This window comes from Globicephala melas, chromosome 2 (genome assembly GCF_963455315.2).
Source record: "Globicephala melas chromosome 2, mGloMel1.2, whole genome shotgun sequence".
NCBI lineage: Eukaryota > Metazoa > Chordata > Mammalia > Artiodactyla > Delphinidae > Globicephala > Globicephala melas.
Genome location: NC_083315.2, coordinates 150,340,249 through 151,446,620, shown reverse-complemented (window position 1 = coordinate 151,446,620; position 1,106,372 = coordinate 150,340,249). Strand labels below are relative to the sequence as shown.

General features: G+C 44.8%; 9 protein-coding genes, 1 long non-coding RNA gene, 1 other non-coding gene and 3 pseudogenes across 38 annotated transcripts; 7 read left to right on the top strand and 7 right to left on the bottom strand.

Moving 5' to 3' along the window:
* Positions 1-24,372: 24,372 nt before the first annotated feature.
* On the bottom strand, positions 24,373-130,200 carry ESRRB (estrogen related receptor beta). The gene is made up of 7 exons (XM_060295088.1): positions 130,149-130,200; positions 75,667-76,076; positions 56,448-56,564; positions 39,817-39,927; positions 38,766-38,927; positions 30,324-30,593; positions 24,373-24,767 (listed from the first exon to the last, which is right to left on the bottom strand). The coding sequence occupies exons 1-7, from the start codon at positions 130,196-130,198 to the stop codon at positions 24,523-24,525; spliced, it is 1,365 nt and encodes a 454-aa protein (XP_060151071.1). The 5' UTR covers positions 130,199-130,200; the 3' UTR covers positions 24,373-24,522.
* Positions 130,201-179,538: 49,338 nt separating this feature from the next.
* TRNAE-UUC (transfer RNA glutamic acid (anticodon UUC)) lies at positions 179,539-179,611 on the top strand. The gene has a single exon. It is a non-coding gene; the product is annotated as a tRNA-Glu (tRNA).
* A 43,728-nt stretch (positions 179,612-223,339) lies between these two features.
* On the top strand, positions 223,340-223,774 carry LOC115839646 (small ribosomal subunit protein uS10-like; annotated as a pseudogene).
* A 64,106-nt stretch (positions 223,775-287,880) lies between these two features.
* Positions 287,881-353,509, bottom strand: GPATCH2L (G-patch domain containing 2 like). Of its 8 annotated transcripts, none has more exons than XM_030831825.2 (10): positions 353,397-353,509; positions 350,336-351,007; positions 337,025-337,089; positions 332,430-332,606; positions 330,801-330,880; positions 327,478-327,545; positions 326,438-326,492; positions 324,421-324,506; positions 307,564-307,670; positions 287,881-296,237 (listed from the first exon to the last, which is right to left on the bottom strand). In XM_030831825.2, exons 2-10 carry the CDS (start codon positions 350,995-350,997, stop codon positions 296,077-296,079), a joined length of 1,461 nt encoding a protein of 486 aa, XP_030687685.1. In that variant the 5' UTR covers positions 350,998-351,007; positions 353,397-353,509; the 3' UTR covers positions 287,881-296,076. The 8 variants fall into 8 exon arrangements, 7 of the variants coding, with proteins under 7 accessions (XP_030687685.1, XP_060151067.1, XP_060151068.1 ...); XM_060295084.1 differs by lacking the exon at positions 326,438-326,492 and adding an exon at positions 326,549-326,588 and having other exon boundaries at positions 353,413-353,481; XM_060295085.1 differs by lacking the exon at positions 326,438-326,492 and adding an exon at positions 326,549-326,588 and having other exon boundaries at positions 307,576-307,670; positions 353,413-353,481.
* A 5,479-nt stretch (positions 353,510-358,988) lies between these two features.
* On the bottom strand, positions 358,989-511,264 carry IFT43 (intraflagellar transport 43). Of its 2 annotated transcripts, XM_060295082.1 has the most exons (13): positions 511,199-511,264; positions 508,373-508,465; positions 478,576-478,640; positions 447,190-447,222; positions 446,493-446,539; positions 424,538-424,610; positions 424,212-424,287; positions 423,632-423,694; positions 423,012-423,500; positions 421,815-421,916; positions 417,349-417,586; positions 361,379-361,570; positions 358,989-359,121 (listed from the first exon to the last, which is right to left on the bottom strand). In XM_060295082.1, exons 1-9 carry the CDS (start codon positions 511,250-511,252, stop codon positions 423,378-423,380), a joined length of 627 nt encoding a protein of 208 aa, XP_060151065.1. In that variant the 5' UTR covers positions 511,253-511,264; the 3' UTR covers positions 358,989-359,121; positions 361,379-361,570; positions 417,349-417,586; positions 421,815-421,916; positions 423,012-423,377. The 2 variants fall into 2 exon arrangements, with proteins under 2 accessions (XP_060151065.1, XP_060151064.1); XM_060295081.1 differs by lacking the exons at positions 358,989-359,121; positions 361,379-361,570; positions 417,349-417,586; positions 421,815-421,916 and adding an exon at positions 492,799-492,864 and having other exon boundaries at positions 422,546-423,500.
* Positions 508,403-536,611, top strand: TGFB3 (transforming growth factor beta 3). Of its 3 annotated transcripts, none has more exons than XM_060295080.2 (8): positions 508,403-508,538; positions 515,832-517,043; positions 524,451-524,614; positions 524,908-525,037; positions 530,112-530,219; positions 531,970-532,138; positions 534,331-534,484; positions 535,421-536,611. In XM_060295080.2, the coding sequence occupies exons 2-8, from the start codon at positions 516,557-516,559 to the stop codon at positions 535,577-535,579; spliced, it is 1,371 nt and encodes a 456-aa protein (XP_060151063.1). In that variant the 5' UTR covers positions 508,403-508,538; positions 515,832-516,556; the 3' UTR covers positions 535,580-536,611. The 3 variants fall into 3 exon arrangements, with proteins under 3 accessions (XP_060151063.1, XP_060151062.1, XP_030687675.1); XM_060295079.2 differs by lacking the exon at positions 508,403-508,538 and adding an exon at positions 515,020-515,313; XM_030831815.2 differs by lacking the exon at positions 508,403-508,538 and having other exon boundaries at positions 515,616-517,043.
* Positions 536,612-539,455: 2,844 nt separating this feature from the next.
* TTLL5 (tubulin tyrosine ligase like 5) lies at positions 539,456-846,229 on the bottom strand. 16 transcript variants are annotated; one of them, XM_060295064.1, is made up of 35 exons: positions 846,152-846,229; positions 844,387-844,555; positions 837,975-838,081; positions 825,951-826,033; positions 824,121-824,227; positions 812,624-812,754; positions 805,272-805,354; positions 798,429-798,498; positions 797,906-797,990; positions 788,540-788,641; positions 786,637-786,728; positions 785,759-785,866; positions 774,124-774,205; positions 772,459-772,520; positions 771,195-771,289; positions 768,380-768,421; positions 760,443-760,556; positions 760,076-760,167; positions 748,043-748,105; positions 742,833-742,871; positions 735,242-735,399; positions 734,007-734,313; positions 729,359-729,479; positions 726,542-726,688; positions 725,330-725,433; positions 723,679-723,806; positions 721,088-721,171; positions 720,128-720,529; positions 713,216-713,403; positions 685,771-685,925; positions 666,350-666,451; positions 636,440-636,635; positions 618,624-618,841; positions 595,507-595,697; positions 539,456-540,094 (listed from the first exon to the last, which is right to left on the bottom strand). In XM_060295064.1, the coding sequence occupies exons 2-35, from the start codon at positions 844,458-844,460 to the stop codon at positions 540,072-540,074; spliced, it is 4,155 nt and encodes a 1,384-aa protein (XP_060151047.1). In that variant the 5' UTR covers positions 844,461-844,555; positions 846,152-846,229; the 3' UTR covers positions 539,456-540,071. The 16 variants fall into 16 exon arrangements, with proteins under 16 accessions (XP_060151047.1, XP_060151049.1, XP_060151052.1 ...); XM_060295066.2 differs by lacking the exon at positions 846,152-846,229 and adding an exon at positions 845,864-846,119 and having other exon boundaries at positions 713,216-713,400; XM_060295069.2 differs by lacking the exon at positions 846,152-846,229 and adding an exon at positions 845,864-846,119 and having other exon boundaries at positions 734,007-734,271.
* On the top strand, positions 667,250-667,964 carry LOC115839731 (small ribosomal subunit protein uS5 pseudogene; annotated as a pseudogene).
* Positions 794,069-799,011, top strand: LOC132596877 (uncharacterized). Its single transcript, XR_009563171.1, has 3 exons — positions 794,069-794,219; positions 797,611-797,700; positions 798,885-799,011. It is a non-coding gene; the product is annotated as an uncharacterized lncRNA (long non-coding RNA).
* Positions 846,057-854,814, top strand: ERG28 (ergosterol biosynthesis 28 homolog). Its single transcript, XM_030831822.3, has 5 exons — positions 846,057-846,475; positions 848,820-848,982; positions 851,276-851,366; positions 853,829-853,947; positions 854,071-854,814. The coding sequence occupies exons 2-5, from the start codon at positions 848,850-848,852 to the stop codon at positions 854,148-854,150; spliced, it is 423 nt and encodes a 140-aa protein (XP_030687682.1). The 5' UTR covers positions 846,057-846,475; positions 848,820-848,849; the 3' UTR covers positions 854,151-854,814.
* Positions 854,815-856,791: 1,977 nt separating this feature from the next.
* Positions 856,792-919,242, bottom strand: FLVCR2 (FLVCR choline and putative heme transporter 2). The gene is made up of 10 exons (XM_030831813.3): positions 918,244-919,242; positions 888,661-888,802; positions 886,011-886,151; positions 876,193-876,260; positions 874,891-874,994; positions 864,283-864,393; positions 863,364-863,469; positions 863,102-863,213; positions 862,463-862,518; positions 856,792-858,444 (listed from the first exon to the last, which is right to left on the bottom strand). The coding sequence occupies exons 1-10, from the start codon at positions 918,910-918,912 to the stop codon at positions 858,376-858,378; spliced, it is 1,578 nt and encodes a 525-aa protein (XP_030687673.1). The 5' UTR covers positions 918,913-919,242; the 3' UTR covers positions 856,792-858,375.
* LOC115839727 (ras-related protein Rab-15 pseudogene) lies at positions 865,908-866,545 on the top strand (annotated as a pseudogene).
* Positions 919,243-945,385: 26,143 nt separating the features above from the next.
* On the bottom strand, positions 945,386-966,122 carry BATF (basic leucine zipper ATF-like transcription factor). The gene is made up of 3 exons (XM_030831796.3): positions 966,060-966,122; positions 963,652-963,756; positions 945,386-945,712 (listed from the first exon to the last, which is right to left on the bottom strand). Exons 1-3 carry the CDS (start codon positions 966,120-966,122, stop codon positions 945,503-945,505), a joined length of 378 nt encoding a protein of 125 aa, XP_030687656.1. The 3' UTR covers positions 945,386-945,502.
* A 46,597-nt stretch (positions 966,123-1,012,719) lies between these two features.
* On the bottom strand, positions 1,012,720-1,057,880 carry JDP2 (Jun dimerization protein 2). 3 transcript variants are annotated; one of them, XM_060295061.2, is made up of 4 exons: positions 1,056,967-1,057,299; positions 1,047,172-1,047,395; positions 1,025,565-1,025,669; positions 1,012,720-1,017,195 (listed from the first exon to the last, which is right to left on the bottom strand). In XM_060295061.2, exons 1-4 carry the CDS (start codon positions 1,057,265-1,057,267, stop codon positions 1,017,010-1,017,012), a joined length of 816 nt encoding a protein of 271 aa, XP_060151044.1. In that variant the 5' UTR covers positions 1,057,268-1,057,299; the 3' UTR covers positions 1,012,720-1,017,009. The 3 variants fall into 3 exon arrangements, with proteins under 3 accessions (XP_060151044.1, XP_030687654.1, XP_030687655.1); XM_030831794.3 differs by lacking the exon at positions 1,056,967-1,057,299 and adding an exon at positions 1,057,730-1,057,880 and having other exon boundaries at positions 1,012,721-1,017,195; XM_030831795.3 differs by lacking the exon at positions 1,056,967-1,057,299 and adding an exon at positions 1,056,562-1,056,870 and having other exon boundaries at positions 1,012,721-1,017,195.
* Positions 1,057,881-1,106,372: the final 48,492 nt, after the last annotated feature.

Here is a 1,106,372-nt window from a genome sequence, read left to right as displayed (position 1 = left end):
AAAAAAAAAGAAGAACTGTCTTCTACCCTCACCTAGCAGTACAAGGCTGCACCCCCTCACTCCCTCCTGGAGTGGAGTCAAAAGAAAAGTAGCTAAAAGTGAAGGCTTAAATAAGATCCAGAGTTTCATAATATAATACCAAGTTTTAATGAAAGATTATCATACCAAGGTTCAGGAAGATCTCAAACTGAAAAGAAAAAGACAATCAATAGATGTCAGTGTCAAGATGACAGAGATGTTAGAATTAGATGACAAAGATTTTAAAGCAGCTATCATTAAAAGGCTTCAATAAGTAACAAACATGCTTGGAATAAATGAAAGAAAAACAGTCTCAGAAAAGTAATAGAAAATATAAATTAAAAAAGTGGACATTTTAGAACTGAAAAGTTCAATAACCAAAAAAAAAAAAAAAAGACAAAATTCAATGGATAGGCTCAGCAGCAGAGTGGAGAGGGCAGAGGAAAGAATCAGTAAACTTGAAAATAGAACAACAATAGACTTTAAAAATGAACAGTCACAGGAATCTTTGGACTATAACAAAAGATCTAACATTTGTGTCATCAGAGTTCTAGAAGGAGAGAAGGAGGGTGTGATTGAAAAGTACTCAACGAAATAATGCTGAAAACTCCCCAAATTTGACAACAGACATAAACCTACAGGTTCAAAAGTTAAGCAAATCACAAACAGGATGAACCTAAAGAAATTCACACCAACACACATGATAGTCAAACTTTTGAAAACTAATGACAAAGAAAAAATCTTGAAAGCAACAAGAGAAATGACACCTTACTTATAGGTGAAAAATAATTTAAATAGCAGCAGGTTTTTCATTAGAAGCCATGGGGCCAGAAGGAGGTGGCACAGCAGTTTTCAAGCACTCAAAGAAAAGCACCATCAACCAAGAATCCTATAACCAGAAAAAATATCCTTCAGGAATAAAGGAGGAAATCAGGACATTCCCAGAAGAAGGAAAGCTGAGATAAGTCATTGCCATTAGAGCTAACCTTGAAAGAATGACTAAGGGAATTTAGTTAAACAGAAAGAATAAAAGAAGGAACTTTGAAACACAAGGAAGAAAGAGAGAATACAGTAAGCAGAAATTCAGGTAAATACAACAGACCTTCCTTCTCCTCTTAGTTTTTCTAAATTACATTTGACAGTTGAAGAAAAATTATAACACAGTCTGATGTGGCTCTAAATTGTGTAGAAGAAATATTTAAGAAAATTATATAATAGAGGAGGGTAAAGGAATATAAAGGGGAGTAAAGTTTCTACAATTCATTTGAACTTATAAAATGATGATACCAGTAGATTGTGATTTGTACATATAATGTAATCTCTAGAGCAACCATTAACAAAGCAATACAAAGAGAAATACTCAAAAAATAGATGAATAAAAATGAAATTCTAAAAAATGTTCAAGGAACCCAGAGGAAGTCAGGAAAAAGAAAATACAGAAACAAAACACAGAGAGAACACAAAGAAAAAAACCTCTAGCATATCTACAATTATATTAAATATAAATGACTCAAAGATACTACTTAAAAGAGAATGGGGACTTCCCTGTGGTCCAGTGGTTAAGAATCTGCCTGCTAATGCAGGGGACATGGGTTCAATCCCTAGTCTATGTGCCACAACTACTGAGCCCGTGCTCTAGAGCCCACAAGCAGCAATTACTTAGCCTGCGCACCTCAACTACTGAGCCCGTGCACCACAACTACTGAAGTCTGTGTGCTCTAGAGCACATGTACCACAACCACTGAAGCCCACGCGCTCTAGGGCCTGCAGGCCACAACTACTGAGCCCGAGTGCTACAACTACTGATGCCCGTGTGCCTAGAGCCCGCACTCTGCAACAAGAGAATCCACCACAATGAGAAGCCTGTGCACCACAATGAAGAGTAGCACCCGCTCACCGCAACTACAGAAAGCCCACGCACAGTGACGAAGACCCAGCTCAGCCAAAAATAAATAAATAAAATTAAAAAAAATAAAAGAGAGCGGATAAAATAACATGACCCAACTGTCTTAGCTCAAGCTACTATAACAAAATACCATAAATTTGGTGACGTAAACAACAGAAGTTTATTTCTCACAGTTTTGGAGGCTGGCCGTCCAAGATCAGGGTGCCAGCATGGTTGGGTTGCCTCTTCTGAGTTGCAGACATCTGACTTTTTTTATCCTCAAAAGGCAGAGAGAGCTAGCAAGCTCTCTGGCCTCTTCTTACAGAGGCCCTAATCTTATTCATGACCTCATTACCTCCAAAAAGCCCCACCTCCAGATATCATCACATTGGAATAGGGTTTTGACGTATAAATTTGGAGGGGGGACCCAAACATTCAGTCCATGACACCAACTATATGCCATCTATAAGATATTCACTTTATACGTAACAATATAGGTAGGTTGAAAGTAAAAGGATGGAAAAGATATGTCTTGCAAATACAAATCTGGAGAAAAGAGAAATGTCTATATCAATAACAGACAAAGTAAATTTCAGAGCAAAGAAAACTATTGGTGACAAAGAAGTACTTTACATAATGATAAAAGTGTCAATCCACCAAGAACACCTAGCAATCCTAAAGGTGTGTGCACCAAACAACAGAGCTGCAAAATATTGATAAAAATGCAAAAGTTGATAAAACTGGAAGGAGACATAGGGAAATCCATAATTAATGTTGGAGACTTCAATACCCTTCTCTTAGTAATTGATAGAACTAAACAGAAAACCAGCAAGAGTATAGAAAAATTTGACAACACCATAAACCAATAGAATCTAATCCACTCCACTCCACAAAGCAGAATACACATTCTTTTCAAGTGCCCATGGAACATATATCAAGACAGATCATATTTTGGGCCATAAACTAAATCTCAACAAATTGAAAAGAGTTGGAGTCATTCAGGGTGGTTTATCTGACCAAAATGGAATCAAACTAGAAATCAATAACAGAAATATAATAGAAAAATATCCAAATATTTGGAAATGAAACATTACAATTCCATGCAATTCCATGTAATCTATAGGTCAAAGAGGAAAGTCTAAAGGGAAATTAAAAAAAAATCAAACTGAATGAATATGAAAGTGGTTAAAACTTGTGGTTTTGTAGGTAAAGCCATGTTGAGAAGGAAATTTATAACATTAAGTGCTTATACCAGAAAAGAGGAAGAGTCTTAAATCAATAATCTAAGCTCCCACCTCAAAATCTTAGAAAAATAAGATCAAAATAAATGCAAAGCAAGGAAATAAGAAAGATGAGACCCAAAATCAGTGAAATTAAAAACAGGCAAAAATTTTAAATCAATGGAAAACAGAGCTGGTTCTTCAAAAATATCAATAAAATTGACAAACCTCTAGCAAGACTGACAAAGAATAAGAAGAGAAAATGCAAATTACCAATATCAGAAATGAAACAAGGGGTAACACTATAGACGCTGCAGATATTTTTTTTAAGTAAAAGGATACTACAAACAATTCTACACATAAATTTGACAACTTAGATGAAATGAACTCATTCCTCAAAAAATACCAACTACCACAGCTCACCCAATATGAAGTAAGTAATTTGAATAATCCTATACTTTTGAAGAAATTGAATTTGTAATTTAAAAACTCCCATATTAGAAACTCCTGGCCCAGAAAGCTTCACTGGAGCATTCTATCAAATGTTTAAAGAAGAATTAACACCAGTTCTACAGTAATCAAAACTGTATGGAATTTGGCAGATGGATAGACACATGGATCAATAGAACATAATTTTTACAAAACAGAAACAGACCTCCCATAAACATGCCTACCCTTAATTCTCCTTTGTTATATAACGTAACCCCCCAGGAATTAGGACATGGGCATCTTTGGGACGCCATTATTCTGCCTACCACAAATATATCTAGAGAAATAAGTTTGAAGTAAGAGCAAGGAGTATGAGAATATAAAGAACAACTTAAATAGCTGGAAATAAAACAAAAGGAACTTGTAGAAGTGGGAACATAATAATTAAACTTAGAATGTCAATGAAAGGATCAAACAAAAAATTAGACACAACTGAAGAGAAAAATACTAATAATATGAAAGATAGATTTAAACATTTTCCAGAATTTAGTTCAAAGAGACAAAGACATGTAAAATATGAAAGAGATGTTAAAGAGGCATGGAGGGTGGAGTGAGAAGATCTAAGATACGCCTGTTTTGAGTCCCAAAAGGAGAGAAGCAGAATGAAGAGCCAATGCTTGATGAAATAATGCCTGAGGATTTCCCGGAGTTGTTGAAAGACATCCTCACATCCTGGATGTCCAATAAACTCTAAGCATAATAAATCAAAACACATTCATTCCAAATACATCAGAGTAAAATTGCAAAACATCAAAGAAAAAGGGATTTAAAAAATAGCCAGAGAGGGCTTCCCTGGTGGCGCAGTGGTTAAGGATCTGCCTGCCAGTGCAGGGGACACGGGTTCAAGCCCTGGTCCGGGAAGATCCCACATGCCGCGGAGCAACTAAGCCCGTGCGCCACAACTGCTGAGCCTGCGCTCTAGAGCCCGTGAGCCACAACTACTGAGCCCGCGTGCCACAATTACTGAAGCCCGAGTGCCTAGAGCCTGTGCTCTGCAACAAGAGAAGCCATCACAACGAGAAGCCCGCGCACCACAACGAAGAGTAGGCCCCTCGCCGCAACTAGAGAAAGCCTGTGCACAGCAACAAAGACCCAATGCAGCCAAAAAAAAAAAAAAAAAAAGCCAGAGAGAAAAGACAGATCACTTAAAAAGGAACTGCAACTGGGTGGTGGCTCACTTATCAATAGCACTAATGGAAACTAGAAGACAGTGATGATATTATCTTCAAAATGTCAACCTAAGATCTATACCCAATGAAACTATCTTTTAAAAACTAAAGTTAAGTAATACATTTCATATGAATAAAGACTCAGTTTACCTCCAATTAATATTTTATTAAGTACCTACTATGTGCTAGGCACTCTGTGTGAGCCATCAGTCTGATGAGGTAAGCATGATCATTCCCATTTTAAGTATAGAAAAACTGAGGCTCAGAGAGGCTAAGAGACTTTCCCAGATCCTTCTGATTCCAGAGTCCATGTTCTTCACCCCACACCAAGGAGGTGCATCTTACGTTGACAGTGGACTTTCCAGGATCATCCTATTTCCAGGCTGGATATAGGATGGACATTTTGAAGACAGGAAGCCACCTATTTGAGGAAGTGAATCTTCAGACTCCCAGATCTCAAAGAGTTTACCACTTTCATCCAGCAAATCTGGGTAAGTCTGTGCACACAAGCGATCAGGGCTTGGGTGGAAGAACTTTCTACACGTGGTGGTTGTGTGTGCGTGTGCGTGTGCGTGTGTGTGATGCTGCGGGGGGAGGGCTCTGGGAAGAGCAGTTCAGCTCCATTCTCCCTTTTCTCTCCTCTGCTTTGCCCTCTCATACCCACCTTGCAGGTCCAATGTTCCCCAGCTTGGACAGTCCTCATGATAGTTATAATATCATTTACCCTTGGTTGCCATGAAAACTAAGTGAGCAAATGTCCAGGAGAGCAACTCCCAATGTGTACACCCCGTCAACGTCACTCTCCTCCTCTCGGTCCTGTCCTCATCCCCATCAGCAACATTTGATGCCATGTTCCGTAACTGGCACTGAGAATCCAGTGACAAAAACGCCAGAATGGGATGAGCATCACCCAGCCAACATCTTCCCAGTCCCCAGGGGAAAGAAGAAAGTCAAGCGAAAATTCATAAAGAGGCAAACATGAAGCCTTTCTGTGGGAGGAGAGGAAAAGGAGATAGGGGAAGAAAGGGGAAGGGAAGTGGAAATCACCATTATTCTTAATCATTACATGGGGCATTAGAATAATATGATTATGCATTGGCATTCTAATTGGGCTTAATGGGTATGAGAGAAGGCCTAGCATATACATGGTTTTATATGCTGTACATACCCCCCTGCCAGGGAAGCACAGGACCTCACATCAGGACCCCAGGACTCAGAGGCTAGAACAAGATGGTGCCCAACCATAACTCCCTACATGTGTGGCTGATGGCATTGGTATCTGGGGAACCATGATACCAATGTGTTCAAGAACAGACAGCCCAGGATTTCCCTGGTGGTCCAGTGGGTAAGATTCCACGCTCCCAATACAAGGGGCCCAGGTTCCATCCCTGGTCGGTGAACTAGATCCCAAATGCCGCAACTAAGAAGTCTACATGCTGCAACTAAAAGATAACGCACGCTGCAGTGAAGATCCCACATGCTGCAACTAAGACCTGGCACAGACAAAATAAATAAATATTAAAAAAGGAAGAACAGGGTGGGGACGAGCAGAGGGACATTCTGTGAGCTGTGAGTGGTATGGACACTGGCTGAAGGCAAGCTGGTAGGTGGCAGGGGTGTGATATTGTGTGAGTTGTGACCTCCTCCCCCCTCAGGGTGTGTATACCTACCTATAAAGGGTGTCTCAGGGTACATATGAGTTAGGAGTGGGACGAGGGTCAGATTTAGAGGGTAAACGCACTGTGAGTTTTAAGGATCCCCAAATAACTGGCTATATAGAGGACAGAGAGGAAAACTACCCAGCTCCCCCTTTGCTGTCTGAGGGTGGGCTGGGCTGTCTTCATGGCGGTGAACTCACTATGGACTTCACAGTTCTTTTTTTGTGTGTGTGGTACGCGGGCCTCTCACTGTTGTGGCTTCTCCCGTTGCGGAGCACAGGCTCCGGACGCGCAGGCTCAGCGGCCATGGCTCACGGGCCCAGCCACTCCACGGCATGTGGGATCTTCCCGGACCGGGGCACGAACCCGTGTCCCCTGCATTGGCAGGTGGACTCTCAACCACTGCCCCACCAGGGAAGCCCTGGACTTCACAGTGCTTGAGGCCATGTCTCCCAAGTGGCCATTCAGCTGGGTTCCTGGTTAATGGTATGATGGCTTTCCTTCCTTCCTCCCTCCCTTCCCTCCCCCCTTCCTTCCTTCCTTCCTTCCTTCCTTCCTTCCTTCCTTCCTTCATTGTTTCTGGGTGAGAGGGGGCTGGTTAGGCAAGGGTCAGCATGAGCAGTGAACTAGACCAGAATGAAGATAGAAGGATAGAATATAGTTTAGATTAAGTCCTTTGGGCCCCAGGGGCTACATGGGTGTGTTAGTTGTGATAGGTAACGCTGGTTAAACAAAAAAAATCAGAAACTTACTGTAACAAAGGCTTATTCTCATTTATCCCACGTGTTAATCACAGGTCAGCAGGGGGCTCTACTTGGCATTGTAGGCACTCTAGGATTCTGACTGATGGAGAAGCCACCATCTGGATCATTGCAGGTTTTCAGAGCAGAGAGAGGGAGAGCTCTGGCATTAAATGCTTCAGCCTAAAAGTGACTCTTGGTAATTCTGCTTATAACTCATTGACCACAATAATCACATGGTCCCCACCATGTGGGGGGCTACAGGGGGGCCAGGGAGTGCAATCCTACTGTGCGCTGAGCAGGTGGGAAGTTAGAACTACTTGGTGGATAGCACTAATGAGTTTAAGAAGCTCCATGGTTCCAAGCCCCTTTGTCATGAGCTTTCCCAGGACTGTGGCCATCAGCTACTCAGTTGTCAAATATTTGCTGAGGGCCTATTCTCATCCATCATTGGGATGGGTTCTGGAAATATAAAAGTGAATAAGCTGGGCTTCCCTGGTGGCACAGTGGTTAAGAATCTGCCTGTCAATGCAGGGGACACGGGTTTGAGCCCTGGTCTGGGAAGATCCCACATGCTGCGGAGCAACTAAGCCTGTGCGCCACAACTACTGAGCCTGCGCGCTAGAGCCCGTGAGCCAGAACTACTGAGCCCACGTGCCACAACTACTGAACCCCACGCGCCTACAGCCCGTGATCCGCAACATGAGAAGCCACCGCAATGAGAAGCCCGTGCACCGCAACGAAGAGTAGCCCCTGCTCGCCGCAACTAGAGAAAGCCGGCGCACGGCAACAAAGACCCAACGCAGCCAAAAATAAATAATAAATAAATAAATTTTTAGAAAAAGGTGAATAAGCCATGGATCCTGCCTTCAAGGACTTTGAGGATTTATGAGGCAGGTGGACAAAAAACAACTGGGACTCATTATTCTAAGTACTAGGATAAGTAAGGGCAGGTGCTGTGGGAACATGAAACCCAAATTGAAAAGTCTGGGCTGGCTTCTTGAAGGAGGAGAAGCTTCAGTGGATCCTGAGGATTGAGGAGGAGTGAGGCAGAAGAAGAAAGGGAAGGGCATTTCAAGCAGAGGGAGTGGTGTGTGCAAAGGCCCAGACGCATGGTGCTTTCAGGGAAAACTACAATATGGCTGATGAGTGGGGTAGGGAATGCAATTGGTAAGAGATAATGCTGGAGAGGTAGACAGAGGCCAGGTCACGAAAGGCCTTGTCTATCATTCTAAAGACTGTGAGTTCAACCTGTGAGCAGCAGGAAGCCATCAGGGGGTGGAGCTGCATTTTGGAATCAATCCATTGGCTGTTGGGTGAAAAAAATGGCTTAGATGTGGTAAGACTGGAGACAGGGACAGTAGTCAGGAGATAGCAACAAACAATATTTCAGGTGAGAAATATTGGTGGCCTGACCCAGGCAGTAGCAATGGGGATGGATGGCAGTAGACAGAAGGGATGGTTTTAAGCTACTTATCGAGTGGTTGGGATTGGTTGACCAGTTGGACAGGATAAGCGTGCTGTGAAAAAGGGCTAGAATTTGTGTCATGCTTTGTTTCTGTGCACGTCTTCTCTGTGTCGTCTGCTTTAATTGTTTTCTAGAGCAAGGCAGGGCATAAAACTATTATTCAATCTGTCAGTACTTCCTATTTGCTGGCTGTGCACTAGACACAGAGGAGTCAATGTGAACGAAGCCTAGCCCGTGCCTGGAGGAGCTCACAGACTCAAGATAGGTTCCTCACCCAGCCACGCAGAGGCAGAGACGTTGGCTGGAGGTGGCGAGGGGGCGGGGCAGGAAGTGGGGGGAGGCTCAGAGCTTCTCTTACACAAGTGCTGCCCAACTTCAGTTACTCCAGCTCCACCTTCGCAAAGGTCACCAAATTCATATCCCACTTATACTGTTACCTACTTGATATCTTTACTCAGACGAACTCACTTTGCAGCCTTATGGACCTACCTTAGCTTCTTCCTAAGCAAAATATCTGTAGATCATATTTGGGTAGGTTAGTAATATTTTCTCTAATACACATTAAAATAAAATAAAGCAAAACAAAATTTAAAAATAAAATTTCTTTTTTGGCCACACCATGTGGCATGTGGGATCTTTGTTCCCTGACCAGGGATCGAACCCGTGTTCCCTGCATTGGAAGTGCAGAGTCTTAACCACTGGACAGCCAGGGAAGTCCCAATAAAAATGTTTTAAATATCCAAGCGCCATGAGAAAATGTTTCATAATCACACTTTGAGAAACACTGTCCTATAGGGAAGAACTAGAAAGTCCAAAATAGAGTTCCTTTTCAGGTCTGCTCCCTAAGTGGCCAGGTGACCTCCCTTCATCATTCTTTTTTTTGCGGTACGTGGGCCTCTCACTGTTGTGGCCTCTCCCGTTGCGGAGCACAGGCTCCGGATGCGCAGGCTCAGCGGCCATGGCTCATGGGCCCAGCCGCTCCGCGGCATGTGGGATCTTCCCGGACCGGGGCACGAACCCGTGTCCCCTGCATCGGCAGGCGGACTCAACCACTGCGCCACCAGGGAAGCCCCCTTCATCATTCTTATACTCAAATTCATTTAGCAAAGATGAAGTCCCTGACCTCCACTCTTGCTCCAGTTCTTTTCTTTCCAGCTACCTAAGGTTTCAGACGTTCGACAGCACACTTGTTAAGGGCTTCTTGGAAGGCCAGCTCTATAAGCCCATGGAGGGCACTCAGTGGCTCCTTCCTTGTTGACTTGTTAAATGCTATTGGGCAGTGTTGGGTCAGGGGCAGTTGCTGAGGTTATGTGAACTGCTGACTTACCTGGCCTGGCCTGTTGGAAGCATCATTCAGGTCACAGGTGCACCCATGTCTGGGCTCAGGCACAGAGGAATACCCTGGGTGGGAAATGCCAAAAGACACTGGCATATATGGCATTCTCTAAGGGAGCCTCAGAGTTTTCTCAGAATTCTCCAAGGGATCCCCAGTTGCTAAATAGGCATCCTTTTCTCTCAGGAGCAGACAGTAAAACTTAACAAGATTACTCCCTGTTTCTCTATTAAAAGTCTCCCCAGCCGGGAGGCAGCTTTATTGACAATTCAATCTGCCATCTCCAGTCACTTTCTGATCCTGGATTCAGGATTCTAACAATTTATCATCAAGGTCACTGATTATAAACACCAGACATTGACCCTGGAGAAAAAGGGATTTTATTGGAGCAACACTGGAGAGTTTGAAGAGCTGAGGAGACGGACAATCTGACCTCAGGCAGGGCAGGAACCGGGGCAGCTGGGTAGCTGGACCCACGGCAGGTCCCTTGCGGGGGCTGCCGACACGTGACCCTGTCCCAGAGTCTGATTGGCTGAGTTTGGATCCTGGCCCCACCCCTTGTTGGGGAGGGCAGGATGGTTGACAGCCTGGCCAGGACTATGTGGAAAGGGAATGGTGAAGTGGGGTGCTGTTATCATAAAGACAGAAATGGGTTGAGAACACCACAGATGCCCATTGCTGAGTTGCACAAGGAATAACAGAATAAGAAAATAGGAAGGTAACTTGGGGTTCATTTACTCAACCCAACAAGTTAGGGATTAGGAAATCAAGACTCAGAGAGGTGAAATAACTTTTCCATGGCAAAGCCAGACCCCGAATCCAGGCAGGTTTCTTGACGGTCAGAGCTCGGCTTCTTCCACTTCACACCCTACTGTGGACAAAGGAAGAAAATATGCAACAGTTAAGTCTCTGGGATCTTCTCATCACCCCCAGCAGGTGGTTTCAGTTTGCTTATTCTTGGAGCATCTTTAATATTTTAGTGCTCCATAAAAGAGGGTGGGACAAATGCCCTGCAACACGCATGGGAGCCATCGCCATCTGGTTGACCCCAGGCAAGGAAAGGACCCGTAGGGTCACATGAGACCACTACTGCCCAGGAAGGGGACGTTGAAGAGGACAGCTGGCTCAGGCTGACTTCCTTCCGTCTCACCAACCCCAGGATACACATCTCCCCCCAGTTTCAGAAGACACCCCAAGGAAGACGAGCAGAAGGGGACTGAGAGTCTGTGCCTGTTCCGAAAGCAAGGCACTGCCAGGTGCCCGCGTCTTGGAATGTGTTGGCTTCATTGCTCTGACAGCATGAAAGATGTTTGGTTTTGTTCCCAGCGCTGCTATCATCTATCATCCTCTTATAAAAGCTGGCACCCTCTGCCTGTTCCCCCTTCCTTCCCTCTCTCTCCCCACCCCCATCTCCAATCCAACCTCCTCATTCTGCCACTGAGGGGAGCCCTCTCACATTTACCCCAGAGGAAATTCTCTCACATTTGTTCCCAGAAGTGTCCCAAGAGACACCCCAATTGAATTCAACTCATAAATATGTACTGAGCGATTCCTCTGGGCAGAGTAATGTGCTTGGGGCTTTGGGTGGTAAAACATAAGACAAGTCCCTGACTTCAAGGACCTTGCATTCAAGCAAGGAAATAACATGATGTCCCAGGCAGCAGAACACAGACCGGTGCAGAGGGTGAGGGAGAAGAACCACATGTTTAGGAAGTCTGGGAAAGGCGGTACTGATTGCCTTTCAAAGAGCAGAGGCCATTGGGTGGAAGATGGCAGAAGACAGAAGGCATGCGTGAGGAGTGAATCGGGAGGGAAACAATGAAGACATCAATATCTCCAGAACAGAACAGCTAAGAGCACAGAGGAAGAGATGAAAGTCACAGCTGGAAGAGGAGCTATCAAGTTTGAGCTAGTTTGAAGGTGAAAGAGGAGGAGCCAGTGGAATGGGCAAGGTTGAAAGTACAAGACAGAGGAAATAATTGATGAAGCAAAGGCCCCAAAGGGGCTGGGGGGAGGGCTGGCTATGGAGGGAAGTCAGAACAGATTTCAAGAACAAAGGAAAGGAAGAAATTGGTGTGTGACCACGGGAGGAAACTTGGTGATAAAAGGAAGTGTGTTGCCTCCATCTTCTTAGTGCATCAGGAGGTGAGGTCACCTGCTAAAGGATGAGATTGGCTTGGGATCTTAAGAATACTGGAAGTCAGAATATCCACTGAAGATAAAAATATAGGGCTTCCCTGGTGGCGCAGTGGTTGAGAGTCCGCCTGCCGATGCAGGGGACGTGGGTTCATGCCCCGGTCCGGGAAGATCCCACATGCCGTGGAGTGGCTGGGCCCGTGAGCCATGGCCGCTGGGCCTGTGCATCCGGAGCCTGTGCTCCGCAACGGGAGAGGCCACAACAGTGAGAGGCCCGCATACCGCAAAAAAAAATAAAAAAATAAAATAAAAAATATAAATATAAAATAAAAGTTCTGGGCAATGAAAGAGTTGGCTAACATTAAGCCCCACTGCTGAGATTCATTCTTACCCCAGGGCCTTTGCACATGCTGTTTTCACTATTTAGAACATACTTCCACTCACTCTGCACAGTTAACATTGTCTCATCTTTCAGAGCTTGGCTTTAATGTCATCTCTTCAGAGTGACCCTCCCCAATAATCCCACCTAAAGTAGCTTTCCTCCCCATCCCATAGTTCTCCATCTCAGCTTCCTTATTCCTTTCTATCCCTCACACTTATAATTACTTTATTAGCTGCTGCTGCTTCTTTTTTAAAAAATCTGTCTAACCCAAGTAGCATGGAAGCCCCAGCGAAGCAGAGACCACAATTGTCTTTTTTACTACTGGATCCTCAGTGTCTACCCATGTGTCAGACACATAGCATGAACTCAACAAACAGTTGTTGAGTAGAGGAATGAATATCGAAGACAGTGTGTTTGGAGTGGAGCTCACAGCAAAGCTGAGCGGTTTTCCCCAGGGTCGAGGACCACAGGCAGAGGCTAAGATGGGGTTGGGAGTGCAGGACATTTATGGGTGGGGGGAAGTGGGGGGAACCTGTGAAAGATAAAGGGAAGGAAGTAAAGTTGTTGCGTGTGGTCTGGAAGGCAGAACCGGGATGGGCTGGGATGCGTAGAAATAACAAGAAGGCAGAGGTGGGCTCAACCCATGACTTAGTGATTAGATATGTGCAGAAATGGAATGGATCGTCCAGGCTGTAGGGTTGCCAGATTTAACAAGTAAAAATACAGGACACCGAGTTACATTTGAATTTCAGGTAAACGACAAAAATCTCATGCAATATTTTGGGCATGCTTATACTAGAAAATTATTCCTTATTTATCTAAATTCAAATTTAACTGAGCATCTAGGATTTTACCTGGTAATCCTGCCAGGCTAAGTTTTTTCACTGAAGTTATACAAGCCGAGTCTGGAACACCATGATGAAGAGCAGGTACGGTGATTGGCTGAGATACCAGATGGTGGGCTTGAGTTTAAGAGCCCCACCCCACCCCTAACCAAGCTTCGATTTCCCCAGTTTTCCCGGGGCAGAGTGTTCAGGCAAGGGGCATCCTCCCCGCTCACCCATAAGGATTTAATTCACTGTCCCTGAGCCTGTCAGCTCCTTGTTTAGAGCTCTGTCCTTCTATCACCTGCAGCAGCATCCCACGCCCCGCATCCCCATCCAAGAGCAGCTCGCCTGGGGCAGGGGGTGGGCGGTGTGCGCAGGTGGTGAAGCTCATCCCTACTGCTGGGGATCCACCGACACCCCGACCCCATGCCCAGGGCTGGGCTCCCTCCCCCCACCCCCTTAGCCAGCCCCTCTCCTGGGTGGTGAGCTGTCACCCACCCTTGTGCTGCTCCCACGGCCTGCCGTCACCACACGCACTCGATTAGGGGATCCGAGTGACTTACAGGGGCTCCTCTTCCCCAGGGTCTGTATTTGCATAGGGTGATGGATGCTAAGATGTCATCTAAACACATCTGCACTTTGCATTTTAAACAAAGCAATTTCCAGAGGAAGCTGGGGGAGCTTTGTCTCCTTCCAGGCACATTGCCTCTGAGTCAAATTCTCTCTCTCTCTTTTTCTGTTGGCCAGCTTTTCACATCTGTCTCAGGTCCCTCTCCTCTACTGGCCTCCTACTCACTCCCCACACCCACCCCATCCTCATGGTAGTGATCTCAGTGTGGAGCAGGGGGTTACATGTGCCGTAGGATGAAGAGGACGTAGGGCCTGGCCAGGGACAGGCAGGGATCGCCCATCCCCTCCTCTGTGCTGGACACTTGTACCCCCTCCCCACGTCCACTCTGCAGGAGACCTGTGACTAAGAAAGTGACCTGAGGCAGAACCAACCACCTACCAGACATGGTTTGAGGGACACAAAGTACCTGCGCCAGGCATCCCTGTCTACCTCCACCTCCCAGGGTACCCTACGATCCTCCGTGTTTTATATGGGGACAGAGGATCCCTTCTATCTAAGCTCTGACCTCTGGTAGCCTATAACTGAGGCTTTTCCTCTTAATGAGTCTACGCCTTCCATCCAGGGACCTTTCAGATGATGACAGAAATGTCATCACAATATTGGCCCATGAGGCAAGGCTGAAATTTTTCAAAGACAAGTGGGTAAGAATGAGGTATGGAGATCCTGGAATTTTGTCCCCAGTAATGTGGTCTGAAGGCCAGCGGCGTCACCCCAGCTACCTGCAAGGGGCATGACTTTGGGTAAAGTCACTTAACTGGCACAGCAAGACCCCCTCCAGAGGCCCCTTTGCGATCGTGCACATGAGCTGACCTGGATGGGCGGCGAGCTGGCCCTGACAGGGGTGGGAGCAGACATCTGTGGCTTGGGGTGGCTCCTGTGAGGCCATGTGGCCCCCTGCTGTGGGAGGAGATCTGGGAAAGGAACAGACACTTGCTGAGTGCCTACTGTGTGCCTGGCCCTTAAATAATTAGTCTGAAATATGGTGTGGTGGTTAAGAGAAGAGAGTTTGGGCTTCCCTGGTGGTGCAGTGGTTGAGAGTCCGCCTGCCGATGCAGGGGACACGGGTTCGTGCCCCAATCCGGGAAGATCCCACACGCCGCGGAGCGGCTGGGCCCGTGAGCCATGGCCGCTGAGCCTGCGCGTCCGGAGCCTGTGCTCCGCAACGGGAGAGGCCAAAACAGTGAGAGGCCCGCATACCGCAAAAAAAAAAAAAAAAAGAAAGAGAAGAGAGTTTAATTGAACTCATACAGATCTGGATTCAAATTTGAGCTCTGTGACCTTATGCAAGTTGGTTAACCTTTCTGAGCTTTAGTCACCCATCAAAGGAAGACAGCAGCATTCGTGTCAAACACGCATCATGAGGAACGAATAGGATAATACGTGTAAAGTGTCTGGGATGTAGATGGGGTCCCACGAATACGTAACTTGTTAGCATCTTTACAGGGTATGGTAAGCTCCATTGTGCAGATGGAAAGGGAGGGACCTGGCCTTGGCCAGTGAGGGCAGAGCAGGGACTTCTGAGTCTAGGCCGGTCTGAACCCAAAACCTGTGCTTCATGACCGGAGCCAGTCCATGGAGGACAGAAAGCTTGACCCACTATCTCTAGGTGGGAGAGACGGATCTGACTATGTCCCTTCCCTGTTTAAAACTCTGCCAGGCTTTCCCATTTGTTCTGGGATAGAGAGCAATGTCCTCAACAAGGCTGGCCAATCCCTACGCAGTCTGGCCCCTCTGACTTCCAGCCTTCTCTCCTCTTCCACCCCTTTGCCACCGACCAACCAATCAAGTGGTCTTCCAGTTTCTTGAGCAAGCCTGGAGCACATCATCCTCTGTGTGTGTGTGTCGCTCCTCTCTCTAGTCTGGAAATTCTCTCCCCAAGGCTCACCTGGCTTCCTCCTCTCCTACAGGTCTCAGCCTCCAGCTGCTCCCAAAAGATGTTTACTTGCACAAACCCCACTCCCCCAAACACCAGGTTGGTTGGCCTGTTACACATGCCCATATGTTGCTGAAAGTCTCCTGGATAAGGTGGCCTCATAAACCGCTAGTTCGCCGTCTATCTTCTCTGTTAAATCAGGAGCCCTCACCATACCCCCAGATCTAGCCCCATGGCGGGTGATGAATGAATGAGTAAAGAGAGCAGGCCAAAGTGACTAGAATTAGCAAGGAAAAAGAGGGCTTACTGGGAAGAGACAGCACATCCTGGATCGGAAAAGATTTGCCTTTCTGGGTGTTTCCCTAAAACAGCTGCCAGACTTTGAGCCTGGAGGTGGGTTCCTGGATGGGCACGTCCTGGTTCTGTGGGACTGCAGTCTGCACGGCAGAGCCTCGGGGCAGGTAAGGGGCAGCTCTCTGGGATTCCAGGTAGCATCTGCTCCTTTGGGGGCGAAGTGAATTTGCATCAGAGGCAAAATAAAATATATGAGGTGGTGAGGTTTTCAGTCTTCTTCTACTGCCCCCACCACACACCCTCTGCTCAAGAAGAGATTTTGCTTCCTGGATCAGCATCTAACTCCTCTTTAGCTTGTGCAGAAAAGTGAAAGAAGCTGGGGAGGCTGAGCTGATCTAGGTAGCAAAGAGCCGAATCAGGGATGGGACAGTTGAGAAGGGGCGCCCAGAAGACTGAGTTAGGGGGACCTGGGACGGTATGGAGAGGCACAAGAGAGATTTCCAGGAGCAGGTGCTGCCTGGGAGAGAGAGATGTAAAAAGAGGTTCCTGATGGAGCTTTGCTGTACATTGATAATTTAACATCTCACTGGTGGTGTTAAGCATATGCTAAGGGTAAGACTACAGTCACTTTAGTTATTTTGTGGTTGCTGGACTGTTGTTTCTTTGGAAGGGACCAGCTGGGCATTGAATGTGGTATTGCGGCTTTACCTGGAACATGTATTTAACGAGGGTTCTTGAGAACGGGGTCTAGTGCAGTCCGTGTGGCCCATGGGTTGCTCCGGAGTCTTCTCTCCTTTATGCCAGTCCCTGTCCCAGCCTTGCTCCAAGCTTGACTGTAGGGCTTGTCATGTGCGTGTGTGGGAGGAAGTGACGGGAAGCTCTGGTGTTCCTTCTTCTCCGCAGGGGAGGTGGGGAGACTCTTCAGTACCCAACTGAGAGCCACAGTGCCCTCGCTTTGACTTGAAACAGCTGCCAATGGGATCTTTGCACAGATGGGCTGGGCATTTGGTCTGAGAACGGGGGGATGACTGCAGAAGTGAGACCAACTTCCTGGAAAAAGTAAATTGGAAAAAAAGTCTCCTGTAGAGAAGAAGGCTTGGCATCTGACCATCAGACACGGGATTTTGAAAGGCTAAGCCCCAGGTTCCCTGCCCATCCCAGGCCAGCGAGGGAAATGATGAGAAAAAACTCACAGATGGAGCTGAACTTGTAGGGACAGTCATGGGAGGGCCACTTGAGGCCTAGAGGAGGTGGAGGCACCTTCATTCTCAGCACCTTAAACAGGGAGCACAGGGTTTGCCAGCAAGGCTCTCCACTTCTTCCAGACAGGAAGCCACAGGTGTGATCTTGCTTCCCCAAACCAAAAGTTTACATGTAAAAGGAAACCAGATCGGCCTGACTGCAGTACCGGACCCCTCTCTCCTCGTACCGCTAGGTCGAGTCTAAGTAGGAATCGTTCACATAGAGCGTGGGACATCTGCCCCGACAGATGTGTCGGGGCCAGAGCGAGACCAGGTGAGGCAGAGGTGGCATCTAGTGGTGGGAGGGGCTTGGTAAGGTGAGTTGACACCCCCAAATTCTGTTCCCTGGAACTCAGAGTGGGGGGTTTCCTTGATAATGCCCAGAATGTGTGTAAATTAGGGTTTTTCAACCTCAATGCTGTTGGCATTTGAGGTCAGATTATCCTGTGTTGTGGGGCCTGGTCTCCACCCACTAGATGCCAGTAGCGCCCCCCTTTGTGACAGCAAAAGATGTCTCCAGACGTTGCCAGTGTACCCCTGGGGACAAAGTCGTCCCCATTTGAGAACTTCTGGTCTAAATCAAGTCAAGCAGCTGTGCATGCCTGAGTCCAGCACCCCGCACTGTTTTTGAGAATCAAGGGTGAGGTCAGAGTTTAGGCTCATTTCTCACAACTGTCAAATGGGGATATAAAACGGTAGTTGCTAAGCCCCTTCTGTTCCAAAAATCTGTGTTTCTAAGATGAATCTACTTTACTGCCTTAGAGAGCAACGGCTGCTGGTGGCTGGATGTGAGAAGGAATCCACAGCCACTGAAGATGGTCAGTGCTAACGTCTGCTCTCTAGGGATGCTCTCATTCCCTGGTCCCCATTTAGCAGGCCCCACACCTGCTGTCTTCTTGGTGTCTCCTCTGGACTTTCAATAGCTTCTCAAACGTAACACAGCTGATTCCCCGCCTCTGGCTCCCAGAGCTGCCTTCTCTGAATCTTCCCACCTCAGTGGATGACAACCCTAGACTAGTTGTCGGGGCCAAAATCTTTGAAATCCCATATGTCTCCTTTTTTCCCTCACATTCCACATCCAATCTATCAGCAGATCCTGGTGGTTTCAAAACTGATCCAGGACTCAAGCACTTCTTAACCCCTGCTCTTCCCTGACCCCGGTCTAACCCACTGTCACCTTACCTGTGGTCTCCTAATTGGTCTTCCTGCTTCCATCCTTGTCCTTCTATGGCCTGTTATTAACACATCAGCCAAAGGCTCCCATTGAGACATGAGGTCATAGGACTCCTTTATTCAAAATGTTCCGCTTAAAGTGAAAGCCACACTTACTGTGGCCTCAAGCCCCCTTGTGATTTCCCCACTCCCCCTCGCGTTACCAATTCCACTTTGGCCACACTTGTTCCCTTGATGTTCACTGAACGCACCAGGCATACTCCTACCTCAGGGACTTTGTACAGGCTGATCCCTCTACTTGGAGAATTTTTCCTCCAGACACTCACATGACCCTCACTTTTTCAACTTACTGTTCAATGAAACAGTCTCATTGAGGCTGCTCTGACCACTCCTTTAAAAATTTTTTGTTTGTTTGTTTGTTTGTTTTTGCGGTACGCGGGCCTCTCACTGTTGTGGTCTCTCCCGTTGCGGAGTACAGGCTCCGGACGCGCAGGCTCAGCGGCCATGGCTCACGGGCCCAGCTGCTCCGCGGCACGTGGGATCCTCCCGGACCGGGGCACGAACCCGTGTCCCCTGCATCGGCAGGCGGACTCTCAACCACTGCGCCACCAGGGAAGCCCTAAAAATTGTTTTTTTAATTAATTTATTTATTTGGCTGCGCTGGGTCTTAGCTGTGGAATCTTTAATTGCAGCATGCTGGATCTAGTTCCCTGACCAGGGATTGAACCCGGGCCCCCTGCATTGGGAGCATGGAGTCTTAACCACTAGACCACCAGGGAAGTCCCTCCTTTTAAAATTATATCCCAACCCCCCCATTCTTGATCCCCCGTATCCTGCTTTTTTCCCCACATGGAACTTATCACATTCTAACAAACTATATAATCTGGTTATTTATTGTGCTCATTGTCTCTCTCTTTCTCCCACTAGACTGTGTGTCCATGAAGACAGAGACTGTGCTTGTTCTCTTTACTGATATAGTCTAGTCTCTCTGCCCTGGCACAGGGCAGACCCTCAGTAAATATTTGTTGAATGAATGAATGACCCTCAGTTGTGTTTTTTCCCCTTTCTTTGAAGCTTCAATTCTTTTGCTAACATGAAGGGGGGAATATTTGGAGAACGAACAAAGAGAGATAAAGAAATGGATAAGGGTTAAGTCTTTGAAAAAATGAGCTATTAGCTAGTCTGATCACAATTATCTAGACAAATTGAAGACGTAGTACAGAAAATCCTAAAATAGAGAGTCCAATAAAAATTTCTATTTTGATTGCATTATATGATGCTCTGGTTGACTCTTTCCTAATTATTTTTTCTTAAGGTAGTAGCATGAATACCAGCTGTGTGTTTGTGTACACACATGTACACATGCACCAGATGTAGGTGAATTGGGAATTTACCTAAAATAATCCACAGACCAGGTACTTTCATTCCCACAAACAGTTTATGTATCAAGTGCACAAGACTTGCTAGGTATTGAGTTCAAAGACTGCCATGTGGATCTTCTCTTCCAAGAGCTTCAGGAAACCTACAAAGAGCCCACTGAAAGTTGACCAGACCTTGAGTTGTCTAGGTGCGTGGGTTCTGTGGGCATCATGATTGGTTGGTCACCTCCTAGACTTTCAACCTAACCCTTTTTGTGTAGCAGCTAGACTGATGTGAGACTGGCCCCACCCCCAGGTGGTCACAGTGGTCCATTAATGGATAGGCACAAAAGCCGCTAGGATTTGGAGTGAAGCTCTCAGATATTTTCCATGGTTGTAGGAAGATTTTTTCTCTCTCCCCATGATGCTAAATAAAAATCTGGCAGCCTTCTTGCTACTATGAAAGAGGCTAGTTTGAGGACAGACAGAAGAGGGCAGAACTGAGAGAATCACAAATGTAGAGCCAGAGCCCTACTGATTTTGTGAACCTCTGGATCAAACCCTGCCTGAAGCCTGATCCACTTTTAGACTTCACATATATCCAAGGCAATAAGCCCAGTAAGCCTTATAAGCTCTGGTGTCTTTAACTTGCAACAAAAAAAATCCTGATACAGTCCTCTCGATTTCTTTCAGGTCCTCCCTTCTGCCTCTCACAGGTCCTTAGTATGTCCTGGTACAACACGTGGGCTTTCTGCACTGTCTGCGTCATGTGCATGCATACACAGATGCATTTCAAAATCCTAAGGCCATGAAATGTTTTTGGTTCACATATACTTGATGCTCCATTTCTCTGACATTAATGAAAATAATAAAGGGCCTCACCATTAATACTAAAAGTCTGAAAAGAAGCAGAAGTGGTTCTCAGACCTGTATCAGCTCAAGTTACGTTCCTGAGTTTTGCTGCTGAATACACATTTTAATGCTCACTTGAATCCCCAGAGGACTCTGAGGCTGAGGTGGTTCTCCTGACGGTCTCTTCTAGCATCAACCTGAGACCTGAGGGCAGTGCTGTCCAGGGGACAGCCAGCCAGCAACGATAATGTGTGAAGAAACTCTCCGATAGGCCGTTCCTTATTTATTAGATTCCAGATACATGGGACCCGGATGGAAGCATCCTAGGGTGTTTGGGAGAACATATACAGAGGTGGAAGTACGTACAGGTGGGTGATGCAATGAGGGACCGCCATTTTAAAAAATATATACATCTTAAGAAGCCATTCCAGCCATATTATCATTATTAGAAAATAAAACAATCTCCACATAGTGCTTTTCTTTGGTGCTCTTCCGTGGGCATGGGCCCCTCTGTCTTCTGGTCACGAGTTTGTCACTACCTCCCCTCGCCACAACCCCCCTCCACCTTCGCCAACTGCGCAGGGGGAGGGGAGAGTCTGGAGGGAAGGGAGACCCTGACACAGGGGTGGGTGCAGATTCCGGCTCCTCTAAGGCCCTGCCATGGCCTCCCACCCAACATCCTACTCTGGTCTTCCTACTCGGTTCTTAAATTGTGCCCTGGGAAATCACCGAGGTTTCCCCTATGCCCAAACTGGGAGCCGCCATCAAGGTTCACATGAGACGAAACCAGTCTAGAATCTTTAGAAAGGGTGGGGACATGGGGACCAAACAAAGCCCAGCCAATACCACCTTCTCCATGGTTGGATTTTCTTCATTTTATTTCTTGGTTCATTTCAATGACCTGTATCATGAGAGTACAACAGAGAAGGGCTATTTCCTCTTTACAGATTTTCCAGGAAGAGCGGACTTGTGGGTAAACTTCAGTTTTGCTCTGTTTGGGGGGATGGGGTGTCCTAAACTCTCCTTGCTCCACTGTCTTCCACTAAGTCAGCCCCCCACCCCTTCCCAGGGAGGTCCCAAAGCTGGCTAGACTTCCAACTAAGAAGCTGGCTAGACTTCCAACTAAGAAGCTGGCTCCTGAACTTTTTCTCTGAAAGCCAGTGGATCCTTCAAGTACACACCAGGGCCTTTCCCACTGGACAGAATTCTCATCATTACCGATACATTTCCTGTCGCCGTTGGCGTTTTTTAAGTGTAAAAGCAGCAGCAGCGGGAGGGTCCACCTCGTTAGCACCAGGCCATCAGGACCACTGCCCCCTCTTTGCTTTAAAGGGGCTCTGATGCCGGGACACTTGCAGATGCGTGTGGTCCGGCGAGGCGAAGCTGCCCTGCGCACAGAACACCCACCGACCGCAAACCAGTTGTTGCACTGTGGGCCAGAGATGCTGCTTCTAGAAAAGATGGACTGCAAAGGCCAGCTGTGCACAAGCCCCTGCCGCAGCTCACAGCTTGGGTCCTCATGCTTGAGCAGGGACGCTACAGACAGCGAGGGTGATGAGGTGCGACTCTCTGCCCCACCTCCTCGAGCACACAGCAGTGAGGGGCTAGGGGAGGCTCCCGCACAGCAGACCCCAAGTTCTCGCACCGTGCCATCTCCCTAGTCCAGACTTCATGGCATGGTCCCCAGTGGCTAGGTTAGGCCTGGGTTTTACCCCTGGTCCCTTAGAGGCACCTGTGTATCTGTCCGCCCAGATTGGAGACTGCAGAGAGAGCTAGGGCTGAGGCATCCCGGATCATCCCAATGCTGACTGACAAGTGACTGTGGCAAAAGGGAGGGGGGGCACACTTTGCTGGTCTGTGAAGTCTCTTGGAACCCCTGACATTTTCTATGTGAAGGTATCTGAGAGCAGCTGCTAGGATTTAGCCAACCCTCCTGCCTGGGGTGACCTCGGCACGTCCCAGCAAAAGTTCAGAAGGAGCAGAGTCTGGGGGTGGAGAGCTGGAGCCAGCGGTGGCTGCTTCCCTTGGAAAGCTGCGAGGCTGTGGCGGAGGGCGCCTGGCCTCCTGGTCCTAGCGACGGGTGGGTGGGATCTGCCTGCCTCTCCAAGTGACTAGAGGTCGGGTTAGAATGTGTGTGTGGATTCCCCAGGGATGTGCCCCAGGGGGGATGCTCTTATCCCTGCTTTAGAAGGCAGCCGATTGGAAGCAGCTTCTCCATAACGCTCAAAACCATTCATCCTCGGGCGATCCCCTGAGCGGCCCTCAGCCAACCCCGTGAGCACCGGATGGCATGTTCAAGGCTGCCCCCGACCTACCACAAGTGGGTGAGAACAAACTTTCAGAGCCACTCGCAGAAATGGGTGACCAACTGTCCCCATTTGGGCAGGACTGAGGGGTTTCCTGGGAAATGGACTTTCAGTGCCAGAACCGGTCCTGGGCGAACTGGGGTGGTTGTCACCTTACACAGCAGCCTGGAGGACTGATGGGGCGCCGGAGTGGTTGTCCTGCCAGAAAGCTGGTCTTCTAAGTGCACCCAGGGAGCTACGCTACACCTCCTTAGGCCAAGGATGGCAGGAGCAACCCCTCCTGTGGCGCTGATTCACCCAGCCCTTGGGATGCAGGGGAGGGGGCCTCGGTGTCCACTGCCCCTGGATACCAGGAAAGATCAGGTGGGCTGGTGACCTCCACCGAGCCTCTGTCTTCAGGGTTCCCCCGCCTGCTCATCTCTGCTTCTGGGCCTTTCTGTGCTCGGCAAAGATTGGTTTGGGCTCTCCCTACTATCCTGACCCGGTCCTCCCAGGGCTGCCAGAACCAAGTGCCCAGGGTGCCCTCAGACGGGGTCAGGCCCCTGCATCTCCCTCGCTTCCCAAGGCCTAGCTGCTCTGGACCTGCCCCCGGGGAGTGGGAGAAGCCAGAAGAAGGGGGAGCGCTGGGGAGTGTTGCCTGGCCCCTGCTCTTCTCCGAGCCAGCACCAGTCCTACCCACGGGCCCTGAGGTCTTGGCTGGCTGAACCCACTGTGGGAGTGAGCTCTGAGGTAGGGCAGGAAGTAGCAGCAGGACTCCTGGGGGAGAGAGGGGGAGGACAGGCCCTGGGGCCGCGGTGACAGGCGGGCGGGGGGCGCACCGAGGGGTGGGGTCACCAGGGAAACGCATGAGTTCTGGCGCTACTCTCCTGATGGTGAGCCGGGCCTGGGAGCTTAGAGGAAGGATGGAGGGAGGGAGCCGTCTGGACTGTGGAAGGTGTAGGGCCTCTTGAGGGGCCCCACAGAAGCCCAGAGTAGGCAGCACCCCTGCAAGAAAGTTAACTGCACTCTGGGAGAGGGAAACCTCCAGAAGGTACCCCACTTGAGTATGCTGGGCGCTAAGCACTGCCCACGCAGGCCATGGACAGAGGACAGGGGTCGGGCATGGGGTTAGGAAGTGTGTTCTGCTAGTGCTGCCTCTTGGTGATTTGGCAGGGAGAGGGGGCACTTCCTCGGTGGTCTCCAGCCTCAGGGGAGTCAGCTCTGGCCCAGGCCTCAGCGTTGCCCGTGGCGGAGGAAAAACATACCAAAGAAAAAGCCAGTTACAGATGAGCCCCGCGCCCTGCCCTCCCATCCCCGTTCCCTACCCCACAGCACCCAGGGCTCTGCACACAGCCAGGAGGCCAGGAGCCCCTTCCTCTGGGACTGCTCGCGGCCATGATACAGGACTTGAATGTTGAGGCTGGTGGCTGTGGAGGTCTCCCCGTCGGTTTGTCTGTCCTTGGGTGGGACTCGGTCCTTGGGCCAGGCCATCAGACCTTGGCCTCCAGCATCTCCAGGAAGAGTTTGTGCATGGGCACCTTGCCTTGCAGTTTGAGGCTGTGGAAGTGCTGCACGGCCTTGGCAGCCGTCTGCCGAAGCAGGGGCAGCGTCAGCAGCAACTTGCCCGTCCTCCGCGGCTCCTCGTGGCGCTGGCTCAGCTCGTAGTCCTGCAGCGCCTCATGCAGCAGGTCCTGCAGCTTCTGGACCGCCTCTAGATCCTCGATGTACATGGAATCTGTGGACACAAGGCAGAGCATCAGCGGGCGTGGCCGGAGAGCACTGCCCTGGGCGTGGGGGCCACCCCGGGGTCCTTGATCTCTGCTTTGGAGCCAGAGAGAGAAACCCAGGCTCAGAGAGGTTAAGGTGCCAGTCTGAAGTCACAGAGGCCAATGACGGAGCTGTGGTTCACACCCAAGAAGAGATCTGTATCCATGGAGGACTTTTCTTGAGAACCCACCAAGAGGTGGCAGTGGAGACCCTGAAGGGCTTAAACACGAGCAGACCTGTCATTGTCCTGCAGGTGCCAGGTGGACTCTGAACCCAAACTGGTGGAATTGTAATCTTGCGTCCCTCACCTGCTAGCTCTGTGACTTTAGACAAGTTATTTAATTTCTCTGTGCCTCATTGTCCTAATTTTTGAAGAGATAATAGCCATACCTACACCTCAAGAGGTTAAGTGAGTTAATATAGATCAAGGGCTTAAAACAGTACTTGTCACAAAATAAGTGCCCAGCTAGTGGTATCATCATCACCATCACCACCACCACCACCACCAGCATCATCATTAACACCATCACCATCATCATCTTTTCACCACCATCGTCACCGTCAATCATCATCAATACCACCACCACCATCACCTTCATCATCATCGCCATCGCCACCATCATAACCGTCATGACCGTGACGACCTTCATCATGATTATTATTGTTACTGCTGCCACCAGGCACCAGCTCAAGTCTTCAGCGCATTCACTAACCTTACAAAATAGCTGCTACAGTATACATACACCGATAAAGGGGCTGAGCTCTGTGTCTGCGTGCCATGCGGTGGGGGATATGGGGCGCTAAGAGAGCATGGCTGGACACATGGGGCACAGTGATGGAAGATGCTCTTGGGAGTTCTACAGAATCCTGGGGAAGCCTTCGGGCTCAGGCCATGAACTTCAAATGAAATTTACCTAAATCCCAAAGGGGCAGGGAGGTGCCTGCTGACGGCTGGGTCTGAGCAGAAGCAAAGTAGAACCCACTTCATGGCCTTGGGGAAAATAACCAGCCCTCTGCTGATGTGCCTGAACTGCAGCCCCCAGGGCCTGCCAAAGGTGGGAGAGGATGGGTGCATGTGAATCAAGGGAACTTGAAGCTCTGGGTGGGTTGTCAAGGAAGACTGGGCAAGTTTCCTGAATTCTTCAAAAAAAAAAGCAGGGCAATTCCTTTGCATGCTGGGTTGGTTTAGATACCAGACTGCCAAGGGCAGTTGTACCAACTGGCTAAGCCCAGTAATTCCCTCTGACATTTTGGATCCGTACTCAGCCCATGCCTCCAAGGGTCCTGTCTCTTTTTCTTAGGAGAATAGCAGTAGAATGAGGTGGGTAAGACTCTGGAGTCTCAGATGCTGTGTGACTTTGGCCAAGTTACTTAGGCTCTCTGAGATTGTTTCCTGTCTGTGAAATGGAGCAAATGAGAGTGCCTACCTCACAGGGTAGTGGTGAGGGTTAAATGAACTAGCACGTCATCAGGCACTAATAAATGTTGTTATTATCATTACTGTGAAAACTCAGACTGCAGGAGAGTGCTCTCGCAGGGCCGGCCCCATACCTAAGACTCCTCCACATTTTCCTGCTCCTTGTTACCAAGGCGGTGAGGACTCTTCCTTTGCCAGCTGGGGATGAAGCGTGGCTCCATTCCTACACTCTTGGCTGATTCCAGAGCCTGCAGCCAAGATGCACTAGTCCCTGTAAGGCTGGGACCTGGCCGTCCAGATTCCTCTCCTTCCTGCCGGTTTCCTCTCCCCACCACCCCACGCTCCCCAAGGAGGCCAAAATTGGCAGCTGCCTTCGACCAAAACTGAAATAAAATAACATTGGAAGATTAATTCCTTTGCAATCCATCAGCGAGTCTGTATCGATGGCATTGATAAACTGTTAATTACAAAATCAATGGCTATGAATTTTTTCTGCTGTCAGGGAGCCTTGGAGAGGCCGGGAGGTGGGGTGAAAGACAGCCAGCAGGCTCCGAGGGGGCGTGGTTTGGGGCCAAAGCCTCTGACCTGCTACCGCCCACTCAGCCTCCGCAGTGGCACCCGTGGTGGCCCTCGGGGCTGCCACCAGCACCACTCCAGTGATCTCCTAGCCCCTGTCTCTCCTCCAGCTAACACGCTGTCTGCCTGGGTGACTGTCCTACCTCGCTGCTGGGGACAGGTCGCTCCTCCACAACCTTTCACGGCTCCCTATACTGACCCTATTCCACCCCACTCCCTTCAGAGTCCTGGAGCCTCTGCTCTGACACCAACAGCTCTTCTAGCCTAACCTCCAAACAGGCCTGTTCTTTCTCTGTTTCCTGCCTGCATCTGATCGCTCCATGACGTAGCCAAGGCCTGAGGCATCACAAACTCCTCTTTTTCCACTTGGAGCTCTTGAACCTGCACAGAGCTGCAGGATGGCCTGGTAAATGCCACTGGGGCAAGAAGTCCAGATTCCCGGCACTTTGTCTCTCATGGCAAAGCACCTACTCCGGCAAAGCTTGATGCTAGCAGCAGCTCCTGCCGGGCTCCGTCGGTCCTCAGGTGTTTTATATTTGTATGTGTGTATGTCTGTGTGTGCGCATGTGCATGCGTGCATGTCTGTATGTATTGAGATCTAAGGCCAGAGCAGCTGGCAGAGCTAAAGAGTCCTCTGAAAGCTTGGCGTTGAGGAGTGGGTGGAGGCGACAGCTGAGTGGCCTCCTACCTCCTCACGTTCCTCTCCTGGCCTGGGCAAGCGTGAGCTCCGGGTCTTGTGAGAAGTGGTCAGGAGAGTCCAACATCCAGGAGGTGCCCTCCAGGGTCTGGGCGGCCTTGCTGCATCTCGCTGTGCTTGCCCTGTGTCCTCTGATTTCACTGGTTTCCTCTCCTCCTCGGCCCACCCAAACCCCCAGCCCCTCTACAACCGCTGATGACAATGCTTCCCTTGGAACAGGAGAGCGCAGGGAACTGTGACGGTGTGAAACTCTTCTGCATGATATGTGATGACGGAGATTTGTCGTTGTGCATTTGTCAAAACTGATAGAACCAGACAACACAAAGAGTAAGCTCTGAAGGCAACTGTGGACTTTTGTTAATAATAGTGTATCAGTATTGGCTCATTGGGCTTCCATGCTGGCTCAGTGGTTAAGAATCCGCCTGCCAATGCAGGGGACATGGGTTCGAGCCTTGGTCTGGGAAGATCGCACATGCCGCGGAGCAACTAAGCCCGTGCGCCACAACTACTGAAGCCCGCGCACCTAGAGCCCGTGCTCCGCAACAAGAGACGCCACTGCAGTGAGAAGCCCGCGCGCCACAACAAAGAGCAGCCTCCGCTCGCTGCAACTAGAGAAAGCCTGCGCGCAGCAATGAAGACCCAACGCAGCCAAAAATAAATAAATAAACGAAACTAAAAAAAAAAAAAAAGCCGTCAGATTAAAAAAAAAAAATTGGCTCATTAATTGCAACAAATTACCAGACTAACGCAAGATGTTAATGGGAATCGTGTACAGGGGCTGGGGAATGAAGGTGGGATGGTGTATGGAACTCTATATACTATCTGCTCAGTTATTCTGTCAATCTGAAACTGTACCAGAAAGAAACCAACAGCATTAGCATTCTCTAACAGACTACATTACAATTTTGGAATCAAGGTGTGTGTAAATGGTCTCTACAGAAGTATGTAAAATGTTTAACTCTTTTTTTGCATTAGTTTTTTAATAAAAGGGATTTGAACTAAAAAAAAAAGCTTCCTTCTGTCTATTAGGTCATATTCCCTGGAAGCAGAGCCTGAGATGGGGGTTCGGGTGCATGGGATTTGTGGCGAGTGTGCTTTCAGGAGAAAGGAAGGTGAGGAGGCGGGATAGGGCGAGGGCGGGGCAAGCACGGTAAGGATGCACACAGCCTGGCTTGTGCCTGATCCCACTCCGGGAGTCCAGCCTTTGGTTCCCCTGTGTGGGTCTGCTTTTGGCTGAAGGTGAGAAGGGGGTCGGGGGTTGGATATGTAACCCTCCAAGCAAGGCAGGTGAGGGTAGGTCTCTGGCGAAGGGGGCAGTTGTGTGCTATCAGCAGCAAAATTCAGCAGCTGGGGCACGGATGCACTAACCCAGTAAAGGGGGTCTGAGTGGGGCAGTGACAGCATCCCCTGTATTCTCTGTGAAGCCATTTGTTAGGGGACCAACTGTCTCAGTTTTACAGGGATTGAGGTTTCCCAGGACATGGAACTTCCAGTGAAAGTGTGACAGCATTAAGCAAACTGGCTGGTTCCCCTATTTGTACTGTCTCCATCTGGAACCAGCTCTCTCTCTTCCATACACTGATAACACTTGTTTTCTCTAATATTAATAATAATGATAATAATATTTATTGAACATTTCCTCTAGGCCAGGCACTGGGCTAAGCGTGTTATCTTCAGTCAATCATTTAAAAAAGTGCTTGGAGGAGGGATGGGGACATCCCAACTTTACACACAGGACAGAGCTACGGAAGGTTGCCAACTTGCCCAAGGTCACACTGCTACGAAGTATCAGAGCTAGAATTTGAACTTGGGTCCACTTTGAACTTGACTGAGATCTGAGCAATTGACTACTGCATGCGCCCAGCAGCAGAATTATGTGTCTGCGTGCCTGACACTCTCTCTTTAGGACAGGGACCCTGCCTTTCTCCTTCTTCTGCAATCCCCACCACAACCCCTGCACCTGGCCTGGTACCTGCAGAGTGTGGACACAGGTTACATTGAAGCTCACTCACCTGAGTTACCAATGCCCGGTCCCTCTCCCCAGATAGTCTAGCTAGAAGTTGGTGGGCGCTAAAAGAAATGGAGTGAAGCCTCCTTTTTAATGCCAGGAAAGTTTTCTCTCTTGGGCCTGAGCAATTTGAGTGGGAGATTCAAGGAGTGGGTATAAGCTTGGAGTTGACTTTGGAATCAGAGGACCTTGGTTTGGGTCCTAGCTCTGTCTGACACTCTTTAACTGTGTGACCCTGGGCAATTTGCTTCACCTTTCCAAGCCCCAGTTTCCCCATTTGTAAAATGGGGTTAAAATAATAACTTTGCTCATAGGGTTGACTGTAAGATGAAATCAGTTCATGGCTAATTGATTTAACAGACTGAGTACTTATTATATGCCAAGCATAGTGTAAGCATAACTATATATAAATAAATCCCTTCCATAGTCTTCTGGACTGTTTGTTGTTCCCATTATACTGATGAAGAAACTGAGGCACAGAGTGAAGTGCGGCACAGACTTGCCCAAGTGGCAGGAGCAGGACTTGACTCTTAGCAACCTGCCTCTGAAATCTGTGCCCTTAACCCTGTGCTGATCTTCATGGCAAGGGCCCAGCAGGATGCCCTGCAAATCAAGGCCTTAGGAAATACTCAGCCAATGCCAGCCTCCATCACCATCTCTTCGACTCCAGGCCACCCCTTGCACAATCTTTGGTGACAAGAAGCTCTGGCGTCCTCAGACCATTCCTGCCCCTTACAGAGGTCCTGCTCACAGGCCCCAGAGCTGTGCTCCCCAGGCCCAGAAGACCTCCTGGAGCTCCCCCTGGACGCCCCACACCCGCCCGTACCTGAGTTGGCCAGGGCCAGGGCCTTGAGCGTCACAAACTCCTCCTTCTCCACCTTGAGCTTCTTGTACCTGCGCACCAGCTGTAGGATGGCCCGGTAGAGCTCCAGCAGGCCCGCGAGGCGGGAGCGCTCCTCATCCATGATGTAGTCCTCAGCGTACACCAGCTTGTCGTCGTAGGGCAGCGAGCGGTACACGATGCCCAGGATGAGGATCTCCATCCAGGCACTCTGCAGCAGACTCATCTGGTCCCCCAGAGAGAGGCTGGAGAAGCCTGCAGGAAGAGGGCGCAAGCAGGGCAGCGGAGGTCAGGGGGCCTCCCTGGCGCTGGTGGGGAACCTCTGGACCCTGCCTCTCCCTTTTACCTGCTGGTCTCATTGTCCTTCCCTTGGTGAATGAGTCAGACATGGAATTCATGGAAAAGACTTAACAAAACAAGAGCTCAGTCAATGTTGACGGTTGTTATTATCATTATTATTGTTAGTTCTATGGCATTTTTCGAATGTGCAGAGAGGCTTTTTGATGAATGAAATGCATTTGTTATTTAAGGAGTTATTGAATTCATAGTAGAATCAGGAGGTGGCAGTATAGGGTGCCTTCCACTCAGAGGAGTTTCCATATCCCCCTCTCTGCTCAGTGTAGGGGACGCTTTAGTGCTTTCGAGTGACGAGTGACGCCTGACCTCAATGCAGTCTCAGCTGTGCCGAGACCCAGGGGCCCAACCAGGAAGGAGGAGGAATCAGCTGTTCCCGGCCAGTGACCACAGCCTGGGGCTGCTAAGAGCTCAAGAGTGCCCAGGGTCAGGGGGCACTTTCTCACAGGCAGCCTGTCCTCCCAGAGGTCAGACCCCCCCTGGCCTGGCCATCACTCTCCACCTAACAATGACCCAAGCAGTCCTGTATTCTGGGAGCTTGGATCAGGGGTGTTTCCCCCTCCCTACTAGCAAGGAGGCTGAGTTCAGAGTGAAAGAAGGATGGGGGCAGGGGGGGCTCCAGAGTTATGGCACTGTCTTGTTCAGTGTGCTCTGAAGGTTGCCTGGGCTTGAATCCCGACTCTGCATTTACTACCTGTAGGCTGACCTTGTAAGAGCTGTGCTACTTCCCCAAACCTCAGCTTCCCCATCTATGAAATGGGTATAACAGTAGTGCCTGCTTCAGAGAGTCACTGTGAGGTCTAAATGAGACCATGATTACAAAACGTACATTTACTGAGCTCTTACTATTATTATTAACGGTGAGAAGAAAGTCTTCATCTGCAAAATGAGAATGACGCACTGGAACTGTATTATATATGCACTTAACTTAGGTAAAGTCAATGAACATCTTGATTTAAGAGAAAGAAAAAAGAAAAGGAAGGAAGGAAGGGAGAGCGAGGGAAGCAGGGAGGGAGGAGGAGAGTTGATTTTCAAATATCTTGGTCACTAAACACAAGGCAGTAACTTCAACCAGAAACTCAGTGATGGGTGCCACGACTGACCACATCCGATGTACCAAAAAGGAAAGGTATCCACAAAGCCATTGCACTATGCACCCGTCACGGACAACTGAAATGAAGGGAGCTCCACGGGTAATTTTGCTTATGTAGGACTCTTTACTTGCTGACCTAGAACCTAACCCCACTTAGATGCAGTGTTCTGACTCAGGGTGCGGTGGGGATGAAAAGAGATGGCCGCGGGAAGCACCTAACACCTCCCCCTGCACACAACTGGTGCTCAGTACACGTGAACGAGGAAGGTAGGTACTATTACTGTTGTTGTTGTTGTTAGCACGCTATTGACGTGATTCTTCTCCCCCACCCCCAGACTGGAGGCCCGGGGCGGTCCCAAGCCCCTGGATTGGCCCATCCCTCTGGGTTCTCTTGGAGTCTATTTCACCCTCATCTGCTGTCCTCTGTCTCTAAGAGCCACTGTCCCTCCCTGTTTTCCAACCAGCGCAACAACCAGTGTCCAACTGTAAGGGGCATCCAGGGAAGGAAGCCCCCCTTCGCTCAGCAGGTACCCCTTTCCCAGTAAACACCCTTTTTAGTCTGACTATCACAGTTCGCAGGCCGATCTGTACAACCCGGACCTGGGATCACCACCCGGCTGCTGGCATCCCCGGTGATCGCCCACAGAGCTGGAGCGATTATACTGCCGACACGGGGTGAGCGTGGATTGATGCGTCTTCTCGGGGGAGAGGCTGTGGCACAGAGGGGTCAGGTGCTCGTGTGTTGTCGTCCAGATCCCAGAGTGGGAGCGGGTGTGGGCTGCCCGTGGTGGCGGGGAGAGCCGGGTGGTAATGAAAGATAGATAGAAATGGACATCCAATTTCCCTTATCGGGCCTCTGAGCAGGAGAGGCCTGGGGCGACATTAATTAACAGATAGCAATCAGCCAGCACGGGGGGTGTGTGTACGTAGGGACGTGTGGGACTGCACTGGGGGTGCGGGTCTGAAGGCAGACAGACTGGGAGGGAAGATGTAGGAGGTGGACGGGGCAAAATTAATAGACAATTGAACTGGAAGGTGGCAGAGAGGGAGGGTGAGGTAGGAGCTAGGCTTCTGGAAACGAAAGACAAAAGATTCACGAGAGGCTCAGGGCTAGGAGAACATGGGCAACACGCTCTGCCCCCTCGTTCACGCCCCACATATTTTCTGAGCACCTACTAAGTGCCAGGCCCTGTGCCAGGCACCAGGGACATAATGGCCAGCTGGAACCAGAGCCGATCCCTGCCTTCAAGAGCTCAGTCAAGAGGGAAAGCCACACCCCAAGTTACAGAGTGTCCCCATGAGGTTACAGCTGTAAGAAGAGCTCCAGTGAGATGAAGGGCTGAGAACATGCAACGGGGGAATGTGGCCCAAATGAGAGAGTCCTGGGGACTCTGCAGAAGAGGAGACTTTGGGGCTGAGCTCTGAGGGGCGAGGTGGAGCCCTGAAGGGGTGTGTCTGCACGGACCGCAGTCACTCCTGTGCCCCAGGCTCCCGGGAGCACGGGCACCAAGCCGCTCACCTTCCAAGCCCCACTGCCAAGTGCCCAGCGTGGTGCAAAGGGGCCCTACAAACATTCCTGGCACAGAGGCAAGAATGGACAGATGCCACCGGGCCTCGACTCCTGGGTGACGAGAAGATGGGCCAGAAGAACATAGATGGACCCTCTTAGTCCTCTAGACATGAGTCCAGATTTAGCTGCCTTTGCTTATCATGCCTGAGTCAGAGGCAGGCCTACAGGGCAGGTCGGTGGCAGAGGGTGCGGTGGAGGGGGGGATGGAGCAACTTGGGGATGTGGGACCACCACCTGAGGGTGTCCTGAGGCCTGTGTGCACACCCCTTGCTAGGCTGGTTTGAGGAGTGACTCAGCCCCTGACTCTTCTCTTCTTCCTTGAGCTTCTTCAGGAGGATCTAGAAATAGCTTTGAAAATCCAGGTGCACACCCCAAAGTGCTGCACAGCGGATAGAGGCTGCTTGGTTTTGTGCAAGGTCGGGGGGAAATATTGGATATTTTCTAATGTTTGAAATAGCTCCAATATTTTCTAATGTTTGACAAAAGAAACACAAGAGGGAAAAATGAGAAATAAAAATTATCTCTAGGAGAAAGGAGGGGGAGGGGATGGGGATGGAGGTGAGAGTTCTGCCTACGCGTTTTTGTCTAGTTTTGGCTTTTGAACCTGTCCGTGTTGAAGAAGTGACATTAAATCAAGCATGACACAAAAGGCATTCTCCCTTCAACCTAGCAATCTCACCGCTAGGAATTTCTCCTAGAAAGAAAAGTATGCATAAACATAAAAAGATAAATGTGAAAAGGCTGTTTGTTAGATCTGTTTGTAACGACCCAAAGCAGGCGACCACCTGAATGTAACCAATGTACTATATGTACTTATTATATAAATGTAATAAAATGTAATTATTAGCTGGGTGAATGGAACAGTAGAAGCCACTAGAGAGAATAAGGAAGAACCATGAATGTGGATGTAGAAAGATACTCACTGCCCAAGAGAGATGTTAACTATGAAGGGCACAGATGCCAGAGCCAGCCTGTCTGTTGGAATCCTAGCTCTGCTGACCACTGGCTGTGACCCTGGGCACGTTTTCTGTGCCCCAGTTTCCTCATCTGTAAAATGGGAATAATAATAGTACTTACCTCATTGGGTTGTTTGGATTAAATGAGCTAACGTGTGGACCGCTTAGAACACGGCTTAGCATATAGTAAATGCTACTATTTCATATAACTAAATGAAAAAAGCAGAGTGTAAAGCAGTGTTATAGTATGAACGATGGCAGGGAGGGGACACACACACAGTGGCTATACACATACACAAATTCCCAGAATGAGGCTTAAGAAAGATGGGTATTTGGAACACATCACTTCCACCCCTCTGCCACATCTTTACTGGAAGCACATATTCTTTCTTTTATTAAACCCAAACAAAGGAGCTGAAGCACTCCTCCCTGCCCTTCAGCAATGCACCCTTCACTTCTGCGTTCCTGTGCTGGGCTGAGTCTCCTCCATCAACTGATCAGCAATTCTGGGGCAGAGGGGCTGCTGGGAGAGGCTACGTGTGGCCCGTGCCCCTGGGGCTCTCCCAGCTGGCTGCCTACTCCCACCTCTCCCACCTTGAGCTCTGCTGCCCCCGGAAAGTTGCTTTATCTGCACCAACTGATCTAATAACATTCGGGCTCTTCCCAAGCCCCCATCCCCCAGTGATTTGACAGCATGAGCTTCTAGAATTTAAAAAAAAAAAAAAAGAGCACATAATTTGTGGCAAGTGGAGTTCATAATCTGTTAATTTATTATCGTTTCTGTCGACCTGGAGGGCCATTAGCAGAGGTAATAAAGGGAGATGTAATTATAGGATCTGAGGCCACTCCAGACACAGCTGCTGTCACTCGTCAGCCCATATTTCATCGGCCGCTGGTGTTCTTCTCTCCCCAGTGTGAGCCAGACAGTGGCTTCCTGGTAGCAGGGTCTCTGAGGGACCCTCCGCTAGGAGGCCCCTGGGGGGTGTCCCCTGCAGAAACCGTGCACGTGTCAGCCTGGGCTGGGCAGGGCCAGCTGGTTGAGGCTGTCCTGGCTGGGGCACCCTCGGGGCTGCCTGGGCTGGGAGGGTAACACCTAATAACATCTGCAGGCTGCAATTCATCAAGTGATACCCACTGCCTGTGAATGTTTGTTGCCTCTTGTTCTAATCTCTCGCTCATGGGGAATAAGAGGCGGACACTCTAAAGACTTGGGCTTGTTCTCTGGGCAGCCCAATACTTGGAAAACTCAACTCAAGGGAAAAGACTGTGCTGGGGTGGGCAACTTCAGACTGACTCAAACGAAAGAGTGGCTGCTGCTCTGGGGGAATCACAAGCAGCCCCAGCTTTCCCACGGAACTCACCCTTGCAGAAGTATCCTGTGTGTTCAGTAATATGGGGAAAAGGGAGAGGAGTGCTGGGAATGAGTTCGTGCTCAAATGAGCCTTCCTTCCGGCTAAGCTGGCCACTCAGTGCCCGCATGAATATGTCCGCTTCTGTGCACAGCACTTAATGTCCCTCTGGACTTTTCTTCCATGGCCACTTGCCCATCAATCCTGAAGGCCTCACTCTTGTTCTACTCTCTCCCCGCAAGCCCGCGGCATCCCTCCTGCCTCTGCACTCCATCCTGTGGTTCTTCCTGCTGCATTCTAACTAAGCATCTGCCTTCTCACGTCTGAGATACAGGAGGTGGGAAATGGGTGGGTAGAGAGGAAACAAGATTGGCCGTTGAGGGGATAACTGTTGAAGCAGGGTAATGGGGAGGTTCATCACACTCTTTGGTCTACCTTTGTTTGAAATTTTCCATGAAAAAAGGTTTTTGTTTTGTTTTTTTAAATTATCTAACTTATTCCCAAATGAGACCCTTAGGGCAGCAATTAATCTAATTCTTTAGATGGGCCACAACTCCTAGCAAGAGAGTTTACATACAGTTAGTACTCAATAAATGCATGCAAAAGCAAGTAGGAAGCACCCTCTGTGTGCCAGGCTCTGGATTAGACAATACTGACGCATGAAATGTGGTATCCTGTGCTTAATTCAGGGCAGCGGCTTGGGCTCCTCTCCAGAGCTCTAACCTGAGCGTCTAAAGAAGCCAAGCCAGTCCTTCTGTCTGTCCAGGGACCAAGATGGACAGTTGCTGACAAAAGTCCCAGGGTGGGGCCCTGGCTTCCTACTCAAGCTGCCCTGTTTCTCATTCTCTTTCTCATTCTCTGACCAGGTCTTCAGATAAGTTTTCCATCTAATCTGAGATGGGATTAAGTCAATTAGTTTAACTATATCAGGCACTGGATTATGTCATCACCCTTACTATGAGGTTTACATGCAGTAGCAGGAGACCCTATTAATTAATTTTACCTTAAACACTAGAAGTTCAGGCCCAAATAATTCAGCATGCAAATGTATGCAAAATAGGTAAATTAGCATTTGAGACAGACAAATGAGCCCCTATGTTTATTTTTTAAGCAAAAAGAATTCATCTTTGGACAAGGAGAAATGATGATGTGAAAGGAGGCTTTTAATACTATTAGCAACGACCATGGTCACAGTCTCTGCCATTTATCAGGTGCCCACTCTGTGCGGGGCCTGGGCTAAGCGAGCCAGGTCCTCCCAGCAACCCAGTGAGGGAGGCGCTACTACTCACAGGTGGGGACCCTGACGCACAGAAAAATGAAGCATCTCGCACAGAGCCAGTAAGGACGGAGCTGGGATGAGAGGCCAGGTCTGCCTGAATCCAAAGTCTGTGCCCTCAGCAACCATTCTGCTCTGCCACTGCACCCTTGGTTGGGCACAGACGGGAGGTGGGGCTGGGAGATGAGAAGGAAAATGGGTGCAAGGGAGGCACTGCCTCCTGGTGCTACTCTACCCCCTGGGGGTTACTGTGGGCACGAGGTGGTAGAAGAAGCGGGCAGTGACCCACGGGCCCGCCAGGAGCCACTCCTGAGCCGTGGCTGCAATGCAGTATCTGCTCAGCCTGGAAGAGGAGTGCGTGATGGGAAGGGGGGGTGTGCAGGGGGAGCTGTGCCTAACCTGGCCCTGGGTTAGTGGAGCAATCCAGGCTGAGGTGTCTTAAGCAGTGGCCTGACCCCACAGTGGTGCTGAATCAGCGCAGGGCAGATTCAAAAACTACTGAGTGTGTAATCCCAAGAGGCTGAGCTCCTTAGTAAGGGCGCTCCAGCCCAGATCCCCAGGGAGCCCACCCGTGAGTCAGGGAGTCCCTGTGGAAGGAATTCTAGGCTTCCTGCCAACTAAGTGACACCAGCACCCCCTCTGAGCCGTTGTCCGCAGGAAGGCTCCTTCCTGTAAGCTGTGCCCATAACATCTTATATGAGGACTTTCTGACTTGCCCCAATCAACTGTGGGCCTTGGCATCTTAAGTTTCGGACACCTTTGCTACATAACCATGCATGCTGTATTCATCTTTCAGAGCCGGTGGCAAACACAAAAAGGACGTAGAGACAGGAAGATAAACTGTCCCACATTACAAAGCTAGGAAGAATCTGAGTCCATGGTAGGTCACTGCCAGAGAAGAACAGGACGTCTCCCCGATAGTATGAGCCAAGCTGTTAGGACCACAAAGGAATAAACTGCACAGACTTTAGAAAGCCCCCCAAGAAGAGTGTGGTGCAGAGTATGTGGGTATCGGAGTCTACAAAAACTAATTAAAAATCAGCTCCCTCCCTCTATCCAGAATGAAAAAGACTGAAAGAGCAGTTTGGGGCCACATGCAACGAAGAGAAGTCCGGATCACCCAAAACACATTCGTAACATGTACTTTTCATGCCAGAAATGATCTTAAAAATCACAGAATCCAAACTGAGAGACAGGCCTCCCGTAAGATCAGGCAAATGGCAAGAGTGAGCATGCAGCTGACATCAGGATGTGCCAAGCATCATACACACGCTCGCATTTCAGCCCCACGTCAAAGCCCACGAAGGAGGTACTGCTGGTGTTTCCTGTTTGCAGAGAGGTCGGGCGACCTGCCTTGGGTTACACAGCTAGCAAGTTGCAGACCCAGAACCTGAATCCCAGTCTGATTCCAAAGCGCATGTTCTTAACCACTCCACTTCACCTGCCTCTAATAGGAAACAAGAGTCAATCCCTCTTCTGTGTTGTTTTCCGGTATATTGCCAATAAGATTTAGGATAAAACCCTGTTCTTTGGCCTTTAAGGATTCAAAGAACCTGCTCTGATTCTTACCTATTGTAGAAGCAGTCATACCCCTGCTAGAATGATAATCCGTTCTGAAGAGCCCCCAGCAGTTCAGGAACATCACTGGACCTTCCAAACAACGGCTCACCTCCAATCCCACAAAGAGAGAAAGGAGGCCAGAGAAAAATAGTTTTGCCAAGATTCCACAGGGCTCCTGGGTCACGGGTTCCCATGCATCAGGACCAGAGCCACGGAGAGAGCGGCTGTGAGCCTCTGACTACACTCTCCCCCAGTCCTCTGGGACTCACCTGGGATGTGCTTGGCCCAGCCAATAATGACCACGAGCTCCCTGTCTGCCAGGTCACAGAGAGTGGTCAGAGCCTTGATGTCGCCCTCTGGCATGCCAGGGGGTGGCATGGCGTAGAGTTTGTCTGGCTCAGCCACCAGCAGGTAGGAGACGATTTTAGTCACTGCAACAACAAAAGGGAGAATGTAAATGCCTGGGCAAAGAGGAAAGGGGCCAAGGTGGAATCTGAGATGGCTCAGGAAGAAAAGCCGGGTTCTGAGGAGCCCCAGGAAGCTCAAACATGGCTAAAAACCCCCCTCCATTCCTCCCTCCCTCCCTCCCTTCCTTCCTTTCCTCCCTCCCTCCCTCCCTTCCTTCCTTTCCTCCCTCCCTCCCTTTCTTTCTTTCTTTCCTTCTTTCTTTCTTTCTTTCTCTCTCTCTTTCTTTCTTTCTCTCTCTTCCTTTCTCTCTCTTTCTTCTTTCTTTCTCTCCTTCTATTTTATTGGTGATAGTTGATTTATGATGTTTTAATTTCTGCTATATAGCAAAGTGACTCAGTTATACATATATACATTCTTTTTTATATTCTTTTCCATTATGGTTTATCCCAGAACATTGACTATAGTTCCCTGTGCTATACAGTAGGACCTTGGTGTCCATCCATTCTATATGTAATAGTTTGCATCTGCTAACCCAAAACTCCCAGTCCATCCCTTTCTGACTCCACAGAGTTGCTGGCAGTGATGGTTTGGGCTCTTGGGAGATATCCCAACAAGGGAAGTTGCCTGGTGAATTCTCCTGAGATGAACGTGATTCGAGTGGGAGGTGAGGGATGCTGGGCCTGTGCCCTCTTAGGATCATGCTGCATTTGGAGCTACATTCTGTAAATGCCACAGGAAAGGTCTTCTGAATGAAGCCTGAAGTACCCGATACCAATGCCAGACACTGATGCCCCTCCCCGTGACCCTCAGTGCCCCATAACCCAGCAGTGTGAAGATGGCATTTCCCCAAAGGGACGCCAGATGTTCCAGGAACAGATGCTGGCAAGAGGGGCAGGGATGCCCTGCACTCACATGGCTTTTTAGCAGGAGGAGAAATCTGTAAGCTCAGGTACGGGCTGCTCTCTGAGTCCAGCCGTCGCTTGTATTTCTGGCGGCCTCCACGCACTCGATCAAGGCGCACACCTTTTGGGGAGGAAAGGGAGAAGGTCTCAGAGTTGTTCAACATCACCAGGGGTGTTAGCGCTGACTTTGGAATTTCAGCAACGGCTAAATCTTCAGGGCTGCGCGCCCATGGCTTTTTTTACAGCTGCCACATGGCCAGCCTCAGGCCAGGTGATTGGACAATCCTAAGATAACTGTCTTCACGGTAATAATGGCCCATCCGGGTTGCCCTAGGCCTGGTCCTGCCTCTCTGGAGTCAACATCCTCCTGAAATCCATCCCAAGCAACCTTCAGCTCTTGAGTCTTTCTGTCTCCAAAAGACAAAGCACAACAAACACGCTCCTCCAACGGCTGGGGAAAGAAGACACATCATTTTAGATCTGCCGTGAATCCAGGCAGGACTGAGTTAGCTTTACGAAGAGAGGAAAGGAATCCCTGCCATGCGCGGCCCCTCCAAAGAGCTATAACAAAGACTTGCAAACTGCTCACATAAAAAGCATCTAGATGGGCACTCGTTACAGATGTCAGTTTCTGGATCCCTCCCTCAGAGATTCTAGGATTCAGTTCTGTCTGTCTATACGAACGCCCCACGGGATGAGCATGCTGTTTGTCCTGGCCACACCAGGAACACCGGTGCCCGGAAGGCTCTCAACAGCAGGTACGAAAGCAGCTGTGGCCATTCCACCCTGACGTCCCTTTCCAGGAGTGAGGCCCTATCCTAGGGAGACAGACCCCTTATCGTCACTGGGTCCATACCACCTTCAAGAGTGCTGCCCACCCACAGCTCCTGCTGTCTGGACAGAGCTGTTGGTACCATTTGACAGCCCCACCATTAGGCAGGGTGGACAGGACCTCCAGGGGGGGTCCTCACCCAAGGCTACACAAGCCTGTGTGTAGCCACCAACCTATGTGACCTGACATGAAAAGATGGATGGGACACATCGACTGAGCTCCAAGTGAGAACGAACACAGAAAGCAGAGCGGCTCTCCTTTCCTTACCATGAAATGGACCTTGACTAAAACACATAAGAAGTCAGAGACAGAGCCAGCATCCCCAGAGCGAGCAAGCTCGGTGGCTTCAACTCCTCCTCCTTTCCCCAAAGGTCAAGAGCGTCATGGGCACAGAGCCCCAGTCAGGTGATCTTCGGGGCCCTGTCTTTCCCCGGCACTTCCTCCTGCCGGTCCTACCTTCTTCCATCTTCCTAGCTCACGGGGGTGCTCGGAGGGCCAGGAGGATGCTGTAAGCACACCCAGCCAGACTGCCTGAGGGGACTGTCTTTTGGGGGCCAATCAGTGCTCGCCCTTTCACCAGCAGCATCCTTTTTACCCCACAACCTGGTACTTTTGTGTTTGATGCTGAACATGGCTGTAGTGAACTCTTTTCCCCAGGAAAGGGTCTACCCAGCATCCCACCCCTGCTTCCTATTTCAAGGCAATTCCCCTGTTGTGAGTCATCTTACTGGGGAGGGTAGCAGTAGTGCTGTCAGCCGCAGGGGTGTGGGCAGCCCTGGGCCAGACTCTCCTGATTACTGCATCTCCCGTGCCTGGGCTCTCAGCGGCTTCCCTTGGTCCTTGTCTGGCTAAGTGTGGTCCTTGAGCCTCCTGACGGGTGTGCCATGAACTCCCCTTCTGCTTCGAGAGTCAGAATGGGTTGCAACTGACCACCTCTACAGTGGGTTCTCTGGGACAAGACACTGCGATAAGGACATGAATGTAGGCAAGTTTATTTTGGAGGCGTTCTCAGGAAGAAAGTCAATAACGACCACCGCTTCCTAGCGGATGTGGCTGTATCATCCACGTCCATCAGTACCTCGGACCTTGAAGGGGCAGCGGAATCCCATCCAGCACAAGACCACACTCACGTGCTGATGGGACTCTGGCTCACCCCTCCCGGCCCCTTCTGTGAGGGCAGAAGGAGCAGGCACATAAGGGCAGGAAGGAGGACAGTTCCTCCCTTTGGGGAAAAGGTTTTTGGGGAGAAGTGCCCTGTTTGCAAGAGTCTTCTTGACCCCATCCTGTGACACAGCCACAAAGCAGCTCAGCCCTGCCTACTACACCCGAGGCGAGTCAAACGCTCCACCAAGCTTCTCCCCCTGGAAAGCTGGCAAGACCAAGAGTGAAAATGTCAAGCGTCAGGCATAAAGGGCCGTGAGGACCCCAGTTTCCTGAGCACCTACTATATGCCAGGGTCTGACTTGGAGTCCAAGATGAACCCCTTCCCCGCTTCACTGACTCTGTCTGCTAGATGCCAGTCTCATGAGCTTCCCCCTCCCACCCAGGCTGCCCGATCCCAGACAGATGTCAGCAGGAGAGTGAACTGCTCCACAAAAGTAAAAAGAGGCGCCCATCCCTCAGCAAGGCGAGAAGATGGGCAGATGCCACCTCTGTCGCGGCATCCATGTGAAATACTCTCTGTCCTGATACAGGGCCTGGCTCTTTGTGGGTGTTCAAGAAAGTCTTGACACATACAGGAAGGGATATGCCTCCACCCAGGCTGGGTGCTTCTTCCTGGGCTCCAATAACACATCGGGCTTCCCCTCACGACTAGGCGCCCCTTACAGCCAGAGGCTGCTCACCGTGCTACTCCAGGGACTGTCGTGGCACCCGACGTGCCACGTGTTTGCTTAGAAAATGTGAGCTGTTACTATGATCGTCGCTGTCATCGTTATTATTGCTCTTCCCCTGTGCTGCGTACAACCCTCTGGTAAGTCACATTGATAATGACAATGAGAACAGCCTAACTTACGGAGGACTTTCTGTATGCGTCGCCCTATTTAAGCCACAGCATATAAAGCAGGTGCTATTATCCCCATTTTACAAACGAGAAAAACTGAGACTCACAGAGATTTAGCAAGTTGCCCAATAAATGAGCCAATATCCAAGCTCTTTGCCATTCCAGGGTATGACCTCCCAGGGCACAACAGGTATAAACTCTCTAAATTTTCTCCACCAGATCTTTATAGCACAATGGTCAATAGCGCCAATCAATAAGTGTATCAATTAACAGGTTATTCTGTTTAAAAAAAAGAGTAGCCTGTTGCGTTTGATTATGCACAAATTGATACCTGGTATGAGGTGTGTTTGTCCTCCTTGCTACCTGTCTGCTTTCCAAGTCCTACTCTGAACACAAACCCAAGGCACTCAAGCCCACGGGATCCAGTGATCAAGGTCCCTTATGAGTTGTGTGGCCTTAGCCAAGCTGGCGCTCGTGGCCTTGGTCTGGGATACAGCGGAGGGGGCAGTGGTAGTAACAACTCTGCTCACCGCATGTGGCTGTTGTGACAAATGACATCATAGTGGGAAAATTATTGGTAAATTGGGAATTGGCTTCAGTAGCCAGGTGAGGCCATCACTCCCATGGCTCTGTGCTCTGACACCCACCTGGTACTCCACATGCCACCTCCAATTCAGTGGGCTCTTGGAGGACAGGGCCCAAGTCTGCCCCATTTTCTGAGTTCTCCCTTCCCCCCCTACACTGCCCCACAGTCAGGGTTTATCAAAGACCATTTAGGGTAGAGGGGTCCTGGGGCATAGACCCAGGCTGGGGTTGGGCAAATGGGCCCCCACCTAAGTGACCTGCCCATACCATCAAAGGTACCCTTGAAGGCCCCGTTCAACTATTATCTCTACCGGGAAACCTTTCCAGACTCCCCTGGCAGAGCTGGCCACGCCATTCTTGGGCTCCCTTTGTTCTTTCTCTATACAGCAACCAAGGTCAAAACAACTCTTCACCATCATGCACTATGTGCCCATCTCCCTGGCGGACTGTGGGCAACTTCTGGACAAGGACTTTCATTTATCGTTGCAGCCCAAGCTCAGCACACAGCCTGCGGTCAGTAACCAAGTGTCTGAGTAAAATGACGCGCCCAGTTAAAATGAAGCTCTTCAGAGTTAAGAAACGAAAGAATCTCAGGGTCTGATCCTTGCCCCAGCTTCCATTTGTCTCTCCAGCCTCCAGAAATTCATTCTCTCAAGGCAGCCTATTCCTCATGACACTTTCTCCTTGTATTGAGCTAAATTCTTTCTCCAGATCACTCCTTACCCTGCATCCCATCCAACAAGGCCACCTCCCTTCCATAAGACAACCCTTTATGGACTTGAACATCCTTGGGCATCCACCTTCTATGCTCAAGTACCCTTTATGTTCTACATTTGTACAGTGTTTTAGGCCAGCCACCTCCTCGCCTTCCACACATTTGTCTGTACTGATGCGACCTGATGCGAGAAAGGTCAGCCCCTCAAGGGCAGAGGCAGTGGACAGAGGTCTGAATTCCTTTGCACTCTGCCTAAACAGACATTGGTCTATGTTTATACTTATTATCTGCCAATGTGTGTTTTTGGGGGGACTTCCCTGGTGGCACAGTGGTTAAGAATCCACCTGCCAATGCAGGGGACACGGGTTCGAGCCCTGGTCCGGGAAGATCCCACATGCCACGGAACAACCAATCTCGTGCGCCACAACACGAGCCCACGAGCCACAACTACTGAGCCTGCGTGCCACAGCTACTGAAGCCCGTGTGCCTAGAGCCCGTGCTCCACAACAAGAGAAGCCACCGCAATGAGAAGCCCGCACACCGCAGCAAAGAGTAGCCCCCGCTTGTTGCAACTAGAGAAAGCCAGTGCGCAGCAATGAAGACCTAAAGCAGCCAAAAATAAATAAATAAATTTATAAAAAAAAAAAAAAAGAAAGAAACAGCCCCTCCCCTAGAGGTAATACAGCAAGATGTTGTATCATGAATCCTTTAGAAGTACATCACCAAATACTAACAGTTGGATTTGGCAGACATTATTAGTTTCCCACCCAATTTCATTCCATTTCCCCTCTTCCATGCTAACAGAGACTGGATTTTCTTCATAGGCACATAGGGCTTTCTTCATAGAGAGCCCTAGCCAGTCCCAGCATTCCTGTTCCCCACTTTCCCAGTTTCCCTGGTAACCAAGGCTGGTCATATGACCTGGTTCTGGCCAATGGGATGTAAGGTGAAGTCCGTGGTGGGGGCTTCTGGGAATGGTTTTGTTTTTCTGATAAAAGAGACAGACATAAAAAAAAAAAAAGAGACAGACATAGTTGGTGCAGCTCTTTTTGCCCTTCTACTGCCCTGACCTGGAAGATGAAGCCTAGAGCTGTGGCAACCACCTTGTAACAATGAGGCAGCCATGTGAGGATACCAGAGAAGAAAGGCGGAGCCTGAGCCCTTGATGCTGTGGCTGAGAAGCCTGTGCAACTGGCCATTTCTGGTCTTCTTAGGTGGGGCAATCAATCTCATTTATCGATGCTTAAGCCACTAGCAGTCAAGTTCTCTGTAACTTGCAGCAGAAAGCAATTTTAACTGATAAAATGGGCAATTACTTTTTAAATTAGGATGCTTAAGTCTTACAAACAGCAAATGGAAAAAAATAAAGGCGGGGACTTGAACCTGAAATAAGAGTTGCCTTATTGTTTGTGTTCTTATGTTAGTGAAATATCTAAAAAAGTAGGCTCAGGGAGCATATTAAAATACTAATTAACTTAAAATTGCTGTCCAGGATTATTAGATTATATCATCTTATTGATACTTTCTGAATTTAAAAAAGCATCAATAATATTCTCATGTAAAGTATACCAGAGCTCCAAATACTATAATAAATACTTATCCTTTGTTTTAACTACAGTTCAACACTGTGTCATCTTTTAACATGTGCAGGCCAAAATTTAAGTATTCATAAGTGTGTCATGAATACGTAGTGAGTGCTCAATAAATGTTAGCCAATGTAATTATTATTAAAAATATCAATACTTCACCCTTGAAACTGTTCCGTATCTTGACTGTATCAAAGCAAATATTCTGGCTGTGATATTGTACTATAGCTTAGCAAGATGTTACCATTGGGAGTAACTGGGTAAAGGGTACATGAGATCTCTCTGTATTATTTCTTACAACTGCATATGAATCTACAATTATATCAAAATTTAAAAGGTTAATTAAAAATTTGTTTAACTACTTGTGGAAATGTAACCCAGCGATTCCACTCCTAGGTCTATACTCGAAAGAACTGAAATCAGGACCTCGAACAGATACTCATCTGCAAATGCTCATGGCAGTATTATTCACAATAGCCAAAAGGTAGAAGCAACACAAGTATCCTTTCTTTTTTTTTCAAAGGTCCTTTTAAAATTTTTTTTAATTTTAAGTTTTTTTTTTGGCTGAGCTGTGTGGCTTGTGGGATCTTAGTTTCCCGACCAGGGATCGAACCCAGGCCCTGGCAGTGAAAGTGCCAAGTCCTAACCACTGGACCGCCAGGGAATTCCCCAACCTAAGTATCCATCGACACACAATGTGGAATTATACACACAATGGAATATTACTCAGTCATGAAAAAAGAATGAAGTTCCGATACATGCTATGGCATGGATGAACCTTGAAAACATTATGCTAAGTGAAATAAGCCAGACACAAAAGGAGAGATGTTGTAGGATTTCATTTATAAGAAATAACTCGAATAGACAGAAAGTAGATTGGAGGATCCCGGGGTGGGGGCTGGGGGAGAAATGGGAGTTATAGTATTGTTTCTGTTTGGGATGATGAAGAAGTGTTGGAAACAGGTAGTGGTGATGGTTGCAAAACACTGAACGTGCTTAATGCCACTGAATTTTATGTACACTTAAAAATGATTTTTAGGGAATTCCCTGGTGGTCCAGTGATTAGGACTCAGCACTTTCACTCCCATGGCCCAGGTTCAATCCCTGGTTGGGGAACTAGGATCCCACAGTCACACAGCTCAGCCGGGAAAAATAAAAAGTTTTTAAAAGGTGAATTTTGTTGAATATGTTTTGCCACAATTAAAAAAACAATGTAATATACCTAAAACCACTGAATTGTACAGTTTAAATGGGTGAATTATATCTCAATAAAGCTATTAAAAGATTTTTAAAAATACTTCATTTTTCTCTGATTAGTGGAATTAAATAACATAAAATGTATGAAACATAGTAATGTGCTTAGTACACAGTAGGCCCTCAATAGTCATCTCTTTCCTCTCATCTGCCTATGAAAGTGGTAGTGTCTGCCTTAAACTGCTAGCTTTCTTCATGGGAAGAGAGAGAAACACACCCCTTTAGTTATAACTACCATAGGTCAGATGTGTTAAACAAAACGCTCAAGAAACTAAGGTTCAGAGAGGTTGGATATTGTGCCCAGGGGCACACAGCACCGACACAGGTACTCTCTTGAATATGCTCGGCTGCAGCCGTATAGTCCCCAACCCCCAGCGGTCTCATCACTAGGCTGGTGGCCCTCTATCTACAGCGTCCAATCCCACTTCCCAGCTCAGGGCACAGGAAAGAGCAAAGAAGCTGCTGGGCTGCTCTGAGGAAGAAACTGCCTGCGGGGAGGGGAGTGGGGCTCCCCCAAGCCCCTGCCCCATCGACTGACCTATCCACACTGCAGGCACGTCAGAGCAGTCAGAGCCTGCGGCTGCCGTGTCCTGGATCACATGTCCACTTGCTGACTTGATAAGATGAGGCTTCTGACTTTTTTCTTAATGGAAGTAAAATAATTCCTGCTTCCCTCCAACTCCCCCCTTTCCCCTCGGTCGCCGCCCCCCCCCCCCCCCCGCCACTAAGCTGGATGAGATCCCAGCCTTTCCAAAGTAAAAATAGCAGAGTGTGCAGGGGCGGCAGCAGCGTGGGGGCAGTTTTAAGTTTCTTTCTTTTATCCCAGGCACTAAAAATAACCGGTTAAAGCTCAGAAAAGCCTGGCCCTGCACCTGGCCCCCAGCCTGTCCCAGGTGCTGCCCCATCACATTTCTCTTCCAACAGGAAAGGCTCAGACAAGGCAGAGAGGGAGAGGTTCTGAGCCTGTGTCCTTCTCCTGCCTCCTCTGCAGAGCTGCCGTCCTGACACTGCAAAGCTGTCATGGTCAAGACTCTTCTCTTCCCCTTACCTAGAAACCCGCCCCCCCCACACACACAATTTAATGTCCTTGGTTTATTAAGGATGTGTGCAATGCTTTACAGTTTACAAAGCTATTTCCATATGTCATTTGATCTGGGTACCAGAATTGAGGGAGGGAGAACACATGATGATTATTATTATTCCCATGTGAAAACTGAGGCTCAGAAAGGGCAGGTGACTTTCTCAGGGCCACTTCCTCAGCCAGGAAAGGTCTGAGGGAGGATCTGAACCTTAATCTCTAAGTCTTATCTCCTTTGCCCTGAACTTGAGACCACCTACCCTGTATGATCGTCAGAATGCCCCGAAAGCCTTTGAACTACACAGACCTTAAGGACTTACCCACTTCGAGGTTCTAAGTCAATAGGGGAGATGTACAGGAATGGATAATTTTGCAATGCTCCTCCAATGGTTCTTACTATCTACCAGGTCTGGGGAGCATGCACTAAACCTATTTTATGCAGTACTTTTGTCTAACCAGTGTTCCTTCCAGGAGACTTAGGTGTTGACTCTCTACCTATAAGTTCTACCAAACTATAGCTGACCCATCTCCAGAAAGAGGAACAAATCACACAAAAGGTGAGAGGAGTACTCTGGGCTCCTGAGGGCCCAGGGGCTGTGGGTCACATGGACACACTGATGGACACCCCAGCCCAGCAGAATGCCCTCCTAAACACTCATCTACACCCCCCGCACGATCTGAGCTCCCTTCAGCCACCCTGTCGGGCAGGAGGTCCTGGGTGACAGGTGAGCTCACTTTGCTGCCTCCGACAGGACAGCCATCTCGGGCTGCCCCTTACCCTGGTGCTATATCATAATGGTGAAGAGTGCCTCACTCCTGACTCACTATAAGCCGAGAGAGCCTTGCGGGCGGGTAAACACACATGCCACCTAATATTCCAGGGCTTGTGCCAGCTGCTCCAGGATGGTACTGGGTGATGAGACCCTGGCCTTCGGCTTATTAAGGAAGTGTCCACTCTCCTGCTGCTCTCTCCTCTGGACCCTTCTCACCCAGGGCACCGTGTCCCCAAGGACATTTCAGTAGGGCTGTGCTATCCTTGCATTCCCAGCTGCCAGAAAGTCTCTAAAACTGAACACCTAACCAGGAAAGACTACTTCAGCTCAGCCTCCCTTTCCACTCCCTTCCTCTTTTTCCCACTTTGAGGAAGGGCTACAGACTTTGCTACTGGCCAAGGCATCTCAATGAGTTGGATTGGGCTTCTTAGAAGGAATTCTTGTATAACCAAGGAGACTAGATTCCACCCAGCTCTGTTATTTACTAGCTGCATGGCCTTGGGCAAATCACTTAAACTCAGTTGCACTAGATCAGTCATGACAAAAAGCTGTCAGCTGTGCCACCACCCTCCATTTCCTAGTCTGTGGCAGACATTGCTAATCAGTCACAGCACTCCTGCCTACTGATCCCAGGCACTGCCTAAAAAGCCTTCCAATCATGCATTCTAGGCGGCTGCTCCCCACCCTACAGTTGACAGTCCAGCTGAAAGCAATTTGCCATCCTGGAGCCAGCTCATTGTACTCAAAAGTCAAGTCCAGCAGGATCCGAGACCAACATGGGTAAGGCAGATTAGGAAAGCATCTTTACAGTAGCAGGTTAAGTAGATAAATAATATATATTTTAATGACACAGAAGTGCAAACCATAAAGGAAAAGACTGATACATTCAATTTATTAGAATTACTAACTTCTGTTCATCAAAGGATGCCATAAAGAGAGGAGAGCTACAAATGAGATTTTTACACCACCAGCTACTGAAAACATGACTCATAAAAATGACCAGAACATACAAAGATTTCTAAATGAAGTAGAAAATCTGAGGAAAGGCTCAGACAAGTACCTCACAGAATACAGCTCTGTTTACTCCTCTACGTACTGTCTGTGGCCACTTTCACATTACAACAGCAGATTTAAATAGTTAAAAGCATTTTAACTTCAAAAGTATAGTTAAAAGTATTTTAACTTTAAAGTATTTTAACTTTACTTTAAAATACTTTAAAAGTATTTTAATACTTTTAAATACTTTAAAATACTTTACTTTAAAATACTTTAAAAGTATTTTAACTTTAACTAGTTAAAAGTATTTTCACTTTTGGCCCACAAAGCCTAAAATATGTATCCGGCTGACTCCTGTAATACAGAATGAAAATAAATGAATGATAGCACCATGCAACAGGAAGCATTCATCTCGGAAATACTGACTAAAATAATTAAGATGCAGAAGACTATGTATAGTATAATTTCATTTAAAACGGAAAAACATGATATGATTTGAGATACAAATATATGATAAAACCATAAAGAACGGCAAGGGAAAATAATGTGGAATCAGGATGGTAGCTGCCCCTGAAAGTAATGAATGCGGCTCAGACACAGAGGGAAGCTCAAAAGTAAGGGTAAAATTTCTTTTTATTAGACTGGGTGGAACGTTATCAATGTTCTTCCTACTTCACGTATGTTTTTGGCAAATGACAATGCCTGTCCTTTAAAATATGTTATTCTTTTCCCATCCCAACATAGTTTTAGCTGGACACATGGCATCCCAGCTAAAGACTACAATTCCCAGACATCCTTGCAAAGACGTGTGGCCGAGTGACTAGATTCCACCAATGGGCTGTGAATGGAAGGAACTTGTACTACTCTGGGTCCTGCCCTTCGAGGGATCGGATACAGGCTTTTCTTCCTTTTGGCTGTCTCGGAGATGGGTCCACAAGTGGAAACCACTTGCTAAGGATGGCAAAGCCGCCAACCAGTCCTGGATCACCTTAGACATATTGGACTGTTATATGAGAGATGAGAGAGAATTAAAGTTCTATCTTGCTTAGGTTTGAGTTTTTTGCTTTGAGGGAGCGAGTCTCTTTGTACAGAAGTTTAGCCTTACCCTAACTAATATAACATACTATAAATATTTTTCGGGATCTACTTGATGCTTACTTAAAAAAAAATTATTTATTTATTTTGGCTGCGCTGGGTGTTAGTTGTGGCACGCAGGATCTCTTAGTTGCGGCATGCGGGCTCTTAGTTGCGGCACGCATGTGGGATCTAGTTCTCTGACCAGGGATTGAACCTGGGCCCCCCGCATTGGGAGCACGAAATCCCACCGACTGGACCACCAGGGAAGTCCCTCAATGCTTACTTTTTAAGGAAGTGTTTTGTTTGTTTTCATTTTTATTTTTAAAGTGGATAGATATATAGTAAGTGCTGTCAACCCTTCAGGAAAGTTTTGTTGAGAAAGGGAGCAGGGTAAGGTAGCAGCAGCTGAACAGAGATAAAGTTTGGATCAAAATACACTTGTGGGTGTTTTAAATTAAATTCTGTTTGGGTGCTGATGAAAATGATCCAGCAGTGAGGAAGGGTTTGATGGGGTTGGAAGCAGACATGATACTATAGGAGTGAAGTCCCTAATAAAGAAAGAGGAATGCGATTCAGCGCAGAGATGGGGAGCCTGGCTTTTGATAGGAACAGAAATACCTCTAACAAGAGTGAAGACAGAAAACAGGTAGGTAGGTTTGTGGATTCAACAGCAGGAGGTTTAGAAATTCCCCACTTGACTGTTTCTATTTTCTCAAGCAAATATGAAGCAAGGTCATCGGCCAAGGAGCAGGGAAAGAGGCTACAGGAGAGTCACAACTGCCTTCTGAAACACAGAAGAAACCAGTGATGTAACATGATGCAGAGTATCTCAAATCAGTGACTAACATTTTACTCTGTGGTACAACTCCAGGAGTTTCCCTGGTGAATCAGGAGCGAGATGAAACAGCAACTAACTACTAGCATTCCCATTTTACAGAGGAGGAAAGGGAGGCTTCAAGAAGTTAGTAAATCACCCAAGGAGCGTATACGTGGTGCCGCTGGGGTTTTATCGGGTCTGTGTGACCACTGAACCTGTTACTCAACGTCTGATGAGCCAGAAGCCCTGAATGGACAGTAATAAGGGCTCAGCACAGACGAGACCATCTTCTGTGACTTCATTCAATTAACGCTTCCCCAACCAGAGGTCATCAGGTCATCGTGCCTGAGTGGCCCAAGGTGCGAGGCCACATGGGAAGATCTTGTGAGGCGTCAGATGTGTGTGCGTGAGCATGTGTGTGTGTAGGGTGGAAGGTGGTTCGGGGGATACAAACAGCCATCAGAGTTCTTGGGCTCTAGTTCAAAACTATTCTTTGAAGTGCTCGAGAGTTGTTTTGTTTCAGAACACTAATGTATTTTGGAAAAGAAAAAGAATTTTTAAAGGCAAGTCATCTCTCATCCTCTTTCTTCATTCACAGGGCCAGAAAAGTGGTATTTCTGGCATGGGCTAGAGGCGGGATACTCTATAAATACAAAGCCATTAAATCCCATGCAGCGGGAACCTGATCAGGGCCTCCTTTTAATTTCCTGACATGAGCTGGCCACTAACCCAATTACCCAGAATCCCCGGAGGAGCCCTCCGCCTTCCCAACAAGCACAAAGAGATTGAGAGCGTATCGCATGGATGTCAGCCCAGCTTTCACTGAAATCAAATATCTTTTCGAAAACACTTGGGGAAAGGCAGACCAGGGGCTGAGGGGAGGAGGAAATGAAGCGGGCCCGGGAGGCTGGTGGCCTGAGGGAGGTAAAGTGAGGTGAGCAGAAGAAGTTTGCGCGGACAGTCTGTGCAGGAAGATCTGCAGAATTCCCGGATGTACGGGTGCCCCCTGTGACACGCAGCAAATGGTTCTCCAGGTTCTCCTGGCTTAGAGGCCATCAGGCCACACCCTCACCTATCTGGGGAGGGCTTCTCCATGGTCCTCCCAAGGGACCCTCTCATCCTCATTTTAGACCCCAGACGGGGTCAGCCTAAGGCGATGCCACCTCTAGGTCTCCCACCAGCCAATCCAGGAGGAAACTCAAGGCAGCTGGACACTAGTAGGCCCCACCTAACACAATGGGCGCAAACGAGAGCATCTTTGAATCCAATACTACTTTAACACGCCCAGGAAGCTGACATTTTAAAGCGGTCCCACAGCAGATCTTACCAAGGAGTCGTCCCATCTGGTCCTCACCTTGACCTAGTGATAGAGAGCAGGTTTCAACACCCCTGCTCCACAGGTGAAGAAATGCAGGCCCAGGCTCGTAAGTGAGAAATCATAGACAAAGCAAGGATACCTAAGAGCCAGGAGGGGACACAGGCACTGACGCCCAGCCCGGAGCAGATTTTGTATTCAGTTTCCTATAAAGAGAATCGTCACTCTTTTCTCTGAAAATACAGATTTTCATACACGGGATTTGCTTGAAGCAAGACAGACCCTTGGACATCACCTGTGCTCCACAGCCGACGCTTCCAGAACTGACAGCAGCCTCGAGGCAGAGGCTGAGCCAAAGAAAGCCCCACTTCTGACCTTTTCCCTGGCAGTTGCTGGGCCCCCAAATCGCGTGGCGCTCTCTCAGGTTATTTTACTTAAGAAAGGAAAGACCGAATAAGGATCCAGAGCTGCTGGACAGAAGAGGGAAGCAGCGTTCTGACGTGCAGGTGAGATACGGAGGAGGGGAGGCTGGCCTTCCATTCTCCCCTTCTCCATCCCCCTCCCCCAGAAGACCCAGGACCCCAGCCCCTGGCTCCCCGATGTCGAGGAGCCTTGAAGATGGGGTGCGGGGGGGGCACCTGGGGAAGGCTGGGGTCTGCATTTCAGAGTCAGGTCAGAGTCTGAGGGAGACAGAGGGAGGCTGCGTGCCTGCACATGATGGGGGGTGGGGGGACGGGCACCTAAACAAAAGCAGAAGCCAGGGCAGCTCCCTGGCAGGGACACAGCCTTCTCAGGGAGGCGCGCTCCTCTGAAGGGGCCGGTCCCCGCGGAGCTTCAGAGCCCGGGACCTTGCCAAGGCTCTGTACTGCGGGGAAGAGCTAAACGAAGGCGCCTTTGTGTCATCTTCCCCCGTCAGCAGCGGGGGCAGGGCAGAGCGGGGGGAGGGAGCGTTCTGGTGACTGCCCTTCTCCTGGGGCACAGCTCCTGAGGGCTGACCCCCGGGAAGTTCACCTCGGCACACCTGCCCGGCTCCCGCCAACAGCCTCAGACGCCCAGCACGCGTGTGCTCCCCACCTGAGGCTCTCGTTCCCCCAGCAGCCCACACCATCATCCTGGGCCACACAGCGTCCATCTCGCTCCTTTTAAGTAGCTGGCGGGGCGCCTGGCCTGCTGTTGCCGATGGACTGTGCCCCTGGCCACCTGCTTCCCTGCCTCTGTGGATCCCCTCATCATTCTGCCTTTCTGGGGCGCCACTGGGAAGTACCCCTGCTCTCTTCCCAGCACTGGGTAACCCCTCAAGAGACTCTGCTCAAAGGTTGCAAGGTGGTCCTGGGATTTCAAGTGGCGGTCCCCACTTTTTCCTTCTCTCTCCCTCCCTGCTCATAATCCTGGGGGGAGGGCGAGGTAGCCTGGGATTAGAAGCCTCCCCACCCCTGACCTGGGCCATGCAGAGCAGACACAGCACAGCAGGGAGAAGCTCCAGGCTCTGGGACCAGCTCCCCTCAAACCAGCGTGCGTCGCTGCAGGACTCAATTTTGTCTGCCTTCAAATTCAGGAGTATATTGATAGCAATCAGCTGCTTCTGTTCCAAGCTCCTCAGACGCTGTGAAGTAAGCCAGGAAGGCTACACGCTCCAACCAGGAAAGGCTGTTGGACAGCTGGCCCCTGCCCGGGTCAGGGCCCTCACACCTGGCTTCCCAGAACATCCTTACACACTTAAGAGCAGAGTCTCTCCAAGGCTGACAAAGCCTTCGGTTGCTTCTCAGCAGCATGCAGAGGGGAGATCAGGAGACCAGTGCTGAGGCACGCTTCTGAGGGCCTCTGTGCCTCAGTTTCCTCATCTGTGCACCCCAGGATGCTCTGGAGCAGCAGAAAGGACCCGGTACAGAAGACAGAGGACCTGGTTCAGCCACTAGCTGGGGTCACACCCTACACGGGGGTAGACCAAAATTGGGGAGAATCAAAATGAACAGACACAGTCTTTCAGCAGGTCCAGCGCAGCCTGTTTCTAATCTAGAAAGAGAGCTGTTTCTTCAGTTGGTTCCCCCGGTGGAGCAGCTGGCATGTGAATAAGAGCTGAGGGGCCTCCTCCATGTCAAAAGGGTTGCATGAAACAACTAGTAAGAAACGCAGTTTAAGGGTCCATGTGCCATGTTGACACAGGGGCGGTGGAGGAACCGGGCTCAGCGGAGGTGAAGGGGGCACCCGGAATGGAAAACGGACGGAGTCCCCGATTTCCACATCACAACAACGTCCAAGTCGTCCTACTAACAAAGCACCTTAGATTCGGGCCCTCTTCCCAGAGGGCGCCTGGAAGCCAGGATGGGAGGAGGGCCTCGGGCTCTTAAAGGCTGGGCTGGGCTCCAGAAGCCCCTCCCACTGAGGGCCTGCATTCCAGTCCTGCCCCTTCCTCTCCTCTCCCAGCCCCTCTGGATCCGATAATCTGATCACCAGCACACACCTCTTTTCCTGACTCCTCTCATTTCTGGAAGGATCCCAGGGCCCAGAATCATAAAAGCAGATCTGTAGAAATTGCCACTGGCTCCCCTTGAAAGCAGGGGAAGGGGAGAAACACACACACACACACACACACACACACACACACACACTACCCGTCTCCAAAAATGGCACTAAACGAGGTTCATCAGCCTGAGCAGATCAACAGGGAAGGCGGTGCGGGAGACCGAGAGCTGTGCTGTCCTAATAACGAGAGCCACAGGTCACTTACAATTCTCTAGTAGCCACGCTAAAGAAGGTAAAAAGAAGCTGTGATATCAATGTCATAATACGTTTTGTTTAATCCAATGTGTCCAGAATATCATCATCCCAACATGTAATCATTTAAAAAATTATTACCACAATATTTTACACTCCTTTTTATCATCCTAGTAAATCTTCAAAATCTGGTGTGTAATTTACACTTAGAAGACGTGGCTCACGCTGCCGTGTTGGATGGCAGGCTCTAGAGGAGAAAGAGAGGCAAAAGGTAGAGAAAGGAAAGGGAAGAGAGAGGATGGGGGTGGGGGCAGGGGACAGGAGGAGGAAAACACTGGCCAGGGGACAGCCATGTCCTGTGCACCTGCTGGAAAACAGAGGTTGACCTTGGCAGGTGAAGGGTACATGACGTGTCATTCTGGGCCTCAACGTCTCTGCCCTCCGCATGCCCACACTCCATGGGCCACCGAGAGGTGATAAAGCATCCCAAGGCTTCCTTCCCAGGGTGGAGAGGGTTCTTGGCCCCGACGAGGGCCTTCCCCAGAGCGCCAAGCCAGCTTTTCTAAGGCCCAAGTGGGGTCATGATCCCCCAAAGGATCTTTAATGGAGAACTTCCACCTCCTGTTGCCCAGCAGCGTCCCGAGAGCGCGGAGAGCTTTAGCTGCCCACGGGGACTGGAGGCTGCACACCTGCCTGCAGGCTGTGTGAGACAGGCAGCCCGGGGGGCAGGGCCTTCACCCGGGCTGCAGGGAGAGGCCCGTTCCCGTGCGCCGCTCAGGGAGAAGGTCCTGAGCTTGCTGGCATTTCCCGGGGGGCTGAGGCCTCCCGTGGGAAGAAGAGCTTGCCCAGGACCCAGGCTTCGGCTCCGCCTTGCATGGCCAAGCGGGGCCTCTTACCTTCCTTCAGCATCCCCACTTTGAGGCATTTCATGAAGCGACAGGCCTGGCAGGACTTGCGCCTCCGTTTCGTGATCTCACACTCGTTGGTGGCCGGGCAGCTGTACTCAATGTTCCCTGTAAGCAGACACAGAAGGGTTGCCAGGCACTGCCCCCATCTGCCAGCCACAGGCTGCATGGGGACTCACCGACCAAATCACTACTCTCCAGCCCCGAGGTTCCCACAGGGCAGTGGTTCTCAAAGTAGGAGGTGCTCCGAGACACATGTCAGGGTGTTTCCTCCTCTCTTAAATACAGAGATCCCAGTGCCAGAGGTCAGGTCGGCCAGGCAGCCACAGCTTTGAAGCCACCACTGAACTGGGACATCAAAACTCACTGAGCTGACATTTTATCCCAAGCAGAGAAATTTTATCCCACTGCTGACCAAAACGTCAGTGTGGCCCACCGGCCCTATGCCCTCAGCCTGGGCCCCAACTCATGGGAAAAACCTCTTGGCAGCTCTGAGCCCGCAGGGACCAGGGCCTGCATCCCACATCCCATGGCAGAGGCCCAGGCCACCCAGCTTGGCTGACCTTGAGAAAATCACTTTCCTCTCACTGAGTTGCAGTTTCCTCATCTGCAAAATAGTGTGATATCTGCTAGATGAAGGATTAAGCAAGATCAGGTATATAAGATTGCTTTAAAAATTGTAAAGCACGATTTGAAGTGAGCTGGTGATTTTATAAGCACAGTTCATTACTGCAGAGGGCAACTGTGATTAATTTTCCATGTCACCCCTTAACTGGGTGATAATAATGGCTTCCGTGAACCTGACCCCATGCTCCTAGTAGGCTGTGAGCACCACGAAGGCAAGAGGTGTGCTGTTCATCACGTCATCTCTATTGCACTGAGATCAACCCCTGCTGCACAGAAGGCGTGCAAGACAAGCCTGCTGAATAAAAATCTACCGAATCCTCATAGCAACTCCATGAAGTAGGTGCTGATACCATCCCCATTTTACAGATGAGAAACCTGAGGTTTACAGAGTGGTTTACAGTCTTATTCGGGATGAGCTGATCTTCGAATGCTCTGGGGAGGCCATTGTCCCTTTGCAGGGCCTCTTCCTGGGAGGGCTGACAGCACGGTCGGGAGAGGCTGCAGCTGCCTTTCTAACGTAAGGGCACAGCATCTGCCCTGAGTGCTCTTACGTGTCTGCACTCATGTCACAAATGTGCACTGTGCAGCTATAACAAGCCTGGAGGCCAAAGGAAAGGCAATGGGAGGGGGAAAGGGACTGGAATTGTTGGGCGTGGGCGGAGAGACAGGCAATAGAAAGATACAAGTGCAGGACAGCGGACCACTGTGTCGTTTTGGATTTTATCATGTCTCCTCGGCCCCCGTCCCAGTCAGTGCAGTCTGCTTGAGTCTGTGGTTTTCAGAGAACAGACTCTGAACTACTGCAAACCTTTCATCCCAACACCCATCCAGCTGCCACCTTCTCAGGGAGCAGGGACAAGTGATGCCCAGCAAGCCGCTTGTCCAGATTCCCCTCCCGGGCCCAGCTCACCCAACAAGGACACTGCCTGGCACGGAGCAGCCACCAAAAGGCCACGCCCAGCCCTGCACCGTGCTAGAAAGGGCAGCTCCAGGCCTGCCTGTGCCCAGAACTCCGCCCCCCCCAACACACACACACATAACCCATCCACTTTAGCAGCAATAAGAGCCACCTTCATTGTGCACCTGCTAGGAGCGTGACCTGCCTCAGACCCCTCCATCCTCACGGCAACCCTCTGGGACCCACCAGTGCCCCATTTTACAGACCAAGAAACTGAGAGTCAGGGAGCTGAAGTGAGTTACCCGAGGCCACACAGAGCCGCTGTGCCACCCCTGCACCCCACAAGAAGCTTGGGGACTTCAGACAGGCCCCTATGCTAACCCAGCTACTGAGGTGGTCTAGAGGAAGGGGAGAGGGGCTGTCCTCAGGTGACCCTGTGCCTCAGCCTCCCCAGGTAGCATTTGGATTTTCTGAGAACAAGCATGAACCAGGTTCCACCACTGACAAAAGTGTTTTGAAGCACTGAAATTATTGAGCCCCAATTACAAGATGCCTAATTACACTGAGTACTCACAACGTCCCAGTGAGCATTCCGATCCTCATTTTGTACAGGTGAGAAAACTGAGGCTCACAGAGGTCGATTTGGCCGGAACACCTTACAGATCTCTCTCTCTCTCTCTCTCAAGTCCAGCCGGCACCATCCTTCTGTGAGGAGGGGGGCCAGAAGCCATCCTCTGTGCTGGAGGATGGGAGGTAAGAGGAAAGGGGAGGAATAAAGATTCCGTGTGCCCCTCCCTTCCATTACCTGACCCTAACCATTTCTTAGGTCACTCTCTTTATGACTTCTTGGGAAATAATTTCAATATTCACATAAGCATGGTAAGATTAAAAAGGGAAACAGGGGAGGGATAAATTAGGAGCTTGGGATGTACAAATAAACACTATTATATATAAAATAGAAAAACAGGGCCTTCCCTGGTGGTGCAGTGCTTGAGAGTCCGCCTGCCGATGTAGGGAACACGGGTTCGTGCCCTGGTCCGGGAAGATCGCACATGCCGCGGAGCGGCTGGGCCCATGAGCCATGGCCGCTGAGCCTGCGCGTCCGGAGCCTGTGCTCCGCAGCGGCAGAGGCCGCAACAGCGAGAGGCCCGCGTACAGCAAAAAAAAAAAAAAAAAACATAAACAACGAGGACCTATGTATAGCACAGGGAACTATATTCAATACCCTATAATAACCTATTATAGAAAAGAATCTGAAAAAGAAGAGATATATATGTATAACTGAATCACTTTGCTGTACACCAGAAACTAACACAACATTGTAAAGAAAGAGAGAGAGAGAGAAACAGAAAGGAGGAAATCCCATACGTAAGCTAGTTCATCCAGGTCTATCCCGGCTTAGAAGGTTCTGTAGAATTTGGCCCCGGCCTCCATCCCACTCCCCTCCTCTCTCTCCAGCCTCACCTTCCCCATTGCTCTGCATAACTCAGTTCCTGGAACTCAATGACCTCCTAGGCTCCCAGGCCTTTGCTGCTTAGGACAAGGCCACTCTGCTCCCTCCGCCTCCTGGCCTGGCCTGCCCACACCTCCTGGTCCCCCTTGGGAAGGTGACCCTTCTCTCCATCACCCGGTCGCCACTGTGTGTCTCCTCCTCCCAAATCAGCTTTTCTCTGTAGTCCCAGTGCCTGGCACACAGTAGGTGCTCAATACACACTGAGAGCTGACACCGACGAGAGCTTGTTATGAAGCAGCTGCGGTTCTACTTTTCTTATGTTGAATCTTTAATTTTCCCAACAACACTGGAGGTAAACATCTTCCTCTCCATCTTACAGATGAGAAAGGTAAGCAGAGTCCAGGACGAGGCAGAGCAAGGACTTGAAACCAGGGGGTCTGGCTCTGCTCTGCTCCCCTGGGCGGTGAGTTTACAGGGCCTGGGGCCTGGGGACTCGGGTCGCCTTGGGATGCCACTTGCAGGTGGCTAACTCTTCACGTTCACTGGTCTCAGCCCCCCAGCCAGCCTGTCAATCCCTTGAAGGACAGATCTTAGGTTGTCACTCCAGCAAGGGGTCCATAAGTATCTGTTGATTTGGCACTGCTGCTCTCCCAGGACAAGAGACTGAGCATTAACAAGAACCTAGGGATGTTCTTGACTCTGTGGGTGTGGCTGTGTGTGTGTGTGAGAGGGAGAGAGATCTAATTTTATTTATTTATTTTTGTTCCTTTCAATTTGTTTTATGGCCCCAGCGGCTGACTGCCAGCAAAGCCAGGCTGGTGGCCCTGCCTTGTAATTTCTGTAAGTGCCTCCTTGATAAAGTGATGAGATTAATTCATCAGAATTCCTGTGGTCTCTGGAGGGCAGTCTAGGAGAGCACAGGAGCAGGGAGGGGCGTGTATACACACACACACACACACACACTCACTCACTCACTCACCAGGGGCTGAGGGGTGGCAGGGTTGGGGATGGGCTCTCACAGGACAAGGACACAGCCAACATCTAGCATAAATTCAGAGTTCTAACCTGGGAGTGTGCCCAGTATAGACATATGCAGACTCTACCTCAGGCAAATCACCCAACTTCTCTGGGCCCCAGCTTCCTCATCTGTAAAATGGGCACAATATGTTCCCAACTATACAGTCCTGAGGATTCAGCACATAAAGGGCTTAGTGAAGTGCATGCACTGGGTGGCAAGCAAAGTGAACATGCTTATTTTTACATGCATCAGGGCTGCCAGGGTACATATAGCCAGAAGACCCCAGGGTAAGTCCTTTCCAGGTGTCAGACCTGAGGCCAGCCACCCATTCTGCCATTTAAGAACATTAGGACCAGGCCTCCCATAGATAGACCTCAGAGTTCATGCTGCCTGTGGGAGGGAGAGGGAGTCAGGAATGATCTGGATTTCAGTGTGACCTCAAGGCACAGGGAAATCCCCACCATCAACTCTCTTCAATCCTGTGCCCCAGGAGAAGGAAAGCCCAGGGGCATCCCCATCAGCTGTCCTGAAACAGCTGCAGGAAAGTGGGCAGTCCCCTCCCTGGGGCTCAGGGATGGGGGCTGCAGAGCTTAGATAAACAGCTCGTGAGGAATTTATGGGCTCAGGGGCTGCTAGCTAACATTCTGAATGGCCACCATTTTTAGCTCTGGAGTGATAGGGCTGGGCTGGGAGTCACTTGGTTCCACTCCCTTATTTATCTCACTCCTGGAGGAGAGAGACTCTCCCTTTCATCTCTGCACGGTCCGCTGTCCTCAGCTCTCCACCCTTCCCTCCTCCTTACCCTCCAGCTGATGATCTCATTCATGCCACTGGCTTCAGCTTATGTAATTGGCAAGGACGGGCCGCAAGAGGCACTGTCTGTGCTTCAAACCCTTATATCCATCTGCCTGCTGGCTACTTCCGCCTGGAATTCCCTTGGGTTCTTCATACTTCCTCCACCTGAACCCATCCTCACCCAGACTTTCTCTTACTGTGTTCCTTGTCTCAGCAAAGCCATCACTAAGCCACCTGCCACCTGGGTCAGAAACTGAGGTGGCAGCGTAGATTCATGCCTCTCCTTTACTTCTAAGGTCCTTTTCATCCCACCTGCCTGATATTTCCACCCTCCTTCCCCTCCTGCCACAGCTAGTTCCCACGCCCATCGTCTCTTCCCTCTCCTCTAACGCACTTGCTTCCTCTTGTCACCATTGCCCTTTCCAATCAGTCTACCCTCCACGCCGCCCCTGGAGAGACGTGAATAACTCCTGTGCAACGTGCCTCGATGGATCACCCACTTCTGTCTGCATGCCTTCCCAGGAGCCCGCCAAAGGGCAGTAAGGGAGTGAGAACAGTCACGGAAGAATGAAGGAAGTCAAAACCAAAGTAACCGGAGGGGATTCCGGATAAGAAATAAGCCCTTGTACCGCAGACCCTCAAAAAGCCTCAGGTGTTGAAGACACAGTGGAAGATGGAGTGAGGTATGGGAGTAAAAATGGGAATTTGCTGGAAGTCTGTATTTAAGGAGTACTTAGCTGCCACTACGGGTGGCCTCCAAGGATCTCCCCACAGCCTGCACAAGAGAAGCCAACTATATCTCTGGAGAGTCTAAGCAAGTGAATCCGGACTCAGGGGCCCCAGGCTTAGCTGAGGGCAGACGGGAAGCTGAAGTTTCCGAATACTGCACACCAAAGAGTGAGACCGCCCAGCCCCACTCCCCAAGCTCACCCCCAAAATTCTAGCAGGCAGACATCTACTCCACACCCTCACTCCCACCCTCCACTCCCTACTCCCCTAGCCTGAAGATGGGAATTTGTAGCAATCTTCTCTGGAAAAACAAATGGCATCAGAGAAAAGACCAGCAGGTATAGGGGCAGGACAGGAATAAAGACACAGACGTAGAGAATGGACTTGATGACACGGGAGGGGGGAAGGGTAAGCTGGGACGAAGTGAGAGAGTGGCATGGACATATATACACCACCAAATGTAAAATAGATAGCTAGTGGGAAGCAGCCGTGTAGCACAGGGAGATCAGCTCGGTGCTTTGTGACCACCTAGAGGGGTGGGATAGGGAGGGCGGGAGGGAGGGAGACGCAAGAGGGAGGAGATATGGGGGTGTATGTATATGTATAGCTGATTCACTTTGTTATAAAGCAAAAGCTAACACACCATTGTAAAGCAGTTATACTCCAGTAAAGATGTTAAAAAAAAAAAAATCAGCAGATAAAAAATAAGCCAAAGGAAAGCTCTTTCTATGCTTTTTATCCCTGTTTGCATTTAAGACAGCCAAGGATTATCACTACGTCTGTGAAAAGCTTCAATATAAAAACTAACCAAGATAAACAGGGGGAACATTATGTGGGAAGAAACCAGGACAAAGCAAGAAGGAGAAATGAACCTCCACAAGCAATACTCAGTATACTGTTGACTTGAGAAGATAAAAATACTGCATTCATGAAACAAGAACAGCATGCAATAAAAATAAAGTATAAAATGGAGCTCAGGGACTTCCCTGGTGGTGCAGTGGTTAAGAATCCACCTGCCAATGCAGGAGGCATGGGTTTGAGACCCGGTCCGGGAAGATCCCACATGCCACAGAGCAACTAAACCCGTGCGCCACAACTACTGAGCCTGTGCTCTAGAGCCTGCGAGCCACAACTACTGAAGCCTGCACGCCACAACTGCTGAAGCCCGTGCACCTAGAGCCCGTGCTCCATAGCAAGAGAAGCCACCGCAATGAGAAGCCCGCACACCTCAACCAAGAGTAGCCCCCGCTCACCACAACTAGAGAAAGCCCGTGTGCAGCAACAAAGACCAATGCAGCCAAAAATAAATAAATAAATTTATTATTTTTTTAATGGAGCTCATAGAAATTAAAAATACAAAAAAATTCCAAAGAATCAACTAAGCAGCTACTCTAAAATAGAACAAAAAATCAAAGAGATGGACAATAAGCCAGAAAAGAGGTAAGAACTAGAAGATTGGTCCTGGAAACTCAATATCCAACCTTGAGGAGTTTTTGAAAGAGAAAACAGTGGAGAGGAAGTTATCACCAACGGAGAAAGGGAAGGCGAGAAGAGGGGAGGGACGAAAATGTCTAAGACCAGAAGAATATGAGTTTCCAGGTCAAAAGGCCTGCTGAGAGTCCAGAAGAATGAATGAAAATGACCTGGACAGCATTATAGAGGTGGAGAACAGATCAGTGGCTGCCAGGGTCAGGGAGGGAAGAGACAGGGAGGTGGTGTGGCTGTAAAAGGGTAGCACCAGGAATCCTGTGTGATGGAACCGTTCTGTATCTTGACTGTGGTGGTGCTCACAGGAATTTGCAGTGATAAAACTGCACAGAACTTCACACACACACACACACACACACACACACACAGATGAGAGTGTACAACTAGTAAAATCTGAGTAAGCCTGATGGATATCAATGCCATTTTCCTGGTTGTGGTATCTTGCTATATATACTTATGTTATAGAGCCCATATGTGTTATGTCATATAGCTACATATAGTTATATATGCTACATTGTTATGTAAGATGTTACCACTGAAGGAAGCTGGGTGAAATGTATGGGATCTATGTACATGGACTCTCTCTGTAATATTTCTTATAACTGCATGGGAATCTACAATTACCTCAAAACAAAAATATAATAATAATAATAATATAGGGCCTTCCCTGGTGGCGCAGTGGTTAAGAATCTGCCTGTCAATGCAGGGGACACAGTTCGAGCCCTGGTCCAGGAAGATCCCACATACTACAGGGCAACTAAGCCCGTGCACAACAACTACTGAAGCCTGCGTGCTCTAGGGCCTGTGCTCTGCAACAAGAGAAGCCACCACAATGAGAAGCCCGCCCGCTGCAATAAAGAGTAGCCCCCGCTTACCGCAACTAGAGAAAGCTCACGCGCAACAACGAAGACCCAGTGCAGCCAAAAATAAATAAAATACATAAATTTTTTTAAAAGTATCTGAAGGTACTAAAAAAATAATAATAATATAAAGACCTATACACACAACATAGATTTTTCATCATGGAAGACCAAAAAAAGATCCTAAAAACTTTCAGCAAGAGTGTTAAAAACAAGTCAAGGGCTTCCCTGGTGGCGCAGTGGTTGGGTGTTCACCTGCTGATGCAGGGGGCGTGGGTTCGTGCCCCGGTCTGGGAGGATCCCGCGTGCCACGGAGCGGCTGGGCCCGTGAGCCATGGCCGCTGGGCCTGCACGTCCGGAGCCTGTGCTCCGCAGCGGGAAAGGCTCCAGCGGTGAGAGGCCCACGTACCGCAAAAAAAAAAAAAAGTCAAATACAAAGGATCAAGAATAAGATTGGCCACCATATCTCAAACCATAAGGGAAAAAACCCTCTCTGTACACACACAAATACACAAAACTAGTGCACATACTCACCACGCTTTTTTCTTCTTAGCACTCATCACCTGACTTTTGTTTATTTAGCTTGTTTATTATCTGCTTTGTTCATTGCTGTTTTCCAACACCTAGAACCATGTCTGGGAAAGAGTGAGGCCTCAGTATACATTTTCTAAGTGAATGAATCAAACTTCTGGACAGCAGCACTAGAAGCTAGAAGACAAAGCAGCAATCGTGTCCAAATTCTCGGGAGAAATTATTTTCAACTAGCATCTAATGTATGGGTTGAAGGATTGAGTAAAGACATTTCCACACATCCAAGATGTCAACAATTTTACCTCTCCTGTGCCTTTCTAGCATGAGCTTCTCCCCCACGCCCCACCCCAAAAGGGAAGGACCCAAAAGAGGAAGAGGACAGAGGATCCTACCAGGAGAAAAGTCAAGGGGACATCCAGGAGGAATTGGCAATAGACAAAGAGATTTAACCAAAAATTGTGATATAACCATATTCAGACAATGGGAAGATGGGAAATGTATGTGTGTTGGGATGGTTTGTATAATGGGAACTAACTCTTCATCTTCCATAACAGGAAGTCAAGAAATAATGTAAAATTGCTGTAAGTATAGCTGTAAAATCATAGTAGTAATTAAGAAGACAAAGGGCTAGAAGAAAGATTTTCTTAAATGGCTAACTCTAGATCACGGAGGGAGAGAATGGATAGGGTCAGGGACTCTTATTTTTCATTATAAGAGTTATACTTTGGGTCTTTTTAAACTATGTGCATACATTATTTTGGTAAAAGTTAAAAATTAATTTAAAATTAATTTGTTCATTGTGTAAAGATGAAATCTAACCTCCAGGGAAAAGCACATCGGGCCCTTTATGATCTGGCCACCTCTGACCAGTCCACTGTAATCTCCCTCCACCTAGGCCCCCGGTTTGTAGGCTCCAGAAAACCACACGGAGCCTCTGGGCCCTCTCATACCTCCCTCTAGCTGAAACCCCTCCTGGCAAACTCTTCCACATCCTCGGAGCCTCAGCGCGCATGTGGCCTTTTCAGTGACGCCCTCTTCCCTTCTGTCCCAGGTAGGCTTACATGCCCCTTCCTGTTTGCCCCCAGAGGCCTCATCCATCACCCCGCCTGCCACACACATACACACACTGAAAGCAACTAGCTTAATGTTTCATAATCAGGATTTTGCATGCTGTCCTCCCTTCTGAACTGCGTGCTTACTGGGGATAGAGATTGTTAGGTCTTTCATTTCTGTATCTCAAGTACAGTGTCTGCCCCCTGAAGCACCCATTGATCAAGGCAAATAAATTGAAAGCAAGAGTGCCCACCCAGGGAGGGAGGGAGACGCAAGAGGGAAGAGATATGGGAACATATGTATATGTATAACTGATTCACTTTGTTATAAAGCAGAAACTAACACACCATTGTAAAGCAATTATACCCCAATAAAGATGTTAAAAAAAAAATAGAGAGTGCCCACCCAGAGAAACCTAGAATTCAACAATGACCTTCCAGTTGTCAAGTGCAATCCCCTCCCTTGGGCCTTCCCCATCCTGGTCCTTCCGGAAGCAGCAGACACCCATCACACCTCTTAAAACCCACTCTGTTAGATTTCATCTCCCTTCTCTCCAGGGACTCTTGTAACGTCTCTGATCGCTTCTATATTTATTGCATAGAATCTAAGATGCTTTTGATGGTAAGATTGCACCATTATTTTATATACCACCAAGAAAGAGAGGAAAAACATCTGCCAATCAAAGTACGGCTTGTGCTTCCTCGCCACTAGCATTTTCTCTTTTTTTTTCTTATTAAAAGAGCTCTTTGAGACTTATTGATAGATACAGATTTGATCATACAGCATTCTTGTGGATACATGAAAGGGAAAACATAAGACAAATAAATTGAAGATATTGCTAAAATTTCTCAGAGTGTGACTCTTCTTAATCCTTTTTGATCAAAGTCATTGTCTTTGTGTTTTTCCACAGATCGGTCCTCTTTGCTGACAAACGAGCTGAGGACGCTGTGCTTCCTGAGTGTCCCTTGTTCTCGTAGGGCTTTCCTTCCAGGTCACTGGCCCCTTTCTGCAAGTTTTAATGTGCTTGTGAGGGCAGTGACAACCACATACATCTGTCACCTAGCAGACAGTAATCGGCCCAATTCAGAGACGTTACACGGGGGAAACGTGCATCTTAGAACTGACAAAATATGGTATTTCTCAGTCTCCTTTCAAGGCTCTGACCCCTTCCTTTCACCAGCGTCCCTCCTCCTGGCGCCTTATCCCTTGACCCTCTCCTTCAGAGCAGCTTTCCCTAGAACAAGCTCTCCCAGAGGGCCTGTTAACTCAGAGCCTCAGATTCTGCAGGCCTGAAATCTGCATTTCTAACCGGCCCCCTAGTGAAGCCTGTGCTGAGGTGTGGGGACCATACTTTGAGAACCCCTGCCCTAGAGGATCTCATTAGACCCAAAAGCCCACTCGGATTTTACTCTTGGGGTCTAGCCCTGCATTTCCAACTGCCCAGGTTAAGGCCTGTGAACTGATCAAACTCAACATGCCTCAGACTTCATCCATTATCCCAACCTCTCCTCCCTGCCCACCCCCCTTCCACCAGCAAAATTATTCTTTCTAGGTTTCTCCCCCGCCAATGGCCTGACCATCCTCTAGTAGCCTAAATTAGACATCTAAGAGCCAGTCTCACAATCCAGTTACTATTTTTTTATACTGAAATCACTTTCAAAATCCTAACCTCTCCTTTTAACCCTTCTGCCACTGTTGGGGTTTGGATACTTCTAAGTGGACTGTTAACTAGATCTCTGAACTGGACTGTTAAAATCGCCGCCTAGTCTGCCGGCCCCTAGACTCTCCCATTTCCAGCCCATCTTCCCTATCACTGCCAGAATTATCTTGCTAAAAGGAGATGTGATTAATTCCCTGCTCAAAAATCTTCAATGGCTTCTCGTTGCCAAGTATAAATAACAAATAACAAATACTATTTATCTAATGGTTATCATAGGCCAGGCACTAGGCTAAACACTCTACATTCATGTCTCATTTAATTTCTGCAAGAATATCCTGGGAGCGGGAACTATTTATTAGCCCCATCAGTCCCCTTTTACTGACAAGGAAATTAAGGACCAGAGAAACGAAGTAACTTGCCCAACTTGACACAACTACGAAATTGTGAAGTTGGGGTTCTAAGCCAGGTGAAGCAGCTCAAGCAGAAATATTACTCTATACTTTTCCTACCAAGGGCCTGTGAAAACCTTTGACATCCGGTCCCAGCTTCTGTTCCAGCCCCTCACCTACCACTGGTCCCCTCTTGCTGAGCAGAGCACACTCAACTCCTGTGGGCCTCTTCCTGCTGTTCTTTCTACCAAGGATGTTCACTTTCCACTCCAGCTTAAATGTCCCTTCCTCTGGGAAGCCCTCCCTGCTCTGTCTGGCTGTGTCTCACCTGACTTTCACCCTGGCTGTGCCTCTGAAAAGAGGAACTGTGATTTGTTCTTCCTCTCATTGCCTCAGTGCCCGGCAGACAGCAATGTTTTGTGGGTTTAATTGACTCTTTTTATGCATTTGTACAGATGAGGAAACTGAGGCCAGAGGATCCTAGGCCCTGCTCAAGGTCAGCTGGCTGGCGAGTGGCAGGGCTGGGACAGCACTCCACTCTGGGCTCCCACTTACTCCTGGCTTGTCTCTGCATCCCTGTCACAGTCTCTGTCCCCTGGGATCCCAGGCCTCATTCACCAGGACAAAAGGCCTGGAGGTGGTCCAAGGCAGGATAAGCCATCAATCATCCCCCCGCCCCTCTCCTTGGGGAGTTTCCTTCCAAGCCTGCATCGGGGCCCCATGTGAACAGAGGGAGCTCGGTGCCAGGGCCTCTTTCTTGCTTGTTCCTCCTCATCTTAAGGAGCTACTCAAGGGGCCTCCTGGTGACCTGCGAAGTTGGCCACTTGCCCTGGGAACACAGGGAAGGGGACAGGGCAGTTTTACCCTCTGCACAGCCCCTCATGGCCACGCAGCATGTGTTGTCAACGGCTTCCGTCCCACCTAGAAGAAAATCCAAGTGCTGCACTCACCACGGCCTGAGTTTTGTCAGCCTCTCAGCCCCGTCTCCTTCCACTTGGCCTCTACTCACTCATAACAGCCACAATGGCCCTCCTTCTGGTCCTGAAACAGATCCGCTGTTTCCCCTGCCTGGAACGCCTGAACTTCCCCTTACCTTGAAAGTCGCCTTCTTAGCACGGCCTTACCTAATCCTCAGGCTAAATTAGACCCCCTCTCTCAGCCACCTTTGCTCTCATCACTGGTTTTTCTCTTTCACAGTACTCACCTGGGTCTGTCATTATGCCTCTTTGTTACCGTATATACTGTCTGCCTTACCCCCGAGAATACAAGACCACAGAGTAGGGCCCATTGTTCTGTCTTCAGCTCCCAGCACAATGGTTGGGACTCAGTAAAGTATCACCAAAGAACTGAACAAGTGCTTCCTAAGCTCAGATGTAAGGCAGGAGTTTTCCCCGAACACTGTCCTTTAGAAAAGAGGAAGTGGGCTTCCCTGGTGGCACAGTTAAGAATCTGCCTGTCAATGCAGGGGACACGGGTTCGAGCCCTGGTCTGGGAAGATCCCACATGCCGCGGAGCAACTAAACCTGTGAGCCACAACTACTGAAGCCTGCGCATCTAGAGCCCATGCTCCACAACAAGAGAAGCCGCCGCAATGAGAAGCCCGCGCACTGCAGCGAAGAGTAGCCCCGCTCGCCACAACTAGAGAAAGCCCGCGCGCAGCAACGAAGACCCAACGCAGCCAAAAATGAATGAATTAATTAATTTTAAAAAAAAGAAAGAAAGAAGAGGAAGTTGCTTAGTATCTGCGTCTTTGTGAAGTCTCTTATGAGAGGTGCTGTGTCAGTCCCTTCATATTGAACAACTGCCTTTTGGGGAGACTCAGTGCCCTGAGAAGACCCCAATCAAGGCTCGTCACCGGACTGAATCAGTAACAAAGGCAGAAAGAAATTTAGCCCAAATTTAGTTATTGCTGGGGATATGAACCATAATTAACAAACACTGAGAGTCAAAAGCAGTATGGGGGCTTCCCTGGTGGTGCAGTGGTTGAGAGTCCGCCTGCCGATGCAGGGGACACGGGTTCATGCCCCGGTCCGGGAGGATCCCACATGCCGCGGAGCGGCTGGGCCCATGAGCCATGGCCGCTGAGGCTGCGCGTCCGGAGCCTGTGCTCCGCAACGGGAGAGGCCACAACAGTGAGAGGCCCGCGTACTGCAAAAAAAAAAAGAAGCAGTATGGTACCTGATATGTTGTGGAAACCATGACTATAAATTGACCCAACTATATAAAATAGGTAAACATCAAAGATCTACTGTGTAACACAGGGAACTCTACTCAATATCTTGTAATAACCTATATAAAGAAAAAGAATCTGAAAGAATATATATATACACACACACACATATATATGTATAACTGAATCACTTTGCTGTACACTTGAAACTAACACAACACTGTAAATTAATCAAACTTCAATTAAAAAATACTGACACAACTAAAACAGAACTATCCTAATGGTCTAGGAAATGTACTTAGTGCTCAAAATAAAAATCTGAGGGACAGCAGCACATACACGCTCATATAATCTCCCATAACCAAGATGAAGTGAAGGTGGTGTGCTCTGAAACACTGCACCAAATGATGCGGAAAGCGGCAAAGACACTTTCATCAAAGAGTCATGTGAAACATTTGATAAACCTCGTCTTCCAAAATGTTAAGAAAAAGGTTTTCAAAAAATAATACATGGTCTTACATAATATGACTGAAAATATGCAAGTTTAACAAAAGAGCATATTGTTGTGCTTTTTGTTTTGTTTTTGGCCACGCAGCTTGCAGGATCTTAGTTCCACAAACAGGGATCAAACCCGTGCACCCTGCAGTGGAAGCACAGAGTCTTAACCACTGGACCTCCAGGGAAGTCCCAGAAGGGACTTTCTTTTAAGACTGGAGATACTAACAGTATTTAAATGCTGATGGAAAGGAGCCCATTGGGAGTGAGATGATGAAAGAGAGGAGATAATGGGTAGGAAGGTCTCTGGGAAGTGGTGAGGAGATGGATTCCAAGCCTGAGAAAAGCTGAGCCTGGGGTGGGAGCCACCTCTCCCCGCACGAGTGGGTAGCAATGAAGATGTGTACCATCAGTGAATGAGAGATGCTGCCGAGAGTGGGCAGGGCTGGTGGCAACAAGCTGAGGGAGTGCCCATCTGAGGGCCTCCACTTTCCCCATGGGACAGGAGAGGAGGCAGGGTGGCTGCTGAGAGAGGGTCAGAGTTTGGGGGTATAGCTTAGCAAAGATCCCCCAGGTGGCTCCCCGAAAGGCCCCCTCGTCACTGCGGTACTCATGACAAAGGTTTTCATTACTGTGGGTCAGCGTCCCAGTCCAGAAGCTGGCGCTTAGCCCTATGATCCAGAAGCCTGACTGTGTCAGCCACAGAAAAGGGCTCCATCTCTCAGGGGCTGACTCCCATTGCCCCAATTCAGGGACCAGATGTATAAGCCCAGGATGCCTGCACACTCAAGTATGATAAGAAATTGATCTACCCAGCCAGCATCCTGCCTAACCAGCAAGGTGGCTCCAAGCAGAAGACCAACAGGGTACCCAGATTATAATCAGAAAGATGTTAATCAAATCCATTGAATGTTTAATCACAATAGGCTGTCCCAGGCTGACTCCCTTTACCTCGGGTGGGGACTTTGCCAAAGTCAGCTTTCTTTTTCTATGCCTCCAGGGCTGACCCATCCTCTTTTTTTTCCATAGATATGCTAGTAAATTCAATCAGGTTGAGGGTGGTTCCTTTGCCATGGAGCCTTTCTGTCCCTTCAGGACTGTGCCTTTTTGTCTATCTCCGAGCTCATCTACTCTGGGTGAGTGACATAAGCCCCAGCACTGACGGCATAGAAATGGGCAAAGTGTAATGAACACTTAACATGCATTACTAGGCATTGAGGGCTAGTGGGCTGCATCTACCTGTTCAGTGCTGAAGTGCAGGGCGGGGGTTACAAGTTTTTACTGTAAAAAGCCAGAAAGTGTCAATGCTTTCTGCGTGTGGCCAGGTCTCTGACAACTACTCCACCAAAGCACCAAAACAGACAATATGTAAACAAATAGGTGTGGCCCTGTTCTAATACAACTTGATTTACAAAAGCAGGAAGCCGCCGGCAAACTGTACTTTGCCCACCACTCCCATCCCCTCCCCCATCCACACAGCGCTAGCCCCCGGCACAGACAAGCACACACTGAGTGCTCGATAAATATTTGTAGGCAAGGAATGGCCGTCTGAGGGCTTTCTCCCTAAGTCTATCGTGACTTCTCTGTTTCCATAAATTTCTTCCCATGTTGACGTAACCACCGAATTGGGCAGATGGAAGGGATCTAAGGAGGGAAGGGGGGGTTGTGAGCTAGCATGATTTTCAGAGCTGTCCAGGCGTTTACTTTGCGAATGGATCATTCTGTGACTAAAGGCCTTTTTAAAGATGGCCTACGTACCCTCCTTAATTGGGGAGGTGCTTAGAAGACTGCCCTGGCTGGGCTAAGGCTCTGCCTGCAGCCTCGTGTGCTCTAAGCCTCAGATTCCAGCTTCTTGAGGGCAGGTACCCTGTCTCTTTCTCTCCCTGAAGCACCTTACTCAGGGCAGGGACTTAATTAATGCTCTCTTGGTACTAAACTGACTCTGGGGTTGTCCAATTGTAGATCATTTGTTTCCTCTTTATATTTTCCCCATTTTTCCAAATTTCCTACAACTATTATGCTCAGAAACAACAAAATCAAAATCTTTGTTAGAAGAAAACCAAAGAATTGATAAGATAACCAGAGCAATCCGTCAGCCTTAGAGTTCACTGGTCCCTGTTTCAGATAGAGACCTTTCTCGTTGGAAATGAGTAACTCTTCTTGTGACAAAGAAACGAGAGTACTTCAGTTCTGATCGCAATAAAGGCTGCTGTTTGTCTTTGGACTTCTAGGAAGAGATCTTTATCCTTTACGTGGTAGCAAATAACTAAGACTATTTACAAATCCTTCCTCTGGGCTCTTTATTTATTTATTTAAAAAAATTTTTTTTGGCTGTGTTGGATCTTTGTTGCTGTGCGCGGGCTTTCTCGAGCTGCGGCGAGCGGGGGCTACTCTTGGTTGCGGTGCGTGGGCGTCTCATTGCGGTGGCTTCTCTTGTTGCGGAGCACGGGCTCTAGGCACGCGGGCTTCAGTAGTTGTGGCATGTGGGCTCAGTAGTTGTGGCTCGCGGGCTCTAGAGTGCAGGCTCAGTAGCTGTGGCGCACGGGCTTAGTTGCTCCACGGCATGTGGGATCTTCCCAGACCAGGGCTCGAACCCGTGTCCCCTGCATTGGCAGGCGGATTCTTAACCACTGCGCTGCAAGGGAAGTCCCTTCCTGTGGGCTCTTGACTTGCAGAGGATGTTGTCAGCACCCAGGCCGCTGTTGAGGGTGTAGTAAGGTTCCTGAGTCTACACCAGGCTCTGCTTTCAGAAAATTTAATCCAGAACTCTCCAGCACATTTAAGAATATGGACAGAAGAAAATGTAACTGTCTCTTAAAAAGCAATTTTTCAAAAACCGCCCTCCGAGAGTCTAAAATGGTGGCAATCTTACCAAGATCACTTCCCAATTTGTAAAGAAAAACACTTATTTCAGTAGCTTAAATTGGTTTAAACATCTCATGTTTATTTGTCAAATATCCAATGATACTGATTGGATATTGGACTGGAGGTTTTCAACCCTGGTTGAGGCAGGATACTGAGAATTAATGCAGTGCTTTTGACATCTAGAGATTCCAGGGCCTCCTCCCAGACTGGAGAATGTGAAGCTGGCAGGGACCAGGATGCATCCGTTCACTGTGCTGAAGGCTAGCACGGTGCCTGATACAAAAGTGCTCAATCAATATTTGCTGAGAGAAGTTGGTATCATGACTCCTTTGGGGAAAGGTCTAGGGAACTGGGGCCTAGGGTTTTAGGAAAACTTACTCTTTACTGTCTTATTCCTTCGTACTGTTTGAATTTTTACCATGTTTATATTTTTTTAAAGTGTTCACTTAATGAATAAATTTATCTATAACTAAAGTAGCTAAAATAGTTTAAATCCTGTTAAGTCAAAATAGTGATCGTACTGTTTCATTTAAATGTACGTTAATTACAAAGGCCTGCTCTGGAAGATAAAACAAATTTGGTCTGTTGTCTTAATATGTCCTAAGTGATATTGCGAAAGTGAAAATAATAATTGCAAACATTTATTTAGCGCTTACTAAGTGCCAGGCAAAAGTATGAGTGCTTTAGGGCTTCCCTGGTGGCGCAGTGGTTGAGAGTCCGCCTGCCGATGCAGGGGACGTGGGTTCGTGCCCCGGTCCGGGAAGATCCCACATGCCGCGGAGCGGCTAGGCCTGTAAGCCATGGCTGCTGAGCCTGCGCGTCCGGAGCCTGTGCTCCGCAACGGGAGAGGCCACAACAGTGAGAGGCCCGCGTACCACAAAAAAAAAAAAAAAAGTATGAGTGCTTTATAGCCATTAATGCACTTAAGCCTGTTTTAGCAGCTCTATGTGAGGTAGGCATGACATCATCCCACCTTACCCAAGAGCAAACTGAAGCAGAGAGAGAAACTGAGGCAGGCCCCAAAGGCATTGAGCTATAAGGTAAGGGATGGAGCTGTGTGACCCAGGAGCCCGCCTGGCGGTTGGCCAGGACACCACACCATCTCAACTAATACATAGAACTGGAAACATAGACAATCCTAGCGCCCTCAATTAGTTTAATAAATAACTCGTCACGAGAAATTGAAACAAATATTCGCTGAATGAACAGGCCAAGAATCACCCCAGGGAAGCTCAGCCTGCCTCTTCCAAAAGTGAAATAGGGGAGTGGCGGAAGGGAGGACACCCTCGGATCGCCGGGCAGGACGGGGACAGGATTGGCACCCCTGGGTTTCCTCCAGTCTGGTTTGCAGTTTCTGTCCCCAGGGGTCGGCATCTGCTCATCTCAGTGACCTCCACGAGCAGGGCTTTTGGTCTATCCTAGCGTCAGGCTGGACGGGAGGGAACGCATGAAACAAGTGCCCCACGCGTGACCTACTGTAGAGAGAATCTTGGCTGGCATGCCCAGCCATTCCTCTGCGCTGCACCCTGTGCCATGACCTTCATAACAGCCCTGTGAGGGCGGACCCATTGTTATCCCCAATTTGCGCAGGACTGACTTCCTCAGAGTGAGTACCCACCGAGAGAGACAGCCACCGCATGGCCTTTGGAACATGACTCAGCTGATATGCACATGCCCTCAAAGAGCGGCCCCACGGCGATGGGACAGGATGAGTAGTCAGGGGGAGATTTCCCTTGCTCTGTGGCCCTGACCGTTTCACGATGAAGAAAATAGTCACATTCCATTTGTGCAATTAAAAAAGATAAAACCAAAAGGAGAGACCCATTACAGTTCAAGAGGTCTGGAGTTGCAGGGCAAAGAGGGCTTTTTCTCCAAAACATTCAGCTTTCTAGGGACACTCATTTGACAGCGTTCCCCATCCTAGCGAGAGAGATACCTGTGCTAAGGCATTTGTGTGGATTTTCTTTGGGTCTTCTGGGGCTCCCTATGGGGGTGCATGCCATTTCAACAAAAGCCTGGGACTTAGAACCCTTGTCCAGAATCCCAAAATGAGAAAACCTGGGATACAGAGAAGGGAGCCTCCAGAACTTGGGCTCCAGTGGCTCCCAGACCCAAGCTGGCAGCTCGCGGTTCCCTGCCGGGCCCGCACCCCGCCTGGGCCCACCCTGCTGCCACGCACCTTGGATGGTCCTCTTGAAGAAAGCCTTGCAGGCCTCGCAGGAGGCCACACCGTAGTGGTAGCCGGAGGCGATGTCCCCGCACACGAGGCACAGGCGCTTGGGGATGGCGTTGAGCATGTACTCGCACTTGATGGCCGAATCCTCCATGATGCCGCCGGCACAGTCCTCGTAGCCCTTGCGGCAGGGGGTGCCTCCCAGGCCGGCGCCCGCGAACATGGGCGGCGAGTCCAGACCGTTGGCGTGGGCGCCCAGGGCCAGGCCGAAGCCGCCGCTGGCGTCGGACGAGCCGCTGGGGCTGTGGTGGCTGAGGGCATCGATGCCCGAGGACGGGCTGGATGGCTCGGTCTTGATGAAGGAGCCGCAGCTGGAGACCAGGTGCCGGTCGTCTGCGGACATCCTGTTCAGCAGCCTGGGGACACAGAGCGCAGGAGTCAGCTCGGAGAGGGTGCGGTGGGTGTGACGCTGTCCCCAGGAATTAGCTTTGGGCTCCGGGCACCGGGTGGGCGGGGTGGCTGGGAGGGGCCCTACATTAAGGCATCGGTGAGATAAAATGCTCGCCGAGAAGGTCAATTGGGCTGAAAAACGGCACAGCCCAGAGCAAGTTTCTGGCATTACCCACCAGAACCTTCTGAGTCCTCCAAACAAAAACTACATTTTGATCGATCAACAAACTTCAGATGAGGCCCCCCAGTCCTTTGCAAATTGCTGGTCTGAGGGTGACAAAAGTGGTAATAATTCAGCCAAAATATTTGGCCAAACTTCTGGCACAACAATAATACATTTGAAAGTCCAGGGGTGCCAGCTCCTGGACCAGACACCCTCAGTACAATGACCTGATGACCCACTTCACCTGAGCCCCGGGGGCAGCAGGTAAGCCCGAGCTTGGAGCTTCCCACAAATGCCACCATCGCTGAGATTGGGACCAGAGACGCCAAGCCACCTGGCCAGGGCAAGAGGCAGGGCTTGTGGCCAAGGCGTCCGCCCAACTGGCTGCCCTCCGGGTTTTGCCTCTGGCCCAGGGCACATCTGGTGGGTGGCCCCCAGGCCCCCTCTTTCATTCCTCTTCATAGCCCGGATCAGGCTGGCCTCCCCCTCAAGAGACTGTGCCTCAATCATGCAGCATGAGGAGGCCTTCCAACCCCAACTCCGCGCATCCCCCAGCTGTTTCTTAACTCAAACTTCAACCTCTAAGGTCCCTGCCTCACTGTAGAGTCAAGGGAGCGTTAACAGTGAGGCAGGATCACGAGGAAGGGTCATAAGACAGTTCCCAAAACGAAAAGCCCTCCTCCCAGAACCATGCTGAGAGGGTAAGAAGGCAAAGTGCGACCCTCACACATCCTAGCTCCCAGGATGAGGGGAGGGGCTTCTCTCCCACGTGAGCAAGGAGAGGGAAGGGCCGGGAAATGCATTCAGGAAAGCCCAGCTGCAGTCCATGCCCAAGAGCTCTGGGCCAGCCAGGCCCTGGAGTCGGGAGGCTGGGTCAGGGTTCATCTGTCCATGTCCTGGCCTGGCTGGGTGGAGGTAAAGAGGAGGCCAAGGCGGATGCCTAAGGAGCAGGTGAAAGTTAATAGGGAAGGGTCCTGCAAAGGTTCGATCCCTGGTCTGGGAAGATCCCACATGCTGCGGAGCAACTAAGCCCGTGCGCCGCAACTACTGAGCCTGCGCTCTAGAGTCTGGGAGCCACAACTACTGAGCCCGCGTGCCGCAACTACTGAAGCCCACGCGGCTAGAGCCCGTGCTCTGCAACGAGAAGCCACCGCGATGAGAAGCCCACGCACCGCAACGAAGAGTAGCCCCCACTTGCCACAACTAGAGAAAGCCCGCGTGCAGCAACGAAGACCCAACACAACCAAAAATAAATAAATAAATAAAATTGATTCTTTAAAAAAAAAAAGAGAGAGAGGGAAGTGTCCTGGAGAACGAAAAGGGCTGGAGAGGGTGGCAGTACAGCCCCATTCATCGAAAGATGGCCCCAGTGGGGAGGGAGGGAGTGTCCCAGTGCTGGAGGGCCCACTGGGGAAGCAGCCACAGTCCAACGATGCTCAGAGGTAGCCCCTGTTTTCTGAGCAGATCACTGGGGAAAGGATTATTCACCATGTGGGGAAAGGCCTGTCTTACCACACCCACAAAGCCCACCCTCCCAAGAAAACCTTGGCCACACACTTGCACCGCCAAAAGCAATCTTATGATGGGGAGGGGCCTCCACTGTCCCTGGTCCCACCAGTGATTTCATAGTCAATACCCCTCCCAGGGCACGGTCCCATCCATCTACACTTGAACATGTCCGGAGGCAGGGAACACACTGCCCCACAGACAGTTCTAATCAGAAGCTGGGAGCTGCTTCTGATAAAAAGATAAAAGATACCTATAAGGATCCTACTGTCAAGAAGTTTATTATCTACTGGAATGTAGTGTTTGAAGATAGAGGCTCCCAGGTCTGTTCTGTTCCAAACTGAATATTTCTGAGTCTTCTGAGATACCTCTCCTACTAGCCCATCCCTTACATTGGCAGAGGGTACCACACTGAAAGTCTTCTCTGGTGGTTTTTTTTTTTTTTTACATCTCTGGCTGGTGCCCTGTCATGTCCCCAGCCTCCACAAGGCTACCTGCCACCCCCTCCATCCACCAGAGGCTCCCTGGTGTGTTCTCAGGAAATGCCATTGGCCTGAGAAACACAAATGCACCTGTGGGTTAACTCCCCACAGTGCCTTGTGCTGGGCCTGCAGGGAGAGCAGACCGGGTGCTCTTACATTTGTAATCCCCTCCTCCTGCTGCTTTAGGCTCTGCAGTGCCCAGGAACATCCCAGGCCCACTGTGACAAACACTGCAGGACAAGGCAGCTCCCAGACCCAAGCCCCCCATCCCACTCCTCTCCCAGGCTGTGAGTGCCCCTGAGATTTCAGGAGATACACTTGATATAAGCAGTAATGATAGCATCTGCTATTTAGTGAGCACGTGTTATATGCCACCCGCTTCAGATCTGTCCCTTGGACGGATGAGAAGCTTGTGCCCTGAGAGACGCAGCTGGGGAGACCTACAGCCATGCCTGGTGGACAGCAGGACACAGTTTCCCCAGCTGTCTTCCCCAGACTCACGGCTCAGCCAGCCCTGAAGGACACTCAGGGCAGGCAGTGGTTTCATACCCTAAGCCACAGGTCTCCCCTCCTGCCTCTCTCCTTATTGGTTCAAAGCCTTCTTTAGTGACCGCTGCCCCCAGGCCCTGGTCAGAGACTCTAGGACTGAGAAGGAAGTAAACTTGACCCTGGCCTCAGCGTTGGCACAGAAATCCACCTACTGGTTTAGTGCCTGAGCCCCAGCTGAGGAGGGTCTGATGATTTCATCCCTGCAGGTGTCTCACTTCTGTGACCATTATTTTGGCCCCTAGAATGTCTTTTCCAGGGTCAGTCAACAAGTACTTCGGGCACCTACCATGTGCCAAGTGCTGGCCAGACAGCAGGACGTGACCAGCGCAGCCCATGATGTCAAGAAGCTCATCCTCTCACCGGAAGGACGGACACAAAAGAAACACACGTGTGCAGAGCGCCAGCAAGGCAGGGGCTGGGGGTGTGGAACACGACACCGACAGGGCTCCCTCCGCCCCCCCGCCATGCCCCTTTGGTCTGACTTCATTCATTCACTCATTTATTCATATTTGCCTTAATTTTCCCTCCAGGAAACCTACCCCTCCCTCCACCCATCCTTGACCTCCTGGACATTGTTCCTTTACTCAAAAGCAAAATTTAAAGGAAGGACAGAGGGAAAGAAGTCCAAGAATAGGGCAGAGAAGAAGTGGCCAGAGGAGCTGGAGGAGACGAGAGAGAGTCGTGGACATGCAGTGAGGAGAGCCATCGCGAGGGAGGTGGCGGCACGTCACGTGCAGCCACAAAGTCAGGTGAAGTCAGGAGTGCAGTGTCCCCTGCAGTGAACAGTCAGGATGTGGCTGGTCAGAGCAGTATCACGCATGGGGGGATGGGAGCCACAGGGCCGGGCCTGCAGGAGGCATTGAACAGCAGACAATCCTTTCAGGGAGTTTGGCCATGTCTGGCCGAGCCGGGCAGAGGAGGGAGTAGGGGTGGCGTCCTCCTTGCTCACCTGTAGGCAGCACCATCCCCTTGAACTTAGGGGCGGTGGCGGCAGGGAAGGAATGTTTTTGTTGTTATTGTCCGTAATTTATCAGCCTCTTTGATGAGGAGGGGGTGTGTCAAGAATGTAAGGAATTTAAAAATTACTTTCCAGTTTGCCCTGGGCAATCGTGATCCCACCTACTGACCCCGTATAATTATCCATCGCTCCCCATTACTCCCCAGAGGAGGCAATGAATTCTATGGTGACTCCATGTTACATGCTAATGGTAAAGAGCGAATCAAGATGGAAAGATTGCAATCACAAAAGATTTTTCTCAAATTCCAGTCCAATCTTCATCAGAGTCAGCAAACGTGCTGGTTGAACAGGTAGCTTCCTGGACCCAACCTCACCCCAGTCATATTCTGGACACTCAGCCCTGCAGGAGGGGCCCAGAAATCTGCATTTAAAAAAATCTTTTTAATTTATTTATTTTAGGCTGTGTTGGGTCTTCATTGCTGTGCGTGGGCTTCTCATTGCGGTGGCTTCTCTTGTTGAGGAGCACGGGCTCTAGGCGCGTGGGCTTCAGTAGTTGTGGCTTGTGAGCTCTAGAGTGCAGGCTCAGTAGTTGTGGCGCACAGGCTTAGTTGCTCCACGGCCTGGGGGATCTTCCCGGACCAGGGCTCGAACCCGTGTCCCCTGCATTGGCAGGCGGATTCTTAACCACTGCGCCACCAGGGAAGCCCCTGCATTTTTGGTTTTGCTTATTGCTTTGCTTTCAGCACCCCAGATGTGAATCTTAGGGGAGTCAAGTTTGAATCCTACAGGAATAACACATGCAGTCAGGGGACCTGGTGGGAGTTTGCAAGGTATCTGGATGCCCTGGAAGAGAAGAGAAACGAGCCAAAGCAGTAAGAGGGGGAGGGAGGGTTGGCTGTGCAGAGGGGAAGTTTGGAGGTGGCCTCCCTTGCCCCCCACGTGGCCTCTCCTCATTCTGTGAAATGGGAGGTGAGGTCAGGAGATCCAGGAAAAGGAAGAAAGTTTGCAACAGCAACTGTGGGAGGAGGAGAGAACACAAATCAGGGGCATAAAGCTTTACCAGGCCCCTTAACTCACTCTGCAGGGCCAGCAACACAGGGGAGCTTTGATCTGCGTTTCTCAGCCCGGGCACTGCTGACATTTGGGGCCAGTGATTCTTCACTGTGGGCCATCCTGTGCGCTGCAGGACGTTTAGCAGCACCCCTGCCCTTTACCCACTAGAAGCCAGTAGCACCCCCAGCCCCAGATATGACAAGCCAAACCTTCTCCAGACACTGCCAGATGCTCCCTGGGGGGCAAAATCGCCGCCAGTTGAGAACCACTGACTTGGACGTTGGCGGGAAAGGGGTAAGCACAGGGCCCAGGAGCTGAAGCGTGGGCATATGGTGTAGTTTGGGGCTAGAGTGATGTCACAAAGAGAGGAATTGGGAGAAAACGGAGCGCCCGAGAGCATGGGGGTTTCCAGGCGGGGGAGGCTGAGGTACGGCAGGAGGAAGGAGCAGGACAGCTGCAAGGATGGGAGATTGGGTCAGGGAAGATCTCAGAGGTGGAGCCTGGATGCCAAGGCCCAGGAGGATGTGGCCACTGGGTAGGTGGCTAGGATGGGCAGCAGGGAGAGCACAGCCTAGGGGTGAAGGGGAGGTGGCTAACACTTGCGCTCTGGGGAGGAGAGGGTCATGTCGAGTCCATCATCTGTGGTTGGCTGGGTCCCAGTTCCCAACTGGTCGATGACTATTGACTTTACAGGAGGGGACCGCTGCCCCATCTGAGCCGCCTGTGAAAGAGCAGTAGTCAGTGGTCGAAGCCCCTCGAGGCATCATTTTCCCTCTGATCCATCTCGTAACAGGAGCACAGCCAGAGCTGCCCTGGCCTCAATGTCACCACCATCTGATTAATGTGGGTCCCCTCCCCCACCTAGGCCTGCCCCTCTTAGTGTCCAGTGTGGGACCCTTACCCCAGAGCGGCCTGACCTCCAGGGACGCCTGAGCTTACTGGGGACTCTCTGCCTCTGCTGGACATCACCTTGCTGGACAGTGAAGTGGGTTGAAGTTTTTCCAAATACAACAGAATCTTGGAAGTTCTGAAGGAAACCCAAACTCTTCAGCTATTTAGCCACGGACCTCTAGAGGAAGAGAAACTCCAGGGTATCAGCAAGAGACAGTCATAAATCTTTAGGTTGGAACAACTATACTGCAATACATTTTTTTTAATAAAAAGAAATAAAAATAAAAAATTTTAAAAATAAAAATCTGAGCTGGAATCCCAGGGACCTACCCCCCTCAAGGCTACCTACTGGTGGGCAGGCAGCAGAAGAGAAGCTTCTGGAGGAACAGAGGCTCCTGGAGGGAAGAGGGATGTGATGGTCTGATTAGGGCCTGGCTTGTTGTCATCTACTGAGTAGAGTCCACCCTACAACACGCCAGAAGCCGGATCACATGCCGAGGGGCTGCCCTCACAGCCGCCTTTTGGCTCTGTGCTGGGGTTGCCCCTGTAACAGCAGAAACAAGCCACTGAGTCACTTAATGGTTAAGAGCCATCACTCTGACGTCAGATGAGCACTGCAGTTCACAGTAGCTGCTGACTTTGCGTTAAACAGGTCACCCTCTCTGGGCCTCAGGGTCCTCATCTGTAAAATGGGCTCCACCACAGCACCTCCTTCCTAGGGTTGTTCTGGGCGAGCAGGGGCTAATGCAGGCAAAACGTTTAGAACGTGCTAGAGCCCAGCAAGCTCTCAGGGGACAGTGGCTGCTGTTGTGATTCTCCCAGGAAGCCCCTTCCAGAAAATCCAGCAGCTGGCGGCAGCCTGTGGTTAAACCTAGCAAAGCTCTTCGCTCGGCCAAGTATAATTCCACAAGGAACCTGCCATTTACCAGGAAAGAAAGTAGCAGGTTAGGTGAATTAAGAGGATAAATAAGCCTGAAATGGGAATCCACTCTACGGAAGAAAAATGGTTCCGTACACTTGAGAAACTCTTACGTACATTTCCATGATTAGTTTGCTAACCAGGGGCCACTGAGCTATTCATTAAAGCAGACCTTCAGACCCTCCAGCAAGGCTTTATTTGTTATGAATCAGCCCCTCAGGCACCTGAAAGTAACAGAGCTAAACTTCCTTTAAAAATATTATTAGACAATGCACAATGGGCCTTTAATGGACGTATAGGATGGGGGGGGGAACCATATGGCTAAATTGACAAGGTCCCAGTATTCCTGTTGGGACACGGATCCATGGGTACTTATTACACGGGAGGGACGGAAGAGAGGGGGGAAGGAGGAAGGGAAGGGAGGGGGAAGGAAGGAGTGGGAATGGGAAGCCAGTGATGAAAAGTATTACTAACCAAGGATTATAATTAATCCAATTCCATGCATCTATTTGTTATATATTCTTTCCTTAAACTCAGATATTTCTTTAATTCAAATTGACCTTCCCTCGGAGTGGTCTGAATCACCTGTTTTAATAAACAGTGTTTTTATCACTCCTTGCGAAATCCTGCAATGAGTATCTTTCATCAGTGGATCTATTTTTCTGGACAGACAGAGCACAGAGGGAGTCAGTGAATCATAAGTGCTCAGAGATTCTTCTGCCTGGCCTGGTGGCTTTCAGATGAGGAGCTGAAGGCCCTAGAAGTCGTGACTCACTCAGAGACACTAACTAGAGAGCCAGGCTGGCTGGGGGCTGGCTGGGGGCTGGCTAGGGGTGTAGAGACACGGTGGGTAGGTGACCTGCGCAGGGGAGCAGGTTGACTCAGCCCACCTGCTACCCTCCATCACCACGTCACTACCACAGCACCGGTCCTGTGCTGGTTCGATTTTGTCTGGTCTCCTCAGGAATACTTTCCTCATTCTTTCTTTCTCTCTGTCCCCTCAGGGGACCCTCTGGGACTTAAGACTACAAAATGACCTGATAGCAAACTGGCTTCAGTGAGAGCTGCCTCCCCCTGTACGCCAGAACTCAGGCAAAAATCTGTAATTAAGCATCTTGTCGTTAGAAAGGTTAGTCAAAACCAGGTTGATCCCAGACAACTGATTGAAATCTCGTTCCATACAAATTACTGCATGGAAAATAATGATGGGTAATTAGTGCCTTTCAATCGGGGCTTTTTATCCATGATGTCCCAGGCTGCATCCATCATCATGAGAAGTGAGAGGCTCGCCAAAGCAGGAGGAGACCTCTGGAAGCAAAGTGGCTGCCACGGGACAGCTGGAAGGGCCCAGTCCCCCGGCAAAGCTCCGGCCCACAATGGGCAGCCGCTGCTGGCTCATTCTGTGGCTGTGTGTGGATTAGAAAGAGGGGCCCCCTCTGGGGAGACCAATTCGAAATTTCAGCCCTCACCTCGGTCCTCTCAAGGGAGTGTCCTCATGCAGGAGCCAAAGGTACCTGATGGCTCTTACTTTAGCCCATATGGCCAACTCTAGCCTCTGACACCACAAAGGGGTGTGTCTGGAGGAAGGACAGCTCACAATTTCAGAAGATGCCCCCAAACACACCTCTAGCGATCTTCCTTTCAATATCTCTTGGAGATCTGACATCTGTGAATTTATCTTAACTCTACTTGAATCTGTTTTATTTTTACCCCATATCAAGCAGTGATACAGCATAAACATCCCACCTACTGTCACTGAACAAATTCAGCAGTTTCCAGATGGCATTCAGTCCTGGAGGAGCTGAGATGCTGGGCCGTAGAGCTGAGTCGTTGGAGCTGGACTGACTGAGTCCGAATTCCAGTTCTGTCTCTTACAAGTTATTTAACCTTTCTGAGCCTCAGTTTCCTCATCTGTACAATAGGGATGATAATAATTATTGTATTCATCTTATAGGGTGGTCTTGAGGGTTAGCGAGTTAATACAGAAAAGACCTTAGAACTGTGCCTGGCGAAAGTGCTCAATAAATACGTTAGCAGTTGTTACTAGCACCCTTTTTGGTAATGAGCAGATGGCTTCCATTCAGTCTCTAAAAAGTCCATTCCCACAGCAAGCAAGACTGTCTTGCTCCCTCTCTCCTTCCCATCACCCATCCATCCGTGCATCCGTCCATCCACCACTTAGTCATGCATTTGTGTGCCTCTCTGCATGCGGGAACTTCCACTGAGGAAGTCCCTTTTCAGACAGAGGGATTCCTTATTCAGGCACTACTAGAACCAACTATTAGAACTAACTAGCCTCTCTTCTAGGAGCTGACAACTGACTCCAGCCTCCTTTCTCTCTTATTCCTGTGTGCACGCCAAGCTCCCACAGGAATCGCCACATTCGCATGCATCTCCACCTGCTACCCAGCAGAGTCACCCAGGGCTGCGCAACTGACCCAGGCTGGGCAGTGAGTCTCTCCCATGAGACCCTGGTGTCGTGGCTGCCTCTCCAGGGACAGAGGCAGTAAGACGGACAGCTCAAGTGTGAGCGAGGTCATACTTCACACCAACGTGCAGCGAGAAAGAAGAATACGGAAGCTGGCAGCAGAGAAGGGTGCCAGCCAGGGGCAGGGGCCCGGGAGCCTTAGTTAGCAGCTGCGCGGCAGCACAGCAGCACCTCTGTTCAGGTGAGCGACGAGGCCTGACTCCCTGGTGTGGCAGCTCACACAAGGGGGTTCTGATAGCTAACCAACTGACACGCCGTCTCGTTCGTTCATCCACTCACTCCTTCCCTCCCTCATTCATCCCATTACTATTCCTTGAGTACCCTCGGTGTGCCAGATACCGTTCTAGCCCTGGGGATGGTTGGTGCCCAAGGTGGACATGTTCCTTTCCTCAAGGAGTGACAGCACCATATTTCATTGACTCTAAACTACACCCTTTTTTCACTTTTTAACATCTTGGCAATCAGAATGCATCTTGAGTGGATGGCTTGCCATAGTTTAATTTAATTAGTGGTTCCAGAAATAATGGTGTCTATGATGTCAAAGATTCAATGAAATATGATAATGAGTAGAGCTGAGACTGCCACGAGGTCATCAAAAGCAGTTTCATGTTCTTTCTAGACCCAGGAAGACCACATTTCCCAGTCTCCCTTGCAGTTAGCTGTGCGCATCAACCGGGTCCTGACCAATGGAATGTGGGCAAAAGGATGTAAGGCACTCCTCCCTCCGGCCCATAAAAATCTCCCATGGCCCTCCCCGCCCCCACTTCCTCCCTCTCTCTGTCCTCCCCCATCTGCAGGCCACACAAGATCCATGCAGAGGCTCCAGGAGGGGACTCCAAGGCCCTGGGGGATGGCAGAGCCACAAGTTGGAAGGAGCCTGGGCCCATGAAAAACCTCATGAAAGGTGATCTGCTAAGTACCTTCACCAAAATGTTCTGTGAGCAAGACGTAACCTGTCATCCTAAGCCACTGAAAAACTGAGGTTGTATGTAACAATAGCTAGCGTGACCCACTCTAACTAATAAATAAGTAAACAACCAAATAGTATAAATTCAGTTAGTGATGAGCGCTATGAAGAAAGAGCAGGGCTGGGGACAGATGGCAGAGTGGAGGAGTGTCCAGACACAGTGGCCAGAGAAGGCTTCTCTGAAAGGGTGACATTTAAGCAGAAGCCCGAGGGAAAACAGATAAGGAGGCATGCAGGGAGAGCTCCGTGTTGAAGGAATAGCAGAGAGATAGGGAGAGGTAGGCGGGCAGCGCCCTGTCCCAGCCAGGAGCACTTGGACCAGGCCAGGACCTCAAAGGGCTCCTGGTCTGTCCCATAGGCTGCCTGCCTTTGCTAAAGACCCCAGTGATAAGGAGATCACTAATTCAGGCAGCAGCTGTTTCCGTCTTTGGACAACTTAGTTTTTTTTTTTTTTTTTTGCGGTACACGGGCCTCTCACTGTTGTGGCCTCTCCCGTTGCGGAGCACAGGCTCTGGACACGCAGGCTCAGCGGCCACGGCTCACGGGCCCAGCCGCTCTGCGGCATGTGGGATCCTCCCGGACCGGGGCACGAACCCGCGTCCCCTGCATCGGCAGGCGGACTCTCAACCACTGCGCCACCAGAGAAGCCCTTTTTTTTTTTTTTTAAGTTCTTTGTCAAGAGCCAAAATATTTCTTCTTTCTGGAGCTTTCAGTTATAGTTTATACAGCTCCCTCCCTCAGGACCTACAGAACAAGTCTAACCCCCCACTTCCATCTGACAGCCCTCTAGATTGCTGAAGGCAGCTTCCTGCTCCCTGCTGAGCCCCGTCTTCACCAGGAGCACATCTCCTGGACCTAGAATCACTCCTGCACACATTTTGGCCTCCTTTGAGAACAGTCCATCTGCTCTGTTTACTCCTCACAGAAAGGAGCATCAGAATACAGCACAGCCTTCCAGGTGAGTTCTGACCAGTGCAGAGCAGTTCTGACACCTCTCTCGTCCTAGATACTATACTTCTGGGTTTTTTTTTTATCCTCTAAAGCTAAGTTTGTTTTAAAAAAAAAATTTTTTTTTTGATACTATACCTCTGTTGATGCAACCCTAGATGGGATCAGCGTTTAAGGCCCTTGGTTCACACTGCTAACTTCCCCTCTGCTCCTTATGCAATCACACACCTGAGTCTCTTTCATGTGTGCTGTTCCTGGGTGTCACCACCCCCTTCTTATGTGCGTTCCTGCAGGGCAGTGTGCAAACCCAGTGAGAGGGACCACACTTCCATATATCACCTGGTCACAGCAGTGGCCCTTTCCATGTGGCCTTATGCACAGCAGGGATGACACAGGAAGTTTGGGGCTCCCAGTATCCATTTCTCTTCCTGACTCTCTTCTGTTTTTCAGTCTTTGTGCCAATGGGCAGCCTGGGCAGATGACAAAGATACATCTTAACTCGGGTGAACAGGTGGGGACCTGACACTGCAGCCAACTGGGAACCTGCTTCTGAGCTCCATAATGGTGACGACAGAGGGCTCACTCTGCACTGGGCACGAAACTATACGCACGAGGTCAGCGATTCCTTTCAACAACCTGTCGTCATTTTGCAGATGAAGAAACAGAGGCCAGAGGGGCTAAATATCTTGGCAGGGGTCTCACTGCCAGAAAGTGCTGGAGTGAGTTACAATGCAAAGGGGAGTAAGTCACAACACTCCCCTGCTCCAGACAGCCAGGGACTTCCCATCACACCCCCAGGAAAGCAGGAGTCCTTTCCACAGCTGCCCACTCCCCCACGGGGCCACTCCGGCTGTTTCTGGACCAGATCGCATGCTTCCACCTCGGGGCCTCTGCCCCCCGCACAGGAGGGCAGAGGCTGCCTCTGCTTTCCTCTCTGTTGCTCTCCACTGTCTAGGACGCTACCGGACACAACAGATGCTCAGAAAAGATTTGTTGAGTGAACAAATGAAGCAGGAGGTCTGAGATTTGGGTGGGATACGAGTCCCCAAGGCCTGCCCCCCCTCGGGCTGTGACAGTCACAGGCCTGAGCCACAAACAAGATAGGGCCAGAGTCAGGGCAAAGGAGTCAGCCAGCACCTCAAGAGCAGAGGCCCAGCCAACAGTCCCACTGAAACCTGCCCCCAGTTCCCATCAAATTCCACTAATCCTGGTGGAAAAGGCTTTGCTTATGATGTATGGATTTTTCTTACTTTTATTTATTTATTTTTTTAAGCACCTGAATGCCTGTCATGTGTTTGGAAGGAACTTAGAGAAGTTAGCACCTCAGACCCACTTATCAAGAAATCTAGTTTTGAAACGTTAAAGAAGATATTTTAACACAAAAGGCAAAGTAATTCATGAAAACCTGTGGGAAGTGAGGTTGGAAAAAGCTCGCCTTGACTTCAGAGCCAGGACCCCGAATCTGTATAAGTGAAAAAATAGCCACTGCCTCTCCCTGCCCTCTAGAGGGGACAGAACCAGGCCCAGGCACAAGGGTTCTGGGCCCAGATCACCTGGGTTCGAATCCTGGCTTTGTTACCTACAGGCTGTACAACTGGTTGCTTTACCTCTCCATGCCTCAGTTCCTTCATCTGCAAAATGGGTAATATAAAGATACCTACCTCCGAGAAGTGTTCTGAGGATTAAATGACACAGTAAATGGGAAGCACTGACACCAGCGCCGGCACATAGTAAGTGCTCAATAAATGTGAGCTGTTACTATGATTCCTCAGGCCTCTGGGATGCAGGTCCTTCCAGCCATGGCAGGTATGGTCTGACAATTTGGCTCTCAGTCGTCTCCTCTATAAACTGGATATAAGAAGAAAATGAGGAAAGGGGGAAGCAGTGGTGGGTCACTCCCAGGCTCCTTGGCTCTCCTTAATCTAAACCTTTGGGAGTGAGGGGCTGGATTCACCAGGCTTGCCCTTGGAAATGCTGTCACTTATCACGCGGACTTCTCCAGATGGGGCATTTTGACTATTGATCTGATAAATAAACAGCCTGCTGGCTCGATCAAAATGTTATTTTGCATTCCAGTTACTGCTCACTAATGCAACCTTCATCCTGCCAAGATGCTGCTGGCAATGACACCAGCCCTGCCACTGGCTTGAGAGGTGGAGCCACCCCCTGCCAGTACTAAGCAAGGATTAGGGCCCTTCTCCCTGGGAAGTCACAGCCGGGGTGGGGAAGACAGCTGCTCCAGGAAGGCGAGACAGGAGGATGACAGGAAATTGTCCTTTTCCTTCATGAGGGGAGCCCCCAGAGGGGCAGGGGCTGCTGTCATTCCGGACAGGAAAGGCCCTTGGGGCTGCAGGTATGCCAGACTGGGATACCCCTAGGGACCTCAGGGTCAGGCCTCAGTGCCTCCACTGCCTTGTTGAGTGGCCTTGGACAAGTCACTATACTCCCTGCATATCAGGTACTGCACTGGTAAACTGGATCCAAGAAAAACCACCCTACTTTCCTGGGTGGTTGTAAAGACTCAGTAAGAAAATAGACGTGGAAGCCCTTTAAAGGAAAAAAAAAAAATTAATGCTGCTGTATTATTTAACGCAGTAATTATACTAAATTTCCTATCTTGTTTAGCAGGCATTTACTATGTGCGAAGCGTTTGGCGCATGCAAGCTTATTTAATCCTCCCAATAATTCTGGATTTTTAGTCCTGTTTTACTGGGAAAACGGGAAAGTCTATGGGGGCACCGATGGGCCTCACGGGCCACACAGCTTCTAGGGTTCACTGAAGGTTGTATGTTAATCCAACCTGACACCCACGGTGAGGGGTTCAGCCACTCTGCCCAACCTGCCCCCTTCCAAAGATCAAGGACTATCTCTGGAGAAGTGTGATGACTCCAAACAGTTACTTTTTCCCTTTCTTGGCCAGTCTGGTCTTTAAAGGTGGCAGAAGAGAAGCTCTTTCCTCCTCCTAGTGGGTCTGGCTGGTAAGAGGGGCAGAGGCTACTGACAGCCAGAAAGAAGACAGCAGGTGTCATAGACCCAATGTGTATGTCCTCAGCCCAACATTCATACGTGGAAAACTAACCGCCATTGTGATGGTATTAGGGGGGCCTATGGGAGGTGACTGGGTCATAAGGGAGGAGCCCTCATAAGTGGGATCAGTGCTCCTATAAAAGAGACCACAGGGCTTCCCTGGTGGCGCAGTGGTTGAGAGTCCGCCTGCCGATGCAGGAGACGCGGGTTCGTGCCCCGGTTCGGGAAGATCCCACATGCCGCGGAGCGGCTGGGCCCGTGAGCCATGGCCGCTGAGCCTGCGCGTCCGGAGCCTGTGCTCCGCAGCGGGAGAGGCCACAGCGGTGAGGGGCCCGCGTACCGCAAAAAAAAAAAAAAAACAAAAAGACCACAGAGAGCTCTCTCCCCTACCCCTTGCACCACGTGAGGCCATAGGGAAAAGACAGCTCTCTATGAACCAGGAAGTGGCCCCTCACCAGACACCGAATCTGCCAGCACCTTGATCTGGGACTTGCCAGCCTCCAGAGCTGTAAGACATAAATTTCTGTTGTTCATAAGCCACCCAGTCTACGGTATTTTGTTATTGAATCACAAACAGACTAAGACAGCAGGTCTGAGCAGAAACTCTTCTCTGGATCACCCAGGTACGGTGACCCATGTCCCAAGGCCAACCACCAGGGCCAAGAGGAGGAGGGAGCGGGCGAACACTCAGCCCGCTCCGTGAGATGCTAAGCTTCTCAGAGATCTGAAAACCTGGGCACACCTTGGTGATGGGGGACACACAGAGGAGATGTCACTTAGAACCAGAAGAATTGCCAGGGCCACATCATCCTTGTGCAGAGCTACGAGGGGCTGGGGGCAGCCTGTGAGCCCCAAATGTAGCAAGTTCAAAGAGGATGGAATGGGAACCTCAAATATCAAGGGAATGGCAGCCACAGGCCCCAGAGGTCCTTTCAGAAAGGACTGCCCACCCCTCCACCCTCTGTGTGCCTTGGTGGAATAGAGGGTACATTTTGGCTGTCAGGCTTAAATGCCAAAATTGCTTTGTTCTCTGTCCTCATAGTGTGCATACACACACACACACACACACACACACACACACACACACACGCCCTCCAGCTCCCTTTTCTAGGGTGGAGTTGCCATTTTGTAGTTTACATTTCAGGTTTTTAAAGAAATAGTAAACAGCACAAGGGTCTTCTGAGCTCTTATTATACCAGGTAGAAAGAGCCCAGTGACTAATAAGGCTTCTGCCCCAGCTCCAAGGCTGTGTGTTCTTGAGACAGTCATTTGCCCTGTCTGATCTCAGTCACTCCATTTCCCTTTCTGCAAAATGGAGACAGCCTAGCCATCTGCAGGAGAGGCCTGAAGACACATGACACAGGAGGTAGCACAGTGGGCCCTCTAGGGGGAAGCTGGAGCCACTGGTCCCGAGATTTCCCCAGGAAGCAGGCCCCAGTCACAAGCTTTTGGCTCATCCCAGTTTCACAGGTAATTCAAGGGTTAAAAATGAAATCACTTAAAGAAAAAAAAAAAAAAACCCCACATTACAAAATGAAAACACTCCCTGGGGCTTCCCTGGTGGCGCAGTGGTTAAGAATCCACCTGCTAATACAGGGAACATGGGTTCGAGCCCTGGTCTGGGAAGATCCCACATGCCACGGAGCAGCTAAGCCTGTGCGCCACAACTACTGAAGCTCGCGTGCTTAGAGCCCGTGCTCTGCAACAAGAGAAGCCACCGCAACGAGAAGCCTGCGCACTGCAACGAAAACCCAACACAGACAAATAAATAAATAAATAATTTAAAAATAAATAAATAAAATAAACCAGGGTTAACTCATCCTGCTACCTCATGGAGTTACTGTGGGGATCAAGTTAGGATCTTAGTTTCAAAAGCTTTGCAAAGTGTCAGCTTCAGACAAAGTTGTCACACCTTCCGGGCCATCCTGCTCGCTCTGGCATTTCACAACCCTGGCTCCTGGAGAGGAAGTGAACAAGGTCTTCAGGGCAATCAGTCCCAGCAGGTGTCCATCGAAATGAAAACGAAAATGAAACCTGAATTTCTGAGCACTTAAGCAACCATCCAGTGAACCCTCACCAGGTCCCAGCGGGAGGCAACTCACGCCCACTGTAAGGGGGGAGGAACGGAGGATAGAAGGGTTCCTCAGTCGCCTCCTGGGTTGGGGGCACAGCCAGGATTTGAACCCAGGCCCTTCCAACTCCTGCGTTCCCAACGTCACGATTTCAGATGGAAATAGAAAGTTTAAAAATGCAAAAGCAAAATACCTAGCCAGCAAGCTTCAAAGCTGTCAAGGTCATGAAAACTAAGAAAAGTCAGAGAAGCTGTCACAGACCAGAGGATATTGAGGAGACATGACAATTGGATGCAGGGTGGGGTGGTGAGCTGGGTCCTGGAAGAGAAAAGGGACAGCAGTGGGAAATGAATGAAATCTGAACAAAGTTCAGTGTTTAGTTAATAGTGTCCCCATGTCATTTTCATCATTGTGACAAACGTACCATGATAACGTTGTAAGAAGTTAGTGACAGGGAAAGCTGGACAGGGGTATACAGGAACTGTCTACACTATCTTTGCAATTTTTCTGCAAAAGCAAAACTATCCTAATAAAAAGTTTTTTAAAAAACTAGAAAAAAAATGGGGACTTCCCTGGTGGCGCAGTGGTTAAGAATCCGCCTGCCAATGCAGGGGACACGGGTTCGAGCCCTGGTCCGGGAAGATCCCACATGCTACAGAGCAACTAAGCCCGTGTGCTACAGCTACAGAGCTGGCACTCTAGAGCCCACGAGCCACAACTACTGAAGCTCGCACACCTAGAGCCTGTGCTCCGCAACAAGAGATGCCACCGTAATGAGGAGCCTGCGCACCGCCGTGAAGAGTAGCCCCTGCTCGCCGCAACTAGAGAAAGCCTGCGTGCAGCAACCGAGACCCAACGCAGCCAAAAATAAATAAATAAATAAATAAATTACTTTTTAAAAAATACTGGAAAAAATGTAAAAGCTCCAACTTTGCCTCTTGAAGAGAAGGTGAAGCGCCACGCGTGCTGACTGTCCTGAGGTGGCATCTACCTTCCCATCGCCCACCGCTCCTTCAGGGCCAGAGGCCTCCGGACAAGCCTTACTCTTCCTTGGCTCTGCGCCTTGGCACTCACACATCCGCTGGCTGCAGTGCCTTCCCCTCTCTCCACCACAAGTCACAGCCTGGCCGTGCTGGTCTAGTCACACAAATGATCGATCACCAAACCGGTCACCTCAATGCCTACTGCTTTAGACTAAGAAAGTTCACCAGAAGCCAAAAGCCATATGCCTGAAATGCAACCTGTAGTGTTCACTTCAGACACACACGAGTGCACACACACACACAATGCACACACACTGCCCCCTGGAAACAACCTCAGTGTTGGTAAATAAGGTCACATCCACTGGGTTGACTTTTGAAACAACAGGAACTGGAAGACAATGGCAAAACCTGTAGGGAATAAAAGCCAGCCCCTACCAAGGTCTACAAAGCCCTCATGCCCTAGCCCTGGCTGCCTTTCCAACTTCACCTTCCACCCTTCTCCCCATGTTGCAGCCATCCTGGCCTCCTTTCTCGTCCCCAAACATGCCAAGGGCATCACCACCTCAGGGCCTTTGCACTGGAGAGATGTATATATTCACAACATAAAAAGGGTATGCGTGGAAGATAATGTACAAAAAATGAAAAGAGAAGTGATATTTGGGGAAATCAGCTGAACATTTTAAAACCCTTTCTCAAACTATTGAACACTGTACATGGTAGAAAACTATATAAAGAGAACATGCTTTCATATCGTTCACACCTCATTTACTTGCTGTGTAGCTTTAGGCAAGCCATTTAGCCCTGCCAAGTTTCAAGTGTCCGTCTGTAAAAGCTATTGCATTCCCCTAGTCACAGGCTTGCTGTGAGGATCACAGAGGAAATGAGAAGAAAGGGCTTAAGCACAGTACTTGGCACAGAGGGGTGACCTCCATAAAGGTCACTGCCCCCCATCACAGTCTGTTTTGTTTCGCTTTGCACTGAGGTCACCCCCTCTACGCTTTCCAGAGTTAGGGACTCCCCTCAAAACCCTGTTGAACCTAGAACACAGGGAAGTTATAAATGCCGGAATCTGCTGCTGGTCAGGCTATCCCCACCCCAGCTCCTGGAAGGCAGGGCCCTGGTCTCACTCACATCTGGATCCCACAACACCTGGCTGAGTGCTGGGCACAGGGTCTCAGTGACGCTGAATGAATGAATGATTCACAGCCCAAGGCGGGAGCGGGGGCAGGGGTGGGGGGTGGTGGTACTTAGATGTAGAGTCTTTATAGCATTTTTGGGCAGGAAAGGATCAGAAGGCTCACTGAGTTCAATCCCCTTTTTACAGAGGAAGAAATTCAGGCTCAGAGAGGGTAAGGAACTCACCGCAGGTCACTCAGCCAGGTAGGGTCAGGTGCCTGGCTCCCAGCCCATTGAGCCATGCCACTGCATCCCTAGGGCAGGAGCCCTGGACCCTAACAACCAGCCCAGGTACTCTCTGGGCAAAGGTACAGGCTGGGGGAGGAGAGGGTTACCGAGTATCTCCTTCCAATCAGTGATTGTGCTAATCAATCAACTCAATTAAATCTTGAAGGCTTTAAAAAAGTAATAAACAAAAACAGCAGCAGAAAGTAATGACTAATAATCAAGTAAAATTGGATTACTTCCGTGCTGACTGGTTGTGGTGGGGAGGGAAGTGAGAAAGTTCACCGGAGCGAGGGGAGAGACAGAAATGGCAAGCTCAGCAACTTGGGGGCGTGGGAGGGGGTGAGGGTGGGCTGGGAGGATCCGCAGGGGCAGGATTCCAGAGCCCTCCGGAATGAAATCCACCGCCCGACACAGAACGATGTCCAGGCCCTGTTCTAAGTGCAGCACTTACTTCATCTTAGCAGCAGCCCTAAGAGGTCTGAACTATTACAGTCCCATAGGAAGGGTGGGGAACCTGAGAGGCAAAGTAATTTGGTCACAGAGCTGGTGTAGAGCCAGGATTAATTTCGACTCCCATGGTCTAACACCAGGGTTTGGTTCTTAAGGACATGCTGTATGCTTCCTGGGGGATGTGGTGCCTGGGGATGAAGCACCTTTACCTCACATAAAAAAAATTTCATTTACTACAAGTTTACTGAGTCAAACACAAGGACCCTGCCCCAATCTCAGCAGCTCATAGCAGCTACAAACAAGTGAACGCTGACAGTAAAGTGCCCAGTAGTGTTCTGATAGAGTCACACATGCCTATGCACGGGGACTCCTGAAGCAGAGAGGAAGGGTGTCTAACCTTCCTCAGGGGAAAGGGGGTCAGGGAAGCCTTCCTGGAGGCGGTGTCCTCTAGGCTGTCTTGAAGGACAAGTAAGGTGTTCGCTAGGCCAATAAGGAAAGCGGGTGTGGAATGGCCTCTGGGTAACGGGACCACCACGGGCAAGTCACAGATGGGAAACAGCAGTATACATCGAGGAATCGGAATCTGGAAAGTCTAGGACAGGGGCAAATGAGGGCATGACAGGGGATCTGGATGGAGAGGTGGGCAGGGGCTCGTTCCAGAAAATCCCTGGGGGCTACGTTAGGGCGTCTGGACCTCTGAGCTTTTGCGGGGCGGCTGCGGGGCTCTGGAGCATCTGCTGGGCTGGTGCATCACACCCACAGCGCGTGAGGCGGGTCTGTCCCCCCCGCTGCGGTTCGAGCTGGGCGCCTTAGCTGTGCAGCGCAGCCTTGACACAGCGGTTGGCGGTCCTCCTGCCGGCACCTCAGGGCAGACGCTTCTCATTTCCGTCAAGGAAACTGAGGCTCCACGAGGTAAAATGCCCGTCACGCGGCAGGCGTAGAACGAAGACCTTCTGCCTCACAGTCCTGTCCCCTTTTTTCTCCCACCCCCTTTCTCTGCAGTACAAATGCATTAGCAAAGCCAGCTATTTAAAGGAACCCCGCAGCTAATCCTTGTGTAAGCAGAAAATCTTTAAGCAAAGCTAATAATCGCCCCGTAATCCAGCTGTTACATAATTCTGGGTTTTACACTTCAGCGTCAGGGCTGAGGTCTTCTGGTCCCTACAGAATGTGGGGAGAGGGAGCCTAGCCCTTTACCCCATGCACTTCCCAGTCCCCCCCAAACAGCTTGGACTGCGATTGACTCCCCTCTTCTCATTCTCCCCTAGAGAAATTAGATTCAGAATGGAGATAAAAGAGAACCAAGATCTCGATTTAAAGCTGGTAAAGGGAAGGGAAAAAAATGCAAAATCACATTTATTGAGCGTTTCTTGTATGCCTATCATTACACTAATTCTGTTCTTTAAAAGCTCTATTATGGAAACAGAATTATAACTTAAATAATATTAGCTATTAAGTAATAGTAAATAACAGTATAATAATATAAGAACAGTACTATTCTTATATTTTGGTTGGGGTAACTTGTACAGAGTAGATGAGTAATATATGAAAGTTTACCTAGGTAGTATTACTAATAATTGCTAATATTTATTGAGACATTACCATGGGCCAGGTGCCATGCCATCATACCATTCAGACCTCCCAAGAACCTTATGAGGTTGGCACCAGTACCAACTGTAATAAGCTGGGCGCTGACCCTGGGTTCTGAAGCCACACTTACTTTACAGCCCACACTGCCACTTGCACGCAGTTCTTCCCTCCTCCACACACATACAAGTGCCTGGTAGGGAAGGGGACAGAAGGAGGCCGCCCACCATATCCTGATAAAACAGACAAGGATTCACTCAAGGCCGTCTCATGAGGGCTGTCGAATTGAAGGAGTCTCCCACCAAGATGCCCTTGCAAGTTTCCATCCTGTTTTGAAGATTCTTGAGTAAAAGTGGACCAAATGACAGCACATGAGTGGACTCAAGAGAAGAGCTGGAGAAATAAAAATCCAAGGGTCTAGCTTTAAGCAGTCCCCTCTCTTTTCAGGACTGACACATGATTCCATGAAAAGACTCCAGGATTTAAAGCCAGGCCATTGACAATTTGGATCCTGGCCCTGCCACTCACCAACTGGCATTTTACCAATCTGAGCCTCAATTTCTCCATCTGTGAAATGAGACACACAGGCTCCCTTGCAGGTTTGCTGGAGGCATTAAGAAAGCTCTGTATGCCCATGGAAAATCTGAGAAAACATAAGATTCATAGAAAACTTGGTAACAATGGTTACTTTGGGAAGGCTGTCTGTGGAACCAAGGATTATGGGAGAAAGAATAACTTACCAGTCACTGCCTATACTCTCAAACTCTTTGACTTTTTTGGTTATACATGTGAATATTACTTTAAAAAAAATTGTAAAATGAAAAAAAGATACATATAGGGGCTTAATAACTTGGCAAGCAATGCAAGTCCCTTTAAAACTTTGCTTCATTCTCCTGGACTGGCTAAAACCATCAAAAATGCACACCCTTGGCTATGCTGGGTACAGCTACACCCAGGACCTGCGCAGAAAGCACCTCATCTCCTCAGCCTTCCCACCATCTCCCTGCCTCGTCCCCCCCAAACCCTCTCCCCAAAGGAGCCCCCTCAGCTTGTTTGGCTAATGTATTCGCAAACCAAATTAGGGGCCCTGGCTCCCAGGGAGGTCCCCAAGCCAGTTGCTAGATGCAGGGAATTAGATACCATCTAGTGTTCAAATCCGATTAGGTCCCCCCCACTCCCACCCCACATGCAAAAGCCCACTTTCTAATCAATTTTACAAAGGGCCCTCTGCAGATATACACTAATGGTATTGAGCTGAGATCTTTAAACCAAGTCTGCAAGAAGTCTGCAGAGATAAAATGTACACACTGTACGAAGGAGGAGGCCTGTCGCCACAGTGTCCCGGCCCTCAAAGAGAGGGGCAGGGGTGCAGGGGGACTGTCCGCTGCAGACAAATGCCATCCCTGCTCTAGGGATACCAGCCTCAACACTCTTTCTCCTCCCAGACTGAACCCTCACCCCAACTCCTTCCCCTTAAGGTTCCTTTTCACTTAACCTTTACACACTAGAGCCCAACAAGTGATCCAGAGATTACTATGTTATTTCCCGTCTCCTAATTCTTGGTCCCCTAACAGCCTCCCCACAGTAACCCCTGCTACCAAGTTTTTTTGTGAATCTTGTATCTTTTCACAGATTTTCCATGTGCATTCATGCATAGCTTTCTTAATCCCTCCAGGAAACCTGCAAGAGAAGCCTGGGTATCCCATTTTACAGATGGAGAAATCGAGGCTCAGACTGATTAAGTACCAGTTGGTGAGTGGTTTAACACCTGGCTCTACCACTTACTACCTGCATGGCCTGGAGCATTAACTTAACCTCTCTGGGCCTCCGGCTATGCAACTGTATAATGGGAGTGATAGCAATCTCCAAGGGTTAAAGAGATTGCTATCACTCCCATTATACATTGGCATCGCCTGAGGGTTAAGAGCATGTGTAAGAACATTGCCTGGTTGGGACTCAGTGTTTAATAAAAGTTAGCTCTTACTTCTCTCCTCTACACTGCCACTCACACCAAATTTCTTGGCACTCCCCGAATATTTTATGACTCTCACACCTTTGTCTGGAATGCCTTTTCCCTTGTCCTTCGAGAAGAAGCCTTCCCTTGCGCCATTCTCTCTCCCTCCTCAATGTTCCCCTGCACCTCTCTCTTCAGCAGAGATTTACTGGGTGTCTGCTGCGTGTAGCACTGCGCGTTTAATGGCTGCTTGCTGCTCTGTAAGTGCTTGTGCCTTGGGGCATCGTTTATTGGTTAAGTTCCTTGAGGACAGGGACTGTCTTATTCATCTTGGTGTCCTCATAGAAGGTGCCTAATACATTTTTGTGGAATGAACAAAAGAACGAGTCAGTGGGGCTTCCCTGCTGGCGCAGTGGTTAAGAATCCGCCTGCCAATGCAGGGGACACGGGTTCGAGCCCTGGTCTGGGAAGATCCCACATGTCGCAGAGCAGCTAAGCCCGTGTGCCACAACTACTGAGCCCGCGTGCCACAACTACTGAGCCTGCGTGCCTAGAGCCCATGCTCCACAACAAGAGAAACCACCGCAATGAGAAGCCCGCGCACCGCAACGAAGAGTAGCCCCCGCTCTCCACAACTAGAGAAAGCCCACGCACACAGTAACAAAGACACAATGCAGCCAAAAATAAATATAAATAAATAAATTTATATATATAAAAAAAAGAACAAATCAATGAGTGAGGCCAGAGTTCTGGCAACGGCCACCTGCACTCTTTTTGGGCCAAGTCCTGATGGCCCCTCAAACCGGCCTCATGACTCGGGGGTCCCAAGTCTGCTCTGCAGATGTGAGTAACTGTGGCCAGATACCCTGTCCTCGAAGATTACTGGTGCATCTGTGACCTGCACACCATGTGCTGCCTGGTGTCTGTCAGAGGGCTGGGCAGCCAGGACGCACAGTCCAGTGTCAATAGTCACCCAGCCAGGGGCTGCACCAGAGGAATTCACGGGCGCTTTGCACAAGCAGATCAGGCTGGGAGGATCTGTCCTGCTTCAGAGAAGCAGCCAATCAGCTGCCTCCAACCACACTGGGCTCATTAGCTGTGGGCTGTTCAGCTTCCAATGCCAGCAATTCTGTGCCTCGTGCCAAGGGCTTCAGGCAGTAACCGGTTACCTCTGACCTCCTGGGGGCACCCAGACCTGCTTCTCCAAGACAGTTCAGCCCCTATCAATGTTCAGGCTGAGTGTGAATCAGGCCCAGTGGCCTGGCTGGCCCCGCAGGACCTGGTGTGCGCCCTGAGCTGCCTGTGTGGTTGGCAGCTCCCAAATCCTCTGGTCTAAAAAGAAGAAATAGGCAAACCAGAACTCCAGCACCCAGGGGTACCAAGCCAGAGTCACGGTTCTCAGTGCAGGCTCCTGGGACCTTCAGAGGGGCAGCCCCATTCCCGCCTGCCACCAACTTTGGAACCATGGGCTCTGGGGTCACACTGCATTCCAGCTTGAGACAGCCCAGGGGCTCTGGGTTCTTGTCTTGATCTGCGAAATGAAGCGAAAGTTACAACTAGTGCTCGGTGAGGGCTTCTCTCAGTGTGGTCTGGTGACCAGCAGCATCAGTATCACCCAGAAAGTTTGTTCAATTCAGATGCCAGGGCTCTGCCCCAGACCCATGGAATCAGAATCTTTGGGTGTGAGGCTTCAACCTGCACTTCAACACGTTCTCCAAGCGACTGTTACCAAGATGGAAGTTTGAGAACTGCTGTCCTGTGAGCCACGTCGTGAACACCTGGAAAGCCCTCTGCAAACAGAAAATGTGCTCTGACTCCTGGGGCCCCTGGCACATTAGTTTATCATTTGAAGAGTGCATCTCTTCTTACCTGATTCTCCTGACAGCCACTGGAGGCAGGCAGACAAAGATCATTCATTCGCTCATTTATGGAGCCAACAAGCATTTACCGTGTGGAGTTACTAGGTGCCAGACACTGTCCAAGGAGCTGGAGACGCCGCCATGAACAAAACACAGTCCCACTCAGGAAAAGGGTCCAGACAGACCACACGCAAGTAAATAAACTAATGCACGACAGTGGACACTCCCTACTTCCTTGTCCTGATTTATCTGTCTTCATAGTATTAATGGCTTCTTAACACTGCATCATATATTGGAGAAGGATGAGGTACCATTTTAACTAAGATGACATTTGAGTAGGGTCTTGACTGAAGAGAGGGAGGGAGTTAAATGGCTGTCTGGAAGCTTGGAGGAGAAGCACCCCAGGCAACAGAACAAGGCTTCAATGCCTTTTTACAGATGAGATCAACTAACAATCAGAGAAGACTCCAGAACACAGCCCTGACTCTTAGCCCTAGCTCCACCCCAGTTGGCTCTCAGAGACCCTGGGCTTCTCCAGCCATCACCTTCCCCTTCCCCACCTCCCCCTCCTGCCCCTTCCCTACCCTGTAACTCCCAAGGGTGGAACAGGGTCGGTTTGTCCACTCAGCTCTATATACACAGAGCCTCTGGCCTGTGAATTTTTTCAAAGACCTTCATATGTTTGAAATATGCAAAATATTATTAATGCCCAAATATGAAAAGGAAAAAAATGCAAAATCAAAAAATTTTTAATGTTTAATTGAATGTCCACAAAGCATAACATGATGTCAACTTGCCTCGTTAATGATTTATTCATAAACATTTCATCACATCTGAAAATAATCGGTAGGTTAGATTTTTTTTTTTAGTAAGAATATCTGAGTTGGCTTAATGATTTCCAAGAAATCAGAGTCTATTGTAAATTCAATGAGTTATTTGCATCCCTGAAATTCCAAATGTTTTTCAACCTTTCCAAGTAATTTTTACAATAAAAATTATATTAATGAGGCATTTAACATGGATGCTTTGATATGGATTTGTGAAGATCTCAAACAGCCTTGGCTGGGAGCGTGCAAGGCTCTGTGCTAAGCTGTGAGAGCAGCAGCAGGGGCAATGGCTCCAAACCAGGCTCAGTGCCCAGTGCCCCAGGATCAGGGCTCCCGGAGCTTGGGCAGAAAGTGGCAATGCAGCCCAAGGGCCAGCGCTGTAGACAGAATGAAGGGCCTGCCCAGCAAGAGGTAGTCTGTGAGGCAGGGCACAGCCGTTCTGTCCCACCCTAACTACGCCCAGGGGTAACAGGGCCAACCTCTGCCTCTGCGGGGGTCCATCCATCACAGGAGAAGGGCCTGGCTTCCTGGGTAGCTGCTCTCCCAGGCAGGTAGTGAGCACAGGGTGGAATAAGATGCAAGCCCAGGAGAGAGGAAATCAGAGTGGGAGGAGTCGCTGCCGAGGTCCCACAGTGACACGTCAAAGGCGGAGGGAAGGCTTGGCAGAGAAGAAGAGCTAAATTAACCTTGGTTTACCAACCTGACCAAAGCAGGCCCTTGGAGATTCTGCGCTTTGTCCACTTCCCTCTCCCCTCTGGGATCTGTTTGCTGAAGTTCACAGAGCCTCACCCCCAGGTTCACTAGGAAAAACTGCCGGGAAAACTCTACCCTCTTCTGGTCATGCCCATAAACTCAGCATCCAAGCTCCCAAACCACCTCAGAAGGAAACTTAGAAGGCAGTTCATCCCACCCTCTGGGCGCTGGGCTGTCTTCCAAAAGGTATTAATATTCAAAAAAATATTAGTCTGATTACTACTACACTCATTTATCATCTCTGGGTTAGTGACCAACTTGGCCAACAAACCAGCTCATATGCTGGGTTCCAAATGACCTTTGTCTCTTAGAAAAAAAGGTAAAAATCGTCATTAAGGATATTCAAGAGGCTGGGCTGAAGCCAGAGATGACTCTGAGCAGCAGGGACCTGGAGGGGAAACTGAGCAAGAGGGAGGGGGAAGAGGAGACGAGGGAGGGGGAGGAGGAGTAGGGGGAGGGAAGGGGAGATGAGGGGGAGGGGAGGGGGAAGGGAGGGAAGGAGGGGGAGGGGAGGGGGAAAAGGAGGGGGAGGGGAAGGAGGGGGAGGGGAAGGAGGGGGAGGGGAGGGGGAAAAGGAGGGGGAAGGGAGGGAAGGAGGGGGAGGGGAGGGGGAAAGGAGGGGGAAGGGAGGGAAGGAGGGGGAGGGGAGGGGGAAAGGAGGGGGAAGGGAGGGAGGGGACAGAGAAAGGAGGGGGAGTGGCAGGGGGAGGAGAGGAGAGGAGGAGGTGGGGGAGAGGAGGAGGGAGAGGGAGGGGGCACAGAAGAGAGGAGAAGGGGAGGGTGAGAGGGAAGGGTAGAGGGAGGGGAAGAAGGGAGAACTGGAAGGGAAGGAGGAAGGGGAGGGAGAAGGAGGGGAAGGGGAGGAGGAGGAAGGGAGGGAGAGGGTGGGGGGGAGAGAGAAGGGAAGAAGGGAGGATAGGAGAGGGGAGGGGAGGGGGTGGGGAGGGGAAGAAGGCTGAAAGAGCTAACTGAAGTTTCCGAAGGGCTCTGCTGAAGGGGTGCAGTTCACAGGAAGGTGTAAATTTCAGGACAATTTACTAAAAGATTATACCTAGTGGTCTGTCCATTCATCCATTCATTCATTCATAATATTTATTGGGTACTTCAGTGCTCTGGACACTCCCTGGCAGTGAAAATAAGGTCTGTGACCTCAGGCAGCTTTTATTCTCTTGGGAGGGACAGATGATTAACAAGGATATAATACAATATAATACATACTTATAATATAATTGAAATAACTTAAAAGTACTGTGTGATGCAGGAACACATTTATGTGTGGTGTGTACACAGTATGCAGACACACTCCTGTGGGCACCTCTGTGGCAGGAGCCAGCCCCTCCCTGATGGGCACCGACCGCTGCAGACAGACATGGTCACACATGCACGCACACACACCGCCCCTCCTCTGTGGAATACCCTTGTGCCAAATCGGACGCAGCCGCCTTGCTCACTTAGCAGATAGGCAGACAGCACGCCAGATATTTGGGAGCACCCAGCTTGTCCAAGCCAGGCCTATGATTGGACCAGACGTCCTGCTCCCGGTTAGCAGGGCCTTGCTGCCTGTTACCACCTCAGCCCACTGGCGCTCTCAGGGATCATCTCCAAGGGCACCAGGCCGTTCCTGCACCAAGTGAAACACACAGCTGAGCAGGGTCTGTCTGTCACCAGCAAGGGGGACCGTGGGCCAGGACATCCTAAGCTGATGCTCTTCTGCCTTTCCCTCTGGAACATGAGCACATTTTACAAACACAGTCTCTCTTCCCTAACTGGCATTATCTTCCTCCCCTTCCCTAACCTCTCCAATTTTCTCTTTTGCCATCAATAGACCGATTTCAAACTACATGCCTGTGAGAACTTTGCTTCCTTTGTTCCTAAAGGTTTCCCAGTCACACATTGCAAATCAGGGTAGCACGGTGGTAAAGGGCATGGTTCTGGAGCACATGGGCTCCAGAACCCATGTTCAAATACTGACTTCCCATTTGCTAGAAAGTAATGGAAACTCTGTGCCTATTTCTCTCTTTTTTTTGTCTGCGCCACGTGGCATACGGGATCTTAGTTCTCCAACCAGGGATTGAACCCGTGCCCCCTGCAGTGGAAGTGCGGAGCCCTAACCACTGGACTGCCAGGTAATTCCCACCGTGCCTAGTTCTTTTTTTTTTTTTTTTTTGCGGTACGCGGCCCTCTCACTGCTGTGGCCTCTCCCGTTGCGGAGCACAGACTCCGGATGCGCAGGCTCAGCGGCCATGGCTCACGGGCCCAGCCACTCCGCGGCATGTGGGATCCTCCCAGACCAGGGCACGAACCCGTGTCCCCTGCATCGGCAGGCGGACTCTCAACCACAGCGCCACCAGGGAAGCCCATGCCTATTTCTTTATCTGTAAAATGAGATACCAGTTCCTAACTCAAAGGGTGGTTGGAACAATTAAATGAGATCATGCATATAAATAAGGCACTTAGCACCAAGCCAGCACTGAGTAAGTACCTAAGAAAAGCCACCTAAATAAGAACTCTCAGAAAGTTCTCTCCTAAGTCGTTTTACTTTTGGCTGCAGTTTGACCACGATAGTGCATGAAATCTTCTACATGCACAATAGCCCCAATCATGGACAGGCCACCTTTGTGCCAGCTCAGCATGGGGGAGAGCAGGGAAGAGAAGCCCAAGAAGCCAAAGTCAAATACTTGCAGGGAGGCAGTTATGGCAGAGGAAGTTCTGAGGACCAGTGATGTCTCAGCTAATGTCTCCAGGGCAGTGTTTCCCACTGCCTGGTCCACAGAATCTAGTTACATGAGATTTTAACAGGTATCTTGTCTGTTCCCCACACCACCTCCACAAAAATAAAAGAAAGAAAAAAATCATTGTCAAATAAATAAGCAAAACACTTGGGCGAACAAGTCAAATAGGTTTTTTTAACTGCAGAACTTCTCCGAACCTTTAATATACTAACGCACACTGGAAGGTGTGAGACACAGCTATAGTACACAGAGTATCCCAAGTTCATCTGACCACGTGATGGTTAATTTTATGCGTCAACTTTACTGGACAACAAGGTGCTCAGATATTTGGTCAAACATTTTTCCGGCTGTTTCTGTGAGGGCCTTTCTGGATGAGATTAACATTTGAATTAGTAGACTGAGTAAAGCAGATTGTCCTCCCTTATGTGGGTGGGCCTCGCCCAATCAGTTGAAGGTCTGCATAGAACAAAAAGGGCCTCTCCCAAGTACGAGAGAACTCTTCCTGCCTGACTGCTTTCAAACTGGGACATCAGCTTTTGCCTGCCTTTAAACTCAAACTGAAACAGCAGCTCTTCCTGGGTGTCCAGTCTGTCGGCCTTTGGACTGGAACTACACCATCAGCTCTCCTGGTTCTCAGGCCTTTGGACTAGCTGACTGACCCGCAGGTCCTGGGATTTGCCAGCGTCTGTAATTGCATGAGCCAATTCCTTAAAATCTCTCTATATATACATATATATGTGTGTGTGTATGTGTACCTATATGTGTGATACACACACACACACACACACACACACACACCCTCCCTATTTGTTCTGATTCTCTGGAGAACCCTGACTAATACAGCCACAGAAACCTTTTTTTCCCCCGAGAGCATCTTGCAGTCCCTAAGTTCCACGAATGCTTCAAGGAGCGCTGTAGCTGAGGGTCAGGATCGAAGAGGGCTGTAGGATCTGCTCCCACCCACTGCCCAGAAAGTGGAGCCAACCCCAACCTAAATCCTGGGGCGCTCTCTGAAGTAATGTGTCACTGTGGTCACTATTCATCATGGCCCTTTAATCTGAAGTCTTCCAGGCTGGAAAGGCTGGAGTGGGGATTAAGAAGACATGCTCTTTCATGGATGACAATTCCCAGTCTGTTTCAGATTTTCCTTTATTGTTCCCTTCTCCTTTGACGCAAGGAGTTGCTTGCTTTTCTCCTCTCGATCCTCCCACGTGAATATCTGGGGCTATGCTGGCCTCAACAGTGGCCTGGCCCTGAACTGCCATTACCACAAAGGGTAACAGGAGCCTTTCTTCTCAGACACGCAGCTGCCGATGCCTCGCAGGAGGCCAGACCTTCGGGCGGAATCCAGGGAGGGTGAAGACAGCGTTCTCAGCAGCACTTGGCCAAAGCCGAGAAGAAATCTCCTCTCTCTGTGACTTCTAGTCAGCTGCCCTTTGAACAGCACGAAGAGCAGAGCTTCCAGGGGGAAGAAGATTCCTGGGTGGACGGAGCCCCATCTCGTAGGAGCCTCCCCTTGAGAAACATCAGGTGCGAGCACCAGTTTCCCGTGTCTGCACCTGCTGCCCCAGGTTCCCTGCAGAGCCCGTGGTCCAGCCTGAGGACAGCTGGTGTCTGGGTTCTGTGTTCTAGGCCAGTGGGTCCCCATCTTTCAGTCTCACAGAATGAACCTCACTCTACCCCACTACCACCAAATTTGGGAATCAGTACAAGGTTGACTATTTTGTCAGGTAAGAATGTTAATGAAAAAAAAAAAAAGAACCTAGTATGACCATCATTTCATAAAAGAAGAGCCATTTAAAAATAAAAATCTCACAATAAGGACAATCTTGCCCTTGAAGTGAACGCTTTTGGGAGGTTCGTGGTACTGCTCCTTTCCCATTCTGTTCTGATCTCTAACGGTCTTCAGACCAGCATTTGAGGTCCACCTGCCACTATTCAGGGTTCTCTGCCCCCGTACTCTGCCTTTCTCCCCAAGTTATGTTCTTGGCTTGCTATTTTCTTATTCAAAACTTCCGAATTTCTACGTTTCCCAGAACGGTTTCTCGGGAAGTTTTCCCAGAAGCAAAATGCCAGGGGATGGCAGTACCAGCAAAGGGGAATGAAGTGCCCATTTTTGGGGCTCCCACTGCCAGGCTAATTCTCGAGAGCAAATGATGTCCTGGGGGTCGGGAGGGGCTGAGTGTCCTTTTTCCCTTTTGCCTCCCGCTAGACTCTCCAAAGCTCCGGCTCATTTGGCCTTCCTGGCCGAAGCAGCATGGGTTCTGCTGGGTAATTTGCAGGTTTGGCTGGTAAAACGAGAAAGTTATAGGCATCTTGCTGGGCCGTTACTTATTCTGCATGGAGCAGGGACTGAGACTGACCCGCGGCTGCCACAATTACCCAAGTTCCCCTGGATGCCTGCATGAGCCCCCCGCCCCCCCCCGCCCCGCCCCAAGTCTGCTCTGCCAACGGGGGCAGCTCGTCAGGAGCAACGGAGTGTGACTGTGAAGTCAGGAGACCAATTGTGACCAACCGATATTTATACACCTGGAGAGTGCTGTCCCCTTCCACGTGGTCACCTTGGGCATCCCTTCCCAGTTCCCAGCGATGCTGTCTTTGGTCAAAGCCTTTTTGAAACTCCTCTTGGGAACTGCCTTGAGAGCTAGATTACCTGAGAGAGAGTCACATCCTCACTTTTCCTTGTAATCAAGAATCGCTTTGTCACCCAGCTAATTCCATACACTTGCCTCCATATGACCTTGGCTACATTAAAAATGAAATCACCCCCGTAGGAAGAAGACTCGCCACCAGCGGGCAAATTCAGAGAAGATGATGCAGACTGTGGGGCCCACCAAGGAGGGGTGGGGCATGGAGGCACTGCTAGGCTGTGCCTCCCAGGGAGTCGCATCTCACCGTTGTTGGAGACTTGATTTCACCTAACCCTCGCATGTACCCAGTGAGCTGGGGTGATATTATCTGCATTATACAGATGCGAAAATGGAGGCTCAGAGGCTGACTAGTTAAGATGACAGATCTACCAAAGGGGCTGAGCTAGGGCCTCAGACTCCACCACAGGGAACTTCCTGTTGGACTGGCCAAAGCATTCCACCTGTTTAAATCGGGATGTGAGTACTGATTTAAAAACAAGCAAAAAACAACCAGCCAGCCAACACATCATCCAGTTTCCTCCCCTTGCACACAGCCATGTGACCATTTCCTTCAAATTATCAGCATCTACTGTTTGGACCCCTCTGCAAAGAGAACAGACCGGAGACAGGGGACAAGGAGGGGCCTGGTGGTAACTTTGGTCCCCAACCTCTGACTTCAACAAGACACTCTGGGGCCTCACGGTCTTGATCTGGAAAAGGAGGATTAGAATAATCCCTCACTCACCTACGCAACTGCGTCTCTTCTGTTTCCCCATATATTCCCTCAACAAGAGAGCAGAGACTGATCTCTACGATATGCAGGATGGCGGTGGAGAGACTGAGTTAGGAATCAGGTAGATTCTGATCTGATCTGAATCTGACTCCACTGTCCACTAGCTGATCAACCACGCAGCCAATCTGGGCATCAGTCTCAGTGTCCGTGCAGCGAGGCACAGGAGAGCTTCTGCTCCACTGCGTTATTGCAACGACTGGATGAGCGTGTGTATCTGGGGCCTGGGAAGGCTGACCCTGAATGAGATGCCCGACGCTAAGCACCCCCTACCCCAGGTGAATGCCCTCATGTGGCAAGAGTGTTGCCCAGAGAGTCCTCTTCTTGGACCCCCTCCCCTGTAGCCCTGCCCTCCTCCCAGCCATTAGGCCTGCCAAGGCAGGAAGCAGCAAAGCAGAGACCACCCAGTTTCTTGACTGCCTTTAAACTTTGATAGCGTAAAGAGTGACAAAAAGGAGAACCAAACAATTTCCAACGGGGAGCAAAGAATACAGAGGGAGCCATTTGTCATCCACAAGTGTGTCCAGCAGAGTGGACTCGGAGGTGGATCTGGGTTCAAATCCTGGCTTTGCCTTTTATTAGCTCTGTGACTTTGGGGATGCTACTCAACCTCTCTGAGCCCCGGCCTTCTCATCTGTCAAATGAGAAAAATATATGTGCCTACCTTGCAGTACTGTTGAGATTCAAAGATGAAAAGTAGATAAAAGCATGCAGTGCTGTGCCTGGCACATAGTTAAACACATAGATATGTGTTAGCTATTAGGGTTATTGAACCAACTTTCCAATAAGTGCAAGGTAGCTCAGAAGGCGCTGCCCCATGCTGGAAAGATCAGAAGTAAAAAAGTGAGATGCTGTCCAATGTGGCCCTGTGCAGGTGCACCGTCTCCTCCCCACCGCTATGAAACGAAGGGGGTTTTTCTAAAGAGCAAAGTGTACAACAGCAAGCTCAATCCAAACAGGTCCCCTTTCCACTTACATGCCCCTAGTGATGGAGAACTCACTGCTCAGAAGATAGTCCAACTTTGAGTACCAAACATCTAGGTTAACCAAAGACCCTCTCCTTTGGGACTTCCCTGGCGGTGCAGTGGTTAAGAGTCTGCCTGCCAATGCAGGGGACACGAGTTTGATCCCTGGTCCGGGAAGATCCCACATGCCGTGGAGCAACTAAGCCCGTGTGCCACAACTACTGAGCCTGCGCTCTAGAGCCCGCAGACCCTAGAGCCCGAGAGCGGCAACTACTGAGCCTACGTGATGCAGCTACTGAAGCCCGCGCGCCTGGAGCCCGTGCTCCGCAACAAGAGAAGCCGCCGCAATGAGAAGCCCGCGCACCACAACGAAGAGTAGCCCCCGCTCGCCACAACTAGAGAAAGCCCGCGCCCAGCAACGAAGACCCAACGCAGCCAAAAAAAAAAAGACCCTCTCCTTTGCACAAAATTACTTTACCCCAAATCACTCTGTTTTGGAATTACTCTAAAGCCAGCAACCTCTGCCTTCCTAAAGCAAATACGGACCTGAGACTAAAGCCGATATTCCCAGGGCCAAGGTCAAACTACACACATTTGCTGACACCCCAGACTGGGTACCTGGCACTTTGGCTATTTTGTGTGGGAAGAGTCAGACTGCAGGGAAGGAAGCCCAGAGCTGGTAGCACCAGGAAGTTCTGGGGCCAGGCCTGGCCCGTGGGACTGGCCTGCCTGGGGCAGTGAGTAGGGTCTTGCCCTCTCTGCGGTCCTGGGCCTCCCTGAGCAAGCCCCCTCCTGAGGCATCCACAGGACGGGAGGCCCCCGGCCCCGCAGGCAGCCTCTGGAGGCTGCACCTACCTGTGACCTTGAATCAGAAGGCCCCGCCAAAGGAATAACAATGAGAAATGTCACCAGACACAGCTCTATTTGATGTGTCCCGACCTGGGGAATTCGTGTCAGAAGACACACAGAAAAGCCAGATGGTGTGTTCCAGGGTCACGGTCCACCACAGAGAGAAGCCCAGGGCCCCTTTCATGTCCTTTTCCCGAGTCCGTCTGTGCCAGGGCAGCGGGGGTGGGAGGCCGAGGAGACACAAGATTAATGGCTTCTGAGGCAGGGGGGCAGCCGCCCACTCATCCAGCCAAGATCCTCCAGCGACTCCCCTGGGCTGGCTCTGCGAGGCGTGAAGCGGAAAACGGCTGTGGTGAGGAGGCCAGCCCTTGCCAACCCGGGAGAGCCCGGCTGCCTCATCCCCTGTCAGCACCACGCCTGCGAGCCCAGCCTGCGGGCGGACCTGCACCCAGGTTCGTCTCTGCGGCTGCTGCGGGCAGAGGTACCCACCCCTGCGTGGTGAGGCGTGCACTGCAGGGGCCAAGGGGGAGCAGGGGGGCAGGGAGCCCGGCAAGGACAGAGCCCCGTTTCTGGAAGTCTGTCTGTCCAGAGCGCTGGCTTCCAAGCTTGTAGAGGACCCTTTTTTATTTCGATGTTTTTCTTGGGAGCATTTGCCAATGTGCTTGCTTAAGTCGGTTTCCTTAACTTTTAAATTACAATTGTTTTCATATAGAACCCATACTCACATATGACCAAAAGGGTAAGGTCAAAAGAAAAATCTTTCCCAATTCCAGGATTCCCAAGCAGACTCCCCAGAGGTAACTCAAATGACAGCTTTTTGTGTCTCCTTCCCAAAATTCCCAAAGCATATGCCCAGCATTTGGAACTTAAAAAGCCATAAATGTAATTTTACTATATATTCTGCTCAGCCTTCTGCTTTTTCACTTAACTCTATGCTGTCTATATTTCTGCATCAGTCCATATGGACCTAGGAGGGCTTTTTCATATCAAAACATTTCCTGATTCTCCTGTATCATAATCTTGGTACCTTTATTCTTCATCAGTTGGAAAAATACATAATAAATTCACAATTCAGTCATACTTTAAAATGAATTTGCACGTTTCCTTTCAATGACCACAGAATGTTTACAGAGAATGCTTGGGGCATAATGGACATTATGAGGTCCTGTATGAACATTTTACAAGCATTATTGTATTAAAGCTTCTCACAACCCTTAAGGGAAGGCTTATTATTTCTTTCTTTTTTTTTTTTAGCCGCACCGCGTGGCATGTGGGATCTTAGTTCCCCGACCAGGGATCGAACCCGTGCCCCCTGCAGTGGAAGCGCAGAGTCTTAACCACTAGACTGTCAGGGAAGTCCCAGAAGGGTTATTATTTCTATTTTTCAGATGAGGCCAGCGTGGCACAGGGAGGTTAGGTGACTCTCTCAAGGCTGCACAGCAAGGGGAGCCAGAATTACCAGGTGAATTCAGACCAGTCTGACATCAAAGTTTCCACCCTCTCCAGCACATCACACAGGGCTGGTCTATTCCTGCATGGCCGCTAGTGTGAGTCAGATGTCAGGAAGGGGTACCCTCTCCTTCCTCCAAGGGGCCCTTCTCTAGCCTCGCCAGCCCAGCCGGGTGCGTTTATGTACCCGGGAGTATTACAGACCCTGACGCTGACCTCGGATCAGGGATGGCCAGTTAGGTGCTGACCTTGGACATGGGCTGCAGCAGCTTGGATGCTGCCTGAAAGTGCCCACAGGGTTGGCAGCAGGGCAATGTGTTCTTTTTTGGTGCCAGCCATGGGGTGAGGCACCAGGAAGGCCAGCGTGAGCCAGACAGAGCACGTGGTCATTACTGTCACGTGGCTCAAATCTCCCACCTTCTCCTCCACATGGGGAGATCCTTGCTGTCTCCACCTTGGTCACCGAGAGCAGAGCCCAGTCTAAGAGATGCCTTGGGAGGGAAACGTGAAGGAGCTCACAGGCGTGCATTGGGGATGGATGGCAGGGGAACCACGAGGAGTGGGGGGCCTCCTTGCCCAGGACCACCAGCTCATCTCTCTTCCTGCCAGTTTCCAACTATTGAAACTCTCTCAATCCTTCGATGTTTTAAAATGATTGGAATTGTTCATGTCAGTCTGTCCAGCACCCCTATGATTCTCTGTCTGGCTCCCACCGGCTCCTTCTGTTGCCTGACCCAGCTCAGCTAGGGTGGACGCACAGGGTAACAGTGGAAGAGAGAGATGGTGACGAGCACTGCTCGGCCCTGAGGCTCACAGTTCGGGTCCTGGAGGCCCTCCCTGAAGCTGAGGGCAAAGAGGATTTCCATCCAGAAAGATAGACAGTGCACGACCAGGTGCTGGGTGGGGCCTGGGCTGGATTCTGCACATGAGCTGCAGGACTGCAGACAAGACCCTCATCCGCTCAGGGCCTCAGTTTCCCATCTGTCAAATGAGGGCTGAGGCGCCCATGAGCCTCCTGGGTCTTCCGCAGCCCCCAGATTCTGCCTTCTCCCTTTGGGAAGTAGGGAGTCCCACACGCCACCCATGTATGGTGCTCAGGGGCTCCCAGGGCTGAGTCTTTAGAACAGAAGGTCTGGAAAGAGAGGACGGAAAAGATGCGGGTGTCCACAGGAAGCGATTTGCACGGTGCCTCACTCATAGTAGGCATTCAGCAGATGTTAGTGATGACGACTGTGGCCACGAGCAGCAAGAAGAGAAAAATACAGTGAAACAAGCCTAGGATAACAGAGGCAGGACTACAGGGCTGGGAGGCGAGTATGATGGAGAAACAGAAAAGAGCTGCAGACGCGGAGAGAAAGTGGTTTAGCCTGGAGTGGCTGGGTCTCCCGGTCATGGGCACCATCTCTGGCCTCACCTGCATGGCCAGGAGTTGTGATTACTGAATAAACCAGAATCCAGTGACCCCCCGAGAAGACTGCGGCTATGGCGTCCCTCGCCCGAGTCCCCGCCTCTACACCCCTCGGTCCTCCTGCATGCCCGTGGAGAGGCCTCTGATTCAGATCCTGCAGGTATCTGCTGCACATGGCCACTGGCTGCTGGCTGGGCCCCTGCTCGGCAACACTGCAGACCCACCGACCCATGAGCAGCGGCCCACACCGGCCACACCCACGATGACGACCTGGCACTGCCAGGACCCCTGCCTCCCGTCCTGACCTCTGCACTCCCTGTGGGCCTGGCTTGGCCGCCAGGGGTCCCTATTTTCTGGGACTGCTCTGATCTCAGGTTACTTTAACCTCTGCCATAAAGGTATTTCATGCAATATCTAGATGTCACAACATGTAACAGTTTTTAGATAAATATATTTACAGACCAAATAAAAAAAGATCCATTGCGGACCACTGTAACTATATTTTTTACTATTACCGGGGGAAAGCACCTGGCAGAGTAAAGACTTAGGAGGTTGCAGGGGTGGAGAAGGGGTGGGCAAGGCTGACAGCCATGAGCACACGTGCGGGTGTCTAGTTGGGCCAAGTTGGGGCCCTTCCCAAGGCGATGAGAGCCTTTTTGCTGAGGGGTGCCTGTCCCCAGGGAGGGCAGGGTGGGTCCCCCACTGTTGCCCCAAGTCAATCCTGAGACTGCTCTGCTGGTCGGGGTGGAGCTGCGGCGATGGGGAGGTTGGATATACAGGAGAGGGAAAACCTCAAACCCAAACCCAGGCCTGCTAAACACTGGCCACAGCACAGACAAGCCAATGCAGGCTCCCTCTCCACTGTGCCCTAAAGGCTACACGCAGGACCCTGGCCTCTGGAACATCCCCTCCCCCACAGACCTGCATGGAGGCCCCTGGAGGCACCACCACAGGCCTGAGTTCCAACTCGAGCAGGCTGACTGCTCTCAGCAGCTCCAAGGCAGCTGACCTGGAAGCAGCGGGGGGTGGGGTGGGGTGGGGGGGGTGGGGGGGCGGGCGGGTACTTCATTCCTCCTCCTCCCTTTTTGGCGAGAAGAGGCACTTCCCTCAGCCCAGCACAGACATCCACAGGCACCTACATCCACACTTCCGGATGCCCTGACCCTCTGCTCAGGTGCCCCGGGCAGCTCGAGAGCCACATGCCCTCCTCGGGGGCTCTGCTCCCGTTCCTGAGCCCAGGGGCAGCTCGGGACCACGTTATCATGACAGGGGAAGTGTCAGGAGGGCTGGTCTGGAGCGCTGCGCTATTCAGGCAGGTTCGGATTCGCAGCCTGGACCTTTAAAGTGGACCCACATGTCACCTTGGGCAAGTCACTCAATCTCTCTGGACCTCCAGTTCCTCGTCCCATAAAGGCGGATAGGACCCCCTACTTTACGGAGGTGTTACTGTAAATTTAAAGAGATCCTGCCTGTGAGCACCCGATCAAACGCTAACACAGCAGTTCCCTTCCCTTTCAAGTTACTAAGCTCCAGCGCTCCCCAAAATCTACTTACCGAGGCCCTTGGGGCCCAGGGACCATGTGAGACTCTCCCTCTAACATGCCCTGCCAGCCAGGGCCCCCGCCTGCCCACACCCACACACCACCCGGCCCCTTGAGTCTGGGAACACAGGGGCCCAATGTGTTGGGCAGCAACAGAACAGGGCCTGGGTGACCCTTCCTGGTCTTGCCTATGGAGAGCTCTGGGGGCCCACTAAGAACTGCAGTTAGACAAAACAGAAAGCTTTCTGAAGACCTTATCAGGCTCTAAACTCAGGCTGCAAGGATGGTGCTGAGCAGACAGAAACACAGCGGCTTTTAGACAACCACGGCATATGTTAGTTAGGGGGGTTGTTCCCATTGTGTGTCAGAGCCTGAGACTCCTCAGCCCCTCTAGGCCCTGAACTTGAATACTCACCGCCTCTCCTCCCTGCCATGTGTATCTTGGGGTTAATTAGAACAACTAGGTTCAGACCTCACCCACACCCTCAACCAGGAACTCTTGGTCAGTGAACAACCTGTACAACTGTACAGGTGGCCCATCAGCAGCTCAACTCAGTACATAAATTTTCTCAAATTGTATCCAAGCTTTCACCTCGTATTTACTGAAGGCTCCTCCATGCCTGGCCCTGCACTGCAGATTCACAAATAAATTGGACCCAGGCCTTTAAGGGGCTCAGGGTGATGGGGCAACACTCATGGAGATGTGGGAAAGAGGGTTTGATTCTCAAGGCTGCCTCTTCCTTGACAAGGCCACTTCTAAGGGCATTTCTCTACAGAATAGGGATTCAGAGAACGAAGTGAGCCCCCAGCGATGAGATGCACCCCTGGCCTGGAAAGCTGTGCAGATCTAGCTGTTACCCATGTCTGCAGGCTTGCAGGCCACCCAACACTGAAAGCGGGCTGGCCTGGCCTGGGGGCTGTGTGTGACTGAGTCATTGAGCTGAACCTCCTGATGCCAAAGGTCTGAGCCAGAAGCAATTTCCAGGGAACTGCCAGTGCAGAGACCTCCTCTGGGGCCAGAGTTGACTGCGGCCCGAGAATCCAGCCGAGGAAGAGTCCAGGAGAGCCTAGCGCACTCTGGCCTCTCCTGGGCCTCTGCTGTGCTGGGAGCTGTGGATTTTCCTGCGGCTTCCCCAGCAACTGCAGCACGGCCCATGCAACTCCAGCTCAAGCTGATTACAGCATGTGTGCTAACTTGGGGATGGTCTGGAATATTCCTTCAACTCCCAAACCAGGGGAGCCCTTTTCTCCGCAGGCATGGCTGCACTGCCCAGCATTTCCTGGGAGACGATCTGCCCCCTCATGTGATCTAAGGGACCCATTGCAGCCACTGCACAGCCTCCCTTCACCCTGGCGCTTGGCTATTCTTTGCATCTGCTCTGTTTCTCTCCTGACTTCACCTGTGCCCACCTCACCTGCTCAGCCACATTGGTGGCTGCTGTGGTCCCAGTTCCTCTCTTGGCCCGGAGGCTTGAGTGTGCCTCTCCACAGGGGCCTTTCCCCCTGGAAGATTAGTGCTTTCTGCCTCCTGCTCTTGGCTACCACAGTTAAACCCCATGGGCAAGGGTCCAGCAGGGAAAAACGATAACCTTACACTCTAAGGATAAAACTCACACTCTGCTATCTGGGAAAGTCATTAGTTTTGATAGAATTTCAATAGGGACATGCTTGGAACCGTGAGGAAGAAACACTAAAAAGAGTCAAAATTTCTGGAGCACTTACTGTGTACCAGTCTCTGCTTTAAGTACCTTATATTGATCAATTTTTAATCTTTACAGAAATGAAGGTCGTCGCTGATAATGAGGAATCGGAGGCACAGAGAGATTAAGTAACTTATCCAGGGTCACAGAGCTGGGATGTCACACAGCCAGGCAGTGGTGTGACAGTAAATGTTTAAGAACTGGATGGAAGAAGGGGAATGATTTGCCTGCTTCCATAGTGTAAATACCATCGTGGCCAGCTTCAAGCTACCAATGTGATATCACTGATGCCGTGTTACTGTGAAGAGATGGGCAGTTAACAATCCGTCATATAGTATTCCTACCATGCAGACATACTAGATGCAAATTTAGTTCAAGAACATAAAGGTAATAAAATATTAAAGTAGTGAGTTTTGAGTATTTATTACCTTTGAGTTTTTTTGTTTTGTTTTTGTAAAAACAATTATTTTCTACTTAGCTTTTTTAAAAAATTTATTTATTTTATTTGTTTTTATTTTTGGCTGTGTTGGGTCTTTGCTGCTGCATGCGGGCTTTTCTCTAGTTGCGGCGAGCAGGGGCCACTCTCCGTCACGGTGCGTGGGCTTCTCACTGCGGTGGCCTCTCCCGTTTTGGAGCACGGGTTCTAGGGTGCGTGGGGTTCAGCAGCTGCGGCACGTGGTCTCAGCAGTTGTGGCACAAGGGCTTAGCCACTCCGCATCATGTGGGATCCTCCCGGACCAGGGCCCAAACCCGTGTCCCCTGAACTGGCAGGTGGATTCCCAACCACTGTGCCACAAGGGAAGCCCTACCTTTGTTTTTAAGACAATGTATTTACTAGTAAGTTTATATAATTTCATTTTTAATGATGATTGTGTTTAACAATCAGCTACAAAATTCCTGAAAATGGTCGGTTCTCCCGAGCCAGTTTGAGCTGGTTCCAGCACACCACTGGGGCCAGGATTTAGACTCAGTCATTCTGGAGCCAGCGCTTTCCCCCCTAACCATTACATTATACTGCCCCCAAGAAGGGCATGGAGGCCACCTAGCCAGCCAGATCTGCCCTCATCGGTCAACAGGGCAATAGATGCTGCAGAGCCAGGCCCCTCCTGGCCACTGTTTCCATGGCCTTCTACCTCCCTCTTATGCCTGCAGAATTCCCCTTTACTCATATCTGATCTCCCTAGGTGAGCCCCACCAACATGCATTAAGCACCTTCTTCATACCAGGTGCTGTTCTAGGCGGTGGGGACAGAGATGAGCTTGTGCTCTAGGGGCTCATGAAGTTGTGGGAAAAGATAAGCATATATTCAAATCCAACAGGTTACAACCCAGTCAAGGGCATGGGCCAGACTGTAGCTGCAAAACGAGAGAGATTACTTCCCCCTGGGAGGCGTCAGGGATGGCTTCACTCAGAGGGGGACACATGAGCAGGGTTTAAAGGATAAATAGAGGGGACTTCCCTGGTGGTCCAGTGGTTATGATTCTACACTTCCACTGCAGGGGTCTCGGGTTTGATCCCTGGTCAGGGAACTAAGATCCTGCATGCTGCGTGGTGCGGCCAAAATAAATAAATAAATAAATAAATAAATAAATAAAAATTTCAAAAAGTTGAATAAAACTTACAAAATTAAAGTTAAAAAAATAAATAAAGGCTAAATAGAAGTTTGCCAGGCAGACTGGGGGTTGCGGGTATATAACAGCACGAATAGGAAATAGATCTGAGGTGTATATTTAGATAGACGCTCCATATCCTAGCTGGGGGCCCCTGCGTCAAGGGAGGGCGAGACAAGGGAGACACGGGGAGAAGCAGTTTGGAGGGCGATGCTGCAATTCTCTTTTGCACGTGCTGGCGTGAGGTCCAGCCAGGAGCCCAAGCTGGACACCAGAGTCCAACCCTGAGATTCAGACTTAGGAGCTGTTGGAGAGCCGGTGATAAGAAAACAAGGGGAAGGCATGAGATGGGAGAAAATTACAGCTTCAACATACATTGACGACAGTCTCAGAGGGAGGCACGAAGCGGGTGCCCCTGGAGGTTGGCCATGGGCTCTTGGAGGATGAGGTCAGGAAGACTAAAAGTTCCTTTCTCCAGCCTTCCCTTCTGCCCATGACACAGGCTAAGGGGGGAACAGGGCCCAACCCGCTGTGGCCATTCTTCCCTCTGCTTTTCTAGGAACAAGACATGAGGCCCAATTTCCCCCTTCCACCTCCACCCCAAATTTTACCTATGTGTTCGACCCACACAGCTAAGAAGGGGTGGTGTAAAAGCTGGAGTTAGAAAGCTAGAATTCTAGACTCACTGAGTGACATACAACACATATAGCACTGGCTGGAGTGCAGGCACACAGCCAGATTGCTCCTGAGCAAATCCCAGCTTTGCCAGCTGTGTGACCTTGGGCAAGTGACCTAGCATCTCTGTGCCTTAGTTTCCTTACCTGTAAAATGGGGATAGTAATTGGACCTAGTTCCTATTTTCTAATTAACCCCAATAGGGTTATTGTGAGAAAGCAGTGAGTTAATACATGAAATGTTCTTAGGACAAAGCCCGGCACCCAGTAAGTGCTCGATAAATGTTAACGACTGTTATTATTAGTAGTATTACAATTGTCCACCTCTGACCCTGCAGTTTATTTTCAGCTCTCTTGTCTTCCCCCAAATTTTTCTTCCAGCAAACCCTAAATGATCCCCAGGGAGTTAGGCGTCTTGGAGAAGACAGTCTGGACACAAGTGTCAATTGGGCTCTGAAAATAGCACTGGCTGCGGTGACGCCTGGAGGGCATTCCTTAAGCTGAGTGAGGCCTGAGCACTGCTCAGCCTGTCGGGAGGTCAGAGTCCTGCGTGTGTATGTGTGCGTGGGGGGAGGGCATTGGCATACCACACAAGGAGGCAACTGCAGTGCTAAAAAGCATGGAGCATGGCTCCGAAAGGCGATTCCAAAACCAGAGCTACTTTCTGAAGCCGGGATCCTAACCCTAACCCACTCCTCCAGGATCCTGTGTTGCTGCAGGCTCACCTGCTGGGATCCTCCACATTCCTTCCCACCCTCATAAGGCTCTGTAAGTGGGAGTCGCCCACGAGGTGCAGTGCCACTGATGGCCTGCAGGGGGCTCTAGAGCTCTTCCATTTCCCATATTCTGGGCTGCGAGGGTACCACGCTTAAAACAATGGGTTGTGTTTACCGGGCTGAGCAACTATGCTGCTCTGGGAGGTGAGTGAAGAGAAGCTGGGGTTTGCTGGTCCCTCGTATGTCCCAGTTCATCCATGCCCCCAACTGACTGTATCAGGTTCAGCCCCTTGGCCTTCCTACTCCACCACCTAACACTACTTTGGGCCGTTTCCCTCACAGCCCCCTAGGGGATGCCTCCAAAAGGTCAGCCTCTTGTCCTTGTGTGGGAAGGCAGGGAGAGGCCGCTGCTTTGGCCTCCCAGCTGCAGCAAGGGTAGCTTCCAATTGCTGGGATGTCAGGTTCTAACAATCCAGCCCCTCAACCTGCTTGTCAGGGAAACATCACGCAGAGGCAGGTTCCCGAAAAGACTGCTTACCCTGTTTCTCCGTAAGGCAAAATTCAGTAGCTCCGGGTGCTACGCTAGGAGACCTCATTCGGCAGGATCTGTTTACCTGATTGCAACTCTATCAATATATCTGGATGACAGAAATCACTTCTACGCACTAACTTCTAAGGACATGGCCAACCTAACAAGTTAATATTGGCAAAAAGTTAAAGATAGTCATTTAAAAAACACTTTGAAAAAACTACACATAATTGTTCTTTGGGGCTTTGTCGAAAGTAGAAAAGATAAGGGAAATGTGTTTTTTAATCAGACCAATTTAAGAAAAACACCCATGGTAGGGTTGCCAGATTTACCAAATATCACATGGGACATACTTATACTAAAAAATTATTTGTTGCTTATCTAAAATCCAAATGTAACTGAGTGTCCTGTATTTTACTGGGCAACTCTACCCATGGTCCAAGGATATAGGGATTCATTCAGAGGAAATTTCCTATTCATCACCTCGGCCCCAAATCGTAATTCCCTCTGTAATCCCCTTGTGTTACATATGGAAACCCAAGCCACATTGATCGCATTAAACAAAGTAATCAGTTCAAGCACCCCAATCTCACTGCTGAGTAGGAAGGACTTTCATTGTGAGGTTATATCAAAGGAATGAAAAGTAACTTCCAATAAGATAGCATCAAAAAATTAACAAGAACATCAAACATTTAATGTACACCCACTATGTGCCTGACACTTGTGAATTACCTCTGTTTAATCTTCACAATAACCCTGGGAGGAAGATAGTATTCTGGAAACTAAAGAGTATCTACAAGTCTAATTTCTCTGCTTCTTGCAAAGGCATGTAAATTTCTAGTCAATTACTTCCCAGGGAAAGAAAGGGGAGGGAAATCAAGAGGCAGACTCCATTCCATCAACAAACTGGCTTATTCATAATGCAATGCCGGGTCTGTTGCTCTTTGGTTATGTGCCACTTACACAGGAAACTGTCTTAATTTCAATGAATGATCACTGACTTGCGGTATGGGATCGTGGGAGAGAACTGGGTGGGAAACCCGTAACGATCTTCAGTAAGTTGGCCTTACAACTGAGGAAGACGTGTTACACTTTGGGATAATAAACAGCTCATTTGCTGTGAATAAAGGCACGCTCAAGCCACCCCGAACACTCGGTGACAATGACACGCAGATTCCAAATGTTCTCTGTAAGAAAAAACACCCTTTCTCCTAATCCTTCTTAACTCAACAAGACTGATTGGTTTTTATTATTCATGAATTAATTTTTTACTCAGGGTCCAGCAAGGGAATTGAAGCTATAACGTTTCTCACCGACTGAGGGGGAAAAAAGCAGATCTCAGCCTCAGCAACACAGCCAGATCCTTGCTGGGATTCCTTGTGGGGTAGGATGTTTTGTTTGTTAAATCAGATAATAATCAATTAATAACCCAAAAATTTAGGTTGTTGGGTATTTTTGGGGGAAAAATTGAGTAAGAACACGAGTAAGAATACTGAAGTAGAAAAAAAATACAGTCATGGGACCTTGGTATATTAGGTGTCTCCTGTTATGTTAGGCTGGTATATTAGGCTGTCTCCTATTTCCAAGTCGCACATACAAAAATAGGGGGTGGTGGTGAGAGAGGAAATAACAAAGGCAGCACCAATTTCAAAAGTAATGCGCAGATGAGCAGTTTGCAGGTGAGCAGGTCCAGGCCTGGGACTCGGCATGAAAAGTCACAAGAGGGGTCTCAGGGATCCAGAGGGGGCGGCTCCCTGGTGCCCTCCCTCTAATTTCTGCCTCCAGAGAACAGGTTGAGGTACCCAGGAACAGGGACAGCAGCCCTGGGAGACGCTGAATGGCCAAGAAGGTGATCAAGGGTGGTGAGGTGACTTTGCCTCTCTCTTCACCCAGTTCTTTTCCCAGCTATTCACATGTGCCAAGTCATAACCCCTCTTGTCCTCTGTGTGCCTTTGGTCTGCAAACTTCTCCTGAGATTGCAGCCAGAGGAACCAAGGAACGTTGGGGGCATGGAGAGGCAGAGCCTGGCATGGACCTCAGATGCTTGTGACAGGAGGGTCAGACCCGACCCAGTGTCCTTTACAAGAAACATTTCTCCCTTCCCAGTTCAAAGGCAACACACCTAGCATTTCTGAGGGGGACCGTGTGGCTGACACCATATTCTCCTTCACCAGTCTGTTCAAATTTCAAACACCAGGCATTTTTTGCTCTTGGATGAATTTAGACATGCAAACCTGAAGCCTGTGCAAGTTATGTTTGCAGAAAAACATTTATGTTCTGAGGCAAGACACAGCAACCCTCACCCAGTCACTACGAGGAAACTGGTTATGAGAATTGCTTTGCGCTTTTGGGGAAGAAAAAGCTGCAAGCTGTTATTACTGTTATAATTATTACAACCATCACATTCTTGCTATTATTTCTGTGAAAGCGGTGTTCTTTCTGCCAAAGCTTGTTAGCCTGACTGCTTAGGTAGACAATGTCAACACACCCAAGGGACAAATGACAAAGAGTGAGGCTAAAAGGAAAAGGATAAATACTGCACTCTGCATTGCGTGCTGAAGACATGTCTCACCATCAAAAGGGAATGTTTTCTGCTGATCAATTAGGAAAGCAAAAACAAAAGCATACACTAGCTCATTCACTCAGCAACACCAGGATCCCAAACTAGAGCTCAACGTGCTAGGAAGTGAGATAAGAGAGCAGAGAGATGGAAAAATAGACTTCGAATAAAGTTCGGTGTGTCCTGACACCCCTCACCTGCACCTCCTCAGGTAATAGACAACCAACCTGGAACGTGCGGTTTTTACCCTCTTTGGTGTCCCCACCACATGCGAGCAGGCCATTGACAGTGGGTCAAGGCCTTGATGGCTGTATCGGAACAGGGTGGCCCACGACAGCCATTCTGCTTTGGGACTTGTCTCGGCTGATCGCGCGCAGCAGCTCAAAACGGCTCCAACACACCCTCACACTCAGACACACACACATGCACACACGCTCAGGTAGACACACACACAGACGCACCACCCTACACTCCTTCCTCCAAAACATAGAAAACCGAAGAGGGATGAAAGGACAAAGGCAAACTAGAGCAAGTTGGGATGAAAATAGAGGGAAAAAAATAAGACAAAGGAAAATGTTAAATTGTAGAAGACATGAGAGAATTTCATCTGAAGCACCACCCTTCACATCCTCCACCCTCCCCTAGAGCATTTTCTTACGACTGTATTTCCTTGTTCTTTGCCCTTTGGAAACCAAGAACACACGAAAAGACCAGTGATGATCAAAAACCTTTTGCCGGGTATCTTTTTAAACATACAAGCCAGGTGAAAAAACCGAAAGCATCAATCTAAGTAAATATAATACTTTAAGAATTTTATAACAATAAGAAGAAAAAAACCCAAATTTATGAATTCAAGTTAATTCAAGCAATTAAAAAAAATAAAGAGCCACGTTAAAGTAACACTTAGCATTTGGGGTTTTGAAACTCATGGCTTCCTAGATAGAAAAGCTTGACTCTAATTGGGCACTTCACATCTGTGCAATTTTAATGTAGTGTTTCAGTAAACACCGATGAGGCGTGAGGCTGACTGCTGCTGTAATTGGCAGGAGAGGATTCTGATACAGTTTTAAATGAAAATTGATCACATTTGAAACAAGAAGATAAAAACAAAAGCTTGTTGGAGTTTGTTTAACTGTCTTTTGACCTCTGGATGAAATGACATTGAGAAACAAAATAACATTATCCAGAAAACCATTTCCAGAAAAGGCTCAATCCCGGGGATACCAAATGACAATATTGAATAGAATATTTTAAAGTCCTAAGGAACAGAGGACAGAAATTTAAAGAGAGAGAGAGGGAGAGAGAGGGGGGAAGGGAGAGAGAGAGGAAAAGAAGGGGAAAAAAACTTCTTTGGGACTACAATGTGTATAGGTTAAAAAGCATGGCAAAATGAAGATGAAAAAACTTATGTCTGTAACCCCCAGGAAAACTTTTGCTTGGGGCTTATTTTAACCCAAGCACACACAACTCTGAATTTAAGATATTTTGCCAATAGATTTTTCCCCCATCTTGTCCAATTCCATACCGAACGTCCCATGGGCAGATTAAAACCAGTCTGATTTTCCTTAAGAACACGTTTGACCTTTTTAGCGATAGACTGTCAGTGGCCCTATCCAGGGAGAGAAGGGTTAGTCGGGGACCTGGGGCAGAAATCCCAATGCTCCTTTGAGCGTGGCCATCTGTTCTGCTGGAGAAGGGCAGTACGGCCTGCTCACCCTCTCTGGGGTCTGCCAGCCTTACCCAGGCCCAGAAAACTCGAGAGAGCCTCTAAAGAAAGACTGAACTCCTCTGGCAGCAGGGACAGCCAGCCCTTGAGTCTCTCTGCGCTCCCTCTCACACCACAGAAAAACCCCAAGGCTCAGCAGCCCCTCATGGAAATGTGGCCACAGCCTGACCTCAGTCTAGGCAAGGGGTAGAAGGCAGGGTGGCCGGGGCTGTGTTTAAACAGCAGAGCCCGTCGCCCCCGTGACACCCATCTGAAAGGGGAGCGCCACCATAGCACGCTCTCACACGCGTACACACACAGACACTCTCCTGGGAACAGATGCGGCTCTTGATGTTTCGGGGTTCAGAGATATCCTCTATATCAAGGGTGTTGACGGCAACAAGAAAGGTCTTGACACTCCCTTAAGCCAATGCTTACAACTAAAGGTGCTATTAAAAATCCTTTCTGTTCTAATCCTGATCGGTACAGAAAGGCCCTCTAAGTGGGCAGAGACAAGTACACTCACAGGAGGGGCTGGGGCTAGGGACCAGGCGGCTCCAAGTTTCCCACTCATCTCGTTTGTCAGTGTCTTTTTTTTTTTTTTTTTTGCAGTACGTGGGCCTCTCACTGTTGTGGCCTCTCCCGTTGCGGAGCACAGGCTCTGGACGCACAGGCTCAGCGGCCATGGCTCACGGGCCTACCTGCTCCGCGGCATGTGGGATCTTCCCGGACCGGGGCACGAACCCGTGTCCCCTGCATCGGCAGGCAGACTCTCAACCACTGCGCCACCAGGGAAGCCCTGTCAGTGTCTTTTGCTGGATGGTTGCTTGGCGGTCTCTGCTCCTAGGGACAAATTGAGCCCACGCTGTCCTATGGCGTGCCTCCCCGTGCCACATCCGGAGTGGGGGCAGCCCCGCAGAACCTGGGAGCCAGCAGGCATTCACTCCCCTCTGCCCGCTGAGCCCCAGGAGCAGTCCTCCGAAGCCACAGGACGCCCCCTCCAGAGCCCTGCTTTCCCCAACAAGGCGCCCAGAGCCACAGACCAGCACGCACCCGAAGTCTTCTGGTGACCTGCTTCCAGCGTGGCCCAGGAAGTGCACGAGGAAATGCCCCAGGGCAGCCTGCCACGTGGGGCCACACTGTCACTAGTGGTAAGGGTCACGTGCTCAGTGGCCTAGGGAAAAACTACACCCTCAGCGACTGACCTCTCCCAGGCATTGCCCTGACAACCTCTCCGAGGAAGGGGTCTGGCCCTGCCATCCCTCCCCCGGGACAGCCCTGCCATTATCAGTGAAAGGTCAGCGGCCTCACCAGAGCGGGGGGGGGGCAGGCTGGCCCGGGGAGGGTTAATCTGCCGGCCAGCCAGCACAGGGGTCACTGTGATGTGCAGAGAAGTTGAGCTTCCCAGTCCCCCCAGAGCTGGTCTGCTAATTACATTTGCAATTATAAACACCGCAACCTCCCTGCTCAGGGACCTGGCCATACCAGCCGATGGGACAACCGGGATGTGATCCTGCCGCAGGCCACCCCAGCCATGCGGGACACCGGGGCCAGCAGAAGCCTATGGGCCCCTCCTCCGAGGAATGACCATGCATGTGACCCTTCCCCGGAGGTCTGAGGCTGATGGGACTGAGAAAGGGGATGCTCACCAGAGATGAAACCCAGTCAGGGGTCAGCAGCACTTAACAGCGCTAAAAAGACCTTTGATTTATCCCTAGAAATCAGCAAATGGCCTCAAGGGCAGGAGGTGGGCTCAGACTTGTCTGGTCCCAGCATCCCCAAGTTGAGCCTTTCCAGGATTCCTGGCACGGTCTGTGGACCCCCTACTAGCAGCCCCCTCCTGGGCCCACGCACCCTCTGGGAACCACGGCCACTGCGGAGGACATCAGAGGCTCAGCCCTCAAGCCATGCTGGGGTCCCCCATGGGATCATTCAGCCAAAAGCCACCCGATACCAAGAAACAAGCTCCCAGCAAGAGCTGTGAGGAGTCCTGACTAATTCTGGGCAGACCTCCTGGTCAAGCTGGAAGAGACTGGGAGGGCCTTGCTTGCAGAGAGAAAAGGGACAGAGCCAGATGATGGCTGGTAGGTGTGGAAAGGCACCAGCCTGGGGTGTTCAGGGTGTGGGCTGGACTTTACTTTGAAGGAGTGGATTACGGTCTAAGTATCTGCTATTCCTTCCCCTTAAATTAGAAGCGCGAATAATCTTAATCATATTGAGGAAACCACTTAAAGCATCCGCGAAGACAAGTTCTAGGGAACAGCGCTGCAGAACCGCGTCAAGAGCATCCGCCTCTTATCTAACTGTTCGGCTGTCTTCCGAACTGAACTTGATTTCCTTTTGAATCCTCACACAGCCAGCTCCATCGCCCACCCGCCAGGCAAACACGCTCACAATGTCTGTCTCACAACCCACCCCTCTTTTGGGGGGCTGCAAGACTTGTACAGAGCTTCCCAGTTCCAACTGCTCAAAAGAAACTAGGCATTTTGCAGAGCACTGAGGAAGGTGACAAACTTTCAATGAGCATGGATTATCTTAAATAAAAACCATTTGGCAAAATGTCCCATTATCAAGCACACAGGACAAGGTCACGAAGGCCCCCTGGGCTAGGGCCGGGGTGGGGGGGGGCACTCTGAGAAGGCAGGGTTGTGACATGAAATCTCTATCACAGCCACTTCCCTCACAGAGCTTTCCCCGAAAGTCCCCTCTGTCCCTCCTCTCTTAGACTAAATGGAATAGGTATTGATTACTCCAAATCAATAGAATGAAAATGTTCTTGTTTGGTGGGTCAGTTTGTTTCTTCATATGTATTTTTTAAAGAAACATATTTTTATATGTCCCAATTATTGGTAAAATCGAGGACTGTTTGTAAAATGGAGTTGGGGAAATAAGCTCTGAGAGGAAATTTCCAGTTGATGTCAAGACCTCACTGAGCTGGAAAGGGCCTTACCAGGGACTGGGGCCCTCTGCGCTGACCCACTGTTTTCTCCTAGTTTATCACCCTCAGGTCTGAACGAGCCCACCCTCTTCCATGGCAGCCCACACCTCCAGAAGTGTGGCAGGCACGTAAAAGTTTCTTTCCTAGAGCCCCTCCCTCAGAAAACCAAGACTAATGTCCTCACTCTGATTTATTTTTACATGTACCATTAAAAATTAATTTCCCCCTTTGTTTTTCTCTGGGTCACTGATTCTGAATTACCATGTGGCATTTTTCCTACGTGTGAACCCACATATTTTACCTTCAGGACAGTTTGTTCTCTGTTTCTTTAACATCAGCAAAGTGGTCATCGGACGCTGGGTGACGCAGCGCCCCCTGCTCCCTGGATTTTATGCCGAGGGTCTCCATCAGGTCCGTCCCCGACGCATTTGTACACAAGCCCACACAGGCCAGCACACTCACTCCCACTCTAGCTGATTATATATGTACATAAAATATTGATTAGAACTGGTAATGGAGTCACCTACAGGATTGGCTACAGGAAAATGAAAATGAAGGAGAGAAAGGTATGAAGGTCCGGGTATATCTGTGTGTGTGTGTGTGTGTGTGTGTGTGTGTGTGTGTGTGTGTGTTAATTTCTCACCTGGAAAGTGAAAATAACACTAAAGCATTAAAAAAATGCTCTCCGTGTATCAGCAGGTGAGAAGGAAATATGGGAAGTTCTTTCTCACTGGACTGTGGTCCCTGCACCCTTGGGTTTTTTCCAGTCCAGGGATATCAACTAAGCCAAAGAGGTAGAAATTGTGTGTACAGAGCACTCGAACCCACTCTTGTATATGCTCCCCAAGAAACATCGGCACCGTAATGGATGGATTCATTCTATGGTCCTTCGAACAGACCAAAGAATGCAGTCCTCTGTCTCGTTACTTTGCTACCAGTGGCTCTAAAGCTGCTTGTGAAGCACCGGGGCTGAGGTCAGAAAGATGCCTCCCCCCAAACCAGCCTCTGACCTCCACAAGCTCGTCCTTGGAAATTCTGGACCCCTGTGACTACAGCAGAGGTAAACCCTCGCCAGGAGGCACACACCTGTATACGGGGCCAGCTCACTAATGCTTTGGTGGTTGCCCAGCAGGTCCTGGGCTCTGAGAAACAGCATCTCACAGGGATGCTTAGCTCCTCCGTAGAAAAAGCAGGCATGTTTCTGGCTTTTCCTCTGTCCCATGGAGCGAGAAGCTAATTCCTTGCAAAGAAACCAAGAAGGCTAGGGGGTCCAAACCACTCTCAGGCTTACTTTATAACTGATTTCCACTTCAAACCTTTCCCAGACACCCAGGACCTCAGCTCCCTCTCTCCCCTTTGCCGCTCCCCCGACATTCCTTTTTTGCCCATATTTCTCCTCAAACTCAAGCCAGGGTTGCCGTCAACTCGATGAATTACCCAACTGCTAAATCCCCCATCTCTCCTTGCTTTCTTGGTCAACATAATCAAAAGATGTACTTCCCCATAGGAAATTTCATATTTATTGACTGTGACTTGAGCCAGGGACAAATACATAGATATTTCAAGCTCAACTAAAGAAGGCACCTCTGGAGAGAGTGACCTAAATAATTTAAATATCCAATATTTGTCGTACTTGGTAGTTTTACGTGAGGAAATGCCCCCACGAACATCCTACATTGTTCACAGCTTCGCCCACGCCGGAGGTTCCTCTGGGGGCTCCCACTCTCTTACGGAAGGAGCACCACCGTGTGAAACTACCCCTCACTCCAGCCCCACCAGCCACGCAAGCTGGGATCAGTGTAACCTTTAAAGAGAATGAAAAGCCACTTTTCAAACGGATGGAAATCTGAATCCATTATAATTAAAGATTCCCCTCATCTCCCAACGCAATCGCCTTCTTCTGACACTCTGTCTAAATTCCGGCGGCATCTAAAGGACCCTCTGTCGAGGGAAACCCCAAAACTACAAGCAAAAAGGTCAGCGTGGAGGCTGGACAGTCCGGTCACCCCCAGGAGATGCTGCTGTGAAGTTGCCTCCTCTCTCACGCGTGGTCCACCTGGGGTGGAGGTATTCTGTGCAGCGAGGGGGATGTAATCACACTTCCTGGGACCCCACGTTATCCAGAGTATTGTTGTAGGGATGTCGCGGTTCTTGGGAGGAAGGGGTGGTACAAAAATGAAAGGATGGCGATACGAGAACTGACTTTGGTAGTTCTGTTTGCTTCAGGAAAAAAAAGGGGGAGGAAGAAGAGGAAGAAGTTAAACAGTTCCGCGAGAACCTAGAGTTTTCATTGTATTATTGTTTGAAGCCTTCCGAGGGACCACTTTGCACGCGCCCACACCCCGACGCCGGGACACCAGCCCGGAGCGCGGCGGCACGCGTAGAGCCCGCGGGGAGACCAGGGCAGGTACCCGGGCAGGTGGGACGACAACCGCGGAGGGCCCTGGGAGGGAAACCGCGGGTGGCCGGGGCAGGACCCCGGAGAGCCCAGGCTGGCCGCGCGGGGCAGCCTCCCACCGTTCAGGGAATCAGTTCTCCGCTTCCTCACTCTGCGCGCTCGGCACGCTGCCCAAGCTCGGGGACCCGCGGTTACTGCGAGTCGCTTCCTGCAGTCCCCGCCGTCACCCACGCGCACGCCGCTCAGACAACCCCGGGTTCCAGGGAGGCGAGCGCTAAGCCGCCCCGGGGCACGGAAATCACGCCAGTCTGTTTCGCAGGGCGCAGCCTCTCCTGAAGCCGCGAACCAACTTTGCCTCCGCCACTGTGCTGAGCCGACTGTCCCCACTCCCAGCGGGATGCGGGCTCCCCTCGCAGGGCGTGCGGGGCGCAGTCTGCCCGGGCCGCGCCGCCCGCACCCCTGGGGTGGCTTGAGTCCACCGCGCCGCGTGCGTGCCCTCGGGGCGCCCCACTGGGACTGCGGTGCGAGACGGCGCTGGCCGCCCACAGTTTCCAAACCTGCGCGGCACGTTCGATTTCGTCCCCTTGCCGGGATCGTTTTTGGTCCCCAGTATGGAAATAAACATTAAAGTCAAAGGGCTCGCAGGGAGGCTTTCCCGGATGGGACCCGGTATCCTTGCGACACTCCCGCACCTGTTCTAGGCTTGCTCCTCCCCAACCCACAGAAACGCAAAGATTTTCTCCCCGCGGGGAAAGTCTGAGAGAAAGAGTGAATGAGAAAGCTCCGCTCTTACCTAAAAGTGAGGGTTTGTAAAAGGGGGTGAGGGAAAAGTTAGAGTCGGGTTTATCCCCAGAAGGAAACCCAGGAAGTGGGTGGTTTTCCCTTTCCAACCTCCCCACCCCCCCAAGTGCCCCCGGGGTCCCTGCCACTTCAAGAATGCCTAGAAGAAGAACTGCGACACCCAGACGGAAGGACAGACACAGACGGAGAAGCAGAGGACCTACTGGTTGTGGTAGCCGAGGGGGTCCGGGATGCAGAGTTCTGACACGTCCATCAGTCCCCTTTTAGCATTCCCAGTTGGTAGAGAAAGGCGGCGGGGAAATCACGCGGAAGAGCGAGTGAAGGGCACCGGCGAGGTGCGAGTCCGGGCAGGGGCACGGTGAGCGGGAGAAGGCAGAGTGGAAGGAAGCACCGTGGTGGGGCGAGAGGGAGGCAGAGAGCCTTGCGCGCCCAGCCCAGCGCTGCCACTGATGCACACACTCCGAGCGGGCAGAGGGGATGGGGAGCCGTGGAGGAGGCTCGGGCACCAGAGACTTGGAGCCCACTAACCCTACTGTAGCTTTAAGGCTGGGAGACTGATGTATGGTTTGGCTCCTATTGGCTATCTCTCAGGGGCTGGACTTAAAGTGACAGAATCGAGCTGGGGTGGGGGGAGGGGGGTGAGCCAGAGAGACTTCAATGGAATCAGACGCTCGCGCGAGGTCCCCACCTCCTGAGGAGTAGGATTGCGCTGTAGAGCTGCAAGGCCTGTCCTCTCGCCATTAAAGAAAAAAAAAAATTGTCCAACTGGCTGGTGGGTTTGGGGGGTTGAAAGATATGCCCCTCGTATATCTTCTCACCCCCATCCTATCTTTTAACTGGCAGGTTTAGCAAACTCACCTCTCAGCCTTTCGGAAGGGGTCTGTTTTACAAATTAAAAATGAGTCACATTTCTCCTCCCTCATATCAAGGAGAAGAGGCCAGCGCCTTAGAAATTCATAGCCTCAAACCTGGTGTTTGGTGCACAGAAGTGCAAAGGGTCAGGCCAGCAGGTGAGGCCCAGCAAGAGAGAACAGGATAGAAACTGATTCCCTTCCCAGCTCTCATCACCTGGGCCGGTGGGTTCTGAAAGGCTCTCACATGGCGAGACGCAGGGCACGCTTCTATAAGACGCTCTCTAGATATATAAAATCATGCTCACTGGCAACTCTCAGAAACGTACCCAGGACACAGACACGAGCAAATAAATTCCTGTCTGCTTAGAAAAACACAGTTGTGGTTAAAACAACCGACTTACCTGCCACATCCACTTCGAGGCACAAGTAGACACTTCAACATACACACCTGAATCCCCAGCTACAAACACACCTGCAATCCCTGCCTGCTGCTCCCTCCATGAACCTGAATGTTATGGGCTGCCACTGTACCAGAACCAGCTTTACGTCGAGCCCCTATCCTTCTTCTGGGGCTTGTCATCTTTTGAGATGTGACAGCCACAGGGATAATCAATTTGATGATTCAAATGAGTGTGGGGAGAGGATAGGTATAGAATTATTTAAAGAGGGGGAAAAGCCCTCAGGAGAGACCACCACCTTATTCTCCTATATTCTGCAAAAGACAATGAGCCCAAGGGCGGGAAATTTCATTTTATCACCAAAATAATGTCTAAATGGAGTGTAACTGCAGGCAGTGTCCAAGCACTTCAGGAATAAAAGCAGGAGGGTTGTGAGCAACCCCAGAGGGGCTGGCCACTCAGAAGGGGCTGGGGAATGGGCAGCAACACAGCAGATGATACTTGACTTGGATAAATGGAAGCTTGTGCAGGCTGGGAAACAAAGCTGAGGTTTTTCCTATGTGCTGAAGTGGAGGAACGCATGGGATTCTCCAGGCTCGGGGCGCTGGCAGATATCTCACAGAGAGATGGATGAAGATGTCGACTCTGTCAGCAGAACCCCTGGCAGCCCGGATTGTTTTAATCACATAGGTACTTGGTTACGTTGGAGACGGAAAGAGAGGTGCAGAGCCACAACCACCATCTCTTGCCAAGACCTCAGTGACTGGTTTCTCTGTATCCTTTCTGGCCCCTGGAAATCCACGCTCCAAGCCACAGCAGCCAGGGAGTGCACTGTAAGATGCACACCCAAAGTCTCCTTTGCAATTTGTTGCAATCAGGAAAAAGGCCCCAGTCCTTCCCTGTGGTCTACAAGGCAAGCCCCAGATGACAGGCTCCTGTTGTCTCCCCACCTCTCCTCAGCCCATGCCGTGTCCCCCTCAGGCTCTGCCCCTGCCACCTAGAACGCCCCACCTTCCAGATCACGCCAGAACCTTCTATTTGCCTTGCTTCAGGTAATTTATTAGTTTGCAATTATACGCATATTGGTATGAATAATACCCCCTACCCCGTCACACACGCACTAGATTGTAAGCTCCATAAGGGCGGGGACCTTGTCTGTCTTTGCTCACTGGAGAATCCCCGGTGCTTACCGGTGCCTAGCACACAGCAGTTGCCTGATAAAGACTTCGTTGAATGAAATGTTAGACCACAGCAGTTTGGAGGGTGGGAGTGGGCAAAGCCTGCTGAGGGGACAGGCTGGCTACCCTGGAGGGGCTTAGTCCCTGACAGGTTGTAGGAGATCTGTTGGCTCCTTGCTTTGGGTGGGTGCACCTTTTTTTAAACTGGAGACAGCACAGTCGATGGAGCATGAAAAGAAAGACAACTTCACGGCCCGGAGCAGTGGGTGCAAAGCCACTGGGGGCGAATGAGGGAAAACAGGCTCAAAACACACACACGCTACTATATATTATATAAAGTAGATAATTAATAAGAATACGTACAGCACAGGCAACTCTACTCAGTAATGACCTGTACGGGAATAGAATCTACAAAAGAGTGGATATATGTATATGTATAACTGATTCACTTTGCTGTACAGCGGAAATTAACACAACACTGTAACTCAGCTATACTCTAATAAAAATTAATTAAAAAAAAAAAGCTAGGCTAACGCCCACACAACTACTGTCTGCATCCAAGGCACAGGGATGCAGGAACTGAGGGCCTCATCCCTGGGCACAAGCAGATTGTCCTCCAGGGCGAGAATGAGGTCCCTAAGATCTGGTCCTCTTCTGACCATCTTCCTCCGCGGTGCCTGTCCAGTCCCCTTGCACATGGCCCTGGGGCAGAGTTCTTCCTCCCTTCCCTCCCTGGCAAGTGTGAGCCTGTGGACTCCACTGCAGGAGAGAAGAGGACCCACCAGCAGAGACATCCTGGTGACCTGATTCAGCCTGGCAGACCCAGGCTTCTCCTGTGGTTTTTCCAGGCAAACATGGCCAGGACACACACTATTCATGGTACCAGCTTTTCTCCCTCTCTGTCCTCAGCCAGCTCATGGGGGGATGGATTTCCTTCCTGAAGCTAGAGTGGGTTCCACGCCTGTAGCTGGAGGAGCGGTAGTGTGGGAGCGTGCAGAGGACTCCGGGATCTGGTCCTAACCACTCCGCGTGGCCTTGCTGATGTCATCTCTTCTCCAGAAAACAAAGGGGGTAGAATGGGGTGGGCAAGGCTCTTGTGCTCCTTCAAGCTTGAAATTCATTCAGCCAATCATCATCTCAATCTTCCACTGCTCCCCTGGAGCAGGGGCTATTGGTAATCCACCCCAGCAAAAAACTCTAAGCCACCCCTTCACTGTCCCGTGTCCCAGTACTGGCACGCCTAGGTGGGCAAGTCAGCCCAAAGGGAATGGAACAAAATGTATTACACACAGTAATTGTGGAGGGTAGAAGGGGACAGCAGCTGACTTTCTCTTGTGATAAATTCCTTTAAATAGATATTTATTACATTCACAGGACCTTACGGCTGGAGAGTGGGGGTGGGGAGGGTTCAGGGAATCATTTAGAACCATCAGCAGACTTTATAAATACGGAAATGCGTAAATGGCCCTGTGTGGTGAAGGGACCTCCCCAAGGTCACATGGCGAACAACTGGCAAAGCACGGGTTTCTACTTATTCAACTCCTAACTCTCTGTATGCAAGTCTCTTCACTTTCCCTCCTCCCTGCTTGCCCAAGTTCAAGCTCTTTCCTAAGGAATATGAAGACAAACCAGAACCATGCCCTTGGCAACAACACTCCACACACACATCACCTGGGAGATGGTGGGGACCCAGCCTTCTGTGTCCACACCCTTCCCCAGGTGGTCTCCTTGGGGTGGGGTCCGGGAGGTAGATAAGTAGGAAAACATACCCAGACACAGCTCGGAGTGTTCTGTCCCCCAAATCTATGTTCCCCTGGGTACAAAAAGCACCAGGTGTCTCACGCACAGCCGGACCCAGGTCCACACTAGCCACCCACCCTTTCCCATCCCAGCCTGGCTACGTCCTTAGGATGGGCTGTCCGAATGCCTGCACCTGGATCTCGAGGGCCACTCAAGCTGTCTTGCCATGATCTACGCGGCTGACCCCAGTGCAGCACCCCTTGCCACAAGTGTGGTGAAGATCGCCACCTTGCACTGGTCTTGGTGTGTATGTCCCTGTCTTGAGGTGCCCCCCTGCCCCTGACACTGCTCATTTCTGCACATGCAAGGCAGCAGCAAGCGGTGTCTCTCGGGTTCTTGAATCCCCTCCCTGGACGGGCTGCTTCCAGCTCAACCAGGGGGACGCTTTTCTCAGCTTTCAAGCCAGGCAACCTAGCAGGAGGACCTAATGGCTTCATCACTAAAAGACAAGAGCAACGAGAATTTCTGGCAATTCCACCACGTGCTCCCTAAGCATGGTGAATGCGGGACACTGATTGTTTGGTTATAGCGTCCCTGTCCCTCAACCTTACCCATGTTCCCCGAACCAAGTTTCCAGGTGAGAATGATGCCTTGAGAAACACAAGGTGTATAGTTAATTCTTACCACCAGCCCAGGAAGGAGAGGATGCCTCCGTGAAACTGAATCACAGTCCAAGCCTGTTTCTGTTCCACCCCAGGGTAAGCGCTGGGGGAGGTGAGTCGGGGAAGCACAACCATTGACGGTCCATGAGGACTACGGTGGGCCCAGCCTGGAGAGTGAGCCTAACCTGGACATCTCCGGATACCGTGCTGATCAGGCCAGGGCTCCATGGACTCCTGGCCAGAGACAATGTCCCAACCACACACCCCTGTGGGCCCACTCTCTTCTCAGTGCTTGAATTTGGGGTGTGGAGTTATATCCCCGAGTGCTGGTCAGCAGACTGGCAGCCCACTGGCTGGCACGCGTCCCAAGAATCATAATGAACTGATAACGCTAATACAATGCGAGTTTGTGCTCCCATAATAGTCTCCTGCTGACAGATAAATGCTGCGGAAACATGATGGCTTTTCCTGAAGCTGTAATGGGCCATTATTGGGGCAAGAAGGCTCGTGTCCTATTAGTGCTGCCGCCATGACACCAAAGATAAAATGTGAAGGGGATGACGTCTTGAGTAGATAAATGCTTGGGTTCCCTCCCACCACCACTATCAGCCGTTTCATCATCTGAAATCCTTACCAGGGGTCTTGGAATAATTTCCAGATATTTCAAAGCTCCATTTTTTTTTTTTTCCCTGAGCCTCAAGATCCCATTCTCACCAACACAGCTGAATGGCATATTGAAGTTCTCTGCTGGCCAAAAAGATTCCTTGCCCTGTGCAAGATGGGGACTGCAGTGAGTGGGCCAGCTGTGGGGTCAGGAGGGTGAGACATGTCTCTCCATAGAAACAAAGATCGTTTTCCTTCCTCATCACCAGGAAAATAAGAACACATCATGACTCTAAGAGCTTTGTCACCTGCCAAATTTGGGGGGAAAGAAAGATGATCCAGAGAAGGAGTACAAAGAGAGGAAGAGAGGCAGAGAAGGAGGAGAAGGATGTGGGGAGGGGGAGGGGGGAGGAGAATGTGCCTTGATAGTACCTGCTACCTAGGAGGCATTAAACAACCAGCGATTAACTGAATGAATGATCTGTCTAATGAAATATTTTCCATTACAGTGGATTGTGGGTTTTTTTTTTTTTTTTTTTTTTTTTTTCAGTTCGCGGGCCTCTCACTGTGTGGTCTCTCCTGTTGCGGAGCACAGGCTCCGGATGCGCAGGCTCAGCGGCCATGGCTCACGGGCCCAGCCGCTCCGTGGCATGTGGGATCCTCCCGGACCGGGGCACGAACCCGTGTCCCCTGCATCGGCAGGCGGACTCTCAACCACTGCGCCACCAGGGAAGCCCTGGATTGTGGGTTTTTCGTAACTAATAACAAAGAGATTTGACCTTATTTTCGTTTGTCACATATTAATTTATCATCTAATTTCTTGTGACTTTTGCATCAATTTAAGCATAAAACATAGTTGATTTCAAATACCAAGCAGACAATTTGTTTCTAGGGCCTCATCATTGGTAGAAGGCAAACTTTTTCTTTGATGATAGTTTTAACTGCCAAAATCTCACGGTCAACACTAGCCACAGAAAGAGTGAAGAATTTGCTTTGCAAACTCACAGATTACGCCTCCTATTTCATTTCTCTTCTCAGGGATCATTATCTTAAAGAAATCATGAAATACATGAAACTTTGGGCAAATTAATTCTAAACTACCAAACACATGTAAGGTGTCGTTATTTACTGGGAACAAAGAAACATGTTGGCTGAGCCTGTGTCCCTAGCATTAATGACATAAAAGTCAACCCTGGGAACATTGAACTGTGTTTTCATTTCCTAATGGCTCAGTTAAGGTAAAACTTATTTCATTATTTTTCAGAATAAAATGCATTTTATTTTTGTTCTAGTAAAATGTTTTATGGAGAGGGAAAAATAGCAAATGCTTTTAGGTTTTAGGAAAAGTCAAACATAAGTGTTTTATAAACTGTCAAATGCTCTAGCTATGTAAAACATGATTAAGATGATAGCTTTCGGCTGTGTTTTTACATGAGAAAAGTGCTGGCCAACTGTTAGCTTCCCAAATGTATATTATTGTAATGAAACCAGTTCCATGGGTGAAGTCCCCACTGCTCTGAATGATGTAATTATGAATGGGTCAGTACCAATTCCAGGTGAAGTCTCCAGCCTTGTAGCAGGGCCACCTCTAACAGCTTTATCCTTCGTAAACAATTAGAAACAAGCTTCACTAGAACTCCTGACTTAGAAGGGTTTGCCTTTCCAAGAAGGACACGGCAAGGCAGGAAGGGAAACTGCAGGAGGACCAAAGAGAGTTTACAGAAATGGGTAAAGGGCAGTCAACGATACAAGATTTAATATGGATAAACATGGGTAATACACTTGTCAGCAATGACCCTACAATGAGCCAGACTGTAGGAGAGCTGGTGGAAGAGCAGCGATGCAGAGAGACATCTGGGGTCAGGACAGATAGCACATTAAGCATGGTTCCTCCAGCTCAATGGCATGATAAACACTGCTTTGGGGTAATTCTACAAAACCCAGCCGAGCAGAGAACAGCCATAATTCCTCTTTACTCTCCCTTACTAAAGGCACTGATGGAATTTTATGCTCAGCCCTGAGGGACTTGCTTCGAAAGCAGACTGGAAGGGTGATGAGGAAAGGAATGGAAGAGTGGTGGAGAACGTGTCAAGGCCTCCTGAAGGGTGTCTGAGCCCCACAAGGAGAGGGACAACTGTGGGACAAGGTGGGATGGGTTGCCCCTGCACACTGAAGGACATTACCTGGGTCCAGAGCCCGAGCCACACGTGCACACTGTAGGTGTCATTGCAGGTTCCCTCGACTGTCTCCATTTTTCTCTCTCTTGCTCAGCACCCACTCAGGCTGAGTCTCACCTCCACGTCTGGTGCATGAGGTTTGGTTTACTGAGGGGCCGGACGATGCACCCCAGAAGTTCAGGAGGGTAGCTCCCTGAGTTCTTCCCCTTTTTTCTGCCCTCTGTGCCCTGTTTCACGGTGTGATTTCTCTTTATAAACCTTCCAGAAGAGCCATGCACCCCAAGCAACCTGCTAGGTCTCTTTGAGGCCAGATGAGACGTGGTGGCCAGCACAGTACACATCATGTCCTGTTGCTTGGCATCCGTCCTCCCCCCCACCTCCCCTTTACATCACCCTCCATTCCCTGGCCTTGTACCTCTCCAATGAAGTATCAGCATTTCAAAGCTGGCCTCAGGCTCTGTTTTGTAGGGGACCAAGGCTAGGATAAAGACTGAATCAGCAAATGGCTCAGGGCCACTGACTTTCTCTCAGTTCACACTATTTTATTGTTTACTATGCCTTCCTTGTTTGGGAAGGAGAAGCATAGTGAGTGCAATGACTGATGGATTACATGGGTGGTCACTGCACTAGTAACAGCCTCCCTGGCTCACAAATGCCCATGTGGACGCTGCCCCATCCATCCCCCAACTCAGACACCTTGGTTCTGGTTCAGTTGCCAAGACGTTCAGGTCAGTGGTATCATCCGAAGCCAAGATCAGAAGCCCCTGGCCCCATGTCTCTTCTCCACTCCCCTCTTTTCCTTCTCCCCCATACCACGGGAGGCCCAGCACACACTGTGCTCTCCCTTCTCGCTGCTTTTCTCCATACTGAGCCGTGCCACTTCCTTGGGTGACCGTCTTTCCCCGCATGCACACCCACTCAACGATAACTCTATGCTGGTTTTGGCTTCAAGCACCAGGAGAGTCCAGTGGCTTCAGGGATAGGAGTCTATGATCTCACACGGCAAAGACTCCAGGGGCAGGTGGTTTCATCTTTTCGGTGGGCCGTCCTTAGCATACTGGCTGTCGCCTTCGCCTTGTTCCCCCAGGGATGAAGGTTGCGTCTTGTGGCCTAAGCACCACTTCCTCACCCAGTGTGTCCAAAGCCAGGAAGGGGATGTATGCATATGTGTGTTTATGCTGGGAGAAATGTCACCCCTTATGTCTCTAGTTTGTTTTTCGGTGTTTGTTTGTTTTGATTTGATATGATTCCGGAGGACAATCTTTCCCAGAAGTTCCCCATTCCCACTCCAGCAGACTCATCCTCACATCTTCTTGGCCAGAATCCAGAAACATACGGACCCCAAAGCAATCACTGTCAGAGGAGAAATGGATTGCCACGATTGGTTTAAAATATGTTTACTCCCTGAAGCTGGGGGAGAGGCTCACTTTTTAACGTTCAGTGACAAACAAGATGGACTCCTGTTAGAGGAGGAAGTAGGAATGGCTGGTGGGTGAGCACTAAACAGTGCCTGCCACACCTGGGCCTTACCGTTGGCAGGGCCGTGGTGATAGGCCACCGATGGGATGTGAACAAGAAGAGGTTCATCGTCTGTAGGGATGTAAAAACAATAATAAAACTGACTCTAAGTCAGGCTACTTTTTTTTCTCGTCTTGCTCTAGAAAGTCGAAACAATGTCAGTGAGAAAATATCCTCCCCAAGAAAACCTCTCGTTGGTCTAAGTTCTAAACGACTGCTGTAGTCGCTGTTGAGTTTTAATAATATACGTAAGCTTCAAATTAGCATGTTCTTATTACCTGTTCTTTAATAAAAATCACATTCCACCTGGAGGTTATGAAGTCAGCCAAACACACACAAACTTAGCTCCCCTTAGCTCCCTGGGTGTTTCAAGAGTCCATACTTTACCTGCCATCTACTCCCTACGGGTAGCCCTGAGGAAACTCAGGATGTGAAAACACAGGATACTGGCCCCAGATAGCTGAGGTGCATATCAAAGGGATGATTTCAGTGAGCCCAGACTCTTGCATCTTCCCATGCATAGAAAAGCGCTAAATTTCTTAACTTGAGATATGTTTTCTTTTTTAATTAACAATAATCTTTTGAAGGTCAGACGACCTGCCCTTTTGTTGCAAAACTTCTATATAACCTGACGCCTGCCTGGCCTCCCTGGAGCAGTTCTCTCAGCGTTACTTGAGATGCTGCCTCCCAGGCTTGAAGTCCTAAAAATTCCTGCCGAATAAAACATAACTCTCAAAAAAAAAAAATTCCATTCTTAAAATGCAGAATTGTTCAAGCTCACTTATGGCCCGTTTGTGTCTTGGTCACTGTGGTACTTACTAAACATATCCCCGTGTTCAAACGGTAGGTTCAAAGTAAACAATGATAGCACGGTGTCCTAGAGACAGAGAAAGAACTCAGCTTACTTCAATCTTGTTATTCTATGTGAAATTTTTATTTGCATTTAAAATTTAAAACAGTGAAACAGAGCAGAACTGTGAGATGGGATATTTGTAAGCTCAAATATTAGTTCCTACATGACAAATTTTACTGAATTTGAATAATACCTTTAACATTGAAATTTGTTCATGGTTTCAAAGTGTTTATTTATTTATTTATTTATTTTTTGCGGTATGTGGGCCTCTCACTGTTGTGGCCTCTCCCGTTGCGGAGCACAGGCTCCGGACGTGCAGGCTCAGCGGCCATGGCTCACGGGCCCAGCCGCTCCGCGGCATGTGGGATCTTCCCGGACCGGGGCACCAACCCGCGTTTCCTGCATCGGCAGGCTACTCTCAACCACTGCGCCACCAGGGAAGCCCTCAAAGTGTTTATTTTTAAATTAATCAACAATCAGGAAAATAATGATTACTATTAATCATTACATGATTATTACTAGGTAGAAATTTGTCGTAGAGGAGGGTGGGTCCAGGCATCAAATATTCAGGGTCTGTCCACCATCCCTCCTCTTGCCCAGCTGTTCTGTCTCTTCCTACCCCCAGCTGGACTGGCAGTCCTGAGAAACAGAGAAAGACAACTGACCACATTCCCCTAGGATATTTTTAAGGGAATTCATCTCCAAACAGGTCAGCAGTAACCATCCCTGAGCCCAGAAACTGTCCAGACAGCCTCTCAGCGTCTTCATCTTGTCTCCATCTACTCCATCTTCCTCCAGTTGAATAATTCTGCCTGTTACCTAATACCAGCAATAGAGACAGAAACTCTATTTCTTATTCATGCTATGATCGATTCCCTGTTTCGGTGCCTCACTAATATTGTAGCATTTTCACTTTCTCCGCTTTTTTCATTGTTCATTGAAGAATACCAACTCTAGTACGACTCTTCAGACTCAATGATGGGGGTAGAGAGGGGTGACAGGGAAGTACCATTTACTGAGCACCCACTCTGTGCTGGGCACTCAGCACTGTTCTGCCAGTTAGCCCTAACTCAAGGTAATCGAGCCTACTTTACATCTGAGGTGGGTGTCAGCACTCTCATTTTATCTACTGAGGAGGAAATTGTAGCTCTAAGGGTAAGTGGCTCAAAGGCAGAAGATAATCTGAGATTTGAACCCAATTCTAGCTCATCCCCAAACCTGTGTTCTCTGTCCATTCCACCATGTCACCTTGAGAGAGTCCACACCAGCGCTGCCTCCCATGGCTAGAGAAGAGGCTTCTGTGGGCAGGCCTGGGAACCCAGGGCCAATGGCTGGATGGGAAAATGTGTGCTTAGGTCCAGTCAACCAATTTACAAAAGTACTTTAGGGACATAGCCCCTGGGAAGTCAATATGGGTCAGACCTACTTCCACTGTACATGTATTTAGCAAGACACGTTCATCCATAATAGAGAAGGTCTTTCAAACCAGAAGGAGGTGTGTGCTCAGCACTGAAGGGAGAAAATGAGAGAAAGAATAACACTGGGGAAGAAACCAACTGACTTTATGGAATGATGCCAAAGGGTGAATTTTAACTTTCTATGACTTGGAAAAGACGAAGGGCAGCCGGAAGAAGACAGAGGGGGTGGTGAAAAGGAAGACGATCTACTGCCAAGGAAAATTTCCCCATTAGGGTCAATTTGCTTGGTTGGAGCAGGTTCAAATGCGCAGGAATTCTGAAACAGCCTGGATGCACGCGAATGGTTTCTGCAAACACCCGAGAAATTAGGAGGCCCCCTCTGGAGGTAGAATAAATTCCCTAATAAAACAAGGAGGGCTCCTTACCCCATATGCCTTCCCCTTCCAGTCTGAAAGGCCACCATGAGACCGAATAGGTGGTTTTATTTTCCTGTTTCTTCCAACATCCACCAATGCACACTTCCTTTTGTTCCTTGGATCCTAGCTAGCCCAGCCACTCCACAAGGGAGACTCACTTCTTGCCCCATTATCAAAGCATAGGCCAGAGGATGGGTCTTTACATAGATTTAGTGCCTGAGCAAACTCTTCCCTGCCAGCCGGTAAGTGGGTTCACAGGAGAGGGACTCGCCCATAAGCAGGAATGATATTGCCTATGGGATTGCAAAAGCATCATTTTAAAGCAGTGGCTTTCGAACTTTTAAAAAGATCCCCCAAAAGCCTTTCTTCAGATGGAACTGTACGTAGAACTCTGTTATATAAAGTGCAAAAAAGTAGCTGTTCTCTTTGGTAAGTCGTTCCCAGTCTAGGTCCTTCACCAACACCTCCAAGAAGTCCATGAACCATATCTATGGAACCTCTAAGCCCCACCGGAGCATGCTTTGAAAATCAAAACAGTATCTCTAAAATCAGTGTTCTCTAAACATCATCGAATCAATCAATCAACCAGTAAATAAATAAATAAAATAAGAAGTGTCACTACTACAAATCAGACCCAGGCCTAGAACGGCAGCCCCTTTGGAGACCCCGGGGCCATGTTAGAGGAGGACTTTGTTGAAAGGTAGCAACCTGCCTAAACACCCTTGCTTTTTGTATCGATGTCCTTTGCCACTCAGGATGAGACCAGCCCCATTTAGGTGGCTGGCCTTGCAGCATATGTTAGCGAGGACCAAACTCATCATCACGGGTAGTACAGCTGGGTGATTCTCAAACAGGGTCATGATGTACAGGTGGATTTCAAATCGGGTATGGTATGAAGTCAGTTACTAGGAATGTTAATATTGGTAAAGTACCCAAATTTGCAAGCACAATATTCTTTCTCATTTAGTACTTAGTACTATCAAATGGTATTTAATAATATCACTTTCATTCACTTGCATGGGATGTGCTTTTTTTGAGTGGGAGCAAAAGGGGTAAATCAAGATACAGCTAATGCTTTGTGAATTACAAGGAACACTCGGATGCTGTCGGGAGACAGTCTCCAGGTAAAAGTCTCCTGCCGTCTGTGTCTGGGGGAAGCAGTTAAGAAGCACAGTAAAGGGTCTATCTTTGGAGGCTGGCAGACCTGAGCGCAAACCCTCACTCTGCCCTTCATTAGCTCTATGATCCTGGGACAGCATGTAACCTCCTTGTCCGTGTTTCCTCAGTCTTTAAACTGGTTTGTTGCATGGTAGTGTGGGTAGAGCTCTTTGCACAGTAGCTGGCACAGAATCTATGTTCAACAGACACTGGCTCCACTCTCACAGTGATCTTCTGCATAACACATCCACTGTCCACATTACGTTCAGCCCTCTGGAGAAGAGGACCGCTGAAGCTAAGGTTAGCCAGTGGCTACACTTATTCGCTGAGAGTCCTGTTGACAGCTTCCCTCTCTGCTCTATCGCTGCTCCAGAGCCCCCAGCTGTGATGGGAGCATAGCTCTTCGTAGCCTGGCCACCCTCTGCCCACCTCACCATGAGCTTCCCAACCACGTAACCTAAGTGCTGAATGCCTGGTCCATCACGGTAAGCTGCAGACTCTCATGCAATATCAGGGTCATGGCCACACAGTTAGGACTACCCATTAGAGATGCCCTTGGGTCTGCTTTGAGTCTTTGTTGTGATTCAAACGTGGAATTTCATGCTGACCTAACATTCCACTGGGATCTGAGTCTTTCAACAAGGGTAAAAGGAACTGCCACTCCTGTAGCCTCTGAGGCTTACTCCATGCTTGGAAATCCTCCTACACACCCGTTGATACCATCGGGTGGTGCCCAGGCAACCCTCAGAAATGTATATATTACTCCCATCTCTTAATCTTGGAGGAAGAGTTATCAATATGTAAAAATCCAAATACTGGTTATTTCTTCTCTAAAGGACCTTTTGGAGGTAATGAAGAGACAAGGATTATTTAGTCTCCCGCGGTTGGACTCACTTCACCTCACTGTGTGGCGGAGAAGAAGCTGACTACTTTGAGGTCCCCCTCACACCTCAGCCTCCCATCTCAAGGTAACTCTCAGTGCAGCCACCTTGAATGGCCTCAGATAGCAGCCCAGGCAGAGAAGTGTGTGAGACCCTGATCCTACCTATCTGGTCCTGGGTAGCCAAGTCATCTGGGATATGTTGGGACCATCTCCAATGAAGGATGGTCTCAGTGTAATGAAAACATTGGAAGAGCTTCTCAAATGTGTCCTTTCATGATACCATGACCAATAATGTGAGAGAGACTGCAGGAGGGCCAGGTAGCAACCCCTCCAAGTAGGGTGGAAGCTGAGTGTGTGTGTGTGTGTGTGTGTGTGTGTGAGAGAGAGAGAGAGAGAGAGAGAGAGAGAGAGAGATGCCTTGCCATCTCAAAACCCCTCCTGGACACTGTCTCGTGGCTCTTGTTAGCTCATGATCAGAGGCAGAACAGTACCTTCCATCTGGTGAGGGGGAAATAAATAAAGTCAATCCACCCTCTGGGTGACACTCCTGGGTCCCTTCCCAGTGTGGGGGTGGGTGGATTGTGGAATGAACAGATATTAAAGATGAACAGCATGTCCTTACAGTTCAGGATGGAACAGAGAGGCAGGCAGGTGCTGTCAGATCTGAGACCAGGGAGACAGAGCAATAGTGAATCTTGATCATCTATTAAGTCTTGTTATACAAAATGCCAGCCAACACGACAGAGCTTCATGATAAAGCAGTCTGCAAAGCAGTAGACTTGGTGAGGTGCCTCAACTCATAGAACGCTGTACACTAAAGAGAAAGGGAGAGACTTCCCCAGTGGTGCAGTGGTTAAGAACCCGCCTGCCAATGCAGGGGACATGGGTTCGATCCCTGGCCCAGGAGATCACATGCCGCGGAGTAACTAAGCCCGTGCGCCACAACTATGGAGCCTGCGCTCTAGAGCCCACGAACCACAACTACCAAAGCCCACGCGCCTAGAGCCCATGCTCCGCAACAAGAGAAGCCACCACAATGAAAAGCCCGCGCGCCACAACCCAGAGTAGCCCCTGCTCGCCGCAACTAGAGAAAGCCCGCATGCAGCGACGAAGACCCAACGCAGGCAAAACTAACTAACTAAATAAATTTATTTTTTAAAAAAGGAGAGAGAGAGAAAGGGAGACCTTCAGCCCCCTCCCTATGCCTGCAAGTGAGAAGGCCAGGGTCTGCTGCAGAGACCCAGGTGTCTTGGGTCCATGGGGAGGCAGCAGGGAGCAGGCGTGAAGAACAAGCACCTACGGGGGAAAATCTGGGTACCAACAAGAGCCCTACAGAGTCACGCAAGCATCGGGAGTGGCTGCACAGGGCGGGCTCGCCCCCCTCACACACCAGGTTGCATCCAGAGCAGAGCAACACGACAGTGCGACAGGGGTGCCAGCAGGGCACTCTCAGCCCGCCACGCTCACCCAGGGGAGGGGGGAAGAGCAGCTTCTGGAAGGGCTCCCCACCAGGAGGCCTCAAAGCACTTCAGCAGCACCTTCAGGCCACTAAAACTAGACCCCTGGCCACCTGACCTTAGCCACTCCTTTTTTCTTTTTCTATTCTGTCCCTTGTAGAAAAGTCAGAAATTAAGGAGAGGTGGAGTCCTGGTAGCCCTGGTGGATCCAGCCACCCCTGGGGGCAGGATCTGCAGATAAGTGAGCCTTTGGGGCTTCTGCTTCTCTGATTTGCATTTCTTTCATCCCCAAATCCCAGCAAATCCAGCCCATGGTGCCTTGCTTCCTGGATCTTTCCCTGCACAATGTATCCTCCTCCTCCCCGCCTTCTCAGGCCAGCCTTCCCCAGAGCCTACCTCTTCTACCACCCCTTCCTACGAAACCCATCCTTTCCCTGATCTGCCCGTGCAGGCCGCCGGGCATCCCTCCTCCCTGGCCACCGCTGCAGGTGGTTCCAAGGGGGAGTGACTGGGTGCCCACCGGCTCTCCCCGCGCATGGCCACACGCTCTGCACCTGGGCTTCCATCCACACATCTATGTATACACCACAGTTGTGGGCTGCCCATGGGGGCAATGATTGTACTGACCTTGGAAGGTGGTTCTGAGAATGCACTGAGACACAGAACATAAAGCTCTCGGCATAGTGCCTGGCCTAGGGTAATTGCTCAGTAAAAAATGTAACAGTAAAAATAACAGTAAAAATAACAGTAAAAAATGTTGACTGTTTTTTCACCCCCTAAAAAGGCACTCATTTGAGTTTAAAGATACAATGCCAGGCATTCTAATTTGTATGTTCCCCATTCTTTTTTTGTGTGTGTGTGGTACGCGGGCCTCTCACTGCTGCGGCCTCTCCCGTTGCGGAGCACAGGCTCCGGACGCGCAGGCTCAGCGGCCATGGCTCACGGGCCCAGCCGCTCCGCGGCATGTGGGATCTTCCCGGACCGGGGCACGAACCCATGTTCCCTGCATCGGCAGGCGGACTCTCAACCACTGCGCCACCAGGGAAGCCCTGTTCCCCATTCTTGAATGATTTTGACTCTATGTCCCTTTCACACCAATACCAGCCTTGGCTAGAATTTTTGGAAAGCATCTGTAAGGCCCATCAAAATCAATTCCTTCCGCACAGAGCAGAGCACCGATGACCAGAGGCACTGACATCTTTCGGGGTGGCAGAATCATGATCATCAAGACCTAACACTAGCTTTGGTTTTGCAGAAGGAAGAGTATGTCTTGACATTCAAGCCTATGTCTTACAACCCTCAGAACGGGAGAAAATATTTGCGAACGCATCAATGGACAAAGGATTAATCTCCAAAATATATAAACAGCTCATGTAGCTCAATATTAAAAAAACAAACAACCCAATTAAAAAATGGGCAGAAGACCTAAATAGACATTTCTCCAAAGAAGACATACAGATGGCCAAGAGGCACGTGAAAAGCCGCTCAGCATCACTAATTATTAGAGAAATGCAAATCAAAACTACAAGGAGGTATCACCTCACACTGGTTAGAATGGGCATCGTCAGAAAATCTACAAACAACAATTGCTGGAGAGGGTGTGGAGAAAAGCGAACTGTCTTGCACTGTTGGTGGGAACGTAAATTGATACAGCCACTATGGAGGACAGTATGGAGGTCCCTTAAAAAACTAAAAATAGAATTACCAGATGACCCAGCAATCCCACTACTGGGCACATACCCAGAGAAAACCATAATTCAAAAAGACACAGGCACCCCAATGTTCACTACAGCACTATTTACAATAGCCAGGTCATGGAATCAACCTAAATGCCCATCCACAGATGAAGGGATAAAGAAGATGTGGTACATACATACAATGGAATATTACTCAGCCATGAAAAGGAACGAAGTAGGGTCATTTGTAGAGATGTGCATGGATGAAGAGACTGTCATGCAGAGTGAAGTAAGTCAGAAAGAGACAAATATCGTATATTAACGCATATATGTGGAATCTAGAAAAATGGTACAGATGAACCGGTTTGCAGGACAGAAATAGAGACACAGATGTAGAGAACAAATGTACGGACACCAAGGGGGAAAGTGGAGGTGGTGGTGGTGGTGGGATGAATTGGGCGATTGGGTTTGACATGTATACACTGATGTGTATCAAATAGATAACTAATAAGAACCTGCTGTATAAAAAAAATAAAATTTAATAAAATTAAAAAAAAAAGACAATGTCTTAGCCCTCCCCTACTACTAAGCTTGGGATTCCAGATGGTTATTTTAGGGCAGTGATTCTCAAAGTGGGTTCCACAAACCAGCAGCATAACCTGGGAACTTGTTAGAAATGCAAATTCTCAGACCCCACCCCAGACCTAGGTGGACCTAACAATCTATGCTTTAACAAGCAGTCAAGCCATCCGGAAGGTTCCGATGCACGGTCTGGTTTGGAAACCATGAAACTGAGGTTTCACAGAGATTAGGCACTATAAGGTCTTAAGCCCATCTTCTTTTTTGTTGTTGTTTTGAATCTTATTTTATTCATTTTTTTATACATAGGTTCTTATTAGTCATCAATTTTAAACACATCAGTGTATACATGTCAATCCCAATCGCCCAATTCATCACACCACCATCCCCACCCCCCCGCGGCTTTCCCCCCTTGGTGTCCATACGTTTGTTCTCTCCATCTGTGTCTCAACTTCTGCCCTGCAAACCGGTTCACCTGTACCATTTTTCTAGCTTCCACATACATGCGTTAATATACGATATTTGTTTCTCTATTTCTGACTTACCTCACTCTGTATGACAGTCTCTAGATCCATCCACGTCTCAACAAATGACCCAATTTTGTTCCATTTTATGGCTGAGTAATATTCCATTGTATATATGTACCACATCTTCTTTATCCATTCGTCTGTCGATGGGCATGTAGGTTGTTAAGCCTATCTTCTTGCTACCCAGCTTCAAACGATCCCAGAGAACAGGACTTTTAAAAACAGTCATTCCTTAATAAACTAAAAATAATGCTACCACATGATCTGGCAATCCCACTCCTGGGCATATATCCAGAGAAAAACATGGTTCAAAAGGATACATGCACCCCAATGTTCATTGCAGCACTGTTTACAATAGCCAAGACATGGAAGCAACCTAAATGTCCATCGACAGATGAATGGATAAAGAAGATGTGAGATAGATAGATATATATATATATATATATATATATAAAATGGAATATTCTTCAGCCATTAAAAAGAATGAAATAATGCCATTTGCAGCAACATGGATGGAATGGACCTGGAGATTATCATACTAAGTGAAGTAAGTTAGACAGAGAAAGACAAATATCATATGATATCACTTATATGCAGAATCTAAAACAAATGATACAAATGAACTTATTTACAAAACAGAAAGACTCACAGACTTACAGAACAAATTTATGGTTACCGGGGGTTGGGGGGACATATGGGGGAGAGGACAAGACTGGGCGTTTGGGATTGACTTGTACACACTGCTATATTTAAAATAGGTAACCAGCAAAGACCTACTGTATATAGTACAGGGAACTCTGCTGAACACTCTGTAATAAACTAAACAGGAAAATAATTTGAAAAAGAATAGATATATGTGTAAATGAATCACTTTGCTGTACAAAAGAAACTAACACATTGTTAATCAACTATACTCCAAAATAAAAAAAATTGTTTTAAAACAGTCATTACTAATTTTTAATAAGAGGGCCTTTTAGGGAAAAAAGAAAACCCTTACTAACTGTGTAGGCTACAGTTCAGAGTGTATGCAATAAAACATGAGGTAGTCACCATTTCTGTTTTTAAAATCTCATTTTTTTCTTTTATTTTCAACTTTTCATTGAAGTAACACACATACAGAAATGTTCACATATCCCAAGTGTACAGTTCACAAAATGTTCCTAAAATGAACACGCCTATGTACCCAGCACCTAGAACGAGACATTGAACGCTGCCGGCACCCCAGATGTCCCCCTTCCAATCACTACCCCTGCGTCGTTCATTTCTTTCTTTTTCTTTTTAATTGTAGGAGTATTTCAAGCAAGGAAAATTATTTTAAAGGAAGTTACCACCCTAATCACTTCACTTACACCGAAATTATTACAGTTTTGCTCATTCCCTTCTGCACATACATTTTATGTAGTTTTGTATTTTATGTAGTTACAATGTATTGTACACATGTTCCCAGTTGTTACATATTCTTCATAAGCATCATTTAAAAGGATCTCACATGATACCATCACATCAAAGTCTCCATTTATTTCACCATTCTCCCATATTTAGGTTGTTTCTAATTTTTCACTTCTGTAATGAACCCCTTTAGGCCTCATGTTTCCTTCTTCTCTGAATGATTTCCTTAGAATCAGCTCTCAGAAGTGAAATTACTGAGTCAAAGGCCCTGAATGTTTTACTAGGGCTCTTAATTATTTGTACTGTTTTTTAAATACAAACTCCATTTCATTTTGGGTAATACTTTTGCACATTTCTGAGCTCCTCCCAGCATCTTATATTTCTGGATAGAGATCCTTCTCTCCCATCCTCCTGTGAACTCAGAAGAATACTTTTGGTAACCTTGGAGAGGAGTGGTGAGTGCTAGTAAATTACCATCCGCTGTGCCCCCGGCCCCATTAGAGGCTCTGCAGCTGGGCAGCGACACCTGGCAGGAGCCCGGACAACCCTCCCCCCGGGGTGCATGTGGGGAGGAGGGGGGTTTCAAGGATAGCGGAAGCCTTCCCTGGGGATCCCCACAGGAAGCTTTTAGTGGCCATCAGAGGTCCAAAAAAAGCCCTTTCCTCTCCTCAGGAGAGACAGAAATCATGGTGGAGGCGGTACAGTGAGGCAGCATAAAGTTGGACAAAAGAATAAGGCCAAGTTAAACCCACAGAGAGTGTCCAGCCACCCAGAGCGATCGCAGGGCTGTGCGGGGGCGGGGGGGGGGATGGGGAGGGACAGGAGTGTTACATATTCATGAGCTGCTATTCTCATCCCCTGGGGACTCTCCTCTTCCCCTTGAGAGCTGGGCAGTGCCAGGAGGGTAGGATGAGTCTCAAGGGAGCTTAGAGCTGGGAGGTCTGAGCAGAGAGCACTCACCTGGGGCCATGAGACACTGGCAGGCCCTGGTACCAGGCCATGAGCCAAAAAGGTGGGCTGGCACTAGAAGAAATCAGGCTGCGGGGTTTAAATTAAAATGTTCATTCTGTCAACCCGGAGACAGTACAACAGTGGTAGAGAGCACAGTTTCCAGAGGTAGATTCTCTTAGTTTCCTTATCTGTAACATGTGAGAAATATAGTACCCAGCTCACAGGGTTATGGTGAGGATGAAATGAGTTAATATGAGGAAACACTCAGACACATCCAATAAACCTGTCCACACCATGGGAGCCTATGCTTTGGCTTAAAGACACAGCCAGTGGAGAAGGGTAAGACATGTCTGTCATGCCCTTCGCACCATCACTCACGAACCCAGCGAGAAATCCAAGCCCCATCCCCATCTCCCCCCACCCATTCATTCATTGGGCCATTTCTGGTGGAGGCGGGATGGGGTTCTGAAGCAGGTCAACTCAATGACAGTCACACTGGCAACTTCAACCTTGAGCTCCGCAGTGCTCCAGCTGGATCCTGGGGCGACAACCGAGACCCAACCTCCACTTTGCTGGGGCCAGGGAGTCCCCGGCCCTTCCCTTCTAGTCCCCAAGGTTGCAAAGAAGACTACAAAGGAGAAGGCATTTGAACCTCTGAACACCAGCCACCAGGGCCCAAGGTGGAAGGTGCTACTCACCCCCAGCAGAGCAGGAAGCCGGGGGCTGATCCAGCCTGATTTGACAGGGAAGATGGGAAACTGACATTGAGTGTTTGCCTCCTGTGTGCTGGGCCCTGTACTAGGTACGCTGACATACTCAGTCTCACACATATGGATATATTATCCCCATTTTACAGAGGAGGAAACTGAGGCTCAGATAAGTTAAGCAACTTGCCTTCTCTTAAGCATCTACTAGTGCTCAGCATTGTGCTGGCCACTGAAGGGAGGCAAACAGGACAGAAGACCTGGTTCTTCTCTTTGAGAAGCATCCACTGGCACAGGAGAAACAAGACTAGCCCAGAAACCCCTGACATGATCCACACGGACACAAACTCAGTGCTCAGTGACATGGCTCAGTGGAGTGCGATGGGAGCGGAGCAGAGGAAACAAACAGTAATGTGGCCAAGAGAGACATGGTGAGGCTTGGACGCGGGGAAAGGGGAGTGAGGCAAGCACTGCAGTCGTTAAACAGGGAGTGAGTGAGTGAGACATGCCAGGGCCCAGCAGGCAAACACCCAGCATGCCAGCCCCCAGCTGCCCTGGGTTCTCAACTCCTCCAGCCCCTACTTGGGTCCCCACTGCCTTGGTCACATGGTCCCTGCTTCAGCCTGCACAGAAGTCTACATGGAAAGGAGACATGCCAGGGAGGAGGATGGACCCAAAGGATAAGATCTGTCAAGGGGAGACCCTGGAGAATAAGACAAGTGCTAATTTTAAATTCTCTCCTCCCTGGCCTAGGCAGATAAAGCCCAGGACCTCCCCACATGAACACCTCCACTCTCCATCAGGCCTCACCTTTTCCTTGTCTCTCACTCGTCTCTGGCCTGAGAAGTTGAGCACAGAACAAGGGACTATGTAAGAACATCTCCTGTTTGCTTCACTCTGTGCAGTTGGCTGAGTCCCTTACCCTCTCAGCATTTCCATCTCTGAAATGGGACTAATGTACGTTTCCTCCCCACTTCAGAGGCAATGGTGAGATGTGTCCCTGGAAGAAGGCAGCTGCTAGTTGAGCCTCGCTTCATCTAATGAGCACCTGCCGTGTGCCTGGCGCTGACAGAGCAAAGACAAACGGCAAATAGTCCCAGCTGTCAGCAACTCCAGAGCCCAGTAGCAGAGGCAAACAAGTAACACAGGTGACAGGCATATGGAGAGATGGGGCTGGGAGTGGGGGTCCAGGGGACCCACAGAGAGGCAGGGAAGAACTCACAGGAGAGTTTGCCAAGTGGGCATCCTGGAGAAGAGGAGGGGAATTCTAGATATAGGGGTCGGGGCATACATATACAAGGGTAGGGGTGCAGCACCACAACACAGAATTCATCAGGGGGGCAGTAGGACCGGTTGGTGGTGACATCAGCTTGGAGCCAGACTGTCAGGATCCAAATCCTTGTTCTGTTTGATCTTCCACAAATCGCTAACCTCTCTGAGCCTGTTTCCTCCTAGGTGCTACTGTCCCTCTAGGTCCGACTCTTTGCAGGATAAAAGGAGTTATGCACATATGGGCTTCCCTGGTGGCGCAGTGGTTGGGAGTCCGCCTGCCGATGCGGGGAACACGGGTTCGTGCCCCGGTCCGGGAAGATCCCACATGCCGTGGAGCGGCTGGGCCCGTGAGCCATGGCCGCTGAGCCTGCGCGTCCGGAGCCTGTGCTCCGCAACGGGAGAGGCCACAGCAGTGAGAGGCCTGCGTACCGCAAAAAAAAAAAAAAAAGGAGTTATGCACATAAAGCACTTAGAACCCCACCTGGCATGGGCTTAGTGCCAAATAACGTTAGAGATGATGACAATAAAATCCTGAGGCTGGGATGCCAAAATAGGTCCACATAACAGACAGGGCAGGAACTCTAATCCCCTAGTCTTAGGGGCTGGAGATGGCTGGATATTCCAAGATATATGGGGTGAACCCCCAAAGGGGCAAATTTATAGATATCAGGCCCTTTTAGCTGTCCAGTCAGTTTCAACATCATACTGAGGAAAAAAGTAGTGCGATGGGGGGGTGTAAAAGAGGCCCTCAGCTCTGCTCTCTGGATGAGGAGGGTGCCCTCTGTCCGCCCCCTCCGCGCTCTCCAGGCCGGTTCGGCTCCTGGACCCTCCAGAACAGCTGCAAGTGCGCGAAAGAGGCCGCGGAGAGACATAGCTTTTCCTACAGACCCCCCGCAGGGACGAAAGCCATGGTCAAGGGCATCTCAGAGAACAGGAAGCGTCAGCGCCCTGAACGTGCCCACAGATGACTCTCAGCGCGGCCGCCGAGCGCCACCAGAGGGCGCACTGGATCTCACAGTGCGCGGAGCTGTCAGGCGCGAGTGGGCGCTGGCGCGGGTGGGCAGGTGCATGCCGTGCGCGCGCTTTGGGTGAGGAAAAGCAGAAAGACAGCCCGTGTCCCCAGAAGTCAGCCCGGAACTCGAGGGTCAGGTTTTCCAAGGATCTAGCCGCGAGCAATCAGGGCAGAGTACTTACAAAAGTGATACTAATAATACTAACTGTACATACTTCTCACTGTGTGCCACAGTCACTGCAATTCAATCCTCACTAGAACCTCAGGAGATAGATGCTATTACCTCCCCACATTAGAGTTGGAGAGACTGAGTCTCGGCACAGCTGGCAAAGGCCAAAGCTGGGATTTGAACCTCCAGGGGCAGCCACAGACAGAGCCTGTGCCCTAATGGGTCACTCTATCACATTATCTCCCTAGCAATCCATTCTCCTCCTTCCACCTGAGGGTTAATCACTTTCTCACTAGCAGGTCACTGGTTAAAGCAGCTCAACCCTTCCCTGTGGAAAAGAAGTGTGTAGCTACATTTCCACTCAGCAGGTTGGCATCACTCCAGCTGTAAAACTCAAAGACCACACCATGGCCTCCAACAGATTCTGATTTAATTAGCATTTATTGAACACTTACTACGTGCCAGGAACCAAATTAATGCCTTTACATCGGATCCATACAATACTCCCAATAATGTGTGAATTGTGTGTCCTCATTCTTATTTCCATTTTACATGTGACTCAGGGAGGTAAGTGACTTTCGTGGGGTCACACAGTTAAAACCTGACAGCCTCTGGATTTCCCACCACCATATGCATTCATTCATTCATTCATTCATTCAGAAAACATTTATTGAGCACCTACTTTGTGCCAGGCACTGTTTAAGTGCTGGGGACTCAATAGTCAACAGGACAGATAAAGACTCTTTCTTGGAGCTGACATTCCTCATCAGCTATAGGAGTCCCCAGCGACATTAACTTAGTTCTTGTTTCTAGATGCCTTATAAGAAGAGGCCATGTGGACTGAACAGCAAGGAAATCAAGCTTTTTGCATAGGGTGCCATATATGAGATAATATTCCTGACCTTCACCTGGAAGGAAGGGCATGGATGGTTATTATGGGTAGAATGGTGTCCCCAAAAATGATATATGAAAGTCTAACCCCCAGTATCGTGAATGTGACCTCATTTGGAAATATGGCCTTTGCAGATGTAATCAACTTAAGATGAGGTCATAGTGGAGTAGGATGGGCCCTCATCCAATATGACTCGTGTCCCTATAAGGAGAGAGGAGACAGTCAGACACACACATTCACACACATGAGGGGGCAATGCCATGTGACAGGGGGGGCACAGGCTGAAGCGCTACAGCTATAAACCAGGGAACTCCAAGGATTGCAGGCCATCGCCAGAAGCTAGGAAGAGGCAAGGAAGATTCTCCCCTCTAGGGTTCAGAGAGAGCATGGCCCTGCTGAGACCTTGATTTCAGACTTCTAGCTTCCAGAACTGTGAGACAATAAACTTCTGCTGTTTGAAGCCACCCAGTGTGTGGTATGTTGTTACTGCCCTAGGAAACTACTATAATAGTATTAACTCTTTTTTTTTCCATTAATGGGGTTAAACCTGGCTTATCCACCCACTGTTTGCCTCACTCCACCCTCACAACTATCAGCGTCAGGGTATTCCTGGTATAGAGCTCACTGGCCGCGATGGCATCAATCCCAAGCCTGTGGTCTCAGCGTTGCTGTCCTCTACCTGTCTGAACTAGCCCATGGCTCCCACCAGGATGGCAAAGGTGCCTCCAGTTGGCAGATAGCAGGGCAGATAGCGGGCAGGTGTGCCTGGGAGCCCGCACCTCATCTGCCAGCCCCAGCTCTGCCAGCCTCACTCAGCATCGCCAAAGCCCCGAGTTACTGCTGTACCGCTCGTCGACTCCTGGAGAGGGGAGGGGCAGAGGGAGAGGCGGCATCATGCCAGTCCATCCAGCTGCGTCCAGGTGGCCCACGACAGTGGCAGACAGAGGGCCCGAGCCTCCTGGGGAGTCACACGTGGCCCAGACCCTCTCACTCAGCAGCCGCCCTACAAAGTGCCTTCAGACGGCCGTCATTGTGCCTGGTTCACCTGAGAGCTCCAGGTTTGGGGAGGCAGAATATTGACTCTCTTGGCTTAGAATATTCTGGTTTGGAAACACATGAAGTGCCAGATCTGAAAACTACGAGGGACCCCGTCCCCCACCCAGTCCCCCACTGTGAAGCTGCCGATACACATGGGCCTAGCGGCTTCTGCTATCCTGGGAGGCTGGGGCCCCGGCAGCGCTCGCTCTGAATCTCCCTGCAGCCCTGCAGCTCAGCGAAACCCTTCTGGGCAGACAGGTTTTCAGATGCAGCTCCAGGAGACAGCTAACTTCGCAGGGCGGGGCTGGTCTAGAACAATGCCTTCCTCAGTCAACGGAAGCTGGGCGCGTGGCCCGCCCTGCCCGCAGCCCCAGCTGGCTTGAGGGAGGACATGCTTGAGGGAGGAGTAGAGGGTCCTTCCGAATTGTCCCGCCCAGCTTACGTGGGAAGGAAAGGGGCAGAGATTCCATTTACGTGTCCCGCCTGGGACTGGGGACAGCTCTTGGCTGGAACCTCCCCTGGGGTGGATATTTCAGAAATCAGAGCAGGTTGGTGGGTGGCAGCAAGGGTAAGGAGGCAGATAAGAAACCGCCACATCATTTGCTAAGAGAACACTTGTCTTCCCCATGAACAGGTGCCCGAGGAATGGGGTGAGGATGGAAGGATGGTATAGAGGAAGAATGGTACTGCTCTCACCAAGCTTGCCACTTCTCATTAGGCCTACCCTGTTGCATGGATTCCCCCCCCCCTCCTTCCCTCCCTCCCTCCTTCCCTTCTTTCCTCCCTCCCTCCCTTCCTTCCTTCTCTGTTCACTCATCACTTAACAAACCTTTAAGGAGTTCTACTCTGAACCAGGCATTGTTCTAGGTGCTAAGGGACCCAGTGGTGAGAAAACAGAGAAAACATCCTGCCTTTGTGGAATTTACATTCTAGAGGATGCATCTCTCTCTTTGCCTCTTAACAACTCATTTCTTTCATTCCTCTCTTACAACCTACCCAGCTATTGGCAGCCAAGATAAACCCCAACTGGAGAGCCTAAACCTCATTCATTCATTCAAAGCTGTCAAGTAAGTGTCTACAATGTGCGGGTACCATTCTAGGCCCTGGACATCTTGGGCATCTGTCAGGAGGCCACACCTCCGTGGGTGAATAGCAGTTGAAGAGAATTACCCACTCCCCGCCAGACCAGTCCATCTCTCTGGGCACAGAGAACGCACAGGGAATTCTTGATTATTTGTGAATATTGTGTACAGAATCCAAAGGACAGTGGAGACACCCAATATTAAGCCAAACTGTTGAGCTAGTTTGGAGAGCCAAGGAGGCCTCCATCGCCCCCTGGATTCATCTCCCCGCCTAGACTTGGATCACCCCCATTGTGACCATGGCCCCCTTGCACCCTTTGGAGCCCAGCAGACCACAGCCAAAAGCCCAGCTGCACTGGGCCCCATGCCTGCTGGGAGTCATCTCCTGCCACAGCAGACCCCTCTGGCGGCCCCCGCCAGCCCTCCCCGCTTTAATTAACTCCGCCCGGATGGGCTGACTCACTTGTGGGCTCCGTGACCTGCCTGGTCGCGGAGGACACCTCCTCAGACACAATTACATTTGAGGATGAAGCGTTTCCTCTGGGCACAGAACAAGCTTTTGCGGGGGAGCGGGGAGGGGGCCTGTTTGGAGATGACTCACCAAACAGGCCTTGAGGTGAGGATGCATCTCACTCAAACATTATCTGCCAGGCCAACCTTATTACTCCATGGAAGTTTCTCTTCTCGGGGGAAGGAAGGAATGTGTCTACCTTCCCAGACAAAAGGGGCCTAATACACACATTGACGGGGTCATATCCAGGCCCCAGCCAAAGCACCTATGCTTAGAATTCCCGAAGCTCCAGGTGGCAACTAACAGCTCCGTAATCAATCACCCGTATTTATTTAATACACTCTATGTGCCTGGGAAGACACAAAAGACATGGAATATGATCCTTTATCCTAGACTTGGGGAAGCATCAGGACTCCAAGCTCCGTAACGTCCCCGTGAGACAGATATTTTTAGTCCCATTTTATGGATCAGGAAATCAAGGCTCGGAGAGACCAAGTGACCTGCTTTCTCAGGAACCGCACCGCCTTTAAAAATGAAGTTAGCTAAAAATGATTCTGGGGTCTAGCACAGGTGACTGGGGACAAGCCCAGAAAAAATGGAAGCCTTAGTCCCCTTTCCTGACTTGTGTGTTGAAGACACGAGGAGAGAAAACTGAGAAATCAGTCTGTGGGGATGTGATGGAACAGTGTTCTGCTGGGAGGACTCCTGTTGTCTTCCAAGTCCAGCCCCCTGCAAGTCTCTGGGGGCCAGCAAGCCAGACCCTACCCGGAGGCCAGTCCAGCCCTGCACTCGGGCCAGGGAGGAGGGGTCGGAGAAGGTCATTGGTGTTTTCTTTGCCGGGAGCCAGCATCTCTGTTTAAATTGAAGCAGAGGGGACTTCCCTGGTGGCACAGTGGTTAAGAATTCACCTGCCAGTGCAGGGGACACAGGTTCAAGCCCTGCTCCGGGAAGATGCCACATGCCGCGGAGCAACTAAGCCCGTGCGCCGCAACTACTGAGCCTGCGCTCTAGAGCCCGTGCTCCGCAACAAGAGAAGCCGCTGCAATGAGAAGCCCGCGCGCCGCAACAAAAAGTAACCCCCGTTCGCCGCAACTAGAGAAAAATCCCACGCGCAGCGGCCAAGACCAAATGCAGCCAGAAAGAAAGAAAGATAAATTGAAGCACAGAAACTGGCATTTTAATGATGATTTTTCCAGGTATGTGCCACCTTGAAGTGGCTGTTATTAAGGGTATCGGACAAGAAAGATCCAATGGGAAATGTGGCACATATTTAGTTTAAAAAGTACCCAGACGCTTTTCTTATGAAGCTAGTAGGGACATATCCATCCATCCATCCGACCACCCAGGTACTTCCTGCCGAGTTTTCAGGGGTAGGGAGATCGGTGAACTAGACACACATAGTGCATAATCTCTGAAGCTCACAGTCTGATGCACATGCTATAAGTCGTATAGACACTCCGTACAAAAAAAGCAAAAATCTAATAAGCTCCACCCCTGACCCCCCACTAGCCCTGAGCAACAAGATCAGGGTTTAAGCTCCACAGGAGGAGAAGCGTCCATCTGAACAGCCCCTGCATGGGCAGGAGAGGGGAGGGAAGGAGCCGCTGCTTTGGCAATTGAGTGGGTGGTGACTCAGTGGGGCAAAGAGGCTGCTTCTGAACTGTTTTCTTGGAGTCCTTGACTTCAAAGTGGGCCTAACGGAGATACCCTGGCACGTAGGGCCAGATGGAGCTGGCTTTGAGTCCGGGCTCCATCATTTAATAGCTATGCAACTTTGTTTTTGGTTTTTTTGCGGTACGCGGGCCTCTCACTGTTGTGGCCTCTCCCGTTGCGGAGCACAGGCTCCGGACGCGCAGGCTCAGCGGCCATGGCTCACGGGCCCAGCTGCTCCGCGGCATGTGGGATCTTCCCGGACCGGGGCACGAACCCGTGTACACTGCATCGGCAGGCGGACTCTCAACCACTGCGCCACCAGGGAAGCCCTTAATTTTTTGTTTGTTTGGTTTTTTAGCCATGCAACTTTGGACAAATTACTTAGCCCCTCCGAGGCTTGAGTTCTTTATATGCAAAATGGAGCCATGCCCACCTAGAAGAGCCGCTGGGCAGATTAGTGAGCTGGCTCGGGATCTATGACATGCCTGCAGTAGCATTAAGCATCCATAATAATAGCTAACAGCATCTATCCTGCTACTGTGCTAAGTGCTTCACACGAATTCTTAGTTACCCCTCGCCCTACCCCACCCTACTCTCCTCTCCTTCTTCCTCTCTCTCTCTCCCTCTCTCTCTCTCTCTCTCACACACACACACACACACACACACACACACACACACACACATTCATGAATGAGTGCTATTATTACTTCATTTTACAGATGAGGAAACTAGGACTCAGGGAACATGTAACCAGGGCAGGGTTGCATAAGTGGTGAGGGACCTCACTGGGATTTAAGCCCCATCTCTCTGGCCCCAGGGCCCGGGCACAATATTCATCTTCTCTCACTGCCTGCATGGACGGGCATAGACTGACTGCAGCCTAGTCTAGAGGCTGGACCCGTCCCTAAGTCCACAGACAATAAGCCCAAGTTGGATGAGAAAAAATAAAGTCTGAACGAAACCATCTCCTTCCAGAGCAAGGCTGCTGCCTGGGCGACCAGGCCTCTAGCTTGTTCCAAGGGGAACGGGGCAGGGGCAGGGAGGCAGAAGGGGAAAGGCTCCCTCCTGCTACCTCCCCAGTAGAGGTGGCTGGAGACCCAGAACAGGCCGGCTCTGTGGGCAGTGGTGCACTAGCACGGGTCTGTGAGCGAGTGTTGAGGGCGATGATATTCATAGCCGCTGGCCAGTGGTAAATAAGACAGTGGGGCCTGATTCATGAGGTCTGACAGGAAATCTATAGCGTGTGGTGTCTGTAATCCGCATGCTACGACGTGGCAAAATGAAAGAACAACGGTCCAATTACGGAATCCCGGTTGATCCCAGGCACATTCCTCAGACTGTGCAGGGCCTGGCTCAGCCTGGTCGGGGACAGCCTGTAGGAGGGGCCGGGAAGACGCCCCCAGGGCCTGGCCATGTGGACCCCAGGCCCCAGAGGCAGCAGAGCCGGCTGCTGGGACATGGGAAGGGCTGGCCTGGTGGCCGGCTTTCCCTGCCAGCTCACCGAGCACCTAGCGCCCTGGCCTGGCCCCAGAGGAGTCCCTCCGGCAGACACAAAGCTCCTATCCTCTCCGCCTCCTGGTTTAGAACCCAGGAGACCCAGTGTTTTGTCCTGGCTGGTGGAGTCATTTCAGGGTCTGGCCTTGGAGGCACTGAGAAAGGCCAGGTTCTAGGGTCTCAGCGGGGCTGTTAACTTCCCCCTTGGGCCATATAGCAGTTCCCTACCAGGTGTGACAGTTATCCATGTAGCAGGTTTCCTTCATCTTTCAAGCAGGATCTGCAGCTATTCTATCATTTTAGCCCCGAAAACAGCCCTGACAGTGTAATGACTGCTGTACCACTAAAATGCATGTCCACCTGTGAATGTGACCTTATTTAGAAACAGGGTCCCTGCAGATGTCATCAACTTAAGGGGAGGTCATGCTGGATTAGAGTGGGCCCTAAAGTCCTCATAAGAAGAGGGAAATTTGGACACGGGAACACAGACACACAGAGAAGACCATGTCGGACAGAGGCAGAGATGGGAGTAACGCATCTAGAAGCCAAGAACTCCAAGGATGCTGGCAACCACCAGAAGCTGGGAGAGCGACATGGAACAGATCCTTCCTTAGAGCCTGTGGAGGGAGCGTGGCCCTGCCGACACCTTGATTTTGGACTTCCAGCCTCCAGAATTGTGAGAGAATAAATGTCTGCTGCTTTAAGTCACCCAGTTTGCGGTACTTTGTTACAGCAGCCCTAGGAAACAAACACAGACAGTATCCTGCACACAGTAAATACCTAAGGAGACGCATGTGTGCAGAGCACCTGAAAGGTCTAAATTCAAATATTGGCTCCACCACGTAACTGAGCCTCCCTGATCCTACTCAAGTCACACTGCAATGCCTTCCCTGCATGGCAGCCAGAGCAAGTGTTCAAAAGCATAGCTCTAAAGGTAACAGAGCAGGTTTTGAGCACATCATATGTGCCACGCACTGTTCTAGTCCTTTACAAGCAACAGTTACATTGATTTCATCCTCACAACAACCCTCTGAGGTAGGTACCGTTACTAATCCCATTTTATAGGTGAGGAAACTGAGCCCAGAGAAGTTACGAAACATATTCAAAGTAACACAGCTAATTAGTACAGGCACTGAAATCCAGGCAGCCTAATTCCAAGAATGCATGCTATCACCCACCACATTTGCAGTCAGCCCATTTAAAATCACCCAATGACTTCACATCACACCTAGAATAAGATAAAAACTCCTTACCATGACTGACAAGGTTTTGCCTGATCTATCTCTGCCCTAACCTACCTCTCCAAACTCCCTGGTACATGGTACTCTCTGGTACAAGGTTAAATTCCTATTTTGAAATGGAGTCTGATTCCTGTCCCCTTGAGTTTGGGCTGGCCCCAGTGGCTAGCTTAGTCAATAAAATGGGGCAAAAGTGATGACGCATGATTTCTAAAGCCAGATCAGAAGCAGCCAGTCAGCTTGGAATATTTGCTCTTGGAACCCAAGCGCCACGCTGTGAGGAAGCCCAAGCAGCAGAGGCTCACGTGGGGAGGGCTTGAGGCCCCCAGCTGACAGTCTAGCCAGTAGCCGGCACCACTTGCTAGATACGTGGGTGAGCCATCTACTCTAGCTCCGGCCCAGTTTGATGTACACAGGTCAGCCACAAACCATTCTCCCCATGCCTTGCCCACGTTTCAGGTTTGTGAGCAAAATTAATGATTTTTATTGATTTAAAACAATAAGTTTTGGGAGGGGTTGGTTACACAGGACTCGGATCCAGATAGCCTGGCTTCAGATTCCATGCTCTCGAGCACTGCATCACACCACCTCTCCCGTCCTTAAAACCACTCCAGGAGTTCACACTGTGCTTAGAATAAACCACCATCTCCTAACCATGACCTACGAGGCCCTGTGGGTCCATCTGTCCAACTTCTTCTTGGACCACCCTCTGCCTCACTGTGCTCCACACATTTCTGTTCTCAGGACCCCAGGTCTTGGCACATGCTGTTCCCTCTACCTGGGCTGCTCTTGGCATGACTGGGTCATTCTCACACTTCCCGCTAATGTCAAGAAGTCCTGAGCTGCCTTCTTTGCATACCCTGGGATCTAGACGATCTCTCCGTCTCTCCAGCCACTATCTCCCCACCACCCTGTTTAATTCCTTCCTCACCGATTATTCCACTTCGCAGGGATCTCACTCTATGTTTACTTGGTCACTTCCCACCTTCCCACTAGAACACAAGTCCCTCAAGAGCAGAAATTTGGGGGACTTCCCCTGTGGCACAGTGGTTAAGAATCTGCCTGCCAATGCAGGAGACATGGGTTCAAGTCCTGGTCCGGGAATATCCCACATGCCACGGAGCAGCTAAGCCCACATGCCACAACTACTGAGCCCGCGTGCCACAACTACTGAAGCCGATGCGCCTAGAGCCCGTGCACTGCAACAAAGAGTAGCCCCTGCTCACCACGCTAGAGAAAGCCCACATGCAGCAACGAAGACCCAACGCAGCCAAAAATTAAAATAATAATAAATAAATAAATTTATAAAAGAAAAAAAAGAGTAGAAACTTGGCTGTCAAGTTTGCTGCTGTGATCCCAGGACCTGGTACCGTGCCTGGCATGGAGTAGGAACTTGACAAGTATTTTCTTGATGGACGAATGAATGAACGAATGAATGAAGAATCCAGGCAGTTACTATTTACAGAGTTCTTACTCTGAGCCGGAAAATATGCTAAGTAACAGCTGTCTAACAACTCTGTGGCATGAATGTTACTCTTCCCATTTTACAGATGAGAAAATCAAAGCTCAGGTGGACCGAATTCAAACCAGAACTCTTTCGCCCCATAGACCCTGCTCCTAAGCACCTGTTTCCTCATCTGGATTAATGGGGATGATCCTATCAGCTACCTCCCAGGGTAGCCGGTGACTGGGGAAGAATGCAGGTGGAGGTATGTGTAACGTGTTATGTGTCGGGGGGAGGGATGCCATTTCTGTGATCGGCAGTGCTTTCCTTGTCTTGGAAAGGCCTGGAGCTCGGTGGGCTTTGCTTGCAGGCCTGCTTAGGGCTCTTGCCAAGTTTTCCCCGACCCCCCACCTTTGCTCACCATGTTCATTCTTCCCTGCTAGGATGCCACCTCTTCTGAAAGGTGTGTGATCTGCAGAGGCAGAGGGGCCCGCTCCTTCCCGTGAATGCCCATTCTGCCGTCCACTGAGCCCTCTGCTGTTCCCTGGTGGGTCCGTGTGTTAGCTCCTCCCCCACACATACGTCCTGATGTCTCTAAGACGAGGCTGAGCTTTGCCCTTCTGTTCACCCTCATGGCCACCTCCACCACCTGTCCTCTCATGTCCCAACCAGCCTGGCATTCTGGAACTCCACCCTGGGGTCCCCGTCAGCCCATGTCCAGCGTCAACCAGGCCGATGGCCTCACGGGGCGCTCTCAGGGGCCATAAACCCTGCCTCTGAGTGCGCCACCTTCTATGCCATTCTCCAACAGACCTGGGGCTGTCCGTTTAGGGAAAGGTGAGTCTTGGCTTGTTAAAAGCATCTCACAAGAATTATCACCTAGGGACATTCTCAGAGTATCCCCGAGCCTGTGGTGCCCGGTCTCATTCAGTTTTGAACGTTCTCACTTGCCTGTCTGAGTAGTTTAAAGAAGATCAACTTGACCTCCAGAACTAGGTTCAAATTCTGGCTCTGAGAGACAGTGGGTGAGTTTATTCACCTATCTGAGCAGGGATTAAGATCTCGGTCTAGAAAGGCTGTTTTGATCAATTAAATACTTCGTAAAGAGCTAGCGTTGAGCCTCTGTTCCCCACTCTACCCTGGGAACCCCAGGGTACCTTCCTGGGACTTGGCCTGAGACCCCAGAGGCCGGAAGCGTGTGAAAGCTTTAAAGCCAAGTCTCTTGAGAGAGAAGCGCTGGCCGCTGGGGTCTGGGAACAAGGTTTCAATGGTGTCAGGAGAGCTGGGAGGCCTTGTGGGACAGGAGGCCACAGGGAGCGACCACAGGAGCTGGTTACTGGAGGCCTGGCCAAAGGGGTGTGCATTTGAGGTATCTGTGAAAGAGGCCCGAATGTGGTATGAGGGTAGGGGCCATCAGGACAGGAGGCCCCCAGCCTGAGAACCAGTGAACAAAGAGCTGGGATGATGTCTAGACAAGTGAGCACCATGCAGCCCGCTCTTCTGAGAAACGGCAGGTCTCAGAAAGCACCAGGCATGTGTGGATTAGAGCGGGGTTGGGCAACCTCAATCTCAATGAACCCACCAAGCCGCTACCTGGGTGCAGGGCTGGGCCAAGTCTGGGTACTTCATGTGCCAACCTCCCAGCCCTGGAGGGAGGGGTGATTACACCATTCTCGTGAGGAAACTGAGGCTTGGAAGTAATAAACAATTGAACACACTCATAAGAGTGCAAGCATTCCAGTTCAGGTCCCTGACCCTACGTGTGTTCCTGTCACCTCGGAGGCAGCGGACCTCACCCGAGGCGGAGCTCACCAGCCTGCTGCTCTGTACCTCATTTTCCAGCCCCAGCTCCACCATCCCTGATGATTTTCAACACTGCTGAGCAACAGACTCACCCCGGAATGGCAGGAGGCTTTGTCTTTAGCCTTTGATGATGTCAGCTGTCCCCACTCCCACCACATGGACGGGAAGGACGGAAAGGCAGGCGAGGAGGGAAACACACACATCCCTGGACACATTTCAGTTCACGGCCACAGCAATCCCACGAGTGGTGCGACCATCCCCGGTTCGCAGTGAGCCCAGAGAGGATAAGCTACTTGTCTGAGGTCACAGAAACAGACTGACATGGAGCCAAGTAGCCCAGCCCTAGGATTCAAACTTAGAACTTCCTTGCCCTTTCTACGTCATTGAAAACACGGAGCAAACGTGGAATTCAGAGCTATAGAAAAGAAAGGAGCCAGTATCCGGAGTTCAGGGGCTGGAGATGGGGATCCTTACACCCGTCCATCTCCTGGCCTGGCCATTCCCCAGGCCCCATCCCTGCAATCACTCTGAGGGCTGTTATCTGAGGCCACATCCCCTGCCCCTGGGTATCAGGGCCAGAGCGACTCCCTCCAGGTTGCTTGGAAAGGACGCTCTCCTTGGGTGAACGGCTGCTCACCAGGCTCTGCTGTCCTTTCCCTGCCTCCTGGGCTCCCCACCCTACCCCCGACTTGTTATCTGTCAGTACACGGTAATTAGAGATGTGGCATGCTTGATAAAGATTGCCGCCTGCCCCAAGACGGAACTGCCCTCTCGGACGTGTCTAATTAAAGTCCTGATTGATAAGATGAAGAAAGCCCACCCGGATGGATGTGTGCCGGCCTCTCCCCTCCTCTGTGCACTCAGCCTCCTCATCATGGTGGCGAGGGAGAGAGATATAAAGGACCCCAGGAAATGCTCCTACAAACCAATCAATATGTCCTTTTGTGCGCCGTGATGAGGCATGCGGCATGGCCTTTTGAACCATTCCTGGGGTCGTGGAGACAGCTGTGCAGCTGGAAGAGCCCGCATTGCCTCGGGCTGGCCAGGCCAGGGGGCTGTTCCTCTGCTCCAGCCTGGGTCTGCTCAGGGGATGCTGGGCCAAGACGCCAGGCAGCCTGGCCCAGTTCTCCCACCCAGCCCGCCTCCTCCACACGGCGAACCATAGAATTCCTTGCAAAGAGCGCACACACGTCCACACAACTGGACACCACACATCCAGAAGCAGCCTCAGGCTGGGTGGGCATGAACACGTACACTTGAGGTGGAGCCCAGAAACCACATGGGCCCCCCCATGAGGTGCAAGCGGAAGGGGGAGAGAGGATGTTGATGATGACGTCCTTTATCTGCGAGCACTCACCACCTGCCAGGCACATGGCCCAGCGCGTTTGTTATCTCACTTCATCCTCACAACAAACCCTGGCGGGCGGGTGCTGTTGTTATTCCCAATTTAGAGGTAGGGAGACTGAGGCATAGGGAAGTTAGGTTACTTGCCCAGGGTCACAGAGCTGCAAGCTGCAACTTGATGCCACCGTTCATGCTGGCTGACACCCATGGTGCTACAGAGTGGAAATGAGCAACAGTTCCCAACAGACTGTACCATCCTTGGACACACATACGTTATTTTAAAGAATTTTTAAGAGCCTAGAAATATACTTAATAAATTCATGATACTTGTCACTGGGGAGGGAGTGTGGGGAATAAGGGAACCGGAGGATGGGCACAAAGCAGTCTCTAACTTACCCAAAATGTGAATTCTGTTGTTATATATGTTTCCTGTTTTAACAACATATTATCAATCGTTGATTTGGGGTGGTAGATACATACTGTTTTCTGTACTGTTTTCTTAAAAACACTATTTTCTTTCTTTCTTTCTATTCTTTTTTTTTTTTTTAAACCCTATTCCCCAAAGGAAAACAAAATAGTCTATACTCTTCTCTCCCAAAGTAGGGGAGAATGCATGTGTTCTTATAAATACACTGCAATTTCCTTCCCAGCTCTGCCAAGGACAGGCAGTGTGGGGCTGAGATGCGCCCTCTTGTCTATGAGAATACGCAGGTACCCGCAAGGGGCCATCACGCTTGAGTCATAGGTGACTGCAGTTAGGTGTGCCAATAGCTCAGCCCGGCTCTCCTGTGAGGCAGGCCTGGTGCCAAGGTGCCAGGGGGGCAGAGGGGCTGAGCCGCAGGCCGGGCATCGAGCAGTGCCCACTTCCAGCAGCCAGGGTGCTCTCTGTTCCTGCCCACCCTAGGCGGGCGCTTCATGGGATGACACAGTGCTGTACCAGCTAATAAATAGAAGTAATTTGATTAGCTTTCTCTAACTGGTGATAAGATCCTGACAAACCTTTTTAATGCGTTTCTGGAGCAGGATGAAATTGTTTCATTCGGAGAGTAGGGCCCCCGGGAGTCGCCCTGAAGCTCCTTTAGTGAGAGGTAAAAATATGCCAATCATTAATGAGGGGAGAATTACGGAGCCTTTAATAATATCAGAAAGAGGAGCCCTCAGGCAGCTCGGGAATAAAACCTGCCCTTAAATCTGAGAGAGGCGGCTGGAGGCGGGAAGAAGGAGGGGCAGCGTAAGCACAGGAAGCAGAAGCCTCAGGCTCCACTGGGCAAAATAGCCTTAGCCCTGTGGCTCGCTCCCCACAGGGGACATGTCACATCAGGGCCTCCTACCTCCGGGCAAGCAGGAGACGCAGGACGGGGTCGTAAATAATGAGGCTGTGTTCATTGAGTGTCCCCTGGGTACAGTCTCCTCAAAACAACGACCAGGAGCTCCTAAGTTCCTAGCAAAGTCATTGCCTGACTGAGGCCTCCTTCCTAGCGCAGCTGTGGGAACAGGAGCTTGGAAGAGTCCTTTCCCGGAGTGAAGAGAAAGATCATTTCCATTGTAAAGAATTCCAGGTGATGGAGCTTCGGCCAGACAAAAAGTCAAGCACCTGCCCCCACCTCTACGGATTCCGCCCACAGTACCATGGAAGGTGAGAGGACGACAAGGGGTAAAAGTGGACCAGTCTTTTGCTATAACTCCCTTGGTCAAGAAGCAGGGGTTGGAAGGACAGAAACTACTACCACTGTGTACTTTTCTACCTGCCAGTGGTTTTCACAGACCCTCTCGTATGTCTTGAGCCAATCATTAATGGGCAGCTCAGGGAGACTGACTCCATGGTGAGAGTCCTCTACTCCCACCCACTGGACAGGCAGCCTCAGGGCCACTGCAAGTGATTTCTGTCTCTCATTGACACCTTCAGTCAATGGCATCAGAGGGTGTCCATTCATCCTCTGAGGTTCACTCTCTCACGGCATCTCTTTCCACGCTTCTCATTTGTTCCACACCAGCTACCAGTCTCCTTGCTGTGCCTTGAACACACTGGGCACGTTTCGACCTCAGGACCTTCGCACTTGCTGTGTGCTCCCTAGTCCTGACACTTCTCTGGACTTTTGCAGGGCACCCTCCCTCACCTCCTTCAGGTCTCTACTGAACTGCAGTAAGGGCTCTCCGGCTCTCCTGTTTTCCTATTTCTCCATATACTTACCTATTTAATATACTAACTGCATTTTTTATCTTAGGTTTGGTTCTGTTTTGTTTTGATCTGCTCCCTCCCACCCCCCGACACACATGAATGTAAGATCCACGAGGGCAAGGACTTCCGTCTGTCTTGTTCACTACTGCATCCCCACACCCAGGACAGGCTAGCGCATGTGTTGGGATGCATGAAGAGCGAGGAGGGTCCTTGGGGCAGACTCCCTACTCCCACTCCTGCCCTGGGCCACATGGCGAGAAGCATGGGCTGATGCTGACTGGCACCCCAGGGGCAAGATAATGGAAAGGAGAAGGGAGGCGCTGGTTATGAAATGGGGGCATAGGGCGAGGAGGGCAGACAGCCGTGGGCCCAAGAGCCCAGGAATAAGGGTCGATGGAGTTCAAAGATTGCTGAGAGGCAGGTACAGACTCAGGGGGTCAGGGGCTGCTCACAGGCCTTTCTGCCCCCTCCATCTGAGACCAGCTGTCCGCCCCCCGGTCTACTAACCCCTGTAAAACAACGCTCAGGAAGTCAGCCCAGGGCTGAGGCTAGCCTGGGCCAGGAGGCCATTCAGTGAAGACTTGGTCTTAAGCCCTTGGACCAGCCCCTTCCCGTCCCTGGTCCTTGGTTCCTTTGGCTGAAACATGAGAGAGGTGCAGAAGAGGACCTCTGAGGCCTCTCAGCAAGGCCTTCTGGGATTCCTGGAGGGTGTGGTGCACAGCCTAGAAGTAGCTAGCAATGGCTGTCAACTAAAAGGCAGCAAGTTTCTGCAAATGGGGTGAAAAGGTCTTTCTGACCTATTTTATATATGATAGTAGGCAGCTGCAGGGCGACCCAGTATGGTTTAGAGCACAGACTCGGGTCAGGCTGCCTGGGTTTCTTTCCCAGCTCTGCCCTTTACTTGCTGTGCAACCTCAGACAAGTGACTTAACCTCTCTGTGCCTGACGTTCCTCTTTGGTAAAATGGGTTGAATAATAGTACCCATTCCATGGAGTCGTTGTAAAGATTAAATAGGATGGTATTACCTGTATTGGCAAAGTGGTTCGCACCTAACAAGCACCTAATAAACGTTGGTGATTGCTGTTATTAATTTATCACACCTGAGATCAGAGTTAGCCAAATCAGGACAGGGGCTTCCTGGCAGGGAGTAGGTAAAGGCCCAACCTGGGAACCAGCCTCATAACTATAGAGCAAGGGGGAAGAAGGTGACACAATCTGAGAATTAGGCAACTGAGAACCAGCCACCCAGCAAGCATTTACTGAGCACCTGCTGTGTACAAGACACAAGGGCAGATACAAAAAGAAGCATGGGACACCTGTTGGTTTGTTTAATCTTCTCCACCAAACTGTAAACTCTGTGAAGGTGGAGAAACGGCTGTTTTCTCCACCATTGTAGCTGCAGCACCCAGCACAGTGCCTGGCACAGATAGGTCTTTCATAAATGCTGGTGGAATAAATAGCATGTACACATTAAAGCATCCTGGCCCCTGGTCCCTACAGCTTCTTTTATGCCTTCCACTACAGCACTTCCCTTACAGTGAAAAGGTTTAGGGGCTGACCATTTGCCTTCCCCACTAGACGGAGTAAGCAGGCACAGCGCCTGGTGCATACTGGGTGCTCGGAGATTGGGAGGATGGACAGAGGGACGGTCAGAGGGCAGCAAAAGTGCCAAGGGGATGGTGCAGACTTGGGTAATGCGATTGGAAAGGAGACCAGGAGCTGGTTGATGGTGACTGTCATTGTGGCCCAGCAGCCAGGGAAGGCTCATGGAGGAGATGGGATGCAAGTGGGACTCTCAAGAATTCCAAGAAGGACGAGGAAGAACATTCCAGACTGACTCAGTGCAAAGCTAGTCACCAAACAGGATGGGCCAGGACCCAACAGACGGCAGAAGGTGATCCAACAGGGAACTAAGGTGCAGCTTCCTTCAGAGAAGGGCCAGCCAATCACCAGGTATCACCACGGTGAGGTCAGCTCAGAAGGCCCGCTCCGTGTAACCAACCCCAAGCGTGACAGAGGCTCAGAGACAGAAGAACGACTCCAGGTCTTGGAGGACGGGCAGGTCAAATTCTCTGCAACCTCCATACCCACATGGCCCCTCACCACCCCCATGGTTCCTTGTCCCTGCCGTGGACCAGCCAGAACCCTTAGGGAGATGGTCAAGTCTCTGCTACCCCCAGCTTCTACCAGCCCTAGCGGATGCGCATCCAGTGTTTCTGGTTCCCCTAACCCAGTAGCCCCCTTTTGGAAGAAAGTCACAGCCCAGAGAGAATGGCTTGCAGCGCACGGCACAGCCGGAGACTGGCGCCACAGCTAGACCCTCTAGGAAGTCGGGGAACAGTTCTGGCACCAGAATGGGGAATGTCTTGTGGGCTGGGAAGCCAGCTCCCCACAACCCCCTAAGTAGACCCTTCAGGGGGGCCAGCCAGCAGGGGCTGCCTTGCTGCAAATGACTCCCTTTGTCATTCTGTTTTGTTATGATTAAAAATGCATGTCGCAGGCGAGGCCCTGGAGTGGAACCCGGTTGAAAATTGAATCATTAATATTCCCCCTCCAGCTGACGCCCCGGTGCTTCCCAGACGGCTGTGAGTGGGAAGCATGCAACAGTTTCAGAGTCAGAGCAAGATGGGGAAGACTGAGGGATACACCAGGCCTCCCACCGGGGGCTCCCACCCCAGCCCTTGAGACAGGAACAAGTGTCAGGCAAAGTCTCAGCCCCTAGAATTTTCTCTCCGGTTTCTCTGCTCAGGGAGCTGTAAAGGAAACCAAGCTCTTCATGGTGTCCTGATGGTGTCCACCCTGCTGGCCTCTTCTGCTGCCCCTCACCACCCCGCCCGGCCACCAGCCTTTCCACTCTTCCTTCTGCTCTTTGTTTTCTGCCTTGAGTGAGTTCTCTTCCTTCAGAGATTTATTATTCTCAGTTTTCTAATTCTTCTTATTAATAGCTAACATCTAATAGCACTTTCTACTGGCCAGGCACTATTTCAGCTCTTTATGTTTATGAGCTTAATTCTCATAACAACTACAAGGGATGGGGTCTATTGCTACCCCATTTTGCAGGTAAAGAAACCAAAGCACAGAGGGGTTTAGCAACTTGCCCAAGGTCACACAGCTAGCAAGCGGCTCCAGACTTTGTACTCTTTTTTTTTTTTTTTTTTTCAGTACGCGGGCCTGTCACTGTTGTGGCCTCTCTTGCTGCGGAGCACAGGCTCCGGATGTGCAGGCTCAGCGGCCATGGCTCATGGGCCCAGCTGCTCCGCGGCATGTGGGATCCCCCCGGACCTGGGCACCAACCCGCGTCCCTTGCATGGCAGGCGGACTCCCAACCACTGCGCCACCAGGGAAGCCCCAGACTTTGTACTCTTAACCTCTGGACATGCGCTGTCAAATACAGCAGCCACTAGCCACGTGTGCCTATTGAGCACGTGAAATGCAGTTGTTAGTCTGAATTGAAAAGTGCTGTGAGTGTAAAATAGACACAAGAGTTTGAAGATTTAGTACAAGAGAAAGAATGTAAAATATCTCAGTCATAATTTTTTACATTGATTACATGTTGAAATGATATTTTGATATATTGAGTTAAATAAAATACATAATTAATTATACTTGTCTATTTTGACTTTTTAAAAATGTGGCTACTAGAAAAATTTTAATTACCCAAATGGCTTCCGTTTGTGGCTTGCATTATATTTCCACTGGATAACACTGCTCTAGCCCACAGATCCTAATTTAGCTCTCTCCCAGTTACTCAGGCTGAAGCTGAAATGTCACCTCCTCAGAGAAGCTGTCTCCATCCTCAGAGAGAGGCTGCCCCAACCATCCTCTTATTTACTTGTGTAACACTGGATTCTCCCGCTATGCACAAAATAGATGCTTCATGAATATTTGTTGAAAGAATGATCTGTAAATTGGCGGGGGCAGGGGGTATAGGCAAGACTGGCTCTTTGATTTTTCTGACTCTTAAGCTAGTTTGAGAGGCAGGGACCAAAGCCACAGTGCCCCAAGGCAATGGCCATCGGGGGACTTCCCGTGCTCCCAGTGCAAGGGGCCTGGGTTCAATCCCTGGTCGGGGAACTAGATCCCACATACGTGCCATAACTAAGAAGTCTGCACGCCGCAACTAAAGATCCCGCACACCGCAACGAAGATCCCGCATGCTGCAACTAAGACCTGGCACAGCCATAAATAAATAAATATTAAAAAAAAAAAAAAGGCAATGACCATTATTGAGAGGTCTGGGGGCTGGGCATCAGGCCTTCTAAACTCTGTTCCGGGGGTCAGACCAAGTCCAGGACCAGGGAGACTCCCAGTCAGCACAGTCAGGGAGTCACCCCTCACCCCCTGCCCCCCAGGGTCTAGGAACCGCCGCAGCTCCTCTCCATCAGAAGCACAGAGACAGGGGCAGGGCTGAGAGGGAACAAGGCTGGGCCTCCGTCTCCAGGTCAATGTGAAGATCTCCCAGTTAGTCCCTGGACAAGAGGACAGGGTGCTGCCCAGCACAATAGCGCCCCCTCCACCCCCGTCCCACCTCTCACCCCCTCCCATCATCCTTCAACCTGAGACCTTGGAGGGTCCCAGTACAGCCTCGCCTGTCCCGCTTCACAAGCAAGGAAGAAAACTGGGTGAAAGCAGGGCCATGAAGCTCCCTCCCCAGACCCTCACACGTCCCCCTCTCCACCCCATGTCTTTTTTTTTTCCCATTGAGCTATAGTCGATTTACAATATTAAATAAGTTTCAGGTGTACAACATAGTGCTTCACAATTTTTAAAGATGATACTCCACTTATAGTTATTATGAAGTATCGGCTATCTTCCCTGTGCTGTAATACATATCCTTGTGGCTTATTTATTTTATACTTAGTAGTCTGTACCTCTTACTCCCACCCCTATGTCTTTAAGGGCAGGCACTAGATGGCTGGAGTCCTCACCACAGCCAGCTCTGTGCTATGAACCTCACAGGTATTAACTCACATGAGATAGGGACTCTTTCATCCCAAGTTTATGGATGGGGAAACTGAGGCACGCAAAGGTGAATAGCGGATGGAGCCAGGATGTGACCTCAGGCCTTCCCATTCCAGAGCCCACGATCCTAGCCACTGGGCGGCCACCACAGGGCACTACAGCCAGGGGAAAGGTTCAGCTCAAAGGCAGGCCAGTGAGTGGTCAGGCAAGGGCTGGTCCATTTCTAATGTCCCCTGACAAGTTCCACCTGGCGGATGTGAGACTGCAGCTGCAGGGGAGAGGGAGGAGTCTGGGAGAGCCTGTCCCCCTCCCTTTGGCCCCCTGGAGGTCCCTGTTCCGGTCCAGGCCATTTCCCTTGAGTTCCCAGCTGAGGGTTTACCCTAACACCTCTCCTCCAGGGTAGGGCAAGGCCATCCGCAGGCTCTCTAGCAGGGCTGCTGTGCTGTTAATTTGGGGGCACAAGAGATGAAGACTGAGCCCTCGGCTGCCAGTCAGGCCCTCCATGGGCCGGCCTCCCCCTCCATTCCCAGAATTTCCCGGGAGTCCTCAGCACGCCCCCTCACCCATCCCCCCTCCCACAGGACCTGATGCCTTTCACCCCCAGTCCCAGGATTCCCCCTGTGCCTTTGCCCATGCTGTTTCTCCCACTGGGCTCACCCTCCCTTCCTGCCTCTCTACCTGTATTTGGTTTCAGATGGAAGCTCAGCTGGAATTCTGAATCCCTCACAAAGCCACCTGACTACCCAGCCCGGGGCTGCCAGGGAGGGGCTCTCCAAACTTTTATTCCCAGGCCCTGCTCGCTGTGGGAGAAATGGGTCAGGGAGAGTGCACCAGACAGAGCAAGGGGGCAACCCGACCTGGGGTCACCTCAGCCTCATTTTATGGATGCACTCAGCCACCTCTGTGGCCCCTGCAAACTTGGAAGGGTCTTTGAGTTGTCATCCACACCGTTCTGCCAACAGAAGTATGAGGCAGCTCTTTGGGGCATTCTAACTGGCGACCCTCTGCCACTGTGTCCAGGCTGGATGACGGTCAAGGTCCAAGAGTTCAGCCCTTGGGAAGACAGAAGCCTGGCTCCAGGGACCCCGCCACCCAGCCTCAGCCCCTCAGGCCCCAGAGGGTAACGGAGCGTGATCTTCCCTGAGCCCAGAGCCTCTTCGGAATCCAGGGCCCCTCCCTGCGCCGTGGAAAGTCTGGATGCCTTGCCACTTGGTGGCTGCTGCCCTGCTGGGGGCCGACAAACCGTGTCACTCACCCGCCGTGGGAAGCGGGTGCCCAGCCAGTCGGGGAGACCGGAGCGAGCAGGTGCATCGTTCATTCGCTCCTCTGTTCCCCACCCCTTTGCCCCAGACCCTCACCCCGCCCCACCTTCAGCCACACTCAGTCCCCTCCCCCCTTACCCTTCCTCCCTCCCCCACCCCACCTCCCCAAGGACAAGCAAAGTTATTACAATAATGAATTAGCCAACCCGCTTACTGCCGCCACTGGCGAAGACAATTATCCCCCCGCACATCCCTAGCCGCTGCTGGCTCCCTCGTAAAGACAGGCTTTTGGGGCCGCTTTGTGCTTTGATTGGAAATGAAGAGATTGCTAATTAGGGAACACCTGCTGGGACCCGGGCTGGCTGGAACAACGGCAGGACCAGGGCGGACGCAGCGGCCATTTAAGGCAGGGCTGTGTCCGCGTGCCCGAGGGGTGGGGGGAGGCAAGAGGAAGCAGGAGGGCCAGCACCGCATGCGCACCCCAGTGATTTAATCCGACTCCCCGTCACTCCCACCTCGAAGCCGTAAACAAAACCCAGACATCTTATGGAGCTTTTCACCTTTTAAAGGATGCTAATTTGTTTATGCGTGGCTGTAGTTCCTCCTGTGTTTGCACAGGTCAGCGCCTGGCTTGGGCTGAGCGGTGTCTGTGATGCGCACAGCTGTTTCCAGCTGCGACAGCTAGTGTGGAGGGGCACACACAGCCTCCAGCTCCCTGCAGAGGGACAGGGATGGGGAATTGGCACGCAGGGGTGACCTGCTGGCACCGGCACTGCTTGGCGGCAGTGACAGTCAGGGACATGAGGTCAAAGGGAAATTAAACCTGAAATTGACTTGATCATTTATTCTTCAGCTGGGAACCGCCTCCTTCTCTTCACTCTTTCCTGGGCCCTGGGAAAACAAGCTTATCGGTGGCCCCTTTCCCAGAATGAAAATCCAATTTTACACTGGAGTTAGTGGGGCATGGTGGCCAAACAAATACGCAATTGCTTTTGCTTGAGTACCGTAAAACCCTGGCGATGAGCCCCCGACTCACTCTCCCAGCCCTCACTCCCCCAGCCGTGGCCCACGCTGAGCCGGCAGCTCCCTTCACAACCGGACCTTTCACTCATTGCTCCCTCTCTGAACTGGATTCACGAAAGTGTTTTGAGCAGCTATTGTGTGCACTGAGGATTACACACACACACACACACACACACGCACGCACACACACACATCTCTTTAGGACAGTCTTTTGAACATTTGCAACACAGTTTCAAGAGATCTCAGCTCTGGCAGGAAGACACGTCACTCTAATTCCAGGGAGAGTGGAGAAGGGGGCACAGGGTCCACGGTGCACCAGGGCCAGAGAGGTGACTTCTACCAGAGGGGGCGTGAGGGAAGGCTTCTCTGAGAAGGGGATAAACAGTTGTAAATGTGTCTGTGTGAGCTGGGACACAGGAGTGCAACTCAGCCTGGCCTGTGTTCAGGAAAATAGAGTATTTGAACAGAGCTAGCAACTGGGACTCAAGGGCAGTGAAGGGCAGAAGGGAGGTGGAGGTGAGGGCGGAGCCTAGGAGGTGTGCTGGGGGCTAAGTGGGGCCTGGGCCATGGAGAAACTTAGGATCTGTACACACCCAGGCTATTTAGGCTGCCTGCTGCTCCTGTGCCTGGATCGGGGGGTACCATCCAGAGTCATCCAGAAGATGGTGGTCCTGGACCCTGACTCAGGGGGGTTTCAGTGGCCTTCCATCCAGCACACCTCACTGCTGGGCCAACTCCTGATGCTTCCTCACTCGCCTCTACATTCTACGATTTTGATTTCTAAAACACATGAGTGCATTTGCCCACAGAATGGAGCATTTGCTAAAAGGCATGAAAAGTCTCCCAGCAACCCCGCAGTTCACTCCAGGAGGTGAGGACCCTCACAGAGTCCTGTATTGGCCTGAGCACTAGACTGAGAGTGCTCTGACCACTGGCCTCAGTTTTTCCACCTACAGAATGCGGAAGTATTCATGACTTGTTTGGGGTCTCCTACAGCTTTGATATTCCATAATTCCACTAAGCATTGCACAGTGTTGAAATGCAGTGCAGGAATGGCTGTTAAAAGTATAACTGTTACCAGAAATAAATCCTTGCAAATATGGTCAAATGACTTTCTATGAGGTTGTCAACACCATGCAATAGGGAAACAGTCTTTTCAACAAATGGTGCTGAGAAAACTGGATATCCACATGCAAAAGAATGAAGGTGGGCCCTTACCTGACACCATACACAAAAATTCACTCAAAGACCTAAATGTAAGACCTAAAACTATAAAACTCTTAGAAGAAAACATAGGGCAAACTAGATATGGCAATGATTTCTTGAATATGACACCAAAGGCACAGGCAGCAAGAGAGAAAAAGAGACAAATTGGAATTTATAAAAATTAAAAACTTCCATACATCAAAGGACACCATCAACAGAGTGAAAAGGCAACCTACGGAATGGGAGAAAACGTCTGCAAATCATATATCTGATAAGGGATTAATATCCAGAATATATACAGAACTCCTGAAGCTCAGCAACAAAGAGCCCCAAACAACGCAACTAAAACAATGGGCAAAGGACTTGAATAGATATTTCTCCACAGAAGATATACAAACGGCCAATAAGCATGTGAAAAGATGCTCAACATCACGAATCATTAGGGAAATGCAAATCAAAACCACAATGAATACCACCTCACATCCATGAGGATGGCTACTGTCAAGAAAAAAAAAAAAAAAACCCAGAAAAAGTCAAGTGTTGATGAGGATGTAGAGAAATTAGACCCTTTTGGACTGTTGGTGGGAACGTAATATAATTCAGCCACTGTGAAAAACAGTATGGCAGTTCCTCAAAGCATTAATGATAGAATTACCATATGATCCAGCAATTCAATTTCTGAAGAACTGAAAGCAGAGTCTCAAAGAGTTATTGGTACATCCTTGTTCATAGCAGCATTATTTACAATAGCTAAGACGAAGAAGCACTCTAAGCATCCGTTGGCAGATGAATAGATAACAAATAGTGGTATGTACGTACAATGGAATACAATTCAGCCTTAAAAAAGAAGGAAATTCTAATGCATCCTACAACATGGACGAACCTTGAGAACGTTATACTTTGTGAACTAAGCCAGTCACAGAAAGACAAATACTGTATGATTCCACTTATATGAGGTAATTGAAGCCATCGAACTCATGGAGACAGAAAGTAGAACTATGATTGCCAGGGGCTGGGGGAGGGCGGGGATAGGGATTTATTGTTTAATGGCTCTGGAGTTTCAGTTTTACAAGATGAGGAGAGATCTGGAGGTGGATGGTGGTGATAGTTGTACAAAAATATGAATGAACTTATCACTTAAAAATGGTAAAGATAGTAAATTTTATGTTATGTGTATTTTACAATAAAAAATCTGGCAAACAAAGAAAGAAAACTGCAACACAACTATCAACCGCTTAATTTAAACAAAATTTTAAGTTTTTGAATATATAATATATACTTGTGGTTCAAATATTAAAATGTATATAAAAGTATGTGGGGGGAAAAAAAAAAGAAAGCACACCTGTTAGAGAGAGGCCAGCCTCAAATCCCTGTGCTGCCATTCAGCAGCCGTGTGGCCTAGGACAAATGGTTTAACTCCTCTGGACCTCATCTTTCTCATCTGTACAATGGGGGAAATTAGAGCACCTATTTCCTAGGGCTGCTGTGTATGAGAAGGAACAACAGGACTAGGGCGCCAAGCATGGTGTGTGCTTGCTCCCTCCCTCTCCCCCTCTCTTTCCTCCTCCTCCTTCTTCTCCCCTCCCTCCATCATCATCACAAGCTGTATATTTTCCATGGAGTCAGGTTAGGAAAAAACCCATCCCTAGATTAGTGTCAATATCCTTTCAGTACAATTTATCAGGTATCTCTGCTTTCAGAGCCATCTGCACGATTTTCCCCTTTGACTCATGTGAGAATGGATATTTTTTAAGGAGTTTCCAGGCCTGTCAGAGAGAAATGGAAAAGCTGGTGAAGACCCACGCTGACTTGGGGCCTATGCCCCTGGTGGGACAGGCAGCCACGGACGCGAGAGGGCCTCTTGGTTGAGGATCCTTTGCCAGCTGCTGGCACAGGCCGGGCAACGAGAGCCTCTGGTATTGAAGGACAGTGGGCCCTCTGCCTGGCAGCCAGGATGGGCCCCAGAGAGACACAGAAACACAAGCCCCCGATGGGCTGAAGGCACAGCTGCGAGGTCACCCAGCCCGGGCTCCCCCAGCCCAGACAACTGCCAAAAGCTGGGGCTGGGGTCCCGGAGGCCGGGCTGGTGCTGGGCCCGGGCACGGAGGCTCCAGCAGATGGTGGCCCGTGCACCCCCGAGTCCTCCCTCCACCCAGGGAAGCAAACGTGCCAGGTGCTCGGAAAAGCTGCTGGCGGGAAAGTGCTTTCTTTCCCCACTCTGTGCATGGTACAGCCAGGGACGAAAGCTGTGTGGCCTTTTAAATGTGTCATGGGGTCCTAAGGGTCGAGGAGGAGTGAGGAATGGTGTGGAAACGTCTTGCAAAGCAAACCTCATTCCTACCCTCTTCCCACGTCTATGATCAAATTCTTGAGTCAGCAGAATTTCAGATTAGACTAATATTGTTACCATCAGAACTGCCCCTACCCTGGGGGCTTTGTGTCCATGAAAACCCTATGGTACTCATCGTCCGTGAACTTTAGCCACTGAGCCATGAGGAGGGCAGAGCTCCTGAGCCCAGCCGCGAGCCCGTGCTTCCTCTTGCCTCACCTCACTTAACCCTCACACCAACCCCATGAGACTGGGTTTGATCAACCCCTTTGCACATGTGAGAAAACTGAGTGCAAAGAGGCACATTAACTTGCCTGAGACCATGAACTGAAGACACAGCAGAGCCAGACTTGGAACCCAGATTTGCCCTAAGTCCAATGCTGGCATCGGCCCACCAGGTAGGCTCCTTCAGCATGGGGACATCATTGTGTCTTGAAGTTCTCTTTTCGTTTCGATAGTGCAGAGCACAGAGCGGTGTTGGGGACAGGCCTGTGGGCGGCATTCTGAGTGGGTACGTAGGAAGGGCGGAGCAGGGAATTCCCTGGAGGTCCAGTGGTTAGGACTTGGCACTTTCACTGCCAAGGACCCAGGTTCAATCCCTGGCCGGGGAACTAAGATCCCGCAAGCTGTGTGGCCAAAAGGGCTGAGCAGCTGGCACACAGAACGAGCGCCTGTATCCATGAGTGCGGCCGTGAACATCTGTGGGCTCCGGGTGCACGGACACCTTGTGGGAATCAGCGATGGGTGCTGGACATGCGGAATGGGGGTACTTTACTGGGCTTTATATCACTAGGGCGGCTCCGGGGAGGAGACATCTTAAAATATCACAGAGAAGATGTGGTTTGGCATAAGGCTCGGGGGGAGGGTGCACAATGGGTGTGCGTGACGGCAGGTGGATGAGAGGAGGGGATTGAGAAGGGCAGAGGAGCTCAAGAGGGAGAAGCATCAAGCCCTTGGGGACTGGGATGAACTGGGCAACCTGGAGTCGCTGGGCCAGCATACCCTCAGGGGCCTGACCACAGTGTTCCCAGAATCGGGTACCCAAGCCCTCCTGGTTTAGGGATGGGGTAACACGGAATAGAGAGGGAACCAGGCTTGATTTGAAACTCATCTTTACCATTCATAGGTCTGCAGTGCTCTCAGGTAGGCTGATGTGAGAGCCTCTGTTCCTTCAGCTGTAAATTGGAGATAACAAGTCCTTCAGGGTTTGCCGTGGCCATCAGATGCAACAACACACAAAGACCCTGGCTGCGTACTCTAAGCATGGTCCTTCGGCACTCGTGGTTTCCTCCCGCAGCAACTTGCTTTCCTTACACACATCCCTTGGCCTTTCCCCTGAGGCAGCTAGATGAGTTACAACCAAGTACAGGTATGCAGGTGATCCGCCCCTCCTCGCAACTCCGCCCCCCCCCCAACTAATTTCAAACTCAAAAAAAAAAAAAAATCCAAGAACTGATCTTTCGGTATTTTCTCCACACAGAGCCAGGCACGTGGCCATTTATAATACAGTAAGTCCCCTACATGCGAACCTTCAAGTTTCGAACTTTCAAAAATGCGAACGTGCGTTCGCATGTCCAATCACATAAGTTAGTTCACGTGTCTGGCGTATATTGTCACGTGTGTGCATCCTCTAAAAGTAGTTGTGCTTTTGTGTACTTTACAGTACTGTACAGAGTACAGTAGTACAGTATCTTTATTTCAAGCCCAGGATGTCCGGAAGCAACATAAAAGCAGCGGTGATGTAGCTGGTACTACTGTACTTTTCAAGGTACTATACTGTAAGATTAAAAATGTTTTCTTTATTTTCTGTGTGTGTTTGTTTTTATGTATTATTTGTGTGAAAAGTATTAGAAACCTATTACAGTATAGTACTATATAGCCGATTGTGTTAGTTGGGTACCTAGGCTAACTTTGTTGGACTTATGAACAAATTGGACTTATGAACACGCTCTCGGACCGAACTTGTTTGTACGTAGGGGATTTACCGTAAAGTGCTGCTTGGTAACAGGTAATGCCTACATACCCCATCTTTTCCTTTGGCTCTAGGCAAATCAAAGGCCAAAAGTTTCTCCTGTAGGGAGGCTCTTAATTCCACCTAAGGGACCTAGAGGGAAACCATCCTCTGTGCAAGAGGAAGAGGCTATTTCTTACTCTGTTTCCGGCTCCCACAGAGTGAAAGCATGAGGTGGTGAGTGATTCTCTCTTCCTCTGCCTTTGGTGAGCACAACCAGCAGGGAGAGAAGTGGAACGCAGCTCTGGGCATTGGCATCTTCAGAGTCCTTGTCTTTGTACCCTGCCATCTTCTACACCCAGGTGCTTTATAATGGCTCTTCCCTGGGCTCATGTTGGAGAGTGATGGAAGCCCACCATCAAATTCCAAGTGGAGGTGGAGAGACAGAGGCCCACACTCGGACAGTCTGTCTGTGGCAGATACTGTTGTGGCTCTGCTCAGATCCCTTTGCCCCCCACACCCCCGGTACAGCCGTCTCAAGATGCTAAGGGCTGCAGCCTTCTCCTGAGAATCGCCCTTGACCACTGGAGCCCCCTTGGTCCAGAAGGGTCTGGGAGGTTGCTGACTCACCTCGGGGCAGTTCCCAACCAATGCCTGATTGACATGGAGATGCACCTGGCCAGTATGCTTGCCTCAAGGTGGGACAAGTCTGTGGTATAATTCATGCTCCAGAGCGCCCCGTGGGATCAGGCTGAAGCTAGACCTCACCTGAATCCACGCACTTACTCAGCTTCCTCCCCTCCCCCCTCTCTCTTTCCTCACTCCCCTACAGGTGTCTCCAGACAGCACTCCCTCAATACATCTCTCGCCCAGAATTTCCATTTCAGGCTCTGCTTCTAGGGACACTGACCAAAGACACTCTCCTCCCCATCTCTCAGGAGTCTTCCCCAAACTGCCAAGGTGATGGTGGAACCCCAAGCAAGGTAAATGCCAAAACGGCGAAGCAGAGACACTTGCACACCCATCGGATGAAGAGGCAACAGCTAAGCAGCAGACTCACCCAACCTGGGGAAGATGCTGGCCTTGGATCTGCAAAGGCCCCAGAAGTAGGAGAGAATACTATCGGTCTCCTCTGGGTCACTGTTATCTGGGGAAGCAGAGCCTGGGTTAAGGCTACGACTCAGGAAACCAACAGGTCCTGCAGTTCACACGGCAACTGAGGACCTAGTGGGCTCCACCAAGAGCAACGACAGTCACATCAAACATGCTGCCGCCACCCCCGCCCGCCGAACGCACACAGAAAGACTTTCATATTCTCCCTACAAAAAGAGAGATGGGGAATTAGAGACCCTAAGAACCTCAGACAAGGCAGGAAACAAAGTCTCCAAGGCAAGCGAGTAGTTCAGAGACAGAAAAGTTCTCCGCTGACTGTCTAAACAGCTTCAATGATCTCACATAGGTTCTCAATGTGACACCGTGGCTTGGGGACAAGGGGGAAACATGAAACACTGGAAATCGTAGCAGTGACTATCAAACACCCATTAGCATTTCATTGCAAAGGCCCGACAAGTGAGCACCATCGCCCCCTACCCACCGTATTCAGGAGGCAGACTGTAGGCTGTGAGGGCCCCTTAAGAGAAAGGGAAGCCAGAGGAAAGGCGGAAACCTGATGAACCTGTACCCACAGAAGGTCACAGACAGGGAGACGATAAACTCTGTCCTAAACAGTGAGCGCATGCTGGACTCCATCTAAGGTGGGGAGATACTATAACTCTGCTCTGGAATGTGATTGGCATCCCAAGAGCCAAGGTGGGCAGATGAAGAGGAACTAAAGACCACAGGAGACTAGGCAGCAAGTCCAGCCATCCAAGGCTGTGGCGTTGGCATTGGCGAGAGACCCCTCCTCCCTCACCTCACTCCCTCAAAAAAAAAAAAAAAAAAAGTGTGGTGGATTATGGTTGGTGTAGCTCACACAAGAGGGAAGGACACACAACATCCTACAGGAAGTCAGGACGATACTGATGGCGGGAGAGGGGGACAGCACCAGTGTCAGGTTTACAAACTAGATGTAGCTCTCAGCAGACAAAGTCAAGACAGAGGACGTGTGGTTAGAGGAAGGCGGGGGAAAAGACAAAACGGGAAACGTAAAGCCAATGAAAACCCTGTCTATGGGCTAATTGGAGGGAGGATATAAAGGCAGAAGTGGGACAGGTGATGGGGGAGCAGGCAAGGAACGGTCGGAATAAAGCAGGAGGAACAGGAACGTGCTTTCTGAAACAGGAACCCCGCATCATGGGAGCTTTTAAAGTCTACCCATTTTAGCCACAGGTTAGGTCCACCTGTTACCAATAGGGTTCCCAGTTCCTCTGGAGAGGTTTAAAAAATTGATGTAGGGGAAAGACTGTTGGTAGTGGCAAAGGAGAGCTAAGGGTGATTAACAGAGGACTCCCTTGATGGAAGCATCTGTGTTGTACTATTTCCAAGGATGCAGGGACTTGGGGAAGAAAAGCTAGAATTGTAGGATCTCTTGACAAGTCCATTAAGGGGCACATCTGACACTTTTCGAGAAAATAAATAAAAACACTAAAACTTTGCAAATGTTGGAACAAGTTCAATATTGATGTAAATGATACCAAAGGGTACTGGTGTGGTTTTCATTGGTTGCCTGCTTGCACTTAGCCCTGCAGTATACTGCGGAGGGTGATGTCAGACCATAGAGCTTACTACCTGGGTGACCTTAAGCAAGGTCCTCAGTGCCTCTGACCCCTGTTCTGTAAAACGGGAATAGTAATAATACATCTTTCAGTCGTTACAGGGGCCAAGTCAGATAAACTATGTAAAGTTTCCAACATACAATGGGCCCTTGATAAATGCCTCTTTTCTTCTCCCGTACTCTGAAGAGTAGTTGCAGAGGTGGGACACATGAAAAAGCCAAGAAACAAAGCAAGCAGTAAGCAACAATGTAAGGAAACTGTAAAGAAATGTCTCAAGGAAATGTCACGCTTAGGTACCAGGTAATGGTATTGTTGACATGTGGTGAGAAGGAAAAAAAAAGTGGAATCCTTCACAATATGGCGCAAAAGAGTGATGTTGAAGATGTTTTTAAGGCTTTAAATTCGTAATGTGGTTCATCTGCAATGGGAAAACTGCTGGTTAAAGAAAATATGAGTTTTAGGGGAAAGACAACAAAGCATGTCCCCAGGCTCAGTATGGAAATGACAGCGACCCAAGACCACCTGAACTGTGAAAGTCCAATTGTCAGAACCGTCCTCCTGGGATATTTTGGTGGAGGACTCGGAAAGGACTGAGATCAAGGGTCCAACTTATAAAGGAATCACTTTATAAGTTTTATGAAACAGCAAAGACAGAAGTGAAAGGGGCACAAGGGATCAATAAGAGTAGAGTTGGGGACTCTTGTGGGAGAATATTTTAGAAATAAGTTAGACAGTAAAAGAATTGTTAGACACTAAAAGAATTGTCACACAGAGATTAGTGATAAAATTAAGGCCATTTAGTAAAAAAATAAGAAAAAAATCTTTACAAGGAAGCACATAGGGACCCAGAAAATGGATAAGGGATATTTTGTGCTCTGAGGTCTCTTTATTTAGCAAGTCTCCAAATGTAATATTTTCAAATTAATAGAGTATGATGGAGAGAGGGAAAAAAGAACAGAAACAGACAGCAGAATGGTCATACAAAGAAGCAGGTATGGCAGTTGGGAAATCATGTCATTCCTAAAAGGTGTTTTCAGCGGGTTGGTTTCAGGCAGCTCAATTTACATGCTGCTAAAAGATTTTCCAGTTCACACTATGGAGGCACAAACCACCACCCCTGACCAATGAGGGAGGACACAGAGGGTGGAAATTCAAGCCATTAAGAACCATCAGCCAGGCCTGTGGCATTTCTGGAAACAGCCAAGTTGATACCGGGTTTGGGAGTTGGCATTTACTTGTGTCAGTTCTTTCATTAGTACCTTCAAAGGCAAGTTGGATGCTTGTCATGTCCAGGCACTGTGCTGGGTAATGGGACCACCAGTCCCTGCCCTTGGAGCTTTAATTCTGGAAGGGAAACCACCACACAAACAGCTGTGGTTCAAGATGATCACTGTTTAGGTGGGGCACTGGGGAGGCTCAGTGCTGCACCCAGAGGAGCACTTGGAAGTTATCTAGTCCACCAATTCCTCTTACACATAAAGAAACAGAGGCAGAGAGAAATCAAGTCGCTTGTACAAAGTCATGAGACAGTGGCAGAGCTAGGAGCAGTATGGGCACCTGGAAACGAATCTAAAGCCTCACTCAATATACTGCCACACAAATCAGTTTTATTTCCGTAAGCAGTTTGGTGGCCTCCACAACAGTGTCCAAGTGCATCAGTAGAGTGTCATATTTCAAAGTAATATATCAGATATTTTTAGCAAATAAATTCTGCAGGTTTCATTACAATGCACCCACCTGCCTTCCCTCTACCCCATTCCCCACCTTCAATGATCAGGCAAATTCATCCCCCTCCCTCAAAATGGTGATGCACAGCATCTTTGCACGTTTTAAAACTTTAAATAAATGCTACAATCCTATCTCTAGAATTTTTCCGAATGCCTTTCCTTTATCAGTGCTGCTGACTCTTCAAATCCACCAAGACTGCTCATTCGATTAATGGCTGGTTCTGCTTCGAAGCTTCTATCCCTAAGGGCAGAGATCTGCGTGAAGGTTCTGCATGAGAAAGATGCCACCACACTACTTCTGTTGCCCAAGAGTAAACCTTGACCTTGCAGGGACTAATATCCGTCTCATGACCTTTTTTCCATGTGGTGCTTGGTTCCCACTGACTTCCAAAGGAGCAGCAGCAGATGGGCATCTGAAGGCAGAATTAACTCAAGAGTCATTACATGAGGGTGTTCCCAACTGAGTGCCCTAGAGTAGACAGTAATTACATGTTCCTTCAAGATTACTCTCAGCCTGAGATGGGGAAAGAAGAGAGTCCGGGATGACTGACCACGATACCCTTAACGTGGACACGTGTGCACAAACACACAGGCTGGTCCCAAGTCTCAATCTGGAATTTTCCCCTAAGAAGGTGACGTTGGTTCTACAGGTCCCTTGAAATGTACAAATCGGGCCCCCTTGGAGACATCAGAAGTTGCTCTTACCTATTCCCATTTTTCTTTCCTTGCTAAGCACTCCCTAAATATGCACCATCAAATATATGGAAAATAAGCAATCCCCACTCAGTTACGTTGTACAGGAGGAGGAATTGGCCCTGCGCAGAAAACACACTCTAGTGACTTCACTGCACTTACGGACACACAAGACAACCCATCTAAACCATTTCCAACCTCACACCTGGACTTCAGCAGCCATGTACGCTAGGCCATGGAGAACAGATTTCCATGACAGATGACAGGCTTGGGCAGATCACCCCAAAGCCTGGCAGGCACCGGGACAATGCCCACTTGGTTACTGGATATGGAAGTGCAGGGAATTGCAGAGGACCCGGTATGTCTTTAAATCACCTCTAGAGTAGCACCTTCTGCTGCATTTGTAAGTTACCCAGAGGGGCTTTGGGAGGAATGTAGGGAAACTTTGAACGTTTCCTGCGTCTTGGCCTTTTTGGCATGGGACTCTAGAAAATGATGACAACAGCCAAGATGTTATCATCTTCAACAATGGCTTTCCGAATTTGTTATCTAGCAGGTACTGTTCAAGGGCCTTTACGTGGGTCTCCTTTAATCTTCACAACAACTCCACGAGGGAGATGCTCTTACCATGCCCATTATACAGATGAGGAAACTGAGCGTGGAGTGGACTGGGTGGGCAACCTGTCCAAGGTCACAACTAGTACAAGAGGACATGGGTCTGGCAGCATGGTTCTATCGCTCGTTTCGTCACCACCCAACCACTGCACAGAGTCACCGTGCAGGAGAATAAGTTAGTCTAAAATAGGTAAGCACTGCCCTTTCTCAAGGAACGTTTGCCCTCTGATTCTTATTTTAGCTTCACGCCAATCTCATGAGGCACTCAGAGCAGGTTTCAGCCCCTTTTGCTGGTGAAGAAATGAACGTAGGGCGAGGTTAAGGACTTGCCAAGGTCACCCTGTTTGGTAACTCTCTTCCCAAATCCCAACTGTGCTCCCACCTAAGGGTTTGAGCAAACCCCAAGGAGCAGCAGGTGCCCTGCCACTGGGGCTTCTCCAGACACCTAGAGGCCCGGATGCAACTTCTGGGGCAGATTGTGAGGGAGGAATATTAGGACCACAGAGGTATAAAACCATGGTCGCCACCAACTGAAAACAAAATTAAAAATGCAGAGTTTATACAATATTTGTTTTTGAAAAAGAAGGCCTGACCAGTTTTCCACTCATCGCCCAGGTGTACTCACAGACAGAGGGAGGTGAGGATAGAGAACAGGCTGAAAAAGATGATAGATAATAGGGACTGACTGAGTTGGTAAAGGCACAGAGCACCCCAAAGCCAAGTCTGGGCCCAAGGTTTTGCATTAAAGGGACACAGGCAGGGGCTTCCCTGGTGGTGCAGTGGTTAAGAATCTGCCTATCAATTCAGGGGACACGGGTTCAAGCCCTGGTCCAGGAAGATCCCACATGCCGCGGAGCAACTAAGCCCATGCACCACAACTACTGAGCCTGCGCTCTAGAGCCCGCAAGCCACAACTACTGAGCCTGTGCGCCACAACTACTGAAGCCCGCGCGCCTAGAGCCCGTGCTCCGCAACAAGAGAAGCCCCTGCTCGCCGCAACTAGAGAAAGCCTACACACAGCAACAAAGACCCAATGCAGCCAAAAATAAATAAATAAAATAAATAATAATAAAAATAAAAAAGAAGGGACACAGGCAGTCTGAGCTGCAGTTATTTGTTATGTCAGGAGTACCATGAACCAGGTCCACCACGAACAGTTCTAAAATGTAAACTTTTAGAGCTGGAGGGCCTAAGAGATCTCGTCCAATCCCTCATGTTATGATGCAGGGAACTGAGGCCCTGAGAGCCTGTGCATCTCAATAATTATCACTGATCTGGGAGTGAACTGGACTGAACCCGCCTGGCACCTGCCTCTGCCCAGGGTAGCCGGCTGGCCCTCTATCCACTAGAGCCACAGACAGAAGCAGCCCTCAACAGTGGGCTTTCCTCCAGTTGACTTCGGTCTTTAATTTTTTTTTTTTTTTTGGCCGCACCTCGCGGTTTGTAGGATCTTAGTTCCCCAACCAAGGATCGAACCTGGGTGCCTGGCAGCAGAAGCGTGGAGTCCTAACCACTGGACCGCCAGGGAATTCCCCGTTTTTAACTTTTTATTTCAGAATAATTCTAACGTCACAGGGAGTCGAAAAGAAAATGGCCAGGGAGATTCTGTGCACAATTCATCCTGCCCCTCCAGCTGACTCATACCCACACAGAGTTCTAATATAACTGCAGATACACGTGGGGTGATAGGTCTCTTCCTCAGACTGATTTAGGAGCAAACAATCCATAACATTGCTTTCTGAGATCTTATCCTATCCTCCTCACTGCTGTGAGCCCTCACACACACACACACACACACACGCACACACACACACGGTCTAATCAGCAATAATTTCACTCCTGAATATTGCTAGAAAGATCACTAAGCCAAGCTAATCAATTGTCTCAGCCAGCGACCAGCCCCCAAGAGACGCCTAGATTTTTCACTGCTCTCATTTAACCCTCTGCGGCCTGAGCTTTTCTCCCCTGACTTCCCAAAGAGCAGAAATGCTGTGCTGGGAAGAATCCAGTGCCTAAGATGATGTTCCCAAGTTGCCACCTTTCAAAAGCCTTGTCTGTGCTAATGGCAGCAGACACTCTGGAGCACTTCAGAAGGAGGGTCTCCCTCTCATGTGCACCAACCGGGACCAGCGTGATTAAAGCAAAGGAGGAGGATGTGGACCCCAGAGTGAGAACAGGCAGAGGAAGCAGGTACAGCCCGGAGAGGGGAGAGGGGAGGGCGTGACAGATGAGGGAAAGCATCACAGGAGAGGTACCAGTTTAGCAATTAAATCTGACATCAACTGAGACAAAGCTTCCTTACTGAACAGCATAAAATTCCGGGGAAGGTTTGACCACATGTGCATAAAAGACACACCTCATTCTTTTTTTTTTCCTGGATGGAGGAGTGTGAAGACAGGAGGGACAGAGAAGGGTAGGGGCAACGACCATGGTCAACGGGTTACGAGCTGAGGTAGTTAAGGCAGCTGGACATTCATAACTTCAAATCACTGCCCCCTCCCTACAATGAACGGGTTGGGAGTGCCCCCTTGAGAGGAGAGGCTCCATGCAATTCACTTCGCGTGCAGTCATTGAACACATACTGTATGCCAGGCATCGTGCTTGGCACGGGGGCATCCAAAGCTGAACAGCAAGGAGGCAAAAGGGAGGCGGTGACAATTCAAGTGTTTAGTACTGTCATCTCCAGCTCTAGGAGGGAGAGCAGAGAGGAGGCGGGGAGAGGAACATGGGGCATTTTGCAAGTTTGGGTGGCGCTGCATACATACTCCGATCCCCTGATCAGCAGGGGGAGAAAAGGAGGAGGGTTCACTGCCTTGCTGCCTAGAGTCTCTACAAAGACACACAGGGAGGGTCAAGGACATCGGCACTGCAGGCAGCCCAGGGGAGCACGCCTCTGGCAGGAACTCTGATGACACCCGTGTGGCTCTTGGATTCATTGGTCAAGTGACCCTGTTGAGAGAGAGGACTCTAGCAGGCACCTGCTGCCTTGAAAACACAGCCCAGTGGGCCTGACAGCCAGGACTGGCCTGGCCTACTGTGAGGGTAGAGCCTGAACTGCCATCTGAGAATGTAGGGCAGAGAGGGGTGCAGGATGACTCAGAGACCCAAGATCAAAGCTGTTCGTTGGAATGTGAGTGAGGCCAAGAGAGTTCACCAAACTCCGTTTTTGCAGAGCAGAAAAGAGTCAAGCCTTCTTCCCCTGACTTAGGATTGCTGCCTGAAGCCCAGCTCACATCCTCTGCTCTCCCAGAGTGGTTTAAAGCCCCAAGTTCCTTTTAGGTTGCAGGGAGGATGTTCCCAATATGCCTTGAACTCTGATTTCCATTTGGAATTGCCCATTGGAGGATGAAACTGGAAGTCTTGCTGACACAGGACTCTGCTCACCAAAATTCAGGGAAAATAACCTGTTATGTACTGAATGTTTGTGTCCCCACCCAAACTCGTGTGTTGCAGCCCTAATTCCCCATGTGACGGTATTTGGAGGTGAGGTCTTTGAGAGGTAATTAGGTTTAGATGAGGTCGTGAGGGTGAAGCCCCCATGATGGGATTAATGTCCTTTTAAGAAGAGGAAGAAACCAGAGCTCTCACTCTTTCCTCCATGTGAGGACACAATGAGAAGATGACCTACAAAGAGGAGGTTCCTCACTGGAACCCAACCATGTTGGTACCCTGATCTTGGACCAGCCTCCAGAACCGTGAGAAAATTAATTTCTGTTGCTTAAGCCACCAGTCTGTGGGATTTTGTCATGGCAGTCCAAGCTGACTAGGATATAGCCCCTTAGTGGGAGGCATAGGGACCTGTTTTTAGTGGTGTGACATGATGTGTGCAGAAGTGACTGCTCTGTGCTGAGCAAATAAAAGGGCTAAGACTTATTAATAGGGCAAAGGGCTAATACTTCACATGCATTTCATCTCCCCGACAACCCTATGAGGTAGGCTCTATATATCCCCATTTAACAGATGAGAAAATCGAGACCTTAAGAGATTAAGAGCTCAAGTCTCACAGCTGAGAAAAGGTGATGCTGGAACTTGAACTCTGGCTCTCTGACTCAGAGTGTACGCTCTTAACCACAGCTCCGTGCCGTCCGCAGGAGGCACCTGTCAGGGCAGGAGGACAGGAATGAGCAAGGATGAGCTAGGCTTACAAAGGGGAATGTCACGTAGCCCCTGCAGTTGGGGGTTCCTGGTACAGTGAGGGAGACCCATGGGGGCAATCGCCCCATAGGGGTGAATGAGATGATGGAGGGACATCAGCTGGGGCCCCAAGAAGAGGAAGATGCCAACCAGGTAAGCAAGGCAGAAGAGCTGGTGTAGACAAGTTACAAACGCCACCCTGACTCGAGAAAGGGCAAATGCAAGAGGCCTCACGGCCCCTGAGCATGAAGCACTAAGAGAAAGATCAGTGCCCAGGTTGGAGGGGAACAAAAGGACCCTGTGGACAGAAAGGTGGCTTCCAGAGCCTCTGCCGACTGACCCTGTGGAGCAGGAAAAAAGACCCAAGCGAAAGGACTAGAAACTGCTCACTTGGCTGGTGGAGAAAAAAGGCCAAGTGTCCACAGAGCAGTCAGAATCCTCCTGTATAAGGGATTCCTGCCCTTTTTCCCGAAGCTGGGGAAGGAAACTGCACTCTGGGGGAGCCAGGGCACGTTTTTGGCAGCCTTATGGCTCTGAATCTCCCCTCTCCTCTATCGTACGCTTGTGCAGAACTTAAGACTCCTGACCTCAGATTGGCCTTGACTTTGCTTGACCTTGGTCAAGTTGCTCCATGCCTTCTCTGGCTGGAGATGGGCGTTCTCCACCTGCTTTCTCCTGGGTACAGCCATCCAGATGGGCTTTGAGGTCCTGGTGTGCAGAGAGCGAAGCCAAGGGACCGAGGGACCCGATGACATAGCAAAGGGGGAGCTTGTGGGGATGTGAACTTGCTCTAGAAGGGGAAGCCAGCCCTCAGCATTTCAGAGACAGGACGGAAGTGGGGGAGACTCCTGCCCGCCAGCTTCACCAGGCAGCTGGGGGAACTCTCTCGCTGCTGGTAAATTGAGCCATTCTCCTGTCTCCACGAGCTCACCTCCGGACTGGAGGAGAATTGACTGGGGGAGTTGAAGGCACACAGGCCCTCCAGGCCCTTGGTGAACCCAGGATCCGTGTCTGTTACGGGGGACTTTTTTTCGGCGCTTCTGTCACAGTTTCCATCTTCAATCATGAAATGATTCCCCTCTCTCCCCTCCGCCTTCCACTCTGCCCAAGTTGTACAGCAGCCTGAAAGTGCTGATGGCTTAACCGGTTTAATTTTTTCCCCCAGCAGCCCTGAGGGGCTTTAACTCTTTCCTCCTGCAGAAACCCTGCTTTTGGAGTTGAATGTTTAAACTCTCACTGGGAGACTCATAAATATTCGGAGTCACTCTCTCCCTCTCTGTTTGATTAGGAAATGAGCCTTTAACTCAATGTAATCCCCAAGCCATTAACAAAAAAGCCCTCAACAGCTCCACGATTAGAATTTCACTCTTAACCCGCTGAGGATTGAATTAGATTAACATAACTACCCACAATCTGAGTTTATTTTCTGTGCCAGATAGAAATGTGTTTTTCAGGGAAGGCGAGAGGGGGGAGGAAAAGGAGGAGGGAGGGAGAGAGAGCGACAGCGCGCAGGAAGATAATGAAATGTAAAAGTAGAGATAAGAAAAAGATGGACAGATACAGTGTAGAGGTGAAGTGATGGGGAGAAAGAGTTGTACATGGCCCGTGGTTGAAAAATCCTGCCAGCTGCCATTTTTTTATTTGTGGGATATTTGGAGAGACCTCAGCTCTGGAAAATTGTTTGAATGAGGGGAGCGCTTTCCAGGTATTTGCGATTCCTTCTTCCTCGAGATTGATGGTCCTGTACCTGAGCCTGCTGCGTCCGAAGCACCTGCTCCTTGGCCCCAATGTCCCCAATTTGGGAGGAGGTCGGGGCTGGGTTTCCACAAGCTTAAGGGAGGAGGGGGAACACATAAAACGACAGCATGTGCACAGGCAACTGCAACTTTACATCAAAGAAATAAACAAAGATGAGGGTGGGATGGGTGAGATTTCACAGACCTGAAGTCACAGACAGCCCTGTGACCAACTGCATGTAAGCAATCAGTTTGGGGAAAACATGAGATTGACGACAGCTTGGTCCACATAAAATGAATCGTTACTGAAGCAGAAACTAAGTAATCAGAGGCTGCCTTATGCAAATACATTGAAGTTTCCCCAACTGCATCGCTATAAATAAGCCCAAAGGGGAAAAGCCACATCTTGAACTTGAGGATGAAAGCCAGGCCTTCCATCACACTGCCAAACAAGCCCCCATCCCACCTAAAAGCAGCCACAGGTGGCCAAAGGAAGGAGCAGTTCTTGTCTAAATGTGCCAACAAATATTCTTCCCTCTCAACTGTTAACGCCAATGAGAACATAGGACTTGCTCAGAAATTCGGGACTCTCTCCCAGTGCATTTAATCACCGGCCAGCAGGCTCCAGGGTGCATGTTGAAAAGGGGAGGGAACAGTTTGCTCTTGTATGAAAAGGTTTTAAAAATGTCACACTTTTCCTAAAAAGCCATTGAGATCAGAAAGTCCTAACAGTTCAATTTTGCCAACAGCTGACTGCTGAGATTTCTGAATGCAAGGTCTCAATCGTTGGATTCACTCGAGCTTTAATTAATGCTCACCCACCAAATCCCACCGCAGTATTATTGTGGGAAACCTTGCAGGATATGTTTATTAAATCAGAGTCCTTGGGATAGAGAAAATAATAATGCTATGTATATAATATGCTCAATTTCTGTTTGTTTTTTTTTTCCTCTCAATTTCTGGGACTTTACTTTCCCTACTAGGTTTGAAATAGTGACATTTCCCCCGATTTTACACCAAACTCCTTATTCTAATTTCTCTACCCATGAATATAGTGAACATGTGAATTGTACTTTCTAATCTCTTATTCCTTCTTGATCCCCATTCTGTCCTCCAAAATAATGAATGAATGGATTAAAGGCATTAATAACCTTAAATAAATACTGGTAAAAACAAAGAACCAAGAGAAGGAAAGCAAAAGTTTCATAAAGGTCAAAATAAAAATGAGACCAAATTGCCTCTCTAAATATATGTGTGTGTCCATATTATTTAACTTTCATCGTTAGATTTGCTGCCAAAACAATTTTGTTTTTAATCAAAAGCAAGCCAGACATGTCTGCTTTGTTTAATGCTTTTAAATTGTTGGGAAGATTGTTTTGTTAGGATACTGTTTTCCCAAACAAGCCAAGAAGTAGTGCTTAGCAATATAGTATATGGTAAGCATTGTTTTAGTAAATAGAAACTCAGGGACTATTTGACTCGTAAAAAGAGATGCATTTTAAAAGTTGTATATCACATACCTTAAGCATCATCCCATTCTTTTTCAAAATTTAGTAAATTAAATTTTACTAAATTTATTATTTACTAAATAGTACTACTATTTCTTCGTAAATAATATATAGCAAATCTCCCCAAGTGTAGCATTTTTAGTTAACTCTGGTGCATTTTCCAGAAACTAAAGTCCCAAATGTTCCACAGGAAGCTGGTGGCATGTTAGCTGTGTGGACCAGTGGACAATGCCTGGGGACTGCCATCTCTAGGAGCCTCCAGTGTGCTCACAGAGCCTGTGCTCTGAGTGTCTGAAACAAGCATGGCTTTGACAAGGATCGTGATATTAAGTTTCTTCCTTCGGGAAGGATGCAGAGCAAGGGCTCCATGGCACTCCACACCAGGCTTCTGTTCTTTCAGACATTCTTCCTCCCCACCTGCCCTCCGCCCAAGTTCCCCTTTCAAGATGAAGAAAACACACCAAATCAGTGAACCAACGAAAGCCCGGAAGGCCGGACAAATTGTCAGCTCTCATCCCTACTTCTCAAAGCAAACTTGCCCTGTGCAGCAAAAAAAAAAGTCATTTTCCTTTAAGGCGCTATAGAGAAGTTGGCCATTGGGACTGTCAAGACTCCCCCTGAACCTGGAAGCTCTTGGGCTCAGCCCGAACCTGCCGGCAGTCCTCCATCATCACCTGTCCTGTGTGAAATGGGTCTTCCCTCTGGAACCTTCCCAGCTCACCCTGTGCCGGAGCTGCCAGCAAATAAAAGTTTTTATGCTGGGAGACAACCACCCGCTGAGTCGCATGTAAACTTTCCCTTGCCCTTTTGATTTACTAACTTTTTCTCAGTGAAAACAAATAAAAATAAAAGAGAACGTACTGATTCTAAATGAGTTTGTATAACTGTCCCACCCAGCCATTCCGGGTCCCTCTGACCTTCCCAGGACAGTCTGTGAGAGGCAACATTTTCCTCTGGGCCACCCAGAGATGCTCAATGGTGCCGAAACCCAGGATGAAAGAGCAGGCATGCCGAGATATTTTTATCCATTAAAAAGAGAGAGGGAGAGAGAAAGAGAGAAGGGGGGATGTGTGGGAAAAAGGACAGGAAGGTCCAGGGCAGAGTCTGGGGCAGAGGGGAGGGAGAAGTCTGGTACTTACATGCTTGGGGCTGGGGAGGGGACAGGGCTGGCAGGGAAGGGTCTCTCCCTCAGCTGTTTCCAGTTGCTGGTGGCTTGTTGCTCAGCTCCTCCGGCACCAGCTGACAGTCCCCTGTCTGTGTCTCTTTGTGACTAAGGACACAGTACTCCCAACCTATAAATAGATCCCGACTCCGTGATTGATATAACAGGCAGCTGACAAAAAAAAAAAAAAAAAAAAATCCCACAACCATAACCAGGTCTTAAACAAAACAGCAAAAGGCTCTAGACTTTCAACTCCGCAGAGCTCCATGCAGACTACACAGATGGGCACTGGAAAGGCAGGGGGGAAGAAAAATATACAATAAAGGGCAGGAGGAGACGGTGGGGCAGGGAGGACAAAAAAAGAGAGAAAGTGTGGAAGACAGTTACTTCTCTGGTGGTGGAGCAGTCACTTGGTGTCACCGGAGAGCCAAGGAGTGATGGTCGGCGGCAGAGACAGCAAGGGGGGGAACAGGCAGGAGGTCCTGAACCCCTGAAGGAGAGGCCCCGCCCCACATCCCTGAGCCCCTGGCCCGGTCAGGGCTGGAGTCAAAGTCCTGACTTGGGAGCATTCGTCAGCACAAGTGCTTTCCACGAAAGTTTCCATGCCTCCTGCCAGATCAGGAGGAAGGGAGGGAGTAGACCGAGATTTCCTAGCCCAGAGGCCAGGCAGGCTTCTTGGGGGACACGCAGGAGGCTCCTGGAGCCGGGAAAGGTGGGGGGAGGATTTGCAGGTGAGGGGTTGGGACAGCGTCACCTGTGCCTGGTGAGGCAGGGCCCAGTGGGCCCACTCGCAGCACATAATGGGTTTTTAAAAGCTCAGGGGGTGACATTCCAGACAGAAGAACTGCCCAAGATTAAAAGGCCATGGGGGCATTGCTGTCTCTGCTTCTTCTAGAAAGATTTCCTAGGAGGCTGAATTGTCTGAAAAAGTTTCTTCTTGGGGAAATGAGCCCCAGTCTTTGGGATACTGAGGGGGTCTCTAAGAAACACTGGTTGCCCCAGTTTCTGCAAAAGTGGGGCAGCCTCCCCAGGGCGGTCCAGCCCATCTCTGAAAGCTGAGCCACGGGGCAAAGTTTCCGGAGAGTTGTGGAGAAACGACAGAATTGTGAACGTCCAACAAGTAACCAGGTGAGCTCTTGACCACCCCGGGGACTCCCATCCTGCCATCTGGAGACCACGTGCTTTGATCACACAAGGGTCCTCTACCTTTGATGATCTGGTTACCTGTACGCACTGATTTAGGTGGAATTTCAGGGGAGGCTCCCTGCTTCCAGAAGAGTGATGGATAGGCCCAGCCCCTTGCTGGTGGTAAGGGACAGGCACCTCATCACCCTTAGAACTTCCCCATCTCCAACTTTAAAAAAACATGAAGTGGAATTGCCTCTTCACGTTAGATCTAATTCTTTACTCTCCAGGTTAACAGAAACTCTGAGGCTAAGGGTACCCAGGCTGTTGAAGTCAAAGCCCGTTTAATATGCAGGACCTCAAACATTTCCACGAATAACCTGCCATTGGAATATAAGGTCTCAGAGGGGAAAGACATGTGTTCGTCTTATTCACCATTGCCTCTCCAGTGCTACCACAATACCTGACACACAGGAAGACTTTCCTGGGTGTGGGTTGACTGACTAACTGATTGAATGAATGAATGAATGAGTGAATGAATGAGTGATGCCTAAGATACCCACCATTTGAGTTACGCGTTTAGACTAAGACATTCTCTCTAGAGGAATGTCTGTATTATGAGAGTGCCCCTAGGAAGGTAGAGAGTTATGAGTAGGACTTTAGGCGGATACTGTCTGACTGACAGACCATTTATCCATAGTTTCATCTGAGAACTTCTGTGCTCTGGGTTCCTGGCCAGTGTGGCCACCAAGCACTCCCTCTAATCAGGCCTGAGCACTCATGGGCTTCTCCGGTGAGTGTAGTTGCTAGGAAGTCCGATAACCCTGCTGAGAGGCAGGGCTGTAGACCAGTTCCCATGCTGATGACTGGGGCTATGGCCACTTGGACCCACATTCACTGCCAGGCTCGTTCTCAGGGGAAAACGTTTGTCTTCCGATGCAGACGGAAGACTTATCTGCTTTCTATTCAAATTTTTCGGCTGCGCCCATTCGGACTCTTGCTGACCCTTCCCTGACTTCTGGCAGAAATCATGCATGAGTCTCTCCCTGTGGCTGCAGCCTCTCCCAGAGCCTCCCGGCCTCCAGCACCATGCCTTGTCTGTAGTAGGCACTCAGTGAATGCACTGAACCAAGCCACACCTCCTAAAAGGCATCCTCCTTAGAAAGCTCCTGTGGGACTTCGGTTTTGGCTTTTTACCTCCAGGCTGATCTCTGCATTATTCCCAGTGATTCAGCTCTCGCAGCTGAACGAACTGAGCCTTGGTGTCTGCTCCGCTGAGCGGTCCTGGGCGGGGCTGGGGGTGGGGCATCTGATAACCATCAGGCACCCCTCTGATCAGGAGGGGCACCCTTGAAATGCTGGTCGTCGTCATGGGAGACCGTAGGCCTTTTTTTTTTTTTTACATCTTTATTGGAGTATAATTGCTTTACAATGGTGTGTTAGTTTCTGCTTTATAACAAAGTGAATCAGATATACATATACATATGTTCCCATATCTCTTCCCTCTTGCGTCTCCCTCCCTCCGACCCTCCCTGTCCCACCCCTCTAGGTGGTCACAAAGCACAGAGCTGATCTCGCTGTGCTATGTGGCTGCTTCCCACTAGCTATCTACCTTACGTTTGGTAGTGTATATATGTCCATGTCTCTCTCTCGCTTTGTCACAGCTTACCCTTTCCCCTCCCTATATCCTCAAGTCCATTCTCTAGTACGTCTGTGTCTTTACTCCCGTCTTACTCCTAGATTCTTCATGACATTTTTTTTCTTAGATTCCGTATAAATGTGTTAGCATATGGTATTTGTCTTTCTCTTTCTGACTTACTTCACTCTGTATGACAGACTCTAGGTCCATCCACCTCATTACAAATAGCTCAATTTTGTTTCTTTTTATGGCTGAGTAATATTCCATTGTATATATGTGCCACATCTTCTTTATCCATTCATCCGATGATGGACACTTAGGTTGTTTCCATCTCCGGGCTATTGTAAATAGAGCTGCAATGAACATTTTGGTACATGACTCTTTTTGAATTATGGTTTTCTCAGGGTATATGCCCAGTAGTGGGATTGCTGGGTCATATGGTAGTTCTATTTGTAGTTTTTTAAGGAACCTCCATACTGTTCTCCATAGTGGCTGTACCAATTCACATTCCCACCAGCAGTGCAAGAGGGTTCCCTTTTCTCCACACCTTCTCCAGCACTTATTGTTTCTAGATTTTTTTGATGATGGCCCCTCTGACTGGTGTGAGATGATACCTCATTGCAGTTTTGACTTGCATTTCTCTAATGATTAGTGATGTTGAGCATTCTTTCATGTGTTTGTGGGCAGTCTGTAGGCCTTTGCTTTCAGGAGTCTCTTAATAGCCCCGTTTTCTCATCTAAAGCTTCTCTAGCTTCAAGAGCCAGGCGCCCTGGGCAGATGCACACGCAGACACACCCCCAGCAGTTAAAACACAGACTCTGGATCGGGGTTCCCAGGGTTGGAATCTGGCCTCTTCCACTTAGTATTGGGAAACTGGTGAAATCCCATAACTTCTCTGTGCTTCAGTTTCCCATCTGTAATGTGGCAATTCTAAGTGTCTACTTCTTCAGATTGTCACTTGGACCAAATGACTCAATGCAAGGAGATGCTTAGAACCGTGACTGTCACATGAGAATCCTCCATAAATGTTTCGGGGAGCATTACCAGCCCCCGTGCACACCTCTGCCTACCTTTGCCACATTACACAGCGCGCTCTGGCTCTTCTCCCACAGCTAGAGGCGGTAGCATTGGCAGGGCGAGCACCTGACCACAAGAAGGGCTCTGCCTGCAGAGCCTGGCCAGAGGCCAGAGGTCAGGAAAACTGTGCGGGGACCTGGGGTCTTTAGTGTGTGAGCCTCGGGGCGGGTGAGGCAAAGAATGGGAGCGCCCAGAGGACCCTGATCCCCTTACCACCCAAAGGGCCAGGTTCATAACCTGCTCGCCTCTCTGTCCACCACCCCCTCCCATTTCGCAAGAGATTCTCTGCCCACCTTGAGTATTCTGAGCGTTCTGGTATCTCAGGATCCCGGAAGACTTGAGGATCCCACCTCCAGCTACCATCCAGCAGCTGGATAGCTGAACACGGCTTTGAAAAAAGCGACCAAAGTATCTCTGAAACCCCAATTACTGAACCTGTAATTCCCTGAGATTATGAGCTCTCCTTCCTCCTTCAAAGGTGATTTCAACTCTGGGACTTCTTGAGTTTTCTGTACTCACCTTTCTTTTTTAGCATGCAATATATACTTTTTCTTAATATGCAGAATTCACTGTTTCACCCATTTTACAGTGCACAGTGCAGCCGCATTTAATACACTCACAGTGTTGTGCAGCCGTCCCCACTATCTGGATCCAGAACATTTTCATGGTCCCCAAGGGAGACACTGTACCTTCTGTAGCAGCCACTTCCTGTTTCTCCCTCCCCCCCCGCCGCGGGCCACCTGAATCTGCTTTCTGTCAGAATGGATCTGCCCACTGTGGACAAATCCTGTAAATGAACTCCCATAACGTGTGGCCTCCTCCTAACCTCTTGCGCCCACCTGTCTGTCTTATGGAAACAGGAGCCTGACCCTTCTGCGGCACCTCTTGTTTCATGTGGTCCACCAGCCTCCACCTGTGGGCCTCCACCCTGGTCTTGGCCCCCGTGTCTTAGGGTGAGCCTCCTGGCGTGGACATTTGACAGTTCTCTGTGAGCACCCACGACGTGCCAGCTCCCTCACATGGGTTCCCCAGGTGACATTCTCACACACACCTAAGGGGAGAATTATTATTTCCCTGTGTTCGTTTGCTAGGGCTGCCATGACAAAGTACCCTAAACCAGTTTGTTTACAGCAAGAGAAATTGATTGTCCCACATTCTTCGAAGCTAGAAGTCCAAGATCAAGATGTTGGCAGGATTGGTTCCTTCTGAGGGAATGCAGGAGAATCTGGCCCGGGCCTCTCTCCTAGTTTTTGGTGATTTGCTCGGAAACTTTGGCATCCCCTTGACTTGTAGAAGCACCACCCCAACCTCTGCTTTCTTGTTCCTGTGGTGTTCACCCTGTGCATGGGTCTGTTTTGGGGTCCAAATTTCCCTTTTCATAAGGACACAGTCATATTGGATTAGGGCCCACCCTAATGACCTCACCTGAACTTGATCATCTGCAAAGACCCTATTTCCAAATAAGGTCATGTTCACAGGTTTTGAGGGTTAGGACTTGCACATCATTTGGGGGAAGACAATTCAACCCATACCATCGCCTTTTACAGAGGCAGCAGCTCAAAGTTCAGGAGGTCTTGCATTCAGTATGAGACACAGCTGAGTGGGTGTCACCTCGGGAAAGACACCCACTCAGAGGGAGGTGAAGCCTTGATAGCCCGTCTTCAGGCCGTAGGCATGCAGGCTCCTGCCCTGGCTTGGTGCCACTGGACTCCGTATGGCTTGCCCCAACGTCGTTAGTCCTGGCACATCAAGGTGACTTTATGCTGTTTACAAGGGCCACTGAAGGTACAGTCATGCCTGCTCTCACCGGCTTATCAACTCATTTACCTTTCAGAGTTCCCTCACAGACTGCCAAGGGGAGGGGTGGGCAAGGACCCGCCGCAGCCCAGGAAGGGCCTGCCTTCATTTGATCTGGAAAGAAAAATCTATCTTCTCAGGAATAGACCTAAATACAACACATCGGTGCAGCTGGGTCATTAATCATCTCCCACTGGGACACAGGAGACCAGGGAGCAGCACTGGCGTGGCCACTGGCGTTCCACACAAGGGCCAGGCAGAGCTGGGACACTGCTGGCTTTTCCCTCTGGGGGGCATTCCACAGGGATGTGGGCTGGGGATGTCTTGCATGGGAGGAGGAGGTGTAAGGGGCAGTTGATCCCCTCCTAGACAGTCGGCCATGAAAGGAGATGCCCCCACTGAAGCAAATACCCACCCCCCCTCAGTGGACGCAGAACCTCTTGACCAGGAACTCCATTTGCCTGGGAACTGCCAGGCCCAGCCTTTGGATGCAGGCCTGCAACCCTCTTGGGGGGGTCCTACACTCTTAGAGGAAGGGGAGGTACCAGAACAGGGATGGGGGAATAACAGGAGACCTAACAAGGGGCCAAGTCAACAAATCAAAAATCCCCAGGCCCAGCCCCCCCTCCCCCAATTTCTCCCTTTACCCCAAGTGACCCTGCCCTGCTGCTCACCCAGGCTACACGGGTGTCCCATCAATAAGCTCTCCCTGCGGGGTGCATTCCTAGCTCTACTGCCTTCCCTCTCTCTCTCCCCTAATTTGTATTCATTCTTCATGAGTATGACGTCCTGCCTGTGCACTCCCTGCCCACCGGGGTCTGACCTGCTGGTCTCCCCACCGCCAACAGTACATCTCCTTCCAGCCACCCACCGCATGCCACTTTGCCCTGAGTCGTGTACCGTCTTCTCTTGAGTATTTGCCTCGTGCTACAGCAAAGCGGTGATAATGGAAATTAGGCACCGTGACCTGAGCACCTGCTGTGTGCCAGGGTCTGTGTAAAGCTCTACATTGCCTTATTTAATCCTTACGACTACCCTATCGGGCAGGGATACTTTTCCCCATTCATCATCCAGGAAAGTGGCAGTCAGAGAATGAAGTGAGATCACCCAGTGGGAGTCAGGATTTGAACCCACATCTGCCTAACTGGAAAGGCTGTGCTCCTAGCCACTGTTGAATCATCTCTGCCGTGGATTCCCGCTTGCATGGCTCTCTACATTCCATGGGGTAAAATCCAAGTCCTTTGTCTGGCTCTAATCTATAGTGAATAATTCTGCTCTGTGTATTATATTCCTGGTTACATTTCTCGCTGTATCCTGCCACGTGAAGCTTTTTCCTCTACAACATTGCGTTCTCTTTCATACCTCTGCCCGGAACATAGCATGCAACCTTCAATACCCAGCTCCAATGTTACCTCCTCTGGAAGCCCTTCCCAACTTCAGCCACTCCTTCCTCTGTACTCCTACAGGATTGTGTGGCACACTCAGCTACAGCACTTATCACCTGGTACTGTACATATTTGCTCACATATTGGTCGCCATTCCTGGGATGCGACTGCTAGAGGATGAGGACTTGTTTTTTGTATGTTTATTTCATCCTCTGTCCCACTACCAACCAATGCCTATCACAGGTCCTGGCATTTACTAGGTAACCAACAAAGGTTTACTGACTGAATGAATGAAAACTGATGAATGACGAAATATAGAGTAAGAAGGTGAAGGGTGAGGTCAGAGATCGATGTAGGATGAGTGCGAAATGGTCCACAGTGCTGCTGGTGGAGTAGGTGGCGCACTGCACAATCCCAGGAGGCACCATTCATGTGAGGGTCCACATGAACTTCCTAGGATCATGCAGATCACTACCTTTGCAGCTATACGCAGCAGCCCCAGAAAAAGAACAGACTTAGGAAGGCATAGATCCTTTCCCAGGGAAAAAATAACCAGCCAGTTAATGTGCGTTGGGAGGGGTTTTGGGAAAAGGGAACACAGATGAGAATTCTAGAAGAGGAGCTTGAGCGAGCTTGGCAGACATGATTGGCTGGCTACCCTACGGTCTTCTCCCAGTGCGTTTCCAGGACCCGTCACACACTGTAGAGGCTGAAAATGCCACTGGTTTTCCCAGCCTTCCTTACAGCTAGAGGCTGCCTTATGTCCCAGTTAGACAGTAAGACTTAAGGAAGAGTCTGTTTGCGGAGAAGCGACATTTCCAAGAGACAGAGAGAGAGAGAGATGGGAAATGTTGCAGAGGCCACCTTGCCACCACGAAGAAAGAAGCTTGAAGGAGAAAAGCCCAATATGCAAAGGATGGCAGAGCACAAGAGGGGAAAAGGCATGGGTCCTTGAGGGCATCCGTGACCTGCTGAACCAAAATCGACCCTGGAATCATGTACTTGTTATAGGAGATAATGTGTGTTTTAATCACTTAAATCCCTATTCGTTTTTTTTCCCATTACTTACAACCCCAAGCGTTCTAAGTGATGTATTGGTGTGTGTGGGGCGGGGAGAGTTCATGCTAAATATGGCAATGCAAGTTGGGAGCCAGTTAATTAATGTAAACTGGGTGTACATGAGCAGAAAAATCCTGAGACTTCATAAATGAAGAATCCCTAAACACAAACATCAGTCAGTATCAATAGTGTGAATTTGATTTTTGGTTATTCCATTTGTCTCTGATTTGTGTATGATAAGTTGGTACTGTCTCCCCTTAGCTGTAATCCAAGCCCCAACCTTCACCTTCCCCCAAATGGTTAGTCTTTGGGCCAGAGAAAAAAAAACCCTGCATAGTTTTTGTTGCAATTTACAAAACACTATTCATTTAGTTAGGCCACAATAACCCCCAGGTAGACGGGACAGGGGTGAGGAAACAGCCAAGGGACAAGCGGTAGCAATGAAGGTCACCCTCTTTCTCTGTATCAGTTGGGCCTTGTGAATGAGTCTCTTGAAGAACTCCTTTTGCACCTGAGCACTTACTTATTATGTGCCCTGTTCTGAGTACTTTACATATGTTAGCTTATCTGATCCTCACAGCAACCCTATGAAGTGGAGATACCATTCTCATCCCCATTTTACAGATGAGGAAACTGAGGCAGAGGGAGGCCCTGTAACATTCCCACCTTGAAAGAGGCAGGGCTGGGACATGAACCAAGTTAGTCCCACTCCAGACCTACACTTCCCCCACAACCTGCTCAATGATGGGGGCAACTCCTTCCTGGAAAGAAAAGAAAGCCATTCTATGTTTATGAATCTGTATCCCTCCAGGAAGAACTCAGAGTTTGGGGAGGAGCTAAGCATCCCTCTGTCTTGGCTGGTCTTTATATAAGCGTCCTGCCATCCTCCTGCTGGCTCACTCCAAGATCTAGGGAAACGTGGGTTTCCCTCCCAGCACTTGACACCCAAGGGGTAGGTATGAGGGGTGGGGTTACCACTGCCACCACAAGGACTACCAAGGCTTACTTAATAAATAACCTGGAACTCCATAATCTTTCCCCGTAGATTGCTTGGTATTTGCCTACAGTAGACTCAGAAGTAATTAAATTAGCATGCCACAAGCCTACAAGTCTCAGGAAAAGACCTGAGCTAAAGTAAAGCTTTACTAATTCAGACAAATGGAAGGGGGGAGCGGGGGGAAACCAGAAGGAACTGACTGTGGCTTTCCTTTTAAAAGAAACACATTTTTTACATTTCTAGTACTTGCAGTAAATCACACTAAACATTAACAGCAACCAAATGGGGTTCTTGCTGAGTTTGCATGAATGAATAAATAAAACTAACTTTAATTAGCATATTCCTTATATGCAAATATCTTCTATTAATACTCTTTCGAGAGCTTGTTGATTGAAGGTTAAACATTCATTCATTCATCCAACAGGCATCATGGAGAAACATTACTGAGAATCTACAATGTGCTACTATGTACTCTGTGCTAGAAGCCAAGGATAAAGAGTTGAATGAGATTTAGACGATGCCTTGGAAGATTCTATATATGCAAACAAATAAACTATGATACAGTATGCTAAGATTTATTAGAAATACATAAGCAATGTACTGAGCAACCACAATCCATAGAACATCTGACTCTCCTTAAGAGGAGGTAAAAGAAGTCTTCCCTGGGAAGGTGGTATTTGAGCTGGGTTTTGAAGCATGAATAAGAGTCTGCCAGGAAGAGAAAAGGAAAAAGCCTTGGGTGGCCACACGACAAGGGTCTGAGGATCATTCAGGGACCCAATGATGATGCTTCAAGGTGGCTACTTGTCATTCATAAGAGCTACCGCTCGCATGTCACAAATTGTGAACTGTTGGAGTAGAATTTTTCAATTAGATGATTTAAGGCAGAAAGCTTTTTTAATACAGAAAAGTGCAAAAGGTAATAAATACCTATGTACTCACCACCAAAAGGAAGAAATGTTAACCTTATGTCGTTAGCGGCAGATTTTTTTTTTTTAGGAAACAAAATTTTATATCATTAAGACATTGACACTGCTCATCAGGTGTTCTGTTACCTCTTCCAATGGCCCCTTCCCTGACTGCCCTCTACAGAGTAGACCCCTCTCCTCTCCTCTCTGTCTGGGGCCTCTGCTTATTTCCTTTAGAGCATCTCCCAAAGTTAGTGGTCACCTTGTTGATTTGTTGACTCGCCTCTCCCCCACCCCACTGTGAGGTCATCACTGTAAAAGAGATGCCTGGAATGGCTTATTTACCATCGGCCCCTCTGTGCCTGACATATATTAGGTGCTCAATTAACATTTGTAGAAGAAAGGAAGGAAAGGAGGAAGGAAAGGTGGGCAAGCTTCTGGGTTAGTGTGAACTCTTCTAGGAGACAGGCCATCTTCACATGAAGGAAACTTAGCAGAAGGACAGCAATTTGGTTTAATTCCGCACATACTCTTTCAGTACCTCCAATGTACAAGGCACAGGACAGGCCGTGCGCCCTAGGCTCTTACTCTGAAAGAACACCCAGGGCTCCTAGGAGCTGGACGCTGGTCAGGGACGGTTTGGGGGCATGTCTGGGAGACTTGGGAAGTCTAGCCCTGTGCCCCTGGCACTGGAGACAAGGTGTCAAAGCCTCCGTCAATCAACATGGAGTGGAGGTGGGCAGGCTTGTGGAGCGACTGCAGTGGGACTGGAGCTGCGCACTGTAACCAAGGAGACTGAGCAAGGTGAATGTGTTACAGGCAAATAAAAGAAATTGACATTCAGGAAAGGTGACCAGTTACACATTAAACCATGGAGGGCCAAACCTCCCCCACAGCATATACCTAAAGACCTGCCTTGTGCTCAGCACGCAGAAGACAGTTTCTCCCTTTCAGACATTCTTACCATTTCCCTTCCTGGTACTACGGGGGATGAGGCGTTGGGCTGGGGGTGTAAGGACTTGGCAGCAGTGACTTAGGAAGAGGAGTCAACCCTGGCTAATTATCCTGACTACCTGCCCAGCCTGCTGATACCATTCGTGGAGCAAATGTTTATTGAGCACCTACTAGGAGCCAGGCATAGGGCTGAGGACTAGAGATCTGAAGATGAGCAAGGCTTCTTAAGAACGCAAACATACAAAAGCAAAATATAACACAACATAATAAATACTAAGTCAGAGGTCAAGGTCAATGATCAAGTGCCTTGGATGCTCAGAGGACCCCAGTGAAGTTGTCAAAAGAGAGTTTATGAGGAAGTAGGATATTTGAGCAGGGCTTTGAAGCCTGAAGAGGAGATTGTAGGCATATAGGCAGGTGAGTGTTGTTTTCCAGGTCCAGACAAGCAAAAAGCATAAAAGGCTCTGGCATGCCCAGGAAGAAGGAGTGGGGAGGGGGAGGGAGTGGCAAGAGCTGGTCCCTGTGCCTAAAATGTCCAACCTTGCCTGGCAGGCTCCTTCTTGTCATTCAGACCTCAGCTTTGTGGTCACCTCTCCGAGACACCTTCCCTGGCTACCCACCTGTCAGAATGTCTGTAACTTACCTTAAAAGACCCCAGCATGTAAGGGTGGTGTTATATGTGTGAGACCTAGGTTAAGCTATAACCTAGGGACCTCTAGCATTTCAATCAAGAATGCACAGTGCAGGGTGAGGGTTGCCCATTAGCTGGGAGGCCCATGGTCAGAGCATCTGGTATTTTTGTCTAGATCAACCAGCAACACTTGGCTAAGTAGCACAGTGAATGTCAGAAATGGAATTTTATTGGTAAATTAGAAATGAGTTCTGTTGTGAAATTTTCAAAAACCGTGTGAGAGGGTGCCCCACCCCATAACCCCTCTGCCCATCTGGGTTCACCTGCGTCTGAGGTTGACAGTGTCTGACAGCTTGGCCACTTCCCACCTCAACTGCCTGTGTCTGTTTTCAGCTTGATTCTTTCCTCTGCCGCCACTGGAGCTTGCTCTGCTAAAAGCAGGTCCAGCCAGGAGAGTTAATGCCCCCAGGGGCAAACTTCAACTGATAGGAGATGGGAGTCTCCCAGTCCTTTGGTGGAAAGATTTTTGAGGTATGCTCCACATGGTGTCCCAGAGGGTCCCTGATGGGTTAAGGTCCAACCACTCACAGCAATAACTCTCTCCTTAGTAAAACCTTTGCCGTCTTTCCTCTCTTCCCTGTTCTACCTCCCCTATTCCCTCACTTGTGTTTCCTGAAATAATCTCTGAAATAACATAGCTGTACCCAGGGTTTTGTCTCAGCGGTCTGCTTCTGGGAGAACCCAAAGTAAGACAGCAACTGGCCTAGCTAAATGTGTGGAAACATTCTCCCTCCCTTGTATGTAGAGTATACGAATCCAGTGGAGCCTGTAGGTTTTACCCATCGGGGAGATACTCTAAGCCAAACCCCAAGTTATTCTATCATCAGCCAGCTGTGAATTATGGAAAATTCTAGTTGCTGTTGGGCTTTCAGGGTAGTAAGAATCCTGCCTCTGGAATCTTGGTCATTTTTGGAGCACCTAAAAGGACAGAGAGCTGGGATTCCTTTGAGCCTACAGAATAGGTGTATGAACTGTTTTTGTGCTTGACTCCTGGTAGAAGTTTAGTTCATGAAGGTCTCTATGAGGGTGTAATTCGGTCTGCAGTAGCTTCTCTAATAACATGCTTGTGAAATTGTGGGGGAGAGCTAACACTCATCCTCTTCAAACTTCTTTAGCCACTCCCATTACCAACCAAAAATAACCTAAGGGTTATCATTGACCAAATGGCCTAGTTCAGTTTGCAACACCACCTAAAGTAGCCTCTCACTAGCATTCGTATAATCTTACTTCAATTTCCCAAGTGGCACTTATTAGTTTTTAAAAAATATGTTATTCTTTTTCTTTATTTGTTGTTTTCTATCTCTATACCCTCTCCAATCCCAGCCCTTAATGAAAGGTAAGCTCCATATGTTGTTTATCTCCATTGTCTCTGGCACACACAACAATGCCCAGCACTTAGTAGTATAAAAATGCCTGGCTCAACAAATGTTCTGTTAAATATTGAGAAGTGACAGCAGGTACAACTGAAGTCAAATAACAGGGGACCTCGTATTTTAAGAAGGGAGATTGCCTGCTACCCTTCAAGCCTATGATTCTTAGCCTGTGGAGGTCATGGACACCTCCGAGAATCTGAGCAAAGCTATGAGCCGCTGCCTTCCCCAGAAAAAAAATGCACACATAGCGACACACATTAAATTGTATCTGAGATTTCAGGGAGTGTATGCGCCCCAGGTTCAAAATTCCTCCCTCTAGCCATGTGCAAGCCAAAAAAGGCTTTTAAGCAGATATGTGACAAATCCAGCTTTGTTTTTTAAGAGGATAACTCTACGGGTCCTATAATGATGGAGGAACAGAGAGTAGGAGGCAGGGAGACCCGTAGGAGGCCTTGGATAGACCAAGAGGAAGAAGACATGGGTGTCGATTTAGGCGATGCTGAGGGAATGGAGTGGCATGGGGACCTGCAGTAAACATCTCTGAAATAGAATTTACAAGATCTGATAATTGACTAGTTGGTGGAGGTGACAGAGGGAGAAGAAGCAAGGTAGCTGTGAGAGTTCCGGCCTGGGACCCTGGTGGATGATAACAACCAGAACCAAGGCAGAGATGGGTGCGCTCCTCCCTCTGCCGTGCCGGAGAAGTGATAGCCTGGCCTTCAGGGCTGAGTCCTAACTGCAGACTTCGGTCTCCCCTCAGGCTGCCCTGCAGTTCCTGGAAAACAGCCTGAACCAAAGGGCACGGGCAGGAGAGAAGGAATCTGCTTCTTCTGTTTCTGAAGGTGCCGCTTTCCCTTGGCACAAGCTTTTCCCCCTTTTGTCGAATCTTTGTTGGAGGAGCCAACTATTTAGTATGAAAATACAAGCGAGGGACTTCCCTGGTGGTCCAGTGGTTAAGACTCCGTGCTTTCAATGCAGGAGGTGTGAGTTCGATCCCTGGTAGGGGAACTAAGATCCCACGTGCCGCATGGTGCGGCCAAAAAATAAAAATAAAAAAATTAAATAAAATACAAGTGAAATACAGCAGTCATGGGATGAACAGGTCAGAAAGCTTATTCTTCTTGGATATCTGTGGCCAAAGCAGCCTTTGGCTCACGTCACGTGACTATTGTTGAACTGTCTGTGGTCCTTGCTGAGGCAACCCCCATGCATGCACGTTGCACAGTCTCTGGCACCTACTGAAGGACATTGCTCCTATAATTCTCCCCTCTTTCTCCTCTGTCATCAATTTCCCCTTCCGCTAGACCATTCCAGCCATAAGGGCAAACATGCCATTTTTTCTCCAATTTGAAAAGACACTCTGACCTCTCTTCCCAGTGCAGCTTCTGCCCATCATCTTTGTCCTGCTTTATTGCAAAGTTCCCGAAAGGAGTTGCCCATACTTACTGTCTACAATTTCTCTTCTGCTGAGCTCTCTTGAACCTAAATATAAGAGCTTTTCCCTCCTACCATGATGCCAGAAGGCCCTTATCAGAATCACCAAATGCCTCCATGCCACTGAATCCAGTGGTCAGTTACCCATCATTATCAAATTGGGCCTCAGTGACATAGGTGGTCACTCCCTCCTGGACATCATTCTCCTAATACGTCTTCATTTTCCTAGTGTGTCTCTGGATGTTCCGTCCTAGTCTCCTTTGCCAGTTTTTCCTCATCTCCTGGACCTCTAACTGTTGGAGGAGCCTGGGGATCAGTCCTGGTCTTTACCTCTTTTCTACCTACATCTCTCTTGGAGACATCCTTAGGTCTCATAGCTTTAAATACTAGCTATATGCCGATGCCTCCGAAATTTACATTTCCAGCCCAGCCCTCTCCCTTGAATTTCATATTTTTATATTCAACCATCTGATTCCACTTGAATATCTAATAGATATTTTCAGTCATCATTCAAAGTTGAGCTTTAGCAATCTCCCTTCTGGCCTCTACAAACTTGCTGTTCTCATCTTAGTAAATGGTTTTTCCATCTTCCAATTGCTCAGACAAAAAATCTTGGATATCCTTCATCCCCCTCTTTCTCACACCATATCTGATCCTGTGGGCTTCATCTTTGCCTTTCTTGTTTACATCCTGATCCAAGACCTTTCCTACCTAGATTATTGCCTTCCAACAAGTCTCCTTGCTTCCTCTGTCGTCCTTCTATCTGTTCAATACATAGTAACCAGAGTGAACCTGTTCAATCATAAGTCAGTCATGTCACACTTATGCTTAAAACCCTCCTATGCCTTCTCAGCTTATTCAGAGTAAAAACTAAGGGCCTTACAATGACCTCCAAGGTCCTTCATAAATGGCCCCTTTTCCTCTCTGACTTCACCTTCTACTACTCTCTCATCACTCATTTTTCCAGCCACACTGGCCGCCTTGCACATCCTTAAACATACTGGGTGCCCCTGCCTCATGGCTTTGTACTTCCTGTTCCATCTGCCTGGAAGGCTCTTCCACCAGATATCTGCATGACCTGCTCTCACACCTCTTGCAGGTCTTCATGTATGTGTTACCTTCCCAGTAAGACTTTAGCTGGTCATCCTGTGTAAAATTACAACTCACTCCCCTAAACATTTTCTATTCCCCTTTCTTCACGTATTTTCCCTAACACTTTTATTTCATACACTATATATACATTTTTAAAAATTTTTTTAAAAAACATCTTTATTGGAGTATAATTGCTTTACAATGGTGTGTTAGTTTCTGCTGTATAACAAACTGAATCAGCTATACATATACATTTATCCCCATTTCTCCTCCCTCTTGCGTCTCCCTCTCACCCTCCCTATTTCACCCCTCTAGGTGGACACAAAGCACGGAGCTGATCTCCCTGTGCCATGCGGCTGCTTCCCACTAGCTATCTGTTTTACATTTGGTAGTGTATATACTTCGTCCCAGCTTCCCCTTCCCCTTCCCCATGTCCTCAAGTCCATTCTCTACATCGGCGTCTTTATTCCTGTCCTGCCCCTACGTTCTTCAGAACGATTTTTTTTTATTTAGATTCCATATATATGTGTTAACATACGGTATTTGTTTTTCTATTTCTGACTTACTTCACTCTGTATGACAGTCTCTAGGTCCATCCACCTCCCTGCAAATGACTCAATTTCATTCCTTTTTATGGCTGAGTAATATTCCATTGTATATATGTGCCACATCTTCTTTATCCACTCATCTGTTATGGACACTCAGGTTGCTTCCACGTCCTGGCTACTGTAAACAGTGCTGCAATGAACATTGCGGTACATGGCTCTTTTTGAATTATGTTTCTCTCAGGGTATATGCCCAGTATTTCATACACTATATATTTTACATCATCATTTAGCCAACTTTCTGTCTTTCCCACTAAAATACAAGCACCACATGTACAGGTATACCGCGTTTTATTGCGCTTCACTTTCCCACACTTAGCAAATATTTCATTTTTTACAAACTGGGGGTTTGCAGCAACCCTGCATTGAGCAAGTCTATTGGCGCCATTTGTCCAACAGCATGTGGTCACTTTGTGTCTCTGTGTCACATTTTGGTAATTCTTACAATATTGCAAACGTTTTCGTTATCACTGTATTTGTCATGGTGATCTGCATTCTTTAATGTTGCTGTTGTAATTGTTTTGGAGCATCAGGAGCCTCACCAATATAAGACAGTGAACTTATTTGATAAATGTTGTGTGTGTTCTGACTGCACCACAGACTGGCCATTCCCCATCTCTCCCCCTCTGCTCGGGTCTCCCTCTTCACGGAGACACAACAATATTGAAATTAGGCCAATTAATAACCCTGCAATGGCCTCTACGTTTTCAAGCAAAAGGAAGAGTCAATTTATTTACTTCAAATCGAAAGTTAGAAATGATTACACTTAGTGAGGAAGGTGTATCAAAAGCCAAGATAGGCCAAAAACTAGGCCTCTTGCCCAAACAGTTAGACAAGTTGTGAATGCAAAGGAAAAGTTCTTAAAGGAAATTAAAAGTGCTACTCCAGTGAACACACAAATGATAAGAAAGAGAAACAGCTTTATTGCTGATTTGGAGAAAGTTTTAGTAGCCTGGGTAGCAGATCAAACCAGCCACAACATTCCCTTAAGCCAAAGCCTAATCCAGAGCAAGGCCCTGACTCTCTTCAGTTCTTTGAAGGCTGAAAGAGGTGAAGAAGCTGCAGAAGAAAAGTTCGAAGCTAGAGGAGGCTGGTTCATGAAGTTTAAGGAAAGAAGCCATCTTTATAACATAAAGGTGCAAAGTGAAGCAGCAAGTGCTGATGTAGAAGCTGCAGCAAGTTATCCAGATCTAGCTAAGATAATGAGTGAAGGTGGGGACACTAAACAACAGATTTTCAATGTAGACAAAACAGCCTTAGAGTGGAAGAAGATGCCATCTAGGGATTTCATAGCTAGAGAGGAGAAGTCAATGCCTGCCTTCACAGCTTCAAATAGGCTAATTCTCTCATTAGGGGCTAATGCAGCTGGTGACTTTCAGTTGAAGCCAATGCTCATTTGCTATTTCAAAAATCCTAGGGCTCAAGAATTATGCTAACTCTACTCTGCCTGTGCTCTATAAATGGAACAACAAAGCCTGGATGACAGCACATCTGTTGACAGCATGTTTTATTGAACATTTTAAGCCCACTGTTGAGACTTATTGCTCAGAAAAAAAGGTTCCTTTCAAAATATTACTGCTCATTGACAATGTACCTGGTCACCCAAGAGCTCTGATGGATGTACAACTAGATTAATGTTTTCATGCCTGTTAACGCAACATCCGTTCTGCAACCATGGATCAAGGGGTAATTTTGATGTTCAAGTCTCATTATTTAAGAATACATTTAGTGGGACTTCGCTGGTAGTGCAGTGGTTCAGAATCCGCCTGCCAATGCAGAGGACATGGGTTTGATCCTCGGTGCGGGAAGATCCCACATGCCGTGGAGCAACTAAGCCCATGTGCCACAATTACTGAGCCTGCGCTCTAGAGCCTGTGAGTCACAAGTACTGAGTCCGCGTGCCACAGCTACTGAAGCCCGCGCGCCTAGAGCCCATGCTCCATAACAAGAGAAGCCACTGCAGTGAGAAGCCCGCGCACCACAACGAAGAGTAGCCCCCGCTCACTGCAACTAGAGAAAGCCCGTGCCCAGCAGCAAAGACCCAATGCAGCCAAAAATAAATTAATTAATTAAAAAAAATATACATTTAGTAAGGCCATAGATGCCATAGATTGTGATTCCTCTGATGGATCTAGATAAAGTAAGTTGAAAATCTTCTGGAAAATACTCACCATTCTAGATGCTAATAAGACCATTTGTGATTCACGGGAAGAGGTCCAAATATCAGCATTAACAGGAGTTTGGAAGAAGTTGATTCCAACTCTCATGGATGGCTTTGAGGGGTTCAAGTCTTCAATGGAGAAAGTAACTGCAAATGTGGTAGAAATAGCAAGAGAACTAGAATTAGAAGTGAAGCCTGAAGATGTGACTGAATTGTTTCAATCTCATGATAAAATTTTGACAGATGAGGAGTTGCTTTTTATGGATAAGCAGAGAACGTGGTTTCTTGAGACGGAATCTACTCCTGGTGAAGATGCTATGAAGATTGTTGACATGACAACAAAAGATTTGGAATATGACATAAACTTAGTTGACAAAGCAGTGGCAGGGTTTGAGAAAATTGATTCCAATTTTGAAGGAAGTTCTACTGTGGGTAAAATGTTATCAAACAGCATTGCATGCTACAGAGAAATCATTCATGAAAGGAAGAATCCGTCAGTGCAACAAACTTCACTGTTGTCTTATTTTAAGAAATGGCTACAGCCACCCCAACCTTCAGCAGCCACCACCCTGATCACTCAGCAGCCATCAGCATCAAAGCAAGACCTTCCACAAGCAAAGGTGGTTCAGATGATGACTGGCATTTTTTTTAGCAATGAAGTATTTTTAAATTAAGGTATGTACATTGGTTTTTAAGACATAATGCTATTGCACACTTAATAGACAACAGTATAGTGTAAACATGACTTTTACATGCACTGGGAAACCAAAAAATTTGTGTGACTCGCTTTATTGTGATATTAGCTTTATTGTGGTGGTCTGGAACTGAATCTGCCTTAACTCCAAGGTACGCTCGTACAGTGATTTTTGCTCTTTATTTACTGCTGTATCTCCAGCACCGAAACAGTGCCTAAAATTATAAGTAGAAACTCAATAAATATTGTTCAGAAAATGTATGAATTCTAGTCCTGGATCAGAGCCTAAATGACAGTTCTAGAGATTATAAAAAGAATACTTGTTACATTCTGCTTCTCACTAGGATGCAGTGGCTTATAGTAGACCAATGTTCCCACCAAGAACAAACAGAAAAGCTGGATAAAATACAAAATTCTATCTGAGGTCAGCGGAGCGTTTCCAAAACAGCTGGACAATGGGGACGGGCCTTGAAAACATCCTTAACTCCCAGTTAGAACTGTCGGAGGGCTACACCCTAAGAGTAAGAAGCATCAGAGGTAGAACAAAACTTTAAAAGTCTAAGTCCAGCTTTGCATTATTTCAGTCTCTAATTGGATTGAGGTAATCTGCCTGCCCTAGCTGCCCAAAATCCAATACCTGCCCCAAATCCTGCTCAAATCCAATACCACAAATCTGGTATTGGATAAAATTTCCTGGCACAGAAAAGAAGAGGACAAAGCAATAGAAACAGATCCACAGATGAGTCAGATATGAACATTATTAGACATAGGTTTTAAAATAAATGTGATGACAGTGTTCAAGAAAATAACTGACAAAACACTGGAGTCTCTATCACTGAAAAATATAATGTCAAATTAAGAAGTCAATACATGGATGTAACAGCATAATGGACAAAGATGAAGAGACGATTGCTTTGCTAGAAAATAGGTCAGTAGAAAAAAAGTCAGACTGAAGCACAAAGAGAAAATGTGAAAAAAAAAAAAAGCAAACAGGCATGAGTTAGGGTAAGAGTTCTAAAATATGTGGATTTGTAGTCCCAGAATTTGAGAAGAGAGAATTAGTGGAAGCAATATATGAAAGCCTAATAAAGGCCTAGAATTTTCAAAATTGATGAATGATATCAAAGCAAAGAAGCAGTACAAACCCCAAGGAGGATATATACAAAGGAAATCACACCCAAGCACATCCTAGTCAAACTTCTGAAAACTGAAAACAAAGAGAAAATCTTACAAGCTGCCATAGTGAAGATACATCACAGTCAAAGGAGCAACAATAAGTCTGACAGATAACTTCTTAATACAAATGATAGAAGCCAGAAGACAAGGAATGGCATATTTAAAGTGCTTAAAGTTTTCGGAGTACAGGTCTTTTGTCTCCTAGGTAGTTTAACTCCTAGGTATCTTATTCTTTTTGATGCGATGTAAATGGGATTGTTTCTTGAATTTCTCTTTCTGATCTTTTGTTGTTAGTGAGTAGAAATGCAACAGATTTCTGCGTGTTAGTTTTGTAACCTGCAACTTTACCAAATTCACTGATGAGCTCTAGTAGTTTTCTGGTAGCATCTTTAGGATTTTCTATGTATAGTATCATTTCATCTGCAAACAGTGATAGTTTTACTTCTTCTTTTCCAATTTGGATTCATTTTATTTCTCTTTTTTCCCTGATTGCCGTGGCTAGGACTTCCAAAACTACGTTGAATAAAAGTGGCAAGAGTGGACATCCTTGTCTTGTTCCTGATCTTAGAGGAAATGCTTTCAGCTTTTCACCATTGAGTATGATGTTAGCTGTAGGTTTGTTGTATATGGCCTTTATTATGTTAAGGTATGTTCCTTCTATGCCATTCTGGAGAATTTTTATCATAAATCGATGCTTAATTTTGTCAAAAGCTTTTTCTGCATCTATTGAGATGATCATGAGGTTTTTATTCTTCAGTTTGTTGATGTAGTATATCACACTGATTTGCAGATATTGAAGAATGCTTGCATCCCTGGGATAAACCCCACTTGATCTGGTGTATGATCCTTTTAATGTGCTGTTGGATTTGGACTGCTAGTATTTTGTTGAGGATTTTTGCATCTATGTTCATCAGTGATATTGGCCTGTAGCTTTCTTTTTTAGTGGTATCTTTGTCTGGTTTTGATATCAGGCTGATGGTGGCCTCATAGAATGAGTTTGGGAGTTTTCCTTCTTCTGCAATTTTTTGGAACAGTTTCAGAGGATAGGTGTTAGCTCTTCTCTAAATGTTCGATAGAATTCACTTGTGAAGCCATCAGGTCCTGGACTTTTGTTTGTTGGGAGTTTTTAAATCACAGTTTCAATTTCAGTGCTTGTGGTTGGTTGGTTCATATTTTCTATTTCTTCCTGGTTCACTCTTAGGAGACTGTACCTTTCTAAGAATTCATCCATTTCTTCCAGGCTGACCATTTTATTGGCTTACAGTTGCTTGTAGTAGTCTCTTATGATCCTTTGTATTTCTGTGGTGTCAGTTGTGAGTTCTTTTTCATTTCTAATGTTATTTATATGAGTCCTCTCCCTTTTTTTCTTGATGAGTCTGGCTAAAGGTTTATCAGTTTTGTTTATCTTATCAAAGAACCAGCTTTTAGTTTCATTAATCTTTGCTATTGCTTTCTTTGTCTCTATTTCATTTATTTCTGCTCTGATCTTTATGATTTCTTTCTCTCTACTAACTTTAGGTTTTGTTTGTTCTTCTTTCTCTAGTTGCTTTAGGTGTAAGGTTAGGTTGCTTATTTGAGACTTTTCTTGTTTCCTGAGGTAAGATCATATTGCTATAAACTTCCGTCTTAGAACTGCTTTTGCTGCATCCTGTAAGTTTTGGATCATCGTGCTTTCATTTTCATTCGTCTCTGGTTATTTTTTGATCTCCTCTTTTGATTTCTTCAGCAATCCATTGGTTTTTTAGTAGCATGCTGTTTAGCTTCCACTTGTTTGTGTTTTTTATAGTTTTTTTCTTGTAGTTTATTTCTAATTAGAGCAGAAATTATTAAATAGAAAATAAAGGTATGTAAGATAAAATCAACAAAGCCAAAAATTGGTTCTCAGAAAAGACTGGTAGACTGAAAAACCCTTAACAAGAATCACACAAAAAAATTAATAATAAGAAGAATGAGAAGGGGAACACAATTACAGATTCTACAGACTTTTAAAAGATTAGAGAATAACAACTTTGTGCTGATATAGTTGAAAATTTAAATGAAAAGGACAAATTCCTTTAAAAATAAAACTTAAAACTGACACAAGAAAAAAACAGAAAATCTGAATAGTTCTCTTTTAAATTTGTAATTTCTAGGCCTAGATGGCTTCATTTGTAAATGCTTCCAAAGATTTAAGGAAGAAATAAAATAGAAATAAAAAAGGAAAAGAAATATAACGTGTAAGAACTGGAAATGAGGAAATAAATTTGTCACTATTTGCAGGTAACATGATTGTCTATGTAGAAAATACAAAAACGATACAGATAAACTATTAGAATAAGTGAATTTAGCAAGGTCTCTGGATACATGACCAATACCCAAAAGTCAATTTTATCTTTATATACTAGAAGCAAACAATTAGAAAATGTACTTTAAATAGATGTCATTTACAATAGCATTTAAAAAATCACATACCTTAAATATAACGAAAGATGTGCGAAATTTTTTTACATAGAAAATTACAAAGTTATTGAGAGAAAGTGAAATCCAAATAAATGGAGGGATATGCAATATTCATGAATTGCAAAAAGGGTAACTGTTCATTAATTGATGTATATATTCTGTATAATCCCAATTAGATCCCAAGCAGTTTTTTAAGAAATTGATAAGCTGATTCTAAAATTTATATGGAAATGCAAAGTAAAAAAACAAAACAAACAGACAAACAAAAAAGCCAATGTTGAAGTAGGAAAACAAAATTTGAGGACTTATAAGAAGATACCAAGAATTTTTACAAAGTTCCACTAATTAAGATAGTATGCACAGTTCTAAATAACACATGGGTCAAAGAAGAAATCTCAAGAGAAACTGTAAAATATTTTGAATGAAATGAAAATGAATACACAATTTATCAAAATTTGTGGGATGCAGTGAAAGCAGTGCTTAGGAAACTTATAGTAGTGGGGAAATTTATCTAAGCTTCCAACTTAGGAAACTAGAAAAGAATAAGAAATTAAGTCCAAAGAAGCAGAACGAAAGAAACAATAAAAGTTTGGGCAGAAATCAATGAAATTGAAAACAGAAAATTGATAGGGAAAATCAATGAAACCAAAAGCTGGTTCTTTGAAAAGATCAATAAAATCAATAAGCCTCTAACCAGCTAACTAAGAAAAACCGAAAGAGGTCACAAATTACTAATATCAGAAATGAAAAAGAGTACATCACTACAGATCCAATGGACATTAAAAGGTTAATTAAGGAATACTATAAACAACTCTATACTCACAAATTTGATAACCTAGATGAAATGGACCAATTCTTTGAGAGACACAATCTGCTAAAACTCACACAAGAAGAAATAGACAAGCTGAATAAGCCTATACTACTAAAGAAAATTAATCAATAATTAATAACTTTCTAAAACATAAAGCACCAGGTCCAGGTAAATTACAGTGAATTCTACCTAACATTTATGGAAAAAATTATACCAATTCTCTACAATCTCCTTCAGAAGACAGAAGAAAAGGGAATGTATCCTAACTCATTCTATGAGGCCAGCATTACCCTAATATCAAAACCAAATAACAACCTTATAAGAAAAGACAGTACAGTATTAGTACAAAGACAGAAAACTAGACCAATGGAACAGAATAGAGAAACAGACTCACACAAGGGTTACTTGATTTATGACAATGGTGTAACTGCAATGAAGTAGGAAACGGTTGCCTTTTCAATATATGGAACTGGGTCACTTGGATATCCATTCACAGAAGCCATTTCCAGATTGAATAACTAAATGTGAAAGTTAAAATAATAAAGCTCTTTCAAGAAAACAGGGAAATATCTTTATAACCTTGGAATAGGTAAAGATGTCTTAAACAGGTCGTAGAAAGCACTAACCATAAAGGAAAATATTGATACGGTGGATTGTATTAAAATTAAGAGCTCTGTTCAAGAAAAGACACCATTAAGAGAGCATAAAGTGTCACAATGGTCAGAATGGCCATCATCAAAAAGTCTACAAATAATAAATGCTAGAAAAGGTGTGGAGAAAAGGGAACCCTCCTACACTGTTGGTGTAGGGAATGTAAACTGGTGTAGCCACTGTGGAAAACAGTATGGAGGGTTCTTAAAAAACTAAAGATGGAGTTACCTACCATATGATCCATCCTGGGCATGTATCTGGAAAAGACAAAAACTCTAATTCGAAAGGATACATGCACCCCAATGTTTATAGCAGCACTATTTACAATAAGCAAGACATGGAAGCAACCTAAATCTTTATCAACAGATGAATGGATAAAGAAGATGTGGTACATATATATACCATGGAATATTATTCAGTCATAAGAAGAATGAAATAATGCCATTTGTAGCAGCATGCGTGGATTAAGAGTTTATCATACAAAGTAAAGTAAGTCAAACAGAGAAAGACAAATATATGATATCACTTATATGTGGAATCTAAAAAAGTGATACAAAAGTTCACAAAAAAGTGAACTTATTTACAAAACAGAAATAGACTCACAGACATACAAAACAAAATTATGGTTACCAAAGGGGAAACAAGGGTGGGCGTGGGGGGGGAGGGATAAATTAGGAGCTTGGGATTAACAGATACATACTAGCGTATATAAAATAGATAAAACAACAAGGATTTGCTGTATAGCACAGGGAACTATATTCAATATCTTGTAATAACCTATAATGGAAAAGAATCTGAAAAAGAATATATATATATGTATATATATGTATGTACAACTGAATCAGTTTGCTGTACACCTGAAACTAATACATTGTAAAACAACTATACTTCAATAAAAAGAGCATAAAGTCAACTGTAGATTAGAAGAATATATTTTCAATACCCATATCTGACAAAGAGACCTGTATCCAGACTATACAAAGAATTCATACAAATCAGTAAAAGGTAAACAACTTTATTTTATAATTTTATTTACTTTTGGCTGCGTTGGATCTTCGTTGCGGTGTGCGGGCTTCTCACTGCGGTGGCTTCTCTTGTTGCGGAGCACAGGCTCTAGGCGCGTGAGCTTCAGTAGATACAGCACGTGGGCTCAGTAGTTGTGGCTCGCGGGCCCTAGAGTGCAGGCTCAGTAGTTGTGGCACACGGGCTTAGTTGCTCCGCGGAGGAATCTTCCTGGACCAGGCATCAAACCCGTGTCCCTGCATTGGCAGGCGGATTCTTAACCACTGCGCCACCAGGGAAGTCCCAACAACTGAACTTTAAAATGACTTAAACAGGCACTTCACACACACAAAAATACCCAAATGGCCAGTAAGCATTATCAAAGGTGCTCAGTATCAGTTGTGACCAGGAAATATAAATTAATTGCAATGAGATACTACTCCACACCTGCTAGAATGGCTAAAATTAAAATTCATCAAGCTGTACACGATTTGTACATTTTCTGTATGTAGCTTTCCAAAACATTAACTTCAAAAATAGCTACATAATATTTTTGATTTGTGTTATTTTTATCGATGTTATATAATATAATAAAATGTACGTATTTAAAGAATATAGTTTGAAGAGTCTAGACCAGGGGTCAGCAAACTATGGCCCTTGAGCCAAATCCAGCCACATTCATTTGTTTACGTATTATTTATGTCTGCTGTCATGCTACAGTGATAAAATTGAGTAGTTGTAACAGGCACCATATGGTCCTCAAAGCTTAAAATATTTATTATCTGACCCTTGATAGAAGAAAGTTTGCTGACCTCTAACCATCATCACAATCAAGACATAGACTATTTCCATCATCCCCCAAAAGCTCTTTCCTGCCTCTTTGCCTGCCCTACCCCTGGTCCCAGACAACCACTGATCTGCTATCTGATACTCTAGATTCATTTTGCCCTTCCTAGAATTTCATGTAAATGGAATCACAGTGTACTTTTCTGTGTCTGACTAAATTTATTTCTCATAATGTTTCTAAGATGCATCCATGCTGTTGAATGTGTCTGTAGTCTCGTCCTTTCTATTGCAGGTTAGTATTCCTTTATTGATATACCATAGTTTATCTATTCACTGGTTGATGGACATTTGGGGTTGTTTCTGATTTTTAACTTTTACAGATTAAAGCTGCTATGAGCATTCATGTTCAAGTCTTTGCTTGGACATATGTTTTCATTCATCTTGGGTAAATAACTAAAAGTTGAATTCTCAGTTATGTAGTAAATCTATGTTTAACTTTATAAGAAACCAGCAAACAATTTTCCACAGTGGTTGAACATTTTGCATTCCCACCAGAAATGTATGCAAGTCCAACTCGTCCTCCATCTCATTAGCACTTGGCATCGGCAGTCTTTTCCATTTTAGCCATTGTAATGATCAAGAGATAGTACTTTGTGGTTTTAATTTGTATTTTCCTGGTAATTGGTGATATTATGCATCTTTTGTGTGCTTATTGGCCATTTGTATGTCTTCTTTTGTCTGTTTGAATCTTTTGCCCATTTTTAAATTGGGTTGTCTTATTACTGAACTATAAGACTTTATGTATTCTTGATATAAGTCCTATGTCTGTGTGCGTGTGTGTTTTCTCAGTGGTGTCTGTATTAGTTTCCTATTGATGCTGTAACTAGTTATCACAAACTTAGTGGCTAAAAAGCACACAGATTTATTGTTTTCTAGTTCTGGAGGTCAATTTCACCTCCTTTGATGGCTAAAATCAAGGTGCTGGCAGGGCAGCATTTTTCTTGGAGGTTCGAGAGGAGAGTTGATTTACTTGTCTTTTCTAGTTTCTAGAGGCTGACTATTTGGCTGGTGGCCCTGCATCATTGCAACCTCTGCTTTCATCATCACATCTCCTCTCTGTCTCTGACCCTCCTGCCTCCCTCTTAAAAGGGTCTTTGTGATTATATTAGGCCCACTGGATAGCTCAGGAACATATCCCTAGCTCAAGATTCGTAATTTAATCACATCTGTAAAGTCTCTATTACCATGTAAGGTAACATATTCACAGGTTCCAAGATTAGGACATGGACATTTTGGGGAGGCCAATATTCAATCTACCACTGTGTCTTTCAATAAACACAAGTTTTCGTCTGTATTAGGGTTCTCCAGAGAAACTGAACCTGTGGGAGATATATCTATATATTTATGGAAAGAGATTTATTACAAGGAATTGCCTCATGGGATTATGGAAGCTGACAAGTCCTACGATCTGCAGAGTTGGCAAGCTAGAGACCCAGGAAGAGCTGATGTTTCATTTCAAGTCTGAAGGCAGGAAAAAGTCATCGTCCCAGCTCAAAGGCAGGAAAGCAGGAGGAATCCTTTCTTACTCAAGAGAGAGTCAGCTTTTTTGTTCTATTCAGGCCTTCAACTGATTGGATGAGGCCCACCAACATTAGGGAGGGTAATCTACTTCACTCAATCTGTTGATTTAAATGTTAATCGCATCCAAAAATATCCTCATAGAAACATGGAGAATACTAGTTGACCAAATATCTGGGCATCCCATGGCTCAGCCAGGTTGACACGTAAAATTAGCCATCACAAAGCTATAGCCCATTCTGAATAAATTTCTGTATGTGGTGTGAGGTAAGAAGAACTGAGGTTTTTGTTTTGTTTTGTTTTTTCCAAATGGATATCCAGCCATTCCAGCACCATCTGTTGAAAATATTATCCTTTCCACATTGAAAACCTTGGCACCTATGTAGAAAAGCAACTAAATGGGTCTACATTTGAACTCTCCGTTCGGTTTCATTCATCAATACGCCTATCCTTATGCCAATATTTACTGCTGTAGCTTTTAAGTCTTAAAATCTGGTAGTATAGTTCTTCCAACTTTTTTCTTTTAAAACATATTTTGGTTTATTATGAGGCCTTTGCATTTCCATATAAATTTTAGAATATGTGTGTCAATTTCTATTTTTAAAAAGCCTGCTGGCTCTTGGAGGAAGATGCGGTCCCTGCAGCGGAGCCTCGGGCCACCGGCTCCTGCTCCTGACTCACCGCTGTTCGCTCTGGCCGAGGAACAAGTCGGTCAGGAAGCCGCGCCGCAGCCATGGCTTTTAAAGATACCGGAAAGACTCCCGTGGAGGCCGAGGTGGCGATTCACGGCATTAGAATCACCCTCACCAGCCGTAGCGTGCAGTCTTTGGAGAAGGTATGTGCTGACCTGATCAGAAGTGCGAAGGAAAAGAATCTCAAAATGAAAGGACCGGTTCCGATGCCTACCAAGACTCCGAGAATATTCTCAGACTACAAGGAAAACTCCTTGTGGTGAAGGTTCTAAGACTTGGGATCGTTTCCAGATGAGGATCCACAAGCGACTCATCGACCTGCACAGCGCTTCTGAGATTGTCAAGCATATCCCTTCCGTCAGTACTGAGCCAGGAGTTGAGGCTGAAGTCACCATTGCAGATGCTTAAATCAACGTTTTTCATAAATTGATAATCAGTTGTTAAAAAAAAAAGCCTACTGGTATTTTGATTGGGATTTCATTAAATCTAGAGATCGATTTGGGGAATATTGGCATCTTTAATAGTTCTTTTTTAAAGTAATATTCTAACTGTTAATAATCTGAGGGTCCTCATTGTTGATGCTATTCGTAACAAATGATAATAAAAAGAAAAATAGCTCTAATTTACTGAACTCAGCCTTGTACAGGTACTCTATATAATTTCACTTAATAATCCCAACAATCTTATGAGATAGGTATTATTATCCCCGTTTTTAAAAATTTATAGATGAGGAATGATTCTGAGAGGTGACGTAATTTGCCTGAGGTTACAGTGTTAGCAAACAGCAGAGTTAGGATCTGAACCTATGGCTTCCTGACTCCAAAAATCCATCCCTTGTCTTCAAAAACACTATGGCTGTTTTATATTATATCTCTCCATCCCTACCTCCTCCTGTCCTGATTTCACTCCACCTAACTGACTCCTTAGTTAACATTTATTAGGCACCTACTGTGGGTGCCTGGTGCTGGGCTAGGTGATTTATGCCCAGTAGCTCATTAACTCCCTCAAAGAGATACACATTCGGACGGATCTATGGGCGCTTGTGTGTATATACATGCCTCTTCCACAGAAGTCTCCCGTGACTGGAGTGAGGTTCTGCCCACCATCAACTGTGCCATAAAGGCAGGAAGCAGCTGAAGGGGGGCTCCTAGGCCTGGCTGCCTCCCCACAGCAAGCCCCAGGCCTCTGGGTTTCAGGAGCCTCTTGCGTAGCTGCCCTGTCTAGTTGCTCACTGCAGAAGGGCTTGCAGGTTTCCACCTGCAGGTGAATGATTTGGTCCTTTTCTCTAACTCTCAATAAATAAGCAAACTTGCACAAACCAGCCAAGACGACTCACAGAGGATCCATCTCTAAGCGTGGGAAACCAGCGCTGCTATTTTTAGGTAACCCACTTGCTCTGCTACCTCACCCCTCTGTGGATAGATTCCTTCTGCTCGCACAGGGCTCGCTCCGAGGAAGCAGGTTTCCTGGACACTATTTCATTCCCGGCCACTCTGATGTATCTCCCTACCCCATCCGTCAGCCTCCCCATGCCCAGGCCCTCAGGTCTGGATCTGCCTTTCAAAGGCCTAAGAGGGAGAACAGCAGTACCTGAACTCCAGTCACCGTCCATAGCAGTAGCAACTCCTCTGTACAGAGTCCCCACTCTTTCAATGTTAAGAGGGAACTTGCATGCACACAGGGTAAAATGGCATCTTGGGGGCACTGTCATCTGTGTGCCATACTTAGTTAGCAGAGACTACTTAGACACCCCAGTTCTGGTGTCTGGTGCAATAGTAAAAATTAGGGAAACATTTAGAGGCAGGTCAGATGTGAGCCAAACAGAGTCCTTCAGGCATTTACTCCCTCATTCAGCAAACATTCATGGAACACTCATCACAAGGTCCCTGGTACAATATTAAGTTCAGGGAACGCAAAGGTGAACATGACACAGTCTTTGGCCTCAAGAAACTTGCCATCTAGTGCACAGGCTACAAAGAGCTACTTTAATAGCAGGAGGAGATTCCAGGAAAGAAAGAAAGAAACAACAGGGCAGAACAGGACTCACCAGGCAGGAGGTTCACCCAGAGAGCAGAGGGATATCCTGTGGTCCAACTCTGCTCACAGGGAAAGGGTGGAGGGTGGAGGATGGACCGGCCCAGGAGAGGGCATGGCCATGAGATACTTTGCACCACAGCTTACGGCCCCATCTGCAGTGAGAGATTGTAAGCAAATAGGCAAACTCCACACGTGCACAATGTAGATGACTTGATGGTGCTGCCAGTGGAATGGGTTGGCCAACCTTCCTATTTGGTTCTCTAAAATCGGGAACTAAATGATGGCCTCAGACCTTGGGAAACATGGTGGTGCCCCTCCTGCAGGATATTTAAAGTTCCTGCATGTGACATACTGAAGAATATGCCTTGAGAACTTTAGGGCAGAAGTGGGGAACTCAGGCAGACAAAAGAAGACAATATATTTGTTGACTGTGCATTATCCACTGAGCAGTGATTAAGGGTAGGCAGGGCTGGAATCAGGACCACCTTGGGTGCAAAATTCAGTTTCACTACTTCTTACTTGCTGTGTGACTATGGGCAAGTTATTTAACCTCTCTGAGCCCCAATTTCCTTATGTATAAAAAGGGGCTAAAATACCTTCTCCCTAGTTATGAGAAACAATGAGGCAAATGAATGTTAATCTCCCATTCTCTGTGCCCCCCCACGCCCCTATCTCATACTTGTTGAACAAATGAACGAATGAAGTGCTACCGATACTTCAAAAAGCACCCATTGTCATTATTATCATCATTCAAATTCCCACCCAGGGCTTCCCTACTGTGCATGTTTTCGGAGCTTTTGCAGAAAGCCAGGCAATACAAGCACAAGTGTAGCTCTCCGCCAAGGGCTGTCCGCTACTCAGAACATGGCTGTCTTCTGTCATCTCCCCTTTGGGCTTTGGACCCAGGTCTCCTTCCTAATTCCAGCCAACAGTTTTGCACAATGAGCAGAGAAGATCCTGGCCTGCACCTCTCTCTCTGTCTCTGTTCCTATACCCTCCTCCTCCCTCCTTTATTTTGGCCCAGGAACATGTCAACAGCAGTGGGAAGTAACCTAATTAGTAGTTAGTTGATAGACTGCCCACCCTCATGTCCCACTGGCAATCCAGCAGCCTGTTTCTGCAGACAGGAAAATATTTCCTTGCTAATTAATCTGAGCACAGGGATTTGAGTTTGGACCAAGGCAGGGAAATCCATCTCCACGAGTCTTGTTCAATTGCATCTGTTTCTCCAGCAACCATTTCCTTCCCTGCGACTCCCCCTGCTCCAGCCCAGCCCTCTCCCATTTCATCTTCTACCTTTATTAAGGCTGGTTACCCTGATGACTTTCCTGCCTGCCCCCCGTGGCCCCTCTCATGAAGAGGCTGCTTGCTCTGAGGACTTGCTTTGGGTTGATTTTCCTCCAGCACCGGGTGCTGCCCAAGGATAGGAGAGATCATGCCCCTCAGCTCGGGGTGGATGAGGCTCCAACGGCCCCGTCTGTTCTGCTCCCAGGCCCCACCAGAATAGCACGCACCTCACTGCAGTGCCCCCTGCCCCCGCAATCCACACTGCCAAACAAATACAGACATCTACTGTCATTTTTAAATAAGGCTCAACTTCTGTCTCTGGGCCCTGCCCTGGTCCTCTGCAGAATCGTCTATTTGCATCCGAAGTGGTTCCTAAGAAAGGGTAACCATACACATCATTTCACATATGTTTCCTCCCTAGTCTCTTCTGCTCGGTCCTGTTATGTCTCTAGGACACACGCTGGACACAGGCAGTGGGAGGGGGACACACGCTGGACACAGGCAGTGGGAGGGGGACTTGGGTGTGGATGGGAGTCCATGAAGGGAAGAAGGGCCTTTCACAACACAGTGGTGATGAGCTCATTTCTGTCGGATGAGCTTGGGCTCCAATGCGAGTGAGGTAAAAGCCAGATTGTTTTCCTGTTGAAGACAAGTCCTGCTAGCCTGCTAGTCACCTTAAGGTCCCACTGGGGAATGATTCACCTTCAAACTCACTCCCAGCGTTGTTGGCAGGTTTTGGTTCCTCATGGGCTGTTGATCAGAGGCTGCCCTCCGCTCCCTGAAGCTTCTCCATACAGGAGCTCACTACCTGGCAGCTTGCTTCCCCAGAGCAAGTGACCTGAGAAAAGCTAGGAAGAGAGAGACTGGGCAAGACAGTTGTCACAGTCTTCTGGAACCTAATCTCTAAAGTGTCATCCCATCACTTTTGTCATACTCTGTTCACTAGAAGCAAGCCACTAGGTCCAGCCTGCCCCAAGGGCAGAGGATGACACATGGGTGTGAATGCCAGAGGTAGAGACCAGTGAGGGCATCTTAGAGGCCGCCCATCACATTAGCCATGTGACTTTGGCAAATTATCTAACCTCCCAGGTCCTCAGTTTCCTTATCTGTAAAATGAGAATGTTACTAACTAATAGCACATAGTTTATGGTGATATTATATTGATTAAATGCGGGTAAAGTACTTAAAATATGCTAATATGTGTCCAATACACATTAGCAGTTAGAAGGATTAGAGGACAGGAGAAGTACCAGAAAGTGGTTCTGAAATCCTAGCATGCACCCATCAAACCAAGCACCTGCCTGCTTTCTGCAGCTGCAGTTGCCAGTCCAGTACTACAGAGGGGGAGGCGAGGAGGAGGCTGCAGGCCAACGTGTTAGCAGGATGAGGATGCCAAAGGAGGGGAAAGGAACTTGGCAAACAGGGCCAATCCTGGAGCCCAGGTCTTTGTCTCCTAAAGGGAGACAAAGGTTTATCTCCTCTGCGGCACCTACATATACTGGGCTTTTCCTACATACAAGGAACTGTGCAAAGCACCCTGCATGCATTATCTCACTTAATCTTCATAACACCCCTGTGAAGTAGGTACTGTTACTACCCTCAATGTACAGATTGTGTACACTCCTACAGGGAGGATTGTAAATTGGGGATTTAGAGATTGAAAATTGAAGCTCAGAGAGGCTAAGAAACTTGCCTGGGGTCACACAGCTCCAAAGTGGCAGAGTGAGGAGTCAGAATCAAGGTCTGTCTGATTCAGTATCCACTGGGCTAGCAGACAGGGACCAGGCAGAGAACAAAGAGCATACTCATAGCATCACCATTCTTTCATCCTTTGAATCCCACTCCATGGCCTCCCCTGATCTGCACAAGCTGTTATGCAGCCTCCCCTCCCCCACCCCTGCAACCCAAATGTGGCTCTTAATAGGGTCCTGCTCCAGACCGCCCGACTCAGCCTGCTTGGCCCTGCACACCACCCATCTCAGCATCATTCTTAGACCCTGTCCTGCTCCTTTAGATTTCTCAGCTGGTCCAACCTGATTCCACCTGCTTCCCAAAGTCACCTTTCTTCTCCACTCTCGTATTAGCCTCTTTCTTCAGATTGTGTTCATCTATCTTGAGCTCACAAGCCGCCCTTGCTGACCCCTGATTCTTCCAACATCACTTGGTCGCTCTCTCCCACCAACCACTGCATCCAGACCCCTCATCACACAGTCACCATGCCAGGCCAGAGAGATGCCCACTGCCCTGACAAGCGGCCCTCCTGGAAGAGAGGGGAGTTTTCCCTGCTCATCATCAAGACAGAAGAGAAGGCCAAAGCCCCAGAGGAAGGACAAGAGAATGATGAAGCCCGAGGTGTTGATTCAAGGGGAGAGAGTGTGCTCCAGGGGGGCTATAAATTCCCTTCTAATTCCAAATAATTCCGATTACATGGATGAGTAGTTTTCAATCAGGAAGATAATCTCAGAGATAGATGGCAGGATAATTGTTCGTAGCGCCGACGTAAATATTGTGTCGTTTCTATTAATCTCCGCGAATCGGCTGTCAGAGGTGTCACTCATTCATCACGACAAATTAAAAATAAAATTTTAAGAGAGAAAATCATGCCTGGGGATAGGGTGGAAGAGGCTGGGGTTACTGCGGGAACTGGGACTAAGAGGGGGAGGTGTAGCCAGCAAGCTGTTGGCAGAAATAAATTTGGCTTACCTATTTAATATATTTATTTATGAAAGCAAATGGTAACGAGGGCTGTAGATCTCTATTAACCTCCCTGTAGGGTGTGCACACGTGTGAGCCTATGCGTGGTGTGTATATGCATGGGGGGCCGCCCTGCTAACATTGCCTGGAGGTAAGCCAGATCCTCAGACCCACCTGGATTTTTCTATCCCACTCCAGCAAAAGAAGAGAGATAAACCTCTCTTCTTTTGCTGGAGTGGGATAGAAAAATCAGTTGTCCATGTGTGGAGGAGGGTAGGGGGTGGTCTAAAGGCTACTTTTACAAATTTAAACCAGTCCCTCTGTTTTTGGTACCATCTGTCCCCCTACTTTCCAAATACTACCTGGCGCCCCTGACATCTAAGCCTTTCTGGGATTGGGCTTAGCCTGCCTCCGGGCTCCTCTCTCACCTCACCCTACCTCCACCCCGTCCTGACTAAGGCTTCAGCTTTCCTGGAAGTGGCCGGTACCCACTTGTTTATGCGTTTTCCAACTTCCAAAATTTAATTGCTGTCATCTCCTTCTCGTTCTCTTTATCCTCATGGGTTCATGCCTTTCGAAAATCCATTTACTATACTTTTAGCTGGGTTTGGGGAAGGAATGGTAATAAATGCATGTGTTTCCATCTGCTCTACTTAATCTCAACAGCCTTCTTATAACAAATAAGCTTGTGTTTTTCCTAAAACCAATGTGGCAGAGACAAGGCCGTGGGTTCACCAGCCTGTTTTCTCTTCAGGGGCACTCAGGGAGATGACATTTTCCAGAACCCCTTTTAGTTTGGAATCATGTAGCTGAATTTTCAGGGAAGAGAATGTAAGTATCAATGAATTCTGCTCACTGGTTCCCTTCCGCTCAGCTGCTTCATCCTCAAGAACGCGAGAAAAGAAATCAGAGACAGCTGAGGAGTCAGGTGGAAGCAGCTTAGATTCCTGAGTCTCTTTGGGAGAGGACCACCTGACCCACATCAGACTGCAAGGTGAACAAAAAGTCAACTTTTGTTGTGTTAAACCCCTGAGGATTCAGGGTTTATTTGTTGTTGCATCATGGCCTGGAATATCCTGACTAATACAATGGCTTTTTATAGTAAAAAACTATAGTAAGAGCATTAGCTACTCTTATAGTAAAAAACTTTTTTTCAGTAAAAACCAGTGGCATACTCCCAAGAGGTGGTTGCACAGGGGAGCCAAAGCCATGCAGTTGAAGTAGCCATACGGTTCTTGGGTAGCTCTGGCTTGACCCAGGGTTGCAGTCTGGAGTATCTGGAGAAACGACTACACTGTAAGCACTCTAAACAGTCTCCATGTGAATTACATTTTGAAATCAAAAAAATTTTTTAATTTATTTATTTCATTTTTGGCTGTGTTGGGTCTTTGTTGCTGCGCATGGTCTTTTCTCTAGTTGCGGCGAGCAGGGGCTACTCTTTGTTGCGGTGTGTAGGCTTCTCATTGCGATGGCTTCTCTTGTTGCGGAGCACAGGCCCTAGGTGTGCGGGCTTCAGTAGTTGCAACATGCTGGCTCAGTAGTGTGGCTTGCGGCTCTAGGTGTGCAGGCTCAGTAGTTGTGGCACACGGGCTTAGTTGCTCCGCGGCATGTGGGATCTTCCCAGACCAGGGCTCGAACCCGTGTTGCCTGCATTGGCAGGTGGATTCTTAAACACTGTGCCACCAGGGAAGCCCCTGAAATCAAATTTTTTATAAGAGTCAAATCTTTAAAGTTATATTCCTTATCAAGAATTTATAATGCAGATATTGTGTTTCTAGTGAAATGCTGAAACATATGCTTTGGGAGGTGGGATTAACATTCTCTTATGAAAATGAAGTTGCTAACCAGTACTCAGGCCTGAAGAGGAGGACAGCTTTGGAGCCCCTGAAAAATAGCAGACTAAGGGGATCCATCAAACAGGGCCAAAGAGTTCCCCAAATAACTGTTCTAAAAGTACTCCAAGGGACTTCCCTGGTGGCGCAGTGGTTAAGAATCCACTTGCCAAAGCAGGGGACATGGGTTCGAGCCCTGGTCCAGGAAGATCCCACATGCCGCGGAGCAACTAAGTCCGTGTGCCACAACTACTGAGCCTGCGCTCTAGAGCCCGCGAGCCGCAACTACTGAAGCCCGCATGCCTAGAGCCTGTGCTCCGCAACAAGAGAAGCCACCACAATGAGAAGCCCACGCACCACAACAAAGAGTAGCCCCCACTCGCCGCAACTAGAGAAAGCCTGCACGCAGCAACAAAGACCCAATGCAGCCAAAAATAAATAAATAAATAAAAAATAATAAAATTACTCCAAGATCTGCACAAAGAAGGTAGAAGCCCCAAGGTGGATGGTCAGAGTGGAATCTATGTTTTATCTGACTGTTGGTTATTTTCTCTTCCTCTGGTAAGAATCTCTTAATTTCCCTTTGAGGGACCTCCCCTCCTTCTCTTACCATCAACGTGTGTTTCGTGGGGCTGACCTTGCCTACCTAAGGTCATGTGACCCCAGTCTGGCCAATCAGCATGCTGCATTCTCCAGGCCACAGTGACTGGTTCAGGAGGCACAGGAGATCTAGGTACAATGAAGGAGAGTAAACCCTGGGGATTTTGCTGAAACTATTGGGGAAGAATTGTTGTTTCCCTGGGGTTGTTAAGCTGAATGAACATGAGCCTGGGGTTGCTGCGAACTCTGTTGTCACCATGAGAGGGACAAGTTTCCTGGGAATAAATCTAACCCAGAGGAAAGCCAAGCTTTAGAGGGACCAGAATTGACTTCACTTGAGATCCTAGATCCAGACAAGCTCAAATCCCATTCTATCGTTGGATCTGGGGTCTATGTTTCCTTTCTTTCTTGGCCAGTCTGTGTTGTGTTTCCACACTTGCAATGAGAAGGGTTTTGACTCATAGAAAGATCTTTCAGCCCACCTGTTGCTCACAGTAAACTCCAAAGGCATTCCTGGATTCATAAATAGGAATGAAGAGCTGGAATAGGAAGGCACACTAGTCACCAACTGGATTTCCTTCGCTTTCACTTCGGTATAATTCACTCCCCTTGCTGTCAATATTGATATAAGACCTGCACCCCCATTACGCTTTTGGCTGGTGTGAGTTTTGGTTTTTTTTTTTAAACCAGTCTCCCTGGCATTCAGAGAAACATTCAGGAATGTATATGGAGGCAGACCATTTAAAAAAATCTATCTAGTACAGGGAGAGCCCTCAAACACTATAATTTCACTGCTACCCATGATTCTTGGTATCTCTCCATATATCTTTATAAACCAAATCATTTTAAAAAAATGGAGTGGTAGCAAAAGCTGCTATCGTTTATTGAATGCTCGTTTTAAATCAGGCCCCTTGGCTTTCACAGCGAGCCTACTGGGTCGGTATCATTATCTCCATTTGACAGATGGGGATACTCAGTAGTCAAGTAGCTTCTCAGGGTCTGTCAGCTAGTGAGTGACATAATTAGGATTTCTGAAACTGCTTCACGGAGGTACAGTTTACACGCCATGAACTTACCCACTTTCAGTGCACAATCTAATGACTTCTGGTAAGTTTACAAAGCTGTGCAACCCTCTCTACTTAGCTTTAGAACATTTCCACCTCCTTAAAAAGATCACCTTTGTCCCCATTTGCAGTTACTCCCTGTTCACGCCCCACCCCCTGTCTCCAGCCCCAGGCAACCACCCATCTTCTTTCTGTATCCAGACATTCGCCTTTTCTGGACTTTTGTTATAAATGAAATCATACAGCTTAGGAGCTTTTGCATCTGGCTTCTGTCGTGTAGCTGACGCTCTCAGGTTCATCCATGTTGTAGCACGTGTCAGCACGCTACTCCTGTGCTCTCAGGTTCATCCATGTTGTAGCACGTGTCAGCACGCTACTCCTGTGTACCGCGGAATTGTAGTCCACTGTATAGATGCGTCAGATTCTATTCATCCATTCTTCAGTTGATGGACATTTGGATTGTTTCCACTTTTTGGCTATTACGAATAATGCTGCTATGGACATCTGCATACATGTCTTTGTGTGGACAGGTGTTTTCATTTCTCTAGGAATGGAACTGCTGGATCATATTTCGGATTTGAGTTCCAAGTGCGTCTGACTCCAAAGCTTTAACTCACTACCCTATACTCACTCCGTTTCTCTTCCCTTAAAATCAGTCTCTGGCAGCCCACACCCTTACCCAGGACATTCCCTTCCTCTCATCGCCGAGACCCTACAGCCGGAGCAATTCTTTCCACCGGGTGAGACACTGAGAAGGCATACTCTGATGGTGGGTCCACGGAAGAAAACAGCCCTCTTCAAAGGCACAGGCAGAGAGAAGTGTTGCAGCTGAGGGACCCGTGACCCCCACTCCCTTCATCCTCGAGGGCAGGGGCTGCATCACACTCGTGGGGTGTTTCAGCACAGCTGCATGTGTCCTCTGGCCACACCTGCCCCCCATCGCTGGTCAACAGGCCGCGTGACGCCTGGCTCCTCTCTCCACCTTGCTCCCTCCATGCTTTCCAAACTGAAGTGACGCTTGGAGGCTGTGTGTGTATGTGTTGAGGGTGGGGTGGGGAAGGGACAAATAGAGGGCTGACAGACACCTGCTGTCAAGGGCTGTCAAAACAACGCTGCCCATAAGCAGTGCTTCCTGGGTCAGGTTCAGGACTAACACTGCTGCTTTCTGCACACGGTGACCAGCTCTCAATGGAGTCTTTGATGAGCAGCCCAGCATTTGTCATCGTGTTGTCTGGCTGCGGGGAGGACCCAGGGACTGTAGGCACTGGGGTGGGAGGTGGGTGAGAGAAAATAGCAGGGATGCTTTGGGGGTGGCGGAGCTATGGAAGAGAATGGTTTGTCTTCCCCACCATACTGTAAGCCTCCTGAGGGCAGGGACTGCTCGCCAAACCCATGGGGACCGCATGGTACCTGACACAGAGCAGGTGCTTCGTAAATATCTGTGGGATGAAGGAATGGGTGAGGTGTTTGGATACCTTCAGTGAGGCAGGTTTGAGGAAATTCAACAGAGGAGGTGGTTACTAGCCAAATAATCACGGCCGTGCTCCGGTTAGTTGGGGATGTCCTAGCCTCGGGATAGGGTGGCTCTTCAGAACGCACAAAACATGGGAAGTAGGGGTGGAGGGATCAGCCACTTCTGCTCACAGACCCCCCCCCCCAAGGTGACAGGAGTGCAGCCTGGGCCACCAACGAACCCTGGCCTCTGCGGCTCTGCCGGGGCTGTTTGCATAGAGAAAGGGGCCTCGTGGCTTGAGTACCTAGCAGCACTCACCTGTCCTCCCTCCTCTCTCTTCTCCTTTCCTTGACAAGCAGCAGCTGGACCCTCTGCATAGGCGCAGCCACACTGTGGCAGGAGGAGGCTCCGTGCCCTCTCATGCCATCAGGAAAGATCTGCCTTGAGAACCTGAGGGCTGAGGGCAGCTAGGACATGTTAAAGACCATGAAGAGTCATCAAAACGCAGAGGTGACAAGGGTCTCTTATCGTGTGGCTGATGTAGCAGTTTTGAATATCCTTCCCTCCCACTGATTCCAGATCTCAGATGCGTGGCAATGTTCTAGGACTTCCTTTAAAACTTCTAGCCATACACGAGTCCATCTGAATAAGACCATACAGCAATTTAGATGGCCTCTCTGAGCCTCAGTTTCTTCATATGTAAATGGGAATAATAATACCTACCACACTCAGCTGTGGTGAGGGTTAAACGAGTTGACAGAGCTGAAGTGCCCGGAATGATGCCCAGCTAATATCAGCACCTTCTTCTCCTGCCCTGCAAGGCTGGCTTTCCTTCTTTAGGAACTGAGAGCCCACTGCTCACCCTACACTTATCCCCAACCCTACCAGATCGTCACCCCACCATAGAATGTATAATGCATTCTTCTTGGTGTCTGTATCCCTCCAAAAACTTAGTCTTGAGTCCTTCTGGAATCTTCCCCCATGGTTAGTATCAGGTGACAATGTGGCTTGCAACGGCAATGCTTGTGACTCCTTGATGCTAAAGCTATAAATCAAAACCTCAACTCTCCCCAAGAGCATCCTCCCATCAGCCTTGATCACCACCATGTTTGTTACTTTTTTCACAGTTTCTCAGGCACATTTCACTCTGCTATGCTAACAGTCAATAATGTGAGGAATAAATCCTCTGGAAGTTGGCAGGCAGCTCTCCCAGAACTAAAATCGTATCTCTTCAGGTGATTCTGCATTTTTAAAACAACAATGAATGAGTGTTTCTCCAAATACCAAAGTGGAAAAGACTGAGGCATTGTGCCCTGCTCTGTCTGAGGGTCTTTGTCATGCCATTAATTTAAGAGAAGACTTGGGTTAACAGGCTCCTGCATTTTTAAGGCTTGGTTTACCAAGTGACGAGGACTCCTGGCAATAAACCTGAACATCTTCCATTCCTCAGAACTGACCTAAATATGGGATTCATCATTTCGTTGGCTGTCCAGCATATAATCCCCCTTCCTGTTACCATCCCAATATGGGAAATCCCCACTAGGTGTGTTCTTGGGAAAGAGGCATCATCATAATGGGGAATTGTCCATGTGGTGGCATCTTGGGGGTAGGGAGGGCCTGCCCATCATTAAGGAAGCTCAATCCTGACTCTTTTGGCCCATCCCCAAAGGTGGGCGAGAACATGAGTTCAAATTGGCCAATTGGACACTCTCTTCCTGGAGTGATTCAAGGATGTGGGACAGTTGGAGGCCATATTTATCTCAGCAGTCACTGCAGGGCATGGACCAGCCAGTTCCTGCTCAGGTGGCCTTGGCTTTTGTTCCTGCTGCACAGTCCTTAAAAACAGCCCCGTGCCCTTGGTTCCTGACATTCCCAAGCCTGGCTCTCCTGTCTCCTAACAAGTTTGTGAGCCCCTGATATCCCTTTAGAAAATTTCCTTTTACCCGTAAGAGAGCCAGAGCCAATTCTGTTGCTTGCAACCAAGAATCCTGCCTGATACAATCTGCGTTATAATAGCTACCATTTATTTAGCACCTTCTGAATGTGGAATATTGTTCACCGTGTGGTTTGACTACAGCCGTCTTTGTATGAATTACAAGACACCACCCCTGGGCGGGAAAACTTGAAAAGTTTCTCCCTCTGTCAGACGAATTACCAAAGATGCCCCTTCCTCCATGGTGACACGGAGACACAGGGCTCGGCAGCAGAGCATGCACTGGTCCCTTTGGGCTTGAGCACCCTGCATGGTCATACTTGGGAGCCTTGATGTAATTCCTATAACTGCTCCTCAAGATAGTTGTTTTCAACAGTTTCTAGGAAACCAAGGCTCAGAGACATTAGGTAATTGCTCTTTCCACTCAGCTAATAAGTGGCAGAGCCAGGAGACAGACCAAATCTGCTTGACTCCAAAGCTTGCCAATTATACAACATCCCCTGCCTGCAGCAAGAGAAGTGGACACGTGGAGACGGACCTAACCGTTGGAGTTAGAGAACTAAGAATGGACAGGAAATGAAGCCAAGGGAAAGACGATTTTAGGGTAAGAAGCAGCCCTTCTACTCAGCAGCAACCTGCTGAGCAATGTCCACAGCATTTGTTTAGGGCTGTCTGCTCAGCATCACCGGAGTGGGGACGGGATATAAATACGCTGCATGCACTGACGCTTATCAGAAAAGACAGCAAAGCCATGAGTGGGTGAGATTCCATCTCCCCACTGCTTCTCTTTCTACTAGAAGCCAGAGTAAAGGTACATAAAGTACAACTTCCCTCTGACCCAGCACTTCCGCACCTAGGTATTTTCCCAAAAGAAATGAAAAAACATATCTCTAAAAAGATTTTGACACAAATATGCATAGCACTTTGTTCATAAAAACCCCAAACCAGAAACAACCCAAATGTTCGCCAACTAAAACTGGATAAACGAATTATGGTATACCCATACAACGGGATTCCGGTCGGCAATAAAAAGGGAGAAACTCCTGATACATGCATACGTGTGAGAGATAGCAGCCAGACGTGAAAGGAGCCAGAAGTGCGTGATTCCATGTAACTGAAATCCAAGACCAGACAAAACTAACCAATGGTGATAGAAGTCAGAACATCAGTTTTCTATGGTGGGGTGGGGGCAGGGGAATAAGAGAACTTTCTGGAATGGTGGAAATGTTCTATATCATCCAGTTTCCTAGGTGTACACATTGTCATAATCCGTGGAGCTGAGCTTGCGATCTGCTCATTTTATCATATGTAAATTATACTTGAATTGTCTTTTCAAATGTCAGTTAAAAAGAAAAAAAGAATAGAGGTCAGAAGCTGTTCTTCTCTGGGGCTTAGAATGCCACGTATCTCCCCTCCCCTACAGGTGTGGCCATCCTACAGGTGACACCTGGCAGGCACCCCACCCCCACCTGCTCTCCACCCCCAGGCGGGTCCACTTCTCCTCAGCCTCCAGCCTTCACTCCTTCCCCCAGCTGGTGATGGAATTATCTCCACAGGCTTCTAACTGGGAAGAAAGGCACTAAAGAAACCCCTCAACATCTGAAGGAACTCCTCGGCTTTGGTTACAGCGGTCCCGTTTAAGCCATCCATCGATCTGAGCCACCGCGTGGACAGACACAGCCTCAGAGGGGGAAGTGATAGCTCAGGTCTTCTGGTCCAGGGAGCTCCTCTGGGAAAGAGAAAGACCGCTTGTCTCAGCCCAAACTGAAGAAGAAAGATGAAATTCCAACCACCTGCCGAGATGCCCTTGATGACGTGCTGGGAATCTAAGTGGGGGAGAAAGCTCCTCTTTTCTGAGAGGCTTTGTAGTGTGAGAGAAAGAGCATGCACTCTGAGTCAGAGATGTGGGTTCAAATCCCAGCTGTGCCACTTACCAAGAGTGTGACTGGGAATGATGCACACTTAGAATCCTCCCTATAAAACCCCTACCCCTCCTCACCCTGAGCTAAGCACATGGTATGTGAAGATCCTTCCAACCTTCCTGCTACGTTTCCACAGGCACATAATAACATGTGTGCAGAGGGGACCTGTGTGCGCATGAACAGGCAAAGTCCTCACCTTTCTTTGCATCTCAGGCTAAATGTCAGTTCCTCAGTGAGGCCTTCTCAGACCTCTTGCAAACCAAATTAAACACCCTTTCCAAATTCTCTCTCAAGCACTTATCCCAAATTATTATTATATACTTATTTGGGTTCACTTCTCTCATGTCTCCCTTGCCCCCAGGCTACTATTTTCATGAAGGCAGAGACTACATCTGCTCTCTTTACCCACTACTTTCAGTAAATACACAACACAGTGCAGGGCACATAGTGAGTGTTCAGTACATCTTCTGAATGAACAAATTCAGATCCACAGTAAAGATGGTTTGAAATTTATTCTCCCCAGAATGTGGAATGTGACAAAGTCTGGTATGTAGCTACATACTGCAAAAGATATGAGATGTTTCTGCACAAAGACGTGCGTTCATAGAGGTTATCATTAAAGTGAAACCCACAAAATTTTATTCCTGGGTTGGGATCCAGCCATAAACTAGCATCTGGCAAAAGCATCGTTTTTCATTCTAACAACCTGCATCTGTAAGTGGCATGTGCCCATAACAGAGCATACGCCTTTTCACTTTTAAAAGCTCAGTAAATCATTTGTGATATCTTTAATGGAGATGAAATTAAATTAAAACTATCAGCTTTTATTTTTTATGCAGTTCACATTTTCAGCATTTATTTTAGGGTAGTTCAAGATCTGTAAAGTGAAGTGCTTTGAAATGGTCTGGGGTTAATTTCAGGGTTAATTTCCATATTAATTTAAACTACAAACGTGATTAAGAAGTAAATCTATTGCCAAAATTATATATGTGTGTGTGTGTGTGTGTGTGTGCACTGTGAAATCACAGGTGCTTTTGGGATTATCAGAGGGTATAGATTTCCAAGGCAAAGGAGCCCTCAGTTAATATGAGGGGATAAAAATTGCTCCACTAGTTAAATTTTTATGGAGGTCAGCTTTTGAAGTTTCATGTCACCCTATTAATCAACAACTTCCCTTTCTTAAAATTGTTCCCTATGAGTCACTTCTTCTGAGAAGCCTGTTCTAAGCCCTCTTCAAGGAAAGCAAAGTCAGATGTAACGCTGACTGCCTGCCCGTGAGCTCTCCCCTAAAGGAGACAAAACTGTAACTCTGAGTTGAGTTTGCAGGAATATTCTGAACAAGGAGCCAGCTCACCTTTGCTCATCAGGGTCTTTGCTCTGGGCTGGGCAGCCCCTGTCCAGCCCGGCTTCTCAGGAACACCTGACATTTTTATTTCTGAGCATATACAGTGAGTGGAACATTGAGCTGAGAGATTATGGTAGATCATCTCAACTCTGTAAGGTCAACCTCTTTCTCTCCCCATCTTACACATAAAGAAACTGAAGCCCAGAGAGGTTAAATAACTTGCCCAAGGTCACACAGCAACTAAGTGGCAGAGCCAGGCAGACCACCTCTGGACTGCTCTCTGAATCTCTCCACTCTATTGCAGTGAGTCAAGCAATCTCTAATTCAATGTTCTAGTGTTTGAAAGTCTGCAAAGCCGTCTACAAAGAAGAAGAACAAAGGGGAAGATCTGAAGGATACTGATAGACTCACCCTCACTCAAAGAGCAAAGCTCAAGTCTTGGAGGGGAGAAATGGGAGACAACAGGCGGGTGTCCCACGTGCCTGGCAAAGCCGTGGGAAATGAGCTGTACCAGTCCCACCCGCCGACCTGCTCCTGTGTACCTCCAAGTTCTCTCCTCCCCGCCCCCCCTCACCGTCTCACCCAGAATTCCTTGCTCACACACCCTCTGTTCCCAGCCTGGAGCCGTACCTGCCCCCACCCCAGGCCTGAGGTTGAACGCACTTTGCAGCACGTGCAACGTGCAACCGACTACCATCACCCTCTGGCCTCTATCATCTCTTGAGCGCCTATGATTTCTTACAGCTGGGCCAGTTGTGGAGGAAGCTGGAAGCTAAGTCCCTGCCCAGAAAGAGTTGAGAGAGGTGGCATAGTAGAGCAGTTTGGAGTCAGAGAGATTGGAACTTCAATCTAGTTCTCAACTTACCAGCTACGTGACTTGATTTACCCTCCCTGAGCATCCATTTCTCTGTTATGAACATGAGAATAAACAAAACCTCCCTCTTGGGGTTAATGTGTGGATCAAAATAAGATGAACAGTAAAGCCGTGGGGATGGAAATTTCTTGCTTTCTTACTCTGCACCCTGTTGCCCTTCTTCTATAACAAAGTCTTGGCTTTTCTACAGGGAACCCCTGTCCCCCTCAGTCTATGTGGTTTCATCAGGCTGACTCCACCTTTTGTGTGTGTGTGTGAGTGGGGGTGAGGGCATGCCAAGGTCAGTCGAATTAGAATCTCAGTGATTGGCGAAGAGATGGGCACATGACTAGTCAGTGTCAATGAGAACTGGCCCCAGGACTTTTCCTGGTACCACTGGGTTAGAAGCTTTCTTTTCCCTAGAGTTGCTGAGTTGGCAGAAGACAAGCTGAGAGCTGTGACAGCCATCTTGCCACAGTGGAAAGGAAGCTTTTTGAGAATGATTTCAAGCCAGAAAACATGGAGATGATGGAGGGAGTGAGGGCACAATGTTCCAAACAACGTGGGGTACCTGGATCCAGCTCTAACAATTTGATCAACCACAGCTTTTCAGATATTGGAGGTGATAAATTCTCTCTTTCACTTTATCCACCATGAGTTGGCTACTGTTACGGGCTGAAATGTGTCCCTCCCAAATTCATATGTTGAAGCCCTAACCCCCAGTACCTCAGACTGTGACTGGATTTGGAGATAGGACCTTTAAAGACGTGATTAAGTTAAAATGGGACTTTGAGTGAAACTTAATCCAATCTGACTGGTGTCCTTATAAGAAGAGGAAATTGGACATACAGAGAGACACCACAGTCATCTGCAAACAAAGGAAAAGCCATGTGAGGACACAGCATGTAGGTGGCCATCTGCAAGCCAAGGAGAGAGGTCTCAGAAGAAACCAAACCTGCTGACACCTCGATCTTAGACTTATAGCCTCCAGAACTGTGAGGAATAAATATCTGTTGTTGTAATCATCAGTCTGTGGTATTTTGTTATTGCAGCTGTGATGGTTAATTTTATGTGTCAATTTGACTGTCATGAGGGATGTCCAGATAACTGGTAAGGCATAATGTCTGGGTGTGTCTCGGAGGGTGTTTCTGGAGGAGATTAATATTCAATTCAGTAAACAGAGTAAAGAGATCCACCCTCTCCAGTGCGGGTGGCATCATCCAATCTGTCGGGGCCCTGCATGGAACACAAAAGTAAAGGAAGGTGAATTCTCTCTCTTCTTGAAAGAAGAATGTCCATCATTTTCTGGCCTCAGACAATCATAGTTCCTAGTTCTCGGACCTTTGGACTCCAGGACTTTGACCCAGGACTGGGAGTTATACTCCCAGTTTTCCTGGTTCTCCAGCTTGCAAATGGCAGATTGTGGGACTTCTCAACTCCATAACAGCCTGAGCCAGTTCTTATAATAAATATCCTCTTATCTATCTATCTATCTATCCATCCATCCTATTGGTTTTGTTTCCCTGGAGAGCCCTAATACAGTAGCCGTAGCAAACTAATGCAGCCACCAAGAGAATCTTGACTAACAGGGCTTTCCTTTTGTGCAACCTATGGGGAAAACCATAAGGAGCAACTTTTCAATACTGGATAAAGATACACGAAGAGTTTCAGAGATGGGAGAGCACAGGGTGCTGAAATAGTCAGAAAGGGCTTGAGTTGAGGGAAAGATGAAACTGGGATTGGGCTTTAAAGAATTCATAGAGTAGGATAGAGGAGAAGATAAAGACATTTGTGTAAAAGGAACAACTTGGCTAGGAATGAGCATTTTCTGTATAGGAGATAAGATAATTAAGTAAACCAGAGAATAGTTGGGAGAGAAGAGGAAGATTGGGTACTTAGGGGTTAGATTATAGAGGGTTTTAAGGTCCAGTCTGAGGAGTTTGGAACGTATGTTGTAAATGACAAGAGTCTGCTGTTGGTCTTGAGGTAGAGGGGTGACAGTTTGAAAGTGGTGTTTGAGGAAGCTTAGCTGCCCACAGGGACAGGGAGAGACCAGAATCCGGGAAGCCATCTCTGGAATATGGATCCCTTCCACCATTGCACTGGGAGACGGAGAGAGAAGGAGGCAACCCAGCAGTTTGCTTGACAAGGCCCAGTTCCAGGCAAAGGAGTCTCTGTGGGTGGCAAGGAAAGCTTTGGGTTTACATTTGATGAAAGCTTCAGCCTGCAAATGCTCTCTACAGTTCCCACAGATAAGCCTCTGCCTCTCTCCAGGGGCACAGCTGGATGACATTGTCACTGCCAAGGGCACCCAGCTAACTCACCCTGCCATTTCTGCCCCACCCCTGATGCCGGTCACTGTCGGAGCTTCCCAGCTCCACTAACCCCCATGGCCTTTGTGAATATGCCTAATGTAGACAATGAGGTCTTGCTACCCCAACAAAACACCCATGGGTCCAAAGTTCCCTCCAGATCCAGCCTCCATCCTGGAAGAGGAGTGAAACCATCCTCTTCCCACAGCCTTCCACAGTGGCAGCTCTGCAGAAACCAGCACCAGAGGCCCTTTCACTAAACAAATATTTCTTGAGTATCTATAATGTGCCAAGCACTGGGATAGGCACCGGGGATAGAAATATAGAATTCAGGTAAGATCTAGGTGGGAGTTCATCCACTGAGTATAAGACTTATTATAAAGCCACAGTAATTAAGATTGTATACAATTGGCTCAAGGATAGGCAAATGGACCAATGGAACTAAATAGAGTCCAGAAATAGACCCATACTTATAGGGTCACTTGATTTACAACAAAAGTGACGCTGCAGAGCAGTGGGGAAAGGAAGGTCTTTTGAATAAATGGTACTGGGTCAATTCAATATCAATAAGGAAAATAAAAAGAAAGAAAGTCAACCCCTACCTTGTATCATACACAAAAATCAACTCCAAATAGACTACAGCTCTATAACGAAAACAGAACAGTAAAGCCTCGTTATACAGCTCTACAATGAAAACAGGACAGTAAACAGGATAGTACGTAAGAGAAAAGCATAACGTGTAAAGAAAGAGATCGATATATTTAGCATCATTAAAATTAAGAATGTCAGTTCATCAAGACAGTGAAAAGCAAGCAACAGGGTGAGAGAAGATTATTTGCCAAACATATAACCAGTATAGCACTTATATTTAAATATATAACTCTTTTTTTATGGCAAACACAAAAAAGAAAAATGGGCAAGAGGCTTGAACAGCCAATTCAAAAAGAGGATTCCACAGAGCCAGTAAACACGAAAATGTTGACCTCATTATGAATCAGGGAGATGCAAATTAAGGCCAGAATGAGTTACCACCATCTATTTAAAAAACCTGACATCCCTGTGCTAGTGAGGCAAGAACCAACAGGGGATGGAAACTTGTAAAAACAAAGTGAACACTTCGACGCAGAAAGTCCACTCTTAGATCTACATCCAAGGACAATGCACGCAGAGGAACACCAAAAGACGTGGACACGAATGTTTATAGCTTACAGCAAGACTTTTCATAATATTCAAAAGCTAGAAACTGCCCAAATGTCCATCAACAATAGTCTAGACAAATAAACTATGGCAAGTTCCTACAATGGAGTACTGTACCAAAATGAAAATAAACGAATTACAGCGATGTATAACACCACCAAGCTGGGCGAAAGAGGCCAAACATGAAAGAGAATTTACATTATGCTCCCATGTAGCTCTAGTTCAGACATAGACAAAAGTAACCGTGGTGCTACAGGTCAAGGGAATTGTTACTTATGGAGGAGAGGAGGTGTAAGGATTGAGAGGGGGATGGGGGAATTTTCTGGGGTGCTGGCAATGCCTGGGCAGTGAATACACAGAAGTTTGTTTTACAATAATTTATTGCACTTTACCCTTTATGTTTTGTGCAATTTTCTATACATGTGCTATATCATACAATATAAATTGTTTTTTAAGTGAATGTTTATACCACCAACAAATTCACTGTCAAGCTGGGAAAGCAGAAATGTAAACAGACACTTATAACACAGTGAGGTAAATGTGAAGACCTGGCCTCCCCTCCCAGCTCTGCCACAGCCTAGTCATGCGATGACAAGTGAATTCGACTCTGTTGGACTTTTCCTCTTGTTTAAATGGGAATGATAATCACCCCCGCCTCATGGGGTTGTGTAAAAATTAGATGAGTAAATATAGGTAATACGGCTAGAATACACCTTATGTATGATAATTGATCGATATTTATTTTTATACATTTATTTATTTATTGTTGGCTGCGTTGGGTCTTCGTTGCTGTGTGCGGGCTTTCTCTAGTTGCAGCGAGTGGGGGGGCTACTCTTCGTTACAGTACGCGGGCTTCTCATTGTGGTGGCTTCTCTTGTTGCAGAGCACGGGCTTGGTTGCTCCGCCGCATGGGGGATCTTCCCGGCCCAGGGCCCGAACCCGTGTCTCCTGCATTGGCAGGCGGATTCTTAACCACTGTACCACCAGGGAAGTCCTCGATCGATATTTTTGTTAGCTATTATTATCATCACTACTAGTTCCACGGGAGCTCAAAGAGGGGCACATAACCCATACAAGAGGCAGTAGAGTCTCTTCCATCTATTCTGTCTGCTCTTGATCACTCTCCAGCCAGCTATGGTACCCAGGAAGGTAGAAGAGGAAGGCACTGCGTTACCTTCCCCTCCCCTCCCCCCCCAGGGTCCTGGAATCAGCCACAGCAATCAATTCTCAACCTCAGTTTGCTCAGAATCAGGCAAGGGACCACCAGAGCCACTACTAATGCCTGAGACACCATGCCAGTGCTCTGTACACAGCAGGTGCTCAAGAAATGTTTATTGAATGTCTGTAAAATAAGGGAATGAGAATAAATGAGAAAGTGGGTGAGTGAGTGAGTGAGCAGAGCAAACTGAAAAGCAGGCAGGAGACCCACGTGCCCCGACAACTGTGACTACAAACGGAGGGGAGGTACCGTTGTCCTCTGGCCACCTCCTTTTCCCTCCTTGTGGCCAGAACCTTTCTTCTCCCCTGTTCCTCATACCGCTCAGATCTGCTGCTCACCCAGACTAGAGGTCACATCGTGATCCGCTGAGACACCTACTACTCAGATGGCCATGTGAGGGAATCACTATTTATCTTTGTTACTGCTGCAAGTTTCCGAGAAAACACAGCTTCAAAGATCACGTCTGTTGGGATAACCTATTGATTTGTGTCACATTTCTCCCAATCCCCATTTTATTGTTGTTCAAGACGGGGTCAGGGTAGGTCAAAAATAACTCTTTCCAATGGAGGCAACAGACTGGGGAATTCTAGCAGGAATTCTAAATTCTCTAACAGGCGTGGGCTGCGGAAGTAATGGAAGACCGAGGTAGCCCAGGGCCAAACTGGAGACTGTGGCAAAGGGAGGGTCAGAATGAGGTCTCTGACATTCGAGCTTAGGGAGAAAAGAAAACATTAACTAGGAAGATAGAATGGATTACAATTTAGGATTGATACCCAGTACAAGCTTTTAGAAGGCTTTTAAAAATTAGTTTTTCATACTGGCCAAACCAGTTTGCTGAATATAGGCTAAGTATTAGCCAGCTATCCTATGATCAATGCAAGGGAAGGCATTTCATGTTTGTGAATACCAGATCATCTGCCAAATACTTCATCTATAGCAGCAGTCAGGTGCTATATGACCAAATCCAACCACTGGCTGTTTTTGTAAATAAAGTTTTATTGGACCACTGTCACATCCATTCATTTATATATTGTCTATGGCTGTTTTGCTGCAATAGTAGAGTTAAGTAGTGGCCTTAGAGACCACATGGCCTGCAAAGCCTTAAATATTTACCATCTAGGCTGTTGCAGAAAGGTCTATAGGATCTTAGTTAATTGCCACATCTCCGTTTTACGTGAGAAAACTTTAACTCATAAGGGTTAAATAACTTGTTCAATATCATATTTAAGGATAGTACTGGGATTTGAATACAAGTCTGCTTGATGCAAAAAATTTCCCCTAGATGCGTGCTACTTTCCAAAGCAGAAGGTATTATGTTCACTCTTAACAACGCTATCTGTATGTCAAATATCTATACAAATCGTACCTATACAAGTCAAACTTGGCCCAAGGACCACTCAAACCCCACTAGTTCACTAACATGTCATTCAGTTGAGTGGTTTTTGAGGTTAAGGAAGATATCATCTTAGGTTTAGAAATCTTTTGATTGATTACGCTGAGATTTCAGTGTAATGGCATTTGTCATTGAGTTAACTTATGGTCCATTTCATCTTAATAGCTCCAACTTCCTCCTTAGTCTTGACCAATACTGACCAGTTGGATGCGGGAACAAATATGACCCCCCTCTTACAGGAGGCTACGTAGAGGCATGAAAAGGCAGTAGTAATTTAGGGATAGCTCAAGTTTTCTATGCGTTTGTCTGTCATCTTCACTCCCTTCCCTGGGAGTAGAGTCATTCCCTCAGACACTGGGCACAGCTGTCATGATACTCAGGATGGTGGAGGTAGAAAATTGTAGATTTTCTTTCTACAATGCTTTCCAAAGAATCTCTGATTCTCTCAGATAACTAATAGGAACAGATACGATACCTGATAACTCAGAAGAAAAAATAAAACTCATTGTGGTCAGAATGGAATGAGGAAATATGCTACTGTCTGAAAAAAAATAATTACTAAGTGAGGGGGAAAAGGCAAATACAGAGGCATTCACAGAGGACATGACATTAGGTCAGCTTCTTGAGAGAGATCGTTTAGGGATAACTAAGAAGAAATAATTCATAGAATGCTATTTTTGAATAGTTCCAAAGGACTCCAGTGTAAACCCCTGGTCCCATGTGCTCTGTAGCTCTGTTATTTTGGAGCCATTTTTCCAATGCTGTGAGCAGCATGGTCATGGAGTTGGCAAAAAATGATGCCTGATACTTGCAGAAGGATCTCAAAGGTAAGGAAGGAATAACCATGGGGGTATTTCATTGGATGATGTGGAATAAAACCGATCAATGCAACTGATGGCAATTCCCCATCACTGCCAACCCTAATTCTGAAGCAAAATACCTTCAATATGACTCTACTCGAAGTCAACCTGGGAGCTCCCAAGAGACGCTAACCTTATCTATTTTGGAGAAGGGATACTCTAGGTTAAGCCTGCCCTTTTCCAGCTATCCCAACATCCTGACTCTCATCCCACAATTTGATTCCTCCCTTGCATTATCCTGAACCAGGCTTCTCTTCCTGCCTCCTCGCTAGCTTGAGGACATGGACCATATGACCGTGTGCACACTCTGTCCTTGCCATACAGCTGCCCTACATAGGATTGCTTGCCAGAGAACAGCCTTGGCATCGCTGCCCTATTGAGACTCTGGAGAAAGTTTAGAAATAGCAATGGGAAAACCAGGAAGGCCCCGGCAAGGGCAAAGCCCATGAAACTGACAAACACACAAGGAAAGATACAGGGATGGGACAGTGAAAACACCGCTGAAAAATCTCAACTTACTTTGTTTCTTCAAACTTCCCACCTAAATACTAAAAGGGAAATGAGAAAAAACAAACCAAATACGCACTAATGATGGAAAATTGTATACGCCCTTAATAGCACATCTAACCCTGTTTTCCCTCCCCCTCTAGACCACCTTTTCCAAGGGGAGAACTTAAACCCCACTGTGGTCTTTGAATGCTGCTGAGGGTGTGCAACTTCAGGTCCAAAGCAGCTCTGGTCCCAGGCAGAGGCACCTCAGGAGTTAACCAGGGGTATTTATTTACAGGTTAAAGAGGCCAGCTCCAGAGTGAGCGCTGCGCTGAGGAGAGAGCGAGCGGGAGCTAACAAGACGCTCTCTCTAGCGGCATTCTGGGCGATTACTCCTGAGCACCCAGCCATACCAAAATCAATAAACAATTTCAGCGCAGCCCAGGGAACTTTGCCACACTTAATAAAAGTCTCCAGCTGAAGTTATGGCTTCATTTCACCCTAACGTCTTCTTTAACTGTCCCTTCTTTTCAAGATCCATTAGAGGTACATGCAAAGAGAATAAAGAATTCCGCACGTGCAGGCACCCACACGCTAACACAGACACCACAAGCAAACAAGGTCAAAACTAGTTATGTGTGCAGGTGAGCTCTCCCCTCCCTGCTCGTAATTTCCACTTCAGGGTGACCAGCAGTGGATACGTCCAGGGATGGGGTTGGGGGAGTGGAATTGGGTTTGGGGGGGAAAGAAGTGGGAGGGAGTGGGGGGATTGGCCACATATTTCCTAAGTACATATAACTAATGTAGATACGCAAAGCACTCCTACTCTGTTTATAGGTGTCCAAGGAGCTCTTCTTTTCTGAAAACCACCCATGATATTTTGCTTTTGGCTGTTTCCTGACTCCCCAGAAAATCAATTTGAGAATAAACAGAAAAAGGGAGAGAGGAAGTGAGACCAAAATGTGTTGATGTTATTGTTGGTGCCTTGAATTAAAGAGTTAAGAGACATTGCCTGGGGTAGGGAGGCTGGAGGGAGAAGAAAAGCTTCAATCTGTTGGGTTGTTTGTGTGTTTGTCTCATACATATTAGAAGCCCACCATCACACTGGCTCTGGAACTGGGACTGGTGCTTGCTTGACTGACCTGTCTCATTGGTCATTTTCCAGGCTAACTTGGATATGTGACGAAACTAAATGAGAATCTGTTTAATTTTTTAAGAATGGTCCCAGTGAGTGTTACATTCTATACATTTCAAAGTTCATTACATATGCACATCTCTATGTACACAAACGCTTTCCTCTCGCTTTAGAAAATTACTGGACTCTGTGAGATGAACTGCTCACCCCTTTAGGAAGTCAATAACACTAATTAATTCATCATCATTCTTGGATTCTTTGCCACTAAAGTGCCGTTAGAAACAAGTAGGAAGCTCCAACTGCAAGAAGCAAGAAGATAAAGATCTTCTGTGAAACACACTTTACAAAAACAAAAGGAGTCACTCAGATGATGGGAATAGAGATAGTATTAGGACTTTCGGAGTGAATATAGAAATGGTGACACTCCCCCTTCTTATTTCCCTTTCTCCAACTATAACTAACTCTGAGCGGTGAGCTCCAAGAAAACATAAAGCCAGCTATCTTCCTTCAGGTAGAGAAGTCCTTTTAGAGGAGGAGACAGTGACGCTAATTGCTTAATTGATGCTCTATCTTTTCCCTAGACTGCAAAGGCACCCTTGCCATTGAGTATGTGAAAAGTGGACATGCACAGTTAAGGTGAAGGCTTTGACCAAGGGCTCTTAGTCCCAGCACCCTCTCTGCCTCAAGGTGTGTCAGTCCATCGGTGCTGGTTCTCTGAGCTATAGGCTTTCTCCACTTCTCTGAGGACTTGACTCTATCATCAAGACAGCTGCAACCTCTACTGGATTCTCTGCCTTCTCCCTCCAACTCCAAACGTTCTCATTCCCCATAGACTCTCACACCTCACCAGGTTTCTTCCAATCAAGCTTTGGGAGACCCCAAGCTCTTGGGAGGGTAGACGACATCAGAGTAGCAATTATAGCAAAGTTCACATTTCCCCCTGCCTGTGTAAGAAGTGGTTCTGCGTAAAAGTTCCATTTCTAGGGGAAGAAAGAATAGCGGTGAGGTATTTGACAACTTCTAATGCTGTCACAACAGGCTGGGATGCTAGAATCTGCAGTTTGACAGAATATTCTTTAGCATTTCAGGGCAAAGAATAAAGACATGCCAACCACAGAAAGCAAGCGGACTTTCTAAATTTGTCTATTTTTGTTCTAAGACCAAACTAGGTATGCCGACAAGTCAGTCACAGATCTGTCCATGCACTAAGCGTTTGCTCAGGTCCCGGTGGCCTTCCATTGCTTACTAGCGTGACAGGTTCCTGACACCTAGTTAACACATTAGGCAGGAAATCCTAAGCCTACTGGTAGCTAACATAGGATAACCACAGGTACACCTACCTTTCTAAAACTCAGTCAATAAACACATTTGTAAAAAATATTCCGCAAAATGTAGACTGATCTGCAGGTTCCAGTGGAAAAACCCAACTACAAAGGTGTGTGCTCTTGTGCCTTCCTCGTGCTTCTAGCCTATTTAATATTTTCATGGTGAGCACAGAGGGGGAGACTCATGTCTAATTCTGTCTTTTGATGTCCTGCAGGAGCTCAGGATGTGCAACTATCTTTCTAAGCCACCTTCACAAGCATACTCGTTTAAAAAATAATCAACTGGGAATCTGGTTAGAGTAACGTTTAGCAGTTGAGGACTGAGAAAGGCAAACTGGAGATTAATACAAAATATATTAGGTAGCTAAAAAGGAGAGCAGTTGGACACCTGGGTATCTGAAGACCTCCTTTATTTGGAGAAATACATAAGACTTGTAGGATAACACACTTTCAAGTGGTGATTCAAATGGTATAATTCACCAAATTCACAAATGACAAGATCTGATCTGCGTATGTTTTCTGATCTCTGTATGGTTCTGTATATCATACAGAGCTTTGAAATATATATATTTGGAACCAAACAACATAGAAACTGACTTCAGCTATAAATCAATTCCTGGCTTGCTGATTGCTTTTTAAGGAAATTATTTGACGATTAAGTGTATATATGAGCTATGAGAGGTGATTGAAAATCACCTAGAGAAGATGAGAAATAATCAGAAAACGTGCTGACCTGGCCTCTCCCAACCTAGGCTACCTCTATCATCCCCGCTCAGTCCACCGTAACACGCATGGTAACTGATCACCTCATACCGAAGTCTCAACCAAACTCACTCGGCTGCTGATACTGGGGTCTGCGGAGCCATAGCTAGCACTGCACTCTGTGCTCCTTTAGGGCGTGCCTCTTAACTCATCCCATATCACCCAAGTCCTGCAGGAAGATCTAAACATCTGCGCGAAGAGGACTGGGGCCTCCATTCCTATTTGCCGTATTAGTATAGGACCCAGGTTCTCAGAAGGTCTACGTCCCACTGTTGGGTTTTGTGGGGTCCCCTGTTGGGCTAAGAACTAGCATGAGTTCTTTCTTGGTTCTTTTCAGGGCAAATGATGAACAATTACAAAGACTTTTCTTTTTCATATGACTAAGGGGTTCTTACTAGTAACCTCTTAAGGAGGTTATTAAGGATTACTGAAATTTCACATTCATAAGCTTACATTAGCACATTCCCTGGGTTCACCAGGGACTTGCAGTCCTGGATCTGCTATGCCATCTGGCATCTACGCAGTCCTGGGCCACACGGAGCAACTCCTGAACATGCACGCATAGACTCAAGGTTCCCACAGCTTTTGAAAAGGACAATTTATTATCAGTGTACTGTCAATCGTCAGTGTTATCCTAAGTTGGTCAGGGTTTTTTTGTTTTTTCGTCCATACCATGCGGGATCTTAGTTCCCCGACCAGGGATTGAACCCATGTCTCCTGCATTGGGAGCGTGGAATCTTAACCACTGCACCGTCAGGGAAGTCCCAAGTCAGGGTTTTTAATAGTCATCATTCTTTCCTTTAAATTATTAATGACTGTTTGTTTCGCTTCAACTTTATGAATTCTGTAGCATTTTCTGATACATATGTGCAGATCTACTTGGAATCTGTAGTTTTTTACTTGACTTCAATTACTTGACTTAAAGACCTGTAATTTTGCCATTCAATGTGAATCACCCATATTGCTTATGATAAAAGATAGATGGATAAATCCCCACCACACACACAATTTCATTGTAAGGGATCCTGGATTGCAATCACTGACTTTTTTTTTTACATTAGAAACTGAGAACAGGTAGGTGGTTAGCCAAAGTCACAGACTCTGGCCCTTTTCATGAGCACACAGTGTTCCTGGATACTAATAGCTTAATAAAGAAATTTAACATCTGTGGGAAACTGTATGTTTCTTAGTGACATTAAATTTGCACATGAGACCAATCAATATTGAAGCAAATCACAGTACACATCTTAGAGCTTTCCCGTGATTAAAAAAAAAAAAATCACCCAACACCGTAATGTTTCCATTTATAGAAATTCTGAAAGTTGTTCCCAGTTTTGGGAGACAGTTCACAGAAGAGCCGTACTAATATCACTATGCAAACCAAGTCCTTTCTAAAGGTTGAATCAGAAAAAACATTCAGGAAAAGGTAGCTTGTTGAAACGAAAATGATTCTAAGAACGTCAATAAGACCTCTAAGAGTCTTGGCCTGGCAACTTTTACTGGACTGTTCCCACACCAAAGATCTCATTCCTCTTCTCCAAGTATCCTAACATGGCCCATTCTTCCCCATTCCAGCACTGCGGAAGAAAGATAAACTTTTTCTTCATTAACTCCCCTTCCTTACAAAGGCTTGATTCCATTTTGTCAACTACCACAAGAAAGAAGTTGTACCAACTTCTAGAATTCAGACAAAGGGCAACTGCAATACACTAATGGATGAATCCTTTGTTGACCCAAATTTCAAATGGGAATGGGTGCTCCCCAGCCACCCCCAGCTGACCTCACACCCTTTGTGATCCCAGCATAGCATAGCATGTATGACTGTTGGCTTACTAGGGTTATTATTACATTTAACTCTGTTATATACAGCATGGAGAGATGTAGATATACACATATATGTAATATATAATATTATATAATGATGCTTTGTTAAGTATCCATTATGTGCAAAGTAGGTTCTTTGAAGGTAGAAAGACAAGAGGGTGAGGAATGTGAGTAGATGACTAAGAAGACAACATCTGAAAAACCATTTGGCATTATATATTTATCAAAACTGAACACACACCTACTCTATGACCCATCAATTCAGTCCCTAGGTATGTGTACATACATTCACCAAAAGAATGCAGAAGAATATTCATAGCAACCCTATTTGTAACAGCTCCAAACTGGAAACAACCTAGATATCCATCAACAATAGAGTGAATGCATAAATTGTGGTATATTTAAACAATGGAATACTATCACAATGAGAATGAACAAGACTACTGATAGATATTACAACAAGTCGGATGAATCTCACAGATGTAATAATAAGCAAAAGAAGCCAGACCAAAACAGTAGCACTGTACGCTTCCATTTGCAGGAAATTTAAAAACAGGCAAAACTGATCCATGTCATGAGAAGTAAGGATAGCAGTTACCCTTGAGAGGGGCTGATGATTAAAAGTGGGTAGGGAAAAGAATGAGAAACGGAAAGAGAAAAGTAAAAATGTTACTTTTATTTACTTTAAAAAAATAAAAATTGGATATATTTAAGATGTACAACATGATGTTCTGATATGCATGTACATAGTGAAATTATTACTATAGTCAAGCTAATTAACATATTCATCTCTTCACAAAGTTACCATTTTTTTGGTACTGTATATGGCGAAATCACCTGAAATCTACTCTCTTAGCAAATTTCTAGTATACAATACAGTATTATTAACTGTGGTCATCATGTTGTACATTAAATCTCTAGACTTATTCATCTTACATAACTGCAACTTCGTACCCTTTAACCAACATCTCCCCTGTTTCCCCTACCTTCCCACCCCTGGTAACGATGGTTCTACTCTCTGCTTCTACGTATTCAACTTTTTAAGATTCCATATATGTGAGATCATGCAGTATTTTTCTTTCTGTCTCTGGCTTACTTAAATTAGCATAATGTCCTCAAGTTTCACCCATGATGTAGCAAATGGATGTGTATACATTTCTTTATCCACTCATCTGTTGATAGACACTACGTTGTTTCCATGTCTTGGCTACTATGAATAATGCTGCAATGAACATGGGAGTGCACATATCTTTTTAAGGTACTGATTTCAGTTCCTTTTGGTATATACTCAGAAGAGGGATTGCTGGATCATCTGGCAGTTCTATTTTTAATTTTTTTGAGGAACCTCCATACTGTTTGCCATAATGACTGTACCAATTTATATTCCTATCAACAGTGTACAAGGACTCCATTTTCTTCACATCCTCACCAACACTTATCTTTTGTCTTTTTGATAATAGCCATCCTTACAGGTGTGAGGTGATAGTTCATTGTGGTTTTGATTTGCATTTCCCTGATGATTAGTGATGTTGAGCATTTTTCATATACCTGTTGGCCATTTGTAAGTCTTCTTCGTAAAAATGTCTATTAAGATCCTGTATGGTCAGGCCACACAAGATGGCTGTTCTCTTGCTCTTTGTATATCCCCTGCTGGACCAGTCCTTGCTTCACCTATACCCTACCTACATAAACGCACTTGCCCCCTGCCCGAGCTAGTGATAGTTCTAATCCTTAGGCCAGAACGGCTCCACCTGCTAGTTTATTAAAGAGAAACATCTGACCTTGTGATGGTCGTTAACCTGAGGGGCTGTGAGGGATGGGCCCCAGCTGCTGGTTTCCCTGGTAACTGATGAGCCAACCTGATGTCAATTCCCCCTATAAATGGTAGCCTCTTTCCCCACCAAGTAGCAAAGGTGGCTGCCATAGTCTGCTTGTCAGCTGCCGTTCACAGTGGGGTGTCACTCCAGGACCTTTTGCTGTGGACCAGTAAGATCCCCTGTCCAATAAACCGTTTATGTCTCTGTTCCTGTCTCCGGGCTCTTTCTTCAGTCTCCAGACTGGGCAGTTACAAGGCTTGCAGGCCCTCGGGTGCAGCCCAACAGTTGAAGAGCCAGCCAGGAGGCTGAGAAAACTCCTGTGAGCGCCAAGATGTCAGGAAATAAGGATGGGGAATGGAAAATTGCAGGGGTGATCCCGAGGTGGCCGTCCACTAGCCTGAGGGGCGCCGTGGCAGCCGACTGCCATGGGAGATGTCTTTCTCTTCCGTTAGATTGATGATATCCTGTTAACCTTGGAATCTCTTACCAGTTTAAAAGTAACAGCCCTGTGCTTGTGGTTCCTCTGACCGCACGGGGATCCCTGGTGAATACAGAAAAAAACGCAAGGACCTGGATTATCTATCAGATACTTGGGTGTTGTCGGACCCTCCACCCCTAAACAGTTACAGACACAGGCTTTAGGGATATTAACTCAGGGACAGACTTGTGACTTGGACGTGGCCAGTTACCTGGAAGGGTTTGCCTGGGGCCCGTGGCAACGGCAAACTAGTGAGAGTGTCCTTGGGCTCCTGATCCCAGCTACGGAAGCGGGCAGAGCGACCATATAGTGCGATGGACCAGCAGCCATGTGCATCTGCACAGCATTATAGCAGGTGGGAGACCTTACAAAAGGCCTACCCGAGGCCTCGAGCAACGCCCAAAACCACCATTCAGGGTCTAGAACAGCTGTGCGTGATGTACAGGACCCCCATGGACATTGGACAGTGACCCAGGGATCCACTTTACCGGCCATGAAGTTCAGGAGTGGGCCAATAAAAATGACATACGCTGGCATTTCCACCTGCCCTACAACCCCGCTGCTGCCCGGCTAATTGGAAGGATGAACAGGCTACTTAAACAACAGCTGAGACGGGAAACCGCTCTCTCAACACGAGGACCAGGAGGCTAACTCGAGCCCTACGAGCTATAACTGAATATCCCAGGAGCAATGGTCCCAGTGCCTAGGCCGTGTTAACCCATTGGGGTGAGGTGTCACTCCAGGACCTTTTGCCTCGGACGTGTAAGATTCCCTGTCCAATAAATCGTTGATGCTTCTGTCGCTGTCTCTGGGTTCTTTCTTCGGTCTCAAGCCTGGGCAACTACAAGGCTTGTAGGCCCATGGGTGCAGCCCAACAGGTCCTTTGACAGTTTTTTAAATTGGGTTGTTTAGGTTTTTTTGCTATTGTTGTATGAGTTCCTTGTATTTTTTTGTATATTAACTCCTTATTAGATACATGGTTTGCAAATATTTTCTCCCAATACATAGGTTGCTTTTTCATTGTGTTGATTGTTTGCTGTGCAGATGCTTTTTAGTTTGATGCAGTCTCACTTGTTTATATTTGCTTTTGTTGCCTGAGCTTTTGATGTCATATTCAACAAATCATCACCAAGGCAATGTCAAGAAGCTTTTCTCCTATGTTTTCTTCTAGGAGTTTTACGGTTTCAGGTCTTTAATCCATTTTAAGTTGATCTGTTTATGATGCAAGATGAGCCTGATTTCATTCTCTTGCATGTAAATATCCAGTTTTCCCAGTACCATTTATTGAAGACATTATCCTTTCATCATTGTGTATTCTTGGTGCCCTTGTCAAAAATCCTTTGTATATGTTTGGGTTTATTTCTGGACTCTCAATTCTGTTCCATTGATCTACGTATCTGATTTTATGCAGTCCCATACTGTGTTTTGGTTTTGGTACAGTGATGGGTATGTATTTATTTAGAAATCAGTACCTTTCATCAATGCAAATGAGACTATGTAGAAAGATATAAAGAGGGGGAAATATCAACAGAAATGATAAAATACTTAGGAATAAGATTACAAATGTTGTGTATGATCCTATAAAAGAAGTAATACACTAGAAAGACACAATGACTTGAACCGGAATGATCTACCATTGTTGGGGAGGAAGAAATTTTCCTCTACCCTTCTAGGTTCTTCTGGCTGGTCTAAGAATTGACATGAGACAGATTAACAGAGAAAATCAAACTTTTACTAACATGTATACATGGGAGAAACCCAGAAAAACTGAGTAACTCACCAAAATGGCCTAAAACCTCACCTTTTAAATATCCTCTTCAGCTAAAGACAAAAGAGGATGTTGGGGGTAGTGATCTGGGACTTCAAAGTGGAGGAAGGCAATTCACCTGGAGATGGAAAAGCAAGTGTTTGGTAAACATTTGCTGGGCCATGCCGAAACAATAGGACAGAGTGGACCCTTAGCTATGAGTTTCCCCACCACACCTAGCCCATATTTATTGCAGATATCTCTGGTGATAGAGGCTCTCATAGGAATAGAGCTATCTAAATTCTTTAGGCACTTACAGGGAAAGTCAAAGTTTCTGAGTCTTTTGGGGGTTTGATTATTATTTTTTTAAGCTCAAAATAATCCACATGTCAAAGATATTTTGGGGTGGCAAACTTTGTTCCCCTACAGTCCCATCTTTGAAACCTCTTTAAGTTTCACTGTCCAGAAGATGAAATTGTTAGACTGTTCCATCTCATCAAATGGTCTGAATGCTGATAATAGGTCAGTACTGTTAAATTCATTTCAAGAGGTAGTACCATATTGGTTTTTCTGGGGGGTGGGTATGCGGGCCTCTCACAGTTGTGGCCTCTCCTGTTGCGGAGCACAGGCTCCGGACGCGCAGGCTCAGCGGCCATGGCTCACGGGCCCAGCCGCTCTGCAGCATGTGGGATCTTCCCGGACCAGGGCACGAACCCGTGTCCCCTGCATCAGCAGGCGGACTCTCAACCACTGCGCCACCAGGGAAGCCCCCACATTGTTTTGATTACTATATCTTTGTAATATAATTTGAAATCAGGAAGTATGATGCTAATCTAACTTTCTCAAGATTGCTTTTGGCTATTTGGGGTCTTTGTGGTTCCATACAAATTTTAGAATTGTTTTTTCCTACTTCTTTGACAAATGCTATTGGAAATTTTGATAGGGATTGCATTGAATGTGTATGGACATGGGTAGTATGGACATTTTAACAATATTCTTCCAATCCTTAAACCTGGGATATATTTTCATTTATTTGTACCTTTGATTTCTTTCAATGTTTTCTAATTTTCAGTGTACAGATTATTCCCCTCAGTTAACTTTATTCCTAAGTATTCTTTTTGATGCAATTGTAAATGGGATTTTTTTTCCCCTTCTGGGATAGATCATTGTTGGTGTAAAGAAACACAACTGATTTCTGTACTTTTTTATATCCTGTAATTTTCCTGAATTCATTTATCCTAACAGTTTAATGGGATCCTTAGGGTTTTCTATATAAAGGATCATGTCATCTGCAGACAGGTAATTTTACTTCCTGATTTAGATGCACTTTATTTTTCTAGTCTGATTCCTCTTGCTAGTACTTCCAGTCTGATGTTGCTTAGAAGTGGCAAGAGTGGGCATCCCTGCTTTATACTGGACCTTACAGGAAAAGCTTTCAGTCTTCCCCATTGATTATGCATTTAGCTGTTCATAAATGGCCTTTTTTTGTGTTGAGGAAATTTCCTTCTGTATCTATTTTGTTGACAGTTTTTATCATGAACTTTGTTAAATGCTTCTTAATCTATTGAGATGACCATGTGGTTTTCTTTCAGTCTGTTTATATAGTGTATCATATTGTTTAATTTGCATACATTAAACCAAACTTACATCCCAGGAATAAATCCCACTTTGTCATGGTGTATAATCTTTTTGATGTGGTGTTGAATTTAGTTTGCTAGTATTTTACTGAGGCTTTTTGCATCTATGTTCATCAGATATTGGTCTGTAGTTCTTATGGTGTCTGTCTGGCTTTGGTATCAGAGTGATGTTTGCCTCATAAAATGAGTTTGGAAGTATTCCTTCTACCATCCCTTGTTTAAGAGTTTAAGAGTCTTAAACTATCTCTTAAACTCTCTTAAACTATCTCTTAAACTAACTCTTAAACTATCCCTTGTTTAAGAGTTTAAGAGGGATTGGTATTAATTCTTTGAATGTTTGGTAGAATTCAGCCATGAAGCTATCTGGTCCTGGGTTTTTTGATTTCTACAATCTCCTTCTTTGTTGGTGTGTTCAGGCTTTCTATTTCTTCTTGATTCAGTTTATGTTTCTAGGAATTTATCCATTTCTTCTAAGTTAGCCAATTTGTTAGCATATAATTGTCCATAATAGTCCCTTGTACTCTTTATTTCTGAGGCATCCATTGTAATGTCTCCTCTTTCATTATGGATTGAGTCTTCTTTTTTTCTTAGTTAGATTAAAGGTTTTTCAATTTTGTTTTCAAAAAACCAACTTAGTTTTGTTCTATTACATTCTCTATTTGAGGATGCAAGGATAGTTTAAAGATGGAAATGAGATCTAGGGAATATTTTCAGGCTGGTGGGCAAAGGCGTGAAAGTGTGAAGAGTGTTCAGAGCAAAGCCAATAGTCCAATTGAGACTGTTTAGGGAAGTTATGGGAGATGACGTAGGAGGGTCTTGGTCACCTAACTGAAGAGTGAGCACCTAATCTGAGGTAATGAAGAGTCACTGAAAGTGTCTCAGAAGGAACGTGACAGGATCAGAGTCTCTGCAGCAGTGGTGTAAATGTTTGTCTTGTTGTGTATTCTCTATTACTATGTAACAAATTATCCCCAAACTTAGTGCCTCAAAACAACAAACTTTTCTTTTAATTGAAGTATAGTTGATTTACAACATTGTATTAGTTTCGGATATACAGCAAAGTGATTCAGTTATATATTCTTTTTCACATTTGTCATGATGGTTTATTGCAGGATATTGAATATAGTTCACTGTGCTATACCCTGTAGAACCCTGTTATTTTATATACAGCAGTTTGTATCTGCTAATCCCAGACTCCTAATTTATCCCTCCCACCCCCTTTCCCCTTTGGTAACCATAAGTTTGTTTTCTATGTCTGTGAGTCTGTTTTCTGTTTCATAAATAAGTTCACTTGTGTCATATTTTAGATTCCATATATAAGTGATATATGGTATTTATCTTTCTCTTTTTGACTAAACTTCACTTAGTATGATAAACTCTAGTTGCATCCATGTTGCTGCAAATGGCATTATTTCATTCTTTTTTATGGCTGAGTAATATTCCATTGTATATATACCACATCTTTATCCATTCATCTGTCGATGGACATTTAGGTTGCTTCCATGTCTTGGCTATTGTAAATAGTGCTGCAATGAACATTGGGGTGCATGTATCTTTTTGAATTATGATTTTCTCCAGATATATGCCCGGGAGTGGGATTGCTGGATCATATGGTAGCTCTATTTTTAGTTTTTTAAGGGACCTCCATGATGATTTACACAGAGGCTGCACCAATTCCCACCAACAGTGTAGGAGGGTTCCCTTTTCTCCACACCTTCCCCAACATTTATTATTTGTAGACTTTTTAATGATGGCCATTCTGACCAGTATGAGGTGGTGCCTCATTGCAGTTTTTTTTTTTTTTTTTTTTTTGCGGTATGCGGGCCTCTCACAGTTGTGGCCTCTCCCGTTGCAGAGCACAGGTTCCGGACGTGCAGGCTCAGCGGCCATGGCTCACGGGCCCAGCCGCTCCGCGGCATGTGGGATCTTCCCGGACTGGGGCACGAACCCTTGTCCCCTGCATCGGCAGGCGGACTCTCAACCACTGCGCCACCAGGGAAGCCCAAGAGCCTGGATCTTAACTCAGCAAGTTAAATCTTTTAGACTGCCACCTGTATTGACATATTTTCCACACATGTGGATAATGTTTATCTCATTTTCAGAACATTCTCAGGATCTGAGCGGCACCACACGGTGTTTTGCCCAAATGAGAACTGTGGAAAAGCCCAGTACTAGTCTGTAGAGAGCATGCATGCGCATGAAGTCTACATTTGCTTCTCTGTGACTTCAGCAGGAGCTACTCTTAACCTTGCCCAGCCGAGGTCCTAGTTTGGGTCAAGAACAAAGCCAAAAGACAGAGGCTATTTTGGGCTAGTTTTAACTTTTTCATTTTGAAGATGAAAAAATGAGATGGGAACTCCCAGATGTACATGAACTGACTGTCCAACCTAGGATGGTTTAGGGGCAAGGAAGTTATTCTACAATAGTGGTTCTCAAAGCATGATCCCTAGACAAACAGCAACAGCACCACCTGTTAGAAACCTGGTAGAAACGCAAATTCTCAGACCCACCCAGACCTCCTGAGTCAAACTCTGGAGATGGGGCCCAGCAATCTGTGATCTAACAAGCCTTTTAGGAGATTCTGATACATGCTCAAGCTCTGGAAAAATTCTACCCCCAACTCACTGCATGTAATTTAACAATAACTTGGTAAAGAAGCTGGACTAGACACTTGCATTCACTCTTGTGCAGGAGCACACAATGGCAGAAACACACCAGATCATGACGCGTGGCACAGTGATACAGATAACCACTTAGAGTCAGCATCAGAGCCCAGGTTCCTTGATCCCAGAAAGTAGGAAACGTCTAGTCTTTCAAGAAGAATAAAGAGGTATGGGGGAGGAAGACAAAGAAGAAAAGGAGAGAGAGGAGGAAAGAAAATCATTATTTTAAACTTGATTCCATAAGACATCAATTCTTAAGACAGTCACAGAATTCAAACACTGGTGATCTTCAGACAGCCTTAAAGTTAAACATTTTCAATAATTGCTCCATGACACTCAGCATTATTGAGGGCATTGTTCACCTCTTTGAAAGAACAAACATCCCACCAGAGATGTGTCTGGTACTTCAGAACTTTCCCCCAAACAACTAGTTTGCTTTTATCTCATAGACACTGAGGAGGGAATCGTTGATTATGTTTCCTTCTTCCAGAAAACCCAGAAACAAATTAGCAAGTGCACATCAATCAGCCTCTGGTATAAGAGACTTGCGTGGCTGCTTTATTTTTCCTGCCTTTATTTCTCCCACCTGATGCTCCTCCCTTACCTTCTACTTTGCTGTACTATTTGTATTTTTGTCAGACATCTCAAATCCTTTTAGGAACAAGACTGGCGATAAGAATTCAAAAGGCAGAGGGAGTCTTTTCCCAAGCAAACTGAAAACCTAGGAGGAGTGGCTGGGTGACAGCCATCGGCACAACAGGACCTTCCCTGATCCCTTTTGGCAGCGGCCGCCGCAGGCACTGCACTCGGGGTCAGCCTTTGAAAAAGCAGGAGCGAAGGTAGGGAAGAACAGCTGTTAGCAGCAAAAAAGCTCTGTGCAAGTTGTTTTCTAGGGTTAAGAAAGGGGGATAAGGAGAGGAAATCAAGGTCTGGCTTCTCCATCTTATGAAATGGACCTATTTCTGTCTTCCTTAGTCTTAAGGCTAAGTCAGCATTCACACAAGACTGGCACACCTGATGCTGGCCCCCCAGATCACAAGCATTTCTCCCTTTGGGTATAAGGAACCAGCTACAGATACAGACCACCTGACTCCACTCTGCACAGAGTTCCCAGGGAGACAGGCTGGCTTCAGGACAGGAAAGCAGAGACAATTAAGGGGATCTGGTTCAGGCTTATTGCAAAACTGAAAGAATGTTGTTTTGATTTCCTATCTAGTTTGGAACAGGTCAAGGGTATTTTCCCTGGGTAGCTACCTTGGAGGGACTTATTTTAGCTTCAAGGCAGGCTGACTGGAAAGGATTCAGGAGTCAGCCCCAGAACAGGGCAGTGGGGGCCGTCTGGAGCTGCCCACTCCACCAGCCAGCAGCGGCCCCCAGGAAAATTTCCATCAACCGCTCCATCAGAACTGCAGCGTCAACCTTGACCAGTCCCTTCTGAGCCCAGTTACATCCATAATGACACCTCTCCACCTTCCCCTTCCCCCAGGAGCGTGACAGATGAGAGGCTTCATGGAACAAGTCCCTGAGCTGTGATGGGAATCCGTCTCGCTCCACTGAGGGAAAAATATATATCCCTGAACAGCTGGGAGGGATTCTTTCATTATTCATCTGCGGTCTTACTGGTAGTCCTGACTTCCTCATTTTACAGGAAAAAATGAAACCAGATTGAATGGCATATTCTGACAACGCTTTTTTTAAACACCAGGCTGAATGGAATCTGGGAGGTGGCAGAGAGAGCACTGAGAACAGAGGGTTTGTGAAGCCCTGGGCTGGGCCGTGGAGACAAAGAGGAGAGCTGCCCCTGCAGGTGGAAGGCGAGGGAGCTTCCCAGGGTGGCCTGCGTGCACCGTGAGCACACAGGGTCAGCTCAGGGCTGCATGTTTATGTCCCACTCAAAAGCTTTTTGTTGGGAGCAATTCACAGTCATCCAGAAATCAGACTGGGGAAGCTGTGTAGAGAGGAGAAGGTAAATTATATCAAAGGCAGAGATATTCACAGGGTGAAGAAAGTGCAGGGCAGACACCCAAAGACCATACGCTCAGTGCCGTCCACATTAGAGCAAGCACCAGGCATACTGAGAAGGCGTAAACCCTTGGAGAGCTCTCAGGAGGGCGCTTAGCCTCCAGAAGCTCACCCTAAGGTCACCGTAAGCAGGCTGAGAAGCGATCATGGGGGAAGGATGGAGGTGGTGGGGTAGGGCGGGGAGGCAAAGTTGTTGGAGTATAGTACAGTCAGCCTGGCTAGAAGGAGGACCTGGCCAGCTCAATCAGTGCCAATGTGGGTCACGAACCACCTCAAAGGCCATGGCAGTGGTGGTGATGTTCAACCACCTGGTCAATGGCTGGAAGACTCATTCAGCTAAAAGCAGAGTGTCTGACCAGTTCTTAACTAGCCTTCTGTATTATGCATAGGCTTAGCAAACACCCTCTGTATTCATTTTCTATGCCACATAACTACCACAAAGTTAGCATCTTTAAAGACACGTTTACGATCTATAGAGTAAATGTGCTCCTGCCTTTATTTCACCCACCTGATGCCAGAGTGAGGGTTTTAGTTTCTTGCTGGAATCTACCCTCAGCTCCTAGAGACTGCCCACAGTCGCTTGCCGCCTGAGCTGCTTCATGCAGGTTGCTTCTCCAAAGGCAGCAACAGGGAAGGAGTGGCAGGGGCAGAGGGAGACGGAGGGAGAGAGAAAGGAGTCTTACATAACATAGTCATGGGTGTGACATCCCATTGCCTTTGCCATATTCTAATTGTTAGAAGGAAGTCAGTCAAGAGGAGGGGGTTACCCAAAGGTGTGGACACCAGGAATACAGCCGTGAACAAGTCATGTCTTAGAGGGAGGTGGTGAAGGAGAGGAGGAAGAACAAAGTCATCTCTACGGGGGAGGCAGAGAGGGAGGAGGGTAAGAGAGAGCGTTCATAAATTAAAGAACATATGTTAGATTAAAAAATGTATCTACAAATCTCAGTATCTGGACTTCATTTGGATCCTGGTGTTTCTAATGTTTTTAAAAAAAAACCCTGATAATTATGAAACAATTGGAAATTTGAATATCAACTGGATATTTGAAGACATTAAGAAATTATTAATTTTTGAAGTATAGTAATTGTATTTGTGGACTTTTAGTCGAGTCCTAGAAATTCACACTGAAATATAAAAGATAAAATGATACGTCTAAGCGGTTTTCTTTAAAAAACGATGAGAGTGAGAAGGTAGAGCTCTGAATGAGGTAGAAGACCCAGAGGCTGATGGTTGTGCTGGGATGATGGGCGCATGGGAACTCATTAAGCTATTCTGTCAACATTTGTGTGTGCTCAAAATCCTGTATAATAAAAGCTTTAAAAATGAACATGAAGAGGGCTTCCGGGAAGATGGCGGAAGAGTAAGACGCGGAGATCACCTTCCTCCCCACAGATAAACCAGAAATACATCTACACGTGGAACAACTCCTACAGAACCCTACTGAACGCTGGCAGAACACTTCAGACCTCCCAAAAGGCAAGAAATCCCCCACGTACCTGGGTAGGGCAAAAGAAAAAAGAAAAAAACAGAGACAAAAGAATAGGGACGGGACCCGCACCAATGGGAACGAGCTGTGAAGGAGGAAAGTTCTCCACACGCTAGAAGCCCCTTCGCGGGCGGAGACTGCGGGTGGCAGAGGGGGGAAGCTTCGGTGCCGCGGAGGAGAGCACAGCAACAGGGGTGCGGAGGGAAAAGCGGAGAGATTCCCACACAGACAATCAGGGCCGACCGGCACTCACCAGGCCGAGAGGCTTGTCTGCTCACCTGCTGGGGCGGGCGGGCCTGGAGCTGAGGCTCGGGCTTCGGTCGGAGCGCCGGGAGAGGACTGGGGTTGGCGGCGTGAACACAGCCTGCAGGGGGTTGGTGCACCACGGCTAGACGGGAGGGAGTCCGGGGAAAAGTCTGGACCTGCCGAAGAGGCAAGAGACTTTTCTTCCCTCTTTGTTTCCTGGTGCGCGAGGAGGGGATTAACAGTGCTGCTTAAAGGAGCTCCAGAGACAGGCGCGAGCCGCGGCCATCAGCGCGGACCCCAGAGACGGGCATGAGACACTAAGGCTGCTGCTGCCGCCGCCACCAAGGGGCCTGTGTGCGAGCACAGGTCACTCTCCACACCTCCCTTCCGGGGAGCCTGTGCAGCCCGCCACTGCCAGGGTCCTGGGATTCAGGGACAACACCCCCGGAAGAACGCACGGCGCGCCTCAGGCTGGTGCAACGTCATGCCGGCCTCTGCCGCCACAGGCCCGCCCCGCACTCCGTGCCCCGCCCCCCCGGCCTGAGTGAGCCAGAGCCCCCGAGTCAGCGGCTCCTTTAACCCCGTCCTGTCTGAGCGAAGAACAGACGCCCTCCGGCGACCTACACGCAGATGCGGGGCCAAATCCAAAGCTGAGCCCCTGGGAGCTGTGAGAACAAAGAAGAGAAAGGGAAATCTCTCCCAGCAGCCTCAGAAGCAGCGGATTAAAGCTCCACAATCAACTTGATGTACCCTGCATCTGTGGAATACATGAAGAGACAACGAATCATCCCAAATTGAGGAGGTGGACTTGAGAGCAAGATTTATGATTTTTTCCCCTTTTCCTCTTTTTGTGAGTGTGTATGTGTATGCTTCTGTGTGAGATTTTGTCTGTATACCTTTGCTTCCACCATTTGTCCTAGGGTTCTATCCGTCCGTTTTTTTTGGTTGTTGTTTTTTTTTAAACTTTTTTTCTCTTAATAATTATTTTTTGTTTTAATAACTTTATTATATTTTATCTTACTTTATTTTATTTTACCTTATCTTTTTTCCTTCCTTCCTTCCTCCCTCCCTCCCTCCTTTCTTTCTTCCTTCCTTTCTTTCTTTCTTTCTACTTCTACTAATTCTTTCTACTCTTTCTCCCTTTTATTCTGAGCCGTGTGGATGAAATGCTTTTGGTGCTGCAGCCAGGAGTCAGTGCTGTGCCTCTGAGGTGGGAGAACCAACTTCAGGACACTGGTCCACAAGAGACCTCCCAGCTCCACATAATATCAAATGGTGAAAATCTCCCAGAGATCTCCATCTCAACACCAGCACCCAGCTTCACTCAACGACCAGCAAGCTATAGTGCTGGACATCCTGTGCCAAACAACTAGCAAGACATGAACACAACCCCACCCATTAGCAGAGAGGCTGCCTATAATCATAATAAGGCCACAGACACCCCAAAATACACCACCAGACGTGGACCTGCCCACCAGAAAGACAAGATCCAGCCTCATCCACCAGAACACAGGAACTAGTCACCTCCACCAGGAAGCCTACACAACCCACTGAACCAACCTTAGCCACTGGGGACAGACATCAAAAACAATGGGAACTACGAACCAGCAGCCTGCAAAGAGGAGACCCCAAACACAGTAAGATAAGCAAAATGAGAAGACAGAAAAACACACAGCAGATGAAGGAGCAAGATAAAAACCCACCAGACCTAACAAATGAAGAGGAAATAGGCAGTCAACCTGAAAAAGAATTCAGAATAATGATAGTAAAGATGATCCAAAATCTTGGAACTAGAATAGACAAAATGCAAGAAACATTTAACAAGGACCTAGAAGAACTAAAGATGAAACAAACAATGATGAACAACACAATAAATGAAATTAAAAATACTCTAGATGGGATCAATAGCAGAATAACTGAGGCAGAAGAACGGATAAGTGACCTGGAAGATAAAATAGTGGAAATAACTACTGCAGAGCAAAATAAAGAAAAAAGAATGAAAAGAACTGAGGACAGTCTCAGAGACCTCTAGGACAACATTAAATGCACCAACATTCAACTTATAGGTGTTCCAGAAGAAGAAGAGAAAAAGAAAGGGACTGAGAAAATATTTGAAGAGATTATAGTTGAAAACTTCCCTAATATGGGAAAGGAAATAGTTAATCAAGTCCAGGAAGCACAGAGAGTCCCATACAGGATAAATCCAAGGAGAAATACGCCAAGACACATATTAATCAAACTGTCAAAAATTAAATACAAAGAAAACATATTAAAAGCAGCAAGGGAAAAACAACAAATAACACACAGGGGAATCCCCATAAGGTTAACAGCTGATCTTTCAGCAGAAAGTCTGCAAGCCAGAAGGGACTGGCAGGACATATTTAAAGTGATGAAGGAGAAAAACCTGCAACCAAGATTACTCTACCCAGCAAGGATCTCATTCAGATTTGATGGAGAAATTAAAACCTTTACAGACAAGCAAAAGCTGAGAGAGTTCAGCACCACCAAACCAGCTTTACAACAACTGCTAAAGGAACTTCTCTAGGCAAGAAACACAAGAGAAGGAAAAGACCTACAATAACGAACCCAAAACAATTAAGAAAATGGGAATAGGAACATATATATCGATAATTACCTTAAATGTAAAGGTACTAAGTGCTCCCCCCAAAAGACACAGATTGGCTGAATGGATACAAAAACAAGACCCATATATTTGCTGTCTACAAGAGACCCACTTCAGACCTAGAGACACATACAGACTGAAAGTAAGGGGATGGAAAAAGATATTTCATGCAAATGGAAACCAAAAGAAAGCTGGAGTAGCAATTCTCATATCAGACAAAATAGACTTTAAAATAAAGACTATTAGAAGGGACAAAGAAGGACACTACATAATGATCAAGGGATCGATCCAAGAAGAAGATATAACAATTGTAAATATTTATGCACCCAACATAGGAGCACCTCAATACATAAGGCAAATACTAACAGCCATAAAAGGGGAAATTGACAGTAACACATTAATAGTAGGGGACTTTAACACCCCACTTTCACCAATGGACAGATCATCCAAAATGAAAATAAATAAGGAAACACAAGCTTTAAATGATACATTAAACAAGATGGACTTAATTGATATTTATAGGACATTCCATCCAAAAACAACAGAATACACATTTTTCTCAAGTGTTCATGGAACATTCTCCAGGATAGATCATATCTTGGGTCACAAATCAAGCCTTGGTAAATTTAAGAAAATTGAAATCGTATCAAGTATCTTTTCCGACCGCAACGCTATGAGACTAGATATCAATTACAGGAAAAGATCTGTAAAATATACAAACACATGGAGGCTAAACAATACACTACTTAATAATGAAGTGATCACTGAAGAAATCAAAGAGGAAATCAAAAAATACCTAGAAACAAATGACAATGGAGACACGATGACCCAAAACCTATGGGATGCAGCAAAAGCAGTTCTAAGAGGGAAGTTTATAGCAATACAATCCTACCTTAAGAAACAGGAAACATCTCGAATAAACAACCTAACCTTGCACATAAAACAATTAGAGAAAGAAGAACAAAAATCCCCAAAGTTAGCAGAAGGAAAGAAATGATAAAAATCAGATCAGAAATAAATGAAAAAGAAATGAAGGAAACAATAGCAAATATCAATAAAACTAAAAGCTGGTTCTTTGAGAAGATAAACAAAATTGATAAACCATTAGCCAGATTCATCAAGAAAAAAAGGGAGAAGACTCAAATCAATAGAATTAGAAATGAAAAAGGAGAAGTAACAACTGACACTGCAGAAATACAAAAGATCATGAGAGATTACTACAAGCAACTCTATGCCAATAAAATGGACAACCTGGAAGAAATGGACAAATTCTTAGAAATGCACAACCTGCCAAGACTGAATCAGGAAGAAATAGAAAAGATGAACAGACCAATCACAAGCACTGAAATTGAAACTACGATTAAAAATCTTCCAACAAACAAAAGCCCAGGACCAGATGTCTTCACAGGCGAATTCTATCAAACATTTAGAGAAGAGCTAACACCTATCCTTCTCAAACTCTTCCAAAATATAGCAGAGGGAGGAACACTCCCAAACTCATTCTACGAGGCCACCATCACCCTGATACCAAAACCAGACAAGGATGTCACAAAGAAAGAAAACTACAGGCCAATATCACTGATGAACATAGATGCAAAAATCCTCAACAAAATACTAGCAAACAGAATCCAACAGCACATTAAACGGATCATACACCATGATCAAGTGGGGTTTATTCCAGGAATGCAAGGATTCTTCAATATACGCAAATCAATCAACGTGATACACCATATTAACAAATTGAAGGAGAAAAACCATATGAGCATCTCAATAGATGCAGAGAAAGCTTTTGACAAAATTCAACACCCATTTATGATAAAAACCCTGTAGAAAGTAGGCATAGAGGGAACTTTCCTCAACATAATAAAGGCCATATATGACAAACCCACAGCCAACATCATCCTCAATGGTGAAAAACTGAAAGCATTTCCACTAAGATCAGGAACAAGACAAGGTTGCCCACTCTCACCACTCTTATTCAACATAGTTTTGGAAGTTTTAGCTGCAGCAATCAGAGAAGAAAAGGAAATAAAAGGAATCCAAATCAGAAAAGAAGAAGTAAAGCTGTCACTGTTTGCAGATGACATGATACTATACATAGAGAATCCTAAAGATGCTATCAGAAAACTACTAGAGCTAATCAATGAATTTGGTAAAGTAACAGGATACAAAATTAATGCACAGAAATCTCTGGCATTCCTATACACTAATGATGAGAAATCTGAAAGTGAAGTCAAGAAAACACTCCCATTTACCACTGCAACAAAACGAATAAAATATCTAGGAATAAACCTACCTACAGAGACAAAAGACCTGTATGCAGAAAATTATAAGACACTGATGAAAGAAATTAAAGATGATACAAATAGATGGAGAGATATACCATGTTCTTGGATTGGAAGAATCAACATTGTGAAAATGACTCTACTACCCAAAGCAATCTACAGATTCAATGCAATCCCTATCAAACTACCACTGGCATTTTTCACAGAACTAGAACAAAAAATTTCACAATTTGTATGGAAACACAAAAGACCCCGAATAGCCAAAGCAATCTTGAGAAAGAAAAATGGAGCTGGAGGAATCAGGCTCCCTGACTTCAGACTATACTACAAAGCTACAGTAATCAAGACAGTATGGTACTGGCACAAAAACAGAAAGATCAATGGAACAGGATAGAAAGCCCAGAGATAAACCCACACACATATTGTCACCTTATCTTTGATAAAGGAGGCAGGAATGTACAGTGGAGAAAGGACAGCCTCTTAAATAAGTGGTGCTGGAAAAACTGGACAGGTACATGTAAAAGTATGAGATTAGAAAACTCCCTAACACCATACACAAAAATAAGCTCCAAATGGATTAAAGACCTAAATGTAAGGCCAGAAACTATCAAACTCTTAGAGGAAAACATAGGCAGAACACTCTATGACATAAATCACAGCAAGATCCTTTTTGACCCACCTCCTAGAGAAATGGAAATAAAAACAAAAATAAACAAATGGGACCTAATGAAACTTCAAAACTTTTGCACAGCAAAGGAAACCATAAACAAGACCAAAAGACAACCCTCAGAATGGGAGAAAATATTTGCAAATGAAGCAACTGACAAGGGATTAATCTCCAAAATTTATAAGCAGCTCATGCAGCTCAATAACAAAAAAAACAAACAACCCATTCCAAAAATGGGCAGAAGAACTAAATACACATTTCTCCAAAGAAGATATACAGACTGCCAACAAACACATGAAAGAATGCTCAACATCATTAATCATTAGAGAAATGCAAATCAAAACTACAATGATATATCATCTCACACCAGTCAGAATGGCCATCATCAAAAAATCTAGAAACAATAAATGCTGGAGAGGGTGTGGAGAAAAGGGAACCCTCTTGCACTGTTGGTGGGAATGTAAATTGATACAGCCACTGTGGAGAACAGTATGGAGGTTCCTTAAAAAACTACAAATAGAACTACCATATGACCCAACAATCCCACTACTGGGCATATACTCTGAGAAAACCATAATTCAAAAAGAGTCATGTACCAAAATGTTCATTGCAGCTCTATTTACGATAGCCCGGAGATGGAAACAACCTAAGGGTCCATCATCGGATGAATGGATAAAGAAGATGTGGCACATATATACAATGGAATATTACTCAGCCATAAAAAGAAACGAAATTGAGCTATTTGTAATGAGGTGGATAGACCTAGAGTCTGTCATACAGAGTGAAGTAAGTGAGAAAGAGAAAGACAAATACCATATGCTAACACATATATATGGAATTTAAGAAAAAAAAATGGCATGAAGAACCTAGGGGTAAGACAGGAATAAAGACGCAGACCTACTAGAGAATGGACTTGAGGATATGGGGAGGGGGAAGGGTAAGCTGTGACAAAGCGAGAGAGAGGCATGGACATATATACACTACCAAACGTAAGGTAGATAGCTAGTGGGAAGCAGCCGCATAGCACAGCGAGATCACCTTGGTGCTTTGTGACAGCCTGGAGGGGTGGGATAGGGAGGGTGGGAGGGAGGGAGACGCAAGAGGGAAGAGATATGGGAACATATGTATATGTATAACTGATTCACTTTGTTATAAAGCAGAAACTAACACACCATTGTAAAGCAATTATACTCCAATAAAGATGTAAAAAAAAAAAAAAAGAAATATTATTAAAGACAGTTTATCTTCTATCACTTATCATATAATTCAGTTTTTAAACATAAAATTATAATTTAAATGAAAACTACAGTATTGAGAAGCATTATGAGGCAAACCACATTTCACAAGTTCTTTCAAGGAAATTAAAAATAAACCAGCTGTAAAAGTTTCAAAAAAAAAAAATGAACATGAGTATATACCCTTAGTAGTAATCTTAGATAAGCAAAATCCACGTGATACCACTTTGTGTCTATCTGATTGCCAGAAATATTTTTAAGTGACGATAGCCACTGCAAGTGAGGGTGTGATAAAACAGATACTCTGGTGTGTTCCTGGGTGGGGATGGAGAGGAGTGGAGTATAAATTGGTTCACTCTTCCAGAGTCATTTTGATAATAGGTATCAAGTCTTATCCTTTGATCCAATTATTCCATTTCCAGGAATCTACCCTAAAGAAATAGCCCTCAAAATGGACAAAACTTATGCACAAAGATAGTCATTACAAGATGTATACCAAAGAGCAGTCCAGCCTTGGCCCTCAGCTATTGGGGGTGATCTCTAGGCCCTTAGAATGTCCCACCTGATAAGAGTGTCTTTGTTTACCTGTGGGCCTTGGCCACTGAACAGAGTCTAACACTATGATTTATGATGCGGGCTTTGGGCCATTGGTATCCACTCTGTGTCTGGATGGGCTGGAGACTAAAGGGGCAGTCACCCAGGGAGCCCTTGGATACGGCATATCTGTAATCTCTAGACATCAAGGCTCATGTGAGCTTCCCTGGTTGGCAGTGCTGGTGTCTGTTGTCACACATTGTTGCCAGAAAAGTAACCCTGTCTGTGACTCCATGGGAAGAGGACTGCTGGAAGCTCTTCCCTTGGCTGGTTTTAATCTGTATTCTTGAGCTGTAATAAACCATGACCACGAGTGTAATAGCTCCCAGTGAGTTCTGTGAGTCCTTCTAGTGAATTACAGAAACTCAAGGTGGTCTTGGGAACCCCTAAACTTACAATGGTGTCACAAGTGAGGGTGTTCATGTAAACTGTTCCCTAACTTTGCGGTTGGTGTCAGAAATTAGGATAGTCTTGTGGATTGCGCCCCTCCTCCAACCTCACATGGGATTATTTATAAAAGAAAAATTCCTGGGAATGACTTCAGTGTTCAATAATAGAAGACCTATGTTTCATGTATGCAATATTATGCAGGCATTAAATATAGCACTTATCAAGAACTCATATTGATAAGGGGGGGCGAATGTAACATGTCCAAAACTTTTGATGTACAGTATTGTTACTATACACATGTAGATTTTGAAATACAGGTAGAATAATGTGTACATGAATTATACCAAAATGCCAATGGGTAGCTGTTCTGGGGTGGTAAGATTGTGATTTTTTTTCTACTTCTCTAAACTTTTCAAATGGTCCACAGTATGCCAATAAGTATAACTTACTTTGATAATTAGAAATGTGTGTGTGTTTAGTCTCTAAATTTTAGCCATATTAGCAATGATTCCATAGCATGAGAAAGGTAGTTCATGACTGGGAAACTCTCAAAAGCTCAAACCTGACTATGTAACGAAAAATGTCACCAAAAGGAAAGAAAGGGAAATGGACTGTAAGAAAATCTAAGTTGCTGCAGGAGGAGCTCTGACAAGCTCAAATATAAACGGTAGAAAGAAGAAACACGATGGGGCTTCCCTGGTGGCGCAGTGGTTGGGAGTCTGCCTGCAGATGCAGGGAACACGGGTTCGTGCTCCGGTCCAGGAAGATCCCACATGCCGCGGAGCAACTAAGCCCGTGAGCCAGTGAGAGGCCCGCGTACCGCAAAAAAAAAAAAAAAAAAAAAGAAGAAGAAACACGAAACCAGGGACCTACATAACTCTGAGAACAGTGATGGGCAGAGTGCTATAGAAGAGAAGTTTGTGATGACAGGGTGATGTGTGTCTATAATGGGGGCTGTGGCCTGGTGAACCCTTAGGATCACTTCCAGATTAACACCAACAGCAGAGGCTTCAGTCCTTGAGTGGGGCAACAGGATCTTGAACTGACACAGTGCTCAAAACACTTTCCCCAATAACGCTTCTATCTTCATGCGCTGCTGTTCTTCATAATCTGGGCAGAGCAGAATGTGGAAAAAAAGTTAATAAGCAGATGGCTTTTGGCTAAAGAGTCAGAAGGCTGAAGCCAACAATGAGTGGAGACTTGTGAAACGAGTCAAGGGCATCAAAAATGGCTTCTGCTTTTTAAAGTTAAGTTTAGGGCAAGTCAAAGAAAAAGATGCCATGGGCACTGTTTAGGAATGGTAGTGATTTTTATCAGAAAGAAAGCAGAACTTCTACACCCCCTAATTTGCTTCCATCTTTTCTGTCAAATAAAATCTTTTACCATGAAATGGGTAATACAAATGTTTGATAAGAAAGAATTAAAGCCCTGAGTGAAGAGACTCACCTGTTTTCTAGCTACTCTAATGAATTAAAGTGGCTTACTTTGATGAATTACCCTCCTGGGTGCTGATAACTCTTGCAAATGGGATTGCTAAATTATTGTCAAGGATCTTGGAAGCAACCGGGAGAATAGAAGATTCTAGAAGATGAAGGTTGGAGCTTTTATAACAAACTGCTGCCTAGATATAATGCATTACATTTCACTCAGTATTTTCACACGAATTATTGTTGGTCCTTTGCAACAAGCAAGTGTAGTTGGATCAAATGAGAGAATAAATGGTAAATGATAAAGCCACACACAGAAGCTTGGAATCATAAGTGGGATGGCATCCATCTTACAGATGAGGATGCTGAGGTTCAAACAGATCTGCCAAGGGTCCCACTGCTAGTTTATTTTGCAAATAAAGGGGATTATCACTGACACCCAAACAAGAGCATCAAATTCTAAATAAACTCCAAGCACTTAAAATACAAAATGGTGAACTGAGGGATGCTGTGTGGCTTCGTTTATAAATGCACATGCGTAACATCAGATTGACATCATTTCTATCTTTGCCATGATTAGTAGGCTCTTGGATATGGTATATCTGTAATTCAGCGAAAGATTTCCTGATCCCCTCCCTTCAGGCACAAGGCTGGGCTGTCTCTTAATGGATGTGGACGCATGTCAGAGGCATCGCCCAGGAAACCTGGAAAGTTGTGTTAATGGGGCCAGAAGCTGAATCAGGGAAAGCGGCGTCAGACCCTGGTAACAATCAAAGCCTGCACTTTATTTTTCTTAGTTATATTGCTATAAGCAATAGACTCCCTCATACATTTAAGGGGAACAGTGGGCTTCCCTGGGAAAGTAGTGGAGAACTCGCAGAATTGGTAGGAAGGTGGAGAGGCAGGGCAAGGACGCGCAGAACTCTCTTGTCAGGGCACTCCCACTGGCACGCATGGATCCGGTGTTGTCTCTGGGGGATGGGAGGCTGTCCTTGCTTCACTCACTTAAGATGGTTAGCAGTGGGACTCACTGTACCAAACTTCTATTTAGTGGTATGCCCATCCCTTGAGCTTAGGGAAGGGAAGGAGAGATTTCATCTAAACGTCATGAAGTGAGAGGAGGACAGATCCCCCTAAGGAGATCAGAGCTGTTGCTGGAAATACGGTGAATGAACTATGTTTGGACCCCTGGGGTAATCTGTTTCCAGGGTCTATGTTAACATGTGGAAGTACTTCAGCGAGGAAAGTATAAAAGAACTATACTTTATACCTCCACCTATAAAACAGTTGAGGTAGGATTGAATGAGAGAATGCATAGCAAAGTGATTCATAAATGGAAAGGCACCATAAAAGGCTTAATATTATTAACAGGACGGGAGGAGCAAAAACTTCTCTGGTGCATTTTGAGAAGGAACAGAGCGTGTCCACCAGCCCCTTCTGGGCTCTCTTAAAGCCTGCCTGCCCACTGGGAGTCACCGCCCTGTTATGTAGTAATTTGGTGGGGTGGGCTCTGTCCCTGCACTCTATTCTGTTAGAGAGTTGACATCTTGGTCTCCATCTCTCTGACAACTGGGTCTCTCAGTTGGTTCCCAACTTGGGAAGGCAAATGGATCTTATCTCTATACTTCCAACCCCATCAAACCCAATCTCAGTGAAATCAGAGGAGCCAGTGAGCAAGAAATATTGAAATGGGCTGGTGGAAGGCAAGCTGGAACAGGTCCCCAGGGTGGGACACTCATGCTCATGGTGGCTTTATCCAGCTCTCACACTGGCTTGCATAAGCATGCAGCTGCTGAATGTTCTAGAATACACAGACACATGACAAGGAATTTCACAGTGCAGTGGATGAGATATCAGTATAAGAGTGGGTAACAGGGACTTCCCTGGTGGCACAGTGGTAAAGAATCTGCCTGCCAATGCAGGGGACACGGGTTCGAGCCCTGGTCTGGGAAGATCCCACATGCCACGGAGCAACTAAGCCCATACACCACAACTACTGAGCCTGTGCTCTAGAGCCCGTGAGCCACAACTACTGAGCCCACGTGCCTAGAGTCTGTGATCCGCAACAAGAGAAGCCACCGCAGCGGGAAACCCGCACACTGCAACGAAGAGTAGCCCCCGCTCACTGCAACTAGAGAAAGCCTGCGCACAGCAACGAAGACCCAACGCAGCCAAAATAAATAAATAAATAAATCTATTAAAAGAGTGGTTAACAGTATGGACTCAGTCAGAACACTTGGGTTCAAATCTTGGCTCTGCTCTGTGGTCTCAGGCAAGCTGACTAACCTCTTTGTGCCTTATCTGTTTAATGGGAATAATGACAGTACCTACCTCACTAAGTTATTATGCAGATTAAATGAAACAAGTCTGGCACATAGTAAGGCTCAATAAGTAATCATCATCATTAAGAATATAGCATGTGCAACTAAGATTATCATACTAAGTGAAGTAAGTCAGAAAGAGAAAGACAAATACCATATGATGTCACTTATGTGTGGAATCTAAAGTATGACACAAACGAAACAAACAGAATCACAGACATAGAGAACAGACTGGTGGTTGCCAAGGGGGAGGGGGTTGGGGGAAGGAGGGGTTCCAAGGTCCTACTGTAGAGCACAGAGAACTATATTTAATATCCTATGATAAACCATAATGGAAAAGAATATTTTTTAAAAAAGAATGTATATATATGTGTGTGTGTGTGTGTGTGTGTGTGTGTATAACTGAGTCACTTTGCTGTACAGCAGTAATTACCACAACATTGTGAATCAACTATACTTCAATTAAAAAATTAAATTTAAAAATACAGCATAGGGCTTCCCTGGTGGTGCAGTGGTTGAGAGTCCACCTGCCGATGCAGGGGACACGGGTTCGTGCCCCGGTCTGGGAGGATCCCACATGCCGCGGAGCGGCTGGGCCCATGAGCCATGGCCGCTGAGCCTGCGCGTCCGGAGCCTGTGTTCCGCAACGGGAGAGGCCACGACAGTGAGAGGCCCACGTACCGCCAAAAAAAAAAAAAAAAATACAGCATAGGTGCTAGTTTAATTAGCAGGATTAGCAACTACCACACCCAATGAGATTGCCTCAGAGATACTAATTAAAGAGAGGTTTTAAAAGGTTATTCAAGGACCCTGTCCTGGACCCCATCCTCTCATTTTTGCCAGTGTTGTAGACCAAGACAGAAAAGGTATGCTTATCATATTTCAGATTAACCGAAGCTGAGAATGAAGGTGCATGCTTGCAATGGCAGAATCTGATTCCGATTTTAAAGATCTTAAAAAGGTGGAGCAACAAACCAATCTAACAAGATAAAATGTAATAGTAATAGTGGTATTGTTCTTCATGTAGGTCCAAGTAAAATCAAGCCATACAGGTATAAGATAGAAAAGTGGCTTTGTAGCATGCATTAAAAATGCAAAGAGAGTTTAGTTTAGAGCTATCTTAACACAAGTCCAAAGGATGTCTTCCAAAGCCAGCTAAGTGACCACAAGTACAGAAAATGGGAGGGGATGCTTCCCACTTATCTCTGGGCTGATGGTGGGGAATTAGGTGGGAGCAGGAAGGCTACCCAAGGAGTCTGAAAGGAGAAAGACTACTGGCATGCTTCCAAGCCAGAGTCTTTGATGAATAACCAGATATAAGGGTTAGATCTACAGGAACTTAACAGGATTATTGGTGGGAAAGAATCAGAAGAGGTTGGGAACCAAGTGGGAACTGGATCTAAGTGAAAGCAGAGGGGCATCTGGAGAGGAAACTTTGAGTGCTGTCCACAAGCACCACAAAACAGATTTTGGTTAGTGTGAGAAAATACTTTCCAAGAGCTGAGCTTTCTGACAATGGATGGGCAACGCTGGGAGGCAGTAGTGTTCAGGCAACCATTGGGTTTATCAGGAAATTTATAGCAAATTCATACATCAGATGGGGAATAGGGCTGGAACGTAGATTTAAGTCCCTGTCAATTCTGAATTTCTGTGATTCTATCATGAAACAGTGAATACACAGCCTTGTTTTGACTGCAAGCACAACATCTATCATATTAGGGAACATCAATCCATTATGTAACCCAGAAATTAAAGTTCAGTAAAGTCACTCCTTAGCTGCCATGTTTGATAGTTAGCCAAGCTCCTGACACAAGAGTTCAAAGAAATTGAAGTCATGTTTTTTCTTGATGCCCACACAGAGTTTGCAATCACCTGGCTGCGAGCTGCAGCCCTCTGGATGGAAAGCATGTCTGAGTCAGTGCCTGTGTCAGGAGACAGATGGGAGCTGGCCACATTACCCGTGGTCCCACATCCATTCCACCAAATGGAGAGACATGACAAGCCTTTTATTTTCAGGACAGAGCGCCATTGATTATTCCCTGTTAATGCTTCCCTGTTGATGGCGGGCAGGGACTAGAGGGAAATGGAAGGATGTGATATCCGGGCCCCCCAAAGGGAAAAATCAATGTGATATGGTTTGTATTTCATCCTAGGATAACCTCTTTCTCTGAGTCCCAACCCACAGGCCACTGTTTCTCTCCACCAACTCCTCCAGACACTGTTATGTCCTTTCACACTCACCAAAGGACAGGGAGGTGGGGGAGAGGAGATAAGGAACGGGGCACCAGGAATTATTAAACTCTGCTTTCACTTTCTTTTAGGAATTTACACTCACTAAACAGGCTACAGGATACACGGAAACTTCCTCAGCAGGTTCAGATCAGAGGGGAAGAGCCAACTAAGTCGAAGAAACCCTTCTCTGACTTGTTACAGATGCATCCAGCAGTCAGCTAATCTCAAAAGATGACCTTGGAAAACTGACAACTTAGAAACTGCATATGCCCCCGGCACAATGCTGAAACTTACAAGTTCAGAGAAAGAGGCAGAGACTTGTAATGTGGGGAGGTGAGAGGGAAGAAGCAACCTTTCTTTGTGTACACACACACACACACACACACACAAATCAAACACGAAAAGTGTTTATGTTCCTGCCTCCCCAAAAGGAACTCAACATTTGAAACAAAATGCTTGAGAATCTTGGATCTAACAGAGGGGAACTTTTGTTCCTGTGGGTCCAGGGGGAAGAGAAAGCAATACTACTTTATTATCTTTTTAAGTGGGAATGCAAACCAGTAATATCCTGATACCTAGCACTTGTACTCGCCTTCTGGTTCCAGACAGGGCTTTCTATTAGCATTTAACCTCCTCAGTGTTGCAGCCACATAGACCTATAAGGCAGTGTTGCTTCTGGAAAGCTCCAGGATTATCTACTGCTATTTTTCCCTTTCATGTAGGAATTGCCCCAGGAGATGTGAATAGACATTTTTACTCCACTTACTTTATTTCCCAGGGCCAGGAATCTTGGACCAAGCCCTCTGGCTGGGGGAGGCTGGACCAGGTGACATCCAATGAGCTTTCCAACTCTCAGACTCTGTGTAGGGTCCCTGCGGTGATGATCGGAGCGTCCAGGACTAGGAGGCTGTTTTCTGCTTGTAGGTAGAATTGAGGAACTCATGTTTTACATACCTACACAATGTGGATACCAATTCCACTAGTTACATACAGTACTTTTCCCAATGCCTTTCTACATGTAGAGGATTATATCTGTGTTACAAAGATGAGCTACTTTTAAGTCTCTTAGAATAAAAGCATGTGTCCTAGCAGGAGCATGATTCATTTTATGTTACTCAATTCACAAATGACTTGCAAGCGACCCACACCAGAGAGGCTGTGGATCACGCACCTCCTAGAATGGTCTTGAGGCAGTGTCTCCTCACATCCCTGCATTCACTCCCTACAGGAGTTCAGCTTCATGCCTTGGGTTCTACCCCCATTGGCTGGTCACCGTCACTTCTGCCTGAGTCCTTCTCCCCTGGGCTCTGGGGCTCCATCAGTCTCACTTCCCTGTTGCCTGGGCTCTTTCCTCTACTCCACACTGACCAGGTAGGTACTCAGGCCCTTTGAAGCTGAAGGGGGACGGTGGTAAAGACATCTGTGGGCAGCTGCTTAGTCCCACACCAGGGATATCCTACAGGGACAGCGACTATCCTAATCAGAAGAGATGATGGCCAGAAGACTGGGGACTGAGTCCCAGCATGGCCTTCGCTATGGAAGATCTTTTTAAAACAACATGGAGGGGGCTTCCCTGGTGGCGCAGTGGTTGAGAGTCCACCTGCCGATGCAGGGGACACGGGTTCATGCCCTGGTCCAGGAAGATCCCACATGCCGCGGAGCGGCTGGGCCCGTGAGCCATGGCCGCTGGGCCTGCGCGTCTGGAGCTTGTGCTCCGCAATGGGAGAGGCCACAACGGTGAGAGGCCCGCGTACTGCAAAACAAAACAAAACATGGAGAATTATATATGGCCCCATGACCTATTCTGAAAGGAAATGCCAGGGCCTCTCAAGAATCCCCAGATGGCAGGGTGGGAGGACCCCTCAAGGCAGTCTAGGAGGGGGGGCTCTGGGTAGTACTTCCTGCCCAGGTCCTGAGCTTCAAGGGAAAGTGGGGTCTACACATGTCCTGTCATGGCTCTCAGACATGACCCTATACTCAAAAATACCCCTGCTCACAAACATTTTTTATTGTTGTATTTTGTGTTGTTTTTATTGACTACGGCATACTTCCAGGAAAATGCACAACTGTAAATCTACGGCTCAGTGAATCTTCACAGAGATCACACCCTCTAAACAAAGGCAAGAACATTGCTGAAACTTCCGGAGGCCTTCTGTCTCCTTCAGTTACACTCACATCTACAGGAAAGATTTCTAACAGCAAAGTTCGGTTTTGCTTGTTCTTAACCTTATGTAAATGGAATCATACAACACGTCCTCATGTGCCTGGCTGCTTTGTTCAACATTATGTTTTCGAGCTTCCTTCATGTTGCTGCGTGTAGTTTGTTAATCCTTGTTTCTATGTAGTATTCCACCGTATGACTATATCACAATATATGGATTCATTCTGTTGATGGACTTTTGTGTCATTTTCAGTTTTGGCTACGCTGTATAGGGCTGCTACGTGCGTGTGTTTTGGTGCACATATGTACACATTTCTATTTTGTATATACCTAAGAATGGTACTTCCGGGTGGCCAGGTTTGCATATGTTTAGCTTTAGTGGATATTGTCAAATAACTATCCAAGGCGGCTGTATATACACCCTTACCAGCAGTTTAGGGGAGTGTCTGTTGCTCCACATCCGTACCAGTACTCAGTGTTGTTAGTCTCTTTAACTTTAGCCAGTCTGTTGCGTGTGTATGTCTTTGTGGTTTTGATTTACATTTCATGAATGACTAATGATGTTTAACCCTCTGTCATACACTTATTGGCCATTTGGATATCTTCTTTTGTGATGTTTTGTACGAGTCATTTGCCTGCTATTAGATTATCTGTTTTAATTGATTTGTAGAAATTTCTAAAATAGATTCTGGATGCAAGTCTTGTCAGATGTTTGTATTGCAAGTATAATCTCCTACCCTGTGGCTGACTTTTTTACTCTTAATGAGGTCTTTTGAATAGAAAATTTTAATTTTAATATAAACTAATGCATCAGTCTTTATTTTTCTGGGTAGTACTTTTTATTTTGCGTAAGAAATATTTACCTACTTCAAGGTAATGAAGGTGTTTTCCTGTTTGTTTGATTTGTTTCTGATTTTAAGGAAATTGCTTCTCTAATTCTCAATTAAGCAGAATTTGGACTGAGATAAACATATTTTATCATATTAAGGAAACACCCAGTTAGTCTTAATATTAAATGATCCTGTGTTCCTGAAATAAGCATCACTTAGTCATGGTGAACTACTCTTAGCCAGAGCCCGCCTGACTGGATTCAAATCCTAGCACCATTACTTATTAGTTGAGTTCAGGCAGGACACTTTATCTCTTTTTGACTCCGTTTTCTTGTCTGTAAAATAGGGATGATAAGAATATCCACCTCACCAGGTTGTTGTAAAAATCAAACAACTGTGGAAAGTTGAGCATCTTTTCATATGTTTAAGGGGCATTTGCATTTTTTTCTGTGAACTGTTCCTATCATTTCTCTATTTTTCTATAAGACTGACTCTATTTTTAGAAGCTCTTTATAAACTAGAGATATTAGCCCTTAATCTGTGATATAAATTGAAAATGTTTTCCCAGTTATCACTTGTATTCTACGTTACTTTGGTATGTTTGAGATGCAAAAGGAATGTTTTTTGTTTGTTTTTTGGGTTTTTAGCATAGCCAAATATATCTCTGCTGTATCTGGATTTTTAAGTCATACTTAGTCTGGAGGATTACATTATTGGCCCCAATTCTTCACCCTTCTCTGTATCCCCATGCTTTACCATGTGAATTACAATTCCTTCCACCAAATGGGTGAATATTTTCCTACTGATCCAAGGAGACTGAAAGACATGTGGCATTATTATGCAATAATTAACCAATACTGTTAGGAAAGTTTCCTCACTCCCATGTTACACAGCAGGGGTTGACAACCTTTAAAAAACTATTTAAAATATTTTAGGGTTTATAACCAGATATGATCCTGTCTTTTTCCTCCTTCTCCTTGTTTATTAAACCCTTCAAAATTGAAAAAAACATTCTTACTTAGCTCTCAGTAGCCCAAAAATAGACTCACAGATTTAGACCAGCCAGTCTACTGAGGAATTCATCTTATTTTTTCTAGTAGTTGTATGGTTTAATATTGTACAATTAAATCTCTGATCAATTTGAAAATTATCCTGGCACATAGTGTGAGGAACAGATCAATTTTCATTTTCCATAAGGCTATCCAGTTATCCCAATACTATTCACTTTTATAGTCCATCTTTTCCCCCCACTGACTTAAGGCACCACCTTTTATTTTATTTTTTATTGAAGTATAGTTGATTTAAAATATTATATTTCAGGTGTACAGCACAGTGATAATATTTTTCTAGATTATATTCCATTTAATGTTATTATAAAATAAGGGCTATACTTCCCTGTGCTGTACAATATATCCTTGTTGCTTATCTATTTTATACATAGTAATTTGTATCTCTTAATCCCCTACCCCTATTGTGCCCCTTCCCACTTCCCTCTCCCCACTGGTATCCACTAGTTTGTTTTCTATATCTGTGAGTCTGTTTATTTTGTTATATACATTTATTAATTTTTTCAGATGCCATGTCTAAGTGATAACATACAATATTTGTCTCTAACTTATTTCACTAAGCATAATACTCTCTAGGTCCATCCACATTTTTGCAAATGGCAGAATTTCATTCCTTTTCATGGCTGAGTAACACTCCATTGTGTATATATAGAGAGCTATAGATATAGATTTATGCTACATTTTCTTTATCCATTCATCTGAATCCATTTCATCTGAATGGATGAAATGGATTCATCTTCATCCATTCAACACAATGGATCCATCCATTGATGGATCCTTGTGTTGCTTCCACATCTTGGCTACTATAAATAATGCTGCTATGAACTTTGGGGTGCATGTATCTTTTCAAATTAGTGTTTTCAGTTTTTTTGGATATATACCTAAAGTGGAATTGCTGTGTCATATGCTAGTTCTATATTTAGTTTTTTGAGAAACCTCCATACTGTTTTCCACAGTGGCTGCACCAATTTACATTCCCACCAACAGTGTACGAGAGTTCCCTTTTCTCCACATCCTCACCAACATTTGTTATTTTTGATGATAGCTATTCTGACAGGTGTGTGGTGATATCTCACTGTGATTTTAATTTGCATTTCTCTGATGATTAACGATGTTGAGCATCTGTTCATGTTGGTCAGCTATATGTCTTCTTTGGAAAATGTCTTTGGCCATTCTTTTATTTTAGTTGCAGTATGGGGGATCTTTTTTTTTTTTTTTTGGTTGCGACATGTGGGGTTGCAGCATGCGAACTCCTAGTTGCGGCATGTGGGATCTAGTTCCCTGACCAGGGATCGAACCCTGCATTGGGAGTGTGAAGTCGTAGTAACTGGACCATCAGGGAAGTTCCCAGCCCATTTTTTAACTTGGGTTGTGTGGGGTTTTTTTTGCGGTACGCGGGCCTCTCACTGCTGTGGCCCCTCCCGTTGCGGAGCACAGGCTCCGGACGCGCAGGCTCAGCGGCCATGGCTCACGGGCCTAGCCGCTCCGCGGCATGCGGGATCCTCCCGGACCGGGGCATGAACCCGTATCCCCCGCATTGGCAGGCGGACCCTCAACCACTGCGCCACCAGGGAAGCCCTGGGTTGTGTGTTTTTTTATGGTGAGTTGTAGAGGTGTTTTACATATTTTGGATATTAACTCTATCGGTCATCTCATTTGCAGATATTTTCTCCCACTCAGTAGGTTGTCTTTTCATATTTCTGATGGGTTTCCTTTGCTGTGCAAAAGCTTCTAAATTTAATTATGTCCCACTTGTTTATTTTTGCTTTTATTTATTTTGCCTTAGGGGACACATCCAAAAAAATATTGGTACGATTTATGTCAAAGAGTGTTTTGCTCATTTTCTCTTCTAGGAGTTTTATGGCTTTAGGTCTTACATTTCAGTCTTTAATCTACCTTGAGTTTATTTTTGTATGGTGTGAGGAAATGTTCTAATCTTATTGTTTTACATGTAGCTATCTAGTTTCCCAGCGCCACTTATTGAAGAAACTGTCTTTCCTCCATTGTATATCCCTGCCTCCTTTGTGGTAGATTAAACGACCTTAGTTATGTGGGTTTATTTTTGGGTTGTCTATTCTGTTCCACTGATTTATGTATCTGTTTTTGAACTAACCACCTTTATTGTACCTTGAATTTTCATATGCATTTGGGTCTATTTCTGAATTTTCTATTGTGTTCCACTGGTCTATGCATGTGCCTATACCTCATTTTCAGTTTTTGAGACTTTATGTTTTAATACCCTCCCTTCCCAAACGCTCTTTTTTAAGGGTTTTCTTGGGTTAGTCTTGCACACTTGTTCTTCCAAATGAACTTTATAATTAACATACCTAGCTCCAGAAAGAGTTAGACATTTCCAGCATTTTCAGTGGATCACACAAAAGCTTTCTACAAAGAACATACAGTCTCAGCTTTTAAAGTATTGACTAGATTTGTCTAATGTTACAGGACTAACCAAGCTTTCTATTTCTCCCAGCTGAGTTTTGGTAAATCATATCTTTCTAGATATCTGTCCATTTTGTCTAAGCTTTCAAATTTATTGGCTAAAGTTGTTCATAGCACTACCTTATTAACTTTTAAATCTCTAAATCTATAATTATATACCCCTTTGATTCCTAATATTTTTGTGCCTTCCCTAGTTTTTCTTAATTAATGATGTTAGAGATTTGCTTATATTATTTGTCTTAATTTCTGGCTTTGTTGATCTCTCAATTACATGTTCATTTTCTATAGCATTAAGTTCTGATCTCACTCACAACTTTTATTACTTTTGACTTCTCTATTATTCTTTTCTAGAAGAATAATGTTCTTCTAGTAAGTGTAAATGTAGAATGCTTACCCCATAAATTTTCAGTCCTTTCTTCTTCTCTAACTCAAAACATTTCAGACCATAAATTTTCCTCTAACTATCCCTTTAGCTGTATCTGAAGAGTGTTAATGCATAGGATTTTTATACAATTAGTTATAAGTATTTTCTTTCTTTCTTTTTTTTTTTTTTGCGGTACGCGGGCCTCTCACTGTTATGGCCTCTCCCGCTGCGGAGCGCAGGCTCCGGACGCGCAGGCTCAGCGGCCATTGCTCACAGGACCAGCTGCTCCGCGGCATGTGGGATCTTCCCGGACCGGGGCACGAACCTGTGTTCCCTGCATCGGCAGGCAGACTCTCAACCACTGCGCCACCAGGGAAGCCCAGTTATAAGTATTTTCTAATACCCATTAGGATTTTTTCATTGATTCATTGGTTTAGATATGTTATTAAATTTCTAAATGCATTAGAAAATCACACCTCCCCCCCTTTGGCTATTGTCTTTTAAATTTACTTTCGTTGTGATTAGAGTGTGATCTATGTGACTCTAATCTTTGGAATTTACTAAGGTTTGCTTTATGGCCTAAGAGTCAATTTTTATAAATGTTCAATCTGTGCTTGAAAATAATGTGTAATTCTTCATATTCTTGGGTGTGATTCCATTCATGTCCATTACACTAAGCGTATTTGTTATTTAAATATGCTATATTCATAACCATTTCTGTCCACTTGTTATATCAATTACTGAAAGAGTATATTTTAAACTTAGTTCTGCTTATGTATATTGAGGCTGTATTATTAAGATTAGTTGAGAATTAGTATATCCCCCTGACAAATTGAACCATTTATCAGTAATTGAACCAATGTTTATTATTTTGTAGAGATTATCCTTACTTCCTCTGATATGTGCCTCGTATATTTTTTCCATCCTTTTCCTTTTCAATCTTTCTTTAAAGTTTTAGATATGTCTCTTATAAAGAGCATATAGCTGGATTTTAAAAATCCAGTATTATAGGCTTTATCTTTCAACTGGAGTAATTCATTTACACTTTACTACTATATTTGAATCCTTTTACCATCTTATTGTATACTTCTTATTTTTCTTAACTTTCTAATTTATTTTCTTATCATTCATTTTATCCATTATTAGTTTAAATGCTGTATTCTTTATATTTATTATTTTAAAAGTTACTCCAAATATTTTAACAGATCTACTTACCTAAAGTCCCTAACAAATAAGACTCTTTACTCTCCTCTTGAAAAATTAAAGGGCGGTAGGACATGTTAACTCTCATCAACCCCTTTCAAAAGTATATGCTTTTGTTGCCTGGTGTTTTGAGGCCTCTCTTTGACTTCTTGAAATATATTTAAAACATGTGTAACATGTTTATATTCTGTGCTAATAAGTACAATATCTAAGTTATTTGTGAGTCTGATTCTCCTGTATGTTGTTTCTGATGACTTGCACTCATGGTACTCATTTCTTTCTTTGGTTTGTGGTTTTTAACTGTGAGCTACCCATATTCTTTGTGACTTTATCTGTGGGAATTCTTTGATACCTAGATTGAAGTTTCATTCCTCCAGAGAGAATGTGTTTGCTTCTGCCAGTCATCTGGGGTTACCACCTACCTGGGTCCATTGTAAATTAAATTCCCACTTGCAGAATTTTGGACCACACGAGTAGTATAAATTTGGGCCATAAACCTCTATAAGGGGCAACTTGTTAAAAATTTTTAGGTTAAAATAAAAGCTTTTCCTCCATCCAGGGCCAAGGTCAAGAAAGGCATGTTCCCTTGCTGTTATTTCTGCTTGGTGGGTTTATTTAGTATCTACCCTTACACTGTAAGTGTAGCACTTTGAGGGTCCTCGCTCTGTGGGAGACCTCAGATCTCCCTGCCTTGAGCAGACCCTGCTTTACCTCCTGCACGCAGCATCACAGTCATCGTGACAGAGACTCAAGGAGACCAGCTCTCAGCAGATACCTTCAGGGTGAAAGCTGGCTTTCATCTTACTTGCCTCCCAAGTTTCGAGCTTTCACATCCCTTTTTGACCTCTACAGATTCTTTCATTTCTTTCCACTGCTTTGTGCATTTAGAAAGATGTTTTTTGACCCTCAATGATCAATGATAAAACTAAACCCAAAAGTAAAAGTATTCAGTAAGTTATCAGGATAAAAAATTAGCATATAAAAATCAACAGCCTTCACATATAAGAACAATAACAAAGTAGAAGACATAATGGCAGAGAAGACCCCATTTACTAGCAACAAAGATTAAATACTTAGGGATAAACTTAACAAGAAACACAAACTTATACAAAGAAAATTTTAAAAGTCTTTAAAAGGCACAAAAATAGACTTGAACAGTAGAAATACATCCCCTGTTCTTGGATAGGATGACTCAACACTGTAAAGATGCCATTTTTCTCTAAGTTAGTTAATAAATGTAATACGATCTCAATAAAAATATCAACACACTTTTTCAAAATGGAGTTACGCCGGTTGACACTAAAGTTTATATAGAAAAACAAACATGTAAGAATAGCCAGAAAAACACTGAAAAAGAGAAATTATGAGGGGACTAGCTCTCCCAGACATTAAAACATACTGTGTTTAAGGAGTTCATCTCTCCCCAGTAGAAGCTAAACTTTCCAGATAACCTCATTCTCATAGGACATAGGCACCTGACAATCAGATCCACCTACCCCAGATTTAAAATCAGAAACTAGTGATGTAAAGAAGCCAGAAACACACAGTCCCTTATGGTGAGGGTGGAGCCCCTACATAGAGTTCCAAAGGCAGCATGCAGTGATGTGGAAAATCAAGTTCCACTTTATTATTAGTGGGGAGAATGCCTGAGACTCCAACAAAGTTTTCTGATAAAGTAAGCTCCGACATGGCACCCAAGGTCAAAAAGAGGTGAGGAAATGGGTCTGTCTCTCCCCTAAACTCAAACTAAAATCTTACCAACAGCAGCAAGTAAAAAAACTGAAGCAAGCACTACATGGCGGGTAGCCTTCTTATATGTAGAAGTGGGCCCAGGCCTCCTTACCAGCCCAAGACCCTGGAAAGGAGAAAGCAGAAAAGGGACCACAGCTCAGCCTGACTCTTCACGAAGAACAATTCCACCCACTAGTAAATAGGGGCTATCCATCATAGAAACTGACTAGTGTGGTTAGCAATTCTTCCTACTTCAGTGGGCTTGAAGGAGGAGCAAAGAGAAGTGAGGAAAGGAGCAGACACCTTGAGATGGCTTTCCTAGTTTACGGTAATTATCAATGAATGGAAGTGCTTCACTCCCATCTGTGCTTTAAGCCAGCACATTAAGGCGGCATGGCAAAGGAACTCACTAGCACATGGGTATTGATGAAGTAATGGAGGGGAGGGCAGAGGCAGACATTCAGTCTGCATTGGACTGACCTACTGACCACCCTGCCTGAGAGGCTGAGAAAGCAGGAGAAAGATCAGGAGAGCAGGGTCAGAAGACTCAGAATTCCAGAAAGGAAGCAGTTATATGGTATCAAGACATAAAAATCAACCTAAGGACTAAATTTTGGCAACCAGAAGTCACTGGTGAACCGAGCAAGAACAATCTTAATGGCGGCGAGCGTAGCGGCCAGGTTTTAGCGTATCGGCTCTCAGCCTCGGCTGCACGTTGGCTGAACGTCTTTGCTTTAAAAAGATTGTCCCACTACCCCATTCTCCTGTAACTGGCTTGTGGTTCAGTCAAGGGAATTAGGGTTTTTAAAAATCTCCCCAGATGATCCTAGTGTGCAGCCAGGGTTAAAAACTACTGCTTCAGTGAACTGAGAATTAATAGACAAAGTACAGGAAAGAACAGTATTTAGTGCTAGTCAAGGGGTTCAAAGGGTGGAGGAAAGGCATTTTTGTTTGAAGAGGGAGTCTTTGAACGTGTTTAAATGCAAAGCCATATGTGTCAGGAGTGAGAAGCTGTATTGAGCAAGGCATCTGATCAAGGGAGAGGACCTTGAGTGTAAGAGAAGGGATTTGTTAGGGGGAGGACAGGAATTTTCAAGACAAAGAGGTGAGGAAGGGTGTATGTGAAGGTGTGTAAGCGGAGTTTCCCCATCTAATGCTCTATTATCTGTTAGGGGAGAGGTGAGATTAGCTGCTGGGGTTGAGAGAAGGTGGGGACTGAAAGGGTTTAAAATGGCCAGTTTGCAATAGCTGCTAACAATAGGTGGGAGGTTGAGCAAGATAAATATTTAGAGCAATTCAAATTGTCGCCATGATTTTGGGGTAGCAGATTTTCATGGAGAAATACATGGCCCACTGGGAGGAACAAGGTGTAGAGTCTATATGTAGTGAAACGGGTTGATTTAAGTCAGTCACCAAGGCTACTTATAAGTTCTCTGATATTTTCTTCCCTTTTTCAGTTAAACATTTGAATGAGGGATCTGCAAGGATCAGAACTCACTTCTAGCGAAAGAAAACACTATTTTCATAATTTACGTCTTAAAATTTTTTATATTCCCACACCTTGATAATATCTAGTAACGCTAACATTTTTGGCCAGAGGTACTTTCAAATGGTTTTCAAGACGGAAAAGAAAAATTATGTGGTGCTTTAAACGACTACAAAAATTGAAAGGAGAGCTAAACAGTCTATACATGTGTATTAATCATGTTTTATATTTCCAATATATTATGATGTTTTGACATCTTAAAAAAACTTTCTGGATGGGGAAAGATGACCCGTCTCAGGGCTGGCCGGTTCTTAGAGCCGGCAAAGGACTCAGCCTGCAGCATGCTTTTGATGTGCAAACTAACCACGTCTGATGGAGCCACACCTCCTCCATCTGGCCTGCACACCCCAGGACACAGTCATCCCAGGGCCAGGCACCAGGCAACTGGAGCCCACACTGTAGCCCTAAGGCCCTGGAATTATTCACTAGCCATGCCTAAACTGTTCTCCCTGCCCTGCTTTGCCAAGAAAATCCTGATCATGGCTCTGGCCTAAACCTATCACTTGTTCCCGTCTTCTGCCTCCTGACCCAAACTTGGTGTTTGTCCTGTGGCCCTGCATGGCAAACCGTGCCTCCTGTTTCTAGGGGAACTGTAACATTAGACTTTTCTTTCAATGGCACTGACCTTTCCGCGTCATCAGTCACCTTTATAAATAAAAATCCAGGCACGAAACATGAGCATCTGAGGAAATGATACTAGAGAACTCCTCCGTAGCCACACATATTCCAAGAGAAATTTGGTTCATAGGCTTTAGTAATAAAGTAGGGCCTAGGCCAATTCACACAAATAAAATCTAAAGAAAAAATGACCATACCACCACTTCAAAGCTTTAAGATTAGAGTACTGTCTTCTGACACACTGAATCCTAAGTCAGACGATGAAAAAATATAACATGTTGTTACTACTGGTTCCCAACCCCTGCGGAATCACTAGCTGAAAATGTAAAACAAAGACAGTAAGGTGTGATTAAGTGGGATCACTGAAAATTGATTTTTACATGCTCTGAAGTACTGAGATTAATTCCCAGCAAAAGATTACCAATAATTCAACAGGTATTTATTACACAATAGCTATGTACTCAGGGTGTTTTTTTCTTCCAATTATTTTTTTCATTTTTGTGAGCCATACTTAAAGACTTCATCATTATGAAAATATATGACATTTTCCCATGAAACTAAGATGTAATGAACAGGTATCATAAAATCATGGATGGCAGTATCTTACACAAATGTTTTACTGTCGGTTATGAAAATCAATGATCACTCACAGACTAAAAATCCATTGTTATACTTTAATTCACTTTTAAAACGTTGTTTCTATCCATCTAAAAATGGCCTCAATGGCATTTTTCTCCACATCATCCTTTCTCAATATTTCCAGGAGATCTTTCAGGAACTTGAGGGAAAAAGTATGGGAAATAAAGACATTTAACAGTTTCTGCAAAGAACCATATACAAAACATCTCCATACTTATGGAGTAAAGTATAAGAGCACCTCAGAGCTTGGGGGGGACACCAGTATATTAAAACACTTCTTTTTAACTGTGGCAAAGCCTGCGGTTCTTAAACATCATTGTGCATCGTTCTTAAACATCAAGTCCCCTGGAGGGCTGGTAAAAGACCCCTGGGCCTCACCCTCAGAGTTTCTGATTCAGCAGATCTGCGGTGGGGGGAGAATGTATGCATGCTGTTGATCTCGGGGCCCTAGCAGCCCTGCTCTAAGCATCTCCTTCTCTTCCCCTTGCCTTCCCAGTCTGAACCTTGCCAAGATTCCTTTCCTTGGTGAACATCTTCAGGATCTGCCCCATTCTTCAATACTGTGTTTGGAAAATTTTTTTTCCCCCACATTTGACAATTTTACCAAGTGCAGTGCAGGGCAGTGGCAGGAAAACTTCTTTTGGCCATAAGTTTGTTTTGCTGGGCTTGTTAAAAACCTTCTAATCCACACTCTTCGGCAAGATCACTCAATTTCCTTTGTTTCTTTTCCATGTTGCTATTTCCAGGCATTTGATGTTCATCTGTTTCGTGATCTTGATGTTCATCTGTTTCGTGATCTTAATGAAAGCATGTGTGGGCCACTTGTGTTTAGTGCTAATAGCAGAACCCACCAATTTCCTCACCTTTTTTCCTCTGTGCCAGTTTTCTCATGGGGTAGGAACCCAACCTGATTGCTGTCACTATCAGTAACTACACTAACTGTCACAACTGGAGAGGGAGATAAGGAAATACTGACAAGTAAAATGGGCAGCTGAAACATTAGCAAAGGAAGCAGCTGACAGCAAGAGCAAACCGCTTCTGCCACCCCTCCCACCATCCCATGAACCATGATACAGCCTATAAGCTATGCCCCCAACTAGACTGTATCCACTGCTGCTAGAGAAAGCCACTCTGTTCTCATCCCAGCTCAGATAAGGTTCACCAAATATACAGAATGCTGAATACGGCTAATGCTGTATTTTTACACAGCTTAATCCCCAGGAAATACAAAAGCTTGTGGCTCAGAATCATGGTAGTGAAGCCAAAATAAAGCAAAGGCTTGAAATGAATCAGGCATCCCCAGGAGCCTTTTCCTGGAGCCGAAGTGGAGAACCCATCACACCAGCAATGACAGTGCCACCTAGCTCCTTCCTCACGTGACACTCTGAGACTCGTTCACCTCTAAATGACTCACTGCTATGATAACTCTGCTCCTGTACTTTTAGCATCAGAACTTGCTATGCTGTGATCTAGACTGCATTTCTGGTTCCAAAGTAGAGATATGTCAGATTCACCTATTTGGGATTCACAAGTAGTTTAAATTACCTCTCCTAGGTATTGAGCTTTGCTTAGCAAAGGATGCCATAAGCATCACGGATTAAGAAGCTTTATTTCAGCTTTTGGTCATTTTGCTGCCAAAATGGCCTCATTTGCAGCCTGTTTCTATAGCCCAGCAAAACTTTGTCACCTGAAATTTCCAATTGCATTTGATTTCTAAAGAATTCAAGGCTAAATGAGGCCTATTTATCGAGAACACACCACTCAATAAAGATCATACTCTGCCCCTCCAAACTTGGCACCATGTAAACAGCTATTAATTAACTCTTCTGAACAGTTCTTACCAAAAAGCAACACAAGTTTTGATGCAAATGAAGTTGTTCCCTTTAAAATACTGCACCTGAAAAATAATCTCAAATTCCCTTAAACCCGTAAGCAAAACTATCCTTTATGAATGATGCTCATGCAAGTACATAATGTTTTCGCCCATTGTGAAAAATACCCAAGATTAGGATTTAGACAAGCAGACTGGACAGCAAGCTGGGATAAATCAGAATCCTGAAATTAGGAAGAACTGTGGAACTCTGCTTCGGTTATTACTTTTGAGCAGATCAAACACAAGTGAGCTCAATGATTATCCTCAAAAGAAGCCAAGCTATAATTTTTTTTCAACAGATTTCAAAACCTGATTTTGAAATTATACCTTTTGTTGAAAGGTAACAGATTTCTCTTAATTTATGACATTATACACTTTGCCATATAAAAAGGAAATTTAAAATTTAAGATTCAAAATACACTTGATTCTAAGACTATTCCTCTGGAATTGACTCATATAAAAAACAAGCAGAATAAGTCGGTGAATAATTCTGTAAGCATGCTCATGCAGCAGCTTAAAATAAGGAGCACAATTTACAACCCTGTATTGGAAGAATATTTGTGTGCTTAATGGCTATTCTCTTAGGCAATTAATTTTCTCTCCTAGTTATTACAGATATGGCATTTTGGGTTGCTCCCCATTGAAAGTATTCAAAATATGTAGGAAAGCTTGATCAAGAAAGATGATAAACATTCTGTTTATCTGGCATACTGTTTCAAAAATATGAATCTCAGAGTGACTCAGGTCTATCAATGACAACCCAAAGATTATAACCCAGGGCCAAGAAAGTCTGTAAGTCTGGGATTTTAGTCTTGACTTGATTATGAGATTTGGGGCAAGTCACTAAGACTGTTCTTGACTCTATAAAATGGTAGCAATCACCTACCTTTACATCATAGATGTTTAAAAGGTAAATAAAGTTGTACATACAAGTGATTTTTAATCGCAGGTAGAAAGGAGAATTATTAGGCTACATGTCATGAAGAAAAAGATGCTACCCGAACTACAGAGGTCTTAACAGGCGATGATCACAGGACTGATCTCTGAATGAGCCATGGAGCTTAGTGCAAAGAAAATAAAATTATTATGTTCATGAATTTCTCCCTTAAATCCAACAAATTATGTTAGAAATGTGTGCCTCGGGACACTATTGGGACTAGGTAAGAATGCACATATTACAACAAAAAGACACCTTCATCACTAAAACAACTGAGTAGAACCACTTTATATTCAACAGACATTATGTTTTCTATTCTGCTATGGGTGCAGCCATAGGAAGGGAAGTACACTCGCGACTGCACAAGAATCTGGGTGGCTCCCAGGGATGCTGGGCTGGCTTTAGCACTACACCTCATGCCGTAATCTCCACCCGCCCCTCCCTCCACCATACTCCTTGTTGTGGACAACTGCCATGTTCTCAGTCTTACATTAAGTACTATGTAAACTTAGCTTCCAGTACCCCTTTCCCACCAGATTCACACCCACACCACTGACAAGGACATTCTGGCGCTACCAATGATAAGGACAACAATTTTTAAAGGAATACAACAGAGCGGCCCACCATTAAATTGTGTGTGAGAAAGGACAACTGCGCTTCAGGGAAAGAAAGGAGGCTCTGTCCTAGCAGGTGCAGGGGTGGGAGTTCCTCTAGAATGTCACAAGAGCGGCGGACACTTGAGAATGGCTTCTGTGTATCTCAGAGTAAAAGCATTCAATTTGTACAAAAAAGGGCCCTTCTGCCAACCAGGTCCCTCAACGACAGACAATCTTGATAATACTTTTTTAGAAAGGGTGGCTTTTCTTCAGAAGCTCTACGCAGTCACTTATTCCTCATTTTGACAAAGGAGCATCCAACTTGAGGCATGGCTGTATATATAACTCTTCATGCAGCTGAGCCGTCATAAACATACCAAGTATAAAGGCATGTCAAAAAGACATTTTTCCTCCCCAAAGTATGGCCTCAAAAAGCCATTATTATAATAGAGTATGAATTTCTGCTACAGGTTATTGACCTATAATACTAACAATAAAAGTCTTGTTTAGTACATAAAGGCTTATACCGCAACATGAAGTATTAAGACACAATCCACTGTTTTAAGTTTGCTGTACACCTAAAGCACCTTCTTCATGACACCGATCTGTATGTGTATATATATAGGTCCTCTTTCAGTAGAACACAGACTTTGGAGATGAGGCAAAGTACAACGCAGCTGCTGGCGATTCCAACAGGACATCTAGAAAAATGGAGTAAGCTTCCAAGGCCCATGCTGCTGGTAGTCTTTTCTGAGGCTCCAAATTGAGTACTTGGTGGATTTATCTTATTGGCACTCTGCTTGAATCAAGACCAGGCTCAAAGGCAAGCCTTATCTCCTGCAAACAATTCCACACACAGATCTTAAATCTGTGTTTAACTTTGTCTGGAACTGGCTGCAAATTTGGAACTTCCTCAAATGGTATTAAAAGCTCTACACAAAAAATATGCAAAAGCAGTTACTAGTTCTTCAAGAAAAAAGACATACCTGCAAAACAGCAACAGCTCTGTAAACAGAGCTGTAGGTAACTGTTGGGACAGCAATAGCAATGTAACAAATAGAGCATAGGATGACCTTTTTTAAAAAAATTGCTGTCCTAATATTTTACAATTAAAAAAAAAAGATTTTCACAATATGATTTTCTAAGAGAAAGAGTCCACTTCTTTGAAGAGGAGTCAGTCCTGGTGGCGAAAGGACTGGGAACGTCAATTAAGATATGCAAGACAATATAATACAAAGTCTAATATTTATTTCAGCAACATCTAGTCGGCTCTTGGTGGGTGAAATTCTGCTGTCTAGCCGTATCCAGGGCTCTTTTCTTGTGGCATTTTAAAAAATGTAGCTGCAGTTGAGTCAGTGGTTTTCTCTGCAGCAGAGGTCCTGACCAACCACTCAGAGTTCGGAGATTTGGGGGCCTGTGATGCTGGTATGGTTGGCTCCACTGCATCCATGTGAACTGGTAAGGGTGTTACAATAAAAGTAAGGAGGAAAAAAGTCAAAAGGAGACAAATTAGAATGAGAGAGATGTCAACACAAAACTTTCTTAATTCTTATACTTTATGTCCTATTAAACCAAGTGGCCACATAAAGTTTCTTTTTTTTTTAAACCAAAAAATAAAGGCAAGATTTAAGTAAGATAAGTATTGTATTTCTCCACCTCAGAAAATGGGTTTAACTGAACAAATGAATAAATTCAGTAGTACAAATTCATAATGTAGTAATAATCACTTATTAAGCATTTATGTGCCAGGCACTGTACTGTGTAAACAACGCATACTTATAATCTTATTTCTTAATGCAAACTCTTAGAAGTAGGTATCGTCATCTCCATTTCCTGGATCAGAAAACTAAGGCATAGAGAAAGTGGATAATTTGTTCAGGGACACAACTGGGCTGGTTAAGTAGCAAGACTCAAACTCATATACTGGACTCCAAGCCCTCTGCTCTTTCTACAACATCCTATGCCTCCAATACGACGGTGTCACCAATAAATACTGAATAATAAGGCAAATGGTAGAAAAATCACACACCAAGCCCATGGTTTTTCAACAAGCACATTAAGACATTCTGGACAGGATAATCATTGCTTGTGCAGGGCTGTCCTATTTTTTTTAGGACACTTACCATTCTGGACCCTGTCCCTGAATGCCAAAAGCATTCCCCAGTCATTGTGACAACGAAACACTGTCCTCACATCTCCAAATGCCCCCTGAGCAGAGCAGTACAAACCACCATCATACCCCCAACTGTTGAAAACAAATATAGACACTAAAATAGAGCAAAATGTTAAAAAGTTTCGCTTTTATCCTGTTACAATAATTCCATTCCTAGGAATATAACCTAGAAAAGTAATTTTCAAATTATGTGTCACAAAATCAATGTAGTGGGTCATGACCAATACTTTTCTTTTCTTAATGAAAAAGATTAGATTATATCATAGTGCACCCAAGGGTTTATTTCAGATTTACAGGTACACCCAACATTCAAACATAAATTTCAGAAAGAAAAAAAAAAAACCTTGAAAGCTATTAACTCCATGGCACATATACAAGAGTTTTTAGAGGGTAGTGGCTTTCAAACATTTTGGAAACTGAATCATAGCAGCAAGAAATACATCTGACATCACCACCCAAATCTCTCTCTCTCTCTCTATTTCTCACACACATGTGCTCATTCACTCCTATTTAAGTGAAAATAAATTTCATAAAACTATAACTACCATTACTAGATGCTCACCAACCATGGTGAAAAAACTGTCCTAGATTCTTGGCTTGTTACCTTTTTGAGGAGTCCTATCCAAAGAAGAGGAATTAGACTATGGAAACTGTGCAATCTGCTTCTGTGGATACATTTCCTTCAGAAAATGAGAACTTTCTTTGTGATCTCATGGACACAGCAGTTACAAAGAAACCCTGCTCCTTAGAAATTGCAAGGGCCCCTTCTCCAAGAACTGGGTCTTGGTGCTCCAGCTGGGTGTCAGGCCTGAGCCTCTGAGATGGGAGAGCTGAGATCAGGACAATGGTCCACCAGAGACCTCCTGGCCCCTTGTAATATCAATCGGCGAGAGCTCTCCCAGAGATCTCCGTCTCAACTCTAAGAACCAGCTCCACTCAACGACCAGCAAGCTCCAGTGCTGGATACCCCATGCCAAACAACTAGCAAGACGGGAACACAACCCCACCCATTAGCAGTGAGGCTGCCTAAAATCATAATAAGGTCACAAACACACGACCAGACATGGTCCTGCCCACCAGAAAGACAAGATCCAGCCTCATCCATCAGAACACAGGCACCAGTCCCCTCCAGCAGGAAGCCTACACATCCCACGGAGCCAACATTACCCACTGGCGGCAGACACCAAAAACAATGGAAAATACAAACCTGCAGACTGTGAAGAGAAGACCCAAAAAACACAGTAAGTTAAGCAAAATGAGAAGACAGAGAAATACACAGCAGATGAAGAAGCAAGGTAAAAACCCACCAGACCAAACAAATGAAGAGGAAATAGGCAGTCTACCTCAAAAAGAATTCAGAGTAATGACAGTAAAGATGATAGAAAATCCTGGAAACAGAATGGAGAAAATAAAAGAAATGTTTAACAAGAACCTAGAAGAACTAAAGAGCAAACAAACAATGATAAACAACACAATAAATGAAATTAAAAATTCTCTAGAAGAAATCAATAGCAGAATAACTGAGGCCAAAGAACGGATAAGTGACCTGGAAGATAAAATAGTGGAAATAACTACTGCAGAGGAGAATAAAGAAAAAAGAATGAAAAGAATTGAGGACAGTCTCAGAGACCTCTGGGACAACATTAAATGCACCAACATTTGAATTATAGGGGGTCCCAGAAGAAGAAAAAAAGAAAGGGACTGAGAAAATACTTGAAAAGATTATAGTTGAAAACTTCTCTAATATGGGAAAGGAAATAGTCAATCAAGTCCAGGAAGTGCAGAGAGTCCCATACAGGATAAATCCAAGGAGAAACATGCCAAGACACATATAAATCAAACTATCAAAAATTAAATACAAAGAAAAAATATTAAAAGCAGCAAGGGAAAAGCAACAAATAACATATAAGGGAATCCCCATAAGGTTAACAGCTGATCATTCAGCAGAAACTCTGCAAGGCAGAAGGGTGTGGTAGGACATATTTAAAGTGATGAAAGGGAAAAAACCTACAACCAAGATTACTCTACCCAGAAAGGATCTCATTCAGATTCGATGGAGAAATTAAAACCTTTACAGACACGCAGAAGCTAAGAGAATTCAGCACCACCAAACCAGCTCTACAACAAATGCTAAAGGAACTTCTCTAGGCAGGAAACACAAGAGAATGGAAAAACTTACAATAACAAACCCAAAACAATTCAGAAAATGGTAACAGGAACATACATATCGATAATTACTTTAAATGTAAATGGATTAAATGTTCCAACTAAAAGACAAAGACTTGCTGAATGGATACAAAAACAAGACCCATATATACGCTGTCTACAAGAAACCCACTTCAGACCTAGGGACACATACAGACTGAAAATGAGAGGATGGAAAAAGATATTCCATGCAAATGGAAATCAAAAGAAAGCTAGGGGGCTTCCCTGGTGGCGCAGGGGCTGAGAGTCCGCCTGTCGATGCAGGGGACACAGGTTCGTACCCCGGTCTGAGAAGATCCCACATGCCGCGGAGTGGCTGGGCCCGTGAGCCATGGCCGCTGAACCTATGTGTCCGGAGCCTGTGCTCCACAGCGGGAGAGGCCACAACAGTGAGAGGCCTGTGTACCGCAAAAAAAACAAAAGAAAACAAAAACCAAAAAAACAAACAAAAAAAAGAAAGCTAGAGTAGCAATTCTCATATCAGACAAACTAGAGTTTAAAATAAAGACTATTACAAGAGACAAAGAAGAACACTACATAATGATCAAGGAATCAATCCAAGAAGAAGATATAAAAATTGTAAATATTTACGCACCCAACATAGGAGCACCTCAATACATAAGGCAAATGCTAACAGCCATAAAAGGGGAAAGCAACAGTAACACAATCACAGTAGGGGACTTTAACACCCCACTTTCACGAATGGGCAGATCATCCAAAATGAAAATAAATAATTAAACACAAGCTATAAATGACACATTAAACAAGATGGACTTAATTGATATTTATAGGACGTTCCATCCAAAAACAGAATACACTTTCTTCTCAAGTGCTCATGGAACATTCTCCAGGATAGGGCATATCTTGGGTCACAAATCAAGCCTTGGTAAATTTAAGAAAACTGAAATCGTATCAAGTATCTTTTCTGACCACAATGCTATGAGACTAGATATCAATTACAGGAAAAAAACTTTAAAAATGCAAACACAAGGAGGCTAAACAATACGCTACTAAATAACCAAGAGATGACTAAAGAAATCAAAGAGGAAATCAAAAAAACTTAGAAACAAATGACAATGAAAACACAACAACCCAAAACCTATGGGATGCAGCAAAAGCAGTTCTAAGAGAGAAGTTTATAGCAATACAATCCTACATCAAGAAACAAGAAACATCTCAAATAAACAACCTAACCTTACACCTAAAGCAAATAGAGAAAGAAGAACAAAAAAACCCCAAAGTTAGCAGAAGGAAAGAAATCATAAAGATCAGTTCAGAAATAAATGAAAAAGAAATGAAGGAAACGATAGCAAAGATCAATAAAACTAAAAGCTGGTTCTTTGAGAAGATAAAATTGATAAACCATTAGCCAGATTCATCAAGAAAAAAAGGGAAAAGACTCAAATCAACAGAATTAGAAATGAAAAAGGAGAAGTAACAACTGACACTGCAGAAATACAAAAGATCATGAGAGATTACTGCAAGCAACTCTATGACAAAAAAGTGGACAACCTGGAAGAAATGGACAAATTCTTAGAAAAGCACAACTTTCCAAGACTGAACCAGGAAGAAATAGAAACTATAAACAGACCAATCACAAGCACTGAAATTGAAACTGTGATTAAAAATCTTCCAACAAAAAAAGTCCCAGGACCAGATGGCTTCACAGGCGAATTCTATCAAACATTTAGAGAAGAGCTAACACCTATCCTTCTCAAACTCTTCCAAAATATAGCAGAGGGAGGAACACTCCCAAACTCATTCTACGAGGCCACCATCACCTTGAGACCAAAACCAGACAAAGATGTCACAAAAAAAGAAAACTACAGGCCGCTAACACTGATGAACATAGATGTAAAAATCCTCAACAAAATACTGGCAAACAGAATCCAACAACACATTAAAAGGATCATACACCATGATCAAGTGGTGTTTATCCCAGGAATGCAAGGATTCTTCAATATACGCAAATCAATCAATGTGATAAACCATATTAACAAGGTGAAGGATAAAAACTACATGATCATCTCAATAGATGCAGAAAAAGCTTTTGACAAAATTCAACAGCAGTTTATGATAAAAACCCTGCAGAAAGTAGGCATAGAGGGAACTTACCTCAACATAATGAAGGGCATATATGACAAACCCACAGCCAACATCGTTTTTAATGGTGAAAAACTGAAACCATTTCCACTAAGATCAGGAACAAGACAAGGTTGCCCACTCTCACCACTATTATTCAACATAGTTTTGGAAGTTTTAGCCCTAGCAATCAGAGAAGAAAAAGAAATAAAAAATTCAAATCGGAAAAGAAAAAGTAAAACTGTCACTGCTTGCAGATGACATGATACTACACATAGAGAATCCTAAAGATGCTACCAGAAAACTACTAGAGCCAATCAATGAATTTGGTAAAGTAGCAGGATACAAAATTAATGCACAGAAATCTCTGGCATTCCTATACACTAATAATGAAAAATCTGAAAAAGAAATTAAGGAAACACTCCCATTTACCACTGCAACAAAAAGAATAAAATACCTAGGAATAAACCTACCTAAGGAGGCAAAAGATCTGTATGCAGATAACTGTAAGACACTGATGAAAGAAATTAAAGATGATACAAACAGATGGTGAGATATACCATGTTCTTGGATTGGAAGAATCAACACTGTGAAAATGACAACACGACCCAAAGCAATCTACAGATTCAATGCAATTCCTATCAAATTACCAATGGCATTTTTCACAGAACTAGAACAAGAGTTTTTACAGTTTGTATGGAAAGACAAAAGACCCCTAATAGCCAAAACAATCTTGAGAATGAAAAACGGAGCTGGAGGAATCAGGCTCCCTGACTGGAGACTATATTACAAAGCTACAGTAATCAAGACAGTATGGTACTGGCACAAAAACAGAAATATAGATCAATGGGACAGGATAGAAAGCCCAGAGATAAACCCACACACATAGGGTAACCTTATCTTTGACAAAGGAGGCAAGAATATACAAGGGAGAAAAGACAGCCTCTTCAATAAGTGGTGTTGGGAAAACTGGACAGCTACATGTAAAAGAATGAAATTAGAACACTTCCTAACACCATACACAAAAGTAAAACAAAAATGGATTAAAGACCTAAATGTAAGGCCAGAAACTATCAAACTCTTAGAGGAAAACATAGGCAGAACACTATGACATAAATCACAGCAAGATCCTTCTTGACCCACCTCCTACAATAATGGAAATAAAATAAAAAATAAACAAATGGGACCTAATGCAAAAAAAAAAGGTTGTTAAGAACCTAGGGGCAGGACAGGAATAAAGACGCAGACGTAGAGAATGGACTTGAAGACATGGGGAAGGGGAAGGGGAAGCTGGGATGAAGTGAGAGAGTGGCACGGACACATATACACCACCAAAAGTAAAATAGATAGCTAGTGGGAAGCAGCTGCATAGCACAGGGAGATCAGCTTGGTGCTTTGTGACCACCTAGAGGGGTGGGATAGGGAGGGTAGGAAGGAGATGCAAGAGGGAGGGGATATATGGATATATGGATACGTATAGCTAGCTGATTCACTTTGTGATACAGCAGAAACTAACACACCACTGTAAAGCAATTATACTCCAATAAAGATGTTAAAAAAACCAAACCAAAACAAAAAAACTCTGTCCTAGAAAAACTTTGTTTTGCTACATATTTTTTATTATGGTAAAATATATATAAAATGTACCGTTCTAATAATTTCTAAGCATACTGTTCAGTAGCATTTAGTATATTTACATTGTTGCACAACCATTACCACCATCCATGTCCAGAACTTTCTCATCATCCCAAATGGAAACTGTCTACCCATTAAACAATAACTCCACATTCTCTTCCTCCTGCAGCCCCCGGCAACCAGCATTCTAGTCTCTGTTTCTACAAATTGGATTGTTTTAGGTACCTCTTATAAGTGGAATCATACAGTATTCATCCTTTTGTGTTTGGCTTATTTCACTTAACATGTTGCCTTCATCCATGTTGTAACATTCATAATTTCATTCTTATAATGAAGGTTTTCAGACTGAGTAATAACCTACTGAATGTATATACCACATTTTATTTATCCATTCATCCAGTGATGAACGTTTGGGTTGTTTCTACTTTTTGGCTACTGTCAATAATGCTGCTATGAACATGGGTGTACAAATATCTATTTGAATCTTTGCTTTCAATTCTTTTGGGTATACATCCAGAAGCAGAACTACCATGGATCACATGGTAGTTTTATGTTTAAATTTTTGAGGAACTACCGTATCTTTTTCCACAGTGGCTGCATTATTTTACATTCCCACCAGCAATGCACAAGGTTTCCAATTTCTCCACATCCTTCAAACAACAACTTTTTTTCTTTTTTTTTGATATAGCTATCCTAAGAACTGTGAAATGGCCAAGAGAAACTTTTGCATATGTTTACCTGAAGAATGGTGCAGTACTTTTCACAATAGCGTAAAACAGCATAAGAATATGACTGAAATGTTCATCAAGAACAGTTAATTGTATTATATCTGTCAACTGATAAAATGGAATACCATACATATGGCAGTAAGAAAATGAATGGATTCTGGTAGGATAAGACCTGAACGAATCTCAAGAACATAAATGGGTGAAACTTGTAACTTATAAAATACAACATTCCATTACACAAGGTTCAAAAACATGCACAACTAGACAATATACTGCTTAGAGATACATATGTCTGTAAAAACTAGTTGAAAAAAACAAAGAATGACAAATGATTAACCAAAAATATATATCAGGATAATGGTTACCTCTGAGGAGAGTGGGAAGAAAAATTTAAAGGTGATGTTCCTTTTCTTAAAGTGGATGGTGGGTATATGGATAGTTGCTGTATTGGTTTTCTTTATATCTTATACATTTTCTATAAATGTTCTTTTGTGGCCATTCAATATTTATTTTAAAAAACATTTTTAACTTTAGAAAACATTTAAACTTAATTAAAAGGCACAGTAGGCAATAAGAGTCTGCCCTATGACTCCTGAGACAAGGGCCAACCTGAAATGGAACTACTACTGAATCCAATCACAGGATTAGAATAATATTGAGAATAACTGTTTCATCTTTAATATTTTATTCATTTATTCATACAACAAATATCTAGAGACTGCTCTATGTGTGGAGCATTATTTTTTAGATGCAGTGGGGTACAGCAGTGAGCAAGACAGGTAAAAATTCCTGCCCTTGTGAATGCATCGCTAGCATTGCTGGCCTGGTATTTGAAATCTTATGTAACTAATTAACAGGTTAACTGTTGGGTACCCTTCTAAGGACACATATCCTATCCCAGGGTGAAGAAGGTCAGAAATGGCTCTTGGATGGCCAAAACAGTCAGGGCTCGTGGGAATTCCCTGCCGGTCCAGTGGTTAGGACTCCGCGCCTCCACTGCAGAGGGCACGGATTCAATCCCTGGTCAGGGAAGTAAGATCCCGCCAAAAAAAAAAAAAAAAAAAGTCAGGGCTCTTAACAGAATATCTTATTATCCCAATTCTCCTTCACCTACAGCCATGTGTTTACTTTTTTTTTTTTTAATTTTTTAAATTTTTTTGCGGTATGCAGGCCTCTCACTGCTGCGGCCCCTCCCGCCGCAGAGCACAAGCTCCGGACGCGCAGGCTCAGCGGCCATGGCTCACGGGCCCAACCGCCCCGCGGCATGTGGGATCCTCTCGGACCGGGGCACGAACCCGCGTTCTCCACATCGGCAGGCAGACTCTCAACCACTGCGCCACCAGGGAAGCCCCATGTGTTTACTTTATGAAGGAATGGGATTTGCCCACCCAAAGCTCTGATTTGCCATTCTAATGAAGAAAATCATCTCAAGGAAAAGAAGTCATATTTTCATCTGAGTTCCTTATGTTTCTTATAACTACTTAAGTCTCTCAAATTTTAGAGAAAATAACCCTTTTTTCTCTTCCAGTTACAATCTTTAAGAAAATATATGACAGCTGGTACACTTCAGCATGAGGGAGACATTGGTGGGCATTCCCTGTTCTGGTGTATCGACCTGAAAAGCAGGTTAACACAGTTACTCACTAGGATCCAGGGGTGGATCTGTACACCAGGCACCTGCATGTTATAAAGCCATAGAGGGAAGGGGAGTGGAGATAAAATGAAGAAAATAGAGGTGCTACACTTTCAAGATGGATCTACCTAATGACCCTATGAAAAGGTCCTTTTCCCTGGCCTTTGTTAATATTAGTACGAAAAAGACAGGAAGGCATGTTATTCCCTTTTGCTCTTCACCTTTCTAGCCTTATTAATATCTTTAAATGCAGTCAACTTAAAACTTTCCACTAGTGGGGGAGGGGAAAAGGGAAAAGATTTGTGGCTGCATGTTTAAGAAAGAAGCTGAATTCATCACAGTGACAGGAGAGAGTGTTGGCAGAGATCTGAGCTATTTATTCTTTTAGGAAAATCCTATAAAGAATGACACAAGGAAGCCTCTATCTGCAGTCTTGTTCATCACACTGGTGAGGAGTCCGATAACAGATGTATGCAGGAGCATGATTTAATGGCAGGAGCTGGCCCCTGATGTGTATTAATACAGCGGCAAAGCGGAACGCACCTCTCTTCATCACTCATTTCTATAAAAGAGGTGGAATCCGAGATGGCCCGACGTTAGGCAGAGCAAGCCCATTTGTTCTACTGACTGATGGCGTGGGCTTGGGCTATGTCCTTCACCTCCATGGGGCACTCAGGTTGTGGATAGAAAACAAAAAAAATGTTCAGTGAAGCAGGCCTGAGTCAACAAGTGAGAGGAGTTGGGCTCAGTAGGGGAAATGCTGAATGCTCAAGTCTTGGTTAATACTTCCCAGTACATTTCCTGATTTGAATATGGAATAAGGATTATAAACTTCTCAACAGCTCTTCTCTTATAAACAACTAAAAGCTAAAAATAGAGCTAGATATTAAGGGGGAAAAAAAGAACAAAAAGATAAAGACTGTGTTTTATTGCTTCCAATTCCACAGACTGGATGAGGATCTGGGTTTTGACATGGAGTCATGGTTTGGAACCAATTCTGTCGTATACAAGACCAAACACCTGCAGTGTTTAAGAGGGCAGCTCAAGAGTCATAGGGAAATTGGTCTGATCTTGGCTCTACAATTTATTAACCATATAACCTCAGTGAGTGATTTAACCTCTCTAAGCCTTAATTTTCCCATGTGTAAACTGGGAATAAAAACAGCATCTGCCTTATAAAGTTGTTGCAAAGGTTAAGTGAAATAATTCATGTAAAATGTTCAGCTCAGAGCACAGCCATGTGAAAATCCCTAAGAAAAACTTACTACAATCATCAGACCCATGGTTAAGAATGTTCAGTATGAACCACTGCCAAGCAACCATTCCAAACAGAAGCTCAAACAGGTCAATTTCAGAGTATGCTGAAACTTACTAAGTAAAGTTAGAGAAATAAGAGTTCCTATCTGTCTGAGGTCTACTCTTTACTCAGGCATCAATTACTTTGATCTATATAATATATAGTATTTTCTGAAGAAAATAAAGTAATTTATGATATGCTCAATTCCCTCAGAGTGAATTCACCATCATCAAGAAAATAACCATAGGTATTTCTGATAGGTCCTACAAGCAGATATGCCCTTTTTAACCAGAGCAATTCACCCCAAAATGTATTGAAATACACAAAGTATTATTTCCTATGATTAATAATTACATTTAATTATCTTCTCTTAACTTCAAAGAAAAATATCTATAGACATCCAGTATTCTTGCTGATATAAATACGTAATTATTCCCCTTTTTTCATTTAAGGATAACATACCTGTATGTATGTAAACGTGCAGCTCAGTGAATCTTTACATGTATACACACTCATGTAATCCCCACCTAGTTCTTGATATAAAGTATTTCCAGCATCCCAGAAGACTTTTTTATGTCCTCCTCTGGTCACTACCTCCCACTGAAGATAACCATTATTTTGGTTTCTATGAACCAGTTTTGCCTAGAAAACCTTAAGTTTTAACGTGAAAACTTAATTAGAAATTTCTTGAACGGTAGAATATTAGCACTCTACTAGACATTAAAACAGTGATAATGTATTGTGCTGTATACCAAACATGAAAGTAAATAAATCCATATGGCTCCTTCGCTATTGACTAAACTGCCACCCTACCAGGATTTTCATTACCACACACGAATTTCCTGTCTGTGCTAGAGCAAAAGTACAGATGACTAAAGACTGTTGATAGTGGAATATAGGGATTCAAACTCAAGAAAGCTGTAAGACACAGTGGAAAAGCACAGACTTCAGGGTCAGAGATGAAAAGGTATATAAAACATATAATTTAGTGCCTGACACACAGTAGGTGGTCAATAAAGGATAACTACATATATAATTACTGGCACTTGGGCTGGACAGAGATGCTGTAGCCACAGGTTTCCGCTTCCTCTTGATGTCACGTGAACATGGCGGTCCTAGGTGTATGTTTGCCTGTCTGCAGATATGAGAAAGAAAAAATACTGTTTTAACTTTGTAATTCTTATTGTAAGAGAATATGTTCAGCCCAGATGAAACCCCTGACCCATTATAGACATAGACTAACAAAATGGGCACCATCCTTTGCCATCAAGTGTCAGTACAAGTTTATTCAGAATTAATCATAACTTATTCTTTATATACTATATATACCCACTGTAAACTTCTTATCTGAATTCATGATTAATTTCAATAAGTATGTATTTCATTACATGCTCTTTTTTGTACAATTATTTTTCATAAAAACTATAACCGAAATTGTTCTAAACTCACTAATGAAATACCTATTCCCAACTGGTAATATATTGAAAAGTTTAACACTACATGAACACAGATATTTGCACAGAATTTTAATAGGAAGTTTAACCCTTCTATCACTATAAATCTGGATTTTTAATAGTGTCTATATTACATAATAAGTAAGTTTAGTTTCTGTGATTTTTAAAAACATTATGTGGCAAAAATATGTTCCCTCAACTGAATATTCAGCTTATTTAAAAAAAAAAAAAGGGGGGGGACTTCCCTGGCGGTCCAGTGGTTAAGACTCTGCGCTTCCACTGCAGGGGGTGTGCGTTTGATCCCTGGTCAGGGAACTAAGATCTCATATGCCACACGTCGCGGCCAGAAGAAAAAAAAAGAGTGAGAGCTTCAAAGCTAGAAAAGCAAAACATTCTCTGAAAGGCAATGGACTTAACAATGAAATAGCTGGTAAGCTATTTCTTTTAACTTTTATTTTTATATTGGAGTCTAGTTGATTTACAATATTGTGTTAGTTTCAGGTGTACAGCAAAGTGATTCAGTTAAACATATACATATATCCATTCTTTTTCAGATTCTTTTCCTATACAAGTTATTACAGAATACTGAGTAGAGTTCCCTGTGCTATACAGTAGGTCCCTGTTGATTATCTATTTTATATGTAATAGTGTATATGTGTTAATCCCAAACTCCTAATTTATCCCTCCTACAACCTTTCCCATTCAGTAACCATAAATTTGCTTTCTACGTGTTTCTGTTTTGTAAGTAAGTTCATTTGTACAGCTTTTTAGATTCCACACAAAAGTGATATCGTATGGTATTTGTCTTTGTCTGACTTACTTCACTTAGTATGATAATCTCTAGGTCCATCCATGTTGCTGTAAACGGCATTATTTCATTCCTTTTTATGGCTGAGTAATATTCCACTGTATATACGTACCACATCTTCTTTATCCATTCTTCTGTCAATGGACATTTAGGTTGCTTCTATACCTTGGCTATTGTAAATAGTGCTGCAATGAACATTGGGGTGCATGTATCTTTTTTTTAACATCTTTATTGGAGTATAATTGCTCCACAATGGTGTGTTAGTTTCTGCTTTATAACAAAGTGAATCAGCTATATATACACATATATCCCCATATCTCCTCCCTCTTGTGTCTCCCTCCCACCCTCCCTATCCCACCCTCTAGGTGGTCACAAAGCACTGAGCTGATCTCCCTGTGCTATGTGGATGCTTCCCACCAGCTATCCACTTTATACTTGGTAGTGTATATATGTCCATGCCACTCTCTCACTTTGTCCCAGCTTACCCTTCCCCCTCCCCGTGTCCTCAAGTCCATTCTCTATGTCTGTGTCTTTATTCCTGTCCTACCCCTAGGTTCTTCAGAAACCTTTTTTTTTTTTCTAGATTCCATATATATGTGTTAGAATATGGTATTTGTTTTTCTCTTTCTGACTTACTTCACTCTGTATGACAGACTCATTTTCTCTGGATATATGCTCAGGAGTGGACTGCTGGATCATATGATAATTCTATTTTTAGTTTTCTGAGGAACCTCCACACTGTTTTCTACAGTGGATGCACTAACTTACATTCCCACCAACAATGTAGGAGGGTTCCCTTTTCTCCACACCCTCTCCAGCATTTCTTATTTGTAGACTTTTTAATGATGGCCATTCTGACTGGCATGAGGTGGTACCTCACTGTAGTTTTGATTTGCATTTCTCTAATGATTAGTGATGTTGAGCATCTTTTCACATGCATTGTGGCCATCTGTATGTCTTCTTTGGAGAAATGTCTTTTTAGATCTTCTGCCCACTTTTTGACTGGCTTGTTTATTTTTTTTTGCCATTGAGCTGCATGAGCTGTTTGTATATTTTGGAGATTGATCCCTTGTCAGTTGATTCGTTTGCAAATATTTTCTCCCATTCTGTGGGTTGTTTTTTTGTTTTGTTTATGGTTTCCTTTGCTGTGCAAAAGCTTTTAAGCTTAATCAGGTCCCATTTGTTTATTTTTGTTTTTATTTTCATTACTCTAGGAGGTGGATCCAAAAAGATATTGCTGTGATTTATGTCAAAGAGTGTTCTACCTATGTTTTCCTCTAAGAATTTTATAGTATCTGGTCTTATATTTAGGTCTTTAATCCACTTTGAGTTTATTTTTGTGTATGGTGTTAAGAGAATATTCTAATTTCATTCTTTTACAAGTAGCTGTCCAGTGTTCCCAGCTCCACTTATGGAAGAGACTGTCTTTTCTCCATTGTATATTCTTGCCTCCTTTTGTCGTAGATTAATTGACCACAGATGCATGGATTTATCTCTGGACTTTCTATCCTGTTCCACTGATCTGTATTTCTGTTTTTGTGCCAGTACCAATACTGTTTTGATGACTGCAGCTTTGTAGCATAGCCTGAAGTCAGGGAGCCTGATTCCTCCATCTCTGTTTTTCTTTCTCAAGATTGCTTTGGCTATTCTGGGTCTTTTGTGTCTCCATACAAATTTTAATATTTTTTGTTCTAGTTCTGTGAAAAATGCCATTGGTAATTTGATGGGGATTGCACTGAATCTGCAGATTGCCTTGGGTAGTACAGTCATTTTGACAATACTGATTCTTCCAATCCAAGAATATATTTTTCCATCTGTTTGTCTCATCTTCGATTTCTTTCATCAGTGTCTTATAGTTTTCGGAATACAGGTCTTCTGCCTCTTTAGGTAGGTTTACTCCTGGCATTATATTATTTTTGATGCAATGGTAAAAGGGATTGTTTCCTTAATTTCTCTTTCTGATCTTTTGTTGTTAGTGTACAGAAATCAAAGAAATTTCTGTGTATTAATTTTGTATCCTGCAACTTTACAGAATTCACTGATGAGCTCTAGTAGTTTTCTGGTAGCATCTTTAGAATTTTCTATGTATAGTATCATGTCATCTGCAAACAGTGACGGTTTTACTTCGTCTTTTCCAATTTGGATTTCTTTCATTTCTTTTTCTTCTCTGATTGCCATAGCTAGGACGCTGGTATGCTATTTCAGTTCCCTACTTCCTCCTTCCTCTCAACCTAGATAGATCCTACCCCTGACTAAGGACCAAGCTGAGCCTCACGTTTATACAAAGTTTTCCTTCAACATCTTAGGCCTTATCTACCATGAATCATTATTTAACCGGTGTATACATATCTTTTTTCCCTAATGAAGCTAATCTCCTTGAGAACAGGGACTATATTTACATTTCTTTCATAATTTTCCAGTGACCTACCAACTTCTGCACAAGGCATATAGCTGATCCACACTAAATATCTGTTGAATAAAACTGATACGAATGACTACAAGTTCTAAAAACAAAATACTCAACTGTACACTTATAGGTGGTTAAAATGGTAAAAAAAATTTTTTTTTGGCCGTGTCGCACAGCTTACAGGATCTTAGTTGCCCACCAGGATTGAAGCCGGGCCCACAGCAGTGAAAGTGTCAAGTCCTAACCACTGGACTGCCAGGGAATTCCCTAAAATGGTAAATTTTATGTTATGATATTTTACCACAATTTTTAAAACATAGCCAGAGTACAAAACATATAAAAAGGACTCTAATAAAATTATATCAGATGAACTCCTAATTCGTAGTCCTAGTTGGGGATTCAATCTCATGGCTTAATAGTCTTAAAACTGAAACCTCAGTCAAATCTAAAAGAACCTAGTTGGCAAGGCAACAAGACTACTGTTGAATGGGCAAATTTTCCTATTCAGAGGTCCCCAATCTGGCAACTTCCACAGTTTAAAAGCATATGGAGGGCTTCCCTGGTGGTGCAGTGGTTAGGAATCCGCCTGCCAATGCAGGCGACACAGCTTCGAGCCCTGGTCCTGGAAGATCCCACATGCTGCGGAGCAACTAAGCCCACGTGCCCCACAGCTACTGGAGCCTGCGCGCCTAGAGCCCATGCTCCACAACAAGACAGGCCACCACCAATGAGAAGCCCATGCACCACAACGAAGAGTAGACCCCACTCGCCGCAACCAGACAAAAGCCTGAGCACAGCAACGAAGACCCAACGCAGCCAAAAATAAATAAATAAAAAAAATAAATTTTAAAAACGCATATGGGCCTGTGTATGCACATGGGTTCTCTCTCTCTCTCTCTCTCTCTCTCTCACACACACACACACACACACACACACACTCTTTAAAGAGCAAAAGCTTAGGAGTCAATTCAATTTATAAATAAGAAAATAAAAGAATTTGACTGAAATCATAAGAAAACTTTTAGAATGCAAAGAACACTACAACAGGTAGATATTTACAATATAAAGCCTGTGGTTTGGAAAATTCCACCAAATCACCTTATATTGATCATTTACATCTATACGGCAAAAGAGTTAACTGTAAGTTAGGTACTCCATGAATAGTTAATTCTGAAACCCCAGAGTGAAATGTAAGTATAAACATGTAAAATAGGGAAATAATCCATTTTTCATATCCTACAGAGTCCTGGGAATAAGTCTAAATCAGCATGCTGATTTAATAATTAGAAACATGGAGGACAGAACATCAAAGGTAGACAGGTCTAAATGCAGAGGTGATAATTCCCTTTGAAGCCAAAGACACAGGCAGAAAAGAAAGTGACACTACAAATTTTGTTTCTCCTCAAAACAGAAAAATGTACAGAATAGAACTTCCATCTTTTCCACAAACAAGGTACTTGAGTATAAACTATCCAAGCTCTTTGCTCTAATTCAATCATGCTTCTCCTAAAGACCTTCAGAAAGAGAAACAAGTCAAACAAAGGGTAACAGTTTACAGCCATGCTCCTTTCTTCTTTACCTTAAGCTCACTAAAGGACTCTCCAAAACTTTTCAGATTAAATATTAACACCATTTCTTCAAACTAAACTATGTTATTAGACAAGACAGTGGTTACCCTTGAGCTGTGGGTAGTGGGGGAAGAGGGACAGTGACTAGAAAAGGCACAGGGAACTTTTGGGATTCTTTCTGCTAATGTTCTGTTTCTGGATCTAGATGCTAGGTTACTTGGATATGGCTTCATGAAAATTCATCAGGTGTATATTTCTTTGTACACTTCTCTGTATGTGTATTATCCTTCAATAAAAAGTTTAATTAAAAAATATTGCTCTTTGGGCTTCCCTGGTGGTGCAGTGGTTGAGAGTCTGCCTGCCAATGCAGGGGACACGGGTTTGAGCCCTGGTCTGGGAAGATCCCACATGCTGTGGAGCAGCTAAGCCTGTGCACCACAACTACTAAGCCTGTGTTCTAGAGCCCGTGAGCCACAACTACTGAGCCCGCATGCCACAACTACTGAAGCCCGCGTGCCTAGACCCTGTGCTCCACAACAAGAGAAGCCACCGCAATGAGAAGCCTGCGCACCGCAACAAAGAGTAGCCCTGGCTCGCCGCAACCAGAGAAAAGCCCGCGCAGCAACGAAGACCTAACGCAGCCAAAAATAAATAAATAAAATAAAATAAATAAATTTATATATAAAAAAATATTGCTCTTCAAGGTCAATCAATGTTTATAAAATGCTAAGTTTTGACAGATGCAAAATAACAAGCAGAAGAAAAGCACTCAAAAGGGTTTTAAGATAGTAATTCTTAAAGTATCAACTTGAGCTAAATGAAATAAATACTGCCTTTTATTTACACACCATCCATCATTTCACAGCTCTGCATGTTTGATGTATGTCAGTAAGACGGTTGAAGGCACATATTATCACTCCTTTATGGACCTAGTAAGTAACATTTATCTCACATTTTCCAGGAATGACACATTTTGGAGTAAAAAGATGAAGCCATTTATGTACCAAAATGTTTACATTTTTAACCGCTTTAAATGGAAATATGGTAGTTTTTAAATGCTTATCTATTTCAGTAAAATGAAAATAAGTATTACTTACCTACTATTCTGCACATAGTTATTCACTGCACTATATTCTGCAATGTCCTTAGAAGGCTGCTGTGGACTCAAAGGCTTAGGTGGCCCTTGCACTACCAGCCCCTCTAGGCCTTGCTTCTTGGATCCCCACTCGTCCCTGCTCGGTGATGTTAAGGGCTTCAGGGTTAATAGTCCCTACGTTAAACGACCCTCCACCCCGACTGCTAAGCCTTCAGCCTGTAACTCCTCTGCAGTAAACGATCTACTTCTACCACCCCATTCCCACTCCTAATTGTTACGCCTTCAAATTTTGTAAATTCCTCTGGTTATAACTTAGGAAAGAACTGAAGGCTTTCTGAAACCAGGTAACACAGTTTATTAAGTCAATAACCTTATTTTGTTGTAAAAGTATATATTTCTGTGTGGACTATTGCCTTTCTACTCAGTAGGGGTTTTTTTTGCTCCTTTCATTGTTTACTGAGTTTTTACTGAGCACTGGGTGGGTTCGGTGGTGAACAAAACAGACAGTCTCTTCCCTAATGGGCTTGTAGCCTAGTCCCATTTCCAGCTGCACAGCTTTCCTAGTTACAGAATCTGCATAAGAGAGAAACTGAGGCAGAGATAAAGAGAAGTCATGCTCATTCCTAAAATTCAGCTTAGTGCTCCTTCCCTCTTAAAACATTTCTCTTAAGATCATTTCCAGGTTGGAGAGCTATTTCAAAAGAAGTAGAATAACTTCACAACTTAGGGCTGAGTACAGAAGGTATATCTTCTCTGTGTGCCTTCCTAGTAAAGATATGGGGAGGGAGGATGAGACACAGCCGAACTGTTACAGTAGGACAGGTCCAAGTGAACCCTAGTAATGGTAGAGTTTACAGCTTGGGGAAATCTAATTTTCCCTACTTGGGAAAAACCTTAGAGCAGGGGTCCCCAACCCCTGGGCCACGGACAGCTACCAGTCCGCAGCCTGTTAGGAACCTGGCCGCACAGCAGGAGGTGAGTGGCGGGCAAGCGAGTCAAGCTTCATCTGCCACTCCCCATCGCTCACATTACTGCCTGAACCATCCCCCATCCCCCCACCCTGTCTGTGGAAACACTGTCTTCCATGAAACTGGTGCCAAAAAGGTTGGGAACCGCTGCCTTAGAGGACAAAGAAGGACGAGAACTCAGAACGAGCCAGGGGAAAGTCAAGAGGAAGCTGGGTGCTCGGAGCAGGAGGGTTAAAGGAGACAGGAGATGAACCTGCCGTGCTGTGCAGCACATTAAGAAGGTTAGGAGAGGCCTGCACAGGAGTGGAGAGCACTCTGTGTGGGCTGGAAGGGCCCCTTGTGTTCTTTGGGGACCTGTGCGTGGCGGCAGGCAACTGCTGCAGCTCAGCTTCCTATTCAAGAGGCAGTTCCAATTTTTTGTTTATCCCCCAAAATTCCGTATCTATAAATTGTAGACATAAAGCATTAAGGAAGGGAAAGAAAAATAGACTGAACTATCCCCACGCCCATTTTCACTTAGAAGTATTTAACCACTTGGCTCCCTTTCTGTTTAATGTGTTATTTCTTTAATTCGTGTTGTTTTATTTTTGTATCATGTTACTTTTTTTTTCACGGTACGTGGGCCTCTCACTCCTGTGGCCTCTCCCGTTGTGGAGTACAGGCTCCGGACGCACAGGCTCAGCGGCCATGGCTCACGGGCCCAGCCGCTCTGCGGCATGTGGGATCCTCCCGGACCGGGGCACGAACCTGTGTCCCCTGCATCGGCAGGCAGACTCTCAACCACTGCACCACCAGGGAAGCCCAAAGTAAACTGGGTTTTTTTTGTTTGTTTGTTTGTTTGTTTTGTTTTTTTGCGATACGTGGGCCTCTCACTGTTGTGGCCTCTCCCGTTGCGGAGCACAGGCTCCAGAAGTGCAGGCCCAGCCGCCATGGCTCACGGGCCCAGCCGCTCCGAGGCGTGTGGGATTTTCCCGGACCGGGGCACGAATGTATCATGTTACTTTTTTGTAGACCTTTTATATTTTGGTTATTATAAACTACTACATTATTTTCGTTATTAAACTACTTTTTTGTATTCTGAAGAACAAAAAGAAAATTGTGTTCTTTTACTCTGTGTCGCTGTCTCACAAGACAGAAACTGAAAAGGGACAACACACAGGCGAGGCATCACAAAGGACAGGAGAAGAGTGTGAGCTTCCCCTTCTCACCAACACACAAACCCCCATCCTTATAGGTTGAACGGCAGAAGATTTAACTAGATTTTTTAAAACTCTTTTTAAGAGCAGTACACAGTTGCTTTTGTGTTGAACCATGTACTGTGTGAGGAGGGACAGGACCTTTCAATTATGCAGGGGCAAAAAAGGCTAAGTATTAGTTAAGCTAAAATCTCTACCAAGTTAAAACTTCCTTCTCAGTTGAAGTGGCATATGGTTATCAGAATCATGTAAGGAACTTTCACAAAATACACATCTCCCACCATGCTGGGATGGGAGAAGAATCTGTAATGTTTATTTTGAAATTCTTCCTCAGGTAATTCTCATAAGCTTCTACCTACTGTGAAAATTACTGAGCTAAAAAAAATAGACCAAATTCCCAAAGCCAAGCTAGTCCATAAAACAAATCTAAATATTTAACTTAAAGAATAACAGAATGACTAAATGAATATAAATGTAGATAAAAGTATTGTTCCCCAGTATGCAAGCAATGAACCCAGAGAAAAGACAGACAGCGAAGCTCACTCTTTTTCTGTTTCATCTGATCTGGGCCTCAGTACTCTTTGGGCACTACTTCTTTCACAGCATGAATGCCAGGTCAGCAGTACTCCCCCTAAAAGCATCACATTCAGCAGCATTTCCCGAAAAGAACTTAGGGAGGTGGAGGTGGAATGAACATTAAAAATAATAAATACACTCTTTAAAAATTCTTACTTCAGGAAAAATCAGTAAATTCACTTCATAAATGTGAAGGTGAATGCTGAAGATTAACAATTAATTGAAAGAGTATTCTGTATATCCACACATAAACAAAACAAATCTATTTCATTTTTTACTGCAGGTAACTGAAAAGATCAGGTGAGTTGTTAAAACTGCAGTGTTACTTAGGAAACTAGGCAGATCACTATGTCCCTGGGGCAGGAATGTACTTTTAGGGAAAAACAAAAACAAAAAGAAAACTTACTTTGAGAAATACATGCATGTTTAATAGAACCAATGTTGGCAAAAAAAAAAACTGAAGTGACTGCTTTAGATTTAAAACAAAGATGTTTAGAGTCACTCCTAAGGAAAGAAAACAATCTTTATCTGCCGATGGCAAGCGAATTTAAGGAATGGTTCACCTTCAAAAATCACTCATTTTAAAAACTCATTGAAAAGTTCAGTTTTTGGTATGAAATAAAAATAAAATTTATTGGGAAAAGGTATTTATTTGCTGTACTTTTCCTTAAGCACACACAAATAAGTAACATCAGGAAAAAATTATTGATATTTCTAAGGACCATAGGTCATATACATCATATATTCCAATTATTCTCCTTAATTACTAATCTATTCACCTCAATTTTTTTTTTTTTTTTTTTTTTTTTGTGGTACGCGGGCCTCTCACTGTTGTGGCCCCTCCTGTTGCCGAGCACAGGCTCCGGACGCGCAGGCTCAGCGGCCATGGCTCACAGGCCTAGCCGCTCTGCAGCATGTGGGATCTTCCCGGACCGGGGCACGAACCCGTGTCCCCTGCATCGGCAGGCGGACTCCCAACCACTGCGCCACTAGGGAAGCCCCACCTCAATTATTTTTAACAAAAATTTATGGAAGCCTACACTATGCTGGATGTGGAGAGGTTATATACTAGATGACTGAGCCAAGGGCCCGTCCACCAGGAGCTCACAACATAGTGAGGGAGGCCGATGCATAAAGAACTAACAGATACAAGACACTGAGCTGTAATCAAGGAACAAGGGAAGTGTGAAGGTAAATTGTGGTAAAAGAGGATTAAATCTAAGGATGTAGAAATCCCTTCCTCGCATATGATTTTTACCTTCGGGCTTAACTGACATTTATTAAACACCCAGTAGGGGAAATGTATTTTCACAGACTTGCACGTATGAGAGGATCCAGGCCTTCTGACACTAGAAGCAGCCAGAGAGAGAAAACGACCTCACAATTAGAGGACACAAAGGAGCTTTATCTAATAGGAAGAGATCCTAGCAATCCCACTAGTGTTTTCACGCAAACCTAACTAACCCTCAGCAGTCTACGACAAACTGCTCACTAGCACCTGAAAATTCTCCGTAATCTACTTCCCTTGGCTGGGCCAAGGTTAGCATATCATGAAGCTGTTTCATGTCACCCACAGGAACAGAATAGTTTCACATCAGTTGGAAGGATGGGTATATTACAATAGCAAAACAGAGAGAGAGAAAATGCTTTCATCATTCCACTCTGGCAGTAAGATGCCAGCTGGCTGAGAGCTGCTATAAACAAGACTGTCCAACAGCGGACAAAAGATTCCAGAACTGTGTACTATATAATGGGAATTCCAGTAGGATTGGGCAGCCTTATGGACAACATTAGAGCAGAAACATTTTCTAACACATGACCAAAACCAAGGCACTAAAGAGGTGAGCAAGAGCTGCTGTGCATCACAGCATCCCAACAGATAGAGGACTAATAAAAGGTTCTTTCCCCCAAGCCCTGAGGTAAAACCTGAGGCTGTTTACTATGGCTCCAAGGTCAAAATAAACAGTATGAATTGAGTCTTCTTTTTGCTCTTTGAAACTCCTTGTCAAGTGGCACAGCCAGCTGGGCACACAACTCTGATATGCAGATCATAACGTTTGTGAACAGATAAAATGAATTACAATGAGTGCAGCCTATCACATTTCAACTCTCTATCGGGCAGGAAGGTCTCTCTTTTTCACCCAGCACTGTCCAAATGACTCCTCTTATAGTCCACCTGAGGTCATTTTAAGCACCTCAGGAAGCTGTACTACTTCTCATTAGCAAACAACTCTGGAAGCCAACTCAAGGTTTGTAAAACTGCAATTATCCTAAGAACAGTGTAGGGTGGTAACTATATAACAAAAATAATAATTTTAGCTACCAGTATGCTAAATATTCAAATATATTATTTCATTTTGAGCCCCACTAGCCCCCAAAATATTAATATTTTCATTTTCAAGGTGAGGAAATTGAGGTATGGGGAGGTTAAGTCTTTCACCCAGGTAAAGCCAAGATTCTTACCTGAGTCTGCCTCACACTAATATGAGATTAAGAAGGAATAAATGGAAATGGTGATACATTACCAAGTCACCACCCAAAATAGAGGAAACGTCAGGAAAGTTGGAGAAAACTCAAAACTGCCGCAAGATACTCAAAAACTACAACTGGTGACTTGTGTATCACACAAAGAGATGTAGCAATTGATAAGTTCCAGTTATGGTTTTCTAAGACAATAATGGTTAAAAAAGAAAAAAAAAGCTATCCTTCACAATCAATAAATCTCTCATTTTGGGAAAAGCTGCCTACAGCACTAGTTCCTTATTACCATTCCATGACTGTGTCCTTGACAGCAATACTACCGCCTCTACCAGAACACCAATCACACCATCTGCTGTTGGAGCAGCAGCAATCCTTAATACCGGAACCAAGTCTTACTACTTTAATAGCAACAGCCCAATACCAGCAACCAAAACAACCAAACCAAAACAGCTGGTTTACGAATTTCATCTGGGTACCCTGCCCACTACCCACACACCCACCCACCAACTCTGCCCATTTGTTAATCACTATGTGCTGGGCACTGCACTAGACCCTAGCACTCTCTTCCTCACCTGCAGCAGTTCTCCAAAGCTACATGAAGCCCAGGGTTCTACCTCCCATATAGAACTGTGCTCAGAACAGCAAAGCACAGAGCTCATACCAATTATGAAATGGGATTTCCTGCTAAGCAAATTACAAAGCACCAGTCATAAAACCACATGCATTTAGGGTGATAGTTCCCAACGCTGGCTGTATATTAGAGATACCTGGGAGCTTCAAAATACTGCTAATGCCTGGGCCTCATCCCAGGCCGATTAAATCAGAATCTTGGGACCTGGTGGCCCAGCATGGATATATTTTTTAAAGCTTCTCAGGTGATTCAAGAGTACAGCCAGGGATGAAAACCACCAAACTTACTTATTTCTAGAGTGGCACTTCTGAAAACCGCTTAGCCCCACAAATCGATTAGGTGGTACAAAGACTCGCTCTCATTGCACTTGCCATGTGGGCTGTATTAAAATGACACATCAATCAAACGTTCTCTTAAAATCAAGGTCCTGTTATTTCTTTGTTTATAGCAATGAAATTCTAAACAAGAGAGTACCTTGAGGTCACTCATCGCCCCCCAGCGGTCCCCAGGCCTCACTCAGAGAACCAGAGCTGTGTTAAGGCTCCAGCAGTGAGGAAGGAGGTTGTTGAGGAGCACTCCCTCTCACACAGCTGAGGGTTTGGGGAAGTGGAACTGGCCATGTCCAGGCAGCAGGCAGCCTCAGCTCAGTAACCCGAAAGGAGGAAATCTTCACCGTTCAGGCATGATTATCAAACTCTTTGTGCTCTTACAGGAGAGTAATTATAGGCACGTGAAAAAAGGGAAGCACTCCCCAAGGAACTCTTCCTCACATGCTTCCCAAGAGGCAGTAGGGCCATTAAAAATTCCATGATGAAGAGGAAAAACAGCCTGGGAACAGCCAGGAGGCAATACAGCAAATTAATACACCAGCCCTCCTCGGGGAAAGCTGTGATAAAACAGGAAACACTTCTCTCTTCGCAAAATAAAATTATACCCCTAATGATAACATAGTCACCACACACACACACACACACACACGCGCGCGCGCACACACACACACACAAATCGTTCTAATAATGGGTATGAAATTCCCAATGCTGCCCAGATGCTTTGAAAGAAATCTTTTCCTACTACAAATAAAATAGAATAAGAAAAAGATAAAATTTCCATTCGAAACAGTTTTTCATACGGTCATTCACCTGCCTCTTCCCTACCACCAGCACTCTTTAACATTCCTTCCTAGGTGCCAGGCTTTGTTAAACAGTCCACTCTTTACAAAGCCCACCATCCACTTGTGAATCTGATCTCATCAGTCAGCCACACTGGAGCTAGACTGCTCCTTCTCTACTGACTACTTAGTGGGCAGGGACCCTGCTATTAGGGAAAACAGGGAGCCCCGAGGGCTAAGTGAGACCATCATCCACATTTCCTAAAACCTGCATAGGTCACTTGTCCTGACCATTTCCCACAGATCAGGGGTTGCCAAACCATTGATTGTGCACCCTCACCAGGAAAAAATCTGAACAAACCCTCCTTATATATGTAATACACACACATAAAACAAAAATATGTGCTGCTAGACTAATATATGTACAACTGAAAGCAAAAAAAAAATTTTAAGGATGATGATAAGTAACTGTATTTATTTAAAATACATTTAAAAATTTTTTAAATTTCTTCCCTCTACCCCAAAGAACCTTCATGTTTGCAACCTACTTTGTATCCACTGGCCCAGGAATGATGTCAGGCAGGACAAGGATGAGCTATAATTGCCCACATTCTCTCATCTTGCTTTCAGCAATGGTCTGAAGCAATAAGCAATATTTCCCTAGAGCTGAGTGCACCAGAAACACAGCCTAGGCTTCCTTATGTTTCCAAGTCCAGCCACCAGCACTGCTGGTAAAAGAACGAAGATAATGATGTGGGTAATGAGATACACAAAGAAACAAGAAGCTCACACCCACTCCAACCAGGATAAGGCCTTAAAGGCAACAGGAAACCTGATAAAAGCATGGATACCAATCTCAGCACAGCACAGTTCTAGGCAGCAAAGGTAAAGGGAGAAAGGCAAATAATACACTTTCAGCATCTGACATGACATGGTGTTACTTATACAGTCCTTCCAAAGACCACACACAGCCATGATTTTATTTGGTATTAAGACAAACAGCTGTGTTGGTGGGAATGTAAATTGATACAGCCACGATGGAGAACAATATGGAGGTTCCTTAAAGAACTAAAAACAGAACTACCGTATGACCCAGCAATCCCACTACTGGGCATATATGCTGAGAAAACCGTAATTCAAAAAGATGGGGCTTCCCTGGTGGCGCAGTGGTTAAAAATCCACCTGCTAATGCAGAGGACACAGGTTTGAGCCTTGGTCCTGGAAGATCCCATGTGCCGTGGAGCAACTAAGCCCGCAAGCCACAACTACTGAGCCCAACCAGAGGAAGCCTGCGTGCAGCAATGAAGGGCCAACGCAGCCAAAAATAAAAATAAAAATTAAAAATTTATTAAAAAAACAAACAAAACAAAAACAAAAAGGGGCTTGTAACACAATGTTCACTGCAGCACTATCTACAATAGCCAGGACATGGAAGCAACCTAAGTGTCCATCGACAGATGAATGGATAAAGAAGATGTGGCACATATATACAGTGGAATATTACTCAGCCATAAAAAGAAACGAAATTGAGTTATTTGTAGTGAGGTGGATGGACCTAGAGTCTGCAGACTCTAAGTCAGAAAGAGAAAAACAAATACCGTATGCTAACACATATATATGGAATCTAAAAAAAAGAAAAAAAAAGGTTCTGAAGAACCTAGGGGCAGGACAGGAATAAAGATGAAGATGTAGAGAATGGACATGAGGACACAGGGAGGGGGAAGGGTAAGCTGGGATGAAGTGAGAGAGTGGCATGGACTTATATACACTACCAAATGTAAAATAGCTAGCTAGTGGGAAGCAGCCGCATAGCACAGGGAGATCAGCTCAGTGCTCTGTGACCACCTGGAGGGGTGGGATAGGGAGGGTGGGAGGGAGACGCAAGAGGGAGGAGATATGGGGATATATGTATACGTATAGCTGACTCACTGTGTTATACAGCAGAAACTAACACAACATTGTAAAGCAATTATACTCCAATAAAGATGTTAAAAAAAAAAGACAAATAGCTGGAGGACTGCTTTCGTATGGATTGAAATCTCATCTTCCAAGACAGCCTGAGCACCACCACCTCTAAGAAAAGCTCCCTGAGCCTGAGTGAGGAGCTGCTCCTCTGTGCTGCTATCACTCTGGTGCACACCTTTAGGCACTTGTCACTACAAATTGTAGTTCTCCATTTCCACACCTGACCTTCCCATGAGGATAGAAGCTCATGAGGATAGATAGGGGCAGTACCTAAACAAAGTGCCTGGCACACAGTAGGGAGTCAGCAAATGATGAATGAATGATGACTAAACAGCATGCAACTAAAGAAAAGGCCTTACAGAAATTTATTAAGATCCCCTAATCCTCCAAGTTCTTAGTTAACACCATGTGTGATAGTCTCTCTTTTCAAATGACTTTCCCTATTGAAATACTACTTTTCCAGTAGAAGGCTAGGCAGTAGGTTATAGTGCAGAGTTTATTATTACAGCCCACAGCAGAAGTTCTAACTGTATCCATGAAAGAATAATTTCTTTGTGCAGCCTTTACCCCAAATCTATGAACATATCCACTTAAGAATATGTTAGGAAGAAAAACAGAAAAAAAAAATCATCAGAACCTTGGAAAAAAATTCTTTGTGCCACTAGAAGTAATAAAAGTTCTATGGTTCAGCCTATTAGTTGCTCCTTGTGCACAAAAACCTGCTAGGGCATGCCATCACTGAAACCATATTTACTCTGCATGTCACCCAACTTAAGAGAATTTATATTCAGAGGCACTGGTTTCATTCTGCTATGCAGGTGCAGGATTCTTTCTGACAAATATATACTGAATGCCCAGTAAGTGCCAGACACTGTGTTAGGTACTGGGGACATATCAGGGAACAAGACAAGGTCCCAGAACCTAGAAGCTTATATTCTAATGAGAAACCGGGGGGGGGGGGGGGAAGTAGGAAGAAAAAAAAAAAACAATAAACAAAGTCATTTCAGACTGTGACTAAAGCTCTAAAGGAAAGAGATAATGAATGGTGAGTGGCACAGGTGGCCCCTTTAGACAGGGCGGTCTGAGAGGTCCTCCCTGAGGAGGTGGCCTGAGCTGAGGTGAGAAGGAGCCAATCATGGGAAGAGCTCTAAGAAGGCAGTCCAAGCAAAGGGAACACGTGTGAAGGTTCAGCGGCAGGAAAGGGTTGCAATTTTTGAAGAACAAAATGGAGCTCCCTGGCGCAGCTGGATCTCTTCCCCATGAGGAGGACAAAGTCTATGAAAGGAGGCTGGACATGAAGGCAGGAGTCAGATCATGCAGGGTTTTGCAGGTCATGGCAAGGACTATTAATAATGTTCTTCGAGGAAGGGGCTTCTAGGAGAAGGAATACGGAATAGGAGCCAGAACTTAGGTCAAAGTTGAGATTTAAATCACATCCTAGCCATGTGACCAAAGGAGAGAACTTCAACACTCTGCCTCAGTTTCTGCACCTATAAAACAACTACTGACCTCAAAAGGTTGTTGAAAAGATCAAATTGGATAGTATACACTAACATACTCTAATTTGCAAAGTGTTATACAAAGGAAATAGTATCATCTAGAAAAGAAGTCACTCGAAGACAATTACCTGGCAGAGCAGTGTGCTGGTGAACATCTTCGGTGAGAAGCATCAGCAAGAACATCCAGGGAGTAAAGGGGAGAAAGAGGATTAAACTGCAGGAATAAATGAGATTATTTCAGTATGGCTTATATGAAACAGACCTGATCCTAAAGGGCTACCTGCTACTTGCTTACTTTGGCCCTTTCACTGTTCAACTCTCTTGCCATACACAGACACCATTCAATAAAGTTGTGCATATTCAACAGTGTACCCAAGAATGTAGCATAACTGATCTAGCACGCCTCAAAAAACAGACTATTCCTTGGTAAGCAACAATTTTTCAAAAACTTCTGATACACAATAATTACTTAAATGGCAAAAGATAGTACTTTCTAACTGACATAAAGGGAACTCATGCCTACTGATTATCAGCCCTTGTTCCCAAGAATACTAGCATGAAATTACCTTTTCATTTCCTTATCCTGGCAGATGTTTCCAGTGAATAACTGGTTAGCACATACCAGCAGCAGTGTAGTGGAAACAGAACTAGATTAAGAATTAGAATACCCAACGTTTAGTTCCAGCCTACAACTGAGTTGCCATATATTAAAAAACCACAAAATCTCTTTGACCTTTACTATCCTCATCTGTAAAATAGACGTATCACTATCTGTCTTACCTATTTTATGGGATTATTGTGAGGGCTACATAAAATATTACTTTCGGTTTAACAAGTTATTTCAGTTTCTCATCTGTAAAACACCTATTCACCTCAAAAGGGGGCTGTAAGGATCAATTAGGACACTGTAATAAAAGTACCTCACTTTATGTTGGCTACCTTTCTTTGGATTTTTTCCACAATAAGTACTCCTTCCCCAAAATTTGAGAAGTAAATATATGTCAACACTAGAAGAACACTGAAATGGTAATTTCAAAGGGACTTAAAAAGTATACAAACTAAGCAACTGTTCTGTCATAGAGGTTCCAGTCTCAATGTTGTATGACTTTGGGCAAATAGCTTAAACCTCATTTGTAAATAACACATCTCATTTGTAAATAACAGATCTGGACTAGGTGATCATCACAGGTCTCTTTGCCTTTAGATCCTCTGATGCAAACACAATTAATACCCTAGCTTAGTGTTCCCCAAACTGCAATCTCTCACATCCCACCTTAATGACTTTCTCTTTATCTGCCCACCACCTGCTCTACTTCTTATTTAATATTTTTCTTCATATCAATTATCTTTACTCACCCTTGTCCTTACTATATTTCTATGAAATAACAAGTTTGATAGAATGATCACGTTTCTAAAGTAAATTATTGGAACTTAAAGTAAAAATTCTGTATCCACAAGCCATCTAAAATCATATAATAAATACACACCAGTTAGGTGTACCACTGTTCTAGTTCATTTTGAAACAGTAACTTCAAGATGAAAGTTCCAAGTCTAAAATGTTTATCCACTTAACAAGCTAATAAGCAGTCAAACAAAACAAAACAAAACAAAACAAAAAAACGATGGAGCGATAGAAAGCCTGAGAATTTTTACCTATCAGTCTTCATCTATTTTACAACTAATCATCAAGGTAAAGCAACCTCTCTCCCAGCAAAACTCAAAAGCCTCAAACGTTAAAGGAACATATTGAGAGTCACTGTCAGTAATTTTAAAATTATGACCCCTATAAAGGATTAGACATGCCAAGGGCCCCCTCAGGGGTAGCTACGGTAAAAGAGTAAGAGGCTCTAGGCCTCGATCCCACTTTACCCAAAGTAGCTCTACCTTCCTCTGCTTCATATGTTTAGGATTCAACACTGTACTTCTCAGCACAGGATGCTGATGCATTCTGATTTCTTACTGCAAAGTTCGAAACCAGAATGACAACTGCATTCCTGTGAAATATGTGTTGTAAGTAATAAACCGAAGGTCACAAGTTGAAACTAAAAAGGGGAATTAGTGACAGTTCTTATCAGTGAATACTAGATATTCTTGGAAAACAGTCCTCCAAGAAAATCAGAATAACATAAGGAACAAGAACCTTACCTCATGTGCACAAGCAGAAATGTGAGGAAAATCAGAAGCCAACGCTTTATTCTTTCTAAAGAAAAGGAAATCAAATGATAAAATAAAGATGACAAAGAAAGGCAATCTCACCTGATTTCGTTCTCTTTTCCCAGCTGATGGTAACCAGAAACTAAAGAGAGGGAGAGAATAAGAGCAAAGAAAACAATAAAAGAAGTGGTAGGAACATTATTAGAGAGAAGATAAAAAGATGCTGGGTTAATGAAGACAAAGAAATGAGGAAAAAAATGGAGTTGGAAGAGAAAAGGAGAGAGATGTTAAATGTGTCTGAACTTTTTTGCAGAAAATAACTCTTCAAAGTAAAAAGCCTTTTAATGGAATGTAGAAGACTAGACACTTTTAAAAAAACTCAAGATGGTGGTGTGACACCCATGCACTCTCAGCTGTGCAATAAGAACAGGATCCCCAATTCAACAAAGGCATAAACCACATCTTGCCTATTTTATAGATTAAAACTTCAACCAGGCTGGATGGGTATAGGAGTATAACTGGATACTGACCATGACATGTAGTGGAGACACCAAAGAGCCAATCATGTTAGGGGACAAGGCTGTCACAAGAAAGGGTGGAATGATTTTCCTATAGCTACACATAGGCTTTCCAGTGGCACTTATCACAGTAGTTAGAACAAAAAGATATCTCTCTGTCTAGAGGTCTAAAAATGGGAAGACCATATAGGAGAATACAGAGGCAATCAGCCATTTTGAACAAAAAAATTTTTAAGAGACAGAAAAATGAATTTAAAATATAATATCCTTATTGGAGGCTACTTTTATAATGCAGCACCTATAGACATAAATAGCAAAGAAATAAAAACTAGTCTAGAAAGGAAAAAAAATCACTCTCGTGAGTTTAGGGTGTTAGCCGTTTTAACTGTTATAAAGTACCCATCTTTAAAACCTTCTTTTTCAGCTCTACAATCGAATTTTTAGGTTCTTTCATAAAACGTTCCCCTGCTGCCTCCTTCAAGGAAAATAGCCAGTAAATACATAAGTACTTACTCTTTCTGCCGAGGGTCACTAATGAGGTGGCCTATCCTCTCAGTACCCAAATTACTCATGCTGGACTCCTGAAAAGGCAAAGAAGATAACAGTGTCATCTAACCACAGAAACAAATATGTAAGTATGATCTGTCATCAAGCTCATGTTTTCCCATAATTACACCAGCAACCCCAAAGCACAAGTCAGATTGTCAATCTTAAAATCCAACAGCGCCTTTTTGTGGGACTCTACTGTTAAAGTACTGTATGTTATTATAAACTTATTTTTCCCTAGTGATCAAAAAAAGTCATTATAAACATTTTTTTTTACTATATACAGTATTTTAATATAGTGAGTAATACCTCTTAGAGTTATTAAAGTGTATCAAAATAGAAACACTTGGGGCTTCCCTGGTGGCGCAGTGGTTGAGAGTCTGCCTGCCAATGCAGGGGACACGGGTTCGAGCCCTGGTCTGGGAAGATCCCACATGCCATGGAGCAACTAGCCTCGTGAGCCACAATTACCAAGCCTGCACGTCTGGAGCCTGTGCTCCACAACAAGAGAGGCCCGCGCACTGCGATGAAGAGTGGCCCCCGCTTGCCGCAACTAGAGAAAGCCCTCGCACAGAAACGAAGACCCAACACAGCCATAAATAAATAAATAAATAAAATTTTTTAAAAAAAAGAAACACTTTTAAAAAAATCCAACAGCAGCCAATTTTTTTTTTTTTCGCGGTACTCGGGCCTCTCACTGTTGTGGCCTCTCCCGTTGCGGAGCACAGGCTCCGGACGCGCAGGCTCAGCGGCCATGGCTCACGGGCCTAGCCGCTCCATGGCATGTGGGATCTTCCCGGACTGGGGCACGAACTCGTGTCCCCTGCATCGGCAGGTGGACTCTCAACCACTGCGCCACCAGGGAAGCCCAGCAGCCAATTTTTAACAGGCCAGCACACCAATATCCCTAGAGTCATATGGTTTTAGCCTCAAGAGCCTTCATAATGGTATATTTACTGAGTCCTCACTGGTAACACCTAAGTATCTACTAACTAAATGTATACATGTCAAAGGACTTTTGTAACTTACAAAAATCGTCACCCTGTATTTTGCCTGTTAAACATGTCCTAAAGTAAAAATAGAAGTCTGTATAAATTGCTTCTTAAATTTCTGGTTCTCAAGATTGTAATATGAAATCATATCCAGAACACCACAAGCAATTCAGAAACTAATCATATCCAAAAAACTGGAAAATGGCAGAAGGCACTCACCCTACATTTAATGTGAGTACACTTACAGTGAACATCTATCACAGAACCTTGGGATGCGTACCAACAGTACAGGAGCAAGAGTTACACGCATATGAGCAAGTGTTAAGATGAGAGAGCGTAAGTCATAGACATGAATGTCAAAAATGTCAAGCCTGGTACTCAAACACATTTGTTTCTGAGCAAACATTATTATCTGCATTTGTCTATGTGTACACATTTTAGCAGAACTGGCTATAGAAAAATTAATTTGAGGTCAGATTTCAGGTGGGATTGGAGCTAAATGAAAAGGCTTCACATACTGTATTCTTCATATTCTTCACTCCTTACACCTATGCCTCCTGGTCACAGACAAAGCCATGGTAATGGGGCCAAAGGAAAAGATGGGTGAAAAATGAGCTATTTGTTACAGCAGAAAAATTATTAACTTAAAGTGCCATAATGTTTAAATTTACAGTTTATTACTGTGTAAATTACAAGCAGTACTTTGCGTAATTAGCAGCTCGCTGGCAGGGAGCTGTGAATGAAACTCATTATTTATGATTACAATTTAGAAAAAGAGAAGAGAGATGGGGGAGGGAGAAGAAGGGGGGCAGAACAGTGACCTCTGGTAGAAATGACAAATATCCCTTTAAGGTGATGAAGATGAATTAAACAAGTAAATATTATCCTATTCATCTGAAATCATTAAAGACACATCCAATAGGCCCTACTCTCCTTCCATGCAAGCTAAAGGGAGCCTCCAGGATGAAATGATTTACCTCCATAGAAGCGGAAGGCTCTTATTTTATAGGAGCTGAAACAAAGTAAGGTAGGTGGTAGGGAGATCATCATCTGTCAAGCCTAACCAATAAAGAGAAAAAGTCAAACCAGCGCTCTGCTCCCCACTCCGAATCTCCTGCCTCCCTCATGTATTCCTACCCTGCTAGCTGTCCTCATAAGAATAAGCTCTCAGAATAGCAAATGCAGCATTTTATCGCCTATAAAATGAGTAATCCAAAAGAAGAGGTATCATTCTTCCAATAAGCAAATGTCTTTCTAATTAGAGAGTTGAAGTTGAATTGAAAGATAAAAAGAATATGAATTCATCTGAAAATAAACAGCCTCATTTCTTCTACAGAAAACAGTTCCCGGATTAATCTATGAAACAGTAGCTTCCTGAGGGCAGGCAGACTGTGGGTCTGACCACTGTATACCTGGGTGGGCATAGAGCCTGACACACATAGGCACTCTAGATGCTTACTGAGTGAACACACACATTAATGATCTAGAATGCCTCTCCTGTCCTTATTCTTTGTCCACCACAATCCTCTCTGACTGGGTATGAACCCCAGCCTTAACCTATTTTCAATCTCAAAGCCAGAGTAAAAAATAAATAAAATAATTAATTAAATTTAAATTGAAAAAGATAAAAAAGTAGACCTGGGTTCAATTTCCTATATTTTGCCACTTCTATCTGGGTAACATCAGACATTCTTTAACATCTTTGAACCCATTTTCCTCATCCTCTAAAGAGAATATCACATTTTTTACAAGATTTTTGGGAGGATTAAGTGAACTGAGTGCCTAGCACAGTCCCTGGCAAAGGCAGAACTGAGTAAATGGTAGATATCCCTCCCTCATGGCCAAGGAGGGGCTTTTGAAATTTGATAACAGGTTTTTTTTCCCAGTTTTTTTCTTTTTAAATGAATTCTAGAATAAAAGACCAAAGTTAGAACAAAAGAAGCATTCATGAATTCAAGGAGTCATAAAGAAGCCAAAAGTATTTCAACTTATATAATAATAATATAAGATTAATCAAAACAGTAGAAGAGACAGAGATCAGGCCTGTAGATTTACAGACAGCAGACACTGTCATGACAGTGTTCGCTTTGTCAGAACTTCTGTATGAATCAAGCTTCATCTTTTATGTGTGCATCCATTCATGCCCTATATAATGTTCACTCTTGTGAGCTTGCAAAATACACCTGGCTTAATTAACCCCAGGGAGTTCTGCAGCATCTTTGATTATCAACAATGTACACAAATCTTATAGGGAATATTATCTTCCCAGTGAGCCTAGAAAACAATGACAGCTATCACCTTCCCAACAAGCCTTCTTCGCCCCTTTCTGAGGCATCGAGCTGCAGCTCCAGGCAGACGATTAAAGCGAGCATGGTACCCTAAATAAAAAAGAAGAAAGACCTCAGTAACTGAATGCAGAAGATTCATTAGCAATGATATGCTTCTAGTACACCAAAAGCCTTCCTCCCCAAGATCTTACTAAAATGACCCTTAAACTAGTATCACTAGGCTATTTGCCAATGATTTACTATTCCCATGTCTTTGTCACCAGTAGTATGATCTTAGGCATGTCATTTACCTCTGACCTAGGCATCCTCATCTATAAAAAAAGAAAAATCACTGGCTCAGTCCTCTTTTACAGGACTGTTTTGAAGACTCAATGAAATAGCACATGGAATGTACTTTATAAACTGAAAACACTACACAAATATAAGGTATTATCAACAATTTCTAATTGCAAATTAAATGTTAGCTATTATCTTAAAAAATTCTAAAAATAGCATGTATAGTATAATCCCATTTTTCTAATTGCTGTATATGTTCTACACATAGAAGAGACAACTGGAAGAATCCACACCAAGATGTTATCAGTGACTCTGGGTGTGGGATTATAGGCCATTTAACGTTTCTTCTTCCTATTCTTGCTTATTTGCATATACTTTAAGTGGCACATAAAGAACTTTTAGAAATGGTCACTGAAATGTTTATGAAAGTTTTAAGGTAGCAAACAACGTGCCTCAGCCAAGCATCATTACCAAGAACCAACTGCTTTCAGAAGGACTTTCAATCACCCAAATTTATCACAACGAAATGCTACAGAATAGGAATTTACAGTTCTATTGTAATTCTGATCACCAATAGATGCTCAACATATACTTGGTAACTGACTAACTGGTTGATTATTGATTACTGGGAATCCTCACATCATAAATTTATAGAGCTAAAGGAAACCTCTGAAACAGTTTTGTTCCATGTCACGATATCCTAAGTGATGACCCTGATGTCCCTAGGAAATGAAGTGACTCTGCCACAGTCACAGAGCTAGGGAGACAGTACCAGACAGTATTACCACAGAGTATTACCACATTTCCTTCCCCGTCCTAGGCTCTTTCCATTTCACTTTGCTACATCATAATTGATGGAAAGCAAAGGGAAAGGATACGTATTTGCGTTACAGTCCACAATAATAGAATTATTAAAATATTTTTTAAAATATTTTTAAATCATCCATTTTTAAAATGTCATTATACCTTGTACGTGAGTGTTGTTACTGAAATCTGTTCCCTTCCAAGATCCACTACTTCAGGCTTCCACTGAGCACTCAGTGGCCCATCAGCTTCACAGCAGGATAAGCAGCAGTGACAGGCTGCTAGGTTCCTTAAATCTGGCACAAATGGCAATAGCAAGCTGAAGGAACGCCCTGCTAATATATATCCCAAGAGTCTCCATGGATTGATTTAGGTAAGAATGGAGAGAACCTCAAGCTTTGAGACTCACCCTTGAATCTTCTAGAAAAATCCCTGGACTAGTTCTAAAATTCAGATAGGTAATGCATGCTTACAGGCACGAGTATGCTTGCCATGGGAAGACTCTCCCCAGAAAGAATCATGTAAGTGTGAAGTATATTTTGGTCTCCTCAGAACTCACCTCTTTGAGCTGGCCGAGAAGGTAAAAGGAATGTGGAATCTGAAAGTTTATCCAGTCCAGAATCCATTCTCTCTACTTCAGAGCAATGGTCAGGAGCCCACTTGGGCAGAAGATTAGGGACAGTGAATCCTGGGACACATTCTCCTTCATAGAACCAATCACTCTGCTCGTCATCCCCTAAAGTAAAGAGATTCTATCATAAGCTGGAATTTTAACATGCTCTATGAAAAACCAAATAGGAAGATGACTTCTCAGTGCTATAGGTTTGATTATACTTTTTAAATAAAGCCAAAATACAAAAAAATTGTTTTGATACTTCTTCTTGATCCATATTTTGATGAAAACTGGGACATCAAACTAGTTCCACATAAATGTCATACTGTGGTACACTGGACTGCTTTTGATAGTAAAAACTAATAAAGCTACCATTTACTAAGTTCTTACCACCTACCAGAATCTATGCTAAAAATCTGTAAATTTGTTGTCTCTTCCAAACCTTACACTAACTCCAACTTATCAATTAGGCAACTAAAGCCTAGAGAAGTCAAGGTCAAGTTAGTAAATGATGAAGCCATGGTTTCAACCCCAAGCCTGACTAACTCCAAAGCCTTCAACACAAAAATAAACTGCCTCCCATGTACCATTCTAAGTGGTAAAAATGAACTTGGAGGTTCAAAGCCCACAAATGTTTCTCAATTCAAAACTAGCTATTCCTGAAGAATTTCTTGCGATATTTGTATTTCTCATAATAGGTGAATGAAGAATGTGTATCCATACCTTGTTTCTTCCTTGATGTCTCATTAATGGGACACAAAATCATCTTGACAGTAGCAATCCAAGCTACCAGGAAAAAACTAACCACAAAGACAATATGAGCCCCCAAGGCTTGTCAAGAAGTTATACTATTTGCCCAAGGCCATACTTTTGATTATTGACAAAGTCAAGACTAGACCCATATAGCCCAGACTCTTGGTTCAAACTTCTTTCTACTGGCTACAATGATAGCATCTCAATTTCCCAAAGAGCTTATTCCTGCCCACAAAGAGTAAGATGGGTAACTTTATGTCTGCTACCCCACACCCCTTTCAAAACAGCAAGGATGAAGGAAATTATTACTAGAACATCTAAAGAGTTCATATTGCATTCATTTTCTAATGGGTACTGGATCTCAAGGAAGCTGCTCAGGCCATGCTAATCTCATGAAGTATCAGTTTCATGGACCACTAACACCCAGGAAAATGATAAGTCTTAAATCACTGCAGAGATCTCTAAAAGGGGAAAGAAGCCACTAAAGAAGTTGCTCCAAGTGTTCCCTTATAAAAACACACATCAACAGGCTGTTTTTCTAAAACAGTGGTTCTCAACCTTTAGTGTGCGTCAAAAGGACTGGGAAGGGTTGCTGGAACACAGACTGTTGGGCCCTACCCACAAAGTTTCTGATTCTGGCCTACACAGGACCAAAAATGTTCATTTCTAGCAAGTTCCCTAGTGATGCTAAACTGGTCTGGAGACCATACTTTGAGAACCACTACTCTAAAAGCATCTCATCAAACCAGGTACAAGGATGAATTAAAGACAGACATCAGAATTAACCATGATTAGTTTCACTGCAAGTCAATATATTAATTCCTTCCTATTCATAAGCATTTCTCAGGCCATTTATTAAAATAGTATTATTTAGCTAGATCATATTTTCTGATGACAAATGTCAGACTATACAGGAATTTTCTTTTTTTTGGTTCTCAAGCATTCACTCAAGATTTTTGAGAATACAGAAAGGGACTCACTGAACTGGAAGGAACCTCGTGAGATCTCATCTAGACCAGTAGTCTTCAACCTGGGTTCACTAGGATGCCTAATGCAGGAGCTCCTCAAAAGAGTGCTGCCAGAGAATAAGGAAGAGGCTGAGTGGATCAGGCTCCAGACCTCCTGCTCCTCTAGGATCTTGCTTTAACCAAAATAAGTTTAGTTGTTTTATAATTTGAGGTTCTATGTACACTTCTGTTTGAGGGAGAAAAAGGAGAATTTTCCCCTTATCTGGGTTCCCCAATAATTATTTGTTAAGAGCTTACTATATGCCAGGCAATATGTTACTTATTGTGGTAGAAAATTAAAAAAAACTCCTGCCTTTGAAAAGCTTCAATGGAAAAGACATGCATCTATAAACAACAGTGTAATATGGTAAGTGATAAGAAAGCAGTAAGTACAGGGAAAGAAGAGTCGAGGGTTCTAGGAGATGACGCCTACACTAAGTGTATCAGTCAGAATCCCTTTAGGAAACATGTACATTTGAATGGGGTATTTGAGACTTTAGTGATTATTTACAAAGGTATAGACAGTACTAAGAGAAGCCAAAGGGATGTTGAAGCATTCGGAGCCAGCAGAGCAGGGAGTCTTTACCATTCCTAGATCTGAAGAAGCAAGGGGATAGAATGGTTACCAGAGCACAGAGAGAGAACTGTGGTTATAGGAGAAGGGCCCAAAGAGGAGAGGTAGCCTTCAGCAGGAGAACACAACCCCTACCAACCAGCAGTCCAACAGAAAGGGAGTCAGGGACAGCTCTAATCCAACACTGCATTACTGTTTCCAACTCTTTATTACCTCACTATAATAGAATGATACATCCACACCCTTTTCCTTTGCCCTGGGATTCCACAGAGCCTTCCCCTTGAGGCAGAGCACACTTCCTCATTCCACGGACACAGACATGGAGCTCAGTCATCTGATTTGCTTTAGGTAGTAAAGCACTAGCAGATGTGATTCAAGCAAAAGCTTTCAATATTCATGCATGGTCTGGTTTGGTCACTTGGCATTTATGTCCTCTGCCATAAGAAGTCCATGCCACACAGAGCCATTGCTCCTTTAGCCTAGGTCCCAGAATAAGAAAACAATGAGTAGATATAAACCTAACTTGAAGCCCGGAGACAGGCTGAGCCCAGGCAAGATCAGCTGACCCACAGCCAACCCCCAGCCCCATAGCAAGAAATAAATGTAGTAAACCACTGAAATCTGGGGGTTGTTAAGCAGTATTAGCATAATAAAAACTTGACTAATACACCCAATCTCTTTCACCTTCCTCCCTCCATAGTTCTGCTGTTGCCTCCTATTGGCCAAACCCAACAAGAAATTGAGAGCAAGAAAACTCACAGATGTAGTCCATAAATATGCCCCAGAGGAGCAAAATGAGAACTGTCTTGGAGGATGACCAGCCATTCAAGGAAAGGTGAAGATGAGATTTCAGGCACAGAGACCAACATAAACAAAGACATAGAAGCAGGAAGTAACATAGCTTTGTGCTGAGAACTCTAAGTATCTAAATATCACCAAAATGTGTGAAGTTGAGGCAGAGACAAAGAGGAAAGCTGAGGCTATAAAACATTCTACAACCTTCCATAATATACCAAGGATTCCTTATCAGTGGAAGGCTTTCCAAAGGCCCAAAACTTAATTGGTTGTAATAGGTCCACACTTTCTTACACCCCTGTATACACATCATAAACTTTAAGAGATGCATTAGGATACTGTAGTAAAAGCAAAGAAAAAGTAATTCTGAAAGTATGCTCCAGTTCATCCATGGAAAGACAACCAGACTTTCCTGGTACGAGATAAGAGAATCAAGACCCTAGCTAGAGCCCACCGGGGAGTATATACACACAGCTTCTAATGACATCTAGCTCCCTCGGAATCAGAAAGGAACAGAAATGTACTCACAACAGCCTCCATTATAGTAGGAAGCTCAAGAACTCCATCTATGCCCACAACTCTGAGGCATGGGTGAGACACCTCCCCACCGCCTCTCTCCAAAATTAGGACTTGGAACCTAAGTCTCACTGTCCCAGGATCCCTTCAGTTACTAAGGAGCCTATCTGGATCAACCTAGACATGTAGCCATGTCTCTGTCCTTCAATCACTTAACCCTTGGAGAAAAATCACTGGATTTCAGAAGATCTACAAATCCCTTATTTAGATTAAGAAAACTACAGTCCAAAGAAGCTTTAAGAAATTCTTATTAGTACACACTTACTGTGGCACTAAGCAAGTGTAGAGGACAGGATCAAATTACTGTTTAAATAGTAAAAATAAAAAACTGATAATTAACATACACCAGCCTTATTCACAGTGCTCTCTACTAAACTTCAGAAAGAATTTCTATAATATATTCACCTAGAACACTATGGCCACTTATAAATAAGGTTAAAAAAATAAATCCTCCATATGTGAAAATAAGAATGTCTTAACATCCAGTAATACATAAGGTTATTTTTTGGTTTTAATAAAAAGCAACTTCCCAAAGTTCCATCTTTGACACTATAACCCCCCTGGATCAATGATTCTCAAAGTCTGAACTACCTGCACAAAAATCACCACAGGTGCTTGTGGAAAATGCAGATTCCAGGGGCCAACTCTAGACCAGTTTGATTTCCAGGAGCTCAGGAACTTGCAGTTTTAACAGTTCCCCCATGTGGCTTTTATGCCCTAAAGTTTGAAAACCACTTTCATAGACAAACATCATATTCTCTGTGAGGCACTCCTAGAACCACTAGAATCTTCCCAGAAACACTGAACCAATGTCCCAAAGCTGGAATCAAGATTACCTTGCCGTCCTTCATCGTTGGTAAAGAGCCCTGTGTCACTGCTGCTACACACACTGCTGGTTTCACTGAAAAAAGAGTAAAACACAAGAGAATGCATCAGCTCCAGTCAAAAACAAAGCACTGTCCATTATGTCTTCTGGTTTTCAAATTGAAAGATTCCAAGTTTCCCTAATTTCACTCTAGCTCATTAGCCAATCAGAAATGTAAATTTCATAGTTAAGTCACAGAGGTAAGTTTATTTTCCCCCCAAATGAAAGAAATGTAAGAAGAGGAGAACTGTAAAACTTTTGCTTATATTTTAAGGCATTTTTTCTTTTTTTTTTTTTTTTTTTTGCGGTACGCGAGCCTCTCACTGTTGTGGCCTCTCCTGTTGCGGAGCACAGGCTCCAGGTGGGCAGGCTCCGCGGCATGTGGGATCTTCCCGGACTGGGGCACGAACCCGTGTCCCCTGCATCAGCAGGCGGACTCTCAACCACTGCGCCACCAGGGAAGCCCCTAAAGTACTTTTAAAAGATCTCAAGTCACTTTGTTAGTTTAGCATTAGAAAGTTATTTATTAAGGCTCACAGAAGTAATCTCAACCTGCTTTGGTATATCAAACAACACAAATTTACCAACCAATTTTATTTTAAAATATTGTCTACTATTGGTTTCAAATGAAGCCATGCAACTTTAAGGCATCCAGCATCTTTCAAGTTTTCCCATTTATAAAGCAGCAAACAAAAATCCATGAACAGGAAAAAAAAAAAGAAAATCAGTATGACAAAAGTTGTATTTTCTAAAATTAATGTCTCTCTTGATAGCAAATGGATACAGCAAAATTCATCTTCAAAAAAGGAGGTTTAAAATTAAAAAACAAACTCCATTTGAACTCACTGAAATAAAACTTTTAGGGACTTCCCTGGTGATCCAGTAGTTAAGCCTCTGTGTTCCCAATGCAGGGGGCCCGGGTTCGATCCCTGGTCAGGGAACTAGATTCCACACGCCACAACTAAAGATCGCACACTCGGCAACAAAGATCCCACGTGCCACAACTAAGATGCGGCACAGTCAAATAAATAAATAAATACTTTTTAAAAAATTGTAGAGTAAACCATCATATACCCCCCACGTAAATTCTGCAATTAGCACAGTGCTCTATTTCCTTTATCACACGTCTCTCCGTCTATCCATCCATCAACCCATCTTGTTTATATGCATGGAAAAAAAAAACGGAAATAAAACTTTTGCCCCATAGAATTCTGTCCAAGTCAGCTTCATTTTGAGCTACTTCCAACAATTGATTCTGCCTCTTCTGATGCTGCATTTCTCCCACCTAATCATCAAATTTGATTTATCTGGTTCAAGAAAAATTTCTCTGTTCTTTACAATATTAGCGATTTCCTTGATTGGGATGTTTCCTTCTAAGCTAGTCAATTTTGTTCACGTGCTCTAGAAGACGGAAGAAGCATTCTCACCATGCTGCATAGAACAGGCTTGGCAAAATCCCAGTCTACATTTCTGGATCAAATATCTGAAAATATTTTGTATTTTGCAACATTTCCAAATATCTTGCCAATACGAAATCCTAAAAATGCCGGTTAAATTAAGTAGCAATGTTTCCTCACTTAAGCTTGTCTCTGGGTAACAGATCCAAGAAATTTGTCTCAGCAAGAGCCAATAAAACATACCTGGTTTCTTTAAAGGTTCTTTCATTTTATTTTCCTCTATACTTATAAGTGGGAACATTCTCAGATGTCCATATAAGAAATGTCTCACAAAATTATACTGCTGGATTCTGATGGATTTAGAATCTTCAAAGAGCTCTGCAGTTAAATCCGGAACACATCCTCACTGGGTACTGTATTCTTCCTACTTCTGAATCCAAGGAACTGTGCCTGCTGAACTTTATGGTGTTGTTTTTATGTTTTTAGCAAATTCCTAAGAATAGAGTGGTCTAACTCCAACTCCACTGAGTCTTAATACACATTCTCTCATATCAACTACTTTATTTCTCTCATCTTGCCTCGAAGGTAAAGCATATTTTATATTTTTTAGTTCCTCTTGATATTAAGGAGGGCTTAAAAAGCACATCAGGCCATAAGACAGACATTCTACTCCACCACTGTTACATGCTTTCTTGGTTAGCATATCAGTAACTGAGATGTAGGAGTCAGCAAACAGCCGCCCGTCAACCATTTTTGTATAGCCTGTGAGCTAAGAATAGCTTTTATAGTTTTAAATCACAGGGGGTGGGGGTGGTGGTGATCAAAAGAGGAATACTTTGTGACATATGGATATGACACGAAATTCAAATTTCAGTGACCATAAATAAAGATTTACTGGAACACAGCCAGGCTCATTCATTGACCTGTCGATTCTGGCTTCTTTCACACTACAATTGCAGAGTTGTGGAGTTGCAACAGAGAACGACTCACCCACAAAGCCCCAAAATATTTACTATCTGGCTTTTTACAGAGGAAATTTGCTGATCTCTGCTCTAAGTGTATTACAAGGTCTACTCTGCAATGTCTATTGAATATTTATTTGAATATTTCCTCTATTTGAATATTTCCAAGTAAGAAATTAAAACCATTGCTTTATTACAAAGTCTATGGATTCTTCTCCTCATTCATTTCCAGCCACCTGTAAGCACTACAAGATACAGTGCTTCTCTGATCCTTTTTTGCATGGATTCCATTCTCTCCTCATATTTACTCTAAATAAAGGGGGTAAGCGCAAAGAAACCTGCTGGATCAAGAAAGGTATTGGTAACCTAAAACCTTCCTGTCCCTGTACATTTTCTATTTCTGTCAACAGTATTTAAAGAGACTCACTGTTCTTTAAAGAGATTGGACTAAACTTGTAAGTTTTCTATAAAGTTAATTAGAGTAATGGCAATGATGTCACAGAAATATCACCAGGTTTTTAAGACTGTGTTCAAGGGAGATACATATTTTCTTCACTGAGAAAATAATTTATGCCTTAAAGAACACTTATTACATAAAAGTGTCATCATTCCATCAATATCTGGAAATGACTATTTCATCTGATAGCATCTTATTCCCTCAGAAGAACTTGCATTGTGGAAATCTAATTATATATAAGAAACTGTTAGCATAATTTTCTGAGGAAAAAAATGGGAACTTCATGGCATATTTGCACATAAACACCATGATACAGCATGCAAATATGTAGTGCTAGCTATGAAGCAGAAGTAAATATTTCCCCTTACAATTTACAGGCCAAAGCTATCCAGTCCTGTAGCTTTCATTCACTTCTGACTCAGAGATTATGATTTTTTTAAAAAAATCAGATTCATAGGATTTTAATAGTGATTTAGTCAACTATAAAATGTTAATATAGCTAATTAAACATAATGTTTAATACTGTGTTAAAAATAAGCTATCTTTCAATAAAAAATATTTTCTTTTAGTACCCTTGTAGATCACAAGGTCAAAAAGTTAAAAGATGTCAGGCTACTACACATTTTTCCTATGCCAAAACCGTCAAATTTGTTTATAACTTTTTTGCTATGAGCATTTTTATTAGGCAAGGAAAAAAAGCTCTGTTACTCATTTTTATAAGGAAAAAGAAATGTGATCCTATCCTTACTGTCCATTCCACTATGGTCCTCTGAAACTTAGTCAGGAATACAGAAACTCAACCTTTATTAATCTTCAGAAAAAGTAACAAGACAAAGCCCACAAAGATAGTAGGTAATGAAATCCTGTCTTTTCGTAAAATGACAGCAACTCCTAGAGGCATCAATGCCTCCTGTCTTTGCCTTGGGAACTGTTCTATACTCCCTGTTCTCACATGATTCTAATCTATAAATAGTTTGCATATAAAAGTCTTCATAGGGCTTCCCTGGTGGCGCAGTGGTTGAGAGTCCGCCTGCCGATGCAGGGGACAGGGGTTCGTGCCCCGGTCTGGGAAGATCCCACATGCCACGGAGCGGCTGGGCCCGTGAGCCATGGCGGCTGAGCCTGCGCATCCGGAGCCTGTGTTCCGCAACGGGAGAGGCCACAACAGTGAGAGGCCCGCGTACCGCAAAAAAAAAAAAAAGAAGTCTTCATAGAATATTTCTAAAATATTTTTGAGTAGAAATGTATCTAACAGGAGAAGGAGGAGGAAGGATTTTCCCTACTATTTCCCCTATATTTTCACTCATTCACTTAGTAAGCATTTATTAAGTTTTACTATATTCCAGTCCCTGCTATAACCAGCACTAAAACTAACAAAGAAGAATGTCAACCACAATTTAACTGCATGCATTTTATAAAAAAACTTAGACTATGGGAGAAGAGTGTGAAAACATAGAAAGAAGAATGCTTTCCAACGAAGAAAATTCTCCAAATAAGGGGTGGGGCAAGCCTAGAATTTAACCTTATAATACTGAGAAAGTCACCCCATTTTAGAAGCCAGAAAACGTCTCAAAAATATTCATATGTGAGTAAAAATAGTAATAACATCGCACTTCTCTATATGGTTTTCAATTAAAAAATGTTTCCACAATTCAGCAGCATAGCCATCATTTAAAATAAGACAAACAAAATTAAAGCCTAGATTTTGGACTACCAATTAATTGTATTATCTAATTATTATAACATTGTTAGAAGCAACTGAACCACATCCAACTGAAATAACGTAAATGTAAAGAAGAAAGTCAACCTAACCAGCAGTTCCAGCGGCTTTCCTCTCCCAACATTTTTTTTTTTTTTTGCTGTACGTGGGCCTCTCACTGTTGTGGCCTCTCCCTTTGCGGAGCACAGGCTCCGGACGCGCAGGCTCAGCGGCCATGGCTCACGGGCCCAGCTGCTCCGCGGCATGTGGGATCCTCCCGGACCGAGGCACCAACCCCTGTCCCCTGCATCGGCAGGCGGACTCTCAACCACTGCGCCACCAGGGAAGCCCCTCCCAACATTTTATAATGAAGACTTTCAAGCATACAGAAAAGTTGAAAGTTACCACTCACACTCCATCACCTAGATATTGCAATTAACATTTTGCTTTGTTTTTGTTTAGTCACACATGCATCCATCTAACCTCACCTGAGCATCTTTGTAATTCAGGGCACTCTGGGTAGACCAGATGACTGGGTATCACATTCATTTTCAGAGGGGTAGATTATCTTAGGAATCAAACCTAATAAAACACGATTGATACCTCTTGTCCATTTAAATAATTAATTCCAGGGCAAAGAGTTAGCTAAACATTGTAAACTGATATAAAGTTTTAAATGCTTTCATCTGAACTGCTCTTATTTACAAGTTCTGAAAACGAACTGTCTGCCCTTATCAGAGCAATTAAAGGTACTGTTTTCAAATTAGCAAAAACTCTTTTTTTTTTTTTTTTCAGTACGCGGGCCTCTCACTGTTGGCCTCTCCCGTTGCGGAGCACAGGCTCCAGACACGCAGGCTCAGCGGCCATGGCTCACGGACCCAGCCGCTCCGCGGCATGTGGGATCTTCCCGGATCAGGGCACGAACCCGTGTCCCCTTCATCGGCAGGCGGACTCTCAACCACTGTGCCACCAGGGAAGCCCAAAACTCTCCATTTTAAAATCACAGTATTTTTATTCTACAGAAGAGATCAATGTTTTGGTCTTACTGAGTTCTCTAACTTGAAACTCATACTTGTTGGTAAAAGCAGAGTCAATGAGGTAAAACCCCAATCTCAATACCAGAAACATCTAGAGCAGTGGTTCTCAACTGGAGGCAATTTTGTCCCCCTCCTCCTACCTTCCTGCCCCACCCCAGCCCTCGGGGTCATTTGGCAATATCTGGAAAAGTTTTCGTTTGTCAGGACTTGGAGGGGGGAAGAGGAAACTGGTATTCTATTGGCATCTTGCGAGTCGAGGACAGGGTTGCTGCTAAACATCTTACAATGCACAGGATAGGCCTCACAGCAGAGAATTATCTGGCCCAAAAGGTGAGAACCCTCATCTAGAGTGATGAACAAAGTGGAGGGATGAAGGGGGTGGGACATCATGGTTAAGGGAAACCACTTCAGAGGAGGAGAGGAGCCTGTGTACTTCTGCTGGATAGGGCCAGCCTTCAGGAGCTCATCAGCTAAAAATGCATCATATGTGCTGAACATCAAGAAAGTGGATTACAAACTCACTTCAGAAAGAAGCTCTCTCCCTTAATGCCATATCTTAAATTTAAAAAGTAAACATTCATCTTCAGTATACTTACTGAAAATACATTCTCAGGGATCTATACCTTGCTTGCCTTTATAGTTCCTGAATGTCCTTCCTTTGAAATCACAGTAAAAACACTCTCTCAGTATGTTCTGAGGAAATAATTAGTTTGAGAATACTATTCCTGAATTTAGCTCCACACTAAGTTAGGAAAAATTTTCAGAAGACCAGTGGTCACCTGTGGTAACCAGACTCCCAGATGACTCCCAGTGATCCCAGCCTCCTGGTATTTCACACCCTGGCTGGGCTGTGTAACCAGTAGCACAGGCAGATGTAACTAACGGTATGTCACTTCTGAGACTAGGTTATAAAACATTAGGGTTCTACCTTGGGTACTTGAGTGAGAGCTCGCTCTCTCCCTCTCTCAGACAATTTGCTCTAGGGGAAGCTAACTACCATATCTTAAGAATGCTAACAGCCCTGTAGAGGGGCCCACGTGGAAAGGAACTGAGACTCTCTTGATCCTGCAGCCAATAAGAAAATGAGATCTGCCAACAGCCCTGTGAGTGAGCTTGGAAGTGGACTCCTCAGCCCCACCCAAGCCTTGAGACAACTGCAGCCCCGACCAACAGTTTGATTGCAAAAGTATGAGAGACTCTGGACCAGAATCACATAGCTAAACTGTTCCCAGATTCCTGACTTCAGGAACTGTAAGGCTATAAATGTTTTATAAAGCTACTAAGTTTTAGGGCAACTTTTTCTTCAGCAACAGATAATACAGCATCTTTATGAATGCTTTTTTGAAAATAATTCCCTCCTTTCTAGCCCTAACAAGAAGCTTCTAACTTCTATAAGTTAAATCTCTGAATTCCCACAGCTGAGAAGGGGAAAACACAGCTTGTCCTCTGACCCGAGAGCTTGATAATTCTTTCATATTCCTAACCACATAAGACTGTAAACTTAGAGCTGAATCAAAGTAGTTTATACTTGTCACAATTTCAGTAAGGAGGTATAGAATTAGTTTACCATCTATATTCAAAAGTTGGTATCACTAACTTTACCACCTGGGTTTCTCATCCATTTAAGATTATTAAATATGAGATGTCTTTTACATCTAATTTTAAAAGAAACAAGCAGGATAGAGTTAATGTCTTACTTTATCATGCTAAAAACTAAGGGGTTTTCATTTTAATTTTTTTATTAAATAGTAATACACTTAACAAAAATTTTTAATTGTCTTAGAATTTACAAAAAACGGAAAGGTCACTCCTAGACCTATCACCCAAAACATTTCTATTCAATTCTTTTTCCTTCTTTTTTCTGGACTGAGGTGGTACACTTGTAACTATATGTAATCGGACTTCTGATTCTGAAAGTAAACAGGACTGAGGGACAGGTTTTTCAGAGAAATATCTCACACCAACCGCAAAATTACTCTCATAGTAAGTTATGAGAATGCATAACGAAGGAGTTTGTTTTTCAGCTTCATTCAGATGGCACCACAAAAGAAGGCAGCAACCTCTCTAGTTTCACAGGTTCATTAGCGTGGCCACTGCAATCAGGTATACTTTGCAGAGATAATGATTTTTGTCAGGACTCTGCTACTGAGCCGCGGGCTGTGCCTTAGAGAAGTCCACCCATCCTTTTAAGACTCACCTTTTCTTAGAACTAACAGTTTCATCCTCAGATGAAATATCTTTTCAGAGTAAATTTTTAAAGAGCATATATTTTGAGACTTGATATCTGAAAATGTCTTTCTAGTGCCTTTCCATATGAAATCTATCTTAGCTATATATAAATTCACGGTGGGAAGGTGGGAGACTTTTGCCATCAAAATTCTACAGGCAAGTCGATAGCCCCTCACATTTAGTACTGTAGGGATCAACATCAACCTTATTTTCATCCCTTTAAAGATTTTTCTTTATAACTGCTCCCCTCCCAACACCAATGCACAATGCAAAAATATTGCCAGGATATGTCTAGGTAGAGGTCTCTTTTCATTAGTTTTCCCTTTTAATCTGTATACTTAAGTTTTTCAACATAGGAACATGTTTTCCCTTCAGTTATATTTTTAAAATCACTCTTCTATCCCTATGCTTTGGTTTCTTCCTTGGGAGTATTTACATACTTGCAGACTGGGCCTCTATCCCTGTGCTCCAGATTGATCACCTTCTCTCTCATTTTTATCTTCTCTCTGTGCATTTTGGGAGGGCTTCCAAAGTTTTCCACATCATCAACTCAATTTTCTGCAGAAAGAATTGTCCTTCATTTTAACATTACAATTACATTTCAAATTTCCCTACACTTTTTCCTCCCATACTACTGGGCTTCAAATAGCTATCTTTCTGTCCTTATGACTTACTACTCCTGTTTCAAAGTGATTATATCTCCTTGCATCCTAATGAAGATTTTCTAAAATGTTCTTCTGGTTTCCACTGGCAGTCATTTTCAAAGATGTGTTCTTCCACTGAACATTCAAGATGATGTTCCCTTTCCCTCATTCTGCATAACTTGTCCAAAAGCCTCTTGCTGAGAACCGGTTTACCTAAAATTTGGTATTTGCCAACAGAAAGGGTATGTAAATTACCCCTGGTTCCATCCTCTACTTCCTTGGATACAGGTAACAAGCTCTTGTCACATCTACAACTGGCCAAGAGGATGTGCAGAGCCCCTAGCCTAATCCCCAGTGTCACTGGTAGGCTTTTGTCTCATGTAGCTATGTGGGACTGAGAAAGGATCCTCTTCTGACCCTCACTGCCTGATTCTGGGCCCATTCCAGGAGTCTACAATAAATGAAGTTATATAAAACACTCCAGTTTCCAGGATGCACTACTACTAAGAGTGTTTTTTCCTTCTCTGTCCATGCCAACAGTAAACTACTCTTGGAGACTGTATTTCCCAGAACTCAATATGCTATGACTGCCTCCTATCCCTCAAAACAAATACACACACAGAAAACACTACGATTCCCTATCCAAGTATATTCTGGGAGTTACAGCCTCCCAAGAGAAACTGAAAGATAACTGATTGCAAGTAAAGGGTGGAACAACACTCTGGCTCAAACTGTAGCTGCCCAATTTTCTGACTGAACCGGACCCTGCCTTTCTGAACCAAGGGCAGACTACAGAGAAAGAATGCAGGGCCTCACTACCAACCTTCAGGGCAGGTTCAGCACTGCTGTGGGCTTCCAACTGCACTCTCTAGCGCAGTTCTATCAGCCTCGGACTTTGAGAAAATCTTGGCAGTAAGCCAGCTGTAAGTCCTGATCTCTGGTGATGTGAGTTTGCAATGTTTTATGTCTTCATAAATATTTTAGGGGCAGTTGAGGCTGCTTATCAGATGCTTTTTAAAATATGAAATTACAATGATGGGAAGGAGGTTGTGACTGAAAAGAATTACATAATCTCAGTGTTGCAAGGGACCTTAGAAGTCATTCAGTTCAAACTCTCCAACTCTACAACTCAGTAAGTGGTCACCAAGCCCAGGCTTGAATCCCTCCAGTGACAAAGAACTCATCACCTGGTAAAACAACTCAGTTCATTTTTATAGAGTCCTAATTTTTAGAATGTTATATTTTATACTGAGGCAACACTTCACACGCTGTACTTTTTACCTATGAGTCCTAGTTCCTTCCTCTGGAGTCACAGAATAATCCTAACATTTCTTTTAAGAGACAGATCTTCAAATACAATAGTATCAAATCTATCTCCCAAGTTGTTTTTTTTTCCTCAGTTGTTCCTAAGGATATAGTAGCAGAGCTTTGAATAAATCTACAGAAGCACTCTATGCTAGCTACTCAATACTCTCAAATGCAATGGTACAATCAACAATGGTAAATATCCTCTTGGTCAGCATCCCTATTTACAGAATAGAAAACAGAACATCCTCAACCTACCACACAGAGTCTTTTCCACAGCTCCAGTAACCCCTGATTAATGACCTCCACTTGCAAAGGAGGCTACTTACCTTAACCATGAAATAATGAACGCTATTGATCCAACAAGCTACTGCTATAAAGTGTTATTGATCACCCAATCTTTGGTTAAAATGGTCCTCATTTAGCAATTTTACTGTTGCAAACACCTGGAGCAAAGCACCCTCATAATTAAAGAGTTTGGGGGAGTTAAAGTGAGAGGTGATGGACAGAGATCTCAGCTTTCTACCATTTATTCTTGCTTCTGAGCTATTGTTTGTGTCAGAAAGGATATTGATTTTCTATAAAAATAAGAAAACAAGAGGCACCAAGGGGCGCAGAAGGTCAGCTTGGGCTAGAGAAGGAGGGGGAAGGTTTAGCACTCTATCTCTGTCACTCGGCTTCCAACAGAAGGGAATATTTTCTTTCCTGTGAGATTGGCTTCTAATACATCACCTTAGGAAGGCTCCTGACTGTGACTTCAGGCCATCACCAAACCAATTCACTTATGAAAGAAAAGAAGCTAAATTATATTCAAGGGGAACAAATGAATGATGTATTAGTGAAGAATAAAGCAAAATTAGGCTATAACTCACCTAATTAATAGCTGCTATATAGACAATTTGAATAAAGATCAGTAGAAAGTAATCTTACAAAAGAGTTGATCCATTTTAGAATGGAACACACATGCAAAGAAAAATATTAAAATAATAACTGAGCGTTTTGAAGGCTTTAAAAAACTATTACATCATAACCACTTTCAGTTCCTCAGAACGCCTGAGGGATTGATTGGTATAGAATGGAAGGAAGAACAGAAACAGAAAAGCGAAAAGAATTATCGGTTAAGCTTAAAATTACTCTATGTTTAGTTAGCAGAATAAATTTAAGGGAAGTATAAATAAAGCTCTCTGATTGAGACACAGATTTTCAAACCTAAAACACCTAACATATGCTTTTTTTTTTTTCTTTTTCCCCGGTACGCGGGCCTCTCACTGTTGTGGCCACTCGCGTTGCGGAGCACAGGCTCTGGACGCGCAGGCTCAGCGGCCATGGCTCACGGGCCCAGCCGCTCCGTGGCATGTGGGATCTTCCCGGACCAGGGCACAAACCCATGTCCCCTGCATCGGCAGGCGGACTCTCAACCACTGCGCCACCAGGGAAGCCCAACATATGCTTTTTAAAAGAACTCTATCTATTGACTAGGCTAAGTAAAGCTTAATGATCAACTTCATCTTAATAATTTCACAAGTTGGATCATATACTCTGACAACCCTCAATACCTCTGATATAAAGTTCTACACTTTGATCTGTATGCAAACAAACTGGCACATCCAAGCAGATTTTTGAAAGAGTAAATTGCTGCCTACGTCAATTTCTCCAAGCTCTAGATGTATATTATCACAACCTGACTATAATGTGCAACAGATGTATCTGGGGTAAGAAGGACCTAGAAAGACTGAAGTGCCTCACTGCAAGGTTACAGGCTCTGCATTTGGAACCACACTTGGGCTGTGATCTTAGAGAAGACAGAGTTAACAGTCACTCACACACACAATTAAGTCATAGCTTAGCAAGAAATTCTGGGGAATACATACATCCAAAAATATCATCCCAAAACATTCTTAACAGTACGATGATTACTATTTGGTATGTAAGCTTGACATTGAAACAAACTTGAACACCTCAATTGAGGGTTTCAACAGTGTGAAGGATACAAGTTAACTAGGCATTTCTTGTTTGATTAAAAATAGCATGATAAGGAAAAAAGCTTTATAATCCAAAATTATACATATAAATTGGGTAAATAGGCCTTAGAATATATATTAGAGGAAAATCAGGAAAGCCAAATTATAAGCCTACCTAGTTGTACAGCCTGGCAAATATAAAGTTAGTTAAGAAAAATTTTAAAAACTTGACTAAAACCACCCATGATAAGTACAGGCATACAAACCTGAACAGCTTTTCCTGTTACCGACAAAACCTCACCTCCAAGTCTGTAAGATTTATGCCTTTGTTTTTCAGACAAACGTCAGAAGAAGCCAAGTCCTAAGAAAGGTCATCTGTTTTGCAGTTGTAAAAGTTCAGATGAGACAGAAAACGTGCCATGGCAAAGGCAAGCTCAAAGCATAGCAAAACATAGTGGTTAACTATGAGCTTTGGAATCAAGTTTGATTCCCAGTTTTGCTACTAGGTGACCTTGGGCAAATTATCTCCACACTCATAACCTCTATTTCCTCTTCTATAAAATACAAATAATGGTACCTACCAGACAGGGGAGTTATGAACATTAAAGAATATATGTTCTACACAATAGTACAGTGCCTGGCACACAGTTAGTGCTTAATAAATGCTAACTAATATTAACAATAATAGAATACACTGGTTCTCAATTGGCACTACTCAACCCACTTAGGGAGCACCCACGGAGGCATTTGTTTTGATACTGTGAAGGGTGATGGGAACAATGTAGGGATGGCAACTATCCTACAAGGCATGGGACATCCCTCACCACAAAGAACTGCCCCATCCAAAACGCCAACAGCACCCACACTGAGAAACAGATATCACACATTAATAATAATATTAAAGTATCAAGCTGGGGAGTATCAGTGTCCCTAGGACTATCTATTTGAGATGTAAAAAATTAAAAGTCACCAAAAACTATACTGACGTTTTAAACATGCACCCATTCAAGACAGATTTTTCTGGCTCGATGACATTTGGTGTAAGACTGATGGGATTTAGCCCTGTTATTTTCAAAGCCTACCATGTGTTCAGACAACTTGAATGTTAAACTCAATACAGTCAAACTGTAAGTAGCAGAGAACAGAATTATAGTCCAGAAACATCTAAAGCCATGATTCTTAATGGGTAAAGGTAGCTTACCAAGAACATTTACAAACTCCATATGCCTGGCACCCGCGTTTTCTCTTTCTTGTACATACATATACACACCAGCCTCTACTGAGGCCCTGGTTCTAAAGAACAGTATCTGTGTATGAACTACGTGGCACAAAGAGCAGCAAAATGTTTTTTAAAATAAGAGGTACACGTTTTAGATGATTTTTAGAAACAAATGTGTTTCTATAAAATATAGCCTTCTTGATGTCGGGAAACTGGATCACAGCTACACACAACCTGACTGGTTAAAGCAGAGCTACAAAGTCAGTATTACAAAGGCTGGTTTGAAAGAAAGTTGAACTCATCAAGACTGTGGATTTGTGCTTTAGGTAAAGTTAACCAGGAAAATCTATGACTTAGTAAGGGAGATCTCACCATTCTGACATATTCTCATCAGAGCCCTGTTTTTGTTCATCTGCTTCACACTCCATCCTTTCTTTCCTTCCCGTTTTGCTTAGGAAAGTCCTATTTTCTGCTGCTTCGCACAACCCGTGACCTGATGAGGTCCAGGGAGTATTCTCCTTCCAGCGGGACAGACGCTGCTTCTTAGCAGACTTGAACCTGCAGCCTCTCTCATAGCTCCAATCTGACACCTTGAGCTTCTGCTGAAGGCTGGCAGCCACCTCTGATGTTACGCGCTTCACCTTCCGTCGGCGCCTCAGCGGTCGACAAGGTGCATTTTCAGTAAAGGAGTCAGATTCATGCCAAGAATGTTGCTTACTCTTAACAATGGCATTAAGAGCTGGGTGCCGTTTGGCTACCATAGTGTCATCAGAGTCACTAAAATTGGTGACTGGGGCCATTTCTCGACAGTCCTTGATGGCCTCATCCAGACTTGACTCAGAGGCCTCACTGTAGCAGCAGGTATGCTCTGCCAGGTGAGTGAAGTCTGAACGGCGCTTCCGGCCTCTCCGTTTGCGAAGCTGCCGCCTCTGCTGCCGAGGGCTCAGCGCCATCTCCTCCCACAGCTCACCAAGCTTATTCTGCTCAGATGTCTGCTCCAAGGCTGAGGCTAAGTCATGTACCAGCTCATCCATGAGGCCACATCTGCCAAAAGGAGGTTCAAAAAAGAGAAAAAAGAAGAAGAAAGACTGAATAGGATCTGTTGTTTTTGAATAATTTTTCAAACAGATCATGGCACTGCAGAGTCCACCCCGTCTACAGAAAATAAAGTCACCTTTCACCTGGCTACCCTTAGACTCTATTCCTACCATCCATACTCCCTTAAGCCATTAAGAATAGGTATGTGGCCCTTGTTAAACGCCTGAAGTCAGCATGTTCTTAAAGCACAAAAACTCAAAATACTCACCAGATGACAACTGGGTTATTAGTAAAAACAAGCAAACTCAGGGGAATAAATCAGTCATTCCCCTTTTCCCCCAATTAAAATTGCTAAACTAAATTACCTGATGATCAGAGCTAAAAAGATTAGAGAATGTCTCATCTGTCCAAACAGGAGCAGAAAAACACTCAACTTCAAAACCATGGATGAAAAGACCGTTCTATGGTCTGGGGTCACTAATAAGAATGTGTGTGGCAGGAAGAGAAAGACAACTTAGTGACACACTTTACGGAAGGCTGCTTGCAGTTTTAGTGTTCCAAGAATCTGTAGTGACCCAGGTTTGTACTCTGCATGGAAAAAAAAGACCAAGTTTGCACCCATTCTGGTCCCAACTACCACCCAGAAGCTACCAGGTAAAGAGCCTTAAAAAGAGTATGTCATATATTTGTGAATAATTAGCAACTTTTAAGTCTTCTTGCCATCCTTCAGAAAATAAATTGTTATCCAAGTTTTGTGCTTTAGTGCCAGACAGTCACACAAAAACACATTATAACTGAGGTTGAAATGACAAGGATAAGAGGAGTCTCTAAGATTTCTAGCTAACAGCTTTCCAAAATTTCCTGTTTTTCAACTCATTCTTGTCAAACCATCATACTTCAGGGATCACTTCATAGGCAAACCTTCCAGAGGCTGAGCGCAGGAGGAGCGATTTTCAAAAGGCCTTTTTAAAGTGAAACGTTTAATATACTTCGTACATCTAATTAAATACGTTTTAGGGCTTCCCTGGTGGCGCAGTGGTTGAGAGTCCGCCTGCCGATGCAGGGGACATGGGTTCGTGCCCCGGTCCGGGAGGATCCCACATGCCGCCGAGCGGCTGGGCCCATGAGCCATGGCCGCTGAGCCTGCGCGTCCGGAGCCTGTGCTCCGCAGCGGGAGAGGCCACAACAGTGAGAGGCCCGCGTACGGCAAAAAAAAAAAAAAAAAAAAAAAACCATTTTAAATTAGCACCTTTTCCTTAGCCCTTGTTAAGTCCAACGTATTTCAAGACCATAATTAGAGCTTAAAACTCTGTGGCACCACTCTCAGACCACAGTTCCCTTCACACAGTTTACATTTTGCAAAGGACTTTCTAAAATCTATTTTCATGCTATCCTTATGCCAAGCAATTTAAAGGCAGGAGGAGCAACGGGGACACCTAGTCCCAAACTACCAACCAAACAAAACTCAAAGTGTCAAAAGCCACACTCATTTAAGCAATAAGTAGTTTAAAACACCATGGCTGGGGTTTGGGAAACAACTGTCTCTAAAACCAAAATAGATAAGTGGGGACGCACTTATCTAGATCTATTTCCCTAATAAAGAACTACTGCTTTAAAAGCTCAAGCAGAACTGTACAAACTTTAACGTGAAACGAAGTTACCAAACAACTTGCAGTTGGCTGTGCAGTCGAATGCCAGGCTCAAAGGCTGCAATTCGAACAGGAGGTGACAGAAGAACCCTGGAACTCCCACCCTTCCTGGAGGCACAGTCCGAGAGGGTCCCGGGGCCAGGCAAGCACTCGGGGAGACAAAGGCTGTCCGAGGCACGCAACGGAAGGAACGAGAAACTAGCAGAAGTAAAGAGGCAGGCAGGCGCACGGTCGGGTGGGGTGGGGGGACCGGGTTGGGGGAGGGGCTGGGGGAGGCAGGAGGCAACTTCTCAATTTGGGTGACCAGGGGCAGGGGGTCAGCCCTTCCAGGGCAGAAACTGCCAAAACGCAAGTCCTGGCGACTAAACTCCCTCAGTGCTCAAGGGTCGCAACGTGGCCACATCCGTGAGAAAAAGCATGTTTCGAAGGACTCCCCCACGCCCGGGCCCGCCCCCGAGGACTAGGACGACCACGACTCGGGACACCAAGCCCTCACGCTGTCGCCAGCTCAAAAGAGCCAGACACTAGAGAAGAAAGAAGGTGACTGTCGCCCGGGAAATGGCCCGACCCTCATCCCCCGGATCGGGGAGATGGGCCCTGAAAAACAAGGCCCCGCCACCCTCTCCCCTCCCGCCAGCCTCCGGGGCCCGATGGCGCCCGTGGCCGCTCCGCCGCGGCCCGGAGCGCCGATCCCTGCTGGCGCGGGCCCTCTGGGCCCCGACCCCCTCACTCCCCGTCCCCCTCACCCGCTGCCGCAGTCACCTCCGACAGCCGCGGCTTTTGGGGCCGAGTCTCCCCGCCGGGGCTTCCCTCTGTGACCTCATTTCCGGTCTGAGGCGGTGGGGTGGGGCGGTGGTGGAATGGGAGGGACAGGCTGCGTGAGAGGGCCCGCCCCGGCCCAGCGCTTCCTGCTCGCGGCCGCTCCCACTTCCGCCCCCTGGGGGCGGGGCCGCGAGAACCCGGAAGAAAAGCAAGTGGGTAAGGAGGGGCGGTGTTTAGGGGCTGACTGGAGCGGGGGTTCCCGTGGGGCTGAGGTGCCCATCTTGGTGAAGGGCCTACCCATGCAGGCCTCATCTTACTTGGAGGCGTCAGGAAATTGGGCGCTAGGGAGGGGCGTCGGCCTTGCCCTTGATCGCTGACCTACTTTATACAGGGTGTGTGAAATTAGGGAAATGGGTCCTCATTCTTAACCATGCGAATTGTACAACCTTTGGGGGGGGTAGCACGAGTGAGTTGCTCAGACTATTAAAGATACACATGCTTGAGTAACAAAGTAGTGTTGGATTATAACTTGAAGTGTAAAAGTAATATCCATAGTCAAACTGGTATAAGTCAATTACTGATACAAATAAATTTATAAATGGGAAAGAAGAGCTAAGTCTCTGGTGCAGAATTCCAAACAATTTTTATAGATACTCCACCCTGAGGCATAACTCCTGATTCTAAATGTGGACTGTGCAGTGACTTCTTTCCAAAGAGTACACTATGGAAAGTGGGGGGAAGTGAGTAACTTTTAGAGTGGAGAAACAACTACAGTGGAGTAACATTTCCAGTGGAGAAACTAGCACTACCTCAGCCGGGTGATCAAGGTTAACATCAACGGTGATAAATCATGTTGACAGTATGTGGACTAGATATGATATGATGAGAATGGCATTTTATCTCTATGGTACTTTCCTTCTAAAACTCATAACCCCAGTCTAATCAAAAGGGAAAAAGTGGACAACCCCCAAGTGAGGGGCATTCTACAAAATGTCTGACCAGTATTCCTCAAAACTGTCAAGATTTTCAAAGACAAGGAAAGTCTGAGAAACTGTCACAGCCAAGAGGAGCCTATGGAGACATGACAACTAAATGTAATATGGTATCCTGATGAGATACTGGAATAGAGAAAGGACGTTAGGTAAAAACTAAAGAAATCTGGATAAATTATGTACTTCAGTTAATGTTGATAATAATGTCTGTACACTGGTTCATTAATTGTGACAAATGTGCTCTACTAATGTGAGATGTTAATAACGGAAGAAACTGAATATGGGGTATGTGGGGACTATCTGTAGTACTTTCGGATTTTTCTGGAAACCTAAAACTATTCTGAAATAAAAAGTTTATTTTTAAATATGCACATATCTTTTGACCCAGAAATTCTGCCTCTACGAATTTTATCTAAAGAAAAAGTTGGAAATGGGCACAGAAATGTTAAATACAGGTAAATTCATCTTTGTAGCATCGTGGAGGAAGGAGTGAGAAGACTAGAAAAACGGCAGACATCCTACAACAGGGGTTAGTTATCAAATTACGTCTATGGGATGGAATACCTTGCAGCCTTTTGAAATTGACTGTGGAAGAATATTTAATGACATGAAAAGTCATCAATTTCTGTGTACATTTCTGTATGATGGTTGTACCTTAATAAAAAGGTTAGTCTAAAAATGTAGCTTATGACTCTATTCATACATAAAGGAAACTAAATCTATACTTGCACAGGAATATGACCCGAATGATACACTACCTATCATCCAAAATAGTTCCATTATAAGGGACTGTCTCTGCTACCTGTTGCTTTTGTGGATTTTCAGAATTTTCTGTAGGTGAAACATTGTGTAAAGAATTAAGGGAGGAGGCAAAGACTGAGGTTTTGAGCCAGAGTGACTAACAGAGTGGTTGGTGCCATTTGCACAGCGAGAGAAGACGAGAGAAAAAGGTTCACTTTGGACGTGCTGAATTTGCGACTTCCACAGGACAAAAAGATGGAAATGTTCAAGAGGTGTCCACAGCCATCAGCCCTCTTTTCTGCTTAAGTGAAGTTCTCTCCCACAAATCATATCCACTCCCATCGTGTCAGTTGCCTCCATCAGCACTGAAAGCTCCCAAATTTCTTGAAATCCAGCTTTTGTTTTCAGATTTATGCTATATATTTCCACTTATTTTCTTGACCAGCATCTCTAATTTAAGATGTCAAAAGAAATCTTAGTTTCTCCCATAGTCTCTGTCATATTTGCCCCTCCTCCACTATTCCCAGTTTGGGAAATGTCAGCACCATCATGCAGTTACCCAGGTGAATTAGCCATTAGTCCCTGCTTTTTCCTTCATACCTCTTCATCTAATTAAATGCCAAGCTTTGAGGATTCTATTTCGATGGTATTCTTGCATCCACCCTCCCTCCTTTGCTTTCTGTCTGCCACTGGCCACATCTGGGTAGGCAACCACTCTTCTGGATGGTACAGCAGCCTCCTTACTGGTCTTGCCACTTCCAGTCTCTCCCCCAAAAGTCATTCTCTACCCTGGCACCAGAGTGAGATTCCTGAAACACCATTTCACGTCATCCGTCTTCCACTACTTCCTGTATCATGCTTGGCACACCAGACCACTTGCTCTTTCTTGAAAACCCCTGGGACTTGAGGGGATTTAAAGGCTCAATGCTGGGAGGAGATATGGGGATATATGTATATGTATAGCTGATTCACTGTGTTATACAGCAGAAACTAACACACCGTTGTAAAGCAATTATACTCCAATAAAGATGTTAAAAAAATAAGTTAATTTAAAAAATAAAGGCTCAATGCCAATGTCACCTCCATGAAGACTTCCCCTTGCTTGTCTACTCTGTTGGGCTCTCTCAGCACTTGCTGGTATCTTTATTACATCATCTTCTTCATTCAGCCTTGAATCTGAGCCATTTATGTGCAAGTTTGCCTTCCCAGCTAAACTACTCATATAACAAATATTTACTGACTACCTACAACATGTGTGGCCCTACACTAACTAAGCTCTGGACACATAGCTATGTGAACAAAAATGAAGCCTACACTCCATTGCCCCAGAGACCCCGTCCTAGCCATTGTATTCTCACCAATTCCTAGCACAGTTCTTTGCACATGCTATAGGTGCTCAGAAACTATTGTCAGTTGAAAAAACAAATATTTGTTTACTATGCTGGAACAGGACATTAGAAGTGCTTGTCTCAATCTTAAGAGAAAATGTAAATGAAAGCTAGTGATGGTGGGATCTGTGGGCAGGGCCATTCTAGGAAAAAGGGTGCAAGAGAAGAAGCCTGTGGAGAACAAGGTGGCCAGCTCAAAGGACAGAGAGCATTGGAAGAGAACCAGTGTACAGAAGCCACAGAAGGGTGACATTTAAGAAAAGGAGGACCAAAAGGAAAATTGGGGAGGAATAGTTCTCAGGAAAGGCCATCACACTTGCTGATTGAAGCAGGCACTGATGATAGTGGATGATAGGTTGTGAGTTGTGAGCGGACTTGGAGCAGGTGAAATGGAGGCGGGAGAGAAGCCAAGGGTGAAGCTCCGTATGTGCCTAGCTGTGTCCAGCGCTGACGGCTGAACTTCCTCATCTGTAAAATGAGACAACAACAGAACGTACTCATCTCCTGGGTGGAGGTTAAATGAAATAATGAATGCAAAGCATTTCATATAGAGCCCGACACAAAGTAAGCACTCCAAAAACATTAATAATTACCAAGAAGAGGAAGACAGTCTAGTCAACAAGTTTCCCTCAATTGACCATCAGGGTGGAACTGTAAGTTGAATGAGCAAATCACCAGTTTAAAAGGATCTGCACACAGTAAGCTTCTCCCTCCTTTGTCCTTCCCACCAAAAAAAAGTACCTCTGCTGATTCATTAGATTCCCTGCGGTTATAATAAGCTGAAAGTCCTCATCATGGTCTGCACAGCCTGGGATCTGGTCCCTGCCCCATGCTCCTAATATGAACCCACTAAGCTGTCCCTCCCTTTCTCCCCACTCCCACCCCAGGGCCTTGGCATATGCTTTCCTGCAACCAAGAATACCTGTCTATAGGGATTTGCAGGTGAGGGTCAAGGAATCTCCTCATCTTTGAAGTCTTGGCTAAAATGTCACTTCCATAAAGAGGGCTTTTCTAACACCATCTGAAGAAATCCTACTCCCCTAACCATTTTCTATCTTATCATATTCTTTATTTCCTTTATGGCCTATATCATAATCCAACATTACCTTGTTTATTTGGTGTGTACTTATTTATATTCTGTCACCTCCCACTAGACTATAAATATCATAAGAACAGGGACGTTGTCTTTCTTTTTGCCTTCGTGTCCCTCCACAATTCTTTTCCTTGCTCAGAGCTTCTCTTTAAACTGATCCAAGATATTCTGGAATCTTTCCAGAAATTTTTCCAATAGTCACTGAAGAGATGTTCCTAATAGAAGCCGTGTCCACCAAGGAGGGCAGGAAGTGTCTGCATTTACCTGAAAAAATGAGTGACTCCCTGAAACTTGCCCTCCTCCCTGGCCCCAGACACCTGATGCCTTTTCTTTTGCAGGTGGCAGATGGCAGAAGTTTGCCAAACTCCACCTCTGCCACAGCTCTCGTACTCTCTCACGTACCCACCTCAACTTTATAGAACGGGGGGGGGGTCGTTGAGGTAACATTTATTGAAGGCTTACTATGGGCCAGGCGTCATGCTAAAGACTTTAAATTCATTATTTCATCTCATCTTCTCCAGAACCTTTTTGACATTGGTGTACGTATTAGTTTCCTATTGATTCAATACCAAATTATCACATATTTAGTGACTTAAAACAACACAAATTTACTATCTTACAGTTCTGTAGGTCAGACGTCCCACATGGATCTCACTAGGCTAAAATCAAGGTGCCAGTATGGCTTGTTCCTTTCTGAAGCCTCTAGGGGAGAGTCCATTTCTTTCCTTTTTCTAGCTTCAAGAGGCCCCCCACATTCCTCAGCTCGTGGCCCCTTCCTCCATCTTCAAAGCCAGCAATGGCGAATCTCTCTTATCCCCCTTCTGCCATCACATCATTCTCTGACCACAACTGGGAAAGATTCTCTGTTTTTAGGAACCCATGTGCACCCACATGGATAATCCAGGATAATCATCCCATCTCAAGGTCCTTAACTTCAACCATACCTGCAGAGTCCCTTTTGCTATGTAAGATAACATATTCACAGATTCCAGGGGGCCATTATTCTGCCTATCACAGTGTTATATGATCCTCATTTTATAGATGACAAAACTGAAGCTTTGAGAGGATAATAAACTTGCCTAAATTCACACAACCAGTAAAGGATAGAGTCAGGACCAAAATCCAGCTCTGCCTGACTCCAAAGCTTGTACACACTATCTCTGAGCTGTGTTCACCTATTCCTACCCCTTCCTTTCCTCTCACTACTACTGCAGGGAATGCTACTGGCTGCCTACCAGACAACCCCCTTCCTTTTTTTAATGGAGCCTTCCCCCTTATATTAGTCTACTAGGGCTGCCATAACAAAATACCACAGACTGAGTGGCTTAAACAACAGACATTTATTTTCTCACAGTTCTGGAGGCTGGAAGTCCAAGATCAAGGTGCCAGCAGTATTGGTTTCTTCTGAGGCTTCTCTCCTTGGCTTGCAGGCGGCAACCCTCTTGCTGCTTCTTCATACCCCTAATGGCTCTCTGCGTGTCCCAATTTCTTCTTACTATAAGGACACCAGTCAGATTGGATTAGGACCCTACGCTAACAGCCTTATTTTAACTTAATCACTTGTAAAGGCCCTACCTCCAAATACAGTCACATTCTGAGGTCCTGGGCTCAGGGCTTCAACTTATGAACTTGCGTGGAGACATAATTTAGCCCACAGCTCCCCACTAATCCATGTGCTCGGAAAATGCTGACCACACCCCCATCTCAAGGGTTGTTGAATCCCATTCCCCATGCAGATTGTTTCAGGAGCAGGCCTATCACCCAACTACGAGCAAGGAGACATGAAGGGAGAATTGTTGGGGATGCCTACTGAGACAAGTTTCTACTCTAGAGAGAATCGTAGGAAGACATCATGTCTCTTCCTTTTCTGGAAATTGTTATGTCTAGATATGACATCTAGAATTGTTACAACCTTCTTGCTAACATCCCAAGGATGAAGCCAAAACTGAGGATAAAAGGGCAGAGAGAGGAAAAGAACCTGGACCTCAGGTAACAACCAACCCTGAAGGATCTATTCCAGAACTTATGTGTTCTGTTATGTGACATACCAAATGTCCATGTATTTTAAGCAACTTTGGGTTGCTTGCAGCCAAGAGCATCCTAGCTTTTTACCTGCCCACCATTCAGGCCACGCTCTGTATCCACTACCATCTTGTTGCCCCCCATTGGGACCAAAAGCTGCTCTACCACTTAAGGCTGGCAAAATGTGCAGCTCCTCTACTCATGCCCCTCCTGCATTCCCTTCACAGAAGTGACAGTGCAATGTGCACCCCACCTTCTGCCCTGACATGCGTGAAAGTTGTTCAGCCATTGAGAGCTTAGACAATACAAATCCTTGGAGTTCTGTTCGAAAGGGGCTCACACAAGATGTAGGGCCTGTCTGGACAGGTAATGAGGGGCTGAAGTAACCAAGCATAGATGAGCTTACTTTGACATGGAAGGCATTGGAAGTAACAATAAGCAAGAAACCGGAGTGTTCAGAGGGCTGGGCCGAGACTGTTTAAGCTGCAGCTCGTTGGAGAGCATATGGGGAAATGTGCTGTAAAGGCAGCTCGAACTGAATTATGAAGGGGCCAGAAAGGGAAATTAGTGTTTATGGGGCACAGTGCGCCAGAAACTGCCTCAGAAATGCATAGAAGATCAAGTTAGATGATAATATAATAGTAGTTAATACCTATTGAGTCCTCAGTAGGTGCCAGACACCATTCTAAATATTAACATGGATAAACCTAATAATCCTTACAGTACTATTCTTATTTCCATTTTACAGATGAGAAAACTAAGTCACAGAGAGGTTAAGTAGCTTGCCCAGGGCCACACACTGGTAAGCACGTAACCAGGCAGAGCCATGTCCTTAACCACTGAATTATATGCCCCTAAACTGAATAGCAGTGCTTAGCACACTGCATGACACATAGCAATATGTACACACAACCATGACATACATTAACTGTTAGACCTATGTTGACTATACAGAGATTTGTACCTCTATTATATATTAATAAAATCACTCAATTAATCCTCATAATAACCATTTAATGAAAGCGCTTTGTCCTAACTTACACAGAAGAGGAAACTGAACCTTAGAGAAGTTATCTGGAGTCACACAGCTGGTGTGTGAAGTAACTGGTCAGAACGAGGCATCCGACTGCAAAGGCTACTCTTTGCACTACACTCTCTCCTCCCCTTTTGGGAGGCATTTGGCAGGTGCTGCCTGCACTGACATTCATTCGGCCAGTCAGGATATATTTAGTGGTGCGTACCAAACCCTACATACTGAAGGTACATCTGTGAACGGAAGAGACCAAAGTCCCTGCCTTCAGTATTCTTCCCTTCTCGGGGGAGGAAGACAAACAATAGACAGATCCATATATGAACTGTCAGGTGGTGGAGGTGTTATGAGAATAACAAAGCAGGATGAGGGGAAAGGGATTGCTGGACTTGGGGCCTTGCTGCTATCTGTGATAGGTGCCTCTGACAAGGGCTCATCGGTGCAGACACCTCAAAGGAAGCAGGGAGTATGCCATCCAACCATCTCAGGGAGGAACATTCCAGGCAGAGGGAACAGTTAGGGCAGGGGTCATGAGGTGGTATGTTAGTTTCCTAGTGCTGCTATAACAAAGTACCCAAAACTGGGTGGCTTGAAGCAGAAATTCATTCTCTTCCAGTTCTGAAGGCTAGACGTCCAAAATCAAAGTGTGAGTAGGGTCCCTCCCAAAGACTCTAGGGAAGTGTACTTCCTTGTCTCCTACCTTCTCGTGTGGTTCTTGGCGTTCCTTGGCTTGTAGATGCATCACTCCAATCTCATCCTCACAAGGCAGTCTTCCCTCAGTGTGTGGCTGTCACTATGTCTCTTCTCTTCTTGTGAGGACACTAGCTATTGGACTAGGGCCCACCCAGATCCAGTATGGCTTCATCTTAACTTGATCACATCTGCAAAGATTCTATTTTTAAGTAAGTTAGCTGGAGGTTAGGACTTGAACATATCTTTTTGGAGGACACATGAAAAATTGGAGTCATTAATGGCATCATCTTATCACAGTCCTCCTGAGGGTCACAATTATTCATGTCCCTCCCACATGCAAAATATTCACACCCCATCCCAGGACACCCAAAAGTCTCATCCAACCACGGCACTGGGCTAGGAGTCTAAGATGTTGTGATCTACATTAGGACCAAATGCAGCTCCTTAAATGTGGCTCCTCTTGATCCAGAGATGTACTGATTAAAAGGACAATTTGGTCTGGCTGGGCTGGGGTGGTATGGTGGAGACAAGGGTTATTTAGAATATTTATATTTAATATGATTATTGATATGGTTAGTGTATTAGTTTGCCAGGGCTGTCATAACAGACTGGGTGGCTTAAACAGCAGAAATGTATTTTCTCACAATTCTGGAGACTTGAAGTCTAAGATCAAGGTGTCAGCAGGTTTGGTTTCTTCTGTGCCCTCTCTCCTTGGCTGCTGGTTGGCTGTCTTCCCTCTGTATCTTCACACTATCTTCCCTATGTGTGTGTCTGTGTCCCAAATTCCACTTCTTATAAGGACACCAGTCATATTGGATTAGGGCTCACACTAACGATCTCATTTTAACTTAATCACTTCTTTTAAGATCCTATTACCAAATATGGTCACATTCTGAGGTACTGGGAGTTAATACATCAACATATGAATTTGGGGGTACATAATCAGCCCATAACAGTTAGGTTTAAATCTATCATCATGCTATATATTTTCTATTTGTCCCATCTATTCTTTGTTCTTTTTCCCACTTTTTCTTCCTTCTTTTGATTGAGGGTTTTTTATTTCATTTTATGTCCTTAGTTAGCTTATTAGTTATACTTCTGTTTTATATTTTTAGTGTTCGCTTTAGAGTTTATAGTATACATCTTTAACTTATCTTAGTCTGACTTCAAGTAATGCTGTAACACTTATACCTAGTATAAAAAGCTTACAACAGGGCTTCCCTGGTGGCGCAGTGGTTGAGAGTCCGCCTGCCGATGCAGGGGACGTGCGTTCGTGCCCTAGTTCGGGAAGATCCCACATGCCGCGGAGCAGCTGAGCCCGTGAGCCATGGCCACTGAGCCTGCGCGTCCGGAGCCTGTGCTCCGCAACAGGAGAAGCCACAGCAGTGGGAGACCCGTGTACCGCAGGAAAAAAAAAAAAAAAAAAAGCTTACAACAATATCCCTCCATTTCCTCTCTCCTAGCCTTTGTGCTATTGTTGTCCCACATTTTACTTCTAAATATGGCAGAAATCCCACAATACATTCTTATTTGTTTGCCTTAAGCAGACAATTATCATTTAAAGAGATTTTTTTTTAATCCGAAAAAAAAATTATGATTTCACAAATACCACTTTTGGTGCTTTTCATTCCTTTGTGTAGATCCAGATTTTTATGTGGTATAATTTTGCTTCTGCCTAAATTATTTTCTTTAACATTTCTTGTAGTTCTGGTATGTTGTTGATGATTCCTTCAAGTTTGTCTGAAAAAAAATCTTTATATTATCTTCATTTTTGAAAGATATTTTGCTGGGTATAGAATCTTAGGTTGATGGTGCATTTCTTTTAGTACTTTTTAAAGATTTTGCTCCATTGTCTTCTGCTCACATTATTTCTGAGATAAAGTCTCCTGTCACTCTTATCTTCTTATTTTTTTCTTTATATAGGCCATGCCTTTATACTGTTGTTGCTGTTAAGACTTTCTCTTTATCACTAGTTTTAGGCAATTTGACTATGATGTGTCTTAGTGTCATTTTTATCATGTTTCTTGTCCTTGGGATTCATTGAGCTTTTTGGTTCTGTGGGTTTATAATTTTCATTCAATTTGGAAAGTTTTTGTCTATTATTTTTTCAAATATTATTTTCTCCTCTCACTTCCTCTCTACTTCTGGGACTCCAATTACATATATTTTAGATTACCTTAAGTTGTCCTTTTGTTCTTTCTTTTTTTGTTGCTGCTGTCTTCTGGTTGGTTTTTTTTTTTTTTTCTGTTTTATTTTGGATAGTTTATATTACTATATCTTAAGAGTCATCATCTTTTCTTGTGTATTGTCTAATCTACTGTGAATCCCACCCAATATATTTTTTATCTCAGACATTGTATACTTATAGAAGTTAGATTTGGGGCTTTAAAAATTTCCATGACTTTCTTTAATACGCTCATGTTTTTCTCTACCTTGTTAAACATGAAATGTAGTTATAGAAGCTGTTTAATACCCTCATCTAATAGTTCTGTCATCTGTGTAATTCTGAGTCTGTATTTATTGATTGGTTTTTCTTTACATTATGGTTGCTTCTTTGTGCCTGGTAAATTTTTTTATTGTTTTCAGATATTTCTAATTTTACCTTGTTGGATACTGGAAAACTTTGTATTCCTTTAATTATTTAAGGTGGGAGAGTAAATACAGTCCCTATTACTCCATTAATGCCAGAAGCAGAAGTCCCAGGCCCTGTATTACATTGAGAATATTCTACTGGCTTGGGAGACTAGAGATTATTTTTCAGTCTGGGAAGTTCTGGCCCCTTTATATTCCCTCTAAATTCTGTTGACAAACTAGTTTCCTTTTTTAGTCCACCTCTTTCTCATAGTACCTTATAGTATTCAGCTAGCAAGAGCCAGCTGATCCTTTCAGGACTCTACCTGAAAACTACTCAAATCTATAAGTTGATTAAGTACTTTTTCTACTGTCCAGATTACCTCAGACAACAGTTTTACTGATTGTTTAAGCATACATAATATGGGCTACCTTTTTTCCAACCTGCTATAGCAATATCTTTATCATCTTTTCCAGCCTCTACTTCCTACTTGCTTTCCAATCCCAAAGCCAACGTTTGTATCTTAGGCTTGGGTTTTGATTTATTTTTTGTTTTTGGCAGCATCAAACGTCTAAGCACCAATCTGTGTATCAGTTATCTACTTCAGAATAATGCTGCATAACAAGCCACCCCAACATTTAGTTGTTAAAACAACATCCACTTATTTATTTCTCACAAGTCCATAGGCTGACTGGATAGCATTGCCCATCTGGGCTAGGATTGGCAGATCTCTGGGCTTGCTCATGTACCTGTAGTCAGCAAGGAGCTAGCTGCTCTAGTATATCTTTTTCTGGGACAAGTTGGCTATCTTCCACATGCCTCCAGCAGGCTGGCACAGTCATGTTATCATGACCAGAGTCTAGCCCTGGTATAGTCTCATGACTGCGGTAGTGTTCTGAGAGGTACACACTGAAGTACACATTCTAAGATGGAAAAATGCAGCGATGACTCTGCTCGAATCAAGCTTGTAATTAACCGAGCCACTGGCTAAAGCTAGCAATGTGGCGAAGCCCAGAGTCAGCATGAAAAGGCACTAACAAAGGGTATACGTACAGGGAGGCGTGAAAAACCAGGCCAGTAATGCAATCAGTCTATCCTACCCTATGACGTAGATATCAGTATTATTATCATTGTCCCCATTTAACAGATAGCAAACAGGTACAGAGAAGTTCAATAATTTGCCCAAGGTCTCAGCTCATGTGTGGTGGAATTTGTGTTTCTACCCAGGTAAGTTGGCTGTGGAGTCCCTGTGCACAATGGTGTACTGCCCTCTGGGAACAGGCCCAGGGCATTATGGAGCCTCTACCCCTCTCCCCATTTGGATAATGGGTCATCCAGCCTCCTCCTGGGGCCTTCCAGGGACAGATGGCAAGCTCATCCCTCCCTAGCTCAGCCACTGCCCCCAGAGATCAGCCAGAAGCCAGGGCTCTCCAAGGTCTGGCTACCAGTGGTCAATAGGGTTTGGACCCTACCGGTCCCTGTTTCCTGGCCTCCAGTGCCTATGGCCACACAGTGAAGTCTTTCAGGGATTAAAGGCAAGGAAGAGAGAAACAAAAGAAGGAATAAAGTCAAGAAATGTGCCATGAAGCTTCTTGTAGCGCAAAGCAGAGAAAGTCATTTCCAACTTCTTTCATCTCCTAGATGAAGCCACTAAATAAAGGGGCAGAGCGGCGAACACAAGGGCTTTTAATCTGTCTCATCTCCTTCATAATAACTGCAAATTTTCCCTGGGCCCCTGGGAGTGAGCCTCTTCCCTCCGCTCGGCCTTATCTCCCCCTCCACATTTCGCTGGCGCCCCGCCGCTCCCCGCGCGCGCTGCCCGGGCCGTCCCGGCGAGGCCTGGGGGAGCCGCTGCTCCCCGCCTCATTGTTCAGGGGGCCCGGGGCTCGGAGGAGGGATGAAGGCCAGTCAAAGGGAAGCGGGCTCGCCGCAGCTTCATTAACGGCGGCCTTTCAGCGGCGCACATATCGGAGCGAGGCCTTTTCAGAGGCGCTAATTAGCAATTTGGATCCTTCCCCCCTCTGGAGAGGCGCCTTCAATCTAACAAGTGGGAACAGCGCTGCGCTCCCTTTTTTCTTGCACTTGGTATTTATTGTTTTCCATTTCTCCCTCGCCTTCTCTTCCCCTCCCCACCCGCCGCATTGTCCTGCTCACCGCCAACAGATAAGGGCTGTGGGGTGGGGGGAGGGGTGCATGATTAATCACTCTTTTAATTCTCTGCTAATGATAACTTTCTCGCACTGAGAGAAGTTAATCTTTCTTGGATGTTGAGAGAAGCGGGAGAGTTGGGACAGGTGGGGCTGGGTTGAGTGAACACGGAAGGGCGGAGATGACAGAAGGGACTATACTCTGCTCTAATCCCCTCTCCCCCACCCAATGTCCCAACTTTCCCGCCTGACCAGTTGGCCGTACAACTTGATACTCTCATTCTTCTGGCCCCCTCTGCCCAGCAGCAACCTTTCCCAACCTATAGGAAATTCAACTTTTACTCTTCAAAGGTCAGCTTGGATGCCACCTCCTCTGTGAAGCCAACCCTGATTGCCCTGTCCTGCCCGAATTTCCCTCCCTTCTCCTTCTGAAATCCCATAGCAGTCTGCACACCACCTTTATGTGCTGAATTCTGCCCATGCTGTTATGGTTGTTCACAACCAGAGTACAGAAACCACCAATCTTTAAAATGTCTATATGCTCCATAGGATCAGTACGCAGTAAATGTTTGTTGAATGAATAGATCAACAAATTCCTGACTGCCACTAGAATATAGGTTTGTTTTTCTTTTTGTGTGTTTTTTTACTTCTTTCCCAAACATATAAATAGCACCTGCTACCTGCCAGGTACTATTCTAAGTAAATTACATTAAATTAAAATGTTATTAAATGACATTCAGTCATTTAATCCCTATACAACCCTATGAGGTAGATGTGATCCACATTTTACAGATGAGGAAACCAAGGCACAGAGAGGTTAAGTAACTTGCCTATGATCACAGAGCTGTTAAGCAGCAGAGCTGGGATTCAAACCTAGGTTGTCTGGCTCCAGAGTCCGTGTTCTTAAAACCACCTTGCTAGGATATGATCTTGGCTTCCACGGAGGCCCCTGCCCCTCTGCCTGGATGGAGGGATGGACTGAGAGGGAGGCCCAAACCAAAAGTCCAGGCAGGCGCAGAAGGGATGGTAAAGGTGGCAAATGAGCAAGGCCTTCACCTGGAAAGCCCACACACAGCCAGATTTAACACCTGGTGTTTGGCGTTTGGCCACTAAGCCAGCACTATCGGTAATGGCCTAACCCCTGGGCCCCTGGACCACGACCATGCCCCCAGCTAACCTGATCTCCCTTCTCACCCCAGGCCCACTACACTCACGGAGGCAGCAGGAGTAAAATTCCCAACAAACTCTGGGTTCTGCTATTCCGAAGTGCGTGGAGTGGAGTGCCCCAGAGAGGGAGGGAGGGCAGGAGAGCCCCTGAAAATCCCCTCCGAATTATAAACATATCCTCTTTAAGTACATTTCTAAGGATAACATTTGTATTACTCTGTCCTGTGCCTGCAGATAGGGCCGTGCATATCTCCTCCATCTCCCCTCCTTTCTCTCCACTCTGCTGGGAGCGGTCCCTATCTGAAGCGACGCTGGCAATCCGCTTCCCTGCAATTGTTTCAATCGAGGGGAAAAATTAATTTCTGCCTATCGTTAATTGAGAGAATTGTGTGGAGGGCGAGGGAAGGGGAGGGGGAAGGAGAGGAAGGAAGAAGGTGGAGGGGAGCAATCGTGTTATTAACCGTGTCTCTTTCATAAGCAAATATTCTGATTGCCATCAGTGAGATGAGAGGCTCATTAATGCAGGAAGCAGAGAGGTGATTAGAGAACTTTCAAGAGCTATTGAGCTAAGTGTGAGGGAGGGTTGCAGGGATCTGGAGGCCGAGGGAATTTGGGAAGGACTGGGCTGGGGGGAAAGCCACTGGCCTTTACATGGGCCTTCCTTCTTCTGCCCCCTCCACCCCTCTCCCCACTACTCACTTCCAAACAGTTCCCAAAGCCAACAGCTAGAGTTGGGAAAAATGCTAAACAGTGAGTGAAAACTTTGCAAAAGTCATACCTTCTCCAAAGACTTCATCCATCCTGATGCTAAACTGATAGTCTACAGGTGAAATTTTCTAGCCCCCTTACAAGTTTGTCTAATAGCACAAACTTACGCTATTTTAAAATTATGTTATTGTCTTTACAAGATTGTCTCTACTCTCTGATTTGCCAGTTCCCACCAGTTCCTGTTTATTGTCCCCATCCTGCCTCACTTGTTTGCACCCCTGCCTGGCCTGTGATAGCATTTGTGTACTACTGGAGGTCCTGGGGGTTGGGGATTGAGAGGGAGGGGCTGTTGAGAGGAGGTGGGCATGTGGGATGGTGGCAGGAGTAGGTGTTATTCATGCCACCTCCCTCCTCCTGGCCCACCTCTGATTTCAGCGATAGCTGTGCTGGTCAGGTCCCTGTGAGCCCGTCCCAACCAAACCCATCTCAAGAAGGAGCCTCACATTTCTCTCCAGTTTTCTGCCCTAGGGATTTCTCCAAGAAGAAGGTGCTCAGCAGTACCTATCACCCACGCACAAGCATGGTGGAGAAGTATGGGAGAGTTTAAATGTATATATGTGTATAACTGAGTCACTTTGCTGTACAGCAGAAATTAGCACAATATTGTAAATCAACTTCAAAAAATTAAAAAAAAAGAAGTACAGGAGAGTTTATACCCTTGGGGGCAAGCCTTAGCCAATGGGGCACAGGGCCCTGTGAACAAACACCCCAGGCTTTCCAGAAGCACAATTCCGGAAGGCATTGTGTACCTGGCTCAGAGGGCCTGGTGGAGTCAAGCCCCACTGCCAGCAAACAGCTCCCTCATTGACTCATACTTTTATTGTCTGTTCCTCTTTATCACCCTCACTTTCTCCACCCCTCACTCCTGCGTCCTGATGTCATCTCTCGAACTATCTATGCCCAAGTCTGTTCAGGCTCTGCTTTCACGGGAACACAAATTAAGACAGTGGCCAGGTGTGTCCCCAATACACGGCAGGAGATGGTCACCAGGGAGAAGTGGCAAGCACCACAAACAGCGACGGCTCCATGTGGCTCCGGGCAGCAGTGGTGTTAAAGATAAGGGCATGTGTGAGGCTAGAAGAGCCAGGACCAGGAGCCAGGGAAGACATGGAAGCTGTAGGTTGTACTCAGTTACTGAGACAAAGCCACATGGAGAGCCAGAGATGAGAACACCCAGAAACTGACACTCTGTCTGCCTTGGTCAGGGAGAACGTTGTATGCAGCCCTGTGGCAGCACAGCCCAATGGCCAACTTCCCAGGTGGTGGCCAGCCACTGCACTGGGGCTCAGCGTGCTTCAGACACTGTATGGCCATCTCTAGGTGCTTCCAACCCCCTCCCAACCATCTCTTCCAAGTGTGGACATGATAAAGTCCCCATGACAAATAGGAACCCTGCCCAGTCCGTCCTCACATTCAGGTCCTTTAGCTCCCAGAATCAATCCCAATGCCTGTTTTCAAAGTAAGATGCTCCCAGCTGAGGCACAAAGAGAGGCAGAGGCTGCCTCTGGCAAAGGAATCCCAGGGAGAGAAAGCCGATGCGGGCTCAAGGGATAAGCAGCTGTGGTGGTTCTGTCCCCAACCCCACACGTCCAAAGGACATTTGGATTCTCTTCCAGGAACCAAATGCTCCCTTCCATCAGATTCCGACCAAAAGTAGGAGAGCCACCAGCAAAGAGTCCAAGACCAAAAAGAGGCCAAAGAAAGAACTGGAAAGAAGAAAAGAAAAGGGAGAACAGAGAGAGGGAGAGGCACTTGGAGATTTTCAGAACAATCTCCATTCTCTACGGTGCTTTCTGTTTAAAAAAAAAAAAATGAAAAAGGAATGATGGAGAAGGGGAGAGAGTCAGACAAGTTTAATGATGTGTGTTCAAAGCTCAGATTGGAAAAATGACAGAGAAAAGCAGCCTGTTTCGGCACTAATAAATTGTTCTCTGCCGTAAGAGGCGCCTGTCGCAGCATTAATACAGGCCCCTAATACACGGGTCAGGGTTAAGTAATTCTCTCCGGCAACTTAAGCGAATAATGAAGCTGGCAGCGGCTGGTGGTGCGGTGGGAGAGATGGTCTATGCCGCCGGCACTTTGTCTTCATTTATTATGCCAGCGGCGGCACGGACGGGAAGCCTCCGCAGAGGAGATATCGCTTCATTTCGGCAAGGTAATGAAAGCCGGGTTGGGGGGAGGATAAACCAATTTGCCGGCTGACACTGGAAGGAGTGATTTGCGGACTCAAGAAGGGGAGAGGAGGGCCCATGCACAAGGAGCCACAAGGCTAAACCAACGAGGGCCAAGGCCCTTCCAGCTGCGCAGGGACCGGGTAGAGGCACTGAGTGGGAAAAGTGCGCCAGACTGGGGGAAGGCCGGGGTAAAGTCCGGGGCCCAGGCCGGTGGAAACGTGGCTGGAAGGACCCACTAGGAGTGAGGGGAAGGAACAGAGAACAGGCTAAGGAAAAGAAAGGTCACAGACATAGTGGGCTGAGGCTTGGGGATGAGGCATTGTAGGAAGAAAACAGACAGAAGCTGGAGGACAAGTAAAGGTCAAGGTCATCTGGCAGAGAAAGCCGGATGGGGATTGCAGGGGAGAAGTATATGTTGGCTGATAACAAACTTGAACTATCTGGAGCTAAACTGCCTTTGAATGGCGAGTCTGAAGTTTTCCCAGAACACCCTGATGTGTGGTGATTGCTTCCTCTATGGGCAGCGCGGGCCAGCTTGGCCGTCAGAATCACCTTTGGCAGCTTCTGTCCTCCAGTGATAGCCTCAGGCGGCAATCCGAATCTGGGGACAGAGGGTCTGAGGTTGTTGTTAAGGGAGATAAGTTGGGGGTGTGATCTAAAGCCTGGAGTATCTCTTCAGTCTGGATGGGTCCAAGTCACAGCAGGACCCTCCTTCCCCCCTAGTTCTGTCTTAAAAGTGGGGGGAAACCCTCCCTTGGGTCAGGTGTTCCGGTGAATCTCCCTTGCAGTTGAGTACCTCCCTCTAGCAGTCTGGCCCAATTACAAGTTGCCATTCTTCTCTGCCACATGGGAAGTAGGCAAGCAAGCAGGGCAGAACTGGTAAAGGGACCCAGTCCTGCCAGCCCTCACAGAATGTTGGTAACTGCATCTTGTATGTGCTTCAAGGTCACATCTGAGCCAGAAGAAACACCTATAGGAGCAGGCATAACCCCAGGGGTCTAGAAAGGGTTATGTAACATTACCCTGTTATCTTCCCAGACACTATCAACTTTCCCTCTTCTTTTCAGCACCAAGGCCTTTGGACAGTTCCAACCAGAGGTTCGACTTACTTAAACAGGCTTTCTGCCCCCAGCACTGCATTTTCAAGTTACCTAAGATCTATTCCTCCTCCCTTGCCCCAAGATTAAGGTGAGCAGATCTTCAGCAGTCAATAAATGGAGAAGAGTCTCAACTTCCCCATCCTCCCCTTGCCAACATGCACGCCTCTCCCTCTTGCCCTAACACCCAATCCTCCCACTCACACACTCCCAAGTAATGCTGCCACTTTTCTCCCCCTGATGTGGGTTAAGGATTTCCAATAAGGACCAAGTATTTGAAGCTTAACACTGCAGTCTCTGGAGGAGCCAGGCCAATTTCACACTAATCTAACCCATGAAGGGAGAGAGCAGCGGAAGCAAAAATTACATCAAAGAGAAGTTAATGCTGAGAAGCAGGAGACATAAAAAGGAGCTGCTTTCAGTTTCAAATGACTACACCAATCTGGATTAAGAGATCAGCCTGCCAAATGCCTGTATCACCATTTCTGTGCCCGGGCACCAAGCAGAATGAAGCCTTGTCCTCAGGCACCTCTCTGAATGGGAGTCAGGGGAGAAAATAAAGCTTCCAACCTAACTTCCACCTAACTCCGCATGACATAGGACATGCCCTGGAGTAGGTGCTTTTGAGAAAAAAAAAAAAGTTAAAGAGATACAAGAAAAAAGACTAGAAGGAAGCACACACTACGATATATAAAATAGATCATCAACAAGGACCTACCGTAGAGCACAAGGAACTCTACGCAATACTCTGTAATAACCTTTAGTGGAAAAGAATCTGAAAAAGAACAGATACATGTATATATACAACTGAATCGCTTTGCTGTACACCTGAAACTAACACAACATTGTAGATCAACTATACTCCGATATAAAATAATTTTTTTAAAAGACTAGAAGGAAGCATATCAAAATGCTAGCTTTGTCTTTAGGTGATTTTTTTCCCCTCTCTATTTCTCCACATGCTCTGTAATGAAGTTATATTATTTTCATAGTGACAGAAATAAAATAGATGTTTAAACAGTAGTGGAGACCCAGTGTTTTTCTCTCCATCTGGAATTTATATCTCCAGGCATTCTCCTTGGTACAGGACTTGGCATAGTTATGTTTATATGTGAAAAGCACTTTATAAATGACTGTGCTGAGGATTATGGCGGTGCGGTCAGTGATGGAGGGGGACTATAGGTTCATTCACTAAGACGGAAATGGCAACCCGAGACGTCCTTAGCAGTTTAATTTTCCCCTTTCTCGCAGGATGGGGGGCTCTGTGTTGTTGAATTCCCAGCACTTCACACAGAGCCCGACTGAGTACCGTTTATTAAATGAGTAAAGGAATGAGTGAAAGGAGAAATAAAGACCTTTTCCATTTCGTTGGACGACAATAGAATTGTCCCAAAGTAGGCAGCTTAAATCTATCCTTCATCCCCCACAAGGCCCCATGGCTCCCTCCCAAACACACAGCCTGGTGCCCGGGACAGAATTCTTTTCGCCCTCACGTGCTCCCAGCATGACAGAGTCGCTTGGGCAGCAATGCCCCTGGCTCTGAGATGGCCCATCCGTCCTCATCTTCCCACTGTTGGGCTTCTTCCCACTCCTTTAGCCTGAAGCCCACTGACCCCCGGGAATGACCCACAGGGTGAAGCAGAGGGGCAGCAAGAGCAAGTGGACCCAGCCTGCAGAGCACCACCCACCCCCTTCTCTTTGGGGGAGAAGCCGCCAAAGTCGCCAGTCCTCCCATTTTAAGTAAGTGGAGCTGAAGTGAGCCCAGTCTGCTGCCCACCCCTCCTCCTGCCCACCCCCAGGCGGCAGCCTGACAAGTGTAAATCCCAGAATGAATGAAGGCGCCCGGCCTCGAGGAGCCGGTGTCTCCCCGCGAATCTCCACGCTGATTGACTTGTCGCCTCCGTGAGGCTGACTCTATCAGCTCCTCGGCGCCTCCAATTCCAGGTGCGATTTAGTTTGGAGATGAGAGGTGACAGTTAACATTGGTACTCGTCACTGTAGATCAGACGCAGTCATGCCGTCTTCCCCCTCCCCTCCTCCCCAGCCCGCCCGGCCCTCCTCCGGGAGACGCGGGGGTCGGCACGCTGGCTCCTGCCGCGCCCCCGCATCTCCCCGCGGGCTGGCGCGGTCCGCGGCTCCCGCCCGACCCCTTTCCGCCCTCCGCCTTCCCAAGGGTTTCCTCCAAGCCCAACGCCTTCCCCAAGCCTGACCGCGAACAGCCCAAGTGCCCTTGTCTCCCCTGGGAAGCTTGAGAGGCTCTGCCACCTCCTCGCCTTCTCTCTTTCCTGGCTACGCCAGCCTCTGGGTGTCCTCAGTCCCTGCTGGCACCTGGCTCAGGGTCCCCTGCAGGGACGGAAGGGTACTCACTGGGCTAGTGACTTCCTCAACAGGGGGAGGGTTTTGGTTGTGTTTCTTTTGCTTTTCTTTGAGGCATAACACACACACAACGCACAATTCTTAGGTGTAGGGCACAGTGACTTACATATATATAAAACCAGCCCTGTGGCCATCGGCCAGACCAGGCTATAGAACATTTCCAGCACCTGAGCCCCCTCCCTCATATGCTCCTGCTGCCCCCTGCCCACCCTCTACGCCCCACCCCCACCCCCAGTTAGGGAGAGGTTTGAATATGCAAACTCTTGCTGAAAGGGTTAGATGTGAGTGAAATTCCTCAGGTCTGGAGGACCCAGAGGGGTCTAGGTTTTTGTGGGGAGGGAGGGGAGTGTCTCTGTGTCAGGTTGCAGGAAGCACACAGCCCAGGGCAGCCAGCATGGCGGAGGACCTCTGACCTTCTGCACATTCTCACAGCCATCTCCTCTGCCTTGAATAGTGGGAGCTCCAAGAGTGGAAAAGATCTCAAAAGGCTACTTGGTCAGCACCCCCACCACTGAGCAGGGTCACGTCCCAAACCACTCTGGCCTTTCCAGTTTCTGAAGGGTCACCGCTGTTTCAGCAATGTGTGACTTTGTCAGTGGGGAAGTTTATTCTTCCTCCAAACCTTCTCCCTCTTCTTCTCTTGAAGCCCATTTCACTCATTCAACAGGCCCCTGTTAAGGCCTGGTGGTTGTAAACCCCACAGTCTTATCCATGCAGCGATGAGGGAGACATGGTCTTTATTAACCTCTAACCTTGCAGGGGAAACAGGCATGACCCCCAATCTCTGTATCACAGGGCTAAGTGAAGTGCTCTGTAGAGAGACAGGCAAAGAGCCAGAGAGGAAACAGCAGTGAATTCTATCTACAGGGTGTCGAAGAGGACTGAAGAAGGCAAATATTCCAATACGGCAGAGTAGTGGGGATAAGCAGTTATGCCAACCTTGCAGTTCTAGGCTGCTGAGGCACCAGTGGTGGGTACTCCCATGGGGGCCTCAGCAGTATCAACCAAGGCAGGTCGTGGATAGGCACACCCTTGGAATAGCCCAACCTGCATTAGCACCCTAGAAATTCCTCATGGAACGCAGCGGTAGAAGACAATCAGTAAGACCATTTTAGGCTGCAACTACGGAACTAGGAGTCTGGAGACCCCAGATATTTTTCTGAGGTATAACACACATGCAGTGAAGTGCACAAATTTTGGTGTACATCTCATTGTATATTTATATATGTATACAACCAGCGCTGTGCTAGCAAACGTTTAACTGGCTCTTCAAGGGAAAAAAAACCCTGATTGTAACTTTGCCCATCACTGTAGTGTAAATACTCAGACCATGGCCAATGTCAAGTCACTAACATGACATCACTGAATGCAAGGTTGGGAAGCGATGCTGTGTGAGCCAATTTGAGTTGGATCCAGCACCACTCTGTATATTGTGCAATATACTCATGTACTCAGATGAAGATATAGAACAGTTCCAGCACCCCAGAAGGGTCCATCATGTCCCCTCACCAGCAAGGGGTAATATATAAGTTTAGAATTTACAAATTTAAAAATAAAAATTGCCTATATTTAAGGTGTACAACATGATTTTATACACACACACACATATATGTATATAAATGATTACTACAGTCAAGCTAATTGATGAGTGCACCTGAAATCTATCCTTTTACCATATTTCCAGTTTTCAACAAAGTATTATTAAGTATAGTTACCATGCCTATACCTTAGATCTCTAGACTGAATAAACCTATATAACTGCAACTTTTTACCCTTTGACCAACATCCCCCAAAGGGAAAGTCTGGACAGTAAAAATCTTGTTGGAAGAAGAGCTGGATGAAATTTGAGCAAAGTCCCTCAGGCCATGAAGGACCCAGAAGCATCAAGACTGTTGATAGAGAGGGCATCCCTTGGATGAGTCACTGCCCCTTTCTAGGCGTCTAGAAAGTGGAATGTTGAGTAAGATGAGGGTTTTTAACCCTGCAATCCTCAGAGTTCTAAGGGATCCCCAGAGATGCTTTAGGGACACTGATGAAGGGGCTCCAGGAACAGGAGTTGGTGGGCCTCCAGACCCCAACTCCTCTGATTCAACTTCAGTCTTATCTGGGTAATATACTGGGTTTCTGTGTAGGATTTCATTTGAAGAAAGAGTTCAGAAGCTAAAACTAGCCTGTGCTTTCCTTTTGGCTCCAGTCTCTGTAGCACTAGCATGCATTGATTCCCTGACCACTGTCTGGCCCCACAGAACCTTCTTCATTCTATCCCACCTTCACTGAGCGCCACACTGGGCTGGGAGAAGGGGTCCCACCTTCTCAACAGAGAGTGTTCCTTACCTCCCCACCGCCCTCCACTCCCATTCTAACTTCAGGCCTATTTGCCTTGACAGCTGCTGAGAGTACAAATTCCTGATCTCTGGGTATCACCTTGGGGACTGCCTGGGGGTGGGGTGGGCGGTACTTCAGAGTTCTCCTGGGCGAAGGTGGAGGAACAAGAAAGAGAGGGAAGCTTGGCTATGTTATCCTCTTCCTCCAACCCAAGCCAGAATTAAAAGAAAGTTCCTTTCTTTTCATTGATCCAGGACCCTATAAATACTTTGATTGACCACAAAGTTGTTCACATAGGAAAGGAGAAAAGCAGCTTCCGACATCAAAGAGCTGGCTTGGCTCTCACAGCTAGACCGTGGTGCTTTCCTGGTGATTGTAAACAATTTCACAGAACACCAACATCAGACAAAGCCACTCCATGACCATGATGAATCAGGGTGAAAACAAGACCACTTCGAGATCACGTCTGAACACAGACAAAAGCAAGGACATTATCCAAAGCACAAAATGACCAACCACCCCCTCAGCTGGCCAATAGGATGACTGCTGCTTCTCAATCAATTACAGCTTTAGCCTAGATCTAGTCTTGTCTTCTTCTAGATAAGATCATGAAGATGCCCAGTCATAGAATTAGCCCAACTTCCTGTCAGCATCCAACCCAGAGCAAAGCCCCACTTCCTTGAACCCTCCCTCATATCACCTGCCATGAGTCCCAATCCTATAATAATTCATTTCTAACACCCCCTTGTCCAGACAGCCCATGGTGCCCCACGGTGTGCATTCGGCCTCGTTGCAGCAAGTCAGTGATCCAACTTTGCTCAACTAGTTACATTCCTGATGGCTTTGGCTTGGGGACGTTGGCACACGCATTGTGTTTTCCCCCATTCACAAACCTTGATGCAGAGGCTCAACGGCAGGAAGTGGTGTGCATGAGTGAGGGAAGCTGTCAGGAGTATGTGTGTGCTGGGTCCAGAAGGGAAGCAGGGAACAGGGTTCAAGTCACCAGGAAAATGGGATTCACATGTATAGGTCTTACATTTCTCATACGGGTGTTTCAAAGCTCACCACACTCCAGTGAAGTGAAGGGTGTGAGCTCCATTTTTACAGCTGAGTAGACAGAGTTTGAGAGAATAATAATTTGCCAAAGCCACACAGTAAATGACTGGGATTCTAACTCACGTGTTATAGAATGAATTGTTTGTGCCCCTCCAAAATTCATATGTTGAAGTTGTAACCCCCCATGTATTTGGAGGTGGGGCCCTTGGGGGAGAATTAGTTTAGATGAGGTCATGAACGTGGGACCCCCATGATGGGATTAGTGTCCTTATAAGAAGAGGAAGATAAAACAGAGCTCTCTCCCTCTCTCTTCCTTGTGAGGACACAGCAAGAAGGTAGCTCTGTACAAGCCAGGAATCAGGTCCTCATCAGGAACTGAATTAGTTGGCACCTTGATCTTGCACTTCCCAGCTTCCAGAACAATGAGAAATAAATGTCTGTTGTTTAAGCCACCCAGTCTGTGGTATTTTGTTATTGCAGCCTGAACAAACTAAGATAGCAGGTTTGTCTAAGTTCGAGGTCTACACCATAGGAAGCCACACTCCTTGATAGATTTTTTCCCACTTCCGTATTAAAATTTAATTATACAAGTAATACAAAAATAAATTATCATTCTAAAAAAATATATTATTGATAATGTTTGACCAAATTTAAGTCTTGGTCTCTTCTTGATCTTCCAGAGGTCATTGCCATTAGCAATTTGGTATGTAAACTTTCAATACTTTTTTTATGTACTTACATACATATATGAACACCCATGGAAAAGATGTCATTGTTCTGTGGTGTGGCTTTATTTTTACAGAAATAGCTTTCTATGTGTTGTTCTACCACTTGCTTTTAAAAAAAATTTTTTAACATCTTTACTGCAGTATAATTGCTTTACAATGGTGTGTTAGTTTCTGCTTTATAACAAAGTGAATCAGCTATACGTATACATATATCCCCATATCTCCTCCCTCTTGCGTCTCCCTCCCACCCTCCCTATCCCACCTCTCTAGGTGGTCACAAAGCACCGAGCTGATCTCCCTGTGCTATGCGGCTGCTTCCCACTAGCTATCTATTTTACGTTTGGTAGTGTATATATGTCCATGCCACTCTCTCACTTCATCCCAGCTTACCCTTCCCCCTCCCTGTGTCCTCACGTCCATTCTCTACATCTGCGTCTTTATTCCTGTCCTGCCTCTAGGTTCTTCAGAACTTTTTTTTTTTTTTAGATTCCATATATATGTGTTAGTATACAGTATTTGTTTTTCTCTTTCTGACTTACTCCACTCTGTATGACAGACTCTAGGTCCATCCACCTCACTACAGATAACTCAGTTTCGTTTCTTTTTATGGCTGAAGCTCAGGGATTTTTTTCTGTCCTGTTCACAGCTGTGCCCCCAGGACCTAGAAGAGTGCCCGGCACATAGTAGGTGCTCAGTAAATGTTTGTTAGTTGGATGAATCAGTGAACAAACATGGAGTATTAGAAAGCCTTTCATGTGAGGGCCTACAGAACTACCACAGTATTTTCACCACCGCCTGGTGCTCCATAGTGGGCAGGGCAGGATGTGGTTCTGTTCTTTGTGTAGAGATCCCCTGTTGATGGACACTTAGGTTGTTCCTGGTTTGTCACTACCATAGTGCAGCACTGGACATCATGCCCATGTCACCTTGTGCACATGTTTCTCTAAAATAGACACCAGGAAGTGGCATTGTGGATCGTAAGGAATGCATGTTTTTTTTCCCTGCGGTACGCGGGCCCCTCACCGCTGTGGCCTCTCCCGTTGCGGAGCACAGGCTCCGGACGCGCAGGCCCAGCGGCCATGGCTCACAGGCCCAGCCGCTCCGCGGCATGAGGGATCCTCCCGGACCGGGGCACGAACCCGTGTCCCCTGCATCGGCAGGCGGACCCCCAACCACTGCACCACCAGGGAAGCCCAGAATGCATGGTTTTAATTGTCTCTTCCAAACAATCCTTTCAAAGAGGCTTTACAATTTACCCTCCCACCAGCAGTATACGAAAATACCCATTTCCCCACATTCTTGATAATACTTGATATTACTACACTTTTAAATATTTACCTATTTGAAGGGTGGGAAATGGTACCTGCTTTAATTTTTCTTTCTCTCTTCATGTGATTACTTATACCAAAGGGGTCCCTAGTATAATTTCTGTGGAAGAAAAGTAGAGACAGAGATAGAGGAACCCCCAGAGTATATTCAGGGAAACTGAGTAAAATTATAATAGCTGACATTTACTAAGCACACCCCTATGTAGATGTTAAATTCATATCTGGGAGGCAGACATACCTGGGTTTGAATCCTGGCCCTGCCACATGCTAGCTGTGTGATCCTGAGTAAGTCACTTAGCCTTTCTGGGTCTTGGGTCTCCCATCTGTTAAATAGGAAAAATAATGGTACCCACCTTACAAGGTTGTAGGAAGAATTAAATGAGTTAATATTTATCAAGTTCTTAATGTGCCTGCCCATAATGCTCTATTAGAGTTCATTAGATAATTAAAAATACATGCCAGAGTCTACGTTCTTTATATATATTGACTCATTTGGGTCTCGCATCAGTTTTAATGAGGCAACGCGATTGTTAATCCTGTTTTAAGGGCAAAGAGAGGTTGAGAAATTTGTCCAAGGTCACATAGTTCTGCTATTACAGGCAGAGCTAGGATCTGAGCCCAGGTTTCCAGCACCACTTAACCACTGCGCTATATGTCAATGTTGCAAAAGGAAAAGAGGCGGATTCCACTTCTTGGAGTAGCTGTGAAAAGTGGAGGAAAAACCCCAGAGGAATTGAGGAAGAGGCCACCATGTCAGAGAACACCCCAGCCTTGCCCAGGGCATCCCAGCCTGGGCTTGGTCCGTGGCTGCAATTTGGGCTGCAATGTACAAAACGGCCTCCCTCTCATGCCTGGCCCCTCAGTGGGTATGGCTGGAACACTGCAACTTCTTCTCCTCCTGGCCTTTCATCCTCTAGGCCTTTCCCTGCATGTGATTTTTCTAACAGGATGACCCAGACTTTTTTCCACTGTGGCTCAGAACTCCAACAGATGAAAGTGGAAGCCATAAGGCCTCTTCGGTCCTGGGCCTAGAACTTGCACAACCTCCTTTTGGCCACAAGTCATGGGCCGGCTCAGGTTCAGTGGGAGAGGGAAGCACACCAGAGTGTGAATCAGAGAGGCACAGCACCCCACCCAGCAAGGCACCATCTGGAAGCCGTGACTGTCCTGCATTTAGGGAGTGGCCGAGCCTGGGTGATGCCGCTGTTCAGCTGAGGGTTGTCTCTGAAGCCTTCCATAGCCTCCGCCCAGTACCCAGTCAATGGGTAAGGCCTGGTCTCCCCAGGACCCTCCCAAACCCACCCTCCAGAATAACCCTTTCCAACTCCCACTAAAACTCACCATCAGGACTGACTGGCCCTACTGACCTGTGTTCACCCCGCAGGCAGCGTGCGAATAAGCCCCGGCCAGTCCTGGGCCTGGCCCTCCCACCTCCCAGGCCGCAGTGGTCTTCCGGAGCAGCTCCCTTGGTGAAACTTCCAGACGCTGCAGCAAGGGGGTCGGGGAGAGGTTCCTGAGCAGGTGGGGGCTTGACATCTCCTGGTCACCCGTGTTCCTTTGTGCCCCTGACTGACTATATGCCAGGGGGAACTGCCAGGTTGTCCAGAAAATTAGAGACCCCTCAGTCCAGGCCATCTGGGGGAGTTTTCTTTTCAGTTACCTTCTTCGCTTGCTCTGCAGGTGCCTTTCCTTAATCATGTCCTTCAGAGCTAACAGCAATCACAATCACAATGGCAAGTACTGCTTCTTCTGCCCCAGGCTTTGCGCTGCGGACTTGGGGAACTACCTCACTGCAGGGAGGGGGCTGCTGTGTGGGGGACCCACTGATGCTCCTCCTTCCCCAGTGCTCTAAGCGCACCTGTGAGGCCTGCTACACACGGCCCCTTCCAGCAGGCCCTCCCGGCATCTCTTAGCATCACACCCTCTCCCTCTCTGAGCTGCACCCAAGTGTGTATGTCTACTAGAAGAAAGGGGAGAACAACCCAGCAGTATGTCACGGGAGTGATAATTACATCCCCAACTCCCATCATGCCGTCTGCTGCTGACCTTTCACCCTTCCTCTTTTTTAATCACCCCCCAGCATCACTCACTCTGACAGAGCAGCAGCACAGACCCTGTGACCTGTCAGCCCAGGGACATGACTTATAGGGCCTCGCAGGTGGACAAAGGGAAGGGAGATAGGCCACATAAATCTCCCGGCTGAATAAAAGAGAGTAATGGAGTGCGCTAGCAGATTCCCGTGGTCTTGTTATTCGGCACAGAGTTACGGTGATAAGAATGTGGCCCAGGCTGACATGTGGGTCCCAGTCAACCTTGCCAAAGCCAGCAGCCTCTACACGAGCCCCAATGTCACGTCTACCCCGAAGTCCCCAGAGAAGGCAGGACAGGCAAGGGCAGCTGGCTCCTAGGCTGGCTTATTGCATCCCTGAGCAGAGGGGAGGAAGGAGAACCAGCCTCAAGCCGAGTAACCCCTGGCCCAGCCCCTCCTTGGGTGGGGCTCCTTGAGCAACTTGGTCAGGAGCTTCTTCCAGGCAGGGGACAGGGCAGGAGCATCACTAGGCCTAGAGCTCTCCCCAGTTTCTAGAGAGAGCCTGGAGTGTTGCCCCCTACCTGGTGAGAAGTCCCCTGCACAGAGAACATCGAGGGGATGACTTCACAGGTTGTATGCAGGAATCATCAGGGCCTTTCCAAGCTTCACTAATTAGCATGAGGGGATCTGTCCCCACTAAAGCATCTGAGAAGGAATGGGCATCTGATGGCCTGGAACCCTGAGCCGGGCAGGAATGTCCCCCTTCCATGGGTGGACCCTGTAGTGCGGATGAGTTGATAATTCTGAAACACGCTCATTCATAAGACACTAGCTGCCTCCCAAGTCCTTCTTTACCTGTTCATTTAGCTGCAGGGCTGCAAACTGGGGCCCATAAGCCAAACACGGCCCACGATGTCTTTTATTTGGTCTGTAGTTATTTTATCAAATTAGAATTTGCAATTCTTCAGACAGGGTAGGCTCACTTCAGTCCACACTCCACAGGCACCTGCCATCTCACTCCATCCCAGTTCCGGTCATTTATGTCACCTGCCTCTTCCCCATAGGGAGCATGACCCCCAAGGAAGCCCCTGCAGCCCAGGCCTGGATCCAGGTGGTCCCATTCAGACCCTCCATCCTGCCTGTGGCCCCTTTCCATCTCACCTCCCACATCTACCCAGACAGTGCATTAACATCCTCAAAGCCTTTATAGCTTTTACTTCACCTGAGCCTCAGACAGCAGATAGCACCATACCCATTTGGACAGATAGAGAACATGAGTAAGAGGGGTAACTGGCTTGCTTTGGGCCACTCAACTGATCAGTGAAAGAGAGAGGAGGACCCAGCGTCCTCCTCTGGGAGGAGGGAGGACCCATCTGATTGCAGATGTCTCTTTCCACCAGACCATAATTCTACTGAATCGTTGCCTCCACCACACCCAACCATATACATTTATAGTTGAATCATCATATCTCAGAGTTCAAGAGCTATTTGGTCCAATCCTCTGCCGTTCACAAAAAGAGCCTTCATGATAACCCCAACATAGATGGTCCCCTGCTGGCACCTTCTGTGGCCAAGGAACTCACCACCTCAGGGGGATGGTTTATTCCATCCTCAGGCAGCACTTGCCCTTAGAAAATTCTTCCTCATCTTCCTGGAGCCCAAACCTGTGAGGTCTTCTTACCACCACTATTGGCTCTTCTGCTCCTGTCAGGATCCACGTAGAAGAAGCTCGTCCCCTTGAAGAATTTGGAGACCTCTGTCAGGCTCAACAGACTCAGTTGCTGTGTCAGTCAGAATGACACGGGACAAAATCTGACCCCGAAGGGAATTTATTGACATGTGAAACTGGCAAGATCCAGGGTTAGCCATTATGGGACCCAAGGGTTCAAACAATGTTTTGAGGAGCATGTCCCCATTTCTTGTCTCTGCCTTCCTCTGCACTGACATCGGTCTCAGGCAGGAGCTCCTGATGCAGCAGCCCTTGACAGACTCAGCCTAAATCCCACCAGCTCATCAAATGCGACAGAATAAGACTTCCTCTTTCCCAATAATTCCAGAAAATGTCATGGGTAGGACTGTCTTTGGCTGAGCTTGGGTCACATGTCCACCCCGGAACCAGTCTCTGTGTCCAGAAAGATGCATATCTCTGAATGGTCAAGTCTGAGTCATAAACCCACCTCCAGGGGTTGGCCTCACCTATATGACATGGCCAGTGAGGTGGGGTGAGTCCCCTAGGGAAAATCATGGAGCACTTTCCAGAACAGGCAGGATGGAGATTGGGCCAAACCACCTCTGCTCACTGTAGTAGGCATGGTTTCAAGGCCTATCCCATCCTGGTCACTCTCTCTGTCTGCATTGTGTGTGTTTCTTTTCTTTGAAGGGTATAGTTCAGAGAGTAGAACCTAATCTCCCATATGTGGTGTCAACTGTGAAAAGGAGGTCCCAGGTCCACCCCACCCAACTCCTGGACACCCTACTTTCATCACACACGAAGTGTCCCATTTGCTATTATGTGTCCACACTGAAGTTCTAGTCCCCTGAGCCTGCAGGCAACTAACATGCCCCAGTCTCCTGTCACGTGTACTGCCACTTAGCCACCAATATCCACCTCTGTGTTAGTACAATGGGTTTTTTTTAAAATACAAAGGTGTAGTCCTATTCAACCAAGCTTAATAATTCCAGTCCCATCATTGCAGCCCACTGGAATCATCTAACATACGTTAGCTCTGGCAGTCCTCAACTGTGTCCATGTGTTTTCTATCCAAGTCCTTGATTTCAAAAAAGGCTTAACAGGACAGGATTAAGAGAAGAGCCCTGTGGCCTGCCACTAGAGACTCCATCCAGTCTGACATCAATTCAATGATCAGATCTCTTTAGTGAGAATAATAATAGCACCAATCTCATAAGATTGTCATGATGATTAAATGAGCTAATATTTGTAAAGCTCTTAGAACAGGGCCTAGCACGTGGTAAGTAATACGAAAGTGTTCACTAAACAGACAGCGGGGACTTTATTAATCAAGAGAGATGAACTAGAACTGTGCTATCATTCAACCCCCATTTTCTGTACCAGACCCAAGTCTCTTGTGATAGGTTTTATCAAATGCCTTGACATACAAGAATGGATATCTCTGACTTTCCCCTCATCAATATTATAAAACACAGAAAGTGAGGTTTGGCTGGTGTGAACAATGCTGGTCCCTTGTGATCCACATTCCTTTCAATGAGCTCCAAATCCATCTACTCGATAAGCACCCTCTTCTAAAACTGGCGACTATCAATCTTTCTGATCAAGAATATGTGGGGCCGCCTATTGGAAATTTGGGACAACATGGTATTAGTGTCTCTGTTCCTGGAGTCAAAGTTATACTCAATGAAAAACAGTAAATTCAGTTTCCTTGAGGCCCAAAACAACAGTTCCCAAAGTCAGGAGCCTTCCCTTGATCACTCTCTGAACCAAGCTAAGCAATAAAGAAGGCACTTGTATCAGTTAAAGATGCTATGACCTGCAAGTAACAGAACTCACAGTCACCATGGCTTAACCATAAGGATTGGTATAGCCTGCATACCAAGAAGTCCGGAGGTGGCAGGTCTTGGCATTGGTTTAGCAGCTTAACCATGTATTAAGAACCCAGCTTCTTTTTGTTTCTGTTCTGCCATCCTTATCTGTTGGTTTGTGCCTCATAGTTACAAGATTGCTGCTGCAGCTCTAGACGTCACGGCCTTCTAAGAGGCACAAAGAAAGTGGAAAGGTCAGCACCAGTGAATTCTCTTCCTTTTCCTATGGGGTAACAAAATATATTTTCTACAAGTCCCCAGTGCACTTCTCCCTTGTACATCATTAGTCACATGGCTACCCCTATCTACAAGTGAGGCTAGGAACAAGAGTATCTATATTGTACAGTGAGTGGTGGGAAGGGATAAGTGGGTTAGGAAAGGCTGCTGGGTAGCCAACAAACAAGGTCTACCATGACATCCTTGGCAAGATGGTAGTCCTATTTATCCACTCACACCCCCAGCCCAGATGTTAGCACTAGAATTAACCTTCAATTCATCTTGTCCAACTCCCTCACTTGGCTATGATAACACAGAGGCCCAAAGAGAAAAGGATTTGCCCAAGGCCACGTTGCCAGTTAGTAACTAGTTAGTAGCTGAACAGTGTCTTTATCCATACATGAGGATAATGATATGTTTTAGTGAAAGCTAGGCTCTCTCTCAGAGAGAGAGAGAGAGAGATTTTAAGGGTCATGTAATTGTGACAGCTGGCAAGTCTGAAATCTGTAGGGCAGGCCAGCAGCATAGAAATTCAGGTAAGAGTTGATATTGCAGTCTTGAATTCCAACTCTTAAGGGCAGCAGGCTGGAGACTCCGGAAGGATTTCTACGTTGCTGTCCTGAAAATTTCTTCTTCAGGAACCCTCAGTCTTAAGGCCTTCAACTGATTCGATGGGGGCCCACCCACATTATAGAGGGTAATCTGCTTTACTCAAGGTCTCCTGATTTAAATGTTGATCGTATCTAAAAAAATACCTTCACAGCAACATCTACACTGGTGCTTAACCAAACAACTGGGCACTACAGCCTCACCAAGCTGATATATAAAATGAACCATCACAGAATACTATCTATCCCATAAGGTTGTTAGGATGATTAAATGACTTATACTTACAAAGCCCTTAGAACAGGGCCTGGTACAGAGTCAGTACTCTGAAACTGTTTGCTAAATAAATAGATATGTAAACAAGCAAACAAACAAATTGGGACTTGAACCCAGGTCTTCTACCACCCTGGTTTCCAAACTGTGGACCAAGGTGCTCCTGGGCACTGAAGCACATGCACAGGGGCACAGTAGGATGTTTTAAACTTTCCGAACAAACACTCAACATCTGCCAGTGTTGAGGAAATGTTTGACGTCTGTCAGACACCGTGTGAATTACCAGGCGGAAGTAGTTCACCGTTTCAACATTAGATCACTCTACATTCTTTGCAATGGTAGCATATCTTTGAGAAGCTGTATTTTCAGTGGTTGCTGTGATAAAAATCAAAGCAGAACCGAATGAGGGGGGTGGTGGTGGTCCATCTTATTACAAAGTCTGAGAAGACGTGCAATGTCCAAGAGGCACACACGTCCCATTGGATGTAATTGCAGTTAACAATGAAATAAAACCTTTTAAATTTACATGTACTGTTTTTTTTTTCCAAATGGCTAATCAGTTGTGAAAACACAAATACTTAAGTTGTTTAGACCTAACTACTTAAGAAACAGAAGTTTTAGGTATTTCCTTTGACCAAGGGGTGTTGTGAAAAAATATTGAACAGTAAGAGTGCCATGAACCGAGAAAGTTTAGGAACCTCTGTTCTTTCTATTTCATCACACTTCTCATTATTGTGCCCGACACTTGTCCACATCCAAACATCCTGACAGATGACAGGAAGGGTAAGGGAGTCGGCGAGGCTTCATTTACTCAATGACTGAAAAAAGCTCTGGGCGGGGCGTTCCCGGCAAAGCCAGGAGTCTGGCAGGTGGGCCAACGGGTAGCCCTGCCTGGCCCTAGAGAGAAACCCAAACCCAGGTTCCCCTTTCTTCTCTAGGGCAGCACTTGGAGTGAACAGCATTCCCTCCATCCTCCCTCCGCCAGCCCCGACCCACACCCCAAGCAGGGTCAGACTCAGCTGAATGGCTTCATTCTTTCTAGAAAAGGGGCTGCCATGCTGTCCTGGGGCAAGAGAGGAGAGAGAGGGATCCTCCCTCCCTAGCCTCACCAGCTGGGCCGGTGCCTCGGAAGAGCTGCAGTGCACAGCCCCCCTACCCTCCCCCCATCTGCTCTTTAACGATGATGGAAGCTGCTGTCAGTGCATGGCGACAGTAATAAACACTCTCCTTAATAACACAGGGTGTACCTCTTATTAAAATGAATGGACTCCCACAGCGCAGCCTGGGGCCGCACGGCTGGCAGCTAGCCGGGGACAGCAGCCCTCAACTGGAGCAGTTTATCTGCTGTAATTACTGGCAGGACAACGCAGTGGGGGCTTCTGGGGGCAGGCTGGGAATGGGTCCGGGCCCAGGCTCAGCTCAGAGTTACGTTCACACACTCAGGGATACGCCACACAGAAGGAGCTCAGTCTCCCCCAGACCTCACACCCAAGAGTACCCCTTCCCACATCCAAGGGGGTATACACACCTATCCAGGGTCACATGCGTAAAGCTGGAGTTGAAACAGGAACCCTCTGATGGGATCCATGTACCTAATGTAGCAAAAAGCAGGAAGAGGAACTGCCGTGCTCTCAGGGATGGCCCAAAACCACAGGTATGCAGGATAAATAGGGTTCTACACATAAATAAAGCTCAGAGAGGACCCATAGAGCTGCAAGGGGTGCCAGGAACCAGGTGGTAACCTACTTGGCAGTGTTTGGATCAGAGAGACCTACAGAGACCTCAGGGCCTATGACAGCACAAAATCATGGGCATATGCTCTCATGGCACCACGGTATTTAACAGAATTATAATTCACCATTTTAAGATTCGTTTGTTAAAGGAATGCATGACTGGATGAGTGAGTGAATTAGTGAAGTAATCAGAAGTTCTCCAGGGGAACATGATGAGCCTGAGGACCCTTCTGAGAATTCATGCACACATGCCCAGACACACACGTGAACACACACTCAGGCACGGATATATACACGCATACGCACACACAGACGCATAAACATGTAGATGGACACACATACACGGGCACACACAGTCACGCATGCACACACAGACACACAGAGACACATAAACATGTGGATGGACACACACGGGCACACACAGTCACGCATGCACACACATGCACAGACACACACACATTCACTACTCACACTGACACACCCCTTTCTCTGGCTCAGCCAGTGTTGGAGACATGCAGTGCCAGGAACAAACTCACTGCCAGCTCATGCAGATGAGACCTACTAGCAGAGACCTTGTCTTTAAGCTACATTTCCCCTCGAGAAGTGAGGGAAAGGTGTGTGTGAGGTCCCAAGAGAAGGTGAGACAAAGGGACCCAGGGACCCACAGCATTGCTTCCTTGTGGCCCCAGTTGAGCCCGTGGCAGCCCAGCCTGCCCATGACTAGGTTGAGGCCCCATCAGGCAGAGGTCCTGTCCTGCCCCCCACTGAGCCCAGTATTTCCTTGTTCACAGGGACCTAGAGATCCCTCCAGGACTCTCCACAAGGAGGGGCCTTCCCACAAAGTAGTGATTTCCAGCTCCATCCCTCCCAGGGCTTTACAGGAGTTCCATTGGAGGAGGCAGTGGGAAAGCTGAGAGAGAAAGAGAGAGACAGAGTGTGTGTGTGTGTGTGTGTGTGCGCACACATGTGTGTAGGTGGCTGTGCCTGTGCCGGCACAGGGAGGGCCAGAATTTCTACTCCCCAGTTGGAGCAACCCTTCTTTTCCATCCTAGTATTGGGGCTACACAAAAGGATTTGCCCAAAGTGTTCTATTCTTTACAAATACACAAAAATTGAAAATCACGAAACTAGCCTGGGATCAACTACATTTTCCTTATCTCAGTCCAAGCTGGACAGTATCAGAAGCCATGGAGATGAGGTTTTAACCCATGGACTGCTGGTCAAATCAGTCATTTCAAGCTTCCGCCAAGGCTTTCCTCTGTGCCAGGCCTGGCTATGCACTTTAGAGCGGCCATCTCATCGAATCCCCACATCAACCCTGTCATCATCTCCCCTTTATAAACGAACAAGTAGATAGTAAGTAACAGTACTAGGATTCACACCCAGGTTGCCTGACCCCAGAACTCATGTTCTACATCAGTGTACAACACTGTCCTTGGAGACAGCAAATGCATGAACTTGACCTCATAAGCCCACACTAAACCATCTGAGTTCACCAGCCTGGTGTTCTTGGAGCTACTCCTCACAAATGAGGTACTGAGTGGGAGGGAGTCTCTCACATTAGCCTCGTACAGGTGATGGTGGCTGCAGTGGGGGAGCTGGCCCCATGCCTCATGGCCATGAGGCTGCACTGCTTCTAGCTTTGGACAACTAGCTTGTATCTGGCCAACCCAGCTTCCGAGAACAACTAGTAAAGCTGGACTTAAAAACACAAAATATATAACATGGATGAACCTTGGGAACATTAGGCTAAGTGAAATAAACCAGTCACAAAAAGACAAATGCTGCATGATTTTACTCATAGGATGTACCTAGAGTAGTCAGATTTTCAGAGTTTCAGTTCAGGGAGATAAAAAGGGTTCTGGAGATTGGTTATAGAACAATGTGAATGTACTTAACACTACTAAATCATACACTTAAAATGGTTATATATTTTTATATTATGTTTATATATTTATATTTAGGAGTACCTAAATATATAAAGCAAATATTAGCAGACCTAAAGGGAGAAATAGACAGCAATACAATAATAGTAGGGGACTGTAATACCCACTTACATCAATGGATAGATTATCCAGATGGAAAATCAATAAGGAAGCATCGGCCCCAATGATATTAAATCAGATGGACTTAATAGATATGTACAGAATATTCTACCCAAAAGCAACAGAATACCTATTCTTCTCAAGTATACATGGAACATTCTCCAGGATAGTTCATATTAGGCCACCAAAAAGTCTTAACAAATTTAATAAGATTGACATCACATCAAGCATCTTTTCTGACCACAATGTTATGAAACTAGAAATCAATTACAAGAAGAAAACTAGAAAATTCACCAATATGTGGAGATTAAACATGTTTTGAACATCTAATGGGTCAACGCAGAAATCAAAAAAGAAATTAAAAAATACGTTTTGAGGCAAATGAAACAAATGGAAATACAACATACCAAAACTTATGGGATGCAGCAAAAGCAGTTCTAAGAGGGAGGGCCATAGAAATAAATGCTTACCTCAAGAAACAAGAAAAATCTCAAATAAACAACCTAACTTTATACCTCAAGGAACTAGAAAAAGAAGAACAAATGAAGTCCAAAGTTAGTAGAGGGAAGGAAATAACAAAGATCAGAGCAGAAATAAATAAAGACTAAAGAGACAAAATAAAAGATCAATGAAACCAAGAGCTGTTTCTTTGAAAATTTAAATAAAATTGACAAACCCTTAGCTAGACTTACCCAGAAACAAAGAGAGAGGACACAAGTACATAAAATCAGAAATGAAAGAGGAGATATTACAACTGCCACCACAGAAATATATCATGAGACTACTACAAACAATTATATGCCAAAAAATTGGATAACCTAGAAGAAATGGATAAATTCTTAGAAACATAAAACCTTCCAAGACTGAATCAAGAAATAGGAAATCTGAATAAACCAACTACTAGTAAGGAGATTGACTCAGTAATCAAAATCCTCCCAAAAAACAAATTTCAGGGCCAGGCGGTTTCATGGTGAATTCCATAAAACATTCAGAGAAGAACTAATACCAATCCTTGTCAAACTCTTCCAAAAGAGAACAGGAGGGGATACCTCCCAACTCATTTCATGAGGCCAGAATTACCCTGACACTGAAACCGGAAAAGGACACCACAAGAAAAGAAAATTACAGGCCAATATCCCTGATGAATAAAGATGGAAAAATTCTCAATAAAATATTAGCAAACCAAATTCAACAATATAGTAAAAGGATCATACACCATGACCAAATGGGATTTATTCCAGGAATACAAGGATGGTCCAGCATCCTCAAATCAGTTGATGTTATACACCACATTAACAAAATCATATGATTATCTCAATAGATACAGAAAACCATTTGACAATATTCAACATCAAATTGTGATAAAAACTCTCAACAAAGTGGGTACAGAGGGAACATACCTCATCATTATAAAGGTTATATATGACAAGCCCACAGATAACAGCATACTCAATGGTGAAAAGCTGAAAGCTTTTCCTCTACGATCAGGAACAAGACAAGGATGCCCACTCTTGCCACTTTTACTCAACACAGTATTGGAATTCCTAGCCAGAGCAATTATGCAAGAAAAATAAATAAAAAGCATCCAAATTGGAAAGGAGGAAGTAAAACCATCAATATTTGCAGATGACATGATGTTATATGTAGAAAACCTTCCAAAAAACTATTAGAGCTAAAAAAATGAATTCAGAAAAGTTGCAGGACACAAAATTAATATTCAGAAATCTGTTGTGTTTGTATACATTAATAATGAACTATCAGAAAAATAGATTAAGAAACCACCACATTTACTATTGCATCAAAAAGAATAAAATACCTAGGAATAAACATAACTGAGGAAGTGAAAGACCTGTACACTGAAAACTATTAGACACTGATGAAAGAAATTGAAGAAGACACAAGTAATGGAAAAATATTTTTGTGCTCATGGATTAAAATAATTAATACTGAGGCCTATGCTACCTAAAGCAATCTACAGATTCAATGCAATCCCTATAAAAATTCCAATGGCATTTTCACATAAATAGAACAAATAATCCTAAAATTTGTATGGAATCACTAAAGATCCTGAATAGCCAAAGCTATCTTGAGAAAGCTGGAGGCAGCAGCCTCTCTGATTTGAAACTATATTAGAAAGCTTTAGTAATCAAAACAGTATGATATTGGCATAAAAACAGACATATAGATTAATGGAACAGACAGAGATCTCAGAAATAAACCCAGACATATATTTCAATTAAGTTATGACAAAGGAGTCAAGAATATACAATGGGGAAAGAACAAGCTATTCAATAAATGGTGTTGAGAAAATTGGACAGCCACATGCAAAAGGACGAAAGTGACCACTATCTTACACCATACACAAAAATTAACTCAAAATAGATTAAAAACTTGAATGAAAGTATAGAGACCATAAAACTCCTAAAAGAAAAAACAGGCAGTAATCTCCTTGTCATTTGTCTTGGCAATGATTTTTTTGGATTTGACACCAAGAGCAAAGATAACAAAAGCAAAAATAAACAAACGGGACTACATCAAACTAAAAATCTTCTGCACAGCAAAGGAAACCATCAACAAAACGAAAAGGCAACCTACTGAATTAGAGAAAATATTTGCAAATCATGTATCTGATAAGGAATTCATATCCAAAATATATAAACAACTTATACAACAGGGCAAAAAAAAAAACCCAAAAAACAAACAAAAAGAAATCTGATTTAAAAAATGGGCAGAGCATCTATATAGACATTTTTCCAAAGAAGACATACTGATGGCCAACATGTACATGGAAGAATGTTCAACATCGCTAATGATCAAGGAAAAAAATCATTATTTACAATATCCAAGATATGAAAACAACCTAAGTGTCCGTCAACAGATGAATGGATAAAGAAGATGTGAGATAGATAGATATATACACACACACACACATACACACACAGTGGAATATTAGCCATAAAAAATGAAATCTTAATATCTGCAACAACAAGGATGGACCTTGAGGACACTATGCTAAGTAAAATAAGTCAAACAGAGAAAGACCATATACTCTCACTTATATGTGGAATCTAAAAGACAAAAAAAACCCCAAATTCATAGATACAGAGAACAGATTGATGGTTGTCAGAGGTGAGGGAAGCACGAAATGGGTGAAGGGAGTCAAAACGCACAAACTTCCAGTTATAAAATAAATAAGTCATGGGGACGTAATGTACAGCATAGTGGCTATAGTAACAGCACTGTATTACATATTCGCAAGTTGCAAAGAGAGTAAATCTTAAAAGTTCTCACCACAAGAAAAAAATTCTGATACTATGAATAGTATGCATGTTAACTAGACTTGATCGGTGGTGATCATTTCACAATACATACATACAAATATTAAATCATTATGTTGTGCACCTTAAACTAATATAATGTTGTATGTCAATTATACCTCAATAAACAAAAAGGAAAGAAAATGGTTAAAATAGTTAAGATGTGTATTTCCCTACAAGTATCGATACAAATGGAATGAAGGGTTTGGAACAGTCAGGCCTGCAGCGAGTGTCCCCAGAGAGGGTTGTAGTGTATCTGGGTGTCAAGCCTTCAGCATCTGTCTCTGGCCCTCCTGCCACCAACACACACCCTGCAGCCTCATCCACCACACATCCTGAGCCTCCCCAGACTCCCCCAGATGATGAACAGATCAGCCTTCAGCTGAGGGTGGCCCTGCATCTGCCTCTTCCCCCTTCTCTTCCCCTTTTCTCTCTTCCTCCCCTGCCCATGGCTTGCCCTCCTCACCTGAGTCACAGCTATAACAGCTGGTGTCCTCCTCTGGTTCCTCTGGTTTCATGTTTCCACTGCATGTAACTTGGCTCCAAAGCATGGGAACCACCAATTTAGAGAGAGCCAGTTCAAAACCGCGGTTCCTGTCACAGCTCGCGCAGTTCCAGGGCCAGCTTTTGGTGGTAGGTGATGAGAAGGCACGGTCCAGAATTATGGAGACACTAATGATCATAAAATGACATGCCTTTGGTGCACACCATGTGAAAAGGGTTTCACATCCATCGTTTCATTTCATGCTCACAACAAAGCTATGGTGGTAGTATGAACCCATTTTACAGGTGGTGAAACTGAGGCTCTGAGTAATTACACAAGTTGCCCAAGGTCCCCAGCTTTTAACCACTGAGTCATGCTGCTTCTACTACTCCTAGAGGAACCCAGAAGCCCTAGGTTTCCCTCCCATGAGGAAAGAGGAGAGCAAGTGTCTTTTTGGGGGTTGCAGGATAGGGATGCTAGTGACTTCTGTCCTACCCTCAGGCAGCTCTGATGGCTGCAGTGAGGAAGGCTGGGCAACATCCACAGCTGTCCCAGCTTGCACAGTTGAGGGCGCCAATGACTAGACGCATCAAACTCTGGGTGAGGGGGCAGTGGCTGCCTCTGAAGATGCCTAATGGACAGGTTGGCCACTGGGCCACCCATGGTGGGCCCTGGAGGTGAGGCTTGCAATAAACCCCACTTTGGACCCCTCCAAAAGTTGTGTCCAAGTGTCCTCAAGGGAAATCTTAAATGGAACAGGAAGTTGTGAAGGAGGACGAGGGCTGTGGCAGGGAAAGGGACAGTCTCAACTGTTTTGCTTTGGCAGTGATGACAATAATAACCAAAGTCACCATTGTTGGAGCGCTCACTATGAACCAGGCACCTGCCCTGATCATCTACATCCTTGAGAGTAAAACTGCGATCCATCCGCATCACCTGGGAGCTTATTGCAAATGAAGGCTCTCAGGCCCTATCCTAGCCTTGCTGAGTCAGGATCTACATTTTAATAAGATCCTCGGGTGATTCGCAGCCACTACTTTACACCTTGTTGTATTCGGTCCTTAGTACAACATTCCCACAAAGTGGTTTTTGTTTTCTGCCCCCGTTCAGATTTTACAGACGAGGAAACTGAGGCCCAGGGAGGTGAATTTCATTGTTCAGGGTCACAGGTAGAAAATGGTTGGAATTTGAGCCTAGGGCAATGTGGCTTTAAACCCAAGAAGAAGTGCTGGGAGGTTTATGAGCTGATTCTGATTCTGAGCTTTTGACTCTTACTTTTTTTTTTTTTTTTTTTTTTTTGCGGTGCACGGGCCTCTCACTGTTGTGGCCTCTCCCGTTGCGGAGCACAGGCTCCGGACGCACAGGCTCAGCAGCCATGGCTCACGGGCCCAGCCGCTCCGCAGCATGTGGGATCTTCCCGGACCGGGACACGAACCCGTGTCCCCTGCATCGGCAGGCGGACTCTCAACCACTGCGCCACCAGGGAAGCCCTGACTCTTACTTTTTAACCAGGCTGCCCGCCCAGAAGGACACCTGAAGCTCCCTTGGGGCTGGGGGAGTTACTGGAGGGCTGCTCTGGCCTCTGCCTTGGCCCCCTCCTCCCTCAGCCCCTTGTGGGAGGTGCTGGGGGGTGGGGCACTGCTCAGGGTGCAACAAGGAAGCCCTCTTACCTGCCCCTCCTGTAGCTCCAGCTTGGCCCTCCTGACTCCCACGGGCAGCCAAAGGGGCAGCCTAGGACCTGCCGGGTTAGCCCAGCTCCCAGCGATCCAGAGCCGTTCTCCCACCTGCGCAGGGGCTGGGGCAGGAATGTGGCCCCCACTCCCTCCTCAGGAAGCCACGAAGACGTGCTACCTCGTCAAGAAGCATCTTGGCCCATGGGGCTGTGTCCCATGACGCGTCTCATTCCAAACTCCTCAATCTCTCCCATTAGCTGAGATTGCAGGTTCAGAGCACAAACATTGCCGCCTGTCACTGCCTCCTCACATCAGCCATCAGCCGGGAATGGTCTCGTCTCCTTCAATCCATCACGAAGGCTTGCTACCGCTCTCACTTTGCGGCAACTCTGTGATCCCTTCCCCCAGCGCCTGGCCCAGGGGATTTGCTGCATTGCCACGTGGGAGGAGAGAGGAGGCAGGAAGCTGAGGGCAGGGACCTCTCAGGCACCCACCAGGGAGCAGGCCTGCTTCAGAACCAGAGGAAGCAGGTGAGGGGTGGAGGGAGCAGAGGCCTCCTCTACTGCTCCCAAGGCCTGGGTTATACACTTGCTGCCTCTGAAGATGAAGTCACTGTGGTTAGAACTGCAGATCCTGGGGCCTCACTCCTGGGCATCCTGACTCAGTGTGTCTAAGGTGGAGCCTGAGAAACTGCATTTTTAACAGAGTGTTCCATGTGATTCTGAGGCAGTAGGTACCCGAACCCCAAAGCTGAGAAACTTCGCTGATGGAACCTCATATCAGTTAGGTTAGGCTGCACTGCACTGTCATAACAAACAACCCCCAAAGCCTCACAACAATAATTCATTTCTTGCATCTACGTGCCCAAAGCGGATTGGCCGGAGGCTCTGTTCATTGACGTTACTCAGAGACCCAGCTGACAGAACTTCATCTAGACCAGATTTCTATGATTGCCATGCCAGTGACGAGCGGAGCTGGAGGGTCTCACATTAGCAGACAAATGCTCCAGTCTCAAAGCAACACGTAGCACTTCTGCCCCCAACCCATTGGCCAGAACTAATCACAGGACCCTGCCCATGCGGGTGGAGAAAGAGAATCGTCCCATGTGCCAGGAGAGAGAGAGGAGTGGGATATGGGTGAACAGCTGGAATGCCTGGAAAGCACTAAGGCCAAAAGCCGAGCCCTTGCCTGGTGACACCTGACCCCCTGGCTGCAGTAGGCACAGCAGAAGATGGATAATGCGAGGTGAGGGCCTGGGCCCACCATCCACTTCTACAGCACTTTATCATCTCCTGAGCTTAATCACATGCGTTACTGCATTAATGATTCTTGCTGCAGCAGAATTATTTATAAATGCATATCATTTGTTATGTTATGTTTTATTATATCATTTCGCTTAGCTTTCAGAGCAGCTAAGTGCACAGCCCAAGGCTACAGTTAGTTAAAGGGAAGGACTGAAGTTAGTGCCCAGGTGTTTGGGTTCCTAGTCCAGGGCCCTTCCAATCAGGCTCAGGCCAAGGCAGAGCCAGGACAGGTTGGTTCCATGAACTTCACGTTTATTGGTTTGGGTTGGGCCTCCCCCCAGTGGGCTGGGTCCTGTGCCCTTGGAAGTCTCATGTTAGGTCTACAAGGTTCCAACTCCGCTCTCCCACCCCTATGATGCTACTGGCAGCCCCAGAGCTAACCAACTTTCTCTCTCTTCCATCTACCAGGAAAAGGGACACTCCATCAGCCCCCAACCTCCAGCAGTCCCTCCATTAGCATTTCGGCCCACTTCTCCAAGCCTGGCAGGCAGAACACGTGCCAGGATTCAATTTCAAGGGTAGTGGGGAACACAGGTGAAGCAAATGAGTGGTGAATCTGATGAGACTAAGTAGGGTTGCTGTGGGATATTAGGGCAGGAGGCTGGGGGTGGGGAAGACATGTCCAATCTTTGGGAAATTAAGGAGATGAAAAAATTAGTCTAAGTTGAACATTTCCTTTTACTGCCTAGCTGTGAAACCGTGGCTAGAAGGGGCCAGTGAAAACAGGACAATGTGCTTACACAACTGCAGGGGCCCTCAAAGGCCCTGAAGCCCATCCTCAGGCTGTGCTGAGCTGGACAGCTGCTCCAGGTGTGGGGCGAGTGGGGTTGCTTTAGGATGAACTAGCTGGGGCACGTTACCACAGCCAGTGCAGCGAAGGGACCCGCGTAAACACAAGCACTGAAATGTGGTCACTTCTGCACTTTTCATCTTAAAAGCGGTTTGTGCCCCTCGTACATGTTTTTTCTTCTCCTGAAAAAAAAATACAGCATGGGGGCTCAGGGGTCCCCAGATCTCCTGAGACAGGCGTGTGCTGTCACTGAGCCACACCATGACCTTCAACCCAAGACCTCATTTTCCCTTTTCTGTCTCTACTTTTCACCCCGCTCCTAGCCCAGATAGTCAGGGGTGGGGTGGAGAGGCGTGAGCGTGGGTCTGCTGACCCTCCACCAGGGTACACTCATGAGGCATCTGGCCTCAGGTCTTGAAACTTCAGAGGTTGATGGGGGTTGGGGGCGGGGAGAGAGAGTTTTCAAGTTCAAAGACTCGGGATGGAGTTCCTGGCTCAATGATTTCTGATCTATGTGGTCGTGATAAATCTCTTATTCTCACTAACTTCCTTATCTATAAAATAGGACAATAATAACAGTCTGCTTTCTAAGACCTTTCAGTTCATTCCTCTGACAAATATTTATGGAGCAGGTGCAATGGTCGGGGGTATGTGGGGGAGATAGACAATAACCAGCTCACTAAGGAGGTAATTACAGTTGTAGTACGTGCCACGGAGCAGGTAATCAGGATGGTGAGATAAAGAGTAACCGGGTGAAGCTGGGAGGCGGCTAATTTAGACTAGGAGGTCAGAGAATCTCTCTCTGAGGAGGTGGCATTTGATCTCAGACTAAAGTGCATATGAAGATCTGGGGCAGTGCATTCAGAATGAGGGAAGTGCAAAGGCCCTGTGGCAGGAAAGGGCTTAGCAGGCACAGGGGCGGCCAATGTTTCTGAAGAGAAAGTGCTCAGCGAGGCCACCCCTGGGAGAAAAGTGAGCTCCAATACAGGTCACAATGAGTAAGGCTTAGGGACTAGTAGGTGGAAATCCGGGCTTCCTGCTGTGTGATTTCTCCCCTCAGACTCATTCCCCCGCATGCAGCTGCCACAGGGGGAACCAGAAGTGCTAAGCAGAACCTCAGGCCGGCTAGGCTGCCCTGGGATCACACAGGCCCTCCCAGCGCACCTAAGCTCAGGCACTCGGCTGGCCTGGCTCGCAGGAGGGGAACAGCTCACGCCCTCTCAGGCCCAGACGTTGGGAAGGGCTGGTACTCTCACTCCTAGCCAGGTAGGCCTGGATGAACCCTCCCAGGAGATGCCTGGGGTCCCAGCACTCACTCAGCAGCCTCATTTCTGCCCTCCAGTCTATACACACAGATGAAGAGTGACCTCTAGTGATGGATGCCTGGAAGAGAGCTCGGCCGCCCAGCCGGCTGCCATCAGGCCCTGCTTCAGAACCCCAAGTGGGCAAAGCGGGGGCAAGGCCACGTGGGAACCGAGGAGCCACACGGCAACCTGTGGGCCCGGAGCATGGGCTGTTCTCTGAGGGGTGGGAAACAGCCTGGTGCTCTGGCCGGGGAGCTCGGCTGGGTTCAGGAGCCCTGAGTAGTGTCCAGGGCTGGGTGACCTGGAGGGCTGAAAGTCCCCCAGCCTCAGTTTCCGGTTCTAGGCTTTCCGAGATCTCCATGAGTCTCACATCAAGACTCTAAGGTAGGTATTTGTCTCTCCGTTTTAGAAATGAAGACATGGAGGCACATACGGGGCTAGAAAGTGTGCCTCATGCTTCCTCTGCCTGGACCTCACCAGGGGACCCACACTTCTCAGGAAACTGGTGAGCTCTGGGGCATGGTCGGGTCAGCCCTCAGGGGACCCATTTGGGGCTGCATGGTATGGGGAGGAGGGTCAGCTCAGTACACATGTGCAGGGCCCACGTATGTGCAGGGTCCATACGTGTGCAGGGTCCACACGTGTGCAGGAGTTGGCTTGTCCAGCACAAGCCATGGGCATCCCGAGGTGTGGGATGGGCTCTGATGCTCCCCTCTGGTGGGGCCTCATGTTCATTTCCATCTGCTCAACTTAAGAACTTTAAAGATAGACCCTCAAACGTCCCGATGTCTGAGTCTTCTCTACAACATCCAGCTTCAGGAGGGATGACTCCAACGGTGGGGACTCGATGCCTCCATCACCATATCCCATTCCAATTTGGAGTATCCATCCATTAGTCACAGAAAGTTCCTCTTTATGCTAAGCTGTCATCTGCCTCCATTGAACTTTGAACTATCAAGTCTAGCTTTCTTCCTAAAGTCCATGGGCATTATTATGACACCTTTGAAAACACCTATTAAAAGGTCTTCTGCAGGGAAGACCTAAATAGACGTTTCTTCAAAGAAGACATACAGATGGCCAACAGACACATGAAAAGATGCTCCAACTCCAATAAAGATGTAAAAAAAAAAAAAAAAAAAAAAGATGCTCCACATCGCTAATTATTAGAGAAATGCAAATCAAAACTATAATGAGGTATCACCGCACACAGGTCAGAATGGCCATCATCAAAAAGTCTACAAATAACAAATGCTGGAGAGGGTGTGGAGAAAAGGGAACCCTCCTACACTCTTGGTGGGAATATAAGTTGGTGCAGCCACTGTGGAAAACAGTATGGAGGTTCCTCAAAAAACTAAAACTAGAGTTGCTATATGATCCAGCAATCCCACTCCTGGGCATATACCCAGACAAAACTATAATTCAAAAAGTTACATGCACCCCTATGCTCCTAGCAGGACTATTTATAATAGCCAAGACATGGAAACAACGTAAGTGTCCATTGACAGATGAATAAAGAAGATGTGGTACATATATACAATGGAATACTCAGCCATAAAAAAGAATGAAATAATGCTGTTTGCAGCAACATGGATGCAACTAGAGATTATTATACTAAGTAAATCAGAAAGAGAAGGACAAATACCATATGAATCACTTATATGTGGAATCTAAAATATGGCACAAATGAACTTATCTATCTATAAAAGAGAAACAGACTCACTGACATAGAGACCATACTTGTGGTTGCCAAGGAGGAGCAGGGGAGGGAGAAGGATGGACTGGGAGTTTGGGGTTAGTAGATGTAAACTATTACTAGAGAATGGATAAACAACAAGGTCCTACTGTATAGCACAAAGAACTATATTCACTTTCCTGGGATAAACCGTAATGGAAAAGAATATAAGAAAAGAATGTATATATGTGTATAACTGAGTCACTTTGCTGTACAGCACAAATTCGCACAACGTTGTAAATCAACTAGACTTCAATTAAAAAATACAGAATAAAAAAGTCTACAAATAATAAATGCTGGAGAGGGTGTGGAGAAAAGGGAACCCTCCTACACTGTTGGTGGGAATGTAAATTGGTGCAGCCACTATGGAGAACAGTATGGAAGTTCCTTAAAAAACTAAAAATAGAGATACCATATGATCCAGCAATCCCACTCCTGAGTATATATCCAGAAAAGACTTGAATACCAATTCGAAAAGATACATGGACCCCAATGTTCATAGCAGCGGTATTTACAATAGCCAAGACATGGAGACAAACTAAATGCCCACCAAGAGATGAATGGATAAAGAAGATGTGATGTGTGTATATATATATATTTTATATATATATATAATGAAATATTACTCAGCCAGAAAAGGAAAGAAATAATACCATTTGCAGCAACATGGATGGACCTAGAGATCATCATACTAAGTGAAGAGAGAGAAAGACAAATATCACATGACATCACTTATATGTAGAATCTAAAAAAAAAATGATACAAATGAACTTATTTACAAAACAGAAATAGACTCATAGACATAGAAGACAAACTAATGGTTACCAAAGGGGAAAGAGGGGAGATAAGTTAGGAGTTTGGGATTAACAGATACACACTACTATATATAAAATAAACAAGGACCTACTGTATAGCACAGGGAACTATATTAAATATCTTATAATAACCTATAATGGAAAAGAATCTGAAGCTGAAACTAACACATACAAAAAATTTTGTATAACACATACAAAAATTTTAAATGGTTTAGGTGACAGTCACTGACTAGGGGACTACTTCAGCCTGGATGGTTGGGGAATCTGAATGAAAAGGAGTCAGCCTTAGGAAAATCAAGGGAAGAACATTCTGATAGAGGGATGGGCTAGTGTAAAGGCCCTGGAGTAGGAAGATGCTTGGCATATTGGAGGAACAGATGGCAAGTAACAACATCTTGCCTTTACTGAGCACCTACTATGTGCCAGGCAATGTTCTAAGCCATTTACGTTTCATTTAATTCTCTCAACTGCCCTATGGGGTAAGGGTTTTATCATTCCCCTTTCACAGATGGCAAGACTGAGACATAGAAAGGTTGCCCAAGGTCTCATAGCTAATAAGTGGCAAAGTTGAGATCCAAATCCAGGTGGTCTGACTTCAGAGTCTGTGCTCTCGACCACCATGTAAGGCAGCCTGAGGCAAGGGCAACGCTGCAGAAATAGATGTGAAAATCTTAAACACAGATGATATATGAAGTACCAGGGCCGGACTAGGTGGCTCAGCTTCATGCATAGAGAGAGAAAAGAAAGAGAAGAGGGCCGAGGTCCAAGCTAGGAGCACGCCAACATTTGAAGGTGGAACAGAGCCTGCAAAAGAACAGAGAAAGAGCAGCCAAGGAGGTGGGAGGGAAATGGGAGCTTGTACTGTCATGGCAACCAAGGAGGAGGCTGTCCCAGAAAGAAGGGTGAAGTCAGTGGTACCTCTGTCGAGCGCTGCAGAAAGGTCAAGACAGCTGAACACAGAGAAGTGACCATGAGTTGGCATCAAGAGGGGTCAATGTTGACCTAGAGAAGAACAGTCTTAATGGAGTGGAGGGGTCAGAAACCCCTCTGGAGAGGGTTGAGAGAAGAATGTAAGGTGAGCAAGTGGAGATGGCATATTCAGTTAGCTCTGAGATGTAGTGAAAAGAGCACTATACCAGGAGTCCAGAGACTCTCCCACGCACTAGCCCTGTGATCTTGAATCAGGGGTGTAATTTTTCTGAGCCTCAGTTTCCTCATCTGTAAAATGGGGATGATATTAATACCTACTTTGCAGGACTGCAATGAGGAATCAAATGAAAGAGATGAAAATGCTTCAAAACCCACAAAGCCCTGTGAAGATATAAGATATTTCAGGGCTCTTGAATGCCTTTCTTCATGTATGAGTCGGGATTTGCTCCCTCCCTCTTTTTCTACTTTAACCATCTGTCTCTCCGATCCAAAATCTGTTCCGCCTGACCCCTAGCTGACCAGAGCCTTCCCTCTCCCTCTGTCCTGCCATAGCCTCCTCCTCACAATCCTGGCTTGGCTCTGGGGGGCTCAGTTGAATATGCAAATGTCTCCCCAGCCAGCTGGTGTCTGCCACCCCGAAACACATGTTCCAAAGCCCCTCTGCCTCAGCGGGGAGGGGGCCAGAGCCTCTGCCGGCTCTCCAGCCCGGAGAGGACACATGGCTGGGCAAGGAACAACACAGCCAGCAGATGGGGAAGGGCTGCTAGGCACAGGCGAAGAGGCTGGGAGAGGGGCCGGCGATGTGTGTGGGCGAGGGGACCGGTGGGCATGGACGAGGGGAACAGAGTGTCAGGGCCATGCCCGCACACCACGAGGGCACACTGTCCACCCGATGCGTTCGTCCCTACTGACCCAACCATGGGGCTTCTTGGTAAATTTTATGGCCTCCAAAATTCTACTGGGTTTTGCAAAATTAGCCTTGCCTACATTAAAAATATATGTATCATAAAATACTTAAGACCTACCAAAATGTATCAAGAATAATATGAGGGACTCTCATACACTCACCCTCCAGCTTAAAATATCACTTTTTTTTTTTTCAAATTTAAGTGAAGGCCCTCGAGTACCACTCTCCACGTGGCCTCTCTTCCCTGCAGGGGAACCACTATCCTGAATGCAGTGTTTATCATCCCTGTACCTTTCCTTAGACTTGTATCATATATGAATGTATCCCTAACCAAAAATGCACACTTGTTTTGCATGTTTTAAATCTCTATATAAATGGCTCCTGCATGGTTCATCTTCTTTTGCAACTTGCTCTTTGGGCTCCATGTTATATTTATGGGGTTCAAGCATGTTGACAATTCACCCGCCTTCCCTGCCATCTTGCCCATATATTTCATAGCAACTCAGTCCCCAGACAGAGAGCTCAGTCTATGGCCTTGAGCCTCTGGGTTCCCCATCCCCCTGAGCCCAGACACAGACTCCATGGGAAATTCGGCAGAAAATCTCAAGCTAAGATCTGCGGCCTGTTTCTCTTTGCAGCTGATGGTCTTGTGAAGGCCATGGGGAAGGAGGTCCCTGTAGGAGGAGACCCAGTAAAAATCTCTGCTTAAACCTAGTAGGGCTGGAATAATGAGCTGGCTAGAACAGGGCTGATGATCACCACCATCACCATCATCATCACCATCACCATCATCACCATCACCATCATCACCACCATCACCATCACCATCACCATCATCACCACCATCACCATCATCACCATCATCATCATCACCACCATCACCACCATCACCACCATCACCATCACCATCATCACCATCACCATCACCATCATCACCATCATCACATCACCATCACCATCACCATCATCATCACCATCATCATCACTGAACACAACACAATGTGCCAGGTGCCATTCCAAGCACTTGATATGCACTGACTCAGTTAATTCTCACACAGCCCCATGGGGTAAATGCTATTATTTCCCCCATTTTCCAAGTGAGGAAACTGAGGCATAGAATGTTGAAGTGATTCGCCCAAGGTCACAGTTGTAGAGCCAGGACTTGAACCTGCATGAACCACAGCATTACTGCTCCCAAGTGTACCCCAAGTTTCACCACGTGTGCCTCTCTCCCTGTTGGCCAGGTGATGGTCACCTCTGGGCCCTGAAGTTGTTGCCTCCCCCAGGCTGCAAGCTCCCGAGCCTGGGGATGCAGCTAACTTGGTGCCAAAGGAGGCCCAGGAAAGCATCAGGCACAACCATGGAGCAAAGAGTCCTACTTTCCAGCCCCAGCGTAGACAGCCGTGAGCCCAGCTTCCTGGGAGCAGGGGGACCTGGACCCGAGGGCAGCCTTGGAAAGCAGCTGTTCAGATGAGATGGGCGTCATGCTGCTTATTTGGAAAATGGGTTAAGAGAGAGGCAAGGTTTTGTTTACTACAGTTTCTAGAACCTCTTCCATCTCCCAAGTTATATGACTCTAAAGCAGAAGCTGGCAAGCACTTCTGTAAGGGCCCAGGAAGTAAATATCTGAGGCTTTGAAGACCATGTAGTCTGTGTCACAACCAACAAACTTTGCCAGCACAGCATGAAAGCAGCGGATGGTATGTACATGTATGGGTGTGGCTGTCTTCCAATAAAACTATAAACATTAGAATATCTATAGATATCTGTGAATATTAGATACTGAAAGTTGAATTTCGTATCATTTTCACTTGTCATTAAGTATTGTTTTTTCTTTTCATCTTTTCCCCCAACCATTTATAAATGTAAAAACCTTTCTTAACTCACAGGCCACGTGAAAATGGGTGGCAGGTGGCAGTTTGCCAACTCCTGCTCTAGAAGGAAAAGCCTGGATCGGGAGACAAGAAGTCCTGGATTTGAATTACAGGTCTGCCATTTTTAGCTGCACAATCACAAGCAAGTCCCTAACCTCTCTGAACCTGTTATCTCCCAGGTGCAATGGAGATACCACCATCTACCCACCGCCCCCACCAGCATGGACTAAAATGGGAAGATTCAGGGGCACATAGTCAGGTCTTGGCAGCAGGTACAGTTCTCCGGAATGTCAGCAGGGCCATGATTCTTCCCCACAAAGCCCTTGCAAGCTGAAAAGTCCTGGACACTGTTTGTCCCTTTCCATCCTTTGCTGCCACATCTCCTCCATCTCCCAGCCCTGGGTCACCTCTGCTCCCCAGCGCCTGCTCGTCTGAAGGTCCAAGCCATGCACTGTGGAGAACCCAGGATCAGAGTGTGCTCCTCCGGCCACCCTGGGCCCCTAGGGCCACAGGCCTTCCCTCAGAGGGGTGTGTCCAGCGTGTCGGAGCCCTTGGGAGGAATTCACCACTGCTCACACCAGACATTCAGACCTTGGAAAGCTCTTCATTTACGCCTCCTTTTTTACAGCTCTTTGTTCAGGAATCTTACTGACTGGGTAGTTCCAGATGTATGAGGACTCTGGCTTCTGCAAAGGCCCTTGTGCCACCAACATGGGATACTTTTTGTGGCCAATGGCAAAAAGGGAAGAGGCTTAAGAGCAGAAGGAAGGCATGGAAGGAAGTTGGGCCTCACAGAGCTATGAGCATCCCATCCCCAGGGCCTGGTGGTGGGCAGCACTGAGTCTCGGAGGAAGAACCCTGGGCAAAGGCTGGCATGCACATTCTCCTCCTTGAGCCACATGTCATCTAGATTCTGGCCCCATCGGGAAAGGGAAGCAGCTAGAGTTCCTGTCTTTGGTACTTTCAAGCACACATTATGCATGTCTGGGCCAGGGAGGGAGGGGACCCAGGGCAAGGAGCATCACAGGCAAGGTCCCCCTGCCACTCACCATCTGTGTTAGTTTGCTAGGGCGGCCATACCAAAGTACCACTGACTGGCTGGCTTAAGTAACAGAAATTTACTTTCTCACAGTTTTGGAGGCTGGAAGTCCAAGATCAAGGTGTGGGCAGGGCTGGTTTCTCCTAAGGCCTCCCTCCCTGCCTTGCAGATGGCTACTCTCGTGTCCTCACATGGCCTTTCCTCCGTGTGCAAGCATCCCTGGTGTCTCTCCCATTTCATATAAGGACACCAGTCATACTGGATTAGGGTCCACCCATATGACCTCCTTTTACCTTAACACCTCTTCAAAGGCCCTATCTCCAACGACAGTCACAGTCTGAGGTACTGGGGGTTAGGACTCCAACACGTGAATTTTCGGAGGACACAGTTCAGCTCATAGCACCGTCTCTCCACCTCCAAGCCTGAGCTCCTCATAGCCTCCCCTACCCCATGATGATGTGGGCACTGGGGGAGCCCTTGAGATCCTGAGCCCACAGGTTCTTGCAGACAGGAAAGGGCAGCCTCACAGGGAAGGGGGGACATGTTTTTGGAGGTGGAGGGGTGACTCTATGTACGGATAGCACAGGGAGGGTTGTTTCAGTGTAACAGCGGCACATTTCTTGAGGACCAAACATGACTGTCTGTGAGTCTAGGGAATAATGGGCTGGAGGGCTCCCGGAGGACACTCTAGACTGCCCACGGCCCCACAGCCTGGAGGCTGCATCTGCCCTCCAATGGGCAGCACCTTCTGCCCCAGCTCCACGTGTGGCTAGCAAAACTGAGTAGTGGCAGAGTCCCAAGATTTTGAGCCAAACAGAGTCCCACTGCAGCCTGTTCAAAATCACTCCAGCAGTCTCCTGGGCCCCGGTGACTTCACTGATAGTCAGCCTCCCCTCAAAGGGGGATGGGGGGGTGAGTGGAGGGTGTGCAGGAGGTGAGGGCACCCAGCATGTTGACTCGGCCTTCATCTCAGCCTCTCAGGCCCGCCCCAAGCCGTGCCCTCTCTCCTGCCACCGCCGCACGGAGAGAACTTTCTCCAACTTGTGTGCGTGCTTCCTTCCCGAGCTCTCCCTTCCCTGCCCGCCCCTCCCCCCTGAGCAGGGCCAGGGAGAGGGAGGGTGGCTGGTGGGCTGGGAGCTGCCTCACGTGCCGCCTCTCCTGCCTGCGCAGCTCCTGGTACAATTATTAAACGCAAATTACAAAAGATGTGACCCAAACGATCTTTATTTCTTCTTTCAACAAGTGCTGCCTGCAGGGCCCTGATTCCAAATTCCGTTTCAATTATCTCGGCCATTTTAGACACAAAGCCGGTGTTTGTGATCGCCAGCAAGGAAGGATGCAGAGAGGAAGGCCCAGTGGCTCAAACTCGGGATGCCTGCCTCTCCTGTCCGAACTTGCAATTGCAGCGATTAAAGGCACCCAAAGCAAAAGACAAGACCGGCTGGAACACGTCGCATCACCGCGCTACCTTATGCCCAGTGGACGAGGTTAGAGATCCACAGGCACCAGAGGCTCCCCTGGCAGCAGAACGTGCTAGAGCAGCCCTCCTCAGCTTCCCCCAGTGCTAAGGCCCCCTCCTGCTTCTCCATGCTGGCGGCACCCTCACTGCTCCAGGATGGACAAGAGCAGAAGCACGGGCTTCCCCACCTCTGATCAGTCATTCTGGGGAGAAGCAGCAACACACCTCCCCTGCCCACAGGTTGTGGAGCCGGCAGGAGGATCCTCACGAAGCAGAGAAGGAAACCCGTTGTGAATCCATGATCTTCCTCCAGGACCCCCAGTCCCCTCAGCACGAAACCGTAAAGTCCCTGGAGGATGGAGATTACATCTTGCTCCCCAACGTGCCCAGCCCGATGCCATGCACATGGGATGGACGTGGTGGTGAGAAGCCCTGATTCTAGAGTCCGGGAAGTCTGCCCTCATCCTGACTTGCCATTTACTAGCCACATGACCTTGGGCGAGTTCCGTGACCTTGCTAGGCCTCCATCAGGGTTTTCATCTGTGAAACAGGGACGGTCTTGGTAACTACACCTTGTAGGGTTTTTGTGAGGATTTTAGACAATTTGATGGCAAGCCTTAGCATGGTGCCTGGCACACGTAAGCGTGCAGCGAGTGCCAGCTGCTGGAGTTCTGGCTCAATACGGGCGGAAGGCCAAGCTGCTTCAGCCAAAGCCACAGGTGTAAACATTTCAGGGGCCCCTTCCCTCCCACTCGCCACCCCTGCTCCCTCCTGGACGCCCATGATCCCAGGAAGGCCTGGGGGTGCTGGCCAAATGCTGGTCCCCTGGCTGCCCCATCCCCACTGCCGGGCTGCCGGGACCAGGCCCGCCCGGCCACGGGAGGGGCGATTTACAGCTGCGCTTAGAGGGCTGGTGAGCCATTTGTCACAGGGGCCCGGGCACCTTGTTCCACCCGTGTTGAGTGTGTTTTATTGGTGTTGAGCAGAGTGAGGCCAGAGTTGAGTCGGGGATAGGAAACCCACTCAAGTGAAAAATGAGGAAAGCCAAATGGGATTGAGAGGGCGATAGGGGGAGAGCCGGCGGGAAGGAGGTGAAGGGGTGGATTGTAAAACACAAGACAAACGTGTGCCGCAGCCCTGGGGTTACTGGAGAGGGGCTGGGGCCTTCTGTGCCTTCCCCGCTGTCCCGCGACCCCACCAGGACCCCAGGAGGCGCCAGCAGCTGCAATGGCAGGCAGGTCAAAACCATCAAGAGACAGAGAGAGACAGAGGCACAGAGACAGGAGTAGGGGCTGCAGGCTCTGGACCAGAGGATCCTCTGAGCCTGCAGGCCACGGGACCAAAAGAAAAAGCGTTTTAAAAAGAAAAGCAAACCCATCCCAGCCTGGGCTTCTGCTCCGAAGTCCTCTCCTTGCAGCATCCCTCTCCCCAGCCCACTCTGGGGAAAGGAGGCGGGCTGATCTGCTTAGAATTTCATCCCCTTCCCTCAGTGTCCCTCAGCGCACAAGTTTCAAGTCCAAACTCATGAAACGAGGCTGTGGCGAGGCAGAGTTAGAGATCTCTCTGTCAGGAACAAGAAAGGAAAGAGAGACGGAGAGAGAGGCAGAGGAAGAGAGAGGTGGGGGGAGGAGAGAGAGGGAGATGGAGAGATAGACTCTCGGCTTTGTGCCTGCAACAAGCCACTAAAGGTGCATTTTTAATTAAATTTATACAAAATGTGTCAGTTTTATCTCTAGGTTTCAAACCTGACTCTTTCCTATCAAAGAGGAGTATTGATCTCCATTGCCCCGGAGCTACCTGACTGAATTAAACAGAATAAATAGAAGGAGGAGGACTGAAAGGGCTCAGAAACAACTGCAGAGAGGCAAAAATCTAATGGCTCCACAGTCATTTTCTGCAATTAAAAAACAAAACCATTTAGAGAGTCTGTTAACACCTTGAAGTCAGAAAACTCTCGCTTCAAAAAAAACCCAAAAAGGCTCCAAACAGCTCCCAGGCAAAACATTTTAATTGCTCTAAATTCTTCCATCTTTGGCGGGCACTTGGGTGTCTATGCGTTTCCCTGTGACACCCAGGCACGTGCACAGCTCTGTCCCCTGGCGCCCCGCCCCCCCGCCACATCAGTCCCCCAGTTCTCTGGTTGTCTGCACTGTGCAACCCCCAGCCCCAGACGCACACTCAGGCTTCAGGAGCTGGCTCTCTCCCTCACTAGCAAGTGACTGTGCCTCTCTCCACCCGTTTCCTCATCTGTAAAAGAGGGACAGTAATATACATTTTATGGGGTAGTTGCAAGGATACTAAAGCAATACATTAAAGGACTTTGTGCAATGCCTGGAAAGGGGAGATGCACCATCAGTGGTGCCTTAAAAAACTAAAGGTCCAGCCGCAGACATTGTCCGGTTGTCCTGAACGTGGTGACTTCGTATAAATACTGGCCATGGTACCCTCCCCTGTGTCTTACCGGCAACTTCTCTGAGGTATTAACCCATTGTGTTTTCCTAGTTGGGCCTTTTCCCTCATAAGACTCTAATTGTGACTCAGGCCCTATGACCTCTCATTTAGTCTCAGTGGCGTCAGAAGTGGACGTTCCAGTCCCCTAAGAGACCCGTAGAGTGACCGGCAGGCCGCCAAGGTGATGGTCGTTCTGTCTGGCTATGGAGCTACCATGGGAATCTGGCCAGGGCCGGCTTTGTGGCATGTGGTCGTGTAGTTGCACAGAGCCCTGCACTTTAGAAAGGCCCCACGCTTGGGCTAATGCGCGGTTCTCCCCATCTTGAGATTCTTAATCATTTTGAACAGTGGGCCTTGCATTTTCATTTTTCACTACGCCCTGCAAGCTCGGTAGCTTGTCTTGACCTCAGCGTATCCGTACTCCGCCCCCATGCATTTCCTTTGTACTTATTTCTGTCAAGCACCACTGTGCTGCCAGTTACTCAAAACCACGGAGGTGTCTTCACTTTCTCTCCTTCACTGCTCCTACTGTCACTGAGACCCGCTTGCCTCTCTAGAGCAGGTACTGAATCCATATACATCCCTTCCCTTTCAGTCCGAGCTTCCCTTGACTCAGGCCCTCACCAACATCGGGGAATTGAAATAATTCCCCCCTGCTCAAGTCTCTTCCTCTTCAATCCATTCCCATCGAGGCACACTTGGGCCTGGCCAGTGTGCGTCACTAAGCTGAGGTCAGCCTGCGGATGTGGGGCTACTCCAGGCGTGGTCCTCACACCAGCAGCATCAGCACCAGCTGGGAGCTTACTAGGATTCCACATTCATGGCTGCCTCCGAATCAGAATCCCTGATGGGGCCCAGGGATCTGCGTTTCAACAGGCCCTCCCCGTGATTCTGAGGCTAAGGTTTGAGAAGCATTGCTTTTCGATGGGTACTGGTCATCAACCAGCCCTGCCTCCCCAGCCGTCCAGATCCGATGTGGCCCTGCCTGGGACTCATGTCCCTGCCCTCAGGCCCCTCTGGGGAGGTGGAATGTCCAGGCCACAGAGCCCATCACTCCTCTGCCTATTAGGAGAACCGCTCACGCCCGTCTCCACGTGGGCAGTAGTGGGCTGGCCAATGTGGCTTAATTAAATGGGGGAAAAGATCAGGTTAATGCCAGATAAGCAGGCAGGATTAAAACAGACAGAAAGAATGGACAAGGGGGGAGCTGTCAGCACCCCGGCCTGTCTAGAATGATTATTAATAATGATAAGCAGGAGAACAAGAATAATAAAGGAATAATGAACTGGTTCTGAAAGTGACAGGAGATGGAATCTGATAGAGGGCCGAGCCCTGGGGGCCTGCTGCCCTGGGGGTGGGGTGCAGGCTGTGTTTGTGCTGGAGGCTCAGGGCTGAGGACAGGACTGTCTTCCTTCAAGGAGGCCAAAGACCCAAGAGGCCGATCTGACCCAGGGCCCAGTTAAACCTACAGTCACTCTCCTCCCTCTAGATGACTACAGGTCTTAAAGCCTTTAGGTGCATCCAAATCACCTGGGGCACCACATTTAAAATGCAGATTCTCAGGTCCCGCCCCAGAGATTCTGATTCCCCAGGTCCAGGGTGGTGGTCAGGCCTCCGCATTTTGTAAGCCTTCCCTGGAGGGTCCACACAGGTGGTCTGTGAACTACGCTTTTAGAAACACTGATTTCTACACCAGGTACAGGGGGCACATTTCATGTTTGGATCATTTCCGAAAACACATCTGGCAGCAGCTGCCTAAGGACAGAGAGCAGAGGGCTGAGGAGGGGTGAACCGACGCCGTCCACGTAAGCTCTGCAAAGCAGGGCGAAGGTGGGCCTACATACAGGGAGGACGCTGCGCCAGAACTGGCCTTGCTTGTTAAGCCCTGGTACCTGGTGTTGGCACTGACAGACACAAGTACTGCCATCTCCTTTGCCCAGGGGTCACAAACTCAAAATGTCCATGGAAGCCAGAGGAAAGAAGCAGGGCCTGGGGGCGCTGGGGGCCCCAAGCCCTGTCCTGTCCCCTCCAGGTAGTGTGGCGAGGGAAAGCGGGCTTGGCACTGCCGGATCTTTCCAAGAAGCAGAGGTCTGTTCGTTTTTCCTGTGATACTCCTGATTTTTAAATATTGACCGTTAATGTAAAAATGTCAAGAAAACTGTTTTAGCCAGTATACCGTGAATGCAGACTTCAGCCTGTGAGCCGGCAGTTCGCAAGGTTCTCGAATAGGGTTGGGGGTTTGGGAAGGTGCTTGTTTAAAATGCATATACTCAGGTGTCTCCTGCCCGGACTCTAATCCAGCGGGTCGGGGCTCAGGAACCTGCGTGTTTGGTAAGCTCTGTAGGGCCCTCAGATGCAGGTGGTCCGTGTCAGGTGGCCACCTCTGAGAAACCCTGGCTTGCAAGTGTTGTCGTTGTGCCTCTAGACTCTAGGATAATACCTTAAACAGCCCACTGAAGGGAGGGCACAGGGCAAACCTGATGTCCTTGTCACCCTATGCCCAGTGCTCCTGTCATGCTGGGTGGATGGCAGAGCTTCAAGGGTCTGGCATCGCTGTGGCACATCTACTGCCCCTCACTGAGGGAACCCCGGTGTGGGTTCAGAACCTCGCTGTGGCCCCAGTCCAGAGGAGGAACCAACAGAACACTGAATATATGCAAAACAGGAATGAACACTGCCCACCTCATCTACTGCTTCATGAGGATGAAACGAGAAAGGCCTGGGTTTAAGCCTTACTTTCTCTTTCCTCTAAAATGCGCACGACTGCAGTACCCACCTCGTGGAGTTGAGAAGACTGAGTGAGATAATGTACAGAAAGCATTGCATACGTTGCCTGAAACCTGGTAAGGGCTTCACAAATGACATCGACTACTATTACTATTACTGGAGATAAACAAGAACTAGGACACATGCTAACAGGGACACAGCAGGGACTTAGCTTTTAGTCTTAACCAGGCTATCTCAGGGAATAGCGCCTGACACCGTGCCTGGCCACAGAGAACTCACCAGTGTGTCAGACACGTGATCAAGAGGCCGGCAGTGGATTCCCACTCTGATTTTCCCTCTGGGACCAAACAGAACACGTCCAGCCCCACCTTCCCCCTCCACACAGACTGGCCTAGCTTTTCAAGCCAGGCCTCCCCTGTCTCCACCACGGGTACCCGGGTCTTCTCCCTGTGGCCTCACACCCGCTCTCCTCAGTCCCCTTTGCCCTGGACTAGCCACCCCAGGGGACTGGTGTTCCCTCTGCCATTTTTTACCCAATGGGTGGTTGGAACGAGTAGAAGAGCTGACTGTCTTTCCAGGGGCTTGATGGGAGGCTGGCAGAAGGAATTGAGAGGTGAGCCAGCGCTGGGGGGCAGCAGGGTCCTTCAGAGCAGTCAGGGTGGAAGGAAGTGGGCTCAGTCTGCATGACCATCGCATGGAAGGGCTGATGAGGGGATGGAACTGTGGGGTAGCGAAACCTACGGAATAATGTCCACCATTGAAAAGAATGCGGAAGAGTGGTACCAAGAGGAAGGTTCCACAGGATGTGTTGTGAAGTGGATGAAGCAAAACGTGGGCCATGCCTGCAGAATGGTCACTACTACATAAATAAAACCAAGCTCTGGGTCTCTATTTGTACGTCCATGTGTATGCAGGTGCACAGAAACCTCTGGAAGGACATCATGGTCACCTCTGGGGAGGGTGGTGAAATGAGACGGGGCAGGGCAGGGTAATAGGGATATTCACTATATTTAGATATACAGTTTTTAGTTCAGTGATTATGTATATATGTAGATGCATAATTTGGTGAATATGTTAGTAAAGATCATATTTTTTTAATGGGATTTGTAAGCTTTTAAAGAGAGAAAGTTTTTTTTTTAAAGATCGGGCATCAGATGTTCCTACGTCTCTGCTCATCCCCCAGGTCGAAAGATTTCTTGCAATGCATTACATGGCACAGCCTGCTCTCTCTAGGGTCACATCTATTTTAAAAGGTCTTGGGTCTTTAAGGTTCCTTGTGTCCTTCCTTGCTCTGTGTTCAACGGACCTGCGTTCCCATTAGAAAGTCAAAAATGATTCCCAAATGCCTGTATTTTACTTCAAATTGGACTACAAATTGCCTACCTAGTCAAACTTGCTGTATTTCCCTTTCATAGAAAATCATGGAAAATTAAACTGCAGATAAAATTTTAAAGCTAGCTCCGGAGTCTCAGCAGACCCCTAGTCTGAGGGGCAGGGGCGGAGGTGGCACTGCAGGGCCTCTCTGCTTCCTGACCCAGTTCTCAGGGACGGCCAAGCTGCCGGGCACCATGGCACAGGGGATGTTGCAAAAATTGGTACGATGCTGTGGGACAAACAGAAACTCGGCCAGCTCGGCTACCTGAGGTGATGAGGGAGTGATGGGGAGAATCTTTCTAAAGTCATGCTTATTGAGGTACAAGTTACATACAATAAAAAAACACCCTTTTTTAAGTGGATAGTTTGATGAGTTTTATAAACAGACATGTAAACATCTCCACAATCAAATTATGGAACATTTCCATTACCCTAAAAGGTTCCCTCCTGCCCCTATGTAGCATCCCCGCCCCGCTCTGCCCTGCCCTGCCTTATCCAGGTTTCAGTTTTATTCTTGTTTTTTCTGTTCTCTAGTTAAAGAGCTAAACTGACTTCTCTTTGCTTAGCTTCCCCTACCAAGTGCTATCTCCTCCAGCTACACCCTGGGAGGTGGCTTCCTTGTTCAGTCTTGGTTGCAGTGTCTTTGTCCTTAAAACTGCACGAGCACCTTGGAGGGCGTTGTGCCTTAGGTACAGTGTAGTGCTGCCCACTGGGCTTCAGTCAGAATGAGCCTGGCCCTTCACAAAGCCCGAGGCAGCCTCCCCTCTGCCGGCGGACAGCATGCCGCCCCGATCGCTGTGTGGCATGGGGGGCTCGGCTACAAGGTCCCTGCTCCTGGAGAGATCTCGGCACAGTCGCCTAAACACCATCTCTTCTCCCACCTTCAGCAGTGACGCCTCCAGACCATGATGGGTACCATGTGGCCCTCTGGAGGGCACACCCTGTCTCCTGGTAGGCCTGGTAACCGTGACCCCCCCTGTTCTCTGCCCATAAAGCCACCAACAGAGGCTCTTCGTGCCCGACCCCAGCAAAGAAAGGGAGCTATCTTCTTCTCCTGCTGAGAGGACACCAGATTCTTTTGCCACATGTCCACTGTGGGATTGCAGCTTCTCCTTCTCGGGCCTCCTCAGCTGGACTGGGTTCTAAGGCGGCACTTCCACGAGTGAGAGAGGGATCGAGCTCTGGTCAACCCCCGTCTATCCCTCTCCAAACCCAGCCCACACCCCAGCCATGCCACTGGGTTTGGGAGGCATGTGGATTTGGGGGAGAAGCCGCTACCCACACCCCTAACCAGCTGTCTCCTCTCAGCCCTGCCTGGGAATCTTTCCTCACCAAGTCTAGCTGGACCACCCCAGGCCCACTGTTTGGGTCCTGTGAGAAGGACACCAGGACAGAAAGATAAAGGGGAGAGGAAGCAGGAGGTAACAGGGAGAGGCTTCAGGTGATGATGAAGGTCTGACAGCTGTGAAGAGAGAGGGGAGGAAGGAGGATTGGATAGCAAGGGTCTCAGACCGCTGTGCAGCTCTGAGAAAGCCCTGGTCAGACCCAGGGGAGCTCTGGTGCAAAGACTGTCGCAGAGGAGTCCTGTGCTGGCCAGGATCGGTGAGCCCTGCACCGCCGCCACGTTCAGCAACTGGCTGGCTGCTGCCTGGGAAGCTCATGGCCTCGGCCTGCAGGCTGACCCTGAAGGCACATCACTCCTTGTGCAAGTTCTCCTGAAGGGCGAGCTGAGTGGCGCAGCCAGGGCTGTCCCTCCTCCTGAGCTCGGCACGGGGACCCTGCTGGCCGGCGGATGGGGTGTGCTCTCCTGTCCCTGAAGCCTGAAAGCCAGACACATTCCCTGCAGCCTCAGCTGCTCCCTTCTCCGTCACACCTCAGTCGCACGACTGACGCACTGGTGGCAGCCACGGAAAGAAGGCAAACCTGCTAACGTTGACTGCTGAGCTGGACCCTCATCCCGAGCAAATGCCGTCAGCTCCAGGGCAGAGTTTAAACAATTCAGTGGAGGGCAAATGGCGGAGGGTCCAGTTATTGGCCCTGGAAATATCCCAGGACTCTGCTCAAACTCTTGTCAGACCCATGATGGAAACAGGGTTAAGCTTCCTGATCAGAGGGGGATGACTCCAGGGTAGGGAAACTGGATCTTCTCCAGAGCTCGTGTGGTTTTAGCTTATCCATCAGGCAGGGGGTCCTGGTTACTGACAAAGGACACTGGCCAGCCTGCAAGTCAGGACTCGAGTTCCAGTATCCATGACCTTGGGTGAGTGCCCCTGGTGAACAGGACCCTTACAGGCAAAATGAGGAGGTGGGGCAGGTGTCTCAAAGTCAGTGCCTGCAGTGTCCAGGCAGAAATGTAAGTGAGGGTGAGGGTGAGGGTGAGAGTGGGGTGGGGCGTGCTGACCTGCCCTTACCCAGGGGAGCTCTGGCCTCTCCGCTCATGTCAGTCACTGTCCTAGTGACTGTGGCCCCAAGGTGGACAGATCTCCCAATTTCCTAAGAGAGGCTGGAAATCTGGGTTTAATGTGAAACCTTTCCATTTTAAATGTTGGTAATTAACCAAATAATGAAAAGTCGTGTGTTGGGATGCAACTAGAGATTATCATACTAAGTGAAGTAAGTCAGAAAGAGAAAAGACAAATACCATATGAATCACTTATATGTGGAATCTAAACTATGGCACAAATGAACGTATCTACAAAACAGAAACAGACTCATAGACACAGAACAGACTTGTGGTTGCCAAGGATGGGGAGGGGGGCGGGAAGGAGAGGGATGGACTGGGACTTCGGGGTTGGTACATGTAGACTATTACATTTAGAATGGATCAACAGCAAGGTCCTACTTTATTTCACAGGGAACTATATTCAATACCCTGTGATAAACCATAATGGAAAAGAATATTAAAAAGGAATGTATATGGGGCTTCCCTGGTGGCGCAGTGGTTGGGGGTCCATGTGCCGATGAGGGGGACGCGGGTTCGTGCCCCGGTCCGGGAAGATCCCACATGCCGCGGAGCGGCTGGGCCCATGAGCCATGGCCGCTGAGCCTGCGTGTCCGGAGCCTGTGCTCCGCAACGAGAGAGGCCACAACAGTGAGAGGCCCGCGTACCGCAAAAAAAAAAAAAAAAAAAAAAGAATGCATATATGTATAAAACTGAGTCACTTTGCTGTACAGTAGAGATTGGCACAACACTGTAAATCAACTATACTTCAATTAAAAAAAACAAACTTATGTGTTGGCCAAATCAATCATGTCCTGTGGGTCGAAGTCAGTCCGTGGGCCTCCAGCCCACGACCTTGGGTTAGATGCCCACATAGGTGCTGTCAGCGCCTAATGCCCGTGACTTGCCTTCAGGGGGATGTTGCCTGTCCACCCAGTGTGATCAGAACTAATCACCATCGAGTGCTTGCTTCGTGCCGGACACTTGACGTATAGTATGTGGTTTAATCATCATAATTCTACAACAAAGACAGGAATTGTTTTCTACCTCACTCTATAGATAAGAAAACGGACGCACGAGGAAGTATGCAGCTGTGACCTGGAAGCACAGGCACTTGAACTTGGCATCGTCTGCATTCTTAGCCTCCGTGCCCTCTTACCTTGCCCCCTCCGGGTTGACCTCTGATTCCTGAGGGACACTTTAGCACCGAGCAGCCCAAATAGTATCCGGGGGGTTTCTGAGACTGGCACTTAGGAGGGCGTCCCAACCCTGTGCGTTCTTTCCATCCAGGGCTGTGGCTCCCCTGCCCCTGCCCCTCTCAGTGCCGTCCTGTGCATCACCTCCAGTCTGCTGGCAGGACGCGCGTCTGGCGGGTCGAATCCACTGCAGCCCGAGACCTGGAAGAGACGGTCTTTTGCAGGACTCTTTCTGGTCTTCGTCCAGCCCCTTCACAGCAGGTGTTCTCTTGTGGGGAGCACTCCCCCCCCCCCCCCGCAGCACTGTTTGCTGCAGCTGCAGCAGATGCTGCTAGGAGAGCTGGACAGCCATCATTCTGTGGAAGCCAAAAGCCTCTGTGGCCCGGGAATTCTGGGCTAATGCTCGGCGCTGGCACGGTCCCCTCTCTCGCTGACCCCTCCGGTCCAGGTCACCACGACAGATGCTGGGAACATATGCCGGGAATTAATTCACTCCGCCTTGGCCACAAGAGGGGCAGCCTCTTTCTCTCGCTGCTCCCGACACCCTTACTTTCTGATTTCTACTTCACCAAAGGAGAAATCGGGCTTTTCTCCCTCCCTTGCTCCTAACCCCCTTCCACTGGGCTTCCTCATCATTATTCTGAGCCTGCCGCCAAAGGTATTTGATTCCGAGAGACCCCCCTCACCCCACATCTCAAACAGGATCAAAGGCCAAGGAACCCAGTCACCCTTTCCAGCTTTTTGTCTCCAGATGGATTCTGTCCCAACTTTGCTGCAACTGATAAGTGGTTTTTGTTTGTTTTTTCCTTTTCTTAAGGGAAATTTGTGGCTCTCTTTTAGGAGCCAGAATCTTCCCACCCTTCCAGTCTTTCCTTACATCTAACTCCAATCACTCCTGCTGCGATTGCGTTTCTGAACAGCAACAAGCAGCTGAACTTTGGGAGTCTGCGGCTGTTATTTCTCACCTTCATTCTTCCGTCTAAGGAGGAATTGGCAAACTTTTTCTGTAAAGGGCCAGAGAGTAAATAATTCAGGCTTTGCCGGCCACATGGTCTCTGTCACAACTCAGTTCTGCTACTGCAGCCCCAAAGCAGCCATAGACAGTATGTAAATTAAGGAGCATGGCCGTGTTCCAGTGAAAGTTAACAAGAACAGGTGGCGGGCTGGATTTGGTCCACAGGCTGTAGTACGCTGACCCCTGCTTTAAGCAAACCAACCCACCTCTGTATTTCTTAGTGGAAAAACCAAGCTCCCTTTCTCTCTCTTCACCTGCACTTTGCAGTGGATCATTTGGGTTCCTCCACTCATCCGGAAAGCCTCTGTTTTTCAAAACCAATGCTTTGAGAACACAGAGGAATCTTGTCTATTTCTCTACTAGCTTGTAAGCTCCTTGGGGTCAGGACCATGTCTTATGTGACTTTGAACTCCTGGAATATGCAAAGGCCTTGACAGAAACTCAAAGAACACGCGGTCTTACCCTGAAGAAGCTTATAGGCTGGTGGGGAGAGCAGACCGATGAGCTCTGTGCTCTCAACAGAGATAAGCTCAATGACAGAAAGAAGTCAGGGAGGGAGGAATCAGGAGGTGGTGCCTCCTATAAACTTAGCAGTGACCTTTGAAACACGTACGGAAAGGAGACAAGAAAAAGAATCTTAATTTTTACTGAATTAATCCTGATACTCTAAAGCACTGAAAAACAAACAAACAAACAAACAAACAAAACCAATGCCCTGGAAAACAGTTTTGGCAGTTTCTTAAAAGTTAAACATAAATACACCATCCGACCCAGCAATTTCACTCTTAGGAATCTACCTTAGAGAAATGAAGACATCTGTCCACACAAAGACATGGCCATGAAGGTCCACAGGGGCTTTATTCTTAAGCCCAAACTAGAAACAACCCAAATGTCCATTAACTGAGGGATAAACAAAATGTGGTACGTGTCCATACAACAGAGTAACATTCAGCATTCCAAAGGATGAACCACTGGCACATGCTACGACATGGATGGACCTTGAAAATACACTAAGTGCACGCAGCCAGACTCAAAAGACCACATGTTATATGAGTGCATTTATATGAAATTTCCAGAAACAACCAATCAAGAGTCGGTAGGCAGATCAGTGGTTGCCCGGGGCTGGGAGTGGGAGTGGGGATTAACTGTCAACAGACACAAGGGAGCCTTATAGGATGATGAAAATGTTCCGGAAACAGAATTATGGTTATGGTTGCACAGCTCCATAAATTTACTAAAATCACTGAATTGTATACTTTCAGGGGGTAAATTTTAAGGTATGCAAATTAAACGTCAATAAAGTTGTTATAAAAACAAAACAAAAAACCCTGGTACCAAACCATTCTCTATCCATGGCTGAAAGATGATGCAGGAGGGGAAACGGAGGTGGGAGCTCCTTGAGAGATGCAAATGTTTGTTGTTGCAATAAAATACCCAATGTGACTTTCCCTAGGTTCACTTTTCCACCCCATCAGTTCCAAAATCGAATAGCCGTCAGATTTTACCAGGCATTACAATCCTAAGATTATCCCCATTTTATAGATGAGAAAAAACAGGATCAGAAGGGGAAAGCAGGGGCTTCCCTGGTGGCACAGTGGTTAAGAATCCGCCTGCCAATGCAGGGGACATGGGTTCGAGCCCTGGTCCGGGAAGATCCCACATGCCGCGGAGCAACTAAGCCCATGCGCCACAACTACTGAGCCTGCGCTCTAGAGCCCGCGAGCCACAACTACTGAAGCCCGCACGCCTAGAGCCCGTGCTCCACAACAGGAGAAACCACCGCAATGAGAAGCCCGCGCACCGCAACGAAGAGTAGCCCCCACTCACCACAACTAGAGAAAGCCCCCGCGCAGCAACAAAGACCCAATTCAGCCATAAATAAACAAACAAACAAACAAATAAATAAATTTATATATTAAAAAAAAGAAAAGAAGGGGAAAGCAGCTTGCTCAAGGACCCACAGTGACTAAGTGAAGAGATGCGACTGGACCCCAGGCCCGCCTGATTCCAGAATCTGTGTTCTTTGACACTGCTCCTTACCCCCTCCACTCACGCCCTTCCCCACTGACTCTTTGGCCTCTGGGAGAAAAGCATAGCACTGCTTGGGCAAGCAGAGCAAGGATGCTAAACTTTCTTATCTTGCTGTGACAAATCCTACCTTTCATTCCAGCACCAATGCTCCCAGGAGCCGCCCTCACCACTAAGCAAGAAAGGCCTTGGTCTCTGTGAGCAGTACTCTGGGGTCCAGCAACACTGGGCCAGCACTGGAGTCCACTTCCGTCTGGAGCATGTAGCTCCAGAAGCCTGTCTGGGGGTGTCCTGGGGTTTAGCAAAGACGAGCCAACCATCATGGGTGGAGATGGCCTCAGGTTCAGCCACAGGCCGGCCTGCCCACATGAATTTCTTCCTTGAGCTTCTCATCAGAACTACAAGTTTCCAGGGAGTGTGGCACTCAGGGGCCTCACGGTACTGCCATCTGCCCCACACACGGCACGCCCCTGCCTGCGGGAGCTGGCAGCAGCCGCCTGGCCTCAGTTCTGTGGCAGAAGAACTCACGGTTCCCCTCTCCCTCGATGAGGCATCAACCCTTCTTCCCAGGCAGAGGCATGGAGGGGCCGTGCAGGCCTCTGAGGAAAGTTTTCCAAAGGCGGCCTGACGAGCCCACGGAGCCTGAGGGTGCGCGTGTCACTGGGGAGAGCGGACCCTACATGCACAGAGGCCTCTTCTGTGGTGGGCCCAGGGCTGGGCCCAGCAAGACACAGCGTCTCCTCTCCCCTGGTCCCCTCCCGCCAGTCAACCGCCTCCTGCCGCTACTCAAAGAAGCCGGGCCTATGCCCCCCTCTTGGCTTTTGCAAATACTCTTCTCTCTCCTTGGAATGCTCTTCCCCAGGGACCAGTCCCGCTCCTTCCTTCACCTTCTTCAGGTCTTTGCTCAAATGTCACCTTCTCAGTGAGACCTTCCCTAACCGCCTACCTAACACTGCATCCCGAGCCCAGCACTCCCTTCCCCGTCCTGCTGGATTTTTCTCCATAGCACCGATTACCATCTGACGCCCTATCTTACTTATTGATCCATCTCCCCCACCAGAATGGAAGCGCTTTGAGAGAAGGGAGTTTCGCTTGGAGTGTTTGGAACAGCGCCTGGTGCGTTCTACGTGGTAGTCAGAATCTCATGAAGGAACCGACTTTCCCACCAGGGCCCGGCCTATGAACAGCAGCTCTGCAGCTACCACCCCATGCCAAAGACACCACGGGAGATTTTGCCAGAGACCAGCTGGGGCTTCTCAGACACGAGCCAGTCTGGGAGAAACTGGTAAGGACCCAGTCAATCCGCCACATGCAGGAGGCCCACTCCATACCTCCTCCCCGCCGCCCCCCCCCCGCCAGTGTCTGTGGAAAACCACGTTGAGGTACCTGTCGAAGCTCAACCATTCTATCATCCTTCTTGGGTCATCTTCTTGGGAGGCCCTCTGAAGTCTCGGGTGGGCGACAACACTGGTTGGAACATAAAGGTGTCTGAGAAGTAAAGGGAGGAAGGAAGTCAACCCCCAGGCCCCGCTCGAGCTGGCTGAAGACCCTCAAGGTTATCAGGGTTGAACTTGCCGGTGATTAAGGTACTCGAAATACAGCAATTCCTCCTTTGGGTTTCAGAGTCTTGCAGGCTCAAGAAAAACCAGCCTGGACGGAAACTTCTCAGTGACCATGGGAATTATTCCAAAGAGGGGCTGTCTAGGCTAAAAGTGTGACTCTGGAAAAGGAGGAAACGAGACCCCAAAGCCACTAAATCCCTGAGTTTATAATTAACAGACAAGTATTCTCTTTGCCTGCCCCAGAGCCGAGCCGGTGGCTCACCAGGGAAGGGCACTGTAGTCAGAAAAAAATAACCCCCAGTGTGTTTCTGAAGTGTTGAGCCTCTTTGTTTTTCTGAATTTTAATGAAGGGCTTTCCAGGCAGGGTGAGAGCAGCATTCAGCACTCAGCACTCCCCACGGCCAGGAGTGGGGCTTGGTTAGTTGCCGCCAGACTGCGCAGGCCTGACCCAGAGTGGCATGTAGGAGAGGTGGGCGGGGAGACGTCCTGCCCTCAGATGAGATGTCTTGGGGAGTTAAGAGAAAAACAAAAACAAAAGATGTCTCTGTTTAGAAAAAGGACTGGGCTCTGCTCCAGATCTTGGCACATTTTGGAAACTGGCAGTGATGATGCTTGGGGGGAGCAACGGAGACAAACAGCTACACCTCTGAAAGGTCAGCGGAGACCCAGGCTCCCTGAGAGAGTGTTTCCGTGGACGTCTCAGGGCTGCTGAGCTGGCCCCTGCTAATAAGAACCAGAAACAAGGCCCTGGGAACCTGTGGCAGAAAGGAAACATGTGCTTTGGAAGCCCCAGGCATGGGTTGCAGGAAGAGGGGGGAAAGGGGCGTGCTGTTAGAAGAGCCACCCACTGACGTGGGCAGTGGGTCATCTGATCGCACCCACTGAAAGCTCGAAGGAGACAGTGCAACTTCACCAACATAACTGACCGTCCAAAGTGAGAAAGGCATGTGGCCAGGCCCTCCCCAGGACCCCAGCAGGCAGCTGCATGCCACCTCCCGTATCCCTGCGTCCAGGTGCTCACAGGTAAATGCTCCGGGGAGCTGCTGTGGCTTCTGTGAACCGAACGGCTTCCAGGAGCACCACCGCTTCTCCCCCTGAATCTAGCTTTCCCTCCCAAGCTTCAACGATGGGGAGACATGCCCTCCTTCACTCTTGACGAATCTTTCCAAGGGAGTGCTGGAAAGAAACGGAAGAGAGGGCTACAGAAAAAAGCAATTTCTTACAGTCGAACGATCCAATGCGGTCTACTGAAAATAGATATTTTTATTACAAAATAGTCCACATAAAAATTCTGAGCTGCTTGCAAGCTTCTTTAGTTTTAGGTTTATGGCCTGTGTCTCGAGTCCAAAGCAGAGGTGACCGCGTGCAGGGAGAGCGACCCCCGGGCTCAGGTGTGCGAGGGCTGCTGTCCCACGGGGTCCTCCTTGTCCGTCTGCAGCACGTCCCACTCGCTGAGGAGCTCTGAGGACACCTCAGTGTACAGACGGTCCCAGTCCCAGCTGACGTCATCCTGCCGAGACAGGCATCGCAGGGTGAGCTGGGGGACGCCGTCCCCTCGGTCACAGCCAGCCTCCTGCCGAGGCCAGCCTCGGAGCCAGCTGTTCCCGGGAATGAGGGGCAGGCACTGCCGCCGCTACGTACCTCTCGAACCTCATGCTCCGGCGCCAGGACTTTGGTGAGGAGCTTCAGGTCGATCTCTCCATCCTGTGAATGGGCAGGGAAAAAAAAAGAAGAAAAAGGCAGGCTGTGCACCTCGGAGGCCTTCGGACAACGACCTCTGGCAAAGAGAGGGGGGCCAGGTTGAGTGTGGTGGAACTTCCCAAATCCAGAATGCCTTGCGAAATTGCAAATGCCTTGTGAAAGAGCAAAACTGTGGGTGGACCCCAATGCCACTGAGAACTGAGGGAACACCATGATGTCCTACAGGTTGGGCACTCCTTGGGGGAAGGTCAATACCAGGATGGCAGGCATGACAGCAGCATATCTACTGATGCCACGTGGGCAGCCAGGGAAGCAGGAAGGAGACTGGCCCTGGGAACGCTGGAATATGTTGGGTCCAGGGATGCTGTAATACCCGAGGATGATGTCTCTGGCAAAGGGACTGTTGCCCGGCAGCCTCAGAGACCCACGGAGGAGAGGCTGTAAGGCTTTGGAGAAACTGAGAACTCCCTACGGATGCTGCCTGGAGCCTGCTCCTCTACACAGAAGCTGCCTCACTCACCAAGGTCTGAAAGGCTGCGTACTTCATGAGGTCATTATCCAGGTCACGGTAGGTCATCACCCGGTTGACCTGGATGCTGCAGGAAAGACGGAATGTGAGGAGGAACCACAGGCAGAACCAGTGCCAGGAGTGCTGCCGGGCCACCAACCCAGAGCCTCGTAGGCAGCTGGGAAGGACCAAAATGGGGAGAAAACGTCTAATAAAATGGGAACCCTGGGATGGAGCCCATCCAGAGACATCTGGATCTCCCCTGGGGGGCAGCACCACTGGAGATGGTGTGTGGCATGGTCCCTGCCTCCTGCCAACTTCATATTAATTTAACATACCTGGGAGGGGCCGCCACCTGCAAAACAAAGTCTTCCTCCTGTACTTCTTCCAGGTCCGGAATAACAGGAATATCTGCAATGAGAGGAGAAGCCAAAAATGTCAGCAGCACGAATGGGGGATCTTGCCTGCTTCTCCACTGGCTACTTACCACCTTCAACGTGCCGGCCACAGTTAGGGCTACAGGCTTTGGGTAGAATGGACACAATGGTCTCTGGCCTCTAGCACCCCAGTCTAGGGCTGTGGAACTGAAGTAGAGGTGTGCATGGGAATCAAAGGTAGAACTTCAACAATTCCCAAATCTCAGGCTTTACCCCAGAACCTGCTGGACTAGAATCTCCTAGTGGGGTGGGGCTCAGGCGTCTGTATTTTTCCCTAAGATTTCTTGGGTGATCCTGACGTTTGCTCCAGGTTAGAAGCCACTGGAGTGGCTCTCTAAGGAGAAATATAAAGAAATGAGAAGAAAGTCCCAGATAGCACTTGGGGAAGTGTTTTTATTAGAGGAGAGAAAAGAAAAGAGGAGCTGAATGAACCTGGCGTGGTCAGAGACAGAGGAAGTGGGAAAGCGTAGTGTCACGAGGTGGATGTCACCTCGTGGATGAGTGCACCTCCTCATGACCAAGGTTCACACCTGTATCAGCTCGTCCTAGTCTTTGCAAGGCCTGAGCCTGTATCTGAAGGTCACTTTACGCCTAATGATGTGACCTGGCTTCCCAGCAGTGTGTCCAGGATCAGAGTCTCCACTTACCGGGTCTAATATAATAAACAACACTGACTCTAAAGATGACACTTCCCTTGCTGTCTCTTGGAGATTCTCCTCCTCTGAACTCTCCACATGAGACAGACATACAAACATAGGAAGAGACATGAGGCCATTCCCTTTGTCAATCTAACAAAGTCATGCAAGTGGAGAAACAGAGAGACAGCACATCACTTAATTGTGGAAACTTGATTATAGCAGAAAAATCGTCCATCTTCTCCTGGGGACAACCTAACACCTTAAAGAAGTACTGCCTTCTCTCAGTGAGTATCACTGACTGGTAGAGGGGCTTTCTTTGTTTTAACCAGTCTGCACAGAGAAAAAAAGAGATGGGGCAGAAAAAAAGGCCAAGCAGGGAGAGACAGTCCTGGAATTCCCAAACCAACTGCAAATATTAAAAGGAGGAAAAATTCCAGAGAGGAGAGAGCAGTGAAGACACCCTTCGTTTTTTTTTGTTTGTTTGTTTTGGTTTTTTTTGCAGTACGCGGGCCTCTCACTGTTGTGGCCTCTCCAGTTGCGGAGCACAGGCTCCGGACGCGTAGGCTCAGCGGCCATGGCTCACGGGCCCAGCCGCTCCGCGGCATGTGGGATCTTCCCGGACTGAGGCACGAACCCGTGTCCCCTGCATTGGCAGGCGGACTCTCAGCCACTGCGCCACCAGGGAAGCCCCCACCCTTCGTTTTTGCTTCCATGGACTAAATTAAAAAAAAAAAAATTTTTTTTTTTTAAGAGATGCAGAATCATTCCAAGAACAGCTAGGAAGACCCTTGCCACTTTCAGGCTATTCATTATTTAGACTTTGCGATGGTTCCCGTCAGGCTAAGCCCGAGTATATAAATGTCAGTTCCCAGCCTGGCGTCTTTATTATTGCTTCCAATGGAGGGGTTACAGATGCCGTACCTGGAAAGAGAGACAGAAAGCATGCAAGGGAGAGTCGGAGACAGAGAAAATAAGACAGAGAGAAAGAGACAGGCAGAGAAAGAGAGTGATTAAAGGGATGAAAATAAAAAGAAAATGCTGATAGGGAAATAAAGAAGACACATACACCAGCCCCGAAATAATGAATCACATTCAGCAAGTCCTCTATCTAGAAAGACGCAGTGCAGAGCTTAGATGAGAATTAGAGATGGAGTTCTCTAATTTTCTATTTCTTATGCTAACAGAAATTCAGCTTGCTCGTCCCTGTTCACTCCGAGTGAAGAATACAGTCCATGTGAGGGCTGCCGATGGCACCGTCCCTGAGTCCAGGCCGAGAGGGCTCCTAGGCTGGCAGGACTGCACGGGCCCCGCAGTGGGGCAGGGCGGAAGCTGGCCGTGCCATGCGCCATCAGCAGTGTGACAGGTCCGGCGTGAGGCAGTTAGCTGCTCCTGGCTCTCCTCGGTGTGAGGCCCAGCCTGAGATGAATATTCAGAAGTTGGTAAGAAAATGCTCCCTGCTGTGCTCAGGGCTCAGGACGGGGTCTTCCCCAAGTCCCCTCTTGCTCTGCAATGTCAGCATTTGGGTCCTGTCAACTCTGCCCAGCTTCTCCCAGCTCTGAGGAGCTGCACTTCTGCCCACTATCCACTCTGAGTCCCCGTGGCTTCCCCGTTTGTCCCCACCCCCCTTCTCCAAATGCGCACGAAGGAGCGTGGGGCTGGCCCATCTGTGACAGAGCGGAGGTCAGCTCGGGCCTTGGCAAAGGGGCCGCTCAGAGCGGCACTGGCGGGGCTGGCCACACAGTGGGACTTCTCTCTAATTGGAAGCCTGGTGTCCAACAGAAACCGGTGAACTGCCTGAGCGGGACCAAGCCAGCGATGACAGCCAGGCCAAGGCAGGCTGGAGCGTTCCGGTGCAGTGACAGCTTGAGCCATCGCCGCAGAGCCTGGCCATCCAACTGCCGGCCCCAGTGGAACAGGTGGCCGTGGAGCAGGTTTCGGGCAAACTTCAAAGAACTTCCTAATTTTACAGTTTCTGATTTACAATCACAGACAAGTGCTTGCTTATGGATATATATAACGTGTTCCCAGGAGTTTCTGTCCTCTTTCTCTCTTCCCTTCCGCCCAACCCTCTCTCTCATACACACACATGCAGGATGACCCAAGCTAGAAAAAGAAAACGGGCTTGAGAAATCAATCCGCTTCTTCACAAAATTACCTGCATGGAATGATCCGGCCCTGCCTGTAATCAGTGACGGCTACTTGACCTGCAAGCCTGAACCAGTGACCTAGTGTCTGATTCAGGGTGTCAAGCTTAACATTCAAAAGCAACAATTTTAATAGAGACAGTAAGAGGAACAAAGAAGTATGCTCTAGGACTATTGAAAAGCAGCCACTATTTAAAAAAATTCAATAATTATGTTAACTTTAGTTTCATTTTCTTCGATGCTGCTGATAATAAGAACATTAACAGAAACAATGGGTTACTTAAGCATATGGGTAAGACTCCTGTCCAGTGGCTAAGAGTGCAGGCACTGGAAGCATTCGAAGTCTGGCTCCCCTGTGTACTAGCTGTGAGGCTTCATCCTCTCTGTGCCTCAGTTTCTTCAGCTGTAAAACGGGGAACATAACTACACCCACCTCACAGGGTTGCTGTATTACATGCGATCATCTAAAATATCAAGCATTATGCTTAGTAAGTAATAAATATTCTATATTATTCTTATTCGTTTAACAGATAAAACATTGAGCATGGAGAGAAACTATATAGCTCTACCCTCATTTAATCCTGCCCAGTTGTCACCATCTTCCCGATGAGAACACTGAGGCTCAGCAAGATGAAGTAGCTTGCGTGAAGTGAGTCATTAAGAATGGACAGGGCAGGCTTCCAGCTCCAGTTCAACTGCACCCCTCCCAAAAAGGCTGTCCCCACCCCTGCCCAGAGGCTTTCTTTGCAAAGGTCCAGTGACTTCAAAGACGCCTCTACTAGTGGAGAGGTGAGACAACCGCCTATAGTTGGGACAGCTTTCGTTTTGCCTGCGACCGAGTGTCCTCTGTTCTCGGTGTTTCTCTGTCTCCCAATAACCGTAACTAAGGGAAGTCTCTCCCTCACCATATGGCCGACTGGCTACTTCCCTACAACAAGGCCAAATGGTGCAGAGAGAAAAATGGACCGACACTGGAGACCCGGTCGCTGCGTGGAGAAGGAGGGGAATGGACGCCTCGAACGGCCCCAGGAAAAGGGCCGGCGAGGCAAAAGGGCTGAGACGTCAGTGCCGCAGCAGCGGGTGCCCTCATCCTTCGTTTCAGCTCCCCCAGACAGCGCCCCCTGCTGACCAGTTACCCGCTGCTCTTGCCCAGCTCAGACTCCTTAACAAAACGGGCCTTCCCTGCTCTTTGCATTTGCTCCCAGCCTCTCATGTCAGTCATCTCACTTGCCTTTCACCTGCCTGTATCCCACGTGTTGCCCAATTAGCCACACTGTGGGGAAACTGCATTTGTTCACTTGTTCATTCGTTTATCCATTCATCCTTGAAGGGATGAATGGAGCAGCCCCTCTGTGAAAGGCACCGTGCTAGGAGGTGCCAGTAACAACAGCAGATAAACCTGACATGGGCCCTGTCTTCCTGCAGCACCAGTGTAGTGGGAGATAGCAATAAACAAATAAATGTGCTGCCTGTAAATGAAAACACACACTGTGAAGGGAGCTAACTGGACTCTGAGACCAAAATAACAGGGAGACCTAATGTTTTATTTTTAATGGCAAAAGTAATATCATATGTGGTAATAAATTCAAATGCTATAGACAAGTTTAAGATGAAAAATGTCCTTTCCTTATATGAATCCCAGCCATCTCCCTAGAGGTGATCACTATTAACCATTTCTCATATATGTTTACTGAAAAGAATTTCTGCATACACAGCACATATGTCCTTTTAAAATGTTTGCAAATGGCATCATGTTACGTATCCATTGTTTTACAACTTTTTTTTTTTTTTTTTTTTGCGGTACGCGGGTCTCTCACTGTTGTGGTCTCTCCCGTTGCGGAGCACAGGCTCCGGATGCACAGGCTCAGCGGCCATGGCTCACGGGCCCAGCCGCTCCGCGGCATGTGGGATCCTCCCGAACCGGGTCACGAACCCGTGTCCCCTGCATCCGCAGGCGGACTCTCAACCACTGCGCCACCAGGGAAGCCCCAACTTTTCTTTTTTTTTAAATTATTTTTTGGCTGTGCCATGCGGCATGCGGGATTTTAGTTTCCCGACCAGGGATTGAACCCATGCCCCCTGCAGCGGAAGCATGGAGTCTTAACCCCTGGACCTCCAGGGAAGTCCTGCGACTTGCTTTTATCTGTCCTTTTCAATGTACACGTGCATCTTATTCTTTTAAATGACCATCTAGTTTTCTATCGAATGGATGCTGCATAATGCCCTTAATTCAGTCCAGAGAGGATGCTAATTCAGGATTTTGGGGGGGGGGTGGAGTGTCGAGTTAGGGAAGGTCTCTGAACTAGGACAGGGCCACTGAAGGATAACCAGGACTAAGCCAGGCAGGGGACAACGTGCACAAAGGCGCTAGGAGGTGAGGAGGAACTCGCTAAAAGGGTGGCGTGGCTGGCGTGCAGGGCCCAGGAGAGAGCAGCTCGGGGCGAAGCAGGAGAGAGGGCGTCAGGTGCCAGGTGAGGAAGGACCTGCATCAACCGGCCAGGAGACGCCTGGGTGCCTGCTATAGGCAAGATCTCTTTGGAGGCATATTAGGAGCAAACCAAGATGGACCCAGCTTGGAAAAGTTGCAAAGGGAGGGTCTATACATTAAAAAAATGATGATAAATGAGCAGAATAAGGAAAATGCACATCCCTTCCTTTGTGAATCATCTTGGAACCCAACAGGCAGAATTCAGAGCTTCCTACTCTACCTTTCCACAATGCTTTATATTCAAGGACACAGGATGGACCTGATTACTTTGCTGTAGGTAGAGCAAGTGAAATTTGCCCTCGGCCTGCCTCCTAGATGCTGAACTAGTGGAGGGTGAAGACCACGTCCCAGTCACTTCTGCATTCCCAAAGATGGGCAAACTAAAGGACAACTGAACGGAACTGGATCAATAAATGCCCCTCAAATCTGCAAGTCACACACATGGATGGGCCATGTCCATCTTCTCTATATCATTCTAATTATAGTATAAGTGTTACTGAGTCCCAAAGTTGCCTAGGCAGGATTCATTTCGCAAGAACCACCAAGCGCAATCCTTAGATACATCCTGGATTTGATGACATCCCAACAGAGGCTTTGCCTCACTTGAGAGCTGCAAGGCCTCCTGGGAAGGGCCTGTGCATATACAAGAAACAATGGAGGAGTGGGGACAAAGTTACAGAGGAAGGGTCATCCAAATTGGGTCCATATGGACTGCTGGGCTTCCATCCTGAGGCTGGGTCACACTGCTCTTCACCCTGGGCTTCCTCTTGATCTCTAGCGTGCCCCACTCCATCATGCCACCTTCTGGGAACCCCCCAGTAAAGGCTTGTTAATGAACAGCAACAGCAGTAAGAGCTAATTCCAAAGAGAGAGGTTGCCAAATGGAAAACTCATCAAGATACCATCATACTAGCCTGCCAACAGATCTACCAACAAACCAACTACCAGATGAAACCACAGAAATAAATGAGCGGTGCTTAAATAAGTAATAGAAATAAATAACAGAAACATGTGGGAACACCAGTAGGATCAATTACAACTGGTTTCAAAGATGCGAGAAGCTGCCACTTGCCCTGAAATGCACACGTTGCCCGTAATACCATCACACCCGCACACTAAAATGCTAAGTACCCAGGAAAGTCCCAGAGGGATCCTTTTCTGCCCCTGTGGCTCGACAGCAAGAAGCCTGCCTGCCTCCTGCAGAGACCCTGGCCCCAGATCTCTGCAACGTATTTCATGATAGCCTGCCTTCACATCTAGCTGTTGTTGGCTTGTTTTGGTACAAGAACAGAAAGTGATTTCTTAGATCAGGCTCCGCTTGTAATGAGTACACCCTGAGCATTACTCAGGCTCTTTCCCTGGCGCAGAGGAAGGAGAGAACGAAGGAGGCACCCTTATCCGGCCCTCGGTCCCACCCAGGCAAAGATGGCTCAGGCAGGGAACCCCTCCTCTCTGTGTCCCTTTTAGGTTCGACTCTTTGCTGATTTTCTTGGTTGGGGATTTCTGAATGGAATTTTCTGGTCGTGGCCAGAAGGGTTTCTAGAGAGCTACATAAAGTCTCTTCTAACTCCAGCACTTTCTGACCTTGACGCCTTAGTAAACGATACCAGGGGCTGGCCTACCTTGTCAGGTTCCTCCGGGTGCTGAATGATGACATCTGCCCCTCTCGCTTCACCCACTAACTGTGCCCCCCATGGCAGAGGCCCCATGCGGACCCACACCATCTTTTCCCAGAGCTGTTCCCCCGCCCACTGCCCTGGCCACAACAGAGCACCCGTGGGCTGCTGAGGGCTCACGTCCACCCTGCATAATTCACAGCCACATTCAGTAACCCACCCGAAAGGGGCCTGGACACGCTGTGGAGGGACATCCCGAGAAGAGCAGTCCAGACAACCCCCAATGTTGCACTCAAAGTCAACAGACTCTCAGCAGAGCTCCTGAGCGAAAGGAAAGAATGTCCATGTTTCCAGGAGATTGCAACTTTACACCTGAGATCATTATAATTTTTCTCTGCAGCTGCAAAACTTTGTTTTACTGAATGCTGTTACCTTCTGCATCACGTATGGGGAATTTTAAACAGGCAAATGGAAGAAGGTCTGATTGAAGATGAAGTTAAATGAAAGAAATTGGTCTCATTTAGCACATGACAGGATTCATCTGTGTTCCCAAGTCCACTGAGGTGGCATCATGGGCGTTTCATATTCATGAGCTGCTGCGACACTGTGTCCCCTCATTTACAAAGAGCCGTGTTCAGCAAATTCTGTCCCTGTGGACACTCCATGCATTTCATGGTCTTGTCAGAGAGACATCAAACACTCCAGTAACCAAATACCAGAAAATGGCTTTAATTAGTGGATCTCAATCGTATAAATAATTTTTTTTTCTAAGTGAAAAAATGGAGAATTTTTTTAAAGGGAGAAGAAAAGGGGAAAGTGGTAGGCAACAGGCTTCCAACACCCGAAGGAACAAGGGAAAGGGACGGTCTCAGAGGAGCTCCTGGGCCCCTGCACTCCCCGGACGCACGGGGGTTCCGGGGCAAAAATGCATCTGCAGGTCCCTGGCGGGTCTGCTTTATGAGGACCGATCCCCGGTGATTTCACCTGATCCGGCCAGGTCACTGGGAGGGGAGGAGTGAGGCAGCCATGGGAGAAGAGTCTGAAAACTGTGATGCTGCTGGCCAGAAGGTCCACTGCAGGGACCGAGAAACAGGACTGATCACGAGCAAAAGGTGCCCAAGCAGGTCCCTGAGGAAGCGAATGACAGGGGCAGGAAGATGTCCGTCCTGAGGCGCTGGCTTGGGTGGGGGGCGGTTTATCTATGTCCCGTACGTTGAGATGTCTCCATGCTCCTGCCAAACCCACCCCCTCCTCCTGCTGCTGGGGAAAGAGATCCCCGACCTCAGGAAGAACATCGAAAGAGCCGGTTGTTCCTCCCAGCCACCCACGCCGTGGCCACTCTCCTGGCTGACGACGGGCTGGACGGGAGGGCTTGGACTGAGTCCATTTCTGAGACAAGCCGGGCCTCAGGGGGTGTGGTGCCGGCTGGGTGGTGGGCAGACAGGCGGCTGTGCTGAGTGGTGACTTAGCTCGCGGTCTACTGTGGGTGTGCAGGCCCGGCCTCAGCACATTACCCACAGAGGGGTGGTGGCACTCTCCGGAAGGAGCATGAATGCAATCCCCTAGAAAGTGATTTGCCCCATCACCCCACGCAGTCCACCAGGGGCTGTGGAAGAGTCAGTATTGACCGCGCAAAGGGTCGTCAGCCAGGACTGACCCTTTGGAGCAATTCAAAGGCAGTGCTCATGGGAGGCAAGCACGGCCCAACAGGGGTTCTCCATAGGGAAGGATCCTGTTCAGCCCAGGAGCCTGACACTGGGAGGACCCTGGTGTCACGCACTGGAGTGGTCTCTAGGGAACAATCGCACAGTGGTTACCAACAGTTGAAGGAAAAGAAGAACAATGAACAGGGATGCTCCCTGCCACCTCAAGAGCTCTCTGGGAGCTTCGTGGCAGTTCCAGCTTTGATCCGTAGAGATGTGTTAAGGACGAGGGGTGGTAAGCGACTTCAAAGGTGACGAGGAATGAAGTGGCTGGAAGGAATGGAAAGTGAGGAACTCTCCACTCTCTTCAATAAGGCCCAAGATCAGTGATATGGTATTAATGTGACAGAGAGCACCTTCTCAGAGCCGCCAGATATGCCTGGCTTCTGTGTTAGAAACCAGGCATATCTGATTCTATTTCATCCTCTCCGTGTTACGCTGAAAAAAACAAGACAAACTACCCTGCTTTTATTCTAAATCCTTAGGTTTTGTATTTTTTCCTTATATATATTTATTACAAAAATGCTCCTTTGATCAGTGCCAGCCGTGACTCCGCCACATACAGAATGCTTCTGAGCGGTTCCCTCCTCGCAAGGCCACTGCCGGTGACAGCCAGCTGGTTTTGATCACAGCCATTCCCAATCGGATTTTCATAAGATAGATGAGGAGTCTTACTGCTGCTCTCTCTCTCATCAGATGAGAAACAGAGGGGGAGGGGGGGACGGGTCCTGAGGGAACGGGGCAACAATCAAGGGCTGCCGGGTTCTTTCTCTGTCCCTCCGCTGCAGCAATTTTCAAAGGCATTTGCCTCGGGCACTTTTAAATGATGGTGTCTCAATTCTGTAATCATCTTTCAAGAGCTTCCTCTTAAAGGGTCTTTTAGGTAAACCCAGTCCATCAACCACACTTATGCACTCAGGAATCACATTCCCAGTATGTGTCCCCTCGCGTGTGTGTATATATATAGGCGAGTACACACATGCACACACCAAACATCTGGGCATTTTTAGAAAGCTGGGAGGACCTGAAGCTGGAAAGGAAGACCTACCAGTTGGCCATATCAAGTTCGTCTCTCGCTAGGGTAAGAGGGTCCCCTGTCACCGCTCCCCTGGATTTCTGCTATACCTAGGCTTTGTTATCTCGGGTTCTTCTTTAGAAACTAATCCCCGTGTGTTGGAAGGAAAGACTTCAATTGAGGTCTAAGTGATGCACTGAGTCCAACTTCAGATGAACAATCACGCCTGTCCCTTCCTGTCTCACCTAAGCACTATCTGACCGTCAGACTTCAAGATGAGCGAGGCATCACGGCCGTTTGCTTGGAGAGCACAGTCCCCAGGCCACAGCTTGCTGTGGTTTGGGTTACAAAGACTATTTGAAGCAACCCACAAATCCACCTGTCTTTTTTTTGTGTGTGGCAGAGAACGCCATGCCTCTTCTCTATACAGTCCCCGTCACTTGAAACAGATATCCTAAAGCACTGAGCCTCTCCTTCTAGTCACATAAAAATCTGAGTCTAAGATGTCCCTGGGCAATGGTTCTCATCAATATGGCCTCATCTCCTCTCTGCCCTCATCCACCACTCGTTTCACAGCTGTGCGGAGAAGTACCTGTGCCTCTCCCCAAAGCTGGACCAGAGCTCACCATCACATCTAGGACCATCTCACGAAACTAAACGGGATTGGCTTTGTCCTACCCTGATCCCGTCTTCCATATTCAACAGGGACAGAATCCAAGGAGTTACGGAATAAATACCCAGATCTCTACAACTATTTCAGGGAGATTTAACTCTCTTTACTTTTGTCAGTGCTTAATGTTGGATGATTTACTATTGAACACATTCCTCCAAACCGACTACAGCACGATGGAATGCTGACAGAGCTTTCTCTGTGTTCCTGGAGGAAGGTTAATACAATCTGCTTCCTTTACGATGCGCGTGCATGCGTGGTGCAGGACGTCTGTGTCATGCTCCCCACTCTTCCTCTTCAGACGGGGACATCCCAGTAAGCTGCTCACGTGAACAAAGAAAATGGAGTCCCAGAGAGGTCGCTGTCAACCACGTTTCGGGCAGAGCTGTTTGTGACGGAACGCTTGAAAGGCTGGTGTGACCCAGAGATTGTAGGGGCCCACTAGGGGCCTAGAGCACTCTGTTCCAGCTCTGCCAGCAGAGCAGGAGGTCTGGTCAACAGCTCTGGGCTGTGCTTTGCAGCTGGACCAGGGCGAGGTACGGAACAACTGAGGTGACAAAGCAGAACAACCAAAATGTGCTCCAAGCTTAACTCCATTTGCAGAAGCTCCCCTGACTCTCTGCCTCTGCAAGAGGCAAGAAGAGCGCAGCCAAACCAGTCTCTACTATGTGTGCTGAGCTAAGCCATTCCATCCCATCAGCTCTTAGATACCTACTCCACGATGGTGTATGCTTGTCCCACGGTAGGTGAATGGGACCCTGAATTACCTCCTGCAGAAAACAACAGCAAGTCAAAACAACTTTTCTTGCTTCATTAAAGAAACTTCTGGCAAGTCCCCTGTAACTCCTCTGGCATCTCACTCACTCTGGGGCCAAACCCACACTGGGGAGTAAAGAAGTTGCCCTTGGGGCCCCAAGAGTCTACATCTACTAGAGTTCATTTTTCTTTTGCTGCCAGGAATGTGGCCTTAACTGTCTATCAAGGAAGAACTGAACCCAGATTCCTGGTCCACAGAGCTGTACTAGAGGGTCCACCTGATTAGGAGCAGGAAACCTGGGTCCCAGATCTGCCCCTGATTTGCTGACCATGTGCAGTTACTTGTCAACTTTTGTCCCAAGTTTCCTCATCACCAAAATGAGGTGCCTTCTATCTCTACGACATCCTTATTTCTAGGCTGTCCATTCCCATATACCTAGTGATAAAAAAAACCCAAAAACACCTGACTGTCATATTTGCCTATGGAAGTCTTTCCAAATGTCCCAGCCACAGACATGGCCTACAGGTAAAGCGCACCAAGTCTTTTGTTTAGAGAATCACTTTACAGAAAGTTTATTTTCTATACTAAAATGAACCTGCACTGAGTCCACCTGTGGCCCATGATGATCTCAGCTCAGTATTGGCACCATGATCCAACACCCCTGGCTGGGGCTCTTTGACGTTCCATGCAGTCTTTTGAGTGTCCCAAGTCTCTGTGATGTCAGTTTGTTCCCTCAGCTGTGTCTCAGAGCACTGCGCTGGTGGGAGAGCTCCAGCCATAGCCCGCCACAGCCCAGGAAGTGCCCTGCGGGGTCTCTGTTCTTCCAAACTTCCCATACTCCCCACTACTCACCCTGACACCTGCACAAGCCCAGTGACACTCCTTCCTCTCCCCTTAAAATAGGCTCTCCTCTCCAAAGGACCCAGAAGAGAATTCATTATCTAAAAGCAATCCCAATGGATTTGATAGAAAAGAAAACATAACATGAAGGAGAGGCGTGGTCCAACCTGAAGATTCTGCTTCGTGTTGCAGAGCCCTAAAGACCTAGTCTCTCTGGCTTTTCTCTGCTCAGCCTGGATGTTGCTGCCAAGACTTCACGGGGAAAGGATCAGCAGAGCTGAGGACAGGGGCCAGCGGGTTAATCTGAGAATCAGGAAAGGATAACAAATCTTCAGCAGGGCAGTGGGAATATGAGTGGAGGCAAGCTTCCGGGATAAGCAGGCTTGAGAAACGAACCTAACACTTTGAGAGCAAAGACGAAGGTGGTGAGAACAGGTGATCATGAGTCACAAAGGCCATGTCCCAACTCCAGCTCCGTCACTTACTAGCAGTGATGTCCTGGAGCAGCTCATGCTGGCTAAAAATTTTAGGAATTTCGCATGCAGGTTGTTAAACATAAACATTATTAAAGATTAAATTATACATCCTTATAATTAAATAAATTATATTAAAAACAAAGGTAATACTCAAAACTCACCACTTCCTAAATTTTACTACATTTTACTTTGCCTATGCTCTTGAAATTATTTACATCCAATGTACCTGTATGATGGAAACATACTGGTGTGCTACTGTCCATCTCTTCCCAGTTCTGTGGTCACTGATGTCATGCTGGGAGCTTGAAAACAGCCCTCATGGGAGCATTTACACCACAGAAATCGGCAAACTCTACCAATGAGGACTTTTTCTCCCCCAGAGAGCTGGTTGTTAAATATTTCCCAGCACATCATTGCTTACTAGCCATGTGACCTCTGTGAGCTACTAAACATCACAAAACTTCAATTTCTTCTTCTGTAAAAGGGCGATGATCACAGTGTCTCTTCATAGAAATGTTGTGAGGATTAACTGAAATATTGCAGGTAAAGCAGCACAGGGCCTGGCTCTTGGTAAACACTTACAAACATTGATTATCGATACCATTTCCTATAAGAAGGACTTCTTTTTCAAATTTCATACCCAGTATCCTATAAACAGAATGAAGCTTAACAAGGCACAGAGAGGGAGGCAAAGGAACTAGGTTTGGGTACTACCTAATAAATCCAGTGTGCTGCAGTAAGCTTAAGGAAGGGAATGCCAACATAACGGAACATTCATACTAAGCAAGAGAAAAGAATTGAGATATCAGGGTTCCAATTTATCTGCACTTAAAGAATTCTTTCCACTTTCTCTTTCTCCACATTAAAACTGCTTGGGCCAATAGTGACTGCTGCTTGCAGGAGAACGGATGAAGGATAGGGTGGAAGGATTAAGCAGGCAATGAGAAAGAGCCCAAAAGAGAGTTAGAAAGCCCGGAGACAGAGATGAACGGGGAGAGGGGCGACAAAGCGATATCCCACTACATATAGCATTTTTCTAATTCCACTGACAGTCTAGCATCTCACATCTCATCCAGCCTCATTGCTTGGCTGTGTTCAGCCACTTTTACCTATTTTCCCTGTTGACATGGATAGAAAATTGAGCAATTACCCTTAAATTTGGAGCTCTCAGATCATCCAGATTGCTATACTTGCAGAATTAAGTTCCCAATTGCCCCTGGCTAGAAGTGGCTCAACTCAGTCTGTCCTTTAGGAATTTCACACTTTTGGGTTGGCCATAGGATTTATCACTCCTAAGGTTTTAAGGTATTCGATTCTGTCACACCTGGACCCCAGGATGCAAAGAGCACAGCCCTCTCCAGTGGGGAAGTGGCATGCCCCAGAGGCACTGGGAGATGCCAGGAAGAGGGAGTTATAATTCCACCCGCAGTCCTGGGTTACACCAAGATGCGATGGTTATAGGCAAGAAAGAGCTAATCCTTTTTTTTAAGCTCCTGTTTTCAGAGGCTTTCCACTTTTTTAAAGCCATTATTTGGGGGGCTCACAAGTTCTATCTTAACTTGACTTTACCTCAGAGATAAACTTTTTGAAAGTTGAGTCCACATCTAATTGTGTTTTAAGAGATGATCTCAATCTGAATACTGTTTACCTTTTTTAAAGACAAAGAATTTCTTTTCTCCCATTTGTGTGCCTCTCAGTGCCCCTTTTGAAGTTTCACTTTCCATCCAGGGTTCACTTTCTGAGAGCTGGATTTTAGAGCCGGAAGAGACCAAACAGGCCTGGAAACACTTCTGGCGTCAGAGAGATGACAGGACTTTGTGCCTCCTGTCTCCTCTACCAGGGTCTTCCCAACCCCCAGCCTCCACACTCCTTTCGCTGGCAAGCAATTTTTTATTTATTTTTGGCCATGCCACGTGGCACGCGGGATCTTAGTTCCCCGACCAGGGATCAAACCTGTTGCCCCCTGGATTGGGAGCACGAAGTCTTAACCACTGGGCCGCCAGGGAAGTCCCTGCTGGCAACTTCTACTCTTCCTTCAAGTCGAAGTTTGAAAATCACTTCTTCAGAGTGGCCCTCCCTCAGTTCCCAACCCCAAACAGGTCTCCACGTCATTCTCCCTCATGGCACTCCAGACTCTTCCCTCAGTGGACTCAACTGCAATTTGTCCTTACTTATTTAGTGTGTGACTATTTGATTAGTCCCCATATCCCCGACTAGACTGTAAGCTGTATGAGGGCAAGGACTAAGAATGGTTTGTACACCATCATGTTCCCAGTGCCCAGCTCCAAGCATCACACATAGCAGGTATTCAACAAATGGTGGTTAAAGGAATGAGTGAATGAATGACTTGCCCACTGTCGCCTGTAGAGACTGGGTTCACTCCTATTCCAGATCCAATGTTCTTTCTCTAACATACAACCTTCCATGACAGAAGAAGTCTGAAGGCCTAGGGCAAACTAGAAACTTGATTCCAAGAATAGGAATGGATAATTAAGCCACTAAAGGAAAGATCTGTTTTGCCATCCTACAATTTTGGGACCCTGAGGTCATTCGGGGGCTCTGGCTGTCCATTATTCTTAGCTGTTCTCCAGAACCACGAATCCCAACTTCCCCGAAGCACGGTGTCAGCTCTAGCTGTGAGCAAATCTACCTAGAATCAGCAAATTAGATGACTGGCAATCTTTAACCTTCATGAAAGGCAGTTTATGTGGGGATGTTGACTATCTGTAGTTGAGAATGGACCAGAATCAGGGCTTAACTCTGCAGAAGCAGCTTCCCTCCTGGTTATGGTGAATGAACCCCTTATTCATCCTCAACGTGGAGTCGCTCCTCATGCCAGGCAACTTATCTTGGAAGGCTGTGCACGTGTTTCTCTGCCTAACCTAATCCTATCCAGCCTTTAGGACCCAGGCAAGTTCTTCCTTCTTCCTGAAGGGCCCTCAGCCTACAGGGATCACTTCCTCTTCTGACCTCACGAGAGCCCTTAATAACATAAATCACCAATATAGCAACAACTACTTGCTACCTTTGTCACCCAGTACACTGCTGTCTAAGCTATTTAACCCTTGTAATGCTTTCCATCTTTCATGTTTTGTCTCCCCAACAAAGTCCTGTGTTCCCCTAGAGGAGAGCCCTCCAATGTCTTAGGAAGGATTTGCAAATCCCTTCCCAAAGCCCTAATCCAACTTGCAGATGCATTTTGTCCTGTTCATAAAGTGATATTTTAAAATTCTGTCATTTTTTGAAATCTGAATTTGAAAACTTTCAGGTCATGCCATCTCCCCTCCAAGCTCACCACAGGCCCCACCATTCTTTACAGTTGAACACTTCTGCTGTTTCAAGTGTTTATATTACCTGCCTGGCCCCTAAAAACATTTGAGCTCAGCATGCCTTGGTCTTGCAAACAGTCCCGCTGCCAATACATTCCGGTTAACCAACAGATCCCCCAAACCACCCCTACACGGCACTCACTCTTTGCTTCTCGTTCAAAAAACACACCCGATCTCAACAGCTCCTTCCTTCTTCTGTTTTTCTGTTCTCTTCCCTCGGAAGCCTGAGGGGTCAATGGATGGGAGGAAGTGCTTCTCTTCTCTCCCTCGGCTTCTTCCCCAGGGAAGAAGAAGCACCATGTATCAAGAGTGATCCAGGGAGGCTGAATGCTGAGAAATATATCTCGAGAGACATGGCTTCTCAAAGTCTTCTATAAAAGAAGAGGAGGAAAGATAGGCTTCCCTGGTGGCGCAGTGGTTGAGAGTCTGCCTGCCAATGCAGGGGACGCGGGTTCGTGTCCCGGTCTGGGAAGATTCCACGTGCCGCGGAGCGGCTGGGCCCGTGAGCCATGGCCGCTGAGCCTGCGCGTCCAGAGCCTGTGCTCTGCAACGGGAGAGGCCACAACAGTGAGAGGCCCACGTACCGCAAACAAAACAAAACGAAAACAGAAGAGGAGGAAAGAAGAGCGGGCATTTCTCACTAGGTCAGAGAATCCTGGAGGGCACGGGCTGTCTCACTCATCACCGTCGGCATGGGAGCAGCACGAGCCACAGGAGGCGCTGCATGAAGACCCCTTGGCTCTCCTCAGTGGAACTCACCTCCAAGGCGCTGGGAGGAGGCCCTGGACCGTGGCTTCTCATCTCTGTTCCTGGAGATTCATCTTCTCCTTTGAGACGACTCGTCAACTGCCCACCCCCACCGAGTACCAGAAGACGAGCAGTCTCTTCCCAGGTGAGAATACTCCTCACTGATGACCTCAAGGAACTGGATGTGATTTTATTAAGGGAACCAGCAGGTTCCCTCACAGGTGCCCAGAGATCTGTTTAATGTCACTGCTGAATGAGCGTCCATGGATGGTTCAGGGCAATCATTTCGTGGAGTCTCCCCACCCACTGGTTATTCTAAGTTCAAAGGAGCAGCCTTAACTAGCCAACCAAGTAATTCCCTGAGCAAAGATAATTCTAGAAACTAGTTATATGTAACATATGATTCCTATTGCATAATGGATTCTAAACATTCACATACAGTGAAATGGACTAAGTCGAGTGTGAAGTGGAACATATGAACTGATTTTCCACTACAGGACTCAGGCATAACTGCATGGAAAACAGATTTATGCCAGGGAAGAGGCATACCTCCTAGAAGGTAACATCAAGTGCACTCTGACAAGAAAGGGTTTTATGCGTCAAACCTCTGGAGCCAAAATTAAGGCCAATTCACAAATTTCACATTCCAAGTTTGTGAAGGGGAAAAGAATAGTAGGGGTATTCTCTGAAAACAGTATCTTTCTTCTCCCCTTCCTTAATGAAATTGTATTAAGCATCCCATCAGTAATGCCAGCACTCTATCTTACACATCTGGGCACTGACATTGACACAACCAACCTGTGCAAGGAGATGCCAGCACAGTGGAGGGTCGTACCATTGTTACAGCTCAGAGGCCAAGAGCAAGGACTCTGGAGCCAAGACCTGCATTCAAAGCCCGGTGCTGAGCTATGCTGCGTTAGTAATGGAGTGGTGAGCACAGCTGCCTTCCAAATCCTGATGTTGTCATTTACTAGCTGTGTGACTTTTGGCAAGGTTACCTTTCTTTGCCTTAGTCTGCTCATCTTTAAAATGGGGATAACGAACAACTGAAATGTCCTTTAACAGGTGACTAGATAACCAAAATGTGCTATGTCCATATATTAGCAATAAAAATGAAGAGGGTAATGATACATGCAACCAGCTGGATGCATCTCAAAATCATTCCAGTGAGCGGAAAAAGCCAAACACAGAGGCGTACATACATATGATCCAATGTGTATAAAATTCTAGAAACTACAAACCACTCTATCTTGACAAAAAAACAGATCATAGCTGCCTGGAGGGGCAGAGAAAGGGTGGACTGGCAAGGGGCATAAGAAACTTCTGGGGGTGATGGAAATGTCTTGTATATTTATGGTGGTGGAGATTTAACTGGGTATATACATGTATAAAAATTCACACTGTGTACTTTGAATGGATGCAGTCTACTGTATGCAAATTAGAACTCAATAAAACTGATTTAAAGGAACTTTCCCATAGATTTGTTTTGTGAATTAAATGAGAAAAAAGAAGTACTACACAACGCGGTAAATGTTTGGTAATACTGGTGATGGCAGTGATGCTGGTGGACACCACAGTATGACAGCAGAGTGTTTGTTCCCTTGAGAGTCAGAAGATCAGAGCTTCCCTTTGAGTCCTGAGATTCTGTATAATAATCTGTAAAGCTCGATCTCTTAACACGTCAAATGGCAGGTTTGGACAAGGTGGCCTATAGAGTTGCTTAAAACTTCATCAATTTGGGACTTCCCTGGTGGCGCAGTGGTTAAGAATCCTCCTGCCAATGCAAGGGACACGGGTTTGATCCCTGGTCTGGGAAGATCCCACATGCCGCAGAGCAACTAAGCCCGTGCACCACAACTACGGAGCCTGCGCTCTAGAGCCCGCAGGCCACAGCTACTGAGCACACGTGCTGCAACTACTGAAGTCCGCGCACCTAGAGCCTGTGCTCTGCAACAAGAGAAGCCACCGCAATGAGAAGCCCGCGCACCGCAACGAAGAGCAGCCGTTGCTCGCCACAACTAGAGAAAGCCCGTGCGTAGCAATGAAGACCCGACACAGCCAAAAATAAACAAATAAATAAATAAATTTACAAAAACAACCCCTGCAACAATTTGATTCTAACGTGATGATGTCACAAGGGCGGCCAGCACAACCTTCTAATAATGCATTTGTGATGTGTGTAAACTTCAGTATTCAGAGGGTTTTGCTGTAATATTTAACAGGTACTCCTTGAAATGGAGCATGTTCACACACTGAAAAAAAATGGAGAAGGTGGGATTTCAGAGGTCCTTTGAGGGGAGCTGGAAAGAGGTCCAAGGTGGGGTGGGGAGAGGTGTGGAGAAAAGTCCCAGTTGAATAAACCTTCTGTAGACCATGAATTGAATGAGCACCTCAGATTCATCAGCATCACAATTTCCAAGCACGCTGTGCCTTAACCACCAAACAGCTCTGTTCATGTCTGGCAGGGACCTGCCTCCTTGAGTCCAGGGAACATCCTCCTGGGTGGTTGCCCTGCTGCCCTATGCAACCAATGGCTGAAGCAACAGAGCGTTTGTGAGGACAGGCCAACCCAAAGGGTGGCAGTAGCCACCAATCACTGAGCATCACAGCTGCCAGTGTAGCACTGGCAGAGGACATCCTAGGAACACATCTGGGAAAGCAGACTCTGGCAAAAGAAGTGCAGGATACCTTGCTGAACAGGGCCGCTGGGAATTATTAGTGGGTGGAGAAGTTTGGCAGCTGAGAGGAATTCAGTGAGCAGAGCTAAGGAGGAATATCTGGCAAAAAGAAATGAGCTTGTCAATAAGAGATAATGGAAAAGGGAAGTGCTGAAGAACGATGGGAGCAGCGGGCCCAGGAGCTCTTACTAACTCCTAGAGTGCAGGCTGAATTCCTGACCTCCAGAGACTCCCTTTCTACCTTCAAACCCCTTTGGCAGGAGATGAGGCAGAAGTACTCTTGCACACAACTGCCCCTCCAGTCTTCAATCCTGGCTTTGGAGGCACTACAGCAGGGTTGTCAAACTTCAATGTGCAAAATATTTATCCAGGGAGCTTACTTAAATTAATGCAGATCCCTGGGCCCCAACTCCAGCTTCTGTTTTGTGGGTGGCCTGGGAATCTGTATTTTAACCACCATCCCAGAGTATTTCACGATTGTCCTATAAGACCCTCGCCCTAATCCTGTGAGGCAGCTAAGGCAAGAGAACCATCCACGTTCCACAGATTTAATTCTCTCCTCCACTCTGTAGTTGCAAGCAAAGGTTATTTAATAGAAGGCTTTGGGACTCCACTTCTCGCCATGAGAGAATAACTGTTACCAGACCTGCCTTCCGGCTATAAACGATTAGCAAACTGGAAAAAATACAAGATACAACTGTTTTCACACAGTGGACAAGAGGTAGCACAGAACTGTGATCCCCAAGGGAAGGGAAACAAATGAAGTGGGCCCTGCAGTCACCCTGGCTTCTGCCTGAGATGCTTCCTGGACACTGGCACAGGGGTGGGGAACCCCAAGTGGAGCATGGGGAGGGAGGTCTGGCTGAGCTGAGGAGACAGAGGTAAAATTTTAGGGGGCTAAGGCAGCTGGAATTTGAGAAGCCACCTAGGTGTTCATCAGTAGATGAATGGATAAGAAAGATACGGTATATATATATATACACAGTGGAATATTACTCAGCCATTAAAAAAGGAAATCTTGCCGTTTGTGAAAACATGGATGGACCCGGAGGGTATTATGCTAAGCGAAATATGTCAGACAGAGGAAGACAAATACCATATGATCTCACTTATGTGCAGAATCTAAACACCAAAACAAACACAAAACAAAAACTGACTCACAGATACAGAGAATAAACAGGTGATTGCCAGAGCAGGGGTGGGTGAGGTGAAATAGGGAAAGAGGATTAAGAGGTACAAACTTCCAGTTATAAAATAAATAAGCCACAGGGAAGTAATATACAGACAGCATAAGGAATATGGTCAATAAAACTGTAATAACTTGTATGGGGACAGATAGATTTATCATGAAGATCATTTCATTAATGTATGCAAATGTCAAATCAGTACATAGTACACCTGATCCAGCATAATGTTGTACATCAACTATATTTCAATTTAAAAAAAAGAAAAGAAACAATGGCTACAATTATCTGTATCTGATGAAAACCATAAATGCACAGACTCAAGAAGTTCAAGTAGGATAAACACAGAGTAAAGCACAACAAGGCCCATCACAACCGAACTGCTGAGAATACAAATAAGGAGAAATAAGTCTTAAAAGCAGGAGAAGAAGATATACTGCATACAGGGGAACAAACGTAAGGAGGACCACTGAGCTCTCCTCAGACACAGTGCAAGCTAGCGGACAATGAACTAAGTATCTAAAATGCTCAAAGGAAAAACAGAGTTGCCAGCCCAGACTTCTGTATCTGGTGAAAAGTAAAGACATTTTCCGACAAACAAGGCTGAGACAATTTGTTGCCAGAGGACCTGCTCTACAAAAAAGATGTTAAATGAAGCGCTTCAGGCACAAGGGAAATGATACAAGATGGAAACTGAATTCTGCACAAAGGAATAGTGTGGAAATGGTAAATATGTGGGTTCAAAAAGAGGCTTTGATCATTTAGGTCTTGAAGATAACCTCCACTCTAGTAGGTTTCTTGTAAAAGTACACACAAACTTTACCTTTTCTCTTGAGTTTCTGAACACAGGTTTCAGCTGTGACATGGCTGCTGGACATGTAAGTGCTGTTTCTCCCTCATTTACAATGTCAGCCTTTAACTGGCTACTGTGTGTCGTGCACGAGAGATGCAAAGATAACTAAGACACAGTGTCCACTATCAAGGATCTTAGAGCCTGGTTGGAAGAACAATCAAGCCAATAAAGAATTGAAGTGTGATAATCACTTAGCTCAGTGACCATGGGCAACTTAACTTCTCTGTACTTTAGTCTCCTTAACTATAAAATGGGGATAATAATAGTACTGCCTCATAGGGTTGTTGTGAAATGAAACGCTTTAACATCTATAAAGTGGTGGGACAGTGCCTGAGATATAATAAACACCTGATAAGTATTAGCTATTATTGCCATGGTGGTGTGTTACAATGGAAGTTTGCCCAGGAGGTTGCCGGCGCAGAGAAAGAACATCAGACTCAGAGAAAGGCTGGGATGGAAGGGAAGACATTTCAGAGGAGGTGATGCTTCCAGCTGAGTTTTGAAGGACAAGGAGGATTAGTGGATAAAGAAGAAGGTGGGGTATTCTAGGCAGGGGCAGGAGCACTTAGCAAGGTGCAGAGATGCAAAACAAAAGGCTAGCATGAGGCCACAGGGGATGTTTCCAGTAAGCCTGCAGCAAATGGCGCCTTAACTGTAGCTCAGGAAATGCTCTGGGACGTCTCTGGAAGCCCTTCTGACTTCCCCAAGGACATCTTACCTCCTCCATCATCTGATCCATCCAGGCTCTGCTGTCTGAGGCGGTGACTGCTCCCAAAAAGAAGGAAAGGAAAGCAGAAAGTGAAAACCCTATATTGTCATTGCTTCCATTCTTTCTCCCAGATGAAAATGCTTCTGGACCCACCCCCTCCACCAACTTGGTCAGACTTGATTTGGCAGCTGGTCTGCCACGTACGGCCACACGAGCCATGGGGTGCTACGTCCCACAGGCAGCGTCACCCCGACCGTGACAGGATGCTCCATCCACCCTGCAGCTATGAGATCCATGGCCCTACCTTCCCATTCCATCTTTACCCAGAAACCTTCCTTCTTTCTTTTTGATATAAGTCTTAGGAGAAGGGGCTAGGTTTAGAAGGCTGGAGTTGCTTCTGCCCATCTGCATCAGTAAAGCAGAACCCATGGGTCAGTACTCTTGATACCTGAACATACAATTCTAAAAACCACGCAGCGGGAGATACGACATGAGCATCAATGCCAGAGTCCAGCCCTTCAGCTGAGGGAGCCGCATTAACCGAACCCTTGACTAGTGTTCCTAACTCCAGCCCCAGCCCGTGGCCAACTTCCTGCTGTCTGTCTTTGAATGCTGTGTTCAATAAAGGCTGAACAGATGAGGACCACCCAGACTGCACTGTTGACTATGGTCACCACAGGATGTTGTAAGAATACTGGAAACATACTCTTCTATCTCTTCAGAAGCCCTCCTTCCTGACCTGAAAAAAAGAGAGACAAGGTTTATGAGAACCCTCTAGTCTCCTGCGCTGACATGGCCTGCTGGAGGGGGTTTCAAAAGTGGGAGCAAATTAGCATAACCCAAGTACTTTATTTGTCTAGATTCCTCTTTATAGACCAAGGCCCACAACCAGCGTAAGAAAATTACAGTAATGCCTTCCTATGGCCTTATTTCAGCATGACTCCAAATTAAGTTGTTGAGCTTAAGTGCAAGTTGAGTGAGAAGCTCAAAACGCAAAAGGGTATAGATGACATGGTGCCTTCCTTTCAACAGTTAACTGACCAATTTACAGAGCACTTCCTCAGGACTGAGGCCTTGGGTCTTATCTGAAGCTGCTGTGCTAAAATGTGTATCTTCCCGTGAGCAAAAGGGGACGAACTAGCCGCTCAGTTCAGGCCTGACTTTCTGTCTCCTCCACCTGAAGGACTGGAAGGCCCTGTGAGTGATGGTGGGCAAGTAAGACATTCCACGAGCAGGAAGTCTGTTTGCACAGTCGCTATGTGAGGTCCTGGTTCCCCAAGCTGAACGTGTGTAAGAACCATCTGGGAAGCTTGTCAGACGTGGAGATTGCTGGACCCAGCAACGAGAGATTTCTGGATCAGTTGGTCTTGGGCGGGGGGGAGCCCAGGAATATGCATCTTAAACAAATTCCCAGTAATTCTAATCCAAGAGGGTCACTACTGATACTCTGAGAAACACTGATCTTAAGTCTTCTAAATGAGATCTGCTAAACGCTGAAGATTTTTAAAGTTGGGTGTGGGTTACACGGACATAACTTTCCCGTATGTGTGAAAATTTCTGTGATAACAGAGTATTCGTTTTCTATGAATTCTTTTAAGTCAGAAATCAATCACCATGACGATCGAGGGCAAAGGGTGGTGGCAGCGTCATAATGGCCAGCAGGAGGCCGAGAAGGCCTCCCAGTAAGAGCTGCATGGGGGCCAACCAGCACCTTCCTCAAAAGGCAAATAATCCCCAAAGAGTAGAATCATAAACCTAAGTCTAAATAGACTACTTCCCATGAAATAGACTATAACTGCGCTGTTAAGAAAGAGAGAGACAGAGTAAAAGAAGGGAAGGAGGGAGGGAGGGAAGGAAGGAAGGAGGGAAGGAAGGAAGGAGGGAGGGAAGGAAGGAAGGAGGGAGGGAAGGAGGGTAGGAAGGTGGGAAGGAGGGAAGGAAGGTGGGAAGGAAGGCTAGAAGGAGGGAAGGAAGGTGGGAAGGAGGGAAGGCAGGAAGGAAGGAAGGAGGGTAGAAAGGATTAATTTTGGCTGAAATCAGGGAGGGGGAAGTGAGCAGGTAGGTAAAGTTGGAAGAACAGTATGGAACAACTCTGAGGGGACCTCCTAGGCTGCAGTTTTCAACTCTTAAAGGGCCAACTGAAGAGACGGAGCAACTAGGGGTAGGGGGGCGAGTGGGACCTTCAGGGCAGCAGGTGGGGCACAAAGGTAAACTGCATCGGGTACCCAGGGCATCCCCACCGTGGTGATGGCAGATGACCCAGGTTTATGACCTGTTCTAAGTCAAAGTCAAAGGAATCCTGAACGCAGCCCCCGCCCTGGCCCCCGCCGCCAGCACGGCTGCCTTCTGTCTGTGTGGAGGGGAGGCTCTGCTCCTGGCTTGAGTTCCCAGGGACCACTGCCTCTAACTGTCCTGGTTAGGCTGAACTCCGAACCCACTGTCCGAATGAGCCAGTCCTATGTCACTAGCGGCAGAAGAGCTTGGATGGAAACGGGGGTCACAGAAGAATAACGGGATTCAAGAGGCTGGGCAGCCTAGGCCGGCGCCTTCCTGTTGCGCAGAAGGGGCAGCTCCCTCTCTGACCACCCTCGGCAGGTAGGACAGAATCCTTCCTTCCTAAGCCACGTGCCGGGGCAAAAGGAGCGGTGATTCTGTCTGAAGGAAACAATAATGACAACACTACTCTTCCGGGGGAAGGCTGATGAATTGCCATTTATCTACTCATCATCCGAACCGGGGCTGAGGTCCATCTTCAGCATAATTGCCGCTGAGCCCACAGCCTGCTCCCTGTCACCCTGGGGGGGCCCAGGGTCCTCCCGCAGCAGGGAAGGAGCAAGAACAAGAGACAGCCCTCAAGGATGGAGGGCACGGATGCCCCACGGGGCGTTCTGTCTGTCTGTCTGCCTGTCCGTCTGTCTCTCAATCTCTCTGCTAGAAAGAGCAGGTTCTGGGAGAGCCTTCTGCTCGGGAGATGGAAAGCCTAGTGGGAACTTGGGCGGGGCCCTGGAGAAACATCAGGAAACACTGCTTTTGAAGCAGTTGGCCACTTCTGGGCTGTCCCTAGCTTGCAGATAAGTTTGGGCGGCACCACACCGCTGCTTATTTTGGTTTGGTTTATTTTTTTTTCTGTTTTAACATTAATGTGTTGTCCAGATTGGGAGATTTTGTACAAAAAAGTCCGGATTTCTGAATTCTTCAGATACAAACCCTGGCCACACTGGGCCTGCATTCCCACGAGGAAAAACTCAGGGAAGCTGGGCTGTGCCCCACCCCCTCCAAGCCTGAGCTCCCACCCTCCCTGGCACCTGGGGGTCCCTACTAGCTCTTTACCGCTGAACCTGCACTGCTGCTTTTCTTACAGAAGTTAAGAGGCTAGTGAAGTATTTCCTGTAGCTCTGCCGCTACCAAAAGCGAGAAAGCAAAAGGAAGTGGGAAGCATGCTTTAGGAGAAGAGGCAGAGAGTACATTTCTTTATAGAAGTGTGAGTATGCAAGTAACTTGCCTATGTATCTCAGTGATGTAATTTAACGTGCTATTTTGAAATAATCCCCCACTCCACAGATTTATACTTTACCTGCCTAGTCCCCAAACGCACCTCAGACCATGCAGTGACATGGAACCTAGCATAAGGATTTTCAAACCACAGGTCATGAACGATTAGTGAGCCATGAAATCAATTTAGAGGATCACCACCAGCCTTTATTTTTTGTCTTTTTTTTTTTTCCAATAGCAAAGAACAGTGAAGAGAATGTACTGCAAATAGTAAGGATAAATGTTACATAAAATTTTTTTCAGTTTTATATACAGAAATACCCAGTCACGATGCAGAGCGCATTTTTAAATTGCTGGTGACAGGTTAAAAAATAATGAAAACCTGGTGGTCTATCATTGCCCAGCAGGGTAGGTAACCCAAGAAGGATGTGGGCTAAAGCCCCGCCTCCCACAGACTGTGTAGGTCGGTGGAGGCTGAGGGAGAGGACTGCAGGTTCTGGGTCATCACACACTTCCGGGGAAACGGTGTGAGCTGGCCCAGACCTATGGTAGTAGGACTGCCAGCTCCACCCTGGGCTTCTGGTCTCTTACTGCCCGCCGTGGCCCACGTGACTGTTTCCCCAGAAGTGGCCGTTAGAGGGTTTGGGAACCTGACAATTATAATACTGGTGAGACCAATGTACAGAGATAGAGCACTTTTGGGGAGCCTGCAGAGACTTTCATGTCTATCAACATTAGCTCTGGAAGAGAGGCAAAGCAGGCTTCAGGAGCACCGTTTTATATATACCGATAGATTGGGACAGTGGACACCAACCCTCCAAAGCTCTGTGTGCTTTGTCCACAGAGCTGGTTAGTGACGATGCTGAAACGAGAATCCTTATCTCCCAAACCCACTGCCCCAAGCCCTTTCACAAGCAGATACCCGCTGATTTTTAGATGTCCTCCGGGCACCCCGCCATCTGGTTGGATTTACTGTGCTCACAGGTCTTCCATACTTACAGGAGGCAACAGATAGCTAATTGAAAGCTGGAGAGAATCCTTTACACCAGGAGTTCTTAACCAGTGGTGCACAAGAGAATCACACCTGGTAAGCTTCTGCAGCACCCGTGTGCTAGGCTGCATCACAGGCCCCCTGAGGTAGTAATTTCTAGAAATGAAGCCCAGTCACGTATGTGAGAACCACTGCCCGAAACCTCATCTCAGAGAGTAGACTGAACTCTCTGTCGCTAAGCAGCAGAATGTAAGCCTTGCTGCCTTGTCCTTCCGAGTTGCCTACTTTCTTCTTGCAGAAGCGTTCACGAACTCTGACTTGACCTACAGGCTGAGGGGAGGAAGGAAACGGCCTCACAGACTGAAGGCTCCATTCCGAGTGACTCTGAGTTGGCCCTCCTGAAACTCAGGATCCTGTGTTGCTCGTAAAAGCTCAGCAGGTGCCGTCCACCGGGGGAGGCCCAGAAGCAATTCAGATCTGATTAGAGATGCTTGTTCAATATTCAAAATGTAAAACATAGAGGTTGCTGAACCAGCACTTTGAAAAGTTAATTAAATGCCAGGTTTCTTTTCAAGAGCTACTCCATCACTTGCTGATTACTTTGGCCATTTTGAAGAACAAAGCTTTAACTTTGGACACTGAGAGTAAGCGTCCTCCCTCACCTCCCACCTTGTGGACACGGGGTGTCAGGAGTAAGGGCATCCTGGCCTCCTGCTTTGCAGCAAGGGATGCGCCGGACCTGGTCAGTGACTTGACAAGAGGGGAACCACGGCCCTCTCTGTGTGGTGCTTTCCAAGTTTCTAAGATCTCTCAGCCTCACGTGAAGCCGTCTGTTCTTTAAACAGGTGGAGACTTCAAGGGTAAGGGCGTTGTCTCACTATCCTCACCTTCCTTTAAAGCCCAGTCCTTCAGTTCTGCACTCAACCAGTCCCCTCCTGGTGTTCACCCCGCTTCTCTACAATCCACACTAGGTGACTCGGCCTGGGCTCCACACATCCACCCTCGATTCTCAGGGGAGAGTCCATTCCCAGGCCCCCGCCCCCATGGCTTGTCACAGGAGGACTGATGACTGATGATAACAGTTAACACTTACTGAGTTTGTTGGGTACCAAGCATTGTTATTATATTATCTTGTTTATATGTTACTATTATATAACACTATTATATATAGTATTATATGTTACCTTATTTAATTATCACATTATCTTGTTTAAACGTGCTCCCTTCTACAGATGAGGTGACTGGGGCTCAGAGAAGTAAAGTAACTTGCCCAAGGTCACCCACCTAGAAAGGGGTCGGGCCAGTATACAAGGCCCACTTCTTAAACCCTACATGATACAGGCATGCAGGCAGTTCTACACCGGGGGAAAGGCTCATTCTACAGACTCTGCTTCAAATTCAATTAACATTTTCCATGATGAGATGACATACTTTCAACTTACAGCAGCACTGTAGCTTTGTCAGCCGGACCATGTGGTAGTTAACGTTGGTTAATTTACAACACGACAGCTCGCGTCATGGGAGAAAGGAGAACCCACCTAGCCAGGTCACCCTTTCCTCCAGGCACTCGCTTTTTCTAACTTCTTTTGCTCAGATGCACTTCCCTTCCTTTCACATTTACAGACCACGCTGACGTGCACTGGGCATGATTTGGTCAGTGAAGGACAAGCTTGACGGCGCTGGCACATCCTGCGCCTGCAGCCACGCAGAACCACTGCCCAATCCCGGATCCTCGGTTTTACTCTGGGGCTCAGTGGCAGAGAAGGACCGTAATGTAAGGACCCTCCCCACCTGCAGAGCCAGTCTCCTCTGCCCGCCCTGCTGCATCAGACAGAAGGCCTCAGCTGCTGCCTACACGGGTCACGTGCTGAAGGGTGAAAGGCGGCCCTAATGTAGACATCATCTTGGTTAAAATGTTGCTCTCGAGTTTAATGGAATACTGCAGAGATCTAAATGGAGATAAAGTACCATGGCTCAAAGAACAGCCAGGATGCTATCTTTATGCAGCATGACAATGTTCAGTGGTTAATTAGATACCGTTAACCTATTTTAGCAGGGGACATAACTGGGATAAATGGGGGGAAGTGTCCTTGAAGTCTCTTAATATCCACAGCACATATTGGGCCCTAGACTCACCTCCCTGCTGCAAGACAGCACAGGCTTAAAATAGAGCAAAGTGCCGGGCATCCAGAGCCCTGATGTCCTAGTGGAAGGCCCCCTGCTGGACCATCCTGCCTGGGCCACGGCCTCTAACCAGAGAGTGATGTGAAGGGTTTGGACAAATGGTTACTAGCGCAACTTGTTGCCCATGAGGGAAGAGCTAAAGCCACAGTAAGGAGCTTACAGGGCTCCCATGACAGAAAGAAGAAACTCTGCAGCCAGGGGCCAAATTCATAAACACTTAGCAAGGGGAAGTGCAGAAATGAGAGACCAGCTAAAGTGAAGCCAAAGCTACCTTATATTTTCAAAACATATCACTCCTCTGGAAGAAAAGCAGTCAAAATACCATTTTCTTGAGACGTTTTCTACCCTCATAATTCTTAAATGTCCAATAAAAATCTCACAAGTGCATCCAAACCTCATTGAGGTCAGTTTTACAAAGGCCTGGGAGAGGGGAGGTCATCTGTCCTAGATCATATAACACATCACTAGCACTGCATCTAACACCAAGGCTCTACTTTATAAGTTGTGTGACCCACCAAATTGTGTGGGTCACAATTGTGACCTTCACCTTTATAAATTGTGTGACCTTCACAGCGGAAACCCAAATCTGAGCAGAGGAGAAGTCTGCCGTTGTCATCATGGCTACAAGGTTCATTCAGCATCAGGCAGTGGACTGCTTAACTGGGGACCCCCTGCTCTAAGATGTTCCCCAACTATAATACTGATTAAAAACCAGATATTTTTCATAAACTGACGTTTTCTTTGGCCAATAGATTTCTCCTCATTGAAATCTCTCCTGAGAGCTGAAGTCCCCACTCTTTTCCCCCTCAGTTCCTAATTCTTGCCATTCATGTTTAGTGTCCAGATGTATTTGCAGGTATTGTACCTTCTCCCTTCTTTTAAAGACAAACAAGAACTCCCCAGCACCCCAATTTTGGCACTTTTGGGTTTTAGGTCATATTAGAGCACATTTAGCTCCTGCTGGCATTATCAACAACAAGGTGTCTAGTAGAAAGATGAAAACCAACTTCCAGATCCTATCTGTAGACTCCCAAGCCCTATCAAATTGAAGCGATAGTGATTTACATGGCAATTCCTGGGTGAAGTTTGCCCCCTGCTGGTCAGATTCAAAATAACATCTCTATTCCAATTCAAACTCTAAAGAAGCATTTATCAGGAGGAAAAAGGGTCGAAATGTATAGAAACAGTTTTAGTGGCTAAAAATAATTATGGGAACATATAATAATGTATGTATATTTCTGCTATGAATAAACTAAAAAGTGGTAAAGTTTAGATCTCTAGATGTTAGGTATCTCAAATGAACATTATTTTATTCAGAAACCTTATTGGGTAACTAATTACCTATTAGGCACAAACGGGAGGTGTTGGGATTTGGGACCTTTTGCTCAGGATTTTACAATCTGGCTGGAGAAAGGAACACTGTAGAGATAACAGTAATGCCTCAAGAAGACTCACATACTGCAGTGACTGAAAGACTACTGCCACCATCCCCCCTGTTCATCTTCCAGGTGAGGAAACAGAGACGAAGAGGTGCCGAAGCGACCTCGCTACAGCCCCAAAGCTAGCTGGACACAGAGCTGGAACTAGAAACCAACAATCCCTCATCTATTGCTGGTTCTATTATGCCCTACTCTTAACAAGACAAGAGAGGTTATAGCAAAATATCATGGTAGCACTAAAGAGAGAACTGACCCGGACTTCCCTGGTAGCGCAGTGGTTGAGGATCTGCCTGCCAATGCAGGGGACATGGGTTCGAGTTCTGGTCTGGGAAGATCCTACATGCCGCAGAGCAATTAGGCCCGTGAGCCACAACTACTGAGCCTGTGCGTCTGGAGCCTGGGCTCCGCAACAAGAGTGGCCGCGACAGTGAGAGGCCCGTGCACCACGATGAAGAGTGGCCCCCGCTTGAGGCCCGCACACCACGATGAAGACTGGCCCCCGCTCGCCGCAACTAGAGAAAGCCCTCGCACAGAAACGAAGACCCAACACAGCCAAAAATAAATAAATAAATAAATTTTAAAAAATTACAAAAAAAAAAAGAGAGAGAACGGACCCTTCCAGTTGGGGGAATCTGGGGAGACCTCCTAGAAGACGTGCCAACTGAAAAACTGAGCAGGCTTGCAACTGGCAGAAAAGCTACAGGAAGGATGTCCAGCTAGAGAAAACAACCTGAATAAAGATGGGAGGCAAGAAAGGCCCAAGTGTGCTGTGTGTGGCTGAAATACAGATGAGGTGGTGGCTGAAAATGAGAAGGGAATCGGAGCTGGCTGGGTGCGCAGCCAGACTGGAACAAGATGCTCTTACATATTGGTATCAACTCCAAAAACACAGACGCTGACATTGGTCTGGGACCAGGAGGGAACTATGGGGCTAGAAATTTTCACTGGGTTCCTTTTTTTCCCTTCAAGTTACTACGGCAATTTAGAGAGGATGCAATGAACGATAGGTAACTCACCGCATATCCTGTGATATAAAAGCCAGCACGGAGGGTTAAGTGGAAGAAGTTCTGTTATCCCTCCTGCTGGGGAAGGATGGGGAGAAAAGCCTCTGGGAAGAAGTGCTATCAGACAGTGTTTCCCAAACGTCTGCGATTTTCAAACTCTACCTGCATGAATTTTGCTGTAGCTGTGTACTTTCTGCATCTACTTTATATTTTCTTTAAGTTGATTATATTTCTTTAAGGTGATTCCTTACTTTTACTGTAATAAATTTATTTAAAAGAAAACTTTATATTCTCAGTGGAAATTTAGCATCACCAGTCATATAGAAGGTAATTATAAAAAACAATAGAATTTAAATAAAACACAAATTTTATTTTATTATAGCCACATATTGCTATTTGCCAGAAGTCTGAGCATATTCTCTCTTGGTTAAAAAGGTAGATTAGCAAGGTTACAAAGGTGTTAAGGAAAGACTAGGTGCAAACTGAGACTTTCCCATTGACATGATCCGAGGGGCTGAAAGCTGATGGGAGAGACAGTAACTTTGTGACTCACGGCTGGTCTCTGGGAAATGTGGCCATAAGGATGGAGAGTGAAATGACGTAGGATGTGGTGACCAAAACAAGCGAAATCATGGCTCCAAAAGTCAGGGGGCAAATCTTTATCAGCGTTTCCGAAAACCTTTATTTCAGTCCATTTTAAAAAGACTGAAGTATAGTGGATTTACACTGAATGGGTTGGGTCTTTTACTTCTCCTGGAGAGAATTTTCTTCACTGTAATAAAGGAACCTGTAAAGATTTCTCTCCAGTCACTAACCCATTGTTTTCTCTGCGCTTTTACAGCCTGTGGTCCCCCAAAAGCCCACGATTACACTGAGACTGACCCAAGTAATAAGCTGCTCGAAGGGCAGGTGGTGCCTGCCGTTAGAGGGGCCCCCCTCCAGCTGCCGGAGAGCGAGGCCCCCGGGGCCGGGCAGGGCATCATGTGGGGCAGCCTCCTGGGGACTCCCCGGTATGGATGAACCAAGGACACCCTGGCACTGCTAAACACGGCCTCTTATGCAGTGACCACTGTGAAACCAGGAGAAACCTGCACAGCCCCCGGTAACCAGCCGTGGGGATGGTAGATGGGACAAAAAGTAAAGTCACCGGCAGCCCCACGAGACCAGAAAAAACCTCGATTTTATGAGTGGGGCTCTATCTCCTGCGCATATCTATACCCACGTCCGCCTGGGCTGCGGCCGCTACAATTAAAACTGCTTTCAGTTACTTCTCAGTAAAGGGCTAAAGAGAAAAGGGAAGAGGCAGGTATGATGTTCACAGATGCATTTTATTTTTGAGAGACTGAACCCATCAAAGGAAGAACAAGGAGATCGTTTATGTCGGGAGAATTTTCACCAATGGCTGGCTGGCGTCCCTAGTCACTCCCTGCTGGCTTTTAGCCGCTCACTCTGCGAAGCCGCGTGTCCCCCTCAGCAGACTGGCTGGCTCAGGGGACACAACTTTCCCTGAAAGTTTTTTTGTTCACTGAGATTGCTTCATATGATCAACATCTCACTTCTGCGAGAGTCCCAGAGGATTGCAGTAAAGAGAGTTTTATTCTCACAGACTCGCTGTTGCACAAATAGTGCAGTGCACGGCCTTTTCATGAACTTCAGATAAATGCGTGCAGCTCTCAAGGTTTCAGGATGGCGTGGCTGCAGAAGGAGAGGCACATTCTATTACACTAATTAGCTGTGTGACCTTGGGTGGGGGGGGGCAAGGTGACATCTGAGGGCTTTTCTAACTCTTACGATTCTATACCTGAGCCGCTCAAAGGCCCACCCCTCATCTTCTCCACCTCTAAACCGAAGGGGCCACGCTCCATGACCTCTCAGGTCCCTCCCCGGCTCTGGGAATGACACTGACCCTGCCTCTCCCGATCCTGGCCCCCATCCTCATCTGTTCCTATTAATACCATTTCCTAATCTGATACTTCCCAGCCACCCCTTTTCCCACAGCTGGTTTATCCAGCCCTAACATTTCAATCCCTGTAATGTGCTGGTATGGAGATCCCAAAGTCAGCATGGCGGGGGAGACACACCAAAGAGGAAAGGGGAGGAAGGAAGGAGGAGGGAAAGGAAGGGGGCAAAAACCCTTTTCCCTATTCAGTCATTTCTAGAGACAACAAAGTTAACGCAAACTCTCTTCCTACTAAAGAATTTAAGACATTTTCCTCCTTGGTCCTCTCTTCTCTTTTCTTAGGTGCTGTCAAAACGGGCCACCACTCTCCCAGCTTCATGGAGAACCTCTACCTCCCCTTCACTCTCCTCTCCTAGACAGTTCACCCACTCATAACCTCCCCAGCTGCTTCCTTCCTCCTTACTATGACTCCTTTCTACTTCCTTTCCCTCTAAGCAGTTGCAAAGAGGGTACCTGTTCAGACCTGCTGAGCCTGCAAACCTCCCAAGAGGGCACCCGAGAACTCAGCCCTCTCTTCTCCAGGTCCAGGAGGACTTAAGGTCCGGGCTCAGCTGGCTCTGACTACGGGCTCTGGAGTCAGAGGGCTCAGATCAGAGGGCCACCGTTGACTGGCTCTGTGCCCTGGGGCAAGTCACTTAAACTCCGCAAAACTGGCGATGACACCACATTTTGCTTCACAGGGTTGTTAGAATCAAATAAGTTATTTCACACAAGCACAGCACTTGGCACACAGGACGTGTGAAGAGTCACTGCTGCTGCCATCATTATTATTATTCTCTCTCCAGTCTCTACTCCCTGTGCCGCTAATCCTTGCTCAAGATGCTGTCTTTCTCCTCCGCAGTCCTGTAACTGAACCCCTGCCCAGAGGTGGGTGCTGGCCAGGTGTGCCCAGCCAGTGCTTCCTACTTTTTGCCTCTAGACCCCTGACGTTCCCCTGCTTCCCACATTCTTGCTGCCTCTGGCTGAACCTGTCTGGACCCCTCAGCCAACATGCCCGGCAGCCTACCCTGGAGACGTATCCTCCCAACCTGGCCGCCCATCTACACACCCCTTCCCCAAATAAGAACTATTTGGGCCGGCTCACAGAGCCTCTGCGGCAGCTGTCCACAGCCTTCCACGACAACATTAACTTAGCCTCCAGGCTTACCTCCCAGCTCTCTCATTGTGCACCCCTCTTGTGCTATCCATCTCCTGCTTTTCCTTTTTCTGCCTCCTGGTTCCCTTCGTTCACTTCAGCCACTTTTGTTTATCCCTGTCTAAAAAGCAACTTTTTCTGGCTTTCAAGTCCTTTCCAAAGGATTCCTCACATCTGAGAAGCTTCCAGAATTAGGTGAGACTGTTTTTTATGTTCCTTAGCACACCTGACCCTCTACATCACACGACGGTCTCAGCAGGACAGTCTTGTCCAGTGATTTCTGCAGCTCAGCCTGATGGGGTCGACCACAGAAAAAGCAACGTGGTACCTACCCAGAAGTCATGTCCCCTTCCTCTCGATTCAAACCCTGATTTTGCTTGGGACGGCAATGAGCCCAGCTAAAAATATTCCATTCCCTAGCCTCTTGCGCACTGAGGGGTGAGCATACACCATATTTCTGATCAGTGAGAAAGATGCAGCAGTCCCTGGAAAGCATATCCTGGCCCCTCGCCTCCAAAAGACAAATTCTTGCTAAGAAAGAGCCCTTCACCTCCACCTCCATGTCATCCTCCATTCTTCCTGCCTGGAAAACAGAAGTGAGGCCCGGAGGTACAGCAGCCATCATACAACCACGAGACATGAGCGTCATGACAAAGGCCCACATACAGTCTCATAAGAGAAAGCAATGATTTGAAATGGATACAAGAGGAGAACAATTCCCAGGCAACAACGGGTGAGTGACATCACCAAAATCTGCCAGAAGAAAAGGTGTCAAACTCAGGGGAAAAGCTGAGCAGGCCCCTCTACAACTCCATCCAGCCTAGAAAGACAAGAGCTCACTCACTATACAGAGTGGAGCTGAGACAACACTTAAGAGGAGGCCTCTACACTGAGAGAAATGGATGTCGTTTTGTATCTGCAAATACCCCAAGATCGTGCCACATCAAAAAGGCGTGCAGAAGAGGTGTGATCATGTGTCCCTTGCACCACTGGTCACACACCTGTCAACATGTCAGTGGGTCCTCGTTCCCAACACTGTAAAGCACACGCCTGGAATTCAAGGCCCTGCATGCGGGCCCTTCTCTACCTTGTCCATCTACTTCCTTTACGTCTCCAGGCGAACCCCAGGACTCAGCCCCCCGCTCTGCGCACTCCAAACACACCAGGGCACATCCATGCCTCCTCCACTGGCCCCTGTGCCTGGGAGGTCTGCCTCGCCTCAGGGTTTGTCAACTGTTTCATTTCAAGGCCACGATTCATGGACCAAAATGAATCATTTCAAGCGGCCATCTAGAAAGCCCAGTTCAGAAGGGCAAACACTCTTTCTGAGTTGTGCGGGGCCTTTGAGACCACTCAGTTCTAACGCTGAAGAGACAGAGCCCAAGGCTGCTGAGCTGGCGGCCCCAGGTGACACTGGACCTCCCCTCCTCTCTCTCCCAGTCAGCGCTCAGTGGAAAGAAATCCTGGGTACACAGGGCTTGAACATCTGGGATTTACCAGAATCGTGACATCCTACGGCTGAAAGGGGAATTTTGAGATCATCTAGTTCAAACCCCTCGGGAACCTCAACCCAAAGAGTTCACATGACCTGTGCCAAGGTCATAGGGCGGGTGGGTGGCAGGGGGACTAGCACACAGGCAGATATCCCAACTCCTAACACGTGCATGGGGAAGGGGGGGCCCTAAAGAAGGAGGGTGAGTGGAGACGGGTTCAGGAATGGCCTCCAGGGCAGATGCCCGCCCGCATTCCACGCGCACTTGGAGCTTCCGGCTCTGGGCCGAGAGCCTCCCGGACAACTCTGCCCTCGGCCTTGGAAGGAATCATGGCCTAAACCCGTAACGAGAACTGGCCCCCGAGCTGGCTGCCTGGGAATGGGTCCAGTTCTTGGAGGGCACGGCAGGCTTAGAAGCAACAGTCATTTCCAATGCCTAATTGAACTTAATGATGAGCCTAATTAGGCCTTTTAACGGCGGGACTGGCATGGCTTTGGCTCGCGTCCCGACAGGCAGGCTGCGTCCTTTACGCTCACCTTCCCCTCTGGCCAGGAGGCTGGCTGCCCGGAGCCAGCTCTGCAGGCAGCTGGCTGGGGAGGCTGAGAGGCCGAGGTCAGGCATTAACCCCCTGCTGCGCTGCCCACAAGGGAACAAGACGGCCCTCGGGAACACCCGCCGAGGCTCCACCCAGTGCAAAGGCCCTCTGCCAGGGCTCCAGGGCACAAAACAGAAGGTGGCGAGGCACAAAGTACAGGAACGTGACCCCGCGGTCAGACTCACCTGGGTTCAAATTCTGCTGGCTACTTACTAGCTGTGTAAGCATGAGCAGGTGAGTTAGCCTTTCTGAACTTGCCTCCTCATCTGCTAGCGAGAATAATACCACCACCTACCTCAAGGGGGTGTTCTGAGGATAAAGTAAGACAACTGTGCTTAGCACAGCACCCAGCACAAAAGCCACATTAAATGGTGTGGGGGGTGTGTGTGTGTGTGTGTGTGTGTTTTCCCATCCATACAACAAGAGGGCTGGGCAAGACATGTGGGCTGTCCATACGTGGTTCTGCAGTGTGGCCCCAGAAGATGGAATCTGGATCAGAGGATGGAGCTGCAAATTTCCTAAAGATGAACTGTTTAAGAAACATCGCAGAGCGGGGAGGTTGTGTGTATGTATATATGTATATATGGGTACACACATATAAATACACACACATATAATCCTCCCTCCATATCCATGGGTTCTGTATCTGTAGATTCAACCAACCACAGATTGAAAATATTTGAAAAAAAAAATCTCAAAAAGCTAACCTTTAATTTGCTACACTCCGGCAACTCTTTATATAGCACTTACAATGTATTTACAACTATTCACATTTAAGTTGTATTAAGTATCATAAGTAATCCAGAGATGATTTAAAGTATACGGGAGGATGTGTGTAGGTTATATGCAAATACCACACCATTTTGAGCATTGACGATTTTTGTATCCAGGGGTGTCCTGGAACCAATCCCCCTTGGATACTGAGGGACAACTACATATATATATTTCTGTAAGTATATCTATCGTGTAAAAATATGTTATATATCTACTGTTGGTGAAAGATACCAATGAGGGACTTCCCTGGTGGCACAGTGGTTAAGAATCCGCCTGCCAATGCAGGGGACACGGGTTCGAGCCCTGGTCCGGGAAGATCCCACATGCCGCGGAGCAACTAAGTCCGTGCGCCACAACTACTGAGCCTGCACTCTACAACCAGCGAGCCACAACTACTGAGCCCACGTGCCACAACCACTGAAGCCTATGCACCTAGAGCCCATGCTCCGCAACAAGAGAAGCCACCACAATAAGAAGCCTGTGCACCACAACGAAGAGTAGCCCCCCGCTCACCGCAACTAGAGAAAGCCCGTGTGCAGCAACAAAGACCCAAAGCAGCCAAAAATAATAAGTAAATAAATTTATTAAAAAAAAGTACTAATGAACTGTTATGAGTAGTTACTCCTAGAGAGATGACTAGGATTGGAGGAGATGGTAGTTTCAGACAAATCTAGCCTCATATCTTGTTTGAATTTTTATATCATTAAAGTGTCTTTGGTTTGCTTGTACAACTAAAACAGACTTTATAAAAAATATAAATGTTTCCATTGAATTCCCCAGCAATAGAGGGGGTTCAGGCAGACCCCAGACCAGCACTTGTAGAGACACCAGAATTTGACAGGAGATTAGACAGAAACTTCTAGTTTCAAGACCTCTGCACTAAGTGATAATCCAGAGAGACAAAGGAATATTCCATAGGATGCTGTGCTTTTTGGCTGGTGACATTTAAAGGATACTTCTGTGGGCCTGTCAGTTCCTTCCTGACCCTCCTCCTTTACAATCCTACCCCTGGTTCCCAGAAAGAACCAGCTCCAGGCATAGGAAAATTTGCACCTCTGCCAAACTAGAAACTGGAAAGGGCTAAGAGTCAAAGCCTTCACAGGACACACTAAGAACCCATTCTAGAACCACTCCTGGTTTTCAATCACAAAAATAAAACTCAAGCTAGTCAAGGAAAGCTGAAGGCCTGCAGGGGAGCTGGGAGCAGGCTCTGGATGAGGTGGGGATCGGAGCCCGTACTTTGCAGTCTTTGGCAGCCCTTGTGACAGGTCTCCCCTCAGGCAACTTGGGAGCAGTACTGCTGACTTCGGTCCTAAAAACACAGCTCCTGTGTGCTGTGTAGCCTTGGGCCTCAGCTGTCCTCTCCCTGGTGCACAAGCATAGGCAACAAGTTCATCTCAAGTCACTGCATGTGCCCCTCCCCATCTCCCTGGGCATCTGGTGCTCACCTCTGCTCCAGGGAGGGACTGACCAGGGCCACTTGTCAGGAAGACTGCTCCACTTTTCAGAGTGGGAAGGGAAGTATCCAAATGCTACCCCACATGGGGCTTACGGGAAAAGACTGCTATCGCCTTCAATTGGGAGGCACTTGACAGAATTGTAAGATTCCAATTATTTCATATTTAGTCATTTGCATAAGTAAATTGGTTCTGTGACACTAGACTAGCCATCCAGGGCCCTAAACTGCAATGAATATAATGTAGAACATCACTTTTATCAATCCAGATGTAAATGCATGAAAATGCCCCTCCCCCAATCCTCAGTGGGAAAAAGGTTGATGCATGCTTCCTATCTCTTCCCTAGCCTATGGAATCCATATGTACCATATCTGGAGCCTTTATGATACTTTCCAAAGAGTCATGTTATGGTTATTACATGAATAAATACTGCAAGTCTCCTTTTACAGCCTGGGAAAATATCAATATCATACCTTTCATCTGCTCATAATTACTTTCATTGAGATAGGAAATTCTGGAGTACTATGCAGCCCTTAAAAATGAGGCAGTTCTTACCATATGACCCAGCAATCCCACTACTGGGCATATACCCAGAGAGAACCATAATTCAAAAAGACACATGCACCCCAATGTTCACTGCAGCACTATTTACAATAGCCAGGTCATGGAAGCAACTTAAATGCCCATCGACAGATGAATGGATAAAGAAGATGTGGTACATATATACAATGGAATATTACTCAGCCATAAAAAGGAACGAAATTGGGTCATTTGTAGAGACGTGGATGGACCTAGAGACTGTCATACAGAATGAAGTAAGTCACAAAGAGAAAAACAAATATCATATATTAATGCATATATGTGGAATCTAGAAAAATGGTACAGATGAACCAGTTTGCAAGGCAGAAATAGAGACACAGACGTAGAGAACAAACGTATGGACACCAAGCGGGGAAAGTGGTGGTGGTGGGATGAATTGGGAGATTGGGATTGACATATATACATTAATATGTATAAAATAGATAACTAATAAGAATCTGCTGTATAAAAAATAAATAAAATAAAATTCAAAAATAAATAAAGAAATGAGGCAGTTCTACTCTGTATTGAGACTCTGAAAGATCACCAAGAAATACTGTAATATGATAAAAGAAAAATGCAGAATAGATATGCTACCATTTATGCTGGGGTGGGTAGTAAAAGAATACATTAACTTATATTTTTTGTAAAGGCATAGAGTATCTTTGGGAGGAACTCAAAAAAACTGGTGAACAGTGGTTGCCTCCAAGAATCTGGGTGCCTGGGAGGAAGAAGAAAGGGAGAGAGAAACTTCCATTTTATATCCCAGCCTTTTTTGTGTTTTGAATTCTATACTATGATTTTTAAAAATTTGTTTAAAATAAATAAAAGTAAAAATTCACTAAGAGTTTTAATGTCTCAAAAGATGACATGAAGTCATACAATGTCTAAAATGTAAGGATTTGTATTGTCTCTGTATCCTCCTCTTTCTCACAATCCTCTTCAGGAAATGACTCACCTTTCTCAAACTTAGTTACGTTTGAGCTTTAAGGTCAAATAGACCTTACTCCATAAAAAGGCAGAATACCGTCATTCCAAAAAGGGCTTCTGTCTGCCAAAGATAGACCTGGGGGCACGTGCTAGTCAAGGGGCAGTGCTCTGTCCACATGTCCGCAGAATCAACAAATGCTCACCTTCACCTCTGCCCGTGCAGGGTGACTTGCAGTAAATACCTTACGGCTGAGGACACTTTGGGGCTGAGTAGGAAAGGACAGCTCAGCTGAGTCCTGCCATCATCTGACCCTTATTCTCATTCCTCCCTACCTAATAGCTACCAACACAAGTGTCTGAAGACAGGAAGGGTGTAAGGATCAAATGAGCTCGACAAATCACACGCTTTCCCTGTTCCGTGGGGTCAATTATTTTTCACTAGTTATTTCAATTGTACACAGTTTTGGTATTATTTATTTTGTCCTCAGATCCTACTGAATGTAAATGACTTACAGTGATAAACAACACAATTAAATTCCAATTTTCTAAAAAAGAAAACCCAAACAAACAAACCAAAAACAACCCTGTGAATTCTCTAAGTTCACTAAAGTAAAAACTTCTCTAGCTCTTCCTCTACCATCTTTCCATCCAGGCTCTGAACATAACTTGAGAGCAAAGCAAGAAATTCCTCTCTGGGGAGCCAACACAGAACAAACAAATGTAAGATGTACATTAAAAAGATATGCTGTTAGATGACATGATACTATACATAGAAAATCCTAAAGATACCACCAGAAAACTACTAGAGCTAATCAATGAATTTGGTAAAGTAGCAGGATACAAAATTAATGCACAGAAATCTCTTGCATTCCTATACACTAACAACGAAAAATCAGAAAGAGAAATTAAGGAAACATTCCCATTTACCACTGCAACAAAAAGAATAAAATGCCTAGGAATAAACCCACCTAAGGAGACAAAAGACCTGTATGCAGAAAACTATAAGACACTGATGAAAGAAATTAAAGATGATACAAACAGATTGAGAGATACACCATGTTCTTGGATTGGAAGAATCAACACTGTGAAAATGACTATACTACCCAAAGCAATCTACAGATTCAATGCAATCCCTATCAAATTACCAATGGCATTTTTCACAGAATTAGAACAAGAAATTTCAAAATTTGTATGGAAACACGAAAGACCTCAAATAGCCAAAGCAATCTTGAGAAAGAAAAACGGAGCTGGAGGAATCAGGCTCCCTGACTTCAGACTATACTACAAAGCTAGAGTAATCAAGGCAGTATGGTACTGGCACAAAAAGAGAAATACAGATCAATGGGACAGGATAGAAAGCCCAGAGATAAACCCACACACATATGGTCACCTTATCTTTGACAGAGGAGGCAAGAATATACAGTGGAGAAAAGACAGCCTCTTCAATAAATGGTGCTGGGAAAACTGGACAGCTACATGTAAAAGAATGAAATCAGAACAATTCCTAACACCATACACAAAAGTAAACTCAAAATGGATTAACGACCTAAATGTAGGGCCAGACACTATAAAACTCTTGGAGGAAAACATAGGCAGAACACTATGACATAAATCACAGCAAGATCCTTCTTGACCCACCTCCTAGAGTAATGGAAATAAAAACAAAAATAAACAAATGGGACCTAATGAAACTTAGCCTTTGCACAGCAAAGGAACCCATAAACAAGACCAAAAGACAACCCTCAGAATGGGAGAAGATATTTGCAAATGAAGCAACTGACAAAGGATTAATCTCCAAAATATACAAGCAGCTCATGCAGCTCAATATCAAAAAAACAAACAACCCAATCCAAAAATGGGCAGAAGACCTAAATAGATATTTCTCCAAAGAAGACATACAGATTGCCAACAAACACATGAAAAGATGTTCAACGTCGCTAATCATTAGAGAAATGCAAATCAAAACTACAATGAGGTATCACCTCACAACGGTCAGAATGGCCATCACCAAAAAATCTAGAAATGATAAATGCTGGAGAGGGTGTGGAGAAAAGGGAACCCTCCTGCACTGTTGGTGGGGATGTAAATTGATACAACCACTATAGAGAACAGTATGGAGGTTCCCTAAAAAACTAAAAATAGAACTACCATATGACCCAGCAATCCCACTACTGGGCATATACCCTGAAAAAACCATAATTCAAAAAGATACATGTACCACAATGTTCATTGAAGCACTATTTACAATAGCCAGGACATGGAAGCAACCTAAATGTCCATCGACAGATGAATGGATAAAGAAGATGTGGTACATATATATACAATGGAATATTACTCAGCCAAAAAAACCCCGAAATTGAGTTATTTGTAGTGAGGTGGATGGACCTAGAGTCTGTCATACACAGTGAAGTAAGTCAGAAAGAGAAAAACAAATACCACATGCTGATGCACATATATAGAATCTAAAAAAATGGTACTGATGAACCTGGTGGCAGGGCAAAAATAAAGACGCAGACGTAGAGAACAGACTTGAGGACACGGGCGGGGGAAGGGGAAGCTGGGACGAAGTGAGAGAGTAGCACTGACATATGTACACTACCAAATGTAAAACAGCTAGCTAGTGGGAAGCTGCTGCATAGCACAGGGAAATCAGCTTGGTCCTTTGTGACCACCTAGAGGGGTGGGATAGGGAGGGTGGGAGGGAGGCTCAAGAAGGAGGGGATATATTGGGATATATGTATACATATAGCTGTTTCATTTTGTTGTACAGCAGAGACTAACACAACATTGTAAAGCAATTATACTCCAATAAAAAAGATATGTTGTTGCTTGGCCCTGAAGCCACCTTTTCTGAATCTGTTTGGTCTTGGAAGCCACGTGGAGGAAAAGCACATATGCAAGCAGGAGCAATGATGATAAAGTTGAGACAGAGATTCAAGCAGGGGGCTCTCATGGGCATCTCCAAAAGCCACAGAAACAGGGACATGGTGCCCAAGCCCTGGGCACATTTGTTGGAAATGGATGCACAATAAACTACCTAAGACCTTCCCTGCTCAACCATCTCACATGCAACCGCCTCATCTGATTTCATCCAATACTGGACACTCATCTCTGATACCTGACCAACCTCGCTGAGAACTAAATAACTGCTCACCCATGATGCCCAGGACCCCTGCCATGTCATACCAATTCTGGGATCTTTGTGGCTCAGGGCAGCATGTGGAAAATAAATTCTCAATACTTCAACAAAATCATACATACTGATGAAAATCTGAAGGTCAAGGACTCAGGGACACCTGGTCCCTTTTTAATTACTGGAGCTCTGTAAGAAATGTCCAAAAGTCACTCAATCATCAGATATGTACTGAACACCTATATGTATGTGTCAAGTACTACAGACCGAGAAGCAAACGGTATAGACAAAAATCTCCTGCAAAGTAACTATTTGCTGTTAAGTAATGGAAATGCAAAGGTAGCTACAGCTCTCAAACAGTTCAGTAAAAAGTAAAAACAAAAAAATAGAGAATAAGCCACATGCAGTGAAACATTGTCAGAAGGATGTTTTGTTGTATTATTCTCAAACTTTTCCATAGGTTTGAAATTTTTCAAGATAAAAAGACTGGAGCGGGCAAAAGGCAGGATTATAGGTATAATAAGTTGTATTTCAGGCAACCAAATAGTTGATGAGAGAAAGTTCCTTATGAAAGAATTTCTGTTAATAAGTGAGAATTAGAAAATCACCACTTGGGCTTCCCTGGTGGCGCAGTGGTTGAGAATCCGCCTGCGGATGCAGAGGACACGGGTTCGAGCCCTGGTCCGGGAAGAGCCCACATGCCTCAGAGCAACTAAGCCCGTGCGCCACAACTACTGAGCCTGTGCTTTAGAACCCACGAGCCACAACTACTGAGCCCGCATGCCACAACTACTGAAGCCAGCGTGCCGAGAGCCCCTGCTCCACACCAAGAGAATCCACCGCAATGAGAAGCACGCGCACCGCAACGAAGAGTAGCCCCCACTTGCGGCAACTAGAGAAAGCCTTTGCGCAGCAACGAAGATCCTGCACGGCCCCAAAATAAATAAATTAAATAAATTAGTTTTTAAAAAAAATCTTTTTTTTTAAAAAAAGAAAATCACCACTTGACACCCTTTAATGAAATCATGGCTCTAGGCAACAATCATCAATGGATGCTTCAACCAGCAGGCAGGAGTCTGGTGGGGAACTAACATGGAGGCCACACCCCTGACCCCCAGGATCAATCACAGCCTCACTTAAAGTGGAACCCCGGACACCTGTGCCTATGGATGCGCTACAGTGGGATGTACACAGCACTGCCTCCAAAGTACTCCTGCCAAGATTGCGAGTCTGCGTCTAACCCCCAGCTGATCTAGATGTAACCCCCAGCTTCACAGGGAACATGAGCGCCAAAGGAACAAGTTAGAAACCTTGACTAGGAAGCAATAGGCCAAATCCAGAATGTGGGACACTCTACAGGACAAGTTTCTCAAAAAACCAATGACATGGGAGAAAAAAGAGGTGGGTGTGGGGTAGGGAAGGCTGCAGAATGAAGGAGACCAAAGATGACTAAATACAGGTGCAGACCTTGATTTGCTCTTTTTATAATCAACTATAAAAAGACATCTTTGAGACAATGGAAGTACTTGAATATGATCTGGCCATCAGATGACATTAAGGAATCATTATTAATTTTGATAGGCATGATAATGGAATGATGGTTAATAAACAAAAACAGTCCCTATCAGTTAACAAAAATTATCTTCAGCAGGAAAGGAAGGAGGGAGGAGGTCAATGACATTTTAATACGTTGTCAAGCTCCTCTACTCATCCTTGGCCTCATAAAGGATAAAGGATTTTACACACCCATAGGTACACCTTCTTAAGATGAAATAACTATATACCCTTATATATATCTAACCCAGCACTTCCCCATCTTTTTCAAGACTTGGGGCACTTAAAAATAACAGCTGTATGGAAAACTGGGGTGCACGGATGAGACTGCTGGTGGCTACTGGTGACAGCCTGGAGGCCTTGGCAGCTCTAAGCCTGGCCCAAAAGGTCCAAGGACAGAGCACCCACATCCTGGTACACCTGCACTCACAGTGCAGCACACAGCACATCAGTGGGCAAGCTCTGGTTAACCTACCCTCTGTGACATCTTTCTAAGAAACTGACTTCTAAGGAGATGGACAGCCTATAACAGAGCTGCTTTAAAGAGGACAAAACGTGTCTGCAACTGTGCTTACAGATCTAGGAGCCTGGCAGCTCTGAATTTTTGCCTTTTACACTTTTGTAGCCCAATAAGAATTAACTACTCGTGGCTAACAAGAAGGTAAAGAGACTCTGGTATGACAATGACACAGAGGGAGAGGGCAGAAGCCCTTTAGTATTCTTGGAACATCTATGCCATTAAAAAAAAAAAAAAAAAAAAAAAGCAAGAGGGAAGGAGAGAAGGAGGAGGGAAGGGGGCAACCTCAGGACCAGCACACGGCTGTTCTACCGCCATCTTGATGCCCTTGACACGTGCAGATGGTGTGGAAGTGGCTGGCACCAGAACAGCCCATGAGAAGGAACGAGCGGCCTACGGAGATTTATGTGAGGAGAGTGAGATGGACAAGGTAAAATTGTCAGGAGGAGTTGTTAGAAAGTAAAATATATTGTGACAATTCCACTCCTGCCGTTCATCAATAAGCTGACAGATCATTTAGTGTCAATTAGGAGTGATAGATGGACAAGTCCCCATGATCCTGGGCCAAAATTAATGGCTGGGAGGGAGAGGGTGATTGAAAATGACGGCTGACATTGAGAGCAAAGTCCTGAAAGTCCCCGAGGGGCCATTACTTACCTCATTCCCTTGCAGATCAAGGCAGGGACAAACCCCAAAACAGACACTTTGAGACAAAACTTAATCAGACTACCTTTCCTTCCTCCCTTTCCCAAGTCTGGTTGACTCTCGTTCAGCTCTATTCCCCACCGACTACAAGTGCCCCACCTCAGACAACTTTGGAGCCAAGGCCAGCCTGGCTCCAAGATGGAATCTTTGGCATAGCTATGACTGTGGTGCCAAGAGAGGGGACAGGATCCCAGGTCCCAGGCCATTCCTGAATACAGCCGTTTCCTGTGGCTCGGGGTGAGTATTTGGGTTCCAGCAGTCAACGGCTCTAGCCAGTGAGGTGGGTGACACATGTCCTGCTCTCTATCTTGGGCAGTGTTATGCAAACAAAACAAAGGCATCCCAGAAACTCACATCCCTGGTTGAGGGCTCCTCAGGCAGATCTGTAAACAGCCCGCCTACTTCCCACTGGTGACAATGTAGACCTCGGTGAGCCTCACTTTCCTCCTCCCTCCCTTGTAGAGGGGTACCTACCTTAGAAACTAAAACCTACCCAATAGGGTTGGTGTATTGCACATATAAGGTGTAGCTATGGACTGAATGTGTGTGGCTCCCCAAATTCATATGCTGAAACCTTAACCTCCAATGCGATGGTGTTTGAAGGTGGGGACTTTGGGAACAAATTATGGTTAGATGAGGTCATGCGGGTGGAACCCCCATGATGGGATTAGTGCCCTCATAAAATGAGGAAGAGACAGAAGATCTCCCTGTGTGTGCACAGAAGGAAGGCCACATGAACCCAGCCTCTAGATTTCTAGCCTCCAGAACTGCGAGAAATAAATGCTTGTTGTTTAAACCGTCTTTTCTATGATATTGTTATAACAGCCTGAACTGGCTGAGACAGGTATCTAGTACAGTACCACTATTATCATTCCAAAAGAATTTAAGGTGAGAACAATATTTTTAGTGTGAATTCTCTGCTCTAACCAGACTGACAGTGTGGTTACTGCTCCCCACCCCCCAACACTTATGCCTACACCAATCCTTGAACCAAAATGCTCTCCTCACAGTGCTCTTTGCCCATCAGAATTCCTCCAGCTTGACCCCCATCTCCTCCGCAAGGGGCTCCCTGACCACTGCGAATACTCTCCTCTGACGTCACAATACCAGGGTTGGCCACTCCGTTAGTTTCTCACTTATGATGTGCTCCTTCTGCCGATCCTGACTTTTGTGAATGAGAATGCCTCATCTCCCTAATTGGAATCAAAGCTCTTGCAGGGCAGGAAGCACAGAGCTCCCCTGGGGCACCTGCAAATAGCAGGAGCTCACGTTCTCCAGCCTTCACGGGGCAGACCCTCAATCCAGCCCAACAATCACCTCTCTGACCGCTAGTTGGCCCCCTTTCCTCTTTGTTTCAAATGTGTTCTACTTGCCTCCAGATGCCAGCTCTCCTTTAAAGGCTCCAATAAGCTCAACACTGTTTGCCTTCCCACTTTGAAAAGAGAAGAAGAAAAAAAAAAACGCACGCCAATTCAAAATGGCCTCTTCCCCCAGTTCCCTACTCCCCTCAGCCTTTTTTGATAACTTACCAGCCTTTCCAAGCTCCCTCCTGTCCTGGAGGAAAAATGTCCCTGCCTCTTCCTGTCCAAGGTTAATTAGTCTCTCTCGGAAGGTCTTATCCTATGTCTCCAGGATCCTACTCCTTCACACCCCCCTATTTCATCTGTAATCACTCTTTCCCCAGGTTTATCACACACACGAATCTCAACACAGACTCCCCCTTCCAAATACCGCCCCACCTCTTTCCTTTCCCTCTCAGAGTAGGAGCCTGTACCACTGTCTCCATTTCCTCACTTCCACCTTCCTCTTCAACCCACTGTAATCGGCTTTTGTCCCAACACAAATCACTGTGATCACTTCCTCAAAGGCCCCTAGTAACCTCCAAACAGCCAAATCCAAGGTTCTGTCCTTGTCTTCTATTTGTACGTATGGCTCAAACTGTAACTGCTTTTTGACCTTTCTTCTGGACTCCCACACCATGGAGACGATCTGCATGGACCGCCACCGCCCCCAAGTCAGGTCTCTCCTCCTGCCTTCTCCATGTGATGGCACCACTACCCAACCAGTCACCGAAGCCAGGCACCTTGCAGTGGACCGTCAACTCCAGCCTCTGCCCTGCATCCAACTAATGGCACTTCTCTTAAGTCTACCCCCAAGATGTCTCCAAATCTCTCCTGTCCATGCTCACACACATTGCCCCAGTTCAGGCTCTTATCACCCTTCACACAGAGCATCATCTCCCCAACAGGTCTCCCAGCCGTCTAGAGCGCCATGTGCCACACCGACACAGTAAGTGACCAACCAAGCTACTGACCTCATCATTCATGTGTTCAATAAATAGTCACTGAGTGCTCATCATGGACTGGCACTGTTTGAGGCACTGGGGGTATGTGAACAAGGGTGTGTCTCCTCTCACGGAGCTTACAGGAGAGTAGAGAGAGAAAGACAATACGTGTATGTGCACGTGTGTGTGTATGGATATATGTAAGGTGGTGAAACCTACAGCAGGAGATGGGGAACACGGACTGATGAGGGGTGCTATTGTGTATAAAGTGAGGTCAGGTGGAGCCTGGGAAGCCATGGTAAAGACTGGGGGGTTTACTTTGGGGTGGGGGTGGGGGATGCCCCTGGAGGGTTCTGAGCAGACAAACGTGAAATGACCTCACCTATGTTATAAAGAGGTCACTCTGGCTCTTGCAGATAAGACTAAGGGAGGCGAGGGTGAAGGGGGAGGCCAGTCAGGAGAGCCTGGCCTGAGTCAGCACCAGGAACGACGCTGGCTGTAGCACTGGCCGCGCAGACGACAGGTGTGTTTCAACTGTGACTGAACAGGTTTGCTGACAGACTGAACCTGAGTGGACATGGAGGAGTCCAGGACGACCCCAAAGTTCAGCGTCTGAGTGACAGGGAAGGTGGAGCCCATTTATGGAGACCTGAGGGGCCTTGGGGAGGTGCAGATTGGGAGACGGGGTGGAAGGGGTGGAAATGAAGAGGACCGATTTGGACGTGTTAGGATTGAGTTGCACATTCAGGTGGAAAGGTCATGTGGACAGCTAGATGCTCAGGGGAAGGACTGGGCTGGAGATACAAACTCTGGGGTTATCAGTATACAGGTGATAGGAAAACGCCCGAGAAGGGATGGAGAGCATGCCGAGAGCGAGCGTCGACAGAGGAGAGGTGGCTGGAGGACGAGCCCTGGGCATGCCGACAGACACTGAGGGGTCAGGACCAGGCGGCAGACCGAGGAGCCAAGCAAGGGGATCCCTTGAAAAGTAACACCGGAAATGGAAGAGCACTCCCTCCCAGGGAAAATGGATCTGATCTGGAAAAATCTTTAATATATTCATCGAGGAATTAACACTTGAGATTCTCTTTCTTTTTCTCTAAGAAGCAGATATAGGATTTGACTCATTTCCATATTTCAAAATAAATTCCAGATAATATAAACACTAGAATCCCCTAATAACTTAGAAAAGTAGGGCTCCTCAATTAGCCTCTCACTAGCATACTTCAAAGTCACCTTCTTCTCAGTTAACACGAAAAAGCAGTGTTATGTTCACCAAAGGAACAGTGTGGCGCTTAAATAGCATATGGCATATATGGCATATAAATAGAAAGACCACCAGACAGAATAACGAGTCCAAAAGCAGACCCAAGTACATACAAAGATACAGACTATGGAAAAGGTGGCTTCTAAATTCACTGGAGAAAGATGGATTTTCAAATAAATGGTGCTGGGACAACAGTCATTTAGAAAAAAGATAAAACTAGATCTGCACCTCATACTGTACACTGGAATTAATTCCACATGGATCAGAGATCTAAATTTTAAAATGTACATTTATGTACCAATGTTTCCTTAGGTCTTTCTCCCAAGGCAATAGAATTAAAAACGAAAATAAACAAATGGGACCTAATCAAACTTACAAGCTTTTTTGCACAGCAGAGGAAACCATAAACAAAACGAAAAGACAACCTATAGAATGGGAGAAAATATTTGCAAACGACGCAACCAACAGGGCTTAATTTCCAAAACATACAAACAGCTCATACAACTTGACAACAAAAAAAACAAACAACCCAATCGAAAAATGGGCAGAAGACCTAAAGAGACATTTCTCCAAAGAAGAAATACAGATGGCCAATAGGTACATGAAAGATGCTCAACATTGCTAATTATTAGAGAAGTGCAAATCAGAACTACCATGAGGTATCACCTCACACTGGTCAGAATGACCATCATTAAAAAGTCTACAAATCACAAATGCTGGAGAGGGTGTGGAGAAAAGGGAACCCTCCTACACTGCTGGTGCGAATGTAAGTTGGTGCAGCTACTGTGTAAAACAGTGTGGAGGTTCCTCAGAAAACTAAAAATAGAACTACCATATGATCCAGCAATCCCACTCCTGGGTATATATCCAGACAAAACTCTAAATCAAAAAGATACAGGCACGCCTATGTTCCTAGCAGCACTATGCACAATAGCCATGACATGGAAACAATCTAAATGTCCATCAACAGATGAATGGATAAAGATAATGGATAAATGCCATTTGCAGCAACATGGATGTAACTAGAGATTATCATACTAAGCAAAGCCAGAAGGAGAAGGACAAACACCATATGATATCACTTATATGTGGAATCTAAAATACGACACAAATGAAGCTATCTAGGAAACAGAAACAGAATCAGAGCCATAGAGAACAGACTGGTGGTTGCCAATGGGGAGGGGGTTGGGGAGGGGAGGACTGTGAGTGTGGGATTAGCAGATGCCAGCTGGTATATATAGGATGGATAAACAACAAGGTCCTACTGCATAGCACAGGGAACTGTATTCAATATCCTGTGATAAAACCATAACGGAAAAGAATTTGAAAAAGAATGCATGTATGTATAACTGAGTCACTTTGCTGTACAGAAGTAATTAACACAACATTGTCAATCAACTCTACTTCAAAAACAACAACAAAAATAAATAAATAAAATGTAGACTTAGCGTGTGGTCGTGTTCCAATAAAACATGATATATAAAAACAGGTGGTTGTGCACTTACAGTCACCTGATCAATGACAAAGGAGGCAAGAGTATACAATGGAGAAAAGACAATCTCTTCAACAAGTGGTGCTGGGAGAGCTGGACAGTTACATGTAAAAGAATGAAATTACAACATTCTCTAATACCATACACAAAAATAAACTCAAAATGGATTAAAGACCTAAATGTGAGACCAGATACTATAAAACAACTTGAGGAAAACATAGGCAGAACACTCTTTGACATAAATTGCAGCAATATTTTTTTTTGATCCTCTCCTAAAGTAAAGGAAATAAAAGCAAAAATAAATAAATGGGACCTAATTAAATTTAAAAGCTTTTTCACAGCAAAGGAAACCATTGACAAAATGAAAAGACAACCTTCTGAATGGGAGAAAATATTTGCAAATGATATGACCAATAAGGGGTTAATATCCAACATATATAAACAGCTCACACAACTCAACATCAAAAAAAACCAAACAACTTGATTAAAAAATGGGCGGAAGAACTGAATAGACATTTTTCCAAAGAGGAAATGCAGAGAGCCACCAGGCACATGAAAAGATGCTCAGCATCGCTAACCATCAGGGAAATGCAAATCAAAACCACAAGGAGATATCACCTTACACCTGTCAGAATGGCTATCATCAAAAAGAATACAAATAACAACTGTTAGCAAGGATGTGGAGAAAGGGACCCCTTATACAGTGTTGGTGGGAATATAAATTGATGCAGCCACTGTGGAAAACAGTATGGAGGTTTCTCAAAAAACTAAAAATAGAACTACCATATGACCCAGCAATGACACTCCTGGGTATATATCCAAAACAAACAAAACAAAACAAAAACACTAATTTGAAAAGATACAAGTACCCCAATTTTTTTAGCAGCATTATTTACAATTGCTAAGATATGGAAGCAACCTAAATGTCCATCAACAGGTGAATGGATTAAGAAGTGGTGTATAGAGATACAAGGGAATAGTACTCAGCCATTAAAAAAATGAACAAAACTTTGCTGTTTGTAGCAACATAGATAGACTTGGAGGGCATTAGGCTAAGTGAAATAAGTCAGACAGAGAAAGACAAATACTGTATGATATCACTTCTATGTGGAATCTAAAAAATACAAGAAACTAGTAAATATAACAAAAAAGAAGCAGACTCACAGAGAACAAACTAGTGGTTACCAGTGGGGAATGAGGGTGGGGAGGGGCAATATAGGGCGGAGGAGTGCGAGGTAAAACTGCTGCGTGTAAGACAGGCTCAAGGATGTGTTGTACAACAAGAAGCGGAACATAGCCAATATTCTGTAATGACTATAAATGGAAAGTAACCTTTAAAAACTGTATAAAAGCAGGTGGCTGGCCTGTGGGCCACAGTTTGCTGAATCTTAACATATAGAAACAAATAGGGATCCATTTTAAATTTATATATACATGCTTATTTTTTGCAAAAAGAAGTACAGGAAGGATAAAACAGAAACTAATAAAGAAGTTACCCATGGGAGATGGATGGGAATGAGGTAGAAAGAATAAGGATGGGAGTGAGATATCTCTGAGTATATCTTTCTATACCATTCTGATACAATAAAAAGTACACAATATCACCTGTTCTTGCCAAAAACATTTAACTTGAATCTGATCATGAGGAATCAATCAGAGAAATCTAGAATGTGAGACGCTCTACAAGACAACTGACCTGGATTCCTCAAAAAAGTCAATATACTGGGTGGAGGTGTAGTACGGCGAAGGGGAGGTGGAATTATTTTAGAGACTAAAAGAGCCTAAAAAGAGACAGAACTACCAACATAATGTGTGAATTCTGATTGGATCCTGGAACTACAGAAGAGATTTTGGGGACAACTGGGGAAATTTAAATATAGACTATATTTTAAATATTATTAAATCTTTATGAAATTTCTTAGATGTGATCATTATATGTGATTATTTAGAGAATGTCCTTAATCTTCAGAGATGCATGTTGGAATATTAACAGGTGAAATATCATGATGACTGCAGCTTATTTTCAGATGATTCAGGGGAGAAAAAAAGGGTGTATGCACGTGTGTGTGTGTGTGTGTGTGTGTGTGTGTGTGTGTGTGTGTGTGTGTGTGTGTGTGTGTGTGTTAGAGCTGGGGAGTGGAAGGGAGGAGGAAGGGGGGAAAACTGGAAAAAAATATTTTCGATAGTGCTATTTTGAAGGTAACAACTGCTGAAGGAAATTCTGAACAAAAGTAATGACTCTTCTTTGAGAAAAAGAAATTCCTTCCCTGAGTTTATCGTTGGCCATCACACTGGTGTAGTAAACATATATACATACATACATGTATATTGGTTTACCTTTCGTCTGAGACTTACTACAAGGGATTAAAGACCAAAATGATTTGTAATCCAGCAGTAACTAACAGGCAAGTCCATTCTGTTTAGAAAGTAACTTTAAGAGCTTCCCTGGTGGCACAGTGGTTGAGAGTCTGCCTGCTGATGCAGGGGACACAGGTTCGTGCCCCGGTCCGGGAAGATCCCACATGCCGCGGAGCGGCTGGGCCCGTGAGCCATGGCCGCTGAGCCTGCACGTCCGGAGCCTGTGCTCCGCAACGGGAGAGGCCACAACAGTGAGAAGCCCGCGTACCGGGGAAAAAAAAAAAAAAAAAAAAAAAAGAAAGTAACTTTAAGAAAAACACAGAATGTTAGAATACGGAGGAACTTTGAAAACATGCCAAGTGAAAGAAGCCAGTCATAAAGGACCACGTAACATATGATTCCATTTACATGAAATGTCCAGAATAGGCAAATCAGAGAGACAGAAAACAGGTTGGTGGTTGCCTGGGGCTGGGGAGGTTGCAGGGGGACACAGGCAGTGACTACTAATGGGTATGGCGTTTCTTTAGGGGGTAATAAAAATGTTCTAAAAGTGATTGTGGTGATGACACTATAGCTCTGAAAATATACTAAGAACAGCTGAATTGTACCTTTCAAAGGGGTGAATTGTAAGGTATATGAATTACATCTCAGTAAAGCGGTTATAAAAAATAAAAGAACAACACAGGAGCACAGTGTCCCCTGCCCGCCCCCCGCCCCCGCCCCCCACCCCGTGACCTGCCAGCACTCACTTGGAAGCCTTCATGGAGTCATCTGCCCAGCCTCCTTGCCTGCGTGGTGGCTTGGGAGGGGGAGCCTGCAAGGGAAGAGACGTCAACAAAACAGTCACCCAAGACCAGCGTTCAAGCACACAGGGCTGAGGTTAAGGTAACCTAAACCAACCTTCTGAAACCTTCAAATGCAAATACAATACTATGAAACCTGGGTGCTTTCGTACCCTTCTGGAGGACAATCTGGCAACGTCTACTGAAAGCCTTAGAAATGCTCACACTTTTTGAGCCAGCAATTCTAACCCCAGGAATTTATCCCAAGGAAATAATCAGAGAGAAACACAATGTCATTTTTGAATATAATGAATAACTGGATGTCAATAAGGAATTTAAGTAAATCACGGAATACACATGTGAAAATACTATGCAATAATAAAAAACTGTATTAAAAAGGAATTAATGATATGAGAAAGTTCAACATGTGCTAACTTTTTAAAACATGTTCAAAATAGTAGCTATATGCTTCTAATTTTGTGAAAAGATCACTAACACAGAACATGTAGCGTTAATCAGCTATCAGTGCATGAATGAGAGGATCCAGTGAAAGAATTATGGCGATTCCTTTTTCCTTCTTTATGCTGTTGTGCATTTTCCAATTCCTTTTTACCGTCAATTTATATCACTTTTATAAAAAGAAAAGTAATAAAATAACAATATAAGAGAGAGGCTTGCTTCAAAGACACAAACTCAAGTGGTGGGTTAAAAAGCTACTCAAGTTATTTGGGCAGGAAGCATTCACCTGCAATAGATACATCCACAAACCCAAGTGCAGGAATTCTTGTAACTATTTTTGATTTTGTGGGCCGCACAGTCTCTGTTGCAGCTACTCAACTCTGAAGCTCCAGGGCAATCAAACCACAGACAAGAAGTAAACACCTGGGTGTAATGTGTTCCAATAAAACTTTACAGAGACAAGCAGTGGGCCAAATTTGGCGGGAAGTATTCTGCAGACTCCTGCGCTAAAATCACTGTAATGCCCTTTCAATCTGTTGCTTAAAACCTAGCTTGCAGCTTTTTAAGAAAACATTCCCTCAATATGGTGAAATACCTTTTAACTTTTGATATTTTTATTTTACACCAAGATGTGTTTCCTTTCCTGCTTCTCTGGTAGCACCCCAGCCTGCCAAGGACATGTTCCATCTAGAGACGGAGTCTTTCTGCGGGATGAAGCAGAAACTATTGGAAAGGCCTGATGGAGGAGAAGGCAAGTCCTGGAAAGCCTGCATCCAACTTAGCTCCTGGGAAACCTAAGTAGTACTTTAGAGAAAACAAACTTGAGTAATGAGGTTCTGTACTCTCAGAAACAACAAAAATGTAGAAGTAGAAAACGCACTATTGCTTGTCTCTCTCGGGGGGAACCCAAAGAAGATGAACGAAGAGATCCCCACCATTAATTCCCAGTCCATGCATCCTTTTTTAGTATCCCTGCCACACACAATCACCGGTCCCCAGGCTGGACGGAGAAGCCTTCCATCCCAGGACCCCTCTTCCCTTAGACACAGGTGACTGAACCAGGGCTGCACCAGTCAGAGCCAGTCACAACCAATCAAGTTCTCTGTCCCGGGAATCTGGAACTGAAGCTCAGAGGTTAGGCTGCTCAGACAGCACTGAGTGTTGGAACTATAAGGACCAGCTGGAATCAGAATAAGCCCAAACTACCACAAGCCAAAGTTGTGTATAAGCAGAGACCAAGAACGTTGTCTTGTTCAGCTCTTACCATGTGGAAGGCATTGCAAATGTTAAAGAGATTGGAACTGAATCATATCGGGCCCCTACAGGAGGTTTTAAACGAATCTGGCCCACAGCTTTCTTCCCTATGCTTTTGCAGATAACATCCCACCTTCCTTTACCCAAGGGTAGGACCATCTTGTGACAATGTGCATTCCTGAATTTGGAGGTCACAACTAGGAACTGCATATTTGGTTTGGCCATACAGTGGTTTTTGTCTGTTTTTAAATTTAAACTACCATTCTAAAAATTGTAAGATTTCCATACAAAACAGCACTCTCCGGCTTCTCTCGGAAAACTGGAAACTCTAGCAATGCTGGGGCTGAGAAGCAGCCGCCCTCTGGTGACTGGACACGTGCATTCTAGCTCGCCACGGCCCCCACCCGCTCTGTCTCTCTCCTTCCTGCCGAAGTCAGGTGCCAGTTGACATCTATTACGATGGCGGTTGTGCTGTTGTTTCTCTTCCAGTACAGAATTCTCTCTCGCTTCCTAGGCCTACTGGAAGTGGGAAAATGAAAGCTATGTCAGATGTTTTGACAAAAATGGGAACAAGCATATTTCTTGGGTGGAAGTGAGATCTTTTCTTACCACGTCAGTGTGCACACTGCAGGTATGCCTGTGTCTAACCCCCAGTCCCACTTCACTCACCCAGGTGCCCTGCCTAGCCCCTGTGGCATCTGAGTGTGTGGCCCTGGAACTAGCTTCTCAGAGCTGGGATCCCCTGTTGTCTGCTCTTTGCTCTGGGTGTTGGACAGAATAAACCCACGTGAAATCCGTGTTGCCATGGTGTCAGGAGGCCCAGGCCTATTTGGCACTTTTCCACTGATAGTCTACAAGAAGAAGGGAAGGGGTCTGGTGGCCTTCGCAAGGTTCCCCAACCTGTGTGTCCTGACCCCACCTCTGCTTTCTGCCATGGGGTGTAGGTGACAAGGGGGACAGGAGGGGACTTCCCTGGTGGCACGGTGGTTAAGAATCCGCCTGCCAATGCAGGGGACTTGGGTTCAATTCTTGGTCCAGGAAGATCCCACGTGATGCAGAGCAACTAAGCCCGTGCACCACAACTACTGAGCCTGCGCTCTAGAGCCCACGAGCCACAACTACTGAAGCCCGCGCGCCTAGAGCCCGTGCTCCGCAACAAGAGAAACCACTGCAATGAGAAGCCCGCGAACCATATCGAAGAGTAGCTCCTGCTTGCCGCAACCAGAGAAAGCCCGCACACAGCAACAAAGACCCAACGCAGCAAAAAAAAAAAAAAAAAAAGGTGGTGGTGGACAAGAGGAGCAGGGATTGAACTGGGGAGAGATTGTGAAAGGTTAGGCATCGTGGAAAAGGAGCATAAGTGACATAAATTTAGGTCAAAACTCACTCCTTTGAGTAACCACTGAGCTGTTGAGGGATTAAATTAGGGACTATATGGTAAATGCTTAGAGCAGTGCCTGGCACATAACAAGTACTATATCTTTACTGTTAGCAGCAGCAGCAGCATCACTAATGTCAATATTTGAAAGGTTAGGCCACGTGTAGTAACATATACTGTACCATTTGGAAAAGAGGGGGAATAAAGACTCCTCTGAGCCTGGCCTGAGCTGTCATTTTGACTACTGATGCATCATATGGTTAATAAAGTTCCCTAAGATTCCAAACCCCCAAATGATCTGCTTTCTCTTCTTTAACCACAAACCCCAGAAAGTCACAGCTATTGGAAGGATGAGTGAGAATCCCTTCGGCCTAGACGTAACACAAAGACACTTCTTTTCTCATCTTCTTTCCACTCCGAAACAGTGCCAGCTGCTAAATTAGGACAGCAGCTTCGAAACAGAAAGACCACCACACAAGAGTCACTCCTCCGCAGCCGAAGAATTTAACAACTAGTCCCCAAATCAAAGGGGCTTTTGCACTAATAACTGAAGACTTCCGGAGTTGACATAATGTAAAAACCGTATAGGCTGCTTTTCCTTGAGATCACCTGGGAGAGGAAGAGTTACAAAGTACTTCTCTGCACCAAATGGGGCAGGGTTATAGTGGCCTTCCCTGCTCCCCACTGGGAGTCCTGGCCAACCTCTGAGAGAGCACTGAGGTGGCCGGGAGATGGGGGGCGGGCAGAACTCAGCTCTCTGCAAGGTAGGGCTTGGGTGTTTGGCGGGAGATGTCTCTCCTGATGGGGAATCCTTATGGTCATGATTTAATACTCTGAGTCCTAGGATAAGAAATTCTTCGTTTTTTTTTTTTTAATAAATACTCCCTACTATGAGTCTTGTTACGGGCACACACATATACCCTGTCTCCGGGCTTCCCTGGTGGCGCAGTGGTTGAGAGTCTGCCTGCCGATGCAGGGGACACGGGTTCGTGCCCCGGTCCGGGAAGATCCCACATGCCATGGAGCGGCTGGGACCGTGAGCCATGGCTGCTGAGCCTGCGCGTCTGGAGCCTGTGCTCCGCAACAGGAGAGGCCACAGCGGTGAGAGGCCCACGTACCGCAAAAAAAAACCAAAACAAAAAACACAAATACCCTGTCTCCATGAGAACAGATGTAATTAACCATTATTACCAAGTGACAAAGGCTTCTCCCCAGAATTCAACTTTGTTCCTATGTGGGGAGCTGAGCACTGTCCTACACGCATCAGGTGAGTTAGAAAAAGCAGAAGACGTCATCCCTGTCCTCAAATGATACCCCGGGTCCAATGAGGCTGGAAAGAGGCAGAATTCAGGGTGTATCAGGTCTGTATGAAATCTATGTGATGGACATTGGGCTTAATCTGAAAACGCCAAAGCCACACTGGAGTGGGGAGGTAGGTATCAGGGATGGAGGAACTGACAGTCCTTCCAGCGAGAGGCTGCATCAGGGTCCAAAGGTGAAGCTGAGGAGGAATCCCTCAGCCCTGGGGCAGTTCCACTAAACTCTGCAGTTTTCTCGTCACCTTTGGTGGTTTTTATTGGGCCACACTCTCCTGGGGCATCATTCAGACAGCGCTCTGACAAGCGTGCATACGTTTGCAAGGCCTGACTGAAGGCTACACAGAATCGTACCAGCGTGGGAAGTGCTGAGGACGAGGAGGTTGACGGAAGCTTTATGGAATAAGTGGGGCAGGCCCTGGATTGGAAAGATAAGCAGAAATGTAAAGGAAAAGCATTCCAGAAGCAACCAGATGCAAGGTGCAGTGACACCAGGATAGCACATAACACTCAGGCTGTAGCAAATGCTGTTCACTGATCACTGTACTGGTCAGGGTCCAAGGTCCTCAGCACCTATCACTGCACAACGCAGGCTGGAAGCGAAAGCTGATGCAACTTGATCACAATGGAGTAGTTTAAAATTAGGTGCAAATGATCTTTGAAACGTAAGCGGGTGACTGGTTTTTCACAATACAATTTCAAAGGTCTGGTGGGTTCTTTTGCATGGACAGTCCAGCCCCTGAATATCTGGCTGCTCTCCCTAAGAGCTATGACGACGTCATCGAGACACCTGTTAGCACAGTTTCAGAAAGAGCGCCGCGGCCCTCCCCCCACGACGACGTGAAACACAGGACACACTCTAGACCAAGACCCTGCTGTTGCTCCTTTTAGAATCAGCTGCCAGAATTGCTGTGCTCTCCCTGCCTGTGGTGACAGATCAGATGCTGGGCGGCTCTGGGAGCCTGAATGCCCTCCCCAGCTCACTGTCAGAGCCCAGTCCTCACAGAAAGTGCTGAGAAGTTGTCACCCTTCATTACGGACCCCACCATTTGGGCCAGGGGTCCTTCCCTCTCCTGCCCACCAGGTGTGGGTAGGACAAGAGGAGACATGAATGTGTGAGTTATTATTTCTCAAATCTTGTGCGTCTGGGTTCTCTGTGTAATGACCTGGGCATTTAAAGAAAAAGGAATTTACTCTTGCTCCATCCTTGAAACTAGAAACTTAGTCTAAGACAGCTGTGGCTTTTTTTTTCACCGAGCCCACCAACTCCACAATCCTCCTTGACCAAGCACCTGGGAAGACATTACCCATCTGTATGAGGTATGACTCTGGAAGAAATCTGTTTCCTATCCCTGTGTTAGGAAGGAGGGAAAAACAAACAAACAAACAAACAAACCCAGATGGGTGAGAGAGAGTAGAGCTCGAATGATCTTAAAAGCCAGAAAGAAGAGAGGACCTAGACCTAGAATTCAAAAGTCCTGGCTTATCCTTTAAATAAGGCATGGCCCCAAGACATCTGCTGGGAAAACGATTTCCAATTTTGGCAGATTTACCGCCAGGTAACATTACCCAAACTTGTTTTTGAAAAAGAAAGAGTCTTAAAATGTGCAACCCCAGGAGGGACAGAAATAGGAGCGGGTGACGGTAGCCCTTAAGCAGTGCATCCCTCGTGTTCTCTCTTAAAAGCTGGAGTCACGTCTCCGAGTGTGGGAAAGCAGCACAGCCCGCCGGGGCTGCCGCCTGATGGACGGAGGGGGCAGGACCCCGCATAGCTCCTGGAGAGAAGCAAAAATGTGCTCTCTCCAAAAATAAACAGGGGCAGAAATGACTGCGAGTAAAGGGGTGGAAGCACGTGACTGGTGGTTGCGGTCCTGAAATACCAGCTTTCTACAAAAAGGAGCTGATGAGAGGCAGAGAGCAGGAAATTCAGGAAACGGCCACTTTATATGGTCTCATCCGAATGGGCCAGGATTCAACTAACTGGAATTACCAAGTCACAGGGAGCCTTTAGGGCTAGACTTGTTTCTGATCTTTATATGGTTCCCCCAGATTCTTAAGATGCCGAAATAGAAAAGATACTGCAGTGCCAAAAAAGGAGCCTTTCGAGTTTAGAAACTTCTCACACACTCTCAGAAGTCCTGGAGAAACCCCACAATGTGAATCAGTCCAAAATCCAAACGGCAGCCTGTTTCAAAAAGCCAGTCCAAACACACGCATGAATTCCCCAAAGAAAAGGCATTCAGTTAAGCAAGAGCCACTGCACACCTCCCACCTCCCACCTCCCATGTCCAACCCTTGATTTCTGGCTAAAAACAAACTTCCTTTCCTTCCTCCAGCAACCTGACGGAAGACCCAGGAAAGCTGCTCTTATGTGCTTGAGGAGAGAGAAGACTAACATTTATTAATAGGTGCGCACACTGCAGGGGCTGCATTTATTCCTCAAATCTGTCCACCAGGCACAGTTCCATCTCTGCCAGTTTCTTCCTCCAGCCTCAACCTGGGTCTGACAACTAATTCGTCACAGACCTGAGTCTTCCCCTCACGGGTTTAAGGTCATGGCAGGTAATGGAGCATGCAAGCTTATAACTGAACCCTTATGAATAAATGTAGCTCTTTCAAGCTGAAATGGACATAGCAAGATGCGAACTCTATTTTAGTATAAGACAGAAACCTGATCATCAATAGATGCTAAAGCCATTAGGTGAAAGACTGATTGACAGGGAACTGGACATTCTCTTGATGCCAAAGAATCGCCCCACACATTATGTGCCAGGTGCGAGGGAGAAAATGTTCCTTGACAACAGAGATATCTGTCAGCACCCTAACTCAGTGATCACACTTAGCACGTCAACAATGGGGACGTGATGTGCTACCACCTGAGGCATACAGTGCCACCCAGGAAAAGATACTGCCCCAAGCATTCAGCTGGAATGTAAGCAAGCCTTCCAATCTGACTTCCGGCTTACTGCAGATCAGGTGAAAGAGGAGGAAGTTCAGTGACACAAGGAAAAGAGAATCAGAAAAGCCAGCACAAGGGAAACTCTGAGAATAACTGGCCCAAACTCTTCAAAAAGTTAATACCATTAAAAAGGGGGCTGGGGTGGAGACTATTCCAAATTTTTTAAAAGAGACTTAAGAGAGAGAAACTTAGTAGAGTGGTTCTTGATTGGATCCTGGTTTGAAAACAGTCAGCTATAAAAGATATTCTGGACACAACTGAGGGAAATGAATATGGCCTGGGTAATAGATGGTATTGGGGAATTGCTAACACTGTTGGGTGTGGAGTTGTGGATTTCTAGGAAAATGTCCCTATTTCTCAGAGATATATGCTGAAGAATTTAAGTCACATTTCATGATGTTTGCTTTGAAATAACTCAGCAAAAAGTTATATATAAAACATGTAAATACATATTTTAAAATATTTAAAAAATTATCATTCAAGCAAATACAGCAAAATGTTGAAAACAATTGAACCTAGGTGGTGGGTGTATGTTGTTCATTGTACTATTGTTTCTACTTTTCTGGATGTTTCAAATTTTAATGAAAAGCTAAAGGTAAAAAAGAAAAACTAGATGCATGAAGTTCAGATTAACAAAAGAGAAAAAAGACAGGGGTGGGGAAGAGGAGAGCACCAGTACGAGGGTTGTTCGTAGGTGTATCTGCTCAATGAAGACCTGTGCTGAACAGGAACAGAGACCTTCTCCACTCTGTGGCTGGGAACTCCGAACACCAGTACCCTGAGGGCCAGAAAACAACTCTACACCCAAAAGGTAAGGTCAGATCCCTGCCAGGACTAGACATGACGGGAGAATGAGTTTCTAAATAAAAGTGCCTCCCCGCACCTCTCACCCCACCCCCAATTTGCTGTGGATTGTGTTTTAATTGTGCATATATGCATATGTGAAATTTGGGTAAGGAAAAAAATGTGGTAGAAAGAACACTAGACCAGACTGCTTCTAGTCTGGGCTCTAGTCCTGACTCTGCCACTAACTAGTTTCATGATCCTAGATTTTAACTCATAGTAGAAGTGATTCCTCCCAATTCTACAATTCTGTGATTCTCTGAGTCTACGAATTGTATTTTTCAATTCAGGGAGAGGGTATCTAGGCAAAAAGATGTAAACGATGACATGAAATGTTTATATTCAATCTGAACTTGTATGAAGCGGGTGGGGACAAAAAACAGAGAAGAAAAGGTTACAGGGAGAAATGAGAATACGTAAGCACACAGATTTGATCAGTGGTGAATAAGCCAACCTAGCCAATGAGAAAGAATACATTAACTAATTGATAGCTCATAATTATAATACCAGCCAACATCTACTGAGGGTTTACTCTATGCCAAAGCTTTAGAAGGATTACTTTGCAGAATCCCCGAGACCCTGTGAACTGTCCACTACTGTGCAACAAGTTTACCCACGAGGAAACTGAAGCTGAGAGATTAATTTAAAATCATCCTAGCAGTAAGAAATGAAGCAAGGATTCAAATCCAATTTGGTTTCTGACACCAAAGCTTGGCACTGAACCAGATGATACATGATTTCCCAGATGCTAGGTTCATGCCAGCTAGAACAGGAGTGAAAGGACACAGCGGCTACAGAAGAGAATCTGTCTGGACTGGAACAAAGTGCCCAAGAACAAGAGAGACTAGATCAATGACAAGGTTAAGACCTGGGAAGACCAAACCAAAAGGACCACCTCCTTCATGTATCTTCTGGGCACAAAGTACAGTTGACCGTTGAACTACACAGGTTTGAACTATGCGGGTCCACTGATATGCAGATTTTTTTCAGGAAATACAGTACAACACGATCCGTGGTTGGTGGAATCCATGAGGAACCATGGATACGGAGGGTGGACTGTGGGACTTGACATCCACCGATTTTGATATCCATGGCGGGGAGTCAGAGGAGGTGTCCTGGAACCAAATCTATATGTACTGATAATATAAATATGTTCAGTAAGACAGGAGGAACAGCAAGAGGCTTGGTCTAACCCTTACCTCTTTCGTGAGGCAAGATGAGGGAAGGGTTAAGGGTAAAGTCAGGATTAAAAAGTGATGCCAAAAATAAACCTTAACAGCTTGAGCACTATGCCAAACTGTGTTAGGCTGAATTTAATATAAATCTCTGTACTTAGAAAGTAGCTGTCTCTTTACTGCATGTCACAGATACTCTCCACATACCAACAGCGCAGTAGCTTTGAAGAATGAGTGACTGGGGGGCAGGGGGGAGGGAGTTTGCCAGAAAGAAGTAAAGAGGGAAAGCTACAGTTTTCAAGTTATAGTTTAAGGGGGAGGGGAGGGAGGAGAGGGACAGGAGGGAAAGGAGGGATGGTCCTGGGCTCAGATTCTAGAATCCTCACTTTCTAAGCTAGGTAGCCTTGGGCTAGTCACACTTTCACTAAGCCTCTTTTCCTCCTGCACAAAATAAGAGTGATCACGAGTCTCTTACAGACCCACTGTAAACACAGGAGACAATCTTGGGCACAGAGCAAACACTTAATAAGTGCTGGTGACAGTGGCTACTATATTATTTATAAGAAATGATAAAAGTAATGAAATGCAGCCTTTGGAGGAAAAAAATCCTTAATGCCCAGGGTTGAGACAACGGGAAGATTGGCGGAGGTAAACATATTATTTGGGACTGCCTTGCACAAGTTTCATTCCAGGGGTCCAGCTCTTACCTAGTCCAGCTTCCCTGAACAGAGAGAAATTCTTTCAAGTTGCCTGAACCAAGAGGAGGAAGTCACAGTCCCTCTGCTCACTGAGAAATAAATGTGATGTTCAGGCAACCACAGTATCTGGCGATTACTCTCGTGGTGTCACACTCCCCCCAGTATTCCCACATACCCTATCATAAAAAGACCCAAATCCCATATCTCAATACAGTCATCAAACTGCCCACTTCAAATGACTCATGGGATAGGGCTGCCAGCCATTTGTTAAAGAGGCTGATCCAAAGAGAACAGATTTCAGCCCCCAAAATCATTCTTAAAATTCATCCTGGATGTTCTTACCTTGGGTGGCATCCTCTTAAGCTCAATTACATCCCTCTGGGTCATCCGAAATCAGCTTTCTTGGGTCTATACCTTCCACACACTTATAAAGAAATATCCTGTTCCCCCAGACTTTCTTCGGTTCAGCCAAAATAAACATTCCTTTCAACTTGCATCATAAATCAAAACCTATAGTTTTTGTCATTCTCGTAACTCCTTTCAGTTTGTTAAAACCCATGTGCATGTGTGTAACCGGAAGGACGCACAGTGTGGAGGATGTGAGTTCCCAGCACTCCAGGAAGCGAGCCCTCCCGGCACCTGTGACTTCGGATAAGCAGAGCCTAGACTTGCTACCTCAACCCAATCCAGACTGGGATAACCTGGAACAGAAGGAGAGCAGAGAAGCAAGCTGTAACCTCGCTGCTTTAGGAAACCTGATCTCTCACAATCCCTCAAGGGCTTTGATGGAAAAGAAGTGGAGGGAGCGTGGAAAAATATTAACCCTTGCGTCATTTGAAGTGGGCAGTTTGAGGACTGTGTATTGAAATATGGGATTTGGGTCTCTTTATGATAGGGTACGTGGGAACATTTGGGAATATTCCCCATCCTGTGGGATGCAGAGAGGAATGCCCGTCCAAATCCCTACTCTGTTCACCGCTGTGAGACCACGGACAACACAGGCCTCGCACTGCAGTTCTTTACCCTGCGGTGGCCCTGGAGGCGAGGGAAGGTGCTCTGGGCGAGACCAAGTCATGGCTGGCAAATTAGCACACACCTCACTACCTCCCCTCACAAGATTTCAAGGGAGCCCAGCAACCCTAAAATATTGTTTTAACCTTCTAGAACTGTGTTTCCTAGACTTCCAGATTTCATGGACAGCCAGTATTTCGAAAAACAAACTTTGTTTGTGGGGGTGGGGGTGGGATGTGGTTGGCAGTATCGAGTTCACAGCTTTTAATTTTGTTAAGAATCTTTAAAAAAAACAACACTATTTCCTCTCACCACTATTTCATTAAAGAAGGGATCCGTTCAAGCTCCCCAAATTAGGAAGGACACAAACCAGAATAAAGAATGGTCCTTGATGGTGAACAAATTTAGTTTATGAAAAACGTGCTACATTGTTCTTGGTTCTCTCATTTTGGAAAAAAACATCCTCCTAGACCAGTGTTAAGACGTGCTATGCTCTCTCTCTTCTTCAGCTTTTCAGTCCAAGCCCAAGGTTGATTTCTCAGGCTCTCTTCCCACCCTTTCACAAACAAGAAAGGCGTAAGGCCATCCGCTCGACTGCTCCCAGGTGACAATGGCCTGGTGCAAAAGGCATGGCCTGGGTACACGTAACCCGTAAATCTTCCTACTCAGCTGACGTACAGCACTGTATAAGTTGAAGGGGTACAGCATAATGATCTGATGTACACACATCATGAAGTTATTATTACGGTACGTTTAATGAATATCTATCATCTCATATAGATGCAGAATTAAAGAGATAGAAAAAAATTTTTTCTTGTGATGAGACCTCTTAGGATTTACTTTCTTAACAACTTTCATATATATCATACAGCAGGGTTCATAGTATTTATCATGTTGTACATTAAACCCCTAGAACTTATTTATCTTATAACTGAAAGTTTATATCTTCTGACTGCCTTTGTCCAACTCCCCCTCCCCCCACGCCCACTCCCACCTCTGGTAATCACAAACCTCATCTCTTTTTCCATGAGTCTGCTTGTTTTTGAAGTATAATTGACCTATGTTAGTTCCTGTTACACAACACAGTGATTCGATATTTCTATACTTTTCCAAATGATCACCACGATGAGTCTTGTCACCATACAAAGATATTACACAGTTACTACTATATCCCTCCACACTGTACATTTCATCCCCGTGACTCATTTATTCTGCAGCTGGAAGTTGGTACCTTTTAATCTCCCTCACCTATTTATTTCCTCCCCCGCCCCCTCCCCTCAGGCAAACACCTGTTTGTTCTCTGTATCTATAACTTCAGAGTTCTTTCTCGACTACCTTTACAGAGTGTTCAGCACAGCACCTGCAAGGATTAGCTCTTACATCATGGGGACTGAATCCCATGTCTCTGGGCCTCTTGCATACCCATGTTTCTGATCATTACTCCCAAATCACCAGGGATGTTAGAACACTTCCTGTCTCAATAGCTAAGGCACCTGAATGCCCGTCAGTTATTCCAAGAGAAAGTGTTTGTTGTTTCTGCACCAACCACTCTCATTCGTTTCTTGCCAACAGTACCACTTGAAAAAAAAAACCACAGTGTAGTCTGAAACAATCCAAAAGCAACTGACAGCTTCTGGATCCAGTAATGGGGGAGCAGTTTGTATTCAACTCACCTTCACACAGATACCAAGTATAAACTCTGGACAAAATATAGAAAACAACTATCTGAAGGCACTAGTGGGCAAACAAAAGCAGTAGGGAAACTGGAGGGATCTGATCCTTGAAAGACAAGAACTGCACTGGGTAAAAATCCATGTTTAAATGGATTTTCCCTTTGAGTGCACTCTCCAGTCTGGGCAGCAACTGAGCAGCTAGAATTCAAGCAGGAAGCTGCAGTTTTATTGGTTTGAGGACAAATTTGGGGCTGCCAGAGTCACTAAAGATAGACAGGGAGAAATCCTGGGAAGGAGTTAGCCCCAAATCTGCATATAAACTCCCCTAAAATCCTTTGGTCATGGAGGAGACTCCAAGAAACTCAGTGAAAAGCAATTGCTGAAGGGCTAAAAATAAAAAAGAGTGGAGGTAAAATTTCAGCTGCTGCCCACTGCAGGCAAGACACAGATTGGAATATGAGTTCCAGGTTAAAGGTACTTGATACACACCTTGGATTTTCCACTGAAATCCCAGAAAAACCACACCTTAGGAGTAAAGACCACGTCCTGGGTCTATGGGATTTGCTCTGGGACTAAAGGCAAAACCAAAACAGACCTGACCTAGCAAAACCTAAAACCAAGTCTTCACAAATTCAAGGTGATCTGAAAATAATTCAACTGCCTGCTAAAACAAAAATCAACACTTTTCAAAGAAAGGTAACATAATCCAGAGTTTCTACAATGTATTATCCAAAATGTCTGGCATATCAACAAAACTTACTAGACATGTGAAGAAACATGACCTATAGTCAAAAGTAAAAACAATAAAAACTGACACCAACATGACCCAGATATTGGAATTAACAGACAAGGGTTTTAAAGCAGCTATTATAAATATATGTTCAAGGATTTCAAAGATGGTCATAATGAATGAACAAATGGGGAATCTAATAGAGAAATAGAAGCTATGTAAAAAAAAGAAATGGAACTTTAGAATTTAAATGTTCAGTATCTGAAATGAAAAGTTCAGTTTGAAGACAGCAGAGGAAATGATCAGTGAACCTGAAGACAGATCAACAGAAAATATCCAATCTGAAGAACAAAAAGATAAAGGAAAGGGGAAAATTAACAATGCTTCAGGGACAAAAAAAAAAAAAACCACACAGGACGAACCGAAGGGACAATATCAAGCAGTTTAACATACAGGTAATTGGAGTCCCAGGAACAAGGAGAGACAAAGCAGAGCAGAAAACATATTAGAAGTAATAATGGCCTAAAATTCTCCAATTTCGTGAGACATATTGACTTACTGACCTAAGAATCTCGGCAAATCCCAAGCAGAACAAATACAAAGCAAGTCAGCTAGGCACATCACAGTCACACTGCTGAAATCCAAAGATAAAAAGGAAGCTTTAAAGCAATCAGAGGAAGGAGAAAAGACTTACATAACGGAGAACAATCGTCAGAAACAATGAAGGCCAGAAGACAAAGGAATGACAATCTTTAAAGTGCTGAAAGAAAAAAATGTTCAGTTCAGAATTCTATATAGATAGAAAAGATCCATCAAAAATGAGGGTGAGGGCTTCCCTGGTGGCGCAGTGGTTGGGAGTCTGCCTGCCGATGCAGGGGACATGGGTTCGTGCCCCGGTCCGGGGGGATCCCACGTGCCGCGGAGTGGCTGGGCCCGTGGGCCGTGGCTGCTGCACCCGCGTATCCGGAGCCTGTGCTCCGCAACGGGAGAGGCCACAGCAGTGAGAGGCCTGCATACCGCAAAAAAAAAAAAAAAAAAAAAAATGAGGGTGAGATAAAAATATTTTTAGATAGAGCAAATAGCGAAGTTGTTCTTGGCAAATCTGTACTGCAAGAAATGCTAAGGGAAGTTCTTCGGGATAAGGAGAAATGACACTAGATGGAAATTTGGATCTACAGAAGGAGATGAAGAACAATTATAATGGTAAGCATATGGGTGATAAAAGACTATCTTTGCCAAAGCAATCGTGAGAGAAAAAAACGGAGCTGGAGGAATCAGACTCCCTGACTTCAGACTATACGACAAAGCTACAGTAATCAAGACAATATGCTACTGGCACAAAAACAGAAATATAGATCAATGGAACAGGATAGAAAGCCCAGAGATAAACCCAAGCACCTATGGTCAACTAAGCTATGGCAAAGGAGGCAACAATATACAATGGAGAAAAGACAGTCTCTTCAATAAGTGGTGCTGGGAAAACTGGACAGCTACGTGTAGACGAATGAAATTAGAACATTCCCTAACACCATACACAAAAATAAACTCAAAATGGATTAAAGACCTAAATGTAAGACCGGACACTATAAAACTCTTAGAGGAAAACACAGGAAGAACACTCTTTGACATAAATCACAGCAAGATCTTTTTGGACCCACCTCCTAAAGTAATTGAAATAAAAACAAAAATAAACAAATAGGACCTAATGAAAATTAAAAGCTTTTGCTCAGCAATGGAAACTATAAACGAGACAAAAAGACAACCCTCAGAATGGGAGAAAATATTTGCAAATGAGTCAACGGACAAAGGATTAATCTCCAAAATATATAAACAGCTGATGCAGCTCAATATTTAAAAAAAAACAACCCAATTAAAAAAGGGGTGGAAGACCTAAATAGGCATTTCTCCAAAGAAGACACAGAGATGGCCAAGAGGCACATGAAAAGCTACTCAACATCACTAATTATCAGAGAAATGCAAATCAAAACTACAATGAGGTGTCACCTCACACTGGTTAGAATGGGCATCATCAGAAAATCTACTAACAGCAAATGCTGGAGAGGGTGCGGAGAAAAGGAAACCCTCTTGCACTGTTGGTGGGAATGTAAATTGATACAGCCACTATGGAGAACAGTATGGAGGTTCCTTAAAAAACTAAAAATAGAATTACCATATGACCCAGCAATCCCACTACTGGGCACACACCCAGAGAAAACCATAATTCAAAAAGACACATGCACCCCAATGTTCACTGAAGCACTATTTACAAAAGCCAGGTCATGGAAGCAACCTAAATGCCCATTGACAGACGAATGGATAAAGAAGATGTGGTACATATATACAATGGAATATTACTCAGCCATAAAAAGGAACGAAACTGGGTCATTTGTAGAGACGTGGATGGACATAAAGTCTGTCATACAGAGTGAAGTAAGTCAGAAAGAGAAAGGGCAAATATCGTATATTAACGCATATATGTGGATGGAATCCAGAAAAATGGTACAGATGAACCGGTCTGCAAGGCAGAAATAGACACAGATGTAGAGAACAAACGTATGGACACCAAGGGGGGAAAGCGGTGGTGGTGGGATGAATTGGGAGACTGGGGTTGACATATATACACTAATATGTATAAAATAGATAACTAATAAGAACCTGATGTATAAAAAATAAATAAATAACATTCCAAAAAAAGGCTATCTTTTTTCTTAATTTCTCCAAGTGACAACTGTTTAAAGTGAAATGACAATTGTATTGTGGGTTTATAAAGTATGTAGTTTTAAAGTACATGACATTACTAGCACAAACGATAAAAGGGGACAAATGGATTTATACTGTCACAAGGGTCTCACATTTTATGTGAAGTGATATAATACTAACACTAGCTAGCCAGTGGTAAGTTAAGGATGCATACTCTAATCCCTAGAGCAACCACTAAAAAAATAGTATAAAAAGCTATACCTAAAAAGCCAACAGAGGGATTAAAATGGAATATAAAAGCAATCAGCCAAACACGGTGACATAATTCTCTATCATGCTGGGTAAAGGCATGTGACCAGAAATGTTTCAGTCTATCACCAATCACATTCAACATTAGTCTGAACCCTTTTCCTGTAAAGTATCATTATTAAGAGAATATTTTACTATCATTCTGCTCCTTCTCAGTAATTACTGACATGCCACATAATGAGAAGAAATCTAGCCTAGCTAACGATGTCAATGAGGCTTTCTGCCCACAATCCTATGGTTCCCAAGCAGATTAGACATTCTCTATTCACAGTCCACTCTTTCCATCTCCTTGCCTCTCTTAAATCCTGGCTTTCCCCCATGGACTTCATTTCTCCTGCAGCTCTTTCAAGTACAGCCTGTTCATTTTTTGAAACCCCACGAACAAGGGTCCCAAGGTAACCCTCCTGTCTCGCTCCCCAAAGTTCCTCTAGACCATTACTCTTTCAAATTATTATGGAACATTTTTCTGAAACTCATATTGTTCAGCTACATTGCATCTCTTACCTTCTTCATCCCTGTCACAAATAATTGCCTGAGCACACATTGAGCAAAAACGTGGGCATTCCTCCCCCAACACTAGTGCCATCATTCTAAGTCAAGTCAAGGTTCACATGAACAGTTCATCTAATGCTTAGCCTCATAGTTCCCTGATCCTTTAAATGCCAATGACCTTGCTACTTTTTCGAACTCATACGCTGGAGCTGCTCCAATCTGAAATACCTAGTCCCTTCCTCCCCTCCTGATCTAAGAACTTCCTTCTTGGTTTCTCTTCCTTCCCTATCAACCCAGCTCACTTCCATGGTCCTGATGGCATTCATGTCCTAATTTCCCCTAGAGCTCCCCTGAACCTGGATCAAGCCAATCCTATGCCTTCACTGCGTCAATACCTAGCCTGCTGAGGGGTGTTGGAGAAAACTGCACAACCATGCAAATTAAGGCTTCACAAGCTCATGTTTTGCCTTCTCTCAGCTGGGTCCTACCTGGGCTCCCTGCTTCCAGTCTCACCTTCCTCCAGTCTGTACTCCACCCCTGCCTGCACGGGACCCTAGGAGTTACAGAGAGTTCTAGACAGGAGTTACAGAGTTCTAGATAGGGAGGAGAAGCTAGCTCTCAATCAGGAGGCGTGTCTATGCAAGCATTTCTAACAAGAACTCCAAGAAAGAAACCTGAATGTCCAAGGCCTAGTAACTTGGCTGTGATTTCTTTTCTCATTACAACTATTTACTTTCATATCCATTTTGAATTCATAATTTTGAATTTTTTTTCTTAAAGAAGGTCTCTAAATTGTATAAATTTCAGGACCCACGAAACCTGGATCCATCCCTGACCAATTACTGTCAACGTGCTCTTTCTAAAATGCAAATCTGTCTCTCTTCTCTGCTTAAAATCCTCATACATTTGCACCTGGAAATAATGAAGGGTCTATGTGCCACACAAAGGAATCAGAAGTTCTTCCTGTATGTTCCTCTTAGAGACCCCAGATTATATGATATATGCTGGTAACTCCCACATCTGTTAACACTCGTTTCCAACTTTCTCTCTTAAGCTCCAGACCAAATTTTCAACTGTTTACTCAACAGATCTCTTCGAAAATCCTGAAGGCAACTCACATTCAACATGCCCCAAATTGAAACAATCATCTCTTCTTGGTCCCCGCACTGCTGAGACTCTTTAAGTTCTCAGTCTCAGAAATATCATTATCCATTCAGCCTTTTCGGCTACAAATGGAGTCAACTCCAGACATTCCTTGTCTCCTACTTCCAACAGTCCATCTGTTACTACCTCTTACCCATCTTCCCTGAAAAATGTCTCTGGGCACTGCCCTCTCCTCTTCACCTCTCTGCCAGGCTTTATTTATCGTTTCCCAAAGTAAGGTACGCACGCCACTGGTGTAAGCAAGGTGACTGGAGGTGGCACATGGATGTGCCTCTTAAAAATAGCCATATGTGTATTTTAATGTGTCCTGGGAAAAACACAACTATCAAAAACTGTAGTTTCTTTTCAAAAATAAACGCATTTAAGTATAAAAAGGGAGGTGATTTAAAGAAAATTGTTAACACTAATGCGAGTGGTATGTGGATACCCGAAACTGTAAAAACGGTCTGGGAATGCCTGAAGTTTGGGAACACTGCCTAGTTCATGGCTCATCATCTCAGGAGGAGATGCTCCAACCGCCTCCCACTGGTCTCCCTGCCAACAAGTTCTCGCCCTCTAGACTATCCTCCACATAGCTGCCAGCTTCACTTTCCTAGAAAACAAAGTCAATAACATTTTCCCTGCTTTAAAATCTTTGTGGAATCCCTACAACATATAAAATAAATCCAAACTCCTCCACTTGGAATGCAAGGCCTTCATTCCTAAGACACTAAGTTGTTCACTGTGCCCTGGAAACACCAAGCCCCTTGACGCATGCCTTAGAACAGGCTTTTCCCGCTGCCCTTCCCTCTTACTGGCAAATCCCTCCTCGTTCACTGCAACCCACCTCAAGGGTCACCTCCTTTGGGATGCCATCCCTAAGTCCCAGGCAGGGTTGGTTGCTCCTTCTGTGCTCCCACTCTCTGATGCCACTTAAATATCATAATTTTTTGCTCTAAGTGTGTGGGCCGATATAACTAGAATACGAAGTTATCTTATTCATTTTTGCATTGGAAAGTGTATATTATATTAAATGTAGGATAAATAAGTGAATAAATAAATGAAGGAATAAAGTTCTACTTTTAAATACATCAATAAAAATATATAGGAATGGATGGGCAAAAAGGAGTATGGGGGATGGAGTCCTCTGTTATCGCTGGTGAAGAATAAAAAAACAGGAAGAGATATGGGAAAAAGAGAAAGAGGAGGGAAAAAAGGAGAAACAGAGGAAGGCTCAATAACAGAGGAAAAGGAAGAAAGAGACCTGGGAAGGAGACAGGGAGGCCCTTTACATTTGGTGGTGAGTACACGAGCATCGTAACCTATCCACTGAATTCCTTCAGCAAATATTTACTGACAGCCTGCTCGCTGTGTGGTCCTGTGCCAGGTGCACATGGCCCCTTCTCTGACTGCTCCCCTGTGAAAAAAGGGACCCCTAGTTGCTCAATCAGACAGACCCTGCTCCAGAGGGAAGGTCTCGCCTTCCTGGACCCTCCTGACCCCTGAGTCCCTGACACTGTCCCTTACCTGCGCTCTGGACAGCACAGGGGCCTGGTGACGCCCTCTCCCCTCCGGCCACTCCTCCTCCTTCCTTGGCCGTGTGTCCCTTAAACATGGGGGTTCCTCGGATTCTGGCTGAGAGCCTCTCCTCTTCTCTCTCTACAAACTCTCCCTTCCAGAGCTGGGCTCTCATTTACCACCTCGATACGAATGGCTCCCAAACCCTTAGCTCCAGCTCAGAGCCCAGTCCAAAGCATGAGTCCCACACATCAAAGCCTCCCGGACATCTCCAGATGGTGGTCCCACAGGCCCCTCAAGCTAATCTGCCCCTGAGCTGAACACAGCATGCTCCACGCCTGGTTCTCATTCACTGAGGACCTACAAAGTGCCAGGCTCAGGGGAGCGAACAGGAGCTTCTGGAGTGTGCAATTAGTGAGGGAGATGGACCCAAATAATTACACAGACATACAGTTACAAACCGCGGTTGGGGTGACAGGAAAAAAAGTAAAAAAGAAAAAGAAAACACCACCACCAACAAAAAAACACTACCAGAATACAATGCAGGGAGCTAAGTTAAATGAGAAGGTAATATTCTCATTAAATAGAAGAAGGGATATTCAAGCTGAACCCAAAGAAGAAGTTGGAGTCAGCCCAGCAAAGAGCATGGGTAAGTATTCCAGGGAATATTCTATTCTGTTCTATTCTATTCTATTCTGTGGAATTACAGTACTCTAAGGAACCAGAATAGGGAACTGTACAAGCAAAGTAACGACTCCCTGTGACTGCCACAAGGTAGCCGCTGTGAATGAGGCTGGAGACATACATAGGAAGGCCCAAATCACAAAGGGGCAAAGTAAGCATTTGGGATTTTTTGTTTTAAGGGCAATGGGTGTCCTTTAAAGGGTTTTGAGTGTGAAATGAATGATGCGTATTTTATAAAACCACCAGAGCTGACTGCAGGAGGGCAATAATACAAAAGGAGAGACCAGTTATGAGGCAACTGACTCAGTCCAGGAGAGTTTATAGTGGTTTAAGCCATTTCTCTAATTCTCAATTTATTTTTTTCCTAACAGAATACTATTTACAGCCAAAGATTCTGAGAAGTCTTTGCTCTGGGAACCTTGCCTGAATATAAGTCAATTTTCATTGCAACAAAAGTATCATTACCATGAAAATTTTCACATGCCAAAAAAAAAATCTCTAAATATAAGCCAGTAGTCTACTTACCCCCAAAGAAGTCAAACCAAATTCCAATACTATGATTCCATATCTGACCCATACCAAATGGGTCAGGTATGACCTATGGCTGTTAATCATGTGTATGCAAATTAGGAACACTGAGAAGACTACAACAGGTATTCTCATCTTACTTGAGGCAACGCAGTAGTAATAGATCACAGGCACTAACTGGGCTTGTATCATTGATCCACTTACACACACTTATATTAAGCATCTAGCATACACTTGTAATTACTAGAATCTGGGTGACAATCTCTTATTTTGTGAAATCAAAAGACATTTTCTAAATCCTATCAGATCATGACTAATTCAAAATTACTTCCATGATTTCTCTCCTAGAGTTACCAGGATCTAATACACACACACACACACACACACACAATCTATCCTTAGAGGAACCGAGGAATTTTTAGGACATAAATTAAGTGTGAACACTGCAAACTACTGATCTACTAAGGCCCTCCTTACAAAGGATGAGCCAGAAGAGTTCCAAGCCATCAATACTATACTCAAGCACTTCTCAGAGGTTTCCTGACCAGAAAACATAAACGCATAGAGAGAGAAGTGTAATGGTTGCACTGAAGATGCATCAGTGAAAGACAATGCTAGAAAAATATTGAAAGGTCACAGTCTAAACTTCATAATATTACCAATTATTTCAGTGTCATATAAGAAATGTTGGTCTCACATGGTTCATTTGTCAAAAAAGGCAAGGGGGCTGGTTTTTGAATATTTGAAAAACATCACACTGCTTGTAAAAGTCACTGAGGACCACTATTCCATCGCCTGTATGGTCAACTGCTCCACTAACAAATCCCACGTGCCATGCTCTCTCCTTGGCCTCCAAAACTTGGCATATGCTCATCCCTCTACTTGGAATATTCTCCCCTCCTTGGCCCATCCTGGCCCCTTCCCTTGGCTAACTTCTAGTCATCCTTCAAGTCTCAACTCAAACATGATTTTTTCCTAGAAAACCTTTCCAGATTTCCCCAAAAGTAAAAGGCCTCGATGAAGGCATTCGCATATCTTTCTGTGTTCACCCCCACCTGGCACTTAATTCTCTGCAGCCCCCAGATCGAGGTTCAGAGAGGACAGGGAGCATGTCTGGTTTGTCACTGTACTGCCAGTGCCAAGCACAATGCCTGGCACACAGAAAGCTCTCAATCAAGTTTCATAAGCAAATGAATGAAGAAATGAATGGATGTTACCTTCTACTCTAAGGTCACTGAGGTCACCAAGGTCACTCCTTGCCCTCCTCATTTTTCTACCCATATGCCCCAGAACAACAAAATGATGTTAAGTCAGCAATTAAGGATCACTCTTTGGAAAGACAGCCAATCTCTAGACAGAGGGTTAGATTTTGAAAAGAAGATGAAAAGGTATTAGCAAACAACTAGTCAAGGAGACATACAAAATGGGTCCTAAGCAGCACAAAGAATTCTCACCAAAAGGATTTTTCATCCAAATGTTTCTTTGCCCTAAGAGCCAGTTAGTTCAATGAAATAAGAATATCTCTGTATCTTGAACAGAACGGCAATTGAAGATAAACTGAAAATACCTTCTAATTCTCATGTGACACAGTTAATGACGAAAATAGCATGCGGCGGGCACTGTCCTAAAAGCTTTGTACATTCTCTTATTTAATCCTCCAGCAACACTAGGAGATAGCTACTACTATTATTCCATTCAGCAGATGAGCAACAGGCTCAGAGTGGTTAAGTAACTTGCCTAGAATATACACCGAGGAATTGGCAGAGCTGGGATTAAAGACAAAATGATCATCGTTTCTACTTCTTACGTTGTGTAGATAATAACAGTGGCTAACTTAAGGGAGCACTGAGCTAAATAAACTCTTCCGTGTAGTTCTGACTTAACCCTCCCCACAGGTGAGGGAGAGAATTTTAAGTGATCTTCAAGCACCATATTTCTGGTAGGAAGCCAGCTTTACACGTAATACACAGTAGAAGGAGGCACGAGGCATCGTACTGGAGCGCTGAAAGAGACCGAGTAAGCGCTGGAGGAGAATCTTGAGACGCTATTTCCAATCGCATGATCTACCCCGGGGATGACGTTCCCGCCCACATAGTGGCCAGCCCCAGGGATGGGTCGGGAATGCACATCTGCCCACCCCGAGGGAGAGTTCAAAAGTGAGGCATACGGAGCATGACCTAAAGATGAAGTGTGGAAAACGCATTCCTCGTCAACGGGTTCCACGTCGGATTCCCCGCATCCCTCTCCTACGACGTTATCAGAAGCATCATTCAATCCAGCCCATTGGAGAGGGACTACGAAAAAGGCTGAAAAATGTGACTAATCTAGGAAAGTTATTTTTGTGAGAAAGAAGAAAAATGTCACCAAAAAGGGTCAGCAGATAACCCTAGCTGGGCTGAAAATAACTGCCCATTGGCAGACCAGTCAGGAACAGGCAGAGGGCAAGAGACGTAATGCAACGTGCCAGGGAAGCTCCAGCTGAGTAGAGCTGCTGGGGGATGAGGAAACTGGCCTAATTTGGGAACATGAGCCCAGCAGCATTTCTCAGATTCCTGCAAGAGAATCTGGCTGAGTGTCAGTTCTGCGTCCTAGGAGGAGCACCAAAGAGATGGGGGGCGGAGGAGGAAGAGAAAGAGAACAGCTGTGTCTCAAACACTTTTCCAGACAAGTGGACGAATAAGGATAATCAAGTGAGAACTTACTCCCTCACCAAAACGATTCCAAGAGGAAAACCCAAAAGTCTCTCAGCTCCCGCCAAAAGCCTTTCTCTACTGGGAGGTCTGTGCATCTAACTACCCAGCAGGTAGGAAAAGTTAGGTGGTGTTTAAGAGTCTGTCTGGAGTCTCAGGGAGTACAGCCAGACGTCAGCTGAATGACTGTGGACAAGTCACTCGACTCCCTGAAGTCTCAGTGTCGTCACAGCTAAAATGAGACAATAAGTACAGTAACTACTTTAAGAGTTACCACGGGGCTTAAATAGGCTAGTGTGTGCAATTGACAGAGAGGTAGGAACTGTCCCAATGTCAGCTATAATTATTATTATTACAAGGACAATCTGCAAAATGGAAGTTAAGCTACAAACTACTTTAGACCCAAGTGAGAAATGCTCATCCAAAAGACAGGCCAGGGAATTCCCTGGTGGTCCAGTGGTTAGGACTCTGCTCTCTCACTGCCGAGGACCTGGGTTCAATCCCTGGTCAGGGAACTAAAATCCCACAAGCCACGTGCGGCAGCCCCAAAAATAAAAACAAAAAACAGGCCAGTCCTGAGAGGTTTTGCCCTGAGATTCCTTTTTCCCAACTTCAGCGTATGGTAGTGTAACTTGATGGTAGAAAGCGTCCAGGTCTTTTCTTGAGGTTGTGTAGGAGAAGCATCATTTGAATTACAGAAGGTGAAAGCTCAGGCATAGAAATCCAGTTTAATTCTCAGAGCTGCTCTGCCCAGAAAAAGTTATTCACTGCAGATGTGAAGATGCTCATCATGGTACCAAAGTCTCCATAATTGTAATGCCAACCTGAACTGCTAACTGAACTATGCATCTAGGGATCCAAGCCTGATTTGTAACAGGTGGTAAAAAAAAAAACACAAAAAAGCAGAGGGATGCAGTCATAAACTTTCTTAGTAGTTACCGTTTCTTGAGAGGTGCCTGTGTGCTGGCACCTTTAGGTGCATTACCTAATTTGACCTTCACAACAACCTGAAAGAAGCAGGCATGACGCTAATCAACTCTGAGCTAGTGAAACTACAGGAAGAGTTCATCTTTCTGGTTAATCAGTATGATTAGGCAGGTAAATTCTTTGAAATTATTTGAAAATTTACAGATTGACCAAGCAATAAAGAGACCTTTCCTCTTCTTTCAGAGAGGGAGGAAGAGTCTAATTACCTGGGCTGAGCCACAGGTATCCTCCAGGCAGAAAGCCCCGAGGGGTTACTGAGAAAACAGGAAGAAGGAAAAGATCGAGGCAAGATTTGACACAGGCAACTGCATCAGATGTCTTGGAACTTGAGGGCATACAAATTTTCACTGAACTCTACACAACCCCAAATTAGAAAACGGGAGAGGAATGTGGATTTTTTATTTTTATTTTTTTTGCTACTAAAAATAATTCTTTCCTTTTATACCCAAGCCTATAAGAAAAAAAACAACAAAAAACAAACTCTGTATAAATTCTATTTTTTTTTTAAATTGATATGTCAGTCGCAAACTGCCTACTCAACAGTCATTCCTCTTCTCCTTAACCCCAAAACCCCAATGTGATGGGTGTGGCAACGTGCCCAGCTGAGAAAGCCCTTGAAATTTAGGTGGCTTTAAGACCCAGTTCTGACCAATGACATGTAACTAGAAGTCTACTTGGTGAGGTCTCTGGCTATCATTTTCCTGATAAGAAGGGACACACTTCGTTGGCATGAACCCTGAAGTCTTCCACTCTTCCCCATCTCCTCACCTAAAATACAGATTGGATCCCTGGGGAACAGCCAGCCATCATGTCAGCAACCATGAGAACAAGTTACAAGTTCCAGATGGCAGAGCAAGTGTCTAGACGGGGTGAGGGTAACGCAGGACCTTCTCCAGTGACCGCACCCACCCTGCCCTCCACTGGACTTCTTGCTGTGAGAAAAATCACTCCTGCCTGCTCCAAACCCTGGGGCTGAGTTTCTGATGCATATAGCCAAATTCAATGCCGATAAGGATACCTGAAAATCAATCCATCCTAAAAGAGCAGGAGTTTTAACTTGAATGGAAACAGGAGCCAGGTAGATCAGATGTGAGTAAATCTGACCAGGTGTATTCAAGTAAGAAATGGTGAGCTGCACAGGGCAGGCCAAGCGTACGCAAGCACCGTTCTCAGCTGCAGCCAACTGCTGCCATGTGGGATGCCAGCCCAGCATTCCTGCTGTGCCAGAACTTCTGGTTTCAAAGAGGGGCCCCAAATCTGGACTTTCACGTAAATTTTCCTAATTTAGAAATAATAACAACCAAGTTTTAAAAAATGTTTAATTTTGTACAGGTCAAAGAAGACACAGTTGTAGCAAAATTCAGCCTGAAGGCCACCAGTTTTTAACCGTAGCAGGGTTAAGGCACAATAACAGAACACCCGAGCTCTGGAGAGACAATAATGGTGAGCAGTTATATACTGAGCACTTATGGGTCAGACTGGGTTAAGGGCTTTCTTTATACCTGTTACCTTGTTTTTTCTTTCTGGCCACCCTATCAAGTACGTAATACTAACCCTGTTTTATCAATGAGGAAACTGAGGCTTGAAGAGGTTAAGTAACTTGCTGAGCCATAGAGCTAACATGTGGCAGGGCCAGGATTTCAGCCCAGGGCTGTCTAACCGCAAGGCCTGTGCCCTTATCCACCCTTCAGGAGGAATGCCCGCTGCATCTGGAAGCACAAAACCTGCTTCAGATCACTACTAGTCAGCCTGTGGAGAAATGAGTAGCAACCCTTGGAGAGACTTCCAAATCGCTTCTAAAAGAGACTCAGGCTCACATCCTCCTTCTGTGCGGCCCTTTAATAAAAAGAGCAAAGCTCCATCCAAATATTCTCTTGTTCACTACTTACTGAATGAATGAACATTTGTACATTGTACATGTAGCGCCTTTCCGTTTACTAAAGTGCTTTTAAATAGTATCTCACTTAATCTTCACATCAGCTTGGTAGTATTGTTACCACTGTTTGACAGATAATGAAATGGAGGATTAGAGAGATTAGTGGAGTTGTTCAAGACCCAGGCAATTAGCAGAGCCCACGCTCAAGCCCAGGTTTTCAGATGCCAAGTCCGCCTTCCCGCTATTCCAGCACACCTGGAAGTTGCTCCGCTTCCTCCACGGAGCTCCCCATCCCGCCAGCTCGCTTTAAAATCATCATTTGCTTGAACTAATTCCTATATAACTCTAAAGTAACTCCAATACGTCTGACAGCCCCCAGGTACCATATTTACGTTTTCATGAATAGCTTCATCCTAGAATATAGTCAGTGAAAGGACAAAAATAAATATATCAAGTAATACATTCAGAACTGGAATGTAAATGGGCACACACACATAAGTCTTAGAATCTAATCTTAGAAAGAAACAGCCAAAAAGGCCCACACAGCACAATGTGCATCTGGCCCCAGGGGAGGCTGCACGCTGCTTTAAACCTCAATTCAGGGAGAGAAGGAATCCTGGAATTCTGACTGGCATTTTGCTGTCAGAGGCACCAGCTGGGTGAAGAACAGAATGACTTTTCTTTTTTCTTTCTTTTTTTGAAAAAATAAATTTATTTATTTTTGGCTGCATTGAGTCTTCGCTGCTGCATGCGGGCTTTCTCTAGTTGCGAGAGCGGGGGCTATTCTTTGCTGCGGTACGTGGGCTTCTCATTGCGGTGGCTTCTCTTGTTGCAGAGCACGGGCTCTAGGCACATGGGCTCAGTAGTTGTGGCTCGCGGGCTCTAGAGCGCAGGCTCAGTAGTTGTGGCGCACGGGCTTAGTTGCTCTGTGGCATGTGGGATCTTCCCGGAGGGCTTGAACCTGTGTCCCCTGCACTGGCAGGTGGATTCTTAACCACTGTGCCACCAGGGTAGTCCCCAGAATGACTTTTCATCATCTTCCAGAAAAAATACAAAGGACCAGATGGGGCCAAAAAAAAAAGGTACATGCCTCTGCAGAAATAAGTAGGTATTCTAGAAAGGCTGAAACCCTGACAGGTTCATCACAGTCTGCGACTTTGGAGTTAGGTGCTCACAGTACTGACTCTCCCTTGAGCCGAGGGGAAGGGGACAGGTAGGTGAACCAGGCCTACTGACCCCAGCTTGGTAGCTGATTTGGTGTGGGTGCCACAGAGGCTTCAAGGCCATCAGGACATCCCGGCCCATCTCAGACTCACTCACCTCACCACTAAGGTGGCTATAACCTCCTTCACAATTGGGTAGGCTTGTAATTAGCCTCTGTGACTGCCAGTGATCACGAGAAAATAAGTTCCATTACGGCAGGGGATTTGGCTCTTGTTCACTGAAATATGCCAACCCCCTAAAATGGTGCCTGACACACAGTAAGCTTCAGTAAATACTTGTTAAATAAATGAATTAATGATCTGGTGTTGGGACGGATCCTCCAAAGGCCAAGAGTAGACTTCCACTGATCCAGTCATTGGCTTGCCCATCCATGCAGTTCAAGCTCCTTGAGATCCAGGGTTGGGTCTAGTATATCGTCTTTCACTATCTCACTCCATTATACCCCCTTAACTGTGTCTCCAGTGTGCCACAGTCTGCCACCCCTGACCCTGTGACGCTCTTATTTAGCTTCTAAGAGCCCCTCATCACACACTATGTACTTCACCCCCTCACCCTTTGCAGTGTCAATGGCATGCCTGCTCTGTGCCAGGCACTGCGATAAACAAAGGCGGACAAAGGTGAAACACAACCGTCGCCTTCCAAAAGCTCACATCTTCTGAGGGAGCCAGGCACATAAATAATTAGAATACAATGTAATAAGCTCTACAATGGAGGTGCTATGGTCAAAGTCACAAACTGACAACCCTCAGCCCTAATCTAGCCCATATGGTGATTTAACTTTTATAATTAGTCGCTAACCTCGAAAACCGTGCTGCTTTCACATAAAATTTTAGACTGCCATCTCTTGGAAAAATCAGAAGAGCTGGCAGTACTGGACCTATATTCCCCACAGCATCAGCTGGCTGTGGCTAGATAGTGGTTACCCTTTGGAGGGTACATGTGGCCTCTGGTTTTTCCACAATCCCACCCCAGTCTCTCCCTACCATCTTCAGGCAGTGAGGCCAAGGTTCAGTCACCAGCTTTTCTGTGTTGGCATGGCTGTTATCTGAGAGGAGGAATGATTCTCTGTACCCATATTTCTAAAATCAGTGAGAAAATGAAAGATAAACTAAAGGTCCATGTGGAACACTTAAAGACATGGTAGATATCTTATTTCTGATGAAAGTGAAGGATATTCCTACCTATGTGATATGTAAGTCAAATGTGTCTGTATCTTGTCCCCAGCATGCTGTACTCGGGCACCTGCATGGCCCATAAGGCCTCCCAGCAGAGATGCCCTCATCTGTTATAAACCTACTGTAGGCCAATGAGCTGGGCAACTGAGAAGCCAGGTTGCCTGTTGCCCAGAAGCTCACTGTCTAGTGGGCCAGGCACATAGAAAGAAAATTAGTGCATAATGTGAGATGTTCTATAACAGGTACTATGGGAACTGAGAAGTAGCAGCCCTAAGTCGGCCTGGAGAAGTTAGGAAGAGCTGACAGCGAGGATTACCCTGAAGCCAGCTCTTGAAAAGGGCAGAGTTTTTTCAAATGGGCAGAGGAGGGTGAAAAGAAGTTCTGAGTAAACCGCTGAAAATAGTGCCCTGGCATTAAAAGCAATGCTCATCAAGATTACCCACCCTCTGCAAAGAGGCTGGATAAATTCCCACGATTCCAGGCCACTTGGAAAAGTTTCCAGGAAAGTAAGGCCAGTACGGATCCCCTTCCTGCCTGAAAACTGTAGAAAGCGCAGGTCACCACCAAGAGCAAATGTCCAGTTGTGTAATCCAACTTTACGTCACCAGCATGCCTCCCTGGCGTTTATCTGGCAGGAATAAAAACCCGGATTTTGGCTGGATTTTGAAACCTCCCAGTCCCTTGCTTCAGTTAACGTACAAAACTTCTTCACTGGGAATATAAAGCAATGCACAGAAACTACTCTGGCATCAAAAGAAAAAAGTTCCTCTTTCACTTCTTGCTAACAGGACAAATGCCGAGGAAGGGAATTCCCAAATCAAGATAGGAGGAAGGCTGACATTAAAGAGAAGAAGGAGAAAAAAATATGAAATACCAAATCCTTGCTCACTGAGTAATCGCTAACTCTTAGAGTGCATTTCTTCAGAATTTTTTAACACTCACCTCTGCAGTCAGAGTCGAAGAGGAATTCTTGCCAGTGAGATGATTCTCGGCTTGAGCTGACTCCTGTTGAGCTCGGCGCCCCATCTTGGCTCCCTGTAAGGAGAGATGAGGGGCATTGCTGACCCAAACGTCTTTGAGCCACTATGAGGAAGACAATCCTGCCAAGGTAAGCAAGGACTGGATTTATGATGACACGGTGGAGGATGGGATTTGAGCAACTTGAGTATATACTTAGAAAAGGTTCCAAACCCTTAAAACAAAGTGCCCATGGTCAGTTCTATACAGTAGAGCAGGAAATTCATGTACTGATCACAGTGTTTTCTTTTAATGGCCATAGACCTTTTCTACCCAAAGAAATGCAGCTAGAAATTCCTCTAGAGGGGGCAGGGACCTCATGCCATAGCCCAGGAAGAGTGTGGTCAAGGCTCCCATGTTCCTATGCGGGATTTTATGAAGGCCTAATTTCAAAGCTGTAGCTTGGCACGAAAACAGTTATCCAAAAGGCATTTGGGGGGGGAAAGAAATTCCATGGTAACTGAAACCAGAGAAATACAGATAGCATTTGCTTTGACGTGTACACTACTTGGATTTGCACTTACAGTCATTAAAGGAAAGATGTTACAAGAATCTTGAGACATTAGCTTTGGACATCAGACCACTTCAAATTCTGAGTCATCAAATGAACCATCTGCACGTGTTTCCCAAAGCCCTGCTGGGGTGGAGGCTCTGTGTCTCAAATACCACTGCACCTCCCAGCACGTACACAAAACATTCTTCAGGCAGACTAGTGGGTGGTGAAATGTTTACATTTTTCTCAAAAAACAAAAAAAAAGCCAGCATTAATGTAAGCACTTTTCGATCTCACTTGATGTAGCTTCATTTGATTTCACAGTAACAGTGACTGGGATTCAGGCCATTTTACAAATAAGGAAACTGAGACCCAGGAAAGCAATTAAGTGGCAGATAAATCTAAGAGCTAAATCTTCTTCTACCTTCAAATCCTGAGTTCCTTCCACTATACCCTGCTGGAATTTCTTTTAAGATGTTCTAAGACCTGACTGCATCAATAAACTGAGAGCGGTTACATGATACCTACATAAAAACCCTTACATAGTATTTACATGTCAAATTCTAATCAATCATTTAGGTTTCAGGGATGACAGAAACAATCTTTCTGACAATAAGCAGCTCGTTTTCTTCCCAAGACAGACAACTGCACTCCTTCACCTATGGCTGCCCTTTTCCATTTATCATAACGTTGGGTTTCTGAATACGGCATACTACATGCAGTGAGTTGTGCTCAAACAAAAATTCAAGGATCTTGTCTTTAAATGCTGTTTGTAGACGGTTTCTCTAATAATTGTCAAGTATTTTAAGGTTTTAAACTTTTTGAAGACCCTGTATAAATCCACAGGAATGACTGGCAGAAAACCTACTTTACTACCTGGTTTTATATGTTTTAAATCTATAGTCTGTTTATTGTTCATCTTCTGCCACTGAAATGTAAGCCCCATGAGGGCAGGGACTTAGTTTTTTTCACTGGTATATCCCGAGCAACTAGGACAACCAATGCCTGACAGACAGAAGGGGCTCAATAAATATTTGCTGAAAGAATGAATTTATAACTACATTCACATCCCCTGGTACTAAAAAAGCTCACATATCAGAAAGGCTTGGTGACATAATATTCTCCTTGGTCAGTCAAGCAACCTGCTTCTTCGTAGAACAATTTGCTCCCAATGCTCATATCTCCTCTCCAATTACTTAGAGGATCTCCGATGTTACTAGGGTACTTCAAAACATGTAGAGATTCCACAGCAGAAACTAAAGACCTGCCCTGTGGGCCAATCTTTTAGTGACTGTCATCTTTGATAATTTTAAAGGTAAAAAGGCTTGATGAGGCTGTGTTGGAGTTAAAACACACACACACACACACACACACACACACACACACACACTGAACTTGGGTCTTGAATCTAGCTCAGCTTATTTATATATAAGCTTGGGTAAATCACAGCCTCAGAAGCAACAGTCGCTAACCTCTTCTAATAACTTAGCACATGCCAGCCACTGTGTTAAATGCTCTCCACGCACGCCTCATTTCATCTTCACTGCAACCCCTTTAAGTAGACATTAACATCTCCATTCTAGACATAAGGAAATCGAGGTTCCTGGAGGTTGACTTTTTTTAACCCATGCAACAGCTTTATACGCCCTCTGACCTCTGGGTCCCCCGAGCACCTAGCCACTCCCCTGCGTTATAAATCTTTATTTCCTTAACTATAAAACTGAGGTAACGCCCACCTCCCCATGAGGATTAGTGGCAAGAAAGGACCTCCCTGTCTAACGCCTTCCTTCCTTCCATGCATAAAACAGTACGGTTTTTACATCAACTTCTGCTATGAGATGTCCCAAGGGAAAAGCACTAGGATGAGTGCAAGCGTGACTCTGGCCAGGGCCCCTCCAGTCACCCTCAGATCTGTCCATTCTAGGGGAGTTGGCACTTGGAGCTCCAGAAAGCGGAGAGAAGCTGGGAAATTTCCCACCGGTCCCAGAGGCCGGCGGGGGCAGGATCTGTTTTCCACTCTTTGAGGATTTTAAAGAAAGCAAACCCTAGGCCAGCAGCCGAGGAGCTCACCGCTGCCTCAGGGGCGGGGCAAGGGAGGCCGCCTCCTCCCCGACCTCACCCCCGCAAGGCTCAGAGCCGGCCCGCTCAGGCCGCCACGGACAGGCCGGGCCGAGGGGACTCAGGGAAGCCGGGGCCGGCGGGGTCGCTCCTCCCCACCCGCTAATTCCTGGCCCCAAGCCCCCCGAGTCGGTCCTCACGGAGGTGGCCGAGCCGCGACGCCGCTCCTCGCCTAGGTCCAGCACGTCCTCCATCTCTGCGGCCGCCTGACGTCACTTCCTGGAAACCCAGCGGCCCAGTCGCGTCCCTGACGACGGCTCCGCCCTTCCATCCCAATACTTAAAGGGTCCGCCGCATCGTTCCTGGAGTCTACGTGCCAACCTCCAATTTAAACCAAACCTATCCTAAACCTGCCTTTTTTGACATCTGGAAAAAATCTCCAGATATTAAATCCTGATAAGGGTGCTCCTGTGGGACAGTGAACAGTTTTAGTCTTTAGAAACTGCCTACATCTGTAGCTCTGTTCAAACACATAAGTTGTCAAGTGCAAACACTGCTAGTAATAGTAGTAATTTTTCTGATGCCTTCCATTTGTAAAGCTCTTTGCAATGTACAGAGGACCTTCACAGTTATTAGCTCATGGGAAGGGCATAACAACCTTGTGTGGGAAGCAAGATAAGTTGTATTGTCTCCAATGGACAGATGAAAGAACAGGCACACAGAGGGTCAGGTGCCAATAGATGATTTACAATGAAAAGTGCAATATACATAATCTCTGCCTTCAAGAACACAGAGCCGCTGAAGCAACACATCAAAAACCTGTGTACTGGGCTTCTCTGGTGGCGCAGTTGTTGGGAGTCCGCCTGCCGATGCAGGGGACGTGGGTTCGTGCCCCGGTCTGGGAAGATCCCACATGCCGTGGAGTGGCTGGGCCTGTGAGCCATGGCCGCTGGGCCTGGGCGTCCAGAACCTGTGCTCTGCGGCGGGAGAGGCCACAGCAGTGAGAGGCCCGCGTACCGCAAAAAAAAAAAAAAACCTGTGTACTAATAACTTTCAAAAGTACAAATAATCCCTCCAAGACCCCATGAGGTGAGCAGGAGCAGTATCTCTAGTCAACAACTGAAGACACTCAGGTGCAGAGCAATGCCTTGAGGAAAATCACCTGAGTGTTAAGCAGCAGAGCCAGGTGCTTTCTAACACCAGATCTTACTGAAGAATTTTTCTCTGGTGCATGTTACTGGGTGCCAGCCAGTCTCCTGGGCCAGCAGAGGAAGACGGCCCCCAAATTCCCAGTCTAATGGGACAAGCGAGTTGAGTCTTCATTGACTCTCCATGTAAGATCCCCACGTCAATGCCACTGACCAGTCCCTAGTACTGAGGACCCCCAGCCGGGACCCCAGAAGATGGGCTCATGACCCTGAAAGTGAACAATGTCCCCAACACCATGCCTGGGTTAAGGCTTAGATGACTACCTCTTAAAAGTGAGGACTTGGAAGTGGGATTAATGACTCTAAAACAGGAATGCAGGATTTCTTAAATGCCTAGTAAATTATTCAGTTCAACCATTTATCAATACATGTTTACTGGGTAGGGCTATGCGTTAGCATGCCTGTGACAACAACAGTACTGCCTGGATGTCAGAAGAGTTGAAGCCTCATCCTAGCTCTGCTGCTAACTACCTGTGTAGCCAGGCAGAGCCCTCTCTGGACCTCAGCTTCCTCCCTTGTAGTGGCTCTTAGAGATTACCCCTAAAATCTTTCACTCACAAACTCTGATTCTCAGTGAGAAAAATACCCTGTTAGATTTTAACCTGAAGAAACATTCACTGCCAAAAACCCAGGATGGATGAAATATAGGCTCCAGTGAAGCCCTTGTTCCCTTCTTCCTTGGCACCAGATGACGAAGAAGGGGTTAATCTTTGGATTATTCCATTTCTTGTGATCTCTGTTGAACAATAATCAATATCGAGGCTGCAAAGAATAAAGAGCTTTATTGGGGGGGGGGTCTTAAGAATTGCAATCCAGGAGACACAGATTCTGGTAAAGTCAAAAGAGTGTTCCAGGGAAGAGAAAGGGTCAGGGGCTTACAAAGGCAAAAGCCACAAGGCTGTACTCTGACACAAGAAAGGAAATATTTGTCATTAAGGAATCATGAGTTATTTTAGAGTAAGGGTCTGATCAGTAGATAGGCTGTCACGAGTTATTATAAGGTAGGGGTCTGATAACTATCTTGAGTTTCTGGCAGATCTTCTGAATGCCTTCATTAGGACAATAAGTGGTCAAAAGGTCAGATTTTATCCAAGCTGAGACTCACATACTTCACACTTCCTCAAAGGCCTCTGGTTCCATTTTAGAGAGCTCTTAGCAATACCGACTCCATTTCTATTTTCCTTCCACTGCTCATAGCCACACCACCACCACTTTAGAGCTAATTTCCAGGACTCCACTCCCACTTCTTCCCCAAATTCCTGAAAGCAAAGGGTGCACATTCTGGGCAGAAAGAAGCCCTGGAGTAGGGCTTTCCAAACCTTGCTGGGCACCTGGATCGCCAGATCTTACTGAAGTATTTTTCTCTGGTGCATGTTACTGGCACCCAGTAGCATGAAGTTTGTTAAAAATACATGCGTCAGTGCCCCGTCCCTGTAGACTCTGATTTGGTACAGGTGGGGTGCAGAAGGACATCACTTTAATAATTTTCCCTCTCATTTTACAAGTATTTACTTGAAGGTCTCAGTAGGGCCTTCTCTGATTTTAAATTGCAGCGTGCCCCCAACCTAGGCACTCTGTCTCCTCTTTCCCTGCTTCATTCTCCACCATGGCACTCACCTTTGATCATACTACATTATTTACATATTTAGCTCATTTATTGCATTTCCCACGGCCCTACTTCCACTTCTAGATGTGAAGTCCATAAGAGAATGGTTTGGTTTGCTTTGTTCACTGTTGCATCTACAGAGCCTAGAACAGTGCCTGGCATATAGTAGACGTCAAAAATATTTCTCAAATGATAGCTGAATTCCAGAGTCAGTAGAGCACAGTAGTTAAATGCATAGACTCTGGCAATAGATTTTCTGGGTCCAAATCTCAGTGTTGACACCCACTGACTCTATGACCTAAAAGTAATTCAAAAGCAAGTTACCTTAAGCTTTCTACACTTAGGATTCCTCATGTTTTATGCAAATAAAAATAATGTCTTCCAAACCAGAGAGCCCTTGTTAAATATCACCTCCACCACTCACAAGCCTCTTAAATGGGTCTATGCCTCACTGTCCTCAACTTAAACTGATCAACCAGGGCCCTGGGGATGCAGAGAATCTCCCTTCAGTTAGTGGCCTATGAGCCAGGGGCAGGAACCAGACCTCGCAGGAAGGGTCTGGAAGGCTAGGGCGAGGTGGGCTGGGTGGCAGGGAGCAGCGCTGAGTCCCAGGAAAGTGATCAATTCAGAGACAATCCTGGGGACGGGCTCGGGCATGGTGGCTTGCCCTCCCTAAGCTTTTGATGGGAAAAGACCTAGAAACTTAGGCTGAGAAAAGGAACGAAAGCGGAGAGAAAACCTCCCCTCACCCATCTGGGAAATGGGCTCGGGCCAACTGCTGACTCTGCGCTGGCTGGCGCAGCTCCCCGCGGAACCCTCGGCGGGGAGGAAGGCCGCGAACATCTGGAGGACATTTCTGTGAGAGGGGCTGCAGAGCGGGACCGGGAAGGGAAAAGTGCACTTGTACGCGCGTCGGGCCGAGAGGGAAGCTGTTCCCCAGGGCACTCGGTCTTGTTTTCCTCGTCCTCTTTCGCGGCCCCTTCTCCGCAGGCCCCCAGCCTCACCCCCCCCACCCCCACCCCCGGCCCTCCCGGCCTTCCCGGCTCCGACCCGCGGAACCTCCTTCACTGGCGGCCTCGCCTCGCCAGAGGGCACCCTTGATCTGCCGGAAAACGCCACCATTTTTCAATGCCCCTGGAGCATCTCCAAGCTTCCGCGAGCCACCCGACTCCAATCTTGTCAATGAAGAATCGGGGCCAGGATCGCCGCGGGGCCGAACCCAGTTCCAACCCCGCTCCCAGGCCGGGCGTCAGCCCCACCGAGGGTGGGCACGGCCGCCCCTGCCCAGGCCCCGCGCGCTCGCCGGCCCCTGCCCAGTGTCCCGCCAGGCCCGGGGGCCGGCCTGGACGGGGGGCCTGGGAGGGAGCAGAGACGCGCCGAGGAGAGGACGGACTGACAGCTGGCGAGAGGGCGAAGGAGTTGGGGTAGAAGGAGGGAGGGGATTCATCGGAGTAACTTTCCAGAAAAACAGTCAACGTGTAGCAGGAGTGACTCCAAGAGGGTAAAAAAAGTTCAGTTACCACGTCGATCGAGAGGACTCGCGAAGTATTTTTCAAATGGGCTCGGCTTTTCCTGTGCCTGTTTAAAACATTAAAATCGTGCCGCAAAAGAGGCTGCGTGCGCTGGTCCCTCCCCCCACCCCTCCCCCCACCTCCCCCCCACCTCCCCCCCACCTCCCCCCCACCTCCCCTCGCCCCCTTCCCCCCCACCCCGCCCCGGGCCAGAAACGTCATGGGAGGGAGGTATAAAATTTCAGCGGAGAGAAATAGAGAAAGCAGTGTGTGTGCATGTGAGTGTGTGAGAGAGAGGGAGAGGAGCTTGAGGGAGAGGGAGAGGGAGAGAGAGGGAAGCTGGAGGGAGAGAAAGGGAGGGAACCAGAAAGCCAAGTCCAAGGGAATGAGCAAGAGAGGCGAGAGATAGGGGAAGAAGCATGAGAAAGAAGGAATAACAGCTTTCCGGAGGAGGCGTGCAGTGAACTGGCTTCTATTTTCTTTTTCTTTTCTTTTGTATCTTTTAAAGAGGAGCAGGGAACAGAAGCAATGGCCGAGGCAGAAGACAAGCCGAGGTGCTGGTGACCTGGGCGACCAAGTGGATTACTGGGGCTGCTCTCCAGGGGCTGTCCCCCCTGCCTTCCAATTGCACATAAGCCCACATCCCAGCCAATGAAGATGAGAGGCAGCGTGAACAGAGTCATTTAGAAAGCCCCCGGGGAAGTGTAAACAAAAGAGAAAGCATGAATGGTGTGCCCGAGAGACAAGTGTGTCCTGTGCTGTCCCCATCTTTAGCTGGGCCAGCAGCGGCCTAGCCCTGCCTCTCCCCACCTACTCACTGGTGATCTTTTTTTTTTTTTTTTTTTCTTTTCTTTTCCATCCTCTTTTCTTATTCTCCTTCAGGGCAAGGCAAGGATTTTGATTTTGGGACCCAGCCATGGTCCTTCTGCTCCTTCTTTAAAATACCCACTTTCTCCCCATCGCCAAGCGGCCGTTTGGCAATATCAGATATCTGCTCTATTTATTTTTACCTAAGGAAAAACTCCAGCTCCCTTCCCACTCCCAGCTGCCTTGCCACCCCTCCCAGCCCTCTGCTTGCCCTCCACCTGGCCTGCTGGGAGTCAGAGCCCAGCAGAACCTGTTTAGACAAATGGAGAAGAAACCCAGAGCTTCAAGGCACACAGTCGGCGTCTTCGTGCTCAGGGTTGCCAGCGCTTCCTGGAAGTCCTGAAGCTCTCGCAGTGCAGTGAGTTCATGCACCTTCTTGCCAAGCCTCAGTCTTCGGGATCTAGGGAGGCCGCCTGGTTTTCCTCCCTCCTTCTGCACGTCTGCTGGGGTCTCCTCCTCACCAGGCCTCGCAGCCCCCGGGCCTCTCTCCCCTGCTCACGCATGAAGATGCACTTGCAAAGGGCTCTGGTGGTCCTGGCCCTGCTGAACTTTGCCACGGTCAGTCTCTCCATGTCCACTTGCACCACCTTGGACTTCGACCACATCAAGAGGAAGCGGGTGGAAGCCATTAGGGGACAGATCTTGAGCAAACTCAGGCTCACCAGTCCCCCCGATCCATCGGTGTTGGCCAACATCCCCACCCAGGTCCTGGACCTTTACAACAGCACCCGAGAGCTGCTGGAAGAGGTGCACGGGGAGAGGGGAGACGACTGCACTCAGGAAAACACCGAGTCGGAGTACTATGCCAAAGAAATCTATAAATTCGACATGATCCACGGGCTGGAGGAGCACAGTAAGTCCAAATTCCCGCTGGGGTGTCTGCTCTGGAGGGTCTGACCTGGAGTGGGGAGCTCCACAGAGGGGGGCCTAGCGGTAGCCACACAGCAGGGTGCCCAGGGCTCACCCGCACCGGCTGGGGAGGTGCGATGCGCAGCTGGGGCTGGGGAGGTGGGTGGGGAGGGAGACAGAGGCACTCTGGTGAGAGTCGAGTGCTGCCGGGAGGCCGGGGGCCCCGGAGCTGAGCAGCTTGCTGAACTCACATCACATGAATTTGGAGTGACATTGCGCTGTCCCGTTAGCACGCGTGCTGTGGCACGTGTGGTCAGATGGGTGCGTGTAGGTGCCATAAAGGGGCAGGGCTGGCTCTCTCATGAGCGAGGCCGTGCGGTTCCATGAGCTGGAGACCTCGGTCTTCTCCCTGCTTTTCACACCTCATTGTGACACGTCTCACGTTCTGTTTTTCCAGTTCTGGGGAAGAAGAGTATACCTGCCCCAAGTTATTGTCTGTCCAGCTTTTTGAGGCCCAGGCAAGGGACAGCTTCTCGCTGCCTAGGCCCTTCAGTCCACACCATGCCTGTGACCCATGTGAGCTGTGTGCGTGAGGGAAGGGGATGCGCCTGTGTTCACGTGGCTGTGTGCTTTAAAGCGATGTGTAGTCTGGTTTCGTACGGTACACAGATTCATGGGTGCAAAATGGGCGTCTTCCGGGCCCGTGGACACGGGGAAAGCGGGGATGTGGCTCTGGATGTGTAGATGACGGCCGGCAGCCCTTTTGTGTCTGCGTGTCAGGGGAAGAGTGGGTGGGAGGTGTGGCTGTGGATACAGAGGGGACGTGTGTCTGGGAGTGTGTCTTCCCAGGAAGCTCCCGTCTGTGCCGAGAAGCTGGGAGGCTTCTGGGTGAGACGTCTGTGTGTGTTTGTACACGTGTGGAAGTCATGTGTATTTACTGAACGGGGATTTAAAAAACCTCAATACAACAGAGAGAGACTTGGCAGATGCTGGGAAACTGACAGCCCAGGAAGGAGGAATGTGAGCCACTCACAGGCCAGGGACTCTGGGAATAGCTCTGTTTGCTTTTCCTACCAGCAGGTGTCCTCGACGCCCAGGCTACCTCAGCCTTGGCTCACCTGAGAGGTGGGCAGTGCCCAGAGTGGGGGGTGGGAGAATGGGATGGAACAGGCAAGGTGAGGGTGGTCAGCGGGGGTGCTGCAGGGGCTGAAAGGAACTTGGCTAGAGAGAAGGAGGAGTGGGCAGCCGATGGATGGACCGGCTCTGGCAGAAGGTGCCAGAGGCCTCACCGGGAGCTGGCCCGTGCCAGGCCCAGGAGCCTGCGGTTGCTGGCGAGGGGCTCCCGCTCCGGCTTCCTGTGGCTGCGTTAGGAGGTGGCTCCCGTGTGGGGTGGTGGCCGGAGAGTGAAGCACAGCTAGTGTTCCCTGGCCAGGGTTCTCTAGGTGAGGCTGACTCAGGGTCCTCAGGGGCCTGTGGTTCCCAGAGGCACCAGCAGCTGAATGGCTGAACCCCCAACCCCCTGGGCACCCACAAAGGCAGGACATAGTGGCCAAACATCGGAGAAGGGTGGAAAGCTGACGCCTGCGGGAGAGGTGTGAGGAGAGTCCAGGGCAAGAGGAACAGACTCCGGGCCTTAAGGATCCGGGCCAGGAGGAGGAGTCCCGGGAAGAGGGATCTACGTCACCGGGGCCCACGCCGCCTGGAATCCCAAGCTGAGAACAAATGAGCCAGAGACATGTAAGGGCACCCAGGTGCCAGTGGACATGTGTGCAGAGACTCAGAGTACAATTAGTGGACAGCCCTGGGGACAGCCAGGACAGGGCTGCACAGATGCTGGGCAGCCCCGGGCTGCAGCACCAGGACCTTCCTTGAAACTGCAGTAGGTGAGGGTGGCCCTGGGGCCACAGAGCCATGATCAGGCCAGGAAGAAACCTGGCACGGTGGGCAGGATGCGACTTGAGATATCATGAAGGGTCCGGGGCCCTGTGGGACACGGGTGATGCCAGTGAGCCTTGCAGGTGCAAACAGGAAGCAGGCCCAGACTCTGCAGCTGTTGGAGGTGACACAGAGGCTGAGCAGACGCAGGCCTGGCCTGCCCTCGGGCTGGTCAGGTGTTGAGCCAGTCCCAGAGAGACAGATGCACGAGGCACACTAATTATAAAGAGGCCGTGGGCAGATGCAAACGTCTAACAGATGCTGAGAGCGAGCAGAGAGCCACCCTCCAAGGTCGGGGCGAGGGAAGCCTAGTGTCTAGAACTCCTGAGGGTGGGCCGGGGTCTACGGGTGGGGCACTGGTAGGATCTGAGTGCCAGAGCTCCTGCTGCCGAGGTGATGAGATCACATTCCCTTCCACATTTCATCACTCCCAGCCCCTTCCGGTACCCCGTGGACAGGCTGTCAGAGGGAAGTGACAGCAGGAGCTGGGGCAAGGAGACAAGGGTGCCTGGAGTGCGAAGTGCAAGAAGGACTAACTTCCAGTGGCGTAGGGGAAAGGGCATCAAGGTGAGAGCAAAGAGGATAAGACCGTTCTCTGGCTCTGCCCTGTCAGATGGGTACCCTGATTTCCCTACTTTCCAGATAAGGAGACTGCAACATGCATCAATTAAGTGATTTGCCCCAAGAGAACCAGGGTTGTAACCTAGACATTCTCCCTAGAGAATGCATGCTGTTAAACAATAATGCAAAACATAAAATATGCATTGTAAGTCCCACCTTTAACCTTTGGGCTCCAAGAGAACTTTGGTTTATGATATGAAGGAATCACATGCTGGACCAAGCAGGTGGGCATAGGAGCTATTACTGTATGTTAGTAACCCTGGTGGCAGATTGCTTAGGGATCACTGGGTGTGCTCTTTCTTAGCTCTGCCTGTTTTTATGGCCTGGAGGTTCATCCTGCCACAAACGTTCTCCCAAATTCAACAAAAGTGTTTTCATTATCTGCTTAAGACTCTCAAGCAGGTTAAGCAACTACACCATGTGGAATTGAGCTAGTCACACCTCTGACCCTCAGTTTCCTCATCTGTAAAGTCAGAGATAATCTCTACGCTCCCTTCCAGCTGAGACAATTCTTTGTATACATCTGGGATGATTCAACAGGTCTCTGCTGGGGAGTGAAGGCAAGACTCATGTATATCTTATTCCTATATAATTGTCCAGGATTTTGCTATGGGAAGCGGGTAGAGGCTTTCTCTGACCCACGTGGTGGGGAAGCACACAGCTTTTTCAGTTCTTTTGTCATCCTTGTTATCAAGATATCACCAGTGTAGGTGCTGTTTTAACTTCTGGCTTGTAATTATCTGGCAGGAGACTCTTTATGTGTCTGGCAGGAGACTCTTGTTTTCATCCGAGGTCTGACGCTAAGACAACCAGCGAACCCAGAGTTCATGAGCAAAGAGAAAACGATATTTTAGCGTTTCTTTTCTGGATGCTACTTTTAGATCTTGTTCATTCTGAAAATTAAAAGAGGTTTCTTATTGAAAGAACTCATTTGATCTAAGTGCCAGTGCTCTCTGCACGCTAGGTCAGTGTTTCTCCAAGTGTGGACTAGAGACTAGGTCAATGTGAAAAACATGAATTCCCAGTCCCTAGCCTACCCTTACAGAATCAGAATCTCTGGGGGTGTCGTCTTGAAGTATCTGTATTTTTAACAAGCTCCGTATTGATTTTTAAGTTCACTGACGCTTAAGACTCAGTGAACGAGGGCAAAACCTTTCCTTAGAAGGCCTGCAAACACAAGAGCCCACAGAGCCCAGGCCGCTGATGCAAATGATCTAGAGGAAAGGCTGCAGCACAGGGACCATGACAAACTGCACAGGACACTTGGCTTCGGGGTCATGGAGAGAATAGGGTGTATGGGGAGACTGGTGGCGGGGGGACTTGGAACTGCCCATGTCCCATTAAAAGAGGGCGCCCACCACTCAGCTCCTGCCAATTTTTGCCTTGGGGAATGTGGGTCCACCATGATTAGATCTTAACTGCTTCCCAGAAGAGCAGAAAATCTTTCTGTGAAATTTCCCAACTTTTAACCTGGCCTTAAAATGTTTATGGGCTTCTAATTCAAAATTTTACAAAACAATGCATTGGCCAAACAATATTTTAACGGATTAACATTTAAAGGTTAACCTATTTAAAGGTTGAATCCTTAAAGCTGTGGTTTATCAGAACATCTGGATGCCATGGTACCCTTTGCAGAGCACTATAAACTGTGGTTCTCAATCCTGGCTACACATTAGAATCATCTGGAGATCTTAAAAAAAAAAAAAAAAAGCTCTGGACCCACCCATACTCCAGTGAGGTAATCAGAATCTCTGGGGATTAGGTCCAGGCATCATCTGTTTTTAAAGCTCTCCAGGTGATTCTAAGGAACAGCTAGGTAGAGGAGCACTGCCACACTGATATACGTAGTCCCATCATTGGAACCAGAAGTAATTTTACTAGCAGAAATGATGAGCACAAGCAGAAGTACATCTAGGAGCCCAGTTGTCTGAAAGCATTAAAAAATGCCCGGTCTAAACATGGTCAGCTGTTTCCAGATTTTTCCATGAATACCCTGCATGAATATTCTTTGCTTAGTTTTCTCTCCCTATAGTAAAAAGGAGAAAATAGCACCCATTAATATATATACTTTGTGTGCAATAGAAAAAGTTGGTCATAATTTAATTTGTAAAGGTGGACCTCCTAGGCCAGCTCTCAATAATACTAGTGTCTGCAGAAGCATGGCTTAATCACAAAACTGGGAAGTGGTTTTTGTCTGAGGCATAAGTTGGCACTCTAGCCCCATTTCATGGAATCCTGCTACAGTTTGTTGGTGAAATCACCCCTCCACTAAATGATCTCTGAGGTCCCCTCCAACTTCCAGAGTCTTTGCTTCAGTAAATGAGGTCAGAAGACCTGGGTTCAAATCCCACCTCTGCCACTTACTGTGTGAGTGATCTCGGAAGAGTGATTTAACTTTCCTGATACTTACTTTTCTCATTTGTAAAATGATAAATTTTACTTATTCTCATTCTCCTCAAGGATTGTTAGAGGGTCAGATGAGTTAATAGAAGTTCTATGAAATGTAAGATAGTGTTATTACATTTTGTTTATTTATTTATACTCTGGCTCATTCCACAAATTATTTAAAGCGTGGATTTAATTGTCAGGAAGATTATGTTTACATTTTATTTCCTCTCCTATACAGTTCTTTTAAAATCACTAATGATTGTGTCTGAGCTTTGCTTGCTAGTGTCAGTTTGCTTGTGTCAACTAATTCATGTGTGACCCTGGCCAAGACCCCTCTGGGCACGAATTTATCTGAAGTGGGTTGCACTAGATGACCCCTAATGTCCCTTCTGAGTCTGTTACAAATCTGTAGATCCCAGGGATAAAATATGACCTTTCCATCCCCTTGAAATCTCCTTGAAATTCCCACCAAGAGGAGTCTAGCTTGGGGAACAGATACCTGATTGATGGGCTGGAAGAAACAAGGAGGAAGGGTGACGAGGGTGTCCTGAAGACCCTCTTGGCTCGTCATCCCCCGTCCCCTGGCTCCCCACTGTCTTGCCCCCCAGTCTGACTCTCCTCACTGGCACGGGCCATTTTCTGTTCCCCTTTTCCTTTTTATAGCAACGCACACACTGTGCTGACGTATCTTTTATTCCCTCTTTCAACAGTTACTGGAGGTACTAGTCTAACTGAAGCCATATTGATGACAGCTCCTCTGAGACCCAAGTATGTCAGTACTTGAGAAGGTTTCCCTTCCAAGGAGCTTACCCATGTCCAGAGGGTTACAGGCTTGCAAACTCAAAAATTAAACGGCCATCATGATCCCTCTTTCTGGTTTTATCCGAAATGGTTTAAGGAATAGTTGGCAGTATTCGTTCTTTCAAAGCCAGTTATTAATCAGGGCTTCATTAGCTAGCATTCACACATTTGTTTTCCCAACATCTGTTCCATTAATTTTCTAAGAACCAGTGTCAGACCCACCAGATGGCAACTTCCAGAAACACTCACTCATCCTTTCCTACAGCTCAGTAGCGCATGTGCCTGTGTCCAGGCCTCTGATCTCCCGCCCTGTCCATGACTTCCTAAACCCCCCCTGGGGTGATTATGGGCTTGTTCCAGCCATGTTCATTATGTGTGGAATCTGGGTCTCTGGGCTTGAGTTTCAAGTTCTGGCTATTGTTACCATTTGTGTAGAAAGTTTTTCTCTGGGTGTTAATGCTGCTCAGACCTTGAGGTTGTAAAGAAATGACAGGATCTTCCTGTCTCCTTTATCTGGCTCTGAGGGGGTGGGAAAGAGCATGTGTGGCCTTCTGTCTTGTGGATGGAGGTTCAGAGGCCAGCAGGGTGACAGAGGCTGGCATAGCGTGTGCTGTCAGGGAAAGTAACCCTTAGAGAGACAGGAGCCAATGGTGATAGACCGGCTTAGTCTAAAGAAACATCTGGGGGGTCTGCCAGGCTCCAGATGTGTGGGCTCCTTGTCACACCAGTGCTGTCTCATTAGATCCAGAGTGTCACTTTCTATGACTGCCTACTGTTAATAATATACAATCCAGCCCCTCGGTCTGACGTTTCAGCCTCCCCACAGGTGGACCCCAATCTACTGTCTTGACCTTGTCTCACGGGCTCCAGCCTGGCTGCTTCAGGTCCCTCTTACTCACGTGCGTTTGCTCCCCTCCCTGCCTGTGCTTCCAGCAGTCCTTTCATGTAAAATTCTTTCCTTTGCATCCTTAGACCCTTTCCTCCTGCAGGACACAGATTAAATAATCACCCAGATTAAATAATCACCACTTCCACGAAGTGCTCTCAACCCTCTCCCTCCTCTGACCTGTTTGCAGCAACTCCTAGGCTTCTCCAAAGGCCCTTAGCACTTTCCCTCTGGTCCTGTTGTTTGGTCCATGTACTAACAGCCTCCCCTGGATATTAATCTCCTTGAAGGCGGGGGCCCTGCCTCTTCCTTTTTGCTTCCCAGTGTTAGCCTGTGCTTGGCACATAGTATTTGTTCACTGCATGTCTGATGAATGAATGAATGCCTGAATGAACAAACGCATGAATGAATCAACTAGCTAACAATGATTAAACTGCTAGAGGAAATTGCTGATATCACTGGAGAATCTGTATTTTCTAAAAGAGTAGGAAAGCAGGTTGGAGAGCCTGCCAGAGTGGGGATGGCGAGGTGAGGGGTCGGAGGGGCCAGTTGTTAGTGCCATGTCCTGGGGCACCATGTCCTGCTTCACCATGAGGCCTATGTGTGGTTCCAGGGCCACCCCGGATCTTCCTTGGGTTTTTCCACCTTTAGGGCTGAGGCCTCAAGCTTCTAGAGAGGTCACAGGTGGAACACTGGCCCCTTGGTGAGTGTCTGCTGGCAGCACACTGTCCCTGTGGGTCTCGCTCATGCTGTGCCTCCCCCCACTGCTCTGCCTCCTAGATGACCTGGCCGTCTGTCCCAAAGGAATCACGTCCAAGATTTTCCGCTTCAACGTGTCCTCAGTGGAGAAAAATGAAACCAACCTGTTCCGAGCGGAATTCCGGGTCTTGCGGATGCCCAACCCCAGCTCCAAGCGCAGCGAGCAGAGGATTGAGCTCTTCCAGGTGAGCCCCCTCCCAGGACAGACACCACTCAGGCGGGAAAGCTGGTTCCTTGGCCAGATTGGGCCTCCACGCTGCTCAGAGTTCAGCAGACCTGGGTGTGAGTCCTACCTTCTCTGAGCCTTAGTTTCTGTATCTGTGTCTGTCGTTAAGAGGATTAAGACTTAACCGGAGGAACTCAAAGGAACATTTAAGAAGTCTTAGTTTGCTGTTGCTGCCCCTCTCCGTCCTCCTACATCATGACACGCGGGTGCCCTGTCCTGGCCTCGGGACTTATTCCTTCCTCTGCCCTGTAGATCCTCCAGCCGGATGAGCACATAGCCAAGCAGCGCTATCTCGATGGCAAGAATCTGCCCACGCGGGGCACTGCTGAGTGGCTGTCTTTCGACGTCACAGACACTGTGCGTGAATGGCTCTTACGAAGAGGTAGGTGGACTCAGGATGAGCATTTTGGAAGGAACCTCAGGTCTCTTGGTCCTTCATGACACAGAGGGAAGAGGCCAGAACTAGGGGAGACACAGATCTGGGTTCAAAGCCTAGCTTTGCCATTGACCTGTTGTGTGTCCTTTATTCGTTCACTCAACTGATATTGACTAAATGCTCACTCTGAGCCAGGCCCTGGGGATTCAGCAGTGAACCAGGCAGGTGAGGTCCCAGATCTCATGGGGCTTTCAGTGGGAGAGACACGTAGTAAACAAGTAAACATATTGATGAATAAGACTTTTATATATATTATAGTGATAAGTACCAGGAAAAACAGAAAGAGGGCAAAGTGATAATGACTGAGTGGGGTCCAACATCAGATGTTCAAGGAGTCTCTATGAAGAAGGAATTTGTGCACTGAGATATGAGGGACAAGAAAGACCCAGTCTGTGAAGGTCAGGATAAAGGATGTGCTAAGCAAAACCAGTGAGAAGCAGCAGGAGCCTGACTGGTGTGGCTGCAGCAGAGTGAGCTGGGGGCTCAGAGAGGAGCTGGAGCCATGTGATGTAGGACTGTAAGGCCACGGTCAGGTGTCAGGACTTATTCCAAGTGTGATGAGACGTCCTGAGTGGGTTACAGCAGGGCTGGGGATGTGGGGGTGAGGTGATTTGGTTTACATCTTTCAAAGACTCTCTGGTTGTCATGAGGTCAAGGGAAGAAGTTAGGGGCCGTTGTAGCAGCTCAGGTGAGAGCAACATGGGCTTCGTCCGGGGCGGTAGCCGTGTGTATGGAGATGATATGGATTTGTTCTGTATTTTGGAGGTGGAGCCAATAGGACTGACTGGTGATTAGATATGGGGTGAGAGGACACAAGAGGAGTCTGGATGACTGAAGATTTTGGGCTGAACACCCATGTGGTAACACATTGAAATAGGGAGGCTGGGAGAAGAGCAGGTTTGGGGGCAGGTTCCATTTTGGCTGATTAAGTTTGAAAGCCCTGGCAGTCATCCTGGTAGAGCTGTCCAACAGGCATATCCAACTTCACACATCCCAAATCTCTCACCCACTCGCTCTGCTTCCTCACCTGGAAAACAGGTAATGGTGTCTTCCCTTCATGCCTCACAGAGCTATTTTAAGGATCCATTGTAGTTAAGAGAACTTCCAAGTTTTTGGCCTGTTATGGGACAGTAAGCTTTTATTAGGTCAGACGAGGAAATGGAGGCCCAGAGAAGTTAAGTGGCTTGACCAGAGTCATCCAGCCTGGATTAGAACTTGAGTCTCCTGATGGACAGTCATGGTGCCTCATGGCATCACGCTCTGCTACTTCTTCCCTTCTTTGCTTGGTGGTACTGCCTGGTCTGGTGCTCAGTGGGTTGAGGGTATCTAAGGTGGTCCTGTCTTGTGAAGAATTTTCTTTTCTCATCAGCTGCTAGGGAGCCACAGTCCATCCATCCACGTACTGATACCCAGAGTCCCTTGGGCAGGTGGGTCCTTTCTTGTCCTCAGTGTTTTAGGAAATTAGGGGTTGAAGCTCTAAGGCAGAGATCACAAACTGGTTGGCCTACCAATATTGTTTTAATTTAACTAGTGGTCAACAGTTTTTGTTTTAAACTCAGGAGATTTCACATAAAACCTAGACTTCTGGCTTTTCTTGACAAATGGGAAGATTTCCTGGTAACAATCCATCAGAGGTGAGTAGGGCCACCTCTTGAGGCCGGGCATGCATTCTTCATGTCACCACAGGCCCTGCCATTCCCCAGTGTTTCCCAAGAGTGTGGCTGCCAGTCCAATTCAGCATGATACACTGGCTCGCTTTGCTCACTTACATAACCTGCTGGGCTCTGTAGGCATCCGAGTGTGCAGGTCCCCATCTGAGGGGCATAACCTGGTGGCTGAGTCGGCAGATAGGGGGCTGGAGGTCCTGCCTCAGCTCCAAGGGTACTGGGATTTCCCTCCTATCTCCCTGACTGAGCATGAAGGCAAAAACCTGGGAGAACCCATGTGCACCAGCTGACAGCAGCACTGTGGGAATTCTGACTCAACTCTGCCTAGAGCCCGACATGGCTACAGAGAGGAGAGGCTGGGGAAATGAATCTCTCAGCTTCCCTGTCTGATTTTGATCAGCTCCACCTGGATTTCTTTGACGCCCCGGGCACTTGAAGGAGTTCTTATTTTCACAGCTGCAGAACTCAATGAGAAGTTTGCACTGAGAATGATTTCCATCCTCCTTGAGACATCAGAAAGATAATTTCGTAATAAAACCTATGGGTTCCCCACCCACCGTCCCTACCGCTGCCAATTCTGAGGTTAGTTCTTCACTGGAACCTTCAGTTCCCGCTCTGGCCGCTGCTGCCCACCCCTCGCATGGGGGAGTCATACACAGACCTTTACTTCTGCGGAGCTCCTGAGTCTCTTGAGGGTTCTTGGCCCCAAACAAGGCAGTAAATGGACTCCAAATGGAGCCGTTGGCGGTGTGGACTGTGAGGAAACTGAGTCACATATACGGTCTTGTATTAGTTCAGCAAACATCTAAGAGCCTACTGTGCACCGGTTCCCAGGCTGCTTTCTGGGCCCAGAGCCGGCTGGAGCCCTCTCCAGGGTTGTGGGCCCAGGTCTTCACACCCCTGTGCTATTGTTCCACACAATCTGTGGCTCCCCTGTGTGCAGAGCCTGGCCTCCCCAAGCAGGCCGGGCAGGGAACACGCCCAGCACCATGGCTCAGGACAGGGGGCACACTGGGAATACACAGGCGTTTTGTATCTCAGTGACTGTGTGGGCATCTACCTTGATGGTCCCGGCTGGGCTCTCTTTGGTCCCTCTTTGTCTCTAACAGTTAGGAACGTGGCTCTGATATCAGGCTGCCTGTCTTTGAATCTTGGTTCTACCACTTACTGGTTGGATACCTCGGTCAAGCCATTTAATTTCCCTAAGTCTCAGTGTCCTCATCTGTATAATGCGGGGAGGGGGTAATAACAGCTCCTGCTTTGTAGGATTAGTATGGGGATTACGTAAATGACTTAATGCACACATAGTCTTAGAGCGGTGCGTGACATGTAGCAACACTCAACAAACGTTGGTGATTATCGTCATCATTCTCTGAGCCCTCTACCTAGACAGAGCCTGCTAGCCAAGCCAGGCACCATCACACACGCACTCCCTGCACCCTAACCCTAACTCTCCCTAACACATCTGTCTGCGTCTCGACTTTCTAACTCACAGACTCATAGGACTTGTCCACTCTAGGTCTCTCCCGGACTACTTAAACCTTTCTGGGTAATAGGAAGTGTACTATGTTTTATGTAGCCTGTTTCAGCTACTCTAGCTCCTTCTTTCAGAAAGAGGACACTCCTTATACATCCCTCTCTATTCACTTCTTGTTCTCCATCTGGGGCTCAGCTTCCTTGTTATATTGGCCGCTCCCCAGCCCACCAAAGCTAACCTGGGACAGAAATCTTCAAGCTCAGCAGGTGTCAGTGTGTCCCAGAGGCTGCCCTGACTGGGGGAGAACAAACGAAGCTGGGATCTAGAGTTTATGGGAGAAGGGATTGGGCTGGTTTTTAACTAGTAGAACTGGGACATCCAGGTCTGCCTTTTGCTGACTGGAATCTCTGGGCTTGGGCCATTCTGCACATGAGAAGGGTGCTGAGGCGGCCTGGACTCTGGGGTTTTCCCTGCTGACATCAGATTTCTGGAAGACCCCAGGTTGGCCCCAAGGCTGGATGCTCACACAGAACTAGGGTGACCTCCAAGAGCAGGGCATCAATCAGATCCCTGAGGCGCTGACCCTGACTTCAGAGGTCATCCCCCCACGACCTCTTCCATACCTGACCAGAGCTGGCTGCTGCCCCGGATCAAGAGAGCTTCCCCGATTGAGTCTTACCCACCAGGACTGACATGATACCAGACTACCTGGTTTCCCTGCACAAAACTACTGGATTCAGTTCAAATTTTTCATTCCTTATTCCTCCTTTTTTTTCCTTCCACTTTATGCAACCCCTTTTACTAGTTTCCTTGCTTTCCCAATTTTAGTTACCAAAATACCCGATCCCACAGGCAATAGGAGAAAGGGCCAGAGCTGGCCTTCTTGCCCCACAACATCAGCCACCAAACCCTGGTGCCTCCAGGCTTCCTCACACTTGTTTTCTCCGAGCTCATGCCATCTGGGCCCTCGGCCATGGCCCTCTGCCTTCTCTTCCGGCCTGTTCTCTAATTTCACAACCATCTTCCTGAGCCAGTGGCTGTCCTCAATGAGCCATCCACAGCCCCGCTGGATACATTTACAACTCCCCCGTTAAGGTGAACAAGGATTGCCAAAGAAGAAACTCTAAGTAATCTTGACCTCATCATGTCCTTGTTCCTTAAGGGAAATATAGCCAAGCATAACTGAGATTTGCATCTTATCTCCTCTGGAATCTACCTCTCTCTGTCTGTCTACAGTTGTAGCCCTGGTAGAAATGGTGGCCTCTTCCACCTTACTGATTCTGCTGCTTGCTTGCTGGAGACCTTGCTCTAGCCTTGCTTTCTGAATTTTAATCCTAGAGCTCAGCCTGTGCCCCTTCCTCCCATCTTGTGGCCTTTTGAATCACAGCCTCTCTACCCCACAGTTCTTTAGCTTCCCCCTTTCCCTGGTCTCTTCCAGGCACTCTGCCTCTCTCCTCTGTCCTTTCACAGCTAGAACATCTCCTCTCTCAACCGACATGTATGGGGTGTGACTGGTTTTCTCCTTTCCTGTACCCTCATCCTTTTGCCCCCTAGTAGGCTGGTGACATTTTTTTTTTTCCCTAAACCATTCTTTGAAAATAGATGACTATTAAAGTTCTCCTTCACGGTGCCCACTAGTTTATACCTCCATTTGGTTGTCTGTAACACGACAGAAATTTGTGGAATGTGGCAGCGTGAGCGCGAAGGTCTGCTATCGCCTTGGTAGCACTTTCTGTCACCTGGGAGCCTCAGTCTAACTCAGTTCCTATGACTGCCTGTGGCGGCAGAGGCCCTGGCTCTTCTGTGTGTGACTGGTGGGTACCCTTCTTCATCACACAAACTGCTTTTCTCACCATTGCTGTGTCTTATTTTGCAGAATCCAACTTAGGTCTGGAAATCAGCATTCATTGTCCGTGTCACACCTTTCAGCCCAATGGGGATATCCTGGAAAACATTCAAGAGGTGATGGAAATCAAGTTCAAAGGTAACAAAATGGATGTGTATATGGTGGAATGGGTGGGGGAGTTCATGAAGCAAGACGGAACAGGAAACCCCTACCAGGCCCCAAGGAAAGGAACCAAGTGAGCTCCCTCACGGAGATGGCCAACTGTTTTGTACTTGAGGGATTCTGCTTTGTCCCAAAGGCAAGCACTCTCTATTCTATAGAGAAATACATTAGCATCTGGGAAACAGTGTTATGCTAGTAAGAGCCGTGAAATCATGTAGGCAAGCTGGTCCACTTCTCTGAGCTCAGACAGCAAACTGGGGATGACAGTACCTCTTTCACCAGGTTGTCATGAAATCAAATGCGATAACGAATGTAAAATAGAGTGCATGGATGCTCAGCAGGTGATAGTTGTCTTTGCTTTCCCTAAAAGAAATGAACTTTGGTGGCTGTGAATATGAGCACTCTGACTATTGGGCTTTGCAGATGTCGCAGAGCCCACGCGATCCGACATCCGGGTTTGAACGACTGCTTTGGGCCTCAGGGTATTTGCATTGAGGGCAAAATAGTTGAGAGTCATTTCTGGTTTTCCAGTATGTTTCCAAGGCACTCAGCCTAGACAGTCTCTGGATTCCAGGGAAGTACTATTTTCCTTTCTAAGCTCTGTTGTGGGTGACTGAGGCACACCTGAGGCCAGGAGGTTTGTCAAGGTCAAACCAACCAATTCAAAGCCTGAGGTCAGAGGCGTGTCTGGAAAAAGGTACAGGCCTCTCTTGACTCCCAGCCCTGAGCAGTCCTTTGACCCTTCATGGGCCTTATTTCAGAGCCTAATTTTTTTTAAAGCACATCATTTGACATCCTAATCACAGAAACTCAGAGCTCAAAAGACCTTGGAGTCCCTACCTGCAGCCCGGGTTGGGTTGAAATCCTCCCACTTCACTAATCGTTATCATGTTCATAAAGATTTTCAGAAAAAGAAGTTTGAGGTCCATCTTCCCATTTATCTTCCAGTCCCAGTGCCCCTGCGTGAGGTCCAAGTCCCTCCTGTCACCATGCAAATTCATCTCCTCACGTTCCTGTCCCTGGTGGAGGTGGACCACAGCCAGCAGCTGGCCGTCACAAGATAGATCTTCTTTTACTTGAGACTCTTTCTAATTCAGTTTTCAGTCTCTGCAGATGAAATGGCAGGTTTCCTTTCCAGTTTGCCTGCTAAGCTGTTTACCGTACACTTCATGATCTTATCTGAGTTTTATAGAGAAAACACTTTTGAAACTATAAGTGCAATGCGAATGTTAACAATTACTCATTCTTGTTCTTCTGGCTCCCATTCAAACTGTCTTAAATTGTGACACCTGAAATCATAGTAGGACTTCTGTGCTATTTTTGACCAATTCAGATTATAAGAGGAAACTCATATCCCAAGCTCTAAGTCTCAGAATCTAAACTGACAGCTCAAAAAAATGTGTTAGAGCTGCCTAGTGACAAGGATGCTTCATGAATCCCTGTGGATTCCCTAGGAAGCATCTCGGGAAGGGCTCTCTGCCCTCTGTATGCACAGGAGTCACGAGGGGGTCTGACCGGGGGCATCTTGCGCGTCCCTAGATACCGGTTCCTCCACCCAGTCTTCCCCTTCCTGCAGCTGGACGTTAGCATGAAGCTGCATCTCACCCACCCCTTCCTTGTAGACCCCACTGTCCCTCCCCCTGAACAGTGGGGGGATGGGATGAGAAAGCAGCAGCCACCCTGCCTTCCCTAGACAGGAGACCATCATCTTCCTTCCCTTCCACAGGTGTGGACAGTGAGGATGATCCAGGCAGAGGAGATCTGGGGCGACTGAAGAAGAAAAAGGAACACAGCCCTCATTTAATCCTCATGATGATTCCCCCAGACCGGCTGGACAACCCAGGCCAGGGAGGTCAGAGGAAGAAGCGGGCCCTGGACACCAATTACTGCTTCCGGTAAGCCTGGGCTCACGCAAGACCCACAGACTCCTGAGACCACATTGATTGCACGCCTTCTATGTGTCAGGCCCCAGGCCTAAGCCACCCCCAACTGAGGGTCCCTGATGCTCTTCACAAACATCTCCCAGGAATGGAGATTTAGAACCTCTTATAAATCTTTTTCTGGGAGCCCCACTGTTTTCCCACAGCCCAGCCCTGTAAGGGCCTGGACAAAGTAAAGGGGGAGGAGAGAGTTGCTCAAACGGTTTGGATTAGAGGCTTGGCCTCTCCATGGTTTTCATGCTTTAAAATACTTGTAGGGTATGTTTGTGTGGCAGGGAGATTAATGCAGAGATTTCCATTAAAGAAGGGCTCAGTTCCCTGTGAAGGGTCCAAGGATGCTACTGGATGAGGGAAAACAGGACAGTCTCCATTTGCAGTGGGGAATGGGAGCTAGGGAAATTATGAACTAATTTGGAAATAGTTGGGTAGCCATTGTAAAGAGATTAAAACATAGCATCTTATTTAGGAATACTTCAGTTTCTCATTTATAAGGGAGGGGGATTAAGAAAGCACACAGAGCAATTACTGAAAGGTAGAAAATGGCCGCATCCATGAGGAGGTCTGAAAGATAAAGTACTTGAAGGAATTTGGCACAAGGAGCTCATCTATGGACGCAGGAAAGGCTTCTGAAGGGTGTGGAATTTGAGCCGAGGCTTCAGGGCTTTGTGAAGCTTGAGCACGTAGGGATATGGGAGGAGGAAGCACTTTGGGTAGAGGAAGGCGCACGAATGGGTCAGCTTGGCCGGAGAGGAGGATGCCCGAAGGGAGCTGGGGAGGATGAAGTGGGAAATCTTTAGATCTAAAGCCATGTCTTCTGAGGAACGATGGAATGAACCGGGGATGTTGAGCTTGCGGAACAGAAGGTATAGGAAAGGCAGCGTGGTTGCCTCCAACTGAGGGCTGGCACGTAGATTTGTTCTGTGTGGCTCTCAGTCAGTTAGGAATGGATGTTCTTGGCTGCAAGTGACAGTGGCTTAAACCACAGGGGATTTCCCGTTCATAAGAAGCGTGTAGCAGCAGGCCCAAGGTTGGTCTGGATGCTTACTTACGCCATTGAGGACACAGGCTTTCTCTCTCTCCAGTCTGCCACGCTCAGTATGTTGGCTTTTCATCCCCTTGCTTCTGGTCACATAGCAAGACTGCTAGAGCTCCAGGTATCCTGTCCATGCTCAAGACAAGAGGAGGGAAGGAGGTAACCAGCAGCCTTCCTCTTCCATCTGTGACTTATGAAGAATCAAATACCTTTGCCAGAATTTGCCCTCGCCCACTGCATACTTCTGCTTATGTCTGATCGGTCATTGCTGGGTTACATGACCATTCCTACCTGCAAGGGAGGCCAGGAGAACAAGTATCTGGTGTTCCAGACTGTAATGGGCGGTGGCAAGAGAGAAGGCAGGGTAAGAATGGCTCTTGAGTAGAAAAATGAGAATGTCTGCCACGGTTTACCCTCGGAACCCACAAGAAGCCAGATTTTGGCCAATAGTTGCCTTTGGAAGTAGCAAGTTCTAGGTCTCAGCAGGTACTGCAGGACAGGCCAGACGCCCACTTGGCAAGGGGTATTGCCAAACGGATTTCTGCAGGCAACGGAATTGAAGTGGCCTGATAATCACATTTGGGGTAATCTAGGAATCATGAATCTAATAGAAGGATATGTCTCGTTTGGATTCAATAGCCTCTAGACTTAGACTAAGCAGTCATTTACTATAGTACATAAGTGCCTAAGCTTAGAGTTTATTTCTGGTTGGGTGCACATTAGGCAGGTAACAATAAAACCGACCTCAACGAAGTTGAGTTTGCTAGTAACATTCAGTGCTTGGTTTTATGTGGAACACTTCAAGTCTTTGTTTTGATTCATGCTGTAAAAGGGGCATGGCCACTTCTGCCTTTTTTCTCTTCTTCATACATTATCTATGTATGTATATATCCACGCCTACTATGTCCTTGGGATTCTGGTCTTCAACAGAGGAAAATGCTTTTATAGTTAGTACAGCTCAATGCACTCGAACCTGGGAGTCCACTGATTAGAGCCACCTCTTATGATGACCAGGAAGGATTCCAAGTGCAAATATGAGGGCTATTTGTGAAGTTTTTTATGTTGGTGATTTCCTTTTAGGTTGATTTTTAAATCATTTTCGTTGTCATTGTAGCAATCTGGAGGAGAACTGCTGTGTGCGCCCTCTCTACATTGACTTCCGACAGGATCTGGGCTGGAAATGGGTCCATGAACCTAAGGGCTACTACGCCAACTTCTGCTCAGGCCCGTGCCCATACCTCCGCAGCGCAGACACTACCCACAGCTCAGTATGGAACAGGGTCATGCCGCGTGGGGGGTGGGGCTAAGCCAAGTACGCCACTTGTTAAAAAGGATGCATGAAGGGCTGCATGTTGAATGAGCGGAGGATGACCTGGGGTGTAAAATCCCTTTGGTGACGGTTCCGATCTTGGCACCTGGCCCAACTCTAGTGGGCCACATTCTACCCTTTAAAATTCCTTCCCTAGTTTCACCCAGACTTTTAAGTTGCTTTGTCTATTTGCTTTTGTAATATGGAAATTAATTACTGTCACATGCCACCCCCTATGTCAGAGATGCACATGGCTGGCAAGGAATATTGGGGCCGAAAGGCCTCTACTGTTGGATAAAGAACTCTAATAATTCTGGCCTCTTGAATGTAGAAAAGTTATTTTAAAAGACAATGTAAAGCACACAGAAGAAGACTATACGAAACAAAGGGAAAGAGAGGGAAGTCCACGACCGAACCTAGCTTGTCTTTCCCTCAAGAGGAATCCAAGATAGGGCAGTCACTTGTGAAGCGTATTTCCTCATAGCTCCTTGTTTCTGCATCCTGTCTGGGGCCCTATACTCTGGCACTGAGTAAATGGCTCAAGGCAATGTTTAGTGAGAATGGTTCTCAACGAAGTGACCAGTTACGGCTAGGATGAACCAATACAGGGGGGCTTCTTCACAGCCAAGAGACTTTCATGATCAATTCCAAGTCCCCCAGTTATGGGGGTTATGCTTAAACCGATAACGCTCAGACGCCACGTGCTGCATCCCGCGTGGATGAACAGTAACCCGCCACTCACCCGAACTGGGTTCCGCCAGTTCCTCTGAAGGAGCACCAGTGGCCCATTTACCATGTGCTCAGTCTCTGGAGCAGCCCCTAGACCTTGTAGAGTCCCTGGGCCCCTGGCCTGAGGTTCAGCTTTCCAACCTCTCAATGATGCCTCCCTCCCCAGGTGCTGGGACTGTACAACACCCTGAACCCTGAAGCCTCGGCCTCCCCTTGCTGCGTACCCCAGGACTTGGAGCCCCTGACCATCCTGTACTATGTCGGGAGGACCGCCAAGGTGGAGCAGCTCTCTAACATGGTGGTGAAGTCCTGCAAGTGCAGCTGAGGCCCGCCTGCTACAGAGAGAGAGGAGGGATTGCCACTGCCTGCCTGCCTGCTCCTCGGGAAACACAAGAGCGATGGACCTCACCTTGAGGCCTGGCCCACAACCTTCAGCTCCAGGCAGATGGCTGAGATGGGGGTTCCCTTTTGGAACATTTCTCTTTCTTGCTGGTTCTGAGAATCACTGTAGTAAAGAAAGTGTGGATTTGATTAGGGGAAGGTTGAACTCTACGGAACACATGGATTTTCTGTGTCACAGACAGAGGTGGTGGGGACAGAGGAAGAGGGATGGCAAGTCGACACGTCGCAGGGCCATGGGATTTGGGATACCCTAGGGAGGAGGAAGGGCAGAGAATGGCCGGGGGGCCAGACTGGAAGACACTTGGAGCTGAGGTCAGATTGGTCATCCATCGCTGCCCCACGTCTGCTCGAGGGGACCTGGATTACGTCATACAAGGCAAGTGTTTTTCTTCAGGCAGGTTCCCAAGACAAAATCCCAGAATTGTATCTCATACTTACCTGGGATTATGGACAAATCTGTTAGTTTTGCAAATTGTCCCCTGGACGTCAGTCAGCATCAAGGGTCATTACGGGGTTGAAGGGGAGGGTGGAATCCAGGTAATGCAGTTCCTGGGCCCTATGGATATGCTGAACTCAGAAGCAGAGGGTGGGAATTAACCCTCTCTGGTCTGCCCCCTGGGTTCCTCCTCTCACCTTCTTCCTAGATCGTATTTCTCCTTGGACATTTGGCTAGACACCTTCCAGGTCAGGGTGCACGTATCTGAATTTTGGGTCTCTGCAGCCTTTGGGCATTATGGGTTTCCCCTCCTGACCCCCAAGACCTTGTGCTCATCTGGTGTTCCTGGAAGCAGGTGCTACAACGTGTGAGGCGTGCGGGGAAGTTGCACAAGTGCCACACAATGACTTGGCCCCAGACGCATAGACTGAGGTATAAAGACAAATACAAATATTACTCTCAAAATCTTTGTATAAATAAATATTTTTGGGGAATCTTGGATCATTTCATTTTCTGGAAGATTGTTTCTAAACAATAAAAGCCTTATTCTAAGGTGTAAGTCTGACTCAATGTGTCCTTAATTACCCTCTTCTTAATTCCATGTTCACATCTAATGATCAGAGGTAACTGGAATCGGGGGCTGAAAATCTCAAACATCGAAACATTGCTGACCGTGAATTCCCCTGACAGTGACACACTGCACTGCCTTCTGCCATCTGAGAGGGCTGCACTACTGTTTGTGTTCCCTTCTGTCTTGGATACATTATCCTCAGACACACAGAGGCAGTGGCTCAGATGTGCAGATAGCATATGAATTTGACCTCCATTTAGTTGTGGGCAAAGTCACTTGGGGTGATTTCACGTATGGAAATGTGTTGGTTTGTACATTCACTATAAATTCAGTTGAGAATTAGAGAAACTGCCTGTGGCAGATGGCCTAAGAATATGCGGCTAATTCTGTTACCAGGTTGAGCCTAAAAGAGCTCACCAGGGACTCCTTTTCAGAGGATGGGCCTCTTGTCAGGGATTTGGGAACGGGAGAGGGCAAGAAAAGCGCAATCCCATAGTTCTCTTATGAGGTCATGGATGCCAGAGCAATGCAGAATTCTATTGCGGCTTCATGTCCACCTGAAGCAACCATCTGCAGTAAGTGAGGAACCATCGAGCAGCTCCTGAAAAACATGTTCCTCTAGAAATTACTTTACCACTGGTAAAAAAGAAGTCTATCTGAAGCTAACATTTTGAAGGTGGAAGGATGTGTACAATATATCCGTGTCTGGAGTCGTCCCAAATTAAACTCCTGAATTTGGTCCCTGAGACTCTTTTCCTGCTTCCCCTATGCTCAGGCAGTTCTCAGGCCTCCTCTCTCAGACTTCAGCCTATGTGGCACCCATTTACTTCCACTCTATTTCAGGAACTATGTCCCTGCTGTAAAATCATATCTGGTGGCACTGTGCTCTATCTTACCCAAGGGAGCCAGTGGGTCTGAAGAGGGGATGCAGCATGCCTAGCTCTTCAGCCATGGCCATAGCCAGCCCAAATTTCAGTCTCTCCATTGATGGCAGTCCTTCTCAAATTTCAACGGGCAGAAGAATCACTCAGGTGCTTATTTAAAATATACAATTTCCGGCTGCAGCTTTAGAGATGACTTTAGGACTGGGGTAGGTCCAGCCTACCTAAAAACTGTATCTTGAGAAGCAGTGCCTTATACCTGACATCGTTGGTCCTTGAGGCTTAAATGAGGAAGAGGGAAATAGTCTTACAGGGCCTAGAATAAACATTTTGTTTTCTTTTTGGCCGCACTGCGGCATGTGGGATCTTAGACCAAGGATCAAACCTGAGCCCCCGGCAGTGGAAGTGCAGCGTCTGAACCACTGCACCGCCAGGTAAGTCCCAAACCCTCCTTTTTATGCAACCCCATCAGACATCATTAGAACGCTGGCCTGAGGGTTCATCCTAATGAACCAAGGCAATGAGCAGTGTTTCCTGAAGGATCCCAGAGGAAACAGACCCACTGTGATCCCAAATCTTCCTTTTATGTTAGACTCTATTCTTATCTTAGCTGATACAAATATGGGCAGGGGTCTTCAGCCTTTTCTAGAAACTCTGAGTCAGCATTATTAGCATTCCCAGCCTCCCCATTCGACATGTCACTTACAGGCACTATAGAAACTTAAACCATTTGTCTGTCCATCTGTAAAAATACGTGCCTGTTTTGGGGAAGGGTAAGGAGGGACACTACTGTTGGAGGGAGGATCATATGATTTGCTTGGTTTGTTACCAAGAGAAGTCCAATACCAATAATAATGACACTAAAGTACTTGGATAAATGAAGGAAGAGATCCGGAGTCTGGTCTTACACCTGATCAGCACATGGTGAATGCAGTAAGAAATTCAGCCTGAGGATTCAATTCTGATGGTTACCTAGGGCAATTCCAAACACTCTAGTTGGTCTAAAAGTTCTTTTACTGGACTCATGCCCTCTTATGCTTTTTTACAAAGAACCGTATGGTGAGTCTCCCCAAACACCTTATTTCCCAATTCTACACATCAGCAGGGGACTATGAAGGAATTCTAATTTGTCTACTAACCAATTCATAACCAAATTAGCAAAACAGTTAAGATGGTCCTCAAACTACTAACCAGAAGTCACAGGAACACCTGGAATGCTCTCATTTCTCCCGCAACTGACAGACTTCATCCCTCACAAGCAAACAGAATGCTTCAATGGGCTCAAACCTGTTTTCATTCACCAGGAAGGCACTAGAGCCCTTCTTCTCTTTGCCTTTTTTGGGGTACTTTTTCTTTTAGGATTTCAATGCTGAATCTATAGGACTTTGTTGTGGAAACCCCAGATGCTGGATTCTCCCCCAATAACTCCTTGTGGCAGCTAAGTCAACCTTCAATGGGCTCTGCAGTCACCTTTCAACCTTTTCTCCAGTGGAGGCCAGAGAGAGGACCTAGGACAGATGAGGAAGCAAGAAAGCAGAGGTAAAGCAGAAAGCAACCAGGGGGCTGAGCTGCATCTTTCTGATGAGCTGTTTAGGTAAACACTGTGCAACTGGATACAGATTCACGTGCCACTGGAGGACCCGTCTGCTGTGGTCTGAAAATGGAGACATTTGCATGCCCCAGCCTCCCAGGTGCTGGAGCTGCCCCTGGGGAAGAGCCTGGGCCCACCATCTGTTGAAACCAAATATAAGAATAAAACATCTCTTTATAGCTCACATTTCTTACCTGAAGTTTAAAAAATTGCCCAGCAATGAAATCAAATGAGAAGTTGGGCCTATTTCAGTCTCGTTTGTGAATACTGATTGTTTGGAACTTAGTAAATGGAAAAAAAAGAAAATAAAAATAGACTTACTTTATTAATTTTAGAAATCAGTAATTCCAAAGGGTGACTTTACCATGGCTCATGTGGTCAGCAGCACACGGACTTTTTTTCACTCTCTGGGGAACTTGTGATATAAACTCCCCCTTTCCCCCAAACCCTCTTGCAAGGGAAGAACAACTTTGGTACATAATGTTGTTGGGATTTTAGGCTTTTAGGAGGTAAAGCTTAATACTGCAATCTGGAAAAGAAGAGGAAGCAAAATGCAAATAGCCAAAGAGCCTCTTTTATATCATCTCTGTGTGGTAGCAGGAGAGGGACAGAGAAGACCTAAGCAGGTGGGAGAGGGGGTGAAAGGGGTAAAAGATACACGTGTGCTCTGATGGGGTATATATCGCTTCCGCTGAATGTCCCCACTGCCAAGTTCCAGTGAAACCGAGCTGACATGTTTTCCTGTCGTCTCAGGAAAAGTCTGGATTGGCTGATAGGCAACAATCTACTGCCACTTCTGCTGGTAGGCACTGGGGACTGAAACAGCAAAAAAAACAATACTCTGGACCCCTTGCAGCACTGGTGGATGCTTCACTGGAGTCACGCACCCAGGAGTAGTGGAGTAGTGGACAGGTTCCTCCTCCGCGTGTCTGTGCTTCATCTTTTAGTGTGAGCGGGATCTGAAAAAGAGGAAGTCAACCAACCACTGAGTGTCTGAAATGAGCACGTGGGGTTTTACTAATTTACAGGAATGTTTGGATTAGTTAGCATTACTGAAGAATAAAGTAGCTGTGGCCCAAATAAATGAAGATCACTTTGAAGTAAAAAACTATTAATTTTAACTACTTTTGTTGGAAACGGTTCTAAAACACTCCCATCCTGCTGCTGCTTCTTTGTTGTGTCGTTTTCTTAGTTTCTCCCGGCCCCCCATAAGAACATTTTATCCCTTCTGCTTCTTAAATAAAAGATGCTAAGTAAGTTAGCCTTTTCTGGAAACTCAGAGTCAGCATTATTAGCATTCAATATTGAACCACATGGAAAAATTGCTCTATGTACACTCTAGAGTTTGTCTAAATCTTCCCTCCGTGCTGGGTTATCAGATAACACTCTGCCTTGTACCTACTGCCTCCACCCCCAAAATACACATCTACATTTCTCCATCTAGTTTAAGAAAAGGAACATTACTATTACCCTAAATCCCCTGTGAGACCCTCCCAATTCTTTCTCATTTCCACTATCTTGAATTTTGGGTTTATCTTCCCCTTGTTTGCTTTTAAAAAACAGGTCTATTTACTACATATACTTATATCCCTACACATTTTATTTTAGTTTTATGTGGTTTTGAATTTTATAGTGCTATTTTATTATGTGACTATTCTTGTATGTGATCTCAGTACACAACTGGAAGAATTTCTTTAGATAGATACTTAGGAGTGGAATTGTTGGGTCATAAATACTTGCATCTTCAACCCTCTAAAAATAATGCCAGCTTAGTTTCCAAAGCAATTGTACCAGTTCATACCCCCTCTGCCAGTGGATGAGCTTCCCCCCCAACCTCAACCTCCTCTACATGTGGAGAAGCGGTATTGCCTGAATTTAAAATTTTTGCGAATCAAGTGAGGATATGATGGTATCCTACTGTGGTTTTAATTAGCAAATGACTGATTAGGAACGAGGCTGAGCACCTTCTCAAGTATCTAGTATTACACACACGTTTTGTCTTCTGCAAAATGCCTAGATATGCCTTTTGCTTATTTTCCTATTGAGTTGTTGCTTCTTGATGTTTTTGAACAGCTCGGTTGAGATATAATTCCATACCATTCAATTTACCCATTCAATGTGTAAAATTCAGTGACTTTTAGCATGTTCAGAGTGCATCCATCACCACTATCAAGTCTAGAACATATTCATCGAAAGGAAATGGAAACCCACCTCTCAGCCAACACCCCCATACATCTCATCCCCCCAGACCTAGGCAACCATTAATCTACTTTCTGTCTCTATAGATTTGCCTATTCTGGACATTGCATATTAAGTGGAATCATATAATATGTGGTCCTTTGTGTCTGGCTTCTTTCACTTACCATAATGTTTTCAAGGGTCATCCACATTGTAGCATGCATCCGTATGCTATTCCTTTTAATGGCTGAATACTACTCTATTGTGTATATATACTGTATTTATTTATTCACTCATAAGTTGACGGGTATTTGGGCTGTTTCTACACCTTGGATATTATTAATAATGCTGCTGAAAACATTCAAGTGCAAGTTTTTGTTTGGACATATGTCTTCATTTCTGTTGGGTTATATACATATTGCTGGGTTATAATGGTAACTCTATGTTTAATGGTTTGGGGACCTGCCAAACTGTTTCCCAAAGCATTTGCACCATTTTGCATTTCCACAAGCAGAGTATGAAGCTTCCAATTTCTCCACATCCTCAACACTTGTTATTGTCTTTTTTTGAATACTGCCATCCTGGTGGGTATGAAGTGGTATTCTGCTATGCTTTTGATTTGCATTTCCCTAGTAGCTAATGCCATTGAGAATGTTTTCATATGCTAATTGGCACTGTATATCTTCTGTGCAGAAATGCCTTGTTCAGATCCATTGCCCATTTAAAAAATTGAGTTGTCTTTTTAATCATTGAGTTTTAAGACTTCTCTACATATTCTAGATACAAGTCCCTTATTACATACATAATTTGCAAATATTTTCTCCCATTCTGTGGGTTGTCATTTCGACGGTGTCCTCTGAAGCACAAAATTTAAAAATTTTGATGATGTCCAGTTTGTCTACTTTTTCTTTTGTTGCTTATGCTTTTGATGTCATATCTAAGAAACTATTTATTGATTTTTAAAGTTCTTTGCTTAATACCTGGATACTAATTTTTTGAGGGTGTGTGGCAAACACCCTCACCAAGTTTGTGACTTGTTTCTTCAATCTCTTTAGGGTATCTTTTTTTTTTAAAGAGGTTGTTTCATGATTTATTAATTTATAAGGAAAGTCCTGTTCAGAGATAAAAATTAGATTGCATTTAGATATACACTTAACAAGTGACCTTTTCAGAAAATGATTTTGTTTTAAATGTTAAAACTTCCAGAAAATACAGGGCAGTCACCATAAAAATGGATGGTTTCTTTAAAAAACTTTTTAAAATAAAAAATTTCAAACATACACACAAACTAGAACAGTATGACACCTTCCTGTTCTCATCCTCTAGCTTTGATAATTATCAACGTCCTACCATTTTTGTTCCATCTCTCTCCCCATGTTTTTTCTCCTGGAACACTTCAAAGAAAACCCAAGATAACGCAGCATTTCACTCATAAATACTTTAGCATGTATTTCTAATAGAGAAGAACTTAAGGATAAAAGGAAAACAAAACAAAAACCCCACAACATCTTTATGGTGTCTTAGAACAGAAGTTCCTAATTTGAACAAAGTCAAATTGATCAGTTTTCACCTTTCTAGTCTGCACTTTCTGGGTCTAATTTAAGAAATCTTTCCCTTACATTATGGTCATAATGTATTGTCCTATAACGTCTTACAAAAATACTGACACTTTTGCCTTTTGTATTTAAGCTTTTAATTCAAACTAAAATTGTGTAGGGTATGAAGAACAGATCTACTTTCATTTTTTTCCCACACAAGGAAGTCTCCCTTGATAATAATCTTGATAATAATTTTTGGTATCTAGTAAGACAAGTCACACATGGCTCCCTATCTCTCATTCCCATTATTTAAGAGTATAAGGGTTAGGCTTGACCCTTTTCTCTTTCATGTAAATTTCAGAACCAACTTAAGTTAAAAAAAAAAAAAAAAGAACAACTAATATCCTGGCCAATCTATAGATAAATTTTGGGGTGAACTGACATCTTACCAAACTGACTTTTAATCTATGAACATGTTTCTCTCTCCATTAATTTTTTTTTAAGTGACTCTCCATAGGGTTTTATAATTTTTTAAAATTGGAATATAATTGCTTTACAATGTTGTGTTAGTTTCTGCTGTACAATGAAGTGAATCAGCTATATGTATACATGTATCCCCTCCCTCTTAGACCTCCCTCCCACCCCCACCCCCCCCATCCCACCCATCTAGGTCGTCACAGAGCACCAAGCTGAGCTTCCTGTGCTTTATAGCATGTTCCCACTAGCTATTTTACGCATGGTAGTGTATATATGTCAATCCTAATCTCCCAATTCTTCCCCCACCCTCCCCGTCTGCTCCATGTCCACATGCCCGTTCTCTACATGTACGTCTCTATTCCTGCCCTGCAAATAGATTTATCTGTACCATTTTTCTAGATTCCACATGTATGTGTTAACATACGATATTTGTTTTCCTCTTTCTGGCTTACTTCACTCTGTATGACAGACTCTAGGTCCATCCACGTCTCTACAAATGACCCAATTTCGTTCCTTTTTATGGCTAATATTCCATTTTATATATGTACCACATTTTCCTTAGCCATTCATCTGTCGCTGGACATTTAGGTTGTTTCCATGTCCTGGCTATTGTAAACAGTGCTGCAATGAACATTGGGGTTCATGTGTCCTTTTGAATTATGGTTTTCTCAGGGTATATGCCCGGTAGTAGGATTGCTGGGTCATATGGTAGTTCTACTTTTAGTTTTTTAAGGAACCTCCATACTGTTCTCCATAGTGGCTGTATCAATTTACGTTCCCACCAACAGTGCAAGAGGGTTCCCTTTTCTTCACACCCTCTCCAGCATTTATTGTTTGTAGATATTTTGATGACTACTATTCTGACTGGTGTGAGGTGATAACCTCATTGCAGTTTTGATTTGCATTTCTCCAATAATTAGTCATGTTGAGCATCTTTTCATGTGCCTCTTGCCCATCTGTATGTCTTCTTTGGTGAAATGTCTATTTAGATCTTCTTCCCATTTTTTAATTGGGTTGTTTGTTTTTCTGATATTGAGATGCATTAGCTGTTTGTATATTTTGGAGATTACTCCTTTGTCAGTTGCTTCGTTTGCAAATATTTTCTCCCATTCTGAGGGCTGTCTTGTTTATGGTTTCCTTTGCTGTGCAAAAGCTTTTAAGTTTCATTAGGTCCCATTTGTTTATTTTTGTTTTTATTTTCATTACTCTAGGAGGTGGGTCAAAAAAGATCTTGCTGTGGTTTATGTCAGAGTGTTTTTCCTATGTTTTCCTTTAAGAGTTTTATACTGTCTGGTCTTACATTTAGGTCTTTAATCCATTTTGAGTTTATGTTTGTGTATGGTGTTAGGGAGTGTTCTAATTTCATTCTTTTACATGTAGCTACCCAGTTTTCCCAGCAGCACTTATTGAAGAGGCTGTCTTTTCTCCATTGTATATTCTTGCCTCATTTGTCATAAATTAGGTGACCATAGGTACGTGGGTTTATCTCTGGGCTTTCTATCCTGTTCCATTGATGTATATTTCTGTTTTTGTGCCAGTACCATATTGTCTTGATTACTGTACCTTTGTAGTATAGTTTGAAGTTGGGGAGCCTGATTCCTCCTGCTCTGTTTTTCTTTCTCAAGATTGCTTTCGCTATTCAGGGTCTTTTGTGTTTCCACACAAATTGTAAAATTTTTTGTTCTAAATCTGTGAAGAATGCCATTGGTAGTTTGATAGGGATTGCACTGAATCTGTAGATTGATTTGGGTAGTATAGTCATTTTCACAATATTGATTCTTCCAATCCAAGAACATGGTATATTTCTCCATCTGTTTATGTCATCTTTGATTTCTTTCATCAGTGTTTTATAGTTTTCTGAGTACCAGTCTTTTGCCTCCTTAGGGAGGTTTATTCCTAGGTATTTTATTCTTTTTGTTGCAATGGTAAGTGGGGTTATTTCCTTAATTTCTCTTTCTGATATTTTGTTGTTAGTGTATAGGAATGCAAAAGATCAATTTTTTAAAAATTTATTTATTTTATTTTTGGCTGTGTTGGGTCTTTGTTGCTGCATGCAGGCTTTCTCTAGTTGTAGCGAGTGGGGGCTATTCTTCATTGCGGGGCATGGGCTTCTCATTGTGGTGGCTTCTCCTGTTGTGGAGCACAGGTCCTAGGCACATGGGCTTCAGTAGTTGTGGCACACGGGCTCAGCAGTTGTGGCTCGTAGCTCTAGAGTGCAGGCTTAGTAGTTGCGGTACATGGGCTTAGCTGCTCTGCAGCATGTGGGATCTTCCCAGACCAGGGCTCGAACCCGTGTCCCCTGCATTGGCAGGTGGATTCTTAACCACTGTGCCACCAAGGAATCCCTGTGCATCAATTTTGCATCCTGCAACCTTACCAAATTCATTGATTAGTTCTAGTAGTTTTCTGGTGGCATCTTTAGGATTTTCTATGTATAGTATCATGCCATCTGCAAACAGTGACAGTTTGACTTCTTCTTTTCCAATTTGTATTCCTTTTATTTATTTTTCTTCTCTGACTGCCTGGCTAGGGCTTCCAAAACTATGTTGAAGAAGAGTGATGAGAGTGGACATCCTTGTCCTTTTCCTGATCTTAGTGTAAATGCTTTCAGTTTCTCACCATTGAGAATGACATTTGCTGTGGTTTTGTCATATATGGCCTTTATTAGACTGAGGTAGGTTCCCTCTATGCCCATTTTCTGGAGAGCTTTTATCATAAATGGGTGTTGAATTTTGTCAAAAGCTTTTTCTGCATCTATTGAGATGATCATATGGTTTTATTCCTTAATTTGTTAATATGGTGTATCACATTGACTGATTTGCATATACTGAACCGACATCTTACCAGACTGACTTTTAATCTATGTACATGTTTCTCTCTCCATTAATTTTTTTATAAGTGACTCTCCATAGGGTTTTGTAATTTTTTAAATACTAGGTCTTACATATCTTTTGTTAGATTTTTCCCTAGGTACATTATATGTTTTGATGATTATAACTTTGATACAAAGGGTATCTTTTGTATAATCACACGCTCTACCTGTTTGTTGCTGATGTACATAAATGTACTTGATTTTGGAAAACTCCTATAGAGCTAATAATTTTTTTAACATCTTTATTGGAGTATAATTGCTTTACAATGGTGTGTTAGTTTCTGCTTTATAACAAAGTGAATCAGCTACAGAGCTGATAATTTACTTGAACATTCGTTTTGGGTTTCCAATCAGACAAATACGTTATGTAAGAATAATGGCAGATTTGCTTCTTCCTTTATGATTCTTAGGTCATTTATTTTCCTTGTTCTACTTTACTGACTAGGACTTTCAGTACAACACTCGATAGAAGTGATGGGTTCCCTCGTCTTGCTCTGCATCTTAAAGGGAATATTTTCAAGGTTTCCCAACCAATAGCATGATAGTTACTGCTGCTTTTTTGTAGAGATACTCTATCATTAGGCTCCCTTCTATTCTTACTTAGGTAGGATTTTTTTTAAAGTCATGAGGGTATTGAATTTATCAAATGCTCATTCTGTATCCATTGAGAGGAGCATATGATTTTTTCCCCCTTTAATCTGTTACTGCAGACAATTACATTAGTCGATTTTTAAATATTACACAATCTTGAATCTCTGGGATGGACCTAACTTGATCATGATGTCTTTTTTAAAATTGCTGGACTCAGTTTGCTAATGTTCTATTCAGACTTTTTCACATTTATACTCACAATTAAGATCTTATAATTTTAGAACTTTGGGGGGGTGGGGAACTGTCTTTGTTAGGGTTTGATATTAAGATGATAATAAGAGTTAGGAAGTGTTCCCTCTTTTCCGCTACTCTGGAACAGTTTGTGGAAGACTGGTATATGTGATCCTTGGATGGCCAGTAAAACCATAAAAGCCTAGTGTTGAATTTGCGGTAAGACCTGTTCTTGATTCAATTTCCTAATAATTAAAAGAATATTTGGGCTTTATATTTCTTCTTGAGTAAATTTTTATAAGCTAAATACTAAAATTGTATCCATCTCACCAAAGTTTAAAAAATGTATCAAAGTAAGGTTATCCACAGTATCTTCCTACCATCTGTTTAATCTCTGAAGGATGTATAATAATGTCCCTATTTGTTCCTCACAACTGTGAGTTCATTTTCTATTTTATTAATTTCCTCTTTTATCTTTATTATCTTTGAATTTATGTTGTTGTTCTTTTTTTTAACTTCTTAAGTCAGATACTTAGCACATGAACTTTCAGCCTCTCCTCTTTCCCTAGTACTGTATAAATTTTCCTTTAATATTACTTTTTAATATCCCTCAGGTTTTGATAAATAGTATTTTCTAATTGTGATTTTTCTGATGAGTTAACTCTTTCTTAATTTCTAAACACATGAGGATTTTCCAGTTACCTTTTTGTTATGGCATTGTGATCAGGGAATATGGTCTTTGAAATGTGATTTAAGGCCTACTACATAGTTTCCACAAATACTCCACAGACACTTGCAAAGAATGTGTATTACGCACTTACTTAGTGTGATGTTCTATACATATCTATTATATCAAGCCTGTTAACTGTGTGGTTCAAATTTCCTAAAATGTTTTCAAGATTTTAAGACTGCTTGATCTACCAATTACTGAGTTACATTAAAACATTCCATTATGAAGATGGATCTGTCTATCTCTCTTTGCAGTTCTGTTCATTTTTGCCCAATATATTTTTCATAAGTATGCATTGTATTTAATTTGAAAAGTCAGTAAATATACTAGTTAAAATAAGTCAACAAGAAAAAGTTAAATACTTTCCTGGTGAATCTTTAGAACTTTTAGCCATAATGTAGTGATCCTCTTTCTTTCTTTCTTTCTTTTTTTTTTTTTTTTTTTGCGGTATGCGGGCCTCTCACTGTTGTGGCCTCTCCCGTTGCGGAGCACAGGCTCCGGACGCGCAGGCTCAGCGGCCATGGCTCACGGGACCAGCCGCTGCGCGGCATATGGGATCCTCCCGGACCGGAGCACGAACCCATGTCCCCTGCATCGGCAGGCGGACTCTCAACCACTACGCCACCAGGGAAGCCCCCTCTTTATTTCTTGACATGCTTTTTGCCTTAAAATCGATTTGTTTAGTTTTTGATGATGGCCATTCTGACTGGTGTGAGGTGATACCTCGTCGTAGTTTTGATTTGCATTTCTCTGATGATCAATGATGTTGAGCATCCTTTCATGTGTTTGTTGGCTATCTGTATATCTTCTTTGGAGAAATGTCTATTTAGGTCTTCTGCCCACTTTTGGATTGGGTTGTTTGTTTGTTTTTTTTTTTTGATGGTTCTGAAAAACCTAGGGGCAGGACAGGAATAAAGATGCAGATGTAGAGAATGGACTTGAGGACACAGGGAGAGGGAAGGGTAAGCTGGGACGAAGTGTGAGAGTGGCATGGACATATATACACTACCAAATGTAAAACAGATAGCTCGTGGGAAGCAGCCGCATAGCACAGGGAGATCAGCTTGGTGCTCTGTGACCACCTAGAGGGGTGGGATAGGGAGGGTGGGATGGAGATGCAAGAGGGAGGAGATATGTGGATATATGTATGTGTATAGCTGATTCACTTTGTTATAAAGCAGAAACTAACACACCATTGTAAAGCAATTATACTCCAATAAAGATGTTCAAAAAATATTATATTAAAAAAAATCTATTTGTCTGATGACTATAGCTACATTCCCCTGGTATATCGTTTTCCAGCCTTTTCCTTTCATCCTTTTTATATACTTATATTTGAGATGTGTCTCTTTTAACCAGCTTTGGTTCATGGGGTCCTTCATAGTCTGGCCCCTCGTCATCTCTTGAGGCCCATCTGTGCCCACTCTCTTCTTCGCTCCCCACACTGCAGCCCCACTGGTGTGCTTGTCTTTCCCAAACACAGCAGCCATGACCTCCTTCAAGGCATGTACTCATGCTGTTCCCTCTGCCTGGAATTCCCTTCCCTTCATGACCACCAGCTCATTCCCTCACCTCCTTCAGGGCTTCACTCAAATGACACTCTTCTTGACTACTCTGTTTAGAATAGTGCCTCTCCTATTCTCTATCTCCTTTCATGGCTTTTCTTTTTCTCTAAGAACACTCACCACTACCTAATGTACTATTTGTGTTATATTTGGTTTGTTGTCTATCTCTCCCATTAGGGATTTTTGGTTGTTTTGTTCACTGCTCTGTGCTGTGTGCCTAGTGCTGACAGTAGTGTGTAGCACATAGTAGATGCTCAGTAAATATCTGTCCAATGAATCAGTCTTTGACTTTCACTGGAACATTTAGTCCACTCAAATTATTGTAATTACTATTATTTTTATTTATTTCTACAATCTTAAGTGTGTTTTCTATTTGTTCTACCTTTTCTTTTCATCCTCATGGATTTATTATTTTTCTCATTTCATTTCCTCTTGACTATTTTGGAAGTTTCACATTTCTAATCTTTTAGTAGTTACTCTATTCATTTTTGCATTTGTATAAACTAGGTAAAGCTGAAGTTAATCAATATCTTCACCTTTTTATTGTACAATGTCAGGTTAGACTACTTTAACTCTGATCATACCCTCTCTCTTTATTTATATGATATTGATGTTGGATATTTTCATTCCCTCTCTCTCTTTTAACCACACAAGAACATAATTATCACTTCACTGGTTATTATGTTTACATTTGCCCATATTTTTACACATTCTTTGCTCATAATTCCTCCTTGCATCTCAGACCTTTTTCTGGTATCATCTTTCTCTATTTGAAATACATTCTTTAGATTCTTTCCTTTTGTGGAGGTTTGCTAGGGACAAATTCTTTGGGGCTTTATGCGTTGAAAAGTGTCTTTATTTCATCTTTATCCTTGAAAGGTATTTTTGCTTTAAGTACATTTCTGGTGTGGTAATTGTTTCTTGTCATCAATGGCAAGATTAAACTGCGTTTTGGGTTCCACTCTTGCTGTTGAGCAGTATGCTCTCAACCAAATTGGCATTCCTTTGGTAAGGCTTCTTTTCTCTCTAGCTGCTTTTAACATCTTTTCTTTGTCTTTGGTATTCTAAAGTTTTAGTATGGTGTGTCTAGGTGTGGATTTCTTGTGATTCACTGCAATTTGTGTACCTTTCATTAGCTTTGGAAAATTTCTAGCTGTGAGCTCTTCAAATATTGTCCCTGCCCCATTTTTCTTCCAGAACTCCAGTTAGATGTCTATTAGGGCTTCTCACTTGGGTTTTCCACCACTTTTTCTTTCTGTGCTACATTCCAGATAATTGCTTTAAATACATCTTCAGCTCATTAAATCTCCCATCAGCTGGATCTAATCTGCAGCTAAGCCCATTCATTGAATTTTAAACTTTACTATATTTTTTCAATTCTGAAAGTGCTACTTAGTTCTTTTTCAAATCTGCTTGGTTGTAAGTTTAACCTCTTGGTTTTACTCATACTTTTATTCCCTCCTTTAATTTCTCTAAACATATGAGAATTTTTTGTTTTAAATTGTATGTCTGGTAATTTCAATATCTTAGTCTTTGCAGGTCTGATATTGTTATCTGTTATTTTTGCTGACTTTTGCTTATGGCGCTGTGTTTCCTTTTCTGTTTTGTAATTTTAAACTGTGATACCACAGTTCTCAGAATGTTACTTGTGGGAATTATTTGAGATTTGAGTTGAAGGAGGATTTCTCCAGAAAAAAATATGCATTTAATGCTACTGGATGCCTGGGGCCACCACTAGCTTAGGACCACCTTAAACAAGATTCTCAGTTTGAAGTTTTTTGGAGCACATAGGGAATACGATTCATGCCCAAGCTTACATGAGAGCCAGTTTGTGGTTATAAATGAAAAAGGGAGAGTCCTCTACTCCAACTCACTCACCACCAAGGTTCAAGACAGGCAATTTCTTTCAGTGCCTAAGCGGGTGGAGCACAGGTGGGAGGGGAGGTTTATTTCTGGTTAACCTTCACATGGAGAATACAGCCCTTTGGGGTCCCATCTTTATGTGAAAGGTCTCCAGTTAGACTCTCACCTTGAGATTTGCCAGTTGTCCCTTACATCTGCCATAATTCTAGTCTAGAGCTGCTTTAATCCCTGCTCCTGCCTGGTGACCCAGTGCTGGGGTAATTAGGGCAGGAAGGATATATGGAATAATAATGTTATTGCATTTCCCCCCTCACTGCCTCTGTGGCCATGATCAGAAGCCAGCTCTTTTTTGTAGCACTTTAAAAAAACAGCCATTGAAGTTATCCCATCTTCTGTTTTGCTTTGATGTCCTAGTGTGGAACTTTTCTTGTTTTTTCGTCAAATGTCTATACATCATACTGCCTATTTACACACTCACTTGGCATTTACCAAATAAACAGTTACATCTTATTAGGTTAGTTCTAAAGTCAATAAGCAACATAAACATAAAATCAGAATTACTTCTGACAACCTTAAAGCACCTGTAAAATACATTATACTGGTTTGGCAACTATCAGAGTCCAACAAACCCAATTTTTCTCCCAGCCTAGCACCAGACTAAAGTGACTGCCTTGTGTTACACAGTGAATAAAAATATTTTTAAACATGGATCGACATTCTGCCAAGGTGAAATACACCATGAGAGGCACCTAGGAGTGGAGAAGGCACAGCAGGTTCACACTCCATGCTCACTTTAAGGTATACGTTCCCCGAGCAGAATGGTGGACAGACTTTCCTAAATTACCTAAAACATTGTTTCTTAAACTTTTGGGGGTGGGGTGGGGGGGAGGGGACTTCGTCTTGCACGTGCCCCTCATTTCCCCTGCTACCCTCTTCTCAGGGCAGAGACCGTGTCTTTACAAGGCCCAAGCTCACAGCATTTTGCCATGTAAATATTTACAGGGGGACTGCTTGGTAAATATTCCATTGACTGCTGTGGAAATGAGCAGAAGCACAGCAGTGTTCCTGATGGGAAGTAAAAGACTTCCAACTAACAATACAAACTATGCTTCTGCAAACAGCAGAAGGCCCCGTGTGATCCGCAATCCACACCCCAGACCAGTGCTCTAGCACCCATCAGCTGTCTGGAGGAAAGGGAGGCAAGTTTCCCATGAGGTCATCTGATCATGGCTTTTCTAGTCTAGAAAAGACAGAAAATCATCATGACTTCCATTCTAATAAAGAAGGCCCAGACCTCAAACAACATGAACATAAAACTGGAGTTATTTTTCTCCTTCCAAGGTCTGAAATGATTAGGAGAAATAAAATTAAATTCATTTTTAAAATTACCTAAATGCAAAGACTTTTTAAATTGTGCCTTAGATTTGTCCCTAAGGCCTTTCCAATGGATCTGAGTGGCTCTGGTAGTACACTCTGGCAGCATTCTGGTTTGGTAAGAAAGACAGTGAATGAATCACTTTATTTATATCCTGAGTGACATTAGGAGAAAGGGACAGCTGGGGAGTGAGGGCCAACCTGCTGGCCCTTCACCTTCCTGGGCACAGCTCTAGTATGCAGGAATGAACAACACAGGCACAAGAGCATCAGATCCATTTCATGAAACCCTGCCTGGGTGACACAAAGGCACTGCGCACAGCTGCAAGGGGTTTGTGTAGAGCAAAGGCAGCCCCTGAGTGACGCTGAAATGCAGTCACGTGGGAGAGGGAGCTGCTGACCACAGCAGCACCGTCAAGCGCTCATGCCCTCCCAGAAATGCTTCTGAATTCTCATGAAGAATACAAGCACCTGGTGTAACTCTTTGATGCCAAAACCAACATGGGCTCAAGTGTCCATCCATGGGGGAGATTTACTTCCTACTTGCAAATGAGTATTGAATAGTTTTAATAAAATGCCATTTTAAGGAATTCTACTATAAAGAACTAAAGTCATGTAGACAATAAGCCTAATTCTTTTAAGAAAATTATACGCAACTGATTTCTGAAAGTATATTTAATTCTTACAAACCTGTAAAAACCATATTACCCTTATTCTGGTTCACTTTCTTATTACAGCAAACCCTAAGATGAGCATGATAAAGTTACAGCACGGAATAGAAAGATACACATCTATTTGGATGACTTTCAGACATCACTCAGTGAAAAGTGTTTCTTTTTTTTAACTACATTCAGATAACGTATCTTAAGGGCAGACCATTTAACACATTTACATAGAGCTTTTTTTGGCATAAGAGTATTTAATAACTTCCCTTTTTTGAAAATTTAAGAATTGCAAGGCTGATCTAAATCAAAGTCCTTGGGATCTAATTCTATGATCTATCTACATCTATTTAGTTTTGAAGCGTAATCCACTTAAGCATATCTGAGATATATATTTATATATATGTTTACATATTTTTATATGTTTATATATAATGTCTATATATAAAATGTTTATATGTAATATACCTGTAAATAATCTGGATTTATAAGATAAATCACTAAGTCATTAAAAGGGAAATGATTTATTTCACCAAAAGTTTCTTTACTTTCTTAAAAAGAATTAATTTCTTATGCAAATCAAAACTACAACGAGGTACCATCCAATGTTGCTCAGAATGGCTATCATTTAAAAAACCTACAAATAATAAATGCTGGAGAGGGTGTGGAGAAAAGGGAACTCTCTTGCACTGTTGGCAGGAATGTAAATTGGTGCAGCCACTATGGAGAACAGTATGGAGGTTCCTCAGAAAACTAAAAATAGAATTGCCATATGATCCAACAATCCCACTCCTGGGCACATACCGAGACAAAACTATAATTCGAAAAGATACATGCACCCCTATGTTCATAGCAGCACTATTTATAAAGAAGATGTGATATATATATATATATATATATATAATGGAATACTACTCAGCCATAAAAAGAATGAAATAATGCCATCTGCAACAACATGGATGGACCTAGAGATTATCACACTAAGCGAAGTAAATCAGAAAGAGAAAGACAAATACCATATGATATCACTTATATGTGGAATCTAAAATATGACACAAATGAACACATCTACAAAATAGAAATAGACTCACAGACATAAGAGAACAGACTTGTGGTTGCCAAGGAGGAGGGGGGAGTGTGGGGGAAAGGATTGGGATTTTGGGATTAGTAGATGCCAACTAGTATATATAAGATGGACAAACAACAAGGTTCTACTGTAGAGCACAGGGAACTATATTCAATATCCTGTGATAAACCATAACAGAAAAGAATATGAAAAGGAATATATATAACTGAATCACTTTGTTGTACAGCAGAAATTAACATTGTACATCATTATACTTCAGTAAAATTAATAAAAATACAGTAACAATATAAAATTTAAAAAAGATTTTATTTCTTTATAGAGAGTTCTAGAAATGAAGAGGGATAGAGTAACACAATACTATGAACTTTAACCTGATTTCTTCTATTCACCAGCCTTCTAATCTTTGGAATTTAATAATGATTACTGTTTTCTGACTATAGGATAAATTCATGCTCACTGTAGAAAAGCTTTGGTGAGGTTTAAGAACAAATTTTTATATAGCTTTGAGTTCAAAAGAACTGATGTACAGAGGGACCTTTCCTATTCTAGAACAATTATTTTTAGCCTGATAAAAATTCAGTCTCATTCCTCCTATAGTAGATGTGTCATTAATTCAAAAAGGGCGCTGGATACCAGTTCTTTGCCTAAGGATCAGGAGAACAGTAGACGTTCAACTACCTGAGGAAAGTAAATGAAGGGACCCTAAACCGGTGACTTTCAAACTTGCTGTTTTTTTTTTTTACTGCAATGCATAGGTGTAAAAAATACATCTCATATGAACACTCAAATAAATAGCTTTATGACTTAAAGTCTCACAGAACAATTCTTACTTTTATGATAGATGGACCTGGTATTTTCCTTTCTATTCCATTCTGTTCCATTGTGGGGGGAGGGAGGAAGAATTGATGGTTATGACCAGTGGTATGCTAGTAATTGTTTAACAACAGGCCCTCTGTGGTAAAATAAGCAAACAAAAGCCCTGACTTTGTCTTGTTGGCTGATTTCCACTACAGCCGAGTTCAAGTAAGCAATGTGAAGTTATTGAAGGCAGGGTTGAGAAGAGGCATGCACCACGGTCTCTCGTGAGCCTGGTTGTGACCCACCAAATTGATTTGATGACCCACTCGTAGGTCATGACCCACAGTTTAAAAACCACTGCTCTAGAGTCTAGACAATCAAATTCCTTAGCAGTTCACAGGAAGCTGAGAGAGACCAGTAGATACTGTTCCCAGGAGGCACTGAATGAGAGCACATGCGCTGGGATGACAAGCTGCCTGGGCACCAGAGGGGAACAACCAGCCCCTCGCGCCTCCTCAGACTCAGGCATCTCTGAACTAGGGCCTTCAGCTTCCCAAAGACTGATCATCTGGGGAAAGTGAGAGATGCCAGGAGAAACCTTAGGAAAATCACAGTCTCTCTGAGCTTCCTTTTCTTTCTCGTATAGGAATAATAACTTGCGTACTCCACTGGATTGTTGGAAGATAATTCACATGAAAACATTCTGAAAATCGTAAAGGAATCTACAGGGCAGTATTCGCATGAAAATGACTACATTTAACAAAATCTTACTCACAGGCAACTAAATATCATCTATCTTAGCATCTGAGTTCATCAATCATTCCCACCCTTTTGATCTCTCCTATGTGGTCCTCTGAGATTCTGAAACACCCAGGCGTCTCCTCTCAACGCTGGTTCCTTGGACTCCTCCACTGCCTCCTTTTCTCTTTTGCACTTTGTTGCTCTTTCTTACATCCTTTCCTTCAGAGAATTTATCCACTGACAGTTTTAACAGGTAGCTATACAAGGACGATTGCCAAACTCTACATCCAGCTCTGACTTCTCCCTGGCTTTTGAGAAGACTTTTCTGAATGTAATATTCAGCCATCATCTCAAATTCGACTTCTAAAATACTATCTAGGAAGCACAGAGACTCCCAACAGGATCAACCCAAAGGAGATCACACCAAGACACACTGTAATTAAAATGGCAAAAATTAAAGATAGAGAATGTTAAAAGCTGCAAGGGAAAAGCAACAAGTTACATACAAAGGAACTCCCATAACACTATCAGCTGACTTTTCAGCAGAAACTTTGCAGGCCAGAAGGGAGTGGCATGATATACCTACAACCAAGAATACTCTACCTGGCAAGGCTTTCGTTTAGATATGATAGAGAGATCAAAAGTTTTACAAGCAAGCACCACCAAAGAGTTCAGCACCACCAAGCCAGCTTTATAAGAAATGTTAAAGGGACTTCTCTAAGGGAAAAAGAAAAGGCCACTACTAGAAACATGAAAATTATGAAAGGAAAAATCTCATTGGTAAAGACAAATATACAGTAAAGGTAGTAAATCAGCCATGTATAGAGCTAGGAGGAAGGATAAAAGACAAACGTATATAGTAAAATCATCTACAGCCACAATAAGTTGTTAAGGGATACACAAAACAAAAAGATGTATGATATGATGTAAAAAACAGTAAATGTGAGGGAAGGGGCAGTAAAAGTGCAGAGTTGTTAAAATGTGTTTGAACTTAAGAGACCAGCAAATTAATCATTCATATATATATATATATATGGCTACGTACAGTGTGGGGAATAAAGTAAATAACCATGTAATACCTTTGTACGGTGACATAACTAGACTTATCATGGTGGTCATTTTGAAATGTAAAGAAATACCAAATCACTATTTTGTGTAACAGGAACAAACAAACTCATAGAAAAAGAGATCAGATTTGTGGTTACCAGAGGCAGGGAGGGGGAATTAGATGAAGGTGGTCAAAAGGTACACACTTCCAGTTACAAGATACATAAGTACTAAGGATGTAATGTACAACTTGATAATACAATGAACACTGCTGTGTGTTACATATGAAAGACGTTAGGAGAGTAAATCCTAAGAGTTCTCATCACAAAGAATTTTTAAAAAATATTTCTTTAATTTTGTATCTATATGAGATGATAAATATTTCCTACACATATTATGATAACCATTTCCTGATGTAAGTAATTCAGCAATTCTACATCTTGGTATATACCCAAAAGAACTGAAGGCAGGGTCTTGAGCAGATATTTGTACATCCATGTTCACAGGAGCATTATTCACATAGCCGAAAGGTGAAAGTAACCCAAGTATCCAACGATGGATGACTGGATAAACAAAATGTGGTACACACATACAATGGAATATTATTCAGCCTTTAGAAAGGAAGGAATTCTGACACATGCTGCAACACAAAAGATCCTTGAGGACATTATGCTGAGTTAAACAAGCCAGTCACAAAATGACAAATACTGTATGATTCCACTTACATGCAGTCTCTAGAGCAGACAAATTCATAGAGACAGAAAGCAGAATGGTGGTTGCCAGGGAGTGGGGGAGGGGAAACAGGGAGTTAGCGTTCAATGGGTACAGAGTTTCAATTGTGCAAGGTAAAAAGAAGTTCTAAAGACGGATGGTGGCGATGGTTGTACAATGATGTGAATGTCCTTAATCCACTGAACTGTACACTTAAAAATGGTTAAAATGCTAAATTTTGTGTTATGTGTATTTCTTCACAATTAAAAAGGAGATACTGAATAATAATATATATTGATCTATCTCTTATTCTGTTTCAGGTACTATATGAAGTATTGATATTTACTGCATACATTGTCTTATGTAACCCTATATCTGTATAGATGCTAGGAAGGGTGGAAAGCAGGGGGAAATCTATTGTTTTTGTCTGCCTAGCGTCCCTTCCCATCTGCTTATGGTTTTAGCTCCTTTCACTTCCTCTGGGAAAACTATAACCCTATCTCCTCTATTCCAATCAGGTGATTACGGCCAGACTACAGATGTTCCTCCTATACCCTTTCCATCACAAAAGCTGGCAGATGACCCAGAACTGGCCAAAGTCCCATCCCCTTACCCGCAGCAATTGCTTTAAGAGGTGGTCATGTCATCCAAGCCAAGCCAGTCACAGCCCTTCCTTAGGACGTATATATACTAACATAGAAGAGTCCTTTTCACCCTGTGGTCATTAAACTGCAAAGAATAAGGCTGGAGCTGCTGCTCAAATTACCCTCCATCTAACCTTGCTACATGGAAGAAACCATTTAAAGAAGAAAGAGGGAGGTTAATGAAGCTGTGAAGAGACATGAAGAGAGATGAAAAAAGATAGAGAGAAAGAAGAGGCAGAGAGGGACGGAAAGAAAGAAAGATCTGACCACACTTAAAAAACGGTTCCTATTTGTATTTTTAAAAAGTAATCTGGGGGACTTCCCTGGTGGCACAGTGGTTAAGACTCTAGGCTCCCAATGCAGTGGGCCCGGGTTCCATCCCTGGCCAGGGAACTATATCCCACAGGCATGCCACAACTAAGAGTTCGCATGCCACAGCTAAGTAGCCGGCAAGCCGCAACTAAGGAGCCCGCCTGCCGCAACTAAGACCTGGCGCAGCCAAAAAAAAAAAAAAAGTAATCTCTGCACAAATTAAAAAAAAAAGAAAATCAAACAACACAGACGGGTGTAGAGTTAAAAGTGTCTCTTCTACCCTAGACTCTTTGCTATGTTACTGCTGTGTGTATCTGTATCCGTCTCAGAATAGTCTTTGCACATACAAGCAAACATACGATAAACATATATTCCTTCTCCCCTTTTTACACGGATGGGAGCATAATCTACAGTGGAATTAAAAACAAAATCTTTCACTTGACAATATATTTCAAAAATTGTTCCATACCAACATAAACATTTACTTCAGGAGAACTCTTTAGGTAATCCATAAAAATATTATTCAAATTCCAAGACACCTTTTTAGCGTGGGTCATCTTGTGAGATCCTCCCGTGTCTCACCCTCTAATTCCACACCTTTTCGTAAGGAAAACTGAAATGGACCCTAGAACCTGTCTGTCATCTTGTTACCGTGCAACCAGGAGATAACAGGAAACAGCTTCTTCCTCTCTTAAAACAAAGGGCCACCCAAGGGGGAGTTCCAGCAAAGCAGGAGCCAAATTATTGGAGCTTAATATGTGGAGATGTTATTACAAGTGATAGCTCTTAGAGTGCTCTGAAAGGGAGAGTTTAACCTCACGTTAGCATCATTTTAGAGACCAAAAAGAGGGCTGTAGGTGAAAAGAAGTTTGACCTTAGGTGGGAATAATGACAGCTTTGCCACATAGACTCTGATGGTTAGACAAACACGAGACAATCAAGCTGACAGCGCTACTAAATTTAGAGGCTAAAGCTATTGGCAGCTCAGTGTACTTTCTGAGGAATCAGATGTCAATTCACTATCACCACAAAGCAGATGTCCTCTGGATCCTTTGAAATAAAGCTTGAATTTAACTATCATCTATCCTTCTCTTGTAAAGATCTTCCTATTAGTTCTCGAAAGGCTCCTGAATATGTCTGTTACTTTACATTTATCTTCTAAACTAATCCATACGGCCCACTAATCATTTTTATTACTTTTCACTGGATTTTCTAAAGTGTACCATCTCTCTGGGTATTACGGTTCATTGCATGCCCATTTCTAAGCTACTGTCTTCTATCCCTCTTTTTGTCTATTAACAATAAAAGAATGATGAGAGTAGTTTCTCGACCTTTTATGACTTATGCTCCATCAGCCAGATGGAGATTTTGTTCCATCTTACTTTCTGCAGTTTGTTTTATGAAAGCTGTAAATTTCTTATCACTCTCCATACATAATTATATTACAGTTTGACTATGCTTTTTTTTAAACTTATGGTAACTCCCCTCCTCTTTTCCCTCTTGGTATGCACCGCTGGTTGAGAATCACTGTATTAGACATAGACTTAAGGCTCCATTGTACCATTTCTCTTCAATCTAGTCCATAAAATGCCGTTTTTCACTCCCAGAAAAACTTGTCCTAAATGTCAAAAATTTCTATCTGCCAGATGAGAACCTTAGCTTCACAGAATAGTAGTATGGCCTACAGATTATATCAGTCAGAGTGCTCGTGTATTTGATGAAGTTGAACCTACTTTACCATGTAAAAACTGCCAATGTGTCCATCTCTTAATTTTTTATTTTTACTTTATTGAAAAAAAAACTAGTGTGGTAGGCAGCCTTTAAGATGGTCTGTGATTCCTGCCTCCTGATACTCATGCCCTTATGTAATCTCCCCACCCTGAGTATAGACCAGGCTTACTGACTCTCTTCTTACAGAGAATACAGCAAAAGTTATGGGATGTCACTTCCAAGGTTAAATTGTACAGACTGTGGCTTTTGCCTTGGGTGCTCTCTCATTCTCTCATGTATTGCTTGTTCAGGGGAGGCCAGCTGCCATGTTGTGAGTCAGCTGTATTAGTTTGCCCAGGCTGCATAAGAAAATACCACAGAATGGTTGGCTTAAACAACAGAAATTTATTTTCTCACAGTTCAGGAGGCTGGAAGTCCAAGATCAAAGTGTAGGCAGGTTTGGTTTCTTCTGAGGCCCCTCCCCTTGGCTTGCAGATGCCCATCTTCTTCTTGTGTCCTCACAGGGTCTTTCCTCTGAGTGAATCCCTGACGCCTCTCTGTGTGTCCAAATTTCCTCTTCTTCTAAGGACACCAGTCAGACTGGATTAGGGCTCACCGTAACAGCCTCCTTTTAACTTAATCACCCCTTTAAAGGTCCTATCTCCAAATATAGTCACATTCTGAAGTACTGGGGGGTTGAAATTTCACATATGAACCTGTGGTAGGGGGCATATCTCAGTTCATACAGAGGCCCTTTGGAGAGGACTGAGTGGAAAGAGGCCTGCCAATAACCATATGAGTGAGCTTGGAAGCAGATCCCCCAGTTGGGCCTTCAGATGAGATCACAGCTCCCAGCTGACAGCCTGATACACCCTCATGTGAGACCTTAAGCCAGAGGTTTCCAGCTAAGCTAGAATGCCTGACTCATAGAAATTGTGAGATAATAAATGTTTGTTGTTTGAAGCCATAATTTTTGGGTAAAATTTGTTATGCAGTAATAGATAACGAATGTTACCAATAACCTCATGTACCAACAAAGAAAAACCTGTCTTAGCTGGAATGCTTGGGCAAAGAATATTGAGGCTACTTGAACTTCTTTGTTAATTGGGGTTAAGGCCCAATTTTTCTTTGCTTCATACCTTGCTGCAAATGAATCAGTGTACTTTTCTGCCACAAATTATGTCTTTGATGACTGAAGATTGAAACTGTTCTAGGTGTTGCTTGATAGAAAAACCACCACCACCACCACCAACAACAACATTTTCACATGCAATATCTCATCTAGTTTTCACAGCAACTCCATGAAGAAGACATAGCAGCTACAGTATTTTAATTCAGGTGCCAAGCAAAGCACCTGACACATAGTAGGCATTAAAAAAAAACTTCTAAATGAATGTGTTTCCATTTTACAGATGACTATACTGAGCCTGCAGAAGTTAACTAACTTGTTCAAGGTTGCACAGTTCCTAAGTGGCAAGTATGGTAATAGAATCCAAGTCCAGGATTTTTTCCTATTGTACCATGTCACCTGATATGTTTGCTATTTGCATCTTTCTTCCTTGAAGTTATGGGTAAAAACATTTTAAAAAAAATAATAAAAATTACAGTTAACTGATACTTTATTTTACATTTTTTCCCCCTTTAGGGGCTGTGATAGGTGAATGAAAAGTAATTATAAGCAAATAGCTACATTCTGAAAATGATCAATTCATAAGGTATGGGCACATACACCCTAGTAGTTTGCTACTGAGTCAATTCTGGAAGATTTGTATTTACATCTCCTTATCTTTTTTTTTTTTTTTTATTCCTTATCTTTTTAAAGTCAACAAGTAGTGGATTTAACATCTTAAGCTTATTAAAGATAGGTACTCTATTATATGCCTCTTCTTTTCCCCACATGGGTTTCTGGGTGAATCAAAGAACACAGCCCTTGAACACCAGGAAAAAGCTGATTACAAAAATGGCATGAAGTTTCATGAAGTTTCTTCTCTTCCTCTCAGAAGTCCAAGGAAGAGAAAGAAGCATAGACATAGTTATTAAAATACCCCAAATTTACAGGATGTGAACACTGCACAGTTAATCTAACATTGTCCAGAGACTTATTTAGTGAATGTTAAATCTTATAACAGCAATAGAAACTGATCTTTTATCCCACATTCACTTACTGAATACCTGTTAAATGCCCAGCACTATGAAAAGCACTGGTGATATAGAGGTGAATGACATAATTCCTAATCCTTCTGGGAGTTTATAACCTGGTGGTAGAGGTCAACAAATGAAACATAATAATGTATTTTAGAAAATTCTGTTACAGAGGAAGGCAAAGGGTATTACAGGAGTTAATGGTAAGAGGGGGAAGTGGGTACTGTGGTCGGTGAAGGACTTTGGAAGAGATGACAAGATCTGGAAATGGAAGCATGGCCGGAGTTAGCCAAGGGGAGGTGGGACTTCTACAAAGAGGAAACATCTTGTGCAACGGCACGGAAGTGTGAGGTAGTGTAGCAAGTAGTTTAGAATGACTGGAATTTAAAGGTACGTGTTGGGGGAGTAGTGGAAAATGTGGGTAGAGAAGGGAGTAGGCCATGAAGGGCTCTGGTTACCCACTGAAGAATTTGCACTTTAAGGAAAGCTTTTGAAAACTTTTTAGTGGGGAAGTATCATAATTATAACTGTTTCTAAAAGACCACTACTAGCAGTGTGGAGGATAAAATCAGAATGAGGCCGAGGGCAAAAAGATCTGTATGGAAAACACTATAGTAATTCAAACAAAAAGTGGTATGTGTCTGAATTAAGTCAGAGGAAATGAATGAGATTAGACATAAGATCTGAGAAGTGTTTAAAGGGAAAAATATAATAACTGATAAACAATGGGATATGTGGGGTGAGGGGAGTAGCTAGAATGATTCTTAGGTTTCTGGCTTTACTTTATTGAAGGTGAACAGGGAGGGACCATAAGGGGAGTGTGTCTGAGAGGATGACGAGCACAGTTTTGGACGTGCTGGGTTTGACATGACTGTGAGAGATTCAGGAGAGATGTCTAGAGGTGGCTCCAGGGAGAAGTTTGGGCAGAGAAGGGCTGCTACGTACCTGTTTTATGTATATGTTATTTCCAGAATTGTGCAGTGCACAACCAATCTGTGAAGCCATACATGACAGCCCTGGCTGGAGGTACAGGTTTGGAACTGTCAAATATGGAGGTCAGTTGAAACTACTGGAAAGAACTAGGGCCCCCACCCAGGTGGGGGATGGTAACTTCAGGCTGAGCACAAGATTCCTGGAGCACCGCCCTCCTACCTCACTACCAACCAATCAGAAGAAAGTGACACACCCTGCAGTTCTCACCCCAAATTTTGCCTATAAAAACTTTTCCCCAAAAACTGTTAGGAGTTTTGAGCATGAGCCACCCATTCTCCTTGCTTGGCCCTGCAATAAACCTTTCTCAAAGGCAGGATTCTAGAGAAGGAAAATTCACAAGTAAGCAAAGGATGAAGAGCTTTAAAAGAGTGACTAAGAAGGATTTTTCAGAGAGGTGAGAAAGAGGAAAGGTAACCTTACCAAAAACTCAATATTATTAAAGGTTAACACTTTAAAGATGTGGATTTTTCTCCAAACTGAGTGATTAAGTAAACCATCCTTATTCATTCCTTACAAGGTTTATTATTAGCCATACTTTTTAATGATGTTAGTATTGTCCAGCTATGGTTGATCTTAGTCAGAACTTAATTTCAGCCTCAGGTGAATAATTTTATACCAGGAGAAGTCACTACTTTTTCATGTTACTAAAAGTACTGCCTTTGCTGGATCCTATTTTCTCATTTTTTCCCCCCATATATCTCCCATCTGACCCTTGATCCAGTTGTTCCTTGAATTGTGTGTTTTATTTACATTGCTGCCTTAATACACCTAATCTACCAAACATCATAGCTTAGCCCAGCCTACCTTAAACATGCTCAGAACACTTACTAGCCTGCAGTTGGGCAAAATCAACGAATACAAAGCCTGTTTTATAATAAAGTGTTGAATATCTCATGTAATTTGTTGACTACTTTACTGACAGTGAAAAACAGACTGGTTGTCTGGGTAGAGAATGGTTGGAAGTGTATTGCTTGTTGACCCCTATGATCACGTGGCTGACTGGGGGCTGTGTTCCCTGCCCAGCATCATGAGAGAGGATTGTAATGCAAATCACTAGGCCAGGAAAGGAGCACAATTCAAAATTCAGAGTATGGTTTCTACTGAATGCATATTGCTTTCACACTATCATAAAGGCAAAAAACTATAAGCTGAACCATTGTAAGCTGGGGACCATCTGCATATACTAACATTTGTCAAAATATGAATTTGTCTTTTGCTTCACTCTGAAATCTGAAATTCTGTTTTTCCTTGTATATGTGTTTATTCTCTGAATTAAGGTTGGGGATCTTGTGTTTCACTTAGTTTGTTATTCCTTATGTGCACCTAATAGTGTGTGGAACATAATTATTCATAGAAAATTCCTACCATACACCCAAAGGCCACATGAGAATGCTAAACATCTCAAAGATGGAAACAGAAAACAGAAGTTCCAGAAAACTTTTAAAAAACTCTAGTTACAAGCCTGTGTTTGTTTGAATAATTGCTTTGGTTGGCCCTTAAGTTCAGGTTTTAAAACTAGAAGTCACCTTGCCACATATGAAATTATTTTTCATTTTCCCATGAATAAGATTTGAAAGTTGAAAAGTTACTTTAAACTGAGGTTGATAAACATAACATGTAACAGATTACAGATTTGTATCATTTTCGAGTTGAACTTCATTTCTCAAAGTGCCAAGATGTTAATTTCACAGATGAGGGCTTTGAGCCTGAAGAGGTTTGGTGACTTGCCCGAGATCACACAAATAGTAGCCAAGGGGAGATGAGAGCCAGTTCCTTTGATTTTTAAATTGGGTCCTCTTTCCATTATACCACACTACTGGGTTTAGGTTTTACCCTAAACCCTTCATGGAGAGCAGAGCACAAAATTGATATCACTGACACACAGAAATTCTGACTTCCAAGACTCCTCCTATAGCAATGACAGGATGATTTCTCGGGGAGTCTGTCAGCTGCTCTGTGGCCATGAAATAAACTGTGGGGGCAGGGAGCATGCCCCGGGAGGAGGAGCTCCCTGGGATGCTTCAGGATGCTTGAAAGAAAAGTGGATTTATGCCGAGGATAATTCCTGGAACAGATGTGAAACCAAATACTTCATATCACAATCCTGCCCCCACCCTTTCTGAAAGGGAAATGAAATAGCAGGATTAACCTGCTCTTCATCAGATCATGCTTTGTTTCTTTCAAAAAAATCCCATGACCAGGGCAGATTCCATTTCCTGCTACTCCCCTCCTATAGCAATGAGGGGAGAGCCCAGCAGGGGAGAAGAAGCTTTTCTTATGCTCTGCAGGCACCAGGAGCATGAGGGTGGTGGTTAGAGAGGCAGGCTAAGGGCCAACACGAGCTTTTATCCCCCAAACCCAGCTGGATTTCTCCATCCACATGCCACCAGGAAGCATTCTTTTGTAAATGTAATGAGCGTTTTAGGATACTGATAAATTCATCAATTTGGGGGGAGAGAGAAATTAGAATTAGTTTAAGTCTAGGGCTCCGTGAAAAAAGTACACATAGACTGAAAAGTGGCTCACTTTTTTTTTTTCCTTTTGGCCATAAAACTCAAGGTTTGTGAAAGAGATAGACAAATTTTAAAATAAACTGTAACGCCTTGACCAGGGAATGACACAGCAAAGCAGAAATACAGCGTATAACACACACACACACACACACACACACACACACACACACACGTATAAAATCATCACTAAGCTAGTTGTCCCATGCTTTAAAGCGATTTGATAACTCAAGTGCCAGAGCATAAACCCTTCTGTAAGAACCAAAAGAGACTGGCGGCTTCTCACTGTTTGCCCTTAGCACTGAAATGCTGCTCCCTCTAATGACCCTGGCAGCGAGGCCGGGATCTCAGGGGAGTCAGCAGCAGCTACCTTGAAAGTGTTACTAGCCCACAGGAGATCTCTGGTGCTCCATGGTAATGAGCATCAAGAGCATGCCCACAAGCCAGGGACTGGGTCACTTGAGGTGTCTCTAAGAATCACCTTTCAAAGCCAAAACCACTTGTTCAGTCATATCACAAGTGGGCAACAGGACAGTGTGAAGGGAGGGGTGCCTGCGGATGGCAGAATTAAAGGGATTAACAATGGGAGAGAAGCAATTGGTGGCACAGCTAGCTCCATTCTCAGCTGCTCTGTCTTGGATTTGGAGCATGAGGTGAAGCTTAAGGCCCTGAAACTATAGTCAAGGTCCTCCTTGCTCTGTGCTGACTAAGGCATCAGAAATACCCGACACCTTTCCAAACGGGGGAAAATGCAAGTGAGGCCAGGCACAGAGACAGCTGCTGTCCCCCAGGCGTACCACCTTACTTGGAAGCCTAAAGAAGTAGAGGCAAAGCTGAGGCGAGGCATCTTTCTACCTAGCACCTGACAGCACACCTAGCACAAAAACGGCAGTCAATTATTTGTTGAATTAATGAATAGGAATAACTATTTACTGTATTTATAAGTATTTATTAAAGAATTTGGCTACCTAAGAAGTAAATACAATTTGACTGCTTACACACTGAAGGCTTTTTGTTCTGTTTTTTTTTTCTAACTTTTCAGATATCAACTATCAACTTTTTAAGGTTTGAGATATATTTCACACACTAATAAAATTCACCCATTTAAAGTGTATATGTCAGTGGTCTTTAGTGTAACCATCACCACAACCTACTTCTAGAACATTTTCTTTACTCCAAAAAGAAACCCTATGACTACTGGCAGTCACTCCTCCTTCCTCCTCCCCCCAGCTCTAGTCCGGGGGACCCACTGATCTCCTTCCTGTCTCTATGGACTTGTCTATTCTGGACATTGCACATAAACAGAATCTACAATATATAGTCCTTTACTCACTTAGCATGACATTTTCAAGGTTCATCCATGTTGTAAGCATGTACCAGTACTTCCTTCATTTTTATGGCTGAATAATATTCTATTGTATGTACACATCACATTCTGCTTACCATTCTTTTTTTTTTTTTTAATTAATTAATTTATTTATTTTTGGCTGTGTTGGGTCTTCATTGCTGTGCGCTGGCTTTCTCTAGTTGCGGTGAGCAGGGGCTACTCTTCGTTGAGGTGTGCGGGCTTCTCATTGCAGTGGCTTCTCTTGTTGAGGAGCACAAGCACTAGGCACGTGGGCTCAGTAGTTGTGGCTCGCGGGCTCTAGAGCGCAGGCTCGGTAGTTGTGGCACATGGGCTTAGCTGCTCTGCAGCATGTGGGATCTTCCCGGACCAGGGCTTGAAACCGTGTCCCTGCATTGGCAGGCAGATTCTTAACCACTGTGCCACCAGGGAAGCCCCTGCTTATCCATTCATGATCTGATAGACATTTAGGTTGTTTCTACATTTTGGCTACTGAGTAATGCTGCTATGAACATTCACGTACAGCTTTTCTATAGACATGTTCTTGTTTCTCCTGGATTTATACTTAGGAGAACTGGGTCATTTGGTAACTCTGTTTACCTGTTTGAGAAATTGCCAAATTTCTCAAAATTCTCTGCATCCTCACCAACACTTGTTATTACCAACACTTGTTATTACCTGTCTTTTGATTGGGTGTGAAGTGGTATCTTATCACAGTTTTGATTTGCATTTCTCTAATGACTAATGATGCATCTTTTCATGCGCTTATTGGCCATTTGTAAGTCTTCTTTGGAGAAATATCTATTCAAATTCGTTGTTCATTTTAAAAACTGGGTTATCTGTCTTTCTATTGTTGAGCTGGAAGAGATCCATACATATTCTGAATATAGGTCCTCTGCCAGATACATGATTTGCAAATATTTACTGCCATTCTGTGGGCTCTTTTCACTTTCTTGATGGTGACTTTTGAAGCACATAATTTTTGTTTCACTTTGTATAGGGCTTCATTCAATTCTTTTTTTAAAACTGAAGTATAGTTGATTTATAATATTATATTTGTTTCAGGTGTATAGCACAGTGATTCAGTATTTTTATATATTATACTCTATTAAAAGTTATTACAAAATAATGGCTATAATTCCCTGTGCTGAACAATATATATACTGAAATATATATATTTATAAATAACTATATATGTATACAAATACATTTATATATGTGAATAAATACACACACCACAACTTCTTTATCCTTTCATCTGTTGATGAAACCTTTGGTTGTTTCCATATCTTGACTATTGTAAATAGTGCTGCTATGAATGCTGGGCTGCCTGTATCTTTTCACATTAGTGTTTTTGTTTTTTATGGATATATACCCAGGAGTGGAATTGCTGGATCATACAGTATTTCTATTTTTAGATTTCTGAGGAGCCTCCATACTGTTTTACACAGTGGTTGCACCAATTTACATTCCCAAGAACAGTATATGAGGGTTCCCTTTTCTCCACATCCTTGCCAACATTCGTTACTTTTTTTTTTTTTTTTTTTTTGCTGTACGCGGGCCTCTCACTGTTGTGGCCTCTCCCGTTGCGGAGCACAGGCTCCGGATGTGCAGGCTCAGCGGCCATGGCTCATGGGCCCAGCCGCTCCACAGCATGTGGGGTCTTCGCGGACTGGGTCATGAACCCGCGTCCCCTGCATCGGCAGGCGGACTCTCAACCACTGCGCCACCAGGGAAGCCCCGTTACTTTTTGATGATAGCATTTTGACAGGTGTGAGGTGATATCTCTTTGTTATTTTGATTTGTATTTCTCTAATAATTAGCGGTGTTTAGCATCTTTTCATCTGCCCCTTGGCCATCTGTATGTCTTCTTTGGTGAAATGTCTATTTAGGTCTTCTGCCCATTTTTGGACTGGGTTGTTTGTTTTCTTAATATTGAGCTGCATGAGCTGTTTATAATTTTGGAGATTAATCCTTTGTCCGATGATTCATTTGCAAACATTTTCTCCCATTCTGAAGGTTGTCTTTTCGTCTTGCTTATGGTTTCCTTTGCTGTGCAAAAGCTTTTAAGTTTCATTAGGTCCCATTTGTTTATTTTTGTTTTTATTCCCATTACTCTAGGAGGTGTATCAAAAAAGATCTTGCTGTGATTTATGTCAGAGTGTTCTTCCTAGTTTTCCTCTAAGAGTTGTATAGTGCCCGGTCTTACATTTACGTCTCTAATCCATTTTGAGTTTATTTTTGTGTATGGTGTTAGGGAGTGTTCTAATTTCATTCTTTTACATGTAGCTGTCCAATTTTCCCAGCACCACTTATTGAAGAGACTGTCTTTTCTCCATTGTATATTGTTGCCTCCTTTGCCATAGCTTAGTTGACCATAGGTGCGTGGGTTTATCTCTGGGCTTTCTATCCTGTTCCATTGATCTATATTTCTGTTTTTGTGCCAGTAGCATATTGTCTTGATTACTGTAGCTCTGTCGTATAGTCTGAAGTCAGGGAGTCTGATTCCTCCAGCTCCGTTTTTTCCCCTCAAGACTGCTTTGGCTATTCGGGGTCTTTTGTGTCTCCATACAAATTTTAAGATTTTTTTGTTCTAGTTCTGTAAAAAATGCCATTGGTAATTTGAAAGGGATTGCATTGAATCTGTAGATTGCTTTGGGTAGTAGAGTCATTTTCACAATATTGATTCTTCCAATCCAAGAATATGGTATATCTTGGCATCTGTTGGTATCATCTTTAATTTCTTTCATCAGGGTCTTATAGTTTTCTGCATACAGGTCTTTTGTCTCCCCAGGTAGATTTATTCCTAGGTATTTTATTCTCTTTGTTGCAATGGTAAATGCGAGTGTTTCCTTAACTTCTCCTTCAGTGTGTATAGGAATGCAAGAGATTTCTGGGCATTAATTTTGTATCATGCAACTTTACCAAATTCATTGGTTAGCTCTAGTAGTTTTCTGGTGGCATCTTTAGGATTCTCTATGTATAGTATCATGTCATCTGCAAACAGTGACAGTTTTACTTCTTCTTTTCCAATTTGTATTCCTTTTATTTCTTTTTCTTCCCTGATTGCTGTGGCTAGGACTTCCAAAACTATGTTGAATAACAGTGGTGAGAGTGGACATCCTTGTCTTGTTCCTGATCTTAGAGGAAATGCCTTCAGTTTTTCACCATTGAGAATTATGTTTGCTGTGGGTTTGTCATATATGGCCCTTATTATGTTGAGGTAGTTTCCTTCTATGCCCACTTTCTGGAGAGTTTTTTTCATAAATGGGTGTTGAATTTTGTCAAAAGCTTTTCTGCATCTACTGAGATGATCATATGGTTTTTATTCTTCAATTTGTTAATATGGTGTATCACATTGATTGATTTGCATATATTGAAGAATTCTTACATCCCTGGGATAAATCCCACTTGATCATGGTGTATGAGCCTTTTAATGTGTTGTTGGATTCTGTTTGCTAGTATGTTGTCGAGGATTTTTGCATCTATACTCATCAGTGATATTGGTCTACAATTTTTTTTGTAGTATCTCTGTCTGGTTTTGGTATCAGGGTGATGGTGGCCTCATAGAATGAGTTTGGGAGTTTTCCTTCCTCTACAATTTTCTGGAAGAGTTTGATAAGGATGGGTGTTAGCCCTTCTCTAAACGTTTGATAGAATTCACCTGTGAAGCCATCTGGTCCTGGACTTTTGTTTGTTGGAAGATTTTAAATCACAGTTTCAATTTCATTACCTGTGATTGGTCTGTTCATATTTTCTAATTCTTCCTGGTTCAGTCTTGGAAGGTTATACCTTTCTAAGAATTTGTCCATTTCTTCCAGGTTGTCCATTTTTTTGGCATAGAGTTGCTTGTAGTAGCCTCTTAGGATGCTTTGTATTTCTGCAGTGTCTGTTGTAATTTCTCCTTTTTCATTTGTAATTTTATTGATTTGAGTCCTCTCCCTGTTTTTCTTGATGAGTCTGGCTAATGGCTTATCAGTTTTGTTCATTTTCTCAAAGAACCAGCTTTTACTTTTATTGATCTTTGCTATTGTTTCTATTTCATTTATTTCTGCTCCGATCTTTATGATTTCTTTCCTTCTGCTAACTTTGGGTTTTGTTTGCTCTTCTTTGTCTAGTTCCTTTAGGTGTATCGTTAGATTGTTTATTTGAGATTTTTCTTGTTTCTTGAGGTAGGCTTGTATAGCTATAAACGTCCCTCTTAGAACTGCTTTTGCTGCATCCCATAGGTTTTGGATCGCTGTCTTTTCATTGTCATTTGTCTCTAGGTATTTTTTGATTTCCTCTTTGATTTCTTCAGTGATCTCTTGGTTATTTAGTAACGTACTGGTTAGCCTCCATGTGTTTTTGTGTTTTTTACGTTTTTTTCCCTGTAATTGATTTCTAATCTCACAGCGTTGTGGTCAGAAAAGCTGCTTGATATGATTTCAATTTTCTTAAATTTACTGAGGCTTGATTTGTGACCCAAGATATGATCTATCCTGGAGAATGTTCCGTGTGAACTTGAGAAGAAAGTGTAATCTGCTGTTTTTGGATGGAATGTCCTATAAATATCAATTAAATCTATCTGGTCTATTGTGTCACTTAAAGCTTGTGTTTCCTTAGTAATTTTCTGTTTGGATGATCTGGCCATTGGTGTCAGTGAGGTGTTAAAGTCCCCCACTATTACTATGTTACTGTCGATTTCCTCTTTTAGAGCTGTTAGCAGTTGCCTTATGTATTGAGGTTCTCCTATGTTGGGTGTATATATATTTATAATTGTTATATCTTCTTCTTGGATTGATCCCTTGATCATTATGTAGTGTCCTTCCTCGTCTCTTGGAACATTCTTTATTTTAAAGTCTATTTTATCTGATATGAGTATTGCTACTCCAGCTTTCTTTTGATTTCCATTTGCATGCAATATCTTTTTCCATCCCCTCACTTTCAGTCTGTATGTGTCCCTCGGTCTGAAGTGGGTCTCTTGTAGACAGCATATATATGGGTCTTGTTTTTGTATCCATTCAGCAAGCCTGTGTCTTTGGTTGGAGCATTTAATCCACCCACGTTTAAGGTAATTATTGATATGTATGTTCTTATTACCATTTTCTTAACTGTTTTGGGTTTGTTTTTGTAGGTCCTTTTCTTCTCTTGTGTTTCCCACTTAGAGAAGTTCCTTTAGCATTTGCTGTAGAGCTGGTTTGGTGGTGCTGAATTCTCTTAGGTTTTGCTTGTCTGTAAAGCTTTTGATTCCTCCGTCGAATCTGAATGAGATCCTTGCTGGGTACAGTAATCTTGGTTGTTGGTTGTGAAAGGTTCTTCTCTTTCATCACTTTAAGTATATCATGCCACTCCCTTCTGGCTTGTAGAGTTTCTGCTGAGAAATCAGCTGTTAACCTTATGGGAGCTCCCTTGTATGTTATTTGTCGTTTTTCCCTTGCTGCTTTCAATAATTTTTCTGTGTCTTTAATTTTTACCAATTTGATTACTATGTGTCTCGGTGTGTTTCTCCTTGGGTTTATCCTGTGTGGGACTCTCTATGCTTCCTGGACTTGGGTGTCTATTTCCTTTCCCATGTTAGGGAAGTTTTCTACTATAATCTCTTTAAATAATTTCTTGGCTCCTTTCTCTCTCTCTTCTCCTTCTGGGACCCCTATAATGTGAATGTTGTTGTGTTTAATGTTGTCCCAGAGGTCTCTTAGGCTGTCTTCATTTCTTTTCATTCTTTTTTCTTTATTCCGTTCCGCAGCAGTGAATTCCACCATTCTGTCTTCCAGGTCACTTATCCGTTCTTCTGCCTCAGTTATTCTGCTATTGATTCCTTCTAGTGTAGTTTTCATTTCAGTTATGGTATTGTTCATCTCTGTTTGTTCTTTAATTCTTCTAGATCTTTGTTAAACATTTCTTGCAACTTCTCCATCTTTGCCTCCATTCTTTTTCCAAGGTCCTGGATCATCTTCACTATCATTATTCTGAATTCTTTTTCTGGAAGATTGCCTATGTCCCCTTCATGTAGTTGTTTTTCTGGGGTTTTATCTGCTTCCTTCATCTGGTACATAGCCCTCTGCCTTTTCATCTTTTCTATCTTTCTGTGAATGTGGTTTTTGTTCCACAGACTGCAGGATTGTAGTTCTTTTCGCTTCTGCTCTCTGCCCTCTCACCAGGACTTCTGATACCGTGTTGAACAGGATTGGAAAGAGTTGTATCACATTGACTGATTTGCAAATGTTGAACCATCCTTATGTCCCTGAAACAAACCAACTTGATCATGTTGTATGATCATTTTTATATATTGTTGGATGTGATTTGTTAATATTTTGCTGAGGATTTTTGCATCTATATTAATCAAAGATATCGACTTATAATTTTCTTCTTTTGGTAATGTCTTTGCCTAGTTTTGGTATCAAGGTAATGGTGGCCTAGTAGGATGAATCTGGGAGTGTTCCATCCTTTTAAATTTTTTGGAATAGTTTGAGAAGAATGGGTATTAGCTCTTTATGTGTTTTGTAGCATTCTCCTGCGAAGCTGTCCAGTTTTGGACTTTTGTTTGCTGGGAGTTTTTTTTTTTTTTTTTTTTTTTTTTTTTGCGGTACGCAGGCCTCTCACGGTTGTGGCCTCTCCCGTTGCAGAGCACAGGCTCCGGACGCGCAGGCTCAGCGGCCATGGCTCATGGGACCAGCCACTCCGCGGCATGTGGGATCTTCCCGGACCGGGGCACGAACTTGTGTCCCCTGCATCGGCAGGTGGACTCTCAACCACTGCGCCACCAGGGAAGCCCTGGAGTTTTTTTTTTTTGTTTTAATTACAAAGTCAATGTCAGTACTAGTAACTGGTCTATTCAAATTGTCTATTTCTTCTTGATTCAGTCTTGACAGGTTCTTTTTTTCTAGAAACTTGTCCATTTCTTCTAGGTTGTCCAAATTGTTGGCATATAACTGTTCATAGAATTATCTTATGATTTTCTGTATGTCTGTGGTATCAGTTATTTTTCCTCTTTCATTTCTTAATTTGTTTATTTGGATCCTCTTTTCTTCTTTGTGAAACTGGATAAAGGTTTATCAATTTTGTTTATCTTTACAAAAAACATTTCTTGGTTTCACTGATCTTTTCTATTTTTTTTTGTCTCTATTTTACTTATTTCCTCTCTGATCTTTATTATTTCCTTCCTTCTGCTGACTTTGGGCCTTGTTTGTTCTTCTTTTGCTAATTCCTTTAGGTGGTAGGTTAGGTTGTTTACTTGAGATTTTTCTTGTTTCTTGAGGAAGGCCTGTATCACTATAAACATCCCCTTAGAACTGCTTTTGCTGCATCCATAGATTCTGGAGTGCAGTGTTTCCATTTTCATTTGTCTTGAGGTATTTTCTGATTTCCTCTTTGATTTCTTCATTGACCCATTGGTTTTTTAGTAGCATGTTGTTTAGTCTCTACATATTTGTTCTTTCCCTTTTTTTCCCTGCAACTGATTTCTTGTTTCATACCACTGTGGTCAGAAAAAATGCTTAAGATAATTTCTATCCTCTTAAATTTGCTGAGACTTGCTTTATGGCCTAGCATGTGACCTATCCTGGAGCATGTTCCATGTGCACTTGAAAAGAATGTGTATTCTGCTGTTTTTGATATAATGTCCAATAGATATTTATTAAGTCCAACTGGTCTGTTGTGTCATTTAAGACCACTATTGCCTTATTGATTTTCTGTCTGGATGATCTGTCCATTGATAATAAGTGGGGTGATTAAAGTCCCCTAATGCTGTACTTTTGTCTCTTTCTCCCTTTATGTCTGTTAGTATTTGCTTTACATACATAGGTGCTCCAGTATTGGGTTCATATATGTTAATGAGTGTAATATCCTCTTGAAGCACACAAGCTTTTCTTTAAATGAAACAGGGGCCATTAACAACCTCTCTCAGTTTATAAAGCAGCTATACTGTGAGCAAAATTTTAGGAAGACAACATACATGAATAGAATTTAGTATTGTAATAAAATTAAACTTATAGCAACTTAATATGCATAATTTGAGTATACCCAGTCATTCTTTTGCAGAATAACCAGGAGCAAATAGTAAACAATTCATGTAAACGGTGTGGAATGTCATAAATTTATATTATACTTACAGGAAATTTATCATTTTAATAAACATATTTATAGAATTCTTTTTTTTTCTCTATGCCTCATTTCTTCCACCTTCCATGAAGATGGGGACTCTTATGTGTTCCTGAAACCTTCAGGTACAGTCACCCCTTCCAACTCCATGGGGTAAGAGCTAGGTCTGGGGCAACTAGGGTCGAGTAATGGCATTTCTATTTGCAGCAGTCAAGAAGCTGGTGGAGAGGGGCTGTAGAAAGATGATGATTTCTATCCAGTAGAGGAGGAGACTCTGGAAAGAAAACGTGTTATGACAGAAACTGGTAGATGTTTCTCAACACCATTCTTCCTTCTTCTTCTATAAGGGAACTTCAATTGCTTGGGGAGGCCCTGTGTCCAGTTAAGAGACTACCTCTCCAGACTCCTTTGTTGCTAGGGAGAAACAAGCATGGGACCCAGAGCTGGTTAATGACATATTAGTTGGAACTGCTAGGCTTCCAAGAAAGCCATTTTTTTCAAGTGGACAGATTTAATAGGCATCTGTCTTTTGCCCACTTCCCACCCTTTTCTTCCCTGGAACATGGAAACAATGCCAGTAGGAATAGGAACCACCTTATGACAAAAAAAAAAAAAAAAAAGAGAGAGAAAAAGAAAAAGCCAATGCTTTAGAGTTAGTCAAGCCAAAGACAGGAGTCTGGTTCCTCCATTATGTCTCTGAGGAGCTGCAGTACCCCTGGATTTCCTGCCTCTGAACTTCTTGATATGTAAGAAAGCCACTTATGTAAGCCACTGATTTTCTGAGTTTCTGTTACCTGCAGGGAATGCTCTCCGAACTAATCCAGGGGTGATTCCCAAGCCACCCCTCCTTCCTCCCCAACCCTCCCACCTCCCACCTTCAGCTCCACCCTCTGCTGTGGAGGTCCCAGGCTCCTTGCCAATCAGTAATGCTGCCCCTTCAGAGGCGTTTCTGGAGGCATGGGAAAGATTATTGCCACCTCTTGCTCCCTCTACCCCATCCTTGGGAGTGGAGGCAGAAGGTCCACGTTGATCCTTATCCTCCCCCTTCACAGGTCTGGCTCCATCCAAATGAGGGAAAGTTAAATGGCTGGATTAAGGGCAAGCCAGCCTCACCCACAGATGTCCCCACACTGCCAGGAATCCCCTGCTGAGCAACTGGAGATAACCACCAGGCACTTCAGGGAGGTCCAGGCCACAGGGCCTGGTCACCAGCCACTTAGCTGCATTAGGAAAGGAAGTTGGGAAAATGAAATCAACTAGAGGGGCCTAGAGTTTTGATATGATGAGGCAGTTCAGCAGGTTCTAGAATAAAGCTGCCTTGGTTTGAATTTCAGCTCCACTGCTGACTGTGTGACTTGGACACGTTACTTTTCTCAGCCTTAGTCTCATATGCAGAACAGAGATAACAAAGCCACATACTTTTATAGGGCTGAAGAAGATATAATGTGATAAACACACAATGCTTAGCATAGTCCCTGGCATATAACAAGTGCACAATAAAATGATGACTGTTTTTTAACTGCTGTTGTGATTACAGTGGTTAAGAGCAAGGGATTGGAAGTCAAATCTAGGTTTAAAACCCAGCTTCACCATCTGTCAGTTATGTGAACTTGGGCTGTTTCCTAGTCTCTATACTGTAATTTTCTCTGTAAAGTGAGGACAAAATTGCTAACTTACTTGGTCATAAACACCTATGGCAGGCCTGCTCTACAGGTTCTCTGCTCAACCCTGGGCATGTGAAGGTGAATAACACAAACAGTCTCTGTCCCCATGGAACTTAGAGTCCAGTGAGAGAGACATACATTAATGGAAAATCACAAGGAACTGTAACAAACGCTACAAAGGAGAGCTACACGGGTCTCTGTAAAAGGGGGACATGCCCTAATCAGAGAGGCCAGAGAAAGGAAATGCACTTGAGAGTAGGGGAACAACATTCCAGGTAGAGCAGCCATCTGCAAAGGCTCTGTGGACTGAGGAACCGTAGAGAGTTCAGAGAAGGCCAGGATGGTTCGTGTGAAGAAAGCATGGAGGAAGGGTGGTGTGGGGTAAGAATGGAAGGTAGGTAGGCCATGTAAGACCTTTTATCTAGATCCTAAAAACAATGGTAAGCTTTTCTGAAGGGCTTCAGGTGGTGTGTGTATGTATTTGTCAGAAACAGTTTGCATTTTGAAATGCTCATTCCACAGTGATGTGAGAATGGAACGGAGGTAGAAGAGAGATGGTAAGGGTTGATGCATTAAGAAACCAGTACAGTAGATCCAAGTGAGAGTGTTTGGTAACTTGAGCTTGAATCCTTGCAAGTAGGGAAATATAACCCACGTTTCAAACTAGGAAGGTAAGTCAATGATTATGAGTTTTTGGGTCACTCTATGAATCCTCTCCAAAAAGACACAGACGCAGCACACCTGATGTTCTGTATACAATTTCAGGGGATTCATAGATCAATGAAGCTACAACCATGGGCCACAGCTCTTAGGTCATACTCCCCAAATTAGATAAGAAGGCTTTATAAACTCTTTGAATGTATCATGACCCCTTTGTTTTACCAGTACTTCTTTACTGAAGGATATACTCTGTCAGCTCTCCTTTCCCTGTTCTCTTATCTCCCTACCCCTACATCATATGTCCCAAGAGCATTACAAGAGATGAGTCACTTTTCCTAGTCCTGGGAATAGGACTGATGACTCTTATTTTGTCAAACAAGAAAATGGTCTTTATTCCTTTCATCCATTAGATCCTTGAGTAAGTAATGGCCTTAGGACTACTTATACCTGGAAGCTGTGATGCTGATGGTATAAGCAGTCCTCGATTCAGGCCAGGCTTTAAGAGAACTATGGATTGCCCAAGAACAGCAAAGATCAGATCTTTAGATTGAAGAATAACATTCATTTAATCCAATATATCGCCAATGTCAATTTAGAACACCAACAATGTTTTATAAGAATCCTGTAACTCAGGATTATTTAGAGTGGAGTCCCAGATTGGTACCAGTGTTGAGAACTCTTTGTTATTAGACTACATGATACAAGTTTAGAGATTGAAAGTAGGCAGTTAAAACCTTTATAGCAAATTGTCACAGCAATTTTATGTCTGTTGAATCTAATAATAATAAATTTGAGCTTGTCTGTAAGATGTCTTCTTATTTAATTGATCCAGTAACTTATTTTTTGTGTATTTTATAAAAGTATCAGTCCATGAAGGACTGGAAAGGAAAATAACTAGCTCTTAACCACCAATGGTTTGAAAAGCATTGCTGTAGTCAGTTGAAAGTTCCTCAATTATTTCTTTAATGATGTGAATGATAACATGGAAATTTTACTCATGAATACAGAGGACTGGAAATGAGCCTGAATGGACTAGGAGGCACTGAAACCTGAGTTTTAGTTCTAAATTTTTGTTGTAGTAATGCACATTCCCTTCTCTCCTCCCTTCAGTAATGAAAGACATTCCCCATCTCCACTGCTGCTCTCAGCTCTCTCTGGAAACTGCCCCATTACCCAAGGGCATGTCCTTCTTCCCAGGCAGCCCATATCCAAGGACAGATAAACACAGATTAAGTATAAAAGCTGTATCCCAGCCCCCTCACCACAACTCACAAACCTGAAAGGCCATTTCAGTTTTATAGTGTCCTGTGGGGCCAAATTCAGTGTTCTTTGTCACTGCATCACAGGGCAACTTCTCCCATTGTCCAATCCCGTTTCCTTCCATTCCCTTTCCTTCTAAAGGTGCTGATCCCAAGAGGACTCCTTAATAAACTTCCTGCAAGCTAATCTACATCTTAGAGTTTGTTTTGTAGGGCACCTAACTTTTTAAATGATATTTAACAACAATATGACCTCAAGGATCATAATGGGAGCTAATGAAGCCATGGGCATTGAATGGTGACACCACAGTAGAACCACCATTTATTGAGTACCTATCATGTGCCAAACACTGTACTAGGTGCATTACATACAGAATCTACAGTTTTTTAGTGTGTGGTAAAATACACGTAACATAAAATGAGATTGAATCAATAATCAAAAACCTCTCGATAAACAAAAGTCCAGGACCAGGTGGCTACACTGGTGAATTCTACCGAACACTTAAAGAAGAATTAATACCAATCCTTCTCAAACTCTTCCAAAAAATAGAAGAGGAAGGAACACTTCCAAACTCATTTTATGAGGCCACCATTACCCTGATACCAAAACCAGACAAGGATGCCATAGAAAACAAAAATTGCAGGCCCGATGAACAGAGATGCAAAAATCCTCCTCAACGAAATATTAGCAAACTGAATCCAACAATATATAAAAAGGATCATACACCATGATCAAGTGGAATTTACTGCAGGAGTGCAAGGATGGTTTCACATCCACAGATCAACATGATACACCACATTAAAAAAATGAAGGATAAAAATTATATCATTGCAATTGATGCAGAAAAAGCATTTGGCAAAACTAGCATCCATTTATGATACAAACTCTCAACAAAGTGGGTATAGCGGGAACATACCTCAACATAATAAAGGCTATATATGACAAGTCCACAGTTAACATCATGCTCAACCGTGAAAAGTTGATAGCTTTTCCTCTAAGATCAGGAACAAGACAAGGATGCCCACTTTTATTTGACACAGTACTGGTCTAGCCAGAGCAGTCAGACAAGAAAAAGAAACAAAAGACACTCAAATCAAAAAGCAAGAATAAAACCATCACAATTTGCAGATGGTATATTGTATACAGAGAGCCCTAAAGACTCCACCAAAAACTATTAGAACTAATAAATGAATCCAGTAAAGTTTAAGGATACAAAATCAACATACAAAAATCGTTGAATTTCTATACACTAACAATGAACTATCAGAAAGAGAAGTTAAGAAAACAATTCCATTTACAACTGCATCAAAAAGAATGAAATACCTAGGAATAAATTTAACCAAAAAGGTGAAAGACCTGTACAATGAAAACTATAACATGTTGATGAAAGAAACTGAAGAAGACATAAATAAATGGAGAGATATTCTGTGCTCAGAATATCTGATTAGAAGAATTCTGGATTAGGAGAATTAATATTGTTAAAATGTCCATACTACCCAAAGCAACCTACAGATTCAATGCAATCCCTATCACAATTCCAATGGCATTTTTCACAGAAATAGAACAAACAATCCTAAAATTTGTATGGAGCTGCAGAAGACCCTGAAGAGCCAGAGCAATCCTGAGAAAGAACTAAGCTGGAGGCATCATGCTATCTGATTTGAAACTATACTACACAGCTACAGTAATCAAAACAGTATGGTTCTGGCATAAAAACAGACACATAGATCAATGGAACAGAACAGAAAGCCCAGAAATGAACCTATGCATATATGACCAATTAATTTAGGACAAAGGAGCCAAGAATATACAATGGGGAAAGGATAATCTCTTCAATAAATGGTGTTAAGAAAACTGGACAGCCACATGCAAAAGAATGATGCTGGACCAACTATCTTATACCATACACAAGAATTAATTCAAAATGGATTACAGCCTTGAACATTAGACTTGAAACGTAAAACTCCTAGAAGAAAACATAGGAAGTAATAAGCTCCTTGACATCAGTCTTGGTGATGATTTTTTGGATTAGACACCAAAAGCAAAGGCAACAAAAGGAAAAATAAATGAGACTATATCAAACTAAAAAGCTTCTGCACAGCAAAGGAATCTATCAACAAAATGAAGGCAACCTACGGAATGGGAGAAAATATTTACAAATAATATATCTGATAAGGGATTAATATCCAAAACATAAAAAACCTCATACTACTCAATAACAATAAAACCAAACAATCCAATATAAAAACGGGCAGAGACTCTGAACAGACACTTTTCCAAAGGAGACATACAAATGGACAACAGGTATATGAAAAGGTGCTCAACATCACTAATCACCTGGGAAATGAAAATCAAAACCACAATGAGATATCACCTAATACCTGTGAGAATGGCTAATACCAAAATGACAAGAATAACAAGTGTTGGCGAGGGTGCGGAGAAAAGGGAACTCTTGTACACTGCTGATGGGAATGTAAATTGGCACAGCTACTGTGGAAAACAGTATGGAGGTTCCTCAAAAAAATCAAAAATAGAACTACCATATAATCCAGCAATTCCACTTCTGGGTATTTATCTGAAGAAAACGAAAACAGTAACTGGACAAGATATATTCAACCCATGTTCACTGCAACATTGTTTACAATAGCTAAGATATGAAAACAACCAAAATGTCTATTGGCGGGTGAAATGGATAAAGCAAATGTGGTAGGTATACACAACAAAATATTACTCAGCCATAAAAAAGAACGAAATCTTGCCATTTGTGACAACATGGATGGACCTTGAAGGCATTAAGCTAAGTGAAATAAATCAGACAGAGAAAAACAAATACTTGTATGATCTCACTTATACGTGAAATCTGAAAAAAAAAAAAAAAACAACAGAAACAAAAAACCAAGTTCACAGATACAGAGAACAGATTGGTGGTTGTCAGAAGTGAGGGGAGGGGGAAAATTTATCATCTTAAACATTTTTAAGGGAACAGTTTGGTGGCATTAAGTACAGTCACATGTTTGTGCAATCATCACCACCATCTACCTCCAGAACTCTTTTCATCTTAAAAAACTGAAACTCTGGACTTCCCTGGTGGTGCAGTGGTTAAGAATCCACCTGCCAATGCAGGGGACATGGGTTCAAGCCCTGGTCCGGGAAGTTCCCATATGTCACAGAGCAACTAAGCTCGTGCGTCACAACTACTGAGCCTGCGCTCTAGAGCCCGTGCACCACAACTACTGAAGCCTGCGCGCCTAGAGCCCGTGCTCTGCAACAAGAGAAGCCACCACAATGAGAAGCATGCACACCGCACGAAGAGCAGCCCCCGCTCACTGCAACTAGAGAAAGCCTGCGCGCAGCAACAAAGACCCAGTGCAGCCTAAATAAATAAATAAATAAAAAATATTAAAACCCCCTGAAACTCGGTACCCATTAAAAAATAACTTCCATTCTATCCTCTCTCCAGCTGCTGGCAACCATCATTCTACTTTCTGTCTCTATGTATTTGACTACTCTAGGTCCCACACATAAGTGGAAATGATACAGTATTTGTCATTTTGCGACTGGCTTATTTAACTCAGCATAATGTCCTCAAGGTTCATCCATGTTGCAGCATGTGTTAGAAATTCTTTCTTTCTTAAGGTTGAATAATATTCCATTGTATGTGTATAACCACATTTTGTTTATCCATTCATCTATTGATGGATACTTGGGTTGTTTCTACCTTTCAGCTATTGTGAATGCTGCTGCTATGAGTATGGGCGTACAAATATCTGTTCAAGACCTTGCTTTCAGTTCTTTTGAGCACATACACAGAAGTAAAATTGCTGAATTGATGGTAATTCTGTTTTAAATTTTTTTTAGGAGCCACCATAAGAGGCTGTACCATTTTACCCTCTCACCAATGGTACACACAAGACTTCCATTTCTCCATATCCTTGCCAAAACTAGTTATTTTCTGCTTTTTTCTTCAAATCTTTTTTTTTTTTTTTATAAATTCGTTTTATTTATTTATTTGGCTGTGTTGGGTCTTCGTTTCTGTGTGAGGGCTTTCTCTGGTTGCGGCGAGCAGGGGCCACTCTTCATCGCAGTGCGCGGGCCTCTCACTGTTGTGGCCTCTCCTGTTGCGGAGCACAGGCTCCAGATGCGCAGGCTCAGTAGTTGTGGCTCATAGGCCCAGTTGCTCCGCAGCATGTGGGATCTTCCCAGATCAGGGCTCGAACCTGTGTCCCCTGCATTGGCAGGCAGATTCTCAACCACTGCGCCACCCGGGAAGCCCTCTGTTTTTTTTAAAAAATAGTAGCCACCCTAATGAGTATAAGGTGTTATCTCATTATGATTTTGATTTGTACTTCTTTTATGATTAGTGATGTTGAGCGTCTTTCCACGTGCTTATTGACCATTTGTATATCTTTGGAGAAATGTCTATTCCAGTCCTTTGCCCATTTTTATCTTCTTTTTTTTTTTTTTGATGTTGGGGGTAGGAGTTTATTAATTATTTATTTTTGCTGTGTTGGGTCTTCGTTTCTGTGCAAGGGCTTTCTCTGGTTGTGGCAAGCGGGGGCCAGTCTTCATCGTGGTGTGCGGGCCTCAAGCGGGGGCCACTCTTCATCGCGGTGTGCGGGCCTCTCACTACCGCGGCCTCTCTTGTTGCGGAGCACAGGCTCCAGACGCACAGGCTCAGTAGTTGTGGCTCACGGGCCCAGTTGCTCCACGGCATGTGGGATCTTCCCAGACCAGGGCTCGAACCCGTGTCCCCTGCATTAGCAGGCAGATTCTCAACCACTGTGCCACCAGGGAAGCCCCCTGCCCATTTTTGTTTTGTTTTGTTTTTTTGCGGTACGCGGGCCTCTCACTGTTGTGGCCTCTCCCATTGCGGAGCACAGGCTCCGGACGCGCAGGCTCAGCGAGCATGGCTCACGGGCCCAGCTGCCCCATGGCATGTGGGATCTTCCCGGACCGGGGCACGAACCCGTGTCCCTGCATCGGCAGGCGGACGCTCAACCACTGCGCCACCAGGGAAGCCCCCCCCTGCCCGTTTTTAAATCAGGTTGATTGGTTTTTGTTGCTGAGGCAATCTATAATCTTTACATCAGTCCTGCGAGATTGATGTTTTTATGCTTATTGTACAGATGAGAAAACTGACACTCAAAGAGGTTATGTGATTAGCCCATGGTTGCCAACTGGGAAGTGGTGGAGCCCAGACAGGTCACGCTAACTTCAGAGTTATGCTCTTCCTAGTTTACACTGGAATTCTTACAAAAGTTAGGTATTGTAACTGATGATGACAGTGATACTACCATACGGCACTGAACTTGAAGGAAGAGGAAGGAAGGAAGGTGAAAGGTAATAAGGGTTGAGAGAACTTTAGTTTTGTTTTCGAGAACATAGTACAAACAAATAAAAAGTGTAACATATGACTCCAGAACCATAATGATAAATTTTAAACTATAATCAATACTAGGCAGAGCTCTAATATTAGGGTACAGTGTCCAGTTTCAGGTACTGTACAATTTAAGAGGAGCCTGAAGAATTCATGGAGAGCTCGGGAGAGAATAAAAAAGACAGTTCAGTTTTGAAAAGCAAAACCTAATCTGTGTGATAAAGTTAAAGTGCCCCAATTCGTTGGTATAGAGAAAAAAAAAAAGCTGAAGGATAATGTTTTTCAAAAACTAAACCTCATTTTAACTTTGTTCCCTTATAATGAGATCCTTGGATGTGGTCTAAAATAGAACATCTTTATCCTGAATTCTTCACTGCAACAGAATATAGCAAGGTTATGAATGTGTATGAGGTTGTTATCTGAAGGGTAATGACCAGTCATTCTTTATTTTATAGGAAGTAGTTTTAAAATATTGCCAGAAATAGGTTAAAATACTAGGTAATTTATAAGGTAGGTGTGATTCTAATTTTGAAGATTATTTAATAATAAAATGCATTATTTGTGAAATTTTCATTGAAAGATTTCATCTTCTGAGGTTAAGCATTTTACTTGAAGCCAGAAGAATAGAGGGAATAAACTATTTTCCAGAAAAATTTTATGTGTGTTATGTATTCTTTTCTTAAGGGCGGGTATTACAAAGTAATGAAGTATTTTAGATGTTGCTAGGAATTTAAGAAATTTACAGAACGTAATCCTGCCTTCAAGGAGTTTCTGGTCACACTGAAGAGACAGTTCACCCTAGAAGTAAGTAGTGATAAAAGATGACAAAATACAGCGAAGTGTTGATTGTTGTGATATAAAATGTAAGTGCTCTAGGGATTTAAAACATGGCAAGATACATGGAATTATGTGAGTAAGGATTATTGGAGGGGACAAAACTTAACTGGATCCTTAAAGGATAAGAAGCATTTGCATATGTGGATAGGTATTCCAGATATGGCCAAAGAATACACAAAGAAAGAAATATGAAAATCCACTCATTCATCTATTCGATCTGAATTTCTTAAGTCCCTACTATGGGCTGGGCACTATGCTAAGCCTTGGGGTTTCAGAGTCAAATCACAGCTGACCCTTGCCTTCCAGGGAATTACAGTCTAATGGAGGAAACAGTCAAGTAATCCCTAAGGATACTAGAGTGTTGTAAGTGTCACAGTAGAGGTAATCAGAATTTCATTGGAGCACAGTCAGAAAGTGTCTCTATCAGACTGGGCATGCGAATGGGCAAGAGGAGGCAATGGTGTGCAGGCACAGGAAACTCTACATACAAATAAAGGCACAGAGAATATGCCGTACGATTGGGGTGAGACTACCGCTTAGCTTCCACGGTTTTCACAAGATGTCACCTGTGTCACCTGCTTTCCAAAGCATATAGATGCATCTTCAACCAGTAAAGTAGAAGACTAGGTGTCCGGGCTTTTGCCTAAGAGCACAGCGAGCTCTTACTAAGCAATCAATTGAGAGAAGTTGTATTTTCGGGGTGTCTAAGGCACATGCAATCCATCCAGTCCTCTAAATAACCAATTATCTTACCCTTGGATTATGCTGGACCACAAAGAAACTAAGGTTACGTTAGTTTTGTCCTTCACAAAACCGTCTTCATTGATTTGCACTGAAATATTTTGCCTTCATGTTGGTCATGCCAAGAAAGACGACCTACTTCTGTTATGTTAGGTTGCTGAGGGCACTATTACTTCATTCAGTGTCCTCTACCTAAAGTAGGAAAATACTTCTTTTGGAGTAAGAGCTAGGAAAAAGCTTAATTTTCCCCCAGAGTATTTTTCCCTTCTTTATAATGAGAACTATATACTTTTATTTATCACACTTCCCTTTTTGTCCTGGTTGTTAGGAGATTCAGAACCAAATGTAACCTCAATTATAGTAATTTTCTTTGGTCTCATATTTGGAAATTTTGAAATATCTTTTTTTGGCCTTGATTTTCCCTTTATATTTTATTATTCTATTGCACATGGTTTTATATTTTAAGACTCTGCTAGAGATGAAAAGTCTATGCTGTACCTGCCTAGCTACAGTCTCACCTGAAGAAAACTGCCAGAAATGCATACGTTGGCAGCTTCTCATCACATGATCGTGCTAACAGCAGAAGCAGCCTGGCATCTGGAAGGCAGCAGCCGCCTACCTTTTGTTCTGCACACCAGTGACACTTTGCTAGATGAATGAATGGAAAATATTTTGATTCTGTCTTTTAAAGCTGAATGCAGAAAGTGGGGAGAGAAAGAATCTCACAGAGAGGTCGAGCCATGAGTATGGCAGAGCTGCTAACCTGGGAACAACGGAAGCCAGTTGCCGAGCAACTGGTCATAGGATGGACTAACAGACTCGCTGTTTAGCCACTATAGCTGCTAACTGTCCCAAGTAATGTTGCAGATTTTCACGAGGTCTGGTTCTTGAGACCGTTTCTTCCCTGTGCTTATGTAACTTTCGGTAACAGAGGTAAACTGAGGGTATCTCTCGTCTCAACAATCAAAAGGCTATATTGTAGACGACCCAAATCCTCTGCATAAAAAGAGGAGGGTAAGAATATGTACCATGCATGATGGTGACTTACACTGGAGGACAGTAGAAGGGAGGAGTAAATATAAAATAGAAGGCCTGAGAGAAGTCACATTTCTAAACATTGCACATTACAATGGCTGATAAGTAACTATAAACAAATCATTATCTAATAAAATTTGCAGCTCAGCCATGAAGAAATTAAAAAATAGCTTGTCAAATTCCAAAATATCTTCATTTTGGACTTGTCACATGTCTTAATTTCCCTGGGAAGCAAATTAGAAGTGAATGGCGGGGGGGGGGGGAAACCTCAAAGTCATTTTTCAGTCCAGCTGATATAAAAAAAAGAGTGATTTGTCTACCCAATAACAAAAACCAACCAACAAACAAGTAACACTAAAACAGCAACTTCTAACCAGCTGACTTTTCTCTTCACACCCTCTTACGACCAGGTCGGCTTTCCCAGGTATATCCCCATTTTATACTGGGGGTACGTGCTATGTTTTATTGATGTAGCTAAAGGGACATTCCACACATTCAAGCTGCGCCTCTCTGGTATCACATAACTAGTTATCCTGGGTTTAAGTTTCAAGAGAAGAGGGCTCCTTGATACTTACAGAAGCCCTAAATGGACATACCTGCATGTGCAAAAGGCAAGAACAAAGAACTACAGGAGACTGTTGTTTTACTAGTGATGCTCTTCATTCTGGGGACTTAAGAGAATCTGAGTCTTTTGCCTTATAATCATAACTGGAAAGGATACAGAATAAATACCAATGCCAATCATGCCAACAGGGCAATATGCTGCAAGTCACCTTTCTCCATGCCCTGCATTACCTACCTACACTCTTTGCGACCCAGTTCAAATTCTACAGATCAGGCAAGCAGAGCTGTAAATATTTCCATGGGCAAAACTTGTTTTTTCCAAAGATAGGCATGGCTTAGCATGCTGTTTTCTTTCTTTAGAACTTTTAGGGGCAATTATGTCCTACGGATAAAAGGATGGTAAAGCAAAGGTATGTCCCTATAACAAGCATCTCATTGAAGCTAGAAGCATGATGTGTGGGTTCATGGGATGAATAACCACAGAGTATAGATTGATAACTTGTAGTGATAAGTATAAAGACTCCCAGAGTAAGGCAACGTTATACTGGTTACTTGCCCAATTCAGAACTACAAGAACAAACAGGATCTCTTTCCACTCAAAGTGAATGGATATTACACAGGAAGCACAAATCTGCTACAAGATGCCGTGGCAGGTACAGCGCTAACAGTGCACGCTGCCAGGCATTTTTTCCAGGAGGCATGTGTGCTTCTGTAACGTAAATGTAAGTTGAGAAAGGAGCCAATGCACTTCCCTTGTCTCTTAGTAACAAAGTAGTAATTGTTAACAATTGAAGAATCATCACTCCTCTTTTGGGGCTTTGCCAGCTCAGCAAGAGACAATATCAGTTTTCAGATGTTATCTCAGTAGTCCATTTCTTAATCTGTTTCAGAAATAGAGTTCCCTGGTTTTCTTTAAGGCAAATGAACTCCCTTTGGGTGGGTTCTTAGAAGTACCCACCTTTTCCCCCCACAAACTGAAATCCAGGCTGTTTCCTCCCCCATTTCCAACCAGGTTGTTCAGCTATGTTTGAGTTTTGTTGCTGAATGTAGAAAGAGTTACTAAATGAAATGAAAGAGGCCTCAGGACAGGAAAGCATGAAATTTCAATGGCTGGCAGCCAGGCGATCTTGCCATGTAGAGGGATCCACATCCTTCTTGTGTGGCTGCAGCCAGACTGAGACTAGCAAAACACATACTGTTAAAACATCACTTGTGCAATACAGCCTATAATGAAGTAAGTACTGTGACCAGTTGCTTAGAACTGGGTGATACAAACCTAATTGATTCAGATTTTTTCCTGGTTCCTTGTACTACAAATCAAAGTTATTCTTCCTGCTGATGTCTGTTCTAAGAACGTACATGTCGGGTATGGTGTGCAACGGTCCGCACGGCCAAGGAGGATGTAAGAACGAGGCCTGGCAGGAAGAAGTTGATTTTACTTGCAGGTCCCAGAGAGGGGGTCACTGCACGCCACGCAGGGTCACAGGGGCAAACATCAGCGTGCTCAGGAGACAGAAGACAGGAGTGAGGGGAAAGTCTAGGCCAGAGCCTTATTTGGGGTTTCCTTGGGAAAGGCTAGGCAGGGCAGGGTAAACAGCTTAGGACTGGCTCGTTTAAATAATTCGGGCGGGCTTTGGGCTATAGGGGTGGTCTCTAGTTGCCTGGCTCCTGGCGCTGGAGTGATTTAGGGCAAGGGAAATTTTGACTTGCCATGTGAGAGTTAGATAAGGAGGTGGTCGGGGATATAAATGTAGGATTGGCTGGTTTGTGTGTGAAAGGCATGCTTGTGGGCAAGTTGTTATTATCTTTAGGAATTAGCTCGCCTGGCAGGGGCAGTCTGTAAGGTCCCCAAATGCCAAAGCAACAAGAATACAGAAAGTATAGTTAAGATACTTGACTCTGTGATGAATCGATGTCCAATTGACAATAAAGAATCCAAGAAGACACAGAATAATGCATATATTTAAATACGACACTTGCCTGGGGCAGCATATTGGGGGTCTTAAATAGTCTTGAGTCCCCAATATCCTTCAGCACCTCTCATTTTTTGATAAGAACAACTGATGCTTTGTCAGTCTTATATATAACATGCTAGGCAAACACATGTCAAATCCTTGAATTTAACCCGACTGCCTCTCTAAACCCATATATGAAGAGGTTCTAGGACTGTCACAGCTGGTGGTGACATTCATTCATGACTGTGGATGGCATGAAGGGGTCTCTGCCCAAGCAGTGATTCTGTCTACACTGCATTTAAACAAAAATAAAGCATGCATCTGGGTGATGGGCTGTGGACTCTGGGGTTCTGCCTCTTCACTTTGTAAACTACCTAACTCCCCTGATCAAGGAGAGGCAGCCCACTGCCATCTGCCATCTGCCAGGCCTGCCCCTGGAGTCTCCCAGCAGTATGCTGCACCTACTGTCTCTGGGTTCACACACATTTGGCATGTGGTCTCACCACCTCAATACAGCATCCCCCATCTTTATGTACAGCTCAGGCTCAGTGGGGCTGTGTTTGCAACACAGATTTAAGTGTTGAGAGATGGGCTCTTTCCCAAGGCTTTTTTGCTGATGATCCTATTTTGCCATGTAATGTTCTGGGTGGATTGTAAGGGATACTAGTGAAATAGGTTCAAGGAAAGTGATATTACAACCGAGGCAAGTCCAAGTCTCACAGTCCTGGAAACGGACGGACATTAGTGCTTCTTGGCAGGCTGCTGGTTTGGTTTGGAGCTTGATGTCATATTCATTCTTCTAGCTGCCAGTCTCCTGAAGGAAATATTGACCTTCTTGCTTTAGCTTTCTATAATATATGTTATTAGTGATGAACACATCACCAGATAGGCTGCTTAGTATCAGGATTAAAGGACCATTGGTGAAGTATTACCAATGCAACTCTGGTTGTTTTCAGTTTCTCTGGTACATTTTGGTAGGTAGATGACCAAGCCATGGATTTGGTGTTCCCTTCTCTCTTCTCATTCCTTTTTGGAAAGAGTTTAGATGGGCTGGGGAAAGATATTTGAAGCTTTCTGGTCCAATGTAAATGAATCCTGTAGTGGGTAAATAATTTTCCTCCCTCCTTTGCTCTCCTGGGGTAGTTTGATGAATAATGCTTCTCAAATAAGTTTATAAATATTCCCCCAGAGGTAAGAAGAGTATTAAGCTCATAGCAGGTGTGCCATTAATGCTTTAGTGTGTAGGGTAGAGCAAAGAGGAAAGAAATCATCAAAACTTTGCAGTTTCATTGAATTTTCTGGAAAGTTTTGAAGGCGATAGCTGGGAACAAAATACTGGGGGTAGCACTGATGAAGTGTGGGTACAGCCTCACATGATCAAAGTCAGGCCATTTCTTTAATGTAGGAGCTTTTTTTTGGATGAGTGGTAGGATGGGGTTTATACTTCGTTTTGCTGCCCATTATAGTATATGCTTATATTAAGTAACTCAGAAAGAAGCTTAATCAATCTCACAAAACAATTTAAAAAAATGTGTTCCCTGCCTGTCTCCCATTAGCTGAAAATCCAGTTCACAAACTATCCAACGGTAGTCTAAAAGCCTTCTTTAATAATAAATATCTTTAATAAAAAATATTCATTCTCTTTAGATGCAATTGTAATTTGATCTTCAAATGTCATGCTTTTCAGTATAGTCTGTTACATTTTACCTGTGAATAACTCAATTTTGGCTTTAGTTTCTTTCTCTGATTGGCCTGAATGTCCCCATACTTTTCATCAAATGCCTCCATAATAGGAAGGAAATTTCTTACTGCCACAGTGCCACCTACTGGTAGGTCAACATAGAAGCAAGCTAGCAGTAGTTGGACCCACAGATTTGGAGAGTCCTTCTGAGCTTTGGTTTTATAAAATGCCAATTTCCTTGTCATTTTGAGAAAATATCACTTCTCTTGACAGCTATTAAGTCTCTTGCTGTGGCGTAAAGTCAGCAAGTTATAATTTAAAAAATGCTCTTATTTCTTACTGTTACCTTAAATTGGCCCTGACTTCACCGACTTTGATTTTCTCTGTCCTATAACTGTAGCAAGGGCTCCAGATTGTGTGGGCAAGGGTTTGGATCTGGCAAAAATAACTTGGGGAGCGTCCAAAGATCCTGAAAAATGTAAAAAAAATCCCCACTTAACACTTTATTTAATCTTGGCTGAAAGGACAAGAGGTCAAATCTAAAATTAGACTTTAGGGGATCATCATTCTCCCCGATGCTGGCGCGCCATTGCCAGCCAAACATCATATCCATCCTCTCTCTCTCTTGCTTTCTAACAGCATTAAAAGTGGGTAGTAGACCCAAATTCTTGTCCCTTTGACTCTGGGGAGAGAAGAACGTTTTGGGAGCAATAAAGGGTAAGACACTAGGGCAAGCATCTCAAGAGTTTATTTTTATTATTAATTTATTATACTCCAAATCCACCCGGGATCTCCAACAACTATACAACGCATGTGAAACGAACAAGAATCTGATAGTGAAAATAGGTCAGTCTGCTGAGAGCTGCCAGGCAAATAATTTCATTTGAAAGTCAAAGTGATTTCTAGATCCTTAGGGTTTGGGCTCCACTGGGTTTACTTTATAATAAAATAAGTTCCTTTCTCTTGTTGTCTCACTTAGAGACAACGAAATGGGCAGGCAGAGGCACACTGACGTGCTGCTGCCTTGTCCCCACGCGAAGAGCATAAAGCTACCCTGAATTTTACCAGGGTCCGAAATGATAAACGCTTAACGCGGGACACTGCTTCTCACTCCTTGTAGATGTAATCCAGCATTGGTGTTCAAAAGGTGGTATGGTCCCTTCCTCCAACTATAGATCTACAAGAGCTTAAAAAAAAAAAAAGTTGGGTGGAGTGCATATAGAGGCTGGGCTCCAGGACAGGAAAAGCTTAGGCATAAGCTAAGTGGCTGGGATGAGGGCAGCTGGTATGGCTTCAGGCCCTACAACAATGGTAGTTTACACCATCAAATCAGCATGAGAGAAATGCCAGTTATCTAATCTGTTGCTCTCTGCTATTTTAGTTCACCATCACCACTTCAGACCTCAAGAAGAACACCATGGTTATAAAGAAGGAAGGCCAATGGCTTTGGCTTTGAGCCAAAGGCCCTCACTCCAGCTTCCTTCTCAGGTTTCCAAATTTGCTGACTCTACACCTTCCCCTTCTATAGCAAACACAGAATATATAGCCTGAGGTAGGGAAGTCAAGGAAAGTTAACACTCATGGAGCATTCCAGGCACTCTGCTAAGAGCTTTCCCATTCACTACCTCATTTAATGTTCATAGTAACAAGAACGCCACTAGGCCACCATCAGCGGGAAAGGACTGACTTGCTTTTCAACAGCGCCCTGGGATGAACCACTATCTATCTCATTCAGACTATCTGACGAACAAGGTCGCACAGCTTGAAGGCCTGGTTGGGCTAGACTTAAAGATGGGTCAAGGGGTCAGGAAGCAGACTTTTGCTATATTCACGGACTCAATAACTGAGTTAACCAGACCAGACAGGGGCTAAATACCTTTCATAGTCAGTCTAGTGATTCCTATACACGCAAAACTTCCCAGCTCTCAGAGAGATGTGTAAACGTTTTGATTTATTAGGGGTTGTTCTTCCTTCTTGTAGGTTTAAAGAAAAATGTTTTTAATAGCAACCTAACCTTTTCCCTGTTAAAGGACATGCTTCTAAACCCCTAGAATAACACCTTTAAATCTATGGGTAATAAAGAAAAACATAATTTGTAGGTAAAACACTTAAGTGCCAGGTAGTTATTTACTAGCTCTATAAATGACTCTAACAGGGTTAGTTATTATTATGTTGCTAAGGTAAAACATTTATTGGGAAGTATGGAAAGTGCCTGAACCTTGCTACATCATGTTCATCAGCATTTCTTTAAGTATCAGGAACACCAGGAAAGTCACAGAAGAGGAACAAATTCAAAGGACTTTAGAGGCCCAGAGTCATTTGGAGACAACAGCAGTAAACAGCAGGCTACCTAAACAAGGTGAGAAGAATACTGCACTTACCTTAAGGTAGAAGCAGGGAGAAAAGATAGATATTAGAAGCCAGGGAGAAGTACAACTCCTCCTTGCTCTGTGGTTTTATACTGATACCAAGTTCAGTACAACTGTTACAAAAACTTCTAAGTACCGTCAACAGTCGGTAAACACTAATTCATGATCAAGATGCTGAAAGTATGACCCACCTGTCCCTCAAATTTCCAACTTGCTCACCCAGAGTGCATGCAAAGAGTTCAATTCCATACTTAATGTATCAATTAGACACACAAATGAAATACGCAGGTTTCCTGGATCTCCTCAGCTTTGGAAGCGTCTCCAGCCTCAGCAAATCTGAAGAGCTACAGAGGCTCTAAAAGCCGTCTCTCATGGGAACCCTGCAACTAGTCCACGGTTCTCCTAGCCACTCAGTTCTCAGGCCATAAGAGTTCCAAGGCGGAGATTTCACTTCCTTAAAAATAACTACCATCTTCTAGTAATTCTTTTTTTGGGGAAAGGGGGGTTTATATTCCCATCAAATATTTCTGGAATTCAGGTTCAAAGTGTTTAAGTGGAAAACAAGATCTTTATACTCTTTTCACATTACTACCTGACTTGGGTGCAGTTATAGAGTCTTTCTCTGTATACTGCTTCCTTTAAACCTCACAGTAAGCCTATGAGGTATATGGAATTATCCCCATAATACAGTCAAACTAACCAGGCTCCTTAGCGATCTTGTAATCATTTGAAGGTGTATTACGTCACACACACACACACACACACACACACACACACACACACACACACACACACACACACAACCTCGCACCCTGCCCTTAAGCTCCTCGATGGCTCCCTACTGCTCTCAAGAACAAGTTCCCTCCCCGGCTCCTAGGCTGGCCCTGCTACCTCTACAGCCTATTCTCTTGCCGCTCCCGGCTCAGATCCCAGTCCTCAGGACGAGGGCTCCCTGAACACAGCACCTTTTCACCACCCGCCCCCTTCCCTCAACTGGCCTTTGCCCACATTGTTCCCTCTTCCTGGAACTCCTTCCACCCCGCACCTCCCTCTCCCGGCTGACCTGTCTACAGTCAAACCCCAGCTTAGATGCTTCTTCCTCTAGGAAGTCCTCCCCAACCCCTAAAGAGCCGGGGTCAGGTTGGCCCTTGGGTTCAAACACTGCTCCACCATTCACTAGCTGTGAGATTTGAGATAACGTTTCATAATCTGTCTGTGTCTTTATTTCTTCAGCCGTAAAACGAGGACTACAGCTGCTACGTTATATGCATGCTTTGTGAACAAACGTTAAGCGTTCAGAAGTGTGCCTGGCACACAGCGATGCGCCAAGGCTGTCTGTTGTCATTCTCTGCGTCCCCAGTGCCAGACATCCCTCCCCACCCCACACAGCAGGCTCCCGCCGACCTCACTCTCTCCCGGCCTCTAGGCTCCCTGACAGCAGGGACTGTCTAGTTCACCCTTTACGCACCCCAGTGCCCAGCATGTTACTTTCTCCACAGGAGGTGCTCAAAAAAAAAAACACTTGTGGAGTTGAATCCAAGTGGATTTGCTTTCAGTCTTCTGATTACCTATTAGTATATTTTTATGAATTATTCCTCACAGAAAACTATCCCTGGACCAATGATGCCTGACTTCTATGTTGAGAGGCTTGAGGTCCTCAGCAACTACCTGGCAACCTGACATTAGCATGACAGGACGCAGATTAGACCACAGCTCCAGCTCTGCATGCCTGGATCGTCTCCCACAGGCCCCTTGACTTCCTGAGCTTCTGTTTTCTCATGTGGAGGTGACAAAGCTATACCTCACAGGGTTGTGGTGAGGATTTAGTGTGAGATACTACATGTGGAAATACCATAGAAACAGTAGAACACCAGTCAAATACAGGCTTTTTACTAAATGCTGCAAATCTGATAACATTCTACCAGACGGGGAAATTTTGCCTACCCCAAACTAGTTCTGGAAAACCATTTCATCCTAAAATGTCACTGTCATTTGGAAGAAGAGAGTAACAAAATGCCCACTTGCCAGTGCTCCAGAGGCCTGGATGCTTCGTTCTCTGAGCTGGAGCTCTCTTCAGAGGCAGGAGAGAACTTGCTGGCCCAGACCCTGCCCGCTGTCCCACCTGGAACTGACCTGTGGAGCTGGTGATGGGCACAAAGGCTGCAGAGTTAAGGCTGCTCTGGAGTCCGTCCAGCTGCCCTTCTGTGGAGGACGCTCTGAAACACAAGCAGCTTGGTTAGACCTGAAGACAGAAAGGTGAGGTCAACTACAGCCCTGCAATGGCTCTGCCTCTTGCTTTTGGTGTTGCCACTCATTCCCTTTCTTCTTTCAAGTCAAATGTCGTCTTATCAGAAAGAACTTCTAAGACCAACCTATCCCCTACTTCTGAAATGTTACATATTTTAAAATTTATTGTCCATCTCTCCCCATTGGAACACAGCTTCAAGAAAGCACGGGCTTTGATCACTACTGTGTCCCCAGTGCCTAAGCATTCAACAAATACTTACTGAATGAATAAATTAAGTTCCTGGTATTGACTTGGATAAATCATAAGTAAAGACATTAAAAAAAAAAAAAAGTTTCACGTAGAGCAGTGATTCTCAACTGGGGGAGGGAGGGGGGCAGATTTTGCTTCCTCCCCCCACCCTCTCACAGGGGACACTTGGTGATGTTGAGATATCTGTGGTTGTCACAACTGCCGGGCCTACGGCATCCAGTGGGTAGAGGCCAGGAATGGTGCTAAGCCTTTCCTACGGTGCACTAGAAAGTGCCCCAAAACAAAGAATATTCTGGTCCAAGATGTCAGCTGTGCCGAGGCTGAGAAGCCATATACAGAGGCACCTCCCCTCGTGCCACCGTTGACAAGAGATAGGACAGAGTATATTAGATTCTTTGGGCACAGTTTCCCCAGCCACTTGTCTTAGAAGTTCTGTGACTGGCCTGACGCCCTACAGACCATGCCAGGTCTCCCTGTTATAGGCTCTTACAGCTTTGTCATTCTTTCATTGCATTTACCAAAATTATAGAACCGTGTAACTGGTTGCTTAACAGCTGTCATCCTTGCTAGAATGTGCGTTCAGTCTCATTCAGTGTTGTATCCATAGCTCCTAATATTGCATTTTGCACATACTAGGTACTTAATAAATATTTTTTGAAGTAATCTCACCCACTGCCCCATTAATACACTTATTTGTTGGGCCCATCTCCCTTGACTTTAGCTGACATGTAACAATTTTACCTCGGAGATTCAAGTTCTCACACTCGGTTCTTTATTTGTTGAGCAGCATCCAACCCAACCTGTAGTACCTTCGCCCAACACTACTTTTCCATTTACTCACTCAAGCAAAAAATACTTATTAAGCATTCCTGCGCTTGGTGCTAGGTAGGAGGTAGGCATTTGGCAAATCCATAAGATACAAACTGTGTGATAAATGCTACGGAGAAAAAGCACAAGGTGTTATGAGAGAATGAAACAGGGAACCTGATTTAGATGGTGAGGAGAAAGGGATTTCCCTGGTGGCCTAGTGGTTAGGATTCAGGCTTTTACTGCCGTGGCCCAGGATCAACCCCTCCCTGGTCAGGGAACAGAGATCCCCCAAGTCACGCTGTGCGGCCAAAAGAAAAAACCTCTTCAAAAAATAAATAAATAGGGCTTCCCTGGTGGCGCAGTGGTTAAGAATCCATCTGCTAACGCAAGGGCGGGTTTGAGCCCTGGTCCAGGAAGATCCCACATGCCGCAGAGCAACTAAGCCTGTGTGCCACAACTACTGAGCCTGCACTCTAGAGCTCCCATGCCACAACTACTGAGCCCGTGTGCCACAACTACTGAAGCCCGCGTGCCTAGAGCCCGTGCTCCGCAACAAGAGAAGCCACCGCAATGAGAAGCCTGCGCACCGCAACGAAGAGTAGCCCCCGCTCGCCGCAACTAGAGAAAGCCCGTGCACAGCCAAAAATAAATAAATAAATGAATGAAAAATTTAAAATAAATAAATAAACGAAATTTTAACTAACTAAATAAAAACCATTAGTTGTGTACATGGTGAGGAGAGTGGTGAAGGATGGCCTTTCTGAGGAAATCGTGCTTCAGGCACGTCCTGAAGTCAGGAGAAGCAGGCACTAGCCAAGAGCAGGGAACAGGAAAGAGCCTTTCACGGAGAAGAAATGTCCATCTAATGATTCTGAGGCAGAAAGGGGCTGAGAATGTCCTGGGAGACTTTAAAGACCATCAGAGTGTGCGCGTGGGTGGTGGTTAGTCAGGCAGTGTTTGCCAAACATCCCTGACGGGAGTCACCTGCGCTCGCTTGTCAATCACACAGCTTTCTAGGCCCTTCACTTGGAGATTCTGATTCAGTGGTCTGGGATAGGCCTTGAGAACTCAGGCTTTTTTAGCTCCCCAGGTGCCCAGGTGATTCATATCACCAGAGAAGTCAGGGAAACACTGACTGGTGAGTAGAGGAAGGTGGGATGGGAAGCGCCGGGAGAGGCTTAGGTGCCCAGGTGGTCCCTACACCCCTGACGGAGATGTGCCACTTGAGAACACACCCCAGCAGCGATGCAAGGATCACACTGTCTCACAGCCCTTCCCCTCTAGCGAGCCTCGATCCGGGCGCTGCCCACTCCTTTCCACTTTCGCTTTGAGGACAGGGGAACCACAGAGGCAAAAAGAAGAGAAAGGAGCAGAGGGCTTTTTCCCTTTTCCCAAGCCTCAGCCTCGGAGAGCTACATCTGGAATGCGTATGCAATTTATTTAAGCCCCTTATGGACCCAAAAAAACATCCAAAGCATCTGTAGGCCGATATTTGTGCTTCCAGGTCCAAGTGAAAAAGGCAAAGTTCTGGAGGGCCTAGCATATGCTCTTTCCTTTATAAAAGTTAAAAAACCCAAAGGCCCATTCACTTGTGTTAGGAGAAGTTAAGTCAAGAAAACTTACGGGGCTGATCTCAGTGTCCTGGAGGAAGCCCTAGTGTTAGCAGTAAAAAGGGAAGCAGGCAGGCGACATTTTGGAGGCAGTAGAATACGGGCAGGGAACAGAAAGCTTCCGGAGGCATGTGAAGAGTCCCTGGGGACTTAGAGCTAGTGACTTCTTTCTCCTCTCCTCTCTGGAATTCCTCTCCCACCCTTCACCTTTATAGGCTTCCTCCTCTTCCTTACCCAAGATCTCCTGCCCCTGTGTCCCCTTTGTACCCAGTTCTACTCACTCTTCCATCCTCCTCCCTCCAGCAACTCCCACCACAGGCCTCAGGAGCCATTGCTGATTCCGACTTTGAACATTCTGAACGGTCCTACTGTTTCTCGCACGAGGTCCCCTTCTCCCCAGTGGAGGAGAAATGTGTCCACAGATGTCCAAGGGGAAACTCAGAGTAAATTTTTCCATAGAGACACTGGTACACAAAATGGTTTGGGTTTATGTTATTACAACTTTAGGCACATCATGGGTAAATATGCTTTTGCTGTGATAACATCATTTCCTTGGGAAAATATGTTCCAACTTCTGGACAAACCACTCCGAAATGAGAACTTTTAAAACATCGCTTGTCTAGAGGCTGTATGTTAATTTGCACTTGCTGATCTGCTTCTGCAATGATTCTTTGCTGCTTTCCTGAAAGTACTTGTGTTTTAGGAAGTAGTTACATAGAAAGGTATGTATATGTCCCCTTGGTTGTTTCTTTTCTTTTTTTTAAAAAAATAAATTTATTTATTTATTTATGGCTGTGTTGGGTCTGTTGCTGTGTGCTGGCTTTCTCTAGTTGTGGCGAGTGGGGGCCACTCTTCCTTGTGGTGTTTGGGCTTCTCATTGCGGTGGCTTCTCTTGTTGCGGAGCACGGGCTCTAGGCACACGGGCTTCAGTAGTTGTGGCACGCGGCTCAGTAGTTGTGGTGCACGGCCTTAGTTGCTCCGCTGCATGTGGGATCTTCCAGGACCAGGGATTGATCCCGTGTCCCCTGCATTGGCAGGCGGATTCTTAACCACTGCACCACCAGGGAAGTACCCCCCTTGGTTGTTTCTAAGTCTGTTACTGGGCTTTGACATTAAGGTAACAGGACCTACGTCATAGGGTTGTTGAGGATTAAATAAGATGGTGGATGTAAAGCACATCCTAGTACAGTGTTGGGTTTTACATTAAGGACTAAATAAATATTAACTATTACTAGTATTTTTATTTTTACTTAGGAATATTGACAATCTTTGCATTCACTATAAGCCTATCTACATAAAAAATATTAAGTTGGATGACTCATTGATTCTAATTCAGTATGGATTATTGGTGCTAAACTGTAGAAGAATGACCACAGATATTCAGAACTTGCGACTTAACAGTGATTTGCTATTGAAGTCAAAAGGTAATTATTGGCAACCTACCAGTCAGAAATCAAAATCAGTCAAAATTACTCCTAAATTCCCTTCGGAAGAGAGGTCTCATTTGAGGTTGACAACCTGTCTCTTAATAAAGCTAATACACACCTTTTTTCCCTGCCAGCATCAGAATTAATCACTGTTTCTTCAACTGTGCACCAAATGAAGTAGCTGGCTTGTCACATAGAATATGCGTCTTTAAGCATGAGAATTACACATAGTACAGTGGGATGCTCTTCCTATAAGAGAAGCATGCATCTCCCATCTTGTCCTGAGGGGAATATCAAGTAGAATGAGCCACTATCGAAACTGTACTTTCTCTTTCTCTCTGAATAGCTGAACGTGCGAAGTTAAATGTGTGTTGGACGCAGCTACATTACCTGTGGTGTTCTGATCACAGTACAAATGGAATACAAAGAGGTGGCTAAAGATGAGTTCAGAAAAATGAGTTATAAAAGTATGCAGGGACTTCCCTGGTGATCCAGTGGGTAAGACTCCCCGCTCCCAATGCATGGGGCCTGGGTTCGATCCTTGGTCAGGGAACTAGATCCCGCACGCATGCCACAACTAAGAGTCCCCATGTCACAACTAAGAGCCTGCAAGCCACAGCTAGGACCTGGAGCAGCCAAAATAAATTAAAAAAAAAAAAAGTTCAGGAGTTTTGCGGTGAGAAATACTGAAAAGATGGGATGAGAACGGTGCCGTTAACGTTATATCACACAAAAGTTAGAGTTCAAACCAAGAAGAGTGCTAGGTATGACTATCTGATCCTGTAGTTTTCCTTAATTGTTATTCTCGGAAATGGTGCAAGTTCTAGGAGACGGAAAGGAGATGTAGTCAAAGGTTGAGTGTTAGAGGCTTACTACAATCTCAGCTGTGGTCATGGGCTTAGTTCAGACCCTTCTCTGCAGGTGAACTGTCTCTAATCATCAAAAGCTGCTGAAGGACAGGATTCCTGATTGACGGAGCCACTTAAAAACTGAAATAAGATATGTGGCCATATACAGTGGCAATGAAGAATTAGAAGACCTCCATTAACAGTGACATCTCCATGAAGGCAGGAACTTTCCTTGGGACGTGTTCATAGCTAGTACTTAAAGAGTTTCCTTAAAAATTAAATACGTACTTCCTAACCCAGAATTCAATTCACTTGCTCCATTTCTCTCTACTCCTCTTGCCTCTTCCATTTTCCTGCAGCCCAAGAAAGATCCTGATATGGGCATTGAGGGGAAACAGCTCTTCTGGGCCTTTCAAAGATGTTGTTCAATGATATGTTACAAACAAATCATATCTCTGTAAGTGGAAATATTGTCTTTAATAAATACTGCATTTATTATTTTGAAAGACTTCTTGTAGTGCAAGTCTCTACTTAGGGAATACAAGCTGATCAAACGGCTGGCTAGCAGTTCCACTGGCATCAAGACCACACCATACAGCAGGCGTATATAACATGCCATCACCAAGGAGGGTTATAATGAGTAAAACCCCCATTATCCATTTTGCTGGTAAGGGTGATGTGTCTTTTCATGGGTCTGTATTTCCTTTATTTGTGGTTTCCTCCCCACACCCCACCCCAGGCCATTATTTTAATCAGTGGAAGCTTTCCTGAAAGTGATATTCTTTCTTTAAGATCTGTTTTGTTCATTACTTCACAAGGTTGACTGTGGTTTGGTGCTATATTTCAAGGCTTTCCACATCTCTAACACAGAGGTACTAGTTTTCTATTTAGTGAAAGTCTATCTTGGATTCATGTCACCACATCAGGGACGACCCTTCTGTAGAAGGAAGGACATACAAAAGGAAAATGCTCAAGATTTTACAGAAAGAGTAGAGCGAGAAATGCTGATCTTGTCAGGGTGTGGCAAGTGGCCACGGTGGCATCTGTGAAGGTCCTGAAAAGAAAAACCCTCAAACTTGATTATTTTTGTAAAATACCGGTGACAATCAACCACTTTTCAATTCTCAAAGGACAGAGGAAATCCTAAGATGCAAGTTAGGTTAAAGAACTGAATTCCAAAAAAAAGACTTTGACTTTTCTTAGTGAACATTTACTCACAGATTAAATGTCTTATAATTTTCCTTACAACATACCTACGTGCACACAAGTGTTTGTGTAATCCTGTCCAGGGATTACATATGCATTTCACAAACAGAAGCTAACATGTTACTCCTTAGCAAATAACAATTAGAACATTGTTAATGTGGGTCTGGTTCCAAAACCAATTCAAGAAACATTTAGTGGGCTTCCCTGGTAGCGCAGTGGTTGAGAGTCTGCCTGCTGATGCAGGGGACACGGGTTCGTGCCCCGGTCCGGGAAGATCCCACATGCCGTGGAGCGGCTGGGCCCGTGAGCCATGGCCGCTGAGGCTGCGCGAGAGGCCTGCGTACGGCAAAAAAAAAAAAAAAAAAAGAAACACTTAGTGAGGTTAACTTGTGTGTAGTAGTGGTGCACAGACTCATTTTATAAACATACTACACGTGATCTAATCCATCATATTTCTTGGTACATTCCTTTTCATCCCTAATATTATTTATGTGGGACTTTCTCTTCTTCTTCTTTATTAGTCATTGCGAGGTAAGCCTCGCTATTGTTTGCTGTCAATTTCATTCATTCCTGCACCAAGTATTTAATGAACACCTAACGTGCCAGACACTGACTGAGGCACTGTTCTCTCATGTTCTCCCGTGTGCCAGGCTCTTCTAAGTGATTTCTACATTTTTATTATTTTATTTTTATTAATTTACTCTGTTGTTTCTTTTATAGCGTTTCAAGTTAAATGATTAACTCACTGATTTTCAATCCTTCCTGTCTTTGTAATAAATGTATCTAAGATTACAAATTTACTTTCGAGTAGTTTTGGCTATCCCACAAATTTGATATGTCATACTTTCATAGCCATTCAGTTCTAAATGTTTTATGATTTTCCTTATGACTACCTCTTTAACAACTATTACCCTATTTTAAAAAAATTTCAAACAGATAGGCCTTAAAAAAAACTATCTTATTATTTCTAAAGTAAGTATATTTATTATAGTTACAGAGTGTGATATTGATGTTTTGAAATGGGTGGAGCCTTCATTTGTGACACAGTATGTGCTGAAGTTTTATAAATATTCCACGTATACTTTAAAAGAATGTATATTATCCCTTTTGGGCCCAGGAGTCTGTGCATGGCTATTAATGTTTTCCTGTGAGTTGTGACTCATAACGGGGTTGTAAAATCAATTTAGGAGACACAATCAGCATTTTAAAAAGGATAGGAGCCCGTATCCGTAGCCCTCCCTCCCTCCGGCCTGAGTGAGCCAGAGCCCCCTAATCAGCTGCTCTTTTAACCCCGTACTGTCTGAGCAAAGAACAGACGCCCTCAGGCGACCTACACTCAGAGGTGGGGCCAAATCCAAAGCTGAACCCGGGGAGTTGTGAGAACAAAGGACAGAAAGGGAAATCTCTCCCAGCAGCCTCAGGAGCAGCGGATTAAAGCTCCACAATCAACTTGATGTACCCTGCAGCTGTGGAAAACCTAAACAGACAACGAATCTTCCCAAAATTGAGGAGGTGGACTTTGAGAGCAAGATATATTATTTTTTCCCCTTTTCCTCTTTTTGTGAGTGTGTATGTGTAAGCTTCTGTGTGAGATTTTGTCTGTATAGCTTTGCTTTCACCATTGGTCCTAGGGTTCTGTCCGTCCGTTTTTTTTTCTTTTTTTACTTAAAAATTTTTTTCTTAATAATTATTTAAGATTTTAATAACTTTATTTTATTTTACGTTACTTTATTTTATCCTCTTTCTTTCTTTATTTCTATTTTTTCTCCCTTTTATTCTCAGGCATGTGGATGAAAGGCTCTCGGTGCTCCAGCCAGGAGTCAGTGCTGTGCCTCTGAGGCGGGAGAGCCAACTTCAGGACACTGGTCCACAAGAGACCACCCAGCTCCACGTAATATCAAATGGTGAAAATCTCCCAGAGATCTCCATCTCAACGCCAAGACCCAGCTTCCCTCAATGACCAGCAAGCTACAGTGCTGGACACCCTATGCCAAACAACTAGCAAGACAGGAACACAGCCCCATCCATTACCAGAGAGGCTGCCTAAAGTCATAATAAGGCCACAGACACCCCAAAACACACCACCAGACGAGGACCTGCCCACCAGAAAGACAAGATCCAGCCTCATCCACCAGAACACAGGAACTAGTCAACTCCACCAGGAAGCCTACACAGCCCACTGAACCAACCTTAGCCACTGGGGACAGACACCAAAAACAATGGGAACTACGAACCTGCAGCCTGTGAAAAGGAGACCACAAACACAGTAAGATAAGCAAAATGAGAAGACAGAAAAACACACAGCAGATGAAGGAGCAAGATAAAAACCCACCAGACCTAATAAATGAAGAGGAAATAGGCAGTCTACCTGAAAAAGAATTCAGAATAATGATAGTAAAGATGATCCAAAATCTTGGAAATAGAATGGAGAAAATACAAGAAACGTTTAACAAGGACCTAGAAGAAGTAAAGAACAAACAATGATGAACAACACAATAAATGAAATTAAAAGTTCTCTAGAAGGGATCAATAGCAGAATAACTGAGGCAGAAGAACAGATAAGTGACCTGGAAGATAAAATAGTGGAAATAACTACTGCAGAGCAGAATAAAGGAAAAAGAATGAATGGATACAGAAGATGTGGCACATATATACAATGGAATATTACTCAGCCATAAAAAGAAACGAAATTGAGTTATTTGTAGTGAGGTGGATGGACCTAGAGTCTGTCATACAGAGTGAAGTAGGTCAGAAAGAGTAAAACAAATACCATATGCTAACACATATATATGGAATCTAAGAAAAAAAAAAAAGGTCATGAAGAACCTAGGGGTAAGACGGGAATAAAGACACAGACCTACTAGAGAATGGACTTGAGGATATGGGGAGGGGGAAGGGTAAGCTGTGACAAAGTGAGAGAGTGGCATGGACATATATACACTACCAAACGTAAAATAGATAGCTAGTGGGAAGCAGCCGCATAGCACAGGGAGATCAGCTAGGTGGTTTGTGACCACCTAGAGGGGTGGGATAGGGATGGTGGGAGGGAGGGAGATGCAAGAAAGAGATATGGGAACATATGTATATGTATAGCTGATTCACTTTGTTATAAAGCAGAAACTAACACACCATTGTAAAGCAATTATACTCCAATAAAGATGTTAAAAAAAAAAGTCATTTCTAAAACACAAGTCTTTAGATTAGAGCAGACATCACAGTCTTTCTTTAAACCCAGTACCGTTTCTTTCGCGAGGCTGTTCGCAAGATCTAGCTTCTCAAGTCTTAGAAATAACACCTTGAGACTGAAATATCAAACTCTACAATAAAGAAGGAGCCAGCACTTAATACTATCTCACTTGAGATCCAGTCAGGAAGATTTGGGTAAGCCTGAATGAACATGAACAATTACTACGGCTCTTCTCCCTTGGGTGTTATGACCATGGGTCAGTTGGTGTGAACTGTTCTGGCCTCCATGGCTTCACCTGTTCTACGAAGTTTATAGTTCCAAAGTGTCATATCCTAGGGAGAGTTTAAAATCCCAGTGAGAGAAATAGGATCATCCCCAACTTTACGGACTAGGTACACTCTCTCAAGTGTTTTCATGTGTAATTATGCTTCAGTGCATAATGTCTGTGAAAACAAAATAATAATTAATAAATTAAAAGGATAGGAAGTAGTATTTCGTGAAACTTTTATTTCATATACATAGAGATATTTTTACTGGGTTGCATATAAAATGTATTTTTAAATTATGAGTGGTGGTCAAAAAAGATTAAAAGCCACTTACTAAAGCAAACTGTTAATTCTCCATTTCAAATATTCAAAATCTTCAGAAATTTTTGTTTGAGTTACCTGTCAGTTAATGATAGAAGTATACTTAAATAAATTACTCACCATGATAATTTGTGAATTTCTCTTAAATAATTTGTTAGCTTTTGATTTATATATTTTGAAGTTATGTTAAGTGCATACAAGTGCTTTTCTTTATCCCTATCAATGATGTTTGCTTAATTTTATCTATGGATATACTAGTTTTCCTTCTAATTAGTATTGCATGGTTTACCTTTTTCCAATCTTTGACTTTTCTGCAAGATTTTACTTTAGGTATGTCTCTTTTAAGCAGCTTATAACTGAGCATTTTAAAAAATGGAATTTGGTAATCTATCTTTTAATACAAGAGTATAATCTGTTAACATTTATTGTGATTACACATGTGTTTTACTTTATCTTAGTTTAAATTTTCCATTTACCATCTTTTTCCTTTGCTTTTTTTCCCCTTCATTTCCTGCCTCCCACTAGATTCACAGAGTTTCTACATTCCCTTCTCTTCCCCTCTGTTGGTTTGAAAGCAATAGACTGTATATTAATTATTTAGCTATTATTTTCTAAGAAAGTATAAAGCCATTCAGTATTCTGTCCTGTCCTTAAACTTGACACAGATCTGTTATACATTTACTATCCACTGACTACTCTTGTCCCTGACTCCTGTTGTTGTCTTAAATGTGTTTTATCTTCTTAAAGAAGACCAACAATTATTTTTATAGTCACTAACATTTATAGACATTTTATAAAATTTTTGCACTTCACTGTTTCATGTTATTCTGTGTTCACTTTTATCTTTGCTACTTCTTTCAGTGAAGGCCATGGGTGGTATACTCTTAGACCTTGAATATCTCAAATTATTTATTTATTTTGCGGTACGCGGGCCTCTCACTGTTGTGGCCTCTCCCGTTGCGGAGCACAGGCTCCAGACACGCAGGCTCAGCGGCCATGGCTCATGGGCCCAGCTGCTCCGCGGCATGTGGGATCCTCCCGGGCCGAGGCACGAACCCGTGTCCCCTGCATCGGCAGGTGGACTCTCAACCACTGCGCCACCAGGGAAGCCCTCAAATTATTACTATTTTTTGCCTTCTTTCTTGAATGACAATTTAGCTATATATAAAATTCTAGACTCAAAGTTACTTTATCTCAACACTGTAAAGCTATTAGCTCTCGTCTTCTGCCACTTATTACTTCTGAAGAGAAGAATGCTGGTATTCTGTTTTCCTTTGTAGTTAAAGTGAATTTTCTTTCAGATAATACATGAGACTCCCCATTTATGCTTGATGGTCTGCACTGTCACTATGATGTGTCTAGAGGTGCATTTATTTTGGTACAAGAAATGATTTTTTTTTTTTAGCTGAGGACTCATATCTTTCTCCAGTTCCAGAAAATTCTCAGCTATTTTTTATTTTTTTTTACATCTTTATTGGAGTATAATTGCTTTACAATGGTGTGTTAGTTTCTGCTTTATAACAAAGTGAATCAGCTATACATATACATATGTTCCCATATCTCTTCCCTCTTGCGTCTCCCTCCCTCCCACCCTCCGTATCCCACCCCTCTAGGTGGTCACAAACCACCTAGCTGATCTCCCTGTGCTATGCGGCTGCTTCCCACTAGCTATCTATTTTACGTTTGGTAGTGTATATATGTCCATGCCACTCTCTTGCTTTGTCACAGCTCACCCTTCCCGCCCCCCCATATCCTCAAGTCCATTCTCTAGTAGGTCTGTGTCCTTAGTCCTCTCTTACCCCTAGGTTCTTCATGACATTTTTTTTTCTTAAATTCCATATATATGTGTTAGCATACGGTATTTGTCTTTCTCTTTCTGACTTACTTCACTCTGTATGACAGACTCTAGGTCCATCCATCTCATTACAAATAACTCAATTTCGTTTCTTTTTATGGCTAATATTCCATTGTATATATGTGCCACATCTTCTTCATCCATTCATCTCTTGATGGACACTTAGGTTGTTTCCATCTCTGGGCTATTGTAAATAGAGCTGCAATGAACATTTTGGTACATGACTCTTTTTGAATTATGGTTTTCTCAGGGTATATGCCCAGTAGTGGGATTGCTGGGTCATATGGTAGTTCTATTTGTAGTTTTTTAAGGAACCTCCATACTGTTCTCCATAGTGGCTGTACCAATTCACATTCCCACCAGCAGTGCAAGAGTGTTCCCTTTTCTCCACACCCTATCCAGCATTTATTGTTTCTAGATTTTTTGATGATGGCCATTCTGACCGGTGTGAGATGATACCTCATTGTAGTTTTGATTTGCATTTCTCTAATGATTAATGATGTTATTTTTTAAAGTATTGCTTGTTCATCTATCCTTCAGCTCTCTCTTCTGATATTCCTATCAGAGTTACATGTCATGTTCCACAAGATACTGTTAGATACATGATCTAACATGTCTGACCATTCAAAAATATTAATTTCATCTGCAAGGAATTCATGGCCCAGTTGCTGATTCTGCCGGCAATCCTTCTTAATATTAGATTTATTCATGCGTTTTAGAATTTTGGTTTGCAGGCTCATTTTGAATAGAAATCACTTCCCCCCTTTGTCTCCCTACTTGCTCACCCCTCCCTGTCTGAAGATTTTACAGTTGCCTCTACCCAGTCCCCCTGACCCCAGTCCAGAACCAGACTTTACAGTGGTATTCTGGTGCCCCTGCCTCAGAGATAAATAGAAATCCAGGTGAGTTCTGAGACATGAACAGTTGCAAGGGTATTTCATTATCTTTCTAACTCTGTAGGCCCATAGCCTTATATAAAGATGGAGCCTCAGCCAGTGGGTCCATGTCAGCTTTGTCAGTCTCCCTGTAGAAGAGCCCAGTGCATTCTTTAGCTCAGGATTTTTCAACCTTGGTACTACTGACATTTTGGACTGGGTAATTCTTCGCTGCGGGGAACTGTCCTGTGCTTTGCAGGACGTTTAGTAGCATCCCTAGACTCTATTCATTAGATGCCAGTAGCAACACCCCTCCCCCTCCCCCCCTCCCCCCCGCTCAATTATGACAACCAATGACTCCAGACATTGTCAAATGTCCTCTGGGGGGCAACATCACCTCCAGTTGAAAAAAATCACTGTTTTATTTTCTACTAAGGAGTCTCTCCTCTCGGGTAGGGTACTCTCAGGCCCCAATATGCCACAGGAGCTGAGCTCCAGGCTGCCACCGCCTGCTTCCACAGCAGGGCTCAGAAAACTTGCTGCTTCAGCCTCATTCACTGATTGCTATTCATTTCTGTACACTTTGGGGCCAAGGAGATGCTTCCCTTGTTTCTTTTTTCTTCTTTAAGCTTTTTATCTATCACTGCTATTTGAAGCAGAGGCGGAATACTAAGTGAGAACTTACGGAGCCAACTTGACTGGAAGTCAGTAAGTCCAAATCTAATCTTTTGTTTTGTTTGAAACTAAGCCTTTGCCTTCAGTAGTCATCAGAGTTATTAGTGTTCAGGAAATCAGAATGTGTGTGAATTTCCATAGCCTTGCTAGCTAGAGCCAAATCATACTTATGAATATCAGTTTACTAACAACAAAAGTGAGATTTCTTTTAACAGGGAACAATAACGGCAGCAGGAATTACAAACTACACCAACCGGCATGCAATGGACACTTAATATATGTCAGGGAAACACACGATCTCCTTTAATCCTAAGAACAGCTCCACGACGTAGGTAATATTTTGCAGATAACAAAACAGAAGCTTAGAGGTATCCCTAAATAACAGTCAATTAAGTAAAGGAGCCAGGATTCAAGTCTAATTCGAAATCTTGGGATATTAGCAGTTGTACTCTACTGCCTCCCATACACTACTCTACATGGTCTAAATAACTAACGAAGAGATAATTGTTATTTAGTGATCCTTGATGCATTCACCTTGATGCAAAATACTACGGTGCCACCATCTCTATCTTCACCACCACCTCCTTCACTACCATTTCCTGAGAACTTATCATGAATATAAGCCATATCAGGGGCTGAACTTCTCTCTTGTCTCTCAAAAACAACCTTCATGAAAAGAGGGCTCATGTCTGTCTCGTCCACTGGTGTCATCACCGATATTTACAGCAATGCACAGCAGTGAACATTCAGTATATATATGATAAAAGGATGAAGACAAGATATCTGTCCCTAATAGACTTAACGAAAAGCAGAACACATATGAAAAGGAAAAATAAGACAAGGAGGCAGATGGAAGAGTCAGCTGAGGAGCTGAGAATGGGGCATCTGGTCAAGCTGTGTCAAGATGATAAATTAGAACCTGATCTTGAATAAAAGGCAGGACTTAGATTCAAGATAGTTAAGGGCATTCTGTGCAGGGGGCATGACATGAGCAGGTAGGAACAATGAATGGAGCCATGTGTGAAGCAGACTGGAGACAGGACGGAGGACAAACTGCAGAGGGCTTCAATGTCCAGAGTAAGGACTCTCAACTTTACTTTGAAGGCAGCTGGAAGCCTCCAAATATTTCAGGAAAAAGGTTCAAAGAACTACTTTAAAGACGATATTTTAAAATTGCTTCCTAGGCCTACGTGTGTACCCTATTTCTTTAAGAACCCATTTGGATAGTTTAAAAACTTCTACCTTGTTCTACTTGGTTTTTTTTTTTATTCAAGAACCAATTTTGATAGTTCATATTTTTCAAAATATTATCTTTCATCCAGTTTAAAAAATTTAGTAGCATACGATTGTGTGCAGTGTCCTCATGATTTTTCAATCTCCCCTATATCTACTTTTAAAAACTTCTATTTTTAATTCTCTTATTTTTCTGGCAGAACTGTGTTTATTTTCTCCTTCCCTGTCCCCCTACCCCGAACTAAACAAGGTTTTGGATTTAACTAATTTTGCTGCTTGCTTTTCAGTTTATATTGCTTTCTTCTTGATTTCCTTTGATCTGTTTTTCTTAGCTTTGTTTTATTGACCCTTTTTTAACTTCTAGAGATGGAAGCTTAGTTCAGGTATGACAAATATGTGGCGTGCATACTCACTACGCTCAACATCAGACATTACTAATCTATCACAGCACTCTGTCTTGCTGAGCTCACAGAAGTCCTCATAATTCTTTTTAACCTGACACTCTGCTGTAATCAGCTGAAACCACTATATTGGTTGAAGCTAATTTGCCATTTGTATCTTGGTTAATCTCTCTACAATCTTTCCATATTTAACACTGAAAATAATTATGAATTTACCTTTGAGTGCATCTTTGCCTAAATTTCAAATATAAGTTTTGATACATATAATTCTTTTTCTTGTTTTTAAAAATTATTTCAGCTTTATTGACTTGACATATAAAATCACAAGATATTCAAAGTACATTGTGGTGATTTGACATACATATGCATTGTGGAAGGATTCCCCTATCTAGTTATTTACCTCACATACTTACCTTTTTCTTTCTTCTCCTTCTCCTTGGTGAGAACATTTAAGTTCTACTCTCTTAGCAAATTTCTTTTATTTTTTTTTTGCAGTATGCGGGCCTCTCACTGTTGTGGCCTCTCCCGTTGCGGAGCACAGGCTCCGGATGCACAGGCTCAGCGGCCATGGCTCACGGGCTCAGCCGCTCCACGGCATGTGGGATCTTCCTGGACCGAGTCACGAACCCGTGTCCCCTGCATCGGCAGGCGGACTCTCAACCACTGCGCCACCAGGGAAGCCCTCCACTTGTTTATTTTTGCTTTTGTTGTCAAATCCAAAAACTCATCGCCAAGACCAAGTCAAGGAGATTACTGCCTTTGTTTTCTTTTAGGAGTTTTATGGTTTCCATTCTTACATTCAAGTCTTTAATTCATTTTGAGTTAATATTTGTGTATGTTTTAAGATAGTAGTCCAGTTTCATTCTTTTGCATGTGGCTATTCAATTTTTCCAACACCATTTATTAAAGAGACTGTCCTTTCCCCTTTGTATATTCTTGGCTCCTTTGTCGTAAATTAATTGACCATACATGTCTGGATTTATTTCTGGGATCTCTATTCTGTTCCATTGATCTATGTGTCTGTTTTTATGCCAATACTGTTTTGATCACTGTAGCTTTGTAATATCGTTTCAAATCAGGGAGCATGATGCCTCCAGCTTTGTTTTCCTTTCTCAAGATTGCTTGGGCTATTTGGGTCTTCTGTGGTTCCATACAAATTTTAGGATTTTGGTTCTATTTCTGTGAGAAATGCCATTGGAATTGTGATAGGGATTGCACTGAATCTGTAGATTGCTTTGGGAAGTCTGGACATTTTAACAATATTAATTCTTCCAATCCATAAGCATGGAATATCTTTCCATTTATTTTTGTCTTCAATTTCTTTCATCAGTGCCTTATAGCGTTCAGTGAACAGATCTTCTCACCTCCTTGGTTATATTTATTCCTAGGTATTTTATTCTTTCTGATGTAATTGTAAAAGGCACTCTTTTCTTAATTTCTCTTTCTTATAGTTTATTGTTAGTGTAGAGAAATGCAACAGATTTCTGTATATTAATTTTGTATCCTGAAATTTCACTGAATTCATGTATGAGTTCTAACAGTCTTTTGGTGGGGTCTTTAGGGTTGTATGCAACCTGTATGCAATATCATGTCGTCTGCAAATAGTGGCATTCTGCAAATAGACAGTTTTACTTCTTACTTTCCACACTGATGCCTTTTATTTCTTTTTCTTGCCTAACTGCTGAATAAAGGTGGCTAGAGTGGGCTTTCTTGTCTTGTTCTGATATGTACAATTCTTATTTTCAAGGTAGTTTCCGAAATAATTTTGATCCAAGTTACTTAAAAGAATGTTTTAACATTCTAAAATTATTTGGACATTTGTCTGTATTTTTAATATCTCATTTTATTGTAAAGTGGTCAGAGAATGAAGACTGTATAATTTCCGTTTTTTTAGGATTTACACTGAGATAGTTTCGTTTTGAAAAATACTCCCTGGGAGCTCTGCAGGGCATAAAATTGCATGTCTGTTAATCTTATTAATTATATTGTTCAAAACCCTTTATGTCCTTATGTTAGGTCTATTTTGCCTATAATAATGACTATTCTATTCTCAATCTGGAATTCACTATTGTAGGTTGAAGCTATCTTTTCTCTCATCATTTTTACCTTTGTATACCTTTTCCTCAGAATTTTGGCAGAATTTTAAAAATCTGTCCTGAATTTCATTAATTCAATTTTCTGCAGTGCCCAATCTCGATTCACTGTGTTCAACCCAATTTTTCACTCAGGTGTTCTCATTTCCATTTAATCGTTCCTGACCCCAGACTGCTTGCTCTCTCTTAGATAGATTTTTCTAGCTCTACACACCAATGCACATTAGGGATTTTCTAAAATGTTGTTTTCTTTCTTGATTAAACTTATTTTGGAGGTTGGCAGCTCCTCTGAATCTTCTCCACGGAGCTTTCTTTTAAGCTATACTATCTACTCCCAGGCCCCAAGATTTTAAAATATTTGCTCATCCTCGGAGAAGAAAGTCTAAGTTTGCTAATAAGGACCGAGGATTACAGAGAAACTGATAGGAATTCTATCAAAGGCTATTTTAAGTTTCTGTCCAAACCTTTAAAAAAGGGATTTTCATAATCAGATAAGAAAGAAGGGAAGTGAGAGATGGGAAATACCCAACATTTATATTACCATTTTAACATCCCAGCAAGCAGGAATGAGAAGTAAGATTTTAATTTAAATTACCTAAGTATGAATCACCAAAGGAAGATCATCATTCTATGACTCTCACGTATTTCTCTCCCCACTGGACCGTACATATCCCAATGGCAACTTTTGGTTAGAAGTGATTACTAGTACCTAGTTCTCTGACTGATGTCATCGTCGTCATGCCCAAACCAATTCCTAAGATCTCCTAATGCCACCACTGAGGTCCAAACGCTGAGGCCTGGTAGAGGAAAGGGAGTCTAAGTGGTGACTCCTCAACGGGCCCTTAGCTCTTTCTAGCCCCAGGCCTACCCCTTAGAGTGAGAGGGCATTGTCTGGTGTATTCCAGGGCTCCCAGTATTTTCCTACACTGCACTCCCATAGACAGGCAGTACATAAAGCCCTCGATGTTGTTGTTCTATGCAATCCTTCTTGTGCTACATCTAACAGACACTTCCCCAACACCGCAGTATGAGGGTGACACTAATTCTTCCTCCTCTTGCGTATTTCATTGGCCACTTAAGTGGTAAAACTGGCGTGGAAAGGAACGGAAGTGAGTTCCTAAGTGCTGACACTGCATTTTCCCAAAGGCAGTATTTTAGGATGATTAATCTGCCACTTGCTGTACAGAATGGATGTGAATGGACTGGTGGGGGGGTGGGGGAGGGGTCTGAAATCAGTGGTCTACTGAGAAGAGTATGGGGTTAGCACAGTGGAGGATATGAATTCTGGCTTTGGTTCTGCCACAGACCATCTGTATATCTTGCTACACCCGAAGCCCGACATTGTGCCTTCATCCAGGCCTTTATCTTCCAGCACTGAAAGTCTATAATTATATATTTGGGAAATGCATAATTTAGAAATTTTATATTTAAGGATGGATATGCTACAGATTCAATTATATTTCTTGAAACTACACATAATAAAAGGCTGAAAGGCTGAGAGAAGATGGTTAACCTATAATATGACATCTTCAGTGATCACATCAAGACCCTACTTTAGGACCGTTGTAACTCCTGATCACTTTGCCTCCTGTTAATGACTCATATGTTAAAAAGATATAGCATATTTTTTTCCTGATCCTTATTTTTATATTTTTCTGACATTAACCTCTGAGCACCTCCAGCACATTGCTGACATCACCAAATGTTCCAGTCACATTAATTGGTATTTGGTTTAACATGCTCCCGGGCTCTCGATTGCTTTCCTCCTTCCTACTCCCTAGCAGCCTTTAGCAAACACCACTGTCCTGGGTGCTGACACTGAACAGCAGTTGACTTCAATTTCTACTGAGGTCACCCTGAGGCAGGATATCCTAAAACCTGGCAAGGAAAGGTAACCCCAGCTATTTAAAGAAAAGTCCTTTAGTTAACACATTATTGACTGGGGGATTTTTGCAGAAACTAATGCCTGTGGCCGTAATACGTCTCCGGTCAAAAATGTGTTAAGTCTGGTGTTTCTCATACAGTTTTCTTTCTTCAGAGAAGTCCCAAGGTAAACAGCTTTGACCCTGCCCTTCCAAATTCATCTCTAGTCTATGAGTTTTGCCCACCTCCCTGGCAAACTTTAATCATCTCAGGTTTCTTTCTCCATATTTCCTGGAGAGTGTGATTCTGGCTCTGGAAAAAAAAGAGGTCTTTTACAAGGAAGGAACAGTTCATATGCATGCAGTTGTTCGCAGGCTGTCATCCTTCCTAGTTCAGCTGACTGCTTGGAAGAAATACCACAAATAGTTTTGAAAGGAGGATCTGAAGTTGGTACTAAATTATGAAATGTTACAAACATTAAAGAGGAAAATCAAAAAAGGGTATTGGCACCATGGAAAAGGTAAAAAAAAATTCTAAACCACTCTCTTCACAGAATTGACAAGTGAGATTTAGCTAAAGGAAATATAAATATATGAATTTGAGAACTGTAACAAAGAACTGTTGGGCCAAGAAAGGATGAGGAAAATGGCCGTAAAGCATCAATATTAAAAAACAAACGTGTTCATTAAAAATCTTTCAACAGAATAGACTGAAAACAGGTTATTTTGGTTAATTATTCAGTGGGGACAGTGGGTTTTGTTTTACAGATGGGAAGCTGAAACCTTTAGAGGAAAAGTGACCTGACTACTATCATAAAGAAACAGGACCCCACTGTTCTGATTCTCAATTCCCTTTGCACCAAAATCCAAACGACATTCCATCTTTTATGTTCCATTGTTCTCTAGACTCAACCCTCTAGGATGTGGAAACTTTGATGCTCTTGGAAATTGCTTCTATATTTGTCCAGTGCCAACTGCTGTGCTAGGAGAAGCCTGAAGTTCAACCAAAAACACAGGGCTTGGCACGGTCAAAAGCTCATCACGACTTCTCATTAGCTGTGTCTCTTGGGACAACTATGGCATTCCTGAGTGTGACTCTGTATCTCCCTCCAGTCATAACTGAGGGTTCCTGATTAATCTGAACTGAGCCCGAATAAAGGCCGCAATAAGCTCCGAGCAAATGAAGCAACACATCTTGCAGGAAGAAAGTAAAAAATTACATGAAAATTTCTTGAAGTGCCAACTTAGTATTAACCATAATACCTAACATTTATTTAGCATTTATTATGTACCAGGCACTGTATTTGTGCTTGACATTCATTAATTCATTTATTTCTCTTAAAAACCCCATGAGGCAGGTACTATTATTATCCCTATTTTAAATAGGAAACTGAGTCCCACAGATGTTAAGTAACTTACTACGCTTGCTAGGAACAAGAATTACTTCAGAACAATAAGAGTAGTGTATCGACTGATACTCAGGATCCTGATTTCGGGAGCCATGAAAGGTTTCTCTAGATTAAAAATAACTTCATCAATCCAAATACAGTATGGAGTTTAGTTCATAGTAATGTACCGATGACAGTTTCTTAGTATGGCAGTCTTCAAATGTACCATGGCAGTATAGGATGTTAACCGTGGGGAAAACTGGGTTTATTTATCTTTATGTGTACTATCTTGACAGCTTTTCTGTAAATCTAAAATAATTCTTAAATAAAAAGATTATTTTTAAAAACTTTATCTAGATACTTCCTAGGGGGAACTTTTCATTGAGTCAGTTCAGAGAAAAACAATGCTATTCTTTTTCCTAAGAGTCGGAAGCATATTGAAAACAGCAGGGGCCTCACGGCAGTTTACATATAAGGGAAAGGATGTTCAGGTCTCCATTAGTGCTAACTTGTTTAGCTTCAGAGACTTGTGCTAGAGTTTTAAAGGCAAATTGGAAACTATTTCCTGGAACAACGCCTCATAGCATGCCTTTTGATACTTGGATTATATTTCTTAAATTCTGAAGAAATCTTGCTTCCCCCCCTCTTCTGTGCTTTTTTGGTGCTGAGCTGCTTCCGGTTTTCCCACACTCCTGCCCGTCAGAGAGAAGAAACCACAAAAATGCAGCAAAGCAAAGTTTGTCCATAGAGCTGCAATTCCATCTCAGAAGCCTGAAGTGCTCTCCTGCCAGCAGTGAGTTCAGGGCAGTGAGTGGGGTCCTCGAATGTCCAGCCCTGCTGCCTGCTGACGAAGCCCCCCTCTCCACCAGCAGACTAGCCACAGGGGCACCACGGGCCATCTCAGCAATGATTGGAACAGCCACAAACGAGGAGCACACTGGCAAATTCAACATTCATATCCAACTCACTGATATTCCCACCTAACTGTGGGCTTCTCAAACCTGGGAATGAAAGTGTGGTTTTGGAATGCTTATAATGGTTACTAAGGCTTACTGAGTTCTTAAGTGTGCTAGGTCTTGTGCTATGTACTTTACAGATGTTAAGTCTGCTAATATTTATCAACTGTCCTATGAAGCAAATACACTTTGTTATCCCCACTTCACAAATAAGGAAACTGAAGTCAAGAGTTTAAGTGATTTGTAACTTGTGGAAGATCTCACGTTAATAAAGTGTGTGTGTGTGTGTGTGTGTGTGTGTGTGTGTGTGTGTGTGTGTGTGTGTGTGTGTGTGTGTGTGTGTGTGTAGGGGGGGTGGGTGGGATGGGACACAGGCAGGCTGGCTCCAGAGGCTGCACTCTTAAGGATTCAAGGCTATTCTTTCTAGGGTGAGGGACCATACATCCTTCTGATCGTGCTATTGGCTCTCAACCACGAACTGCAGCCTTCCCACTGCCCTCTCCTACTGCTCCAGATAGTTCTATAAAGTCATTACGATGCCTGTTATTCTTAGAACAGTGCTTGGCACTTGGTAGGCACTGAATAAACGTTTGTTGGATAAATGAATAATGGCAGCAATACTATTAAAACAACCACGAGGGATTGTTTTCGATCCAAATCCAGAATTTGATTCATTATCCAAGGGGGGAAAAACACTAACTGCTTTTTCTATGCCCTAGGATTCCTTCTTACAACTAAAACTGACTTTGTGAAGGACAAATGAATGGGGAGCCTCAATGAGAACAAGAGAAATGCACAAACCTCCTCTAGGCCTTTGTCCATCAGGGAATGCCTGCCTCTTCCAGACATCTTTGATAAGTTCCCCAATTTTAAATGGAGAGGGGCTGTTAGAACCAGCACTCCTTTTACCAGTCCATTTCTGGTTTACTAGGGAAGATGGCTGGAGGTACAGTGAAGGACGTGACCTAAAAAACGTGATTCAGGTACGGAAATGTCTTTTTTGAGGTAAAACAGGTAGATGACAAAAGGTATTAGAAACATTGTTGCTACACAGAGCCTGATGACTAAGGTCAATGAAGTTAATCCCTCTAATGAAATCCCAATCCTATGTCTTCCCTTTCAAATGCCTAAAAATGAAGAAACAAGGGTGGGGGTGAGGGAAGAGTATTGCATTTTATCTGAAATATATATGAAAAGATCTAACTCTGTAGAATGACCAAAAGAAAAACACATCCAGGAGGAAGTTTTCATTTCCTCCCTCCAAGCCCACAGTTCAGCACTGTTACCCAGTGCACTGTCTGACTGAGGTTCCTGCTAGAGGCCAGAAGAGTTAGTTAGCAATGACCCTGAACCCTGCCGGTGGTAGCACTCATCACAACCACTGGGGAACATAAAAGAGCAGTGCCTGCCCCTCCCACAGGACACAGCCTGGACATTGGCCATGTTGCAATAGCTCCCCAGGTGATTCTAATTTGTAGCCAGGGGCTGAGAACCAGTTAGCCTTTATTCCCCATCAGGTGTTCTTTTCAACATTTCAGCACAAACTCTCGAGCCTCCAGAAATAGAGAGTACTGTTTGCATAGAATTGACACAACTCAGAAGAAACTGAACAGAAGATTACTGAAAACTTACTTGGAAGCCCTCTGGGATGCTGCCTTTCTGAGGACTTGTTTGTGATTGGACGGGGGTTTGGGGACCAGGGAAGAGGAAGAGCTTGGAGCCGGCACCACTGTTTGTGGCAGAGTGGTTGGCTTCTGGCCACTAGCTGTGGCGCTTGAAATTCTGCAAGCTGCACCGTTATTTATTGTCCATAAATTGGAGTTAGGTAGTGTCTGGCTGCCAAAGATCACCTACGAGAAAAAGAAAAAAATGAAAGATGGAGATGCCCTTCGCGAATTAGTTTGCTGTAAGTCAGTAACTGGTTTGCAATTCTGAGGTGGGACAAAAGGAAATGGGAAACCGTTAAAATTAAGTAATTTTTAAGGAAAAACTTCTCCTCCAATAAAGCCAATGCAGGTTTAGGTTCAGGGAAGGAAAATCTCTTTTAGCAGAGAGTTGAGATTATCTTGCTGAAAGTACACTGGAGTAGGACTCAGGGCGGCTGGGTACTATGTATTGTCCATACGCGTGAACTAGAGAAGCATTTGGTCTCTCTCAGTCTTAGTATCCCTTCATTGTTAAAGTCAACAAGTATTTAATGAATGCCTCTTGCTGGGTATCGAGTACTAGAAATACAGCACAGAACAAAAGTGACTTGAAGCCTGACTCAATTCCAGCCCACTCCCAGAACTCTGAACTCCTCTAGAAGGTTCGTACCTTGGAGGAAAGGGAAGGAGCCAGTGTGGCGTAGTAACACCTTGATGACCTAAAGATTAACATAAAACTACACTTGAAAACACTTTCAAAGTAAAATTACTACATGAATAGTAGTTACTATATACAAATACCAGAGCAAAACAAGGGTATTTTCGCTCAGAGGGTAAGCCTACAACTATTAAATAATGACCTAAAAACCATCTAGATGTCACAAACACCAACATGTACCTGCAGTAAGGATGTATTTAATTGTACACTTCCTCAGGGAGAGGCTTAAAAAAACTCTTACAGCTTAATTCACCCCATTAGAAATAGTTTTTTTGTGTCCCAAATTTTGTTCCTGATTCTTCAATTGTGTTAACACTGCTTTCAATATGCATTGCTTCATAGAAGCTTTAAATGTAAAATAATATTAGGAGGAAAATAGTATAATTGACAAAATACGTAGGACTTTTTATTAAAAGGATTTCTGGCAACTGATACCTATTTGTAGGCACGACATTTTAAGAGGCATGGAAGAAATGTCATTTCCTCATGGCAAGGCCTAAAGGAATAAGTTCAGATGCTCTTACATTCACCTTTTAGGTGAACTTCACCAGGTAAACTTATTTTTTAAGATATAAGAGACAAACTGGGTAGCTTTAGTAGATAAATGTTAACCAACCCTTCTATACTCATGCCTTGGAAGGTCCCATTTCAGGAAACTGTGTCCAAGGGCTCCGGGCTGGGCAGGTATGAGTGGGGATCAGGGAGGGGGTCTTGTGTGGAGGGAATGTGTTTGGCTGAGAGGCTTGACAAAGAGCACAGTGATTTCAGAGGTGGAGGATTGGGGCTTTTTCACACAGACCAACTGGACTGAGATGTTCCCCGTCTCTGGAAACCACCCGAAAGGGAACTGAAGAGCTGTTCGCTTGCCTCTATCTCTGACCACAGAAGGGGAGCTGAGGAAGACCTGAGCCCAGGGGCAAAGCCAGGAGCCCGGGGCTGCAGAGTGTGTACATGGGGGTGTACATGGGAGTGGGGGAGGCGAGGGGTTGGGTGATCTGCAGAAACCAAGGGGTGCAGCAGAGGCCAGCTTGTGGGGACTGGCTCAAAAACAAACCCACTCCTTTCAAGCACTGTTTCCATATCTGAGGGCCTCAGAATCTGTGGGAGAGATTCAACTGGGAGGAAGGAGGGAGGCAGGAGAGGGCTAACCTAGGCTTCTATTTTCACCACTTCCTCCCAATAAGTGAGCTTAGACTGAAGAGTGCTTGAAAGATGCCTCATTCAGGGTGGGGAGAAGACCAGAACTCAGAACGGGGGCTGAAGAGGCCTATGTCGACCATCCATAAACACGTTCACTGGATGAGTAGTAGAGGAGGAAAACCACTGTTAGTGAAATGCTCTTGGAAATAAAAACATTCTTTACTGAGTTAGATTTTTCACACTGTGACAGAACTGCCATCAGTAAGAACATCTATTCGATACATGTTGCCCTGGTGACAACCGTATTTCAAATTCATTGAGTTTTTCTTTTGTTAAAAAATCTTCCTGGGACATCTAAATACAAATAAAAAGATGAATAAAAAGAGCAAGATCAGAACAGTGAGTATAGTAAGCTTCTACGTGAGTAAAAAAGAATACATACAAACATACATTTATATGCCAATACACACACACAAACATAGATACAATGTTGGTATCTGCACAGAACAATTTTGAAAGGCACTTAAAAATAACTGGCATCCTCCATGGAAAAGAACTGTTAGCTAGGGGTCAGGGGGAGAGGGAAACTAAGTTTTTACTATATATCATTTGTACCTTTTTGAATTTTGTACCATCTATATGTAGTTATTTATTACAAAAATCAATTATTGAAAAGTCAAAAGGAAGTCAAGTTCTAACAAGATTTGAGCAGGTAACAGATTAACTTTCTGAGTACAAATCAAAGTATCCAAATGAAAACCAAGTTTCAGGCAGCTCGTTCTAGGACTTGCCATTAGACTGGGTTGAAGAAGGAAGTGACTGTTCAACACTTACTATGGCTACAAAACCAGATTAGGTCATCAGCGAAAAGGAGACACTCAGGTAAGTGGAAAGGAGCATGGCTCTGCAGCCAAATGTGCTTGGGCTCAAATGCAGGCTCTGTCACTTATACACTGGGTGGCCTTTTCAAGTTACTTAACCTCTCTGAGCTTTAGCTTCCTCATAAAACAATTATAATCACTTGGCTGGATTGTTGGGGATTAAATGAAGATCACATAAGTAAATGTAGCCCAGGCACTCAGGAAAGGTTTCTTGAAATAAATCAAAGTGCCAGGCACACAGTAGAAACTGAAATGCTCCCTTCCTTCCCAAACTACTGCCTTTTACTGAGGAACCAAAGGACGGGCTGATATGTAAGTGCTTATCTGTAACGACTTGTGAATGGTAGTTGGTTCTACGTTTTTCAACATAGTTTTCTAGTCTTATAATGATGCTCACTAGCTGCAAAAACAAACTCTTAAAGTGAAAACATATGTGTAGGTTCCCCAGCTCATATTTACTCAATTCTCTTTGGCAGAAATGATCTTTCCCTCTTCTAAATGCTTATAAAAATGTATTTGTATGTGTCTTATCACATTTAGCACATTCTACCTTGTATTACAGGCACTTATATATGTACTTTTTTCTGCTTCTGAACAATTCATACTGGAAATGCCTGGATTTATATCTGATTAATTTTTGTTTCACTAACTGCCTAGTAGAATGCCTTGTGCATAAAAGGTGCTTAATAAGCATTTACAACATGAATGGAAAAAAAAACCAACTCACATTATACCAACTATTGATTTTTTTTTTAAGCATCAGTTAAATTCCTATACAAGAAAATAGGCAAGTTTGTGTTTACATAGAGATGTAATCTTGTAATAGGACCATTCTCTGGAGTTTGAATAGTGCCTAGCGTGGTATGTGTTCAACTTATACTCAGCCACAAAATGTAAGTAAGCCCTTCTATAGACCCCAAACAAAAATAAATTCACCTTCCTAGATGCAAATTTTGTGGCAGGACCTTAGACACCAATGTTCCATAAGTAATAAGATCAGTCTTTATCTCAAAACACAAAATAAAATAAATCAGAAGAATTTATTGCTTAGGAGACTCACTTGCTTGGGTACTAATAATTCTTCCTTTCTTCCCAATAAAACTGCCCTGATTTTGTTTGGGTAATAATGTGTGCCCAGCTAAAAAATTATATTTCCCAATCTCTCCTGTACCTTGAGATAACCATGTGACCTAGTTCTGAGTTGTAAACAGAAGTTTCCAGGTACGGGTTCTGGGAAAGCTCTTTAAAGGGGGCAGACTGGGTTGGTTGGTGCACAACTTTTGCCCTTTACTGCTCTTCTTCTCCCCACCCAAAACATGGATATCTACCTAGAGGTGGACAGGCACAGGTAACTTCCATAGGGTGGAAGTTACTTGTTAACGGACCGCAGAGGAGAAAGACAGGAGGAGCACGGGTTCCTGATAGCACCACGGACTTTAGGAGCACCTAGCTCTAGATTTCTGACTATACTGGGGAAAGAAAATAAACCTCTAACTTGTTTAAGCCATGGGTGTGTGTGTGGGGGGGGTGCCCTATTACATGCAGCCAAGTGGAACCCTAACTGAGCTGAGATATGATTCTCAATCTACCAAAGAGTCAAGCTTGTTTCAGCCTCAATGTAACATGTGCTGCATCTCAAAAAAGCAGATACTTTTTCCAAATACAGGAAAAAGCTTCCAGGTTCTCATTTGTTGTTTGGTGATCATATGCTCATATACTGAATGGGTAATGAAATTATTACAACTCTATGCCATCCAAAACTCCCAAAAGTCAGTAATGTGGACAAGTCCCCAGGTGTTTCACCAAAGCCAAGACTAAGTGGAATGAGATTAAAGTAATCAAATCTGATTAAGAAGCAAACCAGGAAAGTATTCAGGTAATGTTAAAGGCAGACATATAAATAGATGTTTTTAGACTACTGGCAGAAATCAGCCTCCCCAGGTACACCCCGTAGCCTGTATTGGCCCTAATCCAACAACTCTACCAATGACAGATTGTATGAACTGTTTTGTCCTGATATTCATTCAAAAATAAGCAGAAGAATTATATAAAGTTCTCTCCATATAATTTCTAAAAAATGTGAGGTTTGGATATACAGTATTAGCACTCTGCACTTGTGGGTTAACCCAGGGATGGGGGCTGCACCGTCATCAGTCAATGTCCTGGGAATGTGAGAACTGTATAAGCACCAGCTGTATAAGACCTGGTCAACAAGCACAAGCCCTTTGCTTCCTTATTGGGTGTGGGAAACAGCAATGCCTCAGCAAGGAGACTCAGAGAAAACCACAGTTTGAGCGTTGGCTTGGCCACAGACAAAAGACTGGAAAGGCCCTCCTTCTCCCACAACAGAAGGGTACTCGTGGGTGGGAAGGAGGAATTTCTGATAGACAGAACACAGACTGAAACTTGGAAGGTCACAGGGAAGCAAGATCTGAGCTCTCTTACTAGAAAGATAACACTGTTCAGAGATTAAATTCTGGGAGTGTGTTTGTGTGTGTGTGTGTGTGTGTGTTTTAATTCCTTCCAGAGAAACACCCCTTTTAGCCTTTACTCAGGCTTCTTGGTGATGGAGTAGAGCTGGATGCCTCCCTGCGGTGAAATATCAATAACTCTCTAATTCATTTTTTTGAAAATTAAGGGGGATGAAGCAGGTAAATGTTAACCTCTATTGAGCGGGGTTAATGTCTCTTTGTACCCCTTTTACTCTGATATCAGAAGACCAAACATGTGGGGCATTATTCTCCCCATATGAGATTTTTATTGTAACTTGGATAAAGTTCCCATTATGTAGCATACAAAGCCACTTCTAGTTCTGGCAGCTCAAGTACTGGGATGGTATATCTTCCTGAGCAGGTAAGGTGCTAAGCACTCATCCTGCTACAACCAGGCCGAGAGCTGTTCAATGCAAAGAACACATTTCGTCTTTTGTGCAACCGTATGATGCTGTAAAAAGCTCAGGGCCAGGGTGAGGGTGAGGGTAGCTGTTTCTATTTTGGCAAAAGCAAGCTTCCAAAAGGCCTTTGTCCCACCCTGCATGCAGTTCTTGGCTGTCTTCCATTCACAATGTTTGTCAGCTGGAACAAGATTGAAAGCCGAGCAAGAGAAAGAATACAACTTCCGGTACTGCAACAAGGCACTGGGCAATGCTAGGACCTCGACAGGGATGGGGCAGAAACCCTGAAGATGCTCCCGTTCATACACAGAGAGACTGAGGACACAAGCACCTAAGACAGGACTTTGAGATGCCAAAGAGATTGGAAGTCCTGTGGCATTCCCTTCCACTTCTAAAACAAATGAAGAAGCTACTTCTCCTATAGCAACAAGGAAAGAAGGCTCTTACTAGTGCAAATCACCTATTCTAAAGGATGTGAATATAGGTGCTTACGTGGACAGAACAATTTAGAAGAAACTATTATTCACCAACCAACTGAAAACACTGTGCTTCAGGCAGCCCCTAAAACAACTGTACCTTCTAACATCTGAGAAACAATGCAGGCCATTAAAAACAGATACTCAAATATACTTACATGCCTCAGACTCCTGCATGTACGCAAACCAAAGATACCAGCAGTGTCTCTGAGTTGGGTTTTCAATAGCATTGAGACACTTGAACAGATCTTGGGCTAGGTGTGTGTTACAACCAAAGAAGTCCAACTATGAGGCAGCTGGCTAAGGCCAGGGCTGCAGCCCGTGATCAGAAAACCCAGTGAAACTAGCCCTAAGACATCACATGGATGACATTTCCTCACTACAGGCCCACCCCCCATTCTGACAACAGAACTAATAGTCATACATCGGTAGAGGCTCATAGTCTGATGGCAAATTTAGACTCCTATGACTGTAGACTCTGCTTTGCTTTCTATTTCTTTCTCTCACAATGCCCAGCAATATTTGGCAGACCAAAGGTTTTTTGTTTTTTTGAAACACGTTCATTACAAAAAGGAAAAGTTTTAAAAGTCATTTCGGGGCTTCCCTAGTGGCGCAGTGGTTGAGAGTCCACCTGCTGATGCAGGGGACATGGGTTTGCACCCCGGTCCGGGAAGATCCCACATGCTGCGGAGCTGCTGGGCCCATGAGCCATGACCGCTGAGCCTGTGCGTCCGGAGCCTGTGCTCCGCAAATGGGAGAGGGCACGACAGTGAGGGACCCGCGTACCGCAAAAAAAAAAAAAAAAAAAAAAGTCATTTCGAATTCTACTCTCAGAGATAACCTCTGGTAACATTTAGACTTTTTTCTGTGTATAGTCACTTATTTTCTTTGTATATACATGCATTTCCATGGGCTTACAAAAATGGTATATGATATTTGATGTTTTGGAGACTTTTTTTTCATTCAAATATCTATCTTGAGCATTTTTTCATATATATAAGGGTAGATCTAGATGATTGTTTTTAATGGCTGTGTATTTTCTATCATGGTTTATCATAATTTACTTAACCAATCACCAATAGTAGAATGCTATAAACTGACACAGTAGATCTATATTTGCAGTTAAGGAAATAAGTTCCTAAAACATTTTTAAGTGGGAAAAAGTAGGCCCCCTAAAATCTTATACTTCCATTGTGAAACCACACACATAGTAAGGCTGTCACCAGTTCATTTTGCTATTTAAGAATACTGTTGTGATAAACATCATGTTATTTTTTATATCTTTTGACATATACCAGATCATTTCCTTAAAGTAATTTCCTTGAAGTAGAAGGGCTAGATCAGAAGGCTGCTTCTTCTTTGTCTTTTTTATACATATTCTCAAACTGCCCTCTGTAAAGGCTGTACCAAATACATTTCTGTCAGTATGTTTGGGAGAATAATTCCCTTACCTTTCCTTGATTATTATAAGGAAATACTACGTGTCCCATGGAAAGCTGGCTCATAATTTGATGCTAATGCTGTTTCTCCTTTTTTTTTTTTAACGTTTATAAGACATTTATGCCTTTGGACAAACATATTCTTTTAATCGTTTTACCATGGTACTATTAATCATTCTTTCTCCTCACATCTCTCTCTAGCAATTGTGAAATTAATTTGCTATAATTTTCAGCTGTCCAAACAAGTAAATATTAGTTTAAAAAGGTGTAGCTAATTAATATTTTACGAGCCTTGAACTTCTCCTAAACCACCTTCTTGAATATCATTTAAACCAATTTCTGCTTCTGGCACAGGGGGTTTAACTAAAACCCCAAATTGAAATTATAATGCAATAGCTAAGACGTGGAAGCAATCTAAATGCCCACCAACTGATGAATGGATAAAGAAGATGTATATACATGTGATACAGCATCACTCAGCCTTAAAAAAGAAAGAAATCCTGCATAAGTTACAATGGATGAAACTTCAGGACATTATGCTAAGTGAAATAAACCAGCCACTAAAAAACAAATACAACATGATTCCACTGATATGAGGTATCTAAAGCAATCAAACTCATAGAAACACAAAGCAGAATGGTGGATGCCAGGGGCTGAGGGGAGGGGGAAACGGAGCTGTTCAATGCATACAGAGACTCAGTCATGCAAGATGTAAAAGTTTTAGTAATCTGTTGTACAACAATGTGCATATAGTTAACAATACTGTACAATTCACAAAAATTGTTAAGAGGGTAAATTTATGTTATGTGTTTTTTACCACAATGGAAAAGAAGTAATACATAATAATAAGAGAAATGAATTTTTATTGAGCTTTTATCATGGTTAGCATTGCTCTAAGTGCTTTACATGTTATAGCATGTTCCCAATCATTTGAGGTGGGTCCCATCATCACCTCCATACACAGAAGAAGCAACCAGAGCACAAAAAGGTTCCGTAATTTGTCCATGATGGCAAAGCTACCAAGTAGTAAGTGAGATCCAAGTCGTCGGAGGAATCTGATTTCACAGCCCTACTGTACTACACTGCCTTCCTCATTTATGCTATGCTGACTCCCTTTTTAAAGCAAATCCACTGAAATCAAATCTCCCTTCCAAAGCAAATCTAAAGCAAACTTAGCAATGTGTCCAATTTTCACCAGACGCATTTAAAAGACAGAGATTTCCCTGACTTTACTCCAGGAAGAAAAGGTTGAAAAAAATTTGTGTGTAAGCAAATCTTTGTTACTTCTTTTGAAAGTTAAAATATGTAAGTGTATGCGTATGTGAGTCTGTGCGTGTATAATATATAAATAAAGGTAACTTCAAAAGATCAGCAGTGACCCCAGATTGAGAGTTCAATTGGTTAAAAAAAAAATAACTCATAGCCTCATTTTCAATTGTCTCTTTTATCTTTTACTTACTAGTAGTTTTAGTAAGGCCCTTGTTCTCCTAATAATGTTTGTGTCTTACATCGTCTGATAAGTAAAATGAAATAATTAGACAAGGCAATGTCTGAGTTCTTTACAACTTTAAATTCAGAGTTTATAAATATCTAACTTGTCTTTGTCTTCAAATGTTTAGTTTGTTTTACTTGGCTCAGAATATCACATATTGACCTGTTGTTCATCTTACACAGACTTTGCTGTCATATATACCTGATAAGTTTTTTCCTGTGGCTGCATCCATTGCAGATGGGTGGGGTTCTTTACATTTAAAGATGAGGTCTTTCATCATCTCACGCAAAGTTACTGCTGTGAGTCCCTCATATGCCCACAGACAAACAGAAAAAAGCCACAGGTCACAGAGTGAGGGGAGGGAATGAAACTGGCCACCAGGCAGCTGTAGCGAAACCACATTTTAAGGATATACAACAAACAAGGTCGATCCCAAGCAGCTGGCAGGTGAAGAGCTGCCTCTTAACAAACCTACAACCAAGTGGAGTTCTGAATTTTGATTCATTGTGTTGACCTTTTCTTTTATACTTGTGTGTATGGGTGTATAGCAGCAGCAACAATAAAATTGGAATGTCTTCTCTGACTGATGATAAATGTATAAAACAAGAAGAAAATGAAGAGTCACTTATTCAAGGGGGAGGGAGGTAGAGTGGAATAGGGCTTTGGAAGCCTCTGACCTGGCTTAGCTATTACAACTGCAATAAGCCAGCTGGGCAACCTTGTGTAAGTTACTTAAACTTTCTGAGCAACAGTTTCCTCATCAGTGGAATGGATATAATACTATATCTAGCATACAAGAGGCACTCACTGTACACCCATTTCACTGCCTTCACCTTCCTCCCTCCAAGATTCCAGAGAGACCCTACTCTAGCAACAGCTTAGAAAACACCCTGGTGGTAACCAGGGGACTTCTATTACTAGTAGTAAGGAATCAGCATAATGAACTGATGTTTATATTGAAATAATGCATTAAGAATCAGATTTCTGGGGACTTCCCTGGTGGTCCAGTGGTTAAGAATCTGCCTTCCAATGCAGGGTTCGATCCCTGGTTGGGGAACTAAGATCCCACATGCTGCGGTGCAACTAGGCCCGCATACTGCAACTACTGAGACCACGCGCTCTAGGGCCTGCGCACCACAACTAGAGAGAAGCCAGCACTCTGCAACTAAGACCCGATGCAACCAAAAATAAATTAAAAAAAAAAAATCAGATTTCTATGGTATTGAAAAAGCAAGCATAATATTAATCATGCAAAAGTGTCAATCTGTGTTATTCACATTGGTAGACACCTGTTGTGTTTCCTGACAGTATTCTCAAAAACACCATCATAGAAACAAAATTAAACAGTATGACCAATGACAACAACAGGGTTGAAAGGATGAAGTGATTATTGAAGAGATAATTCCTATGTTATCAATAACAACCCACACACATGCCCTGAATCTCCAAACTTCTAGAACATATTTCAGGATTCTACAAGACTCAGTGATTCCTGACACTGCTCCTAAATAACAAAAGCACAAGGGAGCATAGAGTATGGGCATTTCTAAGAGTTTTAAGTCCCGGAAGACCTTATTAAGACATCTCTTTAAGAATTTGAGGTAACTGGGATAAAAGTTTAGTAAACCTTTTCTTTTGCAACAGTGTATCTGACTAGTAGGAGACTAGTTAAGATACCTGAGATTAACTTTTCAAATACAGTTTTATAGGTGTCAATATGTACTTGTCGATGTACTTGTCGAACGCATGAATTGCAATTTAAAATGTATGTAGGGCTTCCCTGGTGGGTTAAGAATCCGCCTGCCAATGCAGAGGACAAGGGTTCAAGCCCTGGTCCGGGAAGTTCCCACATGCTGCGGAGCAACAAAGCCCGTGCGCCACAATTACTGAGCCTGTGCTCTAGAGCCCGCAAGCCACAGCTACTGAAGCCCGCGTGCCTAGAGCCCATGCTCCGCAACAAGAAAAGCCACCGCAATGAGAAACCTGCGAACCGCAACGAAGAGTAGCCCCCGCTCACCACAACTAGAGAAAGCACGCACGCAGCAAGGAAGACCCAACGCAGCCAAAACTAAATAAATAAAATAAATACATAAATTAAAAAAATAATAATAATAAATAAAAATAAAATGTATGTAACAATACATATAACTATTAGTTATTGAACGCCTGAATATTGTCAGAGAGGTAGTATAGCGCATGATAGCCAAGAGCTAGGATGCCGGAGGCTGACACCCCTGGATTCCAAAACACCAGCTCTTCCATTTATTACTTTTGTGAGCCTGGGAAAGTCACATAAGTGATGCTCTGTTTTTATATCTGGAAAATGGGGCTAATAAGAGGGCAGCTGTGAAGATTCACTGTGATAACACAAATGACACTCCAGGTTCAGTGCTTGGCACATGGTAACACCCTGAGGAATATAATCCTCATGAAAACCCACAGATATACATTATCATCACCATACTAGAGATAAAGAAACCGAGGTTCAGGGAAGTTCAGATAACCTGCCGCAGGTTATGGGCTCAGGTTTAAACAGGATTATCTGACTGCAAAGCCTGTCCACAGTGCCTATTTCTAAACAGCTGAATGTAGTTTTACATGTATTATTTCACGTATTTTCAATGTCTTTTCATTAGGTAAGAAGAAAAGAGTTTGGCTTGGCAAAATCTGCTAAATCAAATGGTTCTAAGAAAATCATAATCATAAACAAGCTATAAACTAAGTGTTATATGAATTTCTGATACAGGTCAGAAGCAAATATAAAATTGAACAAAAGATCCCAAAACCAAATGAAAACAAAAAAACAGAGCAGCAGTATGTTAGAACGTTCAAGTCAACCTGCTCCAGGAGCTACGCCTGAGGTCGTGCCCACCCCGCCCCCACCCCCACCCCAGCCAACCTTCTTCCCAGGTACTCTCCTTGGAAAGACGTAAAAAGACTCCCCCTGCAGAGCCAGTCTGCTTGCCTGCTCTCCCTGTGCCGCGCTGAGGGGCTAGCGTGTTATTGCTGGCTGCCTGGAAAAGCCCGGCGCCTGCTGAATTTCTCTTTCTTTCCCCTCCCCTACAACACAAACACACAGCAGCTGAAGGCCTGGAGAAACAGTATTCACTGCTGCAGGTGGGGCAGAATTTTTCTAGACACATGCAATGAACTTTTAGGAGCAGAATAACAAGACTTGGCTGGGTTTATATGGGAATCCTTTCCACACCTGCGAGACTATGCTCTCTCTCTCTCTCACACACACACACACACACACACACACACACACACACACACACACACACACACACAGGCCGTTAGCAAAAAGCTCATTACACTTGGCCCTCAAGATGCTGCTATTGTACGGAAAGGACCCTTCAGGCGAACACTGAGCTGCCCCCGCTGCCCTGCTTGTCTGGGGACATTAGTCTCTGTTGCCCCTCACCGAATCTGGGTTAGTCTGGTGAAATTGGCCATCTTGGGATGGGGGAAGTAAAGCACAGAGTGGAAGGATTAGAGGAGCTGAGGATGCACGGTTTTTTCCTACCTTGAGTTACCTTATGATGTTGAAAATTAAGTCTACTAAAAATTGAAGGGCTTTGGAAACCAGTGAAAAATTAAGATGTACTTAAAATCCCCTCTCTCCCCCTTTGTTGTTAAAAGAAATTTCAGCAGTTCTTCCTTGGCCATCAAAATATCCTTAATTTTTCTGCTTTTGGGGCTTTTTTCAGTCTGGAGTAGGTAGAGAAGAGAGTGGGAGGGCAGGAGATGGGGGTTGAGAGCAGAGGTTTAACAAAGGATCACTTTAACAGAAACTACTGAGTAATCGCTCTGCCCTGGGCCAAGAATAACATCAGCTCAGCGTTGGCAATTAGAATCAGGTCAGTCAGGCCTCAGAGCCGGTGTAGCCCTCCTCACAGACCCCAGCAGGGAGAGCTACTCATGCTGATGTCACCAGCAGTCACTGCTGCCCAAGAAAGTCCCCCATTCAGCTGACAGAAAAGTTTTTTATCCTTCTCCTTCAGGGGCAGGAAGCCAGTCTGAGAAGGAAGTGGAAAGCAATGAGGGAAACCGGAGAGAAGACACATTCAGATGTATCAACACACAGAGTCACTGTACCATCCCTAGAATACCAAGATCCTGCAATTTCCTCAACTATCCTGGAACTCATTTTAAATGAATTAATACATGTAAGGCACCTGGAATAGTGCTTGGACCACAGTAAGTGCTTATTAAGAGTTAGCTATTCTTACTAAAACAAAGAGGGAGGAATCTGTCCCATTATTTATCTCTCATCCATCATAAAACTTGCATCCTGGGAGTAGCGGTTGCTGAGCAGAATGTACCTTGATAAGAAGAATGAACAGGAAGTTTTCAAGTTTGGAAACTTATTGATAAGGAAACTGTAGTAGATGAAGTGAAAAAGATGGAAACAAAGTTCCTATAAAAAAAAAGATTGCCTGAAATTTTATAAGGGCAACACTAAATTTTAACAAATCCAGCCTCCCTTTCAAAAGACAGAAGACAAATAAAAGGGAGACATTTCTAATCTCTTTCTCTCTAGCTTAATGGTTCTCCAAGTGCGGGCCCCAGAAGAAAAGGCTTAGCATCATCTGGGAACTTGGAAATAATTGAGGCCCATCCTAAACCTACTGAATCAGAAATGGAGTCAGGGAAGCAATCGGTGTTTTAAGAGACCCTCCAAGGGGTTCTGCTGCTCAAAGCCAAGGATCTGCAAACTATGGCTTGCAGGCCAAATCCAGCCTGCCATCTTTTTTGTAAATAAAGTTTTATTGGAAAACAGCCACACTCATTCATTTACATGTTGTCTATGGTTGTTTTCATTCTACCATGGTAAAACTGAGTAGTTACCACAGACCCTACGTACAGCCTGCAAGGCCTAAAATATTTACTATATGACCATTCACAGAAAAAGCTTGCTGACCCTTGCTCTGATTTAGAATGATTTTTTTTTTTAAATTGCTAGTTTTACCCATCAGTGTGTAAAAGCTCATAGTTTCAATTTTGTCTTATTTTGTTTATCATGCTCTCTATCAAACGGACTGGATCACACCTATTTCCTTGTACCTCTGGCCCTGGAAGCCTCCGCCAATGGCTCCAGGTGACTTTCCTCTCCCAGGTCCATGCTACAGGACCAGTCTTTTGTAGGGGTGATTCGGTACATGAAAATTCCTAGATTTATGAGTGAAATGCTAGACAGAAATGAGGATCAAAGCTTACACTGCATGAATGGTTAGAGATGCCCATTTCAAAACTCATATCCTGAATCAGAGTTTTCCTCCTGAAATTAATACCTACAAAAAGTTATCTAAAAAATAAATAAATTAATTAGTTAAAAAAAAAAGCTGGCTAAGTGCAGAAAGGATGGAGAACTTCCTCTGCATGTAATGCAAGAAAGGCTGCATGATTATTTTTCCAACAATATTTTTAGGAGATCACTATGAAAGGCACTGTCTGTCCATGTATGATATGATATAATATAATATAATACAATACAATACAATACAAGGCCCCTTTTAATGTCCTGGTCCATAAACACATCTCTCTTGTGAATGGATACTAGGTAAATCAGATTTCAATTCTACTCACTGCTCTCAAACAGGCAATTAACCAAATTGTTAGTTATATCAATGCCTACCTACACTTTAGAAAATTGAATCCAAAGCATAAGAAGTTCATCAGAGAAACCACCTCTATCTAAAGGGGTTAACCCAAGGACAGACATATAGGACATCCTGAGAAGGCAAACCATGTTTCAAGCGATCATTTGGTTGTAATTATAAGGGTCAGGTCTAGCACAGTCACAAGGTGAGCTAAAAACACAGGCTTAAAAATCTAATTAGGGCTTTGCTCCTTCTGTGGAGTGTTTCTTAATGTCCTCTGAAATAAAGCGCTCTAAGGTACTATTCTTCACGTTAGAACACTTACTATCTTATTTGCTATTTTATTAGTTATAAACTCTTCAAGCTAATAGAATTTAGTTTCCTTCTCTCTCCCCCACAGTCCCAAGCTTCACGCTTACTCATTTTGACCTAAGTCAACTGTGGATTAGAAGAATGGGGGAAAAAATAAAATGATATTATAAACATATATAAAATTATGATAAAAGATTTTCTGTTCCCTCTCCAGAAGACACGAGATAACTCCCTTCTTGGGAGTGCTGACTCCTCCCTAAAACAGGCATTCTGACAGATTCTAAAAAACACATTTTCCATATACTTCATAGTTCAGTGAAACTCAATCAGTATAATCCTCAGTAAAAAAAAAAAAATCCACACAAGAATAGCAGTACTCTGAATTTTCAAAGGAATGTGACTTGCTGGAAGCTAATCAAAAGAATGAGAAGGACTTATAAATGAAGCAGTTTCTAAAAGTGAAAATCAGCGAAACTGTCTCTCTTTCCTCAAAACCTCAGTGCTCTGCAAATCACCTCCTTTTTTTTTTCTTTAATCATCCACCATTTCAAGGTATGGAAGCATTAAAAGGGACCAACTGCCTAGATGCATTAGAGCCACAGATTATACTCAAACAAGGGGAATAAGGCTATATATATTTCCACTATCCAGCGTCTGATTAAGTTGGCATTCTTAAGTAATCTGAATGGCAGGGGGTTCAGAAGTTTAAAAAGTTTTAAGAAATTTACACAGATTGAAAAAAAACTAAGATATACTGCGGAAGAAAAATTTAAATGGAGTTGTTATTGCTAAGAGGGCTCTCTAAAATGGAGCCAGGAGGCCATTGAGGAAGTGTGACTTTTGCACATCTCAGCAGGGATGGAATTTGAACTTCGACCACTTCTTGTCTTAACATAGGAATCCAGAACATCTGCCCAATGTTCCAGAAACTCAAGATACTTAGTGGACCCTTACACTCTAAACCAACTTGTGATAGCCTATTTATTTATTGGACCCTTACCCTAAAATAACTCATAACTGCCTGTCCTTTAAGGATAAATATTTCCTTTCGTGCATCAGGATCAATCATAATGCTTGAACAACCTTGTGGCTTTTGCCTTTGTAAGCCCCTGACTTTTTTCTCTTCCTTGGAATAATCTTTTGGTATTACCCAAATCTGTCTCTTGAATTGGAATCCTTAAGACCCCAAATAAAGCTCTTGGGGACTCCCTGGCGGTCCAGTGGTTGAGACTCCATGCTTTCACTGCCGATCCCTCGTCAGGGAACTAAGATCCCCACAAGCCGTGCAGCACGGCCAAAAAAAAAAAAAAATTTTTTTTTTTTATTTGCAAACTGGCCTAAATGCCTCCGCTATCCCAAAGACTATTTAAATAAGGAAATTTCTACATGGCAGAGGGCAGTGTGATGATGCTATATTCCATGCTTTACAGATAAGAAGTCTGGATTTTTCTCCAGTAAAAATGACCTAAAAAGCTACTTCACAAATGCCTGGGGACTTCTCTGGTGGTGCAGTGATTAGGACTCCGCGCTCCCAATACAGGTGGCCCGGGTTCAGTCCCTGGAACAAGATCCCACATGCTGCAACGAAGAGCCAGCATGCCACAACTAAGACCTGGCGCAGCCAAATAAATAAATAAATAAATATTTAAAAAAACAAACAAACCCTTAAACAAATGCCTGCACTTAACGACTTCTCAATTCCAATGAATTAATATAATATACAGATTATACTATCACAGATAAGATGATCAAGTGGTGAATGACACTGAAAAAAATAAAAATTTCTCTGGACCTGGACGGCATTTGAAAAAACAAAGAGAGAGAGCATGATGATAACTGTCTTATATAGAAGAAAAAAAAAACTTGGGAACATTACCTTAGCCTTTGAGTGAATATTAATTTTGCACACACTAATGCACACTACATTTTTATAAGAGCAAATGACAAGAGATCAAGCTGATATAAGCTATTTCTTCACACAACCAAGTATCAGGGAAGCTCACAGAATCAGTACGGATTCAGCCCAGCAGAACATGTAGAACACGGTAACTGATTCTAATGATGATCCTGAGTTATCAGGAAAAAGTTAAGTCTTCACGGCCTGACTGTTTTGTGAAGTCATCCTTTCTCTGTAATTGGGGCCATACTGATTCGCTAGTGCAATATACTTATATAATTCCCTTACACATATACTCAGGAGTTTGTCATTTTATAGACAGTGAGTAGGGAATTAATATTTCAGTAGAGTGTAAGTTCCACTACAACAAGAATCTTTGTGTCTATTGTTACATTTTTGTATACGTTGTTCTATGTACAAACTGTTAAACCAGAAGACCAACGACCTAGATTAAGACCATTTCCTATAAGAACCTGAAAGTTATTTATTCCTTGAAAATCTTGATAGGCCATAAAGGATTAATGTGTGCTTAAATAGATCAAGTTAATGGAGGCAAGGAAGTAGTACATTTAGAAAAAAATTTTTAAAATGCTAGCTTTTAGGTATCTGGGAATTAGACCCTTTGGGAAATTACTGAACTAAGATCAGGCAACAGAAAGGGTAAATACTACAAAAGAGATTTTTGTGGAGGAACATTCATTCAAATGAAAGAAAGAATGTCAAAATTGGTTCGAGATCACTTTCCCACAAAGCCAATGTAGATTCAGAACATTTCTTCCCCGTGGGTAGATTCCCCATGAACCATTCAAGCCATGGTGGCATTGGTAAACTTTTGAGAAACTATCCCCACATTTCTCATGAAAAAAAAAAAAAAAAAAGTTTTTTGTTTGTTTTTTTTTTAATCCACAGAAGGAAGATATTAGCACATGGAAAAGCCTTATCTTGAATTACCTGGTGCCGGGCTCGACTCTGGTCCAGAAGCTGCCGGGACTGAAGTTTTTGCTGTTCAAGTTGTTGCAGGGCAAAATGGATTTGGTAGCTGCCTACTGTGGAGTGGCACCTGTGCTGCGGGACCACCCCTGTAGCCTTGCTATAGGCGTTGTTCTTTACCTCTCCCTCCCAGGCAAAGCCACCTGTTTGGAGGCTCCTGAAGAGAAAAGAAAGCAGATTTCTTAGAATGGTTGTGTGAACAATGAAGGTAAGGAGATAAATATTTCAGTTATTTTTCCTTTATAGAACTGAAAGCAGTTTGGAGTTACAAATCTGTTTGTGGGATAAATTATCTGACTCGCCTATGAAATCGCAGCTCCATGAAGACAAAGGCGGGCTGCTCTGCTCTCCATTCTATTCCTAGCGCTTTGCCATAAGGCTTGGCATGTGCTCAGCACACAAAAATATCTGTTGAATGTTAAATAATTAAAATAGCAATTTCACTCCCCTGTGATTGTCAAAAGGACCTCGAAGAGGAGCCCAGAGAGCTTCAAATGAAGGATGGTAGGTTATTTCAAGGTAAGAACAGAGGAACAATCATCTTATCTAAACATCAACTTCAAAATTATAGGGGTGAATTGTGCAAGAGTCTTGGTTTTTCTTAGCCACCCATTAGTGAAGTACCTAAATTTTTAAAATAAGTGTTTGTATTTGAGCTTATGTCCCCATATCATGGGATAACATAACTGGTGTGAGAAGATACATTTTTCCTTATTCTGAATTCATCTCATCAGGGTCCCCAGCCAGGTTGACATTTAGCCTACACACATTGAAGACATTATGCTAAGTGAAATAAGTCAGCCAGACAAGGGCAAATATTGTATGATTTGTCCTAGAATAGTCAAATTCATGGAGACAGAAAGTAGAATGGTGGTTGTCCGGGGCTGGGGAGACAGGGGAATGGGGAGTTATTGTTTAATGGGTGTCGAGTTTTACCTTGGGATGATGACAGAAGTTTTGGAGACGGATGGTGGCGACGGTTGCACAACACTGTAAACGTATGAAATGCCTCTGAATTGTGCACTTAAAAATGGTAAATTTTATATTATGTATTATTTTACCACAGTTTTTTTGAAAAGGTCCCCATTTATTTTTAGAACAGTCTTATTTGGAAATCCTTCCATCTCCTTAACATTTTGGCTATTCATCTCTGAACCTTCTTTAACTACCTAGTATTTTTGGTTTTTTCCTTTTAGAGTTACAGTGACCAGAAAATTGTACACAGAAGAAACACAAAGAGTGTCATAGTGAACAACCTTATCCCAAAACCTTGGTGAATGGTGCTTAGAGAAATAAAACAGTGCCTAATTCAAGAGACATATTCATAGTGATTTAAATCATCGTGTTATTCTTCCCTTTGTAAATATCCTTTGGTGTTAATGGTCATTTCAGTGGCAGAGATGCAACAACACATGGGGTGAGTTTACACAGAACCTTCCTGAGTCCTGACCTACGGCTGCCTGGTTATTAACAGCCTGGGTCCTTGTGACCTCAACAGAGCCCTGTGGGAGGGAGCAAAGTGGGATGTCTTCTGAGGCCAGAAGCCTACGCTCCTCTCTTGCCTGGGGGGACCTCTCTCTCATAGCTTGGTCATTTTGGGTCTCTGCTTTGGTTTCTCTACCTCTCTCAAAGAGATTTCCAGACACAGAGTTAAGGGAAAGTCTGTGTAATATATTCTGAAGTCCACGGATGAAAGGTTTTCTACTCACATAATCTCACCTCTGATATGTCACATCCCTTGCTCACCTCCTCCCACAGTTTGGCTCCCACAGTTCAGTTGCACAATTACACACATTCAGCTAATCTTCCTGGAGGACAGTACCAAAAAGCTCAGAGCTTGCTTATTAACTTTTTTTTAGTATGACATTTGATCTTCCGTGATCCCTCTTGAATTGTCTCAGTGTGCGTGTTATTAGACATGATTTTTCCCAAGGGGCTTCTAGAGATGTGAGGAAATGTGGAGACCAAGGAACACATGTAAATAAATACCCGACTATGTGAATAAAATGTTAATATTATTCACAAAGTGAAGTGCTGAGTGGGAGTCAAATAGGACTTCTGGGGTTAAGAAGGGAGGGGCCAGAGGAAACCATGATCTCTGTTCTCATTAGTGAGGGAAGAGAAAAGCTTACTGAAGATACAGCAAATAGCAAAGGGAACCAAGTGAGCTCTGAGTGGAAGGCGAGGCAATGGAGCAAGGTATTCAGGTGTAAATGAAAAGCAGGCTCAAGGCAGGAGTGAGCTGATCCAATGAACACGTGAACACACGGAAGAGACAGATAATACAGCAGGAACTGCCTGGATGAATAACTCTGAGATTTCCATACCAATTAAGGCAGGAATTTGAATCTAGAATGAAACTATTATTTATGATAACCGGGCCCAAGGTTAGAAAATTCATCAATTGTGATTCTGCTTCCATTCCTGGCTCGCTGGTTACAGAAGTTTGTAGCCACAAGAGGCAATCCAGACTTAGGGATTTGATATTTAAGGATTTATATAACTATGTAGCTTATATCAGAATTCACCTCACGGGCTAGCTAGGTTGGTTTCACTTTCTAAAAACTGCTTTCATAACCAATATTCCTAGCAGGCATTTACTTTAATGCCTTCCTGCTGTAATCAGAAATCAGAGTCTGTAACTAGGCCCCCTTGTTTGGAGGTGACCAGGGACAGAGCCTCAGCAGGGGTCTGTGGATGTGTAAGGGGCAGGACAGTGGGCAAGAGAAGATCAAACAAGGGACTCTGGATAGAGGAGGTTTATTCGTCCAACTGCACACACACTGAACAGACTGCAACAACATAAGCTTTTGTAGTGAAAGCTGTTTTTAATCTCATCAGTAACATAAGTGCAGTCTCCAAGTCACAGAAAGAAGTTGCTTAAGCAAGTGGAGGCTATTAGCAAAGAGGAAGGAATTTTTACAGTGCAACACTGGATGGGTGCAGGAGTGCTCAGCTGTCTAAGGCAGTGTGGTCAGTGCCATGAGAAACCTGCTTGCTTTGAATTCCAGTGGGTGTTACTCAGGGCACGGTATCTCACAGTTAAAGCACAGGCTTTGGGGGTTTACAATATGCAAGTGTTGTAATGACTGACACGGAGGACACCAGGTGCACTGTTACTTGGGTTTTGCCTGAGATTACATATTGACATAGTCCTTTCTATGGCAGCTATGAGTTTCCATTTCCATCCAAAATTCCGTTCCATCTTCTTGAACCTCAGTTCATTCTAGTTTACTAGTAATACATTTTCTACTCCCACCAAACTTTTGAGATTCAAGTATTCTCTATAAAATTTCGTTGTTATGTTATTCTTTGCTCAACACTAACATATAATATTGTATATGTTCCCTATAAATAACTTCTTACACTTCTTTATTATTTCTAGAGTAGGACAGACAGACTCAAAAGAGTTAGCTGTGGGAATGCCCTGGATGTTTAACAACTGATTCAAATTCAAAGATTCAAAGTGAACTATGCTGTATCTTGTCCTGACCACATATGCAGCTAATTGCCAACAATACGGCGAATTTTTCTAAACCACGCATCCTCTTATTAGAACGTTGTCTTACTTTCTGTATTACACCGTGGCACTGCAGGGCTAAATGTTTCTCACCATCACTGCCCTTCCTGCAGCATGCCCTATTCCCTCCAACTTCTAGCCAAAACACACTAAAGGGCTGTGTCTTTCTCTCTGGTTTAATATCTGTTCCATCAAATGGATGTTGGTTGTAAGGAACTCGAAGGAAATTTGTAAAATGCATGGGTCTTTAGCAAAGCAAAAACTCCTGAGCAGGCTGTTGCCCTCTTCATAAAGATATGCTTTCAGTGTCAAGATTTCCCAAGAATGGGGAATTCCCTGGTGGTCCAGTGGTTAGGACTCCGTGCTTCCACTGCAGGGGGCACGGGTTTGATTCCTGGTGGGGGAACTAAGATCCTGCAAGCTGCGCGGCACAGCCAAAAAAAAAAAAAAAAAAAAAGATTTCCCAAGAATGATGTGATGTCTCAAGATGGTACGGTAGGGATGAGATGGAGGAATGTGACAGCTGTACAAAGAGTATGATTCCGCGTCCATTTCCCCAGCTTCCTCCACCAAGTCTGAGCAAAACCTGAGCGACCACGTACGAGGACGTCCTTGCCCTCTTCAGGGTGTTGGCAAGTGTGTGGGTGTGCTTTCAATTGTCCTAATAATGGGGGTGGGGGATTACTTACATTTAATAGGTAGAGGTCAAGTGTGCCAAATGTCAAAAAATATAAGGAAAAGCCAGCCCTGTGCTAGGAAAATATGTGCTTCTCAAAATGCCAATGGTGCTTCTAATGAGAAACACTGTAAGGCCATGAAGGAGGTGCTTTCTGGGGACAATCTTACTATTTCTTGGTAAGAAAGAATATCTACCCACCTCCATGGCACTTATTCCACTACACGTTATGGAATGTATAGATATTCAAGGATGGCAGAGGCTACATTTTCTTTGCCTATAAATTTTCAATCTCAAACAAAGTAGTTGGGACACACAGTAAGTGCTGGAAAGGTGCTGTAAATGCCCAAAATCCTACAAATGAGAGAAGAACTCCCACGAGCTGTACAAAGCAGTGCTGGCCAGAATAAGGAAGCTATGTGATCAGAGAGTCATTATAAAATGTGGTGGGGAACCCCCTTAGCTTTGGGGGGTATTTCCAAGGACAAAATCAGAGTGATTCTTCATGGAGTGTTGTGTGTCCCATTCCTAATCCTTCCCAGGGCAGCTGGGGTGGGATCACATCTACAAAGACCAAATGGATGAGGAGAGACTAGACAGACGCTACTGCAGCCTTTATTACATCCAACTTCTCTATCTTTATTATTCTTAAACTTTCCTCTTCTGTAAAATGGGGATATGATAATAGTACCTATTTCATAGGGTTATTGTGGGGATTAAAGAGCGAACACAAGTGAAAGTACAGGCACACAGGAAGGGATCCAAAAATATACTACCACCACCGCCATTACTACTATTATTACTATTCATTCTCCTCCCAAACAATTCCATTTCACTGCTGCCCTACAGTTCTTTAAGTTAGTATATAGAAAGCATAAATTTGGCCATTTTCCACCAGAGGATTCTGTGTTGCAAAGTTAACACAATCTAGTCATGAGTACAGTATTTGTTGTGAGGTCAAAAGTGCTCCAAGTTACTAAAAAGAAAAGCCCTGATGTACAGTGTATACAAATGGTTATTATAATTGTATTGCAATGCTCTATGCTGAGGACTAAAACAGGTTATCTGGAAAGGGATGGATTTTTCCTCCTCTTCAATCCACAAGTGAAGGGGGCACCTATATAATCTACCCTTGTAAGCAGTCAGTTGTCTGCTCAATCCTCCTTCCTGATCCTCCATTAGAGCCGATCATCTCAGAGATTGAAGGTGTGATCTACAAGCAGCCATCAGTCTACCTTCTTCTACTCTTCACTGGCCACCTCAGAGAAAGGACTTTCTGTTTACACTGCCTGTTTCTGTCCTAACATTCTCCCCAGTCTTTCAGCGTGGTTTCCATCCATATAAATATAGTGGCTTCCTTTGTTTTGTTCTAGACGGTGCTCAAGGGAGAGTGAGAGTGAACTGGACAGGCCTCTGGAACTCCTAAAACTCATGATCCCAAAGGGGAGTCCTACCCTCCACTTTCAGAAATAAGGAAATAGAACCCTCTCTATTTTATCATAGCTCCGGCATTCACCATCTTGTGGTTAAATCAAAGGCAAAAAACAGAAAACATTCAAAAGTTTCTGTTGGACTTATGCTTCTGAGCAAGTAGAAAGTTTCAAGAGACTGTCACTTTTACCTTAAAAAAATAATAAGCTGGGCTTCCCTGGTGGCGCGGTGGTTGAGAGTCCGCCTGCCGATGCAGGGGACGTGGGTTCGTGCCCCGGTCCGGGAGGATCACACATGCCGCGGAGCGGCTGGGCCCGTGAGCCATGGCTGCTGAGCCTGCGCGTCCGGAGCCTGTGCTCCGCAACGGGAGAGGCCACAACAGTGAGAGGCCCGCGTACCGCAAAAAAAAAAAAAAATAAAGAAAAATAATAATAAGCTGAATAAGCTGCTAAATCATACTTATTTCAAACCTAACAAAATGCCGAGGACATACAGTAAACCTAAATGAATATAATCCCAGGAAGTGACAAGCTCTTCACTTTTAGCCAGGATGGCCCCTGGGAGGAGGAGGAATGTGTCATAGACGGGGGTTAAGGCACTACCAGCTAAACTTCTGACGAGCTTTTAACACCTGCATGTGGGCTGGTACGATATTTTAGAAGCCCCAGCATAGAACGAATCTGTAGCCACCCATCAACTCTTTCATCAATTGCATGGGGACACTGAAGGCTGGGGGATGGGGAGGGACTGATTAAAGTCCCTTTCAGAGAAACTGTGGATATTGTTCTTTGACCTTCACCAAAACTCAACATGTAGTATAGTCTAAAAGTTAGTATTGTAGAATCTGAAACCAAATCAATGAGCTTTTCATACTCTGTTGGTCTATCCTGCATGTTGAATGGATCTTGTATCCATACGAGATTTTTGTAACATCAAGCATTAGTCTTTAGGAATACTGGTTCACTGAGTGATGCAGACCTTCCAAATGTTGACATATTTCATTATACAATATTAAAAAACCATATTTGTTAGTATCACTCCAATCTCACCAGAAGGAAGGTGTCAAATTCATAGGGGTGAATATAAGTTTTTCAAAATTCTTTGCACAGAAGGATCTTTAGAATCTTACTGGTGGTCCCATCCTGGCCCCAAGACATCTGCAGCCAGAGGTGAATTTAATCTAATTAAAGCTACAACAAAGTCCAGACCCAGCTTAATTATCAGATTGGCTCAACCCCTTCTCCCTTTGCCCCTTTCCCACACATTAGCAGCCTGAGAAAAGGATGAGCATGGCTTTTTTTTTGGGGGGGGGGGGGCGAGGGTATGTGTGTGTGAACATTATTTACTTAAGTCTGTGGTTTTACCTAAAATGTCCAGCATACGATTAGTAATTATAAAAGACATGCAGAAGCAAGAAAATATGACCCATGTCAGAAAATGGTCAATAGAAGGACACTGAGAGGTGTTACAGATGTTGGACTTAGCAGACATGAACTTCAAAATAACAATGATAAATATGTAAAAGAGTCTAATGTAAAAGCTGGGAAACACATATAAACAGATGGAGGATTTCAAGAGAGAGATGAAATCTTTCAAAAAACAACCAAACAAGGATCCTAGAAATGAAAAAAATATAAAATCAGAAATGAGGAGTGCATTCAAAATGATTAACAGCAGACTGGACACAGTAGAGGAGAGTATCTAACAGGTATAAAATTGGAATCCCAGCAGTTGAGAAGAGAGAATGGGGCAGAAGAAATATTTAAAGAGATTAGGGCTGGGAATTTCCAAAGTTGATTGTAGACATTAACCTAAAGACCTGAGCTGCTCTGCAAATCCCAAGCAGAATACGTACAAAGAAATCCACACGCAGGCAGATCACAGTCAAACTGCTGAAACTAAAAATAAAGAAAAAAAATCTTAAAAGCAGCCAGGGTGGCGGGGTGCTCGGTGGTAGTGGTAATATTACATACAAAGGAACAGCAATGCAAATGATTAGCTGACTTATCGTTAAAAAATGATGGCCAGAAAACACTGGTGAGCTATCTTTAAAGTGCTGAAAGGAAAACAAAAAGAACTGCCAACCTAGACTTAAACATTTATACAATACTGTCAACCAACTCAATCTATTTGATAATTATGGAAAACTATACCCAACAACTTCAGAATACATATTCTTTTCAAGTGCATGTGGAACATACACCAAGACAGTCTAAATGCTGGGTCATAAAACCAATCTCGATAAAAACTGAAAGATCAAAATCACACAGAGTACACTCTAACCAGAATGGTATTAAATTAAAAATCAATTAATTTTATATCTTTAAAACAACAAGATATCTAGAGAATTCCCAAATATTTGGAAATTAAACAACACACTTTAAATAACCTATGGATCAAAGAAGAAATCACAAGAGAAATTAGAAAATGTATCAAACTGAATGGTAATGAAATCACAACCAAACAAAATCTGAGATGCAGTGAAAAGAGCCCTTAGAAATGTATAGTATTAAATGTCTATATTAGAAAAGAAGAAATACGTAAAATCAATGTTCTAAGCTTCCACTTTAAGAAACTAGAAAAATAAAAGCAAGTTAAACAAAGTAGGAGAATAAAAAATAAAATAATAAGAGCAGAAACCAATAGAGTAATTAAACAAGGAAGCCATCAGACTGAGGTCGCTCTAATGTCTTGGCAGTCTGTGTAAGCAAACCAAAACCCACGCCGGAGTCATTGCACTTACATCTGAAAAGTGAAATTTAAGAACAACCAATTACAAACAGCCAACTAGGCTTTCCCAAGTAAGGCAACCACTTAAGCTATAGCCAAATAATTTGCTTACTTTGCTTAAGAGTCTGCTCTATTAAAAAAAAAAAAAAAAGCCTTTCCCTTAGTCTCTGCCAGTGGAGTGCTCTTACCCATTTTCAATTTGGCACTGCCCAATTAAAATCAATGTGTGCTCAAATGAACTCTTTGAAAATTTAATGTACTTCAGTTTACATTTTAACACAATGAAATAGAAACTGGGCAAACAGGAAACATCAATAAAATCAAAAGTTGGCTATAAGAAAAGAATTTAAAAGTTGATAAATTCCAAGCAAGCTGATCACAAGGAAAAAAAATACATGAATTATTAATATCAGAAATGAAGACGGGGGAACATCATACAGAGAATATAGACATTAAAAGTATAAGGAGATATCATGAACAACTCTATGTCAAATATTTAACAACTTAGATGAATTGGAAAAATCCTTGAAAATACAACTTTTTGAAAATGACACGATGAGAGAAAATCTAAATATATAAATTTAACTTGTAATCAAAAACCTTCTTAACAAAGAAAACTTTAAGCCCAGATGGCTTCAATGAATTCTATCAAACATTTAAAGAAGAAATAATTTCAATCTTTCACAAAATCTTTCAGAGAAGAGAAGGGAAAACTTCTCAACTCATTTTATGATGTTAACACATCTCTGATATAAAAAAAAACTTGACAAAACCATTACAAGAAAATTACAGACCAATATGCCTAGTGAACATACACACAAAAAGTTTTAATAAAATATTAGCAAATATAATCAATCTATCTGTCTCATGTATGGGATATATATCATGACCAAGTGGTATTTACGGTGATTTAAGGCTAAAAAAAATCAATAATGTAATTCACCACATTAAGAGAATAAAGAAGAAAAATCATATGAGAATATTATTAGATATCAAAATGCACTGGACAAAATTTATTCATCTCCATTCATGACAGAAACTCTCAGTCAACCAGGAACAGAAAGAAAGTTACTGAACCTAATAAAGGATATCTATGAAAAATCTATACCTAACATGATACTTATTGGTGAAACACTGAATTCTTTTCCTCTAAGATCAGGAATAAAGGACAGATGTATGCTCTCACCACTTCTATACAAAATTAGTAATATAAGACCTAGCCAGTGTCATAAGAAAAAAAAAGCAAAGTTGCAGGAATCAAAGTCCATAAACAGAATAAAATTATATTTTTATATGCCAGTAATACACAACTGAAATTTCAATGTAATAAATTAATTGAAAGTGAAATTTTAAAAAGCAATGCAATTTACAATATCATAAAAATACACCAAATATCTAAGAATAAATATACTGGAAAATGTATAAGGTCTCTACATTGAATTTATAGAACATTAATGATAAATATTAAACAAAACCTAAATAAGTACAGAGGTATACCATATCTTGACTGATTGGAAGATTCAATATTGTTAATATGTTTATTCTGGATTACAGATATTGGTTTCCTCAGTTCCAAAATTTCCATCTGGAAATTCGTCTTGAAATTTCCTACCTTTTATTCATTAAAGTCTATTTCCCTTTACACCCTTGTTCATAGTTATAATGGCCACTTTAAAATCCTTGTCTGTTAATTCTATCATCTGAGCCTCCTTAGGATTGGTCTCCATTGATTATCTTTTATTTTGAAAATGGGTCCTATTTTCCCACTTTTTTCATATGTTGAATAATTTCATATTGTATCCTGGATATTGTGAAACGTTGTAGATACTGGACTATATTATGTTGCTCCAAAGAGTGAGTACGTACGTGTGTGTGTATAGGCAGTTAACCTGGTTGAACTCAAACTGCAGTTCTTTCTTCCCCTCGGTGGGCTGTGGCTCAGATCTATGTTCAGTTCTTCTAGCTTCAGCTGTATAGTTTGGAGTATAACTTGCATATATATTGTCCAGAGGTCAGCCCAAGATTTGGATGAAATTTATACATACAAGTTAGGTTCCCCTTTTCTGGTTGCCTCATTTCCAAAGTTGTCCTCTTACTCCCTAGCAAGTGTGCTTGTCCTGAACTCCATCCTCCAGGTTGTCAAGACAGACTTTGGATTTTTATGTTGGATTTTTATGTAAGTTCTAACTGCTCAATGTGGTGTGAACTATGGGGATCGATGGTGGTGATGCCTGCACGACTATGAATGTATTTAATACCACTGAACTGTATACTTAAAAAATGATTAAGATGGTACATTTCATATTGTGTGTATTTTACCACAATAAAGAAAAAAGAATAAGGAAAATTAATCTATGATGAGAGAAGTCAAAAGAATGATTATGGGGGAAGAGGTAGAATTGACTGGGAAGACACACAAGGAAATTTTGGAGTGTGATGGGAATGTTCTATATCATATGTTGAGTGGTGGTACGGTGGATATATAAACCTGTCAGAACATCAGTTTGAACATTTAAGGTATGTGCATTTTATCTTACGTAAATTTTACCTCAATTTAAAAAGATCATTTCACAATATATACAATTATTGAATCTTTATGTTGTACACCTGAAACTAATGTTATATGTCAATTATACTTCATGAAAAAAATAATGTGGAAGGTAAGCTTCATATAATTTTTTTAGTATATATTAATTATATGATCATGGGATCATGAATTTGGGTGGTGGTCGGGGGAGACCTGAAGGATAAGAGAGAACGGTGAGTTCATGGACCTCAGTTCTCTATTTCTTATAAGATAAGCATACAAAGAGAGAGTGTGCTTAGAGTTTGCACTTATGAGTACTGAATTGGAATCTACATTTTTAAAGTGACAATAAACATTAGAGAAACTACAGACAGTCCTGGGGTTCAAGAAATGGAGGTAGTACTTTTTTAAAAAAAGACAAATATGCAAATAAAAAGTTATGCATTTTCCCTTATCTTTCATTAAAAACCTAATTATCAGTATTTCCTGTTCGTGTGTATGTTATATCTTTTTTCTCAACTTACTTGATTTTAGTTATAAAATTATTTGTTCTCTTCATGAATTTTGCAATACTGGAATCGTATGTAAAAATACATGCTTAGGTAGTTATTTCATTTCAGCGAAATTCAACCTGCATTTATTGGACACTGTTCCTAGATGTGCAGGGACTACCAAGAAGAAAAACACAAGCTCCCGCTCTCAAATTGCTCATAATCTGGAGGAAGTGTACTCGTTTAGGTGAATCCCCAGGGAAGATTAGGAGGTGGAGGAAAGTCAGGAATGGCTGGACTCTGGAATAGGTGACACTTTCAAGAGAGATTCAAAGCCTCGGAGGAACAGCATTGGACAGAGACTCAAGGGGAGCTAGCAGACATGATACTAACAGTGAGGAAAAGTACCTTAGCCCCTGAAGGATCAAATAAGCTGGCCAGAAGGTCTGAAGAAGTGAGAGATATGTAAGCAGAGTGACAGTAATGATGGTAAATGAGCACTCTGTTTGAAAGGCAGAAAGAATTGTTGGCTCTGGGAACCTGAGCCTGAAGATTTATTATGAAATTAAAAGTTATATGTAGTTATGGGTTTCCCTGGTTGCACAGTGGTTAAGAATCCACATGCCAATGCAGGGGACACGCGTCAATCCCTGGTCCAGGAAGATCCCACATGCTGCAGAGCAACTAAGCCCATGCGCCACAACAACTGAGCCTGCACTCTAGAGCCCGCAAGCCACAATTACTGAGCCCGCGTGCCATAATTACCAAAGCCTGCGCGCCTAGAGCCCGTGCTCCGCAACAAGAGAGGCCACCGCAGTGAGAATCCCACGTACCACAACAAAGTGAAGTCCCCACCCACCGCAACGACAGAAAGCCTGCATGCAGCAACGAAGACCCAACACAGTAAAAAATAAATAAATTTATTTAAAAAATAAATAAATAAAAGTTATATGTAGTTAGAAGAGAGTCAAAAGGTCAGTGATAATTAAGTTTAGCATTAAAATTGCATACTGTAGTCTCCAAGAAAAAAAAGTATGCTTATGAAAGGCTTCCATTGAATGAGAACTACTTTCATTAGTGAAAGAATAAAAGTCGAATTGCATGTGCCAATAGATATCAATTTAATAAATTTAATAAATAATACTGAAAATGTCTACTAGTAAGTCTTAAGGCTTGCTGTTAGTAACTGCTGACTGGGAACAGTGATAGCTGGCCAAATGAAATGTGTGCCTAAAATTATTTAAGTGGAATGAATTAGACAGACCAAGAGATTTTATGCTCATGGTGACAGGTGCCTTGCTTAGAGAAATTTTGTGCTGGAAAATTATTTTAAAACAATCTCTAAAAATGCAAGTGCTGCAAAAAAAAAATGCAAGTGTTAAAGGCAAAAATTTATTTTTTTTACCTTTGAGTTTGTTCCTTGAGATAAGACTATACTTTTATCTTTTCTATTTTGAATCTATGGAGTTATACTGAGATGGTTCCTTTGCAGGAAGAGTTGAAGTACAACAGAGGTAGTATCAGAGGTACAGAAAAGTTCAGAAATTATCTGGAAAAACTATGTGAACTTTTGACAACCTGTATGCTAGGTCAAAAGCACAGAACTATATGAAATTATAAATGCGGTCTGATCTTCCTGCTTGAGAACAGGATGAAAAGCTTAAAAACCTTTAAATATTTTGTTTATTTGAGCGGATGACAGGCTCTTGGGAAAGGATTAAAGAAATAATCCAAGAAAGAAGGCAAGAAGAAATAAAAGGTTTTAGATGCTGGAAAGGAATCAAAACCAGTGCAAGAGCTGGGTAAGTGAGAGAATTCTGGAGGGAGAGCAGAGACCCTGTGCCCCTGGATCTGCACTGCAGGTTCTGAACTGGACAACTCTCAGAACAGGAGCAGCACAGCTTAATGATGAAGAGCTGGGCTCTTGAACAAGACTTCTAGGTTCAAATCCTAGCTCTACCACTTAAAGCAACATACTTAACCTCTCTGTGCCTTGGTTTCCTCAGCTGTGAAATGGGAATAAAACTCAATCCCACATCTCACAGGGCTGGTTCAAGAATTAAATGTAATAATCTATCTAAAGCATAGCACAATGTCTGGTGCACATAATAAATGCTCAATACATGTGAGCTGCTATTATTAACATCGTTCCTGTGGAAAGTGAATCCAAACCTTTGTGAAAACGAACAATAAGGATGCTAAGGAACAGGTGTGAGCAACTCTATCACTTCTCAGAAAGAAGAGAAGCAAAGAAGTATTTATATTCCCCTTACCAAGTACTATGTTCACGTGGGGTAACCTGGGTGATAAACGGGGGAGCCAATCTAGTGGATCTGAAAAAAGGACTCAGGAGTCACTCAGTGTGTGTGAGCCAGGGAGCCAGGTCTCCCCAGCTAGAGACAGCCGCTGCACGGCAGTCCTCACCTGAGGTCGCGTCCTCATGATGGAGACCTGCTGCTCCAAACCAAGCCAGCCAGAGAATGCTCTAACCATAGGCAGGGTGCTGCCCCTGTGGGGAAGTGGGTGTTTACTAATCATGCTGATTACCAGGGAGGGGCAGCTGTTCAGGCACTGATGAATGATGGAGATTATCACCATCCTTCTTCCCCACCCCCACTCCTGCTAGTAAAAGCCTGAATTATCAGCACTGGCTACACTGCCTTTCACCTCTTCAAAAGGAAACAAAAGCAATTTTTTTTTTAGGAGCAAAATGTCATAACCTGGAAAACACAAAAAGATAGAAAGGTAAAAAACAAAAGTCATCCATCTGCACTCCAACAACCAAAGATGGCTACTATGAACATTTTGTCAACATTCTGAGGTACATACTTCCTCGGCGTGTATTTCCCTCGCACAAACAGAGTGATTCTGCACTATCTGCTTTACAATCTGCTTTTACAATCTGGCAATATGTTGTAAAAAATTTCCCACATGATAGTACTGATTTTGACAGCCTTATTCAACCGTTAACTTCTATTACGCTTAAAGTCAATTTAAACCCTTAAGCCTTCTTCACTTGAATTTCTGAAACCATGTGAAGAGCTTTTATATTTTTTCTTATTAAATTCCATGAATTAGACTCATCATTCTACCCTGTTTAAATCATTGTGAATTCTGATTTTCATCCAAGGTATTCAGTATCCCACCCTACTTCATGTCATCTGAAAATAGGTTTAGTATGCCTTCTAGATATGTAGGTGCCTAGTATATAGTAGGCACCTAAATAAATATGAATGGATAAATTAATTCATTGATTAAAAAATGGTGACCTACTGAGCAAATCACAGAGCCTCAATGACTTAATTCTCAATCTTACACTGATTCATTGGGTACAGTTGTCTAGTTATCAAAGATTCTTAATGACAGTGTTATCTTGTTCACATTTCTCTTTCGTGCTCACAAGATATCATCATGACTTGTCGAAACGCAGTTATGGTAATTCTTTTTTTGTCCCCCTGATCTTCTCTTACTAAGGTGATTCTACCATGAAGGGAAATGAGGTTAGTCTAGCATGACTTATTTTTTTCGTGAATCAATGCTGGGCTTAAGTGATTCCCTTTTCCTTCTCTAAGGGCTGCCAAATCCTTGGTTTGCTAATCTGTTAGATTTTGGCTTGAAGTTGACATCTCAGTTATCAGTTAATATATTCAGCATCTAATTTATCTCTATCTCTTCTTTTCTGTTCCCAGTGTATGAGCTCCTTTGTTGCACATGAAATCATACACTGAATCACAATCACAGGACTAGAACCGTAAATCACGAATTAGTAATCATAAGGACTGCTTCTCTTTGGACACAGTAATTCAATTATTAAGTAGAGAAAATAAGATTGATTCAATAGCCTGACCCTTGTGAGCTTCATTTTCCTTGAGGAATAAAGGGAGGGTTTGCATAGGACAAAGATGTGCCCTGAAAACTAAGAATCTAGATAAGGGGTCTTAGTATCAGTATAATATCAATTGGCACCCCCAAAATAAATCTATCACCTATTGTTTACTACACATGCCGAAAGGGGAAGCAGGACAATACATTAAAATAACGTGGCTCAAAATCAATCAGAAGAAAAGAAGGAAAAAACAAGCAAGACTCAAAAGAGACTAAGAACATGAGCAGGGTCCAAGTAAGATACATACTTTGAAATACAGAATTATAAGCAATTGAGAGGGGAGGTTTCTGATCATTCATTCAATAAGCAGATACATAGAAAAGGAAAAGGAAGCGGTAGTGATGACTGAAAAATGTCTAGGGGGATTATTCTGGCCAACTTTAACTTTGGTTTTATTAATACTGTGTGACCAGGACATACATCTGGAAAGAACACACTGAAGTATCCAGTCAAAAAGCTAAGAGCTGATATGCCTGCCCTTTAAAAGTACAGTGAGATCCCAGCCAGCTGGACTTGACAATGGATTCAGAATGTGAACCAGACTTCTGCTGTCTCCATACTCGTACCACTCCATGATTGATGGAATGATCCCCAGGAGGAGGAAATTAGGACAAAGTTGGATTTCTCAGTACATCTGGCAGAGAATCTGGGGGCAAGCTTTACGGAACACAAGGCTGGATATAAAACCAAACCTTTCAAAAGGTTAAGTTCACAGCACTGTTCTAGAAGACAATTTAGGATTCTGGGAGTCAGCCAGGTTTGTAGATGGAGGTTCCTTGGTCCTGTATCTATTAACAGTCTGGATCTGCAAAGACAGATGGATCCTTAGCCTTATTAACAAGAAATGTCTTTGATCCAGCTCTTTACTTTGGCATAACCAGCATACCACATGAAGCCTGAAAAATGGAGCTGTGAACTTAAAAAGAAGTGAGCAAAGGGTGACCTTTAAGAAAGCCAAAAGAGAACTCCCTGACACCAGTTCATTCAACAATGAAGACTGAATCCAGCTCAGCAGGATTTTTATAAAATAAAGGGAAAAGTCTGCTGCCTTTGTGACAACAACACAGGTACACACAAGCACAGCTGGGCCTTGTAAAACTGGACCACCATCACCTAGCTTTCACAGCCTGCAGAGACAAGCCAGGAAAAGTTTTCAAAGTGAAAGTTAATGTGCAGATTGTCTAGGGCAGCTGACATGCCAGTTTCCAAGAATTTCTACATTGAATTGTAGCTGGGTTCAAACCTAGTACACACAAACAGCTTGCAAAGTGTTACAAATTTAGAATTCCTGCCTCATCACATCAGTTAGGCTCCTTTCGTTTCTCCTATTTTCCCCGGGAAGCAAAACAGCTGGTGATATGGAAGTCAAGTCTATAGCTTTTCTGGTTTCACTAACCTGTCTCTGCCCCCATTCTCAATTGGCCAAGGGAAATGGGAGACAATGCCAGAATTCCACCTTTCTTCCTTTCTTCTTCTTCTTTTTTATTTTGTAACCTTCTCTACCTGTCCTTTTTCTTTTCTTTATAAATAATGATGTTTTTATAAAATAGGGAAGATACTGGGGAAATCACAAGAAAGGAGATTTTCTTTTTAAAGCTATAGGGCTAAAGAGGGGACAATAAAATGTGTATAATAGTCAAGCCTTTTTCTTACCACTCCATGTGTGTATACGTGTGTGTGTGTGTGTGCACTGCATCTAAGAGCCCATTCTCAAGGTACCTTCAACTACAATCTATAGAAACAACCCTTCATTGTACTAGGAACTGGTCTCTTATTCATCAAGTCCACAACAAGGCTACACTGGCACCTGCTTCTGTTGTGTCAAGACAAGTCTACTGAAATTTGCTGCCCTCAAGATTTACTAGAGGGTGCTCTTTGGTGGGGTTAATGGCGGACTCCCGGAGGGCTCACGGAAAGGAGTACTTCCCAGAACTTCTGCTGTCAGTGTCCTTGTCCCTGTGGTGAGCCACAGCCACCTCCTGTCTCTGCAGGAGACTCTCCAACACTAGAAGGGTACTCCATGTTTCATTGGCTTGGGAAAACTTTCTAACTTCATGAATAGAACAGAAGCCTCATAAAAATCTTTCAAAGTTCTTCTGGCCGGCATGACACAGCCCATCACAAAGAGTTTCTCATAGAACTTCCATCCTAATTAAAGGGCCATCAGAATAATCTTTTGGAGAGGGCAGAGAGTAGAAACAAGAAGAACTACAATTCTGCAGCCTGTGGAACGAAAACCACATTCACAGATAGATAGACAAAATGCAAAGGCAGAGGACTGTGTACCAGATGAAGGAACAAGATAAAACCCCAGAAAAACAACTACATGAAGGGGAGATAGGCAATGTTCCAGAAAAAGAATTCAGAATAATTATAGTGAACATGATCCAGGACCTCGGAAAAACAATGGAGGCAAAAATCGAGAAGATGAAAGAAATGTTTAACAAAGACCTAGAAGAATTAAAGAACAAACAAACAGAGATGAACAATACAAAAACTGAAATGAAAAATACATTAGAGGGAATCAATAGCAGGATAACTGAGGCAGAGGAATGGATAAGTGACCTGGAAGACAGAATGGTGGAATTCACTGCCGTGGAACAGAATAAAGAAAAAAGAATGAAAAGAAATGACGACAGCCTAAGAGACCACTGGGATAACATTAAACGCAACAACATTAGCATTATAGGGGTCCCAGAGGAGGAAGGGAGAGAGAAAGGACCTGAGAAAATATTTGAAGAGATTATAGTCAAAAACTTCCCTAACATGGGAAAGGAAATAGCCACCCAAGTCCAGGAAGCACAGAGAGTCCCAGGCAGGATAAACCCAAGAAGCAACACGTGGGACAAACGGTAAGCAAATTGTTTTCTCAAAGACACAGAAAAATGATTAAAAGCAACAAGGGAAAAACAACAAGTAACATACAAGGGAACTCCCATCAGGTTAACAGCTGATTTCTCAGCAGAAACTCTACAAGCCAGAAGGGAGTGGCACGATATATTTAAAGTGATGAAACAGAAGAACCTACAACCAAGATTACTCTACCCAGCAAGGATCATCTCATTCAGATTCGATGGAGAAATCAAAAGCTTTACAGACAAGCAAAAGCTAAGAGAATTCAGCACCACCAAACCAGCTCTACTACAAATGCTAAAGGAACTTCTCTAAGTGGGAAACACAAGGGAAGAAAAGGACCTACAAAACCAATCCCAAAACAATTGAGAAAAAGGTAACAGGAACAAATATATCGATAATTACCTTAAATGTGAATGGATTAAATGCTCCAACCAAAAGACACAGATTCACTGAATGGATACAAAACAAGACCCATACACACGCTGTCTACAAGAGACCCACTTCAGACCTAGGGACACATACAGACTGAAAGTGAGGGGATGGATAAAGATATTCCAGGCAAATAGAAATCAAAAGAAAACTGGAGTAGCAATACTCGTATCAGATAAAATAGACTTTAAAATAAAGAATGTTACAAGAGACAAGGAAGGACACTACATAATGATCAAGGGATCAATCCAAGAAGAAGATATAACAATTATAAATATAAATGCACCCAACATAGGAGCACCTCAACATATAAGGCAAATGCTAACAGCTATAAAGGAGGAAATCAACAGTAACACAATAACATTGGGGGACTTTAACACCTCACCGACACCAATGGGCAGATTCATCCAGACAGAAAATTAATAAGGAAACACAAGCTTTTTTTTTGCGGTACGCAGGCCTCTCACTGTTGTAGCCTCTCCTGTTGCGGAGCAAAGGCTCCGGACGCGCAGGCTCAGCGGCCATGGCTCATGGGCCCAGCCGCTCCGCGGCATGTGGGGTATCCTGGACCAGGGCACGAACCCGTGTCCCCTGCATTGGCAAGCAGACTCTCAACCACTGTGCCACCAGGGAAGCCCGGAAACACAAGCTTTAAATGACACAATAGACAAGTTAGATTTAACTGATATTTATAGGACATTCCATACCAAAACAGCAGATTACACTTTCTTCTCCAGTGCACATGAACATTATCCAGGAGAGATCACATCTTGGGTCACAAATCAAGCCTTGGTAAATTTAAGAAAACTGAAATCATATCAAGCAACTTTTCTGACCACAACGGTATGAGAATAGAAATCAATTACAGGGAAAAACATGTAAAAAACACAAAGGGAGGCTAAACAATATATTGCTAAAAAACCAAAAGATCACTGAGGAAATCAAAGAGGAAATCAAAAAACACCTAGAGACAAATGACAACGAAAACATGACCATCCAAAACCTATGGGATGCAGCAAAAGCAGTTCTAAGAGGGAAGTTTATAGCAATACAATTCTACCTCAGGAAACAAGAAAAATATCAAATAAACAATCTAACTTTACACCTAAAGGAACTAGAGAAAGAAGAACAAACAAAACCCAAAGGCAGTAGAAGGAAAGAAATCATAAAGATCAGAGCAGAAATAAATGAAAGAGAAGCAAAGACCAATAAAACTAAAAGTTGGTTCTGAGACGATAAGTAAGATGGATAAACCTTTAGCTAGGCTCATCAAGAAAAAGAGGGAAATTATACTCCAATAACGATGTTAAAAAGAAAAAAGAATAAAAGGGAGAGGACTCAAATCCATAAAATTAGAAACGAAAAGAAGTTACAACGGACACCGCAGAAATACAAAGCATCCTAAAGGACTATTACAAGCAACTCTATGCCAATAAAATGGACACCCTGGAAAAAATGGACAAATTCTTAGAAAGGTATAACCTTCCAAGACTGAATCAGGAAGAAATAAAAAATATTAACAGAACAATCACAAGTAATGAAATTGAAACTGTTATTAAAAATCTTCCAACGAACAAAAAGTCCAGGACCAGATGGTTTCACATGTGAATTCTATCAAACATTTAGAGAAGAGCTAACACCCATCCTTCTCAAACTCTTCCAAAAAACTGCAGAGGAAGGAACATTCCCAAACTCATTCTACAAGGCCACCATCACCCTGATACCAAAACCAGACAAAGATGCTACAAAAAAAGAAAACTGCAGACCAATATTACTGATGAATACAGATGCAAAAATCCTCAACATAATACCATCAAACAGAATCCAACAACACATTAAAAGGATCATACACCATGATCAAGAGGGATTTATCCCAGGGATGCAAGGATTCTTCAATATATGCAAATCAATTACTGGGATACACCATATTAACAAACTGAAGAATAAATACCATATGATCATCTCAATAGATGCAAAAAAAGCTTTTGACAAAATTCAACACCCATTTATGATCAAAACTCTGCAGAAAGTGGGCATAGAGGGAACCTACCTCAACATAATAAAGGCCATATACAACAAACCCACAGCAAACATCATTTTCAATGGTGAAAAACTGAAAGCATTTCCTCTAAGATCAGGAACACGACAAGGATGCCCACTCTTGCCACTCTTATTCGACATAGTTTTGGAAGTCCTAGCCATGGCAATCAGAGAAGAAAAAGAAATAAAAGGAATATAAATCGGAAAAGAAGAAGTAAAAGTGTCTGTCACTGTTTGCAGATGACATGAAACTATACGTAGAGAATCCTAAAGATGCAGCCAGAAAACTACTAGAGCTAATCAAAAAATTTGGTAAAGTTGCATGATACAAAATTAATGCACAGAAATCTCTTGCATTCCTATACGCTAACAACAAAAAGATCAGAAAGAGAAATTATGGAAATGATCCCATTCACCATTGCAACAAAAAGAATAAAATACCTAGGAATAAACCTACCTAAGGAGGTAAAAGACCTGTACTCAGAGAACTGTAAGACACTGATGAAAGAAATCAAAGATGACACAAACAGATGGAAAGATATACCATGTTCTTGGATTGGAAAAATCAATATTGTGAAAATGACTCTACTACCCAAAGCAATCTACAGATTCAATGCAATCCCTATCAAATTACCAATGGCACTTTTTACAGAACTAGAACAAAAAAATCTAAAATTGTGTACACAGACACAAAAGACCCCGAATAGCCAAAGCAATCTTGAGGGAAAAAAACGGAGATAGAGGAATCAGACTCCCTGACTTCAGACTATACTACAAAGCTACAGTACTCAAGACAATATGCTACTGGCACAAAAACAGAAATATAGATCAGTGGAACAGGATAGAAAGCCCAGATATAAACCCACGCACCTATGATCAACTAATCTATGACAAAGGAGGCAAGGATATACAATGGAGTTAAGACAGTCTCTTCAATAAGTGGTGCTGGGAAAACTGGACAGCTACATGTAAAAGTATGAAATTAGGACACTCCCTAACACCAGACACAAAAATAAACTCAAAATGGACTAAAGACCAAATGTAAGACTGGACACTATGGAACTCTTAGAGGAAAACTAGGAAGAACACTCTTTGACATAAATCACAGCAAGATCCTTTTTGACCCACCTCCTAGAGTAATGGAAATAAAAAGAAATATACACAAATGGGACCTAATGAAACTTCAAAGCTTTTGCATAGCAAAGGAAACCATAAATAAGAAGAAACGACAACCCTCAGAATGGGAGAAAATATTTGCAAACAGATCAATGGACAAAGGATTAATCTCCAAAAAGTATAAACAGCTCATGCAGCTCAATATTAAAAAAAATAGGGGCTTCCCTGGTGGCGCAGTGGTTGAGAGTCTGCCTGCTGATGCAGGGGACATGGGTTCGTGCCCCAGTCCGGGAAGATCCCACATGCCGCGGAGTGGCTGGGCCCGTGAGCCATGGCTGCTGAGCCTGCGCGTCCGGAGCCTGTGCTCTGCAACGGGAGAGGCCACAACAGTGAGAGGCCCACGTATCGCAAAAAAATAAATAAGTAAATAAACAACCCAGTCAAAAAATAGGCAGAAGACCTTAACAGACATTTCTCTAAAGAAGACATACAGATGGCCATGAGGCACATGAAAAGCTGCTCAACATCACTAATTATTAGACAAATGGAAATCAAAACTACAATAACGTATCACCTCACACTGGTTAGAATGGGCAGCATCAGAAAATCTACCAACGAGAAATGCTGGAGAAGGTGTGAAGAAAAGGGAACCCTCCTGCACTGTTGGTGGGAATGTAAACTGATACAGCCACTATGGAGAACAGTATGGAGGTTTCTTAAAAAACTAAAAATAGAATTACCACATGACCCAGCAATCCACTACTGGGCATATACCCAGAGAAAACCATAATTGAAAAAGACACATGCACCCCAATGTTCATTGCAGGACTATTTACAATAGCCAGGTCACGGAAGCAACCTAACTGCCCACCGACAGACAAATGGATAAAGAAGATGTGGTACATATATACAATGGAATATTACTCAGCCATAAAAAGGAATGAAATTGGGTCATTTGTAGAGACGTGGATGGATCTAGAGACTGTCACACAAAGTGAAGTAAGTCAGAAAGAGAAAGACAAATACCGTATATTAACGCATATATGTGGAATCTAGAAAAATGGTACAGATGAAACAGTTTGCAGGGCAGAAAGTGAGACACAGATGTAGCGAACAAATGTATGGACACCAAGGGGCAAAAGCGGTAGGGGGTGGTGGTGGTGGTGTGATTAATTGGGCGATTGGGATTGACATGTATACACTGATGTGTACAAAAGTGATGACTAATAAGAACTGCTGTATAAAAAAATAAATAAAATTAAATTTAAAAAAACAAAACAAAACGTATGGACACCAAGTGGGGAGAGTGGTGGGGGGGTGGGGGGTGGTGGCAGATGGCAAAAAAAAAAAACTTTTGAAGTCTTATAATTTCCATTTTGGATTTCACCCATTTCATTAAAAGTTATCTGCTTTACCTGTAATAATAAAAAAAAAATTTACTAGAGGGGTTCAGTTCTAGGTCACAGCTGCCACCAAATGCAGGCACCCACCTCTGATAAGATCAGACCATTGAAACTCATTATCCTGGTCCTCAGCTGCTTGCACTGAATATTAATTCCTTTCCAGCCCTAGCAGAGGCAGCACAGCATAGGACTGTGGTTCTCAAAGTGTGGTACCTGGACCAACAGCACAGCATCACCTGGGAACTTGTTAAAAGTGAAAATAACTGAACCTCACCCCAGACCTACTGAAATCAGAAGCTCTGAGGTTGGGCCCAGCAATCTTTATTTTAACAAGCCATTCAAGGGATTCTGATGCATCTCACTGAATCACCGGCAGAGTGGTTAAGAGCATGGATTCTGCTACCACTTGTTTGAGTTTGAATCCTGACTGCCATTCACCAATGTGTCATTTTGGGAAAGTCACTTCATTGCTCTGTGCTTAGTCTCTTCATCTGTAAAATGGGGATGATAACAGTACTTATCTCACAGAGGATCTGGGAGCACTAAATCAGTTGCTGGCACAAGGTAAAAGTTAGCTATTAAATGAGTTAAGGTACAAAAAGCATTTAGGGCCTGGCATATCATAAGCACTGAATGTTACTATTAGCATGTTACTATTTTTTCTCCTTTTTTTTTTAGCATTTTAAAAATACTTTATTTATTTAATTAATTTATTTTTGGCTGTGTTGGGTCTCCGTTGCTGTGTGCGGGCTTTCTGTAGTTGAGGCGAGCAGGGGCTACTCTTCATTGTGGTGTGCAGGCTTCTCATTGCGGTGGCTTCTCTTGTTGCGGAGCACGGGCTCTAGGCGCACGGGCTTGAGCAGTTGTGGCACACGGCTTAGTAGCTGTGGCACACGGGCTTAGCTGCTCCGCAGCATGTGGGATCTTCCCGGACCGGAGTTCGAACCCGTGTCCCCTGCATTGGCAGGCGGATTCTTAACAACTGCGCCACCAGGGAAGCCCCCTATTGTTTCTTATGTATCATCTTATTTTTGAGATTCAGTGGGATGTAACCTGGATTTCTCACAAATCAACAGGCAGGCCATATTCCTGCATGGTAAACTGTGTCCTCTTGGTATGGAGAAGCTAATCACTTGTAGTATGAATATAATAAAAATAGGAATACAGAATTTGTATTTTAGGGATGAATCAAACAAAACTCTTTACCTCTAGGGCTCAAATTCCAGACACTACACTTGCTGATGAAGTGTAATATATGATTACACTGATGAAGAAATGTATGATTCATTTCTGTGTCTGTCTATGGCCAGATTCCCCACACACTGAGTCCATAAATAGCCTGGAGGCTAAAAGGGACATCTTCCATTATTACTTCTTCTGCTTTACATCCTTTTCATGATACTCTGGTTCCTTCCCTTGTACATTTGATCGTAGCCAAAAGTCCAAGAAACAATGGTTCTCTTCTAAAATACCAAAGCTGTTGAACATATGTTAAACCACAGCTAAAATGACAAATCACATTTATAAGACGTGTTGACCAGCACCTGTATGATCAGGCCATTGTAAGAAACCAAGAGGACCAAAAAAATCTACAACTTCTATCCCCGAGAGTCACGATATTGCCCTTGTATGGAATTACCCACCTTCAAAACAGCCATCCTAATCCGCCTGACCTGCTGGTTCTAATCTGTGACAGAAATTAAGTTATATCCAGAAGAGGCAGCATACAAAGCAAGAAGAAATTTAATCCAAATTGTAAATGTAAGCCATATACTTAGAGTTAGCTGCTTCAGTCTTATTGATGTTTTCTGCCCACACACGAAGCATGACATTAGTGTCTCATAAAAGTAAAATAATGTACATGTTCATAGATGATGGGACATTTTTCTTCACTTTTGTTCACAGAAATACTGGTTCTTACATTCCAACAGTGAGAGTTTATCTTCAGAAATATTTCCACCTCTCCTTTGCACGTTATCATCACTAATAAATGGGTCTAGACTAGCCTGGGATGCCACTGTGAAAAGACTGGTACTGATTTTCCTCTTCCCACAAGTAGGGAAGTTCAAGCCGTGAAAAGAGCATGAACTTTCACATCAGAAAAAGCTGAACTCAAATGTTAACATTTCTAAGGCTATTTCATTATCTGAACTTGAGGGTAACAATACCCACGTTACAGCCATGTTTTCAGGAGTAAACAGGGTAAATCATACAAAGCACAGGCTCTGGCATGAGCTGGGCACTCGGTGAATGTTAGTCCCTTTCTCCTTCCCTTCCTTTTGTTCCTCTCTTTAACAAATGGCAGAATAGAATCGTATCATTTCAAAATAAGGGAGAAATATTTCTGACTTAATAGCAAATTGTAGGGCACTTTAAGCAAATAAAAATCAATTTAAAAATTAATGCATGCTTACTAGGAAAATATATAGTAAATTGTGATTATACTATCCTGCTTTTATCATTTAATGTTCATGTCAGCATATTTGGATATACTTTATGTATTTATGCACTTTTAAAACGTGTATTTTTTTTAATGAAGAAAAGAACTCCTGCCACTCCCCATACTCTGTATGCCACTGTGCTGGGAACAGGACACTGGCTTTAGAAGACAAGAGAGGGGAGCAACTTCCTATGGGGGAAATCAAGGAAGACGTCAAAGTAGAAGTGGTCGCAAAAGATGACCAGCACTTTGACAACTGGAAGGACACTGCAGGTAGAAGGAAGAGCATATGAAAGAGCAGGAAGCATCAGGAAACCCAATGGGGGTAGTCTGCAATTACAGCTGTAAGACAGATCTCTCGTATATTCAGAAACACCAATGTTAGTGATCAAAACCGCCATCTAAGTAAGGCCCAGCACAGCAGCTTTAACTGGAATCACTCATGTGCTCATGATGAACTATAACGAAAAGTGTAAAGTTAAGGTTTGGGGAAGGCAAGGGGCATGAGTAAGTGTGTCTTAGTATGGCCAAGCACAGAGATAGCTAAGTCTCACTACCATCACCAACATTAGCTTGAAGGCTTTCCAAATGCCTAATTTCAAGCTAAGCCCTTTATATGCCCTACCTTGGTTAGTCCTCAGAGAAACCCGTTGAGAAAGGTATTATTACCATTCCATTTTAGAGATGAGAAAACTGAGGCTTAGGTTAAATGACTTAGGTTTAGCTTCACTCACAGTAAGTGAAAGAGCCACTTTTGAACCTAAATCTGTACGATTCCAAAGGTACAAGGAAGAAAACTAGAACCTAAAACACTCCTTGCTAAAGAGTCTCTAACAAATTATTATTGCTATAGACCTTTGTTTTCGGAATACCAAAATCATCCAAGACCCACACGAAAATGCTCAACTGACTTGACAAAGCTGGAAAAGTCAATACGATGGAGGAAGGATAACCTGTTTAAAGCCATTTGTTTGTTAACAAATGGTGCTGGAGCAATTGTACATCCACAGGCAAAAGAAATGAACCTCAACCTAAGCCTCAGACTTCATATAAAAATTAATTCAAAATGGATCATTCAAAACGTTTACTTAAATGTAAAACGTAAAACTATAAAATCGTCCCAAGGATGATTCTGGAAAACATTTGAAAAAAAGATGTTTCCGTTTTAGCTGTAGGTAATATGAGGGTACCAACAGACAGAGAAGAGAAGAGGAGGTGGCAGGTGGGGTGCTAAATATTCTCCGTGCCTTAACTCCCTGAAACCTTTAACATGCCAAGGAGGCAGAGACTAACAGTTGTCTCCTGTTACAGCTGAGACAACTGCTGCCGAAGAGTTCCGGAGCCGCCCAGCTACCTGCAGAGCCAAGCACCTGCCTGCCCTGGTGCCGCCTGCCCTACTGCTACCAGTGCCTCCCCTCTGAAATGGTGAATATTTGACCTAAAAAATAAGGTTTATTTCTCAGGCACAATGGACTTTTAAAGGCACCTGAACAAAATTGGAATCAAGATGGCAGTAAAAGCCAGCTGGAGCAGGAACTTCATTCATTCCTTCACCCCTTTTCATTCGCCCTCCATAGATAAATGGCTAGGCCAAGGGGCAAGTGCCTGTCCTTGACCACCTGGAGGTCATATGGTCAGAGAGTGCCCTACGGCTGCAAACAGTCTTTACACCTCAATTCCACAGCGGCAGGTGTGGACTTCCAAGAAAATAAAGGCCGGGGCCTCCACAGGAGCGCCTGTACTTGCACACGGGCACCCGGGGCGGGGGGGGGGGGGGGGACTTCGGTCTCCATGGAGGCCTTTCCATGTTGTGGGATCATTACTGATGGAGGGAGGCTGCCTGCCTATCCCATGAGGGTTTTCTCATCAGCTCTGGGCAGCAAGGGGAGAAGATATCATCATCCAAACCTGGCAAGCTACAGTCAAGCAGGCTGCTGCTTGTCTAGTAGAAAAGCCCAACACACAGAAAGAGAAATGCAGCGTACTGTGAGGAGTTCCAGCCAGCGAGTGCTCCCTTACTGCTCTGCTACTTGCTTCCGCCTTCCTCTTTGCCCTGATGGCAAGCGGGACACAGACATCGTCCATGTGCCAGGACTTCAAAGCTGACACCGCCTCGGAAAAGCTGAGGTGGGGCTGTTCAGGTATGGAAGGGTTAAGGCATGTCCTGTACTGTTGGTGCTCCATTATTATCACTTTGAAAAGCCATGGCGTTACAGGAAGAGTGTGAGAATGCTGCAGCTTTCCCGGCCAACATTTGGTTCCCATTACCGTGAATAATCTCTCTCCGCCCTCTTTCCCCAACCCCCGCCCTCCTTCTACTTTTTCCACATTTTATATTAAAAGTACGTCAAACACTTTTCTTCCTTTTTAATATTTTCCTTAAGCTTCCTTCACTCAATTTGCCTGGTTCTGTGACTTTTCTGGTTATTCATTACTGAGGGAGGGGAAAGGGTAAGCCTCTTGGATGAAATCAATCAAAAACAAAAGCAGGGGAGAAAAGCACTTCAGCAGCGCAGTGTAGGGGAAAGAAGCTAACACGTAGGGATTCTTCCTGGTCTTAATTGATAGTAAGAAAAGAAAGAGCCCACTGAGAATACTTTTACCTTCCTGCTTCTTGGCCTCATCTCAGTTATATTCTTGCCTGAAAACAAAGCATCTCTAAAATAATATATCTGAAGATAGGTCTATGCCTAATTTCATCATCAGTAAAAAAGGAGAGAATCTGCAGGAAAGGAATAAGTGATAGTCTAGTAGAATAGATGCTGGCAAGTGTGTGAAGAAAGAGCACGCTCCAGATTGGAGGGGGTAGTGGTACAGCCCTTTTACAGCCCTTTTGAGGCCAATTTGACAGTATCTATACAAATTCAAAGTGTATATATCATTTGATCCAACGAATTCCACTTCTTGGAATGTATCCCATAGAAATACTTGCACATGTGTACAAAGATATATGTACAAGGCATTCACTGCAGATGCCTAAATTGGATACAACTTAGTGCTCTTTAATAGGAGAATGGCAAAATAAATTATGGTACATTCATCCTTTGGAAAACTACATAGTGGTTAAGAATATTCAGATAAGCTTACATAGGGACTTCCCTGGCGGTCCAGTGGTTAAGACGCTGTGCTTCCACTGCAGGGGGCATAGGTTTGATCCCTGGACAGGGAACTAAGATCCCGCTGCGTGGCCCGGCCAAAGAGAAAAAAGAAAAGCTTATATAAACAAACCAGAGAAACATGGAGACATTAGGGAGGAAAAAAAGTCACAGAAAAATATACAGATCAACCTTTTAACTGTGGCTACCTCTGAGGAGGGGGCTTAATCTCCTCATAATCTGTATATGTTTCTGTTAGATTATTTTATGACGTGGCTACATGTGTGTATTACTTGTACACTTAGCTTTTATAAAGTATGAACATAAATATTTCAGTCAATAGAAAATAGGAAAATACATAATATACACATGTATGTGTGTATATATATATTAATATATATACATATACATATCCTCCCCTCCCATATAGCCCTGTGTAAACTGTCTTAACCTGCAAGAAATTTGAAACTTGGAAAATTTCTTAACTGTACAACATGTACCAAGTCAGACAAAATGACAGAGAAATGGATCAAAAGGAAAGAAGAAATGATGATTCTGAGAGGCCCAAAAGTTTCCAAGGGCCCAGTCATGATAATGAAAACAGTAAACACTGATCAAATTGTACTATGTGTTCACTGCAGGGATGGGAGGAAGGGGAGAGTGTGTGTGTGTGTGTGTGTGTGTGCGCGCGCGCGCGTGTGTGCGTGTGTGTGTGTCTGTGTGTGTGTGTGTGGTTGGGGGGGGCAGGAGGAGGCAGCACAAGAATTCTCAACTTCCACCTTCTGATAGGAATTTAATAAATAAATAATATATAAAATAAAAAGCCCCCAAATGGCAGATAAACATATGATTTAGAAATATGAAGGCAAGTAACAGAAGAAACAGCTGAAAAAAAAAAGCTGAAAGCAGTTATCTCTGGAGTGTGGAAATTAAGGTTTGGTAGCAGTGGGAGAAGAAGGGGCAGGGGATTCCCATTTTCATTATAAACTTTATAGAATTACTTAACTTTTAAAACTATATACCTGGGGCTTCCCTGGTGGCGCAGTGGTTGAGGGTCCGCCTGCCAATGCAGGGGACATGGGGTCGTGCCCCGGTCCGGGAAGATCCCACATGCCGTGGAGCGGCTGGGCCCGTGAGCCATGGCCGCTGAGCCTGCGCGTCCGGAGCCTGTGCTCCGCAACGGGAGAGGCCCGCGTACCGCAAAATAAAAACAAAAACAAAAACTATATACCTGAATGATTGTAGGAACCAACTTCCAGGATGGCCCCCAATGATCCCCACCTCCTGGTATTCATATCCTGGGTAATCCTCTCCCACACTGAATGGAGCTGGCCTGTGTAAACAATAGGATATCGCAAAAATGATAGTGTGTTTGAAAGACCTAAACGTAAGAGTTAAAACTATAAAACTCTTCAATGAAAACAAATGGCAAAAAAGCTTCACAACATTGGATTTGGCAATGATTTCTTGGATATATGCCAAAGCCACAGGCAACAAAAGAAAAAATTAAAAAATTGTTCTTCATCAAAATTAAAAACTTTTGTGCATCAAAGAATACTATCAACAGAGTAAAAATGCAACCTACAGAATGGGAGAAGATATTTTCAAATCATACATCTGATAATCCAAATACATTCTAAATACATACAGAACTCCTAAAACTCCACAACAAAAAGCCAAACTTGATTTAAAAATAGGCAAAGGACCCGAATAGGCATTTTTCTAAAAAAGATACACAAATGGCCAAGAAGCATATGCAAAGATGCTCACCATCACTAATCATGAGGGAAACACAAATGAAAATCCACAATGAGATACCACCTCACACCCATCAGGATGGCTACTATAAAAAAAAAAAAGTGTCGGCGAAGATGTGGAGAAAACGAAACCCCTGTGCACTGCTGGTGGAAACGTTAAATGGTACAGCTACTCTGGAAAACAGTATGGAGATTCCTCAAAAAATTAAAAATAGAATTGCCTTTCTGCTCCAAGAAAACACCAAATGGTGGATGACGCTGGTGTTCCAGGAGACCAGAAGGTGGCCGCAGCAGCTCCACAGGGGTATGGGGGGCAGCTTCCGGGGCCAGCGCTGCAGCTACGCTCAGGCTGGAGCCAAGGCCACAGAGCTCGCTGAGGGGAGGCTGAGGACAAGAAGTGGCTCCCCGTCCCCGAGCCAGGCTGCTTGGTCATGGACATGGATACCAAGTCCCTGGAGGAAATACATCTCTTCTCCTCGTCCGTCACGTAGTCTGATATCACGGACTTTTTCCTGAGGCTGACTCTAAAGGGCGAGCTTGAAGACTACACCTGTGCAAAAGCAGACCCACACTGGCCAGCAGACCAGGTTCAAGGCATCTGTTGCCTCTAGGGACTACAAGGGCCATGTCAATTTTGGTAAGCGATCCAAGGAGGCAGCCACGGCCGTCTATGGGGCCATTACCCTGGCCAAACTCTCCCCTGTTGCCAGGCAGTGAGGCTACTGAGGAAGCAAGATCAGCAAGCCCCACGCTGTCCTTTGCAAGGTGACCAGCCACTGTGGCTCTGTGCTGGTGTATCTCATCCCCACCCCAAGGGCACCGGCATGCTCTGGGCTCTTGTGCCCAAGAAGCTGGTGGCCAGTATCAAGGACTAGTACACCTTGTCTGCAGGCTGCACTGCCAGCCTGTGCAACTTTACCACGGCCACCTTTGATGCCATCTCCAAGACTTACAGCTACTCACCTTGACCTCTAGAAAGAGACCATGTTCACCAAGTCTCCCCATCAGGAATTCACTGACCATTTAGTAAAGAGCCATACCAGAGTCTCTGCAAAGAAGACCCAAGCTCCAGCTATGGTCACCACGTAGAGGACTTATACAGGAAAGATAAAGTGAATTAATTAAGCTTGGAAAAAAACAGAATTATCGTATGATTCAGCAATTCCACTCTGGGTATATATCCAGAAGAACTGAAAGTAGGGCCATGAACAACTATTTGTACACCCGTTAATAGCAGCATTACTCACAAGAGCCAAAAGGCAGAAGCCAGCCAAGTGTCCATCGACAGATGAGTGGATAAACAAAATGTGGTATAGACATACAATGGAACATTATTCAGCCTTAAGAGAAAGGAAATTCTGACACGTGACAACATGGATGAACCTTGAGGACATTGTGCTAAACGAAATAAGCCAGGCAGAAAAGGACACACATTGTATAATTCCACTCATAGGAGGTACCTAGAGTGGTCAAATTTATAGAGACAGGAAGTGGAAGGATGGTTGCCAGGGGCTGACAGAGAGAGAATGGGGAGTTATTTTTTAATTGTTACAGAGTTTCGGTTTTGCAAGATGAAAAGAGTTCTTGAAGTGGACAGTGGTGACGCACAGTAATGTAATGCACGTAATGCTACTGAACTGTACACTTAAAATGGTAAGTTTTATGTTATGTATACTTTTTCACAATTAAAAAATTAAAAAAAAAAGACTGTGTATGACTTCTGAGCTAGGTCATAAAAGACACGTGCCTTTTGTCTTTCTCTTAAGTCACTCATTCTGGGGGAAGCCAGCTGCCATGTCATGAGGACACACAGGCAGCCCTGAGGAGAAGTCCATCTGTTGAAGAACGGAGGCCTCCTGCCAATAGCCAGCATGAACTCATCATCCACGTGAGGGTGAGCACCATGGAAGTGGATCCTTTGGCCTCCGGCAAGCCTTCAGATGACTGCAGCCCTTCTGGCTGACATCTTAACCATCACCTCATGAAAGAGCCTGAGGCAGAACCACACAGTTAAGCTGCTCCTCGATTCTTGACCCACAGAAACTGAAATAATAAATGTTTATTGTTTGGCTGCTAAAGTTTGAGATAATTTATTAGGCAGCAATAGATGACTTGTGCAACTATTTAGATAAATTTGAAAAGGAAAAGAGAAATTAGCTTTAACGCATTATCCTATCAGAGTGGCCTGCTAGTCTACCAAAGCACGCATCAGGGTACGTTACTATGATGGCGTGCTGCTAGGTTACAATGCATCTCTTCACTAAAGCCTTAAGAGAGAGATCCTCAACTATGCTGTACTGAGAAAACTTCACAAGAATGTAAAGTGTGATGAGTAGTATATAAAGTATATTTAACTACGTATCTTAATACAGTGTTCTGGCTCTGTTTGGCAGATGAACGCTGAGCTGGCAGCAGGGTGTACAGCACAGTATACCTGCAATATGTAAGAGGAGAAATTAACCTCGAGCTGGTGCCAAGTACGGATACTATGTGTTTGTTAGACTACGGAGAAACTTTTCCTCATGAGTATATTAGAGTCTAATCAGGGCAGCAAATAAATAAAAGCACTCACACAGCCACACAGTCCTGAAGGATGACCAGGTGAGGAGTAAAATTTCAGCTTAATGGACACTGTGAGACATTACTCTACTCTAAAACTGATTCCACCACGTGGAATTCACCTGGTTGAGTACTGTTTTGAGTCTTTTAACTCCTTAAAGTGTGTTGAGGAAAATCCTAGTATGTGGAAGTGTGTTTCAAGTGTAAAACAGGTGACAACTGCTCCCACAGCAGGTTTTTAACCAGCTCAGTGTTAGGGTTCTTGTCTAGAGGCAGCCAAAGCTCAAATCCTAAAGATGGCAAGCACGTTGAGTTGTGGCTGGTTAAAGAGGAAAGTCTTAACCTAATCCACCTAAATGTTTGTGGTACCCAAGACAGGTATTAGTAAAAGAGCTGCCTAGGTGGAAGTCTGCTCTGTGATTATGAATCTAGATATTTAAATGCATTTGCCATACATTAAATTAGTGGATACTGTGTGTCAGATGCCACATTAAGAGATAGGAATATAAAGATGTATCAGTTCGGACTTCTAAGGAGGTGGTAAGGGAAAGACATGAAAATCTGTAATACAATGGAAATGACAGAGCTACAGGCAAGTAGGCAGACTCCATGTGGGATGGCAGTAGAAGGTGCACAGAGTAAGGGTCGGAACTGGGCTTGATCCAGAATGACACAAAGAATTTGCCAGATATGAATGGGGAAGGGAAAGACAATGGAAGTAGTACATATGAAAACCCAGAAATGTTAAAAAACAAACAAACAAACCCCAAACTCAAAAAACTCTGCTGAATTCTTTGGTTGACATTAATTAAAAGGGCAGATAATGGGATAAAATCCCCTTAACATGGCATATCAGGCACTTGAACTTTTCCATCTCATCCTCAACCCTCCCCTACGCGCACGCCATGCTCCCACAATGGTGCACTCAGGCATGCTCTTCCATACCTCCCTGCCTTCACACAAGGCTCTGTGATGCTCACTTAGTTAAAAAACAATAATCCATCCTCTGCAAAGTCTACTCTGGTCTTCCTCTGATAGAGCTTATTTCTCGAGGTCTCAAGATGCCTTCACTGGCATGTTTTTGGTACTGTGACTATTCTTCACAACGACTATTTCTTACTCACTGGACCGACCATTTAAGGCTGGTCATCATTCTGGTCTTTGTCCACTCAAAGCCTGGCAATGTCACAGTCATGCAGTGTTTGCTGAATGAACAGATGCATGAAGAAATGAACACTCCTCTCTCTGGAGTAGTCCTATGTTCCACCTGAAGAAGGGAAACTAGAACAAATAACCCTTTGAGAAGTTAGAGGAATCAAATGGAAAATTCATCAGGCTGAGAATTAGAAGTAGGTTCTCAACCTTGCTTTACCACCAGGTAGGCATGAGAATTTGCACAATCCACTTACTTCTCTAGGTCTCAATTTTTCATACCTGTAAAACAGGGTATGGATAGATGATGTGGACAGGTTTACAGTAATTCTCATTTACAGAGGCAGGCCCTGTAAAAATGCTTTCCTATGTCATTTAATTTTCATTTGCTCCTTAGGACATCCCTAGGGATTAGGCTTTTTTTTTTTTTTTTTTTTTTTTTTTTTTGCGGTACGCGGGCCTCTCACTGTTGTGGCCTCTCCCGTTGCGGAGCACAGGCTCCGGACGCGCAGGCTTAGCAGCCATGGCTCACGGGCCCAGCCGTTCCGCGGCATGTGGGATCTTCCCGGACCCGGGCACGAACCCGTGTCCCCTGCATCGGCAGGCGGACTCTCAACCACTGCGCCACCAGGGAAGCCCCGAATTAGGCATTTTATCCTCATTTAGGCATAAGTACAGTAGGTTCAAAGAACTTGCCCTAAGCAACATAGCTAGTAAGTGGCTAAAAAGGGGAGGGATCCAAATTGGTCTGCCTGTATAGAATACCTGCTCTCAAACACTAGGTCACAACATTTAAATGTGAGAGTGTAGATATTTTAAAGTAAAAGAATTTGGACCTCCTGAAGCCATATGATAGAATAACAACAACAAAAAAAATGGCAGTGCTTTTTTAATCTACTTTTCTCTGAGAAGGAGATGCCTTAAGGTGATAGGGACAGGGTGAGAGGTACATGGAAATGCACCAAACAGAGTCTTAAAAGGGGGAACATCCTTTCTGGATGAAAGGTCTGAGCCTAGAGAAAGAAAGAAAATGCAGGATGAGATAAATGGAAAGGGAGGATTAAAGGGATATAGCCTGGCAGAAAAGCAAGGGAAGGGAGAGGAAAACAGGAAGGGGTGCTGAGCCAAGCTGAGGATGAAGATGGGGGGCTGGACAGGGGGAGGATGATGACAGGGCCCAGTGCTGTTGATGGGCAGAGCGATGGGAAGCGGATGGCCACACTGAGGAGAGAAGGATCCACCAGCAAGGCAATTCCAGCCAAAACTGGGAAATGGGATGGGATGCGTTTGGTTCTTTAAGAACTGAGGGGGTTAAAAGAGAGAGCTCAGCCTGAACCTGAGAGGAGGAAAAGGGTGAGACTAGTAAGAAAAACAATGACCCCACAGGTCTGAAAAGAAGAACCTGCAGACTGAAAGAGAGGTGATGACAGAGAGTGCCTGGAATGGACCATTTAATGCTTTAAACCTGTGCCAAGCTGAGTAATGGGGGATTGAGCTTGTGATTTACCTGAACTCTGGGAGAGATTAGTCTCTGTATCATCAGCAGCATAAACAAACATTACTATTTTATAGTGATAATAAGTATTATTAATACTGAAAAGACCTAGTCGTGTGTAGTACTTTGTAGTTTACAAAGCATGTTCATGTAGATGATCTCATTGAACTCCCATGACAATCCGAGCACCCTTGCTTCCCACCTGGCAAAATCAGGCTTAAGTTCAGTCAAATGATTTACCTCCAGTCAGGAAGTTCCAGGTGGACCTGGGATTGGCACCTAGGTCTTCCTGTTCCCGCTCCAGGGTTCTTTGGGTAGGAATAAAACATAGCCTGTGCCTTTAACAGACTTACAGTTCAGGAGATCAAGAACAAAGGCACAGAAGATGATTACTCAGGGGAGTATATACTATACTCAAAAAAGAGTGGAGTTCAGAGGAAGGAGCAAATTTGGGGGCCGCTGGAAAAGGTCTGAGCTAACTGTAGACTGGATAGGAGAAAGGGACTATTTAAGCAAAGAAGCAAGGAAGCGGAGAACGCTCGGAGTGTGGGCTTTAGAGGGGTGCTTTACCTACCCAGTCCTTCCCCCCACCAGCTTAGCAGCTGCAAGTGCAATCATTTAACAAATACTTATGGTTGACATTGCCCTAAATGCTGAGGATCCAGTGGTGCACAAGATCTACATTCAAGAAATTTACTCCAAGTCTGAAAGTATCAGGGTTGCTTGTTGGGGGATGTCAACTGTTCTTTTGGAAAAGGGTGATGTTCTATTCTCAGAATGATGCTCTAATTCATCAGAGAAATGTAGGAGCTCCAGTTTTTCAAAACTTACTATTTTCTCAAATAGAAGAGGACTCTGTTTGCCTCTCCTTTGGCAGGTGATCAGAAAAGATCAGAGCTGAGAAGGGAAAAGGGAGCATTAAAAGTGGCTATTTCACAGCAGAGTCAAAGAAAAAAAGAAAAAGCGGGTTGTGTTTAGCACCTTACTCCACAATTTTATATTTACCCTCCCAACAACCAAGCTCCATTGTATATACTATGCACATATAGTAAAGAAAAAATGTGATATGGGAACACAGTGAGAGAGTCTGTGAAGTGCTGAAACAGCATACCTGGCAGCTGCTAAAACAAAACTTCAAAGATTTGGCTTCTTTGAAAAGCCATCAGGCAGGACCCCACCCACTCCCCCTGCTAGCCCACAGCTTCCCTGGGAGCTGGTACATGTAACCACTTCCGCATGTTTGGCTCTGTTCCCCAGGGCTATAGCAGCTCTATAAGCCAAGTCAGAACTGCCAGCCAAGCAGGTGGGGGGCTGGCGGCTAGGTAAGTGTAGGGAAGCAAGACCTCTCCCCAGTATCTAGTCATGAGCATATCTCAGAAAATAAAATGGTAACGCTAGGATCTGCTTTAAAAGTCCCTTCCTCTCAGCCAGCCCAGCTCTGATTGGTTAGACACTAGTAATTCAGAAGCTCTGAGCTGTTGAGATTCCCAAGGCATTAAAATATGCCCCTCCCAGTACCACAAATTAGTTTAAGAACAGCATCTGTGGTAAATCTCTGGATCTAAACAAAAGAAGCTTGACAGCTACAAAAGAGCCTAAGAGGATAATCAAGAATATGCCTTACTTTGTACTTTTTTTTTTTTTTTTCCACTGACCAAGTTTGGGTCTCTACACATCTTTGAATCTTCTGGGACAACCTTTTTGTCCTGTACTGTCCAATATGGGAGCCACGAGCCACATGTGGCTTTTGAGTATTCGAAATGTGGCTAGTATGACTGAGGAATTGAACTTTTCATTTTATTTAATTTTAATTGATTTAAAAATTTAAAATCCACACGTGGCTTGTGGCTACCATGTTGGACGGCACTGATCTAGCCACTTATTCACCAAACATTTACTGAGCACTTTGTAGAAGAAAGTGTAAGGACATAATGATGTGTAAGACTCAGTCTCTGACCCTCAAAAGCTTACAATCTAATACAGGAGGTAAGACAAGTATACAAACAACAATAATACAAAGAGGAGTGGTATGTGTCATAGCAGAGGTAAACAGATATTAGAACTTGGAGCAGGGAGATGGTGGCCTGACATTATGCATTCCCCATACTAGCCACCCAGGAAGGGGATGCCAGTACAGTCGTCCCTTGGTATGTGCAAGGGATTGGTTCCAGGACCCCCGTGGATACCAAAATCCAAGGATGCTCAAGTCCCTTATATAAAATGGCACAGTATCTGCATATAACCTACACACATCCTCCCATATCCTTTAAATCATCTCTAGATTACTTCTAATACCTAATATAATGTAAATGCTACGTAAACAGTTGCTGGACTATAGCAAATTCAAGTTTTGCTTTTTGGAACTTTCTGAAATTTTTTTTTCTAAATATTTTGATCCGTGGATGCAGACCTGTGGATACCGAGGGCCAACTATAAGTCTATCAAATAAAGGACAGTGAGGAGAGAGGAACTACTGTAGAGAACACCAAAAATCTGAAATATCACATATATTCAGTACACACCATGACTTACTGGTCAACCAATGTTAAAAGGCTGGAGTAAAGAGATAGTCATCCTATACTGACTGGGCTGTTTAAGCACCTTCTAGGAGTGGCTCTCAAGACTCCTGAGGGTTAGGTGGGGTGGGGAGAAGGAGGGTAAAAAGAACGGTCTCTGCCTTTTCTTCTTCTTCCACACCCTGCCTCTTCCAACAGCACGCCCCCGCCCCCCAAAATGCAAAGGGTCTTTTGCTTGTAGGGCACTTTCAATCTTGGATAACTAGAAAGAACTGAATAGGGTTCAAAGGAGAAGCAATAAGGACCTGATGACTTGGGAAGGCAGCTGTGTGAGCTCCACCTAGAGGGGTGGGATAGGGAGGGTGGGAGGGAGACGCAAGAGGGAGGAGATATGGGGATAAATGTATATGTATAGCTGATTCACTGTGTGATACAGCAGAAACTAACACACCATTGTAAAGCAATTATACTCCAATAAAGATGTTAAAAAATAAAAATAATAAAAATAAAAAAGGAAAAAAAAAACTTCAGTGGAGAAGAAACAGGGCTTTTTTCTCTAGTTTTCAGATCACTAGGATAGGAAGAGCCACAAAAATTCATTCTCTAGGAATTAAAGCTGTGCATTTAGCCAGAGCCTCCTCTGAGTTACATCTTTTAGGAACATGAGTCCAGTGGATGAAGAACAGAAGGAAGAGAAAGCCTAATGACATCTGCTTGGGATGTCATCAGGGAAGGTTGCAGAAAGGCTGAGCTGAGCTGAGCCCTGTAGGAGAACAGGGTTTGAACATGTAAACATACAGGTGAGGAGCAGGGGGTCTGTTCATTCCCTCATTCTTTTACTTAATATTTGTTCTGTATGTTTAAGTGTCTGCTGTTTACCAAGGCACTGGGATACAACAGTGAATAAGACAACTTACACTTTCGTGAAGTAATTACAGTAAATTAACAGGATAAGTGCTACAGAATGGTATAAGGATGTAGTGATGGGAAAATGTACTATTTTTGATCCATAGAGTTTGGCTGGAACTAAATGTGTGAAGAATAAAACTGGAAAGGTAGATTGGGGCCAAATACAGATATTCACCTGGAAAATCAGGCCAAGTTATTTTTTGTTTTTGTGGTACATTAGAAGGTCTTTTTATTTCTTCCTTAAAAATTTTGTTTTAATTATCAAAATTAACAAAATATCAACAAAGAAAATCTTTAGAATAAATAAGACAAATGAGAAAGACTTAGCCATGAAAGGTAGAATTGTACCATATTCCCAAGATGTATTCTCCAATTTATCTTTATCAGCAATAAAGTCGGTATTTTGCTATCTTTGATATTTTTCTATAATTTCTCATTTAGTTGTGGAGGCAAGACCTGGAGACAAGTAGAAAGTATGATTAATGATGCTTCATAAGCCTCCAACATCAATTTCTAGACCTTTTAGTTGTATGAACTGAAAAATCGCCTTTACAGTTAGGATCCAGCATGATTTCAGCTTCTATCACTTAAAACTCAAAAGTGTTTTGGGACTTCCCTGGTGGCACAGTGGCTAAGAATCCGCCTGCCAATGCAGGGGAAACGGGTTCAAGCCCTGGTCGGGGAAGATCCCACATGCCGCGGAGCAACTAAGCTCGTGCGCCACAACTACTGAAGCCCGCGCGCCTCAACTACTGAAGCCCGCGCGCCTAGAGCCCGCGCTCTGCAACAAGAGAAGCCACTGCAACGAGAAGCCCGTGCTTCGCAACGAAGAGGAGCCCCCGCTCGCCACAGCTAGAGAAAAGCCTGCACACAGCAACGAAGACCCAACGCAGCCAAAAATAAAATATAAATAAATAAATTTACAAAAAACCCCCCCAAAACTCAAAGTGTTTTGACTAATACATTTTATCAGCTGGACTGGTTCCCATTCACTCTCCCTTGAAAATGCCTTAAACACCTTGTACATTAGCTCTCTTTTTCTTCCTCTCCTTTTCTGCAGGAGTCTGCAGCCTATATACAATCTAGGATGTATTTAAACTCTACCTTAAACCCTTCCTCTGCAGAGCCTTAGATTTCCACCCTTCTTTAGTACCTTTTCTGAACTGCGAGCTCCACTGAGTCCATATGCCCCCCCTTTAATCACTCGCTCTATATTTCACACGCCAAAAATAAGCAAACTTCCAGGGCAGTATTCTCTAGACCGCCCTGCTGAGTGTCAGCTCTAACTTACAGGACTGTGGAGCACATTTCTTGATCCTCTCCTAGATCCTCGCAAAGCACGGAGCACAAAGTAAGTGTGCAGTTACCTCTTGATTGATTAATTTTAGCCTCTCTGCCTACCCAAGCCCCAGCTGCCCTTCCAGAGTCAGCTCACACACCTTTCTTTTCCGTGAAGGTTTTGCCACTTTCTCCAGTCAGAGTGATCAATTTCTCCTCTGAACTTGTACCACTTAACAGCATAATCCTCTTCGTCAACAATTAAGAACATATTGCCTTACAATACTTGCATTAGTAACTTAAGTGACTATCAACTTTCCTCCAGACAGAGTGAGACCCTGTCTATTACCTCCTTCAGAGTGAGCCCCAAGCCTTGCATTTAGGAGATATTCAGTAACATGCTAACTTTTTTAGGATAACATTGTTTTAACAACTACCACATGAAGCCATTTTCCAGCTGGAACATTACTTATTACCAGTTTCACCTTTTTTCTTTTTCAAGTATTTCAATATACTAAATATTTGGTGAAGAAGGTAAAAAAACTCTTAGGGTCTTGTATTTCAAATGTCAGTGTTGGGTTCAAGCAGCTAGCAAGATATTTGAGAATACAAATAATATAGACAGATTTTTTCATCTGCTCAGTTTTGCTTGGTGCAACCCAGTTTCACAAGAACATAATTTGATTTCCTGTAGCCTTTAGGTACAACCTATTTATTACCCACCCCCCTTATGGTTTCCTTACCTGTGGTGCCAGAGAGCCTAATTTTCTCATCTTAAGCCTTCTAGATTATAGTCACATTACTGAGATGCACCCATATTTCATTTTCATTACAGAAAGATAGTAAAACTTCTTTTAAAAAACCAGGCAAAACGTGGCATTGATTATTGACTTTGAAGCCAAATTAATACAAGTCTTAGCCTGATAATTCATGAAAGCCAAAAAACACCCCTTTATTGCCTCTGAAGCATAAGAATGGTCCAATTAGGACAAGAGTTCTACTGTTACTTGTTACTAACACGTGGGCCTGCCACATCATATGACATTTTGAATTCCTAAGCTCTCATATATTGCCTCTCTCACTCTAGCCCTACTCGCATTTCCCAAAGAACGCTTGGCTCCATGTTAAAATGTTACCTTTTAAGTTTAGCTTCTCTTATTTTTCCTTAGGAGCATTTTAATAGTTTATAATCAAAATTTTAATATATAGATCCTTACTTCACTATAAAAACAAATAATGTACACCTGAGCATTGTGATTAGGTATAACTGCTTTTGTCACCGTGATACGATATGACAGTGCACGTAAGTGATGGCCAGTTGTATCTGAACTCAGTGGTGTAGCAATACCGTATCCTAAGCAAGTCTAATTTTTTATGTTTTTCTCTTTTCTGAAAAGGGAACTAAGAGTTATCAGGAAACTACACCAAAACCAGAACCTACACCAAAATTTTGCTCCTCAAAAGGGCTGCAGGGACGAGAGAACCTGTACTCCTTTTCAGACCGTATGAGTCTATTGTTTTCTTTTATTAAAATATAGATACAGGAAGATTTTTTTCCTTTTAGCCTCTTAAATCCTAGGACTTAAAAAAAAAAAAAAAAGCATTGATATTTTAGCTGTACTCGGTCAGTAATATATGCTGAGAGTCTTTCAGCAGAAAGATGGGCAGGAGGGCAGGATGAGGTCTTTAGCTAAAGGTTCAGTGAAGCCAGCTGGTTGTCCTAAATTTGTTGAGTCAACATTAAGTAAGCTTTAAAAATGGATCATCAGTGTTCCTCTACAAGAGTCAGAAAGAAAGATATAGTGTTTCTTCACCACTGTGGTTCTTTCCAAATTCTTTTAGGGATGGTAAACAGCTATGTTGGAAAGATAGAAGATGACAGAAAAACCATGTGAGAATTAAACTGAATTATGAATTAAGTAACTGTGATAAAATTTCCTAATTCTAGAAAAGGAGTCTCACTCAGCTTGTACATGGATTTTCGTCATTCAGTCTTCTTAGAACCAAAATAATCATCAATTGCGGATGGATATCAAATTACAAAGTGAACAGCTAAATAAGACAGAGTCTTGCCTCTAACAATGACTCTGTGTGTATGTGTCCGAGTGTGCATGTGTGTGTGTTAATCCTGAGGAAATGTATATAAGGTAGTTTATCTTTAATGCTTTGAGACGGAGGGGAGAAGGCAAACGAAACTGGAAAAATGCTACCCTGGCAAACCACAAAGCAAGCTGCATTTTATTCTGGCTTGCAGATAAGAAAAGATCCCCGTCTTCCACTCCTGATACTAGGCCCAAACATTCCCTAACTTACTTTGCCTAGGCCTTGGTATGATGTCCAGCCAGCGAGCTCTGACACATTTCCAAAGTTTACCAACATTCCTTCAATAGGCAGAAGTCCAGTGATTCTGGCCTTGGTACAAACACCTACAGCACTCAGCTCTCTTGGTGAAGGAGGAACTGTAGAATCTGTCACAGAGCTTGAACTGACACAGAGCATAACCCTTGAGAGGTTATGTGTCTGGCTGAGTGAGAAAAGCAGCAGAGGAATTTCAGACAGAAGTTCAGGCCTTTATCACCCGTGTGCCAGAGAAGCGTTTTTCTCAAGGGGAAGGAGTGGTTAAGAGCTAAGACTCAGGAGGAAGGAGGTCAGGTAAACTTTGTTTTATGGGAAGGAAGGAGGATGAGAGAAATAGCCCTTCTACATAACTCTGAACAAGAAAGAGTTTCTTTTTGTTTTTAGGCCCCCCAAAAGTGGTTTCTTTTTGTGATTGTGCTCTTTGGCTAGAGAGTGTTGTTTATATAACAGGATAAAGTACAAAATTATAAGCTCCAAACTCCTCCAGAGGAAAGCTCTCCCAAAGCTCGACCCCCAGGATGGATGGAAAATATGAGTGTTTACTGGCTGGAACATTGAGCCGCAATGGAAATTTCAACATTCAGAAGAAGATAGCAGAGAGGAAGGGCCTGTTAAGTAGAAAGAAGTCACCCTTCAACAAAGGGGTCAAAGAAAAGGAAGAGTCTCCTGTGGGCCCCACTCTGATGGCCCTTCCTCAGCTGGAAAGGCTACATCTCTGCAATCCAGCTCCAGGAGTGCACTGCATATGGCTGATGGCCAGTTTCCTCTAAACCAGATACTAAAACACGGAGTGTAGCAATCCCACATCCCAAGCAAGTCCAATTTTAAGTTTCTCCTTTTTTTTTTTTTTTCCTGGAAAGGGAACTAAGTGGTATCAAGAACCTACACCAAAACCAGGCACTATACTGGTTACTTTCACATGCACAACTCTACTAAATCTTATAACAACTTAATGAGGTAGGTATTATTATCTGCACTTTTAAGCAGATGGGGAAATTGTGGCTCAGAGAAGCTAGGCAACTCGCACAAGGTCATACACTCAGTAAGGCAAACCCTGAAGTCCCTTCTCTTTTCACTATACCCTGCCATCTTCCTAACAGGGCTTGATGGTCTCCTTTCCTATAAAGTAAACATACTGGGCTTCCCTGGTGGCGCAGTGATTGAGAGTCCGCCTGCCGGTGCAGGGCACATGGGTTCGTGCCCCGGTCCGTGAAGATCCCACATGCCGCGCAACGGCTGGGCCCGTGAGCCATGGCCGCTGAGCCTGCGTGTCTGGAGCTTGTGCTCCACAACAGGAGAGGCCACAACAGTGAGAGGCCCGCGTACCGCAAAAAATAAATAAATAAATAAATAAAGTAAACATACTTTTAAAGAAATAGAAACATTTAAAGGACTAGTTTCAGAATAATTCCCCTAAACAGAGGAAGAAAATGGAAACAAAGCCTTAGCATTTTGGTTGCTGAATAATTTTTGCAGAACTATGGGGCTCTCTTTTAAAACCTCACACACTCCTCCTCCTATTCTCTTTTTATTGTGGTTAAAAAAAAAAGTATAACTTTAAATTTACCATCTTAACCATTTTTATGACTACAGTTCTGTAGTGATAAGTACAGTCACACTGTTGTGCAGCAGTTCTCTAGAACTTTTTCATCTTGCAAGTTTGAAACTCTATAGCCGTTAAACGCTAATTCCCCCTCCTCTATTCCCCCAGCCCTTGGCAACCACCTTTCTGCTTTCTGTTTCTACAATTTAGACGACTTTAGATACTTCATAGGAGTGGAATCATACAGTATTGGTCCTTTTGTGACTGGCTCCTTTCACTTAGCATTATGTCCTCAAGGTTCAGCCATGTTGTAGCCGGTGACAGGGTTAAATCCTTACACCCTCTTCTTGATTCTCTTTCTTCTAATTGCCTGGGTCACACAACTTAAATCTTTTTGTTATATGCTGCCCAACACTGTTTCCTAACTGTTCCATGTGTATGTGGCTCCTTCTCGTTGTTAGACGGTAACCTCTTAGTGATCCAACACCAGGTCTTCAAAGTCTTTTCGACTCTACCCAGCGCTCAGCACTACGCCGAGAGCATAGAAGATACATCCTGGACAGTAAACTCTGGGAGACTGGGGACGATTCTGTCTTATTTGTCGCTACTCCCAGCAGCTAACACAATGCCTGACACATAGAAAATGAACAGAACATGTTTTATTAAAGACAATAAACTCAATATTTCTGAGAACTGAAAATGAAAAGATGGGAAGTCAGGGTCCTGAATCTCCAGCAACATTCGTGAGAAATAATCTAGGACTTTCCCGGTGGCGCAGTGGTTAAGAATCCGCCTGCCAATGCAGGGGACACAGGTTCGAGCCCTGGTCCGGGAAGATCCCACATGCCGTGGAGCGACTAAGCCCGTGTGTCACAACTACTGAGCCTGCGCTCTAGAGCCCGCGAGCCACAACTACTGAAGCCTGCACGCCTAGAGCCCGTGCTCTGCAACAAGAGAAGCCACTGCAATGCGAAGCCCATGCACCGCAATGAAGAGTAGCCCCCGCTCGCCGCAACTAGAGAAAGCCTGCGCTCGGCAACGAAGACCCAATGCAGCCAAAAATAAATAAATAAAAAAATAAGTATTTTTTTAAAAAAAGAAATAATCTAAAACAAGGGAGAAAAGTATTAGTTAAACTGGTATCAGAATCTCTGAAAATCTGTTTCAAAAAATTATGTAAAGAAAGGTACCAGACTATAATTTATTACTAAAGAGTAAGAGGGCAGAGGAACAAGGTGACATGAAATATCACCCAATTTTCCAAGATTTGGGGCTTCATTGTATCCCATTCCCCAGTACAGAATTTAAAGTTCTGACATACAGCTGTTTTCCAGAGTAGAGGCTACCAGGCCACACAGCCTAGGCCCACGATGTCTTGCCCCGTCACAAAAAGAAGGAACAAACTCACGACTGTGCCTTCAACCTCCCTCACCTTTAACATCGAGGAACAGATAAATCCCCAGGTTGCATGTGTGAAAAAACCAGAGATGGATAAAAATAATTCAATGACAAATGCTGGAAAAACATACAAAGGGGCAGAAGCCAGACATTCGTGGGATTCCCTGACAGCTCGATCCACGAGGAAGGGCTGGACTGGAAAAAAACAGAGCCTCAGGTTCCTGCCAAGCTGTCTGAGGCCCTGTCCTTCCCAAATCATTCCAAGCAGCAGCCAGAACTTTACAGTAACCCTTCCAGGTCTCCCAAAGAAAGATGCTCTCCTCACCTAGAAAATGCTCCTCCCTGACATGGTCCAGTTCTGTGCAAGGCTGGTGGTAATGAGGAGATGCCTCTGCACATCAATCTCAGCTCCTAACAATTCCCCAGGTACCCAGAAAAATAGAGAATTAAAAGGCAGCTTGAAAAACCCGACCCATTTCATTGGCTAAAGAAAAGCTTAGTACCCAGGTATCAGCATCTAGAAATCAAATACAATCCCTTTAAGAAAAAAGAGGTCGCGGACATTCGGTACCTGCATCCTGGAGGCCAGATTGTATAATTCTCAATTGGCCTTGCTCGAAGGCACACCTCAGGCTTCTAAACATGTGACTGTATTTGGCCCTGACTACATTCTCTTCTGGAGAATGGCCTGCAATTAATCTCACTTATTACCTCTGAAAAGTAACAACAGAGGAATGGCTGGCCAAGTCCAACTCCGAGTGTCTAGGGAACTGCAAGCTCCACGGCCAGGCCTCAGACTGTCTGGGCAAGGCGTGGGCTCTCTGCCTTCCTCTCCCACAACAAAGCTCCAACAGGGACTCCAGACAGACCAAAGGAACCGAGGGATTTGAGGAGCTGGGCTGAGCTCACACTGACCCAATGGGAGACGACAGCCCTGGGCTACATTTGGGGTGGTTTCAAAGCAGCGGGGGAAGAACAAGGTTGTCTGGTGAAAACTTGTGTGATCCATAAAATTGAGAACAATAGCAACGCCACAGGGAAATGAAAAATAACACTATTTGCTGAGTTCTTGTGAGTCACCAGTTTTCATTCCTGTGGCTACCAAGTCACTGAATCCTCCAAGATGCAGATGAAAAGTACAGCCAGCATTGGATTCTCTTTACATCTTTTTACTGTTTACAGGGCAGCCCCTGGTTGAGTGAATTATGAGAGTTTATCAGCACTGGAATCCACTGATGCTTTTGTAGATGTACAAGTAAGAGGACATGTTATTTACTTAGCACCCACTTCCAGGGAGATCAAAGTGCTTTAAGAACAACCTAAAAGCTCCCAAAACAGGCCAGTTTATACATAAGTATGCTTATCCAATAAAAAGATTAAATGAATAGTTTAGGGTCACTTAGTGTAAAAATCAGTAATAAAACTCACATCTCTAAGCTACTAATCCCTTATTCATTAAACTTAGTCACCCTTACTACTAAGGAAGGAACAACAAGAGACTAAATAAATATCCTCAAAACAGTGACTTACCAGGTAAATAAAGAAACTGGGGCATGGGACAGAGCGAATGCCTGAGGGAGGTCTGGCTGGGGCCCATGTCATAGCCAGTTCTGAAAGGACCTCTGAGAATTCATTTAAGGCTCTTTAGGGTGGGTATCTCTGGGAATTCCACATGGAACTGGAACTCCCAAGCTGAGCTTGCAGGCTGTCATGGCAACCAGAGGTTGCGCGTTGTTGGGGGTTGGGGGGAAGGGAGATTTTCCAGGGCTACCCTGGACTAGAATGGGGCCTGAGAACTGACCCTCTAGCTTGAAGAGTAGGTGAAGAGACGGCTGTTATGGGTACAACTAACCCCCAAAGGGAAAGACCAGGGGGCTTTGCAGGGCCTACTTCCTGGTGCCAGTGGTTCTGAAGTCGATCGTATCATGTGGCATTCTACCACAGCCCATGAGCACAGTCTGGCTGGGAGAAGGTCACTCACAGCACTGCACCCTAGGTCCTGCCTCTGACCTTGATGGACCCTTTCATCTTTCTGTGGCTCGGCATTAACAGGTGTCACCAAGAGAAGGCTCAAAACCCAGCCATAATTTTTATTCCAAACACAAGTATGAAAAATGCTAAAACTCAGGACTTCCCTGGCAGTCCAGTGGTTAAGAATCCGAGCTTCCACTGAAGGGGGCACGCGTTTGATCCCTGGTTGGGGATCTCATCATCCCGCATGCCCTGTGGTGCAGCCAAAAAAAAAAAAAGCTAAAACTATTTTTCCAAAATGTACAGTCTTGACATTTTGCTTACCGTATGGAAAACGGTTGCAGCCTTGTCATATAGACAATATATCCAAGATTGCAGAGAAAGTGTTTTCCATAGAAACAAGCCTCTGATTGTAAAATGAAAATGAAATATTTGGAAATATTTTATATGGAAAATAAAGCTCTGTGGTATAAACAGAATTTCTTTTTTACGACTTATGTTTTAGGAATGCGGTTACTCTGGAATCATAAATCACCAAAGGACAGACTTCTCCTATGAAGAGAATAGTGTGGGAGGATGTCCTGTCTTCAAAAGTCCTGCCTCTTGGTCTTCAACTCTTCATAATTCTAAATTGAGATGATTCTTTTCACCCTTGACCACAATGATCACTGGTATGAAAGACACCGTACCAGAGCATGATGTAATGCGCTTATGTTTATCTTGCTTCCTGGGCAGAGTCTCTGCTTCCCAAATTAGTTCCTTAAGTAATCATTCTAACACCAACAGATACTTGAACAACAGTTAGGTATTTCCTCCATGCCCAAGCCTTCAGTCACCCCTCCAACCTCAGGGCAGGGCAGCATCCAAAGAGGTGGCTGGTTGGCAGAGGCTGATGTGCTGGCCTGGGGTAGGGAGCTGGTGGGACACCTGTGGCACAGTGTCTTTATTTGGAGGGAACAATATCTCAGCTGGTTGGAATACTTCATTGTAACAGTCACATTCCATTCTAGCTCATCTGACTCAGGGACAGATGCAATTAAACCCATATTCAATAGCCACTAAAGCAAGATGTACTGGGAATCTGTTTCTTCTTACGTTTTTTATACAGGGGAACTTGAAATACAGATCGAGACTAGAATCCAATACAGTGGTTTCTTTTTTAAATCAGAAGTTGCTGACGTTATGGCCAGAATCTATTTGGATCTATCCTCTGCCACTTTGCTCAACTACATAAAGGGAATTTCCTTCCCACTTTCCAAATGAACATTGTCCAGGGAGGCTGTTTGAGTTTAATTAGATAACCTACATAAAAACATATAAAATATGTGCTTCAAAAGAAAAGAGTCCAAAGTTACTGAAACACAATGTAATACAAGGTATAAAAAAAGAATTAGGAGACAAGGAGAAAATGTCAAAAGTCAATACACAAAAATGTTGACTGTGAGCGAGGATTAAGCATAGTATAAATTCTTGCTCTTTCACCCAGAAGTGAACTTGCTGAACTGTATCAGAAATTTCCTTTTCATTTGATTTGCCCACAAACTGTCTTACAAGTGAAATGAGGCCCTATATTCAAGCACCAGAGGATTAGGACATGAGGGGAAAGGCACTTGTCTTGCTGGTGCCTGTGCAGGGAACTCAAAGTGAGAATGACTTGCTTAGGATCCAGGCTGCCCCTGTGTGACCCAAATGCCGGCTCCATGGCCCTTGACATACCTGCTTCCAGGAGGGGCGGAGTGGCTCTCAGGAGCTTGGGGGTCTGACTGTATTGACCATGTTGGGCCACTAGGACTGATGACAGGCCGAAGTGTGTGGGGAGTTGAAGCACTGCTTCCGTTTATGACGCCACTTGCCAAATTCAGGTTTGTTACCTAGAAATGAAGTGAGGGAAATAACCTGATTTTACAGAGTTTTAGAAAAGTATCATTAAAATCATAATGGGGAAAATCATGTAGAGCCCAGGAGATGCTGACCCACCTGAGCTTAAACAGTGGTTGCCACAAAGGCACTCATTAAAGGCTGGCTTCTGTGAACATCCAAGAGCACAGGTGAGGGTGGCTAGTGTCAATATAAATTAACGAGTATTTATTCTGCCCCTACTATGTGCAAAGCACCATACTATGCGAGGTGCTGTGAAATACAAAGATTAATAACAAAAACAGCAAGTACTTACTGAGTATTTACTCTGTGTCACACAAGGTTCTAAGAATTAGGCAAACTACTTAGTCCTTTCTGACCCTTGTGTCATATGAAAGTTCTAAACGCTCGATAAATTTTAGTGTAAATAATAACTATTATTAATAAATAATAATTTATAATATTTATTATTTATTTATTAATAATAAATAATTACTGTATAAAGAACTCACTGATTTAGAAAAAAGATGCACAGGCAATAGAAAAATGGGCACCGACTTCAATAAACAATTTACAAAAATGGAATATAATTAGCCAATTAAACAATTAAAACTAGTCATTTCCACTGTCAATCAAAGAAATGTAAATTATAAGATAACACTTTCATATGTTACACTGACATAAATAATAACCAAAAATATAGTACCCTAACCATGGCAAAGGTGATATTAGATATGTACTTACACTATTTATGATACTATTAATTGGTACAATCTTTCTACAAATAAATTTGTCAATATATTATTAAAAGTATCAAAATATTTGTACACTTTGATGTTACACTCTAACTTATAGGAACTACGCTAAAAACACAACTGCAGATCATTAATGAGGTGAGTATTATAATAGCAGTTACTATGTAGCAGCACTTACAATGTGCCAAGCTCTGTATAAACGAGTATATTACATGCATCTCATTCAAACTGTCATAATGCTATTGGCAAGTACTATTATAATCCCCACTTTACAAAGAAGGAAACTGAGGCCTAGGAATAAATGGCAGAACCAGGATCTGAACCATAGTCTTTGAAACTCCAAATCGCACGTTCTTACTCACTACACTATGCTGTGAATAGAAATTGAAAACAAGCATTGATTTTAATACTGAAAAAGGAAAGATCTAAATGGCTGAGAGTATTTAAATAAATTATGTTAAATAAATATGTTAAAAAAATTTTGCTCTAAACATATAAGGGAATATTATGTAGCCATTAGAATTTTTTTGGAGAATACTTAGCGATATAGTAACATGCTGATATCTCAAGTTAAAAAACAAATCACAATATGAAACTATACAGAGGGCAGAAGCAATTTCCTTAAATGAACACATACACAGACACAAACTCTAAAGGGCATGTATTACTTTTATAATCTAAAAGAAAAAAATGTAAGTTATTATGAAAAATACAGGTGCGAGGTGATAACCTTAAAACCTGGCTGGAAAGAGTGGAATCAGAAAAGAAAGGATGGTTCAAGAAGCATTTCCAATGAGATGTACAGGGGATGCTGAAAAGAGGGGGTGTACTCAAAGCTGAATGCAGGGTGCTGAGTAGGAGACACTAAGGAATAGTGAAGTGAGGAGATATGAATTCCAAGAGAAGTGTCCTCCTATGAAGTGTCCCAGGAAGCTAACAATTTTGACATTTACAAATAGAAGAATTCTGGATTTTTAAAAAATTTGATAATTCTGAAAGAAAATAAGTCATTTTTAGTAACGGTATAGTGCTTCATTCCTAGTTACAGAATTCAGTGACAACAGCCCAGGACTGTGTCTTCACATCAAAGGACCCAAATATTTTTCTTGTGACGAAGTCCACTTTCTCTAAGTCAGGAGTGATCTCTGGTGTCTGTGGAGGCTGGGGGCCGGAACACTCAGACTGCACACTCCAGTGCGGCCCCAGATTAAGAGGAAGTCTCAGGAGCCAACCTTGGCTTGTCAGTTCTGACCCCCTTCTGCCACTACCAGGGGAGGAGAAAGACCATGCTGATGAAAGGGTGGGGAAGACAGAGTGGCAGATTAGGGCAGTGTTCTCTGGCCCCCAGGGCCTCTGAAGAGCCTTGTCCTTCTTCCGGCACCCTACCTAGTGGCAACAAAGGCCAGGTTCTCGGACGATCAAACAGATTCCCTGTAGGACTGAACTCACCCCCGTCCCATACTGAGCCCTCCTCCTTCTTGCCCTGACCCCTGGCACTAAATATTAGGCTTTTCAAATTAGACATGAGCTTGGAGCTTATAAAGATACTACAAAGTGGAAAGGTCTTTATGATAACTAACAGATTCTCCAATTACTGCCTCAGTCAGTTGCGACAAAAACCTCATAAAAGAGGTCTATTAATAATTTATAGTGGAACAGCAGGAAAATAAACAAAAGGTACATACTTTACCATGTCTAGTATAAACAGTATAGCTGGAGATTAGTGAATGGGAAGGAGAAGAGATATCAGATTTGGTACATCTTCTCTCTTTTGTCCAGGCTGCCCTTAATTGAAACATCATCATTTTCACCATAATCACGAACACTTACTGAATGCTCACTATGTGCCATGGGCTTAGATGTCTTTGCATTATCTTGACGTGTATTATCTCACTTAACCCTGAGCAAGCCTTTGAAGGAGGTTCTATTGTTACCCCCATTTAACAGAAGAGGCAACTAAAGTCTAGAGAGGGTAAACAATTAGACAAAAGTAACACACCTAGTAGGTGGCAGGGCCAAGATTAGAACAGAGAATGTTCTCCTCCAAATGCACGTGGAATACTTTTTCCAAATAATATGGCTTAACATCTGAGTCCTTACAGTGGAAGTGTCAGGCACTTATAAGTGAGGTTTTATCAATATATCTCCCTCCTTATCTATTACTCATGGAAGTAGATACTGTGATACTCCCTTGTGGGATTTTAGTTCCCCAACCAGGGATCAACACTGGGCTGTCAGCAGTGAGAGGATGGAGTCCTAACCACTGGACTGCCAGGGAATTCCCCCAGTACTCCCTTTCCAGATATGGAGAAACAAAGGGTCAGAGAAGTTACGGTAAGCAATTTGTTCACGGTCACATAACAGCTGCAGAACTGGTACTCTTGTTTTAAAATCCATTTTCTAGTTTTGAAACTAGTAGGGAAACTGTCCTAGTTACCCTTGATTATTAGAGATTTTTGAAAATATAATCAGATGCAGACCTCAAATTTGGAAAACAGTGATTATACAGGGATTGATTATACCTAACTATTCCAGCATTTTCTACCTTTCCTTAAATTTTATTTCCCACTTGTTACCCTTCACCAGAGGATATTTAATAAGTAGAGCAACAAAAAAACCAAAACAAAACCATCCTTAGGGGCTTCCATGGTGGCGCAGTGGTTAAGAATCCATCTGCCAATGCAGGGGACACGGGTTCGAGCCCTGGTCTGGGAAGATACCACATGCCACGGAGCAACTGAGCCCGTGTGCCACAACTACTGAGCCTGCGTTCTAGAGCCCATGAGCCACAACTACTAAGCCCGCACGCCACAACTACTGAAGCCTGTGTGCCTAGAGCCTGTGCTCCGCAACAAGAGAAGCCACCGCAATGAGAAGAGTGCACACTGCAGCAAAGAGTAGCCCCCGCTCGCCGCAACTAGAGAAAGCCCACACACAGCAACGAAGACTCAACACAGCCAAATATAAATAAATAAAATAAATAGGGACTTCCCTGGTGGTTCAGTGGCTAAGACTCCGTGCTCCCAATGCAGGGGGCCTGGGTTCTATCCCTGGTCAGGGAACTAGATCCCACATGCCGCAACTAAGAGTTCACATGCTGCAACTAAAGATCTCATGTGCCACAACTAAGACCTGGGGCAACCAAATTAAAAAAAAAAAAAAACAAAAAAACCACAAAATGTCTAGAAGAGGCAAATCTATAGAGACAGAAAACAGATTGGTGGCTGCTAGAGGAGGAGTGGGTGTGGGGAGTGTGTAAAAAATAAATAAATAAATAAATAAATAAATAAATAAATTTATTAAAAAAAACAACATCCTCAATCAGTTTCGTTTCTTAGCAGATATAGTAAAAGATGGCATGAACATAAAACTAATTTTGGACTCTTGGTGAGTTTGTTTTTTCATGTAACATCCATTATGCATTTCATGGATAAACCAAAAATTGGTAGTCATTATGATTTCCTTCTACATAAAAGCAAAGCATCCTTAATTTATTTTGAGAAAAATAGCAAAAATGACCACTGCTTAAATATGAGACTATGTAAGGAATAAGAAAACTTTTTTTTTTTTTTTTTTTGCGGTACGTGGGCCTCTCACTATTGTGGCCTCTCCAGTTGTGGAGCACAGGCTCTGGACGTGCAGGCTCAGCGGCCATGGCTCACGGGCCCAGCCGCTCCGCAGCATGTGGGATCTTCCCGGACCGGGGCACGAACCCATGTCCCCTGCATCAGCAGGCGGACTCTCAACCACTGCGCCACCAGGGAAGCCCAGGAATAAGAAAACTTTTAAAGCTTTTCATCTTTCCTTCCAAAGCATTCCTGCTTTTAAAAAAGAAAAGAAAAGTAACTGGTAGATAGCCTTATCCACCAGAGGGCAGACAACAGAAGCAAGAAGAATTACAATAATGCAGCCTGTGGAATAAAAACCACATTCATAGAAAGATAGACAAAATGCAAAAGCAGAGGACTATGTACCAGATGAAGGAACAAGATAAAACCTCAACAAAACAACTAAATGAAGTGGAGACAGGCAAGCTTCCAGAAAAAGAATTTAGAATAATGATAGTGAAGATGATCCAGGACCTCGGAAAAAGAATGGAGGCAAAAATCGAGAAGATGCAAGAAATGTTTCACAAGGACCTAGAAGAATTAAAGAACAAACAAACAGAGATGAACAATACAATAACTGAAATGAAAAATACACAAGAAGAAATCAATAGCAGAATAACTGAGGCAGAGGAATGGATAAGTGACCTGGAAGACAGAATGGTGGAATTCACTGCCATGGAACAGAATTAAAAAAGAAAGAATGAAAAGAGATGAAGACAGCCTAAGGACCTCTGGGACAACATTAAATGCACCAACATTCGCATTATAGGGGTCCCAGAAGGAGAAGAGAGAGAGAAAGGACCCGAGATAATATTTGAGAAGATTACAGTCAAAAACTTCCCTAAGGCTTCCCTGGTGGCGCAGTGGTTAAGAATCTGACTGCCTACGAAGAGGACTCGGGTTCGGCCCTGGTCCAGGAAGATCCCACATGCTGCGGAGCAACTGAGCCCATGCAACACAACTACTGAGCCTGTGCTCTAGAGCCCACGAGCCACAACTACTGAGCCCAAGTGCCACAACTACCGAAGCCCATGTGCCTAGAGCCTGTACTCCGCAACAAGAGAAGCCCTGCAATAAGAAGCCTGCGCACCACAACGAAGAGTAGCCCCCATTCGCCACAACTAGAGAAAGCCTGCACTCAGCAGTGAAGACCCAAAGCAGCCCCCAAATAAATAAGTAAATAAAAAAATTTTTTTTAAAAAAGAAAACTTTCCTAACATGGGAAAGGAAATAGCCACCCAAGTCCAGGAAGCAAGCACAGAGAGTCCCAGGCAGGATAAACCCAAGGAGAAATACGGGAGACACACAGTAATCAAACTGACAAAAGTTAAACACAGAAAAATTATTAAAAGCAACATGGGAAAAATGACTAATAACATACAAGGGAACTCCCACAAGGTTAACAGCTGATTTCTCAGCAGAAACTCTACAAATAGAAGGGAGTGGCACGATATATTTAAAGTGATGAAAGAGAAGAACCTACAACCAAGATTACTCTACCCAGCAAGGATCTCATTCAGATTCGATGGAGAAATCAAAAGCTTTACAGACAAGCAAAAGCTAAGAGAATTCAGCACCACCAAACCAGCTCTACAACAAATGCTAAAGGAACTTCTCTAAAGTGGGAAACAAAAGAGAAGAAAAGGACCTACAAAAACAAACCCAAAACAATTAAGAAAATGGTAATAGGAACACACATATTGATAATTACCTTAAATGTGAATGGATTAAATGCTCCAGCCAAAAGACACAGATTCACTGAATGGATACAAAAACAAGACCCATATATATGCTGTCTACAAGAGACCCATTGCAGACCTAGGGACACATACATACTGCAAATGAGAGGATGGAAAAAGATATTCCATGCAAATGGAAATCAAAAGAAAGCTGGAGAAGCAATACTCATATCAGATAAAATAGACGTGAAAATAAAGAATGTTACAAGAGACAAGGACAGACACTACGCAATGATCAAGGGATCAATCCAAGAAGAAGATGTAACAATTATAAATATATATGCACCCAACATAGGAGCACCTCAATACATAAGGCAACTGCTAACAGCTCTAAAAGAGGAAATCGACAGCAACACAATAATAGTGGGGGACATTAACACCTCACTTACACCAATGGACAGATCATCCAGACAGAAAATTAATAAGGAAACACAAGCTTTAAATGACACAATAGACCAGATAGATTTAACTGATATTTACGGGACATTCCATCCAAAAACAGCAGATTACACTTTCCCCTCAAGTGCACACGAACATTCTCCAGGAGAGATCACATCTTGGGTCACAAATCAACCCTCATTAAATTTAAGAAAATTGAAATCATATCAAGCATCTTGTCCAACCACAACACTATGAGATTAGAAACAAATTCCAGGGAAAAAAACATAAAAAACACAAACAAAGGGAGGCTAAACAATACATTGCTAAATAACCAAGAGATCACTGAAGAAATCAAAAAGGAAATCAAAAAATACCTAGAGACAAATGACAACAAAAACACGACCATCCAAAACCTATGGGATGCAGCAAAAGCAGTTCTAAGAGGGAAGTTTATAGCAATACAATTCTACCTTAAGGAACAAGAAAAATGTCAATCTAACGTTACACCTAAAGGAACTAAAAAAAGAACAAACAAAACCCAAAGGTAGTGGAAGGAAAGAAATCATAAAGATCAGAGCAGAAGTAAATGAAATAGAAACAAAGAAAACAATAGCAAAGACCAATAAAACTAAAAGCTGGTTCTTTGAGATGATAAACAAGATGGATAAACCTTTAGCCAGACTCAGCAAGGAAAAGAGGGAAATTATACTCCAATAAAGATGTTAAAAAAAAAAAAAGAAAAGAAAAAGAGGGCGAGGACTCAAATCAATAAAATTAGAAATGAAAAAGGAGAAGTTACAACAGACACCGCAGAAACACAAAGCATCATAAGAGACTACTACAAGCAACTCTGTGCTAATAAAATGGACAACCTGGAAGAAATGGACAAATTCTTAGAAAGGTATAACCTTCCAAAACTGAACCAGGAAGAAACAGAAAATATGAACAGGCCAATCACAAGTAATGAAATTGAAACTGTGATTAAAAATCTTCCAACAAACAAAAGTCCAGAACCAGATGGCTTCACAGGTGAATTCAATCAAACATTTAGAGAAGCGATAACACCCATCCTTCGCAAACTCTTCCAAAGAATGGCAGAGGAAACTCACTCCCAAACTCATTCTACGAAGCTACCATTACCCAGATACCAAAACCAGACAAAGGCACTACAAAAAAAGAAAATTGCAGACTAATATCATTGACGAATATAGATGCAAAAATCCTCAACAAAATACCAGCAAACAGAATCCAACAACACATTAAAAGGATCATACACCAGATCAAGAGGGATTTATCCCAGGGATGCAAGGATTCTTCAATATATGCAAATCAATCAACGTGATACACCATATTAACAAACTGAAGAATAAAAACCATATGATCATCTCAATAGATGCAGAAAAAGCTTTTGACAAAATTCAACACCCATTTATGATAAAAACTCTCCAGAAAGTGGGCAAAGAGGGAACCTACCTCAACATAATAAAGGCCATATACGACAAACCCACAGCAGACATCATTCTCAATGGTGAAAAACTGAAAGCATTTCCTCTAAGATCAGCAACAAGACAAGGATGGCCACTCTCGCCACTCTTATTCGACATAGTTTTGGAAGCCCTAGCCATGGGAGTCAGAGAAGAAAAAGAAATAAAAGGAATACAAATTGGAAAAGAAGAAGTAAAACTGTCACTGTTTGCAGATGACATGATACTATACATAGAGAAACCTAAGATGTCACCAGAAAACTACTAGAGCTAATCAATGAATTTGGTAAAGTTGTACGATACAAAATTAATGCACAGAAATCTCTTGCATTCCTATACACTAACAACAAAAAGATCAGAAAGAGAAATTATGGAAATGATCCCATTCACCATTGCAACAAAAAGAATAAAATACCTAGGCATAAACCTACTTAATGAAGTAAAAGACCTGTACTCAGAAAACTATAAGACACTGATGAAATAAATCAAAGATGACACAAACAGATGGAGAGATCTACCATGTTCTTGGATTGGAAGAAGCAATATTGTGAAAATGACTCTACTACCCAAAGCAATCTACAGATTCAGTGCAATCCCTATCAAATTACCAATGGCATTTTTTTACAGAACTAGAACAAAAAATCTTAAATTTTGTACAGAGACAGAAAAGACCCTGAAGAGCCAAAGCAATCTTGAGGGAAAAAAAGGGAGATGGAGGAATCAGACTCCCTGACTTCAGACTATACGACAAAGCTACAGTACTCAAGACAATATGCTACTGGCACAAAAACAGAAATATAGATCAATGAGACAAGATAGAAAGCCCAGAGATAAACCCACGCACCTATGGTCAACTAAGCTATGACAAAGGAGGCAAGGATATACAATGGAGAAAAGACAGTCTCTTCAATAAGTGGTGCTGGGAAAACTGGACAGCTACATGTAAAAGTATGAAATTAGGACACTCCCTAACACCAAACACAAAAATAAACTCAAAATGGATTAAAGATCTAAATGTAAGACCGGACACTATGAAACTCTTAGGGGAAAACACAGGAAGAACACTCTTTGACATAAATCACAGCAAGATCTTTTTTGACCCACATCCTAGAGTAATGAAAATAAAAACAAAAATAAAGAAATGGGACCTAATGAAACTTAAAAGCTTTTGCACAGCAAAGGAAACTATAAACAAGATGAAAAGAAAACCCTCAGAAAGGGAGAAAATATTCCTGTCACCAGGCTGCCTCTGCTTCTCTGTCCACCTACATTTCTCCAGATAACATAATAAAACATAACAAAACCAGCTTTGAACAGATGAAGAGAAAATGGAAAATGGCATTTATTTATACCTGATTTGCAACAATGGTTAACATTTCACTGCTGGAGAATTTTTTTAAAAAGACAGGCTCACAGCACATAAAGACACAGCGCCAGTGCCAAAACAGAGGCTCATCGTTTTAGTTAGGAGTATTAGGCTATTAAGGTAGAGGGTGTCGCCACCGGGCCGGTTGGCTTCTCTGGGCTAATAATCAGAGACCATGCTACTAAATCTCAATATTAAAAAAAACAAACACCCCAATCAAAAATGGGCAGAAGACCTTAACAGACATTTCTCCAAGGAAGACATACAGATGGCCAAGAAGCACATGAAAAGCTGCTCAATGTAACTAATTATTAGAGAAATGCAAATCAAAACTACAATGAGGTATCACCTCACACCAGTTAGAATGGGCATCATCAGAAAATCTACAAAAAAGAAATGCTGGAGAGGGTGTAGAGAAAAGGGAACCCTCCTGCACTGTTGGTGGGAATGTAAATTGATACAGCCACTATGGAGAACAGTATGGAGGTTTCTTAAAAAACTAAAAATAGAATTACCGTATGACCCAGCAATCCCACGACTGGGCATATACCCAGAGAAAACCATACTTCAGAAAGACACATGCATCTCGATGTTCATTGCAGCATTATTTACAAAAGCCAGGTCATGGAAGCAACCTAAATGTCCATCAGCAGACGAATGGATAAAGAAGATGTGGTACATATATACAATGGAATATTACCCAGCCATAAAAAGGAACAAAACTGGGTCATTTGTAGATAAGTGGATGGACCTAGAGACTGTCATACAGAGTGAAGTAAGTCAGAAAGAGAAAAACAAATATCGAATATTAACGCAGATATGTGGAATCTAGAAAAATGGTACAGATGAACCAGTTTGCAAGGCAGAAATAGAGACACAGATGTAGAGAAGAATCGTATGGACACGAAGCGGGAGAGCGGGTGTGGGGGGATAAATTAAGTCTCTCTGGAAATACAGGGATCATATGTATTATCGGCCACAGCACTAAGTGCCCCTCACATGACATATGCCTGGGAAATGGCAGCTTACTATCACCTTTAGCATCCTCTTGGATAATGCATCTCAGTGGATTATGAAAAGTAGTTCTTTTCAGTAATACATTATACATTTGAATAATAAAGTTTTGCTAGACTTTATGTTACCAAGTTCAGCTGCCAGATGCCAGGCATGTTTACACAGATCTTCTACCTTTCATAGTGCACTTTTTGAGCAGCAGATAACGAATCCAGAGATTCACATATGCACTCACTTGCTGAAATCAACAGTACTCTTATGTACAAAATTTTCTAGCTGGGATGTCACAATAGGAACATTTATTATATAAAAACCATAGTGCCTCCCATAGAGTAGGAGCAAAATAAAATGTTTTAACTTTAAAAAAAGAAAAAAGTAACCGGGACTTCCCTGGTGGCACAGTGGTTAAGAATTAGCCTGCCAATGCAGGGGACGTGGGTTCTATGCCTGGTCCAGGAAGCTCCCACATGCTGTGGAGCAACTAAACCTGTGAACCACAACTACTGAGCCTGCTCTCTAGGGCCCGCGTCCCGCAACTACTTAAGCCAGTGCACCTAGAGCCCATGCCTTGCAAGGAGAGAAAAGCCCGAACGCAGCAACAAAGACCCAGCGCGGCCAAAAATAAAAATTAAATTAAAAAGAAAAGTAACCTATCTCTATTAAATAATAACAACCAGACCCTCTAAAATATTCTACTCTTACTTCTGTGGTTTTGTCTAGAAGACACTCAGTGCCTAGCCCAGAACTACCTCCATTCCACCCAGCTCTGTCTTCCTAGGACATACATTGCTAATGAATAATCAAACAATTTGGGGCTCACTTAGATATGGCCTCAGAGTCTTTTTTACACAGTCCTCCGGGCAGCTGTCACTAAACAATCAGAACTGACAGGGGAGACAAGTACTTTCAATCCTTGTTCTAGAGCAGCACTATCCAATAGAAATGGATGGAATCCATCATCCATTGACAATTGTGATGGAAATGTTCTATAATCTGCACTGCCCAATACAGTAGCCACTAGCCACAGGTGACTATTATGCACTTGCAATGTGACTGTGACTGAGGAACTGGGTTTTAGACTTTAACTTAAATTTAAAAAGCCACATGAAGGTAGTGGCCACCTTAAAAGACAGCACAGCTCTAGAGCCTCAACCAGATCTGACTGAATCTTATGGGTACAGATTTATGCCTGGCTAAAGTTCAGTCTAAGCAAATTATCTCTAGATTAAATGAATTAAGAATGCCTCTGGTCCTTCCTTTCAGCTTCTCAGTTTTTTCTAGAATAGGCAGAAGAAGCCACTGAACTAAAATGGACCAGAGCATCAATTTTGGCCCTAGCAGCACCTTGTCTTTACTAGGAAAGACCAAAGGGCAGGGCTAATCTCCCAGCATTGGACAGATCTTAAGACACTCTACAAGCCAGTTAGAGTTCACACCTGGAGGTTTCTTCCTTAACAGGACAGAAGGATGATGACTATTCCTGTCACCAGGCTGCCTCTGCTTCTCTGTCCACCTACATTTCTCCAGATAACATAATAAAACCAGCTTTGAACAGATGAAGAGAAAATGGAAAATGGCATTTATGTATACCTGATTTGCAACAATGGTTAACATTTCACCGCTGGAGAATTTTTTTAAAAAGACAGGCTCACAGCACATAAAGACACAGAGCCAGGTCCAAAACAGAGGGTCATCGTTTTAGTTAGGAGTATTAGGCTATTAAGGTAGAGGGTGTCGCCACTGGGCCAGTTGGCTTCCCTGGGCTAATAATCAGAGACTATGCTACTAAATCTAGGCTGGGCAACTCATGAATTTATGCCTTGGTCACAAAGGGGTCTGGAAGATGGGATACTTAACTAAAACTCATTTTAATTATTGAGTTGAAGAACATGCCTTACTGATAATGGATATCAACATCTTTATGTTGCCTATAAGAATTTTATAAGTCTATGTTTGGACCTCTAAAATGTTCTGCCATAATTAATTTTTTAGCAAATATGAAATCTCTTAGGTTCCACTACAATAACAGTAATAATAACAACAAAGTCATATTAGCACTAATGATGGCTAAATTTAATGAACACTTTGTTTTTGCCAGGCATTGTTCTAAGCAATTAACTCAATCTTCAAGACAGATCTGTTAGGTACAATTACTGCCCTCATTTATAGATGGGGAAACTGAGTTTAAGAGGTAAAAACCTTGCTCAAGAACAAATAATTGTGTCAGCCCCTAGTTTCAATTCCTGGCCTGCCTGATACAAAACCTCCCAATCTTGTAGTTTTAACCACTGTGTTACTCCCACTGCCTCATACCTTTGAACCTGAACTTACTATTCTGTCTGGGGACCAGCAGCACCTGCACTTACCTGTGAGCTTGTTAAAAATGCAGACTCAATCCAGCCTCAGCCCCAGTGAACAGAAATCTGCATTTGACAAGAGCCACAGGTAATTCTTATGCATCTTAAAGTATGAGAAGCACTTGCTACAGGGGATGGTAGGAAAGGAAAGGAAAGAACAGGAAAGAAAAACCTTTCAATGCTTCTCCTCCATAAAGCTCAGGGGATCTTCCAAAAACTAGCAGAACTGCCCAAACAGAGTGAGGAACAAGATATTAAAACAACCAACGGGAAGGAGTAGAGATAATAATTCTATCAAGAACTTTGAGGTTTTACTATTTCTCATTGCTATTTGGATGTTCAAACATTAATAATTGTTAAATATGCCAAGGATGCAAAAGTGGATAAAACAGTTTAGAACAAGCTTCTAAAATTTCAAGTCTACTCACTATGCTGCCATGAGAAATAGTGGTCATTAAAAATAAATCAAGACATTCTCTTTCTGACTTACTTCACTCTCTGTATGACAGACTCTAGGTCCATCCACCTCACTACAAATAACTCAATTTCGTTTCCTTTTATGGCTGAGTAATATTCCATTGTATATATGTGCCACATCTTTATCCATTCATTTGTCAGTGGGCATTTAGGTTGCTTCCATATCCTGGCTACTGTAAATAGTGCTGCAATGAACATTGTGGTACAGGTCTCTTTTTGAATTATGGTTTTCTCAGGGTATGTGCCCAGTAGTGGAATTGCTGGGTCATATGGTACTTCTATTTTTAGTTTTTTAAGGAACATCCATACTGTTTTCCATAGTGGTCGTATCAATTTACATTCCCACCAACAGTGCAGGAGGGTTCCCTTTTCACCACACCCTTTCCAGCATTTATTGTTTGTAGATTTTTTGATAATGGCCATTGCTAACACGTATATATGGAATAAAAAAAAATGGTACTGAAGAACCTAGTTGCAAGGCAGGAATAAAGAGACAGACATAAAAAATGGACTTGAGGACACGGGGTGGGAGGGCGAAGCTGGGGCGAAGGGAGAGTAGCATGGACATACATACACTACCTAATGTAAAATAGCTGGCTGGTGGGAAGCAGCAGCACAGCACAGAGAGATCGGCTCGGTGCTTTGTGACCACCTAGAGGGGTGGGATAGGGATGGTGGGAGGGAGGCTCAACAGAGAGGGGACATGGGGACATGTGTATGCATATGGCTGATTCGCTTTGTTGTGCAACAGAAACTAACAGTATTGTGAAGTATAGTCCAATAAAGATCTATTAAAAAAAATAATAAACCAAGACATTTAAGCCTCCTAACAACCAGCTTGTTAAATATTCTTCCACCCCTGCCTTTCTCTAGTTGTTTAGCTAAATGAATGAGGGTCTGTGGGAAAATCTAGCCACCAGCTTGTATCATGGCCTAAGCCTTAGGGGCTGCTGGGAGATGTTTCACCCCTTGCTCTCCTCCTCCTCTTTCTCTTCTGCTCCCTCTCTCCTGGAGCGGCTTCTCCAGAGGTACCACTCCCATTCCCTTCCTCATGTCCACTGCCACGGTGACCTCAGTGCATTTTTTTCTTTTAGTACCAAAACTGTTTATTTTAGAGCCAACCTTCCGAATAAGGCAGGTGAGCAAATATCTGAATGTGTGGGGTAGGGACACATTGCACGCATTCCATCTAGACAGGTGTTTAAATTACAGCAGGAATAAATACAGGTGATGGATTGAAAGAGGGGGTAGAAGAAACACAGAGGGGGAGGCCAATTTCCGGTGGCTGGCCCGCCCAAGTGTTACTGCTTGTTACTGCTGTTTGCTAAAAGTAGCGCTGCTGCCAGTGCTATAATTAAAATATGATAGTATTGCCCTGATGGCTTCCCAGAATATACCCACCACCCACCCAGATACATAACCTTTTGGTGTCCAAAGAGGATCCAGGGTCAGGCCTAACTAAATCACTATTGCTCTACTGGCGCACGCTCTAGAAATGCTACGGTCCTGAATGCTCGAATGAAGTCCAGAACTCAAAGATAATTCAATAAATATTTACTGTATTGCTGATCATGGGCAAAGCCTTGGGTAAAGTCCTAAGAGAATGGGTACTAAAATGTAGCCTTTGCCCCTAAGCCATGAAGGAATTGGTAATCTAGTGAGACAGACACCTAGACAAATAGCAATATTAAAGGCCTCCAGAATATGATAATTGCCATAATAAAAGTGTTAAGGAGGGCTTCCCTGGTGGTGCAGTGGTTGAGAGTCCGCCTGTCGATGCAGGGGACACAGGTTTGTGCCCTGGTTCGGGAAGATCCCACATGCCGCGGAGCGGCTGGGCCCGTGAGCCATGGCCGCTGAGCCTGCGCGTCCGGAGCCTGTGCTCCACAGCGGGAGAGGCCACAGCAGTGAGGGGCCCGCGTACCACAAAAAAAAAAGAAAAAAAGAGAAAAAAAGTGTTAAGGAAATTCAAAGAAGGCAATTGAACCGGGCCTAAAAGGATAGGTAGTAGACCCGGTATGGGGCTGGTGGAATGGTAGTGGTTCCTAGGGGAAAAGAAAAGGTGGAGTAAAAATGCAGAGCCAGATAAGCAGGAAGAATGTCTGAGAAACAGAAAGCACTCTAATTTGGCTAACATTTAGAGTAATGGAAGACAGGAACAGACCTTGCCACTCATTCTGCTCTCCATCTAGTAGACGGCAGTAAGCTATGTAGTGCTATGTCAGCATTGCGGTGGAAGCAGAGACATCTAGCTGAGAGTCACCACAGTCAGGTGAGAGATAATAAGGCTGGGACGCAGGACACACTCTTGATGGTCTCTCCTCATTTCCCCCGAGGCTGAAGAAGAGTGTTGGGCCTTCGAACTGGAGAACTGCGTTCGGAGTATGATGATAAAAGCTCTCAAGTTCATGTATTCATTCTTCATGTTTTCTTTCTGGATCAGCCCTCTTTTGTATTACATCTTCCCAAGCGGCTGGCAAGGCAAGGTGGCACTGCCTGCCATTTAAGAACGGAAGGCCAAAGAGTGGGCATCTTAGGACAGCTTTATTCTAGGGCCTCATGGGAAAATACACCTTTCCTTAGGTTTATCTTTCCATGCCTCTCTTCAACGGTAAAATGGTTTGAGGATCAAGACTGGTGGGTGGGCCTGGGGTGGGGGGGAAGTGCCCATGAGGCTGACTTGATGGCTTCAGTCTAGGCTGGAGGCCTGGCAGCAGAAGAAGACATTGGATCATCTAGCCCACGTCAACAAAGCTAGGAATTCCACTCAGGAGTTTGAGGCCAAAAATCTTATAGTAATTAAGAGAAGCTTGGTCCTGGAGGATCCTCTTTGGGCATCTTCTCCTGACCCTCAAGTTAGCGGCTATAGAATCTGGATTCCGGCCACCGTTCTCTCTCAATCAGTGTTTAACGACCACACGTGCAGTAACTTCTAGATCCACCATGGAACAACAAAACCAAACAAACTGACATTTAAGGATGGTGAGGTTTTAGTATATATCTGAAAAGACAACACGGGTTAATGAAAAAAATAAGATGCCGGTATCCACTGTGATACCGAGTCCTCCGCCAGAGCAACATTAACCAGCATCTACCTCTGTGTATGCGTGTGCTATCAGTCCCTCAAGGACAAGATACTCTCCACTCACAGCAGAACCCAGGATTCTGCATTTCTACGGTATGTCTACAAATGTAGTGGCAAAAACCCTTCTCTGACTGGGGCTTATGGATCTTCACATGACTTTTACCTTTCTTAACACAGTACCAAGGTGTATCATTGCTGCTTGGGAAAACACAAGCAGCACATATAGTTACAGCTATGCCAGGAGGGGCAGGAATTATTCCCAACCTGGAAATTGAAAAATGAGAGGCTTAATTGGTGTTTCATCATTAGCCCTAGGAAGGTCTTTCACACCACTTCAGCACAGCGGTATCCTGAAATCTTGTTGCTACCATCTTGTGCTTCACTTCCTAATGTTAGATTTATTTTTCACAAAAGAGCTCCCTCAGCTGTAAAGGATCCTTGCCATTACACTGCTTCAAGAACATAATGGTAGGGCTTCCCTGGCGGCACAGTGGTTGAGAGCCCGCCTGCCGATGCAGGGGACACGGGTTTGTGCCCCGGTCCGGGAGGATCCCACATGCCGCGGAGCGGCTGTGCCCGTGAGCCATGGCCGCTGAGCCTGCGCGTCTGGAGCCTGTGCTCCGCAACGGGAGAGGCCACAACAGTGAGAGGCCCGCGAACCACAAAAAAGAAAGAAAGAAAAAAAAAAGAACATAATGGTAGAGTTGAAAAGCTTCATGCCATGTTTTGCACTGTATTATAATTACAGGTTTATTCGCCTACCTTGCCCCACAAATAACATGCTCCTTTAGGACAGGGACTGTATCTTATTCCATTGTACCCCTAGAGTTTACCCAGTAGGCACAAAAGCATTTATATAAATGAAGTGGGTCTCATCTAGTCCCAAAGACACACACACACACACACACACACACACACACACACACACACACACACACACCCTCAATCTCCAGCTAGTAGCTAGTTTCACCAGTGAGTAGAGAAGTGATTCATGTCACTGGAAGGTTAGCAAGGAAATTAAAGGTTCCAAATTACCTCTTTTTACAAATACCACAAGGGAAGGACTGCTTTGGAATAAGGGGAAATGAAATAATCAGTGACTAGACTGAGGGATAAGTGTTGTTCTTGCTATATCGCCCTGCATAATTTTAGAGATGATTTCTGCCTGGTCTTGAAGTTTGGGGCAAAGTTCTCAAATGAGTGAAATAATAGCTTAGACGTACAGATTTTGTTCCTTGTCTACACAATGAATATACTACATCTGTTTCTTCTTGGCACTGAAACTGCAAAGGGCTAACACCCTTTTTGAGATTCGCTTAGGGAACCTCAGGTTCACTGAGGCAGTTTGCAAATTTCATGTATCTTATTTATCAAAATGGAGATGGAAATTCAACATTAAAGACTTGGTAACTGCTTAACACGTGAGCAAATCAGTGGCATGGCATTCCCAGTGCAGCTAACAATCTTGGCGTAGCTCACTCTCCTCATTATAGCATGGTCCATAAAATCTTAAATAAATCTTGTCTGATGAGGTCTAGAGATGGGGTTTCACAAGATTATTTCATTAATCCAACAAATATTTATCAGACACTCTGTGGCATTCTTTTGAGAATTGAGAACAATTTTTTTAAATTACAAAAATCCTTGCCTTCATGGAGATTATGGCCTAGAAGGGGGTGTCACTGAAATATACAAAGGTGTTAAGCAAACATAATCACAAATTTGGAGTGATCATTTTTGGTGAAATTACTGATATTAATGACCACATGCTACCTAAAAGTTTTCAGAAGTTTTTAACTTGGAGACCATGGGCCCATAGGGCATCAAGAGGGAGTCAAGTTGGAGGGGGAGGGAGTGTCTATGAACCCTCTGAAATTAATGCACATCTCTAAGTGTGGGTGCATATTTTTTTCAGGAGAAAAATTATAGCCTCCATTCAATTCTCGAAGGGAATCTCTGACTCCAAAAAAGGTTAAAAATAACTTCATATCACTGATGTGGAAATAAATTTTTCTAAATCTGTATTCATACTGTACTCAGAACTACACCAATATCATCCTGAGAACAACGTTCTCTGTGTCATTCATATATGAAGGCTCATCAGAATATGATGGGATCAGCTGAGCCTGTCGTGGAACTTTCATTCCTGTGACCACAGGGCCCTGACTGATTTGGAATAGGGAAATGCAGTGGCTAGTCCTGCCTGACTTGTTTTTACCATGTGTTGCTGGAACAAGAGGCAATCCTTGAATAAAAAACACCAGCGGACCAAGACCTGTTTCACTCAAGAAAAAAGAAAATGAAAACCCAAAGTGCCAGATCTGTACTTATTACACGATTTTCATCACTGGATAAATATTAGAGAATATATTCAATCAAGAACATGAAAAGAATCATCCTTAAACAGCTACTTTTTAACCATTCTTCCAAGGGCACTTCCTGAGCAGGTATTAAATCAACAGTCACAACAACCAACATGTTTTAAGGCAGCTTCAACTCCTTTATAAATTCTTGGATACTGATAAAGTGAACCTCAAGAAATTTACACTCCAATCACCGGGAGATAAGAGTTATAACATTAATCACATTTTTAAAGGGGTTAGGAAAAGCAAGGAATGCCTGTAGTTCTGCTACATTAGCAGTAAGTTCTCTTGTCGTACCTTCCCGCTCTCTTGAACGTTGTCATTTACATAATATACATACACATATAGACACTTGGTGTTCCAAAATCTACAAAGAGCGCCAGATCAAGAATTGCCAAAGATATTCTTGGAAAACCTTACAAGATGGCCACATCCCTTTCGAGCGCTTCCAATTTATACATTCAGTTTTTGAGTCGATAGGGGCTGCCACCACCACGATAAATAGATCCATTCCCACTGCAACCCTGGGGATTAAGAAGGCTGCACAGTGTTGAAGTTGACTTCACTACAAAATAATCTGCTGGCTTGGCTACGACTCTACAGCAGTGTTAAGCTCCATCACTGTAGTCTGATGAGAGGTGAGAGTCCTGTTTCAAACAGGAAGAGACAGAAAAACACTGATGGAAAGAGTGTGAAGTCAAAGAGACTTGGGTTTGAGTCCTGGTGCAGTTACTTGCCATTTATGTGACCTTAGCAGAGTCACTTATCCTTTCAGCTATTTTCTTCACCTGTAAAAAAAATTAAGTATCTACTTCATAAGATTAAAGAGATAATGCATATAAAGTATTTAGCACAGTGCCCAGTACAAAGCATACATTCAACTAATGTCAACTGCTTTATTATGAAGGGCAGGTGCAGCATTGTCAGCAAAAAAAATGGAAGAGGAATAGTTTTTAAAAAGAACATAAAAACCAACATAACACAGAAGAGAAATTCTTTTCAATTCAGCAAGCATGTGATAAGTGCCTACCAAGGGCAAGGTTGCTGTGCTGGGTGATGGGTTAGAAAGAACAGCCATCACATAGTTTATAACTCAACAGGAAAGAAGAGACATAAAATAACAATAACAGATTTATTATAGAGAGTGACTAATGAAGGGCCAAAGGGACACAGACAATGGAAAGATGACTTCTGGCTAGGGCAGCAGGGGGTTCTTCTTTCACTTATTTATTTTAAAAAATGTGTGTTGAATACACACTATATACCACGCTGGAAAAAACTGGTGAAAAAATGGACATGGTCACCTCCCCATCTTTTTTTTTTTTTTTTTTTTTTAGCGGTACGCGGGCCTCTCACTGTTGTGGCCTCTCCCATTGCGGAGCACAGGCTCCGGACGCGCAGGCTCAGCGGCCATGACTCACGGGCCCAGCTGCTCCGCGGCATGTGGGATCTTCCCAGACCGGGGCATGAACCCGTGTCCCCTGCATCGGCAGGCGGACTCTCAACCACTGCACCACCAGGGAAGCCCCTCACCTCCCCATCTTTAATCAAGTACCTTACAGTCCCGTAGAATCAGCACATTTACTGAGTACTACCTGTGAGTCAGGTTCTGAGGCAGCAAAGGACATTGCCTCCAAAGAGCTCACTGTCCACTAAAGGAGATAGCTGTATGGCAAGTAAAACGTCATGTGTACAAGTGAAGTGGCACCTTTGTTGAGCCTGGACAAATGCAAACAGTTAGATATGGTGACTGGGGAACGTTTCCCATGAGAAGATAGCTCAAACTAAGCATGGAGACTGAGAGAAATTCTGGGTGAGCTGCACAAAAACATATGTGATGGGAAGGAGAGAGGCTGGAGAAATAGGCTGGAGCCAGATTCCACACAAAGGCTTTGAATAATATTCAATAGCTGGGGCTTCACCTTGAAGATAACAGGAAGCCCCTTTGAGATTCCTGAGCAGAGGAGTATCATTATCAGACTTGTGATTTAGAAAGATTCCTTTAGGGCAAAGACTAGGGTGAACAGAGGAGAATGGCCAGGAGACCACTTAGGAGGTAATTGTAGATGTCCAGTCAAGAGATAATTAAGTCCTTAAGCAGGACAGTAGATGTGAAAGTGAAACAGAGAAGATATATATCAGAGACATTATACAGTCAGAATGAATAAGAACTGGCAACTGCCTGGACGTAGGGAGAATGAAGAAGCAAAGAGAGATGATGAGAAATCCAAGGCTCCACACCTAACTCCCTAGGAGAACTGCAGTGTCACTAATACAAAGGGGAAAAGGGAAGAAGAACAAATAGGTGTTAGATATGTTGAATATTTTTTGAATGTTTTCAAAGCATGTTTAAAATATGTTGAATATTTTGGATCCTTGTAATACAGTCAGGTGGAAATGTCTAGCAGGCAGTTGGAAATTTGGACATGACACTCAGCAAACAGGTTCAAACTAAAGATGCATATTTGGGAGAAATCTGCAGAACAGCACTAGATGAAGCTATGGGAAGAGAAAGTTTACCCAAGGGGAGACTACAGAGAGGAAAGAAGCTCGGTTGAGCTCTGGAATTCAGAGGCATGTTGGAAGATACCTATGAAGAGCAGCGAGAAGCAGATGCCCAGGCATCAACCCCCTTCTTTAATCAGAGAGACTCTGCTGGTGTCAGTTTCTATATTTCAGGTCTCTATACCAGTGGCTTTTTAAAAATGTTGAAACTGGTATCTAGTTTTTCAGGGGGTAAGTAGAGGATGAGCTCTCAGAGGACTTACTGAAGGCTGGAGAAGCTAAGGGAAGTTTTCACGTAGGAGGCAGTCAATAATAGTGTCATGTGCTAAAAAAGAGAGTAAGGATTAAAAATAGGTGACTGAAGTTGGCAATTCCAAGGTCATCAGTGACTTTGAGAGAGAGTTGGTCGATACAGTAAGAGAAAAGAAAGGTTATTTTAGAGTAAGAGACCATCAGTAGGCCAAGGACCTAAGGAAAACCGGGGGTTTAAAGCCTCAAAAGACATAGAAGAGCTAGGGAATTACATAGGATCAACTGGAGCTAGAACCTAGAGCAGGGAGGCACAGAGATGCAGGAGAATTCATCTTGATGCTAAAGTTACCCCACTCGACAGAGAAGAAAATCAAGGCACAGGGAAGTTAAATAACTTGTCTAAGGTCTCGATGACTCAAGAGCTTCTGCTTTTTCTATTTACCCTTTTCTGTTTCTAGACATGGGAAAAAGTAATGTATATAATACAAAGAAGTACAATTTTTCTACCCAGAAAAATACAGAACCAAAGAAGCTAGACTTGGGGAAAAAAACTACAAAATCAGAACACAAATGTACAGTAGTTCAAATGTGTCCAGATACACTGACGAGGCAGGAAGACAGTCTCCAGTGCCAAATGCCCAAGCTTGTGATAAACTGGGGGCCACTGGCTCCAATCCTAGAGAACTGTAACCATTTCAAAAAACTGACCTTCCTCTCTGCCAGTTTCAACTTCAAATTGATGTTTCTGAAACTGAGATTGACTCAGGTCCACTGTGGACCCTGACGAAATGAGCATGATCACAATGGTAACCACTGAAGCAGAAGAAATGATACAAGAATTCCTTTTTATAGGAATGAGTGCGAGTGAATGAGTAAGCAGTGTAAGCAAACATTCTCTACCTCAACATATGCCCTCCTCTAGGACTAGGCAGAAAAGTATCAGGGTAAGGAGCAAAAGGGGAAAGAAATGGAATGGTTTTCTTTCCCATTCGCCCTCTAAATGAAAAATGTGAGAAGCAAAAAGCATCTCCTCCCTCCTATGTATCTGTCAGCACATTTCCAGGAGGCCTGGCCACATCCCGGGCACCGGCTGGCCTGGGAACAGAGCCTGACACAGCACATGCGCAAGCATCGGAGCCCTCGCCTGGGTGGTCTGCTGTTATTCCTTTGATTAAACTCCCAGGCTGGAAGAGCTGGCGCTGCTCCTAATGATAGCTGGGTCCTGCAATCTCACACTGGCCCGCACAGACAGGCCAGGGCTCCCTCTCCTCTCCCTCTCCTCACCGCAGAGCTGGGTTACTTCGCCACATTCTCCTGTTCGCTGACAGCAGTGACCACAAAGGGCTACTTCTGTGCGTGCAGAGGGCTACAGTTTTAAAGCACACCTCTCCCGGCACTGGATGAGGCAGAGATAGTGAGACCTCACACTCAAGCTCTACGCCAGCCCACCTCAGCTACCATAGCACTCTCCCCCACAAGAGAAAGACGCTTCTAGAAAACCCTGCTTTCAGGGATGTATGGTTTCCAAAGGATTCCAGTCCCCAGAGATAACCAGCTTCTCACGTGCCAAGGGAAAGAACTAAATTTGACCTGCTCTCTGCTCAGATTTGTTAGGTATTTGTTGAATAATCATATGTTAAGAACACGTGTCTCTGTATTTCCAGCATATGCAAACACTTCCAAAGCGGCCACGGTGGCCACTTCGTGCGGCAGGGAAATCTCAATATTCTCACATGTTCTAGCCTATAAATAAAGTTAAATCGTAGCAGAAAGAGTAAAAGTAATTGCAAGATAAATGAGGTTCTGTTTTTAGCCATACAAATTCGTAAGAATCTAGCCTCTAATGGAAATTCAGGGAACTTCAAGCTTTATTATCAAATTTTGGGGTTGTCAGAGTACTTTGCTTCTTTTCTTCTGGCTAATTCACTGCTCCTCAGCATCTTCAACAGAGAGCAGGGAGGAAAAGGGGATGGCATTGCTTCATCCTGCAATCCATCCTCCTTCCAGCTACCTAAGTGATGCAGCTAAAAGGCAAGGCCCATTTGTCTCTGTGGCTCCTGGTCATCTATTAGATAAAGAGCGAGTTCCTTCACAGGGCATTCAAAGCTCTCCTTGAATCAGCCCTTGTCTTCTCCTCCAGCTTCCATCCCAGCTGCTCCCTATCCTCCATCACCACTAACCACCAGCTTTCTGTTTCCCCACATACACACATGCTAGCTTATTTTGGAGCCTGCCCTACCCTTCTTCTGCCACCCACCAGCCTACCCTTAAGATTCAGTGTAGGTGTAATCTCTTTCAAGAAGGCTGCTTTGGCCTTCCCACTCCCACCCAAGGCTGGGTTAGATACCCTTTGGTGGTTTTGTTATTCCCTAGAAACACCTCTGCAGATGCCATGCTAGTACTATCATATGTTTATGTGGCTGTCACCCTTACCAGATTGTGAGTTATTTCACGCTGAGGTCTATGTCTTTTTTTTTTTTTAATTAATTAATTTATTTATGGTTGTGTTGGGTCTTCGTTTCTGTGTGACGGCTTTTTCTAGCTGTGGCAAGCGGGGGCCACTCTTCACCGCGGTACGTGGGCCTCTCACTGTCGCGGCCTCTCTTGTTGCGGAGCACAGGCTCCAGACGCGCAGGCTCAGTAATTGTGGCTCACGGGCCCAGTTGCTCCGCGGCATGTGGGATCTTCCCAGACCAGGGCTCGAACCCGTGTCCCCTGCATTGACAGGCAAACTCTCAACCACTGTGCCACCAGGGAAGCCCCAGAGGTCTATGTCTTATATCATCCCTGTGGCTTAGTACCAAGGCCTGGAACACTCTCAAGAGCGTAATAAAATGTTTTTGAATGAACAAATTAAAAGGATACATTTGAATAAAAAGTTCTATGGAGAATGCCACTAAAAGCTTTCATGAGCAAGTAGTTGAAATCATAGACAAAATAAAGTGATTTTTCAGAAATTCCCTCAAATTTCATTTTTTTTGGCCACACTGTGCGGCATGCAGGATCTTAGTTCCCCGCAACCAGGGATCAAACCCACGTCCCCTGTGGTGGAAGCACAGAGTCCCAACTGCTGGGTCACCAGGGAAGTCCCAAATTTCAGGGTTTTTATACTCATCTTCCAAAATAGCACAAATAATTTAAAATCAGCATACCTTATTTAGTGGAAGGTCTCTTAACACCTTGCCCAGAAAAGCAATGTAAAGATATATCAGGGTTTATGGCATATAATGAAAGCAATACTCAGAGGAAAATCCATAGCTTTAAATATAATAAAAAACAAGACATGAGTGAAAATAAATGAAGTACCCAACTCAAGAAACTGGGAGGAAATAACAAAATAAAGCTAGAGAAAACAGAAGGAAGGAAGTTAGCAAAGATAAAACAAGAAGATAACCAATTAACAAACAATAAAACAACAGAATGAATAAATATATCCTATCAAAAAAAGGGAAGGGGGAAAGAAAATCTTCATTAACCCTATTGGATATGGGAAAAAAAGAAAACGCAAAATAGGAATTGAAAATAAGGAAATAATCACAGGTAAGAGGAAATAAAAAACATTTAAAGTGACTACTGGACACAGAGTTATTTCTGGTGGAGCTGAGTTGAAGGTTTCACACTCCAAGCCCAGAGAGGAGAGCAGAGCTTTCAGCACATTCTGTCTGGATGCCTGCCTCTCACCAGGACTACAGATACCTTACCACTTGCCTCAGTGAGTAAGGAACCAAGGCACTTTCTTTCAAACACAGCTAGGAGTAAAAGGAAATGGCCAGTAAACAGACGTCCCAGGGCCCTTATTAAGCCATTATAACATGTTATTATTTACCAGAAAAAGAACAATAGAAGAATTTCCCAAATTCCAAATTAAGGAACTACTTTCTCCAAGGGGAAATAACACAAATAACACATACTTGAGCTTTTCAATAACAACATTCATTTCGGTAACACAGTATTTTATCCAAAAACTGATTTCAAATCAAATTAGAAACCATTTATTATTAAAAGCCTTTTACGGTTGAGATAGCAATCTTTTCCAAGTATCAATATATGGCATTCAGACTTTACAGAAAGGTTTCTGCATACTATCCTCATGACCCTGTTGTATTTTCCTCATCAACAAATAGAGACCCTGAGGTTAACGGAAGTTGAGTGAATTGCCCACGATCACACAGCTAGTAAGTGGTAGAAGAAAGCAGGTCTTTATATGGCTAATCCAGCCCTTTTCCCACTACTGCACCCTGCTTATTACATACTACAGTCCCTCCCTCAGTATTGCACCAAGGATTAACCACCCTATTTATTACCAAGGCTCTAAAAGTTAAGACTGACATCTAATGGCGAGTTCAGATCTCTATGAAGAGAAGTCTGATGGAATTTTAATTCACTGGCACTGAAATTCTTCTTAGATGAGACAGACTGAAGGGGAATGACTTTCCAATAAGGATACAATCACCTTGGATTCCCAAAGGATCAGGATCCCCTCATTTTGGCAAGCTTTGCTGTCTACCAAATGATAGGAGGTGAAAATAGGTAAACACTAACACTGGCTATGTTTTTTACTATAATTGCAAAGAAAATTTCTTAATGTCTTGGTGCTTCTAGCTGCTCGTTAAAAATTGGAACATATACTCTAGTCAGTGACCCACTGAAAAAAGTGTAGCAGATCATTGGCCCTCTCCCTTCCTCATAGCCACTTCACACTTCACACTTCCTTCCCATTCTACCATGGCCATGATATTCCGTTTCCTTTTCCCACCATTCTGTCACTAAAATCTAACTATTAACTCCCTTCAAGTCTCAACACTACCGTATAAGATTCTTCACTTCCTAATTCACATTAGGCTTCCTTATCTACTCCCTTCAAACTATCAGGGATTTGAAAAAGAAAATTAATTACAACCTCACGCTCTGGGATGAGGCTGAAGTAAAGCTAAGGCTTACTTTGAATTGTGGTCCAGAATTTTACACAGAAAAGTAGGGCACCACCAGGGAGCAGTATGTTGCCTACTTTTAACATGCACTTGAAGTAATCTACAGCTTCACTTTTTCCTAGACTCAATTATCACTAGAGAGTTGCCACCAGTGAAGGGACATGACACCACAAAGATATAGCAAAATATAACTGTGGAGTTAAATCAGAATAATTCCTTTGGAGGACTTTGATGCCGTTTGCATTAAGGAAAGGGAAAAAAACATGGCTTCTACTTCCAGTTAAATACCATGGGGATAATCATCAAGAAGGGCAAAAAGAATCCCAAAGTTCTTAAAAGGTTCATCTAACTTCACTGTGTTGTAAGCTTGTCAGTATATATACAACAAAGTCAAAATCCTGGTATCCATCAAGCTTGCCGGGTGACCTTGACATCACTCATTTCAGCCCCAGTTTCTTGACATCACTCATTTCAGCCCCAGTTTCCCCCATCTGTGAAATGTGAGGATGATATGTGTTGGATGAGGGTGTACTGAAATTCATTAATCAGTGCCCAGAAAAGATCCTGACATCATGAGATGAAAGGCAGTAAAAAAAAAAAAAAAAAGTAAAAAAAAGTAAAAGGTAATGTTATGGCATTCTGGTAAAAAGATTTACAAGACTAGAACTCACTGGAAAATTTTACCAGAGAAATAAGTTATTTTTAAAGATCCTTTAAAAGTGCGTTTACAGCTGAACATTCAAGTCTATTTATCCATGAAGTAAGTACATCATAGCTAGCAGCACACTTAAGTTTGCAATACCTGTGACAGAAACCCTTTCTTTAAAGCTGAAGGAATGCTTTTATTCTTTAGCTTGAAACCAACTAATATTCATTCAACAAGCAACAGCATATGGGCATTAGTAAAGACAGGGAAGGACAGAGTACCCTGTAGTTAACCCTATCCAGTGATCCAAAGAACTCTCTGGCACCCCGAACTATCCATACCTGCTGGGTGAGGACACTGACGTGAGTGGATGGAGAATACTGCCTTGCTGCCTGCTTCTCAGCTAGCCGCTGAAGTTCAGCCGTAACCGTACTTGGGTTGTACCGTCTGCTGTATGAGGAACCATCTTCTCCCTCCTTCTGTGTTTTGGCTACTCCTGAATGCTGCTTGTTTGGATGGCATGAACCTGCTAAAAAAGAAAAGTTTTCATCCACTTAGGAAAAAAGCCCTGAAAAACTTAGGATGATGACAGCAAAATCTCAGCCAACAGATACTTTACTGACTCCTAGGGATCTCTGACAACATAAGGAGCAGTAAACTATCCTCAGATGCTCACAAAAGTAAAACTAAATCCTTACCATACTCTAGAAACTCTTCCTACCACCAAATTGTTACCTGCATTTATTACTGTGTTTTTGCATACTATGAATCCTTCACAAAAGAAGAATTTTCATCATATGTAGTGGGGAATAACTGATCCTAGAATCAATGAATGAAAAATGTGTAGCCTTGAAACTCATTATAGGTCTCGTTTTCCTTGTTGTGTGACTGTACTTGTCAGTAGTTTACGGCACACACTGTCAAATCATGCACAGTCCTCCTTACAGAGCTCAAAAAGGAAAGAAGGACAAAAGCAAAACAGTATATTTGGAAAAACAGCAATAATACTATAATATAAAATTTCAATTGATTTTCCTTTCAGACTTCAATTTTCTTCTTTCAACTATAATATCACAGAATTCCATTATTTCCGAGCACTGAAATTCTGGCACAATGAAATTACTTAATATAAAATCAAGGTTAATATTTTTTCTATGATAAAAGTCACACAACCCATTGAAAAAATATGAAAAACCCAGAAAACTGGAAACACTTTAATGTGTTTCCTTTCTGTCTTATTAATGCTTATATAACCACGATCATTCTGTATATACAATTTGGTGACACTACTTTTTAAAAAATCTATATTTTTTCATGTTTATTATGTTATTTGACACATACCAAATACTATTTACAATTGATGTAGAAGTTATAAAACATATTATAATGAACTGACTACCCAACTCAAGAGTCACATTATCAACCCATGTGTTCCTCCTCATCCTTAATCTTCCCTTATCATTCACCCCTTCTTTTTTTTTAAATATAGTTTTATTCTTTGTTTCTGTGTGTGTTTGCATACTTAAACAAAATACAGTTAATTTCGTTTGTTTTTGAGCTCTATAAAAATGGTATCTATTGTAGTAATTTCCTGGGACTTGCTTTTGTTGCTCAATACCATACTTCTGAGATTTATCCTTTCTAAGTATAGCTGAAATTGATTAACTTTACCTGCTGCTTGGTATTCCATTTTGGAAATACATTACAACTTATTTTTCTATTCCCTCATTAATGGCTATTTTGGCTATTTCAAGCTTATCGCTATTATAAACAGTGCAGTTGTGAACACTCTTGCATACATGTCCTGGTGCACATGTGGAAGAACTTCTCTTGTGTATACAGCTAGGAGTTGAGTCACAGAGTATGTGAATTTTCAAATGCATGTGATAACAACAATTTTCAAATTTATGTGAACTTTCAAATTTATGTGATAAAAACAATTTTCAAATTTATGTGAATTTTCAAATGTATGTGAATTTTCAAATTTATGTGAATTTTCAAATGTATGTGATACATTGCCACAAAATATAAGCACTCCTGCTGACCCACATCCCCTCCAACACTTAGTACTGTCAAGTATCTTAATTCTTCCCTCTTTTAAGAGGGTGTAAAATCTCACTGCATTCTTCATTTATATTCATCTGATTAATAATGATGTTGAGCACATGTTACCTCTTTTCTGATACCACTATTGGGTTGTCTTTTTCTTACTGAAGGAATCTTGCTTATGTTTTTACTTTTGTTTCCTACAATAAGGTGTTAAAGATGGTCTCCCTTATTCTATTCTAGAAGTTTAAAGTTTTGCACCTGAAATTGATTACATGGATAGTATGAGGCTGAGATCTAATTTCACTTTTCTTCCTGTATGGATAACCAATTATCCCAGCACCATTTATTGAGAAATGCATCCTTTTCCACTATCTGCAATGCCATCTGTCATATATCAAACTTTCATCTATCTGTATGATTGCTTCCAACTTTCTATTCTGCTCCACTGGTCACTTTGTACCTTTTCAGATACTATATTTTCTTAATGATCATATCTTTATATTCTTAATAAGATACTCCTCCACCCTTTTCTCTTCTTCAGTGAGTTCTCACTATCCTTGGTCTTTTGCCTATCCATTATCATTTTAGAATTGGCTTGTCAAGTACAACAACAAAACTTGAGATTTTGGTTGGAACCTGTATTGAATCCAGAGATCAATTTGATGAGAACTGAAACATTTATGATATTAAGTCTTCCTATCCATGCACATCCTATTTATTCATTTATTTAAGTTTTCTCTGTCTCTAAACGAAGTCTTATAAAATTTCCTTATAAAAGTCTTTCCTAAATTTATCCCTAGATAGCTTATCATTTTTATGCATGTTGTTCTCTTGGTGATGTGGTTGTACAACAATGTGAATGCACTTAATGCCACAAGTGTATCTGTAGCTTATTTTCAGTTTTCTATGTAGATAATGTATTATCTGCAAATAAATAAATTTTATTTCCTCCCTTTTGATCCTTATGCTTTTAATTTCTTTTTCTTGTTTTATTATACTGGCTCTTGACCTCCAGTAAAACACTGAGTAGAAGAAATGTCAGTGGGCATCCTCTTCTTGCTCTTAACCTTAGAAGGAATGCTTTCGACATTTCCCCATTTACACTGATATCTCTTGTGAGATTTTGGCAGACACCCATTTTCAATAAAGAGGGTTTCCTTCTCTTCCTAGTATGCTGAGAGTTATTATCATGAACGAGTACAGAATTTTACCAAATTCTTTTTCTGCATCTACTAAGAGGATAAATACAGTTTTTCTCCTTCAATCTGCTGATGTGACAAACGACATTTATAGATTTTCTGTTAACCCCCTTCTGTATTCCTTGGATAAACTTGTTCATGGGATCTAATCTCTCTCATATATTGCTAGATGTGGCTGGCTCATATTTTGATTAGAATTTTTGCATTGGTGTTCATAAATGAAGCTGATCTATAATTTCCCTCTCTAATACTGTCCTTAATTGGTTTTGTTATCAAGATTAAACTAGCCACACAGAGTTATTACTGTTGTCTCTTTTTCCATGCTCTAGAAGAGTTTAAGATTGGAATTATCCTTCCCTTGAAAGATTGTCAAAACTTATCTATAAAACCATCTGGGCCTCAAGTTTTCTTTGTGAGATTTTTTAACTACTGTATAACTTATTTTAATAGTTATAGGACCATTCAGGCTTTCTTCATCTTTTTTTTTTTAATAAATTTTTTCTTTTCTTAAAAAAATTTATTTATTTATTATTTATTTGGCTGAGCCAGGTCTTAGTCGGGGCACGCGGGATCTTCATTGCCGTGTGCAGGATCTTTTTAGTTGCAGCATGCAGGATCTTAGTTGCGGCATGCATGAGGGATCTAGTTCCCTGACCAGGGATCGAACCCGGACCCCCTGCATTGGGAACGCAGAGTCTTAACCACTGGACCACCAGGGAAGTCCCTCTTCATCTTCTTGAACCAATTTTACTTACTTTTGTAGGCATTATCCACTTTGCATAGGTTTTCAATTTTATTGGAATAAAGTGGTTAACAGTATTCTAATATTTTTGTCACCTATGCTAAATTTGTATTTTCTGTCTGCTTTTCATTCCTTACATTATTTATCCATATCTTCTCTTTTTTCCTGATCGGTCTCACCAGAGGTTTGTCCACCTTCTTAGGCTCTTCAAAGAAATTTTGGCTCCGATATTTTCTCTACGGTACCTTATTTTTGAATTCTGTAATTTTTACTCTTGTCTTTGATTTTTATCTTTACTCTTATCTCTCTTTCTCCTTTATTTAGATTTGTAATATTGCTGTTTTTATAACATCTGAAATAGATATTTAGCACATTAATTTTTAGCCTTTCTTCTTTTCAAATATAAGTATTTAAGGCAGTAAATTTCCCTCCAAATACTGTTTTTCATTGCTCTCCACACATCTGAACATGAAGTTTTTTCACTGTCTTTCAATTCTAATAGTTTTACATTTATTTCCATTATGATCTCTTCTCTGAACTCTTTTAAATTTTTAAATATATAAGGATTTGTTATGTATCGTTGCTGTCGACATTCAATTTAATTGCAGTATGGACAGAGAATGTGGCTGTATATGATACCAACTCTGAAATCTGTTGTCTTATGATGTAGGACATGACTGTTTATTATAAACGTATCATGTGTGCTTAAGAAGGTGTTTTCTCTAATTATTGGGTACAGAGTATTATGAATGAGCAATAGATAAAGTTATCATCTTGTTCAAATTGTCTTTATCTTTGCTGATTTACAAAATTTGTGTATCTACTAGTATTGGACAGAAATATGTGGAAATCTCCCACTAAGACAGTAGATTTGTAGATTCCTCATTAGTTGTATCAATTTTTGTTTTATTTATTTGGAGGTTATTTTGTTAGCTGCACTTAGAACTGTTTTATCTTTCTGTTGAACTAAACTTTCTGTTTTATGTAATTACTCTCTGTATCTGTTAGGAAAATTTTCTCTCTTAAAGCCTAATATAAGCTAATATACACTAAATTAAGTTAGCATATATTAGCACCACCTTTATTCTGGTTGGTATTTACATGGTATTTCTTTCTTCATCCTTTTACTTTCAACCATTCTACGTCCTTATCTTTATATATGTCTTTCGTTGGTAAACAACATACAGTTAGATTTTTAAAAAATTCAATCTGACACTCTTCTAACAAGTTCAGCCCATTTATATTTATTTGATTCTTGATATATTAGGACTTGGTTTACCATCCTTCAAGCTTCCATTTCTTGCATTTTCTAAGCTTTGCACTTGTGTGCTTCTATGTTTGTGGGTGTTTCCCCCGACCCGATCCATTTTTCTTCTTCCCACATGTTTAAATTTCCATATTTTAATTTTTTCAGTGGTGACCTTTGAAACTTGATACTGTATATTTATCTTGAAAAAGTCTAAATTCAAAATAACATCTTGGGCTTCCCTGGTGGCGCAGTGGTTGGGGGTCCGCCTGCCGATGCAGGGGACACGGGTTCGTGTCCCGGTCTGGGAGGATCCCACATGCCACAGAGCGGCTGCGCCCGTGAGCCATGGCCGCTGGGCCTGCGCGTCCGGAGCCTGTGCTCCGCAGGGGGAGAGGCCACAACAGTGAGAGGCCCGCGTACCGAAAAAATAAATAAATAAATAAATAAATGACATCTTAATCTCATCCCCAAACTATTCAATGACCACAGAAAAATTTGACTCCAATCACTTATAGGATATTATTGTTGTCAAGTATATTGTTGCCAACTATATATTGTTGTCTACTGCTGTTTAAGCCATTCAGAATATGTTCTTTGACCACAGTGGAAATAAGCTGAAAAGCAATCACAAAAAATAGAGAATGCCAACTATGTGAAGATTAAACAATATACTTATAAACAATCCATGGGTCAAGAAAGAAATCACAATGGAAATTAGGAAATATTTTTGAACTGACTAGCTTCTTCCGTTCCTTATCCTCCTCTGCGATAGGTATGAAAAAAAGGAAGGTTTAAAAAAGAAGTTCTGATGACAGCCACAAGGTACTGGAGACACTGACCTTACTGAATTTCTCTCACATGGGAGAAAAAATTTAAACCAGAGCATAATTATTATTGATTTTAGAAGATTAAATCATAAGAATAATCACTCAGAATTAGCACTAATACATATATACGTACATATTCATATGATGACTTATTAAAGTAGACCCTTTCATATCTCTGATTCAAGCTCCATATTACTATATCCATTTCATTTGAAATCAGACAATGATTAAGACATATAGATTGGCTACTTATAAAACATAGCTTAACTGTAACTCACCTTAACGTGGATATTACTCAGGTGTTTAAAAATCTGGCCAATGTTAAGATACTCGCTAATCTACAAATTCAACACAATCCCTATCAAAATTCCATCTGCCTATTTTTGCAAAAATTGACAAGCTGATCCTAAGGTTCATACGAAAATGCAAGGGATCCAGAATAGCCTAAACAATATGAAAAAGAAGAACAAAGATGGAAGAATCACCCTTGGTGATTTCAAAACTTACTACAATGCTATAGTAATGAAGACAATGTGGTACTCGCATAAGGGCAGATATACAGATCAGTGGAATAGAATTGAGACTCCAGAAGTAAACCCTTACACTTAAGATTAAATGATTTTTGACAAGAGTGCCAAGACAATTCAACAGGAAAATAACAGTCTTTCAACAAAAGGTGCTGGGACAACTGAATAACTACATGCAAAAAAAGAGATGTTAAGACCTTTATGCCACACCATATACAAAAATTATATCAAAATGGATAAAAGACCTAAACTATAAAATTCTTAGGAAAAACATACTCAACAGAATGAGAGAAAATACTTCTAAATCATGCATCTGGCAAGGGACTTGCACCCAGAATATATAAAGAACACTTACAACTCAACAGTAAAAAGACAAATATCACAATTATCTCTTGACTATGCTGTAAGCTCCCAGTAAATAGAAGCCTTGTCTTACTCATTTCTTTACCCCCAGCACCTAAAAGAAGTTGTTTCATTTTCTTACCAGTGAATGAGTGCTACTGGACCAAATGCAAGACTCTTCCTTAGTCACATCAGAACTATGCACCCTGTGTCCCTTTACCTTTCAAAAGAAAAGCCAACGGGAAGAGATGGCATTCTTTTTTAACTGGGGCTGGGGAGAAGCTGACATTGTGGAGTGCCTTTCATTCTCTCACTCACCTGCCTTTGCTGAAGAGGGACGAGACAGTTTCTGGCTATAGATGTGCGCAGCACTTTGGAAAGAGGAAAAGGGGCCAATGGTGTAACTGCCTGATCGACAGTGCGGCAGGCTGGCGGGGCTCAGTATGTTCTGTGTCCCAGGATGGATGGAGGGAGAAGCACTGCCAGGGACTGTGCTCAGTAGAATTGCTGGCTGGTGAGCCATGCTGGGGATAGCTGGAGGAATCTGAGATAAAGAAGAATGGTGGCCTGGTCCTGGTGAGAGGTCAGAGGTGGTAATAACAGATGACAAATGGGTGTTGGGAATTTTCTGCAGAGGAGTAGCAGCAGGACCAGAGAAAGAAGTAGAGGAAGAACTGGTATAGACTAATTTAGCCTCTTTTTCTGCTGAAGTGGTAAAACCTGTTAAAACAAAAACAGATCATTTTAGGAAAAATTAATGTAAATTCTGTATGTAAACATGAAGCAAACATTTTTAAACATCAAAATAATCTTAGCATGAAACAGACATAATGAAAAATACAAACTTTAGGGAGATTCATCATGAACCTAATGAATACTGCCCACTGAGACAATGTGGCAATGGAAACAGTTTATTTTTAGTCCCTTCTGAAAGTTGGTGTTGGGACTACCTCCATCAACCAGAGCAGGTGCTTTACAAACGTTAGGGCCTCAGGACAAAGTTTCTGGTAATGACAGCTAACTCCTCTCCCTCTGATTTTCACCGTTCTAGAAAAAAAAGTGCTCAGAATTTTAAACATTAAGAAAGTGAGAAATTCCTTGGAAGGATAATAGGCTATGAGTAGACAAAAGGAAATTCTAAGGGAAAAGGAAAAACAAAGAAAAGGAGCTTTTTGGAGTAATGTCACACGCCCGAAAATCATTTAATATCTGATGACATTTTTTCATTTAGAGATTTATCAGAGAGCAGCAAATCTATGTAGGTTTGAAGTCACTCACGAGATAATTTATCAGAGTGAATTTCTGTTGCTTGTTGCTGCTTGGGCTGCTTTATTTTCACTTCTTCCATCGTTTCAGGGTGATCTGAAATAAGAAATAAATACTGAGCTTAGGCTCTGTTACTAATCAAATGCTACAGCATTGTTCTACACATAATTTTGTTTCCAAAATATAACACAACTAGTAATCAATGCTAGGAACCATTGCATTTCTCACCACCCTTTTCCAAGGATGGCCACGCTCACAGCCCTGTTGAGTGGGACACCAACCAAATGATTCCCAACTAGTCCTAACCCCAGCTCCAGCTGACTGAATCAGGAAAAGATACCAAAACCCAGGGCAGCCATCCATGGACTGCCAACAAGCTAGAACATGCCTGGGAAAGAAAATGAGTAAGGGCAGTAAGATGCCTCTGTCAAGAATTCAGACTTGGGGAGCTAAGAGACCAAACTGGTCGGTGGTACACAGTGGAACAAAGAAGTCGTAATATATATGGACCAGGCAACTGCCAAGAGATAGAAAGAACAGCCCCAGTGTTTGTTGGCAAGATACCTGTTTACCACAACAGCTCTGTATCTTAATCTCCTTGGTTTTACTTGAATAAGCTGAGTGAGTTTGCTTATTAGACTGACTGATCAGTATATTCAATAACAAAATCACTCTAATAAAATAAATTTCCACCGTAATAAATTAGGTTTTTTTTCTACTACAGAATTTTGAAACAGAACAGCCAGAGCTAATCATATACTTAGAGAAATATTCCAAAAATCTTTCTCAAGGGCCAGGTTCATACAAAAACTTAAGACAGGCCATTTTACAGATCATCTTTCAGAATGAAAGAATAAGGACATATGAATTCTCTTCTGTCCATCACCACCAGCACAGGTAATACTGTCACACATTTGTTTGCTCATGTTTTTAACAAGTCCAGATACTACCAAATGTCATACTGTTGTTCCCTTGATTGAGGCCTTCCTACTGCCCCTCTAGTTATTCTTGATTGGTATTGCTAGGTACAGACATTATTATGTAAAGGTAGCCCTTAACACATGAAGCCCAGAATTTCCGAGGACGCATCTGTACAAACAGGTGCTGCTAGTACGTGCTGTTAGGGCTTCTCCATTACTACCAGGGGAGAAGATACTACCTGAATGCCAAGCTAGGACTTCACCTGCCTAGCACACTTCTCCCTACCCCAACCTCATTACAAAAACTCCTCAGCCTCCCTTTCTCAACACTGTTAGAGGGTCTTTTCAGAGATCCTACCAACCTTCTTCCTGTATTTACTCACCCAAGTTCATCCAGCAGACAATAAATCTTATAAAGTCAAGAATTGTGACAGTCCTGGTCCCTGTATCTCTAGCAACTATCACCATGTCTGACACATGATAGGTGTTCATTAAAAATATGTAGAAGGAATGAATGAACGGATAAACAAACTAGCTTTAGAACTTAGATACGTTAGGAAAGCTCAAAGAAGAGGGCTGGACTCAGAAGTATTTCTACTAATACAATACTTTAAGTGTACAGTGAGCTAAATAGGCTTTTGTAGACTAACCTCTGAAGCTAATCAGTTATTAAAACAGTAACACCGTTTCCTTGGGAAAACTCACTCTACATTTTAAATGACCGATATCCCCAGCTCTTTCCACATTAGACTATGATAGCCTTAAGAGTAGCAAAGAAATCTACATCTTTGAATCTAGGGGTTAGCATACTACAAAATTAGTATATTATCTATGTCTTATGCTTCCATCTAGATTTTAAATGAATCTTACACTTGAAGCACAAACTTTGTTTATAACTGAGTATTGCTGCTATTTTTTGATCATATGACATGAACTAGATAGTTTGGTCCACATCAATTCCAAATCCCCAATCATGGAGTTCCCCAGCAGTGACAAATTTTTGAAATGCATGGGAACATTGGGTTATCACAATGACTGAAGGAAGATGGTGACATTTAGGGCTTGGGACTATGGATATTAGACATTCCACCAGGTATGGAATAGTCCCACACAACAAAGAATTCTCCTACCCCAAATGCAAATGGTGATGAGCTGGAGGAACCAAAAAATTTAACAGGAGTGAGAAATAATCATTAGGAGAGGCAGAAGAACAGAGACTAAGAGCACAAGCTTTGAGTCAGGTAGACTAAAGTTCAGATTCCTGTTCCACTGTATGGTGCAGGGCACCCTTGGGCAAGTTACTCTGTCTCTTTCAGCTCTGTTCCCTCATCTGTAGAGAAGTTTTATAATAGCACCTACTCCATCTGGTTTTTGGAAGTAAAAAAATAAGATCATGTCCAGTAGACAGTAATATGAGCGCTCACTAACTGTTAGGTATTATTAGCTTGTCTTGAAAACAGCTCTCTGATGTTAATTTTCATGAAAAAAAAAATTAGACCACGTCCCTCTTGCGCTTTTAGGACAAAAACATAAGGCCTCCTCATCCCCTACCCACACACTGCAAAACTTTACCACCTTGGAGTCTATTAGTGCTTAGGCAACATATTATTTTTGGTTCCCCTTTGCACATCTCATTTTTTCACTTGTTCTTCTTATTTTTCATTAATTAACCAATATACTTACCACCCTTTGCCCCGCTATCAGAAAAACTGTTGCTGTTTTTAGAACTTTTTGAGTGAGTCCCCAGGAAGACACTTGCAGACTTGTTTTTTTGTGTATAAAAAGTCAACACCTCCTCCAGTTCAGCCTCACTGAAATGGGGAGAGAAAGTATGGTTAGAAGGGTAAGGTGTTCTGGAAAATCTTTCTACCAGATTTTATTATGAAAATGGAGTAAGCTGAAGAAGGGGAAAATGAAAAGCACAAGCTGGAAACTCCCTATTAATAGATGGTAAAAAAGAAATATAAATGAAGCAGTCTGAAAAATTTAAAGCATGACAAGGTTTTATTCATTCCACAGTGAATATTCTACATCTGCACTGTCCAATATAGTAGCCACTAGTCATATGTGACTATTTAGATTTAAATGAATTAAAATTAAAGATTCAGTTCCTTGGTTACACTAGCCACATTTCAAGTACTCAGTAGCTACAACACAGAAAGTTCTATTGGACAGCCATGTTCTAAATCAGGGGTCAACCAACTACAGACAGTGGGCCAACCCTGACCAGCAGGCTGTTTTTGTATGGCTCCCAGCTAAGAACGGTTTTCATATTTTTAAAGAAGAGTATGCTATAAAGACCACATGTAGCTCACAAAGTCTGAAACATTTATTATCTGGTCCTTGGCAGTTTGTCCACCCCACTTCCAGATAATTGGAGTATATTCACTAAAGAAGCCACTTTGTCATAAATACGGAAACTCACCAGCGTAACCAAGGAAGATTTCCCTAACCATCTATACAGTGGAAACTGAACCAGATGGTCTCTAGGTCACTTCAAATATTGAAATGATATGCACTTTTTACGAACACCCACAAAATGGAAAGTGTAAGGAAACAGATGAGGGCCCATAGAATTCTTCCAGTAAACATACTATGATGGATTTTGTAAAATCTGTAGCAGCTCCTCAACGGCCTTTTGCATTTTTTTCCTGGAGCCTGGCTATGTTCCAGATAAGTGGCCTTCAAATAAGCAAAATATTCCTGCAATATTACAAAGAACCTGTATCCTATCTTCAGAATACACTGTAACGACAACCTTGGAAACTGCTCCTATGGATCTCAGAGTAAACCCCAAGGTCTCCAAAGTAGCAAAGAATGGCCTGGCTAATTGGATCAAGATAGAGAGCTGAATGCTGAGATTTTTCAACCCCTAAAAGCTAACCTTAAGCATGAAGGACTTGTTTTCTTTTATATACATTAGGCGTAACCCTTACAGTGCTGAGAAACTGCCCATTCCTCAAGCCACTCAACGTAGGCAAAATGTAGTCATCTCCACTGCATCAGTAGGTCAGGGCTAAATTCAGATCCAGTAAACACTAGACACCTCTAACTTCAGCTTTCCGAAGTGCTCCCTCAGCCCTTAGAGTGGTGTGTACTTTGAAGCTGTCTAGAAATACAGCCCAGATGCCCAGCAGCAGTGTTTTGATAACTAAAACCATGACAACAGCCAATAATTGGCTGAGATATAGAGAGATCAAGCCTATGAAACCCTTCTTCTCCTTCTAAGAGTGATTTTATTCACATCCATATGTTAGAAACAAGGGGCTATTGGGAATCAATGGGGCAGTGTGGAAGGCAGAATAAGATACTTTTTATTAAGAATGTCTTCTACCTTGCTTGTCTGATGAACTCCTGAAAGTTTTCCGTATTCACCCCATCTTCCTCTTCTTCCTCAAGTTTCTTCTTCGATTTCTTTCCAGCCATTTGTTCTGTTTCCTATCCAGTCCCCAACCCCACAGAAAAACAAGATAAAACTGACTCCTGATAAATGCATACTTCATCGTCTGGTTTCATTACCCTTGGGTTAATTTGTCTTTATAGTAAAGACATTTAATTCCTCCATGTACTTTTGCCACCTATAAATCTGATATATTATTTTCTGTCATTATTTCATGAAACATTTTAGAGTTTCCAAGTAAGAGTTGCATAATAAATATAAATTTTTATCATGTTTTTACTTTTTACTCAGGTAGCCCAGTGAAAAAAGAGCTTGGTAATGTCTGTGGTCACACTTGAAGCTTTAATAGAATGACAACAGAGACACTGTATTTTGTTACAGTTAGGGAGAGGAAAGATAGGTCTTGGAAGATACTCCTATAGTAGTATGCAAATTGAGTAAATTCTTTACTTATATAAGTTGTCCCAAAATTCTCAACAGAGCTGGAGTAGCTATGTAGCTCTGGATTTGATGTGTTGATACTGTACCGACCATTCCACACATTTCACAAAAGCTATTTAAATTTCCAGACCTCAGCTTTCCTTTCTGAAAAATGACCATGTTCCCCGCTCTCCCCACCCCAAAATGACATTTCTAAAGCATTCTAAGACCCTTGGATAAAAGGTGCTTTGCAGACTATTCTCACTAAATAGTCTATTTTCTGGGCTTGGTTGTAAAATGAAGTCACTATCTAAAATGTTCTAGAGAACAAAGTGTAACTCACTCAGGAAGGAAGACTGTGTCTCTGTATTAAATCCACAGTTCAGATTTGCTCTCAAATAGTCAATTCACCACTGTCTCCAGGCACAATAACGACAATGCAAATTCACATAGCCCAGGATTCATCTCAGGTGCAACAGCACTCAAAAGGAATGTGCCTTTGGATGAGACTGAACTACGGCCCCTGGGCCTTCACAAGTAGTCAAAAGTAGCTTTTCAGACCAGCTGGTTAGGGAGTGACGTCCTGCTCCCCATAACGTCCCACAAAGCACGTGATAATGCTAAAAGGGAAGAAGAACCTCTCCACTCAGCTGGACAGAGGCTTCTAGCCTGTTTCTGACAGTGCGTGGCGATCCAAAGCACAAGACTAACAGATGAACCACCTACCTTGTTGTACACAATGATAAATTCACCCAGGTGGTGGGCCAGGATTCTTCTGCGCTCCAGAAGTGCCAGTCTCCGACTGGGTAATACCATCCTCAGTGAGTGCTGGAGGTTACTTGATGCGCGCTTGAGGAAACGAACCACCAGCTCCTATAAATTAAAGAGTCATTGGGGGAAAAAAAGAAGGCATTGTGCTTAAGCAACAGAAGACAAGCTACAAGGGGATTACACAATAGAGAGATAAGAAGAGGTATACTATACACTTCAACAAATAAGACCCAGAGCAAACATACTAGGTATAGCAAGGACACAGTAAGACACGAACAAAATGAAACAAACATATCCTCTTCCTTTAACAAGCTGGCAGTGGGAAAATCAAAATCAAGTATGTGTGCAAATAACTATGTAATAAAGTAGCAGCTGTAAAAGTACAATTCATATATACATAGTACTATAATAATTCAAAGTGCAGCTATCACTTCCAATAGGGCGGTCAGAGAGAGATACTTAGGGAAAGTAATAGGTAGAGGAAACTAAAACCATGGATCAAGTCATCAAAGGTGAGAAGGGAGAGAAAGAATACAGAAATACTGACACTCAGAGGTCGGAAAGAGGAGGAAGAATCAGAAAAAAACAAACAACCACCACAACAAACCATGACAGAAACATCAGAAACGTAGAAAGAAACACGGGAGAAAACAGTGTCATGCAAGCCAAGGGAGGAAGGCTCCCATGTCACAGTTTCCAAGAGGCTGGAGCAGGAAAGGACCACAACCACTTTCAGCAGAGTAAAGGCGACAGAAAGTAGAGGTTAAGAAACGAATGGATACTGAAGAATACAGGTGAAGAGCAGAAACTACTGATTTAAAAAGTTTAGTGACTAAAGGAAAGAAAGAACTGTTACCAGGCTTGCAAGGCGATAGCTTTTTATTTATTTTTTCTTCCCCAAGAATAAGGATGCTTTTAGAGTTGGGGGTTGGCAAAGAGGGCATAGTGAAAGGTCATTAAGGGGTAGCAGGGATACATCTCACTTGAGATGGGGCAAAGGATTTTGAAATCTGAACAGATACCAATCAGATCATTCATAACATCACAAATGCTTCAAAGAGAGATTCTTGCAGGGCCAAGGGCCTTAAAGATAGTAGTTCCCCGCACCCAACCCCCAAACACAGTAAAATTGCCTGAAGATGATGGATTTGGGGAACTTCTGTCGATGTGCCTTCTGTGAATTACATGATAAAGAAGCTCTAAACCTAACTTGGATCAGAGAAGGCAATTCTACACTCACCTTCCTCATAAACAAGATCACTGCCACAATCATCAGGTAATGCCTTAGGGTTTGTTGTTTAGATAGATTTTCAAACAGGAATGCACACAACTGATACTAAGTTCTGCAGTGATGATCCTAAATATTCTTATAAAAAGCCCCATAGAAATCCTGTGTGAATCCCAAGTCAGCAGTTGCAATAGTTATTCTCTTCTGAGCTATTTTTTTCTTCTTGAATTTGATTTTGGTTCACTGTCCTTTGGTGACAATTTACTCCAACATAAAGAAACAGTCTCATAACCAGAGGGTTGGATTTCATAGGTCTACCCTGCTGTCTTCACTATAGGCTGGTTTAAGCTGTTATATTAAAATATTATTTTTTCACAGTGAAGCAGACAAACTGACTCTCAAAAAGGCAGTTTCAATTTTCCACTTGGAAAGAGCAGAGCTAACATTTTCCATTGATGGTTGAAAAATTACTCACAACACACAAGGTTTTATCTCTGGGTTGTATTGGCTACTTTAAATTCACAAGTTGTTTTCTGGGATATCCATCATGCTTTTATAATAAGCCCAGCATATTGTACGCCTCTTATATGTGGAGAACTGAAAATTACAGTAGGATCACCACTGAGCTGGACAAAGAATGCAGCTTTCTCAGACTTAATGGTCCTTCTCTTTTCAGTGACAGATCCCTGTGGTTAAAAAGCCTAAGGAAGGGCTGTGGCTTCTTCTATATGCGTTGACCTTACCAAAGAGCTTGAAGCTCCCTGTCATTCTGATCCAAAAAGAAAAACATTGCTAGTATATTAAATTTTAGGCAGGTTCGAATGACCAATATACAGTAAAAATTATTACACAAGTTTGTTTCCAGTAATCTAAGACTTTTATAAAGTGACAACTAGTAAAGAAAAAAACGTTAAAATGGAGGATGGTACATTCTCAGAGGGCCCATGATAAAGTGTTGATTTTCAAAGAGCTAACTTGACTCCCCAGGACAGAAAATAAATGCCTTATGACCCATGGAAATAGTGCAAGAGCAAATAATGTGCAATTGCAACATTTGAGTTTAAGTTCCAGTTTCAGCACGTATGAGCTACAGGACAACAGGCAAGTTACCCCCTTCCTCTAGGTCTTTGTTTCCTCATCTGCAAATGGAGATGACAGTGCCTATATCAAAGAATTAATAAAATGTGAAGCTGCTTGAGAAAGGACTCTGCAAATCGTTATTCCTTTCTAGGGCTTTGCACAGGCCTGACATCTAATAAGCAATCAATTTCCATTTTCTGAATGAAGTAAATTAATGCCCTCAACACATACTGTGATGAACATGGCTCCAGATCCAAGATTCACTTCACAGAAAAGTAAGAGAAATCTGCAAGCTGTACTGTGGAATAATTCTTTCACCACAAGTATACTGTTCTTTATCTTAGTATAGGAAAAAAAAGAAAAGAAGGAAGTAAGGAAGTAAGGAAGGAAGGAAGGGAGGGAGGGAGGGAGGGAGGGAGGGAGAGTAAGAGAAAGTAAAAAGGTTCCAACAAGAAGAGCCTCACCATCTGTTCATCTTCTTTGGCAGCCCAACTGGCACTGAACGTTTGACCTCCACTGTCTTTCATCAGTCGGATTTGAACATGCTGGAGATAGGCAGAGAATGCTATTCGGGCCTGCACTTTGCTACAGAAATCCAAAACAACATACCGTTATGAGACAGAATGGTGCACCTACCAAATGTGTGCTTGCCTCTCTCCAAGTGGCCTTTGAGGATCCTTCTATTAGGATGGCTAAGAAAAATGAAGCCCATCATACAGTCACTGAGTAAAGATTCCTTCTACCCAGTACATGAGATTTCTTTTTTTCTATTTAAAGAATCAGAGATGGAGAATCCTACTTATTTTCTCATTATTACCATGGCGTGGGGGGCAGGGGGGAAATCAAGCAAGAATAGAGAATCATGTTTCCTACTCTTATACCTTATCTTTTGGAACTTTTAAACAACTTTCTCGGGGAAATGGACAGGAAAAGTACCGAATTTTCACAAGAACCTTTGTATTGATACAGAAAGGTTTTTCTGCCTTGGAAGCCCTTAAAAACATACTTATCAGTTAGTATAAAAGTATGGCTTTTGCTATAGCAACTAATTTCTGGTGTGCAAAAGCCTCCAAAGCAGGAAACAGATAAATCCTACAAAGGAACTTTGGGACCAAATTTCAGGTCAGGCTTTTCTCAACTACAAGACGGGAGTGGCTGGAGCCCAGAACAAATGAGTGAGGTCCAACGGAGTTTGGCATAGATGCACTGACCGGCTAGGATGAGCCCAGATGTTCAGGGGGAAAAAGAAGTCCACACATATAGTAAAAAGCACCTCAGCAACATCAGTGAAGAAGCCAGCTGATTTCTGCTTGGTGGTCTAGGTTGGAAACAAGGAAATCTGATCAAGCTATCATTTAGAAGACAGGAGTACCAGAGAAACACTGATGACTTTCACTTCGGCTGCTAACTGCAGCCGATCTGTTTTCTTTCAGGAGAGACTGTAGTTACTTCAGCTGCTTGGCCTTCTGACATGCTAGCCAAAATTACATCAGCGAAGATTAGGGCCCAACACAAACTTTGTTTACAATCCTCACACATGCAATCACTGAATGCTTTCTACTCACTGTTCCCCCAAGGTTAGGACGAAGGACTTGTCCAGAGTAAACTGGAAATCCTAGGAGGGTCTACATCTATCTTCTATGTGTGTGCTGGAAGGGAGAGGAGTCAGGTTGGGGAGTAGATTTGCTTTTCAAGCTCTTCAGAGTATGAAATATAAGGCTACATCTTTGTTATTAACAGGAATAGTTTATGGGAGCACATGATTTTGAAATTTATATTTTCAAATGTTTTTCATCAAGAAGAACACTTAAAATCCTTGTTCTGGAGACCATATACACTTTCCCCTCAACCATTCCCATAAGCTAATTATTTTCAGGTCAAAATAAATTGAAAAAAGACTCTCCATTTTGGTCAACAAATTCACTTGCAATAAAGTGAGCTAAAAATGGCACGTTTCAGACACCTCCAAATGTAGCAAAATACCCAATTTTATTGACTATTTCCCTAATATTAAAATATGAAGGTCTTTTGGATAAGGGAATTACTGCTTGGAAGTTGAGATTTCAATCAACCTTTTGTTGCAAATCATTGTTGTAAATCAAACGAACAAGAACTGAGTTTTCCATCTCTAAAAATCTTACTAGAGATCTGTGGGATGTTAATCCTGAGGTTGTCCCTAAGGTATTGAACACATTGGTCAGCTAGTAATCTGTAACTGACAAACCAAAATAATAGAATAATTTACACCAAAGAAATCTATTTTAAAAAAATAAAAGCCTATGGAGATCCTCAGTATACAAAAATATACAACTAGTGGGCTGGGGCCTGGAGCCTTGAATCCTTGCCATGGAACACCCCCAGATCCCTCAGTAGCCACTGAGATGCTCCACAGAATTATGGGCAGCTCCAGGGAACACAGTTTGAAAACCACTGATTTATTACATTAACACACCCTGCAATTACAAGAATTTACTCTTTAAAAGTAAGATCCGTAAGATTTATGAATAACTAATTTATTTCTACAACATCTAAGTAGAATTTTATTGCTGGAAAGGACATTAGAATATAGTCCAGTGGTTTTCAAATGTTCTATTTCAATTCAGTGGACTCCTCCTTCCTCTCTAGAGAGCACAGTTTGAAAAACCTGTCTATGTCTAACCCCATACCCTGGCCTAACGAAAAGAAAACTGAGGCCTAGAGAAGCTCTCTAACTTGCCTGTGGTCACACTGCCAGTTGGCAAGCACTGAAAAGCCAGAGTCAAGTCTTCTGACAGAGCCCTCTCCGCTCTCCACTAACGCAACTACTCTCATTCTCCACGCACCATTCCAAACTATAACTCTACCCTCCAACCCCCTAAATGCCAATATCACCCTCCATCCTTGCAGTATAAGAACTGACCTCTAGCTTAGAAACTAAAGGCCGTCATGCTTATATAACTACACTTCCTGCCTCTTTAACCTCTAACTACTGCATTCATTACAGGAAGAGACACCCCTCCATTGGCCTCTTCCTACCTTCCTTTAGGACAATATATCCATTTCTGTATCTCTAATTCTTTTACCATCAAAGCCTTCCCCTAATCTCTAAATAAGCTCCAGAATCCCAGAATCGTTTTTCTCTTAGCTTGCTCCCTCTCTCTGATGAGTTCTCACCTGTCTTTCATTCATTGTCAAACTCGCTGAAAGAGTTAGTTCACACTTGCTTTCCTATTTGCTCAGCTCACAAGTTCTCTTCTACCCACAAAGTCCACCCCCAGGTCATAAATGCAGGAGACTCTTTTCAGGTCTCATCCTAACTTGGGCTGCCAGAGGCACTCTATAGCTTGAAACTCTCATCTTGTAGCTTTTCTATACTGTCTCCTCCCAGTTTTATAGCTACCACTCTAACTGCTACTTCTTGGTCTCTTTACTATTAAACACTGGTTTTCCCCAGGCCTCAGTTCTCTTCCTTTTCTCCTGTCTATGCCTGCTGAACTAAACTGAAATGGACAAGCTCATCTACTCTGAAGTTGTACAGTCCTGTTCAACTCTGACTTTCAAAGCTGTATTTTCACCTATCTACTGATCATCTTCATCCCAGAGCACTTCCACCTCACCGTGTCCCAAATAAAACACATTCTTTCTATCATGAAACCAACTCCTGTGCTCCTTATATTGACTGATGGCAGCACCAAGTTACCAAACTTGGAAAATTCAGTCTCTTTGGAATTCTTGCATCTACAGGGACCAAGCCCTACCAATTTTAACTTGCAAATTTCATTAACTCCAACCCATTCTCTTCATTCCTATAGCCATTGCTCTGATCAGGACCTTCATCTTCCTGGCTCCGGACTACTTTAACAGTCCCTAACTCAGCTCTCTACCCTTAGTTCTCCTCTTATCAATCACTTTCCCACAATGCAACCAGAATTTACTCTCTTTTCTTTTTTTTTTTTTACATCTTTATTGGAGTATAATGGCTTTACAATGGTGTGCTAGTTTCTGCTTTATAACAAAGTGAATCAGTTATACATATACATACGTCCCCATATCTGACCATATCACACATCTGCTTAAAAATTATCCATCTAGGAAATAAAGTCCAGGCTCCTCTATGGCACTTTATGATCAAATGACATCCAATTTTTTAGTCTCACTTCTTATTGCACCCTTTTCTCCATGTAACGTCACACCACTAATCTGTATTTCTCAAACTTGCCAAGCTCATTCCAATTTCAGGTTCCTTATACTTGCCGGTCTGCCTGGAATATTCTGTTCCCTGATATTCACATGACTTACTCCTTCTCATCATTTAGGACTCACCTTAAAGCTTACCTCTCCATGCCCAAAGCACCAGAAGCTACAGAAACTTTCTGTCCAATTACACTCTAATACTACACCCTATTTTATTGTCTACACAGCACTTCTTACTGCCTGAAATTACCTTGTTTCTTTGTTTACTGTCAGTCTTCCCCACTAGACTGTGGGCTCCACGACTGTTTGGTCTCCACCGTAACACTATACAGCCCAGCACAATTCCTGGTATAGATCAAGTGCTCAATAAATATTTGTCGAGGGACTGAATGAATGACTGTACTATCACCCCTCTGTGCCTTTATTCCCTCTACTAGCACTCCCATACTTAGCTGTCACCTCCCAAATCCGGAAAGCCTACCTATCGGGGAAGGCCTGGTTCAAATATTGCCTCTTCCCTAATGTCTCTCTAGCCCTCCCGAGCAAGACCAATCACTCCTTTTCCTGTGCCCTAAGAGCCCTTTGTCCATACTGGGGTCATAGCCCCCGCTCTTTAAGTGTCCCCACTCTAAGCCATGAACTGCTTGAGCTCCCTGCCTCAGTCACCTTGTCCTCTTAAGTCACTAATGCTGAAACCCAACAAATATTTGTTGAGCCAATGAGACCTGCGTTTGTATCACAGTTCTAGACCTTGGACAAGCAACTTCTCTAAGGCTCAGTTTCCTTGATAGTAATAATATCAAATCACAGTCATTAATTCACAGGATTCCTGTGCATAAGAAATGAAAAATGGCTCTAAGGCCACAAGCACAATACCCTGGTACACAGTACAAATTAGCTGTTTTCAGTTTTGCTATTACAATTAGGAAAGGTACATACCTAAGGTTGCCATTATCTCGCAGAATCTGCATCAGGTTAAATTTAGGCTCTGGTTCCTGAGTCTCGGTTTTGCAGCACTGTTCACCTTTGTCATTCCATTCAGGAACTTTCATGGCATTTTCTTTGGGTGAATTTTCTACCATAACAGTCAGTGAGGGTGTGTGTTTGGCTTGATTTTCTCCGAGGGACCCTGCAGACTCCTCCTGGGAAGCTTCCTGTTCTTCATCTTCACTGTCTAAGGCAACTTCTTCCTCCTCTTCACTCTCTGTCTCAGTTTTAACATTCATTTCAGCTGGTTGGGTAATCACTAAATGCGAAGAATCACTAATGTTGCTGAAAAAAGGATTAAATTTTCCTCTCTCCCAATACCTTCCTTTTATCTTTTCAGTAAAAACCCACTTCTAAATCAGACCACAAATAATGCACAAAATTAACAACATACACACGTCCCTCTTATATATTCTAAAAGCCTATTAACGATCTTCATTAGAGTTGATGTTTCTCATGGTAATACCAATGGTTCTCTCATAACTTAAGGCAAAAACCCTTTTAGTAGAGTAATCTCTATAGCGTGTTAGAGGTTTTCAGAAGGGCATCTTTCACGGGGGTACAATAAGCAGGGGAATATCTTTCTATCATATGTTTATCCATTATCCTTCTCCTTCACTGCCTTGGAAGGTCTATGAGGACAAGGACCATAGCTTTTTTATTCACCAATGAAACCCCAGTGACTAATGTGCTTGATACAAAAACAAGAGAAGGAGGGAGAAAAAGGAAGTCAATTCGTCAGTGACAAACAGATCTGTAACAAGGGAGATTCTAGGAGAGAAAGAAATTCCCCTTTTTCTGTTCATGTTTAAAATACTTACACAATTCAGCAATGTCAAAGGATGAACTGGACTTCATACCTAATCATGAAAAACCCAAACAATGATGCTCATTGGGTTCCACTGAACTTAAGCTAAGTATCAGGTAGTTAAATGATGCTGTAAGAGTAAGAGCAAAGGCCAAAATGCGTGCACTTCGGATATTCTTCAATACAAATATCACAGAATGGAAGGTTTAAAAACTTATTATCCTTTTGAAACAAGTTTCCGAGGAAAAAGACTATATCAAAAAAAGTAAGCGCATGTGGTCAGAAAGTTCTGATTCATTAAGTGTTAATTAAGAAGCTGATTAAATCGGTCTGACAGGACACAGATCATAGAGCTTGGTGGAAGCTCACCAGCCGGTACCTGGGTATTTTGGCCGCATTGCCCTCAATCTGCCACTCCGTCGTCGACGTTTTCGCACCTCCAGAGACAGGAGCTTCCTCTCATAAAGAGCAGCGTGCAGCTTGGCCCTTGAATTCATACTCTCTACCTTCAATTCCGGTGCTCCATCAACCACAATTCTATGGGAAAAAACATGGTAGCTAGAGCCTTCAGAAAGTTCTCTCCTTTATTCCAAGGCTAAGTTTGACAGGACTCTGTAATGATGTCAGGCCAGGCATGGTTACTCTAGTGAATTCTAAAATGTTTGAAATGGGAATACTGGAATCTACATTAGAATTTCACTAATGGGCTATCTGAATTTGTTAAATGTTCTGAACGAAAATATATCTGAAGACAATGTTTAAGTATTTTTAAGTATTCAGTAATACTGGCTGACTATTCAGTACAGAGATCATAAAGTGCTACCCAACTATGCCTTAAGAATGACTAGAGATACTGGTTAACACTTTAATTCTCACTAAGCTGGTGATGGCTAGAGGTGTACTTATTATTTTATTTATTCATTATAACTTACTCAGAATTACACAAATATTCCTTTGACATATATAGTATTTAATAAATACAGATTTAGCACAGGTTGAGATGAGAGGAATGGCTGATAATCTGTGAATATGGCAGCACAGAGCTGAATGAGACTCACAGGGAAAGCATCTTCGTGAAAAGTCACCAAGACCTTGGGACGCACCAAGCCTCAAGTGCTCCTACAGGAGGAACGTCCCTTAGAGCGTACTTGGTTACAGGAGGAGCTGGGGAGAGGCGGCAGGGACTCTCCAGGTATTGAGTACAGGTCAGGAGTTAGGGTCAGAGGCACAGACAAGGGAAGGCAGCAGATGCAGGACAACACCAAATTCCATCAGATCACGGACGGGAAATGGGATGAGGAGAGGGAATGGCTACAGGTACATTAGGCATTAGATAAAATAAATCATACATTAGGTTAAGTGACAGGAATCAGACCCAATCCACACAAGGACCGGGCAAAGTACAGCACAGGCAGAGATAACCAGGTCACAAAAGAGAGACAGGGTTCTCGGTCACTAAGTCAGAAAAGACGTATCCATGTTAGTGTCGGAAAGCAGGCAGCCAACTCTGTATACCCAGAACTCAAGATCTAACTGGTTGGCTCTGAACTCTCTCTCTTGTGAACTCTTCACAACTCAAAGCGTATTCCCTTTGAGGTGGAAATTCATCCTCATTCCTCTGGGAGTTTTCAGTCCCTGAGTATGATGGAAAGGCTGTGTCTTTTGGTCCAGTTAGGACTTTTAGAGATTTCTGGGTGGATGGACTGGATAGTAAGTATTTTGAAGGCCTCCCCTCTAAAGCGGGAAATTGAACCAAGAACTGGGAAGGTCCTGGGGTGCAGAAAAGGGAAGCAAATTAATAAACTTTAAAAATAGTTCAACCCCAGTTTATCATAGTCTCAACAACTGAACATTACCCCCTCACACACACACACAGTTATGAAAATAGATTTTTGGCCAATTAAATAATAAAGAAAATAAAACAAATCTGATATTTTAAAATAACAACTATAAGCTTCTAAGAAACCCTGAACAGACATATAAATCACAACTATTACAAGGAATGGAGGTAGGGAATGCTGGGGAAAGAAACAGAATTATAGTTCTATAGAGGCAAGGCCCACGCTTGTCTTGTTTCTCATTGGGTCAGTGATGCTTATGAGAGTGCTCAGCACGCAGCTGACATACCATAAATACTTCTGAATTAATAAACAATTGAATTCCCCATAAGTTGTAATAGCTTTTATCTATGTCTACTTTATTTCATTTTCTACACTTTTACTATGAAATATTTAAACAAATAGAAAGGTTTAAAGAATTATACAGTGAACATCCATACACCCACTGGCCAGCTTCTACAGTGAATATCTTACTATATTTGTTTCATCACATATATATCCAATCTTCTCTTCTTCTATCCATCCATCAGTCCACTTCATTTTTAAAGCATTTCAAAGTTGCACAAAGACATCAGTGCACTTCACTCCTGAACACTTTAACACTCAAATCATTAGGATCTAGAGTTCAATATTTTATAGGGCTTTGAAAGTTTTTTCTCTTTTCTTTTTTTTTGGGGGGGGCGGGGGGAGCTAAAAATGACACACAGTGAAACATCCAAATATTAAATGTCCATATGTCCATCTGATGAGACCTAGAGCTATATGACCCAAACTCTAACATTGCTATCCCCTCAGAAAGTTCTCATGCCCCTTCCCAGTAAATCTCTCCCTCATACTCCCAAAGGAAACCGTTCTGAATTTTTGCATCACATGTTAGGTTTGCCGGTCCTAGAACTTCATAAAGATGGAATAGTATAGTATGAACCCTTTTGTGTTGTCTTTCATTCAGCATGTTTTTGAGATTGATCCATGTTGTGAGTATCAGTGTGGATCCTTTTTTTTGATGAGGATTAGTCCAGTGTATGAATAATCCACAGTTCACCTATTCCCCTATTGTTGGACACCAAAGCTGCTTCTAGTTTTGGAATATTATGAATGAAGCTGCTATGACCATTTTTGTACAAGTCATTTTGTGGTTATGCTTTTCATTTCTTCTGAGTAAAGATCTCAGAGTGGAATTTTCTAGGCTAACAAACTGCCAGACTCTAAAGTGCCTGTACCGGGCTTCCCTGGTGGCGCAGTGGTTGAGAGTCCGCCTGCCGATGCAGGGGACGTGGGTTCGGGCCCCGGTCCGGGAAGATCCCACATGCCGCGGAAAGGCTGGGCCCGTGAGCCATGGCCGCTGAGCCTGCGCGTCCGGAGCCTGTGCTCCGCAACGGGAGAGGCCACAACAGTGAGAGGCCCGCGTACCGCAAAAAAAAAAAAAAAAAAAAAAAAAAAAAAAAAAAAAGTATTAAAGTGCCTGTACCAGTTTATGCTGCCAGCGACAATTTATCAGAGCTCCATGAGCTCCACATCCTCACTATTTGATGTTGTCAGCCATTTTTTTCCATTTTATTGAGGTATAATTGACAAATAAAATTATACGGTATTTAAAGTGTACAATGTAATGATTTGATACAATTTTAGCCATTCTGCTGGATGTTTAGTGGTATCTCATGATTTTAATTTGCAATTCTCTTATAACAAAGGCTGTAAAGCACATTTTCATTAGTATATTGGTTATTCATATATCTTCCTTTTAAAATGTCCAAGCATTTCACCCATTTGTAACTGGGCTGATTGTCTTATAATTATTTAGTTGTAGGAGTTTGTTATATTTTCTATATACAAGTCCTTTGATAGATATGTTTGATGAATATCTTCACTCAGTCTATGGCTTGTCTAGTAATTTTCTTAATAGTGTCTTTATAACAAAAATATTTAATTTTGAGGAAATCAAACTTATCATTTTTTCATTTTTGCTGATTACTTACTGTGTCATGTCTAAAAACTTTTGCCAAGCCCAAAGTCACAAAGATATTTTCCTTACAAAGTTTTAGACTAATAGCTTTTACGTTTATGTCTATGAATCACCTCTAATTTTTGTGGGAGACAGAGGTTGAAGTTCACTTTTTAAAATATAATATTCAGTTCCAGCCCCATTTATTAAAGTTTCCTTTCCCCATTGGATTACTTTAGGCCTTTTGTTTAAAGTCATGCAGGCCTATTTCTGGGCTCTTTATTCTGTTCCATTGATCAATTTGCAACAGTTTTGATTACTATAGTGTTATAATATTTCTTCTTCTAGGTACTCTAGGTCTTCTTCAAGATTACTTTGGATATTCTAAGCTCTTTGCATTTTCATATACATTGAAAAAAAAAGGTCAATTTCTACAAAAAAATCTACTAGAATATTCTTTAGATCAATTTGGGGAGAATGAATACTTACAATATTAAGTCTTCTAATCCATGAAAATGACATATCTCTGCACTTATTTAGATCTTCTTTAATCTCTTAATTTATTTATTAAATTGCATTGGGTCTTCATTGCTGTGTGCAGGCTTTCTCTAGTTGCAGCGAGTGGGGGCTACTCTTTGCTGCGGTGCACAGGCTTCTCATCGCGGTGGCTTCTCTTGTTGCAGAGCACGGGCTCTAGGTGCACGGGCTTCAGTAGTTGTGGCGTGTGGGCTCCAGAGTGCGGGCTCAGTAACTGTGGCGCACGGACTTAGCTGCTCCGCGGCATGTGGGATCTTCCCGGACCAGGGCTCGAACCTGTGTCCCCTGCATTGGCAGGTGGATTCTTAACCACTCTGCCACCAGGGAAGTCCTCTTTAAGTAATATTTAGGAGCTTTTAATATATAGGTATTGAGCATATTTTGTTAAATTTACCCCTAAGAATTTCATATTTTCAAAAGCTATTATAAATGGAATTTTAAATTTCATTTTCCATTTACTGCTAGTATACTAAAAAAACAACAGATATTAGTATATTGACCTTGTATCCCAAGACCTTGCTAAGTGCACTTGAATGTTCTTGTAGTTATTCTGTGTATGCCTTATAACTTTCTACTAACCTGATCATGTCATCTAAGAGTAAAGATATTTAACCTCTTCCTTTCTAATCTGTATGCCTTTTACTTCTTTTTCTTCCCCTTGCTTTATTGTACTGCTTAGGACCTCTAGTATAAAGGGAATACAAGTGGTGAAAGCAGACATCTTGCCTTATCACTAATCATAGGGTAACCCTCATTATGTCAGTATGACGTTAGAAGTAGGTTTTTCATAGAAGGCCTTTATCAGACTGAAGAATTTCTCTTCTATGCCTGATGTGTAAGAGTTTTTCTCATAAACATGTGGTGAATTTCATCAATTTAACACACATGGGTTTTTCTTTTTTTTTTTTCAGCAATAAAATGATGATCTGGTTTTTTCCCCTTTATTTAACATGGTGAATTATATTGACTAATTTTCAAATGTTAAATCAACCTTGCATTACTGGGGAAAATCTCACTTTAGTCATCTGTATTATCCTTTTCATATACTGATGGATTCTATTTGCTAATATTCTTTTAAGAAATTCTGTATCTATGTTCATGTAGATATTAGCCTATAATTTTTTAAAATGTCTTTGTCAGGTTTTCATGTCATACTTTTCTGGCATCATAAAATGAATTGGGAAGTATCCTTGCCTATGGTTTTGAAAGAGTTTGCGTAAGACTGGTGTATATTCTTCCTCAAATGTTGATACAATTCACCAGTGAAACTACCTGGAGTTTGCTTTGTAGGAAAGTTTTTGATTACAAATTCAATATTCTGATTAAGTATTGCAGCTCTATTTACAATAGCCAGGACATGGAAGCAACCTAAGTGTCCATCATCGGATGAATGGATAAAGAAGATGTGGCACATATATACAATGGAATATAACACAGCCATAAAAAGAAACGAAATTCAGATATTTGTAGTGAGGTGGATGGACCTAGAGTCTGTCATACAGAGTGCAGTAAGTCAGAAAGAGAAAAACAAATACCGTATGCTAACACATATATATGGAATCTAAGAAAAAAAAAGTCATGAAGAACGTAGGGGTAAGACGGGAATAAAGACACAGACCTACTAGAGAATGGACTTGAGGATATGGGGAGGGGGAAGGGTAAGCTGTGACAAAGTGAGAGAGTGGCATGGACATATATACACTACCAAACATAAAATAGATAGCTAGTGGGAAGCCGCCGCATAGCACAGAGAGATCAGCTAGGTGGTTTGTGACCACCTAGAGAGGTGAGATGGGGAGGGTGGGAGGGAGGGAGACACAAGAGGGAAGAGATATGGGAACATATGTATATGTATAACTGATTCACTTTGTTATAAAGCAGAAACTAACACACCACTGTAAAGCAATTATACTCCAATAAAGATGTTTAAAAAATAAATAAATAAAAATAAAGCTATAAGTCACACCCATCACACACCACCACCAAACAGTACTTTAGCTGCATCCCACACATTTTAATGTTATATTTTTATTATTGTTCAGTTCAAAATGTTTTGAATTTTCCTTATGATTTCTTCCTTGATCCATGTATTATTTAGAAGCGTGTTGTTTAATTCCCAAATATTTGTTATTGATTTCTAATATCATTGTAGTCAAAGGACACACTCTGTATGATTTTAATCGTTTCAAACGTATTAAGACTTGTTTCATGCTCCAGCATAAGGTTTGTTATATGCCACCTTTTATTTGCTTATACCTCTATACCACCAGAAAACCCATAATGATGGCAATATAAATTGTCCTAAAGAAAGGACAAAACCCACTGATCTTTAAATATTCTGGTTGTTTAAGTATTTTTTTCTAATTTCCAAATTGATAGTAGTATACTCTAGGAAGTATATTCCTTGACTAGTAACTGGAGAAAATCTATAAACTAAGCATGACTTTCATTTGGAAACAAGCTACAAAACTTGATTTCTCTCAGTTTTCCCTACACTAAATGGCAATCATATTTTCCTTCTTTAAATAAGGATTAGATTTATGCTTCAAAAGATTTGGAAGCGAAAACCAAGTTTATCTTTTTTTTTTTTTGCGGTACGCGGGCCTCTCACTGTTGTGGCCTCTCCTGTTGCGGAGCACAGGCTCCGGACGTGCAGGCTCAGCGGCCATAGCTCACGGGCCTAGCCGCTCCGCTGCATGTGGGATCTTCCCGGACTGGGGCACGAACCCGTGCCCCCTGCATTGGCAGGTGGACCCTCAACCACTGCACCACCAGGGAAGCCCTTATCTTAATTTTTATTTTATTTATTTATTTTTTGCGGTACGCGGGCCTCTTACTCTCGTGGCCTCTCCCGTTGCGGAGCACAGGCTACGGACGTGCAGGCTCAGCAGCCATGGCTCACGGGCCTAGCCGCTCCGCGGCACGTGGGATCTTTCCGCACCGGGGCACGAACTCGTGTCCCCTGCATTGGCAGGTGGACTCTCAACCACTGTGCCACCAGGGAAGCCCCCCTTATCTTAATTTTTAAATGTAAAACAAAAAGCTAGCTATAGGAGGTTTCTTTCTTATTGTCATTTTGCTTTGTACAGAGAAATAGCACAAAGGGGATTTACATAATCTCTCAAACCAGAAGATGTGTAATTAGGGTTAAGAGTTTTTGTTCTAGTTGCAGTCTTCAGTTGCGCAAGGCCATCCCAGCGGTTCTTCTAAGACCTTTCTCTCCTCTGCCAAAATTAAGAGCCACAGGTATTTTTCACACTTTTAGTTCCAAGGCAAAGTGGAAGCAACTCTGGTCAGTCCCATAAGGTGCAAAGCTGTATGCCCCAGGTATGTCAAGGCCAAAACATAACCTTTTCTTTGAATTTAGCATGAGACAGGTCTTGAAATCTCATTAATACTTTGGGCTCTCTCACATAGCCAAACAAGAATACTATTATTATCACTGAAATGACATATTGTAGTTATAAAATTATAAATCCCAAACTTAGTTTGTAAAAAGTTGCCACAGAATAGTGCTTCAATAGAAAACATTTTTATGTTACTATTTAAGCTGAGTCGAACTGAAATGGTTATATAAAGTATCATGCTTAGCCTGTGTATGGTCACATATTATGCACATAGAAAGAACTTCTCAACTTTCAAAAATCAGTTACCGTGTTCTTCCTGTCAATAAGCTTCTTCTTGGGTTTCCCCTACAGAATTAGAAAGGACAAGTGGGTTAGAGCACTACACAGATACTCATTCTCTCCTGAGTTCACACACACACACACACACACTTCTGAGATTTGTACTACAGAAATTCAACATAGAATTATGCCAGGGAAGGCATCTTGGGGTAGAAGCAGACAGATGAACTGAGAACATGCTCAGAAAAGAACAGAGTACCATAACCTTTAGGGAGGATCAATAAAAAACAAAAGGAAGAGGACAAATGAATTCTAGAGGAAATTTCTAACAATTACTTGCATTTGTGTATCTCGCCACAAATCTAATCACACTTATTCTTCACAACAACTGTTGAGCCCCGTTTATAAAAAGGAGCAGGATAAGACCATTTTGTGACATGCCCAATGTCAGAGCTTTAAAGGGTTTAATGTTGAACCTATTAACTTTGATCTCAGACTCCAGTGTTCTTTCTACTTGCACTGAACTGTATTAGGGAAAGAAGCCAATCTCAATTCTCATGGGGTTCAAAAAAGATGCTCATGAGAAATAGATTTTCCATAATTAAAAAAATCTCTTTAAAAAAGAGATGTTCTTCATTGTCTCTAACTAGAGTTGGGGTCTAACCACAGGAAGTAAGTACCATTCAGGTTTAAACTGGCTTTTGTTTTTCATTCAAATTCCTTTCACTTGATCCTCTCTTTTTTTAAAAACATTTCCCCAGTTTTATTTGTACTCATTTGTGAGTGTGTGTACTTAGTTCTGTATAATTTTATCACTGTGTAGGTTCATGTATCCACAGACAAGATACTGAACAATCCTATCACCATAAGGACCCCCTATGTTGCCCTTTTATAACCTAACCTCTGGCTTCCTTTAATCTGTTCTCCATTCTAAAATTTTATCCTTTCAAAATTGTTATATAAATGGAATCATACAACATGTAACCTATGATATTGGTTTATTAAAAAGGAGATGGATGCAATCAATACCAAGATCTTCTATCTATAGAAAAATCAAGTGAAAAATTTGTCTCCACCGAAACATTTTATCTTTTCCTTCCCGTGTCTTCTATCTGTGCCAGTGTCCTAATACTGTCAACTTATTATCAGAAATTATTTTAACTTTTATTGTTTTAACTTTTTTATCAGATAATGGTTTGCACCAGTAATTCGCAATCATGGCTTCACATTATAATCACCTGAGCAGCTTTTAGTAAGTACAAGACTTCAGTCTGGGAAGGGCTAGGGCACAAATATGGTGTTACTAACATGCAGCCAGGGTTAAAATTACTGTCATGCTGTGAGACAGTAGGTATGACACTGTTTGCCAGGGCAGGGTGGGTAAGTGGGGGATGAGTCGGGGAGGGCAGAGAAGGCAGACAAAATGAACCAATTATGAAATGAAATGATTAGAGAATTAGCTTGAAAGTAGTTCTGACAGTAACGCAACAGGATTTGCAAGAGAGAACACATCCGTTCAGGTTGAAGAGAACAGATTTAATGGAGGATGTTAGAGCTTGCAACAAACACAATTTCATTTTTTTAAGGCATGTTTGTGTGTGTGTGCCTACCACGTGGTAGGTTCTTGATACTGACAAAGATGAACATAACAAAGTACCTACTCTTTAAAGCCAACTTGAAACTAGACAGAGTAGTTAGTAAACAGACAATTATAATACAATATGTACAATATGGGAATCTAAATCAGAAGGAGGGATAAGAAGGGCGGGGAGAACTTCCTTCTAGTCTAGGTAAGAAGATGAAGGCCATGGCTAGAATAAGAATTCAGGATAAACTGAAGGCCACTCCAAGGGAATGTATGGGAATTCCAAGGGAATGTGAGGATAAAGAGCCATGAAAGAGCAGTAGATACGGTCTGATTGGCCATGGGTTGGTATTGAAAAGCGGAGATTAGGCTAAAAAGATAGGCAAGAGCAAATCAGGAGGGCCTTTCTTTGCTAAACAGGGAAATTCATGTTTTTTGAATCAAAGTTTTTAGAATGCTTTACAAGCAGGAGTTGTTACTGCAGCCTTAAGAGAGAAGTCAGGGAAGGCACCAATTTGGATGGGAAAAAAGATTAATCCTCTATCTGAAGTTTAGCATCATATACATGTAGGGGACCATCCACAGTAGTATAAGTGCGATTTTTTTTAACATCTTTATTGGCGTATAATTGCTTTACAATGGTGTGTTAGTTTCTGCTTTATTACAAAGTGAATCAGTTATACATATACATATGTCCCCTTATCTCTTCCCTCTTGCGTCTCCCTCCCTCCCACCCTCCCTATCCCACCCCTCTAGGTGGTCACAAAGCACTGAGCTGATCTCCCTGTGCTATGCGGCTGCTTCCCACTAGCTATCTATTTTACCTTTGGTAGTGTATATATGTCCATGCCACTCTCTCACTTTGTCCCAGCTTACCCTTCCCCCTCCCCAGGTCCTCAAGTCCATTCTCTACGTCTGTGTCTTTATATAAGTGGGGTTTTGCTACCAAAAGAAATAACACGTTTTTTCATATTACTTTAGAGCTGTTCCAGGGTCACAAAATATTGCCAACACTTATCACACTTTTTAAATTATGGTAGTTATTAGACCCACTGCTATTAACACATCATTGAATGTGTTAATAGAGAAGCACATATGTCATTACATCTCAAATCTTTTTAATTGCTATGCTCCCCCCTAAAAGAATGCTTCCTAATTTTGGTGGTGGTTCCCAGATTGCCTGTTCCACCTTCCTTCTACCTCATGGGAAGATCAACTGCAGAAAGATCTAGCCTCAAGCATAGAGTCCATGTCAGTTCAGAAACAGACTGACACAACCTTTGAGGAAACTCATGCAAACTACCAATCCTAAGCAAACAGTCCATTACTTATAAATATGACTGGACAATCAAAAATCACCAGATATTTCAGGAAATATAATAGCATAAACTATGAATGAGATGAACAAATAGAAGTAATCCAGAAGAATTAAACATAGTGCAAAAAATAGAAAGGAACTTTAAATAAAGTAATTATGATAGTCAGAGAGATGTAAAAAGATATTTGTAATACTGTGATTTATAGTGAGAAACCTATATTTGGTCTTCATCCCTGTTTCTGGCACAGAGCTCCTAAAACCCTTGAAATGTTTAAGTGATGAGTGGTAGAGGAGTTTTTTGTCATGCTAATGAGGTGACTTTCAGAAAGCCCTTGGATCAGCTAAGGATGGAGGGCTGGTCACCAGAGGAACCAACCCTGTGATGAGAGGGTTGAAACTTTCAGTCCCATCCCCCTGAGCTCCTGGGAGGGGAGAGGGGCTAGAGATAGAGTTCAATTACCAATGGTTGATGATTTAATCAATCGTGCTCATGTAAGGGGGCCTCCATAAAAACCCAGGAGTATGGGGTTCAGAGAGCTTCCGGGTTGGTAATGTGGGGAGAATGGTGTACCTGGAGAGGGCATGAAGCTCCGTACCCTTTCCCTATACCTTGCCCTGTGCGTCTTTTCCATCCGGTTGTTCATGAGTTATATCCTTTTATAATAAACTGGTGATCTAATGAGTTAAATGTTTTTCTGAGTTCTGTGAGCCGCTCTAGCAAATTAGTAGCACCCAAGGAAGGGGTCGTGGGAAGCTCTGATAGACAGCCAGTAGGTAGAAGTAAAGGTAACAACCTGGGCCTGTGACGAGCATCTGAAGTTATGGGGGTGGAATCTTGTAGGACTGAACGCTTAAACTGTGGAATCTGATGCTAATCTCCAGGTAGACAGTAACAGAATTGAAGTGAATTCTCGGACAACAGAAGGGTGCAACTGCTTGGTGCTGTACGGGAAACACCCTACCTCCTCCACATTGGAATTGGTACCAGAACAAATTTAATATTATATCCATAAACTATGAAAACTAGTCAGAAAGCAAAAATAGTTCTTGGATGTTAAAATCATACTTGCCAAAATAAAAAAAAGTAGATCAAACAATCCTCTTCTGTGCTGGTACTGAGTAACAAAATAGGTAAGGCTGAAGATCAATTGAGAATTTTAGAAGACAAAGTTCAAGAAATCTCCAAGAATTTAAAGCTAAGAGACAATGAGATCAAAAGTATGAGAAAAAGGTAAAGAAATACAGAGGATAGAGCAAAAGATCCAAATTTCATCTAACAGAAGTTCCACAAGGAGAGGAAAGACAGGATAAGGGGAATATTTCCCACAGTTAATAGACTTAAATCTCCAGACTGAAAGGATTCATCCACTGCAAAAGCAAAATAATGAAAAGTAACACGCCAGAACACACCTCGGTATAATGTCTGAAAAGTAAAGATAAAGAAGCCTTGTAAAATCTTCCAGGGAGGAGGTAGGGGGTGGGGCACTGGGACCAGGTTATATATAAAGAATTGAGCTTCTATGTCTTCCAAGTAAATCTCAAGATCTCTTTCGTTAGAAGCTACACAGTGTAATTACTCAATGGTAATAACCACAAATTTACAGAGAGAAACTGGAAATCCCATATAGATCTTGAGAGTGGATAATGAAATTACAAGAAATGGCTGGAATCTGGGTATCTATTTTTAAGAATCCCACAAAAAAAGCACACATACCTTGAAAATAATGCAGATTTCTTTAAATAACTAAGGTTCCTTGTTAGTCAATTACTGAACTGTACTGTAATGCAGTTATGTCTCAGGGGCAACAAAAGTATGTGGGACTAAGCAGTCCCTGACTGCTGTGCTAGTTGAATTCCAATGTCTGCTTTCCATCATTTCTCCCCTATTTTCCCTTGTATTGAGGTTATCAGTTGTCATTTCTTACAACTCTCACTGTATTTATTTTGTGAATTACCACCCCTCCACCTTTTCTAATCTGATCCTTCTAATCTCGTCTAGTCTAGAAAAACAGATAATCATGTCTGTTAAAATTGCGTCTGAAAGTAAAAAGGCACTGAGTAAAGTCCGTCCTTTAAGAAGGACAAGTTTTAGGGTATGTGTTAAGATTGCTTAAAGATCTTTACGGTTTAATTTTGTAGCATCTGGAAATATTACAAAGTGCTGAGAGTTAACGAATTCTGAAAAAATGAGGTTTTATATTGTGTTTTCCGTAAGGCTCTTTCTATCAGATATTACTGAAGACTTTTATAAGGCCTCTTTTCTTCTTTTGCACGTACTTTCTCTTAATTTTGTGACCTAGTCCTACTAAATTTATAAGATTAGCAAATCTCCACCTGTCCTGGAAGAGACGTGTCGCCAGCATATAGTTCATGGAGGTCTTGTGTTCAAGGTAGGACCTGAAAGACAAAGAGAGGAACTGGTTATTTCTTAAAGCTTAGCTGAAGGGGAAAATACAGAAATAAAAACATGAATCAAGCACAAGAGTGACAGGTTATTTATATACTGTTTCTAAAAATATATAGTCTCTAAAGTGACAAAGGAGGAGATAGTTGCTCAAATCATATTATAAAATACTAGAATAGCAGAAAATACAATAAAATGAAAAGAATAAAGAGGACTTAAATTAGAAAATAAAAAGAAAGAAAAGTCAGGAATTCTTGGACTAATAAAAGCTGATATACTAAATTCAGAGAATACAACTGAAAGACAAAAATAAAACCACCACCAAAAATCACGTATAGCTAGAAAAGAGGTCAAATGAAGCTGGGAATGGGAGGTGCATAAAGGGCATGAAAATGTTGACAGATTGTTTCAATCATCTTATTTCTCAAAAGCTTTCAATGGCTCCTTGATGCCAACTGCAGGAGGCATATACTGTCTCTTACAAGGTTTCAAAAGTTGGGTCATCTATACCATCAATTCATTCACCCTTTCTCCACACAGAGACCCAACGTGGGTCCTAAAGTACAGTCAGACAAGTCTCCTTATAACCCTCTCACACCACACCTCCCACTGGTCCTTTTGCCTCTGTCTGGACACCTTCTCCTCACACCCTCTCTACTTATCCATAATCTACCCTTCAAGAAGCAGCTCAAGTCCACTGTGCTGCATGAAGCCTTCCCTGATATGACTGCTCCAAGTCTACAGAGGTGCCCTTGTCCCGGCCTCCTACCTCTGCCTTCACTGTATGCCTAAGGGACTTGTCAAACGCTGCCTCATAGAGTAAAATTTCTCTTCTCGGAAAGCAGCATGATGCAGCGGGGAAAAGCAGGATCTGGAGTTAAAATACCTGAATCAAGTCCCACTGTGTGATCATGGATAAGTCACATTACTTTACTGAGGCTTATTTTCCTTATCATTACAATAGGAATAACAATAATGTGTATAAAGTACATCATAATTACAAAGACCTATACAAATATGAGCTATTTTTATTACATGTATAAGTAATTTCTCCATCATCAGTACTGTTAACTCTCAAAGGACTGGGACCCCATCTAATATTTGTTACTCCAAAGCACCAAGCATAGTGCTAGTTACTTGTTGATACTCAATAAATATATATTAATTAAAAAGACATATTTGTTAGCAGATAAATACATCTTTCCCACACTACATGAAAATAACTCAGTTAGTTTAAAAGTCTTGGTGTTCTCTTCCACTTTTCTCAAAGGTCCCGGGAGAGGTGGAGTGATTTACCAGGTTGGTAATTTAGGAAAAATTCAACAAGCCTCTCCCTTCTTTCTCTGGGGAGATAATCTCTCCTTAGGAAGCACATATCCTCTGGTGCTCCTACAGGGTCAGGTATTCCTGATGCACAGCTCAGACCAACCTTGCCTAAAAATGGGTATGTAAATCTGTCCAATTCTGAGGGTCAACAGAAAGTGCATTAACTTGCAGATAGATATAATCAAGTCTCCCAACCTAGACTTTATCAGTGTGGAGTACGGAAAGTGATATTTTGGCCTGCATCTATCTTAGTCTTTGTCATCTCAACTGGTTCAAAACCAAACCAGGAAAGGAAGGCATCATTACTGGACTCCCTAAGAAACCCCAACATTATCTGTGATTGGTTCCTTAGAAAAAGGTACTCAAATTAGGGTCCTGCCTCTTGAAAACTTAAGAGGATTCCACTTTCATTAATTAAAAGATATGTTGTCTAGTAATTGCAAATATTCAACCTCTTCAAAAACGTATCAAAAGATAAAAGTCTAATTTTGAAAAGCCAAGCAATATCTTTTTGTTGAATTCCTGGGTCTTTATAAGGTGTAACTAAACTACATGGATAGAATATTTTGCAAGATAAAAAGATTTCTCTATGAACAGCTGGGTTTTCAAAACAAAACAGACAAGAACTAGTTCTTTCTTTTATTCCTCTAAGTTTTGGCTCTACTTAGAACCACTAATGTCCCAACCAGAAGCCAGTCACCAGAGGAAGAAAAATGTGTTCCCCATAATGAAGTACAATCTTACTAGTAATCAGAGAAATGCAAATCAAGACCAAAATAAGATATCATATTACACTCAGTATTTTGACAAAAATTAAGAAGTTGACAGTACCACGTGTTAGAGAAGATACTGATCAACGGGATATCCTAGGCACTGCTAACAGGAGTATAAATTTATATAGTCACTTTGGAAAACAATTTAGCATTACTTTTTTTTTAGCATTATATTTTAAAGTTGAACATTCACATATCTTAGGGCCCTAGATATATTCCAGCCCTAGATATATACCTAGGAGACACATATAAGCATATTCAGAGCACAGCAGTCTTTAACAGCAGAAGACCAGAAAGAAGTCGAATACCATCAACAAGAGAATGGGAAATTTAACAGCAGTATAAACACACAGAAGAATAAAATAAACTGAAAAAGAATGAATTCTAGCTACATGTAACAAAATGAACCCTAGTAATATAATACTGAATGAAAAAGGAAGAATACATACTGTTTTTTAGAAGAAGTTCAAAAGCAATACAAACTTATCAACAGAATTCTGTTTCTACATATGATATGATAACTGCTATAGGACCTGCCCTTTCACCATAAACAGCTAGAAAAGTGCACAAAATACATGAAACAACTGTTTCCAGACATGAAACAACTGGCAGTGCAGGACTGTGATAACTGAAAGGGGGAAATAAATAAAGGGAGCCCTCTGATTGCTCCACCTTCCCACCTAGATGCAATTCCAGACAGTGCAGAAAAAGAAGGAATTCAAGTAGAACCCAAGAGTCTCTGTGTTGAGAAGACAGAGATCAAAGTTCTAGGAAGTGCTAAAATTTTCAAAGCTATGTCCTGGAGAGGAAGAAGCTACGCATAAGAGGAAATCAAAAAAGTCATCACAAGGGACCCTTTGAGTCTTTGGGTGAATACAGATCTACTCAGGCATAGGGTGAAAGTCCACAAGGCTGTGCAAGGAGCAACTGTCAGGATAAAGAACATTAAGGAGAAAGTGTAAGCTGAATACTTTCCAGAGTTCACACAGGGCTGCCAATTGATTGAGTTCCCACCAGCCAGAATGGAGAGATCTCATTGAATATGGGGGTCATTTAATAGACACCCCAAAAGAGTCTTCAGTAGTGGAACTATCCTACACCTAAACAAAAAGCTATTCTAAACAAACCATACAAATGCTTTTAAATGAGGCTGAAAAAGATTGAGCTGATCTACAAGTAACTTAAGTGTATGGCCACAAAAAAAACTTTCGATGGGCTTTACAGAAGCAATAAAATCCGAACACAACAATACAACATTTACAATGTCCAATTAAAACATCTAATTAAAAAAAATCACTGTACATGTGAAGAAACAGGAAAAATATAACTCATTAACAAGAGGAAAATCAGTCAATAGAAACAGACTTAGAAACAATAGAGATAATAGAACCAGATTTTAAAACAGCTACTATAAACACAATATATGCACAAGAATCTAAAGGAAATCCTGAAAATAATTGTAAAAAAAGAGAAAAAGAGGATATAAAGAGAAATAGATGGGAGTTGTAAAGATGAAAAGTAAAATATCTGACATGAACATTTAATTGGATAGAATTAATAGATTTAACACTGCAGACAAAAAGATGACTAAACTGACAAACACAGAGAAACAGAAACCCATCCAAAACGAAGAAAGAAAAAGTATAAAAAAATGAACAGAGCCAGACTTATAGTACAACATCAACCAATTTAACATGTAACCAGAGTACCAAAAGGAGAGGAGGGAAATGGAAAAAAAATTTGAAGAAATAATGGCCAAAAGTTTTCCAAATTTGATGAAAACTATAAGCCCACAGACCAAGAAGCTCAACAAATCCCAAGTAGAAGAAACAAGAAGAAAGTGATACCAAGGCATACCTCATAATCACACTATTGAAAATCAGTCATAAAGAAATAATCTTAAAAGCAGGCTGATACATAAAAAGAAACAAAATTGAGTTATTTGTAGTGAGGTGGACGGACCTAGAGTCTGTCATACAGAGTGAAGTAAGTCAGAAAGAGAAAAACAAATACTGTATACTAACTGTATATACTGTATAATACTGTATATATGGAATCTTAAAAAAAAAAAAAAAAGTCGTTCTGAAGAACCTAGGGGCAGGACAGGAATAAAGATGCAGATGTAGAGAATTCACTTGAGGACACAGGGAGAAGGAAGGATAAGCTGGAAAGAACTGAGAGAGTGGCACTGACATATATATACTACCAAATGTAAAACAGATAGCTAGTGGGAAGCAGCTGCATAGCACAGGGAGATCAGATCAGTGCTTTGTGACCACCTAGAGGGGTGGGATAGGGAGGGTGGGAGGGAGACACAAGAGGGAGGAGATGTGGGGATATATGTATAGCTGATTCACTTTGTTATACAGCAGAAACTAACATAACAATGTAAAGCAACTGTACTCTAATAAAGATGTTAAAAAAATTTTAAAAAGCAGGCAGAGAAAAAGAGACACACTATGCACAGAAGAACACAGAATTACTGCACACTTCTCATGAGAAAAATGCAAGTCAAAATATAACAAAACACTTTTAAAGTGTCGGGAGAAAAGTGCCAACCCAGAACTCTACAACCACTGAAAAAAATCTTTCAAAAATTGAAAGTATTGATATAAGAAAGACTTTTTCAGACAAGCAACAGTTGAGAGAATTGATTGTACTACAATAAATCCTAAAAGAAGTTTTCCAGATGGAAGAAAATGAGGCCAGATAAAAAACTGATCAACATAAAAGAAGGAAGAACAGAGGAAATTGTAGTAAATGTGTAATTATGAGACTTTTCCTCATACTTAAATTTCCCTAAGCTGTTCAACACAAAAATAACCAATGTACTATGGGATTTATAACATATAGAAATAAAATGCAGGACAATAATAGCCCAAAGGACAGGAGGGGGAAATCGAATTATACTGGTTGTAAAATTTCTAAATTATACCTGAAATAGTATAACATTATTTTAAGGTGCACTGTGGTAAGTAAAAGATGCATATTGTCACCCTAGAGCAACCACACTTTAAAAAAAGCAAACCAAAGAGGCAAGAGAAATGAGTTAATCCAAAGCCGGCAGGGGAAAATAAAAAGGGAACAAAGGACACATTAGACAAATGGAAAACAAATAGTAATTTGGCATATCTAAACTCAACCATATCACCATGCTGTACATTAAATCCCCATAATTTATTCATCTTAAAACTGAAAGTTTGTACCCTGTGACCCATAGCTCCCATTTCCCCTGCCCCAGCCCATGGCAACCACCATTCTACTCTTTGTTTCTATGAGTTCTACTTTCTTTATTTTTTTTGCGGTATGCGGGTCTCCCACTCTTGTGGCTTCTCCCGTTGCGGAGCACAGGCTCCGGACACGCAGGCTCAGCAGCCATGGCTCACGGGCCCAGCCGCTCCATGGCATGTGGGATCTTCCCGGACCGGGGCACGAACCCGCGTCCCCTGCACCGGCAGGCGGACTCTCAACCACTGCGCCACCAGGGAAGCCCTACTTTCTTTTTTAAAAAAAGATTCCACATATGAGTGAAATCATACAATATTTGTTTTTCTCTGTCTGGTTTATTGCACTTAGCATTATCCCTGCAGGTTCATCCATGTTGCCACAGATGGCAGGACCTCCTTCTTTGACAGAAATCTACTTTAACTATAAAGACACAAGATAGATTAAAAGTAAAACAATGAAAAAAGATACAGCATGCAAACACTAGCCATAAGAAAGCTGGAGTGGATAGGGGTGAGGGGAGAAGGAACTGGATGAAGTCAGTCAAAAGATACAAGCTTCCAGTTATAAATAAGTACCAGGGATGTAATGTACAACATGATAAACAGAAGCAACATTTCTATATGTTATATATGAAAGTTAAGAGTTCTTTAGTTTTTCTTTTAGCTTTTTTCTATTTATTTAACTTTGTATCTCTATGAACTGATGGATGTTCACTAAACTTATTGTGATAATCATTTCATGATGTAAGTCAAATCATTATACTATACACCTTAAACTTAAAAAAAAAAAAAAACCAAAGGAAGCTAGAGTGGGTATATTATAGCAGATAAATAGACTTCTGGACAAAGAACATTATCCAGGATAAACAGGGACATTTCATAGCAATAAAGAAGTCAATTTATGAAGAAGACATAACAAATCTAATGCAGATGTACCTAATAACAGAGTTCCAAAATCCATAAAAAGCAAAACTGACAGAACCAAAAGGAGAAACTGACAAGGTCACAACTACAATGGGCGATTTCAACACCAGACTCTTGATAATTATAAAATTACTAAAAATAGAGAATATCTGAACAAAACTGTCGAATCCCTTGACCTAATAGACATTTATAGAACACATCAGCCAACAATAGCAGGATATATATATTTCAATGTACATGTTACATTGTACCAGGATAAATCAAATTCTGAACCATAAAACAAGTCTCAGTAAATTTTAAAATATTCAACTTACACGAAGTATGTTCTCAGTACAACAGAAGTAAATTGGAAATCACTGAAAGAAAAACCTCTAGAAAAACTCCCAAATATTTTAAAACTAAATGACACACTTATAAATAACCCACAGGCCAAAGACAGAATAAAAACGAAAATACAACAATCAAAATGTATGGGAAGCTGCAAAAACAGTACTTAATAGGAAATTTATAGCTCTTAAAACACATATAGAAAAGAAGAAAGGTCTCAAATCAATGACATCAGCTTCTACCTAAAGAAACTAGGGGAAAAATATAGAGCAAATGAAGCCCACAGTAAGTTAAAAAAAGGAAATAATAAATATTAGAGGGGAAGTCAATGTACCAGAAATAGAAAAGAAAACAATGAAACTAAAAACTGGGTGTCTTAGAAGATCAATAAAATTGATAAACCTCTAGCCAGACTGAATAGGATAAAAAGAAGAATCAAATTACCAATATCAGAAATGAGAAAAGTAACATCACTGCAGATTCTATAGATATTAAAAGGATAAGTGAATATTATGAACAATTTTATGCTTATAAATACAACATATATGAAATGGACAGATGCCTTAAAAGACACCAACTACCAAAGCTCATTCAAGTAGAAATAGATAACCTGAACAGTTCTATGTCTGTTAAAAAAATTGAAACTGAACTCCTGGTCCAGACAGCTCCATTAGTGAATTTTATCAAACATTCAAGAAATAAATAATACCAATTCTCCATAAATTCTTCCAGAAAATTGAAGATGTGAGAACACTTTCCAACTCATTCTGTGAGGCCAGAAACCAAAGACTGAAATATCTTATATATCTTATCCTCATACTAAAACCACAGACGTTATAAGAAAACTACAGATCAGTATCTCTTATGAACATAGATGTAAAAATCCAAATACAATTTCAGTAAATCAAATTCAACAATATATAAAAAAGATACCGTATCATGACCAAGTAGAGTTTATTTCAGGAATGAAATGTTGGGTTTAACGTTCAAAAATCAATGTAATTCACTATATTAACAAACCAAAAAAGAAAAACTATATGATTATGTCGAGTGATGCAGAAAAGCAACTGACAAAATCCAACAACAATTTCTGATCAAAACTCTTAGCAAAAGAGAAATAAAAGGGAACTCCCTCAATCTGATAAAGGGCATCTATGAAAAACCTAAAACTAACATCATACTTAATGACAAAAGACTAATTGCTTACCCTAGGCAGGAGCCAGACTGGGATGTCTGCTCTCACTGGTCCTATTCAACACTGTGCCGGAGGTTCTTGCCAGTGTAATCACACAAGAGTAAAGAAATAAAACACATCCAGATTGGAGATGAAGAAGGAAAACTGTCTTTATTCACAGACATTTTCAACTAGGTAGAAGATCCAATGGAATCTCCAAAAACTTTCAATAACTGATAAGTGAGTTTAGCAAGATTATAGGAACATGATCAATATGGAAAAATCATTTGTACTTCTATGTACTAGCAGCAAACAATCAGAAACTGAAATTAACAAAACAAAATCATTTACAGGGACTTCCCTGGTGGCACAGTGGTTAAGACTCCATACTCCCAATGCAGGGGGCCTGGGTTCGATCCCTAGCTGGGGAACTAGATCCCACATGCGTGCCACAACTAAGACCTGGTGCAACCAAATAAATAAATAAATATTTTAAAAAATCATTTACAATAGCATCAAAACATATTAAATACTTAGGAAGAAATCTGACAAAAAAATGTAAAAGACCTGTACATTGAACACTACAAAACACTGCTGAGAGAAATTAAAGATGACCTGAATAAATGGACAGATATACCTTGTTCATGAGTTGGAAGACTCAATATTGTTAAGATGTCAATTCTCTTCAAACTGATCTAGAGAGTCAATACAATCCCAATGAAAATCCCAAGCAGGCTTTTTTGTAGAAACTGACAAACTAATTCTAAAATCCAAATGGAAAGGCAAATGACCTAGAATAGCCAAAACAACCTGGAAAAAGAACAAAGTTAGAACAAGATTTTTTATAAAGCTACAGTAATCAAGACAGTGTGGCACTGTATTGGCACAAAAACAAAAAGATCAATGGGAAAGAATAAAAAATAAAGAAATAGACCCACACAGTTTTCCACAAAAGTGAAAGACAACTCAATGGAGAGAGGGTAGTCTTTTCAAAAAATGATGCTAAAACTACTGGATATCCATCTGGAAAAAAAAAGAACTGTGATCCATATCTTATACCATATACAAAAATTAATTCAAAATGGATCAGACTTAAATGTAAAACTTAAAACTACAACATTTCTATTAAAAAAATAGAAGAAAACTTGGGATAGGCAAAGATTTCTTAGATACTAAAGCACAGTAATTAAAAGAAAAAAAGGACAAATTGGACTTAATCAAAATTAAAAATTTCTCCTCTTCAAAAGACACTGTTTAAAGGATGAAAAGACAAGTAACATACTGGGGGACAAAATCTTTGCAAAGCCCACATCTGATAAAAGAATTATATCCAGAAAATATAAAGAACTCTCACAAACTAATTATAAGAAAACAAATAATCTCATTTAAAAAATGGGCAAAATATTTGCTCACCGAACAGCAAACAAGCACATGAAGACATGCTCAACATCATTAATCATTAGGAAAATGCAAATTAAACCATAATGAGATATCACTACACATCTCCTAGAGGAGCTAAAATTAAACTGACCATACCAACTGTTCGTGAGGATATGGAGGAACTGGAACTCTCATACATTTATGATAGGAATGTAAAATGGTAAACCATATGGCAGTTTCTTAAAAAGTTACACATATACAATGATATGATCCAGTCATTCCACAAGTAAGTATTTTCCCAAGAGAAATGAAAGCACATGTTCTGACAAAAATTTCTATATAGATGTTCATAGAGTCTTTGTTTACAATAACAAAAAACTGGGAACAACCTAAATATTGATCGACAGATGAAAGGATAGACAAATTCTGATATATGCCTATAACAGAATACTACTTGACAATAAAAAGAAATTAAACCATTGATACATACTGTAACATGTACAAATCAAAAAATAATCTTGCCAGGTAAAAAAGAAAAGCAAATAAGAGAACAACCAACAGAATTCTATTTATGAAATTCTAGGAAATGCAAATTCCTCTTTATTGACAGAAAGCAGATCAGTAGCTGCCTGGGGACAGGAATAGGCAGGGAAGGGAAAAGGAGGGGCAGGAGAGAGGAATTACAGAGGAGAGCAAAGAAACTTTTGGTAGTGATGCATATGTTCATTGTGTTGATTGTGGTGGTAGTTTCATAGATATATACATATGTGAAAATTTATCAAATTGTACAATTTGAATGCATGCAACTTATTGTATGTCAATTATCACTCAATAAAGCTGTTAAAAATAACATTTACAATATCATCCAAAAGCATGAAATACTAAGTGATAAGTTTAACGTGTTCAAGATCTTTACACTGGAAACTACTATAAAATATTGCTAAGAGAAATCAAAGAAGACCTAAATAAATGGAGAGATATATCATGCTCATGGATTGGAAAATTCAACGTTACTGAAATATCCACTCACCCAAAATTAATCTATATGTTCAATGCAATGCCCATCCAAAGTCAGCAGACTTTTGTGTAGAAATTGACAAAGAAATTTTAAAATTTCTTTGGAAATACAAAGGACACAAAATAGTCAAAATACTTCTGAAAAAGAACAAAGTTGGAAGACTTACAACACTACCTAATTTCAAGACTTAGTATAAAGCTACAGATATTAAGACAAACATGTAGATCAGTGAAACTGAATAAAGTCTAGAAATATACATACATATATATTTCAGTTAACTTTCAATAAAGACGCCAAGTTAAATTCAATAACATAATTTCAAAAAGTGGTGCTGGAGCAAATGGACATCCATATGGAAGGAAATGGAAGTCAACCCTTACCTCACACCATACATAAAAATTAAATCAATACATATCATAGACCTAAATATAAAAGCCAAAATTACAAAACTTCTAGAAGAAAACAAAAGAGAAAAAGCTTTGTGAAGTTGGCATTGGTAAAGATTTCTTTTCTAAGTTTTCTTAGAAAACACGAAATGCATAAACCTTAAAAAAATATTGGTCAATTGGACTTCATTGAAATTTAAAACTTCTGTTCTTTGAAAGCCACTGTTATAAAAAAGAAAAAGCTAGCCACAGACTTTGAGAAAATATTTATAATGTAAATATCTGGGAAAGGACTTGTATCAAGAGCCTTTTATAACACAATAATAAAAAGATAAAAATCTTAAAATTTAAAATGGAAAAAAGAAGATACATAAATGGCCCATAGCACATGAATGCTCAATATCATTATTAATCAGAGAACAGTAAATTAAAACTACAGAGAAACACTACACACACACTAGAATGCCTAAAATTAAAAAGCCTGACAACACCAAGTGTTGGCAAGGATGGAAAGGCAAATGGAACTCTCATTCATCATTGGCAAAATGTAAAATGGTTCTATCTCTTATCCCTTTTCATACGGCCCACCTATTCCACCCCTAGGTATTTATCCAAGAAAAATAAAATCATATATCCACACAGAGACTTGTACATAAATGTTCATAATAGCAGCTTTCTTCAGAACAGCCCAAAACTGGACACAATCCAAATATTCCACACAGGTGAATGGATAAACAAATTGTGCTATATTCATACAATGAAATAGTACATAACAATAGTCAGGAATGAACTACTACTGTTTCACACAACAACACGGATAATTCTCAAAAACATTATGCCAAACAAAAGAATCCAGACATCAAAAAATATATAATGTATGATTCTATTATATAAAATCCTAGAAAAACTATAGTGATATAAAGCAAGTCAGTAGATGTTTGAGGCTCACAGTAATGGGGGGACTCACAGTGAAGGGGCATGAGAGGACATCTGGAGGTAATGGAATGTTCTATATCTTAATTGTGGTGATTAAACTGATGTCTGTATTTGTCAAAATTCATCATCAAACTTAAAATGGATGCTGCTGCATGTAAACTTGATCTCAAAGATGATTAAAAATAAGTAATTTATTGTTTAAGCACACATATAGATGATAAACCAATTTTTTTTTTTTCAAATCAAGGTAATGATAATCACAAAATTTAGGACAGTGTCTAACCCTGGGTTAGGGGGCAGTTAGGAAGAAGGACGGGAACTAGAAAAAAGGGAGGAATAATGCAGGGTTGGGTAATATTCATACTGTCATAAATAAATAAACAAAAAAATGTAAGAAAGGCACCATGTGGAGAGCAGTGATGATACTGTGTCACAATTAATCCAATTCTCTTGACCTGAAGTACAGATTTAAAAAAAAGGTAGTCACCTCACCCATATATTTCCCATGTCTCTGATGTAGGGAATATGCGAATAAATCCACCTCTCCGATCATTCTCTTCCTTCACCCTCCGTAAAACTTTGATCTACATGGAGGAAGAGAAAATAAAATAAAATGAGTACCTATTTTAAAAACTGTAATCCATGTGGTAATAGGACAGAGGAAGAGAGTTATGAACCGAGAATACAAAAGAAGCATGAAGGAAGAAATTAATTCCATTTAAGATGCTGTTTTTTTGAGAAGCTATTTCTCCCATGTTCAGTATAAGATATGAGTTGGTCATGAATATTACGAATCACTCACTAATTTTCACTGAAGCCTATGTTAACCCGTAAAGGCCTGAAATAGAGTTATCTTTACCTCCTCCATTGACAGACCAAGCACAGAACCACCTAACTTCGCCGGCACCTTCTCCCGTGCTGAGCCCACAAGGTTTTTCATTTCCGCGTCACTGGCAGAGAGTGGACGGCAACGCTAAGGAGAAGAAAAAAGAAAAACAAAAATATCTTTTCATCACCTTTCTTCATTTCCCTCTAGTCAGTCCCTCAACACCATTATGTTTCATAACATGTATAAGCTCAAATCCAAAGCCCATTTTCTGTAATTGATCTCTTAGCCTGAAACCCTGGGAAATAGATGAAAGCCAGTAAACTCAAAGAAAAGAAGAGAAAATAGAATAGTAGGAAAACACTATGGGTTAAGAGAGATACAAATTAAAAAAAGAAAGAAAGATGTCCACGTGGCTTTGTAAGCTAGTAACTTATTCCTAATCTTGGTTTTAGAATACATTTAATAGTTTGAAAGATATGGGAAAAAAATCTGAAAATAACCTCAACATAAGATTAAATATGTATTTATTTCAGTAAGTAACTATATTCTTTTCAGCACTGGGGAAGTAAAGTTAGGAAAAGTAAGACATAAAACAGAAAAACACAATGAAGACCCGACGCAGCCAAAAAATAAAAATAAATAAATAAATAAAATTAAAAAAAAAAAAGACCGAGAAACAGGAGCAATCTATTATGTCACAGATGAAAAAGTTGGACAGTGGGATGTTTTAGAACTTGAGGGGGAAATATTAGGATGAAAGTTATCAGTGACACAGAAGAGAGCTGTGAGCAAAAGGCTACAACTTGAGAAACACTGTAGTTGCTAGACTACAAGACACTGGATCTAGGATGACTGCCTTGGGTACTCCAAGGAGGCAGCCAAGTGGGTCATGTTCCTTATGGATCCCCAAAGATGATCTGGCTACTTCAGCTTCTGAATGATGATCAGGAAGGCTGTTGGAGAACAAAACTTTTAAGAGATTTTGATGTTATGAGAGCAGAGAAATACAAAGGTAACAAAGGAAATCAAATAGTATGAAGCATGAAGACACACTATTATTGAAAAAGATGACTGAAAAAATAAGGCAAATAAATCTGCCAACTACAAAGAATAAGGAATAATCCAAGAAATGGGGGTATAATTTGTCTCTCTAGAGTCCTGGAAGTAACTCTGACCAGACAGAAGAAGTCCTACCATCAGGAACCATTGTTTATTTTTCTTTTTGTATACACAGTCTATGGAAAGGCTTTTTGACAACTAACTTTTGACATTTTCAGCAATACTCATTGTTATGGACTAAATGTTTGTGTTGCCCCAAAATTCCTACGTTGAAGCCCTAACCCCCACAATGTGACAGTATGTGGAGATGGGGCTTTTGGGAAGTAATAAGAGTCAGATGAGGACATGAGGGTGAGGCCCTGGTCTGATGGGATTAATAGCCTTTAAAGAAGAGCCACCAGGTTTCCCTGGTGGTGCAGTGGTTAAGAATCCGCCTGCCAAGGCAGGGGATGCAGGTTCGAGCCCTGGTCTGGGAAGATCCCACATGCTGTGGAGCAACTAAGCCCATGCGCCACAATTACTGAGCCTGTGCCCTAGAACCCGCGAGCCACAACTACTGAGCCCACATGCCGCAACTACTGAAGCCCACTGGCCTAGAGCCCATGCTCCACAACAAGAGAAGCCACTGCACTGAGAAGACTGTGCACTGCAACAGAGTAGCCCCCGCTCGCCACAACTAGAGAAAGACTGCGTGCAGCAACGAAGACCAAACGCAGCCAAAAATAAATAAATTAATTTAAAAAAAAAAAAAGAAGAGCCACCAGAGAGCTTGTTCTCTCTCTCTTTCTCTCTGCCTGAGCAAGCACAAGGAGGTCATGTGAGCACACAGCAAGATGGTGACCACCTACAAGCCAAAAGAAGAGGCCTCAGAACAAAACCTACCTTGCCAGCACCTTGATCTTGGATTTCCCAGCCTCCAGAGCTGTGAGAAATAAGTTTCTGTGGTTTAAGTCACCCAGTCTATGGTATTTTGTTATGGCTGCCCATGCAGACTAATGCACACCTGTACATAAACAACCATGAATGGCTTTACCTTTGGACACAAGGGAGACCAATATATACTAATCTTCAAAGTTAGCATGGAGTTATAAAACACAGATTTTCTGATAGGAAACTCCATGGAAGAAAAACCACGAAATGAGCAGATACAAGCACCAAGTGAAGGTAGGAACTTTTATCTCTTTAACTTTTCCTGTGGTATCTTCAGCATCTAGAACAGTACTTGGGATGGAGTAGGAGATCAATAAATGTTTTCTGAACAAATAAGTAAATGAATAATGTGCTGACACATAGATCAACCATGGTTAGAATTAAACTTTGCAGAGGATTTTGGGAAAAAATTTAACTCCCTTCTGATCTCTGGAAATACATTATACAGCACATGTTGGAAATCAAGAAGAATGTTTAAGATTTAAGAAGGGAATCAATATAAGTAATAGAATCATTTAAAAAATTTTTTAAAGTGTGACTTCTTATTTAGCATATAACTTGGAAAAGCCAAAATATTAAATGGATGTTTTGAGGACTTATGTCATCTTCACACACTACTTATTGTTTGCTAAAAAGACTTATCTACCTCACATGTGACAGCATGGCTTTGATCAGAAAGCCACTGGCAGTAAATCCTCCAAAGTCAAGCTGCCTTATCACTTCACACTATTTAAGAATATCTTGAAGTCCTCTGAAATTGTGAAAGAAGACAATATGAAGTAAGCATTCATTTTAATGATGTAATAAAAATAAAGATTAAGCATCTTAGAATAGAAAGAATGTTATTTTAAGATGCTGATTAACTGTATTACCAGGTTAATAAGAAAAAATATATTAAGAAATAGTTATTACCTATAGGAATAGTTTTAAGGAATGGTCATATTTATAAGAACATGGATCAAGTCACTACTGAATAACATCTAATGAGCACATCCAATTTTTAAAAAATTATTTTCCTTTTTTTTGTCCTTTTGTTTTGTTTTTGTTGGTTCAGTCTCTTATCTGTTTTTTCATTGTTAGGGGTTTTTTCTGTTTGCTTATTTATTGTTTACTTTTCGTTCTTATCTTTTTAACTTTTTTTTTTTTTTTTGCTTTTCTAGGACCTAATTTTCATCTTTGTGGAACTGCTTCATGATATTCCTGGCTTCCAGAGATTGAGACTATTATAATGATGTTGCAATCTTCCTCTATTCATCTAAACCTGCTCCCCCAAACAATGAATTAGCTCTCCAAAACTCTCCCAGTCATTTTTAAAGAGTTGTCTCCTACATACATTCACAACCACTCTTTTGTTACTCACAGTCCACAGTCCTAACTCTAGCCACTGTGTGCCTACATGAGGGCTATTTGGGTGGGGTGGGTAGGAGTTTAAGCAGGTGCTGCTGGCTGGGGCTTTTGGGAGGTTAGAAAAGGAAGGGGTAATGGTGCTTGTTAGATGAATGCTTCAGCTGTTAACTCCCATAAACCGACTGTTTTATTCTTTTATTGCCACAACTACCACCAGAGCGCAAAGAAAAGGTCAATGCTACTCCAAAAGAGAAAAAAAAATGTGGCTAGAAACTCCTTTAATCTCTTCACCTATTTACTTCAATGTCAACTATTAAGAAGGCTGAGAGGGAGAAAAATAAGAAAAGTTGTAGCTCTCGAAGTCTAGGTATCTCAAATGCCTCTCTAAAATCCACCCAGGTTTCCTGTGTCTTTGGGGAAGCCAGTGGAAAATAATCAGACTAGAAAGTCAAAAATATTTTGCCAATCTCAGCTTTTCAATAAATTTGAGACGAGAGAATTTTTTAAATCTACATAATATCTGCTGTACTGGTTTATACAGGAATGTATTTATACAGGAACAACAAAGCATTACTATCCTAGACCACTGGTTGAAACCTACCAATATTTATTAATGAAATGAACTCTTAACAAATGAATTATAGACACAGATGAGAGAAAAAGCAGAGGGAAAAGGGGAGAAGATGGTATAATAATTAAAAAAAAAAAGAAAAAAACCAGAAATGCTTATGAGTGCCAAGGAGATACTTGGAAATTAAAAGCAAAGCAAAAGAAAAAAAGGAATCAGAATGATTTGAAAGGCCATCAGGACTGTCAAGAGCAAAGCAGTTCAAATACAAGCCATTCTGTGGTTTTGACTTTGGGCACATCAGCTCAGCTATGTTCTCTGGGTAGTGGATAGAATACATCCACATACTCCAATGGATTGACTAAATACACTAAGGAAATAAAGCTCCTCTAAACTTAAAGGGAACCATTGCCCCTGGCTAGTTACACAAGATTTAAACTACTGGGTTCTCAGATAGACTTTAAACTGTCTCAGTAAAAATTCTACCATGCAACATGCATCAAAGTTGTTAAATTATAATTAGTACAACGTAGGACTCAGAAATATACCCAGAGAAGAAACCAATATGCATCTAACCTTCATTGCTAGGGAAGAACTGGCTGAGAATGTGAAATTATTGAGACAGGGAATCACCTGCCCCCACTCACAGCAGTAAGAAACAGGTGTTGAATCAGAAAAATGGTTCTCACCCTAAAGAAAGCTGGCAAGTACCAGTAAGGAGAACTGGACAAGAGGTAGAATATGAAAAAAAACGGTGAGGTATCCTCAAAGATATCAAAATTGAGGGGCAAAAAAAAATCTGCTTGACAGAGAACACATACAAAGAATAAAAAGCCTCCCAATGCAACTTTACAAAGTTTAGAATTCTGTGTTAAAAATACATGGACTAGAAATAGCTCAATTTATATGTGATGCATCTTGCCACTCAGAAAATAAAAAGTCAAGTTTAAAAAGCAAAATAAATCAGTTCTATCAAACAAAAGAAAATGAACAAAAAAACCACATATGAATAAATCTGGGTGGAAACAGACCAAAAATGGCTAATAGAGAAGGCTTACATATAATGATACTACTTTGAAATTAGGGGAAAAAAAAAAGCAAGTAAGTAGGTTTGTGTTACAGTAAAAAAAGATATGCAGCATCTGAAAATCTGTACTAAATGTAAGTCAGCAGGTCTGAGAGACATGCATCTTGCTATTAACAGAACTGGCTTTAAAAACAAAAAAATTTACCAAAACCACTTACAATTATGTTTGAAAAATCATGAAGAACTAAGGAGGTACCAGAGGATTAGGAAAAAAAAAAAAATGAGACACCAATCTTCAAAAATTTAAGAAGTATGCTTCTGGCGATTACCGCCTGGTGAGTCTAACTTGAATCCCTAGTAAAATAATGGAACAAATATTAAAAGAAAAAAATCCATAAACATTTAGAGTTTAATGGGCTCATAAAGAATAGTAGTACAGAGACTGCTTATTTATTTTAAAATATGCTTTATAATTTTGATATTTAGGACAAAATAACAAAAAGGGGGAATAGAGCAAATATATTTAATGTCTTTGGATTTTAGAGAAGCATTTGTGAAAACTTCATATAGTTTTTATTTTAAATTATATTTCCAATCAGGACTTAGCATCATGATATAATAAATAAAATATACCAACAAAAGCTGAACACAGTTAAAAGATGCAACTGTAGGATAAGATAAGAAGCAGTGGATCAAGTTGGGAAGTGATCAGGTACTGATTAAGCATTATTTAGAATCTGTATTGATGTCTGGGAGGATGAATAATTAATTAATTATTTATTTAATTGGGTTGATTTGCATTTGTTGATGACAGTAAATGTGAAAAGACATGACTATAGATAAATGAATATCAAAATAACACCAGATACTGACAATGCAAAAAGGGAAATCAAAACAGTACTCAAGGGCTTCTCTGGTGGCACAGTGGTTGAGAGTCCGCCTGCCGCTGCAGGGGACACGGGTTCGTGCCCCGGTCAGGGAGGATCCCACATGCCGCGGAGCTGCTGGGCCCATGAGCCATGGCCGCCAAGCCTGCGCATCCAGAGCCTGTGCTCCGCAACGGGAGAGGCCACAACAGTGAGGGGCCCGCGTACCGCAAACAAAACAAAACAAAACAAAACAAAAAACAAAAAACAGTACTCAAAAGTATGAAGGAGACTAAATCTTCTGAGGGTAAACTATGTGTCCAAAAGTATCCCCAATATTTTACCTACTTTTGATCATTCCTTTCTCAGCATAACTCCATGTACGTATTACTATCCTCATTTGACAGATGTGGGAAGTGAGCCTGAGACGTAAGGGAACATGCCCAAGGTCTAACAGTTACTGGCAGAGTTCAAATTTGAACCCAGGTCTATCTGACTTCAAAGTCCTCATTCTTCCCACAAAACCATATCACCTGCTTGAACACTGAAATGTAATTTCTGGGGCGTGAAAAATGTTGAACCATAGGTATTCAAGGGAAGGGAGAAATGTAGAAAGAGAATCATCAGACAACAAGCAAAAAACTGTGACTTCACAATCTGACACCACCAGAAAAAGAAAAGCTTACACGGTCTAAATGGCCTGAGCAGAAAGTTTCTTCTCTTTTCTCACTTAGCTCTGATGAAACTACTGTGGATTTGAGAGTGCTTCATTAATAGAAAGATAGGGACAAGGTAGAACATTGCAAAGGACAGTAAGAGTCGAAGAATTCAATATCTTTAAGGTTGGCTGAATAAAGCCAGAAAGACTTTGTGTCATGTGAGCAGTGTTGAAATAAATAACCACTAAAGAGAGGCCTTGCTCGTCCACAGGTTATTCGCAACTTATGGCAATTCAAGCAATGGAGCTAGGTGGAATAGAATTAAAATGAGTAATGGGACATTAAGATTAGATTTCCACGTCAAAGACACTTCTTTGGAGTCAAATTCAGAAGGCTATGAAACAGTACTTTAATGTTCTCCTTAAATAGGTTAGGTCAAGAGATATTTAGAGTGCAAGCTCTTTGAAGTCAACAGCCTTGGTTTTTGTTTGCCACAGAGAGCAGCTTGCACACTTAGGTACCTGCTGAATACAAAACACTATTACAGAGTTTTGAATTCTACCAACTAAACAACAAAACTTGTGTTACAAAACCATACTAATCAGTTACCAAATACTAGACAACACAGCCAGTGAGTCTTTTTTTCATTTCTTTGATTCATATAAACCATGTAAATCACTTTATCAAAAACAGTAGCTAAGAAAGTTATAATTCCAGCTTCCAGCTTACCAGAAACACTATCTACAAATGCCAAAATAAATATACTGGGGCTTTTTACTAAAGAACTAATAATTGCAAGTGACACACTTATAAATGAGAACATCTACATCACTCATATCAAAGCATCAAATCCTATCACTTCAAAAGATGTTAAAAAAAATCTGCACAGAAGAAAGCGACAGTTTATTTCACATACTGCTAACAAGAATAGAAAGAGGACAAATGCTGATCATTAAGAGACTGAGATAACATATTTTGTCTTTATTTTAAACGTAGCATCTGAGACACCAAATATGGCAGAGTTTCTAAGATTCATAAAACTGCAAATTACTACATATAAGAAAAGTCATCTGTTAAAAAACTCAAACACAGCCCAATACCCAATGTGAAAACATTTCCAATATTAAGCTACCGACAAGGGTATGTTTCATAAGATGTCTGCACAAATGAAAGGTTACTTGTGCACTATGACATTTCTTTCCTGGAATATTTTGGTCAGAACAATAGATATCCTCTAAACTCTGTTCATCATTTAAATTCAACTGCCTCTATCACAGCATAATCACCATCAGAAAAAGAGGATTCATAAATTCCTGCAACCTCTACTCTTATATACTACATCCAAAAAGATCTCTGTGCATTCACTTTCACTTATTCTATTTTACATTATTAAACTGTTCAAAAAGCAGGTGCATGAAATATGTACTGTGAAACAGTGAAGCTAAATGGCTTTTCATTTGGGGAATGGAGATAAAACTTTGAATGAAATCTCCAAACGATCCAGAACTTACCTGTTTGGTGCTTGAGGACTGAAACTGTGCAGATACTGGACGCTATAAAAGACAGAAAAATGGAATAAAGCCTTATCTTTTCCTAACATGCCTGTATTTTCCAACTCCTACATCTATGGTGACAAAAATAATCTTCAAGCAGACAGCAAAAGCCAAAGCCCTATATTTTGCTCTTAAAAGATTAGAGCATTTATTATCGTTCACACTGCATTCTCCTGCGGTATAACCATTCCAGTTTCACCTTCTCACCACTGAGAACTCAATCCTACTGTCACGTACTGAAGATCCTGAAGTTAACTATTCTACCTGATAAAATGGTCTCACACAGTACATGTAATCTATAGCTTCTTTAGCCTTTAAGTAAGTGTCCTGTGGACTGCTCATGGATGAAGTCATGCCATTACCCACCAGTATGCAGAACAAACAGTGAATAGAGTCTCCACTACGTGCAAAGAGTCACCAGTAAAAGCTGACAGGCAAGCTAAGAAAAGGGATCAATTCATCCAAGATTGACATACAGCTACTCCTAGAGTGGAACTTGCAGAAACTGTCAATGATGCACAGAAACATTCGTAATCCTTTATACACAGTCCTGTGGCTCTTGCCACAGATACTGCAGAAAACAATTTGCAAAGGAACGCGATTGCCTAAATTCAGTTTTCCTAGTACGCCTAGGTTAACCCTCTACCAGCTTGGTGCTTTGTGACCACTTAGAGGGGTGGGATAGGGAGGGTGGGAGAGAGACGCAAGTGGGAGGAGATATGGGGATACATGTATATGTATAGCTGATTCACTGTTATAAAGCAGAAACTAAGACACCTTTGTAAAGCAATTTAAAAAAAAAATTAAAGAAAACCCTTTGATCTGTGATGTACTGATCAAGTACAACCCTGTTGCCTGGTTTCACTTCTAATCTAAGATAATATCCCTTAAAATATAGTTCACCCTGTTCCACACCACAGCACTAATGCTAATAGGGAATAATTCTAAGGCAAGAGGTCACAGGCAACCAATAAACTGAATCCAGCTCAAGGACATGCTATGTTTCATCTGCAAAGTATTAGTTTTTAAACTGAACTCTTGTTGCCAGTATTTTAAAATAAGATTTCTGATTTCTCTTGACAGTAGGAAGCTCTAACAACACTTGGCCCACACTCACGCATGGCAATGATCAGCCAGAGCACATAAGTAAAAGAGCTGCCCTTTTGCTAGGAAGCATGCACTGCCCAGTTTACTGCAGTCACAGCACTCTTAGATGTCTCACACCTGGCCCTAGTTACCCTTTCACATTGTCTCTCTGAAGCCCCTAGAGGCATCTGAGTTTGTAAACCCTGTTCTAATGAAAAGTTATGTGAATAAATAATGGTACATAAGCTTAGCAAACAGAAGTAGCAGTAATCTACACGGGACCAGCGAGCAAAAGGAAGAGAAGTGGGAGGAAAAAAGGGAGAGGTGGAGGGCTAAAGTGGCGGTAGGGGGAACATAGGAGGGGCGAAGTAAGGGAAAGGGGAGGGACAGGGAGAAGCAGCAGCTGTTTCTGCCCTCAAAGAGCTTACAATCTAGCAGAGGAGTACTGGACAATTTAAAGGCAACAAGTCAATGAATGCAAAACAATGCAATAAAGAACCAGTAAATAATGATGCAATGAAAAGAAAAGGTCATGACAGAGTGGAATGGATTTAATAAGAAACGATCTCCAAACTTCTGAGCAGGTGAGGTAATCAATCCAGATGGGAAGACAGGAGGAAAGTGGACCTTTTGGATAGGAAGAAACGCTAGAGGCAAAGAAACACAAGTGGAAACTAGCCAGGTCTAGATGGGCGGGGACTGATCAGATGATGGAATAGGTAGGCAGAATGATGAGCTGATTGGTTTAACTGGAACAAAAATGCAGAGTACACAGACTGGCGCCACACTGGGTCAGATGATGTTTCAGACACCCATGCACAGTTTTCTGCAGGCATTTATCTCATTTAACTTCAATCTACACCTCATGATCATTGAGGGTCCCTGTGAAGAGACTCACATGTAGAGAAGATACTATTTCAACTGAGCATCTTCTCTGCGAAGCTAGTCTGAAGATCAAAAAGAATGCAGCAGGGCTTCCCTGGTGGAGCAGTGGTTAAGAATCCGCCTGCCAAGGCAGGGGACACGGGTTCGAGCCCTGGCCCGGGAAGATCCCACATGCCTCAGAGCAACTAAGCCCGTGAGCCACAGCTACTGAGCCTGCACTCTAGAGCCCACGAGCCGTAACTACTGAAGTCTGCGAGCCACAACTACTGAAGCCTACGTGCCTAGAGCCCGTACTATGCAACAAGAGAAGCCACCACAATGAGAAGCCTGCACACCACCACGAAGAGTAGCCCCCACTCACTGCAACTAGAGAAAGCCCACACACAGCAACAAAGACCCAAGCAGCGAAAAATAAATAAATTCATTTAAAAAAAAAAAAAAGAATACAACAGAGTAATGATGAGGAATTTGTAGATTCCCTCTCTGTGCCTCGTTTATGAGCATATCAATTTGAGAAAACAGAAAGTGATTTTTAAAAAGAGAGAAAAAGAAAAAAGGAAAAGACAATGAAAAAAGAAGCCAAAAGAAAAGAAAGAAAAAAGCAGAGAGTAAGTTGGTTTGAAAGCATTAAAAGCATAAGCTATTAGCTGTGGCTGAATATAACTGCCTCCTGTCTAGAATGGTCCCCCAATTCTCCGGCTGTAAGTGACCTTATAATCATAGCGCTTCTGCTCACTCCTTGACAACAGCTGCCACTTTGCAATAAGCTTCCTTGGGGCTTCCTGTTGCTGAATTTGCTTACCTGAGGTTTCTGGAAAGGGTTTCGCCTGGAAGACTCAAAGGTGGGATAAATTGGCCGGGTTGAGGCCCGCTGGGCAGGATCTTGACATACAAACCCTGAATGGGGAATGGGAAATATTAAAGCCTGCCATTTTCTAAGAAATTAGCAGATTTAGCTGCACCTTTCCTTTAGATGGACAAACTCAGTTTCACTGTCATAAACGTTACAGAGATCCATCCTCAGGAGGTTTAGGCATGACTCTCCCATACACATACTCCACTTGAACTTCGAACCACCACAACTGCAGCAAACAAGTAAGGAATATATGCAGATAAACCAGCCTTCCTCGGGGAGTTGGGGGGCTGAAATGTGATACTGATGGAAGAAGAGATGTAGACTTCTGATGAACTTCAGAGTAAAAGTGCAAACCACCACTTAAAAACACACAGTGGTTAATAAAGACAAGTTATTTCAAAGTGGCTTCCTGGATGGTGACTGGAAAATAATGTTGTTTACCAGGAGAACCCAGAAGCAAGTGAGGGGTCTTGTCCTGTTATAGGATCCACTTCTGGAACTGCTAAAGGTGGTCTATTGGCAGCTTCCAAAATGGGCTTTGTAGATTACCCATTGCTTAAGAAATTAAGCTTCGGCCAATTTCACTTATTTCCTAAAAGGAAGCAAATTCTCATCTAAGGAGAACACGGTAGCAAAGTTTTACAGCATTTGCTGGTACACCAAGTGTCAGTTCATTTCAAGTGTATTTTATCATGTCTTTTTAGAGTACTTAAGACAACAACAACTCCAAACCCAAAACATACCCACCTGGCTGCCCATCTCCATCTCAAAGTTCTGGCTTATCTACTCAGAAAGGGATTGCTTCCTTGGCTGCTTCAGTTACAACCACTACAGAAGAGCGCCGACACCAGTAGAGACTGCCTAGCAGAAACACAGCCAGTCGCCTTCGTAACAAAGCCTCTTCAGTGGGTTTCACTATCTCAGCTCAGAGAAAAATATATTTTCTCCAGATCTTTGCTTAATTCTCTTCCTCAGCTCCTAATTCCTGTGCCCCAGGAATTAGGTCTCAGCCCTAGTTGTGGTTCAGCCTCAGGGCAGGATGGAGCCAGGGGGAATAGAAACATATAAACACTTCCCTGAAAATATCATTTTTTAGTACAAAACATTTAGCATGGCTGAGAAACTGCCAGTTGGCAACACCTACAGAACCTGACAAAATGGATGCACTGCTTAACTTTTATATGAGTTTTCAGAAAACACTACTACTCACCTACAACAGTGAACATATCTGAAATCATACTGGCTTTAATCTTTAGGTCCAGAGGTGCATCACTAACAGAACAAAGAAAGAAAAGAGCAATCAATAATTTTATAGGTTAACAGAATAGCTGCCCCTAATAGGCCTTAATACAGCAAAGCTACCAAATGTCAATGAGGAGATACACATAAAGCACATCAAATGCATGGGGGAAAAAAAAAAACATCTGGGCAAAAATTCTAGAAATAAAAGCCTGGCATCAAACTCATCCTCTGCAAGGCAGGCCCAGATCTAAGGCGCTTATCCCCTGACATGCAATCTTTTTATTCCAGAAGGTATTGTGCAATTCAAACTTTGCACAGGTCATAACACTGCTTCACTATCACTGTGGATTTGAGAGGTTCAGATCTTTAATATGCTCTTTGATGAGTGTGCCCATCGTTCAATTTTTTTTTTTTTTTACTGCTGTGATAGTCAAATCACATTCACATGCAAGAGAAGAAACTTGGGCTATCTCTGTACATTTTTTAAGGCTTCATTTTCCATTCTAAATCCATCTTCTTAAGCTTGCAGGCTTGCAAATGAAGGCAAAAAAAAAAAATACAAGTTATACCAAAATATCACCAGATGATGCAGCAGGAACCCACATGGAAACAGAAACAACATGGTCCGAAAGCAGGGGGCATCCCTATGGCAGTGATGCCATACTGGCTTTGGAGTTGAGGTGTTCCTGCAGAAACCAGAGTCCTCTGGCTGCTGACCCGATGCCTTATCCTGGGGCTCTCTAACATTGTATAATGTACATTGCTGGGAAATCTGCAAAACGTTGACTTAACCAAAGTGTAGCACAGCATCTGAAGCATCTGTATTATCCAGCGCTATACCTTACTACTGGGGTTAAGCCAAACTCCCACCCTACAAAGTAGTCAGTCTGTCTTTATTTGATTACTTGGCATTTTCCCCAAAGTTCTCATTGTTAAAAATGCAGCAGCTGGGTGGTCTCTGTCATAAATCTCTTGGGTTTTCTAGCTGTTTAGAGAAGCACAGAGCTAACAGAAACTCTGGCTGTAGCCACAGATAGAAGCAGAATCTTCTCTGGTATTGAAAAATAAGTTTCTTTCCTTCTTCTAAACAATAGATAGGTTAAAAAAATTTTTTTTAAAGATTGTTTGAAGTCTTTAGGCTTTAATCTTGGATAGATAACACCAGGATGTGGACAGGATAAAAGGACCAGATATTATCTACACTACCCTAGGCCCAGCTCTGTACCTTTACGGTATATGTGGATTAGAGTACGTATAAACTTTTGGTGGCGAAGGAAATTCAATATCTCATGTATTTCTTTACCCTTAGCAGAACACCTACAAAGCTTAAAAAAAGAGAGCGCGAGAGGAAGCGCACTGGGGATAAAAATGAAAGAAGCATCCCTTAGAAGCCCAATAAGACAGTAAACAGAGATTGCAAATTGACTAGTAAGATAGGGGTCCATGGTTGCAATATGGACTCTGACAATATACCACAAATCCCCCAAATTTAGAAATTCTAGTCATCTCAATCTAATAACCATGGGGAAAAAAATCTCCCAGCGCCAAGAGAAATGACCAAAAAAAAAAAAAGTGTTTTAGAGCTGCTTATTGAAGGTTCGTCCTTTTCTAGTTGATGGAACAGACTACTTACCAGGCCAAAGAGGGAGAGAGATTCACTTCCAACAACCATGGCTTCAGCGTAGAATCTATGAGCACGTCAAAGCCATAGAGTTCTAGAAGTACAACATAACACAATACACAAGATCATTTTCCACGCCACAAGCGAACAAAGATCTGGAAGGTTCAATCCAACCAACTCCCATCAAAGGCCTAGAAATTTGCTAAGTATCGAGAGGCAATAGAAGTAGAGAACTTTCAAGTCCAAGAGAAATCAAGTTCTAGAGATAATAAGAAAATAATGCTATAAAACTCCAGTTTCTATCATCCACTCTATTGACATTCCTGAGCTCTACACAGAAAGTGACCTGACTCTAGAAGTTAACCAGCATGATTCTGCTGCTGTCTGGAAGGGTAAAAAAAAAAATGTTAGGAAAAAGAATGCAACAAGTGCATCCAATATCAAAGCTGCTTTGGGCTTGTTCTAGATTGTTCTCCCCCACTACTTCCCCCACCACACTCTGAAAACAGGAAAATCTACAGAAGGCACCTCTCTAGGATCTTCCCATCACACTTTCTTAAACCAAGACCTTACTTCTGCAACCTAGGTCAAGAAAACAACCAAGCAGAAAACATATTCTTTCCCCTCTATGGTTTCAATTCCTCTTTGAAGATAGAAAATAAAATACACTGGCCCAAAACAGAAAGACAGAAGAGAAAGGAGAGAGCCAGTGGCAGCCAAGCAAGACTGTGACGAGCCATAAAGGAGGGAGCCAGAGATCAAATTTCCATGGCTTCTGGATTCTTTACTGATTCTTGTCCCCTAAGTCCCCAACTGTTACAAAGACCAAAGCCAGAACCATTAGCAGGCTCTTCTCCCAGAATGCAGGGATGAGAGGCTAACTTTGGAACCTCAGCTGGCAAACTTTACTCTCATTATTATCATTATTATACTTTTTTTGGCTGCACTGGGTCTTCGTTGCTGTGCGTGGGCTTTCTCTAGTTGCAGTGAGCAGGGTCTACTCTTCCTTGTGGTGCATGGGCTTCTCACTGCGGTGGCTTCTCTTGCTGCGCAGCACGGGCTCTAGGCACGTGGGTTTCAGTAATTGCAGTAGGTGGGCTCTGTAGTTGCAGCACGCGTGCCCTAGAGCACGTGGGCTTCAGTAGGTGCAGCGCATGGGCTCATTAGCTGCAGTGCACGGGCTCTAGAGAGCGTGGGCTTCAGTAGTTGTGGAGCGCGGGCTCAGTAGTTGTAGCTAGCAGGCTCTAAAGCGCAGGCTTGGTGGCGCATGGGCTTAGTTGCTCCATGGCATGTGGGATCTTCCCGGACCAGGGATCAAACCCGTGTCCCCTGCATTGGCAGGCAGATTCTTAACCACTGAGCCACCAGTGAAATCCCTCATTGTTATTATTAATGAGGCCCTCTTGGGGACTTCCCTGATGGTCCAGTGGTTAAGAATCCGCCTTCCAAAGCAGAGGACACAGGTTCGATCCCTGGTTGGGGAACTAAGATCCCAGGTGCTGCAGGGCAACTAAGCCTGCATGTTGCAACTGCTGAGCCTGCGTGCTCTGGAGCCCGCGTGCCACAACTAGAGAGAAGCCCGCGTACTGCAACGAAAGATCCCGCAGGCCGCAATAAAGATCCCACAACAGCCAAATAAATAAATATTAAAGAAGAAAACAAAAATGAGGCCCTCTCCACAGCCCTCCTTAGTATACATACATCAAATACATCAGACTTTCAGAAGCCCCACTCGTTCCCAAACATCCCACTCTGTGTCCCTCAGATAAACTGTTTACACACACCTTCTTCCCGAGAGAAAAGACTAGCTTCCTTACAGTTCGACCAGAGGTCATGAGCCACACAGCTCACAGCCATGGAACACAACCAGGTATTTTCCAGAAATTCACTTTGAAACACATCTCTTTACTTCAAGAAGGATTTCCCATTTCTCAATCCTCTCAAAAACATAGAACAAATGTAGCCTTCTAAAAAGCTGGTGCCAAAGATTCTCTTCTAGAACATGAAGTCTGGTGTAATGGGAATCTAGAGACCTGGATCCTCCTTACCACACCACCTTTTATTCACTGTGGAGCGTGGGGGAATCATCTCTCTCTCTGATACTTTATTAGCTCCCTCTGGCTTCCCCTATTCTCTTTATTAATCACCATTTGTCAATCTCCATATGCTCAGCTAACCTATACCCAGAATTCCTATTTAGGCAATATAGATTCAGGTAGACATTCATATTCAAATTCTCTCTCAGGTAAAGTTTGCATGAAGGAGTTGGTTTCCATAGTACTTATTTAGGATTCCATTTAATTTGCAAAAATAATCACAAACTATGAGAGTCTGAGATAGGATTCACCTTCATGTAAACCACACAAAAATCATATACTATCTATACTTTAAAGGTGTAAAGAAAAGAAAGCTCCTTTACCTATCTTATTTTTGGTAGCACATTCATAGCTTTTATAGCTGGTACATTCTCATAACCTGATCTTCAGTCATCCCATGGTATATTCCCCCCTTTCTATGATACAGCACTAGTAAAGGCATTTAAAAGGAAAAACCTAATTACAAAAACTACAAATCCATGTTAGAATTACACAAGCAGAGAAAGTATAATGAGTCTGATTCAAGAAAAATAACATTCTCTTCAGTTTTTAAAAGCTAAAGCACAGGATTCAATTATTTCATAAAGCGGTAATATTAATAATAATAATAATAGCTAAGGAATGGAGTGAGAATAATGACTGGTGCACATATTGATCAGATTTGCAGAATCAGCCACAAATGAACACAAATTGAAATCAGAAAAACGATCAATAAGACCCATTATTTAAACACCTCACAGTAAGCAACCGACACATTTACTTTACTGTCTCCCCAGTTAAGAGGCAGATTCCAAGAATCTAAGCTGAAAGGCTGAGAACCAATAATGTGGAAAGTAAGGGGAAAGGAAAACACAAAAACAAAAAAACAACCCAAAGAAAGAAAACACCCTTTACAGTGCAACTTAATTTTCACTCAGGTGAATAAATCCCACCAGGGCTAAACGATCTCAAAATCAGCTTTGAATCTAACTGACATCTGTACATGCACACCAGGCTTGGATCTACCATCACTTGAGGGTCGGGTATGTGATAGCACTGCAACACAGCGCAAAGCCCAGCTCACCTGAGAGGCGGAACTGGGGGAGAGGACTGGGGTGAAAAAAGAGAGCATTTGTATCAGGTTTATCTCTTACAACAATCAACTCAGCTTAATCAAAAGCATTTGGGTCCTTGGCAGGCTACTAGAGTCCTTATAATGACCCTTTTAACTGACGATTGGTCTTTTCTGAGGACATTAAAGATTTTAAACGGTAAAAAGTATCAATAGGTTGTACTGAGGATATTAAATTTCCTCACCTTTTAATGTTGTGTTTTAGCAGCAGTGTCTACAATTTCAAAAATTCAGTATCCAGGATGAGATACACCAGTGTTCCTGTCGTTTAAAGGTGTAGGCAAGCTAGGCTTTTCCAGTTCTGAGAGCTACTTTCTTTGTTCCTCTGCATTGTCTTCATCGTGACAGAAAAGCAAGTGTTTTTAAAGGACTGCTGCTACCACCTTATTCAACAATGTTTCCTCAAGAAAATTTTCCTTGGTGAGGTATACTTCCTTCAGCCCCCAGCCAAATCAAAACAAACTTGAAAATGTGACTAGTGAACGGTAAGAAGCCTGACTCCACCTCGTATTTTACATTAGCGCCCTTACCCCCTATTTCTTTCAAGCAGCGTTTTTTTTTTAAATTTATTTTATTTTTGGCTGCGTTGTGTCTTCGTTGCTGCGTGCGGGCTTTCTCTAGTTGCGTTGAGCAGGGGCTACTCTTTGCTGTGGTGCGCAGGCTTCTCATTGTGGTGGCCTCTCCCGTTGTGGAACATGGGCTCTAGGTGCACAGACTTCAGTAGTTGTGGCTCGCGGGCTCTAGAGCGCAGGCTCGGTTGCTGTGGCGCACAGACTTAGTTGCTCCGCGGCACGTGGGATCCTCCCGGACCAGGGCTCGAACCTATGTCCCCTGCACTGGTAGGCGGATTCTCAACCACTGCGCCACCAGGGAAGCCCTCAAGCAGCCTCTTGAAAAAGCAATCTAACTTTCTTAACGCCTACTGACTCCCTGGCCCATAACAATTTGCTTCTGCTGCCACTCTTTAATAATTGACTATTCTCACTGTGATCCCCAAAGACCACCTTGCTGCTTTAAGCCCAAGTATCTGAAACTGTTGACAACCCTTACTTATTGGAACTTCCCTCTCCCTTGGTTCCAGGACACTGCTCTCTTCTGACTGTCCTCCTCCTTTCTCTCCTTCTTTCATTCCTTCTCTCCTGCCCAGCTAGTCATTGGTAGGCTTGCTCAGGGTAGCATCCTCGGGTCTCTTTCCTTCTCAGTTCTTCTTCTCTTCTCGGGTGATCTCGTGTATTCTCATGGCTGCAATTAACATTATGATGATGACATTCAAATCTGTATCTTTAGTCAAGTGTCTCCTGGACACCAAATCCATAATTCCAAATGCCTTGCAGACATCTTCACTAGGATATCCCACAGGTGCTTAACACTCAACAAAACACAGCTCGTTATCTTCTCCCAAAACCTGTCTGGCTTCCCATTATTCTTCATCTTCGAAAACCCCAAGCGCTCGTCTCCAAAGCTAGAAACACTCTCTTTACCACCTCCCCAATCCATCACGTCACCAGATCTCTTTCTCTCTTTGTTTCTCTTTAATCCAGCCTTTCTTCTATATTCCCTTTTGAGGTAAAATTTATATATTTAATGAAATGGACAGACCTTCAGTGTACTATTTGGTGAGTCTTGATACATCCATGTAACCCACACTCATATCAACACACACAGAACATTTCCATCACCCCGGAAAGATCCCTCGTGCCCTCCCTGGCAAATACCCTGCTCCCTGCCGCCTCACCCCCAGACAACTATTATTCTTATTTCTTATCCCGTAGATCATTTTTGCCTATTCTAGAGTTTCATATAAATGGAAGCATACACTCTTTTGAGTCTGGCTTCTCTCATTTAGCATGTTTTTGAGGTTCATCCACCTATCTTTATTTTTTGTTTTAAGATAGGTTTACTGAGGTATAATTTACATAAAGTTTACCCTTCTAAATGATAAAGTTTGATGAGTTTTGACAAATGTATAGTTATTTAAGTGCCATCACAGTCGATATGCAGAACAATTCTATCACAAGTATTCCCTTTGTCACTGCAGTCAGTCCTCACTCCCCATCCACCAGCAATCACTGATCTGACTTTTGCCCTTTCCAGAAAGTCAAATCAATGGGATCACACAGTATGTAGCCTTCTGAGAGTGGCTTCTTTCACTTAGCGTTGTGCGTTTGAGATTTATCTATGTCGTCACACATATCAGTAGTGTAATTCATTCCTTTTACTGCTCAGTAGTATTCCATTTTATGGACCACAATTTGCTTATCTGTTCAACAGCTGATAGACATTTGGGCTGCTTCCAATGTTAGGCGATTATGAATAAAACTGCTATAAACGTTCGTGTAAAGGTATTTGTGTGAACGTATGGTTTCATTTTTCTTGGGTCAATACCTATGAGTGGGAGTGCTGGGTCACATGACTGAGTGTATATTATCACTGGGTACCTCCTACCACCAAATCATTTCCCTAGCACTAGTCTCTCCCCACTGTAGTCCATTCTCCATGTGGCCATCAGAATTACCTTTCTTTTTTTTTTTTTTTTTTTTTTTTTTGCGGTACACAGGCCTCTCACTGCTGTGGCCTCTTCCGTTATGGAGCACAGGCTGCGGACGCGCAGGCTCAGCGGCCATGGCTCACGGGCCCAGCCGCTCCGCGGCATGTGGGATCTTCCCAGACCGGGGCACGATCCCGCGTCCCCTGCATCGGCAGGCGGACTCTCAACCACTGCGCCACCAGGGAAGCCCAGAATTACCTTTCTAAGACACACACCTAACAGTCAGAAAGACAGGCAGTGAATTGGCCCAGCAACAGACGCTGATGTCAAGTTGGTTCCTGGAGGATTTTAAATTAGGCACTTCTAATAATGTCGTACAGTATTCCCTGTGTTATAATTCTGTCACACCAAGCTTTGGGTCAAGTCATGATAAAAGTTAAAGGAAAAATAATAATCCTGTTGTTCCACTGCTCAAACAACTCTGATGGCTGTTTATTGTCTGCAGATAAATTTAAATGTGCCAGTCCTCTACAATCGGTCCCCAAACTACTTCCATAACCTTATCACTCGTCACCTCATCCAACTCAGGCTACGTCTAGTCACACTGAACTTTCCATTTCAGAACATGCCACATCGTGTCATGACACTGTATTTTGCATGTCATATTCCCTCTGCTAGGAATGGCTTTCCCTGGCTCCTCTAGGCATAGCTGGTAACTCCTGGTGTATTCCGAGAGCACCCGAGTCACTCTGCTGCTTGTGCTGTCCTGTGTCATTTCATGTCTGGTTCTCCCCACTACCCGAGGGCAGGGGCCATGTCTCGTGCACTGCTCTATAGCAAACAGTCTGCACTACACAAAGCACATAGGGAGCAATCAAGAAAATACTGATAGAAAAAAAAAAAAGAGAAGAAAAAAAATTTTTTAATTAAAAAATTTTTTAATGTAAAACACTACAATTTTTGAGAAAGACAAAATGATTTGCAGCTACTTCCCAAAAATGACCTTAACTGCAAGACTCATAATAAACTTAATACTCATAATAAAGCCACCAATCATCAAGAAAATAAGAGAAATTCTCATTAAGATTTTTACATATTAAGACATATTAAGGAAAAACTTAATAAAAGATGGTCTAGAGAGGGAGGAAGAAAAGATTTGATAGGGAAATAACAATGCATCCAGGTCCTAAGAGATTACTAAACATGTCACACCACTAGTTTTGGAATCAACCCACTAACCCGCCCCAGAAATAAAGTCCCAGCTGAAGCTGTAATCCCTGAAATTGGAAAGTGCTGACATTAGCCAGTTCTTGCTGTCAGTCAAATGCTATTGTATGAAGGAAATTCTTTTCACCTTGGCTGTGGATTGGAGTTGAAAACCTAGGGAGGAAGTCTTTATCTGGGGTCCAGAAGGAAAATCTGGAAAAAAAAACAGACCAAAATCCCACAGGAAAATGAACTAAATAAAAGAAAAAGTCCAGAGCCAATTTGTTAACTAGTCCAATAAATCAATATGGTATCTGGCTACCATATGCAAAGGTAGATTTGAGAGGAATATCTAGAACTAGGTACTGCTGATTAGAGCAGAAAGAGTACCCTTTTTTAGGCCTGATCTGCTAAAAAGGATGACATCATTTTTCCTGAGATCTAGTTACAGGAGAGCAGAAGGAGAATCCAGGATATGGAGCATGCCAAAAATGGCTGGACACATCAGAACTTGTCTTTATGTGGGTGGAAAATGAGCCAGAGAGACCTGGCTCTCACACTTGGCTTTGCCATTTATTAACAGCATGACCTGGGACAAATGATTTAACCTCTCTGAATCTGTTTTCCTTGTCTATAAAACATGAGTACTAAACACCAACAAAACTCTTAAGAGGACTAAAGGAAATAACCAATGAAGTGTGCCTGACAAACAGTAGGTACTTTCTTCTAAGTCCCTTCTACAGTAAACTTCCCATCTAAACAGGAGCATGAGATAAGCCAGAAAAGAAAATTATCTCAAAAAGTGAACTGTTTGATGACTTTCATTATTTTTCTTGTTGGTCAAGTAGTTTCCATTATAAAATGTATGCTGCCTACTTCCATTCCTCCAACAAATATTTACGGACACTCCCACTTTAAGGATGTCAGCTTACCCTGTGAAATGGTCTTAAACAATACCAATAAAAGGCCAAACCAGCAACCATCCAACATAACACGGTATACTGAGCACGGTTTGTCCTGAACAAAGATGTCACTGGTCTTACCTAAACAAGGCCAGTCTGATCAAGTCTACAAGTGGCAGGACAGCTGGTTCATACACTCTCAGGCTAGAGAGGACCATGGTCATAGCCTGTCACTTCAGCCATCCTCACACACATAGATGAAACCACTGTCAGCAGCAGCATCTTTAAAGGATAGCTAACATCCTGTTTGGGGCTGTTTTTCTCCAACTGTTCAAAAAAAAAAAAACAAAAAGCTGCTCTCATAGCCAGTAATCTCACAGCGCCAATTTCCTAAGCAACCCTATTTATAGGGCTGCTGTTTAAGCATATACTTCACATGGTACCACATTTTCAGAATTCTGAAGGCAGTAAAAATTAGACTGTCAAAAGTCTGTTTTATTGGGAGAGGCATCAAAAGTTCTACTGATCAAGAGTCTTATGACCAAGATGACTTGATTGCCAAAACCCATCTTCTGACCCCCTTTCTCCAAGCTGAGTCTCTTTCATCTGAGTTCTCCCACTCAGTAGCTCTAGAACCTGAGGCAAGGGTCTTAATTTCTCAGGGCCTCAATTTCTTTATATGGATTATTCTCTGAGGTCCTTTCCGGATGTACAAATCTATTAAAAAGCATCAAATGGCTAAGTTTCTGGTAGTTTGTGAGGGTTCCTAAGCCTACACTTAAATGCTATTAATACAATGCAGGTATCTGTATATATCATCCCATGTAAAATTTGGTTTGAGAGGAACAAACTCATAATCTACACCCTGAACACAGCAGGCACTGAGAAAAGTTAACTACATAAATAAACAAAGGAATGGGAATATTGACCGTACCTGGAAACAAAGCTGGACACTACAGGTGGGAGGGTGGGAAAGAAATCATAGGCCAGAAACACTTAGATACGAATGGAATGCTTCTGGCAAAGATCCATGTAATGTGGAAAGGCAGAAACAACAACCAAAAGAATATAGTGAACCCCATCACCAGACTATTAGCTTCCTCTACAACACCAATGCTCTGTTCAAGCCAAATTCTTCTGGGAAGCTCTCAATTCCTGTTTACTCTAAAACAAATGAAAAACAAAAGAAAAAACCCAGATTATTCCTTGTAACTTAAACCCCGGGGGAGGCTGGGAACCAGTGGGAGGCAAAGAGATTCACACAGATAGACACACGTATACAAAATCATTTCTGATGGGGGAAGTTAACGAAGCACACAAAATCCCAGGGCTGACAGGAAGTGGAGTTAGAACCACAAAAGCCAAGAAGATAGTCAACAGTTTAAAAAACTCCAGATGCACTCAGTTTATTAAAACTGAACACAAGCAGGGAGGGGGCTGGAGACCCATGGCTGATGAAATAGTCTTAGGCGGCATTTCACTGAGTCAGAGAAAGTCACTGCTTCTCTCACATCAGAACTTCTAATGCCATTAAGGTCAAGAAATTCTTAAGCTTCCAAAAGGCAATCTGGTAATGAAATAAAATAGAAAAGGAAACATTCAGAAGAGCTTGTGATGATTTCCAGAACAGAGATTTTTACATTAAGAGCTACTAGAAGTTTACTCTCACAGAAGAGCCAAGTAGATGTAGAAAAGAAATGTTTAATTTTTTTTTAATCTAATAAGGTTTTTGCAGTTGGAGTCATATTTCCCACACTCCCTCCTCAAAAAGTCTGCAATAATTCTAAGAGCCCCTGGCCCTTACCACACCAGATCCATTCGGAAGCCTACTGTCAGGCCACCAAAAGGCAATTAAATCAAGACCAATCATTCATTCAACAAACATTTCCCGGACATCCTTCAATAGCAAAAAACGCTGCTATGCACAGAAGGCGCAAAAACAAGGGAGACGCTGTTGCTGTCTTCAAGGAGCTTCCAGTCCAGTGGGGGAGACAGACACGTAAACAGGAACTAAAGGACATGCAGGCGTCGCTGGAGACTGAACAGAGTGCTGGGGTCGAGGTGGCTAACTCTGATGGGAAGACTTAGGGAAAACGTCACCGAAGAAGTGATACTTGACTTTATCTTGAAAAGATGTCAGTTATCTTTTAGGTAAAGTAACATGAGAAAGATATTTCAGGCACAGGATAAAGCAGGTGCAAAGGCAAAGGGTTAGGAAAAGAGATGATAAAAGGTTTGGTTCGGCAGAAACAGGGTGAGAGTGGAAGGGGAGACACAATGACTACTAAGAATTCAAGACGATAAGCTCAGTGACTACCGGTAGGAAGAGAACATAATGGAACAAGCACAGAACAGCAGGACAGAGGAGACGCAACAGGGCACTTTGTTAGGCAAGCGTTCCTGGAGGAGACGTCAAGCTGAGTCTAAGAATATAAAGAGGAGTGTGTAGGGCAGACAGGGGCAGAGTCTAGCTGGACTGCAGGACCTACAGAGAGGCACAAAGGCATGGAGTCCTCAGTGGCACCACTGGATTCTAAGGTGTAGGAGGGGAAATGGAATTCTAGAAAAGTCAGCTGGGGTCAGATCCTTGGAAGCTCTGAAGTCCTATCAAGTATCTATTTACAAGTTAAGTCTAGGGAGCCATTTAAGGGTTTTAGAAGACATGAACATATTTGCATTTTAAGAAGATATACACATATCATAACCTCTTCTTTGCCTGTATAATTTTAGGTCCTGGTTTATCTACCATCTTCTATTCAGAGTCTCAACACTTCCCTTTGTTTAGTGCCCCTCAAGTACAAGCTGTTATGATAATCGATTAAAGAGATCAAGAATTATAATGTCTAATTATAAAAATAATAAAAAAAACTTTTTATGGAGTACAAATAGTGCTTTGCGTACGTCATCTCATTTGCCCTTCAAGGTACACTTAGAAGGTAGGAACCATCATTACTGCCATTTTATAGTTGAGGAAACAGGATTAGAGTAACTTGCTGAAAATCAGAAAACTAATAAGGGGTACAAATGGGTCTCAAACTAAGTCTGTCAGGCTCTACAGCCCATGTTCTTTACTTCTCTGTTACGCTGTCTCCTACTGTATTCCTTTAATTATCCCCCCATCAATGACCCTACTGTGTTTTACTAACACAGCCTGCCACCTGCTGAAAGCCTGTGTGACTGCACAGACATGCATACCAGCAATCACTAAGGACTCACATCCACACAGACAGCAAACGGGGGCAGGCACCCTCGGTGCTACAGTCACAACTAGCCGGTCAGTGAGCAACAGGCTTCCTGGTCCAGTAGTTGTGATCTGCTTCTTACTCCTTCTCTGTGCAAATAGGGAATTAGGGGTGGGAGAGAAGAGAAGGGGAGGAGGAAGAGGAAGGGAAGAAAGAAGGGGTGGGGGTGGGGAACCCACCAGAAAGAAGACTAAAACAAAAAGGAGGAGCCATTGGAAAATGGGAGAAAGCACATACTGGTACCAGCCAGAGCTTCTTGGAACAGTTCCCAGTCTGGCTGCCAAAGAGCTCTGGAATATATTTGTTAGAGCTGGATTCCTGTACAGTCCGTTGCAGACTTTTTCTGATTGCACTCTGACAAAGAGACCCACACTTTAGTTACAATCCCTGCTTCCCACACCGAAAGCTAGTTAGTCCTCAGGGGACCTCCAACTAAGTTCACCACCGGCCTCTTCATACGCTACGTGAGTTTAGAAAGAAATAAAAGTCCACCACATACCTTTTACTCTTGTAGAATCACTAAGCCTCTCTACCCCAGTATCCCATCCCAATTTCCCAAGCCCCTTTTCACAAAATATGTTAAGCTTCTTGAGTCTCCTTACCAAAACAACTGCTGCGATGAGGAACAAAAGTTTTACAGGCTGTGGCAATAGCTAGTTCAGCAGAGATTATAGTCTTAATGATCAGGTCTTCTACATGGGCCATCAATGCTACAAAAGAAAAAAAACCACTATAATGCATGGATTAGGACTGGATTCCAGAACACAATATAATTATAACAGCACATGTGCTCATTCAAAGAAGTCTCCATGTGGCAGTCTTACAAATGGGTGCTCCAGGAGAAGGCATGTCTGTGAACAGAGGGACACAGGCAAGAATGGAGGTGCTGGGGGATGTACTCAAGTGGTCTCCTATGACAAGAGATAGACACAGACTGGAAAAGGAGCCTTCCCCGCTTCTCACTCTCCTCCTCTCACCCTTCCCTTTGTGGACTGAGATAGGCCTTTCGGCACACTGCTTCCCATTCTGCTCAAGGCTCAGCGACAGTGTCCATTTTGATTCCAAGCCTTTGTACTCAAACTTGACACTGTCCATTCTCCAATTCATCAAGCAGGAATGAAAGAGATTGCCTTAGGAAAATGTGAACTCAGGGCCAATATGGAGATAGACAATTTGTTATGTAAAAAGCTGACCATATTTTAGTGAGCAGTTCGACATTCAAGAAGGATAAATTCCCTAAAAACTAAAGGAAAAAGTTGTCTTCCAAACTAGAAACAAGAGAAGGGATTTGGGGAGCCATGGTAAGTAAGCCTGTTGTTCTCCATCTTGTAAAGGGCAGGAAAAATTAACACCAAGAACAATGATCCCATCAGACATCTCAGCAACACTATTAGAATTCGAGAGAATGACTCCTGGTTAGAGATAATAGTACAGTTATACGAAGAAGAGAAGTCAAAAAGGAAAAAGCCCTGGTACTCACCAGTTGTATCTTTGCCTTCCTGTTTCAGATACCTAAGCATAGCACTCATGCTCCATTTGTTCCCATAATCCTCCACTTCCGGATCATCACAACTAAAACAAATTCATGGATCAATGTCACATATGCAACTAGGCCTGGCTCTAGAAACAAGATTTTTTACAAATAGCCTTCTTTCCTTATCGGTCTTTAGAAAAATATTCCCTTTGCTGACTTCCACTCACCCACTTTTTCTTGGTCCTTTTTGTCATATACGCTTTTGTACCAGTTTCTTCCATTGAAATGAAAATGCATATAACTTGCCTTAATGAGGTGGGTAGGGGAAAGGAAGGCAAATTCCTCCTTAACCAAACAATTATGCATCATGAACCAGTAGAAGAAATTTGTGAAAGAATGTAAACAAATTTAAGAATGGCTACAAAACATTAACACATTGAAATGCTTGGGGATACTAACCTTGTCTTTGAGGTAAATGTCACATGAGCCCACAAACCGGCCTCTAATGCCATTTTCAGACCAGAACTGAGTCTAGATGGGCTAGTAAGCTAATCTAGCGCAGCATTTTAATGAGTTAACCCTGGACAGAACTGCGCTGGCCTCTGAAGTGAGCTCCCTTCTATCTAGTGATAGACACGGCTTTTTTGGATACCTTTTGAGGTATCACCCAAGGGAGAATGCACTAGAGCAACAAGAGAAGTAATGAAGTACACCACCACTACAGCAACAAAGTGGCAAACAGGGCACATTCCCAGATTGTTGGAAGGGTCTTGCAATCTGAAACCTGTATTTTACAGCTGCCCCCTTATTCCCTATCACCACCCCGCAACCCACCAGCTGCATCTTTGCTCATCTTCCAAAGTGCAAGATATTGCATCTTCAACCAATTCCTAACACCGGTCACAGGACACGCAATGAAATCTATATAGCTTCGGCAACTATGCCATCACTTCCAGATTCCTTTCTTTTTTTCCTTGGACCTTCTAGGCACCTATTTTTAGTCTGAGTAGAAAGTAACTGTTTGGGTTTCTTTTTTATTTTTCCAGTTTCTGGCAAAATTATCAGGATGAAAGAAAACACAGCAGAAAGAATATTTCCACACAGCTGGGCTGGTACTCCGTTCCACTGAATCTTTTTCTGAGATGGCCTCATTTCTTTTTTTATTTAATTTATTCCTAACGTTTTTTCCCCCGATCATAAAAGTGTTTCTTTTAGAAAAACTTAGGAAATAACATAAAAGTACAAAGAAGAAGACAGACATCCCCCACCCAAAATCCCATCCATTATAGTTAAAGACTGTTAACATTTTAAGATATATCCTTCTAGTTTTCTTCTCTCTCCCACACCCCCTCGGGGGGGAAAAACAGCTTTAGTTATCTTACATATTCAAAAAAGAAATTAAATTGCATGTACTGTGTGGTAACTTGCTTTTTCCACCTGACAATGTACAGTGATGCACATTCTTGTTTCTAATCTTGTGTATAAGTCCTTTATTTCTTAAGGTTAAGCTCCTAGAAATAGAATTACTGGGTCAAAGGGCACAAGCATTTTTGAAGCTTTTGATACATTTTGCCAAGTGCTGAAATGACCTAATTTCTTGACTTCGAAAAGTTCCATATGCCTATAAAATTCCTACCTCTAAGTCAAGTGAGGGAACTTGACAATGAGGCAGACGAAACTCGGGAAGGAAGGCATATATTGGTGGAGAAAGGGGACATTGTAGGTGGGCAAGCAATAGAGAAGCTGTAGCAGGTAAGCCTCAAAACTACATGAAATGACTCCAATAGCTCTAAGTTACATGGATATGAGCGTAAAGTTTTCCTCCAGTGCAACAAGTTAACTTTGCACTTCTCCAATGTCTGCCTCGGAGACCGACTTCCCTGGCTCCTGGCTCAGGCGCAGCCAGTACCTGACATAGTCTCCACTCTTCTTATTCACACTGTAATTGGTCAGGTGCATGAACTGGTTCCGAATATTCTTGGTTCCTTGGTCATATCGTACGGTGGCAAACCTGAAAGAAAAGGCACAGGTTAAATGTCAGGAACAGGGCTTCGATAAAATACAGGATCAATGAGATGTTAATGCAGGGAGGTGGCATCCTCCTCAAATGCTGAGTGCTTATTAAGTGCCAACCCCCACGCTAAGTGTTTCATGTACAATATCACATTTAATTCAATCATTAAAGCAATTCTCTGAAGGAGGTACCATTATGTCTAATTTTTAAAACAGATATGAACATTAAAATATGATCTGGAAGATTAAGTGACTTGCCCCAAATCACACTGACTCCAAAACCCACGTTCTTAACCACGAGATGCTGCTTTTTTGATACAGAACCTTAGACGGATAGGAAAGATGAAAAGTGAAAACAAAGTTATTCACAGTCAAGGAAACCGTGTATAGGATGCTGTGGATGATGGGACATTAGCCTGTCAAGAAACACCTGAGTGCCTACACAGTGCCTGGTACTAAAGCATTCTATGGAAAATATTATGCAAAAAGAAAAAAAGGACAGCATAATAATATAAAGACTTAGAACTCACATCCATAGGAAAAAACAGAACTGATCTATAAAATTAAGAGAACAGTAATGGCAGCATTAACAGCATACAAAGCCTAAGTCTGCAGAACAGCATAAATACGAGTGTAGAGTGGATTAATTCCTGAATTTGGAATGACGGCGAAAAGGGGGATTAAACACGGAGCCCACTGAAAACAGAGCAGCAATTTGATATCCTGGACTGTTGTCAAAAGAAGACCGAAGTATAAAATATATGTGCCTCTGAAGGAAGTAGCCGAGGAAAGAGAAAACTTTCCAGTGATGCTCAGCATCAACAAAAGTACACTCGAGGCGAACGGTTATGGTAAATATCACCCTGTTTACATACCACGCTAACCGTATCACCCTTCGCTAAAGTGGTTTTCCCCAGAGGCACAACCAAGTGTGTGAAAAAAAATCCTGGAAGGCCACAAGTTTATTTTCACATGATTTACAAATTATTTACATGTGCTTACTCAGACTATGAAGTCAACGTGAATTTTTACCACATTGAAGGGCAGCATTTAAAATTTTTCTTCTCCTCTATTTCTTCTCATTCACCCACTATCTCTGCTCCCTAATTCCCTGTACCAGAAATCTACAAGAGCCAAAGAAAGAAGAGTGGAAAAAGGAAAAATAAAAAAAACAAACCAAAAAAGAAACCCCAAAACTAAAATAAACAAACATGAGGCCAGGAAGAAGGATGTGGACAAAGAGAAAATGTTGACCAGGCATGTATGGCTAAGGGGCAAGAGTCTGATGAGCATTACGTCTATGCATGAGAAGGACCTCAGATTTTCCAGAAACTTCCGGCAGTTATCGCTTAACTTCACCCATGTCACTCCGTGGTGGGTAAACCTTACCTATACATCCCAATCTTCCTTCGTCAGAGATCCTCCAATCAAGCGGGAAATAGTCATTCTCTGAATTCTTGTGAAATGCGAAGGGGGCCCAGGCAGGCCTCACAGAGGCTGCCTGCCTCAACCAGACATTACCTCACAGTGACATACCACCTGCCATCTCTCCCCCAAAATAATGATTTAGAGGGAGGGAAAAGGTTCTGCTTCAGAGAAAGAGGTTTTTCTTCTCTTTTAAATACAAGTACCTGATCTAATTTGGTCAACATGAAAAGACTGGCAAAGGCCTGGCAGTTAACTGTAAACTGGTACCCAACACATCAGTCATTCTTATCCTCCTTTTTTCAATAGGACTGCATCTCTAAAAAAAATAAATTTTCATCTTCCTAGTCTTCCTTTTAGCTGGGACATTTATATTCTGAAACTCAGGAAGGACAAGATCATTAACGTTACAGTTCTTCTAAGTATAAGAAGAAGTAAGAATTAGAGAAAACAGAAACAAAAAACTAAGCTCAGTGGAAAAGTTACCCAAAAGGGCAAAAGTGCTACACTCTTTATTTCAGTCAGCTGAACAAGGGATGCAGAAGACCATGTAGAGGAAAGGCAGGTGTATATGCTCATCTTTCCTCCTAACGCAGGAAGAGCTTATGGTTCTCACTAAAATCTGGATTAAACAAACCACATTCAGCTCTGATCACCATTTTACAACATTTTCTTCTTATTTTCTAGATCAGAGGTCCCATTAGTCTTAGATCTGGCCTACTAATCAAGTTCTGATTAACCTACAAAGGTTGTTTTTTGCTTTTAAACTTGAATAACTTGGCCAGCATTTAAAATTCAGACCTTCCTTCCTGAAGCCCAGTGGCAGCCAGGGCCCATGTGAGGAAGACGGTGGACAGGACAGGAAGGCAGCCCAGAGGCAGTACAAGGAGGTTATCTAAGCAGGGTGGTGCCCCACAAGGGTCAAAGTCCACACAAGGAGGGCATCTGAATGGGGTAGTGACAGGGAGGTTGGGAGACTGGCTACATACGAGGGAACTGAGTAAATAAATATGTTGAAGATAATAGAAGTCAGATTTCTCACTGTTGGAAAAAAGATAAAAAATATGGAAAGGGAAAAAGCTAGAATGAATGCTGTAGTTTTGAGCTAGAATTGGAGGTATTTGTATGAACTCCTGATTTTCAATATAGAGATACAGAAATAAATATAGATGTAAATGTGTATGTATGTGTACATGTACGTATATCTGTACACGTATTTCCTAGGTATGTCCATTGCAAGGACCTGATAGCAGAGACACCCCAGAACAATAAGCATATCTAGCACCTGGATCTCTATGTCTAAACACTATCCTCCATTAAAAGCAACCACTGCTCCTTGGAGAAAATAGTTGATTCCAGGCTGGGACAGAGAAAGAAGATGAGCCTGAAATATCTTGTGCTCAAAGAATGAGGGGACATGTCAGAAGGACACAAAAGTCAGCTTAAACGGGCTCCCATTGGCCAAATCTGGGACAATTTGAGCATCAAAATAAATCACGATAGTAAAGGATTACAACCCATTAAATAACACAGGAATCCTTAAGTCCACATTGGTGTATATAAACAAATGAATAAGTGAACAGGATGGAGAGAAAACTCTTCCTGGGAGTAAAATGCCAAATAATAAAAGTAAAAGAAATGATGGAATTAGAAAATCATTATTCCACAACCATCACAGTAATAATTCATTCAGGCAAGAAACATCAATGAATATTAAAATTGTTGGGTGAAAGTGAGATGAAGAATGAGATTTTACATGGTCTCAAAGTATCTCTTCATAAGATATTTATTAATTACAGAGGGGAAAACAAAGTAAATTTACAGTGGAGAAATCTGCCAGACATTGTCTTAAGTGCTCAAACACCACTAAATAGTTATCATGTACCATCGGATCTAATGCAATGAGAACATGGCATCACTTCTGTGACATTCTGGCCAAAAATACATAACCTCAGTCTAATTATGAAAAAATATCAGACAAACACAAATTGAGGGCCATTCTACAAAAATGACTGGCCTAAATCTTAAAAAATGCTGAAGTCATGAAAGTCAAGAAAAGACAGAGTAAATGTTCCAGATATAAGGAGACTGAAGAGACTTGACAACTAAATATAACATGTGATCCTGGATTTGGAGCTTTCTGTTATACAGAACATTATCAGGACAGATGGCCAAATTTGACTGTGGTCTCTAGAGGAAAGTTAAAAGGCAGTTCTTCATACTATTTTTACAGCTTTCCCATAACTTTGAAATGGTTTCAAAATCGAAAGTTTACAAACAAAAGTTTCTCAATAAAAATCTAGATTTTTCAGCCTCCCTTAAAAAACCAGAAGATCTGGCAATACCACCTGTCTTGGTCCATTCAGGCTGCCGTAACAAAATACTATAAACTGCATAAACTGTGTAGCTTACAAATAACAGAAATTTATTTCTGTTGGCTGGAAGTCCAAGGTCAAGATGCAGGCAGACAGACAGCACCTTCCTGCTGTGTCCTCACAGGGTGGAAGGGGTAAAGAATCCCTCCAGGGCCTCTTATATTAAAGGGCACTAATCATATTCATGAGGGCTCCACCCTCATGACCTAATCACCTCCCAAAGTCCCCATCTCCTAATACCATCACCTTGGGGGTTAGGATTTCCACATATGAACTCGGGAGGTAGCATCCAGACCACAGCACTACCACATATCAATGACTTGCTGCCAATGAATAGTAAATACCCTTTAGGTGGGATATGTGATCTCTGGTTCTCCAGTCTCCACTGGGCCAAACTTTTCAGTGAATGTCCTTGTAAGCATTTAAGTTTGTGACTTGTGATTTAGATCTTCACATATCAAATTTCACCCTATTTAGGTCTGAAAGCTTCAACACAATTTCTTTATTAGAAACACCTAAAAGAGGTAATTCTCTACTAGGTAGCCCACAACCAAGTTTGCAAACACTGCTCCTAACACATACTGAAATTTACACGATGAATTAAGTCTTGAACCTCCCTCTTAATGAAATCAAGATTTAGGAAAAGCTCTCATGACAGAATTTCATAGCCTTGACCTTTAAACAAACAAACAAACAAAAAAGAACAAAGGAATGGGGGGGGTTCCTACTTTCTTTGTAAATCTGAAACCCTGAGCTCTATTTCACCACCTATGATGAACAGAGAATGCTATGCCCTTTTCTCTCTTTTTTTGCCACATTAAGATATATATAGATAACCTTTATTCTGACAAATTCTTAAATCAAAAACTACATTTCCTTTTTGCTTTCTAATGTTTCTCAGTGAGAGTCAATACAATGATGATAACTGTCTCAAACTCTTGAATGTGATGTGAAGGAAGGGTTTCAATGTTAGACATACAGTAGGTACCTGATAAGCACTAACCGAAACTACAGCTGAGCTGCTTGTTCAGGAACTTTACCAACATGGAACTCAAACAAGAAGGAAAGCAGAGTTAGTGGGGTCTTTGGAACTCTCTTCCCCCGTTCAAAAACGACTTTGTTCTTCTATGAATACGACACCATAGTCAGAGTTACGGAGAGTCTAGATGTAGGACAGTTAAACCGAACCCCCCAACCCCGCTTTGATAGCTACATGTTCTAACAAACATTCACTACAAATGTACAAAGTAAGGGAGGCCAACTCTCAGGAGACCCTGGCTGTGGCACATGTGTTATCTTTCAGCAGGTGTAACCATTCAGCGCCAGAAAGGCCTGGAGGATGAAGAGACAGCACCTCAGGCAGCCTTGCCAGGAGCCACTGGGTTTCATCCTGGCCTGACCCAGAAAAATCTTATGGAAGAGAACAAGAGGCCCAAGAGCCCTCTGATCTGCTGTCAGCCAGCTGCGGCCGGGAGACTGCCAAAGTGCTGCAGTGACTAGGCAGCGCCCTGCGGAGCCGTCTGGGAGGGGATTACCAGCCTGATCCCCTGGTCTTCAGAGCCAGAAATGACTCAAACTTCACAAACAGCAAGGGCCTGCCAGGGAGGGTGACAATGAGCACTGGAGAGGGGTTTCTTCCCCTTGTTGGTGTCTCTTCCCCCTCTTGCTGCTATGGCAGATTCTGGACAGTGTGCAGCCTGTGAGGTAATCTGAATTCCTTGGCAACCGGCAAGTACCTGAATTCTTTCAAAACCACAGGAATCCAGCAGAGAAAAGGTAAATATCCCTGCGGAGCCAGTGTTAATTAGCAAGGAAGGCTACTGAAGAAGTAACTGGGGGTGGGGAGGAAGGCAGAGGCATTACAAATGCTTTGGGATCTCTTCTGAATTTCCACTGAATAATATGGCTGAGTAGAAGAGAGGCGGTCCCTGACCCGGGCCTTCTCAGTGTCCCATCTTCCCAACCCACCGTGCCGATGGATCTCTCCCAGTTCTCTGGACGGGCACTTTCATTTCCCTGCAGCTGACAGTGCTACCTATCTTTGGGTCTCTAATATGATAGCACATTTGATTTTCAACTCAATTTTGTTTTAATTTTTTTCAACTTTTAATTTTTCCTGTTTCAGTGAAAATTTGGCTATTAGCTTTGTCTCAAAAAAGGGCCTCGTCAAATCATTTAGACCACATACTGGATCCACCTAAAACTGTAAAATCCAGAACAAAGTCTTTTTGGATTCCACCTCTGTCAGGAAAAAAACCCTACACCATTTTGGTAGAGAAAAGCACCCCTCTCTGGAAACTTGAGCGCCCCCTGCTGGTGTAAAACAGTAACATACACGTGAAACTCAAAAAGTAGGAAGGGGCAAAACACTGGACTCAAACACCACTAAGACAATTTTTTAAAATGTCTCAATATTGTGCCCACGTATAAGAAAATAACGAGAGTCTTTCTACTTCCTATGTTAATAAAGCAAGGACAACTGAAATGATTAATCTAGAAAGAAACTATTTAGGGTCTTTTTCTTTAGTAAATTTAAGAAAGTAAAGAATTTACACAAAATTCTTACTTCACAGAACCGTCTTATGAAATCAACTTAATCTTTCTGTCATTAAACATGCATTCTGAGGCCCCAAACAGAAGTGATATGGGATAAGACCCTTCTTTTCTGAAGAAGGAAACCAATTACACTGCCACCAGTTCTGTCTCTTTAGGAAAGATTATGGTTTTCCTTTTTGAGCCTCAAAGTAAAATGGTCTAGTGATCTCATCCCAAACTGATTACCTTCAGTAATGTCTATTTAAAACAAACGTGACCCAAGATTACTAGAGGCTGCAGATCTGGAGATGCTGTAGACTATTGTTGAAAGTAATGACACAGTCGAATGGCTTCTGAGGATTAAAAAGCAGGAGATGAGTGCCAAGACACACAGTGGTTAAGACACAGGGACTTAGGCACATGGAAGTTATTGTGCAGAGCAATGCACCCCTTGCAGGACTGGCTAATAGCCTGTCATAATGTACTACTGTAAAGCTTTTATATTCGCCTATACTTTTAGGTAAAATAGCCAAAACCCTGAAAATTCTTTTTCTTTTGTTTCACAGTTTAATCCAAATTTCTAAAAATTTGTTTTCCAAATTATTCTAAGAAAGAGCATCCATTTTAAAAATATATAAATATATATACTCAGTTCCTGCTGAAGGCAAGAGAAGAGTTACTCAATTCAGTGGGTTCTGACTTCCAACACACAGCCAATAGCCAAAGCACTAGCACATCTGCAGTAAGTTCTATAATAAATATTAGTATTGTTCTCATTTTGCATCTGAGCCATTGAGGCTTTAAAACAATGCCGAATTTTACCAATAGCAAGGGCTATTAATACTGTGGGTGAAATACCTTTGGAATAATTTGCAGAACATATTGCTATGATATCCTTGAGACACAGTAAGCATAAACTTGAGGTCTTTTCCCTATTCAAGAAGTCCAGTTCAGGGCTTCCCTGGTGGCGCAGTGGTTGAGAGTCCGCCTGTCGATGCGGGGGACACGGGTTTGTGCCCCGGTCCGGGAGGATCCCACATGCCGTGGAGCGGCTAGGCCCGTGAGCCATGGCCGCTGGGCCTGCGCGTCCGGAGCCTGTGCTCCGCGGCGGGAGAGGCCACAGCGGTGAGGGGCCCGCGTACCGCAAAAAAAAAAAAAGAAGTCCAGTTCATGGCAGGACATAATCGGTTTCCGAGAAGGGTACAGGAGACAAGCTGGTTGAGGATGAGCGGAGGGAGAAGGGTGAAGGAGCTCATGATACTCATATTCATACTCATGATACATCTCATATTACAAAATGGAAAATCCTCAGCATCTTATACATCTGAGCAGAAGTAAGAGGCCTTATTTCACCTTCTTTTTGCTCTAGATAATATGGAGACTCAGCTTTTATCCCTATACTTCAAAATATGAGAGCACATGTGCCTAAAAACACTACAGAAAACTTCTTTCCGATGAAAATCTGATTAGATTAGTAGTTTGTGCCCAGATACCTGGTTCAGCCCTTTAACTAAAAACTGAGAAATATTTTAGTTTTCTCCCTCCTCAGTTTTCAAGGAACCAGAGGCCTGAACTAGGGAGCTTCCGTGGCCTTCAGTGTTCCCAGGGTTCAAACTCAAATCTTAGTTAAGAATGTGACCACGCTTATAGATGCTGTCACTGCCACCTAGAGGTGAAGGCAAGACATAGCTCAACCAGGTAGAATCTGGTTAACTGTTCTCACCCTCTGACTCTAGTCACACGATGCATTAAAAAATTTTAGTCTAAAAAATAATTAAAATAATTGAAATCCAATTCTAAAAGAACAGCTGTCAGAGTACAATGATATGTCTCAAAGCACCTACACCTAAATATGTAGCCTTCTTTTATCCACGGTATTTCCCATCTTTGATGTACATTTCCTAAAATACAGAAACATATATAGGCCATGCTTTTTACAGATGCAAACCACCTCCTAAACTGCTATGCTCTATACAAAAACTATGCATAAAAAGAACTTCAGAGTTCTTTGGTAAAATAGATATATAAGTTTTGTGGGGGAAATACATATATATATATATATATATATATATATATATATATATTAGCTTTGTGAGAGAAAAGAACACAAGCACACCAAAGTTATATACTTATTTTAAACAATTCAAAGGGTCTAAAAAAAACACTGTCACCTGTAAAATCCTATGGATATGGGAAATGAAAATTCAAATTATTATAAGTTGAACTTTATTTTGTAAGTCACACTACCTTAAAACTTAAGAAGTACCTCAAGAAAAACAGAAATATATATATATTATATATATATATTATATATATATATATAAAATCACTGTAAAATATATTACAGACTTGTAGGTGAAAAAAAAAAAGCAGCTAATGTCCACCCTAGATACAAGAGGGCATGAAACAGCTCAAGCCTTCAGCTCTGGAGTCAGATCCAGGGGTTCAAATTCCCACTCCACTATCCACCTGCTGGAGACCTCAGGGGAGTGATTTCAAGTTCCCTTACGCAAAGCCTCAGTTTCCGCAACTGCAAAAATGCATGACTTTAAGGTTGTTGTGAGCATTAAAATAAATGCTTGGTATATAACAGGTATACACATGAAAGATTTCTTTTTTTTTTCCTTTTTAGACCATTTGTGAACAACAGTGGCCCTAGGATCTTCATACCAATTGCCATTGCATGAAAATACAATGTGACCCTGGATCCCTGCTGGGAAAGGTGTGTGTTTACATACAAATGCTTGTTCATATGCGTGGATATGCAAGAGAGACTGTGAAGTGATAAGACTGATTTCTGTAATCTGAAGCCCATCTGGGGACACTCTTATTTTCCTGAGTTGAATACAACAGAAAAAACAACCTGATCTTAATACACTCTTTAATGGGTCAACTCGAATAAACACCCTCAGCTCAAGGTCTCTTACCTAGCCAGTCCTTCTTCATAGAGATAGATGACAAGAGGATCATAGGAAGTCACAAGCACATAGAGGCGCACGTCAAACTTGAAATCTGGAAAAAAAATTGGGGTACACAGGAAAAGCTAAGCTCATTTGTCTTCTGTTACAGAAAGAATAGTACAATGTAACAAAGAAATATGAAAGACAGTCCTCCTCTCCCCATGAAACATACACTGCCCACACACCTTCCCTTTTGAGGATAAATAATAATTATACCATACATTGTAAATATATACATACATGCATTGTACAGTTTTCATATATATTTGTTTCTGTTATAACATATAAAGCACTTTCTTTTTCATTATGTCAAAATCAACTTCAAAATAATACCGTGAGGTAGGTAAGGAACGAGCTTCATCTCTGGAGCCACAGTTGCCAAGAATTCCACACTAGCTTAATAAAGACTTAATAGAGAAGACTATAAAAACGTTAAAAAAAATTTAGTACGATCTAGCCCAATCCAGTCAAAGACCTAATCACAACTCACCATCTATGAGCAGGGGGTTGTTAATGTAACGGGAGACCAAGATGTTCTCTTCCAGGGAAATCTGGTTTGGCTGTTCAGTAAAGAGAAAAATGAAAGGTAGAAGTGCAAAGGAATCCTGACTTACAATAAAGAAGCAAAGTTCTTAACCATTTAGAAATGATAATATGGAAAACTAAAACTCTAAGAAAAGGTTTCCTCTAAGCTACCCATATATTAATTGGCCATATAACACACCACTTCCATAAACACTGTGAGAATCCAATTATAATGGGAGAAAACAAAATTTACACAGCACCTCTCATGATAGAGCCTAAACAGCTTTAAAGATTTATATACATGATATTAAATATTTACATGCCAAGAAAATAAAAGCTACTTAAAAAATAAATTAAAACTTGCTTTCTCCCAAATGTAAAGCATGTTGGATATTTTAGAATACTACCATTATTCTTACAGGAAGGCTTTCATCAGGTTGCTCAGAGAACTTACAGATCTTTCCACAATGGATCCTGGCATTTTCCCTGTGAAATGGGATGGATATTTCACTGACTCACTCCATAGTGCTTGCTATGCCACTGCAGGTAAAGAATGAACTAGATCTTTTAAATACTTTTTTCAATGAAGAAGAGCTGTCTATACAATAAATAATGATGAGTATGATGGGTATTGTATAAGGCACTGGGGATACAGTGATGAATAAAACAAACGCAATCCCTGCCCTCACAGAGCCCAATCCCTACTCGCAAAGAGTTTGATGTTTGAGTAGAGGGACAGCAAATATATAGAATTTAAAAGAACACAAAGCAGCACACCTACAAGTGCAAGATGTGAGGCTGCAGAGTGGAAAGAGATCTGGAAGAACAATTCCAAATGAGACTAAAACAGAAAAATCAGTTGTCAGTCACCACAATCCATACAGGACAAAAGAACTCCAAAAGGGAAGTGGCTATAATGATAACTGTGATGATAATAGCTATAGTGGCAACAACAGAAACACTATTAACATTTGCAGGAAAAAAATTTTAATAAATGTACTGAAGATTTGTTACGTGCCATCACTGTTCTAATCCCTCACAAGTATTATTTCATTTAATCTTCATCCAACCCATGGTAGGTATAACACCATCCAAATATTACAGATGAGGGAAGAGTCAGAGAGGGTTAGGAATCTGCTCAAAGTCCCACAGCTAGTAAGTGATAGAGCACCATTTGAACCCAGGCAGTCTGCCTCAGAAGCCTAATTCTTAAGCACTATTTGCACCTTTTCTCACAAGTTCTGACCTAAAATAACTGTCCAGACCCAAAAGTTTGCCTTTATAATAATGCATGTGCTATCCCAAGTACTACAGTTATAAAATAAGGATAATTGTGTGACCCATAACATCACACACAACCACAAGAAGCAACTCCGGGGTCAAGATAATGAGATTCCTCTCTCATTTCCCACTGCTGCCATCTCAAACTCAGAACACAACTTCACAAGCCATCTCTATGCATCATACGGACACTACAACATCACTACTGATTCATACTCTGGACTTGGTGATCCACACCATTTCCTGATCAGTTTCTCACACGTACTATCTCTATTTTGAGTCAGCTTAGTATGTAAGAACTGATGCAATCACAGTACAAAGAAGCAAGCTGCAGGTTTCCAAACCTAAAATTAAACAATTGCAGCTCTTTTTCTACTAAGTAACACCTACAGGCTACAACAGATATGTAACCACCCAACTCTACTTGGAACCAGAGACTACAATGGTAATGGTCTTCACTCTATGACACATCTAACATCCATGCCCATTTCCTCTCTTCTCTTCCTCATCATATATATTTGTCCTTTGAATTATGCAGAACATAATCTCTTACATTATTTCGGTAACTTTAGTATTTGTTCAATGGTCTATACCTCTCATTTCTATCTGCACTAGTAATTAAATTGTAAGCTCAAGGAAGAAAAGAATTGTTTGAGTACAGTTTTTTTGTATAGTGTAATATACTGATAAGCAACTAACGAAATTTTTGACATCTTCAAGCCTGTCTCCTTTTCATCCATCCCCAATTAACTCATTTTAAATGATGTCAATTCTAAGCTCAAATTGCCCTCCCAAGTATGCTAAAGCAAGAATCTGAATTGTTGGGAAAGTTGGAAACCCATCCATTTTTCTAATTCAACTTTAAGATTAAAGCTCATGGTATCTGTTAAGTTATTATAAGGTAGACTGGTACAGTGGTTAAGAGGGCACGCTCTGGAATCAGCAAGACGAGTTAAAATCTTCACTTACTATGGAAGGAATAGTAACTACCTCTTAGGGTTCTCATAAAGTCTAAGTGAGATTATATTTGGAAGGTAGAGTGGTAGGCACATAGTAGATGCTCAAGAAGTATCAGTTAGTATTATTATTGCAAACTCAATAGTATCTATGTGGTTCCATTTACTGAGTTCCACAACTCAACAGCATTCCTCACGACGTGCCACACACCATTCTGCTCAGAGCAGTGCACTGATTTATAATGAAGATACATAAGAATAGGAGATGATCCCTATTCCTGAAAAGCCTTTAAGGAGTGGCAGCACCTGGCACACAACAGGGACTCCCTAAATATTTGTTGAACAATGAGAAAAATGGAGAGCACCTAAGAAAACATAAACAAATAGAAACAAGAGAGCTGTACGGAATTATATTCACAAATAGAGGAGTGAAAAGAGTGACCAAAATACTCTCCTGATACTTCAAAATCTCAGAGAAAACACTAATATTTTATTTACCATGAATAATGTGTGAGACAAGGATGACTAAATTTGACTTCCATAAATCAAATTCATACCTTAATCAGAAAACACCAGATCTTTTCCCTCCTCTATATGAATATACTAAATTGGGAAAACATGGCATTTAGTCACGGTTACTGCAGGAGCTGGAGCAAACACAACTCTGTTCCTTTATGCTGTATTTTCAGAGCTAAAAAGCACATCATTAAGAGACCACGTTCTCCAATCAGCCAAGATGCTTCCATCTGTAGGAGCTCACACTCCTCTCTCTTCAGTATTACGTAAAAGTAATCCTTCTTCTATCCTTTATCCTATTCTCATAGTGGTAAAAGTTGCTATTTGCAGATATTTTCCAAAGGTTATGACTATTAGGGGGAATTTTTAATACGAGGCCCTCTCATTCCTCACTCCCGTGGGAAGACAGGGAAAGATGTTTTTATTTGGCCCTCACACCTAACTCTGCCCTCCCTCCCCCATCCCTCACCCACTCACACTAGCTCTGCTTGCAGACCCTCCACTGGAGCACTCCCTCTCCCTCCCCCTTGAATCTAAAAGGAAAGCAGGCAGCAGCCTTGGAAAGAGTTACTTCATCCAGTTGGCTAATGGGTCACATATTCCATGGGAAAGGATCCAGGTATGGAAAAGAGGAGATGGTTAGGCCTTGTGTGTAAGGAGGGAGAGAAGAGTATTAACTGCATGGTTTGTAGGTCTGGGTAAAAGGTGATAAAATTCCAGATTTGGAGAAAAGTGGGAATATTTTGCCATTATGTCCACATGCTGCCAGCTCCCCTGGTGCTTGCTGGCATCTTCCCAGGCTTCTGTCTGGCACTTCCACCAAAGACCTCAAAGAATCAGACTCATTCCAAAGCTTCACTGAGCGGGAGGTGGCAGGCAAAGGGTCCTGCCAAGTACTTTGATCTCTGCAGGGGGTCTCTAGGGAGTCAGCCCAGGGAGATGTGGGAGGGAGAAGGAGAGCCTGCCAAGTGCATTCTCTAAAGACTTGTCACCCCCTGTATGAGACGCGTGCGGCATCCAGGGAAGAGTCAGGGCATGGGGTTCTCAGCCCCACCAAAGAAAGTTTAACTTTTCTATTCTTTATGATGTTGGTTTTAAAATAACAAATCACCAGGGCAAAAGAGCATTCCAAGAGAAAAAAGTCCCAGATGAGCTGGGAATAGATCCTATTCTTTTTGACTCATGTCTAAGAAAATAAAAAGCAAACTTGTACCACAGTTGACTTTCAATAGCAATTCCATTTGGCAGCTAAAACCCAAACCCAAACTAGTGCCGTCTATGAGATTCAAACAACACTGGAGCTCCTGGCACAAAGCTGAAGGAAAAGCTGTTGGACAGGAGCCTTCACACCAAGGTCAGAAGAGAGACAAGAAAAGAGAGATCCAAGGCTTATGAGCAGTGCCTTCTGTCACAAGAGACCCAGGGCAAAAGGCCCTCCAGAGTGACCCAGGGTCAGGTAGCAGAACTTGTAGCCTGGGCTTGGGGCTGTATAGCTACTGCCTCAGAACCAGATCCTATATTTCTTCAGCATGAAAGGTCTGGCCATCAGTATTTACTGTAGAGTTTTTAGTCCAGACTGAATTTAAGGATTTTCCCATATGAAAGACCCCTTAGAAAGTTAGTTTCTGCACATATAGGAAATAGCTCAGACCATGTGAAAAGAAAGAGAACTGGGGAATTTGGGATGGTGTACCGACCACGCACATGACATATCCGCCTCCCCCTCTTCCCTTCCAGGGTTCCACCGTAGTAGACATTTTATTTATTTATTTTTTAATGTGATACGCAGGCCTCTCACTGCCGTGGCCTCTCCCGCTGCAGAGCACAGGCTCCGGACACACAGGCCCAGCGGCCATGGCCCACGGGCCCAGCCACTCCGCGGCATGTGGGATCCTCCCAGACCGGGGCACGAACCTGCGTCCCCTGCATCGGCAGGCGGACTCCCAACCACTGCGCCACCAGGGAAGCCCCAGAGTAGACATTTTTAAACGTCTGAAATGATAACAAAGCTAGAAAACAGTTAAAGGAGCCAACAAAAGACCAAAGGTTTAAGGAAATCCTGAAAGACAGAAAGAAGATAGGAACAGGTTGAGGAAACAGAGCAGAAGAAGCCCAGCCCCAAATATCAGAGGTGAGAGTGATCTTCCCAAGGAGACTTCTGAGAAGTTCCATGCTGGCAGTGAACTAACACGAAGAGCAAGAGGGAGCCAATGGACAAGAATCAGATAATTAATTAAATAACAAACAGCATTTAAAACAGTGCGGCCAACAGGCCTTCTTCTCCAGCAACCAAAGCTTTGCCCTCAGGATGAAACCTAACAACTGTCTTGGGAGGACATCTTCTGCGGGTGGGCACAGGCATCCCACAGAGCAGTGGAACTTGAGGCCACTGCATCCCTACAGCAGACACAAAGGTGAAGAGACAGGAAAGGTAGCACCGCCCCACAAGGAAATCACCCAACTCTTCCTTTATATCCACAATCAGGCAGGCCCTGTTTTGGCAAGGGGGAAGGAAGAAGCACGCTTCCTCACCCATATCCACCTAAGGTGCGGCCTGACATTCAACACACTTTGCCCTCACACAAAGCACAGTCAGCCTCCTGTCCAGTGAGATGTTATTAGGGAATCAGTCCTACACAACAGTAGGGGAAACCCAGGCCAGCTGTCAAAATTTGAATCAGTCTAGTCTTGTTCATCAGTGTGACTCAACATCTAAGGTCACTGAAATTGAGAAAACCCCACAGCAGGAAAAAAAACCACGATCCCATGAAAATTGGTGAAACAAAAGAGAACTTTAAAACACTTTCAATTCGTATCCTCAGAAAGACCCGCCAGCAAACTGCATCTACTAAGCAACAACAGGCTGTTATCACAAAAGAAAAAAAAAAGGCAAATGAGAAAATAAGAGTGTTTGTACCTTATGATAGCCAATATAGAAATACAGTAGATGGAATGAACGATAAAATGGACAGAGCTCACACTGGTGATCCAGAAGGTAAAGATGGGAAAAGACAGAGAATTTAAAATGAGAGAAAAGCTGACATGAAGGAAACACCCAGAATGCCTCAAAAAGAAGTTCCAGAAGCAGAAGCATAGACAAAAAATGAATGATTTTTCCTGAACTAAAGAAAAATACTAGCTTCCAGATTGAAAGGGCTGACCAAAGGTCCAGGAGGAAGAATGAACAAAGACCCAGACTGAAATATTGGTTAAATTTCAGAATTCCCATCTGTAAAGTTTCTATTGAGTTAAAATTTTTTACTCAACTTATAGATAAAGCAAAAAAACTGAATCATAGTTACTGAAGAGAATGTAAATATCATAAACCTTTAAAATATAAAAATAATAAAAAGTAATCAAAGCTGGAGATGTAATGTGGAAGGAAGGGTAGGGGGTGATATGAGTGCAGTGAATATCAAACTGAGAATTAGAAACAAAATGTAAAGTTGAGAAAAGAAGAAACATAAATCAACTGTATTAGGTTACTACTGTTGTTAGTCTAGCCAGTGAGAGTGGGGTTGGGATTTTATTTCATTTACTTTGTATATGTATTCAACTGAAAAACAACTTTTAATGAGGATTTTGCAAAGAATCAAGATATTAATGACTTTTGAAAAAAGAAGAGGATGAGGAGGAAGAAGAAGAGGGGGGACGGAGGGGGCCAGGAGCAGCAAGGATGCCATGCCAGACTAAGGTTAATTTGCTTGATGACCTTGAGGGTAGGAACCCACAGTTCTCCTCACAACAGAAACTAAATGTATGTGCTACCAATTAATGCTTAGTGCCAAGGAATTAGCAAGGCAGAATGCTGAAAGCAGAAAAAGTACCTCTTTTCTGCTGACACCAAAGGCTGCCCTCCCCCCAAATTCAATCAAGTGACTTATTAGCCATAGAGTAACTGTTGGCATGGGAGGAGGTTACTGCCAGTAAGGTGAATAGTAGACTCATACCCCTCCTCAAATCACACTTCTGAATGCAGACTTAGTAGCTAAGACAAAGGGTGAAGCAGGGAAGAACAAACACAGAGCGAAGTATGCCACCCGCTGCATACTTACATTGTTGATCAGGTAGACACCCCGCCCCCTGGAAGAGGCCACTGGTTTTACTATCCAAGGTCCCCGGTCCTTTGAATATGAATCTGCTCAAAATATTGGGAGACAAAACAGGGAAGAAAGAAACAAAGAGAAAGAAGGGACATGAGTTTATTATCTTAAATTTTAAAACTAGTTATCTACTCAGGTACCCAAAGAATTTTCCAAATTTCTAAGTGGAGGACAGCAACTAAAATAACCTGTATTTTTGGACTAGCCTTAAAAATGAAAACAGAGAAAGAGAGAGAAAGGAAAGAGAGGAAGAGACAGCAATATTACATAATATATTTCTTCCACCATTTCCCCTCTTGAATGAGAGGATGAAGACAAAATAAGGCAAATATCGGGATGTTCATCTATTACTGTCACAAACAACCTTCACGAATCTTTGATATCCTCGCCTCCTTTAACTAAAGGACCTCCAGAGGCTCACACTGCAGACGGTGACAACGCGAGTCAAAGGCCAGATCCCCTAATATGGTTACTTTCCTCAAGCAGTTTCTCTGAGCTTGTAAGAAAAAATCGCCTTAAATAAAACAATGTGAGTAGAAAGGTAGGACAATAATTGACGAGTGGTTAAAAGGTGCCCTTTACTTTTGTTCCTTTCGCAGGTTCAGGTTTACGCTTTAAATACCTTTGGGTCATAGGAAAAGAAAACACACAACCAATATGAGGAGTCCCAGAGGCCTGCAGATGGCTCCGGCCTCCACTTAGGGAAGGTCAGTGGACACGAGAGAGAAGCAGAGACAAAGGACTCTCCCTCTGATAGGAGCCAAACTGTCTTTTCAAGGCCTCCCAACAGGAACTTGATTTGTGTCGGTGCCACAAACCATTTCACCAGGAGAGAAAGAAGACCTCCTTGTCTTCTCTCCGCCACCCTCCCCTGCTTTTTCCCTTGATGTGACCTCACAGAATTAGAAAAAAATGTCATGTGCCACACAGAATGTAAAACTCCGTGAGCAACTCCACTTCTGGGAATGTATTCTCTGGTCCTACTCACACATACTGGAACATTCTTTGTAGAAGATTATTCAGTGTTGCATTTTAATAGCAAAAGACATCCATCAACTAATTAAATACACTATATTGCATCTATATGAGGGGCTGGCAAAAGCTATTTTTTGGTAAAAAGCCAGATAATAAATAGCTTAGGCTTTGCAGGCCATGCAACTATTCAACTCTGTCATTGTAGCTCAAAAGTTACCATAAACAATACGTAAACAAAGAGGCATGGCTGGGCCCCCAAAAACCTTTATTTATGGACACTGAATTTCCTATGATTTCCACATGCCACAAAATTTTATTCTTCTTTTGATTTTTTTCAAGCATTTAAAAATGTAAAAATCATTTTTAGCTCTTGGGATACATATAAAAAGGCATAGGACCAGATGTGACACAAGGGCTGTAGTTTGCAGACACCTGCTCTACATAATGAAATATTAAGCAGACACACAAAATGAGAATGTTATTAAGGAACAGAGAGGGAATGAGCTCAAAGAGACTGTTGAGTGTTACGAAGTAAAGTGCAGGGCACTGGGTATTGTATGCTCCCATCTGTTCACATACACACTCAAGCCATGTGCCAGTAAGTGCAGAGAATACCTCTAGAAGGATATGTAAAAATACTAATAACACTGATCACCTCTGGGGAGAACTGGATGACTGAGGAAAAGAGGAGAAAAAAGGCTTTTCACTGATTATTGTTTTGTATGTTTTGGGGGGTACCGTGACTATATTACCTACATCATTTACATCATTTTAAATTCCTGCAATAGATGGCATATTAATATAAGACAATTTAAATCTCTATAAACTGAAGTCACTGAATAGATGTATATATATATATACACTTTATATATTTTTTCCATTTTGCCATTTTCCCCAAATTCTGAGGATACAATAGTTTGAGAACAAAAGGAACAATTAATAGTAAAATAAAACAAAAAAATTACAAAAATTTTTAAACTTCATTCATTCATTCAATACTTCTAAGTACCCAACCCGTGTTACGCAGTTTGCTAGTATGGGGCATGCAGAAGTGAAAAGACAGCAGAAAGGCAGGCCCTAAGCAAGTAATTAGACACACCGAGCTCACAAAGAGGAAGTGAGGGAGCTACATACAGCAATGCCGAAGAAAATGACCAGACCTGTCTGAAGACAGTACCCCCTGTGGTGACAAACGGACGCAGAAAATGCTCGTTTTCAGAACAGGGAAAATCTAGCTAAATGCAACTTCTGCCATCTAACGCGTTTAATAAATCTTACTTTGTGGACTAGGCTTATCAGAAGTTTCTGGTGCTTCACTTTTATCATGTTCTTGAAATTCTAAATATCAAAAAAAGTGTCTTCATGCTAGGCCTTTCTCCTTGATTTGCTGTATTTCAGAACAAGGATTGATTTCTTTCACAGGTTCCAAAAATGTGGGTCAGAAGCAAAGCAAGGCAAAGAGCTTGGCAGCCTGTCAGGATGAAGATATACTAGACAGGGCCTGCAACTCTTTCTGGTGCCTTCCAGGTCCTATGGTTGCAGCATGCTCAATCTAATGGAAAGAGCATTGAACCAGGCGTAGGAAGATCTGAGTTCTAATTCTGACTTTTCTAATTCCGGGCAATTTGCTTAAATTATCCAGTCTCATCTTTAAAATGAGAGGTTTAGTCATTTGAATTATGAGATCTCTCATAATCCTACTATTATGATTCTATAAATTTACTGATTACTTTGAAATCCAGTCATCTGAAATTAACTGGCTGACATTAAAGTTTTGCTCATTCCTTAGAATTATTTCTGTCTCTCTTGCAACTAAAGATGACCAGAGGATGCAATTCTGGGCAGTGAGAAGTAAACAGAAATCTGCCAGGGCGTGGGGGGAAAGTTCTGCTTTTCTGATATTGGCGCCACCCTGCCTTCCTTGTTGTTTCCTTTTCCCTGCTTAGAAAGCTGTCCACAGCTGGGGAGTGGCTGCAGTTGGCAAGATCCTTAGTTAGGTTCTTCGGGGTCACAGACCTCCGACTGTACTATATACGGTTACACTAGCAACAGTGGCACCAGGAATCTAGCAAGATCTGGTCTGTATATTGCAAGCCCCACATTTTAATTACTGGGAACAGTTTGGCAGTATCCAGGCTTTCACATCTCTTGAGGCAGTGTTTGGTCTCTGGGCTAGGTCTCTACAGAGATGGATTTCAGGTTTTCTCTTATTAGAACAAAAAGCTATACAAATTCATGAGATCTGCCTTGGCTGGTCTCTCTAGAGTCTTCAGGCAATCCTCATATCTGTTCCTTATCAGTTCCCTTTCAAAGGCTCTTTCACAGGCTAGTCACATGCCTTTCTGCTCCTCTCAGACACCCAAACCCATCCCTAGGCCCCTCATTCCTGGTATGTGCCCTCATCACCCTCTCACCAAGAAGGCTGGGAATCTGTAACATAAACCCGCTCACCTGCTTTCCTCTCCATCTCAAATGTTACCTGGATGACCACTTAGCCGCCTTCTTTCTCTCCTTTTAGGGGAGAGACACGCCCTGCTTCCTGAAGCTCACCCTTCTACTTGGGCTCTTGACTAAACCCTCTCCTGCCTCCTCTGGGACCTCATTCCCTTGCTCATATCTTCAAGGTCTCTCTCCCCTCTGATTTCTCTGTAGTTCTTCTTCTCTTCCTTTTTCCCTTCCTTGGTAGTAACATCCACCTCCATATCTGCAACTTCCAGAGCCTATAACTGGCCAGAACTCAAAACTGCCTTTACAACTGCCTGCAAAACATCACCACACGGAGGCCTGTAGGCACCTCAAATCCACACCAGGTCCAAAATGTGACACTCCTCTTGCCCTTCAACACTTTTCCTCTACGTCAGTGGTCCCCAACCTTTTTGGCACCAGGGACTGGTTTCGTGGTTCCACGGCCGAGGGGTTGGGGAGTGGGGGGCAGGGGTGGTGGTTCAGGCGGTAATGCGAGCGGTGGGGACGATGGGGAGCGGCAGGTAAAGCTTCACTTGCTCGACCGCTGCTCACCTCCTGCTGTGCGGCCCAGTTCCTAACAGGAACCCCGGGGGTTGGGGACCCCTGCTCTACATTCCTCGTTACACTCCCTGGTTAAAGACTTAATGCTCCTCCCAGCTTCTCAGACTCACACCTTTGACCTCTGCCTCACTACTCACAGCCACTTAGTAAACTGTGTTTATTCTACCATTCTTTCCACTGCCTCCATTCCGTTCCAGCTACCTAGCTCAGTCTATCTACACTTCTTACCTGGATTATGACTTCCAAAGCGACCACTGTGTTTCCTCCCCCTGCTCCCTCCAATTCATTTCATGCAGTTATTTTCCTAAAGGCCAACCTGTTCATGTCACTTGCCTTCTCAAAAATATCCTATTGTCTGCGCTCAAGCAAGCACTGGAAGGTCAGGAACACAAGTGTCATGGAGAAAAGGGAATTTCTGAGTTATAATATGCTAGGTGGACAGCAGAGGAAATGAAGAGAACTTAAAACAGACTTTAGGAGGAAGAGGAATGTCTCTTTGAAAGAGGAAGTGGTAGGAGGAGGCAAGTTTCTCCCCTAATATGTAAACTTAGCAACACAACTGACCTACTAATGCTGGATTTCTCCCCAGTGGATTTAAGTGTAGAGGTCATGGACTCTGGACTACTGGCAAAGAATGACTGGCATCCTGGCAGGACTGAAACCAAGAAGCTTCCTCTTTACCATCACATCTTCCCTGGTCCCTCTTCTACCACACAATAAGTCCCTGCTGTGGTCTTTGGGAGGCAACAGCAATGAGGGATTTGTTTTCAGACTGAAGAACATCATTTGCCTGTAATAACTGCCCTGGGGCTCAATGTGGTGGCTTTGGGTTGCAGCTATATTCATTCTATGTGTGCTACTGACCTTTTGAATTCATTTTTGTTAGAATGTAGAAACTGTAAGAGTTTGAATAATATGCTGAAGAAATGGGGCTTCCCTGGTGGCGCAGTTGTTAAGAATACACCTGCCAATGCAGGGGACAGGGGTTCGATCCCTGGTCTGGGAAGATCCCACATGCTGCGGAGCAACTAAGCCCATGCGCCACAACTACTGAGCCCATGTGCCACAACTACTGAGCCCACGTGCCTAGAGCCCCTGCTCCGCAACAAGAGAAGCCCGTGCACCGCAACGAAGAGTAGCCCCTGCTTGCTGCAACTAGAGAAAGCCTGCACGCAGCAACAAAGACCCAAAGCAGCCAAAAATAAAATAAATAAATTTATTTTTAAAAAAATATGCTGAAGAAACAATTCTACTGAAACACAGGTCAGGCTTGAACGCATGGAGGAACTCTAACTCTATCCAATCTTCTGAATGAGCATCCAGCCCTCAAACTGCCTCCAAAGGGTGGGGAAGAACCACAGAATAAGAGACAGCAGAGAGGAGAAAGGGAATTTTCAACTTAATATCCCTTTAGTGTTTACTAGGAAATTATTCTGGACTCTGATTTCTCAATAGGAATTCAACAGCAGGGAGTTCATATCAGGAATGCTTTTACGTTGCTAACATGTTAGTTGAAGCATTTTTATGCTATCATGTTGGCTTATTACACAATTTTTTACTTTTATTATATAACAATACATCTCTACATAACTTGAAATAGGAAATATTATTGCACATTTATTAAGTACCCATCAGGCACCACTCCAAGTGCTTTCCATGTGTTAACGTATTTAAACATCCCAACAACACTACAATGTCAGTACTAGTAACAGTCCCATTTTACAGAGGAGGAAGCTAAGGCACAGGAGGTTTCAATAACATGGCTAAAAATCCCATAACAAAAATTCCTAACTATAAATGTTCAGCTTTGAGTGCACTGTAGCTTTGAAGTTAACTTAATTCATCTAGTGAATACTCTACTCTGACCCATTTCAGAGCCTTCTGTGGGCAAACACTGAACTGCCAACCACTGGTCCCAGCGGGGTAAACAAGTGCTCTCAGAAGAATGGCCTCCCCAAGGTGGGAGCAAGAGACCCTGTGACCATTCCTGATGCAAGTCCCAGAGGATGAACACCGCACTGCGTGACCAGACCAGACCACTAGGTCCAACAGGTTAAAAGAATCAAATGTCAGGAAGTCTAGAGAAAAATTTCTCTTCCTCTCTCCATGCTTCCTCTACCTATAAGACAGGAAAAGTCTTTTTCTTGGACTTATTGAGAAGAAAACTGTCTTGCTGTCCTCTCTGTGTGTCATAACTGATCCTCCTCACAGAAGTGACTTCTCCCATGGGTGGTCCTGGGAAATGGTCATTGTGTGCATACGCCCACTGTCTTGGCCACAAAGCACAGTGGTGAGGAGCCTGGCTTCTGAAGCCAAACTGCAGGGTCTGGATCCTAATCCCACCATTTGCAGCCACATAACTTACAGAAAGTTACTTAACCTCTCTGTACCTTAGTCTCCTCACCTATAAAGCTGGGAACAGTAACAGTACCTACCTCAGAATAGAGGCTCCACTTGGAAGAGGGCCTAACAGAAGGGAAATGTTCATTAACTGTTAGCTATTATTATTTTTCCTATTTAGACTCTCACAAAAGACCTGCCTCACACCTTCTCTGTATTCGTGCCTCTTCTGTGCTCTAAGCCTACTGAGGCAGGCATTGCCCACCATGGGGGGAGAGTCCAAAATAGCCCATCTCCTCTGCTTGGACCTGGGGAGGTAAGTTCACTTCAAGACAAAAGAAGCAATGAGACTTGGATGCAGGCCATGCATTCCCAGCTAGCTTTACCACCAATACAGCAGACGTTCATGTGCCTATTTCGCTCCCATGAATATTTTTCAATTAGTCTGTACTCCAAGGAGAGAGAGTGTGACTAACTGGTACCTCTAAACCCTAACACCAAAAGATGTGTGATATGTGTACCCCAAAGAACATAAGTCACACAAGTCCAAAAATCGAGGGGATAGGGATATTCCTTAAATGACAAGAGGAAGAGAGATGCCGAAAAGGATGCATATGTAGTTCATATGCAGAAGTATATCCATCCTTACATGGGCACTAACTCTTGTCAATGAAAAAGAGACTTTTTGTAATAAACAGGAGCACATTTATACAATACCAATGTGTCCTTACATAAATGTCCTTACTAAGAATAAATACCCACATACACGCTCAGAATAAAACAGTTTTAAAGTTATCTCTGCAATTGTTTTACTAAAGAAACAATTTTTTAAGGATCTGAAAAGCCCTGATTAGTTCCTGACTTGAGGCAGCCCTTGGAGTAAATCTGCCCCAAGTTCAGCTGCTGGGGATGGGGGACAGGGGACGGGGGTGAGAATGGAGCATCAGGAGTCAAGCACTTACTACAGAATTCCGCATACTCAGCTGGCAGCAGGAAGGTCTGAGGGAGGATGTGAAAAGCCTTGAATCCGTGCGTATGCTGCATTCGAATGATGTTTTTGTACAGTCGGTCCTTCCGGGTTAGTTCATACGACCTAAATTTCATAAAAGCATTTCCATTTCAGTACGCTATGACTCAGAGGTTATCCTGTGTCATCACATACTAAAGAGTTCACAGTTCATGAGCAGTTACTGAGGACAGTATTATATCCCAAATCTATCACTTTGTCAAGGAAATGATCACCTTAAAACTAGGGCGATAAATGCTGCCTATCAGGGAGTGTAATCTGGCAAACTACAAAAAGGCACTTCAGCTGGCCTCGACTGGATTCAAGAGTCTATGGTTTGTTGCACTATTTAAAAACCATCTAAGAATCTTTGCTGTAACCATTAAAACTGCATTCTAGCTGTTCCTCGGTTCAAAATTTTCACTTTGATTTCTTAAAATCAAAGGTTGCTTTGCCAAATGTAGGTATCACCAATACTTCTTTCTTACCCACTGTCCTCTTCAGATCTAGAGCAGAGGTCCTCAAATTTTAGTGTACGTAAGAATCACCTATAGAGTTTCTTCAAAAACGAATGTCCCAGGGTCACATCTCTCAAAATTCTGCGATGAAGTCTAGGGCTCTGCATTTTAAGCATGGACCCCAGGTGTTTTGGTACAGATGGTCCGGAGACCACAATGTAACAGTGATTTAGTCTAGATCAGTAATTTCCAAACTTGACTGAGATACATATTACCTCATTGCTTTTAAAATATATAACTTTCTAGGTCTATATTTGCCTAGAAAGATTAAGCACCTAGAAGGTGCTTTTTAAATATACACCATCCCTGGAGATGGTGATTCCTTGAATCTGCAGTAAGACCTATGAATGTAAAGTACCCCTAGTGACGCTTATCATTAAGGAATTAGAAACAATGAACCAGGCTGAGGGGACCTTCAGGATGGTGGAGGAGTAAGACGTGGAGATCACCTTCCTCCCCACAAATACATCAAAAATACATCTACATGTGGAACAACTCCTACAGAACACCTAATGAACGCTGGCAGAAGACCTCAGACTTCCCAAAAGCCGTGTGGCTGACAGGGTCTTGGTGCTCCAGCTGGGTGTCAGGCCTGAGCCTCTGAGGTAGGAGAGCCGAGTTCAGAACGTTGGTCCACCAGAGACCTCCTGGCCCCACATAATATCAATCAACAAGAGCTCTCCCAGAGATCTCCATCTCAACGCTAAGACCCAGCTCCACTCAACGACCAGCAAGCTACAGTGCTGGACACGCCACACCAAACAACTAGCAAGACAGGAACACAACCCCACCCATTAGCGGAGAGGCTGCCTAAAACCATAATAAGTTCACAGACACCCCAAAACACACCACTGGACACAGTCCTGCTCACCAGAAAGACAAGATCCAGCCTCATCCACCAGAACACAGGCACTAGCCCCCTCCACCAGGAAGCCTACACATCCCACGGATCCAACGTTACCCACTGGGGGCAGACACCAAAAACAATGGGAACTACAAACCTGCAGCCTGCGAAAAGGAGACCACAAACACAGTAAGTTTAGCAAAACGAGAAGACAGAGAAATACACAGCAGATGAAGGAGCAAGGTAAAAACCCACCAGACCAAATAAATGAAGAGGAAATAGGCAGTCTACCTGAAAAAGAATTCAGAGTAATGATAGTAAAGATGATCCAAAATCTTGGAAACAGAAAGGAGAAAATACAAGAAACATTTAACAAGGACCTAGAAGAACTAAAGAGCAAACAAACAGTGACGAACAACACAATAAATAAAATTAAAAATTCTCTGGAAGGGGCTTCCCTGGTGGCGCAGTGGTTAAAAATCCACCTGCCAATGCAGGGACACAGCATCGAGCCCTGGTCCAGGAAGATCCCACAAGCCGTGGAGCAACTAAGCCCATACACCACAACTACTGAGCCTGCGAGCCACAACTACTGAGCCTGCATGCCACAACTACTGAAGCCCCCACAACTAGAGCCTGTGCTCCACAACGAGAAGCCACCACAATGAGAAACCCACACCACAATAAAGAGTAGCCCCTGCTCACTGAAACTAAAGAAAGTACATGCAGCAACAAAGACCCAACGCAGCCAAAAAAAAAAATGCTCTGGAAGGAATCAATAGAATAACTGAGGCAGAAGAACAAATAAGTGACCTGCAAGATAAAATAGTGGGAATAACTGCCGTGGAGCAGAAAAAGAAAAAAGAATGGAAAGAACTGAGGACAGTCTCATAGACCTCTGGGAAAATATTAAACGCACCAACATTCAAGTTACAGGGGTCCAGAAGAAGAAGAGAAAAAGAAAGGGACTGAGAAAATATTTGAAGAGATTATAGTTGAAAACATCCGTAGTATGGCAAAAGAAAATAGTCAATCAAGTCCAGGAAGCACAGAGAGTCCCATACAGGATAAATCCAAGGAGAAACACACGAAGACACATATTAATCAAACTATCAAAAATCAAACAGAAAAGAAATAATATTAAAAGCAGCAAGGGAAAAGCAACAAATAACATACAAGGGAATCCCCATTATGTTAACAGCTGATCTTTCAGCAGAAGCTCTGCAAGCCAGAAAGGTGTGGCAGGACATATATAAAGTGATGAAAGGGAAAAACCTACAACCAAGATTATTCTACCCTGCAAGTATCTCATTCAGATTCGACGGAGAAATTAAAACCTTTATAGACAAGCAAAAGCTAAGAAAATTCGGCACCACCAAACCAGCTTTACAACAAATGCTAAAGGAACTTCTCTAGGCAGGAAACACAAGAGAAGGAAAAGACCTACAAAACAAACTCAAAGCAATTAAGAAAATGGTAATAGGAACATACATATCAACAATTTCCTTAAATGTAAATGGATTAAATGCTCCAATCAAAAGACACAGGCTCGCTGAACGGATACAAAAACACGACCTGTATATGTGCTGTCTACAAGTGACCCACTTCAGACCTAGGGACACATACAGACTGAAAGTGAGGGGATGGAAAAAGATATTCCATGCAAATAGAAATCAAAAGAAAGCTGAGCAGCAATTCTCATATCAGACAAAATAGACTTTAAAACAAAGACTATTACAAGAGACAAAGCACACTACATAATGATCAAGGAATCAATCCAAGAAGAAGATATAACAATTGTAAATATTTATGCACCCAACATACCTTAATACATAAGGTAAATGCTAACAGCCATAAAAGGGGAAATAGACAGTAACACAATAACAGTAGCACACTGAAACACCCCACTTACACCAATGGACAGATCATCCAAAATGAAAAAAAATAAGGAAGCTTTAAATGATACATTAAACAAGATGGACTTAATTGATATTTACAGGACATCCCATCCCAAAACAATGGAATACACTATCTTCTCAAGTGCTCATGGAACATTCTCCAGGACAGATCATATCTTGGGTCACAAATCAAGCCTTGGTAAATTTAGGAAAATTGAAATCGTATCAAGTACCTTATCCAACCACAACGCTATGAGACTAGATATCAATTACAGGAAAAAATCTGTAAAAAATAGAAACACATGGAGGCTAAACAATACCTACTAAATAACCAAAAGATCACTGAACAAATCAAAGAGGAAATCAAAAAATACCTAGAAACAAATGACAATGAAAACATGACGACCCAAAACCTATGGGATGCAGCAAACAGCAGTTCTAAGAGGGAAGTTTATAGCAATACAATCCTACCTCAAGAACCAAGAAAAATCTCAAATAAACAACTAACCTTACACCTAAAGCAATTAGAGAAAGAAGAACAAAAAACACCCAAAGTTAGCAGAAGGAAAGAAATCATAAAGATCAGATCAGAAGTAAATGAAAAAGAAATGAAGGAGACAAAAGCAAAAATCAATAAAACTAAAAGCTGGTTCTTTGAGAAGATAAACAAAATTGATAGGCCATTACCCAGACTCATCAAGAAAAAAAGGGAGAAGACTCAGATCAATAGAATTAGAAATGAAAACAGAGAAGTAACAACTGACACTGTAGAAATACAAAGGATCATGAGAGATTACTACAAGCAACTATATGCCAATAAAATGAACAACCTGGAAGAAATGCACAAATTCTTAGAAAAGCACAACCTTCCGAGACTGAACCAGGAAGAAATAGAAAATATAAACAAGTCAATCACAAGCACTGAAATTGAAACTGTGATTAAAAATCTTCCAACAAACAAAAGCTCAGGACCAGATGGCTTCAAAGGCAAATTCTATCAAACATTTAGAGAAGAGCTAACACCTATCCTTCTCAAACCTTCCAAAATATAGCAGAGGGAGGAACACTCCCAAACGCATTCTATGAAGCCACCATCACTCTGAAACCAAAACCAGACAAAGATGTCACTAAAAAAGAAAACTACAGGCCAATATCACTGATGAACATCGATGCAAAAATCCTCAACAAATACTAGCAAACAGAATCCAACAGCACATTAAAAGGATTATACACCACAATCAAGTGGGGTTTATCCCAGGAATGCAAGGATTCTTCAATATAGGCAAATCAGTCACTGTGATAAACCATATTAACAAATTGAAGGAGGAAAACTATATGATCATTTCAACAGATGCAGAAAAAGCTTTCGACAAAATTCAACACACATTTATGATAAAAACCCTCCAGAAAGTAGGCACAGATGGAACTTACGTCAACATAATAAAGGCCATATATGTCAAACCCACAGCCAATATTGTTATCAGTGGTGAAAAACTGAAACCATTTCCACTAAGATCAGGAACAAGACAAGGTTGCCCACTCTCACCACTATTAATCAACACAGTTCATGAAGTTTAAGCCAGAGCAATCAGAGAAGAAAAAGAAATTAAAGGAATCCAAATCAGAAAAGAAGAAGTAAAACTGTCACTGTTTGCAGATGACATGATACTATACATAGAGAATCCTAAAGATGCTACCAGAAAACTACTAGAGCTAATCAATGAATTTGGTAAAGTAGCAGCATACAAAATTAATGCACAGAAATCTCTTGCATTCCTATACACTAATGATGAAAAATCTAAAAGAGAAATTAAGGAAACACTCCCATTTACCGTTGCAACAAGAAGAATAAAATACCTAGGAATAAACCTAGTAAGGAGACAAAAGATCTGTATGCAGAAAACTATAACACACTGATGAAAGAAATTAAAGATGATACAAACAGATGGAGAGATATACTATGTTCTTGGATTGGAAGAATCAGTATTGTGAAAATGACTCTACTACCCAAAGCAATCTACAGATTCAGTGCAATCCCTATCAAATTACCAATGGCATTTTTTACAGAACTAGAACAAAAAATCTTAAAATTTGTCTAGAGACACAAAAGTCCCTGAATAGTCAAAACACTCTTGACGGAAAAAGGTGGAGATGGAGGAATCAGACTCCCTGACTTCAGACTATACTACAAAGCGACAGTAATCAAGACAATATGGTACTGGCACAAAAACAGAAACATAGATCAATGGAACAAGATAGAAAGCCCAGAGATAAACCCATGCACCTATGGTCAACTAATCTATGACAAAGGAGGCAAGAATATACAATAGAGAAAAGACAGTCTCTTCAATAAGAGGTGCTGGGAAAACTGGACAGCTACATGTAAAACAATGAAATTAGAACACGTCCTAACACCATACACAAAAATAAACTCAAAATGGATTAGAGAGGGCTTCCCTGGTGGCGCAGTGGTTGAGAGTCCGCCTGCCAATGCAGGGGACATGGGTTCGTGCCCCGGTCCGGGAAGATCCCACATGCCGCGGAACGGCTAGGCCCATGAGCCATGGCCGCTGAGCCTGTGCGTCCGGAGCCTGTGCTCTGCAATAGGAGAGGCCACAACAGTGAGAGGCCCACGTACCGAAAAAAAAAAAGGATTAGAGACGAAAATGTAAGACTGGACGCTATAAAACTCTTAGAGGAAAACATAGGCAGAACACTCTTTGATAAAAATCACAGCAAGATCCTTTTTGACCCACCTCCTAGAGAAATGGAAATAAAAACAAAAATAAACAAATGGGACCTAATGAAATTTTAAACCCTTTGCACAGCAAAGGAAACCATAAACAAGACCAAAAGACAACCCTCAGAATGGGAGAAAATATTTGCAAATGAAGCAACTGACAAAGGATTAATCTCCGAAATTTACAAGCAGCTCATGCAGCTCAATATCAAAAAAACAAACAACGCAATCCAAAAATGGACAGAAGACCTAAATAGACATTTCTCCAAAGAAGATATACAGATTGCCAACAAACACATGAAAGAATGCTCAACATTATTAATCATTAGAGAAATGCAAATCAAAACTACAATGAGATATCATCTCACACTGGTCAGAATGGCCATTATCAAAAAATCTACAAACAATAAATGCTGGAAAGGGTGTGGAGAAAAGGGAACCCTCTTGCACTGTTGGTGGGAATGTAAATTGATACAGCGACTATGGAGAAGAGTATGGAGGTTCCTTAAAAAACTAAAAATAGAACTACCATACGACACAGCAATCCCACTACTGGGCATATACCCTGAGAAAACCATAATTCAAAGAGACTCATGTACCACTATGTTCATTGCAGCTCTATTTACAATAGTTAGGACATGGAAGCAACCTAAGTGTCCATCGACAGATGAATGGATAAAGAAGATATGGCACATATATACAATGGAATATTACTCAGCCATAAAAAGAAACAAAATTGAGTTATTTGTAGTGAGGTGGATGGACCTAGAGTCTGTCATACAGAGTGAAGTAAGTCAGAAAGAAAAAAACAAATACCATATGCTAACACATATATATGGAATCTAAGGAAAAAAAAAAAAGGTCATGAAGAACCTAGGGGCAAGATGGGAATAAAGACACAGACCTACTAGAGAATGGACTTGAGGATATGGGGAAGGGGAAGGTGTGACAAAGTGAGAGAGTGGCATGGACATATATACACTACCAAATGTAAAACAGATAGCTAGTGGGAAGCAGCTGCATAGCACAGGGAGATCAGCTCACTGCTTTGTGCCAACCTAGACGGGTGGGAGGGAGGGAGACACAAGAGGGAAGAGATATGGGGATATATGTATATGTATAGCCGATTCACTTTGTTATAAAGCAGAAACTAACACACCATTCTAAAGCAATTATACTCCAATAAAGATGTTAAAAAAAAAGATATCTAAGAAAAAAAACACAAGAAAACTCTTAGAGGAAAACATAGGAAGAACACTCTTTGACATAAATCACAGCAAGATATTTTTTGATCCACTTCCTAGAGTACTGGAAATAAAAACAGAAACAAACAAATGGGACCTAATGAAACTTAAATGGTTTTACACAGCAAAGGAAACCATAAACAAGACGAAAAGACAACCCTCAGAATCGGAGAAAATATTTGCAAACATATCAACGGACAAAGGATTAATCTCTAAAATATATAAACAGGTCATGAAGCTCAATATTAAAAAAACAGGGCTTCCCTGGTGGCGCAGTGGTTGAGAGTCCGCCTGCCGCTGCAGGGGACACGGGTTCGTGCCCTGGTCCGGGAGGATCCCACATGCCGCGGAGCGGCTGGGCCCATGAGCCATGGCCGCTGGGCCTGCACATCCAGAGCGTGTGCTCCACAACGGGAGGAGCCACAACAGTGAGAGGCCCGTGTACCGCAAAACAACAACAACAACAACAACAAAAACAAACAACCCAATCAAAAAATGGGCAGAAGACCTAAACAGACATTTCTCCAAAGAAGACATACAGATGGCCAAGAGGCACATGAAAAGCTGCTCAACATCACTAATTATTAGAGAAATGCAAGTCAAAACTACAATGAGGTATCACCTCATAACAGTTAGAATGGGCATCATCAGAAAATCTACAAACAACAAATGCTGGAGAGGGTGTGGAGAAAAGGGAACCCTCTTGCACTGTTAGTGGGAATGTAAATTGATACAGCCACTATGGAGAACAGTATGGAGTTTCCTTAAAAAACTAAAAGTAGAATTACCATATGACCCAGCAATCCCACTACTGGGCATACACCCAGAGAAAACGATAATTGAAAAAGACACATGCACCCCACTGTTCACTGCAGCACTATTTACAATAGCCAGGAAATCAAAGCAACCTAAATGCCCATCGACAGACGAATGGATAAGGAAGATGTGGCACATATATACAATGGAATATTACTCAGTCATAAAAAAGAATGAAATTCGGTCATTTGTAGAGACATGGATGAATCTAATGAGACTGTCATAGAGTGAAGTAAGTCAGAAAGAGAAAAACAAATATCGTATATTAACGCATACACGTGGAACCTAGAAAATGGTACAGATGAACTGGTTGCAGGACAGAAACTGAGACACAGGGTAGAGAACAAACGTATGGACACCAAGGGGGGAAAGCGGCGGGGGCAGGGGTGGTGGTGTGATGAATTGGGAGATTGGTATTGACATGTATACACTGATGTGTATAAAATGGATGACTAATAAGAACCTGCTGTATAAAAAGATGAATAAAATAAAATTCAAAAGTTCAAAAAAAAAGAAAAAAAGAAAAGAAAGATCGTAAAAAATTTTTTTAAATAAATAAATAAATAAAATAAACTCTTGAATGCAATGGTATGTCAAAATCAAAAAAAAAAAAAAAAGCAAACACTGAACCAGAGGATAAGAAAAATGACAAATTCTTCTACAGTTACCCAGTATTAGTGGTCTCCAAACATTTTTGCTTGGTGCTCCCGATACAAATTTTGGGAAACTGTATCCTTTTTGTCGGTGGCATCTAAGGTTTTTCATCATAAATTTAAAATGTTCCAAAGGATCCAATGAATGGCAAATATAATTTTAAAATAAAACTATAACAGTATCCTTTTAAGTATATTCAAGGGAAGCTAAATAACATCAGGATTCACCAGCCACTGTACATTTTAAAAGTACTATAAAAGAAAAGGCTCTTTTTGTCAGTAAATTTTTCACTTTTTACAATACTATACTTTTAACTGAAAGTAACATATGAACAGGAAAGTACACAAATCACAACTGCAGAGCATGATGAATTCTGGTCACCTGTGTGAACACCACTGAGCATAGAACATTCCCAGCACCCCAGAAGCCTCCCCTACTCTGCCCAGACATCCCCCAATTCATTTTTGTTTTTACTTCTTCCATTCCATTTCCCCCAAAGAACAGCTTAGCCTAACAGAACGTATTTAATGCTTGTAAGTCTTGTACATTATATTATACCTTCTCTACAACGAAAATATGTATACCAATTACATTTAATATTTTTAAGTTTCCTGTGATCATAAGGCCGTACTTGTTATACATATATTGACCTATCATTGTAAGAACATAGTACACAATTCATCAAAACACCGTAAATATTTTAAATTTTTATTAAAATGTACATTATACTAACATCAATTTCTCCGTTTTGATAACTATACTATGGTTATAACTGATTTAACATTAGGAAAACTGGGTAAAGGGCACATAGAAACTCTATATTATTTTTGCAACTGTTCTAAAAGTCTAAAATTATTTTTTTTTAAAAATTACATAAAAAGAGTACACAATAATATTGGAAACATTTCAAGTGTTTGCATTCCTCTTGCATGTGAGTTAGAAGTCTCTGGATTGAAAAAGACTTCTAACTTCTGGTGCTCTGTATTTTCTTAGAAAATACAGAGCACCAGAAGCCACAAAGTATACTGCATTTAGGTAATGGATTATTAATATTCCCAAACATACATGTACAACACATTCAAAGAGAAGTGAAGAAAATATAGGTTAGAATTTATTAATACTGAGTCCAAATTGAGGTGGAATTCCTATACACCTACAGGAATAGTTCAAAAACTATCGAAATAAATAATATACTACTAACAGGAATTAGGAATGCAGTCTCTACTGCGAGCTATTTTAGGACTGTTTAAATACCTATTTAAAATAGTTGCATCTGATTCACTTCAAGCACCCAGTCACACATTTAGAAAACCAAATCCACATCTTCCAGGCAGTAAGGAAGAAAATAAAGTTTAAATTATTTTCTGCCCATGAAGCTCAGACATAAAATTAAACTGGAACTTGTTATAAAGATTCAAAATATACATTTATCTAAGATTAGGAAGAAACTATTTGACATTAGAGACAGCATAGGCTGGGTATTTATACCCATTGACTGAGTATAAGACAGTAGAATTGAATAATCAAGAAAGAGCCTTCGTTTCTAAAAAATGAGGAGACAAGTATATGAAGTGACCAAAAGCAAAACTTGTTAGCATGAGTGAGTACCTGGGGCATAAGTCCTGGAAATAAAATATAACTCAACCACTGAGCAAATAACAAAATTCCTATTAGATATGCATCTCTTCATTAGACAGATGAGATTAGCTGCCCTCTTCTCCAGTAGGTCATGTATCTCTCCATAGTTGAAAATTACTCACTGCTAGAATAAGGCAGCGTTTCAGCATCAATTCTATTCCTATTTTCTCTTTCATAGATGTAAACACTGATAAACCTTGTTCACAAATATAATAGCTAACACTTATATAATGTTAACTATGTGGCAGGCATGTGATGTTCTAAGCACTTATTAAATCCTCACGATAGTCCTACAAAGTGTGTGTCATTAGTACTTCTCTTTACCAATGAGGAAGCTGACGCTCAGAAAGCTCACTTGCCCAAGATCAGTCAGCAGAACTGCGATCTGGGCCCAGGTTAGCTGGCTGCAGAGCCCGTGCTTCTAGCCACTAGGCAATATTGCGTCTCTAGGCTGATGTTAACCAATTAGACTGGCTGAAGTTTAATATAGCAATACCATTCAATTCTTTGAACTCTTTTCTAATTATATGTCAAAAGTCACAAGATGACCTATCTTTAAATCTTATATTTAATGATCTATCAGCTGACTACTTGATTATGTCCTTCTTCAATTCTGTTAAAGCAAAGAAATGGAAATCATTACCATGCAAAAAGATTCGTTATGCTATTACCTGAATTAAACACCAATATTTTTGTTCCTTGCTTTGGAACCCTTGAAATTTTTACACCCCAGGACAATGCACCATATTAAGATTCTAGGTGGGCCGTTCTTTTATAAAGGGAAAAAACAGTAATTATGAAAAAGAAGGTGAGAAGGGAGAACCTATCCACATGAGGGGCTCACAAGCAGCTCAATTTTAGGAAAGAGAATCTATGGGATTTGCAATCCAGAAGTAGTGTATTTTAAAACCATCCATCCTACAGAGTCCTTGCAAAGTCTTCAGGTATGTCCAGGGATGTGAACACCTCAGTCTGATTTGCAGACTGCTGGCCTGTATCACAGACTTCTTTTGTTTTTAAAGGATGTTTATTATCTCTGCTGGCTACATGCCTCAATGTCAGGTACCTTTAAATGGAACAAAGTAGCTACAAGAGCATTACCTGGGAAAGTGATTAACCTTTTGTGCTTCAGAGAGGGTGCGAAGTAAAAAGGGCTTCAGGTGGGATCCTGTCCACATTAGGTTATAGTCAGTGCTGCTTGGGTGAACCTAAGGGCAGATAAAAAGACAAGATAAGAAACACCAGAGGGACTTCCCTGGTGGCACAGTGGTTAAGAATCCACCTGCCAATGCAGGGGACACGGGTTCGAGCCCTGGTCCGGGAAGATCCCACATGCCGCGGTGCAACTAAGCCCATGCGCCACAACTACTGAGACTGCGCTCTAGAGTTCATGAGCCACAACTACTGAGCCCGCGTGCCACAACTACTGAAGCCCGTGCACCTAGAGCCCGTGCTCCACAACAAGAGAAGCCACCGCAATGAGAAGACCGTGCACCGCAACGAAGAGTAGCCACCACTCGCCGCAACTAGACAAAGCCCGCACGCAGCAGTGAAGACCCAACGCAGCCAAAAATAAATAAATAAATTTATTTTTTTATAAAAAGAAAGAAACACCAGAGACAGCCCCTGGAAGAATGATGGAAGTAAAAAGTCATAGAGATTTTTCATCCACAGAGCACTCACAGGGGCGGGTCAGTTAGGATGTGAGCTTAGTAAGACAAAAGTTGAGTGTACAGAACAGAGGGATAAGCAAGTTTAAAGAATGAGAGAGTTGGACAAGTCTCACATGCAAAAAGTAGAATTAATCCTTTTATAGAAGTCCATGATATCTCTAGATATTCTTGCATATCAAAGTGAGAGATGAGGACCCAACCCCAAAACTCCCTTCTCAGACTGTCCTTATATCCTTGCAGATGCTGGGTATAAAGTGATGATCAGATCTAAAACCTTATAGTAGCAAACCAACTTAGAATTCATTCATTCATTCATTAGAATTCATTTGTCCATTCATTCAACAATTATGTACTCTCTGCCTCTGATGTGACAGGTACCATGTTAAGCCCTGGAAATAAAACAGCAACAAAGACAGTATATAAACTGGTATCAGAACTTCCTCAAAATGTCTACTTCATACCTCAACCTAGGATAAGAAGCGAGCAACCAGACTTTTATCAACTGTCTCAAAATATCCACAGTGGAAATCCATCCAGCATTTTTGCCTTTGCCTTTTGATGTCAAATCCCCATTTTCCCAATTTTCTTTGGGAATAACATACTCCTTGGTTTTAAAGGACCTGGCAATCACCTGGCCCTCCCTTCCCCCAAGGAGTGGACCCTTGACCCAAGCTAGGCTAATCATTCTATCTCCAGAATATGCTTCTTTAGCAGAGAAAGGCACAAGGACAATGAATGCAGTCGATTCATTCCACAGCAGTAAAGGTGGTCTTGAAGACTTCTGTTGCCAGATCCCTGGAGCTACTGCATTCTCTCTTCTTCCAAAGGTCTGCTTTTTCAGCTTTTCCTCTGGTTCTGCTAGCCATTCTATGTACATCTTAACTATAAATCCCTTTTGGTTTATGTTGGGCAGAGTCTGTTTCTGTTGCTTGCAATCAAAGAGGTTTAATTGGGTATTAGACAATTCCTTATGGGAAACTCTGCCTCTAGCCCATGCCTAAAAATACAGCAAGGAAAAAAAAATTTTTTTCCCCTCAAAAAAAGCCCCACAAAATCTTGTGGAAATGTTTTCCATGTATTTCAAGGGAAAACTGATAAAGTGACTCAGAAAGTCAGAAAGTCAATGCAAGTTCTGCATCATCACTAAGGAGTGGTCCCGTGTACTTTCTAGAGCTGGCCCTGTTAGCTGACAGTCAGTTAGGTGGCTAGGATTTTCAGCTTTTGAGCAGATAAGGTAAGGTAGTAAAAATGAGCTTACTTCATGAAATCCATGGGCTGTCAGGATGCTGCGAACCAGGCGACTGTCTGTTCGTACGATCTTGTAAGACAAGTGATAACGTTCTAAAGAAAAACATAGAATCAAGTTCAGTAACCAGAAAGTTAACTATAGAGAAAGAAATAAACTGTAAGATGGTGGCTGGACTAATTACACTCAATAACACAATACTGTTATCCTTAGGCTACTATAAGTAGGTTGAGGATTATTTTGGACTAAGGGTCCTAAACCTGAGATTCACTGACTGTCACTGAACATGGATGGGGGTGGGGCGGGGGGGAATGACATCCCTGTTTTCACCAAATTCTAGTTCCAGTTTAACATTACCTTCAATTAGGAATGTAGGCAACAAAGGAGAATAGTATGAGCAATGCCTGTGACCCTGCCACCAACAGATATCAGGTATTCTAACATTCTTTTACAGTTGTTACAGTTATCTCAAAAAATCACTTATTCTCAAAAAAAAAATCACTTATTCTCTGGTGGCCTAGTGGTTAGGACTCCGGGCTTTCACTGCGTGGTGCAGGTTCAATTCTTGGTCGGGAACTGAGATAATGAAAGCCGCACAGCACGGCCAAAAAAAATCACTTACTCCCACAGTACTTAAAAATTATGGCAGTGAACAGACCTACCACTAGATCATGTTATTTAATGCACTAATAAAAGGCATACATATCACAAATTTGGTTTTTAAAAATATTTTGAGAACTATATTTTAATACAATTTATTTTCTTTGTAGTCTTTCGTATTTTTAAAATACACTTAGAAAACATTATTCTGAGAAGAGACCCATAAGTTTCCCCATACTGCCAACGCACCCACTGCACCAAAAAGGCTAAGAACGCCGTTCTAAATAGCCCTCATGTGCAACAATGTTGGTTACCAGCATATCTTAGACCAGAGGTTATAAACTGATGACACGAGGGCCAAAACCAATCTGCAGACATGGTTTGTTCTTCCTCCTTGTGCTTTAAAAATAAAATTGAATTAATTGCTAACCTTTTGAAATTGGAGGAATTCATATAAAAATCTAGATTTCTGGGGGCTTCCCTGGTGGCGCAGTGGTTGGGAGTCCGCCTGCTGATGCAGGGGACATGGGTTCGTGCCCCGGTCCGGGAAGATCCCACGTGCCGCGGAGCGGCTGGGCCCGTGAGCCATGGCCGCTGAGCCTGCACGTCCGGAGCCTGTGCTCCACAACGGGAGAGGCCGCAGCAGTGAGAGGCCCTCGTACCGCAAAAAAAAAAAAAAAAAAAAATCTAGATTTCTGGACTTCTCTTGAAAACCCTGGCAACCCTGGGCTCTCTCTCTGGCAAGGCAAGAGTCAACCAGAGAAGTGCAAGTGCTCCCTGCAGGACAGGCCTGCGCTGTCCAGTTCAGCACCGTCCCCACCTGACCTGCTTCACTCATTCTTATCTCCTGTCAGGCCCCTGAGAGCATTCTGTGCTTGTGACCCCTGTCTAAGAGGAATGTCTGTAATCATGTGAGGTTTCTATATATCCCCAAAGACTAAAGTTTTCTCTGGCGCATTACATTCAATCTCTTTCTATGCATCACTATCAACTGTTAGCTAAGAATTCTACAGAACAATTTTTTTAAAGGACTGCATACTGAACCATTTCTGAGTGAGTATAATACAGAAACTTATGGACAGGCTCTGGAACAAAATTCAGCCTCTACAGTCAAAGATAAGCATTTCTTTTTATAACTCTATGTGAAAATATTCATAAATCCCTGCTGCTACTTGCCCAGCCCTGGCAGGAGCACCATGCCAAGCAGACACAGGAGGATTGGAATGATAAGGCCAGACACTCCATACTTCTCATTCTTGCGGCAAACTTTAAAGCCCAGTTACAAGGTTTTCCCAATGGTCAATCACTATTATGTTGTCTTTGCAATATTTTTATAAGAAAAACAGTGCAGAGTTTAATGTAAGCAGCAGCACAGTGCACTGCTCAAGAGTTTGTGTTCTAAGGTTTCCTAAAGCTTACCTCTATAAAAACCATCAATAGAAAGAGAAATCAGCTGAACTCTGTTTCATTCTAGCAATAAGCAATATTCAACCATGGATAAATGAACCAATTAGTTTTGTAAACGCTCAATTCATATTATGAAGAAATGGATTTTTTTTTACTTTTATGTTTATTATTTATAAAAATTTTAATTTATTCTTATTCTTTTGCTCAACTGTATATTCATTAAGACTGTAAGATAGCTCAATCCAGGACACATTCAATCTTTGGAGATATATGAACATAATAAATCTAATAAGATATAAAAAAAGGAGTTTGTGTTCTGATTCCAAGTTGGGGAAGGAAAGTACAAGATAGGTGTGGAATAGCTTGCTATGCCAAAAAAGAGGACAGTCACAAGGATCTTTTTTTTTTTTTTTTTTCCACTGCTGCGGCCTCTCCCTTTGCGGAGCACATGCAGACACGCAGGCTCAGCCAGACACGCAGGCTCAGCGGCCATGGCTCACGGGCCCAGCCGCTTCGCGGCACGCGGTATCTTCCCGGACTAGGGCACGAACCCGCGTCCCCTGCATCGGCAGGCGGACTCTCAACCACTGCGCCACCAGGGAAGACCTTTTTTTTTTTTTTTTTTTTTGGCACAAAGATCTTGAAGGGGCTCCCCAAGGCCAAATTTGAGGCAATCTGAATGTAAAAATGAATACTGACAGAAAAAGATTTTAACTCACTTATAAGAAAGAAAACAACCCATGAATCCACACTGCTAAGAAAGTGAGAAGGTATACTACTGGTTTTCTAGGTCAGAAGTACGATACAAGTGTCATCAAGGCACTGGCAGGACTGCGTTCCTTTCTATAGGCTCTGGGTAGGGTCCACTTCCTTTCCTTTTCCATCTTCTAGAGGCTGCCCCTATTCTTCTTCTATCTTCAAAGCCAGCAATGACAGGTCTAGTCCTTCTCACACTGCAACAGTCTGACTCTTCTTCTGTCTCCTTCTACTTTAAAGGACTCCTGTAATTACATTGGGCCCACTTGAAGAATCTCCTTATCTTAAGGGTTAGCTGATTAGCAACCTTAATTCCATCTATGACCTCAATTCCGCTTTGCTAAGTCAAGTAACATTTTCACAGGTTCTGGGGATTAGGAGGTAGACATCTTTGGGAGACTATTACTTTCGCATAGAAGGGAAAGCTCTTCTTTACAGAAAAGCCAGCTAATAAATGCAGAAGGAAAAACTGAAATAGAAAATCACCATTTTACAAAAACTGCAATAGTAAGTGATTCAGACAAGAATCAATGAATTCCAACAGTCAGAGACTACCGGAGAACAGGATATTCACACATCTCAAAATATCACCCCAGAGAATGCTTTTAACAAGGGAGAAGGGTACCTGTACAATGAATCAATCTGGTAAACACTATCTTAACCAAATGACCAAATTTGTCATCACCAGTAATGCAATATAATGACATCACATGCTTTCTAATGTGATACACTGAGGACATGACTTCATTAAATGATATTCCTACAAATGTTTTTCAACTTTTTTATTCTTTTTAACCTTTTTCAACCTTTTTAATCTAAACATGTGGAATCAATCTGACAAGCCCAAACTTAAGGACATCTGCAAAGCAACTAGTCTGGAATCTTTAAAAATGCCAATGTTATGAAAGACCAAAAAAAAAAAAAATCCAGTAAATGGCTGTAGATATAAAGGAGACTAAAGAAATATGACAACTAAATGCAATCTCTGATTGGATTCTGGATTAGAAAGAAAAGAAAAAGATAAAGGACAAAATTGGAAAAATTGAGGAAATCTGGGCAGGGACTGTATATTAGATAAGAGTGTTTTAGCAATGACAGATTTCCTGAGTGTCATCAGTGTACTGTGGTTATAGAGAGGATGCCCTTGTTCTTAGGATAAACATGTTGAATAAAGTATTTAGGTCTGAAGTATGTGAACTAATTTTCAAATGGTTCAGAGAGAGAAAGAAGGTAAAGCAAACACGGCAAAATGTTAATAACGGGTGAAAGCAAGGAAATAGTATACATGAATTCATTGTACTATACTTATAACTTGCCAGGCGGCTTTTTTATTTCTTTAAATAAAATGTTCAGAAAACTAGAAGAAAACCAGGTCTTTTTCATTGTGATAACTGATCACTGACAGCTCCATTTTTGCACATAAAAAGCCAAAGCCTCATCAACTGCTGGGGACCAGGACTGTGCCCGATTCTCTGACTGTTCTGCAGTGCTTGCCCCAGGCCACGGAGATGATTGGTCAGGTGTGTGGAAAAATAGAGAATGATTATGTGGGGACTGGGGGAGAAGGGGAATAATAAAAGAAAGAGTATGTCTCTGGAGTTGAGCTGCCGGGGTTCAAACCCTGGCTCTACTACTTCCTGCCTGCTGTCTTAAATAAGTTATTTAATTTCACTATGCCCAATTTCCTCACCTATAAAATGGGGTTGATAACAAAGGTACTTATCTCACAGGGTAGTTAAAAGCACTAAATCAGTTCATACATGTAGAGCTTTTAGAATAGGAAAGCTTGCTGATACGGGAATTCCCTGGCTGTCCGGTGGCTAGGACTCGGCGCTTTCACTGCTGCGGCCTGTATTCAATCCCTGGTTGGGAAACTAAGATCCTGCAAGCTGCACGGTGCAGACCCCCGAAAAAAGAAAGCTTGCTGATACATAGAAAAATAATTTCATACAGTAAAACAGTAAACACATAGTAAAATAGCTACTAATACACATATAAATACATAGTATAATACACAGTAAATTATACATTTTATATAGCAAGTTAAAAAATAAAAATGCTATTAATACTCTTTCTCCTACTTCTAATATAGAAGTAAAATGCAGTCATCACTGTGCTCAATGGCAGACCTGATTCTCATGGTATGTAAGCAGTGACCACCTACTTCTTTTTTTTTTTAAATAAATTTATTGATTTATTTATTTTTGGCTGTGATGGGTCTTCCTTGCTGCGTGCAGGCTTTCTCTAGTTGAGGCGAGTAGGGGCTACTCTTCGTTGCGGTGCGTGGGCTTCTCATTGCGGTGGCTTCTCTTGTTGAGGAGCACGGGCTCTAGGCGCATGGGCTTCAGTAGCTGTGGCATGCAGGCTCAGTAGCTGTGGCTTGCAGGCTCAGTAATTGTTGGTTGGGGGCTCTAGAGTGCAGGCTCAGTAGCTGTGGCGCACGGGCTTAGTTGCTCCGCGGCACGTGGGATCTTCCCGGAACAGGGCTCGAACCCGCGTCCCCTGCATTGGCAGCGGATTCTTAACCACTGCGCCACCAGGGAAGTCCCTGGCCACTTACTTCTAATCCAAACCAACTAACTGTAACCCAGCTCAGATACATTGAACATGTTCTAAAAGGGGAGTGTAAGAGAGGCAGGGTGGAATGATGGAAAGCAACTGTGACTGCTTTAGGGATTTTAACCCGCATTCATGCTCTGTGTTCAATGGCCCTACAACCAATAAGGCTGATTACCAGCGCATATTAGACCAGAGATTATAAAATGGTAACCCAGGAGCCAAATCCAGCCTATAGACAGTTTGTCCATCCCTTGTGGTGTTTTCAGTATAAAGTTGAATTATTTGCTAACCTTTTAAAATTGGAAGAAGTCACATAAAAATCTAGATTTCTAGGCTTCTCCTGAAATAGCTGGTAAGCCTGGGCTCCCTCTCCCTAGCGAGAGTCAAATGGAGAACTGCAACTACAAACTGAACCTGTTCGACTGTTCATGACAGAACCGCCTTCGCCATGTTTTCTTCCATAAAAAAACAAGAGGCAGGGCACGGTCCTGCTAGCAAACTGCAAAACACCCAACATCTAAGCCTCCGAACACACACGCATCTCATCAATTCCACTATGAGACTGCAGAATTTCCTCTTCAACAACTCACATGCATCGCAGGGGACAATCTGAAGAACTAGGACCCCTGGCAAGTTCCAGGACTGACTGTAGCAGAGTAAAGACAATCAAGGAACCAATAATCTAACTGTCAGCACAGAAGCACCCTAAGGGGTTTGGTCCAAACTAGCATGGAAAACTAGAATGAAGATAAAACTAACATTCCTTTGACTTTAGAAGACAAGAATAACCCCTTCGATGGCAACACAGTGTATCCTTGCCTTACTGTCAGAAAACCGGGTCCTTACGTGCACAGTCGAATACGGTTGTCACTAGCCACATGTAACTTGAGCACTTGAAATGTGACTAGTGTGACAAAGGAACTGAATTTCCCATTTTATTTAACTTTAATAAATTCTATTTTCAATTTTAAAACTGATACTCAATTCAGTTATTGGAAAACTTGTTTGGAACAACTTGAACATAGGAATTGACTACAATTTCAACTATAACATTTATGAAATCTAAATACAGACCAAATGCTTCCAATGAAAATTTTGCACCATATGGAGATGTACTAAAAGTGTACAATACACACTGGATGTAAAATATCTTCACGATTTTTTTATACTGAGTAAAAGTGGAAATGATAATTTGGATTAAATAAAATATATTATTAAAATTAATTTCACCTATTTCTGCTTATTTTTTTGATAAGGCTACTGAAAAATTACATATACAGCTTACATCGTATTTCTGTTGGACAGTGCTCGTCTATACAAATCCAAATTTATGAAACTGACACATTCAGAGGCAAAATACAAAATACTTCATTCTAGGAAAAGATTAAATTGAAAATATCTGTTGCCCTTAAAATGCAATCCCAGGACTTCCCTGGTGGCGCACTGGTTAAGTCTCTGTGCTCCCAGTGCAGGGGGCCCGGGTTCAATCCCTGGTCAGGAAACCAGATCCCACATGCTGCAACTAAGAGTTCGCATGCCACAACTAAGGAGCCCACGTGCCACAACTAAGGAGCCTGCCTACTGCAACTAAGGCCCAGCACAACCAAATAAATAAATAAATACTTTAAAATAAATAAATAAAATGCAATCCCATTTATATGTTCAAAGTATACACAATTTTGAAAAAAAAACATGGATATGGTGAGGAAAAAAACATACTCCTGGAATATTCCACAAATAAAGCATATGAAATCTTATTGTATCCAAAATATTAACAGTGAATTCAATGAAACATTTAACAGATAACAGAAAAAACAAGGTTGGAATCTAACACTCTAAGATCAACAGAAGATAACTAATGCCCCAGATACACTTCTCAAGGGGATTTAACTCAGTATTATGATCTGAGCAGATCTATGTCAGCTATTTAAGAGAGAGAGAGAAAAAAAAAATAGACCAAGAGTGTTTAACAATTCAGAAATCTGAGGTAGCAACTAACAAAACTCATTCAAATTGTTCTTTTCATAAAGGAAGGTGAAGAAAATTATTAAACCTCAAGGAATTGGGAATATACAGAAAATTTAAAAAAAACAGAGTTTGAGAAAAAAGTTTAGTGGCTTCTTCCTTAAACACAGGAAGATGTACAGGAAAATAATCCAAAGACTTAGAGGTTCTAGAAAATAGTGATTGCTTGAATAATGGCATGATTACATTGATGGATGCTAATTTCCAATAAATGTTGGGTATTCTACAAAGGAAGGGTCTGTTGCCACAGAATACATGGATTCTTTTATGAATCCAAAGAAACCAAAAGAAGTATGTCGGGGGGGGGAGAGGATTATTTACTTCTGTTGTTTTTATGCACCTTTGATGTTCTGACTCTAATCATATTTAGTGGGAGACTCTCAGCAAATGTTAGTAGATCTTCAGAGACTCCAGCTTCAGAGAACATGAATGAACCATGTCCCTTTAAGTGGTAACCTAGCAACTTGCTGAGGGGATTAGAACACCGAGACCCTTGGGGAAGGAGGAGAATTCAAATCCCAGAAGCAGGTGCTCACCGTCCTTTGAACTCTGGCTTATTATGGGGCAAGGACAGACCTTAAAGTCATGTCAAGGTAGAGCAGATCCTGTTCAACAAATAGAGTAAGCAGCACAAGTTCTGAATGCGTGCTGTGTGCTGAACATTAGTGATCTCATTCTTACAATGCCTGCAAGGTAGCTATTACCTCCATTTTATAATAATGAAATAGATTAAGAGAGTTTAAGTGATTGCACAAGACTCACAGCTAGTAAATGCCAAAGCTGGGATCTGAAATATTGACTGAGAACCCATGTATAGACCCTTTCCACCATATCGCACAAAAGTTTGGATCCACAGTATGTAACCTTTGAAGACAGCTACAGGCTAACACCAGGATTCAGAGCACTGCTTAAAGTCAAAGAGGAGTGGACATAAATGAAATTAAGAATAGAAAAACAATAGAGAAAGTAAGCAAAATAAAAAGTTTGCACTTTAAAATGATTCCCAAATTGACAAACTTTTAGTTAGACTAACTAAAAACAAAGAGAAAAAATTCAAATTACTAAAATCAGAAATGAAGGTGGGGACATTACTACTGTATTACAGAAATAAAAAGGATTATAAAAGAATACTATGAACAACTGTATGCCAACAAAATTAGATAAACTAAATAAAATGGAAAATAACCTAGAGAAACACACAAACTACCAAAACAGACTCAATAAGAAATAGAAAATAGAACAGATAAGTAGAGGTTGAACTAGTAATCAAAAACCTTCCAACAAAAAAAAGCTAAGGACTAGATGCTTCACTGGTGAATTCTATCGAACATTTCAAGAATTAACACGAATCCTTCTCAAACTCTTCCAAAGAGGAGGAAGGAATTCATTCTATGAGGGCAGCATTACCCTGATACCAAAGCCAGACAAAGACATCAAAAGAAAAGAAAATTACAGAACGATATCCCTTATGAATACAGATGCAAACATCCTAAACAAAATACTAGCAAACCAAATCCAGCAGCATATTAAAAGGACTATATACCATGCTCAAGTGAGATTTATCTCAGGAATGCAAGGGTGGTTCAATATACAAAAGTCAATCAATGTAATACACCACATTAATAAAATGAAGGAAAAAAAACATAAAATCATCTCGATTGATGTAGAAAAAGCATTTGACAAAATGCAACACCGCTGTATGATAAAAACACTCAACAAAGGAATAGAAGAGAACTTCCTCAACATGATAAAGGGCATTTATGAAAACCCATAGCTAACATCATACCGAATGGTGAAAGACAGAAAGCTTTCCCCCAAAGATCAGGAAGAAGACAAAGATGCCCATTTTCACTTCTATTCAACACTGTACTGGAAGTTCTAGCCAGAGCAATTAGGAAAAAGCAGAAGAAAAAGAAAGAGAGGGAGGTAGGGAGGTATTTAGGTTACAGAGGAAGAAGTAAAATCTCTATTTACTGATGACATGATCTTGTATAGAGATAATCCTAAAGAACACACACACACACACATACACACCACACACACACTCTCTCTCACTAGTAGCGCTAATAAATGAGTTCAGCAAGGTTTCAGGATACAGGATCAGTATACAAAAAATCAATAGTAAGGCTTCCCTGGTGGCACAGTGGTTGAGCATCTGCCTGCCAGTGCAGGGGACATGGGTTTGAGCCCTGGTCTGGGACGATCCCGCATGCCACAGAGCAGCTAAGCCCGTGAGCCACAACTACTGATCCTGTGCTCTAGAGCCCATGAGCCACAACTACTGAGCCCACGTGCCACAACTACTGAAGCCGGTGCGCCTAGAGCCTGTGCTCCACAACAAGAGAAGCCACCACAATGAGAAGCCTGCGAACCACAACGAAGAGTAGCCCCCGCAACCAGAGAAAAGCCCTCGCACAGCAACAAAGACCCAACGCAGCCAGAAACAATAGATAAATAAAATAAAATAATAAAATAAATTTATTTTTAAAAAATCAATAGTATGTCTATACAATGACAATGAACAATCCAAAAATGAAATTGAGAAAGCAATTCCATTTATAATAGCATCAAAAAGAATAAAATATTGAAGAATAAAGTTAACCAAGGAGCTACAAGACTTGCACACAGCAAACCATAAAACATTGCTACAGAAATTAAAGAAGACGTAAATAAATGGAAAGACATCCCATGTTCACGGACTGGAAGACTTAACACTAAGACGGCAATACTTCCAAAAGCAATTTACAGATTCTATGTACTCCCTACCAAAATCACAACAGCCATTTTTGCAGAAATGAAAAAGCTGATCCCAAAATTCATATGGAATTGCAAAGGACCCTGAATAGCAAAAAAATTTTGAAAATGAAGAACAAAGTTAGAGGACTCACACTTCCCAATTTCAAAACTTAGTACAAAGATACTGTAAGAAAAATAATATGGCACTGGTATAAGGATAAATAAACAGACTGACAGAATTATTAAGAGTCCAAAAATAAACCCATACATCTAATGGTCTACTGATTTTCAACAATAGTGCCAAGATTATTCAGTAAGGAAAGAATAGTCTCTTCAACTAATCATGCTGGGGCAACTGGATATCCACATGTAAAAGAATGAAGGTGGACCCTTATCTCACACTATATAAAAAAATTAACTCAAAATGGAACAAAGACCATTTAGCTCTAAATTTAAGAGCTTAAACTATAAAGCTCTTAGAAGAAAGCATAGGGATCATGACTTTGGGTTAGGCAATGGTTTCTTAGATATGACACCAAAAGCATAAGCAACAAGAGAAAAAGTAGATAAATGGAACATCATCAAAATGAAAAACTTTTCGCAATGAAAGAACACTATCAAGAGCATGAAAAGACAAACCACAGAGGAAAAAATATTTGGAAATCATTTTTCTGATAAGGGTCTAGTATCCAGAATATATAAAGAACCCTTACAACTCAACAACAAAAAGATAAGCAACCCGATTAAAAAATAGGCAAAAACCTTGACAGACATGTCTCCAAAGGAGATAATATAAATGGCCAAAAGGAACATGAAAAGCTGCTCAATGTCATTAATCATTAGGGAAATGCAAATCATAACCACAGTAAGATACCAATTCATACCCATTAGTATAGCTATATTCTAAAAAACAGAAAACAACGAATGTTACTGAGGATATGGAGAAATTTCAACTCTCATATATTGTTGGTGGGAACATAACATTGTGCAGTCACTGTGGAAAATCCTTTGGCAGTTCCTTAATAAGTTAAACATAGAATTACCATACAACTTAGCAATTCCATTCCTAGGTATATACCCAAAAGAACTAAGAACAGGTGTTCAAACAAAAACTTGTGCATGAATGTTCATAGCAGCACTATTTACAAGAGCCAAAAACTGGAAACACTTACCCATCAACCGATGAATGGATAAACAAAATGTGGTATATCCATACAATGGGATGTTATTCAGCCGCAAAAAGGAACGAAGTACTGACATATGCTAGAACATGGATGGACCTTGAAAACATTATGCTAAGTGTAAGAAGCCAGACACAAAAGGCTATGTATTGTATGAGTCCATTTACATGAAATATCCAGATTAGGTAAAGCCATAGAGACAGAAAGCTTAGTGGTTGCCAGGAGCTGGGATAAGGGGGTTGGGGAGCGACTGCTTAATGGGTACAGGGTTTACTTTTAGATGAAAATGTCCTGAAACTAGACAGTGGCGATGGTTGCACAATACTGTGAATGTACTAAATGCCACTGAGTTGTATACTTTAAAATGGTAAAAACAGTAAATTTTGTTATGTGTATTTTACCATAATTATAAAAAACAGTATCATTAAACTTATTGTGATAATCATTTCATGATATATGTAAGTTAAATTACTATGCTGTACACCTTAACCTTGTACAGTGGTGTATGTCAATGATCTCTCTATAAAACTGGAAGAAAAAAACAAAATATAAACACATGTACACGTAATTCAAAAAAAAAAGAGGAAAAATAATTTAATAAGCAGAAAACAATTTAAGAAATCACAAATAATCCGTTCAAGTATAAAAAAATCAACAGAATATTCTCATGACCAAAGCCCTTTCCCTAACTAAATATGGTTATCACTTTCTGTAAGATGAGGTTATCAGGGCCATGCCCAGCCCTTCCCTCAGTGGGGAAGGTCACACCTACCTCCAATTACTCGAACATTGTTGTCCTTTGTCAGAATAGCCTCAGCATGGAATACCAAAACTGGAATTTTCCTGCAGCCTCCAGTCCACATGATACATGGATGATCTCTACAACCGTAATAAAAGACTTTATTAATTTACAGCTCAAAATCTGAATTAACAACTGAAGCAGATCAGTGTGGTTTGGTGCTTAGCACCTTTCCCCTTCTTCTGGAACAAGCATCCCAAATGTCCTATGGGAAACCATTCATCTCCCATTCTTAGTCAGATGGTCTGTTTAAGATTAACTCCGTTCCTGCTGTAGGGATGGGTCTTGACTGGCTTTAGCCAATCAGGGTTTTCCATCCCCCAGTTATAGTTACTGGTTCAGGGATGAGGACATAAACCAGCTGGAGCCAGTGTGTCAGGAGATATGTCATGTGACCCTCTAAGAAAGCGATGCTTTCTCTTCTGTAGCAGTTGCAGGAGAAATGGCCTCCTCCCCTTGATGGTGTAAGAGAATGAGGTCGGGCTTCCCTGGTGGCGCAGTGGTTGAGAGTCCGCCTGCTGACGCAGGGGACCCCGGTTCGTGCCCCAGTCCGGGAAGATCCCACATGCCGCGGAGCGGCTGGGCCCGTGCGCCATGGCCGCTGAGCCTGCGCGTCCGGAGCCTGTGCTCCGCAACGGGAGAGGCCACAACAGTGAGAGGCCCGCGTACCACACACACAAAAAAAGAGAATGAGGTCTGGAAGTGCAAGTGTCATTTTGTGACCTTGGAAGGAGAGCCTGGAGCTGTTGGTAAAGGAGAAAGTCTGCAGGAGCCTGACTGAAAGAACAAGAGAAATGAGATCCTGAGTGGTAAACGTGCAGTTGCAGAATCAAGTCTTTCCTAAATATGAGTTCATAAATTCCCTTTATTATTTAGGACAATTTATGTCTTAGTCCCTGGCACAAATAAGAATACTAACTAAAATAGTCACAATAATTGACAGACCACTTTTACACCCTATAGTCCCTTTTTAAGCCAATTTGATGATCCATCCTAAGATTCTGAGCTAGGAACCCTAAATTAATACACGTACCCCCATTAAAACCACATATTTTAAAGGAAGCCTATACCAAACGGAACAATGTTTTCCTCCAGAAAAGGACCTCTGACTTTATTCTCTTCCTATCTTCCAGAAATCTCTGTTTAATCAATCTCAGACAGATGTGTATTTATTCACAGATGAGAAAAATCTCCAACTGCCTTAGTGCATGAAGGTAGGAAAGAAATGACCTGAGTCCCTACTATGTGTCAGGAATTACACTAAAAGCTTTCACATGTTATCTCACTTAATCCTCTTGCCTGCACTATGAACTGAAGAAAAAGTGTTCAGAGAGGTTGAGCAGTTTGCTTAAGGTCATACAACTGGTTAAGCAAAGGAACAGGTATTAGAACCCAAGTGTCTGTGCTCTTTCCACCCTTCCATCTCCCTAATCACACATTTCAGTGATTTTTTGTATAAACACCTTAAACTCAACCCTTTGGGAACTGAAATTAATCAATTCCTTTTATGGAATAAGATCCATTTAGCCAAGATTCAGGCTGCTCTCAAAAACTCACATGACCACACTCCTTAACAAAGGCCATACCACAAACCTCAGGGCCAAGTTAGACTCTCCCAATACAGGTTTAAACAGATCCATGCTTTGAATGCACAGGCTGCCAGGCTACCAATCTTAGAGGTGAGGCAGCCTTTAGACTTGGGGTGAGCTGCCAAGAGCTTTGTTGAGGAAAGCAGAGAAACCATACCTAGTTCACTTCCTGGTTTCTAGAAGTGGAATGTGGATGCTTATTTTTCTTGCAATTTGACTTGGGTGACAGCGCCCTTTTGTGAGAAATTGGTGTTTATAGGGTGCAAGAAGGGATTTTTTGTGTGTGGTTTGCTTGCTTTTTAATCTTAAACGCCTGTAAAATGTGGGTATAGGGCCAGATGATTCCTATGCTCTCTTCCAACTTGAATTTTTTTCACTATATTTCTAAGTCGGAGGACAGAGGAAAAATTAGGCAGCCTAAACTATCAAGTCTTAGACAGAAACTCTGGAAACTATCGAAAGCTCCTTGTCAATCCATCTCTAGCTGCAAACTGGCACCACTGTGCCTTAGCACTTACAAACAATGGATTACGGATAAAAGGTAAAAATGCCTGACAAGAGTCAGGAACACAATAAACATACACAGCTGAGAAGAGCCAAGCCCTTAACTGTACTGTCTACAGAAAGCCAAATCCCTGACACAGAATCTTTTCACTTACAACCTCTGAAAAGAGAAAAGAGGTAGCAGACAAATCATTAGTTCAGTAAGGTCGACCCAAACACACTTAAGGCAGACGTTGCATTGTCATTAAAAGCATGCTCCCACCAGGTGGTGCTAAAGGAAAAAGATTCAAAATGATTAGGAAGCTGAAAATTGGGACTTTAAATTTTCATTTACACCAGAAACTGGTACATTTTAAGAAATTATGCTTTCACAGACATAAAAGAACAAAAAACTTGGATGACTAATAACCAAAGTAGACCAGTTTTATGGTTTACTTTACTGAAAGCCTAAGAACGTTTTGGTTTTTAAGAAGCAATTTCAGGGCTTCCCTGGTGGCGCAGTGGTTGAGAGTCCGCCTGCCGATGCAGGGAACACGGGTTCGTGCCCCGGTCTGGAAAGATCCCACATGCTGCGGAGCGGCTGGGCCCGTGAGCCATGGCCGCTGAGCCTGCGCGTCCGGAGCCTGTGCGAGAGGCCCGCGTACCACAAAAAAAAAAAAAAAGAAGCAATTTCATGTGGAATAGATATTATTCACTCCTGGGATCCAGCCTACATAACGCAAAGCCTCGGTGCCTCATTCATACCAATGTCCCTGCTGGAAATGCCTTCCCCACTTCTCTCTGTTCATTTAATCCCACTCTCTAAAGCCCAGCTCACCTCACCACCTCCTTGGAGCCTTCCTTAGCTCCTCCAGCCCACAGTGATGTATTCTTTCACTGAACTGTAGCACTCACTACATAATCATTTGTTGATGATCTTTGTAACTGATCTAAAGCCAGCTTTTACAATCAGAATTAAATTTTTTTTTAATTCCTAAAGAAACCTTACATCAAATTAACGTTTCCACATCTCTATATAAATTTATATTTGGGAACCCCAAACAAAATACAGAAAAAGAGGCCCTTTACATTTACTATTTGAAATAATGCCATGCAAAACAAGGATGCCTGGACAGTTTCTACCTCTAATGTCCAGGACTGCACGGCATCAATACTTTAATACAGCCTAGGATTCTGAGCAGATCTAGCAGATATCCATGGATATATATCTTTGGATCAAGTCAACATCCTTAGATGATTTAAGACCCTGTAACTTCCAAAACTTTAAAAATGTAAGCATGTTGTTCCAGGTGTGAACAAGATTGACTTAAGATTCCTAATGTATAAAACAAGTATCTGATAGACATGAGCTGATGGAACATTAACAATCAAAACTCAACAGTAGGAGTTTAAAAGGAAGAGGAGCCATAAGGTCTGTGAATTTGGATGGGGAGGGCGGGGGGAAGGTGGAATGACACCTATATTTTCACTAACTTCTACTAGAAATTTAATGTTTCTCAATTACGAATACAGGCACCAAACACAATAATAATAGTATTACCTGTGTTTTTGACTCTATCTGAAATTACAGATTTTATTATACCAAATTACAGTTGTTGCAGACATCTCAAAATATCACTGACATTTATCACTGCTTATAAGTTATGGTAGTTATTAAAACTGCCACTAGATCACCTGTGATTACAGTCGTCTCATCTGGTGTGATGAGGATGGACAACAATTTGGCAACTCTCCACTCTCAAGCAATCATTCAGCTACCAAATGGTGACATTTCACAGTGGTGATCCAGACATCTATGATGTTTCTTGGTATTTCCCACTTTTAATTGTTAATCAAAGACCACCCAAGTATGATGGTCTTATGCAAACTAAGCAGAAACAGTCTTCATGTTCCTGTCTTTAGAAAATAAAATCTAACTTTCTCATGTTTTAAATGAATGATCTTGTTATTTAATGTATTAATAAAAACGTACATATTATTATACCACAAGTTTGGTTTTTTAAAAAATCCTGAACTGCACCTCAATGCAATTGGTATTCTTTGTAATGAAATGTATTTTAAGCACTTAAAAGACCTAAGGTGATCTAAAGCAGGAAGCCTCCATTTATTTACTCAATAAGTTAGTCACTCAGTCAGCAAGCATTTATTGAGTGCTTACTAAAATATTAGGTTGAACCACCTACAATTCTCAATATTTGACTGTTTTTGACCTACCAAAATAGCAATTTCATACAGTTCAACCTAATACTTGTTGGGCCCAACCTATAAGACCACTAATAAAAGAGACAGTCATGAAGTAAAAGATCTTGAATCAGAAAGACTGATGTTTGAAGCAGAAGTTAAAATTTTTGTGAAGTGGGTAAGAGGCAGCACACAGAAAACAAAAAGTCACAAGAAGGCAAAGTGACAAGAGAGAATTATCCATTTAATTATCCTGAATGAGAATGACCCAAATATATCAAATCTCTATTATTTTCTATGATCTAATAGTGATGAGAAGCCTTTCCCCAAAGCTTTACTAATGCTTCAATAATTTTTTTTCAAATTACATTAAATAATGTAATCTTTTGCTTTATAATAAGAAATACACTTTAAATTCAATATAAAATCCAATAAAAATAATGCCTTAACATTTGTATGGCACGTTATCATGTAAAAGTAATTTCATACACATTATTCTATTTGATCCTAACTATACCCCCAAAAACAGCCTGCGAGGGGCTTCCCTGGCGGCGCAGTGGTTAAGAATCCTCCTGCCAATGCGGGGGACATGGGCTCGATCCCTGTTCCAGGAAGACTCCACATGCCGTGGAGCAACTAAGCCCGTGCGCCACAAGCCCGCGAGACACAACTACTGAGCCTGCGTGCTACAAATACTGAAGCCTGTGCGCCTAGAGCCCGTGCTCCACAACAAGAGAAGCCACCACAGTAAGAAGCCGCGCATTGCAATGAAGGGTAGCCCCCAGCTCGCCGCAACTAGAGAAAGCCCACGTGCAGCAATGAAGACCCAACACAGCCAAAAATAAATAAATTAAATAAATAAATTGTAAAAAGAAAGAAAAAAAACAGCCTGGGAGATATCATCCCCACTTTTCAGGTTACATAGCACATGAATCCTAGTGGACTTATACAGAGAATCTTAAAAATTAATGTTACCTTTAAGCCAGATTCTCTCTTTATTCTCTGTGCAAGTAATAATTAATGTTAAAGGAGGCAAAACATCTAAGTGCTTCAAAATCCAGGAAAGCTAGGTCTGAATCTCAATTTATCACTCTCTGTGCATCCCTGAGGAAGTTCTTTGATATTTGTGGGGCTGAACTTAATAAAGTGGGAATAATAACATCTTTAGATTAAATGAGATACAGCAGTTAAAGCTCTTACCGTCACCTATAACAGCTACACTTATCACTATCATTCATTTATATTATTATGAGAATCCAGCAATGAAGAAACTTGACTCTTATCTAAAAGAACTCAGGAAAGCCATGTGTCTCAACAGACTCAGCACAGGCTACAGAATTCTAATGTCCTGCTCCACACTTACTCAAATAACTTCTTTTTTTTTTAAATTTATTTATTTATTTATTTTTGCCTGTGTTGGATCTTCATTGCTGCGTGCAGGCTTCCGCGGCGAGTGGGGGCTACTCTTTGTTGCGGTGCGTGGGCTTCTTATGCGGTGGCTTCTCTTGTTGTGGAGCACGGGCTCTAGGCGCGTGGGCTTCAGTAGTTGCAGCACGTGGGCTCAGTAGTTGTGGCTCGCGGGCTCCAGAGCGCAGGCTCAGTAGTTGTGGCGCATGGGCTTAGCCACTCCACAGCATGTGGGATCTTCCCGGACCAGGGCTCGAACCCATGTCCCCTGCCTTGGCAGGTAGATTCTTAATCACTACACCACTAGGGAAGCCCTCAAATAACTTCTTATTATCACCATTCTATCATCCTAAAGGCTTTTGAGAAAATACCCAATGTCACAGAATTGAGAGACCTACTTTTCTTCAATATCTAAAAATTTCAAAATCTCCTGTTAGGAGCTCTTATCAAGAGTTGACTAAGAGCTACTACCTGCAACGTCTAGAGCTGATGTTCACTCATGAACCCAGAAACAGAGTCTTATCTCATTTCAGATAGCTGATGGTCACTCAATAATAAGATCTTGAATTAGACCATGTATGAAAACTAAAACCAGAGTCAGACAACACCAAAGGAAGGATATTGGGTAAAAGAGGATTTGAGTAAAAGAGAACTATTTTCCATCCTGAACGCAAAGGGTCAAAAGCAGGCTTGCTATTACTTACTCTTGGCTTACCGCCTCCTCATCCTCTGAGGATGATGCTGTTTCCTCCAGGTCCCGGGCCATCACGACTGGCATTTCCTTTAGAGTTTGTCATGCAGTCAGCAGACGGGGGCCTCAGAGACCTTTCCTTGCAGATTCACTGGATCATACAATTTGGGTGGCACAGATTCCTGCAAGAAAGCCAAAAGACCTGAAACACAATGCAGTTGTCTTTTTGTTCATTACTGATGATGATCTTCCAAGTAATGAAAATGGATTATTTACCTAAATAGTGTCAAACCTCTAGAGGCTTACCTTCTCTCACAGTGCTTCACAAATGCCACAAAAATCAAGATTTTTTTTTTCAAACATACTGTCTGCCCTCTGTATTTGAAGAGCTGCTGTGAAGTTTCAGTTTCTCGTTTTTCTTTTACATACTAAATCTAACGTGCAACAAAAGGATACACTTACTTAAGAAAGTCTGAGGTAGGTGGCTGATTGCCTAAAACATAGACTCCTTGCTAGAAAATCCTGATGTGAGTTAAAAATAAAAACGCAAGTATTAAGATCCTTGCAAACATTTCTTTAGATTCTATGCCAAGCACAGGTAAAATACTCTCATGTTTCCGCTAAAACAAATTCAACCACTAAACCAAAAAATGAATATATTCTGCTGAATCAAGGTCATAAATAGCTGGGGGAAAAAAAAAACTGTCCTTTCACACTCTCAAAAATTATTCGCCCTTACTAAAAATCACAAACTATGATCCAAATATCAAATAGACATTAAAGTTAGCATATTTCTAACTTAAAATATTTTTAATAGAGAAAAGGTACATGTTCATTGCGTGTCTTTTTGGATGGAATAGAAATTACAGGTAAAGAAAATGAAAATGTTTTAATGACCATATTCCCATTACTCAAAGATAACCATTTAACGTCAATCTTTCCAAACCTCATTTTTCAATGCATTAATATATGTGATAAGAACGTAAATAGGGCAAAAAATGCCAATTCCGATAACGATCCTTACACATATTCAGCGAAATGGGCAATATCTAACAATCTCAAAGGCGTTCTTCCGAGTATCCCCAACGGGACCTCTCAGTATTTCCCCAAATGTTGCAAGTCCCTTAAATTAATACAAAACAAACAAAACCTCCAAGCGAGGAAGGGATGCCAACCTGTCCTAGGCTGCCAGCAGAGCAGGGAGAGACAGGGCGATCGGAAGAAGATTAAGGGCACTCGCCCAAGGAGCGTCCTCGCCCTAAAGGGATCGGGCCCTCAGTCCCACCCCCGGCTCACTCCAATCCAGGTAGGTCCTCAGATGCTCCCTACAGTAAGGACGCGGGAGACTCCGCCGCAGAGATTCAGCCCAGCGCGCCCGGAAGCCAGCAGCTGCTCCCGGACTCTGAGAGAGAAGTGCAGCGGATGGCGCCCGCCCAGACTTGGGAGCGCATCTCCCTCGGGTAGAGGAATGCGCTGGCGCAGGCGTTTACCTGTTTCATCTGCCCATGGCTCGGGGCGGGCAGGCGGGGACAGCGCTCTGCGCCTACCTCCCTCCTCCTTCCCCAGCCCGGCTCAAGGCGGCCGCCGACCGCTGCTTCCCCCGTTACTACAACAACCAACAAGCAACCGCCCGCTCGGAGCCACTGCGCAGGCGCCCGCCACCCGGCGCGGACAACGCTCGGCTTCGGGCGTGGGCAATTGTCGTCACCGCCGCGCAGCGCAGGCGCAGGGCCCTGCTTTCCGCAGAAGTCTTGACTTCTTTTTTCCGCTCTTTTTACCTCCGCCGCAAAAAGATTGGCTCCGAACCTGGAGTTCTTCCGCCACGCTCAACACGAGGGGTCACTGCAAGAGTGGCGTACCGGGGGTGTGGCTTGGGCAGCGGCAACCGCTGATTGGCAGTGAAGGGGTTCACGCCCCATCTCCTGCTCGAGCAGAACGGGAACAGCCAATCAGAGCGAGGACTGATGGAAACGACCCAATCCTGGAGACGGGCTGAGAGTGGGGGCGGGGACAAGTGGTTCAGGTGGATTCAGGGCTGGGACTGGGCTGGGGAAGCTTCTTGCTCTTGCTGCTGCTGCTGTTCTTGGGAGTCCAATCGCTAGGTAAGGTGAATGTGGGAGAGAAGAGGTAGGTGTCTGTGTGGCATCTGATTGAGAGGATCCGGACAGTCTGGAAAAATGGATGTGGGATAGAAGGAAGATACCAGGGAGGCCACCTTGTGGGGGAAAAGAGGTTCCAGAGACCAAGAGAAGAGGGAGCTGGGAAGATGAAGAAGGCTTGATAGGTTCGGAACTAGTGAATGGATGAACGAATGAGCGGCCACTCTGAGCCTAGCACGGTGCGAGGAACCTTTACTTTCTCATGTAATTCTTATAATAACCCTTGAGATAGGTATTTTTAATCTCCATTTTGCAGGTAAGGAAACCTAGGCTGTAAAGTGTAAATTACTTGCCCACGGTCACACAGTTACTAAATGGTAGGGCCAAGAAAGGAACCTCTCACTGCCAACTCTACTAAACACCACATCTTTGCTGGCCTGGGCCAGGGCAAAATTTGAGAATGGGTGTTGGATGCTCTAGGGGGCCCTCCAAAGCTTTAGGGAAATTGTGCTGAAGGATTGGCAGAGCAGTTCGGAAGAGTGCTCAGGCTCTGTTCATCAGCTGTCTGCTGGGGTTTCTGAGAGCTTCTGTGAAACAGGCATAAGTTCTGTCAGAGGGAGGCCATCCATGCGGCTTTTCTGACCCTGAGAGAGCCTGAGTCTCCTGCTGAAGGAGGGTGAGAAAATAAGGAGGATGGCAGGGGAGGGGAGTGTGCACATCTTGGCCCATGCTGTAACTGCTTGTGATTCCAGTAGAACCCCGTTCTCTCTGGACTTGGACAGAGTCCACTTTTGTGACCCATTTTCACTGAGCGATTCACCCATTGACCCTTCCTCCTCTAGGACTCTTTGTTTTCTGGTGCTTCACACTGTCTTGAGCCATTGCTAACTTTAATATCTTTTTCAGCTGGGTAGTGTAGGAACATAACGAAACATCTACTGCCGAAGTGACAAAGGAAGCCTGATAATTTATCGCCACTTCAGGCCCAAGAAATTAACCTGACAACAGATAAACCATGGGCCAAGAAAACATAACGAAGGTGGCGAGAAGCAATTCCATGATAAGATTTTTTTTATCTACATGGTTTTTACTTAAACCAAGCTGAGTGCTCAGCAAGGGTTGATCTAAGGTTTTGTTTTTTAAACAAAAAGTACATGACCTGATGGTATTTTCTATACAAGTTGAAGACAGAAGTGGCTGTGGTATGCTTGTCTTCCTCAAAAATGGAAACTTCATCAAAATATTCTCAAACAGTTAGACAGTCTTGCAACATATAGACCAACAGACCATGCTTCGTATCTCAGCTCTGCCATCTATTACTGTGTAACCTCAAGCAAGTCACTTACGTCTCTGTGCCAACCCTCATCTGTAAAATGGAAATATTAAGTGTATCCACCTTGTTTAAGGATTAAATGAGATAATATATGATAGGTTCTTGGCACAGTGCATGGCATATACAGGTGGTCAATAACTGTTAGCTATTGTAATAGCTAACCCAACACCAACATTGCTGTTTCCTTCTCCATATGATTTTCTTACTAGTTCTCAAGTCACTGCAATTTATTTATTTTTAGATTGTTCTCCTAGTTCACGGAGGATGGTGCACCTGAGAACCACAGTAGAGAAAACTTAAGGATGTAAATATTGCCCTGACACCATAGATTCCACTCAAATGTACAAGGCTTTTCTGTGCTTGGAAGGATCTGTCACCAGTAGCCAGGCAGGTATCTGTTAGTAGATTTATAGTCACCTTTGAGCCACTTGCATTACAAAGGAATGACATGAAACGCCAGGCTAGAAGTAAAGATCCCAGGGGACTGATTCCAGCCAAGAAAGAGAGTTCTGATTTAAGCTAATATTTTCGGAGAAATTCCTTAGACAAAAATAAGCACTGTGCTCCTTATTGCAAAGTATACTGTTGACTCACCACTATTAGTATGACTAAATATTGAGACCAATTTCTGTAAGTCTTACACCGAAGTCCATTTTACTTCTTTATAGTGATATTTGTACACCTCCCTTTCTCCTGTTCCCTTTCTTCTCTCCATTTTTTCCACTGGTTCTGTCATTTTTACCCACTGCATTATTTAGCGTTTTTCACTCTGGGTAAAGGTCAGCACACTTTGATTTAAGGTAGGTATTCAAAGGCAGTGTGCCAACCCTGTGAAGGGTAACTGGGAGTGGATGAGCCTCAGGTACTTGGAGAGGAGTTTATGAAATGATTGATCAAGTAAGCTTAGTACAGCCCTCACGGGTGGGACACAGGTTAACTACAGAGGAGAGTGAGCTTATGGTTGAAGTACACTAACCAACTGTTGTCTCGTGCCCTTTGCCTTTGTTTCCAAAGCAAAAAGCCCTCTCAGATTTGAGGGGAGCCATGAGCCGGTTCCTGAATGTGTTACGAAGCTGGCTGGTTATGGTGTCCATCATCGCCATGGGGAACACGCTACAGAGCTTCCGAGACCACACCTTTCTCTATGAAAAGCTCTACACTGGCAAGCCAGACCTCGGTAAGAAAGCAAAGACCTTCATCCTTTGTGGGAGTGGCTTAAATTGTGGTTTCCACGTCTGGCTATACATTAGAATAACCTAGAAAAACTAAAATCAAACAAAGCACAGGTGACCATTTCCCTCTCCAGACCTACTTACTGAACCTTTCACCCTCTGGGGGGGCCCAGGAGTCTTTTTTAAAAACTTCCCAGGTGAATCTGATGCTGCCTAATCTAGCCTTAGGCAGCCAATAGAGTAAGAGATGTGGTGGATAGCACTTGGTCCTTTCTTCCCCCAAGCTTCTCTGAATACCTTTTCATTCATTTTACACCGCCCTAGGTAGCTAGTCTGTACAAAAAGCATTACAAGGGCAAGTGAGGAAACAGTTCCTTGGTGATTCTGTGGTGCCCGACTAGAAAACCATAAAGAAGCTTTTCACATTAGCTCAGCCCCCTTTCAGAAATCAGATCGTGGCGCACATGGTTTATACCCTACGTTGCAGATGGAGAATTACTAATCCAAGGTCTTCTCAAACCTTGACATAGACCTGAGAAGATATCCCAAATCCCTCCAAGTTGGTCTCCCAAATTGAACTTCCGCGGGTGCATGGCGGCCTCTCCCAGTGTCCTGAGCCTCTCTGCTGAGAGCGTCTGCACACTTCAGCTTGCACTTTGTTGCACTGATGTGTGGGGAGGCTTGAGCTGCAGCACCATTTCACAGTAGCTGATAATTCTCTGTCACATTTATAGCTAACCCAGATTCAGGCTCTGACCTAACTCATTTTTCTGTAATATCTGAGTATAAAATGAAACTAAGTAGGCTAAGGCTCACTTTGAACAAATCTCAAATACAATGGGTGTAAAGAACCTGGAAAAGTGGGCAGGACAGTTCCACTTTTCACCCTCCAGTGCAGTTCTCAGATGCTCCAGGAACCCTGTATAGGTTCACAGGGTTTAAAGGATGTCTGGTCTAGCCCTTTGAATTTAAAGTTGACACAGAGAAGCCCAGGGGTAGAAAATGCCTCCTCCCTCATGACCTGGGGGCTGTCCTGGTACTTTTCTGATCATAGCAGGACCCCGGAGCATCCCGTAGAATTTCACCTGATGCCTAATTTAGTTAGGGTTGGTGAGATATTCCACTTCTGTATCTCACTCACTAGAGAAATTTCCTGCCTTTTAATCAGAAGAGCTATCAAAATGCTTTCTAAAGAATGTTGCCCTCCAGGGCTAACCGTTAGATATTTGTTTGGTATATGGAATTTTTTCTCACCTTACTACCATCTAAAGGTCTTCAAGGTTGTGAATTTGGTATTGCCGTCTGGTTTCCCAAAGGCTGAAAAATCCTTAAAGCAAAATCCTGAAAGACCTTTCAGTTGTCAATGTTGTCCCTGAAAATTTCTCTTGCTCAGTAGACCAGCAAAGAATGTATCTTTGCTTTCACCGTGTTGGTATTCCCCCTCCCCACTACTGGACGCCTTAGATCAATGCCGGTACAGTAACATCACCAAGGCCAGGGAGGTTTTAGAAAATACCAGGTGGGCCCTGGCCCACCTCCAGAGTGTATGATTTAACTGTTCTGGTACCCAGGTCGTGGTAGTTTTATAAAATGTCTTCAATTGATGCTAATAAACGTCCAGGGTCAAGAAGCACTGTTATGATGGACTGTGATCCATGCTCAGGACAGTACAGCAGTGCCAGGATGAAGCTAGCAAAAGCAGAGTGGCCCCAGCAAACGCCAAAGCAACAGTGCTCTGTTCCCTTCCCACATGCACAGGAAACCAGCCTGGTCAGGGCTTCGTTCACATAAGATTCAGCAGACCCAGGGACTTGGGTCTCTTAAAGACCGAGTGTGGGCATCTAGATGGAGCCCAGTATTTCTGAGTTATCTCCTGTATCAGCCTTGAAAGTCTGCTGACCTCCTAGGCATCTTGTATTGACAGAACCACTCTCCACCACGTTCCCCCAAACCTGTCCGGATCCAGGTTCACTGGGCTTCGCCAACACCAGAGCGGCTTCCAGGGCAGAGCCGTAAACTACTGCAACCAGGAGTTACTGCCTAAGCGGGCTGTCTGTTGGGCTCCTACTCTTGGAACTCGCCCACCCAGCTGTAGGCGCTTGAAGAGGAGCTGAGCCAGTTCTCATTCTGGAACTCTTTCCATTCCTTCTAGTTCCCATGTGCAGCACCAGAGCCTCCTCTGTGCCCAGCCAAGGGGAGTTCAGGCCTAGCTCCCTGTCCCCTTCAGTGAAGTAGGAAGAGTTTGGAGGGAACCCTGACCCTCCCTTCTCAACACTCTTGCTTTTTTCTGCTGCACAGTGAATGGCCTCCAAGCTCGGACCTTTGGAATCTGGACGCTACTCTCATCAGTGATTCGCTGCCTCTGCGCCATCGACATTCACAACAAGATGTACGTAAGAAAGGGAAGAGCGTTAGCTGCCTTCTGTTGGAAATCAGGTGCTAAGCATACACACTGTGGTCCTCTCTTGGAGACCCGTTAATTTTGATACATTAGCCTTGGATGTGGATAATAAAAGGTTAATAGGTTCCATTCCTTCCAGGCCTAAAAAACATAATAGGCCTGAAGGTCTTTAAAGTTTGAAAATTCTTTGAAACTGACAGAGCAAACTGGTTATGTCATGATCCAGTAGCCTGCGTCATACCCCTCTACTTCTTTACTAAAGAGTCAGCCTTTCTTTTACTTTCTTTTACACAGGTAGTGTGCTCTTTTTAGAGAGGCCATGACATACCTTATTCTTACATTCCTCCTTGAGAAGCAGGAATGAACAGAAATCACGATCCATGAAAAAAATGAGCCCACAAGTTAAATGGTTGTATGCTTTATGCAGAGTCAGGAGGTGGGGGTGACAGAGAACCCAGGACTCCTCTGTATTCTGCCTCTTCAGGGGACTCACATGGACTAATGTGGAACAGTTGCAAGCAATCACAGCCTCTGGTCTAGATAATGTTGTAACCCGTGCCGGCCACTGGAGGGGGCTCGAGCTTTCTTCCCAACAGCAGTCATCACCACAGTCAAGGTGGAAAGTTTGCTCAGGTCCCCAGGTGAGGCCACCAAAACACCAGCTTCATACTATTGTCTTACCGAGACTCTCAGCATCTGGGCAAGAGAGGAAATAATGATATTTATTGAGCCCCTCTTATTATGCCAGATGCTTCCATCCACATGGCCTTGATTAAGTCTCCTCTTAGTAGCCCTGGGAAGCAGTGATTTTCATTGCTGATTCTGTAGATCTACATATAAGAGACCCAACTAATTTAAATTGAGGAAGACTGACAAGTAGGATTTGAAGCAGGGCTATTAGCACTGCGATCTCTCCAGCTTTATTTTTTCATATTTTTGAACCTGAAACTGGTGTACTTGTTCTAGATTGACACGTATTTTTGGAAGCAGTGCAGTTTAATGGAAACAGCCTGGGGCCCGAGAATGAAAACAAGAAAATAGGCTCCGGTTTCAGTTCTATTGGTAACTAGCTTTGTAGCAGCAAGTGCATTATAGACCTTCTCTGCATCTTGGTCACTTCATGTATAAAATGAGACTGGTATACCTGTTCTGCCTCTCAGGGTGACTGGGGGGAAGTAAGGGCTGAATAATCATTTTAAAGGCCTTTACCATGATGAAGAATTGCTGTCAAGTATAAGGGGTATGTCTTTTGCTCGCTGTGCTTTGGGGATGAGGAGAGACAGCTGAGACTTACCTTTACCTCTTTACCCTTTCATTACCCCTTCACTCAACACAGGACAGCTGCAAATGCTGACTTCTGTTTCCAGCATTTTTTGAAAGCCTGGGACTTTGGTCCAAGGCCTTCTGATATGCACTCTGATTCTATTCCCTCCCTAACTGGAAACTCAAAATCAACTCCCAGCTGCTCTCACTTTATGAGACAGTCTGTTCTCAGAAATTCTGCCTATTTAATGTGTATATCTCTAAATAAACCTGCTTTCACTTAAAAAAAAAAGACAATCCCATACATACGTATTTACTAAGTGTATAAAAACATGCACAGGAATGATAAAAATCAAACTTAAGATACTCCTGGGGAAAAGGAGGCAGAAGAATGGGATCAGGGTGGGAAAAGGATACACAGGAGGCTTTAACTGAAATCCGAATATTTTATTTCTTAGAAAAAAAGTATCTGAAGCAAAAATGTCAAAATATTCAGTTTTTTTTTGTATATTTGAAGTATTTCATAATTTTTTAAATTTCTTAGTTAAAGAAAAGGTACCAGCAATCTAAGTGGTCGGTCATCCTCTCTTCTCCACCTCCTTGTCAAAGCCGAGGAACAAGTCCTCTTCCCATGAGGTTGTCGCTGTGTCCTCCATCTGACCGTCTTGCTAGGTTAAGATGCAAAATATCCACCCCACGTTGCAAGAGCATCTAAAGGCCCCAGAAAGGTCCTTGCTACCCTTTCCCCACACATGCCCTTCGTTCTATGGCATCCATCATATGAGCACTGACCAGCCCCTGGCCAAACATCTGCCACGCGGGCTTGGACTAGAGTCAAGCCCATTTGAGTAAGTAGAATACGTAAGCATGATTGGTCCAGAATTGTCTACAGTGCCTAGGATTGCCATACTGCAGACTCTGCTTTGCTATTGCTGGCTTCACCACCTTGCTAAGTAAGACTTGCAGAGGCCCTCTGGTTGCCTGGACCATTCCCCTCTCAGTTTAGCAGTTGAAATCTTCAATTTTGCCCTAGATGTGAATACATTGATGTGATCAAGCAGCCAGGTCTTTCTTTAGCCATAGTCATTTCCTGGGTTTTGATTTGCGTGTTTCAAGTCCGATCACTGCTTTTTCTCTGCACTGAACAAGCTGTACCTTCAGTCCCGTTTCTGTCTGCTCCGCTGTAGGCTCTACCACATCACGCTCTGGACCTTCCTCCTCGCCCTGGGGCACTTCCTCTCCGAGTTGTTTGTATATGGGACCGCAGCTCCCACCATTGGCGTCCTGGCACCCCTCATGGTGGCAAGTAAGCATCCAGTGACCCTACAACTCCTGCAGGAGCTGTCCCAGCCCTAGGGACGAGCCTCATACAAGCAGTATAAGAAAATGCCGTGCTTATGTCAGCCACTAATCTTGTCTCTGTATTAAGGTTTCTCAATCCTGGGAATGCTAGTGGGGCTCCGGTACCTAGAAGCAGAACCAGGATCCAGACAGAAGAAGAGAAACTGAGGCCAACATCACCACGTCCGAGACTTCATCTTCCACCTTTGCCAGCCTCTTCCTTCACCCTCTTTGCTCTTAAATTTCTTTTCTGCTCCATCTTCCACTTCTAGGCCTTTCCTTTTTTTTTCTTTAATTTAAAACGTTTTAAGATATTTAAATATGCCTACGGCAAGTCGGTGCCATTTAAATGTATGTACCATTTAAAGAATCATTTGAAAGTGAATACTCTGTCCCTCCATCCAAATCAAGGAATCGCCGGCACATCCGAAGCCAGCTGTGTGCCCTTCCCCCACCCGCAGCCTCTTCCAGGACCCCTCTTCCGGCCTTCTGCTGTCTTCCTTTTATTTTCACCCGACGATTTGACTTGTATGGTGGGAACACGTGAACTGCGAAACTTAAAGCTGCTGGCGCACCCACAGCAGCTGCCACCAAGGGCTGCTTCGAGGGGGTGTCCACCCACGTGGGGCTCCTCTCTGCTGCTGGACCCAGGACTCTGAGCCATCCAAGGGACAGGCAGCTCTTCTGAGAAGAAGGGCTCCCCTGCAAGTGAGCATGGCTCCTTACCCTTGTGCCTACGGGTGGATCAGGGTTGGAAGAGTCTGGGCTGTTTTTAGACCTTCCGGTCAGCTGTATTTGTGTAATGAGATTTGTAATAAATAGAAAAACCTTCTGCTCTGATCAGTCCTCGTACTTTGGCCTCCCCTAAGCCCAGAGCACTCCTGCCCCTCGTCTGAGGCCTAGCAGAGGAGAATCACAGCTTTCTGCTGATCAAATATACCGTGGGTAAGCCAACTCAAGACTCAGGCAAACCTGGCTGCCTTTTGTCCCTTGCTCATTTCTTGGGAAGTCAAATCTTCCTCCTCTCCACCCCCACCTTAAAGATTCTGAGTTCACAGCTGAACAGCCAGGACCCTCTCTTGTTTTCTTCCCAAGGAAGAAACAGATTCTTGAGAAAGCAGAACCAGGCAGCATAGAAGAAACAGCCGTATGACCATGAAAAGAAGAACACTGGGGCCCAAGGACAAGGCAATGGAGAAGACTGCTGCCATCCAAACACAACCAAGTGTTTATTGAACACTTACTGCATGCCGGACACCTGGGAAAGACAGATGAACGACCCAGGCAATGTCCCTGTAGTCAAGGAGACAGACTATCAACAAGCCCATACCTGAAAGAACAACTCCAGACAGTGATAAGAACTCTAGAAAACAAGGTACTGTGATCAGGAAGGGGAGGGAGGTGCACAACTTAGATCATCGGAAAAGCCTCCCTGAGGAGTTGGGATCTGAGTTGAGACTTGAATCGCAGGGATCATATGTCTTAAGATGTGAGGTGGGCATTTAGGGCAGAGGGAGCAGCAGCTAGTCTTGTTGAAGGACTACAATCACTGTAACTACAGAATGGTGAGGTTAGGGAGTGGAAGATAGGAGATGGAAGGGAGGCAGGGGGCTTGTGAGCACCTGACAGGAAGCTTGAAGTTGATACTTCAGTTGGGAATTCTCAGTCAGTTAAGGCTCTTTAGGTGAAAATCTTCCCTAACCTAGCTGAACTAATAAAGGTAACATTGGCTCACAAAACTGAAAGGATTCCAGGCTTCAGGAATGGCTTGATCAGGACTGAAATCTATTTCTCTGGGATTCTTTTGGCTCTCCCCTCCTACATTGGCTTCATCCACAGGCTGGCTTCCTTTATGATGATTATGGTGCCAAAAGTGGTTGTTACGATTCCAGGCCTCACGTCCCCACCTGGAAAAATAGCTCAGTGTACGAACCATCTTTCCCTCACCAGCTATTGTAGGAGGCAGTAAGAAAAGGAATGATCTTACAGAACGTTAACATGCGTGGAGGTCCACAGGGAGCCCACCTAAGAAAGGAATGAATGAAAGCATAAGAGTATGTGGATCCTCCAGGCATGCACCACAGAAACATGATTCCAGATAAATAAAGACAGATCCCGAAGGATCTAAAGACGTGATACAGAGTATTGGCAGACGCTGTGAGTATAAGATTTCTCTAACAGCCCAGGCTTGGCTCCCTTCCCAGGTGGTTTAAAGTGGAATCACAGTGTTGTCTCTCCACCTAAGAACTGCTAGCAGATACGGAGCCAGAATGCCACAGACACAGTGCAACTCTCTAAAGAAGAAATGTGCAGGGAACTGATCGCTGCAGCCCACTCACGTAACACACATAAGGTAAATGCAATCGCAAAGGGAAGAGTGGCAGGAAGGGGGACGATTCAGAAGAACTGCAAATGACAAAACTGGATCCCGGCCAGCGCGACCTGGTGAGTGACTGCTCTGATTATAGAACAGACATTCCAGCCACCCTTTGAGGCAGAGCCAGAAACCACAGTGGGCTCTCTGGGCAGCAGGCACACTCAGGTGAACTGTCTTCCTTTGGATGCTGTAGGGAAAGCAGTCCCCGTCACATGTCAGACGTTGAGTTGCAGTCCCCCACAAAGGCCAGCTGTCACCCCTGCAGCCTCATCTTTTAAAAGTCACCCACTAGGATGGCAGTATCTGTGTCAGCAGAAGACCACCTTCCAGGGTACGGAGGCCACAGGAGCACCTCCTCTACCCCGAGCCCCCACCCCTCCAGACCGCTCCCACCACCAAAGCCGTCTCTGCCCCAGTACATGACAAGGCAGACCACATGGAGAATCTTTTATTGCCTTAAAACATCTGACATTAACAAGTAGAAAATACTAATTATGTTTTTTAAATAAATCAATGGTTTCAGTAAACATTTTGTTGATACATTTTAAGGGGCTGAAGAGTAAACACTTTCTCCTTATCAAAAAGTAAGGCGCTATCACTCTCCACCTCCCCTCCGCCCCTACCTCAGTCCTCCCACCAGAAGTGTGAACTTCTTTTATTATGTACAGAATATCTGTACACACACACACAGACACACACACACACACACACACCTGGCTCCCCTCGGGCAGTGGCTCAAGCACCCCAGCGCCGCTGCCACACAGGCTGCTCCAATATGCTGAGGCCAGGGCAGCATAGGGGTCATGATCACGGAACTCAACGCACAGGAGAAATGACCAAGACGTCTTATTTTTGGAAATACTACCCAAGCCCACGAGTAGAGCCAGACAGCAGGCAAAGCAGGAGAGGTCAGCTAGGGCTGGTTGAAGGGGAATCTTTAAATTCAGAACATCTGAGAAAAAATTATTGCTATTAAAGAAGGGGGTGAGGGGAGAGGTGGGGATGCAAATACTGTCCCCATCAGATGGAATGCACTTATCTAACCCAGCAGACCTGAGTCCCGTTCAGTGGCCACCTTCTGCCCCTTTCATCTCTCAGAAGCGTTTTGGAGTTCGCAGGGGGGAAGGTATCCAGGCTGGTTTTCACTAACAGGTACAGGCAGTTGGCTGGGCTTGCCCTCCCTCTGGAGAACACGTGGGCAGCGTCCAGATGACAGCAGCAGAGGTGACAGTGACACACACACAAGGCCCTAGGCCAGGACATCTTTTGTAGAAAAGAACCTTTCCATTCCCAAATCGTTTAGGGACCAGAGTCCCCAAATTCGTAAGCACCCTCACATCCCAAGAAGGTCAGCTCTCTGAAACCGGCTTCTCCTTCACAGCCACAGCAAAGTTTCTGTCAAGTTTACTGATGTTTGGTTTGATCAGCTCTTGGGAAAGAGGGTTTGGAGACAGACGCCAACGTGAGCCGGGAGAACCTGTTCCCAGAGTCCTGAGGGGTTTGTCCTGATGGTGTTTTCTCTCCCACAGAACGTTAGCGGTCAGTCTGGTGGCCCAAGAATGACCCTCGTCCAGAGCAGCTGCTGCTCCTTAGAACTGGGCTCCTAAGGGTCTGAAGACACTAGGAAAAGTTAAGCTCCGGAATAAGCTTTCTTTCCGTGATAATTTGCAGGCTCTCTCCCGAGGGATGGGGTGGAGGGAAGGCAAGGCAGCCGGCCAGGACTGACTCCAGGATTCCCTCTGCCCCCACCCACCAGCTCCCAGACCTACGTGGGGGAGGGTGGGGGAGGGGCGGGGAGCCGATCGGCACGTGGTGAAAAGTGCAGTCTCCCCCAGGCAGACGACACCAGCTCTGCGGTGGGTTCCAGGCGGAGGCACTGCCGTCCAAGCCACAGCTATGCCCCCTGGTTCCCTCCAAAAGCTGCTCCGGTGAAGCCCGCGGTGCTGGGAGGGAGAGCTGTGCTGGCTGAAGAGGTGGGCGTGGTCCGTGTTCCCTGAGTCTCACCACCTTTCTCTCTCAGAAGTGCTCCTCCAATACACCAGTGGGGGCTTTGCTGGTTTTGCTCTCGTCCTCCTCCGGGGGTTTCTACAAGGCAAACAAGTGGGCAGCCCTTGAGGTGAAGAGGCAGGGACTCCATCCCGACCGGAGCATCTGTCTGCCAGGGAGTCTGTAATCCGCGGGGAAAACCAGAGTCCCAGGCACTCAGCACCCCTGACAGCGAACAAAGGGAACAGGAACAGAAGCTCCGGCCCGGCCACAAGTGTGCTCCTCAGACACACACACCATCACGACAGAATCAAAGGAAGCACAAGAAGGCAGCTTTCTGTGACACCGCAGCCACCACGGGCCACCTCACTGCGAGTGCCACTGAGTTCCGCTCACCCTTCTCCCCCTTCTGACAGCCTCAGCCCACCTGGACGGACCCCCAGGCGGCTGTGCAAAGGGCCAGGTCTGCACCTCCCTCAGGACTGCTGACCACCCCCGGTCGGGGGCAGCCCCAGGATGAGGAATACTGTGACCATGTGGGTGGAACAGCTGCAGCAGAGAACTGTTATAAAGGCAGGACGCTTAATGGCATATGTCAGCTGAAAATAATGTATATATAATTTTCACATAGAAAAAGAGACTTTGGGTCAGTTTGTCTTCAGTTTTCTTGGGGGCGATGGCACAGGATTAGAAGACCTTCTGGGTCACACTTGTTAACTGGGTGGGATTTATATATGGAGATTATTCTGTGAGGCCCCTAGGTGCCAGCGGCCAACTTGGGCATTTGTCTGCCGTTTTAGGAACACTTTGCTTCTTCCATCAGGGGCTCATCCAGTTCCCAACAAGGCCTCGCGCACAGGCCCCACCCCACACAGCCCCCACCATCGAGGCTGGAGGAGCACGTCCAGGACACGTCAGCTGGACAAATGGCGCTCCCTCTCCAAGGACACTCTCAGGGCAACCTGTGGCAGAGATAACAGCAGTATATCCAGCTTCCTGTTCTCCATCCTGCTAACGTTTTGGCACCAGCTCGGCCTCAGCCCTGAGAAGCCCTCACTCAGGCAGCCAGCAGCCAGCTTCAGCCACACAGGCTGTCTCCTCTCTCTGAAACACTCATGCACACACTCCCGCCTCTTCCAGAGCCGTCACCTTGAAATCACAATCAAACAGGGCTTAGTGCCTCTGTGGCCAAGAACTAATAACTGGAAGAAGAATGGAAACCCAAATGCAGACTGTTGCTATGAAGGTCAGTCATGACCCCCCAGCCAGAAGTTCTGGCTCTTTCTACCAAAATGACACGCTTCACTGATTAGAAAGAGCAGCTCTGAAAGAGAAAAACAAATACCATATGCTAACACATATATGTGGAACCTAAAAAAAAAAAAAAAACCTAGGGGCAGGACAGGAATAAAGACACAGACGTAGAGAGTGGACTTGAGAACACGGGGAGGGGAAGGGTAAGCTGGGACAAAGAGAGTGGCATGGACATATATACACTACCAAACGTAAAATAGATAGCTAGTGGGAAGCAGCTGCATAGCACAGGGAGATCAGCTCGGTGCTTTGTGCCCACCTAGAGGGGTGGGATAGGGAGGGTGGGAGGGAGACGCAAGAGGGAGGAGATATGGGAACATATGTATATGTATAACTGATTCACTTTGTTATAAAGCAGAAACTAGCACACCATTGTAAAGCAATTACACTCCAATAAAGATGTAAAAACAAAAAAAAGGAAGAGCGGCTCTGGCCAGACGCGCTGCCTGCCCTGCGTTCACCTGGAGCTGAGAGTGAATCCCTGTGACAGTTCGCAGGTCCCACTTACACCCACCACCTCGGGGTGTCAAATGAGAGCCGTTGCAGGGATGCCCTCTGACAGCCCTGGCTTCCCTGGGCATTAGCCCAGCATGACTCTGGACACCCCCCCCCATCCCACCAGGCTCCCCCAGATGCAAGGGAGGTGCGGAGACACACAGTGAGTATCCAGGACACCGAAAGCTGAGCACCAGCACCGGACTGGCCTCCTGGTCCTACTCGGTGCTATTTCCCACAGTCCATTCAGATGAGCCAACACCTCCATCCCGGATTAACAAACCTGGTCCTAGTGGACAAGGATCTGGCTGCAAAATAGTGAAATATGGGAACAACCTAAATAGCAAACGAGAGGAAATGGAAATGTATATACGTAGATGTGGGGTTTGGGGGGTGCAATGGTGTAGAAAGGTTGCCAGGCTCTAGTAAGGAAACAATCAGGGTAGAAAACCCAATGTGCACAAGCATATTCATAGAAAATACACTGGGAAATGACGAAATGTTACTAGGGTATCTCTTGGCGCTAGGACTATAGGTGGCCTTTACTTTCTTCTGTTTGCCTTTATCTGCCCAGGGAAATACAGATTATAAAGTAAACATAGCAAAATCACATATCACTTGACACAAGGTGTCACATTCCAAATTGAAACCTTTTCACGAGAAACCTATCCTGTTATCACGGGCACCTTTTCCCAGGCTCAGGATATATTCGCCAAAGTGTCCCGAATCACATGTTTCCTCATCCACGGCACAGGGGCAAACCCATCTCCACAGTGGTGATGCCACAGTTCTCACAGGCTCCTGAGAATAACACTCCTGTCTCAGGCTTTCCCTGTATCCCCACTGAATGTCCAGTCCCAGCCGCCTCCCTCCACCTGCTCCCTGCTGCTACCTGCCAACCCCAGAGTGTGAGATCAGAGGACAAACAGTAAGGAACTAAAGATTAGCATCCATCTGCCAACACGTATTCTTAAAGCGCTAAATGTACCTCTTTCGGATGACATTTTTGCCCTAGAAAATTGGCAAAGGTTTTGAAAAATGATAAATACTCAGTGTTGGCCTCATACACTGCGAGAGCAGTGAGCATTGGTAGCATTGACAGTACCTTTCTAGAGGACAGTCTGGCAATACACATCAAAGCTTAAAAATGGGCATGACCACTGATCCATTTCTTGGGGAAATACTGTGCTTAAGAACGTGTCCAAAGTTTCAGCTCCAGGACATTAATCACAGTATCATTTATAACAACAATCAGAAACAACCTTAGTGTTCCCGGACAGGAAAACTGTTAAACAAATCATGTTTATCCATGTGCGGTCATTAGAACACTGTGCAGTCATTAAAAGTATGTTGTAAGAGACTAATGACCTGATAAAGCACTCGCAACAAGTAAAAAGGCACATAGAACAAGATTCCACTTTTGTTTAAAAAATACGAACATATATCTATATGTATAGATCATACGTGGACACAGACATGCATAAGAAAATGTAGAAAAACAGCATCTCATCTCTAGCTGACGCTATTACAGGATGACTTTTAAATTTTGTACACCTTTCTGTATTTTTTTACAGAATATGTATTACCTCTGTAATAAGTTTTGGGTGTTTTGTTCTGTTTTTGAAGAAAACCCTACTACGCTCTTTGAGCTGAAATTCCTTTCATCCTGGCTCAGATTTGACACTTAACACTTTGGTTAAAATACTTCCCAGCCAATTAGAGCTATGGGAAACACTTTTCTGTTCTAGATCAAACTGCTGGTCCTCTCTCCTTCCATGACCATCAACTCCTGCTTCCTGACTTGTCCTCTTAGAGCCCTGATGGCAACCCATTGGCCCCGGTCCCACTATCCCCATGGCACTGCCTGGGGGGCTGTCACATGCCCAGAGGGCCACTGTCTTGAGGCCACCACCACCATGACCGAATGGGGGGGCCCCAGGTGGTTACCCTTCCTCTCCAGTCACCAACCCCAGGCTGAAAGGAGATGACCCAGGGCCTGAGGACGTGTATCAGGATCCGGTGGGCGGGGTGGGGGGGCTGCTGCTCAGAAGACTGTGACACAGTGAGGAGCTCCGGGGACCAGAGCAGGGAGGCCAGGAGAAGGGAAGGAAGCAGGAGAAGAGCCCAGACAGGGCAGCAGAAAAGCAGGGCTGAGGCAGCTCCCAAGGAAACTCTTTGTCTCCACGTGCGTGATGCTGAGTTGCTCTCACAGCCACCCGTCACTCTGGGAGCACCCCCCACCCCTGCTACTGCAGCCTCAGCAAAGCCGGGACCCGGATCTCAGCCCAGCAGCTCCCCACATACTCACATTCTCAGGAGTTTCTTTGTTTGCTTTCTGCCTCCGGAGATCTGCCCGAATGAATGCTGAGGTCCAGGATTGCAGAAGGAAGGGCAAAAGAGGCAGTTACCAAGCAGAGCAATGGTCACGTTCATCCACGAGAGGGAGGCCTCACTCTCCTAAGGGCCACAGGTATCCCACCTCCTTCAGATATTCCAGGGATCTGAGGTTCAGTCAGCCTTGCTAAGCCTGGGGGCCACTGCTGTCCCTGACAGGCAGAAGCCAGTGATGACAGTGCCCTTCGCTTACAGATCCCTGATATTTGCAGGGAGTCTGCACACATTGCTCCAATCCTCACAACAATCCCCGTTCTACAGATTAGGAAAGTGGGGCTCCCAGAAGCGGGTCCACTTGCCCAAGGTCAAACAGCTATGGAGGTCGGTGTCACAGTCTAGGATTCGAAAAAGGGTCTTTCGGGGCCAAAACCCAAGCTCACTCCAACAACATATGCTAATGCCTCCCCAAAGACGTCCTAACAAGCCCTCTCGTCTGCCCCGCTGCACAGGAATGCCCAACTGTATGATCAATCGAGGCACCGGGTGCCAAACTGCCAACAGCCTAAACCCATGAGCAGTCAGAGCGTCATGTTGTCCTGAGGCCCTGACTCACCAGTGAGGACTGCTCCAAGGGTGAGGAACGCACACAGGAAGATGTTCCCAGGCCTGGTTCCATAGTTGTCGATAATCTGGCCCTGGGAGATGGTGAAGATGATCCCGAATACCTGCAAAGGCACAGAGAAGACTGGAAACAAGGGGCCAGCCAACCAGCCCACGGGGGAGCTGAGCTGCCATAACGTAGTGTCTGCACCGGACAAGCCCAGCAGGGAACAAAGAGCCAGGGCTCTGGGGCCACCACGAAATGAGAGGCCTACCTGGGCAGACACGTTGAGGAGGCCAGACGACATGCCTTCTGATTCTGGGTATGTCAGCTCCACAGCAAACTCAAATCCCAGCGGGAGGTAGCCAGTCATAAAGAAGCTGAAGCCCAGATCACAGAAACAAGGTGATGGAGAACTTCCGGAACGAGGAGAAAAGGGAGCCTACCTCCTGCCCTACAACTCCTTTTCCTAGTCTCTTTCTCCCCATCAAGACATGCCTTGAAAATCAGGCCATCCCCTACGCAGCCATTACACACACACACACACACACACACACACACACACACACACACACACACGTACTGCCCACAGGAAAATAAGTGGGAGGTGAAGCTGAGTAGAGACCCCTGTGGAAGAGGTACCCTTTCCTACACTTCCTCATACATCAAGTCTAGAAAATTCCAGCTCTGATCTCTTACACCTGCACCACACTTCCTGCTGCTTTCACATCTGCTGTCTCTCTCATTCTTTCCAACAACTCCACAAGGCAGGCCACTCATCTTAAATTACAGATGAAGAAACTGAGTCTCAGAGTGATTAAGGGAGGCGCCTGTGGTCTAATAGATAGTCAACAGCAAAACTGAGATCAGGACCCACACTTTCTGATTCCCAGCCCTGTGTACTTTCTCTGAGCCCATGTTGTCCCAAGCAGGGCTAATAAAGACTCCATATATTTCCTAGCCTCCCAGAGATCTGTGAAGGACACAGTCCATCCCAACAGCATGGATGGGCCTGGAAGTCCCAGGTGGGCTTTCAAAGTGTTACAAGTGAACATGACCTCTGGCCACCATTTCCACATTTCAGGAGGTCAGTGAGAAGGCAGCAGAGGGATACCTACTGCTTCCTAGGATGTTGGCAGCTCAGGAACCATGGGTGGAGCTTTCCAGTTAAGCAGGTTACAGGTGAAACTTACCCCATTGCACCAGCCGTGATGAACACTACCCACAGGTGTCCCAGGTTCAAGGTCAATGTGTAAACCACCATGCCCACCAGAGTCATGATATAGACCACCAAAGTCGTCTCCCTACAAGCAGAGGCAACGAAGTTGAGTCATATACTGCGGACTTTAACAGGATCTTTCCCTCCCTCTCTCCCTCCCTTCCTTCCATTCCTTCCTTCCTTCCCTCCCTCCTTCCTTCCTCTCTCTCTCCCTCCGTCCCACCTTCTATCTATTGGGCACGTGCTGCGTGCCAAGCCCACTTCTGTGAGCTATTTGCTCTCATAGAATTTTCTGTCCATGAGGTTGATGGACATCGGACCAATGATCACACTGTGGTCAGAGCTGCAAAGGGTAAGACCAGGACAGTATGAAGTCATCTTGCGGCACGTGTGTTCTCCTGCAAAACCCTCTCAACAAGATCGTGCTGCACCTGGACTTGTCACGTCCTACCCACAAGCAACAAGGCATAACCCTTGCCTCTCCTCCTCCCCCACTGAAAAAACAAACGGGACACACAACAACTGTGGTCAGGCGGCAGTGGCATGCAGACGACCCCAGCCCGTTCTGCTTGTCTGCTTTGGCCCCAGACCCCAGGACAATGCTGGGCAGAGCCCTGGCTGTGAGAGTCTCTGTCATCGTTGAATTCTTCCTGTTGCCACCTGCACACGTCCAGCACCGTTTTTCCTGCTAAATCTGAACTACTCTGCTCATGACCGTGGCAACTAAGAGAGAACATTCTCCAGCCCTGAACTAAGTCCTTGACTCCAAAGCTGAGGTGAGAAAGCTCCGCCCACGCCCAGTTGCATTTCCCCTTGTTGGTCCCTCAGAAGGACCCTCAGCAACGTGCTGGTTTCTGTTTCTGGCTCACCCTACTTGTGCCCCTCCCCACACCTCTCCCCCCATGTTGCCCACTCAGGACTCTGCTGCGGCCCTGACTCCTGCACTGGGACCTGCATCCCTCTCTGTCCTACTGACTGAGGGCAGGGACTCTGCACATCCTTCTGCGCTCTGGCCACGAACGTGGGAACTCAGACTATGAAAGCTCAAAGCCCTCACTCATCTCTGCTGAAGCCAGAAACACAGAGGGCTTGCCAGCAGGTGTGTACTGTGGTTATGTGAAACTAACACTGCATTTACTGGATGCCAGGGAGTCTGCTAAGTGCTCTACACGCGTTTATTATTTCATTCAACCCTTAAAAAGCCATGCAAGAAAAGTATGACTAATTTAAGAAAACTGCAAGCATCTTTTCTAATCACAAAACTATGAGATCAGAAATCAACTACAAAAACTGCCAAAAACACAAACACGCGGAGGCTAAAGTTATCTACTAAACAACCATCAGGTCACCGAAGAAATCAAAGAAGAAATTTTAAAAACACCTGGAGACAAATTAATAAAAAACACAACAATCTAAAATATATGGGACACGCTTCCGGGCACCGAGCGAGCGGCGGCGAGGCGGCGTGAGCCGACCCCGCTTCCTTCTCGCCGCCGGCGCCGTTCTCGGGCGGGCGCGCGCGCTCCGCGATGGCCCCGGCCGAGCGGGGATGTGCCCGCCGCCCGCCTGCCCACAGCCCACAGCCCCTCCGGCCCAGCCATGGCGAAGCAGTACGATGTGCTGTTCCAGCTGCTAATGATCGGGGACTCTGGGGTAGGCAAGACCTGCCTGCTGCGCGGCTTCACCGACAAAGAGTTCCACTCCTCGCACATCTCCACCATCGGTGTCGACTTTAAGATAAAGACCATAGAGGTAGATGGCATCAAAGTGCGGATACAGATTTGGGACACAGCAGGGCAGGAGAGATAGCAGACCATCACAAAGCAGTACTATCGACGGGCCCAGGGAATATTTTTAGTCTGCGACATTAGCAGTGAGCGCTCTTGCCAGCACATCATGAAGTGGGTCAGTGATGTGGATGAGAATGCACCAGAAGGTGTCCAGAAGACCCTTAGAGGGAATAAGGCTGATGAAGAGCAGAAACGGCAGGTGGGAAGAGAGCAAGGGCAGCGGCTGGCCGAAGAGTACGGCATGGACTTCTATGAAGCAAGTGCTGCACCAGCCTCCACATTAAAGAGTCCTTCGCGCGCCTGACGGAGCTGGTGCTGCAGGCCCACAGGAGGGAGCTGGAAGGTCTGCGGACAGCCGCCAACGATGAGTTGGCCTTGGCGGAGCTGGAGGAGGATGAGGACAAACCCGAGGGCCCGGAGAACTCTTCGAAAACCTGCTGGTGCTAAGCATCTTGCGTGGAGCGCCCCCACCCCGCACAGTCCCCTCTCCCCGCAGGAGGCCTGCGGGCACACGGGCACACAGGGAGCCTGGGCTTTGCCCTGCGTCTCTTCTCCTTCGGGTGACCCTGTGGAATCTCGGCCGCTGCTCCTCCTCCTGCCTGGCTCCGGGGAGCAGCTCCTCTGTCCTGTCCGAGCAGCCTCGACCCCCTCCACCCTCCCCCCGGGATGGCCCCCTCCAGCCTGTTTCCCCAGCCACAGGCCTGCCTCGAGCCCCTGATATACTACGAGCACCGCCTCCACTACCCCGAGGTCCCAGGCGATGGCCCAGTCCGGAGTCAAGGCCACTGGAGGTTCCTTCTCTCAGTGTATCTGGTCTCCTCTCCACTTCTCCTCGCTTCTTCCCACCTCTCTTTCTGTCCCTTCCCCTCTGCTGTGTTCCTATCAAAGCCCTCCCCCGGCCCCACACATGTTCCCTGTGGCTGCTGGTACAGCACCTTTCAATTCCTCCCTCTTTGCCGGGCTGAGGGAATGGACTCAGGCCCAGGGGCACGTTCCCTGCTCTGCTCTGGGAGAAGCCCCACCCCGCTTTGTGGGAAATTCTTCCAGTCCTCTCCTCCCCACTGCCCCTTCTTGTGCCATGGACCTGCCTCCCCAGTGACCGGGGAAAGATGAGAGGAAGGAAAGCCCAAACTGGTGGTCCCCATGCCTGGGGCTGTCCTACCACCACCACCACCCCGCCCCGTCCCCAGCTTCCCCTGTACTTGGCTGCCTGCCCTCCTGCCTCTTGGGGGAACTGAGCTTCAGAGAAGAAAAAAAATGATGAGGGGTGGCAGGGATGAGAAGTAACCTCCATTCTCTACCTGCCCTGCAGCACGTACTCTATTTCTCCCTGCCCCCGGGCTCCCGAATGTAAAGATGTGGACCAAGGCCTGAGGGCACTGCAGGGGCAAGGAGAGCCCTGGGGCCAACCACACACTCCAGGAAGGGGAGTGTTTGGAAATGAAGGGCCAGCTCCTATACACCAGGTTAAGAGCCGGGACAGCAGTTTGCAAACCAGGGGGGAATTCAGCAGCAGCAGGGATTCCTGGGCCCCATCGTCCTTTTCTTTTCTTTTTTTTTAACATCTTTATTGGAGTATAATTGCTTTACAATGGTGTGTTAGTTTCTGCTTTATAACAAAGTGAATCAGCTATACATATACATATATCCCCATATCTCTTCCCTCTTGCGTCTCCCTCCCTCCCACCCCTCTAGGTTGTCACAAAGCACTGAGCTGATCTCCCTGTGCTATGCGGCTGCTTCCCACTAGCTATTGGTTTTACATTTGGTAGTGTATATATGTCCATGCCACTCTCTCACTTTGTCCCAGCTTACCCTTCCCCTTCCCCATGTCCTCAAGTCCATTCTCTAGTAGGTCTGCGTCTTTATTCCCATCCTGCCCCTAGGTTCTTCATGACCATCTTTTTTTAGGTTCCATATATATGTGTTAGCATACAGTGTTTTTTTCTTTCTGACTTACTTCACTCTGTATGACAGACTCTAGGTCCATCCACCTCACTACAAACAACTCAATTTTGTTTCTTTTTATGGCTGAGTAATATTCCATTGTATATATGTGCCACATCTTCTTTATCCATTCATCTGTTGATGGACACTTAGGTTGCTTCCATGTCCTGGCTATTGTAAATAGAGCTGCAATGAACATAGTGGTACATGACTGTTTTTGAATTATGGTTTTCTCAGGGTATATGCCCAGTAGTGGGATTGCTGGGTCGGATGGTAGTTCTCGTACAGCTAATAATGAATTTGGTAAAGTAGCAGGATACAAAATTAATGCACATAAGTCTCTTGCATCCCTATACACTAATGATGAAAAATCTGAAAGAGAAATTAAGGAAACACTCCCACTTACCACAGCACCAAAAAGAATAAAATACCTAGGAATAAACCTACCTAAGGAGACAAAAGACCTGTATGCAGAAAACTATACGACTCTGATGAAAGAAATTAAAGATGATACAAACAGACGGAGAGATATACCATGTTCTTGGATTGGAAGAATCCACATTGTGAAAATGACTCTACTACCCAAAGCCATCTACAGATTCAACGCAATCCCTACCAAACTACCACTGGCATTTTTCACAGAACTAGAACAAAAAATTTCACAATTTGTATGGAAACACAAAAGACCCCGAATAGCAAAAGCAATCTTCCACTTCTTATGTAAGATGGGCACCTCCCCACCGCCCCGGCAGGTGAGAGGTGACAGAACCACGCTGGTGGTCTTTCACCGAGCCCAGCCTTCCGCTCTCAAGGCTTTCCCGAGACCCAAAGTTCGTGGGAGAAGGGCAGGGGGCTCACGGGCAGAAAGCAGGCGAGCCCTGGGTGGGAACGCTTGTGCTGTTCCCTTCAGCCTTCAAGACCAAGCGCTCATCTTGTTCCTCAGCTCCTGAGTCAGAGGCCTGAGGGTTTGCCAACTGCACTGTGGCTACAGGTGGAGGGAAGTGGACTCCCTCCTCCAGGGCCCTTTGTTTCAGGAAGAAGTTTCTTTAACCCCATATGGTCCAATAGTCATTTGCAGGAGGCCCTTTAAGGAGGGAACAAGTCAGTTACCAGCCCTAGTAGGGTTCCTCCCCACCTTCCCAAGATGGGAGAAGCCTAGGGAGGAGGATCAGTCTTACGCTGCGTTGCATGGCTGGCGCTGGAGCGAAAACAAAACTGGGCATCGAACATTCACTAATTAAAGACTAAAATCCAGGACACACACATGTGAAGAATTAAGAGCCCCACTTCCTTACTCCTCTGAAAAAAAGCGTGGGGATGAAATCACCAAACCTTTTCTTCTGACTCTTATCAAATCAGGAGAGAGCAGGAGAGGGTAGCTCAGGATGAAGGAATGGGGGATGAGTTGAAGGAAAAGGAAGGCAGGAATAGTTATAAATTGTCAGCTAATGAGAAATGTAAAGAGCTGCCTCTTTAGGACGAAGTCACGACCACAGCTGAGGATGTTTCCTTGAGGACTAACTCCTCAGGTGTTAAAACATGCAGCATCACTCTGGGGTGGGGAGGTCAGCAGTGCCAACCCTCAGTGTGCCCTCAGCCAGGGACTCGAGGGAGTGGAAGTTATACTGGCCATTGGCTCCAACCTGTGGTCAGTGTCACTGCTTTCCCTGAAGATCTGGCCGAGCACCATTGCCTTTCTCTCCTAGCCCCCTCGGGGAAGAGGGACTATATTTTTACTGTACCCTACGGGTTCTGGAAGGGAACACTTGGGGTTAGGATTCTATGACCTGAGAAGCCCCATCCATAAGGGCCACAGCTGGGGAGAAGTATGGGGCAGAAGAGGGGGTGGGATTTTAGGGTGCAGCTATGCTCATGAGGTACCAGAGTCAGCCTCTCACCCCTAAACTTCTCCAGTCCCGGAGGTAGCCTGGGACCTGGCCTTAGACTGTTGAGCAGGTGCACCTGCCTGTTGACTCCTCACCACCTTTGCACCTGTTGTCTTGAGACTCGGCACAGCCCCAGGCACTCCACCTGCTCCTGAGCCCCACCATCTCCCTGTGAACTTTGTGTGCTGTGTCTTGGGTCCAGCATATGAATTGTGAGCAGGGTTCATCTATTTTAAACACAGATGTTTACAAAATAAAGAATATTTCAAGTCAAAATAATTAATTAATTAATTAATTAATTAAATATATGGGACACAGGAAAAGCAGTTCTAAGAAGCAAGTTTATAGTGACACAAGCCTGTCTCAGGAAACAAACAAACAAAAAAATCTCAAATAAACAACGTAATCCAAGGCAATCAGCAGATTCAATGCAATTCCTATCAAAACACTAATGAAATTTTTCACAGAATTAGAACAAATAATTCTAAAATTTGTATGGAAATACAAAAGACCCCAAATAGCCAAAACAATCTTGAGGAAGTAGAACAAAACTAGAGGTATCAGTTTGCCCAGATTTCAAACTATACTATAAAGCTATAGTAATCAAAACAGTATGGTACTGGCACAAAACAGACACACAGATCAATGGAACTGAATAGCGATTCAAAAATGAACCCACATTTATGTGAGCAATTAACCTACGACAAAGGAGGCAAGAACATACAATGGGGAAAAGACAGACTCTTCAATAAGTGGTGTTGGGAAAACTGGATGGCTATACACAAAAGAATCAAACTCAACTACTCTCTCACACCATGCAGAAAAATAAAGTCAAAATGGATTAGACTTAAATTTAATTTAAGACCTGAAACCACAAAAATTCTAGAAGAAAATATAGGCAGTATACTGTTTGACATCAGTCTTAGTAATTTTTTTTGATATATCTCCTCAGGCAAGGGAAACAGAAGCAAAAAACAAACAAATGGGACTACATCAAACTAAAAAGCTTTTGCACAGCAAAGGAAACTATCAACAAAATTAAAAGGTCAGCTACTGAATGGGAGAAGACATATCTGATAAGGGGTTAAAATCCAAGATATACGAAGAACTAATACAACTCAACATCAAAAAACAAACAACCCAATTAAAAAGGGGGCAGAGGATCTGAATAGACATTTTCCCAAAGAAGACATACAGATGGCCAACAAGTACATGAAAAAGGGAACCCTCGTGAACTGCTGGTGGGAATATAAATTGGTGCAGCCACTACGGTAAACAGTACGACGATTCCTCAGAAAAATTTTAAAATAGAACACCCAGATGATCCAGCAGTTTCACTCCTGAGCATTTATCCCAAGAAAATGAAAACACTAATTCAAAAAGATATATGTACTACCCCTATATTCACTGTAGCATTATGTACAATAGCCAAGATATGGGAGCAACCTAAGTGCCCATCAACAGACAAATGGATAAAGAAGATGTGGGTACATATACATATATTTCAGCCATAAAAAAGAATGAAATCTTGCCATTTGCAACGACATGTATGGACCTAGATGATATTGTGCTAAGTGAAATAACTTAGACAGAGAAAGACAAATCCTATATAATATCATTTATATGTGGAATCTAAAAAGCAAAACAAATGAACAAACAAAACAGAAACAGAGTTACAGAGAACAAACAGATGGTTGCCAGAGGGGAGGGAATGGGGGAGAGGAAAGAAACAGGTGAGAGAGATCAAGAGGTACAAACTTTCAGTTAGAAAATAAATGAGTCAAAGGAATGAAATGTATGGTGTGGGGAATACAGTCAATAACTATGTAACCTCCTTGTATGGTGACAGATGCAAGTCAGATTTATCTTGGGGATCGTTCTGAAATGTATAGAAACATCAAATCTCTATGTTGTGTATAGGAACTAACATAGTGTAGTAGGTCAATAATACTTCAAACACAAACAAGCATGCAAACTCACAGAAAAAGAGACCAGATTTGTGGTTACCAGAGGTGGGGATAGGGTAGGGGGAGGGAGAATTGGACGAAAGCAGTCAAAATGTACAAACTTCCAGTTATAAGATAAGTAAGTACTAGGGATGTAATGTACAATATGATAAATATAATGAACACTGCTGTATGTTATACACGCAAGTTGCTGAGATTAAATCCTAAGGGTCCTCATTATGAAAATTTTTTCTATTTCTTTAATTTCGTATCTGTATATGATGATGGATGTTCACTAAACTTATCGCGACAATCATTTCATGCTGTATGTAAATCAAATCATTATGCTGTATACCTCAAACTTATACAGTGCTGTATGTCAATTATATCTCAACAAAACTGGTAGGAAAAAAAGAGATGTATGACTCTCCCTAATATGACACATGAGGAAACTGAGCTCAGACCAGTCAAGTTACTCGTCCAAAGTCACCTGCCCAGGAAGTGCACAGCTAAGATTCGAATCCAGAGGTGGGATTTGAAACCTGTGCTCCCTCTACTCCCACACACAGGAATACTAACACAGGATGGGGCTGCATCTGTGGGAAAGACCAACAGCCTCTGAAGGACGCCCTTCCCTCCTGGGTCCTCAAAGCAGCTGCTGAGGGCAGAGGAGCTTCATCCCTCCTCCCCCTGCTCCCCACATCCAGTCCCTCCCCCTCTGCAGAACCCAACTCCATGGACATCCATCTCCCTCACTGACCCCACAAGCTCATCTTTCCCATATTCGTTTACATATAGCTTCTTCTTAAACCACTAGCCTGTCTACAAAACTGTAGTCTCAGCCAGAGATAAAGGGACCTGACCATCCAATTTCCAGCCTCCAAACCAAACAGGACAAATCTGGGAGGCTCAGGGAAAAGGGAACTGGCACCAAAGTGACCAGATGACAGAGCTCTCTTGCCCTTTCTCTGCCTACGTAGTAGAGCAGGGAGAAGACTGTCCCATGCTGACTGCAGGATGCAGACATCGTGTGACACTAGGAACTGGTGGCAGCAGGATTCTGCAGTGTCCTCCCCAGCCCTTTCACTGTATTTTCACCATATTTTCTAGTTCACCTGAATCATCTGGCTGCCCACATCCCCGCCCAGGCAACATTCCAATCTCTCCCTTCTCCTGCTACACAGCAAGCCCAGAAAAGGAGACGCTGCTGTATCCTGGTTCGGGAGTGGCGTCCTCACTACCCAAAGCAAACAACTGACATATGGCAAAGACAAGGCAGCAGCCCAGCTTCACCAGCAGTAATTAAGCCCAGCTGGGCTCCTCGTCGTGTCCAGCCAGGCAGCCACATCCCCAGGGTTGGCCTTTGACAAAGGCAGACAGAGAGAGCCCTGGTCTGACCAGAGCCTCACAGAAGTGGATCTGTGTGGCAGAGAACAGGTCTGCCACTGTCTGTTGCCTCCAGACACTGGGAACTTTGGAGGCTTTGACAAAGCAGCCCAGAATGTTGATCTGCCCCAGAGCAGGACAACCCTGGCCTGGCAGCTGCCCTACTGGCCAGCACTAATTGAGTGCCCAGTGCATGCGGAGCACAGTAAAGACACAAGTTGGCCCTCTGTTTCCAGAGCATTTTCCCCAAGGCTGGCTACTGAATTGAGGCATCCGGGTTGATTTTTTTTTTTTTTTAACATCTTTATTGGCGTATAATCGCTTTACAATCGTGTGCTAGTTTCTGCTTTATAACAAAGTGAATCAGTTATACATATACATATGTTCCCATATCTCTTCCCTCTTGCATCTCCCTCCCTCCCAACCTCCCTATCCCACCCCTCTAGGTGGTCACAAACCACCGAGCTGATCTCCCTGTGCTATGCGGCTGCTTCCCACTAGCTATTTATTTTACGTTTGGTAGTGTATATATGTCCATGCCACTCTCTCACTTTGTCACAGCTTACCCTTCCCCCTCCCCATATCCTCAAGTCCATTCTCTAGTAGGTCTGTGTCTTTATTCCCGTCTTACCCCTAGGTTCTTCATGACCTTTTTTTTTTTCCTTAGATTCCATATATATGTGTTAGCATACGGTATTTGTTTTTCTCTTTCTGACTTACTTCACTCTGTATGACTGACTCTAGGTCCATCCACCTTACTACAAATATCTAAATTTCGTTTCTTTTTATGGCTGAGTAATATTCCATTGTATATATGTGCCATATCTTCTTTATCCATTCATCTGTCGATGGACACTTAGGTTGCTTCCATGTCCTGGCTATTGTAAATAGAGCTGCAATGAACATTTTCGTACATGACTGTTTTTGAATTATGGTTTTCTCAGGGTGTATGCCCAGTAGTGGGATTGCTGGGTCGTATGGTAGTTCTATTTTTAGTTTTTTTTATAAACGCAGATTCCCCTACTGAATTGGCATCCATGAGGGTAGGGCCCAGGAATCTGTATTTTTAGTAAGCGTCCTGGATTAGCCTGACATCCACTAAAATCTTCGTGGCTCTTAGGAATGCACTGGGCAATCAGGACTAAAGCATGTCGTAATACTTACCAATGAAGTGGAAGCAATTGCAAGATGACACACTGTAAATTGTTGGAAGCACAGAGCACCTTGGTTAACCCCATGCGGTCCACGAGGGAGCTATGGGAACAGGGCAGAGGAACCACCTCCTCGTCCCCACTCCGTGGAGTTTCCACAAACTGTCCGACTGTTGATGCTTTTCCACATTTATTTTCTCCTTCCTCTGCTTCTTCCGCAAGCTACTTGGGGGATGGAACTCTGACAGGCCTCATGTCCCCTATCTCTAATCTTCCTATGATCCCCACAGGGCAGGCACTGCTTCCCTCATTTTATAAATGGGGAAACTGAGGCTCAGAGAAGATATATTTGAACTCCCCGCTTGACCATTCAGACCCCCAGCTGTCACACCCACATCTTTGGAGCCGTGTTGCTAATGAATATGTCATTTCAAGACAGGGGTCCCTGATTCAGTCCAAGAGGAAGAGTCACTTACTTGTAGGTTTTGGTCCTATCCAGCCAGAGGCCTGAGATCATAGCCCCAAGCATTCCTGCAATGACGATGGTCAGGCCGATTCTTCCAGCATTCAGTTCTTCGCCCTGGTGAAACCACAGCCCCAGTGACTGCTCAGTGATGGGACAAGATATCTGACAGGGCGCAGTCAGCAGAAGGCAAAGGGGCAAAGGCAAGTAACTCCGGCTTCATTAGAGCCAATTCTCAGAAAGTATCAGGACAAGATGGCCTGTAAGAAGCTGCCAGTGGAGAGAGAATCCTAGAATAATTGCTCCTCCCAACATAATATAACCCTGGATGTGTGTGCATGATACTGGATGCTGGGGTGAACCAAATTCTGTCCTTAGAAACCACTTTTAGATGGATTTTTAAAAATGTAATCCTTATAGCAAACCTTTACCATTATTCCCATTTCACAGATGGAAAAACTGAATTATGTATATCGAAACATTCCATACTTAGGTTTTTTCAGTTATCACTGTTGAAGAGATAGGAAGATAATAATTATATATTTTTGAGCGTTTATTCAAAGCCAGACACCATGCTGATGATTTTATATCATCATCTCATTTAATTCTCCTAATTCCCCACCAGAAGGTTAATCAATATTCTCCATTTTACAGATGAAGACACTGAGGCACAGTGAAAATAACCTACTAGCCCAAGGTCATGAGGCCTTTATTAAGAGCAGAGGCAGGATTTGAACTCAGACCTGTCAACCTCCAACACTGGAACGCTCAGCCACAGTGGCTCACCCCTCCCACAAGCGTGAGAGCCTTAACCTTTCAAAAGAGGGCTGGACCCGGGATCCCGACTCCTGGTTACTCAATGTTCCATTCCCAGTATCCAGCCCTCGCTGGTTCTGGAAACATTTAAAACATGCTTTCTGCTGGGTAAATAAAACGTTAAAATTAAACCTTGCCCACATTTCACAACTTAATTTATTTCATATGTGATTCTACTGTATATATGTTTACCTACTGTGTTGCCAGGCACCATGCTATGCGCTTTACATATATAAACCTTATTATTTACTTTCTAACCCTAAAATCAATCTTTCAGTAAGTAATTAGGCTTCCTTTACAGAAAAGAGAATGAGAGCTCAAAGACACTAACCAGCTTATTACACAGCTGAGGGCCACCGGAGCTGGGGCTGAGACCCAGGGCCGCCTCCCTCCAAATCTCAGGAGCACACGCCGTACCACGCTGCCACCCCAGCTCCTGCCCAGACAGACTAGGAACCTCCTTCTCTCAGGGCCCAGCAAGCTGAGGGAACACCCTTACCGGGTAGTGCAAGATCACCATGCGATTCAGCAGAGTGGACAAGGCATAAAAAGCACCAGCATTCAGACCTGAAGGAGGGAGGGAGAAACACAGCATTAGGGTCATTCTCCTGTTGGGGTCATTGCTGGCTTCTCCCCACAGTGGTGAGGGAGGTCAGAAATCCTCATTCTTGTTGCCACTGGAGGTAATGTTTCAAAGAAGAAATACTCCAAAACAACCAAAACTAACCATTTGAACCTCTTCTTAGCCACACACCACTGCCCTCTCATCCCTTTATCCCTGTCCTGGAAACACAGGCTCCAGAAAGTATTACTCCCAGGTCAGAGCCATCTACATTCCTCTTAAGCGCTGACCTGACCTAAGGGGCCAGCAGAAGTACTGGACCCCTTCCACCTCCTCCTGATGACCTGTCCCCCCTCACCAGAATGCTCCAGACCTCTGACCCCTGATAACACTCCCTCTGCAGGTAGATTCTCACCTCTTTCCACATCCCTCCAACTTTTTTCTCAGATTCAACATCACACAAAATCTTATATTCAAAACCATAAAAGACCCTAAAGAGCATTTAGTTGACTCTAATTTATCGATTCATCCAAGAAACAAATGGAGCACCTAGCATATACTGTAAGAATCTGTGTCCTTAGAAGATGAGGTTGTTTGTCAAAAGCCATACAGTGACTTAGTGACTAAGATGAGACTGAAACTGATCCAGAGGAGAAGGGCCTTCTGCCTTCCCTTCATAATGATGGTGGTGATGGTGGTGATGTTGGTGGTGATGGTGCTGGTGGTAGTGGTGCTGGTGGTGGTGATGGTGCTGGTGGTAGTGGTGATGGTGGTGATGATGGTGATGGTGGTGATGATGGTAGTGATGGTGGTAGTGGTGATGGTGGTAGTGGTGATGGTGGTGATGGTGGTAGTGGTGATGGTGGTAGTGATGGTGGTAGTGGTGATGGTGGTGGTGATGGTGCTGGTGGTAGTGGTGATGGTGGTGATGGTGGTGATGGTGGTAGTGGTGATGGTGGTGATGATGGTAGTGATGGTGGTAGTGGTGGTGGTGGTGGTGATGGCAGTAGCATACACTCATGTACTAGGCACCTTACAATCTAAACACCTTACGATCCTCATAACAATCCTAGAAAGTACCTAATATTCTCATTCCCATTTTGCAGGTAAGAAAAATGCACACAGATTTTAAAAACAAATACAGAGGTCACTCTGGAAGGCCCACCAGGAGTCTTTTTAATTTTAACTAATTTTGAGGCTCACACAACTACCACTGGCACACCTGGCATTAGGTCCACTTAGCAGCATGTAAGAGAGGACACAGTTCATAGACAGGGCAGCCGCAGGAGCTCCTCTTCACTGGAGCCAGTCCACAGAACCCCAGTCCATAGAGCCATTCAGAAGCTATTCTCTTTTGCCCCCGAGGTGACAGCTCAGTGCAGAGAAAGGTGGGCATGGCACCCAACCCTGGCTTAACCCCTCCCAGGAGCCACTATTGCTGACTCATCCACAGGCATAGCTACCAGGATCTCCATAAAGGACAGGCCAGTGGAAAGGGTCACTGTGCTCAGAGAAGCACAAAGAATGGTTTCCCAACAGGGGTAAGAAGATCACCCAGTCCACCTGCAGTCATTTATATCACAATAGGTCTTTCTTATCAGAAGCAATGTTGCCTAAATGCAGTTGACTTACTCCCTTTGTCAGGTTCCCAGGGGAATGAGATACAAAGTTAAGTGAAGGTCAAATTCTCCTGCAAAATGGGGAAGGGAGTTTGGTTTGCCCTTCCCACCATCACACGGGTAGTAAGAGGCAGGGTTCGATTCAAACCCAGACTATGGACTCCAGGTCCTCCATCTTAAACCGTTGATTTCATATCCTTACAGATTTGATCCTCAGTGATTTCCCCAGCTCAGGTTACTGGCAATTTCGTGCCCCAGCCTCTCCCAGCAGGTCACCTCAGGGATGCAACAAGGTTGAGCTCAATGCCACCTGCTGAGGGGCACAGGGCCAACAGTCAGTCGGCAAACCCAGAAGTGTGACCAGATGTGACTGCAACTGCCACACTCATGGTCAGGAGGACTCTGAGACTCTCGGCAACTTCTCGGCAACCCAACAAGCATACCGGCCGCACCTTCATACCACACACCCAGCCACTTGGAAATTCCATTCCTGGGTCAAGAGAGCCCACAAGGAGTCACATTCCTGAACTGCGGGCGGGTGTGGGGAAGAAGCGTGCAGGGAGGAGGATGAACTCAGCCCCCTTCCTGCCCCTCAGCCCAACAGGGCCAGGGGCCAGGGCATACACGAGGCCAAGCTCAGCTTGTGCCCACCTGGAATGAACAAGGAGGGCAGAATCCTCAGGAAACTGCGAAATTATCCAGGAGGACTGGGCGGAAAAAACACCCCACGTCAAACACCAGCACTTTCCTGACCCTCAAAAATGTGGAGAGAAACAGTCCTGATCAGGCTAACCCAGGCTATTGAGGCTGAGCAGCTCTGAGGCTTAAAGGTTTAGAGAAATCACTTCCAGATCAGCCTCCCTGGCAGCTTGTTAGAAATGCAAATCCTGACCCCACCCAGACCTCCTGCTGTAGACACTGGGAGTAGGGCTCCTCAGGCAATGTGTTTGAACAAGCCCTCCAGGTAATTCTGATAAGGCTCAAAGTTTGAGACCTACTGGCTCTGCTAGACTAGTTTGGTTTACCAATCACCATCCCCTGCTCCCAGCCAGACAGGAGACGGAATCAGGGCTAAGGTAGGGAGGATGTGGAGGGGGCAGGGGTTCATCCTGGAAGGCTACCATTCTTTCCAATTCTTTCTACAGTCCAACCTTAAAGGAATTAGAAATTCTGACTCTCTCTCTTGAATCTAGATGTCCCTCCCATATTGCCAAAGGTTGCCAGACACAGTTAAATGGCACAAGTCCACTCCACTGCCCAAACCAAAGGGTCCAGTGTCCACACTGAAGGGCAGGAATGACATGTGTGCTCTGCCCTGTGCATAAGTACCTCTTACAGGAATGCAGGTGACTGTGTTATATTCGGGTGTGATTATCCCCAACAAGGTAAGCCTGCCAGGTGAGGAAATGTTATGGCCCCTGAAAGGCCTGGTCACCCCTGATATCAGCCACGTGGGAGAAGTGCAGGTCACTGAGGGGGTGAGCTTTAGGAAGGCACAAGGGACTGACTTGTCATCACTCTGAGTTTCTCTCCTGTGTCAAGACTAAGTTTTTTCAAAGGGTGGTGGCATTTAGAAACCACTGGCATTAGAAAGCCTCAGAGTCTAAAAATGCAGATTCCTGGGCCGCACCCTGGACCAACTCAATCTGATTCCCCTGGATTGGGGCTAGGAATCCGCATTCTAACAACAACACAACAAAAGCCCTTGGCATTTCTTAAACTTGGGGATAAATGGCCTAGGGCATAGGAAGATCACAGACCAGGCCCAGGCCCTCAGAGGCTGGGGTTAACATGGAGGCAGCTGGGATGGGAAGGGGCTTCAGGAGAATCACCCATAGCACACCTACTCTAGAGGTTCTCAACCCTGCTGCGAACCAGAATCTCCAGGAATGCTTGTGAAAAGCAGATTCCCAGGCCCGGACCAGACTATCTGAATTTGACTTTCCAGAAGAGAGGCAGGAATCGAGGCACACACCACCCAGCACCCCAGGGGACTCTATCATCAGGCCAGCGTGGGAAACGCTGATCCCAGATCCCATCTCTGGGTTCTGGTTACTCTGTGTTCATTTCCCTTTTGTCCTTCCTGAACTTGTAGAAAACCCTCTTTTTAAAGGGCCAGCCTGACCTCGGCAAAAGCTCCAGGGAATCCCAGAAGGACCTTACACCCACCCTGAAGCCAGCATCTTGAAGGGGCACAAAGCCCCTGCCCAGGCCCAGGTCGGGCGGTGTAAAGCCCTTGAGAGCCCCAAGGAAAGGTGTCCTCAGGACACATGTTGAGGCTCTGAATTCAGACGCCCAACACTGCACAGATTCTTCAGAAGCATAGCTGGAGGCAAGGCTGGGGGATGACAGGGAAGAGCAATCCCTTGGAGGACACTGTCCAGAAGAGGAGCCTTTCACCAGTCTGTTTACCAGGGCAGTCGTGAGCCATCAATGCAAAGACGTTAGGGAAGCCATGTGAAAGCAAGGCCTGGAGATCCGAGGGGGAGCCAAAGAAAGGTTCTTACTTCACCCCACCCCACCCCACGCCCACGGCTGACGCTCACCACAAGACCTGCCCAGCCCCAGGCTCTGGTGGACCCACGGGGAATCTGCTTCCAGCCCTGTGTCTTCCTGCGGTGACAGGGAGGGTATTTTGCTAGAGGAGGTGGTAGTTTCTCATTCCTGTGATATTTCAGCAACATCAAGCACAAACCCAGCCTCTGCACCTCCTTCTCTCTAAACTGGGCTGCTAGATTTAGTAAAAAGCAAAAACAGCACACCCAATTAAATTTGAATTTCAGCGTAAGAATGCTTCAAATAGTTGTGGGACATGTTTATACTAAAAAAGAATTTGTTGTGGATCTGAAATTCCAACTTAGCCGGATGGCCCTTAATTTTTGTCTGAAACCTACCTCTAAGAGTGTGGCCAGAAGCCCGTGGGGAAAAGGCAGCCGCACTGGAATTCCTCCAAAGCCTTTACTGTACCACCGCACCTTAGCTCGGGGCAGCTGACTCAGCAGCTTGGAGAAGCACTTGGAAAGTCACTACCAGTACAATACTGGACAACCCACTGGCTGCACGAGAGCTACTCCCTACGTGTCGAAATCTACTTCATTCAAAAAACAAAAAGACTGTAGGAAATGGTCAAGTTTCCCAACACAACAGCATTATGGCTGCACGCAGTGTTTTGATTCACAATTAGTTTAAAAGCTTTCATTTCCATCCAGGGAACTCCAGTGGGAAGCAAATGTTATTACTCTTTTCTGAGGGGTGGTTCTTAGAGAGACACACGATGAGCACAGGATGGGTGAAGGTGGTACACTCAGTAATTAGCAGAGCTGACACTAAAACTTAGACCTTATATTCCTTACGTACCAACTCTGAACTCACTGGTCCCCCAGCCAAGGCTCTTACTCCAAAACATGTCCACCCAAATCCAGAAAATACATCCATGAAACACTATCAACTGCTTGATTCCCAACTACATGCTCTTAAGTGTTTATAATTCAGAGGAAAATAGGAACATCATATGTACTATGTAATGTACATATGCACTATATGGTTATATGTGTGTATATATAAACTGTGAACCATTTCCCTCTTCAAAGCTCAACCTGAAACTGCATGGAAGGTGGGAGGCATTCTGGGAGGTCTCAAAGGACTTAGTTGAATTTATAGAGGGTTTTTTTGATTGTGTGTGCATTTTTAATCTGGAGCAAAGATAGTGGGAGAAGAAAGCAGGGATTCTCAGGTGGACTGAGTGCCTTTACATGACCTGTAACCCTCAGAGAGATGCACTACGGATGAAACCTCACCATCCCCAAGTCCCAAAGATGGCCGGTCAGTGTAGGTAGGTCCTGCTTCTAAACCCCAGAACTACAGACCCTCATCTCAGAAGAAAGGCCATTGGTCTGAGGACTGAATCTGAGGAAGGACATACACCACTTCCACCCCTGCTAGACAGACCCAGAGGCTACTCAGTTGAGTGAGGTTGAAAACAGACCCCTGGCTCTGTCTCCAAGAGGCTCCTTTCTGCACAGGAAGGCAAAATGGTGTGGTGGTTAGGAAGACAGGCTTTGATCTCAGGCAGACAGAAGTTTATATCTAAGCTCTATTGCTTGCTAGCTGTCTAATTACGGACGAGGAGCTCAATCAGAGCCTCAGTTTTTTTAGGTATAAAATGAAGCAGTTGAACACCTAATTCATGGGTTTCTTTTCAAGATTAAATGAGATAATGCATGCACTTCACATGGTGCCTGACACACAGTAAAGGCTCAATAACACGTTTTCCCAAATCTGTGATTCAGCCTAAGAATCATTTCCTTGTAGGCAAAGATCCCTGTCACCAAGTCCAACTCTCTACCACAAAAATAAGGCTTGTGGTTCTCTGACTATAATGAAGTGTGTACAAACAACCAGATTAGTTTAACTCCTCACTGGGATCACCTCAGGCCTTTGAGAAAAATGTTAATAAATTCTATCTACACACAACATAGTCAAATGCTTCCAGAGGCGCAGAAGTGGACTGTTTTTCTGAGGGCAATTTACTTCCACCTGTTTCTCTCTCCTCTGCTTCTGGGACTCCTGTTAGGCATGTGTTGGTGTGCTTGCTGGTTGCCCACAGGTCTACGAGGATCTGCTCATTTTTCTTCTTTCTTTTTTCCTTCTGTTCCCCAGACAGGATAATTGCATTTGACCTATCTTCAAGTTAACTGATTCTTTTTTCTGCCAGCTCAAATCTAGTGTTGAGCCTTCTAGTGAGTTTTTCATTTCAGTTATTGTATTTTCAACTCTAGAATTTATATTTGGTTCTTTTTGATTTGTCTTTCTTGATATTCTCTATTTGGTGAGACATCATTCTCTACTTTTCTTTCATTCTTTACACACTGGTTTCCTTTAGTTCTTGAATATATTTCTAACAGCTGAGCTACTTCCTTTTTCTGTTACATCCAACCTCTGAGCTTCCTCAGGAACAGTTTTCTAACTGTGTATGGGCCCTGCTTTCCTGTTTCTTTGCATGTCTCATTTTTTTTGTTGTTGAAACTGGACATTTTAAATATAATGTCAACTCTAGAAATGAGATTCTCCTCCTTCCCCAGGATTTGTTACTGTGGCTGCTGCTTGTTCACTGACTTTCCTGGACTCATTTTGTAAAGTCTGTGCTCTTTGTCATGTGCAGCCACTGAGGTTTCTGCTCCACTAGCTTAGTTTTGAACTAAGGATTAGACAGATTTCCTTAAATACTTTAAGCCCACAAGTGTCCCACCTTTGCTGAGGACCTCTATGTGTGCGTTGGGACTCGCCTGTGATGCTCCAGCAGGGTGGTGACAACTCTGCCTTAGCCTTCACCTTCTGCTTACACAGAGCCTCCAGTTCAGCCAGAGGTGAGACTTCAGGGCTTTCTCAGGTCTTTCCTGGGCATGTGCACAACTCTGCATGTGCATGTGGATTTCTAGATTCCTAAGAATATGTCAGAGCTTTCCAAAGCCCCCTGGACATCTCATTCTCCAGATTTTCCTTTCAAGACCTTTGGTCAGCCTCTTGCTTACCCCAACCGGTATTGCCACCTCAGGCAGCTGTGATGTTAAACAGTGATCGCTTTCAACACATGCCCTGGAAATAGCGCTTTCCCACTGAGAAAGCTCTGAGTCAGGTCAAATATAGGCAAATCCTCTGAATGGGGCCTTTGCAGGGAACTGCCACAGAAGTCAAATAGTGACCTAGGGATGGGACTTCTGGGGGAGCTCCAAACTTGTTTGGTCCCCTCCAGTGGCTGTGAGGCTGCTGGTTTTCAAGGCTACCACAGAGCCTGGAAGAGGGGATCGGAATAGGACAAGTTAAAACACAAAGCTTGCGACTTTACTGTTATTCAGATATTTGTCTTGAATAGATGCTCACTGGATTGTTTCAAGCCTTTGGTTAAGAACCCTGAAACAACTGATTTTGATAACGTCTGCCGGTGGTGTTCTTGTTTTCATGGAGGAACAGATGATGCAAGGTCCTCACTCCACCATTCCAGAAGTGCTAACCCATTTATTCCCTGTGTTATCACTTAACCAAATAGATTAAGGAAGAGTGTCCAGAACCAAAGGATTAACACCACCCTGCCAGACTGAAGATCATATAAGCAACCAGCCGTACAAGATGGAAGGAAAAGGAGTTGCTTTGCCCCTAAAGCATGGCCCGGAGCTGAGCCACAGCGACCAGGAGCAACACTGTTCCTGGTACATTTTGTTCTTATTTCTTGCTATCATGGGTCAGTGACCTGACCCTGCCATAAACAGCGTCCAGAACCGAAGACCGCGGCCTCTGGAATAAGGCCATTGCCCCGTTATTGCCACCATCACCACTCTCGTTCACAGAAGATGTTTATTAAGCACTCATCTGCCCTAGAATTCCAAGGTAAGCCTCAAACGCCCTGTTGTCAGGTGCCATAAGGTTTATGGTGGTCAAAGGTTGATGCACTCGAGATGTTTAACTCTAGGGAAAAGTGAAAGTTCTTAGAGGCATGGAATGCTGAGTCTGGAAGGGAACCCAAAGATCATCAGGTTTCACTATCCAGCTATAGCCTGATATTCCCCACAATATCCCCACTAAGTGGTTGGCTCCACCTACACTTGAATACCTCTCAGTGATGAGCAACCCATAGTATCTTTAGCTGGCCATCCTAAGTATTGGAAACTTTCTTTGTTTTGTGAATGAGTGCAGAGACATACTCAGAACTGAGAAGCTGTTCTGAGAGAGGGAGGAATGGAGACCAGAGGCCTTGGAGACTAACGTGGGTACCTGGGGCTATTCCAGATGAGAGGTCACCTAATCTGTGCCTATGCCTGAAAACCAGGTGTGCCTCTCTACTGTGGATGATACCACCTCTTATCTAATGCCTCCGCAGATAAACACTTTAATTCAGGTGAAGGGCATTGATAAGCCTAAAGTGAAGCCCTGGTACAAGTCAAGGAAGGAGCATAGGCAATCACGGATCGGGAGTGTAGGCTTTAGAGTCTGACAAATCTGTACTTGAATCCTGGCTCTGCCCTTTGAAAACTGTGTGTTCTTGAGCTATTACCTAATCTCTCTGAGTTTGTTTCCTCATCTGTTAAATGGGGAGAATTATACTATTTACCTCTCACCGGTGTGGTGAGAGTTAAATAAAATAATATATAAAACGTCTTGGCACGTAGTAAATGCTAGTATTGTTATAAGATACAGTTTGCGAACCTAGAGAAAACCTGAGGTTATAGCCAACTGGGGTTTCACTGAGAATAAGTCACGTCAACCAATCTCACTTCTTTTCTTCTTCCGGTTACTGAGCGTGATATACACGCTTGATTTTAATCAAACAAACTTGAGGGTTAAATGGTCAGGGGTAAGCTGGATAGCAGCAGAGCTGGGTGGATCTGTAAAGACACCTTTAATGGGATGCCCTGAGGTTCTGTCCTTGCCCCTGTCTAGGACAACATTCTCATTAAACGTTAGAATGAAGATGCAGCAAACACCTTGCTGGAAAGGCAAGCCAATACACCAGCATAAATGTTGAAATTTATCTTACCAAAGCCAAGAAAGCGAAATGAAAGAGGGATGTTGTCTTGCATTCAGGTAAAGAAGGAGCAATGTTCCAAGATGAAGGATTGGCTGGGGAGTGATCATGTCACAAGACTCATATAAATATCCACCCACCCGCTCACTCAATCACTCATTTAATAACTCTTGGAGTATCTACTCCAGGTTGGCCACTGCTGAGGAGTTATAAAGATAAAAAGACATAAATTCCTACTCCCAGGGAGTTCCCAGTTTAGTGGGAAAACAGACCTGGAAATGATCTTTTTTTTTTTTTTAATGCTAAGTGTTAAGATGTACCAGGAACAGCACAATAAAAGAGGAAAGGTCGCCTAATACTGCTTTACAGCAGTCATACTGAGATGAGACTCGGAGGATCGGCAGGCGTTTTGCCAGACAACTTGATATGGGAAGGAATGGTTGTCTAGGTAACCCAACATCGAAGGCCCTGAGACAGAGCTGTCTCTTCTGGTTGACCCTAAACGACGACTTCACATATACATTTGGGATTTGGAAACAGTAAGATGCACAGACACATCAGGCCTCTTGTCTCACACTCCCAGTTCCATTACACTCCTGGACACATCTGTATCTTACCATAGGTGATGATAAGCAGCACAAAGTTGAGGTTTTTGAAGAGTCGGACGATGGAACTTAAGTATGAAGCATCAGGGGACGCCAAGGCATAGCTTAGGGATTGGGCCCTGCTGGGGGGATGTTTAGGCTTCTCCTTGAATACTGAAAGGAAAGAAACAGAGAGATCACTGCAAATCCCTATGGTCCCACCCTGCAGAGCTGATACATAGACGACAGCTGACTCCCTCATCTGAGAAGGAACGAAGACTCCAAAAGGAAATATTAATTCTTCAATTAAATCCTTTATAGTCTCCTCTCTTGAAGCTGCATCTCACTGTCTGTGGCTCCGTGACTGTGCCTTCGATTATTTTTTCTTAATGGCCTTTGGACGGCTGCAATCACTGGGCTTCCCAGGCAGTATTCAAGGATCAAGGAGCCGAGTAACAACCGGGGAATAACATACGGCAGAGCACTGAAGAAATTCAGTAGTAACACGGAGATAGGAGGGAAGTGAGAGCTGAGGCTCTGGGATTAGTGAGTCCAGTTAAGGACTCAGCACCAGAGCTCCCCCCAGGGGGGAAGGGACTGTGATGCCCATGCTGAGCACAGAGCCTGGCACATGCTGCCAATAAACATTCCCCGAATAAGGGAAAGGATCTTCTTCTATTGGAAAGACCCGGAGTCCATCCCTAGCTTCTCGAAGTCTGAATCAGACATCTGCCCCACGAGAAACCAGAGGATTAACACATGCTCCTGTAGGTGTGACCACTCTGATAGGAAGGACTGGGGAGGGACAGTGGGAAAACCATTTGCTTTATGTTCTATTTTCAGTACAACTGGTACAATCCATTTGACTGCATTGATGGCGGTTCAGTTCTCTGGGGGCCAAATCAGTTTAACCAGCTGTTTGGCTAAATTGGTCCCCCAATTGGGTCCAAGTAAAGAAGCACCTTGGTGTGTCCCCAGCCCCCATGAGAACACCTCTGAAAGGTCAGGAAACTGCCTCCAGCTGGAGGAAGCTCTGGAAATGAGGTTTAGTCTCTTGAAGATCAAAGGTCTCCCCCCTCCATCCAGATAACCCTCCAGCCCTGACTTCACAGCCCTGCTCCTTCCTTCTCCGGAAACAGTCCTGGGTAACTTCCCACCACTGGGTACTTCTCAACCATTGTCTTGCCTGTTCACCTCCCCTTCTATCAGGGGAAAGAAATCAAGGCAAGAGGTTTTTTTTAATCTCGGCAACAGCAGCTGTTTGCTCAAGGATTTGGCAACCACAAACCACAGTTTGGATAAGATTTTTCAGTTCTTTATTCAATGAGCAACCGTCTGTGCTTACTAGTAAAACGGAAAGTGTAGAAATGGCCTACCTCCAGGATCTCTGCAAAGAACCAGGCCCTCATCTGCTACAAACACAAGAATTTGGAGCTGAGCACATTACAATTTGAAACTTCAAGTCTGGCCGAGATGGTTCTTTCCTGTTCTCAACCACAGCTTCAAGGCTTCTCACCTTCCCAGGAACACCAAGTTCTCCGTCCAAGAGATCCTGTGAGCTTTGAAAAGCCATCAGGCAGCCCTTCCTCAGCTTGGACCCCGGGGAGGAAATGACACAGTGAGAATAGCTGGATGACATACATGATTATAAAACTGTTTGACTCTGGAGTTGAGGCCAGCAGGAAGGAATGACACCTTTAACGTGTGAGGTGGAACTTTCAGATATTAGGAAGACAGCTGGTTAACTTTTAAAGACAAATGACTCACTGAAAATGAAAACCTCTACTGAATTTATCACAGCCCATGTGATAGCACTCAGAAGAGAAAAAAAGGATATAAATGAACCAAATACCTCAATGATTAAATATACATACATATACATACACAGAATATTAATAATATTAATAATCATTAATTCTCTGGGGCTGGTGGCTGGGATTAACAGGTACAAGGCTAAGTTAATGGTCATTCTTTTCTTTATGCTTTTTTGTATTTTCTAGATTTTTTCCATAATGAGCGTACCTTATACACATTTTAAAAAAGCATTTTAAAATGTGGGCCCCAGGCATTCCCAGGTGAATGTATGAGAGCATTAGTGTTTGTGGGTCAGTCCTATTTTGTTTTCTTGTGTTCCAGAAATTTAGGGTATGGAGTTAGACAACCTTAGGCTGGAATCCAGCCTCTGCCACTCACTGTCTAATCTTGAATAATTCCCTTATCTCCTCGTAAGTCACTGTTTCCTCTTGGTTAAGTGAGACTGATGCTGGTACCTCCCCTATAGGGCTGGTACCTCCCCTATAGGGCCATTGGGGAGTCAGTGAGATCAGGCACACTCAGCACAGGGCCTGTGACATCGTAAGTGCTCACCAGGGCTTCATCAAGGGGATCAGCAGGCTGCCCATTCATTCTAATGAGGTCATACTGGGGAACTGGTTAATCACAACTAACCTTTACTGAACAGCTAACAAAGTACACAGGACCAGCTAGCACTGAATCGGCAGCAACTACTCAGGCTAAAACATTTGAAGACCATTGGAAGCCTGGCTTCCAGTTTCTATAGATATGTTTTATGGATTACATGGGACCTAGAATGCTGCTCTAGGGCCACAGTCACAAGGTCCTCACCCAGGTCAGCAGGACCTCCCTGCCTCCCCGACCCCCATGAGCCTATTAATGACCTTACCGATGATGACAAGGATGAAAAGCAGAGTGGCCACACCTGCTATTATGTAGAACATGATGCTGATGTGGTAGGCAAGCTTGTCCTGGTCTTTGATGTTGGGTACCAAGACAGGAGGGACCAAGAACCCAATGGCAATTCCAAGCTATAGAAGACAGAGACAATCAATCGTTGTATCAATGGCCCAGCGGCGACAGCACACATTTAAGAGCCTCCTAATTAGAAACATAATCCCCAACTTCCAGCCCTTCTTAAACCTCAAACAGGGATTGCTTCCCCCCTCAAGACATCAGAGATCTTTCTTTTGACTGACAGCTCAACTCACACACCCTTGACCACCCTCACTACCACAGTCTGTGAAAACGATTATAGCTGGGGTTCTCAACGCTGACAGGCTTTTCTCTAGCTACAAACTAATGAAGAATGGTCCCTATACTCCCATCTCTATGGTAGAGTAAAACAATGCTGGTTTTGCTTTTTGTGCCATTTAAATTCTTGATTTCACTGTATCTGTTCACCTGGAGCTGAGAGACCAGCTGAGGGAAAAATTCTACACCCTACAACCCCAAGAACCTGCATTCAGTGAGAGACAGAAGCCTAACGTCGCTACCACATTTACGAACACAGAAGCTTAAGTTCATTGTGTAAGTTAACTTTGTAATTTATAAAGCATCTGTGGTGTGAAGTCACACAACTGCATAAATTTATACACACAGGACATGGGCACATGCAAAGTGGCTATAAATACATATACAAACACAACCCAACAAACTGAAACATCTTATATCTGCGTTGCAGTTCAAACTCCAGTGACCTGAGATAACATGCCTTGGGTGTTTCTGAGGGCAGAAATGCCTTGATTCAGGAGTGACTAGCTGTGATAGAACTCCCCAAACCCTTCTGCCACACAAAATACCAAGGTGGAAATTTGAAAATAGTGTGAGAACACACGAAATACCCAGGTCCAAATTGTAAGAGTGAGAGAAACTGAGTAAGTCTTTTGTGTTAAGGTCCCATGTTTCCTTTATTGAACCTGAAAGCAACCGCAGGTAGAGAAGCAATTTGCTTTCAGGCCAACACCATTCACCAGCTGCCAATGTGCTGATCATCGTTATTGGTTTTCCAGCCTGTCAATTATAGCCACTCAGAGTGGTCACCAGCGATTCTCAGCTCTGAAATACTCTCAAAAGTCATCATCAATAGGCTCGGTGCAGGGTTGTTCCAATGTACACTGTATACAATCAACAAATCAAACTGATCTTTAAAGCATCTACTATTTGAGGAGATTGGTTCAAGATGGCCGAGTAGAAGGACGTGTGCTCACTCCCTCTTGCGAGAGCACAGAAATCACAACTAACTGCTGAACAATCATCAACAGGAAGACAATGGAACTCACGAGAAAAGATACCCCACATCCAAAGACAAAGGAGAAGTTACAGTGAAACGGTAGGAGGGGCACAATCACAATAAAATTAAATCCCATAACCGCTGGGTGGGCAACTCAAAAACTGGAGAACACTCATACCACAGAAGTCCACCCACTGGAGTGAAGGTTCTGAGCCCCACGTCAGGCTTCCCAACATGGTGGTCTGGCAATGGGAGGAGGATTTCCGGAATCAGACTTTAAAGGCTAGTGGGATTTGATTGCAGGACTTCGACAGGACTGGCGGAAACAGAGACTCCACTCCTGGAGGGTACACACTAAGTCGTGTGCCCATAAGGACCCAGGGGAAAGGAGCAGTGACCCCACAGGAGACTGAAACAGACCTATCTGCTAGTGTTGGAGGGTCTCCTGCAGAGGCGGGGGGCAGCTGTGGCTCACCACAGGGACAAGGACACTGGCAACAGAAATTCTGGGAAGTACCCCTTGGCATGAGCCATCCCGGAGTCCCTCATTCACCCCACCAAAGAGCCTGGAGGCTCCAGGGCTGGGTCGCCTCAGGCCAAACAACCAACAGGGAGGGAACTCAGCCCCACTCATCAGCAGACAAGCAGATTAAACTATTACTGAGCCCTGCCCACCAGAGCAACACCCAGCTCTAAGCACCACCAGTCCCTCCCATCAGGAAGCATGTACAAGCCTCTTAGATAGCCTAATCCACCAGAGGGCAGACAGCAGAAGCAAGAAAAACTACAATCCTGCAGCCTGTAGAACAAAAACCACATTCACAGAAAGATACACAAAATAAAAAGGCAGAGAGGACTATGTACCAGATGAAGGAACAAGATAAAACCCCAGAAAAACAACTAAATGAAGTGGAGACAGGCAACCTTCCAGAAAAAAGAATTCAAAATAATGATAGTGAAGATGATCCAGGACCTCAGAAAAAGAATGGAGGCAAAGATCAAGAAGATGCAAGAAATGTTTCACAAACACCTAGAGGAATTAAAAAACAAACAAACAGAGATGATAATACTATAACTGAAATGAAGAATACACTAGAAGGAATCCATAGCAGAATAATTGAGGCAGAAGAACAGATAAGTGACCTGGAAGACAGAATGGTGGAATTCACTGCCACAGAACAGAATTTTAAAAAAAGAGTGAAAAGAAATGAAGACAGCCTAAGAGACCTCTGGGACAACATTAAACACACCAACATTCGCATTAGAGAGGTACCAGAAAGAGAAGAGAGAGAGAAAGGAACCGAGAAAATATTTGAAGAGATTATAGTCAAAAACTTCCCTAACGTGGGAAAGGAAATAGTCACCCAAGTCCAGGAAGCGCAGCGAGTCCCAGGCCAGATAAACTCAAGGAGAAACATGCCGAAACACATAGTAATCAAATTGACAAAAATTAAAGACAAAGAAAAATTATTAAAAGCAACAAGGGAAAAATGAAAACATACAAGGGAACTCCCATAGGGTTAACAGCGGATTTCTCACCAGAGACTCTACAAGCCAGAAGGGAGTGGCACCATATATTTAAAGCAATGAAATGGAAGACCTACAAACAAGATTACTCTACCAGCAAGGATCTCATTCAGATTCCACGGAGAAATCAAAAGCTTTATAGACAAGCAAAAGCTAAGAGAATTCAGCACCACCAAATCAGCTCTACAACAAATGCTAAAGGAACTTCTCTAACTAGAAAACACACGAGAAGAAAGCGGACCTACAAAAACAAACCCAAAACTATTAAGAAAAAGGTAACAGGAACAAACACATCGATAATTACGTTAAATGTGAATGGATTAAATGCTCCAGCCAAAAGACACAGATTCACTGAATGGATACAAAACAAGACCCATACACACACTGTCTACAAGAGACCCACTTCCAACCTAGGGACACATACAGACTGAAAGTGAGGGGATGCAAAAAGATATTCCATGCAAATGGAAATCAAAAGAAAGCTGGAGTAGCAATACTCATATCAGTTAAAATAGACTTTAAGTTAAAGAATGTTACAAGAGACAAGGAAGGACACTACACAATGATCAAGGGATCAATCCAAGAAGAAGATATAACAATTATAAATATATATGCACCCAACATAGGAGCACCTCAATACATAAGGCAAATGCTAACAGCTATAAAAGAGGAAATCGACAGTAACACAATAATAGTGGGGGACTTTAACACCTCACTTACACCAATGGACAGATAATCCAGACAGAAAATTAATAAGGAAACACAAGCTTTAAACACAATAGACCAGATAGATTTAACTGATATTTATAGGGGATTCCATCCCAAAACAGCAGATTACACTTTCTTCTCAAGTGCACACAGAACATTCTCCAGGATAGATCACATCTTGGGTCACAAATCAAGCCTCGGTAAATTTAAGAAAATTGAAATCATATCAAGCATCTTTTCTGAGCAATATGCTATGAGATTAGAAAACAATTGCAGGGAAAAAAGCGTAAAAAACACAAACACATGGAGGCTAAATAATATGTTACTAAATAACCAAGAGATCACTGAAGAAATCAAAGAGGAAATCAAAAATACCTAGAGACAAATTACAATGAAAACACGACAATTCAAAACCTATGGGATGCAGCAAACAGCAGTTCTAAGAGGGAAGTTTATAACAATACAAGCCTACCTCAAGAAATAAGAAAATATCTCAAATAAACAATCTAACCTACACCTAAAGGAACTAGAGAAAGAAGAACAAACAAAACCCAAAGTTAGTAGAAGGAAAGAAATCATGAAGATCAGAGCAGAAATAAATGGAATAGAGACAAAGAAAACAATAGCAAAGATCAATAAAACTAAAAGCTGGTTCTTTGAGAAGATAAACAAAATTGATAAACCTTCAGCCAGACTCATCAAGAAAATGAGAGAGAGGACTCAAATCAATAAAATTAGAAATGAAAAAGGAGAAGTTACAACAGACACCACAGAAATACAAAGCATCCTAAGAGACTACTACAAGCAACTCTATGGCAATAAAATGGACAACCTGGAAGAAATGAACAAATTCCTAGAAATGCACAACCTTCTGAGACTGAACCAGGAAGAAATATAAAATATGAACAGACCAGTCACAAGCACTGAAATTGAAACTGTGATTAAAAATCTTCCAACAAAAAAAGCCCAGGACCAGATGGCTTCAGAGGCGAATTCTATCAAACATTTAGAGAAGAGCTAACACCTATCCGTCTCAAACTTTTCCAAAATATAGCAGAGGGAGGAACACTCCCAAACTCATTGGATGAGGCCACCATCACCCTGACACCAAAACCAGACAAAGATGTCACAAAGAAAACTACAGGCCAATATCACTAATGAACATAGATGCAAAAATCCTCAACAAAATACTAGCAAACAGAATCCAACAGCACATTAAAAGGATCATACACCATGATCAAGTGGGCTTTATTCCAGGAATGCAAGGATTCTTCAATATACGCAAATCAATCAATGTGATAAACCATATTAACAAATTGAAGGAGAAAAACCATGTAATTTTCTCAATAGATGCAAGAAAGCTTTTGACAAAATTCAACACCCATTTATGATAAAAACCCTCCAGAAAACAGGGACAGAGGGAACTTACCTCAACATAATAAAGGCCATATATGACAAACCCACAGCCAAAATCATTCTCAATGGTGAAAAACTGAAACCATTTCCTCTAAGATCAGGAACAAGACAAGGTTGTCCACTCTCACCACTATTATTCAACATAGTTTTGGAAGTTTTAGCCATAGCAATCAGAGAAGAAAAAGAAATTAAAGGAATCCAAGTTGGAGAAGAAGTAAAGCTGTCACTGTTTACAGATGACATGATATTATACATAGAGAATCCTAAAGATGCCACCAGAAAACTAGAGCTAATTAATGAATTTGGTAAAGTAGCAGGATACAAAATTAATGCTCAGAAATCTCTTGTATTCCTATACACTAATGATGAAAAATCTGGAAGAGAAATTAAGGAAACACTCCCATTTACCACTGCAACAAAAAGAATAAAATACTTAGGATTAAACCTTCCTAAGGAGACAAAATACCTGTATGCAGAAAACTATAAGACACTGATGAAAGAAATTAAATATGGTACAAACAGATGGAGAGATATACCATGTTCTTGGATTGGAAGAATCAATATTGTGAAAATGACTCTACTACCCAAAGTAATCTACAGATTCAATGCAATCCCTATCAAATTACCAATGGCATTTTTTACAGAACTAGAACAAAAAATCTTAAAATTTATATGAAGACACAAAAGACCCCACATAGACAAAGTAATCTTGAGGGGAAAAAAAAAAGATCTGGAGGAATCAGACTCCCTGACTTCAGACTATACTACAAAGCTACAGTAATCAAGACAATATGCTACTGGCACAAAAACAGAAATATAGATCCATGGAACAGGATATAAAGCCCAGAGATAAACCCATACACCTATGGTCAACTAATTTATGACAAAGGAGGCAAGTATATACAATGGAGAAAAGACAGTCTCTTCAATAATTGGTGCTGCAAAAACTGGACAGCTACACGGAACACTCCCTAACACCATACACAAAAATAAACTCAAAATGGATTAAAGAACTAAATGTAACACCAGACACTATAAAACTCTTAGGAGGGGCTTCCCTGGTGGCGTAGTAGTTGAGTCCGCCTGCCGATGCAGGGGACACAGGTTCGTGCCCCAGTCCGGGAAGATTCCACATGCCACGGAGCGGCTAGGCCCGTGAGCCATGGCTGCTGAGCCTGCACATCCAGAGCCTGTGCTCTGCAACGGGAGAGGCCACAAGAGTGAGAGGCCCGCGTATCACAAAAAAAAAAAAAAAAACCTTTTAGGGGAAAACACAGGAAGAACACTCTTTGACATGAATCACAGCAAGATCTTTTTTTCTTTTAAATTGTTTTCCTTGTTTCTATTTCATTTATTTCTGCTCTGATCTTTATGATTTCTTTCCTTCTACTAACTTTGGGTTTTGTTTTTCTCCTTTCTCTAGTTCCTTTAGATATAAGGTTAGATTGTTTGAGATTTTTCTTGTTTTTTTTTTTTAATTATTTATTTTTGGTTGCATTGGGTCTGCTGCTGTGCACAGGCTTTCTCTAGTTGCAGCAAGCGAGGGCTACTCTTCCTTGCAGTGCAAGGGCTTCTCATTGTGGTGGCTTCTCTTGTTGTGGAGCACGGGCTCTAGGTGAGCAGGCTTCAGTAGTTGTGGCACACAAGCTCAGTAGTTGTGGCTCACGGACTCTAGAGCACAAGCTCAGTAGTTGTGGCGCACGGGCTTATTTGCTCCATGGCATGTGGGATCTTTCTGGCCCAAGGCTTCAACCTGTGTCCCCTGCATTGGCAGGCAGGTTCTTAACCACTGCACGACCAGGGAAGCTTTTTTCTTGTTTCTTGACGTAGGCTTGTATTGCTATAAACTTCACTCTTAGAACTGCTTTTGCTGCATCCCATAGGTTTTGAATTGTCGTGTTTTCATTGTAATTTGTCTCTAGGTATTTTTGATTTCCTCCTTGATTTCTTCAGTGATCTCTTGGTTATTTAGTAACATATTATTTAGCCTCCATGTGTTTGTGTTTTTTACGCTTTTTTCCCTGCAATTGTTTTCTAATCTCATAGCATATTGCTCAGAAAAGATGCTTGATATGATTTCAATTTTCTTAAATTTACCGAGGCTTGATTTGTGACCCAAGATGTGATCTATCCTGGAGAATGTTCCGTGTGCACTTGAGAAGAAAGTGTAATCTGCTGTTTTGGGATGGAATCCCCTATAAATATCAATTAAATCTATCTGGTCTATTGTGTCATTTAAAGCTTGTGTTTCCTTATTAATTTTCTGTCTGGATTATCTGTCCATTGGTGTAAGTGAGGTGTTAAAGTCCCCCACTATTATTGTGTTACTGTCGATTTCCTCTTTTATAGCTGTTAGCATTTGCCTTATGTATTGAGGTGCTCCTATGTTGGGTGCATATATATTTATAATTGTTATATTTTCTCCTTGGATTGATCCTGTGTAGTGTCCTTCCTTGTCTCTTGTAACATTCTTTAACTTAAAGTCTATTTTAACTGATATGAGTATTGCTACTCCAGCTTTCTTTTGATTTCCATTTGCATGGAATATCTTTTTGCATCCCCTCACTTTCAGTCTGTATGTGTCCCTAGGTCGGAAGTGGGTCTCTTGTAGACAGCATATTTATGGATCTTGTTTTTGTATCCATTCAATGAATCTGTGTCTTTTGGCTGGAGCATTTAATCCATTCACATTTAACATAATTATCGATGTGTTTGTTCCTGTTACCTTTTTCTTAATTGTTTTGGGTTTGTTTTTGTAGGTCCTTTTCTTCTCTTGTGTTTCCCAGTTAGAGAAATTCCTTTACCATTTGTTGTAGAGCTGGTTTGGTGGTGAATTCTCTTAGCTTTTGCTTGTCTATAAAGCTTTTGATTTCTCCATCAAATCTGAATGAGATCCTTGCTGGGTAGAGTACTCTTGGTTGTAGGTTCTTCCCTCTCATCACTTCAAATATATCGACGCCATCCCACAGTGACTTTTCTCCAGGAGGAAATCGGCTTTGGCAGTACTTTCATGCCCAGTGTGGAAACCAAAACATAGGGATTGGACTGTAAGCTGCTGCCTCTTCTGTTTTTTTCAGGGCATATTTTTTCCTACTTCTTGAGAGCTGTGTTCAGTGATCGTGCACAGCTCTATACCCAGCTCCTAGTTCCTGAGTCTGTCCCTTAGCAGGAACTCAGTGATGTTGGCTGGCTGGACAGACAGACAGATGGACGTTGGTGGAAGGTCTTGTCTACGCAAAGCTGGCAGAAATACACGGGTCTGCCCACTAAGGACCACATTCTTTCTACAAACCACATTGTCCTCTCATTGGTAAGGGCAGAAAATGGGTACATGGGGGACTGGGAAGAGGGCAGAATGGCTGACTGGTTTTTGTGCATCTACTAGGCACTGGGTATCTAATAGAGTTTATCTTTTTCATTCAGCCCATGAACTTTTGCAACAAAGACAAAAATGAGAAAAACTGGGGGTGGGCACCCAGCCAGCCTATGGGCACACAGGCGGGTAGCAGAAGAGCTGGGCTCCTAAACAAGTTTTGTCTGACTCCAGGCTCCAGCTCACCTCCTGCCTACCAGGAAATGCTACTGGTGTGACACTAGTCAACACGGAAGCCTGTATTTTCACTCCTTTGAGTTCTGTCTCGCATTTGATAGAACACCACCAGGGTAAAAACCAGAGACCCGCAGCCCAAGTCAGGACAAGAATCATTTAAAGAGTTGATGGAATGCTGCTCCCAAGGGTGGGATCCGTACCTTTCTCACACTCACAAAAAAACAAAGACCCAGACTATGAATGTAAGGGATTGAAAATCACCATTAACTGGTTTTGACTTGCCTTATGCCCCAGCATTTGTTCTGTAGTTTTATCCTCCTCAACAAAATACAGTCAGGAGCAAAATACACAATACACAGACAGTCTCCGCTCTTCAGAGCCTATGAGCCTAATCACCATGGTTCACTTCACCCCAAAAGAAGATGTTTTACCAAAATGGGGTGAATAAAGGATGGAGAGGCAGACTGGGATACTCAATTTTTGTTTTCGATTTGATTTTTGCCCTTTCTGCAAACTCAAGGGTGATATTTAAACACTGTTGCAATAGCAGCGGTCACGAGCACTTCCAGAGCAAATGTCACAGTTAAAAACATGCCTGTGCAGCCTGAGGGCTTCGGGTGACAGGAAGAAGCCGTACTCTGTGTCATGCATCACTTGTCACTCCAGCTCACGCACTCGGCAGAGCCAAAATAAACCCAGAAACCACTAGGCTGCATCTGGGGTAAGATGCCCACACTTGACCAACAACACAACACAACACGTGTTATGTTGGCTCTGAGATCCACAGAACTACTGTCCCCAACACCATCCATGTGGGGCACCCCTGCAAAGCCCCAAGTCACAACTGAATCCAGGCAAAAAGCTGCCCTCCCAGTGCTGCCTGGTCATGAACATGCCCAGACCATCAAAGGAAGACCCTGGGGCTTTCACAAAAGGCAGGGAGCTCTGCGTCAACACCATGGTGAGCGCTTAGTCCACTGGAACAAGGACAGACCACTGGTCCCCATCTGAACCCTCTTCCAGGGTCCCAGGCACCTCATCCTCCAGACCCAGGTATTGGCCAGCAGGATCCTGCTCATCTTGGTAGGAGGCAACCACATCAGCAAGCAGGTTCTCACCCGCCCAACCTCATTCCTCCTCGGTCCATTCCTGCCCCAGGCATGCCTGCTGATCAGAGAAAGATGCGCCCACTCTCAGCCCCATGGCTGGGTCCCCATTGCCTCATTCCTTCCCCCTGGGCACAGTCACCCGATCAGGGTGGCATGTCTCTTGCATTTCAGGACTCCCAACAGCTGGCTTTCTGGCGTCAAGGGTCAAAAATGTCCCCTTACTGGGCCAGCAGCTTTCCCTGCAGCAAAGCTCCTGGGCTTGAAGGCTTGCTTCAAAGTTGGTCTCCTTATGACCTAATCGGAGGGTCACCATGCTCCTCAAGGAGCTCACACCCATGTGGTTCATTTTAACAGTGAACATTGTTCATTTTGAAGTGAACCCCTCCCCCTTCCTCCTTTCCACCCCAACATCCCTCAGACATGTCGTCACTCTACACAGTGGTTAAGGCCTAGGGCTCCAAGTTCAGAAAGGTGTGTGTTCACATACCAGCTCTGCCAGTTAGGAGATGTCTGGCATGGGCAAGTTAATTCCCCTCTTTGTGCCTATTTCCTAATTCACAAAGGAAGGTACTGCCTACTTCACACCCTCTAGCTCAGGGGGGTGCTCTGACGCCTAGTGAGCCCATTTGAGTGGACTACTCTGCAGAACGCTTTACACCAGGAGGGCTCACTCCTCTTCTGCAAGCCTGCCTCTCCCACCCCGCACGCTCTCCCCCAGCAATGGCGACAGGCAGGGGAGGAGAGGCCACTGGGACAAACAAGATGTGCTTGGTTGACCGATGGCAGCCCCACAGACACCTGCCCTGGCTCTCCTCATCCTTCTCTGCTCATTCTCTCTGCCCTTTCTCATCTCACAGCCCCCTGGCCTCTGCCCTCTCACAACCACGCTGTCCGACCCTCCCCCGCCGTCCTTGGACGTCCACATTGCATCAGCTCCCCGCCCCCTTTCGGATGATGTGACCTCTCTCCCACCAGCCTGCATAGCGTGTTCAGGGGCACCTTCCTCGGCGCTGCTCTGACCACGCGGTCCTGCTCAAGGACCCTCAAGGAGCCAGCCCTCTCCCAGGGAGGACCACATCCACACCCCTCAGCCTGCTGTTCTTAGCTTTCTTCACATCCCGTCCCACCTCCATCTGCTTCCCTGGATGTCCCCGGACTGGATGATTCACAAGTCCAACCTTTCATCGACTGGTCTCAACCTTTATCCCAGCAGATTCATTGCTTGCAAAGGTCTCTCTCCTTGAGTCTTTTAGAGCCCATCTCACCCTCAGTTCCTTCACTGAGTTTTCCTTGGTCATGCTAGTGAGGCTTGATCTCCTTGCCCTAACTCCTCTAATCCTTTGGTTTTCAACCTTATTTGTGACACTAGCCTGGTGCCTGGTAAACACAAAAGGAGTTTACTCGATAAATGGGTACCGAATGAATGGGCTGCAGTTAACTGGCATGTCAGGAAAACGTCACTACCCTTCCAGATTAGCCATGAGCCCAGATCTGGGGAAAGATGTCGTTGGAAATTTAAATCTAGACAAGACTCTCAGAGAAAGTATGCTATTTAAAAAAACATCATTGGGGGTTGTTTTAAAATCAGCACCACACGAAAGATAAATTTGGGTTCAACCTAGATTTCCACACTCCATGTTTGCTCAAAGCTGACCAACCCCTATGAGCAACGTTAAGCACACGGCAGGATGCCACCCTCACAAGGGTGTGTCTATGTGATGGGTGACCACATACAGGTGTGTATCTATACATGTCTATGTACACTAGCAAGGATCTTAATGATCTAAAGATTAATCAGACGCTAAGTGTCACAGAGTACAACAGTTGAGGAAAACTTAGCTACATAGGCAAATGTATGAAAATGTGACTATATAAAGGGTCACTTAAGTCCATGCAGAATTTATGGGCACTAAAATGTGCTACAATTATAGTATGTCTAATTTCCATCCCATACAAAACGCGCCCACCCTCTCCTGGGGCTGCGTGTCTGGACACTGGTACCTCAGGCGTGGCCATCGGGGCCACCAGCAGGGAGGCCACCACTACAACCTGTCTCCCAGGCCCACGTCCACGTGGGAATTATACACAGCGCTCGGAAGTGACTTCAACACTCACGGCCCATCCCTACACCCTGCTGTGAGCATTTAAACACCACGAAGTGGTGCTGCTAGGCAAGTGTGCACACTCGCTACATAGTTCTGCTCCTATTGGCCAGTGCCAGGTAAACTTAGACGTGTGTTTACACCTCAGTGAAAACACTACACCTCAGTGACAGAAGAATAACTAATTTGGGTAAAATGATGCACAAACAAAGGTTCCAGGATCCCCAGTGTGGGTCTCCGTTAGAGTGAAGGTACATGGCAGGAAAGCCAACTTTGGATGTGGAGGAGGCTCAGAGGGCGGTCCTGGGACTGAGGCTTGGATGCCCCAGAAAGAAGCAAGGAGAGCGAGGTGGCTGCTGGGCACGGAAACACTGAACTTGAACTACAGCTTAATCATGAGGACAAGCTCCCAGCCACCCAGGACCACCAGGCAGCGTCTAGGAACACACCGCAGTCGGCAATCACGTGCACGCAAAGCCTGCTCACATGATCGTATTTTTGAAATTCCCAAATCCAACCCCTTGGCTTCTTCTAAAAAGGCCAACTGAGGATTAAGGAGGCAGCAGACCTTCAGGAACAAAAACAATCCCACTAACCTGGGGGCAAATCGCCCATGAAAGAGCTTTATGGATTTAAAAGGCTAGGCTTAGGTCCCTAAGAACTTGGGAAGCAGGGTCACAGCTGGTTGAATATAGACTTTCTTAGAGTCCCTCCCCAATCACAGGGTTTGTCTTCAAACCTGTGATTGTGCTGGTGGCTTATATAACCTCAGTCCTTTGGGGTAAAGAGGTTAGGGAAAGGCAAGAAGAGCACTAGTGAAATCAGGACAGCCTGTAATCACTGCTTCCCAGGGAAGGTAAGAATAGTGACCACGGCTGACCCATTGTGCTCGCCACGCCACAGTTACTGGCCTAGGCACTATTAAGTGCTATACACATACACACACTCTTTTAATCCCTATTTTTAAATGGAGAAAACTAGCCTTTAGGTAGCTTGCCCAGGGTCATAGAACAGCAAGTGTTCTATGCTGGGCTTCAAGTTCAGGCCACGGGTACTAGAGTTTGACCCATTCACCATTTGGCTGAATGTTCAGGTCTTGGCTGTTATTCAAACTAGAAGGAAGGAAACTAACACATAATGAGCACCTACTGTGCTAGGCAGTTGCTAAATGATTTTTCACGTTATTTCATCTAATCCCTTCCAACAACTCCCTAAAGTTGTCAGGATTATCTCTGGTTTGGTTTTTACAGATGAGAAAACTGTAACTTGCCCAAGTTCACCCAGCTTCTAATAGCAGAACTGAGATTCAAGCCCATGGCAATCTGACTCCAAACCCCTTGACGAAACAGGTGAATTTCACGGAAGTAAATGCCTCAGGGACCTGACAACATCTCCAGTCTTACACACTCGATTCTATCATTCAAGTGTCCCCCGTTTGTCTAGCTATCGGAGGAAGTGACCATGAGAGGTGTGTCCGGCTATAGTCTGTTTTGTTGACCACTTAGTTACACCCTATGGGGTTCCTTGTTCTTATGCAATGCTGACTTTTGGTTGTTTTCCACGTAGGGTGTTTGTTGTCTCCCCAGCTAGATTTTAGCACCGTGAGGACAGAGACATTGACTAACATTTCCTTGTGTGACCCCCTCCCCCCGCGCCCAGTACAATGCTAAGAACAGAGATGGGGATCAGGAAGTATCTTCTGAATAAAGAGAAGCCTTTTAGAACTGTGCAGCTCAAAAGTAACTCAAGAATTTCCAGTTTCTTCTACAGCAAAGAAGTTGGGCACAGTAGCAATTTGCTGCTTTCAGTCATCAACTCAAGAGGCTCCTGGTGCACACATGCCTCCTTTTAAGGGTAGGTGTTCCTCCTGGAATTGTCCTTGTGACAACATCTGCAAAGGCTCAGTCCTGGTCTAGGTGAGACCATATGCCAAGGCTCCTCTGCTCCCCTTTCCCCGAGCGCCCACCTCACTGCCGGCTTCTCCACCCAAAGGTCCCTCTCACGACAGAGCTGACAGTCAACGACCATAGGCTCCTAGAACTTCCCCAGTGACTCAGCCGGGGAAGAGGAAAGATGAGGGGCATCTTTCCAATCACCAGGCCAGAGAGGAAAGATGAGGGGCATCTTTCCAATCACCAGGCCAGCAGAGATGCAGACCATACTTTCTCCAACTTCTGGAGAAAGTGAAGAGCTCCAGGCAGATGCTTTGGCACTTCCACCAACTCCCAACCAGATGCCAGCTCGCAGCAGCCAACAGATGAACCCAAATGTCTTGTGTGGTGTTGCTGCGCTCAACCTTACCACTCCCTGCCTGGTGACAGATGGTGAAACCAGAAGAACTGTTTCCTTTGTCTGATATGTCACGAGCTGTCATTCCTAAAAGTAATTCATGTGACAAAACATGTTTCTAATTCTCCCAAGTTTTCTTCTGAGTCTGGTTGGGCTTTCTTGGTGACAGCTCTCCCCTTCCAACTTTCAGAGGTGAAACTGAGACCAGGGGGTTTACTCACAGGCAGGCCCTGGAAGAGTGATTTCTTAAAGTGCTACCACAAGCCAGACCCACTTCAGGGTGCACATCCAGAAACAGGCTGGGCTCTAAGTAGATTTTTCCAAAGAGCCAACTTCATAAGGCAACTACCCCTGCCTCATTATCCCAGAGAGATCTGCAGAGAAAAAGAAATCTAAACCTTGCACCAGGAAAACTATTAATCACCCATACCTACCACCACCCCAAGAACGCAACGCCATCAGCTCTCGCCCTGGGATTCAGGGAGTTAATCAGGACCTACATACATGAGGTCATCGCCCCTCCTACTTGGCCTGACATTTCCACCACTAGTCACTCCATAAGTAATGCCTTACGGTCTAATCCCTCTCCTCTTAAGTGTGAACTCAGGAACTTTTCTATTCACTACTGTAACCTCAGAGCTCAGAACGTGGGTTGGCACAGAGTAGATATTCAATAAAAATTTTTCAAACAATAAATAAAGGCTGTGGTGCACTGTCTCAAAGAAACCACAGCTCCCAAGAATTGACATAAAGGTCAGAGTGCTTGGCCCTGTAAATGGAGAGTACAGCCCTTAATCTGAGGTTGTACCTCATGAGATAGACAGCCAAGGGGATGAGAGCCTTCATTCACTGACTCTCATTTGTCCCATTACCTGCTGTCAACTGGGGAGACACCTGGAGGCTGGCCAGAGTGGATGCAATCCAGGACAAGCAGAATTCAAAGAGAAACAGAGACTGGATGGCCAGGGGCCTGTGTGGTTTACTCGCAAGCGACAGACATCTGGCCCACAGTGGGGGCACCCTCGTAAAGGACTTGGATTTTTGTGGAGTAGCATGAGAATACAGGGCCAGCGTTCTTGGGCAAATAATGGGATCCCCTCTTCCCTAAGGAGAGAGAGAAGAATTCCAGAGAGAGGAAAGTCAATTATCACAGTCACAAGGGCTGTTTGAGCCCCACCAGTCCCCACTTGTTACCATGGGTCGGTGCCGCTTGCTAAATGTAAGGGGCCTGGGAGAAAATGTGGTAACATCAGGACACCAGGCCCTTAGGAGAAGACTTCTTACTCCCGGGACCCATCTCCTGACGGTAGGGGCTAAGTCAGTTCTGTGCTCTGCCACCACTGCCACTTCCTACACTGAAGAGAGGAGCCATCCAAGGCACACAGAGATTAAAAAGCTGCTTTGTGCCTATCTCTGGCAAAAGGCCCTTCTTGGCATCAAAAGGAATTAGAATGGTCCCCAGGACCTTAGGAGCTGCATCACGGCTCGAGTCAAAAGGACCACATCAGCAGGGATGCTCCAGAAACCAGGAGCTCTGGGAGAGGTTCCTACAGCCAGAACGACCAGAACATTTTCTGAAATGAAGAGCTGACTCTAAAGCCAAGAATGCTGAACCCTGTAAACCGAGGGCATGGCCCCCGAATCCAAGGTGGCTCTTTACCAGATGGACAGGACCTGATTTATGTACAGGAAGCCCTTGCACTCTCTGAGTGTCACGAGGCAAGTCCAGAGTCCTTTTTTCTTTTTTTTTAAGGGCACGTAAAAGCCCACATTTGCACAAAATTTCAGTTTTCAAGGCACCTGCACACCCAGCATATAAACTGAGTCTCAAAACCATCCAGTGAGGTGACGAGCCGGATGCCCACAGCACAGGAGAGGCACAGAGCCTGGGAGGGGACCGTCCTTTTCTCCATCTTGTAACTGAGTTGGCTCAACTTGCTGAAGTTACAGAGTAGATCAGCAGCGAGGTAACATCGGGACTTCTGATGGTCCCATTCGCAGCCCTGCTCTCTTCCCACAGAGCTTTGCTGAGCCACGACGAGCCACCAAGCAGCCACGCAGCCCAAGAAGACGTGGTCTGAGACCCAAGATGAACCAGGGTCTGATGGGGTCCTTTGCAATGGGGTTTGTTATGTAACTGAGAGATGCATCTGGGTCATCATAAAATGGCTAACAGTTACTCTGTACCTCTTACCAGAGTTCTTTCTGGACAGTGAGTCAGAGGCAGTGCAATGAGTGGAGAGAACATCAATGTCTCTGGGAGTCTCTCAACAAACTTACACTGGTGAGCTGGGCCCTGCAGACACAACTTCCTACCCCCCACAGTAGCCTTGAGAGAACCAAACATTCCCAAGGAGGACTCTCCTTGCTCCACAAATAAAGCAAACCATTGTCAAGATGCCTGTCCCAAGGCCAGAGGCCGAGAATGTCTCTTGGTGGCCCGGTCTTCCCAGGCCTTACCCCCTCAAGTCAGCCAGCCCGAAAGAGGGAGGAGCTCTACCACCTGCAGCTCTTCCTGAGGACCTGCTTCCAAGGCCATAGAGTTGAGGAAGCAGGTGGAGGGGATTTTCTCAGGAGGCCCACTTACACATAAAAGGTGAAAAAGATTAGTAAGAGGGTTGGGTCAAGCTGCACTCTTCCCCCACCCACCACCCCCATCCTCCCGAGGCCACAGTTGACATGTTACTTGATGGCAATCACAGAACATGCTCTGGAATGTGACGGAAGTCAGCAATGAGAAGACCATTCCCCAAAACATAAAACCAGAACACCAGTCGTCCATCTTTCCATTCACATGTTCTCAGTCCCCACCACGTGCCAGGCATGTGGCCTCTTCCGGCCTGTGTTCTATGAGCAAGGTCTTTAGGGGGGTGACCTATTTCTAGAAGGGTGGTGATGTCAGCCCCAACCTAACTCATCAGCAGAGACTGGACAGGCAAGTCTGCTTAAGTTCCTGACCTATGGTGTCAGGGAGGAGGATCTGTCAGCAAATATTCCCAGGACAGCAGCTGGGATGAAAGAAAGGCCCAGAATCCAGAGATTCTGGAGTCTGACGGGGAGGGAGAAGACGGATGTGCCTTCAGGGAATGTCAGCGGAGACTCATCTGGTTCAGGAACTTTCGCAACCCCTTTGACTTTAGTGTCCATCCTGTGAGGCCGGCTTCCTTGTTACAGAATAGGTAAGCTGATGCCCAAAGAGAGCAGGTGTCTAGCCAGAGGCCCCAAATACGGGGGTCAGCAGAGCCGGGTCAGGGTCTCATGGCTCCCACACCAGGAGTTCTCCAACTTCAGGGCGCACCACAATCCCCGGCAGATAATCAAAACCACAGATTCCTGAGCTCCACCCTGGAGAGGCTGATTCCTTGAATCTGCCCCGGTGCCCAGGCATCTGCATTTCTAACAAACACCCCAGGTGGTGCTGGTGGTTCATGGAGCACACTTAGAGACAACTGACCTCCACTGCCCCAAGGACAGAAATCAAGAGCTAATTCTCAGCTGCTGGCTTCCCTTGGCATCCCAGGCAGGGACAGATGGTGGGACCAGTGTGTGCTCCTGCCTAGCTCCTCGGTAGAGAAGCAACCGGCCCCTGAGTTCATCGAGTGGCTCCACAAACATGTCCAGCCTCAAACAGGAAGCTCGGGACAAAGGTCTGAGGAGGCGAGGATTGCTCAAAGGGCAGCCACCACCCCAAACAAACAGCCCATTGCGACGGACCCTGCTTTAACGCCATGACTCATGGAGGCTCACTTCCTATATTTCTGAGTTGATGGGCACAGCAAATGGACCTGAGCGCAGACAGCAGCTTCCAGAGCCAGCATGGGAGTCCCGGCCATGCCAACACCGCAACATGGAGCAGAAATCAGGAACTTCCAGGGGAGAGGAAAAGGAAAAAAAAAACAAAAAGGAAGAAAAATAACCTGCAACCTTGCTCCAGCTTCCGTGCCCGCTCCCTTCTGGAGCCGGCAGGGTTGTCTAGTTAAAAGGGATCTCCTGGAACTGTAAAGGGCTTGTGTTCACCTCCTCTCTAGAGAAAGAATCGGATGGGAGCCAAAGCAAACACCGCTCCACTCGTGGTTGCGAGGCACACTGTCTAATCCCGAGAAGTTGGTAAGCAAGTGAGGGCCAGCCCTACCTCCCATCCCCCTCCCGCAAACACACATGGTGCTGGTGCTCTCTGCCCTTCCGCTGGGGCAAGACCTCATCTTGAACTGTGTGGGGCTCAGAGGCCAAGCTACAGTTTTTGCAAAGCCTACTAAAGGAGAGATGCCTGGAATAAGGTGGGGAGGCAGAAGAGCCAGGATGGGCTTCCAGAACCTGCAGGAGACCTCCGACCTCTGAATGACTCAGCAAAGACAAAGGCCTCCGTCCTGAAGAACAGAGAGAAAGGAGATGCTCCCTTGGGTTAAGTTTGGGATGGTGCTAGATAGAAGTCAGGAGACAGAGAAGAAAGAAGAGGAGACACCCGCTTTCACCTTAGCCCTACAGTTCTTCGTCATCCCTGATGGGGAGCTAACCAATTCGCATGGGGCTGTTTGATGTTGGGGGTTGGGGGAGGTGAAGGCAAGGGAAGGACATCCTGTTAACAGTGTTGTTGGATAAAGATCAAGAATCAGGCAGTGGAAAACAGCTGTGTCCACCTGATAAGCCTGGGCACCCCACTTCCTTCAGTAGAGTCTTAGGTTTGTAAGACTAAGGTCTGATGTGCAGGGACGGGAACTGGCCCAGTACCTATGTCATCCCTAAGACCCCAAAATCTTCACCACAGACAACCGGTCTCATCAACCACATACTGGGAAGATAACACCGTCTCCCGGCACCAGCACAGCTCTTAGTTTGAGCAGCTCTCAAGAGGAACAAGTCTCCATCAAGATACTGCCTGGAAACTTCCAGAAAGGCCCACCTTCCCCTATTCACCCAACTCCTGGTCACTTTGCTTGTTGAGAATCGGCTCATAACCATCACCTCCTCAGGGAAGCAGTCCCGCTGGCTCCCCGCTACACTCACTCTGGGGTGTGTCCTCCCTCCCACACGCTGTGACCCCTGAATGTCCTGTGCACATGTACCCTTAAGCCTGCCACACGGTGGTACCGGGAGCAGTTAAGTGTTGGCCTCTCCTTCTAGATCAGTGGCCAATTACCTTTATTGATGATATAGTAGGGACAGCATCTGTTCTTCATTTAGCAGACAAACTCTGCTGGCTAAGTGCCCTCCACTTACTGTCTCATTTACTCCTCTCCTCCACTACTGCAGGAGCCAATATTATCTCCATCTTACAAAAGAAGAAGCCGAATGTTAGAAAAGTTAAGGGTCTTGTCCAAGGGTACACAGCAGAGCTAAAGATGTGTTCTCAACTACCCTGGGTCCAGCAGAGTTCAAGGCACCCCGTAAGGAATGAATAGCTTTTTCCACTGAAAGAGTAAGATTGAGTCACGTCAGAAAGACAATCCAGGCATGAGAGTCCCTTCCTGCAACCACCTGAGCTCTCAGCTGAGTGGTCACCTTAATTCCTTTCAGGAAAGGAATACCTGTTTATTAATTTGTCCATCCATTTTTAAGCGCCTGTTATGCCCAGAGCCTTGACGTATGGGAGAGATGTATTAGTCAAGGTTCCAGTCCTTTGACAAGTTTCCCATTTAGTAGGAAGAGGAGGTGGAGGAAGAGGGGGAGACACAAACCCTAGAAAAAAGAAGGCCAGTATCCACAGAAACTCAGGAAGCACACAGAAGGGCAAGGACTGCTTTCCTCCAGCGCAGAGACTGAGGAGATGACGGCAGGGGTGAGCAGTTACCCAGGTACCCAGCCAGAGGGAACACCTCCCAAGCAGTGTATCTTTCTGTTTTTGGTGCCAGTGGTAAAATATACATATAGCATGACTTTTACTGTTTTAATCATTTTTAGCTGTACACTTCAGTGGCATTAAGTACATTCACATCATCGTGCAACCACCACCTCCATGCATCTTCCCAAACTGAAACTCTGTACCCACTAAACACTAACTCCTCATTCCCTCCTCCCCCAGCCCCCCAACCACCATTATACATCTTGTCTCTATGAATTTGATTACTCGAGATTACCTGTGGTATAATAAAAATATATTTGGTCTTCATTTCTGGTTCCTGGCACAGAGCTCTAAACCCTGGGCATTTCCTGAGTGATAGGACTGTCCTTTGTTATACATAAGGATCCTGTTTCCAAGGACTGTCCTTTGTTATTCATAAGGATCCTGTTTCCGTCACACCTGAGGTTAGGCTATGAGGTGACTTAGAGTGGGACCCCTCTAGAGCCTCAGGATGGACGTGGTTTCCAGAAGACCAAGTGATAAAGTTTGGGAACTTTCAGCCCCACCCTCCCCCCACCCCTGAGAAGCAAAAGGGAACTGGAAATTGAGCTCTAGAAAAACTCTTGAACAAGGAAATTCGGTGAGCTTACAGGCTGGTGAACCCATCACATCAAAGTGCTGGGAGGGTGGCCCACAGAGGCTCTGGCGTCTCCTCCATTTGGCTGTTCCTGACTTGTAGACTTTAAAATAAACCAAGAAAAACAGTGCTTACTTGAGTTCCCTGAGCCATTCTAGCAAATTACAGAACCTGAGTAGGGCTCGTGGGAACCCCCAACTTACAGCTAGTCAGTCAGAAGTCTGGGTGGCCCCCAGGACTTGCAGATGGAGACAGTCTTACGGGACTGAGCTCTTAACTTGTGGGGTCTGCACTAAGTCATTAGTGTCAGAGTTGAACTGAATTGAATTGTAGGACAGCCAGCTGGTGTTAGAAAAGTGAAGAATTGATTGGTGTCAGAAAAAAAGACAGCTCAAAGACAGGTAGAATCACAGAGTGTCTGTTTTTTGTGACTACCTTATGTCACTCAGCATGACGTCTTCAAGGTCCAGCCATGTGTGGCACGTGTCAGAATTTCCTTTCAAGAATGCATAATATTCTATCATATGTATATTTCATATTTTAACAATCGTCCATAGATGAACACTTGGGATCCTCCCACCTTTCAGCTATTGTGAAGAACGATGCTATAAACATGGGTGTACAAATATCTGTCCAAGTTCCTGCTTTCAATTCTCTTGGGTAACTACCCAGAAGTAGAAATGCTAAATATATGGTAATTCTATTTTTAATTTTTTGAGGAAATGCCATACTGTCTTCCATGTGACTGCACCATTTTACGTTCCCATCGGCAATGCACCAGGGTTCCAATTTCTCCACATTCTTGCCGACACTTCTTACTTTTTTTTCTTTTTCTTTTTTCTTACTGATAACTGTCTTAAGAGGTATGAAGTGGCACCTCATCGTAGTTTTGATTTGCATTTCCCTAATGTTGAGCTTCTTTTCATGTGCCTATTGACCGTCTATGTATCTTTTTTGGGGGGAGAAATGTCTATTCAAGTCCTTGGCTCATGTTTCAATTGGGTTGTGTTTCTGTTGTTGTTCAGCTGCAGGAATTCATTATATAGTCTGGCTATTAACCCCATATCAGATATACGATTTGCAAATATTTTCTCCCATTCCATGGACAGCCTTTTCACTCTATCGATAGTGTCCTCTGATGCACAAAAGCTTTTAATTTAGATGTAGTCCAATTATTTGCTGTTGTTGCTGACGCTTTTAGTATCACATCCAAGAAATCACTGCCATCACTGCCAAATCTATTATCATGAAGCTTTTTCCTTATGTTTTCTTCCAAGAGTTTTGTAGTTTTTCCCAATACCATCTGTTGAAGAGACTGGTGATAATTATGTGTCCATGTAGGTTCATCAATTGTAACCAACGCACCACTCTGGTGGGGGTGTTGAAAATGGGGGAGACTACACCAGAAGGGGGTGTAGGGAATATGTAAGAAATCTCTTTACCTTCCTCTTAATTTTGCTGTGAACCTAAAACTGCTTTAAAAAGTAAAGTGTATTTTTTTAAAAAGGCTGTCCTTTTCCTCTTGGAATGGTCTTGACACCCTCGTTAAAAACCATTTGACCATATATATGTGAGGGTTTATTTCTGGACTCTCTATTCCTTTGGTCTCTCTGTTTGTCTTTATGCTGATACCACACTATCATGATTACTGTAGCTTTGTTATTAGTTTTGATATCAAGAAGTGTCAGACCTCCAACTTTGTGATTCTTTTCCAAAATTGTTTTGGCTATTCAGCATCCCTTAAACTTCCACATGAATTTTAGGATGCATTTTTCTTCATCTGTGAAAAACATCATCAGGATTTTGATAGTGATTGCACTGAATTTATAGACTGCTTTGCCTAGTATTGACATCTTAGCAATATTAGGTCTTCCAATCCGAACACAGATGTTTTACCATTTATCTGTGACTTCTTTAATTTCTTTCAGTAACATTTTATAGTTTTCAGCATACAAGTCTTTCACCTCCTTGGTTAAACTGATCCCTAAGTATTTTTTGGATGCTACTGTAAATGGAATTGTTTCCTTAATTTCCTTTGTGGATTTTTCATTGTTAGTGTATAAAAACACAGTTGGTTTAGCAATTATACTCCAATAAAGATGTTAAAAAAAAAAAACAACACAGTTGGTTTAAAACGTTGCAAATTTGGTCTGCTTTGCGTTCTCAGGTTTGCAGAAAGGAACTGGGTACTGGGAGGCACAGCAGTTGGGTGGGGTCAGGGCAAGGGTGAGCAAAATGGCCATGAAACTTTCTACCATTCTGAACGTGGTTTTTTCTTGGTTGGGCGTTTACTTGGTTGCTGTAGATCTTTGACTGATTTCCAAAACTCCCATAGGGAAGATATTTTAGCAAGTTTCTAGTTTATTTAATGTTTCTGTGGGGGAACAAGGGTCTGGAGCTTCCTGGTCCACCATCTACTGATGTCACTCTCCGAGGCTTTAGGCTTAACCTCCAAGCAGTGTATCTTCAAGGAGAGAATCAAGAAGCCAGACTGGTCAGAGCAGAGACAAGGCTGGGAGGGAACAAGAGACAGGCTGGATGTGAAGGACGAGGGAGGAAGGGTCCTGGATGCTAAACTGGACACTCAGACTCGATTCCACGGAACTGTCAGGCCCTGAAGAATGTCTGCCAAGGCAACGCGGCCAAGACAGAAGTCAGGCCAGGCCAGCCAGAGCCTCTTCTCATGTAGCGCACTGAGCTGAAGGTCAAAGAAACAGAAGGATTAGGAGCTTCTGCTGTGGTTCCACCTCACAGGCCTTCAGGGCTGCCCTTAAGGTTCTATTTTCTTAAGGTTCTAATTTCAGAACCTTAAGTGAATCAGAATTACGAGCCCCGCCCCAAGCCCATCCTCTCCCCTCAGTCTGGAGAGTGAGTGGCTGAGCTCCCAGCTGCATCTGCCTGGGAACTGGACCCATCACACAGCAGCACAAAACACACCAGCCCTGACAAGAGCCTGGCTCCAAGCAGGAGGGCGCCTTCCCACAGCACACTGCTCCTCTCTCCTAGAGATCGCAAGTCTAATAGTGAGCCTCACCTGGGAAGCCAGGTAAAAACACAGGAGCCTGGGCCCCTCCCCTGGAGAGGCTGATTAGGAAGTCCAGGTGAAGGCCCAGGCATCTGTATTTGGTCCCGGCCCCAGAGGTGAGGCAAATGGTCACCATCTGGGAGAGCACTGGTCTAGCTTCCTTCCCAGAGTCGCCAGACTCTAAGCTCATCCACCTGCCGGCCGGCATCTTTGGTGAGGGCTTTGTGATGAAGGAGAAACCAGAACTGGAATTCGGTTCCACTTTACCTTCCCCAGAAGTTTCAAACTAGAAGTTTTATCTGACCCACAATTTTAAAACATGGAAAATAATAATAATAAAATAAAATTTGGGGGCTTCCCTGGCGGCGCAGTGATTGAGAGTCCACCTGCCGATGCAGGGGACACGGGTTCGTGCCCCGGTCCGGGAGGATCCCACATGCCGCGGAGCAGCTAGTCCCATGAGCCATGGCCGCTGAGCCTGCACGTCCGGAGCCTGTGCTCCGCAGCAGGAGAGGCCACAGCAGTGAGAGGTCCGTGTACCTCAAAAAAAAAAAAAATTTGAGTTTTATCAGCATTTTAAAAAACAGATTTCATCAGCCAGACACGAAGACAAATATTGCATGATTTTGGTTATATGCGGTACCTAGAATAGGCAAATTAATAGACATAGAAAGTAGAATAGAGGTTACAGAGGAGGACTTACTGTGTAATGGGGCACAGAGTTGTTGGGGGTGATAAAAGTATTTTGGGTATAGACACTGCTAATTCTTACACAACATTGTGAAACTATTTAATGCCATTGAATTGTACACTTATGAACGGTTAAAATTATAAATATGTCTATTTTACCGCAGTTAAAAAAACAGATTTCACAATAAAATCTGGATTTCTGGTTTCTCTTTAAAGAAAAAACAAATGAGACGATCTGACAGCACTGGTCATGCTGTGTATGGGAACAGCTGGCAGAGGCTCAAGCAGCTGCCACCTTCAGCTGGGACACGTGCTCTTACGGTGCTGTGACCCCTCCACACTCCAATGTCACTTTTCCTTTGTCACACTTTCTACGGCCTGGATGCCCCTATGAGCATTTGAGGGTTGGTCCTGGTTCCACCCCTTCTCATTTCAGTCTCCACTAGCCTTGCTCTGCTCTCCCAGCCCCTGCCTGGTCCTCTCTTCCAGTCCGAAGGGGAGACCAGCAAGTGGTCAGCCACATGGGCAGGTGCTTCATGTGCCTTGACAATGACAACAAATGAAAGCACAGAAGAGCTTGCCTTCACCTCCCCAGATGTCACTCAGAGCTTGAAAGTTTCTCTGACATTGCAACAGCCAGATTGATAAGCCTGGACTTTAACACACCCAAGTGCCCAGGAGTCTGGAACAAGATGAGGCTGACCATTGACCTCATGACCTGGACTCTTGAGTCAGCCTCTGGACCACCCAGCCTCGCTGGGTGACAGATGATCGGCCAGTCCAGTAAACGCAACCTCCTCAAGACTGGACTCACTTTCCTAGAGTCCATCTTTGTCTGCTAGAACCTGATTTCCAAATGCTTGAAATACGATGGGGTTCAGGACACAATACCCCCAAATTTGGTACCTTGGCATAGTGAATATTTTAAGCTGAAGCAATTTGAGAGAATTGAAAAGCAGGAAGGTCACTCTGACCCCCTCCCCCGAAACAAGCCTTAAAACCCTCCTGTGGGGCTTCCCTGGTGGCGCAGTGGTTGAGAGTCCTCCTGCTGATGCAGGGGACATGGGTTCGTGCTCCGGTCTGGGAAGATCCCATATGCCGCGGAGTGGCTGGGCCCGTGAGCCATGGCCGCTGAGCCTGCGCGTCCGGAGCCTGTGCTCTGTAACGGGAGAGGCCACAATGGTGAGAGGCCCGCGTACCACAAAAAAATAAATAAATAAATAAAACCCTCCTGTGGGAGGTGCCCTCCTGGTCACAGAGGAAGGGAGCATCTTTGTCTCATCCTTGTCTCTCAAGACCCTTGTCTCTGGAGATAAAGAGGCACTTCCTCCAAGAATCCTGACAAAAGGCCTTGCTCAGTGGCCCCCCGGTTCTACAGACCTCAGACTCCTTAACCTATCACATTTCTCCACCACTGTCTGCTCTCCAGCAAATCTGGCATAGAAGTGCACAAGTCTAACTCTTCCTTCATTTCCTTACAAAGACTCCCGTGTCACCTAATACTTATAGGAAATAATTATGGATGATTTTCTCTTATTAATCTGACTTCGTCAATTTAATTTTTAGCTGGGGACTCTAAGACAGTCAAGGAAAACCTCTTCCTCCCCTACAATTAGCATCGTTGTTCCAGACATGGTGGGAAATGTTGCTAGTCTGTAAGTGTAAAATACATGCCAACTTCCGAAGACTCGCCATAGGAAAAGAATGTGAACCAGCTTGTTAGTAATTTTATTACATTGATTACCTGTTGAAATACTATTCTGGATATATTGAGTTAAACCGAATATAGTCCTAAAACTAATTTCACTTGTTTGTTTTACTTTGGTAAAAAATTTACATTTTACCTGGGTTTTTTTTTTTCATTTTACCTGCTTTTCATGCGGCTACTAGAAAATTTAGTCATATATATGGTTTGCATTTGTGGCTTTCATTATATGTCTATCAGACAGATAGACCGTGGCTACTACAGAACTGATTTTGTAAGGTTACCGTAATTTTTTTTTCTTTTTTTTTTGGCCATGCTGTGCAGCTTGAGGGATCTTAGTTCCCCAGCCAGGGACTGAACCCAGGCCACAGCAGTGAAAGCTCAGAGTCCTAACCACTGGACCACCAGGGAATTCCCAGGTGACTGTATTTTCTTTTCCTCGAAAAGCAAACTGATTCTCTCTAGACTTTTTCTGGGTGGCGCTGTGCTATGACCTGCCCAAGGGTCCCGGAGGAACTCCCTTCTGGTCTCAGGGCTGGAAGCTCTTCATCGGGGCTGGGGCTGCCTTGAAGATCTCTTCTCACTCCCACATCTCCCTCGCCCTGTACCACCAAGCCGTCCCCAGACTCTCACACGAGGCTCTCTTCCCAGCCTTGCTCAATAACCATGTGTCCACATCACTCAAAACCCCAGATGGTTTTCCCTGGAAACAATGGAACCAGTGTTGTTAACACTGCCGGGCTGCTACCACCTGTGTGATGGTCACAGGGAAGTGCCCCAGCTGCAGTCCAAGACTCCCTGTCCTCCCTCACGCCAGCTCAGGATCCACTGGTTTCTTCTCCCCAGAGCCTGGAGCCCCACCTTCCTGAGGCTGAGAGAGGGAGAACCAGCCCCTCAGCGACCAGCACGTGGGGAGGCACTGCGAATGCCTGGAACTTCAAAACAGAAGGCAGGTGCTAGCTCTCAAATTCTAGAGAAACTGCTGGACACTTTATCACCACCGACAACCCACAACCCTAGAGACACAGGGCCAAAACTTGAAACTCAGAATCCTGCCTTTTTTTGTTGTTGTTTAATATACGCTTTGTCCACCTGAAGACTCAATAATGGCCCACTGACAGGGGCTCTGGGGGTGGAGCTAGCTTCAAACCTCCTTTCTATCACTCAGCACCAGTAGGACCCTGGATAAGGTTGCTCCGTTTATCTGGTCTCAAGTTCCCCGCCTATAACAACAGGGACAACCCCACCCACCTCAAAGGTTAAAAAAATTAAATAATGCATGAAGAAGTGCCTTGCACATAATAGGCGTTTGATAGATATTAGCTTCCTTCCCCTTCAATCTTCCCATAGCAATGCCACGAAGAAGATACTTAAAAACCTCATGGCGAACTGAAAACAAATCCTCTATACTCTCATCTGGTTGCTTCCTGTATGTGTGCTTTTTTAAATCTGAATGTTGGTGCCTGATACAATTTAAGAGGGTGGTAGGAGAACTGTGCAAAGCAGGGATTCTCTTTGCAGCCCTAGCACAGCGTCTGGCAAGGCAGGTGCTTGTTGAGAGAAGGAATGAGTGTTGGATTTAGGCCAGCAGGGACTGGCGCCTCGTGGAGCCTATTAGCGAAGCCCTAGAAGAGAGGGGTCAGAATTACCATGAAACAGGGGTTTGGCTGATCAGTGTGATGTCTGCGGCCACAAAGAGTTATTCTCTGGAAAGATGCCTCCAATCTGTTTAGATAGCTTTGTGGAGCCTTTTTTTTTTTTTTTTAAACTTCAAAGCGCAAGGTGTTCTGTTAATATCTCTTCTCCATTCGGCCACGCTCTCCTCAGAGAGAAAGGTTAAAACATATGCCAAGAACCAAACGCAGTCACCTCTACGTGAGGAAGCATAAACAAGTCAGCTTTTCATATTTCTTTTTTTTTTTTTTAACTTAGCAAAGTGGGTTAAGCCTAAAAGAACACACTAAACTGATGGCTCTGTGATACAAATATATGCTGTCAGGGTGTTTTTAAATGTAAAATTCTTAGCATTTTCTGACCTAAGTGGGGAGTAGGCATGGGCAATGAGTAACTATTCTTACTCAATTTTAAAGATATATTTGGTTTTAAGTTCCTTTACAGCTGTGTGCAGAGGGGTCTGAAAACCAATTCGGTTTTGCTCCATGGTGAACAAAAAAAAGTGTTGGGTTCTCTTATCTCACCAGGCCACCTGAGGGCCCAGTTAGCTCTTCTGCCCTCCCCAAACAATGGGTTTGGGATTGCAGTGACCCTGTCTGAATCCCGTTGGGGCTGCGAATAGTGAGATTTAACCCTCTGGAAGCTTGAGAAGTCCTGCGCATCGCTCCCCAGCTTTACCCTCCTATGAAGAAAACATCCAATAATGTCAAACCTGCCAGCAAAGCTGCAATGAGATGTTCAAATTCACAGTCACATCACCTTCAGGAGGGGGTTGGTACATGTCACCCTTAATACCTATTTTTTTAATTGCCTTGAACAAAAAGATCCAACCTGTTTCATCCCCAGACTTCAAATCCATTCAATCTTCTGAACATTCAAACCCACAGCTTAAAGAAAACTGGGTAAAGGATTTTATGTTGCTTGTTTGTGCTGAAGAAGCCCTGTCTGTTGCTTTCATTGATTGCTTAAACTATTACCCAAGTGGCAGGCCTTACTGGCCTGAAAAAATTTAGCTCAAGTTACCTTTTTGGTGGCAAAGATGAACAGAATGGAAATTTACCTTTAGGGAAGTTTGGAAATTTCTGACTCAAATAAGAACTTCCTAGATGAAAGCTTAAATATTCTAAATGCAATGAACAGGTGAGAGAAAACAAGCCTACAAGAACTAAGGGTTACTGGTCATTTGTTAAATGCATAGCCACAAATGCATGTGCTTGGGAAGAAGTGAGACGCCAGGCAGTGGTCCAGATAAAGAAGGGCCCCGAAAGTAGTTGCTTCAACCTTTCAGAGACAGCAATCAGACTCACGACATGCCCACCTTTCTGGGTCATATCCACACTGAGATGCCAAGAATTTGAAATTCTCCTTCCCAAAAGAAGGAAAGACAAAGGAGTAAGATATGAGCTTTCCAGGTCTTTCCAAGGTTTCTAGACCTTGAAAATTCAGAGCAAGAATTCGACTCCATCCTGCTGCCCTTGGCTCTAAACCCCAGGGAAGGAGGTTGGCACAAAGCATTGTTCCCACTGTCCTGGCTTCAGCTGTGTATAAAGAAGGTGAGAGCAGCGCCAATGCCACCAGGGCCCCGCTCTGCCTTTCCATGTGGTGCAGGAGATACTGTGCTCTAGGAAAAGCTGGCTGGACAGGAAAAAAGCACCTGCCAACCTCTGATGACACAGAATAGTCTGACGCCCAGGGGCTGCTCCCCGGGAAAGAACAGCTTTCCTGTCCAAGCTGGTGAAGTAAGTTCAGGAATGAGATCATAAAAACAGCATGTGTTCCAGAAGCACCCTTTCTGCTGGTGGACGAGAAACTGTGAGTGACAGCAAAGGTCCCTCCTTTTGTTTCCCCACTTCTCTTACACAGTCACCCAGTCATAATCACTCACTCACACTATCAGTCACACCCAGCCACAGTCACCCAGAGTCACAAACACACTGAAGTCAGAAAACTACAGTCTCCACACAGGGAGGCGTGCGGTACAATCAACACACTCAGTCCCACAGGGAACAGTACCCACTCTCTACCCACCTGATTGCCAAAGACAGCTACGGAGCAGGCTGTTGACACCTCATTAGCCCCGAACCAGACAGAAGCAATGCGGGAGGGCATGCCCAGGATGAAGACCTGGGCCACGGAGCAGATGACCTGGCCCAGCACAGTGACTGGGAAGAGATGTGGCTTCAGGCTGCCCAGCTTCACCCAGGCCCCCAGGCAGTTGAGAGCAGAGCCAGTGAGGGCGATGGTGCGCAGGCCGAACTTCTCCAGGAGCCAGGCCACCGGCAGGAGCAGAGGAATGTAGGTCAGCATGTAGCACATGGACAGCCAGTCGATGGCAAAGGCACTGACCCCATAGAAGTTCATGAAGATGTTATTGATGGAGCTGTACTGGATCCACTGGAAGGCGTTGCACATGGAGTAGCAGCTAAACACCAGGACCACAGCCCATCGGCGCTTGCTCACCTTGATCACGCTAAGGTCCTCAGGGCCCGAGCTACTGGGGTGGGCCAAGCCACTGGGTAGAGCCAAGCTACTGGGCTGGACCGAACTACTGGGGTGCGCAGAGACACTGGGGTGGATGGAGACGCTGGTATGGGCTGAGACGCTGGGATGGGCCAAGAGGCTGGGGTTCTCCCCGAGGGCGGAAGTCTGCGAAGGGGTACCATCGCGCTCTTGCTGGTTAGGCTCTTCATTCACCATGACCACAGCCTCTCCTGGAGCCCTAGACAGGTGCTGAGGACTCTAGTGGCGTCGTCTGGTCACCTAAAGCTGACGTAGCACTTACCCGGCCCGCCCGGAAGGAATAAATGGAGTCCCCAGCCTGCGTAAAAGCCGCGAGTGGGGCTCTTCTGCTCACCCCCAAGCTTCTGCTCTCACTTTTCCTTGGCGTCCTCTGTCCCTGACTGCTGTCCCCCAGCTTCAGACGCCTCAGCCTGGTCCTGGCTCTCGGTACCTCGAGTCCTCCCGAAGCGCCTGTCGACGTTCACTCCTCCGTCCTGGAAACAGTTCTCTCCGGGCGCAGCCACTCCGCGGGACTCCGGTCGCTCCCGGGCGGACTAGCGGCCTCGCCCCCTCCGGCGCACGTGACCGCCCCGCCCCCGCCCCGCGCGGCTTCCCCACCCACGACCCACCCGCCCGCCCCCGCCCCCTGCCCCTCCCGCCTTCGCCGGCCGCTGGCCCGGCCATACAGTGGTTTCGCCACCGCCTGCGGGTGCATTCCTCCCCCACGCCCCGGGCACCATGGAAACCGCCGGGTTAACCCGCACCCGGGCACTGCCCCTCAAATTCATTTGTCCCCTCCCGGGGGACTCCGCAAGAAAAGACCCTCTGTCCTTCCGAGGTGATCCTCTAAATAGAGTCTCCTCCTTGCCGGTCCGCATGCCCTGAGCGCCCACACGGATGCCAGGCGCCCCCAAACTGCTCTGTGGTATCCAAGAGGGATTCCCGACTTTTTGCACTTGGCTGGGCTCCCCAACCCTTGCTGGACTTTCGGTATAAAAAGACATTTGTAGATTTCCCGGGCTGGCTGGGGCCGGGAGTAAAGGCGAGCTGCGGAAAACTCGCTTCGCTCCTCGATTTCCCTGCGAACCTGGTTGGGGAACTCAGATCTGAACCTGTTCGTTAGGACTCTTCTTTCCTGATGGATCCCCGGGCGACCTCCAGGCGAGGAACTGAGGGTGGAGGGAAGAGACGAGTTCGGAGACGCTGAAGACCCTGTTTTGTGGTGAAATGCCCAGCACAGCGCTGGCTCTGGGCTTAGGCTGTAAATGGTTTCCGCACCCACGTAGCCCTAGGCTGCCACCTGCTGGTCCACAGCCCATTCCAGAAGGTAAGCCCCCAAGTCAGGGCCTCTAGAAGGTCAGGCCTTCACTGATTGATCAGCCCCGGGGAGGGATAAGAGCCCATATCTTCCCTGGGTTCAAACACTGGCTAAGCTGCTCTTGGTGTGTTATGTAAATTGAGATACACCACCTGTCTGTGCCTCAGTTTCTTGGAAAATCTGATGATGAAATAATAGTACACACCTCACAATGCTGTTTTGAGGCTTGAATGAGTTCAGGCTTGAAAGCACTTGGAAAATTCCTGGCAGATAGTAAGCATTTCAGGAGTGTCAGATATCCTAACAATTAAAAATTGAACATTTATATTGTGTTTACTTTATTACGTCATTTAAGCATCACAAGAATTCTGTGGTGTAAGAGTTACTGTTGTCTGCATTTTATAGATCAGAAAACTGACCCTCATGGAAGCGCAGTTACTTCTTAAAGTCTCCGCTGACCTGAAGAGCCATAATTCTCACTCTCATAATCATTCAAGCTACAGCCTAGCTACTCAGGCGCAGTCTGGGGACAGCAGTGTGGGCATCCCCTGGGAGCTTGTCACGAAGGCAGAAGCCCAGGCTCACCCTGGACCTACTGAATTCGATGCTGCATTTTAAGAGACCTCTAGGTGATTTGTTTGAACATTAAAGAGCCACTGGGTGTGTGTGCTTTCTTGTTTTCTTTTTAAATCTTCACACCCAAAATGAAGAATTTAAAGCCCTGGGGCTGTGATTCTCAACTTGGGTTTCACATTAAAATCACACGGGGAACTCTTCACATTCCCAATGCCTCTGCCACATGCCAGATCAGGATATCTGAGGGTGGACCCCAGCATCTGCATGTTTAAAGCTGCCCAGGTGATCTTAATTTGCAGCCAAGAGTGAACACCCCTGTGGTGTTAGAATCGCTGGTTCCCAGGGGAGGGAACATTGCTTGGAGGCACCCAGTTTTTGGTAGAAATTATGGGGCCTTGGATTATAATGAAATGTTTGAAGAGGGAACTCATACCCATCTAAAAATTTCTACGTTAATTTCACATCTCCTATTCTCTAATTCCAACAGTGTTTCCCTTTTTCTCCAGGGAACACAGAACCTCCATTCTCTCAGAAAGCCTTCTGAGACCTCTCACTGTTTCTTTCCCTCGGTTATCACGGTCCTAAAACTCTGCACGTACATTTTTAACTCCATTTTACAGATCTGGAAACTGAGGTCCAGAGTCAGAGTGCGTTATCAGAGTCCCACAGCTAATTAGCGTCAGAACAAGCAACAGTGAGACAGGTTTCCTGTGTTCCCTTCCACACATCTCTCCCATGTGCTCCTCGGGGGCAATGCTTCAGTTTGGTGACAATTCCCAAGGGGTCTAACCTGAGATTCAAGTGATATTTGGGGTTGCCTTTGGGGTGGAGCGAGTTTGATCTCTTGTGAGCTCTGGATTCGGTCTACTCAGGATTTGAAGCTCTGTTCTGCCCTTATGAGCTTTGGGATCTTGGACAAGTTACTTTAGCTCTCTGGCTTTCAGTTTCTGAATCTGTAAATTGAGGATTAAAAACTACTTGCCTCATAGGGTTGTTGTGAGAATGAATTAATATAACGTGTGCCCATTGCTTCGGTAATGATACTCTGGCAGCTACCTACCTGGGTGGTGCTGTCTCTTGCCTGATTCCCACCAGGGGCAGGACAGGTACACAAATGTCAGGTTGATTTTACATTGAGAGAAATATTCTGTATTCATCCATTGAAGAAACATTTATTGAGCAGCTTACTATATGTTACATCTATTTTTCAGTATGTCTATCTATCGGTATTGATGGGCACACCTGCAGGGAGAAGGAGAAGCACATTTCAGGGATTGCTTCCTAAAAAGAGGCCCTCATTCCTGTTTCTAGTTCAACCTACTCCCCAGGGAGCTGGCCTTGAACTCAAGCATTCCTGGCTGTCTACAGAAAGGTAGCAAAGTCTGCTCCCTAGAGGCCAACTACTCCTGGATTGAAGTCAAACTGTGGCACCATTTTTGACAGCTTACCAGCACCTCCACAGGAACTGTAGATGTGGGAACATGGAGCATGGGGAGGGCATGGGAAGGCTAAATGGCTAATGAATCAGGTTGAGACCCTGGATGAGGCCCCGTTAAAAAATACTGACACTTGGAATTTGTAAAAATGTTTCCCTGGGCTTCCCTGGTGGCACAGTGGTTGAGAGTCTGCCTGCTGATGCAGGGGACATGGGTTCGTACCCCGGTCCGGGAAGATCCCACATGCCGCGGAGCGGCTGGGCCCGTGAGCCATGGCCGCTGAGCCTGCACGTCCAGAGCCTGTGCTCCGCAATGGGAGAGGCCACAGCAGTGAGAGGCCCACGTACCGAAAAAAAAAAAAAAAAATGCTGCCCTTACACATCTTGTATGTGTAATTTACATGTGTAATACTGCACACTCACCCACACCCTGTCTGCCTCACCTCCCGCACTTCCCGTATATTCCAGCTCTAAGCTCTTGTGCACGTCTCTGTACAGCCTGGAACCCTGAGTGAGGGAAGCTCCACGACACATGCCTGTCTCAATACCTATCCACAGAGTTAAGCTGAATTCCACATCACCACGAATTTCAGAAAACTGGGACAAAGAAGAGATCCAATGAGTTTTCAGAGATATAAGAACAGGTTTCATAAAACATTTTCAAGAAAACAGGTACAGAATGTCATCATCAAGCCAGGAACCTGGAGGTCAGTCGAACAATGCCTTCTGAGGGAGAATCATTTCCTGCCTAGAATCCTACACCCAAACTACCAAAAAAAATTATTGGGAAAGAATCAAACATTTTCACACATGAATAGTTTTTTTAAAAGGTAGTGGTGGACTTCCCTGGTGGTGCAGTAGTTAAGAATCCGCCTGCCAATGCAGGGGACATGGGTTTGAGTCCTGGTCCGGGAAGATCCCACATGCCGCGGAGCAACCAAGCCCATGCTCCACGACTACTGAGCCTGCGTTCTAGAGCCTATGAGCCACAACTACTGAGCCCGTGTGCCACAACTACTGAAGCCCATGCGCCTAGAGCCCGTGCTCCGCAAGAAGAGGAGCCACCGCAATGAGAAGCCCGCGTGCAGCAACGAAGACCCAATGCAGCCAAAAATAAATAAATTTATTTAAAAAAAAAAAAAAGGTAGTGGCATATCCTCTCTCAGGAAGCTGCTAAAGGATGTGCTCTACCAAAACAAGGGAGGAAACCTAGAGAGAGTAAGATGTAAGATCCAGGAAACTGGGACATGAGGGCAGGTGATGGGAATCACCAAGATGGCAGTAAAGGAGCATCCCAAGTGGACAGCCAGGCACAGAAGCAGCCTGTTCAGATTGAAGCTGATCAAAGACTACAGGAGAGATTTATCAAAAAGATGACACTGAGTGGATTGTGTTTGAAAATATTGAGAGGGGTTTACAGAGTTGGGAGAGAATTAGGGTTGGACTAGTGATAAGTACCACAAATATAACTAAATAAATAGGGAGGGGGAGGCAGTTTTGAACTCTAGTGAAATATAAAAAGCTATGGAGGAAAGGGGAACAAAGTCATGGTTACTTTAAGTGACTCAGTTGTGAACAGCATGAACACAACCATAATAATGTAAAGACTGAAAATTGATATAATCAAATACGACATAACTATATTTGGAGGATGGGGGAATGGGAAGTGGGCATATGTACGTGGTGGAGATGAGGGTGGGGTGAGCAGAGCTAATCCTCATCTGCCGTACTGGAAAGTCAGTGGATGATGCCTAACATGGACAAAATCAGACAGCATCAATACGCCCATGTTACTCAGAGCTATGGAGGTAAATACCAAAACATCATCTACTCACGGCTGAAAGTGGTTGCCTCAGAGAACCAGGAAAGCAGGGTAAGCAATGATCTTTTTGTTACATGACTATTTGATTTTTTAAACTATATATAACTTTCATTAAAAAAAAAACTCTAAAATTTAAAGATGGAATCAAATTGAATGGAGATTGAGCTGTTCCACTGAGGCCCACAGGTGACGTCCAGGGGGGAGGTCAATTCCATCCTGGACTTTATAATGTTGGTGTTGAAATGAACACCCAAGACTCCAACTCTGGAGCCTCAGGGATGCCTTTTCAGTCGAGCTGTGTCCTCCAACGTTGTGCTGGGGTGTCACCTTAGAAAAGTGGGTGTGTGGTCAGAGGCCCTGTTACCCACACCCAAGTCTTGACCCTTCTCTGACCTTCTGTCTGCTTCTAGTGACTTTCAGGCTTGCAAACTCTGTGGGGGTCTAATTCCTTCTATTTATGACTCAACTTCTGCCCCAGCACCCAAAGGCCATGCCCAGGTCTGCTTCTCCCCTGGAATCCTTTGTGTCAGCTCCCAGTCAAGCCAAACCCAAACCTTGAGAACCACCCATCACTCTGTTCACTGGGTGCTGACCTCCTCACCATTTTAGTTCAGATCCTCATGGCATCTCACCTTGATTCTGCGATGCCCTCCTCATTGTTCTTTTTTTTTCTTTTTTTTTTTTGCAGTACGCGGGCCTCTCACTGTTGTGGCCTCTCCCGTTGCGGAGCACAGGCTCCGGACACGCAGGCTCAGCGGCCATGGCTCACGGGCACAGCCGCTCCACGGCATGTGGGATCTTCCCAGACCGGGGCATGAACCCGTGTCCCCTGCATCGGCAGGCGGACTCTCAACCACTGCGCCACCAGGGAAGCCCCCTCCTCATTGTTCTTACTCCTCCTGTTCCCCATGATGCAGCTCCACAGGGCTCTCCGCTTCTCTCTGGGCCTCTCCCCTGCCTTGTGTCCTCCAGGGGCCGCCCCTAGCTTGCAGAAGGTTCTCACTCCTTGACTTAGCACACAGGTCTTTGTGATGTCGCTCTGGCCGCCTCTCCCACCACTGCCCACTCCCACCTTCCTCTCCAGGAGGGTGGACACACCTGCAGCTCCCTGCCAGCATTATGAACACATCAGACGTAGCATGTGCCATGCTTCACTTCAGGACAAGCATCACCTCCTCCAGGAAGCCTTCCCCAGTGTCCTAAGTGTGACTCAGAGGCTTCCCTCACACCCTGCCTGTCCACCTTTATGGTACCCTCTGTCTCAGTGTAGCACGAATGTTGATTTTCTTCAGTAAGTCATCCATTCACTGTGAGTCCCTCGAGTTATGAATCATTTCCATTCATATTCAATCCCCAACCTCTAGCTGGCTGTCTGGCCCCCAGAGGGGACATGAAGACGTGATTGAAGTGACTTTTGAGATGCAATTCCTAATGAGTCCCCTCTCCAGAGGCCTCAGCATGAACGAAAGCAGGTCCAGCTGTCCTGAATGCTCACGTCTCCTCTATTTTTTTTGCCCTTTTGTTTCCTGAGGCGCCTCCCCCATGGGAGTTGTGCCCCCCCATCTCATGGAGCCTGTGGTCAGGATGATTGGGGGCACTCTGGATTTCTTCCTCTCTCGGGTCCTCTCAGTTCAGAGAGTCTCCATCTTGAAGGGGATGTAGGGCAAGGCCTGCTGAGGCCTAAGGCAGGAGGGAGACCCCTTCTCCTTGGAAGAGAGGACAGGATGAGAGTCTCCTTCCTGGACGTGGAGATGCCAGGCTCTGCCCTGGGCGCACGGTTTGAGTTCCTTGGAAATGCATGGCTGCATCTAAAGAGGCCGCAAATGGTATCAGCCCTGAAGGCCATGTACCTGGGTCCCATTTTATTTCCTTGTGTATGTTCTTGGGTGTCCACTAAGTTGTTCTTCATACCTTTTTATATGTTTTGAGTACTTCTTAATAATTAGAAAACCAAAAAAGTTGCTCACAAACACGAGGAAGCCCTAACTAAAAAACATGAGTCAAAGAAGAAGGAAATATTAAAATGACTTTTTTTTGCATAATCTATAGAAAGCCCAGAGGTGCGAAGCTTTCTTTGCATAATGATATAGAGGACCCGCATTAGCAGCGAGATTTGTTGATTGCCTGGGCAACAGTTAAAAGCACACAGGGTGACAAAGCAGAGGGGTGCTGACCAGGCAGGGTTATGTGGTGTTGGAACCGCAGTGTATAGAAGAGACAGAAACGTCTGGTCCAGCCTCTCGCTGTATAGTGATATTCTCAGGCTTGGGGAGCTGTCTTCACAATCATTCCTTCATTCTCACAGTCATCTCCCACACGCCCAGTGCAGTGCTGGGTGTCAGGGAAACCAACACAACAAAGACCACGGTTCTTGCACTCAGGAAACCCGCAGATTAGAGGTGAGACAGATGTGTGAGCACATCATTGCAGGACGGTGCCATGAACACGTGGTAGAGATCCATGCTGGTTCACGGTTGACAGAGCAGGAGCCAGAGGGGCCTCCTCAGAGAGATGTTCCAACAGAATCTTGAGGGGCAGGTAAGACTCGGCCAGGGCCTGTGGCAGAGTTAGGGTCCAGTGGTGAGCAAAACAGATATGTTCCCTCCCTCCCTGCACAGAGCTTGCAGTCTAGTTGGGAGGACAGCCATCAATCCAACAGTCACGCCTATAAGTAAAATTGGGATAAGTGCCATGAGGGTTATTTGTAAGAATTTATAAAGAACAGATGAGCTAGATCTTAAAGCAGATCTTAAGAAAGAGTGAGAACGTAGTAAGTGAAAGACAGGGGAAAGGCATTCCAGACAGAGGGAACAGTACACGCAAAGGTCCTGAGGCAGGAGGGAGCACAGCCCTTCAAGGAGTTAAACAAAGTTCACATGTGTGGAGCAGAGTGAGGGTGAGGACAAGGTTGGAAAGAGGCAGCAGCTAGTCGGGCAGGAACCATCAAGGGCTTTTCACTTTATCCTGAGAGCAAAGGGGAGCCACTGAGAGGTTTCGAGCAGATGAGGGACATCATCAGACTGGGAGAGGTTGCTCTGGTGACTTCCTGGAGAACCCAGTTGGGGTCGGGGGTGGGGGTGAGTGAGGGGACAGAGGGACCTCTCAGGAGGCTGCTGTGGTCACCCAGGTAAGAATGGAGTTTGTGAACTGAACACAGGTAATGACGAGAGGATGAGGAGCAGTGGGCATTGAGAGCGAGGGCTGGACGGGATTGGATGGGGAAGGAGAGGCAGAGGGAGGACTCAGGATGATGCCCTTGGAGGGAGAGGAACAGCCTCCTCCTGGAAATCTCGCAGAGAGACAAGTTGTAAAGGAAAAGTGCCCTGTATTATCACCCCCTGCCCACCGCCACCCTGCCCTGAGTTGTTTCTCTCTCCTGCTTCCTTATTGTGCCTTCCACCCCTTCCTGCAGCTGCTGCAGCCACTGCAAGGTCCAGAGGCCACAGAAGTTGCTCTAAATTCAGAGCGTGATTCCCATGAAAATCCAATAATCAAATCGTATGGAAAGTAAATCCTTTCATCTTTCACTTTTTGGCTTCACACCCCCTTGAGACTTCAGGGCGGGACACTTGGCTCAGGTTCACCTTAATTCTGTGAATAAATAGATTAATGAGAAAGAAACAGGCAATTCCAAAATGAAACCCAAGGATTTATGGATTCCCTTACGTTCTCCCAAGTCAATAGCTGGGTGAGGTCCCTGCGGTTGATGCTGTCAGCTGCCCTGAGCTCTGAGCAGCCTTGAAAGTGCTTCCTGGTGTCTCAAATGGGGAGACCAAGAATGCTGACTGCACCCCACTTTTTTCAATCACCCTTTCCTTTTATCGTTGCATTGACTGCAAAGGACAGATGCCCAACTTGAACCAGCTTAGGTGCAAAGAGAGTGTGTTTCGAGGGCGCTGGGGGAGCTCACAGACTTCAAGGAGGATGTGACCAGTCAAGTGGCAGAAGGGGCAGAGCACGGCTGACGCTCTGGGAACGCCCCAACCAAGGGCTGGACGGCGCTCAGGACTCTTTCCTTCTCTGAGTCTCCCTGTGTCTCAGTCCCCCTGAGCTGCTGTAAGCAAAATACCTTCTACATGACAGAAATTTATTTCTCACAGTTGTACAGGCTGGGACGTCCCAGGTTCTAGGTGCCGGCAGATTCCATGTCTGGTGAGGCCCCCTTCCTTTTCCTAGGAGGCTTCTCTTACCATGTTCCTGCCTGGAGAAGGGGTGAGGGAGCTCTCCGGGGACTTTTTTTTATAAGGGCACTGATCCCATTCGTGGGGGCACACCCTCATGATCCAGTCACCTCGGAAGGCCACACCACCTAACACCATCACATTTGGGGGGTTAGGTTTCAGTATATAAATTTTGGGGACACAAACAGTTCATAGCATCCTGCATGTCAGCTTTCTTTGTCTCTCTTCCTGAAGACTAGGTTTTTCCAGCTGGAGTTCCACCTCTTGACATCTTCAGCTGCCTGAGAAAGGCTGTCCTGATTTTCTGTCCTAAACACGAACTCCCAGATGCCCATCCCAAGACCCATCAACCATAACCATGGGGGCAAGGGAGCCAGCTCCACGGGGGCCACAATGGAGTCGAGGAGGACAGTACCCATAAAGAGAGGGGATGAAACCAGGAGATAAAACCAGCAGTGCCTTCCATGGCCGTTAACTCATATGAATTGAGAATCAGGGGCCTTTAGAGGTGAGGTAGCTAGTTCCCCTCTTCTTGGTGCTTGGAAGCATCTCCTAATAAACACCATCACACTCTCCAGAGTGACGACTCAAGATCACAGCCACACCTGAGGCTGCCTGTGTCAATTTCTCATGCACAATAATGATGACTCTAGAATCCAAACACAGCTTCGTGTCTTTGCTGTTGGAATTTCACTTCCCTGTGACAACGTTATCTTTCTGGTCCTCCCCCACTTCTTTCTCATTCTTTAACATGCTTTAGTCCCCGGTGCTCCCAAGACCTCCTTTATCTGCCCAGCAGGAGAGCACAAATGGGTTTCTGGCCCACAAGCTCCCTGATGGACCTCCTTTAGAGTAGAGGTCCCCATACCAGGGGTTTGTGAGCCCATTTCAGACGTGAGCAACAAAACGGCTGCCGCCCAGCCGAGCCCAACACACTCACTGTCCAGTCCCAGGAGGACAGCCAGGCCCATCCGGGAAGGGGGACACCCAGCGCCGTCTCTCCCCATCACTGCCCTTCTTCCAAGCCCGTTTCTGATTCACCCCAGTGTGATCCCTCAACCTCCGCTTTCTCCTCCGCGTCCCCCAGCCTTCCTCCCTTAACTCTTCAGGGCCACCTTCGTTGTGCCCCACTTCCAGCAGACCCTTCCTCAGCCTGCTTTTGTCTCACCCCCTCCCCTGCCAGCTCCCCCTGCAGCCCCCTCCTCTCCTCCACGCCCTCCTCAGGCCCCCCGTGGCCTCCGCCCTGTCTCACCCCCAGCGCAGCTCCCCGATCCCCCACAGCAGCACCCCAAAATCCGTCCCCACCTCAGGGTCCCTCAGCTTCCCCTCCACAGCCTCCCAAGCCCAGCTTTCAGTCCCACGCTGCACCCTCCTCCTGCCCTCCTCCCAGGGTCCTGCGGCCTCTCCCCTGCCCCTTCCTCCTCCCCTCTGCTCAGCCCCTGGGACCTGCCTCCCCCTCCCAGCCCCTCTCCCCCTGCACCGCAGGCAGCTCCTCCTTCTTCAGGCTGCTCTCACGTTTCTTGTTGTTCTCCCTTATCTGCTAGCTCCCTTTTCAAATCCACGTATTCAAGTAATGAAAGTAAGGTGATTTAAAAAATGAAGTCACACAGTCTCTTCAGGAAGTGGTGTTGGGAAAGCTGGACAGCCACATGTAAATCAGTGAAATTAGAACACACCCTCTCACCATACACAAAAATAAACTCAAAATGGCTTAAAGACTTAAACATAAGACACGACACCATAAATCTCCTAAAAGAGATCAAAGGCAAAACATTCTGACATAAATCGTACCAATGTTTTCTTAGGTCAGTCTCCCAATAAAAACAAAAATAAACAAATGGGATCTAATTAAACTTACAAGCTTTTGCACAGTAAAGGAAACCATAAACAAAATGAAAAGACAACCTACAGAATGGGAGAAAATATTTGCAAACGATCCGACCAGCAAGAGCTTAATTTCCCAAACATACCAACAGCTCATACAACTCAACAACAAAAAAACAAACAACCCAGTCAAAAAATGGGCAGAAGACCTAAATAGACATTTCTCCAAAGAAGAAATACAAATGGCCAATAGGCACATGAAAAGATGCTCAATATCACTAATTATTAGAGAAATGCAAATCAAAACTACGATGAGGTACCACTTCACACCAGAATGGCCATCGTTAAAAAGTCTGCAAATAACAAATGCTGGAGAGGATGTGGAGGAGAGGGAACCCTCTTACACTGTTGGTGGGAATGTAAATTGGTGCAGCCACTGTGGAAAACAGTGTGGAGGTTCCTCAGAAAACTAAAAATAGAGTTACCGTATGATCCTGCAATCCCATCCTGGGCCTATATCCAGACAAAACTCTAATTCAAAAAGATACATGCACCCCTATGCTCATAGCAGCACTATTTACAATAACCAAGACATGGAAGCAACAGATGAATGGATAAAGAAGACATGGTACATATATATTATGTAATAGAATACTACTCAGCCACAAAAAAGAAAGAAATAATGCCAGTTGCAGCAACATGGATGCACTAGATATTATACTAAGTGAAGTAAGTCAGGAGGAGAAAGACAAATACCATATGATATCACTTATACGTGGAATCTAAAATATGATACAAATGAACCAATCTACAAAACAGAAAGAGACTCAGGGACATAGAACAGACTTGTGGTTGCCAAGGGGGAGGGGGTTGCGGGAGGGATGGAGTGGGAGGTTGGGGTCAGCAGATGTAAGCTATTATATATAGAATGGATAAACAACAAGGTCCTACTGTATAACACAGAGAACTGTATTTAATATCCTATGATAAACCATAATGGAAAAGAATATTAAAAAAAGAATGTATATATATGTATAACTGAATCACTTTGCTGTACAGCAGAAATTAACACAACATGGTAAATCAACTGTACTTCAATTTTAAAAAAAATGAAGTCATAGTGAAGAGAGTTCATGGATGCTGCAGAAATGGTGGTGCTGGTATGTGGGTGACTACAGTGTGGGAAATACCAAGTTAGAGGAATGGGTATAAACTCAGATGGAAAACAGCCACCAGACTCATACAGTGACAATAGCTGTGTCATGTCGTTTCACTGTTGGCACAGCCCCTCTTTCTGTGAATCAGGTAACCACAACATGAAACTACTCACAAACCCTGTTTCCATCCCCTGCAGCCTCCCTGGCACAGGAGCCCAGACTCAGTCTCCCCTTGGGTGTGGCTGGAGCAGAGAGACTGAAAGCGAGAGTGGAGGACAGATGGTCAGTTAGGTAAGTGGGGGCCACTTTGCATGGGGTTTTGTGGGCTCTGGGGAGGACTTGGGCTTTGGCTGAGGTAAGAAGCTAGGAGAGGGTTTTAAGTAGATGACTGAGGTGGTCAACTTGCACTGAAAAAGGATCACTCTGGCTGCCATATGGGGAGTAGACAGGGGAGCAAAGGTAGAAGCAGAGGGGCAGCTGGGGGACCTGGCAAGGGAGGAAGGAGGGGGCAGAAGTGTCTGCTCTGGGGTAAGAGGCATCGACAGGTGGGCTGGGTGGGTCATGTCACCAACTGTCAAAAATGGGGGATCCCTCTGTGGAAATGTAACTCAGCACCGAAGAGATTGAGCCACGTCTCCAGTTATTTGGGTGTCTCAAGCCACACGCGCGCACACACACACACACACACACACACACATACACACAGAGCAGTAACAGCAGTGTCTTTCGCTGTGAAGCATAAAGATATGTTGATTACATAAAATCTCGAATCAGGACACTTACTGAAGTTGGAGTAAGAACCGGGACTAATATTTAGATGGCCAGAATTTGTCCTTGAGGCAAGCGATTCAATCAACTCAATCAAATGAGTCTCAATTGAAATCAGGATCAATCCTGATAGAAATCATGACATGTTCAATTCGGTTTCAATGCCTTTAGCGCCCTCCTATACCACTGCCTCCAATCTCTAGCATTCTTATGCCCTCTCTAACCTCCTGTAATTCAAAAAACAAAAGACCTTCAGTGAAGGAAGAGGCAAAAATCCTGCCTACAGTGTAAATGGCTGATAACACAAAGTATTACTCTTTTTTTTTTTTTTAGAAGATGTTGGGGGAAGGAGTTTATTAATTAATTTATTTATTTTTGCTGTGTTGGGTCTTTGTTTCTGTGCGAGGGCTTTCTCTAGTTGTGGCAAGCGGGGGCCACTCTTCATCGCGGTGCACGGGCCTCTCACCATCGTGGCCTCTCCTGTTGTGGAGCACAGGCTCCAGTCGCGCAGGCTCAGCAGTTGTGGCTCATGGGCTCAGCCGCTCCGCGGCATGTGGGATCCTCCCAGACCAGGGCTCGAACCTTCGTCCCCTGCATTAGCAGGCAGACTCTCAACCACTGTGCCACCAGGGAAGCCCCAAAGTATTACTCTTACTGGGAGAATTTGTACTTTGGATGTAATAAATACCTTAAACCACAGGAACAAAGTCTGGGGTTCTTCTGCCCTTGTAATTGGATTCTATGAACAGCCACCTGTCTCACAAAGGTTGTCCTAATCTTTCATTCACTGTACTTGGAAGGCACTTGACATGGCTGTTTTAGCACAAGAGCATCGTGTCAAAGGGACATTCTTATATACTATTTTAAAAACTATTAAGCTTCCAATCATTATAAAATTATCAAGCAAAATACTTAACATACGTCTTCCTTCCATCCCTGAACCTCATTCCATCCTCACCCCAACTCCTTCCTTCTCACCATTTATGACACATTGTATTAGAGTTGCCAGATCAAAATGGCCCTTGAGTCAAACATTCTGCTTCATGTCAAGTAAGTTTACTTCTCGCAAGTATGAGGCTGTCCTGGCTCACTAAATAGTGACAACAAATGAGAACTTTTGATTGCCAATTGAACACTCCCTGCCCTGGACCACACTGTCTACCAGCAGCTGAGTTTCTTGAATCTTAGGTGCTTGCTGTGTCAACTGATGAATTGTTTTTATCTTGGCCGGTGGGACTACAAATAGATTTCAAGAGTCTATCAACCCCTGAAATCGTATAATACAGATTTGGTGAGTACCTATATATTTGGTAAAGGGAAGGGGGAATGCCTAGTTTTCATCAGCTCTTCAAAGCAGTCCGATGGCCCCCAAATGTAAGACATTGAGGTAGGAGATAGATGGGCCGCTGGGCTGGACAGCTGGTGTTTGTCAAGTGGAGTAAAATTGAAGCTCTGTTCTCCCCCGGAGACTCCGAGGACAAAGCTAGTGGCAGAAGCTGAGCTCTGTTGGAGTAAAGAGATAAGATGACCACTCCTGAGGTCAAGGAAAACGCCCCTGTCTGCACAGGCACAGGAAGGCTCCTTGGGGGTCAAAAAGGGAGGGGCGCCACCCCATAGTTAAGTGTGGACGTGCACCCACGGGCCTGTGCAGTGGGATCCATCTTAACAAAAAGTTGCACATGCACGTTGGGGAGGGTCCTAGGGCAGGTCACGTGTGAGAAAAGCAGCAAGATGATTCGCCAAAGGTAAACAAAGACCCAGAAGAACCGTCCTATGTAAGTGATTTAAATCACCACTTTTTTTTTTTTTTTTGCGGTACGCGGGCCTCTCACCGCTGTGGCCTCTCCGGTTGCGGAGCGCAGGCTCAGCGGCCATGGCTCACGGGCCCAGCCGCTCCTCAGCATGTGGGACCTTCCCGGACCAGGGCATGAACCCATGTCCCCTGCATCGGCAGGCGGACTCTCAACCACTGTGCCACCTTTAGGGAAGCCCTAAAACACCTCTTTACTGTGCTACTCCTCATTAGAGAGGACGCCCATACCCTTTCTCTCCAGGTGTGTATTTCTGCTTTGCTTCTGTCTTAAATAAACTGCTTCTTTGTGTGCTCTCCCACATGTTATTCTGTGTCTCTAATAATAAACTTTGTACCTGTTTGTAGAGTTTTTGCTTCCTTGAAACATTCTTGCTTTCAGTGGGGGTAAGAGCCAGGGGAATTTTGCTTCTAGCCTCTAGTGCCTGGTGGTCTAGTGGCTAGGATTCCTGGTTTTCATCCAGGATACCCATGTTCAATTCCTGGGCAGGGAACTGAGATCTCTCCTCAGGACCGCTCACTGCTGTCTCTCTGAGATCAGAATCACTGGTTTCGATGGGTAATCAGATATTTCAGGTAAAAAAAAGTCTACTTCGGAGTATTCCACCTAATATCTGCCCTCACTAGGTACACAGCGTTAGGTGCTGACTCTTCCGTTACATTTATTTCATCACTACGGGCAACCAGTTTATATAGCCCAAATGTTAAGTGGATTTGCTGACACAAATGATGCACTTTGGAGGCAACCTTTGAGGACTAAACAGAGAAGTGACTGGATTAATTTTGGGCAGAGTGAAGCACGTTTCGTGAAACCATTCCTGCCTTCTAGAAGGTGTTATTCTCTCTCCATTTCCAACAAGATTCCAAGAACCGGGTCTCAAAGGAAAACTTAGCTTCTGGCTTTCATGTTTCAGGTGACTTTGGGTTTGGGTGAAGACCCAGAAAGAGCCGTGGGAAGCGCAGGGAGCGGGAATTGCTTCTGCTTATCTGCCCAGCTATGATGTCCTATTACGGTCGAGACCGAAATCGCTTGTCAGCCCCACGTTTCAGGTTGAGGTAACTCCCTGCTACCTTAAAGGTCAGGAAAGCCGCTGTGCTGACACAGGCCTCCTCGCCCTGGCGGTGTGCCCCACAACTCTTGAGTCATCACGTCTGGATGACTAGGCTGACAAAAACAAGGTTTCGGGGGGTGAGTCGAATTGGTGGGAAGCTGGGTGGCAGGGCAGAGTGGTGGAGCAGGAAAAACACTGCACTTGGAGTCCCAGGATCTGGGTTCCAGTCCCTGCCCTGTGAACTTGGGCCTGCCACGTTGATCTCTTTGAGTGTCGGATGAAATTAGATAACGCAAAACATGCTGCGTGAACATGGGCCCAAGGAGTAGAAGGTACTCAATGAGATGGATCGTGCAGGACTCACAATGAGGCAGAAGTCTTGCCCCTAGATCAGGATGTGATCAACCCGGATCTTCACAGTAAAGTGTCTTCAGATGTTTTCTATGGAGACCAGGTTGATCCCCAGACCTGTAGAGATTTGCATCCCTGGCCATTCATTTATTCAAAAGACGTTTCTTCGGCGCTATGCTGAAGCCTGATGAGGCACCCGCTTGCATCTAGAGGTCAGTTCTCTGTATCGCAGAAACACAGAAATGGCTGGCTGCTAGAGGTAGAATGCAAACTCTCCAGGTCTCTCTCAAGCTGGAAAGTGAGGATGGATCCCGGAAAGAGAAGGAAGGAGGGGGTTTGTCTCCACAATTCTCTGCCTTTTCACTAGGTGGCAGCACCAACTCAAGGCTGCTGTCCCCATAATCCTGCCTGTAACCTGGGACTTGAGAAATTCCCTCACGTGCGCTCAAGCTTGGTATATAGCTCCAGCTTCGGAGGCAACAGGGGCAAGTTTGAGTCCCATATCTGCACATAGCTGTGTAACCTTGGGCAAACCACTTAACCTCTTTTGAGTCTGTTTCTTTATCTGTAAAATAGGGATAATAATAGTTCCTAAAATAATAGTGAACAGACAATAAGGTAAATGTTTGATAAGTGGCAGTCACTATCATCCCTGCCCCCAGTAAGAAAATTAAACAGCATAGTCCCCTTACTCTTTTATCACTCTTATTTTGTGCCTCTTTTCCTCTTTCAAGAGCACCCCTGATGCTTATTTCTAATAAGCACATAGATAAACATTTTGGGTTGAGGGAGTGGGAAGGTAGGGGGAAGGTCCAGTGTGATTTTCCTAGAACAGACTCAACTTTTCCCCTTCCTTCCCTCCTTCTACCCCTTTTCTTTCTCGTCATTTTCTTTCTTCTACCCTGGGATTTTTATTTTTTATTTACAAATGTATGCTAACCACCTGCTCTGGCAAATGCAAAGCCCTGGACTAGGTAGGGACAGGTCAGAGATGGGGTGTGCAAACGGAGTGAAGAGCAGAATTTTTTCTTTTTTCCTGGCCCTGACACGGGGCTTGTGGGATCTAAGTTCCCTGATCAGGGATCGAACCCGGGCTCCCTGCAGTGGAAGCACCCGGTCCTAACCATTGGACCACCAGGGAACTCCCAGGGGAGAGCAGAATTATACACACTGGAGAGAGTCCTCCCTCAGAGGTGTTCCCGGTCCTGTAGGTGCCGAGCTGATACCCAGGTGGTGTGCGCCCAGTGCAGCTGGACCGGTTGTTAAAGCGTTAACATATTTACATTCTCACTGGTCAATAACCCCTGCCCTCGTGCTGCTCCCTGCTGCAGTGCAGAGCACACGCCACTCTGCTCTAGCATCAACATCCAATCTGATTGGCCAGTGCCTGGCCTGAATTTTGAATATTGCCCCTGAGCAGGTTGGCTGGACTCCACACAGAATCAACTAAGGGGGATGGAGAGTGCAGCCTGGAGGCTGAGTTGCAAAGTCCATCTCAGGGATGGTTTTCAAATTAGAGCCTTTGGTTCTTGCCAGAGGCATTGATGGGTCTTATTCAGGTCAGGCACTCCAAGGATGGAGGGATGGTGCAGGGATGGCTGAACGCCCACGTCTCTTGGGGCACAGGGCCTCCCAGAACCCTCTCAGAATACAGTCTACTCCTGTTGGCCCCTGAGAATTAGGATCCAGTGCCCCCTGCCTTCCTGGTAAACCCAGGTATGAGTCATCGTTCCTGAGTTTGGGGTTTCTTAATAGAAAGTGACTCTGGCTGATTTAAGGAGGAAGTGAATTTGTTGGAAGGAGATGGTGTGGCTCACAGAATCCAAAGGAATGCCAAAGAAAAGGCTCAAGATAAGGCAGGGCTCAGGATAGTTCTCTACCGTAGAATTCTCTAGTCAGGGTTCACAATGGGAGTGGAAGGCTCCCTCTCTCTTTTGGGTCTTGCCTTTGCTCTGCTCAAGAGTCATTCCAAAGACAGAGTCTGATTGGACCAGCCTGGGTCACATGATTACACCTTGGACAGATGAGGCAAGGCACCTGACTGACAGCTCTACACATGGGAAAGAGGCAGCTCTTGAAAAGGAAATTAGGGTGCTTTACCAAAAGAAGGAGGCATGGATTCTGGGTGGTGAAAAATGACCCTTCTAAGCACCTGCATCTCAGTTCTAGGTCACAGCTCAAATGACACCCTGTCTTCAGCCCCCAGGTGTTAGACCCAGACAGAACTAGATCCCCATCCTAATAAACTTCCTGGAGGCCACCGGATCAGCCCAGTCAGCCTGGATCCTCAGGATTTCCGGTTCCTACAGCTTTGTTCTTCTTACCCCTGGGGATAAACAATGGGACAGCATCTGAGGGGGCTATACGTAACTTTAACCTGAAGTAGACAAGCCTTAAGACTGTAAGATGTGGACTTCCCTGGTGGCGCAGTGGTTAAGAATCCTCCTGCCAATGCAGGGGACACGAGTTCAAGCCCTGGTCCGGGAAGATTCCACCATGCACACAACTACTGAGCCTGCACTCTAGAGCCTGCGAGCCACAACTACTGAGCCCATGTGCCTAGAGCCCATGCTCTGCAAGAAGAGAAGCCACCACAGTGAGAAACCTGCGCATCACAACGAAGAGTAGCGCTCGCTCACCGCAACTAGAGAAAGCCCGTGCACAGCAAAGAAGACCCAACGCAGCCATAAATAAATAAATAAATAAATTTATTTTTTAAAAAAAAGACTATAAGAAGTCCTTCCTTCTTCCCTTCCTTCATTTATCGAACAAACAAATATTGTGTCTCCTTTGCTGGGCACTAGGGATATAGAAGTAACCAAGACAGAGACAGTCTGTGCCTTTGCTCATGGGTTATGAATGGCCTATTTAGACAGCCATTTGACTGTCCACCATTAGTCACCACTGATGGCTTTGTCCATGATATGGGTGGATGTCTTGTCTTTATCATTATCTCTCAGGAGAAACCAACGTATTTGCAGTCATATTTGAGGCTCCAATTGAAGAGGTTGCTTAAGAATGTGTCTTCTTTCTTTCTGGGTCAGAGGACTGGTTTATAGAGAGGAAGTGTGTGTGTGTGTGTGTTTGTGTGTGTGTGTGCGTGCACACACACACGCGTGTATAGGGGGTGAGGGCATGGAGAGCCAGCTGGACAGGGAGGCAGGCGAACTTCCATTGTACATCATCATGGAAACAGGACTTTGAGGAATAGAACAGAGACTGATGAGGGTAGACAGACACAAACGTCCTTTTAGAGTCCTGTTTAGGACTCTGACTTGCTTTTACTTTGATCTTGATCCTTGCCTCTGATTGGTGAGGAAACAAGGAACAAGGAAACAAGGAAACAAGAAACAGAGGAAACAAGACTAAAAGCTAGACAACAGTGTGACTCAAGAGACACAGCTCACCTATGTCTCCTGTGGCCCCATCTAGGGCTCCTGTCCCCAATTTCTACCATCTCTGCAGGAATGAGTCCCTTCCCTTGACTCCTGCTCTTAAAAGATCTGAATGTTGCTTACTCTCCATATGTTGTTGGTCGAATGGTAATTTTGTTGCTCGTATTCCACTGTCAGAATAAGAATTGTCTTGGATTATACATTCCTAAAAGGCAGGCACTGTGCTTCATCCATCCACCCATCCATCCATCCATCCATCCATCCATTCTCTCACTCATTCAGCCAACAAATATTTATTGAGTTGCTACTGTGTGGCAGGCTCTTTGCTACTGTGCATGGGGCTGAGAATACAAAGGTGAGCAAAACTTTTGCAAGGTTCTGCCCTCATAGAACCTCATGGTCTAGGAATGGAGACAAACGTTAGCCAAATAACCACACAGATATGTGTGAAATTTCAATCTGTTAATGGCTATGAAGGAAGTGTGTGTGGTGCTATGAAACCATGTGATAGCTGGAATCGGATCTAGCTGAGGAATCAGGTGAAACTTCCCTAAACCGATATTTGAAGAAAAGGTAGGAGGTAACTAGATGAAGGGGGAGTACAGGATGAAGAGCGGTCAGTTGACACTGAACAGCATGAGTAAGACTCTGAAGTTGGAGGGAGGACAGAGAACTGGGGAAAGGGACAGAGGCCAGTACAGAGGAGATGAGGGTGGTGTGAGATGAGCTGGAGGGTAGAGGATGTAAGATGTCCAGGGTCCCATCAAGGATTTGGGTCTTCACCTTAATAGTCACCTGGAGTAACTATTACACCCCAAACATGCCCTGTGCCAGTGGGCAGTTGATAAGCATTTGATATGAATAATGCTGACTTCACTCAGAGAAGATGCACTAATAGGGATGGGGCGGGACTTGATACGGAGGAGACTCTTAACCTAATTTCACTGCTCCAATGCACAGCTATGAAGAGCCAATCTCCACAGCTGATCTATGACTGCACCGTAGCAAGATCGTCTGGAAATGCCTCCAGATGGGGAAATGAGATATGTTGTTTTTCACTTTTCAGACTTGTATGTTTCTCTAGAGAAAACAGAAAGGGGAAATTTCAGAGATGCTGCTGGGCTTCCAAACTTTAGTATTTATACCTTATATTTCCTGGCTTTAAAAATCTAAATCTATCTATCTAATCTATATATATCCATATATAGATATGGATATCTAGAGAGAAAGAGAGAGAGTTGGTTTTGGTCAACATGGAAGTTTTATTCATCTCTCTTTTACCCCTTTCATCCTTGTCTTCAATGCACATTAAAAAGCAACAACATAGAAAACAGAGCAAATATTTACATACTGTGTACATTAACAAGTGATGTTTCCTAATCGACTGTAGTTTTTAGCATGTTTCTTTAAATCATTTCACTTTATTATGAAAGTAAATTTATTTGTAAAGGAAGATGTATATCATTATAAGAAATGGAAAACCTCTAACCTTATTGGAAAAAATATATATACTGACTAAAGTAAATAAGTTTTATCCGAGTATCATTTAAAATCATCTTGCATTCCCGGCAGGCCCTGTGGTGATCGAGTTGAACTTTGAAAAACAGGTAGAATTTCAAAAAACTAAGGTGGCACAGTAAAGTCATGCATCTCATGCCATTTCGATCAGATTCACCTCATGCTACTTATATGGGAAACAACAGGGAATCTTATTAAAAATGAAGACTCACTTAAAGACTGACTGAAGAGATGATAGAGGGATTCTAGGCAAAGGAAACAGCACATGAGCAAAGGCTTAGCGAAAGGAAAATGCAAGATATGGTCAGGGACATGAATTTTTCAGCCTGGCCAGGATACAGGGTCTGCTTCCAAGAGAAGAGGGATGGACAAGGGTGCCAGGGCAGGTTAGTAGGCTAAGGTCTAGTGCTCTGGAAGCACAGTGCTAGCTGCAGGGTTTCTCTCTTTTTTTTTTTTTTTTGGCCACGCTGTGAGGCTTGTGGGATCTTAGTTCCCCAACCAGGGATTGAACCCGTGCTCTCGGCAGTGAAAGTGCCGAGTCCAAAGCACTAGACCGCCGGGGAATTCCCTAGCTGTGGGGTTTCTCAACCTTGGCTCTACTGACATTTGGGACTGGATAAGTCTTTGTTGTGGCATCTGTCCTGTGCATTGTAGAATGTTTAGCAGTATCCCTGTCCTCTACCCACTAGATGCCAGTAACACTTGTCTCCCAAGTTGTAACAACCAAAAATGTCTCCAGACATTGCCCAATATCCCTCGAGGGACAAAATCACCCTGAGTTGAGCACCACTGACTTGGGGTAATGGTTTAAATTCCTTGTTTGGTTGTTTGCTTCTCTTGGCTCCTGCATTAGACAGACTAAGGTAAGCGGCATTTAATACTGCTATGCATAGTGGCTTAACCAAATAAACTCTTATCCACTTTCAATTACAAGAAACCCAGAGACAGGCCTTCCAGAGTTTGTATCATCACATTTCTTCAGTATTACCAGGGATCTGTAATCTCTTTTCCTCCTTTGTATACATGCTTGTCTCATGGTCCTAAAATGGTTGCTCCACCTCCTACATTGCACCCGCCTTCCAGAAAGGAGAAAGGCATGTGCCAATTGAGATGGCCCCACCTTTTTTTTACTTAATATTTATTTATTTATTTAGGCTGTGCCAGGTCTTAGTTGCGACATGCAGGATCTTCGTTGCAGCTTGGGAACTCTTAGCTGCGGCATGCATGTGGGATCTAGTTCCCTGATCAGGGATCAAACCTGGGACCCCTGCATTGGGAGCATGGAGTTTTAGCCACTGGACCACCAGGGAAGTCCCGAGATGGCCCCACCTTTTAAAGAGCTTTCCCATAAGCCCTACCCAACAATTTCTGCTTATATCTCATTGGCCTGCATCACATGGCCATCCCTAGTTGCAAGAGAGTCTGGGAAATGTAATCTTGTTAGCTGGGCACACTGCCTTCCTAGACAAAATGAGGGTTCTGCAGTAAGGGAAAAGGGGAGAATGGCATTGAGAGGTCAACTGTCGGTCTCTGCCACTGCTCCTAACCTTGACCTCTCACCAGGAATCTTCCAGAAGGAGGCAGACAAACTTCCTAAGCAGCAATGAAATTTGCCTCTGTAAATTTCTCCTCTAAGAGGGGGCTCTTTATCTCTGCCTGCTGGTAGATTGTTTAAACCAGGATCAAGTTTTTATTCCATCTTCCTGGAAGTAGATTAACTCAAATCACACATCAAGCAGTTGAGAAACAAGATTTTCAGGAGGGATACGTCTATATTCCTCTCCAGCCCCCAGCCCCCAGTCGCCTGGTACCCACACAAGGCCAGTGCGGTAGCCTGTCATCCACATGGCAAGAATTCCATCACATACACGCTGGCCGCCGAGACTAAAATGCCCCATTAGGCATTGTTCCTTTGGGCCAGGCACTACTCTCCTTAGGTACCTCATAAAATGCCAATCCCCTCTGCCAGAGATAAAGATGATTCAATCTTTCTCACCTTAGTGTTGGTCTTAGTTCACCTGACTATCCATTTCCCCCCTTGGAATTCCTGAGCAGCTTGGGGGCACTGCATCCTGTGAGGGAGAAGGAGGCCAGGGCAGCACATTGAGCCGGCCTGTCTGTCCTGAAGAGAAGTGGGGTCCCCAGCTGGCTCTGCTCCTTCACTGTGAAGCCATAGCTGCAGCTGGGACATTGGCTGGCGGTATGAATAAACACTGCTGGGAAGTCTGGGTCCAGCAGATGGCAACCCCATGACCTTTGAGTTGAATTTGCCTCCCTTTCTCTCCCTACCCATACTTCTCAACCTGAAGACAAAAATTCTGGCTTTCCTGTCATTTGTTTTGACACTAACTTGGGGAAGAACACTGCGAGTAGGAGATAAACAGTGAGACGGCAGGTGGGGAAACAAACATTCCCCAGGAACCCCCATATCAAACTGATAGATAGCGATGTGCCCATTTCTTGCTGCACAGAGCCTTCCCCTCACCTGGGCTTTCCACGGAGACATCGTTAACCTAGATCAGAGTGACAAACTGGCAGACCTCTGCAGGGCCACCCTCAGACCTGAGCAAAAGAGGCCCCTGCTCTGGACTCCCCACATTACAGGGACTCCCCTCCCCCTGCGACACCCTTCTCATGGGGCCAGTAGTGCTGAGGACCAAGGGGACATGCCTACCCAGAGCCCTCTGTTCTCTTTAGACCAAGCTCCATATACCCAGCAGGTCGGAATCCCCTGTCCGTGCCCCTGAGCTGGCTTCCAGCAGCTGTAGTCCTCTTCCCTGGATAACTCTTTGCCAGAGTAGATCAGACACTGGTAGGTGCACCCCTGGGCCTGACGGGGTGGCCCAGGGATGGTGCTGTGGGGGAGGAGTGTGGATGGACCAGTTTTGTAAGCTGGTATGTCCACCAACATGCACGTGAGGCCGCTGAGGAGAAGTCGGGGGAGAGATGAGAAGAGAATAGGCTGCAGTCTGGGGGCCATTTCTCCCTGTGCTTCCTGTGCTGCCCACGGCAGCAGGGGATAGAACCGAGGGGCGGCTGTCTGCTTTAGGCAGGTAAGCACTCACTCCTCAGTTTGCCACACTCCCTGCCACTCCCAACTGTCCTGCTCCCGGTGAGTTTCATGTATTTACAGTCCCTGCCTGGGCCCTGGAGGCATTTGTGTGTCACTGGTCCACCAGCCTGAGGGAACTATCCCAGTCATGGGTAGGAGGCTGGGACAGAACCTGGATGGTGTGACATCCGTGGTCAAGGTTCTGGAAGTTCACACCTATCTGCAGCTGCCCCTCCAATTTCCCTGTGTGGCAACGAAGTCAGCTTTGGCGCTCACCCTAGACTTCTATAGCCTCTGTCAGACTGATCAGAAAGGAGAAGTGGAACTGCCCCAGGTCATTAGAAAGTAGAGAATGAAAGGGGAAGAGAAGTCCTTCCGAGAGATGCGAGCCGCACATGTGAGCTCTGCATTTCTGGTTCTGGCTCTGAATGTCATCTGAAGATGCTCAGTACTGGTCATGTGCCTTCTGCGGGGGTTTCTGGGGGGAAATCACAGCACTAGAGCAGGGTGGGGGGAGAAACATCTCTGATTGGAAGGAGGCCCATGAGAGGCCTGGTGCAGGTAGAACTAGCTGGAAAGTTCCGCTTCCTAAGACTAAGAAAGAAAAATGAATTCTATTCAACGCAGGCCACATCTGAAGTGACCATAGGCTTCTTTGCTTTGCCTGTCACAACGGGGGGGGAAGGAGCTACCCTGAGCATCAGCTACCAGGAACCAAGCCCTAAGGAAACTGATGAGAGAGAACCTCCTTGCTGTAGCCCCTCATCACACACCCAAGTCTACACCGAGTCCGTGCACAGGAAGGGGAGCCTCATTTACCAAGTTTTGTTGGGAGACGAAAGGTTAAAATGCAGGATTCTGCACTGGAAGCGATGCTGATCCTTGGGGAAGGTCTTCTGGCCTGTCTCCCACAGGGCTCTGAGCCCACTTCCCGTACTCTGGGCATCCACAGGCACTGGCTTCGGGGGTGGGCAGCCCAACGATGGCAGTGTGCCTTCAGAGGCTCGTGGGCTGGACTCCTCCCATAGTTAGGCTGCAAGGAAGTCAGATGCCCACGTGCTAGGACACAGCTTTTCCAGGCCTCTGCAGAGTTTAGTAATCACACTAGCACAACATCGGCATAATCCCAGGGGTTAGGAGACACTGGGCAGGGGAGGTCTAGAGCTGAAACCTTGCCTCAAGCCAACCAGAGCTGTTGGTGGGCAGGCTGAGGAGGTGCCGGCACAGCGGAGCTGGCCTGTTCCTCTCTTTCTCCTGTGCTCAGCAAGACGGCCACCAGCAGGGGGTCCGCAGGCAGTGGTAGTCCCACTGAAGGCTGCTGAAGGGGCTGCATCCGACGCCTTCCATGGCGATCCCTGTCGCTTTGGGCCCCAGCTGGCTCTGCAGGGGCCATGTGTGTGGGAAGGCCCTGCCACGGCTCTTGGGGAGTGGTGTGGGTAAGGCCAGCGGGCACTTAGCCTGGGGATTTCTGAGGAGCAGTTGGACATCAGAGCAGGGGAAGCAGAGCACACTGGTTTCAGCTCTGCCAGCACTTGTGGATTTGAAGCCCTGAAGATAGCCCTGTGTTATCTGAGCCACTGCTGCCCTCAGACCGTGCTCAGAATGGCAGGCTGTGGAGACGGCAAAGTCGTGTGTGCTTTATCGCAGCTTCCCAGGGGAGGTGGAGTCCTCAGCAGGACACGCAGCGCCTGTGTCTCTGAGCCACATGTTGCCCCACGAGAGCATGAGGAAAGCCTCGCCTTCACGTGAGGTGCTGGAGTTCCTCGCGTGGGGCCTGGCACGCAGCATCCTCCAGCGCTGGCCGTCTGGCCGGGGCTGAGTCAGTGTAGTCGTGGGAGATGAGAGTACCGACTCGAATGACCATCCCACTCCACAGCATCTGGCTCTGGTCCTTCTCTTGTCTAAAGAAGGACCCTAGAAACGTCTAGACAATCTAGAAAGCATGATGCAATGAGGAATGGAAAGTGAGAGGTCACAGTGAGATGCTTTGGGGAGGAAAATCAAGAAGATGCCTAGAAGGAGAATTGAAGATTCTTTGAGAAAACCCAGCTTCCCAAGTAGATTAACAAGCCGTGGAAAAGAAGCAATATTAGCTGAATCTCCGGAGCTTTAAGGGCTCCTGAGGCCAAGAACCAATAACGACCCCAACCCCACAGAACTTAAGGTTTCAAGCCCTGGCCAGACTGGTTTCTTTTAAGACATTTATTTAGAAAAATAACCCTTCCCTACCCCTCCTCCCTCTGTGCCATGGGACTTGGGCGTTATGCTTGACATAGCTCTGGATCCGGCCTCCCACCCACGTGAAGGTCCAGCCCACGCTGCCGGGCGGTTGGCCACGCTTCGGGAGGCCGTTCACACGTCCAGCAGCTGCGTCCTGTGTTCCATCCCGGTCCAGGCCTCCGCCTCCGGGTCTCCGGGTCGAGAGAGGGCGCTGAGGGACGAGGGCCGCTGGCCACAGTCTGCGTGCCCCTCCCGAGGCCTGGGAGCAGCCGGGGCTGGGGGCTCCGCTCTCTCCCGCCCTCGGGGAGCTCAGGGCTGGAAGCGCGGGGAGCTGACGTGAGGCTGGTGGAAGGCGTGGGCGCTGTACACCACCTCGGGGGGCGAGGGCGCGCCGGGCGCCAGCACCGAGCACAGGGGCTCGTGGCTGCTCAGCACCGACGTGAAGTACTTCACCTCCTCCGTGAGCTGTTTGATCTCCTTCCGCAGCGCTGCATTCTGTTTCTCCAGGTCTTCACTCTCCTGCGAGCGGAAAGGATGGGCGTTGCAGGTTAATGTCAGCGCTCTGCAAGATTGCGGGGGCGGGGCGGGGGGGCGTTGTGAAGCGGGAGTCTGCGTTAGATTTTCACTAGCACAGCCATGGAGAAGGGCATCGGTGATTTTTTCTGCACATGCGAGTGTGCACGTGTGCATATATATTTGTATGTGTCCTGTGTGTGGATGGGTGCATCTAGAGCACACGTATATTTGTGCATGTATATGCATAGCTTTTAGCTTGAACCATATGAAATTGCTACTTGTCTGTTTTGACCTGTAAGAATGGCGGTTTCATATGGTCCCAACTAAGAGAGACGTGTGTGTGAAGGCATGCGTGAATTTGCATGTGTGCTCCTTTGTGTGCAGGTGTACATGCATAGATCTCTGTGAGTGTGTATGAGGGTTGAGAGCGGCAAGTATATGTCGAGGGAAACCGGCTGGGAGGCTAGAGCCCAGCAAAAATCAAAAAGAGTTTGTGAGACCGTCTTAAACTAATTTCAGTCTTTTCCTCTCTATGTTATACGGTGTCTTCTCCTAACGTTACCATTTGCATTTAGTCTTACAAATGGAGTCCACGGTTAATTGTCTACTTCACCCAGATTCTAGAATGTTTAGGGTATTTCTAAATAGTAAATAGTCAAACTCCAGCACAGCGTTCGATTCCACGCCATTCTGCTCTTCCAGCAGCTTGTTCTGTGGTACTCTGGGTGTGTCCCAAGCACCTGTGCTTCCTTTTTTCCAGAAACACCTTTCCCCTGTTGCTTAAGGGAACCATCAGATAACATGCTAATCAGAAAAACTCAGGGTAAAGAGTGCTAATTACTGATCACATCATTAATTAATCAACAATGACACCCTGGTAATTAGCATTTACTGGAAAACGATCCCACCTTCAGAAAACCCAGGGGAATTTCATTTCCAATGTGATTTTAAGGTTCACATTCCTTGACTCAAATAGACCTTCTGGGCTAATCATTGGTACCCACAGAGGAAGGAAAAATAGCACTGGAGATGCAAATAAATTACATTTCAGTTCAAAAAGCGACCTAATATTTGGAGTCCAGATCTTATTTTTCTAGTTCTGTTTCACTTAGGTTAGTATTTTCCAAACTTGCTGTATCATTAGAATTAATCTGAGGGCCTGACAAAAATATAGTTCCAGGCCCTTCCTCAAATCTAAAGATTTGAACTCAGTGGGTTTGGGATTTTCTGTGAATTCTGGGAATCTGAAGTTTTAACAAGTGCCCCAGATTATTCTGATGATCAGGCAAGTTTGAAAACAATAGATATTAATGTTAAATATGGTAATAAATTTATTTTAATTATTCAAGCACTTATTAAGTGCCTGGCCTAGAGTATGAACTCAAGTGTTTGTTGATTGGCTGCCTGATGACATCAACGGCTGGACCAGAAGTTGACTCAGAATTACAGTGGGGAATGAGCAGATGTGAGATAACTTGACATTTAAATTTTGCCTTAGATAATCCATCAGGAGCATGAGCTACAGGTTAATGAGAGCTAGTTACACTGCCAATTGCCCTAACCCATGCACCTGGGGGTTCTTTTTAAGTGGTAGAGGAGAATGTGGCCTTATCCATCAAGCCAGATTCCATCCGTTTGTACAGAACAAGTGTGAGCGTGCTCAGCCTCAGCCTGGCATTTCCTGTATGTGGCACTGAGCTAGAAAATGTGCCTAGGTCAGTACAGAGAAAACCCCCATCTCTAAAATGGGGTGGGGGAGTTGGGATACCAACAGCCGTGATGATAGAGTCAGGGGCGTGGGCTGCCGCTTCTGTGGGGTGTGACCGGCTCATTCATCTTACCATTTGGTTGTTTCCGGGCACATCCCAGAGAGAGGGCATCCCCTCTTTACCAAAAGGTAAGATAAAGCAACACATGAGACCGGGGGGGTGTTGGTAAGACGGGAACTGGGGGCCGGGAGTCCTGGCCCCTTCCTCTAGCCCTTTTCCTCACCCCCTCTGAGAGTTTCCACTGGTGACAACATTTACTGTAAGTTCTGTGCTCCAAAGAGCCTGGGCAAACCCCGAGGCAGAAGGGAGGGGTGGGGTAGGCGGGCCGCAGGGACCAATCGCTCTGACCTTCTCTCCGCCTAGAGGCCGGCCCAGCTTTCGGGAAGTGACAGCGGGCTCTTCCTCCCTCAGCGAGCCCTGCTGAGCTCTGGCTTTCTCCTCTCCCTCTCCCCGCCCTCCTGGGAGATCCCAGAGCGCTAGGAGAGCATTCATAACCGCCACCGCCTCTAAGTAGAAAATAACCAACTGTGACAAGAAACTTGTCTTTACCTTGGGAAGCAAGACTGCTTCCCGCCAGGGCCCCAGAGAAAGCAGTACTGCCAGCCCAGGGGACCTGCCGCCAGCCAGACACTTAGCAGAGGAAGAGTTTGACTTCGCTCGCAGAAGGAAGTGGCTGATCTGGGGTTTTCATCCCTCCACATCCCCACCTGCCACTGCTTGGTCCACTCTGACCCTCCCTGGGGCCGTCATGCTGTGGAAGGGGCTCTCACACGGGGACAGATGGCAAAGGTGGCCATGGGAGCAGCTCTTGACCCAGAGGTACCATGATCACACCCCTCTAATTTCCCCCTGAATTCCCAGTGGGGGCTGGAAACCAAGAACTCAAGGGGAAAAGGAAAGTAATGTTTAGAAAGTAAATTTTGGCTTCTAACATGCATGTCTTCTCCTGTGATGGGGGAGGGGTGAGCCTGCCCTTGGGCTTCCAAGTAACCTGCTTTTTACTTTTTGGAATTCATTCAGGCACTTCAGCCTCCTCACAGTAACCCTCTGAGGTGGCCATGCAAGGCCAGCTGCTACTATCCCTACTTTACAGATGAGGCCAACTGAGACCCTGGGACAAACCTATTGCACACACCCCCCAGAATTATTACAGGCTGGTGGCAGCAGCTGCTAGGGCAAAGGGCTATAGATTCACCTCAAGACACTGACTTTCTCAGAGGGCCAGAAACTCTGAGTGATTGATCCAAAGCCCCATAACCATGTAGGTGCAGAGCAGGGCTGGGCTCAGGGCTTCCCCATCCTCAGCCCTAGGCTCCTTTTAACACACCCATGGCTTCTCCTGAGAGACTTCGTGACTTAGGGTCTCTGAAGGTCACTAAGATCAGTAGCCTTCCAAGAGAAAACTGGGTCTTGCTTTGGGTGATCCTTAAACACAGTACAAGAACCCTGAGTTGGTTACACTCTTCCAATCACAGAGCTGATCATCGCCTCCTGACCTGAGTTGGGAGGGAATCTCCTGTCCTGCTACTCTGTGAGAGGGTTAACTCGAGGCCAGACCTTCCCCAGATGCACAGTGAGGTCCGAAATATGTGACAATGGTGGGCTCCATCAGTTAACTGTGGACGGGGGTCCTGGTCCTTGTCCTGGCTGGGTGACCCTCGGTGACTCCCTTTCCCACTCTGAGCCCCAGTTGCCTCACTTTAAAACAGGAAGACTGGACCAACACAATGATTCTCAGCCTTGGTCACACGCTGGGATCAGTGGGATCCCTGGAAAGTTTTAACAGTATTGATGCCTGATTCTGATTTAATCCGTCTGGGTGCACCTGGGCATTGGGCTGTTAAGGGCTCCCCAGGGGATTCTAATGTGCAGTGAATGTTGAAAACCACAGGATTAGAAGATCTCCAAGCCCTCTGCAACTCAAATATTTCAGATTTTAAACTGACTACCTGTGTATATTAGCCAACCAGAGCCTCTAACTGTTGGGAAGGGGTAGGTGTGTTGGGAGCAGAGTACATAGACTCAATTTATATGAGAAAGATTAGTAGAAACCAAAATTTTAAAAGAATAATCCAGTTTGATTTAATAATAACTAACATTTATTGGGTGCTACCATGTGCCCAATTACATAATTACAATTATCATTATATTTAATCTTTGCAACAATCCTATGTGGTAGATAATATTATTAGCCACATTTTACAGAAGAGGAAAACCTAAGGTACAGAGAAGTTGAGTAACTTGTTCAAGGTCACACAGCTTGTCAGTTGCAGCACCAGTGCTTGAACTGAGACAGTCTGGCTTCAGAGTCTGTGCCCACCATGCTCTCTTGCCTTTGAAGTCTGTTTAAATCTTATGATATCTGGTAATTATCTCCTGTGAGGCCTCAGCCTGGTTGACTTTCCAATTTCATCTTCCCTCTTTTCCCGCCTCGTGCAAATTGAGTTGCTAATGTTCACAGTTCACACTCACCTGTGAGGTTACTTGATGCCACCCCTACCAGGAACCACAAGCAGCTTGGGGGTGGCTAAGGAGGAGGCTTCTGGGGGTGTGGGAACATTCTGGGAAATTCCCTAGTGGAGGGGCCAAGTAACGGGTCACTGTAGAGTGCTTGAATGATGGGGAATCCCCAGGTGGGTCCCTTACCCACAGGGAAGCCAGTTGGGACCAAGGCTGAGGACAGGCCCTGACCCAAGGCTCTGGCAGGGCCTCTCCAGGCCTTCTGAGCAGGGCTTGGTCCTCCTTCCTGCCAGTTCTGGTTTGTGCCTTGACCTTCTCCTTGAATTTTCTAATCACACTTTCCAGAAGGGTGAAAATAGTCCCTGTGTGTTTCCTCCTCAACAGAACATGCAGTCATTTATTGGCAAGGTGACCTTTCAGCTCCCACCCACACTTCAATGCGAGAGTAGTGTGTCAAGCTCATGTCCCTCACACCCAGTTATTTGTTCAGTCTCCAGCAGTTTCGGACCCCTGTCCCCCATGCAGACATAGGGTGGAGCCCAGGTTTCCTGGAGGAGTCTGTGAACTGAGAGGTAGGGCACATCCCAAGCCATAGTGGGATCTATGCCTACCTTTCCCCTGAATCCTGGGGAAATTAACTCCAACTCCTGTTCCTCACCAGATGAGAAGAGAAGAGGAATCACTAAACCACAGGTCTTTGCACTGAATAATTCTGGAGAAATCTTCACTTTCATACCTTAAAGCTGAAGCTCCAGGGCCGTCAGCACCTCATCATCCACTGATGTTTAGCCACGTCAGCCATGCCCCTCAGGCCCCTGCCTGGGTTCCTCTCTCCTGTTCTTTGGCTTTCAGGGCTATGATTTCATTGACCTCGTGTGTGAGAAACACTATAGGTTGGCTCACTCAATATCTGTTCCAAACTCCTTCCCCCTGCTTTCCTCTAGAGAGGCTGGGAAAAGAATTCCTCAATTACCCAGCTTCCCCTGCAGGTAAGTATGACCATGCGACAGAGTCTGACCAATAAGACATAAGCAGAAATGGGGGGGGGGTAGGGGGTAGGAAGAGAAGGGACGAGCTTCTCTCCTCAGGGAAAAAGGTAGAGCTTCACCAGACAAAGGCTACCCTCCCTGGACACGGATTGATGCCTGGAGGTTCAGCAGCCATTTTGCAGCCCTGAGGATGAAAACTCATCCACATACTGAGGATGGCTGTGCAGAGAGAAAGAAGGAGCTTGGTTCTTTGACGACATCCTTGCACTATCCCTGGACTGTCTACTTCTGAACTTCTTAGTATATGAGAAAAATACAAAATACAAATGGTGACTTGTTGATGCCTCTGTTTGATAGTTTTTCTATAACTCATAGCAGAATGCAATCCTGACTGATACCTCAAGTTAGAAAGGTTATCACTAGCAAGTCCAATTTTGAAAAACAAACAACTAATCATTGCCATCAACATCAAGGTTTGAATTGTTTTGTTTTAAGCTGCCGGGCCTCTGAGACAGACTGTCTGGGTATATACCCACAAAATTGCCCCAAATTCACTGCACACATTCCACCACACGCACCTGACAGGCTTCAAATGTCACTGCTCCCTGATTCTCAACCCTGGCTGTACACTGCAGTTGCCTGAAGAGCTATAAAAAAATCTTAATTCCTGGAGCTTCCCTGGTGGCGCAGTGGTTGAGAGTCCATCTGCCGATGCAGGGGACACGGGTTCGTGCCCTGGTCCGGGAAGATCCCACGTGCCGTGGAGCAGCTGGGCCTGTGAGCCGTGGCCGCTGAGCCTGCGCGTCCGGAGCCTGTGCTCCGCAACGGGAGAGGTCACAACAGTGAGAGGCCCGCGTACCACAAAAAAAAAAAAAAAAAAAAATCTTAATTCCTCGATTTCACCCCTGACAGGTTCCAATTTAATTGTTCCAGACTGGGTCTCAGGCATCAAGATTAAAAAAACACTTCCCAGGTGAGCTTAATGAGGAACGACTTGACAATTATGTTCATAGTGGATTCCTCTTTAAAATAATATAACAATATAAATATATACAATGTTTGATTTTGTTAAATTTATTATATCATATGTTATATATTTATATATTTTTATTTTATTAAATAATTTTATTGTATAACATAGTATGAATAATATAACTATAATATAAAGAACTTTAAAGAAGGAGGAGGACATTTCTAAGTCAAAAATTTTTTCTAAAAGTAAATGACTGGGTTTCCCTGGTGGCACAGTGGTTGAGAGTCCACCTGCCGATGCAGGGGACACGGGTTCGTGCCCCGGTGCGGGAAGATCCCATGTGCCACGGAGCGGCTGGGCCCGTGAGCCGTGGCCGCTGAGCCTGCGCGTCCGGAGCCTGTGCTCCACAACAGGAGAGGCCACAGCAGTGAGAGGCCCTAGTACCGCAAAAAAAAAAAAAAAAATTAATGACTGTTCAAGGCAAAGAATCACATTTGGTGAAAATTTCAAGTAGCCCAGGATAGTTCATTCTTACAGAAAGGTGAGAGGTAAGGCACTTATTGGAATCTCATTAATGATAACTTTATCAAATTAGTTGTCCTTTAGATTGTTGAGCTCCATGAGGACGGGAGCTATCCTTGTCTTCACTGTTTTGTCCTCAGTGACTGGGACTGTGCCTGGCACATAGTAGGTGTTCAGTAAAATCATGTTGCTTGATTGCCTACTTGGAGTCTATAATAATTTACTAAAATCTGAGACCTACATTTGAAGGGTCTGCTGTTTGTGATGTCCATGAAATTCCCCAGGGAGTGCTTAACCAAGCATTTAAGTACTTTTATAGCTTCTACTTTTAACTCTAGGATAGTTACGAGTGAGTGTAAGGTATTCATTTTCTTAAAAAAGGCCCAGTCAAACCCCTGCTTTTGTTCCCCAAACTGAAGCTATGGAGTGGGGACAGCAGAATCACACCACTGTGAGAACCCTGCATACAGTTTCCCTGGCTTGAACTTGACCTGTCTGAACCATACCAAGCAAAGGAGACTTGACCAGTGGTGGTGAAAAGCCCAGCCAGTGAAACCGTTAGCGTCCTTTTTTTTTTTGGCATGTAGGATCTTAGTTCCCCGACCAGGGATCGAACCTGTGTCCCCTGCGGTGGAAGCACGGAGGGCTAACCACTGGACAGCCAGGGAAGTCCCTTTGTGTTCTTAAAGTTCATATAAATAACTGGAAAGTAGGGCATATGTTTTCATATATGATAATACATCTGATATCTTTACCTGATTGATTTATAGGAAAATGCCAGCCTCTCTGCATTAAGCAAATAAAGTCTTCTCTCCAATGCAAAACAGACAAAAAACGCACTATTGCTTTGTTTTTACATTTGTTCAGAGAACAAACTCTCAAACAGCCCAGTGAGGTGTAATTGCTTCCCATTTTGTAGATCAGAATTTAGCTTCAGATATATCTGCCCCCACTCTGTCCCCACTGAATCTGAATTCATTCTGTTGACCCTCCCCCCACCCCCCACCCCCAATCTGGTTCCTGCTCCCTGCAGCACAGTGGCCTTTGTTCCTGAGTTCCTCCTCATGCTTTCACAGTCCCAGGCCCCACAAGGCATCTTTCTGACCCTGACAGGCCCCTCACAGTTTGACCTGAAGTCTCTGCAAGAGAACATCCTTTCCCCAGATCTTCCCAGGCTCCTTCTCTTGACTCGTATTTGATCTCAAATGTCAGGGCCTCAGAAAGACCTTCCTTGATCACTGTCCCCATCCCTGTCCCTAAGTCTCTGTCAATATTGCACTGTTTGGTTTTCTTCAAAGCCCTCTTCCCTTTGTGTGATTAGTGAAACAATAAATAACGATTGGTCAGTTGATTTTCCAGTCTGACTTCTGGTTGAACGTAAGGTCCCTGAAATCAGGGACTTAGTGTGTCTTGTCCCAGCTGAATTCTCAGCGCCTAGAAAAAATGCCCGTAGGAGGCATTTCACATATACTTGTACAGCAGAATGAATTATTTCTGCTGACGTGAGCTCTAGTACTAGGAGTATGGCCTTTGCTTTTGTCATTTTCTGGACCTCCCCAAACTCTTAGCTATAAGGCATAGTCTTGTGCCAGCTGAGTACCTGGAAAATATGTTAGTTACAGAGTTATCTAGTGCAGGAAATTGCATTTTGGTACCAGGAATCTAGTCCCCTCTGCTTGGCTCTAAAATTTATTACTACTCTTGAATTTTCCTAAGAGCTTTAGGTCACCCTCCTTGGTTCCCCTAAGTCCAGCGTGACCAGATGTTTACAGGGACAGTCCCAGTTCATAGCTACCCTCCTAGTGTAATTTCTACTAGTGCCTCTTTTCACTCATAAGTGTTCCTATTTGGATGATAAATGATAAGATCTCCTACCAAAGCCTGCCCCCCAAATTCTAACTCAATGATACCCTCTCTGTTCTCATCCTCGATTTCTACCAGAATTCACTCAGCGCTCTATTTGATCTTTTTTTATGTCTTTAAATAAAAAATATACAGTATAACTAAAGACATTTTTTAAAAAGTATACCCACCCATGATCACAGTCCTCTAAACGTGACTCTTTTCATTTGTATATGTTGCCATCTTGTCCTTTTTAACGAACATGGATACTTATTTTTATAAAATCTCAGAGTACATATACAATTTGTATTTTCCTTTTTGTCATACTTAAAAAATCACCATAATTATTCTTTTAATGGTGACGTCAACAAATAGATGATCCACAATTTACTTAACATGGCTTTCTAATATTGGACATTTTGGTTGCTATTATAAATAATGCTGCAGTGAACATCTTCCAGTTCATGTAAGTATTGCTGTAAAAGGGTTATGTAATATATACAATGTCATCGACAGTGAATGTATATATTAATTTTACTACAACTTCGTTGGGATTTAGGTGTCGTAATTTTAAATAATTTATTTTGCCAACTAACTTCTTGAAGGTTTCTTAATTTCATTTTAATGTTACAAGTTATCAATTACCAAGAATAAGATTTCTGCATGTCTATTCGCTAGTACAGCATTCTCAACCAAGGACAATTTTGCCCCCCAAGGGAACATTTGGGAAGATTTAGAAATATTTTTGATTTTCACAACTAGAGGGGTGAGGTCGTGCTACTGGCATCTAGTGGGTAGATTTTACATTTTACAGTGCAGGGGGCCAACCCCCTCCCACATACACAACAAAGAGTTGTCCAACTCAGAGTGTCAATATTGCTGAGGTTGAGAAATCCATAGTGTATATTGTTTGCACAATCAGAATAGAAAATTGGGTTATTTTCATTTTGGTAGGAAAAAATGTTACGTAAGCTTTCTGTTCATAGCCTTTGCCCACTTATCTATTGGAGTCTTGATGTTTTTCTTAAAAAGAATGTTCTTTCTATAGTATAAATATTAAATCAAGGGGACTTCCCTGGAGGTCCGGTGGTTAAGACTTCGTCTTCCAGTGTGAGGGGGATCAAGTTCAATCCCTGGTCGGGGAGCTAAGATCCCACATGCCTCACGACCAAAAAACCAAAACATAAAACAGAAGCAATACTGTAACGAATTCAATAAAGACTTTAAAAATGGTCCACATCAAAAAAAATTCTTTAAAAAAGAAAATATTAAATCTGAAATTATTTAATTTGACACAAATATTTCCCCCAATACGTCATTGTCCTTTTGATTTTGGATTACAACTTTAAGACCTTTTTTAAATAAAGGAACATTTAAACTTAGCCCCTCTCAGCCTGGGACTCTCTGCCTTTTTCGTCTCTTGCTGCGTGCTTGGGTTTTGTTGCTGAAGAGTGCCTAGGCCGTTTACGTGTCCTAGTTAATGGCCTACTTCTTGGCTCACCCTTTGCAAAAGGACATGTGAGGGCAACACCATCTGCCGAGCAAAGTCCTGTTCAGCAAAGTGGCACAAAAACAAAAGCAAGAGGTGGGAAGGCAAGAGGTTTGGGTTCTTGGGTGTCCTTAAGGAAGACATCAGTGTCCTCACTGGTAACACAGCAGGGTGACCTAGAGTATCTCTGGGTTTCCTTTTAATTCTGTGATTCCATCAAGAATGGTGTATGACCATAGTTTTTGTTATTCCCTCCACAAGCTACCATGTGAACCCATGGCAGGCTTCTCTACAGATACCCCACAATCTGAAGGGGACTTTGTCCTGTGGAATCAATCTATGGAACCCCTTAGGACTCAGAGGGCCAGACCTAGTCCTACAGAGCAGCTTGGGGTTTAGAGAGACTCCCTCATCCTTTCCAAGAGAAAGTAGTCTGGTAGCTGCTGAGAACAGCTTCATGAAGACTTCAGCTGAATGGGTGTCATCAATTTCTGACCTGGGACATGTAATCGCATTAGACAGAAATTCCTTATAATGCCAAGACTGGTGAGAAGCTGGCCTCCTTTCAAACATGCCTCCCGACCATAACCATACTGACCCATTGTCAGTAGGACAAGCAGTTAGGGCTGGTGAATTCCTTAGTGTGTTTTTCCTTCCCAAATGAGAATAGTCTAATTTTTTATTCTGATTTTTTAAATGGTATATATTCATCATAATAAAAAGAATTACAGAAAAGTACCAGGAATAAGGTGAGCTATTCAAAATTCAACCACTCAGAAATAACCATTATTATCATTTTGGAGAATATTCTTCCAGACATCTCTTTATGCATGCAAACATGCCCTCCAAACCACAAATTTTACATCAATGGAATTATACTCTGCATACTCTTTGTCACTTGCTTTTTCTCTCAGTGCTATGTAATTGACATCTTTCTCTGTTGATAAATACAGATCCACTTAGTCATTTTTATTGCCAGCATAAAATTCTAGCATATGAATGTGTCGTAATATACTTAATCTCCAGTCGTTGGGTATATGTCCAATTTTATAGTATTGATAAAGTGTTTACTGTTCACAAATAATGATGAATTGAGCATCTTTGTGCATCGTTTCTTCAAATTCCTGTAAGTGGAATTGCTGCACCAAAGAGCAAGATGTTAATAGTTATTGCTACACAGCTTTATTTAAAAATGGTCTCAATGGCTATATCAATCTATTGCTTAGAGACATCATTAATTTCTCGACTAGGCCTAATGATGGAGGAGGAAGAGTGTCAACTTTGGAGGATGTTGCTTAAAGAACAAGAGAAAAAAATTCAGGAAGAGATTCAAGGAGGATCAGTTAGGGAAGATGAATACATCTTCATGCGAGTCCAAAGGAAGAGGCTGTGTTGCCTAGTGGTTAGGAAGATGGGCTCTTCAGTCAGACAGACCTAGTTACAAGATGTATGACCTCAGACAACTTACTTAACCTAATACAATTAATATGTTTTTAATAAAAAGAAGTTCATAGCAATAGAGGCCCAAGAGAAATGGCTCTTTTCCACAGAAAGTTCACTGATTTTACACTGAACTTCTTTAGGGTGGAACTAGCTAAAACATACTTTCTAGCTTTTTGTTTTGTTTTATTTTATTTTATTTTACCTGTGATTTCTCTATGCCAATAAATCTTATGGCATGGTCTCCCAGAGAGAGAAAAAAACTGACGGAATGAAAAAGGACCATGAACAGGCTTCTCTCCCAGGCCTTCCCAGAAAACCAAGAACAACAGTGTCTCTTTCTAAGAAGGCCCAGGAAGTTAATATCTTTGCTGAGCTTCGTTTCCTCCATTACTCAGTTTCCCTCCAATTGTAAATACCTTATTTCTCACAGCAACAACTTAATTTCAGGCATAATTTACACTCATGATGTTTGTTACATATGGCATTAAAGATCTACCCTGGAACCTGTAAATCTTTTTCTTATTTTAAACTAATGTGAAACTCCTTCAGGAGCCAGCCCCAGGCAAGCACCTGTCCTACCCCCATCTAAGTACCTGAAGTTCCAGCTCCAGATTTGGCCCTGTTACTGTACTTTTATTCCAGTTCCACCCTCAAGGCCAGGTCTGACTTGTCAACATCACAGCTCTCGGCTAATATTGCTGTCTGCCCACCACCCCCTCTACTTTTAGCCTTTTCATGAACAAAGTTTCTCAACTGATCTCAACTCTCCTGCTAACCTGGGATACAGACTCAAAATCCTTCCTGCTCCAAGGCACCAGAGATATCCTACAATTACCAGGATAACCACACAAATGAAACTGGTCTGTCATCTCTTACTAGCGCTGGAGACCTTAGGATTACTCATTACAAATCCCAGCTGACAGTTGGTTGTCCCAAAGGACTGAGATATTTATGTAGGATGTTCAAGGGATAAAATGTCACAATGGAAGACTATTCAATGTTTGAAATCAAATTAGAAAAGAAATCATCCTAATGCATATGTAATAATGATCGATATTGGGAATTTAAATATCTACATTATAAAAATAAAAGCACATGATAAAAACATCCAAACTATATAAAAAGGTAAAAAAAAATGCAAAGTATCTCTCTCCTGCTTTAGACCTTTTGTCCTACTTTTCAGAAATATATATCGTTAGCAATTTTGGGGGGAAACCTATTTGAAAATTTTAAAGTTTATACACATATGCACATATGTTTTTCTTTTTATTAAAAATATGCATGGGAGACAACTATATACCATACTCATACTTTTTCACTTAAGAGTATATAGATAATCTTTTCAGATTAGCACATCTGTATATAACTCGTTATTTTAACACCTTCGTGGTATCCACTGAATGAACAAACGATAGTTTATTTGAGTCCCTTACTGATGAATATTTAGCTAGTTTCCAGTCTTTGCTATGAAAAACAATGCAGCAATGGTTATCTTTACATGTACATAATTGTGCAATCTGTGGGTATGTTTCTAAACAGACACCTAGATGTAAAATTGCCGAGTTACAGTGTATGTGCACTTGTAATTTGGATGGACATGGTCAAATTGCCCTCTAACGGAACTGTACGCACTTAGACTTCTAGTAGTGTGTGGTGGTACCTGCTTATCCATCACCTTGGCAACATGGTGTATTAGCAACATTTTTTGTCTTTGCCAATCTGGCAGGGGATCTAACTGTTGCTTTGTCATTTCCCTAACTAAGTAAGGTCTAGCACCTTTTCCATATTTATTTGCCATTTATTTCTCTCTTTCTGTAAATTGCCTATTCCTAATTAACGCTCATTTTTTCTTTTGGGTTGTTGAGCGCTTTCTTATTCATAAGAGCTCTCATATATTAAGCAAATATGCCCTTTTTTGGTCATTTGTGTTGCAGGTATTTTTCCCAGTCTTCACTTGCCTTTGATTTTGCATATTAGGTACTTTGAGCTGTATAGACACTTTCACTTTTCATGTATAAAGGTAATGTATATCAATCTTTCCCTTTATGGCTTCAGGGTTTTGCATTTTATCCGGAAAAGACTTCATTCCAAGATAAATATTTTAATGCTAATTTTTTCAAATTTCTTTAATTTTTTCCCACATTTAATCTATGTGTGTGTTGTATAAGAAATGAAAACTCTACCTTTTTTTTTTTTCTTCAAATGACTAGCCAGTTGTCCCTATTTATTTAGTCCCTACACTATTTATTGAATAATTCATCTTTCTCTCTCTGGTTTGAAATGCCATCCTAGACATTTTGCATCTGTACTTGTGTCTTAGGAACTGACATATGTATTGGGGTCTTAAATTTGAGCTTGCTTGGGGGTCTATTTCTGTGTTCTATTCTGTCCAATGTTTTGTCTTTTCCACACTGCTTTGAAATCTATATTTGTAATTCACTTTAATATCTTATTCAGCTAATCGTCTCTAATCACCCTCCTTCTTTAGAATTTTCCTGGAAACTCTCACATGGTTATTTTTCTCCAGGTACTTAGAATAGCTAATTTCGTTTTCCTCCAATACCCAGAAAATCCTAGTTTATTAAGATCATATTAAATTAATTCAATTTCTAAATTAACTTAAGGAAAATTGCTATCTTTACATAAGGTATACTTCCATTTATTTGAGTGTTTTTTTAATCACTTAGAATAATTTTGAAGTTTAAAAAATTAAACCCTGCGTATTTTTTGTTAAATTTAGTCCTTCCTTCCATTTGCTGTTCTTGGTATTATAAACAGAATCTTTCTTCCTATTAAATTTTGTAATCTAATTTGCCTAGGAAAAGTTATTACTTTTTGTGTTAACTTTGAAAGCTGACTGGATTCCTATTATTTTTCTTAGTTTTTCAGCTGACTATCTTGGATACACTTATTAGCTACTAATATCTTTTGAAAGTGAACGGGTCAAGATATGACCTTCTCCTTTTAATCAATGCCTTTACTATGCCTAATGGACTCTATAGTTGACTGCGAGAGAAAAGGAACTGAGTGCGATGAGTGCTGTTTGAGACACCAACCAAAAGAGAATTAAAACAGAATGTGGGAGAATTCCTGGTGGTCCAATGGTTAGGACTCCTCATTTCCACTGCAGGGGTCATGGGTTCGATCCCTGGTCCAGGAACTAAGATCCCGCACGCCATGAGGTGCAGACAAAAAAGACAAAAACAAAGCAAAAAAACCCCACGGAATGTGGACCTTGTTGATAATCACAAGTATGAAAAGAAGCACCTGATTCGGTTTATGTGAGGGATAGTCAAGGCCAGAGATGTTATAACATTGGCATGAGGTTAAACACATTGCTGAAAGCAGCAACTTCCCTACTCTGCTATTTCAAAAGCAATCAATACACAGTGTTTCGGTGTAAACCACTTATAGGATAGATACTGAAAACGTTAAATAATAGGTATCCCACACTCTCACTAGAGAAACAGGATAATTCTTTTGGTATTTTAAGAGAGAGAACAGTGACAAAGTTGAAACCGAGAAATCAATGTTTATCCCAGCATATATGAGGCTAGCACACTAGTACAAACTTGGTACTGTACGCTCAGCAATTTCTAAACCCTGGTCTTTAACATCTTGTAGATGAGTCCTATGGCTATGTCTGAGGGCCAGAGAATGGTTCCAGAGCCTCAGCATGTGGAGACAAGCACAGAAAGGAGTGAAGGGCAAACCAAGCACCCAACCTTAAGAATGCTGGTGGTAAAGTAGAAGGTTTTCTACCTGAATCACAAACATAATTAAGAGGATAATGGATGCAGAAGATGGGTGATGATTGTCTGAGAGGAAATGAACATTTCAGATCACAGCCAAACCCTCTGTTTGATGGTGGCAGATTTACCTGTTGCTGCCAAAAGCTTCCACCCAAAGTCAAGAAACATAAATCGCATTGGTTGCAACCCTCAGGCTTGCTGTGTAAACTCTGAGGTGTCCTACTCACTGGGCAAAAATTGAAGATGAGTGCCGGGGTGCTCAAAAGAAAGGAGTGGGGAGGAGTTTGTGTCCAGGTGTGGGAAAGATGAGAACATTCTAGAGACTGAGGCTGGGGGTTTGAGTGTGGATGCGGTGACTACATGACTGGGGGCTCCAGGGACCCCCAACCCCCAGAGATTATCCCAATAGAGCCATGCCTAGTATAATCAGATGGGCTAAATCTTCTGGTTCTAACTCTTGTCTTGCAAAGAGAGACAGATTAGTTAGTGTTGAAAACCTTGCCACAGCAAAGAAACATACATGTCACCCTCACTGATACGTCCCCAAGGGGTTGAAGGAAGACCAGGGGGTTGAATTTCCAGGGAGACAGTGGTGCAGCTCGAGATAAGGAAGACTCCTCTGCTCGTGTTAGGAGGCAGGGAGCTCTCTATCATTAGAAGTGACCAATACACTGGGAACCATTTCCGGAGGGTGTTGTAGAGAGCCTCAAGCATCAAACGTGTGTCTGAACTTTCCAGCCTTTAAGAAATCTTTCAGCCCTGAGATCCTGTGATTTATATATTAGTATAAATTCATATACATAAAATCTTAGTTGTGATTATCGTTTCTTCTAATAATAACTATTATTAATATTACTTTTATTATCCTCAAAACTTTTGAATATTTACGATATGTCAGTGACTGACGCTTGACCTCTTTATATGCACTATCTCTATGAGGTAGGTAGTTACTGTCCCATTTTCCTAATAAGAAAACTGAGTCTAAGGGAGGTTAAGAACATCTCTAAGGTCTAAGGTGGGTCATACGGATAAAAACTGGCAGAGCTGAGATTCAAACCATGTCCTTATGACTGTGGCACTGCTGAGCTTTACTTAGTTTCCAGGGTTTTTTATTTTTTAATATTACAAACTTATAAAGCTTGTAACATATTTCCAGTCTTGGGACATTGTCTACTTCTACAAAAAGGTAGGTTTTATCCTTACTAATTTCTATTTATTTGTTCATTTGCTTGCTCCAAAGAATATTGAATTAGAATCAGACTGCGATGGAGACAAGTGAGTGATCCTAGATTTTCAAGTTTAAAATAATAAACTGGAGTGTTGTGAGCCCCTAAGCCATAATGAAATCATGGAGAACATATAAGAAGCAGGGCCACCACCAACTTAACATTTAGACTACTGATCACAGTCATCAAAGAGAAGAACAGACTTGGTGTTCATTCATTCTTTCTTTCAATTCAACAAATATTCATGAACATAAAACTACATTAGTATGCAATGGAAGACATGTTGAATATATTTCAAATGAAACACGAGCATCCAATCAGAGATCTTGGTGCAGCCTGCTCTCTGCTTCCTTACAAGGCTAAAAGCAGCATCTTTTTACCTAAAACTACATCTTACTTTTTCTTGACAGGAATAAAACAACTGTTCTTTAACTGGCCAATTACCAGGCTAATCTTTCAAATAACCATAAGCATATTCATTTTTGGTGTCAATTGCCCTTTTTACCATTGGAATGAATTACTGGGATGCCAGAGGTTTGGGAAGGGCTCAGGAGGAGGGACGAGAAGGCAGAGGTGTCAGAGGAAGGGCTGAAGGGACGGAAGAGGAAGGAGCCAGTGAAATAAGAGCTGGTCGAACAGGGAGCAAATTGAGGGGCAAAGCGAAGAGAAAAGAGGTGGTAAGGTGTGGGAGATGAGGAGGAAGCTTTGCTTTATGAAGCACACAGCCAGAATTTAGAAACACTGACCAGGATCTTGGACTGCTGGGAGAAATGCAGTTCAGATCACCCAAGGCGCCTGCTCAAGCCAGGGATCAGGGCTTCCCTAGAAAGTGTGAGACTGGAGGCAACTCAACCAGGATGGTGACCATCCCAGATACGTGCACCTGAAACTGTATCTTTCACAGACCCCTTGGGATATCATCAAAATAGAAATTTCGAAATCAAACCTTAATAATGTTCAGAAAAGAGGTATGGGGTGCAGCACCCTGTGGACCTCCTTGTCCCAAATGCAAACCTCAGGGTGGCTGCCCAACTGGCCTCCCGGGGGATGGGACTATATGTGTTCCCAGCACTGTGGGACAATGGGCTCCTCTACACCTTCTACCTTCCTCCCAAAGGCAGTCCTGCCTTCTGCTCTCTGGGTTCATGAGGGATGGAGCTGTCTCAGGCTACCCCATCTCTTAGCATGTACATCTGCCTTCCACCAGCCTCTGGGCTGCCCACACTCAGCTCCTTTACTCCTCGTGCCCCCTTGGCACTCATTTCTCTTTCAGCCTCCTGGCCCATCCCCTGTTTCGGAATCTTCTCAATGCACTCACAGGAGAGCCTCCCCTCCCCGCCTCACCTGCATCCCTCCACCAACTCCCCCACATACACATCCCCACGCAGGCAGACTCAAAGCTATGGTCCAGGAGTCCACAGGCGGTGGGGAGCAATGCCTACGGCTCAAGAGGGTGAAGAAAGGTCTGAACACTCACCAGATGGAGGGTGTCAGCTTTCTGTGTCTGCCTCTGCCTGCTCTTCTGGGCAGCAATGCGATTTTTCTCCCTTCTCTGAACTTTTCTCACATCATCAGATGAGTCCTGGGAAGCAGAGATGATGAGAATTAGGGGAGTCTAACACTCTCTTCTGAGTGGAGGCAGGCTCTCATGGTGTTTGATATCCTGCTGTCCACCCTTCCATTTCTTCATCTTTACTTGCCCGTCCACTCCCCTATTTACCAAAAGGCTGAACCCAAAAGGGAACTTTTCTCCACACTCTGTTACACTCTCTTAGGTCTCTATAACTTTGGCCAAAAGATACAGGAAGAGGGCAAAAGAGCTTGAGAACTCAATAGGGCCGTATTTGGAAAAAGATGGTTAAGGCGATGAAGTGTGTTTTATCACCTCTCCTCTTCAGGTCTGCTCCACCCTCACCCTCTAACTTTTGGCCTAGAACCTTCTTGCTATTTTTTTCCCCAAAACTCTGTTAAGTACCTACTATGTGCTAGCTTCTGTGCAAGTGCCTTTTCTCAGAGGTGCTCCTGTTGAATTCCCCAATTCTGTGAAGTTGATACGATTATTTCCATCTTATACGTGGGGGAAACTGAGGCTCAAAGAGCTTGCCCAAGAGCTCACAGTAATCTGAGAGTTACATCTTCCAATGCTAAGTCTGATGCCTGTCCAAGCCACCCCCGCCCCTGCCACCACTACCCTCCTGGTTTGTACCCCTTGTGTCTTCTGCTGTGCCCGTGGACCGAGGTCCCTCTCCCAGATCTGCCTCTTCTTCCCCTGCATTCCCTTCATTATGCTCAGTGACCTTGATATCCCCCATGGCCCTGAGCACAATGCCTAGTACAGACTGGAGACCAAGAACAGTTTTAATGGTGGAGATTTCCTGGCCGCGGCAGATAGTGGATGGGTGCTTAGGAGGACACAGGGAACCTTGGGTGTTCTCTAAGTGCACCCCACAGATGGGCATGTGCTCTACGTGCGCAGAGAGGTTAGCTCCGGCTTTCCCCCAGATGCTGCAGGGTAGGTGGGGGAATCTGAGTGAAACCCTTCTGTACCTTCGGCCCTGTCCCCTCTCACGACCCCACAGGCTAGAGGGACACAGTTCCTCGGGCAAGACTCTGCCCACCAAGCATATGTCTCACCAATGTGCCCAATACTTCCAGGCCATTGCAGTCGGAGGGCAATTGGTTAGATAGGAAGGAAGTGCTCTTTCTCTAAGGGGGATGGGGAACGAGGTTACCAGGAAAGCCATGAGTAATTTCCTTCCTAAGAAGAGTACAAACTTCCAGGTAGTCTGAACCCCTCTGATACCATCTTGAGCAGAGGACTGGATTGTTCGTCCTCTAGAGGTCTCCACTAGGACTCCTTCCTACCTGCTGCTCTCCCGTTAGATGTTGATGACAGAAGCTTTAGTATATGTTTACATACTGTTATTTGGTCTGCAGCATTTTGAAAGCCCTCTTGGATATCCAGGCTAATGAAAGAATGCAGTTTTTAAACCACAAAGTTGGATAAGGAATTGTCCTCCACTGATGTATTAGATGAGAAGGAAGAGGGCTTCCTATCGAGAGGGCTGTCGAGGGATGTAGTGAGGAGAAAGCCCCAGGAGCTGCAAAGGCAGCCAGGGTGCCCCGTTTTTGTTTTCTTGTTTTTGGCAACCCTCAAGCTGAAAGCTTTTGAGGTGGAAGTCACAACCTAGACTCCCAGTGCTCCCAGAATCTCCACCTTCATCTCTCTGGTTTCCCCAGAGCTGAGCTGAGCTACTAAGGAATGTCTCCGAGTCCCCAGAACCATCTCCTGATTCATTTCCTTCCTCCCCCAGCCCTCTCTCCGCCACCCGTGCTAGGAACAGTAGCCATGCCCAGGAGGTAAGATAGATCCTCTGAGCTGGCACGGGGTCCTGCTCCTTTCAACTTGCTCTTCTGCCGCCTTTTACTTTACCCCCATCCCTTTCCTCTCTTGTCCTGCGGGCTGTCTCCTGGGCAACCATCTAGCATTCAGGGTGTGCGTGCCCGTAGCCCGCGTTAAGACTCCTCCTCTCATTTTGCTGCCTTGGAGAGAGGTAGACTCTTTCCTCTGAGAGACCAGAGTTCTTTGGTGCTAATTCTCCTCTTGGCTTCCTCGAAAGCTTCCTGGGGTGGGACCCCAGGTGAGGTGGAGGCGATGCGCACCATCGGGGGATGAGGAGGACATAATTTGGCAGGATGGGTGGAAGGACGAGGGTCTCCGCCAAGATGCACAGCCTCACTGCAGATCCTGTGTCTTTAGTCTAACTCCTGCCACCAGCCATCTCCTGGCCTCTCAGCTCCCGGGGCAGGCCCAGGCAGCCCGGCCCTCTCCCCGCCCTTCCCCGGAGAATCAGAAGGCAGGAGGAGGAGAAGGCAGGACCCTACCTGTTTGCTGGGGGGCGGAGAGCGGCTGAAGCTGGAGTCACTGCTGTCGGAGCTGTGAGGCATGGCTGCAGTCTTCCGGGCTCTCCACGCAGCCCCTCGCGCCTCTGGGTTCTCCTGTCCCCAGCCGGCCTCCCTTCCTGACTGCTCCCGGGCCACCAGCCCACCCCCCCTCCGCAGGGCCCTCCTCTAGCCCGCCTTGCAGCCACCTCTGACCCCAGCGGCCTCCTCACTCTGGGGTGCAGAGGCTCTGCTCCCCACAGGGACATGTCGCTTGCTTTGGGGCTTGCGCCCTCTCTCTCTCTCTCTTGTGGTTTCTGGTAACTCGCGCTGGAAGTCACATGGGCGGAAACTTAAACAAGTTAGAAGTTAACTTGAGAGAAAATACATATCTGGGAAAAGACCCACAGAATTATGTGAAAGAAAGAAAAAAAAAATACACAAAACCCCAGATACCTTTTGGCAGTCTGAAAGAACAGCTCTCTTCAATTGATGGAGATAAAAGAGAAAAACAGCGGAGGGAGGGAAAAACCCCAGCCAGAATTAGCAGGTCTGTCTTCTGTCAACATGGGCAGAAAGGAGAGGACAGCAAGGAAAGTTTCCATTGTCACCCGACTTGATTTTTAAACCAAAATAAAGCAGCGGGGCTGGGATTTCTTTCTGGTTTTCACCTGAAAACAGCTGCCGGTCCTGTCTTGCGCGAGGCCTTCCCCTTTCCCCTTGTAGCCCGGCCTGCCTTGGGGTGGGCTAGGGGCGAAGGGGCCCAAGGGCACGGTCCTTTCCTGACTATCAGACAGAAGAGACTGTGGTAGGTCTGAAAGCCACAGGGGCCGGTCTGGAATTGATGCTCTAAACGCTTACTCATCACCTATGCCTCTTGGCAGGTGCTGTCTTTAGAGAAAAGATGCCTCCTCTGTTGAAGGTCTTTCAGGGGGTCAGGATTGACCTGGAATCTTAATGATTCAGGAAGGTCACAAGGTCAGATCCCAGAATGGAGAAACAGTTAAACACACACACACACACACAGAGTGAAATGATCACTGTACTTGGAGTCAAAACAACCAGGAATTCTGCCTCTACCACTTAGTTTGTCTGTGGCCTTGGGTAGCTCACTTGAACTCTATACCCCTCATTATCTTTACATGTAAATGGAGAATGATAGAACCTGCCCTGCCTACCCCTCAGAGCTGTTTCAAGAAGCAAATAAGAGTGTGGATTAGAAGGCTCCCAGCAGACTATAAAATATGTCACGAAGTCAGCTGTTACTTGTCTGGCCGTGAGCACGTTGGAATAGGTCTCAGTAAACAATCCCACACACACCTGGGCATTCTGGCTTTTAAAAACTGTCTTGCCTTATTCCCAGCATGGCTCAAAGCTAAATACTTGCCTTGCTTAGTCCTAATTGGCAGGAAGTCTGGCCCCTGAAGGATGTTGTGTCCACTGGCTGAATTTCTGCCCTAAGACAATACTGTCCTAGAGGTAAGTTGAACAAAGCAAAATTCCTTACCCCGTGGAAATTATATCCAAGTGACGGAAGCAGACAGTAAACAAAGAAGTTAATATCTAATACAGCAGATGGCGACAAGTGCTGTGGAGGAAAATAAAGCAGGTAAGGGGTAGGGAATTCTGTGGGTCAGTGGGTTGCTACTTCTTTCTACAGGGTGGTCAGGAAGGCCTTCGTGAAAGGGGGATATATGAGCGGAGCCCGGAAGGAAAGGAGGGAGTGAATGGTATGGGTATCTAGGGGAAGCACATTCCAGCAAGGACCTGAGGTGGGAGTGTGTTTGGTTGGTAGAAGAGCAGCAGGGAGGCCAGTGTAGCTGGAGTGAGAAGCAGTGCGTGGCGGGAGGTGAAGTCAGAGAGGTACCAGGAGTTCACTTCGGATCTTGGAGGCCACTGTAAGGAGTTCGGCTTTTGTTCTGAAAGAAGTGGGGAGCTCCCTAGAGGACCTGCCCTCCCATTTCCACGCTGTGATTCTCTACCTCAGTCACTGTCTGTTCCCTTCTCGGCACTTATAAAACTTGGTAACTGCTTACTTTGTTTCCCCTGGCTTCCCTCATTAGAATGTTAGCTCCATTTGTGAATTTCACTCAACAAATGTTTATTGAGCACCTACCTTGTAGGAGGTTCTAACTAAGGAGGATACAGTTAGTATTTTGACTGTTTCTCTGAATGAGATGATGATGAATCAGTTAGTTTTGCTGCCTGACAAACCACAAAAGAAGAAAAAAAAATCTCAGTGGCTTAAAACAACAGCCATTTAGTTAGCTTGTGAGTTGGCAGGTCATCTGGAAGATTCCTCTGGTAGCAGCTGTGCTAGGCTGATCCCCAGCAGGACTGCATCATGTGTCCTCAGACAGCTGGTAAATTGGCCGATCATTGGCTGGTCTAGGATGGCCTTCCCCAGGAGAGTTCTCTTCCACGTGGTTTCTCCGCCCCCAACGTGCTTACCGGGGCTCATTAACATAGCCCTTCAGGATTCCAAGAGGAATAGTGGAAGCATTCAAAGCCCCCCGAGGCTCAGATTTCCCACCACGGTCCTTCCGCCACATTCTACTGGACAAAGACAGTCACAAGGCCAGCCCAGACACTCTGGGTTGAGAAAGAGCCTTCACCTCTTGATGGGACGAATTTAAAGAATTGTGGCCATGTCTGTGGTCTCCCACAGAAGAGAAGCCATTGGAGGTTTTAGAGCAGAAGAGTGATGAGCTCTAACTCAGGTTTTAACAGGATCTCTCTGGACACAGTTGAGATTTACTGTAGAGGAGCCAATGGAAGTAGGGAGACCAGTTAGGATTACAGCGCTGGATTATCTTAAGAACCCAAGTTAAAAATACTGGTGGCAGTGACCAGTGAGGTAATGATGAAGGTGGTGAGAAGTGGGCCATATAATAACTGATGACCGTGACTCTCTTGTTTACAGTTATATACCCAGTGCCTGGTAGATACCTAATAAATAGTTGTCAATGGAATCAATATCTGAATGAATTCCCAGAGAACTTTGCTCATAACTTATGACTCTTATCTACCTTGTCCTATAACTTTTCTCACGCTTAGTGTACAGAAAGTTTTGTAAAGATAAAAACCTTCATGTTTGTGTTTCATTCGATTTAATTTAACATTTATTAATCCCTATTATGTAGCAGAAATTGTAAGTCTGATAAGACAGAGACCCTGCCCTCCTAGAAAGAAGTCAAATAACCAAAAAGGCTATCAGAAGCGTTATATAATGTTCAGGTGAAGGTCTTAACTCTGAACTTTCTACCATTCAACAGGAAATACTTGTTGAATGAATGATTGCTTGATTCAGTGGTTCCAAATCGACACACTGCTTTACTATTTAACAGAGACTAATGAGAAGAGAAATGAAAAATTAGCTCTTACGTAGAAAGATGGTCTCTTCAATAGTACTGATTATAAATTATTTTTAAATATTTAAGATTAAAGAATAATAAACTCTTGCATATCCACCATTAAGCTTAATTAAGTTATGAATAGAACAGAAGCCCCCTGTATATCCCTCCCTAATCCCATTCCCTCTCCACCCAGGTAACCGTTAACCAGAATGTGGTTCTTATCATTCTTATGCATTTCTCTATACTTGAACCATATCTGTATGTACACCTAAGCAATACATAGTGCTGCTGTGCATGATTTTTAACTTTTTACATTGCCAATATTTTTACATTGAATTTCTATTTTTTATTACACAGTATCTGAATGGTCACCGCAAGGCTTGGAATACAGGCATTCTCACTGAGGTGTTCTGAGAACACCACAAAGCCTCCAAGTACCTGTTGTAAAACAGCCAGCATCAGCTCAGTTAGCATCAGCCCAGAGCCTAAGGGTAATGCTAAGGCAGCATTTGCTAGAAACTTAAATCCCTTATGCTAACAACACCTATCACGACAATTGTTGGCTCATGCATGGCCCTGGTACAAATTAGAAAACAGTGCCACCTCTTGGTAGGCAATCGCAGGCCACTGGTGAGCCCCTATTTGACTTCTAAGGTCAGGGCTCTTGAACAGTGAACAATTTGTACAACTGTACCCAGCACCCTTGCTGTGTATCACTTACTGTATGTCAGGCACATAAAATGACTCATTTAATTCTCACAACCGTCACAGGAGGTAAGTACAGTTGACCTTTGAACAACTCAGGGGTTAGGGGTGCTGACCCCCGCATTGTCAAAAATCTACATATAACTTTTGACTCCTCCAAACCTTTAACTACTAATAGCTTACTGTTGACTGGAAACCTTACCAATAACATAAACAGTCGAGTAACGCCTATTTTGTATGTAACGTGTATTATATACTGTATTCTTATAATAACGTAAGCTAGAAGAAAGAAGATGTTATTAAGAAAATCAAAAGGAAGAGAAAATATGTTTATAGTACTATATTTCATTTATTGATACTGTAAGTTTACATCATCTGTTTATAAGATGAATTGTCTGTCAATACCTACATCAATATTGTCTTATATGATACAAAAGACTGTAGATGTTATACATATTACTAACACTAGATATCAAAAATGAAAAGGCAATGTGAGGGGACTTCCCTGGGTGGTTCAGTGGGTAAGAATCCTCCTTCTGGACTTCCCTTCCCTGGTGGCGCAGTGGTTAAGAATCCTCCTGCCAGTGCAGGGGACAAGGGTTCGAGCCCTGGTCTGGGAAGATCCCACATGCCGTGGAGCAGCTAAGCCCATGCGCCACAACTACTGAGCCTGCGTTCTAGAGCCCACGAGCCACAACTACTGAGCCCACTTGCCACAACTACTGAAGCCTGTGCGCCTAGAGCCCGTGCTCTGCAACAAGAGAAGCCACCGCAATGAGAAGCCCGCGCACCACAACGAAGAGTAGCCCCTGCTCGCCGCCTGAGCGCAGCAACAAAGACCCCCAAAACAGCCAAAAATAAAAATTAATTAATTAAAAACAAAAATCCTCCTTCCAATGCAGGGGATGTGGGCTCGATCCCTGGTCGGGGAACTAAGATCCCATGTGCCATGGGGCAGCTAAGCCCATATGCCACAACTACTGAGCCCGCACGCTCTGGAGCCCACATGCCACAACTAGAGAGAAGCCCACAAGCCACAATGAAGAGCCCCCTCTCCACAACAAAAGATCCTGCATGCCACAACTAACACCGACGCAGCCAAATAAATAAATAAAAATATTTTTAAAAAAAGACAATGTGAAAAAGAAGAAATTCCTATTTATTCACAGGTATAATGATTCATTCATGGGTAACAAAGAAGCAGCAGTATGATTGCTTTATGGTAGCCTAGCCTATATGCTAATGAACAAATTGGTATAAAATTTTTAAGGCATACAGTATTACAGTCATATTTATAATAAGTATGGGAAACATTTTTACATTGTTTTACCTGTGATAGGCTGACAGACAGTTTCTCCAATTACATGAGAGAGAGGCACACTGTAAGGCAGTGTAATTCTTTGAAAGCAAATAACTTTTGAGTGGTGGGATCACAGAGGTGGGAGAGGGGGTGGTCCTGAGGGAGGGGAGGGGGTAAGTGGGGGGAAGGGAACTCTGGGAACTTAAGACAGCAGCCATTTGCCAGTATGTATTTCAGTGTCTCAATAACTAGTATCATAATACAAGTGCCTATTAGATCAGCCTTGTTTAAAATTATCAGGATACGTTGTAGACAAATGGGCTTCTTAAGGTAATTGAAAATAGATATTTTTTAAGTGCCACAAACTTGCTATGTTCACACCAGTCTAGTTCTCCTGGTCCTTTGCTCTTGCCAGTGGCAGCACAAATATAGACTTCAGTCCAACCCCTACTGAATCAGCTCATTTCCAAGACCCGGGTTTTACGAAAGCAGAGATGCTCTGACCAAATTGTTAAGAAAATGGATTGAAACTAAGAAACCTAGCAAAGGAGAAACTTCCTGAGTGTCTGTGGCATGTCCCCCGGCGTGGGGGGGTTGGGGGGTGGCTGACTACAGAACTAGGTACTTTTCCTTCAGGACAGTGATTTCAGGAGTCAGGCTTCCTTCCCTGGAAGGAGGTGGGAAATCTCCCAATGTCAAAAAGAAGGAAGGAAGTACTTGCTTGGGACCCCCCTCAGATATTTTGATTTAATTGGTTTGAGCTCAGGTATTTTTTAAAAGCTCCCCTGATGGTTCTAACATGAAGCCATTGCATGGAGGGGAAATCGTGGGGCACATGTCTCCAGGAGGGGGCACTTTGTGGCCTCAGAGTCCAGTTAAGCTTCCAGGCCCAGCTCTTTCATCTCTGTTCATTCTCTCTCACCCACTCTGGGACACACAGACCCTCACACCCTGGGGTTAACAGGCTCCAAATCTACTTTCCTCACCCGCTTTGAGCTGATACAGGACCTGGGTGCGTGAACCCTAGGGTTCAGTCCACCGAAGCAAGCCAGGAAAGGGGGGCTGGCCGCGGAGGGGGCTGAGGCTCAGGAAGGGTTAGGTGTGTTCCCCTCCCCTTGAAGATGCTCAGGTGCCCTCCGTGGGCACCTGGCTCCACGGGCTGCATTTTCAGGCCCCTGTGCCTTTTCCTCTGAGAGGCAGTTTCACATTCCTAGAGCATTTTGCCTCACATTCCCTGATAGCTCACTGTCTAGTTAGTAAAGATGAAACCCAGGAAGAGGAAAGAAGAGTCTCCTGAGAGTGCAGGCAAATGTCCCCGGGGTCCCCAAGGGCCCCTCACTGTTGGCTGGAGGCTGGGGGGAGGTGGGAGGCCTTCCCATCAGCGGCCACTCATCTTTCCAGGCTGCACCCGCCCAGGTCAGAATTTCTAGGTTATCACCCCTCCCATCTAGACCATTAATGCATTGACACCAAACCCACTCTTTTTTCTGAGCTCTATCTGAGCACCGTGCTGGATGTGCCACCTTTGAAATCTTAAGAACTGACTGCAACTCTTTAGTTATTTGAGCAAAAATAATAAAAATCCCCTAGCTGCCTTATTAAAAAAAAAATTTTTTTTTTTTTTGGTGGTAAAGCACAAAGCAGAGTATGGTACATCTTCAAGGCTTACAAGATGGCAAAAGGGGATTTTTCTCAAAGTTTCCCAAACAAGTAGGGAAAATATTTACCTGAGGGCAGAGCCCACCAGCAAAGGGGCCAGAGTGGGTGGCCAGGTGATGATAGGGAAATTCCCCCTGAGGGCATGGGCAGGGCCTGTAGTCCAACCATTTAATCTAGGCTTTAAACCCAGATAAAGGTCTGTAGGAAGCTTCTTAGGAGGGAGTGGCCGCCATGAATGTGCAGTTCCCAAAGGGTTAAATAGGGTTTCTCAACTTCAGCATTTTGACATTTGGAGTGGATAAATCTTTGTTGTGGGGGGCTATGCTGTGCATTGTAGGCTGTTTATCGGCGTCTCTGATCTCTACCCACCAGATGCCAGTAAAACTCCCCACTTATGAAAATCAAAAATATTTCCAGACCTTGATTAGCAGATGCAAACTATTATATATAGAATGGATAAGCAACAAGATCCTACTGTACAGCACAGGGAACTATATTCAATATCCTGTGATAAACCATAATGAAAAAAATATGAAAAGGAATATATATATGTATATATGTATAACTGAATCACTTAGCTGTACAGCAGAAATTAACAAAACATCATAAATTGTAAATCAACTATACTTCAATAAAATAAATTTTGAAAGAAGTCTCCAGACCTTGCTAGGTGTCCTTTTGGTGGGGGGAGGGTGGGATCAAAATTGCCAGGTGAGAACCAATGGATTGAAGACCATGCGTCCTAAAGCAGCGATGCCCCCTATCAACCTGGACCTGGTAAACTCCTCACAAACCCCCTCAAAGCTCAGGAAACCTCTGGACAGATATGCTTTGTTCCATGCAGCTTCTGAGTCCCCAGGTTTTGGACCTACTTCAGCCTGTGGGTGTAGCCATGCTGACCACGGAGCCATGGGCAGCTCCTAGGGTGAGCATCAGAGCTGCTTCTGGCAGGCTCCCCTCTTACCTGCCCCTTGCAGACCAGAGGGAAGGGAACAGGGGCTCTCAAAGGATGAGAGAGGCCATTCCATTTTTTAGTTGCCGACTGGATTAAAAAATGAAGGTATATCAAGACAAGGTAATAAAAAGGTGTATTTTGAAAGCAACATATTTGCACTAGAACCAGATAATTATGGTATTTATACAATTATTAGTTCATGGCTCGCTGGAGGTGGTACTGACTGGCAGTGGGAAGTAGCTTCAATGCTGGATGGATCCCTGAACGTTCTCTCAGGCCTGGCTGAGTCTTTCTGGCTGGATATATGACCTCGTTTGGACATAAGGTGCTTTGGGAATATGAGGCCTACCAAATCACTTTTCAGCACCCCTCCCTCACCCACCCAACCCTGAAAGGGTGTGGAGAAAGCTCTATGGAAGAAGGTGAGAAAAGGGAAACAGCTTCTTAGCTTTGGGTTTGAATATGCAATCAAATGTTCTGTCTCTGCCACTTAGTAACCATGTGATCTCAGGCAGAGCACATAAAACTCTGTGCCTCAGTTTCCTCATCTATGTAATGGGAATTACAGTACCCACCTCATAACATTGAACGTATTTAAATTGCTTAGCACAATGATTGGTGCCTAGTAAGCATTTGGTGCCTATAGCTATTACTGTTGTTGTATTTATTTTATATAGCCCAAATAGATCTGGGCTTATCCCAGTACAGTGTCTCATCCAAAAGAAGCATTAAGAAGAGTGAATCACGGGCTTCCCTGGTGGCGCAGTGGTTGAGAGTCCACCTGCCGATGCGGGGGACATGGGTTCGTGCCCTGGTCCACGAAGATCCCACATGCCGTGGAGTGGCTGGGCCCGTGAGCCATGGCCGCTGAGCCTGCGCGTCTGGAGCCTGTGCTCCGCAACGGGAGAGGCCACAACAGTGAGAGGCCCACATATCGCAAAAAAAAAAATGAAAAAAAAAAAAAAAAGAAGAGGGAATCACATCACATACCAACTTTCTGAAGTCCTCTTTACACAGTTTCTCCCCAGAGTCACCCTCCTCAAAGCTACTGTACCAGGCTATCCTTTCTGTTCTGGGATCTTTGTTATTACTTCCCAAATCTCACAGTCCTGTCTGAGACCTTCACTCCTCTCTTGCTAAGCAACTCTCCTCTCTACCTCCCAACCAAGTGTTCTTTATTCCTAGGCTGGCCAGGCCAGATTAGTATCACTTACCTTACTGTCCCATTGCCTTCCTCTCCACCCACTCCTGGCTCCACAGGGCAAAGGTTCAGTAGCAACTGGCCCCTGAACAAAGATGTCTCCTCCAAGGGCAGTTTGTTATTTATTCGCCTGTTGTTGGACATTTGAGTTGTCTTCAAGTTTTGACTATTATGAGTAAAGTGGCTACGCATATTAAATGTAAAAGTCTTTTGGGGGATATATGCTTTCATTTTTCTTGGGTGACTACCTAGTTAGGAATACCTGCAACCTTGCTATAGTCATGTATTAGTTCTAGTATCTTTTATGTAGATTCCTTAGGATTTTCTTAGATGATTATGTTTTCTGTGAATAAAGACAGTTTTACTTTTTCCTTTCCAACCCATTTGCCTTTTTTTCTTGCTTTGTTGCATAGGCTTTGTGTATAGTTCAGTGTTGAATAAAAGTATTGAGAGTTGACATCCTTGTCTTATTTCTGATCTGGAGAGATAAGCATTCAGTCTTTACCATTAAGTAGAAAGTAACCTATACAGTTTTATACTTTATAGATTTTCCTTCATCAGGTTGAGGAAATTCCCTTCTATTTCTAGTCTGTTGAGAGCCTTCATCTTGAATGTATGTTTGTTGAATTTTGTCAAATGCTTTTTCTTAATCTATTGATATAATTCCATGATCTCTCCCCTTTATTCCATTTTATGATAATTACATTAATTGATTTTTGAATGTTAAACCAACCTTGCATTCCTGGGATTACTTTATTTGCTCATACTTCTTAGCAGATTTTAAAATTGAGATATAATTCACACACCATGAAATTTCCCCTTTTAAAGTAAAAAATTCAGTGTGTTCATAGAGTTGTACAACTGTCACCACTATCTAATTTCAGAACATTTTCATCACCTCAGAAAGAAATTCTGTACCTGTTAGCAGTCACTCTCCATTCCCTCCTCCCCTCCCTTTCTGACAATCACTAACATACTTTCTATCTTTGTGGGTTTACCTATTTTGGACATTTCATGTAAATAGAGTCACACAGGCTTTGTGACTGGTTTCTCTCATTTAGCGTAATCTTTTCATGGTTTATCCATGTTGTAGCATGTATAGTATTTCATTCCTTTCTATGACCCAATAATATCCCATTGTGTAGATAAGCTACATTTTGTTTGTCCATTCATCATTTGATGGACATGTGGGTTGTTTCTACATTTTGGCTTTTATAAATAATGAAGCTAGAAACATCTGTGTACAAGTTTTGTGTGGAGATATATTTTCAAGTCGCTTGGAATGGGATTGCTGAAATTAAAGCTGAACCTGGATTGATGACTTGCTTTTTCTATTGAAATAATGTCTTTTACTTTCTTGATAGGGCCCTTTTAAGCAGAAAAGTTTTAATTTTAATGAAGTCCAAATTACGTATTTTTTTTTTTCTTTTGGTTGCTTGTGTTTTTGGTGTCATATCTAAGAAACTATTGCCTAACCCAAGGTCACAAAGATCTACAGCTACATTTTCTTCTAAGAGTTTTAATAGTTGTAGATCTTACATTTAAGTCTTTGATCCATTCTGAGTTAATTTTTGTAGGGTGTGAAGTATGGGTTCAAATTAATGTTTTTGCATGTAGATATCCAATTGTCCCAGCACTATTTGTTGAAAAGACCATTCTTTCCCCATTGAATGATCTTGGAAACTTTATCAGAAATCAATTATCTATAAATGTGTGGGTCTATTGCTGGACTCTAAAATCTCCTTCATTGATTTATATGTCTATCCTTATGCCAGTAGTACCCTGTGTTGTAGTATGTTTTGTTTTGTTTTCTTGTAGTAGTTTTGAAACTGGGAAATGTGAGTCCTTCAATTTTATTCTTTTTAAGATTGTTTAAGCTATTCTGAAACCCTTATAATACCATATGAATTTTAGGATCAGCTTATCAGTTTCTGCAAAAAACGGTAGTTGGAAAATTATGTGGATTGCATCAAATCTGTAGGAACAATTTAGGAAGTATTGCCCTCTTAACAATATTAAGTCTTCCAACCCATAAACATGGGATGTCTTCCCATTTATCCAGGTCTTCTTTAATTTCTTTCAATGATGTTTTGTAGTTTTGGTGTGTAAATTTTGCAGGGGTTTTTTGGTTAAATTTAGTCCTTTTTGATGCTAATATAAATAGAATTGTTTTCTTAATTTCATTTTTGGATCATTTGTTGCTGGTGTATAGAGATATAATTGATTTTTGTAAATTGATTTTGTATCCTGCAACCTTGCTGAACTTGTTTATCAGCTCTAACAAATTTGTATCTGTGTGTGAATTCCTTAGGATTTTCTATATACAAGATCATGTCATCTGTAGATATAGTTTTACTTCTTTTCTTTCCAATATGTAGGTCTTTTATTTCTTTTTCTAGCCTAATTTCACTGCTAGAAATTCCAGTATAATGCCGAATAGTAATGGTTAGAGTCGATATCCTTTTCAGTCTTTCACTATTGAGCATCATGTTAGTTATGGGTTTTTCATAGATGTCCTTTATCATGTTGGGAAAGTTCTCTTCCACTTCTAGTTTGTTGAGTTTATCATGAAAAGCTGTTGGATTTTGTCAAATGCTTTTTCTGCATCTATTGAGATGATCATGTGGGTTTTGTTCTTTATTCTAATAATATGATATTGATTAATTTTTGTGTGTTGCACCAATCTTGCATTCTTGGACTAAATTCCACTTGGTTGTGGTGTATAATCCTTTTCATATGTTGTTCTAATTTTTGGAAGATTTTGAGAAGGATTGATGTTAATTCTTTTTAAACATTTTGTTGTATAGTATTCACCAGTGAAACCTAGGTCCTAGACTTTTCTTGGTGGCAAGTTCTTGACTACTAATTCAGTCTCTTTATTTGTTTTCATTCTATTCAGATTTTAAAATTTCTTCTTGATTAAGTTGCAGTAGTTTTTATCTTTCTAGGAAGTTACATTTTATCTAGGTTATCCAATTTGTGTGCATAAAATTGTTTTATTATTCTCTTATAATCATTTTTATTTCTATAAGATCAATAGTAATGCCCCGTTTCATTTCTGATTTTATTAATTTGAGTCTTTTCTCTCTTTTTTCTTGGTGAGACTAGTTAAAGGTTTTTCATCTATGTTGATCTTTTCAAAGGACCAACTTCTGGCTTTCTTGAATTTTTCTACTGTTTTTCTCTTCTCTATATAATTTACTTCTGCTCTATTTTTTTTATTATTTCCTTCCTCCTGCTTCCTTCCAGTTAGTTTGTCCTTCTTTTTCTAGTTTCCTAAGGTAGAGGTTTAGGTTATTTATTTAAGATATCTCTTCTATTCTGATATAGACATATACAGCTAGAAAATTCCCTCTAAGTAATGATTTAGCTGCATCCCATAAGTTTTGATGTGTTATGTTTTTGTTTTCGTTCATCTCAAATTATTTTTTCATTTCCCTTGTGATTTCTTTTTTGATCCATTGGTTATTTAGGAGTGTGTTATCTAGTATCAACATGTATGTGAATTTTCCATTATTTTTTTCCTGTTGCTTATTTCTAATTTCATTCCATTGCAGTTGGAAAATATACTTTGTATGATTTCAATCCTTATAACTTTATTGAGACTTGTTTTATGGACTAATAAATGGCCTATTCTGGAGAACGTTCCATGGTGCAATTGAGAGAACATGTGTCTGCTTTTGAATGGAATTTTCTATCAATGTCTGGTTTAGTTGGTTTAGAATGTTGTTCAAGTTTTCTATTTCCTTGTTAATCTTATGTCCAGTTGTTCTATCTATTAATGAAAGTGCGGTGTTAGAATTTTCAACTATTATTGTTGAATTTTCTATTTCTCCCTTAAATTCTGTCAGTTTTTGCTTCATGTATTTTAAGGAGTATGTTGTTACATGCATCTATGTTTATAATCGGTATGTCTTCTTGAGAGAATGATCCTGTTATTATTGTAAAATATCCTTCTTTGCCACCCTGCTAATACTTTTCTTAAGGTTTATTTTTTTTTCTGATATTATCATAACTACTCCAGCTTTCTTCTGACTATTGTTTACATGGCATATGTTTGCCCATCCTTTTACATTCAATCTATTTATGTCTTTGAATCTAAAGTGCATTTCTTCACAGATGTAGAGAACAAATGTATGGCCACCAAGGGGGGAAAGTGGGGGTGGGGGGTGGGATGATTTGGGAGATTGGGATTGACATATATACACTAATATGTATAAAATAGATAACTAATAAGAACCTGCTATATAGCACAGGGAACTCTACTTCACATCACTGTACAGTAGAAACTAACACAACATTGTAAAACAACTACACCCCAATTTAAAAAAAATGAAAAAATATATTGTGGCAAATAGCAAGAAAAAAAATAAAGTGCACTTCTTATTGACTGCATGTAGTTGGATCACATTTTTTAAAATCCATTCTGCCAGTTGCTGCCTTTTGATTGGAGTGTTTAATCCATTTGCATTTAATGTAATTGTCAATAAAGTAGAGTTTATGTCTGCCATTTTGCTACTTGTTTTCTACATGTCTTATGTTCTTATGTCTTTTTTGTGCCTCTATTCCTCTATTACTTCCTGCTTTGGGGTTAAATATTTTCTAATGTACCATTTTTTGTTGTTGTTGTTTTGTTTTTGTTTTTTAAAAAGTCTTTATTGAATTTGTTACAATATTTTTTAAAATTTTATTTATTTTTATTTTTGGCTGCTTTGTATCTTTTTTGTTGCACACGGGTTTTCTCTAGTTGTGGTGAGTGGGGGCTACTCTTCATTGCAGTGCATGGGCTTCTCATTGTGGTGGCTTCTCTTGTTGTGGAGCATGGGCTCTAGGCACACGGGCTTCAGTAGTTGTGGCATGGGGACTCAGTAGTTGTGGCTCGCGGGCTCTAGAGCACCGGCTCAATAGTTGTGGCACACAGGTTTAGTTACTCCGCGATGGCTCAATAGTTGTGGCACACTGACTTAGCTGCTTCTGCAGCATGTGGGATCTTCCTGGACCAGGGCTCAAACCTGTGTCCGCTGCATTGGCAGGCGGATTCTTAACCACAGAGCCACCAGGGAAGTCCTTAATTTCCTTTTAATTTAATTTTTTTAAAGATTTTTTTGATGTGGACCTTTATTTTTTAAGTCTTTATTGAATTTGTTACAATATTGCTTCTGTTTTATGTTTTGGTTTTTTGGCTGTGAGGCACGTGGGATCTTATCTCCCCAACCAGGGATCAAACCCATACCCCCTGCACTGGAAGGTGAAGTCTTAACCACTAGACCGCCAAGGAAGTCCCCCCTTTTAATTTTAATTTTCTTTTTCTTTTAACCTATGTGGTTACCATTACCAGTCCTCTTTATTTTCATCATGTGGATTCAAGGCACTGTCTTGCATCCTTTCATTTCAGCCTAAAGGTCTCCCTTTAGTATTTCTTGTAGGATAGGTCTACCAGTGATAAATTGTCAGCTTTTGTTTATCTGTGAATATCTTAATTTTGCCATTATATTTTAACAGCTTTATTGAGATGTAATTTACATACTATACAATCCACCCATTTAAAGTGTACAATAAATTGCATTTACCATACTCAGAGAGTTGTGCATTCATCACCATAATAAATTTTAGAATATTTTCATTACTCCAAAAAAGAAACCCTGTACCCCTTAGCCATCACTTCCCAAATCTCTCATCTGTCTCTATCACCTCAAGCCCTAGGCAACCACTAATCTACTTTCTCTATAGGTTTCCCTATTTGTTGGTTTACTCGATCCTTTAAAAGAATAAACTTTTAACTTTATTGATTTTCTCTTTTCTTTGTACATTTTCTCTGTTTATTTGTCTACTGAGTGTAGTTGTAGTTTGTTCCTTCTGATGTTGATATTCCAATGAATGAATATAATTAATTTATTTATCCATTTGATTGTTGATGGAATTTTGGATTGTTAGGCACATCTTTGATGTTATATTTCTAGCATTTCAACCCTATTATTTAATTACTTATATTTCCCCCTTTATAACTGAATATCCATTGGACTGATTTATATCAACTGGGTAAAGTTTTGCTGCACTCAACATGCTCAGTGATTTCCACTTTTTATCTCAGTTGCTATAAAGTTAGAAGATTTACATTTCTTGTGATTAGTACAGCACTTTCACTTTTCCAGTCTTTACTTTTTTTTTTAAGGAAAGAGGCAATGTTTTAGTTAAAGAAACAGAACAGAACCTATATATATATATATATATATATATAGACACACACACACACACACACACACACACACACACACACATATATGAGAGAGAGAGAATTATTATAAGAAATCAACTCACACAATTATAGAGGGCAAATTCCAAAATCTACAGCTGGCAAGCTGGAGACCAGAAGAGCCAATGGTGTGGTTCCAGTCCAAAGGCCAGCAGGCTCTAGACCCAGGAAAAACTGATATTTCAGTTTGAGTCTGAAGGCAGGAAAAAAAAAAAAAGACTTAGGGGCTTCCCTGGTGGCACAGTGGTTGAGAGTCTGACTGCCGATGCAGGGGACACGGGTTTGTGCCCCGGTCTGGGAAGATCCCACATGTCGCAGAGCGGCTGGGCCTGTGAGCCATGGCCGCTGAGCCTGCGCGTCCAGAGCTTGTGCTCCGCAACGGGAGAGGCCACAACTGTGAGAGCCGCGCATACTGCAAAAAAAAAAAAAAAAAAAAAAAAAAAAGACAGCTTGAAAGCAGTCAAGCAGGAGAAACGCCTCATACCCATGTGTGGATGAAGCTTTTAGTTCTGTTCAGGCTTTCAGCTGATCTGGTGAGGCCCACCAGATTAGGGAGGTGTTACAACTTTCTTAAATTAACATTTGTTAAATGACGCACTGGGTACAGGATGGTGAGCCCTGGTTCCACAAAAGACCACAAGAGAAATCGAAATGGAGAAGTTTATTACTCACAGGTCCTGGAGGAAGCACAGGGCACACCTGGAGGGGAGGTCAAGGCAGGGCGAAAGCAGGAAGAGTGGCAGGACCTGGGGCACATGCCTCTATTTGTGCTTTGGGGTCCCCAGGCTAAAGCTGGGTTGGTCAATTTAAACCAAAAGGAGCAGGGTTTTGGGAAGCTCCATGGGGGTCTTATCTAATGTGGAACACAAGGGGAAGGTGCTGGGCAGGCAGGGCAAGGGGAGTGGGGTGGGCTGTTAATCACAGGGCTGCTGAGTCATATCAGGAACTCACATTTACTTGTGACCTGGTGGGCTGTTACCTAGGGTGTGCCTTTCCATGCAGGGCTAGTGTTAGTTCAAGGCCCCCTCAGGCCACTTGGCCAAAAATGGATGTTGAGGCAGCAATGCTATGGAGAAACTTAGCTAAACTCTCAGCTGAGGGCAATCTGCTTTATTCAGTCTATGGGTTTAAATGTTAAACCCATGTAAATACACTCTCACAAAAACAGCCAGAATAATGTTTGACCAAATATCAGACTCTCCCCCACTCCACACACAGAATTAACCATCATGGGCAACATGCAATAAAATACTAAAGAGGTGCACAAAAAGACTAATCAAAGAGGCAAGGCTGCTGAGACTGAACTGTGGGATGAACGGTATGTATATAATTGGGAGACTCTACACCAGAATGGTAACAACTATTTTCTCTAGTAAACATGTACACTGTAATAATAAGAAAAATGAATTTAAACTATTACGTACATACAAGAGACTGGTATTTTAGAATATCTCCATACATTTCTTTTTTTTTAAATAAAAAAAGCAAAGGACATGAGCCCTCTTTTATTTTTTCATATTTATTTATTTGGTTGCACTGGGTCTTAAGTGGCAGGATGCAAACTCTTAGTTGCGGCATGCATGTGGGATCTAGTTCCCTGACCAGGGATCGAACCCGGGCCCCCTGCATTGGGAGCATGGAGTCCTATCCACTGCGCCATCAGGGAAGTCCCAGAGTACCTCCATACATTTCTAAGTCTGTGGCAGTTTGAGGGAGATGGTGGTATGGATGGATTGGTGGTTTGTATAGCTCGACAAAACCGATGAATTTATGCAAGACTGGTCACCCTCCTGTCCATCAGCCTCAGGTGTCCCTCTGTCAAGTTTCCCAACCCTCCTGTCCATCAGCCTCAGGTGTCCCTCTGTCAAGTTTCCCAATTCATGTCCCTAGGAACTCTTTCATCACTCTGGTGTCTCAGCAAACAGAATGTCTCTGTGTTTGGACAGACATACATACATGTTCCCATACTCCCTGTGTTCCCTGTGCAATTCCTCAATCTTATCTGCCCCGTGGTAGAGGTAATCATCCTGTCCTCGGGAATCTAGATGACCAGACTCGTGGTCGGGCCCAGGTAGCCTCACTAAATGCTACACAGGAGTGGAAGGACTATTTTTCCTTGTGAGCTATTCTTTGAAACACAGAAGCATTCACGTAAATGACAAATCTCTCATGAATGTATTTGTAAATAGAATCCTGTGGTACTGAATTAGCTGTGGAACTCATTTAGGGAGCATTTTATCTGTATTACCACCTGGACATAGATGGGATAGAGTATATAACAGTCCCTCTGTGCTCACTATCACCCTCAAGGATATATCTAAGAGGATACAAAAGTATTATTTCTCTCTCATTCTACTGGCCAATGTAGCTTCCTTGAATTCATGTAGTCACGTGGTAGGATTACGGGTAGGGGCTGAGAAAATAGATGTACCAGTGGACTTTCCAAGTCTGTTATTATCTAAAGATTACTTTCAAAACGCCCTTATACCTTTGGTCTAAGATGGACTGAGCCCAGGTGCTTGACAGGAAAATCCCATTGAAATGACTTTCAAGTGACTTACATAATGAGAGCGGGAGATACCGTAAAAAAGACACTGTGAAAGGTGATGGACCAAGAATATAGATTTAAGCAAACTGTTTCAAGTGACAAAGATTTACCAATAGACTAAAACCAAAAATATAAGGAAACATTGGGAGGGGAAAAATGAGGTGACATATCATGGAATTAAATTCCTCAGTATTCAATGGCCACATTATTTAAAGTGAGGGGGTCTTTAAATAATGTTTAAAGTGGATAAGCTGAGAAACAGAAGTATAAACATATTTTTGAATTCTGAATGTAACCACTAGAAGCACAAAACCCAGATGTGATTTCAAATGTTTGCCTGTGGAGAGTGGGCCTAGGGGTAGGCCTGGAGATGCGGAGAACTTTCACATTTTCTTTACCCTTTTTGTAATTGTTTGAAATGTTATGACCCGGTATGTAAGCCATTTTTATGGTAGTTAAAAACAGTAGCGACAATGCAAATACTCCATCTTAGGAACCGCAAGGAAAAAGTTTTTCCTTTTCCCTCCTTCTTACAGGTGAACTGATCCTATGGCCTCTCCCACCTCATTCCTGCCAGGGAAGCATACAATGACCAGGCTTTACAAGATGCCCTAGAGTTTAAAATTTTTTTCTTATTTTATTTTTAACTTTGTGTTTATGTCCTTGAGCTGAAAATAGAATGGTGGTGGTTGCCAGGGGCAGGGGGGTGGTGGGATGGGGAATTGTTGTTCAATGGATATAAAGTCGCAGTTAGATGAGATGAGTAAGTCCTGGAGACCTGCTATACCACCCAGAACCTATAGTGAAAAATACGCTGGGTCCTGAGCACTTCAAAGCTTGTTAAGAGGGCCTCTCATGTTAATTGTTCTTAACATGCACACAGATACATAAAGCCGGGGGACACAAATAGTCTTTTGAAGGTGACGGATATGTTTATTACCTTGATTGTGGTGATGGTATTACGGGTGTTTGCATATATCCAAAGTCATCCAAGTCTTTACATTAAATATGTGAGTTTTTTGTGTGTATCAGTTATACCACAATAAAGCTATACATTTTTAAAAAGTTTTTACCTTTTTATTTGCTGGGTTTTTTTACTTAACTATTCGTTGCCCTACAGTTCTGAGTAAATATCATCAGGCCATCCTTTTATGAGTTCTCTTTTCATCTGACCTGGTTTAGTCCCAGCTTGATTAGCAGAACCTCAAACGATAGCAACTTGCAAAGGCATGAGGATAGAAGATGAGGTTCCAAAGCCCAGCCCTCCTACCGTGGGAAGGAGCCTGGGAGTCGGGGATCCTGACTATCCCAGGTCCCCATGGACCGGGACTCAAGGAGTCAACCCCTCCCAGGCCCATTTCCTTGTGTGTAGAGTGGGGCTTGTCAGCGTAGCTGCTCACGGGTTTGTTGAGAGAGTTAGACTAGATGATAACTATATAAAGAGGCATTAGTATGGTGCATGTGGTCACCACGCTCAGTGTCGGTGGTGTTGGTGTCATTGTGCTATTGTTTAGTTGTCACAGCTGTTCCTGAAGTCCTCAGAAAGAGCTCAGGGAGATGCCATTCTGCAAGCCCTCATTAGGCATCTCATCTGGAGGAGCTCAGCCCCTAGGACAAGATGAGGCCCCAGTGCCTCAAAAGTCTTTACTCTCAGAGACAAAGAAAGTGAATGGTAGACAGGAAGACAGCAGTCCAGGTGAGCTCTACACTTCTCTGCTGTCAGCCTGCAAGCCATAAAGTCCAGCTTTCAGTTAACTTTAAAAAAAGAAGAAAAAAGGGCTGTCACGGTGGTATGCACATCCAGAAATTCAGACTGGGAAAACCAGGCACAAGGATTTCTAGAAGTCTAGGCTAAGCAACCCACAGCCCGGACCTAGCTGAGGTTTCCTGATCTGAATCACCCAGCACAGAGGCTGTCAGCTGCGGCTGGGACAGCTCAGGCTGCAGTTACACATCTGGCTGGTGTACAGCCAGAGGAGGAGGGAGATGGTGCCCCACATTCTGCAGGGGCTCCTGATCACATCTGCAGAGCAATTCTCCATATGCGTTACCAGGTGTGGAGAATAGTTTAGAATTTCTACGTGTATTTATTTTTAACCCCCCAGAAAAGGTCAGAAGGAAATTAAGCTACAATCTTTAACATATTAGTACAAGAGCAAGTATCTATTTTGTAGATAAATATACAATGTTGCTTTGCAAACAATTAAACGTGCTAATTAAAACTTTTTGCACGCTCAAAAAAATTTAACAGATGAAGCACACAGTTGAAAAGGTTCAGAGATCACGACTCTGCAGAAGCCCCAGCTCCCTTGAAAAGTCACACCCTCCAGCTGTGATTTAGCCACTTGTACTTCTCGGCAGCCACCATTGTCTTTCTCGACTCTGCTCTTCTATTTTTGCTGTTTCCTCTGGGTTGTCCCTTACCCCGCTGGCCTGGCCAACTCCTACACACCCCTAGGCTCCTGCTTGGTTGTCATCCCTGCCGGGAAACCCTCTTTGACCCCCCACGTTGGGTGTTCTTAGAGGACCATCCCTGCCTGTGCATTTCTTTATCATGACGTTTATGTCTCATCTCATTGCTGTGAAATTCTAACCACATATCTGCCTCACTCACTAACCATGAGGCAGGAAGGTCCTATCTTGTCTCTGGTCGCCAGTACCTAGCACAATGGTTGAAGCGACCACTGGGGTCTTTTTTCTCCCATTCACACCACTGACTAAAAAACTTTGCAAAAAAGAAAAAAAAAAAAAAATTAACGTCTTTTCCAGAGTCCCATTCCTTCTGGAGCTTGGGTCAAATTGAGACCACCAGGCCAAGGGTCTCCCTTTGAGAAAGACAAGAAAGTTCCCCTTCACCCACACTCCCCCCTTCCAGAGTATGATTCCTCTAACACAAAACACAGCCAAGGACTTCCCCTGTCAGACACTGGCTGAGTGAGTCCCTTCTGCAGAAACTTGATAACATCAGAGCACGGTGAGGGTTCCAGGCAACAGACTGTCCTTCTCGTGTGACTGGAGGAGGGCGTTCACAAAGAGGTGAAGACCTCCTCGGGGCGGGGGCCTCCACCGGCTCAGGGCGGTTGGGTCTTGGGGTTTCTTGGAAGTGCTGCCCCTCAGCATCTGCTTCATCTCCCGCCTTCCCGCACGGGACTTCTCCATGTCTGAAGATGGCTGTCTCCCAGTTCCTAAGCTACCATCACCTCAGTGCAAACCATTAGAGAAGCATGAGGAGCCCCTCAAAGTTGCAATTCCAAATTGGGATAGAGGGTCTCATGGGTGCAGTGTGCGTCAGGGGTCCACCCCTGTGTCACTCAGCCACTCACAACTCACAGGGTCAGGGATTGGTCTTACAAACATGGCTGCCAGGGCCCATTCCTAAGGGGGCCGGGGGGCTGGATGGCTCTCAGAGACTGTAAGTAAGCACACACTCTCAAAAGTGTCATCCGTAAGAAGGAAGGAAGGAAGCGGAAGGAACTATAAGCTGCGTTTCTATTCAGTGCCAAGTGCTTTAGCAATTCTCTTAAAACGTGGAGTCAGATCTTGAGTGGATATGGAGAAGTTGGCCTCATTCATCTCCCCAACAGTCCCTTTGTGCCAGCCCCACGCCAGGAACTCAGAAATGGGGAGAAAGTGGAGCAGACAAATGCCTACCTTCTGGGAGCTAACGGTTCAGTTAGCAAAGCCACAGAGGAGCCTAAACTGGCATTAGGAAGCCTGGCCCCTCTTCCAAGCCCACCCATGCCCCATGCATCCTTCAAAGCCCAGGTCACGTTCCTCCTTCTCTGTGAAGCCTTCCCTCACCACACCTACTTCGGTGTAGAGAGGGATGTAGTGTGGTGGCACAGAGAGAACCAAGAACTAAGTATCAGTCACCAGGGACCTGGTCCTGCCTCTGCCACCAGCTAGCTGTATAACGTTGAGGGCATCGTTGGTCCAGCATCAGTTGCCTTATCCATGGGCTGAGGACGCTGATCTACTGAGGGGAAGCCTTCGAGGAGCCTCAAAACTCTTAGAGTCTATGAAATTTTTCATCTTCAACTCCTTGGAATTTCTTTAGATTGTGAAGTGTATGCGACACAATTCCTTTTCCTTTTTCTTTTTTTTTTGATTTTTTAAATATCTTTATTGGATTATAATCGCTTTACAATGTTGTGTTAGTTTCTGCTGTACAACAAAGTGAATCAGCTATACGTATACACATATCCCCATATCCCCTCCCTCTTGCACCTCCCTCCCACCCTCCCTATCCCACCCCTATAGGTGGTCACAAAGCTCTGAGCTGATCTCCCTGTGCTACGCAGCAGCTTCCCACTAGCTATTTATTTTACATTTGGTAGTGTATATATGTCAATGCTACTCTCTCACTTCGACCCAGCTTCCCCTTCCTCCATTGTGTCCTCAAGTCCATTCTCTGCACCTGCATCTTTATTCCTGCCTTGTCACTAGGTTCATCAGTACCGTTTACAATTCCTTTTCTAATTGTTGTATTGTGAACTATTTCAAGGTGAAAAAAATGTGTGGGTCATGAGGATGAGACTTGTCTGTGCTCTATGGTCTCTTCTTATTGCAGAATGATCGAGAATGGACTATCTGGCTGCTTCCTGAGGTGTCACTGGCTTTATCCCACTTCCAGGGATTTCGCACACCTGGTAGCATATCATCTCTGGGTGATCCAAGTAACACCTGTGTTTCCCCAGCTACATCTGGGATCTTGACTGGCATTATGGCAGAAGGTTCTACAACTCTGGAAAATTGAAGCCTGCAGCCTCTAATGCTGGACCAGGATGGTTGCCAAACTTGGAATTATAATGTTAAAGAAATCCCATTCAATGAGATCATGTGAATGTTTGGGCGGTCGTGGTACTGGAAATCTGCCAACTTCCATTACTTTAATGCATGAAGAGAAATGAGAACAGAAGTCCTAAGTATTTTCAAATATCTTGATACTTTATAGAAGAAGAGGAGGAAGAGGAAGGGGCAGGAGAAGAAGGAGGGGGAAAGGGAGAGGGGAGGAGGTATAGAAGAAGAAAATGGCGCTGAAATCTGAGACAAAATAATAAAGCAGTAATTAAGTCCTCAGGACTGGGCAGTGACTACTGCAACCTCATGCAGTTGGGTCTTTTTTTCTTTCTTTTTCTTTTTTTTTTGGCCACATTATGCGGCTCATGGGATCCTAGTTCCCCAACTGGGGATCAAACCCAGACCTCAGCAGTGACAGCGCGGAGTCCTAACCACTGGACAAGCCAGGGAAGTCCCCAGCTGGGTCTTTATACACTGATGATGTTGCTACTTTCTGTGCCTGTAGATAAAATCTCAAGGTGTCAAATATCAAATGTCAGCAAAATAGAGGGGCCTTGAAACTCTACTGAGAGGAATAATATGAAAGGAAACCCTTTTACATTGAGATTTGAGCTATCTCTTATGTCCATCTGTGCACACGCTTAATGTGAAATTATGTCAAAAGAAATTGCATCTTCCCACACATAGAAAAGCTCTAAAATCATTAGCTTGAGATGTCTGTTCTTTGTGATTAGCAGTAATCTTTTGATGTTTGACTACATGTTTTTCCCAGCAAAAAATTCATATATACCCTAGCTTCTCCCTTACCTCTTCAGAGCAGGTCCTCAGAGCTATCTGAGAGGCTGTCTCCTGAGCTTTAGTCCTCAGAAAGTCCTCGAATAAAACTTAACCCACAACTTTTACAGCGAGCATTTTTATTTCAGTTAACAACTATAACCGGGAGGGGTGGTGGTGATCTAGAGTCAGATAGACTGAATTGAATCACGGCTCCACCACTAGCTAGCCACGTGACTTCCGGCAAATTATTTCATAGTTCAGCACCTTAGTTTCCTCACCAGAACAATGAGGATGTTACCAGTATATACATCATGGAGCCTTTTGGAGGATTCCTTGAGATTTTTACATTTGGTGCCCTAGGTGAATGGCAGCCGCTGCTATTGCTGATACAGCCATAGGCAATATCCTGTTTCTTCTCCCAAACTGACTGTGTGCCCACTAACAGCCGGGCCGATCACGGTTGTCCCTGGTATTCACAGCAGTGTCCGGCGTGGTCTAGGCACACAGCATTCATTCAACGAATTGAATTGATGAAGGCCTGGACCAAACTGCCCTGGCCCCTCTGAAGTTCCCCAACTTAAAGAGTTTGAAGAGGTGTTGCATCATGTGACAAGTCTTGAGAGCAAATGTCCAGTGACTTCCCAGTTCCCTCCCAGAGCTAAGAATAATTTAACTCCACGGCTGGTCATTTTTGCAGATTGAATTTCACTATTGAAAGAACTGAGTCCCCAAAAGGAGAGGGACTTTGGGTTGACTATCTTGAGTCTTAAATTCCATATCTATCTATCTATCTATCTATCTATCTATCCATCATCTATCTATCTATATCAATTTTTTCCCATTATCCTCCCAGATATACCTGTAATCCAATGCACCCTTAGGTGGGCTGGAAATGGCAGCACAAACACCTGCAATGGACATCAATCCTGGGAGCCTTGGGCTCACCAAAGCCACGCTTAAAATCAAAGTGCCCCTAGCAGCCCATGTTCCAGCTCAGGCTCTCATCTCTGCAGAGATGCAGCAATGAACAATTTCCCAACACCACCCCTTCTCTGCAGCCTGATAGAGAAAGAGCCCAGCACTTTGCGTTCCCTGCACCGAGGACTAAAGGTCACTTCTCCAGGAACACATAGTGAATGGACACCTGAGTGGGGATTCCCAGGGGCCCTGTGCTTCTTATTCCCAGATCATCACAGGAATGGAGAGAGTGGGTGGTGGAATCCGTATTTGAAAAAAGAGCTACATCAGCGTGGCCTGCTACCATCCACTCAGGCCAGAAAAGACCTCAGAGGTACCGGAAAAGGCACCTACTGATGCGAATCTTTAAAGACTAATTATAATACATTTCACTGTGACCAGACTTCTTTTAAAATAAGTACGTAGTTCCAATTTCTTTTATCACATTAATACATATAAAGAGTTCAGAATTTCTAGCAGTACAGAAGAATTTATAATGAAAACCAGAGAGATGCTTCCAGAAATAATCATCATGACTACCATTTACTGAGCAACTACTACATGCCATGCACTTTACAGCCATGATCTCATTCAAGGCTCACACCACTCTGTGAGGTGGATGCTGAGAGGGTCACATTTTGCAGATGAAGAAACTGAAACTTGCCCAGTATCACACCATGTTAAGAAAGAGAGAAAGAAAGAAGCTAATATCATAAGTGCAGTAGATCTATGATTAAACTCTGAAGATTGGGATGGAAGGAAGCCCAAAAAACGAAAACAGTTGATATGGTGGGGTGATAAGATTATGGGGCCTTTTTTCTCCTTGGTAAATATTTCTGTTGTTTTCATGCAGCGGTGCACTATACTACAGGATGGATAAGTTGATTTCAAACACCCCAGGGGTGATGGAACCAGGAAGCCTATGGGGGAAGGGTCATGGGCTGTCAGCCTGGTGATAAGTGCCCCCCATTCCAGCTGCCTCTCCCCTTCCCCACCTTCTCTCCCGGCCCACTTCCCGGCACTTTCTCAGCATCTTTGTCAATCGCTGTCGTGTGTGGAGGGAGAGTTTGGGGGAAACCCCTTCTCCAGCTCAGATGGGCTTTGGTTCTTTTTAAAACTGACTGGAAATTTGCTCCTTTGGAACCCAGGGTTTTTTTCTCTTTCCCTTTTATGAATCAACACAGAACTGGCCTATGTGGGCCAGAGAAGGTTCTGGAATACAAATCTTGCTGAGGTCTTAGTGCTTCTCAGCCTACAGACTCTCTCAGATTCGCTGGTCCAGGCTTGCTTCAGCCCAGGCTTCAGGCTGCCTCCTGCCCTCCCTGTGCCCAGGAGGCTGGGCTCAGAGACAAAGCTCAGTCCCCAAATCCCAGAGACAACCTAGAGGGTCCCTGTAATCCACACGCCTTAATGAAGGGAGACGTCAGCAGGGAACGGTAGTCTTCCTCCCCATAACTCAACTTCCCCTGGGGTGTCATGAGACTATCCTGGCCTCCTCCCCAGGAAGAGCTCAGAGCTAAGTGACCCCACGATCCCATCTCCCCCTCATTTGCCCCCCTCCCATAGCTGGTACTGAGAGCAGTAACCTGAGACATTTGCCCTTGTTAAGGGGTTCCTTGCAAAGTGTGTTGCCCCTCTGAGATCATTTTGGTTAGCCCAACTCTCATACCGACCCAGGGTATCTGGATTCAGTTATCCCACTTCATAGATGAGATGATGGCAGCTCAGAAGCACGAAATGACTTGCCAGCAGGCTCCAGGCTGGGATTCTTGCCCATCCCCCTGCCAACCACCCCCTTCTGTCTTGTTAAATTGGCTTTTTCATCTCATCTGAGGTTAGTTGACAGCATAGCAGGACTGTCTTTTTGCTCATTGCTACTACCTTCATCTTAGCGCCAGTCTGTGGAAGGGGGTTTGTAGCAAGGGAAGAGGAGTGGGGATGAGCTCAAGGGGTTGGAGCTGAAGAGCGGCTTGGAATCCTGAAAAGAGAGGCTATGAGCTGTTCACAGTCCCCGCCCCAATCCCAGCCTCAGCTACAGGCCAAGGCTTATCATTAGCAGACACCCAGGGACAGTGAGGGGGAGAGAAGAACAAGAAGAGCCCAAAAGTAAAACATTCTAAATATTGTCCCGAAATAGAGATTTGGATTGTAAGGAAAAAACACTTATCTTGTTATGTCTGGAGCTACCAGATTTTCAATGATCTAATATCACCAGGACAGGACTGGATTTTCCCTGCCATTCAAGTTGCTCTCTCTTATCGTGCTCATTTTATAAGCTACTGCAAAGTTTTTGGGGAAGTGGAGAGTATATAAATCGTCAACAGATGGATAAATGAGCTGCATCGTTTTACCTTTGTGGCAGTGGTTTGTTTCCTAAACTTGAAGCCAGGCCCTGTTGGGTACATGTGCAGGAGGAGAGGTCTGCATGGAGTCCTCCTTGAGGGCAGGTGCAGAGGCACAGACAACCTGTGACCACACTTGCTGTCTCAGATCCACTCTTAAAGCACAGACGCACCGACCTCAACCTCAGAGGGCTTTCCAGCCCTGTTCCCGGATGAGCCGTCCATGATTCTGAAACTCAGTGCCTCCAGGGTAGGAGGGGAGCCCAAGAGACCACTCCCAACCACTTCTTCTGCCCCTGCAACCATTTGCAACAGATGTCATCCATTCAGCAATTATTGAGCACCTACTATGTGCCAGTTCTGTGTAAGAGCTGGGAATTCAGCAGTGATGGAAATCAGCATAGCCCCTGCTCGAATGCAGCCCACAGAATAATGGGGAGACAGATGATTAAAGAATTACAATTACATGCACCGAATGACACAAGAAAGGCAGTACACAAGAGAGACACCCAATCCAGACTCGAGGGGCCAGGCTTTTTTACTGGAGGAATTGAAATTTAAACCGAGACCTCAAGGCTATTTAAGACATAAGCCAGGGGGAATTCCCTGGCGGTGCTTTCACTGCCGGGGCCTGGGTTCAATCCCTGGTCAGGGCACAAAGATCCTGCAAGCTGTGTGGCGTGGCCAAAAAAAAAAAAAAGAATTAAACAAAGGCATAAGCTAGGTATGGCAGAGACTGGCTGACAGGTTGTGTTTCCTCTGCCTCCTGACACAGAGCTAGACTACGTTTCCCAGCTTCCCTTGCAGTTAAGTGTGACTATGGGACTGAGCTTTAAGTTATGGAATATGGACAGAGTTGAGAAATGTCACTTCCAGGCCTGGTCCATGTTCTTTGCTCACTCACCAGTTAAATGCAGAGGACTCCAAAGCCCTTGGGGAGAGCAGAACCACGAGATAGAAAGGAGCCAGGATCCCTGAATCACCATGTGGAAGGCCTGCCACCAAATGGGACTGCTCTCATGAGTTATCGCATTCATGAGAAACACAGTTCTATTACGCAAACCACAGAGATTTGGGCTTTATCTGTTACAGCAACTGGCATCACCTTAACTTATAACCAAGTATTTCAGAAAAACATATCAGTAAAAACAAGCTACCTTAGGAGGCAGCAGTCAATCAGCCAGACGGGAAAGAACAGATTCTTTGAATCTTAGTTTCCTCATTTGTAAAATGAAGATAACACCTTCCTTGAAGGGTTGCAGTGAGTATTAAATAAACAGTACCTAGAATGGTTTCTAAGACATAAAAGACTTATCAAATAATAAATCCCTTACTACTAACTATATGCATTCTTAGAATGACATTTAACTAATAATATGCTTTGGTAACTGGTAACTGTAATAATAATAATAAAAATTTATTGAGAACTAATTATGTTCCAGGCATTGATCTAATCACTCACATGTATTAATTAATTCCATCCTCCCAGCCCTGTGAATTAGACACTGTTTTCCCCCAGTTTTATAGATAAGGAATCAGAGGCACATTGATGTTAAGTAAGGCATTCAAGTGATAAGTGGTAGAGCAGGGGTTTAAATCCAGACAGGCGCGGTCACAATTCCCTTGTTACAGATGAAGGAACAGAGAAGTGACACAATTTGCTTAAAGCCACACAATCTCAACGAGTCCCAGTTTGGGGCCCTGGAACCAGCCATTGCTTACTGTGATTCCGTGGGAGTACAGGGCGTTCTCGGACCGTGAGAAGCACCATCCTTTTGCGTTTCAGCAGGTGTGCCGGTGGCTTTACAGTAATGATACTGACCAAAACCAAATACTGCTTTGATCGACTGTTAGAAAGCAGCAGGTGAGTGCGCACCAGGGCCCTTCACATGATGTAACTCAAGCCCTCTGGCTGTGCAGTCAAGGCTGAGGGGGCTTTGGTCTTGACAAGAATGACATTTTAACAAGAGCTTTAAAGAAGCTTGCACTGGAGCAAATCTCATTCAGTTTAATAAGGATGCTCAACCTCAGGGGGTAAAAAACAGTTATAAGAAATGGGACTTGGGCTTCCCTGGTGGCACAGTGGTTAAGAATCCGCCTGCCAACGCAGGGGACGCGGGTTCAAGCCCTGGTCCGGGAAGATCCCACATGCCGTGGAGCACCTAAGCCCATGTGCCACAACTACTGAGCCTGTGTGCCGCAGCTACTGAAGCCCGCGCACCTAGAGCCCGTGCTCCGCAACAAGAGAAGCCACCGCAATGAGAAGCCTGCGCATCGCAACGAAAAGTAGCCCCTGCTCGCCGCAACCAGAGAATAGCCTGCGCGCAGCAACGAAGACCCAACGCAACCAAAAATAAAAAATTTAAAAAAAAAAGAAATGGGACTTAGGAAGGCAAACTTGGTTATTGGACTTGCTGAGGTCTCAAATGACCACCAGAGGGCAGCAAAGACATTGGTCAGAGGCAGGGAACTTCTGTTTGAGGTTCTGTCTAGAACCATCCTCAAAGGATGGGAGGTGGACAAGAAGAGAAAAGGCCTCTCCTTTCACGCAGAAAGCATCCCCTAGACTTGGAATCCCAGCCTTTTAAAAGAGAATGGGCTTTGAACTTGTTCTTCAGATCATGTAACTAATGCATGATAATAGCAGAAAAATTGGAAAATACAGAGACATGTCAATCAAACCATTATAATCCCACCATCTAGAGAAAACTGCCATCAGTTAGTATTTCAATGAATATCTTTCTGGATAGATGTAGCGTTACATATATATACATATAAAGATATACATTTACACATATTTTGGCTTCATGAAACTATCAGTCAGCATACTGGCTATTGCGGGTTCAGTTCCAGACCACTGCAATAAAGTGAGTACTATACATACTTTGGTGATTGACTTTTAAACCCAACAAGAAAAAAAATGTGTGTATGTATATGTATATATGTGTCGTTCTTTTGTCCAAGTGTCTCTCATTTGCTCACCTGTGAGCTCCTTTGAAACCCAGTCCCCACTGCACCCAGCATGGGGATGAGAGATGGCTGGAACAGGAGCAGTGTCCTCTGAGCTTCACTGGTCACTCTGCTTTGTCTCTTCACAGTCTGGGTCTAAGCTTCCTGAGTCTTGGGGGAGGGGAATCGTGGAGATTTCTAGCTAAAAAAGACTCCATTCAGTAAGCAGGTGCTCAGAGTTCGCTGAATTTCATCAAAATGAGTCACACTGAAGATGCGAAGCAGTGACAAGGTTTAAGGAGTTACCACTTCCTGGATCCACAGCAGCACATCATCCTTTTACCCCGACACAGGCGCCATGATGATGGGAATCTAGGCAGCAGCCACAGGCGTGCCTGTTCTCCCCCAGTGCAGAGCCTCCACACCATTTCTTTGTCTTTGGGTATGACCATCTCTTCCTAGAGAAATACATCAGCATCCTTACTCTGCGACCCCCTTGATCACTATGAGGTGAACGTCAAATCTAAAAAAACCCACTGAAAGTACAGCGGTGCTTGAATTGAGTCTTAAATGAGACACAAGTGTTCACCAGGTGAAGGGAGGGCGTATCACACCGCCTGGATTTCTAACACTTGCTTCATTCACAGGAATAGATGGTACACCACTGAGCCCCCAAGAGAATTCTCTTTGGCAAGTGCTTCGGAGTGAGACCAATCTGGTTTTGAATCAACTCCATCACTTCCTGATTGTGTGTTCTTGGGCATGTCATCATATAACCCTGGGCATTCTAGGGAAGGACCAAGGTAAGAATGTCGGAATAGTTTTGGGGGAAGCATCTGCTCTTCAGTCTGGCTGGAGTCCAGGATGAGAGGAGACAGAGCAGGAGGGAGCCAGGAGGATGGCCTTGGTTGCCACACCAGGCAAGGCCACCAGGAGCTATGGCTGGATTTTAAGTAAAGGCTAAATCATGCAATAATATATATATGACCAATTGTAAAGCACTGGAGAATTTAAAGAATCTTTCATTCCATTTAAAAATATATATATTTAGGGAATTCCCTGACGGCCTACTGGTTAGAACTCCATGCTTCCACTGCAGAGGGCCGGGGTTCAATCCCTGGTTGGGGAACTAAGATTCCACAAGCCATACAGCATGGCCAAAAAATAAAAATAAGAAAATATATTTTTATATATTTAATAAATCAATATTCATTTATTAATATTTCTATATAAATATACATTTAATATTACCTGTTTTACCAATCTCACAAGGGTCTTGGTAAAAACCAACAAAATGCATTGGAGGAAGAGCTTTGTAAACTAGAAATATACTTGTCACTGGCATTGTTCTCTTATTTGAGTGACCATTATTGGCTCCCAGGTGCAGCCCGGAGGGTCCCCACCCTGACTCTCCATCCTAGTCACGCCCATGAAACACTTCCAGTGTATGTGTTTCCTGCCCTCTCAGATCCACTGCGGTCACGGTTCACAGCTCAGAGGGTGTTTCTTAACCTTTTTCAGTCCTGCTTAAGCCTAGTCAAGTTGGTGTGGCAGAGTGGGGAGGTAAGCCAGAGGGAGGAAAGGAAAGAGGCTTCCTGCCTGGCATTTGGGGACATCTGGGCACTGAACAGAGAGATGATGGTCAGGGGCAGTTTCCCCCAGATCTAAGTGCACCCAGGCCTCTCCCCATGCTCTGTCAGCACCCATCATTAAGTTGCAGCATTTTGCTGCCGCCTCTACTGCAGTGGGTCCTTCATCTTGCCTTCCCTGCTGTAGATGGGAAGCAGGGCTCCAGACAGGGAAGTATCCAGGCATGTGGTCGCAGACCTGGGTCTGAATCCTGCCCCTGTCCCTGACGTGTTCATCACTGTGGACAAGTGATGGCAACCCTCTGGGACTCCATTTCCTTGCCTGCCAAGGGAAAAATAATGTTATTTATTTACTAATAAATTTTGTATTTTTTATTTACTAATAAATTTTATTATTAATAATTTGCTAATATTATATTATTTACTAATTCTGAGGTTATTGGGAGACTTAAATGAGATAAGCAAGCACTCAATACATCTGAGCTAGAATTATTGTTAATATTAGTCATTTTGTTCTTATAGCTTCCATTGAACTGGAAGCTCCTTGGCGGTCCAGAATCATATCGTATCATACTCAGCTTGTGTGATAAGCTGTGTGGACAGGGCCTGTGGCCCACAATACTTTTAGGAGCCCCTGAAAATGTTTTAATTTCTTTTACGATCAAAAGGAAAAAAATGAATATAACCCAATCTTGGTTATATTTGTTTTTATATCAATGAGGTTGTAAACATATGATTTTTAATATATTTTTTTAATGGAGGAAGGGGCCCACAGAGGCAAAGTGCATTCCACTCAGGAATGTCCCAATGTGGTCCTGAATGCAAGGGCTTGGAGTGAGACAGATCAGGTTTGAACCCCAGCTCCACCACGTAGCTAAGAGAGAGAGATCTGGAGAAAGGTACTTAATTTTCCTGAGCCCCAGTTTTCTCATCTGAAGAAAGGCTCATCTGATAAATCCAACCTCCTAGGTCACTGAATCCTACTTCCCCTCCTTTTCTGTCACGTCACATTTCTAATTATGTATTCCATGTCTGTCCTTCCTCACTAAGCTGTAAGCTCCGCAGAGGCGGGAATCCCGTCTAATTTCATGCTTCCCACCCACAACCTTTACAGCGCTCTATGTGCTGTGCATGGTTCTGAAGCTTTTAAATGTGTGACATCAGTTATGAAGGGCTTTAGCCCCATTTTACAGGTGAAGAAACTAAATGGTTAAGTGACTTGTTCAAAATCACACAGTAGGAAGTGGCAGTGTGTGTGTGTGTGTGTGTGTGTGTGTGTGTGTGAGTGTGTGTGTGTGTGAGTGTGTGTGTGTGTTTGAACCCCAGAACCTGTGCTCTTAACCACAGCCTCTAGCTGTGATATGGAGCTCAGAGCCTGGCAGACAAGACAGGGAAAGAAGCAGGTACCTGAGGATGCACGGAGCAGAGGAAACCACCCCTCAATGCGATTCTGATAAACTGAAATGAAGATTTGTTCATTTTAGTGAGTAGGTGGCTGTGAAATCGAGGAGACAGGAAATCATTAGGGAGAAGTCTTCCCCATAGACAAATGCTTTCCATTCATGAAGGGGGGAAAGTTTAGGTAGAGAGAATAATCTGACCACATCAAGCATGATAGTGATTGTGGCTGCAGTGAATCAAAGGTTCAGTCACCCTGGGGAGCCGGTCAGCTCAGGTCTCCCCGAGGTAGGGGAACTGACAAGCCGAGACGGGGCTCCCCAGAGTTCAAGTGTGGTCCAGGCTCAACCTGAACAGAATAGGTGCTTCTCAGCTGGAACCCCACCCCTGCCTGCTCACTTTGTGCGGCTCTCACACAGAAGAATTGGTTTTTTGTTTTTTATAATCATTATTTATATTGTTTTTATTTTATCATCTTTACTTTTAAAATTTTCTTTGCTTTTATAATTATCTTTTCTGATTATAAAATAACACACATATCTTCATCTTAGAAAAATTAGAAAATACAAATACACATGCACACAAAATAAGTGAAAGTCAGTGATCATCTCACCACGCAGGAATAACATGTTTAATATTTTGTATGTTTCTTTCCAATCCCTTTTCATGGCATATGAATACATATTTATTCTTGCAACATTGAGATCATAAATAATACAATTGTTTGTGTAGACAATTTTTCAGAAGCTTTAAGAAAAACAATCAATACAATTAGAATTATTGGTCTAAAATTTAAATATATAAAATAAAATGTAAATTTGGGTTTAGCATTCCTTACTTCCTTCTAGATATCCAAGGCTGTTGTAATGCACCTAAAACAAGCAATGAGTAGTCAAAAGTGAGACCTTTGGCTCTTATCATCACCCAGGAGTTGATGGACTTGACTTTTTTTCTGCCAAGTGGGAGAGGAATCCTGGAAGTTCTATGAAGTAATAGACACAAGTTAGCTGTTCACCACATCTATTTCCTTTTCTTCCTGGGGACACACCTAGACTGTATTTCCCAGCCTCTCTTGCAGTTATATGACCATGTGACTGAGTTCTAGCCAATGAAATGCAGGTGGATATGTGTATTAGTTATCTATTGCTGTGTAACAAAGTATCCCCAAACTCAGCAATCTAAAGCAAGTTATTTATTTGCTCTATAAAAAATTATCCCCAAAGTTAACAGTTTAACACAACAAATAATTACTACCTCACACAGTTTCTGAGAGTCAGGAACCCAGGAGTGCCTTACCTGGATGGTTCTGGCTGAGGGTCTCTCATCCATCTATTGGCTGGGGCTGCAGCCTCTGAAGATTTGATCGAGACTGGGGGTTCTCCCACTCCTCGCTGCATGGGCTCCCACAGAACTGCTCAAGACGGGGCTTCCTCCAGGGTGAGTGATGGTAGAGAAAGAGTGACAGCACCTGGGACGGAAGCTGCAGTCTCTTTATAACCTAATCTTGAAATTGACCTTCACTTCTGAACTCTATTTGTTAGAAGTAGGTCACTCATTAAGTCCAGCCTGCGCTCAAGGGGAAGAGAACTAAACTCCACCTCCTGAAGGAAGGTATATCAAAGAATTTGTGGATTTTTTTTTTTTTGGCCACACCGTGAGGCATGTGGGATCTTAGTTCCCCAGCCAGGGATTGAACCTGTGCCCTCTGTATTGGGAGTGCAGAGTCTTAACCACTGGTCCACCAGGGAAGTCCCTGTGGATATATTTTTAAAACACCACAATCGGCTGCACATTCAGGCTTGTGTGGCCCTCGTCTCTCTTTCTCCATCTGCTGGCTGAGTGGAGAGGACTCTAAAGTTCTGGAGGAGGAGAAGGGCACAAAATGGAAGGAACTTGGATCCCTGAGCAGGGTGTAAAGAGCTCCCCACTCTGCAGCCATGTGGGCTGAGAAGAGAGGAATTGAACTCTCCTGATGTTAAGCCATTGAGATTTGGAGTTTCTCTGTTACAGCAGCTAATTAGCACATAAAGTAGATTTGTTTTGTTTTGTTTTCCTTAGACTCATGCTTGTGGGCGTAGGTTCTATCAGGAAAAGTCTACTTTCAAAATAATAGAAGTGCCTTAGAGAAACGATCCCTTTTACTGTGCAGAGAGATTGAGAGCCCTGACCGTTGAGAGAAGTAATCACATTCTTTGGAGGAAAAGTGTAGGAGAATTGAGAGGCAGAAAGCCAGAGGACAGTGGGGGTCCCAGTGCAGGTGCAGAGAGCTGAAGTTCAAGCTGACAGTTTAGGGAATCTGTAGTGAGCACAGCAAAACCCTAACAGGAATGTGAGCATCTGAGCCCAGCAGTGCCACACAGTGAGTCCCCATCCTCCTAAAACACAGGGAAAGAAGACGGGAAAGACAGATCAAGAAGGGCAAAGGAAAGTGACTCATTTGAGAGCTGTATGCTACAGAAATGAACATACGATACGTGTAGGCGTATATGTATGAGAATGTTCACTGCGGCCAGGTTTATGATAGCGGTTGGGGTGGGACATGGAATGGGGGAGAGGAATAGACTAAACATTCATCAACGTGGGAATGGTTGAATAGAGTATGTTCATACATACCACGGTGTATTGTGAGGGTTAATTCAAGCAGGACTGAAATTAGCGCAAGCTGATTTACTGAAATAAGAGACGTTTGTGCATAGCACAGACCCCTGGCCAAGTCATTAAATGTACTGATTAATTGTGTTGCTTTGTAACCACGGGTCTGAGGAATTGGTACCAACTGGTCAGCAGGGTTTATTTTTTGTTTTTACTTTTACTTTGTTCATCATTGTTTGTTGACAATAGTGAAATTGATGACTTGTACCTGGTTTTGGCAAGACCCCTGAAGGTCTCTGCTGCTGGGGATGGTAAACCATCAAGAAATATGCCTGTGTGACCAGCAGGGTGTAAGAAGCCCTGGTGGAAACTCCATCTGGGGCTTCCTAGGTCTGAGGTGTTTTGTGGCACACCTGTGACCCAAAAGAGAAAGTGTCTGGTACGGCTCTTACAGAGGGAGGACGGTAGGAATTTATACCTGGCCTCTCTGGATCCCTTACTGTCTTACTTCAATGTTTTTAATACTTTTCCTGCAATAAACTGTAGATTTGCAAGCACTGTCAATTGGATTCTGTGACTCTTCTTTAACAGGCAAACTCTGCCTAATGACCACGGTGAGTGTCCATGAGATGGTAACAGCTGTGGTTGCCAAGAAAGAGTGAGATCTACATGCACGTCCTGGAAAGAGGTCCTTAATGTAAGTGCAATAAGCAAACTGCAGACTAATATGTAAAACATGATTTCATCTTTTTTTTTTTTTGATGTGTGATGCTAGATAGGTATAAATATCAATATATTTGTAGAAACTTAGGGAAAGAATCAGGAAGCATACACATGAAGTTATAAACAATGGTTACCTTACTGGGACTGCGTAGAGCGGGAAATGAAATAGGCTGGAATATCTACTTCTAACTTTATGTGATTAAAAGAAGTGGAATTATAGATCTTTTTTTAAATGAATAGACTATTTTTTAGAGCAGTTTTACGTTTATAGAAAAATTGAGCAGAGTATAGAGAGTTCCATATATTCCCTTTCCTTTCCCCCAGAGTCCCTTCCAAACACTTTCCTCCATTATTTGTTTGTTTGTTTGTTTTGTTTTTTGTTTTTTTTGCGGCACGCGGGCCTCTCACTGCTGTGGCCTCTCCCGTTGCGGAGCACAGGCTCCGGACGCGCAGGCTCAGCGGCCATGGCTCACGGGCCCAGCCGCTCCGCGGCATGTGGGATCTTCCCGGACCGGGGCACGAACTCGTGTCCCCTGCGTCGGCAGGTGGACTCTCAACCACTGCGCCACCAGGGAAGCCCCTCCATTATTAATACCTTGTACTGGTGTGGTATATTTATTATAATTGATGAACCAATACTGATATATTATTATTAGTTAAAGCCCTTAGTTTCACATTAGGGTTCACTCTTTGTGTTGTACGGTACTTAGAGTTCGGGGGGGGTTTTCTGCTTTTTTATTCTTTGTTCGTTTTTTGGCCTCGTGGTGCGGCATTTGAGATCTTAGCTCCCCAGCCAGGGATCGAACCTGTGCCCTCTGTATTGGGAACACAGAGTCTTAACCACTGGACCGCCAGGGAAATGCCAGTACTTTGAGTTTTGACAAATGTATAATGTCACATGTGCACCATTACAATAGCATACAGAATAGTTTTACCACCCTAATCATACCCTGGGCTCACCTATTCACCTCTCCCCACCTCCCCTCTGAACCCCTGGCAACCACTGATCTTTTTACTGTCTCTTTTGCCTTCTTCAGAATGCCCTATAACTGAAACCATATATATGTAGCCTTTTCACAGTGGCTTCACTCAGTTAGTAATATGCACCTCAGGCTCCTCAATGTCTTTTCATGGGTTGAGAGCTCATTTCTTTTTATTGCTAAATAATATTCCACTGTCAGGCTGTACTGCAGTTTGTTTATCCATTCGCCCACTGAAGGACATCTGGATTGCTGTCAGTTTTTGGCAATGGTGAATAAAGCTGCCATAAACTTTTGGGTGGACATATGTTTTCGACTCATTTAGGTAAATACCAAGGAGGGCAATTGCTGGATTGTACGGTGAGAGTGTGTTTAGCTTTGTAAGAAACCACCAAACTGTCTTCCGAGAAGCTATACAATTTTGCATTCCCCCAGCACTAAATGAGAGTTCCTGTTGCTCCACATTTTCACCAGGATTTGGTGTGGCCATTGTTTTGGAGTTTGGCCATTCTAATAGGTGCGTAGTTATATCTCATTGTTTTAATTTGTGATTCTCTAATAACATGTGACATGGAGCATCTTTTCATATGCTTATTTGCCGTCTGTATACCTTCTTTGATGAGGTGCCGGTTCAGATCTTTTGCCCATTTTTAATTGTTTGTTTACTTATTGTTGAGTTTTAAGAATCCTTTGTATATTCTGGATACACGTCCTTTCTCAGATACGTGTCTTGCAAATATTTTCTCCCAGTCTGTGGCTTTCATTCTCTTAATTATAAGCCATTTTTCACTTTTGTATTTTTCAAGTAAATGTTTAAATAAAGAAGATGATGGTGAACAGGAATGACTTAGTTTAGCCTCTCTTGCCTGGTTACATGACTAGAACTAATTCCTAGTGAGGAGGAATCCACGCCTATGTGTTATACTTTTAAACAGTTCTCGTATTTCTATAACTAATTTACTAAATCCCATTCATTGTTTATCTATAGTTTATGATGAAAGAACCTTCCCCCCACTTTTTTTAGCAAGGCCTAATTAAAGAACTGCTGTCCAGTATGGGGGAGGGGTAGAAACTGTGGACCCCAGGTCACCTTTGTGGGTCAACTTCTCCTTGGTGGGGAGCCCAGTCAGGGATGGAGGGTGAGTGAGGGGCTACCTGTCCCTCCACCTACTTGATACAGAGTGTGTGTGTGGGTACCTGACCAGGCCCCCCAAATCAGTTCCCTAAGAAGCTGAATGTTTCACTTGACCTTATCTCATGAGACGCACAGTGGTGACCTTCGACTCCCCCTCTCCTCAGGAAAGGGACTCCGTAGAGATTGGGCTGGAAGCTGCTTAGAAATGCAAAGGTTCAGCTACTTGAAGGGAAAGCATTTAAGGGAAGTCTCTCCTGATTCCCCCTGTGCTTTCAAAGAGGAACAGAACTTTTTCAGAAGCCCTGTATAAAGATGGAGAGTTCAGAGGCTCTGGTCCCTGGGCCCTGAGGAGGTATCTTCTCAGGCAGTGTTATGTAAATCTGGCTTAATAGAAGGGTGGACTGATTCTTATTTTAAGCAAGGAAAGGAAGGGAAGGAGAATGAATACCCTTCACCTTTGGACTATAAATACCACAGTAAATAGGACTGAAAGGGAAGGATTTGGGGCCTTTGGGGAGCTTGACAGCTGTGAGGCCTACAGCTGGTGTGTCAGCGGTACTTCTCACAGGAAGGACAGGAGAAGCTGGGATTGAGTGACTGGAATGGGAACCAATTAGAACATCCTCCCTGAGGACATGGCCACCACTACCAGGGGTTGAAGAAAGGGTTCCTGCCCTGTTGGCTGACCGTCAGGGATCAGAGGGGCCAGGACTGCTGTCAAAGATTAAAACACTGGGGCTTCCCTGGTGGTGCAGTGGTTGAGAGTCCGCCTGCCGATGCAGGGGACGCGGGTTCGTGCCCCGGTCCGGGAAGATCCCACATGCCGCGGAGCGGCTGGGCCTGTGAGCCATGGCTGCTGAGCCTGCGCGTCCGGAGCCTGTGCTCCGCAACGGGAGAGGCCACAAGAGTGAGAGGCCCACGTACGGCAAAAAAAAAAAAAAAAAAAAGATTAAAACACTGACATGAAAACTACATTTGGGGAAGCAAACTAAGATGGTCCCACACCAAGTGTATGCTCAACCAAAATGGGGTATTATTTTCCCTCAGAAGGAAAGAGCACAGGCCCGAGGGTCACCTGACCCAGGGTAGAATCTCCCTACCTTTTGCCCTAGACCTGCCCCTGCCACCTTCCCAAAGGACTGTGACCTCCTTAAAGGCAGGGATTCTGTCAGGTCCCTATTTGTCTTCCAACCTGGTTCAATAAAATGTTCTTGGACTGAATCCAGTAGTGCTACCTGCCTCAGTTTCCTCGTCATTAAAATGGGACATAAAATTATAAGAACTTAGCACATGGTACATACTCAGTAAAAATTAGTATCTGTCCTTTAGTTCATTGTGAAGTCATACCATCTGCTGCAGTCGTGCAGTAATTTCTTTTTTACAGCTATGGAATCATGAGTCTGTGAAACTTTATAATCAATATCTACCCTTTAACTCAGAAAACAATGTATCAAGATATTAAAGTTTTGACTGAGACACCAAAGCACAACATATGTGAGGTCACATCACCAAGTGCAGACCTCACACAAAAAATTTTTTTTGAATAAATTTATTTTAGGCTGCATTGGGTCTTCATTGCTGCGCGCGAGCTTTCTCTAGTTGTGGCGAGCGGGGGCTACTCTTCGTTGCAGTGCGCAGGCTTCTCTTGTTGCAGAGCACAGGCTCCAGGCGCGCCGGCTTCAGTAGCTATGGCTCGCGGGCTCTAGAGCGCAGGCTCAGTAGTTGTGGCGCACGGGCTTGGCTGCTCCGCGGCATGTGGGATCTTCCCGAACCAGAGATCGAACTCGTGTCCCCTGCACTGGCAGGCAGATTCTTAACTACTGCACCACCAGGGAAGCCCAGACTTCACAAATTTTAAAGAACTGGTTTCAAGATGACTGGACCTTTATCCAATTTGTGAATATAAAAGGGGCTCCAGGCATGGAGAGATGGGGAAAGCATTTGTAGAATGCCATTTCTTTGAAAACAGAAAACTGTTGTGGTGCGGAGTCCTTGTTGCCACCAGGCCGGAGGGAGGGGCTGCTGCCTCCTTTTCCTAAAGCCAAGTGAGAAGGGGGCTGCCATGGGGCCTCTTGAAGAACGGTTGTACCAGGCTGGGTCTACATGCCCTAGTATTTCTGGGCAGGAGATGACTGAGAGCTTCCTAAGGCCGGTGTGGGCTGGTGTGGGCCAGCTGGAGACTGTCTAATAAGGCCCTAGAAGATCCTGGATGTGCCAGCAGGAAGCCGGAGGTGAGAGACAGTCTCCTGGGCCTCAGGAAATGCTCGCTGCAGATGTATCTGCCCAGGTGGAGGGACATGCAGGAGAGGTCCCTGGAGACGGAACCTATGAAGAAAGAATCAGCTTTAAACATTGGCCAGGCCCAGCGCACCCAAAGCCAGCTTAGGACCCTGACAGCTCTAGGACAGTAGGCCATTCCTACCCCTTCGCCAGTGCTCCAAGCTCCTGCTCCACCCCTGGGAGGGGCCAGAAACTGGCCAGTCAGCCCGGGGTGAAGGAAGGGAAAAGAGAGGCGACGGGAGAAATGGAGAAGAGACACCAAGTTGTCTCTGCCGGCTACAGGCTGTCAGCCTGAAGCAGGCCTGTGCTGGCGAGGGGAGAGGACTTGAGCAGATGAAGTTTGGCATTTCCATTTTTTTCTTTGACTGGACCTTCGTTTTTTGGGTTATTTATTTATTTATTTTTGGCTGTGGCGGGTCTTTGTTGCGGTGCGCGAGCTTCTCATTGCGGTGGCTTCTCTTGTTGCGGAGCATGGGTTCTAGGCGCGCAGGCTTCAGTAGTTGTGGTGTGTGGGCTCAGTAGTTGTGGCTCGCGGGATCTAGAGCACGGGCTTCAGTAGCTGTGGCACACGGGCTCAGTTGCTCCGTGACATGTGGGATCTTCCCAGACCAGGGCTCAAACCCGTGTCCCCCTGCATTGGCAGGCGGATTCTTAACCAGTGCGCCACCAGGGAAGTTCTAGACTGGACCTTCTAATGAACGAGTTGAAGACTTAGAATGGCACAGGACTGTCTCTCACCTGAGAGTCAGCAGAAAAGTTTCTGACCTGCTGGAATTTTCACCTGGGGCAAGGAAAGATGATCCTCGTTGGATACATTTCAAGGAGACCGTGGGAGATAACATATTACGTTGTGAATTTAGCTTGAGTTGTGCATTCAAAACAGCCAGCACCTTATGGTCCATGGTACCTCTTAGCCTCACTGGGTCTGCCAGGTGATATGGTGGCAGCGTATATGGTGATACGGTACCACTGGCAGAGCAGTCGGTGCTGCAGCCTGGCCCTGATGCGCAGCCTTTCTTGCTCTAGGTCCCACTCAAAACTAGCAGCTTTCTAAGCCACTGAGAAGTGGGTCAGAGCAGTGTTCCTACGTGAGGTATATATATGCTGCCTCCAAAATTCCGAAGCGGCCCACTAGGCCCTGTGCCTCTTTCTCAGTAGCGGAGTGCCAGGTGCAATTACTTATCCTTTGTCTTGAAAGGGATGCTTCCAAATGCCCTAGACCGCAGGACCACTAAAAATACCATCCATGCGGCAGGCCCCTGAATCCTCATGGGGTTTCTTTCCAATCCTCTCTCATGCTCATGTGCCTTCCTAGGGTGTTAGCCACTTCTGCTCCGCAGGTCTTATCAGCACCATGTTATCAATATAATGGGAGCAGCTGGATTCTTTGGAATGTCAAGGGGATCAAAGCTCCTGTGGATTATATTCTGACGGGGGGCAAGAGAGTTAATATAGCCCTTGGGCTAGACAGTAAATGGGCACTTCTGCCTTTCTCATGTAAAAGTGAGCTGGTTTTGATTTTCTTTATGGATGGGAATTGAGTAGAACGCATTTATCAATTAATAGCTGCTTACCAAAGGCCAGGTACTGTATAACCTGTTCTAATCATGATAACACCCCAAGCATGGCAGTAGTGAGAGGGAATACCACTTGGTTAGGTTTACAGTAGTCCACCATCACTCACCACTACCCATCTGATTTCACAGACATCAAATGAGTGAATTCTACAGGGAGATGATATGGACAGCCAGCACCCTCTTGCATCCTTTAAGTCTTTGCTGGTGGTGCTGTTCTCTGCAGTTGCACCTAGGATGTAGAGTCATTTCTGATTTGCCATCTTGGCTGGGGATGGTATAGTTTCAAGCACTTCCATTCAACTTTTCCTACCAAAACCCTCTTATCAGTAGGAGCTGGGGAAAGAGCCACAGGGAGGGTCTGTGGGCCTATTAAACCCACTAGAGGCAGACTTGGGCCAGAACATCTTTTATCTCCTGGCCTCCACAAACCCATCTCCAGCTACTCTGGAAGAGCATAATAGCAGGTGCCCTGGTATCAGTGTCATCTCATACCCTTAATTTTAATGGGGATGTTGGGATTCAATGCTCCTCAAAAGATGTGAGAATTCCCTTCCTCCCTATATATAGTTACCTTTAGGGAAGGATCAGGGAAGTGTTTACTCAATAAATGTATTGTTTATTAAATAATGTACTGAATACATGTGATGGTAACACAGGGGCTTTCCTCAAGGGGAGCCAGCCTATCCTTCAATCAATGGGCTCTGGGTCTGTGAACTTAGATCTAGAAAGTACACGAGGCCCTGCTGTCCATGATACCAGTTAATTGCCTTCACCTGGCCTCTACTATTCTAGAATTGCATAATCCCCATTGACACTAGGGAACCCCAGTTCTACGGCAGCAACTCCTGCTGTCCAGCCTGGCCTGCAGAGGTGACCAGTTCAGGGCCTCTCCAAGGATCTAGTGGCCCCTCTCCAGTACCTCATCACTGCCTTAGTGACACTCTGGTTCTCCTGAGGAGCGTGGTCAGGTGATGGGGCCCCCAGTCTCACATAACAAATCCATCTAACTAGGTCCTCCTCCCCGGACCATCTGACTCTTCCTTAGTTCTCAGCCAAGGCAGTGCAGCATCTCCACCTCATTTACTGTATAAGTTCATATCATGGGTAAGCCTCAAGGAGCGATACTGGCCGTGTACTAAGATACCTTCCAGGTGTCAATGCCATGGCATTGAACCTTGAGCCACAAGTGAGTTTTTCCATGTAAAAAACGTATCCCCTTCCCGGTTGTATTCCGGGCCCCTCAAGACCCAGTCATTCTTGTATGTCTTCTGCTGCTGCTTGCTGAGATGGATCTGCCACATCCTGTAGTTCCTTCAACAGATACGTGATTTCCTTCCGGAGCAGGGACTGTATTTCCCCTACTTGGGCTGAACTGAGATGTGACCCTATTTATCTGCCTGGCAGTAATGAGTGTGGCAGCAGTGGATCTTGAGGGTAAACATCACGCTGCAGGGTACCTGCTTCGAGTGCAATCTTTCCACGGTCTCCAAGCAAGGGAAGGCTGCTTTTAAGGGGCAGGGGGCTGCTTTTGCCAGTCCAGAGGGCTCAAGGGATCCTAGAGGTTCAAGTCTCATTTACACAGATGCCCCATTTCAGGTCTCAAGGTCCTACATTTTTCCCTTTTAGCATCCTGACTTTGATATTGAAAATTTGTCAAGGATGGACATTGGTTCTCCTTAATGGGTCTGCCAGCCTTACAATTAGATTCTGGGCCTGATTCTCAGCACAGTGTGCCCTGGGACTGGGAGAGACAAGTGTCTCCTTAAATACTGCCAGAGATGCAGTCTGGTTTTCACAGCACATCTTGAGATTATAGTTGTCTGAACTGTTTTGCATTTTCTTTTTCTGAGGCTTCCAAAATGGTTAACAAAAGGCAACTAACTCAAGCTTTATAACTTATCCCCATACCATTCAGATGCCACAGCAGTCACTTCCCTTTCCACCTGTATCACATCTCAATCCACAAAGGAGAGTCTGAGTAAATACAGCAGGTCAGGGATTCTCCCCACCCCACTCACTGTCACTGCCACCTGACTGGCAAATAGACTCAGCTCTAAATACCCCATCCTAAATATCCCTGAGGGTCTGATTTCTAGGGTTACTTCTGATACCACCTCTTTTCACTTGGGTGCCCCCCCGAAGCAGAACCTGAGACAAATGCTTGTGCTCAGGTAGTTTATGTGGGAGTGAGAGGAGTGAAACAGAGAAAGAGAGGAAACCAATACAAGGTGTGTTATTGAATTGGGTACCTCTATCGGTCACTTCTGCAGGTCTTGCTTAATCCTGCAAGACCTTTTGAGGAACCTAGGAAACATGCCTCAGAACTCTCCACCTGGAGGATGAAAGGGGAAAGCATCTATCCGTTGATTCTTCCCCCCAATTAGTCAAAGGGGACCCTATGGGCATTGATTCCCCCAAATTTCCAAGTTGCATATGTGTAGGTGCCAAGGGGGTAGTCATGGATGTCCCCGGGACGGAGGTGGGAGGCACAATATGTGTGCAATCTGCACCTGTGTGAAGTTGCTCACACCTGCTCAGAACTGGTCACGTGATAGAGCTGGGGTCAGAGGACTTAACATGGGGCACGACGGGTGCCCGGTACAGTCCACCCAGGTGAGTACTGTCCTTCCGAACAGCAGAAGCTGATGCTTAAGTATAACTTCACTGAAGTCGTTCCAAAGCGCTGGGAGTCGTTTCTTTAGGAATAACCCACAGAGCCAGTTTAGGGCCTAAATGAGAAACTCAGTCTCTTACTGTATTTAGTTTTTAAGCCAAAACAGTATGCCTGGATTAATTAACCTTATCATTAACCATAATTTAGCTCTTACCAAAGAAAGACAATTTGCCAGTATGGAGAACAAGCTCATTTCAAAGTTACAGGAATGTAATATAAAGGAATAAGATTGGCATCAATCTCATGGCTTTATACTTAGTCACACCTTATATGAATAAATGTGTGTCTATATACCTGTGTGTTGTGTATGTAACTGTGTTTGCCTCTGCCTATATTGTGTCACATGTCTGAGTATATCTGTGGATTTGTGTGTGGTGTCTGTGTTCATCGTGTGTTGTGCGTGTTGACCATCCACTAAGTGCCAAGCGCTGGGCATGTCTGTATAGAGACTCCATCCTTAAGGCACTTACTCGGAAAACAGTCTATCTTGCCAGGGAGTGAGGAGGGCTGCCGTTAAGAATCTCCAACTCTTGGGACTTCCCTGGTGGTCCAATAGGTAAGACTCCATGCTCCCGATGCAGGGAGCCCGGGTTTAATCCCTGGTGGGGGAACTAGATCCCACACGCATGCCACAACTGGGAGTCCACACGCTGCAACTAAAAAGATCCCACACGCCGCAACGAGGATTCCGCATGTCGCGACTAAGACCTGGCGGAGCCTAAATAAATTTAAAGAAAAAAAAAGATTCTCCAACTCGTAAATTCCTCCTGTGGTAGGCAGAATAATGGCCTTCCAAAGATGGAAACTGTGACTATGTTATGTCACGTGGCAAGGGGGAATTAATGTTGCAGGTGGAATTAAAGCTGCTAATCAGTTGACCTTAAAATAAGATTATCCAGCATTATTCAGGTGGGGCCAATATAACACAAGGGTCCTTAAAGGATGTAAGGCAGAAGAGTCAGTGTCAGAGTGATCAACAGGAGAAAGACACAAGCAGCCAGTGCTGGCTTTGAAGTTGGAAGGGGCCATGAGCCCAAGGAATGTGGGCAGCCTCCATAAACTGGAAAAGGCCAGAAAACAGATTCTCCCCCAGAGCCTGCAAAAAGGAACGCAACCTGCTGGCACCTTGATTTTAACCCAGTGAGACCCATTTTGGACTTCTGACCTCCAGAACGCTAAGATATTAAAATTTGTGTTGTTTTAAGCCATTCAATCTGTGGTACTTTGTTATAGTGGCAACAGGAATCCGATACACCTGTGACACCTGGGTCTTTAAAAGGTTCCCCCTTTGCTTTAAAGCTGCACTTAAAGGTGTGGTGGAGTTGCATTTTACACAGGGATTGGGTTGAATATTCAGGACGTAACAAGAAAAGGTAGAGTCGGAATTAACCTTGAACATAACTTGCATGGCTCATTATGTAGAGGGCAGGGACCAGGACCCGCTGAAGTGGTACAGATAAACACTCCCCAAGGTGCCCTCACCCCGGGGTCCCCTCACCACCAGGCACTCGGCTTATTAACTGGAAGGGCCAGCTAAACAAACCACACGTTTTGAATCATCTTTCTCTCCCTCAAGGCATGCAATTAAATTTGCATAAATTCAAAGAACGTATGCTGCAACTCTATTGTAATTTCAGATTTTGTTTTATTTTCTGAGTTTGCCAAGGAAAGAATGGAAAAACAAAACCTTCTATTTGTGGTGTTTGTGGCTTGTTCTTTTTATTAGGAAATATACCAAGCATACAGAGAAGCATGAAGAAGATAACCCGCGTCTGTGTGCGTATCCCTCACCCCTGACAAATTCTAAGATTATTCGACATTTGATTCAAATTTTTAAAAATAAATGAAATGTTACACGTACAGTTGAAACCCAGTGTCCTCTTTAGCCTTGCAGATACCATCCCCAAACCCCTTCCTCCCCACCCCCCAGGAGTAATTCCCTATTACTTCTTTTTTCTTTTCTTTTCTTTTTTTTTTTGCGGTACGCGGGCCTGGCACTGTTGTGGCCTCTCCCGTGGCGGAGCACAGGCTCCGGACGAGCAGGCTCAGCGGCCATGGCTCACAGGCCCAGCCCCTCCGCGGCACGTGGGATCTTCCCGGACCGGGGCACGAACCCGTGTCCCCTGCATCGGCAGGTGGACTCTCAACCACTGCGCCACCAGGGAAGCCTCCCTATTCCTTATTTTGATGTTGACAGCATTCCTGTGCATGCTTTTGTACCTCTATTACCCAGATCTGTGTGCACCCATAAACAATAAAGTATCAATTTCCATGTTTGGAAACACTGTATAAACGGTGTACCGCATACATGCTTCTGCAGCTGGCTCCCCATCCTCAACAGTTTCTGAGGTTCACCCACATTGATACCTGTAGCTCTAATTCATTCTTTATAACTGTTGAGTAATACTTGATTTTATGAAAACACAATTTGTTTACCTGCTCTTCTGTTCATAGGTATTTAGGCTGTTTGCCACTTATCTTTATTACAGACGAACATTCAGTAAACGTGCTTGTACTTTTCCTTGTGCCCCTATGCCAGGGTCCCTCCTAAAGGTGTGTCTTTAGGAGGGAAATTGCTAGGTCAAAGGTGTGTGTAGCTTGAGTGTCACCGGTTATCGCCAAACCGCTTTACACAGTAGTCACACCAATTTCCCACCGGCAGTGTAGGTAAGTTCCCTTTAACCTGAATCCTGACCAATACATACCAGTTGCTGCCTCCCTGATAGCTCATGGGTCTTGTCCTTCTTGGGTTGCCCAGTTGATTCTCACAGCAACCCTGGGCAGATGTGGCACAAGTCTCATATAGGACCACGTGGCAGGAGGGCACAAGGAAGCCCAGGGAGAGGATGATGAGCCCGACACAGCTGGCTGTGGCCATTCAGGAGCCGAAAGAACCCAGGAGTCTTGGATCCCGGGCACCCATCGCCACAGGAACCAGATACATGGCCAGAACAGTAACTCTGCAGCCACTGTTAGAGAATAAAAGATATTCAAATAATCAGTACTATGTGGTAAATAACCACCATCCCCGCTAACAGAGGGCAAGAAAATTACCATTTTGTGCAGCTTTGTATTTCACCAAACACTTTTACATGCATTCCATATCTGACCTTGACAACAACCCCATAAGGGGGTTGTTGGATTACTGTTCCTACTGTACAGATAAGAAAAGGGAGGCTCATGGCTGGTCAGTAGAAGACTGGATCTTGAACCTACTTGCCTTTAAAGTTATGTCTTCTGTACGTACACTTGGAGATGGGTGTCTGAGAGTTGGGAATGCTCAACCTGTGCCATCTCTCCTGGCCCTCTGCACACAAGTTCTCCCAGTAACTGAGGTCACACCACAAACACAGCATTTCCCCCAGGGTGAGGCCCAGGCCAGCTTTTTACACCTGGAGTCAGACTGTAAGAACATCCTGACTCCGTCACTCAAAGGACTGTGATCTGGGCAAGTTACTTCGTCTCTGTGCCTCGGTTTTCTCATCTGTAACATGGGAATGATGGCATCTACCTCCCAGCAAGGTCGTAGTACGGACTGGCTGCAGTAGCACATCTAACCTGTCAGGCACACAGAAAACATGTGAACATTAGCCCTTAGGAGGCAGACTGTGACTGACTTCTGGCTTCCCACAGCAGGGAGCTGTGGTCCTGATGAGGAAAGGTGGGCCACAGCATAGCACATGCCACTGATTCTGGGAGACAGCCCGTCCTCGGAGGCGAAGGAGGGCTCTGTCCTGGAGGTACAGGCTCGCGGCACCCAGCACAGGACCAGAGGAACCACAGCCAAGGGCAGGCGGTGGTCCTGCAGGAACGTCCACCAGATCACATGAGGGGCCTGTAAGTCCCCATCTTCACTTTTCTCAAGGCTTGGTAAATGTCAAAGGATTACAGCCTGAGGGTTCGCCGTGTGCCACCACAGCTGCCAGTGAGCTGACCAGGCACTGCTTCCAAGGCAGGGCTCGGAGGGTGAGGGCTGGGCGTGGCGCACCGAGCGTGTTGGGTAGAGGGGACCTGAGATAAGGCAGTAAGGAACCAAAGGTGTATTAATGACCTGTTCTTGGTTCCTGTCCATCCCAGAAGGAATCGTTCAAGATCTGAGAAGCAACCCAAGCTCACTGCTGTCCTTGACGTGAAGCCTCACCATCAGCAACTAGTTATCTAGCCCCAGTAATGGAGAAGAGAGAACACACAAGTCTAAGGTAGGACAGTAGGGCTCAGCTCCTGGGTCTGCCTGTTTACAGCTGGGTGAGCGTTAATATTCGTAAGCCTCAGTTTGCACAGCAGTACAATGGGACTAAAACACCTATCCCACCTGCCTCATAGAGCTGGAACATCAGATGAGTAACTTGCATGGAAGTGCCCTGTGAACCATCACATGCCACGTAACTGGCAGCTCTTGCCTGTGGCACTGAGCTGTTCTTGTTCTTGGTGGTGGTGGGGCAGGTAGTATCCATTCACACCATTTGCTCACATCACTGGTTCACTCCATGACCGTGGCACAGCCTGGAACTCTACCCAGCCCTCCCAGAAACTAGATCTGTAACCATGGCCTCATAGGCCTCCTGTTCTAATCAGGTGAGACATTCCACCACGGGGACAATCACACAGTCAGCTGGCCACAGGTGGAGAAAGTCATGGGCCTTTGGAAGCAGAGTTCAAACGTCAGCTCTGCTCCTCACGAGCTGGGTGATCTTGGATGAGCCACTTACCCTCTCTGAGCCTCAGTTATTTTTAAAATGGAGGTAATGATGCCTATTTTGTGCTGTTGAGAGAAGTGAATGAGACTATATATGCTGGTCACCCAGTAAGTCCTCAACAAGGCAAATTTAAACTCCCTGGGCCTAGAATTCCTCATCTACAAATGGGGACAACGGCTGCTCCCTGATAAGGCCATTGTGAAGATGAACAGAGACAGTGTGTGGCGCACACACAGGATTTAGCTCATGACCGTCAGCTCCATAAGCGCAGGGCCTAGGTTTGTTTTATTCCCCAGGGACTACCCAGCCCCTTGTAGCGTACCTGGCACACACCCAGCTGGCACTCAGGAAACATTTGTTGAGTGAACGAGCAAAGTAAGTACTGCAGATTTAACTTCTCTGAGCCTCGACTTCCTCGTCTATAAAATGGGCATGCAAATACTTACCTGGGAGGGCTGTTGTGAAAACCAAGGGCCCACAGCAGATGCTCCAAACATTCTCCGACACCGCACACCGGGAGGTCACCAAGTGTGCCTTGCACCCCATTCCCCAGGCAGACACCACAAGAGGCGGCTGGGTAAGTAAGAGTAACGTTTACTGAGCGATACAGGACTGAGTACTATGAAGGGTTTACCAGGATGGAAACGCACCCCACCCCCTCCCCGGACACCCCGCAACACCCAGAGACTACAGTACTTAGGAGTTACACACAACGGCCATAACTGCTGGATATCTGTTCGTAACAGACAAACCATAACATATTTATACTGTATCACATCGAGTGATTATAGAAATCCATATATATATTGCTTGTATAAAATCTTTTTTTTGTAAAAAATATTAAAAAAAAAAAAAAAGAAAGATAAAAAACATGTGCAGTTGAAAGCCCTGCCAGGACAGCCAGTCTGTAAACATTCAGTGAGTATGTGCTTTGGAAGGGCGCCCGCGCCTCGTGCCCGCAGCAAACTCCAGCAGGGCCGGCGAGGGTGCACCCGGCTGCTACTCCCCAGCAAGGCCGCACCGGGCCCCGCATCACGGCCCTCTCCGGCCTCGCATCAGGGTCAGGGGTCAGGACTGGGGCAGGCAGATGGCAGTGTTACTCAGCTCCATCCTCAGCCGTGTTTGGTTGTAACTCATGGCTTTTCCTGGCTGCTCGGAGGTCCCTGGGGTAGGTGGCCTGGCGGAGAGGCCGGAGAAGTGCCCAAGGCTGCCTGGCTGGGCGTCTCTCCGGCCTGGGTGCCTCTGTCCTGCCTCGTTTGCGCTGGGCCCCAGCAGGACAGCCCCACCCTCAAGTCTACTTTGGTCTCAGCGCTTGGTCCTTCTGGGTTTCATCAGCCTGCTCTTCCCCTTATGCGGCTGATCTGAGTTTCACAAAAAAGCCTCACTAATTACTGGCTGTGCTGAGCCTTGCTGTAAAGTTTTTCATGCACCAAGGAAGGGCCCTCTGGTGGCCTCCTCCTCCTCTTCCTCCTCTTCCTCCTCTTCCTCCTCCTCCCAAGCCCACGGTCACTTCTTCTCTAGCTGCTCAAGCAGCGGGTTGCCTTCCGACTCGGGCGTCTTGACGCTGTCCGTCCGAACGATACAGGTGGGGCGATGCCGGTTCAGCATCAGAATGAGCTGCTGTCGCTCCTGCTTTAGCTCCTCAATCTGGGTCTTTAGCTCTGCGTTCATGAGTTCCAGCCGCTCGGATTCCTGCATGCAAAACAGACACGTGGCTTTAGGCTCTCACTGGGAACCAGCTCCGGGAAGAGACTCTCCCTCTGGGTAGGCACAGGGCACAGCAGGCTGGCGTTTGCCTGTTTTCTGTCTGCCAGGTTCCCACTAGAGGAAGCACAGAATCTGCTACTGAGTCCCCCGGGGTAACTGACTTTCTTTAGGCCGTGCCTGTCACACCTGTGACACTGGCCTGTGTTGCTAGTGGGATGAACCCAGGTTATATCCTGGGGCCAGCCTGGCTCATGTCCCACCTCTTTTCCCCACTCAATCCACTCCAGCCACAGTGGCTTCCTTGCTGTTGCTCAAATACGCCAAATACTCTCCTGCCTCAGGGCCTTTGCACAAGAAACAAAGGGTGGGACAGGAATGGAGGCCAAGCGTATCCAGAACAGATGCATGGAGGGTCCACGGAGGGGTTAAAGGTGGCCCACGATGGCAGTGCAATGGCAAGGTGCTTTATGTATGATAAATGTATGTTGGGGATATATTGGCCTGTAGGGTCCACAGGCCCAGTGTGGTCACGTAATTCCTCCTAAAACATGTGCTTCCTGGTTATTAGTCTATAATGATTTAAACAGCCTCTTCCTTATCCCCTGATATCTAGAACCTCTGCCCACTGGGAGGCAATCAATAGTCATCCTTCTGGATCCAAAATGTGGCTTTAAATAGACCTCAAGTGAGATTTCCAGAGAACTTCCAGCTCAGCTGGAGAGGCTCCAGGGCAAGGAAGCAACGTTGATTTGATTTAGGGGGGTTTACCTGTTCATGATGACAGGTGATGGGCGTACCAATTCAAGGCTCTGGGGGTCAACCCAGGAAAACACAGAGGCACCAGAATGGTATTTCTTGGACTCTGTCTAAAAACTTATGACCAGTTTGGAGGTTGGAAGTTACTCAAGGGCCAGCAAAGGGTGGCCAGTGATTCTCAACTAGAAGCAATTCTTGCCTCCCAGGAGACATTTGACAATATCTGGAGACATTTTTGTTGTCACAACTGGGGAGGGTGGGTGCCCTTGGAATCCAGTGGGTAGGGATCAGGGATGATCCTAGATATCCTTCAATGCACAGGACCCCACACCAAGAACTATCAATCCAAAACGTCCACAGTGCCAAGGCTGGGCAATCTGCATCAGACCGAGTGTGGGCTGTGGTTGCGATGGGCTGAACGGCCCCGCCTGGGGGCCCAGCCGGGCAGCCTCCCTCGGGGCTCTCCAGGGCCCCAGGGCTGCTATCTTCCCCACACCAGCCAGGCTGACTGAGTTGTTCCTTTTGCTCATGTCTGCGGAGGCAGCCCAGTGCTGGGGACTCAGAACTGCTGAGATATATACAGTCCTCATGACCAGACGCTGAGGGAGAACAGCCTCAAAGAAGGAAAAAGTGCTCAGGGGAAAATATTAAAAGCCAGCTAGGGTGGTTTTGGATTCAGCCGGATAAAGCGCGACAGGGAGGCCGGCCTGGTCCATGGTTCTCCAAATTCCGAGAGAAGAGCATCGCTGAGGGCCAGGAGAGACCCCACGTGAAACCATAAGTCTGGGGCAGGTAGGTGCCCATCTTAGCTGCCTGCTCACTGGGTCTACAACCTGGTGACCTTGGGAATGTCTCTGACCGTGCGGTTCCCCCCCAGTCAAGGTTTTAGCTCCAACTTCTAAGCCTCTGAGCCTCTTGCCTCCAGGAGTTTCGGTTCAATCCACCCACCCACAAGCGTGTGCCGAGAACCTGCTGTGTACAGTGAATGCTCTAGGGGGTCCAGAGGCCCATGAGCCCCTACACAGATCTTGTGCAGCTTCCACTTTAAGGGGAAGAAGGATTTCTAGAGCAGGGCAGAGCTTATCATGTGCCCATCAGCCATCCAGGGTCTAGAAGACCATGAGAGAGTGGGCTAAATGGCTGGGTCTGACCTTGGGTTTGAAAAATAGGTTGACGCTGGTTGAACAGAGAAAGTCGGTAGGAGTGGGGGGCATTTCAAGAAGCAAGCCCTGAGTGAACAAGGACGCAGACAGGGGAAAGCTTAAGATGTGTTTAGGAGATAAAAATCCTCCATTGTGACCATAGGTCACTTTAGGATATAGTAGGGTACAAAGCTGGGAAGGTGGATTTATAGCCAGAACCAGAAAAGCTGGTGGGGTTTGGAATCAGAGTCAAGAGTAAGTTTCCTAACTTCCCTGAGCCTCAGTTATCTCGTCGGTAAAAAGATGATGATTCTGGGGATTAAATGACTGCACATGGGAAAAGCATTTTGTAAACTGAAGGGTTAGGGAGGCTTAAGGAATTTTTACTTTAAGCCATGAGCAAGGGAATATGAAGACAAGAAGGAGGAGAAGCAGAGGAGGGGGCCGTTTCCAAGAAAACTTGGCAGGTCTTGGAGACTGCCTGCATTTGCAGAATGGGCAGCTGGGAGGAGAGCTGCCCTTGAGCCTGGGGTTGGGGGTATCCAAGGAAGCAGGGAGGTGGGAGTTGTTCTGGAGAGCAGTGGGGAGGGCAAGGAACGAGTTGGGTTGCACAGTGGATGGAAGTTACAATGGACATGCAAGGGGCAGGGTCCAGCAGCCCTGCATACACAGCCTTTTCCTTGAAAAGACTGCACGTCAAACCCACCTTACACGTGAACACCTGTATCGCACAAAAAGACCCAGTGGGTATGTGGCGACTTGCTTCCCTGTGCGTGTATCATAGGAATGGCATGATGTTTTGCTGGTTTGAAAATGTATGGGTACCTCATAGACTATCCTGACCCCTGACAGTCTGGCTATCAGACTGTAACTAACTGCTTTTTCATTTTATTTTCTTCTGTTTTATTAGTTGGTGCTATGTATTTATTTAATGTGTAAGTATACGTTGAGCTCAGAGGAATTTTTTTTTAACCATGATTGTAGAAGTGGTTTGTAGTTTTAGAACAGCAATTGCCTGATCTGTTTTCCTAATAAACTCAGGAACGTGGGCTAGGATCTTCACACCTTAAGTATGAAATGAATAACCCTTCTTGCATTTTTGTTTATCGTTTTGCCTCTGGTAGATATTTACTGCCCTAGAGAAAATGAAACCATTTGTCGTTTCAGAATGGAATTAATGCAAGTGAAGGAGGTTAATGTCTCCTCCACGGTGGTCAGTGAAAGGAGCAGAAAAAACACAGGGTGACGGAGCTTCCCTGGTGGCGCAGTGGTTAAGAATCCACCTGCCAATGCAGGGGACACGGGTTTGATCCCTGGTCTGGGAAGATCCCACATGCCACGGAGCAACTAAGCCCGTGCACCACAACTGCTGAGTCTGTGCTCTAGAGCCTGTGAGCCACGACTACTGAGCCCACGTGCCAAAACTACTGAAGCCCGCGTGCCTAGAGCCCGTGCTCCACAACAAGAGAAGCCACCGCAATGAGAAGCCCGTGCACAGCAACGAAGAGTAGCCACCACTCGCCGCAACTAGAGAAAGTCTGCACGTAGCAACGAGGACCCAAAGCAGCTGAAAATGAAAATTAATTAATTAATTAATTAAAAAAAAAAACCCACAGGGTGAGGGGCTGGGCATCCTTCTGTGTGCCCTTGGACTAGTCACTTCCCTTCTCCGGAACTCATTTTCCCCCTTAAAATATAATAATTGGCCCAGGGAACTTTAAGCATTAAGATTCTCTGACTCTATTATTTTAAAAAGTTACCTTAATGCACTTAAAATAGGGCTCCACTTCCCAACTATTTCTGTTAAAAAAAAGCCTGGTGCAGACTTCTGAGCCCAAAAGCCCTGTCTGAGTTAAAATCTTGACTCTGCCACTGGCCAGCTACACTGCTGTGAACAAGATTCCTAAGTCCTGGAGCCTGGGCACCTGAATAGAGTGCTGGGCCACAGAGGAAGCTCTGGGCTCCGGTCCTGACTCGGCCACTGTGTGACGCTGAGCAACTTTCATCCCTCAGAACCTCAGATGCCAGTCAGTGGAATGGGGCTGCCTTGCCTCCTCCAGAGTCACCGTGACCATCAGGGAGAGAGTGGCTATGAAGAGCAAGGAACGCTGTGAGGGTGTGAGACTGTCACTGATGCCCACACCCAGGGAGCTGTGTCAGGCACAGCGGGTATACAGAGGCCGGCTGTACAGCTGTGGGGAGCCAAGGGGCCGCTGCTCCCGAACGCAGGCAGCGGAGGTGGCCTGGGGCCTGCAGGGCGTGGACCTGACCACCACAAAGGCCTGCCTCCTTCAGGGATGTGGCTGGTCCTGCAGGTGAACTCTGAGAGGCTACAGGAATCTCCCAGGGTGGCTCTGAGTGTCCAGGGGCCAAGGATGGGAGGGTAACTTTTTACATTATACGTATATGTGTGTATGCGTATGTGTGTGTGTGTGTGTGTGTGTGTGCGCGCGCGCGCGCGCGCACGCGCGCACATACACATACATATACCTTTGTACCTCCGAGCCTTGTACATATGTGACGTGTTAAAAATAAATTACAGAAATGCAAATCAAATCTACAGCGAGGTATCACCTCACACCAGTCAGAACGGCCATCATCAAAAAAGCTACAAACAGGGCTTCCCTGGTGGCGCAGTGGTTGAGAGTCCGCCTGCCGATGCAGGGGACACGGATTCGTGCCCCGGTCCGGGAAGATCCCACATGCCGCGGAGCGGCTGGGCACATGAGCCAGGGCCGCTGAGTCTGCGCGTCCAGAACCTGTGCTCCGCAACGGGAGACGCCACAACAGTGAGAGGCCCGCGTACCACAAAGGAAAAAAAAAAGCTACAAACAATAAATGCTGGAGAGGGTGTGGAGAAAAGGGAACTCTCTTGCACTGTTGGTGGGAATGTAAATTGATACAGCCACTACGGAGAACAGTACGGAGGTTCCTTAAAAAACTAAAAATAGAACTACCATACGACCCAGCAATCCCACTACTGGGCATATACCCTGAGAAAACCGTAATTCAAAAGGAGTCATGTACCACTATGTTCATTGCAGCTCTATTTACAATAGCCAGGACATGGAAGCAACCTAAGTGTCCATCAACAGATGAGTGTATAAAGAAGATGTGGCAACATATATACAATGGAATATTACTCAGCCATAAAAAGAAACGAAACTGAGTTATTTGTAGTGAGGTGGATGGACCTAGAGTCTGTCATACAGAGTGAAGTAAGTCAGAAAGAGAAAAACAAATACCATATGCTAACACATGTATATGGAATCTAAGAAATAAAAAAAAAGGTCATGAAGAACCTAGGGGTAAGATGGGAATAAAGACACAGACCTACTAGAGAATGGACTTGAGGATATGGGGAGGGGGAAGGGTAAGCTGTGATGAAGTGAGAGAGTGGCATGGACATATATACACTACCAAACGTAAAATAGATAGCTAGTGGGAAGCAGCCGCATAGCACAGAGAGATCAGCTCCATGCTTTGTGTCCACCTAGAGGGGTGGGATAGGGAGGGTGGGAGGGAGGTGCAAGAGGGAGGGGATATGGGGATATATGTACACGTACAGCTGATTCACTTTGTTGTACAGCAGAAACTAATACAACATTGGAAAGCAGTTATACTCCAATAAAGATGTTAAATAAATAAATAAATAAACAAACTAATTACTTAATTACAAGAGAATCCCCCATGTCTTCGGGTACTGACTGTGCACACAGCCATCTGCCTTCACGCCCTAAACTTCACACCCGGCCTCTGCTTCCAAGGCCAGAGGGGAGGAGGAGGTGGGCGTGGGGATGAGGGGGGCTGGACTTGAGCCCCGACAGACTTCCCGAAACCTCCGTCCTCGAGGCCTGCACTTCTCTTGGTCCACCGCTGCCTGCACCTCTCTCCGGGATAGCACCATCGCCACATAACCGGTCTTCCCACTCTACTCTCAGCTCCCCATTCCGTGCCCCACGCTGCAGCCACAGCGACAGGGTGTATCTCTCTCCTCCTGAAACCCTCCCATGGCTCTCCATGACCAACACACTTCATCGTCCTAACAGGGACACGTGAGAGAGTGAAAGAATGTACCATTAATAATCAGGCCCGGCCGGCAGGCACCAACCGGGACCGCCCCAGACAGCCCAGCACAGGGATTACCCGACAGGTGAAGGCTCTGGGGCCCTATTCTCTCCATGGGCTGTACACTCCAGCTACACTGGTATTTTTTTCACTCCCTTCACCACATCCTTAAACAACACCTCTTGCCTCTGGCCTTTGCTTTGACTTTGGTGGTGACTGACCCCTCCAGCCCTGTCCTTCCACGCGTTGCCTCCCGCTCCTGTCTTATGTCTCAATCAGCAGTCTTTCCGCAGCCTAGACTCAGACAGGGCCCCTCCGTCTGTGCTCACAGCCCGCCGCGCTTGCCCAACCTAACGCTCAGCACATATCCCATCCCTGTTGCCTGCCTGCCACCCCACTGCAGCCATGGCCTGAGGGCCCACTGTGTGGCGGGCACTCACTCAGCGCTAAGGATGGACAGATGGGTCAGCGAACAGCTGGGTGAGTCCCGGCTCCACCGCACACTAGCAGTGTGACCTCAGGCAAGTAACCTCTCTGCGCTACGGGTCCGTGTCTAAAATGGGGATCATCAATGTCTAGCTCAGTGGAATGTTGTAAGATTAAACGAGATACGGGAACTGCCTGGCACACAGTAGGTGCTCAGCCGGTGTTACTGGAATGTGCGGAGCAGCTCGTCCCGCTCACTTGGCGCTGACCATTCGCTGCACTAGTGTGTTACTGGTGTGCGTTCACTTGGCCCTTCTTGCCTGCTGGCTGGCTGACAGGCCCTTGAAGGCGGGGATGGGATGTGAGATTCTCTGTTCCCTGCTATGCCTCGCCCAACTCCACAGGCACTCAGGGCTGGAAATGAGGGGTGTGACACTCCATCTATCTTAAAGGCCTATGTGAGACCCATGTCTTAGAATTTTCTTGAAAACTTCCCGCCTGGTGTTGGTCCACCATCTCTTCCAAGGGGCTCCCAGCTCCAGGAGTCTAACTCCGCCTCCACTGACCTTTCCCCTGCCCTAGATGCTCACAGCCGGAGGTGTACACACTGCCCCACGGTGTTGACACCCATGATCTCAGATTTGCTCTCTGCTTGTTGCAAGCATGAGAAGAGACCCACAGATCCCCAGTATCAGAGAAAACCCAGTCCAGCCCGGCCTTGTCTCTCCAGATCCCACAGGAGGGACGACGACTGGTCCTTCCTGTGTGTCCCCAGCGCACCTAGCACAGGGCTGGGCACTCAGTACATGCTTAAAACTACTTGTCCACAAATCAACGAACGAGCAAAAGAATGAATGAACAAAGGAATGAACAAACCCACGAATGAATGAATGAGCGCCAGCAGGGCAGAGTGCTGAGGATGGATGCTCTGAAGTTAGCCTCAGGCCGAATCTCAGTTCTACTGCTTAGTTGCTGAGGGACCTGGGCAAGTTACTTAACTCCCCGTGCCTTCCTTAGTGTCCCCGTGTGCAGACAGAGAATAATGCAGCCCCCTACCTCTTACAGTTATTATGCCAATAAAATGAGCTAATATGTACACTGCGCTTTGCACAGGGCCCCACTTTACACGTTAGCAACTAGTGTTAGCGGTTGCACGCTGTAGAAGGGAGCCTGACCTGTGATGTTATTATTCTATGGTGTTACTACTGTTATTTAGAAATCAACAAGGGATTGGGGGTGGGGAGGCTGGAGACCACCGGCTTGGACTAATTAGCTTTCTGGTCATGTCCCTTCACAGCCATCCACCGTTTTTGAGGAGCAGGGAAGGCCCATTTGGCACATTCCAAATGAAAGGGCAGGGATGTGCTCCGCGGGCCATGAGGCAAGGCGGCCGTCCACTGGCCTTGGCACGCAGAGCTGACCTCTGGTCCCAGAGGCAACAGACGAGAGCTCGGGGGTCAGCTTCGGTGGGGCTGAGGCCAGGCAGATGGGAGGCAGAGCCAGAAGAGCCTCCTGCACGTGAGGGAGGAACTTTTCTCTGCCCCATCGCTACGCCCACTGCCCACGTGCAGGGAGCTCTCACTGACTTCATCTGCACCCGCGCCAGACAACTCTGGCAGCCCTCAGCGCACCGGCATGGGTAGTGCCAGTCCTGGGCCCTCTGGGCCCATTAGCATCGCGGGTCTGACCTCAGTTAGAGGTGGGGAACTTGGCTCCTCCCACCTTCTATGGCGGTCCAGGGATCTGGGTGGGCGGAACGGCTGCTGGCTGCCCCTGGGCGTCTTGGCTCAGGGAGGGGGCATCGGAGAGAAGGCAGGGAAGGCAGAGGGGTCGAGGCCGGTTGGGCAGATGCCAGTGAGTACACATTGATTCTGCAGGCATTCGATGGCATCTCCTGATCTATAAGCACACTAGCCACTAAAGGACAAGGCCGGGGTCCCCCCTGGCCACTGCCCTGCTCACCCGCTGCAGAAATTCCGTCCGTTCCTTCTTCTTGTTCCGGCATCGGGCGGCCGCGACTTTGTTCTTCTCCCGACGCCTTTTCCTTCGCTCTTCTTCCTCGTCTAGCTGTGAGGGCAAAGAGCCACGGATGAGACATTGAGGCAAGCCTGGCGTACAGCTTCCCTCCTTACGCTCAGACCGGCAGATGGACAACCTAACCCACACCTCGCCGTGAGTGAGCCGCACTGCCGGCCCGCTGGCCTCTTGGCGGGTGGGATGGCAGCGTTTCCCAGCCGGCCCGAGGATGCTCTCGGAGTAGGTGGGCATCCCTGGGAGAAGTCAGTGCCCCAGGAGGGCAGGGCCACCTGGGTTCTGCCAGCGTTCAGGAGGCCCAGAGCCTGGCGCTCTCCTCACACAGAGGTGACACCCCATGGGCGGTGGCAGTCTGTTCTCTTGCCTGGCCCAAGCCCTCTGGGCATTATTTTCCAGGTCAGTGGCTCCCTGGCACTTTCAAAACACCTTGGGCACGAGTGTTGATTTCACCTTCTGCCCCGCTGTCACCTCCCTGAGGGAGGTATTCTGTCCTCCCTCTCGGTCCTTCCAAACCCTCAGATCTATCTCCTGGTGACGGAAAACTCTCCCCAGCCCCCTCACCTGGGTTCATCCTTCTCTCTGCCTCTGCATGTTCTTCCCCCAGGACACCCACTTGCATCCCAGGATCCCATGGGCTCCTTAAAGTGCCCTGCTTGGGACACAGACAGAGGGGCCTTTGGAGTCTCCAGGCTTGCTTCTCCCCGAGACACACAAATTTACCACGCATGAAACAGGGCCCGTAGAATGGGAAGGAGAAGGCTTGCTGCCCACCAACACGGACTTTCAAAGCTGCAGTTATTGTTGTTTCATTAATAATAATAACAAGAGCTGCCATTTGTTGCCTACTTTGCTAAAGGCTTTAAACACAGGTCATGTAAACCTTACAGAGTCTGATGAGGAAGGTACTGTGACTGCCCCATCTCACGGATGGTGAGACTGAGGCCCACCAGCTCAGTTTGCCCAAGGCGCTACAGCGAGGAAACGGTAGAGTCAGGCTTCCAACTCAAGATTTCTCCGACTTCAGCCTTCCTGCTCTTGACCACAGCCCCAGCCCATTAGGATCACTTTGACGTGATGTCTCTCACTGTCCATTACCCATCAGGAGAATCTGGAGGATACACAGGACCAGCCGGTCTGGGAACGGCCTAGAGTCCGAGGCCGCTGGAGAAGTGTTGGGTTGCCAACTCTCTCACTTCTGGAGCCAGTTGCGGGTGCTTCTGGCAGCCTGAGGCCTGGAATAAGGTCTCAGCCGAAAGGGCTTCAGGCCAGGAAAATAAACAGCCTCTCTGCCTGCACTCCCGGCATGCTCTAGGAGCTCAAGACCGAGGGCCTGCGCTGGAGACAGCACCCACGGCCCTCAGCACAGGCCCTGGCCGGGCAGCCCCTCCTCCTTCTCCACCACCTTGGAGCTTCTCCCTGACCCACTCCCACCCTGCCTGGGAGGCTGGCTGGAGAGGCGCCTTGTCAACACGGCCGCACCCAAGCACCTCCCAGCCCCTTGGCCTCCTTTGAAACAGAACCAGAAGTGACAGCTCCTCTGGCTGACCCGCATCTGGGGAAATAGAAACCCGGACAAAGTTGATTCCACCCAACCTCTACCTCACCCCCAACAAGGCCGAGGTAACCGTGACGACAGGCAGAGGGAAGGAACTGGAGGAAGTGGCTGGCAGTGCAATCTCCCCTCGGCCGAGAGGGTTTGCCCACAAACTGCCAAGGTGATGTGTGCAACCTGGGCCCTGCCAGGCTCACAGGGTTCTGGGGTTCTGGCAGAGCCGCCGTTTCCTAGGAGACACAACCTCTGTCCTCCACCTCCCCACCCCACCCCTGCGCAGGGCCTCATCCTACATAAAGCTGGAAGCCAACGGAAGCTGCGCTAGCAGCAGACGCGAAGAGGCTCAACGCTGGAAGTTTAAGAGATCAACTGGGCCAGGATGACACCTAGATGGGGGGCTGCTCCACCCTGCCTCCGCAGCCACATCAATTCCCTCCTGCCATTCCTCTCGACTCCAAACGTCTCACCCTTCTCCAAGCCAGCCAGGCCCTCCTGAGATGACCTTCCTTTCCTATTTGTAAACTCTTACAACCCTCAAGAACAAATGCCACCTCGTCCAGGAAGGCTCCTTTGACTCCCCAGATGGAATTAACTGCTTTTTCTATGCTGCTACAGCACTTTGAATTCCCCACTGTAAGAGTCTCTATCATACCCCACGGTAATTCTCTGCTTATGTAGTAGCGGCCTTCCCTGCTAATCTGGAGAATGGGGGACCTGGGTATCCCCAGCACCTGGCATAGAACATGGCACTGAGTAGGGGCACAGCAAATGTTAGTCAAATGAATGAATGGAATAAAAGATTCAAGAGAAACCTGCCACAGGCTTGGATTCTATAATTATAAAAGTGATTTATTGCCTACATTTGCATCTGCATAACCTTTTCTCCAGTGCTTATAAGGAACTGTCTCTGCCAGGGATGGCCTCTTCTCTCCGTCTGCAGGAGGCCAGCAAATCTTGGGGATTGGGTGCTGCCATCCCCAGAAGCACATTGGTCAAAGATGGGTGTCAAGATTCAGGGTGCAGGGACTTCCCTGGTGGCACAGCGGTTAAGAACCCACCTGCCAATGCAGGGGACACGGGTTCCAGCCCTGGTCCAGGAAGATCCCACATGCCGCGGAGCAACTAAGCCCGTGCGCCACAACTACTGAGCCTGCGCTCTAGAGCCCACGAGCCACAACTACTGAGCCCGTGTGCCACAACTACTGAAGCCCGCGCACCTAGAGCCTGTGCTCCGCACAAAGAGAAGCCACTGTGATGAGAAGCCCGCACACCGCAAGGAAGAGTAGCCCCCGCTCGCCACAACTAGAGAGCGCAGCAACAAAGACCCAACGCAGCCAAATAAGAAAAAAAAAAAAATTCAGGGTGCAGGCCACCGATGGCTGTGGTGGGTGGGGTGCACAAATCCCAAGCAGGCCCTGGAAGGATCCAGGCTGTGCACTTAAGCCTAAAGCCCCCAGCACCACAGCACCATTGGCTTCCACGTCCATCCCTGGGCCTTTCCTGTACCCATGCCTTGGCTAATATCTCCCAATAAAGCAAGAAATGGCCCCAAAACCCCATCGTCACACTTTCCCCTTTGAAACTGTGCTGCTTCTCCCCCAAATCCTCCTTCTGCTATTTAAGAGCCTCCCACAGGGCACATAGAAAATGGACGCTGAGGTCCTGCTGGAAATAAGACAGAGGTTGGGCAGTGCCCTTGGCCTTCTCCAGCCCCACGGGCTCACTCTGGCTCCTTTCGCTGGGCCTGCATGGTCTGCGTCCTCTGACTGGAGCTGCCTGGACCGGCGCAGCCCTCCCCCAGGCCTTTGCTCATCCCCGGAGTTGAGGCTGCTGCCTTCTCCTTGCTGCTCCCCAGATTCTCTGAAGCATTTGGTCCCGCGTGGGTGAGAGACAGCAGAGTGTTTTCACCACCCACAGCTCAGACATCTAAAACCGGAACCCCAAATGGGAGATATGACTTTTTCTGCAGATGCAGCGGGAAGATCCAGCATGTCTGAGGAAGAGGCAGCTTGGGGCTCAAGACATTTAAAAACCATGAGATGGGGGCAGGGGTGGAGTAAGCATATCATTCCCTCTTCTCAAACTGGATCCTGGCTCTGTTTATCCCCAATTCCCAGGAAGGCCCAAGGATAAAGCTGTCTGTGTTCTGGCAGTGAGGGGGGCCCCTGCACCACCCTTCACATTGGAGGGACAGACCTGGGGATCCGCGGCCAAGGGTGCCCTCCTGTTGAGCAGTCCCTCCTCAGACAGCCTGTTCCCAAGCCCCTGGCCCAGGTGACTGGATGAGGTGTGAGCGGCTGACCCCAGCTGGGCTGTATTCACCAACTAGAAATTTGAAACTGAACTGCTGGACTGGGAGGCATACAGGCTAGACAACCAATTTCAACCCAGAGAAGCAGAAAGATCAGGCTGCTGATGTGTGGAGGTGAGCAGAGACCACGCGGTAAGAGAGAAACCAACGCTCAGCTATAGGAGGGAGTCGGACAAAGAGAGGGAACGGGTGACAGAGAGAGAAGCAGGGCCTGGAGAGGGCGTGGTGAGCGAGGTAGCCAGGGCACCCATTTCAGGAGGCACTCACTCTGGGGCTTGTGCCAGGGCAGGGTCAGCACCTGAGGGTGGGTGCCTCCTTAAATGCCATGCCCTGGGCATCTGGCTTGCCTCACCCTGTCTAGACCCCGAGAGATGGAGGGAGCTCCAGAGAGAGAAAGGTAAAGACAGAGACAGAGAGGAGAGACAGAGGAACACAGAGAGACAAAGGTGGGTGGAGAGAGACAGAGGGAACAAGGCAGACACAGAGAGAGAAACACAGGGATATGGCCACAGGCCGATGGTACAGACAGAGGGATAGACAGAAACTCTCTTGGTCCTTCTGATTCCACCCCTGGAGAGGCCCGACTATGCTTCATCTCCATGGGGTCCGTGATGGGTACACCTGAATCTACCCTGGAAATGCCTCCTTTGGCCTGAAGGGAGCTGGAGAAGGCTTCTGCCTCTTGCCACTGAAAGATGCCTGGGACACCAGGGTCCCACCCTTGTGAAGTCAGGTGATGCAGAAGGTGGTCCCCAGTAATCTAGGGGAGAAGGCCTACCCAGGAGCAATGCTTCTAGAACAGCTGGGAAGGTGGCAGAACCTGGATGCAGAAGAGCCCTTGAACAAACAGAGGCGGGTCACCTCAGCAGGTAGAAAATCTCGGGTATCAGGGCTCCCAGGGGGTTAAATGGCCTCAGTAAACCAATCAGGACAGGCCTATGATCTTCCTCACTTTCACAGATGAGGAGACTAAAGATATCAAGGCTGTCCAGAAGGTCAGTGACAGCTTTGGATCCAGGCCTTTGGCCCCAGGGCCTGAGCGTCTTCTGCTCTTGGAGGGCAGGTGGCCTAGGTGACAAGCCCCCCACCCTTTCAGCTCCACCCTGATGATGGCACCCTAAAGCAGCAGCAGAAGCGTCTGACTCTGAGCACGATGACCATTTTGTTTTTTCCTACCTGGGTATGTTTAAACAAAAAATACTTTTTGCACAGTTAACATTGAATGTGTACCGCTGAAAGCAGGAGGGGGGCCTCCCCTCACCCTGGTCACGTTTCTCAGGCCCCGTCTGCCAGCCACGTGGCTCTCACACGGTGGCAACAGTCACCCAGATGTGATTCTGAATTCTGACATTTCATAAGCATTTCCAAATATGTATCTTGCGAGACCCACAAAAAGACAGGATGAGAAAGAGCAATGACACTTTTTAACCCCAGGCGCTGCAAATACAGAAACTCTCACATGGACAAAGCAATAGGGAACAGAGCAATAGAGCAGGTGACAAGCAGAAATAGAGAGCGCGGAGAAAACCAAACCAAACCCCCGGCACTAAGCAGAGCAGTGAAGGTCTGAGAGGCTCATTCAGACCAAGAACTGTCTCACGGGCAGAGAGAAGTAGGCTTATCTGAGACTCAGGGCAGCAGGGTCCTCAGCATGAACTTTGGGGTCTAAGAGGCCTGGGTCGCCCTCAGCAGCTCTGCTGTGTGCTCCTGGGCAAGTCACTCCGCCTCTCTGAGCCTCCGTCCCTCACTTGTACAAGGAAGGCACTTGCACAGGGTCGTCATGGGGACTAAGTTCCAGCCCAGAGCCGGGGACCCAGGAAGGGCTCTGAAAATGCCAGCTTCCCTGCCTGTCTTCCCAGGTGAGGCCAGGGCTGCCTGGGGCCCACCCATGCTCCCGCACAGGCAGAATCTGGCATAAAAGGAGACCTGGGGGTGGGGGGGCGGGTGCAGAGTGGAGGTGCTTCAGGGCACGCGAGCTGTCAGTGGGCAGGCCTGGAGTGACTGCCCTGCTGCCTCCAAATCTAGCCCTGGCCACGCCCACTGAGGGCCCTCCCCCCTGCATAGAGGAGCCACATTTCAACACCAGGGACCCAGGAGCACCCTGGGAAGTAAACACCCAGATACCAAACATACCAGACATTCTCCCACATAAGCACGGCTGCCCGGAGCCAGGGGCTGCAGAACCCCCCCACCCCCTGCCTCCACCACCCTACCCTTCAGACATCAACAAAGCGGGCCAGTCCAGGGGCAAGACCTCGGCCAGGCCGGCCAGGCTGGGCCCACAGTCCCCTCTGCCTCCTGCCACCCCTGCAGGGAGGAATGAGGAAATGCCAGGGGCCCTTGTCCAGCACCCTTGCTGACCCCCTGCAGCCCGCATGGCACAGGCCCTCTCCCCAGTATCTCTCCTGGGGCTGAGCCGTCGGAGACTCCACCCTCCTCTCTGTCCCATCTTCTCCAGCCAGGCCCTCTCACTCCGAACGGCCAAGGTATGGACCTCAGCTATGAAATACCGGACAGTTTTAGTAAACAGTGGGCCAGGCTGTAAGAAAATTCAGGACAAACGGTCAGTCAAAGGGCTGGCGTTGCAAACTCAAGCCACCCCCAGGAGCCAAGCAGGTCAAGGTTACTGAAGGAGGACGGCTGCATGAGGGTCTGGCCCCCAGAGGGGACACCCCCCACTCGCCCCAGGGCAGAGAGGGCTCAGTGTGGCCAAATCCTCCAAGTTTTCAAGTCTAGCTGAAAATGTGAGCTTGTGGGTAAAATCTCCCCATTTTTAAGGTTGGCAACGAATTCCATTCTGAAAAGAACGCTGCAGGAGCCAAGCAAAACACATCTGTGGGCTGCCCCGGCCGTGGGCTACTAATGTATGATCCCTGGCCAGAGACAGACCCCGGCGGGGTTGGTCACCAGACACCCGGTTCCAGTCACCGCGCTGCCCCCTCTCTCTGACCTTGGGTCAATCAGCCCACCTCCCGTCCCGTGGCGCATCTTTAATAAACACAAAGGCTCCCACTTCCCCTAACCTTCAAACACTTCTACAGGGTGGGTGCTAGGGGCCTCATTTTACAGGTGAGGAACCAAGGCAAAGTGTCTGCCCAAGGCCACCAAGCTGGGGAAAAACAGGGATTCGGTTCCCATACAACACACTGCCTTCCAACACTGGGCCGGACCAAGAGCTCCCCAAAGCCCAGCCAGCTCCGACTCCCTGGGGTTTCATTCGTGTGACCCTCAGGGGTCACGAGTGCAGCACTGGCTTTACTGAGGGGAGAGGGAGGGCCGTGTGGGAAGGGGACTCTTGGCAACACTGAGGCCAAGATGATGAAACCAAGGCCCAGGGGAGGGAGAGCTCGCTCCAAGGCTCACGCTGGAGGGCAGGGCCTGGGTCCTCACAAAGTCCAAGGGACACTGAGGGTCAGTCCCTGGGCCTCCTGGCGCCACCCTCTTTCTGGAATTCTCTCCGCCCTGGGCGCTCAACACTGGCCTTGTGTGGCCTCCTACTTCTCTGACTCTCCTCTCCTGTCTCTTGCCCGGGACCCCTATACATACTGCCTCCGGATCACCGTTTCCATCTACTCGTGTGGTCTCAGCCACCACCTCTTCTCAAATGCCAAACAAATCTTTATTTTCAGACCAAAAGCTCCACTGCCAGCTGGACATTCAATCCGGATGTCCCTCAGCCCCTCAAAGTCTTTATCCTCAATTGGTGGCTTCACCTCTATTCTCCACCCCACCTGGCACCACTGCCGAGTCATTCAAGGAGGCAGAAACTCAGGCCTCGCCCCTCACCTGTCCCTCTCCTTATCCCCAGTTTTGACCAGACAGGCCATCCAATTCTACATCCTAAACCTTCCTCAGATTTGCTCCCCACTCTCTATCTCCCCTGCCACTTTCCAGGCTCTCTCTCTTCTCGCTGTCTCTGTCTCTGTCTCTCCACTTCTGTCTCTCTCTCCTGCAACACCTCCTAGGAGGCCTCCTGACCCTGCACAACGATCCTCTATCCCAGCCATTGGAGGGAACTTTCTAAAATGCAAATATGATCCAGTTATTGGCCTTCAGGGGCCTCCTCAATACCCTCAGGATAAAGCCCAAGCTCCTAATGTACCCAGCAAGGCTCCCCGTGACTGGGCCCCACCTGCCGTGGTCTCACCTCCTATCTATTCCTACCCTACACGCCATGTTCCTGCAACCTGGAGCCTCTGTTATACCTCACACTGCCCTGGCCTCATGCCTTTGCCTCTGTTGTCCCCTTGGCTTACTCTCACGCTGTACCTTCAGCTCAAGCATCACCTCCTACAGGAAGTCCTCCCTGATTCTCATCACCTCCAAGTTGGGGAGGTGTCCCTCTGCTCTGGGCTCTCATAGAACCTTGAGTTTATCCTGGCCTCTACTGTGCTATATACTAGCCTCAGTTTCTGCCCCCACTGAACTGGGAGTTCCATGAGGGCAAAGTCCATGTCTTGTTGACTTTCTGGGTGCCCAGCATCTTGTAGAGTTTATGGCCATCAGTAGCACTCAATAAATGTTTGCTTAAGGGAGGCCCGATCCACAGAGCTGGTGACCTGGACCAGAAGCCAGGACTCCTGACTCCCAGTCCAGTGCCCTTTTCAACTGCTCCCAATGCCAGGCTGTAATCCAACACTTTCACCTATGAACAAACCCACACATCTGGACGCCCTGTTCACTCAAAGCTCCAGCCCAGCCAACCACCAGGTGAAGGCTCTGAACAAGAGCTGGCAGAGGCAATGGCTCCACCTGCCAAGACGGTGCACTCGGCTCTCCCGGCTGGGGGCATGCGCAGGTGGAGAAGCGATGGCTCAGTGCGCTGGGCCTCTGCAGGAAAGCGTGGGGAGCAGCAGGGCTGAAAAGTAACTCCATCCTGAGGTTCTGGAACTAAGAAGACCTAGAGATCCTTGATTCCTGCTGCATCCGCAGGCCTGGGAACTCTAGTTCAGGGAAGGAGAGTGAGTCTGCCCAGGTCTCTGGATCAGACAGCAGTGAGACCAACCAGAACACCACTGCTTTCTGGAAAGAAGCAGGGAACACCTCCTTTACAAACTGAAAGCCTGCCCCCACTCTGGTTGCATTAGAGCCATGGGGGATCCATCCAAACTGACCTGAGTGCTCACATCTCAGCAAGAGGAAGCAACTCTGGACCTTGGCCTTCCCAACCCCCACCCTTACGCCTGTGGTCCTCAGAAAATCCTCCTCCTGGATTAAGAGAACCCATAAAACAATAGGCTGCCCAAGGCTTGGGCCTGGTTTATATGCACAGAGTAGGAAAGGGCCATTCTCTCAGAAAGCAGTGGAGAACAGCCCATTTCCACTGCTAAGAAAAGGCAGCATTGTGTTTGGAACAAAGCCTGAAAAAGCCGGCTGGGCAGGGTGGCAGCCATCTGTGGACCGCCCTGCTAAGCGGAGAGCAAACACTGTTACTGCAAAAGTGAGGGGGAGGCCAGGAGACAGGAAAAATCACCTTGGCTCTGGCAGAAACGTAACATTGAAGAGAAAAGGGACAATGGCTGCCAGGATATCCTTCTGTGGACAAGAGCTATCTGAAGAATGATGGCTCTTTTTTGTTGAAATACGTCTATTACAGGCCCGTTTCATATTTATGGTTTAGGGAGGTTTGGTTTCCCACTAGGCAATCAATCAATTTTCTTGCCCAATTGACACTCACTTCAAAAAGATGAGAAAAGGAGAGAAACAGTGGCCCCCACAAGATTCTCCCCACCCCCAAAAGACTGGTAAGAAGCAGAATATATCTGGCAGGGAAAAATCCATTTTCTTCTCAAAAAGAGTTAACCATACAGTTGAAACTGGGTCTTTAACAACAGCAACAAGAAGCAGTGTGGCATGCCTTGATTACACCAGGGCAAAAACAAAAAAAACCCAAAACACCAATAACAACAACAAAAAAACAGAGACGAGAGCTCCTGCAAAATGACTGTCTACAATTAAATGAAAATGCAGTTGTTGCAAAGAATATTTATGAACAGGGCTGTTCTGAAAGTCCCAAGCCGGCCAAAGTAGAAGAGCATTTCAAGTGTCATCATCCTATTAAAGCCTTGGAAGTCATTTGTCTTTCATCATGAAGGTGAAAAACAAGGTCCTTGGCTTAATTATTCTCCACCAACGCGGTTCTGTTTAATCTGTACGCAGAGTGTGCAGCTGAAACACAGATTTCGGCCAATTTCTTTCAGGCACGAGGTACAGACGACAAATCGCTAAGCAGAATGGCGAACTCTACTTCAAGGGAACAGAACGCCAGCTGATAAGAATCCCACTCAGATGACAATGGTCAAAGGAACGCACGACCAGAGATGCCCGGCCTGGAGGATGGAAGGGTGATTTTCACCACGCGTGACTTATGCAATGAAATGGATGCAGCGGAAGTTCATAGAGGGGGGAAGGAGGGGTTTCACAGCACCCAGACAGATGAGGGGGGCAGAGAGCAGCCCCCTGTCCCAGTTTTCAGACCAGAGCTGCTGAGACTCTGGGCCAGATTCAGCAAACGAAGGTTCCTTTGGCATCCGAACAGTTTATCCGATTCTCCCTCTTCTAAAACAATAAAGGAGCTGGCCTATTGACAAGCTCGGCTGCTTCATTAATTGGAAAGTCCCTTCGGGTGTGAATGCTGGCAGCAGGAGCAACTCAAGACCTGGAAATAACTGCTTTGGAAATGCTAAGGTGTTTGCAGACGCAGAGAGCAACGCTGCCTAACACAGATTCAGGTACCACGTGATGGCATGCGGGTTGCTCCAGGAAGCTTGAGACAGGTTTGGAGAAAAATGTGGCTTTAGGCCCTAGTAGCCATTCTCAGAGAGAATCATTGCCAGTCAGAGCTGGAAGGGACGCTCAGTTCTGAGAGCATCAGAACCCACTGGAGGGCTTATTACATCACACATTTGGGGGGCTCTACCCTCTAAAGAGTCTGCTTTAGTAGGTTTAGGGTGAGACTCAAGAATCTGTGCTCCTCACATGTTCCCAGATGCCAGCTGGTCTGTGCACCCGACTTTGAATAGGGCTGATGTAAACCAGTGGACTTCAGATCGGTTTCAGCAGAAGTCTCTTCTCCAAAGGATACTGCAGTATGCTAAATAGATAAAGGTGGCATTTTATTAAGGGGCTCAAATTGTATCATATGCTTATTAGAGTCATTCAGTGAGAACATTAGGATGTGGTTGATGCCGAACCTTTAACTCAGAGGTTATGAGGGACATTTGCAGGTTTCTGACAGCTTCAAGATCCAGATTATTCCTGTCTTATGTTTTCCCTGCACACACAGATCAGTAGTTACAAACGGTGTTTATGTGTATATATGTGTATACATATATACACACACACACATATGTAAATAATGTTTTTTTCAGTTTGCCTTGCACTTTCAGGATGCTCATCAGTAAAGAGAAGTAGCAGAAAGAGCTCTGTTCTGAAATCTATGCAAAACAGATGAACCTGGCACCAGACGTCACCTTGGCAGTGCTCTCCAAAGTGTTAGATTTGATAACTAATAGGTATGAGCATGGGTGTGGATCTTGCTTTTTCTAAAAAACAGATTAGATAAAATTATGCCTTAAAAATGAGACCCTGGAGGCTTCCCTGGTGGTGCAGTGGTTAAGCATCCACCTGCCAGTGCAGGGGACATGGGTTTGAGCCCTAGTCCGGGAAGGATCCCACGTGCCGCGGAACAACTAAGCCTGTGTGTCACAACTACTGAGCCTGCTTTTTAGAGCCCGTGAGCCCCAACTACTGAGCCCATGTGCCACAACTACTGAAGCCCGCGCGCCTAGAGCCCGTGCTCCACAACAAGAGAAGCCACCGCAATGAGAAGCCTGCGCACCGCAACGAAGAGTAGCCCCCACTCGCCGCAACTAGAGAAAGTCCGCACACAGCAACAAAGACCGAACGCAGCCAAAAATAAAATAAATAAAATAAAATAAAATAAATTTAAAAAATGAGAACACGGCAAGTTACTTAATCTCTCCGAGCCCTGGTTCCCTAACAACTAATGGTACTAAAAGCACCTACCTCACAAGGCTTTTGAACAGATCAAAGGAGATAATCTCTACAAAAGCAGTTGTCAAACCATAAAGTGCACTGCTCATGTGATCCTTCCGTCCTGAAGGCAAACGTCCTCACTCCTTCAAAGACCTGGGCTGGTTTATAAGGTACCACGGGTCTCGACCAATGGCTACAGATTAGAACCGCCAGCCCGCCCCACCCAGACCAACTGAACCAGAATCTCTGGGCTGAATGTCAGTATTTTTTAAACACTCTCCAGGGGATGCTAATGAGTAACCAAGATTATTCCATATTTCCTCCCAAGTTCCACACAAAACCCTGCCAGGCTGCTCCCATTGCTTCCGGATGGCCACTAGCAACAAAAGAGAAAGAGAGAAAAAATGTCCCTAACCAGACCCTGACTTTTTCACTGCTGTTGGCCTAAAAGGGGGGCTTTAATCACCACAGCTACTAATTCTGGAGCACCGATACATGCTGGGTGATTTACATACATTATCACTTTTAATCCTCCCTGTACCTGGGTGAGGTACATATTATTCTTGCCCATTTTTACAATAGCTTTATTGAGATAAAATTCACACATACTGTACAATTCACCCACTAAAACTATACAAATTCAACAGCTTTAAGTATATTCACAAAGTCGTGCAACCATCACCACAATCAATTCTAGAGCATTTTCATCACCCCCCACCCCCCCCAAAGAAACGCCATACCCTTTAGCCATCACCCCTGACTCCTCCCATCTCCCCCAGCCCTGGGCACCAGGAGACTGGTTCTCCTTCTTGTCTCTATAGATTTGCCTATTCTGGACATTTCATATCAATGGAATCATACAATATGTGGTCTTTTGTGACTGGCTTCTTTCTTTTTTTTTGGCTGCGTTGGGTCTTCGTTGCTGCATGCAGGCTTTCTCTAGTTGTGGCGAGCAGGGGCTACTCTTCGTTGCGGTGCGCAGGCTTCTCATCGCGGTGGCTTCTCTTGCTGCGGAGCACGGGCTCTAGGCGTGTGGGCTTCAGCAGTTGTGGCGTGTGAGCTCAGCAGTTGTGGGTCATGGGCTCTAGAGCACAGGCTCAGCAGTTGTGGCGCAGGGGCTTGGCTGCTCCGTGGCATGTGGGATCTTCCCGGACCAGGGCTTGAACCCATGTCCCCTGAATTGGCAGGTGGATTCTTAACCACTGCGCCACCAGGGAAGTCCCATGACTTGCTTCTTTCACTTAATGTTTTCAAGGTTCACCATGTTGTAGCATGTACTTTATTCCCTTTTATGGCCAAATGATATTCCATTGTATGGATATAGCATGTTTTATTTATCCATTCATCAACTGAGGGACATTTGGGTTGTTTCCACTTTTGAGATATTATGAACATTCCTGAAGAACTTTCTGTGTGGACATATGTTTTAATTTCTCTTGGTCATATATACCTAGGAGTGGAATTGCTGGGTCATATGGTAACGCTATGTTTAGCCTTTTGAGGAACTGCCCGATTGTTTTCCATAGTGTCTGCACCATTTTACATTCCCAACAGCAGTCTATGAGGATTACAACTTCTTTACATCCTTTACTGATACTTGTTATTATCTGTCCTTTTTGTTATAGCCATCCTGGTGGATGTGAAGTGGTATCTCACCGTGGTTTTGATTTGCATTTCTTTTATAGCTAATGACGTTGAGCATCTTTTTATGTGCTTATACTTCTTTGGAGAAACGTGCATTGAGATACTCTGCCCACTTTTTAATTGGGCTATTTGTCTTTTTATTAGAGTTGTAATAGTTCTTTATATATTCTAGATACAAGTCCTTTATCAGATCTATAATTTGAGAAAATTCTCATTCTGGGGATTGTCTTTTCACTTTTTGTCCTTTGAAGCACAACAGTTTTTAATTTTGAGGATGCCCAATTTATTTTTTGTTGCTTGTGCTTTTGGTGTCATATCTGATCCAAGGTCACAAATATTTGTGGCTTTTTCTTCCAAGAATTTTGTGGTTTTAGCTCTTACAGTAGGTCTTTGATCCAACTTGAGCTAATTTTTGTATATGTTTGGAGTTAGGGAGGAAGCTGAAGCTCAAATGTCTAGTAACCTCCAGAGCCAGACTGTTCCGATCAGCAGTCCTGCCTGGCTACATGGCTTCCAAAGAGCCACGGTTCTGTACTGGTGGTGGCTCGTGGTAGAGGCAGGGAGGAGGGCCACGGAAGCAAGCCGTGGAGGAGCTTGCCACCCAAGACAGGCACAGGCAGTGTACTCAGTAAAGGGGGACCCTGCGGCCAAAAAGCAGAGCACAGTCAACGAGCCCCACAGAGGGCAGGACATGTGCGGGCTCACGGGGTCGCTAAACCCAGAGGTGACCCATCGACCTCACTCCAGGGATCTCTGCAGCCTACCCGAATCTGCCCCAGTGTCCTTCTAGGTCTCCGAGCTCCAAGCTCAAGTGAAGTTGTCTTATGTCTTTTGGGCACAGTTGAAGGGAAAGAGATTTGGCTGGCTCCAGAGTTGTTCAGCCAGAGAAGGACCCGGGAGGGGACTCAGTTTCCCAACTCTGAGTCCATATTACCAGTGGGTCTGGGGACACCAACGTAAGATGACCAGCATTGATAGAAGAGGCCACTTCATAGGGCTGCTAAAAAAACTAAGGATTCATGAGAATTCTTGACACCACAGGAAACAAGATAAGGGGTCACACAGGGCAGCTTAGTGGAAATCACAGGGCTGAAGGGCCTTTTCATTCACAGTTGGTGATGGTAACTACAACTGTGGCTGCATCTAAACTATCAATACATAAACAGAAACAGGAAGGTCCGCCTGCCTCCCTGAAGCCCAGGTCACGGGTACAAGACATTGGAAAGACAAGTGCTGTCAGAATTTGTAGTGTGATTCACTGCAAGTGGACTCAGTCCCTAGTAAAGGTGGTCTACAGGCGTAATGCACTGTAGTCGAGGTTATCTTCACACACAGTAAACTTCACAAGGAAATTCTACGAGCATCAGTTTCCCCCTTTTGCAAATGAGGAAACTGTGCTCAAAAAAGACCAGCTGACGTGTCCAAGGCCATACAGAGAGTGGGAGATGGAGCTGGATTTTGAACCCAGAAGCTTGAATCCAAGCCTAGAGCTCTTCCCAGGCCCAAGAAGCAGCCCGTCTGGTTAGAAAGCCAGGACGGTGCCCCACTCCCACGACACCTGGACACCTCCAAACACTCAGGCCACCCACCACATCCAAGGGCAAAATACCTCAAGCAAATGAAAGCCCAAGGAACAGTTTTTGAATCAATTATAAAAACTAACTTGCCTGGGCTTCCATGGTGGCGCAGTGGTTGGGAGTCCGCCTGCCGATGCAGGGGACATGGGTTCGTGCCCCGGTCCGGGAAGATCCCACGTGCCACGGAGCAGCTGGGCCCGTGAGCCATGGCCGCTGAGCCTGCGCGTCCGGAGCCTGTGCTCCGCAACGGGAGAGGCCACAACAGTGAGAGGCCCGCGTACCGCAAAAAAAAAAAACCCACTAACTTGCCTGATCCACACATATGAAAAGTAATCACAATCATGTCTTACATTTGTTGTGTATCTTATTAAGTGCCAGGCATACGTAAAGCCCTTCTTTACCTGCATTAGTTCACTTAATTATCACAGCAGCACTAGAAGGTAGGTGCTATCATTATCCCCATCTTAAAACAGAGATCTAAGAAGGCAGCATGGGACTCCTTGAACTTTTCAGAAGTGTCTGATTTCTGCTAAGAACATACAGATCCAGCCATGTCCCTACGACCACCTCTCCAAGGGACCCAGTGCTAGGACAACAGCGGGTGTGACCAACCTGTGATGTTAAATAAGAGATTTGGAACCCTCGTGAATGCTCAGGGTATGGTATCAAATAAGACTCAATACCACAGGGACCAGAGTTAAACACACGCATGGTTGCCTTTAGCTATCACTCGTTTGCCCTCAAATTACATGATTAAAGATAAAAAAAAAAAAGCTAACAGCTTTGGAAAATGTGCTAACAAAGTGACGGAACTAAAGTGGAAATTTAGGATTTCAAAGATGAGTTGGGAGACTCTATTCCAAGAAGGGACAGATTGGATCTCTCTGCCAAGCAAGTATGAGACAGAAAAAGCGTCTGAGTCAGAGGGAAGAAGGCCAATGCTATTCCAAAGAGCCACAAATTAAAAACCAATTATGCAAGGCTTGCTAAAAAAATGTCAGTGGGCTGCCTTTATGTTTTAAATCACTAAAAACATAAGCATGCTTATGCCAACATTTACCCAGCACATCAGCTGGTTTGGGGAAACTTTATGCTCAGGCTAAACATGGATGAACATTTTGGTCTTTTTGGTGAGCAAACTCCTAGGGTGAGCACACCTTCCAAGACCACACTGTAGTTCATGGATTCGAAGTCCCACTTCTTCCAAAGGCAAAAGCCTTCTAAATATTCTCTAGGGCCCCTGGAGAAGTTGGGAGATGGCCAATGTGAAATCCACGAACAGCTAAGTCTCCTCTCCTGTTCTCAAGAGGAGAGGAGAAGGATCTTGTCGCTACATGCAGGATGTGCTGGAGAGACAGAATCCACGATGGAATGCACACACTGATTCCTCAAGGGGACACCCTCAGAAGCCTCCCTGATACGGATCAGAAGAGAACAAGAAGTACAAACAGATAAAGTCAGGTTCCCAAATGTAGCCAAGTACTCTCTGGGCCTACTAAAAACACAGATTCCCTGGACTCTGCCCTCTGAGATTCTGAGTTCATGGGCCCAAGGTTGGGTCTGGAAATCTGGATTCATAAGAAGTTTGCCAAGTGGTTTTGATGATCAACCAAGTTTGGGAATGGTTGGTTTGATTTTCATTGTGTCCTCTTGTCTTTGGCCTGAAGTCGCTTATGTTCAGAAATGGAAAAAGAAAGGGACAAATGCTTGGAGGTGAGAATTGGGAGATATAGAAACCAAGGGATGGAAAGTGTAAGTGACTTGCCAAGTTGACACAGCTAATTAATGTTCAAACCAACAAGCATGTGTTAAACAGTCTACAGGCCAGGCACTGTCCACCGACTGGTGGAAGTAAAAAGGAATGGAAGATGTAGTCCCCATCCTTGGGACCTAAGCACAGGACACAAACTCAAAAGCCGGCTGGTGACAATAGGCATTGTGAAACGGGCTGGGAAAGGCAACAGGAGGTGGTGGGGACTGCGGAGAAATGAGGACCACATGCCAATACAGTGAGCTCAGCTCCAGCTTCTCGTTGCATGTAAGGGTGTGGGTCTAGAGTGCCCAGATATTCTGGGTTTTTTAAAGAAGCCAAAAAGTCCACATTTCCTGGCTTTTAAATATAGCAACTCACTCAATAAAAAAAAAGAAGAAGAAAAAAAAAAAACCCACACTGTGAGGGCCAAACAAGATTCATCTGTAGGCTGACTCCTGCCCGTGGAATGACAGTTTGCAATCTCTTTCTTAAAAGGTCATCCAGACTCTCTTGAACTTGAGTCCCCTCTAGAGCACTGCAGAGTGACACAGAGGGTGAGGGGTCCCATCCAGCAGGTTGTTAGGTCATTGCTTGCTCTGCGTGTGTGTATGCGTGCTTGCACGCACACGTGCACGTGCACATGCACACACACAAGGGCGGGGCTTCTGGCCTCCCTCCGCCACTACTGGAAATGCATTCCAGGCCCAGAGGCAGGGCATGGCCACTGCAGCCCACTCGGAGATGACCCACCCAGGAAGGGCCGAGATCTCCAGGACAACAGAGAGTGCTTGGTGGAGGACTCCAGCTTAAGGGGCTGCAGAACAAAAAGTGGAGGAAGGAAGGAAAGCTCTGGAGAAAGCCAGAGAGCAAAGCTGTCTTGAAAAGGAAAGAAGAACAAAGAGAGAGAGAGAAGCATCGGCTCTAAAAATCCCAATATAACATGCCCAGATTCCCTAGCCAACCCTCACAACGAGCAGTCTGGCCACTTCCCATCCACTTGGTTTTCTTAGCTTTTCTTCACGACACTGACCACTACCTGGCCTTTTATATTGTATATGAATTTGCTTATTTTTGGATATCCCCACTCCAGTACATAGTCCAAGAGAAGGTGGACTTTGTCGACTTTGCTTATGGTTCAGTTCCCAGTGTCTGGCCCGGTGCTTGGCACATGGTAGGTGCTTAGCATGTATCTGTTGGACAAATGGACTGCGGGGAAGCACCTCCACAAAAATAGTTTAACGTGATGTGACAACCCTATAATATTGGGTTGGCCAAAAAGTTCGTTCAGGTTTTTCGTAACATCCTACGGAAAAACCCGAACGAACTTTTTGGCCAAGCCAATAAAAACATCAGCACAAAGCATTTCATCATTTACAAAATGCGTCCTTTAACTTAATTCCTCTGATTTTCTTTTACCCAACTGCTTCATGTATTTGGACATGGCCCAAGAGGCTGCTGGCCTCCATAAGGCGGACAGTCCAAGAGCCAGCTGGGACAGAGCTGCCTGCACAGCAGCTTGGCCCGTCCTCTCTCTGGGGGCCTGGGAGATGATACGGCTGCAGAACTGACGGGCTCAGCATTAATCTGGGCGTGTCATCAAAATGATGGAGGATTCTGGGGCCAGGTTCATCCGGCTTCCCCAGCCCAATAGAGTACGGATTAGAGGCCTGGAAGTCTGGCAGAGAGCACAGGAGGCAGCATAGCATAAGGTTTAAGCTTTGGCTGAAAAGTCAGACTGCCTGGCCTCGTTTCGCAGCTGCGTGACCTTGGATGTCCCCAAGGCTTGTTGACTGCATCCACAATGTGGACATAACAATAACAACAGCAATAATAATGACCTCAAAAGGGTTCTCATGCGAGTTCAACAAGATGCTGCACAGAGAGCACCCAGCACTGTGCCTGGTGCACACCGCTATCCCAGCAGCACCGTCTCGCCCACGCGGGGCCCAGCTCTGCCACCTTCCAGCCGTGCGACCCCGAGTGACTTGACCTCCTCCTCCCTGGACCTCAAATTCCTCTTCTTTATTTTTTTATTTATTTTTCAATTTTTTAATTTTATTATTATTATTTTTGGCCGTCCCGCGTGGCTTGCGGGATCTCAGTTCCCTGACCAGGGATTGAACCCGGGCCACGGCAGTGAAAGAGCTGAGTCCTAACCACTGGACCACCAGGGAATTCCTCTTCCTTAAAATGGGGAGAACCAGATCACCAGGATCAGGTAAGGAATACACAAGACTCTACATGTTGAGCCCTTAGCACAGGGCCTGCTACATATTAAACGTTTAATAAATGTGAGCTTGTATCTTATTATTATTCAAGAAAGTTTTACTAGTCCAAAATGCCAGTGTGAAAATCCACCAAAGGCAGTGTGCCGTATGCAAATAAATCTTCGGGACATAAGGTTCTCCAGCTGCAAGTTTCTCTCCCAACCCCCTTTATCTTTCAGTTGCTCTCAGAATGAACCCCCACCCATCTTGGGTCTGACCCAGAACATCGGAGGTCGGTTCCCAGTGCAGGGCTGACCTTACTCGACGCCAGCACCCACTACGCTGCAGTCTGACAGCGAGGGAGGGGACATGCAAATATGCCCTAAAAATGGCTTGTTATTTTCACAGCCTGGATGGTGTGTGTTTGGGAGGACGGCACGTCACTGTCAGGTACAGGGCATATGTCACCAATTTGGGGGAGGCTGTGTAATGTAAAAATACCCAATCCAAATAAAGGCCTTTTCAAAAAAAAAGAAAGAAAGGAAGGAAGAAAGGAAGAAAGAAAGAAAGAAAGCTCCTCCGGTGCCTTTTGCGGAGTGGGGAGGTGGTAACTCAGCCCCTGCCTCCAGGCAGATCTCAGAGACCAAAGCACCCGCCCCTCATCAACCCCACAGCCTCAGTGCCCCTGCTCAGCTACTAGTTTTAAATACTATGGAATGACCCAGAAATGAATGCTTTCAAGTTCTGGGCCTGGGAAGGCAAAATAGCACAAGACCAAAGATAAGGGCTCTCCACAAAGAACACAGAGCACTAACTAAGCCAGGAAGTGCTATCCACAGCACGCTCATTGACAAAATCAATTCAGAAGAATATAATTACCCGTCAACTCTCATCTTGTAATCAACCGTCTTTAGTGGGCATCTACAGGGCACCTAATCCAGGTGTCTCCAGCATAAATGTCTACAGTAGGGGCCACGCGGCCCAAGGTAAACGAAGGCAGCCGGCGGCAACAAAAGCAAAACTGACAGCGTAAGCAAAATCGAGAGGAACAGGGAGGCGCCGGGCCTGTGGGAGGCTGGAGAGAGCAAAGAAGTGAAGCGGGTCCCCCGCTCCTGGCCGAGCCAGAAGAGGGCACGGTGTGGCCACATCTTCCCGCTTTGTAATCAAAGATTAAAATCCAAATTTTCAAGTGAAATGTTGGTTCCAGCTTCTTTTAAAACACTGCGCAGGCCAAACAAAACACACCTGAGAGCCACATCCGGCCCGCCAACAGCCAGTGTGCCACCCCGGCCGAGCTCCCCAGCAGCCCTTCTGTGCAATTTTTATGGTACTTATGGGGAGAGGGAGGGCAGAGCAGGAATGGCATTAAAATACCCAACTCCCCCCTGCCGGTACCCAGACACCTTTCTCCACTAAGAGTCCCCCTTTCTGGGACGTCCAGCCCTGTGAGCTCCATCCTACAGGATGAGCCCCCAGCCGGGCGCACCTCTGTCTGTGCATGCCCCCTCCCCGCAGGGCGGCCCAGCACCTGCGTTTGGCTGCCTCCCCCCAGGCCTCTGGCCCAGCCGCCTCTCCAGCTCTCCAGCTCCCACCACCGGCTCCTTCTCCCTTCCGGGCGGGCAGCTACTCTGTCTGGCCTCTGAAGAAATGGCCCTGCTGGGGACCTCACTGGGGCAGGCCTTTGGACAAATCACCAGCCCTGGGGAAGTGACCGGGGGCGTGCCCAGCACTGATGCTCACCCACGCTGGGGACTTCTGCTTCTCCCCGGGCCCCAGGGAAAAGCTACTCTTCTACAAGTACGGCTCACGAGCACTGCAGCTCCAAGGGACCCGGGGAGGGCGTGCTCCACGTGTGGGTCCTCTGCAAACACCAGCTAAGGCAGATGGTGCCGGGCAACTGAGGCCAAGTCCAGCTCTGGCAGCCGCTTGGGAAGGTAGCCCACACCACCCCTCCTCCAAGTTCCTGCTTTCAGCTCCAGCCTGGGGCCAAGAGCAATAGAGACAATGATGTGACTAATGATAATAATTGTTAAAGCTAACCCAATATTGGCATTGCCTTATATACTTTTCAAAGCATGTGCACATTCCCATTATCTCCCCTGACCCCACCCCCAGCACCCCAGAGACATGGCCAAATGTTATTACTCAATACTTTTATTATTAATCACTCTTCCCTTGCCCCTCAAAGAACCAGAGACAGGTTGGGCATCCTGCCCTAGCCCAGTGCCTCTCAAACGCTAACACGGCCCTGAGTACCCCAGGGGAGCTTGTTAAACCGCAGATTCGGATTCCGACAGTCTGGGGTGGGGCCTGAGATCCTGCACGTCTAACAACCTCAGGATGTTACTGACATGGATGCTACTGGTCCTCAGACCCCATGTTAAACGGCAAGGCTTAGGTCACACGGTGAGTTTAGGGCTAGACCTAGTACACTAATCCAGGCGTCCTACCCTCCCCCCAGGATCCTGCCCTGGGGGAACAAGGCTCGCTCACCTCACTCTTCACGGGTTGGGGCCTCTTGCCCAGTTTCACCTCCAGGAAGTGCAAAGGGGCAATCATGGCCCCAATGTTGCGGATGTCGGCGTATTTCAGCTCCTCTGCAGTCAGAGCCGAGCTGGGGAGTCCGGTTAGGGGGCCGAGCCCTGGCAGAGAGCCCGCAGTCATGGAAGGGTCTGGGATCTGCCCAGGCATCATAGCAGGAGGAGCGGCAGTCCAGCCTGGAGTGGACAGGAGAAGAGCAGGACAGGCACTGTCAGCCGGGTGAAAGGTTCCATGAGGGGTTTAAGTCCCTGTGTCTCACCAGGACCCCACCCTTTCTTTCACCAATGTCCCCCTAAACCCCTTCCCCACCTTAAGGTGCTCTTCCTGCCCTTAAGTCCATTCTGTTATTGAGGGAAACTTGGTCAGTTAATTCACACCAAGGTTATTGTTGGCACTTAGGCAATGCTTAACCCAATCACAGGCCACACTGATTCAGCATTTGCCATGGGCTGGGCACTGCGGTAATCCTTCCATCAGTCCCGTAAGACTGGGTCAGAGACCATGACACGGAGGAAGAAGCCAAGGCTTAGAAAAAAGAACTCGCTCCAGACTGTACACAGTTAAAACTGGAGGAGCTGGATTTAGACTGCAACACGCTGCCTGCGAAGAGAATGGATCAGAATGGAGGCATCAAGCACCTTTGCACCTGTTTAAGAGGGAGCTATTTTGGGGCTGTCATGGTGCTTCCCCTCAAATCACACATCCCATTCCGCATACTTGTTAAGACACCCTGAATACGAGATGAAGCAGATCTAAGTTAACAGGGAATGTGTGTGTGAGTGTGTGCATCTGGCATCTATGAGGAAGAGACTGCGGCTCGGGAGATGGAATTAATTAGCGTGTGCTTCCCCAGTGGAGCCCAGTACGAGAAAAGTCCTCCACGGGCTCTTCACTTTCAAAGCAAACACATATTCTAGCTCCACCAGACCCAGAAGGTTTGCAAAGGAAGGCAGATTCAGGCATGAAAGAAAGACATAAAGTAGACAGGTCAACACTAAGGGAATTCTTTTTCCTTCTTTTCACTGGGGGAAGCTCATGGGTAAGAAACTATCCCTTCAAGGCACAGATGGCAGGGAAGAAAGCTTGTCTGCTAATAAAGCCAGACTTTCTGGCCACTTACAGGGCTCCTACCTATCCATCCATCCATCCGTCCATCCAATTGTCAACCACCTACTAGGAGCCAAGCGGCACTGAGAACACTAGAGGTCAGTTGTGCACAGTGCTGGCTTCTAAACAGCCTTGTAAGTAGCATTTCAGTACAAAACTGCCTCTGGATTCTAACCCTAAGGAAAAAAAAAATCATTTCTCGGGCTTCCCTGGTGGCGCAGTGGTTAAGAATCCACCTGCCAATGCAGGAGACACGAGTTCGAGCCCTGGTCCGGGAAGATCCCACATGCCGCGGAGCAGCTAAGCCCGTGCGCCACAGCTACTGAGTTTGTGCTCTAGAGCCCGTGACCCACAACTACTAAGCCCGTGTGCCACAACTATTGAGTTCACGTGATGCAACTACTGAAGCCCGTGAGCCTAGAGCCTGTGCTCCACAACAAGAGAAGCCACCACAGTGAGAAGCACGCGCACAGCAATGAAGAGTAGCCCCCGCTCGCCGCAACTAGAGAAAGCCCGCGTGCGGCAACGAAGACCAACGCAGTCAAAAATTAAAAAAAAAAAAAAAATCATTTCTCCCCCTTCCCGCCTCGCTGCACAGGGCTATAAAATTAAAACTTCATCTGTCTTGGAAATCCTGGGGGAGAAGCTTTGACCTATCTTTCTATCTTCACTCTCTCTTCCCATAGAAAGGGGTGCATTTGGCAAGACAGAGAAGATGTGATGTCCGTCAGACCACTTTCAGTGAGAAAGTCACTCCCTCCACCCTCTGGAGCCAGGCCTGCAATGCAGAGAGGGCTGCAGGCTGCCACGCCAGGAGGCTGCTCTGGGGCATGGTGGATGAGCTACTTGTCTCCCTGGAACTCCTCCAGGGAGAATAAGAAAGGGGCCAGTGTAAGGACTCACTCCGCTGTGGCGAAATGATGCCTGGACCCAGCCGTGTGGATGTTTGGCAGGCGGTGGGGGGTGGGGGTGGGGAGCGGAGGGGGGCGATTTCAGGCTACCTGAGCCAAACTGACAAAGGAAACTCATACCTTTTCCTCAGAAGAGGGGAAAAAAACCTACAAAACTCCCCCTTCTAGACCTGAACTGATGCTACAAGGAGTCGGCAACCCCAGGAAGGATGTTTAACTGAGCTAGTCAAAATGGACAGGAGATGGGAAGCTTGAAAATGTCCTATGCCTGGTGTTTCATCTGGACACAAAGCCCTACCAGGGGAGAGAGGCATCACACCTCAGGTATGGAGCAAAGCAAAAATATAGTGCAAAATCCCCTCCTCGGTCAGAAGCCCCAGAACCTCCCGATACTGTAAGGACCCGTCCATGTGTGGCAAAATGTGCCATGTGGCCACTTAGCGAGTGGAGGGGTGATTTCAAGGGGTGAGGCATGCACGTTTCCGGCGCAGAAAGGATAATCAACAAACACTTGACAAATGAATGAATGAAGGAAGAAGCGAATGATAAATTCATGGCGGAGCAAAATTCAGTGAGTAGGGTAAGGATGTGTCTCTGGAAGTTTATATGCTTGTTATCCACCTCCAGATTATTCGTTCCCACGGTAGACCCCAAGAAAAATCCTCCAGAGGCTTCTGTATGTTTCCCTGCCAGAGTCATCTCAGGAGATGGAAGCCAGACCCCACTCTGTTCCAGGAATGATAGGCTCGGCTTGCAGCTTCTGTTTATTTTCAAACAGAAGGTATAAATGAGACACTAACAAATGATCCCAAAATATAATGAATTCTCTGCTCCTGTGAGAACCCCCCTGCCAGAGCAAGAACCCACTGGGAGCTGCAGCCCCATGAATTCTTACCATTCCTGCTCCCCTGTGAACCTGTCCCACTGACGAGCCTCACCCAGGGAATTAGGCACCAGGTTTTCCTCTGCAGAAGCAAAAAATCCCCTCTCCTGCCTTTCCTCTCAAGGGTGCCCCTAACTGCTCAGATACAAACCACAAAGTCCTTAACACATGCCATTCCTAGGAGACAACCACAACAGCTGACATTCACCAGCGAGAAGTCATCCTAAAGGGCTCCGGGGGTGGAGGGCCGAAGATGGAGGAGCTAAAGCAGCTGCCTTTCATAACTGGATCCCCATTAACTGGAAGGAGCTGACTGATGAGCCAAGGCTGAAAGGCAACTTGGGTGCTTTGAAAAATAAAACAATTTGATGTGATTTAGGAATCTATAAAAGGCGGGGGGGGGGGGGCGGGTGGCAGGGAACCAATAACAGCCAGGAGGAATTTACCCACTTCAAGGAAGACAGAGGAAAGATGACAAGATGTGAAATCATCTCCCACACTGGTTGTTCCATACAGAAGCAATTTAGTGGGAGAAAGAGAGGTACACACAACATAAGGAAGATAAACACCCTCCATGTGTCCATTAGTAACTGAGATGCATAAATAAAGAGCAGACACTATACACTGGCAGAAGACCCATATCGGCAAATAGTGCCTGTGCTTCAAAAGACAGGCCTAGAATCCAAAAAGACTTTGGCACCCCAATGTTCACTGCAGCACTATTACCATAGCCAGGTCATGCAAGCAACCTAAATGCCCACAACAGACGAATGGATAAAGAAGATGCGGTATATATATACAATGGAATATTACTCAGCCATAAAAAGGAATGAAACTGGATCATTTGTAGAGACGTGGATGGACCTAGAGACTGTCACACAGAGTGAAGAAAGTCAGAAACAGAAAAATTTCGTATATTAACGCATATATGTGGAATCTAGAAAAATGGTACAGGTGAACCGGTCTGCAAGGCAGAAAGAGAGACACAGATGTAGAGAACAAACGAATGGACACCAAGGGGGGAAAGCAGGGAGGGGGGTGGTGGTGGGATGATTTGGGAGATTGGGATTGACATATATACACTAATATGTATAAAATAGGTACTAATAAGAACCTGCCGTATAAAAATTAATTTAGGGCTTCCCTGGTGGCGCAGTGGTTGAGAGTCCACCGCGGGTTTGTGTCCCGGTCCAGGAAGATCCCACATGCCGCGGAGCGGCTGGGCCCGTGAGCCATGGCCGCTGAGCCTGCGCGTCCGGAGCCTGTGCTCCGCAACGGGAGAGGCCACAACAGTGAGAGGCCCGCGTACCTCAAAATAAATAAATATAAATAATAAATTCAAAAAAAGATTGGCAATTCAGGACATTGACCAGGAACAACTTGGAAAACAGCCAATGAAGAAAAACTGGGTAATGCACAGATCAACGATGAGACTGACAAGCAAGGCATGAATAAGACAGAAAGCATTCTGGAAGTCACAAGTGGACCCTAAGCTGCTGCTGAGTCTAAGATTCGGGGTGGTTTGATGCAGCTTCCTGAGAGGCAGCTTGAAAGAAACAGGGACCAGGTGGATCCGAGGGAAAAGAACCTAAACAAAAAATCTGATATCTGTCTCTCTCTAGCCTGACTTCCTCAGGGACTTGTAGGCACACGATTTGGGATGCCGCCTTGTACAAGTAGAAAAAAAAGTCACAAAACACTTCAAGTCCAGAAAATGGGCCCTGTTGGGAGATATTAAGATGAAGTCATTTCAGCCAAAAGAATGAAGAGATAACTTAAAAACTTAAGTTTTTCCACCTTATTTTCTTCTCTTGTTTACTGTATGTAAATCTAAGATGTTAGCATATTCTCTAATGGGAGTATCTATACATAAACAATAGTCCTGCTTTGCCGTGTCAAAATCGTAAAGGGCTACTCATATTAGAAAGTGCCCACTAATTGGCATCTTCATCTAGAATGGCAAAGATAGATTTTCTTTTTTAAAGACAGATCAAGAGAAAGTTAGGATCTGCATCATGAACTTTCTGTCCATCCATAGGAAGAAAAGTTTAAGGAAGGCTCTAAAATCCCTGGGTCTCTTTGAGAAGGTTTGCTCCCCTCCAGGCAAACAGCTGGCCTGGACTGGCATCAGGAGGCAGGAATGGGTGTGCAAATGAGTGCAGATAGCCTAAGGCTGCAAGGTTTGTTGCTACAAGAAAGTGGAGGTGAGTGAGGGCAGGTCGAGGAGCAAGGGAGTTCATAGGGTCAGGCCCCAGGAGCACTAGTGGGGTTGGAAGTCAAGAGCAAGTAACTGGCAACTGAAATCAACGGGTGGGAGGTCTTGGGAGCTGGAACCCGGGAAGATTCCCAGGAGAAAGATATGAAGGGCAGCAGTCCATGGCAGGGGCCGGGGGGCAGAGAGGGCAGAAAGGTGCCAGACCAGTCATCACAGAGCATAGTACTAACTATCATGAATCTTGGAGAATTAAACACCAAATCTGTTCTTGGAGCTAAGGAATCACCTGGGATGACCTCTCTCCTGGAATCTGAAATGATGCAGGTCACCCAGCTTCCAAAAGACAAGGAGATCCAGGAGGCAGGGAGCAAAAGGATGGTGAAAGCTCCGAGATGGAGAAAAGGGCAAGCAGCAAAAGACCATCTCCGATGGCTGGCTCAGCTCTGCAGGCAGGAGAGTGAGGCAGGTTAAAGTGGAAACTCCAGAGCCAGATCATCTGGGTGTGAATCCTAGCTCTGCCCCTACTAGCTGTGTGACCTTGGGCAAGTTCCCGAGACTCTCTGTGCCTCACTTTCCTCAGCTGCAAAATGGGACTAATAACATTATTTGCCCTGTAAGGCTAAAAAGAAGATTAAATTCGTTAATACTTGGAAAGCACCTGGAGCAGCACCTGCACTTGGTGAGTGTGAAGTCAGTGTAGCTTCAAGCGCCTTCCTTCCTGGAGCAACACTAGTGCTTGATGACCCCTCAAGGTCCCTTCTGCACAGTTCCCAGTTCCCATCTAACACCGGTCTCCCGTTCCTATGGCCATGAGGAGGATCCCTGGAGGATTCTCTGAAGATCCAGCCCAGAGAATTCTCTGCTCTCCCACTTTCCAACTCTAAATCTCAAGGAGGCAGGACCACCCTGCATCCACGCAGTTATTGCAGAAGAGAAACAACAGGTGGCAGATCAGGGCTGGGTACAAAGGTGCAGAAATGAGACCCAGCACCTGCCCTCTGCCTCAGTTTCTCCCAAGTCCTCCTCCATCTCACAGGCCAGAAGACAACTGCACAGATCACTGGCAACAGGGCACTCCCAGCTGGCTGGTTTTCCACGCCCGCCTCCAGAAGCAGAGCGCCAGCATCTCCTGTGTCCTTCAATCCACTGTAACCCTGCACTGCTTAGAAGGAGTCACTCCTCAGATCTTCATAAGAGAATGCGATGTGGTGGGTGTCAGGAGAAGCCACTGACACAGCCTGATCCCTGCATAGCCATCCCAGCCATAGAAGAAACTGGAACCTCTCCCCAAGAAATGTTCTTCCCTGGAGCCCAGGGAAATGCTTTTGACAAGCCCTGCCTGTAAACACAGCGTTCTCCCCTGCCTAATGTAGGTGCTCAATAAAAACACAGCAAGTCATTTCTGCCAGGATCCTTATCCTGAGCAGCGAGAATACGCTGGGAAAGAACTGCCGGCAGGCCAGACTTCTAGACTCTCTTCCCACCTCACCCCATCTCTGTTCCTTGGTGCCAGGAGTTCATAGCCTCATACATAATACAGACACACACAGAGAATGTGACCGATCCTTTGGCCCTTTTTAAAAAATACGCCATTGGCCAGTTAAAGCTTTGGAAATGGAGCTCCACGAATGGAATCCCAAGGGCTGCAGCAAGAAAACAGACTGAAAAAAACCCAGAATGGTGGGCTCTGGCCGGGCCCCCCGCAGCGATTAGTGTGAAGAAACACAGGCTGAAAATTCCAACCGGGGGTCGCTAACGCATTTGTCTCCGCTGCGCTTTGGGAGGCCAAACCATACACCCACGCACAAGAGCAAGCGTGCGCACACACGTATGTGCACACACACACAGGCACACGGAGCTTGGCAGCCTGTAAGTTCCAGAGCTGGTAACACAAGCCACAGAACCGACTGCCAAGACAAGCAACAGATTGAGCCAGGCCCAGTTTCATTGGCCACCATACACTGCATATGGCCCAGGACGCAGCCAAAACAGTGTTCTCACCCTCCTCAAAGGCATAGGAGACCCTCTGTTTTCAAACACACCTCCACAGAGCCTTAATTAAAGGAAAATGGAAAAATAATGTGCCCGCTGCTCTCCCCCTGCCTATATAGGGTATGCACACACACATACCCATATACACTCACTCTATTTTTCTCTTCCTCCCATTTCGGTTTCTAACATAATTCATTCACATGGAAAAAAAGCAAACTGCATCCTGCAGCAGAAAAGCAGAAAAGAATGTAGCTTGCCCTCAGCCCTGGCTCTGATCGCTCAAGTTGAGCTGGGGCTGAATGAATACAGAGCAGGCCAACCTAGAGTCTGCACTGGCCCCTTTCTTCCAGAACAGAGCTGGAAACAGAGACACTTGTGCGAGGGACAGTCGCAACACCAGCAGCCCCATGACAAACAAGGCCTGGAGATCCTAGCCCTTCTCAGCCTTCTGCCGAGTTTTCTGCAGGTTGGAAAAGATGCCCACACATCCTGCAAACAGGTGGTAGCTGCAAAAGCCAGGTGGAGAGTGAGTGGAGAGATCCTTGTCCAGATTCTTCCTTAGGGGACACTGTTACCAGTTATCAACACATCTCCTTGGAGGTGGCTGCAGCCCACCCAGGAGAAAAGTCAGAAGCCTCCACATCCATGCCTTCCAGCTGCCCTTCAGATCTCACAGCGCCCTGCTCTTCAGGAAAATTCTGGAGCTGCCTGCAACTCTGAACCGAAGCCAAAGTAGAAGGGAAACAGAAGAGTCTTTGAGAAATCCGTCCTCCCTGTTTTAAACAAGACAAAACCTTAACCAGCCAGAGGCACGAGAATAGATCTTGCTTCTCTTCCCTGGTCGTCAGGTTTATCTAAAATCAGAGCCATGCTCACACCTGATACCTAGTTAAACTCTCCCCTAGAAACCTGCAACGGAAGATAAGGCGTCCATCCAAACTGCAGCCAGATTGGCTGGAAAGATGAAAACAGTGGGAGGTGTTTTAAAAAACCCTCAGGGAAGGGAGGTTGGGGGGAAGGGAGATAACATGTGAACACAGTTCACTGCAAGGCCTTAAAGGACAAGCAGGCACCCAAGCATGGTTCAAAGCTTCAGTTTCTCACAGTTCCTCAAACTAAGACCCTGAGGAGTCCACGAAGATTTGAACCTGGGAACACACACCCACACAGTCTGCAAGCCCTTTTTAGAGAGGCAGACCTGAGCCCAGCTGCCCTGAGCACATGTGGTCAGCCACAGCCCAATGCCCTGGATGGGGGGGAGGTGGGGGGGGAGAGGCCCAGTGCAAGGGTCAGGCAATTTTGCTACGGGAGCTGACCCGAGGGGTCAGTTGAGCTCCTCTTTTACCAGCCTCTCCCATCTCCAGCCGCAGGGATGGCCCATCCATCCCTGCAGAGGTGCGGAGGCCTCCCTGTCCCCCCTACCCCACCACTGACCCAGGCAAAACCGGGTCTGCAACCGCAGGGTCAGGGGTCCACAGCCGCTCAGGCTCCTTTTGGTTGGGGGGGGGGGCAGAAGACAGCCGTCTGGGCTCGTTACCTAGAGGAGCCGGCTGGCCTCCTTATGTAACCTGGCTTGGGAGCTGGGGGAGACCAAAGGGGACCCAGCCACCCCGAGACCCCCTCCCAGAAGGGGAATCCCGGAGCAATGGCCCTGAGAGAAGCCCTCTGCATTGTATGGAGAGCCCCAGCCCTTCTCAGTGCCTTCCTCCAGGTCCTCAGGGGGCCGTGCTTCCTCCCTGCGACGGGGTTGGGGCGGGCAAGACTTGCCAGCAGGTCCCTGTCATCCCTCCACCACCAGCACCCTGCACTTCCCTGGCCTTTCACCCTCCATCTCCACCCCGCGGCTCATCTCCCCGGGCAGTTTTCTCCCCCACTCACCCGCCTTCCCCGCCGCGCAAGGAGAGCACCTCCCTGCAAACGGACGGGGGAGGAGAGCACGGGAGGGAGACGGAGAGAGAGCCTCGGCTGCCCCGGGAGCGGACGGAGCCTCCCGTCCCAGGGTGGGAACCAAAGGGAAGCCACCGGCTCTCGGACCCTTGGCGGGAGGGGCCCGGACTGCAGCGTCCCCCTCCGGGGCAGCGCGAGGTCCCGGAGCTGCGGGAGCCTCCCCGCGGGGCTCGGGTTTCGGGGCCCGGCGCTCTCCGCCCGCGCGGGGGCGGCAGTCCCAGGTGCCCGCGGCCAGCGCGCCCCACCCAGCCCGGCCCGGCGCCCCCAGCGCGTGCCCTCGTACCCACCGAGCAGAAGCCGAGGGCGGAGGCTGCGCCCCCGGGACCGGGACCCGGCTGCAGGCGCCGTGCCCGCTCAGCGCCGCTGCCGCCCGGCCGCGGAGCTCCGCCCGGTGCCCAGGCCCGTCCCGGCCCGGGAGCCGCCGCGGCGCCAGCCCCGCCGCCGCTGCAGCGTCCGCCGCCGCCAGCGCCCCCCCGTCGCGGCCGCCGAGCGTCCCTCCCGCAGGCTGTGGCGGGCGGCGGGACGGGTTGCATCAGCCCCGGCTATATAGCGGCCCCTGGGCGGCGGGGAGGGGTCGGGAATGCGGAACCGGCCGAGCTGCCAGCTCCAGACGTCAGAGGGGGACGGAGAGGAAGGGAAGGAGGGGACAGGGGAGGAGGGGGGTGTGGATCCGGCGCTTCACACCCACTGACCTTCACCTCCCCCGCCGCATTTCGCGCCCTCCTCCCGCGGCTCCTCGCGGTCCGCTCCCCGCGGGGACGGCCCCGGCCCCGCAGCAGCGGCCCTGACTCCATCGCGGCCCTCGGCTCTCCCAGCCGGCGGTGCAGGAGCGCGCGAGGAAGCAGGACGCGGCGGGCGGTTATGTAAGAGCATCCCCAGCGCACAGCCGCCCGGCTTCCACCCCGAGACACAGCTCGGGCCGAAAGCAATGAGAAGGTGGCGGCCGGACAAGTCAAAAGGCCCTGGAAGCAGACGTAGCCTGTGTTGAACCATCTTCCTCAGTCCTTAGCTCTTTTTTCCCAAACCGAGAGAGAGAGAGAGAGAGAGAGGATTTCAACACATTTTCATCCTTGGACACTTAAGCACTGAGTGAGGAAGTGATCTCGCAAGCCTGTTTCGTTTTTCTGGGCAGAAGGATGGGCAGAGGATCAAGGCGTTTGGGTGCCTCTACCCCCGCCTACTAGCCCACCTGGCCACCACAGCCGCCCTTCAGCCCTGGGGTGGTTCACTGCAAGAGACCTGCCCTCCTTGGACTGCAGCCTGAGCCCCCCACCCCTTTCCCTTTCCCCACGGCTTGCACAGTTTGACCCCTGGGCTTTTTATCACACTCCAGCAGGCTTCTCCTTTCCGCTCACGGACGCGCGGGCGGACACCCGTGTGAGCAGCCGCCGCCCTCAGCCCACCCCGAATGGCCTTCTTTCCCTTTACAACTTCCATTGCCAACTGAACTCCTACCTTTCATCCTCCTAAGAGTGGCAGATGGTTAAGGGTGACTCCAGAGGAAATGCGTCCTCCACGGTGCCTTCAGTATGTAAAGGCACAGAGACACCAAGCCCTCAAGCACACGTGTGGCACCTGAGACCTTGGCATTCCGGTTTGCATCTCCTTCCTCCAGACCCCCTGGTTGCTCAGCCAACCCCCTGCCTTTCTGCCTCAGCCAGCGAGGAGTGACAGTGTTTATATTCAGTGACCTTCAGCCTCCTTCTCAGAGTGATGTCAGATCATCACCCATAGAAGAAAGGAAGTGAAAGAAAAAGTTCATGCCTTCTTGGAGTGCAGATGCTCAGAGAGAAAGAAACAACCTTGCCTTGAGACCGATGGAAGCAAGTGAGCAGAGCCCAGTGAGCAGGTCTCTTCAATTTGAGGACAGTGAGCTCCTTTTCTTATTCCCAGTGCAGGGAAATCTTTCTGCATCAGAGTACTGGTCTTATGGAGGGAAAGACAGAGCAGGTCCCAATGACATCGACTGACCATTTTCACCTTCACTGTCAGCTCTCTCCCGTGAAGCATTGAAGTTAGCAAATAAAAAGAAAGTGAGGTCCTAAGAGAAGGTACAGTAGGAAATGAGTAGTAATTTGACAGTCTTGTGGAAGAACATGACTCTCAGCCCCAGAAAGGCCAACTACACCTCTACTACGGCAGAAACATCAAACCTGGGTGCTGTGAAACCGCCTTACAGTGTTTCCCCATGAGCCTGAGGTTTGGACGTTTATATGGAAGAAAACACTGAATGGGGGCAATGTTACTTTATGCGTCTTCGTCTGGAACTTTGGAAAAACTACACTGGTCTATGTGTAGGGACGGATAATTAGTGTGCGTGGTTAGAGCAATCCTTTCCAGGGCTGCCTTTGGACGTGGTTAGGCCACCGGCAGGCTGACTGGGCCTTTGCTTCACTCACAAATTAAATATACTACAGGGGGTGCACCGAGGGGTAACCTGGAGGTCTTTAGCCCCTTCAATCTCCCTATAATGTCCATTAGGTCTCCTCCATTATTTGATATGGATGCTTTTTAACTTTATATAAAATGCTATGTAAACACAGCTTCAAGACCTACAGCCACATTGCCCTCTACTAGGCCCCTCTACGTAGTTATTGCCCCTGGAAGTGGCTGGAGAGAGAGACCATAAATTGGCCCATTTATGTTAACATTGGTCTGCTTCTCCCTGCCTTGCTGGTTGGAGCTGATCTACCACTGGCTCTTAGAGATGGATGAGTGACCCAGCCTAAGGCAGTTTAAATTTAGGTTTCCTATTGCTTGCAACTAAAGAAGTCCCAATTAATACATCCAGCCCTGGCCAATGGGCTGCCTCAGAGATTGCCATATGTTCAAGTGAGTCTGATGACACTAGGAATTTTGTGGATCTGCTAGGAAGAGAAGCGGACAGAAGCTGGACCTGAAAATGCCTGAAGCTACCACGTGGAAAGGGTCTACTGAGAGTGAAGCTAATGCAAAGAAGAGTAGAGAAGAGTATAGCCCAGCAACAGAGGGGAAGACAGATCAAGTTCAGATGTCGTTGTCTGCATTCCTGAATCCAGACATGCCTGACATCATCCCTACCTCTGGAGTTTTTAGTTATAGGAAACTATATTATAATTTATATAATATAATATAATTTCTATATTACAGAAATTATATCTTACCTAAGGCAGTTTGAATTTAGTTTTCCTATTACTTGCAACTAGAAAAGTCCTGATTAATACACTGGGTTTTGTGTCTCTGACTTATTTAGATATTGCCTTTTAAAGCTTAATGGACATTGATGAATCCCAACCTCTTTGCAAACAGGAAAAAGTGAACCAGCAAGGTAAAATAATTATTTCCCCACACCTGTTTCTCCAGTATCAATGGAGGAAGTGGTATTTCTGAGTAAACAACCAATTGACTAGTCTTCATGCTAGGATTTATGGAAACTATATTTTGTGCCTGTGAGATACACAAACTTTAAGACATGATTCCTCACCTGTCCCCAATTCCCATCTAGTTAGGAAGAATAACTTGAACACTAATAAACAGCTAGACCAAGAGTAACTAAAAGCTACTAAGTGACACCAACTATAAGCACTGTAGGAGTTCAGACAGGATTGTTGCACAATAGAAAAATCATTTGTTAATTGTTCCATTCTCTACTCAAACTGTGTAGACCCAAAATTGCAAACTAGCAGCTGCCAGGCTGAACTTGGCTTTGATGGCCAAATTCTCTTTTTTTTTTTAACTTGAAGATTACACACAAAAATCTAGATTTCTATTCTCTTGAAAAAAATCAGTCAGGTAACATATAATAGTCAGTTTAAGAAACAGACCCACAGACTTACAGAATGAATTTATGGCTATGGGTGTGGGGGGGAAGGGACAGTTAGGGAGTTAGGGATTGACATGCACACACTGCTATATTTACAATGGATAACCAACAAGGGCCTACTGTATAGCACAGGGAATTCTGCTCAATATTATATAACAACCGAAATGGGAAAAGAATTTGAAAAAGAATAGATACATGTATATGTATAACTGAATCACTTTGCTGCACACCTGAAATGAACACAACATTGTTAATCAACTATACTCCAATATAAAATTAAAAAGTTATTTCCTGAAAAAAAAATCGAAAGGACTAGATTCTTCCTCCAGAAGAAAAAAAGAAAAAAAAAGTCAGTTTAGGACAGGTTATGCCGCAGTAGCAGACATCCTCCAAAACTCAGTGGCTTAACACGATAAGGGTTTATTTCTCACCCTCACAAGACAACTGTGGATTGAGGTGACTGTTCAAGGCAGCTGTCCTGCAGGTGTTGGCTCAGTATGGTACCTCCATAGCAGCAAGTGTATCCCTGGTCAGGATGGCATGGAAAGAGAGAGAGGTAGAGAGGGCCAGGCACCAGCAGTTAAATATTTCCTCCTGGAGTAACATTTAACACTTTAGCTTACATCTCATTGGCCAAAACAAGTCACATGGCCATTTCCCTTAATTTCAAAGAGGCAGGGACGTTCAGTCCTCCTATGTACCAGGAGGAGAAGGGAACTACATATTAGTGAACAGTCAATATTTGCCACATCATGCCCTCCCTAATGGCAACAATGGGCCGTAGCCCACTTGAAGCTGCCGCCTTGCATGGGACTTAAACACCCCAGTCTGACACAGTTTCCACCCAGCCTGCCAGGGCATTTACATGGCCTGCCTAGCCTCTGGGGGCATTTGATTTTGCAGCTTCTGTTATAAACAAAGCCAATCTCAATATCAGTCTTTCAGTGTCCCTGGTGATCCATGGGGTTATCACAAATTTTTCAAAAACAGGGTTTTTAAAATTTGCTAATTAAAAAAAAAAATGCCACAGAGAATTCTTAGATGAAGGGCAGGATGGTACCACAAAATCAAACAAGAAGTTGAGACTAGCTGTTATATAGTCTGCAAATTATGGAGACCTGTGTATGATCGTTTCTTCCTCCTACTCTTCCCTCACTCAATCAAATACCTACCAGGAGAGACCAGGAGAAATGAGACTTCCACTCTCTCCCTTAGGGTAGGAGGAGAAGATATATGGTAGTAATTTTGTGGGGAGGTCTGTTTTAAAGTTTTTTAAATTTCCCATATATATGTATGTATATATATTCATGACTGAAGTATTTGAGAAGAAAATTTGAGTTGGGAACAGAACTGCTTCTCTTCCAATAACCACCAATGAGACTTTTATAAAACAACAGGCAACATGTCTAAAGGTTTAATAATAAATCAGCACCCATGGAAATACAGCCATCTCTGGGGAAAGCCCAGCATCTTCTCCTTAATCTCCTAACACAATTCACTAGATAAAATTCTGGGCCAGGTGGGGTTAGGAGAAGAGGGGTGTAGTGGAGGTATGTTGCTCTCCTCAGCATTCCTTTCTTTGGAAAACCACTTCTCTCCCTCTCCCTGAGGCCCTGGAAGGATGTCAATCCTGGCGCCTCATCATCCCCACCCAAGTGTGGGTGTGTGGCCTCAGCTGGCCAATTAAAACAGACCATTTCCAAAGCTACAGTGATTGGTTCAGGGATGGGCACATGACCCAAACAGAGCCAATCATAGTCTTCCCTGAGACTTGATATGTGAATGTTAAGGAAGAGGGGAGCTTCTTTCCTTTAAACATCAGTGTAAGGATGTAGTTTGTGGCCATTGGTGGCCATTTTTCTTATCATGTGACAAGAGCCTGACTGAGAATGGGATCAACACACAGAGGAAAAGAGAGCCAAGACACGTAAAGACAGAAAAACCATGAGATCATCATTTGAGTTCCTGAACCTAACATGCCATGAGAACATGCTGAATTGGTCTTTGGACTTCATGGTGATGGAGTCAATACATCCGCTTTCTCTTTCTTACTAAGGTAGTTTGAGGGTTTTCTGCCTCTTAACCACCAAAGAAGGTTGAAAAAATCATGAATAAAATGGCCCAAAGTCAAGCTTATAAAAGGATGCTGAAATGACACTGTAGAATTTTATCTGCTTAGTATTCTTGCCCCACCCATCAAATGCCACTCAACCACCTGAGACTGAATACAGAACTACACTGAGCTGCTTTCTTACAGTTCAGGGTTTGGTTAGTCATTTAAATAATTTAGTCAGACAACCTTGTTTGAATGTTTGCTATATGCCACCTTTTTTGAGGGGGCAAAGCAAAAAGAAGATATCATCTGTGCCCATAAAGATGACAGAGTAGAGGGCCAGGAAGACAGATGATATTCATTAACATGGAGAAATGAGGACTTGAGTGATCTAGGGAGATGCTGATTCATTCTGCTCCCAGAATATTATGTTTCAAAACATGTCTTGAAAACACCTGGGAGAAGATGAAAGGTCCATGTGGGGATGTCATTGCGTAGGTCATCCATATATATCGGTGCTCCCTGAAGTTGACACCAGGATTGTAGGTAGAATCACCAAACTCCTTTAGATTAAAAATGATCTTTAGCTATATTAAACTGCAAATAATAGGTGATCAACAAATGTTGAGTTAATGAATGAGTAGACAGAAGCTGGCCTAGGACTCAGTCTTAGGAGATGCTGATAATTAACAAACTGGGGATATAAGAGGAGGCAAAGAATTTAGCAGACAAAGAGTACCCCAGAAGATAGCAGAAAGGAAGGCACAGACAGAAGCACAGAACCTCAGCGTCCCTCAACTTCCCTCTCCCTTAACACAGGAGTGGGCTTCCCCACTGCCATGGAAGCCAAAATGGGTTGTTGTATGGTCAAATGTAACACAGAGAAAATCTGAGATGAGTCCACTGTATTCGTTCAGATCTAGAAAGTACATTATAAACATAGGGATGTATATTCAAGAGGTCTCAAGTCATTCGTTTTTTTTTTTTTTTTTTGCTGTACGCGGGCCTCTCACTGCTGTGGTCTCTCCTGTTGCGGAGCACTGGCTCCGGACGCGCAGGCTCAGCGGCCATGGCTCACGGGCCCAGACACTCTGCGGCACGTGGGATCTTCCCGGACCGGGGCACGAACCCGTGTCCCCTGCATCGGCAGGCGGACTCTCAACCACTGCGCCACCAGGGAAGGGAAGCCCCTCAAGTCATTCTTAAAAGAGGGAGTTTAATCCGAAAATGTAGACATTATGCCATGAAGATGTTTCCACTTAGCACCCACTGAATGCTGCTTCTAGAGGGATTGAGGACCCTTCTCCACTCTTTCCTTTCTTCTTAATCCCTGTCCCCCCAAACCTAGAAGGTGTTACGATGGTATTGGTCGGATTCCCAGATAAAATGTTTGGACCTCGGTTTCCCCAACTGCTAAATGGGGACAATAATGGTGCCTACATTAGAGTGTTGATATGAGGATTAAATGTGATACTTATAAAGCACCCTATCAATACCTGCCACATGCGAAGAGTTCAGTAAATTTGGCTGTATTCCTCATCACCATCATCACCACAATCATCACCATCAACATTAAGTTTTAGCCAACCCAAGCCCTACTGCTAGGTAGCCTTCTCAGATCTGTCAAACCCAGAGTGATTTCTCCCTCTTCCAACCTTAAGTAGCACATCCCTGCCCATCTAACAGTAATCATATGCTATTTTAAAATCTTCTCTTTATTTCATACATGTAGTGTCATTCCAATGTGCTTGAGTTTACCTTAGATGTAGAGACAACATCTTACATTTTTAAAACTCCTATAGCACCTACCATATGTTGACTTTATAGTTGGCATTTAATGGATACTTAAATAAATGATGGGCAAGGGCCAGAAAATCATTTCTTTGGTATCCCCAATAATGTCAAAAGCAGTCTGCGCTCCTGACACTTAAAGAATATTCATCAAACAGATGCTGAGCGGAATGCAATGATCAGTCACTCCTTGTACAGCACACACTTGCAGAATATTGAAGTGAGGAAGGGACGCCATATTTTATAGATGAGGAAATTGAGGCCCACATTGATGACACAGATCTAGCTGAACAAAAGTTATGATGGGAATAATTCTCAGGACTCTTTTTATGCTCTGTGTTTTAAAACAACCACCAATAAAAAGTTATTTCAGCAAATGTTTATTGAAGGGAAAAAAAGTCCCCTAGGTTTTCTGCGGGAGGTGGCATTTCCTCTTACACTCAATAATTTTGGTGGTGTGGTAGAGAGAGGTGTGGGAAGGAGCTAAGGGGGTCCTATGACTGGGCTGTTGTGTGAGCCCCAGTGTCGGGGGCAGGGGTGGTATTTTCACTTCTAGAAAAGCTCTTCCAGCTCCAGGCAATCCAGGCCAGGTTTGGACACCTGCTTTCCTAAGCACACCGCCCTAAGTTGGCCCAAGGGTGCCTTCCAAAGAGCTCCCAGCTTTGTACCTGTCCCCAGGCCAGGCTAACAGAAACTCAGCCCAAGAAGCATAAAAGTTCCCCACACTTGGAACCTGGGGGGATCTGCTGTCCTGGGGCAATGAAGATAAAACGTTTACAATTAGAACTCACTGCTGTTACAGGGAGACATCTGGAGGCTGGCCTCAGGACGAGGCTGTGAGGGAGGCTGCACGTCCTGCAGAGGGAGGCCTATGGACAAGGCGTCTTTGGTAGCCCTGGCCAAGCTCACAGACTCCCTTTCAGGTCTTACGCCCACATTTCCCTACCCTTGTCTCCTGCCAGTGTTTCCCTATCTCTTAAATACACCTCCCTAATCCTCTCCTTCCTCCCGTTTAAAGCCTGCCTTTCCTTTCAAATACTTCCTCAAATGCCAACTTGTTATTTTTGTGCCCTCCCCTTCAAGAACCTTCCCAAGAGCTCTGACTAAAAGTATACTTTAGATCACAGGGCCGGATTTTCATTCATTTCTTCATTCATTCATTTACTCAACAAATATTTGATTATATGTGCAGAGCTGCGGCAATACAATCCTGAAAGAGGCTGGCCCAATTCTTTGGTGAGAGAATAATTAGCTAATTAACTAAATAATTACAACTGTGCAAAGGAGAATTAGGGAGTGTTACGAGATAGGTAGAAAAACCATCAGAATCAACTTTCTCTACTTGTCAGGGACTCTTACCCAAATCAGCTTGGTGCTCCAGGCCTGTTCCTCTCAAGCACAGGAGCAGGTGTCCTATAAAAACTTGTTCCCTCCTCCCATACGTCAAAATTTCAGTGCTCCAGGGGGTCTCCTGAGGCTCCATTGCCTAGCCCTAACTCTCCCAGACTTCTTCATTATCTTGGGGTCTCAGGTTGTCATCCATGGCCATCCATATACAAGGTTTTCATCTAGTTACCTGGTCTGAGGTTAATGCATCGTGCAGGGCAGGAGACCATAGTGGCAAAGAGCATGGACTCTGGAACCAGACTGTCCCCATCTCTGATACATACTAACTGTGTGGCCTTGGGCAAGTTAATGAATGGATCTGTGCTCAATTTCATCATCATTAAAACGGGGTGTGTGTGTGTGTGTGTGTGTGTAATACCCAACCCATAGGGATATTATAAAGATTTCAATATATAAATATACAAAGAGGTACTGCCTATAACGCACTTGGAACAGTGCTTAGCACAAGTAAGGGCTCAGCAAGGGAGCTCTTGGATGCTATAGTTTGAATCTTCCCCGACAAAGGTGTCCAGGCTTGGTCTGAACCCAGCCCAGGTCAGAGGCTCAGGCCGCTGCTTGCCTGGGAGGAGAGGCTGGACCTTTTTTAAAGAGATGAGATACTGACAGCAATGAAGACTGCCTGGAAGCTAGACAGACAAGGGCAGTGAAGCCAGATGGATGTGGGGTATGTTGATCTCAACTCCCTGAGACGGGGAGCCACTCCCACTGTCTGTTCCTCGAGCAATGAGAAGGGAGCCCAGAGACCTTGTTTTGAGCAGGCTCACCTACCTCCAGCGTCTTATGTGGCCCCGAACAAAGATAATTTCTAGGCTTTGTTTCCATTTTTCAAAGGCAGAGGATAATATTCATAGCATCATAGAGTTTGAACTAAACTTGACCTTAGAGAGTCCGTATTACAACACTTTTATCTTCTATCTAAGGAAATGGACACCCAGAAATATCATGTGACATAGGTGGCAGGGGCTAGATTCAAATCCCAGCCCCAGGATTTATGCTCTTCTCTGAGGTTCATTATACTCTGAGGTAAAGTGAAGGTAGGACTTCCTGCTGAATAGGGTCACCGTGAGAACTAAGCAAGACCACGCATGAGGCACCTAACCCAGAGCTTGGGTATAGCTGGGTAGGTACACATAAAGGCATTTCCCAGTGTCATGTGACTGCTTGGTAATTCCTTCCTTACCTTGTCCACTGGGTTGACAGAAGAATAAAGGAAGCAGTGTACCGCAAAAAAAAAAAAAAAAAAAAAAAATCCTAAATTGCAATGCAAACTAATTGTGTTGAAATGCATATGTGTAAATTCCAAATACAATTATGCCATTAGAACTATTGGGGAGAATGTCCAATAAACATTAAATGCATTATAAGTATGCGACAAAATGTCTGAGTTCGTCAATGGTTCTCAACTAATCTCTCAGATGTCATGATGCTCAAGGGTGTTTGCTGTGGTCAAAGATAAGATCACCTCAAACTTGAACACGAATCTTTGTTAATCGTTGAGGTTTCTTCCCCAGAGTGACATCAGAAACAGAAGAGTGTTTGGTTGGTGAAGGAAAGAATGGGGATGGGGGGAATCTGCCAGGTCACTCAGGCAAATGAAATGTAGGTACATGGCTGTTTTCCCTGCCTGATCCATTGACATGGTCCCATTAAGAGGCATCTTCTCTGGGCCTCAGAGCATGCGTGGGCTTGAAAGCTCTAGCTCTGAAAAAGATCTTCTACCCCAACGTACAGTGGAGAGAAGTTCCATTCTGCCAGGCATTTGATTGTGTCTCCTGAGTGCAAGGGATTGCTATGGCCAAATGGTGGCAACAGCTGATCGAATGGAATCAGCTCTTAAAGAGGTTCACATTTTTAATAGCAGCTAGTACTGACTGAGTACTTACTATATGCCAACCACTGTGCTAAATGCTTTAGATTATTAATTCCTTTAATCCTCACAGAAGACCATGAAGCAGGCATATTATTATACCCATTTTACAGATGAGGAAATGAAGGCACAGAATGTTTAGCTCATTTGCTGTAGATCACAGCTAGTTAGGGGGCAGAGCTAGGACTCACACGCCGACAGTCTGGCTCAAAAGTACATGCTCTTAACCATATACAATATAGTGTTTTATTTGTTTTTGTTTTTTAATAGACTTTATTTTCTAGAGCATCTTTAGTTTCACATCAAAATTGAGCAGAAGATATAGAGATTTCCCATATACTTCCTGTCCCCCACACAAGCACAGCCTCCTCCACTATCAACATCCCCACCAGAGTGATACATTACAATTGAAGAACCCTCACTGACGCATGACTACTACCCAAAGTCCATCATTTACGCTAGGGTTCACTCTTAATGTTGTACATTCTATGGATCTGGACAAATGTATAATGGCATATATCCATTATTATAGTACCATACAGAGTAGTTTCGCCACCCTAAAAAGTCTCTGTGCTCCCCCTATTCATTCCTGCCTCCCCACTAACCATCAGAAACCACAGATCTGTTTACTGCATCCATAATTTTGCCTTTTGTAGAATGTCACATAGTTGGAATTACACTGTATGTAGCCTTTTCAGACTGCCTTCTTTCGCTTAGTAATATGCTTTTAAGTTTCCTTTATGTCATATCATGACTTGATAGCTCATTTCTTTTGAATACTGAATAATATTCCACTGTCTGGATATACCACAGTTTATCCACTTACCTACTGAAGGACTCTTGGTTGCCTCCTAATTTTGGCAATTATGAATAAAGCTGCTATAAACACTCCTTTGCAGGCTTTTATGCAGACATGTTTTCAGCTTATTTGGGTAAATACCAAGAAGCACAATTGCTGGATCGTATGGTAAAAGTATGTTTACCTTTGTAAGAAATCGCCAAAGTCTCTTCCAAAGTAACTGTCCCATTTTGGTTCCCACCGGCAATGAATGAGCATTTCTGCTGCTCTACATCCTCACCAGCATTTGGTGTTGTCAGCGTTTTGGATTTTGCCCATTCTAAGAGGTGTGTAGTGGTATCTCGTTATTTTAATTGTTGTATATCTTCTTCAGTGAAGTGTCTGTTCAGAGCTTTTGCCTATCTTTTAATTAGGTTGTTTGTTTTCTTATTGTTGAGTTTTACAGTACAGCATTTTTAAGGATAAAATTATGGATTCATAGAATGTCAGGGATGGAAAGACCTCAGCAATCACCCTGTCCATCCCCCTCACTTTACAGATGTGAAAAATAAGGCCCAGAGACACTCAGATGGAGCAAAGCCGGAACCAGAGCCCAAGAGTTCAGTGCCTCTTCATCACAGTGCGTGTCATCAGGCAATTTCCTCTGTGAGCAGGTGGCTCCCTAAGGACAGGAGTCACACCTGGCCATCTGTCTGTCTTTCCCTCACACCTCAACTGGCACACATTCAGTGAATGTCTGTGGGAGAGAGAAAGAAATGATTTTCCTCTGGCGTCTATGCACCCTTTCCAAAGGGCAGGCCCCTCTGCCCTCTGCTCTAATCTGTGAAACAGGGAGTGAAGAGAATTAACGTTTTAGATATTCCATGGTGCAGCAGGATGGGGGCAGAAGCCAGGTCAGAGTATAATTCTTAACCTTGGCTGTACATCAGCATCACCTACGGGGCGTGTTAAAAACTGGATGCCTGAGCTTCATCCCCAGACATTCCGTACACGGTTGTAGTGTTTACTGTATACCAGGTCCTGGGCTAAGCCCTTCACATGCAGCATCCTAGTTAATCCTTCCTTATGCAATCCTATGATGTGGGCAGTATTATCCTCTTCCATCTGCAACTGAAGAAACTATGGTTCAGAAAGGTTAGGAAACTCACCCAGGGTCACACAGCTAGTATGTGCTGGAGCCACCATGCAAATAAAAACCACCTAATTGCTGTCAGAGCTGTTGGCCAACCTGTGTCCTGCACGTGTGGGTGCATGCACACAGGCACTGGGGTCTTTATAGTCGACCCTGTGCAAACCCTATGTTTTGAACCCCTGGAAGCTGAAAGGCAGGGACACGGGATCTCCAGGAGGCTGCTAAGAGAAAGCGCTTCACAAGGGTGTGACGGTGAGGCAGCCCATGTAGAGGCCCTGAGAGCTATATGCGAGGCCCCAAATCAGAGCCCGTCAGCTCCACCAAAAACCAGAGATCACGGGCGCCCACACACTTGTTCTCATTTGCACACCATTCAGACAGAGCCCTCACTCTTTTATTATTCTGATACTTAAGGGAATTTTTTTTTATTGAACTATAGCATACAAACAAAAAAGCACACAGATCTCAAGTGTACAGCTCGATGAATGTTCACGAAGTGGACACGTCGGGTAACCTGCTCCACTTACTTTAGGTAACATCTTTAGGCCTCTCCAGTTGTCTTAAGGGGGTTCAATGAAGACTTCAAAGCAAACATTTTAAAGTTGAATCTCATATCACAGATAAATGCCCTTTTACATAAGTGATATTTACAATAATAAAACGGGCGGCAGCAGTGGCTGTGGGGACAGTGGCGTCGTCCTGGGGCTCTGGTGGCGGGGGGGGGAACGGGGGGCGCCGGCCTCACTCTGGGGTAGGCACTCTGCACTGAGGCAGTAGATGTAACCCCCGGTAAGATGCAAGGCTCATTTGGGTTTTCCTCTTCCTCTAGCTGCATGCACGTTGCATGAACTTCTCATGTCTTTTCCCTTCCCTCTACCAGAAGGAAAATGTGGGTAGTTTTTCCATTCTTTTTGCATCTTGTGAGTGATGCCAATGAAGAAAAAACCCGCAGAGCTCCCAGATTTGATATTCTAGGAGGGCTTTTTGCAGGAAGATAAAAATAAAATTTAAAAAATTTTAAAATAATAAAACAAACAACCAAAAGCAACAGAGCGCTGCAAGTCTAAAAAGCTTGGAAATCACTATGTTGCTATTTTAAACAAAATGCGAACTTTTTATTTAGGAGGTACGTTGATACTTCTTCCAGATCATTAAATCCTGGGAAGGGTCATTTTACACTTAGACACGTTGGTTTCCAGTGGCAGTGACAGGGAGAAACCTCTATCCTGGGCCGCATTTATATTCCTTGCAGCTAGATTTATGCAACTCACCAAAGACAGTGCTCTCAGGACTGAGACTGAGAGGCAGTGTGCTAGCGGTTCTAGCACCGGCTTCACAATCAGACAAACTGGGCTCCCATCCAGGCTCTATTACAGCCTGGCTCCATGACCCCAGGCAAGCTGCTAACTCTCCTTGAACATCAGTGCCCTCACGTGTAAAATGAGTCCTCGTCTGCACCTTCTGTGACCGTAGTGAGGGTAAATGAGGCGTGCCAAGTATGGCCACCGTGTCTGGCATGTTGATGAACTCTTCCTCAGTCCTCATTAGGAAAACCTGCCTCTTATTTTCTGAAAATATGCAGGAAAAGAAAGCAGTGGATCCAGTACCAAAGCAGCGAGGGGAGGGAGACAGTGAAGGGGAGTCCAGGGGACGTTCCGAGTTCAGGGGACATTTGTCATCTGTCTTCAGGCCCTGACACAGAATGCCGAGGGGTAGGTTTATTCCTGTAGGTGAGCAAAGAGACTTTCCGCGCTGAGCCAGAAATAAAAATATTGATTCTCGAGGTTCAGTCCTGGAAGCCTGAGGTGTCAAAGCAGAAAGGCAATGGTCCCTTCATCTGGAGGGGCGCTCAGCCCAGCCTGAATCAGCACTGTCAGCCAGGAAGGCTTGCCTTCAGAAACACCCAGACCAACGTGAGATTGGTTCAAGGAAAGGTTGCCACGACAACCCAGGGGCCAGGGGGGCTAGTAGCATTTGAAGCCCTCCCCACATGCATGTGCACACACCACATGCTCATACCCACCTTGCAGGGACCCCGGCTCTCTGAGCCACAGACGTTGGGTCCCGTAGTTAGGAGAGAGTGTGGGGCCCTTCAGCTCCACCTCTCAACGCAGCACTCCGAGCTCAGGGCTTCTAGAAGCCACAGTAGTATATGAGAAGGAGGTGAAGGCATTCAGCATAATTGGCCTCCCTAAGTAGCTCACTGGAAATGATCAGCCTTGGGGCCCCTGGGACTCGGGTAGGAAGCTAACCTTAGGTTCATCAAGGCCCCAGGGGAAAGGGGCTCTGAGCCAATTAGACACGTTCATTCTCCTTCCCGTCCCCAGGCCCTCCCTTAGTTGTCCTCCCACAGGACCTGTACGTGAAATTCTCCCTACTCCAGTGCTGTAAAATAAAGGTTTAGGGGACTTTACTTCCCAGGGGCTTCTGCATTTTAATGGAGACTCTTGAAAATCAAAATGCTTTCAGCATCAAGGAATAAATCTATTAATGAGGAATCTTCAGGCTCCCTGGGAATGGTAGTGGGGAGTAGGAAGCAGGAAGGAGATGGCTAAGGGACCAGGTGAGAAACACCCTTACCAAGAAGACTACAGTCAGTTGTTTTTTGTTTTTGTTTTTGTTTTAGTTCATTTATTTATTTTTGGCTGCGCTGGGTCTTCGTTGCTGTGCACGGGCTTTCTCTAGTTGCGGCGAGCAGGGGCTACTCTTCATTGCGGTGCACGGGCTTCTCATAGCGGTGGCTCCCCTTGTTGCGGAGCACGGGCTCTAGGTGCCCGAGCTTCAGTAGTTGTCTCACCGCGGGCTCAGTAGTTGTGGCTCACGGGCTCCAGCGCGCTGGCTCAGTAGCTGTGGTGCGCTGGCTTAGTTGCTATGTGGCATATGGGATCTTCCCAGACCAGGGCTCGAACCCGTGTCCCCTGCATTGGCAGGTGGATTCTAAACCACTGCGCCATGAGGGAAGTCTTACAGTTAGGTTTTATTGTCCAACAGGTTTGGATTTGAGTCCTCCCTGTATGACCTTGGGTAGGAGCCTCAGTTCCCATGTCTGTAAAGTGGGGTCATAATGCTTAAGTCATATGGCTGTTAGCACAGAGCCTGGCCCAATGTCTCAAGTTCCGAAGTAGGACCAGACAAGGAGACTGTTGTGCAACCCAGCCAAAGACCAGGATCGGTTCTGACAGTGTGGGCCTGGGCTGGGGTGTTTATTAGACAATGGAGGGGAAGAGGGGCCTGAAAGAAGGAGCAAGTTAAATAGCCAACACTTCGATACAATATGTTTGTAAGTTCGTTTGTTTTTCTCAGGAGTAGAGACTGACATAGCATGAAATTACGAGGCCCTTAGAGTAGGGAAGAGAGAGAGGAGGTGCTTCGGGGGACAGAGAAAGGGAAGCAGTAAGGACCACCTGCCCAGGCACTGGGGACCTCCAAGACACAAGCCCTGCTGAGTAACATGCTTGAGCTGAAGTCAAAGGACTTGTTTCTCTGCAGGAAGTTTCTGGCAATGGCAGTGGCCGTTTTAAAATTAGTGATGTATGACTATCTCTATGATAAATGGATTGGCATTTATAAAGCTAGTTAGCTACTAGACACAAAGGATGTTGAGCTAGAAGAATCCTAGTCGACTGGGGGGAGGTCTGGATTTGAGACAAGCCCCCAGGTGCTCTCACTCCCATAACACTTGGCTGACTTTGCTAAGGCTACCACTCTCCCCTTCAGGGCAGCAGTGGGATGGAGCAGAGAGACCCTGGCCCTACCTCAGCTCTACCACTGCCAACCGAGGTGATTCATGTAGGTCTTGGGCCTTTGTTGCCTCATCTGTGTAATGACAGGATACTTCTACTTGGATGAACTGTGAGGTTAAATGTCATATATATGAAGCAACTAGTGTAATAACCAGGGACAGATCGGCACTCAACAAATGTTAACTTCCTTCTTTTTTTTTTTTTTTTTTTTTTTTTGCGGTACGCGGGCCTCTCACTGTTGTGGCCTCTCCCGTTGCGGAGCACAGGCTCCGGATGCGCAGGCTCAGTGGCCATGGCTCACGGGCCCAGCCGCTCCACGGCATGTGGGATCTTCCCAGACCGGGGCACGAACCCGTGTCCCCTGCATCAGCAGGCAGACTCTCAACCACTGAGCCACCAGGGAAGCCCTAACTTCCTTCTTTGACAAGCTAAAGAGTACACTCTCCCTACTCTTTTCTCCTTCTCCCTACATCCCTGGTGGCAGTCATCAAGACACATTTTATCAGGCATGCTATAAGCTGCAAATAACAGAAAATCCATCTAACAATGGTCTAAACAGGCATTCATTTTCCTCATATAAGGAGACATCTAGAGACAAGTAGCCACTGTTCTGGTTCTGTGGCTCAGCAACTTCCAGACTATTGTGTCTTTGATTCTATTGGCCTTTCCTTCATGGTTAAAACATGGCTACTGCAGCTCCAAGCATCACAGCTCAGCTCCAGGCAGGAAGAAGGAGACAGCACCAGCTGTGAGTTCCTTTTACAAACAAGGAAAAAATTTCCCAGAAATCCCCAGCAGATATCTTATGGGCATGACTGTGTCCCATGGTCACTTCTATGTACTAGAGAGGCTGGGAAAGCAAACCAGCCTCTATAGAGAGTAGAGGCAGGCAAGGAAGAAAGAAAGAAATGAAGAAATGGCAGTTGAGGAAGCCAACCCACAGTGTGGGCCACAGCTGTACATCAGGTTAAATACGATGTTTCCATTTATTCATTCAACAAGTGAATACTGAGCACCTACTATGCCCTGAGCTGGGTGCTGGAGAGCACTGGTGAGTCATATCAGACTTGGTGCTGTGGGCAATCAGCCCTTGACACGTCTATGTGCAGGGGGTTGTGGGAGCAGCATCAGGTTTGTGGGGGGAGGGGGTAAAAAAGACTTCCGGGATGGGTACTGACAATGAGTGGGAGTGAAGCCAGTATTTGGAGTGGAGGGAGGCAGGCTGGCTGCCCATGCAGTGTTCCAGGCAGAGGGAACAGCATGTGCAAAGTCCTAGCAGCAAGACAGATCATCACTGGCGTTCAGGGAACTAAAAGAAGTTCCCCGAGGCCACCAAAGTTTATTCAAACAAGAAGGATCAAAAGCAGCCCACACAAATGTGAGTGAGTAAATTTGACTAGCAAGACCATTAAAGCGTGGTCTACCAGTCCCACCCCCACCCCCCACCCCCGGGGAGAGAAAGCCCTGGAAGCTTCTTTAAACACAGAGGCTGCAGGAGAAGCAGAAAGCCTGGGGAGCTGCTGTGGACAAATGTGTCTACCTTGCTGGCAAGATCATTTATTTATAGAGACCCCAGACCTGGCCGGCTGGGTTCTGCCATCAGGGTGGGCTCTCTGCCTTCCACTGAATCGTTTACAGAAGGCCTTCGCACCTGCTGTGACTTCTGCCTGGAATTCTCTTCCTGAGTCTGCGCGCTCCTCACTCACCTGCTTCAGATTTCACTTCTGACCACATTTCCTCAGGGAGGCCTCTTCTGACTGACCCCCTCCCTGAAATACATCAACTCATGGCAGTGCGTGTGTGAGGGGCCTCCACCGTGTAACTATTACAAGGTGATTGTGATTTTGCATCTATTCGTGTGGATTTTTTTTTTCATTAAAGACCACCTCTCCCAGTGGACTGTAAGCTCTGTGAGGGCAGTGACCAAAGCTAGTTTTGCCAGAAGCTATTTCCCCAATACCTAACGTTGTGCCTGGCACATAATAGTAGCTCAGTAAATATTAAGAGCTAGACCATATCAAACTGACAATAGTCAACCATTTTTGAATGACAATTTCATACAATTCATCCTATTATTAATGGAATGAATGAATGAATTTGAATTTTTCTGAACACTATTTACTGCAGCATGGAATTCAGTACAAGAAGTGTCCATGTTGAGACTGTTCAAAGAGCAGTTTTTCCTAAAATTATAAAGAGCTGAGTATCTGGTCCCTGGTCATGGTCCTGACCTGAGCAGTGCTTCTCATACATCAGTGTGCATTTGGAGCCTCTGAGGATATTGTTCACATGCAGATTCTGATTCTGTAGGTCTGGGGTGGGGCCTGAGATTCTGCATTTGTAACAGGCTCCCAGGTGATGCCATGGGGAAGCAGCCAGAGGGAAGGAGGCCAAAATGCAGCCTTAGAGCAGGTTGGTGAAGGGCTTCTGTGCCACTAAAGAGCTCCCACTAAGGCTGCGCTCTCTTTTCTTTCTCAGCCAATACGAAATCAGAAAGTCATTTGAAAAGAGATGGGACTCCAGGTCATTACTGAAGTATCTCATTGTATGGAAAAGAAGCTGATGAGCTGTCACGCATAAATGAACTTTCCAGATCACTGAAACGTAGCCTTCCAAGGGCCCCAAACTGTTTTTCTTTTAATAGTTCTTGGTGGAAATGTTTCTAATGTTATTAAATGCTATCTTGCCTTCTTCAACAGAGTAAATCGGACAGAACCTGACTCTTGGGGGTTTTTTTAACTTCTTTTTTTAAAAAGTTGGTGAAATATATCACACATGTATAAAGCACACATGTACAGTTTAAAGAATATAAATCAAGTGAATACCGATAGACCCACCACGATAAGAAAAAGAATACAGTAAGTCCCCTACACGCGAAACGCTGACTTTTAAAAATGTACAACATGAGAGTTGGGAGTTAAGTTTTATTTGGGGCAAAATGAGGACTGCAGCCTGGGAGACAGCGTTTCAGATAACTCTCAGAAACTGCTCCAAGGAGGGGAGGCGGGGGTGGGGGTGGGGTGTGGAGGGGGTGGAAGAGTCAGGATATATAAGAGTTTTGCAACCAAGGGAAGGTAGTGGGGGGGGGACATCAAAAGATTATTGTTAATTAAAGAAAACCAGATATCTCAAGTTAAGGAATTTAGCACTTTTCTATGCATGGGAAGATGCAAGAGTCTGGGCTCACTGAAATCATTCCTTTGATATGCACCTCAGCTATCTGGGGCCAGTATCCTGTGTTTTCACATCCTGTTTCCTCAGGGCTCTTTGCAGGGAGTGGCTGCAGTCTGTTGGCTGCTAGACAGCAGGTATTCTTTTCAGCCCTGAGTTTCCTCAGGGCTCACCGGCTCACGTTGGAGGGTTGCAATCATGGATGACTGTGAAGTCCTTTGTTGATTGATATGGCAGGAAATATTCCATTTATAAATATTCCATTTATCAGAATCTTCAAGTTGCGAACTTTCAAAGATGCGAACATGGAGATGAAGAAGACCTGTTGGAGTTGGAGGCCCAGAGAAAGGACGAAGAAGAACAAGAGGAAGAAGAAGTAATTGAAGAACTGAAGAGATTCACGACACAGGAAATGGCAAGGGGATTTTCTTTATTTGAGGAGGCAGTTTTTGAGGCACAGGACCCAAACTTAGAATGGTGCACGAAGGTTGCAGCAGCCATGCAGAATGCAATCCAGTTCTACCAAGTCATCTATGATGAGAAAAAAAGAGCTACTACCCAGCCATCGCTAGGTCATTTTTTCAAGAGGGTAGATAGAATTGAATCCAGCAAGGAACCAGAACCTCTGCCATCAGAGTCAGGCCTGAGTGAAATTGCAGCTTGTCCTCTGTCTCCTATTGCTGATGATCCTTCAGCTCTACCATCTCCCACCTCGTCTCCCTCCTCCAGTCAGTAACTTTTTTTGCCTGTTGACTCGATGCCAGCCCCCTGTATGCCAGCCGTTGTACTGTACTACTGTACTTTTCAAGGTACTGTACTATAAGATTAAAAATGTTTTCTTTATTTTTTGAGTTTTTTTTTTTATATATTATCTGTGTGAAAAGTATTATAAACCTATTATAGTACGGTACTATATAGCAGATTGTGTTAGTTGGGTACCTAGGCTAATATTATTGGACTTACGAACAAACCGGACTTATGAACACGCTCGGAACGGAACTTGTTTGTATGTAGGGGACTTAATGTACACTACAGTACCTTAGGAGCTCCCTCTTTCCCCATCAGAGGTAACCACTACACCAAGGTATGTGTTAATCATGTCCTTGCTTTTCTTTATTGTTTTACCACATATGGATGTAACCCCAAACAATATAATTAGTTTTGTCTGTTCTTGAATTTCATATTAATTGAATTCTACTTATGTATTATGTTGTGACTAGTTCTCTTGTTGAACATTGTGTTTTTTAGATTCATCCATATTGCCATCTGCAGTTTGTTCATTTTCTCTGCTGTTTAAGATTCCATCTCAGATGATGTCACGATGCATTTACTCACTCTACTGTTTGATGGGCATCTGAGGTATTTTGAATACTATTACAAACTGTGCTGCCATGAATTTTCTGGCATGAGTCTGCCACGACCATGTGCCAGGGTTCTCTCTATACCTACTCAGGAGGGGAACTGCTGAGTCAAGGATTCTGCACGTGCTTGGCTTTGCAAGGTGCTGCCAAACCAGTTTCCTAAGCGGTCATTCTCTGACCAGCAGTGGGGGAATCCCTGTTGTTCCACATGTTCACCAAAACTGGATACTGGCCCACTTTGTAATTTTCCCTGACTCTCCATGATGCCCAGAGTTTTCATGAATTGCGCTGTGTTAGTCCATTCAGGCTGCCGTAACAAAATGCCGCAGACTGAATGGTTTATAAACAACAGAAAGTTACCTCTCTGTTCTGGAGGCCGGAAGTCTAAGATCAGGGTACCAACATGGTCAGGTGAGGGGCCTCTTCCGGGTTGCAGATTCCTCATCATAGCCTCACATGGTGAAAGCGTCAGGGATCTCTCTGGAGCCTCTCTCGTAAGGGTACTAATCTCATTCTTGAGGGCTCTGCTCTCATGACCTAATCACCTCCCAAAGCCCCCGCCTCCTAATGCCATCACCTTGGGGGTTAATATTTAGCATATGAATTTTGAGGGGACACCAACATTCAGACCATAGCACCCACTATGCTCCCACACTCCGTTCTTGGGCTGGACTGTAACATGGTGTTGTTCCTATTACTCTAAATGGTCTCAGAGGCCATACTGTGCTCTCCTGCCTACTTTTGATTTTAGGTTTGTCTCTGCCTTTAACACAAACTAACGACCACCTTGTCATTCCTATCAGAGTGTCAAGTCTCCACGAGCCTTCACCCCTCCATTTTTAAGGTGCTTTTTCAGATCTGCTGTGGAATGGGAAATTCTTTACCCAAATGTCCCCTTGAATTGTGTCTGCACAAAGAGTAAATGGACCCTGGAGAAGGGTCTGAATGCCTCGCCTATGAGCAAATACATAAACTGCAGAGCGTGAATCCTATGACATTCATTCTGGCTGTGAATGGTCTTTTTTGTTTTATTTTGTTTTGAGGGTGGTTGGTTGTTTCCTTACCCATTTTGGGGTTTTGTTTAGTTCTGCTTCTTCTCTGGTTTCTGACAGTGTTCCAAATAACTGAGGTTGCTTTGTAAATCACCTCTGAATAAGTGAAGTACTGCTGCTCTTTGAGTATAATTTAATTTTGTATTAAATGTAATTAAATTCCTATTTAATTTTGGTTGCTGGAATCCTCCCAAAATACCATAGCTTCGACTAGCAGATGGTATGTATCCCTGTAACAAGAGACACCAAATATTCCAGAGAGCCTCATTCAACCCGCCCCCCCAGAAGCATCTTTAGAAACAAGGGTATTGGAAAATTCTGACTTTTATTAGATGGGATTCGTGTCTCATATTGAGTCTGAGTTAAACTCATTTGAAGGCAAAAACCAACCATCTTGGTGAACTCTTATTGTTAAAAAGTATTTTTACCGTGGGTTATTGACCAACACTGGCAGATGTGAGCAGAAAGAGGATTTATTGACAGGTTATTGAATAACTTACAGAATCGTCAGGTGGGCTGGCAGACTAAGTTTGAGACCATGCAGCCAAAAATTGTACCCAAAATCATGAGACAAAACTGGCCTAGTGAGGTGAGGACCTGCTGCCACCACCAAGCACTGGGCATTTCATCCTGCTTTGCCCCCATCCCCAGCACTGTACACTAGGTGCAACCACTACTGCACGAATTCAAGCTCACTGCTGAGGCTGCCTTGACCAAAGAGCCTGCCTTGGTAGAGTCTGGTCACGTGCTGCACCCTAGCTGCAAGAGAGGTTGGGAAGACAAATGAATTATTCAGGCTTGGGTTCCACACCACATAACAGAAAACTCAAAATACTTGTAGTTTTAAATAAACCACAAACAAAATAGAAATTTATTTCTCCCTGGGTAAAAAAAGTTTAAGGCAAAGAGTGCATGCAAGGTGCTCTGAAGCTCCTTCAACTCTGCCTTTGTGTGCTGCCTTATGGACCAATATGGCTGCTTGAGTGGCTGCCATCAAGTCCACATCCCAGCCATCAGGAAAGAGAAAGGGGCAAAAAAGGATGACCTCTTCCTTTACTACCACTTCCCAAAACTCATAAACATTACTCATAGCTCAATGGTTGAAACTTGATCATTTGGCCAAATCAGACATAAAAGGGTCTAGGAAATGTAGTCTTCGATGCAGGTAGCCATGTGCCCAGCTAAAAATCGGGGGTTCTCTTACTAAAGATGGAGAGAATAGATATCAGGAGAGATGACTGGTGTGTCTGCCATAGCAAGTTCCTAGCATTTTTGTCTTCCATACAGGAATGTGAGCTCTCTTCGCTACCAAGGCTCATAAAAGTGTGTGTGTACAGGATGGGATATTTCCCAAATTCAGAAAGGGGGTTCTGAATCTAGGTAACGAAAAAGGAAAAACAGAGAGGGCTTCCCTGGTGGTGCAGTGGTTGAGAATCCACCTGCCAATGCAGGGGACACGGGTTCGATCCCTGGTCTGGGAAGATCCCACATGCCACAGAGCAACTAAGCCCACACGCCACAACTACTGAGCCTGTGCTCTAGAGCCCACTAGCCACAACTACTGAGCTTGCGTGCCACGACTACTGAAGCCCATGCACCTAAAGCCTGTGCTCCACAACAAGAGAAGCCACTGCAATGAGAAGCTCGCGCACCGCAATGAACAGTAGCCCCCGCTCGCCGCAACTAGAGAAAGCCCAGCAACGAAGACCCAACACAGGCAAAAATTAAAAAAAGAAAATTAATTAAAAAAAAAAAGAGTACATTATGTTTAAAAAAAAAAAGAATAAACAAAAAAGAGTCAACAGAGAAAACAAGATAGCCACTATTCCATTACTGCTGCCCTCACTATAACTAAGGCAAGCTTTATTAACTGATCCTCATAGTACGGAGCTTTTGAACAAAGGCATTTACCAGAGGAGACCCGGGACATGGAGAAGAAGAGATTCAGAGGTACAGCTGAAAATAGAGGCATCCACAACAGGCAAATCTTTGTTGTTTTGTAGGTTTGGGGGACCAGGGCAAAATTCAAATAAAGACCCACATACCATGTATCTAAATATTTAAAAACTATTAGTCAAGCTAACAACTTGTTAAATAAAATATGTCTTCTCCTCCTACCTTCACAAACATACCTTCCTAACATTCGTGGAAGGCCAAGCTTGAATTTAGAATTCTCAGGCTCCTCGGACCACAGTGTGGCAGCACAGGGCCAGGCAGTCCCAGATCAGGGCCTGTCCCCCTTTTGTTCTGACCCTGAGCGGGGGATCTTGCCCACCTGCATGTCCCTAATGCCAGCATGTACCTCCACATTCTGTCCACTGCCTGTGCTGCAAGCAGCTACCCTTTGGCCACTGGCTGCACTGGGCACCCTGGACCAGGAAAACAGGCCTTCATGGGCCCTGGAAGCAGGCTTGGACCATTTGGGCAGAGAATCTGGGGTCCTGGATACTAGGAACAAGGTCTAGACAAGGGTAAGCGTGGGCATGGGTGTAGGCTCTGATTGGGCTTCTCCCTTGGTCCTGAGGACCTCTCACCCCAGGCATGCAGGGATGCCAGGGCAGGGATCTCCAAAGGTCAGGGCCTGATTACCTAAGTCTCGGGGTGGCACTGGGTCACACTGTCACACTGACCCAGCAGGCCTGTCTCAGTGCATTGAGAATAACTGGAAGCTCTTTTGAGAGTTTTTCCTACTAGATCTGGGGTCTGGAACTTGTCTCTGGATTATTGACTACGGGAGAGGATTTCTTTTGCTGTGACTGTATTGGGGGCAGGATTCAGCAGTAAATATATGTCTCCTCACCTCCAGAAACAAACCCAAACTAAAAAACCAAACCCAAAATAGAACAAAACAAAACAGAAATCCCTTTTCCGTCCTTGATGCACTCAGCCTATTTCTCTGTTTCCTCCTCAGACACCCTCCCATCCGGCTCTCTCCCATCGTCGTCCTGCTTTTCCCTGCTCACTTTCTTCCCTCCGCCCTCCTTCCCTGGCACATATTAATCCCTGCCATCATGACAGGGAAAACAACATAACACTGGGGCAGATGAGAGCTGAATCTCAGAGCCCTTGAGAAGCACAGCCTAGCAGGGGGCTGGGAATTTCCATGGCAAAACAGACCAGGGGAAAAGCTTGAAATCTTGGAGAGGTGATGAGGAAAACATTGGGGTTGGAAGAACAAGGGGTGTCTCAAAAACCCATCGGAGGTTGACATAAAAGGAATAAGGAAGGGTGCCCTGCAAGGTTGGCAAAAGGTTAATGTAATTCTCCTCAATGCCCCACAGCCTGTGACTGTCCCAAAATACAGTCAATATCCTATGGGATGAACTATTAGCTGAGGGGGAAATAGTGGGGAGCAGACATTCAGGAAAACCAAGATCCCTCTTCTGAAAGGAGCTAAAGGGTTAATATTTTTATGAAGTGGAACCCCAGCATATTATGCTTGGAGGGATGGGAAGGTTAACTCTCTCAGAGAGCAAACCCGGGGTAGCTTGGAAGGGTGTGGTTCCGAAACTGATTTATTTTAGAAGCATGGAAAGCCAATGAATGTATTTCTGGCCACAGGACATGACAGGTGAGAAAAAAGAAAGGAAGGAGGGCTGGTTTCTACTTCCTGGAGAGGAGGTGTTGTTACAGATCTCCTGGGGAGCACACACGCCTGGCATGAATGTGTGTAAGTCCTGATTACTCTCTCCCTCTCACCACCCTAGCTCTTCCCAGCGGCTGGCTTCCCAGCATTCTGGCACTCAGGCTGCCGACACCCGCCAGCAACAAGGAAGCTGGGTATCCTGGTTGCAGCTTTTGGAGGCTACTTACGAAAGAGATGACTAAGCCCTGGGGGCGGGAGGAGGGTGCAGCTAACGCCTAGCGCAGCAAGAACCGGTACGCTATCAACTCAGTCCAATTCAGGGTTGATCAAGTGCCAACCATGTGTCAGGCTGGTCCCTGGGGATGTGAAGATGAGGAAGCACGGTCCCTGCTCTAGAGGACCAGGCATGCCCATGAGGAACTGTAATCAGACGGATGAATACACAAAAAAGGAGAATAAAGAGTCTGGCAGTGGAAATGATTTCATGGGGGTACAGTGATGGAGGTAGAAGGAGGAAGAAAGAGAGCTTCTCCATTCGTGTGTTCAGGCTAAGAGTTTTAGAATCTTCCCCAAACACACCCTTGTCCTCACACCCTCTTATCCAGTCAGTCTGCTTCAGTCACCTGAGTGCCCCTCACACTGTCCCCTTCTCCTGTCTTGGCTCAGGTTCTCATTGCACTCAGCTCCCTGAGGCAGCTTCCTACAGCTCAGGTCCAATCAGCTCACTCCCCTGCTTGAAAACCTTCCACTGTTTCCCTCTGCCCCCAGAATAAAGGCTAAACACCAAGGTCCCTCACACTGTGGCCCAAACCTGCCTAAGACCTAAGGGTAGAGTGGGCTTCAGGGTAGGTTTGACTTAACTTCTCAATATGCCGTCAACACCCCTGCTTCTTTCTGGATGTCCTCCCTGCCATCCATGGTGCTGTATTTAACCTCGGGCAGCCTTCTTCTTCTTGTGACAAAATGGCTGCAGTAATTCCTGGCCTCACACCCACACTTCATGCCATGTAGAAAGAGAAAGATAAAGAGTGTCTTTTCCTGAAGCTGCCAGCAAAGTCTTCTCCAATCTTTTTGGTCAGAACTGGGTCACTTGTTCATTCTCAGGCAAGAAGGGATTTTGCTGATGAGTCTATACTGGGGCTATTTGCCCCCACCCCTAGGGCTGGGGTGGAGTCAACTTCCTCCAGAGTACATGGGAAGTGGAGGGAGGGTGGATACCCAAAGGAAAATGGGGTAGTTACCAAAAGGGAATGGATGTTAAGGAGGCCACCACAGTGTCCACTGCAGCACCCTACCAGCACCTCCTCCCCTCAAGCCCCACCCAGCTACTTCCTATTCCCAAACCTGTCATGTGCTTTGATGTCTCTAAACCTTTGCACCTGCTGTCCATCCCTTCCACCCGGGATGCTGCATTTTCTGCAACCAATTCCAATGTGTGTGTCTGGGAGGGCGGCATGCTGGGACAGGGGTGGGCTCCTACACAAACAATAACCAGCTGGGTGTCCTACAATTCAGCTCAATTCTGACACTATCTACCTGGAGATAGCATGAGATTCCACAGGCTAAGAACTCAATCCCACAAGACTGCCCTCTGCTCCAGAGGCCAATCCCAAGACCAGATAGTTGCATGTGCTTCGGATTGACTGCCTATAGATTGGAGGTTCCCATGACCCGCTCCTCAAGTTCCATTAATTTGCCAGAGTGGCTCACAGAACTCAGGAAACCACTTACTCGCTAGATTACTGATTTTTTATAAAAAGATGTAACTAAGGAACAGCCAGATGGAAGAAATGCATAGGGCAAGGTATGTGGGAAGGAGCACAGAACTTCCATGCCCTCCCCAGGGGCACCATTCTCCACATATCTCTATGTGTTCACCCACCTGGAAGCTCTCCCAACCCCGTCCTTTTGGGTGTTTACGGAAGCTGCATTTTATAGGCATAGTTGATTAAATCATTGGCCATGGGTGATTGATTCAACCTCTAGCCCCTCTCCTTTCCCTGGAGCTCAGGGAGTGGGATGGAAAGTTCTAACCCTCCAGTCACAAGGTTGATTCTCCTGGCAACCAGCCCCCATCCTTAGGTTTGTCCAAAAGTCACGCCATTAACATAACAAAAACAACTTTGTTGTTCTCATCACTTAGGAAATTACAAGGGTTTTAGGAGCTCTGTGCCAGAAATGGACAAAGATCAAATATAGATTTCGCATATTATAAATCACAGTACCACAGATGCCTTTTCACTCCTGGTACTCAGTGTACACCTATTCTTTTTTTTTTTTTTTTTTGCGGTACGCGGGTCTCTCACTGTTGTGGCCTCTCCCGTTGCGGAGCACAGGCTCCGGACACGCAGGCTCAGCGGCCATGGCTCACGGGCCCAGCCGCTCCGCGGCATGTGGGATCTTCCCGGACCGGGGCATGAACGCATGTCCCCTGCGTCGGCAGGCGGACTCTCAACCAGTGTGCCACCAGGGAAGCCAGCCCCACCTTCCCTATTCTTTAGATATTGTGATCACCACAAGGACAGAAAGTAGGTTCTTATTCACTCTCAGCATAATGCAATACCTGGCACACAGTAAGTGCTCAATAAATGCTTGTCCAGTGAATGAATGTTGCTGATGAGACAACAGTATTTCCAGAGCCTATAGCAAGGAGCCAGTGTTTATTCAAAATCTCCTCCCAAAGTCTAAAATGTAACTAATGTAAGCAGAGTTTGTAATGTGCAAAACTAGGATGCGGGAAGGATGGAGCCCCCAGGAAGTTCAGATAAAGGAACAATGAAGGGCAGGAGTTTGTCCAAGTGGCTCTAGCATCATCCCAGAGAGGGAGCTTCCTCACAGGTTGGCAGGAATGATTTAGTTCACTTGGCAGGTCAGTATACCCTTAAATGGAAAGGGGTCTCTCAGGCCATCAGAGTCTGATCCATTAATCTTCCAACCATTTAGATTATCCTACTGGGAAGAGACTGCAGGAGCAGACCCACGCACACCCACCCTGTTGGCAATTACAATCTCATAATATCCTCATAAACTGGCTTTCTGGTTTATCATTCTGATCTACATTGCTTTAGTGTGGATTGGTTTGAGACCAACACTACCAGTTGATTCCCGATATCTCCTCTTTCTCTTCCTTAGTCACAGAACTCCCCAAATTTTAGATAGTCACATGGTCACCTAAAACATAGACTACATTTCTCAGCTTCCCTTGCAGCTAGGTAGGGCCATGTGACTAAATTCTGGACAATGGCATGTAAGTCAAAGCAATGTGTAACTTCTTGGAAGTACCAGTACAAGAGGGTAGTGTTTCCTTCTCCTTCCTTTTCCCCTTTCTGCTGGCTGGAATGTGGATGCACTGGCTGGAGCTGAAGCAGTCATATTGGACTGTTGAGGAATTTGGAAAGGAAGTCAATGCAGGGTGGAGCAACAATGTAGAGGACAGAAGCAACAAGATAGAAGGAGCCTGGGTTGAATATTACCACAGTGCCATCTAAGATAGCCCTCAATGCCTACCTGAACATTTACATAAGAGAAAATGTACTTCTTTCTCGTTTAAGCCACTTTTGACACTAGCAGGCAAACCTGATTCTAGCCTAACAACTGTACTGTTCCATACATGTGACTACTGGGCACTTGAAATGTGACTGGTACAAACTGAGAAATCCATACCGAATTTTGATTTTGTACTCCAAAAGATGAATGTAAAGTATCTCATGAATAATTTTTATATTGAGTACATATTGAAATGATAACATTTTAGATATATTGGGTTAACCTATTATTCTTTTTGCTTTTTAAAATATTACCACTAGTGGTTGCCAAGGGGTGGTGGGATGGGGCAGGGAAGGATTGGGAGTTTGGGATTAGCAGATGCAAACTATTATACATAGGATGGATAAAAAATAAGGTCCTACTGTATAGCACAGGGAACTATATTCAATATCCTGTGATAAATCATAATGGAAAAGAATATGAAAAAGAACATATATATATATATAGGTATAACTGAATCACTTTGCTGTACAGCAGAAATTAACACAACATTGTAAATCAACTATACTACAATAAAATTTAAATAAATAAAAGATTACCACTAGAAATTTTTAATTACATTATGGCTCATATCATTTCTACTGGACAGTGCTTCACTGGGCCTTGTCATCTTTGTCTGAACTGATAATATCAAACTACTGAACCATGTAAAGCTGAGAGAGGATCAGAAAGTGGGCCCAGGCTTACTCACCAAGGCCCAAACTCTAACTTTGCCTCTGGCTCTTTCTGTCTGTCTTTTGCTCACTGAAACCCCTCACCCTATTTACTAAACTACTTTATCTGTAGCAAGAATAGCTGCAAAGCTTGGCACAGAGCAGAGCTAAACTTAGAAAAAATGAGAAGAGAAAACAGGAGGTGATCAGGAAGTTTAAAAGGTACAGCTCTGGAATCCAGGCTGTGGTACCAGGCCAGTCACACATGTATGGACCACTTTTATCAGCGGCTGAGAACGAAATTTCAGCCGTGCTAAGCCTTCCTGGAAAGCTTCAGAAAGGGATTTTGTATTTGGACCTGAGGGGAAATACAATGTATATATCTAAGTGTCTACTGATTTGAGGGAGACAGAGGAGGTTGAGGTACAAGTCTACGTGAAGATTTTCATGTAGGGCCCTATTACCCTATTAACAGGAGTCTTAGTCAATAGAAAACACCTTGAACTTGCATAGGTGATAAGAAATCTTCCTAGAAGAATCCTGGAGTATCCATGGAAGCCATAGGAAGTCTTCTCAGTGGATAGAAACCAAAGGACTAGAAAGTCACCAGGAACCACAGGCAGTGTCTCTCCTTGCATACTTCACCTGCACTTCTCTCTGAGCTTTTGTTTCATCTCCTCTCTCTGCAAACCAACCTACTTTGTTTCTCTGCCCTCCCAGCCCCAATAGACAGACAGAAAGACACACACACACACACACACACACACACACACACACACACACACACACACACACATCCCTTCCTATCTCCTCCATTCAAGGGACCAAGTAAAACCAATTGGCCGTCTCTCTGTCTCCAAAATCCTGAGAATCTGGTTGTTGGTTGTTTTCTTATCATCAAATTCAATGTCACCTAGATTTTCTCCTGTTTTCTTCTAGAGGTTTTATGGTTTTACATTTCGTATTTAGGTCTATGATCCATTTTGAACTAATTTTTGTGAAAGGTGTACAGTCTGTGTCTAGATTCTCTTTTTGCATGTAGACATCCAATTGCTCCAGCACCATTTGTTGAAAGACTACCTTTTCTCCACTGAACTGCCTTTGCTCCTTTGCCAAAGATAATGTAACTATATTTATCTGATTCTATTTCTGGGATCTCTATTTTGTTCCATTGAGCTATGTGTCTGTTCTTTGACCAATATGACACAGTCTTGATTACTGGAAGTCTTGAAATAGGTGGTGTGAGCTCTCCAATTTTGTTCTTCTTCAGTTTTGTGTTGACCATTCTAGGTCTTTTGTCTTTACATATAAACTTTAGGACTTATTGATATCTACAAAATCATTCTGGGATTTTGATTGGGATTATATCAAATCTATAGATCAAGTTAGGAATAATTGACATCTTAACAATACTGAGTCTTCCAATTCATGAACATAGAATATTTCTCCATTTATTTAGATCTTTGATTTCTTTCATCAAAGTTTTGTAGTTTCCACATATAGATCCTGAACATATTTTGTTAGATTTATACCTAAGTATTTCATTTTTTCCATGCTATTGTAAATGATACATTTTTAAAATTTCCATTGTTCTTTGCTGGTATGTAGGAAAGCAATTGACTTTTGTATATCAACCTTGTAGCCCACAATCTTGCTGTACTTGCTAAGTAGTTCCAGGAGTTCTTGTGGGATTTTTTTGTCAATTTTTTTAGTTTTTCTACATAGGCAATCTTGTCATCTGTGAATAAACTTTTATTTTTTCCTTCCTAGTCTGTATAAATTTTCTTTTCTTTTCTTATCTTATTGTGCTAGCTAGGACTCCCAGTACAATATTAATAAGAGTGGTGATAGGGGGTATCCTTGCCTTGTTCCTGCTTTTAAGAGAAAAGCATCCAATTTCTCACCATTAAGTATGTTAGTTGTAGGCTTTTTGTAGACGTTCTTTATTAAGTTGAGGAAGTTTCCCTCTATTCCTAGTTTGCTGAGAGTTTTTATCATGTATGGATGTTGGATTTTGTCAAATGCTTTTTCTGTATCAGTAGATATAATGGTATAATTTTTCTTCTTTAGCCTATGGATGTGATGGATTAAATGGATTGATTTTGGAATGTTGAATCAGCCTTACAAACCTGGAATAAGTCTTACTTGCTCATGCTGTATAATTATTTTTATACATTGTTGGATTTGATTTACTAATATTTTGTTGAGGATTTTTATATTTACATTTATGTACATGAAAGATAATAGTCTTGCATTGTCCTTTCTTGTAATGTCTTTTCTCATTTTGGCATTAGGGTAATGCTGGCCTCATAGAATGAGTTAGGAAATGTTCTCTCTGCCTGCATTTTCTGGAAGAGGTTGTAGAGAGCAGTATCATTTCTTCCTTGAATGTTTGGTAGAGTTCACCAGTGAAATCATCTGAACCTAGTGCTTCCTTCTTTAATAGATATACCTATTCAAACTATTTTTCCTTGTGTGGGTTTTGATAGTTTGTGTCTTTCAAGGAATTGATCCATTTTATCAAAGTTATCAGATTTGTGAGCATAGAGTTGTTCATAGTGTTCATTATCATCACTTTAATGTCCATGGGATCAGTAGAGATGACACCTCTTTTGTTTCTAAATCATTTGTGTTTTCTCTATTTTTTTCTTGTTTAACCTGGCTAGAGTTTTATCAATTTTATAATATCAAGGAACTAGTTTTTGGTTTCATTGATTTTTCTCTATTGTTTTCCTGTTTTTCAATTTCCTTGATTTCTTCTATTATTTTTTCTGCTACTTGCTTTACGCTTAATTTGCTCTTCTTACTCTAGTTTCCTAAAATGAAAACTTAGATCAATGATTTTAGATATGTCTTCTTGTCTAATATATGCATTTAATGCTATAAATTACCCTCTAAGCACTACTTTCACTGACCACACACATTTTAATAAGTAGTATTTCCATTTTCAAATATTTTCGAGTTTCTCTTGAGACTTCTTTGGCCTATGTGCTATTTAGAAGTGTGTTGTGTAATCTCCAAATGTGGATTTTCCAGCTATCATTCTGTTGATTTCTACTTTAATTCCACTGTGATCTGAGAACATATTTTGTATGATTTTTATTCTGTTAAATGTATTAGGTGTGTTTTATAGGTCAGAATGTGGTCTGTCTTGGAGAATGTTCCATGTCATCTTGAGAAGAACGTGTATTCTGTTGTTGAGGATTGAGTATTTCATAAATGTTGACTAAATCAAGTTGGTTGGTAGTGCTATTCAGGTAAGCTATATCCTTACTGGTATTCTCCCTGCTTGATCTATCAGTTACTGAAAGAAAAGTGCTAAAGTCTCCAACTATAATAGTGGATTCATCTGTTTCTCCTTGAAGGTCTATCAGTTTTGCAATATGTATTTTGATGCTCTGTTTTTAGGTGCACACAAAGGATTGCTGTGTCTTCTCAGACAATTGACTCCTTAATCAGTTCATCTCTTTATTTCTGATTTTTTTTTGTTCTGATCAGCTTTGACTGAAATTAATGTAGCTCTTCCAGCTTTCTTTGATTCATGTTAACATGGTATATCTTTCTCCATCCCTTTACTTTTTTTAAAATTTTATTTATTTATTCATTTTTATTTATGGCTGTGTTGGGTCTTCGTTTCTGCGCGAGAGCTTTCTCTAGTTGCAGCAAGCGGGGGCCACTCTTCATCGCAGTGCATGGGCCCCTCACTATCGAGGCCTCTCTTGTTGCGGAGCACAGGCTCCAGACGCGCAGGCTCAGTAATTGTGGCTCACGGACTTAGCCGCTCCGCGGCATGCAGGATCATCCCAGACCAGGGCTCGAACCCGTGTCCCCTGCATTGGCAGGTGGACTCTCAACCACTGTGCCACCAAGGAAGCCCCATCCCTTTACTTTTAACTTATCTGAGTCATGATGCTTAAGATCAGTTGTTTATAAACAACAGATAGTGGGTCTTGTTTTATTTTTGTGTTTTTTTATCCACTCTGACAACCTCTATCTTCTAATTTATATATTTATAGCATTTACATTTAAAGTGATTATTGATGTAGTTGGATTAAATCTATCATGCTTGTAACTGTTTTCTACTTGTTACACTTGATCTTTCTTTTTCTTTCCCCTTTTTTTCTGCCTTCACTGAATGTTTAGCTTAACATTTTATATGATTCCATTTTATGTCTTCTCTTAGTATATCAATCACACTTCTTTTAAAATTTTTTAGTGGTTGCCCTAGAGTTTACAACATACAATTACAACTAATTTAACTCCACCTTTAAATAACACTATAGTACTTCACATATAGTACAGGATCCTTACAACAAATATTTCCAATATCTCCTTCCATCCCTTATAACATTGTTGTCATTCATTTCACTTATCCATGTGCCAGAGCCATCCAGTTATATTTTATATCAATGAATAATAAGAAAAATAAAATTTTATTTTACATCCATTGATTCCTTCTCTGGTGCTCTTCCTTTCTTTATGTACATCTGATCATACATCATTTCCCTTCTCCCCTGAAAAACTTTTAAGATTTCTTGCAGGATTGATCCACTGGAAGTATTTTCCCTCAGTTTTTGTTTGTCAAAAAAAAGGCTTTCTTTTTCACTTTTGAAGGATAATTTCACTGGATATAGAATTCTAAATTGGTGGTGGTGGGGGGTGGTTTCTGATACTCTAAATATTTCTTTCCACTCTTTTCTTGCTTGCATTGTTTCTGACAAGAAATATTCTATAATTATTATCCTTGTTCCTCTGTAGGTAAAGTGTGTATCACCTCCAGCTTCTTTCAAGATTTTCTCTGTGTCTTTGATTTTCCCCAGTTTGAATACCGATTTGCCTAAGTGTAGATATGTTTAGTGTTTATCCTGCTTGGTGTTCTCTGAGCTCCTTTGATCTGCAGTTTGAAGACTGTCATTAATTTTGGAAAAGTCTTGGCCACTATTACTTAAAATATTTCTTCTGCCCTGTTCTCTCTTTCTTTTCCTTCTGGCATGCCAATTATATGTATGTTATACCTTTTGAAATTGTTCCACTAATTCATGGATGTTCTGTTTGTTTTTTTCCTTTTTTCTCTCTCTTTGCATTTCAGTTTGGGAAATTTCTTTATTTTGTTTTGCTTTAAGTGTACAAAATATTACTGTTGACTAAAAGTACAATGTTGTGCAGCAGATCTCCAGAGCTAGTTCATCTTGCTTGACTGAAACTTTTTGCTCTCTGATCAGTAACTCCTCATTTCTCCCTCCTCCCAGGCAGTAGCAACCACCACTCCACTCTTGACTCTAAGTATTTGACTATTTCAGTCTGGGAAATTTCTACTGACGTATCTTCAAGCTCACTGATACTTTCCTCGATCAGTCATCATCAGTCTGCTGATGAGTCCATCAGAAGCATTCTTCATTCTTTTGCAATGTTGTTTTTTTTTTTTTTAATTTCTAGAATTTCCTTTTGATTCTTTCTAAGAGTTCCCAAATCTCTGCTTATATTATCCATCAGTTATTGCATGTTGTCTAATTTTTCCATTAGAGCCCCTAACATGTTAGTTATCTTAAATTCCCTGTCTGATAATTTCAGAATCTGTGTCATATCTAAGTCTAGCTCTGATGCTTTCTTTGTTTTTTTGTTTTTTGTTTTTGTTTTTTTGTGGTACGCAGGCCTCTCACTGCTGTGGTCTCTCCCGTTGCGGAGCACAGGCTCCGGACGCACAGGCTCAGCGGCCATGGCTCACGGGCCCAGACGCTCCGCGGCATGTGGGATCCTCCCAGACCAGGGCATGAACCCACGTCCCCTGCATCGGCAGGCGGACTCTCAACCACTGCGCCACCAGGGAAGCCTTCTTTGTTTTTTTACGTCTGTTTTTTACCGTCTTTTAGCATGCTTTGTAATTTTTTGTTGAAAGCTACGCATGATATACACAGTAATAGGAACTGAGTGAAAAATCTTTATGTTAATCTGGCTAAGAGTTGGGCTGTGTTTAATGTTGGGCTGTAACTGTAGGTGCCAGAGGCTTCAGATTTCTCTAGTGTCCTTGTTTTTGTCTCTTCCATTGTCTTTGGGCTTCCCTAAGAACGCGTCCTTAAACGGAGTCTTCACCTTACAGTTCATTCGGCTGTAATTCACTAACATCACACAGGAGCCCTGTTGATGTGTTGGCAAAGTGTGAGGAGAGGAAGTGTTATATAATCCTATGATTTAAACTCAGTCTTTTAGTGGATCTGTGCCTCTGGGCTGTGACCTTCACAAATGTTTCTTAGCTTTCTCCTTCCCTTTAGGTGAGACAGGAAGGCTAAAGGGGGCTGGAGCTGGGTAAACACACTTCCTCCAGGTAGGCTAAGGCTCTGGCAAAGTATTTTCCCCAGGAGAGTAGTCCTTTGTTATAGAGAATGCTCTGAATGATTACTTTTCCTCTCTCCCTGTCAGAATCACAAGGGGCTCTTCACTGTGAGAATCTGGCAGTTCCTGGAGGTAAAACCCACAAGAGTGTGGGGGTCCCTAAGTCTGTGGCCCCCAAGAATTTCTCACTCTCATGATAGTCCACATTCAATCTCTAGCAATTTGTCAAATTATCACTTAAGTGTTCTCACCAGTTTATGGCTCTAGCAACATCTGCTCCAGGTAAGCTGATCACAGCTGTGTTCCTCCGTATTCACATGTCTCTACAGATTTCAGGGTGATGATTTGCCCTGCAACCCTAATTCTGTGAAGAATTCAAGAAAAGTCATTGATTTTCAGTTTGAATCACTTTTTCTTGTTGTAAAGACAGGAATGACAACTTGTAAGCTTTTTACATGCTAATTCCAGAAGTCTATTGGAGCTTTTTTTTTCAATAAAATTATATAAAGTTCAAAATACATAGTAATCTGGGCCTACTTCGTGTGGGTCAAGTTATCCAATACACAAGATCATAAGGGTGACAGAGTACTCTGGTAGAAAAGGCTAAATCATGTTCCAAATACTCTACTAAACAAAGCAAAGAAGCATGCATACATTTTTAAAGCCCATCAAAATGACAAGTTTGGGCACCCAAGTTTTAACCCTTTAGAACAACTTATCCCTCTGGGGTTCAAAATAGCTGAGGTTACAAAGGCTAAAAAGTAACTGAATAAAGAGATTCTAAATCAGGTTGAAGTCCTCCCTTCCTTTCCTTAGTTATTACTTAAGAAAACAACCATAGTATAGAAATTTATACATAAATCAGGCTCCATGTGAATGGCCCCTGGACCGTATTCCTTCTGGTATCAGGAGGTTGGGTGCCCAGTCCATTCCCTTAGGGATAGGTGTCCAAATCTGCTCTGACCTGGAAATCTCTGCTTGGTTCCTTCTCTCTCTGAGAGGCAAAACTAGCCTCTCAGAATTCCCCCAGGTATCCTGGGAGCTGGGGTAGCTGAAACAAAAGTGCCATAGCCAATGTGCTAATGAATTCTTGAAGTGGCCTAGTGGAATGAGGTTACAGGGGGGTGTTGGAAATGTTCCTTTCTCTCTTTTCTTTAAAAAAAAAAAATGGCCTTTCTTTTTGTAAAGGGGTATACACACACACACAGACACACATACCCCAGGCCTCTAACTGGAAAAAACTTTCACTTTCCAACCGCCCCCAAATTACTCAAGGTAATTTTCCCATCTCTGAGATCTCAGAATGGTCAGGTTCTGGCCTGATTTCTGTTCTTTCCCTTCTGAAATCCAATCCCCTTTCTCAAAAATCAGTTGTTACTATTGGTCTCACTTGCATGGCATTCCTTCTGTTTGACATGTTAGTATCTTCACTTTCTTGTTGACTGAAAGCACCTCAAGAGCTGGGCCCACCTCTTATTCTTCTTATTAACCCTCCTATCTCCCAAAGCTCCTGGCATCCACGATACCTCACCCAAACACTCAACAAATGTTTATTATTTTCACTCACTCCTCCAATAATAATAACAGCTAACATATATTGGGCACTTACTATGTAACAGACATTGTTCTAAGTACTTCACATGGATGAATTCACATAATCCTTCTAAACAACCCTAGTATTATCCCCATTTGACGTATGGGGAAACTGGTGCAAAAGTTGGTTAAGTAACTGTCCACAGGTCACAAAGTCAGTAAATCATGGCAGAGCTGAGATTTGAACCCAGGTCTATATCTGGCTCCACAGACTATCTTCTAAATGACTTGACTCTATTGCCTCCCCCAATATGCATAAGTCCCTGAAATTATTTATCAATTTAGCCCCCGTTTGCTGTCATAGTAACAGAACAACTAGCTGGGGTTTAACTTTCCAGTGGGTAATTGTCTGTAATTGTATCATAAATGAGCTCCAAGGTTTGGCTCCCACCCAAGTAGTCTTTGCATCACTGGGAAGCCCTAGGTATGTATGGAAGGTACAAAGGAAATAAGGAGCTGTAGTTGACTCCTTTTCAAATTTGAGAGCCAGGTTTTATAAACAAAAAACAAAAGCAAACTTATGACACTGGCGAAAAGCAAGAACATTGTGATAGTTGATTTTATGTGTCAACTTGACTAGCCAGAGAGCTGGTTAACCATTATTTCTGGGTGTGTCTGTGAAGGCATTTCCACATGAGATTAACATTTGAATCAGTGAACTCCCTAAAGTAGATTGCTGTCCCTGGTGTGGGTAGACCTCACCCAATCCACTGAAGGCTTGCATAGAACAGAAGGTAGAAGAAAGATCAATTTGTCCCTTTCCCTTCCCACCTGCCTGTTTGAGCTGGTACACACCTCTTGATATGGTCTCCTCCTGCCCTTGGACTGGGATTTACAACATCGGCTGCCCTGGTTCTCAGGCCTTTGGACTCCTACTGGAATTACAGCTCCCTTGGGTCTTACAGCAGATTGTGGTCTATAGCGTGATGTAGGGGAGAAACAGGGCAGCCCTGGCCTATAGGCCAATCACTTTGCTTTAACCCCGATCATCATCAGTTGGTTCTTTAGACCTCATTGGCCTGTTCCCTTTGTCTTTTTGTTGAAGCATACACATTTCCAGAAGAAAAGTCATGCATGGTGTACGCAAAAGGATCTCTTGATGTGGAGTAGGGAGACCCGCAGTCTAGCCCCAGCCTAGTCACTGTCTCTGTAGATAACAGAGGTCCAATATCCACACACCCCATTCCCTGTGAAAAAGAAGCAGGGTTAGACTTGCTTTCTCTGAGGACCCTTCCAGCAACAAGAAACTGTGTTCTTTGATTCAGGTGTGGGTGGCCTCCCTGGACAGCCTTCCTCCTGGATAGGGCACATAACACAAAAACCTAATTAGATGCCTGGGATCCCAAGACTCTGTTGCCTGAGCCCTAGATTGCCACAGAGCTGGATCTGGCCAAGGGCAAGGAGAACTGGGTCTGTGGACACTGCCAGGCCTCAGCCAGTTCCCGCAGCCCCACAGCTCCATATTAGCAAGGCTTTGTACTGGAAAGGTCCAAGGAGAAATTTATTGGTATAAACTGGAAGTTGGTTGGCCACGTTAAGAACTCAGCTTCCCCCTTCCCTTGGTCCCACTGGTTACAAAAGGAGCTTTGTCTGCCATGGGGCAGCCAATCCAGGATGTGACCACCAGACGGAATTCAAAACTTAATAGGCTGCAAAGTCTGCTCAGAAACACACAACTCCAAGCTTCTGCACCTCCAGTGCTGGATGCCCTCTACATTGATCGAAGTCATAGGGAGTGGGTCGGGCCTGGCTCTGAAGAGAAGGGCCTGAGATGAGGACCAGCTTGGGCCACGCTTCTTTTCCCATGTCTATCCTGAAAATGAACAAAAATGGCTGGGGATCGCACCCAGAAGAAATGGCTGGGTGAGTTAAGGGATTTCCCTTTCTCTGTGGTTCCCTCAAAGGTAATATTACAAGGAGCTGTCCAGGGTCTCACCTAGGTCAGGAGAGAGTATGGCGCATGAATGGGATGGGGAAAATCCTGTATTCGTAGGTTGCATCACCTTCCCTTCTACCCTCTCCCCAACCTCCTGCCTCACCTGGTGACCAGTTGGGCTCCATCATACCTAAGACCTAACCTGTGAAATTGAGAAAAATCCATCTCTGGTACCCCACTACTCTGTGGATCCTCTTTGACCCAAGCCCTTTACTTTTAGGGAAACCACTTATTTGGTGGAGTTAAATCCCAATGGAAGAGATATTTGGTGGCAGAGTACTTTCCCAGGGGCCATAAGACCTCACCAAATAGGTGGTTTCCCAAAACTAAAGTTGGCCCTTCCATGGGGTATAGGTGGGGAGGGGCTGTTCATGGGGGAGGAAAGCTGCACTGGCAGGAGAGAGGAAAGAAGCAGTAGTTTCCTGGCTCTCTGAAAATGTTGCCTAAGGCAGCCTGGATCCTGCCCAGCCTGCAAAAAGAGGGTCATTCACTGCTGTGGTTGCCCCAGCTGCATAGAAGTATTAAAAGGGTTTGGTCTGTCCACAGGCAGCCAGCCAAGTGTGTGGCCAAAACAACTCTAATATCCAGTAGAAAGGGATAAAAGCCAGAGACTGCTGGATTGCTTATAGCTGGAGATCGGGGGAGGATGTATGGTGGAGAGGGCACTTGAGAAGGGAAATGGGTTTGGACAAACAGACAGTATAGGAAAGGCTTTTCAGGCAGAGGGAACACAGAGGGTCAAGGTTCGATGGCTGGAAGACACAGGGGCTGGGAGAAGAGTTCGGCAGGGCACAAGTTACATGAAGGGAGTAATAAGAAATAAGTTTGAAAAGGTCAATTAGGATCCAATTATGGAAGGACGGCCTTGGGCCGTGCTAAAAAATTTGGACTGTATTCCATAGGCAGTGGGAGCATTTTAAGATCTTAGCCAAAAAGTGGCTTAATTAAGGAAATAAACCAAAAGTTGCTCAGCACCAAGGATCAGGCACTCTACAAATGTTATCGCATATAATCCCACAGTGATCTCATGAGGTACATGACATAATCCTCATGTTGTAGTTGAGGAAATTGAAGTACAAAGAGGTTAGAAACTTGTCCAAGTCACACAGCTAAATCCTCACATAGGTACAGTTGACCCTTGAGCAACACAGATTCTAACTGTGCAGGTCCACTTACGTGCAGATTTCTTTCACTGAATACGTACTACAGTACTACCCAATTGTTGGTTGAATCTGGATGTGGGGGGGCTGACTATAAAGGAAGCTTTATAACCACAGGGAAAGTTGGTGCCCCTATTCCCCACGTTGTTCAAGGGTCAACTATACTTGATATTTCCTTCTTGTACATGCTTTATGAATAAACTAAATGAGAATGTACTCCAGGAAAAGCGGAGTGAACACCAGGGCAATAAAAGGGTAATGTGAGAATACAAGAAATGGTGGAATTAACCCAGAAGTCAGCTGTTTAGCTAGTCTCAAAAGAAAATGGTGTCCAATAAAATGTCAGTGAGTCCCAAGGAAAAAGACTTCTAGAAGAACATAATGCATCCAAGACACACATAAAATAAGGAAAAACCTAGATGATAAAATTGAGACATGATGGCAAAGACCTAGCTTTCTTTGCCCAAAGAGAAAAAAGGAAGCAATCAAAAACTCAGGAAAAAACAAACCACTGAACAAGAAAGTTATGGTCCAAAAATGAGACAACATAAGAGGTAAGATGCATTTGAGCAAATGGTGGCACATAAAGTAAGAAAATCTATTGGATCCTGGGGCTAAGAATATTGTCCTTGGAGTGGCACTGGTGTCTGCCTTCGGATATACAGGAAAAGAAATGTGATCATTGACCGTCACCAGGCCCTGTGCCCATTCACCCACACAAAATACACTATTCCAGTTGCTGTTTATTGGTCTTCCACTTTTAGAACGGACCGTGAACAAAAAAGGGAAAAGGTCACTATGATTTTAGGACAGGATATAATGTTACCACACTTAACAATGTAGAAATTTTAAAATAGCTGATAGAAGAGGTGAGAGGGGAAGACTAGGATGGTGATGCTAATATCCTACCTTACAGGGTAAGGTGTCAAATACAATTGAGAGCTAATGAAACAAAGTTACCAATAGAGGAACTAGAAATAGTGACTGTATCAGTTAGAATTCAAGAAAAAAGGAACTGTTATGGGGAGTACACAGTCATGGGACCCGATTAAATCGTCTATGTAAGCCTACTGCACCAGCAGTGGAGAAGAAAAGATGCGAGCAAGGAAGAGGAAGGACAACCTGGAACCCACACGGACAACCTGAAACCTGTATCTGTCTCCATCTCCAATCGCCATGATGTGAGTGACTTTCATCATGGAGCTGCACATGTGTCCAGCCCAGGACACAGAAGAGCTGAAGGAAAGTTGGAAGGAGTGGAGGAACCTCGGGCAGCAGGCCAACAAGGTGAGCCACTTGTCAGTGACAGATGTGAGCTGCAATGGCACCTGGCCCTGTGCCGACCTTTAGAGAGTAAAAAAGGCTGTGGCCTCACTTCCACCTTCCAAATTTTGCACAAACGTCCTTCGTGGCTAACCCTAACTTGGAACCATGATGGGGAGGGAATTTTGGGAAATATAGTTCCTGCTAAGTTGCCAATGTATATACAAATTGATATCCTCTGAAAAACTGGGAGAGGGACAAGGACAATTGTTACAGGATTGGGTCCCTGGAAGCAGACATTGAGCTAGTTAGGGGCACATGATGTTTATTAGGATTGGCACCTGTGAAGAGTGGGACCTTGCAGGACTTTGGTCTTCTCCAAAACGTCCATTGGATATTTGGTCTACAGACATTTGGTCCATGACAAAAGGTCCTTGAAATTTGGTCCTAGCCAAAATAATCCATGAATAATCCATGAATGGTCCATGTCACAGGGCTTTTGACAGGACCAAATTTCAAGGACTTTATGGCATGGACCAAATGTCTCCGTGGATGTTTTAGACAGGATCAAATATGAAGGACATTTTGGTGTGGACAGAATGTCTGCTAACCAAATGGGAAGGAAGCAGTTTGGACAAAGGGACAAGTCAAACTACGATGCAGACTCTACAAAGCCTCCTGCCACCAGCCAGGAGCACCGAAGTGAGCGTTCACCATTTGAGTCCTGCATTGAGCGGAATGGCCTGACCTTATTCCCTCATGTGATGCACTGGATGCAGGCTGCCCCAGAAAGGGCATGGCCTGGGCGAGGGCGCTGTGTTACCTCTGAGGCTGACCCTAAAGGGGCTGGCAGCTGGTGGCTGTCTGCTGACCACTATTCACACGGCTGGTCTGCACGTTGGTTTTTGAAGGGAGCACCTGGATGGCTCTTTTCTGCGTCTACCCAAGCGTACAGATGAACTAAATCCTGCTTTCTTCAAGCAGGGAAACAATAGATAAAGTTCCCTAAGGAACCACCAGGACACAGCAGGATTAGTATATTATATTACTCAGAAAGAAACTGGCAGAACCGAGAACGGCAACAGTTAGAAGCTGTTGCCTCCGGGAGACAAGACTGATTCCAAGGAGCAGTGCAACGGAGGTCTGCTTTAAATATAAGCCTTCTGTACTATTTTATTTTCCTAACCATGTGCATGTAGTTCTTCGATTAAACACTTGCAAATTTAAAATAAAATTTTGGGTTGTCTGATTCCACACTACATCCCAGAGTCATGCCCCAGGCAGGCCTATTCCGAGTGAGCACACAGAACCTTCGCTTTCTCCGGAGGCACAGGCACAGCTGTGAGTGTCTGGCTGTGGCTTGGCAGGCGGTACCTGGCCCATCCATTCCCAAGGTGGGAAGCTGGCCAAGTCCTTCATCTCATGGCCTAAGTGGACTGGTGCCCGGGCCATGAGAGTGGGGGAAATACCAGCCCCCGCATTGTGCTGGATTGGGGCCCTCTCCATTTCCACTGGAGAACTGCTGAATTTGCCATCACCGAGAAGAGGAGTGCACTTTTGCATATCCGGGCCCCTCCCAAACCTTCACATCTATGATTCAGAATCCGAGGAGCAGAGCCTGACACCTGGAGAAGGTCAGCAGTCGGTTGGCACGGGAAGACCGGCTGGTCCAGTGTGAAGTACTCCTTGAAGGATGGCTGGACCAGTGGTTAATGTGGGAGGATCGCTTGGTCAGATGATGTCCCTTATTTTTTAAAAAACTTTTTTTTTAAATTTACTAATGGACTACAACTACTGTACAGGAAGTTAGGAAAATAAAGGCAGGTTGGCCATAACTCCACGTGCCCCCCAACTCAGTCATTACTTCCTTGCCATATTTTCTCTCACTTCATTCTCCTCTACATCCATCTTTATTTTTTTTTAATCTAGTGGTCATCACACTGTGCATAAATTTGGACACTTGCATCTTTTGCTAAATTTATATCATAAGCGTTTTCCATGGTGTTACCTAAGCTTCATAACTATCATTTTAAATAGCTGCATAAAACGAGGCCAGGGATTTTGTCCCAGAATCTAATAACACCGGTCCCTGGTGCAGAGTAGACAATTCATACATTTTTTTAATGAACAGAACGCATGATTAGGCCATAATCTGTCTTACTATCCTCTTACTGTGAGGTATTTAAGGAATTTGTTTCCAGTTTTTCAAACACATTGTCTTATTTCTCTCTCCTAGACAGCCTTCTTTTTTCAATCAATTTCCCCAACAAACCCTTACACTCTGCTCTTTGCTGGCCTCTCCCAAATCACACAGACTCTGTTCTTCATTTATCATAAGTCAACCTGGGTGTGTGGAACAAGCACCAGTGCCTGGCAGTGGGTTACACGAGGCAAAGCAAATCATGTTAATGGGTAGGTTAGCAGAGTGGGGAGCCCTGGGCCCATCTGAGCTGGGGCCCTCCATGTACTTCAGAGGCAGCGTGTTCTGTCAACACCGCTGTCGCCATCAAGTACCCTTCATCCTGAAATAGTGGCCCAGGCCCTGCCAGTTAATTCGTCTCAGTGCTTACGGTTTGCATGTGAATTTAAACATTCAAACATCATGAGCATGAAACATAAACACTCAACCCGCCGTGGCATTTTAATGAGGTTCAACTGGGTTCAACACGTCCCATTACTTACAATTGTGTAAAAGCTTTTCGCCCCAGATCACTTCCTTAGGTCTGGCCCACTATGGCCAAGACAAACTTTGTGCTTTCTGAGCGCTTTAAATTTGGGGGAGAATTATTCTGGGCAGATGGTGAGCTCCCACGGGGTCCTCCTCGGCTCTGCTTAGCTAGACCAATGGTTTAACTGAGTTTCTCCAAAACTCCTTAAGAGGAAATGACTGAGTGATAAACCATGATCAGAAACCATCACTCACTCACCCCGACATTGCTCCCCACGCACCCTTGCCTTGCTCCTGCGGTTTTCAAATCATAGCCACATCTGCAGCTCTTAGATGCTTGCCATGGAGCAAGGAAAGAGTTCTTAATATTCCCATCTGACAGATGTGGCAACTGAGCCCTAGGAAGATAAGGTGACCTGTGTAAGACCACGAAATAAAGAACTGTCCAAGGTTCCCTCTACTAAGCACATCTAGGTATAGACTAAGCTGCCATAACAAAGACACTTAAAAATGCCCAGTACACAGACAGGTGGTCCAGGCCATTAGGTGACGCTGCCCTCCTCAACACACAGCTCCCATTGCTGAGTCCAAGAGGGCTTCTCCAGGTGTCCTCACCGCCTGATGTAGGAAGGGGGAAAGGTCAGGGGAGTGGGCATGCATTCATTTTATTTTTTTAAATTTCATTGATAAATATTTTATTATGAAAATCTAAAATGTAACAACTTTTTAGAAATATAACAGCAATGCCATTACCACACCTAAAATTAGGTAAATAATAGCTTAATATAGTCACTGTTCATTTTTTCTGATTGTCTCACAAAAATGTTTTAACAGTTGTTTTGTTTGAATATGAATCCAATAAAGCCTAGCATTTAGTTGATGTTTCTTCAGTTTTTTAAAATGTATAGTTTCTCTATTCTCTATTTTTCCTTGCAAATTATTTGCTGAAGAAATGGGATTTTTCAGTTCTGTAACTTTTAAATAGTATTATATTAGATATTAATAAAGTCGTACTTTATGCATACAATCTGAAAGAATTCAAATAACTCAAATAATTTTTTTTTTTTTTTGCGGTACGCAGGCCTCTCACTTTTGTGGCCTCTCCCATTGTGGAGCATAGGCTCCGGATGTGCAGGCTCAGCGGCCATGGCTCACGGGCCCAGCTGCTCTGCGGCATGTGGGATCTTCCCAGACCGGGGCACGAACCCATGTCCCCTGCATCGGCAGGTGGACTCTCAAACACTGCACCACCAGGGAAGCCCTAATAATTTTTTAAAGAATCATGTAATTAAAGAATAATGATGTCTGATAGCCAACTTTGTTTCCAGTAACGTAATGTGGTGATCCTACTTTTTACTTTTAGTCGATGAAATGATTGCTCTTATTTTTAGAGATAAATGTTTAAAGTTTGTATTAATTAATTTATTCCTTATTTCTGATTTTTTAATATAAGGAACATGTTTTTAAATAGTGTAAGCTTGGGGTTTCCCTGGTGGTGCAGTGGTTAAGAATCCGCCTGCCAATGCAAGGGACACGGGTTCGAGCCCTGGTCCGGGAAGATCCCATATGCCGTGGAGTAACTAAGCCCGTGTGCCACAACTACTGAGCCTGTGCTCTAGAGCCCACGAGCCACAACTACTGAGCCCGCATGCTACAACTACTGAAGCCCACGCGCCTAGAGCCTGTGCTCTGCAACAAGAGAAGCCACCACAATGAGAAGCCCGCGCGCCACAAAGAAGAGTAGCCCGTGATCGCCTCAACTAGAGAAAGCCCACGGACGGCAATAAAGACCTAACACAGCCAAAAAACTATAAATAAATAATAAAATAAATAACTTTATTAAAAATAAATAAATAGTGTAAGCTTATTAGTTTACAGTTAATTTTATTATATGTTCATTAGTCATTCACAGCAAAATAAATTCCAATTAGTTAAGTCTAGTTTTCTATTGTGTATATATATATATATCTCTTTTGGCTTTATCCAATAAGTTTATTTTAGATAAATTTATTCTATGTACAATACAGGCTTGAAAACTTCAGTGATCTGATATACATATACAACTGGGAAACCAAAGCAGAAATTCTGTGTTTCAAATATAAACTATAGATTTTATACAAAATAAAGGATTTTTTAAAGTTTTACCAAAAGCAAATCAAACGAATAAAAAGGAGATTAATACCAAAGATTAACAAGGTTAATGTTACAAAGAACTACAAAATTAAATCCCAAATGTGCAATGCTTGCTATTACAGTTCCAGGTTCTCTTGTGACATTTGAAAATGTTAAACATTTTTTTAAACATCTTTATTGGAGTATAATTGCTTTACAATGTTGTGTTAGTTTCTGCTGTATAACAAAGTGAATCAGCTGTATGTATACATATATCCCCATATCTCTTCCCTCTTGCATCTCCCTCCCACCCTCCCTATCCCACCCCTCTGGGTGGTCACAAAGCACAGAGCTGATCTCACTGTGCTAATGAATTCCTTTTAGGATCATGCATTCCTTTTATGGCCAACTCACTCCTACTCACACCCCAGTGGCTGCAACACAGGTGTATGGACATACCAAGTAGCCAGGGAGGCTGGGTGGCGTGTGTCTGGTTCAAACTCAGTTCTATTATGAAACAAAAGGGATCAGATATCAGTGGACAATCAGTGCACTCCAGCATGTACACTATGGGTGACCCCAAAGGTGGTAGATGAGGGAAGCTCGGGGGGAGCTCAGTCTCAGCAGCTCTGAGTTTGCTCCCTAGTCACTCAGTAGAGCTCATGGCCAGCCTCTCTTGGCCAGAGGATCTGGTTATGATCCATACTATACTGGGCTCAGCACACACGCAAAAATATGCATGGGGCTTCCCTGGTGGTGCAGTGGTTAAGAATCCGCCTGCCAATGCAGGGGACACGGGTTCGAGCCCTGGTCCGGGAAGATCCCACATGCCACAGAGCAACTAGGCCCGTGCACCAGAACTACTGAGCCTGTGCTCTAGAGCCCGCGAGCCACAACTACTGAAGCCTGCGCGCCTAGAGCCCGTGCTCCGCAGCAAGAGAAGCCACCGCAATGAGAAGCCCGCTCACCGCAACCAAGAGTAGCCCCTGCTTGCCACAACTAGAGAAAGCTCGCGCACAGCAAAGAAGATCCAATGCAACCAAAATAAATAAATTAAATAAATAAATTTTTTTAAAAAATGCATGGAAACTGGCTTTGCCCACTAGTAGCTCACATTTTAAGAGGCAACAAACATAAATAGGACATGCTGACCAGAGAACAAAGTATGAAACCAATAGATGACTGAATGGCAAAACATAGACAGATACCAGGCAAGGGTTTCCCTACCAAGGGGCCAGGGCATCTAAGGATAAAGTGGAAATCCCTGAACCAGTCCTCAAGCTTCGCCTCCTTCCCACCTTCCACTTCCCGCCACCTCCCCCGAGCACTGAGTCTCCCCACTCTAAGCAGCTCACCATTCCTCCTCTAAGTACACCCTGCACTTACCTTTTTCCTTTGCTCTGCTAGTCTAGCTCAGAAAACATCTCCTCAGCAAGAGTTCCTGAATCTCTCAAACAAAAATGAGTCACTTTTATCTCTATAATCCCAAAGCACTTTTTTATATGCAGATCACATCACTTATCACATTGCTTGTACTGTAATCAGTTGGGCATAAATGTGTCACTCCACCCTGTCTAGAATAAGCCTTTCACCAAATCTTGTACACCCAGTGCTTAACACAGTATCTGGGAAATAGTGAGGGTCAAACAAATGAGTGGCCCTTCAAATGGCCCTTAAAATTGTGTCATATTTATCACCATACACCTGGTGCCCAATATAGGCACAATGCCTGGCTTATAGTTGGTGCTCAATAAATGGAGTTTGATTGACTTAACTTGAACTTAAAGAGAAGTGCAATCAGGCACAGCAAAGACAGGTCCCAGAAGACACAACTCACGTGGTTGCCAACCCAGTCCTGTTGTACTAATGGGATTTTCAGAGTCTGTAGGTCCCATATGTCCAGTTTGGTCTGCCCAGCAGATGCGAGGCTTGTGGTGCATTTGGTGAAGGTTGTCTGGGGCTGGGACCAACCACGCTGCACTTTAGGCTCCCATTACTTTTCTTTCCCCATGCTCACTCCCCAAGGCTCAGTCCTTAGCCTGGGTCGCTGGTCCCATCCTCCATTCCCAGGGAGACTCAGGTCATCAACAGAGCTCTACTGGATCACTTTATATTCAGTGCCTCTTGGGGGCCAAGCACAGAGCTCGGCACTAAGGTAGAGCAGTGAACTAGACAGATATGATCCCTGCCCACATGGCGTGTAACACCTAGCAAGGGCTCACACTAAGTAAATGACCCCAAAGTGACATGGTCAGGTGTGCCTGTCACCTTGAGAGTAGCAGAGGCCTTCAGGACACCAGGCACTCCACACTCAGCCTGTCTCCCCTCCTGAACTGGGATTCAGAGAACCTGAGTGAGAGTCCACCATCAGAGTTCCAGACCTGCCACCTGCCAGCCAAGGGCACATCCCTTATCCTCTCCAAACCTGTCCCCTCATCTGTAAAATGAGGTCAGTAACAACACCTGTTCTGCCTTCCTTTCTGGGTTAGATGAGGACTAAATAAGGTATGTGAAAGGGCTTTGTAAGCTGTAATAAATGTTACTTATTACTGTTGTTGTAATTAGTATTATTATTCCCAAGTAACCCTTCCTCCTGATTTTTCCCTCTGATTGTCAGGGGTGCCAACATTCCCCCAGTCCCCTGGCCTAAGCTTATCTGTTGTTTCTGTCTCCCCAAACCTATTCTCCCCTTCATCAGACACCGAAGCTCAGCTGGTTTCCCTGAGGAGCACATGCTTCCTCCATCCCCCTGGCTACAGTGATTGGCTCAGAGAATGGGCATATGACCCAAGCCAGTCAGTAGGAGTCCTTCTGGGATTTTCCCACCAAAGCTGTGAAAGAAATGGTCCCTTTCTGCTGAGAGGATCTGATGCTGGGGTTCCAGCAATGACTGATACCATCGTGTGGAGAAAGCTTGTCTGAAGAATAAGCCAAGCAGAGAAAGACTTTCATGGATCAAGCTGTTCATAAAGCCAGACGTAATCCCGGATTTCCCAGGCACTCAAATGTAGGTAAGCTGTCTTGTATATAAGCTGATTGAGTTGGGTTTCTATCAACTAAAAATGGAAGACTC

Coding starts and splice junctions, on each gene's coding strand:
- ESRRB (XM_060295088.1), bottom strand. CDS start 130,198: ATGGACGTGTCAGAACTCTGCATCCCGGACCCCCTCGGCTACCACAAC. Junction 38,928..39,816: donor TCCTCCTGCTAAAAAGCCAT/GTGAGTGCAGGG, acceptor TTGTTGTTGCAG/TGACTAAAATCGTCTCCTAC. Junction 30,594..38,765: donor CTGGGCCAAGCACATCCCAG/GTGAGTCCCAGA, acceptor CTCTTCCTGCAG/GCTTCTCCAGCCTCTCTCTG.
- GPATCH2L (XM_030831827.2), bottom strand. CDS start 353,474: ATGAGGTCACAGAGGGAAGCCCCGGCGGGGAGACTCGGCCCCAAAAGC. Junction 307,671..324,420: donor CCAGCACACTGCTCTGCCAG/GTAATTGTCTTC, acceptor TCATATCTGCAG/ACAGGCAAACATACACCTAG. Junction 296,238..307,563: donor AAGTGCCAGTAATTATATAT/GTAGTTATCCTT, acceptor CACCCTTACCAG/TTCACATGGATGCAGTGGAG.
- IFT43 (XM_060295081.1), bottom strand. CDS start 511,252: ATGGAGGACGTGCTGGACCTAGGCGAGGAGCGGCGTCGCGGCTCGGCC. Junction 492,865..508,372: donor CTTCGACTCTGACTGCAGAG/GTGAGTGTTAAA, acceptor TTTTTCTTTCAG/CACTTTAAAGATTGTCATTC. Junction 478,641..492,798: donor TGACGATTGTTCTCCGTTAT/GTAAGTCTTTTC, acceptor CTTCCCTTGCAG/GCTCCCCCTCCCAAGCCACC.
- TGFB3 (XM_060295080.2), top strand. CDS start 516,557: ATGCACCTTCTTGCCAAGCCTCAGTCTTCGGGATCTAGGGAGGCCGCC. Junction 532,139..534,330: donor GACACCAATTACTGCTTCCG/GTAAGCCTGGGC, acceptor TTGTCATTGTAG/CAATCTGGAGGAGAACTGCT. Junction 534,485..535,420: donor CAGACACTACCCACAGCTCA/GTATGGAACAGG, acceptor CTCCCTCCCCAG/GTGCTGGGACTGTACAACAC.
- TTLL5 (XM_060295064.1), bottom strand. CDS start 844,460: ATGCCAGTCGTGATGGCCCGGGACCTGGAGGAAACAGCATCATCCTCA. Junction 768,422..771,194: donor ACCCTTTCCAGAAACCTCAG/GTAAGCAAATTC, acceptor TGTCTTTTATAG/CGTCCAGTATCTGCACAGTT. Junction 723,807..725,329: donor GAGTTCATCAGACAAGCAAG/GTAGAAGACATT, acceptor TCCCCATTTCAG/TGAGGCTGAACTGGAGGAGG.
- ERG28 (XM_030831822.3), top strand. CDS start 848,850: ATGAGCCGGTTCCTGAATGTGTTACGAAGCTGGCTGGTTATGGTGTCC. Junction 848,983..851,275: donor CACTGGCAAGCCAGACCTCG/GTAAGAAAGCAA, acceptor TCTGCTGCACAG/TGAATGGCCTCCAAGCTCGG. Junction 853,948..854,070: donor GGCACCCCTCATGGTGGCAA/GTAAGCATCCAG, acceptor CTCTGTATTAAG/GTTTCTCAATCCTGGGAATG.
- FLVCR2 (XM_030831813.3), bottom strand. CDS start 918,912: ATGGTGAATGAAGAGCCTAACCAGCAAGAGCGCGATGGTACCCCTTCG. Junction 862,519..863,101: donor CCTTGGAGCAGTCCTCACTG/GTGAGTCAGGGC, acceptor CCTGGACCTCAG/CATTCATTCGGGCAGATCTC. Junction 858,445..862,462: donor ACAAAGAAACTCCTGAGAAT/GTGAGTATGTGG, acceptor TTTGCCTTGTAG/AAACCCCCGGAGGAGGACGA.
- BATF (XM_030831796.3), bottom strand. CDS start 966,122: ATGCCTCACAGCTCCGACAGCAGTGACTCCAGCTTCAGCCGCTCTCCG. Junction 963,757..966,059: donor CTCCGCCCCCCAGCAAACAG/GTAGGGTCCTGC, acceptor TCTGCTTCCCAG/GACTCATCTGATGATGTGAG. Junction 945,713..963,651: donor AAGCTGACACCCTCCATCTG/GTGAGTGTTCAG, acceptor TTCCGCTCGCAG/GAGAGTGAAGACCTGGAGAA.
- JDP2 (XM_060295061.2), bottom strand. CDS start 1,057,267: ATGGTTCAACACAGGCTACGTCTGCTTCCAGGGCCTTTTGACTTGTCC. Junction 1,047,396..1,056,966: donor ATGCGGCGGGGGAGGTGAAG/GTCAGTGGGTGT, acceptor TGTCCACTCCAG/GCTGGACTGCCGCTCCTCCT. Junction 1,017,196..1,025,564: donor GGACGGAATTTCTGCAGCGG/GTGAGCAGGGCA, acceptor TTTTGCATGCAG/GAATCCGAGCGGCTGGAACT.